The following is a 1,030,669-nucleotide window of genomic DNA, read 5'->3' as shown; positions in this document are numbered from 1 at the left end:
AGCAGGATTTCAGTGTTCATATTTATTTTTTAATTATTTATAAATAAATATCCATATGTTTTATCCAAAGTAGTCACTTTGTAATCCAGTTACTCACTACAAAAGGATTGTTGTTTCAATTCTTGTACTTACCCTGGACTGTGGCCTTCAGGTGGAAATTGATAGTGTAACCCTGGCATATAAAAAGTATTTTGCCCAACAACTTTTTTTAGTTAGTAAACTTGAATCTATTTAATTGGACAGAAACCAAAATTTTGCTGAGGACTTTTTACATGAGAGCCACTAAGTCCCCCTGAGGCAACTCTTTCGATGGAGCAAAGATCTGTCTTCTTTGAATGCTGAGGTTGCTCTCTCTTTACTTTCTTTAATATTTCTTAAAAATATTAATATTTGTGTCTTGGATTTTGTTATTGTGTTATAAGTGAATGAATATTATACGTTTAATAAATAGTTAATCATAAATAAACAAAAAATAAAGAAATCAAGCTGGTTATTTTCTGAATCACATGATATTTTCAAACCAACCAGAACCTCACAACAAAGAATTTGAGTCCACAATGAGCTCAGCACATTGCTCTTGTTGACTTTATAAACATGGATTCCTTTCAAATCAAGTGAAAGGAGGTAGAAGCAAAAAGATTGTATACTGGTGGACAAAGGAATATGATGAAGTGCTGAAATAAAGCTTTTAAAATGTTAAAAAGAAATCAGAATTATCAGAATCCTGTTGAATATAAAAAGTCACAAGCTAATGTAAGAAAAACCATTAAAATGCAACAAGGGACAGTTGGAGGGGCTTTTGTAATTCTGTGGGGAGAGAGACAGAAATTGATAAGGTATGGTCAATGATCAGAAGGATGAATACAATTATAAGAGAATATGGGCATCCAGTATTAAATGATGGGGAAGTTACAGCAGTGAAAAATGAAGAAAAGGCACATATGATGGCAAAAACCTTTGGTAAAATTCATAACTCAATTAATATTAGGGATAGAGTTTGGAGGGAGGGAAGTTACCACAAAGCTCATGTGGCACATAAACCAGAGAAGGATGATACAAGCCAGGAACCTACAGACCAATTGCTTTAACATCAAACATCTGCAAAATAATGTAGTATTAATACTGGGTTAATTATATCAGTATTGGATTATGGGTGTATAGCATATAATTCTGCTGCCGGAGCAAGTCTTCGTGAGTCTGCACAGGTGCATTTAAAACAACCCCAACAGCAGCAGTACAGGTAGACGGGAGAAATGCCACTAGAAATCAGAAGAGAGCGGCTAACACTGAACTACTGGACAAGTCTCTAAGGACATGGTCAACATCATCCAACAAAAACTGTTTTTCAATCCTGCTGGGAAAAAGAGAAATGAAGAGCTTTGGGTCGACACTGAGTCAGAAAGCACCTGAACTTAATCTGGACAAGATCAGCATTAGTGAAACAGCACCATTACCTACAATACCACCATGGATGCTGTAGTAAATTTCACATTATTGGACAAAAAGAACAAGGATAGGGGTTTTATTTTAAATTCACATACAGCACAGGAATACATTGGTGGGTATTACAATTATGTCAAAATGTACACAGATGCATCAAGGAAGACAGCCAACCAAAGTGGGACAGCATTTATTGTTCTTGAGTTTTGTTTCAAAGTAAGGAAAAGGATCAGTGATGGATCATCAGTATACACGGGAGAAATGGTTTCAATACTGTTGGCTGTCCAGTGGATTGAAGACAGAAGACCATTAAGATCGGTGATATGCTCAGATTCAAGTTAGTTTGGCTAGTTTGCAAGACAGTCACTCAGACAGCAGATCCGGCATTCTGATAGAGATTCAGCAAACACAAAGTCAATATGATGGGGCTTATGGTCACATTCTCATGGGTACCAGTGCATCGTGGAGTTAAAGGAAACAAAATGGCAGATAGGACAGCAAAGGAAGCTACAAAGAGAATTTCAGTGGATCTGGTCATCTATGTCAGTCGGACAGAGATTAAGAGTAGAATATGACAGAAAATGGAAGAAAGGTGGCAAAAGCAATGGGAGGAAGAGAGGAAAAGGTGATGGTTTTACAAAATCCAAAAGAAAACAGGAGAAATGAGAAGCACAGGAAGGAACAGGAGAGAGGCAGATTTGGGCACACTGGTTTGAATGGCACGTTATTTTTAAAAGGAAAACACCATACAAGAAAATGTGACTGCAGTAGAGAAGATAACACCATGGAACATGTTTTAGTGCACTGCCAGAAATGTGACGCTGAAAGAAGAAAGCTGATTCAAAAGCTCGGTTATATGAACGTGAAACTGGATTTGTTAGATTTACTTTGCAAGAACTCGAAGAGTGAAAGTTATCAGGTCATATTTTGTTTTTTAAGACAGACTAATTTGTTTGGAAGGATTTTTTTGTTGTTTTTTTTTAATATTTCAGGGCACACTCTACACCAGTTAGTGGCGGTAATTCACCATTTTGCTGTTTGCCAACCGCCAATAAATGATAAAGAAGAAGAAAAAAAAGAAGAAGGACGCGTCACATGATTGCTCGAGCACTTCGTCTGTCTGTTGACACTGACAGCTCATCATTTTTTTGAACCCTTTAAAGAAATCTGCTACATGGCTAGTTGCTTTCCGAGTGTGTCCGAGCTTGTTTCGGAGGCCCGGCGACTGTACGGACAGATGTTCGGTGAGGAGCCTGCTCGAGTGGCGGTGTGCGCGCCTGGAAGAGTGAACCTAATAGGAGAGCACACCGACTACAACCAGGGACTCGTGCTTCCAATGGTATCAGTACCACACTGCCACTCAATAGAAAGCTTCATCTGTTGAACTGAGTCTTGCATTATCACTTTCATGTCGAAAACAGGCAAAGATCTGATTTTAATAAAAGGATTTTGTGTTAGTAATAGTAAGAATAGTGCAACAGTGATTTTTCTCTTCTTTTTTAAATAACTTCTGGAAAGAAATTTCTTCTTGACACAAAGACTAAAGACAAAACTAAGTACTTCCTTGTGCATTTGTTGTCAGGCCCTTCCTTTAGTGACTGTGGTGGTGGGTAGTGAAATATCCGGCCAGGATGTTACCCTGGTAACCGCAGCCTTCGACGCTGACGAGCCTCACCGATTGGACTTCTGCCTGTCTAGTGATGGATCTGCACTGTCTCCAGGGTTACCCCGCTGGGCCAACTATGTAAAGGGTGTTATACACCATTACAGGGGTAAACAAGACTGTAAACACATTATACTGTCACAGTGAATGAGAACAGATGTCAAGCAGAATCCAAAAAAAAAAATCCAAAAAGTCTACTTTTTATGTGTCTTGTGTTTTAGCTTCTCCAGTCCCAGGTTTCAGGGCAGTGATAGCCACCAGTGTCCCCCTGGGTGGAGGACTGTCCAGCTCTGCCTCTCTAGAGGTGGCCTTTTACACCTTCCTGCAGCAACTCAAGCCAGGTTAGAGTCATATTAGAGGACATGGCAGTGACTGAATACTTAATTCAAGTATTTCTGCGTTATACTGCTTTCTTATTCTATTCCACTACATTCAGTCCTTGCAGTTATTATACTTTACCATTTATTTTACTTATTGTTTTGATTTCGTTCAGATTTTATAATAATCTGCCGATATATGATGCTGTATTATTCTTGATAAAGCTACCCAGTAGTATTTAAGTCATTATGCCAAAAGAAGACTTCTCAAGTAGTAAATGCCTTCAGATTCACTTAAGGAATAAGTGATATACAGTCCTGACCTCTCATCACCTCTCTGCTACCTGCGTGTTTCAACACGTGTGTTTGTTTTCAGTCTCACATGGCACATTTTGATGGGGCCATTGCTGTTCACTCTTTGTTAGAGTGATGGTGGCCTGGCAATAACAGCTTTCATGCTAAAACAAAATGTATTCCAAGATATGGTTAGAGTGTTTGAGCGCTCTTAACGTCTAACCATACTCGTACTGACAGCCGATGCTATTGATTTCACTAACAGGCCGATGGTGTTGGAGCCGTTTGATCTACTCTTTACTTTTCTTTTTCTCATAGATGATGGAAACCAGGTGTCCAAAGCATTAGCCTGTCAGCAGGCTGAACACACTCATGCTGATGTACCCTGTGGCATTATGGATCAGTTTGTATCTGTTCTTGGCAAGGAGGGCCATGCATTGCTCATTGACTGCAGGTAGTACAAGCATCTAGTGAGTGATGGTCTTTGGTTACACAAGGTAGACATTGTTACTATGTTATATTTTCATTAAAATTAAAAAGAAAAAAAAAAACGTGTTTGACAGATCGCTGGAGGCCACCCCTGTTCCTCTGACAGATCCAGGCCTGGTCATTCTCATCACCAACTCCAATGTAAGGCACTCTCTGAGTTGCAGTGAGTATCCCATAAGACGGAGGCAATGTGAGACGGCTGCCTCCATTCTGGGGAAGGACAGTCTGAGGGATGCTACGATGAAGGACCTAGAGGGTGTGGATGTTTTTTTTTTTCCTTCCTGTTGTAATCCATTTTCTCTTACTGTTTTACAGTTCATTGGCAGGTCTTTGAAAGCCTTAAAAACCACAACTTTCAGTCCCCACAAACAAGGTCTTAAAGTATTTATCTGAGTCCAGGTTATTTTTATTAATTATATACAGTGTGTAGGAATTCAAATTATTGCAAAAGCCAAATAAATTATTTGCCAATAATGTACTGTGAGAGCCGGTAACTGAGAGTTTTAATAATATGAAGTAAAAAAATTTACATGTCTTTATTCAACATGCCTAAGGTATCGCCTTCTGCCTGACTCTGAGATGGTTAGGAGGGAGGCACTGACTGAGTCTTGTTTATTTAATTTATATGACAGCATGGTTTTAATACTGTCACATGCACTAGAGCACTAGTGGAACAGATAATGTCTAATTTACTCCAAAATTGTGGAACAATGGTGGACCTTTGTATACTTCTTAATTTTGCCTGATTGGCCTCAAAAACCAAAGATGGCACTGATTGATACCCATGAAAATGTTGTTTCTGCATTTATTCAGGATGTAATTTGCTTATTTCTAATTTCTGATTTCATCTTGGGGTCAGTTTGTACCTTTTGAAGCATGCAGACATTTTTTGCTATCCACCACGCCCTACAAGTGATAGATTGTGTACTTTTTGGCATTTCACCATATTATTTTGCTAATAGTGCTAGTCGTCTCCACCAAGGAGGTAGTGTTTGCATCCTCTCATTGTGTCTGTAAACATGACAGCTTGAAAAGTTTAAATGATTTCTGATAAAATGTGTGTGTCCAGTGGGGTCTTGTTAACAGTTCATAAAAATTTCGCATCTGCCAAAGTCTTCAAGGTCAAATTTATGATTTATTAGTTAAACATGGACATAAAAGCCTTGTAACTTATTTTTGACGTGTAGAAAGTACCATATAAAGATTTAAATATGTCACATTTGACCTTTGAGTTCTTCTTCAAGATCAGTTGATCTGAGGTTCAAAGTGATGATAATAGCATGCAAACCCATTTAAAACTATGTTTCTTACTGTTGTTTGTACTGACAGGCATGTAAATATCAGGTTGACCTCTGACCTCTTCCTCAAGGACTCAAATTTAATAAAATGACTTTTATCTTTCTAGACTCAAATCTTTTCACCACTACAGTAATTCATAAATGTTTCACTTATTTTATTACTGCTTTGAACTTTTTAAGCATTTCTATTTTGCTGACCTTTGACTTGTCTTTACTTTTTTTTTTTTTTACACATAACTTTAAGTTTCAACCACTTGTTTGCCATTTGAAAGCACTTATTAGCATTTCAGTACTTTTAGATGACTATATATTTTTTTGGTTTTTTAAACTCATCAGTTAAAGCTAACCCTGTTTATTGTTTATCGGTTCAGAGGCCAGGGGAAAGATGGATGATGTTACCTACAGAAGAGCTCGCCATGTAATTGAGGAGATCCAAAGAACTGTCCAAGCTGCTAAGTCTCTAGAAAGAGGAGAATACAAGGAGTTTGGCAAACATATGGTTGAGAGCCACAACAGTCTGAGGTACAGATAGCAAATGAGTTACTGTATAGGTCACTGTTAGGCATGTTGTAACTCGATGTCCCTGTGGCAGAGATCTGTACGAGGTGAGCTGCAGGGAGCTAGATGAGCTGGTGTCTGCAGCCATGGAAGTGGAGGGCGTCTTTGGCAGCCGGATGACAGGAGGAGGATTCGGTGGATGCACTGTGACTTTGCTACTCGCCGAGGCCGTTGACAGGACCATACACCACATACAGGTTAACACACACACATGTATAAAGATGTACTGCATGTAGTCGTGGTTATCAGGATGACCACGACTAGAAGAAGAAAGTAGAATCAAATAACTACATATTCAGTAAAGCTGGTAACCTTAAAATAAACACTTAGGAGACACTGTTATTGGTCAGTGATAAGCTTTTCAGTACAAACCTATCTAATGGCATATATAGATTTAAAAATCCAAGGCTTTTTTGTTTTTATACTCCGTGATATACTACACAATATGTGTGTATATTTGAGTTCTGTGTGGATTTAATCAGTCAGGATCAGGAGTGCTTTAATGATCACTTTGAAGAAATATTTGTTGCAAATTAAAAATAAAAACAAACTTACATGTTAGAAATTAAGATGAAATGCAATTAAATAAAATCTGTAGAAAGTACAATTCCAAATATAACAGTTCAGTAAAAGCTAAACTTGTGATGGAGCTAGGTTAGCTGTTTTAAAAGTGTGCTAAGCTAAACGTGACTTGGAGCAACCTGATGATGATGGTCATACCTGGTCTGAAGTTTTATTATAGGGGCAAAAGTTTTAAGCCATCATTAAATTTTGTTTGAAAACTTAGAATTAACTGTAGCATTTTTTTTAAATATACAAATCCACAGAGAAATATAGTTAGGGCCACATTAAGAAAAACTAAATTCCTAATTTTGAGAATAAAGTCGAAATTTCAAGATTAAAGTCGAACATCTGTTTTGAGAAAAAAGTCAAAATGTGGACATTACAGCTGTTGTTTCAAGACAAACTGCCACAGTTGCTGCACCATCTGAGTTAGTGAAATCATGCTTCAGAATCAATTTTAGTAACAAGGAAGGAAATTTCTCTTTTAGCACATAAACACAGTGTGGTGATAAGTATAAGATGGTGCAGAAAGCTGCATCTGGTCAGACAGAAAAACCACACAAACTTAGAGGAGTGGATTTGTACAAAATGAAATAGCTGGTAATGGATAGATGCAAAGTTATTGATGGTTACAGCCTTGTGCAATATAGAGGATGTATGTTGTGTCACAAGACGGTTTAATTAATTGTTTCACTAAGTCATCTACACAAGACATTTTGTAGAGGATATAGCAGTGGTAGCATGTGTGTTGAAACAACAACTGTTATCTGAGCTGGCACTGGGGAGCTAGCCTTCAAACTTGTGGGGACCAAAATCCTGGTCCCCACAAGTTTGAAGGCATTTTTGAGACTCAAAATGTGGTTTTAGTGTCAGGGTTACAATTAGGTTAGGGTTAGAGAAAGCATTATGTCGATGAGATGTCCCCATAAGGATATGAATAAGTGTGTGTGTTTGTGTGTGTATAAGGGGGGGAAAAAATGTCAAAATACACATTAAAATTTTTTTTACACATTCTCACTTTTTATTATGCAGGCTCTTGCATTTTGCAACATGTTTGCCTTCACAGATATATAAAGAGATAATAAATATTTAAATAGATATCTAAATTTAAACAAATGAGTGGTGGCTCAAGACTTTTGCACAACATATTAAATTATGCCACTCTATGAGGGTTTATGGCTCATCGACATATAGTGTACAGTGGTGTATGAACAGTCCATTACTGGCTACGTTAATGACCACTACAGTATAGGGGTGTGTGTGTGTGTAGTTGTTGGCCCCACAAACACTGCTAATGTATAGGGTGCAGGGTCTGACACAGTCAGCATTTTTGCCATCTCTTCTTCAAATACGCTAAATTTTATTAATACACGTAGTAGCTGTTTTCCAGTCTTATGTGCCAGAACACATAAAGTAATCATGCATTCATGCAGTGCTTTTCCTCTCATATGCTGTCTGTTGCAGCTGTATTATGTATTTAACCTCTTCATATTTCATAGTGTAGTTTTATCGTTGTAAAATTATCCGCTCTGCTGCCATTACACTTATCTATAGTTGTGACTGAGCAGATACTACCAACACCGCCTCTTTCGTGTGAAAACATCCAAGTGAAACCTGGGTTAACAAAGTGAGAGGATAGCTATGTTTGTGTGACCACTTGTCTTCACTGCAGATATCAGGCTAAGTAAACTTAGATTACAGAAAGATGTTGCTCACAGTACAGGACCCTGTACAATTGTTATAAAGGGGGAAACTGTCCATGGAAACCAAAGTAGTTTGTTTGTGCCAGGCTTTAAACATGCTAATCCTTTCTGGGCATTTTGACGTGAGAGTCTACGGAGACTGACTCGCTTTTGGAATCATCCTCAAGGGGCCATTTTTTTGTTTTTGTTTTGTTTGACACCTGATCGTGCGCTCCAAAGAAGTGAATAATTTATTAGCATTTCCTTTCAGCAATTGTATTTTTCATAGGAACAAAATCAGTTTTTTGCTTTGTTTTTCGGTAGGTAACTCTATTTTTTCTGTTTTTATTCTCTTTTCTGGTAAATCTTAGCATTCCTGACAGTGTGTGAGAAGAAAAATGTGTGGGGCATTGTTCATTTGTTAACAGTGGATAAAAACACCTTTCAGTGAGCTATCACTTTAAGAGGACATTACAGACAAATCCCCAGTCCCCTGTGTCTTGCTCAGACATCTCCAGTGTGTGAGAGTCAGAGACAGTGGGTGAGAGCTGAGAATAAAAGCAAGTTTCATTGAGACGGAGCCAAGAGTCCAGTCATTGGCATGCTACTCTGGTTACCCGGTAGGCCTGCTGCTGGTTGACACAGTTCAGGATCTTATAAGAGATGCATCAATAAAAGTTTTCGGCCGCAGATTATCATTGGAAATGCCAGCATCTATAAAGATGTCACTTTGACTTTGAAGCAGCAGTGAGAAGAAAAAGAACAGCAGCCTTTTTCATATTTTGAAACGGCAGTTTTATCTTCAGTTTCTGAATCAGATTTGGCAGATTTTCTTGTATCTCTCCGAACTTCGCTGTATCCAGGACACTACTGTGGCTTGCTGACTGTCAAAGGAATAAAGGCTTTGTGGGGAAACAAAAGAAATACTTGAATCTTCCACAGTCCTCGACATTCCTGAACAGGGCATAATTCTTGTCCTCACAAAAGCAACACTGACTTCACAGGTATAAAAAGCACAGCTTCACCTACAGGATGCTGGATCTCAACTCTTCAGATGACAGCAAGAAGAACTCTCTTAAGGACCCTGTGTGCTTGAACGTCGGTGGAGAAATCTATACAACAACCTTAGACACTTTAACTCGCTGCCGTGACTCGATGCTAGGCACCATGTTCACCGGACAAGTTCCTATGCTTAGGGACAGCTGCGGCAACATTTTCATAGACCGTGACGGTAAAGTGTTTCGCTACATTCTGAATTACCTGCGCTCTGGCTCTTTGGATCTGCCAGATGGCTTCACTGAACTCGCACTGCTCAGGAGAGAGGCAGATTTCTTCCAGATACCCCGTCTGCTGGAGGAGATTCGTCACTATGAGGTATCGGTGCCTCTGGGCCTTAGAGGTGGGCCGTTAGGAGCCATCATGATAGTAAAAGTCGACTCCAAGGTACGTGTGATGAGGTTAGCTAGACTGTTCATCTGCTCATAGTAGGTTTATTTATTTTATTAGGTTAGTCGATCATGTTTACTCTTGACCACTAACCACCAAACAGTTTGTAAGTGCAGAAAAATAGAAACAGGACAAAATGGTTTGCAAATTATTTAAAGTCCATAACCTTTGTTTTTCAAAAGTAGTACAAAGATAATAAATATAAAAAATGAGACATTATAGTATTTGCTCAATTTGACCTCAGCAAACATGTGTGGACAGTGTCTGCACATTTAATAATGGCTCAAACATCAGTAAAATGCCTTCTTGAAGTTTGCACACCGAAAGAAAAAGTCCTACAAGTGCATATGCAGTAAGGCTAGCCAAAAAAAACCTTGTTACTGCACCTCTTTAGTGAATCCTGACTCAGTCAGAAGTATTTCTGCTTTTTAGGAAATGGTAAAGCAGGCACTGTCCCAAATTATTTGTTAAAATGACCATTTATTTCCTATAGCCTCCAAATTTGTAATTTTTTCCATAAATGCTAAATGACACAAAAGGCAGTTTCTGGTTGATTGCACTCTATATACAGTACTGTGCAAGTCTTGGGCAACAATTTCTTTATATTTTGCTCGGAAAATATATTACAGCACCACTGGCTGAAATGCAGCCTCAAACTGTGTTAGAACCTCCTATTTTATTCACTGTTCACTCTTGCCTTCCCTCAAACGTTGTAACAGTTTGAACCAAGAATGTCAGATTTGGCTTGACTTGTTGCCATTGATTTTTTTGAATACAGTTCTTGTGTAATCTGCGCCTTCCTCTCTTGTCCTTTTAGAACCACACCTTGCCAAGCTATGCCAAGTTTCTAGTGAAGAGCTGTGTGGAATTGCCTTATGGGTAAAAAAACAAAAACCAAAAAAACAATTTTATGCCTTTCGAACTCTGTTATTATCACCATTTATCTGATATTCAACGAAAGAAACTGGTCAGATAGTTTCATGTTGTGTGCGTTTGTTTTGTTTTGTTTTCAACAGGCTGCTCCATTTTTCTAAGTGGCTTAAACACAAAATACATTCCTCTTAAAAAAAAAAACAAACAAACAAACTTTGAAAGACCTTCAGAAAGATCTGTTTCTGAAGACTACTTTAAAAAATGAGTCATTGGAAGCAAAATATAAAGAAATGAGGGTTGACCGAAGACTTTTGTACAGTAAAGAAAGAAAGAAGGTGCATTTCCCAAACCCCCGAATACCCTCACATATTTACTGCATATAATGATGGACAGTCATAGCATTGGTGAAGTGCATTAAATTAGTTGCAATAACTATTGTGGTAGCAATTTTTTTTTTTTACAATTTATGAGAAAATGATGTTGCCTAACATCTTAATTGCATTTTGATTGTTAATTTAGCTCATACAGATATGTTGGAGGTGACCCATTTCTTGTAAAGCTCTGGTATCAAATAGTGTTTTAGTGAAGAAGTTAACCTAATAAACAAAACTAGCCAACACTGAAGTTTCAATCATCCAGTTATAGGATAGTGGGTATGATTAGTACTTTCCAAATGTTTATGCCATTAATCAGTGATGATATTGACAGAAGTTTCAATGTGACAATTGTAGTCAAAGTGAAATCTGTAAACGTTTAAAATTAAAAACAATCTCCTCAGAACTGTGCAGCAGGTCATCACCTTCATATGTATGAGCGAGAAAAAAGGAAATACTCTATAAATAATATGAATTAATAAATAGTGTAAGTATGATGACAGGTGTTATTTATGGTTTTGGACAACTGTTATGTTTTAATCGATTTCATAAGTTAGTTAAGAACAGGTGCATAATATCATACCACTTTCAAATAGCATAGTAATTTGGTAAATTATGGCTTAACAAAAAATTAACTAATTATTTAATATGAATGAAATATGAGCAGAGAGTACAGTCATGTTGAGGGATTGGCTGTGTTTGGTTCTGTTCTGCTGTGAGTGCTTCTAGTTAGACTCTATCTGTTCCTCATTCAGGTGTGCAAAGGTTTTTTTAATCAAATAACTTTTCCCAATAAACCATCACAGCTAGTGTTTTGTGTATATACAAGACATACACAGAGGTTGTGTTTGTGCACCTGTTTGCATGTGTAGCCATGGAACAACCGGTTCTTTGTTTGTGTATACTCTGGGGGATATGTAGTCAGTATGTTCTTCCCTCTTATTTCAGGTCCGTGTTCTCCATTTTAACTTGCGCCATGGGCCAGAAAACTATGAACTCCGCACATGCTCTGTACGAGCGTTCACAGTCGACCTCTTTTGTACCTGGAGGGCATTTCTAGGTTTGCTTTGTGAGCGCTTCTCCTACAGGACACCCCAGGGTCTCAACAGCCCTCACCTATGTCGTCCGAGGCAGAACAGACTGAAACTGGAATGGGTGCCAAAGCCTGATGAACTCCCACAGGAACAGTATGATAAGCAGCAATACAGGGGCCTAACTTTGTCTAGCCCTGAGGTCACGTGGTCGGATGACATGATGAACATGCACTACAGTCCCTGTGAAATCACAGACATGCAAGGTTTTTTGGAGGAGCTGTTGAAGATATCACTTGCTGAGGGGTTCAAGGTTGATCTAGTCTCTCCTGACCCTGCAGATATTCTTAACTGCACTTCACTTCGTCTTGTGAAGTCGTGAGCACTGGATGAAAGTGACTAGGAAAACCAGAACATGCCAAGATAATAAACTATAGGATAAGATGAGATAGCCTTTATTAGTCCCAGAGTTAAATTTGAAGCAATGAATTCTCTATGACATGGAGTTAGATTTACTGACACATTATGACTAGGAGGTCATTATCTTTGGTTCTTTTGTTTTGCTATCATAGAGTTTACTAAAAATAATGCAAAATGTGCTTTATTAATAAAATGGTAAATAAAATGTACTTTTTTGTGGAAATTCTGATATTGAGGATACAACTTCAAAATTTAGTTTGGGCTCTGTTTAAAAATGGCAACTGTTTTTAAAAGTAGTGCAGTGTGAGTAGTACTAGAGCACACACCAAGGAATGATAATATTCATAGCCTGTTAGTCACTCGGCTAAATGTGTGACATATATTGTGACTCACTTTACAACAGTGTTGGGAAGGTTACTTTTAAAATGTATTCCACTACAGATTACAGAATACATGCCCCCATATCTAGTTTGTAACGTATTCCGTTAAGTTACTCAATGAGAGTAACGTATTCTGAATGCTTTTAATATATTGTTATGCTTTTTACAACTACATGAATGTACTATTGCTGTGTGATTTATTATTATTACTGAAGGCTACTCGCCACTGAGCTAACATTGTTAGCTGGCATTATCTCAGGTTAGTTCATCGACTGCTTTCAGAACTGCACGATTATTTGCAGCTAGCAGGTTGTTAATGCCATTCATTCAAGTGGCACATAACCCAGATAGCTACCACAATTAAAACAAGGTAGTTGCAGTAGGCTAACGTTCGTTTTTTTTTTTTTTAAAAGAACTTCCTTCCAGATGCTTTTTTAGGTTGGGGGTGGAGTCTTTTGAGTGCAACTTGGTTGCTGCCAAACAGAGTTTGCATTGAATTGTCAGATTTCACCCATCCGTTTCCTCTTTAAATATGAAGTGGTGTCAGAATTTCCAAGTAAGAAATGCATTCCTGTTCATGCACTGCTGGCTCTGTTGTGCTGGCTTCGGATCCATTGTGTAACTGATGCCACCAGCATTAATAGGACTCTAATTTCGTGTTTTGTTTGGATTTCCGGCAATGCGTGGAACTACCAAAATCAGAGAGGGGACAGAGAGGGGACAGCATAACATATGAAACAGGAAAAGACCACCTTGTAATCCATTAATTTCAACAAAGTAATTGTATTATAATAATCACCTTGTTACGCCTCCTCGAGGGCAGGAGGGGGTAACACAACAACTCCAGAAACTCGGTACAAGTATAATAACAAAAGCGAGTTTAATGGCAGCTTTCTCACATAAACAATAACCCAAATTCATACAACAAATGTAGGGTAGAAAGGGACAGTTAGGTTGTGCCCAAAAAGACAAAACCAAAACTTAGCTGAGCTCTTACCCTAGAAAAACAAAAAAGGTCTGTAAAGACTTTTATGGGTTCTACACTTAATCCAAGATAAACCTCAAAATGTTGCAGAGCCAACAGAACGGCAAGAGTTTCTTGTTCGATTGTAGAAGACCTTCTCTGAGGATGAGTGAACTTCTTTCAGAAGTAGCACACAGGGCGATCAAGTCCTACCTACCTACCCCAACCACGCTAGCATCAACCTCCAACTTGAATGGTTGGCTAAAACCTTTTTGGTTAAAGGAATCTGCCAATAACCTTTCAACATATCCAGTTTAGTCATAAATGTGGCAGGTCCAATGTCATCAATGCAATTATCGGCGAGAGGCGAGGAATACATGTCAGGAACTGTCACAGCATTCACTTTGCAGAAGTCCGTACAGAACCGTGGACTCCCATCAGCTTTAATGTCCAACAAACATGGGGAACTCCAGGGGCTACAACTGGGTATTGCAAGTTCATTTCTAACAAGATACTCTACTTCCTTTTTCACAACTTCTCTTTTGATGGGATTGACTCTGTATGCACGCTGTTTAATGGGTGCAGGACTGGTAAGAAAAATGTCATGGGATATCAAACTCGTCTGGGTAGGAACATCCCCAAACATACACCGGAAGGACACAATCAGGTTCTGAATGTCTTCAGCCTGATTAAGTGACAGGTGAGACAAATAGTGGGACAAGTCAGACAGAATCTCACTATTACTTAGTCTCGTCCCCTGTGACACATCTTTGCACAGGACCGCATTTTCCTCACTGCTTTCATTGGCTATATCTGAAGCTACGCATGCTATAGGGGAGCTAGACTTAACCTTGTGCGGAGTGAGGGGATCATCTTCATTCTCTCTAGAAAGATAATGTTTCATCATGTTAATGTGGCATACTCTAGTCTTGCGACGACGATCAGGAGTTTGAACAACATAATTGGTCTCACTGAGTTTCTTTTCCACAACGTACGGTCCAGAAAACCTTGTTTTCAGAGAAGAGCCCAGAATGGGGAGCAGAACTAGAACCTGATCACCAGGTTTAAACTGACGAGCAACTGCTCTCCGATCATAGTGTTTTTTTCATCCTTACCTGCCTAGCAGTTAAGGTGTCCCTGGCAATAGAATTTTTATGGCAATAGAAGCATTCAGGTACCTCACGGGAAAGTAATGGTTGCTTAGCTCTGGCTTCAGGCTGACCAAGATCAGGCTTTGGTGAGCGTGTGATCAAAACTTTATCTGAACAAGGAGATGATGCAAACACATTTTTATGGGTTAAAATGAACTCATCAGCAGATTCTTAAAATCTTCCAATAGGATTAACTGACGAAGAGCTTCAAAGTCTTTCTTCACTTCACTTGCTGTGCACCACTTGTCAAAAAGAACTGCCTTCTCACGTGCAAACTCTACATATGTTTGACCATTAGACTTCTTGTGATTCCTGAACTTTTGTTGGTAGGCCTCAGGTACAAGTTCATAAGCACGAAAGATGGACTCTTCAGTACATTGTATTTCATGCTATTTTTGATAGAGAGAGATGACACAACCTCCAGTGCTTTGCCCACTAGCTTGCATTGCAGTAGCACAGCCCACATTTCTTTTGGCCATTCCAGTGCTGTTGCAATCCTGTCAAAGCATTAAAGTAAGAATCAACTTCTGTCTCTCTAAATGTTGGCACCAAAGCAATATTTTTGCTCACGTCAAACCTACAGGTGTTGCCAGATAAATGTGAAGTAACCAGTGAGCTGGGTGAAGACTGGCTTTGTGTAAGCCTCATAGCTTCCACCTCTAGCTGTTTTAACTTTACCTCCTTCTCAGCTTCAATTTCAAGCTGACGTATCTGAAGTTTGAGGTCGAACTCAGCCTTACATGCTTGCTCCCTTTATGACATAAGTCAAACTTCTAAGAACTCGGCGCACAAATGAAATCTTGTAAGTCAAAATCCATAATTAAATACAAGTCATTGTACCAAACGCCAGAGTTGTCTACAGCTCCGGAAAATAGATCCCGGATGAGCCCCCACTTGTGTTATGCCTCCTCGAGGGCAGGAGGGGGTAACACAACAACTCCAGAAACTTGGTAATAACAAAAACAAACTTTAAACAGTAACTGTAACGGAATACAGTTACTTATATTATGTATTTTAAATACAGAATGCCGGTACAGGTTATCAGTTACTCCCCAACACTGCTTTACAAGTATTCATGGTTTATCTCCACAGCCTAAATGCAGCCACTGGCAGCCATGGAACACATGTTTAAATAATAACTGAACATTTCATAAGAATACTCTTTAATTTTTTGCCAAAAAAGGTTTTGAGATTGATGTTCCTATGGATGTTTCATTAGAAATGTTATTTCTTTGGGGATCAGGACTGTCCAGCATTCAGTTAGCCATCTCTCATCGACTAGCAGCTGGTTCATTTGTATTGACAGACATTCATGGACTGTGCAGTGAGCTTCTTTAGCCAATAGGCGTGAACCATGTCGAGGCCTGGTGCTGTCCAGCTCTTTATACTGGAGACACTTTCTTGGGTGTCTGCCACTGTGATGGTTACTGGACTGTGTTCAGGGAGTTGCTGTGGTGTGCTCTTAGATCCACTAGCCACTGAGCATTGCTGTTATGGGTTGGGTTCTCCCATCTATTCTTCCAGTATTGCTCTGTCTCCAGCCTTTGTGTTGCTGTTCTTATATTGTTCCCCTGCCACTGAGAGTACACCTTGGACGGTTCTGTATAGAACAGCTGGTTTATTCTCCTGCCTTCGAACTCTCTGGTGTACCTCTTCAAGTGGCTGGCCAAGGCTGTGAGTCTACCTTCTATTGTACTTCTTGCACCTTTCTGCAGCTCCGATAGTTGGCTAACCTCCCTTCGTGCTACCTTGATCTTGGCCTTCTCCATGGAGGGTACTGCTCTTTGCTGTTGTTCATCTTGTAGCCAAGCATCTCACTAATCACTGCTGCTTTAGTGTAGATCAGCTGGTAATGGTCACGGTAGGTATTGTCTGTAGTGCTACATTCACATCAGCTGGTAGATCCTCTCTCGTAGTATCTTGGTAACCGGCTGTGGTCAGTACCTCTCGCAGTCAATGATCCTTCTTCCATTGGTACCCAATCTTGGGTGGGGGTTATAATTTTTCCCCTTACCTGTCGTTCTGGCTCCCCCTTGCCATAACATTTGTGTTGTACCTCGTCAATCTTTAGCCGTGAGAGCAGTTCCTTTTTCCAAACAGTTGGAACACTGAGCTTCTAGTTGTTTTGCTGTCAATCTGGATGGTTTGGTTTAGTATGTGGGGGTCTAGCCTAGGAACCCTTACTGGATAAAGACCCCCCAGGTGGGAATCAAACTTGCAACTCCTGTTCCAAAGGCGTGTAGGCCTACAAAGGCATGTAGTCCTACCACTATGCTATCTAGCTGCATATATTATATATGTTTTAGATTTTACCTCTTCCAAACATTTACAGGCCAATATCAAAATTAACATTTGTATCAAAGATCTTAGACCAGGGGTCAGCAACCTTTAAGACCCAAAGAGCCATTTGGACCCGGTTTCCATGCAAAAGAAAACACTGGGAGCCGCAAATACTTTGTGACATCTAAAATGAAGATAACACTGTATATATTGTTTTTTTTTACGTTTATGGTTTACCTCTATGCCTAATATGACAAAAGGAAAGACACCCAGCTGAACTAGAATGATCCATGTAGCAAACAAAAACTGTTGTGAGCCGCCACCCTTATATCGCCTTTGGGCTTTTGGAGCCTTGACCTGACTTTTAAAAAATAATTGGGGAAATAAAAAATAAAAAATAGATATTTGCAAAATTCTGCCTAAATATGTATTTTACCTGGTTAATGTGTGTGGCGGGGCGTGGCCTGCAGCGCTGCTGCAGGGGAGGCGGACACACCTGAGCGGCACCCGCAATCACGCCTCGCTGCCTTAACGTCTGTGCCATCTATGCTGTTGTGTTGTTGGTGGTATGTGTCGGGCTGCGAGCTGAAAAGCTACAGCCGGCTGTATGCGTACAGCAGCCGTGTGTGAAAAGTGGTCAATAAAGAGATGCTGAAAAGCATGTTCATGGAAACATTGTCGGGTCTGCCATGATATGTTTACAATGGGACTTCTGCTCCCGAACCTTTGTGCACAGCGTCTGCAAATCGGGGCTGTACGAAGTCACTTTCATCTTTACGCAGGCAGCTTAACAGCTGTCATCTGTGAGGCGTGAGCGGTGTTTGTTTTCGGCGGGTATACCGGCTTCCACGAGTGTGACACTTATTTTGAGCGATGAAAAAATAATAGAATATAATTTTATTTTTATATTTCAATATCACAATAATCTTCCAATTTAGAACTAAAAGTTAAAAAAGAACTAACATAAATAAAATACACTTCAGCTAAATACTTCTAATTTATTTTCCCAAACCACGTGGAGCCGCAGTATAAGGACTAAAGAGCCGACCCCTGTCTTAGACAAAACAATAGCCGAATAACTTAACTACTTTTTGTAGAAAAATAATGTTCTGGACATTTTCCAGTCTGATTTCAACAAATCGCACTCCACTGAAACCGCTTTACTTAAAGTGTATAGTGATGTTTTGATGGCAGCAGACTCTGGAGAGTACACAGTTCTGTTTATATTGGATCTCACCTCTGCTTTTGATACTGTTGATCACAGTATCATGATAAATAGGCTTAAGGACTTGGGATTACTGGTGTTGTTTTAAAATGGTTCATGTCGTATCTATCTGAGAGATCTTTTAGTGTCTGTATGAATCAAGTTTTGTCTGAATCAAGTTTTGTCTGAAATATCAGCTCTGCCTTATGGGGTACCTCAGCAATCTGTTTTGGGTCTGATTCTCTATTTGCTTAATATACTCCCTCAAGGCCAAATTGTCAGAAGTTATTTCTATTCATCTCTACGCTGGTGACATTCAGTTATACTGTTCTTTCAAAGCTTCTGAGTTTTATAAATTGTCTTGTTTAAATAATTGTCTGTCAGAAATCAAACAATGGCTAAACAACAACTGCCTTCTGTTACAGTGGCTTGCAAAAGTATTCGGCCCCCTTGAACTTTCCCACATTTTGTCACATTACAGCCACAAACATGAATCAGTTTTATAGGAATTCCACGTGAAAGACCAACACAAAGTGATGCACACGTGAGAAGTGGAACGAAAATCATACATGATTCCAAACATTTTTTACAAATAAATAACTGCAAAGTGGGGTGTACGTAATTATTCAGCCCCCTTTGGTCTGAGTGTAGTCAGTTGCCCATAGACATTGCCTGATGAGTGCTAATGACTAAATAGAGTGCACCTGTGTGTAATGTCAGTACAAATACAGCTGCTGTGTGACGGCCTCAGAGGTTGTCTAAGGCTACGTCCACACGTACACGGGTATTTTTGAAAACGGAAATTTTCCGTTTTCGTTTTAAAAAATAATCCCGTCCACATGTAAACGCAGAAATGAAGGAAAACGCTGCTAGGAACATGCCAAAGCAACAGGTGGCGATATATTCCTAACTGTGTAGAAATGTTGGCCAATCAGAAGTCTAAAAGCCTCGGTGGGAAATAGTAAACAAGGATGGGGCATAGAAGCAGAACCAAGTCGTATGTGTGGAGGGACAGTAACTGTGTGTGTATATGTAAGCATTTAAACACTGCAGAGAGTACAATTAACAGTAACAGTATTGTAGAAATTCATTTCACCGAAACAATAACGTGGCGCACAGTGTGACTTCAAAAATGGCGCACACCTTTGACGCTGCATTTTCTGCGTTTTCTCCCTTCTTCTCGTCCACACGTAAATGCAAAAACTGAGTTTTCAAAAATATCCACCCTGGCCGGAGTTTTTAAAAATCTCCGTTTTCAGTGACCGAAAACGCCGTTTACGTGTGGACGAAAGGTGCAAACGCATAGAAAAATCTGCGTTTTCAAAAATACCCGGGTACGTGTGGACGTAGCCCAAGAGAATATTGGGAGCAACAACACCATGAAGTCCAAAGAACACACCAGACAGGTCAGGGATAAAGTTATTGAGAAATTTAAAGCAGGCTTAGGCTACAAAAAGATTTCCCAAGCCTTGAACATCCCACAGAGCACTGTTCAAGCAATTATTCAGAAATGGAAGGAGTATGGCACAACTGTAAACCTACCAAGACAAGGCCGTCCACCTAAAGTCACAGGCCGAACAAGGAGAGCGCTGATCAGAAATGCAGCCAAGAGGCCCATGGTGACTCTGGATGAGCTGCAGAGATCTACAGCTCAGGTGGGGGAATCTGTCCATAGGACAACTATTAGTCGTGCACTGCACAAAGTTGGCCTTTATGAAAGAGTGGCAAGAAGAAAGCCATTGTTAACAGAAAACCATAAGAAGTCCTGTTTGCAGTTTGCCACAAGCCATGTGGGGGACACAGCAAACATGTGGAAGAAGCTGCTCTGGTCAGATGAGACCAACATGGAACTTTTTGGCCAAAATGCAAAACGCTATGTGAGGTGGAAAACTAACACTGCACATCACTCTGAACACACCATCCCCACTGTCAAATATGGTGGTGGCAGCATCATGCTCTGGGGGTGCTTCTCTTTAGCAGGGACAGGGAAGCTGGTCAGAGTTGATGGGAAGATGGATGGAGCCAAATACAGGACAATCTTGGAAGAAAACCTCTTGGAGTCTGCAAAAGACTTGAGACTGGGGCGGAGGTTCCCCTTCCAGCAGGACAACGACCCTAAACATAAAGCCAGGGCAACAATGGCTTTATGTATGCAATCCAGAATCTGTGGCAAGATCTGAAAACTGCTGTTCACAAATGCTGTCCATCTAATCTGACTGAGCTGGAGCTGTTTTGCAAAGAAGAATGGCCAAGGATTTCAGTCTCTAGATGTGCAAAGCTGGTAGAGACAGACCCTAAAAGACTGGCAGCTGTAATTGCAGCAAAAGGTGGTTCTACAAAGTATTGACTCAGGGGGCTGAATAATTACATACACCCCACTTTGCAGTTATTTATTTGTAAAAAATGTTTGGAATCATGTATGATTTTCATTCCACTTCTCACGTGTGCACCACTTTGTGTTGGTCTTTCACGTGGAATTCCAATAAAATTGATTCATGTTTGTGGCTGTAATGTGACAAAATGTGGGAAAGTTCAAGGGGGCCGAATACTTTTGCAAGCCACTGTAAATACAGATAAAACAGGAACTTTGATTATTGCTCCTGACAATATGATTTCAGAAATTAAGCAGCACATCAGTTTTTGTTCAATCATGTCTCAGAAATTTTGGCATTATATTTGACAGTTAAATGTCACTTGAGAATCACTACAAACAACTGGTTCAGAACTGTTTTATAATCTAAGAAACATTTCCAAACTCAGACTACTGGTGTCAAAGGTGGAACTTGACATGATTATTCATGCTTTTATCTCTTCTCGTTTGGATTACTATAACGGACTTTTGACTTGTTTCAACAAATCAGTTTTGGATCGCCTTCAACTGTTCAGAATGCTCAGGCAGGACTTTTAACTGGCACTAGCAAGATATCGCACATTATTGCAGTTTTGGCTTCTCTTCATTGGTTGCTGTTAAATTTTAGGTTTCATTTTAAAATTTTTGTTTTAGATTTCAGGGCTCTACATGATGAAGCCCCCCAGTATATCTCTGACCTGTTGAAACCTCATGCTTCTTCCCGAGCACGTAGGTCTTGGGGTCAGAGGTTGCTGGTGGTCCCACGTACTAGGTTCAAAACACACGGGGCTTTTCGGGCAGTGGCACTGAGGCTGTGGAATTCTCTTCCACTGTCTGTACACTGTGCAGCTTCTATTGACTCTTTTAAAAAGCAGCTGAAGATATTTCTATAGAGATGAGCTTTAAATTAATTTGTTGATTTATCTTTTCAATTCATTGTTTTATTGGTTTTATTGTTAGCACTTTGTGATTTTTATCTATGAAAAGTGCTATATAGATACATTTTACTTACTTAAAATATTAACTAATTAAAACTTTTTATGTAAGTAGTAAAATGGTAGGAGGTACAATAGTTTCATCCAGAGTAGTGATGACAGGTGTGTAGCTGAAACACAAAATCTGGCTGTTTCCACTTGACCACCCCGTGAACTTTCATGGGGTGAACTTTAGTTTTTACTTACTACTGTCAGCGAAAGTGATTTTTAAAAGTGCTTCTCACACACCTCTTATTAATTTTCTCAGATAAGGTTGCAAAAAATATGTATAATTGTTGTTTTATGTAGTTTTACCCACTGTGCATACTGTGTCTCTGTGTGTGTTTCTCCTTTTTCCTCTACAGGAGAAATACAGTGGGACTGCGACTTTCTATATCACAACTCCTGCACAGGGCACGCAAGTTCTCACTTTGACCTGACCTTTGTCAACATCTCTGCATTCCTTTAATTTGATTTTCTTTCTTTAATTTCATTAAGTGGTGTACTGCAATACACACTAATGTTGATTGAAAAGAGTTGGGCAAGTGCCTTTATTGTTGAAACATGTTTATAAAAACAACTTTGCTTAAGATAACTTGTAGCAACTGCTTAATATTTTTGATATGGAAATCCAGCTGGGTTTATTTACGATTTATGATTTTATATTGATCCCACATCTCAATTAATAAACCATGTTTCTAAACTGTGAAGGTTTTCAGAACTTTTTTTGTTTTAACTTGTTTTTTCATTTTAATTCTATATTGAAATGTGTCAGCTAATATTAGCACACAGATGAATTTCACTTAAATGTGAAGGTCAGTTTCAGTAAACTTTTATTTTATGGGGTCAATATATGACCACTGACTGCTGAAGTTAATTTAGACAAACAGGAAAATTATTGTTCAATTTTTTTTATTAATTACTATTTATTTTAAGAAAAAAAAGCTTCATGACATCTAACCAAGTCAAAATATCATCAAATCTTACATCAAGAGATGCCTTTATGAATAGAAATTACATCAAGGTGCAACCCACTAGTTAGAACAATTAACAACAAGAAGGTGAGAGTAGTCTGCACACAAAAAGAAGAAAAGGAATTAGCCCCACTAGAAGTCATTAGTATTACTGATTAAATATTTTTATTTACTTTTTTTTTTTTTTACATGAAAATACATTTTTTGTCCTATACACTAACATTAAGGATTTATGAAAACAACACCTGGGGACATCAAGGAAATATCTTTTCATCGAGGATACTTTATTTAGCTTCATGTTCTGTGCCTAGTCGATGTGTAAATTAAAAAAAAGTGTTTTATTATCACATTAGTTATAATAAAATCATATTTGATTCCCTGCTGAATTTTTGAGTTTAATCACTTATGAAAAAAAAACAAACAACAATCTCTAGATTTTATGGTTTTTTTTCATTATAATGGAGAACACCAATAACCAAAACAAAAACACAAATATTGCATCAAATATCAAATGAATTGATTTGCTTGGCTTTGTCTGAAATAAGTATTTAATCGCTTACAAACAGTCAGAATTAGATTGGTTGTGTGCCCATGTGGCACACAGATTAATTTTAAATTCAATTTCATTCTTATTTATATAGCACCAAATCACAACAACAGCCGCCTCAAGGGACTTTATATATGACCCCCTATGAGCAAGCACTTTGGCGACAGTGGGAAGGAAAAACTCCCTTTTAACAGAAAGAAACTTAAGGCTCAACCAGGCTCAGGGAGGGGCGGCCTCAACCAGTTGGGGTGAAAGAGGGAAGAAAGGACAAGGGACATGCTGTGGAAGAGAGACAGAGATTAATAGCAAGTGTTATTTAATGCAGAGAGGTCTATTAACACATACTGACTGAAGAAGAAATAATCAATGCATCATCCCTCAGCAGCCTACACCTACTGCAGCATAACTAAGGGAAGATTTAGGGTCACCAGATCCAGCCCTAACTATATGCTTTAGCAAAAAGGAAAGTTTGAAGCCTAATCTTGAAAGTAGAGATAGTGTCTGTCTCCTGAATCCAAACTGGAAGCTGGTTCCACAGAAGAGGGGCCTGAAAACTGAAGGCTCTGCCTCCCATTCTACTTTTAAATACTCTAGGAACAACAAGTAAGCTTGCAGCCCAAGAGTGAAGTGCTCTAATGGGGTGATATGGTACTACAAGTTCATTACGATAAGATGGGGCCTGATTATTCAAGATCTTGTATGTGAGGAGCAGGATTTTGAATTCAATTCTGGATTTAACAGGGAGCCAATGAAGGGAAGCCAATATAGGAGAAATCTGCTCTCTCTTTCCAGTCCCTGTCAGCACTCTTGCTGCAGCAGTTTTTCAGCGTCACTCTGAGACAGGATATTTCTAATTTTAGAGGTATTGTGCTAATGGAAGAAAGCAGTCCCACATATTTGTTTAATATGTGCATTGAAGGACATATCCTGGTCACAAATGACTCCAAGGTTCCTCACAGTGTTACTGGAGGCCAAGGTAATGCCATCCAGAGTAAGAATCTGGTTAGATACCATATTTCTAAGATTTTCATGGCCGAGTAAAATAACCTCAGTTTGATCTGAATTGGACTGGAATGGACCATCAGCAAGAAGTTTGGACAGAAGGTGACAACTTTCAAGGCAATTATTCAGAAATGAAAGAAATATAAAATGACCATGAATCACCCTCTGTCTAAAGTCCAAAACAATATATTGTTTCATGTGGTGCAGATGAGCATGAGAAAGGTGGTGGATCAGCCCCAAACTACACAGGAAGTGCTTGTTAATGATCTGAGGGCAAGTGGGATCACAGTCACCCAGAACACTATTAGTAACACACTACACCATAATGAATTGAAATTTTGCAGTGTCTGCAAGGTCTCCTTGCTCAGGATAAGGGCCATGTAAGGGCCCATCTAAGTTTGCCAGTGAACACTGACATAGTTCACAGAGAGCTTGAGAGAAAGCACTCCCAAGTGGTCAGATGAAACCAAAATCAAGCTGTTTGGCCTCAACCTGACCTGCCATGTTTTTAGGACAACAAATGGCCTGTATTTGTATAGCACTTTACTAGTCCCTAAGGGCCCCAAAGCGCTTTACACATCCAGTCATCCACCCATTCACACACAGGTGATGGCAAGCTACATTGTAGCCACAGCCACCCTGGGGCGCACTGACAGAGGCGAGGCTGCCACCAGGCCCTCTGACCACCACCAGTAGGCAACGGGTGAAGTGTCTTGCCCAAGGACACAACGACAGAGACTGTCCGAGCCAGGGCTCAAACTGGCAACTTTCCTATTACAAGGCGAACTCCCAACTCTTGAGCCACGATCGCCACCAAATGCTGAGTATGACCCAAAGAACACCTTCCCTAAAAACACCATCCAAATCTGACCAGTTTCCAGTGTATCAGTTACAAAGAGGTCTCTCTCCTCATTGAGAATTAAGATCTAGAACCTCTTAATTCTGTTCTGAGTCTTCTTCATTGGTATGGTAAATGCAAAAACTGACAGGCTGATATGGCTGATATATCTGAACAGTGTTCATGGTAAAACATTCAGTGCTGTGTAAAAGTCTTTGTGTAATTTTTAACAGTGGTATTTGTCTGATAATATTGCTATCCACAGTTTGTTTCCACTCAGTGGTGTTTTCTAGTTAGGAAACAATCAGACAAACAGGAGTTTTAAAGGATTACAGTTAAATTTGTAATCCTATGCCACATGTCACTACAAGAGTGTGACTAAAGTGGTAGGTGGGCTCATTTACATTTTGAGAGAAGCCAGTTGAGTCTAATAATAGTGTTGATGATATAATTTTCACCATGTACATATGCACAGATCCGATAGAAACTCAAAGTAAAGGTCAGGTGGTAGATGGATAACAAATAACAAACTCTGCTTCCTCGATAGTCACGTTTTGAAGGGTTTAGCCAGTTTCTAGAAATGAATGTTGCTCCTTCCAAAGTGGGATAGATGCTGTCTCTTCTAACATCACCAGATTTTCCCCGGGAGCTTTATCAATTACCAGCCTACATGCGGGTAGATATGCCGCTCTTGGTTCGTCGTTTTCAACCAAATTTCAAAGCAAACCACTGACCGGACGTCAGCACACGTTTACGAGGTGTGCTTGAATGTGTCATGAGGGCGGAGTTAGCACAGCAGTGAGGTTTAGCCTAGCAGGAAATACTGAGGCTAACCACTACAGCGGTGGAAAACAAAAACCAGCCAACCCAGTTTTAGTTCCTTATAGATCTTTAGATGTGATAGTTACTCAACAAGAAGCCTGTCGCCTGGATTCCGGGAATACTTATTCACGGCGTGCCTACGTCTTCCTCGACTCTGGAAGGGGAGAGATACCTCTTTGTAACTAATACACCGGGAACTGGTCGGATTTGGAATTTCTTTCAACGGCTGTAAACGGTGCACCTCTGCTGAGCAACGGCCGTTTGGAATCAGGTGGGTTAGGAAGTCGGACCGCACGCTCTCAGACCTTGTGCCCATAGTTGTTGTGAACCGTCCGGCTAACAGTTTATTCCATGCTGTTTACTCTTCAGTATGTACACACTTCAGCTGAAGCTAGCTCAAGTTGTGTGTAGAGCCAGAATATGTCATTTGCCAGTTTTTCTATGGTTAGCTTTCTAACCATTTGAAGTAAACCAAGCAAAACAGGCATATGAGCATTGCCTCAAAAATCAGTTTTGTGTATATTTTTCTCAAAATTTTCATACCGATTTACAATCGCAAGAATGGAGTCTTGCGATGACAGACGCTTTAACTTTCAGCAAGTCGTCGAGTTTTAAAAAATGTAATACAAGGTGGACTGATTGAAATGACCGTCTCACATCAGTAACTTGCCTTCTTTATTAAATTAAAAAAAAAGACTATAACCACACCAGTCAGCTTTTGTATGTAATTGGTAGTTTTCGCCATCGCTTAGCTTGTTTTCACTCTTAAAGCTACAGTAAACCTAATTGCAGCAGCCTGAAGCCATTCAGTTATTAAGACAAGTCCACACGGAAGAAAATTGGGTAGAAATGGATTAGCAGTTTCCCGCAAGATGTCAGCAGTATTAGAGAAACTGGGGAATTTCTTGCTAACCTGCATGTGCAGCCAGGTGAGTACTAGTTGCAGCTAATGTTGCATAATGACGGCGACATCTAACCTGACTAAGGTGTGTCTCAGCAGTCAGTATGTTAGTAAGCCCTTTGAGTCAACGGTCTGGTTTCAAGAGTGAGTAAGTACTGTGTTTGGGGAGGGGGAGTATGAGGAAGGCGGTTTCACCTGTTTGGCTGGTTTCATGATAATTCGTATTTATAAAACTGCTGACATTGTATCCACTGAGTCAGAGCTGAGCTGAAGTCCTGAACTTTAGTACAATGCGTATGTACTGTGATTGCTTCGTCTAATCAGCTCAAATTCATATGAAGTATTCCTCACTATGAGGAGCAAGCTAGTAATGATGTGTAAGACAACATCAGACTTTGTAAAACAAAATGAATGAAGCAGGGTTTTCCCCATCAGTTTACACACTAAAGATTTATTTAAAATTTCTGACTACTTAATAAGGAACATCAGCCATATTACTATATTGCTCTGGTCTGCCTAAATGTGTGTGTGTGTGAGAGAGAGAGAGTGTGTGTGTGAGTGAGGTGAGGTGTTGCCAAAAGGTATTTTAGTGAAATGATAAATGCCATCTTGACTGACAGACATGAAAAATCAATTTCCATTATTTCCTTTGCTCTTGCCTTATTTCGGCTCAGTGTTTACTGCACTCTGCTGTCATATGGTCTCTTTTCGCCTTTCTCTTGTAGGTGCACTTAATCATACATATATGCATCACATGTGCAGTGTCACAATGTGAAGATATTAAAAATGGTAACAATATATTTTGTTACTTGTAATCAAAATAAAAGTGTTACAGAAACATAACAGCAAAGAAGTTCAACTCACGTGCTCACAGTTTATGATGAAGTCACAAATGTTTGCAATGAAAAGCTGTTGGCATAGATGGTGTGAAATGGGTCCAAACCACTGGCTTTCTCTGTGCTATGTCAGCTTTCCAGTTAGCAACAGGTGCATGCTTGGTGCCTTAATCACTGAACAACATTGAATTTCATTGAGTAACTTGGCTTGTTATCACCAAAATGGAACCACCCATATGCAAAAAAAGTTGTTCTATTAAATGGTGCAAAAAAAAAGAAAAGAAAAAAAAATTGGAATCTGTTTTATTAGAACAGTCATTGTTCAGCATTCACACTGTACAGTCTTGACAGGTTACTGCCAAATGAAGCACAGGCTGTGTATTTCCACCTGCATGAGCCCAGGACTAGTCAAACAAAAGCCTTTGTTCTCAGGCTTGGTGTTATTCCACCTGCATTGCAAAGTCCACCTGAAACTATTATAGAGGCAAAATAAATGGCCCCTCCCAAAAGTGAGGCAAGCTGGAGGGTGTTCACCTCTTCTAAAGGAACAGTCCTGAACATTACCAGGAATTTTAGTTTTAGTTGTTCACACAGTGCAAATATAAAGAAACAATGGACAAAGCTTTGCCATCAAAGGCTTCGAATTTTTAAACTTTTGAATGGGGAGGTTAATTTTTACTAACCTTTTACAGGTAAGGAGATGACAAAGACGAAGACCTTGCTTGGCTCAGACAGTCAGCTTGCTAAATTGATTAGGGCAATGCACTGAACGAAGCTGTTCTTTGGTTTGCTAATGGAAAAGCATAGGATATCCAAATGTAAAACCTCATGTTTCGTGTTTGCCAACTCGATAGACACTATTCGAACATAACTGAAAACTTGACACTGTAAACATTGTTCCAGAGGATAGCCTAACCCTGAGAATGAAAGGCTCTGCACACTTGGCCTCAAGGGAGTTTGTCAGTAGATCCTCATCACGATCATTGTTTGGGTAAACATGAAGTCAGAGCTTATGACATCACTGGTACTTCATGGAAATGATTGTTTATAGTGTTCTAGATTGAAACAAAACATACACAAAGCAACTCTAGATGTGAAGATTTTGATATTAGTTTTCATAAAGCAGTGCGTATGTGTGCTCATCCAATACCTTTCTCTCTTGGATAAAAGAAAAGACCTACAACCAATTTAAATTCTAACAATTTACTTTTTTGAAACTACAAACAATTGTGGTACTGTAACGACACTGTTTGCGGGTCGAACATCCAAAAATGTTTTAGTACGACTTTGGTAAGCTATGAACCGCTTGATGGATTGTCGGAGCATTACGGCTGCCGTAGTCAGGAGCCTTGTGGAGTAATCTGGGTCCAAAACTCCGTCTGCTGCAGGTCCCAAAGTCAAACAAACACTGTGGCATCACTGAGCGTTAAAAGCTGTCTAAATTCTTTCATTTTTAATAAAATGATCAGCGTTGCTGCTTTACCAGGTGCAACAATTAAGTTTAACATCCAGGCATCCATGAAAACAGAATTCATTAAATTCAGCGGAGTTAGAAGTTAGCAGGAAGTTAGCTCGCTAGTTTCCACCTAAACATGATATAGCATGTTCTGACAGAGAGATATCTGAAAAAATTCAAACATACAGCTCTCCTATCACTTCCAATATAAATGAAGACAGAAAGCTAAACAGCAGTGACGTTTGTAGGGTTACTGAAGTAGAACTAGCTGGTATATAATGATGTGCTACGTGATTGCTAGCAAAACAGCTACGTTAGCATAACGTTAGCATAACATTAGCACAGTGAAGCTGAAGGACGAACGCTAACAGTTTTCCACTCAATAAAAGTTAACGAATAGAGCAGCTGCGAGAGTATTCAGCATTAATGAATCAATGGTGCGGAAGTGGAGGAAGCGCAGTTTTTGGCTTTCCCCATATTCCAAAAGTGCTTTGTGTCTTTGCTATTACTGTCGCCCGGCATAATTTGCAAATTATATTTTTTGCAGCTGCTGCAATTCTTTTGACCAAAACAGCTGCCGCTTGATGACACCATCAACATGCACTATCGCGGTATACAGGGAGTGCAGAATTATTAGGCAAGTTGTATTTTTGAGGAATAATTTTGTTATTGAACAACAACCATGTTCTCAATGAACCCACAAAACTCATTAATATCAAAGCTGAATGTTTTTGGAAGTAGTTTTTAGTTTGTTTTTAGTTTTAGCTATTTTAGGGGGATATCTGTGTGTGCAGGTGACTATTACTGTGCATAATTATTAGGCAACTTAACAAAAAACAAATATATACCCATTTCAATGATTTATTTTTACCTATGAAACAAATATAACATCTCCACATTCACAAATATACATTTCTGACATTCAAAAACAAAACAAAAACAAATCAGCGACCAATATAGCCACCTTTCTTTGCAAGGACACTCAAAAGCCTGCCATCCATGGATTCTGTCAGTGTTTTGATCTGTTCACCATCAACATTGCGTGCAGCAGCAACCACAGCCTCCCAGACACTGTTCAGAGAGGTGTACTGTTTTCCCTCCTTGTAAATCTCACATTTGATGATGGACCACAGGTTCTCAATGGGGTTCAGATCAGGTGAACAAGGAGGCCATGTCATTAGTTTTTCTTCTTTTATACCCTTTCTTGCCAGCCACGCTGTGGAGTACTTGGACGCGTGTGATGGAGCATTGTCCTGCATGAAAATCATGTTTTTCTTGAAGGATGCAGACTTCTTCCTGTACCACTGCTTGAAGAAGGTGTCTTCCAGAAACTGGCAGTAGGACTGGGAGTTGAGCTTGACTCCATCCTCAACCCGAAAAGGCCCCACAAGCTCATCTTTGATGATACCAGCCCAAACCAGTACTCCACCTCCACCTTGCTGGCGTCTGAGTCGGACTGGAGCTCTCTGCCCTTTACCAATCCAGCCACGGGCCCATCCATCTGGCCCATCAAGACTCACTCTCATTTCATCAGTCCATAAAACCTTAGAAAAACCAGTCTTGAGATATTTCTTGGCCCAGTCTTGACGTTTCAGCTTGTGTGTCTTGTTCAGTGGTGGTCGTCTTTCAGCCTTTCTCACCTTGGCCATGTCTCTGAGTATTGCACACCTTGTGCTTTTGGGCACTCCAGTGATGTTGCAGCTCTGAAATATGGCCAAACTGGTGGCAAGTGGCATCTTGGCAGCTGCACGCTTGACTTTTCTCAGTTCATGGGCAGTTATTTTGCGCCTTGGTTTTTCCACACGCTTCTTGCGACCCTGTTGACTATTTTGAATGAAACGCTTGATTGTTCGATGATCACGCTTCAGAAGCTTTGCAATTTTGAGACTGCTGCATCCCTCTGCAAGATATCTCACTATTTTTGACTTTTCTGAGCCTGTCAAGTCCTTCTTTTGACCCATTTTGCCAAAGGAAAGGAAGTTGCCTAATAATTATGCACACCTGATATAGGGTGTTGATGTCATTAGACCACACCCCTTCTCATTACAGAGATGCACATCACCTAATATGCTTAATTGGTAGTAGGCTTTCGAGCCTATACAGCTTGGAGTAAGACAACATGCATGCAGAGGATATCGATATAAACGATATTGTCACATATCGATATTTTTAAAAAACTCGATATATCGCCCAGCCCTAGCACATTCTATAAAAATAATCTTTTACTGAAGTAAAACTGTTTTGCATTGAAATGTACTTGAAACAAAACACAATTGTTGAGTCATTAAAGCGTACACAACAGCTGGAGACAATTCACTGTAGCTAAATTGCAACATAATGTGATTTTTATTTGATATCTGCCTTATTCTTCTAGATAGAAATAGAGCTTTGAACAGAGTACAGAATGAAACACTCACCTTTGTAGCATGCAGTGTTGTGTTGAATAATTATTTTCATGATAGTTTTCATCAACAACCTTTTTCTCTGATGAGATAATGAAATAAAAACTAATGCACGAGGACAAAAACTGATGAAATGTATAGACACCTTCTTTAGCAAATACAGACGCTGAAACATTTTCTCTTCACAAGCCATCAGCATATTGAATATGTACAACATACACACAGTAATACACATGCACTCATAAACCTATACATCACTACCACATGAGACAAATGCAATTCTTGAGAGCAACCTTGCATATCTGTATAAGTTGTATCTGCCAGAATCACTTTGAGGCAGTCCAAAAGTCTTTTTCCATGGTTTCACCGAACTCCTTGTACCGTGCACTCCCACAGCCTAACCAAGCTTGATAATAGAGCAGGGAGATATGACCAAAAATATTTATCATGATATCAATTTGAAAATTTGCGATAACGATATAACCGACGATATAATTGACAATAGACAAAACACTTTACAACTCCACAACTTTATTTGTGCAAAAAAAAAAACAACCCATCAATGTATTTTCACTTAAACAAGCAGTTGTTTTTTATGTGCATTAAAGTTATATAAAAATTTAACAGTGCAAATGCAAATTCCTCGCTGACAGTTTAACCAAAAGGCATTTCCAGTGGAAATTGGCCAACATATCCTCAGCATAACCATGTATAATTTCCACAAAACTTAAAAAGAGGTTATACACACACAATACGGTAATATTATGTTGAAGCACAGTACATATCACTCCACGAGGCTCCTTGCTACGATAGCCGTAATGCTCCGACAATCCATTAAGCAGTGCGGGTTCGTAGATTAGCAAAGTAAACACAACCAGAATTCATACATAAGGCACACGGGATTATAAGGGGCACTGACGATTTTCAGAAAAATCAAAGGATTGATTTTAAGTGTGCCGTATTTTCCAAAAAACACGGTAATAACGACGGCCCGCTAGCATGCTCTACCAAAAATAGTGCTTTGTTGTGTATCTGACGGACAAAAGCTAAACCAGTTCCACACCACTGAAGTTGCAGCATTTTTACAAACCAATTCTGGTTCATCTGTTTCATTCAACGATCCGCTTTCACCCTTCTCATTCTCCGTTGCCGCCATGCTTTTGCCGCCATGTGCATATGAAAACAAAGGCACTGCGCATGCACGTTTTACCCATGTTCTATCGCGATATTTCATTTTCTTATCGTTGCCCAACATTATACCAGTATTACTGTGAACGGTATGATATGGCCCAGCCCTACTTGATAACACTCTACTTTCAGCCTGATAGGACTCCTTCAGCTTTGGTGTCCACCAGCTGGTTCCACCACAACAAGCACCAACCACCTTGCAGCAACCTCAGCAATAGAGGTGCTGAACATTGTCCCCAGTCTCCCTCGGAAGGCTGTCGAACCTCTGTCAGAGGTGAGAGTTGAAAAGCTCGTGGACCAGGGCCTCTGCTAGGCATTCCCAGCTCATCCTCACTATATATTTGGATGTGGCATGTCTGTCCAGCTTCGTCCCTCACTACCTGACCCAACTCAGGTGATGATCAGTTGATTGCTTCTCTCCTCTCTTAATCTGAGTGTCCAGAACATATGGCTGCTTATCTGAATCAATTTATTTAAACAGCACTGCTGTGTTGGCACAAGGCATAAAAGAAGATAGCAGTGGATGAATGTTAAAGGATACACATAAACTTAGTTACAGCACTTTCAGAAAGACACCTACTGTGATGATACTATTATCTACTGCTGTGTAATTCATTATTGTAAATTTAAGTGTCATTAGGAAATGATCAGACAACAGGGTATTCATGGAATACTGTTAAATGCTCCGTTTCTATGCCATATGTTAAAACAAGAACTAGAGTGTAATTAAAGTGGTTGTTTTACATTTTAAAATTTGCCAATTGAGTCTAATAACAGATTAAATGCTGTGTTGAGGATGTCATTTTTAGCTACTACATGGATGTTATAATCACCCCCAATCATTATTTTATCTGAGCTGAGCACAAAATCAGATAAAGTCTGAGTAATCAGAAACTCTGCGCAAGGCCCAGGTGGATGATAGATGATCACAAATAGGACTGGTTTTTAAGTTTTGCAGCTGGGGTGGACAAGGCTGAGAATCAGGCTTTCGACTGGATTAAAGCTCTGTCTGGGTCTTTGGTTGATTAATAAGCTGGCATGGAAGATTGCTGCCACCGCACCCCCTCTTCCTTTGCTTCAAGGTTTCTGATAGTTAGAATGACTCGGGGGTGTTGATTCATTTAAGCTGACATAATCATCCTGCTGTAACCAGGTTTCTGTAAGGCAGAGTAAATTGATTTCTTTTTTTTTTTTGTGTCCCGTTTGGATCTTTAGCCATCAGAATTGGTAAATTGATTTCTTGATCAAGTATTAATTCATTTACTAACAGAGACTTGGAAGAGAGAGACCTAATGTTTAATAATCCACATTTCACTGTTTTACTCTTGGTGCAGATATGGATGCTGTATTGTTCTCTCTTTGATGTTTTTTATGTTTAAGTCATTTTTGCTGGTTTTTAGTTTGTTTGTTTTTTCGGGGGGGTTGTCGGTTTGGGAGCTGACACAGTCTCAAAGGGGATGGGGTTTTGGTGGTATACTGGGGGCTTTTGTTTAAGACCGTCACCCAGCCATCCTGTTTTCGCAGCTCCTCAGGACAATCTGCCAGGGAAGCGCTATTGGGGCCTACGCTACCTTCACCTGCTCTGGCTACAGGGCAGAGCAGTCAGTGAATTGAAGCAGAGTCTCTAATTCAGGCCTCCAGAGCTACAAATAGGCTGCAGTTATTACAAGTATCATTACTGCTAAAGGAGGCCAAAGAGTAACTAAACATCTGACACAAAGAGCAGGAAAGTGCAGGAGGGACAGGTGAAGAGGCCATGCTGCTAGCGAATCCCTTAAGACACAATAAGTGAATACTGTGAATATAATTAGTGAGTGAATACACACAGTGTGCTTCAGATGAAGCATGTGAAGATTACACTATGAAATAAGAAGTTATCTGTAAGTTTTTAATTAAATTGGCTATGCAGAAAAGCTACATAAAACACCACTGTGTGTTGGAACAGGGAGAAAAAAGTAACGTAACATATAACCCACATATGTAACCCATACGATTTAAATAGATTATTTTCTTGTGACACTGCTTAGTTTAGTTCTGTACTTTCTCCTTGTCTTGTGTGTATTTATTTCAGTTGTATGTTTCACACACACTTTTGTTTTGTTGTTGCTGTTTTTTGTTTTTGCTTAATTCATTGGTTATTTTATAACCAGTTCTTCTGCTTGTAAATGGTAAATGGCCTGTATTTGTATAGCACTTTTCTAGTCCCTAAGGACCCCAAAGCGCAGTACTGTGTGTACTGTTTGTTTATATGGACTGAATTAAGACTGCGAGGAAGAGACGAGAAGAGATATGGACACATTTCACATGCGGTGTCAGGGAAAATGGGAGCCTTTGTGAACCTTATGAAGCAACTCACCAGTAAAAGCACGACAAACTTTTACACTTAATATTTTAGTCAAATGAATTAACTTAAGATTATTGTCGACTAAATCTAATCAGAGTTAAGCGATTCGAATTCAGATGTGTAAATTACTAATAAAGTCACAAATGTTTGCAATGATGTAAATGTAAATGATGACTTTTTGAAGTGAATTTTGCTTCATTGTAGCTGTTTAACTATTTCTATTGTGCACCGGTGGATGTACTAATTTATCACTGGCATCACTTTCATACTCAAATCTTAACCGAAGAATTCCAAGGCATATTTTGAAGCACTCTCATCCAGTCCATCCAGCCATGGTATGTGGATTCATGTGTTTTCTGCAGACTGAACAACTTTTTGCTTATAGGTTTACCCGTCTCTGTTTTGGCCAAAGTTAATTTCTAGATTATGAGTCTGGACTAATTGGGCAGGAGTGCAGTGGCTTCAGAACCTGCCTTAGAATCCTCCACTAGAAACACGTTTTGTTTTTTGTTTTGTTTTGTTTTTTCACTCAACCTGAGCTCACCTTGACACTGGCTTTGTCAGTGTGTGTAGGCAGACTCTAGCTCCACGTGAAACTATGATGGCATCATCTTCACTGCTGCTGTTGTGTCATCAGTGTTTTTCTTTAAAACTGGGGGCTGCTTGGGCTTAATGTTATCATATCATTCATATGCTGCTCCTAAATACACTTCTGTGGGAGGATGTTTTTAGTCGCAAATGTGGGTGAAGCACTCGCATGATAATGGCATGCTACAGAGCCATGCATTTACTGAAGCATCGAAGCAAAGAATTTGTGTTAAGGATTATTTATAATCAAATTATTCAAATTACTTAACAAATCACAGCATCCCTAATTTCCTTACTGTAGAGTTCATTTCTAACTAAAAGTTAGAAATGAACTTTGCCCAAAGTGCTAGTTATGCTTTAAAAAAAAGAAAAAAAAGAAATGAGAGATCTTGCTGTGAAAGATTGAACCATTCACTGCCTCCATTTTAAAACTGACTAAAACTAAATAAGAAACACATTTTAATAAATTATTGTAAAGGTGGAATAGTTTATTTTCTTGTCCACATCTGCCTGCAGCTCTTAACATCCTCAGATCTGAGTCCTGTCTGATTCGGCTGCTCTTTGATTAATAATCCACACTTGGTAATGCAACAACTTGAGAAGGAAATCACCTAGGATTTTGAAGTTGATACCATAGGTATAGTGGTTGTGTGGGAAATTGTTTACCCTCTTCCGGGCACTGTATATGTCACACTTAAATGTTTCAGATCAAACAAATATCAAATAAATATTTGACAAAGATCACACAAGTAAACACAAAATGCAGTTTCTAAATGAAGGTGTTTATTATTAAGAGGGGAAAGAGATCCAAACCTACATGGCCCTAACCCTAATAACCCTTTTTATGGCAAAGTCATGAGCACTGACCTTAATCGAGTGCAGTTCTTTGGATGTTGTTCTGGGGTCTTTTGTGACCCCTTGGATGAGTTGTCTGCGTGCTCTTGGTGGCCAGCCGCTTCTGGGAAGGTTTACCATTGTTCCATGTTTTCGCTATTTGTGCATAATGGCTTTCAATGTGGTTTGCTGAGTCCCACAGTTTCAAAATGGATTCATAACCTTTTCCAGACTGAAAATTACTTTGTTTCTGATTTGGTCCTGAATTTCCTGATCATGGCAGCAGAATGTCTGGCTTTTGAGTCTGTTGAAAAGCCATATCACCAGGTATATTCTTGTTTCAACGTCCACCTTTTCTGTAGCTTTCATGTTGCATTTAAATGTCGCAGGATGCACGGATGCATTGCTATGACGACAACCACGCATGTTAGGTAGAACCAGATTGTAGTGGAAAACCAGTCGATCTGAGTCGAGTCATGGCAGTCTGTGGCAAGTTGATCTGAGTAGGTACTAATGGAAAAGGGACTTATGTGGCTACTGGGTAACTCCTAATAGTTAAAAGGCTAATGTTAATGTGAGCGCTGACCAGTTGTTTAGTACTTCACCGTTGTTTAAATGGGAAATTTACTGGCCTCTGAAGTGTTAGTCAGGGGGAGGAGCTGTGTGTCTCTCCACAGTGGTACAGTGTGCAGGTGAGTATAGGCTGGAGGAGGCAAAGATGACACCGTTATTATTCACAGTTACTATAGAATTTTCTTTTACTTATTAACTCAACAGACACCTGCTTTTTCAGGTAGATGAGAGATGAGGGTCACCTAGAAGGATGTTAGGCACAAACGTATGGGTGTTATTGACAGTAAAACAAAAGGCCTAGGTGGCAGCTAGAGACCTAAGTGGGAGCAAAATATTAACTATCTGACACCTTGGGTGTGTGCTGCCAGAAATGGGGGTAGTTACAGGTTCACCTGTTGAAGCTTTTCATAACTATGCAGATCGTGTGAACTGTAGGCTCTTTTTTTTACATAATTTTGATGCAAAATGTGTGAATGTGTGTGTGAATGGGTGGATGACTGAATGTAGTGTAAAGCGCTTTGGGGTCCTTAGGGACTAAGTAAAGCGCTATACAAATACAGGCCATTTACCATTTTACCATTCAAAATGGACTAAACTCTGAAGTAAAAATGCAACACCCTAAGGGTAAGATGTGTCCTTGATGATTTATAACAAGACAAAACATGAGCATCATGGCAACAAAAGAAAACTGTTTTATTTCAAGTAGCTCGTTTTCCTTTAATTAGGATTTTGTCTTTTTTTTTTTTTTTAAGTTAAAATCTAATTATTCACCCACCTGTAGAGTTTTCTTTTTCTTTGTAAACTGAACCTTTTTCGTGATCAACTGACTATTTAAGATGTTTTTTTTTTTTTAATCATTCTTGATTGGCATGCTATATTTTTTTCACAGTAGCATGCAAGTGTATCTCTACAGGCTTTGTTTTCTGCAGACAGGAGTAAAAGTGGTGATGTATCGTACCACAATGTCTCTAAATCAAATAAAACACTAGGCAAATTATCAGCTAATTCTGATCTGTAGTATCATTTGTCTTTAGCCGTTGCCCTCATTTATCTTTGAGAACTATACCACATTTTAATCCCCTTGGAATTGGTTTTATATATATACCCATTTGGACCTTAAACACCTTTGTATGAAGTCCCTGTCCTGAGGAGTGTGTCATTTAATGGCTCAGGTCTGAAACTACTATCACTTAGAATCAGAGTTTAGTTAATGTAAACTTTGTGCACTCGACCACCCTCCCCTTAATCTTTGGTTTTTCATTATAGGAAGGAATGAGTGAGGTGGTGGGAGACGTGATATCCTGGCAGCCAGAGCTAACAATCTGTCTGTCTAGCAATCTAATGTTTGCTAAACTAAAGAGGGTAAAGAGAGGTACCTCTGCTATGTTTGCTGTAGTGCTGTACTCCTCTTGCCTCTGTGTCTTTCTGCTGTTTAAATACCAAAAAATTATGTTTTGCTTTATGTATATTCACCAGCAAAAGTTCTTTTTTTTCTCCAGGTTTCAGTAAAACATCTGTGGTTTCTATTTCATGCACCCTTTATACCTCCCTTTCCCCTTCAGAGCAAAGACATAACACCCCACAGCCCCCTAACTAGCAGTGGACCTTTTAGTAATCACTCATCCCAGTCACCGTAACTGAGAATAGTTCAGTGATTGCCAGCTGAAGATCACTGCGAGGTGAGGTCCTGTATGTTCAGTTGATTTGGTGTCTTATGACGTGTTTCTTTGTGTGAGATAGGTGTGTTCACATGTGAAAGCAGTTCCTAGCAGCAGCTCTCATACAGCTCCTGCTTCCCCTGTGTTGACAGGATGAGTATTACTGTTTGTACCTGTAGTTTGTGACTTGATCAGATATCATTCAAGAAGACTTGTTCCTGTCTTGAGCGAGTGCTGGCATAGCTGCCATTGCAAAAGATCTCGAGTGGAATGTTTTGGATGACATGGATTTGCAGCTACTCATCTTGTACTAAGCAGTATGTTAGCTTTGTGTTTAAGAACCACGAGCTATGGAGCAGCTCTGCTTGGTTAAGCAGTGTGAGGTTCCTGTTGTGGGATATAGTCGTGTTTTTGCATGGCTGCACTCCCTAACTTAGATGGCTTGATGGATATACTGGGAATTTGATGATATCGCTGAGCTGTGTTATGAAAAGCAAACAGTGTCTTGCTGCTTGAGAGCAAAGGCATCCAGGATGGTATATTGAATAGCATAAGAAGACAAGCCTGTTAAATTTGCAGTCAAAGGTAAATAAAGTCTAAATCATTATCTTCATGGGAGATAGGCTCGTGGTGACCATAGTGATACAAGATGGAGTGTTCGCGGTCATTTGCTTCTCCAGGGGTGGCACGAACCAGCATTTGTGACATCACAATCCATTCTGCAGTCACCTGTGTCAGCCAATACACACACACACACACACACACACACACACACACACACACACACACACACACACACACACACACACACACACAAATCAAACATTTCTCCCATAAAAGAAATGTTTTATTCATGACCTGGACAGAGCTATGATATTTTTAAGCAATTCTTATAGTGAAGTTTGATGTTGAAATCTTGCTGTTTTGAATCAAAGTCAAAAATATGAGAAGATTGTGATCGGAGAATACAATGGTTGAAACAGAGCTGGTGCCAAGGTACACTTCAGAGTCCTGCAATGCTAGTAGAAAAGCTAATGCTTCTTTTTAGATCAGACCTTCCCAAAGTGTGGGGCCGCAGAGCCATTGCAGGGGGGGCGTGGTATGAAAAGGGGGGGAACGCTTGGACACTGCTAGCACAGGGCGCCCACAGAAACGCAAAGCAGGAGATGAAGCATCGCTGAATATGTTTCCAAACCAACTTCATTCTAAGCCAAAGACTTGAAAATATGGTGAAGCATATCTTCCCTTTGGTTTCACCTGCACAAGTGCCGAGGTAGGTCTCCCTGCAGGATTGGTTTTCCCTGTGTCGGGAGCAGCGCTGGGCTGTTTAAATCACAGACAAACAGCTCCCACAGTTGTTTATGTTTTTAAACCCATTTTGCATAGAGAGGCGTTTTTTGAAAAAAGCATTGATAGCAATGTTGATTATTACACATGAAAAAAAACAACTACAGTAAAATAATCACACCGTGACGCCTCTGTCTTTGTAAATGGAGGGACAGTAACTGTGTGTGTATATGTAAGCGTGTAAAACCTGAAGATAGTAAGATTAACAGTATTTTGTCTCTATCTGCCATTCTGCAATTCATCTCGTGTAAACGTGGCGCACAGCGTGACGTGAAAAAAGGCACATACCTTTGACGTTGCGTGATGAACTCTGTATTCCTCGTCCACACGTAAATGGAAAAAAATGAGTTTTAGAAAATCTCAGTTTTCGATGATTCGAAACGCCGTTTACGTGTGGACGAAACAGCTGCGTTTTCAAAAATACGTAGGACGTAGCCTAAAAGAGTTAGTAGGTTATTTTCTTACTACCTGCAGATTACTTGTATTTGCTTAATTGTTTACTAAATGTTTGAGGTGTGAAAGAAACCGCAATGGAGCAAAATATGGGTGTGTGTGGTTGGAGGATGTGTTCGTGCATGTGCGCGAGAAGGGGGGGGTGCAAACATTTTTCTTGTAAAACAAAGGTGGGCCTAGCAAAAAAAGTTTGGGAACCACTGTTTTAGATCATGTTATAGTGCATTAGATTTATTTATTTATTTATTTTTATTATTTTTTTTTGTTTGACAAAAAGATGGTGAATGCGTTTGACGAGCTGGGAGATATGTTGTTGCATTGTTGCAGGATCTGGAAAGGTTTTGATGTGGTCGGTCCATGTGGATCAGTAGGACACTATAACATGCAAGTAAACTTCACAATTACTGGCCCTGCACAAAAGGGTGTTCAGCCACTGGAACATGGCTGGTGTGTTTCTTAATCCAGATGGCATTAAGGTTTATTGTAAAACATTGTCAGGTGTCTTACAGACAGGAGTTTGGTTAATGGGACCTACCAGTATCCTTAAAGGAGATCTGTCTTTGTTATTAACTTAAAATGATATACTCAGTAAAGTCATTCATGCATGGAAGTGGGAATGAATCTAGCTTGTAACGGCACTAACCTTGCAGAAGTCATTACAAAATCAAAATTGATCAGGTTTTAGGACAAGCAGTGATGGTGAGCTCCAAAGACTATATTAGTGGGCACAGCAAAGGTCAAGGACTTACTTACTTTACATTACTTACATTTTGCATTAACACACGTAATAACAAAGTAATCAAATGTATTTTTAACATTGCTCAATAGGACCCTCAGAAATAAAATAAAATTAAAATTTTAGGTAATAGAAATTGAAGTGCTAGTGGTATTTTGAACAAAACATAATGTACAAATAGGAAACTATTTGTGTGAAATGGATTCTGTGTAAAAGGAAAAAAAAAAGTTCAAATACAGCTTCAAATTAAATTGAAAAGGTATTTTCTTTCAGTCCAAAGAAACACATTTCTAAAGCTTACAGATGATTCAGTTGATTACATGAATTCACGATTACAGTGGACATGCTCTGGAGTGAGGCTTGCTCTTATCTTTGAGATAATGTCCCCAGCTGCAGCTGATTTTCATGCTGTCATGACTTTAGTCTTTGACAGGTGCATGAGCCTCTTTTTCAGGACAAACTCATCTACACTAGTTAAACAGAACAAAACAGAAAAGAAAAGACCGTTACTAATCACAATTAATTATATTAAACATAGACATTAACTACCTAACGTTAGGTTTGTTATTCAGAATAAACACTAATATTAATGTAAGAAAAAAATAAAACAAACTAGGAGACCGTGTAGCTGCTCCTACTCCTCATTAGTTATCAAAACTGAACTGGTGTTCGCTTCGTTTGAGAAGTTTCCGACAGGTAAGCTAACATCAACATTACTGTACAAACATCAATATTACTGTACAAATATTAACATAAACAGTGCGTAGTGTTTGAATGACTAACTTAACTCCCTAAAATGGACCAATTCAGAATTGAAATCACACTCTCCAGGGTGCTGGTGTTTTAAATGCTTGTGCACTGCAATTTTACTGTGTTGGAAGGAAAACACTGCTTTTCACAGTCTGTGTTTAACTTTGTTTTCTGTGAAATGCTTTCACTTTAAAAACAAAAAAATAAAAAAAAATACAAAAATCTGTTTCCATTCTCTTCTGTGCTCCTGTTTTGCCGTTCGCGTTACGTTCTTATGCTTAGTATTGGGTGCAGTATTGGCAGATGATACAAGCGACACTACCCCCATAGCTTCCTGTAGTGTATTGCAGTTACAAAAACATATTTTGCAACATAAATTTTGCCTCAGAAAGTCAGAAATATTATAATTCAGATCATGCATCAGTACATTTCCATATTTTTATATCTATAAAAAGAAAGCTGACACTTGCGAGACTTTATCAAAGGTGTTTGCATCACAGCAGATGCCTTTGTGTCAAAGTAGCTGAAGATAAAACACAGAAAAACATGAAGATGATTTTCCTGGCCTGGGATTTTATAAAAATATTCTGCAGTAGATCAAAAATGAAAGAAAACCATTAATCAACATATGAACAGTACCTGATGCTGCTGAAGTGAAGCAGAGCAAAGTTACAGAGGTTTTATTAGAGACACGGCTAAGTGTTTTGCAATTTTGCATAATTTTAAAAAGTTAAAATTTGTTCAGTAGCCTATTGAACAACAGAAATGAGGCTTTCTTTTCGGAAGTTAGTAAAAGGAAAAAAACAGCGGCCGACAGCGCTGTAAACAACAGTAGACTTGTGCGTAACAAGCAAGCGAATGATGCAGAAAAAAGATTTTTAGACGGGAAACTGTTCTTGAAGTACAGAGAGAGAGAGAGAGAGAGCTGTGCATGAAGTGTGATTTTTATCGTGGTGGAAGCAAAACAGCAAAAGTAAGAGGGAATTCATGACGATGTTTATCAAAGCGTAGTTTGCTGCTTCTTTTGCTGCTGGTTCAGTGAATTTTGGTTGGAGAGAGATAAAAGCTGCAGCTCAGAATCTAGCGCAAAAAATACATAAACACAAAGCTCGGACCCACCGAAACGCTTTGTGTTTACGTCTTTGTGCAGAATCCGTGTACCTGCTCTCATTTACTGTTTTAGCTGTTTGGTGGTTGTTGAAATTTTGTGAGGTTTAACCTGAGATTCTGGCTTTTTGGGCAAAATAAATTTATATTAAAAAATCGATTCAGGATTTTAATGAATCGATATCACATTAAAATCGATTCTAGCTTGGATAATCGATAAATTGATAATCAAAACCCACCTCTAGGGATGAGAGAAAAAAAGCATACACCCTACATTCCGGTGGGAGGAGCTATGAACAACAGTTACATGTCAATTCAACAACTGTGCACCAGTTGAAAATACTTTTTATTTGATCTCTGGAAATATTCTAATAATTCGAGAGACTGGAATTACGATTTTTCCTGAGCTGTAAGCTATGATGATTGACATTAAAAATAATTTATGTGTAATCATGGAATATACAAAAGTTTACTTTAACCTATATTTGTTTTTTTATTTTTTTCCACACAAGACTGCTGTGTTAGTGCTTGTCTTGGCGTGCTTGACCTTTCTAAACATTGAATATACTGGTCTGACAGAAATCTGGTCTGGTCTGAAACACTTAAAGGGATGATGCAACATTGAGTAGGTCTATGTAGTCCTCAGAACAAGTGACTGGTGAGTCCACCCAGTCTGTTTGGGACAGTCTGAGGAAGTATGAGGAAGCTTGAGTTGGAAATGTGAGTCATGGGAACACTGAGGGCAATAACAGAACTATGTCTGGCTTTGGACTGATGCAAATGACCTGGCTCAGACATGTGAGTCATGGCACAGACTTGTGTTATGAAAATGGACGGTCATGGACTGCAGATCACACATTTGACCACTGGTATGAGCTTTGCTTTGCCATTGTCTGAATCTGGAACTCCAAGTAGCTTTTCTATTCCATAGCTGCAAAACAGAGCGTGGTGCTCTGTGGTTGACATATATATCCAGGACACACTGATGAGAAGTGGGCTACTGGAACAAGAGGGCACAAGCTGGCAAGAGATGATAATAAGGCGCTGTTGGAATGCTACTACGCGAGTCAACCCCAGTGGAAGGGGAATCTTTGATACCCAGCATCCAGATCGACAGCAAAACAACTAGTAGCTCAGTGTTCCAAAATTTGCAAGAAGAAACTGCTCTCACGTAGAGCTGGGCGATAGAACGATAACGATATGTATTGCGAAATAACTTTTTCTCGATAGAAAAATTTAACTATTGCGATAGGCCTCACCGCTCTTGTCCTCTTTAAAAAAAAAAAAAAAGAAAAAAAAAAAGAAGAACAGCCAATCCAAATTAAGTAGCGCAGAGCCAAACCAATCACAGCCGCAGCGTCACGTCACGTGACTTGTTACGTACAGCACAAGTGCCAAGCCGCACATGTGTATTTGTTTGGGAAGCAGCCAGCCGCCGTGCCGCCCGGGTAATGGAGGAAATGAGTGTGCCGACTAGAGAAAAATCAACCGAGAGCGTTACCGAAGAGAAAACAGATGATGGTTCCAATGCCGGAGAGATTGTCGAACAGAAGAGCCATAGAAGTTCCGTAGTGTGAAGGTATTTCGGCTATTTCAAGTCTGACAAAAAACAGCAGCGCGCACTGTAAATTGTGCCAGAAGCAAGTCTGGAAATACAATAAACCGGTGCATGCTCAATCTCTGACTGGAAGCGCTAATTCGGCTTTTGTCAGACTAAAGTAACTGTTAAAACTGTTTGAAAAGCTAAGTTATACAACAAGGAGAGATTGAGAATTTCCCTTTAGTTCTCAGTTTATTTGATATTGACAAAAGTTAGTCAATTTTTTCTGTTCTTCTGTAAAACAAATTAATATTTTGTTTTTAAGTGGAATTGACAATTTAGTAGTCTGTTTTGTTTGTTCTATTTTGAAACTTAAACGCTTTAGCGGCGCCTTTTGTGTAGTTTGCAATATTTGCCTTTATTTATCTGAAAAAGTCTCATGTTCCTTAAGTACATCTACCCTGTTGAACTTATTATGGGAAATAAATATTTAAATCAAAACAAGCTGCTGATTATTTCACATTTTACTTGTGAGCAACGGCACATTTAAATCTTACAGATATAGTTATTTGGCTTATATCGTGATATATATCGTTATCGCCTGAAATGAAAAAAACATATCGTGATATGAAAAAATCTTATATCGCCCAGCTCTACTCTCACGGCTAGAGATTGACGAGGTACAACACAAATACTACGGCAAGAGGGAGCCAGGACGACAGGTCGGGAGAGGGGGGGATATTATCACCCCCACCCTGGATTGGGCATCAAACCCCAAGTGCGATGGAAGAAGGATCGTTGAGTGCGATAGGAACTAACCTGAAAGATTGGATCATAGCTAGTTATCAAGATTATGTACCCTCTGAGGCTCTACTAGATGATGTCAATGCAGTACTATGGACAGTAGTACTTTGTGGCATTTTTTTTTTTTTTAAAAAAGAAGCCACAGAGTCGATGTTGCGTAGAGGGGGAGGGAAGCTGTTCCACAGTACTGGTTTGGAAAGCGCAATCCCATGGAATAGTCAGAAGACCACAATCAGTGTATCTAAGAATCCAGTTTTGAGAGCAAGGGTGAAGAAGCTTGATAATATAAGTGGGGGCCTCTCCTCGTAAAGATATAAAAGTAAGAGTGAGGATTTTAAACTGATATCTGTACCCAACTGGAAACCAGTGGAAGGACTTCAACAAGGGAGTGATGTAAGTGAATTTATGAGTGTGGGTTAACAGCCTTGCTGTGGTATTTTGGATCACTTAAAGGTGATGTAAAGAAATCTTTGACAGACAGGAAAAGAGTGCATTACAATAATCTAATCAGGAGACAATGAAGGCATGAACAAGTATTTCCTGTTCATCTTTGGAGACAATAGTCCTACGTTTGGCAATATTTCTTAAATGAAAAAAGCAGGTGCAGGTCACAGACTTGATAAGATAAGATAAGATAAGATAAGATAAAACTTTATTAATTCCTCGGGTGGGTTCCTCTGGGAAATTCGGTTTCCAAAAAAGCACAGCACCGATACACACACACACACACACACACACACACACACACACACACACACACACATATAAATACAAAGACATATATAGATAAAATATACAAAGGGGATAAATAGAATAAATAGGAATAAAATAAAAATACAAGTGAATTGCACATTTCAAGTATGGCGTCTATTGCACCGTTGACTATTAACAAAAAGTATTGCACAAAAGGTATTGCACAGTGAAGTGAAGAGGCACTACAGCTTAGTTGTTCCCCCCTCCTTTGTCCTCCTGTCTCCCCTCCCTCTCCCCTCCAGAGAGGAGTTAAACAGTCTGATGGCGTGTGGGACAAAGGAGTTTTTAAGTCTGTTGGTTCTTGTCTTTGGGAGAAGCAACCTGTCACTGAACAGACTCTTCTGGTTGTTTATGGCCGTGTGCAGAGGATGCCCAGCATTGTCCATAATGTCCAGCAGTTTCTTTAGTGTCCTTTTCTCTGCCACTGTCACCAGAGTGTCCAGCTTCATGCCGACCACAGAGCCAGCCTTCCTGATCAGTTTTTCCAGCCTGGATGAGTCCTTCTTTGCTGTGCTGCTCCCCCAGCACACCACAGCATAGAAAAGTACTCCAGCAACCACTGACTGGTAAAACATCCTCAGGAGCTTCCTGCAGATGTTAAAAGACCTCAGCCTCCTGAGGAAGTACAGTCGGCTTTGGGCTTTTTTATACAGGTGCTCTGTGTTGCATGACCAGTCCAGTTTGTTGTCCACCCGCAGCCCGAGGTACTTGTACTTGTTGACCACCTCCTCCCCCTCTATCTGAACTGGCAGTGGACCTGCTCTGGACCTCCCAAAGTCCACAACCAGTTCCTTAGTCTTTGAGGTGTTGAGTTGCAGGTGGTTTGTGTGACTCCATGCAACAAAGTTCCTCACCACACTTCTGTACTCCTCTTCCTGATTATCCCAGATACACCCCATGATGGCTGTGTCGTCTGCAAACTTCTGATATGAGCATCAAAAGACAGAGATTGATCAAAAATTAAATGGCCTGTATTTGTATAGCGCCTTACTAGTCCCTAAGGACTCCAAAGCGCTTTACACATCCAGTCATCCACCCATTCACACACACATTCACACACTGGTGATGGCAAGCTACATTGTAGCCACAGCCACCCTGGGGCGCACTGACAGAGGCGAGGCTGCCGGACACTGGCGCCACCACCACCAGTAGGCAACGGGTGAAGTGTCTTGCCCAAGGACACAACGACCGAGACTGTTGAGCCATTAATTTCCTTAAGACAGTCCATTAGAGTGGATAATTTGTCTAGTTCACAAGGTTTAAAGGAGGTGTATAATTGGGTATTGTCTGCTTACTGATGGTAGGAAATAATTTTGAAACTACTAATGATAAGTCCTAAAGGCAGATTATTTAATGACAACTAGAAAAAGTTGCATTTCCTGCGAAAATGCAGTGTGAATGCCGTGTAGTGGAATCTGAAAAAGCAGAAAAAGGAGAACTATCTGCTGAAAACACTGTGTAGAAGCTGAACTCTGCTGAAAAGTGCTTTATTTGAAAGATTACACTGAAGAGCGTCAAGAAAGCAGGGAGAGTGCCAGGAGGGAAGATGTGCGGCAAGAGCCACAGGTCAGATTTGAACCTGCGCCACCTGGTCTCAAGGTGGCTGCTCATCTCACTGAGCCAAACTGGTTCTCAGGTGACTGAAAAGAGATGAAACTGAAAATTGTCCTGAAAATGTTGAAAATTCTGTTGAAAAGAGGTAAACTTTTTGAACTTTCTGCTGAAAAGAGATGAAGAAACAGAAAATTGTGCAGAAAAGAGGTAAAGAAACTGAAAATTCTGCTGAAAACAGACCAAGAAGCAAAGGATTCTGCTGAAAAGATGTAAAGAAGCTGAAGTTTGTGCTGAAAACAGCTGAAGAATCTAGAATTTGTGCTGAAAAGAGGTGAAAATTTTGAACTGTCTGCTGAACAGAAAATTTGCCCTGAGCAGGGTACGAACCCGGGACTTCTGGTCTCAAGGCGGCTACTCATGTCATTGAGCTAAACTGGTTTTCCGGAAATTGAATCGAGAAGGAGAAACTGACAATTCTGCTAAAATGATTAGAAGAGCGTGAGATTTGTGCTGATAAGAAGTGAAAAAGCTGAAAATTCTGCTGAAAAGAAGTGAACTTTTTGAACTTTCTGCTGAAAAGAGATGAGGAAACAGAAAATTGTGCTGAAAAGAGGTGAAGAAAGTGAAATTTGTGCTTAAAACTGGTGAAAACCCTAAACTTTCTGCTGAAAAGAGCTGAACTTGTTGAATTTTCTGCTAAAAAGTGGTGAAGACACTGAAGATTCCGCTGAAAACAGACCAAAAAGCTGAAAATTCTGCTGAAAAGAGGTGAATCAGCAGAACTTCTGCCGAAAAGAGGTTTCTGCTCAAAACAGCTAAAAAGGTGCTGAAAGGGGGTGAAGGGGTGAAATTTATGTTGAAAAGAGTTTAAAAAGTTTAACTGTGAACTAAAACTAAAAAACTGTTGCCATAAGCGGGATTTGAACCCGGGCCTCCCGGTCTGAGAACGGCTGCTCATCTTACTGAGCTAAAACACGGCTCAGCCCGGCAAGCAAAACTGGTGATCACACTGATAATGTGGTCCCATTCAGCAAAATGGGCCAAAAATGGCATAAAAAGCTTAATGTCAGAGGGGCCGATGGCGCAATATGGCAGACTCGCTTCTGTCAGTCTATCCCAGGGCAGCTGTGGCTACAACTGTAGCTGCCTCCACCAGTGTGTGAATGTGAGAGTGAATGAATAGTGGAATTGTAAAGCGCTTTCAGGGCCCCGAAAAGCGCTGTATAAATGCAATCCATTATTATTAGTATTATTATATCTCAAAAAGTATAAAAGTTATGAGCACCAAAAGATATAGCTGGCATTAGCAGAAGGTTTTGTGCAACGTTTGTGTGAAGAACCACTTGTAACACACAGCATCTACATTAAATAGCGGTTGTATTATGATTTCACACAAAATCTCAGATGGAGAAGAATGTTTGGTCGCTGAAATGGGACAAATGATGAATACATTTACATTTGAATCCTAATTTCCCAGTGACTTCAAGCAGGGTAGTCGCAGACAACCAAACATGTAGCCAGGGGCCTTATGACACCCAGGTCTCATATATTTTGTTTAATAGGTTTCTATAGACATTAGTGAAGCAAAAGTTTTGGTACTTCTATTAACCCCTTTTTCCTTGAAACTGCTGGTTGTGTATTGATGCAAGAAAAAACATGAGCCACTCTGTACTTTTTGGAAGGCAGCTGGACTGATTAATATAGCTGTGTATCTGATGGTGTTATTCATCTCTGAATTGTGGCTGGAGAACACGCTTATGGAAGAAGACATGTTTTGATTGTGTTAAATAAATAGAATATCAATATTTGCTTTTCACTAAGGAATAACAAAGGTGTGAACTAGAGGATTTGTCTAATAACATGCCCTCTTTTCTCCTCTCTGAAACTTTTACTTTCAAGCTGGATCATCTACCTCTATCTCCTGTGTCTCCTCCAGCCAGCAAGTGTCAGCGGGCCTTCTGGCTGCACACCGGTATTGACAGGATGAAAAGGTTCAGGCGGCACGGTCAAGAGTCCCAGAGGGATCGGCTAAAACAGGAACTCTTCGCGTTTAATAAGGCAAGTAAATTAGACCATACCACACAGTTTGCCATCTGTAGTGATGTGGTTCAATGTGAGTGATGAGAAGAAGACAAAAATCATTCAGGAGACTCTGAACTATCTGCAGTCATGATATACATTCAAGTGACCAGGTTACTAAGCAGAAACAGAAAATAAAAGTAACCAGAACAAGATCAAGTAAGCTGTTCACTTTAAATTTATATATTAGTTTCTTTTTCTCGTGATTTTTGTCTGTACACCACCATGGTCCATTTAAATCAAACAACAGAGGCGAAGTTGTTTGATTTAAGTGCAAGCACTCAGCTTTAATTCAAGGGCTTTAACAAAAATATTGACTTAACTGTTATGGAATACAACCACTTTTATACATGGTTTCCATTTTTAGTACTCTGGTGTTCAGAATGTAATTCCAAAAATTATCATTTTTCAAATACTTAAGAACCTGACTTATCTCAGCTAAGAATATATACATTTCAGACAGAATGTCACTAGGCAAATAATTTATATAAGTGCGGTGCCTTTTAGAATCCATACAAATGTCAAACTTTGAACTCTAACCAGCGTAGGTATCCAGCTTAAGTAACCATAGCGATGTAATTAGGTTGATCCTAACATCCTAACAGTGACAATGAAGAAGCTTAGTGGAGAAAACAGTGCCACCTGATTATTTCAGTGCATCTAAACCAGGGGTGTCAAACTTACTGTCTACGATACAGTGTCTAGTTATTAATGTGGAAGCCAAATCTTCAGCCCTGTTGAGAATCCATGCAGGCAGTGGTGGAACTTTATTTTTGATGGGTACACCATGTGGCCAATCACATGCAAAGACAGACTGGGATCATACCATTATGTGAAAGAAGGAAGGGGGCAGACGTTCCAAAGACAGCACGTGTAGTAGTGTAGGCCAGTTACATGGAGAGACAGGAGAGTCTGATTTAAATGCTAGCAGGTCATTGTGGAGGACAAAAGGTTTCAAACTTGTCCAGGCTTTAAATCGTGTGTGTTCTCTGTAGTGGTAGTAAATGCATAAAAATAGGGCTTTTATTAAAACAGTGAAAAAAAAACAAACTCTGAAATTTACAGTTCAGTATTGAATATTACATTAAAAAACTATATACAAAATGTCTTTGAATGGCAGAGATGCAGAAATGTCTGTAGTCATAGGTTTTACAGCTTTTACAGTTATATTTCTACTATAGAAATGTCTTTTTTTTAATGACTATAGTTTTAAAAAATGGTCATATAAAAAAAAATGTTAAATATGTAACTTCTTTACACTGTGGGAAAGGAGAGTTACACTGGTCTGGGCCACTTAAGCTCAAAGTGGGCTGTATGTGGCGCATAAACACTGCACTCATTTTATTTTACAGATAATTGTAATCATAATGATGACACACTTTCTGCATAAAAGATGCTTGTGCCCTGCAGATATAACACCTATATATGTGTAGACACAGGTGTTCATTTCAGTGTTTTGCTTGTTGACTAGTAATTATCATGATACTTTTGGTCTTTTTCTGATGAAAAAAGACAATAACTATATGTAAAACCTAATTCGAAAGAAAAAATGTATTGACAATTTTATTGACGAATAAAAACAAGATGAAGAGAGAGGAGGTCCAATCAGAATGAATTATGTTGTGTACAAAGAAGGGATGATGATCCAGTTAGAAGTTATCTTATGCAAAGTTAGACGTGCACAATTTGATCTGCCGCTGACAGACAAGGTTGGGCGAGCTCCCCGTCTCATGAAAAAACAACAAAATGTCAGAAGCGTAATCATATGGACACATTTCATGTCAAGGAAAGTCAGACACTTTGCAAACCGCGGCGCACAGAGCAACTTTCACCGGTTAAAAACACAACAAACTTTTATACTTTCTATTTTTGTCAAATGAATTAGTCTACAACAATCTTATGATATTTAATCAAATAAAACTAAATTATCACTTAAACAAAATCAAAATTTGCGTCAAAATTAACACTGGAACATTTATGTATACCTTTACATGTCCAATCTGAGTTGTTGTTCTCACACACTCATTCCTCCTGGTCTCTCCAAAAAACCCCAAAACAAACCCCCTAGCTTCGCTTCCTATCAATGCCACCATCTAACCAAACTATTCTGACAGAGGCTTTTTCCTGACTGATTTATCCTCAGCAATCAGGCGTGTTTTCAAAACTAAGAATTCTAATACGACTCGCCAGCTTGGCATAAAGACATCTAGCTGCTGTGATAGTGGCTGTTTGTTGGGTGTCATTGTGACAGATTCCCATTATAGCTTGTTCTGTGGCTAAAGATTGCTTCCAGTAAACAACGACACTTAAGGCACTTTGATTTGTGTGCTCTTTCCATTGTTATAATCTTATTTTAACTTTATCATTTCCTTCCAACATTACTGTGCTGTGTGGATGACCCTAGTAGTTATGAGTAAATGCTTTTTTTTTTTTTTTTTTTTTTTTTTTTTTTTTTTTTTTTTACACCCCTCAGCCGTAGAAAGCTTGTTAGGTGTTGTCGTTACCCTGCCCGGCAAGTTGGCAGGCGGTGTGGACTGTTGTGAATGCGATAATGCAAGAAAAATTGCAACCATCGGTGTATCTACTAAAGTTAGACCAGTTTGAATCTCAGTGACTCAATGTCAAGTTTTGTAAATGTGATAACTCAAAGTACTAAATGTAGCATATGTGACTCAAGTCACGTAGGATATATTTTTACCAAGTTCTTATTTTTTGCTCCTGCATATACAGACTGATAGCGGCTGCAGCCTGGCAGAGTACGCCAAATGTACAAACATAGTAGTTGGTCATGTCCGTGGGTTCTAGACTTAATTTTCCAGACCAGTAAAACATCCAGTAAAAGCGTGATATATTGGACTGGGGAGCCTGTGAAATAAATATAAATATTAGACACTGCTGCTGACTGTTAAACGCTGATTAAAATCATTAGCTGTGAATTCTGACATTTATTGAGATGTATGAGGGCATTTCTTAAAGCTGGTATTGTTCTGTACACTCTTGTCTCTGTCCTTGGCTCTTTTGTCAAAGTTCTTTCTCACCCTCATCTTTTCACTCTCCTCCTCAGACAGTGGAGCATGGATTCCCCCACCAGCCCAGTGCTCTGGGCTACAGTCCCTCCTTGAAGCTGCTGGCCATTGGCACTCGCTCCGGGGCTATCAAACTGTATCCATCACTCTGTTAAATGTTCAGTTTCTATGCCATATGTTAAAACAAGATCTAGAGTGTGATTAAAGTGGTGGTTGGGTTCGTTTACATTTTGAGAGAGGTCAATTGAGTCTAATAACAGATTAAATGTCATGCTGAGGCTGTCATTTTTAGCGTCTACATGGATGTTAAAATCACCCACAATAATTATTCTATCTAAGCTGAGCACTAAATCAGATAAAAAGTCTGAGAAATCAGACAGAAACTCTGTGTAAGGCCCAGGTGGACAATAGATGATAACTAATAATAATAATAATAATAATAATAATAATAATAATAATAATGTATACTTTATTGATCCCCGTGGGGAAAATCCTCTCTGCATCTAACCCACTCACTCAGTGAAGCAGTGGGCAGCCACTGGGTGCCCAGGGAGTAGTGTGTCGGGACGGTACCTTGCTCAGGGGTACCTCAGGGTATAGAGGATTCGAACCCACGACCTTCTGATTATGGGGGCCACCACTCTACCTACTGAGTTATCCCTGCCCTAATAAGACTGTTATTTGAGTTTTTCAGCCCGGGTGGACAAGGCTGAGCATCAGGCTTTCAAATGAATTAAAACTCTGTCTTGGTCTTTGGTTGATTAATAAGCTGGTGTTGAAAATTGCTGCCACACCTCCTCCTCGGCCTGCTTCAAGGTTTCAGATAGTTAGAAAGACTCGGGGGGTGTTGATTCATTTAAGCTAACATAATCATCCTGCTGTAACCAGGTTTCTGTAAGGCAGAGTAAATCGATTTGTTGATCAATTATTAAGTCATGTACTAACAGAGACTTGGGAGAGAGAGGCCTAATGTTTAATAATCCACATTTCACTGTTTTACTCGTGGTGCAGATGTGGATGCTGTATGTGGAGTCTCTAATTCAGTGATCTTGGCCTCCAGAGCTGCAAATAGGCTACATTTAGTACAAGTAGGATTACTGCTAAAGGAGGCTGAGGAGTAACTAAACATCTGACACAACAAGCAGGAAAATGTAGGAGGGACAGGTGAAGAGGCCATGCTGCTAGCGAGTCCTTAAAGACACTGTGTATTCACTTGCTAATTTATAGTCACAGTATTCACTCACTGAGTGTGTGCTTTGGATGAAGCATGTGAAGATTACACTATGAAATAAATAAGTTATCTATTAGTTTTTAATTAAATTGCTACACAAAAACACCACTGTGTGTTGGACCAGGAAGTGATCCTCTACCGCAGAGAGAGGCAACACCAAGTGACAGCGCCACCCAAAGGAGAGAGGAGGTCTAAGTTGTGACTTCTAAAGCAAGAAGATTTCTGGCTCTAATTCCCTGTACATAGTATCTTGGCGTCCCCTCAAACACTGAGATGCCTCCCTGAAATTAGGACTTAAAGTTTTGGATTTCTCTGTGTAAAATAGACCATCTTCCTAAATGTGCATTAGCTTAGCTCTTCCCAGTGTGCTAGTATGTTAGTATGATTGCAGCTATGATAAATGGAGTCTGTGCTTAACCATTGTTTAGATATGGAGCTCCAGGTGTGGAGTTCATGGGGCTACATGATGAGAATGCTGCTGTCACACAGGTGCACTTCATGCCCCACCAGGTAATGTTTGATATAAATCACACAACATAGAATGCCAGCAGCATTTTGTTTTATTGAGCTTGTACTATAGTGCTGTTCTCAATAGTGTGTATCAGGGAATACATTTTGTTATATCTCTGATTATTTGTGACTCTTATTCAGGTTGAGCTGGTTACTTTGCTGGATGACAACAGTTTGCACATGTGGACTCTAAGAGGACACAATGGACTTTCGGAACTTCTTGAAATAGGACGCTTCACGCTGACTGGACCACCTGGGTAAACCACATATTTCCACCTATCATTTTCCTTTCTCCACAGTAACCTTTTTGAGAAATGGCCTATTGGCCAGAGGGGCCGATGGTGCGATATGGCAGCCTCGCTTCTGTCAGTCTGCCCCAGGGCAGCTGTGGCTACAACTGTAGCTTGCCTCCACCAGTGTGTAAATGAATAGTGGAATTGTAAAGCGCTTTGGGTGCCTAGAAAAGCGCTATATAAATGCAATCCATTATTATTATTATTATTATTATTATTATTATTAGACTTGCTAAGCTAAGTAAAGCCAGGTAAAGAAGAGATATGAATATGTAGAATTTGCTTAGTTGAACAGGTCACAGGACATGTACCCATGCCTTTGATCAAAAAGTTGCCAAGTGATGCCACTTTTCTCCTTCCTCCTCCTCTCAGTGCCCCTCCAAGCGTGACCAGAGTGACAGCAGTACTGGCCCACTCCTCAGGTGAGCTGCTGCTGTTGGGGACAGAAGGTGGACATGTATTTGTAGTTGAAGTTCCAGGATTCAGAGAGCTGGAAGAGAGGAACATCAGCCTTGACCAAATTGCCAGCAGGTAGGCAAATTAAAACACATGTTACAGACAGTTGCATACTATCTGCTGCTAAGGACTATGACAGTTGTTAGTTTCTGCAGCGTAGACATAAAAAAAAAAGTGAAACTGCTACAGTTACTAGAGGGAGTTTTTTCTGTTTGAAAGCACCTATTGTTGCGTTAATTTTGTTGTTTTAAATTTTTGTTTTCTGCTAGGAACAAGAAATATCCTTCTCGTCACATAACATATTGTATTTAGCTGCTGTTTGCACTTGTGGCTGAATGCTGGATAGAGCAGATTGTAGCTCAACTAGGGATGGGTATTGATAAGATTTTCACGATTCCGATTCCATTTTCGATTCTGTTTAATGATTCGATTCTTTATCAATTCTTTTTAAAAAAGGAGAACACTAAGGTCGATTAGCTTAGAACTTTGTTTTATATCTTCTCTTTGAACAAGATAGAAATTTCTACTACTAAAACATGGCGGCGCGTGTAGACGCAGCGACCTCACGCTCTCCTGAAAATGCGGTGTTTTTCTACGCATGGGACAGTGTGAAACGTAATTTCAATTCCTTTGTATGGCAAGTACATTTGAAGAAATTGACAAATAAAGTTTTCTATTTCTATCTATTCTATTTCTATAAATTTAGGAGTAACATGGCCTTACAAACCCAACAGTGAGATCTTAAGAGATCCTTAAGAGATCCAGCCTACGGCTCTTCAATGGGGTGTCACAGGGTCCCTGGGGGAAAAAAATTGTAAATGTAAAATAATAAAATAAATATTCGTCTGTAGCAATAACAAAGTATAACATAAATTATTCTGTAGCAATTACACAAGAATATCCAGTAATGTCCCTGCCTACAATTAAACACGTTCACTTACCGAAAATCGGGGGCATCTGCTGTGGCAAATGGGTGCAACCTTTTACCACAAACTTAGTCACTGCTCGGTGACATTCGTCTATCCTGGCCTGAAAGGAGACGCTAACGGTAAACTGCAGCGACAACTGCCAGCATCTGAGCCAGACTCTGTCTCTCTCATCATGGTCACCTAAATGCACAGTAATGGCAGGTTTTGTAATAAGGCAGATCGCGCTAACATAATATGCACTGTTAGTTGATTATTTACCTGCCACATTAACGGGAGAGGACGTGCAAACGTTACCGCTGCTGCTGGGTTGAGATTCACGAGTCCTGAGCGGAATTAAAAACACGACATTCATTTAGGGTCATCGCGTGTTTTGTGAGCAAATGCTTTTGCATATTCGTAGTGTTTCCTCCCTTAAATGAAATATCTACTTTGCAAGTATTGCAAGTTGCCCTGTTGTGATCCATTCTCGTAAAGTATAACCAAACTTTTGAGCGTTTGAGCCGCCATGTTTCCTGCCAGGTAAATGACGCTCCGCAACGTGGTGACATCATTCGGGGTGACTGGAATCGATAAGGGAATCGTTTGCAAAAATGGCAAACGATTCCAAGGAATTGAAACAGTGGGAACCGGTTCTCAACAAGAACCGGTTTTCAATACCCATCCCTAAGCTCAATGCTACAGTTTGTCTGGAAATTTACATTATTCTTTAGTAGGGCTGTGCGATATGACCAAAATCTCATATCCCGATATAAAACCTCTATCGTCCCGTTTTACCGTCGTTGTTGCTAACGACAACCCATAAAAACAGGCGCTTGTCCGTCCATAGTGTGGTTATATTAAATATAAGAGAAAGAGAGAACTTTAAGAAATTAATATAGCCACTACAGTGACCATCAAAACCATGAAAAAATATTGCCGTAAACACTTTATTTTGCGACACCACGAAACAAACGATAGCGTAAAATGAAACGATAGACGTTTTTATATCGTCATCAGATATATATCGTTATATCGAACAGCCCTATTCTTTAGTCACTTTCAGAGCATTTATTACAGTGGAAATGAGCACTCTGTACATTATAAATATCAGTCTGCTCACTGCAAGTGTTTAAAAAAGTGTTACTGCTAAACTGCTGTCACACAGTATCAGTGTTGGGGAGTAACGTTTTAAAAGTAACCTTCCCAACACTGCACAGTATAATAGAATATATTGCCTGTCATCCCCTGTGCATCAATAATAAGACTGATATTCTCTTGAATTATTTCCTCTGCTTGTTGTGTACAGTGTACCTGATGACTACATCGGTCGCAGAAATCTAGAACACGTTGAGGCCTTACAAGAGAACCCGGTCGATCCAGATCAGGTCATCATTGGCTATGGACGTGGCCTCATGGTCATCTGGGATTTGGAGAAAAAACTTGCCATCCAGCACATTCCTGCCACACAGGTACCTGTCATGTAACGTACGCCTGAACAGAATACCAGCTGCCAATATATAAACTGACTGAATACTGTGTAATCTAACCATAGCAACTGGAGAGTGTGTGTTGGACTGAGGACGGAAAGTACATTCTGAGTTCACACAGCGATGGAAGCTATTGTCGATGGATGGTGGAGGGGCAGGACACGAACGAGGAAGAGAAATCAGACATTCCTTATGGTAAAGAGGAAGCTCTCCACTGTTTTATTAATCACAAAGTAAAAAGGTTTAGGCCTCATGCTTACTTGTGTTTTATAATTGCAGGACATTTTCCCTGCAAGGCCATTTCTAAAATAGTTCAGCTCCCTACAGAAGAAGGGTAAGATGACGTCATCCACCGGTGAAATAAATCTTTTTGTCAGCTTCCTTCAGTGAAAGTGATGTCGTCACCTTTCTAATATTTAACTTCTCAGATATGTTATGTGAGCCGCTGTTACACATTAATCACTGAACAAATGGAACTGAACTTGAACCTTGTGTGTACGTATGTTTGCGTGTTTGTCTAGGCCTCCATTCCTGCTGTTCAGTGGTGGTATGCCCAGGGCCAGTTATGGGGACAGACACTGTATTACAGTGATCCATGGTAAAAAACACGTGGCCTTGGACTTTACCTCCAGGATCATCGACTTCTTCGTCATTAGAGATGGACCGCAGCACACAGGCAGGCCACACACACCAACAAACAGGCAACAAAATTACAGCACATTTAAATATGGGACTCTTAAAGTATTTGACAGCATTGAAGATCTATGTTCCCCAGTCTCTGATGTTGTTAGGTCCTACAAAGAGTGCACAAACATACTAAATACACAGGGGAACACTGCTTCAGTGTTTAACTTACTTAGACTTCGTTACTTTGTTGCTATGTAGAAGGACGCAGTTATAATAAGTGAACAAACATTAATGAACACAGTTAAAATGCCAAAACTATATTAATCATGATATTGATGTTATTTGGGGGGAATACTCATAAACCAAATGTAGAAAAGACAAATGATGTCAAATCCCCCATTAGAAAAAAATAACACTCAATAACAGTCAAGAGTTTTTGGGCCTATCAGAAAGTGAATGACATCAGTTAATTGCTTTGAACCATGTAGTGCTATTTGTTATGTCACAATTGGCTAAAAAGTGATAACAAGTAACGGTAGGTGATGTAGTTAGTCAGGTAAAAGAATAAAAGGCTTTCTTTGAAATTAACTGAGCTGAACATGAGATGTGTCAGTCAGTAGGGTTGGCATTTTGCATATGAGCTAGCTTGGTGAGTTAAATATTTGGATAAAAACAACAAAACAGTTTTACAGCACATGATGCTCAGGAGCAGAGGAATCGCTCTTTGTGAGGGAACAAGTAGAGCGTACTCTTATACCAACCAATACTGTACCCAGGTGTTCCCAATCTCTGATGACCTGACCACACCACACACAAAGGCTACGTTCACACTGCAGGCGAAAGCGCATCAAATCCGACTTTTTTGACCCTAAGCGACCCATATCCAATCATGGTATGACAGTGTGAACGGCACAAATCCAATATTTTCAAATCCGATCTGGGTCACTTTCGTATGTGGTACTGAATCCGATACATATCTGATGTTTCAGAAAGCGACTGCTGTTTGAACGGTCAGGTCGCATTAAATCCGTCTTTTACGTCACTGACACAAGACAGACGCCAATTATCAGCTCCGGAGAAGCGCCCGATAAGACATCGCGAACGCTTCCTGGCCATCCTGTGTAGATGTTAGTGAAACTGTTGGGAAGACAACGTTGGAGGAACGTGAACATTTTATTTGTACTGTATAAACTGCAGATTCTGACAGAAATTTCCAACTATCTTTTGAAGCACCGCTCCTCTCTAAAACAGCAATAAGGATAATTATTAGGCCATTTGTAAATAACAAAATAACTTTATAACTTAAAGCGAAATTGGGAAATGTAAAGTCCGAAACAAGTCTTTATATTAAGGCCTTCGGTCAAACAATACTGTTTGGTCTGGGTCTAAACAGAGCGCATTGTGTGTGACGTCTTCTTTTGCGCATGAGGCCGCTATGAGCGTTCACACTAGAGCGCGTTTGCTGTCACATTTTATTTGTAGTGTGAACAAGCAGACAAAAAATCGGATTTGATCAAAAAATCGGAATTGAGCATTAAGACCTGCAGTGTGAACGCAGCCAAAGACAACTTGGCAGATAAGGCAAGGTTACCACAGTTTGAATTGACAAGGGTTTGTGTAAATTTGAACATAACTCTCTTGTGTAATTGTAATTTATTCATCACGGCAGCCCAGAAAAATGAGAGCAGTTTTGACAAGAGACACAAGCATATCCCAGATCTCAGTTTATTAGCTGCTGTGTATCTTCCTGCAGGAGATCCCAGTGCCCTGGTTGTCCTGGTGGAGGAGGAGCTGGTAGTTATTGACTTGCAGACTGAGGGCTGGCCCATCATACAGACTCCTTACTTGGTCCCCCTTCATAGTTCAGCCATAACATGCTCACATCATGTCTCCACCATTCCCCTCAAACTGTGGGAGAGGATCTTCGCTGCTGGAAAGAATCAGAATGCACACTACTCAAAAAAGGTAAATATCTTTGTAAATTGAAAATAATGTCCCGTCATATTTATTTTTCTCTGACTGCATTACAGGTTTTCACTTTTTCTGTGAATCTGTAAAAACACAGACTATACAGTCACCCCATTAAGTCCCAATATTATTACTGATGGGAAATGTTACCACTGTATGAGACTCTAAAGAATCCCCTAAAAGGCTGTTCATCATAACTTGAATGGTGCATCTTGAATATAAGATGATGGTTGAGGACATCAAGTTTTCTTACTGTTTTCTTACTAATTTTCTTTCTTCGTGTAAGCCGTGGCCAGTAACAGGAGGTCAGAACCTGGCCCCAGATCCTCCACAGAGAGATCTGCTCCTCACGGGGTTAGTACGGTTGCCTTCATTCACATTTATTGAAAGGTCTTTTTGAAGTTGTAAAAATTATTCTAACACTGTTGTGTATATAGGCATGAGGATGGCACAGTTCGTTTCTGGGATGCATCAGGAGTCTGTCTCTATCCCATGTACAAGCTGAGCACAGCTGGAGTATTCCACACAGATGCTGACCCCAATGACAACATGAACCAAGGGACTGAAGGAGAATGGCCTCCATTTAGAAAGGTATGTTTTTCTAATCTAATCTATAGAAAAGAACATTTTCATTTATATTTTAAGGTGAATATAAAGAAATGTCACGACACTGGGACTTATTTTAAGTATTATTCAGGTATTCTATCACGAATTCCATCAATTAGTTGAGTAATCGAATAAGAAATACTTTTGTCTGAGCAATGATAAATATTCAAATAGAAAAAACACAGGTCTTTCCAAATGAGCTGCTCGTTGGTTAGCATTTTATAAATGGCCAGGTTTCCAAGTTTGACCGCGTATAACATTTCTCAACAAAACTAGAACTAGAATATTAGACTGTGTGTGTGTGTGTGTGTGTGTGTGTGTGTGTGTGTGTGTGTGTGTGTGTGTGTGTGTGTGTGTGTGTATGTATAATTTTTTTTGTTGTTTTTTAAGAAAAAGTGTTCTTAAATGCAAAAAAATTATCAATGGGCAATTTTGAATCACTAAAATCGGAATCAGAATACTTTAATAATTCCTGAGTAAACTATGTATACCTAACCCCACTAAGTGCATGTCTTTGGGCTGTGGGACGAGGGCACTCCACACAGTAAGCTTCTGGCCAGATGGTTATTTAGAACCCAGGACGTGCTTGCTCTGAGGCAACCATGCTAATGAATTTATATTTAATCTTAATTAGCATTTAAATTAACATATTATTTTACATTATTTTACTTTAAATTAACAGCAGTTATTTATTTTAAGATTTATGTCAAAGAGGAATGTTAATCAAGGTCTTGCATAGCAGCATATTAGGCAAAGTTGGAAGTAGAGGTGTTACTCTAAATTTCACCCTTGTCATGTTTCTGTTTAGGTTGGCTGTTTTGACCCCTACAGTGATGACCCAAGGCTCGGCATCCAGAAGATCCATCTCTGCAAATATAGTGGTTATCTGACTGTAGCTGGCACTGCGGGACAGGTGACTATTGAGAATTTTACAACAGACCTATGCCATGTTGGGCTAAGTCATATCTCTGATGTAGAGTAAGTTAAGCACTTAACTTACATCAGTAAGGTAAACTCTTACTTGTCAAGTAAGAGTTAAGTTTTAAGAATTATACTTTGCTAGTAAGTCAGTATAAATGATAAAGCCTGCTCTTGACCTTTGACCTTGTGTAGAAGTTTGAGAGAAATTTAGATTTTTCTGTTGATTCTTACGCCCTCTTGCATATGTAGGCGTAGTAGAGCTTAAGAAGTCAGTTTTTTCACGCTCAGTGTTGAATTTATTTATATTCATAAACACTCTTTTCCCTCAACCAAAGCATCATGCTGCCACCACCATGCTTCAGTGCAGGGATTGTAATGGCTAGTTTCCTCCAGGCATAGTGCTTTGGCTTACGGGCTAAAAAGTTCAATCTTTCTCTTATAAGACCAGAGAATTTTGACTCCTTTAGGTGCTTTTTGGCAAACTCCAGGTAGGCTGTCATGCTGTGTCATGTGTATCCAGTAAGACTCCCCCATGCTACACAAGCCTACCTTGGAATATATGCAAGAGAAGTGTAACTAAAGCTATACTGGCAGTGTTGAGGTACCAGAAGACAAGAAGGCATAAGTGCACAAGGTATGAGAATATGGGGTTGTTGGAATGCTACTACCAAGGAATCCCAGTGGAAGGGGTTACATGAAGTGGATGTGGGATCTATGGAATCACACCCAACATCTAGACTAACAGCAAAACAACTAGTAGCTCAGTGTTCAAATAGCTGGAAGAAACTACTCACAACTAGAGATCAACGAGGTGCAACACAAATGCTATGCCAAGGGTTGGCCAAAACGTCATTTCAAGGGGGGTGATGTCATCATTCCCACCCTCCGAGATTGGGTCACCAGGTCCAAGTACAGCTGGTGCATTGTGTGTGATAGGATCATGGCTGAACTGGAAAACTGGACCCTCTTTGGCTGATTAACTAAGAGTGCATAAAGTACCTCTTGTAGTTCTACAAGAAGATGTGAATGCAATATTACAGACGATCCTTATTGTCTAAGCTTGAAGGATAAAGACTGTCTGCAGACTGAGTGGGGTGTGTGTGTGTGTGCGCATGTAGGCCTACGTTGATATCACATTATTGTGATTATTCCCACTGTTATTTTGACTTTGCAGATCCTAATGTTGGAGTTGAATGACGAGGCAGCAGAGCAAACCGTGGAGGCTAAAGTTGTGGATTTGCTGCAAGGCCAAGAAGGATTTCGATGGAAGGTAAAGAACAGAACTGATTACTCGCTATGTTTGTTTATCTTTTTACAGTGACATGCAGCAGCTGTAGACATTATGAAGGACGGATCTGGCCACTGTAACGTGACCCGTATGTTTTAGGCCCTGCATTGTGAAACTTTTTTCAAGATGAGCTCTGTAAATTTTTGTAGGTTCCTTTTGTTCATGTGTTTCTTTAATCTGTTTATTTATTAATTTCTGTAAGTGTTACTGCATTACACTATATGTGACAGTGTCTAAACTGGCAGGCCTCAACTACATCCATATACTGTATGGGTTCTGTACACATACACATATGCACTTATCAAGGGTAAGGTAACAGATTAATGAAATACTAGTATTTCAGTCAGAGATGCTGTATAGAAGTTTTACTAAGTGCTACTTTGTCTCCAACAGAGTTTTCATTCTCTACAGATGCCTCCCCCAAAAAGTGTTTTTGCAGTCTGGCACAAAAATGATTGAATGAAAACTTTAATTAATGCAACTTTGCAACCAAGCTAAGTAGCATTAATAACTAAGAAATCCACCCTCTTGTCTAAATAAGGTCAGTTGTACTTCCAGAAATAAGCAGCAGCCAAAACTCAAAAGTTGAGACTTTGCAGAATCCAGAAACATATACAGCATACAGAAATAGGTGATCTAAAAAGGCTTTAAATGCTGCATTTACAATAATAACTAGCTTACTATGTGTGCTCTGAAGGCTATCATAAAACCTTTCTATTGTTACACCGTCAACTACATATTCCAGCATTTGATAGTCGTCTTCCTTCACAGGGCCACACTCAACTGGATATCCAGGAAGACCCAGTGATGTTTCCTGCAGGCTTCCAGCCCTTTGCTGTTGTCCAGTGCCAGCCCCCAGCTGTGGTCACTGCTCTCACACTGCACTCAGAGTGGAAGCTGATAGCCTTTGGCACCAGTCATGGGTTTGGGTTATATGACTACCAACAGAAGAACAGTGTCCTGATCAAGTAAGGAGAAGCATTAAGAAAGATGTGAAACGTGTGTCTGTACTGTGTTTACAACTTCCAGGAAATCTGTTTCATGTTAGTGGATGTGTTTTTAGCCATCATTTTCTTTCGTAGTACAAAGAAGCAAGTTGGATGTAGCCAAGCTTTCAAACTTGCAAAATTTAAAACTGATACAACCATTCGTTAACTACTGGGTAGAAAATTAAATTCAGTTCAGTTCAATTTTATTTATATAGCGTCAAATCACAACAGTCGCCTCAAGGCTGTATATTGTAAGGTACAATAATACATACAGAGAAAAAAAAATAATTTATTCTCTTCTGGAAACGCCACACAGAAAGGCCTCACCCAGATGGTGGATTCAAACTTTCTTGCTGCGAGGCAACAGTGCCAACCACTACCTGATAAAACCTGATCCAAAACAAATCTAAACCATAATGGCTATCATAATAACAGTTACGCAAACAAACTCAAGACAGTCTATGACAGCGACACACACCTGCCCTCTGTGGCTCTCAGCAGGTCACTCTGACCTGCAGACTCATGCAGCTGGCCTTAGTACTATCTACCACCCACTCCTGAGACTGCATCAGCCCAGATACCACCCAGTGATCCATCAGTTATCACTCATGCATCAGGCCCAGGTCCCAGCTGTCATCCATCATGTTCAAAGGAAATCTTCAGTTATAACACAGTACAAGTGATATAGGGATATAATATTTACCTAGGTGGATATTCCAACCTAATATATCAGTCACTCATGCTCAAGTCACTGTACATGTTATGAGAAAACTGTAGCCTTGTTGTGTCTTTGTTCGTTACATTTTAGGAGTAAGCAATGTATTTGTGCAGCTGTCTGCATATCATATGTGCTAATATTGTGTTTTCAAACTTTTAGGTGCACACTAAACCCCAGCGATCAGCTGGCCATGGAGGGTCCTCTGTCCAGAGTGAAGAGCATAAAGAAATCCCTGCGACAATCCTTTAGACGAATCAGACGTAGCAGAGTCTCTCTAAGAAAACAACACGTTAACACTGCTACTAAGGTAGAATCATAAAAAGGACTCCGCTATCTGTTCCGTGTTTCTCCGTTGTCGCATGTGTTATATATATTGATATCTGCCTAAGCAGCTCCAAGAGGCAAATGCTCGTCTGGAGGCTGAATTGGCAGAGATGGAGCTGGCTCCCGTCCAGAGGAAAATTGAAGCTCGCTCTTCAGACGACTCTTTCACTGGCCTAGTACGGACGCTCTACTTTGCTGACACCTTCCTCTCTGACAGTGAGTTTGCGTGTTAAACGTGTACTATAGTACGTAAACAGCACTTGCTACAGAAATGAATAGTGGGCAGAACTTTGGGTTGTTTCCATTTCCTTACGTGTCTCCTCATTTTCTTGTAGGTTCACATAACACACCCTCCCTATGGGCAGGGACCAATGGTGGCTGTGTGTTTGCCTACATGCTTCGCCTTCCTTCTGTCGAGCATAGAGCAGATGAGCCTGTCACAGCTCAACTATGTAGGTTTAACATTGTGGTGGCCTGATCTCTCAGCTCTGCCCTCCTCTTGTAAAGTTGTCTCTTATTTGCGTCCTTTATTTTCAGCCAAGGAGATTCAGCTGATGCACCGCGCTCCTGTTGTTGGTATTGTGGTGTTAGATGGACATGGGGCTCCTCTCCCTGAGCCCCTGGAGGTGGCTCACGACCTGGCTCGCGCACCTGATATGCAGGGCTCACACCACCTCCTGGTCGTGTCTGAGGAACAGTTTAAGGTTAGACTTGGAGCACTAGGGTTGCAGTGAGTCATTAAGATGTCTTAAAAAGTTAATATCAAAGAAAAGGTGGTCTTAAAATGTCTTGTTTCTTGTAAATTTTTCTAAAAGTATTATGTTTTCAGGTAGTATTTTTAAAGACCTGTAGATTACAGCCCTCAAAAATAACAATTAAATCAGTTACTATTGGTTCATGTCACTTGTTGAGCATTGTTGTGTCTTAGCTTGTTCTATGCTCTAAAGAGAATGCCATTTATGTGGTCTAGGCTCACAATTTTTAATATCGGTACAATTACTGTTATTTATTGAGGTGTAGGATAGAAATATTAAATCCTCTTAAAATGTTGTAAACTCTATTCCAATGCATTTGTTTTGTGTGTGTTCAGGTTTTCACGCTGCCAAAAGTTAGTGCTAAGATGAAATTAAAGCTGACTGCTGTTGATGGCTCTCGAGTGCGAAGGGTAGGCATGGCCTGGTTTGGCAGCAGTCGGACAGAGGACTATGGTGAAAGCGGCTTGTTGGTCCTGACTAATCAGGGCGATGTTCACGTGGTGTCACTGCCACACGTCAAGATGCAGGTACAGTACCCCTGCATCCGCCGAGAGGACGTCAGTGGAATCGCTTCTTGTGTTTTCACCAAGCACGGCCAAGGTATAGAGACACCTGCGCACACGTTTCTTCCTCTGTTTTACTGGGGCTCTAAATACATTCTCTTTAGAATACAACATCAACAATACAGATGTATCTCTAGCTCGACCTTCTAGAAGCAGTTTTCAGAAGTCATGTATGTCTTTGTTCTAGCCTAAAGTCTTTAGCCTTAAAAGCCATTTGAAGAGATGGAGATCAGTAACAAGTTGCCGACTTTCCACAAAGAGCTAAAGAAACATGTGACAGTCAAAGAATTCAGAGTGAAAATATGTGTTAGTGTTTTGCAACAGCAATTTCTAAAGCAGCTTTTAAAAAAATTTAGACACACGCTTCAAAATAACTGCCCAAATAAGGAATGTGAGGTGTTTCAAGATGCCTGTACAACAAGACCTGATTTTAGAACGACTTTGATTTCGCTCACAGAAAAAGTACTGGCTTCATGGTGGTAAACTGGGGTTACAGTTTGTATATTTTGTGATTTGTGTTAGTACATGCCGACAGACTTGTATTGTGGGATATGTTAATCAGATTAAAAGATCCATTTACTGTCAGATTATTATGAAAACTGGATTGTTTCGTTTGTATGTTTGTTGGTTTTAAATGGAAAGAACCCTTATGCCGCTTACATCCATGCTGTTCAGTAACTGCTGCCATGAGTTTTTAGAAGTGAGATTTTCTTCCTAAAATGTGATTTTTGTCATGTTTTTTTTTTGTTGCTGTTGTTGTTCAATGGACAGTCATTTTGCCAGTGCACTTATCTACATTCATAGGTCCCCCCCACCCCCACCCCGCTTGCCACTTTCACTAAGCTCCTGTGTGCTGTTGTTCTCCCTCAGGCTTCTACCTGATCTCACCGTCTGAGTTTGAAAGATTCTCTTTGTCGACCCGCTGTGTTGTGGAGCCTCGTTGTCTGGTGGAGGCTCCACTTCATTCTGGCTGCTCCAACCAACACCAGTCACAGCCAGATGGAGCTTCATCTACTCATAGGTACTCATAGGTTTCCTTGTTTTCATCATGTTGGTGTTTGCTGAATACAAAAGTTTGCTGTAGGGCAATTTAAGCCAGGTTGTTAGATGATGCTGGTAGTTACAACTTCCATGTTAAATGGGAGTAAATACATTGTAATAATGCCAAAAAGTATATAAAAGACAGTGAAAGATTGTAAAGACTGACCCTGGTGAAGAAATAATAAACATTAGATAGAAATCTCACTGATGTGTGCAGAGTGTGCAGATAGAAAGAAAAGTAAAAATGAAGTTAGTTAAAAACAGTAGAAGCAAGACTGATATTGTGTAACACAGAAGTGCAAATTGCATTTATAAAAAAAGAGGAAAAGACACAGCGGTCTGGTCTGGTGGATTTGATGGCCGTCAAAGTGGCTGTCTGACGTTCTGATCCCTGGTTGGTGAAACTCACTCTTGGGACATAGAATGTCCAAAATAATGCGTGAGGCTGAGAGATGCCGACAGTCCTGACTCAGGCGTGCCTCAACACCTGGAAAAGTAAAACCACTCAACTAAAGCGCATAGTTGAGTGGTTGCCTCCACCAGTATGTGAATGTGAGAGTGAATGAATAGTGGAATTGTAAAGCGCTTTGGGTGCCTTGAAAAGCGCTATATAAATGCAATCTATTATTATTATTATTATTATTATTATTATAACATCTCTTGCCTCCTCCTCCCAATGTATAAATCACTAGTTCCAATATAGTCAGTTATGCTGTTTTTGTGTCTTTTATTTTCTATTAATGTTTCTAAGTGACATCAACCTTCCAGTGACTGTAGATCGAAATCAGCCAGTATGGCTATATCAGCAAAATGTACTCATTTTACTTCCAGTTCATTGTCCCCTTTTAACGAATATTTTAACAGGATATTAATATTACATGTTTTACATATTACAATAATTGATATGTTTTGACATCCCTAAGAATGAGCTTTCATTACTTTTTGTCTTCTCTGTCCTTTTAGAGCCAAACATGATGGTGAGGATGCAGGTAAAACAATTAAAAACAAATAATATCATTGTAACTAAATGTGCATGTGCCACATGAGTGTGTGTTCTGTGTTCTGTGGTGTTTTATAATTCTGTGCTATGCTAAATGTGCTGTCTGTTTTTACACGTACCTTGTCTATGGCTGACTGTGTTGACATGCCATCTATTACAGAAAATGCAGCTAAACATGTTATGGAGCATGCTTTGCTGAATGATGAGAGTGAGTACTCAAGATACAAAGGCAGGAGAATATCCTGAAATATAGACCTGGAAGGTCAAATAGTATGTCCCTCAGACATTGTAGTTGTTCAAAGGAAATCTGGCTTCAGTTGTAATTGAATTATACGCTACCTTTTTGAGCTGGTCCTGCAGCCTCTTACTCACATTGTCATTTGAAACATCCAAATTACATGTCTCAGAACCATATATAAGCACATGACTGATACAACTTCATTTTTCCCCAGTGAGCTGGCTTGTTGTGACTGAGCTAACGCTCCAAGTCATGACAAAGTGTGGTGTTGTTAAAAGCAATAGTTAGTTACAGTTGTTTTTTTGTGTTTTGTTTTTTTCTTTTCAGAAGTACTTCAGGAGATCCAGAAGTCACTAGAAGGAGATCAAATGCAAGTATCACAAACACATTCTTTGTAGTTGTACAAAAATTAAATAAGTAAAAAAAAGATGTTGTGCCATTCTCAGGCTGGAAAAATGACTGCAGTGTGCAGCTAGATCTGCTTGTAAGAACTGTTTGCAGCGTGCACCTCCGGGGGGAAAAATGTACTGAGCAACTTCAGTCTGTGTTGTTACTGTGATTGGAAAGCAGCGTTGCTGGTGTTAATCCCAGAACTCTGAATCTATTAATATTTTTCCCAATTAACCTTTAAAAGTAAACTGACGTAATTCTTTGGCTTTAAAAGCTACCAACATTTTTTTCTTGCAGATTTTCACTTGATATGTTACGAGAAAATTGAACTCATTCAACCCAGAAATTCTTCTAACATTTCTCCAATATTAACGACAAACATCACACTGTGCATTTTGACCATACATCTTTACTTCAATCTCAATCATCCAAATCATTTTTCAAAAGTCTTGTGGTTTATTTAAATATAACCTTGCAAATCTAAGGCACGGTTCTATGTTCCTTATAGTGAGAAGAGGCTTTTGCCTAGTAAGCCTTGCAAACAAGCTGTACTTGCTCAGTCTTTTTCTAATTGTATCATAAACTTTTAAAACGCTGAGATTATAGCTCTTGGGTTTTTAAAGGTGAACATGAAGTTGGACAATTGTAACCAATCGTGTTAATGGATTCTGTTTTCTGTTTGTCAAAGGTCATTCCTGGAGAATAATGTGAAAAGTGCTGTAGCGTGAGGAGCCTATCTCAACAGCTGAGGTGAGACTTTGTAGCACTTTTCCTACAAATGCAAAACATTTTTGAATCCACATCTGTTGGTTCATGATGTTTTTGTGCTATATCTTTACAGAGAACCGACATGTTGATATGTCTAAAGTGGACCTAAGCAACAGATCTTGCCTCCATTTTAGCTGACACTACTGACACCTGACCCCTCTCCTCAAAGACTTACTCATCCCGCCATTTACTGATGCTGCGCTCACACTGGCCCCTTCATAGAGACACCAATAGGCTCTTGTCAGAAGTGCTTTCTGAACATCTAGGGCTTTGGCTCAGTAATGGTGCAAAGAATGTGAAGGAAGAGACACCACATGTGCCTAAGGACCATACACTGCTGCCATAGCATGGCCACACCCATTTAAACCCAAAGCTGGATGAGGCACATTACTGGCGTGTGACCGGATCCCTTCAAATCAGCCTTCTACATCTGACATGGAAGCTACTGAGCTGTTTTGTTTGGTATAAAACTGTTTGTTTAAATTCACTTGATGTTCTAATGGCCTTTATCACTACCAGCATCACTATCTAGTCACTGTACTCTGCTGTATATCTTACTGGCCTTCATCTCCTCATAGAGACATGAAGAAGAAATTTGGGGGATGATTTTAAATAACATTGATAAATATTTTGTGTAGTTTAGATTTGTGATTTGTTGTAGGAAAGCCCATTTCTACCTGCAAAAACATGTTGTGTCCAAAATTATAAAGTGTTAAATTAACAACAAGTTGCTGTAAAAAAAACTTGACAAATTCTTGAGACACTGAAACGCAGAGGAAACGCGCGTTTCAGTCTGCATTAGGTGATACTATTTTAATTTGTTTGGGGTTCTTTGTTGGTTTTGTTTGTTTATACAACATTGATGTAACACAAATCATGCGTTTTCACTTCATGCGTAGTCTTTATATTTTTTCATGTCTTAACTTTTTAAATTTATATCGACAAAGTTGGCATGATTAACTTTTAATGTTTTTTTTCTTCTTATGTTAATGAGCTTCCATGCTATTCAGAAAATCAGTGGAACATGTTCAGTAATGCCTGAGATGATTGATGTGTGTGTGTGCGTGTGTTATTTTGACTTATCATTTAATTAGCATTATACATTCTTTACACCACGCATAGGTACTGATGCACTACTGCAATTTTTGTGCATGTTCTGATTTTTTCTTTTGCAGGTAATAAATACTGTAATTTAGGAATGTAATTATAAACTATTGTGCTGAAATATTTTTAATATATAAATGACTCTTTACCTGTGGATCTGTTGTAACTGGGGTTGGCTGCTATTTAGATCACACAAGGAAATATTTTGGTACTATCTCTCACAATGCTGGGTGTTTTAGCATCAGTCTAGAATCTATTTTTGTAGTGAAAGAACCCTAATTTTTTTTAATAACTTTACACTACAGTTTTCTAGGATAAAATTGTTTTTTCAAAGAATGACTGTCTGGCTCTTTTTTTCTGCACAGTATCTCCATTTTTTTTTTAACATAGCACAAAATGGATATGGAAAAATGACTATGCTGCAATGCAATACTTGATTGTGTGAGTGTCCCCAAGTCTTCAAGTCTATGTGTGATTGGTTCAGAGACCACATGTCAACTCAGAACCCATTATTTGACCCTCATGAACTGCCAAAGCTCAGTACTCCTTTTTGGTATCTTTTCCTCTAAAAAGCCTAGCTACAGTGTTATGTACTTGCAGAGCATAACGATCTCTGGTGAAATCTATACAATAAAGGAGGAGTCGGCTTTCCTGCGTGATCCAAGTGTTGATAATAATAAAAACTTTGTTTGAAAGTGCTTTATAGATAAAGTGCTGAACAGGTATTTGAAGATAAAATTGTTAAGAAATATACTCTAAAACACTTCTTCAGTAAAGACTCAGAGAAGAGAAACACACAGATCTTCTTGCTAGCAAGGGCAGCCTCCAGCACTGAGGCTCGCACTGAGAAACTGCCCCGGTCTTTATTTATACTTCAGTGGGTGCTTGTGTGTATATACACGTTACAAAGACACAAATTAAAAGTAAGAATATTTCAACTCCGATGAATAGTCCTTTTAGCACCTGTAACCAGGAGCCAGTGTAAAGCCAGGAAAACCAGTCACTTGTATCACTTACATAGTCCTGATTTTGGGCCTGCTGGATCTGTCTCAAAGCATTCAGGGCGTCAGTCATGTTTAATGAGTGTACATCGTCTGGTATGTAAGTGCAGCATGTGTTGTTGAAGAGGACGCAAAGTCCCCCTCTCTCTGCTAATATCATGGAGTAGTTCTTCCCTGGGAGTTGGTCCAGGAACACATATAGTGTGGGGTGTGTTGACGTACTGGCATATGGGAACAGACATAATAGTCTGTATTTGCCGATTCTGTCTTTGTCCTGTCGTGGATATACTTATGGCTCTTCTGCTGTCCATGCTCTGCAGAAAAACCCCTCTGTGGAAAGGGTGCTGGGTCCAGTTATCTTACTGCTGTTATGATCCCAGCAGTCTTCAGTGTGCCATCGTATGCACAGTATAGTGACACAGCATTAGGTGATGTTCATAGGAAACTGCTGTCATCACCACCATAGCTTCTGGTTCCTGTGCTTTTCACAGAATCATGATGCCATCCTTAGACTCCCTCTGCGCTGTCGATGGAGCTTGGCACGCTCCCCTCATCCTTCAGGTGCCCGTCTGTTGTCCACAATCTCCTCTGTTGGCCTCTGGAAAGCCCCCTTGGCACAGCTCTCATTCCAACGCAGTTTCATGGTCCTTGCTGTGGCTCCAAAGTCTGATCTCATGATTGGCCCCAACCAGCTCGACCTTTGACCTCAACCACTGCCTGGGCTTTCAGCTATGCCTGGAATGGTTCTCGCTTCTCACTGGGCCTCTGAAGATTTCTCAGGAGATTACTGCTGCACCTGTATTTCCTTGCTAGGAGGAAAAACTTCTATTTGGAGAGCATGTCAACAATCATCAAACCACATTCTTTTGTTCAGTGAACTTCACTTATAGGCCATCAAAGCCTCATCTGAACATGGATGCACCACTTGCATAGGTTTAATACCCGTTGAATGAACTGTTAATCACACAAATCGCTGCAAAAATCATATAAAACAAAATTTAATGTTAATTCATTGTTTCATGTTAATCCTGGATCCCTCCTCCTGACACATGGACACTCCCATGAGTCAACTCATCAAAATCAGATTCCTGTCTTAAAGAAAAAGGTTAGCTAGATCATGTCCCAGGCAACATCAGGGCGTCTCCTCCTCTGGAGCAGCACCACCCTGGACCTATAATCCTGCAATAAAAGATGTTAGTGTGTTTTGCATATTAAATTTGCTTAAAAACTGGCTCCGCCAGGAGCCTGCATACACACCATCATGGCCTGTAGAACAAGATCTGGAAGTGAAATCAAACTTCACACTTATAAACAATTATATCATAAGAGTAATAAGTATTCAGCACTAGCAAGACAAGTGTCATGTGCAGGCTTTCTCAAATCAATAAACTACAATTATTTCCATAAGTCGCCTCAGACATGGATCATCCCATGTACTCAGTCAACATTAATGTAATCGGTGACTTCTCTTAAGCAAAGTCACTCAACTCATCAATCACTTTGAGCTCAAAAGTGGCCAGCTAATGGGCACCATATTAAACTATTCCATAAACACTGCATCTCTTATTTGTTTTTCTCATGTCACTTGTCCGCTTCTGCTGAATCTTCTACATGCATTCTTAGAGAAACAAACATTAGCAATACACATTGACCGTGGTCAGACGGTGGTCAGACGGTGGTCAGACGGTGGTCAGACGGTGGTCAGACGGTGGTCAGACGCAGGTCGACAGGTTCCAGAGGTGCCATAAAAAGACCATAAAGTTAGCCATCCATAGCTGTGGAAAGAATGTCATTCACATCATCAAAGTAACCTTCACATTTTCCCAACAACACAGTGTAACAGCATCACCAACTCATAACCTGTAAACACAGTTTTCTTCACACATAAACCCAGAAATCCTGTAGTAGAGAAACATGAACTAGTCCTCTTATAAATCACATGATCAAACACATGAAGAACTGCAATGCTGTAGAAAAGAAAATGCAAATGTTAGCGCTGTGCAGGCGTATGCACACTTTGTCACAGTTACCTCTGTAAGCAACACAAGGTAGTGAATAACACCCCTGGTAGATGCACAGACACAGAAAGTGGCATTTAAAAGGTTAAATCGTCATGCAACCTCGGATGTTGCTGTGATCTTTCTGCTCCTGTAAAAAGAAGCACATAAATTCGTCTGCACCTTTGTCAGGTGGGGGTTAACCTTGAGTCGTGGTCAAGTCTTATCAGCTTTTACCAGTCAGTCAGTTTGTTTTTTATTTCCATTCATTCATTCATTCTTTCTTTCTTTGCTGATAGTGGAACCTATCGTCGCATTTAGTTTTCACTTTCAGCAAAATGACGTCATTTCAAAAAGAAAAAGAACTTTAGATCGGATTACCTCGCTGAATACTTTTTAGGCAGGGACTCTCATTTTCTAATTGTCCCAAATAAGTGGCTTTCTCCTGAGCCCATTTTAATGTGGAGAAACTCACTTGCAACAATTTTCTCGACGACGTGTAGCGCTTTTAATTCCCGACGTGCAGATCTGCTTAAAGAAAAGAAATTCACAAACAGAATAGTGAAAGTAAAATAAAAGTAAAATGAAAAAATAACAGGGATTATCAAACAAAACTTTCAGTGTACTGTGAAAGTATCAAAATAAAAAGGCCTTGTTAAGTCATGACACAAGCTCCTCATCTCAGGAGGGTAAATCACACCATTAGCATGGTTTATCATACCATCATACTAATTGGCAGGCTCAACTTCACAACAAAAGAAAAATCATCAGCTAGAGTCACTCCAAACCAACCATCAGCTGCACAACACACAACATAATCCTAATATGTCTTATTAGCTATGAGTTTAATCCCCAGGTCTGTGCTTTTCACTCATTTAGGCCACAGACCCATTTTATTCAGTTTTCCTTTTTTCCCTTCATCATAAAACATGTGACATGTTGTCATGCACTTCACAAAAGACGTTTGTTCTGACGTATTCAGAGTTGTGTATCTAGGTACAGGATTCACTCGCACATCAAAACAGGAAACTCAGTGTTTTAGAGTCTCCACTCTAACAAACTCCAACACATCCCATTCACTCGTGCTAGAATTCAGTCACCTTTCCTTAATCTAAGAACGATCAACTAATTTGCATATCAGCTATTAACCCACTAAGATGACAGGACAACAGAAATGCATGTTCAAAATGTTATCACAAAAATAGAATTTCCCTCATACAGTAAATTACTTGTGCTGCATCAATCAAGCAGAAAGCATCTCCCAATTTACTATATCAACAACTAAATTTATTGTCTGATCACTGGTTGGTCAAACCAGAATCTTTTTTTTCACAAAAGTTAAACTGTTGTCCTGCAACCTAGAGAGTTAATTGTCAGCATTGGACAAATTCAGAATTTGATAACAAGTGTCTGCTAAATTTACCCTATTTTAACACTGATGAGAGATAACAAGCTAATTTTCATTGCATGTGTGTTTGTGTTATTAGGCAGGTTTAATGCATGTCTGTGGAGCTGCATGTCCAGCAGAATATGTTCTTAAAGCTGCCTTTCCTACACATTTCTCTGCTATTATTTGATCATTTCTTAACTAATGTGCTATGAGTCCACTGATCTTTGCATCACACTAAGTGACTTGGACAAGATGATAAACAGACTCACATGCTTAAGATGTTGTCTAATCTTCATAAGCTCTCTTGTGTTTGTGTTAGTAGGGTTAATGCATGTTCTGCTTGTGTGTGTGATTTTGTATATGTTTCTTTTTTGCAGTGTTTTCAGACTCCTTCTCAATTTTCCAACTTAAGCAGTCAGTTTTCTTTCTCCCAGGTTTGCTAACCCAAATTTTGATTTCCCACATTTAACACCAGCACTCCTCTGTGTTCTACTTACTCTCACTGTTGTCCTCTCCCACTTCAACAGTCCAATAGCCGGCAGTTCTCCTTCAGCTTTGTCCTGTGTTCCACTGTCTCTTCTTGCCATTTTCTCCAAAGGTGGCAAATGTCAAACTCCAACAGTCTCCTCAGTTCTCCTCAAATGTTTTCTTCACATGCACAGTGAAGTTGCAGCTTGTTGGAAACACAGTGCCATTCATCCAATCAGGCAGGATGATGGGTTTGCTCTTCTTCTCTGATGCTGTTTGTCCACACTGCTGCTGCTTGCTGGGTCTCTTTGCTCAGGACTTTGCTGCTGTCTCTTTATCTGCCATGTTATTGCTCTTTGGAACTGCATTCCTTGTCTTCAGGGAGGAGTGAGAGCTCGCTTGTGAGTTTGAGGGACACATGGTGCTGTAAATAAGTCAGCCAGAAACTTGGCCTGAATGTTTCCAATGATGTTAAACTATAACTTTCTTCCGACCGCTGCATGTGGAAAATTGATTCAGGTCTGCTTTTCACCTGAAAGTAACAAACTAAGACATTTTCATTATTATCATCACTGCTTAATCAACACACATCTCTCTCTCTCTGTTTTTGTGAACAGTCCTTTCTTAAAAGCAGAAAATAAGATTGTGGTTGTTCTTGGCTGATCAACACAAAACCTTTTTCCTATTATTATTTTTTATCTACAATATAAATTTTGTCTCTTTTTCACTCTTTTTTTTTTCTCTTTACAATAGCTGGTGACCTGCAGAATCACCGCTCTCACAATCAGAGGCAATTACTTTTACACAGCGCACAAAAACACTCTGACGTCAGACACATTCACACTCACTTTTTCATCTGCGTAAATAAATCACATGGCTGATGATATGTGCCATGGTGATCCATATGTATGATCACAAGTTTATTTAATTATTTTTCAACCCAACAAAACAAATAAACAGAAACATGATGCTGATGCTATGAACACTCCACACACATGAGTCAAGATGCAGGAAAACTGCTCACGGAAACGCTGCACACTCTAGTTATCATAGTTATCATAGTTCTGTTTCCCTCTCTTTGAAGAGTTCTCAGGCAGCTCTCGATCTAATAATGTGTAGCTTGCTCATCAGCCCAGAAGAGACCGCAACGCAACCTCACAGTGGTCGCGTGCTTTGCCCCACAGTGGCAAAGACTTACACTTTCATATTCAATTCAGCGTCTCCATCATGTACCTTCAGATGTTTCATACAGGGTTCAACATATTAGTTGTTTTCACAGGTGTGCTCTATATCTCAACCATGGCTCATAATAAAACGACAGTCTTTCAAACAGGTCAAATGCCTCTATGCACATCATTAGTTTAAATATTTACCTATTTTACTTCATCTCATATGTCATTATACTGAATTTGAGCAACCCTAAGCTTAATGCAGATTACTATTAACAACTGGTTAATTAATGGTCTGGAGCACCGGCTGTTATTGATCAGGGCAATCTAAAGAATCTGCGTTTTTTGGGGTTTTTTTTTTTGCTTTTTGTGGATTTCTCCACCTATTTGCACTTATTTTACCTGCTCCGGTTTGTTGTTTTTCTAACCATTCCTCATCAGGTGTTAATTTTACTTGTTTATTCCCCATTTTCAAAGATTTTGCTGGGCCGTCGCTGGCACGCTTGACTTCAGAGTGGTTTACTGATACGGCCTTCGACTTCACCCTAACGGTGAAGCGGTATCAGTTTTATGAGATGAAACTCAACCGTTCTCCTTTGTCACCAGTACGTGAGCCTCAGCAAAGAAAACAAAAATGGAAGTAGTTCAGCAGCGTATTGTGCTGTAAAATCAACTTACTTCCAGACACATACACACACAGACATTTGCGCGCTAATTTGTCACGAAGTAATTTCAGCTACCTCTAAAACTAGTCAAAACACAGTTACTTTTGGCGAACTTAAACCTATTTTATTACGTTACTTTAAACCTTTGCGGCCGTTTTATACTTGTTTTTATTTGCTTAAACGTATTTTTTTTTGTCACGAAGTAATTTCAGCTACCTCTAAAACTAGTCAAAACACAGTTCCTTTTGGCGAACTTAAACCTATTTTATCACATTTCTTTAAACCTTTGCGGCCGTTTTATATACCAAAATAGTGTTTCTCACCCCCGACGTCTCACTGACGGTTCGGATCATCAGACTGAATCCCAGCGCCGTGGACCAGGCACCGGCCCAGACCCGAATTAACGTCCTGGGGCTCTCTCCTCGTCCAAGAGGGCTGTGCACAGGCTTCGGTGCTGGCTCCCCACGGCGTCAGGAATCAGTGCTGGATCCTGGAACAGAGTCACAGATAACAGTTCTGATATTTTCTGCTCCTGCTCGGAGGACCAAATAATGTTAAGAAATATACTCTAAAACACTTCTTCAGTAAAGACTCAGAGAAGAGAAACAGATCTTCTTGCTAGCAAGGGCAGCCTCCAGCACTGAGGCTCGCACTGAGAAACTGCCCCGGTCTTTATTTATACTTAAGTGGGTGCTTGTGTGTGTGTGTGTGTGTGTGTGTGTGTGATCCTGCTGATCAAAGGGTCATATAACATAACAGCACAAAAGGAACATCCTTGGTCAGGAAGAGGGTAGTCTCCCCCTCACCCTAGAAGGTTCACCCTAGATAACACAGTGAGGAAGTCCAGCAGTTCATCTAAACAAAAGGCACTTAAACTAAAACAGACATAGCTACGTTAATCCTACCGTAAAACAATAAAACAAGGTACGACCTCTCCCATGCTCCTAGGATGAGACATTCTTTCAATATGCCACCAACTATATACTTCTACACACAAATGATTACATGCAGCATTCTACCATATGCAAACTTATATCATTAAAAGATTATACTGACTACTAAGTACAATTTTCCATTGACAAAAAAAAAAATATATATATATATATATAAATAATAAAAGCAATACAGTTTAAAAACTGATAAAGCAAAAGGGAAAAGCAATAAGAACCAGGAAAAATTTGAGGCATAGAATTAATACATGTAGGACAGGGGGAACAAGCGCGTCTTTAACACTTGGGTTTGAAAACCTCCACAAAGCATGCCTGCCTAATATCTTGAGCGAGGTTGTTCCACAAAAAAAAAAAAAAAAACAGGCTCCCTAGTAGTTTTTCTTCTGGTTTTAGGAACTTTTAGAAGGCCAGTATCCTGAGATCGGAGAGCACAGGATGGAACATAGAAGTACAAAAGGTCAGAGAGATATGAAGGCGCCAAACCATTTAATACCTTGTAGGTGAGCAATCTCACCTAATCTGCCTTGCCAATTAAATCTGGCAAGGCAACCAGTGAAGAGATTTCAGTACTGGATAATGTGCTCAAAATTCCCAGTTTTGGTTAAAATGTGAGCATCTGCATTTTGTACCATCTGTAAACCTCTAAAACTTCTTCCGTAACCCAGTAGGGAGAGCATTACAGTAATCAAGCACAAAGGCACAAATTCATGGACAACAATCTCTGCACTGTCAAGTGATAAAACTTGTCTGATTTTAGCTATTCCTTAGGTGATAAAAGGCAGTCTTTGTTGTCTCTTTTACATGAGACTTGAAGGAGAGCTCTACCAAGCCACACGCCCAAGTTTTTTACCTTTACCTTTAAATTTTAAACTGCTGGCTAAGGGTAAACATAAATTCAGTAAAATTATCATTCACATCGGCAGTAAATTATTACTGAATTGGTGCTTAACTTTGCCAAAACAATGTCGTACTCTGTAGTTTGTTTAGCCGCATGTCCTCCTTAAATTGCTGGCTGTCTAAGTGGTGTCCAAAAAACGATGTGGGCTTTATAGATACTTGAGAAACTTTCTGGAGGAAAGCTGGTTTTGTTAGGAGAGACGGCATGCATCCCACTTTGGATGGAGTAGCTCTCATTTCTAGAAATCTGGCCAAATTTATTAAAGCCCCCAAAACATGACTATCCAGAGTTGGGACCAGGAAGCAGAGTTTCAGTCTTACACGCCTCTCTGCAGCTTCACACCTCCTGTTATCCCCTCAAAACCCCATCCCCTTAGAGACTGTGTCAGCTCCCAAACAGACTTACTTAACTTAAATGTGAAACCAGCAAAATACGACTTAAACATAAAAAAATCACAAACCTGGTTACAGCAGGATGATTATGTTAGCTTAAATGAATCAACATCCCCGAGTCATACTAACTATCAGAATCGTTGAAGCACAGGCTGAGGGGGTGGTTTGGCAGTGGTTTGAACTCACCTCTCTGACATCGCTCACAGAGTAGTCTCTCAGATTCAATTGTACATTTCTGAAGCCCCTGGAACCCCCCGCTTGTTGTAGGTCAAGCAAGCTGGTTATGGGTCCACATTTACTGGACCCATAATAGGATCTTAGGTTGGAACAATTTCTGTCACCAGCACTGTTTAAAATCGTGTTTGTCTCCTTCAGCCATCTGACACCTCGGATCTGTCTTCAGGTATTGCTGTTTATAATTACTTAGTATTCAGAAAAGGCTCTCTCTCCCACCTCATTGTCCCTACGATTGTGCAGTAGATTTGCTTTCAGGTGCTTCGCTTACTCAGTGATCACTGATCAGGATTCTCCAGTGTGACAACCAAGACCAAGGTATCGGCCCACCTAACCATCTTTTTGTACCTTCCAAGTAATACACGGTGCCCAGACCACCAGGTATACCTGCCACCCTGGTAAGAACTGCACCATCTCTTTTCTCCAGTGCCTGTTCTGGTCCCATCTTTAAGGATGTCAAAGACTACCTGTCTCCATGTCCTGCCTGCATGTCCTGAACACCACTTGAAGTGTGTGTAAGACGGGTAGAGGGAGGAAGTACTGGTCAGCCCAAGTTTCTCTCTGATCCAGGTCCAGGGCCTGGTCCAGCAAGAAGGAGAACAACTAGTCTGAGGTGATGGAGACTCCTGGTGTTTGGCTCCTGCATATATACATTATTCATTTCTTGGGTGCTGCTACAGTAGCTTGTCACTATTGTTTGGCTGATCAACTGAAATGCAGACTGCAGCATTGCCAGCCCCCCTCTGTTTTAAGTAAGAGTCATCGTGTCCCATCAGCTGTTCAATTTAATATTAAATATAAATTATGCGATTATATACATTACAATACAAACCTTACACTATTAATAAAAGGCCAACATTTTGCATTTAAGTAATCATTTTACCTTAAAATGACACGAAAACACAATTTCTAACTGATTATTACATATAACAAACAGGTTAATAATGTATAACAACAGTGAATAATCATGAATTATGACTTTGTAAAATCTTTGAGATAAAATATCTGTTTTCTCTATAACTTACTGGGACATGCAACAGCTGAAATTCTGTAATTTCGTAATGGAATGTCGGATTAATTCCATCCTGGGTAGGTTCCTCTACACGTATAGCACGTAGAGAAACCTGTTTCTCACCGTGCTCTTTCTCATCCTGTCCATCAGCTCATATTGTTAATGTAACCCAAATGGAAAAAACACAATTAGATGACACAAAAGATAAAAGAAGAGACAGTATTTATTTTCTTTATTTTACTTGTTTACATCAAGTGTTACAGTTCCTGTCACAATCGAATGCACTGCTCAGCTCACCCCACATGGTGTTGCCTAGCTCTCAACAGCCAATCAAAGCCTACATTCAGCCTGTCAACTGGGAGGTGAGGTGAAGGCACGTGATTCTCCTGGGTTTCTTTCTGATCTCAGCCATGGTAGTGAAGGCAACTACTGAAAAGAAGACCTAGAAACACAGAGAACAAAAAGAGGAAAACCCAGAGTTAAACTGTGGGACAAGAAAAAAACAGAAAGCCAGCCTACTTACCTACTGGAAGCCTGGAGCTGAGTGAGTGAATGAAGGAGAGAACTAATGTCAAAAACTTGAAGATTCTTACCGTCCGTGTCCATGCTAATGCTAGCACAGGCTTACCACTTACTTTCCAGCTGGAGAGCTGCTGCTGTTCTGATACTGGTGTGTTCGGCTTTGAAACACAAAACAACTGTGAGAAACATTTTCCTGTAGCTGCTCTGAAGCTATTTTTCCTGTCAGTTCACTGTGTGCTAAAGAGAGTAGTGGTAATATTAAAGTTATGAGAGTGAACTAAAGTGGATAATTGTTACGGTCCTGGGCCGTTTGATTACTCCCAGCTGTGTTTCCCTACTGTTTCTTCCCTAATTATCCCTCTATGTATTTAAGCCTTTTGTCCTTCTCTGTGTGTTGCTGGTTTGTCTGCTTATCATCCATGTCATTTCTCCAAGTAAAAGATAAATAAAAGGATCCGTAGCTCAAAATTTCAAGTTTTCCCTAAATTTTGAAGTAATAACTCAAAATTTCAAGAAAATAAGTTTTAACTTATGGATCCAGCTTTTAGTCTGAGACCTGTTTTTTTTTCCCTGAGACCTGACATTGTTTTGTCTGAGATCTGACAACTTTCTTCCTGAGACCTAAGGGTGTCCTAAAAATGGCAACCGTGGCTCAAGAGTTGGGAGTTTGCCTTATAATCGGAGGGTTGCCGGTTCGAGCCCTGGCTCGGACAGTCTCGGTCGTTGTGTCCTTGGGCAAGACACCTTACCTACGCCTACTGGTGTTGGCCAGAAGGGCCGATGGCGCGATATGGCAGCCTCGCTTCTGTCAGTCTGCCCCAGGGCAGCTGTGGCTACAACTGTAGCTGCCTCCACCAGTGTGTGAATGGGTGGATGACTGGGTGTGTAAAGCGCTTTGGGGTCCCTAGGGGGGACTAGTAAAAGCGCTATACAAATATAGACCATTTATGTTCCACGTCTCCACTCAGGTTTTTGGCTCCTTTGTATTACTTTTGTATGGTGATGGTCAAACAAAGCTTTCTGAAGCATTAAAGCTTGTGTTGAAGCTTCATTACTTGAAGCTTTTCAACACAGTCATCTCTGGGGACATCTGGTGGCCAAAAATATAAACAACAGCTTGAAGCTACAAATTAAAGTGTACTGCTTCATTATGACTGCCCACTCCACAGAGTGGAGTTCACAATCCGGTCTGATATTGGGCCATCTTTGTGTTGCTTTGAAAATGTATTTTTTGGGGGTGAAAAATTATGTTTAATTGCTTAACAAAAAAAATTGATCCATAAACATTCCTTGTTTAAACATGGGCCATGATTTGGTCTTTCTTTGCTTGTGACTCCTTGATGTTGGTAAATACAATAGATGAAAAATACATATAATATACATATAATAACATACAACACATTATGGAGTGTGCTTCTGTTGTGAGGTCCTGCCTCAAGGTAGTTATGCAATTAACCGCTGGAAAGTGTTTTTATAAATAATATTATATTAAGCCAATTTTCTTATACACATTTTTAAACCTGGGCGTAGAACTGATTGTGAACTGGAAAGGGGAAATGCTTATGAACTTGAAAAGTAAAAACATTTACTTTACTTGCATGCATTTAAGGTTATGCATGCGAGTAATTTGTTCCGCTATGCGATGGCTTGAGTCTGTTTGTTTTCTTGGAGATAATTTCTCCTGCCTAAGAGAAAATCCTCTCACATGGAACAGAAGAGGCTGGAGTGCACAGAAACTGAGATGCAAGTTGGTAGAGATGCAGGTATACGGTCTTCCTGGGTCCTACATACTATCACCTAAAAAGAACAAATAAATTAAATTGCTGCACATTTTGTAGGATAACATTTTAAGATTATTTTAAAAATGAAAAGCAAATGTTTTGTTAAGACATTTTAAGTTTTTTAATTTTTCAGATAAAATAAACACACGCAAAATGAAGGCAAAAGACAAGAGCAGAAAGCTGGCAAACCCACTCGGTTGACCAAAATCAACTCAAAATACTCCCACACGACAGAACTTCCCCTCTTCCTCACTGGCAAATAAATGCTCATTCTCAGTTAAGTTGGTTATCTGTGTCTGCACTTGGGTCCTATTTCTCTCCACAATAATTGTGCAGTATTTCCGAACAGTGTCTTTTATTTTATGCTGATTTAAATATAAAAGAGGGAGTCTGTTTTATTTTCCTGTTGCCAGTTTAAAGATGGCTAATTAAAAAAAAATCAGATGAAGAGAGTAAAATAATGTTCTATTTTGTAATATGCAAATCATTGAAAGAATTTATTTCATTTCTACTGCGAGTCTAACGTAACTGGGGGTAATTTTTGGTGCAGACCTATAGTGTTAGAGAAATTACGCTCGATACTTTGATACCTCTAAACCGAACTCAGCATGTGTATTTTGTTGTTTTATTTGCACATGGTTTTGATATGGCTGTGATGTATGAAATTTTGAATGTTAATGGTTACTCACCATCAGTATTACTGAAAAGAGAAATATGTGAGTACTTGAATGTTTAGTTCTCATATTTCATGCATTTGACTATTGCGTGTTGTACAGCTAAAAGAAAAACTGAAACTTTGAGATTTGGGAAGATATCTTACATGAGGTTGATGCAATATTTTGATATTTAATTTAAACTTTAAATAGTTCATAATATGATAATAGACCTGGGTTATAGGTTAGGTGTTTAGAGAGAACAGGAAAGTCCGAGGACCAGGACAAGCTTCTGGTCATAACAGATGTTGAGTCAACCACTTTGAGGAAAATCACACATATGTTCACACTGCACTTACAAAGGCCTTTGAAGTCAGGTGTTACCGAAACAACTCTTAATTCTTTAAAGGCCCCAACGGAGACTTTTATTTCATTTAAGTGTGCACACTATTCATGTTTTTTCTGATAATTAGGGTCAATTTGATTATTTTGTACTCTTTCTGTACATATTAGACAATCTTTTTTATGCATTGTAACAATATAAGAGTTGCTACTCAACAGTTATTCTTGTGTCTGAGTCATTATTGCTGCTCAACACTTTGGCTCCTTACGAACTTATTACTAGCCCAAGTAGTTACTGTGCTGTAGTTCACTTTTATATCTCTAAAACTGCATTGAGCACTTGAAACAGCACTTCTCACCTTTCCTCCCAGCCATTTAGCAGATGTCCATATGAATGGCAGCACAGTGCTCTGATCAGCCAGGTAGAACTAAATAATTCAGAAGGCCCTCTGTGTTTGTGTGGCTGCACTTTACTGCAAGCAGTTCAACTTTGTCATTGTTGTGTCACAGGCATACAATGTTGTTGGGTGTATATTACATATGTGGCTCTCTGCCCTTGGTTTAATTTTAGTGGGTGGGATATTTGTGTGTCAGCTCTCCTCCTGAGCACAGCACATATTTGGATCAGTAACACTAGTTCTTGAGGAAAAGCGAGAGGACTTTGCGGCCCCCCCCCCAGCTATGCCTTGGTTTCATCTGAGAAGCCTGGTAAGCTATATTACACTGAAATGAGCTCTGTGCTTTTACCCCCAGGGACACTGGGTATAGAGCCACATCTACGCTGAAGGCGCAGACAAAATCTGCTGTTTACTGTTACTGTTATCAAACTTGGAAAAGATTTATAGCCTCTTTGAATGGACTTTCCTTCCTTGTGTGTTATCCTTACCCTGCAGATTAATTCTAGCCCACAAAGTTAGCTTAGGAATGTCAAGTAAGTCAAAAGGATCAGGGACTTAAATCCTGAAATATGGTCTCAATGGTGAAAGATGAAGTCAAGGACCTGGTTTCACTCAATTTGACAGATATGTTACTCTATAATCTAGTCATCTATATTTATTTAATTTTTTAAATTTTGATTTAATGTATAAGGCTTTACCTCTTACCTTTCTTTTTGCAGTCTCAATTTTCCAAATGAAAACTTTAATGACAAAAAAAACATTTTGTTTTTATACTTTGTAGGTTAGTTCAACTCTGAAGAACTGATTGCATACTACAACTTGAATCCCAAGCTAGAACAGATTCCATGAAACAGAAGGCAAAGACAAAAACAAACAAAATTCTATGAATAAATGTGAGACAGAATAGTTCTAAAACATGTCAGTCTCCTTCTCAAGAAAGAAAATGGATTTTTATTAACACTAAAAGATGGAAAGTCCAATGAAACTAAAAGCAATGTAAGAATGAAAGCAGTTCAAAGCAGAAGAAGAGGCTCCAATGAAATGGAGCATCATACAGAGGAAGAAAATAAAAAAACAGGACATGGAAAATTGCATGCACAACACAAGAACGATAATGACTTTACAGGTGGGAAAAAAAAGATGACCAAACATTCACCAAAAGTATTCCCGGCCATTCAAAATAGGATTAATAATGGGTTCCACGCTAAGCCTGAGAAAGAGAGGGTAATAGAAAGTGAGGAATCAGAGAGTGATGCAGGGAGCTCAGTGGAGGCATCGGTAAAGGAAATTAGTAATAATGAGGAGGCGGAGGAACAGAGTAGCGATGACGAGCCAGTTAAGATGCAGGCTAGTGAGGAAAGTAGTGAGCGATCTGAGGTGTTGAATACTCAAAGAGATACAGAACAGTCAGCAAAACAACAATTAGACAAGGACGAAGGTGAATCCACCAGAAGTGAGTCTAAGGACCAAGAAGAAAAAGAGGGGAGAAAAGAAGAGGAACAAATGAGAGTAGAAGAAAAAGAAGAAGAGGAACAAAAACAAGAAGAAGGCGAGCAGGGAGGTTATCTATGTGAAACTATCAACCATGACAGATTTGCAGACAAGAAGATAACCTGGGGGGAAAGGTCTAAAAAACCAACTGCTGACAAAGCTGTCAGACAACACAGAAACACTCCCGCAAAGCCTGCTCAAGGATTGAAATACAAGATGTTTAAAAAGACAAAGGATCAGCAGGCTGCAAAGACAGAAAAACAACGGGCCAAAGCAGAGAAGCTAAGATTGGAAAAGGAAGCCATACAAAAAGCCAAGGAAGAAAAGGAGAAGAAAAAGAAGCCACAAAAAGAGTACAAATCTCGTTCTACAACAGAAGGGGTTCAGCCTCCAATGGGTATTTCTCTTATCAGGACTGACCCAGCAAAAAGTGAGACCCAGTTAACAAATAAAGTAAAAAATATCAGAGGGAGAGATTCTTCTGTAGAAGTTGATCTAATCATGCTTCCCAAAGCCAGAATTGAAGAACTCAAAACCATTCTGGATCCAGAAGAGCAGCAGGGCCAGAGTGTCATTAACAGGAAGTCACAGATGTTGCTCTTGGGGAAAGTCAAGACATTATCTCTCCAACGCAAAGCAACCACGATTTTGGCAAAGCCTGATAAAGAAGAAACAGTTACACGCACAACTGATGGGGGGTTCGATAATTTTAATGACCATTTGATCGCACGGGAAAAAGGTATGAAGAGTTTGTGCAGGCTGTCTGGCTGGATTCAAAAGAAAATGCCACAGGGGTTAAACTGGAGAAAAAATCTTTCTGCTTGGACTAAAGCAATTGGGATTTCTCGCTGGCTCTCAATTCAAGCCATAAACCAAAAACACGGCCTAAGAAAATCTAAGGGGAATATTTTCAAACAAAAGATGGCTGTAGGAGTTGCCAGTAAAGCCAACCTGGCTAACAGGAAAAACAAGAGCTCCACTGAGGACAAAATTGTTGAAGAGAGAGCAACCTTCCAGGGTACGGACAAGGAAGGAACAGAAGAAACAGTCCTAGGTGGGGAGAAAGTTGTAGAAGCCAGATATGCTGTTGTACTCCCGACGATGAATAAACTAAGCAAGGAAAATATAACAGAAGCACCTAAGGCAGATCTTCAAACTTCTACTCCAGCAATTCTACCAGCAGAAGCCACAACCCCAGAGCTCAGACCTCCAAAGCCAGGTGTCAAGTCTGTGCTCCCTGTCAAACCAGATCTAAATGTCGTAAAGTGCATCAAGAAACCCTTGTCTGGAGGATTAACATCAGTTCAACATGAGCCTAAAAGCAGTTCTGGACTCAATGAGTCCACCACTGAAGACAGAAACAGCAAAGGCAATCAAGATAGAGTCAATATGTTCGAAGTTGCAAGAGGGAAGGTGAACACCTCTCAAATCAACATAACCAAGATGTCCTTGTCACTGGGTGGTCCAACACAGGCCTCAGGACAAGAAGAACAAAGAGGTAGTTTAGCTTCAATGCCCACTTCTGCCACTCGACCATTTCCAAATGGAGAGTCCAGTGCAGAGAGATCAGGCGTTCGGTCTATGTGTGAAGAAGAAGCAGACAAGGAAGTAGCTCATCTGATGGGTGAGGGGAGAATATGTTCTATCTCCAAACCAAAGGTACATTGGACTGGGAACCCACGGATGAGTGGAAAGCCTCAGGTATGGGTTACATTTTTGTTAGTGGACTTTTAAACAAGCATCGTTTAATATGTGGCTAGAAAATGTGAAATACATTTATTTAGGTATTAAAGGCTTTTTGTAAGGCCAAGATTTCCATTTGGATAAAACAAATAAGGGAAAAATTTTCATACATAAATAGATGTGTAGCTAACTGTAACTGTAGCCTGTAATCACGTTGATGCTAAGATGGTTAACATGTGTAAAATCTTGGTAAACTAACAATTAAGGGAGTGCTATCATTGCATGCAGCAACAATAGCACTCAATATGTGTACTTCTCTCAAGCTATGCTCAAGACAATACATCTTTCAAGCTTAGTTGTCAATCTTTTTCTGTGTGGGCTCAGGACTGGTTGTGCGCTGAGAACATGTTGCCCCATCAGACAGTGGAGAAGCTAACCAAATGGACAGTCTATGAGGATGAAGGCCAAGCCCGGCCCATCCCATCCCACAATGGCTGGGAATCAGAAGATCCCAACCAGGAGATGCTAGAGAGTCGACTAGTGAACATACAGGTATTGATACTCTGTTTTAGTATAAAACTATAAATCACTTCATGACAGCAATATTTAAATGCTACTATTAGTTTGAAAGGGGGAGAAGGCATTGGGATTAATAAGAATTTAGCATTTCCAATTCGATTATCGATATCCCTTAATATACTACACAGAGCAGTTTTCTTTAAAGTAATGCAGTAAGTTACTCAATTTCTTGCTGGAGAAATTAATTTGTTATACTACTCATTAAATAACTTTCATGTTACTGTGTAAAATGACCTGAAATGCATGCATGTCTTATAATTACCATTTAACAATATAAACCTAAGGCTACAGTCCCACACATCACCACAAATCTCTATGCTAAACTTTCTCTTAGTATTTATATATGAACAAAAAAACAGACAACACAAAGCAAAAATGAAAACCAGAGCAAATAGACTTTAAAATGATCAGTGATTCTACTTTAGAAACATGATCAGGTATAAACAGAGGCTGCATCTTGACTGGTCATCTGTTTAAGTTCAGGGTCTGGCTGCAGAGCTGAGGTCAGCATTCACTCAACTTTAACTGAAGTCTGGGTTCTTGGATAGCTTAGCATTAACATGCTCTCTGTGCTGATGCTTGCAAGGAAGTGAAGTTGTGTTAGCAACATAATGCAGTTGTTTCTGTCCTGAATATGGTTTTTACTTTACCATTGAACCAGGGCTCTAGACTAACTTTTTGCCATGGGCGTACCGGTACGCCTAACTTTAAAAAGTTAGGCGTACCGGCACAAAAGTTAGGCGCACACAAATTTTATAATAATTTATATAATGTAATGTGTTTTTCTGGATACACTGTGCTTTTTCAGCATTCAAAGATTGATGACACCGTGTCAGAGCACTGGCTATGAATTTCAGAAGGATCAGGCCTTAACTTAACAGAAAAGTTAGCAATAGTTCTTTTCCTATTACAGCTACATCCACTTCTGTCGTGCCTAGGCTGCTCACTAGGGCTGGGTATCATCACTGATTTCTATAATCCATTCGATTCCGGTTTTCAAAGTCCCGATTCGATTCAACTTAGCCTCAGACAGTCAGAAATATTATAATTCTGATCATTTATCAGTACTGACTTCATCAGAATTGTGAACATCACAGCAGATGCCTTTGTGTGAAAGTAACTGAGAATAAAACACAGAAAAACATGAAGGAGATTTTCCTGGTCTGGCTTTTTATAGCAGATAACCTTAAAAATATTCTACAATGTTCTGCATATAAAGTTTAAATTTCTTCAGTATTGAACAACAGAAAAATAGGCTTTCTTGTCCGAGGTCATTTAAGTGAAAAAAAGAAAAAGAAAAGAAAAAGACAGCAGCCGACAGCGCTGTAAACAACGGTACAACGGTCGCATTTGCGACCAAATTGGTCGCACTCTAGAGCCCTGCATTGAACCCTTGTCTTTAGGGCAATAAAAAGTCATTTCCACATCCACACTGCAGACTGCACCACTGTTTTCCTCGTCCAACCCAACTAAAATCATCTGTTTGTAATGCGAGTGCAAGTAGAACTGATAAGCAGGATCGATAGGCATGCTAACTAACAATTCCAAGGAACTGGACTGCTGGGAATCAGTTCTCTGTTTGATCAGTTTCATGATCATTGATATACAAATTGACAGGACTATTAAACAATGATCAAGAATATCCTTCACAGAGAACTAGAGAATGGATGTAGTTAGGGCACTAGCTCTAATCATTAGGCAGCTATGCTATTTATAAGCCTGGGGAAATCTGCAGTAAGCTGAGACTGAAGAAATCACTTGTATGAGTGATGAAATACTTCTACCACTAAAACCGCTGTCCAAATGAACAGAGTCTTTAGTCAGAGACTACTTCCAGAATTTGAGGATTGAAGAGGATGGAATGGCCTGTCTGCAGTCCGAGAAAACCCCACTGAAGACTTTTTCGATCAGCTTGGGCGTGCTGTTCATGCCAGAGTGACCACATTGGCCGTCTTGCGACAAATGCTGGTTGAAGAATGGGATGCCATCCTACAGCAGTGTGTGACCAAGATAGCGTCCATCATGAGGAGGAGGTTCCAGGCTGTTGTGGCTGTGGGGTTTTCCACATGCTACTGAGGCCCCTGTTTGTTAAATAAATAGACTGTTTAATTGCCAGTTGTTTCTTCAGACTTCAATCATTCAACCCAATAAACTACACCAAATAAAAGTCATTAACAGATTAAGCTGTTTGCTATTGACAGAGAAGATTTGCCAGGTTTTTCATGAATGCAACTCACATGCTCAACTCTGCTTCTCAACCCACAAATGCATTTTCCTTACAAATGTAGCTTCATTTAGACTTTCCATAGCATAAGATTTATTGCCAAGAAGCATTGTTACAACAAAGATATAGTTGACCAAATTCGAAATAACTTTAACGGTCATTAGCGGTGGAAGTAATCATCCTCCAAAAAGTAGCCAGCCATTCCCATAGAGATTGGGTGAGGAGTTCAGTCATTCGAGAGGGGCTCAGTGTAGAGCCACTTAACCTCCTCCCTGAATGAAGATAATCTGAGCTTCTCTGCTGAAGTCTGGAATATGTTTTGTTATGGACAGCAGGAAACCTGACGCTGGAGCAGTAATTCCTATTTTACTTTGGTGAAGTCCGCTGCTCTATCTGGATGCATGCATGTGTGGTGCATTCTAGGCCATGTCCACACTAATACGTTTTTGTTTGAAAACGCATATTTTTCTCTCTGTTTTGGCCTTCCGTCCACACCAACACAGCATTTTTACTCAAGGAAAATTGAGCTTTTCAAAACGCTCTCCAAAGGGAATAAATTTGAAAACTGAGGTTTTCGAAAATGATGATGCATTTTAGTCGTATGATGCAGTCACATGACCAATTCAACTAAGACGGCATTGTTTAGCAGTTGTTTTGTTTGCAATCAGTTTGTATCAATTTATGCTCCAGATAGCTTTTCTTCAAAGAAGATGGAATGTTTACTCAGAGCTGTTGTTCAGTGGTGGAACTAGATGACAATTGTGTTTCATTTTGTTGCGACGTTTCAAAGAGCCGGAAAGTAAATAAACGACTGGCGGTCTTACGTTTCACGCATAGGAATGTAAACGTTTTCAGTGTGAATGAACAACTCTTTGGAAACAACTGAAAATGATGGAGCCACTTTTCATATCCTCCCTGGTGAATTTGATGTGTTGGTCCACCGAGTTAATGTGATGTGGTGAATTGATTTTCACCCAGGTGCCATCCACACACCTGAACTAATGACTTTGGTAGGATAGCAAAGCCCTCTTTTCATCTTCTTCCATGTACAAATTGGCCACAATGGGTGAAACTAGGGAACCCATGGCACACCCAAGTTTCTGCCTGTAGTATGATTGTAGTAAGAGTAGGGGAAACCTGCAGTCAGCTGAGACTGAAGAAGTCACTTGGATGAGTGTTGAAACGTTTCTCCCACTGAAAACGCTACGGCCAGATGGACAGAATCAACTTTTGGGGATTTACTTACCTGGGTGATTGAGCATGCATCAAGATGCATAGAAACCTATTATACAAATGCATATCCTAACACTTGAATGAGTACTGATCATTTAGGCACAATTTATATTGGGCAATTTTCTCATTTAAAAAGCTTCCTGTGAATACAAATAATTTATTTTTTAATAAAGTGGGAGTTTCGTCCTCTAAATAAACAGAATAACTCATCACCCCTCTACGAGAAAACATAGATTTACCCATTACAGACAAGACACAATAGCACCACCATGATGGTTTAAATAAGCTGAGAAATAAAAGACTTGCTGCTGGTGGATTTATTGCCTGCTCTTTGTATATACAATAGACCTTATAACACACTGCATCACACTGTCATGAGGTTGCAGCCTCATAACACTCTTCCATTGCAGCAAACTGAATTTTTTGCCTGCTGTGGAAAGCTTTCCAAAATAGTTGACCAAAACAAATCACACTTTAAACCAGACCTTCCCAAAGTGTGGGGCCTGCCCCCTAGGGGGGGCGCAGAGCCATTGCAGGGGGGGCGCAGGATGAAAAGGGGGGAGAAACAAAAAAACAATGCTTGGACACTGCTAGCATGGGGCGCCCACACAAACGCAAAGCAGGAGATGAAGCATTGCTGAATATGTTTCCAAACCAACTTCATTCTAAGCCAAAGACTAGAAAATATGGTGAAGCATATCTGCCCTTTGGTTTCACCTGCACAAGTGCCGTGGTAGGTCTCCCCTGCAGAATTGGTTTTCCCTGCGTAGGGAGCAGCGCTGGGCTGTTTAAATCACGGACAAACAGCATCCTATATTCTTGATTTTTAGTCCACAAACACTTGTTGTAATGACTAACTACTCCTGACATTTTGGAGATGTTAGCTCTGTATACAGCGGGATATAAATAATATCAGGTTGATCCTGCCACGATTTGTTCCCCCGGTTCAAATCACGGACAAACAGTATCCCACAGTTGTTTATGTTTTTAAACCTATTTTGCACAGAGAGGCATTTTTTGAAAAATGTATTGATAGCAATGTTGAACATTATTACACAGGAAAAAAAAACAACTACATGTAAAATAATTACACCGTGACACCTCTGCCTTTGTAAATAGAGGGACAGTAACTGCATGTGTAAATGTAAGCGTGTAAAACCTGAAGATAGTCAGATTAACAGTATTTTGTCTCTATCTGCTATTCTGCAATTCATCTCATGTAAACAATAACGTGGCGCACAGCGTGACGTGAAAAAAGGCACATAACTTTGACGTGGCATGATGAACTCTGTATTCCTTGTCCACACGTAAACGCAAACGAACGCGCGAACATTTTTCTTGTAAAACAAAGGGGGGCCCAGCAAAAAAAGTTTGGGAACCACTGCTTTAAACCATCAAGGCCTCTAGAGCACATCCTTGCCCTTTCTGACAAGCTTCATTCAATGTTAGCCAGACTGCAAGATGCCTGTGGAGATGAGGTGGGGGGTTGAGTTGTCTGCTTTTACAGGTGATGATCCCCGGCAGCCAGAGTGCTATAGAGGTGGATGAGGTGGACGATCTGTCCCAACTGGAGTGAGTACAGACACAGACACATACACTCACGCACGCACACACTCTTCATATTTTAAATTGTGCATAGTTTCAACCTTTCTGTCTAACGGTTATAGAGAGGTGTGTGAGAGTTCTGTGCTTCTGAATTTGAAGAAGAGGTTTCATCGTGACTGGATTTATGTAAGTTTAAATTATTTTGAGTCTTTCTTACTCAGTTCATATGAAAAAAAGGTTGTAATTTATTATATATAATCAGCATTTTAAACTGCACATCAGAACAAGCTTTCAATAAAAAAAATTATCTCATTACTTTGTGGAATAAAAATATATATCACCTATTTTGTATTATGTATTATAGTTTTAAAAATGATAACGATAACAACAAATTGTAAATTGTGTTTTTCCTAATGATTACCAAATGTTGGTGTGGTTATGGTTAAAACCCTTCATTCCAAAACAACAATTACTGTAAATATTGGTTTCTGTTTCACAATAGCGATCAAAAATAATGTTCATAAATTTAATAGTAATTTTTTACCATTTACAATTTCTAATGTACATCACTAACAACTTTACAAATACCATCCACATTATGACTTTTAGTTTTGAGTTCTCAGGGGTGACTCAGGGTCCGTAAACCACCTGCGGCAGTGAAGCATCCAGCTGCCCTATGAGCAGGAGATTTGGGGTAATGGGGTCAGGATCAGCACTATCTGAAGATGCTTAACCAAGAGGTTTCGCATTAAGGATCCCTTATACTTCAATGAGAGCCGTGCGGAGGACTTCTTCTGTCACACTCTGATCCTTCAGGATGACCTGGAATGCAGCCTTAACTGACCTTATCTCCCTTTCCCAGGCTCTTCCAAAATGGGGTGCATGCGGTGGATTATAATGAAAGGTTATCCTCTGCTTTGCCAGCTGTGCCTGAAGAATGGGCGTCATTATAGAGAAAACTTCCTCTAACTCTCGAGCCCCACCTCGGAAATTAGTGTCATGATCCGACCATATCTCGAATGGTGTACCCCGATGGGAGACAAATCTTCGCACGGCCATGTGGAAAGCGTCTGAGTCCAGGCTTGGCAGCAAAACCAGGTGTACACATTGGGTGGTTAGGCACTTGAAGATGATGCCCCAGTGCTTCTCCTGCCTCCGGATATCTTGATTGTGTAGGGACCAAAGCAATCGACTCCAGTTGACCAAAAAGCAGGTTTGTGGATCCGGAGTCTCACTGCGGGCAAATCAGCCATTTTGGTGGGAACAGGCCTCCCCCGCCATTTCTGGCACTCTACACATTGTCTTTGATGTCTCCGGATTACTTGTCAACCTCTGATGATCCAATAAGTGCGCCGTATCTCTGCAAAGACATGCTCTGGACCAGGGTGAAACAGAATTGTGTCGAAGTATTGGACAAGGAGCTTAGTTACCGGGTGTTCTGGAGGTAGCCCAATAGGGTGTATGGTGTCCAGACCTTCAGCACGTCTCAGGTGCCCTCCAACCCTTATCAGGCCAGTAACCAGATCATACTCAGGGCAGATCGCACAAAGTTGACTATTTGGGGCCAGAGTTCTTCCCTTCATCAGGGCCATCACATCCTCAGGAAAACTGTCATATTGAGCTGACTTTAAGATGGCTATCTCTGCTTCCACATGATCAGTGGCGGTCATTGGAGGAGAAGCCGCCCCATGACGACCATGGTAAGTGGCTTTCACAAGCTCCTCCCAAGATGTGAAGTTGCCAGGGTCTGGAGTAGTAGACTTTGCCACTGTGACAAGCCCACATAGCATCCTCTTGTGTAGCTCATCTGTAGTCTCAGCCCTACCAGTAGGTTGGGAGGGCCAGTGCGCTGAACTTTGTTGCAAGAACTGGGGGCCCTGACCTTAACGACTGCCTGATGAAAGACTACAGAGTTTCTTCCCCCTTGTGATGTCATCAGCCGGGTTTTCCGCTGAAGTGACATACCTCCACTGGTGAGAACTGGTGAGCTCCTGGATTTCAGCAATTCGAGTCCCAACAAAGACCTTGTACCAGCAGGAATCAGACTGCAACCAACTCAGCACAGTAGTAGAGTCAGTCCACAAGATGGTATTTTGCAGTGGTAGGGTAAGTTTGGTTTGAAGAGTCTTAGCAAGCTGTGCTCCAGTGAGAGCAGCACTGAGTTTGAGACGAGGCATGGACAATCTCTTCCGAGGAGCGACTCAGGATCTGGCCATCAGGAATGAAGTGCTGACATGTCTGTGGCAATCTGTGGTCCATAGATAAGCTACAGATCCATACGCTTTCTCTGAGGTATCACAGAACACGTGCAGCTCAAAGGTGCAACTTGGAGACACTGTAGCAAGTGGCACATAATACCTTGGTAAGGTAAGGTAATGCGGCACGAAGGACACCGGTGACAGGTTCATCCCAGCCCATCTCCTTTTGCCACACAGAGTGTTCAAGAATCTTCCCTCTAGTGGTATAGGGAATGATAAACCCTAGAGGGTCATATTGGCTGGCAAGCCCTTGTACACATTGCAAAGAAAGCGAAGCAGAGGCTGATCTTCAGGAAGCAGGCATACCTGATGAAACATGACCTTTATATCACAGCGAAATCAGATTAACACGACAAGGAGTGAAGGGCTACGCGTGGGCCCTGGCAGAAAGAGGTCATTAAGGGCAGTTTGCTGGTACAGGAAGAAGCAGTTGAAGCCTAGGCGGGCTTTGTTGTTGTGATGCACAAGATGGTGTGGAATGTACCAGGATTCAGTGGAACCATTCACCTCCTCCGGAGTCAACTTTACCACATAACCAGCCTTCTCCAGTTTCTTGATCTCCTGTGATCCGTGCGTAGTCGACGCTCACTGGCTCTCAGAAGAGCCATGACAGCCTCTAGAGGTGCCTTCACCTGAGGAAACTCTTTGCGGGGAAGCAAGGGAGTAGCATATCGTTCGACCCCCTCTACCTGTACCCGGACTGTCCTTGATTCAAGGATATCTATTGCCTGCTGGTCCTCCATTGACCTGATGACTTCCTTTTCATTTCTAAACGGCAGGATGTCAGTCTGCCACAGCCTCTCAACATCTTTGTAGAGCTCTGGTGTCTGTGGGATGAACAACGATTGCCAGCATGCCTGTCCAGCCGCTGGATGTGGAAGACTTTTGGCAGGTCCCTGCAGTGCCCATCCCAGCTCAGTACAGACAGCTACTGGCCCTCCAGAAGGGCCACGGATCACAGCGCATACAGGAGTGATAAGATGCAGGTGATCTGATCCAATCAGGATCATAGCTTTCACCCGACTGAAACCTTTGAGGGGAAGTCTTTGTAGTTGACTCTACTTCTTTTTGAGTGTTTCCACTGGGCAGGATTGCTCCAGAGCCAGTTATTCTGCTGTGAATGCATTCGGTATTTGATGCCTCACCTTTGGCTTAGTTTTAGTGGATACCTCCAACGATATGCTTCACCCATGCAGCTGCAGGACATCCTGTCTGATGGTTCGCAGGGCCAGAGCCTCGTCTGTCTGGGCAAGGCCGAGGAACTTCAAAGCAGCAGGCAATATTATGGTTCTCTCTGAACCGTCATCCAGCACAGCAAAGGTGTCCATGATGGAGTTGGACTCTTACCACCTTCAACATCACTCTACCAGAGTGACTGGGATGGTCAAGATAGATGACACTGGATGCAGTGCACATGGTAAATGGACTGATTCTTACATAGCGCTTTTCTACTCTCCCAAAGCACTGGGAGAGTCCCAACTTGCCTCATTCACCCATTCACACCCACTCATACAAGCACTTCTAAACTCAAGTGCAAACTAACCAACATTCACACACATTCACACTCCGATGAACGCATCGGAGGGCAACGTGGGGTTAGTTTCTTGCCCAAGGATATTTGGCATGCAGACTGGGGAAGCCAAGGATCGAACCACCAACCTTCCAGTCAGTAGCTGATCTGCTGTACCACCTGAGCCACAGCCACCATACACATAGTCAGGATACTGGGGTTCTGTTCTTTAGCCTTGGCGAGGCCATTTAATAGAAGGAGGTGTTGCTCACCACAACTGCTGCAGGGTTTCTTGAGCGTGCAGTTGTCAGCAGAATGGTTCTGGCCACACCTCCAACATTTATTCTTATCTTTGATCCGGTCCACAACAACAGCCACATCTAGCCTGGAGAGCTCATTACATCCCCTCAAGTAATGCTCTGTCCCTTCACAGAAAGGGCAGTAAGGCTTGAAATGTTCTCTTTTCTTCTGCATTGCAACAGCCTTTGAACCTGGATGGGCCACAGCAGGTGGTTTTGTGGCTGTGGGTTGAGGTCCATAATAAACAGAGGCCAACTTGGGTTTGTGTTTGGTTTCCAAGTGCCTACTGACAGTTGTATAAGGATTTAATGACCAGTAGCAATGGGCCAAACACCTTATACTCCCAAAGCACCTCCCACAGGACACTGTGGGATACGGTCGAATGCTTTCTCCAAATCCACAAAACAGACTTGGACAAACTCTTGTGCTCCCTCAGGTATCCTCGAGAAGGTAAAGGGCTGGTCCAGTGTTCCACAACCGCATTGTTCCACCTGTATCCCAGGTTCAACTAACGGACAGACCGTCCTTTCCAGCACCCTGGCATAGACTTTCCCAGGGAGGCTGAGGAGTGTGATCCCCCCCATAGTTTTAGCACACCATCCTGTCCCCTTTCTTGAAGATGGGAACCACCACACCGGTCTGCCACTCGAGAGGTACTTGCCCAATTTGACTGAAAGAACAAGGTCATACAAGAGGTGGACATTAGCTTTCTCCGAAGGGTGGATGGCCGAACTCCTCAGCCCAGCTAATTTCTGCTGCTTGTATGTGTGAGCTTGTTCTTTTGGTCAATGGAGCGGCTTCTGGCTACACCCAAGCTCACACAGTTTGCATTTGCAATTAATTAACTATACTGTCCTGATGCATACTGAATCATCCAGGTAAGGAAATCCCAAAAAGTTGATTGTATTCATCTGGACTTAGCGTTTTCAGTGGGAGAAATGTTTCGTTGGTCATTGATTAGTGGTCATGACAGTTTGCATATTAATGATCAAGGAACTAACCTCACAGCCCATTGTTCACCAGCGGTTCTAGTTTCAGTCATCTTGCAAATGTACTGTTTATAAGGGTGGGGAAACCTGAGACTGAAGAAGTCACTTGGATGAGTGATGCAACGTTTCTCCCACTAACAGAATCAACTTTTTGGAATCAACTGCACTCAGCTGAACCATCCAAGGTGTACACTCAGTGGCAGGGGATAAGTATGAGGATAGCCAAACCAAGGCTGGAGATGGAACAATACTGGAAGAGCACATGGAAAAAGTACGTAATCCATAACAACTGTGGCTAGTCGATAGAGTTGGATGTCTCGAGACCGGTCTTGGTCTCACTTTTACGTGGTCTTGGTCTTGTCTTGGTCTCGACAGACTTTTGTCTTGGTCTTGGATCCCTCGGTCTTGTCTTGGTCTTGCTGTCTCGGTCTTGCTGTCTCAGATCAACATAGTGGTCAGGAGATTTGGAGTCAACAGTATCCATGACACACAACGTAACGTTCGATAATGTGTCATGCGCAAAAGCATCAGCTCTAAGAGCCGTGCTTAGAGAGTGCTTTGTAGTGAATAGGAAGAGTCGACTCCCATTGAGCGAGAGCAGTTTCCTCACTTAATTTCCTTTCGCTGCTCAGCTCTCACACAGTGGCTCGGCTATGCTCCAATCCCTCCATATTGTGGCCAATCACATGCGAGGATATAGGATAATATCATTATGTGAAAAACAGAGAGGGTGAGAGACGTGACAGTCAAGTGGAGCGTGCGTCTGTCCTCTCAGTAAGTGAGTGAGACAGTAAACAGCGGTGAGGAGGGCTGTGCGAGTGCATCGCAAAAACACATAAATATGCCTGACACTCGTAAACGAAGCAGCATCTGGCTGCAGTTTAAAGACTTTTTTGTCTCGGTCTCGTCTCGACTTTGTCTTGGTCTTGACTCGGTCTGTCTGTCTTGGTCTTGGTCTTGTCTTGGTCTCGATACCCTCTGGTCTTGGTATTGTCTTGGTCTTGGTTTGGGCGGTCTTGACTACAAGTCTAATAGTCGATTAAAGAGCAGACCACAGCAACCTCCCTGAACAGGCTCCAGTAAACACAGTGGCAGACAACCAAGAAAGGGTCTCCACTATGAAGAGTTGTCAGGTTTTGACATGAGTCACTGCTGACTACTTTCCATGAGCATCTGGCAGCACAAATGAACCAGCTGCTAGTAGATGAGACACACCTGAGCTTCATTAGAAGCTTGAAAATTACCAAGGGCGGTCAGAAAAGCTCGAGAAGATGTGGAGGGTGACAGTAACAGTGGTCCCAGTGGTAATCGGATCACATAGTGCATAGATACAGACGGACAAAATGGTGGTGGCTAACCAACTGGACATAGTGGTGGTAGACAAACAGAAGAAGACGGCCGTAGTGATCGATGTAGCAGTTCCGAATGACAGCAACATCAAGAAGAAGGAACACGAGAAGCTCGAGAAATACCAAGGGCTCAGAGAAGAGCTTGAAAAGATGTGGAGGGTGAAGGTGATGGTGGTCCCAGTGGTAATTGGAGCACTAGGTGCAGTGACTCCCAAGCTAAGCGAGTGGCTCCAGCAGATCCCGGGAACAACATCAGAGATCTCTATCCAGAAGAGTGCAGTCCTAGGAACAGCTAAGATACTGCGCAGGACCCTCAAGCTCCCAGGCCTCTGGTAGAGGACCCGAGCTTGAAGGATTGACTGCCCACAGAGGAGAGCAGGGAATTATTATATATAAGTATTCAAAATGAGGAACTCAAAATTGAGCTCAGGGGCTTCCTGTTTCTGCTGATAATCTGACAGATGTTTCTATAACTTGATTGGAGTCCACCTGTTGTAACTTCAGTTGACTGGACGTGATCTGGAAAGGCAAACACCTATCTTTACAAGGTCCCATAGGTGACAGTGTATGTCACAAACCGAGCCATCAACTCCAAGTACATTCTGAGCTTTCCAAGACAGCATTGTATCGAGGCATAGATTTGGGGAACGGTCAGGAGAAATTTCTTGACGCATTGAAGGTCCCAGGGAGCACATTCATGATCTATCATCCATGCATAGAAGAAGAGCCTTAGTCAGGGAGGTGAACAAGAACCCAATCGTCACTCTGACAGAGCTCCAGCTTTGCTTCCAGAAACTTCCAGAAAGACAAACATTTCTTTAGGACTCCACCAATCAGGCCTGTATGGTAGAGTGGCCAGATGGAAGCTTCTCCTTATTAAAAGGCACATGACAGCCCACCTGGAGTTTGTTAGTAAGCAGTCATTAGCTTATCTTGGAATCTTTCAGTGCTTTAATTCTTAATTTTTCTAAACATTTAGTAATACCTGCAAGCCTAATTATATGAAATTGTTTTTTCTCTAAAAAAAATAATTGTAAATGTCTGTAATTTAGTTTTTGTCCTTCTTTTTTTTTGCAGACTTACATTGGAAACATGTTATTGTCTGTGAACCCCTTCAAGCCGCTTAACATTTACACAGAGGAGCTGAGACAGAAATACCAGGGCAAAGAGCAGCAGAGAAATCCACCGTAAGCAATATATTTGTGTAGGTTCTCAGTCATCCAGGGCATCTAAGGAGCTTGGAAAAAAGCGACATTGAAAAAACCAAATAGCCATTCAGTAAATGGATTGCATAACATAGAAGAGACACCTCGACCGTACAAGACTCAGCTGTACATCTTTACCTAGAGGATAAAGGTTACTCTTTTGAAGATGCCAGTGTTCACATTTGGACTGAGAATACAGATAGTTTGAGATGTCCACTGTGAACAACCATCACTAAATAGACAGGGTAGCTTGCAGCACCAACTGTTAGCCACCTACAATGCAGTGTTGAGTTCCCTTCCCAGGAACTTGAAACCCCACTCAGATCTTGCATCAGGTCTCACAGTGGTTTCTAACAAAAGCTTTGGTGGTAATGACCAATGGCTCTTTTCACACCTTGGCTCTCGTGATGAGTAATATGAATAATTATGATGGGTCAACAACCTTTTTAAGTGACAACCCCTACTAGGGTTAAATATCTGGAACTCTCTACTATTTGAGTTTAGAACGGAAGAAGCCTCTTGGAGAGAGAGACGAGAAATATTTTTGCAAAACTTAAAGAATTCTAGTTGCTTTCTTTCCAAGCTCCATAGCCCACACCAAGCAAATACTCCTCATACTGCAGTAAACTTCTGTCCTCCTAAAAAATGTTTTGGATGTTTTATTGTTCTCTGCTTCAGGCATGTTTATGCCATAGCTGACGCAGCCTTCAGCTTTTCTCAGACCTCCACACAGGAACAGTGCATCATGATAAGGTATTGACAAAAATACCAGTCTCACTTGGGTCATTCACACACATAACACACTGTGTGTATATGTATGTATGTATATGTATATATAGCAAAGATACTGTGCAGGGACCTCAAGCTCCCAGTCCTCTGGTAGAGGACCCAAGCTTGAAGGATAAAGATCGCCTGCAGGGGAGAGAGGGGAATTTTCAAAAAATATATATACTATAATATATAATATATCTGTATAAGTAATCCCAGGGGTTACATGAAGAAGATGTGGGACCTATGGGCTGCTTGATATTCAACATCTACACCAACGGTGAAACAACTAGTAGCACTGAAGGTCTGACAGGCTTCATCCCCAAGGATCGCCAGAAGGGACCAACATCGTAAATAAGACTGGCTACAGATAGCAACTATGGAATGGAGCAATCGTTAGCCACCTCCTTGACATGGATAACATAAACCTGTATGCCAGGAGTGAACTAGACATAAACTCACTGAACCACACCACTATGGTCTACAGAAATGACTTTGGAAAGTCATTCTGACTTCAGAAGTGTAGTCAGATGGTAACAAAGAGAGGGGAGGTAGTAAGAATGGAGCGGATTCCACTACCAGAGGGTAACATTGCAGACACTGAGGACAGCTACAAGTACTTGGGAATCCCAGGTACTTGGAGCTGGAACCCCACGGGCAAATGGGAACCATGAAGAATCCGCTATCAGATACCACGCTGGGATAATAAGCTGACCAAAGGAGGAAAATGTATGCTATGTGTTCTAACCCTGTGGAACTCCATAATTAACCGTAGTGTGTGAAGAGGACTCTCCATTTACATGAACAAATTAGAGTCTATTTGATAGATATGACTCAAACCACTGCAGGGCAGTACCTTTAATATCTACAGCATGTTCTAATCGCTGTAATAAAATATTATGATCAACAGTACTGAACACTGGACTGAGGTCTAGCAAAACAAGCAACAACCAAAGAGATGAGTCTGCTGTTATAGAGCATAAGAAGATCATTTGTAAATTTCACTAAAGCTGTTTCACTGTGATGCAGGACTGTTGTGCAAAATTTGGTACAAATCATATCATTACTTAATGATATGATTTGTAACATACTTAATGATATGCATACGACATATCATTAAGTATGCATACGACACAACAGTGGTGGGTCTCATCAAGGACGACAATGAGACCTACTATAAGGAAGCAGTGGAGCTTTTCATGGAGTGGTGTACCAACAACAACTTGCTCCTGAATGTGGATAACGCCAAGGTGATCAACTTAAGGAAGAAGTGACCCACGTTCAATTCAATTCAATTCAATTTTATTTATATAGCGCCAAATCACAACAAAAGTCGCCTCAAGGCGCTTCATAGATACAGAGAAAAACCCAACAATCATATGACCCCCTATGAGCAAGCACTTTGGCGACAGTGGGAAGGAAAAACTCCCTTTTAACAGGAAGAAACCTCCGGCAGAACCAGGCTCAGGGAGGGGCGGGGCCATCTGCTGCGACCGGTTGGGGTGAGAGAAGGAAGACAGCACTCTACATCAACAGCACTGCAGTAGAGAGCCTGCAGCACTGGAAATTCCTGGGAATCCCAGCACACTTCCTCCCTGGTCAAGAAAGCCAACCAACAGCTTTTTGAGGAGGCTGAAGAGGCCGCATCTGAGTGGAGTACTGTGCCAGGCCACCTGGCACAGTACTCCATCATGCTCCTTCTTAGTCAGACCACCCTTACACAGCCTGGTGGTGTGTTTGGGGTCATTAAAAACAGAAATGATTGTTCAACTAAACGCAAACCTGGTGGGATGGCATGTCACTGCGGGATGCTATGGTCGCCATGCTGGTTCAGTGTGCCTTCAATTTTGAATAAATGCCCAACTGTGTCACTAGCAAAGCACCCCCATACCATCACACATTCTTGTCCATGCTTCACAGTGGATGCATGGAGAGAGAGCATTCACCTTTTCTCCGTCTTACAAAGACATGGCAAGTGGATCCAAAGAGATCTCGATGATGAGAGCAAACCACAGATTTCCACTGATATAATTTTGTTATATGTCAGAACAAAATCTAGAGTGTGATTAAAGTGGTGGATGGTTGTTTTTTCAATAGGAAGAGGGCCACGTGACACATCAAACGTATTGTTAATGTCACAAGAAAAACAATGGTGTGCTTGGTTTCAACGTAACTTTATTCTTTCACGAGTTATTTACAAGTTTCTCTTTGTTTGCAGCCATTGACATGTCGAAGAGGTTAACACGTGAGGAGCGGATCGAAATTGTGTTGATATCTGGTGAACGCAGTAACCGGGTCATTGCGGCAGATTTCAATGCAAGACACCCTACGAGACCACCCATCTCCCATGCTACAGTTAGCAAACTGCTTGCTAAGTTTTGTGAAACTGGTTCAGTGTTGGATTTGCCAAAATGTGGAAGCAAGAAAACCTTCAGTAATGAAGAAACAACAGTGGCTGTCCTAGCTTCATTCAGCAAGGGCCCACAGCGTAGCACTCACCGCATGTCACTGGCGAATGGCATTAGTCGAACATCCCTTCGGCGGATATTAGCTACTCACAAATGGCACCCTTACAAACTCCAGCTACTGCAGCATCTCAACGAGGATGACCCAGATCAGTGCACAGAATTTGCAGAATGGGCAAAAAAAAAATTGGAACAGGACCCTCAGTTCACGCAGAAGATTTTGTTCAGTGATGAGGCAAAACCACCGCTATTGGTCTGACACTAACCCACATTGGATGGATCCCTCCAAGACTGTTGGAACAACAAAAGTGATGGTTTGGTGTGGTACATGGGGTACAACGATAGTGGGTCCATTCTTCATCAGTGGAAACCTCAAGGCCACTGGATATTTGAAATTGCTACATGATGATGTGTTTCCCTCTTTATGCACTGAAGCTGGCACGTTCCCTGAGTTTTTCCAGCAAGATGGTGCACCACCACATTATGGGTGCCAGGTCCGAGCATTCCTAGATGAACAGTTTCCTGGAAAGTGGATTGGTCGTCGTGGGCCAGTTGAATGGCCCCCAAGGTCACCCGATCTGACCCACTTAGACTTTTATCTTTGGGGTCATCTGAAGGCAATTGTCTATGGTGTGAAGATACGAGATGTGCAGCACCTGAAACTACGGATACTGGATGCCTGTGCTGGCATTTCTCCTGCGGTGTTGCTATCAGTGTGTGAAGAGTGGGAGAAGAGGGTTGCATTGACAATCCAACACAATCGACAGCACATTGAACACATTTTATAAGTGGTCAGAAACTTGTAAATAACTCATGAAAGAATAAAGTTACACTGAAACCAAGCACACCATTGTTTTTCTTGTGACATTAACAATACGTTTGATGTGTCACGTGGCCCTCTTCCTATTGAAAAAACAAAAGTTGTATCCAAGATGGCCGACTTCTAAATGGCCACCATGGTCACCACCCATCTTGAGGAGTTTGCCCCGTCACATATACTAATGTGCCACAAACAGGACTTTAATATCACCAACCATTCCCATGTTATTACGGTGTATCCATATAAATGGCCCACCCTGTAGGACCTTTATTTTAAGATTTTTTTCTTGTGGATGTACTGGATAGCAACTTGGGATTAGTATCTTGCCCAAGGATATTTGGCATGCAGACTAGAGAATCCAGGAATCGAATCACCGATTAGTAGGTGACCTGCTCTGCCACCTGAGCTACACCTGCCTCTGTAGTGGTGTGAGTCATGGTTAGTAGGTCATCCACTTCCATTCCAGCTACAATTCTGCATCTCGACTGATATTGAATGGTTTCAGGTTTTATACTGACATTTATAGTTCCAACAGCTGATAGTCTACAAATTTTCCTTTAGCATCAAAAGTAGGATTTTGTCATATTATGTAATTGTCTGTAAATTTGTCCTAACCTTTCTGTGTAGTGGCCAAAGTGGTTCAGGGAAGACTGAAGCTACCAAACTTATAGTCCACTACCTCAGCTCGATGTATAAGGGCAGAAATTACAACCTCCGACAGGTAGGTCAAAGTATGTTCATCTTTCAGCTATTTTTGTCTGTTTCTTACCATTTTCTTTCTCTTCCCTAAATAGCCCATGGAGGTCTTTCCAATCCTAGAGAGTTTTGGGAATGCCAAAACAATCCTCAACAGCAACTCCAGCCGCTTTGGCAAGTACCTCCACATCCACATTCTTCAGTGAGTTTGCCCAACTTAACTCTTTGTGTATTTGCATTTTTCCATTTTTCTGGTGTTACTAGCCCTGGGGATGACTGGTTGTAGCTGTTTTATTTGTCTCTCCTCTTGGTTGGCAGAGGAATTGTTGTAGGGACCTCACTCTCCAAATATCTCCTTGAGAAGTCCAGAGTTGTTTTTCAGGTGAGAGTATTAATTAAGGTGTGTTGTTACTTTTCAAAGAGATACAATTTTGATCAGATTCAAACTGTCACAGTAGCCATGGGTCAGTGTGTCAACCACTCTGGTCCCGACTTAAATATCTTAATAATTGTTATGACTGCCCAGAGAAAGAATTCTAATGACACAAGGGATACATTTTCTCCAGTGCCAGAAGTAAATTTCCCAAGATTCCCAGAGAAGGAATCCTAAAGATGTATGTCCCTCTCTCTTTCTGGCCAAATTGAATCTGAGCACTTTATTTGCAGATATTTTGAAGCATTATATAAATTAATTTTCATGTTAAAGGGTAATGGGACAAAAACAAATTATCTCCTTAAAGAATCCTTAATCAAACCACTTGTTCAACATGCTTAAATGTGAATTAAAGCAACCTTTGTTCTCACCCACTGCTGTTTATTCTACACTATGAAAATCTACAGTAAAGCTACAGAAGTTTAAAAGAAATGGGTCTATTTAGACACAGATACCTGAGTCTATATAGGGGCATGAGATGTACTTGACAGTATTTATTTCGAGTCTTTAGAAACTTTACATTACCACAGGGATCACCTTTCACATCTTTTCTTTTCTTGGTATTTCTCCAGCTGTGTTCCTTTTTCCTGATTTTCCTGTCACTTGGTAGAGCTACATCTATTACTATGGCTGTCTTCCTCTGCTTGTCTATTACTGTCTGGTTGGTTGGCCATCACTGGTTCCTGTGGGACTTCAAGACACAGACAGATAAACCAGTTGGTCAGTCCCCACCCTAGGAGGCGTGTTCCTTTTTTTCTGTTTTTTCTTTCTTTCTTTTTTTTGCCTGTCCTATCCGGCAGTGTAGAAATCAGAATTACTGTCTGAAGGCCAAGAAAAATGCCCAACAGACTTACTTTCCCAAGTGACCGTTACCACTTTTGCTATACTGGTCCAACTTAGTCATAGTTTTCATAGTTTACTAGACTTTTGTTAGGATTATTTTAAGTTATTACTATCAGAACAGAGAGGACTGGGGATGGGAAAGAGAAAGAAAAGTGAAAGAGAAATTGGGAAGAAAGTTAACAGAAGGAGAGGGAGAGAAAAATAGAGGAGAAGACGGTTTGAGAGAGTGAGAAAATGGACTAAAAATCTGCTGCACCATGTGCTGAAAAAGATAAGCAAAAAACAACACAGTAACAACCACCATATGCAAAACAGTAAATAATAAATATTAAATGTATATATATGTATATGTATATATATGTTTAGAGCCAGCACCTGACCAAGATACAGTGACGTCTGTGTGTATCTGCTTGTATACCTGTGTGCACACTCGTGTGTGTGAGTGCGCTTGTGTTCATAAGGTTTCTCCATGTAAATGTCTAATAGTGGGTGTGGGAAGATATAGCCCTGACCCACAGGACATGCCCCCCCAGAGCCCAAGGAGGATGACAGCAGGGGCAATCGCGCCATCCACCTGTTTGTCTGTCATCCTTTGATCTTGCCTTGGCTCTCAGTATTTAACTAACTCAGTATTTAAAATTATAATTTATCTTTCATCAGTGTTTCCTGCTTACATGGAGCGAACATGTGAAAATGCGTTTTACTCTGGGGGTTTTTTGTTGTTGTTTTTTTTGTAAGCACATAGAAGTCATGACTTTAATTCTTAGTTGTTTTCTCATTTTCCATGTAGGCAAATGAGGAGAGGAATTACCATGTGTTCTATGAACTGCTGGCAGGTATGAATGGCTGGAACAAACAAGAGCTCTACCTGCAGGAAGCTGAGACGTATTACTACCTAAACCAAGTATTTCACACAGAATACTTTGTTTTTCATGAGTTTTCCATATCTTTTCAAACATTATGTGCTAGCCTTTTTTCCTCTGTCCTCCTAAAGGGTGGTACCTGTGAGCTGAAGGAGAAGCAGGACAAACAGGACTTTCAGCTTTTGATTCAATGCTTTGACATCATAGGACTCCATGCTGAGCAGGTCTCCACTGTCTGGGCCATCCTCTCCTCTATCCTACAGCTTGGCAACATTTGCTTCAGCTCATATGAGGTATGCATTCACGGAGGAGAGAGAATGAGAGACAGATTAGAGATTAATGTCATACATCCAATCCTGTCATTTCAGAGTGATTCATTTGAGGTGGCTCAACTCTTCAGTGAGGCCGAGGCCAGGAGGGTGGGCTCACTGTTGCAGATTTCCTCTGAGGCTCTTCAGACTGTGATCACTCACAGAGTTACCGTTAGTAGCCAAACACCAACATAAGATTTATTCTGTCTCCCATCTTCTGAATTTAACTTGTAACATCATCATTGGTTCTTATTGGTGTTTATTGGTTCTTTCTGACACCTAATATGTAGGCACAGTAGAACAAGAAAGTATTATTTTTGGAAAGATGAAGCACAATCTATTGTCAGTACCTTTGCTAGTACTAGATACCAATAGCCTATCTTTAAAGGAAGCGAGATCAAATTATTTAGCACTTGACTGGCTATTAGAAAACTGAAGAAAGGTAATGACTCACTTAAGATAAAGTGGACAACCTTATTGCAGCCAGCCACATTGCAATAATGTCAAGATACTAGCATACCCAAGTGCAAGTGCCTGTGTGCATGTGCGTTACTTAACCTTGGAGCACCTGCTACCAGGATCTACTATGGGAAGAAGGTAAGCAGACTGAAGCAGTGTAATGCTTTGGGCAATGAGAAACCTTAGGTCCTGTCATCCAAGTGGATGTTACTTTAACGTATACCACCTACCCAAACAGGCCATCTAATGCTCATGGAAAGAGCATTCCACAGCACACCTTCAGAAGTTTCAGGGTTGAAGTCCATGCCTCAGCATTTCAGGGCTGACCAGGAGACAGATAGCCTCTCTACTTTAGATTAAGCTTAAAGCTTTCCTTTTAGACAAAGCTTATAGTAAGGGCTGGATCAAGTGAACCTGAACCCTTCCTTAGTTATGCTGCAAGTGGCCTAGGATTCTGCAAGCTTCCTATGATGCATTGAGCATTTCTTCATTCACATCCTTTCACTCTGTGATCATATAGCACCTTGTATTCAATCATTAATTATTAGTAATATCTAGCTCTCTTACACAGTGTGACTTTTGTTCTCTCCTGATGGGTCAGGACTGGACAGGACTGGTCAGCCAGTGTCTCAGGAAACATGACATCAGTAGATGGAACACAAGCAGCATCAAAATTCCTGGACTGACCAGCATTGTCCATGTCCACCTGGCTGGAAGGCAAGATGGGCCCACATATGCCAGTCCTGTACTCCACAGCTATAGCTACATTAAGGACTTTTTCGTTAAGTCCCATTGGGCTGGACAACAAAGATGCACTGATCTCCCACTGGGAGGCAGTTTTAAGCAAGGGAAGAAGAATCACTAGCATGAACAGGTTCTGATGCACCACTTTCTTCTGGCCAGTACTTTCTTTTCTCCCAACCCCCGAAGAGGTTTACCTGTTTCATTTACACAGTCAGAATATAATAACTAAATATAATAACATTATAACATATAACATTCTAAAATTGAAATATTAGTACAACAGAACCACGGTGGATCCGTCCACATTTGCATGCTTTTCAGCATCTTTATTCACAGCTGTTGCAATTTAGACATCAAAGTTTGCAGGCAGCTTAGGATCCTCGCACACCTCGTCCCCCACCTCCGGCTGGTGAGGTCCCTCGCATACCTCGTCCCCCACCTCCGGCTGGTGAGGTCCCTCGCATACCTCGTCCCCACCTCCGGCTGGTGAGGTCCCTCGCATACCTCGTCCCCCACCTCCGGCTGGTGAGGTCCCTCGCATACCTCGTCCCCCACCTCCGGCTGGTGAGGTCCCTCGCATACCTCGTCCCCCACCTCCGGCTGGTGAAGTCCCTCATGCACCCCAACCTCCGGCGCCAGCTGAGCAGCTCCCTCGCATGCCCCGACCTCCAGCTCAGCTGCCTTCCTCCAGGTAGTGGGAATGGGTGCATCCACCTGCCAGGCACCAGCCGGTCTCACCCATTGAGTGGGTATAGGTGCAGAGGTAGGCTGTGCCCTAGCTGGGCTCACCCTGCAGACCGGCACAGGCGCCAGAGCAATCCGGGCCTCAGCCACTCCCCCACAGTCGAGTGACACCAGTTGCCGTGGCAGTGGTGTCGGCGAGGACCAGATCCAAGTTGCCAGACTCTCAATCACCTGCATCCAGCGCTCAATCCGGTGCTGGAGTTCTTCCCGCTGCCTGCTCCCTCTGCATAGCCGCTAGCTCACCACCCTCAGTGGGGTGGCTAAAGCTCAGGCGGTAGACCTACTAACCAGAAGGTTGGTGGTTCGATCCTAGTCTGCTCCAGTCTGCATGCCAAATATCCTTGGGCAAGATACTAACCCCGGGTTGCTCTCCAATGCATCCATTGGAGTGTGAATGTGTGAATGAATGTTAGTTAGACAGTGCTAAAAACATAGAAAAGTGCTTGTGTGAATGGGTGTGATTGGGTGAATGAATGAGTTGTGTAAAGCGCTTTGAGTGAGTAGATAGAGTAGAAAAGTGCTACATAAGAACCAGTCCATTTAGGCCAGCTCCTTCCCTAGCTGGCCCAATCCTGGGTCTGCCGTGCCCCAATCATGGGTTTCAGCACCACTGAAAAGAACCCACGGCAGACCCATCCATACATTCATTTTATTCACGACTTCTTACACACCGGCTGAAGCTTTTCAGCTCGCAGTTCACCCTTTTGACAAAAACAACCACAACAGTTAGAGTTCATAGACTTTAAGACGGCGAGGTGTGATTGTGGATGCCATGTAGGTGCATCTGCCTCCCCTGCAGTGTCACTGCAGACCATGCCCCGAATGAGGCCAGTGAGCCATCCGGTCAAGCTGAATCAGCAATCACGGCCATGAGTCAGAGCTTACAGGCAGCTCGACGGGGGTCTGGCACAGCAGGCGCGGACATGAGCTGAGGCTCACTCTGAGCTCCAGCGGATTGAGGTAGGTCCAGACGAAGCAGAAATGGATATGATGCCTAATTATACCAATATACATACAAAAGTCCTTTACAACATGAAATGACAGCTCCCCCACAAAGAGTTTCCAGGAAAAAAGGGAATCAAGTGACTCAGTTTATTGTCTGCTGTCTGTTGCCAGGGATAATAATATCCAGGTTTTACTTAAGCAATAGCATCTCAATTAATGAAGGCCATATTCAAAATGTGGTAGCTAGGCAGTGACACAATTAATAGCAGAAATACAGCTACCTGGGTAACCTCTGTTCTTGGAAAACACCCTGAGAAATTAAACCACAAGTCACAGGTTGTATATGTAGCACTAGCTTGTTTTTATTGATTAGTTTTTTGTCCACAGGAGACCACGTATGACAGGATCTACTGCCCCCTGTCTGTGGAAAGTGCCATAGAATCAAGGTACGAAAACTAAGCTATTTCTTCATGATTGATCACATTCTTCAGTAATAAAGAATAAAATCATCCATCCATTTTCTTCCTCCAAGACTTCCCTTTCTCCTCCAGCCCACCTGGGGAACATCAAAGTAAAAAAAAAACACAGTCCAAGGCCAAAGTCAGTTGACCTCCAGACGTCGATCACTTTAGCAGGGGTAGCAGTTGTCCTCTAAGACCCACCAACCTGTAAGAGGACAGCCAGTAATCACTCCAGCCTCCGTAACTTAACTACCTTTAGGCTGCAGCATATAATAGGCCCTGGCCTGCACAGAGAGACAAAGTAACACCAGTTTCACTATACAATTCGCAGTGCAACAAACCATCCATCCCAAACATATCAGGTCATCCTAGATTTCATCACATCACATACCTGCACAGAGAGACAAAGTAACACGACAGTGTTTTGTAGTGTGGGCCATAAGTGGGCCAAGCTTCTAGTTTGGATTCGGGAGACAGACACTATCTCTACTTTCAAGATTAGGCTTAAAACTTTCCTTTTTGCTAAAGCATATAGTTAGGGCTGGACCAGGTGACCCTGAATCCTCCCTTAGTTATGCTGCAATAGATGTAGGCTGCCGGGGATTCCCATGATGCATTCAGTTTTTCCTTTCCAGTCACCTTTCTCACTCACTATGTGTTAATAGACCTCTCTGCATTGAATCATATCTGTTATTAACCTCTGTCTCTCTTCCACAGCATGTCTTTTATCCTGTCTTCCTTCTCTCACCCCAACCGGTCGCAGCAGATGGCCGCCCCTCCCTGAGCCTGGTTCTGCTGGAGGTTTCTTCCTGTTAAAAGGGAGTTTTTCCTTCCCACTGTCGCCAAAGTGCTTGCTCATAGGGGGTCATATGATTGTTGGGTTTTTCTCTGTATCTATGAAGTGCCTTGAGGCGACTTTTGTTGTGATTTGGCGCTATATAAATAAAATTGAATTGAATTGAATTGAAGTAGACTAGCATATCAGTGCAATCAGTTACACCTGCCTCCTATTAGTCCAACTCCATTACAGCCATTGGCTCACCGCAATTGTGACACACACAACCACTCCCAAACCAGTGCAACGTCACACAATAACATGGAGATGAATTAATACAGGGAACACTAGTCCACCATGTTACACCTTTCTGTCACTTGTATCAGCAATCTGATTTTTTTCTTCTTTAACTAGCAATAATACTTAGAGAACTAAGAATATTAGTGTTAACAAAAAGATCAAGCTGAGATCACCAAATTAATGCATTTCTCAACAACGATGCTGCATCTGATGGCCGATGACTGCATAACATTGGGACACAACAATTTACTAGCATTGGGTATCAATTAAAATGTAAAACAATTGGATTAAATGACTAGTACGTCTGGTAACGACTAGGGACAATGGTCATGATAGGTGAACATCCCATGACCTACATGGCTCTGTGTAAAAAAGTGATTGCTTCCTAAACATAATAACTGGTTGGGCATCCTTTAGCAGCAACAACTGCAATCAAGTTTTTACGATAACTGTTAATGAGTCTTGAACAGCACCGTGGAGGAATTTTGGCAGACTCGTCATTGTTGTAATTCAGCAACATTGGAGGGTTTTCAAACATTACCACCTATTTAAGGTCATGCCACAGAATCTTAATTGGATTCAGGTCAGGACTTTGACTAGCCTTCTTTTTTTTTTCAAAAGCCATTCAAAGGTGGACTTGCTGATGTGTTTTAGATTCTTGTCCAGCTGCAGAACCCAAGTACACTTCAACTTGAGGTCATGAACAGATGTCCGGACATGCTCCTTCGGAATGCTTTGGTAGACAGCAGAACTCATCGTTCCATTTACCACAGCAAGTCTTCCATTTTCTGAGCAGCAAAACAGCCCCAGACCATCACACTACCACCACCATATTTTACTGTTGGTGTGATGTTCCTTTTATGAAATGCTGTTACGTTTATGTGTCCCTGCCAGTGTAATGGCACAAAAATTAAACTTTTGTCTCATCAGTCCACAGAGTATTTTCCCAAAAGTCTTAGGCCATTTTTTTACCCAGTCTCTTTCTTATGGTGGAGTCATGAACACTGACTTTAAGTGAGGCAACTGAGGCCTGCAGCTCTTTGGAGTTTGTTCTGGGGTCTTTTGTGACCTCTTGGATGAGTGATCACTGCGGTTTTGGGATAATTTTGGTTGGCCAGCCACTCCTGGGAAGACTCACCCACTGTTCAATGTTTTTGCCATTTATGGATAGTGTCTCTCACTGATTCACTGGAGTCCCACAGCTTTAGAAATGGCTTTATAACCTTTTCTAAATGGAGAGATCTCAATTACTTTGTTTCTCGTTTGTTCCTGAATTTCCTTGGATCGCGGCATAATGTCTAGGCTTTTAAGGATCTTTTGGACTACTCCAGGAGTCTGGCCTGGGTGTAGCTGGAGAAATTGAACTCAGCTTTCCAAAGAGTTAATTGATGTTATAACAGGGGGGGAAATCACTTTTTGTATTTTTAAATTTTATTTATTTATTTTCCTAAGCATTCCATCTTCGTTTCAATCACCTAGGTAAAGCAAAGTGACGCATTGAGTCTATTTAGTATTTATACAAGGGTGTTTATACACCACTAATTTAAGTTTCTGTTTATAGGATAATTTGGTCTTTCAATGTGGGCACAGATCTGGACAAAATGTTTGCAACTGAGAACAGAGATATATTTAAACTCTATCAAGATGTGGGTCTAGCTTCAAAAATTACAATATCTTTCCTATAATTTCACTCAAAAGTAGTTTTTCTTTTAATATACCATCCATGGTTGAAACCCACTTCTTTCAATTCTATAGCCTTGAATTTTTTTGTCAGTCTATCTGAGAGCAGTAAAGTGACTTTTATCTCTGTTTTCCTTTCTTTTCTCCTCTCTAGAGATGCCATTGCTAAAGCCTTGTATTCTGTTCTTTTTGACTGGTTGGTGGAGCAGATTAATGAATGGCTGAGTCCCATAGAAATGGACAGCACCGTGGGCATAGTTGACATTTATGGATTTGAGGTAAGTGTCCAGTTTGGACTTTGGTCTGGAAACGTCCAAGTAATTAAGCATATTCGTGTGCAGATAAATTCACAATGGTCCTGTGATCTTATGCAGAACCTGGGAGTGAACAGCTTTGAGCAGCTGTGTATCAACTTTGCCAATGAGCATCTGCAGCATTTTGTCAACAAGGCAGTAATCACTCAGGAACAGGTCAGTGTGTTGTATACTGCCCATGAATTATCAACCATCAGAATCACCCATTACAAGCGGGTTCTACGTATTCTGAATAAATTATTTAGAAATATCATAATAATATGCTATAACTTGATTAAATTATTGAATTACTACAAAAGAAAAAAGGAAAAAGAAAATCCCCAATCCCTGTAGATATTTCACAAGACTTGCTGAATGCTTCAACTTAATGTAACATTTAAATTCAGTTGACCTTTTGGGAGAAAAAAAAGATTTGCCTTTAAGATTTAAGAGCTTTACCTACAACATCATAGATGGGTTGTACGATTTGCTCTTTGTCTAGCCTCTCACCTGGGACCAATTTGCCAGGGTGAGGAGTGTCCTGTAGGGTTTGCTGGAAGAGTATGGGATGTCTGGCCCATTGTTACAGGCTATTTGGACCCTGTACATCTGCAGAAAGAGAATAGTCTGTAATGCTGGCATTAAATAGGATTTTTTTGGTGAGTGTTGGGCTCTGCCAGGACTGCCCTTTGTCACTGATTACATTCATAATTTTTATTGACAAAATATTTAGGCATAGCCAAGTGGTGGAGGCTCTTCATGTTGTTGGCCCAAAGAATTTCAGAAGATAATGTGGTACTGTTGTCTTCTTCAGGTGGTGACCCCCAGCTTTCACTGACAAGGTTTGCAGCCAAAGTGTAGAGGAGGGGGAATGAGCACTTTCAAGTTCAAGAACATGGTTCTTAGCTAGAAAAGGGTTGAATGCGAACTTCAACTCTTGGAAGAGGTTGTTGCCTCAAGTGCATGGGTTTATCTCGGGGTCTTATTCACCAGTGAGAGTGGAGCAAGGGATTGGCAGCCATCCATGTAGCAGAAATTAGTTCCTGATATTTTTTAAAAATAAAATCAGGATTTGTAACTTTTTATGTGTGAGCATGGTGAGCATCTTTTATAAATGTTTTCATGCCATTTAATTGACGTCAGTTTGTTTCACTGTGTCTGTGTCCTGCAGGAGGAGTACAGTGCAGAACACATCCATTGGCATCATGTACCACTTAAGCACTTCCACTCCTGTCTGGAGCTAATCTCCTCCAAGCCACATGGCATCCTCCGCATACTGGACGACCAGACCTGCCTCCCGCAGGTACGCGCACACACACACACACACACACACACACACACACACACACACACACACACACACAGATATAGACAAGTTGTATACAAGTTATATAAGCTGTAAGGTGCAATATAAAGAATCAGGTCCAAGGAGCAAGTGATCAGTTTAATATAAGGTGCAATATAATCAGTGGTAGTGCACACTGAGTAAGAGGTAAAGACTAGAGGTTGCATTATACTATAATAAGTACGATTTATAAATAGAGGTGGGAATGTTATTTATAAATACAGTGAAAATATCCAAAAAGGTTAACAGCTCAGTTAACCTTCAATCAGGGTGGAGGTTAGGCATGTTTGACAGCCTGTGGGTAAAAACGTTTATTGCGTCTGTTTGTTGACCTGATCGACCTGTAGCAATTTACCAGAGGGAAGGAGGGAAAAAAGTGAGTGTCCAGGGTGCAAGGGGTCCTTGATGATGATACCGGCTTTCCGCTGAAGTCTGCCAGTATAAAAGTCTCTGAGGAAGGTTAGTGCAGTGCCTATTGCCCACTCTGCTGCCCTCAGCAACCGCTGCAGTCCTCCATGGTAGAGCAGTTAAACCAGAGTGTACAGCAGTAGGTCAGAAGGCTATTGATGGTGGAGTGGTGGAAGTTAATTAGCTGTTTTTGAGGTAAATGGGCCTGATGCAACTTCCTGAGAAAGTACAGCCTTTGTTGTGCTTTTTCTACCTGGTGAGAAATGTTTGTGGACCAGGTAAGGTTGGCCGAGATATGGACCGCGAGGAACTTGAAGCTTTCTACCTGTCAAGAGATGCATTCTAAAACACTTCTTCAGCTGAGAATCAGATGAAAGAAACACACAGTTTTACTTGTTGCTTAGCAAGGGCAGCTCTGAGCTCTCGCACGAGACTGAGGGCTCAGGGACTCGCAACTCTGAGACTGCCCTGGTCTTTATTTATACTTCAGTGGGTGTTTGTTCCTTACATTGGAATGTGGAGGTGTATATGTATGTGTGTGTGTGTGTGTGTGTGTGTGTGTGTGTGTGCGTGCGTGTGTGTGTCAGAGTGTGACCCCATAACCGACTTCCCTTAACCTGCTGGTCTGGAAAATCCAACAGTTCATCTATATGTAAAAAAGGCAGTTAGACTAAAACTGACATAGCTACGTTTATCCTACCGTAAAACAATAAAAGAAGGTACAACCTTTCCCATGCTCCTAGGATGTGGGGGTGAATGCCAGAACACCCTGGAATGTACACAAAGTTGTTACAGACCTCCTAGGATGAGACATTCTTTCAATATGCCACCAACTATATACTTCCAAACACAAATGATTACATGCAGCATTCTACCATATGCAAACTTATATCATTAAAAGATTATACTGACAACTAAGTACAATTTTCCATTGACACTACCCTTTCTACCTCTTCCTCATCGATGTAGAGGGTAGAGTGCTCCAATCGCTTTGTTCTCCTCAAGTCAATTATCATCTCCTTGGTTTTGGCTGTGTTCAGATACAGGTTATTGTTGTTGCTCAGATGCTGAACCGCCTCTCTGCAGACTGAATCACTGTTGTTCTCGACTATCCTATGATAGTAGTGTCATCAGCAAATGTTATAATGGTGCTACTGGTGTGAATTGGAGAACAGTCATGGGTAAAAAATGAGTATAGGAGGGGACTGAAGACACACCCCTGTGGGATGCCTACGTTCAGATTGAGGGTGGAGGAGGTGTGCTCTCCCAAGTCCAGTGTCCAGTTTGCAGGGTTGAACTGTGTTGAAGGAGGATCTGAAGTCCACAAACAGCATCCTCATATAACTGTTACTACTGTCCAGATGTGTGAGGGTTGTGTGAAGAACTGTTATGTCAACCTCTGTTGACCTGTTTGCCCTGTATGCAAACTGGTATGAATTGAGGTCTGCAGGAATGACAGCCCTAATGTGTGACATGATAAGTTTGTCAAAACATTTGGCGATTATTGGTGTTAAAGCAATTGGACGGTAGTCATTCAAGCAGCTCACCGTGTTCTTCTTGGGCACTGGAACGATGATGGCTGACTTAAAGCAGGATGGTACTACAGACTGTAGCAGTGAGAGGTTGAAGATGGTGGTGAAAACCTCTGCTAGTTGGTCTGCACATGCTTTAAGCACTCTTCCTGCTACACTGTCTGGACAAGCTGCTTTCCTCGCATTGACTCTGCGCAGTGCACCTGATGCTGCTCCAGCTGGATGGGGATATTGTCCCTCCTGCTACTGGTATCACTGTTTAGTTTGCTCAAAGCGAGCAAAGAACTGGTTTAGGGTGTCGGGTAAGGTGATATCCGGAGAGTTTGTTTGTGTGCGATTATCTGTGTAGCCAGTAAGTGTCTTGATCCCCTGCCACTAGTTTCTGGAGTTGTTTTGTTGAAATTATGCTGTCCTCACTAAAGTTTGTTGCAGGCAACGTAATTTCAGCTATACAGCTAGCTTAACATTCTTTATTCCCAGCACTTCATCCTCCAAGAAACAGGCCGCTTGTTGTGTTTGGCAGGATTTAATGATGAAAAATAAACTCTCTCTCTTTTTTATAAAACTGTACAAAAAAAAAGGAATACAAAATACACAATGAAGACATGTTCCATTACACTGGAGAATAACATTGCTCTAGTGAAAGATACATGACCATAAATGAAGCATCTGCTGAAAAAATACCTGCCTCCACATGATTTAACCCAAAATAGTTACTAATACACATTATATGTATAGGATAAAGCCAATATTGTGGACTTTAACACCAGGATTGCAGAGATTGCCATCAGATTACAATTTTTTTCACTGCAGCAGCAGAAGAGCACACTACTTCCTGTAGACCACTTCCTCTACAAAAAAGACATCCTGCTTAGTTACCACTAGGTGGTAGTAACACTTCTAAACAACTATAATATGTCCGTTCCATGACAGAAATGTTCCTCGATATGCTGTTTGCATTTGCGCTTGGCTTTTTTCAGCCCTTTAGCAGAGATTGGCGTGCCTCTTTGTAGGCTTGTTGATCTCCTGATTTGAAGGCATTGTCACATGCTCTTAATAGAGATCACACCTCGCTGTTGAGACATGGCTTCTGTTTTGGGAACACTTTAACAGTCTTTGTTGTTGTTACACTCTCAGTACAAAAGTTGTATGAGAGTATGGCAGATGTGTGGCCCTCCAAGTCTGATCCTTCTGCACATATACCCAAAACCGTGTTGTCAAAACAGTCCTGTAGGGCTGTGGTGGCTTCCACGGTCCACACTTGTACTGTTTTTACAAATGGTCTGTGTCTGAATTAGAGGTTTACAGTGAGGAACATAAGTATTTGAACACCCTGCGATTTTGCAAGTTCTCCCACTTAGAAATCATGGAGGGGTGTGAAATTCACATTGTAGGTGCATTCCCATTGTGAGAGACAGCATTTAAAAAAAATTCAAGAATTCATTGTTTGATTTTTAAAGAATTTATTTGTATTGCACTGCTGCACATAAGTACTTTACAACCTGGCAATCAGCAAGAATTCTGGCTCTCAAAGACCTGTTAATATGTCTTTCAAAAGTCCACTCCTACTCCACTTATTAATCTAAATTAGTAGCCACTGTCTGAGCTCTTTAAAGACACCTGTCCACCGAACAGTCAGTCAGACTCCAACTACTACGATGGGCAAGACCAAAGAGCTGTCAAAAGACATCAGAGACAAAATTGTGGACCTCCACAAGGCTGCAAAGGGCTACGTGGCAATTGCCAAGCAGCTTGGTGAAAATATATCAACTGTTGGTGCAATTGTTAGAAAATGGAAGAGGCTAAAGACGACTGTCAGTCTCCCTCGGACTGGGGCTCCATGGAAGATCTCACCTTTTGGGGTATCACTGATGATAAGAAAGGTGAGGAATCAGCCCAGAACTGCACTGGAGGAGCTGGTCAATGACATGAAGAGAGCTGGGACCACGGTGTCAAAGGTCAGTGTCGGTAGAACACTACGCTGTCATGGGGGTGTCCAAATTCGTGGGCTGCATCGTCCTGAGGCCGCATTTGTAGGCCGATTACGTCACAGCGACGCGACGAAGGCTGTCCAAATTCGTAGGCTCCTCCGAATGCAGCCGACAAATGTCTCCTCCTTTTCCCCGAATTTGAAGGATGGGTCGGGTGTGTCCTTGGTGGTCCACCATATCCCAGAATTCAGCCAATTCCAGTTTTCAACAATGGCGGCTGCTACTAAGTTTTTAATATTACTCTTATTACTCTTTCTGGCTCACAAAATAAAGTTTTAACATATTTTCAGGTGAGAATGTAGCTGTGTAAACTTCAAATATCTGCTCGGTTCACCAACATATCACACATTTGCAAAAGTGTTCCGACATTTTCGGAGACGTCTGCTACCCACCAGCTCGATAGCTAGCCAGGAGCTTGAGGGTCACTGGAGCCGCCGAGAACGGCAAACTCCCGGCACATCATTTTCAGCTCTTTGCGGTCTTTCGCTACTCAGGTTAAACATAATATATAAGTCACTTAGATAACCTAAAAATGTTATTGTTTGGCTTTTTTTAGTGTTTTTTTTGTTCGTGAGTAAATCGATTTGGCTGACATTAAAGTTATTAGATTAGATTAGATGAAATAAAATTGTATTAATCCGGGTGGTTTTCACACAGCTGAATAAACGTCAAACAGAAAACTGATTAAACAGAAGTGTGAGATGGTCGAGAATTTGCACCAGTGCCCTGTTATATTTTAGATAGCAAGGAGCAGACGGCCGAGTTTATTAAACTCCACCGAGACAGCGGTGACGCAAATCTGAAGGCTAGACTGTCCAATCTCACAGCCGTTTACTTCCGGCCTACCCGACCTTCTGAGGACCCGGCCCACATAGACCGCGAAGGCCGGGTCCTCAGGAGGATGCAGCCCATGAATTTGGACACAACTACGGTCTCAAGTCTTGCTTTGCATGGAAGGTTCCCCTCTCAAGTCATCACATGTCCAGGGCCCTTCTGGGAGAAAGTCATGTGGTCAGATGAGACCAAAATAGAACTTTTTGGTCTCAACTTCACTTGCTGTGTTTGGAGGAAAAAGAAGGATGACATCATCCTTTGGGGGTGCTTTTCTGTGAAGGGGACAGGGTGACTGCACTGTATTAAGGAGAGGATGAATGGGGCCATGTATTGTGAGATTTTGAGCAACAACCTCCTTCTGTCGGTCAGAGCATTGAAGATGGGTCGTGGCTGGGTCTTCCAACTGACAATGACCCAAAGCACACAGCCAGGATAACCAAGGAGTGGTTATCCTGTAAGAAGGATATCGAGGTTCTGGAGTGGCCTAGCCAGTCTCCAGGCCTAAATCCAATGAAAAATCTTTGGAGGGAGCTGAAACTCTGTGTCGCTCAGCAGAGGCGGAGCCAGAGATTTTATACACCCGGGGCCTAGCCCTAAAGGATAGTATGCATGTGGGATGGGGGGAGGGTTGAAAGGACTGAAAGATTTATTAGGCTGTGTTTTGAGTTTTGTTCAAAAAAGAATAACTTAATATAGGAAAAAATATATATTACATATGCAGGACACCTTAAACTAGTTTTTTAATTAAGCAGCAAGGCAGAACAAACCCCAATTCAGCCAGAACTGATCCGGTATTAAACAGGACTACAACAGTTCAAAATCACGACTACTTAGGACTTAACCAAAACAGAACCAGAATCAAAACACTAAAAAATCATCATAGACCTGCACTACACTTATTTTTTAATTCTACCAAAGTACACTATTTAGATTCAGAAAGGTTTACATAACTATTTAGCCTTGTTGTGCAAACAAGCCTGCATAACTTAATAAATATAGAATTTGAAAAATAACAAACCTAAAAAGATACACTAGGTACTAGATGCATGTTCTGATGAGTTTTGGCAAACAACCATTTGACTAACATGTCTGTCTCACCTGGCTCTTGTTCCATCTCTGTTCTGTCCTCATTCTCCTCTCCATCTCCCTCTCTGCTCCTCTCTCTCCATCTTTGTGCTGACAATCAAGCCAAACACCAACATCATCAAATATACAGTTGAAACCAGATATTTATAAACTCTTCAGATAAAAACACAAACACTTTTTTAATTGTAAAACATCAAATCAGACTGTTTTTTTTTTATTGATAAAATATAAATATAAAAACCAGATTTGTTAAATTTAAGAGTAAAGAGAGAAATTGTCTGTATTTCTTAATTGCAAATGGACCCAAATTGTATTCAAAATTCAGCCACACTTATGGAGGGCCACAATTCTTTTCCTGGTGTTTTGGTTGATATCACTTGATTTTCCCATGTCAAAGAAACAGGCTCTGTGTTTTGGGGGTGCCTTATATGCATCCACAGGTGTGCCACCAATTTACTCAAATGGACTCTACTAACCTATCAGAAGCTTCTTAAGCTCAGAATGGAATCGTCTGGAGTTTTCTTATTTAGTTAAAGACACAATAAACTTAGTGTATATATACTGGGGTGATAAAAAAGAGACAGCTCTCTCTCTTTATTCTGACATTTAACTAATTTAAAAGGTATTTCAATATTTATTTATCTAAAACAAAACAAGTTTTGCATAGAAATATATTGAACAACATACAAAGCATAATATATAAAATAACATTTACCTGAGGTTTTTCTTTGAAAGAAGCCCCTTCTCTCCATTGTTGTGTTCATCAGCACATAACTGAAACCGATTTAGAGTGCTTTGTTTGGCCGTGGAAGGTAACAACTGAAATAAACACACATGTCAGCTAAGACTCTTTAAAAAAACAGCTTTGTTGTTCGGCTTTTCATTTCGCCATTTGTTGATTCACTCGAAGTTCAAGTAACGTAATATGGGTCAAGTGATCAGTTTGATATTAATCTTTTGTGATACACCGTCATATTTACATTATTTGTACAGTACGAATGATTTGCTTTGGTACCTGCTCAAACTTAAGCTCTCCTCTGTTTGCCTGTCTGCACTTCTCCTACAGCAAACTCGCAGGCAGCAGCTTCTCCCCCCTCGCTCACATTTGCTGTGCTCAGTCGCCAAATGCCTGAGCTCGGATCATACCAAAATTAGGGGGAATTTACGACTGTGCGCTATGTGCTTCGAATATTGTGTGTAGTTTTTGTTTTATACAGTTGTCATCTAACTGTCATCTAGTTAGGCATCTAACTATGAAACAAATTACATTCCAAAAGACCCAAAAGATTCTGAAAAAACAACCCGGGCTTAAGCCCAGTAAGCCACCCCCCGGTCCGCTGATGTCGTTCAGCGAGAGCCCCGAAACCTGACAGATCTAGAGAAGATCTGTGTGGAGGAGTGGGCCAAAATCCCTGTTGCAGTTTGTGCAAACCTGGTCAGCAATGACAGGAAACGTTTGACCTCTGTAATTGCAAACAAAGGCTTCTGTACCAAATATTAACACTGATTTTCTCAGGTGTTCAAATACTTATGTGCAACAGTGCAATACAAAAAAAATCTTTAAAAATCATACAATGTGATTTCCTGAATTGTTTTTTAAATGCTGTCTGTCACAGTAAGAACGCACCTACAATGTGAATTTCAGACACACACCCCCCCCCCCCCCCCCCCTCCCCCCATAATTTCTAAGTGGGAGAACTTGCAAAATCGCAGTGTTCAAATACTTATGATTATTGTGGTGGGGAGGTTTCCCCCCTACTTTACAAAGGGAAAAAGGTGTTCATCTTCACAGATTTCACTCTGGCAGTGTCTAAGCGGAGGGCTGCCTTCACCAAAGTGAAAAAGAAGTTACACTCCTGTTTTAACATCAATTTGGCCTCAGATATCCATCCGCTTTACACATCACCTTGTCAAGCAGTCAGAGGCATAGATTTGAGGATCCAAATGAGGCTTTGGAGTTTGTAAACAAGATGATTAAGAAGAACACGGAACCAGAGGGGACCTGAATATTTGGGAGAAACCTGCCTTGGCAGGCTGGCTGACGGCCTGACCTCCCATGTGGGGCAACAGTTGTCTTAATATCTGGTCCAGTACTAACTTTATTTAGATTCTATTTATGACTTTTTATGTACTGGTCCCTTTTGTTACTCTGTTCAGGAGCAACTTTTTTTTCTTTCTTTCTTTTCTTTTTTTTTTTATAAAGGGGGGGTGAGCAGTGTTTGGACTCAATTGTTTTGTGAACCGGGGAGAACTTAGTTACCTAGTTTCCAGTATCTGAGGCAGCATTTATCTGTGAACGCTATTGTTTTTTGACCTTGCTCTGGTTCACTCCCACATTTCTGCACACAACCTTCAATGAAGTCTACACAAACAACTCTCAAATCATGTGAATCTATAACTTTTCGACTTATTGTATTGTGAATGCTCAGTAGTACAATTAACTACTGAAGTGATCTAAAATTAAATACAGTCCCCATACCATTTGCCAGCACAGGTTTTGTAAACCAAATGTTTCTAGTCCTCACAGAACCAGCTGCAAAAGAAGACCACAAATATGTTTCATGCTTGATAAAAATATGTAATATATGAAATGAGACTTATGTGTGCTGTTTTTTTCTGCGGTGGATGGAGCAGCTCCAAAGTTTGCTTTTCTTCATGCTGGAGTTTGTTCATCAGATGCTTTGATCAACAAAGCATTTCTGTCAGAATCTGCAGTTTATACAGTACAAATAAAATGTTCACGTTTCTCCAACGTTGTCTTCCCAACAGTTTCACTAACATCTACACTGGATGGCCAGGAAGCGTTTGCGATGTCTTATCGGGCGCTTCTCTGGCGCTGATAATTGGCGTCTGTCTTGTGTCAGTGACATAAAAGATGGATTTAATGCGACATGACCATTCAAACAGCAGTCGCTTTCTAAAACATCAGATATGTATTGGATTCAGTACCATGTACGAAAGTGACCCAGATCGGATTTGAAAATATCGGATTTGTGCCGTTCACACTGTCATACCATGATCGGATATGGGTCACATAGGGTCAAAAAAGTCGGATTTGATGCGCTTTTGTGGTACATATGCTTTCTTCAGCAAGGGGACTTCAGGATTTCAGTCCATCACGGCATAGTGTGGTGTTCTTGGTGACTATGGTCCCAGCTGCTTTGAGATCATTAACAAGTTCTTCCCGATTAGTTCTGGGTTGGTTCCACACAGTTCTCATTACCATTGAAACTCCACAAGGTAAGATCTTGCATAGAGTTCCAAACTGAGGGTGGTTGGTATTTATTTTATGACTCTTCCATTTACGAATAATCGCACCAGTTGTTGTCACTGTCTCACCCAGCTGCTTGGCAGTGGTTTTGTACCATATAGGACTTCTATACATAGACTACACAAACTACCATCACCACTGTGCAAGATTTAATTTATGTCCCATAACCCACACTGTAAATATAAAACACAATTTTTTTCTGATATTTATATATTTGATATTTTTTTAATACTGAGTTACTGTTCATATGTATATAGTCCAGAACTGTGCACCCCCCCCCCCACATGTCTGCCTTTCATCTCCCTGACACACATGATACTGAGACCATGTTACAATCCGGTAAAGAGTCCCACTGTAAACACTGCCAGGTAGAAACCAAAATTACCTCCTGCGCATCCCATAATAAATACCTAAAGGTAAATAATAATGAATTAGTTAAATATATAATATCAAGTATGCAAAATCATGAAATAATAGTGCAAAACCTTCCTTTGCTTAAAGTAGAAATTTCCTCATTTTAACTTGCAAACAAAATAGTGCACATGAAACCTCAAGATAGGCCAGTATAACGTAGAACAAATGATTCAGAAAATGTTCAAAAATCATTTTTAGTGAAACAGCAGTAATGTATATGTGAACAGTTAACAAAAGGTGTCATGAACCAAATGTTTTAAAAGAGAAAGACATAAGGGGCTGGCCATATGCAACAAAAGTCCATTATGTGACAAAGACTCTGTATTTAAGTGGTTCCCTCTCACATCTAGTGCGGTATGTAAGTCTGGTGGACACATTGCAATTCATGGTGAAAGAGGAGGAAGGAGCATGTTACTCTTTAAAAAATCCCACTGTAAATAAAGCGAGGTATGAAATAAAATTACTTCTCACAGCATGGCATGGTAAACAACTTAAATATAACACATAAAATTCTGAGAAAAATAATAATGAAGCATTTAATTATATAATAAACTCAATTATGCAAAAATTATATAATAATATTGCAAACTGTAATGTGGAACATAAATTAATATTCTAATCTATTCAAATTAAATGTGACAACAACAACAAAAACGAGTTACAAGTGCAATAGGCTACAAGGCTACAAGATACATGACATATAGCACATACAGTAACTGTTTTGTCCGGTGCTAGCTTGCACAGTGTGTGCAAGCAAGAGGTGCTAATACAATCAACACTGCTGTAAAGGGGCCTCTGCAGAGATTCCACAGACCTCCTTTAACAGAATTGCCTGGAATAACCAGTGAATTGTGGGATAGCTTTTTGCAACCAGAGCCCTGGTGACTGTTAAAAAGAATCCAGGTAAAAAGGCATTCACATTAGCTTCATGTTTCAAGGTGCTCCTATCTTTTGTACACAATCTCTAGTGCTTTTTCCTTTATCTCTACATCTCTGTTTTGTTTTGTTTTTTAACTTTGAAGTAAAGCTTAATTGTTCTTCTGGGATGGTTGTGGGGGTATGTCCCTGACAGGCCACTGACCACACATTCCTCCAGAAGTGCCACTACCATCATGGAAACAGCCCTTACTATGCCAAGCCCAGGAACCCTTTGCCAGTCTTCACTATTTACCACTATGCTGGACCTGTCACTTATCAGGTATTGACCACCCTGTTGTATATAGTGTGCGTATTAATGTTTAATTTAAAAAAAATAATGTAACCATCTTTTTCCAGGTTCATCATTTCCTGAATAAGAACCACGACCAGTTTAGGACAGAAGTGGTGGAGCTATTTGCCAGGAGTCGCAGTAAGGTAAACCACGTGACATTGGAGTCAAACAGGGTGTATATACTACCCATTCATAAAAGTATGGCTACTCTCTACTTGTAGGGAAATCACACAGCAGCTAAGAGTAAGTTGAATATAAATGAAAAAAAAAAGTTTTAACAAAAAGAAGAAAATTCTGGCTCATAGTTAATTTTTGCATAATGATCGACATAGGCTGCTTATAATCATGCTCATTCCTTTTTAAGGTACCCTGGAGACACTGTCGTTTGTGTACTGTTCCATGTTTCCTGATTTTTCCATTGTGTGTGTGTCTGTCTGCCTTCACACGCATGTGAACTTAAGTAAAATCCCATTATTCTGAATTATAGTTATTATACTGTTTTTTGGGAAATTACCTATTTCTCACAAATAACTCTAATCTGCTACAACACTTGTACTGACTTATTGGAGTTGTTGTGTTACCCCCTCCTGTCAATGAGGAGGCGTAACACAAGTGGGGGCTCATCCAGGATCTCATCCAGCTGTGGACAACTCGTTTGTTTGATACAATGTTGTACAGTGTCTTGTATTTAAGCATTGGTTTTTGATTTACAAGATTTCATTCATGCTCTGAGTTATGAGAAAGTGGAGTTGTGTCGTAAGGATGACTTGTTGAGCTGATTCAAATGGCTAAATTACCTCCTCAACATGCCTTGTAGTTCACCAGAAGCCTGGTAATGAACTAATCATTTGATTCAGGTGTGTTGACCCAGGGTGATATCTAAAACTTGCAGGACACCGGCCCTCGAGGCCTGGAGTTGCCCACCCCTGCCCTACAATAATACATACAGAGAAAAACCCAACAATCAAATGACCCCCTATGAGCAAGCACTTTGGCGACAGTGGGAAGGAAAAACTCCCTTTTAACAGGAAGAAACCTCTGGCAGAACCAGGCTCAGGGAGGGGCGGCCATCTGCTGCGACCGGTTGAGGTGAGAGAAGGAAGACAGGATAGAAGACATGCTGTGGAAGAGAGACAGAGATTAATAACAAGTACGATTTAATGCAGAGAGGTCTTTTAACACACAGTGAGTGAAAAAGGTGACTGAAAAGGAAAAACGCAATGCATCATGGGAGTACCCCAGCAGCCTACACCTACTGCAGCATAACTAAGGGAGGATTCAGGGTCACTTGATCCAGCCCTAACTATATGCTTTTGCAAAAAGGAATGTTTTAAGCCTAATCTTAAAAGTAGAGATAGTGTCTGTCTCCTGAATCCAAATTAGAAGCGGTTTCGACAGAAGAGGGGCCTGCAAACTAAAGGCTCTCCCTCCCATTCTACTTTTAAATACTCTAGGAACAACAAGTAAGCCTGCATTGCGAGAGCGAAGTGCTCTAATGGGGTGATATGGTACTACAAGGTTATTAAGATAAGATGGGGCCTGATCAGTGGTGGTCCTAGCCTGTTTGGCACCCTGGGCGAACACTCTCTCTGGTGCCCCCCCCCCCCCCCCCACACACACACACACAAAACATATTAAGGATTGTACATTAACATAAAACTGTTGTACACACACACACACACACACACATATGAAGAGAGAGAGAGAGTATGCTTAGTATGCAAACGGCTACCAAACAGCCATCATAATTCGTCATACAATGAGAACAGGACAAATCAACAATTGACAATGACTAATTAATATTAAAATCTGTAACATAATGTATTGTTTGGAGTTTAGTCTGTTACTGTTGCTATTTTTACCATTTCTCTTTTTTCTAAACTGAGCACCTGATGGCTTTGAACTTTTCTTGTCCATCTTCCATTGGTTTTAATTTTGCACTCCAGTATGAACACCCATCCCTCAACCCGAGGATCTCCACAACATAATCTAACAGACCTACACCTTAGTTCACAGATTCACTTTGTCTAGGGTGCATTTCTGAGATTTCACACAACCCAGGATTCAAATCATGAATACATAATGGGCTTGGATTTACATCATTATGAATGAAATGTGCTCTATTTGGAAGCAGCAGGCCCCCCTCCCCTTTCGACGGGTTGTGTGTGAGACTTGAAATCATCAAACTGTCAATTTTAAATTGTTATTGATCCCTTTACCCCGAGTCCTAAAGTGTACATTTATTTTCTTACTCTTCTTATATATATTGTTTGTTTACTTGCACTGCTGTAACTGAAGCCTTGTCGTCTCTTCTCTCTGTATACTGGAATGTATGTAGCGGAGATGACAATAAAGTTTACTTTGACTTCAGCAGCAAGCAGGTGCACCGAGGGCTCTCGCGCTCACTTTTCGTGTATAGAATTTCGAAAAAACACCGGTGCAAATTACAAGTCTGTATCATAATGCCTGGTGTTTTCGCGTTTGTTGGTTTGTTTTTATTTTGTTTTACTTTGCGAGTTGGTTATTAGATGCTGCTCCTGCCGGTCAGAAAATCCCCCGCCGCCCCGCCCTCTCCTCTCTGCGCCGCAAGCAGCAGGCGCACCTCGCAAACGAAGGGTGCCCTTACTCCCAGCAAATGGGAGATAGAAAACCAATCGGTGCTTATGCCATTCCCAATATGCGCTGGCTGACGTCGGGGCAGCACGAGTACGAGCATTTTTTTTTTTTTGCCAATGCCCGTGATGCCACCCCCCACCACGATGCCACCCCGGGCAACCGCCCGTGTCGCCCGTATCTAAAACCGCTACTGGGCCTGATTATTTAAGACCTTGTATGTGAGGAGCAGGATTTTGAATTCAATTCTGGATTTAACAGGAAGCCAATGAAGGGAAGCCAATACAGTAGAAATACTCTCTCTCTTTCTAGTCCCTGTCAGGACTCTTGCTGCAGCATTTTGGATTAACTGAAGGCTTTTCAGTGAGTTTTTAGGACATCCTGATAATAATGAATTACAGTAGTCCAGCCTGGAAGTAATAAATGCATGAACTAGTTTTTCAGCGTCTGAGACAGGATATTTCTAATTTTACAGATGTTGCACAAGTGGAAGAAAGCAGTCTTACATATTTGTTTAATATGTGCATTGAAGGACATATCCTGGTCAAAAATGACTCCAAGGTTCCTCACAGTGTTACTGGAGGCCAAGGTAATGCCATCCAGAGTAAGAATCTGGTTAGATACCATATTTCTAAGATTTTCAGGGCCGAGTACAATAACCTCAATTTGATCTGAATAAGGAGCAGAAAGTTAGCGGCCATCCAGGTCTTTATGTCTTTAAGACATTCCTGCAGTTTAACTAATTGGTGTGTATTATCTGGCTTCATGGACAGATAGAGTTGGGTGTCATCAGCATAGCAGTGAAAATGTATACTGTCTTCTACTGATACTGCCTAAGGGAAGCATGTATAATGTAAACAGAATTGGTCCTAGCAGTGAACCCTGTGGGACTCCATAATTAACCTCAGCATTCTGAAGAAGACTCTCCATTTACATAAACAAATTGGAGTCTATTAGATAGATATGATACAAACCACTGCAGCGCAGTACCTGTAATACCCACAGCATGTTCTAATCGCTCTAATTGAATATTATGGTCAACAGTATCGAACGGGAAGATCATTTGTAACCTTCACTAAAGCTGTTTCTGTGATGAGCTCTGAAAGCTGACTAAAACTCTTCAAATAAGCCATCCCTCTGCAGATGATCTGTTAGCTGTTTGACAACTACCCTTTCAAGAATTTTTGATATGAAAGGAAGGTCTTAGCCTATAATTAGCTAAGACAGCTGTCTAGAGATGGCTTTTTAGGTAAAGGTTTAACTACTGCCAGCTTTAAGGCCTGTGGTACACAGCCGATTAATAGAGATAGGTTGATCATATTTAAAATTGAAGCATTAATTAATGGCAGGACTTCTTTGAGTAGTTTTGTGGCAATGGGGTCTAAAAGACACGTTGATGGTTTGGAGGAAGTAATTACTGAAGTTAACTCAGAAAGATCAATTGGAGAAAAAGAGTAAATGTACAGGGTGGGCCATTTATATGGATACACTGTAATAACATGGGAATGGTTGGTGATATTAAAGTCCTGTTTGTGGCACATTAGTATATGTGAGGGGGCAAACTCATCAAGATGGGTGGTGACCATGGTGGCCATTTAGAAGTCGGCCATCCTGGATACAACTTTTGTTTTTTCAATAGGAAGAGGGCCACCCATCTTGATGAGTTGCACCTCTCCTTGCTGGTCCCAACTCTGGATAGTCATATTTTGGGGGGTTTAATAAATTTGTCCATATTTCTAGAAATGAGAGCTGCTCCATCCAAAGTGGGATGGATGCCGTCTCTCCTAACAAAACCAGGTTTCCTCCAGAAAGTTTCCCAATGACCTATGAAGCCCACATCGTTTTTTGGACACCACTCAGACTGCCAGCATTTTAAGGAGAACATGTGGCTAAACATGTCACTGCTGGTCTGATTGGGGAGGGACCAGAAAAAACTACAGAGTCCGACATTGTTTTGGCAAAGTTACACACCGATTCAATATTGATTTTAGTGACCTCCAATTAACATAACCGGGTGTCATTACTGCCGACGTGAACTATAATTTTACTGAACTTACGTTTACACTTAGCCAGTAGTTTTAAATTTCCCCTTAATGTCGCCTGCTCTGGCCCCTGGAAGACAATTGACTATGGTTGTCGGTGTCTCTAGCTTCACATGTCTCAGAACAGAATTGCCAATTACCAGAGTTTGACCCCCGGCGGGTGTGTCACCGAGTGGGGAAAAACGGTTAGACATATGAACAGGTTGGTGGTGTACCTGGGGCTTCTGTTTAAGACTATACTTCCTCCTCGCCGTCACCCAGCCGCCCTCTTTCCCCAGCTGCTTGGGGTCTGCCGGGGAACAGCTAGCGGGGCCTACGCTATCTTCGGCTGCACCAGCTACAGGGGCCTGGCTAGCTATGGGTGACTCAACGGTGCGAAGCCGAGTCTCCAATTCACTAATCCTGGCCTCCAGAGCTGCAAATATGCTACATTTGTTACAAGTATCATTACTGCTAAAGGAGGGCGAGAAGTAACTAAACATCTGACACAATGAGCAGGAAAGTGCAGGAGGGACAGGTGAAGTAGCCATGCTGCTAGCGAGTTGTCTACGAGCTAAGCTAAGCTAGCGAAACAGCAAAGACACAGTGAGTGAATGCTTTGGCTATAAATTAGGGAGTGAGTACACAGAGAGGCACATTAAGATTATACTATGAAAACAGAAGTTATCTAAAAGTTTTTAATTAAATTGCAATGCAGATAAGCTACTCAAAAACACCACAGGAACCGGAAGTGATACTCTACCGCAGAGAGAGCGAACACCAAGTGACAGCGCCACCCGAAAACAACACAAGACCTTTCTCAGCATTTGCCTAAAATTATCTTGATAATCACCAAGAGCTGTGCTGACTCACTGCACTAAACTGAATCTTCTATAGTGAGAGAAACATTTCAGAAACACACCAGCATTAAAGTCAAACATGATGCTGTTACTGTGATGGTCCAGAGTTCCTTGACTACTTCAGAACCTGCATCTAGCCATCAGGTCCTGAGCTTAATTTTAATCACACTTAGGATTCACAGCAGGAAACTGATCAGACTGAGATGATCAGACCAGAAGTCAGCAAAGCCAAAACCAGGGTTCTATTTCACTCCGTCAGCAGCAATCGGGAGAAATTGGACCATGGCAACTCCCCCAAACGTCTTGGTGGAACCTCAAGAGCCTCCTACTTTACCTCATTTTGATCCTGTGTAACCAGATTTCAGTTGATCTACTGGTGATGCTGTAAGGTTTATATTGTGGATTTTCATTTATGCTTAGAAATATATAATCATATATTCTTAGAGGTATATAATCAATTGCATGTTGATAGAAGGTCTGATCCTTAGTAGTCTGCAAAGACTCTGTGTGCATTCCAGAGTGCTCTGGCATATACACACACATCCTAAGGTCATGAGAGAGGTTGTACCTTCTCATACTGTTTAATGGTATGGTAAACACATCTATGTCTGTTTAAGTATAAGTGCCTTTTGTTTAGGTGAACTGCTGGACTATCAGGCCAGCAGATTTAGGGGAGTCGTTCACAGGGTCACATCTTGACCCACACATACACACACGCATACCTACACGTACACACAGATGGCACTCTTTGTTCACATGTATGCCTGTGTAAGATGTCATATGTTAATGAACCTATGCACTAGGCACTGTTCTTTGTTGTAACCACAATAAAGAAGGGGGGAGCTGACTGAGAGTGACTGGGGTTCAAGCGGCAGGAACAGCGCTCGATCTTGTCTTCTCTCTCGTGCACGAGATCACACAAAGAGTTCTGCCTGGCGTCCAATGCTTTTACCATTGTAGTAGAATTGTCTCTGATTGTTCCAGTAATAGGTTTGTTCTAGACAACCCTATCAGATGCCAGACTTAAGGTTCGTCTAGCTCGCCTTTGGCTGGAAGCACAGGAAAGGGAGCTAGTGCGTAAAACAGGGTTTGATCTCAAACTCCAGATTTGCCAGCTGGAGATTGAAGCTGAGAAGGAGGTAAAGTTAAAACGGCTTGAAGTGGAAGCAATGAGGCTTTCACCAGACTTTACCCAGCTCACCTGTTAATTCAGATCCTTTGTGTTTATCTGGCAACACCTGCAGATTTTATGTCAGCAAAAATATTGCTTTGGTGTCAACATTTAGAGCGATAGAAGTTGGTTCCCACTTCAATGCTTTTGAAAGGATTGCAACAGCACTGGAATAGCCAAAAGAAATGTGGGCTGTGCTATTGCAATGTAAGTTAATGGGAAAAGCTCAGGAGGTTGCATCATCTCTTTCTATTGAGGATAGCATGATATGGTGTACTTAAATAATCTATTTTTCATGCTTATGAGCTTGTACCAGAGGCCCACAGGCAGAAGTTAAGAAATCAGAAGACGTCTAATGGTCAAACATATGTTAAGTTTAACTTAACATATGTTAAGTTTACATCTGAGAAGGGAGATCTTATAGACAAGTGGTCTACTTCAAGGGAAGTGAAGAGAGACTCTCTTCACTTCAAGAATCTCTTCGCCAGTTAATCTTGTTGGAAGATTTTAAGAATCTATCACCAGAGAAACTTGTAGTTTAAAAAAAAAAAAAAAGAAAGAAAATTAACCAAAAAAAGAAAAGAGACCACCGAGTCCACAGATTTCAGGCTCAAAGGGAGAGAGTTCCAGAGTCTGTTACAAAAGCTCTGTCAACTTTCGTTTTCAGCCTTGTATGTTTGAAAACCAGAAAGCCCTGATCACATGACCTCAGTGACCTGCTGGGGATGTATGGATGTAAAAGATCTCTGATGTATGTTAGTGCTTGTCCATGCAGAGCTCTAAATTTCAAAGTCATTAATTAACGTGGACTCTGAATTTAATGGGGAGCCAGTGCAGCTGGATCAGCAGGGGTGGGACATGAGAGTACTAGGAAGACTTGGTCAGAAGGTTTGCAGCAGCATTCTGAACAACCTGCAGACGTTCCAAGGAGGTTACATAAACAAGTGAACAAAGAATTACAATACTCCAAACAAGATGAAACAAATGCATGTATGACAATTTCCAGTTCTGAGCGTGACACAATGGGACTCAGCAGTATTTCTCAAGTGATAAAAACAGGAGCAAACCAGAGATTTAGCACGCACGTCCAAAATCAGAGCTGAGTCAAAAGTCACAACGAGGTTCCTCCGAGGTTCACACAAATAAGATGCAAACCAGTCCAAAGCAGACCCTGATAATACCACCCAGTGTCTCAGCCCATCTAGCAGAATGTGATGGTCAACAGCAGAGGTCAGGTCCAACATCAGCAAAACAGAGCATTCTCCTGCAACACGTCTAATCAAGATGTCGCTTGAGACTCTAAGAAGTGCAGTTTCAGTAGAATAAGCTCTACGAAAGCCAGATGGGAATTTATCCAGAATGCTTCATCCAGAACAGCTATAAGCTGCTTAGCCACAACCTTTTCTAACATCTTAGCGATGAATGGTATTTCTGAAATTGGTCCAAAACTGCTAAGCAGAGAAGCGTCAACCTTGGGGTTTTTTTTTAACAGTGGGTGAATGACAGCAGGGACCTGACCAGAAACCAATCAGGTAACAACTGTAAGCACACAGGGACGGATAGACTGAAAGACATTTTTAAACAAAGATCCAGGTAAAATATCAAGAGAGCAGGAGGATGCTTTCATCAAATCAACTAATTTGACTAACTCAGGTAAGGACACAGGTAAAAATCTTTCTAAAATAACAGGTCTAGCTTGAGTTGGAGCAGAGAACAGAGACACAGAAAGAGAACTATTGCTCCTCACATTACTGATTTTTTTCAACAAAGAAAGAAAATTTCACAATCTTCATTTGAAAGAAATTGGGACAGCAGGTGGAGCAGGAGCAACAATATCACTAATGGTATCAAATAACACCTTGGGGTTACCTCTGCTCTTTGAAACTAGGTCTGAGAAATAGGCAGCCCTCACATCTCGAACTGAAGTGTAAAAAGAAACTAAAAGGTCCTTTAAATGATCGCTCAACTATATGACAACAACGCTTTAGACAGAGAATGCTGTCATTTATCCAGGGGGACGAGTTTGAAACAGGAGCTAGTCTGGTTTTGACAGGACATATGGAAATGGAAAGACAAGAGTTATTTTAAAAAATAAGACTTTAAAGTGTATGACTCTTAAGTTCCCCTCCGTGAATCGCTACCTTATCGTGGTGGATGGGTTTGTGTGTCCCAGGGATCCCAGGGACACACAAGGGCTGAGGACTTTTGGTAGGGTCTCCCATGCCAAATTGGTCCTGGGTGATTCAGAAGACCCCTATGAGAAGAACATAGAGGGAACAGTTTACCCTGCCCGGGATAGGGTTACCGGGGCCCTGCCCTGGAGCCAAGCCCGGGGAGGGTGCTCAAGGGCGAGCATCTGGTTTGTCCAGGAGGCACTGTAGGGGTCGGGTGCATTGTGAGCCAGGAAGGGGTGGAGCCGAACCCGAATACGGTATTTGGAAAACCACAAATAACGTGTTTTTTACGAATAGTTATTTCAAACAAATACTTTAAAAAATATTTCTATTCGGGAACAAGAAAAACTTTATATCAAAAAGCTGAGTTTCCTTATGAGACCGCAGTGCATGCCCGGATGAGTGAGTGACGTGTGAAAGAGGTGACTGACACGGGTTGTTCCACACAGCAACAGAGAGGCTCGGCTGAGCGAATAAAGGCTGAACTGCATCACTATTTTTGTTGAATAGATTGTTTTGTACCTTAACTGGGTTCCGGAGGCAGTTTATAACTTTCGCAAAGATCGGGAGATTTTTACATTGCCCTGCATCACTGACGACTGCAGTCGGGTGCTCGCATGTTCGTTCTGTTACGTAGCTCTGTTAGCTCAGTAATTTACAAATAGGCTGTTGACAGAGTAACGTTTACATTCGGTTTAAAAGGTTAAAACGATGTTTGTGTAGTTGTGTCGAATTTTATGCACTTGTGGGAGTTATATGGTACGTTTAAGTTCGTTTAAGTTCGTTTTGCAGACAGCAAGATGTAGGCTATAGACTAATTAGCATAGCTTCCCGTCACTCATTAACTTAGCTGAAACTCCCCACATGGATTTGGGCAATCAAATAGAAAAGAGTGTTGCTAATTGGAAGCATTTTACAGTCAGTACTGCAGATGAAACCAAAGTGAATATATATATCAAACATATATATATCAAACATCTGTCAACATCTGCTATGCATAACCATATGCACTTAAAGCATCCTCTCCTGGTACTGGGCTCACCTCAACGCATGGCTTGGGCTCTGGGGCCAGTCTCCAGAAGAGGGGCTGGACTCTGTCTCAGAACTTAAAAAAAAAAAGTTATAAAACAGGATATAAAATAGATTTAAACAGTTTTACATCCATTATACATTCAGACTATTCTCCAGCCTGGTGACATGAAGAGTTCGATTTATAAATGATAAAAGTGTAATTTGTCTTTTTCATTTAACAACAGGATGCAGATATTATTATATCACATTACAGCAACATCCATCCTGAGGAAAGACAAGTAAGGGAGAAGTAAGATGTTTGCAGAAACTTCCTCCTTTCATCACATTTGTCCTGTGCCAGATGTTCTGTTGACCAAGTGAGACAGACATCATGTCAGAAAAATTTGGAGGACTGAAGTTCAATCTTCTTCAGACCTCCAACATAGACCCGCTCCAGAAAAGCCCACAACTTTATAAAGATAATAAACCTTGTTTTGTGTAATATTAGAAGTACTGCAGATTATCCCTGGACAGGCACGGATGCTCTTGACTTTTACATAATGATGCTATTTCAGTCCTTTAGAAAATTATATATTTAAAATATATACAGTCAGGGAAAAATGATTTGAACCCCTGCTGATTTTGTAAGTTTGCCCACTAACAAAGAAATGATCAGTCTATAATTTTAATGGTAGGTTTGTTGAACAGTGAGAGACAGAACAATATCAAATAAATCTAGCAAAATGCATTTCAGAAAAGTTATAAATGAATTCTCATTTTCATGAAGGAAATATGTGTTTGATCTGCTATCAATGAGCAAGATTACTAGCTCCCATGAGTGTTTTTTACAGGTAACGAGCTGATACTGGGAGCCTTCTCAACTCGTTACCTCTTTTTTTCTTTCCCTCTGGTCCACTTGGAAAAATAAATCTGTTGGGCATTTTTTTGGCCTTCAGACAATAACACTGTTTGCTACAGTGCTGGACAAGACAGGCAAAATAAATACATAAATGATAAATTGATCATTTCTTTGTTAGTGGGCAAACTTACTGCCTGTAGTGGCTGTCTTCATCACTATCCATGGGTCATTGTAGGGATCATAAAGGAGTACAAGTACTTGGGGACCATCTGCAACAGCCACCTGAGGTTCTCCCCAACTCTGAGGTCAACCTGAGAAAGTTCCACCAATCAATGTATCTCCTTAGAAAATTGAACTCTTTCTCTGTCAGTAATAACATCCTACTGACCTTCTACTACACCATTTAAAGTGCCATGTCATTTTCTGTGGTCTGCTGGTTCCATACCATAACCCTGCAGCACAACATTGTCAAGTTGTGCTCTAAGAGTATTTGACTTGCAGCTCCCTGACATCTTCTCCCAGGCGGGAGTTCAACGCAGAAACTCCACCCCAAGTCACTACTCCACAGACTCCCCCAAAATGGGACATTTTGCCATCATTTTTATGCCATGGGAGGAAGTAGAACTATGTTGTCCATCTTTTATGCAGTCATTGTTCTAATAATGTGATGGAGCCAAGTAATGATTTCTTATTTTGTTTTCCCCAAGGTGGATGTAGCTTTTGATAGTAATGGAGATTCTAAGTGATGCTATTAAATAAAATGAACAAAGCTTGGTTCACTTTTGTGTTACCAGGCTATGAGTTTGTAATGGATGGATGTATTGTTAAAATCTTCCGTTTGTTTTATATCATCCTCAGTTTCATGTCAAAAATTCAAAAGAAAAAAATCAATTTGCTAATAATTCTGATATTTACAATAACTGGGGTGCTGTTGGCATAGCTTTGTCTAAAATAAGGATAGTGACTTACTATTCATAAAAACTGACTATGGTAGTAACGCAGCTGTGAAGAATTGTTCACGGTCACATCCTGTGGGTGTGTGGGTGGGAGTTTGACACTGAGTGTATCCCCAGTCACTACTGTCCATACAAAAAGGGTCCTCCATCTTTTATACAGTAATTGGCTGCAACACGTTCATCCATAAAATTAGCAGTTTTCTGATATTTTCAATCTAATTTTAACAGATTAAAGTCTGCTGCACTGAGAGATAAATGTAAACAATCTTATTGCTAGTTTGATATTTACCTTATTGTTCCTTAAGAGACAATGCGCCCTTAAAAGTGGTCAACATCCAAATATTCTGATGCTCATCACTGTCTATCCTCACTCACTGCCCACCTTTCTTTTCATCAGATGCTAGATATTATTCCAGTATCCTTTTAGTTTATAACCAAATATCAACAAAGTCTTAAAGTCTTTTTTAAAGGGCATAACTGATAGAGCTGACCAAATTTAGTCCAATAAAGGACATCTTTGATGTTTGGTGGGTGGTGTAGGCTCTAACTAAAAGTTATGAGACAGGTGGATTTCCAACTGAGGGAACACTTTGTGTTTAGATATAAAGCCTATTCTTATAACAGTTCTCACCAGAATGGGTGAGAATTACAATGTTCCAAGATTTAAACTGTTTTTCATATGTAGAATCAAGCACCTACAGATAAATTGCATATTTTATAGGGATATTTATACATTATAACTTTTATATGGCCACAGATGGTGTCAGAGCTGTTCCAGAAGGTTCAAGACAGTTATGTTCAGCAGACAGAGTTGGGCTGGAAGAGAAGGGGCCAGCGCCAACAGTCCACTACTGCTGCTTCGCATTTCCTCCAGTCCTTGACTGAACTTACCACCCGCTTGGAGAGGTACCAACAGAGGAAATTGGCTGATACAGAGCATCATTATCAAATCTGTGGATTTGTTTGGAAGCCAGCTCAGTATCATCAGAAGGGATACTTTTTCGCTGCTTGTGTATAAAATACAGTTTTAGCAAATGGGTTCCATTCATAGTGCTGTCTTCATTTACTGTTGACCCTATGTCTCAATGCCAGTAAAAGCCACTGTTAATCTTTCAGGCAAAAATCATTTTTGAAGCATATATTAAATAGTTTTGACAGATTCATTTGATACAAGTTTAGTTATGATTATCAGCAACTTTTTTTGACAAGTAAACAAATGGTAGACACTGATGTCAACACAAAATATAGGATTTATTATTAAAAACATTTGCAGTTCAGGCTTTCTTGATTTTAACTCTGCCTTTAGGAATAACCTGTGTCTGTATTTTTCTTTGATATTCTAGATGCAAAACTTCCTTCATTCATTGTCTGAAGCCAAACTATGTCAAGGTAACAAGACCAATTTTACAGTAATACACATATTTCTTTTCCATTAACTTCTGACATATGTGTAATGTAGAACAATTTCTACACTGCCCTAAGTCATGAGGTCTAAATCATCACTGAGGACCCTAACCCTAATTCTAACCCTATTTAGAATAATGAACAAAAAAATTGAATTCGGTTTACTTTTTTCCCTCAAAAAAGTACTATTTGCTTGTCTAGTAATGGTTTATTTTAGGGTTAGAGACTTGGGTTGGTATCATTATTACTGACAACTCAGGGCTCAGAAGTTTAAAGAAGGTCAACAATTTGAAGATGAAACCTGTGGATTGGGTTGCCATGAAATTACACTAGTTGTTCCTAGGTGTGTAATGCTTAGATTGAAATGTTGAGAACTGGGACCATGAAACCAAGATGCCAGTTTTTGTCAGCTACTCTGCTGTTTACCAATATGTAGCAGTAATGCTTGTATGACCATAATAAATAGGTTTTTTTGAAGGACGTAGTTTACATTTACAGTGAAATTTAAATAGACCTTTTCCGTTTTTCATTCACAAGACATGCCATCACATCACAGATGTCATCACAGTTCATTTTCCAGATTCTATTAATATTTGGTTCCCAGTGGGAGCCAGATAAATTGGGTTCTGAACCTTTTTTGTTTTTCTAGAAGGATTCAGATTTAGGATCACAAATCGGAACAAAACATTGGTACAATGGATAAAAATCTCTTAAAGTAGTATTATGACATCCCTTACTATTCATGAAATTGGAGATTTTTTTAATTACAAGACAATGTAAAACCATGTGTTACTTCTCACATGTGTCTTATCAGCTTCCTGGTATCTTTGATGTGGACTATGTGTCAGCACAGCTGAGGCATGCGGGGTTGCTGGAGACCATCCACATCCGGAAAGAAGGTTTTCCAATAAGGATTCAGTACTCCTACTTTGTCTCAAGGTGCTGCAAACATACATACAGTGCTGAGCTCATTGCTAAAAGATAGATTGCTTCTCACTTTAATCCAAGCAGATGATCATTCATGAACGTTAATGTAGCTCAAACTACATCCAACTATTCACTCTTTTCAGTTTAAATTTATAAACAAAAATTCAGAGTGTTTCAATTTCAATAAAACAGTGGTGTGAAAAACCAGAGTAAAAAACACAAGTGAATCTAAGATAAATGACTGTATTTTTTAAACTAAAAATAAACAAACAAAAGAAAATGTGAAGGGAGAAGTGGGTCCTGAATGTTATTCGGCTTCCAAAATGGGGAATAACAAAAAATTTGAGAAACACTGCCATAAACATATGCAGAAAGCTTATTGTTGACAGATTTAATCCATTTGTCAAAGACTAAAACTAAAGACATTGAATTTTTTGTTTAGTGTCTGTTAATCATAAGAACTTTGGCATGCACTTAAGTAGGATTTTTATTATAGGACTGTTACTTCTATCCATCCATTCTCTTCCTCATATCATTACTTGTATTTTATTTTAATTAATGTTGTACTTGTAAATAATCTAAAAATGTCTTCCGCCACTCCCAATTTTGGGATCACTTTTTAAAAAGCTGTGTCCCTATTTTAAACCTTTTTATTAATCAGTTCTGATCTTTTTGTTTTCATACCACATATTTAGTGATGACATGTGTCAGCTATTCTCTTGTTATGATCTAATATAATATTATAAACTACTAAATTCCATGTGTTAAGTGAATGTAAATTCCATGACTGTAGTTTCCTTAAACACTAATTTCCCTCCAGGTTGCCTCGAACCAAAGGTTCTCCATAAATCTTAGCAAATTTGAAAGTTCCTGCTGTCTCCACTGAGAAATAAAATGTAAACATTTTTTAGGTACTGGCATCAAATGATCGATAAGGATTGGTGGCAAATTAAATCTGATATGTTTAAATCACGTTCTGTTCTGGAGGGCTGTGGCTCAGGTGGTAGAGGGGGTTGTCTCCCAATCTGAAGATTGGTGGTTCACTCTCTGGCTCTTTAATCTGCAAGTACCCTTGGGCAAGATACTGACTGCAAGTTGCCCCCTACACTGCAAAAACTCAAAATCTTAGCAAGTATATTTGTCTTATTTCTAGTCAAAATATCTCATCACACTTAAAATAAGACAAAACCAGCTAAAGAGTAACATCTCAGTAAGATATATTAACTTGTTTTTAGACTGTGGAGCTTGAACTAGAAAATTTTCACTGTTCCATCGGCAGATTTTTCCTCTTAGATGTTACTCTTTACCTGATTTTGTCTTATATTAAGTGTGATTAGATTTTTTTGACTAGAAATAAGACAAATATACTTGTTAAGATTTTGAGTTTTTGCAGTGTAGGCATCCACTGCATTATGAGTGTGTGCACAAATGTTGGACAAGGTGCTTAAAGGTCTTAAAGGTGTTATGTCTTCCTGATCCAGGTATGGGGTTCTGAAGGCCCAGCAGTTAAATGAAATATCAGACAGAGATCAGACAGTGGCTCTGCTGGAAATATTGGGTGCTGAGGAGGGACAGTACCAGTTGGGACTCACCAAGGTGACAAATTGTTCAATCATCTCACCATTTAGTTTGTTTTTAAGTAGAAAGGTAAAGCAGATTTTCATTTACTGTATATGCAACTACATTTAGGTGTTCCTTAAGGAGCAACTGTACCAGCAGCTGGAAGAAAAATGGAGCAGCACTCAAACATGGGCTGCCATCACCATCCAGAGAAACATAAGGGGTTTCCTCTGCAGGAAGAACTTTAGATTCTTCAAACAGAAAGCCATTGTCATCCAGAGCCACATTCGAGGACACCAGGCCAGGTCTACTGAGGGAGAGGGGAAATCTATGCAATCTATGACATTCAATGGTGTTTGAGAAAGTGGTGTTTGGCCCCTTCCTGATGTCATATGTTTTTGTATGTTTGTCACACTTAAATGTTTCATCATCATCAAACAAATTTTAATATTAGACAAAGGTAACACAATTAAGTAAAAATCAGTTTCCAAATTAAGGTGTCTAATATTAAGGGGGGGGGGAATCCAAACTTACATGGCCATGTGTGAAAATGTGACCCCCACCCCACTTATAACGCTTGTGGCAATTGTGGTAAAAGACCTTAGAACTGCCGGCATCACTTGCCTCAATTAAGGTCAGTGCTCCTGACTCCACCATAAGAAAGGGACTGGGTAAAAACAGCCTACATGGCAGAGTTCCAAGAACCAAAAACAATGCTAAGCAAACGGAACATAAAGGCTTGTCTCAGTTTTGCCAGAAAGCGTCTTGATGATCTCCAAGACTTTTGGGAAAATACACTATGAATTGACAAGACAAAAGTTAAACTTTTTGGAGGGTGTGTGTCCCATTACGTTTGGTGTAGAAGTAACAGCATTTCAGAAAAGGAACATCATACCAACAGTAAAATATGGTGGTGGTAGTGTGATTGTCTGGGGCTGTTTGGCTACCATTGATCCAAAACATACCAGCAAGTCCATGGCTCAAGAAAAAACAAAATTTCTCTACAGCACTCTAAAAGACTCATTGCCAGTTATTGCAAGTGCCTGATTGCAATTGTTGCTGCTAAGCAATGGTCCAAGCAGTTATTAGGTTTAGGGGGCTTTCACTTTTTAACACAGGGCCATGTAGGTTTTAATTTTTTTCCCCCATTAATCATAATAATATCTTTGTCTAATATTTGCATTTGTGTGTAAATAAATCAAGTGTGAAAAACAAAAAAAGGAAATCAGGAAGGGGGCAAACAGTTTTTCACACCACTCTGCGTGTGTGCGTGTGTGTGTGTGTGTGTTTATATACTAGTGATCATATATGTGTATATATATGTATGTATACATATATATATGTATGTATGTATGTATATACACACGCATATATATACACATATATGTACTAGTGCTTTCAGCGTTAATCTCGTTAAAATGACGTTAATGCCATAACCGCATTAACGCGCCAAATCCCTGTTAGTGACTTAATGTCGATTGCCTTGTGCGCGTTAGTGATGTGTCGGTCGCGAACGAAACGGCTCTTTGATGTGAACAACGCGAGCCTGCTTCCTTATTGGGTTTTTTTTTTCTTTCACTCACCCTCTCTCTCGCACATTTTTTCCCGCTTCACTCTGCACGCGAGCCTTGTGCTTTACGCTGGGAAGAGGGGGGAGCGACGGTAGTTACACTCGCAGTAGCACAGGAACAGAGCTGAGGGAAAGAGAGCCAGGGATAACAATGTCACATTAGAAAGGTATAGGAATCATCCACAACTATTTTCAGTTGCAGATGATAAAAGATTCAGAAAGTTTATTCATGCAGGCCCATATGACAGACAATGTGCATCTTCTTTTTGTTTTCATATTTCAATTTATATTTAATTGTGTTGTGGTTTGCACTGTTTTGTGTTGTTTCACTTTAAATTTGTTTAAAAGGAAAAAGCTGAAAATATAAATAGTTAAAAGCTGAAATGTAAAAAGTTGGTTTTTATATTATATGATATATTTATTACATTTTATGTGGAGTGAATAAATAGAAGTATATTTACGGTGGCCCTAGAGACAAAGCACGTAAAAACTCCAAAACACGTAAAAACTCCAAAACACATACAAACTCCAAAACACGTAAAAACTCCAAAACACGTACAAACTCCAAAACACGTGCAAAACACAAGAGAGGTGCTCCAGGATGCTAGGGCGCAGTGTTGAGCTTTTGTTACCTAGTTACCTACACTAGCACTCACAGTGAAGTGGACTGCTACATAGCCACCGTGTTACAGGGCATTCCAGCATCCCCAAGCCGAATGGAAAGCATTAAAGCAGCTACTGCAACTGATGTTGAACTACAGACTGTCATCATGTACATACGCAGGGGTTGGCCTGCATATGGAGCTAGTGTGCCACTGAACATCAAAGCGTACATGAAAGTGAAGAACGAGCTATCAGAGGCTGACAGCCTGGTCATACGAGGCTGCAGGATTGTCATTCCAAAGTCACAGAGAACAGCCATACTACAAAAACTACATGAAGGGCACCAAGGCCTCACCAAGTGCAGGGATAGGGCTAATTCATCTGTGTGGTGGCCGGGGCTCTCCACTGAGCTAAAGAATGCAGTGCTGCAGTGCCACACCTGTCTGGCGCAGAGGCCAACACAGACAAGGGAGCCGCTCATCTCCACACCTTTGCCGGATCGTCCATGGCAAAGGATAGCCCTGGATCTCTGTGAACACAACCGGAATAATTACCTTGTTGTGTCAGACTACTACTCACGTTTTCTGGAAATACTGCATCTACCATCCACAACCAGTGGCCAGGTTGTTCAGAAACTGAAGTCGACCTTTGCTAGGTTTGGGATCCCTGACGAGGTGGTGAGTGACAATGGCCCTCAGTTCTCCAGCTCTGAGTTCCAGGCCTTCGCGAGGGAGATGGATTTCGCCCACATAACATCTAGTCCCCACCACCCACAGGGAAATGGTCACGCGGAGAGGGCAGTACAGACCGCAAAGAAAATCCTCCGGCATGATGACCCACTAATAGCACTAATGTGCTGTAGGTCTACTCCCTGTGCCACTACAGGCTTCAGCCCAGCGGAACTTGGGAGGAAGATCAGGACAACCCTGCCCACCTTGGAGAAGAATCTTCAACCTAAATGGCCCACCAAAAGAGAGGTTAAACGAAGGGACGCTAGTCAGAAGGCCGAGCAGGCGTTCTACTACAACCACCGCCATGGTACTAAGCCCCTACCTCCACTCCATCCACAACTCCAAAACACATACAAACCCCGAAGCACGTACAAACTCCAAAACACGTAAAAACTCCAAAACACGTAAAACTCCGAAGCACGTACAAACCCCAAAGCACGTAAAAACTCCAAAGCACGTACAAACCCCAAAGCACGTAAAAACTCCAAAACACGTACAAACTCCGAAGCACGTACAAACTCCAAAACACGTACAAAACACAAGAGAAGTGCTCCAGGATGCTAGGCGCAGTGTTGAGCTTTTGTTACCTAGTGGCTACACAAGCCAGGAAGTACCAACAACCGGATTTGGTGTGTAGTAGTAACAGGTAAATGAACTTTTTTTTTTTAATTATTTGAATATATATGAGTGCTTGTGTATAAATACACAAACAATATCAATCAATCAATCAATCAAAGCTTTATTCGCCACATGCAGGTTGCCCTGCAGTGAAATGGGACCCCCCCCCCCCCCGACCTTACACACACAACACAGACATTACAGGGGATACAAGTCGGAGATCGGTAGCGTTACAGAAAAACACTGAAATGTACACTACAATGGGAAAGTACAAGAGGAAAAAAAGAGACCTCTACTCATGCTGTGCTTCCATGGTAGGACAGCATGAGAACAGGAAACAAAAAAACTCCTCTGCACAAAAAGCACATAAATGTCCACAGCACAACATTGTGAAAGACATGACAAGCCACAGGATTGGGTGGGGGGTGAAGAGTAATCCGAAGCGAACACAGCAGCCGCCCTGCACAGCGCTACCATTCCAGCGCGGCACATAGACCCGCCGTGTTCCCCCGCAGGAAACAAGCATCGAAGGCGTTTGGAAAGGGAGGGGGATGAGTGTGTGCTTATCAGTGTAAGTGTATGTGTGTGCGTGTCCATAGTTCAGCTGAGACAGTGTCCTTCGCCCTGCCAGGCTAAGTAAACAGTCTACTAGCCAACCCAGGTGGCCTTGCATGGAATGGGAAGGAACAGACTAAACACAATTGTTATCAGGGAGTTTTTGTTCAGCTCCAGCCTTGTCGCTGGCGCCAAAGGGGCTATCTGCATGAAGTGATGGTGCTTTTTACTTTAGTGCGAACAGCTCATATGAATTTCAAAGCAGTTCTACAGTCCTCTCCAATATCTTATCCGTGCTGACTCAATGAGCCCATTTTGAGAAACTCACGCCTCTTCCCATCGTTTCAATCCCAGCGGGCAGCCTTGTGGGGGTTTGAACAGCCGGTTCCGCTTTCTTAATTCTTCGATAAGTCAGGGCCACGCCAGCTCCGATCAGCCAGAACCCTGTTACCATGGTTCCGAATAGGTAGATATCTTCAGCACTCAGGCTCACCCGAGCCCAAACTTCTCGTTGAGAAAGGGGTGTCAGTTGCATTTAGGGACCAGTTGATCAAATCCATAATTCCTCTTTTAGGTTTTAGAGAACAGACTGTGAGAGAGTGTTCCAGGGAAGAAAAAAGCACGAGACAAGACAAGGACATAAGAAGCTAAGCAGGGAAGATAAGGGAGAGAAGAGGAGAAAAGTGCGACCGCCTTCGCTGAGAGCCAAACGAAAGAGAGCCAGGGATAACAATACACATATGCTTTCAATTGTGTAATTTAAGTGATCTAGGTAGCTCTGTTTTGGAAGTTCAGTTAACGCTAGAAATGTGTTTTGGAGTTTGTACATGCTTTGTCTCCAGGGGCCACCGTATATATTTATATATAAACATATATAAATAAAACCACGTGTTTTTTTTTTTTTACATTAGTAATTCCTTTGGTGCATAATTTTATGTTGTTGTTAATAATAAATTAAAGCAACAAAACAACCTGAAGAGCCGGTTGGGAGCTGAAAGAGCCGGCTCTTTTTAGTGAGCCGAGCCGAAAGAGCCGGTTCTCTAAAAAGAGCCGGAAATTCCATCACTAGTGCGCGTTAGCGCATTGACACCGTGCGTGAGCTAGAAATAAAGAACCTGTTGTTAAGGCAGAAGAGGAAAAGATTTGGAAACCTGTCCACTAAAATTTAACTAACTCACACAGGAAGCAGTGTAAAAATGAAAACTAGTCTAGGTCAACATGCGATCCACTGTTTAAATTTTAAGTTGTTAGTGGGTTGATTTTGAAGCTATATCAATGTGGATGTTTAAATACAGGTCTGGTTAAAGAAACCGAACAGAATCTTTCAAATGCATTTAACTGTAGGAGCTTTGTGTCTCTGAATACATTGACATTCTCACAGGAAGACTGAGTGAAGAGTAGTTCTGAAACTGCACTAACCCACTGTACAGAAAACCAGTAAAGATGCATTTCATAGAGGTAGTGAAAGGGTATAGTCCTTAAAGGGGTTTATGACATTGCTTTCAGTTATGTACAAATGTAATCCCTTGTGTGCTGCTGCTCTTCTCCTGCTTTTAGGAAGTACTACAAACGTTTGAAGCAGTCCTTCACTCAGTTCTGGGCTTTGATGCTAATAACCAGGAACACCATAAAGAGACATCACTGGAGAAAGGTATACATGAGAGAAAGAAAGTGTGAAAGAGAGAAAGAGAGAGGTCCTCACTGCGAAGGCCATGCCTGAGTTTGTTGGCAGTCTCATGATTTCTAAATTTCTTATTCTTGGCAGTCTCATGATTTCGGACTTTCTTATGGAATAATCTGTTGTAATTCTCAGGCAAAACCAGCCTCAAAAGAGTTAGGCTCATAAGTATTTGAAAAAAATATTTTTAGCTTATCTTGCTGTAGCATCAGTCCGTCTAAAATTCACAAGAATCAGTACTCCTCTACAGTATTGGTCAGGCTTTAAACAAACCATATACATTAATCACCTAATGGGTCCTCACCCTAATCTGGCCTTTAAATCTGACGTCATTAGTCGTTTCCAGTTCCAAACTCCACTTCAGGTCCCAAAGTCAAACGAACACTGTGGCACTGTGTAGAGTTACAAACTGTCAAAACTCTTTAATATTTAATAAAATGATCAGTGTTGCTGCTCTACCAGGTGTACCAATTAAGTTTAAAATTCAGGTTACCATGAAAACAGAATTTATGAAATTTAGTGAGTTAGAAGTTAGCAGGGAGTTGACTCGCTAGTTTCGACCTAAACGCAATATACCTTGTACTGATTGAGGAATTAAAAAAAAAAAATATTAAAACATACAGCTCTGCTATTACTTCTGACATAAATGAAGACAGAAAACTGAACGGCAGTGAAGTTTGTAGGGTTACTGAAGTTGGACTCCTGAAGAAGGCATATCTTCGCGACTGCAGTTTGGAGTCCTTCTTCATACAAATGCTGAATCTCCAGGGTGAAATGAAGGACCTTTCTGATGGAACAAATCAACCGCTTCCATGCTCCGCCATGATGCGATCCAGTTGGAGGATTAAAGATCCATTTCACTTCCCTTCAAAGAAAGCACATCAGAGATCTTTTCTTGATTCCACTATTCCATAGCTCGTCTCAGCTCGCGCTCTCCACCCACAAAGTTGGTTTCCATTGTTCTTGAACCTGACCTCATCTTGCAATGAAACATCGTAAAGTGTTAATGAAAGAGTTGGTGTCAAGAGATGACATGACCTTAATATGTACTGCTCTAACCGCCAAACAGGTAAAGATAACTCCTTACCGCTTCACAAGACTTCTCCCATGCTTCATTTAAAATGGTCCAAAATAGTCCACTCCAATAAAGCTAAATAGGGGTTTCTCAGGGGTCACTCTGCTTTCAGGCAAGTCATGAAACCTTCTGCGAATCACACACTTCGACATAAGGTTTCTAATTCAAGGACCAGCACCAGGAATTCAGTATTTCTGATGCAGCTTCGAAAGCATGTGGTTCCTTCCACCATGACCCACCTATTTATGAATATGCTGTAGAATGAGATTAGAAATATGAAGATCTTTAACGATTATGACAGGATGCTTGTAATCTTCTGACATGATAGCCCTACTGAGACGTCCGCCAACTCACAGCACATCATCCTCCAGAACAGGATTCATCTTATATATGTAGCTGCTTCGTTTCACACTCTCTCCCCTTTTGAGGCAGGAAATTTCTTCAGCACAACAACGGGTGCGGCAGCTAGGAGTAGAACTGCACATAGACAGCCCTGCCGCAAAGCATGTCAGGGTGGCGTAATGCCCGCCCCCTCAACAAGGCAACCCAGTATATGACATCTCCCCCCCTTTTTCATGTTATTTCCAATAACAAACCCCAAATAAAACAACAACGACATAATGATAACATGTGACACTATAATAGCCTCTGGGCGGTTCTCTTAAGGACCCGGGCACAATTGGCTTACTGTCGGCCAATGTTCCCTCTAAGCTGCGCAAGTGCGCAATTGCGCACTGCTGGCACGGTCTCTGCGCACAGAAATGCTGCGTTGCGCACAAAAATAAAATCTAACCTGAATTGAAATTAAAATTAAAACTTCAACAATTCTGTTTTGCAGTGTTAGTCAGTAAGTGACTGGCTGCTCCTGTATGGGATTAGAACGATGCCCCCTTATCCCACAGTCCAGCCAATAATGCGATTCACATTCGTATATACGCAGCTAATCAACGTGGTTGACAGGCTATGACAGCGTCCTTATGTGTCGACACCGGTGTTTTAGCTAGCAAAGCAGCGTGGCTGATGAGGAGTGAAGCCACGTTAATGACAACGTGTACAACCATTGGAGATGTGAGCAGGACAGACGGAACAATTGACGGAAAAAGTGACTTTATTCCAGTTTTTAAATTGTGTTGATCGGCCACGTAAAACCAGAGTTATGATAAAAATATCTGCAATGTTTGGTTTTCTTCCTGAATACTATCGTTGTTTATATTTACTGTGGGTAAAAACGTCATTTTATAAGGAAAACGCTCGAAAGCACTCTCCGCCTGTGAGCACAACCAAAACCAAAAAACCCCCACCCTTTCCTATTGGTCGAAAAAAGTACCATGTCGACCAATCAAAAAATGATATGGCAACGTGGCATCTAGTTGTTAAGAAGTTTTAGGAGTGACGGTGGTGTTTTGAGATGTGAGAGATTTGAGACGTTTAGTGCAAATCTTGTGTAGTGAGTGTGTAGTGTAGTCAATAGTTTTGTTGTGTGTGTCAGAACAATGAGGCGACTGCTGAATGTTACAGGTGTTACAGCAGTGTTGTCAGGCCTGCAGGTATCAGGCCCTTGTTCTCCTTTATCTCATAGTGGACAGAAATAATTTTTTGGAGTGGCACAAAAATTTGTGTGGCATCAAATTTGATGCAGAACAGCTGATTGTTCTGTAAATAGTTTGAAATGTTTGTTTAAAAAAGCATTGTCTGCATTTTTAAAAAAATAAATAGCTGCTATAAACTTTGTTGTTTGCCAAACTGAGTTACTTTCTTGAAGAAGTAACTATATAATTAATTGCTCAACATTTGTCATTATATACTGTATTTTGCAGACAGAGAGTTACAGGACTCTCTCCCAGACAAGTTGTGTTTTCAAAATTGGAGTTCAAGTTATTTTTTACTTCCAATAGTGTTAACATACTGCACAGGTCAATGACTAGATTTTTTTACATTTTCATTGTAAGTGGGCCAAAGAAGTTAATTAAAAGTAGTCTAACATAAATGTAAATGCTGTAATTTGATTATTTTAATAGACCATGTAACTTGGATGGATTAGATGCTGGCGTGACCACAATGCACACGTCTGATGTCGGTCACAGTGGTCCAAGGGATCGCTCAGGGAGTTTGTGTGTTCGCTCAGACACATTAAAAATTAGAGGGAACATTGCTGTCGGCCTTATTAAACATGTTAAACCTTTAGGGTAATTAACTCAACCAGGTAACAGTAGCATTGGTTGCAGCTCAAAACATAGTGCAAAACAGCAACAATACAGCATTCCCACTCCCCAGTCCTTCCTTCCCTCCCATTACCCCAGTGTCTACAGATCCAGCCTCTTGACTGGCCTGCGTACCCGGCCGCACCTTGTGCGTACCTGATCCGGGACGTCTGCGTGAGTGGGTGCAAGCATTGGGGCCGGACTAGGGGCCAAGGGTGGGGTCTCTGGAGTGGAGACACCAGCGCACTGGGATGGCAGCCCCTCAGTGTCCACAGTGGGTGGTGGAAGGGGTTGTGGCATAGCCCGTGGAGATGGTTCGAGGAGGAGATGGCGGTGGTTCCGTTGCAGCACCGCACCTTGGGGTGTGGCAACGAGATAGGACCTCAGAGTGATGTTCTCCTTGGAGACAATGGCAGGTGTTGCCCAAGCCTTCTCCTTGTCCAGCTTAGTAAGGACAGCATCCCCTGGATGGTAGTGATGGGATTTCCGGCTCTTTTTAGAGAACCGGCTCTTTCGGCTCGGCTCACTCGGCTCGGCTCACTCGGCTCTTTCGGCTCCCAACCGGCTCTTCAGGTTGTTTTGTTGCTTTAATTTATTATTAACAACAATATAAAATTATGCACAAAAGGAATTACTAATGTAAAAAAACCCCGTGGTTTTATTTATATATGTTTATATATAAATATATACGGTGGCCCCTAGAGACAAAAAGCATGTACAAACTCCAAAACACATTTCTAGCGTTAACTGAACTTCCAAAACAGAGCTACCTAGATCACTTAAATTACACAATTGAAAGCATATGTGTATTGTTTGTGTATTTATACACAAGCACTCATATATATTCAAATAATTAAAAAAAAAAAGTTCATTTACCTGTTACTACCACACACCAAATCTGGTTGTTGGTACTTCCTGGCTTGTGTAGCCATTAGGTAACAAAAGCTCAACACTGCGCCTAGCATCCTGGAGCACTTCTCTTGTGTTTTGGACGTGTTTTGGAGTTTGTACGTGCTTCGGAGTTTGTACGTGTTTTGGAGTTTTTACGTGCTTTGGGGTTTGTACGTGCTTCGGAGTTTTACGTGTTTTGGAGTTTTTACGTGTTTTGGAGTTTGTACGTGCTTCGGGGTTTGTATGTGTTTTGGAGTTGTGGATGGAGTGGAGGTAGGGGCTTAGTACCATGGCGGTGGTTGTAGTAGAACGCCTGCTCGGCCTTCTGACTAGCGTCCCTTCGTTTAACCTCTCTTTTGGTGGGCCATTTAGGTTGAAGATTCTTCTCCAAGGTGGGCAGGGTTGTCCTGATCTTCCTCCCAAGTTCCGCTGGGCTGAAGCCTGTAGTGGCACAGGGAGTAGACCTACAGCACATTAGTGCTATTAGTGGGTCATCATGCCGGAGGATTTTCTTTGCGGTCTGTACTGCCCTCTCCGCGTGACCATTTCCCTGTGGGTGGTGGGGACTAGATGTTATGTGGGCGAAATCCATCTCCCTCGCGAAGGCCTGGAACTCAGAGCTGGAGAACTGAGGGCCATTGTCACTCACCACCTCGTCAGGGATCCCAAACCTAGCAAAGGTCGACTTCAGTTTCTGAACAACCTGGCCACTGGTTGTGGATGGTAGTATTTCCAGAAAACGTGAGTAGTAGTCTGACACAACAAGGTAATTATTCCGGTTGTGTTCACAGAGATCCAGGGCTATCCTTTGCCATGGACGATCCGGCAAAGGTGTGGAGATGAGCGGCTCCCTTGTCTGTGTTGGCCTCTGCGCCAGACAGGTGTGGCACTGCAGGACTGCATTCTTTAGCTCAGTGGAGAGCCCCGGCCACCACACAGATGAATTAGCCCTATCCCTGCACTTGGTGAGGCCTTGGTGCCCTTCATGTAGTTTTTGTAGTATGGCTGTTCTCTGTGACTTTGGAATGACAATCCTGCAGCCTCGTATGACCAGGCTGTCAGCCTCTGATAGCTCGTTCTTCACTTTCATGTACGCTTTGATGTTCAGTGGCACACTAGCTCCATATGCAGGCCAACCCCTGCGTATGTACATAATGACAGTCTGTAGTTCAACATCAGTTGCAGTAGCTGCTTTAATGCTTTCCATTCGGCTTGGGGATGCTGGAATGCCCTGTAACACGGTGGCTATGTAGCAGTCCACTTCACTGTGAGTGCTAGTGTCATCCTCAGCCCGAGTCTGTGGAGTCCGTGACAACGTATCGGCGATGACAAGCGTTTTGCCAGGAACATAGACGGCCTCTGGCTTGTACCTCATGAGCCGCATCAGGAGGCGTTGACACCTCAATGGAACATTGTCAAGGTCCTGGCTGTTGACCAGGGGCACCAAAGGTCTATGGTCGGTCTCAAGCCTGAAGCGATCTAAGCCACATAAATACTTATCAAACTTCTCGCAGGCCCACACACTCGCCAAACACTCCTTTTCGATTTGTGCGTAGCGTTTTTCAGCCTCCGTGAGGCATCTAGAGCAGTAGGCAACAGGTTTCCACTCTGCGCCATGAAGCTGAAGCAGCACAGCCCCAAGCTCGTGGCTACTGGCATCGGCAGATACGGCTGTGAGTCTGTTGACGTCATAGAAGGCAAGAACAGGTGCTGATGTCTCTCAATGTTCTTGAAGGCTGCCTGCTGTGGGTGGCCCCAGGTCCAACTGTTTTTGCTTTTAAGCAACTCGTACAATGGCTGGCATACTGTGGCAAGAGCAGGAATATATCTGCCCAGGTAATTAACCATTTCTAGGATCCGTTTAAGCTTTTGCACATTTTCTGGTGATGGCAGCTGAAGAATGGCGTTCACTTTCTCAGGGTCTGGCCTGACCCCAGAATAGTCGATCAGGTGCCCTAGGAAGCGAAGCTGGCTCTGTCTCAACTTCTCTCGGTTGAGTTTCAGTCCGGCTAACTCAGTGCGCTGCAGCACCTTCTCAAGTCGGGTGTCGTGTTGTTCCATGGTGGCCCCATAGACCAGGATGTCAACCATAAAGACCTCCACACCCTCGAGCCCCTCCACACCCTCGAGCCCCTCTAAGGTCAACAACATCTTTCGCTGAAAGATCTCTGGTGCACTTGTTATCCCAAAGGGCAGCCTCTTAAAGCAATACCTGCCAAATGGCGCGATGAATGTCGTTAGTTTGCAACTCTCATGGTGCAACGGGATCTGCCAAAATCCACTGGCTGCATCCAGCGAGGAGAAGACCGTTGCCCCACTCAACCTGGACATTGTTTCCTCAGGGGTAGGCAAGATATAGCGCTCTCTTTTGACAGACTTATTCAGCTTTGACAGATCGACGCAGATCCTGGCCCTGGCTGTGTTCTTCTTCAAGACAGGCACCATTGGGGCACACCATTCGGTAGGTTGGGTCACCCTCTCAATGACACCATGGTTCTCCATTCTTTGTAGTTCCTCCTTCACTTTCTGCAGCATGGGGAAAGGCACATGGCATGCTGTATGGACCACGTATGGCACAGCATCGTCCCTTAACTGAATTTTGACTGGCTCAGTTTTTAGTGTTCCGTGTTCACCATAAAGTGGTTGGTTCCTGGTAGCAATGAGCATTGCTTCATCAATTCTTCCCACCAGGTTCATCTGCACTGACAAGGAGCGGCTGAGAAGGTTGTTAACTCTGCGTCCACGAACCACATACACCTTGGATAGGTAGTCTTTGCCTTTATAGCTTATTGTGGCCTTGAAGTAGCCGAGACATAACAGCTCTCCTCTGGGGCTAGCTAGAGGGAGATTAGAAGGCTCTAGTGTTCTCTTATGAGCAAGTGTGTGGAACGTGTCTTCGTTTATGATAGTGACATCTGCTCCTGTGTCAATCTTAAATTCTATTGGGGCAGAGTCTAGCCGTAACTGCACAGTCCATGCTTCACTATTTCCTTTTGCATTACACACTGAGCCTAGAAAGTATGAGGCCTGCTTGCTTTTCTCTGTCTCAGTAACCTCATTCACTGATCTGGTGTTACGACACACCCTGGCCCAGTGTCCCATTTTTCGGCAGCCATGGCAAACAGATTTTGCTGCCGGGCACCTTTTGTCCCTGGCATGCTGTGTCTTCCCACATTTACCGCATTTCTTGTCACGCCCCGACCATTTTTTTTCCGCGGGTAGCCTGCCTCGCTGTTGTTGTTGTGATTTCCAGTCCATGCTTTTCCATTTATCCCGTACCTCCTGTACTGAGCCTCCCGCATCTCCCTGCAAGCTGACCTGCGCTGCGACCTCCTCTGACTATCTGACGATCTGGGTCTTTTGTGCCAACGTGAGGTCCTTCATCAGCTGTAGCCTGCGGGAGAGGTCCTTGTCTAGTATCCCGACCACAATACGGTCGCGGATATTTTCCTCTTTACATGCACCAAACTCACAGTGCCCTGAGAGGTCATACAGGGCTTGGATAAAACTCTCCGCCGTTTCGCCTGGCCGCTGGACACGCTGGTGAAAACATGCTCTCTCATGTATAATGTTCCTCTGCGAGAAAAAATACTCGTCGAACTTCCTCATTACAACGGCGAAGTCGTCACGACTTTCATCAGCGGCGAAGGTGAGTGACTTGTAAATGTTCTCTGCTTCATTGCCCATCGCGTAGATTAGGCAGCTCACCTGTACTTGTCCTTCGTCTTTGTGGAGTTTCGTTGCGATCCTGTAGCGCTCGAAACACTGTTTCCAGTCGGGCCATTCCATCGGCTTATCGAAAGGGAAGCTTGTCGGGGGATTAAACTTAGCCATTCCTCCTTTATGGCGTTATTCCGGCGATGGTCCGGGTGACTTCTGACACCATTGTAGAATGACCACTCAAGGTTCAAGGTTCTTTATTTGTCACATGCATAGTTATACAAGTATAACACACAGTGAAATGCAGCCTGACATGCTCCTCGACATGTGCAAAAATGGGGGGGGGGGGTACAGGAAGAACATTATATATATATATATAATATATACATTGGGTGAATGTGCAGTAGCTCGGTAGCTTTCTTATGATGCTGCTTTATTGAACGTATATCCAGCATGGGTTATTACAGCACAACAACGGGTGCGGCAGCTAGGAGTAGAACTGCACATAGACAGCCCTGCCGCAAAGCATGTCAGGGTGGCATAAAGCCGCAATGCCCACCTCCTCAACACAGGCAACCCAGTATATGACAGCCATCAGTGTAAATCTCAATAGGTCAGCATCTTCCTCTGGCACATACACCTGGTGAAACAACTTTGATGTCAGACATCAAAACAACAGGCTCTTTTCTGAACCTTGTCAGCACGCTAGCAATGCCATTTGATAAGTCCAAGAACTTTGAGTCTTCCTTGGATAGCCCAATCTGCTCATCAAGACTGCTCTGAGGGAAGTCTATCTTGAACTGCTGTTTCCATAGCTTGTCCAGTGTAACAGCAAAAACTCTGTTGGCTGTAACTGTTGACAGACATCCTAGCCAATTCACAGCATTCTTGACTAAGTGGCCCATTCACTGTCCAAACGAGCATGGTCTTAATGGCGAAAGGTCCATCACCTACACTCTGGATGATCTTTAAAGGTTCTATGGCTCTGGGCATATTCATGCCGATCAAAAGCTCTACTTGGGCCTTAATTTCTGGCAAATGGCCAATCATTCAGATCCTGTCACTTTGGAGTGTTACCCATGTCTACAGGCATTCTGTGCTGAGTGAAGAGGTCAGGTATGTCACAGTAGATGCCACTGTCTTCAAGTTCAGGCACAATGAAACTGTCCACCACTTTCTCTTGTCCCTTGGTGTGCAGGAGAATCTTTGTCTTCCTCCCAGCAAGATTCAGCTTGTCAACAAGACCCACTGTACAAAAGGACGCTGAACTCCCTTGGTCCAGAAAGGTATACGTTTCTACAAGCTTACAGTCTTGTTCACCGGAACCAGTAAGACCATTAGTCTGGATTGTAACAGGATCTACCTCATTGTGAAGTTTGACCTCTTTCTTCTCCTTTTGGTGGATATGGAGCATACTTGCATGTCTAAAAATCACCGATTTTACACAAAAGGCATTTTCTGCATTCTTGGGTGGTGTGCCCAATACACAAACTCCAAATAGATGCTATTCTTTTTAAGAAACGAAATCTTCTCCTTATGAGGTTTCTTATCAGGGAGAGTGTGCGTCCACCTTTGCAGAACAGACAAGCCTTCACAGCACTGTGACAATTTTTGATTCTTTCTCTTAACATCAGAAAAAGTTGTGCCAAAGCTACTTCCTTTAGCCCTTGGATGTGGAGAACGTCTCCCTCCATCACTGCCCTTGGCTGTTATGGAGCATCACATAGATTTCCAAAGACAGGATCTGTAGCAATTTTAACATGACGCTCAAGGAAGGAAACCATGTCAGTGAAAGCAGCTCTGTGATGTTGCCTCTCCTGGATGTCACATGCTACTGTTCACCATTTGTCTTTTAACTTACATGGCAGTTTTCTAATCACAGCAAGCATATTGGCAAGCGTATTTAGAAAGGTCATTAACCCTCCTTCCATTGCATTGCAGCATCTATGTATAAGCAAACAATACATCTGAAAAGCCTTTCTGTCTTCTGATCTAATCAGTGGCCATGAGTGAACTTTATTCAGATAAGCATCTCTGGAACAAAAGTCTCTGTGTCTGCATTGATTTCAAGCCTGTTACTCTTTTTTTTTTAAAATATGATTCTATTCCACTGGATTTCCATGAACCAGTGCTCTCCACAGTGGATCCAGTTTTCAGCACATTCACTTTTGCAACAATTGCAGCTATTATCTGCTTCAAGCTGCTTGGAAACCTTGTTCCATCTTTCTCCTCAATTGTTCCTCCTGTTCTTCAGGAAAATGTTTTTCTTTGAGCATATGCTGGCTGCAACAAGGCAGCCATTTTAGCTTCTGCTCTGAGACATGCAGATGAAGTAGATGATACTTTTGAGCTCAACCTACTGCCTTGGTTTGACACACTATCAGATGGCAATACATCATCATAGACATCATGCTGGAGATTAAGAGACAGTTGAGGTTCTTTTCCAAAGTGCTCTTGAACCCTCACTTCTCCTAGGGGTGTTTCCTGTGACTGTATCATGTCAGGTGACGGCCTGCCTGAACGTTTGTCAGTTTCAGACAGCCATATTTTAACACCCTCCATAAACCCTTTATTGTATTTAGCAATGCTTAAGAACCATGTATTTTAATTATCTTTCTAAATCAAATGAGATTAATGAAAGAAGAGATTTATGCAATGCCCACCATCCTTAAACAGGTCTCTTAACTCATAGTTAAATTAAACGATTCAACTTGTGAATAATTTATAAATTTATTTCATTAGCTCTTTAAAAGACATAATGACCCTTTTGATTTTGTTTACATGCTTTTTCCGATCTGTTTGGATGGTTTCAATTTTGTTTGCAAGAACTTTCTCGGTGAGAACAATTAATCTTTTATAATTTTGAGGTTTTCCAACAACAGATGCAGCTTGTGATTAGAGCAGGGCGATATAACCAAAAATATTTATCACGATATACATTTGAAAATTTGCGATAACGATATAACTGACGATATAATTGACACCAGACAAAATACTTTACAACTCCACACCTTTATTTGTGCAAAACAAAACCAAAAAAACCCATCAATGTATTTTCACTTCAACAAGCAGCTGTTTTTTTATGTGCATTAAAGTTATATAAAAATTTAACAGTGCAAATGCAAATTCCTTGCTGACAGTTTAACCAAACCTGATTCCAAATAGAGCACATTTCATTCATAATGTTGTCAGTCCAAGCCCATTATGTATTCACGATTTGGGTTGTGCGAAATCCCAGAAATAAACCCTAGACAAAGTGAATCTGAGAACTAAGGTGTAGGTCTATTAGGTTATGTTGTGGTGATCCTCGGGTTGGGGGATGGGTGTTCATGCTGGAGTGCAAAATTAAAACCTGCCTGTATGGAAGATGGATTAGAAAAGTTCAAAGCCATCAGGTGCTCAGTTTAGAAAAAAGAGAAAAGAAGAGGAGGAGAAATGAGCAAAAGATACAGGTAAGCAGATGTGTCATTGGATAATGGCAGGTCATATGCAACTGAAACAATCAGAATCAGCCCAGTGCACCAAACAGGCTAGGACCGCCACTGTGCGGGAGGCTCCGTTGCTGACGTTTTTGCTGACAAATACTGGCGACTGTCAAACCTTTGAGTCACTGAGCAGCTGAATAGGGGACTAATTTTGACGCACCCGCTGTTCAAACATAAATCCAAGTTTCAGTTTAAGTCTCTTTTATTTGTTATCAAAATCTTTAAAAATCCACCCGAACATCAGTGATCACAACATTCAAGACTTGAGCGGTCAGCAAAAGTCGACTTCCTCCATCACCCACCCACTCAAAAAAACTCCCTCCATAAGCTTACAGGTGATATAATAATCACTACCAACACCACATGACCCAAAGCTATGCCTATCCACCACAGGCTGGACTAACCTATAAGAACAATGTGGCCGGGTGTGGTCAGCGGTGCCGTAGCAGAGAAGGCGGATGCATCTAGACGGCATCGCAATCACGCCTTGCCAGCTTAAAAGCGGTGTAGGGTGTTGTGTTGTTGTTGTTGTGGCTGTGGAAGTGTGTGACCAGCAACCGGTTAATGAAGTAAAATGTTCCAGTATGCAGAATTGTGGTCGCCTCATGTAGGGCTGGGCTATATACCGTTCACGGTAATACCAGTATAATGTTGGGCAATGATAAGAAAATGAAATATCGCGATAGAATATGGGTTAAACGCGCATGCACAGTGCCTTTGTTTTCATACACACATGGCGGAAAAAGCATGGCAGCGACGGAGAATGAGAAGGGCGAAAGCGGATTGTTGAATGAAACTGATGAACCAGAATTGATTTGTAAAAATGCTGCAACTTCACTGGTGTGGAACTGGTTTAGCTTTCGTCCATCAGATACACAACAAAGCACTATTTTTGGTAGAGCATGCTAGCGGGCCGTCGTTATTACCGTGTTTTTTAGAAAATACAGCACACTTAAAATCAATCCTTTGATTTTTCTGAAAATCGACAGAGCCCCTTATGTGCCCCGTGTGCCTTATGTATGAATTCTGGTTGTGTTTACTGACCTCGAAACGATTTTATGTACACGACGCTCGAAAATCTGTCAAATGTTTTAGTACGACTTTGCTAAGCTACGAAACCGCCCCGCTTGATGGATTGTCGGAGCATTACGGCTATCGTAGGCAGGAGCCTCGCGGAGTGATACGTACTGTGCTTCAACATAATATTACCGTATTGTGTGTGTATAACCTCTTTTTAAGTTTTTTAAGTTTTGTGGATTCAATGTATTTTGTGAAAATACATTGATGGGTTTTTTGGGTTTTTTGCACAAATAACGTTGTGGAGTTGTAAAGTGTTTTGTCTGGTGTCAATTATATCGTCAGTTATATCGTTATCGCAAATTTTCAAATGTATATCGTGATAAATATTTTTGGTCATATCTCCCTGCTCTAGCCTCATGCTGCCTCCTGGGTTTCAGCACCACTGTGGCAGGAATGAGGCATGACGCAACCACGATTCTGCATACTGGAACAGCTTACTGGCAATGTCATTTTTCAATCATTTATGGACTATATTATATCCCATGTATGGTCAATGTGTATGTTTGTTTTCCTATATTATGCCATACAGAATTGGAATTGTAAATAATTACATGGTATTTTTGGCTTTTTAATTTTAGATACATTATTATAGGGGATTTCTGAAAAAAGGAAGGTTCATAGTTAAATCTATGGCTTACAATACCTGCCTTTACAAGGTTGTATTGGATTTTCTCATTGGCTTATGTTACGGATTCAAATATTGGGGATGGATACAAGAGGAAAAACCACAATAACAACACTGGTCCGGCCGGGTTGAGTCAAACGATGATTTTAATGATCACACGCGTGGGAGATGGACACCGTACGCAGACAGCATCAGATCTCAAAATGGTGGAGCATTGATCAAACTCTTATAGCCTCTAGTGGCCCCCACCTAATCATAAAAGCCTAAACATTCACATTCTTTCTCTCACACAGCACCTAAGCTACGACCTTGGCTCCCTGTTTATCTGCTCCTGCTGAGATGGGGCAGAAAACCTCTCCAGTATGTTCTGTTCTCTTCTAATCAGACAAATAAGGCGATGACTTTCTGCGAACAGTATTTCTTATAACTCAGCAGTATAATGCATCATAAAACAATATCATTCATTCACAATAAATCAGCAGTCTAATGTAATGCAAATCAGTTTAACAAATGCAATAGTTATCACCTTCTTCTAATTCAGGAGAATAATGCAAACCAAAACTACATAATAATTCACCATCTTTAATTAAGGGTCTAACATGGCATAAAATAATATTATAATCTCACAGTCCCCCTGTTGAGCTCTTTAGAATAAAGAGCTCACCTACACCCTGTAATCCAGTGTGGCCGGGTTCATTTCTTCTTACGCCTGAGGCCCTTTGTCCCCCTGTTGGGCGAACCATATGTGAGATGACCTCTGTGTTTGCGCAGTTCAGATGCAAGAAAAACTATTATTACAACAGTAGCAGGTACAGATGACACTCCCCAGTTCTCCCACAGCTTTATTTTGGTGCTACCTTATACCCTTCAGACGTACTCAGACTAGAACCTCTGTCCAAGGAGCTTTTAGCCTTTATTTTATTGCTGCAGCTACCAGTGTCTTCCAGTCGGGTGATCCTCTGCTCTTCTTTCTTCAACCTCAGGGGTTAGACAACCCTTCAGTCGTTGCACAGATCAGGGGATTATTCTGCCCCGATTTCAAACAACGATCCGTGTATCCTCGGGTCCTGTGTATCCTGTGTATCCTCCAGAAAAAGGAACAGGAACGTGTCCCCCTTTTGACCAAGAGCCTCTCGAACCTCGTTGGTCTGGTGTTCCTGGATTTCCGCCAACCCCTTCATGGTTATTGCTGTGTTTATGGGATCCATCCTTTTGAGGTGACTAATCGGAGCCCAAACGCCATGACACTTGAACCCAGTTGGTGTCTTGGCAGTCACTGTGTCTGTCTCTGCTGCGAAGGATCCTCGTATATCTGTGACCTCGTCTGGTGTCTGTTCCTTTCTCTGTAAGGGACAGAAAACCAAAACACCTCTCTGCCTAGCCCTAATAATCTAATGTTGTTATCTACTGATCTTCTGGTGATTCAGAATTGGTTTAGAATATTCAGAATGTCCCAGGGACTTATTCTAATCATATCCTATGTGTGTGTAAGCGTGTTTGCATTTAGCCCTCTGCACTCAAAGTCAATACCTGCAATATATCAGTCCGGACCATCACACCAAACGAAGCTTATGACCTTCAAAAGATCAAGTGCCAACTCATTATAAGCACATTTGCAAGGTGTGTATGAAAATGATTAAAACCACTCACTCTAATAAAAGACATCAAAAACAAATTAGCCATTTTTAATTCTAACATTTGCCCCCCATTTTCACAAAAATCATGTGTTGCCTTCCGCCTACCGTCCCACGGTTTCCTCTCCAGTGTGGTACTCAGCTTCTCATGAACACAGGCTTTTATCTTCTAAACGCTATTCAGTTCATTTCAATGATTAACGCTTAAACATGGACATAATGATTTATGCTTCTCACTGGTTCTCTAAAAAGTCTGGAAACCTTTTGGGTCACTATTAGCCTAAGTTTTACCGTACCTAAGTTATTAAAAACACAAATGAAGTCGTAAAAATGTTCATATAACCCTTGTTTGATGTTAAAACTCAACTTCCCCCCTTTTTTGACACATAGAAAATTAAAGGAAAAGGTTAGTGACCTCATATCTTAGAAAGTATGAGACTTTCTCCTATCCAGTGTCGTTGCTCCAGTCCTGTCATCCTGTGCCAGGGAATGAAATCAATTTAAATGTCACGTTAGATCTGTTCAACTCCTGGCTCCGCCCAGAGCCTGCGTCCGCAGAATTGCCAAGAAACAAAACCTGTATTAATATGAACTTCACTTCAATATGAACTTGTTGACTACTTTTGACACAGCAAAGCAAGATTCTCTCTTTCCCGAGGACCGGCACTGACTCCCACTTATCTCCTTGAGCCAACTGTCCCTCATGGAGACACAACATTGCAGCTACAAGGATTTCCAGATTGTTAAGGTGATCGGTGTGTAATGCTCCGAATCAAGTATGTAATATTAAACGAATGTTGTTTAATCAACTGCCACTACCTAAAACTTAGCAAACGATATAACTGAATAAAAGATCACAAAGAATAACATGATATCAGTGTAATGTAAGCGCGTGCGGCCTTCCATGCCCAAAGTCACTCCAGTCCATAGATCAGCCAGACATCGCGTTGACTGTAGCTTTTAACCCTTATTAACTTGAGCTCAACTCTATAATGAGCAACAAACTGCAATATGTATAAAAATGATCCTGGTTACACCTGCAATGAAAGATCATATGACTATCCTGACACCTGTAAATAGAAGATTAACCTGAGGTTATAACCATCACTGGAACACAAATGTTAATGTAATATCAATAGCTTCAATAAATGATTAACGCAATGCTTGTTATATGATTCTGATGCAATAATAATGCTGATGCTGAAATAACAGTAAAACACCCCCTTTTATCCCGTTTATAAACTTCACACCTAAATGTTTTTAAATTTTATTTCCCCCCGTTTTTCCCTCACTGACCACAGCAGGGGAATCTTAGTCTTGATTCAGCCATGAATCCAGCTCGCCTGATTCATCACTGAGCCCCACCGTCACTGGCGTCTGACAGGGTGGTGCTGCATATTCTTCCTTTAATGTCACTATTTTCAATCTGTTAATTAGAGTGCTCAAACATGAAGTAGACTACGTCCACAACAAGTCAATACAGCTGTAAATGTGGCCAATTATCAATCTATTACCAATCAAAAACAAAAAATAGCTTTTATTTTATGCATGATTTTAGTCAACCACTCACCCAGAGGATCTCCAATCCCAGAAAATTCCTTCTCCTCATTTAATGAGTCTGTCCTCCTTCCATGCCCTGGTAACTGGTCCATCCAGAGCTGTATCATCTTGAAATATACATACAACAAGCCAAACCACACCTTGGTCACACCAACCCTTTTCTGCCCTGAAGATGTCCAACGCCATCTTAGTCTGGACCAGGGTTTTAATAGTTTTGCAATTTTCATTAGTTTTTTTTTTTTATTTAGTTTCGACTTCAGATTTTCAATTTTATGTCAGTTTTAATTAGTTTTTACCAATTGTTTGCTAGTTTAGTTTAGTTTTGATTAGTTTCAGTTATAGTTTTAGTTGTGTTTGCAATAATTAAGTGTAACAAAATCCCAGTTTCATCCTATCAGTCATGCTCTTGTGCTTATCCTTGGGTATTGAGACTATTAACTCTTGCAGCACCGGGTGTTTCGTAATTTTGGTTCAAGTGAATTGATAAACCTTTTGAAGGCCATTGACTCACACAGTTATGTAGATATCCCAGTCCTGTTGTCTCGGGATGCATAACGTTGCCTTGCCTGGGGTTAGCTTCTGTTTTCTGGGGATGAGGGTTGAGTGTGCTCCCTTACCTTCTCAAGGTAAGCTAGGTTAGCCTTCTTGTGTGAGCTTTTCAAGTGCACTTTAAGGTTTGTGGGATTTTTCCCCTTAGAAGTGTCCCTCATAATTTGTCTCTCTCCACTACAAGACACTTGCTTTATCCAAAACACAGTCATATTCAAAGTAATCCCAAATTGGACTCTGGTGCTTTCTCCCGACTTTTCCTGACATGATCCTGCGCGTGGACGGAGCAGCAACACAGACGACTCGACTAACGTGCTGCCACCTGCTGGCATAATGAGACGGCAAGAAAAAATCTGGAAACTAAACTTCACTTTCACCCTTGACTATTGTAGGACACGCACACATCAATGAAAACTAAACACATTTTTGCTATAAATTCAGTTAATTTTAGTTAGTTTCGTGAACACTCATTACAGTTTTAGTTAGTTTTCCTTTTTTGTTTTTTTATTTTATTTCCATTAACGAAAATGTTTTTTTCACTTCTAGTTTTCGTTATTTCGTTAGTTTTCGTTAACGATAATAACCTTGGTCTGGACTGTCAAAGGTGACTTTAACGCTGACTGTTCCGACAATCCATTTTATAACATTTCCTGGTCAGCTTAGCCAATCTCTGCACACTGGAATAAACATAATCAACATGGTCAATGTTTTTCCTGCGTGTTATTTCACCATCTTATCGATTCCAATGTTCCATCCTTATTTGGTTTGCGACATTATGTTTATCTAGAACTCCACTCTGTCTCTAAATGTTTGAAGAATTTTTCATGGTTGGGGTCAAATTTTGAGAATTTGACCATAAGTGAAAGTTATGGTGTTATCACCCCCTTCGGGGCTTACCTTTCCCAGTTTTGATGATATTCCTCCCTATTCTTTGCAAGTACCCCCTTTTGGTGGCGAGAAACTGTTGGTGTGGTCAAGTGGGTGCTGTAAAAACAAAGCTCAGGACAGAACAGTTATCAGTCATGTACTTCATACAAAATTAGCATATATCTGATTTCATATTGATCCTCTGAGTGTAATGGTACATTTTAATTTGAATTTATCAAAGCTAAACACAATAATTTGTCTTCATTTTGCTCTTGTTCTTGTGCAGCACCACCTCCTATCACATGCCCCTGTCAGTTCTATCCTACTTTTAAATTGCTGACTATTTCAAGAAAGCACCTAAAAGACGGGGACCAGTGTTTATTGTTACATATCTCCATTTTGAATGTGACAAGTCTACCATTTCCCTGTTATCCATAGATATTAATAGAGTTTTTTTGGCTTTTTTTTTTTTTTTTTCTTTCCCTCTATAACAGTTAATTGACTTTTTACAGTGGGCTGCTATGGTTAATAATAACATGTTCAGTCATGAGTGAAATCAAACCTTTTCTTCACTTTAGCATTTAACATTCCCAACAATATAATGTGATACACTAATCGAAACACAGCCACTAAACACAATTTTCTTAATGCAAACATCAGTAACTCAAAATTAGCAACCAAAGGGTTAAGTCTGCAGCTCACGCTCATGTGAAGATACAGCCTCCCCCTTAGTCTCTGTCATCCTTCTGTTCCTGTAAAAACAAAACAAAGCAAGACAAAACATCCACCCTTCTTTTACAGGCTGGGTGAATTGTTTGTGGACATTTACTAATCCTAAAGTCGGCACCGTTTTTGTCTCAGTATCAAGTCAGTTAAAACTTTTAGTCGTCAGTCCATCACAGTCCAGTCACATGCATACATCCACACACATTCATACCAGATATTGCTGATAATGGAGTCTCACGCGCAACCTATTCGAGCCTCCATCACCAGCAAGATGACGTCATCATTTTAAAGGAAAATAGTTCCTTGTTTTTTGGACTGGATTGACTCGCTGCAATCCTTTTAGGCTCAGGACTTCTCATGTGATCAATGTCCCATATAAGTGAATTTCTCCCAAGCCCATTATAATCATGGAGAAAAATACTTTGCGACTGTTTCCAGTAAGAATATTTTATAGCGCTTTAAAGTTCAATCTCTCAGGCCTGGATTAAAGAGCTGATTTGTTAAATCAGGAACTCACAAAATACCAAAATATCACCACCGGTGGATCACACCTCTCAGATGTTCTTATTTCAGTGCACTGTAACAAAAGCAAAAACAAACGTAACCAATAAAATACTAATAAAGTAACAAATACTGGGGCCCATTGCAAACATGGCCAAGCATAAAACCATCTTTCTCTCTCTTAGAGAAAGAAAACCATCCAAACCTCACTGATAAAATCAACCTAGTGTTAAGCAAAACCCAAAAATCAACCAAAACTTCACCAGGAAGTTTTTCTCCCTCCCGGGACAATATTGTGTAGGAATACAGGTACCGTAACTCCTTTTTGCCCTGAAAAAACATGTTGGATTTACTTGATTCAATAGTGGACACTGGTTGCACACAAATGTTTTTCTTTGGCAGAAACTTAAACAACTGAGTTAAATCAACACAACCTTTTCATATTCAGTAAACCTGCATTTTGTGTTCATAAAACACGATTGAAACATGTTCAGATGGAGTAAGTTGAGCTCCTGGAATATTTTAATCCTTCACAATTCTGTCATTTTATTTCAACACTATTCAATAACTTTTATCCAAATACTACTTGGTCACTTAAATACTACATGTTGTCTTCATATTGCATACGGTTCAACAAAGTCTAGATCCTGGTTACCATAAAAATTGAATGGGTCTACAACAACTACCATCCTCCTATCTTTATCCTGGTTGCAACAGGGCTGGGAAATAACCCTGAAGTGATAGGTTACGAGGCAGGGTACACCCTGGACAGCTGACCAGTCTATCAGATAGAAACAAACAGCCATTCACACTCACATTCATGGATAATTTAGAATCATCAATTAACCTAGCTCTAATAGCTGCATGACTTTTCACTGTGGCAGGAAACCAGAACACCCAGAGAGAAACCACTGCAAACTAGCCAGACTGTGGATTTGCACCCAGGACCTTCTTACTGTGGAGCAACAGCACTAACCAGCATGCCAACAATGTAGGAAATACAGGAAAGCTATGATTTCCTGTATTTGATGCAGAATTCTTTTGTTCTTGTCCTTGACAGGTTAATTCACAATAACTAGCAATAGCATGCATGTGGTGTGTGTGTCGCTGTCTGCCTCTTATAACTCCAGTGATTTTCCTGTAGTTTGAAATCTTATGCGGTGTTGTGAATTCCGTGAGTTCAGCAACTCACCACTCTTACTAGATTGTATCGTGTCATCTCAATGAGAACAAATTGAGTTGTTGAATTTTGTACAGATCTTTTAAAGCCTGAGGCAATTGTGTTAAACGCACGCGAGATGCTTACGTAAATCCAAGGGCTGGCCCCCCTTTTTTCTTTTTTTCTTTTTTTTCAGTGTGTTCCTCCTTCAATTAAATCTCACTCACAACAATGTGGCGCTCCGAAATAAGACTCACACCGTTAATTCATCATTTTCACTCTGTACCACTGCTCCTTACCAGGCTGTGTGAAGCACAGTAAACAATTCAGTCGAGGCCTTGAGCCCTAAACAGACATCACTCACAGACATTGTTTTCATAACCAAACTGCTTTAGACCCTGTCCCCTAAATCTACACAAACGCCCTCTGGGTGACATGAAATGCATTTAACCAATAAACAATCAATGGCTTCTTGTTGGTGTAACAGATTCTGTATTTGGATGTTTGTGTGCAGCATTTTGCGTGTCGGCATAAGCATTTGTTAGTAAAGCATTCTTCATTGCATCAGCATGTGTGTGTGTGTGGATCACTTCTCAGTGAATTGAATCAGCATTTCGATTTGTGTGTGTGTGTGTGTGTCATTTCTCACTCAATCAACGAGTGCATATGTGTTCATATGTGTGTTTCTCTTCATTCTGAGTCAGTGTACGTAGATGTGTGTGTTTGTGTGTGTTCGTGTTCATCACTTTCCTGTTCTGGTGTTCTGGGTAAACCACGGCCTGAGGCGTGCCCTGGGGTCCTGCCCTCCTCCTTTTCAGTCTGTTTGCATCCATTGGTGCTGCTGCTCAAAGTTCTGTCCATACTGGTTCTGGCCCCAATTGAGGCAGTCCTTTTCTCCAGTGTCCTGCATCTTCTCCTTGTCCAGCTCCTCCTTAACTTGACCCTTTTGCTTCTGTAGCTCCTTCAGGGTTGCTGCTGTTGGAGCTTCTCGTCAGGTTTGGCGACCTCCTGCTCCAGCAAGCTCCGGCCTGATTTCAAGTCCTGTATCTGGGACTCCAAGCCTGACTGATGGGTTCGATTAGCAGCCAGCTCCTCCTGAGCCATGCTCAGTTTCTGCTCTGATGCCTTGAGCTCTTACTGAGGGCAGAAACCTCAGAGTCTTTTCCGTACACGTCAGATTGAAGTTTATTGATGTTTTCCTTGCTTTGCTCCACGGCCTTCTGCAGCTCTGCTGTCCGGCTCTTCTCAGAGGTCAGCTCCTGGCCGAGCCCCGACACCTGTGCCTTCAGCTTATTTTCTTCTGGTGCTTTTGTCCATTCTGAGGTGCCTCCTGACCTCAGTTACTCCTCCTGTCTCTGGCACGCCCTTTTTGCTGCCCGATCATCCGTGTTGGTCCGTCACTGTCCTGCACAGTTTTAATGCAGAGTTGTTAAGGTCAGCATTCTTTTGCTCGCCCTCACTTTTCATCCGGGCTTAATGGGCGTCTCGTCACCGCTCTGTCAGCTGAAGCTGTCTGGAAATCTCCCCCGTGCAGTGAAACGGGCCTTGGATTTAACTCTCCGTCTCCGCTGCATGAGATCGTTTTCCTGCAGCACTGTTGACATTTTCAGGTTGTTGTTGTGGGTCCAGCTGCTGTAGCATTTGGTCAGGGTCACATCAAAGGTGGTAGAGGGGAGAGCAAAGATGGTAGAGGGGAGAGCAGGAGTCCAGGTCAGCCTCGGCAAAGCAGCCTGTAATCAAGCATAAAGAGAAAAAACAAAACAAAAACAGACGAACAGGAAAATGATGTTGTGTTGGCTGTGTTATTCAGAGAGGGGAGAAACACTGGGCCAGGCCCTGTGTCAGCCTTCTCTCCCCCTTTTTTGTTTTTTCTCACCATAACCCACCAAGCTGACAGGACAACACAGGTAACAGGTACATGTTAAAATTCTTAAGATCATGTTTAAAAGCCCAAAAAAGGAATTTTCCTTCATTCAGTAATCATTTGTATTAATCAATCAGCAGAAAACATGTCACAATTTGAATCTTTTAACCACTAAATTTGTCGTGTCGTCACTGGTTGGTCAGACCAGTGTCTTTTTTTTGAAGTTAAGTTGTTGTCCTGCAACCCAGAGAGTTTATTTGTTAGTAGTGGATAAACTTTATCATTTAATAACAGGTGTATGTTAAGTTTCGCTGCTTTAACCTTGCTGGAAAATCTTCACGTGTTCATGAATGTAAGCTGTTTTTTCATTGCGTGTGTGTGCGTTTGTAGGTGGGTTATTTTAACTTTTTTCTCAAACGAGGCATTTCTCTAACACGTGCCTTTCTCATACATTTCTCTGGTTGTGTGTGTTTTTATTTTGTTTCCCAAATTTTGATTTCCCACCTTAAATAACAGCATTTCATGTCTTCAGCCAGGAGTTAGAGCTTGCTTGTGAGATTCAGGGACACATGGTGCCAATAACAATTCAGCCAAAAACTTGCCTGAAAATTTCCAGTGATGGTAACCGATAACCGGAGGAGAAGATGTCCTTTAAGCTTCTTTTCAGGGTTGGGACAAAGCTGGGGTCAAGCTGTAAACTTTTGAGCCAAAGCTTGGCCTGTCTGTCGTCCCAATTCTGTTAATTTATCCTGTACTCAGGTTTCCAGGTTGAGAGAAATCCACCTGTATTAACACACTAAAACATCCACTTAGTATTTCTTTTCTGAAAACATCCATTTGCTTCATCTGCCTAGATTTTACTCTCTCTCTCTCTGGGTGCATAAACATTCACCGTAGTCATTCAAAACCTTATTTGTAATATTATAATCAGCAAAATCAGCGTCTTATTTACAGGTCTTTAACAGTATTTGCAAATCATAATTATAAAACTCAAAAACACGCTAAACAGGAAGCAAAAGTCCTCTGTGCGCTTCACAGCAGCCACCTCATTTGCATGTTCACACACCGTCTAAAAATAGCTCACAGCGCTGCAGCGCGCTGTCGTCACACACAGCCTCGTCTCACACACAGCTCTATTATTTTATATTACAAAGACGTCTTATATTTACAATCACTCTCAGGCCTGACAGCTTTAGCGCCTACACAATTTTGACAAATTTAAGTTAACGGTCCAACCGAAAAAGTTCAACTTTTTTGTGATCAATTAACCAGTATCTGTCCAACAGTTTCTGGCCTCATCTCTAAAGTCCCTAACTCAATTTAAAAGTGTCCAACACCCAAGGTCCAACCTTTGCTGCCCAAAAAAGCGCAGATACCGTTCCAAACGGCAAAGTGGTCCAACCACTAGTTATTCTGGAGTGCCCCAAGCTCCACAGTGACCAACTGACTATCCCTCAAAGAAGACAAGGCCTAGGCGTCCCCGGCCTTGGCAAGCGTTACCTCTGAGCACTGCGCTTCTCAGCGGTCCAACCGCCATTCTATAATAATTTATAATACTTTGAAACAACAGTCAACACCCCAAAACAAGTGTATGACTGACGCAGGTCCAACCTGTCTGACCAATGGGGACTCTAACCCACAAAATGACCAGTTCCCTATCAAACTAAATTCACTCAGCAGTCCAACTGCTTTAACTTCAATCAGCAGTCCAACTGCTCTAAATGCACTTTCAACGTTTCATTATCATTACTTCAGCTTCAGTTCTCATGAGATTTTTCATCAAAATCAAAACAGGCCTTCACCAGTAATTTCAGTGAGTAGACTTTAATTTTATCATGTCCAATTTGGTACACTTTGGAAATAGATTCAACAGGTAGTGCCTTACCTTTGTATAAGCCGGCTTATGCCCACTCACGTCAGACCACTGGCTTGTGCCTGTCCGTTCGACAACCTCGGACCGTCCAAACCTCCAACTTCCACCCCAATACCACAGGAGAATACATTCAGGAGAATAATGCAAACCAAAACTACATAATAATTCACAATCTTTAATTAAGGGTCTAACATGGCATAAAATAATATTATAATCTCACACTTATATATTTCAGCTTATCAATATTTTCCTCATAAAAAGCAGTCTCTTTCCTTTCCTTTAACTAGCTTTCTTATCTTGTGATAGCCTTGTCACGTGTACACAACCACACCTACACTTACAGCCCCTCTCCGCTCTTGGACTTCAAACCCTCTCAGTGAAATTCGAAGCAGCACTGCATCTCTCCTTCCGCCTTTTGAAGCGTGTCTCTTAGACTTCATGCTTCGTATCTCTAACAGGTAGGCTGTTTTTCTCTTTAACCATGTAAGTTAGATCAGATGCCAAATGTAACTGGCATTTTTGTTTCCTCAAGGCATAGTTTACACCAGGAAAATTTGGAAATCTGATACAGGCAGTTTACTTGTTATCGTAACAGCTGAGACGCCTCTCTCAGCTGTTGCTTTCTGTGGATCATCTTTTGTTTCTTGCCTGGAATAGCAGTAAGCTGATATTTTTCCTCTTTTTGGTCTTTGTTTCTGTCATATTGCTCTCGTGCTGCTTTGTGTTTTATGAGCTTTGGACTATGAACAGTGGAGCTGTCAGGATTAGGCGATGAGCTCCCAGTAATTCAAGCTTGGTTATTGTCATGATATATATATATATATGTACATATAGATACACTAATCTGAAAACGTTTTTTCACTGTAAGTTATTATTCTTTGTCTTTATTCTTTTACTCTTCTCACTTTTAATATGCTGAGCCATATTGTTAAACGTACACTTCTTTAACTTATATTAAAATATCTCCGTGATTAAATAATGAGTTAAATGTCTTTACACTAACAGAATGGGAAGTTTCACTGGTCCAGCCCAGTTAAGATCAAAGTGGGCGGTATTTGAGTTTGACATCCCTGATGGTAAATGGATTGATTCTTATTTAGCGCTTTTCAACTCAACGCTCAAAGTGCTTTATATGACATGCGTCATTCACCCAATCACATCCAATCATGCATGTACTTTTTTTTATGCTTAAGATCCCTAAGGCCCCTGGTACCATTAAACTGTAGTTTAACATTCTGTGATATCAATCTTTTTATCGTATTTTTCATTCATCAAAGGCTCTCAGTTACCTCGTCAAATAGCTGGATTGTGCTCACTTGTTAAGTCACTGTTCCGATGCTAAATAATGCTAATGCTGTTTTCTGTCAGGTAAAGACAAAAGATCAACATTTTCATTAAAGTAATGCATCAGAAAGATGTGAATTTATATTTATCAGTAGGGTATGAAAAATATACTGTATGTCTAGTCTGAAATTATCTGAGTGTTAAATCTGAATGAGATTAGAAAGGCACTATATGAGTACTGGTCGTACTGGGTATGACAAGATGCACACTGATACAGCAGTTAAACAACCATCAGTGATCCAGCCCAGATTATAAGATTTAATAAATGTAATAAACAATATAATAAATTGTTTTATTAGCCTGATTGCAAGTATTTATTTAATATGTATCATCTTCTTCAACAACAGTTTAAGGTTCGTTAACGGTCGAATGGCACAGTAAACTGTTATACATCATATATATATATATATACATACATATACACAAAAAGCATGTTTGCAGCTTGATATATATCCACACCCATGGGCTATTACCGCACCTAATTTTATTAGTAGGCATTCCGTTGTCTCAAGCTAGATGAAGAGCAGGATAAACAGTTGGGATGTGAAATAAAAATGTACAACATATCTATAAACACTGGAAAAGTCAGCGATATGGGTTGGCTTATGTCATAAACTAACCCTCTCGGACCAATACTGTTGCGGTGACTACTAAGCTGTAAACTTCCTGATAAAAGTTGAACTTACTGGACTCTGTGTGGCCTTTGGTACAAGGAGGAGCAACAGCCCTCAGGGTGTGGAGTGAGTATATAACCAGACATGTATCCAAGAATAGGTCTGACAGAACGTGTGCCTGTGGGTGCGATGAAGTGCTATTAAGTTTTGCTTGGATAACTCAGAAACAAGCTTAAGGTGAAGAAAGCTATTGTTTAGTATGACTCTGGGTGTATGTTCTGAAATTATTTTTGTTCATGGTCACATTAACAACTAACTGACATTGTCTCTGTGTGCTGATTTCAGGAATTACATGACAGAAGCCAAGTGAAAGCCGTGACAAGGGCAAAGTCTGTCTCTCAAGAGATGGTGAGAAAATAAAATGACGACCCACGTACTTTGTAAATTCCATTCTATAATAACTGTTTCTCTGACATTTTGCTTTCCTTGTAGGATGTGAGGATGTTAGAGATCCCTGCTGAGCTGTCCGCCAGACTCCACAGCACAGCAGGTTATAGTCATAAAAAAAATCCAACTACAGAATCTATATGAAGAAGTCACAATATGAACATAAACAGTACTAACAATTTTTGGTGGATCCATTCATCCAATGAAGCTTGTGAATGCACTTGTGCCTCTTTCTCACAGGGCAGAAGCAGGGATCAGGAGTCACAGAGGTCTCACCTCCACAGGTGAAAGCAGAACATAAGCTCAACCTGCCTCTTGATGTTGACAGATACCCATTCTCACGCTATGCCAAGTCTGTATTAAAGGTGAGTAAAATATGAGCTCCCTAACATCACATCCGAAAGCATTACATTGACTTACAATAATTTAATCACCTCACCTCAGTCTTAAATCCTCTCATCTGACTTGGGCTCTGGAGGCAACAAGCAATCTATCAGGACCAAGGTATCTAGATATTTAGTTAAAGACATCCTTTCTGTGGCAGTCATTGTTTACAAAAGCAGTTAATTCTTTTAATTAAAACATAGAACACCTTGTGGATATTTAGACAATGGGACCTTTTCCTTTTTTAAAAATAGGAATACTCATGTTAAAAGTATTTAAATAATAAAATAAATCAGGACACCTCCAGTTTCATGATGTAATCGCCAAATATTAGAAAAATATTTTTTGACACACTTCTATAAAAATTTACCATTCAAAGAAGTCCACTCGTGCATGCATGTACTGAAAAAACATTTATTGTTCGTACTCGTGTCTCCCTCAGGATACATGGTGCCAGCCTCAGGGATATCCCCTTCAGAAACCCCTTACAGCTCTAGAACCTGAAGATGCCAGAACTGCTTTGGAGATTTACAAACTGGTATTTTGAATTCATTAAAGTCTATGTGGCATTAAATACATTAAATATGATCTTTTGTCGTTAACTTAATTTTTTGTTTCATATCGTGTCTTTACAGATTTTGCATTTCACAGGAGATGTAGATATTAGCAGCTGGCAGGAGCAAATTTTAGGCAACTACATAGTGGAGAAAGGCCAAAGCCTGCCAGCCTTGAGGGATGAGATCCTGATCCAGCTGGTTTACCACACTTGGAGCCTGAAGGAGGAGCAGCAAAGCCTGAGGGGCTGGTTGCTGATGGCCTGCTGCCTAAGTGCTTTCACACCATCACCATCACTGGACAAACATCTACTCAAGTAGGCGATGCAAAAATGAAAAATAACCGTAACTCAAATATGTTTTGAAAAATTTGGGGGAGTTGACATGCTGATGTCCCTGTCACCCTATCAAATGAAGGGACAGATCTGTTGGTTCGAAGTCACCTCAAGGCGACTGTTGTTGTGATTTGGAGTTAGTACTCACATCATCTTTAGATAATACACATAGGCTCTTGACTTTATGCATAATGATGTAACATTCAGTCCTGTGGAAAGTTGTGTATTTAAAATATACACATTACCCTTAGCCATTACTGGCTACTCTGGCATGAATGACTCTAAATAACTTTATGGTAAATAACACAATATAGGCAAAAAAAATAATGTGAAAGATTCCACATTAAAAATTTTTAGTTCAACATAAAAATGAGGATATTTAACTGTTCGTCAGATTTTATTTAATGATGTCGTATGAAATTATAATGTTCTCTTCATGAAGCTGAAGCTGTGCAGGTCTGAGATCAGCAGCTTTCCTAAACACCAAACTGAGTTACCGTTTATGCTCTATATAGTGACAAAGTTATATAATGATGATTAATCCCTTTGACGTTATTTCTTTACCTTTATTTTTTTTTAAAAACAGCTGTAGCTTTCACTGGCACTACATCATGTGATACTTCGGCCTTTGTACTTTTCTCATCAGTTAACTTTGGAGTTACTATAATGAGTGAACATGCAGGATAATTTGTCTGTTGTCACTGGGTGGTGCTGAGGTCTGAATCTTGGGGTAGCTGCTATAATCACATACAGAAAGGTGTTTAGGTGTAACTTTGCCAAAACAATGTCGGACTTTGTAGTTTTCTCCAGTCCCCTCCCCAATCAGACCAGGAGTGGCATGTTTAACCGCATCCTTAAATTGCTGGCTGTCTGAGTGGTGTCCAAAAAATCATGTGGGCTTTATAGTTAAGTGGGAAGCTTTGCGGAGGAAACCTGGTCTTGTTAGGAGATACAACATGCATCCCACTTTGGATGGAGCAGCTCTCATTTCTAGAAATCTGGCCAGATTTATTAAACCCCCCAAAACATGACTATCCAGAGTTGGAACCAGGAAGCAGAGTTGCAGTCTTACATGCCTCTCTTCAGCTTCTCCTGTTATCCACCTAAAACCCCATCCCCTTAGAGACTGTGTCAGCTTCCAAACAGACAAAAAACAAACTAAAAACCAGCAAAAAAGAGACTTAAACATAAAAAAAATTACAAAGAAAGAACAATACAGTATCCTCAACAGCGCCAAAGAGTAAAACAGTGAAATGTGGATTATTAAACATTAGGCCTCTCTCTTCCAAGTCTCTGTTAGTACATGAGTTAATAATTGATCAATAAGTTAATTTACTCTGCCTTACAGAAACCTGGTTACAGCAGGATGATTATGTTAGCTTAAATGAATCAACACCCCCGAGTCATTCTAACTAATCAACCAAAGACCAAGACAGATTTTCAACCCTTTCACACATACTGGTCACTACAGTGGACAGCTATTCAAAGGCTGTTTTCTTGTATTTGTGTCAGTGTTGATGGTATACTTGAACATGAACCACTGCATTGGACACTGATGTGACACTTTATACCTGCCACCCAGTCAAAACGTATGTTGTCCACCTAAGTGGACATGTAAAAAATTGTTTGAAAAGTACATATTTTAAAAAAATGAAGTTCAAAAATCTTTTTTCATGCCTAAAGATAAATAAAACTACTACTTAACTACTTAAGAAAAATATCCCTGAATTAGCTTGTCATAATTCATGCATGAAAGGGTTAATTCATTTGAAAGCCTGATGCTTGCTTAGCTTTTTCCACCCTAGTTGGAAAACTCAAAAAAACAGTCGGGATTTGTAGCTGTAGAAGTAAAATTGAATTGACTCTGTTATTGTCAGTCTGCTCCAGGATAACGATGTCCCACTTCTGCTGATTTTGTCAAATGCTTTTATGAGCCTTGCCTTCAAATGAATATATCTAAGACTAAAGAGTGATTTTAGGAGATGCACTCATATACACAAAGTTATTTTTTATTAAAATTCACATTGCAGAATATGTTCAAAGTTATAAATCTCTTGGAACAGTTACCAATTCAAAGCTTGATGTTAAAGCAAATTGTGAAGCTTTGTGTAAGAAGGGACACCAGTGATGCTTGTGTTTGAGAAGGCTTTCTGGTTTCCACATTGATAAAACTGTGATGATTTTATTTGATCGTTCTTTCCTTTATGATACTTATCTGTAAAGAACAGAAACAATCAAATTGTTAACAGCCTGATTGTCAAACCACAGCTGAACCAAGCATCTCTGTATACCACACAGTTACAGTGGTTGGCTGGTTCAATTTTCCTTGACAGTTCACACCCATTGCACAGTAAGTTTCAGTTTCTTCTTTCTGGGTAAAGATTTCATCTGACTTTGAGGCTTCATTCTAATATTGTACAGTCTTTACCTTACAATAAAAAACACCTAGAGAGAAGCTATATAAATAAAATTAACTAAATTTAAGTCAATCGTTGGTGACTTTGTTAGTGTTATAAAATATGTACATTTTCACCAGACCTGATGCCTCTGCCAAATTTTTGTAGTTCTTGAGCATGTTGTAGCCCTCTAATAAGGGATTCATTTTTGTAAAAAAAAAAGAAAAAAAAAAAGGCAATATTAAGAATAATAAGCAATAATAGGGCCCTTGGCAGATCTTAAGGTATACTGCAGTATGGGCTTGGTAGAGTTGAGGCATTTCCTGTAGTCACTGGGATGTCTTGCAACCTGTCTTCTAATGTGGCTGTAGCAAAAACAAGTTACTTCCCACTTCCTGTGTCCACTAGGTAGTGTACAACAACAGGTCAGCCACTAATCAGAAGGTCGGTGGTTCGATCCCAGGCTGCCTCCTGGCTGCATACCAAATATCCTTGGGCAAGATACTAACCCCATGTTTGCCTACTGGTGGTGGTCAGAGGGCCCGGTGGCGCCAGTGTCCGGCAGCCTCGCCTCTGTCAGTGCGCCCCAGGGCGGCTGTGGCTACAACGTAGCTTGCCATTGCCAGTGTGTGAATGTGTGTGTGAATGGGTGAATGACTGAATGTAGTGTAAAGCGCTTTGGGGTCCTTAGGGACTGATTAAAGCGCTATACAAATGCAGGCCATTTACCATTTATAATACAGGGCTCTAGACTAACTTTTTGCCATGGGCGTACCGGTACGCCTAACTTTAAAAAGTTAGGCGTACCGGCACAAAAGTTAGGTGCACACAAATTTTATAATAATTTATATAATGTAATGTGTTTTTCTGGATACACTGTGCTTTTTCAGCATTCAAAGATTGATGACACCGTGTCAGAGCACTGGCTATGAATTTCAGAAGGATCAGGCCTTAACTTAACAGAAAAGTTAGCAATAGTTATTTTCCTATTACAGCTACATCCACTTCTGTCGTGCCTAGGCTGCTCACTAGGGCTGGGTATCATCACTGATTTCTATAATCCATTCGATTCCGGTTTTCAAAGTCCCGATTCGATTCAACTTAGCCTCAGACAGTCAGAAATATTATAATTCTGATCATTTATCAGTACTGACTTCATCAGAATTGTGAACATCACAGCAGATGCCTTTGTGTGAAAGTAACTGAGAATAAAACACAGAAAAACATGAAGGAGATTTTCCTGGTCTGGCTTTTTATAGCAGATAACCTTAAAAATATTCTACAATGTTCTGCATATAAAGTTTAAATTTCTTCAGTATTGAACAACAGAAAAAATAGGCTTTCTTGTCCGAGGTCATTTAAGTGAAAAAAAGAAAAAGAAAAGAAAAAGACAGCAGCCGACAGCGCTGTAAACAACGGTAGACTGGTGGGTAATAAGCGAATGAATAATACAGAAAACAGAGATTGGAGACGGGAAACTGTTCTTGAAGTACAGAGAGAGATAGAGAGAGAGCTAGCTGTGCATGGAGTGTGATTTTAATAGTCGTGGAAGCAAAACAGCAAAATTCATGATGACATTGATCAAATGTGAAGCGCAGTTTGCTGCTTCTTTTGCTGCTGGCTCGGTGAATTCTGGTTGGAGAGAGACAAAACCTGCAGCTCAGAATCAGCGCAAAAAGACGTAATCACAGCGCGGACCGGACGCATCAGAATCGCTAAGCTCCGACAGCGTGTCCGTCTACGGGCCGTCGGGTGAGAAAGCCGAGAAAGACAAAGTTGATTCTGATGCGTCGGTTCCGCTCCGTGTTTACGTCTTTGTGTGGAATCCGTGTACCTGCTCTCATCTGCTGTTTGGTTGTTGTTGAAATGGTTTTGTGAGCTTTAATCTGAGAATCTGCCGTTTCTGGCAAAACACAGTTATATTTAAAAGTCGATTCAGGATTTAATGAATTGATATCGCTTTATTCAAGCTACTCACCTCACTCAATGTGTGTCTGTTGTTGACCACAGGGAAAGTTGCAGATTTTTTTTTTTTTTTTCGCTACCCGAACAGTTGGTCGCACAGGTGCAACCAAATATTTTTTTTTAGTCGCACCACTGAAAAATTTGGTCGCATTTGCGACCAAATTGGTCGCACTCTAGAGCCCTGTAATATTATAACTCATGCTGTTGCATATCTAAGAAAACATCAATATAGCTTTGTTAGAACAAAACTTGAATAAATTAACATGTCCATGGTGTACCTTGCCTCTTGCTCCAGATGGCTCCAGCCCCTTATATATATATTTAAGCATGCCATAAGAAACTCATTCCATAACTTCATGGAATGGATTTCTATGCTGGAATCTAAGCCTTACATCACAGAGCACAATTCCCAGCATTAGATGCAGTGCTTCAAAGCACACTGCCACTGGACTCTACAGCAGTGGATACATGTTCTCTGAAATGATGAATGACACTGTGTCTGACAATGTGATGAATGAGATGCCAGAAAAACAGTATTTGTCTAAACGCATTGTGCATGGGAACACTTTGGGGATAGACCCTTCCTTTTCCAACATGTCTGTGCACCAGTGTACCATGCAAGGTCCATATAGACAAGGGTGAGTTTGGTGTGGAAGAACAGCACTGGCCTGCACAGAGTCCTGATCTCAACCCTATAGAACACCAAAAGGATGAATTAGAGCAGAGAGTGCAAGCCAGGCCTTCTCATCCAACATCAACGTCTGACCTCACAAATGCACTTTTGGAAGAATGGTCAGAAAATTCCCATTAACACATTTATAAACCTTGTGGAAAGCCTTCCCAGAGCAGTTAAAGCTGCAAAAGATGTGCCGAGATCATATTAAACTCAATGGATTAAGAATGGGATGTCACTCAATTTCATGTGTGTGTCAATGAATTTGTGAAAAACTTATCCAGGATGCATTTGCAATTTCAGTTGAGCGTGCTGAGTATGGTGCACACACAGCAAGAAGCTGTGTTAGCACCATAATCACAGAGTAAAACTCGCTTCACTTTGGACAGTGATTCTGATCATCAAGTACTTTCTTGTTCATGACAGGTTTGAGCTTTGGTTGTTCCTGAACATCCTAACCATTTTTTGTTCATCTGAGGGTGACAGTTTGGAGTGGTGGCACATCTTATTTACAACTGATGATGCTCGGATAAATTATTTGAGCCTGATTGTATAATTTTGACTCTGTGTTGATTTAAGAAAATACCAAATAAAACTGGAACACATTTTTGCACCTGATTTTTATTTTTTTTAAATCAAACAACAGTTCAAAGAAATCATTAAAAGCCTAAAATTATGATGTCATTCACGTCCATGATGAAGGTATTTAAACTTCAGACCATAATCATAACTTCCTCTGTCGCATCAGCTTAAACGACTATGAGACTGCAGCACATGACAAATAAACTTGCTTCCCAGTACTTTTTATTAAACTGTCAGATTTTGTTACTCAGTCACTGAATGCTGTTCTAGATTGTTACAACCCACTTTAACCCCTGCAGGTATGTATCTGACTATGGTCCAGGGGAGTACCGTTCACTGTGCCAACATAAACTGCTGACATCTATGAAGCTTCCATCTCCAACCTGCCGGATGTACCCACCCACCGAGCTGGAATGGACGTCCAACCAGAGAAAAGGAACCATGTTGGTAGACGTTCACACCTACAATGGTGAGACTAACTGAACATTTCCATTTTTGTACCATGAAACTGGATCAGTGGGCCTAAAAGCAGTGCAAAAATATCAGCTTTAATAAACTCACAACACCATTTGGCGTTTTATTTCAGATGAGAAGTTTGTAACTGAAGTGGAGTCTTGGACCACAGGAGAGCAGCTAGCGTCGTGGATTCTTCATTTCAGGTATAAGTTGTAAACATATGTGATTTCCCCCACTTTGCTATTATTTGCATTTACATGCATCTTCCTTAAAATTTTGTGTAATGTGTTGTTTTGTGCCATAGAGGTGTTTCGGAAGTGGTACAGGGCTGGTCAGTGTCTCTTTTTTCAATCGATGACGGCTGGTCTGATTTAGCTGGCTCAGATTTTGTCATGGATCTGCTGGCTGGAGCTGAAGCTGAAGTGCTCCCACCAGAAGGGACTCCCACCTCTACTTACTCTGATTACCTGTTTGGCAACCAGGGAGATAGGTAAAATAGTGAACAATTGTTTGGGGGTTTGTTTGTTTCATTTTCTTGGAGGGTCGGGGGCATCTTTTAAAGAATCCAGTGCCACTTATGACAACTGTTTTTCTATAGGATGTTAACAACCAATCTAGATGACTTTATACCGCCAGCACCACCCATACAAGCTCCTGGTCTACCTCCTTTTGAAGGAAACCAGTGGAGAAGAGATTATCCACAGGAAGGTAAGTATTATATGGTGAAATTTTAGTACACTAGTTATCTAATTAACACCATCAGGAAGACCAAACAGAGCCATCTACTAATATAAATGTTTAGCTATAGTTTGTCTCTTAGGAATTAACCACTTTCAGTTTAATGTTATTTATTTATATAGTACCAAATCACAACAGCTGAATCAAGGTGCTTTATATTGTAAGGTTAATACCCTACAATAAAACAGAGAAAACGGAGGCAATTCCAACAACAGATGACTCCCTATGAGCAAACACTTTGGCAACAGTGTGAAGGAAAAACTCCCTTTTAACCAGAAGAAACCTCTGTCAGAACCAGGCTAAGACAGGACAAAGATCTCAGTTAGAGAAACATTCTACAAAAAAAGACCTATAATTTTAATTTATGTTCTGTTGTGTTTCCCACTATGACTTCACATGTGATTGGCTGCTTCCAGTAATGGCAGCAACATGATAATATCAGATCATGCAAGGAACGGCTATCTGCAAGTGCACACAGGCACAGTTCATTACTTGTCTCACCAGAAAGATTTTTTATTTTCTAGACCATGCAGTCCATCTAGCTCTAAATGTGTCCAGATAGCATTTCAGAAAATGTTTCACTAAACATGATAATGATATATAAAAGAACTGACAACAACAAAAGACTGCCACAAAAAATACAAGTGAGATAGTAAGCTTTATTTTGCAACCATCACTTTAAACCAGCAGATAGGTTGTCCTCCCTCTGTCTCTATCTATATCTATTATGGCTGGGGGATAACAAGTATGTCCACACTAATTATTTAATATTGAATAGACACCACACTGCAAAAAGATCTATACTAGTGCTGGGGCTGCACGGTGCTAACGCGTTAATTAGCTAAACACGCTAACACGTTGACGCCGTGCAGCCCCACGCACGGGGCGATCCGCATTAACTCACTAACAGAGATTTGCCACATGCGGTTATGGCATTAACAAGATTAACGCTGACAGCACTAATCTATACACTACAAACCAAAATACATTCAGAAAAGTTAGGTGTGTGAAACAATGGCTCCCAGTGAAGGGCCGTTTTTATCTGTACAAATGCCGCCTTGCACTGCTTTATCCCCTGGCCCAGATCTGGGGCACCCTTTCACGTGAGGTCAGTCAAGGGTCTGGTCCATTCCCCAAATCCAGGCACGAACCAGCGGTAGTAACCAGTCAGCCCCAAGATGCAATGGATACTGTTTTCTCCACCTGTAGGCACACCTGCCCGCCTCCCAAATGGTACGCTAATACTGTGCCTCCCTTGATCCAAACGCAGACTTCTTTGGGTTGGCTATGAGCCCCGCCTACATCAGGGACTCCAGGACCACAGCTGCCCAGTACACATGCCGGTTGTTACTATGGATGATAACATCATGGAGAAGGCTGTTTTTTCCTTGGATACTGCAGACAAGGGAATCTGCCAGTAGCCCTCGGTTAAATCCAGTGTTGTGAAAAATTGAGCCGGATCTTACCAGTTAAGGAGTCCAGCAGCCCCAACCCGGGCCATGAGATAGGCATCAGACCATGACACCTCATTCACCAGCCATACCACCTCATAGTCAACATCGCCAACTCACCGTGTGACCACAAAGAGTCCTTGCCACTTGGCGAGTGTCTTTAAGCTTGAAGAAGGGCATAATACAAGCACTTTGTCTCCCATTGAAAATTGCCTGAGTCTAACCCCTCTGTTGTACAGGTGCTGTTGACATTCCTGGGCCTGGAATAAATTCTCCCTTGACAACCTTGACAATGATTGCAGCTTTGCTTTCAGGTCCAGGACATACTAAATCTCATTTTTAACTGGGCTTGGGGGGAAAGGGGGAAAACACAATGAAGGCCTGGGGAGCCTCCCACACTGCAAACAACAAAGGGTCTATCCAGCGAGCCCAATTCCTTTCATCCTCATGAATGAACTTGAATAACAAAATAAAAACAAAATAAAAATACTATTATGATTATGATTGTGTCAAAAAGTAGTATAAAAAATATTATGTTGATATTTAGTTTTTGGTTGAAAAATAAAGGAGTAGTCGTACAGGCAACCAGCAAAGACAACACAAAGGTCCTTTTTTTTAAATTCTAACTAATGAGAAATTCTTTCCATCTTCAGGGCGCAGTCGACAGATGGAGGCCTATGTAGATGACATATTTGAACCCGTACTGGACAATGGACCTCCAGTGAGTTGTGTTGTGTTTCTTTGCAGTTTGGCTTATAATTTTGTCTTCTAGCTAAGGGCACAGTGACTACTAGGCTAGTATTTCCCAGAGAAAAAAATGTTCATGCATGATAACTTTACTTTCTCTGATATGAAAAACAATGTAAGAAAGGAAAGATATAAAGAGAAAAAGAGAGATGCTTTAAGGTAAAGACTGCTCATTTGATAAATTAGAAATTTAAAGCTTGTATATAACGATGTAATTTATACTAGACAGTATGTGCAGGCTAAACTGTGTAGTATGCATTTTTAGTGTTTAGTTCAGAGATATGCTTATATATTGTAGAACGTTATTATGTTGTTACTGAGTTTGTTAAGGCTTATTTCCAGCAACTCCATGTGTAGTTGTGGCTGCCGTGTCACTTATAATGTGATACACAGCTCATTTTTGTGTGTTTGTGTGTGTAGGACATGGAAAGAGTAGCTATTCTGAATCGCAGGATGAGAGGGGGAGGGGGGATTGGACCGATGCACTCTGGCATGTATGGAGCAGGTAGGAAATTCACACGGCACATGTATTTACTTCATAGTTGAACTACAAAACATTCTTAAACGTGTAGATTGCTCATAATGTTCACACTAAAAGGTAAAATCGATCTGCTTAGGGGTAGGGGCAGCAGCCTAAGCAGACAAAGCCAAACCTCCCTCTGCCAAGTCACCTCCAGCTTATCCAGGGTAACCCCAGGCATTCTCAAGCCAGCTAAGAGATGTAATCTTGCCAGTGTATCCTGGGTCTGGCCCAGTGGCTCCTCCAGGTGGGACATATCCAGAGCACCTCACACAGGAGGTGACCAGAAGGCATCTAGTCAGATATCTGAACCATCTCGCTGGCTCCTTTGAATGTAGAGGAGCAATGGCAGCTGTGGCAGAGTCCAACAACCACTGGAAATGAGTCAAACCTATTGCCAGAAATGTGGACCTAGCTCACATTTCTCCTTTGGCTCACAACAACAGGCTAGAACACCCCTTACTCCTGAGTATGCAAAAAAAAAAAAAAAAAAAAACAGGACAAAGAGCTGGTTGAGTGTTCTGCATCCAGGACAAAAAAACGGCATTGACCAGGGTTCAACAAATGGAAGAGCTTTCCTTTCTGCTCCGCCCCCCTGGGGGACATGAATTAGCCATCTTGCCAGGTGGGTAGCAGTGTGATGGGTAGGGATGGGTATCGTTTAGGTTTTATCCGATACAGGTGCCAAACCGGTACTTTTGAAACGGTGCCGGTGCTTAAACGGTGCTCGAACCGGTGCTTAAAGAATGGAGAACACCAACTTTGTCCAAAAACCTCTCATGTTCAGCTGTTTTTTTGTAAAAAGATAACAATGTTAGCCTTTTCTGCAGCTATAGGGCATATATGGTATCACTCTTGGCTGGAAGCAGTGCTTAAACAATGGAAAAAACACAAACTTTGTCCAAAAACCTCTCATGTTTAGCTGTTTTCCACTTTTTCTTTGGTCATTTTAGCCTTTTTGGCCAGGGTGAAGGGAGTATCTGCCATCAAACAAGAAGACAGCCGCATGTAGCTATGATGATGTTTGCTAGTTCACCTTACATGCATTAATGTAATAACGTGGTTAGCCTACTCAACGTAAATTATACACGAACAACATTAAGCTACTCACGCAGAGAAGAACGGCTGCTGCTGCATCATCATCCTCATCATTTCTGCTACACTGGCAGGGCTAGGGGCCAGGACTCTACTCTTCGTGTTTTTGGGGGATGTCGCTAACTCCGGGTCCGATAACAGGCACCACACCCGCAGTAGATGTGCACGGTGTGAGGTCTCGCAGCAAGCTATCAAATACAGCGCATTTTTCGGCTTTTAAAAAAAACGCTATGCGTCGCCAGGTGTTTCATCGGATTTGAGGTGTTACCTCCTTTGACAGTATCACAGTATCACCTTAAAGCACTTGTTGCAGGCTGCTGAGTTTGCATCTTTTGCTGTGAAGTACAGCCAGACTTTTTACTGCTTCGCCTTGGGCATTTTTAATCTGTAGCTCTGCTCTAAAAGAACGTACGTACCTGGACCCGCCTACTATCCTCGGAAACGTAAAATGATTGGCTAGAATTCAAAGTGTATCACAGCTCAGGAAAAAAAAAGCACCGAAATGTGCGCTGCTTTTCGGTCTGGTTACTACCGTTTATGTCAGAACCGGTGCCATCATGGCACCGGACACCGGTACCCATCCCTAGTGATGGGCGACTGTGCTTCCTCTACAGAAGGCATGTCAGTGTGGTTTAAGAGGTCCTCAACGTATTCCTTTTACCACTTGACCATATCCTCAGTTGAGTTCAGCAGCACCCCACCCCACCACACACCCTGTGAGTAGAGCAATGCTTTCCCTTAATGAGATCCCGAATGGTGCCAAAATTGATTCAAGACTAACAGAAAGTCATGTTGAATCTGTTGGGCATTTTTCTTGGCCTTCAGACAATAATTCTGATTGCTACACTGCCAGATGGGAAAGGCAAAAAAAGAGAAGAAAAAAACAAAAGGCCAATTCCTCAAGGGCAACTCCAGACTGGAATAGAGTCCAAACCCTCTCCAGGAGATTGGTTATGGAGCCCAAGTAAGTGAGTTGAGATGAGCTCTACTATATGTAACCAGTTGAAGGAGCTTGGAAAGAAAGTAACTTGCCTTTTTTAAGTTTCATGAAGACATTTCATCTCTCATCCAAGATGCCTGGTCCCTTGTTTTAGTTCTTTTCATAAGGGTTGATTGAATTACTCTTTGTCTGACCCCTCACCCAGGAACAATTTGGTTTGGGAGAATAGGGGACAACAGACGCCCCTGGCACCTGGGATTACTAGGACACACAAACTGAAATTGTATTGCTGCTCGTCATATATCTTATACACATTTTTGAAAGACAGGATTTTAGCTTGTTATGTGCCATTTCAACTGCACACTAAAACACCATTTTTACAGGTATGCCTATGACAATGCCAAGCTATCCTTTGGGTAAGTAATTAATTACATTTCTGATATAAAGAATCAAGCCTTCACTTCTTCTGGCATCATTGAGAAAATATTCACTTTTTGTCATGCCATTGATTATGAATGTGTCTTTAGGCCAGCCAGGTTTGTTTTAAGATCTCCATTTGATATGCAGTTAGGGGGCCCTGTAGAAGGCACACTTATACACACAGTATAGTTAACTAATGTAACCGAACACAGTACTGCAAGCCTCATTAGTTTACTGCCTATCCTTCAACATTGAAAAGCGGTGAACCATTATCCCTTCTTGACATACAACATGATGGGCTATACAGACAACTTATATATGTAGTGTTGAATTTGTAGTTTTTTCACATTCTGTTTATAATTTTAGTAATTCTTGATAATTCTTGATCTTTTTAACCTCTTAAAAGGGGGATATCATTAGCTTGCTTTGTAGACATACACTGAACAAGCATAGTTTCACAAACTAGAGAATATCTTTTATAGGTCTAGTGCTGTCTGATTTCAATTTGGAGATATCTAATAGGTGACGATTTTTATCAGGGGTCAGGTTGGGCCTAAACGTACCTGCTGTATATATTAAGCAGTTAAAATAAACGTTGTTCTTTTTGTTGTTGTTTTTAAAGCCATTTTAAAGCTGATTTGGTTAATGCTGTTTCTTGGTTTATTCCATGTGGAGTTTCATATCTCATATCTGTGTATGTATAATATATATGTATATCGCTTATACTGGTTATCTTTTAGAATACTCATATGCAGTTTAATTTTTATGTTTTGGATTTTTTTAAGTTATGGATTCAAATAAATTACAGAAAATGTTTCAATTCCTTAAATCTCCATATGTTACTTTCTGTATGTATAGGAGCACCAGTCAACCCCGCAATGCCCAGTTATGGTGCAAATCCCATGATGCCAGCCATGCCAGCGATGTCAGCCATGCCAACCATGCCAGGTAATTCTCCAACATTTCTTATTCAGTTTTTTCAGACCTGGGCTCATATGATGACACAGATTATTGGTAGGTCAACTACCACCTCCTAAGGGACAGCCAACCAGCCTCCTCTGACACTGCCTCCTGGACCCACTGCATCCCCACCCCACCCCCCTTCTAGCACATGACACTCCGCCACGTAACCCCATGTCCTGACTTAGTCTAGGGAGTCTTAGCCTACTCACCCCTTAAAGTCTCATTCAGGCAGTCCACCAACTCATTAGTCTGAGGGTGGTAAACGCTGGTCCAAAAGGTTTAATGCCCAGTAGTTCTTCTTTTGTGCAAGACATGAACAAAGTGCCCTGGTCAGTCGGTATCTCTACCCTGGGATCCCGACTCAGGATATGACTTGAAACAGTGCCTGCACTGCACTCTTTGCTGAAATGCAGCACAACAGCACTGCTTTGGGATATTGTGTTGCATTAACCTGCATCAGAACGAATACAAAGTGATATCCCCGTGCACTCCAGTGAAATGGCCCAATGAGGTCCATGCCATTCTCTTAAATGAGACCTCTATTAACTAAACAGGCACAATGGCGCTCTTGGAACAGCCAACCGGTTCAGCAGCTTACCCCCCCCCCCCAAACAACTGGTACCAACAACTGTGTGCATTCTTCCTGCATGGGATTGTCATGACTCGCTCTGCATAATCTTTCCATAATCATCACAAAAATAATTAAATGCCAACGCTACGTCAGGTCGCACTTTGACCATCAACATTTGTGGTCAAAGTGCAGCATTTGTCATCACAAGACTGCTCTGGTGGAGCAAATCACTGGAAGTGCAAAGAAACTAAATTATATATGCATGGAACAGTTTATAAGCACTGTGTTTGCGGAGTTTTATATATATTTTTTATATTATATATAGTTTTAAATATGTGTAACAATTTGTCATAATTGATCATACACAGCCATGATGATGCCTCAGGCTCCCATGCCTGCTCCTGCTGCTGACCCCATGCAGATGGCAGCAGCAACACAACAGGCTCTAATCAACCAGCAAGCCCTTCTCATGGTCAGCACTATGATGATCATTTTGTTCACATCCTTTATCACCCCTTCATCCCTCGTAAGGCCAAAGTTTAAATTTCTCCCCTGTCCTCTCAGGCCCAGCAGATGACCATGCAGGCAATGACTCTGTCCCAGCAGCAGGCACAGGAGCAGCAGAAGAAGGAGCAGGAGAGACTGAAGAGGGAGGAACAAAGGCAGAGGGAACAGGAAAGAAGGCAGGAGGATGAGAGGGAACGGAGGCGTAGGTCAGAACGGCGTTCTAAGGACCGTTCAAGTTCACCTCCTCCTCAGTCTCGCTCACCCCCACCTGTCCAGTCCAAAGCATCTGCACCTAAAATCACCCAAAACTACAGTCAGCCTGAGGCAGAGGTATTTATATATATATATATACATATATATATAGTATAGTATAGTATAGTTTATAGCATATTGTGTGAGCAACTACTTTTCAAAACACTGTCAGTGTGGTACTTGTATTCAGTTGGTTACTTGCTGTGACATTTTTTTTAAAAAAATCCTTGCCCCCTTGAATTTCTGAGCATTACTGCCCACTCCCACTTTCCCTCTCTGTCACATCCACCCGCTCCCGCAATATTTGTATCCAGTCCTGCCCACACCCACAGACTCATAGTTTTCACATGGCGTCAGAGCTAGTGGGATGCATCCACCTAGAGGGAAAAACAGTACTGCAGTCCTTTGCACTCCTTTGCCATCAATTGCAGTTTAACAAAACGCCAGATAGTTGCTGTGCTGTCGAATGCACAAATCTACATTTATTTACAGCTGCCAGAAGAGCGTAAAGTATTGCGCCAACACACCTCTCCTAACCCCACCTTAGGGAATGACCTAATCACACCAATCCCTGCTTCTCCACAGTAGCCCCGGCTGCATTTTAAACTGTAGGAATGATTCACTGACATTGTGAAAACTTTACTGTTATGACACAACATTAAAGTGAAAAATTAATACTTTTCTGGCCATACACTGTAAATGTCAAAATGAACAAAACATAATTTTTTTCCATGTGGTAGTTTATTTAAGCTAGTTATGTACTGCTTTCCTTTGCTTTAACTATGAACTGTTTCTTGTTCTTTACCTCCTACATGGCAGCATTGTTTACCCGTCCAGACTGAAATTACAGGCAGCTGTCCGTACTTTGAAACTGTTGATCCTGGCAGAAGTGTAATGTGAGGGATTCTCTACAACATACGCATAGATGTGACTGAACTGGAGCTCGCAGATTATAAAGCAGATTATTAATCAAAAATCCCCCCAAAATTTTTAGTATTTCAGTGTACAATCTTTTATAAATGACTTGCAAATACATATGTATTATTCAATTGAAATGATAACTGACTTGTTTCTGAAAACAGCTGGTCAATACACTTACAACGTAGGATACAGACAGTGTTTGTTTTAGTCTTTCAATTTGGATTTTTTACCTCAAACTCTGTGAATGTGAAACAATATTGTCATGTCATTATGCGCTTCTTTCTCCTTATCATTTAAATGTTACTTTTACAGCCAGAAACAGAAGTAAACTTAGATCCAGATGACCTATACTCTGTCAAAGATAAGAGGGACTTCTTCCAGAAGATTGGTGAGTTCAACAGCAAAATGTTCTTTCTTGCTCAAATGACTTAATATCATTCACAAGATATATGTTTGACAGATTATTTGCCAACAAGTCATGTATAACATTTATAAATTTCTGCAATAACCTTTTCCCTTTCACCACGCTTTTATCTCCAATGTATTGGTCAGATTCATGCCCAAGAATTTTTTCTTGATTCCATATTTTCTTGAATGCTTGATTCATGACTTTGTAAAGCCAGGGGTTTAGCCTATTGCTTATTTTTGTTAAGAAGGTCCTCAAGTCAAAATATACACATTAAATGATTTTAGGCTGCAATCTTTATGGAGTTGCTTTTGACTAGTTGGTCCATGTTGTGATGTTTTTATGTTTTACAGGAGGTTTAAATATTGTTTTTCTATTTATAGAATTAAATTTGCATTTTCAGTGATTGCTCCTGTAGTGTTTTTTTAAAGTCATGGTTTTTCTTAATCCCATTTTCTTGTGCTGTCCTACAGCCACTCAGCCCAACCCTAAAGACCCTAAAACCCTAAAGACACGTCAAGCCCCAAGCACAACCAGACAGCAACAGCACTCACCTCCATTAACTCCTCCTTTGCTCCCACCTGTAGCACCTAAGCCAGAAGGTAAGAGGATTTTACAAGTTCAAGGGTTCTCTGAACTGATCCTTCCTCTAAAAAGCTAATTGTAATTCAGATCATTTAGGGTAATCTCCAAACTAACTACCAAATAAATGGTAAAATGATAGTAAATAATAATATTTTGTACCAAGAACATTATGGATTCAAGTCTTTTTACACGTGAAAGTCTGAGCCAAGGTTTATGTTGTTTGCATGTTACATTGTTTGTTTTTAATTTTGCTTAAGCATTTTTATCATGCAGCTAAGAACGTGACATAACATACCATTATTCTTACATTATTTACTATTTGGCTACCTCTCCTTATATGCAACAGTGTTACAATACTGCTGTTTCTTTTTTAATCAGGATTCTTTGCTCTCCTGTACACTTTCATTTGAACTTTTTACAGTATTGTTGCAGCATATTTTAATTACAAACTCTAACTCCTCCTTCACTGATGTGTTACTGTAATTCATTGTTCCTGTCAATAGCTTCAGTGATGACCTTTCATACTTAATGAAAATTGGCCAAAATACTGAACCATCAAAGAAAGTGGGTTCGGTTCAGATAATAGTCCAAGCCAAAAACTTACATGTGAAAAGATCCGTAATAGAATCTGCTGCTAATGACTTGGTAACTGATGGCACAGGGCATCTTTACTGCAGAATTCTGACCTCAGCAGGCTGTTTTGGTGCCACTATGGGGATCAGCAGCATATTAGGAAGGCTTGCTAGTGTTTATATCTTACATTTCCTGCGTTTTGTCTCCCATAGTGAAACATCCACAAAGCCCACCTGCAAGGGAAGTTGACCCCCCAAAAGAAAAACCAACCCCAACTCCCCTCACTAAGCCTCAACCTGAACCCACTTCCAACATTCGGGAAATCATCAAACAGTTCAACAGCCGACCACAACCAGAACCCGAACCCTTTCAGCCCGTCAGGTCTGCGCACTTCATCCTCTGTGTACACATTTCCATTAAAGTCTGAAATTGAAGTTTCCTTTAATCATCTGGATACTGCTTGAGCATTCTTTATATCTTACATGTGATGAAAAACTACCAAAGATGAGTCAGTATAAATGCTGGGGGAAAAAATGGAAAGGCATTTTAGATTGTCAGAGGTTTGAGTATCACTTTAAACATAATTGGAGCTTTCACCAAATTTTGGTGAATGTGTCCACTTTGCAGCCAGTCACATGGCTATCCTGACCAATTCAGTCTGTTGATGTCGCCAGCTCTGATGTTGCTCCTCTAACAGACCATAGGAGGTACATTGCACTCTCTAAAACAGACTGAGAGAAAATCCCTAACATTTTGCTGTTCACTTGCATCTCTGCGTCCTAAGGACATAGAGCCAGTTTATTCCCTTTTTGTGTACAGACTCAGGTTGTAAAAGGGTCACCATCCCAGGTCCTTAGAACTTTGGGGATGATGTCATCGGGGACTGCAGCCTTGCTCTCGTGTAGTTTCTCCTGCTGTCACTTAACCTAGCCAAAAATTACAATAGGGAAGGGGTTCATTTTATGGGGAAGTTGAGGAAAAGGGAAAAGCGCTGAAAGTAGTAGAAGTTTATGGAATCCAGGATGTGTGATGGAGGAGGCACCACAATGGTATAAACTAACCTAACCCTGTTAAAGATATTATTTAGCTCTTTTGTTCTCTGCAGATTGCCCACTGGTTGTCCGTCTCCCATCTTACACACAGTGGTTTTCTTCTTCCCACTCTGTAGCATTGGTGGTGATGTTAGGCCTCCTGCTCTCTTTGTTTGTACGCCAGTATTAATTATGACTCAGAGATTTAGGTATCTTTTCCCTGGAATTTTTTTTTTAAAAATGTAAAACTAATGTTTAAATGTTTTTTTTGTTTCCATTTATCAGATTTTACACCTTAAGCTAGCTCGTTTTACTCATATTCTATCAGTTCATAACAAAACTTGTTGAGAGCGTGCATGTAAATGAAACCTTAATAGAATTGTCTTGTTTTCTACATATCTTTTTTCTCCTCTTTGCAGACATCCTGCAAAATCATTTGTAAAGAAGAGTAACCCCAAAGAGGAAGCTCTGGCTAAGCTTAAAAACAAAGCACCAGTGGCACAACAGAAGGTCAGAATACAAACAAATAACTAGAAATCTTTTTTGTTTGTTTATGCAATTACACTCTTAATTAGGTAATTCTTTAACAGTTTGACATCCTTCCTGTATGTAGAAACAGTGGGTGCCTCCTCCACCCCCTTCTCCAAAGACCCGTTCACCACAGAAATCTCCACCATCAACAAGGGGTCGCAGAGTCATCTCCAACAGCATGAGACAGAAACAGCGCTCCCTGGAGAACCTGTTCAGCTCCCAGCAGCCCCAGCATCCTCCTCCTTCTCCCCCTGACTCCCCACCACCTTCCCCAGGCTTTCAGGACATCCCTGAGCCACCATCAATGGCTGCTCCATCAATAAGTGGGTGTCCCCTGACTTCATGTTTCCCCATACATCAGCATTATTCTGTGACATATTTGGCTGATAAATAGCATCGGCCGACGACAGCTCTATATGCCCTCATATAGAGCTGAGGGTATGTATCTTTGTCAGTAACTTTAGTTTACTGTGTATTAACTATAGATGATGATATGCCAGAGGACGAAGGCATTCAGTCCAAACTCCACCGCTTCTCTGCTGGGGTTTACTTCTCATACTACAACATGCCAGGAAAACTGTTCCTGCGAAAAGAAGTAAGATTTTCATGCACACAAAAACAATTAGGAGGTTCACTTATATGGGTACTGTTTTGGGTCCTTCTTACTATTGTGAAGGACCCATCAAATAGGGATGCAGTGGGTTTTGTGGAAACAAGATTATTATAAGAGGAGAAACTCCTTTCTTGAAAGACCAAGGTCTTTCATAAAATTCAATTTTGTTTCTGCCAAATCACAAGCGCCTTCAGGCAGTTGCCTCAAGGTGTTTAAGGTAAAACGCAGTAATACAGAAAAAAACACAACTAAATTGCCCCCTTTAACCAAACACTTCACGACAGTGGAAGGGAAAAACTTCCTTTAAACAGGAAGAAATCTTCAGCAGAACCGAAATTAAGGTGGGGGTGATGAACGGAAGACAGGACAAAATAATCAATGTGCAAGAGAGTCAGATATTTATAATAACTACTGAAAATATAGAGTGGTGTGTAAGCACAAAAAACACTTAGTGCAGTAGGGTAGCCCCCAGCAGACTAGGCCTATTGCAGTGTAACTATGGGAGGATTTAGGGTCCCCTGATCCAGACCTGCTTTATCAAAAAGGAAAGTTTTAAGCCTAATGTTGAAAGCAGAAGAGTCTTTCTGGCTCCTGAATAGTAGCTGGTTAATATTTAAGCGGACAATGTGTTACGGCCGAGAGGGCCAGGCTGTGGGTGTGGACTCAAATGCAGACACAGAGGGAGGCAAAACGGGCGTGAACACAGTGCTTTATTTACAGTGCCTAGTTAACTTACAAAGCAGGAAACTATGAATGCTATGAACGGAGAATGCTATGAACTGTGGAAGCTATGAACTGAGAACTATAAGGTCAAACTATGAACATGAAACTCAGTGCTATGACTAGGTGCTAGATTTCATGGATGGATCCTGGGAATGGAAAAAGGGGCAGCGGCTTGGATGGAGGTACGCAGTCACTATAATGAGAGGAGACAAGTAGTCAGTGGCAGTCTAGTGAATCACAGCTGAAGGATTAGACTATGGTGGTTAGGGCTTACGTGTTGCAGGTTAAAGTGTCATGCGAGGAGGGGGTGTCCAAGGGGTTCCGGGTGAGGAGTGTCCAGAGAAGGTCCAGAATATACTTGGAGTGAGGGACTTGGCAGGGAGGCAGGCAGGTGTAGTCCAATGATGGAAAGGAAGCAACCAGATGACAGAACCAGCGTCCAGGCGGAGTTGTGATTAGTTTAGCTTGGGAAGTGCGACTGCCAGGTGGGCCGTGAGTTAGCAGAGGATCTGGCAGAGGTCTGTTGTGAATGCTGGTCTTATATGCTGGTGACTTGATTGGAACCAGGTGTGGAAGCTGATTGGAGTCTCTGCCTGAAGGTGGAGCCCAGCGGAGTGGAAAAACCCCGTACTCACCCGGACCATGACACAATGCAATTAAAAACGGCATTTCACTACACTTGGAATTTGAAGTACTGCTGTTATAAGTGTGTTAGCCCTGCGACAGACTGGTGACCTGTCCAGGGTGTATCCCGCCTCTTGCCCTACGACAGCTGGGATAGGATCCAGCGCCCCCCGCGACCCTGAAAAACATAAGCGGAAGCGAATGGATGGATGGATGGATGTTGTTGTAAGTCCATGTTAGTAACTGCAAGTTTTATGTGCAGGTTTTTTACCCCAGAGAGATGTTTAACCAGCCCTATATTCTTAATCTGTTGTGTGAACAGGTCTGTATATTTCTTTTGTTCATCTATATATCTGATAGACATGGTAGACACACAGTCTGGAATTCTGTAATACTCTAGTTTTTTTTTTTTTTTAGATAATCAAGGACACTTACTCTGACAGCTGCGAGAAGATCAGCAAAGAGGAGAGAAGGAAGATGAAAGATCTGCTGGGTAAGATTTTGACAGTTTATCATAAACCTTAATGCGACAGTGCTGCTTTTCCAATCATTATCCACCAGTGGCTTGAAAGAATATGACTCAGTTACACCATTTTTGCCACCCACAATAGCAAATTTCAACGTAGGAACAACTATAAACACCATCCAGGACAACAACATGAAAAAGAGGATTGTCATTGCAGCTCGAGACAACTGGGAAAACTACTTTACTCGTCTGTTCCCTGTGAAGGTGAGCAGACCAAAAAATCAAAGTAAAAAACATCCAAACTGTACTGTCCGTTCTGTGATCAGTCGAGTTCGGTTGCTGCTTCTCTGAGCTTTACTGCTCTTTGTGTGTTTAGCCAGCTGTATTCTACAATATACACTCTTCCACACCTTTATTTAGTATAACTATTCAAAAACAGGTATAGATTCAGGTTATTCTATCTAAGCAACCAATCAAATAGCAGCAACTCAATGCATTCAGGCATGTAGAGGTCCAAGAGGACCAAGAGGTCCTGCAGATATTTCAACATATATTTATATATGTTTTAATATTTCAGTAGCTGCAAATCTACCAGGATTTTCCCACACAGCCTTTGTCAATCACACACAGTTATGTATGTGATTAAGATAAGATCTTATTCTAGCAGTCAGCCTCATTGATCATATGAATAGGGCATCTAACTAGCCAGAAATTTAAGGTCATCCAGGTCGTCATGTGTTCAAGAAATTCCTGCAGTTTAACTACTTTGGTGTGTGTTATCTGGCTTCATGGATAGATAAAGCTGGGTATCGTCTGCAAAGCAATGAAAACTTATGCTGTGCCTTCCAATTATACTCCATGTAATTAGCTACATTAAAAACGTAATTAGTCCTAGCACTAAACCCGTGGATTTCCATAATTAACATTTATGTGTGAAGAGGACTTCCCTGTTACATGAACAAATTGGACTCTGTTTGATAGATATGATTCAAACGGATGCAGCACAGACAGATTATGTGTCAAACTGCACAGAAAAGTTGTCTGTTTGGTGATATTGGTTGTTGTTTTGACACATTATATTTGAAACGATCTCCCTCTTCAAATTGTTTATTTTTGCGCCCCTTCCTTAGTATTTAGTAGATCCTGAAGTACTGCAACCACAACGTTACTGGCATCTGTATGCATAACACATGGATGGGATTGTGTTGGGTGTGCGCTTCCACAGGCCCCACTGGTTTAGAGACTTATTCCTATTAACAAAGCAAAGAAGCAAGATGAACAGCTTTAATCGGCTTTTCACATGCTAGCACGGGAAGGATCTCAGAGCAGCCCTTCTGCCCTTGGTCTCAGACCACTTTGAAGAAAGAGCTTCCCCTGCAGCCTTTTATTCTGTGACACAGTTTACACAAACACCCATAGTAATTGAACTAAGATTTACAAATTTAAGTAACACAATGACAACATTTAACAGTTTCAACCTAACAGATTGGATGGGGAAAAATGTGTGTAGAGTATGCAGGGTTCACCATGAGGTAATATTACTCTGATTGGTTGAGTATCTCCATGGTATCAGCTGGAAGATTGCACCATATGAAAAATAAGATTGTCAATTGATAAATTCAGATTCAACATTAATCTGGATTGTTTCTGCCCATTTTGATGTTTTTATTATAATAACATATACAGTACGTTCAGGGGTATATGATTGAGATATTGGGTCTTGATTGAGACACTAAAGTCATGAGCTGTGTAGTTTAAAGTGCAATACAGTAGAATCTATTGCACTTTACACTTCTTACAGATATTTATTTGCAAGCATCTCCTGTTTGTACGCAGCCAGTCAGTGGGGATGCCCAGGTGTTGGGTGTGTCTCATCGCGGGATTCGTCTCCTTAAGATGGTGAGGGCATTGGGGATAAACCCCAAACATCTCCGGCTACTCAGAGGTTACAGGTGAGCATTTGCATGCACAAATTCACAGAGTATTTATTTTGAAATACTTTCTCACTGTGTATGTACATTCTACATACTATCCATTTTTAATATTAAAATAAAAAATCTCATCTGGATCCATAATATACATGCTAAATAAATGATATAAAACGTAATTATCTCTACGTAAAGTTCATTATTTATTATCCTAAAACAGTCATTCTCAAACTGCAGGCTCCCTCTAGTGGTACACAGGAAGTCTCTGAAAAATATTTAAGATTAAATAATTATACCATGTTCCATGCAGCTCGGCCACATACGCTTTTTTTCCCCACACGATAAAAATAAAAAGGGTTCCCGATGGTTAGGGACAAATGCAATCACATGGCAGGGTGCTGTAAACAGACTAGAGCTGGGCGATAGAACGATAACGATATGTATTGCGAAATAACTTTTTCTCGATAGAAAAATGAAACTATTGCGATAGGCCTCATCTCTCTCTTTCTTCCTCGCTTATAAAAAAAATGACTAGCCAATACAAATTAAGCAGCACAGAGCCGAACCAATCACAGCCGCAGCGTCACGTCACGTAACTTGTTACGTACAGCTCAAGTGCCAAGCCGCACATGTGTATTTGTTTGGGAAGCAGCCAGCCGAAGTCCGGTCGAGTAATGGAGGAAATGAGTGTGCCGACTAGAGAAAAATCAACCGAGAGCTTGGGTGACCAGGTTACCGAAGAGAACACAGATGACGGTTCCAATGCCGGAGAGATTGTCGAAAGGAAAGGCCAGAGAAGTTCCGTAGTGTGGAGATATTTCGGCTATTTGAAGTCTGACAAAAAACAGAGTAACGCGCACTGTAAATTGTGCCAAAAGCATGTTCCCACAAAGTCTGGAAATACAACAAACCTTTTTTATCACCTGAAGCAGTGCCACCCACTAGAGCACGCTCAATCTCTGACTGAAAGCGCTAATTCGTCGTCGAAAACAACCAGGGGAATCCCTGCGAAGCAGCAACAGTCAATTGAGTCGGCTTTCTCCAGCGTCTTACCATATGACAAAAAAGCTAAGAGACATAGCAACATAACGAATGCCATAGCTTACTGTCTTGCTAAAGACATGCTACCAATAAACACGATCGACAATGAAGGATTCAAGCAGCTAATTAAGGTAATGGATCCTCGTTACCAACTCCTTGGACATAAACATTTCTCTCAGACAGCGCTTCCAAAGCAATATTAAATAAGTTAGTCAATTTTGTCTCTTCTTCTGTAAAATAAACTAAGATTTATTTTTAGAATTAATATTTTGTTTTTAAGTGGAACTGACAATTTAGTCTGTTTTGTTTGTTCTATTTTGAAACTTAAATGCTTTAGCGGCTGCCTTTTGTGTAGTTTGTAATATTTGCCTTTATTTTGCCTAAACTGAAGCCTCATTTTAAGTACATCTGCCCTGTTGAACTTATTATGGGAAATAAATATTTAAGCTGCTGATTATTTCACATTTTGCTTGTGAGCAACGGCACATTTAAATCTTACAAATATAGTTATTTGGCTTATATCGTGATATATATCATTATCGCCTGAAATGAAAAAAGCATATCGTGATATGAAAAAATCTTATATCGCCCAGCTCTAAAACAGACCAAACTTCAGTCAGGAGAACAACTGAGATAATCCATCCACAATATGAGGTTAGTCATTAATATACTGCTGCATGGGCTGGGCTGTAGTTAGATCGTAAGGGTTTAAAAACTGGGCTTTAAAATGAATAGTGGTAATAAAATCTGAGAGAGGCCGACAGTGATCACTGCCTTTTTTTAGGGGCTTGTTCAGATTAAATAGAACAAGATACAAAGCATTAAAACATGTTAAAAACACAACATCCTTAATAAACACAGTAGTTTGGACCCGGAAGCAGGGTTATACGTCATCACTTAAAGACCAGACATCCCACCTACAGTTGTTATTATTATCACTTGTCACATCCTGTTTATGACAATTAAAATGAATAACATTCATATAAGAAATAAAATTGTCTCATGTAAACTGTATATGGTTTAAATAGGCCTATACTACTGTACTTTAATGTCGGTCATAAGTTCATAAGTTTCATAACTTTAAAAGCGATATATTTTATGAGGTGGTACTTGTTGTGAAAAGTTTGAGAATCACTGTCCTAAAATATTATTTATTTATTTATCATCCTCATTAGCAAAATATGCCAGCCTGACCTGGAACTGCCCCCTAAATTGGCCAACACCACCTCTCCCCCTGCAGCTCAGCGAAAAACACACCTCATGGCCACGAAAACAAACATTGTTAACTTTGCCTGTCAGTCGTTTTCATAATGTGGCTTTCAAGTACAGTCCAAAGTTCACGCTCCCAAGATATCAGCAGCTATATTGTTCCACTGTTTTCATCAGCTAGATTAAGTTGCTATGGTAATAACTATCACAGGTCTCGTGTGCTATTCCTTATGGAAGTTTTTGGTACATCTTTGATATTTTAATTCATTGTTGCTGTTGGTTATTGCACTAAATGTTAACGTGGGTCTTCATGAATAAAGTTTTGCAGAGGTGCTGTCAGCTGAACTTCAGGGTGAAGACACAGTGGCACTGAAGCTGAAGAGTGAAAAACTGGTGTTGCAGTCACGCAGGGCTCCTCAGATCATTGCTATGATTCAGTCATTCATCCAGGAACTTATCAAGGTACTCTTTTTATAATCATAGTTCATTCCATGGTCTATAATTTTAAAGGTTTTCAGCTTATATTCACAGTCTCCTTGTCTTTAGAGCCTCTTCAATTTTAGTTCATCTCTCACTCCTCCCTTTAGGACTCAAACCATGTAGTTGCCCTGAAGAGTTTTGTAACAGATGACAAGAGTCTACTCAGCTTCAATAAGGGTGATATAATCAAACTGCTGCCAATGGAAGGGCTAGAGCCAGGTAAAGTCATGACTTGAATTGTAGTCATATGTTTATGTTAGTTACTAAGACAAATATTATTTTCATTGTTTCCAGTCTAATTAGATTTGTCTGTTTCACCAGGCTGGTGTTTTGGCAACAAGGGAGGACGTTCTGGTCTTTTTCCAGAAGACCTCACCCAGCCATCTGCAGCCCCAGACTACCACTGTCTCAATCTAAACCACAGAGATGAGAAGAGGAAAAGCATGAGGAAGACTAGATCTGTCAGCCCACCCAAAGTTCCATCTCCAGCTCTCATCAACAAACACATGGGCAGCATTAATTCAAAGCAGCCTGGAAGAGAGGCTTCACCCCACGGTTTGGTGCATGGATCTCTCCAGAGATCACAACAGAGCTCAGTGCAGGGCTCAGTCCTCAACTTAGAGGTGAACTCACCGATGGCTGACTTTGCCATGAAGTACTTCAGGTAGGATAAAAGTATGCTAAGTATTATTGTGAACTATGCTGAAGTGGTTTGGGGTCATATAACATGGAAAGTATAACTTTGTTCCACCCTTCTTTGTTTATCGAAGACTGGGGACAACAGGTCTGCCAGCCAACGGAAGGAATTTTTCACAAGTGATTGAATACACAGAGGTAAGTTGTTGCAGTCCCTCTGTCATATGACCACATGTTTTAGTGTGAAATTAGATCTAATGCTATAACCAATAGTCAATGCACACCTATAATACATGCCTTCCTGCAGTAAAATATGCCTTGTAATCTCTGAAAATAGAACAGAATAACTTTATTATCCACATCAATGGAAAATTGTCTTTCATTCACCAAGCCATGAACAAATTAGTCAAATCACTTTATATCATCACACATTCATACATACACATACAAATACAACAGAACAAACACACATCACAGCATGCCATTGTTCAGTATACTGATTGGTCTTGGGACAAGGGCTGGACTGGGACAAAAAAATTGGCCCGGGCATTTTGACTAGAGACCAGCCCACCAGGTATTATAGGAAAAACCATAAAGCCTTTGAATGAAAACAAACGCTATTGTCACAGTGATGTACACTGTCTTGTTGGTATATATGTATCAATCTAATAAACTTAAACCTACACCATACTCCCTATTCTGGTATTCGAAACAGTACCCGAAAGTAGACTGCTTGGTCGAGTTAACCTCCTGAACTATCTAGAACACATGGTGAAAACCTGAAATTAAGACAGAGAAGACTAGAGGTGAGACATGATCATTACTGATTACTGATGACAGATTTAGATATATATTTCATAAACCATTCATTTGCCACATCAATAAACAGCATGGCAGGGCAAAATATTTTTTCTAACATGGCAACCTTTAAAAAGTGAAAGGAGACAGAAAGACAGGTGAGAAAGAATAAAACTTAATTGACTTTTTGATGGCATTTTACACACAGCACTGGTACAGTATCTAGAAAATGTGGGAAAATACTGGCGTCATATACAGTACTTAGCTACTTCTGAAGAAATTATGATGGGACCCTAAAAAAAATTACTATGTACAATAATGGATTTCTATACATTTTACATCAGATGAAAACGTTTGTTGTAAGCTTCAGATAATTATTTGTTAAAAGCGAGACATTTTAAATGAGAATAAGAAAGAAAAGTATATCTTTGTGCCCCCCTCTCCCTGTTAATGCCCTACCTGGCCCCCTGGCAAAACTTTGCTAGACCCGCCCCTGCACAGTTACCAGCTGTCAGCTACACAGAAAAGGATCCTGGTGTTATTTGTCTCTCAGAAACAGTTCATAACTTCCCTTCAACTCATTCATGTCACCTCAAAGGTAAACCTGTTTCTCCATCACCTGTTCAGCTCTGCTGATTCAGTAAGGACATCTCCTGGTTTCATCTTCATGTTTCCCTCTCACCAGATAACCAAACCGATATCAAGACTAGCAGCTTTAACAGCTGTGGCTCCAGCAAACATCAGCTGATACTAGAAATTAATATTAAATAAATTCTAACAACAGCTGATCAAGCTTAAACGTGCTGCTGTTGTTTAGCGCGACATCCACTGGTTTCCTCTTTCTGGCGCAAAGTGGGCGATAAACAAACACGAGAGAAAAGCCGATCAGCTGATCATTGAAGTCAGCTGAAGTTCATCAGCTGAAGTCCGGGACAAACCGTATTCCTTTTCAGCTCAATACCAAACGTGCAATATTTTCTCTGAATACGAGACGATTACGTTTTTTACAGGACGGTTGGAAACTCTAATAACTAACCTTATAAATAAAATAAGATAAAACAAGTTCAACATCAATAATATCATAGCACCCGCCCAGCAGTATATAAAATCCGTCATGCTAGCTAGTACGCAGTACGAGTTATTGTAGCTGACTGTAAAAAGTCAGCACAACGAAAATAAACTAAACTTCGTTTATATCTGACCCAGATAGACTGCAGGTCATAACTTCTTACCCGAAGTTCAGTTCACCGCCTCGGGTCTCTGCTCCTTCTGCCTTTCCGACATCCACCTGCCAACGTGTTGCACCTGCTGGCCTCCACCACTTGCTAATGTTACTGAATCTGTAGAAGCTCCGCAATAGCCACCACCAAACAACTGAGTTATTTTTTCACATCTCCCTTCATCTGGCCAATCCACCACCTTTCAGTGGTGGATTGGCTGGAAAAAAACAGGGAAAAAAAACCCATCGGCCCATAAAAACGAAAAATCACCTTGCCCGGTATGCCCGATGGCCAGTCCAGCTATGATTGGGACAAATGATTCCTTATACATCTTTTTGCTAGCTAAAGGTGTCCTATAATGTCCAGATAAAGAGCGTGTTCACTAGGGCTGGGCCATATCATACCGTTCACGGTAATACCGGTATAATGTTGGGTAATGATAAGAAAATGAAATATCGCGATAGAATATGGGTAAAACGCACATGCGCAGTGCCTTTGTTTTCATACGCACATGGCGGAAAAAGCATGGCGGCAACGGAGAATGAGAAGGGCGAAAGCAGATCGTTGAATGAAACAGATGAACCAGAATTGGTTTGTAAAAATGCTGCAACTTTAGTGGTGTGGAACTGGTTTAGCTTTCGTCCGTCAGATACACAACAAAGCACTATTTTTGGTAGAGCATGCTAGCGGGCCGTCGTTATTACCGTGTTTTTTGGAAAATACGGCACACTTAAAATCAATCCTTAGATTTTTCTGAAAATCAACAGTGCCCCTTATAATCCCGTGTGCCTTATGTATGAATTCTGGTTGTGTTTACTGACCTCGAAACGATTTTATGCGCTCAAAAATCTGTCAAATGTTTTAGTACGACTTTGCTAAGCTACGAACCCGCACCGCTTGATGGATTGTCGGAGCATTACAGCTATCGTAGGCAGGAGCCTCGTGGAGTGTTACGTACTCTGCTCTGTGTGTGTATAACCTCTTTTTAAGTTTTGTGGATATTCTACATGGTTATGCTGAGGATATGTTGACCAATTTCCACTGGAAATGCTTTTTGGTTAAACTGTCAGCAAGGAATTTACATTTGCACTGTTAAATTTTTATATAACTTTAATGCACATAAAAAACAGCTGCTTGTTGAAGTGAAAATACATTGATGGTTTTTTGTTTTGTTTTTTTGCACAAATAAAGTTGTGGAGTTGTAAAGTGTTTTGTCTAGTGTCAATTATATCGTCAGTTATATCGCTATCGCAAATTTTCAGATGTATATCGTGATAAATATTTTTGGTCATATCGCCCTGCTCTAGTGTTCACAGTCAGCAATGATAGACTTTCCTCAAAACGGCCCAATGATAAAGCTATACAACAGTTCTGATAATCGGTTTGTTTTTGATGGCCACAGTCAGGTTGCTATACCAGACTGAAACTGAACATAAGGATCAAGTTTATCAGTCAAGGTTACATAGCCACAACGTTTTGGAAAGACTTTATCTCCAAAGCCTCTTAACATCCTAATAACAATCTCTGATTAACTTTCTCGCAAATAGAGTCAATATTAACCATGAAATTAAATGATGTATGTTCTCAAATATTTAAAGCTATTAATGATTTTTCACAGACTGACCAGAAAGTAAAAGGCCTTTTACGGGGCCTTTTGAATTTAAGACAAACTCTTTTGGTTTGTTGTCATTAACCAACAAATGATGAGATTTACACCATTCTTCCAACCTACGTACCTGAGAGAAATATTTAGTGTTAGATTTCCTACTACATACTGTAGTGTATACCCTACTTATTGGTTTTGTTGATTCAGTCTGCATCTCCAAATTAATTTGTGTGTTTTCCCTGCAGCTCTGCACTGCTCAGGTGGCAAAAAATGCGAGTGCTCTTTTCAAGCTCGTAACCAGCACAGTCTGCCGTCAAGGGCGAGCATTGGTTAATGGTCATGTGACTGATGCAAGCCAGATCCTGTTATTTGGCAAAATTGTGATTAATAGTTAAATGTATTCCAATAAAATTTGAAACCGTTTGATCAAGACCCCCTTCAACTGTGCTAAACACACACTTAAAATGTGTCCATGGAGAGAGTCCGGCCCTTTTCCTTAGACAGATGATTTGCTCTGGGCTACATCAGCCAATATAGTACTAGTCCTTTTAAAAAAATCTTCAGTGTCAAACGTGCATAAAAATTATTCAAATTATTCACAAAGAACAGACAGATGACTGACAGCGGTACACTTGGCCCTTAGGAGCCCTTCCCGTCATCCTGTTAAGACCCTCCCATGCCTGATCAGGGTTCCCTGTAGGGAACTGATTTTAAAATCAATCTTTGCCCTGTTAATCTTAGACCTAATTTCTGTCTTTTTACCATGAAAGATTACAGTATTACCATTTAGAAATGCAATCTTTCTCTTACTGAGACAAACGTTGAGCTCTTTTGTCAGCCACAGCTTATTATTTGTGAACATAGTAAATTTTCTAGTTTGAATCACAGATTTCTCATGAAATTGTATATATGATGTAATGCATCAGTTAATTCATGTGGATCGTTAATTGTGTCAAAGAAGTTTGTTACTTCAAAACAGTGTCTTAATCTTCTGAAGGGAGGAGAAGTAATTGACACATAATTTTAACAAATAAAATAGATATGATCTAGAATCATCACACCTAGTTCTATCCAGAATCAACAAATTCTTTGGCGTTGTCCACTCCAAAGCGATCGATGGCTCTAACACTGAGGGATATTATAGAGACTTTGTGTGGATCAAATGAGTAACTCCCATGCTTTGGCAAAAATAACTGTTGATCACGATGAATTCAGACTATATGGCATTTCCAAGATGTTTATTATACATATTTGAATCTAGTCAGTGTTAATGAAGCTTTGTGAAATAATAAAGCTAAAAGCTAACTGTGATGTGTGTCTTTTTCACACAGACTCCCATCCAGGAATCTCTCATTCTCTATAATGACCCTGAAATCAAGGAGTTATCTATTCAGTGTTTCACAAGTGAGTGTACCCACAATAACACATGGTATTATACATTGAAACTTTTTTTTCTGTTCTTTCTTCATCCACGCATTTGTCTGTCCTTTCAGACATGATGGAGTACATGGGAGACATGCCAATGAGGAAGAACAGCAGCCAGCCAGAGTGTCTGAGGCAGATTCTTCTGGTGAGTGCATATTCAAACAGTTTCTGTAAGTTGGGTGGACTTTTGTTTTAATAGTAATGACTCTCTCACTTCTGTTCAGCTAGGGAAGGAAAAGGAACTGCTGAGGGATGAAATATTCTGCCAGGTTATCAAGCAAACTACCAACAACCCAAAAAAGTAAGCCTATCAAAAGTAAAGAGTCTATTTAAAAGCCGTAAACTGCGATTGAACAGATTTGGGTTCTTAAAGAGATTTTTAATTTTTCAAATTTAACTTTTGTTTACAAATTGCACATTGACTGAGCTTGCATGAAGTTATGTGCTGTACTGTACTGTGCACATTCATACCTGTTCAGGCAGATTGTCCAGCACTACCCTTTCTGCCACTTTCTGTTTTACTTAAGTAACATTGAATGGTAGGTGATTAAAGACTTACCATGATTTTCAGTAATCATGTCTTATGCTTTACCTACACTTATAACTGATGAGCTTTGATAATAGCTTAAATAACTGTGTTACATTATGATACATTTATTAATAAGTTTATTCAATGCATGCAATTTACTGATGTTACTTGAAGTTACTTTAACTTCTAATGTTTCTTTTCAACTACCATAACACTAGCCAGTTATCATGTGCTGTATAACCCAGAAATCATCTTTTTAAGGTATTATTCTCAGGTATAAATAATATTATACATACTGAGTGTCACGGCGGTGGAACGGACTCAGGCGCAGACTGAGAAAGCACGGTTCAACAACTCTTTATTAATCACACTGGTCCGCTATATACACATGAAGGGGGGGTGGGGGGAAACATCAGGGTCCCGGGGATCAACAGGCTGGGGAAACACACTTCTTCGCACTCGCTCTGCTCCTCGTCCAAACAGTCTCCACACAAGCAGCTCACTCTCACTCACGGGGTCCAGGGGTCACAAAAGGGCTGATCCAGGTAAACCTATTTACACAGACGAGGGTAAGTCGAAGGCAAGCACGGGAACAGCAGAATCGCAAAGAAGCCAGGCAATACTAACGAGAGTTACTCAATATTCCAGCGACGAGTAGCTCAGAGCCCCTGCCTTAAGAAGAGCCAGAGATCAACTGCAGGTGCGTGGGCCGAGGGCAAGAGCCCAATCTGAGCTCCGCCCAGGCAGACAGGTAGGGGAGAGAGAGAGAGAGAGAGAGAGAGAGAGAGAGAGAGCGCACAAGGCGAGGAGAGCAGAGAGAGAGCGAAACAACAAACACTTGTAGCCACACTGGGCTGGCCGGGGAGGCACAGGGACCATGACACTGAGCTTACATTATATTGCATCCACCTCTTCTACTATTTCCTAAAACCATGTTTTAAGATGGTAAATAATATATTTTTAAACTATTGATTGTGAATTATAGGATTGCAGTGCTAACTGTAGAATGGAATCAGATTTTGACAAAGATTAACCAGAAGTGTAGAACTTTAACAAGTTATCCAAAGCTTCAACTTCAACATTAGCACATTATTAGCAAAATAAAAGTCAACTTGAAGAACAACTGGATGCTTTCATTATGAGTCAGTTAGAAATCCAAAATATGAATTATTAGTCTCTTATTAGTCTTCCTCCAAGACAGCAACAAGATAGCACTTTGGGACTTGTTATTGGAGCCGTCTAGAAAGACGGCTCTGATAAATACCACCGAAACACCAAGTTCATCAAAAATATTTAGACAAAAACATACGGAAAAATACTAAACAACGACACATCTTAAACAAGCTGTCTTGCTGTTAAGCAATATCACAGAAAATTATCCCCATTAAATAAAGATCAAAATGCACCTGCTGTTTCTTTTCCTGGAACAAATAACAAATATGGAAAGGCAAAAAAAATATTAGTAAGATAAGGGATTCTTTGTGAAATGTTGGATCTGAGAAAAGCTTAAACACTATAATTGTTGAAAACCATGCAGTGTTTAACTTTTTCATATAAATGTAAGTTCTGTTTATCTGCAATTGAATATTTAAAAGGAATATTGTTTCAGTCGAGAGGTGGTGTTTATTGTTTATTTGCTTTTCATTCTCAACTTATTAATTTGATGACAGCTTTGTATTTTCTTACATTAATGTCATGCTTAGATGTATTTTTATGCTTTGTAGGACAATTGGTCATTTTTCTTTCATAAGTAATATAAATAATAAAAGCAATTCAAATGGTAAAGCAGGAATACAAACAAAGTAAGAGACTTAGGTAATATTGCTGTTTTGAGGATTATATTATGATAAAATTCCTTATTAATTAATGATTTTTGCAGGCATAAAAGGGAAAATAACTTGTTTTTAGCAATCCACATTCATAGAAAGATAAAGGAGGTTTTGTTTTATCTTTTAGATGACAATAAAGAAAGGTAAAGGCTTTAGGCAGTCTCTTGTACTTGTACTTTGGGCATGTACAGTTTCACACTACAGTTACATCTAAAGTGGGGAAAAAAAGTGCAGTGTCTCAGGCTCATCCCAACACAGCACTGACCTCACAAAGGTGAATGCCATGGCAGTTCACCTTATAGATACAGTAAGCCGAGGGAAATAATAAGTGCACATGCCTCCATCTTTTACATCTTCTACTTTTACATGTTTTGCAAGATTGTAATATATAAGAGCTAAAAAGAGAATAGTGCCTTTTTATTATTTTTTATTTTTATTCATTTTTTATTTATTATTTCTTTTAATTGGCTCTTTAGCATCATCTTTAGTGTTTAAAAATCCCTTACAGATTCAGGATCATTCATGCTTCTCACTTCCACTAACCGCTACTTAGTCTGCAATAATTACAGTGCACTATTTACAAAAAAATTCAACTTTGATTTTTCTTTCTTTGATGTATTCTTTGCAATTATTATCTGATCTTGAATCTGCAGATCCAGCTGTTCCTTAGGTTGGCAACTACTCAGTGTGGTGGCTGGCTTTTTCCCTTGCTCTGCTACGCTGCAGCCTTATATCACACGCTACCTCGATGACATCTCTCAGGATTATGTGCACCCATACCATGGTAGAGGAAGTTGTTTTGATGAGGAAAAAACTTATATGTCAATTTAATGTTTCAATAGCTTCTTCACTAATATGATGTCCTCCTCAGAACTGGCATCTTTGAGTCATGATAACCTCCAGGGCTCTCTTCGCTTTGGTGGTCGCCGCAATATCCCCTCATATCCCGAGATAGAAGCAATACTGGCAAGTTGACTTACTCACTCAAACAATACAAAGTTCTGATTGATCTGGCCTCATCATATAATAATGAATATTTCATATTACCACCCTTACAGTAGACTTTGCTCTCAGACTATAGACTTATTTGTGATTCTGACACTTTGTAAAAGTAGAATAAGATGCAGAGCTTTCAGCTATCAGGGCCAGCTCGGGATTTTGGGAGGCAGATGCCTTCTTTTCTTTTCTTTTAAGATTAAGCTTTCATTTGATGAAAACTGTTATTTAGACTTTGATTAGGTGAATCATGCATTATTTAGGCTACTATTCATTTAGAGTGCTGGAGGAGTGCTTTTTTTGGACACTCCCTTTTTTCACTCCCCATGTGTTTATGCTCCACTATTGCATGTCATTAACTTTTGCTTAGTCTCTCTATGTGTTTATATGTTTTGTTCCATTTGTCGTTCTTGTTCTCTCTATGTTCTTTTTTTTGTTTTTTGTTTTTTGTTTTCTTCTCTTTCCTTTGACACCCAGTCCAGCCACAGTAGATGACTGTGCCTCCTTGATACTGGCTCTGCCAGAGGTCTCTCCCTGTTCTTGGTTGTAGGGTCCTGACCCAGCTAAAAAAAAAAAAAAAGCCTTAAATGAACTGAATGTAATTAATTCAGCAGATCTCATTTTGAGTGTGTTTTCATTTTCTTTAGGCTGGCAAAACTTCTATCTATATTCCTATCCACCTGCCAGGAGGAGTGGAATTTCCCATACAAATAAAAAACTTCAGTGTAAGATTTATTTATACATATTTATTTATCCATCAGTAAAACCATCTTTATATTATTTATTATTAATATTCTATGGTGTAATTTTTATTGCTTCACATAGGTCACTGAAGATGTGGTAATGGAGTTGTGTAAAGAAATGGGCATCACCCAACTCAAAGAAATCAAAGAGTTCTCCATCCTTGTCATTAGACAGCAAGGTAAACCAGAATAATGACATCTCTGTCTGACAGAAAAAAAAGTTCAACTCAAATTAAGTACTGTACTGTACAACTTCAAACTCCTGTCTTTAAAGCATTCTTTAAAGCTATTATGTGCAAATATATCAAAACATCTGCAATCCTATTTCTAAAAGGTAATTTGTAAATCTTTGAAAAACTATGCATAGCATATCACCTTCATGTATAAATATTTGTGCATGTATGTATAATATTAATAATATTAAAGTGTTTTTCTCATTTGAAATACATTTTTCATTCCAAATTTAATGCCAGCAGAAAACTTTTAAAAGAAGGGTAGAACAGCCTCACATTTACTACTGTTGCTTACTTTTTTTTTTTTTTTATTATTAAAATAATGTTTCATAATGCTTGTTTGTTTTCACTATATTAGTACCCACATGGTGCTTTTACTGTAAAGTCATGGTTGCCTGAAATGAGAAATATTTTTCCTAAAAAAGGCATTGTCTTAACACCAAGGTATATTAAAAAAAAACAAAACAAAAAAAACCAATACAGTGCAGAACAACTGAACCCAACCATTTCCCAACAAAACAGCACAAGCACGGGATTCCTCACTACAGGGTTCAAGCATTCAAGTTTTTCTTTTATGTTGTCCCTTCAGTGTAGATGTTTGTGGATACTTAAGAAAAAGATGAACAGATTTTTGCCCCCTTCCTTACTCCTCTGCTCCCCACTTCTTAGATGGGATGGTGCGTCCCCTTCATTTTGAGGAGTACCTGTTTGACTTTCTGGTGGAGGACAACTCAAGCTCCTTGTTGCTGAGAAGAGTGATGTGGAGAATGCCTCTTTCTTTTATCAATGACCTTTATGTGGATTTCCACTACCAACAGGTAACATAATGACTTGAATGTAGCTTGAATAATCTTATTCTAATCTAACCATTACTGCTTGTGTGTGTTTGTGTGTAGCTTCTTTCAGACTATCTGAGTGGGCAACTGATGCTTCCTCCTGTCACAAGAGGGTCATCAACAATCCAGCAGATAGCTATGCTGTCAGCCCTGCAGCATCTGGCTCTGGGCCTGCAGGACCAGCCCTCACTGTGAGTTACACAGTCACAATAATCAGTTTAAGAGTGGACTGTTTATAAAAGACTACCTTTAATCACCTGTTGTTGCCTCAAAGAGCTCCATCTTGTGTGTGTTTCTGCTTTCTTTAAAAATCTGACTAATTAACATATTTTTGTTTGGTTAAATTCAAAATATAAAAATACAAATAAAAAGTTGTTTTTCCTTTACAGAGGTGTGATACTTGATGATACTTAATTTATTTATTATTATTTTTTATTTTTTAGAACAGCCATCTGATAACACATAATTGGGTAAAAAAAATGTTTTATATTTTACATTCTTCAGTGCAGTGGGTGATTTGAACTATTGCGAATATCTCAAGAAATATCATGCAGTCATCACTTAAAATGGTCAAGAAAGAAGGTGGGGTGCTACGTTAGCAATTGAGGCTAGCAAGTTATATTCATAACTTTATTGTGGCAAATTACAGACACAGAAGTAATATATTAGAATTTCACAAACCAAAAGTAGATACTTAGAGGAGGTGAGGCGTAGGAAACAACAATCATCTATAACTCCCTGTGTCAACAGCCCTGTCAATCCAAGCAGCCCCTTCCTTCCTATCTGAATAAATGAGTTATTAAAAAAACAACCTGCAGCTGTTATGAACAGGAAAACTGTCCAGCGAGACCAAAACAGTTTTTGTAACAGCCAAAAAACATTTTGACCCCAAGAATTATAAGATTGGCATTTCAGTATGAGAGTCTGGGGGCAATGACACATATTTAGAGCCTCAAGTAGACAGTAGAGGAACTGCACTGTTTTAGTTTCCAAGTTCAACGCTGGCCACTTGATTTTGCCAGGGTTGTGCTGGTATCCATCAAAGGGTTTTATCCAGTTTTGATGACTAAATGAGTAGGTGTGTCCTGATTTGCATTGTAAGCACTGAATACAGTGTTCTCGGACAATAAAGAGAAACACTTTTGAAAAACTTTCTGGCAAATTTTATTCTTTGAAACATGTCACTAACATCGTGTATGTAATGTTAGTAAATGTATGTATATACTGATTTGTGCATTTCTTTTTAAGGTCAGAAATAAAGGGGTACCTGCCTTCACAGACTGGGCTCCGTAATAAAGTGGAGGAGATCCTCACTTTCTGTCAGGGTCGGATTGCTGCCATGCAGTCCCTTAGCCCTCAACATGCCAAAGTACAATTCATTGGTAGGTAGTATCTCTTCTCTAGCTCATCTTTTCTCTTCCTCCTCTGTTGATAATATTTGTCTAAATTCTGTATTTTTCAGAGATTCTGAGTTCTCTGCCCCTGTTTGGATCCAACACTTTCCTGGCTGAGAAGGTGAGCCAGCATGGTTGTCCTTCTCCGTGTGTGGTCTGCATCAACCAGGAAGGAGTGCTGTTCCTACACTCCAAAACACAGGTGCTGGTCTTTTAAAGAGTGTCTCTTGCCTTCTGTTCTTCTTTTCTGAACCTGATGATTTTTTCATAGAGTTTAGTGTTTTTTCATTAAATAAGTCTAAGATCCAGTCTGAAGCATAATTTGTCCTGTGTCAAGCCACAAATCTCTCTGCTAATGCTAAGCAAAAGGTGTATGATACATCATATCAGCTGTTTTGTTGTTGTCTCTGTTTGATGCAGGAGCAAGTGTTTCGGATTCCTCTGACTGATGTTCAGTTCATGCGCACCATTCACCCCAATAAAAAAGGCAAGGTGCCAGCCGTGGACATTGACTATGGCAATCCAGCTGCTCCCAAAAAAATCACCATTCGTCTCAAACAGGTAATAACTTTTTGATCCGTTTTTATTTCACTGTGTGTGTTCTGTATTTTTCTGGAACAAAAAAGCATTTTCCTCGTTTGGCATCTTGGTGTGTTCCACAGTCGTATTAGAGGATAAAAATGTCCTGATACTTCTGCGGGTTTTTCATACTATTTGTTTTCCATAATTTGGCATTTCCAATTAATATTTTATTCAATCGGTTGTTTTAACATTTGACCAAAGCATCCCTTAATACATTAAAAAAAAACATCCATTTACTTTCTCCAGTGTTATAAATCCTCTCATTTAAAGACTTTTTCAATAAATGATTACTCACATGTCAAAATGCTTGTCAATGATTTTGTGCAGTGGGTTAACTTCTAATTTGGTGTCAGTGACACACATCACCAAAGAAGTTGTCAAAAGAGTTTTGCATTCAAGTCTAATTTAATTTTTAAAAATCTGTTTCAGGCTAAACAGTTGTGCCACACCCTTGCTCTATTAATGGAAGAGCTGATTCGACCGGCAATCTCCAGTTCCATTTCAAAGTAGATTCAGTAGATACAGAGAGAAAAGACAGGTTTTGTTCTTTTTATTGTTATTGTTGTTTTATTATTGCTATTGTTGAAACAAACTGAGTAGAAACATGCAGAAATGATCCTGATATGTGTCCTGTGTTATATGAATGGAAACCTGCAACACGTAACACTCATTAAGGAGCATACTAAGTTAGAGACAATAAAGTATCAGAATAAACGTAAGCCTTAAATTTGATCATTATCTGAACTATAAACTGTTGTTGGAATGCAAAGTTGATTAATTATTGGAATGAATGCTGATGTCATTTAAGTAAATTAGCATCATTAAAGATTTACATTACCTGCTTAATAAAGCGTATGTGCATTTTTTTTCCTATCTTCTTTCACTAGTAGGCTTCCATAAATGAAGTATAATGATCACAGATGCAATCTGAAAGCTGTAATTCTGATCAAATTTACAACTCTGCAGTTAATCAAAGCAATAAATATTTTACTTTATGAGAATTCACAAATGAGTACTCCATGACTGCACACCTACTGAGCTTTACTTAAGTATACATCAAGACAAGCTTTCTCAGTTATTCGTATTTCAATGTGATACGTATTTAGGAAGACATAATGTGGCTGGGCTCTCGCTTAGAGATGGGGTGAGGAGCTTGGTCATTCGGGAGGGACTCTGAGCAGAGGCGCTGCTCCTCCACATCAAAAGGAGCTAGATGAGGTGATCCAGGCATCTCCAAGTCAGACCAAGACCAACCCCAATTCCAGAAAAAAAGTAAAATATAAATAAAAACCGAATATTTTATTTGCAAATCTCATAAACTCATAATTCACAATAGAAAATAGAAAACATATCAAATGTTTAACATTTTACTACTGCATAAAAAATATTCATTGAATTTAGATTTTTTTTAAAATTTTGATAATTTCAGTAAAATTCACAAATAATACATCTAACACTCTTAAGAGCTTGAAAAAAGAGGGCTGCTGGACTTCAAGTTTCTGAAGACATTTTACTTCTTATCCAAGAGCCTTCTTCAATCTATAACTATCAAGGACCAAGCAGCCAAGAACATACAGGTACAGGTTTAATCTTCAAGAAATGGGTTTTATTATACTGCAAAACAAAGTTACTACAAAAATAATTCAAAATGACAGAAATCGTCGAATAGCTCATCTCTCTTGGGAACATCTTGCGGCTAACGAAAGCCACTCGGTGTCATTCATCCAGTGGTCCCTGTAGAAAAACAGCCCCCGGACCCTTATCCGAAGCATCAGTTTGAAGATTAAAACAAAATTTGGGCTATACAAGTCTGTACTCTTATTCAGTGACTGGAGCATTGCCTCTGTCTCCTCCGTCCACCAAATCTAGTTAGGACACCTAGAGCCTATTACATTGGTGAGGGGGAGACGCCCTGGCAGAGAGGGATAAATAGGGATACCTCGGTGGTAGAACCCTGCCATGCCAAGAAAAGATGTAAGTTTTCTTGTCTGTGGCAAAGGGCAGGACTCAATAGCACCAATTTTGCTTACTTGCGGTTTTATCACCCTATTTCCTATGACAAATCCCAGATATTCAGTTTCATCTCCGACAAAGACACATTTTGATGGATTAACAGTTAGCACAGTTGCTTGGAGATGCCCTCGTACCTTTGCTAGATGTTTGAGGGGTTCGTCTCAGGTATAGCTATAAGTCATAATATCATCAAGATACGCTGCAATGAACTCTGACAAAACACACAGTACCTCATCCATCAGCCTCTGAAATGTTGCAGGGGCTCTACGTAATCCAAAAGGCAGGACTGTGAATTGGAATAGCCTTCATGGTGTCCAGCAGGTGGTCAGCTCCCCTGAGTGTTGAGTGAGTGGTACCTATGTTAGGTATAATAATGAACAATAGCTTATGACTTTAGACATGCAGACAGTGTCCCTTCACCTTTAAACCTCTACACTTTCTGTCTAAATACAGATGATAAGGTGGGTCATTGGGACTACTTGAGACAAAACAATATCTGGAGTCTCAGTCAGGGTTGCTTTTACGGTCACTAGGACAGCGTGTTATTGGGTGAAAGATGAGAGAATAGGGAAAAGCATTTAGTACTCATGTAGCAGACTTCCCTTTTTAGGTGCTGTTACGCCGCTAGTCTAGGCGTGTAGAGACGCACATAAGATTCTGAGGAGAGAGAAGCAAGTACCCCCCCCTGGTTCCCAAGCCAAACAACGAACCCAGTTATGAGTAAAAAAACAATGGTGATTTTATTAAGTGACAAGAAGCACAACTCCAAGGTGAGCCCGGGCCAAAATAATAAACAAAACCAACTAAGTCCCACCAGAGAAAACTAACTAAACCCTAAGAAAGAAACAAAACAAACAAATGACAATAACTATCCCTCGCTTCCTGGCCCAGAAACAGAAGAAAACAGTTCAAAATAAAAAGGCGACACACCCCTTCGGCTTCAGCCTATGCACGCATAAGCACTGGACTCATATACTCACATTTGGCGGCTCTCAAGGAGCTCACTTACACATATACAAAATTACACAAAGGGCCAGGTCTGAGTCTGCTGTCAAATCGGTTCACTCTCGCTCGCTTCTCTCTCTCTCTTCCGGCAGCTGTCAGAACAGCTTTTTTTAACCCAGTCCAATGATCCATGGTCCAATCAGCAGCCTACTGCTCTTTATTAGAGGAAGGACCTGCAGAGATTCTTAAAACACAGTAAAGAAACACAACACAGCAGCTAACACAGGTTTCCTATGGCCACGGGCCGTAACAGGTGCTGCTCCCCTGAATTGGACAAGGCTGAGTGCTGAGAGGCTGGGACCAGCTTGGGGCACCAACGAAGGAAGAATTAAGTGTAAATTATGATTTCTCCCCATCAGTTTTAACCAATCAGATAGACGCACATTCTCATATAAAACTTTGTATACTGTTGAGGTACTCTTTTGGGAAGATGGACCGCAGCAAACTGTTCTACAGCCTGTGGTTATTGAACAAAGATCCATGTGCATGATAAATTTTTTTTTATCATTTAATGCTTTACTAAATAATAATTGAAGGAAGAAGTGTTGTACTGGTGATTTCTCAAGGTAGATAAATGAACACATTATCACCTGCCAATAGCCCTTGCAGAGAACTAGAGTTGTGAGGTATCAGGCTTTCCAAGGCGCTCAATCATATCATTAATTCTAGGTGTCGGGTATGAATGTTGCCATCTTATACCTGCTAGCTCCAAGTTTCTACTGGATCTGAAAAGGTCCTTGCCATTTAGCTAGCAGTTTGCTATCGTTACTTGGAAGCAGTACAAGAACCTTTTGTCCAAGATTAAATTACCTCTCCCGGGCTGACCAATCATATCACACTTTCTGATGTTGGTGGGCATCTGCCATACAAGCTTGGAGCTAGCTCAGTCATCTTCTCCAAGTCACTCTTTCATCATAAGAGATAAAATTAGTAGCCCCTGCCGCTCTCTGGTCACCCTCCCGTGTCTCTTTTAGTAAAGAGAGAGAGCCCCTTAATTCATGACCACATATCAGTTTTCATTTAACAATTTGCGTAACATTTGCTTCAGAGTCTGTTTGAAGGGCTTAGTCAGGCAATCTGTTTGAGGGTGGTAAGGAGTGGTTTTTAGGCTTTTGATACCAACAAGCTGGTAGACCTGCTCTAATAAAGTTGGCATAAAATTAGTTCCACAGTTTATCAGGATCTCATGAGGGAATCCCAAAAACTGCACCGGACAAAAAGCCACAGATTTTGCTTTTATACACTTCAGAGGAAAGACTTCAAGATACTTGAAATTTAATCTGCAAGCAAAGCAGGCAACCATTATATGACCAGCAAATAACGGTTGCCTGATTTGCTTTTCTCAACAGGTCTGACAATGTCCGTTCCCAGCCATTCAAATGGGGTGCTAATAATTGGTAAAGGCTCTGGAGGGGATTACTGATGTTAGGCCACATCTGCACACAAGCCTGGCCAGTGCAAATGCATCCTAATGTGTGTGCAATCAAATCAAATCAAATCAAAATTTATTTATATAGCACATATTAAAACAACAGTGTTGACCATAGTGCTTCACAGTCAATAAAAACATGAGACAGTTAAAACAAACAATAAAAGAGGACAACAAACAATAGGTAACAACGCAACAAGCTAAAACAGCCAACTAGACAGAATCAAAAGCCAAAGTAAAAAAATAAGTGCCAGTTGACCTGCAATGGTTTTATGCTTCCCCAAATGACCTGCCCATGGCACAGAGTGCCCCAAATTTATACCACATCCCTGACTCTTCTAGGAAACTTGCCGGCGATAAAGAATGCTGTCTTTCAGGAAGAAACCCACATTGCTGTTGACATCTGGTTTAATTTCTTGTTCCTGCTTCTTGGCTTACCAGGGTTTTTAAAATCCAAAGGCATCTCAGGCTAAATGACAAAAGGTGGTTTCAAAAATTTCTTTCACCTTTTCTGTCTGTGGGACTTCTGCAACTTCCTGGGTGCTGTTTCTAATTTTGCTTTATAGAAAAGTAGTATATATGTATATAGTAAAAGGTCCAGGAGATGAGGGAAAGTAACAAAAGGTGTCCGGGTAAAAAAAAAAGGAGACAAGGAGGCAAAATCTCAACCATGATAATACATTTGTACTAACACACATGGAGAATAAGGCATCTAATGACTTCAGCGGACAATTCCTGCTTCAAATCCTCATTGAGGCTGTTGAGAAAAGCCCTTCAGAGGGCATTCTCCTCCCCACTCTGGATCGTTCTGTCAGGAATGCAAAGGCAGGACTTCCTATCTACCTATGTACCTTCCTATGCTCCTATGACTAACACAACACTTTCACAATGTTAACTAGGCACTGACAGAGTTTCTCACAATGATCCAGCCTCGACTGAAGCTCAGCTCCTCTGTTAAGTCGCTGCCCTTACGAGGCTGATCAGCTGCAGGTGACCCCATGGCGGGAATAACTCGCCAGGCCTGGTGTCACAGGAAAACCCGGACACACACGCCAACAAGTAAAGGTAGAAATGAGTGACCGGGAGAGAACAACAACAAAATACAACATAGACATGGCAGGTCAACTGGCACGGACTGCGGACCATGACAGTCACATCATCTGCGTTCAGTCCAATAGACAATGGTTGTGTTGCAAAAGTGCGTCCTAGCGTCTGTTCATAATCTTTTAGCCTTGACCTCACTGAAGTTTTCATTGAGTCCAAGGAAAGGTAGGTAGTGAAGTGAGGTACATTTTTTAAAAATGTTACACTATTAAGCATTCGTAAGGTATTAGTAAGTGCTTAATTCATCATTTATAAAGCATTACTCCTTCTTGGTATTTTTTTTTTAAATACAGATGTTTATTCTTGATTGATAAACTCTTGGTATAATTTAGAAAGTCTAAATGGGTGATTAGTAAAGTATTCAGATGCACATTTATAGATGTAATGAGTAAAATATAAGATCCTTGTGATTGTATTAATAGAGATTTTAGAAATACTTATTTCATAGTGTAATTCACAGTTAATTCAGGCAGTTGTAAGTTAAATATTTGGTGTGATCATCTAAAATGAGGACTGTTTGTGCCTTGTAAAGGATTTATAAATGAAAATGAAAGTACTCAAAATTCAAACAAGTATGGGCTATCTTTACAATAGAAAACTGACATAGACAAAGCACAAAGAGATGCAGAACATACAAATAATTATTGCCAGATGCAAACATAACCCACCTGAAGTTTGCAGAATACTGACATTAAGGTAGTTAAAATATGAATAAGGTAATCACAATTCAATAAATCATTACATATCTGGTAATCCAGGAAATTGTCTCTGGTATGTTTAAGAGTTTGTAATTTTCTTTAATTCATTCCTGAGGTTCAATTCTTCCCTTGTTTGTAAGTCAGTTGGCTAGCTTTACTCAGACAAGTGAGCGTCCAGTCAGGTACAGTTAATTTAGGTCCAAACTGTAGAATGAAATAGTAATCTGGGTATCTGGTGCTGTGCTTTCAGAGATGATTTCAGCTGAAATAAAAGAAGTACTGGATGGTCTCCTTCTTCTCATTCAGTGAAAACTCAGAGGAGCTCCTCAGTTTAAGGAGGTGATCAGAAAGAGATGGTTCTACATCATCATCAAGTATAATCAAAAATTAATCGGCATTTCTATTAAAACCCCCAGCCTGTAAAAGCCTGCATTAAATCAATAAATCTCAATATTATTGACCATAATAAAAATAAAATCTAAATGTTCAAAATATATTTTTGGTACAGGAATTCTTGCACAGTATTCTACCCTTTTAAATCCACACCGACTTCTTTTTTCTGTTTCTTTTTTATATATTATATTTTAAATGCAGAGTGAAGGTGTTGACCAAAATGAGGCCAAGACTACAATAATGTTTAAAATATGCCAACAGATTTGAATAACAAGGCAAAAGGCTTTTAGTATAAATCCATTATATACAACACCAAGCATGTATTACTTATACAACTTCATAGTTAGTGATGACCAGAGATGGGCAGTAACGCGTAATCTGATTACTTTTTTCAGGTAACGAGTAAAGTAAGGGATTACTGTTACTTTCCCGTAGGAACGCTGCGTTACTGCGTTACTAAAACCGTGATTTTTTTTGCGAGAATGTCTCATGACAGTGACATAAGCGAGTCCGACGTTCGTGACAACAGCTGTGTGCAGATCAACAATGGATCATATATCGAGTGCAGAGAGAGTATGAGCGTGCAGCGTTTAAAGCGTGGAAGTACTGACCTTACTTTGAGTTTGATTCCATAAAAAGTGACAAAAACATTAGTGTCCGTTGTGCGTGGGAAGAAAACTTCTTTTTACAGCGAAAAAAAACCCCTAAACTTCCAAGCAAGCACCGAGTGCGCTACGATGTAATGGGAAACTCACAGAGAAACTCGCGGATTCTTCCACTGACCGCTGCGGCTCACCTGTACCAGGGTAAACCTCCGCCTACCCTACTCCTGCTTTACAGGTGAAAATAGAGCAAAAGGACCACTAGTCTTTGATGTTATTTATTTTCTGCTGCGTTTTACTTGCATCTATTTGAAAGACTGAGTGTAAACACACACACACAAAAAAATAAAATTTATGTGCTGGAATGTGCAGAAAATAAGTTTAAATGTTAAACAAATTTCTTCCAGTCAGAGAATGTTGCATATAATTAAATTTTTTGCTTGATGCATAAAGTTAAATGGTTAAAACTAATAAAACAAGTTTAAAAAAGAGACTTTTCCATTTGATTACATTTTGTATGATGGATTATGCAGAAAAAGTAGAATTGGGCTGAAAGATCTATCGCTTTATCACCTATTCAGGTTGTAAATTGTGTTTTTAAAAAGTAACTAAGTAACTAAGTAATTAATTACTTTTGAAAATAAGTAATCAGTAAAGTAACGGGATTACTTTTTGGGGAAGTAATCGGTAATTAGTTACTGATTACTTTTTTCAAGTAACTTGACCAACACTGGTGATGACACGTAACAAACTTTAACTTTCCAAAACTTAATTTGGGTAATAAAACCGAAGCCTTATGTTCTCATTCATTTACCCTGTTGAAACCTACACAAGCTTTTTGTCGTTCTCTCTCTCTCTCTCTCTCTCTCTCATACACACACACACACACACACACACACACACACACACACTTTCTCTCTCTGTCAGCATCATGGCAAAACAACAGAGGATTAAATGGAGCCAGGGATTTTCAAGAATTATCCTCTTCTTATAATAGTCTGGTCTTTGCAAGAAGTGTAAAAGTTTAAAAGTAGCTGAATTTGATTCATTTAAATAAATTGTTGCTGTAATTTATTAGTTAGTTATTACCAATGGCAATGACTGCAGAAAACATGGACTACCTAATAGCTCCCCGAAAATGAAGCCAAAACATCTCTATCGCCCCCTGGTGTCTGGCTTCAGTATAGGTCATAAACCTCGCCTTCTCTAGGTTAGCGGAGGTCAGACTAAAATAAAAATAAACGAAAAAAGTTCTCCTCTGATTTTCCCAAAGATTTTGTTTTGCATTATCAGTAGTTTTCATCACGCTGATTTGTGTTCAAGGGGTGTCCGTTCTCATAAGTTTGATTCTAATTACTACCATAATGCTGTTAAATTGGGGTCCAACGTCAACATAACAGCTTTGACTGACAGCTGCAGTCACGGAGAAACCTGCCTATCTAATGGCAGATAGAGCGGGGATGCTGAGAGGTCAAGTGTTTACTTTCCAAAACCACGACCGACTGTTTCAGAATTATAGCTGAGGTGTTTTTCGGTAAACTGGACAAACCTACCGAAGCATCCCGCCGTACTTTTTCGGTAAATTAGTCTAATCCGTAACTAATTCACCCTGATTACAGGAATCAAGAGAAAGTCACCGGGATGCTCAGTCACTAACTAACGTTACTGTATAAGGATTACAGTAATACATGAGTATTATACTGTAAGACCTGGACTCTCCTAATGTGCAGAGCTGATTATTAAGGAAATAAAAGTGACGTAGCAGTATAGCCCAAGAGATGGCAATAGTGCAACATTGTTGGATGCAAGCTGCCTTTAAAAACAAAAGAAGAAGAACACGCACGCACGCACACAAATATTTCCTTCCTCCTAGCTGAACGCTTTCCAACATGGCTGCTGCTGTACAGTGAAGCATCAGAAGTGTGTTTATATGGAGAGAAAAAGGTGTTTTTTTTCAGGATGTGCAGAGAGACTCGAAAATGAGGAAAGGTGAGTGCTTATATATTAATAATGTACACCGACTCAATGTGATATAATGAATATTGCAGCGGTGAAGTGTAGTTTAAACAACGCTTGTGTTGCGGTAGCATCTGCCTTTGAGATGGAGGTAAGGAGATATGTGGCCTGACAGCAGCTTTGCTTTTAAAGAAGATAGATCGATTAAAAGCTCAAATCGAGACTAGTCTTGTGATAGCTGTTGTTTACAGCAGAACATTTCATTTATAACTAATGTGACTTACGACATGTCACTTTGTATTCGAGTCGCGTTTGTTGACCTTTGAGAGGTGCTTGTGAAAACACCCACTATTGTCGTTCTCCACGATAAGATTTTCATTGGTGCGAAGTATTGTGATTTGACAAATTGACATGCTTTTACAGCTTTCATGCTGGAACTGTAGGCTGGGTTAGTGTTAGGGGTTATGCTTTAAGTACAGCTCTCAAGGTGTACATGAGCTTATTCATACCCATTCTATAAAGTTGCTAGATCTCGTAAAGCCATACGACAAATAAGAGTTTTCACTTGTTTTGCGACGATTTTACTTTAAGTCAAATTCAGAATTCTGACTTTTTTGTATTTTTCCGTCTTTCTCTTTTGGTCATATTTGTGTCAACGCGATCGTTATGTGTGGATAAAATCTACCAAAAGTCTTTGAAACCGCCAGGTACGGTTTACGATTTACTTCACAAATAGTGGAAAATGTTGGCAGAATTCTGTTTAGCAATGCCTCATTGCCACGGCTTGTGGAGTAAAGTCAACTGGAGCCTATCCCAGTTGACTTTGGGTATGTAGCAAGGTACACCCAGGACAAGTAGCCAGTCTATCACCCAGGCAGAACTGAAGACGTTAACATTTTCAGTGCAAGTATTGACAGCATTAGAAATGAGTATATTAGAGGGACGACTCAGATTGAGCAGTTTTGGGACAAAGTTAAGAGAGGCAAGGTTGAGATGGTTTGAAGATGTACAGATGAGGGATTATTAATATACTGGACAAGGGATGTTGAATGTGGATTTGCTAGGTAAGAGAGTTCATGGATGTAGTGGAGGAAGACACGAAAAGGGCTCTGGTGACAGTAGAGAATACAAAGAGGCAGATAATTACTGTGCTGACCCCTTAAATGGTCGCTGCTGAAAGTGGTTGTTTAGGTAAAGGCCGAGGGGGCGACCATTTCAGCAGTAGTATGCAGGGATTATGCATTGCTGTGGATGTGGACATACACAGCTACAGATGAACAGTCTTTCCATTGTTTATCCATAACGTCTATGGAGACAAGTTTGCACAATCATAGATATTTGGCATGCATGCAGAGATGAGTGTTCACTTTTGTCATTTGTTTACATGTTAAGTTTCACATCAAGCCTAAGAATAAAAATAAACTATACCAAAAAGTATGATGATGTCAGTATCAAGGAGATACAGTATAAGTAGCAGGAGTTATTTCACAGCTACTTGGCAAGGTGAATCTAAATGTTTAAAAGAGGTTCTCTGATAAACACGTAGATGCCTTCACTAGCATGTAGGGGTGGGCGATATATCAAATTTTTTCCACGTACAATGGTTAAGTTGGCTTTATCGTAACCGTCGAGTATAAATTGCCATGGCAATATTAAGCTGTCTTCATGTAATTCACTGTGAAATTTTTTTCTCTCTCACACGCTGGGAATGCATCATTAATTCTCCCGTCCCAATTGGAAAGTTTTCTACCTGGCACACTGTGCTGAGCATGTGTGTTTATATACTACCAGATTGGGAAAAATTTGGCGACAGCGGGAGTGTCAGACGAGCGAGGGACTGACACTTGCTGTCATTTGGATTTCACAGGGATGATGCAGAACAAAATGCAATAATTTGCAAAACATGCCGTAAAACTATTGCCACAAAAGAGAGCAATATCACGAAATTATTCTACCAGCTGAAAAGTCATCCACTGCAAAATGAAGAATGTTTTAAACTCTGCATGTCACCATCTCCCGTAAACCAAAGAAAACGTTAAACAAACCAGCTGTGACACCCTGGACTATTCTTGGGCAGTCGTTTTAATAGTTACTATAGTTACTGTAAATTGAGGTCATCGCATGTTTTATTTTACAATTTTTATATGTTACAAGCACAAAAGAGCATCCTTTTATTTTCAGTTGTTTTATTCAATTATTGCTTGATGTCCTTTTTTGTTGCTATGATCTTTAGTTTGTTAAAGGTCTGGTGTTGACCACAGAAAGAGACTTACTGTGACAGTATTGTCATTTGTGGAAAAACTTGTGTGTGCTACTGATGGTTAAAAATGGTTAGGATAAAACATTTAAATAGATTCAAATGTTTTGTATTCAAAGTAGAAGAAAACCTTGAATGGTCGATTTGAATGAGTATACCAGTGTAATTTTAGGCACTATGTTGTTGAAAATAATATTTATTTTTGAAGTTTATTTAAACATATTGCTATATGTGTTGTGATGTAGCCAAAAAATATCGTGATATCAGATTTTTCTCATATCACCCAGCCCTACTAGCATGTTTCTTCTCTTCCCATTAGTTTCCAGAGATATAATGTTCTCACATTTATACACTGCTTTTCTACTCATACTGACCACTCAAAGAGGTTTAGACTACAAGTCACATTTTAATCATACATACAGGGCTTTATTATGTACACTTAAAGCACTTTATTTACCTTACAACCAATCAACCAACACCAACAGACTCAACAAACTAATCCACGAGGCCAGTAATGTTGTGGCTGTGGAGCTAGACTCTCTGATGGCAGTGTCAGAAAGACTGTTGCTGTCCAAGTCCAGGGAATATATTGGGCATTCCTTCACACCCACTTTGATGTGCTCCCTTCACCGTTCAGTCTGTCTGCCTGTTCGATTGGCTCACCACTCTCAACTCTTTGCCAACGAGATTGCTGACTCTGGGGTTTTGTGTCAGTTGAAACTGCTTGTGTTCAAGGTGAGTAGATTCTATGGTACAGTCTGCTTGTCAGTACTGCTGTTATGCTAACACTGGGTGATGTTTCCTGGACTTTATACACCAAATGACACCAAGGTGTTATTCATGTCATCTATGTTGATGACATTCCAGTTAGATATACATTTTTGTTCATGTGCTTTGCATTTTATTCACAGGGCTCTGCATCAACGTTATGACGCGATTCCTGTGCAGCACCTGAGGAAGTAAACAAAACCAGATATCCCAGAGAGAGTTCTCCACTTTTCTTCTGTCACACTGGCAAAGGACGCAGTGCAGGAGGTCTTAACAGGCAGAGAACTGCTTTCTCTCCTAGCATTCTCTGTGCGCATCTTAGCCACTTGATCTACAGCTGCTGGAATCAAAGATGTGTAGCATCTAGAGCTGGACTTTGTGTGGCAGAACTGACAGAATTTGCCAGATCTTTGCCTAACAAGGAGCAGAGCATGTAGAGTGGTTGTGGTTGCCATGGAGCCAAGGGATAAGAAACAGGTGAGTCTGGTTGCTTAGATCAGCAAATGCCTTTGGAACGTAAATGTTTCCTGTGTGGATGCTGTTTTAATAGACAGCTACCTTGGTGTTTAGAGTGACCTCAGGAGATTAACTGGCTTGCTGTAACATCATCTACCATGGGTTCTTGTTTTTCCAAGGTTTTTTGCTTCTTCAGAGAGAGCAATTTTTCTGCAGACCTATAAACATCAACCACTGTGATACCAGAAGTGTGTTGGATACAACACAGAGATGTATATGTGTAACAGGCTAATAAAATATTAGAATTTTGCTAACTCGGAGTAAGTGATAACATTTTTGCATTAAAGTAAAAACAAAACACTAATTGTATAAAGGCTAATTTGCACAATATAGCCCTGCTTTCAGAAACAGACATAGCTTTAACACTGTCTGTAGCTGGATATAAGAAATAAGTGCTTGAAGTCAACTTTTTAAAAACATGTTTAGTGCCATCTTCTGTTAGTATGGAACGTCATGTCACGGGATTGGGTGGTTGTTGATGTCAAGACTCACATTAGTTTATTTTAGCTAGCTAGTAACAGAACCAATAACTCAGGGGAAATTAAAGACAAAAAAAAAATCAGTCTAAAGGGATCACTTTTGTGCTGCCCCTGGCTTCAAAAATGAGTGCAAAATCTATCTGTTCAGCACTATTTTATTATGCAGTAAAATAGTCTCTCTACCTGTGTATCACACCACAAGAATGTTTCTTGCAGAAACACGTTCGAACATGCTGTCTGCAGGAAAAAAACAAAACAAAATCTCCACATCGATCCTTCTATCCTTCACTTCCATTTCGCTTTTCCTCATTTCTAAAATGAAGCAATCCAGTCAGTGAGATGACACGAGAGGAAAAAAACTCTAATTTTCCCAGCACACGTGCTTATGGGATTCCTGATCGTGCTTTGGTAAGAAAGATAGTCATGTTTATGGTGTGATGTGCATGTATTAAAGCTGTTTTGTTGTCAACTAGATTGATGTGCGTAGGAAAAGAGAGACTATTTTATTGCATAAAATAGAGCTGATTGTACCAATCAGCTGATGCAATCGACTAGATGAGGAAAAATGATTTTCTTAATCAGGGTTGTCGGTCCGGTGAACCACCTGTCACCTGACTCAAACAGGCTCTTCTCCACACAGTCCTCATTTATAAGGTGCATTACAAGCCCGAACATTATGGTTAACAGGTGGATTTCCCTGTTTCAGTGCAGAGTATATCCTTGGTTTTAACATAAAACTGATTGTTGCAGCAAGAGACAACACAAAAGTGTCTATTGACTGCAACCAACCCACCTGGTGTCATAACGTTCCGTACTGACAGAAAATGGGGCTAAACATGTTTTTGAAAGTTTGAAACTTTCAAATAAAGAAGAGCTAATTTTCAATCAATAGTGGAATAATTGTGTTTATTCTGTCCTGTCTGGCAGAATTGTTGTCTGAAGACCAAAAAATGGCCAACAGATTTACTTTCCCTAGTGGACCATTATGACATTTACTTTAATGGTCCACTTGATGGTGATATTTTGTTAGGATTTTTTTTATTTAGTGTTATTGTAATCACAATCTGCTTCAACAACTGCTGGAAAAAAATAACACAGCAGAGAAACAACAGCAAGAACCGACATATGCATAAATAACAATAAATAATAAATGTTACCGAACAGCACACAGTACTAATAATACAAAATATATTTAGAGGCAGCAGCCAAATAATATGGTGTGTCTGTGAATACCTGTTTGTACACCTCATAGGCCCTCACCCCCAGGACGCCTGAGATATTCTAAGATATGTTCTAAGAGAGGTGGAGTGTAAGACCTGACACAGACAAACAGGCACACAAGAATGCATTCACTCCCTCATGCACACATATACAAATACTCACACACTCATCCAACATGTAGAGACACAGAAATGAACACCGTACACACACTCACACTCCCCAGACACCCTCTATACTCCCATGTCCAGGCACCAACACCCACAATAGTGGTTATAATTGTGCTAATAATTGTGGTTTTTGAAATTCTCAATTTTTTTTATTCTATAAGCTCTGGCATTTTGCAGCATATTTACCGTCATATTTTCTGCTGTCGGCCGTCAGCCTGGAAGCTGTATAATTTAAACACGGTGTCAGACTTGGTTAACAGTTCATCTGCATATTTTAATACAACTGGTTTACTGCTGTGTAAAACAAACAGCAGTGTATGAAGCAGCAAAAAATTTAGTTTTTTTCCCAAGTCGGACTTTGTTGATCAGGTGATTTGATGAAGGACTCCCGCTAGCTGTTTTAAAGTTGACTACAGGAACAGCGCTGCTGTTTTGGACACTAAAAACATGCTTTCTTCCATCTACCTGAGCTCACCATCTCAGTAATGGTGCTGCCTCTTTGCGCCTCGTGGTGTGTAAACAGACTCCAGCTCCATATTTAACTATGCCAACGTTATTATCACTGCCGCTGTTGTTTTATCATTCTTTTTACTGAACAATTGCGGGCTGCATAGGTTTAATGTTGTAAACTTTTTATTCACACACTGCTCCTAACCCTTCCCTCTGCCCACTCCCCGACTCCCCCAAGGCTAATCAAGCCTACCTGTGGGACTTCTAGAATTTTTGATACCCAGCATCAAGACTAATGGTGAAACAAAGGATTTTTTTTTTTTTTTTCATTTTTAAAATCGACCAGTAAAATGACTGGATTGTTTTATTTTGTTGTTGTTCTTCCAGGAGGAGGATGCTGTGACTCTGGGCCTTTCAACTGGCCAGGCTCTTGAGAAGCTCCGGGACCAGTTAAGCAGCTTGCTGGAACAGCATCAGAGAGTTGCATGCAGACGAACATCTGTGCTGGTACGCACACACTTGTGTCTACACTTTTAAACCAGTGGTCCTTACTTTAGAACCTTATTTCCCCGTTTTGGATTTTCCATATATGTGGCTATATCTGTAAATGTGGTAAATTATGCTACATATGTATGCACTATTCCTTGGATGGCGGTACCTGGTGAGGTTAACAACTTCACTGCTGTTTTCTGTTCGTGCCAAAAAGGAGCTTTTCCCCTGATATACGATTTTTATATATATATATATATATATATATATAAATAAATAATCTCTCACTTTGTAATGTAACATGTTGTATATTGTTGTGCTTACTTGCTTTTGTTTTGGGGACATTTCCATAGGAACAGTGGCAAAATAGCTTCCTTTACCATGGTAATCGTCACTCTTGTGTCCATTGGCCGGGTGCTGCTCTCACTCTGCTGGTGGTGGTAGGACTCGTCTGTTGCCATGGTAGCCAGCCGAAGGGGAGGTATGTAACCTCTTTTTGGGAATCCTCAATCAATCAGTCAACCTGTTATGAGCAATTAATTGGTTATAGTGGGAAGAAAAACAAAAAAAACCCAAAAAAGAATTTTTTTAACACGAAGAAAAAGGGAGGTGAGGGAGATGGTGGTTCATGGTCACCTGATTGTGCTGTAACTATAAGGTTTATCATAATGGAAAGGAAAGCGTCTGGACTTCTTTAGTCTAAAGAAGTCTTTTCTTTCCAAGCTCCTTAGAATGTACATTTATGTCTTCAAGACAAAGACTTTTAAGACTTTGTTTGAAAAAAAGAAAGGTGGCCTATAATTGACCTGATGTTAAATAAATAGAGATTTAATCATAGCAATTAGCTGGTAAAACTTATTTGAACACTTTTGTAGGAATGAGGTTTAAAAAACGCATTGATGCTTTAGAGCAGGGTTACTCAATTCGATATGGCTGAAGACCACATTTGAGGAACAAATGGTAACTGGCCTGTATTTATATAGCGCTTTACTAGTCCCTACGGATCCCAAAGCGCTTTACACATCCAGTCATCCACCCATTCACACACACATTCACACACTGGTGATGGCAGCTACATTGTAGCCACAGCCACCCTGGGGCGCACTGACAGAGGCGAGGCTGCCGGACACTGGCGCCACCGGGCCCTCTGACCACCACCAGTAGGCAACGGGTGAAGTGTCTTGCCCAAGGACACAACGACCGAGACTGTCCAAGCCGGGGCTCAAACCGGCAACCTTCCGATTACAAGGCGAACTCCCAACTCTTGAGCCACGATCGCCCACAAATGAGGAAATTTTGAAAAAGGCTGAAAGCTTGTGTTGACATTTTGATAGCTCCATTTCAGTTTCCCATTATATATTTTTAAACATCTTCAGCAGCATAGTTAGAAACTTTCCTATCATCCAGACAAATGGACGACATATCGTTTTATTGTAAACAGTTTCTAGGAATAGACTGACCATATTTTTCAGTTCAACTAAATTCTATTCAATTTATATAATAAATAATGTTTAGTGCCAAATCACACTGTCTCAGTAGTTCTGCTCTGTTAGTGTGAACACTTTATAAAATGCATTGATTCTATTAGCTATTAGCATAGCTACAAGGCGCAAACCCTCAAATGTTGGAGTAGTTCAGAATTTAAAAAAAACAAATACAAACTGATGCTGTAAGGGACTACTATATTTTAGTCATTTTAATGTTTAAAATAAGCAACACAGGTGTGGGATCAGATGCTCAAATGTTAAACAATTCATGCATCACACACTGTCAGTTATTCACTACATGGCAAGGCAATATCACTTTGCTATAGTTGGTCTGAATATTGAGTCCAGATTCACTTGTGTGAATGATTTTAATTTTGAGAAAGTGTAAGAATGGCTGCAGGTTAGTCAGCACAGTCCAGAGTTGGTCCACGATTATTTCTTGGCTAAACTATTGTGGTTATTATCATTCTGCTCCTTAAAAAGCCTTCAGTGATTCAAAACACCACAATGAGAAAACTAACAGGCACTGGATCACATGACCCTACACCATCCTGTAGGTATGCTGCCTTAGGTAGAGGGACTTGATGCTATGGATATTCCTGGTGACTAACTTCTAAGTCGACTAAACGAGAAAAAAAATTAGACTTAACGACTAGTCTAAATCTAAGGAACACTCTTAGTTAGCTATCAAGTTAAATCTAAAAACTGTTTAATGGAAAATGTCAAACTATACCAGGCTTGGCCAACTGCAGGCCTCGAGGGCCGGTGTCCTGCAGGTTTTAGAGCTCACCCTGGGTCAGCACACCTGAATCAAAGGATTAGTTCATTACCAGGTCTCTGGAGAACTTCAAGACATGTTGAGGAGGTAATTTAACCATTTAAATCAGCTGTGATGGATCCAAGGACACATCTAAAACCTGCAGGACACCGGCCCTCGAGGCCTGGGTTTGGACACCACTGCTCTAAACAAAGGTGTTTGTTTGCATTAATCACACTCTCCAATAATGAATAATGCCGCTTAACTCTCCGGGCACCTCTCATCGTGCATTTTGAACATTACACATTATACTCCAAATAGAGGAAGAAGAAAAGCACATATCATAAACCAATGTTAAATATGCATCATTCATAATGGCACAATGCGCCTCTCTTTTCAGTTCCAGTTCATTAGTTTTTTCAGATGTTAATTTGTCATATTTTAATAATAAGTGAACATCTGTTGTAGTAACATGTTTTCATACCATATTTAACACCAGTTTATTTCAAGGCATTGTCTGTTTGACGTATAGCGTGCAGGGAAAAGTGGGGTGATTTGTGCCAGAGGGGAAGTTGTGCCACCCTCTGTTTCTAAGGAACCATAAGAAGAAATTGGTCATGTCACCACACAATTTTGAAGATTCATCAATTTTACTCTTCCTACAAAGAAGAGAGTCTAAAACATACACAAAGGAATAGAAGTTGTCTCACCTCTGAGAGGTGCTATGGGAGAAGTTATGGGATAAGGATTTTTGCTTTGGCTCAGTCTAAGCAAAAAAAAAAAAAAAGTTTATGGCACTTTAGAAATCTACATGCAAATAATTTAAATGTCTTTTTATGTGTCGCATAGTGAGATAAGCTGGTCAATACAATAATACCATAGTTTTCAGGTGATGTCAAAACTACTGGGACACGACAAAAACAATACTGCCGTTTTTACTTTCAATACTTTTTGCCCTCCAGCCATCCTTTAAGTGTTTTCAATTCTAACGTCACACTTCATGCCAGAAAGTTGCTGTGCTATCGAATGCACTTCTCAATGTTTATTTACACTTGCCAGAAGGCTGTGGAGCATGGTGCCAATATGTGAGCACACCTCTCCTAACCCTGCCTTACAGGCAAATTGCACCAATCCCTGCTTTTCTAGGGCACCGAGGCTGTCAGTTGTGGCTCTTTTAAACTGTAGAAAATGACATTGGCACAATGACCTGACATTAGAAAAGTACTTTGTTAGTTTTACTGTTATGACCCGACATTAATGTTAACTAATACTACCAGAACTTTTGTTCTGTGTGGTAATTTCTTATTCTTCACCTCCACACGGTGGTAAGTCCACATAGCTGTCAGTGCTTTGAGAGCTTTCTTCTCGGCAGCAGTGTAACATGAGGGATTCTCTACAAGATAGCATCCTTTCCAAAAAAAAAGCACTGGTTGAAATTCTAGTTAGTTTGCATTAAAAATGTTTAGCACAGCCAGGTGATTGAGAAATGTATCTCCCTCGTCCACCATGATGAGAGATATTTCATCACTGTATTCTTTGATCTTTCATTCATAGCTGTGGTCTTCTGTCTTCACCTCCACAGTTCTGGTATAGAGCTCCTGAATGCCGCTGCTCTCCTTCTCCTCTTGGTGCTGAACCTGTGTCTGGGTGGACGCCAGGAGAGACTGAAGCGAAATGAGATGATATGGCGCCTAAAGGCCATCATCACACAGCTCAGTGGTGAGTAAGGCTCATGACTGCATTACTGCAAACACAGAAGAATTGAGGAACTTGTATTCTCTGTAAAAGTCGCATTTGTTTGTTTAGTTTTGTTTGTTGTTGTTGTAATTGTTTTTTGTTTTACCTTCTTCAAATCCTATTTCATTAACAAGAGTTAGTCTGTCATGTTAGTTCTTCTCACCCTATTTTGTTCTCTAAATGAGTCCTCAATTTTGTAATTCATTATCCTAGATTACTTGTCAGCCTGTGTTGGTGAAGTGAAATGGCCTTCATCTCTCTACCCTGACCTTTTCACACCCTCATCCCCATCGTGGTCCCTTCACTGGACCTATCGTGACTCTCAGCTGGTTAACCTGCCTGTCAGTCTACTGGTGGAAGGCGATATCATTGCTTTGAGACCTGGTCAAGAGGCCTTTGCATCGCTTAGAGGCATTAAGGTTAGTCTGTATTTAGCTGCATTATCGTAAACTGTAGTATACTTTTGTAAGATAGTATCTATTTTTTTTTTTGAGTAAATAACAATTTTCAAAAGCTTTAAAAAGCAACACGTATCACAATTTGTATCGGCAGCTTAAGCCTGTATTTAGGTATTAGACACAATCTCACCCGGTATTTCCTCTGCTGGTAGGAATAACAAGTACATCAACTGGAAGTTTATCAGCCACATTTAGACAAAACTAATGCATTGTTGTATGATATGTGGTAAAAAGGATGGACAGGATATTTTTGTTATTAGTTTGTGTAAAAAATTATATTTAATACATTGTTTTTTACACTGTTTATGAAAATGAAGGCAAAAAAATAAATGGTTTTACAGGTGGAGACCTCTGACCTTTTTTCCCCTCATCATCATTTTCTGACTGGATGCTCTGCTGAGTTTTCATCTTTTCTACTGGAAGCACGAGACGATACCTGCACCATACACATGTTTCACAGGAGGTCCAACTCCTCTAGGATGGCACATCAGTACTTGCTTTTGCTAAAAGGTTTGCTGTGTCGCGCAGCATAGTCTTGAGACTATGATTGACAGTGCAGCAGACAGGCAGTTAAATCTAGGAGAGCTGACAGGGCCATAGAAGGTCCTTAACCTGTCAGTAAGACCGGTATCTGGTATCTCAGAAATTATAATTGTTCTTTTTTTTTTCTTTTCATTTTTCCTCCTCAGGATGATGAGCACATTGTGCTTGAACCAGGAGATTTATTCCCACCATTCTCCCCTCCTCCTTCACCACGGGCCAATGAGAAAAGAGGACCCCAGAGCCCCCAGCAACACCGCCTCTTCAGAGTGGTCCGTACTCCAGTCCTGGACACGATAAGGTAGGGAACATAGCCATGGTTTTTTTTGTTTTGTTGTTTTTTAAACCAAATATTGCAATTACTTCTAATATCCTCAAATATTAAAAACAAATGTTAAAAGTATTATACAGTCTTTCATGTACATATGCATTTTTTTGGTGGGATGGAAGCGAAACATACATACATGACATTCACCTTAGGTTAACATTAGGTTATGCACATTAATGCACCAGTGTGCTGTTTAAAAGGGTCAAAGGGCGAATCTTCATCTGCCCACCATAACAGAAAAATAAACAGCAAAGTTACTGTTCTCCAAAAGGAGCACTGCTTCCCATTTGCAGTTTGCTAGATAACCCAGAAGACTGATGATAAATTTGTTTGTGCCCGAATGAGACCACAATACAGCTGTTTAGTATAAATGAACATTATTTAATCTGTGAAATTATAGTGGAGGTAAGTATAACTTTGATCCTGTTATCCTGGATCTGCATCAAACTTGAGTTAATTTTCTTCTGACCTTTTTATTATCAAAAAGTTGCCTCAGGAAACAGTACTGCAACTCAGTCTGTGGCTTTTGGAAAGTAAATATTAAGAAATCACACTTTTTCTCAATTGTGACATTTTATTTGAACATTAGCTTGTGCTCGTACCCATATTGACAAAAGTTAATTGGCTATACTGCTGTCATTAGGGATGGGTATCGTTTAGGTTTTATCCGATACCGGTGCCAAACCGGTACTTTTGAAACGGTGCCGGTGCTTAAACGGTACTCAAACCGGTGCTTAAAGAATGGAGAACACAAAATTGGTCCAAAAACCTCTCATGTTCAGCTGTTTTTTTTTGTAAAAAGATAACAATGTTAGCCTTTTCTGCAGCTATGGGGCATATATGGTATCACTCTTGGCTGGAAGCAGTGCTTAAACAATGGAAAAAACACAAACTTTGTCCAAAAACCTCTCATGTTTAGCTGTTTTTTTTGTAAAAAGATAACAATGTTAGCCTTTTCTGCAGCTATGGGGCATATATGGTATCACTCTTGGCTGGAAGCAGTGCTTAAACAATGGAAAAAACACAAACTTTGTCCAAAAACTTCTCATGTTTAACTGTTTTCCACTTTTTCTTTGGTCATTTTAGCCTTTTTGGCCAGGGTGAAGGGAGCATCTGCCATCAAACAAGAAGACAGCTGCATTTAGCTATGATGATGTTTGCTAGTTCACCTTACATGCATTAATGTAATAACGTGGTTAGCCTACTCAACGTAAATTATACACGAACAACATTAAGCTACTCACGCAGAGAAGAACGGCTGCTGCTGCATCATCATCCATCATCATTTCTGCTACACTGGCAGGGCTAGGGGCCAGGACTCTCCTCTACGGGTTCTTGGGGGATGTTGCTAACTCCGGGTCCGATAACAGGCACCACACCCGCAGTAGATGCGCTCGGTGTGAGGTCTCGCAGCAAGCTATCAAATACGGCGCATTTTTCGGCTTTTAAAAAAAAATGCTATGCATCGCCAGGTGTTTCATCAGATTTGAGGTGTTACCTCCTTTGACAGTATCACAGTATCAGCTTAAAGCACTTGTTGCAGGCTGCTTAGTTTGCATATTTTGCTGTGAAGTACAGCCAGACTTTTCACCGCTTCGCTTTGGGCATTTTTAATCTGTAGCTCTGCTCTAAAAGAACGTACGTACCTGGACCCGCCTACTATCCTCGGAAACGTAAAATGATTGGCTAGAATTCAAAGTGTCTCACATCTCAGGAAAAAAAAGCACCGAAATAAAGCACCGAAATAAAGCACCGAAATAAAGCACCGAAATGTGCGCTGCTTTTCGGTCTGGTTACTACCGTTTATGTCAGAACCGGTGCCATCATGGCACCGGATACCGGTACCCATCCCTAGCTGTCATGTGACTATGATGTAATGAAAAGAAACCATAACATCTCACAGATGAAGAATGATGATGAACATAAGAAGATATAGCAGAGTATCAATGGGAATGAATGGTAATGGAAAAAAGTTGTTAAACTTTGGTAAAATCATTTGTATTTCTGTCTGTCTTTTATCCAACAGGAACAATTTGGAGTTGGCCCTGTCTCGCCCAGTCACTGTGCTCGATAATGAGAGATTTACAGTACAGTCGGTTATCACCAAGCTAGTCTGTCCTGTTGTACTGGTGAGTAGTTGGTGTGTTCTTCCTAATGTATTCTGCATTGTATTTGAACATGAACATGTGAATATGTGCAGTCTTATGTGTGTTTTGCTCCCCTCTTCTAGGTGGCATTCCTGCTTGTTAACACTATTCGCTTTCTTCTTACTGCCCCCAGCCTCACTCCTAGATGCTACAATTTTGTTCAGCTTCAGGTAAAATAAGTCAAAGCAGTAAATGTGCAGACAGCAAAGACTGTAATGTATTAGTGATGTAGGGACACAGCCAACCAGTGTGTATGTAAAGGTGTTTTTTGTGATTACTATTGATAATAAACTTTCAGAACAGTTTGTTCTGTGTTGGCACCAAACATAATGATTGTACTAAGAAGATTCTTGAAAACGAAAAAGACTGGACAGAAATGTGTGTATGACTTGTTTTTTCAGCTAATGGGTGTTCTGCCCATTTTGCCCCTGCTCTTTCCTATTATGTGGGTGCTGGTGAATGCTTACGGAGAGGCCAGGGTCCTCGCTGAGTTCAGCCGTGTGTCACCAGCTGGCCTGGTAAGGGACATGCACACAGGGACACGGTCAAACACACACATAAATGTAACATGCAATGACAGGAGAAAAGGCTTCAGTTATTATCAGTGATTTTTTTTTGTTTTATTATTATTATTATTATTTATTTTTTTTTTTTTTTACTTTTAGTAACAGGTCTAAAAGAACACATCAAATCAAAATGTATTTATATAGCACATATTAAAAACAACAAAGCTGACCATAGTGCTTCACAGTCAGTAAAAGCATGAGACAATTAAAACAAAACAATAAGAAAACAGGGCAGGAAACAATAGGTGACAACACAACAAGCCAGATAACAACCAACTAGTTAGAATCAAAAGCCAAAGTAAAAAGATGGTACGAATATGAACAGGGAGGTTATTCCAGAGTCTAGGTGCTATGGTTGCAAAGGCCCGGTCACCTCTCAACTTCAGTCAAGACCTAGGTTGTGCTAGGAGCATCTGATTGGACAATCTTAGTGCTCTATTGGGATTGTACAAGTGGAGGAGTTCGGAAAGATAGCTGGGTGCTAAATTATTTAGAATTTTAAAAGTGAACAAAAGAATTTTAAAATCTATACGATATTTAACAGAGAGCCAATGTAAGCTAGCTAAAATTGGAGTGATGTGTTCATAGATTCTCGTACCTGTTAAGAGGCGCGCAGCTGCATTCTGAACTAACTGAAGCCGGTAAAGAGAAGAATGTTGGAGGCCCAAGTAGAGGGAGTTATAGTAGTCCAGTCTGGATGTGATAAATGCGTGGAAAAGCTTTTCAAGGTCCTTTAGAGGTAGGAACAGCTTTGCTTTGGATATCTGACGCAACTGGTAAAAGCTGTTTTTTACCACAGTGGAGACCTGTTTCTCAAGTTTAAAAGCGCTATCCAGGAACACTCCAAGGTTTCTTACAGTGAGCGAGAAATGGCTAGCAAGCGGACCTAGGGCATCAGCTAACTGGTCTGGCAGAATGTGACTATCAAAAACTATGATTTCGGTCTTATTCTCATTCAGTGTAAGAAAATTATGTGATAACCAAATTTTAACTTCATGCAGACAGTTGAACAGAGGTTGCAAAGAAGCAGACACATCGGATTTCAAAGGTGAATAAATCTATAACTATTATTTATAGAACTCTTCAAACCCCGATAATAACACCAATGCTTTTTTCTCAACAAGTCCTTCAGGGACACAGACACATTTAGTTGTACACACTGAGTAGAACTACAGTGTAAAACTGTTGGAGTAATGCTTTTAGATAGCGATAAATGACTAAATGAAATTCAGTCATGTGTATCAAGAATAACTTTAATGCACCTTTGGATTCCTTCTCCAAATTCTACTGAAGGAATGGACTTCATTCTTCCAAAATCAATTTCATCAATAGCTTTTGTGATGGAGAACGCTGTCTTTAGCGGTTTCAGTAATGGCTGACAACAGTAGTTTGCTCGATAACCCCACTGTTGATACATGTTTGTGCACGGACGAGACCCCAATACAGCTGTTTAGTATAAATGAACATTATTTCATCTGTGAAGTTATAGTGGACGTAGTATAACTTTGATCCTGTTGTGTTGCATCTGCATTAAACTTGAGCATGAGTTAATTTTCTGTTAATGGATGATTTTCTCACCTTTGAACCTTCACAGACACCTTTTTATTGTTAAAATGTTGCTTCTACTAGCAGCACTGCAACTCAGTCGGTGGTTTTGAGGGTAAATACTAAGAAATAGGAATATATAAACAGTCTTGTGGTGACATAATGGCTGACAAATTCTATCACAGTAAATAGTCAGAGATCACACTTTTTCTTACACTCTTACCTGTATTGACAAAAGTTTATCTGTCACAGTAAGGGTAATATCTAATGGCTGACAACAACTCTGGGTGGCCAGTCATAGCCTTTAAAAAACATACCCTTTAAGTGTAAATTTGTTTGAAAAGGTGAAAAATCATCTTTTGAGGCTTTGAAGCTAATTTCAACCATTCACCAAATTTTCTTCTGACAAAGGTTCTAAAATAGATCTAAATGGTACACAGATTAAATCTTTCTAAAGTCAATATTTGGTAGATGTCTAGGTCATATATAGTTTATTTTTTCCTTTCAAAATGCGATATCAGGCTTTTTTGTGGTGAAATGTTTGTGATTAAACAGCAATAACAATACCAGGCTTTGGTCATAAAGATGGAAGTAATGTGCCTTTGAAGGTTTCAGTAGTTGAACCTGTCAAAGGAATGTTGGCTGAGTGTTGGTGCATTCCATTTGCAATCAGATGTCAGAATTTGGACTTCAAGTTGGACTTCTAACTCACATAGTAAGAGCAGCCCCACCAGCCCCATATTCTGAATCTAATTAGGAGCAATGCATGTAAGTGTTGGTAAAAATGTAAAAATTCGAATTTAGTCTGCTGCAAATTGCACGATAAAGGTGAAAGCATCACTTTAGGGCCCAGACCAGTGTTCATGGCGTCTCATCAAATATAGGTTATCCAGTGTTTTTGTGTCTGCTGTTTGCTAAATTCTGATCGTCTGCACTGCACACTGTTTCAGATGTTTTTCTTCTTCAGTTCAGTAATAACAGTGCACATGCACACACAGACATGCACATGCACACACAAACACACACACCATATCCCACACAGAGGAGGCACAGTGAGAGCCTCCTTCTGTGTTTTAACTAGACTCTTCTCTTGCCCTAGCTTGCTAAGTTCTCTGAGGACACTCTAAGCAGCTACACCGAGATGGTTTCCTCCCAGGTATAACCTCATGCTGTTTGACACCCCATTCTCTCCCCCTGCCTAAACTTGCTTGGCTCCCAAATCCACCTGAACGAACCCACTCACTGTCTTTACCCGTTTGTTTGCAACCCTTCCGTGGAACCATTGTACATAGCTCTTGCTACTTTTCCACCTTCCCCTCTCACCCTCAGTCCCACTTACATCTGAATGTCTTACATAGACATTAGATTCTGTGTCCTTTTTGTTTGCTTTTTGCTTTCATCCAAATACTTGACTTTGCTTTCTGTTTGTAAATGCTGTACATGTGATTTCCAACTCTTTGAATGGTTTTGTTTGGACATTATTAGTCAACACAATTTGACCAAGCAACTCTTCATGTGATTTTACACTCAGATGCCTCCCGTTATAAGATAAGATAAGATAACCTTTATTAGTCCCACACGTGGGAAATTTGTTTTGTCATCGAATAGTAGTTTTATCATCGAATAGTTACCTTCAATAATCTATCCCGTGTGTTTAAGATTATGTGTTCATGTCCATGGTTACTACTTCTGTTCCCACCACCTTACACAGCTTCTAACCAAACTCAGTCATTGTCTTCTGTTATAACTGGACAGTAACAGCTGCCACCAGTCTGTCTTTTTCCAAACATTTAGTATTTGGCGTTTGAATCAGAGAAAATGATAGAAAGTGTTGAGGATAAGAGAGGCACTGACTCTTTGTTCGACCTTTCACCTCTGCTTTTTTGCTTATACTGCATGACTGGAAATTAGGTTTCCTCTCCTTGTGTCCTCTCCTTATCAACAGTGAACCATGAAAATATTTTCCACCTAATTTCATGAAATAAAGTTTGACTTTGTGTTTGGAAGACATGCTAGCCAGTGAGCTGCAGTCTCTATTTATGCATAGAGAAAAGGCAGGTCTGTTATGTATTTTTTACTGGATACAGGCACCCTAGTCAGGAGTCGAACACCCGACCTGAGGTCCAAAGGCGATTGGTGTTCCTACATGTATATTGCCCCTCCTCATAAGACTCATACATTTTAGTCATAAAGCATTTAGGTTTTTGATATCTAGTATTAAGTAGTTCTCTTGATAACTGTGTGTCTGTGTGTGTGTTTTCACTTAAGCAGGAGATGCTCCGATGTGTATGGAGACACCTGGTTGCTGTCCTGAAGGGAAAATCTCAGACACTCTGCTGTACTTCCAGCCTTTTACATACACTGGGATCTGTCACAGTGAGTATTATAGGCCATTAGACAAATACATCTAGGTAAAAAAAATGCTACCCAAAATGCATTTCATGTTGCGTCTAGATTAAATTAAAAATAGAATAAAATTATATGCAGCTCTGTTCTGTAAGCTTTTGATATATGATCATAGAACAGAACACCTAATCTGTGCTGGCTAACCTCATATCAAATTTCTATGTAAACTTAGGGTATTTTCATACCTGCAGTATTAAGTCCATTTAAATCAAACTCGGGTTAGTTTTCCTGCTTGATGCAGTTCATTTGTGCAGATCTGAACACAGTAACTGCTCTCGGGTGTGGACAAAAACAACCGCACAGAGGCTACCTCTTCCAAAGGCTTCCAAATGAACCCCAAAGCGGTTCCTTTATGGTGTGAACGTGATATGACCTCGATCCGAACCAATTGCCACATGAAGTTTGAGCTAAAAAAACTTCCCATGCGCACGTATGTTTTGTATTCTGGGATACGGCAGCGTACTAGAGATGTGCAAGGGTCTGGTCAAATGAGACCAAAATTAAACTCTTTGATAATGTGCACCATGTTTGGAGGTCAAAAGTCGCTGCATATCACCCCAAAAACCCCATACCAGCAGAGAAGTTTACAGATGGGAAAAGACTCAGTTGGTTTCAGAGAAACAAAATAAACTGCTAGAATGGCCCATCAGTTACCTGACCCGAATCCAAGTAAACATGTATGAAGTAAAGCTCAGAGTTGATAGAAGAGAGCCTTCAGGATTTGAAGAACGTTTGTATGGAAGAATGGGTCAAAACACAGCCGAGCAACCTTTATCCATACAGGGGGTGTCATCGCCAACAAAGGCTTTTGTATAAAATGTTAAATGCATTTCAGTAAGTCTGTTCAATACTTTTCCCTGTGTCATTTCTCATTCTTACACATAATTTAAGGAAACCTATGTTTTGATTTCTGTCCATGTTTGGATTGGATGGGTTGTTACTGACATCTGGTGAGAATTTCATGTCAATAGCACCTTTAGAAATATATTAGAACATATACTTTGCAAATTGGTGACGGCATCAGATTGATACCAAAATTTGAAGCACCACTCCGAGCTGCCATAAAGGTGGAAATAAAGTACATTGACATAATAGACATGCACAATAATTATAGATTCACCCTGAACATCCACCTTTCTTGATTGGGAAGAAATTGTCTTTCAAACTTTTTCTTCTTTTTCAGTCCTTGTACCTGACCATTTTCAGAGGAATATTTTTGTTTGTTTGTTTTTTGCCAATTAACACTGACCTATGAATCATTCCAGCATAAAAAACCACCTAATGCAAGGGATGAACCAGTGTTGTCTCTCTACATAATGAACAGTGCAGCAAAGAACAGATTCTAAATGATATCTTTTGGATACAATAATTACAGTTATTGCTTCCAAGGATGGCACAACCAGTTATTATTAAGTTAAGACCAATTACTAGGTAGGTTTGGATAGCTTTTTTCCCTTAATAACTTAGGTTATCTTTGCCGAATACATTTAAACTTGGTTGATGATCTGAAACATGTAAGTGTGATAAAATTGCAAAAACCAATACAAAATCATGAATGGGCAAAATACTTTCTCACAGCACTGTTAAAATATTTTTGAGGAGGTGGACCTTATGCAGTTTCAAATTGTACGTATTTAGGCACATGGGTACGACTCCTATACTACAGTGTGTGTGTGTAACTCTTCTGTGTGGATATTTGGAACTGTTTTGGAATTCCTAAAGTAGTGACCAAACAATGCTTCCCTGAGCCAGTGCTTTATAGAGATTAAAAAGCCTAGAACTCTTCTTATCACTGATAGCTATTTTCTCAGGAAGCTTTTTGTTCTGTAAGTGTGTGTTTATATAATCTGTACTTTTCTTTTGCGTGTAGGTTCTATGTTGTGTGGACAAGCAGGGTATTCTTTCGTGGCCAAATCCCAGTCCTGAGACCGTGCTGTTCTTCAGTGGACGAGTGGAACCATCACACAACAGTCAAGATGACCTCAGAGACAACATGTCTGTTAACTCATACTGCCAAATGGAGATGGATGATGACAGGGAAGAGGTTTGTTTGTTCTCTTAGGCAAAGCTTTTAGCCCCCCAAAATTAATTTTAGAGTTTAATTAAAAAAACAACAACAATAAAAAACAAGAAAACTTTTTATTGTCTGGTAGGGCCAGGAGGCAGAGGCTCTGCTTTGTCTGCAGAAAGAGCCCCCCCCTCAGCTGGGAGTGGGGCCAGATCCCAGCGAGATGTCGCACGAAACAGCACTCTCATCTGACACTCTCCAGATTCAGCAGCACTGCCAGCCTGTACCCACTTGCACTAAACACCACTCTGGATCGAATGTGAGCTTCAGCCATGACACTGAGGGAGGCGAGGATGCCCAGACACCGGTACAAACTGCAACTGAAGTTTCTAATATAGAGCTCTTTAAAAAAAAAATACATAACATTTTAAAAACAGATGGTGAAAACGTTAGAGTTAGTCCCATTAATACTGAAATTTTGGGCTATCTGAGATGTAAATGTTGTATTAAAATTTGTTTTTGTCAGTTTGAATTTTCACTGCTGCTGCTATGGCCTACATATTTAAGCTAACCAATAAGAAATAACTTAAAATGACAGGGAACTAACCAGCACAGTACAAATAAAGTGTAGGAACTCAGGAAGTTGGTATGTGGCTTCAGGTTTTTTCTCTTATCTCAAGGATTTTTCACTGGGCTGTCCTGAAGTGGAGGCTGATGACTTTGTGTGTGACTACCACCTGGAGATGCTGAGCCTGTCACAAGACCAGCAGAACCCTGCCAGCATCCAGTTTGATGACCAATCCTGGCAGTGCCACCTGCCCTCCCTAAAGCCACTGGGCCTGAATATCATGCTAAACCTCTGCAATGCCAGTGTCACCAAGCAGCTCTGTCGCTTCTCTGACCATCTATCAAACCTGGCTCTGCAGGAGAGCCATGGCACGGTGCTGCCGGTATATGTTCCATGGGGGCTCTGTGAGCTTTCCAGACTTATAGGTGAGCATGTCAGAACTGATTCTTATATAAACTAAACAAGTAATGACTTCCCTGAATCTTTTGGTTATATCCAACAGCCTGTGGGTCGCTATTTAACACAATGTATAAGTTACAGGTTACATGCTGATATAAACCTATTTAACAATGGTTATCCTGTGGCACAGAGGATTTTACAGATCCTCTACGCCCAGCCTATTCAAGCAACGGCCTACGGGCCACATGTGGCCAGAAGCAACCTCTGAGTGGCCCTGTCAATGATCCTGCCAGAAATGCAGAGTAAGACGGGGGGAAAAAAAATTCAAACAGAAATTTCTACAGCATAATGTAGATGGTTAAACGCAACACTCCTAGTAGCCTAGTAATATTCAGACCACAATGCAGGGCATTGTTGTAAACATATTTCTACAAATGAAAAAAGTAGTCTATGATTCAACAGCAACATGCCTTTATCAACCCAACAGGAAAAATGAAAACCACTCATTTAACCCTGCTGTGTCTGACAAGTACAGCCAGGGTTTATTTTTTATTTTACCACTAAATCTAAATGTCGAATCTGTGTGTTTAATTTGTAACGAGTGTGTGGTATGATTTTATGTAGGTAAAGTGCAAAGTGGTCCCAGCAGTAATAGAAGCATTAAGAGCTGTAATGCTGAAACCGGATGAGTGACTCAGGCAGATTCAAGGCACAACATCAGAGCTGAAATCGTGTGCAGAACCCTCAAACTCCCCCACCTCTGGTAGAGGACCCAAGCTTGAGGAACACACATATTACACGGCAGGGGTTAAAAGAGAGATTTTATACAAATAATATATTCTATTATTATATATTCTATGTTCATTACTCGTAATGAACATAGAATATATGTTTTACTTTACTTTACCAAATTAAATTACAAAAAATTAGCTTTCTCAAGACGTTATGTTGTCATACACTGGTGTATAATTTTAAATAAATCACTGCATCCGAATCGATTGAGTGCGATATTAAAATCTATCAGAGAACAATTCAGAACCATTGTTTTCTTCTTTTTGTCTGTGTTTGTCAGGGTTCACCCCTGGTGCGAGAGAGTTGTTTAAACAGGAGAACCACTTGACCCTCTACCAGCTGCCATCTGGAGAGAAGACCAAGGAGTTCACATCCCACCGCCTTCATTACTTCACCAAACGCCAGCCTCCCATCTCTCATCTCATCTCTCTGTTCGTACGAGACTCTTCATCCAGTGAGTCAGCACACTATTATTGTTTTGGGTTTTATGATGCAGTTTTAATAAAATGTTCAGCACCATGTCTTTATTACCTGCACATAATACATGTTCCTGTATATGTTTCTGTCCAATCCTCCCTTTGGCCAAACAGTACCATAAAGAAAGTGTGTTTTGTTGTTTTCTTTCTTGATAATGCTTTTTTGCACTGTTAGATAATGTCCAGATGCTGTCACATGGTTCAGCTGACCTTATCCTGGAGGCCTGCACTGACTTCTGGGATGGAACTGATATCTACCCCCTCTCAGGCTCAGACAGGTCTGTCTTTGGCTTTTTGTTTGTGCTTGAAGTTAACATAGTTACACTTTCCAAATGCACACAGTGAATTTGGAAAGTTTTCATTTCATCCTTTGGTTCCTGTGTCACAGAAAGAAGGTCCTGGACTTCTACCAACGTGCCTGTCTATCAGGTTACTGCTCAGCTTTTGCGTATAAACCCATGCAAGTATCTCTGTCTAGCCAGCTGAATGGGAAATGTATGGAACTGGCTCCTGGTCCCTGTCTGTTTTCTGGACTAGAGTTGCCCTCCACGACTCCCATCAAACACAACTCCTGCAGGAACAGCTGGAGCTCAGATGGTATGGACTGTGACACTGATGAAATGGGTGGTTTTGCATTTGAACAAGACAAAACTGTACAAGAATTAAAGGAAATATGTTGTCACTGCAAAGCTCAATTGCTGTTATCCAAGGTTCAGTAGTTTGACTTGTTTATCAAAGACCATGACTTGGACAGATGCATTTTACTTCCTTGGCAATCACTGCATACAAGTGAGTTAGTAAGTGTTGATTCTACATGTCTTGGAAGTGACTGTAAATTGCAAAATTGTATGGATAAAGACATTTCTCTGACTTTAGACAGATGTTACATTGTTTAGTTACCCTCTCTTTCTTCTTTCCCGTCATGCTCACAGAAGGTATAGGTGAGGGTGTGGAGCGTGACGACTGTGTTCAGGCCCTAAGCGGGCAGATCTTTATGGGAATGGTGTCATCCCAGTTCCAGGCAAGGCTAGACACGGTCCGTCTCATTGATGCCCTCGTCACTGCTTGCATCCGCTTTGTTTACTTTTCCATGGAGGATGAGCTCCGCAGCAAAGTGAGTACAGTCAAGCTCTTAATCATTGCAATTAAAAGCTTACTTATTTAGTTTTAACTTATTTATTTAGTATTTCTATTATCTATAAGTATCTATAAGTTTTTGCTCATTTACATACGTACACACAAATAGGACAAAGGTGGTAACTTATTTAATTACTGCTAATTACTATTCTCCGTCATCTAAAAAGATTTGATGAGGGTCTAACAGCAAATGACATTGTGTGTTTCACTTTAGACAGGTGTGCTCTCACACAAGGTCACAGTTTATGACCTAAAGAAAATTGTCGGATTTGTTTGGAAAAACCTACTAAAATACTGGATACTACTATATAGTAGTGTGTGTATATATAGTCTAGTATACTGCTATAATCTACTATAAATTTGAGACGGCTCCTTTGGATTTGTGCAGGTGTTTGCAGAGAAGATGGGTTTAGAGACAGGCTGGAACTGTCATATCTCTCTGACACCAAACGGAGACGGTCCCTGTGATGGAGCTCCATCAAGCCCCAGTCATGGCTCCCTGCATGAGGATTTGAACCAAGGTACCTGTGTTTCTGACAAGTTTAGTTAATATTCGTGTTATTAGTAATGGGAACAATTTTAAAGGCTGATTATATATTTAGTCATTAATAGTGTAGCAGCTATCAATTATTTTAGTAATCAAGTAAACTGTTGATTAATCGAATAGGAAGTACTTCTGTCTTATTTACAATAAATATTCAAAAGGGAAAAAAACATGGCTCTTTCAAAAGTTGGAATAATTAGAAATCTCCAAATATCCACCAAATATTTTAATTTAATTAACTCATTTAAAATCTGTTCTGGAAAATGATTGGGAGTGGGTTGGCTGTCAAGAATGGGCTCAAGATAACAGTTGACGCTACCTCCAATTGCAATGTTGGAATTAGATGGAGGAATAATATCAAAACTCAAAAAAAAAAAGAGTATCAACATTAGGAGCATAAATAATTAGAAAAGCATTTGGTAGAGTAACCAAAAGTATCTATGATATGGATCAGCCTTTGTGGCTTCCACTCTAAAGAGAATATTTGTACAAATGAGGATTGTCACACCTCTAGATTTATAAGTAAATGGAGCCTGAAAAACCCGAGAAACCTAATTTGCTCTCAACCTGTGCTACTCAGCTGCACTAGCATGCGTTTCTTTGAGGAAGATAATTTCTTCTTCCAAAAATTTAAGGTGTGAAAGGACATGACCCCTCTTAACCACGTGTCCAAGACCTTTTACGTTCCAATTAACCAATGTGAGGTCTCTCATGTCGCTAGAAACAGAATTATTAGGTACTGACGTAACAGGATACAACAACATAATATCCACCCAGAACGAGGTAATGCAAAAAAGCAACTAATATCTAAATGTACAACCACATCTGAAAGAACACAATTACCCAAACTGTCAAACATTTCATGAAGGTAGATCAAGAGCTGTGCACTTCCGCTCTGCTCTCTCTTCACCGTGATGCACCAGTACAGTGTCTGCATCACTGCAGCTAAAGCACTAGTCTGTCTGTTAATCTCCTGCTCCCCTCTTTCCTCACTCGTGAACAAGACCCTGAGATAATTAAACTTCTCTACCTAGGTCAGCAACTCGTCCCTGACCCAGAGTGGGTCCTCCACCCTTTTCTGGCTGAGAACCATGAGGTGCTACTTTTAATTCTCAGTGCTTCACACTCTGCCGCATACACACTAAATGTCCACTCCCCAACTCAGTGGGAGGAAAAACAGCTGGCAATGCGTGTTTTCCTATGAGGTAAAGCAATTTATGGCAGCCCAGCCGTATCTCTGTTATATCTTTAAAACCACTTACAGTTGCAGTCTCCTCTCTCGAAGTATTGGGTTCCTTCTCAGCAAAAAATCAGTTTAGTACTGTATACCAGCGGTCCCCAACCCCCGGGTCTCGAACCGGTACCGGTCCGTGAGTCGTTTGGTACCGGGCCGCGAGAGTTGAGGCTCAGGTGTGAAATGTCTGGTTTTCAGGGTTTTTATCGGTTTCCAGCGTTATTTTGTTATCGTTTTTATCGTTAACTCGGTCTTCCTGGGTCTTTTCACGTGTGTTATGAATAAATCTTCTTTTTTTCGGTACCGGTACTAGTTTTATTTTGTTGTATTTATCCGCGACACCTTAAAGGCCGGTCCGTGAAAATATTGTCGGGCATAAACTGGTCCGTGGCGCAAAAAAGGTTGGAGACCGCTGCTGTATACAACATACTGTATGCAATATACTGTGTATCTTAAGAGTGTATGAGTAAATGTACAAATCTGGTACTTTTGGTGTTTTTCGTTGTTTTTGGTTTTTTTTCAGTAATGCTTCTTAATAAGTGTAGAGGAAGCCATACTATATTTTTTTTATGTAACACAGATTCTCGGGATGAAGCAGAAGGTCCCCTGCTACCAGAAGAGGAAGCCCACTCTGACCTGGCCAGTTTCCAGCCCACAGATAGCGATGTCCCCAGCTTCCTGGAGGACTGTAACAGGGTAATTTGCTCTTAATCAAAACCAGTGAAACTACTGTTCTAGCCCACAGAGGCAAAAGCAAAGTCTGCTCAGTCTTGTGTTTTATGTATTGCTTCCATATATTTTGTAAAGGCCAAGTTACCTCGTGGGATCCACCAGGTTCGTCCTCATTTGAAGAACATTGATAATGTGCCTCTTTTGGTGCCACTCTTCACAGACTGTACGCCTGAAAGTAAGTCTTATCTTTGGGTACCATATTGTGTACAAGATGTCCAGTACATTACTACTTAGTATTCTGAGTAAAGTTTAACAAAAGTGAACCAACGATCCACATGCCTGTATCACGTTCTTTCAGCCATGTGTGAGATGATCACGATCATGCAGGAAAACAGGGAGGTTACGTGCTGTCTGGGGAGCGCTGGCAATTTCCGCAATAGCCGCCTGTTCCTTCAGAGTGACTTAAGGTACGCTAATAATAAAATATATGAATATGCACAATCATAACATAGAATCAACTGCCTCTGCAGTAGGTTGTCACAACTCTGTCACTGACTGCAGTTGGCTACAGTAATTCTTTTTCTAATATGGGGCTAACTGAGGCTGCAAAGCAGAACAAGGACTACCAAAGAGATAATAAATCATTTGGAATATTTGCAGATTAATTCAAAAACACTTTCATGCCACAGTGTATCCTGTATACTGCACCTGGCCAAACTAGAATAAAACAGGTCTCCTTTAAGCAAGTGACTTATAGTTTTAGAAATCCAATGCAAAGTTGGGAGAATGAATGGACAAGTCTCTTAATCAGACTCCAACTGCAGTGTGCTGGAGATGATGGTTTACTCATCAGCAAAAAAATGAGCTTGTAATTGCTTCAGTACTCTGTTTCTTTGAATTGTCCAGTCAAAGCTGAGACTTAATTTTGTTTATTTATGCAATATTAAACATTTCTAAAACATATATTGTTACAGTGTGATTATGCTTTACTGATTGTTGATGTTAAAATAATGTACATTAACACTAAAGGGTGTTGAATGCATCCAACTACTGTTCACCCTATCCTGCACAAATTGCCATACAATCACGCCACCTGACCTCTCTGTTTTACAGCATTGCTTTGGACCCTTTGTATCCATCTCAGTGTTTGTGGGAGACGTTTGGCTATGCCACTGGGGGAGGATTTAATGGAGAGGTTGAAGGACTGTCTCCATTGAGGCTGTCTGGACAGCTCAACAGCATGGGCTGTTCTGTTACCTTCCACCAAGGAGAGAGTGTGAGCATGGTCAAACTCATAGAACAGGTTAGATGCACACAGGCCCTTGTGTACCCGATAAGTCTAAGAGTAATGTTACATTTATAAATGTATCTACCTTTGGCTGAATGTGTTGCAGGCACGACACACAACCTATGGCATTCGCAAGTGCTTCCTCTTTCTGCTGCAGTGTCAACTCAGTCTGGTTATCATCCAGGTGAGAAGGGAAGATTCATAAATTCTGAAGATGTGCCTGTTTACACTGCATTAAACATCTTCCTATTTCTGTGTAATTTACTACATGATGTGCTTCTGGTGTTACAGTTCTTAGCCTGTTTAGCTCAACTTCCTCCTCCCATGAACACCACTGACATCCTCTGGGTGTCATGCTTCAGCTGCCCTCTGCTAAGGTACATACATACTGTAAATATCTAGAAACTAATAATTCATAGTTATTTTGTTGTTTCGTGAAGAAACTGTTTCTAATTTGTTCTCTGTTGGCAGTGTGTCACTTTTGGGAAAGCCACCTGATAGTACAGTTATGACAGTTGCCACAGGGAAGAACCTGGACGCAATCCCAAAGAAGGTAGTATCAAGTATGAGAAATAGAGTATACTCATGTAATATTATTCAGGTTTTTATTGTTCACACAGTGTATATATTTCCTGTATCCACTCAAATGAATGCTTAATAAAATCTACTTAAAGAAACTCTGCTCAACCTCAGAGAAAGAATTAATTATAGACACGACCATAACAGTTACAACTGGCAAATTACAAGACATACACAAAAATGTCCTGCACTGTAATGGTGGACTATTTCGTCTACCGTTTACCTCAGCATCAGTCATATGACAACAAAGTTGCAGCTACTATTGCAAAATACATGTTGCATAGCTTGGTTTTTATTTTTTATTTTATTAGTCCTTTATTTATCCAGGTAAAAAAATCTCATTGAGATTAAAAATCTCATTTCCAAGAGAAACCTGGCATCATGGCAACAAAAGTCAAAATACATGTACCACGCAAGTACATAACATTTAAAACAAATACAATATCCCATACGAACATGTTAAAAATATACAATAACAGATCAATTAAGAGTGACATTAAAAAAACAATCACACTGAGTAAAAGAGTTACAACAGCTAGTAATAACTAGCCATTCTATATTTTGCGGTATTACTGAAGAAAGTGGTTATAAATCTTTGTTTTGTTCAGTCATTTGACTTTAGAATTTATGGGTAAGTTCATATGAAGGATCACATTAACTATTGAAGTAATTTGGCAGGCTAGGCTAGTATTTGCTGTCTTACTAGCAATAACTTTGGCAAGCAAGATACAATTAGCCATACGTGAATCTGATGGCTGTTTTGTAACATTAGCTGATAAAGTGATTTGAAAAGGAACAGCTACATTACCAGATCAGCTACTGAAATCTTGGATGAATTTGTGTATGTCTGTTTGCCAACCTCTTTAACCAGACTCAGAACTACTTCCTTGGCTGTTTCCTGTTGAAGTTTGGCCTGACTATGTGTGCCTACCTGTTGGCCTTTGGGTTTAGCCTACAAGCGGTCTGCCTGAGCAGTTTGTCACACTGCAACCTGAACTCCTCAGACAACACCACTGCCTCCTGTAATATATTTGCAAAGAGGTAGGAGTAACAATAACCTGCAACAGTCCATATCTGTTCCACTCATAGACTTAATGCTAAAATTAATTACAATGCAGTTAGATTAGCAATAATGAAGAACAAGTAAGCAACATGTTAAAAACAAATATATTTCCATATATCTGCAGCGTTTCACCTAGTGCACCTCAGTGGTTCTTTGAACTGTCTAACGGTCTGCTGATGACGCAGAAGATCATGGCAGGTTTTCTTGTCTTGCACACAGGTAAGAGCGCCTTCATAGATATGTACAAGTGTCCTTTAGATTTTTATGATGTCTTAAAGCAGTTTGTGAGCTCTATGACAACGGCAGTCAGGATCTTAGAGTATTCCACTGGAGCGCGTCTTTAGTAAATGAAAACCCCTTTCCTCCCTCTGTTCAATTTGCGGGACCATAAAACAATTTTTATTCTGTTCTCGGAGCTTAGGTTTGCCCAAATCATCTGAAACTGCTTTTTTTTTTCTCTTTTTTTTTACCCACACTGTGCTCTGCAGGGATAGGGCTTCCCTCCGTCTTCTTGCCTTCAACATTTCAAATGTTAATAACTAAAGACAGGTTGGTGTAGACTCACAGCTTAGGAATGAACAAAATGGATACAGCATACATAAATGAAAAAAATTTTGGCAGCGGCTGTGTTTTATGCAGTGTTGGGGAGTAACGGAATACATGTACCACCGTTACGCATTTAAAATACAAAATATGAGTAACTGTATTCCGTTACATTTACTGTTTAAAAGGGTGGTACTCAGAATACAAGCATTAAGAGGCTCTAATGCCTGTGTCTCAATCTCACGGCCCATGTCACCTCTACTCATGTCACCTCTACTCATGTCACCTCTACTTGCGGACGTCTACTAATGACGTGAAGAATTTTTTTTTTTTTTTTTATTATTATTATTCATGTAGTTCTAAAGCATGATAATATATTAAGTAATCCAAAGTATTCAGAATACGTTACTCTCATTGAGTAACGTAACGGAATATGTTACAAAATACACTTTGGGGCATGTATTCTGTAATCTGTAGTGGAATACATTTTAAAATGTAACCTTCCCAACACTGGTTGAATGTATAAGCCACGTGCGAAGTTCACTCTGACGCCTCTGTCTTTCTAAACGGAGGGACAGTAAGTATGTGTGTATATGTAAGTGTGTAAAAACTGCAGATAGATTAACACCAATAGTATTTTGTCTATATCCGCAATTGTAGAAATTAATCTCATGTAAACAATAACGTGACGTCACGTCAAAAGAGGCTCACACCTCTGACGTTGCATGACTAAATCTCAGTTTTCCTCGTCCACACAAACGCAAAAACTGAGTGTTTGAAAACCTCCACCCTGGCAGGAGTTTTTAGAAATCTTAGTTTTCAGTGATCAAAAACGCCGTACACATGTGGACGAAAGGTGCAAACGCATAGAAAATCCTGCGTCTTCAAAAATACCCATGTACATGTGGATGTGGCCTTATACATAGGGCCCCATTTTCAGAGAGGTAGCTTGAAAAAAAAAAAATGAACATTTTGAACACAGATTGTTTTGATAATCACGAGATGATCAGTAAAACTCCCATGTTAAAGATGAGTGATTGTGTTTTCTTTTTTAAAATCGAACTTCTCTTATTGTTGTTCTGTCATTTACCAGTGGTAATCTCCCTGAGCTATGTCCATCGCTCGCAGCCTTTATGGAAAAAGAGCCCATTCAGCAATACCTGGTGGTGTGTCACTGTACCTGTGGTGTAAGTAATTATGTTCTTTAGATAATGTTAAAGCCCAGTGTTTAGCAACATCTTTGCAAACATCAAGGACTAAGATTAACGCTGGTTTTATAATTGATTTCAGCAGTCCTGTTTTGAGTGATCAGTAAGACTAGAAAATTGCAGTGTATAAACACCAGTACATTTAGCTTTAGATACTGTACTTACAACAGGGTTAAAATGAACAGATTGGTGCTGGAGTTCATGTGTTTGTCTATTAAAGATGTTATGCAATGAGATTTCAAGACAACTTTCAAAGTGAATGCAATGTTGTGTTGACATACTGCACTCACAGAGCTAGAATCAAACTTTGAACATTGTGGTTATGTTGCTGCAACGTTACCACCTGAGAGAAAACTCAGTACCGTGCAAAAGTCTTGATCCATGCTTCATTTAGATTTTTTGCTATGAAAGTATATGTGCAGCAAAAAGTTTAGACATTTTCTATCTTGGTACGTGTAAAAACCTTGTTACTTTTACAGCATTGGTGTCATATTTGTGACCATTGTCATGCTAAAAAATGAAGCCGTTGCCAATCAGTTGCTTTCCAGGTGGTAGTGGATGGTGGATAAAAATCTAATTGTACATTTCCATGTTCATAACTCCACTGAAGAGCCATGCAGACCTAAACCATTACAGAGTCTTCACCGTGTTTTATAGATGGCTTTTGTTCTTATTCTCCATACAGATAAGAACAAAATTATTACTCCCACTATGAAATTTCAAGTTGATGTCAAAATTTCCCAAGTACTTTTTTTTTTTTTAACAGAAGAAGAGATTTTCAAACGAGCATTTCTAAATACATTAGGTTTCTTTAGAAAGCACAAAATATTTTTATTTGCACATATTGAAAGAATAATTTCAGAAAAAAACCCAAAAATGACTGGGGTCAGTATTATTAGCCCTCTGAAAAATTGACCTTTTCCATTGAGCCGTAGCCCAAACCACTGCTGTGCAATGATGTGCTTTGACTTTAAAATGACCAAAGCTTCGAGTTAAAACTGGGATTTATCTTATTTATACAGTAGAAAAAAGTATCTGAGCTGTCACTTGAGAAAGCATCAGGCCAGAAAGAAATAAAATCAATTTAGATTTTAGAAAAAGACTTATTGATGCCCACAAAGCAGTTGAATATAAAAAGTTGTAACATTTCCAAGTTTGAGGAACATGAGGAAGTGAGCCACCCAGTACAGAGCAAACCTGGCTATGAGAACATACATGCACTTCAAGAAATAGGTTTTACTATACCCTCCAAAAAAGACAAAATTATTACAAAAATTAAATGACAGAAACAAGCCATATTAATAATTAAGTGGGCCCATAAAAGAGGTTAACTAAACAAAATTCTACTCAAAAAAGTACAAAATATCATAATTCAACAAACCGACCTCCCCAAATGAGAGACAGCTCCACTTATATAGTGACTGAATGAACTATTGTATAAATAAAAGGTGAAAACCACAAAGCAATAGCTAAACATAATACAAGAAGAAACCCCATTCTCCCCTGAATCGTCACAACAGATGGTTAAGTCCATTTTGTTGCCTCTGCACTTAAACCAGCTCCAGGTAACAGAGTATTTCAGTTGTGTGGCTGCATGCAGCCATCATACTGGCAGAGGTAGGAAATGTGTCCTTTGGTCAAATGAGACAAAATTCTAGCTCTTTGGCCAAAGACATTGGTTATGTTTGTAGAAAGAAGGGAGATGTGTGCAACCCAAAGCATACTGTCCTCACACCAAACTATGGGGATGCTGCAGCAAGTATGGAAGTGGGAATCTCGTCATGGTCGATGAAATCATGAAGAAAGAGGGAAATGTGAAGATTTTAACAGAAAAACTCATGCAGTCCATAGTAAAAGTGGTTCTGGGTTGTTGCTTTGTCTTCCAACCTGACAAGGAGCCAAATCATATATAACTCGTGGTGAAGAACTACCTCCAGAAGACCAAAGTGATGGTACTGGGGGGAAAAATTCAAGTATTTTCCAAGTACTGTTAAAACATGTGCTTAAAAATTATATTTACATAGTGGGCTAACAATTCTGTCCAGCTGTATATAAGTCCTGATACCCCTGATTTTCAGTCCCGTTCTTGTGCAATTTGGCATACCTCAAGCTCTTCTTGTTTCCCTTTCTTAAGAATGGCTTCTTGATAGCCACACTCCATGGAAGTCATTACTGAGTCGTGGTCAAACAGTAAATGACTGAAGGATCAGATGCATTTCAAAGGAGGACTTTTAGGTCTTCGCTGGATTTTTCCTTCTTATTTCTAAAATTGTGTTTTTTCAGTTTTTATAACATTGTTATCATTGTTATCATTATCCTTCATTGGTTGAGTTGGGTGCCTTTTTATGCCTGCATGAGTCATAGGCCAGTGTTAAAACATTCTTCTGAAAATGATTAGGTACAAGGACTGGACCGAAAATTGAAAAAAAAAAAAGCACCCAATGTCCAAAGAAAAACTTTGAAAGAGCTTAATAATGTCTGTAAAACTATTGCCTATAGATCATTTAAAAATAAAAATTCTGAATTCTTGGAAACAAAATATAAAACAGGTGGGTGGCTCAAGACTTCTGCACAGAACTGTAGTTCTGCTGTTTACCTCAGAGTTGGCAGAATGTAAAATGTAGTCATGACCATAATAAGATCTTGTCTTATGATACTTTATACGTTACAGTAAAATCAGTTGGGATTGCCTTTTGTTTTTGAGTCTTTGTTAGCAATTCTTTATTAGTACCTACTTGGATCGGCTCGTTACAATCAATATACCACGAATGTGCGTGAGGTCTTAATAGCAACGCAGCAGAGTGTCCGGTTACATCATTTGCATGCGACACATGACACCCCAAGGAGTTGATTGTGTTCATCTGTGGACGTTGTGTTTAAACACTAGTTTGCTAGTTTGAGCGGGGAGTCAAGGAGGCCATTTATGTGAAAAGGGAAAGAGCTCCTCTGAATCGAGGAGGGGACATCACCATCATACAATGCTGTGATTGCAACCATTCCCCAACTCTATGAATAGTACTCATGGGCATTGATCAGTGGTCTTTGATCTGTGGTTGTTGATCAGTGGTCTGACCTCACAGCCCATTGGGCTTGTCATTGTGCAAAGGTACTGTTTATAAGGTTGCAGAGACCTGCAGTCATCTGAGACTGAAGAAAATCACTTGAAAACTAAAAACGTCCAGATGAACAGAATTAACTCTTTGGGATTTACTTACCAGGATGATTGAGCATGCATCAAGACAGTAGAGGAGGATATCAGACCGATGCTATTCCCATTCCTCAGTCGGTGCCGTTTTGTCAGACTTGAAGACCACAGTATTATTTGTTGTGTACCCATTTACCTCGTTGTCGTGTTTCAAAAATGGCGGTTTTGATTTTCGATAAGGAGACGCTCTCGTGAATCATCAAGTGACGCCACTGATTAGCCAATCGGTGGCATGCGGTTTGATGTCACATTTTAGTACCTGGTTGGTCCGCTTGAGACTGTGGCCAAGCAGGTACTAAAAAGGTACCTGCTACCAGTCACTACTATCGTCCCATGCACCCTAAAAACCCTTGTTAAGCCATACCAAGCCGACATGAGTAGGTACTAATGGAAAAGGGTATGTATATGTATGCAATCCTCTTGTCTGTACTTTTCACCAGACTGGTCAGCCAAATTGTTCAAGCCACAGTGGATTACCAGTTGTGGTGTGACAAGACTACTGTCCTGTGCTTTAAACTGGCTGACATACCGCTGGAGGCCTGGCTGCTAGTGTCTGTCTCCCTGCTGCTGGTGGTTGTAGTCAATGAAGTGGTGAAGCTACATGAGATACGGTACGAAATAGAAGAAGCTGTTAGAAATACATCAGTAGTGTTGGGGGGGGGGAAGGGATAGTATAAAATAGTTGGAAAACAATTAGAAACAATATGATTCTGATTCACGGTGCACGGGTGGCACGGTGGTTAGCACTTTTGCTGCACAGTAAGAAGGTCCTGAGTTCAATTCCACCATCAGGCCAGGGTCTTTCTGTGTGGAGTTTGCATGTTCTCCCCAGGTACTCTGGCTTTCTCCCACAGTCCAAAGACATGCAGTTAGTGGGGATAGGTTAATTGATCAATCTAAATTGCCCATAGGTGTGAATGTGAGTGCGACTGGTTGTCTGTGTCTCTATGTGTTAGCCTTGCGACAGACTGGCGACCTGTCCAGGGTGTACCTCGCCTCTCGCCCTACGACAGCTGGGAAAGGCGGAAGCGAATGGATGGATGGATGGATGGACAATATGTTCTGTACAAATGTTAGAAACAGAAAGAGGGTAGCATGAACATGTGGTGGTGGAATAATAATAATAATAATAATAATAATAATAATAATAATAATAATAATAGCCATTAATTAATTAAATAATAATAATAATATGATGATGATGATGATGATGATGATGATGATGATGATGATTATTATTATTATTATTATTATTATTATTATTATTATTATTAATTTTTTAGATTTCAGGTCAGTCTTTGTTTTTCTCTTATACTCCTCAGAGCACTGAATTGCTGCTAAATTGTTTTTTTTGTGCGTTTGTTGATTATAAGCTCTGGTTTGTCCTCTGTGTCCTTTCAAAGGGTGCGAGTTCGGTACCAGAAGAGACAGAAGTTGCAGTTTGAAACAAAGCTTGGAATGAACTCTCCGTTCTGAAGTCGGTTGGTGTGGCAATACCAGGAACCAGCTTGGTGCACATGCTGTAGCAGACAATTTAAGCCTAACTGCACTGCGGCCAGGTGGAGCAAAAGTCGAACAGCCATGATGGCAGTTTGACACATTTGTTCGAGCTTCTGGGACCGTTTTTTAACAGTTGATTCGTGACAAAAAAGGCAGGGAAAAGAAAGACTCCAAAGAATCCAATTTAATTACAAACATTTAAATGATGTCAGAAGAGTTTGTTGTCTGAACTCTTGAAAGACATGAAGAATAATTTCTGAAGAAGCTCCTGCTTCATCTTCTTCACATCTGTTCTACATCTGAGAAACGTTTTACATGGGGTCCACTCCAGAAACGTTCTGCTAAATGCTACTTCACTTTCAGAGGATCTTAATGTGACATCCACTGAGACATATTGAATTGTTGCATATCATCTGACTAGCTTTGATGATTTTTTTTTTTTTTTAACAAGTCAAATGGGAACACACCGGGCTGAAAAAAAGGTACCCATGGAGCCCCAAAGTTTGTAATAATTATAAATATAGGCATGAGTACTTTTGAAGAACTTAGTTCTATTTCACTAAATACATAAACAAACAGTCGAATAAACTTTGTTTGTGAAAACATTTGAGGAGGTAAGATGCACACTTGAATGTGTTTTTATTAAAAATGGCTAATTTATTTTGTAAAGGAGGTTTTCCCATTTAGAGTTAAAAAGGAAACTAAAGCATGAAGTGCCACTCAGGTTCTCTCTCATATTTGCTGATGTGCTTGGGTTTATTTACTGCACTAAGTAGTTTGTTAGTTGACAGGAACAGGAACTATTTAGGTTGTTGAGCTTGTAACAGAGAATAAGTCTAGAGTCATGAAGAGCGACATTATGCAATACAACCTGACAATGAGTCATTTTTTTACCCCTGAGACATAAAAGGTTGATGGGGTATTGTCGTCAAGGGGATCAATGTGGACACCCAAGTTTGGGAATGTAATAACTAGAGAATGTAGCAACACAGGATTTATTATTTTTTTTAAATTGATACGTGGGTGTATCTACTAAAAATATCGAATGAGTTTGAATCTCAGTGGCCTTAACCTTAAGGTCACAGGTCAAGTTCCCTGAAAATCTTCAGAATACAATTAGTTGAGAACACGTTCCTCAACAGCCTGCAAGATTTGAATTGTATTTCGCTACACACACACACACACACACACACACACACACACACACACACACACACACACACACACACAGACAGGTGTGTGTGTGTAGCTGTAATGTAATTTTGCATTTGTTTAACAATAATAATAATAATAACTCTGAAAATAAATTTTGCCAGGGGCATGTTAACCCTGTAAGTGATCGAGAGTTAAAATTGTTTTTCAGAAAATGTAAAAATCCCCCCAAAACCTTTGTTTTGAGTTGGAATTGTGTATATATAATATTGTTTTGTTTTTGTTTTTTTTATATGTGTGGGAATAAAGTTGAATTCACATATGGCATGTGCAGGTTGCAAAGTTTGCAATATTCATTGGCTGTCACAGTAGTTGTGATTAAAAACCTCACTTTATTCCATGTGTGTCCTAGGTTTTTGGAATTTTGTAAATATTTGTCATTGTAATAAGTAATATTGACAGATTGTTTCATCCATTTTTTTTCCCTTAAATGTCCATTTTGTCAGAGTAACGCAAAATGTAAGGATTATATTCTCTTGCAGACAATCACATAAATAAAGAAGACATGCAGTTACACTATTGTCCAGTGAAGGGCACAGATCACACACACACCGCCCTGTGGGCGGTATTTATCCTTCAACCTGTGATCATCTCCCCGTCTGCCCATTGTTCTCCTGTTACCACAGGTATCACTGTTGCCTTCACCCTCCTAATCTTATCAATATGTTACTACAGCCTTCTTCCTCTACTTGTCTACCACTACAATTTGTGGTTGGTTAGCTATCACTAGTTTGTTCATCTGTATGTGGAAATCCCACAGGATTTTAGCTCAATCGCAGCATTACTTAAATGAAGAGAGAGAATGATTAGGGAATTCGTTTCAGCTGACCAGCCAGCCTCCTTAGCATTGCTCCCTGAACCTGCTGCCCCACCCATCCTCTCTAAATACCCCACTGCCCGACTTAGGCAAGCGGAGCCATCTGGCCAGTTCTACCTCCCACCCCCCACCCATTTTCCCACAAGCTGGAGAAAGCAGCCACGATTATCTGTGCCCCTGGCTTATGGGCCACCTTTAACTTAAAAGGCTGGAGAGTTAATCCCAGGTGATCCAGGCAATGGCGTCCTTCATACACTGGAGCCAGTGGGACGTGATCCAAACAAAGTGAATGGGCATCTCAGGAAGCCACTGTATTGCCAAGAACTCTTTTTCAACAGTATTGTGCCACCTTTCCCATTCTAACAGGAAAAAGTTAGGGGTGTGCAGCACAGGTTCCCCACAGAGAGCCTTTTTAACCTGCACAAATGCCACCTGGCACTCCTCGATCCACTGTAGCAGATCTTGGACACCTTTTCAGAGAGGTCCGTTAGGGGCTGGTCAGCTCTACAAAGTTCAGAATGAACCAGTGGTAATAACCAGTCAGCCCCAAAACCACCTCATCTCTTTTTTTTTTTCTTTTCTTTTTTATTTATTTTTTGGTCTTGGGACATGTGCAGGCTGTGATGGTTGTCATTTTCTCCATCTGTGGGTGCACCTGCCCGCCTTCCACTGCAATAACACTGTGCGTACACAGTCTGTGTTGCAGGGAACTGATTATTTTACAGTATGATTACACCAACAAACCTGTGCTCTGCTCCAGACAGCTTTACAGCCATCGGGTCTCCTGCTCATCTATCCTTTCCCTCCAGGTCCTGTTGTTACTGAAGTAGGAAGAGCATGATTAAGGAATTATCCCAGCTCCCCTGCCAGCCTTCCCTGGCTTTTATTCCATTCTAAAAGAGGCTGGGGTCATTGAGTCCAAGTGAGAATGTTCCACAACTTCCTTGCCTAAGCTACTGCAAGGAATTGCAGCTGGAAGGTTGTTGGTGCCTGTAGTGGCGGTAATCCCAGAACAGGTGGTGGACACCCAACCTAAAGAGAGCTGTCAGACTGAAGGAGTCTTATCAGGCTTAGCTAGCATGTAGGATAACAAAGGCAGCTGAAAGGTACTGGCATACCAAGCAGAGTGCAGTTCAAGCAGTGGTTGATGCAAAAACTGTGTTATGGGAGGATTTCAGTGAGACCATGGAACAATACTTTCAGACAGCCTCAAAACGATTCTGGCAAACCGTCAGATGACTCAGGAAGTGGTGCTGTACTAATTATATACAGCGGTATATGGTAAATTGACTGGTTTTGATATAGCACTTTTTTTCTACTCTCTGAGCAATCAAAGCTCTTTATACAACATGCCTCATTCACTAATTCATACAAGCCCTTTTTCACTGTAAGTGTTTTCTATCTAATATTTACACACATCCATACTCTTGGGGTTAGTATCTTGCCCAAGGATATTTAGCATGGAGACTGGAGAAGCCAGGGATTGAACCATCTTCTGATTAGGAGATGAGACGGATTTTAAAATTTTTATTCTGAATTTAACAGGGAACTAATGAAGAGAGGCCAGTATGAGCAAAATATGCTCTCTCTTTCTAGTCCCTGTCAGTACTCTTGCTGCAGCATTTTGGATTAACTGAAGGTTTTTCAGGGAGTTTTTAGGACATCCTGATAATAAAGAATTACAGTAGTCCAGACTAGAGATAATAAATGCCTAAAGTAAATTTTCCAGCATCACTCTGAAACAGGATATTTGTCATTTTAAAGATAAAAATGCAAATTTTTAAAAAGGTAGTCCTATATATTTGTGTATTATATGCACTGAGGGACATGTCTTGGTCAAAAAACTAAGATTTCTCATTGATACTGAAGGCCAAGGTAATGCCATCCAGAGTAAGCATCGGTCTAAATACCATATTTCGAAGCTTTTTAGGGCAGAGTACAACATCAGTTTGATCTGAATTTTTTAAAGCAGCTAATTAGAGGTCATCCAGGTCTTTATGTCTTTTAAGATGTTCTTGTATCTGGCTTCAGAATGAACTGCTCGTTGGTTTCCATTTTAGATATTGCAATGTTTTAAAGCTTAAATGCATATCACATGTGTCAATGACACCCCCCCCCCCCCCCCCCCCCAAAAAAAAAAAAATAAAATCTTTGTATGTACGTGCAATTTTGTTTTCCCATTTCCTCTCTCTCTTATTTTATAAAGTATGTCCATGTCAAAATTGTGTTTTCATCTGGCAAGTTAACAGATGTTTAATAAACTTTTGATAAATTTTGTTGTTATTTTTGTTAACTGCCGTGGTTGATTTACTGATTGAATCCAGATTCGGGAGAGACTGAAAAGTGCCCTCCTGCAAGGTGACAGGTGATTATCATCAAATGTTGTTTTCCACATTTGATGACAGGGCAGGACAAATTCAGCAGCGTGAGGATAAGGTGGACCAAGAGGAACCAGCCAAGCACCAGCTGAGAGGTTGAGAGAATGGGGAGAATGGAATCAGAATATCTTTATTGTTGTTGTAACAAGTACAACTAAATTAAGTCCCTGCGGTGTTGCATCCTCTAGTCAAGTTTCTGGTGGAAACATTTAAAACAATTGTTTAATAATTGTTTCCTGTATTTGCAGAGGTATTTTCAACACAAATATAACTGCTGCGTATAGAGAAATAACAAATATGTGGTTAATCACTGAAGTTTATCCTGAAAGAAAGGGTGGTTTCTGTTAGGGAAAAAGGAAAAATAAAGAGAACTGTGGACAGCTTTGATTTATCCATAATGTGTTTAGTGAAATATTTTTTCATCCGAATGGGATTGTGCTAGTTCCAGTGAAAAAAGTATCAAGAGCTGCAAAACGTTGTACATTCATAACCTCAGTGTGTGAGTATTAACACCAAAATGTACTTGAAAACAAATGTCAAACAAATAGTTGTGTCAATATATTTTTTTATGTGAAACACATTGTGGTGTGCTTTTTTTTCTTTTACGAATAACACTGCTACATAATGTGTTTGTTGCATATTACTGCTATAGTTTTTTATATGTGTTATATATTTTGGTGAGTGAGTTCACCTACAGCATTACATAATTTATAAGGATGTTCATATTCCTGTATCATCTCTCTCCTGTTATGCCTACTTACCTGAAAAACATCAGTCTGTTTAAAGCTCTCTTTTCCATCCTAAGAGAAGAATGATATTGCACCAATTTTACACCCAATTAAAAAATATGTATTAGTACAGTTTTACATTTTATCTGAAAAAAAAAAATCACATCTTTTTTGTTTTTTGTAGCTATCACTATAGGCTAATGCCTTTAAATATGACTGACGTTTCCAGGCAATATTCCCTGGAGGTCCTCTGAGGTTCTCCCATAACATCAACAGATTAAACAAGTTCTCTTAAGGTTCTACATAACTTACCTTCAGGAAATAATCCTAGATCGCTCTCCAAATTGTATACGTGGTATTCAGGTAAGGTTCTAGAAAACTAAAGTTTTGCCTGTACCTTTTTCAGTAAAACACCTGGTTTCACTGACAGTACAAAATATGGTCAGCAGTTGTACTTTTTAAATTTTGTTTGAATATTGGAATTGCGACAAATTTTCTCAAATATTAAAACAAATGAATGTATTCAGCACAAGAGTTGACACACAGGTTGTCTGTGATGTCTGTCTGTTGCCACCGGGTGGTGCTGAGGTCTGATTCTGAGGGGAACGCCTCTTCTTCACAGTCACTGGGCTGAGAGAGCTTGCACGCAGCTTGCACAGCGAGAAGTGGGCTTCCGGTTGACGACTTAAAATAAAATGTTTCACTTAAATGATCACGTTTATGGTTAATAGATTTTTCATAGTAAATTATTTATAAAGTGTTTTTTTTTTTTAGTGTTAATAGCTAATTTGCTGCTGCACATTAGAAAATTCAATATTCGAAAATTAAGTACTAAATATTGTTTCCGGTTTATTGAGAACTTCCTCCTAGGAGGTTAACAAATCGACAGGTAAGGTCGAGTGGGAAGGGAATGGAAACTCTTTCCAAAATGCCGTTGATTCTAAATCGTATTAGCGTCGAAAACATATAAAGGCTGTGATATCATGTATCTGAGCATGCTAGTGGCGTTTAGTTACCTTGTGTCAGTGCTGAACTTGTATGTAAAGCAGCAGCTAGCTTATCTTGTATGAGCAGGTCCGAGGAGACTGCATGCAGTATTCGAATCTAAATGTAATATTTGTTCTATATTATTGTTCTAAAGTGGTAAGCTGCTGCTAAACAGAACTATCAAATGCCCAAAATATATACACTCCTGAGCAAATGCATGCAGGGTGCAATTATCACGTTGTGTTATATTTAGGAAGACATGCCGCATTCAATGGGTTTTTAAGTACGATTCTCATTAGAAGGCAGCTGGGTTGAAGCCTACACTCAATAGTGTGAGTCATGAAAGTGATTAGTCGTTCTTAAAATTTTTGTTTAACGAGATCAGACGGGGTCATTATTTGATTTTCCATGAATGCGCTGATCATAACTACATGCCTATGTAAAAAGAGAGTGGAAGAAAACTGGGATAAAAACAGAAAGACAAAGAAAGGCTGGGCTTGAAATTCTAACCTACAACCATTTCTACAAACTGCCCTCTCAAAGATCTCCTAAAGTTTTCAGTATCATAGTCAATTCTTGCCAACATTTTCTGTATGATCCAATTTCTTACATAGCTTCTGTCCAGTTTTTGAAATTTGGGGAGGATGTGTCTTTCCATACTCTTCGGGTTATTCTTGTGGCTGTAAAAGAACTTGCTTTCGTCACCACAAAGCAGTATTTGGATGCAGTGGGTAAGACCGACTGGTCTCAGAAAAAACATAACCTTGGTGATTTGGGTATTATCAAACTTAACCAGTCCACTACACGATCTAGATTTTTTTTTTTTCCAAAAGGGATACACTTGTTTAAATTCACAAATAACATGAATAAATGTTCCTTTTCTGATTTACATTTCCAACAGAAATTGTTGCACATTACATCCAAACTATAAGTGGGTAAAATAAAACCCATGTATTACTTTAGAAATGGCATGAATTTTCCATGGGCCTTTTTTAAAGGTATTTATTAGTATTGGAGAGTACTCCAGACCAGTTCTTCTTGCTCATTGCACAGCCAAGGTCCTTTTGCCAAATCCTCAGAGTATTGAAGGTGTCCTTTTTCTATTTGTTTAACAGTTTATAAAGCACAGCTGCCTTATGTGCGACTTCATAAAGATCCAAAAAGTCACTCACTTGGTTCTTGTTCATGATAAATTGGCCTTTAAAAATATTTTCTCTCATTTGTAAGTATTGCCAGAAAGTCTCTCTTTTCAAAATGCTTTTCTGAATAATTTCATATGACAAACCACTCCATCCAAATAAACATTGCTCATTGTACATATTCCTTTTTCAAGCCATTGTTTCCGATACACACATCACATAAAGATGTATAGATCGTCTCAGATGGGAAAAATCACATTTTATGTTTATATATTTCTTCCTCTGTCTCAGTGTCCATGTTTTCTTTCTACTGATCCTCGGTTTATTTTTATCTTACAGAAAGTCTTACATTTTTTGGTCAAATTGGTCAAGTACCTGTGAGGTTATTCCAACAGGCAACATCATTGAGACAGTTGATTTTTGGGAGCCACACCAATGTAATCATTTTTATCTTTTGAATGAGATGGTCCATATTTGAAAGTACAGTTTTGTCTAAATCTGAATTTAATAGAAACCCTCAGTACTGCATTGTGTATGTATATACATAGTGGTGTAAAAAGAAAAAAAAAGTGTTTGACCCATTCCTGATTTCCTTCCTTCCTTCCTTCCTTCTTGTCACGCTTGACTGTTTCAGATCATCAAACAAATGTAAATATTAGACAAAGATAACGCAAGTAAACACAAAATGAAGTTGTTTTTCTGAAGGGAAATGTCTGGCCATCTGTTCATGACCTCAAGCTGAAGTGCACTTGGGTTCTGGAGCTGCACAATGATCCAAAACACCAGAAAGTCCACCTCTTAAAAAAACATAAAGAATATTTGTAGTGGCCTGACCTGAATCTTTTGTTTAACTAATTCAAAGGTCCTGGGCTTTTGAATTTGAATTTGAGCAACAGCTGATACAGTATATATTTTTTTCTGTTTAAATTTTCTTTTTGATGTTTTATTTATTGTTAATTGAAACAAAGATATCTTTATAAAAATAACTGATATTTAAATTCTCTTTGCTCTTAATGAATGTTTACCTAGCTCAAAGTAGATGTGGCACAATGTGTGCTGATGACTCTTCTTGAGAGCCACAGCTTCTGTGTTGCAATAAGGGGTCATTCTCAGGAAGAAGCAATAAGTTGTCCAAATAAAAATATTCTATAAACTGTAGCTGGCAACATGGATGGAAGAAGGAGGAGTAGATCATTTTTAAGGCTGTTAGTACCAATGGATGGAGACTTGTGCCGTGTGTGTGTGTTTAGGTAAAGCATCCTGCAGGGTGCACAAGGTGTCATGGATGCAGTGAAGGAAGGTCATAAGACCAGCTTGAGCTCTGGGAAAATAGTGGCTCTGGCTGCAGGGCTTTCCGTCGGGGCCACTCTGGGCTACATCATCTATCGCCACATAAACGGCACCAAGAGCAGTAAGTATCTCTCATTGAACAGGTATCATTCCAAACCTAATTTGTGTATGATAATTAATATATTTTATTATGAGCTTATCTGTATATGATTGATATTAACAGATCAGGGTCCCAACACTGAGGTGTCCAAGATGACGCTTCCTATAGAGGTGTATAGGAACATGTACCGATGCCAAGCCACATTTTTAGACATGGTGAGTTGTTCAGACCTTTTCACTGTCTGCTTCTTTGTTGCTTGTTCCGTTTGGTTGAACGTTTATTGTAAATGAGTGGAAATAACTGGAATGCATTTATTTTGTGGCAACATGGTGGTTAGCACTGTTATCTCACAGCACGAAGGTCCTGAGTTCAAATCCACCAACTGGCTGGGGACTTTGTGTTTGTGTGGGTTCTCTCTTGGTACTCTGCAATAAGTCTGACTTTTTCTGTTTAACTGAAACCTGGCAACAACCTGATGACGTTTCTCGGCTAAATGAATCTTCTACTCCGGGGTTTGTTTACTTTTCTAAACCTCGCTGCTCAGGTCGTGGGGGTGGTCTCGCGATCATTTTTCGCCAGCACTTGAAGGTCCTGCCAGTTAATGTTGATACCTTTAGCTCCCTAGAGTGCCTTGCATGTGAGCTGACTGGACCCATTCCCACCATCATAGCTACTGTACACCCCCCCCCCCCTTCCTCAGGAATGGGCATAAGAAGAATGGGCAAGGATTTCAGTCTCTAGATGTGCAAAGCTGGTAGAGACATACCCTAAAAGACTGGCAGCTGTAATTGCAGTAAAAGGTGGTTCTACAAAGTATTGACTCAGGGGGATGAATAATTACGCACACCCCACTTTGCAGTTATTTATTTGTAAAAAATGTTTGGAATCATGTATGATTTTCGTTCCACTTCTCACGTGTGCACCACTTTGTGTTGGTCTTTCACGTGGAATTCCAATAAAATTGATTCATGTTTGTGGCTGTAATGTGACAAAATGTGGGAAAGTTCAAGGGGGCCGAATACTTTTGCAAGCCACTGTATAAGAAATCTGGTTTAACTGTTAATGCAGAAATCTACAAATGCCTGAACAGCAGTATAAAGACTCCATCAACAAGGCCAAACAAAGTTTCTACTCGGGTATTATCATTTCTTATGAGGGTAATGCAAGGATTTTGTTTTTGGTTCTCAACAAACTAATTCAAGCCCCCAACGCTTTACCACCGAACTTCTATTCTTCTCAAACCCGTAACTCCTTGATGCTGTTCTGGACTACAAATTTCAATAACATCTACCAGCAACCCAGTTCAAATGTTGTGTCTACTCCCTCTCCAGAACCTTTTCTCTATTTTGAACCGTTTTCCACTTTTCATCTTCCTGATTTATCTGATATTTCTGAGTTTATATGTAAATCAAAGCCTGCCACATGTCATCTTGACCCTATGCCTACAGGGCTTGTGAAATCCTGCCTCTCTTCCTTACTCCCACTCATCTCTGCAATCATTCACTCTTCACTCACCACCGGTATCGCTCCATCCTTATTCAAGATTGCTTCAGTCACTCCTATACTGAAAAAACGTTCTTTAGATCCTAACAACTTTAACAACTTCCGTCCGATTTCTAATCTACCCTTCATCCCTAAAATACTCGGAAAAGTAGTTGCAACTTCATTCACAACTGGTTAATAATAACATCTACGAGAGATTTCAATCTGGTTTTCGTTCATGTCACAGTACAGAAACTGCTTTACCTAAAGTCACTAATGATCTTCTAATTGGGGCTGACTCTGGTCTTCTCGACATTCTCGTCCTTTTGGATCTGAACTCAGCCTTCGACACCATCTCTCACTCCGTCCTTCTAAGCAGATTTTCCTCTCTCGGCATCTCTGACACACCCCTAGCCTGGTTTCAATCATATCTCCTTGACCGCTCCCAGTTTATTCAACTGAAATCACTCCGCTCTCGTCTATTCCCGGTCACTTCTGGTGTACCCCCAAGGTTCAGTCTTAGGCCCTCATCTCTTCATAATATACATCCTCCCTCTAGAATTTGACCTTCACTTTCACTGTTTTGCTGATGACACCCAGTTATATCTTTCCTGCAGACCTGATTCCTCCCTCCCACCTTCTTCCCTTACAGAATGTCTATCCGAATTAAAATCCTGGTTTATCTCAGATTCAGATTCAAGATTCAATATTCTTTATTTGTCACGTGCATGGTTATACAGGTGTAACACGCTGTGAAATGTGACCTGATACGTTCCTCGACTGTGCAAAGAAAAAAAGAGCGAGACAGACAGAACTTTATATACAGTGAATGAGTATATACAAAGAGGACATTATGTGCAGCAAGTGGGTGAGTTATGTACATTATATAAATAGAAATAAAATAAAATAAAACAATCTGGAAATTTACAGCTTGTGTACATTGCGTGGGAAGGGTGTTAAAGTCTCCTGTGCTATAGTGAGGCCAGAAAGATCAGGATGATATGAGAATGTGGTAATGAGTCCTGTCTCAGTCACTTAAGGGTGATTGGGGGGGGGGGGCTGATTCAACACACGAATGGCCTGAGGATAAAAACTCCTCTTGAGCCTCTCTGTTTTTGTTCAGATGGTGGAGAACCTTCTCCCTGATTTCAGAAGCGGGAACAGTTTGTTGCTGGGATGGGACGGGTCCTTCAAAATCTGAGTTGCTCTAGTTCAGCATCTCCTGACGTAAATTTCCTGTAGGGAAGGGAGAGCAGTCCTGCAGCAGCGTTCTGCCATACGGATTACTTTCTGGAGAGTTTTTTTTATCCTTGACACAGCTGTTTTCATACCAGCATGTGATGTTCTGTGTGAGGATTCTCTCCACAGCGCCTGTATAGAAAGTCCTGAGAATCACTGGAGAGACTCTGAACTTCCTCAGTTGTCGTAGGTGGTACAGGCACTGCCTAGCCTTTTTGGTCTGGACCTGAATGTGGGCAGACCATGTCAGGTCTGAGGAGATGTGGACACTGAGATACTTGAAGGACTGCACCCTCTCTACTGGAGCTCCATTAATGATAATGGGCTTGTAGTCTCTGTGCTGACTCCTTCTTAAGTCCACCACCAGCTCCTTGGCCTTGCCGTCATTGAGCTGGAGGTGGTTGTCCCGGCACCACGATACCAGATTCTTCACTTCATCCATGTAGGCCGCCTCATCGTTGTTGGAGATGGCGCCCAACACCATTGTGTCGTCAGCGAACTTCACAATGGTGTTGGAACCGTGGGTGGCCACACAGTCTGAAGTGTATAGGGAGTAGAGCAGTGGCGAGAGGACACACCCCTGTGGCGCTCCCGTGCTGATGGTGATGCTGTCGGAGATGCACCTACCCACCCTCACCACCTGAGTTCTGCCAGTGAGGAAGTCCAACACCCATGCACACAGATGGCTGTTGAGTCCCAGATCCCTCAGCTTTGTGAACAGTCTACCGGGCACTATTGTGTTGACGCTGAGCTGTAATCAACAAACAGCATTCTCACATAGTTACCCTGTTTCTTGTTCACGTGGCTAAGGGTTGTATGCAGGACGTGGGCGATGGCGTCCTCTGTGGATCTGTTGGGTCGGTAGGCGAACTGGAGCGGATCTGTGGTGTCTGGGATGGAAGAGGAGATGGTTTTCTTCAGGTCAGTGCAACTGGCCAGTAGTCATTCAGGCATGAGGGCTTGTTGTTCTTGGGGACAGGGATGATGGTAGATCTCTTGAAGCATGTGGGGACCACAGACTTAGCCAGGGACTCGTTGAAAATCGAAGTGAACACACCTGCTAGCTGGTCAGCACAGCACCGCAGCAGATGGCCGGTCATGCCATCTGGCCCCGCCGCTTTCCTTGTGCTCACTCTCCTCAGCGCTGCTTGGACGTCGTGCTCTGCAATGCTGAGCACCGGTCTCTCTCTGATGACATCACCGTCCTCTAATTTTCTAAAGCTCAATGAGGATAAAACTGAAATCCTCCTTATTGGCACCAAATCCAACCTTTTGAAGGTGAACCATTTCTCACTCACTATCGATAACTCCACAGTTTTCCCTTCTCCTCAGGTGAAGAGCCTTTGTGTCATCCTAGACAGTTCACTTTCCTATAATCTCACATCAGTAATCTCACCTGTTCTGGCTACTTCCATCTAAGCAATATTAACAGATTATGTCCTTCTCTTTCCACCCAGTCTACGTCCATTCTTGTCCACAGTCTTGTTACCTCCCGTATTGACTACTGCAACTCTCTCTTGCATGGTCTCCCCCAAAAATCCCTCCATAAGCTTCAACTTTTTCAGAACGCTGCTGCTTGCAGTATCACCAGAACCCCCTCCTACATCACCCCTGTTCTTCAGGAACTTCACTGGCTCCCAGTGAAATTCCAGATAATATACAAACTTATTCTGCTCACCTTCAAGGCCATTCATAACCTCGCACCTCCTTACCTTTCTGACCTGTTAAGCACTACTTTTTCTGCCTGCTCACTTTGATCTTCTTCTATCCAGCTTTCTGTGTCTTCCTTCTGCCTCACCACCATGTGAAGCAGAGCTTTTAGCTGCTCTGCTCCCAGGCTGTAGAACTCTCTACTCCCTGATGTAAGAAACATTGGTTCTCTCCCCCAGTTTAAATCTCAATTCAAAACCCATCTGTTCAAGTCTGCATATTCACTGTGAACCCACTGTATCTTGTGCTTTTGTTTTATTGTTCTTCATTGTGTCATTGTTCTATTATGTGTTTTATCCTATTGTACAGTGTCCTTTGGTGTCTTGAAAGGCGCTTTATAAATAAAATTTGTTATTATTATTATTAATATTATTATTATTATTAGTGGGGGTGGTTAATTGATGATTCTAAATTGCTAATAGGTGTGAATGTTTTTCTGTGAGAGACTGGCAACCTGTTCAGGGTGAACCCTGCCTCTCATCCTAAGGCAGCTGGGATAGGTTCCAGCCCCCCAGTGACCATGAATTGGACATTTACTTTGTTAATGTAATTTTTATTTTCCTAAAATACTATTCAGTAAATATGTATTCTTAGATTCATTTCTTAGTTACGTAATGTGTTAGAAAACGTATTGAAGTGAGATGGATTGTTATTTTTTTCACTCAGTTGTATTTTAGCTGTATTCAGTTGCCTCCCAGCTCAAGTTTAGAGTTCAGTCTGATTGTAAGAACCATGAAGATATGATAACATCTAAGTGTCCCTGTGTGTATGCAGCTCAATATATTTACACTGAGGAAATTCTCTCTTGAATTAATGCCTCACCCCTGCATACCTATATAAGATTTTTTCTATTTTTCAGTATGCCATTGTTACTTCTCAATTGCAATCTTGGAGTTCCAAGTTTTACAAGCAGGTCTTAAATTAGTTTCACAGATTGAGCTAGTCTTTCTTTCTCTTTGTATGCTAACTTTTCAGGTGACTGAGAAGTCTGGAGCTCAAGTGAGGGTCATGTCAGATTCAGGAGATCATGAATGTAAGACGACCGTATGTTTCCTGCTTCAGGGCTCTAAGGAGCAGGTCTTACTGGCCCGCTGTGTCCTGGAGAACCTGCTCACAGAATGTGAACTTGTCTCAGAGATTTTGGAGGTTCCACAGTCCTCTTTTGGACGTATAATAGGTAGCCTGAATCTTTGATCATGTCAATTGTTTTTTTGTTTTTTTTTTCATTACCAGGCATCATTTTCAAAACTAAAAGCTCCAGTAAGTGACAAGCAGATCAGCTGGCCAGGAGGAAGGCCAGAGTATCTCTTTTATTATAGTTCATAAATAATGTTAGAAAGCTGTAGGTTCTGGCTGTGAAAATGAAGCCAAAGCAGAAGTTACTTTAACCTGCATTCTTTCTGTTGATTAGCATGGGGCAACTTCTTGGATTGCAAAAAAAAACAAACAACAAAAAAAAAAACCTGTTTGTGTAGAGTTTATGGGGAAAATGGTCCCTTGAGCTTTGTAAACATAACCAGAAAGTCTTATACTAAATTTGTGTGAAAAGTGAATTTCTCTGCATGTATTATTGTTGGGTCTACCTTACAATATAAAGTGCCTTGAGGTTACTGTTGTTGTGATTTGGCGCTATATAAATAAAATTGAATTTACCATTAATCATATTTCTGTTTATCTGAGTTATCTTTATGTATGAGGTTTTAATGGCTAACATTCGAACCCCGTGATAAGTATTCACTTAGCCTTATGTCAGTTTAAGAAAAAAGTCCCCATTTTATCTCACCCCTATTTGCAATAATTGTTAGGAGAACATGATTATCTGTGTATTGCAGGCCGTGGTGGAGAGAGTTTGAAACAGATCACCCGAACTACAGGAGCCAAAGTGGCGTGTTCCAAAGAGCCGGCACAAGGTGTACGAGCAAAGGGCATGGTGACGATTACAGGGACCAGGCAGGAGGTGAAAAAGGCACAGGTAACGAACAGTGCCTTGATTTTGATCTCCTGTGTGTACCACATCCTTTAATTTTAGTTGAGGGGACATCTAACTCCTGCTTTTGAAACCTGTTCAAAGGATATGATTCTAGAAAAAGTCACAGAGGACATGATGGTGAGGACAACAATCTCACAGTCATCAGCCCGGCGCCAGAAACGTGGCCATATTGTCGTGAGTCAGAAGTCAAACGGCACAGAGACTGAACCTCTATTGTACTTGAACAACAACAGTCCCTTCTCCCACATAGAGGAGAATGCGCTTGTCTTTGCCAACGGGACCACAGGAGAACCAGAAACATTTTTTGACCAGGTGGGAGAGTCAAAAATCAAAACAGCCAGCAAGAAGGAGGGCAGTACAACTACTAAGACCTTCTCTGAAGTGTCCAAGTTTGAAAGTGAGTTCAGATTTCAGTCACCCCAGAGCAGCCATGTAATGTCTTTAAGTGTAGTAATTTCATATTTTCTCTGTGTTCCAGTTGCAAGCCCAGACTTGAGCTTCCAGCCTGACGAACACCTTGAGGTGTATGTTTCTGCATCAGAGAACCCAAACCACTTCTGGATTCAGATCCTGGGGGTTCGATCCATTCAGCTGGACAAACTAACAGAGGAGATGAACCACTTCTACAACAATGGAAACTCTACAGTAAGGACATATCTTGCTCTCCTTGTGTCTCTCTTGTTCCACAAGAGTCCCTATGACAAAGCCAGAATGAGAGTTGAGAGTTCCGATATACTTCCATACACTTGAAACTCCAAAGATCCAAGTATTTTCCCTTTTTTAAATTGATACTATAGGTGAATCTACAAAAGTCTTGGATGGGTTAGAATCTGTTACCATCACTGATTTCTCAGCGATAACTCGGGAATGCAGTGATATAGGATTTTGAAATTGATGCCGTCGGTGTGCCTACCAGGAGGCTGACAGGTAATACTGACGGTTGCCAGTATTTTTTTTCTTTACCCTGGTAGAACTGACTTTTTTTAAGAGTCTTGATTATGTGCTGCAGATCTTACAACAGTTCAGAAAGCTGGGTAACTTGTAGTAATGGCATTTAAAATGTGATTTAGAGAACGCTAAAAGCCAGGCTCTGATGATAAGAAGCAGGCCTGCAACTATTCATCGAGTAGATATGGAAACATATCTGAGATCCTGCGTGTGAATAAACAATAAGCTAACACAGCCCATAGGGGCACCTCTATCCCTGCAGCACCTTCTGCAACCCAGTGTCTGATTTGTGTTTGAACTCATCTGCTGTTCTGATCTGTAGGATCAGCGAGTGGAAACCATTGTTGTAGGGGACATTGTGGCTGCTCCATACAGAGACCATGGCACATGGAACAGGGCAAGGGTGCTGGGAGTCCTAGGCTCTGGACTGGTGGACCTTTATTACGTTGACTTTGGGGACAATGGGGAACTCCCAAGGAGCAGCCTCCGCAGGATGAGGTAGGTGAATTCAGGATAAAAGAGGAAGACGTGACTGTACTAATATACAGTAGTATTTGGTTGCTGAGGAGAGGGAAAAGCTGTGGGAGTGAGTGATGGTGGTGAAGACAGCTAGCGATATCCATACCAAGTTTTTAGATTTTAAAAATACATAACCTTTAGCGTGTTTGGACTCCAAACACATTACTGTGTGGTGTAATGTGTTTGGACTCCAAACACATTACTGTGTGGTGTAATGTGTTTGGAGTATAGTCTGGTTTCTTTGGTTTCTTTCTTTTACTGAGTCGTCTTCTTTCCTTAAGTAAACGTGAAAAAGTAACCTTTGGTTCCTTCAAATGCGAGATTCCTTTGATAAACAATGGAAAATTATAAATTTAACGTAGAATGAAACTAACTTTCTCAAAATCCTGAAACTTGCCCATAGTTCAACTATAAATACATCTATTTCAAGGTTATACAATGCACTACTCTATGCAAAAAAGACAGTGCTCTATATATAAAGGAAAAGTGGGAGAGTGAAGCTGGAATTAGCATTTCGGAAAAAGATTGGGAAGAAATATGTTGCTCACAGTGGTCCTCCACTAATTCATTAGAATGGAGAGAACATTGCTGGAAAAATATCATAAGATACTTTAAGATTCCAGTCCAGGGTAAATTTAGCAATACGAATTCAGAGTGTTGTAGGCAGTGTGGTTCAGTGGAGGCAAACCATTATCACGTGTTTTGGGACTGTCCCAGGCTGTACCTGTACTGGAGTGGGATTCATAAAACACTGAGGTACAGATACCGTTTGACTTTGTAAATTTATACGTGGGTCATGTTATAATTCTAGAACGGAGGACGGATATAAAGCTGCTGCAGGCTCTTCTAGCTGCTAGCAAAAAATCTATTACAAGAAGGTGGATGAACCGAGTCCCACCAACATTAGATGATTGGTATGAAACTATTCTTGAAATTTGTAGAATGGAAAAATTGATGTACTCTCTTAGAATCCAGAAAGACAAGTTTTACCAAATTTGGGATAAATGGATCAAATTTATATCCCCCAACCAAGCAGGCTTTGTGTGACTCCTCCAGAGTATTTTTATTTATTTTTTTATTTTTCTGCACACGTACTGTTTCTCTATGTTACTTTATTTTTTCTAAACCCTTTAAAACTGGTCAAAGCGGGCACGCTCCGTTTTGCGTAACTATTTTTAAATCCCTGTAGAACTGCAACCACGTAAGCTAGCGCAATAATTTTTTTTGCATATGAAACTGGAGGAGTTGTACTTACATCTTATGCCATCAGCTTGCCCTAGGTCACCGTTTCCTTCCACATATAGCTTTGCAAAAACTGCATAAAAAGCACTTGCAGCAACAAAAACATAATATTCCAGAAACACGCTTTGACGATCTGATCAGCTGTTCATAACACTTCCTACCTTGGAACAGACGTCAGCGCGAACTATCGCATGTCCGCCATTACCTGGCCGAAACCGGAAGTGACGTCATTGTGTCATTGGTGTTTTTAAAAGTCATGTTTGACTTTATGCTTTTCTGTATAGTTTCTGGGATGCTTAGAACTTAAATTGCACTGCTGAAAATAGTTTATTTTGATTCACATGCTGTTTTTTTGCAAATTTGCATTCTAATATTTATTTTCGTTTTTCCTGCAGTATATAAAAATTGGTGTGTCTCAAAAATAAAACTATGAAGACACTCAAAATAAATTTCCTGTTGTTGGAAACTATTTTGTGCAACTTTTTTGTATTTACAGTTTTGAGGGATAAACCTCTTAAATTTCTCTAACTAGAAATATATGTAAAAAACAAAACAAAAACGATTTTCAATTTTTCAATTTTCAACTTTTTTTGCACTTTTTTTTTTCCAAATCTCTTTATTTGGTTTTCCAGTTTTCATTTTCCATAAAGATGACAAAGATTCAAATATAACTGATTACATATATACGGTAAAAGTTGAACAGAATAAAATACAACAAACAACAAAAGAAAGTTGGACAGAGGATGTTATTTATCGGACTACCAATGAGGCTCAGTGATCGTTTATATCTGTGCTGTATTGATCTATAAAAGGCTGCCAAGTTGAATAGAATTCTTCCAACTTCCCCCTTAGTAGGAGTTTAATTATTTCCAGCTGCAAATGTTTCATTATATCTTGTATTAACGCTGATTTGGTAGGAGGCACTTTTTGCTTCCAGTTTAGTAAAATTAAACTGTGTGCTAGCAGTGTCACAAAACGTATTACATTATTTTGGGTTTCAACTTTGATAAATGGAGTCTATGTAGCACTTTAAACTGTAAGAGTCCATGATGAATACAAACAGAGGAAGAGTTTACATTTTCTTGGGATTTTGTCCATTGACTATCTGTGATTCTCATACCAAGGTCATTCTGCCAGGCCTCTTTCAGATGATCAAGCGTGGTAGTTCCATCCAGTTGTGACCATGCATTGTGAATTTTTGTTATTAGTCCTTTTTTTGAGTGGATCGAACTGGAATAAGTTATCTAAGATAGAGTCTGGTGGTTGATCTGGAAAGGATGGAAAATTACTCCTTACAGAGCTTCTGATCTGTAAGTATTTGAAGAAGTCATTACTGTGCAAGTTAAATTTTTCTTGCAATTGCTGGAATGTGGGAAAACCCTTACTGATGAATAAATCCTTTATTGAGTGCAGCCCCTTAAGGTTACATTGGAGAAATGAGATGTTTGAAAGTGATGGTGTGAATGTTGCGTTATTCATGAGTGGAGATAGTATGGAGGCTTCATTCCACCCGTAATGTTTCCTTATCTGAGTCCAGATTTTAATTGTATGAGAGATTACAGGATTCTTAAGGTCGTGTCTAGGGATAGGGAGAGCTGAATAGATCATAGCTTCTAATGAGGAGGGATAACAACTTTCACTTTCCATCGTTGTCCAGTCGGCCCCCCGAGTGCTCAACCAAAACGACATGGAACGAACATTACCTTACCAATAATAAAGACGGAAGCATGGCAACCCCATCCCTCCCTGACATGTCGGTCTCTGCTCTTCTTGATTCTTGGGTTCTTTCTGTTCCATATGAAATAGGATATTAAGGAGACTAATTTATTAAAAAAGGCTTTATTAATCACAATAGGGATACACTGAAATAAAAATAAGAATTTGGGAAGACTATTCATTCTAACAATGTTTATTCTTCCTGCTAGTGAAATCGGTAGATTTATCCATTTATCTATGTTATTTTTGGTTTCATCGTATAATTTAGAAAGATTATGTTTAAATAAGCCACAATAATCCTGAGTGATATTTATTCCAAGATATTGGAACTGATTAGAAACTCTAAAAGGTAAGGTGTTGAAGCTACTTGGGTTTCCTATTGCTTTAGAGTTGACTGGAAACCATTCAATTTGTACCCTGACACTTCTCCAAAGTTTTGCAAAGTCTCCATGATGACTGGGACTGATTTTGCAGGGTTATATACAGATATACAGTAGTAAATCATCTGCATATAGCGAAACTTTATGTTCTGCTTTTCCCCTTCTAATCCCTGTATATTCATCTGTTGAACGCAGTAGAAGAGCTAAGGGTTCAATAGCTAATGCAAAAAGCAGAGGTGATCGAAATAGTCAGAGTGGACATTGTTTGTTTGTACGACACTTTTGGTTGGACGTATAGTAGTTTAACCAGAGAAATAAATTTAGGGCCTAATCTGAACCTCGGCAGGGTCAAGAAGAGATAATCCCACTCGACCCTGTCAAAGGCCTTCTCCGCATCTAAGGAAAGTAAAATTTCAGGGTTTGGATTATGCTTGTCTTACGTATAGATAATGTTTAGTAGTCTTCTAATATTAAAAAACAACTGCCTGTCTTTAATAAATCCTGTTTGGTCTTGAGACGTAATTGTTGGCAGAACTGTTTCCAGGCGTGTTGCTAAAATCTTTGCAAGTATCTTATTATCTACATTAATTAAACTGATTGGTCTATATGAAGCCGGGTCTAAAGGGTCTTTTTCTTTTTTATAGATCAAAGAGATGCTTGCCTGATAGAGAGTTGGCAGTAAGGCTTTTTTGTCCAGCGCCTCATTATATACTTCTAGCAACAGGGGTGAAATATGGTCTTTAAAGGCCTTGTAAAATTCTGAAGTATAGCCGTCTGGTCCAGGAGCCTTAGAGTTTTGCAAATTATTTATTGCTTGCTGTATCTCTTGTATAGTTATGGGTTTTTTGAGTTGTTCTACTTTTTCTGAGTTGATTGTAGGTACATTAAACTTGTTAAAGAAGATCTCAAAAAGTGTGGGGTTCTTTTTTGATTCTGAGGTGTATAAGTCTGCGTAGAAACTTTTGAATGTGCTATTTATCTCCTTTGGGTCCCTCGTTATTTGTCCCGTACTGGTACGAATTTCTGTAATCATTCTTGTTGCTACTTGTTTCTTGATTTGTTGTGCTAGAACTTTACCCATTCTTTCCCCCTGTTCATAATATTTTTATATTTTGTCTTGGTTAGAAGCTTGACTGTTCTTGCAGTATACATCAATTCTAAATCTGCTTGCAGGGACAGTTTCTTCTTCTGCAAGACTGTTGAGGGCAGCACCGTGTGTTGTCTGTCTACTTCCTGTATTTTGTCTTTTATACGACTTTCTTCTTCTATTTGTTGTTTATTTATCAGACTCTTCCATGAAATCAACTGCCCCCGAATATATATACTTTTAGCGCTTCCCACAAGGTGGACCTTGTGATATCTGGAGTGTTATTAATTGATTCTTAATTTCGTCTTTCTCCTGTTTATTTGATAATAGACTATTATCAAATCTCCATATCTTTGTTGTATGATTGTACCCGAGGGCTAATTGCAAGAGAAGGGGGCTGTGATCCGATAACATTATTGTGCCGTATTCACAGTGTTTTACTGATGGTAGAAATTTAGAATCGATTAAAAAGAAGTCTATCCTGGTATATGTCTGGTGGACTGGAGAATAAAACGAATATTGTCGCACATTAGGATTTTGAGCTCTCCATGGGTCAATTATTCCATAATTTCCCATAAATTCCTGGATGGCTTTTGCCGATTTAGATATTTTGGCTGGTCTACTTGATGATCTATCAAGGTCTGTATTCAACACCAAGTTAAAATCACCTCCTATGATTATTTGGTGACTATCGATATCCGGTAGCTTTGATATTATCGACCGTATAAATTGCTCGTTGTCCACATTTGGAGCGTAAATGTTTACTAATGTAACTAAATGACCATAAAGTTTGCCAGTGACAATAATATATCTACCTTGAGCGTCTGGTAATATTTTTGCTGCAGTAAATGGTACTGTTTTTTGGATTAGTATAGCTGTGACTCTGCTTCCTGCATTAAACGAGTGAAATATTTGTTCTATCCATTTGCAACGTAATCTGTTGTGGTCTTGTACTTTTAGATGCGTTTCTTGCAAAAATATTATATCCGCATTTACTTTTTTTTAACCTCCTGAGACCTGAACTCTTCCATGGCATGCATTTTTAATTTGTCTTTGATATTTGGGCATATTGGCACCTCATGAATGTAAAAACAAAGAATTGCCAGATTTTTTTTTTTTTTTACCTGATTTGTGTTTCACATATATATTCCACATATAAGGATATTAATTTTAAATTTTTGATAGAACAGTGGCAGTAGAATGTCCTCGTAAGTGGATATCAAGCCCTTGTAGAGAAAAATTAGTGTTTTTAGGTCTAGACAACCCAAAATGTGATGTCCACATATGTGGACGCCAGGTCCTAGGAGGTTAAGTGAGCTAAAATGTTTTCTCGTTTCACTGGTCCTCTGAGTCCCCTACAGTTCCATGTTACAAATTTGACAAGATTTTGTGGCATTCCTTCAGTAGAGGTGCCAATAGTTACTAACTGTTAGTGATTGGTTAATGGATCTTACGCTGACCTTTCTAGATGTGATCCTCTGAAATTCACAACTTTCTTGAACTAAACTAAAGAACATCCCCTTGAACTCAAACCTGAGCCCCTTCTTTATTTGCAGCGAAACTGGGCTGCAAATGGAAAAGAAAAGAAAAGAAAAACAATTTTTGTCCAGCTTTTTATGGGCTGTAGACATCAGACTTACCACTAAACTCCTTAAGATTGTCTATTATTATATACTATTCCCTCCTGGGTCATGTTGTTTGTAGAGATGGCACCAACTATCCCTCCTTGTCGATAGATGTGGCTGGGCTCTGGATGTGGATACTGACGAACTTCTCTGCTTCACATGGATCTGTGAATGAGTGCTTGGTGTTGTTCACTGTTATAATCAGCTTCGCGGGATAGTAGTACTGTACAGGATGCCAGCATTCCGCAGTTTTCCTTTCACGGGGTTAAATGTCGCACGAAGTTTGCTGACCTCGGGGTTCATGTCAGGGAAGATGTGTACAGGTGATCCTTTGTAGAAGAGGCAGCCTTTTTCCCTGGACAGTTGCAGAATCTATCCCTTGCCCTTATCATGGCTCTTGGGCGCTCTCCTGTCCGTGGTTTCGGGGCGAGGGTCCTGTGGGCTCGGTCTGTTATAGTAAATGAATCACCGTTTTCTTTCGCGAGCACTTCTGAGAAAAACTCTGCCATGAAACGGCTGGGGTTTCCCCCCCTCTGCGTCCTCATTAACGCCCACCACACGCAGATTTTTTCTGCGGCTTCTGTTTTCTAAATCCAGGCGTTTGTCATGTAGTTTGTTGTAATCTTTCTTTAGGGTCTCATGATCTTTTTCTAAGGCTGTTAATCTGTCTGTAGCGTCGCAGAGGGCCTGCTCCATTTCATTCTGTATAGTTGCTGTTTCTTCTTGATGCATTTTCAATCATCCAGGAAAGTAAATCTCCAAAAAGTTGATTCTGTTCATCTGGACGTAGCGTTTTGTGGGAGAAACGTTTCGTCACTCATCCAAGTGACTGCAGGTTTCCCCAATCTTATAAACAGTACATTTGCATAATGACTGAAACCAGCCCACTGAAGGAATAATGGGCTGGGAAGTCAGTTCCTTAATCTTAATTATGCAAATTCTCATGACCATTGATCTACAACCACTGACTAAAACCCACTGATCAAAGACCACTGATCAATGGCCAGGACAACCGCTGCCCAAGCGAAAACCTGTAGTGATCCCGTACGTGTCAGGAGTATCGGAGCAGTTGAGACGCATTTTTTCTAAACACCGGGTCTCTGTGGCCTTTAAACCCCAAAACACGCTGCGCCAAAAACTGGTCCACCCCAAGGATCGGGTCCCCCGACACAGACAGAGTAACATAGTGTACGCTGTTAAGTGCCAGGAGGATTGCCAGGATTTATACATCGGGGAAACCAAACAACCTCTGGCGAAGCGGATGGCACAACACAGAAGAGCTACCTCGTCAGGCCAGGACTCTGCAGTCTATTCACACCTACAGGCCAGTGGACACTCTTTCAAGGATGAGGATGTACACATCTTGGACAGGGAGGAACGCTGGTTTGAGCGCGGAGTCAAGGAGGCCATTTACGTGAAAAGGGAAAGACCATCTCTGAATCGAGGTGGGGGCCTAAGGGTACATCTTTCGCCATCTTACAATGCTGTGATTGCAGCCATGGTTTTCAGCTGAATTTTGGGAGATGTTGTAACGTTGTTCTCTACAGGAGAGGGAGATGGAGGAGGCTGCACATCGATGGCAAATCCAATAAGTAAATCCAATAAGATCCAAATCTCAGAGACAATGACACTGGATGTCTTGGTGTATATATTTTACATGTAGGGCAAAAGGTTTGGGCATTAAAGAAAGAAAAAGACATTTTGTTGGGTCTGTGTTTCCACAAGCCCCGCTAGCTTAGAGACTTATTCCTCATGAAGAACAGAAAAAACAAGACAGAACATCTTCAACCGGCTTTTCACTCGCTAACGAGGGAAGCTTTGGTCAGAACCAGCTCTTGGAGCTCACGCTCCTCACCTGTCTCTAGCCCAAATCCTTCAAAGAGTAGCTGTCCTTGTAGCCTTTTTATTGACATGACAGTTACAATACACATCACAGCAAAAGAACCTCCCACCGTAAAACCCCCCTTGGTTACAAAGACGAGGCACTGTCATGGGGTGCGTTTTGTGACCTCCTGCTGACCAAAAGGGTCATAAAAGCAGGAAGCTTACAACACAAGAAACAGATCTGTCAGATAGGATGTATCTACAATAAAACCTCCCCAGCACAGAGTGGCTGGAGAGGTGGTCAGGATCAAAGGAATGGCTTTGATCCTACTGCTTGAAGTAAGACTTTACAAATTTAAGAAACACAATGACAACATTCAACAATTAGACTTAACACATTTCTTTCACATTATTCACCAGCCTCTTTTTTTTTTTTTAGAGCAGGTCATGTGATCATATAGCGGTGGGAAAAGTCCCTGAAAAATCTAATTCTTGAAATTATGCAATAGTCTACTACATCTATTCCACATAAACCAACAATAAGGTGTCTTGTCATTGTACAAATTACCGTTCTGCAAAGATGAGTGGGCCAAAACTCCTCCAAAGCGCTGTAAAACACTCATTGCCAGTTATCGCAAACACTTTATTGCAGTTGTTGCTGCTAAGGGTGGCGATCCTTGGTAATCAGGTGGTAATCGGGCCTGGGTGAAGCTACAGAAGCTTTCAGAAGATATGACATACCACAGCTAATTTATTTTATAACTGGGCAAGTGATCACTTTGTCCACACAGGGCCATGTAGGCTTGGATCCCCCTCCCCCTTTTTCACCTTAATAATAAATACCTTCATTTAGAAACTGTATTTTGTGTTTACTTGTGTTATCTTTGACTAATATTAAAATTTGTTTGATTATCTGAAACATTAAAATGTGACAAACATACAAATAGATAGGAAATCAGGAAGAGGCAAACACTTTTTCACACCATTGTAGTTGTTAAGACTTTTGGAGTCTAGAGCAGGTTTTTTTAAGAATGGGGATGTTAGAGACTGTCTTGAGGGATACGGGGACAGCAGCAGTGTAAAATGATGTATGGCAGTTATAACTGGAGACGGGGTAGGAATGGAGTCTTTGACCAAGGCAGTTGGAAGAGGGTCCAGTGAACACGCAGAAGTTTTGGACATCATGATGAGTTTGGTGATGTTTTCCACTTAAGATAGCTGAAAGAATGATAACCTATACATGGAGATTTTGATGTTTCCCTAAACGGAGCAGTCTTGAAGAATTCAGTTGTAGGATATGTTTGTTTTGTTGGAGAAGTCCAGGAATGCTGTGCACTGTGTCGTGGAAGTATGATGAGAAGTGGTTTCTGCAGGCTTGATTTTGTTAAGAGTGTTAAGAGTGGAGCAGCCACAGGATAAATTATCATTGTAGTGATGTAGCAGGTCAGCAGTGAGAAAGGAGCTGAGGATAATATGAATGGATAATAAACCAATGAGGGGATTAACACTTGAGATTCCAAAAGGACATGACAGCTGTAGGTGAGATTTTGATAACGTCAAACAATACAAGCTTGTGATCTGAGATGGGAAACACCACAGCATTAAAATTAGAAGGTGTAACTCCAGAACAGCAGACTAAATGCAGGATGGGAGTCTTAAATTATTATGATTATTATGAATTTTACAATTATCAAACTATTTTGTTTTCACTTGCAAGTAAAAACAAAATAAATTGATTAGTAGTTTTAGCGTGATCAAGGGATTTAGTACAAGAATGCAAAAATAATACTGCTTTACAGACAAATGTGATGATTATAATGATAAGAGTAACACGTTACTTTGAAATTGGTTACAATCAGCAATGCTTTTATTGAAGTATTACAAAGAAACAAGATAACCTTGCACAAGAGCAGTTTTGTTGTTTGTGACCATCATATCAGCATGAGACAAATGTTTCTGGCTGTCTTCAGAGGAGGCTGGTGAGTTACTGATTTTGAAGAGCACACAATTTTAAATCCTGCATTTCTATGTTAGCTCATGCAGTGAGTGTTGCTTTGTACACTTCTTCATCGAACTTTCGAAGAACTTGATGTGACATACTGCTACTGCACACTGTATAATGTTGGATGTAATATGGATATAAAAAGGACACGACTTATTAACAGCTTTTGCATATGCTGCAATTTTCAGGAGCGACTTCCTCAGTTTACCATTTCAAGCTATTGAGTGCAGCTTAGCAGGAGTGAAGCCAAAAGGTAAAGCTCTCATCTTAACAATGACTGTCTTTCTCTCTCTCTCTCACTTGCTCATTTACTCACTGTCTCTTACCCTTTCACTCCCTGTTCCTCTCTCTTACACACTCTTGCTCCTCCCTCTTAATCTGGGCAGACACTGTGTGATTTTTTTTAGTTGCATCATTCAGCTTCTGCTCAAACTGCACGATTGACTCGCAGGGGTTAGAAGTTTGTTGGTCACGATGCAGGGTCACACTATATGACCCGATGCTCTGATGCGACCTGAGTGCTCAGACTGTGCCTCCATAACATGAAGGTTATAATAGAAAATCTGTCGCTCGCTCTCACTCTCTCTCACTCTCTGTCTTTCAGTCACACAGACTCACACCACCATCAACTTTGCTAAATTGCTAATGAAAAACGTTGATCAGGCAGCTGTGATTGAGCAGCAATGTCCATCCAATTATTTTCACGGATGTTGTGGTCGTGATAATTTTGTTAGGCCACATCGAAAAGGCTCAGATGAGCCAAAGTTCTACAAGTTGTGCCTCCATCGCTTGTGTCCAGATCACACGCTGCACTGCCGTGCTGCTCCGTCTTTTCACTTTCATTTCTGTGTTTGCGCATGCGCAGTGTGAGAGGCTGCGGTGACACCCTCACGACGGCCGACAGGATTTCAAACAGGTTTGATTTTCTTACGACCAAGCGATTGATGATCGGGAGCTGCTCCTGAGGTGTTAATCGCTTCTCGTTACCCCATGTATACTACACGACACACGATGAAGGCGAAACTCGGGCCAATCACCAAAACGGTCGCACGACTGAAAAATCGTCTCAAAATGAGCCAAAAATCGCACAGTGTATGCCCAGCATTACATACACACTCTTTCCCAAACGCACACACACACATATACTTATACACACTTTGTCACACACTTGCTGGTACATGAGGACATAAGGGCACTTTTATGGCCACTGCTTACCTCCTGTCACGCTGTGTCGTGCAATAAAATTCATATCACATCCACTGGCATTACCATTTTGGCCGTTTCTTTCGTCTGGTCGTGTATTGTATATAGCCAAAAAATATGTTTTATTTTAACCATTTTTTAACCATCAGTTGCACACAGAGGTTTTTCACAAATGACAATATTCTCACAGTCTTTCTGTGGTCAACACTAACCCTTTAACAAAAAAAAGTAAGCAAGAGTCAAATTTAAAACAATTGAAATTAAAAAGGTGTTCTCTGTGCTTATAACATATAAAAACTGTAAAATGTGATGACCTACAGAAACAAAAGTGTAGTTAGTGTCTATAAAAACCATTGACCAAAAACTGTCACAGGTACCAGAGCATCTCAGAACTATTGTCTCTATATGTGCTAAGAAGTTTAAACAACAAAAAGTGGTAAAATGGAAAACGGTTCCAAGTTCAGACAGTGCCTGCAAAAGAAACGGAACAAGAACAGTCATATCACAGGTATTGGAGCATCTCAAAACCATCTAAATAATGATCGCGCTACCTGTTCTAGAATTTAAACAACAAAACACACCACGCAAAGCGGTAAAAAAATTCACAGAAGCTAACGTATAATCAAGAATTGTGACTTTATTACTCCTGAACAAGAACACTGTCATCTGTGTTTAAGGTGTGTAAGTTCTGTGCCAAAAACACAAGCCTGTCAACAGCTCCAGGTTTGAGTGAAGCCCAGTGACATGTGACCACATTTCCACTAGTACTAAATACCACGTTCCGCATTTAGGTTCAACATCCTCTTTGGGAAATCCAAACCACTGCCAGATTATTGATCCAGTGCTGTTTCTCTTTGGAACTATCTTGTCTGGCTCCTGTTCAGTTACAGTCTCATTTCCTTGCTTGTCTGAGACTCTCACTGTCACCATATTTTTCCCTATTTGGTAGTACAGGGAGTGCAGAATTATTAGGCAAGTTGTATTTTTGAGGAATAATGTTATTATTGAACAACAACCATGTTCTCAATGAACCCAAAAAACTCATTAATATCAAAGCTGAATGTTTTTGGAAGTAGTTTTTAGTTTGTTTTTAGTTTTAGCTATTTTAGGGGGATATCTGTGTGTGCAGGTGACTATTACTGTGCATAATTATTAGGCAACTTAACAAAAAACAAATATATACCCATTCCAATTATTTATTTTTACCAGTGAAACCAATATAACATCTCCACATTCACAAATATACATTTCTGACATTCAAAAACAAAACAAAAACAAATCAGCGACCAATATAGCCACCTTTCTTTACAAGGACACTCAAAAGCCTGCCATCCATGGATTCTGTCAGTGTTTTGATCTGTTCACCATCAACATTGCGTGCAGCAGCAACCACAGCCTCCCAGACACTGTTCAGAGAGGTGTACTGTTTTCCCTCCTTGTAAATCTCACATTTGATGATGGACCACAGGTTCTCAATGGGGTTCAGATCAGGTGAACAAGGAGGCCATGTCATTAGTTTTTCTTCTTTTATACCCTTTCTTGCCAGCCACGCTGTGGAGTACTTGGACGTGTGTGACGGAGCATTGTCCTGCATGAAAATCATGTTTTTCTTGAAGGATGCAGACTTCTTCCTGTACCACTGCTTGAAGAAGGTGTCTTCCAGAAACTGGCAGTAGGACTGGGAGTTGAGCTTGACTCCATCCTCAACCCGAAAAGGCCCCACAAGCTCATCTTTGACGATACCAGCCCAAACCAGTACTCCACCTCCACCTTGCTGGCGTCTGAGTCGGACTGGAGCTCTCTGCCCTTTACCAATCCAGCCACGGGCCCATCCATCTGGCCCATCAAGACTCACTCTCATTTCATCAGTCCATAAAACCTTAGAAAAACCAGTCTTGAGATATTTCTTGGCCCAGTCTTGACGTTTCAGCTTGTGTGTCTTGTTCAGTGGTGGTCGTCTTTCAGCCTTTCTTACCTTGGCCATGTCTCTGAGTATTGCACACCTTGTGCTTTTGGGCACTCCAGTGATGTTGCAGCTCTGAAATATGGCCAAACTGGTGGCAAGTGGCATCTTGGCAGCTGCACGCTTGACTTTTCTCAGTTCATGGGCAGTTATTTTGCGCCTTGGTTTTTCCACACGCTTCTTGCGACCCTGTTGACTATTTTGAATGAAACGCTTGATTGTTCGATGATCACGCTTCAGAAGCTTTGCAATTTTGAGACTGCTGCATCCCTCTGCAAGATATCTCACTATTTTTGACTTTTCTGAGCCTGTCAAGTCCTTCTTTTGACCCATTTTGCCAAAGGAAAGGACGTTGCCTAATAATTATGCACACCTGATATAGGGTGTTGATGTCATTAGACCACACCCCTTCTCATTACAGAGATGCACATCACCTAATATGCTTAATTGGTAGTAGGCTTTCGAGCCTATACAGCTTGGAGTAAGACAACATGCATGAAGAGGATGATGTGGACAAAATACTCATTTGCCTAATAATTCTGCACTCCCTGTATATAAACACGCATGCTCAGCGCAGTGTGCCAGGTAGAAAAATTTCTGGTTGGGAGGTGGGATTAGTGATGCATTTATAGCATGTGGGAGAAAAAAAACTGCAGACAGCTTATTATTACCATGGCAGTTTATACTCGATGGTTACAATAGAGCCATTTTAACCATCATAAGTGAAAAAACTACATTTGCTATATCACTCAGACTTATCTTACTGGGGAACATAAATAAAACTGACTGTGCGATGATGTTACGGTGGCACAATCAATGCAGAGGATATACTGACGCCCTTAGGTCTTTTAGTATTCTGCAGTGCATTATTCTTTAATTCTTGATTATTTCAGTCTCTTTCCTCCATCAACTTGTCATGCAGGAGGGGTTTGGACTGAGGAAGCCCTGGATCAGTTTGAGAGGCTGACATATTGTGCCTCTTGGAGACCCCTGCAGGCCAAACTGTGCAGCTACTCTCACTCGGAAATCTCCTCATGGCCCAGTGTCAAGCTCTATGACAACAGTGACGGCAAGGTTAGATAGGACTTTATTTCTTAATAATAAGACTTTAATAAGGCTGTGTTTGGTTTGTCCTTTACCCTGTCTCCTCTTTCCATGTGCATATCATGTAAAAAAGGCTGTGGATGTTGGAGAGGAGCTTATACGATTGGGCTATGCCGTTATCTTCCATGAAGATTTGAATGGAAAAAAAGAGGGCTGCAATCTTGGCTGTCTGCAGATGATGCTGGTAAGTTACTCATTCTGCTTTTCGTGTCTTCCAGCGTCTCTTACTTCTTCCTGGACAAAAATAGGGTATCAATATACTTAATCTTGAACAGGACGTCTGTAAGCCAGGGGGGGAAAAATCCTGGAAAAATCAACACTGAACAGAGAGATAGATCAAAACTGCTGGATGATTGTGGAATTCTCATTTTTGGGAATCCAGACTCCCTCAGTTAACCTCCACTGACTGACAACAACCCTGACTTGCAGCCATGATTTGCAGGTGAGTCATGGCTGCAAGACTGATGCCATTTAGTCTTCTAGCTGGCTGGGCCCATTCCACCTGTACCATTTGGACTATTACTACTGGGTAATTCCGGACTAGGCTCCTCATGCATCTCATCAGGATCAAATCCAGATCCTTAGTGCTGCACTGTAGGTTCCTGCAACAGGGACTTTATCTTGGTCTGATGTACCTTTATACTGCACTGTTCCAGTGGTACTGTTGCACGAATTGGATTGAATGTTGAAAATGAGGGTTAACTTCAAATTCTTTGTCTCAAATCAGCAACTAAATGCCAGAATTATGCCAGACGCTTATTGATGGCTATTAAACGAGGTACAACTTGCTAAGAGACAGTTAACCAAATATTAGTGTGAGTGTATGTTTATATTTGACACTATATGTATAATTCTTACCTTTTGCAGATTAGAGAATATCCAAAATGATTTCCAAATGATGGACCCAATTTTTGTTTTTTAATGTCATAAAATATATATGCTGTATGATTATTCCACCCTTGTAAAAAGAACAGCTAAAAGAAATCATCAGTCAAGTCCAGAATTACAATGGCATTCATGCACATGATGAGTTTATATGAACTTCTGTATGTGAAGGAAGACATTAATAAAAGAATAATAAAGAATCTTGCTTCTTATTATTGGTATGCAATTCTAGCATTCTAGTTTTCTTGGGTGTGCTCGTCAGGTATATTAATCTCTGTCCAACTGTATTCGACAAGGTACTCTGTCATTTTTTATTATTATTATTTTAATTTATCTTTATGCCTGAGAGATTAGGTAATCCCCTTACTTCTGTTCTGAAAGTTTGGAGGACTGTTTAACAGCGGCTAATCACTTTTATTCTTCCAACAGGATGATGTAATAGGAGCATCATCAGAGCTCAGTCTTTCCTGTATTAGTTTATCAGGTGAGTTCTGTCATGGAACTGTAGATTTGCCAGTGACTATGTTTAAGCGATCATAAAGTAACCCTCATACCCTTATGTTACTGGGATTGTATGTTGAAGTAAAAATGTTATCTAGGTTTCTAAATACAACAGAATATCCAAGTGATGTCCACATTGGATCAGATACTTGACTTGGGACACTTCTTAAACCTACAGAGAGGTAGTGTATGCCCCCATGTGGTGGAAAATTAACAGGAATGCAGTTCTGTTAAATCAACTTTCTAAAGTGTCTCAAGAAGAAATGAACACAACAATATACATTTTGATTAGGATCAATTAACTTGACCCTAATACTCCAAATACTTGTATTCAGTGCAATTTGTAGTTTATCTCTAACAAATCAGGAAATATAACATAGTGAAACAAAGGAACGGTGTCACTATGACTCTCAGTCAAGCTTTTGTACCATGGTGGATAAACAAAAAGAGTTGAAGCTGCTGTTACAGTCATTGTTAACTTGAGTGTTTCCTTCTTGCACCTCAGAAGCTGCCTCTATATCAGGAAGTGTTGATGATGTTGTGGAGGACGAGTTGCTGTGAGACCAAAGATATTTAAAAAAAAAACAAGGTATCTTCTCCCAGTTTGATGTCTGATTCTGAACATTTGCTAGTGAACGCTCTTGTGTGAACCATTATGTCTAAAAATGATTAACTTTTCTTTAGCAGCCCTCAACGTCTACTCCTCAGCATCAGCCCTAATGATGATATAGAGCTTTGCCTAACCTAAACTTGATTACATAAACCCTCTTCCTGAAGCCTTACCTACTTGATGAGTGTGCCACAGTTCTTCCAGCCATTATCCATTTGTTGTTGTTACTTCAGCAAATAATTCTTTGTTTTTTGTTTAATGTTTTGTTCTGCTTTGCTAAATTTTGTGTTCAAGGAACAGGGAAAGGAATAAATCTAGAATGCCAGTATTATTACTGAAAAGCACTGTGATTGGAATTACTGGAGCAAAGTTCAGTTGGTTTGTGGTTAATATTGTTTAGTTTCTTGCTATACTTGTATGTATATCAAAAAAACTATGCCCATTATCAGGCTTAAGTGAATATATTTTGGAAGTTAAAAGCTAAAGTGTTGTTGAATGTGGTTCTCAGATTTTGTTCAGTGTGAACATATTACATCTACTGTAGAAATCTTTCACAAGAAAGATTGTCTTCGAAAATGTAATAATGTCACTATATCCTAATAAAATATTTATTTTACTTCACATGTAATACTTGTGTATTTTATTTTGAAGTTCTTTTTATATGGAAAAATTCCAAATGGAAGTCAGGAGCTAGTTATAAACAAAACAAAACCATTGAAATTACTGTAACGTTACTGTATTTACACCGACTAATAATCTGTAGTTGTTCTGAAGGCCCCTTTCATTCAGTTACTCTGCGAAGTCTACTATTTTGTGTCTGCATCGGTCGATGACCTCCATTGCAGCTCCACCAATCACACGAAAGTAGGTTACGGTCGCTCATGCGCAGAGGCTGCAGAGTAATTTGTTGATATCCTGCTTGGTAGTATTTAGACTAAAATTCCAAGCTAGGTTATACCCCAGGTGAGGGGATTTGTTTGAATTAGGAAGTGCAGGAAACTGGAAGAGCATCTATATGAAGGGCTGATGGAAAACGCAAGGGATTTGGTGAGTTGCTTTGAAACATTTTTGGGCCGCGAGCCTCCGTTTCCAGTGGATTGTTCAGGCTAGTACGCCTCCTTTGTTGTTATCTGTTTACGATAGCCAGCTAGTGGCTCACCCATCTACACATAATACTAAAGCTCTTTCTTTCGTCTCTTTCTCTCTCTGAAAAAAAAAAACAAGTAGAGTTTTCTTACAAGTCTAACTATTGCAACTATATAATAGACGAACGTAAAAAGGCTTTGCTCTGAAAAAAAAACCAAAAAACCCTGGAGAAACAGGTTCTGCTAGCTAGCTATGCTAGTGCTGTTTAGCTTTAGGTGTTTGTAATAAGGCCGTCCCTTATTTTAGTTTCGGTATTAGTTTACTTTTCTAATATATATGTATGCAAAATGTAGCTTACGAAGGATGTCTTTGGAAATGGGTGTCTTGATATATATATATATATTTATATATATATATTTTTTAAGTTAAACTGTTGTGCGTAGTGTAATGTTTGAGCTGAGATGCTGTGAAGAGGAAGTAAACTAGCTTTGACAACATGTACGCATTGTTCCGGATCCTGTGATCAGACTTCCATATTTTCACGTAGAATTTATTTATTTAGATGTTTGGGCGTTTCGAAAAAAATCATGCTGACTCAGATATGGTTCGCTGATATTTTCCTACCTGAATCTAAATGATGCATTAATGATGAAAGGCGAACTGTAAAACTGCATCTTTCAACTAAAATAAGTTCAGCTTCACTTCAATACTAAAATTTAGCTTAGGGACTTGATTTTTGTTGACATTTGTCTAAAACATCTTACAAATGCTCAAAAAAGGAAATAATATTGATTACAAAAATAATAAAAATGTGAACTAAGAAGATTTGAATCTTTATTTTCTTCTGGTCCATTATTATATTTTGCATCAACCTTGCAATCAAACTATTTCTTTTGCAACTATTGCAGACTGTGTCTGCTCCCCCATTCTTCCCCTTTCTACCTCCCAAGAATGCCTTAGAGCAATATTCCCTTTCTAGCCTCCTCACAGAAGTTGTTGTTTTAAGTATCTTCGTTTTTTTGTATTGATTCGCACAGAGATTGAGATTAACAGTAATAAGAATTATTTTACGGCACTATTATTGCTGTGCTTTTACCATTAATTATATGTTTAAAGAAAAGGTTAATTTTATTAATATTAAAAACCATGGTATATTTAATTTGAATAAGAGCACCGCTGTTAAAAAATAAATAAATAAATAAACTGGGCATCTCTTCTGCACTAAAGACAAATGTTTGGCTAGTTTGTGTGGCTAAACTCCAGGACCACAGAACAAGGACATTTGTAAGGAGCCGTTAAAATAAAGTGCAATAGCTCAAAAGAATTATTTTTCTTTTATTGAGTTTTAGTAAAGTAAAATAACTCAAAAGGAATGGAGTAAAATAAAATGATTTGAGTGAAATATGTTTTTCTGAACAGTTACCTTCTCTTAGACCAATTTCACTGCTTTCTCCATGAACAACGCCAAAGTAAACGTGTTACATTATACGGAGAAATGGAGAGGAGAACCTCCTGAGCTACAGACACCCCTAAAAGCATCCATATGAATTCATTCAGTGTTTCTCTGTTGTGTCCTCATCTGTAAAGGCTGAGCGTACCCCACGTTCAGATCGTAAGCGACGAGACTCATTCGGGATGTTTGATGGCTATGACAGCTGCAGCGAGGAGTCCACCAGCAGCTCTAGCTCAGACGACAGTGAGGATGAGGTGGTACCCTCTATCCCTGCTAGTCTGCCCATCATCAAGAACAATGGACAAGTCTACACCTACCCTGATGGAAAGGCTGGAATGGGTCAGTACATGAGGCTTATTTTTTGTGTGTATTGCTTAAATAATAATCTGTGAGTAAACAATAATAGTGTTTACGTTTAGCTGCTGTGGCTCAGGAAGTAGAACGATTATTAGTTTGATCCTCAGCTCCTCAACATTCATATGTGCAAATATCCTTGGCCAAGATATTGAATTACCTAAACAGTTAATGCATTACTTTTGGTATACCCTTTGAATTAAAGCTGAAAATTTTCATTTGTATCACATTTGGTTAATTTAAAATCCACTGTAGTGATGGGGTGGCTCGGTCCCCTTCTGCTCCATTCTACATGCCAAATATCCTTGGCCAAGATAATAACCCCAAGTTGTTCTCCGATGCATCCACCGGACAATGAATGTGTATGACTGTTGGGTAGAAAGTGCCTATAAAAAAGTGCTTGTGCGATTGGATGTGAATGAGGAAAGATGTATAAAGAGCTTTTAGTATTCAGAGTAGAAAGACGCTATATAAAAACCAGTCTATTTACCACGTACAGAGCAAAAATTGCAATTGTGTCAATTTCCAAATACTTATGGAGATAACTATAAATGCCATTTACCATTTGTAGACTGCTGATCTATTTCGGTTTGTTTTCACAGCCACCTGTGAGATGTGTGGGATGGTCGGTGTACGAGATGCTTTTTACTCCAAAACCAAGCGTTTCTGCAGTGTGTCCTGTTCTAGGAGTTATTCCTCAAATTCTAAAAAAGCTAGCATCTTGGCAAGACTCCAGGTAAATGCACTATCTTTGATAAACAAGTATAGTAGTTTCATAATTTTGTATTATGTAAATATTAACATCTGCTTTGGTTTTTACAAGGGCAAACCACCAACAAAAAAGGCCAAAGTCTTACAGAAACAGCCTCTCATGGCAAAGTTGGCAGCTTATGCCCAGTACCAAGCAAGTCAACAGAACCAGGCCAAACTGAAAGCGGGTAGGCTATGAAAAAGCAATCATGATGGGGCTCATATTTCTGCTCTTTTTGATGTACACAAGCAACAAACTAATTGTTGTTTCTGTCAGTGGTCGCTGGAGAGAGTTTTGACTGGGGGCAGTATATCTGTAGCAGTAACACGGTGGGGGCTCCTGTCAGCTGTTTCAAGCATGTAAGTAGCTGGAGCTGAGAATATGGTCACCACTGATATGATACTATGATTATCATAGCTGATAACTTCTGTGCCTCAGGCCCCCATGGGAACATGTTGGGGAGATATTGAAGTAGGTGTGAGGATTGAAGTGCCCAACTCTGATACCAACTTCTCCACCAAGGTGTACTGGATAGCAGAAATCATAAAGCTAGCAGGTAAACACTACAAGTAATTAAGGTAAAATCTCTCACACAACCCTTGGGGTGTTTTTAATTGTGTTTGTGTCTTTTCATTTTTGTGAACTCTGTTAGGAGTAAGTGTTAATGCTGAATAAGTATATCACAACATGGCAAATGTATGCAAAGTCCAATGTAAAAGTCACACTGAACATTTGAACAGTTAGTTTCGCTGTTTCCACAACCACAACAAGTAGTTGTCAGTTGATGAGACAGTGAACCACAAGAGAGGCATTTGGCTTTACATAAAAGAGAACTTGCAGCTGCTAGTTGACTCAGAATCGGTGTAGTAAGGTTGGGTGATTGGACGAATTTATCAACGATAGGCTGAGCCTTTCGCCAATCGTTTTTACAAGAGCAATTTATTTATTTGCCCGTTAGTAAGTTTGCTAATAATGTTGGTTGAAGCTAAGAGAAAAAGTCAACAAAAACAATAATAGCGCTGTTTTAACGGCACCCTCCTCAGCGTGCCCCCAAATGCAGCGATCAATTTACACAAACTCATAACAGAAAGAAAGAAAGACGGTATCCTATGTTCAGAAAAAAACAAAAACATTTTATTTAAATAAAAAAATACAATGTTGGGCAGGGAAACAAAGAAAAACTGGTTTCTTTTTTCCACTTTAACCGTGTTTACAGGCTCTTCCAATGTTTATCTGTCTTACACACTCGACCAAACAACAAGATACAAAAAGTATGTTAAAAAATGTTTCTTCCAGCGAACATAAAAAATCTTTGACGTAAAGTTAAGTCTTTTGTGCGATTTGGTGCCTCTCAAATAAACAAATGACTAATCAAGAACGTACCTATATTAATACTGAAACAAACAAGAAAAGAAAGTGAAATATTCCCTCCAAAAAACATATAAATTCTAAACACGCAAATCAGTCTGTGCATGATTACATTGCTCCGCCCATCAAAAAGTCACCTGTGCAAATGTATCACCTATCGTCATTTATTGGACTGACGAATGCCGGTTGGAAAAATCTGACATATCGCCCAACCTTGTAAAGTTGTAGCCTTAAGTTTTTCTAGGTCTTAATACTACACACTGACATGCTGCAAGAATAGTTGGATTTTTTTTTTTTTTAATTACAGTACTAAAATAGTTTAAAAATTCATTCTCAATTGAGCCAATATCATCCTCATTAGTCAGACCCATATCTGTCAAGGTTTATTGCTTTGTCCTGGCAGCAATTGTGTTGATGACAATACTGGCAACAAACCTACACATAGATGAAAGTACCAGATGTATCCCTCTACCTGAGCTAATAAAAGTCTGTATTTGATTTTTAAGTTTTACCATAAACAAAGAAATAAGCAACAAACCCCTTCTCCCATTCCACATGTGACAGTCCACATCCCAACAAATAAAATGTGCAAGTTGACATCAGAGGGGGAAAAAAACCTTAAAAATAAGATGTTTACATTCATTGGTATGTTTAGCTGACACATGTATTTATCATCTATGTGTAAAGTACAGGACAATCTGATTTCCATTCCTTCACTAAGGCTTCACTTCGGACATCTTTTTTATGAGCTGTTAAATAAATTCAGCACTGAAACAGAAGTGATTTTCTGAGATTGTTTAGAAAGAAACCTTTGGAAGGGGATTGATACAGTATAAATCGTTTTCTCACCAACAGTGAGGAGAAATAACACATTATTTATACCACATGTGAATACGGTCTTTGTATCAAATTTTTTTTTCTCCAACTAGTCAAGAAGCTGAATATAGAATAAGCAAACTGACCGCGGATGGTGGTCAATTTTTCAATCTACTGTTTCTGATGTCAAGAATTAGTGCGCACATTAACAATGTTTCCTCTTGTTCTTCAGGGTTCAAGGCTCTCCTGCGTTATGAGGGCTTTGACAGTGACACAAGTAAAGACTTCTGGTGTAACCTCTGCATACCTGAAGTTCACCCTGTGGGATGGTGTGCTTCAAGTGGCAAACCCCTCGTACCTCCAAAAAGTGAGTGTTTTGACAAACAAATCACTTAAGTTTTCTTTAGCACTATGGTTAATTATTGCTGCTCTCTACAGGCATACAACATAAGTACTCTAACTGGAAAACGTTTCTTGTGAAGCGCCTCACTGGAGCTAAAACACTGCCACCTAACTTTAATGATATGGTAAGGCATCAGCCCAGTATTGTAAAGCTGCATTTTATATATTTATTTTATTTTTAAGTGTTCTTGCTGAACCTAAAATTACAATAAAACATTGTTGTTGTTTCTGTTCATCCTTGGCTGTTAAATTTCATCTTGGTTTGGTAAACCTGTCACTCATTTTTCACTGAAGGTACAGCAAAACATGCAATTTCCCTTTAAGAAGCTAATGCGAGTTGAGGTGGTCGATAAGAACTATCTCAGCCGGACACGGGTGGCGCTGGTAGAGCAAGTGATTGGAGGTCGCCTGAGGTTGGTCTATGAGGAGAGCCAGGGTGGAGCTGATGACTTCTGGTGCCACATGTATAGCCCTCTTATCCATAATATAGGCTGGTCAAGAAGCATTGGACACCGCTTCAAACGATCTGGTAGGCACACTCACTTTGTAAGGAGTCTGAGGAATCAAAACTTGTGAATTTTGAAAATTGTTATAGTTGATCAAGTAACAGTCCCGTGTGAATGTGGGTCACATGTGTCAATATTTACTTGAAATCTTCATTGACACACGTGACTACAACAATTTACAACAATGCCCACTTTATGTGTAACAAGTCATTTTCATGTATTCATATTCTAGATATAACAAGGAAATTAGATGGTCAAGTCGATGCTCCTCCACAGCTCTTCCAGAAGGTAAGACTTGGCAAAAGAACAGAATATATTTCATCCTTATTATCCCACATCTGAACCACCACTAAAAGTCCCTGTTCCCTTGCAAGCTTCCCCCTTTGAAAAGCAGATTTCACACTTCAGCTAGGAAGATTTTCAACACACAGACGTGATGTACTATATGTGTGTGTACATGCATGATGAGTATTCAGCCAGACATAACAGTGCTACGACTGGTTTGGATTTATATTTAAAAAATTAAAGCATTCCTTTCATCAAAATGAATAAATACAGGATTAATGAATCTTTAAACTCCACTTAAATTCAAATCCAAGTGGGGAAAAAAGACCTGAAAACATCTTTTTCTTTACTTTAATGTCCCCTTTAATGAACTGGATTTTTTTAGCATCAAAAAAGCAAGTTTAAAACATTATTTGTTAACCAATATTTTGAAAGAAAGCTTGCAATCAAATAATACTGTGTTGCTTTTAACTGAAATGGCACAAATAAGGCTTTAAACGTTACTAAATACTTATTTATTGTCTGAGTCTTTAAACATGTCCCCATAGTGTCTACTTTTCTACTCCTTGATCCTGGAGGCACAAACCTTTACAGGTGCATTCCCAAGTCAATCCTATTATAAAATGTTGCAGTTTCAATGTGAGTTGTCAATTCCAAACATAACAAACATTGAAAGTTATAACCCTTTATGGTATATAGTTTTGTTTTTTATTTTTAGAAAAAAAAACTTTAACCTAATTTCTTAAGTGCTTGGGGGTCCCTGTTAATATAATAAGAAATATGTCTCTTCCACTCTCGAGCAAAATTTGTTTTGTTGCCTCGTGGTAGCCCTGTGTTATAAGGGTACCAAAATTTAAGTTTCATACTTATGTAGTAGATTCGGTGGGAAAGAGCTATTTATTCAAAATGTTATTGTGTAGTTTAACAAATATGAAGTTAATTCTCATAAAAGCATTTAATCCAACAGCGGTGTTCTGTGCTCTTGCTCATACATGCATGGGAATCAGGGTGGAGGTAGGGCATGTTTGACAGCCTGTTGCCTTTGATGCCTTAGTCCCATTAACTACTCCAAACTGTTGATTCTGGGGCCCTGTTGGGTAAATGGTAAATGGACTGATTCTTACATAGCGCTTTTCTACTCTCCCGGAGTACTCAAAGCGCTCTATACAACATGCCACATTCACCCAATCACACCCATTCTCACAAGCACTGTCTCTATACGTAGTACTTTCTAACTACATTCACACACATTCATACTCCGATGGATGCATCGGCGAGCAACTTGGGGTTAGTATCTTGCCCAAGGATACTTGACATGCAGACTGGAGGAGCCATGGATTGAATCACCAACCTTCCGATCAGTAGGTGACCTGCTCTACCTCTACCTCCTGAGCTACAGCCACCCCCGTAGCTCAGGAGGTAGTTCAGAGACTCATAACCCATGAAGAAAGCAAGACGAACAGCTTTAACCGGTGTGCTCGGTTGTGTGTGTGCACGTGAACGTGAGTGACTGTGTGTGGATGTGGATGTGTTTGTCTGACTTCCTGCTGATCACAAAGGGTCATCTCCCCTCCCCCTGTATATGGCTCAACCCCGTTTTAACAGTCTCACCATACACAAGCACAGGTAAATAAAGAGCAGGAAGTAAAACATCCTCACTAAATAAGAAAGCAGAACTCTCACATAGGATGTCCCTACAATTAAACACTATAGCTATTGCATCCCCCACATAGATGTAGGCCGGGGAGGAGGACAGAAACTTACAAATTTAAGTAAAACAATGACAACATTTAACAATTTCAACCTAACAGGCCCGCTTACTGTACCGTCACTCTAATCAAGTTCACTAAGGGGATGACCCTAACTGTCTGCATTCTTTTCATAAATTTTTCTTTCTTATTTTCTTTTCACTTGTCTGCCTTTTATTTTACAGACGAAGGAAGTGGACCAGAGTGGGGACTGGTTCAAAGATGGGATGAAGTTAGAAGCCATTGACCCCCTCAATCTCTCAGCTATATGTGTAGCTACTGTAAGAAAGGTAAGCCAGTTTTGATTTTGCAAAAGTCAGGATGGTGTAAAATGTAAATAAAACAGAATGCAATGATTTACAAATCTCCTAAACCCTTATTTTATTCACAATAAAACATAGAAAACAGATGTCTGAACTTAAATATTTTACTATTTGATGAAATATATTAGCTCACTTTGAATTTCATGGCAGCAACATGGCAAATTTGGGACAGGGGCAACAAAAGGCTGGTAAAGGAAGTGGTACTAAAAAGAAACGGATTTAGGAAGATTTTGCCACTAACCCTAACCTGATCTTAACAGGTTAAGATGATTACCAGTGTAACCAGTATTTCCAGTAGGGATGGGTATTGATAAGATTTTCACGATTCCGATTCCAGTTTCGATTCTGTTTAACGATTCGATTCTTTATCAATTCTTTTTAAAAAAGGAGAACACTAAGGTCGATTAGCTTAGAACTTTGTTTTATATCTTCTCTTTGAACAAGATAGAAATTTAGGAGTAACATGGCCTTACAAACCCAACAGGTGAGATCTTAAGAGAGCCAGCCTACGGCTCTTCCATGGGGTGTCACAGGGTCCCCAGGAAAAAAAAATAGTAAATGTAAAATAATAAAATAAATATTCTTCTGTAGCAATAACAAAGTATAACATAAATTATTCTGTAGCAATTACACAAGAATATCCAGTAATGTCCCTGCCTACAATTAAACACATTCACTTACCGAAAATCATCTGCTGTGGCAAATAGGTGCAAGCCTTTGACCACAAACTTAGTCACTGCTCGGTGACATTCGTCTATCCTGGCCTGAAAGGAGACGCTACCGGTAAACTGCAGCGAGAACTGCCAGCATCTGAGCCAGACTCTGTCTCTCTCATCATGGTCACCTAAATGCACAGTAATGGCAGGTTTTGTAATAAGGCAGATCGCGCTAACATAATATGCACTGTTAGTTGATTATTTACCTGCCGCATTAACGGGAGAGGACGTGCAAACGTTACCGCTGCTGCTGGGTTGAGATTCACGAGTCCGGAGCAGAATTAAAATTACGACATTCATTTCAGGTCATCGCGTGTTTTGTGAGCAAATGCTTTTGCATATTCGTAGTGTTTCCTCCCTTAAATGAAATATCTACTTTGCGAGTATTGCAAGTTTCCCTGTTGTCATCCGTTCTCGTAAAGTATAACCAAACTTTTGAGCGTTTGAGCCGCCATGTTTCCTGCCAGGTAAATGACGCTCCGCAACGTGGTGACGTCATTCGGGGCGACTGGAATCGATAAGGGAATTGTTTGCAAAAATGGCAAACAATCCCAAGGAATTGAAACAGTGGGAACCGGTTCTCAACAAGAACCGGTTTTCGATACCCATCCCTAATTTCCAGTATAACCAGTGTTTCTCAGAATTCTCAAGAGGTTCACTAATGCATACACAAATGCAGGTAGGCTATTAAATAACATTGTGTTGGCTATTAAGAAACGGCAAAGCCAAATGTCAACAAGATATAGAAATACTACCATCTTCACTGGGTCAAAAGTAATTTGAAATAGACTTACACAAGGTGGAAAACTGTTTTGTGGTCAAACAAATTGAAATTTGAATATATGTTGATCAATGGTCATGACAATTTGCATATTAATGATAGAAGAAGTCACTTGGTGGATGAGTGATGAAATGTTTCTTCCACTGAAAATACTACGTCCAGATGAACAGAATCAATGTTTCAACACAGTGAATATCTTTGTGATTGCTGTAAAATTAAGGCTATAATTGCACCACTGTTATCTTCAATGTGATGTGCCAATACAGTGGAGAGCAGCTACCTGAACTTTATTTCCACAGAAGTACATTCTCTTGTTATTAAATGTACTTCCTTTCTGTATATGATTCTAGATATTGTAGCACCTCTGAAAAATACAGCCTGAAATCAAAAGTAGTTGACTAGAACTCTCAAATGTGCACCTTAAAACAGGTAACTTATAAGCTGCAGAGGAAATGGCATCTAACTAATTTGGGAGATCATCATTTAGCCTGCAAAAGTAGATTATTGCTCTATAACAAAGCCCTCCGTAAAGGTAGAACATCTTACTACTCATCACTGACTAAAGGTAATAAGAATGATAGGTTTCTCTTCAGCACTGTAGCCAGGCTGACCAAAAGTCAGCTCTGTTAAGCCAAGGATTCCTTTATTTATAAAGAAATTCAAGAAGTCATCGCTACTTAAGGTTAAAATATCATTAGAGAAAAAATTACTCATAACCACCTTGCAGACGTAACTTTGTGTACGCCTACTTTCAATACCACTGATAATTTATTTATTTCTCATCCACTATATTAAGTGGTGGTTACGTACCACCAGTATGCTTGGTAGGGGTTCCAAGCAATCCAAGCAGGTTAAAAAATATAAAGTTATCAAACTGCATGCCACCGAATACCTGGCCAGTAGCATCACTTGATGAGTCATGAGAGCACTCTTGTTAACTAAATTAAAACCTTCATTTTTTTTTTTTTTAAACCTGTAAACGAGAGAAATGGATACAGAAACAACACCGTGTTCCCAGAGTCTAACGCAGTGCCACAGACCGAGCATTAGCATTCTAGCTTCGAAGTCCACCTTTGTTGTAGTGTTCTTGTCCATTATTAATTACGTGGCAGGACGCGTGGACGTGTTGCTATTGACGACAGTCACGTACATTAGTACTAGTGTTTTGTAATGGAAAACCATCCAAGTTGGGTCGTGGCAATCCGTGGCCAGTTGATCTAGGTAGGTGCTAATGGAAAAGGGGCTTTACTGCCATCAAATTGTAGCTCCATAGTGTAGTGGTTTATCCTGGTATGATCTCTTGGAGATTGTCAGGAGGCAGCCAGCATATAAAGTCTGCCAAATCAAATATGTGAAGAGTCACCCCTTATGAACAATGGAGCAGCCAAATGTTTTTGGGGTGTAATTGTTAGGGGTGAGGGGTGAGGAGTGGGGGTTCCTGCCGTAAAATGAAAAAAATGTTTTAAATGGTTTATTTTCTCAGTTTAAACCTTCAATCTGTTTTTTTTTTTTGTTTTGTTTTGTTTTTTTTGTCCTCAGGTGTCAATAGATTATAGATTTATGAGATTTGATTGTGTTCTGTTTCTAGTTGCATCTACATTTTTTTTTTTTTTCTAAATATTTTTATTGAGTATTTGTGGATATAGTTTACAAAGAAAAAAAGAGAGAAAACACAAACTTTACAATGAATACAAAACAGAACTTCTCATGTTGGAACAGTTTTCCTTTCTTATTATTTAGCAAACAAGCAACGAGGAAAAAAAACAAAAACAGAAAGAAAACAAAAAGAGGGAAAAAAAAAAAGAAAGCTACCGAACATGGGAGGGCGGGGCAGCAACCTTCCGCCAATCAAAATGGCATGCCTAGCCAAGAGGGAACCAAAGGACAGCACCCTGCGCTTTGCTCTGGGAATATGCTTATCATCCTCTCCCGCTGTACCAAAGAGAGCAAGTAGGGGGTTGAGAGCTAGTTTGAGGCCGGTAGCCTTGTTCAAAGTGCAGAAAACCTCCTCCCGAAAAGCATCTACATTTTATACATTTTTGGAATTTAGGTTGTACATTAAAGTTGACATGACATAACTCTCTGCTATATAGGTGTTGGCAGATGGATATCTCATGATTGGGGTAGATGGCTCAGAGGCAGTCGATGGATCAGACTGGTTCTGCTACCATGGCACCTCCCCTTCCATCTTCCCTGTTGGCTTCTGTGAAATCAATAACATTGAACTCACACCCCCTAGAGGTACTCTACAGTTATATTTTTTTTCTTCACTTTGGAACCTTAAAATTTGGGGTTGTTTATGTTCTGGTCTTGACACATACTGTGTTTCTCAGGGTACACTAAACTCCCATTCAAATGGTTTGACTACCTCAGAGAAACAGGTTCAGTAGCTGCTCCAGTCAGGCTCTTTAACAAGGTAAGGTTTATTGATGTATATCCTGTGTGTTTTTAAACCGTTATCATTCTGTAAGTTTCAAAATCTTCTGCTAATCAAAATCCCATAGCTTGCAATAAAAACACCATCTGCAATCATCTACACCACAGGTGTCGAACTCCAGGCCTCGAGGGCCGGTATCCTGCAGGTTTTAGATGTGTCCTTGATCCAACACAGCTGATTTAAATGGCTAAATGACCTCCTCAACATGTCTTGAAGTTCTCCAGAAGCCTGGTAATGAACTAATCATTTCATTCAGGTGTGTTGACCCACGGTGATATCTAAAACCTGCAGGACACCGGCCCTTGAGGCCTGGAGTTCGACACCCCTGATCTACACTATATACACCAGAGGTGGGGAACTCCAGGCCTCAAGGGCCGGTGTCCTGCAGGATATCACCCTGGGTCAACACACCTGAATATGATGATTAGTTCATTACCAGGCTTCTGGAGAACTTCAAGACATGTTGAGGAGGTCATTTAGCCATTTAAATCAGCTGTGTTGGATCAAGGACACATCTAAAATTGCTTAACTCCTAGATATTCCATGATCAACTGTAAGCAGTATTATTGCAGAGGAAAAGCATTTGGGAACCACAGCAACTCAGCCATGAAGTGACAGACCACGTAAATTTGCAGTGCAGGGTTGCTGAGTCCTGAGCCATGTAGTCGGTTGTCAGTTATATGCTGTAGAGTTACAAACGTTCTCTAGCATTAACATCAGCACTATGCTGGGAGCTTCATGATATGGGTTTGTCAGTCTAGCTGACCCAGTACTTTTGTCTATGTATAACTACAATCAAAACGTGTGATAACTAAGTTTAAGGAAGTGATTCCTTCACTGTTAACATGATGGAGACTGAAAATGACTTTCCACTCTCCATCTTTGTTTGTCCTCGAAAAATTGTTGTTACAAGTGTTACACAAGTATGATTAATCTGTCCTCATTAAGATGGCTGTAATTAAATTATTACTTGAAAAGTTCTTACTAGCTACTTTTATTTCAAAACATTTGGAGATGTTAACTGTCAATCAGTTAAATAATCATTGCAAAAGAACAGATAATTTGCAAAGATTCAGTCCAGATTTAGAGTGCGCCATAGCACAGACACAGCACTGGTAAGGTAACAAATGATCAATGATCAATTGATGATCAATGATCAATTCAATTACCACTGACAACAGTATTTTACTAAGGAGATTAGAACACAACGTTAGTATCAGTCAGTGTGGTCTGAATTTGATATGTCTGCTAGATTTAAATTTCTCTTATTCATGCTCAAAAGTTGGTCACAGAGTTCCACGGGGATCCAAGAATGAGTGGCCATTTATTATTTTAAAATTGATACCATAGGTGCATCTACTAAAAATTGTGGACAAGTTTGAATATCAGTGACCTTGACCTCAAGGTCCAGGTCAGAGTCCATTTAAAAAAACTTGGTGTTTTCCTCAACATTTTGCCGCGACGTTTCAAAGAGCCGGAAAGTAAATAAACGGCAGACAGAAATGAGGCAGGTCGAATCGTCTTGGGTTTTACGCATGTGCAGTACTGGAACGTAAGAGTTTTCGGCCATTTAAATGTGGATGAACAACTCTATGAAAATGATAGTGTGCACGCGGAGCGTTTTCAGACGTATACACTGTTTTCATATTTATCCGGGCTAGTGTAGACATAGCCTTAGAATCACCAATTAACCTAACCCCACCCCACTAACTGCATGTCTTTGGACGGTGAGAGGAAGCTGGAGTACCTGGAGAGAACCCACACAAACACGCAAACTCCACACAGAAAGGCCCCGGCCAGGTGGTGGGGATTGAACTCAGGACCGTCTTGCTGTGAGGCAACAGTGCTAATCACCATGTCACCGTGCCCCATCCATTTAAACAGTAGCAGTAAAAACTCATGTCATTATTGGTCATATTCATGTTATGACTGACAGGATTGGTAAAGTTTCTCTCAAGCTTTTACTGAAGGATAAATACAGGCTGCAGTACTTTTAAGATCTGGGTTTTGTTTGTTAAATTTCTCTTTTTCCACTGTCCTTGATCCCTTTCATGTCCTAGGAGGTTCCCAATCATGGGTTTCGGCTAGGCATGAAGCTGGAAGCTGTTGATCTGATGGAACCAAGGCTGGTGTGCGTCGCCACGGTGACAAGGATTGTGCACCGCCTACTGAGGATCCACTTTGATGGTTGGGAAGACGAGTATGATCAGTGGGTGGACTGCGAGTCGCCTGACCTCTATCCAGTGGGCTGGTGTCAGCTAACAGGCTACCAGCTCCAACCGCCTGCCTCACAGAGTAATGCCATAATGCTGATCATACTTCTTCCTCTAGTGTCTTAGTGCAAAACGTTTAGAGAATTATTAATATCAAGGATCAGACAAGATAGTAGGGCAGAGAATGGGATCACTACATGAGACAGTTATAATGAACTACAGTAGGTCACGAATAGCTGTCACTTGACCGAAAACTTTTGGGATCTGCCTCAGAGAAAATGGTTGAGCTTATCAAGTTTAAGAAAGGACATTACATCACGCAGCCATTGAATGTGCAAGGGGGTATTGCTGCATTTCCAGAGGAAGAATAGGTGTTTTCTTGCCAATATATAACTGAGAAATAGAGAATCGTTTGTTATCCCACAGACCACCTGTGCGTTTGAGTGTGCGCACATCTAGACCTGTAAACATTGTGAGATAGAGATGTGCATATGTGTTTGTTTGTCTCATAGGGGTGTTTATAAACTACTGAATGCCTGCTTAGAATTTATAGATTTACAGTGACCTTATTTCAGGTCTTTTTCTCGTACTGCATTTATTTCAGCAGTTCAATTGATCATTACGTTTTGTTTTTCTGACTCTACAGTCCTGACCACTGAGAGTTAGTAAGATACACAAGAAAAGACAGTAGAAAGAAAGCAATATAGAAAAAAGAGAGGGAAAAATACAGAAGACTATGCCTGAGAAAGCTGAAAAAGCAAAGGGGTGACACGGAGAAAGGAGAGAAAAGATGAGGAACAAACTGGCGCTGTGAAAATTGAGCAGTGGCTAAATGCTGGGCCTCTCCAGATGCAATTTGTTGATCTCTAAGATGATGTGGACCCAAAAGAGCAGTTTGTAAGAACTGGCCCCTTTCACTTTTCTACTGAAAGAAATTTCTCAGATATAAGGAAATTAGCCCCGTGTATCTTGACCATGTCTGGCTCCACACACAAAAGGCAATTTTCTCTGCAGTCAACATAATGAAAACTAAATATCCTTCGCAGCCTTAATGTAAATCTTCAAATTAACCATTCCTCTTCATATGTAGGTCTTTTAAAACATTCTCTTTTTGTTTTGAATGTTCAGTTACTGCAAACCACCTGGAACTAGAAGATAGTAATATGAGCATGTTGCTGTGGTGGCTGTCTCAAGTCTGCCACCTTGCAGTAGGATGACATCCTGAACTATCTTACCTAGGGCTCTTGAACTCCTCTCCAACCATAACCTATATCATTTGGAGAATGTTTGCGCATGTGCCTCTGCCTCACAACTGCCAAAAAGATAATTATGTGTCCTGCCAAAGCTGGAAAAGGCTCCGGCCCCCCTCCTCGTCCCGCGACACTGAATTGGATAAGAGGAAGACAGTCGTATGGATGTGCTTTCCTTTCATTGTATGCTTGAATGTCCTTTCTTGTTTCTTTTTTAGGTAACAGAGAAATGTCCCAGTCTGTTCCCAAGCAGAAGAAAAAGGCCCAGCAGTATAAAGGCCAAAAGAAAAGTGAGTATTCCCTTCTTTAGCATCAGTCTCTCTGCTTTATCTACTTGTTCTCCTTTTGTTATCAGCTATCTTAGTGAGGGCCCCTTACCCTAACCATTAAAAATGAATGCCTAACCCTTACCCTAAACCTAACCATAACCCAATTGTAACCCTGACACTAAAACCACATTTTGAGCCTCAAAAAGGCTTCAAACTTGTGAGGACCGGTGTGTGTGTGTGTGTGTCCTCACAAGTGACTGTTGGTTCTCACAAGTATAGTAGAATGGAGATAGCTAGACAGGAACACACGCACACACACACACACACGCGCACACACACACACACACACTGATTTAATGCAAAAAGGTCTATTAACACATAGTGAGAAAGGTGACTGAAGATGAAATACTTAACACAGCAGCCTATTGCAGCATAAATAAACGAGGATTCAGGGTCACCTGTTCCAGCCCTAACTATATGCTTTAATCCTCTGGGGTCGACGGACGCGCCGGTGCGTCAAAATCACATGACCAATTTAAGATGACACAGCAACAAGATGCAGCGACCCACAGTCTCCAATTCAACTTGGTTTGGAAGTGCGGACTGCAAAGTACATACCAGTTTTTAAATTGTGTTGTTTGGCCACGTAAAACCAGCATTATGATTAAAAAATACACGCATTGTTTTTTTCTGAACAAAACAGCGGTGTTTACAGCGAGAAGAAATGGTAAAAACTGCATTTTCTAAGGACAGCGCTAGCAAACACTCTTCACTTGCGAGTGAAAAAAGAAAAAGAAAAAACACCCCTTCCCTATTGGTGTTAAAGTTTACCGTGTCAGCCAATCAAAAAAATGATATGGCAACATGTGGCACTTGGTTTTTAGGAAGAGGGGGAAGTTTTAGGAGTGACACCTGCGAGAGAAAGCGGGCGAGCGAAAGAGAGGGAGAGCGAGTTTTCATATGTGAGACATTAGTGACGTTTAGCGTGTTTGGAGGCTGTAGTTAGTGTGTAGTGTAGTAAATGTACAATTTCTATTTGCATTTTATGTTATGAAAATGATTCGTTAAACATGTTTGTGGCTTTTACAGTAAAAAATGTAATTTTAAATTTTTTTTTCTCTGAATTTTTAAGCCTAATCTTAAAGGTAGAGATGGTGTCTGTCTCCCAAATTAAATTTGGAAGCTGTTTCCACAGAAAAGGGGCCTGAAAACTGAAGGCTCTGCCTCCCATTCTATTTTTAACCTCCTAGGACCTGGCGTCCACATATGTGGACATCACATTTTGGGTTGTCTAGACAAAATACAAAATTTTGCTCTACAGGGGCCTGATATCCACTTACGAGAACATTATACTGCCTCTGTTTTATCAAAATTTAAAACAAATGTCTTCACATGTGGCTCTAATTTTTCTTAGAAACAAATATCAGGTAAAAAAAAATTTAAAAAATCTGGTGATTCTTTCTTTTTACATTCATCGGGTCCCAATATGCCCAAATATCAAAGAGAAATTAAAATGCTTGCCATGGAAGAGTTCGGGTCTTAGGTGGTTAAATATCACAAGTAAGCCTGCAGACGTGCTCTAATGGGGTGATATAGTACTTTAAAGTCATTATGATAAGATGGGGGATGATTATTCAAGACCTTGTATGTGAGGAGCAGGAGTTTGAATTCAGTTTGGATTTAACAGGGAGCCAATATAGGAGATATACGCTTTCTCTTTCTAGTCTAGGATGTCCTGATTATAACAAATTACAGTAGTCCAGCCTAGAGGTAATAAATGCATGACCTAGTTTTTCAGCGACACTCTGAGACAGGATATTTCTAATTTTAGAAATATTGCACAAATGGAAGAAAGCAGTCCTACATATTTTAGTATCCTTTTAAATACCATATTTCTAAGATTTTCAGGGCCGAGTACAATAAACTCAGTTTGATCTGAATTTAATTGAATTCAGTTTTATTTATATAGCGCCAAATCACAACAACAGTCGCCTCAAGGTGCTTTATATTGCACAGTAGATCGTACAATAATAGATACAGAGAAAAACCCAACAATCATATGACCCCCTATGAGCAAGCACTTTGGTGACAGTGGGAAGGAAAAACTCCCCTTTAACAGAAACCTCCGGAAGAACCAGGCTCAGGGAGGGGCGGGGCCATCTGCTGCAACTGGTTGGGGTGAGAGAAGGAAAACAGGATAAAGACATGCTGTGGAAGAGAGACAGAGATTAATAGCAGGTACGAATTTAGAAGCAGAAAGTTAGAGGTCATCTAGGTCTTCGTGTCTTTAAGACATTCGTGCAGTTTAACTAATTGGTGTGTGTTATCTGGCTTCATGTATAGATAGAGTTGGGTGTCATTTGTATAGCAGTGAAAATATATGCTATGCCTTTAGCACTCACAGATCCGACAGTGAGTGGTTCCCGTTTTTTGTTTATTTTTATATATATATATATATATATTAGGGGTGCAACGATACTTGTATCGATATTGAACCGTTCGATACAGTGCTTTCGGTTCAGTACGCATATGTATCGAACAATATAAAATTTTTAATTTATTTTCTTCTGACGATGCTGTCTGTGTTGAGCGCTCAGTGGATCTGTGCTTGACAGTGCAGCCTAGGCGGAGTAGTCCAACGCAGATTCACTGAGCGCAGGGCAAGCTAGCAAGACAGAAGTTAAGCTCTCGTTGCAACATGGCAAGTTGAACCTCCTCCACCCTAATTCAGATGTGGCGTTTGGAACTATTTTGGTTTTCATGTCACGTATGACCCTGAAGGTAAGCGCGTCATGGACAAAAGTAAAACAGTATGTCGGATGTGCCACGCAATGCTCAATTACATTGGTGGGAACTAGTGCGTTAGCGCAGTTAGCTCGTTAACGTGTTGGCCGTCCAGCCCCACGCACGGGGCGATCCGCGGTAGCTCGTTAACGGAGATTTGCCGTGTTGTGGCGTTAACGTCATTTCAACGAGATTAACGCTGACAGCACTAGTGGGAACACAATGAATATGACTGCACATTTACACCGACATCATCCTAGTGCAAAGACAAGTGGAAGCAGACAAAAACAACAAGCAGGCATGCTACAAACTTAACCGAGTCATTTAGACAGCCGTTAGCACATGATTCTCCTTATGGGGACCTGCTGCTGAGAATATAGCCCAGAAGAAGCGTATAGTATAGCTTTTATTTTGGAAAGAGCCATTTCTCTGTAATAAACTCTCTTTTCCAAAGATGAGTGATTCCGCGATCAGATAGATTTATTTTTTTATTACTTTGTTGTTTCAGCAACATTAAATTTAAAAACTGTACTTTTGAGTTAAAATATATATTTATAATTTTAATAAATGACAAATTAAAAAGGCATGAACATTTTTTTTTTTTTGTATCGAAAAAATATTGAACCGTGAATTTTGTGTATCGGTGCAACGATACACAAAATTCACGGTGTCTTTGGTGTCACGGTTCTATCTATCTGATCGAGAAATCACTCATCTTTGGAAAAGAGAGTTTATTACAGAGAAATGTCTCTTTCCAAAATAAAAGCTATACTATACGCTTCTTCTGGGCTATATTCTCAGCAGCATATTAAACATATCAGGTCCCCATAAGGAGAATCATGTGCTAACGGCTGTCTAAATGACTCGGGTAAAGTTTGTAGCATGCCTGCTTGTTGTTGTTGTCTGCTTCCACTTGTCTTTTGCACTAGGATGATGTCGGTGTAAATGTGCAGTCATATTCGTTGTGTTCCCACTAGTGCTGTCAGCGTTAATCTCGTTGAAATGACGTTAACGCCACAACACGGCAAATCTCCGTTAACGAGCTACCGCGGATCGCCCCGTGCCTGGGGCTGGATGGCCAACACGTTAACGAGCTAACTGCGCTAACACACTAGTTCCCACCCCATGTAATTGAGCATTGCGTGGCACATCCAACATACTGTTTTACTTTTGTCTAGGCTGCACTGTCGAGCGCAGATCCACTGAGCGCTCAACACAGACAGCACCGTCAGAAGGAAAGTTGATAAAATAAATTAAAAATTTTGTATTGTTCGATACATATGCGCACCGAACCGAAAGCACTGTACCGAACGGTTCAATATCGATACGAATATCGTTGCACCCCTAATATATGTCTATACCATGTGTTTTGGGGGGGCGGGGGGTTTGTGTGTGTGTGTTGTCTCTGTTTTGTTTTTATGGACATGAAGTCTGCCAATAAAGATTGAATTTGATGATGCTGCCTAAGGGAAGCATGTATAATGTAAACAGAATTGGTCCTAGCACTGAACCCTGTGGGACTCCATGATTAACCTCTGTGCATGTAAATGGAGAGTCCTCTTCACACACTAATTGGAGTCTATTACATAGATATGATTCAAATCTAAAGCATGCTGTAATCACTCTAATAGGATATTATGGTCGACAGTATCAAACATGCTTCACTGAGGTCAAGCAGTGTTTGACAACTACTCTACTCAACTTGAATTTTTGAGATGAAAGGAAGGTTGGAGATTGGCCTATAATTAGCTAAGACAGGTGGGTCAAGAGATGGCTTTTTAAGTAACAGTTTAATTACAGCCAGTTTGAAGGCCTGTGGTACATAGTAGAGATGGCACGATACCACTTTTTTATGTCCGATACCGATATCATAAATTTGGATATCTGCCGATACCGATATGAATCCGATATAGTGTTTTTTAATCAACAAAACTGTTTTTTAAAATATCTTGCTGCATTTTGTATAAGTTCATACTCAAGTTTAAAACAACAACTACACTAAAGCTATTCTGTTATACCTGTATGCAAAAAAAAATATTTCATAGTTCAGCAATACTGATCAATCTAATAAACTTAAACCTACACCATCCTCCCTATTCTGGTATTTTAAAGAGTACTTAGCGTAAATATTAAGCAACCTAACTAATAGGGTTCCAACTCCCAGCAACAACAAAAATAAATAAATAAAAAATAGGGAACCACCCCTCACGCTCCACCTCATGATGCTTAATCGACGTAATCAACCTTAATTTGATGCAGTGTGGAAAAAAAAAATGCACAGAAATCAATTATTTTTCAAGAAATATTAAATAGATTCAACATCTTTCTTCAACAAAATTGCAGACTGCACAGATGGTACCTTCCCAAAGGAAAAAGTACTATAGCTTACTAGGGTGTATATATATTAGACTTAATAGTTACTATATACAGTAATGGACTTCTATTCATTTTACATCAAATTAAAACTTTGGGTGTCAGATAATTATTTATTAAAAGCTAGACATTTTAAATGAGAATAAGAAAGAAAAGTATGTCTTTGTGCTCCCCTTTTCCCTGTTAATGCCCTATCGGCCCCCCTGGCTAAACTTTGCTAGATCCGCCCCTGCACAGTTACCAGCGTCAGCTACATAGAAAAAGATCCTGGTGTAGAAAGTAATATTAAATAAATTAACAACAGCTTATCAAGCTTAAACGTGCTGCTGTTGTTTATCCACTGGTTTCCTCTTTCTGGTGCAAAGTGGGCCAAAAACAAACAAGAGAGACGGACTCACGACAGAAAAGCCGATAAGCTGATCATTGATCAGTTTCATGATTGAAGTAGCAGCAAGAAGAGGCTGTCGCTCCATATATCGTTTGTTAAGCTTAACGCAGGAATGCTTTACAAACATTCAGAGATGGACTTACACACTTGCTTTACTTCTCTCGGGGATAACTTTGTCGGAGATGAAATGCCGGGTTGCTAGCGAAGCTCCAAATGCTATCCAGACCACCGACAGGTCCCGCATGCCACAGCCGCTCTATCACGTGACGCATACTGCTCCGACGTGCTAACGTTCTGAGGCGAGTTACGGCGTGTTGCAAGTTTTGTGAGGTGCTTTCGTGATATTTAATGGATTGGATTAGATTTTTTATTTTTCTCCGATATCCGATCCAGTAATTTAGGTCAGTATCGGACCGATACCGATACGTAATATCGGATCGGTCCATCTCTAGTACATAGCAAGGAATGGGTTCTAAAAGTCACATGGATGGTTTGGAAGTAATTACTGAAGTTAACTTAGAAAAGTCAATGGGAGAAAAAGACTCTAAATAAATATCAATGGTACTAAAAGCAGCTGTAGAAAATGTTATGCCTGTGAGACAGTAATGAGTAATTTTTTCTCCAATGGTTAAAATTTTATTTGTGAAGAAATTCATGAAATCGTTACTTAACGTTAAAGGAATGGTTTGCTCAACAGAGCTCTGACTTTTTGTTACCCTGGCTACAGTGCTGAAGAGAAACCTAGGGTTGTTCTTATTTTCTTCAATCAGTGATAAATAGTTAATAGGCTAAATGATGATCTTCTAGATTTGTGACACGCTATTTCCTCTCCAGCTTACGAGTTATCTGCTTTAGGCTACGTGTTTGAGAATTATACCATGGAGTCAGGTACTTTGGATTTGAGACTCTTTTTCACAAGAGCTACAGTATCCACAGTCATAATTATTAAATTATTAAAAAGATAATCGACCTGTGTTAAGTAGTGTTTAGGTAGCTGCTCTGCTCTGTGTTGGTACAGGGCATTGAAAACGATAACAGCGGATGAATTATATTCTTAAACTTAGTTACAGTACTTTCAGAAAGGCATCTACTGTGATTAAATCTACTCCCTACTGCTGTGTAATCAATTATTGCAAGTTTGATCGTTTCCTGATAACATTTAAACAAGAGAGGGATTTCAGGAAACACTGTTAAATGTTCAGTTTCTATGCCATATTTTAAAACAAGATCTAGAGTGTGATTAAAGTGGTGGGTGGGTTCTTTTACATTTTTAGAGAAGCCAATTGAGTCTAATAACAGATTAAATGCCATGTTGAGGCTGTCATTTTTAGCATCTACATGGATGTTAAAAATCATCCACAATAATTATTTTATCTGAGCTGAGCACTAAATCAGATAAAAAGTCTGAGAAATCAGACATAAACTCAGTGTAAGGCCCAGGTGGACGATAGATGATAACGATAGATGATAACAAATAAGACTGTTTTTTGAGTTTTACAGCTGGGGTGGACGAGGCTGAGCATCAGTCTTTCAAATGAGTTAAAACTCTGTCTTGAAGATTGCTGCCACACCGCCCCCTCGGCCTGTGCCTCGAGGTTTCTGATAGTTACTATGACTCGGGGGGTGTTGATTCATTCAAACTAACATAATCATCCTGCTGTAACCAGGTTTCTGTAAGTCAAAGTAAATTGATTTATTGATAAATTACTAACTCATGTACTAACTGAGACTTGGAAGAGAGAGACCTAATATTTAATAATCCACACTTCACTGTTTTACTCTCCAGTGCTGTTTAGAATACTGTATTGTTCTTTCTTTGTTTTTTATGTTTAAAAAATGTTGTTTAAATGTTGTTTTGGCTGATTTGTTGTTTGGTTTTTTTGTTTTTGTTTTTTGCCTGTTTGGGAGCTGACATAGCCTCTAAGGGGATGGGGTTTTGGGGGGATAACAGGAGGAGAGAAGCTGCAGAGAGGTGTGTAAGACTGTAACTCTGCTTCCTGGTCCCAGCTCCAGATAGTCACGTTTTGGTGGGTTAAATAAATTTGGATGGAGCAGCTCTTATTTCTACAAATTTGGCAGGGAGGATGCCATCTCTCCTAACAAGACCAGGTTTCCACCTGAAAGTTTCCCAATTATCTGTAAATCTTGATGTCATGATATCTTTTTGGACAGCACTGGACATTATTTTGTCAAAGTTACACACCGATTCAATAGTTTAGGGGAATCCCTAAAGACACAGTGAGTTTGCTTCGGATGAAGCATGTGACGATTACACTATGAAATAAGACGTTATCTATAAGTTTTTAATTAAATCGCTACACAAAAACACCACTATGTGTTGGACCAGGAAGCGATACTCTACTGCAGGAAGTGCGAACACCAAGTGACCCAAAGGAATTGAGATATTGTTCATAACTTTAAGCTTTAATACAGTCTCACCAGGTAAGTTCTCTAACTCCCCTCCCACACCCCAAAAATTGTCATGAATTAGTTAGAGCAACACCTGCTTTTTTTTGCTTTTTTTTTTTTTAAATACAAGGCTGTGAACATGTTTATTTCTGCTGTAGATTTTACATTTTTATAGAAGTCTATGGGGATTGACTTCCTTTTGGAGTTTGCTTCAAGTAGTTGTTTGAGAAACTGCAGATTTTGGCAAATCAGCAATATCAGCACTGGATACTCTTCAAGTATGGCTTTGCCATACTTCATGGATGCTCAGATGGAACAGGAAAAGTTATTATTTTAAATACTGACAGTTCCTGTAGCATTCATCTTGGTAGCTTACCGTGGATTCATAATTATGTCATATGTCACAACCATGATAAATCATAATCACAAGCAAATTATAATTATTGTTTCACTCCCACATAGTCTTTTCAAGCCCTTGCATGTAGGGCACAGGGATGTTATCCTATGGGAAATTTGTCTGAGAGCAGAGTCACCTTGTACAACTTGTACAGTGCAGCGGGGTGCACTGCTACACCCACCAAGCAAGGTTGAATTCTGCTCCCAAAAATACTGTTAGAACTGGAAAAGTTGGATTGGTCCATCCTTAATTATTGTTAATTCATAAACTTTAATTTCAGCTCCTGCTCCATGCAGTGTTAAATTTGTGCACCAGGACTTATGTTGTGCAACTATGAAATACTATAATTTGCTTGTGATTATGTATTATATGGCTTGCCACATATGGCATAAATATGATATCATGCTAATTGTGCATCTGCTTACTTGTGTCTAGCACTCAGAGTACAACTTACCAGGGGCTTATTCAGATGGGCATATCAGTGTTAGGAGAAAGGAATGATCAGACAGCAGGTTTTATTTAACTTCATAGTGCTAAGTCATCTAAACGTAAAGTCATCCCATATTTGTAATGAGCCCCTGGTAGCTTACCCGTATCTGGCTTGGTGTTTAGAGAGGAAGATTCCTGTTGGTCGACGGCCCTTCAGTCAGGCAGGGAGGAGGACGAGCAGCTTCTCAGGGGACGAAGAGCAGAGTCCACCCCCTTACCCTGCCCAGGGGCCAGCTCGGCCCAGACCCCGCACCCATTTCCACCTAACCCACAAATCAGGTAATGGCACTGTTTTAAAAACAAAACCAGCACTGCAAGTATCCTGGGTTGTTGGTTTTCGTGTGTGTGTGTGTGTGTGTGTGTGTGTGTGTGGTATGAAGGACTGTCTATGAAGACCAGGCTACACTTGTGGGGCTGGAAGCTGCTGATTCAATCAACCTTTCTCTGTTCATTATCAACATGAATACTTCATGTCAGTAAAGAGTAGAGTGGTGCTTTACAGTAGGGACTGGGTCTTTTATTTTGATGCCTGTCAGGTGGTTTTAAAATTAACTTCCGAAGCAAAGGCTCCTCTTGCATTTTTGTTCAAAGCGCATGAACACAAGGGGCTCATCTTTGCTACTCTTCTCTTCTGCATTCTGTTCCTGCCTCTAGAGTCTCTCCTGCGAATGAAAGAGGAGACCACTGAAGTGGATGAGTTCACCTTCTCGCAGGGCACCTCAGACCAAGAGAGCAATGGCTCGGGCAGTTACTACATTAGACAGGAACCCTGATGTGACAAAATCGAGGAGGAGGAAACCACAAAAGGACATCTCTGGAAACACCGAACCAACAATCAGGAATGGGGAGAGTCAAACTCACCTGAGAGGATACTTGAAGAGTGATGCCACAGGCCACCTGTAATGTCAGCACATGAGGAATACCATTCCTCAACATCACTTAAAACAATTTTCTAACCTTGTAGGGGTGTGTCCACATAATCACTCAGAAAGTCCTGTCTAATCATGGAAAGCACCCAGAGTCAGGCCTGGGTCATAGATGTTTGGGCATTCTCTTTCTACGACCTGCAGCTTTTTCTCCCTTTCTTTGGCTATCTGAACCAGATGAGCTATTTGGATAATTTTATGTCTTGCAAGCCTCTATCAGCCCATCCAGCCTCAGCCATAATGTGGGCCACATACAGAGACCTGGAGAAACTGTGACAACAATTTATTGAGCCAGGTCTTTAGATTTTCTTGCGTTTGTTGTATGGGAAGGGGGGGAGGGTGTTGTTGGTGGTGTTTTTCTTGTTTGTTTGTTTGTTTTGTTTTTTTGTATAAAAATGTCAGAGTCAGCCGTTTAGCAGCTGCGTGAGCAAAGTAAGGCTGTCAGAAAGATGAGCAGAGTTGTGTATATTTTTGCAGTATTGCCGGGTGGACTTTAATTTTAATAATAGTACTTGAATTTTTCCTTATTTCATTTTGTTTTGATTTTCAGGTTGATTTTTTTTATGTCCTTTTTTTTCATGTTTTGGTGGCTGTTTGAGTAACGTGTTTTATAAAGTGACTATTCACTAGTAAGTGTAGGCCTATTCAAATAGAGCTACACAAAGAGTTCTTGCCATGCTGCTCAGCATTAATGATGGTCTTTCCCTCCTTTTGTTCTTTTTCCTTATAGTATTGAACAGAAGATTTCCACAGCTACATTTATTCCTCATTTAGTTATTACAGAACCAAAATCTGTTGCTTTTTTCTTTCTTTCTTTTTTTCCAGACTCAACAAAATGATGACCAGTTTGAAAAAGAATCTATTATAAAACTACTTTTGTAATGGACTCTGTCAATGTCCTACTAATATTATTATTATTATTATTATTATCATCATTATTAACCTTTCACTAACTTTGCAATGTTTTAAACTAAGAAGTCTTTTTGAGCCCATTTGAGAAGCCAAGTTCTTCATTGACCTTTTAGGGTAGCTTATCACTTATTTTTTGTTAGTAGATTTTCTTTTTTGTATCCACATTTACAGGGTTTTCCCACTTTCTGGTGCAGCTTTATACAAAAACACATCTTATGCAGCTGTTGCTTTTTTTATATTAACAAACAAAAACACTTTTTTCACATTCCACTGAGCTTGTATAGACAATATATAAAATATGGACATGGCTACCACGAACCATTGGTTTTCAATTTTTAACTGTCAACATTTAAGTTTTGACCCTTTTTGTTTTGTTTCTTGGAGCCAGAAGTGAACATAATTGAACAACAGGTGGCTAAGTTACCAGCTAATGCTAGCTAGGTGGTTAGCAGCCACATACCGCCTAATTACTGCTAATAAAACACTCAGGTTTTCACTCACCAAGGGTGAAGCACAAACATCTTGAATGTTATTTTCCACCAGCAGGGCTGATAATTTGTCAGATAAATAGATGCCAAAAGGCATCAACAACACAAGTATAGTCCAGAAGTCTAGTTCAGTGACGCCAGTTAATGGAGGTGTGGCCTGTTGCCAGCCACACCACAGCTGCCTGTGGTAGTGTGTCTCACACCACAACTTGGCCATATACTGGGATATAAGCACATTTTTCTTTTAATGCTGTAAAGCTGAACATTGTATGTAGGGGTTATGACTTGCTTTTGGAGCTAAGCTTGAGGTTTTGGTCCTGCAGTACCTCTGTGAATGAGCAGTTGTTGAACAACAGGTGGCTAAGTTACCAGCTAATGCTAGCTAGGTGGTTAGCAGCCACATACCGCCTAATTACTGCTAATAAAACACTCAGGTTTTCACTTGAGTTTTTGGTCCTGCAGTACCTCTGTGAATGAGCAGTTGTTGAAGCAGTTATCACTGGGGTAGCTTCAGATTCTGTGTGCTGTACTGATAAAAAAAGGATTACTGAAGCTGTGGAAATGAAAATGGCTTTTTTTTTGTTTGTTTGTTTGTTTTTTAAAAAAAGAAAAAAAAAGCTCCACATTTTGATGATATGAGAATATTTCAGAAGAAACAGGAAGTGTAAGTAAGCAGCAGGTCGCAAAGTTTAAATGAAAAATCGCACTATTATGATAGGATATGATGACATGTCCCCACTGCCCGGCCATACAATATGCTTTGAGCTTTACTCTCTGATTGTAGCTGCTGTAAAAGATGAACTTCAGTCTTATCAGAGACTTGTCTTATCACTTGGTCCCTGGACATAATCATAATAATCTTGGTATTCTGTTAAAGGTTTATCAATATACATGTCATGTCCTTTTTCTTTTAATTTCAGTTATAATTTTACCAAAATCTGCGTCTGCAGTGTGCCACAATTATATTCAATCTATTATTTAATTTTTTTTTAAAATAATATGCAATACAGAAAATCTTGAAAGAAAAAAAAAATATTTCCTTATTCTGAAGTAATGTAACGTATGACATAATGAAATGGGAATTATAGAATTCATTGAGTAGTAGTAGTAGTAGTAGTAGTATTAAATACATATGAATCACTTAAAAATATTAAATGCAAACAAAAGTTTATTAGAAAATTACATTTTAAACGCCCCACCAACCCTAATCTACTGGATAAAAAGTTAAGGAGGTAGATGGCAGAAATGTAAATTCACTTCATGGCTGTTGTTGGTTTATTCTTTAGTTAATGGAATATGATTAAATACTGTATGTGGCATACTTGAGACTACATACTCCATTTAGTTTCTGTCACTCAATATAGGTGGCTGGACTGCCATGTTAAGACAAAGTAGGAGAATCTACCTTGGTTACGGCAAACTTATAACCAAACAGGTCTTCAAGTAATATGCAAAATGTTTGTAGGGTTTGTGTGTGTGGGTGTGCGTACGAGTGATAAAGCCATGTATGCAAGCTAGTTTATGATTCATCTGAGCCACAGAATGACAAGTTGTTCTTGATAATTAAACAATGCACTGCTTTTCCTATCGTCTCTGAAGGCAGCATTCACATAGCATAGTGGCATAAAAACATATATTGTATGTAAATACAAATATTTATACTCCACCACTGTGATGGAATCAAACAAAAAAATCATCTTTAGCCAGAAAATGGAAAAGACAACAGACCACCTTTGATTATTCTTAGAGCTCGATTTTTGCAACCGTTTATCTACTACCTCCTGATGCTAGCTATGTTTAGCTAAAGCAAGAGCATGAAATAGACTATTGCAGTGTGTTGGCTTATGCAAATGGAAAAATCAACAACCTGAAAATAATCCACTTGAAGGCTAGACTTCAAACGTGGAATAATATTATTGCAACACATGAGGAAGTCTTCTATTTTAAATGTAATGCAATATTAATAGATCCAATCTTATTTTGCTATACTAAGTAAAATTTATAGCGCCTGCAAATGTCACGATCACTACACTGTTATCATTAGCATGTAAGAAAAATTAACAATAGGGTGTTGTATAACTGTGACTTTTATGGTCAAAGGGTTTAAAAAGAATGCTCACTTTATGGCCAAAGGATGCTTTTAAATGCAGAGAATCTGTAAACTTCTCAGTAAAGGTAAACTAACAAGTTTCAGATTCAAAGATTCAATTGAATGGTTCAATTCTCAGGAAGTTTTGATCCTTTGTAAAGGTTGTGTGAATCAGCAGGGTTTGAAAACCCCAAAGGCATTTTGATCTTGTAGATTTATTGTATGGAAGCAAACAAGGTTTTTAAAACGACAGATTTTGAAGCAGGTCGTGATATTTGAACGCTGAAACCTCCCCAGAATTGTGATTCTGATTTGTGATGGCATATTTAGTTCATTTTTTAAATTTATTTCAGAATTTTCAAGAAACAGAACTGTCAAAACTTACTTCCCAGAAATTAAAAATTGATGTAAAAATTTATGTTAATTGACATAACAGAAATTTGCATTTCCAGCATCATAAAAGTATGTAAATGTTTCTTTGCTTGATGCCCCCCCCCCCGTCAGTCATAGATCCCATTGCTTAATTACAGAATGTCTTTTGAGAGCAATAGTCAAAATTTTCAGACTTACATATACATATATAAAAATAACACACACAAAATTTTATATATATATATAACTGTTGCTAAAAGATCATCATCACTATCCTTTAAAATGGATAGTTAAATATCAACATTTGGTATTAAGCTGTGTTTAAAAACAAAATTCATTTAAGAATTTTTGTTAAAAGTTATAATTCCTTAATTAGAACTCTTTTGCTTCCGAACACTCAAGATGAATAATCATTCTGCATTCATGTTTAAGTTCATCTCCTGAGATTTGAAAACAATTATGTTTTCCTTTTTAAGAGAAACTTGTACAAGAAATGCAAAGCTTTTTGATTGTGAAACAATAAATGATTGTCTTACAATAAGTGCAAGACTCATTGACATGAGCCCTTTGAGAAGGTGCTCATGTTCCTGTAATGTATGAAGGCAAAAGGAAACATTAAAATACCTGATCAGCAAAATGCATTTGTACAAAAACAAAACGACTGTTCTCTGTTTCTGGCCTCCTTTAGATTAAACCCCAAGTAATCAAATACTCAGTCAATGTTATTTCAGATCTCCAGTTTCTAATATTTTCTTGTAGAAAATGTACTTTTTGATTTACCTTCTTTCCTAATGCTCCATCCACTGTTGCTTATATATTTAAAGATTTTGGATCTCAGTAGCTTGAGATGAAAGCAGGTTGATGATTTTGATTTTGGTGGCACGTAACAGTAATAATAAAAATGTTACTCTACCAAAACAGTAATAGTGAGAACAATGTCATAATATCAGGAATAACGTTACCAATGTACTGTTTGAGTTTTTATTTCATTCTATACATTTTTTCCAAGTAAGACAAACATGACATTTCATTTTGAATTAAATTTCTCTGTTTTAAAATAAGTTGGGTATGCCAAGTCAGAATTTTGGTGTTAAGCCAAAATTGAAACAAAATAAAATCAGACTTGCAGCCTTTTTGCGTTTGCTGAATATTTGTGTAATCCAGTTTTGTTTTTTCCTTTTCCTGGCACTGATAGCCTTCCATAGAACCGTTTGGTTATGGAGGTCTTGCAGCTGATCTGGTTCTTCTAGATGAGAATAATTAGGTAAATGCTGAAGTTTTGTTTTCATCCTCTTTCCTGGCTTCTAACACGGGTCTTTTGTATGCGATCACTTCCCCTCCTGATTATATTGTGGTGCTATGTGTATGTATATATATATATGATATATAGATATATATGGAGAGAGGGATTATTATTGTCTGGTAAATTGAGTTATAGTGAAAAATTTATTTTCGATACAAATTGAGGCGGGGGGAGGGAGTATCTGTCAGTTATAAATCTATTGATATTAACAATAACCCTAGAGGTACATTTTCAAAATTGCAGTTTCAAGTTTGTACATCTTTTTGATAGTGTATACAAGTTTCTGTTTATATGATTGATTTGTGCTGTGACTAAGCTTTGACTATGTAAATAAAGCCAGAAGTTTGGATTACAATTTGGTTGTCTTTGTTTACAAGCGTTGCCAACTGTTTCTGCATGGCTGTGAAAGTTTCTGGTGACTTTTATAAAAAGATGACTTTTACACTGAATAAAAGTTTAATAATTCAAAACACTTTGCCAATCCTCTCTGCTTCACCATTGGACAATACATCTTTAAACATGCACAGACAGAATCAAAACAGACCATAGCATGTGAGTGTGCCTCATAATGAAACATACTATTTTGCATCAGACTTAACCGTGAAGAACTACACTTTCCAGAAACTGAATTTACCAGCACCATCACAAACTAGTTCTGGCACTGATCTGCAGCTAAGTGCACAGCACAGACTGATCATTAGAGATGAACTGCACTGCCTCATTCTCAAGATTTTCAGAAAAGTTTACCTCTGTTATCTACTAAAAATCTGTCTTTGTACCTCTAGATTCTGTCAATTTGAAAATCTGAATCATCGAATCAATGCTGATGGCCGACCCGGCGGGATGATAATAGCCATAAAACACTAAGGAGATGAACATCAGCTTCACTTTCAGACCTGGAAGGTGAACCCAATTCAAGTTTTTTAATGATCACTGCCAATTGCAGAAACCCAATCCCCTTTCCTCAGCAAACTGACATGGTTCATTTAATAGTTGGAAGTCTTAAAAGACTTTTCTTATTAGTCATCAATGTCCGGAAGGATGATAAAGTTGCTTTAAACTATTGACAGTATGAAAGTAGCTTCCTAATCTAGTCAGATTAGGAAGTTGCTAATACAGACTGTCAGGCTTAATTAACACTAATCCTGCCTAAAGTCACCACATTTTAACCCCCCCCCCCCCACACACACACAGGAACATAAGTACCAATGACACAAAATAGTTGGCATCCTGTCTATTTTATTGTAAAGCAAATTACCGTTAACAAAACAGACAGTCAAAGACAGGTTTGGAATCATTAAACAATGTACATTGAAGGACTAGATGGAATTTTGCTCAGGAATGAATTCGGACTACATGTGGCCCCACAGAGACCAAATCAGAGCACAGTGGTAATGTAAAGGACAAGAGGGGTGAATTGTGCAAGACAAAGGATTTACACAAGTTCTTCTCCCTCCAGGCTACAGCTTACCACAGGAAATCTGAGGCAAGAGTTTCACTTTGTGCCCAAGCAGTGGTGAGGTGGGAGCTCCAGACCCAGAGCAGCTCAGTAGAGCCAGCTGAAGGCACAACTAGTGTAGTTGACAAGCTCATCATCTTTAAACCACAAGGAAATTTCCTTGTTGGCACTCTCCACCGAGTCACTGCCATGGATGATGTTCCTTAAGAAGAGGACAGAGTCAGAAAGTGACTATACACTTCATACACGCTATTGTTTCACATCTGCCATCATGCGAAGATAACTCACTTGCTGACATCAATACAGAAGTCTCCTCTGATGGTTCCAGGCTTAGAATCAGCAGGGTTAGTCTCTCCCAGCATCACCCTGCCTGTCTTCACCACGCCCTTGCCTTCCCACACCTGAAGCAACCATGACAGATAATGAGGTTAAGATCTGACCTTGAACTGTTGACATGCATACATACATAGAGTCTTACCATGGCAACCACTGGACCAGAGCTCATATAGTTGATGAGAGTAGGAAAGAATGGTCTGTCCTTTAGGTCAACATAATGCTTCATCAGGAGGTCCTCAGAGGCCTGCAGCAAAGAAAACAAGGCAGTTTCGTAAATGTTCACTTTCACATCCTAATTTGTGAGTCATCATTTGTACTTCATTTCACTCGCTGCTTTGCTGTAACACTTGTAATTTCAGATGAAGCACTCTAATTGTAGTGTAGGGGTCTCGAACTCCAGTCCTCAAGGGCCGGTGTCCTGAAACTTTTCCATGTGTCCCTGCTGCAACACACAATTAGTAGCACACAATGCAGCCATTTGATTCATGTTACAGCAGCTCATGAGTGAATGAACATGGTGCAATCAAAGTACTGTTAGAAGTACATTTTTCCAAACACTTACATTTACTTAAATTTACTCGAGTAGGGTTAGGGGTTGCCATTTCAGCATGTAGTCAAGTTCTATAGAGTCTTGCTAATGACCTAATTCAGGTGTTGCAACAGGGACACATGGAAATGTTTCAAGACACCAGCCCTCGAGGGCTGGAGTTCGAGACCTCTGTTGTAGTATCACAGTAACTGTGTTGTCACCATATGTGTACTGTTGCAGCTCTAGAAACTGCATTAGTACCCATTCGCTACTGTATATAATTGGCAACTTTATCAACATGTTTACCCCCAGCTTTTTAGCCGCAAGCAACAGACGAAGTCTGGGTGTAGAAACAATCACACAAATTTCTCAGAAATTGCACGGAAATTTAGGCCAGTACCATATCATCAGAACATGTTTCTCACACCAACGCTAACAGGACAGATGTTTAAACAGAAATATTTAAATATTGCAGGTTTATAACTTAAGCAAACTTGATGTTCACATAAAGCAGCACCTTACCCCATATCAGGTTAAATGTTACAGGATCAGTAGAACTTAACAGCTAATTGGCTGTGCTTCACTCAGGAACAGATGAGTAGGCTAATCAGGCTTACCCATTACTTGGCACACTTACAAGATCTGTCCATATGTTGCAGATGGTTAAAATGTTTTAAGGGCAAAAATGTTGACCACTATGATACATTTTCACCTGTAAGGGTTGGATTCTTTCAGTCTGTACTTACATGGAGCATCTTCATGCCCACCAACTTGAAGCCCTTCATCTCAAACCTTTTGATGACCTCACCAATGATGGCCCTCTGCACGCCATCAGGCTTAATGGCAATAAATGTGCGTTCCTTTAGTTCGGCCATGACTCTGAAAGAAAATAGACAAGAATGATAAAGACAAACAGGCAGCCTATGTGCTGCAGAAAGAACATGTCTGGTAAGTTACTCACAGCACTTTACTGCATTTGACACAGTCAGCAGCAGGGCTGACTATGAGAGGGCAAGATGCTGAGGGCGTGGACCCCATTGTAAAGAAAATGCTAGTACAGCTTGCAACCTGGCTTAGTATGCATCTTGCTGTGATCATTTAAAGAGGACAGCAACGTGAACTAGCAGCCCCGCCCACACAATGAACACATTGATCTCCATCATGCTGTCAAGACTCTGAGTCGCTGTCACATTTTTATTCTGGCACATTCACTGCTTAGGGATTTTTTTTTTTTTTTTTTAAATAATTGGAGATAAATTACAGGGAAAAAATTATTTTGGATATAACACCAAATTAAGATAATATTAGTTTTGACTGTTAACTGCTACAACAATGTGTGACAGGTCAAAGACACACATTCAAGCTTTAAGCCTCAACTCTAAATCGAGGGCTAATCTCTGTCTCCCAGTGCCACCTCTTCATGTGAGCAGTATTACCCAATGAGATCCATTCATTTCTTCTACAATGCAGGGTCAAGTTCAAGCCTATTTGCAGCAGGCTCATTATTTCTGCAGGTAAAACTGACAATGTCCCCTGAATGTTAGCTTAATATTTAAGGTTGTCTGTTCCACACAACTAAACATACATCGTTCCTGCACACTTTCTAAATACTGAAATTACTTTAAAAATACTTTAAAAAGAATGTAACCTAAAAAAAGTTGTATTTAATGTCATTTCTGTGTTTTGCCATTCAAGATCATCTCTGGGCCATGTCTTGATCTTATAAATGTTAAATACTTAAGAATATCCCGTTGACTACAGTCTATTTACTAATCTAAGTAAAAATATTAGACATAAGAATGACACCTTTCACCCGGATATATAAAAATGACTTCGCTAAAAGCTCATTGCATCAGCTACTTTGTGATAGGACGGCTCTTTATGGCTCCAAATTACGTGACATTCTAAGTGAGAGATACGATTAACCTATTTTTTGACAGATTGTAGGTCAGCAAGAGATTTCTAACAGCTTAAATTCCCGCAATCACTTTTCGGCAAATACCGGAAATCTATTTTGGCACAATACAGTTAGGCTACTGACAAATCAAAATTTCTTCAGAAATTTTCTAGCTTCACTTATTTCACTCCTTTATTTGACGAATCGAGGTGTCTGCCATAATTTAGACAATGGTAAAACGACACGCGGAAGGCGCTTTATTGGCATGTCGACGCGGTTTCACCAGCAAGTTTAAGAGGAGCGAACTGCACCCTGTTAACTACTAGTTGCCTTCATGCCTGAGCATCCAGTTTATGTCAAAACAGCGAGCTGAACACCTAACCCGCGCACCTTTTCACGAGTAGGCCCAAGCCTTCACATACACATGGTTTCTTTTGTTCGCAGTACCGCGATGAATCAATTTACTCGAAACATTTCAGTTGAGTGAGCCTGAAAAAGCCATGTTACTTTCCAGGATCGTACCGAAACTGCGTGCTATACTAATTTGTTAAGTATAGCAATTTACAAATTTCACCTGGACCTTTGACTGTACTGAGCGTACGCCACACATGCTTAAAAAACCCATAAATTTAACATCACTTTAATAAAAGCTCACTTCAGACATTTTACCATCGGTATTGAGACAACAACCGACTGATGTTAACACTGATTTGTCATACCAGTGCATGTACCCATACGCTAACAATACCTTAACACTTAGAATCCGGGTAGGTGACAAACAGCAGTTACCACGGTTGACGTCTGCAAAGACCTACAGAGGGTGCGCAGCGGATTCTTATCACGAAGGCGGAGACTTCGTACGACGGCGAGACACTAGGACAAATATGTCAAGTGTATGTACAATACTCCCCCTTGTGGTTGCTAGAAGTACCGCTTCAAAAACCCATATGAATAAAAATATCACAAGTCAAGACAAAATGGTGAAAATCCGAGCTAAAGCGTGCGCGTTTTTTTGCTAATATATTTTGCTAGTATATTTCAAAGCTTCATAATGATTATATCAAAACTTCTAAAGCAGGGGCTGTGCAAGTATAACATGAAGTCTCACACAAATTCCAACGTAACTTATGTTCCATGCAACTTGCTGTAGAAAGTTCTCTAGACCCCCAGTCAAAGTTGTATAGATTCTTCATCCTCTCTTGCAGCGCACCCTGCAACATGATTATACTTTCATTCATAGTAACAGCAAAAAAGAAAGCAAAACCATACCACACCCCACATTCATGTTTTACATTTTTTTATACTGTGGCGAGCTCAGACAAGGAGGAGACAGAATTCCGTTCGGTCTTGCTCCACCGCCCTCTTAGCCAGGGAGCACAGCCATTTATTTACATCTGCCAGAAGAAAACTGCCGCTAGCTAACTGCTCAGCGCGGCAACAGCACAGCAACAACAACAACACACAGGGCGCCCTCTGACCCCGGAAGGACACACCGTCGCAGCGAGAGGGCGTCACCCGTCACTATAGTAACATAAACAAAACATAACTGTAAAAACAGAACCCCGAACAGCCCTGACCCGCTACAATACATTCTTCCCAATATATGTTTAGGGGATAACATAAACTTATTATTTTATTCAGGATACAAGTGATGGTTGACAGCAGTACAAAGCAACATTTTACGCCAGACATTCGGTCCTTTGATGAGCTCATCAGGAATTTCTTAGGCCCTGCGGCGCTGCCATCAGCGACCGCCCAGGCAGGGCGTATTTTCATCTCCATGCTGATGTAATTCAGCCAGTTGTGATGCAACATTTTGCTGTGTCACTCTCTTGAGGATAATTATTTTATGGTAAATGGTAAATGGCCTGCATTTGTATAGCGCTTTACTTACTCCCTAAGGACCCCAAAGCGCTTTACACTACATTCAGTCATCCACCCATTCACACACACATTCACACACTGGCGATGGCAAGCTACATTGTAGCCACAGCTGCCCTGGGGTGCACTGACTCCTATTTTATAGGGGTGGGACTCGATTAAAAAAATTAATCTAATTAATTTTGATATGTGATTAATCAATTGCAATTTATTGCATTTCGAAAATTTGCCCCAGAGCACAAATGTTTGTTTGTTTATTTAAAAGGGTTTTAGTGGGCAACAGAATCTTTTTAGTCCTTTGGTACTCGAACTGAAACTGCTATCTACAAGACACCTTTCTCGCCCCAGCTTGTGTCCAGGTAGCGGTACCCTACATGCCACGGCTCTCTTTTCTGATCCACAGCCACCTCAACACCGCTTCTGCTGCCTTGGCGACCAACTTGATGGCCCCTCGCTGGCAAGCCCCTGCGATTCACAGCATTTTATATGCCCTGCAGAGGGATTGGCTGGCGAATCTTTATTATCCCACTTCGATGGGTTGGCATCTTGCCTGGCACTCCTCCACTATCACAGAATACTTGGTGCCCTCTTTCCCTCATTGGCCTCCTCCATACGGTCTTCCCAGGGCACAGTAAGCTCCAAGATGATTACCTGCTTGGAAACAACTGAGGTAAGAATGATGTCTGGCCCTAGCTTTGTACTGGCTACCACTTCAGGGAACTTTAACTGCGTTCCCAGATCAACTCACTTCCCCATCATGTGCCGTTGCCAACATGCCAGCTGTTTGACCTCTAAGGCTTTCAAGTTATTCACAAAAGGAAAAACTATACTCTGCTTTGGGCGAGAACGCCATTCAAATGCATGTAACAGTAAGAATCGCATCGTCTGGGCGAAATAAGGTGTTTTGGTACAACTTCATAAAGATAACTGTAATTTTTAAAAGAAGACACAGACAAACATATTTATGCATGAATACTATAGAATTCAGTATCCCTGTTGTTTGCAATCAGGATTTGCAGCTGTTTGATCTAAGATTTTCAAGTTATTCACAAAATGAAGAAGCGTTTTTCTTTAGGCGAGAAAGATAACGTATGACCCACTGAGAGTGCATGTAATGGTGAGAAACGCATTGTCTCTGTGATATAAGGTGTTTGGGTACAACTTCATAAAGATAGCTGTACATCAGTGAGGACCTCACCTGGACACACAGCTGGTCAAGAAGGCTCAGCAGCGGCTGTATTTTCTGAGGAGGCTGAGGAAATTTGGTATGTCGGCCAAGATCCTCAGCAGCTTCTACAGCTGCACTGTGGAGAGCACATTGACCAGCTGCATCACTGCATGGTGCGGCAGCATGGTGCTATGGATTGCAAACAGTTGCAGAGAGTGATAATAACTGTGGAGAGAAGATCATCAGGGGTTAGGGTTGCCCTCTGCCCTCTCTGCAGAGCATCTGCCAATGCAGAGTCCAGAGGAGAGCTGCCTCCATCCTCAAAGACCCCACACACCCCCAAAATGGACTGTTCACACTTAAGCCCTTGAGATGAAGGTTTAGAAGTGTGAAATCCAGAACATCCCAACTCAAAACTCCTTCTTCCCCACTGCTATCAGACTCCTGAACAGATGACATACCTGAACTGCAATTTGCACATCAGGACACTTTGCACACTAAGTTCATTTTGCACATTGAGCTCCTTTATACATCGACATCTGCATACCTCACTTATCTTAACTTATTTATTTTTGTACTTATTTATTTATCTTCCACTATTTTTATGCTTATTTTATATCTTTATTTATCCTGTTCTTTTAACCCTTACCCATGGCATTTGTGGATGGACAGCAAAGGAAGAATGTCATTGAACAGAGAAATTATATTTCATATAATTATGATATATGACAAAAAAAGCTTTGAATGACAATAGACGCTTTGATTTGATTCTTATTAAAAGAAGACTCAAAAGAAGACTATTTATGGCTTTATCTGATAGAATTCAATATCCCCGTGTTGGGCAAGCAGGTTATGCAGCTGTTTGAGCTAAGATTTTCAAGTTATTCACAAAATGAAAACCTATACTTTGTTTTGGGTGAGAACTCCATTCAAATGCATGTAATCGAGAGAACGCATGTATCAGTAAGAATCGGCTTGTCTGGGCGAAATATGTTGATACAAATTAATCAACCAACCTCCACAATATTAGTTGCTGTTCACCGTTATTAAACTCGATTCTTTCATCCCCAGTATTGAACAGAGAAAACCCGACACAGTGTGGTCAAAGCTCAAAAAATCATCTTTATTCTACACTTCCGGAAAAGGATCACCAACAGGTCTAAAACATCACAAGTCAAATGCGTATATATAGTTCTCTTATACGTCACACACAGTCACACATAGTTTCGATATAAACAACTCTGCAGTGCACTCTGCCTAGTTTCACTTTTCTGTCTGCACGGCTTCCTGTTCTCTGCACAAAGCGTGCAGAGAACATAATTGTTATAAACTTAGAAGTAGGTTTGCAGGAGACTCTCCACCTTAAATGTAAATGTAACACAACAAGAGGCCAATGGCCCAGTGGATGCAGAGTGGGGGTCTCTTGTAATATGTTAACTCTGTTTTCTATTTTGTGTAGAGGAATTTGGTGTAGCTTGGGTGAGGAGATTACTTTTATGACCAGCAGGAAGTCACGTACACAGAGACACACACTCACACACCCACATGCACACTCACTCACGTGCACTCACGGGTACGCGCATACAATCAAACACATGCACTCACATAGACATACGGGTACGCGCACACACAGGCACTCACGTGCTTGTGCATACACACACAGACACAGAGTTTGCAGCACACCTTGGGGGTTTTATGATAGGGTCGCTTCTACAAAACGGTGTTCACAGACAAAGGAGTGAAGATCTGCAGAGGGACACCGGCCTTGCACGTCTTCCCTTCTAGAAGATGCATGCTTAACTGAAGATGAATGAAAATGAATAAAGGTTTTGTGAAATGACTACTGAGTCCGGTGCCGTCTCTGGATGCCCGAGGAATAAAAAAGAACTGGGGTGAAACTGATTTCGCAACAGTACCCTCTGTGATTCTCCTCACTTTTAATATAAAAAGAATGCACCCTCAGCCACGCACACAAACTGGACAACATCATGCAGTTATATAGTCAGCACTTTACACTTGCAGCAATACACAATAAACAGACAACCCAGGTACATACAGACACAAACACCGTGATCCCTAGGGGGTTTTTCTGGCATTCAACGCCCGGGTCCAACCCTTATGCCCCCTTCTGCTGGTACCAGACTTTTTCTACACAATTTCGACAACTTTGCAAGCGTCCAACGCCAAGGTCTAACCTTTTTCTGACCAATTAACCAGTATCAGTTCCAAAATGTGACTGGCCCGATTTCTACACAACTCTGAATACTTGTACTTCTTAGAAGTCCAACTTCCGTCCTAAATTAATTTAAATAAATTTAAAAACACCACTGGGGACTAAACAACAGTTTACTGATGTCCAGGCCTAGCCTTCTGACCAAAAGGGACTTAAATCCTTGAAACAAATGACCAATTATCTACTCTAATCTCTTTTCTCTTCGCTGACACAACACAATTAACATTACACACAACACATTGACTTTAAAATTCACCCCAAAATTAACAGCAATCAATTTTCATCAGATATTTCCCCAGACTTTACTTTTATTGTCACAAATTTCCCAAAATCACCATGGACATTTACCAGAAATCTACTGAACTGATTTTATAATTTAGATTAATTTCACCACTACTGAGTCAATTTAACGGTGAAGATCATCAACTCGGCGAACAGATAATTTAGAATTCCTCCAATATGCACACTTTGCTTTTTGAACAGGTGGTGCTTACCTTTAAATTTTTTTAGACCGGTCCTCTGTTCGCCTCATTTCAGATCCCACCTTGGGCCACATTTGTTCTCTCCGTTGCAAAAGGGAACCGGGCGGAAACACCAAATATTAAACCCGATTCTTTCATCCCCAGTATTGAACAGAGAAAACCCGACACAGTGTGGTCAAAGCTCAAAAAATCATCTTTATTCTACATTTCCAGAAAAGGATCACCAACAGGTCTAAAACATTACAAGCCAAATGCGTATATATAGTTCTCTTATACGTCACACACAGTCACACATAGTTTCAATTTAAACAACTCTGCAGTGCACTCTGCCTAGTTTCACTTTTCTGTCTGCACGGCTTCCTGTTCTCTGCACAAAGCGTGCAGAGTTTCCTGTCTTAGACGGTACTCTGTGACCTTTCACACACCTTATAACTTAAAGTGGCATTTTACTATACTGGCCTCTATAAAACAATATAAACAGAAAATAAGCACTAAGAATATATATTTATTCCATAATACCATCCACCTAAACCCAACTCTGACTTTTCAACTGATTTTTCTAAGTTTCTCGCTGAAATCCTACTCTTATCTCCAAATATACTACTGCTGGGTGATTTTAACATCCACATGGACAAAACATCAAATTCTGCCACAAGCGACTGAACATAATTAAACTAATAACACACAGGAAGCGAACACAAAAACAGTAAATGTGAACAGGTGAATAAACTGAACATGAAGCAACTGAAAGTACTGGGTGAACACCCAGGAACCCTGACAGCCTTTTTCAGACCATAAATTAGTTTTATTCAGCGTTAGTCTTCCACTATACAAAAATGAACAAAACCGCTCAATTACTTTTAGAAATATTAGGGGCATTGATCTATCAGCTCTTTCCCATGGCATTAATAATTTACCTACAATTGAAGCCAACCTCTTAGATACCTTGGCTCCACAAAAAAAAATTAACAGTTTATTGTCTCGCTTCGCCCCATGGTATTCATCTGAACTTTGCCAACTTAAAGCTACTGGAAACCACCTGGAACGTCTCTCCAGGAAAACAGGACTTACTACTCATAAGGACATGTATCTCAGTCATATACAACATTATAAAGAAGCTATTCATCATGCTAAATCTGCCTACTACACCTCTGTTATTGAATCCGCTGAAGGAAACACTTGCACTTTGTTCTCTACATTACATAATATTGTTAAACCCCCAGATACCTTTGCCAAACATACACACGCTGCTGCAATTTGAAACACATTTATGGACTTTTTTTATACCAAGATTGAGAATCTTTATCAACAATTGCCCTCATCCTGTGATATGGTCAATTGTTCTATCTGCATTTTTTTCCCTTCTCAACTGTCATCCTCTCTATCCAATTTTGAACTTCCCACAATAATTCAGCTATCTTCCATAATTACTAAGCTAAAGTCATCATCTTGTAAACTTGATCCACTGCCAACTAATCTTGCTAAACTCTTATTCCCCTCTCTTGGCTCACTGATTGCTAATATCATACACTCCTCTCTTATATCTGGTTCCGTTCCTTCTTCTCTTAAAAATGCAATAATAACCCCAATACTGAAAAATAATGGTTCAGATCCTTCTAATCTAAATAATTTCAAGCCAATTTCAAATCTGCCTTTCTTAGCCAAAATTCTGGAAAAGATTCTGGCTGCACAGGTTCATCATCATCTCACTGGAAATAACTTGTACGAACAGTTTCAGTCCGGCTTCCATTCATGTCACAGTACAGAAACAGCTCTAGTAAAAATCACCAGTGATCTTCTGCTTGCAGCTGACTCTGGACTTATCTCCATCCTCATTCTCCTTGACCTTACAGCAGCTTTAACACTATCTCCCATCGCATCCTTCTTCACAGATTAACATTTATTGGCATCAATGGTATAGTGATGGGATTTCCGGCTCTTTTTAGAGATCCGGCTCTTTCAGCTCGGCTCACTAAAAAGAGCCGGCTCTTTCGGCTCCGAACCAGCTCTTCAGGTTGTTTTGTTGCTTTAATTAATTTATCATTAACAATAATATAAAAATATGCAGAAAAGGAATTACTAATGTAAAAAAAAGTGGTTTCATTTATATATGTTTATATATGGCCCCTAGAGACAAAACACGTACAAACTCTAAAGCATATACAAACTCCAAAAAGCACGTACAAACTCCAAAACACATTTCTAGCGTTAACTGAACTTTCAAAACAGAGCTACCCAGATCACTTAAATTACACAATTGAAAGCATGTGTGTATTGTTTGTGTATTTATAGACAAGCACTCATATTTATTCAAATAATTTTAAAAAAAAGTTCATTTACCTGTTACTACCACACACCAAATCCGGTTGTTGATACTTTCTGGCTTGTGTAGCCACTAGGTAACAAAAGCTCAACACTGCGCCCTAGCATCCTGGAGCACTTCTGTTGTCTTTTGTACGTGATTCTGAGTTTGTACGTGTTTTGGAGTTTGTACGTGCTTCTGAGTTTTTACGTGTTTTGGAGTTTGTACATGCTGCGGGGTTTGTAAGTGCGTCTGAGTTTTTACGCGTTTTGGAGTTTGTACATGCTTAGGAGTTTGTACGTGTTTTGGAGTTTGTACGTGCTTTGTCTCTAAGGGCCACCATAAATATACTTTATTTATTCACTCCACATAAAATGTAATAAATAAATCATATAATACAAAAAACAACTATTTACATTTTAAACTTTTAACTATTTAAATTTTCAGCTTTTTCCTTTTTAAACAAATTTAACGTGAAACAACACAAAACACTGCAAACCACAACACAATTAAATATAAATTAAAATATGAAAACAAAAAGAAGATGCACATTCTCTGTCATATGGGCCTGCATGATTTCTGAATCCTTTATCATCTGCAACTGAAAATAGTGGATGATTACTATACCTTTCTAATGTGACGTTGTTGTCCCTCGCTCTTTTTCTCTCTGGCTCTGTTCCTGTGCTACTGCAAGTGTAACTAATGCCCCTCCCCCCTCTGCCCAGCGCAAAGTACAGTTTAGCGGAAAAAAGGGCGAGAGAGAGGGTGAGAGAAAGAGAAAAAAAAAACAAAAAAACCTCATGGCTCGCTTCGTTCACTTCAAAGAGTCGGCTCTAAGAGCCATTTCGTTCGCGAACGACCCATCACTACAATGGTACAGTACTCACCTGGTTTACCTCTTATCTCTCTGGCCGCTCACAGTTTGTTCAATTACTCACTTGCAGATCAGTATCTACTCCAGTTAATTCCGGTGTACCCCAAGGCTCTGTCCTGGGTCCTTTACTTTTTATCATCTATCTGCTACCCCTAGGTAATATTTTCAGGAAGCACAACATCCCGTTTAACTGCTACGCAGATGACACCCAGCTCTACTTATCCTCCAAAACCACAGCTACTCTCCCACCCATATCCATTTCTGACTGTTTAAGTGAAATCAAGGTCTGGTTTACACTCACAACGTTCTTAAACTTAATGGCAATAAAACAGAATTCATTTTAATAGGCACCAGATCAAAACTGACTAAAGTCCCAACCAGAAGTCTTTCATTATCTATTGATAACTCTGTTGTCACAACCTCCCCTCAGGTTAAGAGTCTTGGTGTCATTCTTGATAGCACTCTGTCCTTCACAGCACATATCACTCGGTCTTCCTACTTTCATCGCCGTAATATTAACCGCCTTCGTCCCTCACTCACTCCTAAAAGTACCGCCATACCTGTCAATAGTCTTGTCACATCTTGTTTAAATTGCTGTAATTCTCTTCCCTATGGTCTACCTTATAAATCCCTCCAAAAATTGCAGTTAGTTCAAAATACAGCTCCTCATATTATTTATTATTTGCACAACTTCATAGAGATTGCTGTAACTTTTGATAGAAGACTGAGGCACACATATTTATGGCTTTATCTTATAGAATGCAATATCCCCGTGTTGGGCAAACAGGTTTTGCAGCTGTTTGAGCTAAGATTTTCAAGTTATTCACAAAATGAAAACCTATACTTTGTTTCGGGCGAGAACTCCATTCATGTATTCATGCATGTAATAGTCAGAAAGGCACTGTCTTGGCGAAATAAAGCGTTTTTGTACAACTTCATGAAGTTAGCTGTAACTTTTGATAGAAGACTCAGATATACGTATCTATGGCTTTATCTTATAGAATTCAATATCCCCGTGTTGAGCTAACAGGTTTTAAAGCTGTTTGAGCTAAGATTTTCAAGTTATTCACAAAATGAAAACCTATACTTTGTTTCTGGCGAGAACTCCATTCAAATGCATGTAATAGTCAGAAACGCACTGTCTTGGTGAAATAAAGCGTTTTTGTACAACTTCATGAAGTTAGCTGTAACTTTTGATAGAAGACTCAGACACACATATTTATGGCTTTATCTTATAGAATTCAATATCCCTGTGTTGAGGAAACAGGTGCAGCTATACTTTGTTTTGGGCGAAACAGTATATATATGTGGATGGGATCAGCCAGCAACAAAGGCCCTAGTGAAATGTGGATGGTAACTTCCAAACCCACAGGCCCTGGTGAAATGTACTTGGCCTAAACCAGAAACACAGGGCCGGGTGTAATGTGGATGGTATTGGCCAGCACCACAGGCCCTGGTGTAATGTGAATGTCCTCAGCCAGTAGCACAGGCCCTTGTGTATTGTGGATCGCATAAGCCAGCAACGCAGGGCCTGGTGAAATGAGGATGGTATCAGCCAGCAGCACAGGCCCTGGTGTGGTGAATATGGCCTCACAGGGAGCAGTGGCCCTGGTGCAATGTGGATGGCCTCAGCCAGCAACACAGGCCCTGGTGAAATGAGTATGGTATCAGCCAGCAGCACAGGCCCTGGTGTAATGTGAATGTCCTCAGCCAGTAGCCCAGGCCCTTGTGTATTGTGGAACGCATCAGCCAGCAACACAAGCCCTGGTGAAATGTGGATGGTATCAACGAGTAGCACAGGCCCTGGTGTAACGTGGATGGCCTCATCCAGCACCACAGACCCTGTGGTGATGATGGCCTCACAGGACGAACTGTCCCTGGTGTAATGTGGATGGCCTCATCCAACAGCACAGGCCCTGGTGTGGTGAAGATGGCCTCACAGGAAGCACTGTCCCTGGTGTAATGTGTATGGCCTCAGCCAACAAGAGTGGCCCTGGTGAAATGTGGATGGTATTGGCCAGCACCACAGGCCCTGGTGTAATGTGAATGTTCTCAACCAGTAGCACAGGCCCTTGTGTATTGTGGATGTCATCAGCCAGCAACGCAGGCTCTGGTGAAATATAGATGGCCTTAGACAGCAGCTCAGGCCCTGGTGTGGTGAAGATGGCCTCACAGGGAGCACAGGCCCTGGTGCAATGTGAATGGCCTCAGCCAGCAACACAGGCCCTGGTTTAATGTGAATGTCCTCATCCAACACCACTGGCCCCAGTGCAATGTGGATGGCATCAGCCAGCAACACAGGCCCTGGTTTAATGTGAATGTCCTCATCCAACACCACTGGCCCCAGTGCAATGTGGATGGCATCAGCCAGTAGCAGAGGCCCTTGTTTATTGTGGATGGCAACAGCCAGCAACACAGGCCCTGCTGTCGTGAAGTTGGCCTCACAGGGAGCACTAGCCCTGGTATAATGTGGATGGCCTCAGCCAGTAGCACAGGCCCTGTTGTAATGTGGATGGCCTCATCTACCAACACTGGCCCTGGTGAAATGTGGATGGTAATGGCCAGCACCACAGACCCTGGTGTAATGTGGATGGCCTTAGCCAACACCACTGGCCCTGGTGAAATGTGGATGATATCGGCAAGGACCAAAGGCCCTGCTGTAATGTGGATGGTTTCAGCCAACAGCACAGGCCCTGGTCTGGTGAAGATGGACTCACAGGAATCACTGGCCCTGGTGCAATTTGGATGGCATCAGCCAACACCACTGGCCCTGGTGTAATGTGGATGGCCTTAGCTAACACCACTGGCCCTGGTGTAATGTGCATGATATCGGCCAGCACCACAGGCCCTAATGTGGATGGCATCAACGACCAGCAGAGGCCCTGGTGGGGTGAAGATGCCCTCACAGGAAGCACTGTCCCTGGTGTAATGTGGATGGTAGAAGCCGGCATCACAGTCTCTGATGTAATGTGGATGGCCATAGACAGCAACGCAGGCTCTGGTGAAATGTAGATGGCGTCAGAAAGCAGGACAGGCCCTGGTGAAATGTAGATGGCCTTAGCTAACACCACTGGCCCTGGTGAAATGTGTATGATATCGGCCAGCACCACAGGCCCTAATGTGGATGGCATCAACGAGCAGCAGAGGCCCTGGTGGGGTGAAGATGGCCTCACAGAAAGCACTGTCCCTGGTGTAATGTGGATGGTAGAAGCCGGCATCACAGTCTCTGGTGTAATGTGGATGGCCTCAGACAGCAGCACAGGCCCTGGTGAAATGTGGATGGTATTGGCCAGCACCACAGGCCCTGGTGTAATGTGGATGGCTTCAGACAGCAGCACAAGCCCTGGTGTGGTGAAGATGGCCTCACAGGAAGCACAGGCCATGGTGTAATGTGGATGGTAGAAGCCGGCATCACAGTCTCTGGTGTAATGTGGATGGCCTCAGACAGCAGCACAGGCCCTCGTGAAATGTGGATGGTATTGGCCAGCACCACAGGCCCTGGTGTAATGTGGATGGCCTAGGCCCGCAGCACAGGCCCTGGTGTGGTGAAGATGGCCTCACAGGAAGCACAGGCCATGGTGTAATGTGGATGGCCTCAGACAGCAGCCAGGCCCTGGTAAAATGTAAATGGCCTCAGCCGGCAACATTTGCCCTGGTGAAATGTAGTTGGCCTAAGCCAGTAGCACAGGCCCTGTTGTAATGTGGATGGCCTCATCTAACAGCACTGGCCCTGGTGAAAGATGGATGGTATTGGTAAGCACCACACACCCTATTGTAATATGGATGGCCTTAGCTAACACCACTGGCCCTGGTGAAATGTGTATGATATCGGCCAGCACCACAGCCCCTAATGAGGATGTCATCAACGAACAGCAGAGGCCCTGGTGGGGGGAAGATGATCTCACAGGAAGCACTGTCCCTGGTGTAATGTGGATGGTAGAAGCCGGCATCACAGTCTCTGATGTAATGTGGATGGCCATAGACAGCAACGCAGGCTCTGGTGAAATGTAGATGGCGTCAGAAAGCAGCACAGGCCCTGGTGAAACGTAGATGGAGTCAGCCAGTAGCACAGGCCCTGGTGTAATGTGGATGGCCTTAGCTAACACCACTGGCCCTGGTGAAATGTGTATGATATCGGCCAGCACCACAGGCCCTAATGTGGATGGCCATAGACAGCAACGCAGGCTCTGGTGAAATGTAGATGGCTTCAGAAAGCAGCACAGGCCCTGGTGAAATGTAGATGGCCTCAGCCGGCAACATACGCCCTGGTTAATTGTAGTTAGCCTCAGCCAGTAGCACAGGCCCTGTTGTAATGTGGATGGCCTCATCTACCAACACTGGCCCTGGTGAAATGTGGATGATATCGGCAAGGACCAAAGGCCCTGCTGTAATGTGGATGGTTTCAGCCAACACCACTGGCCCTGGTGTAATGGGGATGGCATCAGCCAGTAGCACACGCCCTTGTGTATTGTGGATCGCATCAGCTAGCAAACCAAGCCCTGGTGAAATGTGAATGGTTTCGGCCAGCACCACAGGCCCTGGTTTAATGTGGATGTCATCAATGAGTAGCACAGGCCGTGATGTAATGTGGATCGCATCAGCCAGCAACACAGGCTCTGGTGAAATGTAGATGACCTCAGACAGCAGCGCAGGCCCTGCTGTTGTGAAGTTGGCCTCACAGGGAGCACTAGCCCTGGTGCAATGTGGATGGCCTAAGCCAGCAACACAGTTCCTGGTGTGGTGAAGATGGCCTCACAGGGAGCACTGACCCTTGTGTATTGGGGATGGCATCAGCCAGCACCACAGGTCCTGTTGTAATGTGCATGGCTTCATCTAACAACACAGACCTCGTTATAATGTGGATGGCCTGATCTAACAACACTAGCTCTGGTGAAATATGAATGGCATTGGTAAGCACCACACACCCTGGTGTAATGTGGATGGCCCTAGCTAACACCACTGGCCCTGGTGAAATGTGCATGATATCGGCGCATGTAACAGTGAGAACTCAGACACAAATATTTATGGCTTTATCGGGCGAGTTCCCCATTCAAATGCATGTAATCGTAAGAAACGCACTGTCTTGAAGAAATAAAGCGTTTTTGTACCGCTTCATATAAATACCTGTAACTTTTAATAGAAGACTCAGACACACATATTTATGGCTTTATCTTATAGAATCCAATATCCCCGTGCTGGGCAAACAGGTTTTGCAGCTGTTTGAGCTGAGATTTTCAAGTTTTTCACATAATGAAAAGCTATACTTTGTTTCGGGCGAGTTCCCCATTCAAATGCATGTAATCGTAAGAAACGCACTGTCTTGACGAAATAAAGCGTTTTTGTACAACTTCATATAAATAGCTGTAACTTTTGATAGAAGACTCAGACACACATATTTATGGCTTTATCTTATAGAATCCAATATCCCCGTGCTGGGCAAACAGGTTTTGTAGCTGTGTGAGCTAAGACTTTAAAGTTACTCACATAATGAAAACCTATACTTTGTTTCGGGCGAGTTCCCCATTCAAATGCATGTAATCGTGAGAAACGCACTGTCTTGGCGAAAGAAAGCGTTTTTGTACAACTTCATATAAATAGGTGTAACTTTTGATAGAAGACTCAGACACACATATTTATGGCTTTATCTTATAGAAATCAATATCCCCGTGCTGGGCAAACAGATTTTGCAGCTGTTTGAGCTAAGATTTTAAAGTTATTCACATAATGAAAACCTATACTTTGTTTCGGGCGAGTTCCCCATTCAAATGCATGTAACAGTGAGAAACGCACTGTCTTGGCGAAAGAAAGCGTTTTTGTACAACTTCATATAAATAGGTGTAACTTTTGATAGAAGACTCAGACACACATATTTATGGCTTTATCTCATAGAATTCAGCTGTTTGAGCTAAGATTTTCAAATAGTTCACAAGATTAAAACTTATACTCTTTTTTTTCGTTCGAGAAAAGCACTGGCCATGGTGTAATGTTGATGAAATCAGACAGCAGCACAGGCCCTAGTCTGGTGAAGATGGCCTCACAGGAATGACTGGCTCTGGTGTATTGTGGATGGCATCAGCCAGAAACACAGGCCCTTGTGTATTGTGGATGCCTCAGCCAGCAACGCAGGCTCTGGTGAAATTTAGATGGCCTCAGCCAGCAGCACAGGACCTGGTGTAATGTGGATGGCATGATCTAACAACACTGGCCCTGGTGAAATATGGATGGTATTGGTAAGCACCACACACCCTGGTGTAATGTGGATGGCCTTAGCTAACACCACTGGCCCTGGTGTAATGTGCATGATATCGGCCAGCACCACAGGCCCTAATGTGGATGACATCAACGAGCAGCAGAGGCCCTGGTTGGGTAAAGATGGCCTCACAGGAAGCACTGTCCCTGGTGCAATGTGGATGGTACTGGCCAGCACCACAGCCCTGGTGTAATGTGAATGTCCTCAGCCAACACCATTGGCCCTGGTGTAATGTGAATGGCATCAGCCAGTAGCACAGTCCCTTGTGTATTGTGGAAGGCATCAGCAGTAACACAAGGCCTGGTGAAATGTGGATGGTTTCGGCCAGCAACACAGGCCTGTGGGTAATGTGGATGGGTAGCAGCACAGGCCCTTTGGTGATGTGGATGGTATCAGCCAGCAGCACAGGCCCTGGTCAAGTGAAGATGGCCTCACAGGAATCACTGGCCCTGGTGTAATTTGGATGGCATCAGCCAGCAGCACAGACCCTGGTCTGGTGAAGATGGCCTCAGCCAACAGCACAGGCCCTGGTGAAATGTGGATGGTATTGGCCAGCAACACAGGCCCTGGTGTAATGTAGATGGCATCAGCCAGTAGCACAGGCCCTTGAGTATTGAGAATGGCATCAGCCAGTAGCACAGGCCCTTGAGTATTGAGAATGGCATCAGCCAGCAACACCACAGGCCCTGGTGAAATGTGGATGGTTTCGGCCAGCAACACAGGCCCGTGGGTAATGTGGATGGCTAGCAGCACAGGCCCTTATGTAATGTGGATGGTATCAGCCAGCAGCACAGGCCCTGGTCTGGTTAAGATGGCCTCACAGGAATCACTGGCCCTGGTGTAAATTGGATGGCATCAGCCAGGAGCACAGGCCCTGGTGTGGTGAAGATGGCCTCAAAGGGAGAATTGGCCGTGGTGAAACGTGGATGGCATCAGCAACTAGCAGAGTCCCTTGTGTATGGTAGTTGGCATCAGCCAGTAACACAGGCCCTGGTGAAATGTAAATAGCCTCAGCCAGCAACACAATCCCTGGTGTAATGTGGATGGCATCAGCCAGCAACGCAGGCTCTGGTCAAATGTAGATGGCCTCAGACAGCAGCACAGGCCCTGCTGTCGTGAAGATGGCCTCACAGGGAGCACTAGCCCTGGTGCAATGTGGATGGCCTCAGCCAGCAATACAGGCCCTGGTGTGGTGAAGATGGCCTAAGGCAGAAGCAAAGTTTGGTGTGGTGAAGATGGCCTCACACGGAGCACTGACCCTGGTGTAATGTGGATGGAATCAGCCAGTAGCACAGGCCTTTGTGTATTGTGGATGGCATCAGCCACCAACACAGGACCTGGTGAAATGTAGTTGGCCTCAGCCATGAACACAGGCCCTGGTGAAATGTAGATGGCCTCAGTCGGCAACATACGCCCTGGTGAAATGTGGATGGCCTTAGCCAACAACAATGGCCCTGGTGAAATGTGGATGGTATCGGCAAGCACCACAGGCCCTGGTGTAATCTGGATGGCCTCAGCCAACAGCACAGGCCCTGGTGTAATGTGGATGGTATCGGCAAGCACCACAGGCCCTGGTGTAATCTGGATGGTCTCAGCCAACAACACAGGCCCTGGTGTAATGTGGATAGCCTTAGCCAACACCAGTGTCCCTGGTGAAATGTGGATGGTATCGGCAAGCACCACAGGCCCTGGTGAAATGTGGATGGCCTCAGCCAACACTACTGGCCCTGGTGTAATGGGGATGGCATCAGCCAGTAGCACAGGTCTTTGTGTATCGGGGATGGCATCAGCCACCAACACAGGACCTGGTGAAATGTAGTTGGCCTCAGCCATGAACACAGGCCCTGGTGAAATGTAGATGGCCTCAGCCGGCAATATACTCCCTGGTGAAATGTAGTTAGCCTCAGCCAGTAGCACAGGCCCTGTTGTAATGTGGATGGCCTCATCTAAAAACACTGGCCCTGGTGAAATGTGGATGGTAATGGCCAGTACCACAGACCCTGGTGTAATGTGGATGGCCTTAGCCAACACCACTGGCCCTGGTGAAATGTGGATGATATCGGCAAGGACCAAAGGCCCTGCTGTAATGTGGATGGTTTCAGCCAACACCACTGGCCCTGGTGTAATGTGGATGGTATCGGCAAGCACCACAGGCCCTCCTGTAATGTGAATGGCCTCAGCCAACAGCAAAGTCCCTGGTGTGGTGAAGATGGCCTCACAGGAAGCACTGTCCCTGGTGTAATGTGGATGGTAGATGCCGGCATCACAGTCCCTGGTGTAATGTGGATGGCCTCAGCCAACAGCACAGGCCCTGGTGTGTTGAAGATGGCCTCACAGGAAGCACAGGCCCTGGTGTAATGTGGATGGCATCAGCCAGCACCACAGGCCCTGGTGTATTGTGAATGTCCTCAGCCAACACTACTGGCCCTGGTGTAATGGGGATGGCATCAGCCAGTAGCACAGGCCTTTGTGTATTGTGGATGGCATCAGCCACCAACACAGGACCTGGTGAAATGTAGTTGGCCTCAGCCATGAACACAAGCCCTGGTGAAATGTAGATGGCCTCAGCCAGTAGCACAGGCCCTGTTGTAATGTGGATGGCCTCATCTAACAACACTGGCCCTGGTGAAATGTGGATGGTAATGGCCAGTACCACAGACCCAGGTGTAATGTGGATGGCCTTGGCCAACACCACTGGCCCTGGTGAAATGTGGATGGTATCGGCAAGCACCACAGGCCCTCCTGTAATGTGGATGGTATCGGCAAGCACCGCAGGCCCTCCTGTAATGTGGATGGCCTCAGCCAACAGCAAAGGCCCTGGTGTGGTGAAGATGGCCTCACAGGAAGCACTTTCCCTGGTGTAATGTGGATGGCCTCAGCCAACAACACTGGCCCTGGTGAAATATAGATGGCCTCAGACAGCACACAGGCCCTGGTGTGGTGAAGATGGCCTCACAGTGAGCATTGGCCGTGGTGAAATGTAGATGGCATCAGCAACTAGCACAGGCCCTTGTGTATTGTGGATGGCATCAGCCAGCAGCACACACCCTGGTGTAATGTGGATGGCCTTAGCTAACACCACTGGCCCTGGTGTAATGTGCATGATATCGGCCAGCACCACAGGCCCTAATGTGGATGGCATCAACGACCAGCAGAGGCCCTGGTGGGGTGAAGATGACCTCACAGGAAGCACTGTCCCTGGTGTAATGTGGATGGTAGAAGCCGGCATCACAGTCTCTGGTGTAATGTGGATGGCCTCAGACAGCAGCACAGGCCCTGGTGACATCTGCCTCAATTTTATCCCACAACTTAGACATTCACATTACTCACACTCTCATTACACATACATATAGGATCTTGGGGGTGGGCACGCTACACGGAATCTAAATTACCATCAGGGTGTACACCTCAGCCCTGGCGTCCTTGCCCACCTCTCAATTTTAAATACACGTAGACATTGAGGGCTAGCAGGAGGGGCTATGCGCTTACCTGCTGCTCTCTGGCAGGTAGCTCCATGCCCTCCTGGATTTTAAATGCACCTTAGAACACACATGCATCAACACTACAATGAGCGGGTGGAGGGAGGTTTGGAGTCTTCTCTCACCCCCGTTCTCTGCGGCCTGCTGGAGCGGGGGGCTAGGAGGAGGAGTTGGCCGTCCGACTGGGGTGTGGAATGTGGGGCCTCCCTGCTGCTGCAGAGTCGGGGCGGTCTGCTTCTCCCCACCGCAGGGAAAAGGGTAACACCACCTGGGTTTGGGTGCAGTTCCCCCCTCCAGGGGCAAGGGTACCTAGACCCGGTTCGTAGAGTACGCTTGGGGAGTGTGATTGTGTGTACAGCGTCTCTTTATGTCAGTCTCCACGTTGGTTGAGTGTGGAGTAAGTGCATATGAGAGCACGAGGGTGGGAATGGATGTTTGTATCTGTGTGTGCCTGTATGTCTGTGTCTATATGTCAGGTTGGGTATCAGACGCCACCTCTCTGGGGACATCTCAGGCCCTCCAAGGTTTGGAGGCCTATCTCCCCCCACCACCACTTCCCCTGCCGGTGGCGGACTCCCTCAGACATCGGTGCGTTGGTGGTTCTTTGTGTCCGGGGATGGGCGTCCGGGTACACACCGGCTCACTCCTTGGCGGCCGCTTATCGGAGCCTGGAGCCTGGGGCTCACTCGGGCCACTTCGGAGGTGGGGTGCCCCCGGCCTCTCGGCCTGGGGCTCGGTCACTCAGGCACAGCTGGCTGCCGGCAGAGCTCACGGGCGCGTCACTGCAACCCCCCCTGGCTTCTGCTCCGCGGCTGCTGAGTGACCCCTCATCTGGGACTCTCCTCAGCTCTTTCTGGGACAGTGGCGCGGCTGCCCCTCTGTTGGTCTTCCTTGGTCTCTTGTGTTCTGGGGGCCTCTGGATGTCTGGAGTTTTGATCTCCTCCATACCTGCTCCATGCCCTGGAGGACGGGGCAGTGGCTCCCCACACCCTCTAGCAGATCATTACATGAAGGAACCTTTTAAAAAAACAAGCGCATCCATGCTCACAGGTGTACACACGGGTGATCACACACACAAACTACACCCTTTTTGGCTCCTACCTCAAAGCACACTGTGTGCTGTCGATCTTACGTGCTGCACAAGAATGTTTAATATTTAGTATTTACTGTCATATTCCCATATATCATTGTGATGTTGTTTATTCTATTACTCTTGTTTTCTTCTGCTTGTTTTCTTTTTTCTTTCTCAACAGGTGATCCAGGTGATTGATATATGCATTTTTTTTCTCTGCTTATTCTGTTGGTTTTTGTTTTTTGCCCTTCTCCCCCGTCCCTCTTCTCAGCTGTTTTTTCTTTCCCTCTTTCTTTCTCCCCTTCTTTCCCCCAGTCAAGTCTGTCCCGTATTCAGCAAGTGAAAATAAAATAAACAATAAAAGGTGAATCAAATGGACCATTACGGCAAGGCTGGGATGGTCAATTTGGTAAAGTAAATCCGTTGGGCATCTTTCTTCGCCTTTAGACAATAATTCTGATGGCAAAAGAGCCAAACGGGACAGGCAAAAAAAAAAATAAAAAAAATTAAAATAAATAAATAAATAAATAAATAAATAAATGTGGATGGCATCATCTAACAACACTGGCCCTGGTGAAATATGGATGGTATTGGTAAGCACCAAACACCCTGGTGTAATGTGGATGGCCTTAGCTAACAGCACAGGCCCTGGTGAAATGTGCATGATATCGGCAAGCACCCTGGTGTAATGTGGATGGTAGAAGCCGGCATCACAGTCTCTGGTGTAATGTGGATGGCCTCAGACAGCAGCACAGGCCCTGGTGAAATGTGGATGGTATTGGCCAGCACCACAGGCCCTGGTGTAATGTGGATGGCTTCAGACAGCAGCACAAGCCTTGGTGTGGTGAAGATGGCCTCACAGGAAGCAAAGGCCCTGGTGTAATGTGGATGGCCTCAGACAGCAGCACAGGCCCTGGTGAAATGTAGATGGCCTCAGCTGGCAACATGCGCTCTGGTGAAATATAGTGTGCCTCAGCCAGTAGCACTGGCCCTGTTGTGGTGAAGATGGCCTCACAGGAAGCACTGTCCCTGGTTTAATGTGTATGTCCTCAGCCAACAACACTGGCCCTCTTTAAATGTGGATGGTATTGGCCAACACCACAGGCCCTGGTGTAATGTGAATGTCCTCAGCCAACACCACTGGCCCTGGTGTAATGGGGATGGCATCAGCCAGTAGCACAGGCCCTTGTGTAATGTGGGTCGCATCAGCCAGCAACACAGGCTCTGGTGAAATGTGGATGACCTCAGACAGAAATGAAATGTGGATGGTATTGGCCAGCACCACAGGCCCTGGTGTAATGTGAATGGCATCAGCCAGCAACACAGGCCCTGGTCTGGTGAAGATGGACTCACAGGAATCACTGGCCCTGGTGTAAATTGGATGGCATCAGCCAGCAGCACCACTGGCCCTTGTGAAATGTGGATGGTTTCGGCCAGCAACACAGGCCCTTGGGTAATGTGGATGGCTAGCAGCACAGGCCCTTATGTAATGTGGATGGTATCAGCCAGCAGCACAGGCCCTGGTCCGGTGAAGATGGACTCACAGGAATCACTGGCCCTGGTGTAATTTGGATGGCATCAGCCAGGAGCACAGACCCTGGTCTGGTGAAGATGGCCTCAGCCAAAAGCACAGACCCTGGTGTGGTGAAGATGGCCTCACAGGGAGCACTGGCTGTGGTGAAATGTGGATGGCATCAGCAACTAGCAGAGGCCCTGGTGTATTGTGGATGGCATCAGCCAGCAACAAAGGCCCTTGTGTATTGTGGATGCATCAGCCAACAACACAGGCCCTGTTTAAATGTAGTTGGCCTCAGCTAGCAACACAGGCCCTGGTGAAATGTAGATGGCCTCAGCCATGAACATACGCCTTGGTGAAATGTAGGTGGCCTCAGCCAGTAGCACAGGCCCTGCTGTAATGTGGATGGCATCAGCCAGCGACGCAGGCTCTGGTGAATTATAGATGGCCTCAGACAGCACACAGGCCCTGGTGTGGTGAAGATGGCCTCACAGTGAGCACTGGCCATGGTGAAATGTGGATGGCATCAGCAACTAGCACAGGCCCTTGTGTATTGTGGATGGCATCAGCCAGCACCACAGGTCCTGGTGAAATGTAGATGGCCTTAGCCAGAAGAATACACCCTGGTGAAATGTAGTTGGCCTCAGCCAGTAAGACAAGCCCTCGTGAAATGTGGTCGGTTTCGGCCAGTACCACAGGCCCTGGTGAAATGGAGATGGTATCAGCAAGCAGCAAAGGCCCTGGTGTGGTGAAGATGGCCTCACAGGGAGAACTGGCCTTTGTGTATTGTGGACGGCATCAGCCACTGACACAGGACCTGGTGAAATGTAGTTGGCCTCGGCCATGAAAACAGGCCCTGGTGAAATGTAGATCGCCTCAGCCAGCAACATACGCCCTTGTGAAATGTAGTTGGACTCAGCCAGTAGCACAGGTCCTGTTGTAATGTGCATGGCTTCATCTAACAACACTAGCTCTGGTGAAATATGAATGGTACTGGTAAGCACCACACACCCTGGTGTAATGTGGATGGCCCTAGCTAACACCACTGGCCCTGGTGAAATGTGCATGATATCGGCGCATGTAACAGTGAGAACTCAGACACACATATTTATGGCTTTATCGGGCGAGTTCCCCATTCAAATGCATGTAACAGTGAGAAACGCACTGTCTTGGCGAAAGAAAGCGTTTTTGTACAACTTCATATGAATAGGTGTAACTTTTGATAGAAGACTCAGACACACATATTTATGGCTTTATCTTATAGAATTCAATATCCCGTGCCTGGCAAACAGATTTCGCTGCCGTTTGAGCTAAGATTTTAAAGTTATTCACATAATGAAAACCTATACTTTGTTTCGGGCGAGTTCCCCATTCAAATGCATGTAATGTAAGTTTCTTACATTACTGTCTTGGCGAAAGAAAGCGTTTTTGTACAACTTCATATAAATAACTGTAACTTTTGATAGAAGACTCAGACACACATATTTATGGCTTTATCTTATAAAATTCAATATCCCCGTGCTGAGGAAAAAGGTTTTAAACCTGTGTGAGCTAAGATTTTAAAGTTATTCACATAATGAAAACCTATACTTTGTTTCGGGTGAGTTCCCCATTCAAATGCATGGAAATCGCAAGAAACGCACGGTCTGGACGAAATATAGCGTTTTTGTACAACTTCATAAACATAGCTATAACTTTTGATAGAAGAGTCAGACACACATATTTATGGCTTTATCTTATAGAATTCAATATCCCCGTGCTGGGCAAACAGGTTTTGTAGCCGTGTGAGCTAATATTTTCAAGTTATTCACATAATGAAAACCTATACTTTGTTTCGGGCGAGTTCCCCATTCAAATGCACGTAACAGTGAGAAACGCACTGTCTTGGCGAAAGGAAGCGTTTTTGTACAACTTCACATAAATAGGTGTAACTTTTGATAGAAGACTCAGACACACATATTTATGGCTTTATCTTATAGAATTCAATATCCCGTGCTGGGAAAACAGGTTTTGTAGCTGTGTGAGCTAATATTTTCAAGTTATTCACATAATGAAAACCTATACTTTGTTTCGGGCGAGTTCCCCATTCAAATGCATGTAATCGTGAGAAACGCACTGTCTTGGCGAAAGAAAGCGTTTTTGTACAACTTAATATAAATAACTGTAACTTTTGATAGAAGACTCAGACACACATATTTATGGCTTTATCTTATAGAATTCAATATCCCGTGCTGGGAAAACAGGTTTTGTAGCTGTGTGAGCTAATATTTTCAAGTTATTCACATAATGAAAACCTATAATTTGTTTCGGGCGAGTTCCCCATTCAAATGCATGTAATCGTGAGAAACGCACTGTCTTGGCGAAAGAAAGCGTTTTTGTACAACTTCATATAAATAGCTGTAACTTTTGATAGAAGACTCAGACACACATATTCATGGATTTATCTTATATAATTCAATATCCCCGTGCTGGGCAAACAGGTTTTGTAGCTGTGTGAGCTAAGATTTTAAAGTTATTCACATAATGAAAACCTATACTTTGTTTCGGGCGAGTTCCCCATTCAAATGCATGTAATCGTGAGAAACGCACTGTCTTGGCGAAAGAAAGCGTTTTTGTACAACTTCATATAAATAGGTGTAACTTTTGATAGAAGACTCACACACACATATTTATGGATTTATCTTATATAATTCAATATCCCCGTGCTGGGCAAACAGGTTTTGTAGCTGTGTGAGCTAAGATTTTAAAGTTATTCACATAATGAAAACCTATACTTTGTTTCGGGCGAGTTCCCCATTCAAATGCATGTAACAGTGAGAAACGCACTGTCTTGGCGAAAGAAAGCGTTTTTGTACAACTTCATATAAATAGCTGTAACTTTTGATAGAAGACTCAGACACACATATTTATGGATTTATCTTATATAATTCAATATCCCCGTGCTGGGCAAATAGGTTTTGTAGCTGTGTGAGCTAATATTTTCAAGTTATTCACATAATGAAAACCTATAATTTGTTTCGGGCGAGTTCCCCATTCAAATGCATGTAACAGTGAGAAACGCACTGTCTTGGCGAAAGAAAGCGTTTTTGTACAACTTCATATAAATAGCTGTAACTTTTGATAGAAGACTCAGACACACATATTTATGGCTTTATCTTATATAATTCAATATCCCCATTCTGAGCAAACAGGTTTTAAAGCTGTTTAAGCTAAGATTTTCAAGTTATTCACATAATGAAAACCTATACTTTGTTTCGGGCGAGTTCCCCATTCAAATGCATGTAACCGTGAGAAACGCACTGTCTTGGCGAAAGAAAGCGTTTTTGTACAACTTCATATAAATAGCTGTAACTTTTGATAGAAGACTCAGACACACATATTTATGGATTTATCTTATATAATTCAATATCCCCGTGCTGGGCAAACAGGTTTTGTAGCTGTGTGAGCTAAGATTTTAAAGTTATTCACATAATGAAAACCTATACTTTGTTTCGGGCGAGTTCCCCATTCAAATGCATGTAACAGTGAGAAACGCACTGTCTTGGCGAAATAAAGCGTTTTTGTGCAACTTCATATAAATAGGTGTAACTTTTGATAGAAGACTCAGACACACATGTTATGGTTTTATCTTATAGAATTCAATATCCCCGTGCTGGGCAAACAGGTTTTGTAGCTGTGTGAGCTAAGATTTTCAAGTTATTCACATAATGAAAACCTATACTTTGTTTCGGGCGAGTTCCCCATTCAAATGCATGTAACAGTGAGAAACGCACTGTCTTGGCGAAAGAAAGCGTTTTTGTACAACTTCATATAAATAGCTGTAACTTTTGATAGAAGACTCAGACACACATATTCATGGATTTATCTTATATAATTTAATATCCCCGTGCTGGGCAAACAGGTTTTGTAGCTGTGTGAGCTAAGATTTTAAAGTTATTCACATAATGAAAACCTATACTTTGTTTCGGGCGAGTTCCCCATTCAAATGCACGTAACCGTGAGAAACGCACTGTCTTGGCGAAAGAAAGCGTTTTTGTACAACTTCATATAAATAGGTGTAACTTTTGATAGAAGACTCAGACACACATATTTATGGATTTATCTTATATAATTCAATATCCCCGTGCTGGGCAAACAGGTTTTGTAGCTGTGTGAGCTAATATTTTCAAGTTATTCACATAATGAAAACCTATACTTTGTTTCGGGCGAGTTCCCCATTCAAATGCATGTAACAGTGAGAAACGCACTGTCTTGGCGAAAGAAAGCGTTTTTGTGCAATTTCATATAAATAGGTGTAACTTTTGATAGAAGACTCAGACACACATATTTATAGTTTTATCTCATATAATTCAATATCCCCGTGTTGAGCAGACAGGTTTTAAAGCTGTTTGAGCTAAGATTTTCAAGTTATTCACATAATGAAAACCTATACTTTGTTTCGTGCGAGAACTCCATTCAAATGCATGTAATAGACAGAAACGCACTGTCTTGGCGAAAGAAAGCGTTTTTGTACAACTTCATATAAATAGGTGTAACTTTTGATAGAAGACTCAGACACACATATTTATAGTTTTATCTCATATAATTCAATATCCCCGTGTTGAGCAGACAGGTTTTAAAGCTGTGTGAGCTAAGATTTTAAAGTTATTCACATAATGAAAACCTATACTTTGTTTCGGGCGAGTTCCCCATTCAAATGCATGTAACAGTGAGAAACGCACTGTCTTGGCGAAAGAAAGCGTTTTTGTACAACTTCATATAAATAGGTGTAACTTTTGATAGAAGACTCAGACACACATATTTATAGTTTTATCTCATATAATTCAATATCCCCGTGTTGAGCAGACAGGTTTTAAAGCTGTGTGAGCTAAGATTTTAAAGTTATTCACATAATGAAAACCTATACTTTGTTTCGGGCGAGTTCCCCATTCAAATGCATGTAACAGTGAGAAACGCACTGTCTTGGCGAAAGAAAGCGTTTTTGTACAACTTCATATAAATAACTGTAACTTTTGATAGAAGACTCAGACACACATATTTATGGATTTATCTTATATAATTCAATATCCCCGTGCTGGGCAAATAGGTTTTGTAGCTGTGTGAGCTAATATTTTAAAGTTATTCACATAATGAAAACCTATACTTTGTTTCGGGCGAGTTCCCCATTCAAATGCATGTAACAGTGAGAAACGCACTGTCTTGGCGAAAGAAAGCGTTTTTGTACAACTTCATATAAATAACTGTAACTTTTGATAGAAGACTCAGACACACATATTTATGGATTTATCTTATATAATTCAATATCCCCGTGCTGGGCAAACAGGTTTTGTAGCTGTGTGAGCTAAGATTTTAAAGTTATTCACATAATGAAAACCTATACTTTGTTTCGGGCGAGTTCCCCATTCAAATGCATGTAACCGTGAGAAACGCACTGTCTTGGCGAAAGAAAGCGTTTTTGTACAACTTCATATAAATAGGTGTAACTTTTGATAGAAGACTCAGACACACATATTTATGGATTTATCTTATATAATTCAATATCCCCGTGCTGGGCAAACAGGTTTTGTAGCTGTGTGAGCTAATATTTTCAAGTTATTCACATAATGAAAACCTATACTTTGTTTCGGGCGAGTTCCCCATTCAAATGCATGTAACCGTGAGAAACGCACTGTCTTGGCGAAAAAAGCGTTTTTGTACAACTTCATATAAATAGGTGTAACTTTTGATAGAAGACTCAGACACACATATTTATGGATTTATCTTATATAATTCAATATCCCCGTGCTGGGCAAATAGGTTTTGTAGCTGTGTGAGCTAAGATTTTAAAGTTATTCACATAATGAAAACCTATAATTTGTTTCGGGCGAGTTCCCCATTCAAATGCATGTAACAGTGAGAAACGCACTGTCTTGGCGAAAGAAAGCGTTTTTGTACAACTTCATATAAATAGGTGTAACTTTTGATAGAAGACTCAGACACACATATTTATGGATTTATCTCATAGAATTCAATATCCCCGTGCTGGGCAAATAGGTTTTGTAGCTGTGTGAGCTAAGATTTTAAAGTTATTCACATAATGAAAACCTATACTTTGTTTCGGGCGAGTTCCCCATTCAAATGCATGTAACAGTGAGAAACGCACTGTCTTGGCGAAAGAAAGCGTTTTTGTACAACTTCATATAAATAGGTGTAACTTTTGATAGAAGACTCAGACACACATATTTATGGATTTATCTTATATAATTCAATATCCCCGTGCTGGGCAAATAGGTTTTGTAGCTGTGTGAGCTAAGATTTTAAAGTTATTCACATAATGAAAACCTATAATTTGTTTCGGGCGAGTTCCCCATTCAAATGCATGTAACAGTGAGAAACGCACTGTCTTGGCGAAAAAAGCGTTTTTGTACAACTTCATATAAATAGCTGTAACTTTTGATAGAAGACTCAGACACACATATTTATGGATTTATCTTATATAATTCAATATCCCCGTGCTGGGCAAATAGGTTTTGTAGCTGTGTGAGCTAAGATTTTAAAGTTATTCACATAATGAAAACCTATACTTTGTTTCGGGCGAGTTCCCCATTCAAATGCATGTAACAGTGAGAAACGCACTGTCTTGGCGAAAGAAAGCGTTTTTGTGCAATTTCATATAAATAGGTGTAACTTTTGATAGAAGACTCAGACACACATATTTATAGTTTTATCTCATATAATTCAATATCCCCGTGTTGAGCAGACAGGTTTTAAAGCTGTTTGAGCTAAGATTTTCAAGTTATTCACATAATGAAAACCTATACTTTGTTTCGTGCGAGAACTCCATTCAAATGCATGTAACAGTCAGAAACGCACTGTCTTGGCGAAATAAAGCGTTTTTCATCATCTTCATAGAGACAGCTGTAACTTTTGATAGAAGACTCAGACACACATATTTATGGATTTATCTTATAAAATTCAATATCCCCGTTCTGAGCAAACAGGTTTTAAAGCTGTGTGAGCTAAGATTTTAAAGTTATTCACATAATGAAAACCTATACTTTGTTTCGGGCGAGTTCCCCATTCAAATGCATGTAATAGTCAGAAACGCACTGTCTTGGCGAAAAAAGCGTTTTTGTACAACTTCATATAAATAGGTGTAACTTTTGATAGAAGACTCAGACACACATATTTATGGATTTATCTTATATAATTCAATATCCCCGTGCTGAGCAAATAGGTTTTGTAGCTGTGTGAGCTAACATTTTAAAGTTATTCACATAATGAAAACCTATACTTTGTTTCGGGCGAGTTCCCCATTCAAATGCATGTAACAGTGAGAAACGCACTGTCTTGGCGAAAAAAGCGTTTTTGTACAACTTCATATAAATAGGTGTAACTTTTGATAGAAGACTCAGACACACATATTTATGGATTTATCTTATATAATTTAATATCCCCGTGCTGGGCAAACAGGTTTTGTAGCTGTGTGAGCTAAGATTTTAAAGTTATTCACATAATGAAAACCTATAATTGGTTTCGGGTGAGTTCCCCATTCAAATGCATGTAACAGTGAGAAACGCACTGTCTTGGCGAAAGAAAGCGTTTTTGTACAACTTCATATAAATAGGTGTAACTTTTGATAGAAGACTCAGACACACATATTTATGGATTTATCTCATAGAATTCAATATCCCCGTGCTGGGCAAATAGGTTTTGTAGCTGTGTGAGCTAACATTTTAAAGTTATTCACATAATGAAAACCTATACTTTGTTTCGGGCGAGTTCCCCATTCAAATGCATGTAACAGTGAGAAACGCACTGTCTTGGCGAAAAAAGCGTTTTTGTACAACTTCATATAAATAGGTGTAACTTTTGATAGAAGACTCAGACACACATATTTATGGATTTATCTTATATAATTTAATATCCCCGTGCTGGGCAAACAGGTTTTGTAGCTGTGTGAGCTAAGATTTTAAAGTTATTCACATAATGAAAACCTATAATTGGTTTCGGGTGAGTTCCCCATTCAAATGCATGTAACAGTGAGAAACGCACTGTCTTGGCGAAAGAAAGCGTTTTTGTACAACTTCATATAAATAGGTGTAACTTTTGATAGAAGACTCAGACACACATATTCATGGATTTATCTTATATAATTCAATATCCCCGTGCTGGGCAAACAGGTTTTGTAGCTGTGTGAGCTAAGATTTTAAAGTTATTCACATAATGAAAACCTATACTTTGTTTCGGGCGAGTTCCCCATTCAAATGCATGTAATCGTGAGAAACGCACTGTCTTGGCGAAAGAAAGCGTTTTTGTACAACTTCATATAAATAGGTGTAACTTTTGATAGAAGACTCAGACACACATATTCATGGATTTATCTTATATAATTTAATATCCCCGTGCTGGGCAAACAGGTTTTGTAGCTGTGTGAGCTAAGATTTTAAAGTTATTCACATAATGAAAACCTATAATTGGTTTCGGGTGAGTTCCCCATTCAAATGCATGTAACAGTGAGAAACGCACTGTCTTGGCGAAAGAAAGCGTTTTTGTGCAACTTCATATAAATAGGTGTAACTTTTGATAGAAGACTCAGACACACATATTTATGGATTTATCTCATAGAATTCAATATCCCCGTGCTGGGCAAATAGGTTTTGTAGCTGTGTGAGCTAAGATTTTAAAGTTATTCACATAATGAAAACCTATAATTTGTTTCGGGCGAGTTCCCCATTCAAATGCATGTAACAGTGAGAAACGCACTGTCTTGGCGAAAGAAAGCGTTTTTGTACAACTTCATATAAATAGGTGTAACTTTTGATAGAAGACTCAGACACACGTATTTATGGATTTATCTTATATAATTCAATATCCCCGTGCTGGGCAAACAGGTTTTGTAGCTGTGTGAGCTAAGATTTTAAAGTTATTCACATAATGAAAACCTATACTTTGTTTCGGGCGAGTTCCCCATTCAAATGCATGTAATCGTGAGAAACGCACTGTCTTGGCGAAAGAAAGCGTTTTTGTACAACTTCATATAAATAGGTGTAACTTTTGATAGAAGACTCAGACACACATATTTATGGATTTATCTTATATAATTCAATATCCCCGTGTTGAGCAGACAGGTTTTAAAGCTGTTTGAGCTAAGATTTTCAAGTTATTCACATAATGAAAACCTATACTTTGTTTCGTGCGAGAACTCCATTCAAATGCATGTAACAGTCAGAAACGCACTGTCTTGGCGAAATAAAGCGTTTTTCATCATCTTCATAGAGACAGCTGTAACTTTTGATAGAAGACTCAGACACACATATTTATGGATTTATCTTATAAAATTCAATATCCCCGTGTTGAGCAAACAGGTTTTAAAGCTGTGTGAGCTAAGATTTTAAAGTTATTCACATAATGAAAACCTATACTTTGTTTCGTGCGAGAACTCCATTCAAATGCATGTAACAGTCAGAAACGCACTGTCTTGGCGAAATAAAGCGTTTTTCATCATCTTCATAGAGACAGCTGTAACTTTTGATAGAAGACTCAGACACACATATTTATGGATTTATCTTATAAAATTCAATATCCCCGTGTTGAGCAAACAGGTTTTAAAGCTGTGTGAGCTAAGATTTTAAAGTTATTCACATAATGAAAACCTATACTTTGTTTCGGGCGAGTTCCCCATTCAAATGCATGTAACAGTGAGAAACGCACTGTCTTGGCGAAAGAAAGCGTTTTTGTACAACTTCATATAAATAGGTGTAACTTTTGATAGAAGACTCAGACACACATATTTATGGATTTATCTTATATAATTCAATATCCCCGTGCTGGGCAAACAGGTTTTGTAGCTGTGTGAGCTAAGATTTTAAAGTTATTCACATAATGAAAACCTATACTTTGTTTCGGGCGAGTTCCCCATTCAAATGCATGTAATAGTGAGAAACGCACTGTCTTGGCGAAAGAAAGCGTTTTTGTACAACTTCATATAAATAGGTGTAACTTTTGATAGAAGACTCAGACACACATATTTATGGATTTATCTTATATAATTCAATATCCCCGTGCTGGGCAAATAGGTTTTGTAGCTGTGTGAGCTAATATTTTAAAGTTATTCACATAATGAAAACCTATACTTTGTTTCGGGCGAGTTCCCCATTCAAATGCATGTAACAGTGAGAAACGCACTGTCTTGACGAAATAAAGCGTTTTTGTACAACTTCATATAAATAGGTGTAACTTTTGATAGAAGACTCAGACACACATATTTATGGATTTATCTTATATAATTCAATATCCCCGTGCTGGGCAAATAGGTTTTATAGCTGTGTGAGCTAAGATTTTAAAGTTATTCACATAATGAAAACCTATAATTTGTTTCGGGCGAGTTCCCCATTCAAATGCATGTAACAGTGAGAAACGCACTGTCTTGGCGAAAGAAAGCGTTTTTGTACAACTTCATATAAATAGGTGTAACTTTTGATAGAAGGCTCAGACACACATATTTATGGATTTATCTTATATAATTCAATATCCCCGTGCTGGGCAAATAGGTTTTGTAGCTGTGTGAGCTAAGATTTTAAAGTTATTCACATAATGAAAACCTATACTTTGTTTCGGGCGAGTTCCCCATTCAAATGCATGTAATCGTGAGAAACGCACTGTCTTGGCGAAAGAAAGCGTTTTTGTACAACTTCATATAAATAGGTGTAACTTTTGATAGAAGACTCAGACACACATATTTATGGATTTATCTTATATAATTCAATATCCCCGTGTTGAGCAGACAGGTTTTAAAGCTGTTTGAGCTAAGATTTTCAAGTTTTTCACAAGATGAAAACATATACTTTTTTTCGGGCGAGAACTCCATTCAAATGCATGTAATAGTCAGAAACGCACTTTCTTGGCGAAATAAAGTGTTTTTGTACAACTTCATGAAGTTACATGTAACTTTTGATAGAAGGCTCAGATATACTTATTTATGGCTTTATCTTATAGAATTCTATATCCCCGTGTTGAGCAAACAGGTTTTAAAGGTGTTTGAGTTAAGACTTTCAAGTTTTTCACAAGATGAAAACATATACTTTTTTTCGTGCGAGAACTCCATTCAAATGCATGTAATAGTCAGAAACGCACTTTCTTGGCGAAATAAAGTGTTTTTGTACAACTTCATGAAGTTACATGTAACTTTTGATAGAAGGCTCAGATATACTTATTTATGGCTTTATCTCATAGAATTCAATATCCCCGTGTTGAGCAAACAGGTTTTAAAGCTGTTTGAGCTAAGATTTTCGAGTTATTCACATAATGAAAACCTATACTTTGTTTCGTGCGAGAACTCCATTCAAATGCATGTAATAGTCAGAAACGCACTGTCTTGGCGAAATAAAGCCTTTTTGTACAACTTCATGAAGTTACATGTAACTTTTGATAGAAGGCTCAGATATACTTATTTATGGCTTTATCTTATAGAATTCTATATCCCCGTGTTGAGCAGACACGTTTTAAAGCTGTTTGAGGTAAGATTTTCAAGTTTTTGACAAGATGAAAACATATACTTTGATTCGGGCGAGTTCCCCATTCAAATGCATGTAACAGTGAGAAACGCACTGTCTTGGCGAAATAAAGCGTTTTTGTACAACTTCATGAAGTTACATGTAACTTTTGATAGAAGGCTCAGATATACTTATTTATGGCTTTATCTTATAGAATTCTATATCCCCGTGTTGAGCAAACAGGTTTTAAAGCTGTTTGAGTTAAGACTTTCAAGTTTTTCACAAAATGAAAACCTATACTTTGTTTCGTGCGAGAACTCCATTCAAATGCATGTAACAGTCAGAAACACACTGTCTTGGCGAAATAAAGTGTTTTTGTACAACTTCATGAGGTTACATGTAACTTTTGATAGAAGGCTCAGACACACATATTCATGGCTTTGCCTTATAGAATTCAGCATCTGCGTGCTGGGCAAACAGGTTTTAAAGCTGTTTGAGCTAAGATTTCCATGTTATTCACATAATGAAAACCTATACTTTGTTTCGTGCGAGAACTCCATTCAAATGCATGTAATAGTCAGAAACGCACTGTCTTGGCGAAATAAAGCCTTTTTGTACAACTTCATGAAGTTACATGTAACTTTTGATAGAAGGCTCAGACACACATATTTATGGTTTTATCTCATAGAATTCAATATCCCCGTGTTGAGCAGACAGGTTTTAAAGCTGTTTGAGCTAAGATTTTCAAGTTATTCACATAATGAAAACCTATACTTTGTTTCGTGCGAGAACTCCATTCAAATGCATGTAATAGTCAGAAACGCACTGTCTTGGCGAAATAAAGCCTTTTTGTACAACTTCATGAAGTTACATGTAACTTTTGATAGAAGGCTCAGATATACTTATTTATGGCTTTATCTTATATAATTCAATATCCCCGTGTTGAGCAAAAAGGTTTTAAAGCTGTTTGAGCTAAGATTTTCAAGTTATTCACATAATGAAAACCTATACTTTGTTTCGTGCGAGAACTCCATTCAAATGCATGTAACCGTCAGAAACGCACTGTCTTGGCGAAATAAAGCCTTTTTGTACAACTTCATGAAGTTACATGTAACTTTTGATAGAAGGCTCAGACACACATATTTATGGTTTTATCTCATATAATTCAATATCCCCGTGTTGAGCAAAAAGGTTTTAAAGCTGTTTGAGCTAAGATTTTCGAGTTATTCACAAGATGAAAACCTATACTTTGTTTCGTGCGAGAACTCCATTCAAATGCATGTAACAGTCAGAAACGCACTGTCTTGGCGAAATAAAGCGTTTTTGTACAACTTCATGAAGTTACATGTAAGTTTTCATAGAAGGCTCAGACACACATATTTATGGTTTTATCTCATATAATTCAATATCTCCGTGTTGAGCAGACAGGTTTTAAAGCTGTTTGAGCTAAGATTTTCAAGTTATTCACATAATGAAAACCTATACTTTGTTTCGTGCGAGAACTCCATTCAAATGCATGTAATAGTCAGAAACGCACTGTCTTGGCGAAATAAAGTGTTTTTGTACAACTTCATGACGTTACATGTAACTTTTGATAGAAGGCTCAGATATACTTACTTATGGCTTTATCTTATAGAATTCTATATCCCCGTGTTGAGCAAACAGGTTTTAAAGTTGTTTGAGCTAAGATTTTCGAGTTATTCACAAGATGAAAACCTATACTTTGTTTCGTGCGAGAACTCCATTCAAATGCATGTAACAGTCAGAAACGCACTGTCTTGGCGAAATAAAGCCTTTTTGTACAACTTCATGAAGTTACATGTAACTTTTCATAGAAGGCTCAGACATACATATTTATGGTTTTATCTCATATAATTCAATATCCCCGTGTTGAGCAGACAGGTTTTAAAGCTGTTTGAGCTAAGATTTTCAAGTTATTCACATAATGAAAACCTATACTTTGTTTCGTGCGAGAACTCCATTCAAATGCATGTAATAGTCAGAAACGCACTGTCTTGGCGAAATAAAGCGTTTTTCATCAACTTCATAGAGACAGCTGTAACTTTTGATAGAAGACTCAGACACACATATTCATGGCTTTGCCTTATAAAATTCAGCATCTGCGTGCTGTGGAAACAGGTTTTAAAGCTTTTTTGAGCTAAGATTTCCAAGTTATTCACATAATGAAAACCTATACTTTGCGTCGGGCGAGAACTCCATTCAAATGCATGTAACAGTCAGAAACGCACTGTCTTGGCGAAATAAAGCCTTTTTGTACAACTTCATGAAGTTACATGTAACTTTTCATAGAAGGCTCAGATATACTTATTTATGTTTCTATCTCATATAATTCAATATCTCCGTGTTGAGCAGACAGGTTTTAAAGCTGTTTGAGCTAAGATTTTCAAGTTATTCACATAATGAAAACCTATACTTTGTTTCGTGCGAGAACTCCATTCAAATGCATGTAACAGTCAGAAACGCACTGTCTTGGCGAAATAAAGCCTTTTTGTACAACTTCATGAAGTTACATGTAACTTTTCATAGAAGGCTCAGACACACATATTTATGGTTTTATCTCATATAATTCAATATCCCCGTGTTGAGCAGACAGGTTTTAAAGCTGTTTGAGCTAAGATTTTCAAGTTATTCACATAATGAAAACCTATACTTTGTTTCGTGCGAGAACTCCATTCAAATGCATGTAATAGTCAGAAACGCACTGTCTCGGCGACATAAAGCCTTTTTGTACAACTTCATGAAGTTACATGTAACTTTTGATAGAAAGCTCAGACACACATATTTATGTTTCTATCTCATATAATTCAATATCTCCGTGTTGAGCAGACAGGTTTTAAAGCTGTTTGAGCTAAGATTTTCAAGTTATTCACATAATGAAAACCTATACTTTGTTTCGTGCGAGAACTCCATTCAAATGCATGTAATAGTCAGAAACGCACTGTCTTGGCGAAATAAAGGTTTTTGTACAACTTCATGAAGTTACATGTAACTTTTGATAGAAGGCTCAGATATACTTATTTATGGCTTTATCCTATAGAATTCTATATCCCCGTGTTGAGCAAACAGGTTTTAAAGCTGTTTGAGCTAAGATTTTCGAGTTATTCACAAGATGAAAACCTATACTTTGTTTCGTGCGAGAACTCCATTCAAATGCATGTAATAGTCAGAAACACACTGTCTTGGCGAAATAAAGCCTTTTTGTACAACTTCATGAAGTTACATGTAACTTTTGATAGAAGGCTCAGACACACATATTTATGTTTCTATCTCATATAATTCAATATCCCCGTGTTGAGCAGACAGGTTTTAAAGCTGTTTGAGCTAAGATTTTCAAGTTATTCACATAATGAAAACCTATACTTTGTTTCGTGCGAAAACTCCATTCAAATGCATGTAATAGACAGAAACGCACTGTCTTGGCGAAATAAAGCGTTTTTCATCAACTTCATAGAGACAGCTGTAACTTTTGATAGAAAGCTCAGACACAGATATTCATGGCTTTATCTTATAGAATTCAATATCCCCGTGTTGCGCAAAAAGGTTTTAAAGCTGTTTGAGCTAAGATTTTCGAGTTATTCACAAGATGAAAACCTATACTTTGTTTCGTGCGAGAACTCCATTCAAATGCATGTAACAGTCAGAAACGCACTGTCTTGGCGAAATAAAGCCTTTTTTTACAACTTCATGAAGTTACATGTAACTTTTGATAGAAGGCTCAGACACACATATTTATGGCTTTATCTTATAAAATTCTATATCCCCGTGTTGAGCAAACAGGTTTTAAAGCTGTTTGAGCTAAGATTTTCGAGTTATTCACAAGATGAAAACCTATACTTTGTTTCGTGCGAGAACTCCATTCAAATGCATGTAATAGTCAGAAACGCACTGTCTTGGCGAAATAAAGCCTTTTTGTACAACTTCATGAAGTTACATGTAACTTTTGATAGAAGGCTCAGACACACATATTTATCTTTCTATCTCATATAATTCAATATCCCCGTGTTTGGCAGACAGGTTTTAAAGCTGTTTGAGCTAAGATTTTCAAGTTATTCACATAATGAAAACCTATACTTTGTTTCGTGCGAGAACTCCATTCAAATGCATGTAATAGTCAGAAACGCACTGTCTTGGCGAAATAAAGCGTTTTTCATCAACTTCATAGAGACAGCTGTAACTTTTGATAGAAGACTCAGACACACATATTCATGGCTTTGCCTTATAAAATTCAGCATCTGCGTGCTGGGGTAACAGGTTTTAAAGCTGTTTGAGCTAAGATTTCCAAGTTATTCACATAATGAAAACCTATACTTTGCGTCGGGCGAGAACTCCATTCAAATGCATGTAACAGTCAGAAACGCACTGTCTTGGCGAAATAAAGCCTTTTTGTACAACTTCATGAAGTTACATGTAACTTTTCATAGAAGGCTCAGACACACATATTTATGGTTTTATCTCATATAATTCAATATCCCCGTGTTGAGCAGACAGGTTTTAAAGCTGTTTGAGCTAAGATTTTCAAGTTATTCACATAATGAAAACCTATACTTTGTTTCGTGCGAGAACTCCATTCAAATGCATGTAATAGTCAGAAACGCACTGTCTCGGCGACATAAAGCCTTTTTGTACAACTTCATGAAGTTACATGTAACTTTTGATAGAAAGCTCAGACACACATATTTATGTTTCTATCTCATATAATTCAATATCTCCGTGTTGAGCAGACAGGTTTTAAAGCTGTTTGAGCTAAGATTTTCAAGTTATTCACATAATGAAAACCTATACTTTGTTTCGTGCGAGAACTCCATTCAAATGCATGTAATAGTCAGAAACGCACTGTCTTGGCGAAATAAAGCCTTTTTGTACAACTTCATGAAGTTACATGTAACTTTTGATAGAAAGCTCAGACACACATATTTATGTTTCTATCTCATATAATTCAATATCTCCGTGTTGAGCAGACAGGTTTTAAAGCTGTTTGAGCTAAGATTTTCAAGTTATTCACATAATGAAAACCTATACTTTGTTTCGTGCGAGAACTCCATTCAAATGCATGTAACAGTCAGAAACGCACTGTCTTGGCGAAATAAAGCGTTTTTCATCAACTTCATAGAGACAGCTGTAACTTTTGATAGAAGACTCAGACACAGATATTTATGGCTTTATCTTATAGAATTCAATATCCCCGTGTTGAGCAAACAGGTTTTGCAGCTGTTTGAGCTAAGATTGGCAAGTTATTCACAAAATGAAAACCTATACTTTGTGTCGGGCGAGAACTCCATTCAAATGCATGTAATAGAAAGAAACGCACTGTCTTGGCGAAATAAAGCGTTTTTCATCAACTTCATAGAGACAGCTGTAACTTTTGATAGAAGACTCAGACACATATTCATGGCTTTGCCTTATAGAATTCAGCATCTGCGTGCTGGGGAAACAGGTTTTAAAGCTGTTTGAGCTAAGATTTTCGAGTCATTCACATAATGAAAACCTATACTTTGTTTCGTGCGAGAACTCCATTCAAATGCATGTAATAGTCAGAAACGCACTGTCTTAGCGAAATAAAGCCTTTTTTTACAACTTCATGAAGTTACATGTAACTTTTGATAGAAGGCTCAGACACACATATTTATGGCTTTATCTTATAAAATTCTATATCCCCGTGTTGAGCAAAAAGGTTTTAAAGCTGTTTGAGCTAAGATTTTCGAGTCATTCACATAATGAAAACCTATACTTTGTTTCGTGCGAGAACTCCATTCAAATGCATGTAACAGTCAGAAACGCACTGTCTTGGCGAAATAAACCCTTTTTGTACAACTTCATGAAGTTACATGTAACTTTTGATAGAAAGCTCAGACACACATATTTATGTTTCTATCTCATATAATTCAATATCTCCGTGTTGAGCAGACAGGTTTTAAAGCTGTTTGAGCTAAGATTTTCAAGTTATTCACATAATGAAAACCTATACTTTGTTTCGTGCGAGAACTCCATTCAAATGCATGTAATAGTCAGAAACGCACTGTCTTGGCGAAATAAAGCCTTTTTGTACAACTTCATGAAGTTAAAGGTAACTTTTGATAGAAGGCTCAGACAGAAATATTCATGGTTTTATCTCATATAATTCAATATCCCCGTGTTGAGCAGACAGGTTTTAAAGCTGTTTGAGCTAAGATTTTCAAGTTATTCACATAATGAAAACCTATACTTTGTTTCGTGCGAGAACTCCATTCAAATGCATGTAATAGTCAGAAACGCACTGTCTCGGCGACATAAAGCCTTTTTGTACAACTTCATGAAGTTACATGTAACTTTTGATAGAAAGCTCAGACACACATATTTATCTTTCTATCTCATATAATTCAATATCCCCGTGTTGAGCAGACAGGTTTTAAAGCTGTTTGAGCTAAGATTTTCAAGTTATTCACATAATGAAAACCTATACTTTGTTTCGTGCGAGAACTCCATTCAAATGCATGTAATAGACAGAAACGCACTGTCTTGGCGAAATAAAGCGTTTTTCATCAACTTCATAGAGACAGCTGTAACTTTTGATAGAAGACTCAGACACATATTCATGGCTTTGCCTTATAGAATTCAGCATCTCCGTGCTGGGGAAACAGGTTTTAAAGCTGTTTGAGCTAAGATTTTCGAGTTATTCACAAGATGAAAACCTATTCTTTGTTTCGTGCGAGAACTCCATTCAAATGCATGTAATAGTCAGAAACGCACTGTCTTGGCGAAATAAAGCCTTTTTGTACAACTTCATGAAGTTAAAGGTAACTTTTGATAGAAGGCTCAGATATACTTACTTATGGCTTTATCTTATAGAATTCAATATCCCCGTGTTGAGCAGACAGGTTTTAAAGCTGTTTGAGCTAAGACTTTCGAGTTATTCACAAGATGAAAACCTATACTTTGTTTCGTGCGAGAACTCCATTCAAATGCATGTAATAGTCAGAAATAAATAAATAAATAAAGCCTTTTTGTACAATTTCATGAAGTTACCTGTAACTTTTGATAGAAGGCTCAGATATACGTATTAATGGCTTTATCTTATAGAATTCTATATCCCCGTGTTGAGCAAACAGGTTTAAAGCTGTTTGAGCTAAGATCTTCCAGTTATTCACAACATGAAAACCTATACTTTGCGTCGGGCGAGAACTCCATTCAAATGCATGTAATAGCGAGAAACGCACTAACGTGGTGAAATAAAGCGTTTTTTCATAAACTTTATAGATTCTTCCTGCCCGTGGGCGTCAAACTATTACCCCCCCCCCCTCCTTTCTGTAACTATCAAAACTATCATAGTCTAAAACTAGCATCTCATATCAAAACTATCATAATCACATTATCTGACTTTATCAGTTATAACAATGAGAAACTGTAAACAATTTGGCAAATAAATGACTTATAATTGTGCTTACCTGGTCCAGATGATCCACAGCCCCTTTGCATTTGTTATAATCCAGGATGATGTGGGGCTTTCTCTTCCCAGAGTCCTGGACTTGTAGCTCACGGTGCCTGGTGCTCAATAAGACAACATTTTTTTCTTTGCTTGGGGATGTAGGAAACCACAGCCTTGTCCCCCTGTAGCGACCTGGACGGGAGAGACGATCATCGAATCTTACTGCCCGATTAATTTGCTCAAATCTTTTTTTTTGACATGGTAGCAGGAAACAGAAGAGCCCTGTCTCCCCATCCCACAGGCTTGTTGTCGTTTCATGTTGAGACCTGTACAGGCCAGCCAGCATCACAAGCCCCATGTAAGCCTGCAACTCCTCCTCATCTATGTCCTTCCAGTCTTTTACTGACCTGTTGCCCTGCAGGTTGGTGAAATGCAGGATTAGCTGCATAATGTCCTCTGCAAAAAAAAGATGGAAAGTGCTCACAGGGCTGCTGATCCTACGAATTGCATAATGGGTTGGTCCTGGGGTTAAAATGGGGGGAGGAAAAAATGGCAGGACCTCTTCATGTGTGGGTTGCCACATGATTTCTCCATTTTTAGATCTCCACTGGCCATCCTCCAGTCTTGTCTCTTCCTCCTGCTCTTCTTCCTCCTTCTCCTCCTCCTCCTCCTCACACGAGCTGCAAAGCTCCTCGGTGCCTGGCAAAAATTCTTCTTCGCTGTCAGAAGTATCTCCACTGCTTGTGGTATCGTTTTCACTTTCTGAAGAGTGCAAAACTGCAGCAACAGCCTCCTCTAAACTGAGTGCACGCTTCATTGTGTCTGTGCAGAAATGACCACTCAGACCAGGCTGCAAAGTATTCTCATAGACTTCAAAGGTGCACCTGAATAAACATGCTATACCATACAGCCAATAAGAGAGAGGAGGCTCACTCTTGATCAAGAAAAAACATAAACGCACGCCTTTGATCTCTCTCCCTCTCTCTCTCTCTCACACACACACACACACACACACACACACACACACACACACACACACACACATGCACATACATACACACACAATACCATTTTATGGTGGTTAGCTGTTTTATTGTCATGCATTTTACAAGGTAAGATAACCATGTCCTGCATTCAAAACCACTGAAAATGTCTATGGTGGTGCTGTGCCTAATATTGTGCTGGTGTATGCTGGGTAATGGCACAGCTAGCTACTGGGTGACTTTATTCACCCGCTTCGGCTGTTATCAGTCCATACAATGGGCGTTATTAGCACAAATCAGTCCCATAGATATGGGCCATCTCCTGCTAGATTGTTCAGAAGGTTGTTATCATCCATCCAGATGGAGGATCACTAACAGGAGCGTGGGAAGCCTCCAGAATCCACTCTGGCTGGAATCCGGTGGGTACAGCAGTGTTTACAGGTAAGACCATTTAAACGGACAGCATTTATAGAATGACTATTAAAAGTCAGCGAGTGTCAATAATGTTAATGTGGTTATGTTAGTAATACACCGAGTGCTACTATAACAGCTTTAAGATGCATTTGTAGATATTATTACGTGTTTTACCATCTTTATGGTGCTAGCTTAAAGTTACGGTGTAAACGTTAGCTTACATTGTAGTAAAGCTGTTACTGTTTAAACGATGTTAGCGCAGAAATATTAGCTTCTGTCATGACTGATGAAGTTACTAGTTAATAAAGTTTCCAGTAAAGTGTTTAATCGCAGCCACAGATTGACAGCAAATATCTCGATTAGCTTCAGTGCATCTGTAATAAATATGTGCAAGTTTCAGTGCTTTGTTTAAACTGTATGATACTTATACTGACCCAGGGTCAGTGTAAAATACAATCCTAGCTGTGTGAACAAAGCCTGGCTCCTTTAATCCTGCATGACAAACCTCAGGATGCAGGTTATTATTACTCTTTCCTGCTGGCACACCTGTCACACCTGAGAGTCAGCTAGAAACGTACAGTGACGTGGACATCATGCAAAGACTGCCAGACTCTGTAATACTGCAAATGATCAGTGACTCAAGTTAACACTAAACTTTAAACGGTACCTCTGTGTCTCTGTGTGCTGAACATTTAGGATTGAGTCAGGCTGCATCTGTGTTAGTCCTCTGACAGACTGGTGACCTGTCCAGGTGTGCTCTACCTATGACTACTGGGACAGGCTCTAGCTCCTGTAATAGAAATTTTCTGTTATTCTCATTTAAAGTATTTAAATGCTTATGCATATGCTTAGTTGTGACACTGTTATAGACTGTTCAGTGAAAGTTTCTAAAACTAGATGAACTTACTTCAGCAGTTTGAGAAAACAACTCCCTTTACAGGTGCTGATAACGCCAAGGGCACAAAACAGCATAACCATTGATCCGTTAGGTTTCATAGCGAGACACGTGAAGTGGCAGAGCTGACATGACTGAACTGTGATGTTTGATGTGTGTTTGCTCTCCTGTGCGCAGTAATAAATAGCTTGATCAAAATTCTTTCTGTGTTGCAGACTTTATTTAAAAAATTCCACGACACCCTCCACCCTCCCACTGTGAACATGAATTGAATATTCAGATGACATTTGTTTAAATAGTTCTAGAAATCTGAGCTGTTGGTGTGTCCTTGGATTGTGTGGTAATAATATTTGAGCTGGCAATCTTTCTTACTGAATCTCTACTATGAGTCATCTTACCTGAGATTAATTCTATGTTTACCTGTCAGCCTGGACGAATGTGCTGTGTGAAGGAAATTAAATTAAATCAGATCTGAACTGCGTGCATTTAAGGAACCTGTTCATATTTAATTGAAATATGAACCAGTGATTTTTTTGATTGCTGATTCCAAGAGAGTCTTTGTGGAAATCCTGTTTGGCTTTTTGTTATTTTAATTCTCTTTTCTGTTTTCCAGAACAGTTCTCCACAGTCGCTGTCCACATGGGTCAGTGGGACCAAGAAGCACTCTGCTAATGTGGGACTCTGACCAGCAACATCCAGCAAGACCCAGACAGCGTTTTCTATCTCCCAGCTGGAGGTTTTTGTTTGTCTGTGACTGGAGAGTCAGATTTTTGTTGAGCTTCACACTAAGTCAGTTTGCAGAGATCCCTCCCACCCGGGCTTTTATGTGCTAGATTTCTTATCTGAAACAGTAATATTTCAGTGACTGCTGCTTATACCACAGGTTAATACACTCTACTGATCCCTGATGGGAGAATCATCAATTTTGCCAACAAAGAAGCCTGGTGGATGTTTGTTTGCAGTCTGATGATGGGACATCATGCTCTGCATCTTAAAAGTTTGCCTCCTCATTATTATTCATACCCAGTAATGTGAAGTATGCTTATATCTACTATAACTGAACCAACCTGGTGCTCTTCATTTATGGAGGCTGTTGAGTCTGAATGTTGGATGTTGTGTATCTCGTGTTCTCTGGGCTTTGTTGTCCTCAGTCTTTTTACAGGATCAGAAAACAAAACCAGGAGGCGCGTAAATGTTTCTTCTCCATGATGTTTCTTCAAATGTTTCTTCTGGATGATGATAAGACTGTGAAACGGGATGCCACCTTTGGTCTTGTGATGAAGCAAAGCTCAGGAAGAAGTGTGATTAAATGGTACCCACATGTTGAGAAGGATGTACAGGAGCACCTGCAGCCAAATCCAAGCCTCAGGTTAGTTGTAGTTGCAGAACGCTATAGGACTGAGACAGCTGAGGCATCAAATGTTTGATTAAACGGATGAAAAAGAGAAGTTTCTTCCCTATAATTATCACTTCTTAAAATCTGTAGCAACTTCAAGTCTGTCAGCGTGCTGAGCATGCTCAGAATGTGACAATATATTTTTGTTCAATATTTAATTTCTGTCAGTTGCAATTGTTAAATGAAAAAAAAAAATATTCTTATAATTTAGCAAACTAATTTATCAAAAAAATATATACATATATCTGTATTAGTTTTAATAAATTAATTTGACACCTGTATTGAAAATACCATATTGTATTCATACAGAATCCGTATGGTATCATTGTTTTTCTGCTCACTGATTGTTGAAACTAAGAGCTAGTTTGATCTGTTTAGATCTAAAGTATACAAAGTTGAGCTCTAATGTTTCTTCACCCCTTTGTGTGTGATATGTGATTTCCTACATGCTGGCAGAGCAGAGCGGCAGTTTGTGCTCATAGATGGTGACGGTGTGGAAAGACGGTGGTGTTTCCTCAAAAGAGAGTCACAAAGGGCACCAGTCCATCTCACCACCTTGACTTGCTGACTGATGCTTGTCTGCACTGCACAGAGGAAATCAACAGACCGAGGTTTGTCCAGTGACGTGTTATGAAATGTATATTTGTTTTATGCTTACAGATATGTTTTTCTTGACAGAGGCTCTGCAGAGGTTAGACAAAGCAGATAAAATATGTGCTTTACATTATACTGTGATTTATTGAGATATTTGTTGCCTGATGTTCAGCAGGAATGGAGAAATAGAATCAAAGGAAGATGTTTTTCCTGTTTTTGTAATGATGTAAGTAAATCTTCAATATTATTTATTTGCTTGGTTATATTAGGAGTGTTTCTGAGTGGGGGAGAGAGGAGTCATCATCCAGGTAAAGTGACGTGGATCAGTGGATACACTTGTCTCCCCTTTAAAGGAGATGATCCAAGTCATTCTTAAATGTTAGTACTTTCAAATACACAAACATTTTAAAGGACAGAAATGAACATCCAACTTTGACTGTAATACAAAATAAATCTTTGCATGTGTGTTTTCAAACTCTCAGATGGGCAGGATATCAGTCTTGGACTGTCTAACCTGCCGGAGCAGCACTGAATGACCACCACACATGAGCATGTTCCTGCAACATTCAGCATCTGATCCTTCATCTGTGTGCTGCTGCTTTTGGTAAGTACAGTTATCCAACTACAGTACCTCTAAACACATGCCATCCATTTCTTTTCTTTTTTTTTCTTTTTTTTGCCTGTCCCGTTTGGTTCTTTTGCCATCAGAATTATTGTCTAAAGGCGAAGAAAGATGCCCAACGGATTTACTTTACCAAATTGACCATCCCAGCCTTGCCGTAATGGTCTATTTGATATACCTTTTATTGTTTATTTTATTTATTTTTTATTTTCACTTGCTAGATACGGGACAGACTTGAATGAGGAAAAGAAAAGGGAGAAAGGAAGAGGGAGAAAGGAAGAGGGGGAAAACCAGCGGAGAAGAGGGACGGGGATAAAGAGCAAACAAACAAAACCCAACTAAATAAGCAGACAAAAAAAAAAATACATGTATCAATCACCTGGATCACCTGTTGAGAAAGAAAAAAGAAAACAAGCAGAAGAAAACGAGAGCAATACAATAAACAACATCACGATGATATATGGGACTATAACAGTAAATAATAAATATTAAACATTATTGTGCAGCACATAATATCGACAGCGCACAGTGTGCTTTGAGGTAGGAGCCAAAAAGGGTGTAGTTTGTGTGTGTGAGCACCCGTGTGTACACCTGTGAGCATGAACGCGCTTGTTTTTAAAAGGTTCCTTCATGTAATGATCTGCTAGAGCAGGGGTGTCAAACTCAAATACACAGTGGGCCAAAATTCAAAACTGGAACAAAGTCGCGGGCTAACATTAATATAAAAAAAAAAATCTTCCTCCAGATATGAGAATGAATCTTTTCTTATAGACTCAAACAAGTTTTGCTGAAAAACTGAATATGGAACAAGCAAAGCTTAATACTAAACTATATATATTAGCTGTATAATACTAGTAGGTCAGCTCTAATAGTAATTTGGTATGGCTTCGCGGGCCAAATGTAATTAGGCTGCGGGCCAGAGTTTGACACCTATGTGCTAGAGGGTGTGGGGAGCCACAGCCCCGTCCACCAGGGTGAAGCAGGTATGGAGGAGATCAAAACTCCAGACATCCAGAGGCCCTCAGAACACAAGAGACCAAGGAAGACCAACAGAGGGGCAGCTGCGCCACTTCTGCCATCCATTTCTAACGGCCTGGTTACTTCCTGTCAGTTACTTTAGAAACCATATGGTCACCTGACCTAACACTGTTTCTTCTTCTTCCCCTTAATGTTGAAGTGTCAAATGTCAAACAGCTGGAGAGGAAACTACACCAGTGTACTGGGATGTTTCAGCAACACGTGCCAGATGCTGTTCCTTCATGGTGACAGCACCAGAGACAGCCCCGCCTACCTCAGGACCTCGCCATTGATCATGATGATTATAATGATGACAGCGAGCGGAACTAAGACTGTAAAAATCCATGACCAGAATGTGTAGATGCTTTCTAATGTAATGTAATGTAATGAATACTGAGTTTTTGTCTCTCTTTTTTTTTCTCATTTGTTACTAACAAAGTTCACCAAACTCACACAGTTTACATTCTGTATGTTTCCATTAAGGTTTATTTTCGTAGAAATCATTGTTTTTCTCCTTTTCTCTTTTTCTCTTTTGTAATTGATGATAATTCAGTCAATATACTGCGCTGCTGCCTTTTATTGCGTCTCACATTGCTTTAAGTTTTTCAGTGTCCAGTTATTTTTTTACTGCTGTTTGAATTCTCTGTATGTTTGATCCTGTAGACTGTTTGATGGACTGCTTGTCTTCCTGTTTGTAACCGCCGCCTGTTTTTGACTAAAGATTTGGATTTCTGACTTCAACACAGCCTCTGCGTGTCCTCCCTTTCTGTTCTCTTCCTCTGTGAATGTGTTGCATGTGTCACAGATTCATTTTATTAACAGCTTTCCCACAGTGAGTTGCATCAGCATTCATTCACAGCACATTTCAGAAGGATTCAGATTAATACAGTGATCTTATAGTCAGAATTATCCTGACAGAGTGCCACTGTAAATTATCTTTCATCAGGTAAATTTTAAAGTTCAGTATTTCAAAGCAGGAGTTATGAAGAATCATATTGGAATTAGGACTGTAACAATATGTACTTACAAAGTCAAAGTTTTTTAATTGATCAACATTAGTTGATCTTTTTTTCAATATTCCTTCTCTTTTACAACATAAACTGTGATCAAAGCTACTTATGTTCACAGCATGTAATAATACTGAAAGTCCAGGGCATTGTGGTCTGTTGAGCTAGGGTTAGGGTTAGCAATTCAGACATATGTAATCAATATTAAACGTCTCTGACGTGGGCCACTGTCCGCAGTGTTGGGAAATCCATAGCAGGCTGGAACGAGTCAAGGTAGGTGAGCATCCACGAGAAGACAGCAGATGCATCCTACTAATACTGACAGGACCAGGAGACTCCAGAAACCGAGCATCTTCTCTTCAGTGCCATCCTCTCCTGTCACCCTCTCTGCCCGCAGCTCTTTGAGTATGGGGTGGAGAAGGGCGCAGAGAAACCCTTATTACTAATTCGTATTATAATTCAATTTTCATGAAATATTCATATTCAGTATCGGTCCTTTTATATTATAACCACGTATCCACCCAGGCTCATGGTGGGGCAGGGCTCTGTCCTGGGATGCTTGAGTGAAAGGTAATGTACACCCTGACCAGGTATCCAGTCTGTCAGAATTGTTTTCAATATTTGGTTCAAAAACATGAGTGAAAACCAAAATCCAACTAGGATTCTTGCATATGATGAATGAAGTCTGTCTTTGACTGTATTGTCCAGCTGATCCATCAAACCCCCAGCAGGTGAACCTTATTCATGACATAACACCGCAACAATGTAAAAAATTAAACAGCAACAGTCTAAATATAAAGTGCATTTTAAACTCCTCTTCAATAAATTATATGCAAAGAGTCATTCAGGTCACTACAGAACCCAGAGTCTTCATCATTAAATCTCTGGTTGCTTCATTTTTCTATACTATATCAGATACTTTAAAGGTTAGGTTAGGTAAAGTTGCATTCTCATGGTGAGGCAAAGTGCTTTATGTGTGTGTGTGTGTGTGTGTGTGTGTGCGTGTCATGAACGGCTATAAAAGGCCTATAATTAAAGAACAAAGCAGGGTTTGAGTTCGAGTTGCGGCAGACTGTCACTACTTGTAAATGGAACGCAGCCTTCCTACGGCGGACAGCTAATAACAGGAATCGGACGCGGTCCACCCAAGTCCACAGCAACCACCATAGCAACCGCCTAGCATGACCTTAAAAACAAATTCTGTCTTCATAACTATCAAAAATGTGAAATGATTTGCAAAGTGTGAAAGTGTTACAGCTGCAGAGAGCTATGGCGGTATCTATGGAAGCTGTTTACATAGCTAATAATATACGATGTAACCATGGAGACAGTCAGTCACGTGAGCTAGCGGTGCATGTTTACTACAGTAAATAAGGTTCTTGTGTGCACAGCGTCCACACGCTGCAGGGGATAAAGACATTACTTCAATATTGTTTTATATTGATATATATTTGCCTTCTGTTGACCATCACCTCAGGTTCACCATTACAGTTTCAGCCTACAAATGCACACCGTCTAAATATGAACACATTCAAAAACTCATGTCTCAGAAATAAGCACAGCTGTTCATGTTTGTCATTATAGTTTTATTTGTAAGAAAATTATGAACTTCATATTGTGCATCAAATAAAAGAACATTTCACAACTCTGAGTCAACAGAAACAGGTAACAGAAATGTCTCTAATGTGTACAGTGTAGTGTAAGCATTAAAAGATCATAAAGGAAAAACTAACATTTATGTGAAACTAATTGTAATAAAAAAATGAACAGGTGCTTTATAGATTTAAAAGAAAGAATCTGAAAACAACACTTTTTTGGTCTAAGTGATCAAAGTAGAAAACAGAACTGATGTTCAAGAACAAACCGTAGCTGCACTAATATTACACATCTCGACTGTTGTGGTGAACAGACATGTTGCTTTTAAAACCACATGCAGTGTGTGGCCATGACTGTTCACTGAGACCATGAACGCCACTTCGCTGAAGCATTCTTCTTCTTCTTCTTCTTCTTGCCATTAAAATGGAAGCAGAAAGAGCTGCTTTGATCTACTGAAAGGAAAAAGCAGAACATCTGAGCTGAAACCAGTCAGCTGAAATCATTAAGACAGGAACAATCATTCAATGCAGTGTCTCAGGTGGCTTAGCCTGTTACAACTGTTGATACAAGCTAAATACGGTTAACACACAGTATCAGGGAGCTCCAGTGTGGGAACTAGTGGCTTTAGGTTTGTAGTCATTTAACTTTCATCCATTCATTCATTTAATTCAGGAGGAAGAAATGTCAGGTGGGTGCAGGCTGGCTACATGCATTTGGTCCCATGCTATCTTTAACTAAATAACTTGGTTCATTTTATGGCTGGGCTGTATGTGGGGTTATATCATGTTATTTGGGCAGGAGTACCTGTCCCCTGTTAGACTTAGAAAGTTTCTCCATAAGTAGAGTTTCCAACTCTTATAGCACATCTGTGGCTTTTTGGTGGCTCTTTTTACCCCACACTGGTTGTGAGTGTGTAAATAGCCCCACTAGTTCTTTTGGGTTGCAGTTAACTTGGGAGGAAGGGGTGAGTCTGCCATGACTAGTTGAATAACAATTATCTGGGATACATAAATTTCATAATGCATACATATATCTCTATAAACCTGCCTGAGGGCTGCCATTTTTTTACATTCAGTTATTTCTCTGTTGGAACTAAATAATGAATGTGTTACAGTTAAAGTTAAACACTGGCCAGTGTAAATGGCTCATAGGGACACAGAAACCTTTAAATTAAACCCTATCACCTGATATCGAGTGTCAAACAATATCAAAGCTGTAAAATCTGTTTACAGTCAGAATTTTTAAAAACTATGATTGTAAATAAATTCAAACATAATGCTGAATATCAACACTGTGATTTCTTAGATTGTAAGCTTTACTTTAATGCAACCAGTTGTAGAAGCCGTCACTCCAAACGTCTTTTGATAACAAGAAAAAAATACCTTTTCAGTACACGGCCTGAAGTTCTTCTCCGACATCTTCTGCCATCAGCTTTGTCTGCTGGTTTGAAGACAATAAACCACAAAAAAGATGATTTAGTCACTTTGTCTGCGTCATGCAGCTCGAATGTGTCGTGTAACGATGTTGAATAGCCGTCGTTATCCCTCTGCTGTCAGTAGGATTGTACTGTAAAGCATCTCATTGATATGTGAGGAATGCTAATGTAACACGATAACAGACTTACATCATTAAAATATAAAGGGCAGGAGATATTTAGATATTTTTATATTTATATTACATTTTATAGCTGACAGGTAAATAGATAGAATTTACTAAATAGCTGGATGAACATGAAAAATATGTCCATAATCACAAATGACCATGAGAGCCAGTAGAATTAATTCAACTGGACACTCAAAAGACGTCCTTAAATGCTCTTTAAGTGGCAAAACAAATGAACAAACAGTTAATCGCTTACTTGAGATGAAATCTGCTCAGCTACTTTGAAAACAGCTTCTAACTGGTTCCTCCTTTAACAGGATGACTGCTCAGGGGTAAGGCCATCATGCAATCCAGCAACCTTTATGGTTCTGCTTTGATTCACCAGGAACTATTAGGGAAACCTTCCAGCGCCTCCTGTGAAAGACACAGGGATAAACACAAACATTTATTAACATGTTCCACAGTCTTCCAGTTTGATTTTCTCATCCTGTTGACAACAACGTACATGGATGCAGGTTTATTGTTAACTTTTGTAAGGTTTATTTACTGAACATATCCAGCTGCAGCTCCACTGTGATCCTGAACTGGATAAGCACTTAAGAAATGTGTCAATAAATGGACGTACATCAACTTACTATATTTATCCAAACAGACTGGACCAATAATGCTTCACTGAGTTAGAGACTTTAACAGTCTCTTCTATGTAAGAATGTCTCGTGCTGATATACCTGCAAACTTGACAACAAAGGCTTTTCAGACTGCATGTAGCTGTCCTCTATGTCAGCTAACACATTTATATTCATGTCACACTTATTTCTGCTTTCCCATTTTATAATTATTACTTACATTTTGATTAGATTCAGGTGACTCAGCAGTCCCACACTGACAGATGAAACTTCTGTGGAAGAAGAATCTGAATTTTTTGGATTTCCAATCTAGTTAAACTATTAAGAATCTTTACCATAAATATGTGTATGTGAGTCTTCTATCAAAAGTTATAGCTATCTCTATGAAGTTGATGAAAACGTTTTATTTCGCTAAGACAGTGCGTTTCTTACGATCCCATGCATTTGAATGGAGTTCTCGCCCGACACAAAGTATAGGTTTTCATCTTGTGAATAACTTGAAAATCTTACCTCAAACAGCTGCAAAACCTGTTTGCTCAACACGGGGATATTGAATTCTATAAGATAAAGCCATAAATATGTGTGTCTGAGTCTTCTATCAAAAGTTACAGCTAACTTCATGAAGTTGTACAAAAAGGCTTTATTTCGCCGAGACAGTGCGTTTCTGACTATTACATGCATTTGAATGGGGAACTCGCCCGAAACAAAGTATAGGTTTTCATTATGTGAATAACTTGAAAATCTTAGCTCAAACAGCTGCAAAACCTATTTCCCCAGCACGGAGATGCTGAATTCTATAAGGCAAAGCTATAAATTTGTGTGTCTGAGTCTTCTATCAACAGTTACAGCTATCTCCATGAAGTTGATGGAAAAACGCTTTATTTCACCACGTTAGTGCGTTTCTCGCTATTACATGCATTTGAATGGAGTTCTCGCCTGACACAAAGTATAGGTTTTCATTTTGTGAATAACTTGAAAATCTTAGCTCAAACAGCTGCAAAACCTGTTTGCCCAGCACGGGGATATGAAATTCTACAAGATAAAGCCGTACGTATGTGTGTCTGAGTCTTCTATCAAAAGTTACAGCTATTTATATGAAGTTGTACAAAAACGATTTATTTCGTCAACACAGTGCGTTTCTTACGATTACATGCATTTGAATGGGGAACTCGCCCGACACAAAGTCTAGGTTTTCATTATGTGAATAACTTGAAAATCTTAGCTCAAACAGCTGCAAAACCTATTTCCCCAGCACGGAGATGCTGAATTCTATAAGGCAAAGCTATAAATTTGTGTGTCTGAGTCTTCTATCAACAGTTACAGCTATCTCCATGAAGTTGATGGAAAAACGCTTTATTTCACCACGTTAGTGCGTTTCTCGCTATTACATGCATTTGAATGGAGTTCTCGCCCGACACAAAGTATAGGTTTTCATTTTGTGAATAACTTGAAAATCTTAGCTCAAACAGCTGCAAAACCCATTTCCCCAGCACGGAGATGCTGAATTCTATAAGGCAAAGCCGTATTTATGTGTGTCTGAGTCTTCTATCAAAAGTTATAGCTATGTTTATGAAGTTGTACAAAAACGCTTTATTTCGCCAAGACAGTGCGTTTCTCGCTATTTCATGCATTTGAATGGAGTTCTCGCCCGACACAAAGTATAGGTTTTCATTTTGTGAATAACTTGAAAATCTTAGCTCAAACAGCTGCAAAACCTATTTCCCCAGCACGGAGATGCTGAATTCTATAAGGCAAAGCTGTAAATACGTATATCTGAGTCTTCTATCAAAAGTTATAGCTATGTTTATGAAGTTGTACAAAAAGGCTTTATTTCGCCAAGACAGTAGGTTTCTCGCTATTTCATGCATTTTGAATGGAGTTCTCGCCCGACACAAAGTATAGGTTTTCATTTTATGAATAACTTGACAATCTTAGCTCAAACAGCTGCAAAACCTATTTCCCCAGCACGGAGATGCTGAATTCTATAAGGCAAAGCTATAAATTTGTGTGTCTGAGTCTTCTATCAAAAGTTAAAGCTATGTTTATTAAGTTGTATAAAAACGCTTTATTTCGCTAAGACAGTGCGTTTCTCGCTATTTCATGCATTTGAATGGAGTTCTCGCCCGACACAAAGTATAGGTTTTCATTTTGTGAATAACTTGAAAATCTTAGCTCAAACAGCTGCAAAACCTATTTCCCCAGCACGGAGATGCTGAATTCTATAAGGCAAAGCTGTAAATACGTATATCTGAGTCTTCTATCAAAAGTTATAGCTATGTTTATGAAGTTGTACAAAAAGGCTTTATTTCGCCAAGACAGTAGGTTTCTCGCTATTTCATGCATTTTGAATGGAGTTCTCGCCCGACACAAAGTATAGGTTTTCATTTTATGAATAACTTGACAATCTTAGCTCAAACAGCTGCAAAACCCATTTCCCCAGCACGGAGATGCTGAATTCTATAAGGCAAAGCCGTATTTATGTGTGTCTGAGTCTTCTATCAAAAGTTAAAGCTATGTTTATTAAGTTGTATAAAAACGATTTATTTCGCTAAGACAGTGCGTTTCTCGCTATTTCATGCATTTGAATGGAGTTCTCGCCCGACACAAAGTATAGGTTTTCATTTTGTGAATAACTTGAAAATCTTAGCTCAAACAGCTGCAAAACCTATTTCCCCAGCACGGAGATGCTGAATTCTATAAGGCAAAGCTGTAAATACGTATATCTGAGTCTTCTATCAAAAGTTATAGCTATGTTTATGAAGTTGTACAAAAACGCTTTATTTCACCACGTTAGTGCGTTTCTCGCTATTACATGCATTTGAATGGAGTTCTCGCCCGACACAAAGTATAGGTTTTCATTTTGTGAATAACTTGCCAATCTTAGCTCAAACAGCTGCAAAACCTATTTCCCCAGCACGGAGATGCTGAATTCTATAAGGCAAAGCTGTAAATACGTATATCTGAGTCTTCTATCAAAAGTTATAGCTATGTTTATGAAGTTGTACAAAAACGCTTTATTTCGCCAAGACAGTGCGTTTCTCGCTATTTCATGCATTTGAATGGAGTTCTCGCCCGACACAAAGTATAGGTTTTCATTTTATGAATAACTTGACAATCTTAGCTCAAACAGCTGCAAAACCTATTTCCCCAGCACGGAGATGCTGAATTCTATAAGGCAAAGCCGTATTTATGTGTGTCTGAGTCTTCTATCAAAAGTTATAGCTATGTTTATGAAGTTGTACAAAAACACTTTATTTCGCCAAGACAGTGCGTTTCTCGCTATTTCATGCATTTGAATGGAGTTCTCGCCCGACACAAAGTATAGGTTTTCATTTTGTGAATAACTTGAAAATCTTAGCTCAAACAGCTGCAAAACCTATTTCCCCAGCACGGAGATGCTGAATTCTACAAGGCAAAGCCGTATTTATGTGTGTCTGAGTCTTCTATCAAAAGTTATAGCTATGTTTATGAAGTTGTACAAAAACGCTTTATTTCACCACGTTAGTGCGTTTCTCACTGTTACATGCATTTGAATGGAGTTCTCGCCCGACACAAAGTATAGGTTTTCATTTTGTGAATAACTTGCCAATCTTAGCTCAAACAGCTGCAAAACCTATTTCCCCAGCACGGAGATGCTGAATTCTATAAGGCAAAGCTGTAAATACGTATATCTGAGTCTTCTATCAAAAGTTATAGCTATGTTTATTAAGTTGTACAAAAACGATTTATTTCGCTAAGACAGTGCGTTTCTCGCTATTACATGCATTTGAATGGAGTTCTCGCCCGACACAAAGTATAGGTTTTCATTTTGTGAATAACTTGAAAATCTTAGCTCAAACAGCTGCAAAACCTATTTCCCCAGCACGGAGATGCTGAATTCTATAAGGCAAAGCCGTATTCATGTGTGTCTGAGTCTTCTATCAAAAGTTATAGCTATGTTCATGAAGTTGTAAGAAAACGCTTTATTTCGCTAAGACAGTGCGTTTCTCGCTTTTACATGCATTTGAATGGAGTTCTCGCCCGACACAAAGTATAGGTTTTCATTTTGTGAATAACTTGAAAATCTTAGCTCAAACAGCTGCAAAACCTATTTCCCCAGCACGGAGATGTTGAATTCTATAAGGCAAAGCTATAAATTTGTGTGTCTGAGTCTTCTATCAGAAGTTATAGCTATGTCCATGAAGTTGTACAAAAACGCTTTATTTCGCTAAGACAGTGCGTTTCTCGCTATTACATGCATTTGAATGGAGTTCTCGCCCGACACAAAGTATAGGTTTTCATTATGTGAATAACTTGAAAATCTTAGCTCAAACGGCTGCGAAACCTGTTTGCCAGGCAGGAGGATATTGACTTCTATGAGATAAAGCCATAAATATGTGTGTCTGAGTCTTCTATCAAAAGTTACAGCTATTTATATGAAGTTGTACAAAAACGCTTTCTTTCGCCAAGACAGTGCGTTTCTCACTGTTACATGCATTTGAATGGGGAACTCGCCCGAAACAAAGTATAGGTTTTCATTATGTGAATAACTTTAAAATCTTAGCTCAAACGGCTACGAAACCTGTTTGCCAGGCAGGAGGATATTGACTTCTATGAGATAAAGCCATAAATATGTGTGTCTGAGTCTTCTATCAAAAGTTATAGCTATGTTTAAGAAGTTGTACAAAAACGCTTTATTTCGCTAAGACAGTACGTTTCTCGCTATTACATGCATTTGAATGGAGTTCTCGCACGAAACAAAGTATAGGTTTTCATTATGTGAATAACTTGAAAATCTTAGCTCAAACAGCTTTAAAACCTGTCTGCTCAACACGGGGATATTGACATATATGAGATAAAACCATAAATATGTGTGTCTGAGCCTTCTATCAAAAGTTACATGTAACTTCATGAAGTTGTACAAAAAGGCTTTATTTCGCCAAGACAGTGCGTTTCTCGCTATTACATGCATTTGAATGGAGTTCTCGCCCAAAACAAAGTATAGGTTTTCATCTTGTGAATAACTTGAAAATCTTAACTCAAACAGCTTTAAAACCTGTTTGCTCAACACGGGGATATTCAATTGTATAAGATAAAGCCATAAATACGTATATCTGAGTCTTCTATCAAAAGTTACAGCTGTCTCTATGAAGTTGATGAAATACCTTTATTTCGCCAAGACAGTGCGTTTCTGACTGTTACATGCATTTGAATGGAGTTCTCGCACGAAACAAAGTATACGTTTTCATTATGTGAATAACTTGAAAATCTTAGCTCAAACAGCTTTAAAACCTGTCTGCTCAACACGGGGATATTGAATTCTATGAGGTAAAACCATAAATATGTGTGTCTGAGCCTTCTATCAAAAGTTACATGTAACTTCATGAAGTTGTACAAAAAGGCTTTATTTCGCCAAGACAGTGTGTTTCTGACTGTTACATGCATTTGAATGGAGTTCTCGCACGAAACAAAGTATAGGTTTTCATCTTGTGAATAACTCGAAAATCTTAGCTCAAACAGCTTTAAAACATGTCTGCTCAACACGGGGATATTGAATTCTATGAGATAAAACCATAAATATGTGTGTCTGAGCCTTCTATCAAAAGTTACATGTAACTTCATGAAGTTGTACAAAAACACTTTATTTCGCCAAGACAGTGCGTTTCTGACTATTACATGCATTTGAATGGAGTTCTCGCACGAAACAAAGTATAGGTTTTCATTATGTGAATAACTTTAAAATCTTAGCTCAAACAGCTTTAAAACCTGTCTGCTCAACACGGGGATATTGAATTCTATGAGATAAAACCATAAATATGTGTGTCTGAGCCTTCTATCAAAAGTTACATGTAACTTCATGAAGTTGCACAAAAACGCTTTATTTCGCCGAGACAGTGCGTTTCTGACTGTTACATGCATTTGAATGGAGTTCTCGCACGAAACAAAGTATAGGTTTTCATTATGTGAATAACTTGAAAATCTTAGCTCAAACAGCTTTAAAACCTGTCTGCTCAACACGGGGATATTGAATTCTTTGAGGTAAAACCATAAATATGTGTGTCTGAGCCTTCTATCAAAAGTTACATGTAACTTCATGAAGTTGCACAAAAACGCTTTATTTCGCCGAGACAGTGCGTTTCTGACTGTTACATGCATTTGAATGGAGTTCTCGCACGAAACAAAGTATAGGTTTTCATTATGTGAATAACTTGAAAATCTTAGCTCAAACAGCTTTAAAACCTGTCTGCTCAACACGGGGATATTGAATTCTATGAGATAAAACCATAAATATGTGTGTCTGAGCCTTCTATCAAAAGTTACATGTAACTTCATGAAGTTGCACAAAAACGCTTTATTTCGCCGAGACAGTGCGTTTCTGACTGTTACATGCATTTGAATGGAGTTCTCGCACGAAACAAAGTATACGTTTTCATTATGTGAATAACTTGAAAATCTTAGCTCAAACAGCTTTAAAACCTGTCTGCTCAACACGGGGATATTGAATTCTTTGAGGTAAAACCATAAATATGTGTGTCTGAGCCTTCTATCAAAAGTTACATGTAACTTCATGAAGTTGTACAAAAACACTTTATTTCGCCAAGACAGTGCGTTTCTGACTGTTACATGCATTTGAATGGAGTTCTCGCCCGACACAAAGTATAGGTTTTCATTTTGTGAATAACTTGCCAATCTTAGCTCAAACAGCTGCAAAACCTATTTCCCCAGCACGGAGATGCTGAATTCTATAAGGCAAAGCTGTAAATACGTATATCTGAGTCTTCTATCAAAAGTTATAGCTATGTTTATGAAGTTGTACAAAAACGCTTTATTTCGCCAAGACAGTGCGTTTCTCGCTATTTCATGCATTTGAATGGAGTTCTCGCCCGACACAAAGTATAGGTTTTCATTTTATGAATAACTTGACAATCTTAGCTCAAACAGCTGCAAAACCTATTTCCCCAGCACGGAGATGCTGAATTCTATAAGGCAAAGCCATATTTATGTGTGTCTGAGTCTTCTATCAAAAGTTATAGCTATGTTTATGAAGTTGTACAAAAACACTTTATTTCGCCAAGACAGTGCGTTTCTCGCTATTTCATGCATTTGAATGGCGTTCTCGCCCGACACAAAGTATAGGTTTTCATTTTGTGAATAACTTGCCAATCTTAGCTCAAACAGCTGCAAAACCTATTTCCCCAGCACGGAGATGCTGAATTCTACAAGGCAAAGCCGTATTTATGTGTGTCTGAGTCTTCTATCAAAAGTTATAGCTATGTTTATGAAGTTGTACAAAAACGATTTATTTCGCTAAGACAGAGCGTTTCTCGCTATTACATGCATTTGAATGGCGTTCTCGCCCGACACAAAGTCTAGGTTTTCATTATGTGAATAACTTGAAAATCTTAGCTCAAACAGCTGCAAAACCTATTTCCCCAGCACGGAGATGCTGAATTCTACAAGGCAAAGCCGTATTTATGTGTGTCTGAGTCTTCTATCAAAAGTTATAGCTATGTTTATGAAGTTGTACAAAAACGATTTATTTCGCTAAGACAGAGCGTTTCTCGCTATTACATGCATTTGAATGGCGTTCTCGCCCGACACAAAGTCTAGGTTTTCATTATGTGAATAACTTGAAAATCTTAGCTCAAACAGCTGCAAAACCTATTTCCCCAGCACGGAGATGCTGAATTCTATAAGGCAAAGCTATAAATTTGTGTGTCTGAGTCTTCTATCAAAAGTTACAGCTATCTCCATGAAGTTGATGGAAAAACGCTTTATTTCACCACGTTAGTGCGTTTCTCGCTATTACATGCATTTGAATGGAGTTCTCGCCCGACACAAAGTATAGGTTTTCATTTTGTGAATAACTTGAAAATCGTAGCTCAAACAGCTGCAAAACCCATTTCCCCAGCACGGAGATGCTGAATTCTACAAGGCAAAGCCGTATTTATGTGTGTCTGAGTCTTCTATCAAAAGTTATAGCTATGTTTATGAAGTTGTACAAAAACGCTTTATTTCACCACGTTAGTGCGTTTCTCGCTATTACATGCATTTGAATGGAGTTCTCGCCCGACACAAAGTATAGGTTTTCATTTTGTGAATAACTTGAAAATCTTAGCTCAGACAGCTGCAAAACCCATTTCCCCAGCACGGAGATGCTGAATTCTACAAGGCAAAGCCGTATTTATGTGTGTCTGAGTCTTCTATCAAAAGTTATAGCTATGTTTATGAAGTTGTACAAAAACGCTTTATTTCACCACGTTAGTGCGTTTCTCGCTATTACATGCATTTGAATGGAGTTCTCGCCCGACACAAAGTATAGGTTTTCATTTTATGAATAACTTGAAAATCTTAGCTCAAACAGCTGCAAAACCTATTTCCCCAGCACGGAGATGCTGAATTCTATAAGGCAAAGCTGTAAATACGTATATCTGAGTCTTCTATCAAAAGTTATAGCTATGTTTAATGAAGTTGTACAAAAACGCTTTATTTCGCCAAGACAGTGCGTTTCTCGCTATTTCATGCATTTGAATGGAGTTCTCGCCCGACACAAAGTATAGGTTTTCATTTTATGAATAACTTGACAATCTTAGCTCAAACAGCTGCAAAACCTATTTCCCCAGCACGGAGATGCTGAATTCTATAAGGCAAAGCCGTATTTATGTGTGTCTGAGTCTTCTATCAAAAGTTATAGCTATGTTTATGAAGTTGTACAAAAACGCTTTATTTCACCACGTTAGTGCGTTTCTCGCTATTACATGCATTTGAATGGAGTTCTCGCCCGACACAAAGTATAGGTTTTCATTTTATGAATAACTTGACAATCTTAGCTCAAACAGCTGCAAAACCCATTTCCCCAGCACGGAGATGCTGAATTCTACAAGGCAAAGCCGTATTTATGTGTGTCTGAGTCTTCTATCAAAAGTTATAGCTATGTTTATGAAGTTGTACAAAAACGCTTTATTTCGCCAAGACAGTGCGTTTCTCGCTATTACATGCATTTTGAATGGAGTTCTCGCCCGACACAAAGTATAGGTTTTCATTTTATGAATAACTTGAAAATCTTAGCTCAAACAGCTGCAAAACCTATTTCCCCAGCACGGAGATGCTGAATTCTATAAGGCAAAGCTGTAAATACGTATATCTGAGTCTTCTATCAAAAGTTATAGCTATGTTTAATGAAGTTGTACAAAAACGCTTTATTTCGCCAAGACAGTGCGTTTCTCGCTATTTCATGCATTTGAATGGCGTTCTCGCCCGACACAAAGTATAGGTTTTCATTTTGTGAATAACTTGAAAAACTTAGCTCAAACAGCTGCAAAACCTATTTCCCCAACACGGAGATGCTGAATTCTATAAGGCAAAGCCATATTTATGTGTGTCTGAGTCTTCTATCAAAAGTTACAGCTATGTTTATGAAGTTGTACAAAAACGCTTTATTTCACCACGTTAGTGCGTTTCTCGCTATTACATGCATTTGAATGGAGTTCTCGCCCGACACAAAGTATAGGTTTTCATTTTGTGAATAACTTGCCAATCTTAGCTCAAACAGCTGCAAAACCTATTTCCCCAGCACGGAGATGCTGAATTCTATAAGGCAAAGCTGTAAATACGTATATCTGAGTCTTCTATCAAAAGTTATAGCTATGTTTATGAAGTTGTACAAAAACGCTTTATTTCGCCAAGACAGTGCGTTTCTGGCTATTTCATGCATTTGAATGGAGTTCTCGCCCGACACAAAGTATAGGTTTTCATTATGTGAATAACTTGAAAATCTTAGCTCAAACGGCTGCGAAACCTGTTTGCCAGGCAGGAGGATATTGACTTCTATGAGATAAAGCCATAAATATGTGTGTCTGAGTCTTCTATCAAAAGTTACAGCTATTTATATGAAGTTGTACAAAAACGCTTTCTTTCGCCAAGACAGTGCGTTTCTCACTGTTACATGCATTTGAATGGGGAACTCGCCCGAAACAAAGTATAGGTTTTCATTATGTGAATAACTTTAAAATCTTAGCTCAAACGGCTACGAAACCTGTTTGCCAGGCAGGAGGATATTGACTTCTATGAGATAAAGCCATAAATATGTGTGTCTGAGTCTTCTATCAAAAGTTATAGCTATGTTTAAGAAGTTGTACAAAAACGCTTTATTTCGCTAAGACAGTACGTTTCTCGCTATTACATGCATTTGAATGGAGTTCTCGCACGAAACAAAGTATAGGTTTTCATCTTGTGAATAACTCGAAAATCTTAGCTCAAACAGCTTTAAAACATGTCTGCTCAACACGGGGATATTGAATTCTATGAGATAAAACCATAAATATGTGTGTCTGAGCCTTCTATCAAAAGTTACATGTAACTTCATGAAGTTGTACAAAAACACTTTATTTCGCCAAGACAGTGCGTTTCTGACTATTACATGCATTTGAATGGAGTTCTCGCACGAAACAAAGTATAGGTTTTCATTATGTGAATAACTTTAAAATCTTAGCTCAAACAGCTTTAAAACCTGTCTGCTCAACACGGGGATATTGAATTCTATGAGATAAAACCATAAATATGTGTGTCTGAGCCTTCTATCAAAAGTTACATGTAACTTCATGAAGTTGCACAAAAACGCTTTATTTCGCCGAGACAGTGCGTTTCTGACTGTTACATGCATTTGAATGGAGTTCTCGCCCGACACAAAGTATAGGTTTTCATTTTGTGAATAACTTGCCAATCTTAGCTCAAACAGCTGCAAAACCTATTTCCCCAGCACGGAGATGCTGAATTCTATAAGGCAAAGCTGTAAATACGTATATCTGAGTCTTCTATCAAAAGTTATAGCTATGTTTATGAAGTTGTACAAAAACGCTTTATTTCGCCAAGACAGTGCGTTTCTCGCTATTACATGCATTTGAATGGAGTTCTCGCCCGACACAAAGTATAGGTTTTCATTTTGTGAATAACTTGCCAATCTTAGCTCAAACAGCTGCAAAACCTATTTCCCCAGCACGGAGATGCTGAATTCTATAAGGCAAAGCTATAAATTTGTGTGTCTGAGTCTTCTATCAACAGTTACAGCTATCTCCATGAAGTTGATGGAAAAACGCTTTATTTCACCACGTTAGTGCGTTTCTCGCTATTACATGCATTTGAATGGAGTTCTCGCCCGACACAAAGTATAGGTTTTCATTTTGTGAATAACTTGAAAATCGTAGCTCAAACAGCTGCAAAACCCATTTCCCCAGCACGGAGATGCTGAATTCTACAAGGCAAAGCCGTATTTATGTGTGTCTGAGTCTTCTATCAAAAGTTATAGCTATGTTTATGAAGTTGTACAAAAACGCTTTATTTCACCACGTTAGTGCGTTTCTCGCTATTACATGCATTTGAATGGAGTTCTCGCCCGACACAAAGTATAGGTTTTCATTATGTGAATAACTTGAAAATCTTAGCTCAAACGGCTGCGAAACCTGTTTGCCAGGCAGGAGGATATTGACTTCTATGAGATAAAGCCATAAATATGTGTGTCTGAGTCTTCTATCAAAAGTTACAGCTATTTATATGAAGTTGTACAAAAACGCTTTCTTTCGCCAAGACAGTGCGTTTCTCACTGTTACATGCATTTGAATGGGGAACTCGCCCGAAACAAAGTATAGGTTTTCATTATGTGAATAACTTTAAAATCTTAGCTCAAACGGCTACGAAACCTGTTTGCCAGGCAGGAGGATATTGACTTCTATGAGATAAAGCCATAAATATGTGTGTCTGAGTCTTCTATCAAAAGTTATAGCTATGTTTAAGAAGTTGTACAAAAACGCTTTATTTCGCTAAGACAGTACGTTTCTCGCTATTACATGCATTTGAATGGAGTTCTCGCACGAAACAAAGTATAGGTTTTCATTATGTGAATAACTTGAAAATCTTAGCTCAAACAGCTTTAAAACCTGTCTGCTCAACACGGGGATATTGACATATATGAGATAAAACCATAAATATGTGTGTCTGAGCCTTCTATCAAAAGTTACATGTAACTTCATGAAGTTGTACAAAAAGGCTTTATTTCGCCAAGACAGTGCGTTTCTCGCTATTACATGCATTTGAATGGAGTTCTCGCCCAAAACAAAGTATAGGTTTTCATCTTGTGAATAACTTGAAAATCTTAACTCAAACAGCTTTAAAACCTGTTTGCTCAACACGGGGATATTCAATTGTATAAGATAAAGCCATAAATACGTATATCTGAGTCTTCTATCAAAAGTTACAGCTGTCTCTATGAAGTTGATGAAATACCTTTATTTCGCCAAGACAGTGCGTTTCTGACTGTTACATGCATTTGAATGGAGTTCTCGCACGAAACAAAGTATACGTTTTCATTATGTGAATAACTGGAAAATCTTAGCTCAAACAGCTTTAAAACCTGTCTGCTCAACACGGGGATATTGAATTCTATGAGGTAAAACCATAAATATGTGTGTCTGAGCCTTCTATCAAAAGTTACATGTAACTTCATGAAGTTGTACAAAAAGGCTTTATTTCGCCAAGACAGTGTGTTTCTGACTGTTACATGCATTTGAATGGAGTTCTCGCACGAAACAAAGTATAGGTTTTCATCTTGTGAATAACTCGAAAATCTTAGCTCAAACAGCTTTAAAACATGTCTGCTCAACACGGGGATATTGAATTCTATGAGATAAAACCATAAATATGTGTGTCTGAGCCTTCTATCAAAAGTTACATGTAACTTCATGAAGTTGTACAAAAACACTTTATTTCGCCAAGACAGTGCGTTTCTGACTATTACATGCATTTGAATGGAGTTCTCGCACGAAACAAAGTATAGGTTTTCATTATGTGAATAACTTTAAAATCTTAGCTCAAACAGCTTTAAAACCTGTCTGCTCAACACGGGGATATTGAATTCTATGAGATAAAACCATAAATATGTGTGTCTGAGCCTTCTATCAAAAGTTACATGTAACTTCATGAAGTTGCACAAAAACGCTTTATTTCGCCGAGACAGTGCGTTTCTGACTGTTACATGCATTTGAATGGAGTTCTCGCACGAAACAAAGTATACGTTTTCATTATGTGAATAACTTGAAAATCTTAGCTCAAACAGCTTTAAAACCTGTCTGCTCAACACGGGGATATTGAATTCTTTGAGGTAAAACCATAAATATGTGTGTCTGAGCCTTCTATCAAAAGTTACATGTAACTTCATGAAGTTGTACAAAAACACTTTATTTCGCCAAGACAGTGCGTTTCTGACTGTTACATGCATTTGAATGGAGTTCTCGCCCGACACAAAGTATAGGTTTTCATTTTGTGAATAACTTGCCAATCTTAGCTCAAACAGCTGCAAAACCTATTTCCCCAGCACGGAGATGCTGAATTCTATAAGGCAAAGCTGTAAATACGTATATCTGAGTCTTCTATCAAAAGTTATAGCTATGTTTATGAAGTTGTACAAAAACGCTTTATTTCGCCAAGACAGTGCGTTTCTCGCTATTACATGCATTTTGAATGGAGTTCTCGCCCGACACAAAGTATAGGTTTTCATTTTATGAATAACTTGAAAATCTTAGCTCAAACAGCTGCAAAACCTATTTCCCCAGCACGGAGATGCTGAATTCTATAAGGCAAAGCTGTAAATACGTATATCTGAGTCTTCTATCAAAAGTTATAGCTATGTTTAATGAAGTTGTACAAAAACGCTTTATTTCGCCAAGACAGTGCGTTTCTCGCTATTTCATGCATTTGAATGGAGTTCTCGCCCGACACAAAGTATAGGTTTTCATTTTATGAATAACTTGACAATCTTAGCTCAAACAGCTGCAAAACCTATTTCCCCAGCACGGAGATGCTGAATTCTATAAGGCAAAGCCGTATTTATGTGTGTCTGAGTCTTCTATCAAAAGTTATAGCTATGTTTATGAAGTTGTACAAAAACGCTTTATTTCACCACGTTAGTGCGTTTCTCGCTATTACATGCATTTGAATGGAGTTCTCGCCCGACACAAAGTATAGGTTTTCATTTTGTGAATAACTTGAAAATCTTAGCTCAAACAGCTGCAAAACCCATTTCCCCAGCACGGAGATGCTGAATTCTACAAGGCAAAGCCGTATTTATGTGTGTCTGAGTCTTCTATCAAAAGTTATAGCTATGTTTATGAAGTTGTACAAAAACGCTTTATTTCGCCAAGACAGTGCGTTTCTCGCTATTACATGCATTTTGAATGGAGTTCTCGCCCGACACAAAGTATAGGTTTTCATTTTATGAATAACTTGAAAATCTTAGCTCAAACAGCTGCAAAACCTATTTCCCCAGCACGGAGATGCTGAATTCTATAAGGCAAAGCTGTAAATACGTATATCTGAGTCTTCTATCAAAAGTTATAGCTATGTTTAATGAAGTTGTACAAAAACGCTTTATTTCGCCAAGACAGTGCGTTTCTCGCTATTTCATGCATTTGAATGGCGTTCTCGCCCGACACAAAGTATAGGTTTTCATTTTGTGAATAACTTGAAAAACTTAGCTCAAACAGCTGCAAAACCTATTTCCCCAACACGGAGATGCTGAATTCTATAAGGCAAAGCCATATTTATGTGTGTCTGAGTCTTCTATCAAAAGTTACAGCTATGTTTATGAAGTTGTACAAAAACGCTTTATTTCACCACGTTAGTGCGTTTCTCGCTATTACATGCATTTGAATGGAGTTCTCGCCCGACACAAAGTATAGGTTTTCATTTTGTGAATAACTTGCCAATCTTAGCTCAAACAGCTGCAAAACCTATTTCCCCAGCACGGAGATGCTGAATTCTATAAGGCAAAGCTGTAAATACGTATATCTGAGTCTTCTATCAAAAGTTATAGCTATGTTTATGAAGTTGTACAAAAACGCTTTATTTCGCCAAGACAGTGCGTTTCTGGCTATTTCATGCATTTGAATGGAGTTCTCGCCCGACACAAAGTATAGGTTTTCATTATGTGAATAACTTGAAAATCTTAGCTCAAACGGCTGCGAAACCTGTTTGCCAGGCAGGAGGATATTGACTTCTATGAGATAAAGCCATAAATATGTGTGTCTGAGTCTTCTATCAAAAGTTACAGCTATTTATATGAAGTTGTACAAAAACGCTTTCTTTCGCCAAGACAGTGCGTTTCTCACTGTTACATGCATTTGAATGGGGAACTCGCCCGAAACAAAGTATAGGTTTTCATTATGTGAATAACTTTAAAATCTTAGCTCAAACGGCTACGAAACCTGTTTGCCAGGCAGGAGGATATTGACTTCTATGAGATAAAGCCATAAATATGTGTGTCTGAGTCTTCTATCAAAAGTTATAGCTATGTTTAAGAAGTTGTACAAAAACGCTTTATTTCGCTAAGACAGTACGTTTCTCGCTATTACATGCATTTGAATGGAGTTCTCGCACGAAACAAAGTATAGGTTTTCATCTTGTGAATAACTCGAAAATCTTAGCTCAAACAGCTTTAAAACATGTCTGCTCAACACGGGGATATTGAATTCTATGAGATAAAACCATAAATATGTGTGTCTGAGCCTTCTATCAAAAGTTACATGTAACTTCATGAAGTTGTACAAAAACACTTTATTTCGCCAAGACAGTGCGTTTCTGACTATTACATGCATTTGAATGGAGTTCTCGCACGAAACAAAGTATAGGTTTTCATTATGTGAATAACTTTAAAATCTTAGCTCAAACAGCTTTAAAACCTGTCTGCTCAACACGGGGATATTGAATTCTATGAGATAAAACCATAAATATGTGTGTCTGAGCCTTCTATCAAAAGTTACATGTAACTTCATGAAGTTGCACAAAAACGCTTTATTTCGCCGAGACAGTGCGTTTCTGACTGTTACATGCATTTGAATGGAGTTCTCGCCCGACACAAAGTATAGGTTTTCATTTTGTGAATAACTTGCCAATCTTAGCTCAAACAGCTGCAAAACCTATTTCCCCAGCACGGAGATGCTGAATTCTATAAGGCAAAGCTGTAAATACGTATATCTGAGTCTTCTATCAAAAGTTATAGCTATGTTTATGAAGTTGTACAAAAACGCTTTATTTCGCCAAGACAGTGCGTTTCTCGCTATTACATGCATTTGAATGGAGTTCTCGCCCGACACAAAGTATAGGTTTTCATTTTGTGAATAACTTGCCAATCTTAGCTCAAACAGCTGCAAAACCTATTTCCCCAGCACGGAGATGCTGAATTCTATAAGGCAAAGCTGTAAATACGTATATCTGAGTCTTCTATCAAAAGTTATAGCTATGTTTATGAAGTTGTACAAAAACGCTTTATTTCGCCAAGACAGTGCGTTTCTCGCTATTTCATGCATTTGAATGGAGTTCTCGCCCGACACAAAGTATAGGTTTTCATTTTGTGAATAACTTGACAATCTTAGCTCAAACAGCTGCAAAACCTATTTCCCCAGCACGGAGATGCTGAATTCTATAAGGCAAAGCCATATTTATGTGTGTCTGAGTCTTCTATCAAAAGTTATAGCTATGTTTATGAAGTTGTACAAAAACACTTTATTTCGCCAAGACAGTGCGTTTCTCGCTATTTCATGCATTTGAATGGCGTTCTCGCCCGACACAAAGTATAGGTTTTCATTTTGTGAATAACTTGCCAATCTTAGCTCAAACAGCTGCAAAACCTATTTCCCCAGCACGGAGATGCTGAATTCTATAAGGCAAAGCTATAAATTTGTGTGTCTGAGTCTTCTATCAACAGTTACAGCTATCTCCATGAAGTTGATGGAAAAACGCTTTATTTCACCACGTTAGTGCGTTTCTCGCTATTACATGCATTTGAATGGAGTTCTCGCCCGACACAAAGTATAGGTTTTCATTTTGTGAATAACTTGAAAATCGTAGCTCAAACAGCTGCAAAACCCATTTCCCCAGCACGGAGATGCTGAATTCTACAAGGCAAAGCCGTATTTATGTGTGTCTGAGTCTTCTATCAAAAGTTATAGCTATGTTTATGAAGTTGTACAAAAACGCTTTATTTCACCACGTTAGTGCGTTTCTCGCTATTACATGCATTTGAATGGAGTTCTCGCCCGACACAAAGTATAGGTTTTCATTTTGTGAATAACTTGAAAATCTTAGCTCAAACAGCTGCAAAACCCACTTCCCCAGCACGGAGATGCTGAATTCTACAAGGCAAAGCCGTATTTATGTGTGTCTGAGTCTTCTATCAAAAGTTATAGCTATGTTTATGAAGTTGTACAAAAACGCTTTATTTCACCACGTTAGTGCGTTTCTCGCTATTACATGCATTTGAATGGAGTTCTCGCCCGACACAAAGTATAGGTTTTCATTTTGTGAATAACTTGAAAATCTTAGCTCAAACAGCTGCAAAACCCATTTCCCCAGCACGGAGATGCTGAATTCTACAAGGCAAAGCCGTATTTATGTGTGTCTGAGTCTTCTATCAAAAGTTATAGCTATGTTTATGAAGTTGTACAAAAACGCTTTATTTCACCACGTTAGTGCGTTTCTCGCTATTACATGCATTTGAATGGAGTTCTCGCCCGACACAAAGTATAGGTTTTCATTTTGTGAATAACTTGCCAATCTTAGCTCAAACAGCTGCAAAACCTATTTCCCCAGCACGGAGATGCTGAATTCTATAAGGCAAAGCTGTAAATACGTATATCTGAGTCTTCTATCAAAAGTTATAGCTATGTTTATGAAGTTGTACAAAAACGCTTTATTTCACCACGTTAGTGCGTTTCTCGCTATTACATGCATTTGAATGGAGTTCTCGCCCGACACAAAGTATAGGTTTTCATTTTGTGAATAACTTGCCAATCTTAGCTCAAACAGCTGCAAAACCCATTTCCCCAGCACGGAGATGCTGAATTCTACAAGGCAAAGCCGTATTTATGTGTGTCTGAGTCTTCTATCAAAAGTTATAGCTATGTTTATGAAGTTGTACAAAAACGCTTTATTTCACCACGTTAGTGCGTTTCTCGCTATTACATGCATTTGAATGGAGTTCTCGCCCGACACAAAGTATAGGTTTTCATTTTGTGAATAACTTGAAAATCTTAGCTCAAACAGCTGCAAAACCCATTTCCCCAGCACGGAGATGCTGAATTCTACAAGGCAAAGCCGTATTTATGTGTGTCTGAGTCTTCTATCAAAAGTTATAGCTATGTTTATGAAGTTGTACAAAAACGCTTTATTTCGCCAAGACAGTGCGTTTCTCGCTATTACATGCATTTTGAATGGAGTTCTCGCCCGACACAAAGTATAGGTTTTCATTTTATGAATAACTTGAAAATCTTAGCTCAAACAGCTGCAAAACCTATTTCCCCAGCACGGAGATGCTGAATTCTATAAGGCAAAGCTGTAAATACGTATATCTGAGTCTTCTATCAAAAGTTATAGCTATGTTTAATGAAGTTGTACAAAAACGCTTTATTTCGCCAAGACAGTGCGTTTCTCGCTATTTCATGCATTTGAATGGCGTTCTCGCCCGACACAAAGTATAGGTTTTCATTTTGTGAATAACTTGAAAAACTTAGCTCAAACAGCTGCAAAACCTATTTCCCCAACACGGAGATGCTGAATTCTATAAGGCAAAGCCATATTTATGTGTGTCTGAGTCTTCTATCAAAAGTTACAGCTATGTTTATGAAGTTGTACAAAAACGCTTTATTTCACCACGTTAGTGCGTTTCTCGCTATTACATGCATTTGAATGGAGTTCTCGCCCGACACAAAGTATAGGTTTTCATTTTGTGAATAACTTGCCAATCTTAGCTCAAACAGCTGCAAAACCTATTTCCCCAGCACGGAGATGCTGAATTCTATAAGGCAAAGCTGTAAATACGTATATCTGAGTCTTCTATCAAAAGTTATAGCTATGTTTATGAAGTTGTACAAAAACGCTTTATTTCGCCAAGACAGTGCGTTTCTCGCTATTTCATGCATTTGAATGGAGTTCTCGCCCGACACAAAGTATAGGTTTTCATTTTATGAATAACTTGCCAATCTTAGCTCAAACAGCTGCAAAACCTATTTCCCCAGCACGGAGATGCTGAATTCTATAAGGCAAAGCTGTAAATACGTATATCTGAGTCTTCTATCAAAAGTTATAGCTATGTTTATGAAGTTGTACAAAAACGCTTTATTTCGCCAAGACAGTGCGTTTCTCGCTATTTCATGCATTTGAATGGAGTTCTCGCCCGACACAAAGTATAGGTTTTCATTTTATGAATAACTTGACAATCTTAGCTCAAACAGCTGCAAAACCCATTTCCCCAGCACGGAGATGCTGAATTCTACAAGGCAAAGCCGTATTTATGTGTGTCTGAGTCTTCTATCAAAAGTTATAGCTATGTTTATGAAGTTGTACAAAAACGCTTTATTTCGCCAAGACAGTGCGTTTCTCGCTATTACATGCATTTTGAATGGAGTTCTCGCCCGACACAAAGTATAGGTTTTCATTTTATGAATAACTTGAAAATCTTAGCTCAAACAGCTGCAAAACCTATTTCCCCAGCACGGAGATGCTGAATTCTATAAGGCAAAGCTGTAAATACGTATATCTGAGTCTTCTATCAAAAGTTATAGCTATGTTTAATGAAGTTGTACAAAAACGCTTTATTTCGCCAAGACAGTGCGTTTCTCGCTATTTCATGCATTTGAATGGCGTTCTCGCCCGACACAAAGTATAGGTTTTCATTTTGTGAATAACTTGAAAAACTTAGCTCAAACAGCTGCAAAACCTATTTCCCCAACACGGAGATGCTGAATTCTATAAGGCAAAGCCATATTTATGTGTGTCTGAGTCTTCTATCAAAAGTTACAGCTATGTTTATGAAGTTGTACAAAAACGCTTTATTTCACCACGTTAGTGCGTTTCTCGCTATTACATGCATTTGAATGGAGTTCTCGCCCGACACAAAGTATAGGTTTTCATTTTGTGAATAACTTGCCAATCTTAGCTCAAACAGCTGCAAAACCTATTTCCCCAGCACGGAGATGCTGAATTCTATAAGGCAAAGCTGTAAATACGTATATCTGAGTCTTCTATCAAAAGTTATAGCTATGTTTATGAAGTTGTACAAAAACGCTTTATTTCGCCAAGACAGTGCGTTTCTGGCTATTTCATGCATTTGAATGGAGTTCTCGCCCGACACAAAGTATAGGTTTTCATTTTATGAATAACTTGACAATCTTAGCTCAAACAGCTGCAAAACCTATTTCCCCAGCACGGAGATGCTGAATTCTATAAGGCAAAGCCGTATTTATGTGTGTCTGAGTCTTCTATCAAAAGTTATAGCTATGTTTATGAAGTTGTACAAAAACGATTTATTTCGCTAAGACAGTGCGTTTCACGCTATTACATGCATTTGAATGGAGTTCTCGCCCGACACAAAGTCTAGGTTTTCATTATGTGAATAACTTGAAAATCTTAGCTCAAACAGCTGCAAAACCTATTTCCCCAGCACGGAGATGCTGAATTCTATAAGGCAAAGCCGTATTTATGTGTGTCTGAGTCTTCTATCAAAAGTTATAGCTATGTTTATGAAGTTGTACAAAAACGCTTTATTTCGCCAAGACAGTGCGTTTCTCGCTATTTCATGCATTTGAATGGCGTTCTCGCCCGACACAAAGTATAGGTTTTCATTTTGTGAATAACTTGAAAATCTTAGCTCAAACAGCTGCAAAACCTATTTCCCCAGCACGGAGATGCTGAATTCTATAAGGCAAAGCCGTATTTATGTGTGTCTGAGTCTTCTATCAAAAGTTATAGCTATGTTTATGAAGTTGTACAAAAACGATTTATTTCGCTAAGACAGTGCGTTTCTCGCTATTACATGCATTTGAATGGAGTTCTCGCCCGACACAAAGTATAGGTTTTCATTTTGTGAATAACTTGAAAATCTTAGCTCAAACAGCTGCAAAACCTATTTCCCCAGCACGGAGATGCTGAATTCTATAAGGCAAAGCCGTATTTATGTGTGTCTGAGTCTTCTATCAAAAGTTACAGCTATGTTTATGAAGTTGTACAAAAACGCTTTATTTCACCACGTTAGTGCGTTTCTCGCTATTACATGCATTTGAATGGAGTTCTCGCCCGACACAAAGTATAGGTTTTCATTTTGTGAATAACTTGCCAATCTTAGCTCAAACAGCTGCAAAACCTATTTCCCCAGCACGGAGATGCTGAATTCTATAAGGCAAAGCTGTAAATACGTATATCTGAGTCTTCTATCAAAAGTTATAGCTATGTTTATGAAGTTGTACAAAAACGCTTTATTTCGCCAAGACAGTGCGTTTCTCGCTATTTCATGCATTTTGAATGGAGTTCTCGCCCGACACAAAGTATAGGTTTTCATTTTATGAATAACTTGACAATCTTAGCTCAAACAGCTGCAAAACCTATTTCCCCAGCACGGAGATGCTGAATTCTATAAGGCAAAGCTGTAAATACGTATATCTGAGTCTTCTATCAAAAGTTATAGCTATGTTTATGAAGTTGTACAAAAACGCTTTATTTCGCCAAGACAGTGCGTTTCTCGCTATTTCATGCATTTGAATGGAGTTCTCGCCCGACACAAAGTATAGGTTTTCATTTTGTGAATAACTTGAAAATCTTAGCTCAAACAGCTGCAAAACCCATTTCCCCAGCACGGAGATGCTGAATTCTACAAGGCAAAGCCGTATTTATGTGTGTCTGAGTCTTCTATCAAAAGTTATAGCTATGTTTATGAAGTTGTACAAAAACGCTTTATTTCACCACGTTAGTGCGTTTCTCGCTATTACATGCATTTGAATGGAGTTCTCGCCCGACACAAAGTATAGGTTTTCATTTTGTGAATAACTTGAAAATCTTAGCTCAAACAGCTGCAAAACCTATTTCCCCAGCACGGAGATGCTGAATTCTATAAGGCCAAGCTATAAATTTGTGTGTCTGAGTCTTCTATCAAAAGTTATAGATATGTTTATGAAGTTGTACAAAAACGATTTATTTCGCTAAGACAGTGCGTTTCTCGCTATTACATGCATTTGAATGGAGTTCTCGCCTGACACAAAGTCTAGGTTTTCATTATGTGAATAACTTGAAAATCTTAGCTCAAACAGCTGCAAAACCTATTTCCCCAGCACGGAGATGCTGAATTCTATAAGGCAAAGCCATATTTATGTTTGTCTGAGTCTTCTATCAAAAGTTATAGCTATGTTTATGAAGTTGTACAAAAACGATTTATTTCGCTAAGACAGTGCGTTTCTCGCTATTACATGCATTTGAATGGAGTTCTCGCCCGACACAAAGTATAGGTTTTCATTTTGTGAATAACTTGAAAATCTTAGCTCAAACAGCTGCAAAACCTATTTCCCCAGCACGGAGATGCTGAATTCTATAAGGCAAAGCTATAAATTTGTGTGTCTGAGTCTTCTATCAAAAGTTATAGCTATGTTTATGAAGTTGTATAAAAACGATTTATTTCGCTAAGACAGAGCGTTTCTCGCTATTACATACATTTGAATGGAGTTCTCGCACGAAACAAAGTATAGGTTTTCATTTTGTGAATAACTTGAAAATCTTAGCTCAAACAGCTGCAAAACCTATTTCCCCAGCACGGAGATGCTGAATTCTATAAGGCAAAGCTATAAATTTGTGTGTCTGAGTCTTCTATCAAAAGTTATAGCTATGTTTATGAAGTTGTATAAAAACGATTTATTTCGCTAAGACAGAGCGTTTCTCGCTATTACATACATTTGAATGGAGTTCTCGCACGAAACAAAGTATAGGTTTTCATTTTGTGAATAACTTGAAAATCTTAGCTCAAACAGCTGCAAAACCTGTTTGCCCAGCACGGGGATATGAAATTCTACAAGATAAAGCCGTACGTATGTGTGTCTGAGTCTTCTATCAAAAGTTACAGCTATGTATATGAAGTTGTACAAAAACGATTTATTTCGTCAAGACAGTGCGTTTCTTACGATTACATGCATTTGAATGGGGAACTCGCCCGACACAAAGTCTAGGTTTTCATTATGTGAATAACTTGAAAATCTTAGCTCAAACAGCTGCAAAACCTATTTCCCCAGCACGGAGATGCTGAATTCTATAAGGCAAAGCTATAAATTTGTGTGTCTGAGTCTTCTATCAAAAGTTATAGCTATGTTTATGAAGTTGTACAAAAACGCTTTCTTTCGCCAAGACAGTGCGTTTCTCGCTATTACATGCATTTGAATGGAGTTCTCGCCCGACACAAAGTATAGGTTTTCATTTTGTGAATAACTTGAAAATCTTAGCTCAAACAGCTGCAAAACCTATTTCCCCAGCACGGAGATGCTGAATTCTATAAGGCAAAGCCGTATTTATGTGTGTCTGAGTCTTCTATCAAAAGTTATAGCTATGTTTATGAAGTTGTACAAAAACGATTTATTTCGCTAAGACAGTGCGTTTCTCGCTATTACATGCATTTGAATGGAGTTCTCGCCCGACACAAAGTATAGGTTTTCATTTTGTGAATAACTTGAAAATCTTAGCTCAAACAGCTGCAAAACCTATTTCCCCAGCACGGAGATGTTGAATTCTATAAGGCAAAGCCGTATTTATGTGTGTCTGAGTCTTCTATCAAAAGTTATAGCTATGTTTATGAAGTTGTACAAAAACGCTTTATTTCACCACGTTAGTGCGTTTCTCGCTATTACATGCATTTGAATGGAGTTCTCGCCCGACACAAAGTATAGGTTTTCATTTTGTGAATAACTTGAAAATCTTAGCTGAAACAGCTGCAAAACCCATTTCCCCAGCACGGAGATGCTGAATTCTATAAGGCAAAGCCGTATTTATGTGTGTCTGAGTCTTCTATCAAAAGTTATAGCTATGTTTATGAAGTTGTACAAAAACGATTTATTTCGCTAAGACAGTGCGTTTCTCGCTATTACATGCATTTGAATGGAGTTCTCGCCCGACACAATAGTATAGGTTTTCATCTTGTGAATAACTTGAAAATCTTAGCTGAAACAGCTGCAAAACCCATTTCCCCAGCACGGAGATGCTGAATTCTATAAGGCAAAGCCGTATTTATGTGTGTCTGAGTCTTCTATCAAAAGTTATAGCTATGTTTATTAAGTTGTACAAAAACGATTTATTTCGCCAAGACAGTGCGTTTCTCGCTATTACATGCATTTGAATGGAGTTCTCGCCCGACACAAAGTATAGGTTTTCATTTTGTGAATAACTTGAAAATCTTAGCTCAAACAGCTGCAAAACCCATTTCCCCAGCACGGAGATGCTGAATTCTATAAGGCAAAGCCGTATTTATGTGTGTCTGAGTCTTCTATCAAAAGTTATATCTATGTTTATGAAGTTGTACAAAAACGCTTTATTTCACGACGTTAGTGCGTTTCTCGCTATTACATGCATTTGAATGGAGTTCTCGCCCGACACAAAGTATAGGTTTTCATTTTGTGAATAACTTGAAAATCTTAGCTGAAACAGCTGCAAAACCCATTTCCCCAGCACGGAGATGCTGAATTCTATAAGGCAAAGCCGTATTTATGTGTGTCTGAGTCTTCTATCAAAAGTTATAGCTATGTTTATGAAGTTGTACAAAAACGATTTATTTCGCTAAGACAGTGCGTTTCTCGCTATTACATGCATTTGAATGGAGTTCTCGCCCGACACAAAGTATAGGTTTTCATTTTGTGAATAACTTGAAAATCTTAGCTCAAACAGCTGCAAAACCCATTTCCCCAGCACGGAGATGCTGAATTCTATAAGGCAAAGCCGTATTTATGTGTGTCTGAGTCTTCTATCAAAAGTTATATCTATGTTTATGAAGTTGTACAAAAACGCTTTATTTCACGACGTTAGTGCGTTTCTCGCTATTACATGCATTTGAATGGAGTTCTCGCCCGACACAAAGTATAGGTTTTCATTTTGTGAATAACTTGAAAATCTTAGCTCAAACAGCTGCAAAACCTATTTCCCCAGCACGGAGATGCTGAATTCTATAAGGCAAAGCCGTATTTATGTGTGTCTGAGTCTTCTATCAAAAGTTATAGCTATGTTTATGAAGTTATACAAAAACGATTTATTTCGCTAAGACAGTGCGTTTCTCGCTATTTCATGAATTTGAATGGAGTTCTCGCCCGACACAAAGTATAGGTTTTCATTTTGTGAATAACTTGAAAATCTTAGCTCAAACAGCTGCAAAACCCATTTCCCCAGCACGGAGATGCTGAATTCTATAAGGCAAAGCCGTATTTATGTGTGTCTGAGTCTTCTATCAAAAGTTATAGCTATGTTTATGAAGTTGTACAAAAACGCTTTATTTCGCCAAGACAGTGCGTTTCTCGCTATTACATGCATTTGAATGGAGTTCTCGCCCGACACAAAGTATAGGTTTTCATTTTGTGAATAACTTGAAAATCTTAGCTCAAACAGCTGCAAAACCTATTTCCCCAGCACGGAGATGCTGAATTCTATAAGGCAAAGCCGTATTTATGTGTGTCTGAGTCTTCTATCAAAAGTTATAGCTATGTTTATGAAGTTGTACAAAAACGCTTTATTTCACCACGTTAGTGCGTTTCTCGCTATTACATGCATTTGAATGGAGTTCTCGCCCGACACAAAGTATAGGTTTTCATTTTGTGAATAAGTTGAAAATCTTAGCTCAAACAGCTGCAAAACCTATTTCCCCAGCACGGAGATGCTGAATTCTATAAGGCAAAGCCGTATTTATGTGTGTCTGAGTCTTCTATCAAAAGTTATAGCTATGTTTATGAAGTTGTACAAAAACGCTTTATTTCACCACGTTAGTGCGTTTCTCGCTATTACATGCATTTGAATGGAGTTCTCGCCCGACACAAAGTATAGGTTTTCATTTTGTGAATAACTTGAAAATCTTAGCTCAAACAGCTGCAAAACCCATTTCCCCAGCACGGAGATGCTGAATTCTATAAGGCAAAGCCGTATTTATGTGTGTCTGAGTCTTCTATCAAAAGTTATAGCTATGTTTATGAAGTTGTACAAAAACGATTTATTTCGCTAAGACAGTGCGTTTCTCGCTATTACATGCATTTGAATGGAGTTCTCGCCCGACACAAAGTATAGGTTTTCATCTTGTGAATAACTTGAAAATCTTAGCTCAAACAGCTGCAAAACCTATTTCCCCAGCACGGAGATGCTGAATTCTATAAGGCAAAGCCGTATTTATGTGTGTCTGAGTCTTCTATCAAAAGTTATAGCTATGTTTATTAAGTTGTACAAAAACGATTTATTTCGCTAAGACAGTGCGTTTCACGCTATTACATGCATTTGAATGGAGTTCTCGCCAGAAAACAAAGTATAGGTTTTCAGTATGTGAATAACTTGAAAATCTTAGCTCAAACAGCTTTAAAAACTGTTTGCTCAACACGGCGATATAGAATTGTATAAGATAAAGCCATAAATATGTGTGTCTGAGCCTTCTATCAAAAGTTACACGTAACTTCATGAAGTTTTACAAAAACAGTTTATTTCGCTAAGACAGTGCGTTTCTGACTATTACATGCATTTGAATGGAGTTCTCGCCAGAAAACAAAGTATAGGTTTTCATCTTGTGAATAACTTGAAAATCTTAGCTCAAACAGCTGCAAAACCTATTTCCCCAGCACGGAGATGCTGAATTCTATAAGGCCAAGCCATATTTATGTGTGTCTGAGTCTTCTATCAAAAGTTATAGCTATGTTCATGAAGTTGTAAGAAAACGCTTTATTTCGCTAAGACAGTGCGTTTCTCGCTATTACATGCATTTGAATGGAGTTCTCGCCCGACACAAAGTATAGGTTTTCATTTTGTGAATAAGTTGAAAATCTTAGCTCAAACAGCTGCAAAACCTATTTCCCCAGCACGGAGATGCTGAATTCTATAAGGCCAAGCCATATTTATGTGTGTCTGAGTCTTCTATCAAAAGTTATAGCTATGTTTATGAAGTTGTACAAAAACGCTTTATTTCGCCAAGACAGTGCGTTTCTCGCTATTACATGCATTTGAATGGAGTTCTCGCCCGACACAAAGTATAGGTTTTCATCTTGTGATTAACTTGAAAATCTTAGCTCAAACAGCTGCAAAACCTATTTCCCCAGCACGGAGATGCTGAATTCTATAAGGCCAAGCCATATTTATGTGTGTCTGAGTCTTCTATCAAAAGTTATAGCTATGTTCATGAAGTTGTATAAAAACGATTTATTTCGCTAAGACAGTGCGTTTCTCGCTATTACATGCATTTGAATGGAGTTCTCGCCCGAAACAAAGTATAGGTTTTCATTTTGTGAATGACTTGAAAATCTTAGCTCAAACAGCTGCAAAACCTATTTCCCCAGCACGGAGATGCTTAATTCTATAAGGCAAAGCTATAAATACGTATATCTGAGTCTTCTATCAAAACTTATAGCTATGTTTATGAAGTTGTACAAAAAGGTTTTGTTTCGCCAAGACAGTGCGTTTCTCGCTATTACATGCATTTGAATGGAGTTCTCGCCCAAAACAAAGTATAGGTTTTCATTTTGTGAATGACTTGAAAATCTTAGCTCAAACAGCTGCAAAACCTATTTCCCCAGCACGGAGATGCTTAATTCTATAAGGCAAAGCCATAAATACGTATATCTGAGTCTTCTATCAAAAGTTACAGCTAACTTCATGAAGTTGTACAAAAAGGCTTTATTTCGCCAAGACAGTGCGTTTCTGACTATTACATGCATTTGAATGGAGTTCTCGCACGAAAAAAAGTATAGGTTTCCATCTTGTGAAAAACTTGAAAGTCTTAACTCAAACAGCTTTAAAACCTGTTTGCTCAACACGGGGATATTCAAGTCTATAAGACAAAGCCATAAATACGTATATCTGAGTCTTCTATCAAAAGTTATAGCTATGTTTAAGAAGTTGTACAAAAACGCTTTATTTCACCACGTTAGTGCTTTTCTCGCTATGACATGCATTTGAATGGAGTTCTCGCCCGACACAAAGTATAGGTTTTCATTTTGTGAATAAGTTGAAAATCTTAGCTCAAACAGCTGCAAAACCTATTTCCCCAGCACAGAGATGCTGAATTCTATAAGGCAAATCCATAAATATGTGTCTCTGAGTCGTCTATCAACATTTACAGCTGTCTATATGAAGACGATGAGAAACGCTTTATTTCACCACGTTAGTGCGTTTCTGACTGTTACATGCATTTGAATGGAGTTCTCGCCCGACACAAAGTATAGGTTTTCATTTTGTGAATAACTTGAAAGTCTTAACTCAAACAGCTTTAAACCTGTTTGCTCAACACGGGGATATTGAATTCTATAAGATAAAGCCATAAATAAGTATATCTGAGTCTTCTATCAAAAGTTACAGCTGTCTTTTTGAAGTTGACAAGAACTGCTTTATTTCGCAAAGACAGTGCGTTTCTCAGTTACATGCATTTGAATTTAGTTCTTGCCCGACACAAAGTATAGGTTTCAATTTTTGAATAACTTGAAAATCTTAGCTCAAACAGCTGCAAAACCTATTTCCCCAGCACAGATATGCTGAATTCTATAAGGCAAAGCCATATTTATGTGTGTCAGAGTCTTCTATCAAAATTTACAGCTGTCTTTATGAAATGGCGTTATTAGCACAAATCAGTCCCATAGATATGGGCCATCTCCTGCTAGATTGTTCAGAAGGTTGTTATCATCCATCCAGATGGAGGATCACTAACAGGAGCGTGGGAAGACTCCAGAATCCACTCTGGCTGGAATCCGGTGGGTACAGCGGTGTTTACAGGTAAGACCATTTAAACGGACAGCATTTATAGAATGACTATTAAAAGTCAGCAAGTGTCAATAATGTTAATGTGGTTATGTTAGTAATACACCGAGTGCTACTATAACAGCTTTAAGATGCATTTGTAGATATTATTACGTGTTTTACCATCTTTATGGTGCTAGCTTAAAGTTACGGTGTAAACGTTAGCTTACATTGTAGTAAAGCTGTTACTGTTTAAACGATGTTAGCACAGAAATATTAGCTTCTGTCATGACTGATGAAGTTACTAGTTAATAAAGTTTCCAGTAAAGTGTTTAATCGCAGCCACAGATTGACAGCAAATATCTCGATTAGCTTCAGTGCATCTGTAATAAATATGTGCAAGTTTCAGTGCTTTGTTTAAACTGTATGATACTTATACTGACCCAGGGTCAGTGTAAAATACAATCCTAGCTGTGTGAACAAAGCCTGGCTCCTTTAATCCTGCATGACAAACCTCAGGATGCAGGTTATTATTACTCTTTCCTGCTGGCACACCTGTCACACCTGAGAGTCAGCTAGAAACGTACAGTGACGTGGACATCATGCAAAGACTGCCAGACTCGTTAATACTGTAAATGATCAGTGACTCAAGTTAACACTAAACTTTAAACGGTACCTCTGTGTCTCTGTGTGTCTCTGAACATTTAGGATTGAGTCAGGCTGCATTGACTTTATTTATTGGGACTTTAATGTGTTAAAAGCAGGTTGAAGACGGCTCAGAAACATTTGAAGATTAAAATTTTGAATTATGGCTGCTGGTGGTTTGTAAAGCCTATACTCAGCTGTATTTTTGTTACTAATTTATGTTTGTTGTTGTTTAACACCGATTTCAGAAGAGCAAATATGCTTAATAGTTTAACTAGATTTCATTTGTCAGTGTGGGACTGCTGAGTCACCTGAAGAACTCATTTCATTCATTCTCCACATGATGTACATTTACAGAAATGTTTCACAGGAAGTGATTCCTCCCAAAAGGGTGAACTAGTGTGTTTCCATAGATTATCTCTGTATGAATGTACTTCTTAAATGAAGGCAAGTGTTTGTCCTTTTTTGTTCCTCAGTTACAGTACGTGATATCAAGGGCAGGCGGTCAACACTGGGGGAAGACAAGAAGCAGACGTACTTCCAAGAGGGAGCTGCAGTGAGGACACAGCCAGGTCACTGAGGTCAGAGGTCAGAATCTGAAACAGCTCAGGTTTGTATTTTAGGGGTTATAAAAAATCAAAATGTATTTATGAAGAAACCTTTAAATAATAGTCATAATTATGATTATTATAACAAATATCAAACATTTAAGTGGATTTTCTGTTACACATATTGTGTTAGCCCTGCAATAAACTGGCAGCCTGTCCTGTCTCTGTCCTGTATCAGCTGGGATAGGCTTCATCCTCCCGCAACCCTGAATTGGATACATTGTATTCCAATTATGTAATCTGATCATTTACAAACTCAAGGTATCTAATCAAAATGTAAGTAATAATTATAAAATGGGAAAGCAGAAATAAGTGTGACATAAATGTAAATGTGCTAGCTGACATAGAGGACAGCTACATGCAGTCTGAAAAACCTTTTTTGTCAAGTTTGCAGGTAACAGGTATTTGCAGGAAACAACTTGTCCGGAACTGTTTTTATCATCTAAGAAACATTTCAAAACTCAGACTACTGGTGTCAAAGGCAGAACTTGAGATGATTATTCATGCTTTTATCTCTTCTCGTTTGGATTATTGTAACGGTCTTTTTACGTGTCTCAACAAATCAGCTCTGGATCGCCTTCAGTCTGTACAGAATGCAGCGGCAAGACTTTTAACTGGTACAAACAAGAGGTCACACATTACTCCAGTTTTGGCTTCTCTTCATTGGTTGCCTGTAAATTTTAGGGTTCATTTTAAAATTTTAGTTGTAACTTTTAGAGCTCTGCACGGTGAAGCTCCCCAGTATATCTCTGACCTGCTGAAACCTCATGCTTCATCCCGAGCACTTAGGTCTTCAAGTCAGAGGCTACTGGTGGTCCCACGTACTATGTTTAAAACACGTGGGGATCGGGCTTTTCAGGCACTGGCACCTAGGCTGTGGAACTCTCTGCCGTTGTCTTTACGCTGTCTAGACTCTACTGACTCCTTTAAAAAGCAGCTGAAGACATTTTTATACAAACGGGCTTTTAATTAATTTTAACTTGTATGTCTGATCTTATTGTAAATCACTTTGTGATTTTTATCTGTGAAATGTGCTATATAAATAAATTTTACTTTACTTACTATATCAGCACAAGACATTCTTACACTGTAACTCAGTGAAGCATTATTGGTCCCGTCTGTTTGGATAAATATAGTAAGTTGATGTATGTCCATTTATTGACACATTTTCTTAAGTGCTTATCCAGTTCAGGATCACAGTGGAGCTGCAGCTGAATATGTTCACTAAATAAACCTTACAAAAGTTAACAATAAACCTGGATCCCTGTATGTTGTTGTCCACAGGATGAGGAAATCAAACTGGAAGACTGTGGAACATGTTAATAAATTTTTGTGTTTATCCCTGTGTCTTTCACAGGAGGCGCTGGAAGGTTTCCCTAATAGTTCCTGGTGAATCAAAGCAGAACCATAAAGGTTGCTGGATTGCATGATGGCCTTACCCCTGAGCAGTCATCCCGTTAAAGGAGGAACCAGTTAGAAGCTGATTTCAAAGTAGCTGAGCAGATTTCATCTCAAGTAAGCGATTAACTGTTTGTTAATCTGTTCTGCCACTTAAAGAGCATTTAAGGACATCTTTTGAGTGTCCAGTTGAATTAATTCTACTGGCTCTCATGGTCATTTGTTATTATAGACATATTTTTCATGTTCATCCAGCTATTTAGTAAATTCTATCTATTTAGTAATATCTGTCAGCTATAAAATGTAATATAAATATAAACAATATCTAAATATCTCCTGCCCTTTATATTTTAATGATGTAAGTCTGTTATCGTGTTACATTAGCATTCCTCACATATCAATGAGATGCTGTACAGTACAATCCTACTGACGCAGCAGAGGGATAACGACGGCTATTCAACATCGTTACACGACACATTCGAGCTGCATGACGCAGACAAAGTGACTAAATCATCTTTTTTGTGGTTTATTGTCTTCAAACCAGCAGACAAAGCCGATGGCAGAAGATGTCGGAGAAGAACTTCAGGCCGTGTACTGAAAAGGTATTTTTTTCTTGTTATCAAACGACATTTGGAGTGACGGCTTCTACAACTGGTTGTGCTAAAGTAAAGCTTACAGTCTAAGAAATCACAGTGTTGCTATTCAGCAGAAAGAGAAAAGCTCACTTGTTTGAATTTATTTACAATCATAGTTTTATAAATTCTGACTGTAAACATCTTTTACAGCTTTGATATTGTTTGACACTAGATATCAGGTTTAATTTAAAGGTTTCTGTGTCCCAATGAGCCATTTACACTGACCAGTGTTTCACTTTAACTGTAACACATTCATTATTTAGTTCCAATATTTCTAAGAGAAATAACTGAATGTAAAAAATGGCAGCCCTCAGGCCAGGTTTAATTGATAGAGATATATGCATGCATTATGAAATTTATGTATCCCAGATAATTGTTATTCATCTAGTCATGGCAGACCCACCCCTTCCTCCCAAGTTAACTGCAACCCAAAAGAACTAGTGGGGCTATTTACACACTCACAACCAGTGTGGGGTAAAAAGAGCCACCAAAAAGCTGTCAGCCACAGATGTGCTAGAAGAGTTAGAAACTCTACTTATGGAGAAACTTTCTAAGTCTAACAGGGGACAGGTACTCCTGCCCAAATAACATGATATAACCCCACATACAGCCCAGCCATAAAATGAACCAAGTCATTTAGTTAAAGACAGCATGGGACCAAATGCATGTAGCCAGCCTGCACCAACCTGACATTTCTTCCTCCTGAATTAAATGAATGAATGGATGAAAGTTAAATGACTACAAACGTAAAGCCACTAGTTCCCACACTGGAGCTCCCTGATACTGTGTGTTAACCGTATTTAGCTTGTATCAACAGTTGTAACAGGCTAAGCCACCTGAGACACTGCATTGAATGATTGTTCCTGTCTTAATGATTTCAGCTGACTGGTTTCAGCTCAGATGTTCTGCTTTTTCCTTTCAGTAGATCAAATCAGCTCGTGCTCCTTCTGCTTCCAATTTAATGGCAAGAAGAAGAAGAAGAAGAAGAATGCTTCAGCGAAGTGGCGTTCATGGTCTCAGTGAACAGTCATGGTCACACACTGCATGTGGTTTTAAAAGCAACATGTCTGTTCACTACAACGATTGAGATGTGTAATATTAGTGCAGCTACGGTTTGTTCTTGAACATCAGTTCTGTTTTCTACTTTGATCACTTAGACCAAAAAAGTGTTGTTTTCAGATTCTTTCTTTTAAATCTATAAAGCACCTGCTCATTTTTTATTACAATTAGTTTCACATAAATGTTAGTGTTTCCTTTATAATCTTTTAATGCTTACACTACACTGTACATGTCTACATTAGAGACATTTCTGTTACTTGTTTCTGTTGACTCAGAGTTGTGAAATGTTCTTTTATTTGATGCACAATATGAAGTTCATAATTTTCTTACAAATAAAACTCTAATGACAAACATGAACAGCTGTGCTTATTTCTGAGACATGAGTTTTTGAATGTGTTCATATTTAGACAGTGTGCATCTGTAGGCTGAAACTGTAATGGTGAACCTGAGGTGATGGTCAACAGAAGGCAAATATATATCAATATAAAACAATATTGAAGTAATGTCTTTATCCCCTGCAGCGTGTGGACGCTGTGCACACAATCACCTTATTCACTGTAGTAAACATGCACCGCTAGCTCACGTGACTGACTGTCTCCATGGTTACATCGTATATTATTAGCTATGTAAACAGCTTCCAAAGATACCGCCATAGCTCTCTGCAGCTGTAACACTTTCACACTTTGCAAATCATTTCACGTTTTTGATAGTTATGAAGACAGAATATGTTTTTAAGGTCATGCTAGGCGGTTGCTATGGTGGTTGCTGTGGACTTGGGTGGACCGCGTCCGATTCCTGTTATTAGCTGTCCGCCGTAGGAAGGCTGCGTTCCATTTACAAGTAGTGACAGTCTGCCGTAACTCGAACTCAAACCCTGCTTTGTTCTTTAATTATAGGCCTTTTATAGCCGTTCATGACACGCACACACACACATAAAGCACTTTGCCTCACCATGAGAATGCAACTTTACCTAACCTAACCTTTAAAGTATCTGATATAGGATAGAAAAATGAAGCAACCAGAGATTTAATGATGAAGACTCTGGGTTCTGTAGTGACCTGAATGACTCTTTGCATACAATTTATTGAAGAGGACTTTAGAATGCACTTTACATTTAGACTGTTGCTGTTTAATTTTTTACATTGTTGCGGTGTTATGTCATGAATAAGGTTCACCTGCTGGGGGTTTGATGGATCAGCTGGACAATACAGTCAAAGACAGACTTCATTCATCATATGCAAGAATCCTAGTTGGATTTTTGTTGTCACTCATGTTTTTGAACCAAATATTGAAAACAATTCTGACAGACTGGATACCTGGCCAGGTGTACATTACCTTGTACTCAAGCATCCCAGGACAGAGCCCTGCCCCACCATGTGTCTGGGTGGATACGTGGTTATAATATAAAAGGACCGATACTGAATATGAATATTTCATGAAAATTGAATTATAATACAAATTAGTAATAAGGGTTTCTCTGCGCCCTTATCTACCCCATACTCAAAGAGCTGCGGGCAGAGAGGGTGACAGGAGAGGATGGCACTGAAGAGAAGATGCTCGGTTTCTGGAGTCTCCTGGTCCTGTCAGTATTAGTAGGATGCATCTGCTGTCTTCTCGTGGATGCTCACCTTGACTCGTTCCAGCCTGGTATGGATTTCCCAACACTGCGGACAGTGGCCCATGTCAGAGACGTTTGATATTGATTACATATGTCTGAATTGCTAACCCTAACCCTAGCTCAACAGACCACAATGCTCTGGACTGTCAGTATTATTACATGCTGTGAACATAAGTAGCTTTGATCACAGTTTATGTTGTAAAGAGAAGGAATATTGAAAAAAAGATCAACATTGTGATATTATTTCTTCCAAACTGACCAGAAACATGCTTGTCAGACTCTCACAGCAAAGGATCAGACTCACTGTGCATGACGGCTCAGGCCAATGATGTCTGTTAGATTGTCAGTTGTTTAGTGCTTCTGTACAGTTAGGGTCACCATCTCTATTTCAGAATAATTAATATGCGGAAAACACTAAAAGTTGATTGTCTTCCAATATTCTAACATAATTAAAAAACTTTAAGTTTGTAAGTACATATTGTTACAGTCCTAATGCCAATATGATTCTTCATAACTCCTGCTTTGAAATACTGAACTTTAAAATTTACCTGATGAAAGATAATTTACAGTGGCACTCTGTCAGGATAATTCTGACTATAAGATCACTGTATTAATCTGAATCCTTCTGAAATGTGCTGTGAATGAATGCTGATGCAACTCACTGTGGGAAAGCTGTTAATAAAATGAATCTGTGACACATGCAACACATTCACAGAGGAAGAGAACAGAAAGGGAGGACACGCAGAGGCTGTGTTGAAGTCAGAAATCCAAATCTTTAGTCAAAAACAGGCGGCGGTTACAAACAGGAAGACAAGCAGTCCATCAAACAGTCTACAGGGTCAAACATTCAGAGAATTCAAACAGCAGTAAAAAATAACTGGACACTGAAAAACTTAAAGCAATGTGTGACGCAATAAAAGGAAGCAGCGCAGTATATTCACTGAATTATCATCAATTACAAAAGAGAAAAAGAGAAAAGGAGAAAAACTATGATTTCTAAGAAAATAAACCTTGATGGAAACATACAGAATGTAAACTATGTGAGTTTGGTGAACTTTGTTAGTAACAAATGAGGTAAAAACCCAAAACAGACAAAACACAGAAAGAGGCTCTCAGTATTCATTAATAATTAGAAAGCATCTAAACATTCTGGTCGTGGATTTTTACAGTCTTAGTTCCGCTCACTGTCATCATTATAATCATCATAATCAATGGGTCTTGAGGTGGGCGGGACTGTCTCTGGTGATGTCACCATGAAGGAACAGCATCTGGCACGTGTTACTGAAACGTCCCAGTACACTGGTGTAGTTTCCTCTCCAGCTGTTTGACATGTGACACTTGAACATTAAGGGGAAGAAGAAGAAACAGTGTTAGGTCAGGTGACCACATGGTTTCTAAAGTAACTGACAGGAAGTAACCAGGCCGTTAGAAATGGATGGCATGTGTTTAGAGTTACTGGAGTTGGGTAACTCTACTTACCAAAAGCAGAAGCACACAGATGACAGATCAGATGCTGAATGTTGCAGGAACATGCTCATGTGTGGTGATCATTCAATGCTGCTCCGGCAGGTTAGACAGTCCAAGACTGATATACTGCCCATCTGAGAGTTTGAAAACACACATGCAAAGATTTATTTTGTATTACAGTCAAAGTTGGATATTCATTTTTGTCCTTTAAAAATGTTTGTGTATTTGAAAGCACTAACATTTAAGGATGACTTGGATTGTCTCCTTTAAAGGGGAGACAAGTGAATCACTGATCCACGTCACTTTACCTGGATGATGACTCCTCTCCCCCTCACTCAGAAACACTCCTAATATAACCAAGCAAATAAATAATATTGAAGATTTACTTACATCATTACAAAACCAGGAAAAACATCTTCCTTTGATTCTATTTCTCCATTCCTGCTGAACATCAGGCAACAAATATCTCAATAAATCACAGTAAAATGTAAAGCACATATTTTCTCTGCTTTGTCTAACCTCTGCAGAGCCTCTGTCAAGAAAAACATATCTGTAAGCATAAAACAAATATACATTTCATAACACGTCACTGGACAAACCTCGGTCAGTTGATTTCCTCTGTGCAGTGCAAACGAACATCAGTCAGCAAGTCAAGGTGGTGAGATGGACTGGTGTCCTTTGTGACTCTGCTGGTTCTTCTGAGGAAACAGCACCGTCTCTCCACACCGTCACCATCTATGAGCACAAACTGCCGCTCTGCCAGCATGTAGGAAATCACATATCACACACACAAGGGTAAAGAAACATTAGAGCTCAACTTTGGATACTTTAGATCTAAACAGATCAAACTAGCTCTTAGTTTCAACAATCAGTGAACAGACAAACAATGATACCATACGGATTCTGTATGAATACAATATGGTATTTTCAATACAGGTGTCAAATTAATTCATTAAAACTAATACAGATATATGTATATATATTTTTTTGATAAATTAGTTTGCTAAATTATAAGAATATATTTTTTTTTCATTTAACAATTGCAACTGAAAGAAATTAAATATTGAACAAAAATATATTGTCACATTCTGAGCATGCTCAGCATGCTGACAGACTTGAAGTTGCTACAGATTTTAAGAAGTGATAATTATAGAGAAGAAACTTCTCTTTTTCATCCGTTTAATCAAACATTTGATGCCTCAGCTGTCTCAGTCCTATAGCGTTCTGCAACTACAACTAACCTGAAGCTTGGATTTGGCTGCAGGTGCTCCTGTACATCCTTCTCAACATGTGGGTACCATTTAATCACACTTCTTCCTGAGCTTTGCTTCATCACAAGACCAAAGGTGGCATCCCGTTTCACAGTCTTATCATCATCCAGAAGAAACATTTGAAGAAACATCATGGAGAAGAAACATTTACGTGCCTCCTGGTTTTGTTTTCTGATCCTGCAAAAAGACTGAGGACAACAAAGCCCAGAGAACACGAGATACACAACATCCAACATTCAGACTCAACAGCCTCCATAAATGAAGAGCACCAGGTTGGTTCAGTTATAGTAGATATAAGCATACTTCACATTACTGGGTATGAATAATAATCAAGAGACAAACTTTAAAGATGCAGAGCATGATGTCCCATCATCAGACTGTAAACAAACATCCACCAGGCTTCTTTGTTGGCAAAATTGATGATTCTCCCATCAGGGATCAGTAGAGTGTATTAACCTGTGGTATAAGCAGCAGTCACTGAAATATTACTGTTTCAGATAAGAAATCTAGGACATAAAAGCCCGGGTGGGAGGGATCTCTGCAAACTGACTTAGTGTGAAGCTCAACAAAAATCTGACTCTCCAGTCACAGACAAACAAAAACCTCCAGCTGGGAGATAGAAAACGCTGTCTGGGTCTTGCTGGATGTTGCTGGTCAGAGTCCCACATTAGCAGAGTGCTTCTTGGTCCCACTGACCCATGTGGACAGTGACTGTGGAGAACTGTTCTGGAAAACAGAAAAGAGAATTAAAATAACAAAAAGCCAAACAGGATTTCCACAAAGACTCTCTTGGAATCAGCAATCAAAAAAAAACACTGGTTCATATTTCAATTAAATATGAACAGGTTCCTTAAATGTACGCAGTTAAGATCTGATTTAATTTAATTTCCTTCACACAGCACATTTGTCCAGGCTGACAGGTAAACATAGAATTAATCTCAGGTAACATGACTCATAGTAGAGATTCAGTAAGAAAGATTGCCAGCTCTAATATTATTACCACACAATCCAAGGACACACCAACAGCTCAGATTTCTAGAACTATTTAAACAAATGTCTTCTGAATATTCAATTCAGGTTCACAGTGGGGGGGTGGGGGGGGGGGGTGTCGTGGATTTTTTTAAATAAAGTCTGCAACACAGAAAGAGCTGTGATCAAGCTATTTATTACTGCGCCAACACACATCAAACATCACAGTTCAGTCATGTCAGCGCTGCCACAGAAGTGGTGCTCCTACTCCTTTATGCATTCCAAGGAAGAGGGAGGAAGTTACAAACTGATCCTACCACACTTCACGTGTCTCGCTATGAAACCTAACGGATCAATGGTTATGCTGTTTTGTGCCCTTGGCCTTATCAGCACCTGTAAAGGGAGTTGTTTTCTCAAACTGCTGACGCTGAAGTAAGTTCATCTAGTTTTAGAAACTTTCACTGAACTGTCTAGTCTATAACAGTGTCACAACTAAGCATATGCATAAGCACTTAAATACTTTAAATGAAAATATCAGAAAAATTCTATTACAGAGGCTAGAGCCTGTCCCAGTAGTCATAGGTAGAGCACACCTGGACAGGTCACCAGTCTGTCAGAGGACTAACACAGAGACAGACATCAGAGTAACAAATCTATTTAAAATTAATGTAAGTTTGCTGCAGCTGTATGTATGAACATGTGTTTCTGTGCTCACAGTCCACCTCTCAGGAACCTGCAGTTCATTTTAAGTCTACTTTAAACAGACCTCACAAAAGGCTGATGTGGCTGGATCAGTAGTCTGATTTAAGTACAATACCTTTGGCCAGGGATTAATCTGGTACATCGCTTCACTGCAGTCTTACGTATTTTCCCCACACCTGAATTAAAAAAAATACTGATATATACAAATAACAGCTTCAGCTGATGCAGCTCGACTCAATCCTAGATGTTCAGCACACAGAGACACAGAGGTACCGTTTAAAGTTTAGTGTTAACTTGAGTCACTGATCATTTGCAGTATTACAGAGTCTGGCAGTCTTTGCATGATGTCCACCTCACTGTACGTTTCTAGCTGACTCTCAGGTGTGATAGGTGTGCCAGCAGGAAAGAGTAATAATAACCTGCATCCTGAGGTTTGTCATGCAGGATTAAAGGAGCCAGGCTTTGTTCACACAGCTAGGATTGTATTTTACACTGACCCTGGGTCAGTATAAGTATCATACAGTTTAAACGAAGCACTGAAACTTGCACATATTTATTACAGATGCACTGAAGCTAATCGAGATATTTGCTGTCAATCTGTGGCTGCGATTAAACACTTTACTGGAAACTTTATTAACCAGTAACTTCATCAGTCATGACAGAAGCTAATATTTCTGTGCTAACATCGTTTAAACAGTAACAGCTTTACTACAATATAAGCTAACGTTTACACCGTAACTTTAAGCTAGCACCATAAAGATGGTAAAACACGTAATAATATCTACAAATGCATCTTAAAGCTGTTATAGTAGCACTCGGTGTATTACTAACATAACCACATTAACATTATTGACACTCGCTGACTTTTAATAGTCATTCTATAAATGCTGTCCGTTTAAATGGTCTTACCTGTAAACACTGCTGTACCCACCGGATTCCAGCCAGAGTGGATTCTGGAGGCTTCCCACGCTCCTGTTAGTGATCCTCCATCTGGATGGATGATAACAACCTTCTGAACAATCTAGCAGGAGATGGTCCATATCTATGGGACTGATTTGTGCTAATAACGCCCATTGTATGGACTGATAACAGCCGAAGCGGGTGAATAAAGTCACCCAGTAGCTAGCTGTGCCATTACCCAGCATACACCAGCACAATATTAGGCACAGCACCACCATAGACATTTTCAGTGGTTTTGAATGCAGGACATGGTTATCTTACCTTGTAAAACGCATGACAATAAAACAGCTAACCACCATAAAATGGTATTGTGTGTGTATGTATGTGCATGTGTGTGTGTGTGTGTGTGTGTGTGTGTGTGTGTGTGTGTGTGTGTGTGAGAGAGAGAGAGAGGGAGAGAGATCAAAGGCGTGCGTTTATGTTTTTTCTTGATCAAGAGTGAGCCTCCTCTCTCTTATTGGCTGTATGGTATAGCATGTTTATTCAGGTGCACCTTTGAAGTCTATGAGAATACTTTGCAGCCTCGTCTGAGTGGTCATTTCTGCACAGACACAATGAAGCGTGCACTCAGTTTAGAGGAGGCTGTTGCTGCAGTTTTGCACTCTTCAGAAAGTGAAAACGATACCACAAGCAGTGGAGATACTTCTGACAGTGAAGAATTTTTGCCAGGCACCGAGGAGCTTTGCAGCTCGTGTGAGGAGGAGGAGGAGGAGAAGGAGGAAGAAGAGCAGGAGGAAGAGACAAGACTGGAGGATGGCCAGTGGAGATCTAAAAATGGAGAAATCATGTGGCAACCCACACATGAAGAGGTCCTGCCATTTTTTCCTCCCCCCATTTTAACCCCAGGACCAACCCATTATGCAATTCGTAGGATCAGCAGCCCTGTGAGCACTTTCCATCTTTTTTTTGCAGAGGACATTATGCAGCTAATCCTGCATTTCACCAACCTGCAGGGCAACAGGTCAGTAAAAGACTGGAAGGACATAGATGAGGAGGAGTTGCAGGCTTACATGGGGCTTGTGATGCTGGCTGGCCTGTACAGGTCTCAACATGAAACGACAACAAGCCTGTGGGATGGGGAGACAGGGCTCTTCTGTTTCCTGCTACCATGTCAAAAAAAAAGATTTGAGCAAATTAATCGGGCAGTAAGATTCGATGATCGTCTCTCCCGTCCAGGTCGCTACAGGGGGGACAAGGCTGTGGTTTCCTACATCCCCAAGTAAAGAAAAAATGTTGTCTTATTGAGCACCAGGCACCGTGAGCTACAAGTCCAGGACTCTGGGAAGAGAAAGCCCCACATCATCCTGGATTATAACAAATGCAAAGGGGCTGTGGATCATCTGGACCAGGTAAGCACAATTATAAGTCATTTATTTGCCAAATTGTTTATCGTTTCTCATTGTTATAACTGATAAAGTCAGATAATGTGATTATGATAGTTTTGATATGAGATGATAGTTTTAGACTATGATAGTTTTGATAGTTACAGTAAGGGGGGGGGGGGGGGGGGGTATAGTTTGACGCCCACAGGCAGGAAGAATCTCTTGCTTATGGCTGTATAAATCTATTCATGTCACCTGATCATTTCTTTTTGTTTTGCAGGTTTGTGGCAACTACTCCTGCCGTAGGAGGACACGTAGGTGGCCCATGTGTCTGTTCTACCACATGATCGAGGTAAGCTGCTATAATGCTTTCATTCAAGACAGCTGTAACTTTTGATAGAAGACGCACATACACATATTTATGGCTTTATCTTATAAAATTCGATATCCCCGTGTTGAGCAAACAGGTTTTGCAGCTGTTTGATCTAAGATTTTCAAGTTATTCACAAAATGAAAACCTATACTTTGTGTCGGGCGAGAACTCCATTCAAATGCAGGAAATAGCGAGAAACGCACTGTCTTGGCGAAATAAAGCGTTTTTGTACAACTTCATAAACATAGCTATAACTTTTGCTAGAAGACTCAGACACACATAAATACGGCTTTGCCTTATAGAATTCAGCATCTCTGTGCTGGGGAAATAGGTTTTGCAGCTATTTGAGCTAAGATTTTCAAGTTATTCACAAAATGAAAACCTATACTTTGTTTCGTGCGAGAACTCCATTCAAATGCATGTAATAGCGAGAAACGCACTGTCTTGGCGAAAGAAAGCCTTTTTTTACAACTTCATGAAGTTAGCTGTAAATCTTTTGATAGAAGGCTCAGATATACGTATTTATAGCTTTGCCTTATAGAATTCAGCATCTCCGTGCTGGGGAAATAGGTTTTGCAGCTGTTTAAGCTAAGATTTTCAAGTTATTCACAAAATGAAAACCTATACTTTGTGTCGGGCGAGAACTCCATTCAAATGCATGTAATAGCGAGAAACGCACTGTCTTAGCGAAATAAAGCGTTTTTGTACAACTTCATAAACATAGCTATAACTTTTGCTAGAAGACTCAGACACACGAAAATATGGCTTGGCCTTATAGAATTCAGCATCTCCGTGCTGGGGAAAGAGGTTTTGCAGCTGTTTGAGCTAAGATTTTCAAGTTATTCACAAAATGAAAACCTATACTTTGTGTCGGGCGAGAACTCCATTCAAATGCATGTAATAGCGAGAAACGCACTAACGTGGTGAAATAAAGCGTTTTTCCATCAACTTCATGGAGATAGCTGTAACTTTTGATAGAAGACTCAGACACACATAAATATGGCTTGGCCTTATAGAATTCAGCATCTCCGTGCTGGGGAAAGAGGTTTTGCAGCTGTTTGAGCTAAGATTTTCAAGTTATTCACAAAATGAAAACCTATACTTTGTGTCGGGCGAGAACTCCATTCAAATGCATGTAATAGCGAGAAACGCACTAACGTGGTGAAATAAAGCGTTTTTCCATCAACTTCATGGAGATAGCTGTAACTTTTGATAGAAGACTCAGACACACATAAATATGGCTTGGCCTTATAGAATTCAGCATCTCCGTGCTGGGGAAAGAGGTTTTGCAGCTGTTTGAGCTAAGATTTTCAAGTTATTCACAAAATGAAAACCTATACTTTGTGTCGGGCGAGAACTCCATTCAAATGCATGTAATAGTGAGAAACGCACTGTCTTAGCGAAATAAAGCGTTTTTGTACAACTTCATAAACATAGCTATAACTTTTGATAGAAGACTCAGACACACAAATTTACAGCTTTGCCTTATAGAATTCAGCATCTCCGTGCTGAGGAAATAGGTTTTGCAGCTGTTTGAGCTAAGATTTTCAACTTATTCACAAAATGAAAACCTGTACTTTGTGTCGAGCGAGAACTCCATTCAAAATGCATGTAATAGCGAGAAACGCACTGTCTTAGCGAAATAAAGCGTTTTCTTACAACTTCATAAACATAGCTGTAACTTTTGATAGAAGACTCAGACACACATAAATATGGCTTGGCCTTATAGAATTCAGCATCTCCGTGCTGGGGAAAGAGGTTTTGCAGCTGTTTGAGCTAAGATTGTCAAGTTATTCACAAAATGAAAACCTATACTTTGTGTCGGGCGAGAACTCCATTCAAATGCATGTAATAGCGAGAAACGCACTGTCTTAGCGAAATAAAGCGTTTTTGTACAACTTCATAAACATAGCTATAACTTTTGATAGAAGACTCAGACACACATAAATACGGCTTTGCCTTATAGAATTCAGCATCTCCGTGCTGGGGAAATAGGTTTTGCAGCTGTTTGAGCTAAGATTTTCAAGTTATTCACAAAATGAAAACCTATACTTTGTTTCGTGCGAGAACTCCATTCAAATGCATGTAACAGTCAGAAACACACTGTCTCGGCGAAATAAAGCGTTTTTGTGCAACTTCATGAAGTTACATGTAACTTTTGATAGAAGGCTCAGACACACATATTTATGGTTTTATCTCATAGAATTCAATATCCCCGTGTTGAGCAGACAGGTTTTAAAGCTGTTTGAGCTAAGATTTTAAAGTTATTCACATAATGAAAACCTATACTTTGTTTCGTGCGAGAACTCCATTCAAATGCATGTAATAGTCAGAAACGCACTGTCTTGGCGAAATAAAGTGTTTTTGTACAACTTCATGAAGTTACATGTAACTTTTGATAGAAGGCTCAGACACACATATTTATGGTTTTATCTCATAGAATTCAATATCCCCGTGTTGAGCAGACATGTTTTAAAGCTGTTTGAGCTAAGATTTTCGAGTTATTCACAAGATGAAAACCTATACTTTGTTTCGTGCGAGAACTCCATTCAAATGCATGTAACAGTCAGAAACACACTGTCTTGGCGAAATAAAGCCTTTTTGTACAACTTCATGAAGTTACATGTAACTTTTGATAGAAGGCTCAGACACACATATTTATGGTTTTACCTCATAGAATTCAATATCCCCGTGTTGAGCAGACAGGTTTTAAAGCTGTTTGAGCTAAGATTTTAAAGTTATTCACATAATGAAAACCTATACTTTGTTTCGTGCGAGAACTCCATTCAAATGCATGTAATAGTCAGAAACGCACTGTCTTGGCGAAATAAAGTGTTTTTGTACAACTTCATGAAGTTACATGTAACTTTTGATAGAAGGCTCAGACACACATATTTATGGTTTTACCTCATAGAATTCAATATCCCCGTGTTGAGCAGACAGGTTTTAAAGCTGTTTGAGCTAAGATTTTCCAGTTATTCACATAATGAAAACGTATACTTTGTTTCGTGCGAGAACTCCATTCAAATGCATGTAACAGTCAGAAACGCACTGTCTTGGCGAAATAAAGGTATTTCATCAACTTCATAGAGACAGCTGTAACTTTTGATAGAAGACTCAGATATACGTATTTATGGCTTTATCTTATACAATTGAATATCCCCGTGTTGAGCAAACAGGTTTTAAAGCTGTTTGAGTTAAGATTTTCAAGTTATTCACAAGATGAAAACCTATACTTTGTTTTGGGCGAGAACTCCATTCAAATGCATGTAATAGCGAGAAACGCACTGTCTTGGCGAAAGAAAGCGTTTTTGTACAACTTCATGGACATAGCTATAACTTCTGATAGAAGACTCAGACACACAAATTTATAGCTTTGCCTTATAGAATTCAACATCTCCGTGCTGGGGAAATAGGTTTTGCAGCTGTTTGAGCTAAGATTTTCAAGTTATTCACAAAATGAAAACCTATACTTTGTGTCGGGCGAGAACTCCATTCAAATGCATGTAATAGCGAGAAACGCACTGTCTTGGCGAAATAAAACGTTTTTGTACAACTTCATAAACATAGCTATAACTTTTGATAGAAGACTCAGACACACATAAATACGGCTTTGCCTTATAGAATTCAGCATCTCCGTGCTGGGGAAATGGGTTTTGCAGCAGTTTCAGCTAAGATTTTCAAGTTATTCACAAAATGAAAACCTATACTTTGTGTCGGGCGAGAACTCCATTCAAATCCATGTAATAGCGTGAAACGCACTGTCTTAGCGAAATAAATCGTTTTTGTATAACTTCATAAACATAGCTATAACTTTTGATAGAAGACTCAGACACACATAAATACGGCTTTGCCTTATAGAATTCAGCATCTCCGTGCTGGGGAAATGGGTTTTGCAGCTGTTTGAGCTAAGATTTTCAAGTTATTCACAAAATGAAAACCTATACTTTGTGTCGGGCGAGAACTCCATTCAAATGCATGTAATAGCGAGAAACGCACTGTCTTGGCGAAATAAAACGTTTTTGTACAACTTCATAAACATAGCTATAACTTTTGATAGAAGACTCAGACACACATAAATACGGCTTTGCCTTATAGAATTCAGCATCTCCGTGCTGGGGAAATGGGTTTTGCAGCTGTTTCAGCTAAGATTTTCAAGTTATTCACAAAATGAAAACCTATACTTTGTGTCGGGCGAGAACTCCATTCAAATGCATGTAATAGCGAGAAACGCACTAACGTGGTGAAATAAAGCGTTTTTGTACAACTTCATAAACATAGCTATAACTTTTGATAGAAGACTCAGACACACATAAATACGGCTTTGCCCTATAGAATTCAGCATCTCCGTGCTGGGGAAATAGGTTTTGCAGCTGTTTGAGCTAAGATTTTCAAGTTATTCACAAAATGAAAACCTATACTTTGTGTCGGGCGAGAACTCCATTCAAATGCATGTAATAGCGAGAAACGCACTAACGTGGTGAAATAAAGCGTTTTTGTACAACTTCATAAACATAGCTATAACTTTTGATAGAAGACTCAGACACACATAAATACGGCTTTGCCTTATAGAATTCAGCATCTCCGTGCTGGGGAAATGGGTTTTGCAGCTGTTTGAGCTAAGATTTTCAAGTTATTCACAAAATGAAAACCTATACTTTGTTTTGGGCGAGAACTCCATTCAAATGCATGTAATAGCGAGAAACGCACTGTCTTGGCGAAATAAAACGTTTTTGTACAACTTCATAAACATAGCTATAACTTTTGATAGAAGACTCAGACACACATAAATACGGCTTTGCCTTATAGAATTCAGCATCTCCGTGCTGGGGAAATGGGTTTTGCAGCTGTTTGAGCTAAGATTTTCAAGTTATTCATAAAATGAAAACCTATACTTTGTGTCGGGCGAGAACTCCATTCAAATCCATGTAATAGCGTGAAACGCACTGTCTTAGCGAAATAAATCGTTTTTGTATAACTTCATAAACATAGCTATAACTTTTGATAGAAGACTCAGACACAAATAAATACGGCTTTGCCTTATAGAATTCAGCATCTCCGTGCTGGGGAAATAGGTTTTGCAGCTGTTTGAGCTAAGATTTTCAAGTTATTCACAAAATGAAAACCTATACTTTTTTTGGGGCGAGAACTCCATTCAAATGCATGTAATAGCGAGAAACGCACTGTCTTGGCGAAATAAAACGTTTTTGTACAACTTCATAAACATAGCTATAACTTTTGATAGAAGACTCAGACACACATAAATACGGCTTTGCCTTATAGAATTCAGCATCTCCGTGCTGGGAAAATGGGTTTTGCAGCTGTTTGAGCTAAGATTTTCAAGTTATTCACAAAATGAAAACCTATACTTTGTGTCGGGCGAGAACTCCATTCAAATGCATGTAATAGCGAGAAACGCACTAACGTGGTAAAATAAAGCGTTTTTGTACAACTTCATAAACATAGCTATAACTTTTGATAGAAGACTCAGACACACATAAATACGGCTTTGCCTTATAGAATTCAGCATCTCCGTGCTGGGGAAATAGGTTTTGCAGCTGTTTGAGCTAAGATTTTCAAGTTATTCACAAAATGAAAACCTATACTTTGTGTCGGGCGAGAACTCCATTCAAATGCATGTAATAGCGAGAAACGCACTAACGTGGTGAAATAAAGCGTTTTTGTACAACTTCATAAACATAGCTGTAACTTTTGATAGAAGACTCAGACACACAAATTTATAGCTTTGCCTTATAGAATTCAGCATCTCCGTGCTGGGGAAATAGGTTTTGCAGCTGTTTGAGCTAAGATTTTCAAGTTATTCACAAAATGAAAACCTATACTTTGTGTCGGGCGAGAACTCCATTCAAATGCATGTAATAGCGAGAAACGCACTAACGTGGTGAAATAAAGCGTTTTTGTACAACTTCATAAACATAGCTATAACTTTTGATAGAAGACTCAAACACACATAAATACGGCTTTGCCTTATAGAATTCAGCATCTCCGTGCTGGGGAAATAGGTTTTGCAGCTGTTTGATCTAAGATTTTCAAGTTATTCACAAAATGAAAACCTATACTTTGTTTTGGGCGAGAACTCCATTCAAATGCATGTAATAGCGAGAAACGCACTGTCTTGGCGAAATAAAACGTTTTTGTACAACTTCATAAACATAGCTATAACTTTTGATAGAAGACTCAGACACACATAAATACGGCTTTGCCTTATAGAATTCAGCATCTCCGTGCTGGGGAAATAGGTTTTGCAGCTGTTTGAGCCAAGATTTTCAAGTTATTCACAAAATGAAAACCTATACTTTGTTTTGGGCGAGAACTCCATTCAAATGCATGTAATAGCGAGAAACGCACTGTCTTGGCGAAATAAAACGTTTTTGTACAACTTCATAAACATAGCTATAACTTTTGATAGAAGACTCAGACACACATAAATACGGCTTTGCCTTATAGAATTCAGCATCTCCGTGCTGGGGAAATAGGTTTTGCAGCAGTTTCAGCTAAGATTTTCAAGTTATTCACAAAATGAAAACCTATACTTTGTGTCGGGCGAGAACTCCATTCAAATGCATGTAATAGCGAGAAACGCACTGTCTTGGCGAAATAAAACGTTTTTGTACAACTTCATAAACATAGCTATAACTTTTGATAGAAGACTCAGACACACATAAATACGGCTTTGCCTTATAGAATTCAGCATCTCCGTGCTGGGGATTTAGGTTTTGCAGCTGTTTGAGCTAAGATTTTCAAGTTATTCACAAAATGAAAACCTATACTTTGTGTCGGGCGAGAACTCCATTCAAATGCATGTAATAGCGAGAAACGCACTGTCTTGGCGAAATAAATCGTTTTTGTACAACTTCATAAACATAGCTATAACTTTTGATAGAAGACTCAGACACACATAAATACGGCTTTGCCTTATAGAATTCAGCATCTCCGTGCTGGGGAAATGGGTTTTGCAGCAGTTTCAGCTAAGATTTTCAAGTTATTCACAAAATGAAAACCTATACTTTGTGTCGGGCGAGAACTCCATTCAAATCCATGTAATAGCGTGAAACGCACTGTCTTAGCGAAATAAATCGTTTTTGTATAACTTCATAAACATAGCTATAACTTTTGATAGAAGACTCAGACACACATAAATACGGCTTTGCCTTATAGAATTCAGCATCTCCGTGCTGGGGAAATAGGTTTTGCAGCTGTTTGAGCCAAGATTTTCAAGTTATTCACAAAATGAAAACCTATACTTTGTGTCGGGCGAGAACTCCATTCAAATGCATGTAATAGCGAGAAACGCACTGTCTTGGCGAAATAAAACGTTTTTGTACAACTTCATAAACATAGCTATAACTTTTGATAGAAGACTCAGACACACATAAATACGGCTTTGCCTTATAGAATTCAGCATCTCCGTGCTGGGGAAATAGGTTTTGCAGCAGTTTCAGCTAAGATTTTCAAGTTATTCACAAAATGAAAACCTATACTTTGTGTCGGGCGAGAACTCCATTCAAATGCATGTAATAGCGAGAAACGCACTGTCTTGGCGAAATAAAACGTTTTTGTACAACTTCATAAACATAGCTATAACTTTTGATAGAAGACTCAGACACACATAAATACGGCTTTGCCTTATAGAATTCAGCATCTCCGTGCTGGGGATTTAGGTTTTGCAGCTGTTTGAGCTAAGATTTTCAAGTTATTCACAAAATGAAAACCTATACTTTGTGTCGGGCGAGAACTCCATTCAAATGCATGTAATAGCGAGAAACGCACTGTCTTGGCGAAATAAAACGTTTTTGTACAACTTCATAAACATAGCTATAACTTTTGATAGAAGACTCAGACACACATAAATACGGCTTTGCCTTATAGAATTCAGCATCTCCGTGCTGAGGAAATGGGTTTTGCAGCAGTTTCAGCTAAGATTTTCAAGTTATTCACAAAATGAAAACCTATACTTTGTGTCGGGCGAGAACTCCATTCAAATCCATGTAATAGCGAGAAACGCACTGTCTTAGCGAAATAAATCGTTTTTGTATAACTTCATAAACATAGCTATAACTTTTGATAGAAGACTCAGACACACATAAATACGGCTTTGCCTTATAGAATTCAGCATCTCCGTGCTGAGGAAATGGGTTTTGCAGCAGTTTCAGCTAAGATTTTCAAGTTATTCACAAAATGAAAACCTATACTTTGTGTCGGGCGAGAACTCCATTCAAATCCATGTAATAGCGTGAAACGCACTGTCTTAGCGAAATAAATCGTTTTTGTATAACTTCATAAACATAGCTATAACTTTTGATAGAAGACTCAGACACACATAAATACGGCTTTGCCTTATAGAATTCAGCATCTCCGTGCTGGGGAAATGGGTTTTGCAGCTGTTTCAGCTAAGATTTTCAAGTTATTCACAAAATGAAAACCTATACTTTGTTTTGGGCGAGAACTCCATTCAAATGCATGTAATAGCGAGAAACGCACTGTCTTGGCGAAATAAAACGTTTTTGTACAACTTCATAAACATAGCTATAACTTTTGATAGAAGACTCAGACACACATAAATACGGCTTTGCCTTATAGAATTCAGCATCTCCGTGCTGGGGAAATGGGTTTTGCAGCTGTTTCAGCTAAGATTTTCAAGTTATTCACAAAATGAAAACCTATACTTTGTGTCGGGCGAGAACTCCATTCAAATGCATGTAATAGCGAGAAACGCACTAACGTGGTGAAATAAAGCGTTTTTGTACAACTTCATAAACATAGCTATAACTTTTGATAGAAGACTCAGACACACATAAATACGGCTTTGCCTTATAGAATTCAGCATCTCCGTGCTGGGGAAATGGGTTTTGCAGCTGTTTCAGCTAAGATTTTCAAGTTATTCACAAAATGAAAACCTATACTTTGTTTTGGGCGAGAACTCCATTCAAATGCATGTAATAGCGAGAAACGCACTGTCTTGGCGAAATAAAACGTTTTTGTACAACTTCATAAACATAGCTATAACTTTTGATAGAAGACTCAGACACACATAAATACGGCTTTGCCTTATAGAATTCAGCATCTCCGTGCTGGGGAAATAGGTTTTGCAGCAGTTTCAGCTAAGATTTTCAAGTTATTCACAAAATGAAAACCTATACTTTGTGTCGGGCGAGAACTCCATTCAAATGCATGTAATAGCGAGAAACGCACTAACGTGGTGAAATAAAGCGTTTTTGTACAACTTCATAAACATAGCTATAACTTTTGATAGAAGACTCAGACACACATAAATACGGCTTTGCCTTATAGAATTCAGCATCTCCGTGCTGGGGAAATGGGTTTTGCAGCAGTTTCAGCTAAGATTTTCAAGTTATTCACAAAATGAAAACCTATACTTTGTGTCGGGCGAGAACTCCATTCAAATCCATGTAATAGCGTGAAACGCACTGTCTTAGCGAAATAAATCGTTTTTGTATAACTTCATAAACATAGCTATAACTTTTGATAGAAGACTCAGACACACATAAATACGGCTTTGCCTTATAGAATTCAGCATCTCCGTGCTGGGGAAATGGGTTTTGCAGCTGTTTCAGCTAAGATTTTCAAGTTATTCACAAAATGAAAACCTATACTTTGTGTCGGGCGAGAACTCCATTCAAATGCATGTAATAGCGAGAAACGCACTGTCTTGGCGAAGTAAAACGTTTTTGTACAACTTCATAAACATAGCTATAACTTTTGATAGAAGACTCAGACACACATAAATACGGCTTTGCCTTATAGAATTCAGCATCTCCGTGCTGGGGAAATAGGTTTTGCAGCTGTTTGAGCTAAGATTTTCAAGTTATTCACAAAATGAAAACCTATACTTTTTTTTGGGCGAGAACTCCATTCAAATGCATGTAATAGCGAGAAACGCACTGTCTTGGCGAAATAAAGCGTTTTTGTACAACTTCATAAACATAGCTATAACTTTTGATAGAAGACTCAGACACACATAAATACGGCTTTGCCTTATAGAATTCAGCATCTCCGTGCTGGGGAAATGGGTTTTGCAGCTGTTTCAGCTAAGATTTTCAAGTTATTCACAAAATGAAAACCTATACTTTGTGTCGGGCGAGAACTCCATTCAAATGCATGTAATAGCGAGAAACGCACTGTCTTAGCGAAATAAATCGTTTTTGTACAACTTCATAAACATAGCTGTAACTTTTGATAGAAGACTCAGACACACATAAATACGGCTTTGCCTTATAGAATTCAGCATCTCCGTGCTGGGGAAATGGGTTTTGCAGCTGTTTCAGCTAAGATTTTCAAGTTATTCACAAAATGAAAACCTATACTTTGTGTCGGACGAGAACTCCATTCAAATGCATGTAATAGCGAGAAACGCACTAACGTGGTGAAATAAAGCGTTTTTGTACAACTTCATAAACATAGCTATAACTTTTGATAGAAGACTCAGACACACATAAATACGGCTTTGCCTTATAGAATTCAGCATCTCCGTGCTGGGGAAATAGGTTTTGCAGCTGTTTGAGCCAAGATTTTCAAGTTATTCACAAAATGAAAACCTATACTTTGTGTCGGGCGAGAACTCCATTCAAATGCATGTAATAGCGAGAAACGCACTAACGTGGTGAAATAAAGCGTTTTTGTACAACTTCATAAACATAGCTATAACTTTTGATAGAAGACTCAGACACACATAAATACGGCTTTGCCTTATAGAATTCAGCATCTCCGTGCTGGGGAAATAGGTTTTGCAGCTGTTTGAGCTAAGATTTTCAAGTTATTCACAAAATGAAAACCTATACTTTGTGTCGGGCGAGAACTCCATTCAAATGCATGTAATAGCGAGAAACGCACTGTCTTGGCGAAATAAAGCGTTTTTGTACAACTTCATAAACATAGCTATAACTTTTGATAGAAGACTCAGACACACATAAATACGGCTTTGCCTTATAGAATTCAGCATCTCCGTGCTGGGGAAATGGGTTTTGCAGCTGTTTGAGCTAAGATTTTCAAGTTATTCACAAAATGAAAACCTATACTTTGTGTCGGGCGAGAACTCCATTCAAATGCATGTAATAGCGAGAAACGCACTGTCTTAGCGAAATAAATCGTTTTTGTACAACTTCATAAACATAGCTGTAACTTTTGATAGAAGACTCAGACACACATAAATACGGCTTTGCCTTATAGAATTCAGCATCTCCGTGCTGGGGAAATGGGTTTTGCAGCTGTTTGAGCTAAGATTTTCAAGTTATTCACAAAATGAAAACCTATACTTTGTGTCGGACGAGAACTCCATTCAAATGCATGTAATAGCGAGAAACGCACTAACGTGGTGAAATAAAGCGTTTTTGTACAACTTCATAAACATAGCTATAACTTTTGATAGAAGACTCAGACACACATAAATACGGCTTTGCCTTATAGAATTCAGCATCTCCGTGCTGGAGAAATGGGTTTTGCAGCTGTTTCAGCTAAGATTTTCAAGTTATTCACAAAATGAAAACCTATACTTTGTGTCGGGCGAGAACTCCATTCAAATGCATGTAATAGCGAGAAACGCACTGTCTTGGCGAAATAAAACGTTTTTGTACAACTTCATAAACATAGCTATAACTTTTGATAGAAGACTCAGACACACATAAATACGGCTTTGCCTTATAGAATTCAGCATCTCCGTGCTGGGGAAATAGGTTTTGCAGCTGTTTGAGCTAAGATTTTCAAGTTATTCACAAAATGAAAACCTATACTTTGTGTCGGGCGAGAACTCCATTCAAATGCATGTAATAGCGAGAAACGCACTGTCTTAGCGAAATAAATCGTTTTTGTACAACTTCATAAACATAGCTATAACTTTTGATAGAAGACTCAGACACACATAAATACGGCTTTGCCTTATAGAATTCAGCATCTCCGTGCTGGGGAAATGGGTTTTGCAGCTGTTTGAGCTAAGATTTTCAAGTTATTCACAAAATGAAAACCTATACTTTGTGTCGGGCGAGAACTCCATTCAAATGCATGTAATAGCGAGAAACGCACTAACGTCGTGAAATAAAGCGTTTTTGTACAACTTCATAAACATAGCTATAACTTTTGATAGAAGACTCAGACACACATAAATACGGCTTTGCCTTATAGAATTCAGCATCTCCGTGCTGGGAAAATAGGTTTTGCAGCTGTTTGAGCTAAGATTTTCAAGTTATTCACAAAATGAAAACCTATACTTTGTGTCGGGCGAGAACTCCATTCAAATGCATGTAATAGCGAGAAACGCACTAACGTCGTGAAATAAAGCGTTTTTGTACAACTTCATAAACATAGCTATAACTTTTGATAGAAGACTCAGACACACATAAATACGGCTTTGCCTTATAGAATTCAGCATCTCCGTGCTGGGGAAATAGGTTTTGCAGCTGTTTGAGCTAAGATTTTCAAGTTATTCACAAAATGAAAACCTATACTTTGTGTCGGGCGAGAACTCCATTCAAATGCATGTAATAGCGAGAAACGCACTGTCTTAGCGAAATAAATCGTTTTTGTACAACTTCATAAACATAGCTATAACTTTTGATAGAAGACTCAGACACACATAAATACGGCTTTGCCTTATAGAATTCAGCATCTCCGTGCTGGGGAAATGGGTTTTGCAGCTGTTTCAGCTAAGATTTTCAAGTTATTCACAAAATGAAAACCTATACTTTGTGTCGGGCGAGAACTCCATTCAAATGCATGTAATAGCGAGAAACGCACTAACGTCGTGAAATAAAGCGTTTTTGTACAACTTCATAAACATAGCTATAACTTTTGATAGAAGACTCAGACACACATAAATACGGCTTTGCCTTATAGAATTCAGCATCTCCGTGCTGGGGAAATAGGTTTTGCAGCTGTTTGAGCTACGATTTTCAAGTTATTCACAAAATGAAAACCTATACTTTTTTTTGGGCGAGAACTCCATTCAAATGCATGTAATAGCGTGAAACGCACTGTCTTAGCGAAATAAATCGTTTTTGTATAACTTCATAAACATAGCTATAACTTTTGATAGAAGACTCAGACACACATAAATACGGCTTTGCCTTATAGAATTCAGCATCTCCGTGCTGGGGAAATGGGTTTTGCAGCTGTTTCAGCTAAGATTTTCAAGTTATTCACAAAATGAAAACCTATACTTTGTGTCGGGCTAGAACTCCATTCAAATGCATGTAATAGCGAGAAACGCACTGTCTTAGCGAAATAAATCGTTTTTGTACAACTTCATAAACATAGCTATAACTTTTGATAGAAGACTCAGACACACATAAATACGGCTTTGCCTTATAGAATTCAGCATCTCCGTGCTGGGGAAATAGGTTTTGCAGCTGTTTGAGCTACGATTTTCAAGTTATTCACAAAATGAAAACCTATACTTTTTTTCGGGCGAGAACTCCATTCAAATGCATGTAATAGCGTGAAACGCACTGTCTTAGCGAAATAAATCGTTTTTGTATAACTTCATAAACATAGCTATAACTTTTGATAGAAGACTCAGACACACATAAATACGGCTTTGCCTTATAGAATTCAGCATCTCCGTGCTGGGGAAATGGGTTTTGCAGCTGTTTCAGCTAAGATTTTCAAGTTATTCACAAAATGAAAACCTATACTTTGTGTCGGGCGAGAACTCCATTCAAATGCATGTAATAGCGAGAAACGCACTAACGTCGAGAAATAAAGCGTTTTTGTACAACTTCATAAACATAGCTATAACTTTTGATAGAAGACTCAGACACACATAAATACGGCTTTGCCTTATAGAATTCAGCATCTCCGTGCTGGGGAAATAGGTTTTGCAGCTGTTTGAGCCAAGATTTTCAAGTTATTCACAAAATGAAAACCTATACTTTGTGTCGGGCGAGAACTCCATTCAAATGCATGTAATAGCGAGAAACGCACTGTCTTAGCGAAATAAATCGTTTTTGTACAACTTCATAAACATAGCTATAACTTTTGATAGAAGACTCAGACACACATAAATACGGCTTTGCCTTATAGAATTCAGCATCTCCGTGCTGGGGAAATAGGTTTTGCAGCTGTTTGAGCTACGATTTTCAAGTTATTCACAAAATGAAAACCTATACTTTTTTTCGGGCGAGAACTCCATTCAAATGCATGTAATAGCGAGAAACGCACTGTCTTAGCGAAATAAATCGTTTTTGTACAACTTCATAAACATAGCTATAACTTTTGATAGAAGACTCAGACACACATAAATACGGCTTTGCCTTATAGAATTCAGCATCTCCGTGCTGGGGAAATAGGTTTTGCAGCTGTTTGAGCTACGATTTTCAAGTTATTCACAAAATGAAAACCTATACTTTTTTTCGGGCGAGAACTCCATTCAAATGCATGTAATAGCGAGAAACGCACTGTCTTAGCGAAATAAATCGTTTTTGTATAACTTCATAAACATAGCTATAACTTTTGATAGAAGACTCAGACACACATAAATACGGCTTTGCCTTATAGAATTCAGCATCTCCGTGCTGGGGAAATGGGTTTTGCAGCTGTTTGAGCTAAGATTTTCAAGTTATTCACAAAATGAAAACCTATACTTTGTGTCGGGCGAGAACTCCATTCAAATGCATGTAATAGCGAGAAACGCACTAACGTGGTGAAATAAAGCGTTTTTGTACAACTTCATAAACATAGCTATAACTTTTGATAGAAGACTCAGACACACATAAATACGGCTTTGCCTTGTAGAATTCAGCATCTCCGTGCTGGGGAAATGGGTTTTGCAGCTGTTTGAGCTAAGATTTTCAAGTTATTCACAAAATGAAAACCTATACTTTGTGTCGGGCGAGAACTCCATTCAAATGCATGTAATAGCGAGAAACGCACTAACGTGGTGAAATAAAGCGTTTTTGTACAACTTCATAAACATAGCTATAACTTTTGATAGAAGACTCAGACACACATAAATACGGCTTTGCCTTATAGAATTCAGCATCTCCGTGCTGGGGAAATGGGTTTTGCAGCTGTTTGAGCTAAGATTTTCAAGTTATTCACAAAATGAAAACCTATACTTTGTGTCGGGCGAGAACTCCATTCAAATGCATGTAATAGCGAGAAACGCACTAACGTGGTGAAATAAAGCGTTTTTGTACAACTTCATAAACATAGCTATAACTTTTGATAGAAGACTCAGACACACATAAATACGGCTTTGCCTTATAGAATTCAGCATCTCCGTGCTGGGGAAATAGGTTTTGCAGCTGTTTGAGCTACGATTTTCAAGTTATTCACAAAATGAAAACCTATACTTTTTTTTGGGCGAGAACTCCATTCAAATGCATGTAATAGCGTGAAACGCACTGTCTTAGCGAAATAAATCGTTTTTGTATAACTTCATAAACATAGCTATAACTTTTGATAGAAGACTCAGACACACATAAATACGGCTTTGCCTTATAGAATTCAGCATCTCCGTGCTGGGGAAATGGGTTTTGCAGCTGTTTCAGCTAAGATTTTCAAGTTATTCACAAAATGAAAACCTATACTTTGTGTCGGGCGAGAACTCCATTCAAATGCATGTAATAGCGAGAAACGCACTAACGTCGTGAAATAAAGCGTTTTTGTACAACTTCATAAACATAGCTATAACTTTTGATAGAAGACTCAGACACACATAAATACGGCTTTGCCTTATAGAATTCAGCATCTCCGTGCTGGGGAAATAGGTTTTGCAGCTGTTTGAGCTAAGATTTTCAAGTTATTCACAAAATGAAAACCTATACTTTGTGTCGGGCGAGAACTCCATTCAAATGCATGTAATAGCGAGAAACGCACTGTCTTAGCGAAATAAATCGTTTTTGTACAACTTCATAAACATAGCTATAACTTTTGATAGAAGACTCAGACACACATAAATACGGCTTTGCCTTATAGAATTCAGCATCTCCGTGCTGGGGAAATAGGTTTTGCAGCTGTTTGAGCCAAGATTTTCAAGTTATTCACAAAATGAAAACCTATACTTTGTGTCGGGCGAGAACTCCATTCAAATGCATGAAATAGCGAGAAACGCACTGTCTTAGCGAAATAAATCGTTTTTGTACACATTCATAAACATAGCTATAACTTTTGATAGAAGACTCAGACACACATAAATACGGCTTTGCCTTATAGAATTCAGCATCTCCGTGCTGGGGAAATGGGTTTTGCAGCTGTTTGAGCTAAGATTTTCAAGTTATTCACAAAATGAAAACCTATACTTTGTGTCGGGCGAGAACTCCATTCAAATGCATGTAATAGCGAGAAACGCACTGTCTTGGCGAAATAAAACGTTTTTGTACAACTTCATAAACATAGCTATAACTTTTGATAGAAGACTCAGACACACATAAATACGGCTTTGCCTTATAGAATTCAGCATCTCCGTGCTGGGGAAATAGGTTTTGCAGCTGTTTGAGCCAAGATTTTCAAGTTATTCACAAAATGAAAACCTATACTTTGTGTCGGGCGAGAACTCCATTCAAATGCATGTAATAGCGAGAAACGCACTGTCTTGGCGAAATAAAACGTTTTTGTACAACTTCATAAACATAGCTATAACTTTTGATAGAAGACTCAGACACACATAAATACGGCTTTGCCTTATAGAATTCAGCATCTCCGTGCTGGGGAAATAGGTTTTGCAGCAGTTTCAGCTAAGATTTTCAAGTTATTCACAAAATGAAAACCTATACTTTGTGTCGGGCGAGAACTCCATTCAAATGCATGTAATAGCGAGAAACGCACTGTCTTGGCGAAATAAAACGTTTTTGTACAACTTCATAAACATAGCTATAACTTTTGATAGAAGACTCAGACACACATAAATACGGCTTTGCCTTATAGAATTCAGCATCTCCGTGCTGGGGATTTAGGTTTTGCAGCTGTTTGAGCTAAGATTTTCAAGTTATTCACAAAATGAAAACCTATACTTTGTGTCGGGCGAGAACTCCATTCAAATGCATGTAATAGCGAGAAACGCACTGTCTTGGCGAAATAAAACGTTTTTGTACAACTTCATAAACATAGCTATAACTTTTGATAGAAGACTCAGACACACATAAATACGGCTTTGCCTTATAGAATTCAGCATCTCCGTGCTGAGGAAATGGGTTTTGCAGCAGTTTCAGCTAAGATTTTCAAGTTATTCACAAAATGAAAACCTATACTTTGTGTCGGGCGAGAACTCCATTCAAATCCATGTAATAGCGAGAAACGCACTGTCTTAGCGAAATAAATCGTTTTTGTATAACTTCATAAACATAGCTATAACTTTTGATAGAAGACTCAGACACACATAAATACGGCTTTGCCTTATAGAATTCAGCATCTCCGTGCTGAGGAAATGGGTTTTGCAGCAGTTTCAGCTAAGATTTTCAAGTTATTCACAAAATGAAAACCTATACTTTGTGTCGGGCGAGAACTCCATTCAAATGCATGTAATAGCGAGAAACGCACTGTCTTGGCGAAATAAAACGTTTTTGTACAACTTCATAAACATAGCTATAACTTTTGATAGAAGACTCAGACACACATAAATACGGCTTTGCCTTATAGAATTCAGCATCTCCGTGCTGAGGAAATGGGTTTTGCAGCAGTTTCAGCTAAGATTTTCAAGTTATTCACAAAATGAAAACCTATACTTTGTGTCGGGCGAGAACTCCATTCAAATCCATGTAATAGCGTGAAACGCACTGTCTTAGCGAAATAAATCGTTTTTGTATAACTTCATAAACATAGCTATAACTTTTGATAGAAGACTCAGACACACATAAATACGGCTTTGCCTTATAGAATTCAGCATCTCCGTGCTGGGGAAATGGGTTTTGCAGCTGTTTCAGCTAAGATTTTCAAGTTATTCACAAAATGAAAACCTATACTTTGTGTCGGGCGAGAACTCCATTCAAATGCATGTAATAGCGAGAAACGCACTAACGTGGTGAAATAAAGCGTTTTTGTACAACTTCATAAACATAGCTATAACTTTTGATAGAAGACTCAGACACACATAAATACGGCTTTGCCTTATAGAATTCAGCATCTCCGTGCTGGGGAAATAGGTTTTGCAGCTGTTTGAGCTAAGATTTTCAAGTTATTCACAAAATGAAAACCTATACTTTGTGTCGGGCGAGAACTCCATTCAAATCCATGTAATAGCGTGAAACGCACTGTCTTAGCGAAATAAATCGTTTTTGTATAACTTCATAAACATAGCTATAACTTTTGATAGAAGACTCAGACACACATAAATACGGCTTTGCCTTATAGAATTCAGCATCTCCGTGCTGGGGAAATGGGTTTTGCAGCTGTTTCAGCTAAGATTTTCAAGTTATTCACAAAATGAAAACCTATACTTTGTGTCGGGCGAGAACTCCATTCAAATGCATGTAATAGCGAGAAACGCACTGTCTTGGCGAAGTAAAACGTTTTTGTACAACTTCATAAACATAGCTATAACTTTTGATAGAAGACTCAGACACACATAAATACGGCTTTGCCTTATAGAATTCAGCATCTCCGTGCTGGGGAAATAGGTTTTGCAGCTGTTTGAGCTAAGATTTTCAAGTTATTCACAAAATGAAAACCTATACTTTGTGTCGGGCGAGAACTCCATTCAAATGCATGTAATAGCGAGAAACGCACTGTCTTAGCGAAATAAAGCGTTTTTGTACAACTTCATAAACATAGCTATAACTTTTGATAGAAGACTCAGACACACATAAATACGGCTTTGCCTTATAGAATTCAGCATCTCCGTGCTGGGGAAATAGGTTTTGCAGCTGTTTGAGCTACGATTTTCAAGTTATTCACAAAATGAAAACCTATACTTTTTTTTGGGCGAGAACTCCATTCAAATGCATGTAATAGCGAGAAACGCACTGTCTTGGCGAAATAAAGCGTTTTTGTACAACTTCATAAACATAGCTATAACTTTTGATAGAAGACTCAGACACACATAAATACGGCTTTGCCTTATAGAATTCAGCATCTCCGTGCTGGGGAAATGGGTTTTGCAGCTGTTTCAGCTAAGATTTTCAAGTTATTCACAAAATGAAAACCTATACTTTGTGTCGGGCGAGAACTCCATTCAAATGCATGTAATAGCGAGAAACGCACTGTCTTAGCGAAATAAATCGTTTTTGTACAACTTCATAAACATAGCTGTAACTTTTGATAGAAGACTCAGACACACATAAATACGGCTTTGCCTTATAGAATTCAGCATCTGCGTGCTGGGGAAATGGGTTTTGCAGCTGTTTGAGCTAAGATTTTCAAGTTATTCACAAAATGAAAACCTATACTTTGTGTCGGACGAGAACTCCATTCAAATGCATGTAATAGCGAGAAACGCACTAACGTGGTGAAATAAAGCGTTTTTGTACAACTTCATAAACATAGCTATAACTTTTGATAGAAGACTCAGACACACATAAATACGGCTTTGCCTTATAGAATTCAGCATCTCCGTGCTGGGGAAATGGGTTTTGCAGCTGTTTGAGCCAAGATTTTCAAGTTATTCACAAAATGAAAACCTATACTTTGTGTCGGGCGAGAACTCCATTCAAATGCATGTAATAGCGAGAAACGCACTGTCTTGGCGAAATAAAGCGTTTTTGTACAACTTCATAAACATAGCTGTAACTTTTGATAGAAGACTCAGACACACATAAATACGGCTTTGCCTTATAGAATTCAGCATCTCCGTGCTGGGGAAATGGGTTTTGCAGCTGTTTGAGCTAAGATTTTCAAGTTATTCACAAAATGAAAACCTATACTTTGTGTCGGACGAGAACTCCATTCAAATGCATGTAATAGCGAGAAACGCACTAACGTGGTGAAATAAAGCGTTTTTGTACAACTTCATAAACATAGCTATAACTTTTGATAGAAGACTCAGACACACATAAATACGGCTTTGCCTTATAGAATTCAGCATCTCCGTGCTGGGGAAATAGGTTTTGCAGCTGTTTGAGCCAAGATTTTCAAGTTATTCACAAAATGAAAACCTATACTTTGTGTCGGGCGAGAACTCCATTCAAATGCATGTAATAGCGAGAAACGCACTAACGTCGTGAAATAAAGCGTTTTTGTACAACTTCATAAACATAGCTATAACTTTTGATAGAAGACTCAGACACACATAAATACGGCTTTGCCTTATAGAATTCAGCATCTCCGTGCTGGAGAAATGGGTTTTGCAGCTGTTTCAGCTAAGATTTTCAAGTTATTCACAAAATGAAAACCTATACTTTGTTTTGGGCGAGAACTCCATTCAAATGCATGTAATAGCGAGAAACGCACTGTCTTGGCGAAATAAAACGTTTTTGTACAACTTCATAAACATAGCTATAACTTTTGATAGAAGACTCAGACACACATAAATACGGCTTTGCCTTATAGAATTCAGCATCTCCGTGCTGGGGAAATAGGTTTTGCAGCTGTTTGAGCTAAGATTTTCAAGTTATTCACAAAATGAAAACCTATACTTTGTGTCGGGCGAGAACTCCATTCAAATGCATGTAATAGCGAGAAACGCACTGTCTTAGCGAAATAAATCGTTTTTGTACAACTTCATAAACATAGCTATAACTTTTGATAGAAGACTCAGACACACATAAATACGGCTTTGCCTTGTAGAATTCAGCATCTCCGTGCTGGGGAAATGGGTTTTGCAGCTGTTTGAGCTAAGATTTTCAAGTTATTCACAAAATGAAAACCTATACTTTGTGTCGGGCGAGAACTCCATTCAAATGCATGTAATAGCGAGAAACGCACTAACGTCGTGAAATAAAGCGTTTTTGTACAACTTCATAAACATAGCTATAACTTTTGATAGAAGACTCAGACACACATAAATACGGCTTTGCCTTATAGAATTCAGCATCTCCGTGCTGGGAAAATAGGTTTTGCAGCTGTTTGAGCTAAGATTTTCAAGTTATTCACAAAATGAAAACCTATACTTTGTGTCGGGCGAGAACTCCATTCAAATGCATGTAATAGCGAGAAACGCACTAACGTCGTGAAATAAAGCGTTTTTGTACAACTTCATAAACATAGCTATAACTTTTGATAGAAGACTCAGACACACATAAATACGGCTTTGCCTTATAGAATTCAGCATCTCCGTGCTGGGGAAATAGGTTTTGCAGCTGTTTGAGCTAAGATTTTCAAGTTATTCACAAAATGAAAACCTATACTTTGTGTCGGGCGAGAACTCCATTCAAATGCATGTAATAGCGAGAAACGCACTGTCTTAGCGAAATAAATCGTTTTTGTACAACTTCATAAACATAGCTATAACTTTTGATAGAAGACTCAGACACACATAAATATGGCTTTGCCTTATAGAATTCAGCATCTCCGTGCTGGGGAAATGGGTTTTGCAGCTGTTTCAGCTAAGATTTTCAAGTTATTCACAAAATGAAAACCTATACTTTGTGTCGGGCGAGAACTCCATTCAAATGCATGTAATAGCGAGAAACGCACTAACGTCGTGAAATAAAGCGTTTTTGTACAACTTCATAAACATAGCTATAACTTTTGATAGAAGACTCAGACACACATAAATACGGCTTTGCCTTATAGAATTCAGCATCTCCGTGCTGGGGAAATAGGTTTTGCAGCTGTTTGAGCTACGATTTTCAAGTTATTCACAAAATGAAAACCTATACTTTTTTTTGGGCGAGAACTCCATTCAAATGCATGTAATAGCGTGAAACGCACTGTCTTAGCGAAATAAATCGTTTTTGTATAACTTCATAAACATAGCTATAACTTTTGATAGAAGACTCAGACACACATAAATACGGCTTTGCCTTATAGAATTCAGCATCTCCGTGCTGGGGAAATGGGTTTTGCAGCTGTTTCAGCTAAGATTTTCAAGTTATTCACAAAATGAAAACCTATACTTTGTGTCGGGCTAGAACTCCATTCAAATGCATGTAATAGCGAGAAACGCACTGTCTTAGCGAAATAAATCGTTTTTGTACAACTTCATAAACATAGCTATAACTTTTGATAGAAGACTCAGACACACATAAATACGGCTTTGCCTTATAGAATTCAGCATCTCCGTGCTGGGGAAATAGGTTTTGCAGCTGTTTGAGCTACGATTTTCAAGTTATTCACAAAATGAAAACCTATACTTTTTTTCGGGCGAGAACTCCATTCAAATGCATGTAATAGCGTGAAACGCACTGTCTTAGCGAAATAAATCGTTTTTGTATAACTTCATAAACATAGCTATAACTTTTGATAGAAGACTCAGACACACATAAATACGGCTTTGCCTTATAGAATTCAGCATCTCCGTGCTGGGGAAATGGGTTTTGCAGCTGTTTCAGCTAAGATTTTCAAGTTATTCACAAAATGAAAACCTATACTTTGTGTCGGGCGAGAACTCCATTCAAATGCATGTAATAGCGAGAAACGCACTAACGTCGAGAAATAAAGCGTTTTTGTACAACTTCATAAACATAGCTATAACTTTTGATAGAAGACTCAGACACACATAAATACGGCTTTGCCTTATAGAATTCAGCATCTCCGTGCTGGGGAAATGGGTTTTGCAGCTGTTTGAGCCAAGATTTTCAAGTTATTCACAAAATGAAAACCTATACTTTGTGTCGGGCGAGAACTCCATTCAAATGCATGTAATAGCGAGAAACGCACTAACGTCGAGAAATAAAGCGTTTTTGTACAACTTCATAAACATAGCTATAACTTTTGATAGAAGACTCAGACACACATAAATACGGCTTTGCCTTATAGAATTCAGCATCTCCGTGCTGGGGAAATAGGTTTTGCAGCTGTTTGAGCCAAGATTTTCAAGTTATTCACAAAATGAAAACCTATACTTTGTGTCGGGCGAGAACTCCATTCAAATGCATGTAATAGCGAGAAACGCACTGTCTTAGCGAAATAAATCGTTTTTGTACAACTTCATAAACATAGCTATAACTTTTGATAGAAGACTCAGACACACATAAATACGGCTTTGCCTTATAGAATTCAGCATCTCCGTGCTGGGGAAATAGGTTTTGCAGCTGTTTGAGCTACGATTTTCAAGTTATTCACAAAATGAAAACCTATACTTTTTTTCGGGCGAGAACTCCATTCAAATGCATGTAATAGCGAGAAACGCACTGTCTTAGCGAAATAAATCGTTTTTGTACAACTTCATAAACATAGCTATAACTTTTGATAGAAGACTCAGACACACATAAATACGGCTTTGCCTTATAGAATTCAGCATCTCCGTGCTGGGGAAATAGGTTTTGCAGCTGTTTGAGCTACGATTTTCAAGTTATTCACAAAATGAAAACCTATACTTTTTTTCGGGCGAGAACTCCATTCAAATGCATGTAATAGCGAGAAACGCACTGTCTTAGCGAAATAAATCGTTTTTGTATAACTTCATAAACATAGCTATAACTTTTGATAGAAGACTCAGACACACATAAATACGGCTTTGCCTTATAGAATTCAGCATCTCCGTGCTGGGGAAATGGGTTTTGCAGCTGTTTGAGCTAAGATTTTCAAGTTATTCACAAAATGAAAACCTATACTTTGTGTCGGGCGAGAACTCCATTCAAATGCATGTAATAGCGAGAAACGCACTAACGTGGTGAAATAAAGCGTTTTTGTACAACTTCATAAACATAGCTATAACTTTTGATAGAAGACTCAGACACACATAAATACGGCTTTGCCTTGTAGAATTCAGCATCTCCGTGCTGGGGAAATGGGTTTTGCAGCTGTTTGAGCTAAGATTTTCAAGTTATTCACAAAATGAAAACCTATACTTTGTGTCGGGCGAGAACTCCATTCAAATGCATGTAATAGCGAGAAACGCACTAACGTGGTGAAATAAAGCGTTTTTGTACAACTTCATAAACATAGCTATAACTTTTGATAGAAGACTCAGACACACATAAATACGGCTTTGCCTTATAGAATTCAGCATCTCCGTGCTGGGGAAATGGGTTTTGCAGCTGTTTGAGCTAAGATTTTCAAGTTATTCACAAAATGAAAACCTATACTTTGTGTCGGGCGAGAACTCCATTCAAATGCATGTAATAGCGAGAAACGCACTAACGTGGCGAAATAAATCGTTTTTGTACAACTTCATAAACATAGCTATAACTTTTGATAGAAGACTCAGACACACATAAATACGGCTTTGCCTTATAGAATTCAGCATCTCCGTGCTGGGGAAATAGGTTTTGCAGCTGTTTGAGCTACGATTTTCAAGTTATTCACAAAATGAAAACCTATACTTTTTTTTGGGCGAGAACTCCATTCAAATGCATGTAATAGCGTGAAACGCACTGTCTTAGCGAAATAAATCGTTTTTGTATAACTTCATAAACATAGCTATAACTTTTGATAGAAGACTCAGACACACATAAATACGGCTTTGCCTTATAGAATTCAGCATCTCCGTGCTGGGGAAATGGGTTTTGCAGCTGTTTCAGCTAAGATTTTCAAGTTATTCACAAAATGAAAACCTATACTTTGTGTCGGGCGAGAACTCCATTCAAATGCATGTAATAGCGAGAAACGCACTAACGTCGTGAAATAAAGCGTTTTTGTACAACTTCATAAACATAGCTATAACTTTTGATAGAAGACTCAGACACACATAAATACGGCTTTGCCTTATAGAATTCAGCATCTCCGTGCTGGGGAAATAGGTTTTGCAGCTGTTTGAGCTAAGATTTTCAAGTTATTCACAAAATGAAAACCTATACTTTGTGTCGGGCGAGAACTCCATTCAAATGCATGTAATAGCGAGAAACGCACTGTCTTAGCGAAATAAATCGTTTTTGTACAACTTCATAAACATAGCTATAACTTTTGATAGAAGACTCAGACACACATAAATACGGCTTTGCCTTATAGAATTCAGCATCTCCGTGCTGGGGAAATAGGTTTTGCAGCTGTTTGAGCCAAGATTTTCAAGTTATTCACAAAATGAAAACCTATACTTTGTGTCGGACGAGAACTCCATTCAAATGCATGTAATAGCGAGAAACGCACTAACGTCGTGAAATAAAGCGTTTTTGTACAACTTCATAAACATAGCTATAACTTTTGATAGAAGACTCAGACACACATAAATACGGCTTTGCCTTATAGAATTCAGCATCTCCGTGCTGGGGAAATAGGTTTTGCAGCTGTTTGAGCTAAGATTTTCAAGTTATTCACAAAATGAAAACCTATACTTTGTGTCGGGCGAGAACTCCATTCAAATGCATGTAATAGCGAGAAACGCACTGTCTTAGCGAAATAAATCGTTTTTGTATAACTTCATAAACATAGCTATAACTTTTGATAGAAGACTCAGACACACATAAATACGGCTTTGCCTTATAGAATTCAGCATCTCCGTGCTGGGGAAATGGGTTTTGCAGCTGTTTGAGCTAAGATTTTCAAGTTATTCACAAAATGAAAACCTATACTTTGTGTCGGGCGAGAACTCCATTCAAATGCATGTAATAGCGAGAAACGCACTAACGTCGTGAAATAAAGCGTTTTTGTACAACTTCATAAACATAGCTATAACTTTTGATAGAAGACTGAGACACACATAAATACGGCTTTGCCTTATAGAATTCAGCATCTCCGTGCTGGGGAAATAGGTTTTGCAGCTGTTTGAGCCAAGATTTTCAAGTTATTCACAAAATGAAAACCTATACTTTGTGTCGGGCGAGAACTCCATTCAAATGCATGAAATAGCGAGAAACGCACTGTCTTAGCGAAATAAATCGTTTTTGTACACATTCATAAACATAGCTATAACTTTTGATAGAAGACTCAGACACACATAAATACGGCTTTGCCTTATAGAATTCAGCATCTCCGTGCTGGGGAAATGGGTTTTGCAGCTGTTTGAGCTAAGATTTTCAAGTTATTCACAAAATGAAAACCTATACTTTGTGTCGGGCGAGAACTCCATTCAAATGCATGTAATAGCGAGAAACGCACTGTCTTGGCGAAATAAAACGTTTTTGTACAACTTCATAAACATAGCTATAACTTTTGATAGAAGACTCAGACACACATAAATACGGCTTTGCCTTATAGAATTCAGCATCTCCGTGCTGGGGAAATGGGTTTTGCAGCTGTTTGAGCTAAGATTTTCAAGTTATTCACAAAATGAAAACCTATACTTTGTGTCGGGCGAGAACTCCATTCAAATGCATGTAATAGCGAGAAACGCACTGTCTTGGCGAAATAAAACGTTTTTGTACAACTTCATAAACATAGCTATAACTTTTGATAGAAGACTCAGACACACATAAATACGGCTTTGCCTTATAGAATTCAGCATCTCTGTGCTGGGGAAATAGGTTTTGCAGCTGTTTGAGCTACGATTTTCAAGTTATTCACAAAATGAAAACCTATACTTTTTTTTGGGCGAGAACTCCATTCAAATGCATGTAATAGCGTGAAACGCACTGTCTTAGCGAAATAAATCGTTTTTGTATAACTTCATAAACATAGCTATAACTTTTGATAGAAGACTCAGACACACATAAATACGGCTTTGCCTTATAGAATTCAGCATCTCCGTGCTGGGGAAATAGGTTTTGCAGCTGTTTGAGCTAAGATTTTCAAGTTATTCACAAAATGAAAACCTATACTTTGTGTCGGGCGAGAACGCCATTCAAATGCATGTAATAGCGAGAAACGCACTAACGTCGTGAAATAAAGCGTTTTTGTACAACTTCATAAACATAGCTATAACTTTTGATAGAAGACTCAGACACACATAAATACGGCTTTGCCTTATAGAATTCAGCATCTCCGTGCTGGGGAAATGGGTTTTGCAGCTGTTTGAGCTAAGATTTTCAAGTTATTCACAAAATGAAAACCTATACTTTGTGTCGGGCGAGAACTCCATTCAAATGCATGTAATAGCGAGAAACGCACTAACGTCGTGAAATAAAGCGTTTTTGTACAACTTCATAAACATAGCTATAACTTTTGATAGAAGACTCAGACACACATAAATACGGCTTTGCCTTATAGAATTCAGCATCTCCGTGCTGGGGAAATAGGTTTTGCAGCTGTTTGAGCTACGATTTTCAAGTTATTCACAAAATGAAAACCTATACTTTTTTTCGGGCGAGAACTCCATTCAAATGCATGTAATAGCGTGAAACGCACTGTCTTAGCGAAATAAATCGTTTTTGTATAACTTCATAAACATAGCTATAACTTTTGATAGAAGACTCAGACACACATAAATACGGCTTTGCCTTATAGAATTCAGCATCTCCGTGCTGGGGAAATGGGTTTTGCAGCTGTTTGAGCTAAGATTTTCAAGTTATTCACAAAATGAAAACCTATACTTTGTGTCGGGCGAGAACTCCATTCAAATGCATGTAATAGCGAGAAACGCACTGTCTTGGCGAAATAAAACGTTTTTGTACAACTTCATAAACATAGCTATAACTTTTGATAGAAGACTCAGACACACATAAATACGGCTTTGCCTTATAGAATTCAGCATCTCCGTGCTGGGGAAATAGGTTTTGCAGCTGTTTGAGCTAAGATTTTCAAGTTATTCACAAAATGAAAACCTATACTTTGTGTCGGGCGAGAACTCCATTCAAATGCATGTAATAGCGAGAAACGCACTGTCTTAGCGAAATAAATCGTTTTTGTACAACTTCATAAACATAGCTATAACTTTTGATAGAAGACTCAGACACACATAAATACGGCTTTGCCTTATAGAATTCAGCATCTCCGTGCTGGGGAAATAGGTTTTGCAGCTGTTTGAGCTAAGATTTTCAAGTTATTCACAAAATGAAAACCTATACTTTTTTTTGGGCGAGAACTCCATTCAAATGCATGTAATAGCGTGAAACGCACTGTCTTAGCGAAATAAATCGTTTTTGTATAACTTCATAAACATAGCTATAACTTTTGATAGAAGACTCAGACACACATAAATACGGCTTTGCCTTATAGAATTCAGCATCTCCGTGCTGGGGAAATGGGTTTTGCAGCTGTTTGAGCTACGATTTTCAAGTTATTCACAAAATGAAAACCTATACTTTTTTTTGGGCGAGAACTCCATTCAAATGCATGTAATAGCGTGAAACGCACTGTCTTAGCGAAATAAATCGTTTTTGTATAACTTCATAAACATAGCTATAACTTTTGATAGAAGACTCAGACACACATAAATACGGCTTTGCCTTATAGAATTCAGCATCTCCGTGCTGGGGAAATGGGTTTTGCAGCTGTTTCAGCTAAGATTTTCAAGTTATTCACAAAATGAAAACCTATACTTTGTGTCGGGCGAGAACTCCATTCAAATGCATGTAATAGCGAGAAACGCACTAACGTCGTGAAATAAAGCGTTTTTGTACAACTTCATAAACATAGCTATAACTTTTGATAGAAGACTCAGACACACATAAATACGGCTTTGCCTTATAGAATTCAGCATCTCCGTGCTGGGGAAATAGGTTTTGCAGCTGTTTGAGCCAAGATTTTCAAGTTATTCACAAAATGAAAACCTATACTTTGTGTCGGACGAGAACTCCATTCAAATGCATGTAATAGCGAGAAACGCACTAACGTCGTGAAATAAAGCGTTTTTGTACAACTTCATAAACATAGCTATAACTTTTGATAGAAGACTCAGACACACATAAATACGGCTTTGCCTTATAGAATTCAGCATCTCCGTGCTGGGGAAATAGGTTTTGCAGCTGTTTGAGCTAAGATTTTCAAGTTATTCACAAAATGAAAACCTATACTTTTTTTCGGGCGAGAACTCCATTCAAATGCATGTAATAGCGTGAAACGCACTGTCTTAGCGAAATAAATCGTTTTTGTATAACTTCATAAACATAGCTATAACTTTTGATAGAAGACTCAGACACACATAAATACGGCTTTGCCTTATAGAATTCAGCATCTCCGTGCTGGGGAAATGGGTTTTGCAGCTGTTTGAGCTAAGATTTTCAAGTTATTCACAAAATGAAAACCTATACTTTGTGTCGGGCGAGAACTCCATTCAAATGCATGTAATAGCGAGAAACGCACTAACGTCGTGAAATAAAGCGTTTTTGTACAACTTCATAAACATAGCTATAACTTTTGATAGAAGACTGAGACACACATAAATACGGCTTTGCCTTATAGAATTCAGCATCTCCGTGCTGGGGAAATAGGTTTTGCAGCTGTTTGAGCCAAGATTTTCAAGTTATTCACAAAATGAAAACCTATACTTTGTGTCGGGCGAGAACTCCATTCAAATGCATGAAATAGCGAGAAACGCACTGTCTTAGCGAAATAAATCGTTTTTGTACACATTCATAAACATAGCTATAACTTTTGATAGAAGACTCAGACACACATAAATACGGCTTTGCCTTATAGAATTCAGCATCTCCGTGCTGGGGAAATAGGTTTTGCAGCTGTTTGAGCTACGATTTTCAAGTTATTCACTAAATGAAAACCTATACTTTTTTTCGGGCGAGAACTCCATTCAAATGCATGTAATAGCGTGAAACGCACTGTCTTAGCGAAATAAATCGTTTTTGTATAACTTCATAAACATAGCTATAACTTTTGATAGAAGACTCAGACACACATAAATACGGCTTTGCCTTATAGAATTCAGCATCTCCGTGCTGGGGAAATGGGTTTTGCAGCTGTTTGAGCTAAGATTTTCAAGTTATTCACAAAATGAAAACCTATACTTTGTGTCGGGCGAGAACTCCATTCAAATGCATGTAATAGCGAGAAACGCACTGTCTTGGCGAAATAAAACGTTTTTGTACAACTTCATAAACATAGCTATAACTTTTGATAGAAGACTCAGACACACATAAATACGGCTTTGCCTTATAGAATTCAGCATCTCCGTGCTGGGGAAATAGGTTTTGCAGCTGTTTGAGCTAAGATTTTCAAGTTATTCACAAAATGAAAACCTATACTTTGTGTCGGGCGAGAACTCCATTCAAATGCATGTAATAGCGAGAAACGCACTGTCTTGGCGAAATAAAACGTTTTTGTACAACTTCATAAACATAGCTATAACTTTTGATAGAAGACTCAGACACACATAAATACGGCTTTGCCTTATAGAATTCAGCATCTCTGTGCTGGGGAAATAGGTTTTGCAGCTGTTTGAGCTACGATTTTCAAGTTATTCACAAAATGAAAACCTATACTTTTTTTTGGGCGAGAACTCCATTCAAATGCATGTAATAGCGTGAAACGCACTGTCTTAGCGAAATAAATCGTTTTTGTATAACTTCATAAACATAGCTATAACTTTTGATAGAAGACTCAGACACACATAAATACGGCTTTGCCTTATAGAATTCAGCATCTCCGTGCTGGGGAAATGGGTTTTGCAGCTGTTTGAGCTAAGATTTTCAAGTTATTCACAAAATGAAAACCTATACTTTGTGTCGGGCGAGAACTCCATTCAAATGCATGTAATAGCGAGAAACGCACTAACGTCGTGAAATAAAGCGTTTTTGTACAACTTCATAAACATAGCTATAACTTTTGATAGAAGACTCAGACACACATAAATACGGCTTTGCCTTATAGAATTCAGCATCTCCGTGCTGGGGAAATAGGTTTTGCAGCGGTTTGAGCTACGATTTTCAAGTTATTCACAAAATGAAAACCTATACTTTTTTTCGGGCGAGAACTCCATTCAAATGCATGTAATAGCGTGAAACGCACTGTCTTAGCGAAATAAATCGTTTTTGTATAACTTCATAAACATAGCTATAACTTTTGATAGAAGACTCAGACACACATAAATACGGCTTTGCCTTATAGAATTCAGCATCTCCGTGCTGGGGAAATGGGTTTTGCAGCTGTTTGAGCTAAGATTTTCAAGTTATTCACAAAATGAAAACCTATACTTTGTGTCGGGCGAGAACTCCATTCAAATGCATGTAATAGCGAGAAACGCACTGTCTTGGCGAAATAAAACGTTTTTGTACAACTTCATAAACATAGCTATAACTTTTGATAGAAGACTCAGACACACATAAATACGGCTTTGCCTTATAGAATTCAGCATCTCCGTGCTGGGGAAATAGGTTTTGCAGCTGTTTGAGCTAAGATTTTCAAGTTATTCACAAAATGAAAACCTATACTTTGTGTCGGGCGAGAACTCCATTCAAATGCATGTAATAGCGAGAAACGCACTGTCTTAGCGAAATAAATCGTTTTTGTACAACTTCATAAACATAGCTATAACTTTTGATAGAAGACTCAGACACACATAAATACGGCTTTGCCTTATAGAATTCAGCATCTCTGTGCTGGGGAAATAGGTTTTGCAGCTGTTTGAGCTACGATTTTCAAGTTATTCACAAAATGAAAACCTATACTTTTTTTTGGGCGAGAACTCCATTCAAATGCATGTAATAGCGTGAAACGCACTCTTAGCGAAATAAATCGTTTTTGTATAACTTCATAAACATAGCTATAACTTTTGATAGAAGACTCAGACACACATAAATACGGCTTTGCCTTATAGAATTCAGCATCTCCGTGCTGGGGAAATGGGTTTTGCAGCTGTTTGAGCTAAGATTTTCAAGTTATTCACAAAATGAAAACCTATACTTTGTGTCGGGCGAGAACTCCATTCAAATGCATGTAATAGCGAGAAACGCACTAACGTCGTGAAATAAAGCGTTTTTGTACAACTTCATAAACATAGCTATAACTTTTGATAGAAGACTCAGACACACATAAATACGGCTTTGCCTTATAGAATTCAGCATCTCCGTGCTGGGGAAATAGGTTTTGCAGCTGTTTGAGCTACGATTTTCAAGTTATTCACAAAATGAAAACCTATACTTTTTTTCGGGCGAGAACTCCATTCAAATGCATGTAATAGCGTGAAACGCACTGTCTTAGCGAAATAAATCGTTTTTGTATAACTTCATAAACATAGCTATAACTTTTGATAGAAGACTCAGACACACATAAATACGGCTTTGCCTTATAGAATTCAGCATCTCCGTGCTGGGGAAATGGGTTTTGCAGCTGTTTGAGCTAAGATTTTCAAGTTATTCACAAAATGAAAACCTATACTTTGTGTCGGGCGAGAACTCCATTCAAATGCATGTAATAGCGAGAAACGCACTGTCTTAGCGAAATAAATCGTTTTTGTACAACTTCATAAACATAGCTATAACTTTTGATAGAAGACTCAGACACACATAAATACGGCTTTGCCTTATAGAATTCAGCATCTCTGTGCTGGGGAAATAGGTTTTGCAGCTGTTTGAGCTACGATTTTCAAGTTATTCACAAAATGAAAACCTATACTTTTTTTTGGGCGAGAACTCCATTCAAATGCATGTAATAGCGTGAAACGCACTGTCTTAGCGAAATAAATCGTTTTTGTATAACTTCATAAACATAGCTATAACTTTTGATAGAAGACTCAGACACACATAAATACGGCTTTGCCTTATAGAATTCAGCATCTCCGTGCTGGGGAAATGGGTTTTGCAGCTGTTTCAGCTAAGATTTTCAAGTTATTCACAAAATGAAAACCTATACTTTGTGTCGGGCGAGAACTCCATTCAAATGCATGTAATAGCGAGAAACGCACTAACGTCGTGAAATAAAGCGTTTTTGTACAACTTCATAAACATAGCTATAACTTTTGATAGAAGACTCAGACACACATAAATACGGCTTTGCCTTATAGAATTCAGCATCTCCGTGCTGGGGAAATAGGTTTTGCAGCTGTTTGAGCTAAGATTTTCAAGTTATTCACAAAATGAAAACCTATACTTTGTGTCGGGCGAGAACTCCATTCAAATGCATGTAATAGCGAGAAACGCACTAACGTCGTGAAATAAAGCGTTTTTGTACAACTTCATAAACATAGCTATAACTTTTGATAGAAGACTCAGACACACATAAATACGGCTTTGCCTTATAGAATTCAGCATCTCCGTGCTGGGGAAATGGGTTTTGCAGCTGTTTGAGCTAAGATTTTCAAGTTATTCACAAAATGAAAACCTATACTTTGTGTCGGGCGAGAACTCCATTCAAATGCATGTAATAGCGAGAAACGCACTGTCTTAGCGAAATAAATCGTTTTTGTACAACTTCATAAACATAGCTATAACTTTTGATAGAAGACTCAGACACACATAAATACGGCTTTGCCTTATAGAATTCAGCATCTCCGTGCTGGGGAAATAGGTTTTGCAGCTGTTTGAGCTAAGATTTTCAAGTTATTCACAAAATGAAAACCTATACTTTGTGTCGGGCGAGAACTCCATTCAAATGCATGTAATAGCGAGAAACGCACTGTCTTAGCGAAATAAATCGTTTTTGTACAACTTCATAAACATAGCTATAACTTTTGATAGAAGACTCAGACACACATAAATACGGCTTTGCCTTATAGAATTCAGCATCTCCGTGCTGGGGAAATAGGTTTTGCAGCTGTTTGAGCTACGATTTTCAAGTTATTCACAAAATGAAAACCTATACTTTTTTTTGGGCGAGAACTCCATTCAAATGCATGTAATAGCGTGAAACGCACTGTCTTAGCGAAATAAATCGTTTTTGTATAACTTCATAAACATAGCTATAACTTTTGATAGAAGACTCAGACACACATAAATACGGCTTTGCCTTATAGAATTCAGCATCTCCGTGCTGGGGAAATGGGTTTTGCAGCTGTTTGAGCTAAGATTTTCAAGTTATTCACAAAATGAAAACCTATACTTTGTGTCGGGCGAGAACTCCATTCAAATGCATGTAATAGCGAGAAACGCACTAACGTCGTGAAATAAAGCGTTTTTGTACAACTTCATAAACATAGCTATAACTTTTGATAGAAGACTGAGACACACATAAATACGGCTTTGCCTTATAGAATTCAGCATCTCCGTGCTGGGGAAATAGGTTTTGCAGCTGTTTGAGCTAAGATTTTCAAGTTATTCACAAAATGAAAACCTATACTTTGTGTCGGGCGAGAACTCCATTCAAATGCATGTAATAGCGAGAAACGCACTGTCTTAGCGAAATAAATCGTTTTTGTACAACTTCATAAACATAGCTATAACTTTTGATAGAAGACTCAGACACACATAAATACGGCTTTGCCTTATAGAATTCAGCATCTCCGTGCTGGGGAAATAGGTTTTGCAGCTGTTTGAGCTACGATTTTCAAGTTATTCACAAAATGAAAACCTATACTTTGTGTCGGGCGAGAACTCCATTCAAATGCATGTAATAGCGAGAAACGCACTAACGTCGTGAAATAAAGCGTTTTTGTACAACTTCATAAACATAGCTATAACTTTTGATAGAAGACTCAGACACACATAAATACGGCTTTGCCTTATAGAATTCAGCATCTCCGTGCTGGGGAAATAGGTTTTGCAGCTGTTTGAGCTAAGATTTTCAAGTTATTCACAAAATGAAAACCTATACTTTGTGTCGGGCGAGAACTCCATTCAAATGCATGTAATAGCGAGAAACGCACTGTCTTAGCGAAATAAATCGTTTTTGTACAACTTCATAAACATAGCTATAACTTTTGATAGAAGACTCAGACACACATAAATACGGCTTTGCCTTATAGAATTCAGCATCTCCGTGCTGGGGAAATAGGTTTTGCAGCTGTTTGAGCTACGATTTTCAAGTTATTCACAAAATGAAAACCTATACTTTGTGTCGGGCGAGAACTCCATTCAAATGCATGTAATAGCGAGAAACGCACTGTCTTAGCGAAATAAATCGTTTTTGTACAACTTCATAAACATAGCTATAACTTTTGATAGAAGACTCAGACACACATAAATACGGCTTTGCCTTATAGAATTCAGCATCTCCGTGCTGGGGAAATGGGTTTTGCAGCTGTTTGAGCTAAGATTTTCAAGTTATTCACAAAATGAAAACCTATACTTTGTGTCGGGCGAGAACTCCATTCAAATGCATGTAATAGCGAGAAACGCACTAACGTCGTGAAATAAAGCGTTTTTGTACAACTTCATAAACATAGCTATAACTTTTGATAGAAGACTCAGACACACATAAATACGGCTTTGCCTTATAGAATTCAGCATCTCTGTGCTGGGGAAATAGGTTTTGCAGCTGTTTGAGCTACGATTTTCAAGTTATTCACAAAATGAAAACCTATACTTTTTTTCGGGCGAGAACTCCATTCAAATGCATGTAATAGCGTGAAACGCACTGTCTTAGCGAAATAAATCGTTTTTGTATAACTTCATAAACATAGCTATAACTTTTGATAGAAGACTCAGACACACATAAATACGGCTTTGCCTTATAGAATTCAGCATCTCCGTGCTGGGGAAATGGGTTTTGCAGCTGTTTGAGCTAAGATTTTCAAGTTATTCACAAAATGAAAACCTATACTTTGTGTCGGGCGAGAACTCCATTCAAATGCATGTAATAGCGAGAAACGCACTGTCTTAGCGAAATAAATCGTTTTTGTACAACTTCATAAACATAGCTATAACTTTTGATAGAAGACTCAGACACACATAAATACGGCTTTGCCTTATAGAATTCAGCATCTCTGTGCTGGGGAAATAGGTTTTGCAGCTGTTTGAGCTACGATTTTCAAGTTATTCACAAAATGAAAACCTATACTTTTTTTTGGGCGAGAACTCCATTCAAATGCATGTAATAGCGTGAAACGCACTAACGTGGTGAAATAAAGCGTTTTTGTATAACTTCATAAACATAGCTATAACTTTTGATAGAAGACTCAGACACACATAAATACGGCTTTGCCTTATAGAATTCAGCATCTCCGTGCTGGGGAAATGGGTTTTGCAGCTGTTTGAGCTAAGATTTTCAAGTTATTCACAAAATGAAAACCTATACTTTGTGTCGGGCGAGAACTCCATTCAAATGCATGTAATAGCGAGAAACGCACTGTCTTAGCGAAATAAATCGTTTTTGTACAACTTCATAAACATAGCTATAACTTTTGATAGAAGACTCAGACACACATAAATACGGCTTTGCCTTATAGAATTCAGCATCTCTGTGCTGGGGAAATAGGTTTTGCAGCTGTTTGAGCTACGATTTTCAAGTTATTCACAAAATGAAAACCTATACTTTTTTTTGGGCGAGAACTCCATTCAAATGCATGTAATAGCGTGAAACGCACTGTCTTAGCGAAATAAATCGTTTTTGTATAACTTCATAAACATAGCTATAACTTTTGATAGAAGACTCAGACACACATAAATACGGCTTTGCCTTATAGAATTCAGCATCTCCGTGCTGGGGAAATGGGTTTTGCAGCTGTTTCAGCTAAGATTTTCAAGTTATTCACAAAATGAAAACCTATACTTTGTGTCGGGCGAGAACTCCATTCAAATGCATGTAATAGCGAGAAACGCACTAACGTCGTGAAATAAAGCGTTTTTGTACAACTTCATAAACATAGCTATAACTTTTGATAGAAGACTCAGACACACATAAATACGGCTTTGCCTTATAGAATTCAGCATCTCCGTGCTGGGGAAATAGGTTTTGCAGCTGTTTGAGCTAAGATTTTCAAGTTATTCACAAAATGAAAACCTATACTTTGTGTCGGGCGAGAACTCCATTCAAATGCATGTAATAGCGAGAAACGCACTAACGTCGTGAAATAAAGCGTTTTTGTACAACTTCATAAACATAGCTATAACTTTTGATAGAAGACTCAGACACACATAAATACGGCTTTGCCTTATAGAATTCAGCATCTCCGTGCTGGGGAAATGGGTTTTGCAGCTGTTTGAGCTAAGATTTTCAAGTTATTCACAAAATGAAAACCTATACTTTGTGTCGGGCGAGAACTCCATTCAAATGCATGTAATAGCGAGAAACGCACTGTCTTAGCGAAATAAATCGTTTTTGTACAACTTCATAAACATAGCTATAACTTTTGATAGAAGACTCAGACACACATAAATACGGCTTTGCCTTATAGAATTCAGCATCTCCGTACTGGGGAAATAGGTTTTGCAGCTGTTTGAGCTACGATTTTCAAGTTATTCACAAAATGAAAACCTATACTTTTTTTTGGGCGAGAACTCCATTCAAATGCATGTAATAGCGTGAAACGCACTGTCTTAGCGAAATAAATCGTTTTTGTATAACTTCATAAACATAGCTATAACTTTTGATAGAAGACTCAGACACACATAAATACGGCTTTGCCTTATAGAATTCAGCATCTCCGTGCTGGGGAAATGGGTTTTGCAGCTGTTTGAGCTAAGATTTTCAAGTTATTCACAAAATGAAAACCTATACTTTGTGTCGGGCGAGAACTCCATTCAAATGCATGTAATAGCGAGAAACGCACTAACGTCGTGAAATAAAGCGTTTTTGTACAACTTCATAAACATAGCTATAACTTTTGATAGAAGACTCAGACACACATAAATACGGCTTTGCCTTATAGAATTCAGCATCTCCGTGCTGGGGAAATAGGTTTTGCAGCTGTTTGAGCTACGATTTTCAAGTTATTCACAAAATGAAAACCTATACTTTGTGTCGGGCGAGAACTCCATTCAAATGCATGTAATAGCGAGAAACGCACTAACGTCGTGAAATAAAGCGTTTTTGTACAACTTCATAAACATAGCTATAACTTTTGATAGAAGACTCAGACACACATAAATACGGCTTTGCCTTATAGAATTCAGCATCTCCGTGCTGGGGAAATAGGTTTTGCAGCTGTTTGAGCTAAGATTTTCAAGTTATTCACAAAATGAAAACCTATACTTTGTGTCGGGCGAGAACTCCATTCAAATGCATGTAATAGCGAGAAACGCACTGTCTTAGCGAAATAAATCGTTTTTGTACAACTTCATAAACATAGCTATAACTTTTGATAGAAGACTCAGACACACATAAATACGGCTTTGCCTTATAGAATTCAGCATCTCCGTGCTGGGGAAATAGGTTTTGCAGCTGTTTGAGCTACGATTTTCAAGTTATTCACAAAATGAAAACCTATACTTTTTTTTGGGCGAGAACTCCATTCAAATGCATGTAATAGCGTGAAACGCACTGTCTTAGCGAAATAAATCGTTTTTGTATAACTTCATAAACATAGCTATAACTTTTGATAGAAGACTCAGACACACATGAATACGGCTTTGCCTTATAGAATTCAGCATCTCCGTGCTGGGGAAATAGGTTTTGCAGCTGTTTGAGCTAAGATTTTCAAGTTATTCACAAAATGAAAACCTATACTTTTTTTTGGGCGAGAACTCCATTCAAATGCATGTAATAGCGTGAAACGCACTGTCTTAGCGAAATAAATCGTTTTTGTATAACTTCATAAACATAGCTATAACTTTTGATAGAAGACTCAGACACACATAAATACGGCTTTGCCTTATAGAATTCAGCATCTCCGTGCTGGGGAAATAGGTTTTGCAGCTGTTTGAGCTACGATTTTCAAGTTATTCACAAAATGAAAACCTATACTTTGTGTCGGACGAGAACTCCATTCAAATGCATGTAATAGCGAGAAACGCACTAACGTGGTGAAATAAAGCGTTTTTGTACAACTTCATAAACATAGCTATAACTTTTGATAGAAGACTCAGACACACATAAATACGGCTTTGCCTTATAGAATTCAGCATCTCCGTGCTGGGGAAATAGGTTTTGCAGCTGTTTGAGCTACGATTTTCAAGTTATTCACAAAATGAAAACCTATACTTTTTTTCGGGCGAGAACTCCATTCAAATGCATGTAATAGCGTGAAACGCACTGTCTTAGCGAAATAAATCGTTTTTGTATAACTTCATAAACATAGCTATAACTTTTGATAGAAGACTCAGACACACATAAATACGGCTTTGCCTTATAGAATTCAGCATCTCCGTGCTGGGGAAATGGGTTTTGCAGCTGTTTGAGCTAAGATTTTCAAGTTATTCACAAAATGAAAACCTATACTTTGTGTCGGGCGAGAACTCCATTCAAATGCATGTAATAGCGAGAAACGCACTAACCTCGTGAAATAAAGCGTTTTTGTACAACTTCATAAACATAGCTATAACTTTTGATAGAAGACTGAGACACACATAAATACAGCTTTGCCTTATAGAATTCAGCATCTCCGTGCTGGGGAAATAGGTTTTGCAGCTGTTTGAGCTAAGATTTTCAAGTTATTCACAAAATGAAAACCTATACTTTTTTTTGGGCGAGAACTCCATTCAAATGCATGTAATAGCGTGAAACGCACTGTCTTAGCGAAATAAATCGTTTTTGTATAACTTCATAAACATAGCTATAACTTTTGATAGAAGACTCAGACACACATAAATACGGCTTTTCCTTATAGAATTCAGCATCTCCGTGCTGGGGAAATGGGTTTTGCAGCTGTTTGAGCTAAGATTTTCAAGTTATTCACAAAATGAAAACCTATACTTTGTGTCGGGCGAGAACTCCATTCAAATGCATGTAATAGCGAGAAACGCACTAACGTCGTGAAATAAAGCGTTTTTGTACAACTTCATAAACATAGCTATAACTTTTGATAGAAGACTCAGACACACATAAATACGGCTTTGCCTTATAGAATTCAGCATCTCCGTGCTGGGGAAATAGGTTTTGCAGCTGTTTGAGCTAAGATTTTCAAGTTATTCACAAAATGAAAACCTATACTTTGTGTCGGGCGAGAACTCCATTCAAATGCATGTAATAGCGAGAAACGCACTGTCTTAGCGAAATAAATCGTTTTTGTACAACTTCATAAACATAGCTATAACTTTTGATAGAAGACTCAGACACACATAAATACGGCTTTGCCTTATAGAATTCAGCATCTCCGTGCTGGGGAAATGGGTTTTGCAGCTGTTTGAGCTAAGATTTTCAAGTTATTCACAAAATGAAAACCTATACTTTGTGTCGGGCGAGAACTCCATTCAAATGCATGTAATAGCGAGAAACGCACTAACGTCGTGAAATAAAGCGTTTTTGTACAACTTCATAAACATAGCTATAACTTTTGATAGAAGACTGAGACACACATAAATACGGCTTTGCCTTATAGAATTCAGCATCTCCGTGCTGGGGAAATAGGTTTTGCAGCTGTTTGAGCTAAGATTTTCAAGTTATTCACAAAATGAAAACCTATACTTTGTGTCGGGCGAGAACTCCATTCAAATGCATGTAATAGCGAGAAACGCACTGTCTTAGCGAAATAAATCGTTTTTGTACAACTTCATAAACATAGCTATAACTTTTGATAGAAGACTCAGACACACATAAATACGGCTTTGCCTTATAGAATTCAGCATCTCCGTGCTGGGGAAATAGGTTTTGCAGCTGTTTGAGCTACGATTTTCAAGTTATTCACAAAATGAAAACCTATACTTTGTGTCGGGCGAGAACTCCATTCAAATGCATGTAATAGCGAGAAACGCACTGTCTTAGCGAAATAAATCGTTTTTGTACAACTTCATAAACATAGCTATAACTTTTGATAGAAGACTCAGACACACATAAATACGGCTTTGCCTTATAGAATTCAGCATCTCCGTGCTGGGGAAATGGGTTTTGCAGCTGTTTGAGCTAAGATTTTCAAGTTATTCACAAAATGAAAACCTATACTTTGTGTCGGGCGAGAACTCCATTCAAATGCATGTAATAGCGAGAAACGCACTAACGTCGTGAAATAAAGCGTTTTTGTACAACTTCATAAACATAGCTATAACTTTTGATAGAAGACTCAGACACACATAAATACGGCTTTGCCTTATAGAATTCAGCATCTCCGTGCTGGGGAAATAGGTTTTGCAGCTGTTTGAGCTACGATTTTCAAGTTATTCACAAAATGAAAACCTATACTTTTTTTTGGGCGAGAACTCCATTCAAATGCATGTAATAGCGTGAAACGCACTGTCTTAGCGAAATAAATCGTTTTTGTATAACTTCATAAACATAGCTATAACTTTTGATAGAAGACTCAGACACACATAAATACGGCTTTGCCTTATAGAATTCAGCATCTCCGTGCTGGGGAAATGGGTTTTGCAGCTGTTTCAGCTAAGATTTTCAAGTTATTCACAAAATGAAAACCTATACTTTGTGTCGGGCGAGAACTCCATTCAAATGCATGTAATAGCGAGAAACGCACTAACGTCGTGAAATAAAGCGTTTTTGTACAACTTCATAAACATAGCTATAACTTTTGATAGAAGACTCAGACACACATAAATACGGCTTTGCCTTATAGAATTCAGCATCTCCGTGCTGGGGAAATAGGTTTTGCAGCTGTTTGAGCTAAGATTTTCAAGTTATTCACAAAATGAAAACCTATACTTTGTGTCGGGCGAGAACTCCATTCAAATGCATGTAATAGCGAGAAACGCACTAACGTCGTGAAATAAAGCGTTTTTGTACAACTTCATAAACATAGCTATAACTTTTGATAGAAGACTCAGACACACATAAATACGGCTTTGCCTTATAGAATTCAGCATCTCCGTGCTGGGGAAATGGGTTTTGCAGCTGTTTGAGCTAAGATTTTCAAGTTATTCACAAAATGAAAACCTATACTTTGTGTCGGGCGAGAACTCCATTCAAATGCATGTAATAGCGAGAAACGCACTGTCTTAGCGAAATAAATCGTTTTTGTACAACTTCATAAACATAGCTATAACTTTTGATAGAAGACTCAGACACACATAAATACGGCTTTGCCTTATAGAATTCAGCATCTCCGTGCTGGGGAAATAGGTTTTGCAGCTGTTTGAGCTAAGATTTTCAAGTTATTCACAAAATGAAAACCTATACTTTGTGTCGGGCGAGAACTCCATTCAAATGCATGTAATAGCGAGAAACGCACTGTCTTAGCGAAATAAATCGTTTTTGTACAACTTCATAAACATAGCTATAACTTTTGATAGAAGACTCAGACACACATAAATACGGCTTTGCCTTATAGAATTCAGCATCTCCGTACTGGGGAAATAGGTTTTGCAGCTGTTTGAGCTACGATTTTCAAGTTATTCACAAAATGAAAACCTATACTTTTTTTTGGGCGAGAACTCCATTCAAATGCATGTAATAGCGTGAAACGCACTGTCTTAGCGAAATAAATCGTTTTTGTATAACTTCATAAACATAGCTATAACTTTTGATAGAAGACTCAGACACACATAAATACGGCTTTGCCTTATAGAATTCAGCATCTCCGTGCTGGGGAAATGGGTTTTGCAGCTGTTTGAGCTAAGATTTTCAAGTTATTCACAAAATGAAAACCTATACTTTGTGTCGGGCGAGAACTCCATTCAAATGCATGTAATAGCGAGAAACGCACTAACGTCGTGAAATAAAGCGTTTTTGTACAACTTCATAAACATAGCTATAACTTTTGATAGAAGACTGAGACACACATAAATACGGCTTTGCCTTATAGAATTCAGCATCTCCGTGCTGGGGAAATAGGTTTTGCAGCTGTTTGAGCTAAGATTTTCAAGTTATTCACAAAATGAAAACCTATACTTTGTGTCGGGCGAGAACTCCATTCAAATGCATGTAATAGCGAGAAACGCACTGTCTTAGCGAAATAAATCGTTTTTGTACAACTTCATAAACATAGCTATAACTTTTGATAGAAGACTCAGACACACATAAATACGGCTTTGCCTTATAGAATTCAGCATCTCCGTGCTGGGGAAATAGGTTTTGCAGCTGTTTGAGCTACGATTTTCAAGTTATTCACAAAATGAAAACCTATACTTTGTGTCGGGCGAGAACTCCATTCAAATGCATGTAATAGCGAGAAACGCACTAACGTCGTGAAATAAAGCGTTTTTGTACAACTTCATAAACATAGCTATAACTTTTGATAGAAGACTCAGACACACATAAATACGGCTTTGCCTTATAGAATTCAGCATCTCCGTGCTGGGGAAATAGGTTTTGCAGCTGTTTGAGCTAAGATTTTCAAGTTATTCACAAAATGAAAACCTATACTTTTTTTTGGGCGAGAACTCCATTCAAATGCATGTAATAGCGTGAAACGCACTGTCTTAGCGAAATAAATCGTTTTTGTATAACTTCATAAACATAGCTATAACTTTTGATAGAAGACTCAGACACACATGAATACGGCTTTGCCTTATAGAATTCAGCATCTCCGTGCTGGGGAAATAGGTTTTGCAGCTGTTTGAGCTAAGATTTTCAAGTTATTCACAAAATGAAAACCTATACTTTTTTTTGGGCGAGAACTCCATTCAAATGCATGTAATAGCGTGAAACGCACTGTCTTAGCGAAATAAATCGTTTTTGTATAACTTCATAAACATAGCTATAACTTTTGATAGAAGACTCAGACACACATAAATACGGCTTTGCCTTATAGAATTCAGCATCTCCGTGCTGGGGAAATAGGTTTTGCAGCTGTTTGAGCTACGATTTTCAAGTTATTCACAAAATGAAAACCTATACTTTGTGTCGGACGAGAACTCCATTCAAATGCATGTAATAGCGAGAAACGCACTAACGTGGTGAAATAAAGCGTTTTTGTACAACTTCATAAACATAGCTATAACTTTTGATAGAAGACTCAGACACACATAAATACGGCTTTGCCTTATAGAATTCAGCATCTCCGTGCTGGGGAAATAGGTTTTGCAGCTGTTTGAGCTACGATTTTCAAGTTATTCACAAAATGAAAACCTATACTTTTTTTCGGGCGAGAACTCCATTCAAATGCATGTAATAGCGTGAAACGCACTGTCTTAGCGAAATAAATCGTTTTTGTATAACTTCATAAACATAGCTATAACTTTTGATAGAAGACTCAGACACACATAAATACGGCTTTGCCTTATAGAATTCAGCATCTCCGTGCTGGGGAAATGGGTTTTGCAGCTGTTTGAGCTAAGATTTTCAAGTTATTCACAAAATGAAAACCTATACTTTGTGTCGGGCGAGAACTCCATTCAAATGCATGTAATAGCGAGAAACGCACTAACCTCGTGAAATAAAGCGTTTTTGTACAACTTCATAAACATAGCTATAACTTTTGATAGAAGACTGAGACACACATAAATACAGCTTTGCCTTATAGAATTCAGCATCTCCGTGCTGGGGAAATAGGTTTTGCAGCTGTTTGAGCTAAGATTTTCAAGTTATTCACAAAATGAAAACCTATACTTTGTGTCGGGCGAGAACTCCATTCAAATGCATGTAATAGCGAGAAACGCACTGTCTTAGCGAAATAAATCGTTTTTGTACAACTTCATAAACATAGCTATAACTTTTGATAGAAGACTCAGACACACATAAATACGGCTTTGCCTTATAGAATTCAGCATCTCCGTGCTGGGGAAATAGGTTTTGCAGCTGTTTGAGCTAAGATTTTCAAGTTATTCACAAAATGAAAACCTATACTTTGTGTCGGGCGAGAACTCCATTCAAATGCATGTAATAGCGTGAAACGCACTGTCTTAGCGAAATAAATCGTTTTTGTATAACTTCATAAACATAGCTATAACTTTTGATAGAAGACTCAGACACACATAAATACGGCTTTTCCTTATAGAATTCAGCATCTCCGTGCTGGGGAAATGGGTTTTGCAGCTGTTTGAGCTAAGATTTTCAAGTTATTCACAAAATGAAAACCTATACTTTGTGTCGGGCGAGAACTCCATTCAAATGCATGTAATAGCGAGAAACGCACTAACGTCGTGAAATAAAGCGTTTTTGTACAACTTCATAAACATAGCTATAACTTTTGATAGAAGACTCAGACACACATAAATACGGCTTTGCCTTATAGAATTCAGCATCTCCGTGCTGGGGAAATAGGTTTTGCAGCTGTTTGAGCTAAGATTTTCAAGTTATTCACAAAATGAAAACCTATACTTTGTGTCGGGCGAGAACTCCATTCAAATGCATGTAATAGCGAGAAACGCACTGTCTTAGCGAAATAAATCGTTTTTGTACAACTTCATAAACATAGCTATAACTTTTGATAGAAGACTCAGACACACATAAATACGGCTTTGCCTTATAGAATTCAGCATCTCCGTGCTGGGGAAATGGGTTTTGCAGCTGTTTGAGCTAAGATTTTCAAGTTATTCACAAAATGAAAACCTATACTTTGTGTCGGGCGAGAACTCCATTCAAATGCATGTAATAGCGAGAAACGCACTAACGTCGTGAAATAAAGCGTTTTTGTACAACTTCATAAACATAGCTATAACTTTTGATAGAAGACTCAGACACACATAAATACGGCTTTGCCTTATAGAATTCAGCATCTCCGTGCTGGGGAAATAGGTTTTGCAGCTGTTTGAGCTAAGATTTTCAAGTTATTCACAAAATGAAAACCTATACTTTGTGTCGGGCGAGAACTCCATTCAAATGCATGTAATAGCGAGAAACGCACTGTCTTAGCGAAATAAATCGTTTTTGTACAACTTCATAAACATAGCTATAACTTTTGATAGAAGACTCAGACACACATAAATACGGCTTTGCCTTATAGAATTCAGCATCTCCGTGCTGGGGAAATGGGTTTTGCAGCTGTTTGAGCTAAGATTTTCAAGTTATTCACAAAATGAAAACCTATACTTTGTGTCGGGCGAGAACTCCATTCAAATGCATGTAATAGCGAGAAACGCACTAACGTCGTGAAATAAAGCGTTTTTGTACAACTTCATAAACATAGCTATAACTTTTGATAGAAGACTCAGACACACATAAATACGGCTTTGCCTTATAGAATTCAGCATCTCCGTGCTGGGGAAATGGGTTTTGCAGCTGTTTGAGCTAAGATTTTCAAGTTATTCACAAAATGAAAACCTATACTTTGTGTCGGGCGAGAACTCCATTCAAATGCATGTAATAGCGAGAAACGCACTGTCTTAGCGAAATAAATCGTTTTTGTACAACTTCATAAACATAGCTATAACTTTTGATAGAAGACTCAGACACACATAAATACGGCTTTGCCTTATAGAATTCAGCATCTCCGTGCTGGGGAAATAGGTTTTGCAGCTGTTTGAGCTACGATTTTCAAGTTATTCACAAAATGAAAACCTATACTTTGTGTCGGGCGAGAACTCCATTCAAATGCATGTAATAGCGAGAAACGCACTGTCTTAGCGAAATAAATCGTTTTTGTACAACTTCATAAACATAGCTATAACTTTTGATAGAAGACTCAGACACACATAAATACGGCTTTGCCTTATACAATTCAGCATCTCCGTGCTGGGGAAATGGGTTTTGCAGCTGTTTGAGCTAAGATTTTCAAGTTATTCACAAAATGAAAACCTATACTTTGTGTCGGGCGAGAACTCCATTCAAATGCATGTAATAGCGAGAAACGCACTGTCTTAGCGAAATAAATCGTTTTTGTACAACTTCATAAACATAGCTATAACTTTTGATAGAAGACTCAGACACACATAAATACGGCTTTGCCTTATAGAATTCAGCATCTCCGTGCTGGGGAAATAGGTTTTGCAGCTGTTTGAGCTAAGATTTTCAAGTTATTCACAAAATGAAAACCTATACTTTTTTTTGGGCGAGAACTCCATTCAAATGCATGTAATAGCGTGAAACGCACTGTCTTAGCGAAATAAATCGTTTTTGTATAACTTCATAAACATAGCTATAACTTTTGATAGAAGACTCAGACACACATAAATACGGCTTTGCCTTATAGAATTCAGCATCTCCGTGCTGGGGAAATAGGTTTTGCAGCTGTTTCAGCTAAGATTTTCAAGTTATTCACAAAATGAAAACCTATACTTTGTGTCGGGCGAGAACTCCATTCAAATGCATGTAATAGCGAGAAACGCACTGTCTTAGCGAAATAAATCGTTTTTGTACAACTTCATAAACATAGCTATAACTTTTGATAGAAGACTCAGACACACATAAATACGGCTTTGCCTTATAGAATTCAGCATCTCCGTGCTGGGGAAATAGGTTTTGCAGCTGTTTGAGCTACGATTTTCAAGTTATTCACAAAATGAAAACCTATACTTTGTGTCGGACGAGAACTCCATTCAAATGCATGTAATAGCGAGAAACGCACTAACGTGGTGAAATAAAGCGTTTTTGTACAACTTCATAAACATAGCTATAACTTTTGATAGAAGACTCAGACACACATAAATACGGCTTTGCCTTATAGAATTCAGCATCTCCGTGCTGGGGAAATAGGTTTTGCAGCTGTTTGAGCTACGATTTTCAAGTTATTCACAAAATGAAAACCTATACTTTTTTTCGGGCGAGAACTCCATTCAAATGCATGTAATAGCGTGAAACGCACTGTCTTAGCGAAATAAATCGTTTTTGTATAACTTCATAAACATAGCTATAACTTTTGATAGAAGACTCAGACACACATAAATACGGCTTTGCCTTATAGAATTCAGCATCTCCGTGCTGGGGAAATAGGTTTTGCAGCTGTTTGAGCTAAGATTTTCAAGTTATTCACAAAATGAAAACCTATACTTTTTTTTGGGCGAGAACTCCATTCAAATGCATGTAATAGCGTGAAACGCACTGTCTTAGCGAAATAAATCGTTTTTGTATAACTTCATAAACATAGCTATAACTTTTGATAGAAGACTCAGACACACATAAATACGGCTTTTCCTTATAGAATTCAGCATCTCCGTGCTGGGGAAATGGGTTTTGCAGCTGTTTGAGCTAAGATTTTCAAGTTATTCACAAAATGAAAACCTATACTTTGTGTCGGGCGAGAACTCCATTCAAATGCATGTAATAGCGAGAAACGCACTAACGTCGTGAAATAAAGCGTTTTTGTACAACTTCATAAACATAGCTATAACTTTTGATAGAAGACTCAGACACACATAAATACGGCTTTGCCTTATAGAATTCAGCATCTCCGTGCTGGGGAAATAGGTTTTGCAGCTGTTTGAGCTAAGATTTTCAAGTTATTCACAAAATGAAAACCTATACTTTGTGTCGGGCGAGAACTCCATTCAAATGCATGTAATAGCGAGAAACGCACTGTCTTAGCGAAATAAATCGTTTTTGTACAACTTCATAAACATAGCTATAACTTTTGATAGAAGACTCAGACACACATAAATACGGCTTTGCCTTATAGAATTCAGCATCTCCGTGCTGGGGAAATGGGTTTTGCAGCTGTTTGAGCTAAGATTTTCAAGTTATTCACAAAATGAAAACCTATACTTTGTGTCGGGCGAGAACTCCATTCAAATGCATGTAATAGCGAGAAACGCACTAACGTCGTGAAATAAAGCGTTTTTGTACAACTTCATAAACATAGCTATAACTTTTGATAGAAGACTGAGACACACATAAATACGGCTTTGCCTTATAGAATTCAGCATCTCCGTGCTGGGGAAATAGGTTTTGCAGCTGTTTGAGCTACGATTTTCAAGTTATTCACAAAATGAAAACCTATACTTTGTGTCGGGCGAGAACTCCATTCAAATGCATGTAATAGCGAGAAACGCACTGTCTTAGCGAAATAAATCGTTTTTGTACAACTTCATAAACATAGCTATAACTTTTGATAGAAGACTCAGACACACATAAATACGGCTTTGCCTTATAGAATTCAGCATCTCCGTGCTGGGGAAATGGGTTTTGCAGCTGTTTGAGCTACGATTTTCAAGTTATTCACAAAATGAAAACCTATACTTTGTGTCGGGCGAGAACTCCATTCAAATGCATGTAATAGCGAGAAACGCACTGTCTTAGCGAAATAAATCGTTTTTGTACAACTTCATAAACATAGCTATAACTTTTGATAGAAGACTCAGACACACATAAATACGGCTTTGCCTTATAGAATTCAGCATCTCCGTGCTGGGGAAATGGGTTTTGCAGCTGTTTGAGCTAAGATTTTCAAGTTATTCACAAAATGAAAACCTATACTTTGTGTCGGGCGAGAACTCCATTCAAATGCATGTAATAGCGAGAAACGCACTAACGTCGTGAAATAAAGCGTTTTTGTACAACTTCATAAACATAGCTATAACTTTTGATAGAAGACTCAGACACACATAAATACGGCTTTGCCTTATAGAATTCAGCATCTCCGTGCTGGGGAAATAGGTTTTGCAGCTGTTTGAGCTAAGATTTTCAAGTTATTCACAAAATGAAAACCTATACTTTGTGTCGGGCGAGAACTCCATTCAAATGCATGTAATAGCGAGAAACGCACTGTCTTAGCGAAATAAATCGTTTTTGTACAACTTCATAAACATAGCTATAACTTTTGATAGAAGACTCAGACACACATAAATACGGCTTTGCCTTATAGAATTCAGCATCTCCGTGCTGGGGAAATAGGTTTTGCAGCTGTTTGAGCTACGATTTTCAAGTTATTCACAAAATGAAAACCTATACTTTTTTTTGGGCGAGAACTCCATTCAAATGCATGTAATAGCGTGAAACGCACTGTCTTAGCGAAATAAATCGTTTTTGTATAACTTCATAAACATAGCTATAACTTTTGATAGAAGACTCAGACACACATGAATACGGCTTTGCCTTATAGAATTCAGCATCTCCGTGCTGGGGAAATAGGTTTTGCAGCTGTTTGAGCTAAGATTTTCAAGTTATTCACAAAATGAAAACCTATACTTTGTGTCGGGCGAGAACTCCATTCAAATGCATGTAATAGCGAGAAACGCACTAACGTGGTGAAATAAAGCGTTTTTGTACAACTTCATAAACATAGCTATAACTTTTGATAGAAGACTCAGACACACATAAATACGGCTTTGCCTTATAGAATTCAGCATCTCCGTGCTGGGGAAATAGGTTTTGCAGCTGTTTGAGCTAAGATTTTCAAGTTATTCACAAAATGAAAACCTATACTTTTTTTTGGGCGAGAACTCCATTCAAATGCATGTAATAGCGTGAAACGCACTGTCTTAGCGAAATAAATCGTTTTTGTATAACTTCATAAACATAGCTATAACTTTTGATAGAAGACTCAGACACACATAAATACGGCTTTGCCTTATAGAATTCAGCATCTCCGTGCTGGGGAAATAGGTTTTGCAGCTGTTTCAGCTAAGATTTTCAAGTTATTCACAAAATGAAAACCTATACTTTGTGTCGGGCGAGAACTCCATTCAAATGCATGTAATAGCGAGAAACGCACTGTCTTAGCGAAATAAATCGTTTTTGTACAACTTCATAAACATAGCTATAACTTTTGATAGAAGACTCAGACACACATAAATACGGCTTTGCCTTATAGAATTCAGCATCTCCGTGCTGGGGAAATAGGTTTTGCAGCTGTTTGAGCTACGATTTTCAAGTTATTCACAAAATGAAAACCTATACTTTGTGTCGGACGAGAACTCCATTCAAATGCATGTAATAGCGAGAAACGCACTAACGTGGTGAAATAAAGCGTTTTTGTACAACTTCATAAACATAGCTATAACTTTTGATAGAAGACTCAGACACACATAAATACGGCTTTGCCTTATAGAATTCAGCATCTCCGTGCTGGGGAAATAGGTTTTGCAGCTGTTTGAGCTACGATTTTCAAGTTATTCACAAAATGAAAACCTATACTTTTTTTCGGGCGAGAACTCCATTCAAATGCATGTAATAGCGTGAAACGCACTGTCTTAGCGAAATAAATCGTTTTTGTATAACTTCATAAACATAGCTATAACTTTTGATAGAAGACTCAGACACACATAAATACGGCTTTGCCTTATAGAATTCAGCATCTCCGTGCTGGGGAAATGGGTTTTGCAGCTGTTTGAGCTAAGATTTTCAAGTTATTCACAAAATGAAAACCTATACTTTGTGTCGGGCGAGAACTCCATTCAAATGCATGTAATAGCGAGAAACGCACTAACCTCGTGAAATAAAGCGTTTTTGTACAACTTCATAAACATAGCTATAACTTTTGATAGAAGACTGAGACACACATAAATACAGCTTTGCCTTATAGAATTCAGCATCTCCGTGCTGGGGAAATAGGTTTTGCAGCTGTTTGAGCTAAGATTTTCAAGTTATTCACAAAATGAAAACCTATACTTTGTGTCGGGCGAGAACTCCATTCAAATGCATGTAATAGCGAGAAACGCACTGTCTTAGCGAAATAAATCGTTTTTGTACAACTTCATAAACATAGCTATAACTTTTGATAGAAGACTCAGACACACATAAATACGGCTTTGCCTTATAGAATTCAGCATCTCCGTGCTGGAGAAATAGGTTTTGCAGCTGTTTGAGCTAAGATTTTCAAGTTATTCACAAAATGAAAACCTATACTTTTTTTTGGGCGAGAACTCCATTCAAATGCATGTAATAGCGTGAAACGCACTGTCTTAGCGAAATAAATCGTTTTTGTATAACTTCATAAACATAGCTATAACTTTTGATAGAAGACTCAGACACACATAAATACGGCTTTGCCTTATAGAATTCAGCATCTCCGTGCTGGGGAAATAGGTTTTGCAGCTGTTTGAGCTAAGATTTTCAAGTTATTCACAAAATGAAAACCTATACTTTGTGTCGGGCGAGAACTCCATTCAAATGCATGTAATAGCGAGAAATGCACTAACGTCGTGAAATAAAGCGTTTTTGTACAACTTCATAAACATAGCTATAACTTTTGATAGAAGACTCAGACACACATAAATACGGCTTTGCCTTATAGAATTCAGCATCTCCGTGCTGGGGAAATAGGTTTTGCAGCTGTTTGAGCTAAGATTTTCAAGTTATTCACAAAATGAAAACCTATACTTTGTGTCGGGCGAGAACTCCATTCAAATGCATGTAATAGCGAGAAACGCACTAACGTCGTGAAATAAAGCGTTTTTGTACAACTTCATAAACATAGCTATAACTTTTGATAGAAGACTCAGACACACATAAATACGGCTTTGCCTTATAGAATTCAGCATCTCCGTGCTGGGGAAATAGGTTTTGCAGCTGTTTGAGCTAAGATTTTCAAGTTATTCACAAAATGAAAACCTATACTTTGTGTCGGGCGAGAACTCCATTCAAATGCATGTAATAGCGAGAAACGCACTGTCTTAGCGAAATAAATCGTTTTTGTACAACTTCATAAACATAGCTATAACTTTTGATAGAAGACTCAGACACACATAAATACGGCTTTGCCTTATAGAATTCAGCATCTCCGTGCTGGGGAAATAGGTTTTGCAGCTGTTTGAGCTAAGATTTTCAAGTTATTCACAAAATGAAAACCTATACTTTTTTTTGGGCGAGAACTCCATTCAAATGCATGTAATAGCGAGAAACGCACTGTCTTAGCGAAATAAATCGTTTTTGTATAACTTCATAAACATAGCTATAACTTTTGATAGAAGACTCAGACACACATGAATACGGCTTTGCCTTATAGAATTCAGCATCTCCGTGCTGGGGAAATAGGTTTTGCAGCTGTTTGAGCTAAGATTTTCAAGTTATTCACAAAATGAAAACCTATACTTTGTGTCGGGCGAGAACTCCATTCAAATGCATGTAATAGCGAGAAACGCACTGTCTTAGCGAAATAAATCGTTTTTGTACAACTTCATAAACATAGCTATAACTTTTGATAGAAGACTCAGACACACATAAATATGGCTTGGCCTTATAGAATTCTGCATCTCCGTGCTGGGGAAATAGGTTTTGCAGCTGTTTGAGCTACGATTTTCAAGTTATTCACAAAATGAAAACCTATACTTTTTTTTGGGCGAGAACTCCATTCAAATGCATGTAATAGCGTGAAACGCACTGTCTTAGCGAAATAAATCGTTTTTGTATAACTTCATAAACATAGCTATAACTTTTGATAGAAGACTCAGACACACATAAATACGGCTTTGCCTTATAGAATTCAGCATCTCCGTGCTGGGGAAATAGGTTTTGCAGCTGTTTGAGCTAAGATTTTCAAGTTATTCACAAAATGAAAACCTATACTTTGTGTCGGGCGAGAACTCCATTCAAATGCATGTAATAGCGAGAAACGCACTAACGTCGTGAAATAAAGCGTTTTTGTACAACTTCATAAACATAGCTATAACTTTTGATAGAAGACTCAGACACACATAAATACGGCTTTGCCTTATAGAATTCAGCATCTCCGTGCTGGGGAAATGGGTTTTGCAGCTGTTTCAGCTAAGATTTTAAAGTTATTCACATAATGAAAACCTATACTTTGTGTCGGGCGAGAACTCCATTCAAATGCATGTAATAGCGAGAAACGCACTGTCTTGGCGAAATAAAACGTTTTTGTACAACTTCATAGCTATAACTTTTGATAGAAGACTCAGACACACATAAATACGGCTTTGCCTTATAGAATTCAGCATCTCCGTGCTGGGGAAATAGGTTTTGCAGCTGTTTGAGCTAAGATTTTCAAGTTATTCACAAAATGAAAACCTATACTTTGTGTCGGGCGAGAACTCCATTCAAATGCATGTAATAGCGAGAAACGCACTGTCTTAGCGAAATAAATCGTTTTTGTACAACTTCATAAACATAGCTATAACTTTTGATAGAAGACTCAGACACACATAAATACGGCTTTGCCTTATAGAATTCAGCATCTCCGTGCTGGGGAAATAGGTTTTGCAGCTGTTTGAGCTACGATTTTCAAGTTATTCACAAAATGAAAACCTATACTTTTTTTTGGGCGAGAACTCCATTCAAATGCATGTAATAGCGTGAAACGCACTGTCTTAGCGAAATAAATCGTTTTTGTATAACTTCATAAACATAGCTATAACTTTTGATAGAAGACTCAGACACACATAAATACGGCTTTGCCTTATAGAATTCAGCATCTCCGTGCTGGGGAAATGGGTTTTGCAGCTGTTTCAGCTAAGATTTTCAAGTTATTCACAAAATGAAAACCTATACTTTTTTTTGGGCGAGAACTCCATTCAAATGCATGTAATAGCGTGAAACGCACTGTCTTAGCGAAATAAATCGTTTTTGTATAACTTCATAAACATAGCTATAACTTTTGATAGAAGACTCAGACACACATAAATACGGCTTTGCCTTATAGAATTCAGCATCTCCGTGCTGGGGAAATGGGTTTTGCAGCTGTTTGAGTTAAGATTTTCAAGTTATTCACAAAATGAAAACCTATACTTTGTGTCGGGCGAGAACTCCATTCAAATGCATGTAATAGCGAGAAACGCACTAACGTGGTGAAATAAAGCGTTTTTGTACAACTTCATAAACATAGCTATAACTTTTGATAGAAGACTCAGACACACATAAATACGGCTTTGCCTTATAGAATTCAGCATCTCCGTGCTGGGGAAATAGGTTTTGCAGCTGTTCGAGCTACGATTTTCAAGTTATTCACAAAATGAAAACCTATACTTTGTGTCGGGCGAGAACTCCATTCAAATGCATGTAATAGCGAGAAACGCACTAACGTGGTGAAATAAAGCGTTTTTCCATCAACTTCATGGAGATAGCTGTAACTGTTGATAGAAGACTCAGACACACAAATTTATAGCTTTGCCTTATAGAATTCAGCATCTCCGTGCTGGGGAAATAGGTTTTGCAGCTGTTTGAGCTAAGATTTTCAAGTTATTCACAAAATGAAAACCTATACTTTGTTTTGGGCGAGAACTCCATTCAAATGCATGTAATAGCGAGAAACGCACTAACGTGGTGAAATAAAGCGTTTTTTCATCAACTTCATGGAGATAGCTGTAACTGTTGATAGAAGACTCAGACATACAAATTTCTAGCTTTGCCTTATAGAATTCAGCATCTCCGTGCTGGGGAAATAGGTTTTGCAGCTGTTTGAGCTAAGATTTTCAAGTTATTCACAAAATGAAAACCTATACTTTGTGTCGGGCGAGAACTCCATTCAAATGCATGTAATAGCGAGAAACGCACTAACGTGGTGAAATAAAGCGTTTTTGTACAACTTCATAAACATAGATATAACTTTTGATAGAAGACTCAGACACACATAAATACGGCTTTGCCTTATAGAATTCAGCATCTCCGTGCTGGGGAAATGGGTTTTGCAGCTGTTTGAGCTAAGATTTTCAAGTTATTCACAAAATGAAAACCTATACTTTGTGTCGGGCGAGAACTCCATTCAAATGCATGTAATAGCGAGAAACGCACTAACGTGGTGAAATAAAGCGTTTTTGTACAACTTCATAAACATAGATATAACTTTTGATAGAAGACTCAGACACACATAAATACGGCTTTGCCTTATAGAATTCAGCATCTCCGTGCTGGGGAAATAGGTTTTGCAGCTGTTTGAGCTAAGATTTTCAAGTTATTCACAAAATGAAAACCTATACTTTGTGTCGGGCGAGAACTCCATTCAAATGCATGTAATAGCGAGAAACGCACTAACGTGGTGAAATAAAGCGTTTTTCCATCAACTTCATGGAGATAGCTGTAACTTTTGATAGAAGACTCAGACACACAAATTTATAGCTTTGCCTTATAGAATTCAGCATCTCCGTGCTGGGGAAATAGGTTTTGCAGCTGTTTGAGCTAAGATTTTCAAGTTATTCACAAAATGAAAACCTATACTTTGTGTCGGGCGAGAACTCCATTCAAATGCATGTAATAGCGAGAAACGCACTAACGTGGTGAAATAAAGCGTTTTTCCATCAACTTCATGGAGATAGCTGTAACTTTTGATAGAAGACTCAGATATACGTATTTACAGCTTTGCCTTATAGAATTCAGCATCTCCGTGCTGAGGAAATAGGTTTTGCAGCTGTTTGAGCTAAGATTTTCAACTTATTCACAAAATGAAAACCTGTACTTTTTTGTCGAGCGAGAACTCCATTCAAAATGCATGTAATAGCGAGAAACGCACTGTCTTAGCGAAATAAAGCGTTTTCTTACAACTTCATAAACATAGCTATAACTTTTGCCAGAAGACTCAGACACACATAAATATGGCTTGGCCTTATAGAATTCAGCATCTCCGTGCTGGGGAAATAGGTTTTGCAGCTGTTTGAGCTAAGATTTTCAAGTTATTCACAAAATGAAAACCTATACTTTGTGTCGGGCGAGAACTCCATTCAAATGCATGTAATAGCGAGAAACGCACTAACGTGGTGAAATAAAGCGTTTTTCCATCAACTTCATGGAGATAGCTGTAACTTTTGATAGAAGACTCAGACACACAAATTTATAGCTTTGCCTTATAGAATTCAGCATCTTCGTGCTGGGGAAATAGGTTTTGCAGCTGTTTGAGCTACGATTTTCAAGTTATTCACAAAATGAAAACCTATACTTTTTTTCGGGCGAGAACTCCATTCAAATGCATGTAATAGCGTGAAACGCACTGTCTTAGCGAAATAAATCGTTTTTGTATAACTTCATAAACATAGCTATAACTTTTGATAGAAGACTCAGACACACATAAATACGGCTTTGCCTTATAGAATTCAGCATCTCCGTGCTGGGGAAATGGGTTTTGCAGCTGTTTGAGCTAAGATTTTCAAGTTATTCACAAAATGAAAACCTATACTTTGTGTCGGGCGAGAACTCCATTCAAATGCATGTAATAGCGAGAAACGCACTGTCTTGGCGAAATAAAACGTTTTTGTACAACTTCATAAACATAGCTATAACTTTTGATAGAAGACTCAGACACACATAAATACGGCTTTGCCTTATAGAATTCAGCATCTCCGTGCTGGGGAAATGGGTTTTGCAGCTGTTTGAGCTAAGATTTTCAAGTTATTCACAAAATGAAAACCTATACTTTGTGTCGGGCGAGAACTCCATTCAAATGCATGTAATAGCGAGAAACGCACTAACGTCGTGAAATAAAGCGTTTTTGTACAACTTCATAAACATAGCTATAACTTTTGATAGAAGACTCAGACACACATAAATACGGCTTTGCCTTATAGAATTCAGCATCTCCGTGCTGGGGAAATGGGTTTTGCAGCTGTTTGAGCTAAGATTTTCAAGTTATTCACAAAATGAAAACCTATACTTTGTGTCGGGCGAGAACTCCATTCAAATGCATGTAATAGCGAGAAACGCACTAACGTCGTGAAATAAAGCGTTTTTGTACAACTTCATAAACATAGCTATAACTTTTGATAGAAGACTCAGACACACATAAATACGGCTTTGCCTTATAGAATTCAGCATCTCCGTGCTGGGGAAATAGGTTTTGCAGCTGTTTGAGCTACGATTTTCAAGTTATTCACAAAATGAAAACCTATACTTTTTTTCGGGCGAGAACTCCATTCAAATGCATGTAATAGCGTGAAACGCACTGTCTTAGCGAAATAAAGCGTTTTTGTATAACTTCATAAACATAGCTATAACTTTTGATAGAAGACTCAGACACACATAAATACGGCTTTGCCTTATAGAATTCAGCATCTCCGTGCTGGGGAAATAGGTTTTGCAGCTGTTTGAGCTAAGATTTTAAAGTTATTCACAAAATGAAAACCTATACTTTGTGTCGGGCGAGAACTCCATTCAAATGCATGTAATAGCGAGAAACGCACTGTCTTGGCGAAATAAAACGTTTTTGTACAACTTCATAAACATAGCTATAACTTTTGATAGAAGACTCAGACACACATAAATACGGCTTTGCCTTATAGAATTCAGCATCTCCGTGCTGGGGAAATAGGTTTTGCAGCTGTTTGAGCTAAGATTTTCAAGTTATTCACAAAATGAAAACCTATACTTTGTGTCGGGCGAGAACTCCATTCAAATGCATGTAATAGCGAGAAACGCACTAACGTCGTGAAATAAAGCGTTTTTGTACAACTTCATAAACATAGCTATAACTTTTGATAGAAGACTCAGACACACATAAATACGGCTTTGCCTTATAGAATTCAGCATCTCCGTGCTGGGGAAATGGGTTTTGCAGCTGTTTCAGCTAAGATTTTCAAGTTATTCACAAAATGAAAACCTATACTTTGTGTCGGGCGAGAACTCCATTCAAATGCATGTAATAGCGAGAAACGCACTGTCTTGGCGAAATAAAACGTTTTTGTACAACTTCATAAACATAGCTATAACTTTTGATAGAAGACTCAGACACACATAAATACGGCTTTGCCTTATAGAATTCAGCATCTCCGTGCTGGGGAAATAGGTTTTGCAGCTGTTTGAGCTAAGATTTTCAAGTTATTCACAAAATGAAAACCTATACTTTGTGTCGGGCGAGAACTCCATTCAAATGCATGTAATAGCGAGAAACGCACTGTCTTAGCGAAATAAATCGTTTTTGTACAACTTCATAAACATAGCTATAACTTTTGATAGAAGACTCAGACACACATAAATACGGCTTTGCCTTATAGAATTCAGCATCTCCGTACTGGGGAAATAGGTTTTGCAGCTGTTTGAGCTACGATTTTCAAGTTATTCACAAAATGAAAACCTATACTTTTTTTTGGGCGAGAACTCCATTCAAATGCATGTAATAGCGTGAAACGCACTGTCTTAGCGAAATAAATCGTTTTTGTATAACTTCATAAACATAGCTATAACTTTTGATAGAAGACTCAGACACACATAAATACGGCTTTGCCTTATAGAATTCAGCATCTCCGTGCTGGGGAAATAGGTTTTGCAGCTGTTTCAGCTAAGATTTTCAAGTTATTCACAAAATGAAAACCTATACTTTGTGTCGGGCGAGAACTCCATTCAAATGCATGTAATAGCGAGAAACGCACTGTCTTAGCGAAATAAATCGTTTTTGTACAACTTCATAAACATAGCTATAACTTTTGATAGAAGACTCAGACACACATAAATACGGCTTTGCCTTATAGAATTCAGCATCTCCGTGCTGGGGAAATGGGTTTTGCAGCTGTTTGAGCTAAGATTTTCAAGTTATTCACAAAATGAAAACCTATACTTTGTGTCGGGCGAGAACTCCATTCAAATGCATGTAATAGCGAGAAACGCACTAACGTCGTGAAATAAAGCGTTTTTGTACAACTTCATAAACATAGCTATAACTTTTGATAGAAGACTCAGACACACATAAATACGGCTTTGCCTTATAGAATTCAGCATCTCCGTGCTGGGGAAATAGGTTTTGCAGCTGTTTGAGCTAAGATTTTCAAGTTATTCACAAAATGAAAACCTATACTTTGTGTCGGGCGAGAACTCCATTCAAATGCATGTAATAGCGAGAAACGCACTGTCTTAGCGAAATAAATCGTTTTTGTACAACTTCATAAACATAGCTATAACTTTTGATAGAAGACTCAGACACACATAAATACGGCTTTGCCTTATAGAATTCAGCATCTCCGTGCTGGGGAAATAGGTTTTGCAGCTGTTTGAGCTACGATTTTCAAGTTATTCACAAAATGAAAACCTATACTTTTTTTTGGGCGAGAACTCCATTCAAATGCATGTAATAGCGTGAAACGCACTGTCTTAGCGAAATAAATCGTTTTTGTATAACTTCATAAACATAGCTATAACTTTTGATAGAAGACTCAGACACACATGAATACGGCTTTGCCTTATAGAATTCAGCATCTCCGTGCTGGGGAAATAGGTTTTGCAGCTGTTTGAGCTAAGATTTTCAAGTTATTCACAAAATGAAAACCTATACTTTGTGTCGGGCGAGAACTCCATTCAAATGCATGTAATAGCGAGAAACGCACTAACGTGGTGAAATAAAGCGTTTTTGTACAACTTCATAAACATAGCTATAACTTTTGATAGAAGACTCAGACACACATAAATACGGCTTTGCCTTATAGAATTCAGCATCTCCGTGCTGGGGAAATAGGTTTTGCAGCTGTTTGAGCTAAGATTTTCAAGTTATTCACAAAATGAAAACCTATACTTTGTGTCGGGCGAGAACTCCATTCAAATGCATGTAATAGCGAGAAACGCACTGTCTTAGCGAAATAAATCGTTTTTGTACAACTTCATAAACATAGCTATAACTTTTGATAGAAGACTCAGACACACATAAATATGGCTTGGCCTTATAGAATTCTGCATCTCCGTGCTGGGGAAATAGGTTTTGCAGCTGTTTGAGCTAAGATTTTCAAGTTATTCACAAAATGAAAACCTATACTTTTTTTTGGGCGAGAACTCCATTCAAATGCATGTAATAGCGTGAAACGCACTGTCTTAGCGAAATAAATCGTTTTTGTACAACTTCATAAACATAGATATAACTTTTGATAGAAGACTCAGACACACATAAATACGGCTTTGCCTTATAGAATTCAGCATCTCCGTGCTGGGGAAATAGGTTTTGCAGCTGTTTCAGCTAAGATTTTCAAGTTATTCACAAAATGAAAACCTATACTTTGTGTCGGGCGAGAACTCCATTCAAATGCATGTAATAGCGAGAAACGCACTGTCTTAGCGAAATAAATCGTTTTTGTACAACTTCATAAACATAGCTATAACTTTTGATAGAAGACTCAGACACACATAAATACGGCTTTGCCTTATAGAATTCAGCATCTCCGTGCTGGGGAAATGGGTTTTGTAGCTGTTTGAGCTAAGATTTTCAAGTTATTCACAAAATGAAAACCTATACTTTGTGTCGGGCGAGAACTCCATTCAAATGCATGTAATAGCGAGAAACGCACTAACGTCGTGAAATAAAGCGTTTTTGTACAACTTCATAAACATAGCTATAACTTTTGATAGAAGACTGAGACACACATAAATACGGCTTTGCCTTATAGAATTCAGCATCTCCGTGCTGGGGAAATAGGTTTTGCAGCTGTTTGAGCTAAGATTTTCAAGTTATTCACAAAATGAAAACCTATACTTTGTGTCGGGCGAGAACTCCATTCAAATGCATGTAATAGCGAGAAACGCACTGTCTTAGCGAAATAAATCGTTTTTGTACAACTTCATAAACATAGCTATAACTTTTGATAGAAGACTCAGACACACATAAATACGGCTTTGCCTTATAGAATTCAGCATCTCCGTGCTGGGGAAATAGGTTTTGCAGCTGTTTGAGCTACGATTTTCAAGTTATTCACAAAATGAAAACCTATACTTTGTGTCGGGCGAGAACTCCATTCAAATGCATGTAATAGCGTGAAACGCACTGTCTTAGCGAAATAAATCGTTTTTGTATAACTTCATAAACATAGCTATAACTTTTGATAGAAGACTCAGACACACATAAATACGGCTTTGCCTTATAGAATTCAGCATCTCCGTGCTGGGGAAATGGGTTTTGCAGCTGTTTGAGCTAAGATTTTCAAGTTATTCACAAAATGAAAACCTATACTTTGTGTCGGGCGAGAACTCCATTCAAATGCATGTAATAGCGAGAAACGCACTAACGTCGTGAAATAAAGCGTTTTTGTACAACTTCATAAACATAGCTATAACTTTTGATAGAAGACTCAGACACACATAAATACGGCTTTGCCTTATAGAATTCAGCATCTCCGTGCTGGGGAAATAGGTTTTGCAGCTGTTTGAGCTAAGATTTTCAAGTTATTCACAAAATGAAAACCTATACTTTGTGTCGGGCGAGAACTCCATTCAAATGCATGTAATAGCGAGAAACGCACTGTCTTAGCGAAATAAATCGTTTTTGTACAACTTCATAAACATAGCTATAACTTTTGATAGAAGACTCAGACACACATAAATACGGCTTTGCCTTATAGAATTCAGCATCTCCGTGCTGGGGAAATAGGTTTTGCAGCTGTTTGAGCTACGATTTTCAAGTTATTCACAAAATGAAAACCTATACTTTTTTTTGGGCGAGAACTCCATTCAAATGCATGTAATAGCGTGAAACGCACTGTCTTAGCGAAATAAATCGTTTTTGTATAACTTCATAAACATAGCTATAACTTTTGATAGAAGACTCAGACACACATGAATACGGCTTTGCCTTATAGAATTCAGCATCTCCGTGCTGGGGAAATAGGTTTTGCAGCTGTTTGAGCTAAGATTTTCAAGTTATTCACAAAATGAAAACCTATACTTTGTGTCGGGCGAGAACTCCATTCAAATGCATGTAATAGCGAGAAACGCACTAACGTGGTGAAATAAAGCGTTTTTGTACAACTTCATAAACATAGCTATAACTTTTGATAGAAGACTCAGACACACATAAATACGGCTTTGCCTTATAGAATTCAGCATCTCCGTGCTGGGGAAATAGGTTTTGCAGCTGTTTGAGCTAAGATTTTCAAGTTATTCACAAAATGAAAACCTATACTTTGTGTCGGGCGAGAACTCCATTCAAATGCATGTAATAGCGAGAAACGCACTGTCTTAGCGAAATAAATCGTTTTTGTACAACTTCATAAACATAGCTATAACTTTTGATAGAAGACTCAGACACACATAAATACGGCTTTGCCTTATAGAATTCTGCATCTCCGTGCTGGGGAAATAGGTTTTGCAGCTGTTTGAGCTAAGATTTTCAAGTTATTCACAAAATGAAAACCTATACTTTTTTTTGGGCGAGAACTCCATTCAAATGCATGTAATAGCGTGAAACGCACTGTCTTAGCGAAATAAATCGTTTTTGTATAACTTCATAAACATAGATATAACTTTTGATAGAAGACTCAGACACACATAAATACGGCTTTGCCTTATAGAATTCAGTATCTCCGTGCCGGGGAAATGGGTTTTGCAGCTGTTTGAGCTAAGATTTTCAAGTTATTCACAAAATGAAAACCTATACTTTGTGTCGGGCGAGAACTCCATTCAAATGCATGTAATAGCGAGAAACGCACTAACCTCGTGAAATAAAGCGTTTTTGTACAACTTCATAAACATAGCTATAACTTTTGATAGAAGACTGAGACACACATAAATACAGCTTTGCCTTATAGAATTCAGCATCTCCGTGCTGGGGAAATAGGTTTTGCAGCTGTTTGAGCTAAGATTTTCAAGTTATTCACAAAATGAAAACCTATACTTTGTGTCGGGCGAGAACTCCATTCAAATGCATGTAATAGCGAGAAACGCACTGTCTTAGCGAAATAAATCGTTTTTGTACAACTTCATAAACATAGCTATAACTTTTGATAGAAGACTCAGACACACATAAATACGGCTTTGCCTTATAGAATTCAGCATCTCCGTGCTGGGGAAATAGGTTTTGCAGCTGTTTGAGCTACGATTTTCAAGTTATTCACAAAATGAAAACCTATACTTTTTTTTGGGCGAGAACTCCATTCAAATGCATGTAATAGCGTGAAACGCACTGTCTTAGCGAAATAAATCGTTTTTGTATAACTTCATAAACATAGCTATAACTTTTGATAGAAGACTCAGACACACATGAATACGGCTTTGCCTTATAGAATTCAGCATCTCCGTGCTGGGGAAATAGGTTTTGCAGCTGTTTGAGCTAAGATTTTCAAGTTATTCACAAAATGAAAACCTATACTTTGTGTCGGGCGAGAACTCCATTCAAATGCATGTAATAGCGAGAAACGCACTGTCTTAGCGAAATAAATCGTTTTTGTACAACTTCATAAACATAGCTATAACTTTTGATAGAAGACTCAGACACACATAAATATGGCTTGGCCTTATAGAATTCTGCATCTCCGTGCTGGGGAAATAGGTTTTGCAGCTGTTTGAGCTACGATTTTCAAGTTATTCACAAAATGAAAACCTATACTTTGTGTTGGGCGAGAACTCCATTCAAATGCATGTAATAGCGTGAAACGCACTGTCTTAGCGAAATAAATCGTTTTTGTATAACTTCATAAACATAGCTATAACTTTTGATAGAAGACTCAGACACACATAAATACGGCTTTGCCTTATAGAATTCAGCATCTCCGTGCTGGGGAAATAGGTTTTGCAGCTGTTTGAGCTAAGATTTTCAAGTTATTCACAAAATGAAAACCTATACTTTGTGTCGGGCGAGAACTCCATTCAAATGCATGTAATAGCGAGAAACGCACTAACGTGGTGAAATAAAGCGTTTTTGTACAACTTCATAAACATAGCTATAACTTTTGATAGAAGACTCAGACACACATAAATACGGCTTTGCCTTATAGAATTCAGCATCTCCGTGCTGGGGAAATAGGTTTTGCAGCTGTTTGAGCTAAGATTTTCAAGTTATTCACAAAATGAAAACCTATACTTTGTGTCGGGCGAGAACTCCATTCAAATGCATGTAATAGCGAGAAACGCACTGTCTTAGCGAAATAAATCGTTTTTGTACAACTTCATAAACATAGCTATAACTTTTGATAGAAGACTCAGACACACATAAATATGGCTTGGCCTTATAGAATTCTGCATCTCCGTGCTGGGGAAATAGGTTTTGCAGCTGTTTGAGCTAAGATTTTCAAGTTATTCACAAAATGAAAACCTATACTTTTTTTTGGGCGAGAACTCCATTCAAATGCATGTAATAGCGTGAAACGCACTGTCTTAGCGAAATAAATCGTTTTTGTATAACTTCATAAACATAGATATAACTTTTGATAGAAGACTCAGACACACATAAATACGGCTTTGCCTTATAGAATTCAGCATCTCCGTGCTGGGGAAATAGGTTTTGCAGCTGTTTCAGCTAAGATTTTCAAGTTATTCACAAAATGAAAACCTATACTTTGTGTCGGGCGAGAACTCCATTCAAATGCATGTAATAGCGAGAAACGCACTGTCTTAGCGAAATAAATCGTTTTTGTACAACTTCATAAACATAGCTATAACTTTTGATAGAAGACTCAGACACACATAAATACGGCTTTGCCTTATAGAATTCAGCATCTCCGTGCTGGGGAAATAGGTTTTGCAGCTGTTTGAGCTACGATTTTCAAGTTATTCACAAAATGAAAACCTATACTTTTTTTTGGGCGAGAACTCCATTCAAATGCATGTAATAGCGTGAAACGCACTGTCTTAGCGAAATAAATCGTTTTTGTATAACTTCATAAACATAGCTATAACTTTTGATAGAAGACTCAGACACACATAAATACGGCTTTGCCTTATAGAATTCAGTATCTCCGTGCCGGGGAAATGGGTTTTGCAGCTGTTTGAGCTAAGATTTTCAAGTTATTCACAAAATGAAAACCTATACTTTGTGTCGGGCGAGAACTCCATTCAAATGCATGTAATAGCGAGAAACGCACTAACCTCGTGAAATAAAGCGTTTTTGTACAACTTCATAAACATAGCTATAACTTTTGATAGAAGACTGAGACACACATAAATACAGCTTTGCCTTATAGAATTCAGCATCTCCGTGCTGGGGAAATAGGTTTTGCAGCTGTTTGAGCTAAGATTTTCAAGTTATTCACAAAATGAAAACCTATACTTTGTGTCGGGCGAGAACTCCATTCAAATGCATGTAATAGCGAGAAACGCACTGTCTTAGCGAAATAAATCGTTTTTGTACAACTTCATAAACATAGCTATAACTTTTGATAGAAGACTCAGACACACATAAATACGGCTTTGCCTTATAGAATTCAGCATCTCCGTGCTGGGGAAATAGGTTTTGCAGCTGTTTGAGCTACGATTTTCAAGTTATTCACAAAATGAAAACCTATACTTTTTTTTGGGCGAGAACTCCATTCAAATGCATGTAATAGCGTGAAACGCACTGTCTTAGCGAAATAAATCGTTTTTGTACAACTTCATAAACATAGCTATAACTTTTGATAGAAGACTCAGACACACATAAATATGGCTTGGCCTTATAGAATTCTGCATCTCCGTGCTGGGGAAATAGGTTTTGCAGCTGTTTGAGCTACGATTTTCAAGTTATTCACAAAATGAAAACCTATACTTTGTGTTGGGCGAGAACTCCATTCAAATGCATGTAATAGCGTGAAACGCACTGTCTTAGCGAAATAAATCGTTTTTGTATAACTTCATAAACATAGCTATAACTTTTGATAGAAGACTCAGACACACATAAATACGGCTTTGCCTTATAGAATTCAGCATCTCCGTGCTGGGGAAATAGGTTTTGCAGCTGTTTGAGCTAAGATTTTCAAGTTATTCACAAAATGAAAACCTATACTTTGTGTCGGGCGAGAACTCCATTCAAATGCATGTAATAGCGAGAAACGCACTAACGTCGTGAAATAAAGCGTTTTTGTACAACTTCATAAACATAGCTATAACTTTTGATAGAAGACTCAGACACACATAAATACGGCTTTGCCTTATAGAATTCAGCATCTCCGTGCTGGGGAAATGGGTTTTGCAGCTGTTTGAGCTACGATTTTAAAGTTATTCACATAATGAAAACCTATACTTTGTGTCGGGCGAGAACTCCATTCAAATGCATGTAATAGCGAGAAACGCACTGTCTTGGCGAAATAAAACGTTTTTGTACAACTTCATAGCTATAACTTTTGATAGAAGACTCAGACACACATAAATACGGCTTTGCCTTATAGAATTCAGCATCTCCGTGCTGGGGAAATAGGTTTTGCAGCTGTTTGAGCTAAGATTTTCAAGTTATTCACAAAATGAAAACCTATACTTTGTGTCGGGCGAGAACTCCATTCAAATGCATGTAATAGCGAGAAACGCACTGTCTTAGCGAAATAAATCGTTTTTGTACAACTTCATAAACATAGCTATAACTTTTGATAGAAGACTCAGACACACATAAATACGGCTTTGCCTTATAGAATTCAGCATCTCCGTGCTGGGGAAATAGGTTTTGCAGCTGTTTGAGCTACGATTTTCAAGTTATTCACAAAATGAAAACCTATACTTTTTTTTGGGCGAGAACTCCATTCAAATGCATGTAATAGCGTGAAACGCACTGTCTTAGCGAAATAAATCGTTTTTGTATAACTTCATAAACATAGCTATAACTTTTGCTAGAAGACTCAGACACACATAAATACGGCTTTGCCTTATAGAATTCAGCATCTCCGTGCTGGGGAAATGGGTTTTGCAGCTGTTTGAGCTAAGATTTTCAAGTTATTCACAAAATGAAAACCTATACTTTGTGTCGGGCGAGAACTCCATTCAAATGCATGTAATAGCGAGAAACGCACTGACGTCGTGAAATAAAGCGTTTTTGTACAACTTCATAAACATAGCTATAACTTTTGATAGAAGACTCAGACACACATAAATACGGCTTTGCCTTATAGAATTCAGCATCTCCGTGCTGGGGAAATAGGTTTTGCAGCTGTTTGAGCTAAGATTTTCAAGTTATTCACAAAATGAAAACCTATACTTTGTGTCGGGCGAGAACTCCATTCAAATGCATGTAATAGCGAGAAACGCACTGTCTTAGCGAAATAAATCGTTTTTGTACAACTTCATAAACATAGCTATAACTTTTGATAGAAGACTCAGACACACATAAATACGGCTTTGCCTTATAGAATTCAGCATCTCCGTGCTGGGGAAATAGGTTTTGCAGCTGTTTGAGCTACGATTTTCAAGTTATTCACAAAATGAAAACCTATACTTTTTTTTGGGCGAGAACTCCATTCAAATGCATGTAATAGCGTGAAACGCACTGTCTTAGCGAAATAAATCGTTTTTGTATAACTTCATAAACATAGCTATAACTTTTGATAGAAGACTCAGACACACATAAATACGGCTTTGCCTTATAGAATTCAGCATCTCCGTGCTGGGGAAATAGGTTTTGCAGCTGTTTCAGCTAAGATTTTCAAGTTATTCACAAAATGAAAACCTATACTTTGTGTCGGACGAGAACTCCATTCAAATGCATGTAATAGCGAGAAACGCACTGTCTTAGCGAAATAAATCGTTTTTGTATAACTTCATAAACATAGCTATAACTTTTGATAGAAGACTCAGACACACATAAATACGGCTTTGCCTTATAGAATTCAGCATCTCCGTGCTGGGGAAATGGGTTTTGCAGCTGTTTCAGCTAAGATTTTCAAGTTATTCACAAAATGAAAACCTATACTTTGTGTCGGGCTAGAACTCCATTCAAATGCATGTAATAGCGAGAAACGCACTGTCTTAGCGAAATAAATCGTTTTTGTACAACTTCATAAACATAGCTATAACTTTTGATAGAAGACTCAGACACACATAAATACGGCTTTGCCTTATAGAATTCAGCATCTCCGTGCTGGGGAAATAGGTTTTGCAGCTGTTTGAGCTAAGATTTTCAAGTTATTCACAAAATGAAAACCTATACTTTGTGTCGGGCGAGAACTCCATTCAAATGCATGTAATAGCGAGAAACGCACTAACGTCGTGAAATAAAGCGTTTTTGTACAACTTCATAAACATAGCTATAACTTTTGATAGAAGACTCAGACACACTTAAATACGGCTTTGCCTTATAGAATTCAGCATCTCCGTGCTGGGGAAATGGGTTTTGCAGCTGTTTCAGCTAAGATTTTAAAGTTATTCACATAATGAAAACCTATACTTTGTGTCGGGCGAGAACTCCATTCAAATGCATGTAATAGCGAGAAACGCACTGTCTTGGCGAAATAAAACGTTTTTGTACAACTTCATAGCTATAACTTTTGATAGAAGACTCAGACACACATAAATACGGCTTTGCCTTATAGAATTCAGCATCTCCGTGCTGGGGAAATAGGTTTTGCAGCTGTTTGAGCTACGATTTTCAAGTTATTCACAAAATGAAAACCTATACTTTTTTTTGGGCGAGAACTCCATTCAAATGCATGTAATAGCGAGAAACGCACTGTCTTAGCGAAATAAATCGTTTTTGTACAACTTCATAAACATAGCTATAACTTTTGATAGAAGACTCAGACACACATAAATACGGCTTTGCCTTATAGAATTCAGCATCTCCGTGCTGGGGAAATAGGTTTTGCAGCTGTTTGAGCTACGATTTTCAAGTTATTCACAAAATGAAAACCTATACTTTTTTTTGGGCGAGAACTCCATTCAAATGCATGTAATAGCGAGAAACGCACTGTCTTAGCGAAATAAATCGTTTTTGTATAACTTCATAAACATAGCTATAACTTTTGATAGAAGACTCAGACACACATAAATACGGCTTTGCCTTATAGAATTCAGCATCTCCGTGCTGGGGAAATGGGTTTTGCAGCTGTTTCAGCTAAGATTTTCAAGTTATTCACAAAATGAAAACCTATACTTTGTGTCGGGCGAGAACTCCATTCAAATGCATGTAATAGCGTGAAACGCACGGTCTTAGCGAAATAAATCGTTTTTGTATAACTTCATAAACATAGCTATAACTTTTGATAGAAGACTCAGACACACATAAATACGGCTTTGCCTTATAGAATTCAGCATCTCCGTGCTGGGGAAATAGGTTTTGCAGCTGTTTCAGCTAAGATTTTCAAGTTATTCACAAAATGAAAACCTATACTTTGTGTCGGGCGAGAACTCCATTCAAATGCATGTAATAGCGTGAAACGCACTGTCTTAGCGAAATAAATCGTTTTTGTATAACTTCATAAACATAGCTATAACTTTTGATAGAAGACTCAGACACACATAAATACGGCTTTGCCTTATAGAATTCAGCATCTCCGTGCTGGGGAAATGGGTTTTGCAGCTGTTTGAGCTAAGATTTTCAAGTTATTCACAAAATGAAAACCTATACTTTGTGTCGGGCGAGAACTCCATTCAAATGCATGTAATAGCGAGAAACGCACTAACGTGGTGAAATAAAGCGTTTTTCCATCAACTTCATGGAGATAGCTGTAACTTTTGATAGAAGACTCAGATATACGTATTTACAGCTTTGCCTTATAGAATTCAGCATCTCCGTGCTGAGGAAATAGGTTTTGCAGCTGTTTGAGCTAAGATTTTCAAGTTATTCACAAAATGAAAACCTATACTTTGTGTCGGGCGAGAACTCCATTCAAATGCATGTAATAGCGAGAAACGCACTAACGTGGTGAAATAAAGCGTTTTTGTACAACTTCATAAACATAGCTATAACTTTTGATAGAAGACTCAGACACACATAAATACGGCTTTGCCTTATAGAATTCAGCATCTCCGTGCTGGGGAAATAGGTTTTGCAGCTGTTTGAGCTACGATTTTCAAGTTATTCACAAAATGAAAACCTATACTTTGTGTCGGGCGAGAACTCCATTCAAATGCATGTAATAGCGAGAAACGTACTAACGTGGTGAAATAAAGCGTTTTTCCATCAACTTCATGGAGATAGCTGTAACTGTTGATAGAAGACTCAGACACACAAATTTATAGCTTTGCCTTATAGAATTCAGCATCTCCGTGCTGGGGAAATAGGTTTTGCAGCTGTTTGAGCTAAGATTTTCAAGTTATTCACAAAATGAAAACCTATACTTTGTTTTGGGCGAGAACTCCATTCAAATGCATGTAATAGCGAGAAACGCACTAACGTGGTGAAATAAAGCGTTTTTGTACAACTTCATAAACATAGCTATAACTTTTGATAGAAGACTCAGACACACAAATTTCTAGCTTTGCCTTATAGAATTCAGCATCTCCGTGCTGGGGAAATAGGTTTTGCAGCTGTTTGAGCTAAGATTTTCAAGTTATTCACAAAATGAAAACCTATACTTTGTGTCGGGCGAGAACTCCATTCAAATGCATGTAATAGCGAGAAACGCACTAACGTGGTGAAATAAAGCGTTTTTCCATCAACTTCATGGAGATAGCTGTAACTTTTGATAAAAGACTCAGACACACAAATTTATAGCTTTGCCTTATAGAATTCAGCATCTCCGTGCTGGGGAAATAGGTTTTGCAGCTGTTTGAGCTAAGATTTTCAAGTTATTCACAAAATGAAAACCTATACTTTGTGTCGGGCGAGAACTCCATTCAAATGCATGTAATAGCGAGAAACGCACTAACCTCGTGAAATAAAGCGTTTTTGTACAACTTCATAAACATAGCTATAACTTTTGATAGAAGACTGAGACACACATAAATACAGCTTTGCCTTATAGAATTCAGCATCTCCGTGCTGGGGAAATAGGTTTTGCAGCTGTTTGAGCTAAGATTTTCAAGTTATTCACAAAATGAAAACCTATACTTTGTGTCGGGCGAGAACTCCATTCAAATGCATGTAATAGCGAGAAACGCACTGTCTTAGCGAAATAAATCGTTTTTGTACAACTTCATAAACATAGCTATAACTTTTGATAGAAGACTCAGACACACATAAATACGGCTTTGCCTTATAGAATTCAGCATCTCCGTGCTGGGGAAATAGGTTTTGCAGCTGTTTGAGCTACGATTTTCAAGTTATTCACAAAATGAAAACCTATACTTTTTTTTGGGCGAGAACTCCATTCAAATGCATGTAATAGCGTGAAACGCACTGTCTTAGCGAAATAAATCGTTTTTGTACAACTTCATAAACATAGCTATAACTTTTGATAGAAGACTCAGACACACATAAATATGGCTTGGCCTTATAGAATTCTGCATCTCCGTGCTGGGGAAATAGGTTTTGCAGCTGTTTGAGCTACGATTTTCAAGTTATTCACAAAATGAAAACCTATACTTTGTGTTGGGCGAGAACTCCATTCAAATGCATGTAATAGCGTGAAACGCACTGTCTTAGCGAAATAAATCGTTTTTGTATAACTTCATAAACATAGCTATAACTTTTGATAGAAGACTCAGACACACATAAATACGGCTTTGCCTTATAGAATTCAGCATCTCCGTGCTGGGGAAATAGGTTTTGCAGCTGTTTGAGCTAAGATTTTCAAGTTATTCACAAAATGAAAACCTATACTTTGTGTCGGGCGAGAACTCCATTCAAATGCATGTAATAGCGAGAAACGCACTAACGTCGTGAAATAAAGCGTTTTTGTACAACTTCATAAACATAGCTATAACTTTTGATAGAAGACTCAGACACACATAAATACGGCTTTGCCTTATAGAATTCAGCATCTCCGTGCTGGGGAAATGGGTTTTGCAGCTGTTTGAGCTACGATTTTAAAGTTATTCACATAATGAAAACCTATACTTTGTGTCGGGCGAGAACTCCATTCAAATGCATGTAATAGCGAGAAACGCACTGTCTTGGCGAAATAAAACGTTTTTGTACAACTTCATAGCTATAACTTTTGATAGAAGACTCAGACACACATAAATACGGCTTTGCCTTATAGAATTCAGCATCTCCGTGCTGGGGAAATAGGTTTTGCAGCTGTTTGAGCTAAGATTTTCAAGTTATTCACAAAATGAAAACCTATACTTTGTGTCGGGCGAGAACTCCATTCAAATGCATGTAATAGCGAGAAACGCACTGTCTTAGCGAAATAAATCGTTTTTGTACAACTTCATAAACATAGCTATAACTTTTGATAGAAGACTCAGACACACATAAATACGGCTTTGCCTTATAGAATTCAGCATCTCCGTGCTGGGGAAATAGGTTTTGCAGCTGTTTGAGCTACGATTTTCAAGTTATTCACAAAATGAAAACCTATACTTTTTTTTGGGCGAGAACTCCATTCAAATGCATGTAATAGCGTGAAACGCACTGTCTTAGCGAAATAAATCGTTTTTGTATAACTTCATAAACATAGCTATAACTTTTGCTAGAAGACTCAGACACACATAAATACGGCTTTGCCTTATAGAATTCAGCATCTCCGTGCTGGGGAAATGGGTTTTGCAGCTGTTTGAGCTAAGATTTTCAAGTTATTCACAAAATGAAAACCTATACTTTGTGTCGGGCGAGAACTCCATTCAAATGCATGTAATAGCGAGAAACGCACTGACGTCGTGAAATAAAGCGTTTTTGTACAACTTCATAAACATAGCTATAACTTTTGATAGAAGACTCAGACACACATAAATACGGCTTTGCCTTATAGAATTCAGCATCTCCGTGCTGGGGAAATAGGTTTTAAAGCTGTTTGAGCTAAGATTTTCAAGTTATTCACAAAATGAAAACCTATACTTTGTGTCGGGCGAGAACTCCATTCAAATGCATGTAATAGCGAGAAACGCACTGTCTTAGCGAAATAAATCGTTTTTGTACAACTTCATAAACATAGCTATAACTTTTGATAGAAGACTCAGACACACATAAATACGGCTTTGCCTTATAGAATTCAGCATCTCCGTGCTGGGGAAATAGGTTTTGCAGCTGTTTGAGCTACGATTTTCAAGTTATTCACAAAATGAAAACCTATACTTTTTTTTGGGCGAGAACTCCATTCAAATGCATGTAATAGCGTGAAACGCACTGTCTTAGCGAAATAAATCGTTTTTGTATAACTTCATAAACATAGCTATAACTTTTGATAGAAGACTCAGACACACATGAATACGGCTTTGCCTTATAGAATTCAGCATCTCCGTGCTGGGGAAATAGGTTTTGCAGCTGTTTGAGCTAAGATTTTCAAGTTATTCACAAAATGAAAACCTATACTTTGTGTCGGGCGAGAACTCCATTCAAATGCATGTAATAGCGAGAAACGCACTGTCTTAGCGAAATAAATCGTTTTTGTACAACTTCATAAACATAGCTATAACTTTTGATAGAAGACTCAGACACACATAAATATGGCTTTGCCTTATAGAATTCAGCATCTCCGTGCTGGGGAAATGGGTTTTGCAGCTGTTTCAGCTAAGATTTTCAAGTTATTCACAAAATGAAAACCTATACTTTGTGTCGGGCGAGAACTCCATTCAAATGCATGTAATAGCGAGAAACGCACTAACGTCGTGAAATAAAGCGTTTTTGTACAACTTCATAAACATAGCTATAACTTTTGATAGAAGACTCAGACACACATAAATACGGCTTTGCCTTATAGAATTCAGCATCTCCGTGCTGGGGAAATAGGTTTTGCAGCTGTTTGAGCTACGATTTTCAAGTTATTCACATAATGAAAACCTATACTTTTTTTTGGGCGAGAACTCCATTCAAATGCATGTAATAGCGTGAAACGCACTGTCTTAGCGAAATAAATCGTTTTTGTATAACTTCATAAACATAGCTATAACTTTTGATAGAAGACTCAGACACACATAAATACGGCTTTGCCTTATAGAATTCAGCATCTCCGTGCTGGGGAAATAGGTTTTGCAGCTGTTTCAGCTAAGATTTTCAAGTTATTCACAAAATGAAAACCTATACTTTGTGTCGGACGAGAACTCCATTCAAATGCATGTAATAGCGAGAAACGCACTGTCTTAGCGAAATAAATCGTTTTTGTATAACTTCATAAACATAGCTATAACTTTTGATAGAAGACTCAGACACACATAAATACGGCTTTGCCTTATAGAATTCAGCATCTCCGTGCTGGGGAAATGGGTTTTGCAGCTGTTTCAGCTAAGATTTTCAAGTTATTCACAAAATGAAAACCTATACTTTGTGTCGGGCTAGAACTCCATTCAAATGCATGTAATAGCGAGAAACGCACTGTCTTAGCGAAATAAATCGTTTTTGTACAACTTCATAAACATAGCTATAACTTTTGATAGAAGACTCAGACACACATAAATACGGCTTTGCCTTATAGAATTCAGCATCTCCGTGCTGGGGAAATAGGTTTTGCAGCTGTTTGAGCTAAGATTTTCAAGTTATTCACAAAATGAAAACCTATACTTTGTGTCGGGCGAGAACTCCATTCAAATGCATGTAATAGCGAGAAACGCACTAACGTCGTGAAATAAAGCGTTTTTGTACAACTTCATAAACATAGCTATAACTTTTGATAGAAGACTCAGACACACTTAAATACGGCTTTGCCTTATAGAATTCAGCATCTCCGTGCTGGGGAAATGGGTTTTGCAGCTGTTTCAGCTAAGATTTTAAAGTTATTCACATAATGAAAACCTATACTTTGTGTCGGGCGAGAACTCCATTCAAATGCATGTAATAGCGAGAAACGCACTGTCTTGGCGAAATAAAACGTTTTTGTACAACTTCATAGCTATAACTTTTGATAGAAGACTCAGACACACATAAATACGGCTTTGCCTTATAGAATTCAGCATCTCCGTGCTGGGGAAATAGGTTTTGCAGCTGTTTGAGCTACGATTTTCAAGTTATTCACAAAATGAAAACCTATACTTTTTTTTGGGCGAGAACTCCATTCAAATGCATGTAATAGCGAGAAACGCACTGTCTTAGCGAAATAAATCGTTTTTGTACAACTTCATAAACATAGCTATAACTTTTGATAGAAGACTCAGACACACATAAATACGGCTTTGCCTTATAGAATTCAGCATCTCCGTGCTGGGGAAATAGGTTTTGCAGCTGTTTGAGCTACGATTTTCAAGTTATTCACAAAATGAAAACCTATACTTTTTTTTGGGCGAGAACTCCATTCAAATGCATGTAATAGCGAGAAACGCACTGTCTTAGCGAAATAAATCGTTTTTGTATAACTTCATAAACATAGCTATAACTTTTGATAGAAGACTCAGACACACATAAATACGGCTTTGCCTTATAGAATTCAGCATCTCCGTGCTGGGGAAATGGGTTTTGCAGCTGTTTCAGCTAAGATTTTCAAGTTATTCACAAAATGAAAACCTATACTTTGTGTCGGGCGAGAACTCCATTCAAATGCATGTAATAGCGTGAAACGCACGGTCTTAGCGAAATAAATCGTTTTTGTATAACTTCATAAACATAGCTATAACTTTTGATAGAAGACTCAGACACACATAAATACGGCTTTGCCTTATAGAATTCAGCATCTCCGTGCTGGGGAAATAGGTTTTGCAGCTGTTTCAGCTAAGATTTTCAAGTTATTCACAAAATGAAAACCTATACTTTGTGTCGGGCGAGAACTCCATTCAAATGCATGTAATAGCGTGAAACGCACTGTCTTAGCGAAATAAATCGTTTTTGTATAACTTCATAAACATAGCTATAACTTTTGATAGAAGACTCAGACACACATAAATACGGCTTTGCCTTATAGAATTCAGCATCTCCGTGCTGGGGAAATGGGTTTTGCAGCTGTTTGAGCTAAGATTTTCAAGTTATTCACAAAATGAAAACCTATACTTTGTGTCGGGCGAGAACTCCATTCAAATGCATGTAATAGCGAGAAACGCACTAACGTGGTGAAATAAAGCGTTTTTCCATCAACTTCATGGAGATAGCTGTAACTTTTGATAGAAGACTCAGATATACGTATTTACAGCTTTGCCTTATAGAATTCAGCATCTCCGTGCTGAGGAAATAGGTTTTGCAGCTGTTTGAGCTAAGATTTTCAAGTTATTCACAAAATGAAAACCTATACTTTGTGTCGGGCGAGAACTCCATTCAAATGCATGTAATAGCGAGAAACGCACTAACGTGGTGAAATAAAGCGTTTTTGTACAACTTCATAAACATAGCTATAACTTTTGATAGAAGACTCAGACACACATAAATACGGCTTTGCCTTATAGAATTCAGCATCTCCGTGCTGGGGAAATAGGTTTTGCAGCTGTTTGAGCTACGATTTTCAAGTTATTCACAAAATGAAAACCTATACTTTGTGTCGGGCGAGAACTCCATTCAAATGCATGTAATAGCGAGAAACGTACTAACGTGGTGAAATAAAGCGTTTTTCCATCAACTTCATGGAGATAGCTGTAACTGTTGATAGAAGACTCAGACACACAAATTTATAGCTTTGCCTTATAGAATTCAGCATCTCCGTGCTGGGGAAATAGGTTTTGCAGCTGTTTGAGCTAAGATTTTCAAGTTATTCACAAAATGAAAACCTATACTTTGTTTTGGGCGAGAACTCCATTCAAATGCATGTAATAGCGAGAAACGCACTAACGTGGTGAAATAAAGCGTTTTTGTACAACTTCATAAACATAGCTATAACTTTTGATAGAAGACTCAGACACACAAATTTCTAGCTTTGCCTTATAGAATTCAGCATCTCCGTGCTGGGGAAATAGGTTTTGCAGCTGTTTGAGCTAAGATTTTCAAGTTATTCACAAAATGAAAACCTATACTTTGTGTCGGGCGAGAACTCCATTCAAATGCATGTAATAGCGAGAAACGCACTAACGTGGTGAAATAAAGCGTTTTTCCATCAACTTCATGGAGATAGCTGTAACTTTTGATAAAAGACTCAGACACACAAATTTATAGCTTTGCCTTATAGAATTCAGCATCTCCGTGCTGGGGAAATAGGTTTTGCAGCTGTTTGAGCTAAGATTTTCAAGTTATTCACAAAATGAAAACCTATACTTTGTGTCGGGCGAGAACTCCATTCAAATGCATGTAATAGCGAGAAACGCACTAACGTGGTGAAATAAAGCGTTTTTCCATCAACTTCATTGAGATAGCTGTAACTTTTGATAGAAGACTCAGATATACGTATTTACAGCTTTGCCTTATAGAATTCAGCATCTCCGTGCTGAGGAAATAGGTTTTGCAGCTGTTTGAGCTAAGATTTTCAACTTATTCACAAAATGAAAACCTGTACTTTTTTGTCGAGCGAGAACTCCATTCAAAATGCATGTAATAGCGAGAAACGCACTGTCTTAGCGAAATAAAGCGTTTTCTTACAACTTCATAAACATAGCTATAACTTTTGCCAGAAGACTCAGACACACATAAATATGGCTTGGCCTTATAGAATTCAGCATCTCCGTGCTGGGGAAATAGGTTTTGCAGCTGTTTGAGCTAAGATTTTCAAGTTATTCACAAAATGAAAACCTATACTTTGTGTCGGGCGAGAACTCCATTCAAATGCATGTAATAGCGAGAAACGCACTAACGTGGTGAAATAAAGCGTTTTTCCATCAACTTCATGGAGATAGCTGTAACTTTTGATAGAAGACTCAGACACACAAATTTATAGCTTTGCCTTATAGAATTCAGCATCTCCGTGCTGGGGAAATAGGTTTTGCAGCTGTTTGAGCTAAGATTTTCAACTTATTCACAAAATGAAAACCTATACTTTGTGTCGGGCGAGAACTCCATTCAAATGCATGTAATAGCGAGAAACGCACTGTCTTAGCGAAATAAAGCGTTTTTGTACAACTTCATAAACATAGCTATAAATTTTGCTAGAAGACTCAGACACACGAAAATATGGCTTGGCCTTATAGAATTCAGCATCTCCGTGCTGGGGAAAGAGGTTTTGCAGCTGTTTGAGCTAAGATTTTCAAGTTATTCACAAAATGAAAACCTATACTTTGTGTCGGACGAGAACTCCATTCAAATGCATGAAATAGCGAGAAACGCACTAACGTGGTGAAATAAAGCGTTTTTCCATCAACTTCATGGAGATAGCTGTAACTTTTGATAGAAGACTCAGATATACGTATTTACAGCTTTGCCTTATAGAATTCAGCATCTCCGTGCTGAGGAAATAGGTTTTGCAGCTGTTTGAGCTAAGATTTTCAACTTATTCACAAAATGAAAACCTGTACTTTTTTGTCGAGCGAGAACTCCATTCAAAATGCATGTAATAGCGAGAAACGCACTGTCTTAGCGAAATAAAGCGTTTTCTTACAACTTCATAAACATAGCTATAACGTTTGCTAGAAGACTCAGACACACATAAATATTGCTTGGCCTTATAGAATTCAGCATCTCCGTGCTGGGGAAATAGGTTTTGCAGCTGTTTGAGCTAAGATTTTCAAGTTATTCACAAAATGAAAACCTATACTTTGTGTCGGGCGAGAACTCCATTCAAATGCATGTAATAGCGAGAAACGCACTAACGTGGTGAAATAAAGCGTTTTTCCATCAACTTCATGGAGATAGCTGTAACTTTTGATAGAAGACTCAGACACACAAATTTATAGCTTTGCCTTATAGAATTCAGCATCTCCGTGCTGGGGAAATAGGTTTTGCAGCTGTTTGAGCTAAGATTTTCAAGTTATTCACAAAATGAAAACCTATACTTTGTGTCGGGCGAGAACTCCATTCAAATGCATGTAATAGCGAGAAACGCACTAACGTGGTGAAATAAAGCGTTTTTCCATCAACTTCATGGAGATAGCTGTAACTTTTGATAGAAGACTCAGATATACGTATTTACGGCTTTGCCTTATAGAATTCAGCATCTCCGTGCTGAGGAAGTGAGTTTTGCAGCTGTTTGAGCTAAGATTTTCAAGTTATTCACAAAATTAAAACCTATACTTTGTGTCGGGCGAGAACTCCATTCAAATGCATGTAATAGCGAGAAACGCACTGTCTTAGCGAAATAAAGCGTTTTTGTACAACTTCATAAACATAGCTATAACTTTTGATAGAAGACTCAGACACACAAATTTATAGCTTTGCCTTATAGAATTCAGCATCTCCGTGCTGGGGAAATAGGTTTTGCAGCTGTTTGAGCTAAGATTTTCAAGTTATTCACAAAATGAAAACCTATACTTTGTGTCGGGCGAGAACTCCATTCAAATGCATGAAATAGCGAGAAACGTACTGTCTCGGCGAAATAAAGCGTTTTTGTACAACTTCATAAACATAGATATAACTTTTGCTAGAAGACTCAGACACACATAAATACGGCTTTGCCTTATAGAATTCAGCATCTCCGTGCTGGGGAAATAGGATTTTCCGCTGTTTGAGCTAAGATTTTCAAGTTATTCACAAAATGAAAACCTATACTTTGTGTCGGGCGAGAACTCCATTCAAATGCATGAAATAGCGAGAAACGCACTGTCTTAGCGAAATAAAGCGTTTTTGTACAACTTCATCAAGTTACATGTAACTTTTGATAGAAGACTCAGACACACAAATTTATAGCTTTGCCTTATAGAATTCAGCATCTCCGTGCTGAGGAAATAGGTTTTGCAGCTGTTTGAGCTAAGATTTTCAAGTTATTCACAAAATGAAAACCTATACTTTGTGTCGGGCGAGAACTCCATTCAAATGCATGAAATAGCGAGAAACGCACTGTCTCGGCGAAATAAAGCGTTTTTCCATCAACTTCATAAACATAGATATAACTTTTGCTAGAAGACTCAGACACACACAAATACGGCTTTGCCTTATAGAATTCAGCATCTCCGTGCTGGGGAAATAGGTTTTGCAGCTGTTTGAGCTAAGATTTTCAAGTTATTCACAAAATGAAAACCTATAATTTGTGTCGGGGGAGAACTCCATTCAAAAGCATGAAATAGCGAGAAACGCACTGTCTTAGCGAAAAAAAGCGTTTTTGTACAACTTCATAAACATAGCTATAACTTTTGCTAGAAGACTCAGACACACATAAATACGGCTTTGCCTTATAGAATTCAGCATCTCCGTGCTGGGGAAATGGGTTTTGCAGCTGTTTGAGCTAAGATTTTCAAGTTATTCACAAAATGAAAACCTATACTTTGTGTCGGGCGAGAACTCCATTCAAATGCATGTAATAGCGAGAAACGCACTAACGTGGTGAAATAAAGCGTTTTTCCATCAACTTCATGGAGATAGGTGTAACTTTTGATAGAAGACTCAGATATACGTATTTACAGCTTTGCCTTATAGAATTCAGCATCTCCGTGCTGAGGAAGTGGGTTTTGCAGCTGTTTGAGCTAAGATTTTCAAGTTATTCACAAAATGAAAACCTATACTTTGTGTCGGGCGAGAACTCCATTCAAATGCATGTAATAGCGAGAAACGCACTGTCTTAGCGAAATAAAGCGTTTTTGTACAACTTCATAAACATAGCTATAACTTTTGATAGAAGACTCAGACACACAAATTTATAGCTTTGCCTTATAGAATTCAGCATCTCCGTGCTGGGGAAATAGGTTTTGCAGCTGTTTGAGCTAAGATTTTCGAGTTATTCACAAAATGAAAACCTATACTTTGTGTCGGGCGAGAACTCCATTCAAATGCATGTAATAGCGAGAAATGCACTAACGTGGTGAAATAAAGGGTTTTTCCATCAACTTCATGGAGATAGCTGTAACTTTTGATAGAAGACTCAGACACACAAATTTATAGCTTTGCCTTATAGAATTCAGCATCTCCGTGCTGGGGAAATAGGTTTTTCAGCTGTTTGAGCTAAGATTTTCAAGTTATTCACAAAATGAAAACCTATACTTTGTGTCGGGCGAGAACTCCATTCAAATGCATGAAATAGCGAGAAACGCACTGTCTTAGCGAAATAAAGCGTTTTTGTACAACTTCATCAAGTTACATGTAACTTTTGATAGAAGGCTCAGACACACATAAATATGGCTTGGCCTTATAGAATTCAGCATCTCTGTGCTGGGGAAATAGGTTTTGCAGCTGTTTGAGCTAAGATTTTCAAGTTATTCACAAAATGAAAACCTATACTTTGTGTCGGGCGAGAACTCCATTCAAATGCATGTAATAGCGAGAAATGCACTAACGTGGTGAAATAAAGGGTTTTTCCATCAACTTCATGGAGATAGCTGTAACTTTTGATAGAAGACTCAGACACACAAATTTATAGCTTTGCCTTATAGAATTCAGCATCTCCGTGCTGGGGAAATAGGTTTTTCAGCTGTTTGAGCTAAGATTTTCAAGTTATTCACAAAATGAAAACCTATACTTTGTGTCGGGCGAGAACTCCATTCAAATGCATGAAATAGCGAGAAACGCACTGTCTCGGCGAAATAAAGCGTTTTTCCATCAACTTCATAAACATAGATATAACTTTTGCTAGAAGACTCAGACACACACAAATACGGCTTTGCCTTATAGAATTCAACATCTCCGTGCTGGGGAAATAGGTTTTGCAGCTGTTTGAGCTAAGATTTTCAAGTTATTCACAAAATGAAAACCTATACTTTGTTTCGGGAGAACTCCATTCAAATGCATGAAATAGCGTGAAACGCACTGTCTTAGCGAAATAAAGCGTTTTTGTACAACTTCATAAACATAGCTATAACTTTTGATAGAAGGCTCAGACACACACAAATACGGCTTTGCCTTATAGAATTCAGCATCTCCGTGCTGGGGAAATAGGTTTTGCAGCTGTTTGAGCTACGATTTTCAAGTTATTCACAAAATGAAAACCTATACTTTGTGTCGGGCGAGAACTCCATTCAAATGCATGTAATAGCGAGAAACGCACTAACGTGGTGAAATAAAGCGTTTTTCCATCAACTTCATGGAGATAGCTGTAACTTTTGATAGAAGACTCAGATATACGTATTTACAGCTTTGCCTTATAGAATTCAGCATCTCCGTGCTGAGGAAGTGGGTTTTGCAGCTGTTTGAGCTAAGATTTTCAAGTTATTCACAAAATGAAAACCTATACTTTGTGTCGGGCGAGAACTCCATTCAAATGCATGTAATAGCGAGAAACGCACTGTCTTAGCGAAATAAAGCGTTTTTGTACAACTTCATAAACATAGCTATAACTTTTGATAGAAGACTCAGACACACAAATTTATAGCTTTGCCTTATAGAATTCAGCATCTCCGTGCTGGGGAAATAGGTTTTGCAGCTGTTTGAGCTAAGATTTTCAAGTTATTCACAAAATGAAAACCTATACTTTGTGTCGGGCGAGAACTCCATTCAAATGCATGTAATAGCGAGAAACGCACTAACGTGGTGAAATAAAGCGTTTTTCCATCAACTTCATGGAGATAGCTGTAACTTTTGATAGAAGACTCAGACACACAAATTTATAGCTTTGCCTTATAGAATTCAGCATCTCCGTGCTGGGGAAATAGGTTTTGCAGCTGTTTGAGCTAAGATTTTCAAGTTATTCACAAAATGAAAACCTATACTTTGTGTCGGGCGAGAACTCCATTCAAATGCATGTAATAGCGAGAAACGCACTAACGTGGTGAAATAAAGCGTTTTTCCATCAACTTCATGGAGATAGCTGTAACTTTTGATAGAAGACTCAGACACACAAATTTATAGCTTTGCCTTATAGAATTCAGCATCTCCGTGCTGGGGAAATAGGTTTTGCAGCTGTTTGAGCTAAGATTTTCAAGTTATTCACAAAATGAAAACCTATACTTTGTGTCGGGCGAGAACTCCATTCAAATGCATGAAATAGCGAGAAACGCACTGTCTCGGCGAAATAAAGCGTTTTTGTACAACTTCATAAACATAGATATAACTTTTGCTAGAAGACTCAGACACACACAAATACGGCTTTGCCTTATAGAATTCAGCATCTCCGTGCTGGGGAAATAGGTTTTGCAGCTGTTTGAGCTAAGATTTTCAAGTTATTCACAAAATGAAAACCTATACTTTGTGTCGGGCGAGAACTCCATTCAAATGCATGTAATAGCGAGAAACGCACTAACGTGGTGAAATAAAGGGTTTTTCCATCAACTTCATGGAGATAGCTGTAACTTTTGATAGAAGACTCAGACACACAAATTTATAGCTTGGCCTTATAGAATTCAGCATCTCCGTGCTGAGGAAGTGGGTTTTGCAGCTGTTTGAGCTAAGATTTTCAAGTTATTCACAAAATGAAAACCTATACTTTGTGTCGGGCGAGAACTCCATTCAAATGCATGTAATAGCGAGAAACGCACTAACGTGGTGAAATAAAGCGTTTTTCCATCAACTTCATGGAGATAGCTGTAACTTTTGATAGAAGACTCAGACACACATAAATACGGCTTTGCCTTATAGAATTCAGCATCTCCGTGCTGGGGAAATAGGTTTTTCAGCTGTTTGAGCTAAGATTTTCAAGTTATTCACAAAATGAAAACCTATAATTTGTGTCCGGCGAGAACTCCATTCAAATGCATGAAATAGCGAGAAACGCACTGTCTTAGCGAAATAAAGCGTTTTTGTACAACTTCATAAACATAGCTATAACTTTTGCTAGAAGACTCAGACACACACAAATACGGCTTTGCCTTATAGAATTCAGCATCTCCGTGCTGGGGAAATAGGTTTTGCAGCTGTTTGAGCTAAGATTTTAAAGTTATTCACATAATGAAAACCTATACTTTGTTTCGTGCGAGAACTCCATTCAAATGCATGAAATAGCGAGAAACGCACTGTCTTAGCGAAATAAAGCGTTTTTGTACAACTTCATAAACATAGATATAACTTTTGCTAGAAGACTCAGACACACATAAATACGGCTTTGCCTTATAGAATTCAGCATCTCCGTGCTGGGGAAATAGGTTTTGCAGCTGTTTGAGCTAAGATTTTCAAGTTATTCACAAAATGAAAACCTATACTTTGTGTCGGGCGAGAACTCCATTCAAATGCATGTAATAGCGAGAAATGCACTAACGTGGTGAAATAAAGGGTTTTTCCATCAACTTCATGGAGATAGCTGTAACTTTTGATAGAAGACTCAGACACACAAATTTATAGCTTTGCCTTATAGAATTCAGCATCTCCGTGCTGGGGAAAAAGGTTTTGCAGCTGTTTGAGCTAAGATTTTCAAGTTATTCACAAAATGAAAACCTATACTTTGTGTCGGGCGAGAACTCCATTCAAATGCATGAAATAGCGAGAAACGCACTGTCTCGGCGAAATAAAGCGTTTTTGTACAACTTCATAAACATAGATATAACTTTTGCTAGAAGACTCAGACACACACAAATACGGCTTTGCCTTATAGAATTCAGCATCTCCGTGCTGGGGAAACAGGTTTTGCAGCTGTTTGAGCTAAGATTTTCAAGTTATTCACAAAATGAAAACCTATACTTTGTGTCGGGGGAGAACTCCATTCAAATGCATGAAATAGCGAGAAACGCACTGTCTTAGCGAAATAAAGCGTTTTTGTACAACTTCATAAACATAGCTATAATTTTTGATAGAAGACTCAGATATACGTATTTACAGCTTTGCCTTATAGAATTCAGCATCTCCGTGCTGAGGAAGTGGGTTTTGCAGCTGTTTGAGCTAAGATTTTCAAGTTATTCACAAAATGAAAACCTATACTTTGTGTCGGGCGAGAACTCCATTCAAATGCATGTAATAGCGAGAAACGCACTAACGTGGTGAAATAAAGGGTTTTTCCATCAACTTCATGGAGATAGCTGTAACTTTTGATAGAAGACTCAGACACACAAATTTATAGCTTTGCCTTATAGAATTCAGCATCTCCGTGCTGGGGAAATAGGTTTTTCAGCTGTTTGAGCTAAGATTTTCAAGTTATTCACAAAATGAAAACCTATACTTTGTGTCCGGCGAGAACTCCATTCAAATGCATGAAATAGCGAGAAACGCACTGTCTTAGCGAAATAAAGCGTTTTTGTACAACTTCATAAACATAGCTATTACTTTTGCTAGAAGACTCAGACACACACAAATACGGCTTTGCCTTATAGAATTCAGCATCTCCGTGCTGGGGAAATAGGTTTTGCAGCTGTTTGAGCTAAGATTTTCAAGTTATTCACAAAATGAAAACCTATAATTTGTGTCGGGGGAGAACTCCATTCAAATGCATGAAATAGCGAGAAACGCACTGTCTTAGCGAAAAAAAGCGTTTTTGTACAACTTCATAAACATAGCTATAACTTTTGCTAGAAGACTCAGACACACATAAATACGGCTTTGCCTTATAGAATTCAGCATCTCCGTGCTGGGGAAATGGGTTTTGCAGCTGTTTGAGCTAAGATTTTCAAGTTATTCACAAAATGAAAACCTATACTTTGTGTCGGGCGAGAACTCCATTCAAATGCATGTAATAGCGAGAAACGCACTGTCTTAGCGAAATAAAGCGTTTTTGTACAACTTCATAAACATAGCTATAACTTTTGATAGAAGACTCAGACACACAAATTTATAGCTTTGCCTTATAGAATTCAGCATCTCCGTGCTGGGGAAATAGGTTTTGCAGCTGTTTGAGCTAAGATTTTCAAGTTATTCACAAAATGAAAACCTATACTTTGTGTCGGGCGAGAACTCCATTCAAATGCATGAAATAGCGAGAAACGCACTGTCTTAGCGAAATAAAGCGTTTTTGTACAACTTCATAAACATAGCTATTACTTTTGCTAGAAGACTCAGACACACATAAATACGGCTTTGCCTTATAGAATTCAGCATCTCCGTGCTGGGGAAATAGGTTTTGCAGCTGTTTGAGCTAAGATTTTCAAGTTATTCACAAAATGAAAACCTATACTTTGTGTCGGGCGAGAACTCCATTCAAATGCATGAAATAGCGAGAAACGCACTGTCTCGGCGAAATAAAGCGTTTTTGTACAACTTCATAAACATAGATATAACTTTTGCTAGAAGACTCAGACACACACAAATACGGCTTTGCCTTATAGAATTCAGCATCTCCGTGCTGGGGAAATAGGTTTTGCAGCTGTTTGAGCCAAGATTTTCAAGTTATTCACAAAATGAAAACCTATACTTTGTTTTGGGCGAGAACTCCATTCAAATGCATGAAATAGCGAGAAACGCACTGTCTTAGCGAAATAAAGCGTTTTTGTACAACTTCATAAACATAGCTATAACTTTTGATAGAAGACTCAGATATACGTATTTACAGCTTTGCCTTATAGAATTCAGCATCTCCGTGCTGAGGAAGTGGGTTTTGCAGCTGTTTGAGCTAAGATTTTCAAGTTATTCACAAAATGAAAACCTATACTTTGTGTCGGGCGAGAACTCCATTCAAATGCATGTAATAGCGAGAAACGCACTAACGTGGTGAAATAAAGGGTTTTTCCATCAACTTCATGGAGATAGCTGTAACTTTTGATAGAAGACTCAGACACACAAATTTATAGCTTTGCCTTATAGAATTCAGCATCTCCGTGCTGGGGAAATAGGTTTTTCAGCTGTTTGAGCTAAGATTTTCAAGTTATTCACAAAATGAAAACCTATACTTTGTGTCCGGCGAGAACTCCATTCAAATGCAGGAAATAGCGAGAAACGCACTGTCTTAGCGAAATAAAGCGTTTTTGTACAACTTCATAAACATAGCTATTACTTTTGCTAGAAGACTCAGACACACATAAATACGGCTTTGCCTTATAGAATTCAGCATCTCCGTGCTGGGGAAATAGGTTTTGCAGCTGTTTGAGCTAAGATTTTCAAGTTATTCACAAAATGAAAACCTATACTTTGTGTCGGGCGAGAACTCCATTCAAATGCATGTAATAGCGAGAAATGCACTAACGTGGTGAAATAAAGGGTTTTTCCATCAACTTCATGGAGATAGCTGTAACTTTTGATAGAAGACTCAGACACACAAATTTATAGCTTTGCCTTATAGAATTCAGCATCTCCGTGCTGAGGAAGTGGGTTTTGCAGCTGTTTGAGCTAAGATTTTCAAGTTATTCACAAAATGAAAACCTATACTTTGTGTCGGGCGAGAACTCCATTCAAATGCATGTAATAGCGAGAAACGCACTAACGTGGTGAAATAAAGCGTTTTTCCATCAACTTCATGGAGATAGCTGTAACTTTTGATAGAAGACTCAGATATACGTATTTACAGCTTTGCCTTATAGAATTCAGCATCTCCGTGCTGAGGAAATAGGTTTTGCAGCTGTTTGAGCTAAGATTTTCAAGTTATTCACAAAATGAAAACCTATACTTTGTGTCGGGCGAGAACTCCATTCAAATGCATGAAATAGCGAGAAACGCACTAACGTGGTGAAATAAAGCGTTTTTCCATCAACTTCATGGAGATAGCTGTAACTTTTGATAGAAGACTCAGATATACGTATTTACAGCTTTGCCTTATAGAATTCAGCATCTCCGTGCTGGGGAAATAGGTTTTGCAGCTGTTTGAGCTAAGATTTTCAAGTTATTCACAAAATGAAAACCTATACTTTGTGTCGGGCGAGAACTCCATTCAAATGCATGAAATAGCGAGAAACGCACTGTCTTAGCGAAATAAAGCGTTTTTGTACAACTTCATAAACATAGATATAACTTTTGCTAGAAGACTCAGACACACATAAATACGGCTTTGCCTTATAGAATTCAGCATCTCCGTGCTGGGGAAATAGGATTTTCAGCTGTTTGAGCTAAGATTTTCAAGTTATTCACAAAATGAAAACCTATACTTTGTGTCGGGCGAGAACTCCATTCAAATGCATGAAATAGCGAGAAACGCACTGTCTTAGCGAAATAAAGCGTTTTTGTACAACTTCATCAAGTTACATGTAACTTTTGATAGAAGGCTCAGACACACAAATTTATAGCTTTGCCTTATAGAATTCAGCATCTCCGTGCTGGGGAAATAGGTTTTGCAGCTGTTTGAGCTAAGATTTTCAAGTTATTCACAAAATGAAAACCTATACTTTGTGTCGGGCGAGAACTCCATTCAAATGCATGTAATAGCGAGAAACGCACTAACGTGGTGAAATAAAGCGTTTTTCCATCAACTTCATGGAGATAGCTGTAACTTTTGATAGAAGACTCAGACACACAAATTTATAGCTTTGCCTTATAGAATTCAGCATCTCCGTGCTGGGGAAATAGGTTTTGCAGCTGTTTGAGCTAAGATTTTCAAGTTATTCACAAAATGAAAACCTATACTTTGTGTCGGGCGAGAACTCCATTCAAATGCATGAAATAGCGAGAAACGCACTGTCTCGGCGAAATAAAGCGTTTTTGTACAACTTCATAAACATAGATATAACTTTTGCTAGAAGACTCAGACACACACAAATACGGCTTTGCCTTATAGAATTCAGCATCTCCGTGCTGGGGAAATAGGTTTTGCAGCTGTTTGAGCTAAGATTTTCAAGTTATTCACAAAATGAAAACCTATAATTTGTGTCGGGGGAGAACTCCATTCAAATGCATGAAATAGCGAGAAACGCACTGTCTTAGCGAAAAAAAGCGTTTTTGTACAACTTCATAAACATAGCTATAACTTTTGCTAGAAGACTCAGACACACATAAATACGGCTTTGCCTTATAGAATTCAGCATCTCCGTGCTGGGGAAATGGGTTTTGCAGCTGTTTGAGCTAAGATTTTCAAGTTATTCACAAAATGAAAACCTATACTTTGTGTCGGGCGAGAACTCCATTCAAATGCATGTAATAGCGAGAAACGCACTGTCTTAGCGAAATAAAGCGTTTTTGTACAACTTCATAAACATAGCTATAACTTTTGATAGAAGACTCAGACACACAAATTTATAGCTTTGCCTTATAGAATTCAGCATCTCCGTGCTGGGGAAATAGGTTTTGCAGCTGTTTGAGCTAAGATTTTCAAGTTATTCACAAAATGAAAACCTATACTTTGTGTCGGGCGAGAACTCCATTCAAATGCATGAAATAGCGAGAAACGCACTGTCTTAGCAAAATAAAGCGTTTTTGTACAACTTCATCAAGTTACATGTAACTTTTGATAGAAGGCTCAGACACACATAAATATGGCTTGGCCTTATAGAATTCAGCATCTCTGTGCTGGGGAAATAGGTTTTGCAGCTGTTTGAGCTAAGATTTTCAAGTTATTCACAAAATGAAAACCTATACTTTGTGTCGGGCGAGAACTCCATTCAAATGCATGTAATAGCGAGAAACGCACTAACGTGGTGAAATAAAGCGTTTTTCCATCAACTTCATAAACATAGCTATAACTTTTGATAGAAGACTCAGACACACAAATTTATAGCTTTGCCTTATAGAATTCAGCATCTCCGTGCTGGGGAAATAGGTTTTTCAGCTGTTTGAGCTAAGATTTTCAAGTTATTCACAAAATGAAAACCTATACTTTGTGTCGGGGGAGAACTCCATTCAAATGCATGAAATAGCGAGAAACGCACTGTCTTGGCGAAATAAAGCGTTTTTGTACAACTTCATAAACATAGCTATAACTTTTGATAGAAGGCTCTGACACACACAAATACGGCTTTGCCTTATAGAATTCAGCATCTCCGTGCTGGGGAAATAGGTTTTGCAGCTGTTTGAGCTAAGATTTTCAAGTTATTCACAAAATGAAAACCTATACTTTGTGTCGGGCGAGAACTCCATTCAAATGCATGTAATAGCGAGAAACGCACTAACGTGGTGAAATAAAGGGTTTTTCCATCAACTTCATGGAGATAGCTGTAACTTTTGATAGAAGACTCAGACACACAAATTTATAGCTTTGCCTTATAGAATTCAGCATCTCCGTGCTGCGGAAATAGGTTTTTCAGCTGTTTGAGCTAAGATTTTCAAGTTATTCACAAAATGAAAACCTATACTTTGTGTCGGGCGAGAACTCCATTCAAATGCATGTAATAGCGAGAAACGCACTAACGTGGTGAAATAAAGCGTTTTTCCATCAACTTCATGGAGATAGCTGTAACTTTTGATAGAAGACTCAGATATACGTATTTACAGCTTTGCCTTATAGAATTCAGCATCTCCGTGCTGAGGAAGTGGGTTTTGCAGCTGTTTGAGCTAAGATTTTCAAGTTATTCACAAAATGAAAACCTATACTTTGTGTCGGGCGAGAACTCCATTCAAATGCATGTAATAGCGAGAAACGCACTGTCTTAGCGAAATAAAGCGTTTTTGTACAACTTCATAAACATAGCTATAACTTTTGATAGAAGACTCAGACACACAAATTTATAGCTTTGCCTTATAGAATTCAGCATCTCCGTGCTGGGGAAATAGGTTTTGCAGCTGTTTGAGCTAAGATTTTCAACTTATTCACAAAATGAAAACCTATACTTTGTGTCGGGCGAGAACTCCATTCAAATGCATGAAATAGCGAGAAACGCACTGTCTTAGCGAAATAAAGCGTTTTTGTACAACTTCATAAACATAGCTATAACTTTTGATAGAAGACTCAGATATACGTATTTACAGCTTTGCCTTATAGAATTCAGCATCTCCGTGCTGAGGAAGTGGGTTTTGCAGCTGTTTGAGCTAAGATTTTCAAGTTATTCACAAAATGAAAACCTATACTTTGTGTCGGGCGAGAACTCCATTCAAATGCATGTAATAGCGAGAAACGCACTAACGTGGTGAAATAAAGGGTTTTTCCATCAACTTCATGGAGATAGCTGTAACTTTTGATAGAAGACTCAGACACACAAATTTATAGCTTTGCCTTATAGAATTCAGCATCTCCGTGCTGGGGAAATAGGTTTTTCAGCTGTTTGAGCTAAGATTTTCAAGTTATTCACAAAATGAAAACCTATACTTTGTGTCGGGCGAGAACTCCATTCAAATGCATGTAATAGCGAGAAATGCACTAACGTGGTGAAATAAAGGGTTTTTCCATCAACTTCATGGAGCTAGCTGTAACTTTTGATAGAAGACTCAGACACACAAATTTATAGCTTTGCCTTATAGAATTCAGCATCTCCGTGCTGGGGAAATAGGTTTTGCAGCTGTTTGAGCTAAGATTTTCAAGTTATTCACAAAATGAAAACCTATACTTTGTGTCGGGCGAGAACTCCATTCAAATGCATGTAATAGCGAGAAATGCACTAACGTGGTGAAATAAAGGGTTTTTCCATCAACTTCATGGAGATAGCTGTAACTTTTGATAGAAGACTCAGACACACAAATTTATAGCTTTGCCTTATAGAATTCAGCATCTCGGTGCTGGGAAAAAAGGTTTTGCAGCTGTTTGAGCTAAGATTTTCAAGTTATTCACAAAATGAAAACCTATACTTTGTGTCGGGCGAGAACTCCATTCAAATGCATGAAATAGCGAGAAACGCACTGTCTCGGCGAAATAAAGCGTTTTTGTACAACTTCATAAACATAGATATAACTTTTGCTAGAAGACTCAGACACACACAAATACGGCTTTGCCTTATAGAATTCAGCATCTCCGTGCTGGGGAAATAGGTTTTGCAGCTGTTTGAGCCAAGATTTTCAAGTTATTCACAAAATGAAAACCTATACTTTGTGTCGGGGGAGAACTCCATTCAAATGCATGAAATAGCGAGAAACGCACTGTCTTAGCGAAATAAAGCGTTTTTGTACAACTTCATAAACATAGCTATAACTTTTGATAGAAGACTCAGATATACGTATTTACAGCTTTGCCTTATAGAATTCAGCATCTCCGTGCTGAGGAAGTGGGTTTTGCAGCTGTTTGAGCTAAGATTTTCAAGTTATTCACAAAATGAAAACCTATACTTTGTGTCGGGCGAGAACTCCATTCAAATGCATGTAATAGCGAGAAACGCACTGTCTTAGCGAAATAAATCGTTTTTGTACAACTTCATAAACATAGCTATAACTTTTGATAGAAGACTCAGACACACATAAATACGGCTTTGCCTTATAGAATTCAGCATCTCTGTGCTGGGGAAATAGGTTTTGCAGCTGTTTGAGCTAAGATTTTCAAGTTATTCACAAAATGAAAACCTATACTTTGTGTCGGGCGAGAACTCCATTCAAATGCATGTAATAGCGAGAAACGCACTAACGTGGTGAAATAAAGCGTTTTTCCATCAACTTCATAAACATAGCTATAACTTTTGATAGAAGACTCAGACACACAAATTTATAGCTTTGCCTTATAGAATTCAGCATCTCCGTGCTGGGGAAATAGGTTTTGCAGCTGTTTGAGCTAAGATTTTCAAGTTATTCACAAAATGAAAACCTATACTTTGTGTCGGGCGAGAACTCCATTCAAATGCATGTAATAGCGAGAAACGCACTAACGTGGTGAAATAAAGCGTATTCCATCAACTTCATGGAGATAGCTGTAACTTTTGATAGAAGACTCAGATATACGTATTTACAGCTTTGCCTTATAGAATTCAGCATCTCCGTGCTGAGGAAGTGGGTTTTGCAGCTGTTTGAGCTAAGATTTTCAAGTTATTCACAAAATGAAAACCTATACTTTGTGTCGGGCGAGAACTCCATTCAAATGCATGTAATAGCGAGAAACGCACTGTCTTAGCGAAATAAAGCGTTTTTGTACAACTTCATAAACATAGCTATAACTTTTGATAGAAGACTCAGACACACAAATTTATAGCTTTGCCTTATAGAATTCAGCATCTCCGTGCTGGGGAAATAGGTTTTGCAGCTGTTTGAGCTAAGATTTTCAACTTATTCACAAAATGAAAACCTATACTTTGTGTCGGGGGAGAACTCCATTCAAATGCATGAAATAGCGAGAAACGCACTGTCTTAGCGAAATAAAGCGTTTTTGTACAACTTCATAAACATAGCTATAACTTTTGATAGAAGACTCAGATATACGTATTTACAGCTTTGCCTTATAGAATTCAGCATCTCCGTGCTGAGGAAGTGGGTTTTGCAGCTGTTTGAGCTAAGATTTTCAAGTTATTCACAAAATGAAAACCTATACTTTGTGTCGGGCGAGAACTCCATTCAAATGCATGAAATAGCGAGAAACGCACTGTCTTAGCGAAATAAAGCGTTTTTGTACAACTTCATCAAGTTACATGTAACTTTTGATAGAAGGCTCAGACACACATAAATATGGCTTGGCCTTATAGAATTCAGCATCTCTGTGCTGGGGAAATAGGTTTTGCAGCTGTTTCAGCTAAGATTTTCAAGTTATTCACAAAATGAAAACCTATACTTTGTGTCGGGCGAGAACTCCATTCAAATGCATGTAATAGCGAGAAACGCACTAACGTGGTGAAATAAAGCGTTTTTCCATCAACTTCATAAACATAGCTATAACTTTTGATAGAAGACTCAGACACACAAATTTATAGCTTTGCCTTATAGAATTCAGCATCTCCGTGCTGGGGAAATAGGTTTTGCAGCTGTTTGAGCTAAGATTTTCAAGTTATTCACAAAATGAAAACCTATACTTTGTGTCGGGCGAGAACTCCATTCAAATGCATGTAATAGCGAGAAACGCACTAACGTGGTGAAATAAAGCGTTTTTCCATCAACTTCATGGAGATAGCTGTAACTTTTGATAGAAGACTCAGATATACGTATTTACAGCTTTGCCTTATAGAATTCAGCATCTCCGTGCTGAGGAAGTGGGTTTTGCAGCTGTTTGAGCTAAGATTTTCAAGTTATTCACAAAATGAAAACCTATACTTTGTGTCGGGCGAGAACTCCATTCAAATGCATGTAATAGCGAGAAACGCACTGTCTTAGCGAAATAAAGCGTTTTTGTACAACTTCATAAACATAGCTATAACTTTTGATAGAAGACTCAGACACACAAATTTATAGCTTTGCCTTATAGAATTCAGCATCTCCGTGCTGGGGAAATAGGTTTTGCAGCTGTTTGAGCTAAGATTTTCAAGTTATTCACAAAATGAAAACCTATACTTTGTGTCGGGCGAGAACTCCATTCAAATGCATGTAATAGCGAGAAACGCACTAACGTGGTGAAATAAAGGGTTTTTCCATCAACTTCATGGAGCTAGCTGTAACTTTTGATAGAAGACTCAGACACACAAATTTATAGCTTTGCCTTATAGAATTCAGCATCTCCGTGCTGGGGAAATAGGTTTTGCAGCTGTTTGAGCTAAGATTTTCAAGTTATTCACAAAATGAAAACCTATACTTTGTGTCGGGCGAGAACTCCATTCAAATGCATGTAATAGCGAGAAATGCACTAACGTGGTGAAATAAAGGGTTTTTCCATCAACTTCATGGAGATAGCTGTAACTTTTGATAGAAGACTCAGACACACAAATTTATAGCTTTGCCTTATAGAATTCAGCATCTCCGTGCTGGGAAAAAAGGTTTTGCAGCTGTTTGAGCTAAGATTTTCAAGTTATTCACAAAATGAAAACCTATACTTTGTGTCGGGCGAGAACTCCATTCAAATGCATGAAATAGCGAGAAACGCACTGTCTCGGCGAAATAAAGCGTTTTTGTACAACTTCATAAACATAGATATAACTTTTGCTAGAAGACTCAGACACACACAAATACGGCTTTGCCTTATAGAATTCAGCATCTCCGTGCTGGGGAAATAGGTTTTGCAGCTGTTTGAGCCAAGATTTTCAAGTTATTCACAAGATGAAAACCTATACTTTGTGTCGGGGGAGAACTCCATTCAAATGCATGAAATAGCGAGAAACGCACTGTCTTAGCGAAATAAAGCGTTTTTGTACAACTTCATAAACATAGCTATAACTTTTGATAGAAGACTCAGATATACGTATTTACAGCTTTGCCTTATAGAATTCAGCATCTCCGTGCTGAGGAAGTGGGTTTTGCAGCTGTTTGAGCTAAGATTTTCAAGTTATTCACAAAATGAAAACCTATACTTTGTGTCGGGCGAGAACTCCATTCAAATGCATGAAATAGCGAGAAACGCACTGTCTTAGCGAAATAAAGCGTTTTTGTACAACTTCATCAAGTTACATGTAACTTTTGATAGAAGGCTCAGACACACATAAATATGGCTTGGCCTTATAGAATTCAGCATCTCTGTGCTGGGGAAATAGGTTTTGCAGCTGTTTGAGCTAAGATTTTCAAGTTATTCACAAAATGAAAACCTATACTTTGTGTCGGGCGAGAACTCCATTCAAATGCATGTAATAGCGAGAAACGCACTAACGTGGTGAAATAAAGCGTTTTTCCATCAACTTCATAAACATAGCTATAACTTTTGATAGAAGACTCAGACACACAAATTTATAGCTTTGCCTTATAGAATTCAGCATCTCCGTGCTGGGGAAATAGGTTTTGCAGCTGTTTGAGCTAAGATTTTCAAGTTATTCACAAAATGAAAACCTATACTTTGTGTCGGGGGAGAACTCCATTCAAATGCATGAAATAGCGAGAAACGCACTGTCTTAGCGAAATAAAGCGTTTTTGTACAACTTCATAAACATAGCTATAACTTTTGATAGAAGGCTCAGACACACACAAATACGGCTTTGCCTTATAGAATTCAGCATCTCCGTGCTGGGGAAATAGGTTTTGCAGCTGTTTGAGCTAAGATTTTCAAGTTATTCACAAAATGAAAACCTATACTTTGTGTCGGGCGAGAACTCCATTCAAATGCATGTAATAGCGAGAAACGCACTAACGTGGTGAAATAAAGGGTTTTTCCATCAACTTCATGGAGATAGCTGTAACTTTTGATAGAAGACTCAGACACACAAATTTATAGCTTTGCCTTATAGAATTCAGCATCTCCGTGCTGGGGAAATAGGTTTTTCAGCTGTTTGAGCTAAGATTTTCAAGTTATTCACAAAATGAAAACCTATACTTTGTGTCGGGCGAGAACTCCATTCAAATGCATGTAATAGCGAGAAACGCACTGTCTTAGCGAAATAAAGCGTTTTTGTACAACTTCATAAACATAGCTATAACTTTTGATAGAAGACTCAGACACACAAATTTATAGCTTTGCCTTATAGAATTCAGCATCTCCGTGCTGGGGAAATAGGTTTTGCAGCTGTTTGAGCTAAGATTTTCAACTTATTCACAAGATGAAAACCTATACTTTGTGTCGGGCGAGAACTCCATTCAAATGCATGTAATAGCGAGAAACGCACTAACGTGGTGAAATAAAGCGTTTTTCCATCAACTTCATGGAGATAGCTGTAACTTTTGATAGAAGACTCAGACACACAAATTTATAGCTTTGCCTTATAGAATTCAGCATCTCCGTGCTGGGGAAATAGGTTTTGCAGCTGTTTGAGCTAAGATTTTCAAGTTATTCACAAAATGAAAACCTATACTTTGTGTCGGGCGAGAACTCCATTCAAATGCATGAAATAGCGAGAAACGCACTGTCTCGGCGAAATAAAGCGTTTTTCCATCAACTTCATAAACATAGATATAACTTTTGCTAGAAGACTCAGACACACACAAATACGGCTTTGCCTTATAGAATTCAGCATCTCCGTGCTGGGGAAATAGGTTTTGCAGCTGTTTGAGCTAAGATTTTCAAGTTATTCACAAAATGAAAACCTATACTTTGTGTCGGGCGAGAACTCCATTCAAATGCATGTAATAGCGAGAAATGCACTAACGTGGTGAAATAAAGGGTTTTTCCATCAACTTCATGGAGATAGCTGTAACTTTTGATAGAAGACTCAGACACACAAATTTATAGCTTTGCCTTATAGAATTCAGCATCTCCGTGCTGGGAAAAAAGGTTTTGCAGCTGTTTGAGCTAAGATTTTCAAGTTATTCACAAAATGAAAACCTATACTTTGTGTCGGGCGAGAACTCCATTCAAATGCATGAAATAGCGAGAAACGCACTGTCTCGGCGAAATAAAGCGTTTTTCCATCAACTTCATAAACATAGATATAACTTTTGCTAGAAGACTCAGACACACACAAATACGGCTTTGCCTTATAGAATTCAGCATCTCCGTGCTGGGGAAATAGGTTTTGCAGCTGTTTGAGCTAAGATTTTCAAGTTATTCACAAAATGAAAACCTATACTTTGTGTCGGGCGAGAACTCCATTCAAATGCATGTAATAGCGAGAAATGCACTAACGTGGTGAAATAAAGGGTTTTTCCATCAACTTCATGGAGCTAGCTGTAACTTTTGATAGAAGACTCAGACACACAAATTTATAGCTTTGCCTTATAGAATTCAGCATCTCCGTGCTGGGGAAATAGGTTTTGCAGCTGTTTGAGCTAAGATTTTCAAGTTATTCACAAAATGAAAACTTATACTTTGTGTCGGGCGAGAACTCCATTCAAATGCATGTAATAGCGAGAAATGCACTAACGTGGTGAAATAAAGGGTTTTTCCATCAACTTCATGGAGATAGCTGTAACTTTTGATAGAAGACTCAGACACACAAATTTATAGCTTTGCCTTATAGAATTCAGCATCTCCGTGCTGGGAAAAAAGGTTTTGCAGCTGTTTGAGCTAAGATTTTCAAGTTATTCACAAAATGAAAACCTATACTTTGTGTCGGGCGAGAACTCCATTCAAATGCATGAAATAGCGAGAAACGCACTGTCTCGGCGAAATAAAGCGTTTTTGTACAACTTCATAAACATAGATATAACTTTTGCTAGAAGACTCAGACACACACAAATACGGCTTTGCCTTATAGAATTCAGCATCTCCGTGCTGGGGAAATAGGTTTTGCAGCTGTTTGAGCCAAGATTTTCAAGTTATTCACAAAATGAAAACCTATACTTTGTGTCGGGGGAGAACTCCATTCAAATGCATGAAATAGCGAGAAACGCACTGTCTTAGCGAAATAAAGCGTTTTTGTACAACTTCATAAACATAGCTATAACTTTTGATAGAAGACTCAGATATACGTATTTACAGCTTTGCCTTATAGAATTCAGCATCTCCGTGCTGAGGAAGTGGGTTTTGCAGCTGTTTGAGCTAAGATTTTCAAGTTATTCACAAAATGAAAACCTATACTTTGTGTCGGGCGAGAACTCCATTCAAATGCATGAAATAGCGAGAAACGCACTGTCTTAGCGAAATAAAGCGTTTTTGTACAACTTCATCAAGTTACATGTAACTTTTGATAGAAGGCTCAGACACACATAAATATGGCTTGGCCTTATAGAATTCAGCATCTCTGTGCTGGGGAAATAGGTTTTGCAGCTGTTTGAGCTAAGATTTTCAAGTTATTCACAAAATGAAAACCTATACTTTGTGTCGGGCGAGAACTCCATTCAAATGCATGTAATAGCGAGAAACGCACTAACGTGGTGAAATAAAGCGTTTTTCCATCAACTTCATAAACATAGCTATAACTTTTGATAGAAGACTCAGACACACAAATTTATAGCTTTGCCTTATAGAATTCAGCATCTCCGTGCTGGGGAAATAGGTTTTGCAGCTGTTTGAGCTAAGATTTTCAACTTATTCACAAAATGAAAACCTATACTTTGTGTCGGGCGAGAACTCCATTCAAATGCATGTAATAGCGAGAAACGCACTAACGTGGTGAAATAAAGCGTTTTTCCATCAACTTCATGGAGATAGCTGTAACTTTTGATAGAAGACTCAGATATACGTATTTACAGCTTTGCCTTATAGAATTCAGCATCTCCGTGCTGAGGAAGTGGGTTTTGCAGCTGTTTGAGCTAAGATTTTCAAGTTATTCACAAAATGAAAACCTATACTTTGTGTCGGGCGAGAACTCCATTCAAATGCATGTAATAGCGAGAAACGCACTGTCTTAGCGAAATAAAGCGTTTTTGTACAACTTCATAAACATAGCTATAACTTTTGATAGAAGACTCAGACACACAAATTTATAGCTTTGCCTTATAGAATTCAGCATCTCCGTGCTGGGGAAATAGGTTTTGCAGCTGTTTGAGCTAAGATTTTCAACTTATTCACAAAATGAAAACCTATACTTTGTGTCGGGCGAGAACTCCATTCAAATGCATGAAATAGCGAGAAACGCACTGTCTTAGCGAAATAAAGCGTTTTTGTACAACTTCATAAACATAGCTATAACTTTTGATAGAAGACTCAGATATACGTATTTACAGCTTTGCCTTATAGAATTCAGCATCTCCGTGCTGAGGAAGTGGGTTTTGCAGCTGTTTGAGCTAAGATTTTCAAGTTATTCACAAAATGAAAACCTATACTTTGTGTCGGGGGAGAACTCCATTCAAATGCATGAAATAGCGAGAAACGCACTGTCTTAGCGAAATAAAGCGTTTTTGTACAACTTCATAAACATAGCTATAACTTTTGATAGAAGACTCAGATATACGTATTTACAGCTTTGCCTTATAGAATTCAGCATCTCCGTGCTGAGGAAGTGGGTTTTGCAGCTGTTTGAGCTAAGATTTTCAAGTTATTCACAAAATGAAAACCTATACTTTGTGTCGGGCGAGAACTCCATTCAAATGCATGAAATAGCGAGAAACGCACTGTCTTAGCGAAATAAAGCGTTTTTGTACAACTTCATCAAGTTACATGTAACTTTTGATAGAAGGCTCAGACACACATAAATATGGCTTGGCCTTATAGAATTCAGCATCTCTGTGCTGGGGAAATAGGTTTTGCAGCTGTTTGAGCTAAGATTTTCAAGTTATTCACAAAATGAAAACCTATACTTTGTGTCGGGCGAGAACTCCATTCAAATGCATGTAATAGCGAGAAACGCACTAACGTGGTGAAATAAAGCGTTTTTCCATCAACTTCATAAACATAGCTATAACTTTTGATAGAAGACTCAGACACACAAATTTATAGCTTTGCCTTATAGAATTCAGCATCTCCGTGCTGGGGAAATAGGTTTTGCAGCTGTTTGAGCTAAGATTTTCAACTTATTCACAAAATGAAAACCTATACTTTGTGTCGGGCGAGAACTCCATTCAAATGCATGTAATAGCGAGAAACGCACTAACGTGGTGAAATAAAGCGTTTTTCCATCAACTTCATGGAGATAGCTATAACTTTTGATAGAAGACTCAGACACACAAATTTATAGCTTTGCCTTATAGAATTCAGCATCTCCGTGCTGAGGAAGTGGGTTTTGCAGCTGTTTGAGCTAAGATTTTCAAGTTATTCACAAAATGAAAACCTATACTTTGTGTCGGGGGAGAACTCCATTCAAATGCATGAAATAGCGAGAAACGCACTGTCTTAGCGAAATAAAGCGTTTTTGTACAACTTCATAAACATAGCTATAACTTTTGATAGAAGACTCAGATATACGTATTTACAGCTTTGCCTTATAGAATTCAGCATCTCCGTGCTGAGGAAGTGGGTTTTGCAGCTGTTTGAGCTAAGATTTTCAAGTTATTCACAAAATGAAAACCTATACTTTGTGTCGGGCGAGAACTCCATTCAAATGCATGTAATAGCGAGAAACGCACTAACGTGGTGAAATAAAGGGTTTTTCCATCAACTTCATGGAGATAGCTGTAACTTTTGATAGAAGACTCAGACACACAAATTTATAGCTTTGCCTTATAGAATTCAGCATCTCCGTGCTGGGGAAATAGGTTTTGCAGCTGTTTGAGCTAAGATTTTCAACTTATTCACAAAATGAAAACCTATACTTTGTGTCGGGCGAGAACTCCATTCAAATGCATGTAATAGCGAGAAACGCACTAACGTGGTGAAATAAAGCGTTTTTCCATCAACTTCATGGAGATAGCTATAACTTTTGATAGAAGACTCAGACACACAAATTTATAGCTTTGCCTTATAGAATTCAGCATCTCCGTGCTGAGGAAGTGGGTTTTGCAGCTGTTTGAGCTAAGATTTTCAAGTTATTCACAAAATGAAAACCTATACTTTGTGTCGGGGGAGAACTCCATTCAAATGCATGAAATAGCGAGAAACGCACTGTCTTAGCGAAATAAAGCGTTTTTGTACAACTTCATAAACATAGCTATAACTTTTGATAGAAGACTCAGATATACGTATTTACAGCTTTGCCTTATAGAATTCAGCATCTCCGTGCTGAGGAAGTGGGTTTTGCAGCTGTTTGAGCTAAGATTTTCAAGTTATTCACAAAATGAAAACCTATACTTTGTGTCGGGCGAGAACTCCATTCAAATGCATGTAATAGCGAGAAACGCACTAACGTGGTGAAATAAAGGGTTTTTCCATCAACTTCATGGAGATAGCTGTAACTTTTGATAGAAGACTCAGACACACAAATTTATAGCTTTGCCTTATAGAATTCAGCATCTCCGTGCTGGGGAAATAGGTTTTGCAGCTGTTTGAGCTAAGATTTTCAACTTATTCACAAAATGAAAACCTATACTTTGTGTCGGGCGAGAACTCCATTCAAATGCATGTAATAGCGAGAAACGCACTAACGTGGTGAAATAAAGCGTTTTTCCATCAACTTCATGGAGATAGCTATAACTTTTGATAGAAGACTCAGACACACAAATTTATAGCTTTGCCTTATAGAATTCAGCATCTCCGTGCTGAGGAAGTGGGTTTTGCAGCTGTTTGAGCTAAGATTTTCAAGTTATTCACAAAATGAAAACCTATACTTTGTGTCGGGCGAGAACTCCATTCAAATGCATGTAATAGCGAGAAACGCACTGTCTTAGCGAAATAAAGCGTTTTTGTACAACTTCATAAACATAGCTATAACTTTTGATAGAAGACTCAGATATACGTATTTACAGCTTTGCCTTATAGAATTCAGCATCTCCGTGCTGAGGAAGTGGGTTTTGCAGCTGTTTGAGCTAAGATTTTCAAGTTATTCACAAAATGAAAACCTATACTTTGTGTCGGGGGAGAACTCCATTCAAATGCATGAAATAGCGAGAAACGCACTGTCTTAGCGAAATAAAGCGTTTTTGTACAACTTCATAAACATAGCTATAACTTTTGATAGAAGACTCAGATATACGTATTTACAGCTTTGCCTTATAGAATTCAGCATCTCCGTGCTGAGGAAGTGGGTTTTGCAGCTGTTTGAGCTAAGATTTTCAAGTTATTCACAAAATGAAAACCTATACTTTGTGTCGGGCGAGAACTCCATTCAAATGCATGAAATAGCGAGAAACGCACTGTCTTAGCGAAATAAAGCGTTTTTGTACAACTTCATCAAGTTACATGTAACTTTTGATAGAAGGCTCAGACACACATAAATATGGCTTGGCCTTATAGAATTCAGCATCTCTGTGCTGGGGAAATAGGTTTTGCAGCTGTTTCAGCTAAGATTTTCAAGTTATTCACAAAATGAAAACCTATACTTTGTGTCGGGCGAGAACTCCATTCAAATGCATGTAATAGCGAGAAACGCACTAACGTGGTGAAATAAAGCGTTTTTCCATCAACTTCATAAACATAGCTATAACTTTTGATAGAAGACTCAGACACACAAATTTATAGCTTTGCCTTATAGAATTCAGCATCTCCGTGCTGGGGAAATAGGTTTTGCAGCTGTTTGAGCTAAGATTTTCAACTTATTCACAAAATGAAAACCTATACTTTGTGTCGGGCGAGAACTCCATTCAAATGCATGTAATAGCGAGAAACGCACTAACGTGGTGAAATAAAGCGTTTTTCCATCAACTTCATGGAGATAGCTGTAACTTTTGATAGAAGACTCAGATATACGTATTTACAGCTTTGCCTTATAGAATTCAGCATCTCCGTGCTGAGGAAGTGGGTTTTGCAGCTGTTTGAGCTAAGATTTTCAAGTTATTCACAAAATGAAAACCTATACTTTGTGTCGGGCGAGAACTCCATTCAAATGCATGTAATAGCGAGAAACGCACTGTCTTAGCGAAATAAAGCGTTTTTGTACAACTTCATAAACATAGCTATAACTTTTGATAGAAGACTCAGACACACAAATTTATAGCTTTGCCTTATAGAATTCAGCATCTCCGTGCTGGGGAAATAGGTTTTGCAGCTGTTTGAGCTAAGATTTTCAACTTATTCACAAAATGAAAACCTATACTTTGTGTCGGGCGAGAACTCCATTCAAATGCATGAAATAGCGAGAAACGCACTGTCTTAGCGAAATAAAGCGTTTTTGTACAACTTCATAAACATAGCTATAACTTTTGATAGAAGACTCAGATATACGTATTTACAGCTTTGCCTTATAGAATTCAGCATCTCCGTGCTGAGGAAGTGGGTTTTGCAGCTGTTTGAGCTAAGATTTTCAAGTTATTCACAAAATGAAAACCTATACTTTGTGTCGGGCGAGAACTCCATTCAAATGCATGTAATAGCGAGAAACGCACTAACGTGGTGAAATAAAGGGTTTTTCCATCAACTTCATGGAGATAGCTGTAACTTTTGATAGAAGACTCAGACACACAAATTTATAGCTTTGCCTTATAGAATTCAGCATCTCCGTGCTGGGGAAATAGGTTTTGCAGCTGTTTGAGCTAAGATTTTCAACTTATTCACAAAATGAAAACCTATACTTTGTGTCGGGCGAGAACTCCATTCAAATGCATGTAATAGCGAGAAACGCACTAACGTGGTGAAATAAAGCGTTTTTCCATCAACTTCATGGAGATAGCTATAACTTTTGATAGAAGACTCAGACACACAAATTTATAGCTTTGCCTTATAGAATTCAGCATCTCCGTGCTGAGGAAGTGGGTTTTGCAGCTGTTTGAGCTAAGATTTTCAAGTTATTCACAAAATGAAAACCTATACTTTGTGTCGGGCGAGAACTCCATTCAAATGCATGTAATAGCGAGAAACGCACTGTCTTAGCGAAATAAAGCGTTTTTGTACAACTTCATAAACATAGCTGTAACTTTTGATAGAAGACTCAGACACACAAATTTATAGCTTTGCCTTATAGAATTCAGCATCTCCGTGCTGGGGAAATAGGTTTTGCAGCTGTTTGAGCTAAGATTTTCAAGTTATTCACAAAATGAAAACCTATACTTTGTGTCGGGCGAGAACTCCATTCAAATGCATGTAATAGCGAGAAACGCACTAACGTGGTGAAATAAAGGGTTTTTCCATCAACTTCATGGAGATAGCTGTAACTTTTGATAGAAGACTCAGACACACAAATTTATAGCTTTGCCTTATAGAATTCAGCATCTCCGTGCTGGGAAAAAAGGTTTTGCAGCTGTTTGAGCTAAGATTTTCAAGTTATTCACAAAATGAAAACCTATACTTTGTGTCGGGCGAGAACTCCATTCAAATGCATGAAATAGCGAGAAACGCACTGTCTCGGCGAAATAAAGCGTTTTTGTACAACTTCATAAACATAGATATAACTTTTGCTAGAAGACTCAGACACACACAAATACGGCTTTGCCTTATAGAATTCAGCATCTCCGTGCTGGGGAAATAGGTTTTGCAGCTGTTTGAGCCAAGATTTTCAAGTTATTCACAAAATGAAAACCTATACTTTGTGTCGGGGGAGAACTCCATTCAAATGCATGAAATAGCGAGAAACGCACTGTCTTAGCGAAATAAAGCGTTTTTGTACAACTTCATAAACATAGCTATAACTTTTGATAGAAGACTCAGATATACGTATTTACAGCTTTGCCTTATAGAATTCAGCATCTCCGTGCTGAGGAAGTGGGTTTTGCAGCTGTTTGAGCTAAGATTTTCAAGTTATTCACAAAATGAAAACCTATACTTTGTGTCGGGCGAGAACTCCATTCAAATGCATGAAATAGCGAGAAACGCACTGTCTTAGCGAAATAAAGCGTTTTTGTACAACTTCATCAAGTTACATGTAACTTTTGATAGAAGGCTCAGACACACATAAATATGGCTTGGCCTTATAGAATTCAGCATCTCTGTGCTGGGGAAATAGGTTTTGCAGCTGTTTGAGCTAAGATTTTCAAGTTATTCACAAAATGAAAACCTATACTTTGTGTCGGGCGAGAACTCCATTCAAATGCATGTAATAGCGAGAAACGCACTAACGTGGTGAAATAAAGCGTTTTTCCATCAACTTCATAAACATAGCTATAACTTTTGATAGAAGACTCAGACACACAAATTTATAGCTTTGCCTTATAGAATTCAGCATCTCCGTGCTGGGGAAATAGGTTTTGCAGCTGTTTGAGCTAAGATTTTCAAGTTATTCACAAAATGAAAACCTATACTTTGTGTCGGGCGAGAACTCCATTCAAATGCATGAAATAGCGAGAAACGCACTGTCTCGGCGAAATAAAGCGTTTTTCCATCAACTTCATAAACATAGATATAACTTTTGCTAGAAGGTTCAGACACACACAAATACGGCTTTGCCTTATAGAATTCAGCATCTCCGTGCTGGGGAAATAGGTTTTGCAGCTGTTTGAGCTAAGATTTTCAAGTTATTCACAAAATGAAAACCTATACTTTGTGTCGGGGGAGAACTCCATTCAAATGCATGAAATAGCGAGAAACGCACTGTCTTAGCGAAATAAAGCGTTTTTGTACAACTTCATAAACATAGCTATAACTTTTGATAGAAGGCTCAGACACACACAAATACGGCTTTGCCTTATAGAATTCAGCATCTCCGTGCTGGGGAAATAGGTTTTGCAGCTGTTTGAGCTAAGATTTTCAAGTTATTCACAAAATGAAAACCTATACTTTGTGTCGGGCGAGAACTCCATTCAAATGCATGTAATAGCGAGAAACGCACTAACGTGGTGAAATAAAGGGTTTTTCCATCAACTTCATGGAGATAGCTGTAACTTTTGATAGAAGACTCAGACACACAAATTTATAGCTTTGCCTTATAGAATTCAGCATCTCCGTGCTGGGGAAATAGGTTTTTCAGCTGTTTGAGCTAAGATTTTCAAGTTATTCACAAAATGAAAACCTATACTTTGTGTCGGGCGAGAACTCCATTCAAATGCATGTAATAGCGAGAAACGCACTAACGTGGTGAAATAAAGCGTTTTTCCATCAACTTCATGGAGATAGCTGTAACTTTTGATAGAAGACTCAGATATACGTATTTACAGCTTTGCCTTATAGAATTCAGCATCTCCGTGCTGAGGAAGTGGGTTTTGCAGCTGTTTGAGCTAAGATTTTCAAGTTATTCACAAAATGAAAACCTATACTTTGTGTCGGGCGAGAACTCCATTCAAATGCATGTAATAGCGAGAAACGCACTGTCTTAGCGAAATAAAGCGTTTTTGTACAACTTCATAAACAGAGCTATAACTTTTGATAGAAGACTCAGACACACAAATTTATAGCTTTGCCTTATAGAATTCAGCATCTCCGTGCTGGGGAAATAGGTTTTGCAGCTGTTTGAGCTAAGATTTTCAAGTTATTCACAAAATGAAAACCTATACTTTGTGTCGGGCGAGAACTCCATTCAAATGCATGTAATAGCGAGAAACGCACTAACGTGGTGAAATAAAGCGTTTTTCCATCAACTTCATGGAGATAGCTATAACTTTTGATAGAAGACTCAGACACACAAATTTATAGCTTTGCCTTATAGAATTCAGCATCTCCGTGCTGGGGAAATAGGTTTTGCAGCTGTTTGAGCTAAGATTTTCAAGTTATTCACAAAATGAAAACCTATACTTTGTGTCGGGCGAGAACTCCATTCAAATGCATGAAATAGCGAGAAACGCACTGTCTTAGCGAAATAAAGCCTTTTTGTACAACTTCATAAACATAGCTGTAACTTTTGATAGAAGACTCAGACACACAAATTTATAGCTTTGCCTTATAGAATTCAGCATCTCCGTGCTGGGGAAATAGGTTTTGCAGCTGTTTGAGCTAAGATTTTCAAGTTATTCACAAAATGAAAACCTATACTTTGTGTCGGGCGAGAACTCCATTCAAATGCATGAAATAGCGAGAAACGCACTGTCTCGGCGAAATAAAGCGTTTTTCCATCAACTTCATAAACATAGATATAACTTTTGCTAGAAGACTCAGACACACACAAATACGGCTTTGCCTTATAGAATTCAGCATCTCCGTGCTGGGGAAATAGGTTTTGCAGCTGTTTGAGCTAAGATTTTCAAGTTATTCACAAAATGAAAACCTATACTTTGTGTCGGGCGAGAACTCCATTCAAATGCATGTAATAGCGAGAAACGCACTAACGTGGTGAAATAAAGGGTTTTTCCATCAACTTCATGGAGATAGCTGTAACTTTTGATAGAAGACTCAGACACACAAATTTATAGCTTTGCCTTATAGAATTCAGCATCTCCGTGCTGGGGAAATAGGTTTTTCAGCTGTTTGAGCTAAGATTTTCAAGTTATTCACAAAATGAAAACCTATACTTTGTGTCCGGCGAGAACTCCATTCAAATGCATGAAATAGCGAGAAACGCACTGTCTTAGCGAAATAAAGCGTTTTTGTACAACTTCATAAACATAGCTATAACTTTTGCTAGAAGACTCAGACACACATAAATACGGCTTTGCCTTATAGAATTCAGCATCTCCGTGCTGGGGAAATAGGTTTTGCAGCTGTTTGAGCTAAGATTTTCAAGTTATTCACAAAATGAAAACCTATACTTTGTGTCGGGCGAGAACTCCATTCAAATGCATGTAATAGCGAGAAATGCACTAACGTGGTGAAATAAAGGGTTTTTCCATCAACTTCATGGAGATAGCTGTAACTTTTGATAGAAGACTCAGACACACGAAAATATGGCTTGGCCTTATAGAATTCAGCATCTCCGTGCTGGGGAAATAGGTTTTTCAGCTGTTTGAGCTAAGATTTTCAAGTTATTCACAAAATGAAAACCTATACTTTGTGTCGGGCGAGAACTCCATTCAAATGCATGTAATAGCGAGAAACGCACTAACGTGGTGAAATAAAGGGTTTTTCCATCAACTTCATGGAGATAGCTGTAACTTTTGATAGAAGACTCAGACACACGAAAATATGGCTTGGCCTTATAGAATTCAGCATCTCCGTGCTGAGGAAGTGGGTTTTGCAGCTGTTTGAGCTAAGATTTTCAAGTTATTCACAAAATGAAAACCTATACTTTGTGTCGGGCGAGAACTCCATTCAAATGCATGTAATAGCGAGAAACGCACTGTCTTAGCGAAATAAAGCGTTTTTGTACAACTTCATAAACATAGCTATAACTTTTGATAGAAGACTCAGACACACAAATTTATAGCTTTGCCTTATAGAATTCAGCATCTCCGTGCTGGGGAAATAGGTTTTGCAGCTGTTTGAGCTAAGATTTTCAAGTTATTCACAAAATGAAAACCTATACTTTGTGTCGGGCGAGAACTCCATTCAAATGCATGTAATAGCGAGAAACGCACTAACGTGGTGAAATAAAGCGTTTTTCCATCAACTTCATGGAGATAGCTATAACTTTTGATAGAAGACTCAGACACACAAATTTATAGCTTTGCCTTATAGAATTCAGCATCTCCGTGCTGGGGAAATAGGTTTTGCAGCTGTTTGAGCTAAGATTTTCAAGTTATTCACAAAATGAAAACCTATACTTTGTGTCGGGCGAGAACTCCATTCAAATGCATGAAATAGCGAGAAACGCACTGTCTCGGCGAAATAAAGCGTTTTTCCATCAACTTCATAAACATAGATATAACTTTTGCTAGAAGACTCAGACACACACAAATACGGCTTTGCCTTATAGAATTCAGCATCTCCGTGCTGGGGAAATAGGTTTTGCAGCTGTTTGAGCTAAGATTTTCAAGTTATTCACAAAATGAAAACCTATACTTTGTGTCGGGCGAGAACTCAATTCAAATGCATGTAATAGCGAGAAACGCACTAACGTGGTGAAATAAAGGGTTTTTCCATCAACTTCATGGAGATAGCTGTAACTTTTGATAGAAGACTCAGACACACAAATTTATAGCTTTGCCTTATAGAATTCAGCATCTCCGTGCTGGGGAAATAGGTTTTGCAGCTGTTTGAGCTAAGATTTTCAAGTTATTCACAAAATGAAAACCTATACTTTGTGTCGGGCGAGAACTCCATTCAAATGCATGAAATAGCGAGAAACGCACTGTCTTAGCGAAATAAAGCGTTTTTGTACAACTTCATAAACATAGCTGTAACTTTTGATAGAAGACTCAGACACACAAATTTATAGCTTTGCCTTATAGAATTCAGCATCTCCGTGCTGGGGAAATAGGTTTTTCAGCTGTTTGAGCTAAGATTTTCAAGTTATTCACAAAATGAAAACCTATACTTTGTGTCCGGCGAGAACTCCATTCAAATGCATGAAATAGCGAGAAACGCACTGTCTCGGCGAAATAAAGCGTTTTTCCATCAACTTCATAAACATAGATATAACTTTTGCTAGAAGACTCAGACACACACAAATACGGCTTTGCCTTATAGAATTCAGCATCTCCGTGCTGGGGAAATAGGTTTTGCAGCTGTTTGAGCTAAGATTTTCAAGTTATTCACAAAATGAAAACCTATACTTTGTGTCGGGGGAGAACTCCATTCGAATGCATGAAATAGCGAGAAACGAACTGTCTTAGCGAAATAAAGCGTTTTTGTACAACTTCATAAACATAGCTATAACTTTTGATAGAAGGCTCAGACACACACAAATACGGCTTTGCCTTATAGAATTCAGCATCTCCGTGCTGGGGAAATAGGTTTTGCAGCTGTTTGAGCTAAGATTTTCAAGTTATTCACAAAATGAAAACCTATACTTTGTGTCGGGCGAGAACTCCATTCAAATGCATGTAATAGCGAGAAACGGACTAACGTGGTGAAATAAAGGGTTTTTCCATCAACTTCATGGAGATAGCTGTAACTTTTGATAGAAGACTCAGACACACAAATTTATAGCTTTGCCTTATAGAATTCAGCATCTCCGTGCTGGGGAAATAGGTTTTTCAGCTGTTTGAGCTAAGATTTTCAAGTTATTCACAAAATGAAAACCTATACTTTGTGTCGGGCGAGAACTCCATTCAAATGCATGTAATAGCGAGAAATGCACTAACGTGGTGAAATAAAGGGTTTTTCCATCAACTTCATGGAGATAGCTGTAACTTTTGATAGAAGACTCAGACACACTAATTTATAGCTTTGCCTTATAGAATTCAGCATCTCCGTGCTGGGGAAATAGGTTTTTCAGCTGTTTGAGCTAAGATTTTCAAGTTATTCACAAAATGAAAACCTATACTTTGTGTCGGGCGAGAACTCCATTCAAATGCATGTAATAGCGAGAAACGCACTAACGTGGTGAAATAAAGCGTTTTTCCATCAACTTCATGGAGATAGCTGTAACTTTTGATAGAAGACTCAGATATACGTATTTACAGCTTTGCCTTATAGAATTCAGCATCTCCGTGCTGAGAAAGTGGGTTTTGCAGCTGTTTGAGCTAAGATTTTCAAGTTATTCACAAAATGAAAACCTATACTTTGTGTCGGGCGAGAACTCCATTCAAATGCATGTAATAGCGAGAAACGCACTGTCTTAGCGAAATAAAGCGTTTTTGTACAACTTCATAAACATAGCTATAACTTTTGATAGAAGACTCGGACACACAAATTTATAGCTTTGCCTTATAGAATTCTGCATCTCCGTGCTGGGGAAATAGGTTTTGCAGCTGTTTGAGCTAAGATTTTCAAGTTATTCACAAAATGAAAACCTATACTTTGTGTCGGGCGAGAACTCCATTCAAATGCATGTAATAGCGAGAAACGCACTAACGTGGTGAAATAAAGCGTTTTTCCATCAACTTCATGGAGATAGCTATAACTTTTGATAGAAGACTCAGACACACAAATTTATAGCTTTGCCTTATAGAATTCAGCATCTCCGTGCTGGGGAAATAGGTTTTGCAGCTGTTTGAGCTAAGATTTTCAAGTTATTCACAAAATGAAAACCTATACTTTGTGTCGGGGGAGAACTCCATTCAAATGCATGTAATAGCGAGAAACGCACTAACGTGGTGAAATAAAGCGTTTTTCCATCAACTTCATGGAGATAGCTATAACTTTTGATAGAAGACTCAGACACACAAATTTATAGCTTTGCCTTATAGAATTCAGCATCTCCATGCTGGGGAAATAGGTTTTGCAGCTGTTTGAGCTAAGATTTTCAAGTTATTCACAAAATGAAAACCTATACTTTGTGTCCGGCGAGAACTCCATTCAAATGCATGAAATAGCGAGAAACGCACTGTCTCGGCGAAATAAAGCGTTTTTCCATCAACTTCATAAACATAGATATAACTTTTGCTAGAAGACTCAGACACACACAAATACGGCTTTGCCTTATAGAATTCAGCATCTCCGTGCTGGGGAAATAGGTTTTGCAGCTGTTTGAGCTAAGATTTTCAAGTTATTCACAAAATGAAAACCTATACTTTGTGTCGGGCGAGAACTCCATTCAAATGCATGAAATAGCGAGAAACGCACTGTCTTAGCGAAATAAAGCGTTTTTGTACAACTTCATAAACATAGCTATAACTTTTGATAGAAGGCTCAGACACACACAAATACGGCTTTGCCTTATAGAATTCAGCATCTCCGTGCTGGGGAAATAGGTTTTTCAGCTGTTTGAGCTAAGATTTTCAAGTTATTCACAAAATGAAAACCTATACTTTGTGTCCGGCGAGAACTCCATTCAAATGCATGTAATAGCGAGAAACGCACTAACGTGGTGAAATAAAGCGTTTTTCCATCAACTTCATGGAGATAGCTGTAACTTTTGATAGTAGACTCAGATATACGTATTTACAGCTTTGCCTTATAGAATTCAGCATCTCCGTGCTGAGGAAGTGGGTTTTGCAGCTGTTTGAGCTAAGATTTTCAAGTTATTCACAAAATGAAAACCTATACTTTGTGTCGGGCGAGAACTCCATTCAAATGCATGTAATAGCGAGAAACGCACTGTCTTAGCGAAATAAAGCGTTTTTGTACAACTTCATAAACATAGCTATAACTTTTGATAGAAGACTCAGACACACAAATTTATAGCTTTGCCTTATAGAATTCAGCATCTCCGTGCTGGGGAAATAGGTTTTGCAGCTGTTTGAGCTAAGATTTTCAAGTTATTCACAAAATGAAAACCTATACTTTGTGTCGGGCGAGAACTCCATTCAAATGCATGTAATAGCGAGAAACGCACTGTCTTAGCGAAATAAAGCGTTTTTCTAAAACTTCATCAAGTTACATGTATCTTTTGATAGAAGGCTCAGACACACATAAATATGGCTTGGCCTTATAGAATTCAGAATCTCCGTGCTGGGGAAATAGGTTTTGCAGCTGTTTGAGCTAAGATTTTCAAGTTATTCACAAAATGAAAACCTATACTTTGTGTCGTGCGAGAACTCCATTCAAATGCATGTAATAGCGAGAAACGCACTGTCTTAGCGAAATAAAGCGTTTTTGTACAACTTCATAAACATAGCTATAACTTTTGATAGAAGGCTCAGACACACATAAATAAGGCTTGGCCTCATAGAATTCAGCATCTCCGTGCTGGGGAAATAGGTTTTGCAGCTGTTTGAGCTAAGATTTTCAAGTTATTCACAAAATGAAAACCTATACTTTGTGTCGGGCGAGAACTCCATTCAAATGCATGTCATAGCGAGAAACGCACTAACGTGGTGAAATAAAGCGTTTTTGTACAACTTCTTAAACATAGCTATAACTTTTGATAGAAGACTCAGATATACGTATTTATGGCTTTGTCTTATAGACTTGAATATCCCCGTGTTGAGCAAACAGGTTTTAAAGCTGTTTGAGTTAAGATTTTCAAGTTATTCACAAAATGAAAACCTATACTTTGTGTCGGGCGAGAACTCCATTCAAATGCATGAAATAGCGAGAAACGCACTAACGTGGTGAAATAAAGCGTTTTTCCATCAACTTCATGGAGATAGCTATAACTTTTGATAGAAGACTCAGATATACGTATTTACAGCTTTGCCTTATAGAATTCAGCATCTCCGTGCTGAGGAAATAGGTTTTGCAGCTGTTTGAGCTAAGATTTTCAACTTATTCACAAAATGAAAACCTATACTTTGTGTCGGGCGAGAACTCCATTCAAATGCATGTAATAGCGAGAAACGCACTGTCTTAGCGAAATAAAGCGTTTTTGTACAACTTCATAAACATAGCTATAACTTTTGATAGAAGACTCAGACACACATAAATACGGCTTTGCCTTATAGAATTCTGCATCTCCGTGCTGGGGAAATAGGTTTTGCAGCTGTTTGAGCTAAGATTTTCAAGTTATTCACAAAATGAAAACCTATACTTTGTGTCGGGCGAGAACTCCATTCAAATGCATGTAATAGCGAGAAACGCACTAACGTGGTGAAATAAAGGGTTTTTCCATCAACTTCATGGAGATAGCTGTAACTTTTGATAGAAGACTGAGACACACAAATTTATAGCTTTGCCTTATAGAATTTAGCATCTCCGTGCTGGGGAAATAGGTTTTGCAGCTGTTTGAGCTAAGATTTTCAAGTTATTCACAAAATGAAAACCTATACTTTGTGTCGGGCGAGAACTCCATTCAAATGCATGAAATAGCGAGAAACGCACTGTCTCGGCGAAATAAAGCGTTTTTGTACAACTTCATAAACATAGATATAACTTTTGCTAGAAGACTCATACACACACAAATACGGCTTTGCCTTATAGAATTCAGCATCTCCGTGCTGGGGAAATAGGTTTTGCAGCTGTTTGAGCTAAGATTTTCAAGTTATTCACAAAATGAAAACCTATACTTTGTGTCGGGGGAGAACTCCATTCAAATGCATGAAATAGCGAGAAACGCACTGTCTTAGCGAAATAAAGCGTTTTTGTACAACTTCATAAACATAGCTATAACTTTTGATAGAAAGCTCAGACACACATAAAAATGGCTTGGCCTTATAGAATTCAGCATCTCTGTGCTGGGGAAATAGGTTTTGCAGCTGTTTGAGCTAAGATTTTCAAGTTATTCACAAAATGAAAACCTATACTTTGTGTCGGGCGAGAACTCCATTCAAATGCATGAAATAGCGAGAAACGCACTGTCTCGGCGAAATAAAGCGTTTTTGTACAACTTCATAAACATAGATATAACTTTTGCTAGAAGACTCAGACACACACAAATACGGCTTTGCCTTATAGAATTCAGCATCTCCGTGCTGGGGAAATAGGTTTTGCAGCTGTTTGAGCTAAGATTTTCAAGTTATTCACAAAATGAAAACCTATACTTTGTGTCGGGCGAGAACTCCATTCAAATGCATGAAATAGCGAGAAACGCACTGTCTCGGCGAAATAAAGCGTTTTTGTACAACTTCATAAACATAGCTATAACTTTTGATAGAAAGCTCAGACACACATAAAAATGGCTTGGCCTTATAGAATTCAGCATCTCTGTGCTGGGGAAATAGGTTTTGCAGCTGTTTGAGCTAAGATTTTCAAGTTATTCACAAAATGAAAACCTATACTTTGTGTCGGGCGAGAACTCCATTCAAATGCATGAAATAGCGAGAAACGCACTGTCTCGGCGAAATAAAGCGTTTTTGTACAACTTCATAAACATAGATATAACTTTTGCTAGAAGACTCAGACACACACAAATACGGCTTTGCCTTATAGAATTCAGCATCTCCGTGCTGGGGAAATAGGTTTTGCAGCTGTTTGAGCTAAGATTTTCAAGTTATTCACAAAATGAAAACCTATACTTTGTGTCGGGGGAGAACTCCATTCAAATGCATGAAATAGCGAGAAACGCACTGTCTTAGCGAAATAAAGCGTTTTTGTACAACTTCATAAACATAGCTATAACTTTTGATAGAAGGCTCAGACACACATAAATAAGGCTTGGCCTTATAGAATTCAGCATCTCCGTGCTGGGGAAATAGGTTTTTCAGCTGTTTGAGCTAAGATTTTCAAGTTATTCACAAAATGAAAACCTATACTTTGTGTCGGGCGAGAACTCCATTCAAATGCATGAAATAGCGAGAAACGCACTAACGTGGTGAAATAAAGCGTTTTTCCATCAACTTCATGGAGATAGCTATAACTTTTGATAGAAGACTCAGATATACGTATTTACAGCTTTGCCTTATAGAATTCAGCATCTCCGTGCTGAGGAAATAGGTTTTGCAGCTGTTTGAGCTAAGATTTTCAAGTTATTCACAAAATGAAAACCTATACTTTGTGTCGGGGGAGAACTCCATTCAAATGCATGAAATAGCGAGAAACGCACTGTCTTAGCGAAATAAAGCGTTTTTGTACAACTTCATAAACATAGCTATAACTTTTGATAGAAGACTCAGACACACATAAATACGGCTTTGCCTTATAGAATTCTGCATCTCCGTGCTGGGGAAATAGGTTTTGCAGCTGTTTGAGCTAAGATTTTCAAGTTATTCACAAAATGAAAACCTATACTTTGTGTCGGGCGAGAACTCCATTCAAATGCATGTAATAGCGAGAAACGCACTAACGTGGTGAAATAAAGGGTTTTTCCATCAACTTCATGGAGATAGCTGTAACTTTTGATAGAAGACTGAGACACACAAATTTATAGCTTTGCCTTATAGAATTTAGCATCTCCGTGCTGGGGAAATAGGTTTTGCAGCTGTTTGAGCTAAGATTTTCAAGTTATTCACAAAATGAAAACCTATACTTTGTGTCGGGCGAGAACTCCATTCAAATGCATGAAATAGCGAGAAACGCACTGTCTTAGCGAAATAAATCGTTTTTGTACAACTTCATAAACATAGCTATAACTTTTGATAGAAGACTCAGATATACGTATTTACAGCTTTGCCTTATAGAATTCAGAATCTCCGTGCTGAGGAAGTGGGTTTTGCAGCTGTTTGAGCTAAGATTTTCAAGTTATTCACAAAATGAAAACCTATACTTTGTGTCGGGCGAGAACTCCATTCAAATGCATGTAATAGCGAGAAACGCACTGTCTTAGCGAAATAAAGCGTTTTTGTACAACTTCATAAACATAGCTATAACTTTTGCTAGAAGACTCAGACACACAAATTTTTAGCTTTGCCTTATAGAATTCAGCATCTCCGTGCTGGGGAAATAGGTTTTGCAGCTGTTTGAGCTAAGATTTTCAAGTTATTCACAAAATGAAAACCTATACTTTGTGTCGGGCGAGAACTCCATTCAAATGCATGAAATAGCGAGAAACGCACTAACGTGGTGAAATAAAGCGTTTTTCCATCAACTTCATGAAGTTAGCTGTAACTTTTGATAGAAGACTCAGATATACGTATTTACAGCTTTGCCTTATAGAATTCTGCATCTCCGTGCTGAGGAAATAGGTTTTGCAGCTGTTTGAGCTAAGATTTTCAAGTTATTCACAAAATGAAAACCTATACTTTGTGTCGGGCGAGAACTCCATTCAAATGCATGTAATAGCGAGAAACGCACTGTCTTAGCGAAATAAAGCGTTTTTGTACAACTTCATGAACATAGCTATAACTTTTGATAGAAGACTCAGACACACATGAATACGGCTTTGCCTTATAGAATTCAGCATCTCCGTGCTGGGGACATAGGTTTTGCAGCTGTTTGAGCTAAGATTTTCAAGTTATTCACAAAATGAAAACCTATACTTTGTGTCGGGCGAGAACTCCATTCAAATGCATGTAATAGCGAGAAACGCACTGTCTTAGCGAAATAAAGCGTTTTTGTACAACTTCATAAACATAGCTATAACTTTTGCTAGAAGACTCAGACACACATAAATACGGCTTTGCCTTATAGAATTCAGCATCTCCGTGCTGGGGAAATAGGTTTTGCAGCTGTTTGAGCTAAGATTTTCAAGTTATTCACAAAATGAAAACCTATACTTTGTGTCGGGCGAGAACTCCATTCAAATGCATGTAATAGCGAGAAACGCACTAACGTGGTGAAATAAAGCGTTTTTCCATCAAATTCATGGAGATAGCTGTAACTTTTGATAGAAGACTCAGACACACATAAATATGGCTTGGCCTTATAGAATTCAGCATCTCCGTGCTGGGGAAATAGGTTTTGCAGCTGTTTGGGCTAAGATTTTCAAGTTATTCACAAAATGAAAACCTATACTTTGTGTCGTGCGAGAACTCCATTCAAATGCATGTAATAGTGAGAAACGCACTGTCTTAGCGAAATAAATCGTTTTTGTACAACTTCATAAACATAGCTATAACTTTTGCTAGAAGACTCAGACACACAAATTTATAGCTTTGCCTTATAGAATTCAGCATCTCCGTGCTGGGGAAATAGGTTTTGCAGCTGTTTGAGCTAAGATTTTCAAGTTATTCACAAAATGAAAACCTATACTTTGTGTCGGGCGAGAACTCCATTCAAATGCATGTAATAGCGAGAAACGCACTAACGTGGTGAAATAAAGCGTTTTTCCATCAACTTCATGGAGATAGCTGTAACTTTTGATAGAAGACTCAGATATACGTATTTACAGCTTTGCCTTATAGAATTCAGCATCTCCGTGCTGAGGAAGTGGGTTTTGCAGCTGTTTGAGCTAAGATTTTCAAGTTATTCACAAAATGAAAACCTATACTTTGTGTCGGGCGAGAACTCCATTCAAATGCATGTAATAGCGAGAAACGCACTGTCTTAGCGAAATAAAGCGTTTTTGTACAACTTCATAAACATAGCTATAACTTTTGATAGAAGACTCAGACACACAAATTTATAGCTTTGCCTTATAGAATTCAGCATCTCCGTGCTGGGGAAATAGGTTTTGCAGCTGTTTGAGCTAAGATTTTCAAGTTATTCACAAAATGAAAACCTGTACTTTGTGTCGGGCGAGAACTCCATTCAAATGCATGTAATAGTGAGAAACGCACTGTCTTAGCGAAATAAAGCGTTTTTGTACAACTTCATAAACATAGCTATAACTTTTGATAGAAGACTCAGACACACATAAATATGGCTTGGCCTTATAGAATTCAGCATCTCCGTGCTGGGGAAATAGGTTTTGCAGCTGTTTGAGCTAAGATTTTCAAGTTATTCACAAAATGAAAACCTATACTTTGTGTCGGGCGAGAACTCCATTCAAATGCATGTAATAGCGAGAAACGCACTAACGTGGTGAAATAAAGCGTTTTTCCATCAACTTCATGGAGATAGCTGTAACTGTTGATAGAAGACTCAGACACACAAATTTATAGCTTTGCCTTATAGAATTCAGCATCTCCGTGCTGGGGAAATAGGTTTTGCAGCTGTTTGAGCTAAGATTTTCAAGTTATTCACAAAATGAAAACCTATACTTTGTGTCGGGCGAGAACTCCATTCAAATGCATGTAATAGCGAGAAACGCACTAACGTGGTGAAATAAAGCGTTTTTCCATCAACTTCATGGAGATAGCTGTAACTTTTGATAGAAGACTCAGACACACAAATTTATAGCTTTGCCTTATAGAATTCAGCATCTCCGTGCTGGGGAAATAGGTTTTGCAGCTGTTTGAGCTAAGATTTTCAAGTTATTCACAAAATGAAAACCTATACTTTGTGTCGGGCGAGAACTCCATTCAAATGCATGAAATAGCGAGAAACGCACTAACGTGGTGAAATAAAGCGTTTTTCCATCAACTTCATGAAGTTAGCTGTAACTTTTGATAGAAGACTCAGATATACGTATTTACAGCTTTGCCTTATAGAATTCAGCATCTCCGTGCTGAGGAAATAGGTTTTGCAGCTGTTTGAGCTAAGATTTTCAAGTAATTCACAAAATGAAAACCTATACTTTGTGTCGGGCGAGAACTCCATTCAAATGCATGTAATAGTGAGAAACGCACTGTCTTAGCGAAATAAAGCGTTTTTGTACAACTTCATAAACATAGCTATAACTTTTGATAGAAGACTCAGACACACATAAATATGGCTTGGCCTTATAGAATTCAGCATCTCCGTGCTGGGGAAATAGGTTTTGCAGCTGTTTGAGCTAAGATTTTCAAGTTATTCACAAAATGAAAACCTATACTTTGTGTCGGGCGAGAACTCCATTCAAATGCATGTAATAGCGAGAAACGCACTAACGTGGTGAAATAAAGCGTTTTTCCATCAACTTCATGGAGATAGCTGTAACTGTTGATAGAAGACTCAGACACACAAATTTATAGCTTTGCCTTATAGAATTCAGCATCTCCGTGCTGGGGAAATAGGTTTTAAAGCTGTTTGAGCTAAGATTTTCAAGTTATTCACAAAATGAAAACCTATACTTTGTGTCGGGCGAGAACTCCATTCAAATGCATGAAATAGCGAGAAACGCACTAACGTGGTGAAATAAAGCGTTTTTCCATCAACTTCATGGAGATAGCTGTAACTTTTGATAGAGGACTCAGATATACGTATTTACGGCTTTGCCTTATAGAATTCAGCATCTCCGTGCTGAGGAAATAGGTTTTGCAGCTGTTTGAGCTAAGATTTTCAAGTTATTCACAAAATGAAAACCTATACTTTGTGTCGGGCGAGAACTCCATTCAAATGCATGAAATAGCGAGAAACGCACTAACGTGGTGAAATAAAGCGTTTTTCCATCAACTTCATGGAGATAGCTGTAACTGTTGATAGAAGACTCAGACACACAAATTTATAGCTTTGCCTTATAGAATTCAGCATCTCCGTGCTGGGGAAATAGGTTTTGCAGCTGTTTGAGCTAAGATTTTCAAGTTATTCACAAAATGAAAACCTATACTTTGTGTCGGGCGAGAACTCAATTCAAATGCATGAAATAGCGAGAAACGCACTGTGTCGGCGAAATAAAGCGTTTTTGTGCAACTTCATGAAGTTACATGTAACTTTTGATAGAAGGCTCAGACACACATATTTATGGTTTTATCTCATAGAATTCAATATCCCCGTGTTGAGCAAACAGGTTTTAAAGCTGTTTGAGCTAAGATTTTCAGGTTATTCACAAGATGAAAACCTATACTTTGTTTCGTGCGAGAACTCCATTCAAATGCATGTAATAGTCAGAAACGCACTGTTTTGGCGAAATAAGGTGTTTTTTTACAACTTCATGAAGTTACATGTAACTTTTGATAGAAGGCTCAGACACACATATTCATGGCTTTGCCTTATAGAATTCAGCATCCCCGTGTTGAGCAAACAGGTTTTAAAGCTGTTTGAGCTAAGATTTTAAAGTTATTCACATAATGAAAACCTATACTTTGTTTCGTGCGAGAACTCCATTCAAATGCATGTAACAGTCAGAAACACACTGTCTTGGCGAAATAAAGCGTTTTTCATCAACTTCATAGAGACAGCTGTAACTTTTGATAGAAGGCTCAGACACACATATTTATGGTTTTATCTCATATAATTCAATATCCCCGTGTTGAGCAGACATGTTTTAAAGCTGTTTGAGCTAAGATTTTCAAGTTATTCACAAGATGAAAACCTATACTTTGTTTCGTGCGAGAACTCCATTCAAATGCATGTAATAGTCAGAAACGCACTGTTTTGGCGAAATAAGGTGTTTTTTTACAACTTCATGAAGTTACATGTAACTTTTGATAGAAGGCTCAGACACACATATTCATGGCTTTGCCTTATAGAATTCAGCATCCCCGTGTTGAGCAAACAGGTTTTAAAGCTGTTTGAGTTAAGATTTTCAAGTTATTCACATAATGAAAACCTATACTTTGCGTCGGGCGAGAACTCCATTCAAATGCATGTAACAGTCAGAAACGCACTGTCTTGGCGAAATAAAGCGTTTTTCATCAACTTCATAGAGACAGCTGTAACTTTTGATAGAAGGCTCAGACACACATATTTATGGTTTTATCTCATATATGTCAATATCCCCGTGTTGAGCAGACAGGTTTTAAAGCTGTTTGAGCTAAGATTTTCCAGTTATTCACATAATGAAAACCTATACTTTGCGTCGGGCGAGAACTCCATTCAAATGCATGTAATAGTCAGAAACGCACTGTCTTGGCAAAATAAAGCCTTTTTCTACAACTTCATGAAGTTACACGTAACTTTTGATAGAAGGCTCAGATATACTTATTTATGGCTTTATCATATAGAATTCAATGTCCCCGTGTTGAGCAGACAGGTTTTAAAGCTGTTTGAGCTAAGATTTTCAAGTTATTCACAAGATGAAAACCTATACTTTGTTTCGTGCGAGAACTCCATTCAAATGCATGTAATAGTCAGAAACGCACTGTCTTGGCGAAATAAAGCCTTTTTCTACAACTTCATGAAGTTACACGTAACTTTTGATAGAAGGCTCAGATATACTTATTTATGGCTTTATCATATAGAATTCAATGTCCCCGTGTTGAGCAGACAGGTTTTAAAGCTGTTTGAGCTAAGATTTTCAAGTTATTCACAAGATGAAAACCTATACTTTGTTTCGTGCGAGAACTCCATTCAAATGCATGTAACAGTCAGAAACGCACTGTCTTGGCGAATAAAAGTGTTTTTGTACAACTTCATGAAGTTACATGTAACTTTTGATAGAAGGCTCAGACACACATATTTATGGTTTTATCTCATATATGTCAATATCCCCGTGTTGAGCAGACAGGTTTTAAAGCTGTTTGAGCTAAGATTTTCCAGTTATTCACATAATGAAAACCTATACTTTGCGTCGGGCGAGAACTCCATTCAAATGCATGTAATAGTCAGAAACGCACTGTCTTGGCGAAATAAAGCCTTTTTGTACAACTTCATGAAGTTACACGTAACTTTTGATAGAAGGCTCAGATATACTTATTTATGGCTTTATCATATAGAATTCAATGTCCCCGTGTTGAGCAGACAGGTTTTAAAGCTGTTTGAGCTAAGATTTTCAAGTTATTCACAAGATGAAAACCTATACTTTGTTTCGTGCGAGAACTCCATTCAAATGCATGTAATAGTCAGAAACGCACTGTCTTGGCGAAATAAAGCCTTTTTGTACAACTTCATGAAGTTACACGTAACTTTTGATAGAAGGCTCAGATATACTTATTTATGGCTTTATCATATAGAATTCAATGTCCCCGTGTTGAGCAGACAGGTTTTAAAGCTGTTTGAGCTAAGATTTTCGAGTTATTCACAAGATGAAAACCTATACTTTGTTTCGTGCGAGAACTCCATTCAAATGCATGTAATAGTCAGAAACGCACTGTTTTGGTAAAATAAAGCGTTTTTCATCAACTTCATAGAGACAGCTGTAACTTTTGATAGAAGACTCAGATATACGTATTTATGGCTTTATCATATAGAATTCAATATCCCCGTGTTGAGCAATCAGGTTTTAAAGCTGTTTGAGTTAAGATTTTCAAGTTATTCACAAGATGAAAACCTATACTTTGTTTCGTGCGAGAACTCCATTCAAATGCATGTAATAGTCAGAAACGCACTGTCTCGGGGAAATAAAGCCTTTTTGTACAACTTCATGAAGTTACATGTAACTTTTGATAGAAGGCTCAGATATACTTTTTTATGGCTTTATCTTATAGAATTCTATATCCCCGTGTTGAGCAGACAGGTTTTAAAGCTGTTTGAGCTAAGATTTTCGAGTTATTCACAAGATGAAAACCTATACTTTGTTTCGTGCGAGAACTCCATTCAAATGCATGTAACAGTCAGAAACGCACTGTCTTGGCGAAATAAAGTGTTTTTGTACAACTTCATGAAGTTACATGTAACTTTTGATAGAAGGCTCAGATATACTTTTTTATGGCTTTATCTTATAGAATTCAGCATCCCCGTGTTGACCAAATAGGTTTTAAAGCTGTTCGAGTTAAGATTTTCAAGTTATTCACAAGATGAAAACCTATACTTTGTTTTGGGCGAGAACTCCATTCAAATGCATGTAATAGTCAGAAACGCACTGTCTTGGCGAAATAAAGTGTTTTTGTACAACTTCATGAAGTTACATGTAACTTTTGATAGAAGGCTCAGACACACATATTCATGGTTTTATCTCATATATGTCAATATCCCCGTGTTGAGCAGACAGGTTTTAAAGCTGTTTGAGCTAAGATTTTCCAGTTATTCACATAATGAAAACCTATACTTTGCGTCGGGCGAGAACTCCATTCAAATGCATGTAATAGTCAGAAACGCACTGTTTTGGCGAAATAAGGTGTTTTTTTACAACTTCATGAAGTTACATGTAACTTTTGATAGAAGGCTCAGACACACATATTCATGGCTTTGCCTTATAGAATTCAGCATCCCCGTGTTGAGCAAATAGGTTTTAAAGCTGTTCGAGCTAAGATTTTAAAGTTATTCACATAATGAAAACCTATACTTTGTTTCGTGCGAGAACTCCATTCAAATGCATGTAACAGTCAGAAACGCACTGTCTCGGCGAAATAAAGTGTTTTGTACAACTTCATGAAGTTACATGTAACTTTTGATAGAAGGCTCAGACACACATATTTATGGTTTTATCTCATAGAATTCAATATCCCCGTGTTGAGCAAACAGGTTTTAAAGCTGTTTGAGCTAAGATTTTCAAGTTATTCACATAATGAAAACCTATACTTTGCGTCGGGCGAGAACTCCATTCAAATGCATGTAATAGTCAGAAACGCACTGTCTTGGCGAAATAAAGCCTTTTTGTACAACTTCATGAAGTTACATGTAACTTTTGATAGAAGGCTCAGATATACTTCTTTATGGTTTTATCTCATAGAATTCAATATCCCCGTGTTGAGCAGACAGGTTTTAAAGCTGTTTGAGCTGATTTTCAAGTTATTCACATAATGAAAACCTATACTTTGCGTCGGGCGAGAACTCCATTCAAATGCATGTAATAGTCAGAAAAGCACTGTCTTGGCGAAATAAAGTGTTTTTGTACAACTTCATGAAGTTACATGTAACTTTTGATAGAAGGCTCAGACACACATATTTATGGTTTTATCTCATATAATTCAATATCTCCGTGTTGAGCAAACAGGTTTTAAAGCTGTTTGAGCTAAGATTTTCAAGTTATTCACATAATGAAAACCTATACTTTGTATTGGGCGAGAACTCCATTCAAATGCATGTAATAGCCAGAAACGCACTGTCTTGGCGAAATAAAGCCTTTTTGTACAACTTCATGAAGTTACATGTAACTTTTGATAGAAGGCTCAGATATACTTCTTTATGGTTTTATCTCATAGAATTCAATATCCCCGTGTTGAGCAGACAGGTTTTAAAGCTGTTTGAGCTGATTTTCAAGTTATTCACATAATGAAAACCTATACTTTGTTTCGTGCGAGAACTCCATTCAAATGCATGTAATAGTCAGAAACGCACTGTCTTGGCGAAATAAAGCCTTTTTGTACAACTTCATGAAGTTACATGTAACTTTTGATAGAAGGCTCAGACACACATATTTATGGTTTTATCTCATATAATTCAATATCCCCGTGTTGAGCAGACAGGTTTTAAAGCTGTTTGAGCTAAGATTTTCAAGTTATTCACATAATGAAAACCTATACTTTGCGTCGGGCGAGAACTCCATTCAAATGCATGTAATAGTCAGAAACGCACTGTCTTGGCGAAAATAAAGCCTTTTTGTACAACTTCATGAAGTTACATGTAACTTTTGATAGAAGGCTCAGACACACATATTTATGGTTTTATCTCATATAATTCAATATCCCCGTGTTGAGCAGACAGGTTTTAAAGCTGTTTGAGCTAAGATTTTCAAGTTATTCACATAATGAAAACCTATACTTTGTTTTGGGCGAGAACTCCATTCAAATGCATGTAACAGTCAGAAACGCACTGTCTCGGCGAAATAAAGTGTTTTTGTACAACTTCATGAAGTTACATGTAACTTTTGATAGAAGGCTCAGACACACATATTTATGGTTTTATCTCATAGAATTCAATATCCCCGTGTTGAGCAGACAGGTTTTAAAGCTGTTTGAGCTAAGATTTTCAAGTTATTCACATAATGAAAACCTATACTTTGTTTTGGGCGAGAACTCCATTCAAATGCATGTAATAGACAGAAACGCACTGTCTCGGCGAAATAAAGGTTTTTCATCATCTTCATAGAGACAGCTGTAACTTTTGATAGAAGGCTCAGACACACATATTTATGGTTTTATCTCATAGAATTCAATATCCCCGTGTTGAGCAAACAGGTTTTAAAGCTGTTTGAGCTAAGATTTTCAAGTTATTCACATAATGAAAACCTATACTTTGCGTCGGGCGAGAACTCCATTCAAATGCATGTAATAGTCAGAAACGCACTGTCTTGGCGAAATAAAGCCTTTTTGTACAACTTCATGAAGTTACATGTAACTTTTGATAGAAGGTTCAGACACACATATTTATGGTTTTATCTCATATAATTCAATATCCCCGTGTTGAGCAGACAGGTTTTAAAGCTGTTTGAGCTAAGATTTTCAAGTTATTCACATAATGAAAACCTATACTTTGTTTCGTGCGAGAACTCCATTCAAATGCATGTAATAGTCAGTAACGCACTGTCTTGGCGAAATAAAGCCTTTTTGTACAACTTCATGAAGTTACATGTAACTTTTGATAGAAGGCTCAGACACACATATTTATGGTTTTATCTCATATAATTCAATATCCCCGTGTTGAGCAGACAGGTTTTAAAGCTGTTTGAGCTAAGATTTTCAAGTTATTCACATAATGAAAACCTATACTTTGCGTCGGGCGAGAACTCCATTCAAATGCATGTAATAGTCAGAAACGCACTGTCTTGGCGAAAATAAAGCCTTTTTGTACAACTTCATGAAGTTACATGTAACTTTTGATAGAAGGCTCAGACACACATATTTATGGTTTTATCTCATATAATTCAATATCCCCGTGTTGAGCAGACAGGTTTTAAAGCTGTTTGAGCTAAGATTTTCAAGTTATTCACATAATGAAAACCTATACTTTGTTTTGGGCGAGAACTCCATTCAAATGCATGTAACAGTCAGAAACGCACTGTCTCGGCGAAATAAAGCGTTTTTGTACAACTTCATGAAGTTACATGTAACTTTTGATAGAAGGCTCAGACACACATATTTATGGTTTTATCTCATAGAATTCAATATCCCCGTGTTGAGCAGACAGGTTTTAAAGCTGTTTGAGCTAAGATTTCCAAGTTATTCACAAGATGAAAACCTATACTTTGTTTTGGGCGAGAACTCCATTCAAATGCATGTAATAGCCAGAAACGCACTGTCTTGGCGAAATAAAGCCTTTTTGTACAACTTCATGAAGTTACATGTAACTTTTGATAGAAGGCTCAGACACACATATTCATGGTTTTATCTCAAATATGTCAATATCCCCGTGTTGAGCAGACAGGTTTTAAAGCTGTTTGAGCTAAGATTTTCCAGTTATTCACATAATGAAAACCTATACTTTGCGTCGGGCGAGAACTCCATTCAAATGCATGTAATAGTCAGAAACGCACTGTCTTGGCGAAATAAAGCCTTTTTGTACAACTTCATGAAGTTACATGTAACTTTTGATAGAAGGCTCAGACACACATATTCATGGCTTTGCCTTATAGAATTCAGCATCCCCGTGTTGAGCAAATAGGTTTTAAAGCTGTTCGAGTTAAGATTTTCAAGTTATTCACAAGATGAAAACCTATACTTTGTTTTGGGCGAGAACTCCATTCAAATGCATGTAATAGCCAGAAACGCACTGTCTTGGCGAAATAAAGCCTTTTTGTACAACTTCATGAAGTTACATGTAACTTTTGATAGAAGGCTCAGACACACATATTCATGGTTTTATCTCATATATGTCAATATCCCCGTGTTGAGCAGACAGGTTTTAAAGCTGTTTGAGCTAAGATTTTCCAGTTATTCACATAATGAAAACCTATACTTTGCGTCGGGCGAGAACTCCATTCAAATGCATGTAATAGTCAGAAACGCACTGTTTTGGCGAAATAAGGTGTTTTTTTACAACTTCATGAAGTTACATGTAACTTTTGATAGAAGGCTCAGACACACATATTCATGGCTTTGCCTTATAGAATTCAGCATCCCCGTGTTGAGCAAATAGGTTTTAAAGCTGTTCGAGCTAAGATTTTAAAGTTATTCACATAATGAAAACCTATACTTTGTTTCGTGCGAGAACTCCATTCAAATGCATGTAACAGTCAGAAACGCACTGTCTCGGCGAAATAAAGTGTTTTGTACAACTTCATGAAGTTACATGTAACTTTTGATAGAAGGCTCAGACACACATATTTATGGTTTTATCTTATAGAATTCTATATCCCCGTGTTGGGCAGACAGGTTTTAAAGCTGTTTGAGCTAAGATTTTCAAGTTATTCACAAGATGAAAACCTATACTTTGTATTGGGCGAGAACTCCATTCAAATGCATGTAATAGCCAGAAACGCACTGTCTTTGCGAAATAAAGCCTTTTTGTACAACTTCATGAAGTTACATGTAACTTTTGATAGAAGGCTCAGACACACATATTTATGGTTTTATCTCATAGAATTCAATATCCCCGTGTTGAGCAAACAGGTTTTAAAGCTGTTTGAGCTAAGATTTTCAAGTTATTCACATAATGAAAACCTATACTTTGCGTCGGGCGAGAACTCCATTCAAATGCATGTAATAGTCAGAAACGCACTGTCTTGGCGAAATAAAGCCTTTTTGTACAACTTCATGAAGTTACATGTAACTTTTGATAGAAGGCTCAGATATACTTCTTTATGGTTTTATCTCATAGAATTCAATATCCCCGTGTTGAGCAGACAGGTTTTAAAGCTGTTTGAGCTAAGATTTTCAAGTTATTCACATAATGAAAACCTATACTTTGCGTCGGGCGAGAACTCCATTCAAATGCATGTAACAGTCAGAAACGCACTGTCTCGGCGAAATAAAGTGTTTTTGTACAACTTCATGAAGTTACATGTAACTTTTGATAGAAGGCTCAGACACACATATTTATGGTTTTATCTCATAGAATTCAATATCCCCGTGTTGAGCAGACAGGTTTTAAAGCTGTTTGAGCTAAGATTTTCAAGTTATTCACATAATGAAAACCTATACTTTGTTTTGGGCGAGAACTCCATTCAAATGCATGTAATAGACAGAAACGCACTGTCTCGGCGAAATAAAGGTTTTTCATCATCTTCATAGAGACAGCTGTAACTTTTGATAGAAGGCTCAGACACACATATTTATGGTTTTATCTCATAGAATTCAATATCCCCGTGTTGAGCAAACAGGTTTTAAAGCTGTTTGAGCTAAGATTTTCAAGTTATTCACATAATGAAAACCTATACTTTGCGTCGGGCGAGAACTCCATTCAAATGCATGTAATAGTCAGAAAAGCACTGTCTTGGCGAAATAAAGCCTTTTTGTACAACTTCATGAAGTTACATGTAACTTTTGATAGAAGGCTCAGACACACATATTTATGGTTTTATCTCATAGAATTCAATATCCCCGTGTTGAGCAGACAGGTTTTAAAGCTGTTTGAGCTAAGATTTTCCAGTTATTCACAAGATGAAAACCTATACTTTGCGTCGGGCGAGAACTCCATTCAAATGCATGTAATAGTCAGAAACGCACTGTCTTGGCGAAATAAAGTGTTTTTGTACAACTTCATGAAGTTACATGTAACTTTTGATAGAAGGCTCAGACACACATATTTATGGTTTTATCTCATAGAATTCAATATCCCCGTGTTGAGCAGACAGGTTTTAAAGCTGTTTGAGCTAAGATTTTCCAGTTATTCACAAGATGAAAACCTATACTTTGCGTCGGGCGAGAACTCCATTCAAATGCATGTAATAGTCAGAAACGCACTGTCTCGGAAAAATAAAGTGTTTTTGTACAACTTCATGAAGTTTGCTGTAACTTTTGATAGAAGGCTCAGACACACATATTTATGGTTTTATCTCATAGAATTCAATATCCCCGTGTTGAGCAAAAAGGTTTTAAAGCTGTTTGAGCTAAGATTTTCAAGTTATTCACATAATGAAAACCTATACTTTGCGTCGGGCGAGAACTCCATTCAAATGCATGTAATAGTCAGAAACGCACTGTCTTGGCGAAATAAAGCCTTTTTGTACAACTTCATGAAGTTACATGTAACTTTTGATAGAAGGCTCAGACACACATATTTATGGTTTTATCTCATAGAATTCAATATCCCCGTGTTGAGCAAACAGGTTTTAAAGCTGTTTGAGCTAAGATTTTCAAGTTATTCACAAGATGAAAACCTATACTTTGCGTCGGGCGAGAACTCCATTCAAATGCATGTAATAGTCAGAAACGCACTGTCTTGGCGAAATAAAGCCTTTTTGTACAACTTCATGAAGTTACATGTAACTTTTGATAGAAGGCTCAGACACAAATATTTATGGTTTTATCTCATATAATTCAATATCCCCGTGTTGAGCAGACAGGTTTTAAAGCTGTTTGAGCTAAGATTTTCAAGTTATTCACATAATGAAAACCTATACTTTGCGTCGGGCGAGAACTCCATTCAAATGCATGTAATAGTCAGAAACGCACTGTCTTGGCGAAATAAAGCCTTTTTGTACAACTTCATGAAGTTACATGTAACTTTTGATAGAAGGCTCAGACACACATATTTATGGTTTTATCTCATATAATTCAATATCCCCGTGTTGAGCAGACAGGTTTTAAAGCTGTTTGAGCTAAGATTTTCAAGTTATTCACATAATGAAAACCTATACTTTGCGTCGGGCGAGAACTCCATTCAAATGCATGTAATAGTCAGAAACGCACTGTCTTGGCGAAATAAAGGTATTTCATCATCTTCATAGAGACAGCTGTAACTTTTGATAGAAGACTCAGACACACATATTCATGGCTTTGCCTTATAGAATTCAGCATCTGCGTGCTGGGCAAACAGGTTTTAAAGCTGTTTGAGCTAAGATTTTCGAGTTATTCACATAATGAAAACCTATACTTTGCGTCGGGCGAGAACTCCATTCAAATGCATGTAATAGTCAGAAACGCACTGTCTTGGCGAAATAAAGCCTTTTTGTACAACTTCATGAAGTTACATGTAACTTTTGATAGAAGGTTCAGACACACATATTTATGGTTTTATCTCATATAATTCAATATCCCCGTGTTGAGCAGACAGGTTTTAAAGCTGTTTGAGCTAAGATTTTCAAGTTATTCACATAATGAAAACCTATACTTTGCGTCGGGCGAGAACTCCATTCAAATGCATGTAATAGTCAGAAACGCACTGTCTTGGCGAAAATAAAGCCTTTTTGTACAACTTCATGAAGTTACATGTAACTTTTGATAGAAGGCTCAGACACACATATTTATGGTTTTATCTCATATAATTCAATATCCCCGTGTTGAGCAGACAGGTTTTAAAGCTGTTTGAGCTAAGAATTTCGAGTTATTCACATAATGAAAACCTATACTTTGTTTTGGGCGAGAACTCCATTCAAATGCATGTAACAGTCAGAAACGCACTGTCTCGGCGAAATAAAGTGTTTTTGTACAACTTCATGAAGTTACATGTAACTTTTGATAGAAGGTTCAGACACACATATTTATGGTTTTATCTCATATAATTCAATATCCCCGTGTTGAGCAGACAGGTTTTAAAGCTGTTTGAGCTAAGATTTTCAAGTTATTCACATAATGAAAACCTATACTTTGTTTCGTGCGAGAACTCCATTCAAATGCATGTAATAGTCAGAAACGCACTGTCTTGGCGAAATAAAGTGTTTTTGTACAACTTCATGAAGTTACATGTAACTTTTGATAGAAGGTTCAGACACACATATTTATGGGTTTATCTCATAGAATTCAATATCCCCGTGTTGACCAAAAAGGTTTTAAAGCTGTTTGAGCTAAGATTTTCAAGTTATTCACATAATGAAAACCTATACTTTGCGTCGGGCGAGAACTCCATTCAAATGCATGTAATAGTCAGAAACGCACTGTCTTGGCGAAAATAAAGCCTTTTTGTACAACTTCATGAAGTTACATGTAACTTTTGATAGAAGGCTCAGACACACATATTTATGGTTTTATCTCATATAATTCAATATCCCCGTGTTGAGCAGACAGGTTTTAAAGCTGTTTGAGCTAAGATTTTCAAGTTATTCACATAATGAAAACCTATACTTTGTTTTGGGCGAGAACTCCATTCAAATGCATGTAATAGACAGAAACGCACTGTCTCGGCGAAATAAAGTGTTTTTGTACAACTTCATGAAGTTACATGTAACTTTTGATAGAAGGCTCAGACACACATATTTATGGTTTTATCTCATAGAATTCAATATCCCCGTGTTGAGCAGACAGGTTTTAAAGCTGTTTGAGCTAAGATTTTCAAGTTATTCACATAATGAAAACGTATACTTTGCGTCGGGCGAGAACTCCATTCAAATGCATGTAATAGACAGAAACGCACTGTCTCGGCGAAATAAAGGTTTTTCATCATCTTCATAGAGACAGCTGTAACTTTTGATAGAAGACTCAGACACACATATTCATGGCTTTACCTTATAGAATTTAGCATCTGCGTGCTGGGCAAACAGGTTTTAAAGCTGTTTGAGCTAAGATTTCCAAGTTATTCACATAATGAAAACCTATACTTTGCGTCGGGCGAGAACTCCATTCAAATGCATGTAATAGTCAGAAACGCACTGTCTTGGCGAAATAAAGCCTTTTTGTACAACTTCATGAAGTTACATGTAACTTTTGATAGAAGGCTCAGACACACATATTTATGGTTTTATCTCATATAATTCAATATCCCCGTGTTGAGCAGACAGGTTTTAAAGCTGTTTGAGCTAAGATTTTCAAGTTATTCACATAATGAAAACCTATACTTTGTTTCGTGCGAGAACTCCATTCAAATGCATGTAATAGTCAGAAACGCACTGTCTCGGCGAAATAAAGGTATTTCATCATCTTCATAGAGACAGCTGTAACTTTTGATAGAAGACTCAGACACACATATTCATGGCTTTACCTTATAGAATTTAGCATCTGCGTGCTGGGCAAACAGGTTTTAAAGCTGTTTGAGCTAAGATTTCCAAGTTATTCACATAATGAAAACCTATACTTTGCGTCGGGCGAGAACTCCATTCAAATGCATGTAATAGTCAGAAACGCACTGTCTTGGCGAAATAAAGCCTTTTTGTACAACTTCATGAAGTTACATGTAACTTTTGATAGAAGGCTCAGACACACATATTTATGGTTTTATCTCATAGAATTCAATATCCCCGTGTTGAGCAGACAGGTTTTAAAGCTGTTTGAGCTAAGATTTTCAAGTTATTCACATAATGAAAACCTATACTTTGTTTCGTGCGAGAACTCCATTCAAATGCATGTAATAGTCAGAAACGCACTGTCTTGGCGAAATAAAGCCTTTTTGTACAACTTCATGAAGTTACATGTAACTTTTGATAGAAGGTTCAGACACACATATTTATGGTTTTATCTCATATAATTCAATATCCCCGTGTTGAGCAGACAGGTTTTAAAGCTGTTTGAGCTAAGATTTTCAAGTTATTCACATAATGAAAACCTATACTTTGTTTCGTGCGAGAACTCCATTCAAATGCATGTAATAGTCAGAAACGCACTGTCTTGGCGAAATAAAGTGTTTTTGTACAACTTCATGAAGTTACATGTAACTTTTGATAGAAGGCTCAGACACACATATTTATGGTTTTATCTCATAGAATTCAATATCCCCGTGTTGACCAAAAAGGTTTTAAAGCTGTTTGAGCTAAGATTTTCAAGTTATTCACATAATGAAAACCTATACTTTGCGTCGGGCGAGAACTCCATTCAAAATGCATGTAATAGTCAGAAACGCACTGTCTTGGCGAAATAAAGCCTTTTTGTACAACTTCATGAAGTTACATGTAACTTTTGATAGAAGGCTCAGATATACTTCTTTATGGCTTTATCTTATAAAATTCTATATCGCCGTGTTGAGCAAAAAGGTTTTAAAGCTGTTTGAGCTAAGATTTTCAAGTTATTCACAAGATGAAAACCTATACTTTGTTTCGTGCGAGAACTCCATTCAAATGCATGTAATAGTCAGAAACGCACTGTCTTGGCGAAATAAAGTGTTTTTGTACAACTTCATGAAGTTACATGTAACTTTTGATAGAAGGCTCAGACACACATATTTATGGTTTTATCTCATAGAATTCAATATCCCCGTGTTGAGCAGACAGGTTTTAAAGCTGTTTGAGCTAAGATTTTCGAGTTATTCACATAATGAAAACCTATACTTTGCGTCGGGCGAGAACTCCATTCAAAATGCATGTAATAGTCAGAAACGCACTGTCTTGGCGAAATAAAGCCTTTTTGTACAACTTCATGAAGTTACATGTAACTTTTGATAGAAGGCTCAGATATACTTCTTTATGGCTTTATCTTATAAAATTCTATATCGCCGTGTTGAGCAAAAAGGTTTTAAAGCTGTTTGAGCTAAGATTTTCAAGTTATTCACAAGATGAAAACCTATACTTTGCGTCGGGCGAGAACTCCATTCAAATGCATGTAATAGTCAGAAACGCACTGTCTTGGCGAAATAAAGCCTTTTTGTACAACTTCATGAAGTTACATGTAACTTTTGATAGAAGGTTCAGACACACATATTTATGGTTTTATCTCATATAATTCAATATCCCCGTGTTGAGCAGACAGGTTTTAAAGCTGTTTGAGCTAAGATTTTCGAGTTATTCACAAGATGAAAACCTATACTTTGTTTTGGGCGAGAACTCCATTCAAATGCATGTAATAGTCAGAAACGCACTGTCTCGGAAAAATAAAGTGTTTTTGTACAACTTCATGAAGTTTGCTGTAACTTTTGATAGAAGGCTCAGACACACATATTTATGGTTTTATCTTATAGAATTCAAAATCCCCGTGTTGAGCAGACAGGTTTTAAAGCTGTTTGAGCTAAGATTTTCAAGTTATTCACATAATGAAAACCTATACTTTGCGTCGGGCGAGAACTCCATTCAAATGCATGTAATAGTCAGAAACGCACTGTCTTGGCGAAATAAAGCCTTTTTGTACAACTTCATGAAGTTACATGTAACTTTTGATAGAAGGCTCAGACACACATATTTATGGTTTTATCTCATATAATTCAATATCCCCGTGTTGAGCAGACAGGTTTTAAAGCTGTTTGAGCTAAGATTTTCAAGTTATTCACATAATGAAAACCTATACTTTGTTTCGTGCGAGAACTCCATTCAAATGCATGTAATAGTCAGAAACGCACTGTCTCGGCGAAATAAAGGTATTTCATCATCTTCATAGAGACAGCTGTAACTTTTGATAGAAGACTCAGACACACATATTCATGGCTTTGCCTTATAGAATTTAGCATCTGCGTGTTGAGCAGACAGGTTTTAAAGCTGTTTGAGCTAAGATTTTCAAGTTATTCACATAATGAAAACCTATACTTTGTTTCGTGCGAGAACTCCATTCAAATGCATGTAATAGTCAGAAACGCACTGTCTTGGCGAAATAAAGTGTTTTTGTACAACTTCATGAAGTTACATGTAACTTTTGATAGAAGGTTCAGACACACATATTTATGGGTTTATCTCATAGAATTCAATATCCCCGTGTTGACCAAAAAGGTTTTAAAGCTGTTTGAGCTAAGATTTTCAAGTTATTCACATAATGAAAACCTATACTTTGCGTCGGGCGAGAACTCCATTCAAATGCATGTAATAGTCAGAAACGCACTGTCTTGGCGAAATAAAGCCTTTTTCTACAACTTCATGAAGTTACATGTAACTTTTGATAGAAGGCTCAGACACACATATTTATGGTTTTATCTCATAGAATTCAATATCCCCGTGTTGAGCAGACAGGTTTTAAAGCTGTTTGAGCTGATTTTCAAGTTATTCACATAATGAAAACCTATACTTTGTTTCGTGCGAGAACTCCATTCAAATGCATGTAATAGTCAGAAACGCACTGTCTTGGCGAAAATAAAGCCTTTTTGTACAACTTCATGAAGTTACATGTAACTTTTGATAGAAGGCTCAGACACACATATTTATGGTTTTATCTCATATAATTCAATATCCCCGTGTTGAGCAGACAGGTTTTAAAGCTGTTTGAGCTAAGATTTTCAAGTTATTCACATAATGAAAACCTATACTTTGTTTTGGGCGAGAACTCCATTCAAATGCATGTAATAGACAGAAACGCACTGTCTCGGCGAAATAAAGTGTTTTTGTACAACTTCATGAAGTTACATGTAACTTTTGATAGAAGGCTCAGACACACATATTTATGGTTTTATCTCATAGAATTCAATATCCCCGTGTTGAGCAGACAGGTTTTAAAGCTGTTTGAGCTAAGATTTTCAAGTTATTCACATAATGAAAACCTATACTTTGTTTCGTGCGAGAACTCCATTCAAATGCATGTAATAGACAGAAACGCACTGTCTCGGCGAAATAAAGGTTTTTCATCATCTTCATAGAGACAGCTGTAACTTTTGATAGAAGACTCAGACACACATATTCATGGCTTTACCTTATAGAATTTAGCATCTGCGTGCTGGGCAAACAGGTTTTAAAGCTGTTTGAGCTAAGATTTCCAAGTTATTCACATAATGAAAACCTATACTTTGCGTCGGGCGAGAACTCCATTCAAATGCATGTAATAGTCAGAAACGCACTGTCTTGGCGAAATAAAGCCTTTTTGTACAACTTCATGAAGTTACATGTAACTTTTGATAGAAGGCTCAGACACACATATTTATGGTTTTATCTCATAGAATTCAATATCCCCGTGTTGAGCAGACAGGTTTTAAAGCTGTTTGAGCTAAGATTTTCGAGTTTTTCACAAGATGAAAACCTATACTTTGTTTTGGGCGAGAACTCCATTCAAATGCATGTAATAGTCAGAAACGCACTGTCTCGGAAAAATAAAGTGTTTTTGTACAACTTCATGAAGTTACATGTAACTTTTGATAGAAGGCTCAGACACACATATTTATGGTTTTATCTTATAGAATTCAAAATCCCCGTGTTGAGCAGACAGGTTTTAAAGCTGTTTGAGCTAAGATTTTCAAGTTATTCACATAATGAAAACCTATACTTTGCGTCGGGCGAGAACTCCATTCAAATGCATGTAATAGTCAGAAACGCACTGTCTTGGCGAAATAAAGCCTTTTTGTACAACTTCATGAAGTTACATGTAACTTTTGATAGAAGGCTCAGACACACATATTTATGGTTTTATCTCATATAATTCAATATCCCCGTGTTGAGCAGACAGGTTTTAAAGCTGTTTGAGCTAAGATTTTCAAGTTATTCACATAATGAAAACCTATACTTTGTTTCGTGCGAGAACTCCATTCAAATGCATGTAATAGTCAGAAACGCACTGTCTCGGCGAAATAAAGGTATTTCATCATCTTCATAGAGACAGCTGTAACTTTTGATAGAAGACTCAGACACACATATTCATGGCTTTACCTTATAGAATTTAGCATCTGCGTGCTGGGCAAACAGGTTTTAAAGCTGTTTGAGCTAAGATTTCCAAGTTATTCACATAATGAAAACCTATACTTTGCGTCGGGCGAGAACTCCATTCAAATGCATGTAATAGTCAGAAACGCACTGTCTTGGCGAAATAAAGCCTTTTTGTACAACTTCATGAAGTTACATGTAACTTTTGATAGAAGGCTCAGACACACATATTTATGGTTTTATCTCATAGAATTCAATATCCCCGTGTTGAGCAGACAGGTTTTAAAGCTGTTTGAGCTAAGATTTTCAAGTTATTCACATAATGAAAACCTATACTTTGTTTCGTGCGAGAACTCCATTCAAATGCATGTAATAGTCAGAAACGCACTGTCTTGGCGAAATAAAGCCTTTTTGTACAACTTCATGAAGTTACATGTAACTTTTGATAGAAGGTTCAGACACACATATTTATGGTTTTATCTCATATAATTCAATATCCCCGTGTTGAGCAGACAGGTTTTAAAGCTGTTTGAGCTAAGATTTTCAAGTTATTCACATAATGAAAACCTATACTTTGTTTCGTGCGAGAACTCCATTCAAATGCATGTAATAGTCAGAAACGCACTGTCTTGGCGAAATAAAGTGTTTTTGTACAACTTCATGAAGTTACATGTAACTTTTGATAGAAGGCTCAGACACACATATTTATGGTTTTATCTCATAGAATTCAATATCCCCGTGTTGACCAAAAAGGTTTTAAAGCTGTTTGAGCTAAGATTTTCAAGTTATTCACATAATGAAAACCTATACTTTGCGTCGGGCGAGAACTCCATTCAAAATGCATGTAATAGTCAGAAACGCACTGTCTTGGCGAAATAAAGCCTTTTTGTACAACTTCATGAAGTTACATGTAACTTTTGATAGAAGGCTCAGATATACTTCTTTATGGCTTTATCTTATAAAATTCTATATCGCCGTGTTGAGCAAAAAGGTTTTAAAGCTGTTTGAGCTAAGATTTTCAAGTTATTCACAAGATGAAAACCTATACTTTGTTTCGTGCGAGAACTCCATTCAAATGCATGTAATAGTCAGAAACGCACTGTCTTGGCGAAATAAAGTGTTTTTGTACAACTTCATGAAGTTACATGTAACTTTTGATAGAAGGCTCAGACACACATATTTATGGTTTTATCTCATAGAATTCAATATCCCCGTGTTGACCAAAAAGGTTTTAAAGCTGTTTGAGCTAAGATTTTCAAGTTATTCACATAATGAAAACCTATACTTTGCGTCGGGCGAGAACTCCATTCAAAATGCATGTAATAGTCAGAAACGCACTGTCTTGGCGAAATAAAGCCTTTTTGTACAACTTCATGAAGTTACATGTAACTTTTGATAGAAGGCTCAGATATACTTCTTTATGGCTTTATCTTATAAAATTCTATATCGCCGTGTTGAGCAAAAAGGTTTTAAAGCTGTTTGAGCTAAGATTTTCAAGTTATTCACAAGATGAAAACCTATACTTTGCGTCGGGCGAGAACTCCATTCAAATGCATGTAATAGTCAGAAACGCACTGTCTTGGCGAAATAAAGCCTTTTTGTACAACTTCATGAAGTTACATGTAACTTTTGATAGAAGGTTCAGACACACATATTTATGGTTTTATCTCATATAATTCAATATCCCCGTGTTGAGCAGACAGGTTTTAAAGCTGTTTGAGCTAAGATTTTCGAGTTATTCACAAGATGAAAACCTATACTTTGTTTTGGGCGAGAACTCCATTCAAATGCATGTAATAGTCAGAAACGCACTGTCTTGGCGAAAATAAAGCCTTTTTGTACAACTTCATGAAGTTACATGTAACTTTTGATAGAAGGCTCAGACACACATATTTATGGTTTTATCTTATAGAATTCAAAATCCCCGTGTTGAGCAGACAGGTTTTAAAGCTGTTTGAGCTAAGATTTTCAAGTTATTCACATAATGAAAACCTATACTTTGCGTCGGGCGAGAACTCCATTCAAATGCATGTAATAGTCAGAAACGCACTGTCTTGGCGAAATAAAGCCTTTTTGTACAACTTCATGAAGTTACATGTAACTTTTGATAGAAGGCTCAGACACACATATTTATGGTTTTATCTCATATAATTCAATATCCCCGTGTTGAGCAGACAGGTTTTAAAGCTGTTTGAGCTAAGATTTTCAAGTTATTCACATAATGAAAACCTATACTTTGTTTCGTGCGAGAACTCCATTCAAATGCATGTAATAGTCAGAAACGCACTGTCTCGGCGAAATAAAGGTATTTCATCATCTTCATAGAGACAGCTGTAACTTTTGATAGAAGACTCAGACACACATATTCATGGCTTTGCCTTATAGAATTTAGCATCTGCGTGTTGAGCAGACAGGTTTTAAAGCTGTTTGAGCTAAGATTTTCGAGTTATTCACATAATGAAAACCTATACTTTGTTTCGTGCGAGAACTCCATTCAAATGCATGTAATAGTCAGAAACGCACTGTCTTGGCGAAATAAAGCCTTTTTGTACAACTTCATGAAGTTACATGTAACTTTTGATAGAAGGCTCAGACACACATATTTATGGCTTTATCTCATATAATTCAATATCCCCGTGTTGAGCAGACAGGTTTTAAAGCTGTTTGAGTTAAGATTTTCAAGTTATTCACATAATGAAAACCTATACTTTGTTTCGTGCGAGAACTCCATTCAAATGCATGTAATAGTCAGAAACGCACTGTCTCGGCGACATAAAGCCTTTTTGTACAACTTCATGAAGTTACATGTAACTTTTGATAGAAGGCTCAGACACACATATTTATGTTTCTATCTCATATAATTCAATATCCCCGTGTTGAGCAGACAGGTTTTAAAGCTGTTTGAGCTAAGATTTTCGAGTTATTCACATAATGAAAACCTATACTTTGTTTCGTGCGAGAACTCCATTCAAATGCATGTAATAGTCAGAAACGCACTGTCTTGGCGAAATAAAGCCTTTTTGTACAACTTCATGAAGTTACATGTAACTTTTGATAGAAGGCTCAGACACACATATTTATGGCTTTATCTCATATAATTCAATATCCCCGTGTTGAGCAGACAGGTTTTAAAGCTGTTTGAGTTAAGATTTTCAAGTTATTCACATAATGAAAACCTATACTTTGTTTCGTGCGAGAACTCCATTCAAATGCATGTAATAGTCAGAAACGCACTGTCTCGGCGACATAAAGCCTTTTTGTACAACTTCATGAAGTTACATGTAACTTTTGATAGAAGGCTCAGACACACATATTTATGTTTCTATCTCATATAATTCAATATCCCCGTGTTGAGCAGACAGGTTTTAAAGCTGTTTGAGCTAAGATTTTCGAGTTATTCACATAATGAAAACCTATACTTTGTTTCGTGCGAGAACTCCATTCAAATGCATGTAATAGTCAGAAACGCACTGTCTCGGCGAAATAAAGCGTTTTTCATCAACTTCATAGAGACAGCTGTAACTTTTGATAGAAGACTCAGACACATATTCATGGCTTTGCCTTATAGAATTCAGCATCTGCGTGCTGGGGAAACAGGTTTTAAAGCTGTTTGAGCTAAGATTTTCGAGTTATTCACAAGATGAAAACCTATTCTTTGTTTCGTGCGAGAACTCCATTCAAATGCATGTAATAGTCAGAAACGCACTGTCTTGGCGAAATAAAGCCTTTTTGTACAACTTCATGAAGTTACATGTAACTTTTGATAGAAGGCTCAGATATACTTATTTATGGCTTTATCTTATAAAATTCTATATCCCCGTGTTGAGCAAACAGGTTTTAAAGCTGTTTGAGCTAAGATTTTCGAGTTATTCACAAGATGAAAACCTATACTTTGCGTCGTGCGAGAACTCCATTCAAATGCATGTAATAGTCAGAAACGCACTGTCTCGGAAAAATAAAGTGTTTTTGTACAACTTCATGAAGTTAGCTGTAACTTTTGATAGAAGGCTCAGACACACATATTTATGTTTCTATCTCATAGAATTCAATATCCCCGTGTTGAGCAGACAGGTTTTAAAGCTGTTTGAGCTAAGATTTTCAAGTTATTCACATAATGAAAACCTATACTTTGTTTCGTGCGAGAACTCCATTCAAATGCATGTAATAGTCAGAAACGCACTGTCTTGGCGAAATAAAGCGTTTTTCATCAACTTCATAGAGACAGCTGTAACTTTTGATAGAAGGCTCAGATATACTTATTTATGGCTTTATCTCATATAATTCAATATCTCCGTGTTGAGCAAACAGGTTTTAAAGCTGTTTGAGCTAAGATTTTCAAGTTATTCACATAATGAAAACCTATACTTTGTTTCGTGCGAGAACTCCATTCAAATGCATGTAATAGTCAGAAACACACTGTCTCGGCGACATAAAGCCTTTTTGTACAACTTCATGAAGTTACATGTAACTTTTCATAGAAGGCTCAGACACACATATTTATGGTTTTATCTCATATAATTCAATATCCCCGTGTTAAGCAGACAGGTTTTAAAGCTGTTTGAGCTAAGATTTTCAAGTTATTCACATAATGAAAACCTATACTTTGTTTCGTGCGAGAACTCCATTCAAATGCATGTAATAGTCAGAAACGCACTGTCTCGGCGAAATAAAGCGTTTTTCATCAACTTCATAGAGACAGCTGTAACTTTTGATAGAAGACTCAGACACATATTCATGGCTTTGCCTTATAAAATTCAGCATCTGCGTGCTGGGGAAACAGGTTTTAAAGCTGTTTGAGCTAAGATTTTCGAGTTATTCACAAGATGAAAACCTATACTTTGTTTCGTGAGAGAACTCCATTAAATTGCATGTAATAGTCAGAAACGCACTGTCTCGGCGACATGAAGCCTTTTTGTACAACTTCATGAAGTTACATGTAACTTTTGATAGAAAGCTCAGACACAGATATTCATGGCTTTATCTTATAGAATTCAATATCCCCGATTTGAGCAAACAGGTTTTAAAGCTGTTTGAGCTAAGATTTTCGAGTTATTCACAAGATGAAAACCTAAACTTTGTTTCGTGCGAGAACTCCATTCAAATGCATGTAATAGTCAGAAACGCACTGTCTTGGCGAAATAAAGCGTTTTTCATCAACTTCATAGAGACAGCTGTAACTTTTGATAGAAGACTCAGACACACATATTCATGGCTTTGCCTTATAAAATTCAGCATCTGCGTGCTGTGGAAACAGGTTTTAAAGCTGTTTGAGCTAAGATTTCCAAGTTATTCACATAATGAAAACCTATACTTTGCGTCGTGCGAGAACTCCATTCAAATGCATGTAACAGTCAGAAACGCACTGTCTTGGCGAAATAAAGCCTTTTTGTACAACTTCATGAAGTTACATGTAACTTTTGATAGAAAGCTCAGACACACATATTTATGTTTCTATCTCATATAATTCAATATCCCCGTGTTGAGCAGCCAGGTTTTAAAGCTGTTTGAGCTAAGTTTTTCAAGTTATTCACATAATGAAAACCTATACTTTGTTTCGTGCGAGAACTCCATTCAAATGCATGTAATAGTCAGAAACGCACTGTCTCGGCGACATGAAGCCTTTTTGTACAACTTCATGAAGTTACATGTAACTTTTGATAGAAAGCTCAGACACAGATATTCATGGCTTTATCTTATAGAATTCAATATCCCCGATTTGAGCAAACAGGTTTTAAAGCTGTTTGAGCTAAGATTTTCGAGTTATTCACAAGATGAAAACCTAAACTTTGTTTCGTGCGAGAACTCCATTCAAATGCATGTAATAGTCAGAAACGCACTGTCTTGGCGAAATAAAGCGTTTTTCATCAACTTCATAGAGACAGCTGTAACTTTTGATAGAAGACTCAGACACACATATTCATGGCTTTGCCTTATAAAATTCAGGATCTGCGTGCTGTGGAAACAGGTTTTAAAGCTGTTTGAGTTAAGATTTCCAAGTTATTCACATAATGAAAACCTATACTTTGCGTCGTGCGAGAACTCCATTCAAATGCATGTAATAGTCAGAAACGCACTGTCTCGGAAAAATAAAGTGTTTTTGTACAACTTCATGAAGTTAGCTGTAACTTTTGATAGAAGGCTCAGACACACATATTTATGTTTCTATCTCATAGAATTCAATATCCCCGTGTTGAGCAGACAGGTTTTAAAGCTGTTTGAGCTAAGATTTTCAAGTTATTCACATAATGAAAACCTATACTTTGTTTCGTGCGAGAACTCCATTCAAATGCATGTAATAGTCAGAAACGCACTGTCTTGGCGAAATAAAGCGTTTTTCATCAACTTCATAGAGACAGCTGTAACTTTTGATAGAAGGCTCAGATATACTTATTTATGGCTTTATCTCATATAATTCAATATCTCCGTGTTGAGCAAACAGGTTTTAAAGCTGTTTGAGCTAAGATTTTCAAGTTATTCACATAATGAAAACCTATACTTTGTTTCGTGCGAGAACTCCATTCAAATGCATGTAATAGTCAGAAACACACTGTCTCGGCGACATAAAGCCTTTTTGTACAACTTCATGAAGTTACATGTAACTTTTCATAGAAGGCTCAGACACACATATTTATGGTTTTATCTCATATAATTCAATATCCCCGTGTTAAGCAGACAGGTTTTAAAGCTGTTTGAGCTAAGATTTTCAAGTTATTCACATAATGAAAACCTATACTTTGTTTCGTGCGAGAACTCCATTCAAATGCATGTAATAGTCAGAAACGCACTGTCTCGGCGAAATAAAGCGTTTTTCATCAACTTCATAGAGACAGCTGTAACTTTTGATAGAAGACTCAGACACATATTCATGGCTTTGCCTTATAAAATTCAGCATCTGCGTGCTGGGGAAACAGGTTTTAAAGCTGTTTGAGCTAAGATTTTCGAGTTATTCACAAGATGAAAACCTATACTTTGTTTCGTGAGAGAACTCCATTAAATTGCATGTAATAGTCAGAAACGCACTGTCTCGGCGACATGAAGCCTTTTTGTACAACTTCATGAAGTTACATGTAACTTTTGATAGAAAGCTCAGACACAGATATTCATGGCTTTATCTTATAGAATTCAATATCCCCGATTTGAGCAAACAGGTTTTAAAGCTGTTTGAGCTAAGATTTTCGAGTTATTCACAAGATGAAAACCTAAACTTTGTTTCGTGCGAGAACTCCATTCAAATGCATGTAATAGTCAGAAACGCACTGTCTTGGCGAAATAAAGCGTTTTTCATCAACTTCATAGAGACAGCTGTAACTTTTGATAGAAGACTCAGACACACATATTCATGGCTTTGCCTTATAAAATTCAGCATCTGCGTGCTGTGGAAACAGGTTTTAAAGCTGTTTGAGCTAAGATTTCCAAGTTATTCACATAATGAAAACCTATACTTTGCGTCGTGCGAGAACTCCATTCAAATGCATGTAACAGTCAGAAACGCACTGTCTTGGCGAAATAAAGCCTTTTTGTACAACTTCATGAAGTTACATGTAACTTTTGATAGAAAGCTCAGACACACATATTTATGTTTCTATCTCATATAATTCAATATCCCCGTGTTGAGCAGCCAGGTTTTAAAGCTGTTTGAGCTAAGTTTTTCAAGTTATTCACATAATGAAAACCTATACTTTGTTTCGTGCGAGAACTCCATTCAAATGCATGTAATAGTCAGAAACGCACTGTCTCGGCGACATGAAGCCTTTTTGTACAACTTCATGAAGTTACATGTAACTTTTGATAGAAAGCTCAGACACAGATATTCATGGCTTTATCTTATAGAATTCAATATCCCCGATTTGAGCAAACAGGTTTTAAAGCTGTTTGAGCTAAGATTTTCGAGTTATTCACAAGATGAAAACCTAAACTTTGTTTCGTGCGAGAACTCCATTCAAATGCATGTAATAGTCAGAAACGCACTGTCTTGGCGAAATAAAGCGTTTTTCATCAACTTCATAGAGACAGCTGTAACTTTTGATAGAAGACTCAGACACACATATTCATGGCTTTGCCTTATAAAATTCAGGATCTGCGTGCTGTGGAAACAGGTTTTAAAGCTGTTTGAGTTAAGATTTCCAAGTTATTCACATAATGAAAACCTATACTTTGCGTCGTGCGAGAACTCCATTCAAATGCATGTAACAGTCAGAAACGCACTGTCTTGGCGAAATAAAGCCTTTTTGTACAACTTCATGAAGTTACATGTAACTTTTCATAGAAAGCTCAGACACACATATTTATGTTTCTATCTCATATAATTCAATATCCCCGTGTTGAGCAGACAGGTTTTAAAGCTGTTTGAGCTAAGATTTTCAAGTTATTCACATAATGAAAACCTATACTTTGTTTCGTGCGAGAACTCCATTCAAATGCATGTAATAGTCAGAAACGCACCGTCTCGGCGACATAAAGCCTTTTTGTACAACTTCATGAAGTTACATGTAACTTTTGATAGAAAGCTCAGACACACATATTTATGTTTCTATCTCATATAATTCAATATCCCCGTGTTGAGCAGCCAGGTTTTAAAGCTGTTTGAGCTAAGTTTTTCAAGTTATTCACATAATGAAAACCTATACTTTGTTTCGTGCGAGAACTCCATTCAAATGCATGTAATAGTCAGAAACGCACTGTCTCGGCGACATAAAGGTTTTTGTACAACTTCATGAAGTTACATGTAACTTTTGATAGAAAGCTCAGACACACATATTTATGTTTCTATCTCATATAATTCAATATCCCCGTGTTGAGCAGCCAGGTTTTAAAGCTGTTTGAGCTAAGATTTTCAAGTTATTCACATAATGAAAACCTATACTTTGTTTCGTGCGAGAACTCCATTCAAATGCATGTAATAGTCAGAAACGCACCGTCTCGGCGACATAAAGCCTTTTTGTACAACTTCATGAAGTTACATGTAACTTTTGATAGAAAGCTCAGACACACATATTTATGTTTCTATCTCATATAATTCAATATCTCCGTGTTGAGCAGACAGGTTTTAAAGCTGTTTGAGCTAAGATTTTCGAGTTATTCACAAGATGAAAACCTATACTTTGTTTCGTGCGAGAACTCCATTCAAATGCATGTAATAGTCAGAAACGCACTGTCTTGGCGAAATAAAGCCTTTTTGTACAACTTCATGAAGTTACATGTAACTTTTGATAGAAAGCTCAGACACACATATTTATGTTTCTATCTCATATAATTCAATATCCCCGTGTTGAGCAGCCAGGTTTTAAAGCTGTTTGAGCTAAGATTTTCAAGTTATTCACATAATGAAAACCTATACTTTGTTTCGTGTGAGAACTCCATTCAAATGCATGTAATAGACAGAAACGCACTGTCTTGGCGAAATAAAGCGTTTTTCATCAACTTCATAGAGACAGCTGTAACTTTTGATAGAAGACTCAGACACATATTCATGGCTTTGCCTTATAGAATTCAGCATCTGCGTGCTGGGGAAACAGGTTTTAAAGCTGTTTGAGCTAAGATTTTCGAGTTATTCACAAGATGAAAACCTATTCTTTGTTTCGTGCGAGAACTCCATTCAAATGCATGTAATAGTCAGAAACGCACTGTCTCGGCGACATAAAGCCTTTTTGTACAACTTCATGAAGTTACATGTAACTTTTGATAGAAAGCTCAGACACAAATATTTATGTTTCTATCTCATATAATTCAATATCTCCGTGTTGAGCAGACAGGTTTTAAAGCTGTTTGAGCTAAGATTTTCAAGTTATTCACATAATGAAAACCTATACTTTGTTTCGTGTGAGAACTCCATTCAAATGCATGTAATAGTCAGAAACGCACTGTCTTGGCGAAATAAAGCCTTTTTTTACAACTTCATGAAGTTACATGTAACTTTTGATAGAAGGCTCAGACACAAATATTTATGGTTTTATCTCATATAATTCAATATCCCCGTGTTGAGCAGACAGGTTTTAAAGTTCTTTGAGCTAAGATTTCCAAGTTATTCACATAATGAAAACCTATACTTTGTTTCGTGCGAGAACTCCATTCAAATGCATGTAATAGCGAGAAACGCACCGTCTCGGCGAAATAAAGCCTTTTTGTACAACTTCATGAAGTTACATGTAACTTTTGATAGAAGGCTCAGATATACTTACTTATGGCTTTATCTTATAGAATTCTATATCTCCGTGTTGAGCAAACAGGTTTTAAAGTTCTTTGAGCTAAGATTTCCAAGTTATTCACATAATGAAAACCTATACTTTGTTTCGTGCGAGAACTCCATTCAAATGCATGTAATAGCGAGAAACGCACCGTCTCGGCGAAATAAAGCCTTTTTGTACAACTTCATGAAGTTACATGTAACTTTTGATAGAAAGCTCAGACACACATATTTATGTTTCTATCTCATATAATTCAATATCTCCGTGTTCAGCAGACAGGTTTTAAAGCTGTTTGAGCTAAGATTTTCAAGTTATTCACATAATGAAAACCTATACTTTGTTTTGGGCGAGAACTCCATTCAAATGCATGTAATAGTCAGAAACGCACTGTCTTGGCGAAATAAAGCCTTTTTTTACAACTTCATGAAGTTACATGTAACTTTTGATAGAAGGCTCAGACACAAATATTTATGGTTTTATCTCATATAATTCAATATCCCCGTGTTGAGCAGACAGGTTTTAAAGCTGTTTGAGCTAAGATTTTCAAGTTATTCACATAATGAAAACCTATACTTTGTTTCGTGCGAGAACTCCATTCAAATGCATGTAATAGTCAGAAACGCACTGTCTCGGCGAAAGAAAGCGTTTTTGTACAACTTCATGAAGTTACATGTAACTTTTGATAGAAGGCTCAGATATACTTACTTATGGCTTTATCTTATAGAATTCTATATCTCCGTGTTGAGCAAACAGGTTTTAAAGTTCTTTGAGCTAAGATTTCCAAGTTATTCACATAATGAAAACCTATACTTTGTTTCGTGCGAGAACTCCATTCAAATGCATGTAATAGCGAGAAACGCACCGTCTCGGCGAAATAAAGCCTTTTTGTACTACTTCATGAAGTTACATGTAACTTTTGATAGAAGGCTCAGATATACTTATTTATGGCTTTATCTTATATAATTCTATATCCCCGTGTTGAGCAAACAGGTTTTAAAGCTGTTTGAGCTAAGATTTTCAAGTTATTCACATAATGAAAACCTATACTTTGCGTCGGGCGAGAACTCCATTCAAATGCATGTAATAGCGAGAAACGCACTAACGTGGTGAAATAAAGCGTTTTTTCATAAACTTTATAGATTCTTCCTGCCCGTGGGCGTCAAACTATTACCCCCCCCCCTCCTTTCTGTAACTATCAAAACTATCATAGTCTAAAACTAGCATCTCATATCAAAACTATCATAATCACATTATCTGACTTTATCAGTTATAACAATGAGAAACGATAAACAATTTGGCAAATAAATGACTTATAATTGTGCTTACCTGGTCCAGATGATCCACAGCCCCTTTGCATTTGTTATAATCCAGGATGATGTGGGGCTTTCTCTTCCCAGAGTCCTGGACTTGTAGCTCACGGTGCCTGGTGCTCAATAAGACAACATTTTTTTCTTTGCTTGGGGATGTAGGAAACCACAGCCTTGTCCCCCCTGTAGCGACCTGGACGGGAGAGACGATCATCGAATCTTACTGCCCGATTAATTTGCTCAAATCTTTTTTTTTGACATGGTAGCAGGAAACAGAAGAGCCCTGTCTCCCCATCCCACAGGCTTGTTGTCGTTTCATGTTGAGACCTGTACAGGCCAGCCAGCATCACAAGCCCCATGTAAGCCTGCAACTCCTCCTCATCTATGTCCTTCCAGTCTTTTACTGACCTGTTGCCCTGCAGGTTGGTGAAATGCAGGATTAGCTGCATAATGTCCTCTGCAAAAAAAAGATGGAAAGTGCTCACAGGGCTGCTGATCCTACGAATTGCATAATGGGTTGGTCCTGGGGTTAAAATGGGGGGAGGAAAAAATGGCAGGACCTCTTCATGTGTGGGTTGCCACATGATTTCTCCATTTTTAGATCTCCACTGGCCATCCTCCAGTCTTGTCTCTTCCTCCTGCTCTTCTTCCTCCTTCTCCTCCTCCTCCTCCTCACACGAGCTGCAAAGCTCCTCGGTGCCTGGCAAAAATTCTTCGCTGTCAGAAGTATCTCCACTGCTTGTGGTATCGTTTTCACTTTCTGAAGAGTGCAAAACTGCAGCAACAGCCTCCTCTAAACTGAGTGCACGCTTCATTGTGTCTGTGCAGAAATGACCACTCAGACGAGGCTGCAAAGTATTCTCATAGACTTCAAAGGTGCACCTGAATAAACATGCTATACCATACATCCAATAAGAGAGAGGAGGCTCACTCTTGATCAAGAAAAAACATAAACGCACGCCTTTGATCTCTCTCCCTCTCCCTCTCCCTCTCTCTCTCTCTCTCTCACACACACACACACACACACACACACACACACACACACACACACACACACACATGCACATACATACACACACAATACCATTTTATGGTGGTTAGCTGTTTTATTGTCATGCGTTTTACAAGGTAAGATAACCATGTCCTGCATTCAAAACCACTGAAAATGTCTATGGTGGTGCTGTGCCTAATATTGTGCTGGTGTATGCTGGGTAATGGCACAGCTAGCTACTGGGTGACTTTATTCACCCGCTTCGGCTGTTATCAGTCCATACAATGGGCGTTATTAGCACAAATCAGTCCCATAGATATGGACCATCTCCTGCTAGATTGTTCAGAAGGTTGTTATCATCCATCCAGATGGAGGATCACTAACAGGAGCGTGGGAAGCCTCCAGAATCCACTCTGGCTGGAATCCGGTGGGTACAGCAGTGTTTACAGGTAAGACCATTTAAACGGACAGCATTTATAGAATGACTATTAAAAGTCAGCGAGTGTCAATAATGTTAATGTGGTTATGTTAGTAATACACCGAGTGCTACTATAACAGCTTTAAGATGCATTTGTAGATATTATTACGTGTTTTACCATCTTTATGGTGCTAGCTTAAAGTTACGGTGTAAACGTTAGCTTACATTGTAGTAAAGCTGTTACTGTTTAAACGATGTTAGCACAGAAATATTAGCTTCTGTCATGACTGATGAAGTTACTGGTTAATAAAGTTTCCAGTAAAGTGTTTAATCGCAGCCACAGATTGACAGCAAATATCTCGATTAGCTTCAGTGCATCTGTAATAAATATGTGCAAGTTTCAGTGCTTCGTTTAAACTGTATGATACTTATACTGACCCAGGGTCAGTGTAAAATACAATCCTAGCTGTGTGAACAAAGCCTGGCTCCTTTAATCCTGCATGACAAACCTCAGGATGCAGGTTATTATTACTCTTTCCTGCTGGCACACCTGTCACACCTGAGAGTCAGCTAGAAACGTACAGTGAGGTGGACATCATGCAAAGACTGCCAGACTCTGTAATACTGCAAATGATCAGTGACTCAAGTTAACACTAAACTTTAAACGGTACCTCTGTGTCTCTGTGTGCTGAACATCTAGGATTGAGTCGAGCTGCATCAGCTGAAGCTGTTATTTGTATATATCAGTATTTTTTTTAATTCAGGTGTGGGGAAAATACGTAAGACTGCAGTGAAGCGATGCACCAGATTAATCCCTGGCCAAAGGTATCGTACTTAAATCAGACTACTGATCCAGCCACATCAGCCTTTTGTGAGGTCTGTTTAAAGTAGACTTAAAATGAACTGCAGGTTCCTGAGAGGTGGACTGTGAGCACAGAAACACATGTTCATACATACAGCTGCAGCAAACTTACATTAATTTTAAATAGATTTGTTACTCTGATGTCTGTCTCTGTGTTAGTCCTCTGACAGACTGGTGACCTGTCCAGGTGTGCTCTACCTATGACTACTGGGACAGGCTCTAGCCTCTGTAATAGAATTTTTCTGATATTTTCATTTAAAGTATTTAAGTGCTTATGCATATGCTTAGTTGTGACACTGTTATAGACTGTTCAGTGAAAGTTTCTAAAACTAGATGAACTTACTTCAGCGTCAGCAGTTTGAGAAAACAACTCCCTTTACAGGTGCTGATAAGGCCAAGGGCACAAAACAGCATAACCATTGATCCGTTAGGTTTCATAGCGAGACACGTGAAGTGTGGTAGGATCAGTTTGTAACTTCCTCCCTCTTCCTTGGAATGCATAAAGGAGTAGGAGCACCACTTCTGTGGCAGCGCTGACATGACTGAACTGTGATGTTTGATGTGTGTTGGCGCAGTAATAAATAGCTTGATCACAGCTCTTTCTGTGTTGCAGACTTTATTTAAAAAATTCCACGACACCCCCCACCCTCCCACTGTGAACCTGAATTGAATATTCAGATGACATTTGTTTAAATAGTTCTAGAAATCTGAGCTGTTGGTGTGTCCTTGGATTGTGTGGTAATAATATTAGAGCTAGCAATCTTTCTTACTGAATCTCTACTATGAGTCATGTTACCTGAGATTAATTCTATGTTTACCTGTCAGCCTGGACAAATGTGCTGTGTGAAGGAAATTAAATTAAATCAGATCTTAACTGCGTACATTTAAGGAACCTGTTCATATTTAATTGAAATATGAACCAGTGTTTTTTTTTGATTGCTGATTCCAAGAGAGTCTTTGTGGAAATCCTGTTTGGCTTTTTGTTATTTTAATTCTCTTTTCTGTTTTCCAGAACAGTTCTCCACAGTCACTGTCCACATGGGTCAGTGGGACCAAGAAGCACTCTGCTAATGTGGGACTCTGACCAGCAACATCCAGCAAGACCCAGACAGCGTTTTCTATCTCCCAGCTGGAGGTTTTTGTTTGTCTGTGACTGGAGAGTCAGATTTTTGTTGAGCTTCACACTAAGTCAGTTTGCAGAGATCCCTCCCACCCGGGCTTTTATGTGCTAGATTTCTTATCTGAAACAGTAATATTTCAGTGACTGCTGCTTATACCACAGGTTAATACACTCTACTGATCCCTGATGGGAGAATCATCAATTTTGCCAACAAAGAAGCCTGGTGGATGTTTGTTTACAGTCTGATGATGGGACATCATGCTCTGCATCTTTAAAGTTTGTCTCTTGATTATTATTCATACCCAGTAATGTGAAGTATGCTTATATCTACTATAACTGAACCAACCTGGTGCTCTTCATTTATGGAGGCTGTTGAGTCTGAATGTTGGATGTTGTGTATCTCGTGTTCTCTGGGCTTTGTTGTCCTCAGTCTTTTTGCAGGATCAGAAAACAAAACCAGGAGGCACGTAAATGTTTCTTCTCCATGATGTTTCTTCAAATGTTTCTTCTGGATGATGATATGACCGTGACACGGGATGCCACCTTTGGTCTTGTGATGAAGCAAAGCTCAGGAAGAAGTGTGATTAAATGGTACCCACATGTTGAGAAGGATGTACAGGAGCACCTGCAGCCAAATCCAAGCTTCAGGTTAGTTGTAGTTGCAGAACGCTATAGGACTGAGACAGCTGAGGCATCAAATGTTTGATTAAACGGATGAAAAAGAGAAGTTTCTTCTCTATAATTATCACTTCTTAAAATCTGTAGCAACTTCAAGTCTGTCAGCATGCTGAGCATGCTCAGAATGTGACAATATATTTTTGTTCAATATTTAATTTCTTTCAGTTGCAATTGTTAAATGAAAAAAAAATATATTCTTATCATTTAGCAAACTAATTTATCAAAAAAATATATATACATATATCTGTATTAGTTTTAATGAATTAATTTGACACCTGTATTGAAAATACCATATTGTATTCATACAGAATCCGTATGGTATCATTGTTTGTCTGTTCACTGATTGTTGAAACTAAGAGCTAGTTTGATCTGTTTAGATCTAAAGTATCCAAAGTTGAGCTCTAATGTTTCTTCACCCTTGTGTGTGTGATATGTGATTTCCTACATGCTGGCAGAGCGGCAGTTTGTGCTCATAGATGGTGACGGTGTGGAGAGACGGTGCTGTTTCCTCAGAAGAACCAGCAGAGTCACAAAGGGCACCAGTCCATCTCACCACCTTGACTTGCTGACTGATGCTTGTCTGCACTGCACAGAGGAAATCAACTGACCGAGGTTTGTCCAGTGACGTGTTATGAAATGTATATTTGTTTTATGCTTACAGATATGTTTTTCTTGACAGAGGCTCTGCAGAGGTTAGACAAAGCAGAGAAAATATGTGCTTTACATTTTACTGTGATTTATTGAGATATTTGTTGCCTGATGTTCAGCAGAAAGGAGAAATAGAATCAAAGGAAGATGTTTTTCCTGGTTTTTTAATGATGTAAGTAAATCTTCAATATTATTTATTTGCTTGGTTATATTAGGAGTGTTTCTGAGTGAGGGGGAGAGGAGTCATCATCCAGGTAAAGTGACGTGGATCAGTGATTCACTTGTCTCCCCTTTAAAGGAGACAATCCAAGTCATCCTTAAATGTTAGTGCTTTCAAATACACAAACATTTTTAAAGGACAAAAATGAATATCCAACTTTGACTGTAATACAAAATAAATCTTTGCATGTGTGTTTTCAAACTCTCAGATGGGCAGTATATCAGTCTTGGACTGTCTAACCTGCCGGAGCAGCATTGAATGATCACCACACATGAGCATGTTCCTGCAACATTCAGCATCTGATCTGTCATCTGTGTGCTTCTGCTTTTGGTAAGTAGAGTTACCCAACTCCAGTAACTCTAAACACATGCCATCCATTTCTAACGGCCTGGTTACTTCCTGTCAGTTACTTTAGAAACCATGTGGTCACCTGACCTAACACTGTTTCTTCTTCTTCCCCTTAATGTTGAAGTGTCAAATGTCAAACAGCTGGAGAGGAAACTACACCAGTGTACTGGGACGTTTCAGTAACACGTGCCAGATGCTGTTCCTTCATGGTGACATCACCAGAGACAGTCCCGCCCACCTCAAGACCCATTGATTATGATGATTATAATGATGACAGTGAGCGGAACTAAGACTGTAAAAATCCACGACCAGAATGTTTAGATGCTTTCTAATTATTAATGAATACTGAGAGCCTCTTTCTGTGTTTTGTCTGTTTTGGGTTTTTACCTCATTTGTTACTAACAAAGTTCACCAAACTCACATAGTTTACATTCTGTATGTTTCCATCAAGGTTTATTTTCTTAGAAATCATAGTTTTTCTCCTTTTCTCTTTTTCTCTTTTGTAATTGATGATAATTCAGTGAATATACTGCGCTGCTTCCTTTTATTGCGTCACACATTGCTTTAAGTTTTTCAGTGTCCAGTTATTTTTTACTGCTGTTTGAATTCTCTGAATGTTTGACCCTGTAGACTGTTTGATGGACTGCTTGTCTTCCTGTTTGTAACCGCCGCCTGTTTTTGACTAAAGATTTGGATTTCTGACTTTAACACAGCCTCTGCGTGTCCTCCCTTTCTGTTCTCTTCCTCTGTGAATGTGTTGCATGTGTCACAGATTCATTTTATTAACAGCTTTCCCACAGTGAGTTGCATCAGCATTCATTCACAGCACATTTCAGAAGGATTCAGATTAATACAGTGATCTTATAGTCAGAATTATCCTGACAGAGTGCCACTGTAAATTATCTTTCATCAGGTAAATTTTAAAGTTCAGTATTTCAAAGCAGGAGTTATGAAGAATCATATTGGCATTAGGACTGTAACAATATGTACTTACAAACTTAAAGTTTTTTAATTATGTTAGAATATTGGAAGACAATCAACTTTTAGTGTTTTCCGCATATTAATTATTCTGAAATAGAGATGGTGACCCTAACTGTACAGAAGCACACTAAACAACTGACAATCTAACAGACATCATTGGCCTGAGCCGTCATGCACAGTGAGTCTGATCCTTTGCTGTGAGAGTCTGACAAGCATGTTTCTGGTCAGTTTGGAAGAAATAATATCACAATGTTGATCTTTTTTTCAATATTCCTTCTCTTTACAACATAAACTGTGATCAAAGCTACTTATGTTCACAGCATGTAATAATACTGACAGTCCAGAGCATTGTGGTCTGTTGAGCTAGGGTTAGGGTTAGCAATTCAGACATATGTAATCAATATCAAACGTCTCTGACATGGGCCACTGTCCGCAGTGTTGGGAAATCCATACCAGGCTGGAACGAGTCAAGGTAGGTGAGCATCCACGAGAAGACAGCAGATGCATCCTACTAATACTGACAGGACCAGGAGACTCCAGAAACCGAGCATCTTCTCTTCAGTGCCATCCTCTCCTGTCACCCTCTCTGCCCGCAGCTCTTTGAGTATGGGGTAGATAAGGGCGCAGAGAAACCCTTATTACTAATTTGTATTATAATTCAATTTTCATGAAATATTCATATTCAGTATCGGTCCTTTTATATTATAACCACGTATCCACCCAGACACATGGTGGGGCAGGGCTCTGTCCTGGGATGCTTGAGTACAAGGTAATGTACACCTGGCCAGGTATCCAGTCTGTCAGAATTGTTTTCAATATTTGGTTCAAAAACATGAGTGACAACAAAAATCCAACTAGGATTCTTGCATATGATGAATGAAGTCTGTCTTTGACTGTATTGTCCAGCTGATCCATCAAACCCCCAGCAGGTGAACCTTATTCATGACATAACACCGCAACAATGTAAAAAATTAAACAGCAACAGTCTAAATGTAAAGTGCATTCTAAAGTCCTCTTCAATAAATTGTATGCAAAGAGTCATTCAGGTCACTACAGAACCCAGAGTCTTCATCATTAAATCTCTGGTTGCTTCATTTTTCTATCCTATATCAGATACTTTAAAGGTTAGGTTAGGTAAAGTTGCATTCTCATGGTGAGGCAAAGTGCTTTATGTGTGTGTGTGCGTGTCATGAACGGCTATAAAAGGCCTATAATTAAAGAACAAAGCGGGGTTTGAGTTCGAGTTACGGCAGACTGTCACTACTTGTAAATGGAACGCAGCCTTCCTACGGCGGACAGCTAATAACAGGAATCGGACGCGGTCCACCCAAGTCCACAGCAACCACCATAGCAACCGCCTAGCATGACCTTAAAAACATATTCTGTCTTCATAACTATCAAAAACGTGAAATGATTTGCAAAGTGTGAAAGTGTTACAGCTGCAGAGAGCTATGGCGGTATCTTTGGAAGCTGTTTACATAGCTAATAATATACGATGTAACTATGGAGACAGTCAGTCACGTGAGCTAGCGGTGCATGTTTACTACAGTGAATAAGGTGATTGTGTGCACAGCGTCCACACGCTGCAGAGGGTAAAGACATTACTTCAATATTGTTTTATATTGATATATATTTGCCTTCTGTTGACCATCACCTCAGGTTCACCATTACAGTTTCAGCATACAGATGCACACTGTCTAAATATGAACACATTCAAAAACTCATGTCTCAGAAATAAGCACAGCTGTTCATGTTTGTCATTAGAGTTTTATTTGTAAGAAAATTATGAACTTCATATTGTGCATCAAATAAAAGAACATTTCACAACTCTGAGTCAACAGAAACAGGTAACAGAAATGTCTCTAATGTAGACATGTACAGTGTAGTGTAAGCATTAAAAGATTATAAAGGAAACACTAACATTTATGTGAAACTAATTGTAATAAAAAATGAGCAGGTGCTTTATAGATTTAAAAGAAAGAATCTGAAAACAACACTTTTTTGGTCTAAGTGATCAAAGTAGAAAACAGAACTGATGTTCAAGAACAAACCGTAGCTGCACTAATATTACACATCTCAATCGTTGTAGTGAACAGACATGTTGCTTTTAAAACCACATGCAGTGTGTGACCATGACTGTTCACTGAGACCATGAACGCCACTTCGCTGAAGCAGTCTTCTGCTTCTTCTTCTTCTTGCCATTAAATTGGAAGCAGAAGGAGCACGAGCTGCTTTGATCTACTGAAAGGAAAAAGCAGAACATCTGAGCTGAAACCAGTCAGCTGAAATCATTAAGACAGGAACAATCATTCAATGCAGTGTCTCAGGTGGCTTAGCCTGTTACAACTGTTGATACAAGCTAAATACGGTTAACACACAGTGTCAGGGAATTCCAGTGTGGGAACTAGTGGCTTTACGTTTGTAGTCATTTAACTTTCATCCATTCATTCATTTAATTCAGGAGGAAGAAATGCCAGGTTGGTGCAGGCTGGTTACATGCATTTGGTCCCATGCTGTCTTTAACTAAATGACTTGGTTCATTTTATGGCTGGGCTGTATGTGGGGTTATATCATGTTATTTGGGCAGGAGTACCTGTCCCCTGTTAGACTTAGAAAGTTTCTCCATAAGTAGAGTTTCTAACTCTTCTAGCACATCTGTGGCTGACAGCTTTTTGGTGGCTCTTTTTACCCCACACTGGTTGTGAGTGTGTAAATAGCCCCACTAGTTCTTTTGGGTTGCAGTTAACTTGGGAGGAAGGGGTGGGTCTGCCATGACTAGATGAATAACAATTATCTGGGATACATAAATTTCATAATGCATGCATATATCTCTATCAATTAAACCTGGCCTGAGGGCTGCCATTTTTTACATTCAGTTATTTCTCTTAGAAATGTTGGAACTAAATAATGAATGTGTTACAGTTAAAGTGAAACACTGGTCAGTGTAAATGGCTCATTGGGACACAGAAACCTTTAAATTAAACCTGATATCTAGTGTCAAACAATATCAAAGCTGTAAAAGATGTTTACAGTCAGAATTTATAAAACTATGATTGTAAATAAATTCAAACAAGTGAGCTTTTCTCTTTCTGCTGAATAGCAACACTGTGATTTCTTAGACTGTAAGCTTTACTTTAGCACAACCAGTTGTAGAAGCCGTCACTCCAAATGTTGTTTGATAACAAGAAAAAAATACCTTTTCAGTACACGGCCTGAAGTTCTTCTCCGACATCTTCTGCCATCAGCTTTGTCTGCTGGTTTGAAGACAATAAACCACAAAAAAGATGATTTAGTCACTTTGTCTGCGTCATGCAGCTCGAATGTGTCGTGTAACGATGTTGAATAGCCGTCGTTATCCCTCTGCTGCGTCAGTAGGATTGTACTGTACAGCATCTCATTGATATGTGAGGAATGCTAATGTAACACGATAACAGACTTACATCATTAAAATATAAAGGGCAGGAGATATTTAGATATTGTTTATATTTATATTACATTTTATAGCTGACAGATATTACTAAATAGATAGAATTTACTAAATAGCTGGATGAACATGAAAAATATGTCTATAATAACAAATGACCATGAGAGCCAGTAGAATTAATTCAACTGGACACTCAAAAGATGTCCTTAAATGCTCTTTAAGTGGCAGAACAGATTAACAAACAGTTAATCGCTTACTTGAGATGAAATCTGCTCAGCTACTTTGAAATCAGCTTCTAACTGGTTCCTCCTTTAACAGGATGACTGCTCAGGGGTAAGGCCATCATGCAATCCAGCAACCTTTATGGTTCTGCTTTGATTCACCAGGAACTATTAGGGAAACCTTCCAGCGCCTCCTGTGAAAGACACAGGGATAAACACAAAAATTTATTAACATGTTCCACAGTCTTCCAGTTTGATTTTCTCATCCTGTGGACAACAACATACAGGGATGCAGGTTTATTGTTAACTTTTGTAAGGTTTATTTAGTGAACATATTCAGCTGCAGCTCCACTGTGATCCTGAACTGGATAAGCACTTAAGAAAATGTGTCAATAAATGGACATACATCAACTTACTATATTTATCCAAACAGACGGGACCAATAATGCTTCACTGAGTTACAGTGTAAGAATGTCTTGTGCTGATATAGTAAGTAAAGTAAAATTTATTTATATAGCACATTTCACAGATAAAAATCACAAAGTGATTTACAATAAGATCAGACATACAAGTTAAAATTAATTAAAAGCCCGTTTGTATAAAAATGTCTTTAGCTGCTTTTTAAAGGAGTCAGTAGAGTCTAGACAGCGTAAAGACAACGGCAGAGAGTTCCACAGCCTAGGTGCCAGTGCCTGAAAAGCCCGATCCCCACGTGTTTTAAACATAGTACGTGGGACCACCAGTAGCCTCTGACTTGAAGACCTAAGTGCTCGGGATGAAGCATGAGGTTTCAGCAGGTCAGAGATATACTGGGGAGCTTCACCGTGCAGAGCTCTAAAAGTTACAACTAAAATTTTAAAATGAACCCTAAAATTTACAGGCAACCAATGAAGAGAAGCCAAAACTGGAGTAATGTGTGACCTCTTGTTTGTACCAGTTAAAAGTCTTGCCGCTGCATTCTGTACAGACTGAAGGCGATCCAGAGCTGATTTGTTGAGACACGTAAAAAGACCGTTACAATAATCCAAACGAGAAGAGATAAAAGCATGAATAATCATCTCAAGTTCTGCCTTTGACACCAGTAGTCTGAGTTTTGAAATGTTTCTTAGATGATAAAAACAGTTCCGGACAAGTTGTTTCCTGCAAATACCTGTTACCTGCAAACTTGACAAAAAAGGTTTTTCAGACTGCATGTAGCTGTCCTCTATGTCAGCTAGCACATTTACATTTATGTCACACTTATTTCTGCTTTCCCATTTTATAATTATTACTTACATTTTGATTAGATACCTTGAGTTTGTAAATGATCAGATTACATAATTGGAATACAATGTATCCAATTCAGGGTTGCGGGAGGATGAAGCCTATCCCAGCTGATACAGGACAGAGACAGGACAGGCTGCCAGTTTATTGCAGGGCTAACACAATATGTGTAACAGAAAATCCACTTAAATGTTTGATATTTGTTATAATAATCATAATTATGACTATTATTTAAAGGTTTCTTCATAAATACATTTTGATTTTTTATAACCCCTAAAATACAAACCTGAGCTGTTTCAGATTCTGACCTCTGACCTCAGTGACCTGGCTGTGTCCTCACTGCAGCTCCCTCTTGGAAGTACGTCTGCTTCTTGTCTTCCCCCAGTGTTGACCGCCTGCCCTTGATATCACGTACTGTAACTGAGGAACAAAAAAGGACAAACACTTGCCTTCATTTAAGAAGTACATTCATACAGAGATAATCTATGGAAACACACTAGTTAACCCTTTTGGGAGGAATCACTTCCTGTGAAACATTTCTGTAAATGTACATCATGTGGAGAATGAATGAAATGAGTTCTTCAGGTGACTCAGCAGTCCCACACTGACAAATGAAATCTAGTTAAACTATTAAGCATATTTGCTCTTCTGAAATCGGTGTTAAACAACAACAAACATAAATTAGTAACAAAAATACAGCTGAGTATAGGCTTTACAAACCACCAGCAGCCATAATTCAAAATTTTAATCTTCAAATGTTTCTGAGCCGTCTTCAACCTGCTTTTAACACATTAACGTCCCAATAAATAAAGTCAATGCAGCCTGACTCAATCCTAAATGTTCAGAGACACACAGAGACACAGAGGTACCGTTTAAAGTTTAGTGTTAACTTGAGTCACTGATCATTTGCAGTATTACAGAGTCTGGCAGTCTTTGCATGATGTCCACCTCACTGTACGTTTCTAGCTGACTCTCAGGTGTGACAGGTGTGCCAGCAGGAAAGAGTAATAATAACCTGCATCCTGAGGTTTGTCATGCAGGATTAAAGGAGCCAGGCTTTGTTCACACAGCTAGGATTGTATTTTACACTGACCCTGGGTCAGTATAAGTATCATACAGTTTAAACGAAGCACTGAAACTTGCACATATTTATTACAGATGCACTGAAGCTAATCGAGATATCCATCTGTGGCTGCGATTAAACACTTTACTGGAAACTTTATTAACTAGTAACTTCATCAGTCATGACAGAAGCTAATATTTCTGTGCTAACATCGTTTAAACAGTAACAGCTTTACTACAATGTAAGCTAACGTTTACACCGTAACTTTAAGCTAGCACCATAAAGATGGTAAAACACGTAATAATATCTACAAATGCATCTTAAAGCTGTTATATTAGCACTCGGTGTATTACTAACATAACCACATTAACATTATTGACACTTGCTGATTTTTATAGTCATTCTATAAATGCTGTCCGTTTAAATGGTCTTACCTGTAAACACTGCTGTACCCACCGGATTCCAGCCAGAGTGGATTCTGGAGTCTTCCCACGCTCCTGTTAGTGATCCTCCATCTGGATGGATGATAACAACCTTCTGAACAATCTAGCAGGAGATGGTCCATATCTATGGGACTGATTTGTGCTAATAACGCCATTTCATAAAGACAGCTGTAAATTTTGATAGAAGACTCTGACACACATAAATATGGCTTTGCCTTATAGAATTCAGCATCTCCGTGCTGGGGAAATAGGTTTTGCAGCTGTTTGAGCTAAGATTTTCAAGTTATTCAAAAATTGAAACCTATACTTTGTGTCGGGCAAGAACTAAATTCAAATGCATGTAACTGAGAAACGCACTGTCTTTGCGAAATAAAGCAGTTCTTGTCAACTTCAAAAAGACAGCTGTAACTTTTGATAGAAGACTCAGATATACTTATTTATGGCTTTATCTTATACAATTCAATATACCCGTGTTGAGCAAACAGGTTTAAAGCTGTTTGAGTTAAGACTTTCAAGTTATTCACAAAATGAAAACCTATACTTTGTGTCGGGCGAGAACTCCATTCAAATGCATGTAACAGTCAGAAACGCACTAACGTGGTGAAATAAAGCGTTTCTCATCGTCTTCATATAGACAGCTGTAAATGTTGATAGACGACTAAGAGACACATATTTATGGATTTGCCTTATAGAATTCAGCATCTCCGTGCTGGGGAAATAGGTTTTGCAGCTGTTTGAGCTAAGATTTTCAAGTTATTCACAAAATGAAAACCTATACTTTGTGTCGGGCGAGAACTCCATTCAAATGCATGTCATAGCGAGAAACGCACTAACGTGGTGAAATAAAGCGTTTTTGTACAACTTCTTAAACATAGCTATAACTTTTGATAGAAGACTCAGATATACGTATTTATGGCTTTGTCTTATAGACTTGAATATCCCCGTGTTGAGCAAACAGGTTTTAAAGCTGTTTGAGTTAAGACTTTCAAGTTTTTCACAAGATGAAAAGATATACTTTTTTTCGTGCGAGAACTCCATTCAAATGCATGTAATAGTCAGAAACGCACTGTCTTGGCGAAAGAAAGCCTTTTTTTACAACTTCATGAAGTTAGCTGTAACTTTTGATAGAAGACTCAGATATACGTATTTATGGATTTATCTTATAGAATTCAATATCCCCGTGTTGAGCAAACAGGTTTTAAAGCTGTTTGAGCTAAGATTTCCAAGTTATTCACAAGATGAAAACATATACTTTGTTTCGTGCGAGAACTCCATTCAAATGCATGTAATAGTCAGAAACGCACTGTCTTGGCAAAATAAAGCATTTTTGTACTTCATGAAGTTAGCTGTAACTTTTGATAGAAGACTCAGATATACTTATTTATGGATTTATCTTATAGAATTCAATATCCCCGTGTTGAGCAAACAGGTTTTAAAGCTGTTTGAGCTAAGATTTCCAAGTTATTCACAAGATGAAAACATATACTTTGTTTCGTGCGAGAACTCCATTCAAATGCATGTAATAGTCAGAAACGCACTGTCTTGGCGAAAGAAAGCCTTTTTTTACAACTTCATGAAGTTAGCTGTAACTTTTGATAGAAGACTCAGATATACGTATTTATAGCTTTGCCTTATAGAATTCAGCATCTCCGTGCTGGGGAAATAGGTTTTGCAGCTGTTTGAGCTAAGATTTTCAAGTTATTCACAAAATGAAAACCTATACTTTGTTTTGGGCGAGAACTCCATTCAAATGCATGTCATAGCGAGAAAAGCACTAACGTGGTGAAATAAAGCGTTTTTGTACAACTTCTTAAACACAGCTATAACTTCTGATAGAAGACTCAGATATACGTATTTATGGCTTTGTCTTATAGACTTGAATATCCCCGTGTTGAGCAAACAGGTTTTAAAGCTGTTTGAGTTAAGACTTTCAAGTTTTTCACAAGATGAAAACATATACTTTTTTTCGTGCGAGAACTCCATTCAAATGCATGTAATAGTCAGAAACGCACTGTCTTGGCAAAATAAAGCATTTTTGTACTTCATGAAGTTAGCTGTAACTTTTGATCGAAGACTCAGATATACTTATTTATGGCTTTATCTTATAGAATTCTATATCCCCGTGTTGAGCAAACAGGTTTTAAAGCTGTTTGAGCTAAGATTTCCAAGTTATTCACAAGATGAAAACCTATACTTTGTTTCGTGCGAGAACTCCATTCAAATGCATGTAATAGCGAGAAAAGCACTAACGTGGTGAAATAAAGCGTTTTTGTACAACTTCTTAAACATAGCTATAACTTTTGATAGAAGACTCAGATATACGTATTTATGGCTTTATCTTATAGAATTCAGCATCTCCGTGCTGGGGAAATAGGTTTTGCAGCTGTTTGAGCTAAGATTTTCAAGTCATTCACAAAATGAAAACCTATACTTTGTTTCGTGCGAGAACTCCATTCAAATGCATGTAATAGCGAGAAACGCACTGTCTTGGCGAAACAAAACCTTTTTGTACAACTTCATAAACATAGCTATAAGTTTTGATAGAAGACTCAGATATACGTATTTATAGCTTTGCCTTATAGAATTCAGCATCTCCGTGCTGGGGAAATAGGTTTTGCAGCTGTTTGAGCTAAGATTTTCAAGTTATTCACAAAATGAAAACCTATACTTTGTTTTGGGCGAGAACTCCATTCAAATGCATGTCATAGCGAGAAAAGCACTAACGTGGTGAAATAAAGCGTTTTTGTACAACTTCTTAAACATAGCTATAACTTTTGATAGAAGACTCAGATATACGTATTTATGGCTTTGTCTTATAGACTTGAATATCCCCGTGTTGAGCAAACAGGTTTTAAAGCTGTTTGAGTTAAGACTTTCAAGTTTTTCACAAGATGAAAACCTATACTTTGTTTCGTGCGAGAACTCCATTCAAATGCATGTAATAGTCAGAAACGCACTGTCTTGGCGAAAGAAAGCGTTTTTGTACAACTTCATATAAATAGCTGTAACTTTTGATAGAAGACTCAGACACACATATTTATGGTTTTATCTCATAGAATTCAATATCCTCCTGCCTGGCAAACAGGTTTCGCAGCCGTTTGAGCTAAGATTTTAAAGTTATTCACATAATGAAAACCTATACTTTGTTTCGGGCGAGTTCCCCATTCAAATGCATGTAACAGTGAGAAACGCACTGTCTTGGCGAAAGAAAGCCTTTTTTACAACTTCATGAAGTTAGCTGTAACTTTTGATAGAAGACTCAGACACACATAAATACGGCTTTGCCTTATAGAATTCAGCATCTCCGTGCTGGGAAAATAGGTTTTGCAGCTGTTTGAGCTAAGATTTTCAAGTTATTCACAAAATGAAAACCTATACTTTGTTTTGGGCGAGAACTCCATTCAAATGCATGTAATAGCGAGAAACGCACTGTCTTGGCGAAAGAAAGCGTTTTCGTACAACTTCATATAATAGCTGTAACTTTTGATAGAAGACTCAGACACACATATTTATGGCTTTATCTTATAGAATTCAATATCCTCGTGCCTGGCAAACAGGTTTCGCAGCCGTTTGAGCTAAGATTTTAAAGTTATTCACAAAATGAAAACCTATACTTTGTTTTGGGCGAGAACTCCATTCAAATGCATGTAATAGCGAGAAACGCACTAACGTGGTGAAATAAAGCGTTTTTGTACAACTTCTTAAACATAGCTATAACTTTTGATAGAAGACTCAGATATACGTATTTATGGCTTTGTCTTATAGACTTGAATATCCCCGTGTTGAGCAAACAGGTTTTAAAGCTGTTTGAGTTAAGACTTTCAAGTTTTTCACAAGATGAAAACATATACTTTGTTTCGTGCGAGAACTCCATTCAAATGCATGTAATAGTCAGAAACGCACTGTCTTGGCAAAATAAAGCATTTTTGTACTTCATGAAGTTAGCTGTAACTTTTGATAGAAGACTCAGATATACTTATTTATGGCTTTATCTTATAGAATTCAATATACCCGTGTTGAGCAAACAGGTTTTAAAGCTGTTTGAGTTAAGACTTTCAAGTTTTTCACAAGATGAAAACCTATACTTTGTTTCGTGCGAGAACTCCATTCAAATGCATGTAATAGCGAGAAACGCACTAACGTGGTGAAATAAAGCATTTTTGTACAACTTCTTAAACATAGCTATAACTTTTGAAAGAAGACTCAGATATACGTATTTATGGCTTTATCTCATATAATTCAATATCCCCGTGTTGAGCAAACAGGTTTTAAAGCTGTTTGAGCTAAGATTTCCAAGTTATTCACAAGATGAAAACCTATACTTTGTTTCGTGCGAGAACTCCATTCAAATGCATGTAATAGCGAAAGAAAGCCTTTTTTTAAAACTTCATGAAGTTAGCTGTAACTTTTGATAGAAGACTCAGACACACATAAATAAGGGTTTGCCTTATAGAATTCAGCATCTCCGTGCTGGGAAAATAGGTTTTGCAGCTGTTTGAGCTAAGATTTTCAAGTTATTCACAAAATGAAAACCTATACTTTGTTTTGGGCGAGAACTCCATTCAAATGCATGTAATAGCGAGAAAAGCACTAACGTGGTGAAATAAAGCGTTTTTGTACAACTTCTTAAACATAGCTATAACTTTTGATAGAAGACTCAGATATACGTATTTATGGCTTTATCTTATAGACTTGAATATCCCCGTGTTGAGCAAACAGGTTTTAAAGCTGTTTGAGCTAAGATTTCCAAGTTATTCACAAGATGAAAACCTATACTTTGTTTCGTGCGAGAACTCCATTCAAATGCATGTAATAGCGAGAAACGCACTGTCTTGGCGAAAGAAAGCGTTTTTTTAAAACTTCATGAAGTTAGCTGTAACTTTTGATAGAAGACTCAGATATACGTATTTATAGCTTTGCCTTATAGAATTCAGCATCTCCGTGCTGGGAAAATAGGTTTTGCAGCTGTTTGAGCTAAGATTTTCAAGTTATTCACAAAATGAAAACCTATACTTTGTTTCGTGCGAGAACTCCATTCAAATGCATGTAATAGCGAGAAACGCACTAACGTGGTGAAATAAAGCGTTTTTGTACAACTTCTTAAACATAGCTATAACTTTTGATAGAAGACTCAGATATACGTATTTATGGCTTTGTCTTATAGACTTGAATATCCCCGTGTTGAGCAAACAGGTTTTAAAGCTGTTTGAGTTAAGACTTTCAAGTTTTTCACAAGATGAAAAGATATACTTTTTTTCGTGCGAGAACTCCATTCAAATGCATGTAATAGTCAGAAACGCACTGTCTTGGCAAAATAAAGCATTTTTGTACTTCATGAAGTTAGCTGTAACTTTTGATAGAAGACTCAGATATACGTATTTATGGCTTTATCTTATAGAATTCTATATCCCCGTGTTGAGCAAACAGGTTTTAAAGCTGTTTGAGCTAAGATTTTCAAGTTATTCACAAGATGAAAACCTATACTTTGTTTCGTGCGAGAACTCCATTCAAATGCATGTAATAGCGAGAAACGCACTGTCTTGGCGAAAGAAAGCGTTTTTGTACAACTTCATATAAATAGCTGTAACTTTTGATAGAAAACTCAGATATACGTATTTATAGCTTTGCCTTATAGAATTCAGCATCTCCGTGCTGGGAAAATAGGTTTTGCAGCTGTTTGAGCTAAGATTTTCAAGTTATTCACAAAATGAAAACCTATACTTTGTTTTGGGCGAGAACTCCATTCAAATGCATGTAATAGCGAGAAAAGCACTAACGTGGTGAAATAAAGCGTTTTTGTACAACTTCTTAAACATAGCTATAACTTTTGATAGAAGACTCAGATATACGTATTTATGGCTTTGTCTTATAGACTTGAATATCCCCGTGTTGAGCAAACAGGTTTTAAAGCTGTTTGAGTTAAGACTTTCAAGTTTTTCACAAGATGAAAAGATATACTTTTTTTCGTGCGAGAACTCCATTCAAATGCATGTAATAGTCAGAAACGCACTGTCTTGGCAAAATAAAGCATTTTTGTACTTCATGAAGTTAGCTGTAACTTTTGATAGAAGACTCAGATATACGTATTTATGGCTTTATCTTATAGAATTCTATATCCCCGTGTTGAGCAAACAGGTTTTAAAGCTGTTTGAGCTAAGATTTTCAAGTTATTCACAAGATGAAAACCTATACTTTGTTTCGTGCGAGAACTCCATTCAAATGCATGTAATAGCGAGAAACGCACTGTCTTGGCGAAAGAAAGCGTTTTTGTACAACTTCATATAAATAGCTGTAACTTTTGATAGAAGACTCAGACACACATATTTATGGTTTTATCTTATAGAATTCAATATCCTCGTGCCTGGCAAACAGGTTTCGCAGCCGTTTGAGCTAAGATTTTAAAGTTATTCACATAATGAAAACCTATACTTTGTTTCGGGCGAGTTCCCCATTCAAATGCATGTAACAGTGAGAAACGCACTGTCTTGGCGAAAGAAAGCCTTTTATTACAACTTCATGAAGTTAGCTATAACTTTTGATAGAAGACTCAGATATACGTATTTATGGCTTTGTCTTATAGACTTGAATATCCCCGTGTTGAGCAAACAGGTTTTAAAGCTGTTTGAGTTAAGACTTTCAAGTTTTTCACAAGATGAAAAGATATACTTTTTTTCGTGCGAGAACTCCATTCAAATGCATGTAATAGTCAGAAACGCACTGTCTTGGCGAAATAAAGCATTTTTGTACTTCATGAAGTTAGCTGTAACTTTTGATAGAAGACTCAGATATACGTATTTACAGCTTTGCCTTATAGAATTCAGCATCTCCGTGCTGGGGAAATAGGTTTTGCAGCTGTTTGAGCTAAGATTTTCAAGTTATTCACAAAATGAAAACCTATACTTTGTTTTGGGCGAGAACTCCATTCAAATGCATGTCATAGCGAGAAAAGCACTAACGTGGTGAAATAAAGCGTTTTTGTACAACTTCTTAAACATAGCTATAACTTTTGATAGAAGACTCAGATATACGTATTTATGGCTTTATCTTATAGACTTGAATATCCCCGTGTTGAGCAAACAGGTTTTAAAGCTGTTTGAGTTAAGATTTTCAAGTTATTCACAAGATGAAAACCTATACTTTGTTTCGTGCGAGAACTCCATTCAAATGCATGTAACAGTGAGAAACGCACTGTCTTGGCGAAAGAAAGCCTTCTATTACAACTTCATGAAGTTAGCTGTAACTTTTGATAGAAGACTCAGATATACGTATTTACAGCTTTGCCTTATAGAATTCAGCATCTCCGTGCTGGGGAAATAGGTTTTGCAGCTGTTTGAGCTAAGATTTTCAAGTTATTCACAAAATGAAAACCTATACTTTGTTTTGGGCGAGAACTCCATTCAAATGCATGTAATAGCGAGAAACGCACTAACGTGGTGAAATAAAGCGTTTTTGTACAACTTCTTAAACATAGCTATAACTTTTGATAGAAGACTCAGATATACGTATTTATGGCTTTGTCTTATAGACTTGAATATCCCCGTGTTGAGCAAACAGGTTTTAAAGCTGTTTGAGTTAAGACTTTCAAGTTTTTCACAAGATGAAAACATATACTTTGTTTCGTGCGAGAACTCCATTCAAATGCATGTAATAGTCAGAAACGCACTGTCTTGGCAAAATAAAGCATTTTTGTACTTCATGAAGTTAGCTGTAACTTTTGATAGAAGACTCAGATATACTTATTTATGGCTTTATCTTATAGAATTCAATATACCCGTGTTGAGCAAACAGGTTTTAAAGCTGTTTGAGTTAAGACTTTCAAGTTTTTCACAAGATGAAAACCTATACTTTGTTTCGTGCGAGAACTCCATTCAAATGCATGTAATAGCGAGAAACGCACTAACGTGGTGAAATAAAGCATTTTTGTACAACTTCTTAAACATAGCTATAACTTTTGAAAGAAGACTCAGATATACGTATTTATGGCTTTATCTCATATAATTCAATATCCCCGTGTTGAGCAAACAGGTTTTAAAGCTGTTTGAGCTAAGATTTCCAAGTTATTCACAAGATGAAAACCTATACTTTGTTTCGTGCGAGAACTCCATTCAAATGCATGTAATAGCGAGAAACGCACTGTCTTGGCGAAAGAAAGCCTTTTTTTTAAAACTTCATGAAGTTAGCTGTAACTTTTGATAGAAGACTCAGATATACGTATTTATAGCTTTGCCTTATAGAATTCAGCATCTCCGTGCTGGGAAAATAGGTTTTGCAGCTGTTTGAGCTAAGATTTTCAAGTTATTCACAAAATGAAAACCTATACTTTGTTTTGGGCGAGAACTCCATTCAAATGCATGTCATAGCGAGAAACGCACTGTCTTGGCGAAATAAAGCATTTTTGTACTTCATGAAGTTAGCTGTAACTTTTGATAGAAGACTCAGATATACGTATTTATAGCTTTGCCTTATAGAATTCAGCATCTCCGTGCAGGGAAAATAGGTTTTGCAGCTGTTTGAGCTAAGATTTTCAAGTTATTCACAAAATGAAAACCTATACTTTGTTTTGGGCGAGAACTCCATTCAAATGCATGTAATAGCGAGAAACGCACTAACGTGGTGAAATAAAGCCTTTTTGTACAACTTCTTAAACATAGCTATAACTTTTGATAGAAGACTCAGATATACGTATTTATGGCTTTGTCTTATAGACTTGAATATCCCCGTGTTGAGCAAACAGGTTTTAAAGCTGTTTGAGTTAAGACTTTCAAGTTTTTCACAAAATGGAAACCTATACTTTGTTTCGTGCGAGAACTCCATTCAAATGCATGTAATAGTCAGAAACGCACTGTCTTGGCGAAATAAAGCCTTTTTGTACAACTTCATGAAGTTAGCTGTAACTTTTGATAGAAGACTCAGATATACGTATTTATAGCTTTGCCTTATAGAATTCAGCATCTCCGTGCAGAGAAAATAGGTTTTGCAGCTGTTTGAGCTAAGATTTTCAAGTTATTCACAAAATGAAAACCTATACTTTGTTTTGGGCGAGAACTCCATTCAAATGCATGTAATAGCGAGAAACGCACTAACGTGGTGAAATAAAGCCTTTTTGTACAACTTCTTAAACATAGCTATAACTTTTGATAGAAGACTCAGATATACGTATTTATGGCTTTGTCTTATAGACTTGAATATCCCCGTGTTGAGCAAACAGGTTTTAAAGCTGTTTGAGTTAAGACTTTCAAGTTTTTCACAAAATGGAAACCTATACTTTGTTTCGTGCGAGAACTCCATTCAAATGCATGTAATAGTCAGAAACGCACTGTCTTGGCGAAATAAAGCCTTTTTGTACAACTTCATGAAGTTAGCTGTAACTTTTGATAGAAGACTCAGATATACGTATTTATAGCTTTGCCTTATAGAATTCAGCATCTCCGTGCAGGGAAAATAGGTTTTGCAGCTGTTTGAGCTAAGATTTTAAAGTTATTCACATAATGAAAACCTATACTTTGTTTCGGGCGAGTTCCCCATTCAAATGCATGTAACAGTGAGAAACGCACTGTCTTGGCGAAATAAAGCGTTTTTGTACAACTTCATATAAATAGGTGTAACTTTTGATAGAAGACTCAGACACACATATTCATGGCTTTATCTTATAGAATTCAATATCCTCGTGCCTGGCAAACAGGTTTCGCAGCCGTTTGAGCTAAGATTTTAAAGTTATTCACATAATGAAAACCTATACTTTGTTTCGGGCGAGTTCCCCATTCAAATGCATGTAACAGTGAGAAACGCACTGTCTTGGCGAAATAAAGCGTTTTTGTACAACTTCATATAAATAGGTGTAACTTTTGATAGAAGACTCAGACACACATATTTATTGCTTTATCTCATAGAATTCAATATCCCGTGTTGGGCAAACAGGTTTTGTAGCTGTGTGAGCTAATATTTTCAAGGTATTCACATAATGAAAACCTATACTTTGTTTCGGGCGAGTTCCCCATTTAAATGCATGTAATGTAAGAAACGCACTGTCTTGACGAAATAAAGCGTTTTTCTACAACTTCATATAAATAGGTGTAACTTTTGATAGAAGACTCAGACACACATAAATAAGGGTTTGCCTTATAGAATTCAGCATCTCCGTGCTGGGGAAATAGGTTTTGCAGCTGTTTGAGCTAAGATTTTCAAGTTATTCACAAAATGAAAACCTATACTTTGTTTTGGGCGAGAACTCCATTCAAATGCATGTAATAGCGAGAAACGCACTGTCTTGGCGAAAGAAAGCCTTTTTTTACAACTTCATGAAGTTAGCTGTAACTTTTGATAGAAGACTCAGACACACATATTTATGGCTTTATCTCATAGAATTCAATATCCTCGTGCCTGGCAAACAGGTTTCGCAGCCGTTTGAGCTAAGATTTTAAAGTTATTCACATAATGAAAACCTATACTTTGTTTCGGGCGAGAACTCCATTCAAATGCATGTAATAGCGAGAAACGCACTGTCTTGGCGAAAGAAAGCCTTCTATTACAACTTCATGAAGTTAGCTGTAACTTTTGATAGAAGACTCAGACACACATAAATAAGGGTTTGCCTTATAGAATTCAGCATCTCCGTGCTGGGGAAATAGGTTTTGCAGCTGTTTGAGCTAAGATTTTCAAGTTATTCACAAAATGAAAACCTATACTTTGTTTTGGGCGAGAACTCCATTCAAATGCATGTAATAGCGAGAAACGCACTAACGTGGTGAAATAAAGCGTTTTTGTACAACTTCTTAAACATAGCTATAACTTTTGAAAGAAGACTCAGATATACGTATTTATGGCTTTATCTCATATAATTCAATATCCCCGTGTTGAGCAAACAGGTTTTAAAGCTGTTTGAGCTAAGATTTCCAAGTTATTCACAAGATGAAAACCTATACTTTGTTTCGTGCGAGAACTCCATTCAAATGCATGTAATAGCGAGAAACGCACTGTCTTGGCGAAAGAAAGCCTTTTTTTAAAACTTCATGAAGTTAGCTGTAACTTTTGATAGAAGACTCAGATATACGTATTTACAGCTTTGCCTTATAGAATTCAGCATCTCCGTGCTGGGGAAATAGGTTTTGCAGCTGTTTGAGCTAAGATTTTCAACTTATTCACAAAATGAAAACCTATACTTTGTTTTGGGCGAGAACTCCATTCAAATGCATGTCATAGCGAGAAAAGCACTAACGTGGTGAAATAAAGCGTTTTTGTACAACTTCTTAAACATAGCTATAACTTTTGATAGAAGACTCAGATATACGTATTTATGGCTTTGTCTTATAGACTTGAATATCCCCGTGTTGAGCAAACAGGTTTTAAAGCTGTTTGAGTTAAGATTTTCAAGTTATTCACAAGATGAAAACCTATACTTTGTTTCGTGCGAGAACTCCATTCAAATGCATGTAACAGTGAGAAACGCACTAACGTGGTGAAATAAAGCGTTTTTGTACAACTTCTTAAACATAGCTATAACTTTTGATAGAAGACTCAGATATACGTATTTATGGCTTTGTCTTATAGACTTGAATATCCCCGTGTTGAGCAAACAGGTTTTAAAGCTGTTTGAGTTAAGATTTTCAAGTTATTCACAAAATGAAAACCTATACTTTTTTTCGTGCGAGAACTCCATTCAAATGCATGTAATAGCGAGAAACGCACTAACGTGGTGAAATAAAGCGTTTTTGTACAACTTCTTAAACATAGCTATAACTTTTGATAGAAGACTCAGATATACGTATTTATGGCTTTGTCTTATAGACTTGAATATCCCCGTGTTGAGCAAACAGGTTTTAAAGCTGTTTGAGTTAAGATTTTCAAGTTATTCACAAGATGAAAACCTATACTTTGTTTCGTGCGAGAACTCCATTCAAATGCATGTAACAGTGAGAAACGCACTGTCTTGGCGAAAGAAAGCCTTCTATTACAACTTCATGAAGTTAGCTGTAACTTTTGATAGAAGACTCAGATATACGTATTTACAGCTTTGCCTTATAGAATTCAGCATCTCCGTGCTGGGGAAATAGGTTTTGCAGCTGTTTTAGCTAAGATTTTCAAGTTATTCACAAAATGAAAACCTATACTTTGTTTTGGGCGAGAACTCCATTCAAATGCATGTCATAGCGAGAAAAGCACTAACGTGGTGAAATAAAGCGTTTTTGTACAACTTCTTAAACATAGCTATAACTTTTGATAGAAGACTCAGATATACGTATTTATGGCTTTGTCTTATAGACTTGAATATCCCCGTGTTGAGCAAACAGGTTTTAAAGCTGTTTGAGTTAAGACTTTCAAGTTTTTCACAAGATGAAAACCTATACTTTGTTTCGTGCGAGAACTCCATTCAAATGCATGTAATAGTCAGAAACGCACTGTCTTGGCAAAATAAAGCATTTTTGTACTTCATGAAGTTAGCTGTAACTTTTGATAGAAGACTCAGATATACTTATTTATGGCTTTATCTTATAGAATTCTATATCCCCGTGTTGAGCAATCAGGTTTTAAAGCTGTTTGAGCTAAGATTTCCAAGTTATTCACAAGATGAAAACCTATACTTTGTTTTGGGCGAGAACTCCATTCAAATGCATGTCATAGCGAGAAACGCACTGTCTTGGCGAAATAAAGCATTTTTGTACTTCATGAAGTTTGCTGTAACTTTTGATAGAAGACTCAGATATACTTATTTATGGCTTTATCTTATACAATTGAATATCCCCGTGTTGAGCAAACAGGTTTTAAAGCTGTTTGACTTAAGACTTTCAAGTTTTTCACAAAATGGAAACCTATACTTTGTTTCGTGCGAGAACTCCATTCAAATGCATGTAATAGTCAGAAACGCACTGTCTTGGCGAAATAAAGCCTTTTTGTACAACTTCATGAAGTTAGCTGTAACTTTTGATAGAAGACTCAGATATACGTATTTATAGCTTTGCCTTATAGAATTCAGCATCTCCGTGCTGGGGAAATAGGTTTTGCAGCTGTTTGAGCTAAGATTTTCAAGTTATTCACAAAATGAAAACCTATACTTTGTTTTGGGCGAGAACTCCATTCAAATGCATGTAATAGTGAGAAAAGCACTAACGTGGTGAAATAAAGCGTTTTTGTACAACTTCTTAAACATAGCTATAACTTTTGATAGAAGACTCAGATATACGTATTTATGGCTTTGTCTTATAGACTTGAATATCCCCGTGTTGAGCCAACAGGTTTTAAAGCTGTTTGAGCTAAGATTTTCAAGTTATTCAGAAGATGAAAACCTATACTTTGTTTCGTGCGAGAACTCCACTCAAATGCATGTAATAGCGAGAAACGCACTGTCTTGGCGAAAGAAAGCGTTTTTGTACAACTTCATATAAATAGCTGTAACTTTTGATAGAAGACTCAGACACACATAATTATGGCTTTATCTCATAGAATTCAATATCCTCGTGCCTGGCAAACAGGTTTCGCAGCCGTTTGAGCTAAGATTTTAAAGTTATTCACATAATGAAAACCTATACTTTGTTTCGGGCGAGTTCCCCATTCAAATGCATGTAACAGTGAGAAACGCACTGTCTTGGCGAAAGAAAGCCTTTTATTACAACTTCATGAAGTTAGCTGTAAATGTTGATAGAAGACTCAGACACACATAAATAAGGGTTTGCCTTATAGAATTCAGCATCTCCGTGCTGGGGAAATAGGTTTTGCAGCTGTTTGAGCTAAGATTTTCAAGTTATTCACAAAATGAAAACCTATACTTTGTTTTGGGCGAGAACTCCATTCAAATGCATGTAATAGCGAGAAACGCACTAACGTGGTGAAATAAAGCGTTTTTGTACAACTTCTTAAACATAGCTATAACTTTTGATAGAAGACTCAGATATACGTATTTATGGCTTTGTCTTATAGACTTGAATATCCCCGTGTTGAGCAAACAGGTTTTAAAGCTGTTTGAGTTAAGACTTTCAAGTTTTTCACAAGATGAAAAGATATACTTTTTTTCGTGCGAGAACTCCATTCAAATGCATGTAATAGTCAGAAACGCACTGTCTTGGCAAAATAAAGCATTTTTGTACTTCATGAAGTTAGCTGTAACTTTTGATAGAAGACTCAGATATACTTATTTATGGCTTTATCTTATAGAATTCAATATACCCGTGTTTAGCAAACAGGTTTTGCAGCTGTTTGAGCTAAGATTTCCAAGTTATTCACAAGATGAAAACATATACTTTGTTTCGTGCGAGAACTCCATTCAAATGCATGTAACAGTCAGAAACGCACTGTCTTGGCGAAAGAAAGCCTTTTTTTACAACTTCATGAAGTTAGCTGTAACTTTTGATAGAAGACTCAGATATACGTATTTATAGCTTTGCCTTATAGAATTCAGCATCTCCGTGCTGGGAAAATAGGTTTTGCAGCTGTTTGAGCTAAGATTTTCAAGTTATTCACAAAATGAAAACCTATACTTTGTTTTGGGCGAGAACTCCACTCAAATGCATGTAATAGCGAGAAACGCACTGTCTTGGCGAAAGAAAGCGTTTTTGTACAACTTCATATAAATAGCTGTAACTTTTGATAGAAGACTCAGATATACATATTTATGGTTTTATCTTATAGAATTCAATATCCTCGTGCCTGGCAAACAGGTTTCGCAGCCGTTTGAGCTAAGATTTTAAAGTTATTCACATAATGAAAACCTATACTTTGTTTCGGGCGAGTTCCCCATTCAAATGCATGTAACAGTGAGAAAAGCACTGTCTTGGCGAAAGAAAGCGTTTTTGTACAACTTCATATAAATAGCTGTAACTTTTGATAGAAGACTCAGATATACGTATTTATAGCTTTGCCTTATAGAATTCAGCATCTCCGTGCTGGGGAAATAGGTTTTGCAGCTGTTTGAGCTAAGATTTTCAAGTTATTCACAAAATGAAAACCTATACTTTGTTTTGGGCGAGAACTCCATTCAAATGCATGTCATAGCGAGAAAAGCACTAACGTGGTGAAATAAAGCGTTTTTGTACAACTTCTTAAACATAGCTATAACTTTTGATAGAAGACTCAGATATACGTATTTATGGCTTTGTCTTATAGACTTGAATATCCCCGTGTTGAGCAAACAGGTTTTAAAGCTGTTTGAGTTAAGACTTTCAAGTTTTTCACAAGATGAAAAGATATACTTTTTTTCGTGCGAGAACTCCATTCAAATGCATGTAATAGTCAGAAACGCACTGTCTTGGCAAAATAAAGCATTTTTGTACTTCATGAAGTTAGCTGTAACTTTTGATCGAAGACTCAGATATACTTATTTATGGCTTTATCTTATAGAATTCTATATCCCCGTGTTGAGCAAACAGGTTTTAAAGCTGTTTGAGCTAAGATTTCCAAGTTATTCACAAGATGAAAACCTATACTTTGTTTCGTGCGAGAACTCCATTCAAATGCATGTAATAGCGAGAAACGCACTGTCTTGGCGAAAGAAAGCCTTTTTTTAAAACTTCATGAAGTTAGCTGTAACTTTTGATAGAAGACTCAGATATACGTATTTATGGCTTTGTCTTATAGACTTGAATATCCCCGTGTTGAGCAAACAGGTTTTAAAGCTGTTTGAGCTAAGATTTCCAAGTTATTCACAAGATGAAAACCTATACTTTGTTTCGTGCGAGAACTCCATTCAAATGCATGTAATAGCGAGAAACGCACTGTCTTGGCGAAAGAAAGCCTTTTTTTAAAACTTCATGAAGTTAGCTGTAACTTTTGATAGAAGACTCAGATATACGTATTTACAGCTTTGCCTTATAGAATTCAGCATCTCCGTGCTGGGGAAATAGGTTTTGCAGCTGTTTGAGCTAAGATTTTCAACTTATTCACAAAATGAAAACCTATACTTTGTTTTGGGCGAGAACTCCATTCAAATGCATGTCATAGCGAGAAAAGCACTAACGTGGTGAAATAAAGCGTTTTTGTACAACTTCTTAAACATAGCTATAACTTTTGATAGAAGACTCAGATATACGTATTTATGGCTTTGTCTTATAGACTTGAATATCCCCGTGTTGAGCAAACAGGTTTTAAAGCTGTTTGAGTTAAGATTTTCAAGTTATTCACAAGATGAAAACCTATACTTTGTTTCGTGCGAGAACTCCATTCAAATGCATGTAACAGTGAGAAACGCACTAACGTGGTGAAATAAAGCGTTTTTGTACAACTTCTTAAACATAGCTATAACTTTTGATAGAAGACTCAGATATACGTATTTATGGCTTTGTCTTATAGACTTGAATATCCCCGTGTTGAGCAAACAGGTTTTAAAGCTGTTTGAGTTAAGATTTTCAAGTTATTCACAAAATGAAAACCTATACTTTTTTTCGTGCGAGAACTCCATTCAAATGCATGTAATAGCGAGAAACGCACTAACGTGGTGAAATAAAGCGTTTTTGTACAACTTCTTAAACATAGCTATAACTTTTGATAGAAGACTCAGATATACGTATTTATGGCTTTGTCTTATAGACTTGAATATCCCCGTGTTGAGCAAACAGGTTTTAAAGCTGTTTGAGTTAAGATTTTCAAGTTATTCACAAGATGAAAACCTATACTTTGTTTCGTGCGAGAACTCCATTCAAATGCATGTAACAGTGAGAAACGCACTGTCTTGGCGAAAGAAAGCCTTCTATTACAACTTCATGAAGTTAGCTGTAACTTTTGATAGAAGACTCAGATATACGTATTTACAGCTTTGCCTTATAGAATTCAGCATCTCCGTGCTGGGGAAATAGGTTTTGCAGCTGTTTTAGCTAAGATTTTCAAGTTATTCACAAAATGAAAACCTATACTTTGTTTTGGGCGAGAACTCCATTCAAATGCATGTCATAGCGAGAAAAGCACTAACGTGGTGAAATAAAGCGTTTTTGTACAACTTCTTAAACATAGCTATAACTTTTGATAGAAGACTCAGATATACGTATTTATGGCTTTGTCTTATAGACTTGAATATCCCCGTGTTGAGCAAACAGGTTTTAAAGCTGTTTGAGTTAAGACTTTCAAGTTTTTCACAAGATGAAAACCTATACTTTGTTTCGTGCGAGAACTCCATTCAAATGCATGTAATAGTCAGAAACGCACTGTCTTGGCAAAATAAAGCATTTTTGTACTTCATGAAGTTAGCTGTAACTTTTGATAGAAGACTCAGATATACTTATTTATGGCTTTATCTTATAGAATTCTATATCCCCGTGTTGAGCAATCAGGTTTTAAAGCTGTTTGAGCTAAGATTTCCAAGTTATTCACAAGATGAAAACCTATACTTTGTTTTGGGCGAGAACTCCATTCAAATGCATGTCATAGCGAGAAACGCACTGTCTTGGCGAAATAAAGCATTTTTGTACTTCATGAAGTTTGCTGTAACTTTTGATAGAAGACTCAGATATACTTATTTATGGCTTTATCTTATACAATTGAATATCCCCGTGTTGAGCAAACAGGTTTTAAAGCTGTTTGACTTAAGACTTTCAAGTTTTTCACAAAATGGAAACCTATACTTTGTTTCGTGCGAGAACTCCATTCAAATGCATGTAATAGTCAGAAACGCACTGTCTTGGCGAAATAAAGCCTTTTTGTACAACTTCATGAAGTTAGCTGTAACTTTTGATAGAAGACTCAGATATACGTATTTATAGCTTTGCCTTATAGAATTCAGCATCTCCGTGCTGGGGAAATAGGTTTTGCAGCTGTTTGAGCTAAGATTTTCAAGTTATTCACAAAATGAAAACCTATACTTTGTTTTGGGCGAGAACTCCATTCAAATGCATGTAATAGTGAGAAAAGCACTAACGTGGTGAAATAAAGCGTTTTTGTACAACTTCTTAAACATAGCTATAACTTTTGATAGAAGACTCAGATATACGTATTTATGGCTTTGTCTTATAGACTTGAATATCCCCGTGTTGAGCCAACAGGTTTTAAAGCTGTTTGAGCTAAGATTTTCAAGTTATTCAGAAGATGAAAACCTATACTTTGTTTCGTGCGAGAACTCCACTCAAATGCATGTAATAGCGAGAAACGCACTGTCTTGGCGAAAGAAAGCGTTTTTGTACAACTTCATATAAATAGCTGTAACTTTTGATAGAAGACTCAGACACACATAATTATGGCTTTATCTCATAGAATTCAATATCCTCGTGCCTGGCAAACAGGTTTCGCAGCCGTTTGAGCTAAGATTTTAAAGTTATTCACATAATGAAAACCTATACTTTGTTTCGGGCGAGTTCCCCATTCAAATGCATGTAACAGTGAGAAACGCACTGTCTTGGCGAAAGAAAGCCTTTTATTACAACTTCATGAAGTTAGCTGTAAATGTTGATAGAAGACTCAGACACACATAAATAAGGGTTTGCCTTATAGAATTCAGCATCTCCGTGCTGGGGAAATAGGTTTTGCAGCTGTTTGAGCTAAGATTTTCAAGTTATTCACAAAATGAAAACCTATACTTTGTTTTGGGCGAGAACTCCATTCAAATGCATGTAATAGCGAGAAACGCACTAACGTGGTGAAATAAAGCGTTTTTGTACAACTTCTTAAACATAGCTATAACTTTTGATAGAAGACTCAGATATACGTATTTATGGCTTTGTCTTATAGACTTGAATATCCCCGTGTTGAGCAAACAGGTTTTAAAGCTGTTTGAGTTAAGACTTTCAAGTTTTTCACAAGATGAAAAGATATACTTTTTTTCGTGCGAGAACTCCATTCAAATGCATGTAATAGTCAGAAACGCACTGTCTTGGCAAAATAAAGCATTTTTGTACTTCATGAAGTTAGCTGTAACTTTTGATAGAAGACTCAGATATACTTATTTATGGCTTTATCTTATAGAATTCAATATACCCGTGTTTAGCAAACAGGTTTTGCAGCTGTTTGAGCTAAGATTTCCAAGTTATTCACAAGATGAAAACATATACTTTGTTTCGTGCGAGAACTCCATTCAAATGCATGTAATAGTCAGAAACGCACTGTCTTGGCGAAAGAAAGCCTTTTTTTACAACTTCATGAAGTTAGCTGTAACTTTTGATAGAAGACTCAGATATACGTATTTATAGCTTTGCCTTATAGAATTCAGCATCTCCGTGCTGGGAAAATAGGTTTTGCAGCTGTTTGAGCTAAGATTTTCAAGTTATTCACAAAATGAAAACCTATACTTTGTTTTGGGCGAGAACTCCACTCAAATGCATGTAATAGCGAGAAACGCACTGTCTTGGCGAAAGAAAGCGTTTTTGTACAACTTCATATAAATAGCTGTAACTTTTGATAGAAGACTCAGATATACATATTTATGGTTTTATCTTATAGAATTCAATATCCTCGTGCCTGGCAAACAGGTTTCGCAGCCGTTTGAGCTAAGATTTTAAAGTTATTCACATAATGAAAACCTATACTTTGTTTCGGGCGAGTTCCCCATTCAAATGCATGTAACAGTGAGAAAAGCACTGTCTTGGCGAAAGAAAGCGTTTTTGTACAACTTCATATAAATAGCTGTAACTTTTGATAGAAGACTCAGATATACGTATTTATAGCTTTGCCTTATAGAATTCAGCATCTCCGTGCTGGGGAAATAGGTTTTGCAGCTGTTTGAGCTAAGATTTTCAAGTTATTCACAAAATGAAAACCTATACTTTGTTTTGGGCGAGAACTCCATTCAAATGCATGTCATAGCGAGAAAAGCACTAACGTGGTGAAATAAAGCGTTTTTGTACAACTTCTTAAACATAGCTATAACTTTTGATAGAAGACTCAGATATACGTATTTATGGCTTTGTCTTATAGACTTGAATATCCCCGTGTTGAGCAAACAGGTTTTAAAGCTGTTTGAGTTAAGACTTTCAAGTTTTTCACAAGATGAAAAGATATACTTTTTTTCGTGCGAGAACTCCATTCAAATGCATGTAATAGTCAGAAACGCACTGTCTTGGCAAAATAAAGCATTTTTGTACTTCATGAAGTTAGCTGTAACTTTTGATCGAAGACTCAGATATACTTATTTATGGCTTTATCTTATAGAATTCTATATCCCCGTGTTGAGCAAACAGGTTTTAAAGCTGTTTGAGCTAAGATTTCCAAGTTATTCACAAGATGAAAACCTATACTTTGTTTCGTGCGAGAACTCCATTCAAATGCATGTAATAGCGAGAAACGCACTGTCTTGGCGAAAGAAAGCCTTTTTTTAAAACTTCATGAAGTTAGCTGTAACTTTTGATAGAAGACTCAGATATACGTATTTATGGCTTTGTCTTATAGACTTGAATATCCCCGTGTTGAGCAAACAGGTTTTAAAGCTGTTTGAGCTAAGATTTTAAAGTTATTCACATAATGAAAACCTATACTTTGTTTCGTGCGAGTTCCCCATTCAAATGCATGTAACAGTGAGAAACGCACTGTCTTGGCGAAAGAAAGCCTTTTATTACAACTTCATGAAGTTAGCTGTAAATGTTGATAGAAGACTCAGACACACATAAATAAGGGTTTGCCTTATAGAATTCAGCATCTCCGTGCTGGGGAAATAGGTTTTGCAGCTGTTTGAGCTAAGATTTTCAAGTTATTCACATAATGAAAACCTATACTTTGTTTCGGGCGAGTTCCCCATTCAAATGCATGTAACAGTGAGAAACGCACTGTCTTGGCGAAAGAAAGCCTTCTATTACAACTTCATGAAGTTAGCTGTAACTTTTGATAGAAGACTCAGACACACATAAATAAGGGTTTGCCTTATAGAATTCAGCATCTCCGTGCTGGGGAAATGGGTTTTGCAGCTGTTTGAGCTAAGATTTTCAAGTTATTCACAAAATGAAAACCTATACTTTGTTTTGGGCGAGAACTCCATTCAAATGCATGTAATAGCGAGAAACGCACTAACGTGGTGAAATAAAGCGTTTTTGTACAACTTCTTAAACATAGCTATAACTTTTGATAGAAGACTCAGATATACGTATTTATGGCTTTGTCTTATAGACTTGAATATCCCCGTGTTGAGCAAACAGGTTTTAAAGCTGTTTGAGTTAAGACTTTCAAGTTTTTCACAAGATGAAAACATATACTTTTTTTCGTGCGAGAACTCCATTCAAATGCATGTAATAGTCAGAAACGCACTGTCTTGGCAAAATAAAGCATTTTTGTACTTCATGAAGTTAGCTGTAACTTTTGATCGAAGACTCAGATATACTTATTTATGGCTTTATCTTATAGAATTCTATATCCCCGTGTTGAGCAATCAGGTTTTAAAGCTGTTTGAGCTAAGATTTCCAAGTTATTCACAAGATGAAAACCTATACTTTGTTTTGGGCGAGAACTCCATTCAAATGCATGTCATAGCGAGAAACGCACTGTCTTGGCGAAATAAAGCATTTTTGTACTTCATGAAGTTAGCTGTAACTTTTGATAGAAGACTCAGATATACGTATTTATGGCTTTGTCTTATAGACTTGAATATCCCCGTGTTGAGCAAACAGGTTTTAAAGCTGTTTGACTTAAGACTTTCAAGTTTTTCACAAGATGAAAAGATATACTTTGTTTCGTGCGAGAACTCCATTCAAATGCATGTAATAGTCAGAAACGCACTGTCTTGGCAAAATAAAGCATTTTTGTACTTCATGAAGTTAGCTGTAACTTTTGATAGAAGACTCAGATATACGTATTTATGGCTTTGTCTTATAGACTTGAATATCCCCGTGTTGAGCAAACAGGTTTTAAAGCTGTTTGAGCTAAGATTTTCAAGTTATTCACAAGATGAAAACCTATACTTTGTTTCGTGCGAGAACTCCATTCAAATGCATGTAATAGTCAGAAACGCACTGTCTTGGCGAAATAAAGCCTTTTTGTACAACTTCATGAAGTTAAATGTAACTTTTGATAGAAGACTCAGATATACGTATTTATAGCTTTGCCTTATAGAATTCAGCATCTCCGTGCTGGGAAAATAGGTTTTGCAGCTGTTTGAGCTAAGATTTTCAAGTTATTCACAAAATGAAAACCTATACTTTGTTTTGGGCGAGAACTCCATTCAAATGCATGTCATAGCGAGAAAAGCACTAACGTGGTGAAATAAAGCGTTTTTGTACAACTTCTTAAACATAGCTATAACTTTTGATAGAAGACTCAGATATACGTATTTATGGCTTTGTCTTATAGACTTGAATATCCCCGTGTTGAGCAAACAGGTTTTAAAGCTGTTTGAGCTAAGATTTTCAAGTTATTCAGAAGATGAAAACCTATACTTTGTTTCGTGCGAGAACTCCACTCAAATGCATGTAATAGCGAGAAACGCACTGTCTTGGCGAAATAAAGCGTTTTTGTACAACTTCATATAAATAGCTGTAACTTTTGATAGAAGACTCAGACACACATAATTATGGCTTTATCTCATAGAATTCAATATCCTCGTGCCTGGCAAACAGGTTTCGCAGCCGTTTGAGCTAAGATTTTAAAGTTATTCACATAATGAAAACCTATACTTTGTTTCGGGCGAGTTCCCCATTCAAATGCATGTAACAGTGAGAAACGCACTGTCTTGGCGAAAGAAAGCCTTTTATTACAACTTCATGAAGTTAGCTGTAAATGTTGATAGAAGACTCAGACACACATAAATAAGGGTTTGCCTTATAGAATTCAGCATCTCCGTGCTGGGGAAATGGGTTTTGCAGCTGTTTGAGCTAAGATTTTCAAGTTATTCACAAAATGAAAACCTATACTTTGTTTTGGGCGAGAACTCCATTCAAATGCATGTCATAGCGAGAAAAGCACTAACGTGGTGAAATAAAGCGTTTTTGTACAACTTCTTAAACATAGCTATAACTTTTGATAGAAGACTCAGATATACGTATTTATGGCTTTATCTTATAGAATTCAGCATCTCCGTGCTGGGGAAATAGGTTTTGCAGCTGTTTGAGCTTAGATTTTCAAGTTATTCACAAAATGAAAACCTATACTTTGTTTTGGGCGAGAACTCCATTCAAATGCATGTAATAGCGAGAAACGCACTGTCTTGGCGAAAGAAAGCGTTTTCGTACAACTTCATATAATAGCTGTAACTTTTGATAGAAGACTCAGACACACATATTTATGGCTTTATCTTATAGAATTCAATATCCTCGTGCCTGGCAAACAGGTTTCGCAGCCGTTTGAGCTAAGATTTTAAAGTTATTCACATAATGAAAACCTATACTTTGTTTCGGGCGAGTTCCCCATTCAAATGCATGTAACAGTGAGAAACGCACTGTCTTGGCGAAAGAAAGCCTTCTATTACAACTTCATGAAGTTAGCTGTAACTTTTGATAGAAGACTCAGACACACATAAATAAGGGTTTGCCTTATAGAATTCAGCATCTCCGTGCTGGGAAAATAGGTTTTGCAGCTGTTTGAGCTAAGATTTTCAAGTTATTCACAAAATGAAAACCTATACTTTGTTTTGGGCGAGAACTCCATTCAAATGCATGTAATAGCGAGAAACGCACTGTCTTGGCGAAAGAAAGCGTTTTCGTACAACTTCATATAATAGCTGTAACTTTTGATAGAAGACTCAGACACACATATTTATGGCTTTATCTTATAGAATTCAATATCCTCGTGCCTGGCAAACAGGTTTCGCAGCCGTTTGAGCTAAGATTTTAAAGTTATTCACATAATGAAAACCTATACTTTGTTTCGGGCGAGTTCCCCATTCAAATGCATGTAACAGTGAGAAACGCACTGTCTTGGCGAAAGAAAGCCTTCTATTACAACTTCATGAAGTTAGCTGTAACTTTTGATAGAAGACTCAGACACACATAAATAAGGGTTTGCCTTATAGAATTCAGCATCTCCGTGCTGGGGAAATGGGTTTTGCAGCTGTTTGAGCTAAGATTTTCAAGTTATTCACAAAATGAAAACCTATACTTTGTTTTGGGCGAGAACTCCATTCAAATGCATGTAATAGCGAGAAACGCACTAACGTGGTGAAATAAAGCGTTTTTGTACAACTTCTTAAACATAGCTATAACTTTTGATAGAAGACTCAGATATACGTATTTATGGCTTTATCTTATAGAATTCAATATACCCGTGTTGAGCAAACAGGTTTTAAAGCTGTTTGAGTTAAGACTTTCAAGTTTTTCACAAGATGAAAACCTATACTTTGTTTCGTGCGAGAACTCCATTCAAATGCATGTAATAGCGAGAAACGCACTAACGTGGTGAAATAAAGCATTTTTGTACAACTTCTTAAACATAGCTATAACTTTTGAAAGAAGACTCAGATATACGTATTTATGGCTTTATCTCATATAATTCAATATCTCCGTGTTGAGCAAACAGGTTTTAAAGCTGTTTGAGCTAAGATTTCCAAGTTATTCACAAGATGAAAACCTATACTTTGTTTCGTGCGAGAACTCCATTCAAATGCATGTAATAGCGAAAGAAAGCCTTTTTTTAAAACTTCATGAAGTTAGCTGTAACTTTTGATAGAAGACTCAGATATACGTATTTATAGCTTTGCCTTATAGAATTCAGCATCTCCGTGCTGGGAAAATAGGTTTTGCAGCTGTTTGAGCTAAGATTTTCAAGTTATTCACAAAATGAAAACCTATACTTTGTTTTGGGCGAGAACTCCATTCAAATGCATGTAATAGCGAGAAACGCACTAACGTGGTGAAATAAAGCGTTTTTGTACAACTTCTTAAACATAGCTATAACTTTTGATAGAAGACTCAGATATACGTATTTATGGCTTTATCTTATAGACTTGAATATCCCCGTGTTGAGCAAACAGGTTTTAAAGCTGTTTGAGTTAAGATTTTCAAGTTATTCACAAGATGAAAACCTATACTTTGTTTCGTGCGAGAACTCCATTCAAATGCATGTAATAGCGAGAAACGCACTAACGTGGTGAAATAAAGCGTTTTTGTACAACTTCTTAAACATAGCTATAACTTTTGATAGAAGACTCAGATATACGTATTTATGGCTTTATCTTATAGACTTGAATATCCCCGTGTTGAGCAAACAGGTTTTAAAGCTGTTTGAGTTAAGATTTTCAAGTTATTCACAAGATGAAAACCTATACTTTGTTTCGTGCGAGAACTCCATTCAAATGCATGTAATAGCGAGAAACGCACTAACGTGGTGAAATAAAGCGTTTTTGTACAACTTCTTAAACATAGCTATAACTTTTGATAGAAGACTCAGATATACGTATTTATGGCTTTATCTTATAGACTTGAATATCCCCGTGTTGAGCAAACAGGTTTTAAAGCTGTTTGAGCTAAGATTTTCAAGTTATTCAGAAGATGAAAACCTATACTTTGTTTCGTGCGAGAACTCCACTCAAATGCATGTAATAGCGAGAAACGCACTGTCTTGGCGAAAGAAAGCGTTTTTGTACAACTTCATATAAATAGCTGTAACTTTTGATAGAAGACTCAGACACACATATTTATGGCTTTATCTCATAGAATTCAATATACTCGTGCCTGGCAAACAGGTTTCGCAGCCGTTTGAGCTAAGATTTTAAAGTTATTCACATAATGAAAACCTATACTTTGTTTCGGGCGAGTTCCCCATTCAAATGCATGTAACAGTGAGAAACGCACTGTCTTGGCAAAATAAAGCATTTTTGTACTTCATGAAGTTAGCTGTAACTTTTGATAGAAGACTCAGATATACTTATTTATGGCTTTATCTTATAGCATTCAATATACCCGTGTTGAGCAAACAGGTTTCGCAGCTGTTTGAGCTAAGATTTTCAAGTTATTCACAAGATGAAAACCTATACTTTGTTTCGTGCGAGAACTCCATTCAAATGCATGTAATAGCGAGAAACGCACTGTCTTGGCAAAATAAAGCATTTTTGTACTTCATGAAGTTAGCTGTAACTTTTGATAGAAGACTCAGATATACTTATTTATGGCTTTATCTTATAGCATTCAATATACCCGTGTTGAGCAAACAGGTTTCGCAGCTGTTTGAGCTAAGATTTTCAAGTTATTCACAAGATGAAAACCTATACTTTGTTTTGGGCGAGAACTCCATTCAAATGCATGTAATAGCGAGAAACGCACTAACGTGGTGAAATAAAGCGTTTTTGTACAACTTCTTAAACATAGCTATAACTTTTGAAAGAAGACTCAGATATACGTATTTATGGCTTTATCTTATACAATTGAATATCCCCGTGTTGAGCAAACAGGTTTTAAAGCTGTTTGAGCTAAGATTTTCAAGTTATTCACAAGATGAAAACCTATACTTTGTTTCGTGCGAGAACTCCATTCAAATGCATGTAATAGCGAGAAACGCACTGTCTTGGCGAAAGAAAGCGTTTTTGTACAACTTCATATAAATAGCTGTAACTTTTGATAGAAGACTCAGATATACATATTTATGGTTTTATCTTATAGAATTCAATATCCTCGTGCCTGGCAAACAGGTTTCGCAGCCGTTTGAGCTAAGATTTTAAAGTTATTCACATAATGAAAACCTATACTTTGTTTCGGGCGAGTTCCCCATTCAAATGCATGTAACAGTGAGAAAAGCACTGTCTTGGCGAAAGAAAGCGTTTTTGTACAACTTCATATAAATAGCTGTAACTTTTGATAGAAGACTCAGATATACGTATTTATAGCTTTGCCTTATAGAATTCAGCATCTCCGTGCTGGGGAAATAGGTTTTGCAGCTGTTTGAGCTAAGATTTTCAAGTTATTCACAAAATGAAAACCTATACTTTGTTTTGGGCGAGAACTCCATTCAAATGCATGTCATAGCGAGAAAAGCACTAACGTGGTGAAATAAAGCGTTTTTGTACAACTTCTTAAACATAGCTATAACTTTTGATAGAAGACTCAGATATACGTATTTATGGCTTTGTCTTATAGACTTGAATATCCCCGTGTTGAGCAAACAGGTTTTAAAGCTGTTTGAGTTAAGACTTTCAAGTTTTTCACAAGATGAAAAGATATACTTTTTTTCGTGCGAGAACTCCATTCAAATGCATGTAATAGTCAGAAACGCACTGTCTTGGCAAAATAAAGCATTTTTGTACTTCATGAAGTTAGCTGTAACTTTTGATCGAAGACTCAGATATACTTATTTATGGCTTTATCTTATAGAATTCTATATCCCCGTGTTGAGCAAACAGGTTTTAAAGCTGTTTGAGCTAAGATTTCCAAGTTATTCACAAGATGAAAACCTATACTTTGTTTCGTGCGAGAACTCCATTCAAATGCATGTAATAGCGAGAAACGCACTGTCTTGGCGAAAGAAAGCCTTTTTTTAAAACTTCATGAAGTTAGCTGTAACTTTTGATAGAAGACTCAGATATACGTATTTATAGCTTTGCCTTATAGAATTCAGCATCTCCGTGCTGGGGAAATAGGTTTTGCAGCTGTTTGAGCTAAGATTTTCAAGTTATTCACAAAATGAAAACCTATACTTTGTTTTGGGCGAGAACTCCATTCAAATGCATGTAATAGCGAGAAAAGCACTAACGTGGTGAAATAAAGCGTTTTTGTACAACTTCTTAAACATAGCTATAACTTTTGATAGAAGACTCAGATATACGTATTTATGGCTTTGTCTTATAGACTTGAATATCCCCGTGTTGAGCAAACAGGTTTTAAAGCTGTTTGAGCTAAGATTTTAAAGTTATTCACATAATGAAAACCTATACTTTGTTTCGTGCGAGTTCCCCATTCAAATGCATGTAACAGTGAGAAACGCACTGTCTTGGCGAAAGAAAGCCTTTTATTACAACTTCATGAAGTTAGCTGTAAATGTTGATAGAAGACTCAGACACACATAAATAAGGGTTTGCCTTATAGAATTCAGCATCTCCGTGCTGGGGAAATAGGTTTTGCAGCTGTTTGAGCTAAGATTTTCAAGTTATTCACAAAATGAAAACCTATACTTTGTTTTGGGCGAGAACTCCATTCAAATGCATGTCATAGCGAGAAAAGCACTAACGTGGTGAAATAAAGCGTTTTTGTACAACTTCTTAAACATAGCTATAACTTTTGATAGAAGACTCAGATATACGTATTTATGGCTTTGTCTTATAGACTTGAATATCCCCGTGTTGAGCAAACAGGTTTTAAAGCTGTTTGAGTTAAGACTTTCAAGTTTTTCACAAGATGAAAAGATATACTTTTTTTCGTGCGAGAACTCCATTCAAATGCATGTAATAGTCAGAAACGCACTGTCTTGGCAAAATAAAGCATTTTTGTACTTCATGAAGTTAGCTGTAACTTTTGATAGAAGACTCAGATATACTTATTTATGGCTTTATCTTATAGAATTCTATATCCCCGTGTTGAGCAATCAGGTTTTAAAGCTGTTTGAGCTAAGATTTCCAAGTTATTCACAAGATGAAAACCTATACTTTGTTTTGGGCGAGAACTCCATTCAAATGCATGTCATAGCGAGAAACGCACTGTCTTGGCGAAATAAAGCATTTTTGTACTTCATGAAGTTAGCTGTAACTTTTGATAGAAGACTCAGATATACTTATTTATGGCTTTATCTTATACAATTGAATATCCCCGTGTTGAGCAAACAGGTTTTAAAGCTGTTTGACTTAAGACTTTCAAGTTTTTCACAAGATGAAAAGATATACTTTGTTTCGTGCGAGAACTCCATTCAAATGCATGTAATAGTCAGAAACGCACTGTCTTGGCAAAATAAAGCATTTTTGTACTTCATGAAGTTAGCTGTAACTTTTGATAGAAGACTCAGATATACGTATTTATGGCTTTGTCTTATAGACTTGAATATCCCCGTGTTGAGCAAACAGGTTTTAAAGCTGTTTGACTTAAGACTTTCAAGTTTTTCACAAGATGAAAAGATATACTTTGTTTCGTGCGAGAACTCCATTCAAATGCATGTAATAGTCAGAAACGCACTGTCTTGGCAAAATAAAGCATTTTTGTACTTCATGAAGTTAGCTGTAACTTTTGATAGAAGACTCAGATATACGTATTTATGGCTTTGTCTTATAGACTTGAATATCCCCGTGTTGAGCAAACAGGTTTTAAAGCTGTTTGAGCTAAGATTTTCAAGTTATTCACAAGATGAAAACCTATACTTTGTTTCGTGCGAGAACTCCATTCAAATGCATGTAATAGTCAGAAACGCACTGTCTTGGCGAAATAAAGCCTTTTTGTACAACTTCATGAAGTTAAATGTAACTTTTGATAGAAGACTCAGATATACGTATTTATAGCTTTGCCTTATAGAATTCAGCATCTCCGTGCTGGGAAAATAGGTTTTGCAGCTGTTTGAGCTAAGATTTTCAAGTTATTCACAAAATGAAAACCTATACTTTGTTTTGGGCGAGAACTCCATTCAAATGCATGTCATAGCGAGAAAAGCACTAACGTGGTGAAATAAAGCGTTTTTGTACAACTTCTTAAACATAGCTATAACTTTTGATAGAAGACTCAGATATACGTATTTATGGCTTTGTCTTATAGACTTGAATATCCCCGTGTTGAGCAAACAGGTTTTAAAGCTGTTTGAGCTAAGATTTTCAAGTTATTCAGAAGATGAAAACCTATACTTTGTTTCGTGCGAGAACTCCACTCAAATGCATGTAATAGCGAGAAACGCACTGTCTTGGCGAAAGAAAGCGTTTTTGTACAACTTCATATAAATAGCTGTAACTTTTGATAGAAGACTCAGACACACATAATTATGGCTTTATCTCATAGAATTCAATATCCTCGTGCCTGGCAAACAGGTTTCGCAGCCGTTTGAGCTAAGATTTTAAAGTTATTCACATAATGAAAACCTATACTTTGTTTCGGGCGAGTTCCCCATTCAAATGCATGTAACAGTGAGAAACGCACTGTCTTGGCGAAAGAAAGCCTTTTATTACAACTTCATGAAGTTAGCTGTAAATGTTGATAGAAGACTCAGACACACATAAATAAGGGTTTGCCTTATAGAATTCAGCATCTCCGTGCTGGGGAAATGGGTTTTGCAGCTGTTTGAGCTAAGATTTTCAAGTTATTCACAAAATGAAAACCTATACTTTGTTTTGGGCGAGAACTCCATTCAAATGCATGTCATAGCGAGAAAAGCACTAACGTGGTGAAATAAAGCGTTTTTGTACAACTTCTTAAACATAGCTATAACTTTTGATAGAAGACTCAGATATACGTATTTATGGCTTTATCTTATAGAATTCAGCATCTCCGTGCTGGGGAAATAGGTTTTGCAGCTGTTTGAGCTTAGATTTTCAAGTTATTCACAAAATGAAAACCTATACTTTGTTTTGGGCGAGAACTCCATTCAAATGCATGTAATAGCGAGAAACGCACTGTCTTGGCGAAAGAAAGCGTTTTCGTACAACTTCATATAATAGCTGTAACTTTTGATAGAGGACTCAGACACACATATTTATGGCTTTATCTTATAGAATTCAATATCCTCGTGCCTGGCAAACAGGTTTCGCAGCCGTTTGAGCTAAGATTTTAAAGTTATTCACATAATGAAAACCTATACTTTGTTTCGGGCGAGTTCCCCATTCAAATGCATGTAACAGTGAGAAACGCACTGTCTTGGCGAAAGAAAGCCTTCTATTACAACTTCATGAAGTTAGCTGTAACTTTTGATAGAAGACTCAGACACACATAAATAAGGGTTTGCCTTATAGAATTCAGCATCTCCGTGCTGGGAAAATAGGTTTTGCAGCTGTTTGAGCTAAGATTTTCAAGTTATTCACAAAATGAAAACCTATACTTTGTTTTGGGCGAGAACTCCATTCAAATGCATGTAATAGCGAGAAACGCACTGTCTTGGCGAAAGAAAGCGTTTTCGTACAACTTCATATAATAGCTGTAACTTTTGATAGAAGACTCAGACACACATATTTATGGCTTTATCTTATAGAATTCAATATCCTCGTGCCTGGCAAACAGGTTTCGCAGCCGTTTGAGCTAAGATTTTAAAGTTATTCACATAATGAAAACCTATACTTTGTTTCGGGCGAGTTCCCCATTCAAATGCATGTAACAGTGAGAAACGCACTGTCTTGGCGAAAGAAAGCCTTCTATTACAACTTCATGAAGTTAGCTGTAACTTTTGATAGAAGACTCAGACACACATAAATAAGGGTTTGCCTTATAGAATTTAGCATCTCCGTGCTGGGGAAATAGGTTTTGCAGCTGTTTGAGCTAAGATTTTCAAGTTATTCACAAAATGAAAACCTATACTTTGTTTTGGGCGAGAACTCCATTCAAATGCATGTCATAGCGAGAAAAGCACTAACGTGGTGAAATAAAGCGTTTTTGTACAACTTCTTAAACATAGCTATAACTTTTGATAGAAGACTCAGATATACGTATTTATAGCTTTGCCTTATAGAATTCAGCATCTCCGTGCTGGGAAAATAGGTTTTGCAGCTGTTTGAGCTAAGATTTTCAAGTTATTCACATAATGAAAACCTATACTTTGTTTCGGGCGAGTTCCCCATTCAAATGCATGTAACAGTGAGAAACGCACTGTCTTGGCGAAAGAAAGCCTTCTATTACAACTTCATGAAGTTAGCTGTAACTTTTGATAGAAGACTCAGACACACATAAATAAGGGTTTGCCTTATAGAATTCAGCATCTCCGTGCTGGGGAAATGGGTTTTGCAGCTGTTTGAGCTAAGATTTTCAAGTTATTCACAAAATGAAAACCTATACTTTGTTTTGGGCGAGAACTCCATTCAAATGCATGTAATAGCGAGAAACGCACTAACGTGGTGAAATAAAGCGTTTTTGTACAACTTCTTAAACATAGCTATAACTTTTGATAGAAGACTCAGATATACGTATTTATGGCTTTGTCTTATAGACTTGAATATCCCCGTGTTGAGCAAACAGGTTTTAAAGCTGTTTGAGTTAAGACTTTCAAGTTTTTCACAAGATGAAAACATATACTTTTTTTCGTGCGAGAACTCCATTCAAATGCATGTAATAGTCAGAAACGCACTGTCTTGGCAAAATAAAGCATTTTTGTACTTCATGAAGTTAGCTGTAACTTTTGATAGAAGACTCAGATATACTTATTTATGGCTTTATCTTATAGAATTCAATATACCCGTGTTGAGCAAACAGGTTTTAAAGCTGTTTGAGTTAAGACTTTCAAGTTTTTCACAAGATGAAAACCTATACTTTGTTTCGTGCGAGAACTCCATTCAAATGCATGTAATAGCGAGAAACGCACTAACGTGGTGAAATAAAGCATTTTTGTACAACTTCTTAAACATAGCTATAACTTTTGAAAGAAGACTCAGATATACGTATTTATGGCTTTATCTCATATAATTCAATATCCCCGTGTTGAGCAAACAGGTTTTAAAGCTGTTTGAGCTAAGATTTCCAAGTTATTCACAAGATGAAAACCTATACTTTGTTTCGTGCGAGAACTCCATTCAAATGCATGTAATAGCGAAAGAAAGCCTTTTTTTAAAACTTCATGAAGTTAGCTGTAACTTTTGATAGAAGACTCAGATATACGTATTTATAGCTTTGCCTTATAGAATTCAGCATCTCCGTGCTGGGAAAATAGGTTTTGCAGCTGTTTGAGCTAAGATTTTCAAGTTATTCACAAAATGAAAACCTATACTTTGTTTTGGGCGAGAACTCCATTCAAATGCATGTCATAGCGAGAAAAGCACTAACGTGGTGAAATAAAGCGTTTTTGTACAACTTCTTAAACATAGCTATAACTTTTGATAGAAGACTCAGATATACGTATTTATGGCTTTATCTTATAGACTTGAATATCCCCGTGTTGAGCAAACAGGTTTTAAAGCTGTTTGAGCTAAGATTTTCAAGTTATTCAGAAGATGAAAACCTATACTTTGTTTCGTGCGAGAACTCCACTCAAATGCATGTAATAGCGAGAAACGCACTGTCTTGGCGAAAGAAAGCGTTTTTGTACAACTTCATATAAATAGCTGTAACTTTTGATAGAAGACTCAGACACACATATTTATGGCTTTATCTCATAGAATTCAATATACTCGTGCCTGGCAAACAGGTTTCGCAGCCGTTTGAGCTAAGATTTTAAAGTTATTCACATAATGAAAACCTATACTTTGTTTCGGGCGAGTTCCCCATTCAAATGCATGTAACAGTGAGAAACGCACTGTCTTGGCAAAATAAAGCATTTTTGTACTTCATGAAGTTAGCTGTAACTTTTGATAGAAGACTCAGATATACTTATTTATGGCTTTATCTTATAGCATTCAATATACCCGTGTTGAGCAAACAGGTTTCGCAGCTGTTTGAGCTAAGATTTTCAAGTTATTCACAAGATGAAAACCTATACTTTGTTTCGTGCGAGAACTCCATTCAAATGCATGTAATAGCGAGAAACGCACTGTCTTGGCAAAATAAAGCATTTTTGTACTTCATGAAGTTAGCTGTAACTTTTGATAGAAGACTCAGATATACTTATTTATGGCTTTATCTTATAGCATTCAATATACCCGTGTTGAGCAAACAGGTTTCGCAGCTGTTTGAGCTAAGATTTTCAAGTTATTCACAAGATGAAAACCTATACTTTGTTTCGTGCGAGAACTCCATTCAAATGCATGTAATAGCGAGAAACGCACTGTCTTGGCAAAATAAAGCATTTTTGTACTTCATGAAGTTAGCTGTAACTTTTGATAGAAGACTCAGATATACGTATTTATGGCTTTGTCTTATAGACTTGAATATCCCCGTGTTGAGCAAACAGGTTTTAAAGCTGTTTGAGCTAAGATTTTCAAGTTATTCACAAGATGAAAACCTATACTTTGTTTCGTGCGAGAACTCCATTCAAATGCATGTAATAGTCAGAAACGCACTGTCTTGGCGAAATAAAGCCTTTTTGTACAACTTCATGAAGTTAAATGTAACTTTTGATAGAAGACTCAGATATACGTATTTATAGCTTTGCCTTATAGAATTCAGCATCTCCGTGCTGGGAAAATAGGTTTTGCAGCTGTTTGAGCTAAGATTTTCAAGTTATTCACAAAATGAAAACCTATACTTTGTTTTGGGCGAGAACTCCATTCAAATGCATGTCATAGCGAGAAAAGCACTAACGTGGTGAAATAAAGCGTTTTTGTACAACTTCTTAAACATAGCTATAACTTTTGATAGAAGACTCAGATATACGTATTTATGGCTTTGTCTTATAGACTTGAATATCCCCGTGTTGAGCAAACAGGTTTTAAAGCTGTTTGAGCTAAGATTTTCAAGTTATTCAGAAGATGAAAACCTATACTTTGTTTCGTGCGAGAACTCCACTCAAATGCATGTAATAGCGAGAAACGCACTGTCTTGGCGAAAGAAAGCGTTTTTGTACAACTTCATATAAATAGCTGTAACTTTTGATAGAAGACTCAGACACACATAATTATGGCTTTATCTCATAGAATTCAATATCCTCGTGCCTGGCAAACAGGTTTCGCAGCCGTTTGAGCTAAGATTTTAAAGTTATTCACATAATGAAAACCTATACTTTGTTTCGGGCGAGTTCCCCATTCAAATGCATGTAACAGTGAGAAACGCACTGTCTTGGCGAAAGAAAGCCTTTTATTACAACTTCATGAAGTTAGCTGTAAATGTTGATAGAAGACTCAGACACACATAAATAAGGGTTTGCCTTATAGAATTCAGCATCTCCGTGCTGGGGAAATGGGTTTTGCAGCTGTTTGAGCTAAGATTTTCAAGTTATTCACAAAATGAAAACCTATACTTTGTTTTGGGCGAGAACTCCATTCAAATGCATGTCATAGCGAGAAAAGCACTAACGTGGTGAAATAAAGCGTTTTTGTACAACTTCTTAAACATAGCTATAACTTTTGATAGAAGACTCAGATATACGTATTTATGGCTTTATCTTATAGAATTCAGCATCTCCGTGCTGGGAAAATAGGTTTTGCAGCTGTTTGAGCTAAGATTTTCAAGTTATTCACAAAATGAAAACCTATACTTTGTTTTGGGCGAGAACTCCATTCAAATGCATGTCATAGCGAGAAAAGCACTAACGTGGTGAAATAAAGCGTTTTTGTACAACTTCTTAAACATAGCTATAACTTTTGATAGAAGACTCAGATATACGTATTTATGGCTTTGTCTTATAGACTTGAATATCCCCGTGTTGAGCAAACAGGTTTTAAAGCTGTTTGAGCTAAGATTTTCAAGTTATTCAGAAGATGAAAACCTATACTTTGTTTCGTGCGAGAACTCCACTCAAATGCATGTAATAGCGAGAAACGCACTGTCTTGGCGAAAGAAAGCGTTTTTGTACAACTTCATATAAATAGCTGTAACTTTTGATAGAAGACTCAGACACACATAATTATGGCTTTATCTCATAGAATTCAATATCCTCGTGCCTGGCAAACAGGTTTCGCAGCCGTTTGAGCTAAGATTTTAAAGTTATTCACATAATGAAAACCTATACTTTGTTTCGGGCGAGTTCCCCATTCAAATGCATGTAACAGTGAGAAACGCACTGTCTTGGCGAAAGAAAGCCTTTTATTACAACTTCATGAAGTTAGCTGTAAATGTTGATAGAAGACTCAGACACACATAAATAAGGGTTTGCCTTATAGAATTCAGCATCTCCGTGCTGGGGAAATGGGTTTTGCAGCTGTTTGAGCTAAGATTTTCAAGTTATTCACAAAATGAAAACCTATACTTTGTTTTGGGCGAGAACTCCATTCAAATGCATGTCATAGCGAGAAAAGCACTAACGTGGTGAAATAAAGCGTTTTTGTACAACTTCTTAAACATAGCTATAACTTTTGATAGAAGACTCAGATATACGTATTTATGGCTTTATCTTATAGAATTCAGCATCTCCGTGCTGGGGAAATAGGTTTTGCAGCTGTTTGAGCTAAGATTTTCAAGTTATTCACAAAATGAAAACCTATACTTTGTTTTGGGCGAGAACTCCATTCAAATGCATGTAATAGCGAGAAACGCACTGTCTTGGCGAAAGAAAGCGTTTTCGTACAACTTCATATAATAGCTGTAACTTTTGATAGAGGACTCAGACACACATATTTATGGCTTTATCTTATAGAATTCAATATCCTCGTGCCTGGCAAACAGGTTTCGCAGCCGTTTGAGCTAAGATTTTAAAGTTATTCACATAATGAAAACCTATACTTTGTTTCGGGCGAGTTCCCCATTCAAATGCATGTAACAGTGAGAAACGCACTGTCTTGGCGAAAGAAAGCCTTCTATTACAACTTCATGAAGTTAGCTGTAACTTTTGATAGAAGACTCAGACACACATAAATAAGGGTTTGCCTTATAGAATTCAGCATCTCCGTGCTGGGAAAATAGGTTTTGCAGCTGTTTGAGCTAAGATTTTCAAGTTATTCACAAAATGAAAACCTATACTTTGTTTTGGGCGAGAACTCCATTCAAATGCATGTAATAGCGAGAAACGCACTGTCTTGGCGAAAGAAAGCGTTTTCGTACAACTTCATATAATAGCTGTAACTTTTGATAGAAGACTCAGACACACATATTTATGGCTTTATCTTATAGAATTCAATATCCTCGTGCCTGGCAAACAGGTTTCGCAGCCGTTTGAGCTAAGATTTTAAAGTTATTCACATAATGAAAACCTATACTTTGTTTCGGGCGAGTTCCCCATTCAAATGCATGTAACAGTGAGAAACGCACTGTCTTGGCGAAAGAAAGCCTTCTATTACAACTTCATGAAGTTAGCTGTAACTTTTGATAGAAGACTCAGACACACATAAATAAGGGTTTGCCTTATAGAATTTAGCATCTCCGTGCTGGGGAAATAGGTTTTGCAGCTGTTTGAGCTAAGATTTTCAAGTTATTCACAAAATGAAAACCTATACTTTGTTTTGGGCGAGAACTCCATTCAAATGCATGTAATAGCGAGAAACGCACTAACGTGGTGAAATAAAGCGTTTTCGTACAACTTCTTAAACATAGCTATAACTTCTGATAGAAGACTCAGATATACGTATTTATGGCTTTGTCTTATAGACTTGAATATCCCCGTGTTGAGCAAACAGGTTTTAAAGCTGTTTGAGTTAAGACTTTCAAGTTTTTCACAAGATGAAAAGATATACTTTTTTTCGTGCGAGAACTCCATTCAAATGCATGTAATAGTCAGAAACGCACTGTCTTGGCAAAATAAAGCATTTTTGTACTTCATGAAGTTAGCTGTAACTTTTGATAGAAGACTCAGATATACGTATTTATAGCTTTGCCTTATAGAATTCAGCATCTCCGTGCTGGGAAAATAGGTTTTGCAGCTGTTTGAGCTAAGATTTTCAAGTTATTCACAAAATGAAAACCTATACTTTGTTTTGGGCGAGAACTCCATTCAAATGCATGTCATAGCGAGAAAAGCACTAACGTGGTGAAATAAAGCGTTTTTGTACAACTTCTTAAACATAGCTATAACTTTTGATAGAAGACTCAGATATACGTATTTATAGCTTTGCCTTATAGAATTCAGCATCTCCGTGCTGGGGAAATAGGTTTTGCAGCTGTTTGAGCTAAGATTTTCAAGTTATTCACATAATGAAAACCTATACTTTGTTTCGGGCGAGTTCCCCATTCAAATGCATGTAACAGTGAGAAACGCACTGTCTTGGCGAAAGAAAGCCTTCTATTACAACTTCATGAAGTTAGCTGTAACTTTTGATAGAAGACTCAGACACACATAAATAAGGGTTTGCCTTATAGAATTCAGCATCTCCGTGCTGGGGAAATGGGTTTTGCAGCTGTTTGAGCTAAGATTTTCAAGTTATTCACAAAATGAAAACCTATACTTTGTTTTGGGCGAGAACTCCATTCAAATGCATGTAATAGCGAGAAACGCACTAACGTGGTGAAATAAAGCGTTTTTGTACAACTTCTTAAACATAGCTATAACTTTTGATAGAAGACTCAGATATACGTATTTATGGCTTTGTCTTATAGACTTGAATATCCCCGTGTTGAGCAAACAGGTTTTAAAGCTGTTTGAGTTAAGACTTTCAAGTTTTTCACAAGATGAAAACATATACTTTTTTTCGTGCGAGAACTCCATTCAAATGCATGTAATAGTCAGAAACGCACTGTCTTGGCAAAATAAAGCATTTTTGTACTTCATGAAGTTAGCTGTAACTTTTGATAGAAGACTCAGATATACTTATTTATGGCTTTATCTTATAGAATTCAATATACCCGTGTTGAGCAAACAGGTTTTAAAGCTGTTTGAGTTAAGACTTTCAAGTTTTTCACAAGATGAAAACCTATACTTTGTTTCGTGCGAGAACTCCATTCAAATGCATGTAATAGCGAGAAACGCACTAACGTGGTGAAATAAAGCATTTTTGTACAACTTCTTAAACATAGCTATAACTTTTGAAAGAAGACTCAGATATACGTATTTATGGCTTTATCTCATATAATTCAATATCCCCGTGTTGAGCAAACAGGTTTTAAAGCTGTTTGAGCTAAGATTTCCAAGTTATTCACAAGATGAAAACCTATACTTTGTTTCGTGCGAGAACTCCATTCAAATGCATGTAATAGCGAAAGAAAGCCTTTTTTTAAAACTTCATGAAGTTAGCTGTAACTTTTGATAGAAGACTCAGATATACGTATTTATAGCTTTGCCTTATAGAATTCAGCATCTCCGTGCTGGGGAAATAGGTTTTGCAGCTGTTTGAGCTAAGATTTTCAAGTTATTCACAAGATGAAAACCTATACTTTGTTTCGTGCGAGAACTCCATTCAAATGCATGTAATAGCGAGAAACGCACTAACGTGGTGAAATAAAGCGTTTTTGTACAACTTCTTAAACATAGCTATAACTTTTGATAGAAGACTCAGATATACGTATTTATGGCTTTATCTTATAGACTTGAATATCCCCGTGTTGAGCAAACAGGTTTTAAAGCTGTTTGAGCTAAGATTTTCAAGTTATTCAGAAGATGAAAACCTATACTTTGTTTCGTGCGAGAACTCCACTCAAATGCATGTAATAGCGAGAAACGCACTGTCTTGGCGAAAGAAAGCGTTTTTGTACAACTTCATATAAATAGCTGTAACTTTTGATAGAAGACTCAGACACACATATTTATGGCTTTATCTCATAGAATTCAATATACTCGTGCCTGGCAAACAGGTTTCGCAGCCGTTTGAGCTAAGATTTTAAAGTTATTCACATAATGAAAACCTATACTTTGTTTCGGGCGAGTTCCCCATTCAAATGCATGTAACAGTGAGAAACGCACTGTCTTGGCAAAATAAAGCATTTTTGTACTTCATGAAGTTAGCTGTAACTTTTGATAGAAGACTCAGATATACTTATTTATGGCTTTATCTTATAGCATTCAATATACCCGTGTTGAGCAAACAGGTTTCGCAGCTGTTTGAGCTAAGATTTTCAAGTTATTCACAAGATGAAAACCTATACTTTGTTTCGTGCGAGAACTCCATTCAAATGCATGTAATAGCGAGAAACGCACTGTCTTGGCAAAATAAAGCATTTTTGTACTTCATGAAGTTAGCTGTAACTTTTGATAGAAGACTCAGATATACTTATTTATGGCTTTATCTTATAGCATTCAATATACCCGTGTTGAGCAAACAGGTTTCGCAGCTGTTTGAGCTAAGATTTTCAAGTTATTCACAAGATGAAAACCTATACTTTGTTTTGGGCGAGAACTCCATTCAAATGCATGTAATAGCGAGAAACGCACTAACGTGGTGAAATAAAGCGTTTTTGTACAACTTCTTAAACATAGCTATAACTTTTGAAAGAAGACTCAGATATACGTATTTATGGCTTTATCTTATACAATTGAATATCCCCGTGTTGAGCAAACAGGTTTTAAAGCTGTTTGAGCTAAGATTTTCAAGTTATTCACAAGATGAAAACCTATACTTTGTTTCGTGCGAGAACTCCATTCAAATGCATGTAATAGCGAGAAACGCACTGTCTTGGCGAAAGAAAGCGTTTTTGTACAACTTCATATAAATAGCTGTAACTTTTGATAGAAGACTCAGATATACGTATTTATAGCTTTGCCTTATAGAATTCAGCATCTCCGTGCTGGGAAAATAGGTTTTGCAGCTGTTTGAGCTAAGATTTTCAAGTTATTCACAAAATGAAAACCTATACTTTGTTTTGGGCGAGAACTCCATTCAAATGCATGTAATAGCGAGAAAAGCACTAACGTGGTGAAACAAAGCGTTTTTGTACAACTTCTTAAACATAGCTATAACTTTTGATAGAAGACTCAGATATACGTATTTATGGCTTTGTCTTATAGACTTGAATATCCCCGTGTTGAGCAAACAGGTTTTAAAGCTGTTTGAGTTAAGACTTTCAAGTTTTTCACAAGATGAAAAGATATACTTTGTTTCGTGCGAGAACTCCATTCAAATGCATGTAATAGTCAGAAACGCACTGTCTTGGCGAAATAAAGCATTTTTGTACTTCATGAAGTTAGCTGTAACTTTTGATAGAAGACTCAGATATACGTATTTATGGCTTTGTCTTATAGACTTGAATATCCCCGTGTTGAGCAAACAGGTTTTAAAGCTGTTTGACTTAAGATTTTAAAGTTATTCACATAATGAAAACCTATACTTTGTTTCGGGCGAGTTCCCCATTCAAATGCATGTAACAGTGAGAAACGCACTGTCTTGCCGAAAGAAAGCCTTTTATTACAACTTCATGAAGTTAGCTGTAAATGTTGATAGAAGACTCAGACACACATAAATAAGGGTTTGCCTTATAGAATTCAGCATCTCCGTGCTGGGGAAATGGGTTTTGCAGCTGTTTGAGCTAAGATTTTCAAGTTATTCACAAGATGAAAACCTATACTTTGTTTTGGGCGAGAACTCCATTCAAATGCATGTCATAGCGAGAAAAGCACTAACGTGGTGAAATAAAGCGTTTTTGTACAACTTCTTAAACATAGCTATAACTTTTGATAGAAGACTCAGATATACGTATTTATGGCTTTGTCTTATAGACTTGAATATCCCCGTGTTGAGCAAACAGGTTTTAAAGCTGTTTGAGTTAAGACTTTCAAGTTTTTCACAAGATGAAAACCTATACTTTGTTTCGTGCGAGAACTCCATTCAAATGCATGTAATAGTCAGAAACGGACTGTCTTGTCAAAATAAAGCATTTTTGTACTTCATGAAGTTAGCTGTAACTTTTGATAGAAGACTCAGATATACTTATTTATGGCTTTGTCTTATAGACTTGAATATCCCCGTGTTGAGCAAACAGGTTTTAAAGCTGTTTGAGTTAAGACTTTCAAGTTTTTCACAAGATGAAAACCTATACTTTTTTTCGTGCGAGAACTCCATTCAAATGCATGTAATAGTCAGAAACGCACTGTCTTGGCAAAATAAAGCATTTTTGTACTTCATGAAGTTAGCTGTAACTTTTGATAGAAGACTCAGATATACTTATTTATGGCTTTATCTTATACAATTGAATATCCCCGTGTTGAGCAAACAGGTTTTAAAGCTGTTTGACTTAAGACTTTCAAGTTTTTCACAAGATGAAAAGATATACTTTGTTTCGTGCGAGAACTCCATTCAAATGCATGTAATAGTCAGAAACGCACTGTCTTGGCAAAATAAAGCATTTTTGTACTTCATGAAGTTAGCTGTAACTTTTGATAGAAGACTCAGATATACGTATTTATGGCTTTGTCTTATAGACTTGAATATCCCCGTGTTGAGCAAACAGGTTTTAAAGCTGTTTGAGCTAAGATTTTCAAGTTATTCACAAGATGAAAACCTATACTTTGTTTCGTGCGAGAACTCCATTCAAATGCATGTAATAGTCAGAAACGCACTGTCTTGGCGAAATAAAGCCTTTTTGTACAACTTCATGAAGTTAAATGTAACTTTTGATAGAAGACTCAGATATACGTATTTATAGCTTTGCCTTATAGAATTCAGCATCTCCGTGCTGGGAAAATAGGTTTTGCAGCTGTTTGAGCTAAGATTTTCAAGTTATTCACAAAATGAAAACCTATACTTTGTTTTGGGCGAGAACTCCATTCAAATGCATGTCATAGCGAGAAAAGCACTAACGTGGTGAAATAAAGCGTTTTTGTACAACTTCTTAAACATAGCTATAACTTTTGATAGAAGACTCAGATATACGTATTTATGGCTTTGTCTTATAGACTTGAATATCCCCGTGTTGAGCAAACAGGTTTTAAAGCTGTTTGAGCTAAGATTTTCAAGTTATTCAGAAGATGAAAACCTATACTTTGTTTCGTGCGAGAACTCCACTCAAATGCATGTAATAGCGAGAAACGCACTGTCTTGGCGAAAGAAAGCGTTTTTGTACAACTTCATATAAATAGCTGTAACTTTTGATAGAAGACTCAGACACACATAATTATGGCTTTATCTCATAGAATTCAATATCCTCGTGCCTGGCAAACAGGTTTCGCAGCCGTTTGAGCTAAGATTTTAAAGTTATTCACATAATGAAAACCTATACTTTGTTTCGGGCGAGTTCCCCATTCAAATGCATGTAACAGTGAGAAACGCACTGTCTTGGCGAAAGAAAGCCTTTTATTACAACTTCATGAAGTTAGCTGTAAATGTTGATAGAAGACTCAGACACACATAAATAAGGGTTTGCCTTATAGAATTCAGCATCTCCGTGCTGGGGAAATGGGTTTTGCAGCTGTTTGAGCTAAGATTTTCAAGTTATTCACAAAATGAAAACCTATACTTTGTTTTGGGCGAGAACTCCATTCAAATGCATGTCATAGCGACAAAAGCACTAACGTGGTGAAATAAAGCGTTTTTGTACAACTTCTTAAACATAGCTATAACTTTTGATAGAAGACTCAGATATACGTATTTATGGCTTTGTCTTATAGACTTGAATATCCCCGTGTTGAGCAAACAGGTTTTAAAGCTGTTTGAGTTAAGACTTTCAAGTTTTTCACAAGATGAAAACCTATACTTTGTTTCGTGCGAGAACTCCATTCAAATGCATGTAATAGTCAGAAACGGACTGTCTTGTCAAAATAAAGCATTTTTGTACTTCATGAAGTTAGCTGTAACTTTTGATAGAAGACTCAGATATACTTATTTATGGCTTTGTCTTATAGACTTGAATATCCCCGTGTTGAGCAAACAGGTTTTAAAGCTGTTTGAGTTAAGACTTTCAAGTTTTTCACAAGATGAAAACCTATACTTTTTTTCGTGCGAGAACTCCATTCAAATGCATGTAATAGTCAGAAACGCACTGTCTTGGCGAAAGAAAGCCTTTTTTTACAACTTCATGAAGTTAGCTGTAACTTTTGATAGAAGACTCAGATATACGTATTTATAGCTTTGCCTTATAGAATTCAGCATCTCCGTGCTGGGAAAATAGGTTTTGCAGCTGTTTGAGCTAAGATTTTCAAGTTATTCACAAAATGAAAACCTATACTTTGTTTTGGGCGAGAACTCCATTCAAATGCATGTCATAGCGAGAAAAGCACTGTCTTGGCGAAAGAAAGCGTTTTTGTACAACTTCATATAAATAGCTGTAACTTTTGATAGAAGACTCAGACACACATATTTATGGCTTTATCTCATAGAATTCAATATCCTCGTGCCTGGCAAACAGGTTTCGCAGCCGTTTGAGCTAAGATTTTAAAGTTATTCACATAATGAAAACCTATACTTTGTTTCGGGCGAGTTCCCCATTCAAATGCATGTAATAGTCAGAAACGCACTGTCTTGGCGAAATAAAGCGTTTTTGTACAACTTCATGAAGTTAGCTGTAACTTTTGATAGAAGACTCAGATATACGTATTTATAGCTTTGCCTTATAGAATTCAGCATCTCCGTGCAGGGAAAATAGGTTTTGCAGCTGTTTGAGCTAAGATTTTTCAAGTTATTCACAAAATGAAAACCTATACTTTGTTTTGGGCGAGAACTCCATTCAAATGCATGTAATAGCGAGAAACGCACTAACGTGGTGAAATAAAGCGTTTTTGTACAACTTCTTAAACATAGCTATAACTTTTGATAGAAGACTCAGATATACGTATTTATGGCTTTGTCTTATAGACTTGAATATCCCCGTGTTGAGCAAACAGGTTTTAAAGCTGTTTGAGTTAAGACTTTCAAGTTTTTCACAAGATGAAAACCTATACTTTTTTTCGTGCGAGAACTCCATTCAAATGCATGTAATAGTCAGAAACGCACTATCTTGGCGAAAGAAAGCCTTTTTTTACAACTTCATGAAGTTAGCTGTAACTTTTGATAGAAGACTCAGATATACGTATTTATAGCTTTGCCTTATAGAATTCAGCATCTCCGTGCTGGGAAAATAGGTTTTGCAGCTGTTTGAGCTAAGATTTTCAAGTTATTCACAAAATGAAAACCTATACTTTGTTTTGGGCGAGAACTCCATTCAAATGCATGTAATAGCGAGAAACGCACTGTCTTGGCGAAAGAAAGCGTTTTTGTACAACTTCATATAAATAGCTGTAACTTTTGATAGAAGACTCAGACACACATAATTATGGTTTTATCTTATAGAATTCAATATCCTCGTGCCTGGCAAACAGGTTTCGCAGCCGTTTGAGCTAAGATTTTAAAGTTATTCACATAATGAAAACCTATACTTTGTTTCGGGCGAGTTCCCCATTCAAATGCATGTAACAGTGAGAAACGCACTGTCTTGGCGAAAGAAAGCCTTTTATTACAACTTCATGAAGTTAGCTGTAACTTTTGATAGAAGACTCAGACACACATAAATACGGCTTTGCCTTATAGAATTCAGCATCTCCGTGCTGGGGAAATAGGTTTTGCAGCTGTTTGAGCTAAGATTTTAAAGTTATTCACAAAATGAAAACCTATACTTTGTTTCGTGCGAGAACTCCATTCAAATGCATGTCATAGCGAGAAAAGCACTAACGTGGTGAAATAAAGCGTTTTTGTACAACTTCTTAAACATAGCTATAACTTTTGATAGAAGACTCAGATATACGTATTTATGGCTTTGTCTTATAGACTTGAATATCCCCGTGTTGAGCAAACAGGTTTTAAAGCTGTTTGAGTTAAGACTTTCAAGTTTTTCACAAGATGAAAAGATATACTTTTTTTTGTGCGAGAACTCCATTCAAATGCATGTAATAGCGAGAAACGCACTGTCTTGGCAAAATAAAGCATTTTTGTACTTCATGAAGTTAGCTGTAACTTTTGATAGAAGACTCAGATATACTTATTTATGGCTTTATCTTATAGAATTCAATATACCCGTGTTTAGCAAACAGGTTTTGCAGCTGTTTGAGCTAAGATTTTCAAGTTATTCACAAGATGAAAACCTATACTTTGTTTCGTGCGAGAACTCCATTCAAATGCATGTAATAGCGAGAAACGCACTGTCTTGGCGAAAGAAAGACTTTTTTTACAACTTCATGAAGTTAGCTGTAACTTTTGATAGAAGACTCAGATATACGTATTTATGGCTTTATCTTATAGAATTCAATATCCCCGTGTTGAGCAAACAGGTTTTAAAGCTGTTTGAGTTAAGACTTTCAAGTTTTTCACAAGATGAAAAGATATAATTTGTTTCGGGCGAGTTCCCCATTCAAATGCATGTAACAGTGAGAAACGCACTGTCTTGGCGAAAGAAAGCGTTTTTGTACAACTTCATATAAATAGGTGTAACTTTTGATAGAAGACTCAGACACACATATTTATGGCTTTATCTTATATAATTCAATATCCCGTGCCTGGCAAATAGGTTTCGCAGCCGTTTGAGCTAATATTTTAAAGTTATTCACATAATGAAAACCTATACTTTGTTTCGGGCGAGTTCCCCATTCAAATGCATGTAACAGTGAGAAACGCACTGTCTTGGCGAAATAAAGCGTTTTTGTACAAATTCATATAAATAGCTGTAACTTTTGATAGAAGACTCAGACACACATATTTATGGCTTTATCTCATACAAATCAATATCCCCGTGCTGGGCAAACAGGTTTTAAAGCTGTGTGAGCTAAGATTTTAAAGTTATTCACATAATGAAAACTTATACTTTGTTTCGGGCGAGTTCCCCATTCAAATGCATGTAACCTTGAGAAACGCACTGTCTTGGCGAAATAAACCGTTTTTGTACAAATTCATATAAATAGGTGTAACTTTTGATAGAAGACTCAGACACACATATTTATTGCTTTATCTCATAGAAATCAATATCCCCGTGCTGGGCAAACAGGTTTTGTAGCTGTGTGAGCTAAGATTTTCAAGGTATTCACATAATGAAAACCTATACTTTGTTTCGGGCGAGTTCCCCATTTAAATGCATGTAATGTAAGAAACGCACTGTCTTGACGAAATAAAGCGTTTTTGTACAACTTCATATAAATAGGTGTAACTTTTGATAGAAGACTCAGACACACATATTTATGGTTTTATCTTATATAATTCAATGTAGCTGTGTGAGCTAAGATTTTAAAGTTATTCACATAATGAAAACTTATACTTTGTTTCGGGCGAGTTCCCCATTCAAATGCATGTAACCGTGAGAAACGCACTGTCTTGGCGAAATAAAGTGTTTTTCTTCAACTTCATGAAGTTAGCTGTAACGTTTGATAGAAGGCTCAGATATATGTATTCATGGCTTTATCTTATAGAATTCAATATCCCGTGTTGGGCAAACAGGTTTTGCAGCTGCTTGAGCTAAGATTTTCAAGTTATTCACAAAATGAAAACCTATACTTTGTTTCAGGCGAGAAGTCCATCAGGGGCGGAGCGTGGGGGTGGCTTACTGGGCTTAAGCCCGGGTTTTTTTGGCAGAAGCCCGGGGTCTTTTGGAGTATAATTTTTTCATAGTTAGATGCCTGGCTGACAACTGTATAAAACAAAAAGTACACACAATATTCGAAGCACATACTGCACACTGTGGGAATTTACGACTATGCGTGAATCCCCCCTGATATTGGTATGATCCGAGCTCAGGCACTAAGCGACTGAGCGAGAGGGCGGGGCAGCTGCTGCCTGTGAGTGCGCTGTTGGAGAAACGGAGCCAGCCATACTAAGGAGAGTTTAAGTTTGACCAGGTACCAAAGCAAATCATTCGTACCGTACAAATAATGTAAATATGACGGTGTATCACGAAAGATTGATATCAAACTGATCACTTGACCAATATTACGTTACTTGCTCTTCAAGTGAATCAACAAATGGCGAAATGAAAAGCCAAACAAAAAAAATTCTGTTTCTTTTGAGAGTCTTAGCTTACATGTGTGTTTATTTCATATTTTCAGTTGTTACCCTCCACGGCTAAATAAATCGGTTTCAGTAATGCACTGATATACAAGAATGGACATAAGGGGCTTCTTTCAAAGAAAAAACTCTGGTAGTATTTTATATATTATGCTTTGTATGTTGTTCAGTATATTTCTATGCAAAACAAGAGGAACTTCAATACACAGCAGTATATTCACAGTTTAAACCAGATATTTACATACACTTTATGGAAAACACAAGAACATTTTTTTACTGTACAACATCAATTTAGAGTAAACTTGTTTTGTTCTGGATAAATAAATATTGAAATATCTTTTGAATTAGTTAAATGTCAGAATAAAGAGAGACAGAGCTGTCTATTTTTTATCACTTTCATCAAATTTAGGAGTACATATACACTAAGTTTATTGTTAATTAATAAGAAACTCCAGACGATTCCATTCTGAGCTGAAGAAGCTTCTGATAGGTTAGTAGAGTCCATGTGAGTAAATTGGTGGCACACCTGTGGATGCATATAAGGCAAAACACAGAGCCTGTTTCTTTGAAATGGGAAAATTAAGAGATATCAACCAAAACACCAGGAAAAGAATCGTGGAGCTCCATAAGTGTGGCTCAATTATGAATACAATTTGGTGCCATTTACAATTAAGAAATACAGATAGTTTCTCTCTTTACTCTTAAAGTTAACAAATATGTTATTGATAAATAATATATTTATCAATCTAAAAAAAAATAAACATTTAGTCTGATTTGATGTTACAATTAAAAAAGTGTTTGTGTTTTGATCTGAAGAGTAAATATCTGGTTTCAACTGTATATTTGATGATTGTCAGCACAAAGAGGGAGAGAGAGGAACAGAGAGGGAGATGGAGAATGAGGACAGAACAGAGATGGAACAAGAGCAGGTGAGACACACATGTTAGTCAAATGGTTGTTTACCAAAAGTATCACCGTATCATAGGTCCTCATGTATCTCGTACCTAGTGTTTCTTTTTAGGTTTACTATTTTTCAAATTCTATATTTATTAAGTTATGCAGGCTTGTTTGCACAACAAGGCTAAATAATTATATAAACTTTTCTCAATCTAAATAGTGTACTTTGGCAGAATTAAAAAAACAAGTGTAGTGCAGGTCTATGATGGTTTTTAGTGCTACTATCATCTAGTTCTGATTGTGGTTCTGTCTTGGTTAAGTCCTCAGTAGTCCTGATTTTGAACTGTTGTAGTCCTGTTTTAATTCCGGATCAGTTCTGGGTCTGGTTGAATTGGGGTTTAGTCCTCGTGTCTTGATTAGGGATGGGTATCGAAAACCGGTTCTTGTTGAGAACCGGTTCCCACTGTTTCAATTCCTTGGAATTGTTTGCCATTTTTGCAAACGATTCCCTTATCGATTCCAGTCGCCCCGAATGACGTCACCACGTTGCGGAGCGTCATTTACCTGGCAGGAAACACGACGCCTAAGCGGCTTAAACGCTCAAAAGTTTGGTTATACTTTACGAGAACGGATGACAACAGGGCAACTTGCAATACTTGCAAAGTAGATATTTCATTTAAGGGAGGAAACACTACGAATATGCAAAAGCATTTGCTCACAAAACACGCGATAACCTTAAATGGATGTCGTGATTTTAATTCTGCTCCGGACTCGTGAATCTCAACCCAGCAGCAGCGGTAACGTTTGCACGTCCTCTCCCGTTAATGCGGCAGGTAAATAGTCAACTAACAGTGCATATTATGTTAGCGCGATCTGCCTTATTACAAAACCTGCCATTACTGTGCATTTAGGTGACCATGATGAGAGAGACAGACAGTCTGGCTGGCGCTTGCTGGCAGTTCTCGCTGCAGTCTACCGGTAGCGTCTCCTTTCAGGCCAGGATAGACGAATGTCACCGAGCAGTGACTAAGTTTGTGGTAAAAGGCTTGCACCCATTTGCCACAGCAGATGCCCCCGATTTTTGGTAAGTGAATGTGTTTAATTGTAGGCAGGGACATTGTGTAATTGCTACAGAATAATTTATGTTATACTTTGTTATTGCTACAGAAGAATATTTATTTTATTGTTTTACATTTACAATTTTTTTCCCCGGGGACCCTGTGACACCCCATTGACACCCCCCTCCCAAAAAAAAAAAAAAAAAAATCCCACATGCATACTACCCTTTAGGGCTAAGCCCCGGGTGTTTCAAATGTCTGGCTCCGCCTCTGAAGTCCATTCAAATGCATGTATTAGTGAGAAACGCACTGTCTTGGCGAAAGAAAGCGTTTTTGTACAACTTCATGAAGAAAGCTGTAACTTTTCATGCTCACTAACCTTACAAGACAACATGGTTTTAAGATAATACCCACTTTTCCTTGCTCTGTACAGGAGTGTGGTCTGGCGGTTTGAAATTGTGGGTTATAGCAGCATTAAATCTTCTGCCCGGATGAACAGCGCAGTGGTGATTTTTGTTGACAGTGTGGAGAAGGCAAATAAAGTGATTGAGAAGGGTATTGTCGTGAATGACATTTTTTTTTGGTTTCTCCTCTAAGCACCCCAGCAAAAAAAGTCACGATTGCAAATATTCCTCCATTCATCAGTGATGAATTACTGGTTTGAGCGCACACTAAAGCACATAAATGTATTAATGGTCCAAGAAACACACAGCGACTGTTTAAATGTGACAGACTGTAAGAGGGATTGGGAGGGAGAAGTGATTTTGAGTCATTTAAGTAGAGCCAGTGGTGGAGTGGGGCTCCTTTCTTCGAGAGACTTTCTACCAGAGTCTTATGATTTTCAGGTGGTGGTAAAGGGCAGGCTAATGGTGGTGAAGGTAAAGTATGAATGTTTCACAATTATGTTTGTGAATGTGCATGCTCCAAATGGAACGCCAGAGAGAGTTCTTTTTTACACAAGCTTGAGGATGTCTTCTGCATGTGTGATCTTGTCAATAGAATATTGTATTTCTATAGTCAGTATAAGCTTTTAATGATATAAGTTTACTTGTGATAGAATGCTGCATGGTGATCATTTCCTAGCTTAGAACTGATTGTATTTTTCATTGTTCTGGACTGATTGTTCTTTATAAAACATGTTCTGATATTTGTATCAGAATCTTCCCACAGCGATAGTAAGAAGTCAAACAAGCAGTTCTGACCTCGCACACACATACACACACACAATCACATACACACACGTCACTGAACAAATGTATTCATTTTTCTTGTGTATAAATAAAGACAATTGCAAGAACAGAGCGCGCATTTCACAGGGCCCCCACTCTGATGTGAGCGCTCTGCGAAACGCCCTTGCAAATTAAAACTGCAGCGTCTGTTTGTGTGTTTTCTCCTCTTAGACTCTCAGCTGAAGAAGTGTCTTTGAAATAAATCTCTTGACAGATCTAGAAGAGTTTCTTTTTTTGGCAGAAGATTTTAACTGTACAGAAAACGATCAGTTGGACAGAAATCATTTAGAACCCCATGTGCCCTCACAGACAGTTCTAAAGCGTTTGACAGAAGCACAGTCTGTAGTTGATGTTTGGAGGGAAATGCACAGTGAAAAAAGACAATTTACGTGGGCTAGGTGTAGAGGAAAAAATTTAACTGCAGCTAGATTAGACAGGATATACTGTTTTAGACATCATTTTGTGTAACATACATCCTGTTTCTTTCTCTGATCATGCTCTGGTTTCTTGTAATGTTTTTATTGCAAATCTTAAGCATAAGTCTGTTTACTGGCACTTTAACACTGCTTTGTTACTAGATGCAAATTTCAAGACGGCGTTTAGCTTTTCCTGGAGAGTGTTTAAATCTAGGAAAGATGACTTTCTGTGTTTAAGGCAGTGGTGGGACCGGGGCAAAACTCAAAATCAAAGAATTTTGTCAACAGTACACTTTCAATGTCTCTTTAGACTTGTCCAAATCTATGAGAGAATTGGAGAGTGAAATAGTGGAGTTGCAGGTGTCTGCAAATTCCACAGGAAACCGAGATTGTTTTGAGAACCTCAATTCTAAAAAAGCTTTGTTGGCTGACTTGCTGGGCTCTAGAGCACAGGGGGCACTGGTTCGTTGCAGATTTCAAAACCTTTCTTTGATGGACGCTCCTACGAAGTTTTTCTTTTCACTGGAAAAAAGAAAGGACAGAGCAAGTTCATACATGGTTTGAAATCATGTGCTGGGGATCTTTTTACAAAGTATGGAAGGAGGGAATGCCCCGGTATAGATGGACTTCCAGTCAAATTTTCTAAAGCTTTTTGGTCTGACCTTGGTATTGATGTCATGGAGGTTTTTGAAGAGAGCTTTGCTACAGGATCTTTACCTCAGAGCTGCAGAAGAGCGGTTCTAACACTGTTGCCTAAAAAAGGTGATCTTCAAGATATTAAGAACTAGAGGCCTGTCTCTTTATTATGCACTGATTATAAAATACTGTCGTAAGTGCTGGCAAACAGACTGAAGAAGGTGATGGATCAAGTTGTCCATTAGGGCTGCCACGATTAGTCGACTAGTCACGATTACGTCGACTATCGTTTGAAGCTTTGTAAGATCCCAAAAGACGCAGGAATAAGTAGTAGGATTTAAGAGTGTAATAACGGACTGAAACAGAAGATGGCAGCACTGCATGTACAAGGATGCCAGCTGCCGTTAAACCCCGAAGAAGAAGAAGTAGCTCTGTCCCAGAATTCATAGCGCAGCCCAGCTCAGTTTCCAACAATGGCGGCAGCTCGTTAGTTTTAATGTTACTCTTATTATTCTTTCTGGGTCACAAAATAAACGTTTAACATATTTTCAGGCGAGAATGTAGCTGTGTAAACCTCAAATATCTGCTCAGTTTATCAAGACACCACATATTTTCAAAAGCGCTCCGACGTTTTCGGAGACGTCTGTTACCCACTAGCTCCATAGCTAGCCGGGGGCAAGGCTCACTAGAGTCGTGAGAACACCGGACTCCCGGCTTCAAACCCACCTCCGTCTTTCGCTACTCAGGTTAAACATATATAAGTCACTTAGATAACTTAAATATTTTATTGTTTGGCTTTTTTTAGTATTTTATTTGTTCCTGAGTAAATCGGTTTGGCTGAGATCAAAGTTATAGTTTTTACACAGCTGAATAAACGTCAGGCAGACAGCTGATTATCAGAAGTGTGAGATGCTCCAGAATTTACTCCGGTGTCCCGTTATATGTTAGATATCAAGGAGCAGACGGCTGAGTTTATTAAACTTCACCTAAACAATCTGCAAATTTCATTAAAATTTAATAAACTATCATCTTGTCTTTATTTTTAGTTAGCACCTTAAACACTTAAAGCTGTAAGCTAATGATAGTTATATAAGAGCAGATGCTGCTGGTGCAATAAGCTGTAGTTTTACGTCCAATGGATGATGATCTGATTAGTCGACTAATCGCAAAATTAATCGGTGACTAGTCGACTATCAAAATAATCGTTTGTGGCAGCCCTATTGTCCATCAAACACAAACCTACTGTGTGCCAGGCAGGTCTATTGTCGATAATGTGTCACTAGTCAGAGATATTTTGGAGGTCTCCAGTTCATTCAGTGGTATTGGTCTGATTTCTCTGGACCAAGAAAAGGCTTTTGACAGAGTTGAGCACCGTTACCTCTTCAGTGTGTTGGAAAGGTTTGGTCTCGGCACTGACTTAATTGCCAAGATTATTTTGTTATGTATAAAGACATTGAAAGTGTACTGAAAATAAACGGTTGTTTGTGTAAACCTTTTAAAGTTACCAGAGGTATCAGGCAAGGTTGTTCGCTGTCTGGTATGTTATGTGCTCTGTCTATTGAACCAATGTTAAATAATGTTAGGTGTTCTATTGCTGGGATGAGTTTAGGAGGTTTCAACATGCCTTTTAACCTATCTGCATATGCTGATGATATTATTGTTTTTGTTAGAAGTCAAAAAGATGTCAATAAGTTAGGAATGATTGTCTTGCAGTAGGAGATTGGCGTACTGAACTCCCGCAACTTCCGGGTGGTTTGAAGTGGAAAAGAGGTGGTTTGAAGTATTTGGGTGTGTACTTGGGGGATGATGATACGGTAAACAAGAACTGGGAAGGGGTGTTGGGGACAGTTGAGGGGAAATTAAGGAAGTGGAGATGGTTATTACCCCAGATGTCATATAGAGGGAGGGTGCTGATTATAAACAACTTAGTTGCTTCTGTATTGTGGCATTGATTAGCTTGTCTGGAGCCACCCCCTGGCTTATTGTGTAAACATCAACACTGGATACCCCAGGCTGTGCTCTTTTTGCCCAAAGAGGAAGGTGGACAATGGCTGGTTCACCTGGAGAGCAGAACTGCTGCTTTCAGATTGCAGTTTATTCAGAAGTACTTGATGGGAAGGGAAGAAGATGTTTTCTGGAAACCAGTAACTAGTGTTATTTTAAGGAGAATAGGAGAGTTGGGCTTGGATGCTTCAATGTTTTTATTAAACTGTGATTTGATATGTTCTTATGACATGCCAATGTTTTATAAAGGCCTTTTCAAAGCTTGGACCATTTTCACATGGAAAAGACTGGAACCTACTTCTTCATTGTTTTGGCTTCTAGAGGAACCGTTGCTGTTTGGGGCCCGGCTGGATGCACATGATGGAACAGGACTTGCTTTTGCGAAAAGACTGCTTGAGAAAAAGGTTCTCAAACTAGGACAAATTGTGGAGGTGGCTGATCCAGACCTTCAGACCTTACTACTCATGAAAGTGGCCACTTTCTCATTACTTTCATATATTGTTTTAGTAAGTATCCAAAACATACAAGTTTCATTATATATTTTTTCAAGAGATCTTATATCTGTTTTCACTCTTGTATGCTTTTCATACAAGTTTCACACAAGACAGATACAAACTTTATAAGATTTATACATATCTTTTCCATATGGGAAGCTTTGCCCACCTTTGAAAAGGTTGGTGTTTGAAAGGTGGACAAACCTTCCTGTATCACTTCTCAGTAGGATTAATATTATAAAAATAAATATTCTACCCAAATTTCTCTATCTTTTTCAGTGTATCCCACTGTTTTTGCCTAAATCCTTTTTCAAATAAGTGAAAAAGGATTTAGGATTTCCACCCATCCCTGGTGGACTCCTCCTTCTGTATATAGGCAAGAAAAGGTATTAAATGTTTTTATGATTTTTAAAAACATTTAATACCTTATCTTTAAAGATAACACTTTTCTCAGCTTTAGTGACCTGTCTTCTTTGTACGATTTGCCCTCGTATCATTTGTTCCTCATTTTTCAAATAAGACACTGTGCATCTTCTATCTTGCCAGTTGAACCCTCACAGTACCTATTTATAGGTAACTAAAACTTTTAGTTACCTATTTATAAGACTGGGCTTCTTGACTATTATTTGGAAGTGTATGCAAAAAGTACATGGAGCATGCTATCGTTTCTTTTTCACCAAACTCCCTGCCGGTGGCTGATGCCCTTGTGCCCTGTGTACAGGTATGTACTGGCTCACTCCCGGGGGCTGCCTGGCACCTGTGGCTCGGTCGGGCCCATTCCGGGGAGTGGGGGACCCTCAGGCTTGTAGGCCCAGGGCTCTGTCCGATCTGGCGCAGCTGACTATTTATTTTTTAGCTGTAGATGGTTTATCTGCTGCCTCTGATGAGACGGAACAAATCAGATCAGAATTTGCTTTGTCTAACTTTTTAACAAAGAAAAATGCTTTGTCAAAAGGTATGTGCCTTTGACAATGTCTCCATCTAGTGGTGAAATTTCCAAACTGCATCCACGGTCACACAAACAGAAGAGGCCAAAAATGTGCCTGATATTTCGGCCATTACTAAGCTTTCACTGTTTAAGGAGAACCTTTTGACCTTTGAGACTTGTAGTCATATTCTGAGCCTGCACAGATAATGAGGAGCAAAGAGAGAAATATGTTTGCATTCATCATCAGTTGTTCAGTTGTTTTCAGTTACAGTTTTTCTCAATCAATTTGATGACAAAAAGTAGAAAAAAGAATTAAATGAAATGAAAAGAAAAACGTAAACAGTCATTGTGAGTTGTTGTTGTTGTGCCATTGTTTGTCACACACTGGACTGTGGCTGTGGTCTGTGGCAAATTTTACTCTTCACCATTGCATTTGGTCTCTGGCAGTTAGCTTTGTCACAAACATAAAGGATCTAGGGGTGCCTGCGGGAAAACTCTGTTTTAAAAACATAAGTCATTACATTACACTTTAAACACAGTGGGTTTATTGAAACACAAAGAATTCCAACACAACATGCCACATGGTTGCAGCTATGCTATCTGCCTACAGAAAATAGCCAAATCTTACAGACAATGGTGGATGTCAGCCAGAGGGAATGTATCCACCCAACAGTCCAAAAAACAATTTTACTTTTGATCTGTTCTGGGGTTGCTTCTTGAGGTCATATGTAAAAGCAGAGAGAACACATTAAAATGTCATGTCAATACATACAGTCTCTTTGTGCAGATTATAGAGGGACTTCACAAGCACCATGTCTGACACAAGCACCACAAAACACCAAACAAATTTTCCAAGTCCTACCCCCCAGCCGCCTCTACATCACAGCTGAGAGGCTCAAATGTCTTAAAATCAAAACATATGTGATAGAAAATTATCAATGTGCTAAAACAGAGCTTTTCTCTTTTTCCTACTTACAAAGCATTTTATTCTTAATCTAAGAGAAATCAAAATATAAATCTGATCAATATATAAATAACAAATGCAAAAGTGTTTGAGTAGTAGAAATGGCTGTTCTAATTTCTGAGTTCTGTGTGTTAGTGTTTTCTGTGTGTGCACATGATCCAGCTTCAGGCTGTGTCAACAGCTCATCATACACATAATCCTGAATCAAAAAAATAACATTACAAGTTGTAATTGTTAAACAGAGAAACATAATCTCAATGTGATTTTACTGATTGTTAACAAAGTTGCACAAACATCTAAAAAGTGATCAAAATACCACCCAGTATGTAAATGTGTAAATATGTAAATATATAAATATGTTCCAGCAGCACGGTGGCACGGTGCTGCTTCTTGCCGCACAGCAAGAAGGTCCTGAGTTCAATTCCACCATCAGGCCGGGGTCTTTCTGTGTGGAGTTTGCATGTTCTCCCCGTGTTTGCGTGGGTTCTCTCCGGGTACTCCGGCTTCCTCCCACTGTCCAAAGACATGCAACTTGTGGGGATAGGTTAATTGGATAATCTAAATTGCCACTAGGTGTGAATGTGTGAGTGAATATGAGTGCGAATGGTTGTCTGTCTCTGTGTGTTGGCCCTGCGACAGACTGGCGACCTGTCCAGGGTGTACCCCGCCTCTCGCCCTATGACAGCTGGGATAGGCTCCAGCGCCCCCCGCGACCCTGAAAAGGATAAGCGGAAGCGAATGGATGGATGGATGGATGTTCCAGTTAATAGAACTTATATGTGGTTTTAGCTGACAAACGAAATGTATGATTTCATAAAAGAAGTTGCATAAACCTCTCCGTGAATCGCTACCTTATCGTGGTGGAGGGGTTTGTGTGTCCCAGGGATCCCAGGGGCTATGTTGTCTGGGGGCTTTTGCCCCCTGGTAGTGTCTCCCATGGCAAATTGGTCCTGGGTGAGGGACCAGACAAAGAGCGATTCAGAAGACCCTTAGGAGAAAAACATAGAGGGAACAGTTTACCCTGCCCGGGATAGGGTTACTGGGGCCCCACCCTGGAGCCAGGCCCGAGGATGGTGCCCCAGGGCGAGCGTCTAGGCCTTAGTCCATGGGGCCCGGCCAGGCACAGCCATGTCCCCGACCCCTATGGCGCAGGTGTCGGGTGCATTGTGTGCTGGGCGGCGGCCAGGAGCGGAGGCCCTGGCGGACTGATCCCCGGCTGCCAAGACTGGCAATTGGGACATGGAATGTCACCTCTCTGGTGGGGAAGGAGCCTGAGTTAGTGCGTGAGGTTGAGAGGTACCGGCTAGATATAGTCGGGCTCACCTCTACGCATGGCTTGGGCTCTGGAACCAGTCTTCTGGAGAGGGGCTGGACTCTGTCTCAGTCTGGAGTTGCCCCTTTTGAGAGGCGGCACGCTGGGGTGGGTATTCTAAATCCCCTCGGCTTGCTGCCAGTACGTTGGGGTTCTTCCTGGTGGATGAGAGGGTTTGTTCCATGCGCCTTAGGGTCGGGGAACGGGTCCTGACTGTCATCTGCGCTTGGGGCGTGATTGGGAGGAACGGCCTCCCTGATCTGAACCCGAGCGGGGTTTTGTTATTGGACTAATGTGCAAATCACAGTTTGGCCATAACGAACACCTTGTTCGAACATAAGAGTGTCCATAAGTGCACGTGGCACCAGGACGCTCTAGGCTGCAGGTCGATGATCGATTTTGTAATCGTATCACCAGACCTGCGACCATATGTTCTGGACACTCGGGTAAAGAGAGGGGGGCTGAGCTGTCAACTGATCACCACCTGGTGGTGAGTTGGATCAGGTGGCGGGGGAGGATGCTGGACAGACCCGGTGCACCTAAACGTGTAGTGAGGGTGTGCTGGGAACGTCTAGCAGAGGCCCCAGTTCGCGAGATCTTCAACACACACCTCCGGCAGAGCTTCAACAGAATTCCGAGGGAGACTGGGGACATTGTTGGACCATGTTAAGCATCTCCATTGCCAAAGCTGCTGCATTGAGCTGCGGCTCCAAGGTGGTTGGTGCCTGCCATGGTGGTAATCCCCGAACCAAATGGTGGACACCAGAGGTGAAGGGAGCCACCAGGCTGAAGAAGGAGTCCTATCGGGCTTGGTTAGCCTGTGGGACTCCGGAGGCAGCTGACAGGTATCAACAGGCCAAGCAGAATGCGGCACGGGCAGTGGCTGAAGCAAAAACTCGGGTGTGGGAGGAGTTCGGAGAGGCCATGGAAAAAGACTTCCGGACTGCCTCGAAGAGATTCTGGCAAGCCATCAGGCGTCTCAGGATGCTCTACCTGCACTGTGTATAGTGCTGGCGGAGCGTTGCTGACTTCGACTGAGAAAATTGTCAGGTGGTGGAAGGAATACTTTGAGGACCTCCTTAATCCCACTGACACGTCTTCCGAGGAGGAAGCAGAGTCTGGGGATAAGGGGAATGACCCGCCAATTTCTGGAGGCGAGGTCACTGAGGCAGTTAAACAACTCCTTGGTGGCAGAGCCCCTGGTGTTGATGAGGTTCACCCCGAGTTCCTGAAGGCTCTGGACGTTGTAGGGCGGTCCTAGTTGACACGCCTCTACAATGTTGCGTGGAGATCAGGGGCAGTACCCCTGGACTGGCAGACCGGGGTGGTGGTCCCCATCTTTAAGAAGGGGGACCGGAGGGTGTGTTCCAACTACAGGGGGATCACACTCCTCAGCCTCCCGGGAAAGTCTATGCCAGGGTGCTGGAAAGGAGAGTTCGTCCGCTAGTCGAACCTCGGATACAGGAGGAACAATGCAGTTTTCGTCCTGGTTGCGGAACACTGGACCAGCTCTTTATCCTCTCAAGGATACTTGAGGGTGCAACCAGTCTACATGTGTTTTGTGGACTTGGAGAAGGCATTCAACCGTGTCCCTCGGGGTGTCCTGTGGGAGGTGCTGTGGGAGTATGGGGTGTCTAGCCCATTGCTACGGGCCATTCGATCCCTATACAACCGTTGCAAGAGCTTGGTTCGCATTGCCGGCAATAAGTCGGACTTGTTCCCGGTGGGTGATGGGCTCCGCCAGGGCTGCCCTTTGTCACCGATTCTGTTCATAATTTTTATGGACAGGATTTTAATAATCCTGGGTGAGGTGTTCCGGGCATGTCCCACCGGGAGGAGGCCCCGGGGCAGAGCCAGGACACGCTGGAGAGATTATATCTCTCGGCTGGCTTGGGAACGCCTTGGTGTTCCCCCGGATAAGCTGGTGGAGGTGGCTGGGGAAAGGGAGGTCTGGGCTTCTCTGCTTAGGCTGCTGCCCCGCGACCCGTCCCCGGATAAAGCAGATGAAGATGGATGGATGGATGGATGGAAGTTGCATAAAATAAATAATATAATCCTATATAAATGGTAATTAACAGAGTTAAAAATAAAGGATTTCTCTGCAATTGAAAAGGGATTATGTTGCAATGAATGTTCAGTTAGATTTGTCTTTAGGACATTTTCACATGAAGTAGAATTACATAAACTGAATGAAACATGAAATGAATTAAATTCAGATGTTATTGAATGTGAATTCTCGATGTTAAGAATAACAATGAAAACGTAATAAAATGGTAAATGGCCTGTATTTGTATAGCGCTTTTACTAGTCCCCCTAGGGACCCCAAAGCGCTTTACACATCCAGTCATCCACCCATTCACACACTGGTGGAGGCAAGCTACAGTTGTAGCCACAGCTGCCCTGGGGCAGACTTACAGAAGTGAGGCTGCCATATCGCGTCATCGGCCCTTCTGGCCAACACCAGTAGGCGGTAGGTGAAGTGTCTTGCCCAAGGATACAACGGCCGAGACTGTCCGAGCCGGGGCTCGAACCGGCAACCTTCCGATTACAAGGCGAACTCCCAACTCTTGAGCCACGATCGCCTCTCAAAGCGAATTTAAAGTTTAAAAGTTTATACTTTGTGTTAAATCTGGTCAGATAGATAGAGATAGATAGATACGGTGTGGGTGGACACAAACTGGAAATCAGAAAATCTTAGTCATCAGACTATAAAAAGACATAAAATCAGTTTCAATGTGTGAGTCACTGTGATGTAAAGATCTGTAGGGGCTTTGTCTTAAGCCAAACCTGGAGTCTGTATAATCCCTCTTAAGTAAAATAAACATTCTATTCACAGATTTAATCATTGCAGTGATCCATACCCAGTGCAGCAGCAATCTTCTGGGGAGTCTCGTTGTAAAGATGGACCCAACACACAGTGGTTGTGCTCATGGTTGCAGATTTTATTGATATTTTCTGCGGACAATGTCACTAAGTCTCCACTCAGAGCTGGTCTCGGCACACACAACACACTGGCCTCCTGCCTCACTGTAAGAGAAGAGACTGACACTAATCGGATCCCCACCACCTGTAGCCTCACCTCCCTCACTGGCACCGCCCCCTTGAGCTCTCAGTTCAATCAATATGATAGAAGATAGAATAATCCTTTAATTGTCCCAGAAGGGGAAATTTGGTTGTAACAGCAGCCAGAAAGACACATATACAACAAACAGTACACAGGACACAGAACAGAAACATACACAATTTTTCTTACATATTTACATTAAGGACAATGGTTACTATAAACAGAGTATTGTACAGTTATTAAATTAAATTAAATTAACCACAGATAAGAGGCAAACCAGGTTGTAGTGTGAATCGGTTGATTAAATTATTGCAGTTACAGCGCAGATATAAACATCTATGTTTGTTGGGAGCAGTTCTGATTGTACAGTCTGACAGCTGCAGGGAGGAAGGACCTGCGGAAACGCTCCTTCATGCATCTAGGATGCAGCAGTCTGTCACTGAAGGAGCTCTGCAGTTCAGCAACATTTACATGCATGGGGTGGGAGGCTTTGTCCATCAGAGATGTTATTTTGGCCAGAGTCCTTCTGTCTCCCACCACCTGCACTGGGTCCAGGGTGCATCCCAGAACAGAGCTGGCCTTCCTGATGAGTTTATCCAACCTCTTCCTCCCACACTGTAAAAAATGACGGATGCCACCACAGAGTCATAGAAGGTCTTTAAAAGCGCTCCCTGTACTCCCAATGACCTCAGCCACCTCAGCAGGTAGAGTCTGCTCTGACCCTTCCTGTACAGAGCATCAGTGTTCCAGTCCAGTTTATTATTCAGGTGAACACCCAGGTACCTATAAGAGTCCACTATCTCAATGTCCACTCCCTGGATGTTCACCGGTGTCAGTGTGGTGTGTCTGCGTCTCCGGAAGTCCACCACCAACTCTTTTGGTTTTATGGCAGAGTAGTCAGAGAGCTTCTGTAGGTGGCAGCGTGGGGAGTTGATGGAGAAGTCTGCAGTGTAGAGGGTGAAGAGGAACAGTGCTAGCACAGTTCCCTGTGGGGCCCCCGTACTGCAGACCAGCTTATCAGAGACACAGCCATGTGTCCTCACATACTGTGGGCATTCTGTGAGGTAGTCCAGTATCCACTGGGACATGTGGTGGTCCACTCCCGATAGCTCCAGCTTGTCTCTCAGAAGTCGTGGCTGGATGGTGTTAAAAGCACTGGAGAAATCAAAGAACACGATCCTCACAGTGCTTCCAGGCTTCTCCAGGTGAGTCAGAGCTCGGTGCAGGAGGTAGAAGATGGCGTCCTCTACCCCAATGCCAGGCTGGTAAGCAAACTGCAGCGGATCCAATGAAGACCTCATTAGATGCTGCTCCAGTCAGCCAGTGAATCCCCTGCCGCCCTCTCCTCCCTGTGCCGCAAGCAGCAGACGCACCTCACAAATGGAGGGTGCCCTTACTCCCAGCAAATGGGCTGCAGAAAAACGATTGGTGCCTATGCCATCTTCAAAATGCACTGGCTGATGTCTGGGCAGCATGAGTACGAGCAACTTTTTTTGGGGGGCGGGGGAGATGCCCGTGATGCCGCCCCACCACGATCACTGTTTGTCTGCAGGCTTTATTTAATGGAAAACGTCCACAACAAGATGGCGTCACGAACAGGATGGTCCCTGTGGTCGCTGAACAACAGTTCCGTGGACAGGCTGATCACCCCTGAGGAAAAAGGTGCCTTTGTCCTACCGCCTGTTGAGTGAAAATCCTGGCGGTTTGAGGCCCCAGTCTTGTGTTGGCTACGGTCCATCAGAAGGACAGTGGCTGGAGCACGCTTTTGGGGAGAAGCCGGCCCAGGCCTGTGTTTGATCCAAGTACGCCACAGGGACGGCGGTTGGGGTACACTGTCGGAAACCATTTTTGCATATTACAGTGCGCGGAGTGGCGGTGTTCGTTCCTTGGTCCGTAGAAGGCAAGGAACCTCACGGGGGATGCCTCGTGTAGTAAAGCGAAACTGGATCCAGTAAAGCGGCAGGCCTTCCACCAGGAGGCCAGGGACAAAACTCAATGTGTGACTGTATGGTAAGAACTGTGGGTAAAAGTATATTGTGTAAGATGGCAGAGAATGGTTGTGTGAGAAAGGGTTCCCTGAGCATGAACCAGTTGAAAAGTAAAAGAACAGTTGGGGAGAAAGGAAAAAAAATGTTGAACAAGTGATTCTCCAAAAGTCAGCTGCAGTCAGCTGAGACTGAAGAAGTCACTTGGATGAGTGACGAAACGTTTCTCCCACAAAACGCTACGTCCAGATGAACAGAATCAACTTTTGGAGATTTACTTTCCTGGATGATTGAGAATGCATCAAGACGTTGAACAAGTGAGTTAATAGGTTGATGTGTGGGTGTAAACTGTGAAAAAAGGGGGTTAAAAATGTTGAAAATGGGGAACAAAAACAAGGGGGAAAAAGGAAAAGAAAAAAGAGAGGAGTGTAGAAATGTGTGTAAAAGTAATTGTCTCCAAATAGCGGAAGGTGGTGGTGCTGCAGGCCACCAGCTCCCCTAGGGTGGACACACACACAAATTAACAGAATTTTTGATGAAAATAAGCAATAAAAATAGGAAGAGGGTTTGGTGTTTTTCAACGTAGAGCAACTACAGTCTCACTTTCTGGGTTTTTAAGAAAGGAGTGTTCAGAACCAGAGAGAGGAGATATGTTGTATTTAGCAGTGATAAGAATGATGAAAATGTGTCAGCTGGAGGTGAGGAGCAGACCTGGATCAATTTTCCACGTGCAGCACTCGGAAGAAAATTATAGGTTAACACCATTAGAAACACTCAGGCCAAGTTTTGGCTGAATTGTTTTACAGCTCAACTTCCATGTGTTTGTCACCCTGAGAAAACAAGCTCCAAGAATTTCTCCCTGAAGACAAGAAATGCAGTTCCAGAACAACGAGATGGATATCAAGAGCTCACGGCAGGTCAAGAGACAGCAGTATCCTGAGCAGTGAGAAGTCCACCAGCAGCAGCAGTTGTGCAAAACAACATCAGCATGGATGGATGGATGGATGGAGATATGCGTTTACAAAGAGCTGCAGTTTCACTGTGTGTGAATGGACGTTGAGAAGACTGTCTGAGTTGAACATTTGCCACTTTTGGAGCAAAATGGCAAGATGATACAGTGGAAAACACAGGACAAAGCTGAAAGAGAACTGACTGCCACTGGGCTGCTGCAAGGTGGGAGATGAGACCACGGTGAAAGGAGCAGGGGAGAACATAGAGCAAGACTGTTTTAGTGTGGGAAATGAAATTTGGGTTTAGGAAAGAAAAAACGACTGCCTTGCGTGGAGAATTGAAAAAGTCTCTGGAGCTCCGCAAAGAGGAGAGGTACACAAAATTGCACACATGAGTAAAAATGCATTAATCCTACTAACACATACACACATGCAATGAAGCTCATGAAGATCAAATAGTATTTTAAGCATGCGTTTCTGTTACCATCATCTTGTCTGGTTCACTTAGTAGGTTGAGAAGTGATACATAGACTAGTGAACTAGAATTATTTTTGGGAAAGATGATTGAATCATTGCAGAATGCTGCAGGGGGATCAGATGAGTGGAGACTAATAGATTATTGAGTTTCTTGTTTCTTATGTGTGGGGGAGGTCTTATCATGTTTTGGGGATTTACTTGGCTGATGCATTTTCTTTTGGTACCACTTTGAACCTGCCAATTAGTTTTGTTTTGAGCTATCATTCTAAAAGAGTATGCTTAGACATGTCCTAAAACTAGGCCTTCATATTTTTTATTTTTAACAGTGCACTGAGATTTTTGTTTGGCAATTTTCTATTCTTCAAGCAGGCCTACAGGATTGGAATCAAAAGCTCTACACAACATTTGAACAATCGGAAGTGAGTTTCTCCAAAATTAAAATGGGCTCGGGAGAAAGCCAGTTATTTGGGACAATCAGAAAGTGAGTCCCTGTCTAAAAGGATTCAGCGAGGTAATCCAGTCTAAATTCTTTTTTTCTTTTTTTGAAATGGCGTCCTGTTGCTGTGTAACGTCGGGTTGTGTTCAGTGGTTGAGAGGAGGCAGTAGAAACCTTAGCAGGATTGTAGGAAGAATACACGATCACACTGGTACTGGGAATTCCACAGCGTATCCTTTAATGCACATTCTCTTCATCAACCATACAAGGCTCGGTTGAACGGCTGCTGCTTATCAAACATGACAGACAGTGTTCATACAACCCGTAAAGTCCGTCTCTCTCCATGTATTCGCGTGCAAGTACATTGCTCCGATAAATCACAGAAAGGGCAGTGGCGCATACTAGTGACATCATAAACCCTCAGCTTATGTTACATTAAAGAGACACCACACCATTGTGACTGTTACAGCTGGCAGTAGAAACTTAATGCGACACAAGAGATTCCACTATCAGCAATAAAAAATAGGGATTGAATGGACTGACAAAAGCTTGACTGACTTGACACCAGTATGCAGGATTGCACCTCCACCCAGAGTGACAAAAGGGTGGATGTATCTATGTATGTTTCTTTTTACAGAACCAGAAAGGTGACAGCAACATCCTGGGTTGCATGAGCCTTTGGGTCGTGCTGACTTAACCTTTTAAATGCCATTTTCTGTGTCTGTGAATTTACCAGCGGTGTGTTATTCAAGACCTTGTATTGTTTGCAATGCAAATGTCACTGTGAGAAAGTGTGCATACAGATGTGCTGCACTAACATCTACATCACTTTTTCCACAGCAGAGGGTTAATCATGTGATCTAATCACATGATTTACAGCAGGACACACCACTGGCTAATGTTTTTTTTCCCTTGACACAGGGTTACAGGCCTGGAGTGGAGCTACTCCAGGGGAGAAGCCCTGGAATTTTTAAGAGACAATGCACAACTTTATTGTGCATGTCTAATTGTGTTAAGTTAACAAATGGGAAAAGAGAGTTTTCTGGGGGAGCTTTCTTTTTTTAAATTGCAGGGACCGTGACATGAGGGATATGGAAGAAGAGACTGAGGTGCAGAAGACTGGGAGAGAAGGCTTCAAGAGGACCAGTGAGAAGCAGGGACCATTCCAACTGACAACCCAGAGAGGAGTTAAGACAGTGGACTGCACCACTGGGCTTCCAAGAGATTGTCATGAGGAGATTTTGAACAGCAAAAACCTTAAATAAAGTGAAAGAGTTTCTATGTTGACGCTGAGGAAGACTACAGGAGTATACGACTTGCTCTGCTCCTAAATCCACAGCCGCATTGGAACAGAAATTGAGGGATGAAGAGAGCGTGCCAAGCTCCAAAAGTGACAGCGCAGAGGGAGATCAGCGGTGGAATTCTTACTCTGTAAATGGCACAGACACCAGTAGCCATGACCGCAACTGGGAATGACCACCTAATGCTGTTTCACTTTGCCATCCATACTTTGACACTCTAGAGAGGGCCTTTCCTCTGTATCATTGTTGTTTCCATTTGCATGTGAGAGCTTAGATTGTGAGGATGATTAAAGATGAACAAAGGGTGGTGGGAGAACAGTGAAGTGAGGATACACGGTGTGAAACTCCTTTAAGTGTGCAATAATGTTGATGTGATATACAGAATGTCAGGAAATAAATTCTGGTATTAATATGATTCTTAAGGTTTGATTTAAGCATCAAAGGGTGGGATTGTATAGGAATTTCTTTTGTTTATGTATTAATATCATTATTTTATTGTATGATGCCTTGGTGCCACTGGATTTTAACATGTCTCACACTTATACATGTTAGCCAGATGGTGGGGGTCTGGTAAGGAAGTTGGGGGGAAGCAGAAAACTCCACAGGAAGAGTCTTTTGTCTCTTCAACTACTCTGGGAGGTAGCAAGGCAGTGTGAACCTTAAGGTGTGAAACAGCTGTGTACTGCCTTTTGTTCCTGAAGAAGGTGTTTAACTGAGAGCCATGCTAGGCTCAGTGAGACTCTGCTGACCATCTGCCCCGCGATCATGCAGGCTCTCCACCAAGCTTGGTTTTCTGTTCTTTGTTTTGATTAAAGAATGTTAGCTACCGCTCACCGCTTGTCTGCAGGCTTTATTTAATGGAAAACTTCCACAACACCACATTCTTCCATTGCCCAGTGGTCCAGGTCTGATGCTTACATGCCCATGGCTGGTGATGTAGTAGTGGACAGGAATGAGCATGAATACTCATAGTGGTCTGTCGCTATGTTGCCCCATATGTAACAAAATGCAATGGATGTATTCCAACACCTTTCTACCAGAACCAGTATTATGGTTTTCAGCAATTTGAGCTACAGTAGCTCATCTGTAGGCTCTGTGGTGGCAGATTACTTTTCTCATGTATTAATCACATATTTAATCATATCACATTAGTTACAGTAATATCACTTTCTCACTTTACTATAGTAAGAGCACTCCTGTCACTAGTTTACATGCATGTGAGTGAGGCCATTGTAATGGGAGATGTTAAACAGATAGTGGGACTCCCTCTGCTTATCAGGGATGTAAATCCTTAGGTGACGGCCAACCAGAAAACAAGGTCATAATTCTCTCTGTGAGGGAGAAGGTATAGAGATCTGAAAACTGCTGTTCACAAACGCTGTCCATCTAATCTGACGGAGCTGGAGCTGTTTTGCAAGAATTTCCGTCTCTAGATGTGCAAAGCTGGTAGAGACATACCCTAAAAGACTGGCAGCTGTAATTGCAGCAAAACGGTGGTTCTACAAAGTATCGACTCAGGGGGCTGAATGATTACACACTACCCACTTTTCAGTTATTTCTTTGTAAAAAAATGTTTGAAATCATGTATGATTTTCATTCCACTTCTCACGTGTACACCACTTTGTATTGGTCTTTCACGTGGAATTCCATGTTTGTGGCTATAATGTGACAAAATGTGGAAAAGTTCAAGGGGGCCGAATACTTTTGCACTTTTGCAATGTTGGTTAACACACTTACACCCCCGCTTCTCCCTCTTCAAGTGCAGTGTAACTTTTGTCTCAGATGGGCACATTTTGGATGTGCTCAATATGAGAGCAGCCAGGTCAAGTACTTGTGTGAAAAATGTGCATAATTTGTTATGAATAGTGTTTCTTTTTCAGTTTTTTCTCCCTGTGTTCTGTTGGATCTGTAAATGTCAAATATATGTATCTGTAAATATATTCAGTAAATATATACTGTAACTCTAATGGAGTGAGTTCATTGTCAAAGTTTATATAGTCAGGTGTTCCAATCACTTCAGTGGTGACAGGTGTATAACTTAAGCTCCTTGGCATGCAGACTGCTTCTACAAACAAGTGCCAAACCATGCTACCTTTGTTATTATAAGCTAGAAGCATAATTTGACAGGAAGAATTACGTGCCAAAACATGCTACCTTTGTTAATAAGAGCTAGAAGCATCCTCTGACAGGAAGAATTATGTGCCAAACTATGCTACCTTTGTGAATGTGACCTACAAGCACACTTTAATGGGTAAAAAGAAGTGGCAAACCATCCTGGCTTTATGAATATGAGCTACAAGTAGGGCTGCACGATTTTGCATAAAATGAGAATCACGATTTTTTTGCTTAGAATTGAGATCACGATTCTCTCATGATTTTCTTTTCCAGTATAAATATTTATTGCGCTTATTAACTGCACATCAACTTCGTAACAGTTGAGACTGAACATAAAAACAATAAATAAACATAAAAACAACAAATGTCTCACATTTTGTCGTTGCCGCAAAATGTTGTACTGCTTGAAATTCCGTCTCCACTGTTGCTCAACACTGCGTGTATAGAGCAGGTAGTGCAACAATAGAAAAATAGTTGCGGGACGGCACTGCGTAGCGTTTGTCTAGGGCAGGGGTGTCAAACTCAAATACACAGTGGGCCAAAATTCAAAACTGGAACAAGGTCGCGGGCTAACATTAATATTTATTGAAAAAAAAATCTTCCTCCAGATTTAAGAATGAATCTCTTCTTATGGACTCAAACAAGTTTTGCTGAAAAACTGAATATGGAACAAGCAAAGCTTAATACTAAACAATATATATATTAGCTGTATAATACCAGTAGGCCAGCTCTAACAATAATTTGGTATGGCTTCGCGGGCCAGAGTTTGACACCTATGGTCTAGGGTTTCCTGAGTTTTGCACAGTGTTGATGGGAGCCATATCTTTGGTCAGGTGATAAGTAATAGCCTCCGTACTTTCTTTATGCCTGCGGGAGTTCGACGGGTATAGGGAAGCGCTGTATAAGGTTCCCGTTATTGATGTTTGGGTGGTTGACTTACATTTGTGCTGGAATTACTCTGTGACATCAGAAATGTGTATAAACTACTTAGGGAGGAAATTTTGACAAAGTAGGATGTTTTGTTAGAACACCGTCCTACCCATTTAAATTTATACTGAAATTATTGTGTGGCAAAGAAATGTGCATAAAATACGTACAGTAGGACGTTTTGCCAAAGTAGGACAGTTTGTCAGGGGACACCATAAAATTATCCTACTGGTAGGATGTTTTGCTAAAGTAGGACCGTTTGTCATAAGCCAGCATAAAATTATCCTACTGGTAGGACGGTTTGCCAAAGTAGGACGGTTTGTCAGGGGACAACATAAAATTATGCTACGGGTAGGACGTTTTGCCAAAGTAGGATAGTTTGTCAGAACACCGGCCAAGATGGCAGCACGCTAGGTCGCAGCGGCCACAGCGGGTCCAAAACCATGGTGCAATTTTGTTTTTAACTAAAGTTCTATTCGAGTTCTGGTCTATTAAACAGCTGTAATGTGCGTCGGAACAACAGTCTACAATCGTCAACAACTTCTGGATTTAGAAAAATGCCACCAAAGTCAGCCAGATGGAGACACACTGGAGAAACTGCGCCGCTGCGACATTCTGCAAGCTCCGAACAGACGGGCTATGGAGCCACAACATCTCTGCATCCGCCCGGAAGTACATCGAAAACGGTGTGCGAGGAAGCAGAAGCGCAGTAAGCGAGCCGGTATCCATGTTAGGCTAAAAGCCAACAGTAGCTGACCGGCACTCCCATCACTTCTGCTCTCCAACGTGCGCTCCATAGAAAACAAACTGGACTATTTGAGACTGCTGCTAAACACCCGGAAAGAAATAAGACACTGCTGTGTTCTTATTTTTACTGAAACATGGCTACACGGAGGCATCGCAGACCACGCTATCCAGCTAGACGGGCTAGCCAGCTACTGCGCAGGCAGAGACCCCCTATCATCGGGTAAGACACACGGCGGTGGACTGTGGGTTTACATCAATAACAGCTGGTGTAAGAATGCAGCGACTGTATCTGTGCACTGTTCAGAACTTGTGGAGATCTTGGCAGTCAGATGCAGGCCGTTTCACATCCCAAGAGAGTTTGCTGTAATGATCAGAGTTGCTGTTTACATCCCACCTAGTGCTAGCACTAATGCTAAAGGTAGTGGAGCACTCAGTGAACTCTACAGGATTATCAGTGATCTACAAACAGCCCACCCTGATGGCTTCTTCATTGTCACTGGGGATTTTAACAATGCCACACTTAAATCAGTTCTATCCAAATTTCACCAGAACATTAACTTTGTAACAAGAGGGGACAATATGTTGGACCTTGTTTGCACAAACATCCAGCATGCATACAAGGCTTCACCCCTCCCCCACATCAGACAATCAGACCACATCTCCATACTTCTCACCCCGGTCTACAGACCCATCAACAAACGGATCAGCCCAACCTTCAGAGAGGTGAGAACATGGCCAGAGGGGGCCATACCTGTTTTGCAAGACTGCTTTGAATGCACAGACTGGGATATGTTTAGAGAAGCTGCTACATACTCAGACACCATGGACCTGGAGGAGTACACAACCTCAGTGACCAGCTACATCAGCAAATGCATTGAGGATGTCACTGTCTCCAAAACCGTGGTCACCTATGCAAACCATAAAGCCTGTTTCTCTGCAAAGCTACGCAACCTGATGAAAATCAGAGACTCTGCCTTTAAGTCCAAAAATAGAGAAGCTTACACTACAGCCAGAGCAGACCTATTACGGGCCATCAAAGAGGCAAAGCGGTAGTATGCAGATAAGATCAACACACATTTCACAAGTACAAAGGACACTCGGCACATGTGGCAGGGCATCCAAACAATCACGGGCTACAAGCCAACACCTCCAGCATGCAGCAGTGATCCCTCTCTGCCAGACCAACTAAATGACTTCTTTGCACGTTTTGAGGCAGAGAACAAAGAGCCAGCAAGGAAGATGCTCCCCTCCCCCAATGACCAAGTACTCTGTCTGTCCACAGCAGATGTCAGGATGACACTTCGCAGAGTAAACCTGCGAAAGGCTGCAGGACCTGACAACATACCTGGCCGGGTGCTTCGGGAGTGTGCTGACCAGCTCGCAGGCATCCTCACGGACATCCTAAACACATCACTGAGCTCAGCTGTGGTACCTGCATGCCTCAAAACCACAAAAATCATCCCAGTGCCAAAGAAGTCCACTGTGTCCTGCCTCAATGACTACTGGCCAGTGGCACTTACGCCCATCATCACTAAGTGCTTTGAGAGGCTGGTATTCAGGCACATGAAAATTCAGCTTCCACTGAATCTGGACCCGCTACATTTTGCTTATTGTCAAAACCGCTCCACAGATTATGCCATCTCATCTGCTCTTCACCTTTCTCTCTCCCATCTCGACAAAAAAAACACTTATGTCAGAATGCTGTTTATTGACTTCAGCTCAGCATTCAACACAGTCATTCCCCAGGAGCTGGTAAAGAAGTTGGACTCACTAGGAATAAACACCTCCCTCTGCAATTGGATCTTGGACTTCCTAACTGACAGGCCCCAGTCTGTCTTCATAGGAAATAAAACCTCCAAAGTCGTCAGACTGAGCACAGGATCGCCGCAGGGCTGTGTGCTTAGCACACTGCTGTTCACCCTGCTAACACATGACTGTACTGCACAGTACAGCTCAAACCACATCATCAAGTTTGCATGACCATCAAGATGGTCAACAGTGTGAAGTTCCTGGTGTATGTAGAGGTTTGTAGAGGTGTATAAACATACACCTCTACAAACACCTTACAATAATCATCAAAAGACACAAAAACTACCACAAATCCACTACAAACTGGACCTGGGAACAATATGCTTATTTGCACACTTAGGTGTGTGTTCAGAACTATGTGACTAAATTATATTATATTTGCACATTTTGCACATGTCTTTGTCATGTCTTGTCAATAATATCCTGACAATAACTTGAAACTGGTATTCAATACCTACTGCACATTCCACTTTGTAGTGTCTCTGTCCTGTCTTTGTTTATCGTACCGTTAATATTGTATAATTACCATTATAGTATTTTACAGAATTGTATAGTTAGTAAGTAGTACCTTTTTATCCCTTAATTTTTACCGAAACTTAGCAGATTATTTATTTGTAATTCCTAGTTTTATATCTCTTGGAGATATATCCTTTATATATTAATAAATGCACCGTGGGGGGCTTAGGGTGCAACAGCATGTCGGTACACTGTATACTGTGTATACTACTGTATTGACAATAAAGCTCTTGAATCTGAATCTGAAGCTAAAGTCAAACTTTATGCTTTCTCCATCTTTAAAGTGATTACATCCTTGCATTACATACTTTAGGTTCATTTTCTGCAGGCAGGTTTCTGAAACAGGCAGATTTAGAATATAACATGCAGCGTTCTATAGATGGATACATAAAAAAATGAAAAATTACATGTATGTGCTAACTTTCTAAACACTTTGTTACATTTATGATAAATGGATTAGAAAGTAGATAAAACACATTTATGTCAGCCTTGGCCCATTAAAGTCCCTGCCTTTAAATTAACTTTGGCTTTGTGTGTTTCAGGTACTACACTCTCAAAGACTGAATGAACCAGCATTGCAATCATGGGTCATTGTGAGCATCACAGGGAAGGTTGAAGCCGTCCACTGCACCTGTATGGCCAGAGTCGTGGAGACCTGCACCCATGTCGCTGCTCTTCTGTTTAAAGTAGAAGCAACAGTGCAAATCTGTGGCACAAGGCCTGTTACAGATGAACCAGCATACTGGGTTTTGCCTGGTAATATGACCAAGATACAGCCAGAGGTTGGCCATAAGATGGACTTCTCCTCTTCAGCTGCCCAAAAAAAGGCTCTTGATCAAAACATAAACAGACCATCCATATTGAAAGGTAAAAAGAGCCGTCCTCTAAAAAGAAAAATCCCACCTGCTGCTGTGGAGGAGTTGTCACCGCTATTGGATACTTTGCTGGAACACAGTAAAGCTGTGGGTTGTGGGAATGACCCATAATGTTTTATCTAGGGCAGGGGTCGGCAACCTGCGCCTCCGGAGCCGCATGCGGCTCTTTTGTCCTTATAGTGTGGCTCCGCGTGGTTTGGGAAAATAAATTAGTAATAAACAAGTATTTAGTTGAAGTGTATTTTATTTATGTTAGTTCTGTATTAACTTGTACAGGGTGGGCCATTTATATGGATACACTGTAATAAAATGGGAATGGTTGGTGAGTCCTGTTTGTGACATAGGTATATGTGAGGGGGCAAAGTCCTCAAGATGGGTGGTGACCATGGTGGCCATTTAGAAGTCGGCCATCTTGGATACAACTTTTGTTTTTTCAATAGGAAGAGGGCCATGTGACACATCAAACTTATTGGTAATGTCACAAGAAAAACAATGGTGTGCTTGGTTTCAACGTAACTTTATTCTTTCATGAGTTATTTACAAGTTTCTGACCACTTATAAAATGTGTTCAATATGCTGCCCATTGTGTTGGATTGTCAATGCAACCCTCTTCTCCCACTCTTCACACACTGATAGCAACACCGCAGGAGAAATGCCAGCACAGGCATCCAGTATCCGTAGTTTCAGGTGCTGCACATCTCGTATCTTCACACCATAGACAATTGCCTTCAGATGACGCCAAAGATAAAAGTCTAAGGGGGTCAGATCGGGAGACCTTGGGGGCCATTCAACTGGCCCACGACGACCAATCCACTTTCCAGGAAACTGTTCATCTAGGAATGCTCGGACCTGACACCCATAATGTGGTGGTGCACCATCTTGCTGGAAAAACTCAGGGAACGTGCCAGCTTCAGTGCATAAAGAGGGAAACACGTCATCATGTAGCAATTTCAAATATCCAGTGGCCTTGAGGTTTCCATAGATGAAGAATGGACCCACTATCGTTGTACCCCACATACCACACCAAACCATCACTTTTGTTGTTCCAACAGTCTTGGAGGGATCCATCCAATGTGGGTTAGTGTCAGACCAATAGCGGTGGTTTTGTTTGTTAACTTCACCATTCACATAAAAGTTTGCCTCATCACTGAACAAAATCTTCTGCGTGAACTGAGGGTCCTGTTCCAATTTTTGATTTGCCCATTCTGCAAATTCTGTGCGCCGATCTGGGTCATCCTCATTGAGATGCTGCAGTAGCTGGAGTTTATAAGGGTGCCATTTGTGAGTAGCTAATATCCGCCGAAGGGATGTTCCACTAATGCCACTCTCCAGTGACATGCGGCGAGTGCTACGCGGCGAGCTAGGACAGCCACTGATGTTTCTTCATTAGTGACAGTTTTCTTGCGTCCACATTTTGGCAAATCCAACACTGAACCAGTTTCACGAAATTTAGCAAGCAGTTTGCTAACTGTAGATGGGTGGTCTTGTAGGGCGACTTGCATTGAAATCTGCTGCAATGACTGCGTTCACCAGATATCAACACAATTGTGATCCACTCCTCACGTGTTAACCTCTTCGACATGTCAATGGCTGTGAACAAAGAGAAACTTGTAAATAACTCATGAAAGAATAAAGTTACGTTGAAACCAAGCACACCATTGTTTTTCTTGTGACATTACCAATAAGTTTGATGTGTCACATGGCCCTCTTCCTATTGAAAAAACAAAAGGTGTATCCAAGATGGCCGACTTCTAAATGGCCACCATGGTCACCACCCATCTTGAGGAGTTTGCCCCCTCACATATACTAATGTGCCACAAACAGGACTTTAATATCACCAACCATTCCCATGTTACTACGGTGTATCCATATAAATGGCCCACCCTGTAGTTCTAAATTGGAAGATTATTGTGATATTGAAATGTAAAAATAAAATTATATTTTATTATTTTTTTTATTGCTCAAAATAAGCGTCACACTCGCGGAAGCCGATGTACCCGCCGAAACGCCGTGCATTTATCGAAACTTTCAACCCCAGCTAGGCCAATTATGGATCTTCGGATCCACATTATGTCAGCAGCTGTTCTCCACCGTGAACTATGTTAAAAACAAACACCGCTCACGCCTCACAGATGACAGCTTACAGTCCTGCTGTTCAGGGGGTTCAGAGGAGCAGAAGTCCCATTGTACCACGGCAGACCTGACGATGTTTGCATGAACATGCTTTTCAGCATCTCTTTATTGACCACTTTTCACACACGGTTGCTGTATGCATAGAGCCGGCTGTAGCTTTTCAGCTCACAGCCCGACACACACCAACACAACAGCATAGATAGCACAGACGTTAAGGCGGCGAGGCGTGATTGCGGTTGCCGCTCAGGTGCGTCCGCCTCCCCTGCAGCAGCGCTGCAGACCATGCCCCACCACACACATTAACCAGGTAAAATACATATTTAGGCAGAATTTTGCAAATATATATTTTTCATTTTTTAGCAGCATAGTGCTTTTTTTCCAATTATTTTTTAAAAGTCAGGTCAAGGCTCCAAAAGCCCAAAGGTGATATAAGGGTGGCGGCTCACAACAGTTTTTGTTTGCTACATGGATCATTTTAGTTCAGCTGGGTGTCTTTCCTTTTGTTATATTGCTTTAAGAGTTCAAAATGTGTTAATTACATAAATAAAATGTAATTTTCTCATTAGCACTTCATGGATTTCATAAGCAACACACCTTAGTTGTTCACACAAAGCATAAAGGTAAAAAAATATATATATATACAGTGTTCATTTTAGATGTCAAAAAGTATTTGCGGCTCCCAGTGTTTTCTTTTGCGTGGAAACTGGGTCCAAATGGCTCTTTGGGTCTTAAAGGTTGCTGACCCCTGATCTAGGGGGTCTAGATGTATGCCTGAAGTGCACTGCCATGTAAATAATTTGCATTTACTGAATATGTACTGATTACCACTGTTCAAAAGTTGAATAAAGAAACAAACTAATTTTTGCCTTTTTTTATTTTTTTATTAAAACCACTTTATAGAACATCACATCAGTTATAATGTAGAATCCATGTCTTTTATAGTTTACAAATGACAAAATGTTTACACAAAATCATGACAGCGTTTACATGATATCACCCACTACTAACACTACTTAATTTACTGTATCTTTTGAAAAAATTACCGCTATATATACAGTACAAGACTTAAGAATATTTAACAAGAGCAAGTTTCATTTTTCCCTGGTTTTACTACCAAACTGTTCACCAAAACGCAGCAAACCTTCACCATCTTATCCAGAAGGGTCACCTCTTCACCCTCACATTAAAGAAGTAATCTGATTGGCATGGTGGTATGTTCGAAGCAGGGATTTCGGAGTGCCTCTTGTGTAGAGCGGAAACCCAGTCACGATGTGTTTCATCCATTTCATAGGCTGGTTTGCTGCAATAATGCCAAATAATTAGCAACTCTATAAATAGAACGTAGTTCTGCAAAATCACTCATTAGGATGTTTGTTCTAATTTGCTATGACCTCAGAGTGCATCGAAAATGAAACTAATAGGCTATAAAGAGTGATATGAACTCCCACACAGAGTCTTTTATTTCACTGGTATGCCCATAAATTTCTGTGTCTTTGGAAAGCAGAGTTGAACATATTCACGTATAACGTTATTGGAAATTATCGGATTATGAGTGAATCAAAAATAACTACAAGAGCAACGCACAGAGGAAAAAAGCTTATGGTAGGAATTAAATCTAGGTCAGCTGTTAACAAATTACTTATTACTTACAAATTACTTAATTATCATGTATATGTTATAAATTTGCACTAATTATGCTGGAATGCTGTCATCGTAAACTTACGGGTGCCTGTTTTATAGAAATGTATTTTTTCCTCACATCTTCAGATTTCCAACATCTTGATTAAGTTCTGTGTGCATGCATGAAAATGCACAAGCGCCGATAAGCGAGTACTTTTATTTTGTGAACTGTTACCGGAAGTCTTGATGTTATTGGGTTAAACTTGGCACTGGTCCCTTGCGGTGACGGGGAGAAGTCTAGATCGGAAGCTCAGCACCTGGCGATGCGAGTTCACAGAGTTGTGAGGCGTCTCCAGGTGTTACACGGATCCCACCGCTGTCCCACCAGTCATTAACCCAGGCTTTCCCCCTGTATTTTACGCCCGATACACAGAATTTCCTGAAGCGATCATATGCGATTTTACGTGGTAATAAGGGGATGTCCGCTGTGTGAAACAGCACCGGATGGATGGAAGGATGTGGCCGTTCCATGGCGCACTGGAGTAATAATACAGTGAACTGACGAAGGATCGCTACAGTTTGGCTTTTCTCTTTCTTTTTACCTATCTTTGGAATCTGGTGGGAACGTGCAGTGTTTATTCCTAAGGCTTTAATCGCCTGTTATGTGCGTGGCGAGGAAAATACCCAGTGGAAGAGGTACAGCAGGATCCGACGTAAAGGCACAGAGCATCTGAAAAAGCTTCGTTTTCTGATTTGTTTGTTTTTTATGCTGGTGCGTAATGTACGTGGAATGAAGACAGAGAATGGATATAATTTGGGAGATACTGATCATTCTTCAAGCTAATTTTATTGTTTGTATATCAGGTGAGTTGTGGGTATATTTAAAAAAAACAACAATTCATCAATGAATTATCTGGAACTTTTTTTCTGAAATTCTGTCTGATATGGGTGAGATTTGGTTTATCAAACTAGTGTGCAGGAAATGGCCAGGTGGAGGGGGACGCATCAGAATGCACTCTAGTTTGTGCGCCTGGCGAGAATCATTCTCGTTGTTTCTCTCTTTGCTCACCTATACATACCTCTTCGCGTGTATGTGACCTTTTATGTGGGACTCAAAAACAGAGAAGGTACCGCCTCCAGCAACTGATGCGCAGTCTTTTGACACACGCATAACGCAAGATTGACTTTTTTTTCTTTTTGGTCACTCGATGGATGCATTGCACAAGAACTCCCACAGTCTCTCCTCACCGGTCCTTTCCAGTTTTTGTGAAGTCTCTAGGCTCCAGAAACAGTTCACTTAGAGTTATTGTCACATAAAGCTGTTATGCGCACCACTGAGTGCGCTGCAGTCTACGATATGAGGAGCAGATTTGGGGCTGTAGGTCATGCAGCAGATGTACCTAAGCTTTCGGCGCTTGCCGATGGAGCGAAGCTTTTACTCTCGCTCATGTTTCAAGCAAATACAGGAGTTCAACGCCCATTTCTATACTCCGTACCTAATAGAGCACGTTTCTTCTTTTATCGATATGTTAAAAGCACTTTGATAATTAAAAAGAAAGAATTGTGGCCCCTTTTGTCTTTAAAATTCTAAATTTGTCCGAATTTACCCGTAAGATTTTAGAACAAGACAGATATTTGCAGACCAAAAAACCGATGCGCATCAAACAAGCGAAGCTTCATTTTAAACACGTATCCGCGCCTCCATGATAAACAGCAGGGACACGATTTGGTTATCTTTACTGCTCTGCCTTTATTTATTTTTTTATCTGTCTTTCGAAATGACGCAAACCTGAGAATTCACAACGAAGACGCGCGTAAATCCTCCGTATTCACGCATTATGCACGCTAAGCTCTTATCTCATTTTTGTACCTACACGATGTCAGGGAGGGAAAATGATTTATATTCCAGTCAACCCACTATATAGTGTCCTAGCTTCCCTCCCTCACTCCTTCCCTACCTTCCGGTAGTGACTGTTTTAAAATGGTTGTAATTAAAAGCTTAGTACGGACAACGCTGTTCTTTTTCAACACTATTAAACAAACTTGAATAAGAAGGTAGAGGATTAACTTGCTGTCAGCCCCAGTAAGAAAAATGTGCTTTTCAGAAACACAATCAGCTAAGAGGTGTGGAATTTAAACTACAGCTGAGATTTACTGCAGCTGTCAAACACCATCATTCATCACATACATTAGTGTTTAGTGTTTAATCTCAGTTGTTCTAACCCTAGCATCTGGTATAATAGTCATCTATCCACCCCCAAGCATCAGTCACCCATGGGCAGTGTTTTCTGTGCTAAATCTAGTTAGTCAATTATGGCCTTTTAAAATATGTCCCTTTATGAAGTTTATGAACCAAAACTTGGTTGAAAATGAATAGATTAAATGCTGGTTCTTCAGATGAACGACATCTGAAAAGATTATGTTTCTGTCTCAATCTATGTTATAGTGAGCTTATTTGTACAAGTCTCTGCACAGTCAGTGCTTATTGTTCCCACATACTTGTGAAACACAGTGATACAGAAGAAGACCCTAGGTTTAAATCTGCTAGTGTTCTGATGAGGTCATAATGGATAAATGTTTTGCTTACCCCCCTCTTTACCAATTTAATCTTCTAGGACCTGGCGTCCACATATGTGGACATCACATTTTGGGTTATTTCGACCAAAATATTCAATTTTGCTCTACATGGGCCTGATATCCACTTACAAGGACATTATACTGCTATTGTTCTATCAAAATGTTAAACAAATATTCTCATATGTGGCTCTTATTTTTCTTAAAAACAAAAATAAGGTAAAAAAAAAAAAAAGGTAATTCTTTGCTTTTACATTCATCGGGCCCCAATATGCCCAAATGTCAAAGAGAAATTAAAAATGCATGTCGTGGAAGAGTTCGGGTCTTAGGAGGTTAAATACGTCCAATTTGCAGCCAATCACAGAGTCAGCCATCCTGATCCTTTTTTTTTTTTCTGTCTATTGTTGTCACCAGGTCTGGTGCTGCTCTCCCAGCAGACCACAACAAAGCAAATGGACTGGTTTTTATACAGCACTTTTCTACTTTACTTGAGCACTCAAAGGGATTTATGCAACATACCTCATTCACACATTCATGCAAGCACTTTATTCTATTCTTAAGGGCTTTCTATCTAACATTCTCTCTCCAATGGATGCATTGGAGAGCAACTTGGGATTAGTAACTTGCCCAAGGATATTTGACAAGCAGACAAGCAGCACGGTGGCAAGGTGGTTAGCACTGTTGCCGCACAGCAAGAAGGTCCTGAGTTCAATTCCACCATCAGGCTGGGGTCTTTCTGTGTGGAGTTTGCATGTTCTCCCCGTATTTGCGTGGGTTCTCTCCGGGTACTCCGGCTTCCTCCCACCGTCCAAAGACATGCAGCTTGTGGGGATAGGTTAATTGGATAATCCAAATTGCCACTAGGTGTGAATGTGCGAGTGAATGTGAGTGCGAATGGTTGTCTGTCTCTGTGTGTTAGCCCTGCGACAGAGTGGCGACCTGTCCAGGGTGTACCCCGCCTCTCGCCCCATGACAGCTGGGATAGCGCACCCCGCGACCCTGAAAAGGATAAGCGGAAGCGAATGGATGGATGGAAGACTGGAGCAGGCAGGGATCAAACCACAAACCTTCCAATTGGTTGATGACCTGTTCTGCCTCCTTGGCAAAAACACAAAGATACAATATTATAACACAAGTGGAACAAACCCTGTGAACTAATTGAGGCAGGTAACTCCAGTTAGAGAGTGTCATACAGACTTACATGTATGCCTCTCTTCATATCATATACTAAACACACCCTCACTATTTAGCAGTTTAGCAAATATCCCATCTCTCCCTCTGATGTGTCAGTGCTTCTGCTGCCTTGCCATCATTGCCTGCTGTTTCAACATTTCCATCACCGCAGCATACACCTGCAGTCTCTGGGGGACGTTTAGTCGTCACTCCCCTACTTCTGTGGTTACCATATTTATTGGAAGTGACGATCACCAAGACTGGATGCCAGGTTGTGTTTTCCAGTGCTGATACGAAGCAATAACTTCAAGGAAGAGCTATCAGATAGTAATTTCTGTTCCAAATTTGTTCCAGTTATTCTAAAACCAAGTGAGATGTCTTATGTCAATTCAACGACATTTTTCAACACAGTTAATTGACACATAGTTATACATGACATTCCTAAACACAGCATGAATAGCAATAACATTACTAGCTGCAAACCTGTCCATTTTGGAAATTTGAGTAAAATACAGTATTCACCTTTATATATCACTCAAGGTTTTAATTTCTTTGATTTATTTCAACTCCAACATAAATGTGTTGTGTAAATTGGCTCTAAAAGAGCTATTTTGACATCGTTTTTACACATATGTCATTTGTGAACCATTCATTTTGCTTGTGCATGCAATTTACAACATCCTCAGCACCACAGAGAGCATTCCTGGTGATGTGACCTAAATATCTCAGGCTATTCACAACATGTAGTTGTACTTTTGCCAAATAAGATGAGGGAAAATTAATCCACTCTAAACATGTTTAGATGTTCAGATTTTCAGTTTTGATCATCTTTTAGTATTTCTTATCCAGTTCAGTTTTTAAAAGTCAGTAGCTGCAAAGGAAATGAGTAAGTGGAACCTAGGCAGAGATTGACTTGGGTCTCTGTAACAGTGAATCCAAGGACATGTTGATATTCTCTTTACTCCTGAGGCTTGGTGTGGGCATGTACACATTCAGCTGCTCAGTTAAACACTGGCATGCGTGCTAACCTTTAGACCTCTGTGTCATCATGTGTACTTGTTGTCTGAGTCACATTTGACAGTGAAAATCTTTGCTTGATGGTGCTTGGGATTCTATAGTGTGTCAGCAGTTTCCTTTCAGTGACATTTATTCTTTAACAAATTCCTGATGGAATGGAATACATTTATTAGCCAAATGTAGATACACACACATGAATGTGGAATGTGATAAGCAAAACTTCAAAGGCAGCCTATCATGCACAGTTGAGCCTGGATTGTGGACACAAAAGTCTCGTTGACAAGGCTTTAATCTATGCTGTAATCAAGATGCAAAGTTTGGTGTCGCTAAGATGGCAGTGAACATGAGGCTGACTCACTTGGTGCTGTGACAGAACCCCTAGGTTATTATGAAGTGGAGGATCATTCGAAATCAAGGATACTCATAGTAGGGCTGTTTCAATCCACCAGTACACTATAAAGAATTTGCAACACATCAATCACAATCTGATTTAAGTTGCACCACATTTACAAGCTATTTTCAGCTTTTCTCTTATTCACTGGGGGTCACCACAGCAGGTAGCTCAAGCATCACTGGCTACAATTATAATTCTGATAAGATAAGATAAGATAAAACTTTATTAATCCCTCGGGTGGGTTCCTCTGGGAAATTCTGTTTCCAAAAGCACAGCACCGACAGAAGTTACAGTTACAGAATATTATATATATATATACACACACACACACATATATAAATACAGAGACATATATAAATAAAATATACGAAGGGGATAAATAGAATAAATAGGAATAAAAATAAAAATACAAGTGAATTGCACATTTCAAGTATTGAGGTCTATTGCACCGTTGACTATTAACAAAAGTATTGCACAAAAGGTATTGCACAGTGAGGTGAAGAGGCACTACAGCTTAGTTGTTCCCCCCTCCTTTGTCCTCCTGTTTCCCCTCCCTCTCCCCTCCAGAGAGGAGTTAAACAGGATAAATAAGAATATTGTTTCAAAAATTTAGTAAACAACTTTGTTAGTACATTTTCAGCCCCATTTTTCTTTTGAGAATAGATGTTAGTAGGTGGTGACCTTTACAAACTAGCTATTAGTTACTCTTTTGGACATTATACCCACGAATTTACTTTTTTGTGATTTCTAAATATCTTTATGGATATGCACTGTGTTGGAACAAGGCATCGAAGAAGACAACAGTGGTTGAATCTGCTGTGATGAAATCTATTCCCACTGCTGTGTAATACATTATTGTAAATTTAAATGTTATTAGGAAATGATCAGACAAAGTGGGTTTTCAGGAAACACTGTTAAATGGTGTGAGTGTGATTAAAATGGTGGATGGGTTCTTTTGTATTTTGAGAGAAGCCAACTGAGTCTAGTAATAGATTCAATGTTGTACTGATGCTGTTATTTTTATTATCTACATGGATGTTAAAATCACCCACAGCAATTATTTTATCTTAGGCAGAGCACTAAATCAGATAAAAAGTCAGAGTAAGGCCCAGGTGGACAATAGAGATCAACAAATAAAACTTTTTCTGAGTTTTCCAGCTAGGGTGGACAGGGCTAAGCTTCAGGTTTTCAAGTGAACTACAATTCTGCCTAGGTCTTTGGTTGATTAACAAGCTGGAGTGGGAGATTTCTGCCACACATCCCCTCTGGCCTGTGTTTCAAGGATTCTGTCAATTTGTAATACTCAGAGGTGTTGATTCATTTAAACTAACATAATCATTATGGTGTAACAAGGTTTTTCTTTCAGGCAGAGTAAATCAATTTGTTGATCAGTTATTCATTTATGTACTAACAGGGACTTATAAGACAGAGACCTAATGCTTAACAGTCCACCTTTCACTGTTGTACTCTTTGGTGCAGCTGTGGATACTATATTGTTCTTTCTTTGTGATTTTTTTGTATTTAAATAATTTTTGGCAGGTTTTTGTGAGGGAGAAGACATAGACTTTTTTGTATTTAAATAATTTTTGGCAGGTTTTTGTGAGGGAGCAGACACAGTCTTCAGAGGACTGGGTTTTGGGGGGATAACAGGAAGAGAGAAGTTGCAAAGAGGAATGTAAGACTGCTTCCTTGTCCCAACTCTGGAAAGTCATATTTTGCAGGGTTAATAAATTTGGGCAGATTTCTAGAAATGAGAGCTGCTCCATCAAAAATGGGGTAGACGTCTCTCCTGACAAAATCAGGTTTCCTCTAGAAGGTTACCCAAATTTCTATAAAGCCCATATTGTTTTTTGGACACCACTCAGATAGCCAGCAATTTAAGGAGAACATGAGGCTACACATGTCAGTCTTAAATTGATTAGGACGGGGAACAGAAAAAACTTTGGAGTCTGACATTGTTTTGGCAAAGCTACACACCAACTCAATATTAATTTTAATGACCTTCAATTAAATTACTGCCAGCCTGAATTATAATTTTACCAAATTAATCTTTACCTTTAACCAGCAGTTTTGAATTTCCCTCAATGTCACATGCTCTTTCCCCTGGAAGACAATTCTCTATAGTTGCCGGTATCCCTAGCTTCACGTCTCAAAACAGAATCGCCAGAGTTACCAGAGTTTGTTGTTTGGTGGGTGTGTCTCTAGTGCGTAAAAATGATTAGTCGTGGTGTACCGGGAGCTTCTGTTTAGACCTAACAGGGCCTACGATATCTTTGGCTCCCCTGGCTAAAGGTATGGCGTTATTTTTGTGCCACTATTCTGAGCGCACGTAAAAGGATGTAACGCAAAAACTCAGCTTTATTGCTAGACTGTCAAAGAAATTAAAAATAACCTAAAATGTGAATCTTGAAACCTAAACTAATTTATCCCAAAGGGTGATTCTGTTCATCTGGAAGTAGCGTTTTCAGTGGGAGAAACATTTCGTCATTCATCCAAGTGACCTGTGAAATATTAAAATCAGGTAACTTGATTCCCACACTTTGGTAGAATTTTGAAATACAATAAGTCTCATTGTCCATGAGAGAATGATAGTTAGGAAACATTTAACACTGTTATCCTTGTCTAATCAAAACTGAATTAGAGAGTAAATAAGACATTTAGCATAATGTTAGTAAGTAAGTAAGTAAAAAGTAAGTAAAAGTTTATTTATATAGCACTTTTCACAGACAGATGTCACAAAGTGCTTCACAAGAGAGGTAACAAAAACAGAATACAGCCATAAATACATCATAAAAACCCTGGTCTAATTAAAAGCGTTTTGAAATAAAAATGTCTCTAGCTGGTTTTTGAAGGTCTCCACTGAGTCCAGACACCGTAGAAATAGAGGGAGTGCATTCCACAGTCTGGGTGCAACAGCTTGGAAAGAGGAGTCCCCTTGAGTCCTGAAACGAGTGTGGGGAACCACTAAAAGGTTTTGATTCGATGACCTGAGGTTACGAGAAGAGGTGTGTATACAAATCAAATCAGCAATATAGGGAGGGACCTGTCCCTGTAGTGCTCTAAAGGTTAAAACTAGAATTTTAAAATTGAATCTAAATCTGATTGGTAGCCAGTGTAGTGACTGTTGGGTCTGCGCTTCCACAGGCCCCACTGGTTTAGAAACGTATTCCCGTTAACGACGAAGAAGCAAGACAATCAGCGATCGATCGATTTTACTTGCTAGCAAGGGAGGCCCACTCGGTGTCTCAGGAAAGCACTCTGAATCCAACCACAGACGACCTCGACTCTGGCCTCCGCTTGCCGCCTTTTATTGAAAACAGTTACAATACACACAAGCACCTCCCATTGTAAACCCCCCTATGGTTCTAAAAGATAAGGTACTATGTGTGTATGTGTGTGCACGTGTAAGCATGTGTGTGTGTATGTGTGTGTGTGTATGCATGTTTGAGAATGTGTGTGTGTGTGTGTGTGTGTGTGTGTGTGTGTGCGTGTATGCATGTGCGAGAATGTGTGTGTGTGTATGCATGTGAGTGTGTGTTTTTGTGTTTGGGGGTGCGTTTGTGTGACCTCCTGCCCACAGAAGGGTAATAAAAGCAGGAAGCTTACTAACCAAGAAAACAGAACCCTCAGATAGGATGTCCCTATAATAAAACACTACAGCCTCCCCCACCAACAGACTTGTTGGAAAGGTGGTCAGAGACAAAGGAATATCTTTGATCCTACAGTTTCAACTAAGACTTACAAATTTAAGTAACACAATGACAACATTTAACAATTTGACTCCAACAGGGACTTTATAACAGGAGTTATATGAGCTCCTTTGTTTAACCCTATAAAGCCGGTTGGAGCGGCATGCTCTGTTTTGCGTAATTAATTTTAAATCCCTGTAGAACCGGAACCACGTAAGCTTGCGCAATAAGTTTTTTTGCACATGAAACCAGAGGAGTTGTACTTACATCTTATGCCATCAGCTTGTCCTAGGTCCCGGTTTCCTTCCACATATAGCTTTGCAAAAATTGCATAAAAAGCGCTTGCAGGAACAAAAACATAATATTCCAGAAACAGGCTTTGTCGATCCGATCAGCTGTTCGTAACACTTCCCACATTGAAACAGACGTCAGCATTAACGATCGCATGTCTGCCATTTCCTGCCCGAAACCGGAAGTGACGTCATTTTTCGCGGAAAATGTAACTTGTAGGCCTTAAAAGCCTATCCGGTCGTTAAGTGATGACGTGACGAATCCTACTTCCGGGCCTAAAGTAGTCTGCATTTAATATGGCTTTTGTGTTGTTAACATTTTTAATGTATTTACTTCTATTTAATCTCAAAAAGCTCCTAAAACAGTCAGTGATCACTGTTGACCTCCCTCGGCTTTTATTACCGCTAATCATTTATTTAAGCTCAGTTTTTAAAACCTTAGGATGTAACTACAGCCCAGCCCATGCAGCAGTATATGAATGACTAACCTCGTATTGTGGATGGATTATCTCAGTTGTTCTCCTGACTGATGTTTGGTCCTTTTACAGCATCCTGTCATGCGATTACATTTGTTCCTGACCACCGAGAACACTCACGTTAACTTTTATCGAGTGGAAAAAAAGTTAGCTTGTTTATATTATGCTAACATAGCTGTGTCGCTAGCGGTCACGTAGCACATCATTATATACCAGCTAGCCAAACTTCAGTAACCCTACAAACGTCACTGCTGTTTAGTTTTCTGTCTTCATTTATGTTGGAAGTGATAACAGAGCTGTACGTTTTAATTTGTTTCCAAAACCCCGCAGTCAGGACATGCTATATTGTATTTAGATAGAAGCTAGCGAGCTAACTTCCTGCTAACTTCTAACTCCGTTAAATGTCATAAATTCCGTTTTCATGGATGCCTGGATGTTAAACTCAATTGTTACACCTGGTAGAGCAGAACGCTGATCATTTTATTAAAGATGAAATACTTTAGACAGTTTTTCAACTCTCAGTAATGCCATAGTGATCGTTTGATATATGGACCTGCAGCAGAGTTTAGGCCCAGACACGGCTAGTCAGACTTAACGACCGGATAGGGCTTTGGAGTTGACGTCACGCCGCAATGCATTGTGGGAGCGCGGCACCATTTTCGGGGTCTACGACTCAAAACAAACACACTGTGTTGGAATGACGATTACAAGATGCTAAAAAGCAGCTCAAAAGAGAATGGACTATATAGAGACCGATTTCGTTCAGAGGCGAAGCAGCGGTACTTGCAGAAAATAGCGTGCATTGGAAATGTGGACCCGTATGAAACACGCTACTGTCGTAGCCTGACATATTTTCGTACCTTATCTGTGGAATCAGCGCGTACAAGTCGTCATTCAAACAAAGGTAAGTCAGCTCAAGTACTGCGAGTGAAATGCGTTTGATTTCCCTGCAAACATTCACATTAGTGCAGCATAAATTCATTCATGAGGGGAAATTACAGTGAGAACATGTGGAGGCTGTTAGGTGGATAACATAGTGAGTTCAGTGCATTGATGAGACACTGTCCTGAAGGATTTAGTTATTCTTTATGGTTAAAGAAATTGCAATGATTTATTCATATTTATTATAAACAATTCTAATTATACATCTTGCGTCAATATTTGTATCTTGTGTCACTAAAAATACATTTTATTTTAATTTTATACATTGATTAATGACCTGCAGAATCTCCTTAAGACAATTAAGTGATTCATAATTGTCACTTTATGCTTTCTCCATCTCTAAAGTGATGACATCCTTGCATTACATACTTTAGGTTCATTTTCTGCAGGCAGGTTTCTGACAGAGAACAGGCAGATTTACACTATAACATGCAGCGTTCTATAGATAGACACATAAAGAAATGAAAAATTCCATGTATGTGCTAACTTTCTAAACACTTTGTTACATTTATGATAAAGTAGATAAAACACATTTATGTCGGCCTTGGCTCATAGTTCTTGTCTTTAAATTAACTTTGTCTGTGTGTGTTTCAGGTACTGCACTCTCAAAGACTGAATGAACCAGCATTGCAGCCATGGGTCACTGTGAGCATCACAGGGAAGGTTGAAGCCGCCCACTGCACCTGTAAGGCCGGAGTCGTGGAGACCTGCACCCATGTCCTTGCTCTTCTGTTTAATGTAGAAGCAACAGTGTTGATCCGTGGCACAAGGACTGTTACAGATGAACCTGCATACTGGGTTTTGCTGGGTAATATGACCAAGATACAGTCAGTGGTTGGCCATAACATAGACTTCTCCTCTTCAGCTGCCCAAAAAAAGGCTCTTGATCAAAACATAAACAGACCATCCGTATTGAAAGGTCAAAGGAGCCGTCCTCAAAAAAGAAAAATCCCACCTGCTGCTGTGGAGGAGTTGTCACTGCTATAATGCCATAATGTTTTATCTAGGGGTCTAGATTTATGCCTGTAGTGCACTGCCGTGTAAATAATTTGCATTTACTGAATATATACTGACTGAGTATCACTGTTCAAAAATTGAATAAAGAAACAAACTAATTTTTGCCTCTTTTTTTTTTTTATTAAAACCACTTTATAGAACATCACATCAGTTACAATGTAGAATCCATGTCTTTTATAGTTTACAAGTGACAAAATGTTTACATAAAATCATGACAGTGTTTACATGATATCACCCACTACTAACATTACTTTATTTACTGTATCTTTTGAAAAAAAAATACCGCTATTTATACAGCAAAAGAATTTCATTTTTCCCTGGTTTTACTACCACACTGTTCACCAAACGCAGCAAACCTTCACCATCTTATCCAGAAGGGTCACCTCTTCACCCTGACATGGAAGAAGTAATCTGATTGGCATGGTGGTATGTTTGAAGCAGGTCCCTTGTGTAGCGCTGGAACCCAGTCACGATCTTTCATCCATTTCATAGGCTGGTTTGCTGCAATAATGCCAAATAATTAGCAACTCTATAAATAGAAGGTAGTTCTGCAAAATCACTCAGTAGGATGTTTGTTCTAATTTGCTATGAGCTCAGAGCGCATCGAAAATAAAACTAATAGGCTATAAAGAGTGATATGAACTTATTTAGAACTTACCGGAATGAAAATGTCTGGAGCACCAACAGATATTTGGAGATGGAAGAGAACTGGATATCAGCTGTCTCACAGCTGCTATCCAGGCTAGATGCCTTTGTTTGCTAACATCGATACACGAGCTGCCTCATGTTGCTTCCAGGTTGGGAAAGAATGAAAAGACAAACCCTTTTCATGCTTATTCTCTTGCTGGTCGTGCGATCGAACATTGCAGCCGACCACACAGCAAATATGAACCATGGCTGTTGTGTGTGCCTTCGCTCCCTTTTCGCTTGCGCTTTGTTTAGACCCCCAAAATGGCGGATCGGGCCAAAATCCTTTCCACGCCCACCCCCGTGACATCACGCTCCAAAGCCCTATACTGGTGTTTTTATAAGTCATGTTTGACTTTATGCTTTTCTGAATAGTTTCTGGGATGCTTAGAACTCGAATTGCACTGCTGAAAATAGTTTATTTTGATGCACATGCTGTTTTCTTTGCAAATTTGCATCATAGGATTGTTTTTCATTTTTCCTGCAGTATATAAAAATTGGTGTATCTCAAAAATAAAACTATGAAGACACTCAAAATAAATTTCCTGTTGTTGTAAACTAGTTTTGAGGGATAAGCCTCTTAAATTTCTCCAAGTAGAAATATATGTAAAAACAAAACAAAAACAATTTTCAATTTTTTTGTAGTTTATTGCACTTTTTTGCAATTAATGTCGTTACTATGGACTTAATGCATACATATTATTAAAATATGGGCTATAACAGTTGTATTGATGTATAGCAACTTGAAATGCTCCCAAAAATGGCACTACAGCATGTAAAAATATAAAGTAAGCTCTGGCGGACTTGGTTGGTCTTAAAGGGTTAAGCGGGTCAGTAGTCTGAGTTTTGAACAACCTGTAGACGAGCTAGCCCTTTCTTGTTTAGACAGGTAAACAGACTATTACAATAGTTGAGTCTTGTAGAGACAAAAGCATGAATTATCATCTTAAGTTCACTTATTGACACCATACATCTAAGTTTTTAGATGTTTCCCAAATGCAAAAAGCAGGTTCTTACTATTTGATTTAAGTTTTGCTCTAAAGAAAAAACTTCATCAAAAATAACACCTAAATTTCTGAGGTTATGCTTCTGTGAGGAACCTAAATCACCCAGTCACTGTTGAAAGCCAGACATTACACTGTCCGGTGACACAATCAAAGGTTCAGTTTTGTCTGGGTTTAGCTGTAAGTAATTGTTGTTCAACCATTGCTTAATGTCTGTTAAACAGTCATTTAAGTCTTCTGAAGATCATAAGCTCTCTTCTCTGATTGGGTAGTATAGCTGAATGTCATCAGGAAAAAGATGATAAGATGCATCAGGAAACAAACAGGGGAAGTTTTAGGAGTGACGGCCAGAGAGAGACAGCAGAAAAAGAGAGAGAGCGAGTTTTGAGATGTGAGAGATTTGTGACGTTTAGCGTGTTTGGGGTGTGTAGTGAATGTGTTGTCTTGTGTAGTTAGTGTGTAGTGTTGTGGATAGTTTTGCGTTGTGTGTCAGAACAATGAGGCGACTGCTGTCTCCAGGTAGAAAAAGGAGTGATACACCTGCTGCTGTCAGACCTGCAGGTATCAGGCTATGATGTTCTCCTTTATAGTGGACAGAAATTATTTTTTTGGAGTGACAAAAATAATTTGTGTGTATATGGGGTGGGAATGCACGTTTGTGTCCGCGTGCGCCTGTTCGTCTGTGTCTATATGTCAGGTTGGGTCTTAGACTCAACCTCTCTGGGTACATCTCAGGCCCTCCAAAGTACGGAGGCCTATCTCCCCTCACCACACTCCCTGCCGGTGGCTGGTGCCCTCAGACGTTGGTGTGTTGGTGGTTCTTGTCGACTGGGGCTGGGCGCTCATGTATGTACCGGCTCACTCCTGGTGGCCGATTGGCGGGGCCTGGCGCCTGTGGCCCGGCTGGGCCCCTTACGGGGGGTGGGGTGCCCTCAGGCCTCTGGCCTCGGGGCCTGAAGCTCGGTCCTCTCTGGCACAGCTGGCTGCCGGCAGAGCCCACAGGCACGCCACTGCAACCCCCTGTGGCCTCTGCTCCGTAGCTGCTGGGTGACCTCTCGTTTGGGGCTCTACTCAGCTCTTCCCAGGAGGGTGGCACGGTTCCCCCCCTTTTTGGTGGTCCTCCTCGGGTCCTCGTACTCTGGGGCCTCTGGATGTCTGGGGCCTGGATCTCCTCCATACCTGCTTCATGCCCTGGGGGACGGGGCTATGGCTCCCCACACTCCCTAGCAGATCGTTACATGGAGAAACCTTTGGAATACAAGCGTGCTGATCCACACAGGTATGCACACAGGTGTACACACGGGTGTTCACAGACGCGGACTACACCTTTTTTGGCTGCTGTTGGGTCTGTGTTTCCACAAACCCCGCTAATTCTAGAGACTTATTCATCATGAAGAAAACAAGACAGTCGATCGATCGATTATTTGCGCAAGGGAGGCCTCGTCTGTGTCCACCACGAGAATGACCCCCAGATCTGACCTCCTCCTGCTACCTTTTATTGAGAGACAGTTCACACAAAACACGTCAGAACAAAGCCACGCCCCCTTGGTTCTAAGACAAAGCATTGTATGTATATGTGTGAACTTCTGTAAGTGTGTGTGTGTGTGTGTGTGTGTCAGACCTCCTGCTGACCAAAGGGTCGTAAACGCAGGAAGCTTACATCAAAAGCACAAGGATGTGTCTGTGATAAAAGACTACAGCCCCCCACCTAGAACCTCGAGAATCTGGGGGGAAGGACAGTGAAATTTCTTTCATCATAGTTAAAACAATGTACAAATGGTAAACATAAAAATGACAAACATTTAACAATTCACTCTAACAGCTTCTGCCTCAAAGCACATTGTGCGCTGTCTATCTTGCGTGCTGCACAATAGCGTTTAATATTTAGTATCTACTGTTATCTACTGCTAGCTAGTTTATTGTGATGGTGCTGTTTTTATTATGTTGCTCTTTTTTTGTTTGCTTTCTCTTCTGTTTTTTTTTCTCCATACAGGTGATCCAGGTGTTTTGTTTGTTTTTCTTTCTTCCTTCCCCCCTTTCTCACCGTCTCTTCTCCCCTCTGTTTTTCTTTCTCTCCCTCTCTTTCTTTCATTCTTTCTCCCTGTCCTATCCCCCAGTCATGTCTGTCCCGTTTGTAGCAACCGAAAATAAAATAAATACATAATTATAATAAAGGTCAATCAAATGGACCAATATGGCAAGGCCATGATGATCCACTTCGTAAAATAAATCCGCTTGGCATCTTTCTTGGCCTTAAGACAACAATTCTGATGGCTAAAGATCCAAACGGGACAAAAAAAAAAAAAAAATAATAATAATAATAATTTGTGTGGCATCTTGTTGAATGCAGAACAGCTGATTGTTCTGTAAATAGTTTGAAATGGTTATTTAAAAAATCAAGGTAAAAGGTAAATGGATGCAAACTTTGTTGTTTGCAAAACATGTGCACAGGATTTTAAAATTGACAATTTATATTTGCGTTTAAAGTTATGAAATATGATTCATTAAACATGTTTGTGGTTGTTACAGTAAAAAAATATAACTTTTTCTACTCTGATTTTATGTTTTTTGTCTGATTTTAGATCAATTGTGTTAATACAGTATGTCAAAATGAAAACATAACTGTAAATTCAGACACGTGAGGTTGTGCTGAAAAGAATGATACCAAACAAGGCAAGTAAATAGTTTTTAAAGGTAAAATATGGAGGGAAAATCAAAAGTAGTTAAAAATGGCCAATTATACCCTGGACCCCAGAAGGGTTTTTCTTAAAGTAACGCAATAGTTACTTTTCAAGTAATTAATTACTTTTAGAATATTGTAACTCAGTTACTAACTCAGTTACTTTTTTGAAGAAGTAACTAGTAAATATAATTAATTACTTTTTCAACGTAACTTGCCCAACACTGGTTACTATAGTGTCATTGTATCTGTGCCATCGTGGCAGATGAGGCAAGGGATGAAAAGGCAGAGCAGTTAGCTGTTTGTGTTAGGTATGTGTCAGAGGGGGCAGTGAAGGAGTGTTTCCTTGCACTTGCAGAGATAAAATCATTTGATGCCCAGTCCATTGCAAATGAGCTTCAGTAGCAGATCCAAAACAATGGTCTTGCAGAGTTTAAGCGTGTAGCACAAACATATGATGTTATGAGTGGCTCCACTGGAGGTGTACAAGCACATTTCAGAACGCTCCATCCTGAGGCTATGTGCATTGTTATGGTCATCAACTCAACCTGGTTTTGTGCAATACTTGCAAGGCTGTCCCAGAGGCTGTGGAGCTTTTCAGCTTGTTGGAGTGTGTGTATTCTTTCTTCAGCATCTCCCTAGTCAATCATCATAAGTTCATGGAAGCTCAGTCAAAGCTTGGATTGACAAAAACTGAGCTTGTGCAACTTTCAAACACTCGCTGGGCATGTCAGTTGCGATCAGTTAGTGCAGTTCTTGAGACATTGTCTGCCATTTTGGAGTGCCTGCTATCTGCCATTGGATCCCCCATAGCTGTTGGTCTCAGAGCAAAGCTCTACAAGTTCTCAGCAGTCTGTGCACTACTGATGTTTCACATTTCTGTCTGTAACCGAATGACTCCACAAGTTCCTGCAGAAAGAGACTTTAGACCTGGCAGAAGCTTTTATCTGCAAACAAGTTGTGTGTGACACACTTAAGGGCAAACACTCAGATGCATTTGCCACAGAGCTGTATGAGAAAACCAAGGCCCTGTGCAACACCTACAGTATCCCTGAACCAGGTGCCAAGCCAAGGCACAAACAGAAGAAAATGGAGGACCTTGTGCTGGAGGCAACTGTGAATTCACGCACTGAAAATTTATTTGTGGCCTAAGATGTTTAATCTGTCCAAAACTTTGAAAAGCAATTCCTCAGTCTTTGTTTTCTGTTTGTGAAATTTTGTGCTCATGCACTATGTTCGTTCATATCGTGTGCTTCTCTTGGGGGCTAAGCACACCCCTGTCGTTAAAACCTAGTGACGCCCCTGTTTAGAGGTACCATATCTGGGAACACAATGGCACTGATTTTGTCAAAAAGCTCTTGGGATTTCTCTTGTTTTTTTATATGAGTCTAGAAAAATATTCTGATCTTACATTTTTCACTGTATCATTTAAGGAGATGTGAATGATGAAGCCTGTGTACTTTAAGTTTAGTTTTCTTCTATTGTCATTCTGTTTTGTGGCATGTGTTCTCCTTAGGTTTAATGTAGACTTGTTTATCCAAGGGTATGTCTTCTCTTGTGAGATAGAGCTTCTTTTAATAGGTGCCACTTGATCCAAAATGGATGAGCATTCTCTATTAAAGGACTGGATAAGAGTATTTACATCATTTCCAATAGAATGTAGAGAACTGTCAAACATGACAGAGAACCTCTCAGCAATGGTCTCAGTTGAATGTTAAAATCCCCAAGAAGCAAAGCTTTCTCCAGGTTGATAATAGAAGATAAGAAGTAAAATCAAGAACAGAGTAGCAGTGCCAGGAGGGCGATAAATTAAAACACAATCGTGTGTCCTTGGGCAAGACACTTCACCCGTTGCCTACTGGTGGTGGTCAGAGGGCCCGGTGGCGCCAGTGTCCGGCAGCCTCGCCTCTGTCAGTGCGCCCCAGGGTGGCTGTGGCTACAATGTAGCTTGCCATCACCAGTGTGTGAATGGGAGGGTGACTGGATGTGTAAAGCGCTTTGGGGTCCTTAGGGACTAGTAAAGCGCTATACAAATACAGGCCATTTACCAATAAACCATTTTCGTATAGCCAACCTTAATTGTTTGTGACTCAAAAGATCAATAGTTTTCAGTTTGCATACCTTTGCATGCGTAACTATCTTTAAACACAACAGCAAGTCCTTCACCACGGTGACCTAAACTGGGGGCACCCAGATAGGAGCACCTAAAAAGTTTGTTTAGGGTGAATGAACTCACCATCTGTCATGTTGCCATGAGAAACAGAAAATGCAGGTTTTTTCTTGTGAAAAGCTCATTCAGGGAGAAGGATTTGTTTGAGATGGAGCAGGTGTTCAAAAGGGCAATCCGAATAAATGCTGGCAGCACAGGTTTCTCATCAGCTTGTCGAAGTGGAACTGACAACAAATACCTTGTCCAATCACATGGTCTACAGCTGCGCCACCGAACCAGTGGGACCAGCCACTGGTTTTGCAATGCAAACTGCGAGGACACAGTAATCGACACAAATCAGAGCATCAGATGAGAAAGACCCAGCCTGCAGTGGTTGTGAGTATGCATTTACAACCAAATCTGGAAGGGTAACCAGCAGCAAAAACCGGGGATGCCTCCAGATCGTCTAATGTGCACTTGGATGTCGGCCCTACAGCCTCTTTTCCTCAATTTCTTCTTAGGATTGCCTGAGGCACATTTCGTAAGGAGCAAGAAGTAATCCGGTGAGGAAAAGGAGCACACAAATGGTGGGGGGAAAGTTTTCTTATAACTGTCCCAATCATCATAAAGGTGTTCCACAGACTCTTTGATGTGGAGTACGGAAGAACAGTCATAAATCAGAGCAGCATAGGTACATAAATTAAAGAATAGGGCTGATAAAATATCATAAAACACAATAGTAGATTGCATACAGGCAGAAGTCAAGCCAAGCACAGGCCCCATCTTGTTTAGGTGTCATCAGCGTTCAGGTGTGAGCTAGCTGTTTTTTATAGCAGCTCCACAAAAATTGATGTAACAAAAGTGAAATCATAGTCATGGGTAGGAGGGCTATGGGTTGCTTTTGTTCAGATACAACTTGAATGTAACAGCAATCCCAAGGGGGTAAACATGTTGACACATCTGCTGTTTGGTCCTTCTTTAAGTAACACAGATAAGATGAAGTGGTGTTGGAAGTCCTTTGGCATGTTGAAATTGCTCTGATTATCCAGTTGTCTTGAAAATTGGAGACAATGCTCCTGTAAGTTTTTTATGGGTCCACTTTTATCAGATCCGAGGTTTTAGACCAGTATAAACCTTTAGGTCTGGAGTCCTGAGGGCAGTCTTTTTTGCCTGGTGGGTCATTCAGGTTTTATGTAACAGAAGTGCATTGTATAGGAAAAATACTTCTGGAGGGAGTATAATAACCCACATTAGTTATAGAGTGATCTAGTTCTAGTTTCAGCTGTTTTGATAAGATATAACTCAGAAGATGTAACTCTTATTCCAACAAATATTAACTAAACTGTCCATCATTATGAAAATAACCACACTGCTTTTACGCCATGTTTTTTTTTCTTTAATCACCAAATCATGCACACTAAACACATATAGAAATTAATTAAGCTTTTTGAGATATTACAAAAAGAGTAGTATTGATTTGTGTGTTGCTACATTGTGTTGCAGGATCTAACAAGATTTGTTGTGTGTGCTTTTACACAGTTCACTTTTTATAGCAAACAGCAGATATGCAGAAGAGTTCTTGTAATATGTTTCATTTTGCAGCATTGATCTTTTTGCTCCAAAAAAAGATATATGTGAGGAGGACTCATACTTGTGTCTGCTGTTCTTTATCTATTAAGAGTAAGAAATTACTTTTCCACTGTAATATGACAATGGCCCAGCACAATAAAGAAAAATTAACATAAATTGGCAACTGGTAGGCCTTGCTCTGTTTTGCATCTTTTTGCATTTTGCATATATGTAGCCTTAAATTTGAAGAAGCCTGTGTCTCTCTTCCACAAAGAACATTGAAACACCTTGAAAGCAAAAAAAGTATACGCATGTTACCAAGGCAGTTTGCTGTTGGTGGCAGAAACTTGCCTGACTTAACCCCTCTAACTGTTTCCACATCAGATAACTTTGTACCATCAAAAATTTGGATTAGAGATTTAGATTAAAGCTTAGTGTCCAATATTGGGACAAGGAGTTAAACGGTTGTATGGTACTAGTATAATTGTGACCTTTTTTTTAAACCCCTTAACATCCAACCAAACGTTGGTATCTCTAGTGTTGGGGGTAGGGTTTAGCTTTGGTTAACATCTTATCCTGTCTTATAGAATTTCTGTCTGTTTGGAACACCTAAAAGTAAAAGCTTGTAAAAGAAAAGTTGCAGTACGTGCAGTATGTGTGGAACATTAAAAAAATATATATATATATAACATCTTGTGATTTCTAAAAGAATTGCCTGGTTAGCATGTGGCAAAAAATAAACCCAGGTGATGTCACTTGCAACTGTACATTAAATTTTTAGATTTTTGAATTTAAAAGGTAACATATTCTAGTTTCATGTGGCTAAAATGCAGCCTAACCCTATCCAAAATGGTTTGGTGGTGCTGGTGGATTTTAGGAAGTCAAGGTAAATTAAATGCAGAGGTTCACTTGCAGATATTTGAGCAGTAAAACTTATCAAACTCATCACCGTTCTCCTTCTTCTTTTGTTTACCCTGTGCATTTTGTTTCTACTCTCTGGGGGTGATTCTAAAGTGGGATTTCAGCTTGCTGAACATGTATGAATGGAATCTTGAAAGTTTAAAAAATTCAATAATGAATTCTTTAGCAGAGGCAGTACCAAAATTGCAGAAGCAATAATGAAATTCCCAGGTCACCAATTACTAGAAAATTTCAAAACAACATGTGGCAACCTAATACTGGCTCCAAGCCAAAGTAATATTAACACCTGAATTCTGCCAGGGACGACAACGGAACATCATCAGTGATTCTGCTTCCCCAAGCTAAACCTTTTGTTATAAATTGCGACCAGTGCAGTTAATCACACATTACCTTCAGAGAAAATGCAGCCTTCAGGAAGCTTAGAAATTTACAGAAGGCAATGAAATCACAGGGTAGGGGCCTTTGGTGTATTCCTGACAATAACACATGTTTCTACTGGCTGGGCATATGCCATCTGACAAAAAGCCATGTCACAAAGGATGCCTGCAATCACTCCCTCCTCCTCTGAGTTGATGTAGCTGTTGAAACCATGTGGCACCTGCAGTGTGTTTTTGCTTGAATCTCTACCCAACATTTTCGCATCTAGTTTTCAAATTTTTTTGGATAAATAAATTAAAGTCACATAATGTAACAATTTGGTCTATATTGGTTCCAGTTGACTAAAACAATCTGTTTGTTTGATAGAAAAACCTATAATTACTGCAGAGTTATGGTTTGCCATTTTCACAGACAGTACACAGATTTCTAAAAAATATTTGATTCTTTCTTTACAATATATGACCAAATTATATCCACCTTACGTTTATGTGTCCTCTACATGACAACCGTGCTAAAAAAAATGTGATGACGTGTGATTAATTTTCATCACTACACGAGGATTTAAAACAGGCCCTGTGGATTATTTTTAGATGCATAACTTTGTATCGATTTTGTGTTAGAACAATTTATACTTCTACTACTTGTGAGCATGGGATCCCATTAGTCTATAGTCATAATTATACCAGGGGCCTAATCTAATTTTAAGTTAGTTTGGAGATTACTGTTGAAAGTGTTAGAACACAACATCTAAACCTTACTCAAACTACAGCTCTCGCACTGGGAAAACTACAGTGTGGGCCATTTATATGGATACACCGTAATAAAATGGGAATGGTTGGTGATATTAAAGTCCTGTTTGTGGCACATTAGTATATGTGAGGTGGCAAACTCCTCAAGATGGGTGGTGACCATGGTGGCCATTTAGAAGTTGGCCATCTTGGATACAACTTTTGTTTTTTCAATAGGAAGAGGGCCATGTGACACATCAAACTTATTGGTAATGTCACAAGAAAAACAATGGTGTGCTTGGTTTCAACGTAACTTTATTCTTTCATGAGTTATTTACAAGTTTCTGACCACTTATAACATGTGTTCAATGTGCTGCCCATTGTGTTGGATTGTCAATGCAACCCTCTTCTCCCACTCTTCACACACTGATAGCAACACCGCAGGAGAAATGCCAGCACAGGCATCCAGTATCCGTAGTTTCAGGTGCTGCACATCTCGTATCTTCACACCATTGACAATTGCCTTCAGATGACCCCAAAGATAAAAGTCTAAGGGGGTCAGATCGGGAGACCTTGGGGGCCATTCAACTGGCGCACGACGATCAAATCCACTTTCCAGGAAACTGTTCATCTAGGAATGCTCGACCTGGCACCCATAATGTGGTGGTGCACCATCTTGCCGGAAAAACTCAGGGAACGTGCCAGCTTCAGTGCATAAAGAGGGAAACACATCATCATGTAGCAATTTCAAATATCCAGTGGCCTTGAGGTTTCCATTGATGAAGAATGGACCCACTATTGTTGTACCCCATATACCACACCAAACCATCACTTTTGTTGGTCCAACAGTCTTGGAGGGATCCATCCAATGTGGGTTAGTGTCAGACCAATAGCGGTGGTTTTGTTTGTTAACTTCACCATTCACATAAAAGTTTGCCTCATCACTGAACAAAATCTTCTGCATGAACTGAGGGTCCTGTTCCAATTTTTGTTTTGCCCATTCTGCAAATTCAGTGCGCCGATCTGGGTCATCCTCGTTGAGATGCTGCAGTAGCTGGAGTTTGTAAGGGTGCCATTTGTGAGTAGCTAATATCCGCCGAAGGGATGTTCCACTAATGCCACTCTCCAGTGACATGCGGCGAGTGCTACGCTGTGGGCTCTTGCTGAATGAAGCTAGGACAGCCACTGATGTTTCTTCATTAGTGACAGTTTTCTTGTGTCCACATTTTGGCAAATCCAACACTGAACCAGTTTCACGAAACTTAGCAAGCAGTTTGCTAACTGTAGCATGGGAGATGGGTGGTCTCGTAGGGTGTCTTGCATTGAAATCTGCTGCAATGACCCGGTTACTGCGTTCACCAGATATCAACACAATTTCGATCCGCTCCTCACGTGTTAACCTCTTCGACATGTCAATGGCTGTGAACAAAGAGAAACTTGTAAATAACTCATGAAAGAATAAAGTTACGTTGAAACCAAGCACACCATTGTTTTTCTTGTGACATTACCAATAAGTTTGATGTGTCACATGGCTCTCTTCCTATTGAAAAAACAAAAGTTGTATCCAAGATGGCCGACTTCTAAATGGCCCCCATGGTCACCACCCATCTTGAGGAGTTTGCCCCCTCACATATACTAATGTGCCACAAACAGGACTTTAATATCACCAACCATTCCCATGTTACTACGGTGTATCCATATAAATGGCCCACCCTGTACATCTGTTCAACCAGCTGTATCAATTTGCCTTTTGTACTTTTTAGCTTATCTGGATGAATTACACAAGCTTATTCCAAGTTACGGCATCTCTCATCTATGTGGACATCCACATTTTGCAAGAATCACTACTCATATCACAAACAAATACATTTTCAAAATTGGCTGGAATGCAAAACAATTAGCAAAGAAAGTTTGTTAAACAGAAGGTTGGTTGAAGATTTAGATGGTTGAATTTGGCCCTTGAAGCAAATCCTCAAATTAGATTTTATGATGAATAATGGGAACATCTTGCAACCTGCTGGTGATGAGTAAAAGAAAATACAAGGAGGTATCAAATCTGATAACAGATTACTACCACAATTAGAATAAAGCTTCTTTGGTGAAGAGATTGGTTCAAAGTAAGGGCAAGGATTTGTCCTTTCACAATAAATACAAATATTTAGCTGTCTGGATAACCAGCGGAAGATTACTTTAACATTTAGTTTGTATACTAAATCTAAATCTACTATAATATGCTGATATCCAACCCACTCTTCTGTTCTTTTCCTTTTGGTCACTCCTGCACAAAAAACAGTCTCCTAAAGGACTATTGTAAGTGACTCTAGTGGCCCTCTGTATAAATCCATCCTATTTGAGAAACAATAGCAAAAGTGTTTATTTGGAAGGAGGACTTAATAATTTTAGTTCTCTAAACTTGAAAAAGATATTCTTAAATAAATTTTAAGACTAAATTGCTTGCTGCAGTTACAAAGTCACTTACAGTCTGCAGCTAATCTTAGATTTCATTAGACTTTGCCCCAGTTCCACCTGAAAATGTATTAACCTTACAAAAGTTGAAATGTTTCTGATACTTCTTTATTTAGTTACATGCAAATAGCGAGAAAAATTGGAAAGAAGTAAGGGAAGGGGAAGAAGGAGGAAAAAGGAGGAGGAAAGGGAGGCCTTTCCACTCAATCTATGTAAGTAGTTTTATATTTTTAAAAAATGTTTTAAATGCTGTTAGAAAAAGAAGTCCTCACAATTGACAAATAACACACATCTGTGTATATGTGAGAGTAACAATAACATGTCAGAGTGGCTACCAACCCTTTCCCTATGCAGCCACAGCTTATCACATCTGCTGCTCTGGAATCTGAATTCTATCAACCAGCTAGAGTGAGAAGACCTACATGCCAGTTGTAATTTACCACTGTGAGATGGGATTGTGGAGTGTGTATGTACATGTGTATCTGTGTGGGAATGCTGCAGCCAGAGAGAGTGCAATGAGGAAGCTGGCAGTGACTGGTGAAGAAAGGGGTCTGGAAAGAAGCCTGGATGAAAGAAAGTGACTGTGGTGGCAATGATGTGGCAGCACTACACTGCAGGTGGGGAGGGAATTTTTTACAAGCACAGAAAGCAGTACTGTTTGGTCTGTACAGTGGCACCAGCCAAGCACCCTCAATTTACTCTCGATCCCACACACAGGCCTTATCAGGGAAGCCAAATCTCCAGCTGCTAATCTGATAATCCTGCGCAGATGTGTGTCTGCAGCGGGAGTAGGGAAACTGTGTTTGATAGAGAGTAAGTGAGTGTGTTCTACAATAAGTGGGAGAGTGATACAGAGACACAGAAAGCTGGTGTTTAACCAGGCAGACAGACTCTCTTCTTTTTCTGTGACAGTTGCTGTTTGCTTTGCTGTGTCACTACTTCTGGAATAATCTACACTGGTGTTTGCTCTGTCAAGGTTTAAATGCAACAGAGATGCTATTTGGTCAATCTAAAAATCAAGAAAAATCACATTTCAGTAAACAATTAGATGCACAGTATATGGACAAGAATGGAGTTTTGTAATTTCTTGGGGCACTTTTTCACTTACTTTCTGTCCAGTCTTTGGACCTGACCAGGTGCAAGAGGAATGTTTTTTTCTCTTTTCCTTTTTAATGAAACTAAAACAGACATATAACAGAAAACCAGCAGCAAAGAATCCATCAAACTGTATCTTTATCAACTTTGTTTCTATTAGCCTGTAACAACAAGTTGGTGGTTTTGCCACAGTAGAGAATTACGTCCCAGCACGCATCATTGTTTGCAGTGTTTTCATTTACAGCTGTAGAGTACTGCTGCCTGCATGCCTGTGCTCAGTGCCGCTGAGTCATATGACCATGACAACTAAACACAGCAGAGCAGGAAGGCGGGGGATGGATCAAAGTGTACCAGCATGAGAGAGGAGTTTTCACAGACATGTCTCCTTTCTGATGAACAGGAGCAATTTACTGAACTTAAAGAAGAGGAAAAAGCTAATGTATGGATCTGATAATTGACTCAATTCCAATACTCCACCCACCCCAATCCAAAGCCAAAATCTTTTTTTTCTTTTAACCAAAATATTTGAAATCTCATCCACATGATCTCTAATTTGACACTTCCCTTTCTTGAGTCTGTGACACCTAGGGATGGGTATCGAAAACCGGTTCTTGTTGAGAACCGGTTCCCACTGTTTCAATGCCTTGGAATTATTTGCCATTTTTGCAAACGATTCCCTTATCGATTCCAGTCACCCCGAATGACGTCACCACGTTGCTGAGCGTCATTTACCTGGCAGGAAACATGGCGGCTCAAATGCTCAAAAGTTTGATTATACTTTACGAGAACGGATGACAACTTGCAATACTTGCAAAGTAGATATTTCATTTAAGGGAGGAAACACTACGAATATGCAAAAGCATTTGCTCACAAAACACGCAATGTTTTTAATTCCGCTCCGGACTCGTGAATTTCAACCCAGCAGCAGCGGTAACGTTTGCACGTCCTCTCCCGTTAATGTGGCAGGTAAATAATCAACTAACAGTGCATATTATGTTAGCGTGATCTGCCTTATTACAAAACCTGCCATTACTGTGCACTGCATTTAGGTGACCATGATGAGAGAGATAGACAGAGTCTGGCTGGCTCAGATGCTGGCAGTTCTCGCTGCAGTCTACCGTTAGCGTCTCCTTTCAGGCCGGGATAGACGAATGTCACCCAGCAGTGACTAAGTTTGTGGTCAAAGGCTTGCACCCATTTGCCACAGCAGATGGCCCCAATTTTCGGTAAGTGAATGTGTTTAATTGTAGGCAGGGACATTACTGGATATTCTTGTGTAATTGCTACAGAATAATTTATGTTATACTTTGTTATTGCTACAGAAGAATATTTATTTTATTATTTTGCATTTACATTTTTTTTTCCTGGGGACCCTGTGACACCCCATTGAAGAGCTATAGGCTGGATCTCTTAAGATCTCACTGTTGGGTTTGTAAGGCCATGTTACTCCTAAATTTCTATCTTGTTCAAAGAGAAGATATAAAACAAAGTTCTAAGCTAATCGACCTTAGTGTTCTCCTTTTTTAAAAAGAATCGATAAGAGAATCGATAAAGAATCGAATCGTTAAACAGAATCGAAAATGGAATCGGAATCGTGAAAATCTTATCAATACCCATCCCTAGTGACAACACACCCACCAAGTTTGAAACCAACTGAATGAACCTTTGTCCACACAGCCAAAGAACGAAGAAACAAGATAAAAACTTATTGTTACTAATTCATAGTAACATAACTAATTGACTAAGATGATAATGCATTATATAAAATGTCTGTGGTTGGTAGCTGTTAGGAGAAACTTCCTTAACTAACATTTACTAGGCTACAGGTACAACATGTTCTCATCCCAACGCGTAACATACTGACAAATGTGACAAATCATCGGTATATTATGCGATCAGAGGCATGGGAGCTGGTTGGAATTAATCTATATGTGTAAACGTGTTTTACGTTCTGATGCTGAATCTCTTTGGAAAACACTATGTGATAGGGTTAAGATTATGGTTAAGGTTAAGGTTAGGGCTGGAATGAACAGCTGGAGCCTCTGCTCGAAGCGTGTTTTACCTCTGTGAGTGGCATTCTGTTGGATTCAATTGAGAACCCAGAGCATTTCATAAGGATGCAGAACAGTACCTTTCACGTTACTATGAGACACCTAGGGCTATGACAAATTGTCTGTATTTTACACGTTGGGAATGATAATGCTCTGACAGGTAATGAATCCATGGGTAGGGGATAGGGCTAGGATTGGGTTTCATTTTAACTATACACTAAATAGGCAAATTTTCAGATGTTAACTTACAAATAAATTCTCAAACATTCATTCTGGCATTATATTTTTCTCCCCCAAAAGGAGCGAGAATGTAATCAGTTCAGATTGTTTGTCTTGTTTGTCTGGCTGTCTGTTTTGTTAGCAGTCTGTCCACCACAATGACACCAAGTTTAGCAAATCACAAACTGCATGAATATATCTCAAAATCTAAACATTTATACAACTTATAGAAGCCAAAGATTTCAGCCAGTTCTGCTCTAATCACTTTAGTATGTTATATATATATACTATATATATTATTTTTTAAATACAGCACTGTATGTCTTCACAATAACACAAACAGATTAACATACTAAACTAAATTTCTATATTAACAATGCAGATATTGATTAACAATGCAGATGTCATTACTAGGGATTTCCATGTTACCAATGCTGACATCAGCAAAAATTATCTACAAAAACTGCTGATGTCACCAGTCTGACATCATGTTGTAATAAAAACACCATAAAATATTGAAGTTAGGGTTAGGGTTAAGGTTTTTCCTTTACAACTCGTTGGAGGAAGTTGCAACCTGTCAGCGTACTTGCTTAAATTAAAGTTTTAACATTTTAATCATAACATTTTAAATAGTCCGGAATTCTTAAAACAGGGCTGAATATTAACGTGAACCTTATGCATAACAATTAGAGTTACTTTGTGAGGAAATATCCATTCAAAACATCTATGGCAAGAACACTCAAAGGTTGTCCTAGAAATAATTTTGAAGAGATGAAACCAACATGTACCAGAATAATTTTAAGAGACAAGCTTGGGGAAGGAAATTGAGGAAATTCATGATTAAAAGCATCTGCAAAACAAAGTGAAGGCAGGGTGATGCCTTCGGTTTTTATGACAGCCAATAGTACTGAGTCAGTAGTATTTAAAGGCGATGCTTTATTGGTCATTGTTTTCTGGAGTTAATCTGGCTGGCCAGTCATGCCCTTTCAAAAGACAACACTATTGCATCTCATTTCAATTGAAAAGTAAGTGATGTCTTTTACTTAGGTGCTTTTACGTAGGTGTTATAACGACTACAATTTTAACTCATTTTAACCATCCACTAACTATCAAGCATAAGCATACCTGTTCACACAATGAGTTTCTTCCATTACAAATCCTCCACTACCATGGGCAAGACCAAAGAGCCGTGAAAGGTTGTCAGGGACAAGACTGCAGACCTGCACAAGGCTGGAATGGGCTACAAAACTAGAACAGAATTCAAAAGTAAGCACTCTTCAGTCCATAATCTGAAAGTGGAAAGAACATAAACCGGCCACAACCAGATGCTCCCTTCAAAATTTCAGACAAAGGAACGGAAAAAAAGTATTTGTTCCTATTCATGAACAAATACATACGTTTTCAACTCATCTCAAAACAATGAACAAGAAAACGTCAATAATAAATACTACTGTACTTTGTGTTGTACTGTGAAGATCAAGTGCTCCTTTGATTTCAGTTTGTATTTTTTTTGATAGGGTTGTGTGTCATGCTTTCTGTGGTGACTTTTTTTTGCATTTGAATCTGCTGGTTGTTAGACGTGTTTATTGGCGTGTGGAGGAATTGTGTTCTTTTACTCTTCACCATTTTTCAGATGTCTATTCAATTCAATTCAATTCAATTCAATTCAATTTTATTTATAAAGCGCCAAATCACAACAAAAGTTGCCTCAAGGCGCTTCATAGATACAGAGAAAAACCCAACAATCATATGACCCCCTATGAGCAAGTACTTTGGCGACAGTGGGAAGGAAAAACTCCCTTTTAACAGGAAGAAACCTCCAGCAGAACCAGGCTCAGGGAGGGGCGGCCATCTGCTGCGACCGGTTGGGGTGAGAGAAGGAAGACAGGATAAAAGACATGCTGTGGAAGAGAGACAGAGGTTAATAACAGATATGATTCAATGCAGAGAGGTCTATTAATACATAGTGAGTGAGAAAGGTGACTGGAAAGGAAAAACTCAATGCATCATGGGAATCCCCCGGCAGCCTACGTCTATTGCAGCATAACTAAGGGAGGATTCAGGGTCACCTGGTCCAGTCCTAACTATATGCTTTAGCAAAAAGGAAAGTTTTAAGCCTAATCTTAAAAGTAGAGATAGTGTCTGTCTCCCGAATCCAAACTGGAAGCTGGTTCCACAGAAGAGGGGCCTGAAAACTGAAGGCTCTGCCTCCCATTCTACTTTTAAATACTCTAGGAACAACAAGTAGGCCTGCAGAGCGAGAGCGAAGTGCTCTAATAGGGTGATATGGTACTACAAGGTCATTAAGATAAGATGGGGCCTGATTATTTAAGACCTTGTATGTGAGGAGCAGGATTTTGAATTCAATTCTGGACTTAACAGGAAGCCAATGAAGGGAAGCCAAAACAGGAGAAATATGCTCTCTCTTTCTAGTCCCTGTCAGGACTCTTGCTGCAGCATTTTGGATTAGCTGAAGGCTTTTCAGTGAGTTTTTTGGACATCCTGATAATAATGAATTACAGTAGTCCAGCCTGGAAGTAATAAAACTAGAAAACTCATCCTTCAATGTATTTTTCAGGGGACAGAAATTTAGTTAGGCTTAGTAAAAATATGAAAAACTTACAAAGCAGCACAAGATGTAGGACAATTTGCTACGTTATCACAAAAACAACTTATAATATTTTATTTAACATAATATTCATTTCTGTGAGGCACAAAGCAGAAAAGGCCACTGATTAGAAAGCTAAGACTATATTTAGTTCAATAGGATCAGAGGCCACAGATGACAGATGTACTCACCTTCTTTAAACTCTAGTTTTCTGCTTTCTTCAAGTACACAAAAAAATATTTTTTTTTCTTGTTTTGTGGTACTTGGTAGAGGAGAAATAGTGTGACATAGAGATGAGCAGTGTTGGTCAAGTTACTTGAAAAAAGTAATCAGTAACTAATTACTGATTACTTCCCCAAAAAAGTAATCCCATTACTTTACTGATTACTTATTTTCAAAAGTAATTAATTACTTAGTTACTTTTTAAAAACACGATTTACAACCTGAATAGGTAAAGCGATAGATCTTTCAGCCCAATTCTACTTTTTCTGCATAATCCATCATACAAAATGTAATCAAATGGAAAAGTCTCTTTTTTTTAACTTGTTTTATCAGTTTTAATCTTTTAACTTTATGCATCAAGTAAAAATTAAATTATATGCAACATTCTCTGACTTGAAGAAATTTGTTTAATATTTAAACGTATTTTCTGCACATTCCAGCACATAAAATAAAATATTTTTTGTGTTTAGACTCAGTCTTTCAAATAGATGCAAGTAAAACACAGCAGAAAATAAATAAAGTCAAAGACTAGCGGTTCTGTTGCTCTATTTTCACCTGTAAAGCAGGAGTGGGGTAGGCGGAGGTGTGCCCTGGTGCAGGTGTGCCGCAGCGGTCAGTGGAAGAATCCGCGAGTTTCTCTGTGAATTTCCCATTACGTCGTTGCGCACTCGGTGCTTGTTTAGGGTTTTTTTTTTTTTCGCTGTAAAAATAAGTTTTCTTCCCACGCACAACGGACACTAATGTTTTTGTCACTTTTTATGGAATCAAACTCAAAGAAAGGTCAGTACTTCCACGCTTTAAACGCTGCACGCTCATACTCTCTCCCGCACTCCATATATTATCCATTGTTGATCTGCACACAGCTGTTGTCACGAACGTCGCACTCGCTTACGCCATTGTCATGAGACATTCTCGCAAAAAAAATCACGGCTTTAGTAACGCAGTAACGCAGCGTTCCTACAGGAAAGTAACGGTAATCTAATTACCGTTTTTGCGATAGTAATCCCTTACTTTACTCGTTACTTTAAAAAAGTAATCAGATTACAGTAACAGATTACAGTAACACGTTACAAGTAACGCGTTACTGCCCATCTCTGGAGATGAGACACTGCACAGTGCAGTAAAAGTGAGCAAATGAAGAGTGTGTTCTTGTTAGGTGCACATTTATGTGATCAGTGAGCCGTAAACACGCAGCCACTTCTCTGTGGCTCCTCTCAATGCATGTCTGATAATGTCACAGTTAGGATGTGTAAAAGAATACCACTCTGTTGACCCAACTTTGCCTGTTGGGGGTAAGAGAGCTTCAAGTACACGGTAAGACTGTTTGGCTAATCAGTGCACTAAAATTGAAAGAATTTTTCCTTTACAACTCCGTCTAGTGAGGTTTGGAACGGTGTAGCTGTTGTTGAACAGGTCACCTGCTAATTGAAAGGTTGGTGGTTCGATCCCTGTCTGTCCCAGTCTGCATGCCAATCCTTGGGGCAGATACAAACCTAGTATAAACAGTCTATGTTCAAGTTAATTTACTGTGCAAGGGACTTTTTTGTCTGTAAACGCTATGGTTGTATTGGATTTCCCTTTAGAATCTCAGTCAAAAACAAGAGAAAAAAAAAAAACACTTTCAGTAATCCAGGTTGAGTTGACAAAATTAACTGCATTTATCTGTTTCTCTGACTTGACATTTTCTTACTCCTCTGCACCAAAACAGTTGCTAAGACTTCCGGTATGATGGCGCCTGTGTTTGGCCTTGCCGCTGCTGGCTGCAGTTTCCCTCGCTCTGTTATGCTGCTGTTTCTGACTGTCCTGCTCTCCTTCTTTGTCTCTGATGTATTGCCTGCCCTAGTCTATGATCGTCTGACACTACTGTCTATTCGCTCCTCTATGGTGGGCCTGTATATTGCTCCTTCATACAATGGCTTCTTCCCTCCTCCGCCGCCGGTGCCTGGATTTTTGACAGATGTCGCCAACAGCACCCTTTTGGGTCCACGCAAATCTCGGAGGAGGAGAGGTAAAAGAGCAGGTGTCCAGGTGAAATTTAGACTCCTCTTCAGACGAGGATTAGCGGGTAAGCGACGTCGAGCATTTCTGGTTACCTGTGCTCAGACTGCCCGTTTGGAGGAGAATTTGTTTCCCCCGTCCCTGCTGGATTTTGCAAAGCCTGGACTTATGAGATCGTGTTTCCTTAGGAGTGTTCATCCAGACTCTCCTATTATTTGGCCCGCTGCCCCTGCAGCGAGCGGTATCTATGATCGTTATGGATCGAACCCCCAGTTTCTACGCCCCCTAAAACGGGTCAGTGTCGATAATGGTTTGACTTATTCCTCGTTGAACATGGTGCTTCTCAATGCCCGATCTATGACAAATAAAACGTTCTTATTGAACGATCTTATTCTTTCCAAAAAACTGGACTTATTATTTTTAACTGAAACCTGGCAGCGTGATGGTGACTATTCTTCCCTTATCGAACTTTGCCCGAGCGGATACTCCTTCATCAGTCGGCCGCGGACTTCTGGTCGTGGCGGAGGACTGGCTGTTGCGTATCGAAATTGATTTCACTGTCGCTCATTGATGGTTGAAAAAATGTCAAAGTTTGAACTACAGCTGGTTAAAATTGGAATTAAAGATCCGTGTTACTGTGCTGTAGTTTATCGTCCACCTGGACCTAACGGTCAATTTTTAAAGGAATTCAGTGACTTTTTATCTTCCATCTTGAAGTTGTCCAGATTGCTAATAATTGGCGATTTTAATATGCACATTGATGATGACTCTGACCTCTTTGCCAGAGGTTTTCTTAGCATCATGGACTCTTTTCATTTCACACAGCATGTATCTGGCCCCACCCACACCAAAGGGCACACTCTGGACCTTGTATTTACTATTGGCTTAACCATTGACTGTATTAGTTCTGAGGATATTTTCATTTCGGACCATCATTGTATTATATTTAATTTGTCTTTTTATTTGCCTCCTCCTCCTGAGCGTCGTGCTTTTAGCTCACGCGTCTTAGATTCTTCTACTGCTGCTAAATTTTCTGACGTTTTTAATTTGGATCTGCCTGTTTCTAATGATGTTGATTTATTAACAAATCTTTTTAATAATTACTGTCTTTCTATTATCGATAATATTTGCCCTATTAAAACTAGACTAGCCCCTGTTACAAAACCCTCGCCCTGGATAAACGACAGCATTCGCTGTTTAAAGCGTGTCTGTCGTAAAGCTGAGCGTTTGTGGAGAAAGACTCGTTTACAAGTTCATCTCTTTTATTTAAAAGACCTTTTAGTTTCTTTTAACGCTTCAATTCGTGATGCAAGGGCTGCTTATTTTTCAAACCTAGTCTCTAGGAGCAGAGGTAACCCCAAGGTTCTATTTGACACAATTAGGGATATTGTTGCTCCGGCTTCTGCTGCTGTCCCTATTTCTTCGAATGAAGACTGTGAAAATTTTCTTTCCTTCTTTGTTGAAAAGGTTAGCAATGTAAGGAGCAAAATCTTTCCCTCCATGTACCATTTGCCTGTTCCAATTTTAGTTAAGCCTGTCAGATTTGAAAGATTTTCACCAGTGTCTTTACCTGAGTTGTTGAAGCTGGTCACTTCAATGAGATCATCCTCTTGCCCCCTTGATATTTTATCTGGGTCTTTACTTAAAAATGTTTTTGAGTCTATTGGTCCTAGTGTTCTTAAAATTATTAATGCATCTCTACTCTCTGGTCAGGTCTCTGTTTACTGTAAAAGTGCTGTCATTCACCCACTTTTAAAAAAGCCTAAACTTGATCCTTCTTTGCTTTCCAGTTACAGACCCATCTCAAAATTGCCTTTTATTGCCAAGATTTTAGAAAAGGTTGTGGCCAAGCAACTCGCGGATTTTCTAGATGAACACAACGTTCTTGATAAATTTCAATCTGGCTTTTGTAAGGCTCACTCTACCGAAACTGCACTTCTTAGAGTGTCTAATGATATTTTGATGAATTATGATGCTGGAGAGTGCACTGTTTTGATGTTGCTGGATCTGACCTCTGCTTTTGACACTGTTGATCATCTTATTTTGTTAGATAGATTAAACCACTGGGTGGGCGTATCGGGTACCGCATTGGAATGGTTTAAATCCTATTTGTCAAATCGATCTTTCTTTGTGGCTACCTCTAAGTTCAGATCCTCCGTCAGCTCTCTTCCCTATGGGGTGCCTCAGGGCTCTGTCTTGGGACCATTATTGTTTTTGTTGTATTTACTCTCTCTTCTGCAACTTCTTAGCTCTTTCTCTGATATTTCATATCATTGTTATGCAGATGATATTCAGCTATATATCTCTTTTAGGCCACCTGATGTTTCTAAGCTCCAAATCCTGCAGTCCTGCTTAGATTCCATTAGAGATTGGCTGGCTGGTAATTACCTTCAACTAAATGCTGATAAAACGGAAGTCATTGTCTTTGCTCCTGAGAAATTTGTTCCCCTCGTGGTTAAAAATCTAGGCCCTCTTGCTTCCTATATTAAATCATCCATTAGGAACCTTGGTGTTACATTTGATCCAGCTCTGACGCTGGACACACACGTTAAATCTTTGGTTCGCTCTTGTTTTTACCATTTAAGAAATATCGCTAAGCTGAGTCCCATTGTGTCACGTTCCGAATTGGAAATGATTATTCATGCTTTTGTTTCATCTCGCTTAGATTATTGTAATTCCTTGTTTACTTGCTTAAGTAATGCCTCCCTGGAACGACTGCAGGGTGTTCAGAATGCTGCTGCTAGGCTTCTGACAAAGCATCACAAATACTCCCATGCCACTCCCCTGCTGATTCAACTGCATTGGCTCCCTGTCGAGTTCAGGGTCCAATTTAAGATCATAATCATGACTTATAGGGCCCTGCACGGTGTAGCTCCAACTTACTTAAGTGATCTTCTTCTTTCCTATCACCCCAGCAGGTCCCTGAGGTCTTGTGACCAGGGTTGCTGGCTGTCCCGCATACAAGGTTAAAAACAAAAGGTGACAGAGCGTTTGTATCAGTGGCTCCCAGGCTCTGGAACTCACTCCCTTTGAGTTTGAGATCTGTGGACTCAGTCATGTCTTTTAAAAAGCAGTTAAAAACCTGTTTAAACTTGCTTTTGGTTGATTTTGTTTTGTTTTAGATTTTAATGTCTGTTTTCTGCCTCTGTAAAGCACTTTGTGATTTTATCTTGAAAGGTGCTATATAAATAAAATTTTATTTATTATTTATAAGACACACAAGCTTATTTAAATTTTCTGATGATAAAGAAACTCTCTTTATCTGTACAATATGACCTGCAACAGAGAAAAACATTTCACAAGGTATGGATGTTGCAGGCATTGCCAAGTACTTATATGCAATAGTGATGGGATTTCCGGCTCTTTTTAGAGAACCGGCTCTTTCAGTTCGGCTCACTAAAAAGAGCCGGCTCTTTCGGCTCCGAACCGGCTCTTCAGGTTGCTTTGTTGCTTTAATTAATTTATTATTAACAATAATATAAAATTATGCACAAAAGGAATTACTAATGTAAAAAAAAGAGTGGTTTTATTTATATATGTTTATATATAAATATATGCGGTGGCCCTAGAGACAAAACACGTACAAACTCCAAAACACATTTCTAGCATGAACTGAACTTCCAAAACAGAGCTACCTAGATCACTTAAATGACACAATTGAAAGCATGAAAGCATATGTGTATTGTTTGTGTATTTATACACAAGCATTCATATATAGTCAAATAATAATAATTTTAAAAAAAAAAGTTCATTTACCTGTTATTACCACACACCAAATCCGGTCGTTGGTACTTGCTGGCTTGTGTAGCCACTTGGTAACAAAAGTTCAACACTGCCCCTAGCATCCTGGAGCACTTCTGTTGTCTTTTGTATGTGTTTTGAGTTTTTATGTGCTTCTGAGTTTTTACGTGTTTTGGAGTTTGTACGTGCTTCGGAGTTTGTACGTGTTTTTACGTGTTTTGGAGTTTGTACGTGCTTCGGAGTTTGTACGTGTTTTGAAGTTTGTATGTGCTTTGTCTGTAGGGCCCACCGTAAATATACTTTTATTTATTCACTCCACATAAAATGTAATAAATAAATAATTTAATACAAAAATCAACTAGTCACAGTTCAACTTTAAATATTTAAATTTTCAGCTTTTTCCTTTTACAAATTTAAAGTGTAACAACACAAAACACTGCAAACCACAACACAGTAGTAGTGTTAAATATAAATTATAATATGAAAACAAAAAGAACATGCACATTCTCTGTCATATGGGTCTGCATTAATAAACTTTCTGAATCCTTTATCATCCGCAACTGAAAATAGTTGTGGATGATTACTATACCTTTCTAATGTGACTTTGTTGTCCCTGGATCTCTCTCTCTCTTCCTCCTGCTCTGTTCCTGTGCTACTGAGTGTAACTACCGCCCCTCCCCCCTCTTCCCAGCGTAAAGTACAAGGCTCGCGTGCGGAGTGAAGCGGAAAAAAGTGCGAGAGACAGGGTGAGAGAAAGAAAAAAAAAAACGGCTCGCGTCATTCACGTCAAAGATCCGGCTCTAAGAGCCATTTCGTTCGCGACAGACCCATCACTAATATGCAATGGAGGCCAGCCTGCTAGTGATGGGATTTCTGGCTTTTTTTTAGAGAACCGGCTCTTTCGGCTCGGCTCCCAACCGGCTCTTTAGGTTGTTTTGTTGCTTTAATTAATTAATTATCAACAACAATATAAAATTATGCACAAAAGGAATTAGTAATGTAAAAAGACGTGGTTTTCTTTATGTATGTTTGTATATAAATAGTTATGGGGGCCCCTAGAGACAAAGCACGTACAAACTCCAAAACACATTTCTAGCGTTAACTGAACTTCCAAAACAGAGCTACCTAGATCACTTAAATTACACAATCGAATGCATATGTCTATTGTTTTTGTATTAATACACAAACACTCATATATCTATACACACACACATATGTATATATGTATATATATATATTCAAATAATTAAAAAACAAAACAAAAACTTAATTTACCTATTACTACCACACACCCAATCCGATTGTTGGTACTTCTGGCTTGTGTAGCCACTAGGTAACAAAAGCTCAACATAGCCCCTAGCATCCTAGAGCACTTCCGTTGTGTTTTGGAGTTTGTACGTGCTCCAGAGTTTGTACGTTTTGGAGTAATAAATAAATTATAAAATACAAAAACCAACTATTTACATTTCATACATTTCAACTTTTAACTACTTAAATTTTAAGCTTTTTCCTTTTAAAAAATTTTAAAGTGAAACAACACAAAACACTGCAAACCACAACACAATTAAATATAAACTAAAATATGGGGGAAAAGGGGGAAAAAAAGAACGCCCAGATCTTTAATTAAGGGAAAGGTTGGCATTTAGAAATATTAATATCACACTCAACTGACTGTGTTTTATCTTCCCATTGCACTGATGGGTGGACAGTTCTTAGGTGCCTGTGCATGTTGTTTGTGGAGCCGGCTCTATATTATATCCTTTTCTTGTAGACTCTACACTCTGCCTTTGTTTTGTCAATAAGATTGAAATGGCTCCAGACTTTGCTTCTTTTCTTGGTGTCACTCATTTTCTTTACTGTACCTTTCCAATGTGACGGTGTTGTCTCTTGTTGTTGCTTCCGGCTCTCTTTCTTTCCCTCTCCCTCCTGCTCTTGTTGTGTGCTACTGCTGTTGCAACTACCGTACCCGCCCCCTCAGCTCAGCGCTGAGCAGAGGGGGGAGGGGCGTAAACGCAAGGCTGTGTTTGGCGTCTCTGCTCAGCGCAAACACAAGGGACTTGCAGCGTAAAGTGAAAAAAAGTGAAAGAGAGGGCAAGAGAAAGAAAAAAAACCCCCACGGCTCCCAATAAGGAGCCGGCTCGCATCGTTCGCTTCAAAGATCCGGCTCTAAGAACCATATCGTTCGCGACCGACCCATCACTACAGCCTGCTGCTGTATGCTTGGACCACCACTCTAATGGACAGGCCTCTGTACTGATGGTGGGCTCTCCAGTATCGATGTATCGAAGCACACTCGAAGCTGAGTATTCCTCCTGTTCTGAATCAAACTGACATAGGAGCCAATACAGCTAACCTTTTCTTTGGTGGTGACATGTTGTTGCTTCCACAAGTTTCTCTCCAGCAACCCTCTGTTCCTTGAGCATGTTGGCGACTGAGACCAAAACTTCACCTCTGTCAGCTCTGTGCATATACTTGAAGTCCTTGAATCGGGGTCCAGTGCAGTAGCAATTTTCAGTTATGCAATGTTGGTATTTTCTTTGTGTGTCTCCAGGTCTGTTCTGACTGAAGATCATGTAGGCAGGATCATCATTTGAGCTCTCCATGACCCAAGAGAGTTCACAAAAAGCAGGCAGAACCACAGAGCATGAAACATACTTTTTTCCTCCCAGAAGTTCAGTCTCATACCTGCAAAAGAAAAAATACAAAAGAAAAACATTTAAAATGAAAATGTAGTGCATTCATTTACTTCTATACGCACAAAAATGTCCTCTAAATATTCATGCTATATTTACACACACATACAGACGCTGTCACGGCGGGGTGCGCTGGTGTGAAGAATGAGGTAGACCCAGATGCAGACACGGTAGAGACAAAACGTAGTTTCAAAAATAAAGTGAGCCTTTATTGTGGCTGATTGCAGAAGAAAAACATGAAACTAGGGAAACTAAGGAGACTATGAACACTGTGCTAACAGAAGGCCGTGACACTCAGTGAAAGAACTATGACAAAACTATGAACACTGAGTAAACTAGGAAATACAGTGACACAGTGAGGTAAACCTATGAAAACTGTGGTGAGGTTAACAGACGATCTGACACTGACTGAGCGGAAACACACAGACTAAATACACATAAGGAATGATCAAGGGAAGTAGAATCACATGGGGAAAACAGCTGACAACAATTAACATAATGACAGGACACGTGAAACTAAATACAATAAACACAAAACACAAAGCTCTTTCAAAATAAAACAGGAAACCTAAGGAGACAGACATGACTTGAACTTGACAAACAAAGAAAACTTGGACATGAAACATGGCAGAATGTAACTAGATAAACTGAAATGAAACTAGACTAAAAAGAATAACAAAAACACCAAGAAACTCAGAATACTGGGTCACATGACCCAGGACCATGACAGACGCTATTTCTCTCTCACACACACAGTAAGAAATAAATGATGTAAAACCTTCCTGCAGGGTTTCAGTAGTGTTTCTAACATCTGCAGTTTGTCCATTTCAGCTGTAGTTGGCAATCTTGCAATCTTGGTGTTCTGTGTGGACATCCTTGAGTGTCTGCTGGTGTCTGCGGATAGTTTTCATCATGTCCAGAATTTAATTCCATCTAGTGGAAATGTTTTGTATAAGTGACTCTTTCTTTTGTTTGTGTAAGTTTGTTGCTGTTCAAATTCTGCAACTCTTGCTGGGCTGTGTTTAAAGTTGTTTAGTTGCTTTGCAATGTTCTGCACATGTTTCAGCAAAATGTCTCTCTTCTTCTGTTCTTCTGTTTTCAATACAGAAAAGAGACATTTTGTGAACACAGCTTCCGTTGTTCATCAGTACTCCACTTTAAACCTTAGGTAATTACAACTCGAGTATTCTTCTTGTGATGATGTGTCTTGAAGGAGGCTCATACATGTCTACATTTGTTGGGATCCTAAGAACATTCCTTTAGACCAATATCTTCGACAACACTAATTGGCCTACATTTTTTTAGCTATCCACTTTGGTATGGCGTTTGTTAGCTTGTCTTACTTTTGTTTATCTATACTTACATGCTTAGATGTCCTTACATACTGCATCCAACGTAGTCTGCTGAAGCCTCCTGCCACAGTATGTTTGGGTGTGTGATTTGCTAATATCAATACTGTGTAGTGCATTGAGTGATCCTTTAGACTTGAAGTACTCTGGTGACAGGAAAACTCTGCAAATAACTTTAGTGCTATCAACGCTGCAGTCAGGAACAGTTTTAAAATGAAAATGTCACAGACTTTCAAAATAATAATGATTTTGAAAAACTGCTTTAATGTGCGGTAAAATAATTGTTAATTAATTGGGATGTGCAATTAGTTGACTAGGCAACTAATTACTTACTAGTGATTTAATCTAACTGTTAAAATTGTTGTTAATGTTAAAATTTTAATTGATGCCTAAAACTGGTAAATTATTATGTCCTAAATGTTATGCAGCCCTCTGCCACCATATGGCGCATGGTTGTTGAGAAACCAAATCTAGGCCTTATCTTTGTAGTGTTAACCTTGTTAACACTATTAGAATGAGATTGCAGATACAAGTGGAAGTGAATGGGCTCTCCCTTAGCAGTTGAGTGAAGAGTTCCCTCATCCCTCATTCTCAGGTAAAGCTGCTACTTCTCCTCAAAAGGAGATGGCTGTCATTCCTGGGCATGGTGTAAGGGCATGTCATACTGAGAGGAGGTCCCACGGTGGACCTAGGACACGCTGGAGAGATTACATTTATCGGCTGGGCCTGGGAAAGGAGGACGTGGCGAGGGGGAAGTCTTCAGATAAGTGGGGGAAAATGGCTGGATGATTTATTGTTTTGATATTTTTAAATGTTATTAAAGTGGTTGTAATGAATTTTCTAACATTTTTCATAACGCATGGCACGATATGCCACACTTCTCAGTCACAGTTTATTTATTTTTCAAATGTTGCTGTTTTGTCATATTTTAGTTATTTTATTATTTTAGTAATACGTGAGCTGTAGTAACATGTTTTAATATCGTATATAACATTGGTTTATTTTAAGTGTTTTTCTTCTTTGTTGTCTGTTTGGAGTATAGCGTGAAATGTTGATGATGCGCAATGCGGGGTGCTGCACAGTTAAATTGCACGTCTTAATTAAATTGCACATCCTAATTTAACGTTTTAGAGTAGTTGGTTAGTCACCTTTTTTTCTTTAGTTGAGTAGTAAATAGTGTGTTAATGTGCCTAGCCCATATATATGTATATATATAGAGAGAGAGACATACATGTATAAAAGTATAGATTTAATTTTGTTTGATAATTGATATTGAAACAGATTTTTAATCAGGTTGCCACAGTTATTGTTGCGTTAGTTCTTAGTTGCATTGCACTGCATCTTGTGACATTAAAAGTTACACTTAAAGCTATTAGGAGTGGCTCATGGTCAAAGAAGACATTAATTTGACCTTAATTATCTCCATCCATTTATTCTCTTACCACATTAATTTCACCTTCTTCTGTCCCTCCCTCACTCCTCCTGCACTGCTCCATGGCTGGTGCTACCAAAGGCACCCTCCTGTGACTGCTAGGGCTTATTGCTAGTTGTTGCAATACTACTGTTGACAGCAGAGTAGCAGCAGCAGCCCTAACGGCTAACATGTTGCTTAATTTGACATATTTTACTGCATGGATTTTATTTTGTCTTAGCTTTTCACGAACCTCCCACTCACACAAGTGAACTTCTTGTGTGGACTCCCTCTTTGTTACCTACTTTGAGCCAGTTAATGACAACACACACGCACACACAGACACAAACACACACAGAATGAGAGAGATAATGGTCTCATAAGTCAGTAAGCACAGCTGCTGGCAAGGTCAAGTTTAATTTATGGATGCACTTTGGCACTTCTAGTTTAGCCTCTGCATCTCTTCCATTCTGACGTTCTCTTCTTTTCTTTCCCTTTTCCTCCCTTTCTGAGTCCATCCTGTACCTGCCCTGCTGTCCTGTCACGCTCCTCCATCCCTCTCTCTTGCATGGTTGGGCTTATGAATTGCTCAAGCCCTTCAATGAATATCAATGCAAGAGCTTGGATATTTTATGAAAATAAACTGTTTACTGAGACTGTCTCCTTTGGCTTTATGGGAGGTTGGCAACGGCTGAATTGAGTGCTGCCTCATTCCCAAGCATGGATGAAATAAGCTGGTTCAATGCTAAATAGGATTCAGGTCAGTAAGAGTCTGTGGCCAGCCAGATCTGTCATACAGGTTTAGAGCAACATTCTCATTTCAGAAACCACACAACAAAGTGTGGAATATTTTTTTTTACCAAGGGCGTTCTCACATCTGCAGCTTTACATATTTACACTTGGCTGGGACTTGAATGGGGTCTTAAAGAGGGTAATCTCTTTAATCAAGAAGGAGTCCACTAATTGCCAAGGTCAATAAATGACTGGTTTCCAGCACAACACAGATTGTAATACAAACTCTAGATAAGGGCAACACAACTAGCACTCACAGGGGTTCAGACAGTATTTTACTAACCATAACAATAATTACCAAGCAATAGAAGGTAATTTATTTTTGTTAGCAAATAATATAATATAATATCTAATATTAGGTAACAGTCAGTTTTATCTTTCAAAGTCTAGATTCTAGACAAAAGGGATGAATTGATAGATGGATATTGGTATTATACTGATAATCAGGTATGAGGATAAATAGACTAGCGAGCTGTTGTATGTATAACAGTGCAGATATCAACACAGTTGTGTACAAGTAGCTAGATGCCCTTTGAAGGAGCGAAGAGCTTTACTTTACACAGCCTCCATTTAAAGGTTTGGTGAAATGGGTGACACTGGGAGCCCATGAACATCTGATATTTAATGAGAATAAAAAGGACTGAAAAAATGAGACCACGTCAAAGAACACAAACTGATGACAGTCTTGTACATGTGTCTTCTAGAGCAGGGGGACCTTCCTGGTACTGCAACAAATTCAATCCATTTGGCATACCTCAGCTTTTTGTTTCCCCTCCTTAAAATGCTTTTTGACAGCTGCTCTTCCACAAAGAACATTTGTGATGAGGCTTCAGACAGGTAGTAGATAGATCAACTGAAGGCTCAGATGAATTTCTTAGGTCATGTCTTTGTTAAATTTTTCCCATTTCTTAAGGACATGATTTCCAGATATTGTTCATCTGTTGTCGATTTGTTTGTAGGTCTACCAAATCTTCTTTTTCCCTCCACTAAAATGAAACTAATAACTCTTTGAGAATCACTGTGTTGGTGGAAAAATACTATTATGTGCTTGTCAAACTCTTTGCTGTCTTTATGTGTACACACAACACTGGTTTATCCTTATATAAACCTTTATGTGCCTTTTGTCTTGAATGATACACAAGTGCTTGTTTTATATCTGGAATTATACATAAGTAAAATGTTAAATAACTTGACAAACAACAATAGCAAAAACAAACTTTCCTATTAAAATGGTAAATTAGATGAGTCTGAAGCTGCATCCAATGTAAATGGTAAATGGACTGCTTCTTATATAGCGCTTTTCTACTCTCACTGAGCACTCAAAGCGCTTTATACAACTCGTGCATTCACCCAAACATACCCATTCACACAAGCACTTTATCTAAGGTGACCTGCTACAGCCACCCCAATGTCCAAAGCCAACCTTTCTAAGATCATCAAAAATCCTAGAGAACTGCTTTTAAAGACCACTTTAAACAATTCCAAAAGGTCTGACTCCCTGGAAGCAAAATATAAAGAAATGATGGGTGGCTCAAAAATTTTGCACAGTACTGTATAGATATCTGTAGCACTTCACAAGTCAAACTCCCACCTCTACTACTTGTAGTCAGGCATTCTAGCTATTCTACATTTCTTGTTTTCATGTTGCTCCTTGTGTTATTCATTTTCTTTTCCTTCTATTTGTATGAGCTTGTGGTATGTTTGGGGATTTTGTCTTTTGCTTAACCTTGCCTGGTTTGTATGCTTTGCTGCCTGCCTTGATGTGTATGACCCATGTCCGTTTTTGGAATAAAAAGTTAGATATTTTAAATAACACACCCAGCAACCCAGCAAGAAAAGTGTTTCCTGTGTTTGTCACAAACAGTTATATAGATAACTCCCGCAATAAACAAGGGACCACTGTATATATAGGGACCACTGCAAAGAGGGGCTAAGGCATTTGTGAATTTTGACTGCCTGATGAACTGAGGAGCTACATCCTGGTCACACTGAACTACAATTCCTTTAGCCCTCCACCCAAACTAACTCAGAGGGCAACCTCCATAAGGCCCACATCTATTCCTGCATCTGGGTTGACTGACAACAATACCTCTTGGATTACTGTTCTTCCAAAAGCATTTCCCAAGGCCCCAGAGACTCATTCACTGCTTACCTCCCCAGAGAGCACATTGCAAGAGGTAACCTTTGGTCCCCACTTCTTGTTTTTGAGTCTGTGCTAACCTCTAAAACTGCTGTTGTGACTCACAGCCTTTCCCCTTCACTCCACAGTAAAATCGTCGCCAGTGTCACGTTCCCCAGTATAGCTGGTTTCACATTAATTAGAAAAAGCAGGTCACTGCCACTAACTGCTTTAAATGAAACTAACGTCATTTTCACATAATTTTTTCAAATAATTAAACTAAGTCATTAATTTAGTACTACCTTGGTACTACCTACCTTGTCAAAGTGTAAAGTGGCAATAGCTGACTGTGGCTTGCTTTGTAGGCTACTGTGTTGTTCAATGATGCAGTTCTGGAAACTAGAATTACTTGCTTTGATTACAATAATATGATAAAACAGATATTTTAATGGAGAAAATTTGCATGCACTGCATTACTTTAACAAGGAAATTAATTATGTTATGGTTCACCAAGTTCTGGAGCCAGTGGTAAAACTATTTTCTTCAAATCAAATCAGCACTGTTGAGGTGTGTGTGTGTAGTTTCTGATCAAAAGTTAATCAGCTTTGTAGAAGTTTTGATATTTTTTATGATGTCCATCTGACTAACTTCCCAACTTCTAACTTCCCAACATCTATCTATACATACATTTTCTTCCACTTATACAATTCAGGGTTGCAAGGTGGCCCAAGTGAGGTACACCCCGAACAGATCACTATGCGAGCACACAGAGGCAAACAATGATTCGTGGTCATTAGGTTTACTGGCCATTTATAATTTGCCAGTAAACCTAATGTCTTGAGAGAGCCCATGGAGGCACATGGGGAGCTTGCAAACTAGACACAGAATGGCCACAGCTGGTTGTAAGTGCCGTCGTTACCACTGTAACCTTATAGTAAAAGGTCCAGGGAATACAACTCTCCAGTACATGGTAGTATAGTGGTATGCAAAATTTGGGGCATCCCTGATAATTTTCATGATTTTTCTTCATAAATCATTGGTTGTTTGGATCAGCAATTTAAGCAATATATCATATAGCAGATGAACAAAATTATATTTGAGAAGTGAAATAAAGTTTATAGGATTTACAAAAAGTGTGCAATAGTTACTTAAACAAAATAGACAGTTGTATAAATTTGGGCACCCTTGCCATTTAATGATTTTAATACCTTTAGCACTAATTATTGGAACACAAAATTTGTTTGGTAAGCTCACTGATCCTTGATCTACACACACAGGTGAATCCAATCATGAGAAAGGGTATTTAAGTTGGCCAGTTACACTGTGCATCATTCAACTATTCAGCCCACTTTGCACAAGGAGATGCTGTATGGGAGAGTAATGCAGAATAAGCCTTTTCTGCACACATGCCACAAACAGAGTGGCTTGAGGTATGCTAAAGCACATTTGGACAAGCCAGCTTCATTTTGGAATAAGGTGCTGTGGACTGATGAAACTAAAATTGAGTTATTTGGACATAACAAGAGGAAACAGAACACAGCATTCCAAGAGAAAGACTTGCTACCCACAGTAAAATTTGAGGTTGAGGGTCCCATGGATTCCAGTCAATATCAGCAGATTCTTTTAATTCAACTCAATTCAATTTTATTTATATAGCCAAATGACAACAACAGTCGCCTCAAGGCACTTTATATTGTAAGGTATATATCTACAATAATACAGAGAGCAATGTTCAAGAATCAGTGACAAAGTTGAAGTTCTGCCGGAGCTGGATATTTCAACCAGACAATGGCCCTAAACACTGCTCAAAATTTACTAATGCAATCATGCAGAGGAACAAGTACAATGTTCTGGAATGGCCATCTCCAGACCTGAATATTGAAAAAATTGAAAATCTATGGTGGATTTATCTGTTGGGGTGCCCAAATTTATGCACCTGCCTAATTTTGTTTAGGTAACTATTGCACACTTTCTATAAATCCTATAAACTTAATTTCACTTAAATATCATTGTGTTCATTTGCTATATGATATAATTAGATGACACTGCTGATTTATGAAGGAAAATCATGAAAATTATCAGGGATGCCCAAACTTTTGCATATCGCTGTAAATGGGTCACCAGTAACCTCACTGATGTTAGTTGCATTATTTTTTAACACGAATAAAGAGATCAGTGTGTATTCCGTCTTCGTCAGTCTCATGGTAGTAGCATTAGCCAAAAGTTGAAGAAATAAAACAGACTACATAAAAAGAAACCTGTTGCAATTTAGGTCTTTTTGGGTTCTTTTTTTGGGGGGGGGGGGGTTGCCAGTCTACAAGAGCTGGGCAGAGGGTGCAGTCTTCCAATAGTCTGGAAAGACTGACATAGTCCTATTTGGTTGGTCGATGCAATGCTTTAGGCCAACTCCAATGAAATTGAACCTGCTCTCCAGTGTTACTGCAACAAGGATTTTGGAAGTGATAACAGAAGGAAGAGGGTTGTTCAACCACCTCAACATCCATTAAAGAGAAACAATCAGGACAACATCTGGACATTAAATTAGGCCTTAATTTTGGTGTTTAATTAGTAAATGAAGAGTTGGGGTTGTGGGGGAATTAAGATCCAAAAAAGTATGATTCCAAAAAAAGTAATTCTCACTCACAACTTTCTCTTTGTGCCCAGACTTCTAGGCCTTTGCCTTCCAGACCTTTGTCTACAGTTGACACAACATAAAATAATAAAATTTATACTAATGTCTATGAAGTCATTGGATCACACAACAGCTTGCTAAGTGTATACACATGTGTGCGTTTAGGTTGAAACTATTTCCTAAGCCCTGTTGTTTATAAGAGGTTAACAGAGTATATTACAGTTAGGCTGGGGAAAAAAAATCATCGTTGCTTCATTGTTTACATTTCAGATACAAGTGACTGATGTCCCTGTTGCTGTGTCTCTTCTCTCCCCCTTTAGCACAGCCAAATCCACCAAAAATTCATGAAGGATGGTGGGCATACAAGGAGGTGGTGCAGGGGAGCTTTGTTCCAGGTATGCTTCAAAACTGTGTGCAGCACTTTGATGCATATAGTTTTCACAATACAGATTTTCCTGCATGTACTTTAAATATAATATATATAGTGCACATGTATAGTGTGTGTTTGATCCAGAAGTCAGTGATTACTACACATTTAAGATTACATCGGGCAACGTTGCCCTTCTCTCACAGCTAACACGTCTTTTTGATTGATAGCAGCTCACTGATCCTCCCAACTTTTCCATCTTGTTTTGTATCTGCATGCCAATTATTTCCCAGAGATTGTATTTTCTGCTTAGCTTAGGTGCTTTTGAGTTGTGTACATTAGTGTGTGTGTAGATGATGCAATCTCTGTCTTTATGAGGACTAAATGTCTGCATGCAAAAAGAGCAATTAGGAAAATTTAAATAGAGGACATTTAATTTCTACTCTTGTACTAGCATCAAAGCGAACTTTACCTGAAGGTTAAATGTGAGCAGTGAATCTTTACACGATGAAAGTGGAAGTATTAAGGAGCAATTAGAGGTAACTCGCCCTAAGGCTGTTTTGTCAACTCCCTGTTACTCATGAGGTATCCGCTGGTGTCAATACCCTGACAAACTTGCCACTGCAATATCAGCTGGCAAGAGATAATGGTCCCTTTTTACAGAAAATTTAAAGACTGAGTTTGAAGGGCAGGCAGTGCTTTTGCAAAGGTTTAAAATCCCAGAGACTGGATTGGTGCACTTTCTGGTCCTGGAATCTTTGTGCTTTTTTTTTTGCCTTCCCTTGTTCATTATATTTTCTGGCCAGTGTAATAGGCTGGTGCATCGGGTACCTGATACCAAAGAAAACCTGCTGTATATCTGGGCCACAGCGTGGTATCTAAAAATTCTCTCTTGTTGTGCATACAATAACATAACAGTTACCAGTGTACAGTTACTGTGTAACCTACATACACATTCACAGGTCATAGTTTCAAGACAGCTAAAATGCTGCTTACACTTGTTTCACAAGCTGTGAAGTTATTACAAATCCTAGACTGCTGCTGGATTGGATGGGTTTCTGCTCATCATTTCAAAATCTATTTTTGTTGAAAGGCATATATTATCATAGGAAAATTAGTAATAGATATTGATTTGGATATTGTATAGCAAGGATAGACAGATATGATAAAACTTTATTAAGTGTTCAGTGAGGGTATAATAAGAAAAACAAAATTGGTTGTGATTTGAGGTTTTGCAGAATTCTCCAATATTTCTCTCCGTGTATGAAGATGAAAATGTCATGATTTCAAATCACTCAAACGGATTCAGTAGCGTAATAAGGTAGCAGGACACTGCAGTATGTATCCTGTGAAGAAAGTTCTGATGGCCACTGTTCACATTTCAGCTATATATAGTTATATTGCGATTATCAAAGAGAAAACTTAGGAGGAAATGTTATTTTGGATTGCATAATCATCTGACAGGAGTTCTTAACAAAAGTAGCAGTTTGTATGTTTGATTGACAGTCGAATTATTGTTGTTGAAAAAGAAATGGAAATACTACTTCGACCTCACAGGGAAAAACAGTAATATCAATGCAAAGCTCATCTCAGGTTTGAAATAGTGCTATCAGCGTTCTGAACCCTCTTCCCTTCTTTTCACCTGTTAATAACCCATTTCACTTTGCTGAAACACTTCTCTGTGGAGGTCAAAAACTGTGGCCCAGCATATTGGAACATTTGCACCCCAAGGTTAGCAAAGCAGATGTAATCACGTTTTCAGGCCTGGTTGACCTTTAGAATATTGCACAACTTTTCAGTGTACTCTCAATTAGCTTTAAATTTGATAAAGGTCAGATAAAACTCCAGGTATTGCATCAGTTTCCGCTTTGCGTTTACCTTTTGTTTCTTTGCCATGTCCTTACATTTGACTCCTTCAGTTAAAAGTTGTGTAATGTGTCATCAGCATCACTCACTGCACTTCCAGAAAAAAGGTTACAATAAAAGTCCATTTCTATGATCTACATGAATCTACCTACTAGAGCAAATTATTGTTTTTCTTTTTTTAGAAAACCAAAAAGGCAAATATATGTTCCCAAGTAGTAAAAAGTTGCATCCAAATGTTAAAGTGCAATTAGCAGACAGTGTTCAGAAAGAAATTATGATATAAATTTTGATGCAAAAGTTACCACTTTTTGAAAGTCCTTTGAAAATGCAAATCGATTTTCAAATATCCTGTATCTTATTTTGCCCCTTATTTTTTGCGTTAGGGCAACTGTTATGATTTGACAAATACATAAATAAAATACAATTGAACAGAAAATTAAATTAAAAGTTCATTTTTGTATCATTGTATAGCGTTCAAAACTGGTGTCCATAAGATACAAAGCATAGGGGTACTTATTTGGGAACTTGAGAATTACATTGCCCCAGTTATAAGCCATTGTACCTCTAAAGACACTATAAGGTAATTTATTTTGTGTTCTTCTTTCTGTAGCAAAGACTTGAGGGCTCAAACAATTCTTCCATTATTACATCTTTGGATTATGCTTCTTAGTTTATTCATTTTGGTATAATTAATGAATAAGCGTGCTTCATTTAATTTGTGTGCCATTTAGTTTTTGTCTGTGATCATATTATTCAGCTGAATTTGAATTAACATAGCAACAAGGTTTTTTTTGTGCTGTAAAAACAATAACCACCATTAAAGTTATTAGAATTCTAAATGACCAAAATAAAAATTGCTCAGAAAAGCAGAGCCTCAGTTCTAGTCTATGTTTATCTTAGAGCACAGGCATGAGCAGAATTTTTGGTATGCTAAAAATATCATACAAATTAGATCCTGCTCACCCAGTTGCAAATCCTTTGTTTTTGAGTGTATGAGTTTTCATATCCATCTAATTTTTATGTATTAATGCAAGACTATTAGACAGTGGCTCTAGTGGCAATACATACCAAGGATGACTTGGGTATTTGAATCTTTCGGGGTTTCTTGATCTTAACAATGTTAAGAAGGAGTGTTAGTGTGTGATTTGTTTTATAAAGTGGTTCTTTTAAGTAAATCTTTTTCATTGGACTTAAATCCAAATCTATGTGAAGGTTTCAAAAATACCTGGATTGATGTAACATTGCTATCATAGACATAGCTGCACCAATAAACTATGACTGCAAACCTGATATTTAAAAACTAATATCTATAACTTTTTACTAGAGGTGGGGAGATTGATCTAAATATTGATAATACTTTACTGGTATCAGATATTGGCTAAATACTAGTGCATCGATACTTTGTTTCTATCCTCTAAGTTTAATATGTAGCACACTGAATTATATTAAATAATTGTTTTGAGAAATATGCAGTAAGAATTTATTGTTTTTAAGAAAAGTAAGAGCCACATATGAGGATATTCGTTTAACATTTTGATAGAACAGTAGCAGTATAATGTCCTCGTAAGTGGCTATCAGGCCCTTGTAGAGCAAAATTGAGTATTTTGGTCTAAATAACCCAAAATGTGATGTCCACATATGTAGACGCCAGGCCCTAGGAGGTTAATGTGCTTCAGGGACTAGGAGAAGCCCAATACAAAACACATAGAATGCTTATCACAGGCAGCCAACCTAATACAGTGAGCTGTTGGCTGGCAGTGTTTCAGAGTTTTGGTCACATTTCTATTTAGATATCAGTCTATCGTGAAAACATTTACATTTTCTGTAATATCACATGTCACACACAAAAAAAAAAAACCTGTCTTCTTTTAGCTACTCGCTTTAGTAGTTGCCACAGTGTATCATCTGCCTCCATCTAACTCTGTCACTAGCATCCTGTGTCACACCAATCCTCTGCATGTCCTCTGTCACTACATCCATGAACATTCTCTGTGGTCTTTAACATTGTCTGTAACTTTCTCCAGTATATCCACCCCACATCTCTAAACATCTCCAAGCTGGCATCACGTCCTCCTTGCTAATATGCTGCACCCTCTGATTCACTAACTGTCCTCCTGTCTCTCATTTTCTTCATTCACGAACTCCCTAGAGTACCGCTTTCACTTTCTCTACACAATGTCTTCACTTATTAAAGTATTTCCATCTCTAACCATAATAGCTCTAATGTGCTGAACATCCTTTCCAGCTATATTTAAAGTCCCTGCTTATACCTGCATACTCCTGCCTGTCTTTCAGTGCAGTAATTGTGTTACTAATTGACAGTAACACAATTTCCACAAGCAACCCTTTGGCAAACAGCACAACAGCCCCGACTGATCTAGTATGGAAATCTCATTGAGAATTTGCATATTTGATTTTGCAAAGGTTTTATGCAGGGGCTCTTGGTGATGTCACCCTCGACATTTATCAGCACAAGGATTACACTGGCTTGTGGCCTCAACGTGCCTGGCAGCAGACGCACTCCAATCCCAACTTGTCAAACTACAGGGCCCACATACAGGAAGCCTGTTTCAGCTCTCAGTTAAAAAGTCAAATTCTCTGATCCTATGAGTCTTACCCAGCAGGTAATGCAGAGTTCAGATGGAGCTGATGTGGGTGAAGGGACTCGCCAAATCATAACTACCTCGAAATCATCCAGGTGTCTTCCCTACTAACACTGATAAGATAAGCAAACCTGAGTAGCCTTGCAGGTCAAATCTAATCAGTCCCACCTGTTTATGGATTTATTTTAGAGGCCTGGACAGTAAGCCTCAAGATCTTATAATATAAAGTAACCTGTAACCTGCTATTTGCACTTTAAAAGAAATAATACTGAGATTTTTACCTTTACTATTTCACAAAAGTTTAAAAATTGAATGTCCACAATTTAGATTTTAATTGCAGGAAATTTTATTATAGCGATTTAGCAGGAGCAGAGCAAAAGCAAAATCAAAAGTCATAATTACAAAATCAATAATCAAATCACCTGAACTATACTATATCTAATTAAACTTCTCTGAGCTAATGCTGATTTTGTTTGCCTAAAGGTGCACTTATCACAACCAAGAGAAAAACGGCATCCCCTGGGCATTTAGTAGAAGTACGATGTAAACTGAAATCCTTCGGAATTAACCATCTAACATGGCAAAAATGAACAGAGAGGATGTATTTGTATCTGTTGTATCTATCTGTTGTATTTTCCAACTTCTTCACTTAATTTGTATCCATGTCTGCCCTTTCTCTCCCCCTATCTTACTGGATGTCACATCTTCTGAAATGACATCTAACCTCCCTCCTGAGGACATCCAGCTGTGTTATTACATCTGATCACCCAATTACATGATTTAACACAAAGTTTAAACTTTAAAATTGCTTCATTACATGTTCTTCGTCATTTCTGACAGAAATGATAAAAGTATATTTAGATTTTTTTTTCTTTGATTAAGAATAAAATGCTTTATTATTAGGAAATAGGGAAAAGTTCTGTTTTAGCACTTTGATCATTTTTAATCACATAAAGACCTTTTACCCTCTCTCAGCTATGAGGACAAGAGGCAGGGGGGACTTCAGTCACTCTCAACCTCACCTGGCAAACTAAATAATCTATTACATGGATTATATCTATATTCAAAATATACAAGATAATAGTTGGCATATACTCAGTTAATAGGATTAGCCACAGGGGGTGTACAACCTTAGTGTTTTCCCATCTATTGCTGTGCATTCATTGATTTTTCCAGCATGTACCATGAGCTCATTTAAACCAGCGGTCTCCAACCTTTTTCGCGCCACGGACCGGTTTGTGCCCGACAATATTTTCACAGACCGGCGTTTAAGGTGTCGCGGATAAATACAACAAAATAAAACTAGCACCGGTACCGAAAAAAATAAGATTTATTCATAACATACGAAAAAAAGACCCAGGAAAACCGAGTTAACGATAAAAACAATAACAAAATAACGCTGAAAACCGATTAAAAACCCTGAAAACCATACATTTCACACCTGAGCCTCAACTCTCGCGGCCCGGTACCAAACGACTCACGGACCGGTACCGGTCCGAGGCCCGGGGGTTGGGGACCGCTGATTTAAACCATATATTAACCTCTAGTGCACAGCATCTGTAATTGGTCATTGTGTGTTTCCTAGTCAATGGGTAATAAACCATTCTGTTTATTTAGAAAACAAAAAGATGTACATTTTATTTGAAATACGTAGTCCCAGATTTACACTAGCACCTGAATGCAGCTTAAATTTGGGTATCTCTGCAATTTGTGAAGTTGAAAGTAGAGACTACATGAGTTCATGTAGTCTATACTTTGCATGGAGTGGAGCACATAAGTTGTTGGGACCTGGAAATTTAAACATTAATGAGTAAAACTGAAAGGCATTGATGAGCAGTACGAATTTACTTCATCTTATAGTAACTGACCTTTATTCACAGACTGCTGAAGAGAACTAGCCTTTTAAAAAAAATTATTCCTATTGTTCCTCAAACTCTCTCTCTCCCCTTCTGCTCAAATAATCTATGTACACTGTTTACACAAGCTCAACATTTAATGGGTCTTTTTTATATTAAAGGCCCTGTCTCACTGCAAACTCACTGTCATTCAGTTCAGTTCAATTTCATTTATACAGCACCAAATAACAACAACTGTCAATCAATCATATGACCCTCTATGAGAAAGCACTTTAGCGACAGTGGGAAGGAAAACCTCCCTTTTAACAGGAAGAAACCTTAGGCAGAACCAGGTTGAGGGAGGGCGGCCATCGTCCGGCAGATGTTACAGTCAAATGGCCGGTGTATTGTGGAGTCGACCTAAAAGCAGACACACAAGGGGCAGAACTGAAGTTTAATAAAAAGTGAGCCGTTTATTCAGGCTGGTGGAAAAAAAACAAAAATGAACCAAGGCGAACACTAAACAATAACCTAAACTGAGTGAACTAAAACTAGACATGAGAAACCATAAACATGAAAAAGAACATGTAAATGTACTGAAGAAAAAAAAAGATTCTTGAGAGGCATGGATTTCAGCGACATGAGATGAGGAAAAACAATGAACAAAGGGAGACAGAGGATATAAATATACAGAAGGGTAACAAGGGAAGTGGAAACACATGGGGAACACCACTGACACAAATGAGCGTGACGCCACGTCATGGGGAAGCAAATCTAAACACACTGAACACTACGAGACTGTCAAAATAAAACAGGAAAGACATAAACTAAGACACACCGACTTGACAAGGTGACAGGGAAGTAGAAACGGGAGATGAGACATGGACCCAAACTAAGGGACAAATACGTAGGACATGATGGACACACAAAAGTGCACATGACGGACAGAGGAGACATAGCATGAAACACAGGGAAGGAAACATGTAACAGGAAGGGAAGATGAGACACCTCAACAACACAACATGGAAATGGAAATATAACTAAGCACAGCAGCACATAGTATTGATTAATCCAATACTCAAGAATTAGCAACCAAAATATTACAACGCAAAGAAATCACAAAAACACCATGAACTCATAAGCTAGGTCAACTGACTCAGAACCATGACAGGTTGGGTGAGAGAAGGAAGACAAGACAAAAGAACATGCTGTGAAAGAGAGCCAGAGATTAATAACAAATATGAATTACAGTGGTATCTCGCTACAACACCGTTCACCTTTCGCGGCTTCGCTGTTTTGCGGATTTTTTTGTGCAATTTTGCTTTCAGCTTGTCAAATTTACATAAATCTTCGATCGCTAGCAGTTTGACTTAGAAGTTGTGTACTGTATGTTTGTAAGTTTTCTCCCCAACAAACACAACAATGTGGATGAAACGTTTTGCACCCTCAAAGTGCCTTTGAGGCAGCTGCGGTTGCCTTTGACGTAATATAATATAATATAATATAATATAATATAATGGACTTATTTTTCTACGAAGGTTTAAACAAGAGAGTAAAGTGTGAAAATGTTCATGCCTATCTCAAAAAAGTGTATAAAGTGTGTAGTGAGGGGTTTTACAGCCTTAAAACATCTATAATAATTGTAAAAAATAAAGTTGGCTACGTCGCGGATTTCACCTATTGCGGGTTGTTTTTTAGCACGTAACCCCCGCGATAAACGAGGGACCACTGTAAGTAAAATTCTACTTTTAAATACTCTAGGAACAACAAGTATCCCTTGTGTGCGACGGTTACAGTACTCTAATGGGGGGGATACGATACTGTAAGGTCATTAGGATAAGATGGGGCCTGATTATTTAAGACCTTGTATGTGAGAAGCAGGATTTTTTAATTCAATTCTGTATGTAACAGGGAGCCATCGAAGCCAGTATAGGAGAAATATGCTCTCTCTTTCTAGTCCCTGTCAGTACTCTTGCTGAAGCATTTTGGATTAACTCTTAGGACATCCTGATAATAGTGAATTACAGTAGTCCAGCCTAAAAGTAATAAATGCATGAACTAGTTTTTCAGCGTCACTCTGAGACAGGATATTTTTAATTTTAGAGATATTATTCAAATGGAAGAAGGCAGTCTGACATATTTGTTTAATATGTTCATTGAAGGACATGTCCTTGTCAAAAATGACTCCAAGGTTCCTCACAGTGTTACTGGAGGCCAAGGTAATGCCATCCAGAGTAAGAATCTAAGATTTTCAGGGCCAAGTACAATAACTTCAGTTTTATCTGAATTTAAAAGCAAAAAATTAGAAGCCATCCAGGTCTTTATGTCTACAAGACATTCCTGCAGTTTAACTAATATGTGTGTGTTATCTGGCTTCATGGTTAGATAAAGTTGGGTGTCATCTGCATAGCAGTGAAAATATATGCTATGCCTTCTGACAATACTGCCTAAGGGAAGCATGTATAATGTAAACAGAATTGATCCTAGCACTTAATCCTGTGGAACTCCATAATTAACCTCAGTGTGTGAAGAGGACTCTCCATTTACATGAAAAAAAATGGAGTCTATTAGATAGATATGATACAAACCACTGCAGCGCAGTACCTGTAATACCTACAGCGTGCTCTAATCGCTTTAATAGGATGTTATGGTCAACAGTATCGAACCCTGCACTGAAGTCTCGCAGGACAAGCACGGAGAGGAGTCTACTGTCAGAGGTCATAAGAAGATCATTTGTAACCTTCACTAAAGCTGTTTCTGTGCTGTGATGAGCTCTGAAACCTGACTGAAACTCTTCAAATAAGCCATTCGTCTGCAGATGATCTGTTAGCTGTTTGACAACTACTCTTTCAAAAATTTGTGAAAGGAAGGTTATAGATGATCTAAGACCGCTGGGTCAAGAGATGGCTTTAACTACTGCCAGCTAGAAGGCCTGTGGTACATAGCCAATTATTAGAGATAAGTTCATATCATATTTAAGATCAAATAAGATCATATTTAAGATTAAAGCATTAATTAATGGCAGGACTTCTATGAGCAGTCTTGTAGATTTGGAGTCTAAAAGACACGTTGGTGGTTTGGAGGAAGTAATTACTGAAGTTAACTAGACTCTAAATAATAATACTGAAAGTAGCTCTAGATAACATTGCAATTTTTTCTTGAGCAATTTTTTCTCTAATGGTTACAATTTTAATTGTGAAGAAGTTCATGAAGTCATTACTAGTTAACGTTAAAGGGATGGTTGGCTCAACAGCATTCTGACTTTTTGTCAGCCTGGCTACAGTGCTGAAGAGAAACCTAGGGTTGTTTTTATTTTCTTCAATCAGTGATGAATAGTAAGATGTTCTAGCTTTACAGAGGGCTTTCTTATAAAGCAATTATAAACTATTTTTCCAGGCTAAATGATGATCTTCTAAATTTCTGATACGCCATTTCCTCTCCAGCTTATGAGTTATCTGCTTTAAGGTGCATGTTTGAGACTTATACCATGGAGTAAAGTCCTTCTGATTTAAGGCTTCCTTTTTCACAGGGGCTAATATATATATATATATATATTTATTTATTTATTTTAGGGGTGCAATGATACACAAAATTCACGATTCGGTTTGGTTCGATACTTTGGTGTCACGGTTCGATATTTTTTCGATACAAAAAAATGTTCATGTTAATTTGTCATTTATTAAAATTATAAATATATATCTTAAGTCAAAAGTACAGTTTTTAAATTTAATGTTGCTGAAACAACAAAGTAATAAAAAAAATAAATCTCTGATCGAGAAATCGCTCATCTTTGGAAAAGAGAGTTTATTACAGAGAAATGGCTCTTTCCAAAATAAAAGCTATACGCTTCTTCTGGAGTATATTCTCAGCAGCATATTGAACATATCAGGTCCCCATAAGGAGAATCATGTGCTAACGGCTGTCTAAATGACTCGGGTAGAGTTTGTTGCATGCCTGCTTGTTGTTTTTGTCTGCTTCCACTTGTCTTTGCACTAGGATGATGTCGGAGTAAATGTGCAGTCATATTCGTTGTGTTCCCACTAGTGCTGTCAGCGTTAATGTCGTTGAAATTACGTTAATGCCACAACACGGCAAATCTCCGTTAACGAGCTACCGCGGATCGCCCCGTGCGTGGGGCTGGACGGCCAACACGTTAACGAGCAAACTGCGCTAACGCACTAGTTCCCACCAATGTAATTGAGCATTGCGTGGCACATCCGACATACTGTTTTACTTTTGTCCATGACGCGCTTACCTTCAGGGTCATACGTCACATGAAAACCAAAATAGTTCCAAACGCCACATCTGAATGAGGGTGGGGGAGGTTCAATTTGCCATGTTGCAACGAGAGCTTAACTTCTGTCTTGCTAGCTTGCCCTGCGCTCAGTGAATCTGCGTTCGACTACTCCGCCCAAGCTGCACTGTCGAGCGCAGATCCACTGAGCGCTCAACACAGACGGCATCGTCAGAAGGAAAGTTGATAAAATAAATTAAAAGTTTTGTATTGTTCGATACATATGCATACCGAACCGAAAGTACTGTATCGAACGGTTCAATATCGATACGAGTATTGTTGCACCCCTAATATATATACACACATAATAACCAATCTAAATCTTATGTAAAGAAAATACAAGATTACAGAAATTTATACCACAGAGTTTACATAAAGAGCAGCTGCAGTCTAGCAGTGTGAATCTGTGAGTATGTGTTTTTTTCTATAGAACAGAATATGTGAGTGAAAGAGGGGAGGAAAAATAAAGAAATCTACACACAAAGAGGAAAACTGAAGAAAGTGAAACAAGAAACAAAGGAAAAGGAAATGGAATCCAAAAAAAATAGGCATTCTTTTTCACCTCCACATCCTGTCTGTAGAAATCCAAGCCAATATACAAGGGTCGTCCTTTTATTGTATTTGTCGACCTTCTACCTGTGTTGGATAGTCCTTTTTGCTTGATGGACACTTCTGTTGTCTCAAACAAAAGTCTTGTCCTGTGCAGCAGCTGCTGTCCTTATGTCTCCTTGTGTTGCTGCTTCCTCTCTAACTAAATGTGAATCTGACAGAGTTCACATTCACAGCCTGTGTGGTGTTACTGCTCACTGTCAGAAAGTGTGCACGAGATACACTCTCTAATCTGTTTACACACACACACACACACACACACACACACAAGTGGAAGCAAAATAATTCAGTTTGAGCAGAGTGGATGGAATCATGCTGCGCTGATGTTAGATTACTGTTTACATTTTTGGTAACCTTCTGTGAGTTACTAATGTTATAAATGTTGTAAAAATGATGCGCACACACACACACACACACACACACACACACACACACACACACACACACACACACACACACACACACACACACACACAGTCAAGCTGACTGAACATACCCACATGTTCTGAGACACATACTGGTGTACACTGTGACAGCTGTGGGCATTAAGTGGCTGTATGATGGATGGGGTTCAGACAGCATGGCCATCATAACCTCTCCATTATTTACCCTCCACTGACTGAAAGCAGGGGAGGAGAAAAGGAAACAAAATAAGGCAGGAGAAAAGGAAAGGAAATGTGAAAGAGGAAAGAAGGGAAGGAAACAGATATATGAAAAAGTGGGAGAAACAGAAAATAAGGAAAAATGTAAAAGTGGAGTGTAGCAAAGAAAACAGTGGAAGTAGAAGGAGGAAAATAAATAGGTGAGAAGCAGTAAGAAGAAAAAAAACATAGGAAGAAGGATGAAGGAAAGGGATATGAGTGGGGGAAATCAAATAGCAAATGTACAAAATAGAAAGTCAAAGAACATAAAAAAGTAACACAGAAAATGCAAGTCAACACATCAGAAAAGGTGAAAAAGAAATGAAACAGATAATGAAAAGTTGAAAAAAGTGCTAAAACAAATCAGAATATGATGCAGGAAAGGAAATATGACGATGAAAGGGTAAGAAGAAAAGAAACTTGAGGTAATGGAAATGTGCAGGAAACATTATTGATGAAGATGAAGTGGGGAAAGGAAACTAATGAGGACACTGCAAAGATGTTAGAAATTTAAGAAAAAGAGTCAAAGAAAAATAATTGAACAATGAGAAGGGAGAAGAAACTGATAAAAAGAGGGGAACTTACAGAAAAGGGAGAAGGAAAGGTAGAAAAGATATGGTAAAAGATATTATTAATAAAATGGCGCCAAGGAAGAGTAAAACTGTGGAAAGGCAACAGGAAAAAGCAGAAAGGAAAGGAAGTAAAGGAAAATTAACTAAGGGAATCTTAGCAAAAGTAATTATCAGATAAAATAAAACAGATCAGAGGACATCAGATAGAAAGAAAGGAAATCTGGGAAAAATGAGATGACCAAAACACATATGAATGGAATGATAAACATAAACAAAGATGTTAGAATTCAAAAGTGGGAAAGGTAAGTGGATGGTAAAATGAGAGCAAAAAATGAGACAGAAGATAAAGAGAAGAGGGTTGGAGGGGAGAGAAGATGAAAGAAAACAGATGAGAAGACACAAGAAACAGTAGAGTAGCTGAAGAGTGGGGGTATGCAGGGAAAGAGTCAAGTCTGAGTTAGACCAAGCGAGGAGATGAAAGCAAAGGCTAGTAAGAGAAATAAAGTTGATGGTTGAGGGATGATAGCACAGGCAAAAGAAATATAAATAAATAAATAGAAAAATCCTCCTCCCTCCTCCCATCCTTTTCACAAACAGCCTCCAAGGCCATTTCTATACAGGTCTTTCGTGAGGGGCCTGCTATTAGAATCATTATATTTTTTTTATTTGTTATAGTGGTTTAAATTATATCTGATTATATTCTGATAAGTAGTAAGCAATCAAGAAAGATTAACTATCAGCAAAATCACATAAATTATCATTCTGCGTTTAACAATTGCAACATATTAAATACAATTTCTTTCACTCACAGTCGTTTATAACGATGGACTGGAGACATATGTCTTATCTTTTCACATTCTTCCAAACAGTTTCAACCTTGGTCGATTGTGGGTGTGTCTGTGAGACTAAATTATGTCTACACACATCAATCAAGCCTTTATTTGTCACATGCAATGTTATACATACATGTTACCTGGATAAACTCTGTTATAGCATTATGCATCACTAATAGAGAAAGCTGAATGTTAAGTGCTTTTTCTCAGGTATAATGAGAGGTAAGCTCGGGGGGCGGGGAACTTCATTCATTTCAATCCCTCCTTCTGTTATGACCAGACGGTCAAAAGCAGGGAAGTGGACTCAAATGCAGACACCACACGGAGGCTCGGAAGGTACAGTGAAAACAAACGATTTATTTGGGCACTACAAGTAGCACATGGTGAAGGTGGAAAACGAAAATAAAACACTACACATAAACAAAGGGCGAGAGGGAAACACTTGGCCTCTGAATTAAATCTACTAACGCAAGAACTTAGGATTTAAGCACTAAGAACTTGTAACTGAATTCACACTGTGACAGGTAAGAACTATGAGACCAAACTACTACTAGTAATGCAGAAAACAAAGCTATAAAGCACTCGGCTTGACTAGGGCAATCTCCACAAAAACCGAGGTCCGGGTGATGCTAAAGCAGTTCGCTTTCAGTCACAGTGAGGTGCTGGGCAGGGAGGCAGGCAGGTGTGTTACGCTGAGAACAGGAAAGCACACCAGCGACGGGAGTCGGGTGGTAAATGACAGCGAGTTCCAAACCTCAGTGAAGCTGTAGTGGGGGAGAAGCCAGGGTTAGCTCAGAAAAAGACCTAAAACAGAATTCACAAGACTATGAGTCTCACTGATGTTCCAGCAAGGAATGTTTGACAACGCTGGTCTTAAGAACCTGCCAGCTGATTACACACAGGTGCCACAAACGAGGGGGTATGGTGACTCTGCCCAGTGATGGACTCACTGGCACACAGGAAAAACCAGCACTCACCCAGACCATGACACCTTCAGTAAATTCCAGTCAGATTTAAATTATGAGGATCTGCAAAGGAATGTCAGTGGAATGCAAAAGCTGAGAATTATATCAGGGGCATGTATTGTAGTGCCGTGCTTGGAGAGATGTAAAGATTAAGCTGCAATCCTGAGCTCAACATGCTCTCCATTTTGCTTATGGAGGCAGAAGAGCCAGATGCATAAAGAGTGTGAGGCAGCTAGCAGAGAGGTGGGAGGGAGACATTATGCAGAGTGCACAGGCAGACACTGATGGCTTCTAACACAGACAAATCAATGATGGTCAAATGCACAACACGCTCTGTCTCTGCAAAACCTCTGATCTATTTAAGACAGTCTCATATCTATCCCTAAAGTTGCATTAATCTTGGTGAGAAAATAACAATACGACACAAGAATAAATTGTGTTAGAATTGTTTTAACAGTATTTCCCCTAAGCACCAGGCATCTGTGTATAGTACTTTCTGGTTGGCCTTTGTAGATGTTCTTTTTATGTCAACATTTGGTTAAAAAATGTTTTTCAGTCTATTAAAAAGATATTAAAAAGATTTTCTATTAATTAAAAGTCTAACACATGCCACAGCTGCCAAGCCAGTAATCAGATTAGATATGGTTCCAAAATGAAAGTTTTGCAGATGTCTACATTCTGCCAAACCACTGCTTCAAAAACTGAAAACATAATTTATGTCCCAAAAGGTTGATTCTTTTCATCTGGACGTAGCGTTTCTTTCTCTTTTTTTGTCATCCACGTACCTGAACCAATGACTTGTTGTTGTCTCTGGTGTTCCAAGGTAGGATAACAAAGCCCTCTTTCCCACTTCTTCCATGTACAAGTTGGCCACAATGGGTGAAACTGGGGAACCCATGAAATGTGAAATAGGTGGAATGAAGGCACAGTTCCAAAAGCAAACACACTTGGTCAGTGCTGAGAGTGGTCCCGAGTTGATCATACTGACGATTGCTCTTAAGGGTACACCCTGTTTATGTATGTTTGGTAAACACTACATCCAGATGAACAGAATCAACCTTTTGGAATTTACTTACCTGGATGATTGAGCATGCATCAAAACACATTTTATTTAGTTGTAACAAATAAAATATGGAATGGTTGTAACAGCCAGACAACATCTACACCAGGTACAGTGGTTCCTCGTTTATCGCTGGAGTTACATTCTAAAAATAACCCATGATAGGTGAAATCCGCGAAGTAGCCGACTTTATTTTTTACAATTATTATAGATCTTTTAAGACTGTAAAACCCATCACAACACACTGTATACACTTTTCTCAGACAGGCACGAACATTTTCACACTTTTCTCTCTTGTTTAAACACTCTCAAAGTTCAAACCTTTGTAGAAAAATAAGTCCAGTATTATAGAATGAAACCAAAGATCAAACCCTGTTTTCAAGTCCAGAACACGAGAATAGAACAGGTGCGAGAGAATTCAACATTAATGAATCAGTGGTACTGAAGTAGAGGAAGCTAGAAGAATGAGTTGAGTAAACTTTGACTTATCTGACAGCTTTGTTTCACTTAATTCTCCTTATAATCCAGTGTGCCTCATGGCCCGAAAAATACGGTAACTTCTACCTTACTTCTACCATGTCCAGAAGTCCAACTTTTTGTGCGATTATTACCATCTTCCTCCACTTTTTGGGTGCTACAGCAGGTACCTTTGACGGTGCAAAACGTTTCGTCAACATTGTCGTGTTTGTTGGGAGAAAACTTACAAACATACAGTATAGCACTTCAGAGTCACACTGCTAGCTCTAAGATTTATGTAAATTTGACAAGCTGAATGCATTCTGTACTGTACAGGAGACACAACACGAAATTGATTGACAATGGTCTACAGCCAATCAGGACGCAGAAAACAATGCGCTGTAAAAAAAAAAAAAAAAAAAAAAAAAAAAAGCAAAATTGCACACAAAAAAATCTGCGAAATATCGAGGCTGCACAAGGTGAACCGCGTTATAGCGAGGGACCACTGTATACAGATAAGTATTACAAGCTTTTAAAAAATAAATAAAAACATCTTTATCAATACATCAGATGTAGCTGCAGATGAGGTGTGGCTGTAGCTCAGCTGGTAGAGCAAGTCATCTACTAAATGGAAGGTGGTTCAATCCCTGGATGCTGAAAGAACCCCTTGGCACTCATACATAATTGCTCCCACACACTGGTGTGGGATGATGATACAGTAGTTAGTAGTGCTGTCTCACAGGAAGAAGGCTCAATCTGTTTAATTTGTACCGATTTTCAAACCTCTCCCTGAAGTTCTTACCCTTAGGTCTAAGCCACTTTATTGTGACTGTATGTTATATACCATCCAAACATCCAAAAGTCTTTGCAATGATGCAATTCAAAGACTCTTTTCCCCTGGTAAAAATGAAGGAAGCACCGCACTTGTTTATTAATCTCTTTTACTTGGAAACAAATAAGCATACTATACTTTATTTACTTTATTTAAGCAATCGAGAAAAACTGTAAATGTTGAGTGTTGAGCTATTCAATAGCTTTATTGATGAGAAAGTGCCTCTGGGGCAGATGACTCCCCCTGCAGCTGCTAACCAAATTTACATTATAGATCTGCACAACGACACAAAAATGAATTATCCAGATAGGATTTACAGCAAGGACTAAGAGAAATAGGTGGACAATGTCACAAGTATTCATTTGCCATAATCTTTGACTTTGCTTTCATCACTTGTACCCAGCAGTGTTTTGGTTGAAATATACATACATATACAAACACACCCATCTCGCCCCTGCGGGCGGTTTATCCTTCAAGCTCGGGTCCTCTACCAGAGGCCTGGGAGCTTGAGGGTCCTGCGCAGTATCTTAGCTGTTCCTAGGACTGCGCTCTTCTGGACAGAGATCTCCGATGTTGTTCCCGGGATCTGCTGGAGCCACTCGCCTAGCTTGGGAGTCACCGCACCTAGTGCTCCGATTACCACGGGGACCACCGTCACCTTCACCCTCCACATCCTCTCGAGCTCTTCTCTGAGCCCTTGGTATTTCTCCAGCTTCTCGTGTTCCTTCTTCCTGATGTTGCTGTCATTCGGAACCGCTACATCGATCACTACGGCCGTCTTCTTCTGTTTGTCTACCACCACTATGTCCGGTTGGTTAGCCACCACCATTTTGTCCGTCTGTATCTGGAAGTCCCACAGGATCTTAGCTCGGTCATTCTCCACCACCCTTGGGGGCATCTCCCATTTTGACCTCGGGACTTCCAGGTTATACTCGGCACAGACGTTCCTGTACACTATGCCGGCCACTTGGTTATGGCATTCCATGTATGCCTTGCCTGCTAGCATCTTGCACCCTGCTGTTATGTGCTGGATTGTCTCTGGAGCATCTTTACACAGCCTGCACCTGGGGTCTTGCCTGGTGTGATAGACCCCAGCCTCTATGGATCTTGTACTCAGAGCTTGTTCTTGTGCTGCCATGATTAGTGCCTCTGTGCTGTCTTTCAGTCCAGCTTTGTCCAGCCACTGGTAGGATTTCTGGATGTCAGCCACCTCCTCTATCTGCCGGTGGTACATACCGTGCAGGGCCCTGTCCTTCCATGATGGTTCCTCGTCTCCCTCCTCTTTCTTGGGTTTCTGCTGCCTGAGGTATTCACTGAGCACTCGGTCAGTTGGGGCCATCTTCCCAATGTATTCTTGGATGTTCGTTGTCTCATCCTGGACTGTGGTGCTGACACTCACCAGTCCCCGGCCCCCTTCCTTCCGCTTAGCGTACAGCCTCAGGGTGCTGGACTTGGGGTGAAACCCATCAGGCCGGGGTCTTTCTGTGTGGAGTTTGCATGTTCTCCCCGTGTCTGCGTGGGTTCCCTCCGGGTACTCCGGCTTCCTCCCACCGTCCAAAGACATGCAGTTTGTGGGGATAGGTTAATTGGATAATCCAAATTGCCACTAGGTGTGAATGTGCGAGTGAATGTGAGTGTGAATGGTTGTCTGTCCTTGTGTGTTAGCCCTGCGACAGACTGGCGACCTGTCCAGGGTGTACCCCGCCTCTCGCCCTATGACAGCTGGGATTGGCTCCAGCACCCCCCGCGACCCTGAAAAGGATAAGCGGTAGCGAATGGATGGATGGATGGATGGATATATATATATATATATATATATATATATATATATATATATATACGTGTGTGTCTGTGTCTGTGTGCTACTGTATGTTGAATGGCACTGTGTTCAGTCTCCTTGAGTCTGCAAAAAGAAGGTGATGAAAGAGAGGTGTAAAGTGTGTGTTACAGCATGAGAGAAACGATGAGGTCTGTATACTTGACTGTTGATGCAATATGGCAGCCTTTTACTCAATCTGCTCTTAGGAATAAGATTTCCCTTGCTCTGTCTATTTGACAAATTTCTTAAATACACAGAATAGACAGATAGACAGAAATTTGACACGAAAATCAATTCAACTCAGGAAATCATTTTTCAGTTTAGATATGTTTATTGGGGCTGATCCACAGTTCTTAAGTCATCAGTTCACTCTTGTAAATTCTTTGTAACAGATATTTCATTAAGTTGAGGTCTCTAAGGTCATTAAAATAATACAAATCCTCAAATTGCAACCAGTATTGGGGTCATTACTCGACCCCAATATATTGGTATAGATTGTGACTGGTCCATTGTCCTCCCTCAAAATTAGTTACTGATGTTGTTGCAACAATTTTTTTGGATCCACGGTGCTTATGAGAAAGTAAACACTTGTCTTGTAAGGTCCATTTGCTGTCCTTGACCTGGTACAAACTATAAATGGTCCATTTTCCTTTCTCTTGTTTTTGGCTCTCAATGCACTGATTTGAAGAATAACTTGTTGACATTGCAGCACAATGTCACCTGTTTCTGTTCAAAATAAAAAATCGGAGTTGTTGCATAAAGCTTCGTAATTTAACCCTTTCAGTTTTCACTCATATTTTTATAAGTGAAAAGTGTTATTTGAAGCAGTAAACAGTGTCTTATTTAGACACTGAAATAAATAGTTTACTGCTAAATAAGAGACAAATAAAATACAAAATTTTAAATCACCAAAAGTCAAACACAAACTTCTTGAATGGGCTGTAACACACAGTTGGCAATTTGTCAGATAATTACACCCTTAACCAAAGCAGCTAGATTTAAACATTACCAGTTTCCAAATGGGTGATAAATAACAAAAACCACCATAACGTTTTGGTTAATAGACTGGTACTTTTTTCTCCACCTGAGAATTCAAAGCACTTTATTCAACATATAGGTGGCTATAGCCATGGCTGTAGCTCAGGTAGTAGAGTGGGTCACCTACTAACCGGAAGGTTGTTGGTTTGATTCCAGTCTGCATGCCAAATGTCCTTGGGCAAGATACTAACCCCAGGTTCCTCTCCGATGCATCCATCGGACTATGAATGTTAGTTAGGTAGCATTGTAAACCTAGAAAAGTGGTGGTGTGAATGAGCAAGTTGTTTAAAGTGTTTTAAGTGCGCAGATAGATTAGAAAAGCGCTATATAAGAACCAGTCTCATTCACACACACACTTTTTCTATGCTTACGTCCTTTTCATACATTCACACTCTGATAGATGCATTGGAGAAGAACTTGGGGTTAGTATTTTGCTGAAGAGTCACCCCCTGCCAAGCATTTTAAAAAATGGACATATAAAAAGCTTCTGCAATAACGTTGCATTTCAGACCTGGAAGCTATGTTCAGCTTTTAAATACCCTCAGTGGATATAAAGCAGTACTGAAAGAGTGTGGCTGACCATAGCTCCACTGTTGTCATTAAACTGAAGGTAACAGTAACAGTAATTTGCTCTTAGCTACAGTAGTTGAAATGAGATCAAAATGCCACAGGGGAACCAGATAACCAAATGAGTTCCAATCAATGACATTGTAAATATGCACTCAAACACAGTGCATGGCATATGTACTGTCAAATGTGGCAGAAAAGCACAAGCATTATTCCAGAATAATCCTAAATGAAGCATGCTGAAAAGAGAAGTGATATTTGAATTCAGTCTAGGACAAAAGCACGTATGGAGAAACAGAGAGAGAGAGGCTGAATTATTACCAGAGATGAGGTTCCTCCAACCTCTTCTGCCCCTGCGATTTTCCTTGAAATGATCTGATCAGTGCTTCTGCTTTTAGCAAATTACCCCAAATTTGAGATAAGTCAGCCCATTAACCAACAGGCTGTGTAAAGATCTGAGGAGGTCGTGGACCTGCTCTTTTTGTTTCTTTTTATTGAATGCCCCAAAGGATTTAATATGCAGACCGCTGGTGCTTTTTTCTACTGTGATTGCTGGAGACTTGTAATCAAATCAGCCTGCACAAGCATTAAGAGAAGATTTGTTGTATATGTTGTTTCATTTTACAGCCAAAAAACAGCGCTGGGTAGCTAGCTGTCTTCTGTAGTGACTTTTAATTGCGTCCATTTTTTCTAATCCACTTAGTCAAATAGATAAAGTGCCTGTAATATGACTCAGAAAACCACAAAAAAGAGAAACCAAAGCAGGAAAGACCATGTCCATCAGCTTTTTTTTTAATCTGTGTAAATGCCAATGTGTAGTACCTACCTAGTAAAGCCACAACATTTGTTATGGGTATTGTGTGACTTCCTTTGCCATGTTTCACTGTTTTAAAAAGTCAACTCAAAGAGGCTGCAGAGATGGTGCTCCTCTCCCCCAGATGGAAAGATAGATACACAAAAGAACAGCAGCACCTGGCCTCTGTTGTCTGTGTGTGTCGAGGATTTTTCCCTGCTCAAAAAATTTCTCTGCTGCCCTTTCTCCTTGTCAAGAGGCAATTTCTAATCAGAAATATAGCAAAAAGCACTTCTCGGCATATTAAAAAAACATTTCTACACATGAACAAAAAACGTATATTTTTAAAAGTCTGGTAAATACTAAAGCTTTGAATCAATTCATCTTATCAGCCCAACAGTGAAAAACAACAGGCTATGAACAGGATATAAATAGAAATATGAAATATAAAACTATACAGAAATATGAAATATGAACTATGCAAGTTGTAAACAGTTGTAGAATTATAATTATCGTATTGTACAGAATGATTGTCTATACAGCATTTACAGTAGTGCAGTTTAAATCAGTGAGATATGTGGCTAATATAGGGAAGAAGCTGTTCCGGTACCTGCTGGTCTTAGTCCGGAGGCTCCTGTAGCGCCTCCCAGAGGGCAGAAGGGTGAAGAGTCCATGTGCTGGTTGACTGGGGTCTTTGATGATTTTCCCAGCCCTTTTCAGACACCGCTTTCTGTAGATGTCATTTATGGCAGGAAGTGGTGCTCCGACGATGTGCTGGGCAGTTTTCACGACCCTCTGCACCGCCTTCTGGTCCGAGCAGTTCCCATTCAAGACTGTTGTACAGTTGGTCCAGATGCTCTCGATGGTGCAGCAGTAGAATTTCACCAGGATGTCTGATGACAGGTGGTTCTTCCTCAGAGTCCTCAGGAAGAAGAGGCACTGGTGAGCTTTCCTGACCATCTTGGAGCAGTTGGTCATCCAGATGAGATCCTCGGAAATGTGGACTCCCAGGAACTTGAAGCTGCTCACACGCTCCACATCCATCCCTTTAATATAGATATATTATCCCTTTAATATAGATATATTAAAGGGATGGATCTGTCCTTGGGCAAGACACTTTACCCTACCGCCTACTGGTGTTGGCCAGAGGGGCCGATGGCGCGATATGGCAGCCTCGCCTCTGTCAGTCTGCCCCAGGGCAGCTGTGGCTACAACCGTAGCTTGCCTCCACCAGTGTGTGAATGCGAGAGTGAATGAATAGTGGCATTGTAAAGCGCTTTGGGTGCCTTGAAAAGCGCTATATAAATCCAATCCATTATTATTATTATTATTATTAATGTTTATGTTAGACCAAAGCTGCAGTTGTCTGACAGCACAGCGTGCTCCAGGCAGGCGCTGGTTCTTAAACTTGAACCCTGGAGCCCCTCTTCCATACCTGCAGCAGCCAGATAAATGAAAACATTCTTACAGTTATAGGAGGGACCCAGATCCCATCACCTCTCAGTCGTTCAGGGCAACTTGTACATTCCCATACCCCTACATAGAGGGGCTAATAGCCCCTACACATGTAGCAAAAAATAATTTCCCCCTTAAAATTTAAAACAATCTTAAATACATAAATAAAAAGGTCTGAATACTTTCTGTAGCCAATGTATATATTTTTCTATTATAAATAATCCAGACATGGATTATCCTCAATGAGTTCCTCCAATATTTCTCCAATACTTAACAATGTAAAAAACTTTAAGTTACTGAATAATAACTAATAATGAACAGGGATCCAGGTCACTTTCAGTCACCATCCAGTGAACATGTTTTGTCACTGTATGTATTCTCATGTTTACAACAGATTAGCACCCTGTCCAGGATGTACCTTTCATCTCACCCTATAACAGCTGGGATCCAGCCTCTGTTTGACCCTGCAGTAGATAAGTGGAAGAAGATGGATGGCTGGATAAATGGATGCATCGATAGCTGGCTGGCTGGATTTTCATGCTTTTGCACTATATCTTTAAGATTTAATCCATCTCCTCTTTTGTCAGTGGCAAAAAATCCATGTAGATTCTGCACATAGACTTAACTACAGCAGCAGAGGATATTTTTATAGCTCTGCTACATCTGGCACATCAGAATATCTGATGTAATTCAGTCTCGTAATCCAGTAATTGGCAAGAAAGAACAAGGTAAGCAAAGAATTATGATATGATGAATTTACATTTCATATACTGGCTGAGTTAAAGCTAAAAACAAAAGCTTAGAAACTGGTGAGTGGCAGACCCCATATTAAATCAACCAATTCTTGGAATATTTTCTACTGGTCCATCTCCAATTTGCATAAATCATATATGGTCCAAAGTTTGAACATGTATAATGAGTCCTGTGAAATTTTAACTTCCCATGAATACTTTCCAAAATATACATATATATTTTAAAATAGTCCATCAACCCACTTTCTGTCCTTTTCCCCCGGCACATCTGCTGCAATGTTTGAACCCAAATATCTCATAAACTATAAAAGATAGAATACAAAAAAAGGCCTGAAAGTGTGTTGATCTTTCAAAAAATATGTCTCAAAAAGGATTCTACATAAGAAGCTAATATTTCAATTATTCACTCATACCAGTCATAAATGTTCAAATTTTCTACCATAAAACCTTTCTGCACATTGGAGATGGTTGAGCAGAAGGTTCATGTTGATTTGAGTCAGAAGTGTTTCAATGTTCTGTTTGCAGAGAAACAGTTTATTCAGCTTATTTACCCACTATGGCAACCCCTTGTCACAACAGAGCAGCCAAAAGAAGCTACATTTTTACACTTTTAAGTAATTTAGTTGTAGTTGCCTTGATCAGCTTGTTTTTCTTTTAGCTGAATTCGAACTGTCATTAGGAGTGTGTTTGTTCACATAGTTTTCCCTAAATTTTTTTTACACTGCACTTCCCATGGATCAATTTGCAACAGTAAATTTCCAGACTTACAGCAACTCTCACAAAAAACAAACAAACATCAAAACAAACATGGCAGTCTACCCAGACTGCTGAAGTACAACTCATGCTACAGTGTGATTTAAACCATAGTCTAAATCACCATGGAGACAACTTTATACAAACTACCTCAACATGTATTCTGATAATGGCTTATAAACAGTGGCTCTAATGATTATAAATATAATGAGTATAATGAAAATGTTGCCGACAGTGATAATCCCACAAAGAACCTGATTCTGCTATCCTTCTGCTAATAATTAATCATCTTTGATTTCATTGGCACCAAAAGGAAAAATCCTTACTTTCCAAGAAAGTGGTGGCATGACAGCACATTAGAGTTGAAGTTTAAAAAACATCAGCACAAACATGCATGTGGCATTCACTGCTTGCTAGCATTAGTAAGAATAGATTGATCAAAGTAAAATAATTTGGTTTAGAGCAACAAATCCAGTTTTGGTAGCGTCTGTTTCTAAAGACTGTGCTGTGGGATAATGTAGTTTTTTGAAAAATGGTGTGATTTTTTTTTTTAAATTTATTAGCAGCTTTTTGCTGTTTTTATAATAGTGGAAGCTATTTGGTTGAACCTGTTGTCACTCATTGAAAATTTTCGATGAAATAACAATGTTTTCTCAAAGCCACTGGTAACAGGGCAGTAGAGGCAACTGCATTGCAACAGGGAGCAATCTCACTTTCAACTCCTTATTTAGGCATGCTTTGCATCGCATTTTAACATGCTGTACACTCACATGTCATTTTTAGTGTGGGTGCTTAAATAAGCAACACAAATCTCTGGTTTTATTGTCCTTCCTTTACTTAAATTCCTTTTCATCTTGCAAAGGCAGTTGCTGTGTTCATTGTAGCATTCCCTGCTAGCATGCTTGCCTTCCTCTAACTGATTAATGACATTGTTTTTCTTTGGATTTGCTTCTTGCCTGTTCAAGCCAAGTAGCTCTCGCTGCTCACCCAGTTTCTCTTCACTCTTCAATTAAGTACAAACAGTCTTTATTTTTCTTCTTTATATTTGAGGAAAACCCAACAGTGAGAGCTTAAAAGAGCAAAGAGAAAAGCCTAACATTTCTATTTAATACAGTCTTTAGTTTTCTAATCTTTCTTAATTTTAGATTTAGTGGTCCACTTTCTTTGATATTTTGTAGTCCTACATGATACAAAGCCTAAAATGGATTCATCATTATTAATTCAATGCAGTTTTCAAACTATATTGAACACTAAACAGTAGTGACTGGCGATACTTACGTTGTAGTTCATCACAGGAGCTGAAGGAAAAAAACATTAGTGTTTCCCCTAAACTTTTCTTGGTGGGGTTGGCCTTGTCCTTGTTTTAACACAGTGTGAGTCTAGAGCATTTGCAAAGCACTAACTAATTAGTGTCATAATTAAATTGGCTGAATAAACAGTTTTAGAGACTGATTAAAAATGAGTAGAAGCTAACTGATGCCATGTTCACCCTTTAGTCTACGTTATACTTACGGTGCATTAAATTTGGATCTCATCTATATGCCTTTGCTTAATACTAGTAAACCAGAACAAAACAGAATTAGAAATGACTATTACTGATCACAAATTTGGTTTTATATTATAGTTTCTCTGATAGAGTAATGTTAAATCCCAATTAAACTGCTTAACTGAGCACCACTTTCGAAGCACCAGGTTCGAGTCTGATCTGCGGCCCTTTGCTGCATGTATCAAAACAAGCTAAAAACCAGCAAAAATGACTTAAACATAAAAAATCACCAAGAAAGAACAATGCAGTATCATCAACAGCACCAAAAAGAAACAGTGAAATGTGCATTATTAAACATTTGGTCTTTGTTACTACATGAGTTAATAACTGATCAACAAATCGATTTAATCTGCCTTACAGGAACCTGTTTACAACAGGATGATTATGTTATCTTAAATTAATCAACACCCCCAAATTATACTAAGAATCCACGAAGTAGAGGCTGAGGGGGCGGTGTGGCAGCAGTTTTCCACACCAGCCTATTGATCAACCAAATACCAAGACAGACTTTTAATCCATGTAAAAGCAACTTTTAAATTTACAATAATTAAAATACACACCAGTGGGTAGTAGTTTTCATCACAGCAGATGTCTTTCTGAAAGTGCTGTAAGTAAGTTTAAGAATATAATTCACCCACTGTTATCATCTTCAATGCCCTGTACCAACACAGAGGAGAGCAGCTACCTGAATGCTACTCCAACAGAGGTTGATTATCTTGTTAATAATTTTACCTTCTCACTACGTATGACTCTGGACACTGAGAGCCTCAAATCAGAAAGACTTGACTCTTGGAGTAGCCTGGCTAACAGTGTAGCCAGGCTAACAAAAAGTCAGAGCACCATTGAGCCAACCATTCCTTTAACATTAACTAGTAATGATTTCATGAATGTCTTCACAAATAAAATTTTAACCATTAGAGAAAAAATTACTCATAATCATTTCACAGATTATACAGATTATTTACAGCTACTTTCAGTACCATTAATATTTATTTACAGTCTTCTTCTCCAATCGTTCTGAGTTAACTTCAGTAATTACTTCCTCCATCTTTTAGACCCCATTCCTACAAGACAGCTCACAGAAATCCTACCATTAATTAAAGCTTCAATCTTAAGTGTGATCAACTTATCTCTAATAACTGGCTATGTACTCTAGGCCTTCTAGCTGCCAGTAGTTAAACCTTTACTTAAAAAGCAATCTCTTGATCCAGCGTTCTTTTTGATCAGGATATGTCCTTCGATGCACATATTAAGCAAATATGTAAGACTGCTTTCTTCCATTTGCGCAATATCTCTAAAATTAAAAATATCCTGTCTCAGAGTGACGCTAAAAAGTAGCTCATGCATTTATTACCTCTAAGCTGGACTACTATTCACTATTATCAGGACGTCCTAAAAACTCCTGAAAAGCCTTCAGTTAATCCAAAATGCTGCAGCAAGAGTACTGACAGGGACTAGACAGAGCAAGCATATTTCTCCTATATTGGCTTCCCTTCGTTGGCTCCCCGTTAAATCCAGAATTTAATTCAAAATCCTGCTCCTCACATACAAGATCTTGAATAATCAGACCCAATCTTATCTTAATGACCTTATAGTACCATAGCATCCCATTAGAGCACTTCGCTCTCGCACTGCAGGCCTACTTGTTGTTCCTAGAGTATATAAAAGTAGAATGGGATGGAGAGTTGTTTTTTTTAGCAAGTAACATCCTAATAAGTTCATGACAGGTAAGCTAACATAAACATTATGCAAATCATTGTACAATTGTACAAACATTAACATAAACAAGGTATCAAGTCCTTAAAACTGACCCATTCAGAGTTGAAATAACAGCTTGTGTTTTAAATGCTGCTCTGCACAGTCTGCATTTACCTTCATTTGTTTGAAATGCTTTCACATTTTCACACGGGGGGCAGACCCGTGCTGGAATAAGCCAATTGGATCGCCTCAACAATCCAGTGGGAAATGCGTTGTTTGCTAACGGGCTTGCCAAGATGTGGTTTAGCCCAAGAAACAAATAGCTGGTCCGACTTCCTGAAAGCCTTCGTTCTCTCTATATAGATACATAAAGCCCTAACTGGACAGAGAGCATGTAGGCGCTCCTGTTCAGGGGAGGAGAAAGGAGGAGGGCAAAAAGCTTCCAGCTCCAATGGGGTGCATTGGAGATAAGGATTTTGGGGCACAAAGGCCGGATTTGGCCTGAGTGTGACTCTAGAGTTATCCCGCGTGATTCGGGTGCACTCTTTGCCTCAGTGCTAGAAACGCTGCTAGCAATTCTAGCCAGTTTGTGAGCACCCCTATTTTGTGAGTCCCAGCTGCCGCTCACTGCTCTGCCCCGCTGTTGCCACCATGGGCAACAGCGGTCCCGAAAAGGCCAGCGGGGTCGATGCTTTCATCCAGAATGTCACGTTTTTCTCTGACAAGTTCAGCCATCTTGCCCTCTCCTGTAGGACAATGATACTGAGAGCTCTGCCCGCCGCTTGTACTGCTGCTCTAGTGAGGTGGAGACACTGGTCCGTAACAACGCCCAGCTCTTCCCACAGCTCGCTAGCATCCAGGTTCGCAGCAGTCTGGTCTTGGAGCTCCGCCGAGTAGGCTAGCAGGAGCGATGAGGCGTTCAATGCCCTCACGGTGGTGGCAACTGATTTATACGCCTTGTCAGCCAGGGAGGACTGCAGGCGTTCAGCCTTGGAGGGCAGGGATGGACCAGATGACATGAAAAGTTTCTGGCCACCAGATTCTCCACTGTGGGAATTTGGTAGATGCCCTTCTCCTTCATTCCAGCGCATTCAAACGCCGCCACTCCCTGCATGGGGTTGGGTGACAAAAATTGCTTTGCCCAGCAGCATGTGACCTTGTCCACGCATTCGGGGAAAAGCGGCAGTACCTGCTTAGTAGTGCGCTTTGCTTTGGGGAGCCTTTTACCCTCGTATCGTGAGGTGGAGGTCTCCGTTGTCACCGCGGGCCATGGGATTGCCAGCTTTTCAGCTGCCCGTTTTGCAACATCAAATAGCTCCAATCCGCGGGACTGTGTGCCGGGGTTATCACAATCGGCCCCTTGTGTCGCAGAATTCCGACCAGAGGGGGCAAAGAAAACGTCGTCATCCTCGTCCGAGACGAGATGTTCCGACGCTCCCTCAGAGGATTCGCTGAGTAGCTCATCACTAGCCTCGAGGGAATCAGACAACATAGCTTCGCAGCTGACCTCGGCATCATCCACCAGCAGGAGGACGATGTCCATCTCGTCGCCCTAGCTGGTGCCTGGTGTGGCTGACTCAGTGTGCTCCATCGGCGGGCCGATTGGAGACAGCATTGGGTCCTTCTTCAGCGAAGGCTTTTTAGGGTGAAGTGAGCGCAGTGTTCGTATGAACCCGGTGTGGAAATAGCCGCTTGGGCGTGTTGCAGCCCGAAGCACATCACACACGCGTCATGTGTATCTGAACCTGAGATTTTGCAACCGCAGGGGCAAATTCTGGGCAGCGGTTTGCAGTCTGCCATATTAAGGAAGCTTGGTGTAGCTAGCTTGAAATGGCTGGACAGCTACCGCTGATCTTTTTTCTTCTTTCGGTCGGGTAGCTATGGTGAGCTAGTATGACCTAGCTAGTGTGGTGGCTAGCGCTTGTGCTACTTGGCTTGGTGACCGTGTGTAGCAAAGACAGTTAGCTTGGTCAGCTAGCTGTTGTGCTAGGTGCGTGGTGACAGCTAACACACTCTCCGACCTGGCTCTGTGGTGAAGAGCAGGCGACTCGAAACGTGCTAGCGCCCGGTGACCAAGGTGTTAGCTTGCTCGTGTGGACAGTTAGGCTAGCACTCACGTTCACAGTCAGGAGAGATGAGGTTTCTAAGAAGCGAGAAGAGGAAATTGAATGACGGGTGACGCTGCGTCACACCCTTTTATAGGGAGGAGGGTGGCCCCTCCCTGATGCAAGCCTCACGACTGCCAGCCAATGCTGGCTGGAGTAATGATATAGAGCAGCGGTCCCCAACCCCCGGGCCTCGGACCGGTACCGGTCCGTGAGTCGTTTGGTACCGGGCCGCGAGAGTTGAGGCTCAGGTGTGAAATGTATAGTTTTCAGGGTTTGTATAGGTTTTCAGCGTTATTTTGTTATCGTTTTTATCGTTTACTCGGTTTTCCTGGGTCTTTTCACGTGTGTTATGAATAAACCTTCTTTTTTTGGTACCGGTACTAGTTTTATTTTGTTGTATTTCATGGACCTTAAAGGCCGGTCCATGAAAATATTGTCGGGCATAAACCTGTCCGTGGCGCAAAAAAGGTTGGGGACCGCTGATATAGAGGCTTCTGAGGACAACACTGAGAGAGCGTTCCCCATAGTGAGACACCGAAACGAATGTTTGAAAGAGAACACATTTACGTGGTATTAGTTGATGCATTGACAATACAATTTTGGTTAACAAATTTTTATAGTTGATGTCATTGATTATGTCAATGAATTGTTGCAGATCATTATTAGCAGTTGCCTTTCGATTATTATTTTCAGTTTTTCAAAGCACTGTAATTCACAAAATGCTCAAAATTAAGATAAAAATGCTGAGAACTCCAGATATCCTTCCCCTCAGCAACTTCTTTTCCCCTCATAATCTTTATTAATAGTTGTTCAGGGGCATAAATATTTTTATTGTCATCACTACATCTGCTCTCACATTAAAACACATAGAACAAAGCCATTGGGAGAGTATTAAATAAAAACATTAAAGAGACAGCACAGGTGAAAGGTCTTAATAGCTTTCTTGATACTTTAATCAGAAATAGTTTTAATGTCTTTTTAAATAATATAAACAAGGGTTTAGAATGCCTGGCGCCTGTTGCCCGGCTGGGCCCCTTCTGGGGGGTGGGGTGCCCTCAGGCCTCTGGCCTCTGGGCCTGAGGCCCGCTCCTCTCTGGCACAGCTGGCTGCCAGCAGAGCTCGCGGGCACGTCACTGCAACCCCCTCTGGCCTCTGTTCCGTGGCTGCTGGGTGACTTCTCGTTTGGGGCTCTCCTCAGCTCTTCCCAGGAGGGTGGCACGGTTGCCCCCCTGGTGGTCCTCCTTGGGTCCTCGTATTCTGGGGCCTCTGGATGTCTGGATGTCTCCTCCATACCTGCTTCATGCCCTGGGGGACGGGGCTATGGTTCGCCACACTCCCTAGCAGATCGTTACATGGAGAAACCTTTTGAATACAAGCGTGCTGATGCACACAAGTGTACACACGGGTGTTCACAGACACAAACTACACCTTTCTTGGCTGCTACCTCAAGGCACATTGTGCGCTGTCGATCTTGCATACTGCACAATAACATGTAATATTTAGTATCTACTGTTAGCTAGTTTATTGTGATGGTGTTGTATTTATTATGTTGCTCTTTTTTCTTTGTTTTCTCTTCTGTTTTTCTTATCTCCATACAGGTGATCCAGGTGTTTTGTTGGTTTTTCTTTTTTTTTCTTCTCCCCTTTCTCACCATCTCTTCTCCCCTCTATTTTTCTTTCTGTCCCTCTCTTTCTTTCATTCTTTCTCCCTGTCCTATCCCCCAGTCATGTTTGTCCCGTCTGTAACAACCGAAAATCAAATAAAATAAATACATAATTATAATAAAGGTCAATCAAATGGACCAATATGGCAAGGCCATGATGATCCAATTGGTAAAGTAAATCCGCTTGGCATCTTTCTTGGCCTTCAGACAACAATTGTGATGGCTAAAGATCCAAACGGGACAGGCAAAAAAAAAAAGAAAAGAAAAAAGAAAGAAAGAAAAAGAAATAGTTTTAATGTTGTGCTCGCTTTCCTTTTTAAATAATATAAACAAAGGTTTAGAATGACAAAATTTTACTTTGTGGGTAGGGTTAAGGTTAGCTATGATAATAACCTAGAATAATTAATATGTTAATTAGGTGTAATCCTATCCGGTTACTATTGAATATTGAACTGAATAATACATTACTCCACCACAACGAAAAATTTAGAGTGAATATTATCAATAATGAATCGTCCCCAGCAACCATCTCCAGCTTATCTGGACTGTATAAAAGATGGACAACAACTTCCTGCCATTATACAAAAATGAAGACAAAATTTCTTGTTTGTGGGGGCTGCTTTGTTGTACTTTTCGAGCCAGAGTCTGCACAGTCTGCGTCCAACACCCACCCACACACCTCCTGGACGTGACTGCGAAGATGTCCCCATACACTTTTTAAGTAGCCTCGCTGCACCAATTTTGAGGGTATTTGCTAATGGATTTACCAAGATTTACATGATGGCTCGTTTTAAAGTTTAAGGTAAATACAGCCAAGTCTCTATAATAAAAAGGACAGACATTTTAACATTTTATAGTTCCATACAACATCTAATATAATTTTGTAGCTGGCATAGTTAATTCGTTAGCAAGATTAGCAGTTAGCATGTTAGAGGCTTGTTGCTAGCTAGGTACCTATACTAGTTAGCTATAATACAAATCTATCACATCTATGTAGTCTGTTCTTTTCAATTAAGAACTGCAATCCAGAGTTCATATTATTATCAAGAGATACATTTATCTTGGAGGAAAAAGAGTGAAGGAGGTCCTCAGGACAAGCTGGGTTTCCGGTTGTTTCTTTTTTTGGCAGACCCACCCTAGAAGATGGACAGCACAGAGTTAAGGCACAGAGATGAAGCACAGAGGCTCTGGACTTTTATATAATGATGTTGTATTAAGTCCTGTAGAAAGTTATATATTTAACAAATATGTTATCCTTTCTGGTTACTGGTATGAATGACTCTGAATTACTTTATGGTAAATAGCAACATTAGCAATACACAGTGAATAAATCCAGATTCCAGTTTTTAGTTCAACATAAAAGTAAAGAGCTTTGACCTTCCATCAGGTTTTATTTAATGCTGTGGAGGGAAAATATCATGTCCTTTTCATGCAGCTGACTACATTCAGTGTTTTAAACAGACACTGTACAGGTTTGAGATCAGCAGCTTTCTTAAACCCCAAACTGAGTTACTGTTTCTGCTGATATATAGTGACACCAGTTACACGGACGATTAATCCCTTTGCCTTTTTGTCTTTAACTTCAGCAATAAAACAGCTGCAGCTTTCACTGACATGCTATAGCACTTTATTTAATCAGTTAATTTTGGAGTGAACATACAAAGAAAAGACTACAAAAAGCAAACATATAGGATGATTTTTCTGTTGTCACTTGGTGCTGCTGAGGTCTGAATTTGAAGGCAGCTCCTGTAATCACAAAGGCAAAATAATTATTACAAGCTGTGAACTCTGAAATGTATCCCTCAAATCTGAAATAAAGCTGATCCTTCCCTGTCATTGTACACTTCAGGGTCTTAAGTTCTGCTCTAACAATTTTAGTTCTGCAGTTCTACGGATAGCTGACATTTAAACTGTTAAGGACAAAGCCTTATATACTAACAGATTATTCAGTATCACATTTTGGCTGTTGTTGGTGCTTTTTAAATGAAGATCTGAAAAGATGAGATGATAGAGCAGATTGACAGTCCCTACTGCATTGAGGTCACCTGCAGGAAAACAGAGACATACATATGGCAGTGACAGATGTCACCAGTGTTTGAGCTGCTATCTGAGCATTGGACAATATATATTAATGCTTCATATTCACTGAGCCTGGTTCTGCCGGAGGTTTCTTCCTGTTAAAAGGGAGTTTTTCCTTCCCACTGTCGCCAAAGTGCTTGCTCATTGGGGGTCATATGATTGTTGGGTTTTTCTCTGTATCTCTGAAGCGCCTTGAGGCGACTTTTGTTGTGATTTGGCGCTGTATAAATAAAATTGAATTGAATTGAATTGAATTGAATATTATTTCTTTCAAAGGATGTAAGATGTACAGACTACTGCATGTGTACATTTGTAAACAATACCTCATAAAGAATAATTCAGGTTGATTTTTTAAAACTGAATATTAGAAATGAACTCAGTAAAATATCAAAAAATAAATATACAAGGTAGGTCTAAACTTGGAAAGAAAGTGATTTTCATGTTAAACAATTTTGTGTTGCCAGTCAAAAGAGACAGTTCCAGTAAGACTCATTAAAAATTTTCAATAATAGATATATTTCAGTCCTTATGCTACATTTATTTTTATTCAACTGAAGGTCTTGTGAACATTACAACTTTTGAACTTCTGTTTGTTATTTATAGCCTGCATGTCTCAATACTCTGAGCTTATAAACCTTGAATTTAAGTTCTAAAAAATATAATTTCTGGATTATTTTGACTACTTGGCAGTCATCTCCAGAACCACAAATTTCACTTTCTGCAGGTTTCCCAGTATAAACAAGGGACATTGGAGAAAAAAAAATGAAGATGAACTTTTGAGAGATCTCACAAACGTTTTGCGAGATCTCGCAAAAGTAACTTGGGATCTCGCAAAAATTGATCCTTATTTTTTTCTCCAATGTCCTTTGCGTGGCTCCGTAGTTTCTCATGTGGGGCTGACAGGGTAGGTTACATGGTTTTTGTCCTCCACTTGTTTTCTACATTTTCTTGTAGTCTGTGAGTCTTTTGGATATCACCTTTGAATCTATTTGATTCATCTTTTATTGTTTATTTTATTTATTTATTTTATTTTCACTTGCTAGTTACGGGAGAGACTTCAATGAGGAAAAGAAAAGGGAGAAAGGAAGAGGGGGGAAAAACAGCGGAGAAGAGGGACGGGGATAAAGGGCAAAAAAACCAAAATACAACTAAATAAGCAGACAAAAAAAAATACATATATCAATCACCTGTTGAGAAAGAAAAAAGAAAACAAGCAGAAGAAAACGAGAGCAATACAATAAACAACATCACGATGATATATGGGAATATAACAGTAAATACTAAATATTAAACATTATTGTGCAGCACGTAAGATCGACAGCGCACAGTGTGCTTTGAGGTAGGAGCCAAAAAGGGTGTCGTTTGTGTGTGTGATCACCCGTGTGTACACCTGTGAGCGTGAATGCGCTTGTTTTTAAAAGGTTCCTTCATGTAATGATCTGCTAGAGGGTGTGGGGGGGCCACAGCCCCGTCCTCCAGAGCATGAAGCAGGTATGGAGGAGATCAAGACTCCAGACATCCAGAGGCCCTCAAAACACAAGAGACCAAGGAAGGCCAACAGAGGGGCAGCTGCGCCAATATCCCAGAAGGAGCTGAGGAGAGTCCCAGATGAGGGGTCACTCAGCAGCCGCAGAGCAGAAGCCAGGGGGGGTTGCAGTGACGTGCCCGTGAGCTCCGCCGGCAGCCAGCTGCGCCAGAGTGACCGAGCCCCAGGCCGAGAGGCCGAGGGCACCCTCCCCCCCGAAGTGGCCCGAGCGAGCCCCAGGCTCCAGGCCCTGATAAGCAGCCACCAAGGAGTGAGCCGGTGTGTACCTGGGCGCCCATCCCCGGACACAAAGAACCACCAACGCACCGATGTCTGAGGGCGTCTGCCACTGGCAGGGGAAGTGGTGGGGGGAGATAGGCCTCCATACCTTAGAGGGCCTGAGATGTCCCCAGGGAGGTGGCGTCTGATACCCGACCTGACATATAGACACAGACATACAGGCACACACAGATACAAACATCCATTCCCACCCTCATGCTCTCATATGCAATTACTCTACACTCAACCAACGTGGAGACAGACATAGAGAGACACTGTACACACAATCACACTCCCCAAGCGTACTCTAAGAACCGGGTCTAGGTACCTTTGCCCCTGGAGGGGGAAACTGCACCCAGACCCAGGTGGTGTTACCCTTTTTCCCTGCGGTGGGGAGAAGCAGACCGCCCCGAATCCGCAGCAGCAGGGAGGCCCCACACTCCAGACCCCAGTCGGACGGCCAACTCCTCCTCCCGGCCCCCGCTCCAGCAGGCCGCAGAGAACGGGGGTGTGAGCGCATAGCCCCTCCTGATAGCCCTCAGTGTCTACGTGTATTTAAAATTGAGAGGTGGGCAACGACGCCAGGGGTGAGGTGTACACCCTGATGGTCTTTTGGAGTCTGTGTAGCGTGCCCACCCCCAAGATCCTATATGTATGTGTTATGAGAGTGTGAGTAATGTGAATGTCTAAGTTGTGGGATAAAATTGAGGCACAGGCAGCCAGAAGGGGACAGAGGGGGATGCCCCCCTGCACCCTGGTGACACACCTTTACCCCAAGGCCCTGCATGTGTGGGTGATTGTGGTGGAGCGGGAAGAGGGAGGCAGCTGGAGATGGGGAGGGAAGAAAGGGAGGGGCAAGTGACCCCTCCCTGGGGCCAGCTCCTCCGCTGACCCCAGTAGGCACCCCCATACTCCGCAACCTGCCAGGGAAAGGGGGCCCAGGCCCATCCGGACCGGGGCCCAGAACAGCAGCGCCGCCCGGCCCCACAGAGCCCGGGACAGCCCACCTGACCCCACCACAGAGAAAACTGCACCCACCCCGTCATCCACTCATCTTCCAGACTACACAAGAAAGAGAAATCGTCTCTAAGAGCTGACTGACCTGAAGCTGAGAAAAATAGGATTATTGTCTCATAGTATATTCAGTACTGTTCAAATGTGTTTATTTGGACCCAACAGAGAGCTAACAGCATGAAGGAAAGCTGAAAACCAGCACAAAGAGACTTCATTGCAATTGCCACAGTGATTCTGCTGTAGAAACATGAGCATGCAGAAATAAAGGCTGCAGCCTGCCTTATCACCCATTGTTATCTGATAAAATTCAGTGGTAGCTGATTTTACCTCAGCTCACAAATGACTGCTCACTTGACTGCGGGTCCTGGACTGGGATCAGCATTCACTCAGCTTTAGTGTCACTTTGGGTTTTTGGCTAGCTTTATGTTAGCATGCTGTCTGTACATGTACTTGCAAAGACCAAATTTGTGTTAGCAGCGTAATACAGTTGTTTTTGTCATGGACACAGCTCGCTCTCTGCAAGAACCAATTCTTAATTCCCGTCATTATCCACAAATTCATCCAGTGAAATTATGTGGTCGGTGAACAACTGCCTTAAGAATAGGTGGGTCTGGCAGGGAGGTTGTTCCATCCTTGCAGGAGTCCACTCTGCAGGTGGGGGAGAGACATAGGAGAGGTGGAGAATAAACTTAACCTGGGTGTCTGTTGTCTTGTGTAGTCTGGGAGATGATTGAATGTTGGGGTGGGTACAGTTTCCTCTGCGGTGGGGTAGGGTGGGCTGCCCCGGGTCCTGTGGGGCTTGGCAGTGCTGCTGCCGTAGGCCCCGGTCTGGATGGGCCTCGGCTCCCTTGCCTTGGTGGGTACCAGAGGATGGGGGTGCCTACTGGGGTCAGCGGGGGAGCTGGCCCTAGGGAGGGGCATCCTCCCCTCCCTTCTTTTCCTCCCCATCCCCGGCTACTTCCCTTTTCCCGCTCCACCACACCCACCCACACAGGTAGGGCCTTGGGGTGCGGGTGTGTCACCAGGGTGCAGGGGAGACATTTCTCCCCCCCCCTCTGTCCCCTTCTGGCCACCTGTGCCTCAATTTTATCTCACAACTTAGACATCCACATTACTTACACTCTCATAACACACACACATATATATATATATAGGGCCTTGAGGGTGGGCACGTTAACGGCGTTCAGTGGACGGTCTGTGTACTCAAACCTACCTCTGGCGCCGGTGCCCACCTCTCAATTTTAAATCCATGTAGACATTGAGGGTTCTCGGGAGGGGCCGTGCTAACACCTGCTGCTCTCTGGCAGCAGCACCATGCTCCCTCTAGCTTCTGCTCGGTGGCTACTGGGTGACCCCTCGTCTGGGGATCCTCAGCCCTTCCCATGAGGGTGGCACGGATGCCCCTCTGGTGGTCCTCCTTGGGCTCTCGCACTCTGGGGCCTCTGGATGTCTGGGGCCTGGATCTCCTCCATGCCTGCTTCATGCCCTGGGGGACAGGGCTATGGCTCTCTACATCCTCTTGCAGACCATTACACGTGGAAACCATTTGAATACAAGCGCGCTGATCCACACAGGTGTGCACATGGGTGTTCACTGTTCGTAGACTTAAATTACACCTTTCTTGGCTGCTACTTCAAAGCACATTGTGCGCTGTCTGTCCTGCGTGCTGCACAACAACATTGAATATTTAGTATTTACTGCTGTTTACACTTAGCTAGATTAATGCGATGGTGTTGTGTTTAGTATGTTGCCTGGTTTTTTTTTTTGCTTGTTTTCTATTCTTTCTCTCTCAACAGGTGATCCAGGAGATTTTTTTTCCCTTTCTCACTGTCCCTCTCCCCTTCTGTTTTTCTTTTCCTTCCTCTTTCTTTCTCCCTTTCCTATCCCTCACTCATGTCTGTCCCGTCTGTAACAACTGAAAATAAAATAAAATAAATAATAAAAACAAAGGTCGATCAAATGGACCAATACGGCAATGCCATGATGATCCATTTGGCAAAATAAATCCATTGGGTATCCTTGTTGGTCTTCAGACAACAATTCTGACGGCTAAAGAACCAAATGGGACAGGCAAAAAAAAAAGAAAAAAAAAAAAGAATAGGTGGGTCTGCATGGATGTTACTGTTCGGGTGTGCAAATGCCCTCAGAGGTGCAGGATTCTCGTAATCCTTTCATCTGCTTCACGTTGAGGCATATGTGTTTCCTTGTATAGAAAAATCAGGGCAGGACAGTATGCAGATAGTTTGAAAATCATATGGAGATTCCACACCACTGCTGGTTCCTAAGAATTCTGAATTACTAACATACACATGGTGGTAAGAGCAAAATAGACTGGCATGCATGTGTCATAACCAGTGAGCCAAGCTGGACTCAAACCCCCCACTCCTTAACGGGAGCAAGATGGTTGTGATAGAAGTCTTTAACCATGGCTTTATCTAGATGGCCAAACAAGGCACCCAGGAATATTCCTCTAGGCCGTAACCCTTCGAAGCCCACTATATGCTGTATGCCTATGCCATGGCATCTAATGTCCATAATTGACCTGACCGAATATGCTGGATGCCTATCGATGAGCCAGGTGGGTAGCAGGCGGTCAGATGGTGACCACAGAGGATAACCTTAAACTGCAAACTGTGGGAAACATTGCAGATGTACATGTTGTGCGGAAGATTTAGTTGGACAGATGGGATTGATTATGTCATCAATTTTGAATGGACTGATAGAATATGGCGAGAGTTTCAGTGAGTAAAGGGACATGTTTTGTGGATGGGTTGGAAGTCACCACACCGGAGTGCCATCTCCAGCTCTTGGTAAGTGATTTTTGCTTGGCCATTGCTCTGAGGATGGAAACCAGTTGAGAGACTAGCCTGAGCTCCAAGGGAGGTAGGCTAATGACAAAATCCAGAGGTATATGGCACCATGGACGTTCAGGGGTTGAACGAGGTTGGGGAAACCTGCCTGTCTTGCTTTGGGCACAAACTCAATAGACAGACACTCATGGGGATCTTTTACAAATATTGGCTCCCAGAACAAATGTTGAAGAAATGAGATGTGGTTTTTACCTAGGCGACAGGTGAACTTGCCAGTATGTCCACAGGTCATATGGATGACCTCGATAACTGGATGACTGGATGACTTCTGAATGGACTCTGGATGCCAACAGCTTCCGGTCCCCAACGATATAATTTTCTGCTGGAGAGAGCAAAGAAAGAAGAAGGCACAGTGATGCATTTTACCTTCCTTGGACAAGATGGCTCCAACTCCAGAATCAGATGCATTGACCTGAACAATGATTTGCCAATTGACATGTCTGGCTGGACGAGAACTGGAGCAGAAGCAAATAAGGTCCTTGCGGGTGGAAAAGGCATTTTGTGCTGCATCATCCTACCTGAAGGCAGCTTTAGAAAATGTGAGGTCAGGGAGTGAGAGAGCAATCTTACTAAAGTTGCAAACTGGTGGTAAAAGTTAGTGAACCAAGAAAGACTTGGAGGTATTTCTGAGTGGATGTTACCACTTGAATCTTTGCTGGGTCTGTGCTGATCTATCCATGTCCCATAACCTAGGAACGAAAGAGTCAATGTATTCACTGTAGTCACTTCTCCCCTTTGAAAAACAGTTTGTTTTCCAGGAGGTGCTGCAGCACCTGACAAACGTGAGGTTCATGTTCAGAAAGAGTCTTTCAGAAAGTCAGAAATTCATCTATATAGACAAACACAAACCAATTAAGATAATCTGAGAGGACATAATTTACCATTTTCCTTCATAGAAACCAGGTGATAGTCATTGCAAAGATCCAGTTTTTGTGAAAATTGTGGCTCCCTGTAATAACTCAAATGCAGATGAGAAAAGAGGCTAAGAGGATATTATATTATATATTACAAGACCACGAAAGTGAATACAAAGCCGTAAGGTTCTTTTTCTTCTCAAAAAAGAAGAAAGCGGCTTCTGAAGGAGAGGAAGATACACGGATAATACCGGCAGCTGATTATTCAGTTATGTATTTCTCCAGGACTTCACATTCCGGTTTCATTAAGCTATAAAATCTGCTGTTGGGAAGAGGAGTCCCTGGGATTAGGTCTATCGAGGAGTTGTATGTGGAGGGAGAGAAAAAAAAAACACAGATTGGGAGGTTTTGGTTGCTTTCCCTAAGAGAGAGCAGTTCCTGAAAAACTAACTCTATCAAGAATTAGTTTCTCTTCCATTCAATCTGGGTGTTATGCTTACTTATCCAAGGGTGCCCAAGAACCAATGAAATGCTGGAAACTTCAAAATCATACAAGTGAATGTATTCAACATGATTGTCAGAGAGTATCAGAGACACGGGAAGGGTTTGATGTGTTATATCAGGTAGCCGGGAGCCATCTAATGCAGTACTTAGCTGCACCCCTCCAAAGGCAAACACAGGTCATTAGTTAGACTCTTGTACAAAAAACTCTTGTACAAAAATTGCTTGGCGCATTGACCTCAGGGAGTTGTAGTTTCTCTTGCTTCTGAACTCCTGCATATGATCATCCACTCTAATACACATTAAAATGAAAGAGTCGAGTGAGTCAGGCAAATCAGTGGCTCCCAATGTATTCCTAATATCATCAGACAAGCTCTTGGGAGCTCCATAACCCCCTCCTCAGCCAATATCCAGAAATCTATGAAATCATATGGTAAGGTCCTTTGGAAAGGAAACTTTCCAAATTTTTGGCATTAATGAGCTCTTCACATGAACAGGAACAGAATGTCCTCCACCATTGTCTCTTACACAGATTTCTCCGACCAGGGAAACAATGGGGTTTGTGCACAGAAGAGAGAAACAGGTGACTAATCAGACAAGACAAGCGAGAGACTTAATGACTAGAGATGATCTTACTAACGTGGTTAGTTCAACTCTCAGGTAAAGGCTGAAGGGTCTATCCCAGTATAAGTAGTGGCAGGTTGATCAGCAGATGACAAATGGGTTAGCTTGATCACTTTAGGTGTGCCAGAGTGGAGTGCGGGAATCCCGAAACAATCCTACCCCTGCAAGGAAAGGTGTGGTGGAAGCACACACACAAATACACCCATACATTCATGCTGATAGAAAAGGAGACAGAAAATGAGAGAAAAGAGAGGATGGCAGAGACACACAGGAGGACTGGAGGACCACGACAGCACGTTTAATAGATTTGACAGTAATTTTGCACAGGGTAAAAACATTTTCATGCAAATATTAGTACATGAGGATCAGTAACTTTGCCTTGCTGAACAAATCTTGTTTTCCTTTGCCTTTATGATTTTACTACTGGAATGTGCTCAACTTGGGAGTGACATCAAAACCAGCTCTGAGGAAACTCTTAGAGCTCATCAATAGCAGCAACTGAGCAAAAACCATTTGTCAAGAATTCTTTTTCAAAAGATGTCTTATCTATCAGCAGCTACTGAAGACCGTGAGCAAAGATCAAATATGATGCTATATAGATCACTTCAATTTAGTTTTGTTTCTCTAACGCCAAGTTACAACAGCAGTTTCCCCAAGGTGCTTTATATTGTAATGTAGAGAACCTACAATGATACAGAGAAAAGCCCAACAATCAAACAGCCCCCTTTTGAGCAATCCTTTGGCAACAATGGGACAGAAAAACTTCCTTTTAAGACAAAGAACCCAATAGCAGAATCATTTGCCACAGCCAGTTGGAGACGGTGAAATTTCCCTGCACGAGACCATGAAACACTATGAGGTTAAATTCCAGAAGCAGTCAGCAAGTGAAGCAGAAGCAGGTCCTCAAAATGAGGGGACACAAGATGAGCTCACGTATTGGTAACTTGAGGTTACGATATATGAACAGTTCATTACTGACTACCCAAAAGACCACTACAGATGGTTGTAAAGTACACCATCTATTATTTAAACAATATCAGACGATATTGTGTGTTTGTGAGAGAGAAAGAGAGAGAGAGGGATGGCTCAAGAAAGGAAAGGGTCACAGAGACTGCTAATGTTTAGGACCCAGTGTTCTGTGCTATGTTCCAGCATCTCCTCTGTTTCTGTAAAGCGCAATACTTTTCATTTAGTTTGAGTTTTGAAACCAAAGTTAAGTGGCTTAAAAGACTTGAAAGTGAATTTTAAAAATATCCAGAAATTGAAATGTAAAGGGACACTGAGGGAGCAACAAACAAGGTCTCATTGAAGAAAAGCATCTCCTTAATGAAAAGTTAAGACTGTGTTTGGATGTTGGATCAGCTTCTTAATTACAGAGCTACAGTGCTTTATAGTAAACAAAACAGACAATCAATATAGGAGATAACATCTGAACATCTGATCTTTTTGAGTGCCATGATTCGATCTACATGCTACTTGCAAGTGTCACTGTATACAGCTACATTGTCTAAATACATTGAACAGCCTTGTATCCAGAAACATCTATATTAATGAATCCCTGAAATATGTATATTGTGCATTTAGACGACTAAATAGCATGACAGTTGCAGGAAGAAGGTATGTATCTGGCAAATTAATTGCATTAATTTTATGGAAGTCAACACAGGGCTTAAATGTAGACTCTGGAGTCTTCTCCAGCGAACATGGAGATGCCAGAGAAGGAAGACTCAGCAATAAATATGGCATATATACTAAATGGTTTTTTTTTAGTTTCTTCAACCTATAGTTTTTTACCCTTATTCATTATGTTAAAACATCACTGTGCATACTGAGAAGCAGTTTGCAAGCTCTTCTGTGCTAATGTGTCATGTCTTTCATTCTGCTTTCTCATTTTTTTTTAACCACTTCTAGCTCCAGTCCGTTCTCAAGTCTTTTGGTTTTTTTATTTGCTTCAAGCTCATGCTGTGCTCAGTCTTACTGGTGTGATTGTGAAGCCCATCTAAAAGGCATGGCTCAGTCTGAAGTGGACAGATTCAGTCCTGTTTCTCTTTAACACATCTGACATACCAAAGAACATGTGGAGGATAAAAGAAAATGGATCTATGGTTAGTTTTGCAGAATGTGTTAAGTGGACTTGGGCTGTAAGTCTAGAATAAACTTTCAATAAACCAATGTGTACCATAACAGTAAATTAAGAAAACTGAAAATGTGAGTAAAATTAATAAGGTTTGTGGCACTTATTGTCACTCACTGCAAAATCTCAGAGTTTGGTATTTTTGGCAGTATTGCTGCAGATGGTAGATATGTATATGCATAGAGATGGCAGTTATTAAGAATTTAACAATTCTGATTCCATTATCGATATCACATATCAATTCAGCTCCTTACTGATTCTCACTGGTTCCACTTTGAAAGGTTTTTTGTGCATGTTGGAGGTATTTCCCCTCTTTGTTTTCATCAGTGTTGAGGTCATTACTCAAAAAAAACTAAAGTAAAAAAGTTATTACACCTATTACACAAACATTTTTCTTACATTACATTACATTCAGTACATTACTTAATTACGCCCAGGAGAAAGACTTTTATTATAGTACTCATCATGTTACTTTCATGTTGCTCTGTAAAATGATCTGTCTCATATTAACCAATTAAAAATATAAACCTACAGGCTACAGTCCCACACACCACACAAATGCCTATCCTAATGAGGACACGTGATCTTTCTCTTAGTATTTAGGTATGAAAAATAACAAAACAAAATAAACAAAATAAAGCAAAGATGAAAACCAGCTCAAAGAGCCTTTAAAGCAGTTGCCATTTGTGATTCTACTAGAAACATGAACAGGTAGAAACGGAGGCTGCAGCCTGACTGCTCATCAGTTTGTTAGGTGTTGAAGTTCAGTTGGCTGGCTTCACCACAAATGACAGCTCACGGTGCTGGGCTGGGGTCAGTATTTACTCAGCTTTAACATCACTCCGGGTTCTTGGCTAGCTTAGCGTTAGCATGCTGTGAAATGATCAGGACCCACACGGTGTTCGAGTGTCATAGCACCTTTATTTTGAAACACAGTGTTTCCCACTGCTTCAGCACAGTCCGCTTTCCAGCTTCTTCCCACACCCACTGCTCCTTCCCAACTCCAGACACTAAAAAGAGGGGAGAGTTCATTAGTTCCAGTCCCTCTCACCTGCCCCCTCCAACCTCCCGGCACCACCCCGTGAGCATACTGTGCCACCCCTCTACTGCAGCAGAGCCAGAGACCATACCCCTGCCACACATGCTGGCTGAAGTTGTGTTGTGGGAACAGTATAATGCAGTATAATCCTGGAGCAGGACAGAAACAACATAAATAGCCTGGCCATAAGAGGTGGCTCTTTTGTGTTGTGCCATCCAGTGCCATCTCCAGCCAGAGGTTGATCAGTTTTCTTGATGTGTATATATTGGCACTTAACAGTATGCACTATATTACTCTGTTTGTGTGATCCTTTGGGTGGACCAATTTTTAGCAAAGTGTGTTTTGGGGTTTGAAAACCACAGAGATGTGTTGTTTAGAGAAAATACGTCTCAGCTGTTCCGATACTCCTGACATATAAGGGCTCACTAAAGGTTTTTGCTTAGGCAGCAATTGTCCTTCTCTCCTGTCAACATAATAGAAAGCATCTGTTTACACATTGTAACATTAGCTTTTGTTAGGCACTAGGTTCTTGCTATCCTGAGGTGAGTATTTGTATCTATTTTGGGTGTGGATGGAGGAGTATGTGTACATGCACATGCACTGAAAAATGAGGTACACCTACTATCAAAAATCAATCACTGAATAATTTGTCTTTTTCTGTACAAACAATTTATTTGCCACATGTCAAACTGAGCACTATGATCAGTCGCTCAACTATAAATCTTTCATCCTATGGTTTAAATCCAAGTCCACCATCTTAAATGGATTCTTATGCTGGTCCTTGTTCTAGAGTGAGCAGAAAGGGAATGACTGTCCAAAAGTTGTCCATTGAGACAGGTGCAACATACTCAAAATGAGATGAAATTGGAAAGTAAAACTAGCTATGGAGAGTAAGCTTCATTTTATTTAAATGAGATTTACAAGAATTGCCTGTGGACAAGTGGTCAGGGGTTCAGTAAGGTGGTAAAGTTTATGCACTGAAACTACTTGGCTAATTTCAGTGTATGTTAATACATGTGCTCCAATGAAAACTACAATAAAAAAAATACTTAAAAATAGTTTTTAGAGTGAAACAGCAAATGAATTAGATCTAGCAGGGAATAAATGTGAAGATAACTAGCATCCTCTAGTAAGCAGCCCTCCCTCCATCTCCCCTTCCCCCTCTTCCTCTTCTCTTTTCTTCAGTCTTGGATTTACAGCATAGCCACTGCTTTAAGTTAAATGTGTTGTTACTGATGGAAGAAAACATGGGGCTAAACATAGCACAGGCCCTTTGTACTCATAGCTTTTCAGGTCACGCAGGCTCAAGAGATTACAAAAGCAATTGTACACCAATAGCTCTAAATCAAGTGATACTACCATGTGTTCTCCTTCAGGCTATTAGCCCCCAGTGTGATGGTAGCTTTGCACTCTCACTGTAGTAATCACCAAACACACTTCATGTCCACATACAAACACACATATAAACCTTGACCTCAGCAGCTCAGCAACACATTTTAAAACTCAAGAAATTAAATTGTCTAAATTCTGCAGTGTGAGCGTAGATGAGGTGAGGGATAACAGACAAACTTAAATATGAGCACTATCATGCTGAAGCAAGTAGTATGCAGGCAGTCATAGACTGCACTGCAATCAATTGGGACAAGAGAATAGGAAGTGAAAGTGTAATTAATTTGTTTTTAATACTAAAGTATCCTCACTGGGTTTGTTTGGAAAAATTACAATACTTATCCATTAATATGCATGCAAAAGTATTAAGCATAGTTGTGTCACACTAAGTAATTCTCCGTTCGTAATATTATACTTGTTCAGGTTGTTTCATTTGCCTTCATGTTAAATAAGCAAGCAGATAGCAGTTTATTTGCAACCAGAAGTCAACGATCAGTTAAGTATTAGCAGGCAGGTAAACTACACGCAGTGTTGGGAAGGTTATTTTTAAAATGTATTCCATTACAGATTACAGAATACATGCCCCAAAGTGTATTCTGTAACGTATTCCGTTATGTTACTCAATGAGAGTAACATATTCTGAATACTTTGGATTACTTAATATATTATCATGCTGTTTACAACTACGTGAATGTACTATTGCTGTGATTTATTACTGTTACTGGAGGTCCGCGGCTCCGAACCGTAGTAAAGGGACCTCTGGCTAATACGGTGGGTTCTGTGTCGGGCTCGTAGCCGAAAAATAGCTTTACTTTGTTGTCTGGGTCAACTTTGCTTGCGAGAGACAGAGAGAGGCGTTGAAAGGCTGCTCCAACGGAACTTATTGTTTCGGAGGAAAACACGAACACAGCGTACAGTCGAGTCTCAATAGCTTACTTACAACTGGGCTCGTCAGGCACTCTTCTTGGCTGCAGTGGTTATTATTATATTTACATGCTTCCAGCTCCCGTTTTTGCTCGATGACAACTCGTACTTTTCCTTTTTCTCCTTCCCTCGACACATAACGGGCATGGCAGTCCATTCTCCCTGCAGCATGGACTACACTGCCTATGATGCTACATTCTTTAGAGCTATACCTGTAGCATTCTGCCTATTAGCTTAGCACAACAACAACAAAAAGGCGCTCTCTCACCCAGGAAACACGCAGAGAGAGAGAGAGCGTCACCCCGTAACCATGGCAACCGTAACGCTGCCGCCTGGAACAACAGAACAATAGCTGTCAAACAAAACCCAAACAGGCCTGACCCGCCACAATATGAAACAGGAAAGTACCGCCGTGTAATCCATTTATTTCAACAAAGTAACTGTATTCTAAATACCACCTTTTTAAACGGTAACTGTAACGGAATACAGTTACTCATATTTTGTATTTTAAATCCGTAACGGCGGTACATGTATTCCGTTACTCCCCAACACTGACTACACGTACGTCAGACTTTTACATGCTTATGAAACTGTAGGCTAGTTAGCTAGCTAGCTAGTTATTCAGATGAGTTGTTTTCCAAAATGGCTTGAAGGCTGTGAGCTGGAAGAAGGTTTTCAGAGGGTTTTGAACCAGATTTCACACATGACGAAAAGCCAAAGACTTATAATAATGTTGTGTTTTTACATGTATTTGTAGGGTTTTAATCTTACAATTCCCTAGCTGGGTCCACATCCTCATTTAGATTTGACAATGGTGAATGAAGGATCGTGAACTGATGCTGAGGTTTGGGGAAGAGGGGACTGGCAGCAGCTCCCGGGCCATGCAGATCCCCAAAGAAGACATCCTCTAGAAGTAGTGACGATAGAGCATTGCGAAGGGCTTGGAGATTATTGCGAATGTATTACTGGAAGGCTTGTTATGATTAGTGGCCCATGAGCCTGATCAGGAGGTCAGGGATTCCTTTGTGAGAAGTGGATGTTGCTGCCCAAATGTTGAAGGAATGGCCAGAGAAAAGATTAGGATAAATTATAGAAAATGAGAGAACGTGACAAAAGTGTAGAAGAAAACAGGATTTGGTAGCTATGTGGCCAGATGTGTGATAAAAAGAGGTTCTGAAGGCACTGGAATTTTCTAAGGTTGAGGTAACAGGTCAGCAGCTTGGAGGGGCTTAGAGGTGAGTTTATTTTGAAATAGACTATTGAAATCAGGCTGCCTAATTGATTGGTTTTACTGCATTAGAGGGAGAAGACGAGGCAGTCATCGGAGACTGGATTAAGTTCACTTATGCAGGGTTGGAGATGATTGCCTCTCTCTTTTAAAACTTGTTATAGACGGGTTATGGTCCAGTCTGAAATTGTTGAAGGGAAATGGGTTGGATTTTTGGGAAACTGGGCTTGCCTGGGGAACACTTTCGGAGACTAGATTGTCGAGCAGCAAGAATGACTGCTAGAAGGTTTCCCAGGGAGCCCGGCGGCCTTTGGTCTCACTGCAGCGGCCTGAACGTGTCATTTAGAGATGTGAGTTTTGGTTTCTTGGACTGCCTGAAAGAGACCTGACGAGGATGGGCCGAGGGACAAAACGTCCATGGTGGATTCTTTAGCTCTTATAAGTAAAACTGTTAGTCGTTCAACGTCTCAAAAAATAAAATCAAAAATTTATTTATAAGCACATTTAAAAACAACACGGGTTGAGCCAAAGTGCTGTACGTAGTAGAGATAAAATAGTAAACATCAGTGTTGGGTAAGTTACTTTAAATTAGTAACTTAGTTACATTACTAGTTACTTCTATCAAAAGTAACTCAGTTACTTCAAGTTACTCGTTACTTTCAGAGTAACTAGTTACTAGGGAAAGTAACTTTGGTTTTACTCAGAATTCTCTTGTTAATGTGTTGCTTCCGTAACTGGATACCCAGCAAGAGTGCCAGTCTTCTAGCTTGCTTACTTGCCACAAGTGCACTGTGCCACCTACCAAAGGAAAGGGAAAAATAATGTGCACATTTCCATGAGAGAAATCCCACACCTGATTCTATCCTAGCCTGCTCTTTACATCCAACACAAAAACTGCAGTCGTGGTGCTTTCGATTGTACTCAGAACTCGGAAATTCTGCCTTCTGAATAGGAAGATGCAGGTAACACCAGACTGCAGATGAGCTACATACAGAGCTGGACTGGGACAAAAAAATTGTCCCGGGCATTTTGACTAGAGACCGGCCCACCATTATAGGAAAAATCATAAAGCCTTTGAATGAAAACAAACGCTGTTGTGACAGTGATGTACACTGTTCTGATGGTATATATGTATCAATCTATCAATTGTTTGTTGCAAGACTCAGATAATAATTTTTTTAAAAGCTAGACATTTTAAATGAGAATAAGAAAGTATTTCCTTGTGCCCCCCTTTCCCTTTTAATGCCCTACATGGACCCCTGGCAACACTTTGCTAGACCCGCCCCTGCACAGTTACCAGCTGTCAGCTACTTAGAAAAGGATCCTGGTGTTATTTGTCTCTCAGAAACAGTTCATAACTTCCCTTCAACTCATTCATGTCACCTAAAAGGTAAACCTGTTTCTCCATCACCTGTTCAGCTCTGATGATTCAGTAAGGACATCTCCTGGTTTCATCTTCATGTTTCCCTCTCATCACATAACCAAACTGATATCATGACCAGCAGCTTTACAGCTGTGGCTCCAGCAAACATCAGCTGATACTAGAAATTAATATTAAATAAATTCTAACAACAGCTGATCAAGCTTAAAAGTGCTGCTGTTGTTTACCGCGACATCCGCTGGTTTCCTCTTTCTGGCGCAAAGTGGGCGATAAATAAACAAGAGAGAAAAGCCGATCAGCTGATCATTGATCAGTTTCATGATTGAAGTAGAAACAGGAGAGGGAGGGTGAGAGGATGAGAGAAGAAGAGGCAGCTGTGCAGCGTAAACACAGAATAACTCCAGCTTTGTGTCTTTTTCATTGTAGGGACAAACTGTGTTCCTTTTCACCTCAATACGAAACGCATGATATTTTCTCTGAATACGAGACGATTCCGTTTTTTACAGGACGGTTGGCAACTCTAATAATTAACCTTATGAACAAAATAAAGTTCAACATCAGTAACATAGCACCCACCCAGCTGTATAGAAACTCCGTCATGCTAGCTAGCACGCAGTACGAAAAAGTCAGCATAACGAAAATAAACTCCACCTAAACTTGGTTCATATCTGACCCAGATGGACTGCAGGTTATAACTTCTTACCTGAAGTTCAGTTCACCTGACACTCTCGGACCAGCGGCTGCTTCGGGTCTCCTCTTGCCTCCCTTTTCCTTCATCCACCTGCTGGCTTCCACCACTTGCTAATGTTATTGAATCTGTGGAAGCTCCGCGATAGCCACCACACGAAGTAACGAATAACGAGCCTATCTAAATCCCAGTAACGAGTAACGCGTTCCCGGTTTTGGCATAATAACTAGTTACCGTGCTCGTTACCACAATAATAACGTAGTTACTGTAACGCGTTACCTAATAACGCGTTAGTCCCAACACTGGTAAACATACATAATAATTACTATAAAAGACTAGTCATAATTGAAAGCTAGAGAGTACAAATGTGTTTTCAACTTTAAAAATGTCGAGTGTTGGCGAAGACCTAATGTGAAGGTGTAGACTGTTCCAGAGTTTGGGTGCAGCGATCGCAAAAGCTCGGTCACCTCTGTTTTTCCGTCTAGTTCTGGGGATAGTCAGAAGCAACTTATCTGCAGACCTGAAGGCTCTACTTGGATTATTTTTTGTTAAAAGGTCTGAGAGATAAGATGGAGCTAATCCATTCAGAGATTTAAAGACAAACAACAAAATCTTGAAGTCGTGGTTAGGGATGGGTACCGGTATCCGGTGCCATCATGGCACCGGTTCTGACATAAACGGTAGTAACCAGACCAAAAAGCAGAGCACATTTCGGTGCTTTATTTCTGTGCTTTTTTTGTCCTGAGCTGTGATACACTTTAGATTCTAGCCAATCATTTTACGTTTCCGAGGATAGTAGGCGGGGCCAGGTACGTTCTTTTAGAGCAGAGCTACAGATTAAAAATGCCCAAGGCAAAGCGGTCAAAGTCTGGCTGTACTTCACAGCAAAAGATGCAAACTCAGCAGCCTGCAACAAGTGCTTTAAGCTGATACTGTGATACTGTCAAAGGAGGTAACACCTCAAATCCGATGAAACACCTGGTGACGCATAGCGTTTTTTTTTAAGCCGAGAAATTGTTCGTGTGTAATTTACGTTGAGTAGGCTAACCACGTTATTAAATTAATGCATGTAAGGTGAACTAGCAAATATCATCATAGCTACATGCTGCTGTCTTCTTGTTTGATGGCAGATACTCCCTTCACCCTGGCCAAAAAGGCTAAAATGACCAAAGAAAAAGTGGAAAACAGCTAAACATGAGAGGTTTTTGGACAAAGTTTGTGTTTTTTCCATTGTTTAAGCACTGCTTCCAGCCAAGAGTGATACCATATATGCCCCATAGCTGCAGAAAAGGCTAACATTGTTATCTTTTTACAAAAAAACAGCTGAACATGAGAGGTTTTTGGACCAATTTTGTGTTCTCCATTCTTTAAGCACCGGTTTGAGCACCGTTTAAGCACCGGCACCGTTTCAAAAGTACCGGTTTGGCACCGGTATCGGATAAAACCTAAACGATACCCATCCCTAGTCGTGGTACTGGTAGCCTGGTAGCCTGTGTAAACGTGCGAAGACTGAGGCGATATGATAAAATTTGCGAGTCCCTGTAAGGAGTCAGGCCACCGCATTTTGAACTAAGTGCAGATGTGAGAGTAAGGTCTGGTTAATACCAAAATAAAGACTATTGCAATAGTCAAGCCTAGAAGAGATAAATGCATGTATCACTCTCTCAAAATCGGTGGATGACAACATGGTCTTGATTTTTGCAATGGCCCTTAGCTGGAAAAAGCTGGTTTTAATAAAAGAATTTATTTGTTTCCCAAATGAGAAAGAGCTATTGAGAAACACTCCTAAATCGTTTGCAAACAGAATTCTGAACTTTTTCAGGGGGCCAAGGTCAACATTCAGGGAAGAACAGGGGTCAGAGGGGCCGAATATTATGATCTTCGTTTTTTGATCACTTATATGCAAAATATTTAACATGAACCATGATTTAATGTTTAATATCAAGACGGTCAAGTAAAACTTTAAAGGAGTCTGCAGAGTTCTTTTTAAGGGGAAAATAGATTTGAGAATCGTCAGCATAACAGTGGAACAAGATTCCATGTTTTCTAAAAATAGAACCTAGCAGGAGCATATACAGGGAAAAAAGTATTGGGCCGAGGACAGACCGTTGTGGTTCAGGGGGGTGGATGTGGAAGAAGAGCCCTTGAACCTGACAGAAAAACTCCTATCAGTTAGGTAGGATCTGAACCATTTAAGTGCTGTACCCTTAATGCCCACACAATTTTCCAATCTTGATAGCAGAATTCCATGATCAACTGTATCAAATGCTGCATTCAAATCTAAAAGCACTAAAATAACAGGATTACCAGAATCAGTAATCAGTAAAAGATCATTAACAACTTTTAAAAGCACAATTTCAGTGCTATGTAGTGCTTTAAAACCAGACTGAAATGATTCTAAGATGGCATTAGTCTCCAGAAAGGCTTGGAGCTGGAGATGGGCAACTTTTTCTAAAGCTTCAGACAAAAAAGAGAGTTTAGAGATTAGTCTAAAATTTGAAAGAACGGTTGCGTCAAGTTTTTTTTTTTTTTTAAGTGGGTGGACAATAGCATGTTTAAGATGAAGTGGAACAGTTCCAGTTAAGAGGGAGGTGTTAATGATAGTTAAAACGTGGTGTAAGACGAGAGGGGATAATGTCAAGATGACACATAGAAGGCCTAAGACGTTAGACAACTTCCAGCCAGAGAGTTCAGGGAAATCGACTCAAAATGATCAAACACAACTGAAGAGAACTGGGGAACAGAGGGATCATAGGTGGAGGAGTGATATGAGACCTAATAATATCCACCTTATCAACAAAAAATCGTAAAAAGTTTTCACAAGTAACAGGAGACCCTAGTAAGTGAGTGGTGGATGGAGGGTTGACAACAGAATGAATAGTATTGAATAAGACACGAGAGCTATATCTGTGTTTAGTGATAATATCCGATAAGTACTTAGTTTTGGCTTTACGCACAGCATCTTGATATAGAAACAGAGGATCTCTTAACATAGCGAAGGAAATCTGAAGTTTGTCTTTTTTCCTTTTTCTTTCGGCTTTTCTACAGGATCTTCTAAGGGCCCGAGTGTCATTGTTTAGCCAGGGATCCGATTTAGGTCTAGGACGTTTAGTTTGTTTAAAAGGAGCAACCGTATCTAGAATGTTTGTACAGGTGACATTAAAAATGGTAAGCAAATAATCGACAACTTTGTTAAGGGAACAATTGTCCATGAAAGGGGGACCGGAGTTCTGGTAAGCAGCAGAGAAATGTCCTGCAGTGGCAGGTGTAACGATGTGGTACTGATGGACAGGTAGAAGAGGTTTAACTGAGGAACATGGGGCAGAAATTTGAAATAAGACAGGCATATGATCCGAAAGGTTAAGTTTGCAAATATGAATATCATGTAGCTACAGACCACAGGATAGAACTAGGTCCAAGGTTTGTCCACGCTCATGGGTAGGAGTCTTAACTGATTGGATAAGATTAAAAGAATCAATAAGATTAAAAAAAGTCTTTCACAAGTGGTTTTTGGTGACAACAGACATGAATATTAAAATCACCAAGGATTAAAACGGTATCAAATTTTGTTAAGATCCCTGATAAAAAGGCAGAAAAGTCTTGAATAAAATCCTTGTTGAACTTCGGAGGATGACAAACCAGTGCACACAGCACAGGCGAATGCAGGTCCCGGAGAAATAGTTGTAGTTCAAAACTGTCATAAAAATCAGCTGTGAGCTGTCGACATTTAAAACAATTAAAAAAAAATGGTTGCAAGACCTCCGCCGCAGCCAGTTTTCCGCGGGGAGTTAAAAAAACAGACAGTTAGTAGGTATAAGTTCGGAGAAAGAGCTTAGCTCACCGGGATTAAGCCAAGTTTCAGTCAAACATAAAAACGTCTATGAAGGAGACATATGTAGAGAGAACCGGAAGGTGATTGTATAAAATGTTATCCCTCTCCTGAAATTCATGATCAGAAGGTCTAGGGTTCAAATCCACTGAACAGCTTCTCTGAGGTACCGTCTCTACACACTCCTCCCCCGGCGCTGGATTGGTAGCTGCCCACTGCTTCACTGAGTGAATGGGTTAAATGCAGATGACTACAAAATTTCCCCCATGTGGGACTGTAAGGGGCTTAAAATAAAATAAATAAATAAATAAGGCCCAGTGAATCTTCTATTCTTTGTGGGCTGGAGTGGGTCAGACAGGCAGTCCTGCAAAATCAGTTTTTACAGAGACATAGAATTTGTTTAAATGTTAAGTTAGATAAATAATAATAATAATGTGTTTTTTAATTGCTTCTATATATAACTTGGGAAAAAAAACAATAAAAGCGTTTAAACTCAAACAAAACAAAAAAAAATTTGGATTGTAGTGGATACTGCTTATTTAGTGTCAGCACTTTTCATTAAAGTTTTTCATTATAGAGTCTGGTGAGACACACATTAGCACAGTGGAAATGGAGGAGCTTCTCACATCTGACAATATTAAAGCAGAATGTGGATAACCCCAGTTTTTTCAGTTTTCTTTTCATTTTTCACAGGTTGATGCCTTGTTCGGATTAGGGGTTGGTCTTAGATTAGGAACATCAGGCTGTCTGTGCTTTTTCTCCTCATTAGGGTAATTATTCTTGCTGTCACAAGAGTCCTTGTCAAGAAAAATGCAACAACTTGACTAATGTCTAATGCTGTTGTTTTTGTCCTACACTCCATTTAGTCATTTTACGAGAGGAACCCCTGGAAACAAAAGCCTTCTTCTTTAATGTCAAATGAAAATAAACAGCTAAGCTCCTGCTAGTCACTTGTGACTTATAAGTGGCAGTGATTCAGGGTCCCCACTTCTGGTGCTGTTTCTGTACTTTCTGTCATCACATTTCTCTCTGTCTCTCCCCCACAATACCTCTCATTTCCCACTCATGCAAGGAGTGGTGGCTGGTCTCAGCAGGGCATCCATTTTATAAGTGCTGTAAGAGTTTGTGGAGTGGCAGTCATGCTAGCAGAGCTACAGAGGAAGAAGCAAAGAAAGAAAAGAGCTTGAAGATGAAAAGAGAGGGGGATCCAGAGCTAGGGCAAAAAGGGAAGAATCTAGTGTGGAAAGGGAACACAGAAAATGAACAGAAGAAAGAGAAAAGGAATAAAACATTAGTAGTAAGAGACCTTTTGGCTACAACAGTGGCTGATCAGAGGCCTTAATGTCCCCTTCTAAATATCAGCTCATGCTCTATGCCATATTGTAAGGATCTAGTGTCAGTTTTCTTTTATTTAAATTTAGGAAATATAAATACCACCATGTTTGATCTAATCTTCATCTTAAAGTTTAAGGAACTGCAAAAATCAGAAATGTACATCTCCTATTTGTTATTCATGCATAAGCTCCAGTTTCTCTTGCCTCATTCATATCATACATCAAATGATTTGGCAATCAGGCCTCAGTGGTCTAGTGTAGTGCAGGAGAAATATTGCTCTGCGTTTCAGCTGTTCAGTAATTATTTTTAAGGCAGTAGTAGTGAAGATGCCCCGAGGCTGATGAAAGACCAGCAGACCTTTGAAGGTCCTCTGAGAGCCTCGATGCTCCATGTGAAGAAGCTCCATTAAGTGGAGCACCAGGGGAAATTATTGTGCTTGGAACAGGACACACACAACAAAAAATATCTATCTATCTATCTATCTATCTATCTATCTATCTATCTATCTATCTATCTATCTATCTATCTGTCACCCATATATATTCTATATATAAAAATATATATAGAATACCACCAACCTCATATATACCTGTGATGTAATTGTTTTTAGCATAGACTACTACCATTTGGGCAGTAAGGTGCATTCCACACTGATTGTAAAAATTCAAACGTTTTACTGGGCTTGAAAAATAATGCAGGTTCATTCCACTGGCTTCACTTTTAAAACCAAGAAGATACCACTATCTTTTATATACAGTCTACTGATGTCCCTCTTGGTTTCCTCCTAGTTGGATATTATTGAATACCTCTCCAGTGTCCAGGTCACATACGGTTAAGATTACCCAACAACTTCGGCTGACTCCTTTAAAGTCTCTTCAAGTGTAAAAACGCATTTACTGTTTGGTTTCCTTCTGAATGAAATTCATCTTAGCAGGCTATATCATATTTGATGTCCTACTTTTGGTCACATTGAAGTGCTCATGACCAAAGAGTTGGATAGAAAAGTAGATTGACTGGTAAACTGACTTTGCTTTTAGTGTTAGATCTCGCTTCTCCAAGATATACCAGTTCAACTGCAGGCCCATTCAATCTGTTGATATCAGACAGGCTGTTTATCCTCAAGGTCTTTTATTTTGTGCACAGTTCTTTTGGGGAAAGTTATCATAATAGGGAATGTAAGATTTTAGTGTCAACCAGGTACTCCACTTTCCAGCCCCTGGACCCACATTTGGATAAATGATTAAGAAAGTGAATAGCTCTCATGTGCCTTAAATGTAAAGTTGGAAATTTGCTAAAAATGTACGTGGACAAAAGTGAGCCATCTTTCAATGAACGTTGTAGGTGTGTTTGCAAAGCCCTCTTGTTACCCAAAATAGTTCATGAGCACAGACAGACTTCAGATTGCAGAAAGCACAAAAATAATTCCAAAACAAATATGACCTCATTTAACCTTTTTCAGAAACAACATGTGACAGAAAATATGACTTTGGACTTCACCTGAGGCTTCACCTGAGGCCTTTGCTTAGGAGAGAAAAAGGAGTTTGTTCTGTCTCTGCTCAGTATTCCCCATGTAATCTCGCTCAAAGCCTCAAGGCTCGCCCGCTGCCTTAGAAACACAAAAGAAAAAGACTATATCTTTTACTGAATGAATCTTAAACTGTAACTCACATAAGTATTTTTATAGTGCACATGTCACACAAAATCACTTGTAAGTTGTCTAATTTATGTTCTAAAGATTCTGGATCTGTCAAGTGTAAAACTTGTTAAGAAAAAAGAGAGAATACAATGAAGGAGCAAAGCCTTATGATGCAACTGTACTCTGGATAAAGAAAATCAGGCTATGGATTTATTGACGTGTCTTCCAGCCCTGGGAACACAAGAAACTTTGGATAATCTGCTAATACAGCTCACAATATTGAAATGATCAGACCCACATCATTACCTTGCCCTTTATTTTCCTAGAGCATACAACATCAAGATGTGTCAGATATGAACATATAGGTACACACACTCACACACAGTCAGTGGGAATAATTTTGCTCTTTATTTTAAATAAGACCAACTCAAAGTGGTCAAACAGAAACTTGGGGAGACAAAACAATTCTAAACTCTGTCAAGGACCATATTTTTTCTAAATTGTTTTAACTCCCTGCATAGCAAATAGAACACTGAAAAACAGTCTGTTGGATTAGCATGAAAAAAATGTACATTGGTTGCAGGCAATAGATTTATTGGCATTGTCAAAGTTCATTTCCTGTGTTATAACTGCAGTTTTTATATGTTAATTGGAATATTTACGTTTAAATTTATTTATTTTTTATGTTGAGTAGTTTTAGTTGCCTTATGTTAAAATAACCTAATTATTTAATTTTCATAAATAAGTATACTGGTATATCTGCTAAACTGCTATTTAACATGTTTGCAATAACAGGTTTAACACAGTAAGCTCTTTATTTTGATTAAGATACACACTCATTTGACCACACTTGTTTGAACTGTAATGTAACACAGCACTGAATCTCTAATATTATATCAAAGCAAGATAAGGTGCAAAAGTAAAATCACAACAGTAAAATTATTAAAATGCCTATCCGGTCGTTCAGTCTGACGTCACTAGCCGTGTCTGGACCTAAACTCCGCTGCAGGTCCATATATCAAACGATCACTATGGCATTACTGAGAGTTGAAAAACTGTCTAAAGTCTTTCATCTTTAATAAAATGATCAGCGTTCTGCTCTACCAGGTGTAACAATTGAGTTTAACATCCAGGCATCCATGAAAACGGAATTTATGACATTTAACGGAGTTAGAAGTTAGCAGGAAGTTAGCTCGCTAGCTTCTATCTAAATACAATATAGCATGTCCTGACTGCGGGGTTTTGGAAACAAATTAAAACGCACAGCTCTGTTATCACTTCCAACATAAATGAAGACAGAAAGCTAAACAGCAGTGACGTTTGTAGGGTTACTGAAGTTTGGCTAGCTGGTATATAATGATGTGCTACGTGACCGCTAGCGACACAGCTATGTTAGCATAATATAAACAAGCTAACTTTTTTCCCACTCGATAAAAGTTAACGTGAGTGTTCTCGGTGGTCAGGAACAAATGTAATCGCATGGCAGGATGCTGTAAAAGGACCAAACTTCAGCCAGGAGAACAACTGAGATAATCCATCCACAATACGAGGTTAGTCATTCATATACTGCTGCATGGGCTGGGCTGTAGTTACATCCTAAGGTTTTAAAAACTGAGCTTAAATAAATGATTAGCGGTAATAAAAGCCGAGGGAGGTCAACAGTGATCACTGACTGTTTTAGGAGCTTTTTGAGATTAAATAGAAGAAAATACAAAACATTAAACATGTTAACAACACAAAAGCCATATTAAACGCAGACTACTTTAGGCCCGGAAGTAGGATTCGTCACGTCATCACTTTACGACCGGATAGAAAACTAGTAAAGCTGTTAGGATCCCCGGATTTGGAACCAGTGTTTCGAGTTTTGTTTACATTCAGTATGTCCTGGGCTTTCTGTATATTGATATTCTAAATTTATGTTTATCATCAAATTCAGTCCCAAGTTTTAGTTTTTGAATTTTAGTTTTCTCCCTCATTGTAGTCATCTCGTTTCCATTGTGTGTCCCCATGCTTTGTCTAGTTTTCGTCTGTTTGTAATTCCATGTTTTGTTATTTCCTGTTGTACTTTAGTAATCTTTTGTCTCCTGTGCTTCCATGTCTAGTTTAGGTCCTGTTGTCGTATTGTTCCTGATTTGTTCTCTTCTGTATTCCTTTGTGTTCCAGCCTCTGTAGTTAGTCTCATCTCCTTAGTCAGTCATGTGTCTTTATATGTTTAACTTTGTCTATGTCAAGTTCATATGTCTTAGTTGTTGTCCCAGTGTTCTTTCATGTTTTACTTTGTTAAATCTCTTGTCTCCTGTACATCATGTTCAGTTTTACTTTCTCCGTCTCATCATCCCAGATATGTTCCTGCTGTGTTTCCCAAATGTTCTCACGTAGCCTCAACACCAACTGTGTATTTATTGTGTCCATCTCCCGTTGTTCCCTGTCACATCTTAATGCCATTAATGTGTGTTTTTTATCTGTGTTATGGGCTTCCTAGTTTCTAATGTTTTGTATATACCTAGGTTCAGTGTTTCCTTCATTTTTGCTTTTGTATTTCTGAAATGTCACCTGCAATAAAACAGCTTTTGAGTGTATTTTTTCCTCCTGTACCCTGCATACTGGATCTAAATCTTGCTTTATGCTTCATGATAAAAGCAGGACTTGACCCAAGCAATGTCTGCCTTTTAGCTCCAAGATTAGCTAGGTGGTCTGAAGACAAAGTAAAGCTGTGTCCCAAAACGTCGGCTGCATCCTTCAGAGGCCGCATTTGAAGGCCGATTACGTCACAGCCAGGCGACGAAGACTGTCCCAATTCGTTGACTCCTTCAAATGCGGCCGACAAATGCGTCCTTCATTTCCCCGAATTTGAAGGATGGGTCGGGTGTGTCCTTCGTGGCTCACCATATCCCAGAATTCATAGCGCGACCCAGCCAAATTTCTGAGTTTTAAAATTAGTCTTATTAATCTTTCTGGGTCACAAAATAAACTTTTAACGTGCTAAAGTTATTAGATTAAATAAAACTTTAAATAAAACTTTATTAATCCATCGGGTGGGTTCCTCCGGAATTTTCACACAGCTGAGTCAAACAGAAAACTGATTAAACAGAAGTGTGAGACGGTCGAGAATTTACGCCAGTGTCCTGTTATATTTTAGATAGCAAGGAGCAGACGGACGAGTTTATTAAACTCCACCGTCACAGCGGTGACGCACATCTGAAGGCTAGACCGTCCCATTTCACAGCCGCGCACTTCCAGCCTTCTCGGTCTTCGAAGGACCCGGCCCACGTAGACCGCGAAGGCCAGATCCGTTTTGGCCGACGTTTTGGGACACAGCTTAAGTCTTCAGTCCAAAAAACATGGCAGACGGCAAACAGCAGAGTTTACTGTTTGCCCTCTGACTTGTCTAGGGCATCTCTGTGTTTTGAGTGTTCAACATTTTCACTGTGGTCTCCTCAGTGGGTCCTTGGTTGTGAAACGAGTCCAAAGTAACCTGTGTTTCACAAGGTTCTGCTCTGCATTAAATCAGTACAGAGGAACATGTAAGATGGATAAATTGAATGTCTCAAAGCCTAGGAAAGTCAGTATTCCAGTAGTAACACACCCAATGGAGTCATAGGAGTCATCAGAAAAGTAAAGGCATACAGCAGTAGCAGAAGTGGACGTGACCTCAACACACTCTAGGGTTGAAGTATTTTCAGTCCTGTGGAAGTGCAGGACTGAGGTAAGAGAAGTTCAATATTTTTCCAAAATGACTATTCATAAACCGAAGGTTGATTGTGGCCTTGTATACATCACAGCATGTCTTGATCCTCTGAAAAAATTGGATAAAGGTTTGTCTTAAATATATTGCTTCATGTATTTCATATTATTTTAGGGTCACAGTTATTTTTTCCTGTATTTTCACCCACATATTGATAAAGGTGTGAGGAAAAAAATACATTTGCAACATCATCATCATAAAGAGCATTTTTGAAAACACAGAAAAATGTGATTTAAACAAGTAAATTAACTTTGAATATTCACCAATAATACAGGGCGTTAGCAATGAGAGAGTTAAGACTGTTAACTGCATTTTACAGGGAGAATATCAGAGAGAGAGGAACAGCATTTACAACATTTATTCCCTAACTCTGAAAATAAATGGACAATCATGGTTTACATGTTTGCTTGAGTCAGCTAATACACATGCTACTGCAGACATGTGAAAGGTTAGGGATAAATGAATTTAAACATCAAATTCTTACAGAAAATTCAGTTATTTCTTTAAACAGGAGTAGCTTTTTTTTAAAAGTTTTTTTTAAGGCAAGCTCAGCAAAATGCCAAGAAGGCATTTGACTTTGTCAGTTTGTCTCCGTGTAACTGTGCAGTGATTCACAAGCATACATAGCAGGTATCTGTATGAAAATGTCCACTCAGTGGACAGGATGCTTCATGTGACATAAGCTTTTATTCAATTTTTCCAAGCATTCCGTATAAAGCAATGCCACGGGAACTGACAAAATGAATGAGAAAAAGAGCTGGTGCTGGTGGTTTGCCCTGTAAATGTCACCTTGACAGGGTGCCTGTCTCCTACGTTTTGGGAAGTAAGAGAGCATAATTCAAAAAAATCTTGTGCTTGTTTCAGCACTGCAAGCCAAAGACAGTGGCCAAATTAATGAGCAACCAACTTTCAGTTCCACCCACTCCCATGTTGTTGTGAGAAGAGACTTCACATTGTGGATGATATAACACACTCTTGCACCTCAAATTATATCTCTCTGTTCAGGTGCTTTGAATAATGGCAATGCACATTAGTATATTCAGAGCTCTACAGGTCTGTCCGAAAACATTACTAGTAAAATGTTTCATCCAGAGATAAAACACAAATGCATACTGAGGACTTGGTGAGCATGTTCCATTAGTATGGAATACAGTGTATTAATTAGTTATAAATCTATTGTAGCTGGCTGGAGCAGTGTACAGTATATAGTGTCCAGTTGGGGTGGCTGTAGCTCAGGTGGTAGAGCTAGTGCTAGTCAGCTACTGACTGGAAGGTTGGTGGTTCGATCCTTGGCTTCCCCAGTCTGTATCCTTGGGCAAGATACTAACCCCAAGTTGCTCTCCGATGCGTCCATCGGAGTGTGAATGTGTATGAATGCTTAGATTGCACTTAAGTATAGAAGGAAGTGAATGGGTGAATGAGGCATGTTGTATACAGCGCTTTGAGTACTTCGGGAGAGTAGAAAAGCGCTATATAAGAATCAGTCCATTATAGAGGGATTTTGAAACTGTTCATTGTGACATGACCAGAGTGAAGAATTTTAATCAGCTCCAAGGCCAACTTTTCATTTTCACTGGCACATTCCAACACCTTGATTGTTTTCTTTTATAGCCATTATGTTGTAGGTCTTCTGGTGTGCTTGAAATCATATATAGCTCTTTCAAACTACATATGGGTATAGATATTAGGATTTATATGTTTATTTGTGTGTTTTGTTTTTTTCATTATCTGTTTCTGCTGCTGTTCTGCATCTGCCACAACCACTACTCTCACGTTCCTCATCTGCACTTTATCCGCTTCCTTTTCCTCCTCCCCTGAAGCCTGGGTTCTGAATTTTGAAGCAAATTTGACATACCAAGGGTATCTTTCTATTATCTTGATTCATTTCTACATTCACAGTCTAGAGCTGCTTATCAACTTGCTAAGTTAACCCAGAATTTTCCCCATGTAATCACCAGTGTTGGGGAGTAACGGAATACATGTACCGCCGTTACGTATTTAAAATACAAAATATGAGTAACTGTCAGAGGTGGAAAGAGTACTAAAATATTTTACTCAAGTAAAAGTACTATTACTTTGCTGAAATTTTACTTAAGTACAAGTAAAATTACCTGTCTAAAAATTTACTCAAGTAAAAGTAAAAAGTAGCTCATTTAAAATGTACTCAGAGTAAAAGTTACATAATTACTTTTTTGTCAGCAGGAGGACAGCCTCTTCTGAGTAGCGCAAAAAAGACAGTGGGATAAATCTCAAAGTAGTTGTTTTTTAATTAAAAGAAAAAATTTACAAATTAAAGTGCAGTGGCAGTTCCCATATGGAAAAGATATATATAAATATTATAAAGTTTGTATCTGTCTTGTGTGAAAATTGTATGAAAAGCATACAAGAGTGAAAACAGATATAAGATCCCTTGAAAAATTATATAATGAAACTTGTATGTTTTGGATACTTACTAAAACAATATATGAAAGTAATGAGAAAGTGGCCACTTTCATGAGTAAATCATATAAGTTTTTACTATTTCTTTTCCATATGGCTTAAACTGCAAGTCTATACATCAAAATGGATAATGGTCACCAAACCAACCAACCAAACTGTCAAAACCATATAATTCTTTTACATGAGAATGTGTTCTAAATTGTCAAATAAGAGAACAAATACTGAATTGAGCTGTACGGCAGCTGCTATAAAAATGTGTTTTAATTTTTTAAACTTGGCCCTGCTCTGTTAATTTTGAGGAGCAATTCAATTCAATTCAATAAAACTTTATTGATCCTGAAGGTTGACCCCGAAGGAAATTGGATTAAGGCTGCCGACCTTTGCCAGCGCCATCTTACCCTTCTGACCATACATACATTACACAAACATCACATGGGGAAGACAGGTCAGAGAGGTATAACAATGGAAAATGCACAACATGAGGAAAGATAAGGAGAATTAGTCAGATTAGTCAGAGGTCCCTTTACTAAGGTTCAGAGCCGCGGACCTTCAGTAATAGTAATAAATCACACAGCAATAGTACATTCACGTAGTTGTAAAAAGCATGATAATATATTAAGTAATCCAAAGTATTCAGAATTAGGGATGGGTACCGGTATCCGGTGCCATGATGGCACCGGTTCTGACATAAACGGTAGCAGAGGCGGAGCCAGACATTTGAAACACCCGGGGCTTAGCCCTAAAGGGTAGTATGCATGTGGGATTTTTTTTTTTTTTTTTTTTTTTTGGGAGGGGGGTGTCAATGGGGTGTCACAGGGTCCCCGGGGAAAAAAATTGTAAATGTAAAACAATAAAATAAATATTCTTCTGTAGCAATAACAAAGTATAACATAAATTATTCTGTAGCAATTACACAAGAATATCCAGTAATGTCCCTGCCTACAATTAAACACATTCACTTACCGAAAATCGGGGGCATCTGCTGTAGCAAATGGGTGCAAGCCTTTTACCACAAACTTAGTCACTGCTCGGTGACATTCGTCTATCCTGGCCTGAAAGGAGACGCTACCGGTAGACTGCAGCGACAACTGCCAGCAAGCGCCAGCCAGACTGTCTGTCTCTCTCATCATGGTCACCTAAATGCAGCGCACAGTAATGGCAGGTTTTGTAATAAGGCAGATCGCGCTAACATAATATGCACTGTTAGTTGACTATTTACCTGCCGCATTAACGGGAGAGGACGTGCAAACGTTACCGCTGCTGCTGGGTTGAGATTCACGAGTCCGGAGCAGAATTAAAATCACGACATCCATTTAAGGTTATCGCGTGTTTTGTGAGCAAATGCTTTTGCATATTCGTAGTGTTTCCTCCCTTAAATGAAATATCTACTTTGCAAGTATTGCAAGTTGCCCTGTTGTCATCCGTTCTCGTAAAGTATAACCAAACTTTTGAGCGTTTAAGCCGCTTAGGCATCGTGTTTCCTGCCAGGTAAATGACGCTCCGCAACGTGGTGACGTCATTCGGGGCGACTGGAATCGATAAGGGAATCGTTTGCAAAAATGGCAAACGATTCCAAGGAATTGAAACAGTGGGAACCGGTTCTCAACAAGAACCGGTTTTCGATACCCATCCCTAATCAAGACACGAGGACTAAACCCCAATTCAACCAGACCCAGAACTGATCCGGAATTAAAACAGGACTACAACAGTTCAAAATCAGGACTACTGAGGACTTAACCAAGAAAGAACCACAATCAGAACTAGATGATAGTAGCACTAAAAATCATCATAGACCTGCACTACACTTGTTTTTTTTAATTCTGCCAAAGTACACTATTTAGATTGAGAAAAGTTTATATAATTATTTAGCCTTGTTGTGCAAACAAGCCTGCATAACTTAATAAATGTAGAATTTGAAAAATAGTAAACCTAAAAAGAAACACTAGGTACGAGATACATGAGGACCTATGATACGGTGATACTTTTGGTAAACAACCATTTGACTAACATGTGTGTCTCACCTGCTCTTGTTCCATCTCTGTTCTGTCCTCATTCTCCATCTCCCTCTCTGTTCCTCTCTCTCCCTCTTTGTGCTGACAATCATCAAATATACAGTTGAAACCAGATATTTACTCTTCAGATCAAAACACAAACACTTTTTTAATTGTAACATCAAATCAGACTAAATGTTTATTTTTTTTTAGATTGATAAATATATTATTTATCAATAACATATTTGTTAACTTTAAGAGTAAAGAGAGAAACTATCTGTATTTCTTAATTGTAAATGGCACCAAATTGTATTCATAATTGAGCCACACTTATGGAGCTCCACAGTTCTTTTCCTGGTGTTTTGGTTGATATCTCTTAATTTTCCCATTTCAAAGAAACAGGCTTTGTGTTTTGCCTTATATGCATCCACAGGTGTGCCACCAATTTACTCACATGGACTCTACTAACCTATCAGAAGCTTCTTCAGCTCAGAATGGAATCGTCTGGAGTTTCTTATTAATTAACAATAAACTTAGTGTATATGTACTCCTAAATTTGATGAAAGTGATAAAAAATAGACAGCTCTGTCTCTCTTTATTCTGACATTTAACTAATTCAAAAGATATTTCAATATTTATTTATCCAGAACAAAACAAGTTTACTCTAAATTGATGTTGTACAGTAAAAGAATGTTCTTGTGTTTTCCATAAAGTGTATGTAAATATCTGGTTTAAACTGTGAATATACTGCTGTGTATTGAAGTTCCTCTTGTTTTGCATAGAAATATACTGAACAACATACAAAGCATAATATATAAAATACTACCAGAGTTTTTTCTTTGAAAGAAGCCCCTTATGTCCATTCTTGTATATCAGTGCATTACTGAAACCGATTTATTTAGCCGTGGAGGGTAACAACTGAAAATATGAAATAAACACACATGTAAGCTAAGACTCTCTAAAGAAACAGAATTTTTTTTGTTTGGCTTTTCATTTCGCCATTTGTTGATTCACTTGAAGAGCAAGTAACGTAATATTGGTCAAGTGATCAGTTTGATATCAATCTTTCGTGATACACCGTCATATTTACATTATTTGTACGGTACGAATGATTTGCTTTGGTACCTGGTCAAACTTAAACTCTCCTTAGTATGGCTGGCTCCGTTTCTCCAACAGCGCACTCACAGGCAGCAGCTGCCCCGCCCTCTCGCTCAGTCGCTTAGTGCCTGAGCTCGGATCATACCAATATCAGGGGGGATTCACGCACAGTCGTAAATTCCCACAGTGTGCACTATGTGCTTCGAATATTGTGTGTACTTTTTGTTTTATACAGTTGTCAGCCAGGCATCTAACTATGAAAAAAATATACTCCAAAAGACCCCGGGCTTCTGACAAAACAACCCGGGCTTAAGCCCAGTAAGCCACCCCCACGCTCCGCCCCTGAACGGTAGTAACCAGACCGAAAAGCAGAGCACATTTCGGTGCTTTATTTCTGTGCTTTTTTTTCCTGAGCTGTGAGAGACTTTAGATTCTAGCCAATCATTTTACGTTTCCGAGGATAGTAGGCGGGGCCAGGTACGTACGTTCTTTTAGAGCAGAGCTACAGATTAAAAATGCCCAAGGCAAAGCGGTCAAAAGTCTGGCTGTACTTCACAGCAAAATATGCAAACTCAGCAGCCTGCAACAAGTGCTTTAAGCTGATACTGTGATACTGTCAAAGGAGGTAACACCTCAAATCCGATGAAACACCTGGTGACGCATAGCGTTTTTTTTTAAGCCGAGAAATGCGCCTATTTGATAGCTTGCTGTGAGACCTCACACCGTGCACATCTACTGCGGGTGTGGTGCCTGTTATCGGACCCGGAGTTAGCAACATCCCCCAAAAACACGAAGAGTAGAGTCCTGGCCCCTAGCCCTGCCAGTGTAGCAGAAATGATGACGGATGATGATGGCAGCAGCAGCAGCCGTTTTTCTCTGCGTGAGTAGCTTAATGTTGTTCGTGTGTAATTTACGTTGAGTAGGCTAACCACGTTATTACATTAATGCATGTAAGGTGAACTAGCAAATATCATCACAGCTACATGCTGCTGTCTTCTTGTTTGATGGCAGATACTCCCTTCACCCTGGCCAAAAAGGCTAAAATGACCAAAGAAAAAGTGGAAAACAGCTAAACATGAGAGGTTTTTGGATAAAGTTTGTGTTTTTTCCATTGTTTAAGCACTGCTTCCAGCCAAGAGTGATACCATATGTGCCCCATAGCTGCAGAAAAGGCTAACATTGTTATCTTTTTACAAAAAAACAGCTGAACATGAGAGGTTTTTGGACCAATTTTGTGTTCTCCATTCTTTAAGCACCGGTTTGAGCACCGTTTAAGCACCGGCACCGTTTCAAAAGTACCGGTTTGGCACCGATATCGGATAAAACCTAAACGATACCCATCCCTATTCAGAGTAACGGAATACGTTACAGAATACATTTTGGGGCATGTATTCTGTAATCTGTAATGGAATACATTTTAAAAGTAACCTTCTCAACACTGGTAATCACATAAAAGGGGTGGCACTGGTAGCATACGGCCAATCACTATTATGAATAAGATTAGTGGCAGCAGATTGAATGATTTTACCAAGATAAAAATCGAATGTCAGAAAAAATCTTCAGAGGTTAAACACATAATGCAGAATGAAACCAACACAGATGCTGCAGAAAAATAAGCAGTATGATAGGAAAAGCACTGTGTAGTGGTTTAGTATTAAACTTGCTGAATGACTGTATAAGCAATTTAAGTGCTTTGGTCAATAAGTCTGGATAACAGGTAGTAGTTTAAAAAAAGCTTAGTCTATTTGAAAACAGGAAATGAAGCTGGTAAAAATGCCAACTGTGTCAATTACCAGAATTATGACTGCTACACCCAAATCTTTATCTTTACAGTGTGGTAGATTATAATGTTTAAAAGTTGTTTTTATGGTTTTTTTTTTCATCTGCAGCATCTGTTTTTAAAGCCCAAGCAAAGTATAAATATAAAACATAATTCAAATATAGGCTTAAACTATCTGCAATTTTGACCGTTTATTTGACAGTGTTGGGTCAACTTCAAAGAAAGTTTAAGTAACACCACCAACAGTGGCAAAAACAGCAGTACCTACCAATAAAAGAATTCAGCATATCGTCAACAACTCACCTTAGTATCACTGTCATAATTCAGACATGAGCTTTATTGTCTCATACCCATATTTAATTATAATCTTAACTGATGCTCTTTTAAAAAGTACCAGTCAGATTAGAATTCATTTGGAGCTGCAGTTTTTTTTTTTTTGTCAGATTACAAGTGCAACTTCGCAACAATCAAATATCACAAAAAATGGAGTTATGCACAACATATTATCTTGCACATTCACCCCACATAGACTAAACAAGAAAAAAATGTTTACAGATTTGTGTGTCTGTCAAAAGATTTTTTAGTTTGTTTTTAAAGCTGGTGACACAGATTGCAGCTTTCAATGATATCAGGCAGGGCATTCTGTTGAGTTCAGGCTTTCACAGACAATGCTGACTGTCCAAAAGCAGACTAAAACACAAATTGGAAAATAATTAAACATTTTCAAAACTCTTTAGATGATACTCCTCCAGAATCTAACAGTGGTGAGACTTATGTGAAACATAAAAACTTTGTCTCTGATCCAGAGAGATGGAGGTCCACGGTGCCATGTAAATCAAATTTGAAATTCTAATCATTTGATAATAAATTGTGAAAACTTATAATTTAAAATAAATAAAAAATAATTCAAGCATATTTTTCTTCTCTCATAAAAAACCCAACACAATCAAATGTCATTGTATTAAAGGCACCAACAAATCCATTCGCTTTCACTTATACTAATGGCCAGTGATGCAGTTTTTTTTCTATCCTTTGTTTCTCAGGAAATTCTTACAAAAATAGCTCTTAAACAGTAAAATCGAGCCAGTAATGTTTAGAATTACTTGTCTATTTGTCTGGAGTTAATAGTGTAATTTGAAGTTTTGTAAATTTGTACAACAGGAAACTCATTAAATGGAAAAAATTATTGAAAAGACAGACATTGATATATTTACATTGTTAAACGTCATTCAGACTGACCACAGGGTGCGTTTGGAATACAAAATCCTTCAATAAGTCAGTGCTGAAACCCTGAATAAACTAAAAAGTAATTTAGTACGTAAGCACATCCTAAACCCCTGATTGCTGCAAATGTCTAGTGCTGAAACGTGATTTAGCAAGAGTCCAAATCAGTTATATTTCTTGGAGCTGCCACTGACTTTTGACCTTCTTTCAGACATTTTTTTTTACAAGGATCTTGAACAAATCACATTATTATTACCTGTAGGTTGCTCACCCACAATCCTCCTGTAAGTGAGTGTGTGACTGTTTACCAGAGGGAGAGAAAAGCTTTTTAATACTGCCAACAACAGCAAGCAGCCAAGGCTTTCAGCTCTAATACTCGCTTCATTAGCACGAACAGTGTGTATGTGTATATGAGTGGGTGTGGGAAGGAGAATGAGGGAAGAGCAGCGTTGATACTGTCACTCGGGTACCATTATGCTTAAAACAACCCACATAGTGGCAGACAGAGTCTAAGAAGCAATTATTAATATTTCTCATCTGAAATAAGCCTTTGTAGAAGATGTATACAGTATGGACTTTAATTGTTTGGTGGGACTGAAGTCCCCTTTATGGGCACATGAAAGACACAATTTCTATTACGGGACCTTTTCAGGAGCTTGGCCAAGTGATTAGCACTGGAAATTTTCTGTCTTTTACTTTCAGCTAAAAGGTTGTTTTAGAAATTCATAGCTGATGAATGAAAAAGGGTTAAAAGGGAGCATTAGCATCAAACAGGTCTTTAAGTCAAGTGCCACATTTTGAAAATGTATTGATTGAATGCAATTGAATTTTTATCTAGCTTGATGAGAATCTATGTGTTTTGACAGACAAAGCAAACACTGTCGAAAACTCTGGTTTTGCACCCTGCTTCTCTCATTTGCTTCAAGAGATGCAACATTTTGACCCCTAAGGATTAGATACAGGGCCACGGCTAGTTTTAATCATCTTCTTCATTCATCTGGATAGACTCATGGTTGAAGTGTTTCCTAGACTGAGAATCAGATGACCCGAGAGAGTGAGGTAGAGATTGCCTCTGCACATTTTCCCAAGGATTTAAAACCACATATAATCCCACATACATACTTGCTTGGACATGTTCTCTGTGTAGTCTGGTGAACAGTAACAAAAATGCAATAATATAAAGTGTTGAGGTGGCCCAGGCACTCTGTTGATTAAAATGGAAATACAAAGGTGTGGGGAAACTGGAAGAAACGCTCAAGCTCAGATTCATTCTGCCACATACAAAGAGGTTGCTTCACTCAGTTCTGTTGTGTAAGATACAGCCTTATTGCTGGGTTGTCATCATTACACCTTGAAGTCATTATATTTACATTTTCTTTAAGACATCCACTCTTTTTTAATACAGTCACCTCCCCAGCATAGCTATCTGCTATGACAAAAACAAATTATCCCTAGAACTGTATTCTCTGAGCTGTAGATATTTTTACCTTTAGGAAGTTATTACTGCATTTGTTACTCTACTTGTTTCTGATTTTTTACTCACCACTGTGGCTAGATTAGTGAGTATAAACCATCCTCTGAGGATAAAGGCATGATTTCCTTGAGTTGCAAGGTGTTTATCAGTGTGGCAGGTGGCAAGATTTGCCCTCAAATGCCAAAACTAAATATTGAAACTAATTGAGTCTCTCTGTGGATCAGAAGGGATAACGCTAAAACTCAGATAAAGATAAGTTGTTAATATAGTGCGTTCACTACATTTACAATTTTTAATGTTGTTGTCTTTTTGTTTTACTGAATTAAGTTGTGTGTCTTTGAAAAATTATATATTTTCTGAAAAATTTGCAAAATAAAATCTAATACTCAAATACCAGACCCATGGGCTAAAGACATTTTTAGTAGCAACCGGTGGTGCTCTTTTAAACTAGAAATACTCATTTAAGACCAAAATGACAAATAACAGGTGATAAAGGTAGGCATGTTGGATTACCCATTATGGTTATGTGATCGATCAACAGATAAGCAATCAAGTCTGGCTATCTATAGTTTTGTCATGTAGCTGACTCACTACCTTGTGAAACATCAAAAGATCTTATGTTTTGTTGACTTGTTGACTCTAGAGCATGTGAGTGTGAGTGGGCAGGATTGAGGGCTCACTGAAAGCCAAGTAACAGCTGCTACAAGGTCTGCAAAACCATTCATGATTGTTGACAGCTTAAAACATTGTTTGTATCACAATAAGTAGTCAAATTTTCTTTAGATTTCTCTTTTTCAAGTGATTTTAGTGAAATGTCAGCAAGGCAGTTCTCACTCAGTGGCACAGTTACCTAACAGCTAATAAGTTAACAGGTCACTAAATTATCTGATTGGGTTCACTGCGGTAGCTGAGACAGACTGGTAAGTTTTTTGATACAACGATTTAAGTTTGCTCCTTTTTGTATGGCTAGCTAAATGCTGAAATACTGCAACTGCAACTTCCCTGGAGATCTTCCTGGACATCTGCGCTCATTCCAGTGTTGTGCCGAATTTATGTAACAGTAAAACGTTGTCAGAAAAAATGTTCTCAAGTACAGATACTTGAAAATTCTACAATTATTAAGTATGTGTACTTTCCACATCTGCACTCCTGTCTGCATATAAAGCATGCAGCTAGTCCCTGTGCTTACAGTGGAAGGGGTTAATACACTGGAAAGACATTTACACCTACTGGAAATTTCCAGTTTTCACTTATTAATGTATCACATATTGTTAGAATGTTAATTTATTTGAAAAGACGAAAGGCTTGATTTCACAGAAATTTTTTAACCACTGTGACAATCTGGCATCTCTGTCTGTACTTAGAGGAATCATCCCCATTGACTTACTCATAAATCTGTTTAGACAGCCTTTTTTTCTGAACTTTTAGGTGACACTTCCTAACCAGTACTCTCTAATGTCTCTTCTTTACTTTGAGTAGTCCACTGAGTAGTCCACTGAGTAGTCCACATCCTCTTCCACTGTTTCATCCATCGTCTAGCTTCAGTTTACCCTTATATTTTATGTTATTCCACCCCTGAGAGTGAAAGCCTCTCCTGGCCGCCAGCTTGTATATCCCAAACCATTAACAATATGACAGGAGGCATTATCTTGACTGGCATGTTTATTGTTCTGTTGACTGGGCAGTGCTAATGAGGCACTCGCACACTGCTGGGCCAGCAGGATTATCCCAGCATCACAGGACAAGCACAAACACGACCCGCTGTCACTGACCATTTCCCTCGACAGCCAGACACACATGAACACCCACTGTAATCACAATGCCTTCAGGTGTTCACACAACAAGCTCTAAATCTTGTGTTTAAAAGCTGTAAATTCTGTTTCTAAATGCATTTAAGCAGAATGTATTTTAAATTTTAAATTATTTTATTTTAATTAAAAAATTAAAGGCTGGAGAGCCAGATATTAACAAGCAATTTCGGCATTTGGCATACTTCATGTGATGGAGCCACTACAGTGGGGTATGATCGGAATGGGGGGGTGAATGGGTATCCCAGAAGGTAATAATGAAGAGAAATGACCACCCACCGTATAGCCAGGTACTCCTCTGCTAGATTATACCTGGCCTCTTGCTCCAACAGTTTTCGGGTGATGTATACTAACAAGGTGGTCGACCTGAGCAATACAGTGTCACCCAGTGAAAATTGTCTTAGCCTAGCCCTTCTGTTGTACAGGCACTGCTGACGTTCCTGGGCCTGGAACAAATTCTCCCATGACAACCTCCCCACTGTATGTAGCTTTGCTCTCAGGTCCAGAACGTATTGAATTTCATTCTTAGCTAGACTTGGATCTTCCACTCAGTTTTTTCTTTAATTAGGTCCAACAACCACTTTGGCTTCCTGCCAAACAGTAATTCAAAGGGGGGAAATCCTGTGGAGGCCTGGGACACCTCCTACACTGCAAAACAACAGACGGTCTAGTGAGCAATCCTAATTGCATTCAACTTCAGCATTCATTTTCACCTAGGCTTGGACCTTCCAACCATTTTTTTTACTTTAAAAATCCCAACACCATTTTGTTAAAAGGTTAATATGGAAATCAAAAAATAAAATTTCACATTCACTCAGACTGGATCACAATTTGTTTAACCTTTTTTTGTTTTGTTTTGTTTTTCAGAAGTATTACAAAGCATTCATTTTTGGCTAACTAAGTTTTACATAGTATAGCAAGGCGCACACATACTTATAAAAATCCATACTAAATATCTGTGCACATCTGCCATATTATTGTGGCGAGGCATAGATTCAGAGATATGGTATAAATCTATTTCTAAAGTGTAACCATCGGTACAGCATCGGTAAAACTCTGACACTGCTAAAACGTATTAATAATTCTGATTCATGATGAGATTCGATAAGTATACCTTGAGCAAAATTCTATGTATAGATGCTTTTTTGCACTTGTAAAATTGTAATTGTAAAAGTAAATTCATTTTAAAAAAAATAATTTTTAGTACAAAGACTTCCCTTCCCCCTACAAAATTTTGAACATGGTAACAAATCTAGTCGATTTGTAGTTAACCAGTTAAAAATAAAGGAAGAAAAAACAAATATATGTGCCATTAATTACTTATTTTGAACACACAGTATATGAACCTGAAAGAATAAACAACACTTTTATGGACTTTTATAAAACTTTATATTCACCACAGATAAACCCATCAAACAAACAAAATTGATAAATTTCTTGACAACATAACCATTCCGAAATTACCAGACAGTCAAGCAATGGCACTGGATTCAACACTGATGTAACCCGTCTGTAAGTTACGCCTGTCAGTGCGTTGTGTTCTGGCGTGTAAGCAAGAGGCAGGAGACAGCACTGGGTTTTTGGGTTCTTTACTGCACATCTGCAACACAGGAATACAGGTCTTGTGCGCCTGCCAGGACACCTCTCCTCCGGCCATGTTGAAAGGAACTGTGCCTGCAGCTTTATTAACGCTACAATAATATAATAAATCAAATACAACAATTTGTTTTAAAATATTAACTTAAACTCTCAAACGAAATAATTCAAAAACAAATAAACAATCAGACAAATACAATTTAATAACCAGGACCCAATATTTTGGTGCTTATAGTTCAAATCTTATACTTAAGTACAATCATATTAATAAACACCATCCAACAGGCAATATAACACTGTACCAGAAAAACAATGAATGAAGGACCGCATCCCCAAAACATAGAAAACATCTCCTTACCTGCAACACAGGAATACAGGTCTGATCTGTGTGTGTCACGTACCTGCCAGGACACCTCTCCTGACGAAGGAAAACAGTGCATGCTGTTAAAAAAAATACTGCAGCGATTCCTTTCACCTGCCGCTAGCGATCAGGGTAACTCAGCATGCTAACATTACTGCTGCGTCCTCGGCTAAAGCTCATTAAAAACTTAAATTAGCAAACTCTGCCCTCCACAAAACTTACACCGAACGAGTCTCTCAGTAACAGACAAAAACTCGGCAGTTCAGCTATATTCGCATTGCAGCTTGTGGTCTTAACAAACTTTAATTAGCTGAGAGCAGCATGGCGGTGACTTACCTCCGGCCATATTGAAAGGAGCTGTGACAGGGGCACACATGCACTCGCCTACGTCATACGCAGTGCACACACACACAAACACACACAGACTCAGATTACACAGGCAGGAGATTAAAATGCAAAATGAAATATTTAATTTAAATATGGGTAAAATTCACAAGTTTTTAACAAATATGTTACATTCACCCCCCCTCAATTCCACCAAAATCAATAATATCTTGTGTTGATGGCGTGCTGTTCTAAAGTGTATTTAAACACAGGAGGGGCATGGTGCCAGCTGGTATCAGCACGGGCCCTTGATTTCTGCTGTATTTGAAATACAGAGGTTTACCATTTACCATTTACCAGAGGTGGGGCTGAATAAACAGACCGTCTGGAAGTCTTTTAGTGTGCCCACCCCCGAGGCCCTATATGTATGTGTCAAGAGAGTTCAAGTAATGCAAGTGTCTAAGTTGTGGAATAAAATTGAGGCACAGGTGGCCAGGAGGGGACAGAGGAGGAATGCTTCCCCTCTACCTCAGTGACGTACCTGTAACTTAAGGTCCCTCATGTGTGGTGGTGTGATGGAGCAGGAGAGGCAATTAGGGATGGGGAGGAAAGGTTTGCCAATAGGCACCCCCATTCCCCGTAATTCACCAAAGGCAGAAGCCGCGGGCCCCTCCAGACTACCAGCTCAGACCTTCCTCCAGCCCCGCCACACGCAGCTGCCAGAAAAACACCTCCCAAGGGCCACCAAGGCCCCATTCAGGTGTTGATATTCTAAAAACCTCTTCTTGTTAATCCCATACTGTATAACTGATCTGTCACACGGAATAAAGTCTGTTCCTTCGAATATATGTTCATAGTATTCAATTACTTTACAACTCCAGTCTGGGAAGTTAATCATATTGTTCTGTAGTAGGTCTTGTCTGTTCTAATTGTAACAACTTAAAAGTGAAAAAAATAAATAAAAATAAAATAAAGATCAAATAAACAATGACAAGCAAGTTGACCTGTATAGCAAAAGCCGTAATGGTCCACTGGGGCATTTTGGGGCATGTTGGGCATTTTGGTAAGGTAAGACAGCTTTTTCTAAATAGGAACTAAGTTGTTCTGCTCATTAAAATGACCACATGCCACTGAAAAAGAAAACTATAATTTTACCCTGCAGAGCACACAACCAGTAAGTTTGTTTGTCTCACTTTGGTATATGCCTATTCTGAATCAAACTAAAAGTTGTTATATATTCTAGTCATACACCCTGTGTTCTTTCATCTTTTTTTGCTTGCTTGGTTCCTAAAACTAAAATGTAGCAGCTCTGGTAACATATCAAAAAAGGTATGTGGCAGCAAGTACAGCAACGGACATATGTTAAATTTAGCAAACTAACACCTTTACGTTTTCCGATCGCTTGAATAGCTGAAAACACTGGAAATTACTTTGTGATGTCTCCACAGGAATAGGACAATTGAGTTGATGACTAATATAATTCATGTAATTGTTGGCTTTGATAGTATAATTGGATTTTTTAACTGTGAGATTGTAATGTATTATGTAAATTTGTCAGACAAATGATCGTGCTGAGAATTCAGATGCATGTAAAAATAAATTATGACTTAGAGAGAAGGTCGGAAGGCACAGAGTGTCCCATTCCTGTTCGATTTAAAACTTGGAATAAATATTCTGGGGACATGTGACATTAACATTAATATGTCTTAAAGTGGTACAATATGGGACCATTAATGTTTACCTAATGCGAAGGGATTTGCTGGTGCTCTAAAAGTCTTTAAACTCCCCTTAAACTCCCCTTTCTCCATATTCAACAGAAAGGCTTGAGATTCTTCTTTCTAATTTTAATTGCAGTGTTGAACAATACAACAATGCTAATGAGATTTAAAATTTCTACAACATGAACAAAAAAAATAAAGTAGTCTGGAATATCATTAACCCAGAATGATCACTCAAGTGATTTTAAGCAATCTGAAACATATTACTCATATTCAGCACAATTTATTTTTGCCCAATCTTTGCTTGAACTTAGGTATTAAATGTAGTCTTATAAATAGGATGTTATTTAACCTATTTGAAGATAAGGTCCCAAGGCTGGCTCAGCAGACACTGGTATAGTAAGTATAGTGTTTGTTAGCAAAGGTCCTTGAATTTTTGAGAAGCAGAGCTCCCAATCAATTATACTTCTTTCTTACTTACATTCACAGTAGAGGCTCCTCATCCATCCACCCACACCTTCACTATATGTTGAGATTATGGCTCTGTAAGAATGTCCCCTTTATTCTTATCCTGTTATGATCGTAAGTGTTGTTGTAAAAGGGACTGTCATGTAAATATAACCAGTGGGCTCGTTCTGTTTGTCTTATTGTGGAAAAATGTATAAAACCGGCTGTAATTCCTAAACAGTCAATGTTTCTGTTGCTGAAAATCTGCCCTTCAATTACACCATGCTCAATTCAATAAACAGATAGATTACATTAATTGAACACATAATGTTATCAGGTTCTAGTTAAGTTTCATTCAAAACATATGTACTCATGCAATTGAATTATATATTATTTTATATTTTTTGGAAATTAAATGTTCATTGATCAGTATGGCCACAGCTATGCTTAAGATCACTTTGAAACAACATCCAGGCTCAGTTCCTGACTGGCTATATGATAACAGTGTGGTGCTGACTGGGCTACAGGCAGAAGTCACAGCATACTCTAAGCACTCTGGAAAAATATGAATGAAACTAAACCACACCAGAATAAACTAGTGGATATAAATCCTGTGTAGATACACTATGCCACTAAACTTGACCCCAAGTATAGTGTTGCGCATTACTCTAACCTTTACTTTGTCCTTACTCACTAGGTGGTAGCACTTTGCATCCTTTATTTATGTTGCAGAGATTGGTGGTTGAGTGTGATTTTCAATAGGCTCCATTTGTATATCAACTAGGACTAGAATTCCTATCACAGCAGTCCGTGGTTTATGCACCCTTGAGGATGCATAAACCAGAGACCTTTTTGAAGCCATTTACAGACCTCCTTGTATTTGGCTGCTTCAGTTTGGATTCAATCACCCTGTTCCTGATGATGGGAATGAATCTGACAGCGTAATCCTGTCATTACTACAGCTATTTGACCCATTATTAATTTAAAAATGGTTTTTAGTCTAGCTTTGTATGTTCTTAATCCCATTTTTTCATCTCAGTCATCTCAGTTACTTGTGCTTGCCTGATGTGGGAAGTAATGAAGTAAATACTTTGCTACTGTACTTAAGTAGAATTTTCAAGTACCTTTACTTCACTTGAGTAGTTTTTTTCTGACTACTTTTTACTAGTGCTGTCAGCGTTAATCTCGTTAAAATGACATTAACGCCATATTGAGTTAGTGCAGATCGCCCCGTGCATGGGGCTGCATGGTGTCAACGCGTTAGCGCAGTTTGCTCGTTAACCCGTTATCGCCATGCAGTTGTGTGCAATGCTCTCTATATAATATGTCCATCTTTTATGTGTCGATATATATTAAAGTATATGAGAAAGTGTGTTAATAAAAATTGTAAATCTTTGCAAAGCTTGTCATTTTAGAATTTGAATTTAAACTTTAGAATTTACAAGCAATCAGCATTTAGGCTTTTCTATCAGATATCAAAAGCACACAGCAGTTAAAGCTTACTAATTAAATTTCTCTTACTGTGAGTTTGGCAGTTCTGTGTTATAAAAAATGCTCAAACTCATTGGCCAGTACTAGGAATGGGAGTTGATACGAACATAGTTATTCCGATTCCATTATTGGTATCACTTACCAATTCAGTTCCTTATTGAGTCTCATTAGGTTCTCTGGTTCCGCTTTGAAAGTTACCAAGCAGCATAAAGACATTACATTCATGCAAGTTAATTACATGCTGTGTGGTCAAATGTTTGCGCTTGTTGGAGGTTGGTGTAATCAGTGTTGGGGGCCAGTACTCAAAAAAACGAATGTATTACACATATTATTCTGTTCTTAAGTAATGCAGTTCTTTACTTAATTGCTGGGGAAAATGTTTTTTTTATACTACTTTTGTGTTTCTCCATAAAATAATGTCAAGCACATTGTCTGATAACTGATTGTAAGAGTGCAAACAGAGGCTGCAGGCTGACTGCTTATGTGTTTGTTACCTTTTGAAGTTCAGGGTCTGGCTGCTTTAACATCACTCTGGGTTCTTCTCTAGCTTATTGTTAGCATGCTATCTGTACAGACACTTGCAAAGAGCCTAAGTTGTGTTAGTAGCATAATGCAGTTATTTCTGTGCTGAAACAACTGCAGTTTGCACTTTACCATCACACTCTCATCCTTTTGTAGAATAAAAATAAGAGCAAATGTCCATATCCATGCTACTATTAAAGTGCAAATGTAACACATAAGTGGAGTGAACAGGCAAGCAGACTAACAGCTCCAAATAAGTGAACTACTGGGATCCAGTTCTCAACAAGAATCAATTCTAAATTCCCATCCCTAGCCATTACTGTGTGACCTCTGTGCAAAGGTCTCGCTATCTCATCAGTGCAGATGATCACCTGCTCTTGTATTTTGTGTTGCAGTGCCATCATTCTGGGGGCTGGTAAATTCAGCCTGGAACCTATGCTCAGTAGGGAAGAGGCAGTCGCCAGTGAACATCGAGACCAGCCACATGATCTTCGACCCCTTCCTTACACCCATAAAGCTGAACACTGGCAGACGCAAGGTAAAGAAGCATATGTTAATGTTTTTCTATGTTGTCTGCTTGATGGATGCTGGTGCTTTGTCGATTCTTTCCTTTGTATGCTCATTGCACCTCTATGATGTCGCACTACATTCATCTAATGCTATTGTGTTGGTTTCTGTTGTCCAACTTGACAAGGTGTGTGTCCCTGATCAGTGCTACCAACTGTTGTTTATGTTGGCAGACAATGCAAGCTCCTTAAGATAAAGTGCAGCTCACTTCATCCATTCAGCAATACACAACCCTTATGTTCTGGCTCAAGAAAAGCTGTGACTTTATCTTAAAATCTTCACAGTTGTTATCCTGCAGCCTAACAGTGCTTTAGTCAGTGGTTTCTCTTGTGATCTTCCCTGTACAGTGGTGTACAAGGACAGGACTCTTTTTGATCATGTGCCATATGACAGCAGCTAATTAAGAAGAATTCACAGATGGTGTGTTTTCAAAAATGCACACTTGCATTCTGAAATGAATGCTATGATTAGTTGTTATGTTTATATTCTAGCAGAGTACAGTGTTAGCCTTGGGCAGTGATAGTGCAAATGGGATGCATTGCAGATTATCACCTATGGTATACTGCTACAGTAGATGTCTTCATCTAATAGATCTCGAAATAAAGTGTTTTCCTTGATTTTTAATCATTTTAATTATTTAGAATCCATTGTAGGATTGTAGAAACAAGGTAGGATTGGTTGTGAACCCTGTGATTACAATAGGCAGTTGCATTGTACATGTCTTGCAAAACTTATATGCGAAAGGAAATTGGTTGTGGTTATATGTTGTGGTTAATCAGTAAGGGGCAGGCAACCCTGAGACTTTCCTAAGCAAATGAACTTAAATACATAACATCCAGGTGTGCAATCTAGTTTTAATATAATATAAAAACTAATTGCTAACATAATGTGATGCTTATGAGTAGGGATGGGTATCGAAACCTGGTTCTTGTTGAGAACCGGTTCCCACTGTTTCAATTCCTTGGAATTGTTTGCCATTTTTGCAAACGATTCCCTTATCGATTCCAGTCGCCCCGAATGACGTCACCACGTTGCGGAGCGTCATTTACCTGGCAGGAAACACGGTGCCTAAGCGGCTCAAACGCTCAAAAGTTTGGTTATACTTTACGAGAACGGATGACAACAGGGCAACTTGCAATACTTGCAAAGTAGATATTTCATTTAAGGGAGAAAACACTACGAATATGCAAAAGCATTTGCTCACAAAACACGCGATGACCTTAAATGAATGTCGTGTTTTTAATTCCACTCTGGACTCGTGAATCTCAACCCAGCAGAAGCGGTAACGTTTGCACGTCCTCTCCCGTTAATGCGGCAGGTAAATAATCAACTAACAGTGCATATTATGTTAGCGCGATCTGCCTTATTACAAAACCTGCCATTACTGTGCATTTAGGTGACCATGATGAGACAGACAGAGTCTGGTTGGCTCAGATGCTGGCAGTTGTCGCTGCAGTCTACCGGTAGCGTCTCCTTTCAGGCCAGGATAGACCAATATCACCGAGCAGTGACTAAGTTTGTGGTAAAAGGCTTGCACCCATTTGCCACTAGTAATGTGTCGGTCGCGAACGAAATGGCTCTTAGAGCCCGATCTTTGACGTGAACGATGCGAGCCGGCTCCTTATCGCGAGCCGTGGGTTTTTTTTTCTTTCTCTCACCCTCTCTCTCTCGCACTTTTTTTCCGCTTCACTCCGCATGCGAGCCTTGTGCTTGCCGCTGGGAAGAGGGGGGAAGGGCGGTAGTTACAATCGCAGTAGCACAGGAATAGAGCCGGAGGGAGAGACAGAGAAAGAGCCAGAGACAACAGCATCTCATTAGAAAGGTATAGTAATCATCCACAACTATTTTCAGTTGCGGATGATAAAGGATTCAAAGGAATATCTGCATTTTAATGTCTCTGAAGACTGTAGCAAACAATAATAATAATAAAACATAACAATAATTAACATTAGACATACTTGCATACAAAACCAACTTTGTTAAGCTTAAGGCACCATCACTGTTGGGGTGCCGTATTTTGTTTGACCCTTTGGATGTTTTGGGGGTAAAATAAGAGTTTTTATGACTTTGAAAATTTGTTTTTAATGATGCCACATTCTATTACTGATTGATTAGTGTTTAAGAATCTTTTCAGGTCCTAGCCAAAACCAGTCAACAGCACCCAATAGAACTACTTCTTTAGTTAAAATTTGCCACAGGTCATAGAGATCACTGCATTCATCATTTGGATGAAGACTGATAGTTATCAGGAAATGTTGCCAGATCCAGTTGAGACAGCTGGGGTATGCTCTGGTCATGCCACATATGTACCTGGTGCTGCAAGCCTCAGTCTGCCTGGCAATGACCCTCCTTGAACTGAGAAAAACCTCACCTGCATCTGTAACTGTCCCAAGCTTGGCTGGAAAATCTACTCAAAAAAGTTGCGTTTGCTCACCAAAAATGCAGACGTGAAGGTAGAAAATGATTGTTCATCCTGTTACATAGAATAGAATAGAAATAGAATAGAAAACTTTATTTGTCAATTTCTTCAAATGTACTTGCCATACAAAGGAATTGAAATTACGTTTCACACTGTCCCATGCGTAGACATTGACAACAATAAAGTGCAGATGCACTGGATTTCCTAACAACACAGCCCTAACAATAAGGTAATATTGAATAGGGACCTAAAAATAAATAAAATAAAGTGTACATGCCAGCACATGTACATGCCAGCACACCCTAAGCATAGCATTAGGCAAACTGCTTGCTTTAACTGCCTGTTGTCTGTTTTTTTTTTAGCTGTTTCCAGTCTTCTTCTGGGAGGTGTTGGGCTCTGCTAGGGCTTTGTCAGTGTTTCTGTTTAGAATTTTTCACAATTTCTAGACACAGCAAAGGAGCAGAGGGTGTCGGGTGTGGTGGAGTCAAAATATGTGGTTCGGTTGGCTTCACTGAGCAATTACTCAATTGTACTAGGGTGGTTTGCTGCTTAATGTGAAGCAGCTGACATGAGAATTAGCACTCCCAACTGCAACGAGTTGCTACCCAAAGTGGCAGAGGTTAACTATCTGTTAGAAATGAAATGATTCTCTTATGAAGTGAGACACACAGAGTAGTGAGTTCCAATGCGTGTATTTACTTGCAAGGAAGCAAATGTCTATACGAGTGCTTGCTGGGGCAATCCGGTGACTTTCATTTATACACTTCATCCAGTGTTATCCTGGGAACAGATATGTGTGTGATGCGCTTATAGAGAAACAGTTAGCTACATGATAACAGATAGCAGAGGGAGGGGGGCACAACAAGGTCTGAGAAATGGACATATTAGAGGAACAGAGCGATAGAGATTCATTCCTTTAGCTGTAAAGAGCTTTAATTTTAATCATTTTTCTATCATTCCCTCCTGTTTATGCTACACTCCTACATCATAGTTTACAATATGCAATGCATTGTTTTTCTGCCAATACATCAGGCTTATCTCCTGTCATTATTGCTTTACACTTCCGTACTGTCTGCAGTGTCATTATAAGCCCTATTTACATCCTGCATATCCCCCGCCCCGCCTTCTCTGCCAGTAACACATCTAAAACTATACTACTCTGTCTTCAGAAAAGTTGCACAGGTTTCTTTCCTTTCAGAGGGGAGTCTAGCTGTCAGTTTATGATCCACCACACATTAGCCCTTCTGGTGGTATGGTTTACAAACCAATCCTGTTGTAAGGGGAAGTGGCTCGTGTCATGTCATAGGTAACATTGCACCAGCTTAGGTCATGCAGGTACTGGCCTCGCCCATTCCTATAAAAACAGGTGAAATTTCCATGATAACCTTTAGCATTAAGAGGGGGTTGGGGTTTTACAGGTGGGCACAAATAATCAAGAGATTTACTGATCTCCCTGAGGGGCAGTGAAGTGCTTCTAAACAACTGCTGGACCATTACCTGATCTCAGTCGAAAAGGTGATGTAACCAAGGTTGGCCTAGCAGGTAAAACACAGCACACCTAGAAACATTAGTTTTGGAGGCAGTCCAAAACACAATTTATTTTGTCAGTGTAACCTGTCTCTATTTCTAATACCTCTTCAGCATTTGTTATGTTTAGGGTCATTTCTCATGTGAGGTATGTGCTATGTACTGGAGTGTTAGTTTGGGGTGGGAAATGTTAGCCACCATTACATTTATTTTATAATACGAGCCTTATGAAATGGGAGAGTTCTGTTTCTACTTCCTACTTGGAGAATGGCTCTAGTTCAGGTATACATCAGGTATACCAAAGAAATATCTTATAGAGGTAAGCACCTCTATAAGATATTTCTTTGGGGCTTAACATTTTTTTCGTAATTTGTAAAGGTTTCATTTATTATAGATACCTCCTCCTACTGAGGCATGACTAGGCCAATGGCTACGTATCTAAATAAGCTTTGGTTCTATGTATTTCCCTTCAAAAAACATCAAAGATCTGGGGTCATCAAAACACCTTTCCTTTCCCAAAATGTGAAAAACTGCAAGGAAAACAAAGTCTAACATGGTTTTTCCATTTAAACCATCTATCCATATACCTTTAGGGTCAAATATAATGTCTTTTGTTTTATCAATACAAGGTAAAAGTGGGAAGAGAACTCAGCTCTTTGACCCAGCCCTGTTCTGCAGTATTTAGCTGTCGCAAGCCTAACTTTTTGAGACTTTCTTGTCCAAAAAAACCCCTTATTAAAACCATTTGATAATTAAGGAATTTATTTCTAAATTTAAGAGCTTTCTGGCCACCAGGTATGGATGAACAGTATCAAATGCAACTGAAATCAACAAATAGAATCACATGATAAGCTTTTGCTTGGAAAGAGTAATGCTGGCAGATTTCTTTCATTTATCACAGCCATATTTTGTTATAATGTAGAAATACATAATGTTTAAAGTAACTTTCTGTATACTGGCATAAATTGGAGGTTCACTGGTCTGTGTGTGCCCCGTGATTTAAAATAAGTTTAACATCCCTGGTGTCGACAGTTAACTTTTTCTTTTTTGCCCATTCAAGAACTCCTGTTAATGCAGTTAAATCAGAGAATTGCACAGAGAGATGATATGGCCATGTGTGGGCAGTAATTGTATCTGTTGACATAACCACTGCAAACCCACTAGCATTAGTGCTGTCTGTTTTTTTTTTTTTTTCTTAAGCCATCAACAAATGAGCGTAAACTCATTTGTCAACGGTGTGTCAGCACAAGTGAGTGTTCTTTTTTTAAAATATATTTTTTTAGATTAATGAATCAATTACACAAAACCTAACGCTATGCCAGCTTCTAGCTTTACTCGACAGTGTGTGGAGTAAACCCGATGACACAAGCTCCTAAAAACCTAAATTAACAAAACAATTTTAAACTTTTACAACTTTGAGCAAAAGCAAAGTCGACTGAGCCCAAAAGCTGTTAGAAACCTGTGTGATTATTACAATAAATATAGCAATTTTTTCTCAGTATGTTAGAATTTTGCAGAAATGCTTCCAATGTTCCCATGTTTCACAAAGCCTTGCTTTGCCCATTATGGATTGGGCACAAAGAGAAAAGATATTTCCCACATAGCAGACAGGTCTGGCTGGTGTCAAGCCGGCATTGCTGGCTGACTTCTGGCATGGTAAGTGGTATGTCATCCAAATACGGGCCAGGTCTGGTGTAGATGGCACTGTTTATGTGATAGCATGCCATATCTGGCCTGATTATGGTTTGGTTTATGTGGCCCAGGCTTATAGAAAACAGGTCTGGCCCAGATCCACCATCAAGCTGGCACTTCTGACTGACTGGTGTCATGGCAGGGTGTATGTCAACCAGATGTGGGCCAGGTCTGGCAAGATGGCGCGATTTATGTTCCTAATTTGCTATTTTAGTTAGAAGACCCAAATGCCATGTTGCAATACTATACTGCTATGGTAGCCAACGTTTCAAATGCAGGTTTGACAAGTTTGTGAGTGTACACTTTATCCAAAACCTAGTGAGGGTTTACTCATGTTTATGTGGCTGTAGCTCAGTAGGTAGAGCAGGGCATCTACTGATCGGAAGGCTAGTGCTTCGATCCACTAACTGGCTCCTCACATCTGCATGTTAAGAGTGTGATAGAGCACAGTGTTCTATAGAGCACTTTGAGTAATCCAGGAGAGCAGAAAAGTGCTATATAAGAATCAGTCCATTCACTGTCTGAACAGAGTTTCGTCATGCTACTTTTGCACTATTATGTTCCAGCACATGTTGTTATTACATGGCTTGATTAAGGTACACATTAGGCTGACATTTGGGGCCAGAGCTGAAACTGTTCTGGGCCAGCACATGGTCAGCAGTGTGTCTGCAACTGGCCCATGGCTGCACACAACTTATACATGGCCCACATACCACAAAGAATGGCGGCCCTTTGTTGGCCCAGATCAGGTTTGCCAAAGGTAATCCACACATGGGCACACTGTGTGGGTCAGACCCGGGCCATACCAATTTGGGTTACAGAAAAATACTTTCGGTGACAAATAATTTATAATGGTGTGTGGGTCTGACAAACATGAAGCTCAGGGAAACACCCCTCATTTACTGAGGATTTATGGGATTTCAGCAAAGTGGGTTTCCCTCTGTCGTGATAAGCATAACATCAAAAGGTTGCCAGTTTTGGCTTATCTCCTTTAAGTGCACTGCTTTTGTTGCTGAGTTTGTACAGTTTAACAAAGATACATATGCCACCAGTGATGGCAAAAATTGTTTGCCAGGGCAGCGTGGGAACAGCTCCCAGTCTGTGGCATTGTCACACATAACTGCAATCGCCCGAGGTCGCCCCATTTTCCTGTGTGTGGTTTAGACACATGTGGGACATCCAGTCACTTGTAACATAGTTTACCAGTGTCTCTGAGTTTGCAGGTCTGTGCGACCTGTGTCATCCCAATAACAAAGTTTCAACAGCAGTGTTGTGGATTTTTCTTTAACAAATTGCTTTTCATACTTTGTGTCAGGCCCCAGTGAATGTTTATAATACATGGTGCAGTGTATGTGAGCAGGGTCAAGTTTGTCTGCATTTTGTGCTTATGCAAGGATTCCACAACACTGGCTAGTCCTGAGGTGCCTAACTCTACCAATAATTTGGTGTTGTTTCTGATGTGTACCACATGCACTGAGCCTTGTCTGTTCTTTGTGCACGCATTCCTCTCTGCGTAGGTGCAGGACCAATTTTGCCATTAAGTCCCACCCTAGGAGGTTTATGGGACACAACTCCGAACACACCACCTGGTTGTTTTAGACAGAGGCATATGACCACCATTTTCCTTTGTGATTACAGTATAAGTAGTGCCACTGTCACAAAGAAAAGTTATTGGCTTACCTACAACCAGCAAAGTTAGGTTAGGTAGGTTCCTTCCTCTGACTTTTTCCATCTAGTCTTCCTTCCCACTTATCTTGATGATCATCATCTCTCCTGCCTTTTTTCCTTTCAGTGCAGTCCCATGCCCAATTTCCACCCCTATCCTTGCTTTGTCCTGGCCTCTGCCTCTCCTCTGATTTCCCTGTTTAACATCAAAAAATTGATGGGGGAGATGAAGTTGTTGGCGTGGCAAAGGTTGTTTGCATTGCTACATAGTACACATGGAAAGGCGGTGGCTGTGTCATCTGCGGGCAGCTTTGTGCTAGCATTAGAGATTGTTGTGGGAGAAATAGATGCAATACGGAAAAAGCTTTTTGGTCTGGCTTTGGCTTACTACAGTTACTACCTATCTTACAAGTTTTTTGTTTTACGTTATTTTGTTGTTGTTTTTTTTTTTAATTGTGTATTTTATTTATTATGCTAGTTTCATATGAACAACCCAGTGGATCGCAGTTTTTTTCAATGGCTTCTGACCATTGCTCCCGTGGGTCACGGATCTGTCATTCAAGGTTTTAACCTACCTGTACAGCACAGGGTTTTGTAGTGGTCCCTGACCATTTCTTACTCTCCAGTGTCCTGATGAACAAACTATGGATTTGGTCACTCCCCCAGTACTTTCCTGCTGTCGGCCTGACCACACTTTATGATTGACAGCTCAGGGTATTACAGGAGTCCCAGACCTCCCCCGCCCCATGCACGGTATTGGTCAGCGTTGGCAGAAATTAACAGGAGAGTTGTTTAAATCTGCCTCGAAGGACCAAGGTGTTAGAAAAATTCCCTTATGAAGTGAGACACACAGAGTAGTGAGTTCCAAGTTTATTTACTTGCAAGGAAGCAATAATATACACAGTGAACATCAGTGCGACTACTCACCGGGGCAATCCCGTGAGTTTCAGTTATACACATCTTCCAACATTATCATGGGAACAGATTTGTGTGTGATGCTCTTACAGAGAATCAGAATCATGTACTAGTACATCACATAGCTAACTGTGCTTTGGATAACAGATAGCAGAGGAGCCACAACAAGGCCTGAGAAAAGGACAGATAAGAGGGAGAGAGAGACAAAGAGTGAGAGACACGAGCCCAGAGTACAGCTGCTACTCTTTGCCTCTGCTTCCTGGGTATTCTAGGTCAAGTGTGTCAGGCAGACCCAGGACATGCTGGAGACATCTCTCAGCTGGATAGCTGTGCTTTTATTTAAATTATTTAATAGTGGCATCAAAATGAGCCTGAATGGTTTCATTAAGTACAAATAATATCTTTGTTAGGTTTAAAAGAAAGCAGTTTTTGGGTTTGACGTGACATCAAAATATATATTGACAAGGTCTTGATATATGCTCAATCATCCAGGTAAGAAAATCCCCCAAAACTGATTCTGTTAATCTGGGTGTGGCGTTTTCAGTGGTAGAAACGTTTCGTCACTCATCCAAGCAACTTCTTCAGTCTCAGTTGTCTAGGGCCTTGATATGATGTTCTTCTGCTTCCCTGTGGTCTGTATCTGTGGGAATGGTGTTCGCTTTGGGTTGTAGCACCCTGATAACACCCAGTTTGTGCTCCAGTGGATCTAAGGCCATGTCCACACTAATACGTTTTCGTTTGAAAATGCATCTTTTTCTCTCTATTTTGGCATTCCATCCACACTGAGACACCGTTTTCAGTCAAGGAAAAGGCAGCATTTCAAAAACACTCTCGGATACATTTGAAAACGCCGGGCCATACCAATTTGGTATGGTAGTCATGTGATGCAGTCCTGTGACCAATTAAACTAAGATAGCAGAGGCATTGTACAGCAGTTGTTTTGTTTGCTCTCAATTTATTAACGATTAATATCAGTTTGTACATGCTCCAGATTGCTTTTCTTAAAATTCGTTAATTCTCACTCGCTTTTGCAACTTTGTACTTTTGTGTTACTTGCAGCAACAACTCCACCTCATTGTTAGTCCATTTAAAAAAACTCAGTGCTTTTCCTCAACATTTTGCTGCGACATTTCAATGGGTAAAACTGGGAATCCATGGCAGACCCATGTTTCTGCCTGTAGTACTGACCATTTTATGTGAAATATGTGGAATGAAGTGTTGGGGATTTTCTGCAAAGCCATTGGAGAAAATCCCCAACACTCTGTTCACAGCCCATTGTTGGTCAGTGGTGCTAGGTTCAGTCATTATGAAAATGTAATTTTTATGAGGTTGGGAAAACCTGCATTCAGCTGAGACTGAAGAAGTCACGTGGATGAGTGACAAAACATTTCTCTCACTGAAAATGGCATGTCCACATGAACAGAATCAACTTTTTGGGATATACTGACAATAAACTCAGTCAAACAATCAGTACTTTACAGATTAATGCAACCAAAGTTAAGTTTCACTTAAGAAAAGACTGACTTTCATAAGTTGCTTAATTATAAAACGTAACTACAAGCCATCATAAGCTACCTGCTAAGTGGTGGTTCTAAAACCACACAACTCACACACAAGCCTTGATTGTCCAACATTCTCATTTATTTCTGAGAAAAGTTTCTACAGTCCAAAAGCGCTTTTGGACTGTCTGCTTTTTTACTCTTTCTATTTTTCCTTTATCTCCCCTTCTCTGTTTCTGCAGTGGCCTAAATGTAATCTGTTGTGTCTCCATCTCTCTGAGCACCTGAGCTGTCAACCGGTGAACACAAAGCTAGCTTCACCTTGTCAGTGCTGATTCATCCCTGCTCTGTCTCTGGTTGTTTGGCAGCCAGTCAACCTTGGCCAAACATGCTACAGAGACTGGTAAAGAGCTTCTGCCTGGGCTTGCTGCGGCTCAGCTTGCCACCTCAACATGGCGACAGCTTAAGCCTACTTTCTATCCAAGTGGTAGCCAAAGAAAAAGATTAACCTACCCTAACCCCTTCTCCCCATCTTACAATGCACAATAAATGTATGAACTGGAGCCTATTTCAGCTGCCATAGGGCGAGAAGTGGGGTACATCCTGGACAGGTCGTCAGTCTATCACAGGGCTGAAAGATGAACTTGCCTTTTAATAAATTTTAATGTTGCCATGTATTATGAGTAATACACAGTTAAAGGGAATTTAATTGACCTCCAAAGAGAAATTTTAATTAATGACAGAGTGAGGCTATGTGCGATGGACTGAAGGAATCACAGTTATTAAAAAGGCACTATTAATTGAATATTTACTCTGCCATAGATGAGCTGCAATTATGTGAAGAGATTTAATGAATTTAATCACTTTGTTGCCCCAGAGGTGGAGAAAAAGCGATTATGGAGTGCTGTCTCTGTCTCAGTGTTTCCTGCACATTTATGAATAGTTCTTATGCAACAGGATTAAATGTATTTTGTTCCTCTTTATCCTTGGCTATTTTTCAGGTTAAATGTCTGATGGAATATATTAACATGATGGAATCTGTGACTCTCCTCACATTTTGTAATGCTGGGCTTTCTCTTGCTTTTTTTCTGACACTTGATGTCAGGTATATTCATGTGCAGAAAAGAACTTTGAATTGTGTCATCAGTGTCAGATTTGATAAGAAGACTGATATTTTGTACACTTTATAAGTTTTGTGAAGTGCAAGTCTCAATTATGGAATTAAAGCTTTTAATGCTTTAATGTGTTGGTAAATGTGCTGCATGTTTTTTGTAACAATCTATGACCCTTCTAAACGTATTGGGATCATTTTTGCCCCATAACTTATAAATAAAAGATGTTAACATAAAAATATTACCAAAGCCCAAGATGTTGGAAACAAGTTTTTCCACACGTCTGAACAACACTGAGATTTGTTTCGAAACTAAAAGTCGAAAAGATCATAGAAAAGTGTGTTTTAAAAGAAAACAATCAGTGGGTAAACTTGAACCTGCAATTAGTTGAAATTTGATTAAGTTCAAAATTTCTTAGTAGCCTGAGAAAACAAAAGCCTTTCAATTTTTAAGTAAAATTTAGAAATAAGTAAAAGCTATAACTGGAACAAAAAGAAAAGCCCAGAAAACAACATCCATGGAAGCTGGTGCTTCATGGGAGGTCGTAATAACAGCTTTCAGAAACAACATATGGAACTTCTTTCGGGAACAGTTTCTGAAATTGTAATGTAAATTTTAGTTTTAATGTTAGTGCTGCTGCAATACCATGTAGTGGACTCATTGACTGATGGTACTTCCAATGCCCAAATGTATTTAATCACTGTTATTCAAACACTGAATAGCTTGCACATTTAAGTAATGATTCTTTGACTCCCCTTTTTATTTAGTCTGGTAGAAGACAGATGGCTGTTTTCATGCAATTGGCTTCTCAGTGCACTGAAACAGATATATAAAAAAGAGATTCGCTGAGATTGATTATACTCAGCTTTGCTATTGAGCAGCTTCTATTACGTTCCATCACTTGAAAAAACTTGCCTTAAACTTAAAGTGTTCTATTATTTTTTTTATGTAATTAGAGATTATGGAACAATACCAATATTTCAAAAAAATATTAATTTAACAAATATTATTCTCAGCAAAATGTAATTACACTTGAAAAGAAAAATATTGATATTCAATATTGAAAGATAGATTAGTAACACTGTATAATATTGACCGTGACTAAGGGTATAATTAACCTTAATTAAATATATATATATATTTTTATTTGTATTTTATTTGAAACTCCAATGTAATTTAAGTTACCTACAAAAACCCAAAGGTAGGCATGCTAGGATAGAGGGTAACAAATTAGGTTACACAAGAAAAGAAATAAAAATACTGTAAGTGAATCTGAATAGTCTTCAAGTAATTTTAAAAAATGTGTAAGTTATTTTAGTTAATGCATTTTTAAGTGTTACATAACAGGTATTTTACAGGAAAAAGGTGCAAATTATGCAAGGTGCAAGTTTAAGTACTGTGTAAGTAATTGTATGTACTCCATATAATCATGTATTTTACAGACAAGAATAAATAATTATATTAAAAGTAAATGCACATGTGATTTTAGGTACTGTGTAATTAATCTTGCTGTTATATTCTACAGGAAAAGAAACAGTCCTTTCCTAAAATATATAATATAATTATAAGATGACATAGGCTTGCAAATTTTGATACTAATGATGTATTTGGGTTTTGGGGGGATGGTGATGGAGAAAAGTCCTTATAAAATTTACATTTGTAAAATAACACTGAATAATAGACAACTGAATAATAGAGCACCTATGCACATCAGCATAATGAATACTAAATAAATATATAAAAATATAAAGGTGCAAAAAGGCAAGATTAATCCACTTCATAACATGGCCTGTGCCCTGAAAAGTACAGTGTATTTTCAATGTACAATGGGAAATATTGCTGTTTTGGTTTTTTTGCAAAATTCCCTTGAAATGACACACTACTTAAAGTTACTTACGCAATACTTAAGCATACTTTGGGGAACTCCCGATTTAATATTGAGTTGCGCAAATCTCAAACTAATTAAAACATTAAAACTTCTGCCCTTTAGATATGATGAGAGCCAATCACAAACCTGTGCTCTTAACCCAACAGAATTCCTTGAATTAGAATGCTACGGTTAGAACTGAATCCTGATTTATTTTGTTTGCATAACTTCCTCTAATTCTGAAAAAATTAAGACTTCTAGCAGCAACTATCAAAACCACATCAGGTAGAAAACAAGCTTGCTTTCCAGCATTAAATTCAGCCCAGTTTGCAGTAATTGTGTGATGCACACCTTAGCACATCACGTTTTCATGATTCCTTTAGATGCTATCCTCTCAGAATTTTGCATCTTAAAAGGTAAATACCTAGAAATACATTAGCGCTGTTCGATAGGACGATATATATCGGATGATGATATGAAAACATCTATCGTTTCATATTACACTATCGTTTGTTTTGTCGTGTCGTAAAATAAGCTGTTTACTAGAATATTTTTTCATTGTTTTGATGGTCACTATAATAGCAATATTATTTTCTTAAAGTTCTCTCTTGCTAGTATATATTTAAAATAACCACATATAAAATATATTTAAAATAACCACAGAAATAAACAAGCCGTCCGCTTGTTTGTCTTCCACATAACCCTTTCAGAATAAAGCTCAAGATTCTGTTGAGACTTTTCAAAATAAATTAAAATCATGTACATTATTCTCAAACATCAAATTTCACAATATGCATCAAGCAAATTACCTCAAATAAAATCATAAGGTAACCAGGTAGTTCCAAACAGAAGGACCAGTCAAAACAAATCGAGGATCTTATTCCTAAATGAGGGGCTACCTCTGTAGCATGGACGTGGTTTGGCTATGAAAAGTCTGACACAGACCAGAAGACTGTACTATGCAAATTATGCTGGCAAGCGGTCCCCACCTCAGACTCAAACACGGTAAACCTCTTCAACCACCTACACAAGAATCATGTGAAAGAGTAAGGAGAGAGTTTACGGATGAGAAGCGAAAAAGAGCCGTCAGGTGCTCAAAATGAACGTTCGACTCAAAAGTTAGTACAGGCTTCCCCGCAGAATGCCGTGTAATAAATACAAAGAAAATGACGTCCGTTACAAATTACCTCTAAAAATGTATAGTTTCATGCATCGGTCAAAACACTCGGCTCCAGGTACACGACGCCCAACTGAAAACACTTCACACAAGTCGATTTGCCTGAGATTCCCTGAATTTACAGAAAATGCACTATTTTACGATATATTATTATATATATTATTGGGATAAGAAATGTCATATTGGGATATGAGATTTTGGTCATATCGCACAGCCCTAAAAGCCATTTAGAAAAATAACTGTCATTGCCTTTGAAACTATGTTTCTTTATTTAGTTTTGTAATGCCAAAAGACGGGTTTTGTGCTGGCATATACAATAAATCTGACTCTGAGTTGTCAGAGAGCTTTCTCACATGGCCATATGCACAATATTTTCTCTTTACGCTGCAAGTGGAAGTCTTTGACTTCTACTTTTCTCTTGACATAGAAAAACACTTGTATTTAGCACTATAACGGGGAGACACGGCTATGTGACTTAGGTGCAGTATCAAATTGGACTAAATTAATGGGCGTAAGTCATGTATAGTCTATGCCACTTCTGGCATTTAGCTCTTTGATCTATGTTAGTAGCCCAGCACTGAAGTTCAAGGCACACTGGACTTGGATTATAGTTCAAAGTATAATTAAATTTAATATGCAGTTTTTCCTATCCAGGTTTGCCTTCAGCCTCAATAGACTGCTGCAATGTCTCTGTGTTTCCTCCTTGTGACTAAAGCTATCAGGTTAAAGAAGTGTGTGTTTGCTAGTTGTCTTTTTGAGGTGTTTGGGTGGTAAAGCAAGCTGGTGAGTGCAAAGGGTGTGTACAGCAGCATATGGTGGTATGATTCATAGAGAACTGGGTCAGAGTTGGCAATTCCTTAGTGGTCTAGCAGACCCATAGCACAGACATACAGGGTGAGAGAGAACTGTGAATGAGAGAAATAGCACTGCCTCCATTTTTGCTTTACAAATAGCTATGAAAGCAGGAGTAAGAAAAGCCTTTACAAGGTTGAAAATTTTGGACAAACAATTTTAGTCGCATTATTTGGGTTAGATCCTGTCCTGCCTGCAGCCCTCATTCATTTCTATGTCCTAAAAAATCTCTCTCGTGCCAGGGCTCATAGTCATGTCTCAAGAGAGGAAACTGTGTAAAGTTATGTTCTTTGTTCGATTTAGGGGCTCAATTAATACATGGGGATTTGGATGATGGCACAGCCCTTAAACTAAATTATCATTTTTTTTGCAACATTGAATGAAAGCAAAACAGACTAGAACATCCATCATGTGGAAAAATGCTTTAAATTGTGTTGAAAATAGAAGAAAATTAGTGTTGTATGAAATAGTGCATGCTTTACAAGGTTCTTATGATCGATAATTTTATTTGAAAGCTAAATACATTTTGTAGAAGGCGTAATCTTCCCCTTTGCTTAAACTGAGGTCTATTATGTCAACCACAACATAAAATGGAGGAAATGTCAGTTGTAACAGTATAAAGTTAGCTTTTTTAAAACAGCTTGAATTTATTGCTGCCTTCTGTGAAGTGGGTGATATATATTTATTAACTGTTTAGTACTTAAAAACATTTCTGGGCAAAGGAATGTCAGAAACAACGCCTGGCGTATCTCATGTTGACCCAGATTCAGTTAAATGGAAGAAAATTGATACAAATCCTAAAATACACACAAGGTTTCAATAAAAGGTTTCAATAAGTATGAAATCGCACCTTCTTAATTATATTTAAAATATCTTGGCCATATCTTGAAATCAAAGATATGGATTTTCGTAAACTCTAAAGTAATAATAACAATACTGTTTATCTGATTAGTTGACAGAAAGCTTATTTAATGTAACCTCATTTTCACTGCACTAGGAAAGCATTATTTTAAGAGACTTATTTATACTATAACTGGGTTATTGGCTTCATGATAATTCTTAAAAATGCTACCCGTGTAAGATGCATGGGTCTATTCAAACCAAATCAGGCTGCTATAATTGATGAGGTTAAGCTAGTGCCTGTTGGGACTCTCTGTGAATTGTTATTGCTGGTGAAGACAAATTACTTAACCTAACAAAAATTTAGTTATGCAAGTCCACACTTAAAGTACTGGCGGGCCTATCACACCAACATCCCTTCCAAATACAGCATGGGTACCTATTCAGGGTGTACAAATGTTATTTTGGAGTAGACTTGCACCTGGAATAGATGGACTTTTACACGACTGAAGGAACAGACACATATGTCTAACAACTTTTAATTAAGTGATGTAAGAGTTAATTCAAGAGCAGAAATCTTCCTTTAAAATTTGCATAAGCAGAATTTGAGGTTATATACTTTAACTCTGGGAAAGCAACCTTTGTAAAGTGCAAAAGTGGTTTATCAAGAGCTTATTAGGATTTTAAACTGATCATTTGATTATACCAAAAAGTTATATCTAACCATCATTGGCTTAAGTTTGAAATATTTTTCCCAAATTTACTGCTGTGATATGGAAAACCAATAACTAGAATATCCCTTAAAATAAGAAAAATAACTTCAGCTTTTCTTGCTAATTCTAATTACTTCCCCTTAAATGACAGGACTAGGGAAAAGATTTTGGTATCGTATGTGAGTTAATTATTTAACATGTTGTCAAAGGAGCTTGCAAAGAAAAGCGTCTGGACTTCTTTAAGTTACTTGAAGACGTTTCACCTCTCATCCGAGAAGCTTCTTCAGTTCTAAGGTCAAATGGTGGAGAGTCCCAGATATAAACCTAGTGGGAGTATCCCCCCACAGAGGGACAAAAGGACCCCCTGATGATCCTCTAATCGCCTGAGCCAAGGTGTGAAACTGGGTGTGGGTCCCAATCAGCCAGAGTTTCGGGTGTGTTCATTGTGAAACCTGGCCCCACCTTATCATGCGAATCCCTGAGGTCAGATGGCCCAGGATGTGAGTGGGCGTTAAGGCGTCTGGGAAGGGATCTCAAAACTGGATTATAGATGGCAGAGAGTTGGTGTCGTAAACCCCCGCCTCTGTTCAAAGATGGTCGCTCACAGTGGACATAGATGGCTTCTTTCACTCCTCTTTCAAACCATCTGTCCTCTCTGTCCAAAATGTGAACATTGGCATCCTCGAAAGAGTGTCCTTTATCCTTAAGATGCAGATGGACTGCTGAGTCTTGTCCTGTGGAGGTGGCTCTTCTGTGTTGTGCCATGCGCTTGTGAAGTGGCTGTTTGGTCTCTCCAATGTAGAGGTCTGGGCATTCCTCGCTGCACTGTACAGCATACACCACATTGTTAAGTCTGTGTTTTGGCGTTTTGTCTTTCGGGTGAACCAGTTTTTGTCTGAGCGTGTTGCTGGGTCTGAAATGCACCGGGATGTCATGCTTGGAGAAAACTCTCCTAAGTTTTTCTGATGCACCGGCTACATAGGGGATGACAATGTTGTTGCGTCTGTCCTTCTTATCCTCCCTCGCTGGTGTCTGGTCTTCTTTTCTGTGCCTCTTTGCTGACTTTAAGAACGCCCATTTAGGATAGCCGCACGTTTTGAGTGCTTCCTTTACATGTGTGTGTTCCTTCTTTTTTCCTTCAGGCTTAGAGGGAACATGTTCTGCCCGGTGGTGTAGGGTCCTAATTACTCCAAGTTTGTGTTCCAGAATGAAAAGAATGAAAGAAAGAAAAGTAAATTTTTCCGTTCTGCAGATGTGCGCAAGTATTAAGTTATATTAATAATTTTTTAATATTATATTATTAATAACAGTAAATAAATTAATTTGCTGTTTGCCAGAAAGATTCTGACTTAAGACTGTCATTGTACATATGTGGGGGAAAAAATCATGAGGAACAAGCAAAAAAAAAAAAAACAGTTCTGTCATCAAAATAAACACTGTAAGAAATGTATAGCTCCGGCTATACAATAGCAATGGAAAGTCATTTTTGATGTGTTTTGATGTTAATAATTTAGTCATGTATTTGTGGTTTAAATTAAGATGTGGACAAATTCAGATGATTTTTTTTTGTTGTGTAATCTGGCCTAGCAATGACCTCTCAACGACCTTTGCTGTTGACCTTGATCACGTGACTTGCCGCAGTTGCCCTTGCAATCACGTTCATATAACGCCAGTAAACTGATGCTACTGAAGCCAAATGGTTAAGAGTTGTAAGTTAAGAGTTCTTGTTAATAGAGTAACATTTAGCTGCCAGATTACTTGATTAGGTTTAGAAAAAATATTATGCCCAGTTTTTTGGTTTAAACATGCACTCTTCCACAATGTTAACTATGCGTTTGAATCATATGTTTGATACACTTCAGGAAAAGTTTCAGGTTTGTATATATGTAAATATTTTTTTTAGATTTGGCTTGAAATACTGGTAACATAATGATGCATTTGGTAATGCTATTGGAGCTGGTAGAGATACACTTAAGGAATTGACACAGTGCCACTACTGTAGCACTACTGTAATGCTTTGCTTCCCATTCCCCACAATAACATGTTAACACACGATATTTTTATTATTTATCCTGGAGTCACTTGAGTTTTGAGACATTTAATAAAACATTTTGTCAGTTCGGTAGTTTACTATTTTATAAGGTATAAAGGTGACACAAATTGAAATATATTGCAGTTGCTCTCCAAATTCAGCTGAATGTGTTCATCTTTATAAGCTGCTACGGAGATTCATGATACCTTATTGCTTTATCTCTGGCAGTGCTTTACCATAACTGAAAATGTATGTGTTACGGTTCCCTAAGAGCACATCCAGTTAGGTGTTATCTACCCTTATTGCTCCGCCTGTTCTCTTTCTGGCTTGGTCAGGAACACAAAAAGTGAAAAGAATGCTACCATAATTACTGTATTGTGAATGTAAATTTTAATAAAGAAATACTATAAAAACAAAGCAAAAAACAGTGGATAGACAGAATAAAGTGGTGGCTTTGTCAGTGTCACCTTTTCACGGCAAGACAGTAGCAGTCAGCTTAATTAAGATGTGGATAACTGTTGCACTAATCAACATGCTTTTTGCCCTCCCTCCATCTCACCTCCTCCTGTTCTCTCATTTTATCTGTGTTTGTTCTAATGATCTTAGCTCAGGCCATTATGGCAGACAGTAAGTTAATGAACAGTAAATGGGAGAGGAAAATGGTATTAATCATCTCTGTGCCCACCTTGTGCTCTATTATCATTTGGCTCCTTTCATCTAGGACTTCCCCCACCTTTTCTACTCTCTCAGTGCCTAATGCTTAATGGTTCCCAGTGGTCACTGGACGGTTCTTGGACTTTCATCCTACCGACTGAGGTCCTTGACAAAATGAGCAGTAGACTTTTTGTCATATCTCAAACATCCCTTTTCCACTCAATACCCTTTCTTATTGGTTTTAAAGTGTACCATGTCGACCAATCAAAAAAATATATGGCAACATGTGGCATTTGGTTGTTTAGGAAGAGTGGGAAGTTTTAGGAGTAACGGTGGCGAGAAGGAGCGAGCGAAAGAGCGCGAATTTTGAGATGTGAGAGATTTGTGACGTTTAGCGTGTTTGGAGTCTATAGTTATTGTGTGTTGTCTTTTGTAGTTGGAGTGTAGTGTTATCGTTTTTTTGTTTTGTGTGCCAGTTATAAAGCCACCAAAGGCAGTTTGCAATGTAAATGCCATCTCTAGTCAAAAAACAAGCCTGCAGGGTTTAAGTCTGTGGTGTTCTCCTCTGTCTTATAGTGGACAGAAATTATTTTTTGAAGTGGCACAAATAATTTGTGTGACTTCTTATTTGATGCAGAACACCTGATTGTTCTGTAAATAGTTTTAAATGGTTATATAAAAATGCCTGAGGCCCTGGCTGCATTTTCAGGTAAATAGTTCCATATAACTTTGTTGTTTGCAAAAATTGTGCATAGAATAGAATTCAACTTTATTGTCATTGCACATGTCACAGGTACAGGGCAACGAAATGCAGTTTGCATCCATCCAGAAGTGCTTTAGCCATGATATAGATATATTACAATATATATTAGCAATAATATAGATATGTAAGTATATTACAGAAATGGGTCTGTTGCGGTATGTAATATGTACACGGTATGAAGTATGTTATGAATATGCTATAAGTATGTACAGGCTGTAGTGAGTACAAGCTATATACACTAGTGCAGTTAAGAGGCTATATAAAGTGCTAGTGGTTGTGAGTGGTGGTTCAGTCCATGTTATTATTGAGTGTTTGAGGGTACAGTTGTCCATTGTGTGTGTGTGTGTAGGTGGTTGTGGGTGTGTGTATGTCCAGTCCATGTGTTAACGTGGGTCAGATGTCAGGAGGCAGAGTTCAGGAGTCTGACAGCTGTGGGGAAGAAGCTGTTCCGGTACCTGGTGGTCTTAGTCCGGAGGCTCCTGTAGCGCCTCCCAGAGGGCAGGAGGGGGAAGAGTCCATGTGATGGGTGACTGGGGTCTTTGATGATTTTCCCAGCCCTTTTCAGACACCGCTTCCTGTAGATGTCCTTTATGGCAGGAAGTGCCAGCTTGGAGCAGTTGGTCATCCAGATAAGATCCTCGGAGATGTGGACTCCCAGGAACTTGAAGCTGCTCACACGCTCCACAGCCGTCCTCTTAATGTAGATGGGTGGATGTGGGTCAGCATTCCTCCTGTAGTCCACGATGAGCTCCTTGGTCTTCTCGGTGTTAAGCAGCACGTTGTTTGTGTCGCACCACTAAGCCAGACAATCTACCTCCTCCCTGTAGGCGGCCTCATCGTTGTCACTGATGAGGCCAATCACCGTGGTGTCATCTGCAAACTTATTGATGGTGTTGGAACCATCGGCAGGTCTGCAGTCGTGGGTGAAGAGGGAGTAGAGGAAAAGGCTGATCACACAGCCTTGTGGTACACCGGTGTTCATTGTGATTGTCGATGAGCAGTGGTTATCCAGCCGGACATGTTGGGGGCGGTTGGTCAGGAAGTCCAGTAACCATTTGCACATGAGGGAACTGATGCCCAGGTCTGTCAGTTTCCTGATGAGTTGTGAGGGGTGGATTGTATTGAACGCTGAACTGAAGTCTATAAACAGCATTCTGGCGTAGGTGTTGTTGTTGTCCAGGTGTGAGAGGACAGAGTGCAGTGCGATGGAGACTGCATCCTCTGTGTTCCTGTTCTGGCGGTATGCGAATTGGTGGGGGGGAGACAGGATTTGAAGTGTGCTAGGACCAGCTGCTCTAAGCACTCAGTGATGATGGGGGTGAGTGCTACTGGGCGGTAGTCATTGAGGCTAGATGGGTTGGAGTTTTTCGGTATCGGGACGATGGAGGTGGATTTGAAGCAGGCCGGTACCGCAGCGTGGGCCAAGGACAGGTTGAATATGTCTGTGAGCACTCCTGCAAGCTCCCCAGAACACGCTCTGAGAACACGCCCGGGGATGCCATCAGGGCCTGCAGCCTTGTGGACATTTTTGTGGACATAGGTTTTTAAAATGTACAATTTTGATTTGCATTTCAAGTTATGACAATGATTCGTTAAACATGTTTGTGGTTTTTACAGTAAAAAAACATAACTTTTTTCTACTCTGACTTTGTTTTTCTTGTCTGAATTTAGATCAATTGTGCCAATACAGTATGTATGCAGCTTTAGATATGGTGTCAACTATGCTAGATGAGACAAGTGCTGTAAAATTGAAGGCCATACCTCTCTCCAATGACACAGTTCCAAGGCACATATGTGATATTTCAAGTGACATTGAAGAACAACTCATTGATGGGCTGAAGGACAAACATTTCGCCTTACAAGTGAACGAGGGCTACAAACAGCAATAAAGACTGTCTGTTAATTGCTTATGTTCACTTTGTCCCTGTGTGAGGTTTTTTTTGTTTAGCAAGTATGTACCAAGAACAGCAACAGCTGATGAGCTCTTTAAGCTTCTTGACTGTTATCCTACAGAACATGACACTGAATAGTAGAACTGTAATTATTTGCATGGATGGTGCACAAACTATGGCAGGGAAGAAGAAGGGGTTGGAGGCACTTATCAAGAGTCTCACCAAATGGGCAATGGGTAGCAATAAAAACAGCTTATGGAATAATAGCACAGAAACTACCAGTGGCATTTCTAAATTGCGGTGACATCAGTGACCATCTTCTAGTTTTTTCAGTATATAATGGTGAGCTCAGCTTCAAAGTTATGCGACTTTTCACTCGAAGTTTACAACATATGGAGGACACAAGAACAAGCGCGTTCCTCATCACGGCAGAAAACTGAAGAAAATAATCCTGAACTGCACTATACGGCTGCCACACCCCATGCATCCCAAAATGGCAGTGGCATGTTCAGTGACCATTACACTATTGTAAATCGCACACACTAGCTAACCCTGGGCTACGACAGGAATTACAAGATTAATAATTTGCACCATATAAAAAATACAGACAAGTAAGAACAGAGGAAACAATAAATGCTTTTAAAAACAATTTAATGACAATAACAACTGGGTTGAAATATATCAGAAATAAGATGCCAGTGGTGCATATGATGAATTCCTTAGAATATTTACATTATAATACAAACTGTCCAGTGATGTAATATAGTTGAAAGCATAAATATATGAACTGTCCATGGATAACAAACGGTCTGCAAAATGTAATTCAATGTTCCTCACAGCTGCTGATTAAAATGGTTTAAAAAAATTGTAAAATAAGAAATCCTTGACTTGTAATTGATATGATTGATATGATGGTGGTTCAAAGAGTCACTGAGGCCATTTTAATTCCATTTACATACTTCTGTAATTTATTATTTCAAATTAGTGTCTTTCCAGACAGAATGAAAATATCAAAAGTTAGATGTCTATATAAATCTGACAAACACACTTTCACAAACTACAGAACTGTTTCTTTATTACAACAATTCTCAGTACAGGTTCAGATCAAGCAGATCAACATCTTTGGCACTAATAGATTGAATAAAATATATCACAAAATTCCATAGACAGAAAGCAATGTGTGGCTGGGTTATTCATAGACTTAAGAAACAGGGAGCAGTTTGTGAAATTAAATAGTTGTTGCTCCTCATGTATGGGCATTGCTTGTGGTGTACAGCAGGGGTCACTTTTGGGCCCAAAATACACACCAATGGCATTTGTAAAGTGTCCAAATTGTTAGAAATGATACTGTTTGCTGATTACACTTTGAAACATTTTCTGCTCTGGTGATGACCTGCAACATTTATTAGATGAGATGACTAATGAAATACTTAAATTGAAGCTTTGGCTTTATAAAAAGAAATTATCATTAAATTTAAATAAAATAAAAATTATGTTGTTTGGAAATAATTAAATAAAAATGTAAAGATTTAGATAAATAGTGTTGATATTGAAAGGGTCAATGGAAATAGATTTCATGGAGTGATAATAGATGAAAGACTGGAGAGAAGACATAAGTAATATTCATTCCAAAGTATCAATAAGCATTGGAATGCTAAACAAAGCAAAGCAGGTATTAGACTGTACATCACTTCATATTCTCTGCTGTCCACTGGTTTCACATTAATTAAGGTATTGTGCAGAGGTCTGGGGCAATAACTATAAAAGCACATTGCATTCACTTTTCATTCTTAAAAAAAGCACTTTGCATCATCCACAATGCAGGTTATAAGGATCATAGAAACTCACTATTCTTGCAGCCTGCTATATTGAAATCTGAATTCCAAACAGGACAAATTCTGTTCAGAGCAAAAAATAATGAACTCCCAGGTAATATTCAGAGCAGGGTTTTTTTTTTTTTTTTTTTTTTTTTTGTTTTTTTTTTACTGAAGGAAGGTGTAATTTAAGGGCTTTTTGTAACCTGAAAAAGGGATTTGTTGCACATTTGCACATTTCTGTGCATGGAGTGAAACTGTAGTTTGAGTGTAAGGTTGGAGCAATGTCCAAACATAAACTCAGAAAGAGATAAAGATATGATCTTCACGAGTTATAAAGAGAAAACGATAAAAGTCGGGGAATGTCTTTGTTTAGGAAGTTTTATTCAAGCTTATTTGGATTATACAATTACCTTTTCAACACTGGAGGTATTGGTTTTGTTGTGTAGAGGAAAGTTAAAGACTCACATAAACATAATGCTATGATAATAATTTATACTTTTTGTGGTGTATATATTATATTAGAAATAGGTTCATTATTATTACTGCAGGTTATATAAGTAAGGAAGCTGAATAAATATTAACTCATAACTTATTTCGAAGGGGTGGCACTAAATAAGTGTGCACTTCTTCCCACTTCTTTTTGATATGTAACTAAGTCAGAAAAGGTGAAGCGAAATTGAAATGTATTTTATATAGCATTTCTTTCTTTTCTTTGCTGAATTAACTTGTATGTATATGCTGAGCTTATTTGTTTCACACTTGCAGATGAGTAAAACAGAATTAGAATACAAAGCCAAGGATCTCGCTTGTCTAGAAAGACAGCTCCCTCCGTCCACCTCCCATCACCATAGTTGGTCAGAACTGAATTTAATGTTTTTTCGTCAGTGTTTGTCTGTATGCATGTGAACATATATGAATGAGAAACCCACACACCTTAATGTTTATGAAATGTGGCCTGCCAGTCCTTCATCCCCTGGCCCGGAAGGTAAAGGACAGGGTTGAGAGAAGAGAGTTCACACTACTAATGATAGAAAAGGAGACATATCAGTCTGAGATCTATAGTTTAATTTCTATGCCATAATACCATTGCAGTTTGTCTCATTATTCTGTTTTTTTAACATGTACATCTCGTTTACACTGCTTTCCCTGAACAAACATACATACATACATACATACAAACATTGTGATATTTTTTTCTGGTGCAACCATCACTGTGATTTACAGATAGTGGTCTGAAAAAGAAAATATAGTGACAGGCAGTTCTCTGGGTGAAAATACCTTGGTGATGTCAGCATTCAGAGAAGAATGGCCATCCTGCTTCAAGTTGACAGGAAGGCAATATTAACTCAAATAACCATTTTTTTTTAAGAACCAAGGTATGTAGAATAAAATCTCTGCATGCACAACATGTTGAACTCTAAGGCAGATGGGATAGTGCAGAAAACCAGGAAACAGGAAAAGGCTACAATTTACACAGACTCACCAAACTTGGAAAATAGAAGATAGAAAAAAACGTTGCTTGGTCTGATGAGGGCAGGGATAGCTCAGTAGGTAGAGTGGCGGCCCCATGATCAGAAGGCCGGGGGTTCGACTCCACTGAACGGCTACCCTGAGGTACCCCTGAGCAAGGTACCGTCCCTACACACTGCTCCCCGGGCGCTGCATTGGTGGCTGCCCACTGCTTCACTGGGTGAATGGGTTAAATGCAGAGGAACTATTTCCCTATGGGGACTAACACGCACACTTTACACACTTTTACTTTACTTTTTTTGAGTCTCAATTTCTGCTGTGACATTTGGCATAAACAGAAAAGCATGGATCCATCCGGCCTGGCTCAGGCTTTTTCTTGACACACTTTGATCCCCTTACTAACAGCTTTTTAAAATGCTAAAAGTTACCAGATTATTGTTACTGACCATGTTCATCTCTCTATGACCACAGTGACCATGTTTTTATTAGTTTTTAAACATTTAAAGAAATAAACATATCAACACAAAACAAATCTCAGTGAGGCTTAAAAAACTGTTGTGCAAGACGCTGGATGAAACTGTCATGATGCTCTAGACATATAAAAACCAAAAACTGTCCCATTGTTCTGTTTTACCGCTTGGTCTTCCCAGCATTTTCTCAGTCATACTCTCCCTACACATTTTCAGGGTTGGAGCCTGAGGTTCTTTCCATAGTATTAAAATAAGATGGACACAGGTCACACGTCCATTGTTTACCTAACTGTGGCACCTCGTCCCTGACGCCGAGTAGGCACAGTCTTGGGGGTTTATGTAATTTACATTTCACAGAGCCATCCATGTATTTTAAAACACTTTCCTATATTGGAGAGACCAATAGAGTACCTTTTGCTTCTTGGCAGTTCCAACACAAGCCATCTTTACTAAGGCAAATTTACCTCTGGTCTCCCTGATATAAATCCCATTTTCAGAAATAATTGAATCCCATGTTCCCTTGTCAAAGGAACAATCCAGATCTCTTTCCCAAATACTTTTAAGACTTTTACATGTATTGTTTGTAACTTAGTGACATAAATTATACCATTTTGAAGTAGTAGTAGTAGTAGGAGGAAATTCTCCATGAGGTTTTTGCTCCTGAGAAAACTCTCTCTCTCAAACAATCTCTAATAGGTAAATATCGCCAGAGATGGCCAGGTCCTTCCAAATTAAACTTTTCTATAAGCTCATTAAAAGACATGAACGTGTTCTCTTCATATAAATCACGTATTGTCCTTGTGCCTTTTTTGTGCAATTGTGGCCAATGAATTGTCTGTTTACCCATTTTAATTTTCGGGTTGTGCCACAGGGATGCATATTTTTGGAAGTATGGGGAAAGATTATAGCTCTTGTGAACCTCTTGCCATTGTCAGGTTTCCTGGGTCATTTTTCTTGTAAAACAAAGGGGGGCCCAGTAAAAAAAAAAGTTTGGGAACCACTGAGTTAGACTAAATTCAGCCGTGTACTCACCTGTTTCCAATTGTCGTCATCATTCAGCCTGTGTATTTAAGTTCCTCCGTTTCACCAGTTCACTGTCGTGTCATTGATGTTGTCACTGCTGTCTCTTCCACGTGTTTGCCTTTCGGTTCAGATCAGTCAGTCATTCAGTTCAGTCAGTCAGACAGCCAGCCTGCCTTCTTCCCTGTTCTGTTCATCCGTTCATCCTGCCACTCCAATAAACACCCTTAATTCTCACCACGAGTACAGCGTTTGAGTCCCTCTTCTCCACATCAACACAGCAACTCCTGACAGCCATACTATTTTTGAAAACTTCAAAATAGGGTTATCTATCCTATTTCCTTGATTGCCTGTTTTTTGAGCTAACACCTCAACCTGGGTGAATGGAGAGGCTAGTTGACGTTCACTTAGAACCCAGTCTGCATTTGTTGCTGCCCAGTGTTTACACAGCTTAGACATTTCAAATGAGATGTCAATATTAATCTGAGGTCTACCACCACGCCAATAGAGGCGTTTTATCATATTATCATCTTAAAAGAATTTCTGGCAGAATACAAATTGGTATCATTCCAGTGAAATAATTGATCAGAGGAGCTACTACCATCTTTATTGTATTTACTTTGCCCCATAATGTCAAACATAGCTTGCCCCAATTATCCAGATTAGTTTATATCCTAGTGGGTATTTTTTCTACATTATAGGTCATAATTTCATCACCATTTGGATTAAGTATTATTCCTAAATATTTCATTCATTTTTGTAACCATTTAAAATTAAAGACTGATAGTGATTTAGCAGTGCTAGTTTGAGATACTGGCATTGCCTCCGACCTATGCCAGTTAATTTTGTAACCTGATAATTTAGAGAATCCATCAATAACATTTAACAATTTTGTTATGGAGTTGACAGGACCCTCACACATCACGAAAATGTCATCTGCATACAGAAATAATTTGTGAGGGACCTATGGAATCTTCGATACCCAACATCCACAATGACGACGAAACAACTAGTAGCTCAGTGTTCCAACATTCGAAAGAAGGGACTGCTCTTACGGCTAGAGATTGACGAGGTACAACATAAATGCTACGGCAAGGGGGAGCCAGGACGCCAGGTCGGAGGGTGATATCATCACCCCCCACCCAAGATTGGGTACCAAGCCCCAAGTGCGATAGAAGAAGGATCGTTGAGTGCGAGAGGATCATGGCCAAGCTTGAAACCTGGATCCACCGTAGCCAGTTACCAAGACTACGTTAAGTACCCTCAAAAGGTCTTCTAGATGATATTAATGCAGCACTACGGACGATACCTACAGCAACCATTACCGAGACTAACAAGCTGATCTACACCACGGCAGCAGTGATCAGTGAGATGCTTGGCTACAAGTTGAACAGCCACAAGTGGCAGTACCCTCCATAGAGAAGGAGGCTAGAGGCTAAGATCAAGGTAGCACGGAGGGAGGTTAACCAACTATCGGAGCTGCAGAAAGGTGCGATGAAAAAGGTGCCTAAGAAGTACCACAAGCTGTCCAGACCTGAGGCCTTGGAAACTGCCAAGCAACGACTCATAGCCTTCACCAGCTGCTTGAAGAGGTACACTAAAGAGATCGAGAGCAGGAGAATAAACCAGCTGTTCTCCACAGAACCAGCCAGTGGCAGGGGAACAATATGAGAACAGCACCACCAAGGCTGTAGACGGAACAATACTGGAAGAGCATATGGGAGAAGGACGCAACCCATAATGGCAATGCTCAGTGGCTAGTGGATCTGAAGGCAGATCACAGCAACCTCCCCGAACAGGGTCCAGTAACCATCACAGTGGCAGACATCCAAGAAAGGGTCTCCAGTATGAAGAGTTTGACAGCACCAGGCCCCAACATGTTTCACATCTACTGGCTGAAGAAGCTGACTGCACTCGTCTGGCAGCACAAATGAACCAGCTGCTAGTTGACGAGAGACACCCAGAATGGCTATCTGAAGGTTGGACAGTCCTGATCCTAAAGGACCCCCAGAAGGGACCAGTCCCCTCCAAATACCAACCAATAACCTGCCTCAGCACCACGTGGAAGCTCCTGTCAGGCATCATAGTGGCTAAGATGAATAGGCACATGGGTCAATACATGAGTGGGGCACAGAAAGGGATGGGCAAGAATACCCGAGGTGCAAAACACCAGCTACTGGTAGGCCGAGCAGTCAGCCGAGACTGCAAGACTAGACTGACCAACCTGTGCACTGCCTGGATTGATTACAAGTAGGCCTATGACTCAATACCCCACACCTGGATCCTGGAATGCCTAGAACTATACAAGATCAACAGGACCCTAAGAGCCTTCAGGATTTCAGACGTCAATCCTTCAAGCTCGGGTCCTCTACCACAGGCCTGGGAGCTTGAGGGTCCTGCCCAGTATCTTAGCTGTTCCTAGGACTGCGCTCTTCTGGACAGAGATCTCCGAGGTTGATCCCGGGATCTGCTGGAGCCACTCGCCTATCTTGGGAGTCACTGCACCTAGTGCTCCGATTACCACTGGGACCACCGTTACTTTCACCCTCCACATCTTCTCGAGCTCTTCTCTGAGCCCTTGGTATTTCTCGAGCTTCTTGTGTTCCTTCTTCCTGATGTTGCTGTCATTCGGGACTGCTACATCGATCACTACGGCCGTCTTCTTCTGTTTGTCTACCACCACTATGTCCGGTTGGTTAGCCACTACCATTTTGTCCACCTGTATCTGGAAGTCCCACAGGATCTTGGCTCAGTCATTCTCCACCACCCTAGGGGGCGTGTTCCATTTTAACCTTGGGACTTCCAGGCCGTATTTGGCACAGATGTTTCTGTATACTATGCTGGCCACTTGGTTTTGGCGTTCCATGTGTCCCTTGCCTGCTAGCATCTTGCACCCTGCTGTTATGTGCGGGATTGTCTCAGGGCCATCTTTAGCCTGCACCTGGGGTCTTACCTGGTGTGATAGACCCCAGCCTCTATGGATCTTGTACTCAGAGCTTGTTCCTGTGCTGCCATGACTGGTGTTCGGTGCTGTCTTTCAGTCCGGCTTTGTCCAGCCACTGGTAGGATTTCTGTATGTCAGCCACCTCCGCTATCTGCCCGTGGGACATACCGTGCAGGGGCCTGTCCTTCCATGATTGTTGCTCGCCTTCCTCCTCTTTCTTGGGTTTCTGCTGCCTGAGGTATTCACTGAGCACGCTGTGAGTTGGGACCATCTTCCTGATGTATTTGTGGATGTTCGTTGTCTCATCCTGGACCATGGTGCTGACACTCACCAGTCCCCGGCCTCCTTCCTTCAGCTTAGCGTACAGCCTCAGGGTGCTGGACTTGTGGTGAAACCCTCCATGCATGGTCAGGAGCTTTCTTGTCTTGATGTCAGTGACTTCTATCTCCTCCTTTGGCCAGATTATTATCCCAGCAGAGTACCTGATCACAGGCAGGGCGTAGGTATTGATAGCCCGGATCTTGTTCTTACTGTTCAGCTGACTCCTCAGGTCTTGCCTGACCCTCTGCAGGTACTTGGTGGTTGCAGCTTTCCTAGCACCCTCTTCATGGTTTCCATTTGCCTGTGGGATCCCTAGGTACTTGTAGCTGTCCTCTATGTCTGCAATGTTGCCTTCTGGTAGTTTGATCCACTCAATTCTGACTACCTTCCCTCTCTTTGTTATCATCCAACTACACTTCCCCAGTCCGAAGGACATTCTGATGTCATTGCTGTATATCTTGGGGATGTGGATCAGTAAATCGATGTCTCGTTCACTCTTGGCATACAGCTTGATGTCATCCATGTACAACTGCTCCATGCCGTAGTCGGTATCCGTAGTCAGTCTTGTCAATGAGGGTTAAGGTCTATGCAGAACAGCAGTGGGGACAGAGCATCTCCTTGGTAGATCTCGTACTTGATGGTGACTTGTGCTATGGGCTTGAAGTTGGCCTCTAGTGTTGTCTGCCACATCCCCATTGAGTTCCTGATGAAGGCTCTTAGGGTCCTGTTGATCTTGTATAGTTCTAGGCATTCCAAGATCCAGGTGTGGGGTATTGAGTCATAGGCCTACTTGTAATCAATCCAGGCAGTGCACAGGTTAGTCAATGGGGTCTTGCACTCTCGGCTGATTGTTTGGCCTACCAGTAGCTGGTGTTTTGCGCTTTGGGTATTCTTGCCCATCCCTTTCTGTGCCCCACTCATATATTGACGCATGTGCCTATTCATCTTAGCCACTATGATGCCTGACAGGAGCTTCCACGTGGTACTGAGGCAGGTTATTGGTCAGTAGTTGGAGGGGTCCCTTCTGGGGGTCCTTTAGGATCAGGACTGTCCGGCCTTCGGTTAGCCATTCTGGGTGTCTCTCGTCAACTAGCAGCTGGTTCATTTGTGCTGCCAGACGCTCGTGGAGTGCAGTCAGCTTCTTCAGCCAGTAGATGTGAAACATGTTGGGTCCTGGTGTTGTCCAACTCTTCATACTGGAGACCCTTTCTTCGATGTCTGCTACTGTCATGATTACTGGACCCTGTTCAGAGAGGTTGCTGTGGTCTGCCCTCAGATCTTCTAGCCACTGAGCATCGCCGTTATGGGTTGTGTCCTTCTCCCATATGCTCTTCCAGTATTGTTCTGTCTACAGCCTTGGTGGTGCTGTTCTCATATTGTTCCCCTGCCACTGAGAGTACACCTTGGCTGGTTCTGTGGAGAACAGCTGGTTTATTCTCCTGCTCTCAATCTCTCTAGTGTACCTCTTCAAGCAGCTGGCCAAGGCTTTGAGTCGTTGCTTGGCAGTTTCCAAGGCCTCAGGTCTGGACAGCTTGTGGTACTGTTTAGGCACCTTCTTCATCGCATATATGCATATATATATATCTATATATCTATATATCTATATCTATCTATCTATCTATCTATATATAGATATATATATATAGATATATATATAGATATATAGATATATATATATAGATAGATATATCCATCATACCTTTTTTATTTTATTAAACTGAGGTTGTTTTCCTTTTAGTTTCCATTGATAAAAACAGCAACACTAAATCAAACAGCCTTTTTTCTATATCATGATATCAACTTTTTTAAATGCTGTGATTTTTGCTGCTCTCTGTGTAATATAGAGTGCATATATACAAACCCATTCCCTTAGAGTCTTTGTCTCCTTCAAGACAACCAAAAAATTAAACCAAAATTAACCAAAGCACTACAAAAAGTCACAATGAAAGAACAACACAACATCCATAACTGCACCAGAAGCAAACAAAGTTAAACAGGTCTCTTTCACTACACTGTAGTGTTTTAATCTGTGTGATATATTCATTCATACGAAGCTCATGCAGAAATCCAATAAGGAATATCTGAAATCACTCATCTGCGTGCTTTCCTGGGTGTATGACTGCTGAGCTATTCTTCGCTTCCTTTTCCCAACTCTGTCTAACTCAATGGCATCATTGCTCTAGTCTTATCATCGTTCTGCCCAGCTTGTCTGAGCCAATCAGCCTCTGTTCTGCATACTTTAAATCTCACTGCTCATCTGTCATTCTCCCTTTCAAACGTATTTGTGCAGTGATGTATATCTTTTTTGGTTTCTTGTGGTAATGCTTATGTGTTCAATCATTTCTGACTCTGCATGTAAAATATTTGAATCTAGCTACTTGCAGCAGAAGAGCTAGAGAGATGAACAAATTCAGCATCAATAAAATGTGGACATTGGACTACAAATAGAAGTCCAATACAACTTAAGAGAGAATGACATGGCAAACAAGAATGACAAACATTTAGCAGTTCAGCCAGATTATGAGCAACGAGAGGCTGATAAGAAGTGCTACCTGTCCTGTATGATAGATGCCACAGCACAAGCAATTCTAAGGTCAGAATTTATATTTTAGATAAGGCACAGTTTATCAAAATCATATATAATGGTTTCCATTTATTTTGTTTTTAGTCAACTAGTTACCAAAAATAGTGAAAAGGAGAAAAATAACATCTAAATATCTCAAAATTGGTATGTCAGTCTTGCTCCAGCTTCAGATGCCGCAGCATTTTGGCCTTTTCAGATGTTGCTGCAGATTATCGAAAAGTATCGACATAACAAGCTGTAGCCATCTTCAGAATTCATAGAGTTTTGCTAATGTAGCATGTAAACGACATGTGCTGCTCTGTCAGGCTGTGGCAAGGACTAAAGATCCTCTGCCAGCTTGTTTGCTTAGAGGCTCAGTGTATTTTTTGCCTTCCCCTTCCCCTGCTCTGTGCTGTGCAGTACTAATGAGAGAAACTAGGGGGTGAAGACACAGCGGGGAGGCAGGCAAATCCAACCTTTAATGGCATCCCACTTTCTCACTCACTGTCTATGTTTGTCTCTGTCTCTACATATCTTCATAAGTTTCACCTTGCGGGGTATGTTTTTAGGAGTGCTGCACTACACTGGTTGGAGGTTAAAGAAGAGGGCAGAAAAAGGTGTGGAAAAATGGTACACAAAAGGTCACAGACACCTCCATAGCCAGCTGCAGGGAGCTGTAGAGTGTTATGCAACATGCCATAAGATCCACATTAAGTGCATTTTATAAAGTGAAATAGAAAATGTAGTTTACATTTAGTTCAAATGAGAAAATGCTCAAGAAAAGGTAAAAATCCCTATATGTATTCATGTAAGTATCCGATTGGTGCTCCGACTCCCTCGTTATTCTCTTGTTAACCCTTAGCTGCTGACCTGGTGTGCACTCATCAGCGGGGGCAGATGCAGTCTTAGCCACAGGCAATTTCAAGCCAACTCTCTGCACTTCTGTTTTAATTTTACTGTAGTGGAACTAGGTAGAAGAACATTCTACTTTCAAGCAATTCTACTGTCAAGTTTTTTTTTAATCTGAGTTAAAATTGTTGTATTTTCAGCATTTACAGATTTAATGGAGTGCTTTAATACTAAAATAATCACCTGGCCTTCATGGTTTTACATTTCTTCCAAATGTTTGTGTCAGGCAGGAAAAGCTTCTTGAGATTCCCTTAGAGCATCCATCACTGAAACTCTCTCCTGAATTCTGAATACCTGAGAAGCTATTAGGCCAATCAAACAAACGGAGACAAGTTTTATTGTAGGTTTCACAGAAAGTTACAAACACAAACCCTACTATGTTTTTCTTTAATAGGTTGATTTTGGCTTATGTTGCATCTATGTGTATTGGATTTGTTGGTGCTCACTGATATTGACTTTTCTGCCAAGTCAAGACAGGAATTAGCCATAGAAAGAGTGGGCCCAAAAGACATTTATACTGAATGGTATATAATAATGGCTGAAAGTGGTGGTAGCAGACGGTAGTAAGTTGTTGTTTATTTATCATTTCTTTTTAAATTGTTTTTAATCATTCCATGACCTATACTAGCCTGTTATTACTTCAACCATGGTGACACAGTCTATTTAATTTTACCTTTGGTTTGCCTTTGACAGTAGGGCTGGGCCATATTATACCGTTCACGGTAATACCGGTATAATGTTAGGCAACGATAGGAAAATGAAATATCGCGATAGAATATGAGTAAAACGCGCATGCGCAGTGCCTTTGTTTTCATACGCACATGGCCGATTGTTGAGTGAAACAGATGAACCAGAATTGGTTTGTAAAAATGGTACAACTTCAGTGATGTGGAACTGGTTTGGTGTTTGTCCGTCAGATACACGACAAAGCACATTTTTTTGCAGAACATGCAAGCGGCCGTCGTTATTGTCGTATTTGTCGGACTAAGATGCTCTTAAATCTGGGAGTAATCTGGGTCCTAAACTCCGTATGCTTCAGGTCAAACGAACACTGCAGCATCACTGAGAGTTAAAAACTGTCTCAATTCTTTCATCTTTAATAAAACGATCAGCATTGCTGCTTTACCAGGTGTAACTATGAAGTTTAACTTCCAGGCATCCATGAAAACAAAATTTATTACATTTAACGGAGTTAGAAGTTAGCAGGAAGCTAGCGGAAGTTAGCTCGCTAGTTTTGCTAGTTACCTAAGCATGATATTGCATGTTCTGACTGAGATTTCTGAAAAAATTCAAACGTACAGCTCTGCTATCACGTCCAACATAAATGAAGACAGGAAACTAAACAGCAGTGACGTTTGTAGGGTTACTGAAGTTGGGCTAGCTGGTATATAATGATGTGCTACCTGATCGCTAGCGACACAGCTATGTTAGCATAACATAAACAGTGAAGCTGGAGGCAGTGTTGCCAACTCCTCAGTAAGGAAAATCGCTATTGGCTGTCCTAAAAGTCGCTAGAAGTCACTAAATGACGTCATCGCCTAATTTGCATAATTGGTCATGCTAATGTAATTGTAACCTACGTTGTTGGAGAGAGAAATAACATCATGGAAGAGACATAAAGTGAGTAAAGAACGTTCTAAATGCATTTAGAATTTATTTATAACTACAAATTAAATTTATTTTAGCAATTATTGTTTTTTTTAATGTCACAATTCCAACCCTGCTCCTTTATCCGGGCTTGGACCGGCAAAAGTGACCCGAAATAGGCACTCTGGTGGAGTTACTGTGTGTGTGTGTGTGTGTGTGTGTGTGTGTGTGTGTGTATAGGTAGTTTTAAACCTCGTGATCCACAAAACAGCATAACAGTAAAAGAAGAATTGACTGCGTTACAGTCAGTGCGAGAGCAGCGGCTTCGCTCATGCGCGATTCATTTGCAGTTCGGACGCATAGGTGTGAACATCTTCTGCCCTGATAGCAGCTGGGGAGGACTATTCTCCGCCCGTGAGCGCTTTGGAACGGGCGAGGTACCCACGGCAGCACCCGCTGCTTGTTGAGAGTAAAAGCGATACCCGCTTTCACGTCAAAAAGTCGTCATAAATAAGTCTCCAATAACACCAGAAAAAGTCGCCAGATTTGTCACTAGTCGCTTTTTAGAAAAAAAAGTCGCTAAGGGGGTCTGAAAACTCGCTAAATATAGCGACAAAGTCGCTAAGTTGGCAACACTGGCTGGAGGACGAACACTAACACTTTTCCACTTATAAAAGTTAACGTTAAGGTTCCTGATAGTTAGAGACAAATGCAATCGCATGGCAGGATGCTGTAAACAGACCAAACGTCAGTCAGGAGAACAACTGAGATAATCCATCCACAATACAAGGTTAGTCATTAATATACTGCAACAACATGGGAATAGAGCAGCTGCCAGAGAATTCAACATTAATGAATCAATGGTACAGAAGTGGAGGAAGCAAGAAGAATGAGTTTAATAAAGTTTGATTTATCTGACTGCTTTGTTTCGCTTAATGTGCCTTATAATCCCGTGCGCCTTATGGTCCGAAAAATACGTACTGCACACCAGAGATGGGCAGTAACGCGTTACTTGTAGCGCGTTACTGTAATCCGATTACTTTTTTTCAAGTAACGAGTAAAGTAAGGGATTACTATCGCAAAAACGGTAATTAGATTACCGTTACTTTCCCGTAGGAACGCTGCGTTACTGCGTTACTAAAACCGTGATTTTTTTTTTTTTGCGAGGATGTCTCATGACAGTGACGTAAGCCAGTGCGACGTTCGTGACAACAGCTGTGCGCAGATCAACAATGGATAATATATGGAGTGCGGGAGAGAGTATGAGCATGCAGCGTTTAAAGCGTGGAAGTACTGACCTTACTTTGAGTTTGATTCCATAAAAAGTGACAAAAACATTACAGCGAAAAAAAAACCCCTAAACTTCCAAGCAAGCACCGAGTGCGCTACCACGTAATGGGAAATTCACAGAGAAACTCGCGGATTCTTCCACTGACCGCTGTGGCACACCTGCACCAGGGCACACCTCCGCCTACCCCACTCCTGCTTTACAGGTGAAAATAGAGCAAAAGGACCGCTAGTCTTTGACTTTATTTATTTTCTGCTGTGTTTTACTTGCATCTATTTGAAAGAGTGAGTGTAAACACACAAAAAAAATTATTTTATGTGCTGGAATGTGCAGAAAATAGGTTTAAATATTAAACAAATTTCTTCCAGTCAGAGAAACAAGTTTTAAAAAGGGACTTTTCCATTTGATTACATTTTGTATGATGGATTATGTAGAAAAAGTAGAATTGGGCTGAAAGATCTATTGCTTTATCACCTATTCAGGTTGTAAATCGTGTTTTTAAAAAGTAACTAAGTAACTAAGTAATTAATTACTTTTGAAAATAAGTAATCAGTAAAGTAACGGGATTACTTTTTGGGGGAGGTAATCAGTAATTAGTTACTGATTACTTTTTTCAAGTAACTTGACCAACACTGCTGCACACTGCAGTTTAATGTTGCAAAGCACCTCTTTTTAACTTCAGTGGATATTATACATGGTTATGCTCAGGATATGTCAGCCCATTTCTACTGGAAATGCCTTTTGGTTAAACTTTAAGCAAGGAATTTGCATTTGCACTGTTACATTTTTATAAAGCTTTAATGTACATAAAAACCAGCTTCTTGTTTAAGTGAAAATAAATGGAAGGTTGTCTTTTTGCGCTAGTAATGTTGTGGAGTTGTATTTTGTCTCGCATCAATTATATCGTCAGTTACATCGTTATCGCAAATTTTCAAATATATATCGTGATAAATATTTTTGGCCATATCGCCCTGCTCTATTTGACAGGGAAGTTGTATACCACTTTTTACTCTTCAATATAGCCTAAACTCTCATAGGCACGTTTTCTTATAATGTCCTTAAGTGGTTTTCAGGAGCAGTTCTCTTGACTTATTGTAGGACATTCCAAAGCCTTTCTTTAGAAGTTCTCTCCTTTTTAATCTCTGTCAAGATCTCTTCAGTAACGTCAAGCTCAGGGCTCTAATTTGGCATACCTCAGTCTTTTTTAATACTGGCTTCTTGACAGCCACCATCCCACTGAGACCATTTCTGATGAGGTGTCAGTGCACAATAGATGGATTAACTGAAAGGTTAGATGCATCTCTCAGATGGATTTTTCTTAACACTAAAAAAACATTTTTAAAACCATGCACTGTAAAAATAAAACCTCCTTATTTTATATTTCAAGCCCATAGAAATTAATGTAAACCTGCTATTATGGGATTGTTTGCACACTTTTTGACCTGAAATTAGTTAGATGTGGTTGATAAATAAATATATTTATCAACCACATATAGGTCAGGTTAAAGATGTTTTTGAACCAAGGATAGCGTGGGTCAGAGCAGTCAAGTTTGGGAGAGTGGGTTGCTGGAAGTCCAGAGCATAGAGGTAACCCTACTTGAACTGAGCACAGAGTCCAGAGAGTGGAGGACTGAACCAAGCAAATAAAGAGTGAAATTCATAGAAGATCAGCCAAGTCAATTCAGGCCCAGGGTGCAGAGATGAGGAAGTTTAGGCCTGCAGACTAAGACGGAGCAATGTGGACTCTGGACGAGATTGTGGTAATAGGAGAGAGTAGTGGACAAGATGATAAACTGACTGTTCTACTTTTACTATATTTTATGTTTTTAAAATGTAGCAAGCTGTGAGGTAAATTTAAAAACGTGTTAGCTCTCCGGTTATTTGTCCAGTTTCCTCAAATTTTTTAAGGACATCTGCTGAGAAATGGCAAGTTTTCAGCTAATGGCTCATTGGGAATCATCTTGTTGGTGCAGAAATAGTATTTTATTCTTGTCAAATTGTGTTTGACGGCTTTTGGAGATTCATGTCAACATGTAAATAAGTCATTTATTTTTGCAACAGACTGTTAATAACAAAGTACTGAAAGCAACTTTTTTTCCAACTGGGCTGCAAGTTTTTGGGTTTCTGTTGTATGGCTGGGTATATTAGCATGTCAAGTATACTGTCTGCGGTGTAAAACAGCACATTTTGTCTGTTCTCACTATGGCGTTGCCAGTGTTGGGGAGTAATGGATTACACGTACCGGCATTATGTATTTAAAATACAAAATATGAGTAACTGTATTCTGTTACAGTTAACGTTTAAATAGGTGACAATTAGAATACAGTTACTTGGTTGAAATAAATGGATTACACGACGGTCTTGTCCTGTTTCATATGTTATGCTATCCCCTCTCTAATTTTGGTAAGTCCACACATTGCCGGAAACCCAAACAAGAGGCTCTAATGTAGGCGTCCTGTGGACTCCAACCTAAAGAAACATCTGAAAGTAAGTTCTTTTTAAAAAACTAACGTTAGCTACCTGGGTTATGTGCCACTTCAGTATCTTCGATGTACTGTTGCTGTGTGATTTATTACTATTACTGAAGGCTGCTACAACCTGCTAGCTGCAAATAATCAGTTGCAGTTCTGAAAGCAGACAAAAAGAAAAAACGTATTACTGATACAAAATAGTTTTTGATACGGGATCACTGCAAAAAAGTGCAGCTAATATCAATCCTACTGTCACTCATTTTATATTAAGATTTTAAAATCTAGTTGGTATTGGTATGGCGAGTAGCCTCCAGTAATAGTAATAAATCACACAGCAATAGTATATTCATGTAGTTGTAAAATGCATAACAATATATTAAGTAATCCAAAGTATTCAGAATACGTTACTCACATTGAGTAACTTAACGAAATATGTTGCAAAATACATTTTGGGGCATGTAATCTGTAATCTGTAGTGGAATACATTTTAAAAGTAGCCTTCCCAACACTGGGCTTTGCAATTATTAAATGGATTGAAGGTAAAATACAGACAAACATAACCTTTCTGCACTATAGTAGAACCATCTTGAGGTCTGGGTGGTAATCTGGTGACCAATTTAGAGCTGACGGCTTAAGTCTAAGATAGTTGACCAGAAGCTACAGTAAGTAGTCTTGACTCTTTTGAGAGTGTGAGTAAACAAGGTCACTTTTCCTTAAACGGGAGAAAATTGCACTAATCCTCTTTCCCATCGCTTTAAACACTTTCCGTAATTTCAGTCTCATCAAATACTCTGTGTGCATCCAACCTTAAATCATTGTCGAAAGAATTACCTCCGCCACCAACAACACCAGCAAAAAAAGTCAGATCTAAACTTCTTTTTCATGTTGATGAAACAGCAAGCAAGTCTTTGTCACCACTCTTCCTGTCCTCCTCTGTCTCTTTCTTCCTTCTCCTTCCACTGTCACTGTTAATTGCTTTCCCTCAACCTGCCTGCTCTTGATTTCCACCTGTCTTATTGTGTGATGTGATTAAAATGTAAAATGCTGTGGTGGATGGGGCTGCTCGCCTCCTACATCATTTCTTATTGCGCTGGGAGTGTGCGGGGGAAGATTGACTAGGTCTGTGACTTAACGTGCTATTTCCTCTAATGCACGGCAGGCATGAAGGCTGTTGGGGGAGATTAATACTGGTTTGGGCTGTTTGTAACACTGGCATTTATACTCTCCAAAGTCCCAGCCACCTGAGGGCACTTCTTCATTTCAGCCCATGCCAGGCCCGTTTACCTAGCAACTATCTGCTTCTTGCCTCAACACCTGCTTCAATTCTCTTTTCCTTCTGCCATCCTTGCTGCTTCTTCCACTTATCCATGTATCTATCCTTTAATCTGATCCCCTCTCTCTTGCACCTTCCACTCCCTACATTATTTGCCAACAGGGTGCAATGCCCCCTGATATTGAAGACAATACATGAAATACCAAGAATACATTTAGAAAAGCCACTACCAATTAAGCAACGCAGACAGGTCCTCCACTGCAGATTCAAATGGTGGCATATAAACACCATTAAAGTGAAAACATCTTCATGATTTAGAATTATGGGGTACGTGAGCACCAGTGTTGGGTAAGTTACTTTAAATTAGTAACTTAGTTACATTACTAGTTACTTCTATCAAAAGTAACTCAGTTACTTCAAGTTACTCGTTACTTTCAGAGTAACTAGTTACTAGGGAAAGTAACTTTGGTTTTACTCAGAATTCTTTTGTTAATGTGTTGCTTCCGTAACTGGATACCCAGCCAGACTGCCAGTCTTCTAGCTTGCTTACTTGCCACAAGTGCACTGTGCCACCTACCAAAGGAAAGGAAAAAAATAATGTGCACACTTCCATGAGAGAAATCCCACGCCTGGACCGTTGTTGACCGCCGCATGATTCTAGCCTGCTTTTTACATCCAACACAAAAACTGCAGTCGTGGTGCTTTCGATTGTACTCAGAACTCGGAAATTCTGCCTTCTGAATAGGAAGATGCAGGTAACACCAGACTGCAGATGAGCTGCTTACAGGGCTGGACTGGGACAAAAAAAAAAATCGTCCCGGGGAATTTGACTAGAGACTGGCCCACCATTATAGCAAAAATCATAAAGCCTTTGAATGAAAACAAACGCTGTTGTGACAGTGATGTACACTGTTCTGATGGTATATATGCATTAATCTATCAATCGTTTGTTGTAAGACTCAGATAATTATTTTTTTAAAAGCGAGACATTTTAAATGAGAATAAGAAAGAAAAGTATTTCCTTGTGCCCCCCTCTCCCTGTTAATGCCCTACCTGCCCCCCTGGCAACACTTTGCTAGACCCGCCCCTGCACAGTTACCAGCTGTCAGCTACTTAGAAAAGGATCCTGGTGTTATTTGTCTCTCAGAAACAGTTCATAACTTCCCTTCAATTCATTCATGTCACCTAAAAGGTAAACCTGTTTCTCCATCACAGCTCTGATGATCCAGTAAGGACATCTCCTGGTTTCATCTTCATGTTTCCATCTCACCACATATCCAAACCGACATCATGACCAGCAGCTTTACAGCTGTGGCTCCAGCAAACATCAGCTGATACTAGAAAGTAATATTAAATAAATTCTAACAACAGCTGATCAAACGTGCTGCTGTTGTTTACCGCGACATCCGCTGGTTTCCTCTTTCTGGCGCAAAGTGGGCGATAAACAAACAAGAGAGAAAAGCCGATCGGCTGATCATTGATCAGTTTCATGATTGAAGTAGAAACAGGAGAGGGGGTGAGAGAATGAGAGAAGAAGAGGCAGCTGTGCAGCGTAAACACTGAATAAATCCAGCTTTGTGTCTTTTTCATTGTAGCTGAAGTCCGGGACAAAATGTTGCTTTTCACCTCAATACGAAACCCGTAATATTTTCTCTGAATACGAGACGATTCTGTTTTTTACGGGACAGTTGGCAACTCTAATAATTAACCGTATGAACAAAATAAAGTTCAACATCAGTAACATAGCACCCACACAGCTGTATAGAAACTCCGTCATGCTAGCTAGCACGCAGTACGAAAAAGTCAGCATAACGAAAATAAACTCCACCTAAACTTGATTTATATGTGACTCAGATACACTGCAGGTCATAACTTCTTACCTGAAGTTCAGTTCACCTGATACTCGGACCGGCGGCTGCTTCGGGTCTCCTCTTGCCTCCCTTTTCCTTCATCCACCTGCTGGCTTCCACCACTTGCTAATGTTATTGAATCTGTGGAAGCTCCGCGATAGCCACCACACGAAGTAACGAATAACGAGCCGATCTAAATCCCAGTAACGAGTAACGCGTTCCCGGTTTTGGCATAATAACTAGTTACCGTGCTCGTTACCACAATAATAACGTAGTTACTGTAACGCGTTACTTAATAACGCGTTAGTCCCAACACTGGTGAGCACTGAGCAGTGTTTGATGGGATGGAAATGCACCCCATCAAACACACCGTGGCCTGCCACATTGAACTGAACATAAGCCATGTAAGAATGACAGTAGCCTGCAAATAGGTAAACAGCACAGAGATCCCCAGCTGAGTTATAATGTAGACTCCTGAGCTAAAAAACAATTTGGCTGTGTTACTGTGAACAACATGACACAACATACTACACTAACAGGTCATCTTTTTATATTTGTAAACTTTTAACTTCAAGTAAATCAAGCTGTTAGCTTCTTTCTCATCAGGTCGCACTTTTGTTAGCTTGATGTAATGCTTTAAATTTAATTACAGAATAATAATGTGTTATTCGTGTGATTTATTTTTTTCATGGTCTCTTGTAGGGCTGCCATGATTAGTCGACTAGTCACGATTACGTCGACTATCAAAATCGTCGACGACTAATGTAATAGTCGACGCATCGTTTGAAGCTTTGTAAGATCCCAAAAGACGCAGGAATAAGTAGTAGGATTTAAGAGTGTAATAACGGACTGAAACAGAAGATGGCAGCACTGCATGTACAAGGATGCCAGCTGCCGTTAAACCCCGAAGAAGAAGAAACTGTCCCAGAATTCATAGCGCGGCCCATCCTGGCCCTGCTCAGTTTCCAACAATGGCGGCATCTAGTTAGTTTTAATGTTACTCGTATTATTCTTTCTGGGTCACAAAATAAACGTTTAACATATTTTCAGGCGGAAATGTTGCTGTGTAAACTTCATATATCTGCTCAGTTTATCAAGACACCACATATTTTCACAAGCGCTCCGACGTTTTCGGAGATGTCTGTTACCCACTAGCTCGATAGCTAGCCGGGTTCAAGGCTCACTAGAGCCGGTGAGAACACCGGACTCCCGGGAAATCGTTTTCAAACCCACCGCCGTCTTTCGCTACTCAGGTTAAACACGATATATAAGTCACTTAGATAACTTAAAAATGTTATTGTTTGGCTTTTTTTTTAGTATTTTATTTGTTCCTGAGTAAATCGGTTTGGCTGATATTTTTACACAGCTGAATAAACGTCAAGCAGACAACTGATTATCAGAAGTGTGAGATGCTCCAGAATATACTCCGGTGTCCTGTTATATTTTAGATAGCAAGGAGCAGACGGCTGCGTTTATTAACCTTCTCCGAAACAATCTGCAAATTTCATTTAAATTCAATAAACTATCATCTTGTCTTTATGTTTAGTTAGCACATACCTTAAACACTTAGAGCTGTAAGCTAATGATAGTTATATAAGAGCAGATGCATGCTGGTGCAATAAGCTGTACGTTTTACGTCCAATGGATAATAATAATCAGTGACTAGTCGACTATCAAAATAATTGTTTGTGGCAGCCCTAGTCTCTTGTCTGCTTCACTCTACAGACTTCACATGTGTGAGGAGGTCCATTCACAATGATTGCAGCAAAAGGAAAAAACAGCAGCATTGTAAATTATATTAGTATACACCAGCCTAATTATTTTTATACTGAGCTGAAATGACACTTGTTGATAATGAGTATTACAATAACAATTAGTATTTCAGTAAATTTATATTCTTGCATAGATTTGTTTGTTAGAGTTTACGTTTTATATTAGGAAATTGTTGTTTAAGAATGATTTCCAGTCTTTTTCTTGCAATGAGGAATGCAGCCTTTTAATAAAACCCTAATATTGTATGAGTACCCTGTATTGTCAGGTAACTGACACATAGATATAAATTTTTTGGAAGCTGAAAAAGCTGGATCTCTAGTTAAATGCCCAGATTCCCAGATCCCACCCTCATTTTGATGTCTGTTGCCCTGTTCCACAAATCATAAGTCAGCTCTAAAGGACCTTTGATTTTGTGTCCATCCCCTAATATTCAGAGCTGTTTTCGAGAGTTGTTTTTCTACTCAATATTAGGACCATGTCAAACAACTCTGTTTATTTTGTGAAATGAAGGCTGGATAGCTACGTGGCTTTGGAAAGCTGTCAGGTGTTAAGGTGACGTAATCATTTTTAAAAATTTCAGTCAGAGACAACTCACATTTGAAATTACTGATTTAGTAGAATCAAGTTAGAGTTTGAAGTCTAGGGTTGGAGCTCATCACGCTTGATAAATATGTTATGCAGAAAAATGGGGAATGTGGAGTAGACATCCTCCAGAGGATGCTGGGGCTGTGGAGGACAGTGTCATGTCATGGGGGGAAAGGAGCAAGAAAGACACTCTCCACCACATGAAGCTTAACCATAGCAGAAAACATCCTTTCTGTCTTCCTCTTACATATTCCTCCCACTTCACCAATTGATTCTGGGTGTTGAGGCTTACACGAGGAGAAATGCTACAAGGATTCTTTTTCCTATCTTTTCCTATAGAGAAGACGGTCTGAATCTTTTTCTCTGGTTTAGCTCTGTAACTGATAAAGCTCCATATCCAGTGTCCAAGTCTCTTTTTGTTATTTTTATCACTGGGGACGAGGCTACACTACATTTGTCTGAGCATCCGTTATTTGTTCTTGCTATATTCTTTTGTAGTGTTTTTCTTGAATATCTCCGGTGTCACAGAGGCCAAGGCTTGAATATTAATAATTAATACACATGGTAAAAAAAAAAAAAGTGCATGCACACAAATACTGTCATTGTGTTTTATTCTTCCTTTTTTCCAGAGACTTTTTATTTTCTACAGGCAAAATTTTATATACAGTTTCAACCTTTATCAAGTCACTTTTAAGAGGAAATTTTTACCCTCGTCGCACATTTCAGTCATATTTTGTGATGTTGCTTTCATCAAAGTGCTTTTAATATAAATGTGCCTTCAGCGATCACTTTTGTTATTTCCATTGTGAACAAAACTAACAAGCAGTCAAGAGGAGAAAGGATGAAAATCTCAAAGATATGAATGAACGCTGTTAGTATTACAACAAATAGGGCCCCCTGTTTAATAGCCTAAAGCTGGACCTACATTGTTTATGTGAAAACATGTTTATGGAATCAGATGTGTAAATGAAACGTGTCACGCTGGCAATTATTCCTAACACTTCACCATTGGTGTTCCTGAATGTTTTTACATGTTTCAGGTCATTGTTTGGGTTTTATGGCTCAACTACTGCCATTGGTTGGTTGTGTGGCAGGCAGAGAGAGGACCCAAAATGTAGGACTAGGCAGGCTACCTTAACTGAAAACAGCTGACAAAGGCTGATAGACAAAATAAAGAGCTGCGCAAAGCTGGAGCAAACTAACATAAACACTGCTGGCTGGCTGGCTGAACAAAACCTGGAGAAAATGATGATGACGTGACAAGGAACAGAGAGAAACTGAGGATTTAAATACACATAAGGTAATTAGGGAGATGCAACACAGCTAGGGAAAACAAGGCACAGGTGAACTAAGCCAAGCTAAGGACAAGGGGAACAAAACTCGGGTAGTCAAGTCAATCATTTCCCATAAGGAGAAACCATTAGTTGTCTCAGAGGCGGACTTGTGGATGGAAAACATGTCTATGCTGACAAGTGAAATTAAGACATGAATTCTGTGGTCTGCTTGAAAGCACAAGGTGAACAAAGCACAGACCTGGCTGAAAGTAACAAAAATGTGGAGAAAGAAAAAAGGTAGAAAGATGAGGAGGAGGGACTTCTGAGAGACTTTGTCCTTCACGTCCTTGATAGTCTCCACTGCTAGAGGCCATCATTTCACTCGCCTTTGATCTTCTCTCTCTTTAAACTTGCTACATAGTAAGAGTGTTATTCAGTAAGAGTGATGTGCAGTGAAAATGTTTTTTTTCCATACCTTTAGTCTTTCACCTGTTCAAACTGCAGCCCAAAGTGCACTACACACTCATGTGAAGACAGTAATCCACAGTAAACAAGACCATCTCTTCCTGCTGAAGTAGCAAAGCTGACATGTGTAGCCTGTTTGAGACCACTTGTCCTCCCAGGGTCATTATTAGTTTTACTGAACTCTAGGAATTATTTAAAGACCAATGATTCCTCTTTGGTCTGTCTATCTACCTCACAAGTTGAATTTGTCTTTCATCACGTATAACTGATGACAGTATGTGGTGCATACATGTTCCCTCTCCAACTAGATGTGTTCAGGTGGGACAGGCCCAAGGTACTGTAGCATTTAATGCCACAATGAAAAAGAAAATGCCACGATCCATCATGAAACAGCATTCAGCTTCTTATTCAGTCTCTGCAGAGGAGCTAAACAGATCCTTCCTAACAGATTCATGTGTGAGTTGTGTAGTAGCTGTAATCAAGAAATCCTAGTAGTTATGATATGGAGATAGAACTTATAATTTGTTCACCTTTTAAGATCCTATCTAAATGTCAACTTTTATAACTCGTGTTGATCATCAGCTCATTTTATTTACAAAGAAGTGAGCTTAACCAGTTTTTTAATATAAGCTGCCAGCATACAAACAGAGAAAAGTTGTGTTTCCTGCTGCAAATGAACTCTTAAGCACCATAGCTCCAGTAATAGAAAAATCACAAATGCACATTTAAATTCCTGAATTCCAGATTGCGTCAGTCAAATGTGGCACACTGAATGATGAGGAGTATTACCTTTGAGTAGTAAAATAATTTTGTTCTGATCATCTGCAAAGAAATGCTTCATTTGAACAGTTTCACTCACGTTTCAGAGCTCATCACATTACAGAAACAGCTTTAGTTGGGGTGGCTGTAGCTCAGGTCACCTACTGATCGGAAGGTTGGTGGTTAATCCCTGACTCCTCCATTCTGCATGTCAAGTATCCTTGGGCAAGATACTAACCCCAAGTTGCTCTCCGATGCATCCATCGGAGTGTGAATGTAGTTAGACAGCACTGGGTATAGAGAAAGTGCTTGTGAGAATGGGCGTGACTGGGGTGAATGTGGCATGTTGTATAGAGCGCTTTGAGTACTCCGGGAGAGTAGAAAAGCGCTATGTAAGAATCAGTCCATTTACCATTTACTTTAGTGAAGGTTACAAATGATCTTCTTATGGCATCTGACAGTGGACTCATCTCTGTGCGTAACATACTTTTTCACGGCTATGCAGATGATTTCCAACTATATTTATCTATAAACCCAGATAACGCGCATCAATTAGTTAAACTACAAGAATTTCTTAAAGACATAAAGCACAGAATGACCACTAATTTCCTGCTTCTAAATTCAGATAAAACTGAGGTTATTGTACTTGGCCCTAAAAATCTCAGGGTCAAGTACAATAGAGATATAGTATCTGACCAGATGCTTACTTTGGATGGTGCACATATTAAACAATATATAGAGCACTTTATTTCATTGCTAAATATCTCTAAAATTAGATACATCCACCAGCGCACAGTAGAAATTTATTTATTTAAACTGGCAAACTTTGCAAAAAGTCAATAAGTCCTTAAAACAGTAAATTACTGAGTAGCACAGATCGTCTTTCATATATCTTTCATCTTTCGTATTTAAAAAGCTGACTTAGATTAATATAAAATATAAATCAACCAAAACATTATGGTGTGATTTAACTACAGTGGATTTACTGTCAAAAAAGTCGGATTTGATGCACTTTCGCCTGCAGTGTGAACGTAGCCATAAATAAAACTAATGTCCATATCCATGCTGCAGACTGCACCACTATTTTACTCACACAAACTGAAATCAGTTGACTGTAGTGAAGGTGACGGGGGGAACACACAAAAATTGGAGCACTAGAGTCCAAAACAACACAGTCCAGGAGGCTGGCTGAGTGACCAGTGGCCGAAACGAAACAGTTCAGGGGATCAACCGGGAGGTCGACAGCACAGGAAAAGCAGTTCAGGGGCCGACTGCAGCATAGGTGGTCACACTGTAGCGATGGAGTAGGTGTGGAGGCCGACCACAGGGCCAGCACTGTGGCGTGACTGGTGAACTACTGCCTGGCCAATGGTACCTCACAGGGGCTCTCCTGAGCCCCAGCAGGCAAAAAAGATGGCTGGACAGGCTCTCCTGCGCCAGAATACGTTCCACCTAGGGCTGTGCGATATGACCAAAATCTCATATCCCGATATAAGACATCTATCGTCCGATAACGATATAAATCACAAAAATTTTACATTTTCTGAAAATTCTGTGAATCTCGGGCAGCTTGACTTGCTTGAAGTGTTTTCAGCTGGGCGTCCTGTACCTGGAGTCGAATGTTTTAACCGATGCATGAAACTATACATTTTTAGACATAAGTTGTAATGACCGCTGTTTTCTTTGTGAGTATTTATTACACGGCGTGCTGCGGGGAAAAGCCTGTTCTAACGTTTGAGTCTAAGGTTTATCTTTTTAGCACCTGACGGCTCTTTTTTGCTTCTCATCCGTAAATACTCTGCATACTCTTTCACGTGATTCAGTTTATTTTGAAAAGTCTCAACAGGACCTTGATCTTTATTCTGAAAGGTTTATGTGGAAAATAAACAAGCGGACACGCGATGGTTTTACCGTCGTTGTTGCTAACGACAACGCATAAAAACAGGCTCATATCCGTCTGTAGTGTGGTTATTTTAAATATAAGAGAAGGAGAGAACTTTAAGAAATTAATATAGCCACTACAGTGACCATCAAAACGGTGAAAAAATATTGACGTAAACAGTTTATTTTGCGACACCACGAAACAAACGATAACGTAAAATGAAACAATAGACGTTTTTATATCGTCATCCGATATATATCGTTATATCGAACAGCCCTAGTTCCACCCACAAGCAGAATGCCAACTATCATTAAATACTCTAGTATTTAATGGTGTAAAAGTATAGTATTTAATTTGCAAGTAAAACAACTATTCCACAAGTTTGTGCCAACTAAAGAGGACTTAATGTTGGTGAAGACCGTTCAGTCATATAGCACTGTAGGCAGCATGTGTGTTGTTCACATCAACCACTTCTATGACCTTGTTGCTGTAAGATAAAAATACACCACACGATCATTCCACTGTCCATGAAATCACACACCATAAAACAGCATATGCCACCACCCAAAAATTAGTAACTGATCAACTGTAACAGATATTTCATGGACCCACTACAAGCTATCTACTCTGCTAGACCTTCACACAAGCTGAAATGTGAGAACAGGCTGCTGTTGGCCCTCAGTGTTCTCTCCCTCTCGGTTTATCTATTGTGTTTGCTATTTATTGTGCCTTGTAAAGTGGTTTTCTCCAGCATGTCGGTAACACAAGCTAAAGCATTTTTCCTGTCCAGGACGCCACCATTAGCAAATGATAGACTGCAGTAATACGAACTGGCAAATGTCTTCTTGTTGCTACTTTTAAACCTTTTATCTCAGATGTGGCATGAGTGTGCACTCAAGTGGACCATGACAGCATATTTTTCACTAGACGTGTGACTGATACCTCATCCGTACTGAGTAACAGGCAAATAAATTTCTGCTACACCCGAGAATGCGTATAAATCATAGCATACAATCACATGGATTTTGGTTTCATATTGTTCATTTCATATTGGATTGCTACCAGCAAAGGTTGTTTGAAAATTATAAAATGAACTGGCACTTATGCACTACTTTTCTACCTGAGCCTTCTGTGCCAATTCTATGAATGACATTCTGAGCTCTAATTGCCTGGCAGGGCACCTGACACTTGGATGGGGTGCAGACCCACAGGGAATGGGACAAAGATGGAGTGCTGCTCGCCATGTCAGACACACACACACACACACAAACACACACACACACACACAGACACACACACACACATGCCTTAGATACTACCATCTATATTGAAAAAAGTTTGTGTGTAGCCAGTGACCTCGGCGTTGCATCCATCACCAATCTCAAGTGTGACCAAGGGGAGATGCATCTAGCGAGCATGTCTAGGCTCTTTTATCCCTGCATCCTTATCACCTGCCTAACCTCGTGAACCTACAATCCTGCCGTACCTAGAGGGAATTGCCACTCTTCGCCACACAAATCTAAGTAATACAATATACTGCAGCACAGGGGTCAAAACTGCACTGAATTCATCAACAGAAGAAACTCAATAGCCAGAAAAAATGTAATGATCGACAGGAATTGGCAACCTTTTAAGAAAGAGGACATTAAATTTGTGCTAATACTTTCACTTTAAAAATAAACTATGAAAATGACACAAACAAAAACACTTGAGTAAACAATTTCTGCAAGGCCCCTGTGGCAGCTTCTGAGCTGCAAATCCAACACCAGGCAAGGCTAAAGGCTGATTTGGATTTGATGACTTTCATTGACTTTCCATCACTTTGTTTCCCTCCATCATTGCTAGTAAATTGGTCTGTGTCTGATGAAACACTAATGGAGAGCCTGCAAAATTTGCACTTGGCTATTAAACAGTATGTCAGTCAAAACACAATGAAAGCTGTGAAATGGAATTTGTAGAGGACCTCGGTGAACTGCATACAAAACATTTAGCCTGCATTTTCTGAGCTAGCTGACCTTAAACCTCTATGAAGATATGTCTTTATTCATGACTCTTTTTTGAGTGGTTAAGCTATGATATATATATATTTTTGATTTTCAACCCTTTGTGTTAAAAATGTACCTCTAATATTCATAGGCAAAGTTCAGGAAATTTATAGGCTTTATTATGATACTTTAAATTTATACTTAAAATGTAATCGGTATAGCTGTAGTTAAGAGAGGTCTATGTTTAAGAAACAAGGTTTACTCAGTACCCACCTATTTCATCTGGCTATTATTTTGCCGCAATACAAGTTACTGAGTTTCATTGACATTACTCAGTCCCTGGCTGCCATGTCATTGCCTATTTCTTCCTATGTGAATACAACAAGTATACGCTGTATCTGGGCTGGTAACTCTTCGTATGTCAAATTCTTTACATGATGATTTACACTGATTTAAATCATTCAAACAATAAATAATTTACATCAGAGCAGCTGCTTGACTGCTGTCACTAAGGTGTGGTCATTTTGGAGTGAAAATAGTTGAGTTGAGAATAAAATTGCACCTCTACTTTCCATCTGGTTGTATGATGATACTTTGGTCTTTACTCAGGGATTTGATACTTTTCTTTTACTGAATGGTGAGGTTAAAAGGAGCTATTTTTGCACTGGAGCGGGCCACGTATACCTTTATCTTGATTTGTTCAGCTTCAGGCTGTGTCAGTTTAATTGTAATCGCTGTGTCTGAGGCTGTGATGAGGTCCACTATGGGCAGCTGTTGTGGTGATAATGCAATTATTGAGCCCCGTGGCTAAGATGTCCCTTTTGGGTTTGGTAAGGGCCGTATCTGAGAAGTTCTTCACCCACATTTCCTTTCTGTCTGTAGATGTAGTGTCTTCCTGTACTGGTACAGATGGTCTGGGTATGAAGTCAAAATACGTTTAAAAGTCCTTGCTTGCAGTGTTTGGAATTTTTTTTAGGTTGTCTTTCTTTGTCTATATATAACTTTACCAAGCACACTTATTTGGCTGCTTTTTATGCCTAAACCTCAGGCACACTAGTGTACTAGTACATACAGTAATGTTTAAGATTGACAGAGTATGTATTTTCAGTGTCAGTACAATTTTGTCTAATTCTGTACTTCTGAAAGGAGACTCATGGCATGGGCTTTAAATGGGAATGTAATTAGCAGCGCATATGGCAAGAGAATGACAAGGTCTTTGTGCTACTGCCTGCCCGGCAATATATGTTTTTGTTTATGTGTGTGCTCACAGTACAAGGCCACCCACAAAAGAAGCGCCTGATTGACAGCTAAAGAATTATGTGAGACGCAAATGCACAGGCAAAAAAATTGCACTCCTGTTCAATCACTACTACATGTATCAACAATGCTCTGCCAGCAGCTGTGCTCTTAGTTGATAGTAGCCAAGAGGGAATCTCTTCTATCATCCAACAATCAAACTGAAGAACTAAGAGAAATATCAGTGTTTCTCTGTTGTTTTACTTCATTCCATGTTCCTCATTTCCCTCCCAGATGATCTAATAAATCTCAGTCTTTGGAGAGTTTACTTTATTGCCTACAAATCCAGAGCAACTAAACCCATTTATGTTTCATCAGATGCTGCCTTTGGTTCTGAAGCCAAGTACATGCAACAAATTCTAAGGAAGGATTGGAAGAGTGAAAAAGTGATGATCGTTAATACAAATATTAGTAAGGGGTGAATATTGCCAAGGACAATAAACCGTGTACAGTTGTGGTCAGAATGTACTTAAACTCATTACAGCATGTATAACTTGGTAAGAAGCTTGGTAGCTTTTTTTAACTCTTCAATGATGGAACGATTGTTCAGCATATGTAATGTAATGTAAAAAACAAAAAGCAAAAAACAAGCATATATATAAAAATATATTCAAACACCCACACTAATATGTCACTGGCATCTTTTTTTTTTTTTTTTTTTGTGGGTGGGAAGTGGTATAGCTATAATTATGACTTCATGTAAAACACAGGGAAATTCATAAACATATTACTTCTGACTTTCTTTATTTTTTTCTCCCTCATGGATTTTTACACTTTCCCTTAATTCTTCCCAGCCTTTCCACCTAGCCGATGTCTAAAAATGAGGTTACTTATCACCACTACATAGATGGACTCTTTTTAATGCACATGTTTTCACCTTCTTGGAAAAGACATGTTTTCCAGCAAAATTGCTTTTTTGACTCCTGATAGTGTTAATCCCCCAGAACAGTCATTTTAAGGCACTGGCTGTTTCTTCATCCCCTTTTGTAGAGTGCAAAAAGCCATTAAAAGTTGTGAGTGTCCTTGTAATGGCATTATGAGTAAATTGTGTGGCCTATGTATGCCTGAGCTTCCCTCAGGCCCTCGCCCACTCTCATGTTTTCTGTGGCATATGCACTTTCTCACTCTATTTGCACCCACACATTCACCTAAGTTCACTCTGATCACGTACAACATTAGACTCAGTGTTTAAAAACAATTAGTCAATTTGGAAAAAAAAAATACATCTAATTTCATTACTTTGGAAGGCCATTTGCTTAACGAGTCATTAAATTTCAGTAATTGTCCTCTGACTCCAAAATGAAAACTTTTTCCTTTTGAAATTACCAGCGTTCATGACCAGTGCTCTTTTTATTTTCTTATTCAATTAAAATTTTGCTTCTCTAGGGTACTGAATAAAAAGTAAAAACAGAATTTCTGAATACTGTTCCAAGTAAGAAAACCTCATTCATAATTCAAATGATTCATTCAAATGACGTTGGAAATAATTTTACTAATATTAAACTGAAATATCTTTGTACTCAACAGGCAGAAACCTAGAACCTTCTTGCCGTTAACTTGCAATGCTAACCCTACACCACCGTAATGAGGAAAAAACTAAGACTTGAGAAATCCCACAGTGCAACATACAATGAGACAAAACCTCATTAGACACATAATTCACATTATGTTTTTACATTTTAGACTTCTAATCAACGTGGTTTGTCCTACAGTGAAAAAGCTCTTTGATCCATTTTGCGGGAATGTTGTGGGATGTAATGACAGTCACTAATGTTATTTGGTAATAAGCTTATATGTGATATATAATGGTACAATAAGTTTCCTTTTACATCACATTTTTACAAATACCTAAACAGCAAAGACAAAGTTTATGTGTGACAGAGCCTAGGTTTAAATGAAACAACCTGTTAGAAAAGGAAAAAAAATAATGGATAACTAATAAAAATATGTGGGGCACGCACATGCTCAGAAATAGGGCTACAGTGAAAGTTTAGGTATGGTCTATACAAATGCATAGCCTAGGGCTAATTATGGACTTTAAGGTAACTTAGGGCCTAAAAGGTACATGTATATTCCTAATCAATAAACAGTACATATGTGCACTATTTATTCTTCTTCTATATTTTAATGTTAAACCTCAGGAAACAGTCAAACACCAAACAAATGACATAAAATGTTCATTATACTCTTACACTTTAGAGGTTTGTGCTTTCTTTTGTCAAATGTAATTAATATATTCTGACAAAGTACATTCAGTTTCTCGTGCATCTTGGCACTACCGTTGTGCAATAGTTAAAACTATTGCATTACTGCAAGAAGGTACTGCATTGAAGCCTGCTTTTGTTCTTCATCTTTCTGTATGTGTAGATGTCCAATAGAAAAGATGTGAGTGCTCAGTGTGTCTAGAAAAGTACAGTAAAAATGCCAGTCCATTTTCAATTGTATAGTACATGGTGTATAAAAAGAAAGTTGGATTTCAAAGTGCTGTAATTCCACAGCCGTTTACTGTTAACAATCAAAATACATACTTTTAGAAACAGGACATTCATGACTTTCATGTGGTGGCCCGTATGTAGCATAACAACATCAGGGGCTGCAGGTAGCATATGGGACAAGTTCAATTGTCGAATTGTGTCTGGAGGAAGACACATCAAGCAAGTTTTGTATATAAAGCTGTATATTGAGCCATCTATTTTAAAATTTACCCCAAGCTTCTAGGTTCATTACTTTAAAAAAATATAGCTTTTTCAAACTGGATGGTTCTTTTTCATAAACATAATACACACATATAAAATGCACATTAAAATAGAAGTGTATTTAAATAGAATAGCAGTTTACAGCTAGTTACACAGAGATATGGTTTAAACCTTGTGACTTGTTGTAACACCATTTGTACCACAATAAAGTATCTATAATAGGGTCATTTTGCTAAGTCAGATCAATTGCACATGGGCTGGGAGCACTTTGTAATGAACAGAAATGAATAATGAACATCCAACATTATATAAATGCATTTCATCACAAAGCCACATGGACAGACTAGTTGCTGATGTATCCTTCAGGTGCTCAGGTGCTGATTTCAGTAAATTCCAGCCAGTGCAGTTTTGCCTCACGTGATCCAAGAAGCATACTTCGTTACTTTGTTATTTTGCAAATGAGTCTCTGTTCTGAGAAAAATTACATTTTAGCCACTTGAGAGAGAGTGAAAGAAATTCATAAGGAGCCAAAGTGATTTGATTAATATGTGATGAAAAATTAAAATCTAATGGAAAATAACCCTCAGTTCTCTTTTGCAGTAAGCCCTTTCTTAATGACTTTAGTTGCTTAACAACTGGTTTTGACTATCTACAATTTTAAAACAAAGGTATTATCACAGGTGGTAACCCCTGTTACATTTTGGAAACAGCCAAAATATTTTTTAATAACTTTATGACATGGATTTGCCAATTTAGCCAATAAGTGTGCAGTGCTCCTCAGTTTCTAACTCTGGCTTCAAAACACAAGATGGAAAAACATTTAGTTTTAGGCTAAATAGTGTCACAGTCAGCAGATGCAGACTGTGTGAAGTGGAGAATAATGGACTCAAACGCAAACACAACTGAACGTGGAACATAACTTGAGTTAACATAAGGCGAGCCATTTAATAAGGCTGATAAAAAGGTACAGACAAAGGGCAGTCAAACTGATGCACTAAACATGAACTTAAACTGGGTACACTAAAATAGATCATGAAAGACCCTGACATGGACAAGAAGATGAACAAACCTGGACATGAATACATGAAACCTTGAAACAGTGTGAAACAACAGTCGACCTGACAAGGAATACATGGGAACACAAATGCACACAGGACGGGAAGTGGAAACACAGGGAAACAGCTGACTAGAATGAACATAATGACGCCACAGGGGAAATGAAACTAAACACAATGAACATGGGACACCAGACCTCTCCAAAATAAAACAGGAAACATGAGACGCAGACACGACACAAGATTGACAACATAGGACACGCAGACATGAAACACATGAAGGATGAGGGAGACTTAAACACAGGGTGAAGACACAAGGGGAGTCTAATAAACAATGAACTATAACAGAGCCCCCTAGAAATGAACTAACCTAATGAACTAAAACATAAACCATAAACATCAAAATATATTAAAACTCAAAATGCTGGGTCAAATGACCAGGGTGGTGGCAAAATAGACTTAAGTAAACAGTGGGGAATGGGTCCATATACAATCTATGGTCTGTGTTACATAACTAAGTAAAATTGAGAATTTGTAATCTTGAGTTTACTACATATCAACACATTCTTATTCCCACAAACACTTTGGTGAAGATCTCTCATTACATACTTTTAGCTTTAGTTTCTAATTCAGGTGTGGGGGGACATCTATTAAAGGTTATCAAATGTTAAAGGAGTATCCAGTTCAAATCCCCAGAAACCCTGATCAAGCAACCGTATTTAATGAGGTGGACAGTCCTCTTGAACAAGAATTTTCTTGTATGGTAAATTTTTTTTAAGTTAAACTAACAATAATTAGCCAGTATAATAATTTACAACCTGCCAATGATTGTTCAAAGACCTTTTCCCCTGATACCACACATAAGTGGGCACAATCTATGTTTCTTTTGGCAGTTACAACTTAGCTATGGTGGAGGTATTGAGCTGGTCCCCAAAATTGGCTTCGAAACTGATCATGGTGTTGTGGCAGCTACGTGTTAGGCACATCTAACAGCTGGTCCATGTAAGGACCAGCTGAAGAATCTATAAAGAACCTATGGCTGAGCTGAGACAGCCACACTCAATCAAGGCCAAATGTGGCCCATAGATCACTGCAGATGTAGGCCACATTTGGACTAAACATTCACAGCAGACTGGGTTTATTCCCTAATATCACTTCCATTTTGGAGAAAATAAAAAGTGGTACCATTTCATGGAATTAAATGTTGGCCTGAAACATAAGCTATTGAGTAGTTTCCTTTTAGAAGTCCCATTAGATTTTTAGTGTACTTTTGCATTTGCGCGCACACACACACACACACACACACACACACACACACACACACAGCTAATATGCTTTGCAACTCTATACACACACAAGTGCTCTCCAAAAGAACGGAGATCAACAAAGACGGCCAAGACACAAAGAGTTTCACAACTCACTTACCGTCGAGCTGAGTGATGGCCAGCAGGGAGAAAATCAATAGCAAGAGGGTAGACACCATCAAAGCTGTCTACGGACTAACATCCTGTTACTGTCGACAGGTTTTAATCCATAAAACTGGTGTCTCCCCCAGAACAAAGAGAGAGACAGCAGAGTCTTCTCTTGTCTCTATCATGGCTTTGAATTACAAAGGCCTATCACTGTGGATTTAGAGGGAAACCATGTGGAATTACACTTAGGATCAGTCTCTTGTGGGAAAAAAAGAGGTTTCATTGTTGTCTAGTTGTTGCCGAATACACGAGTTCTTTTTATAAAGTTAATAGAACATGAGGATAAATAAAAATATCCATTTAGCAGATGATTACATCTAAAGTTCATGACAGCTTTTCTGTTTATGTTCTCTGCATCTGTGTGGTGAAATCATATTTCTCTCACGTTCTCTGTAAATACAAGTGTACTAAAACAAACAAACAAACAAACAAACAAAAATACTATGCTAGATACTCCAACATTACTACAGGCCTTAAGTTATAGCGAAGCAGTTCCCTGTCCTGCCTATGTTCCCTGTCCTGATTAGCTGTGATAGACAGCTAATCAGTGAGCCTGTAACTGACATGCTTTGTCTGATTGACAGCTGTGCATTTTCTAAATAATGTGATAGACTGTGAAAGACTAAGGTTTTCAATCAGATCACAGGATGAGACAACAGGTTGCAGAAAATATTGTCTTATGACCTGAGGAAAATGTATATGAAAACTGCATCTATGTTTCTCTATATTGTGCCACTCACTTGGTTATGACGTTCCATGTATGCCCTGTCTGCTAGCATCTTACACCCTGCTGTTATGTGCTGGATTGTTTCAGGGGCATCTTTACACAGCCTGCACCTGGGGTCTTGCCTGGTGTGATAGACCCCAGCCTCTATGGATCTTGTGCTCAGAGCTTGTTTCTGTGCTGCCATGATTAGTGCCTCTGTGCTGTCTTTCAGTCCAGCTTTGTCCAGCCACTGGTAGGATTTCTGTATGTCAGCCACCTCCTTTATCTGTTGGTGGTACATACCGTGCAGGGGCCTTTCCTTCCATGATGGTTTCTCCTCTTTCTTGGGTTTCTGCTGCCTGAGGTACTCACTGAACATGTGGTTGGTTAGGGCCATCTTCCTGATGTATTTGTGGATGTTTGCTGTCTCATCCTGGACTGTGGTACTGACACTCACCGGTTCGCGGCCACCTTCCTTCCATTTAGCATACAGCCTCAGGGTGCTGCACTTGTGGGAAACCCTCCATGCATGGTTAGGAGCTTCCTTTCTCAACACCTACTCCCTGCCTATGATCAGGTACCCTGCTGGGATAATAAGTTGACCAAAGGAGGAGATGGAAGCCACTGAAATCAAGATCAGGAAACTCCTGACCATGCATGGAGGGTTTAACCCTAAGTCCGGCACCCTGAGACTGTACTCTAAGCAGAAGGAAGGAGGCCGGGGACTAGTGAGTGTCAGCATGACAGGTCAGGATGAGACAACGAACACAATTACATCAGGAAGATGGCCCCAACTGACTGCATGCTCAGTGAATACCTCAAGCAGCAGAAACCCAAGAAAGAGGAGGAAGAAGAGGCAGCATCATGGAAGGACAGGCCCCTGTATGTACCACGGGCAGATAGAGGAGGTGGCTGACATCCAGAAATTCTACCAGTGGCTGGACAAAGCCAGGCTGAAAGACAGCACAGAGCACCAGTCATGGCAGCACAGGAACAAGCTCTGAGCACAAGATCCATAGAGGCTGGGGTCTATCACACCAGGCAAGACCCCAGGTGCAGGCTGTGTAAAGATGCCCCTGAGACAATCCAGCACATAACAGCAGGGTGTAAAATGCTAGCTGGCAGGGTATGGAACGCCATAACCAAGTGGCCGGCATAGTATACAGAGACAACTGTGCTGAATATGGCTGAAAGTCCTGAGGTCAAAATGGGAGACGCCCCCAAGGGTGGTGGAAAATAACCGAGGGGACTTCCAGATACAGACGGACAAAATGGTGGTGGCTAACCAACCAGACATAGTAATGGTAGACAAACAGAAGAAGACAGCCGTAGTGATAGATGTAGCGGTTCAGAATGACAGCAACATCAGAAAGAATGAACAGAATTTTATTGGATTTTGGAAATTGGAAAAAGATTAAATTATTTGTCACGTTTAGCAGTTCCTCCCCCAATATTTGAGTGACACTGAGAGATACATATGTGTGTATCTATTATTAATGATTTTTTTGTTTAATCAGTGAAGAGGAAAGTGCATCAATCGAGTAAATGTCTATCCTAACAATTGGAAACCTTTTCTCACCTGAAAACTCTTTTGATCTACTGGCCTCATTGTCTTCATCCAACCTCCTCAGTATATCTCTGAATGTATGCATGGGTTTGCATGTTCTTCCTCATCTACTTCACTGTGTGTGTGTGTGTGTGTGTGTGTGTGTGTGTGTGTGCGTGTGCGTGCGTACAGAGACAGGCTCATGTAATATTCAGCAGACCCCAGAGCCCCTGGGTGTCAGTAGCGTGCCCTATGCTGGAATAGATGTGTCTGCCCTCATCTTACCTAGTGACTGCCAAAGGAAAGAATAAGTATAACCACTTACCTCAGCCCCACCCAACACACACAAACACACTCCTCTCTTCTCTTTCTTCTTTCTTGTTCTACTCTTCTAAATTTGTATATTGCTGCCAGGTTGCTGCAATCCAATATCCCTTGACTTTTTCTTCTTTCTTTTACTTAGTGTTGCTCATATGACTTCTATTTCTTCCTCTTTCAGCTTTCAGCTCAGCATGCCACCAATCCCATATCTAGTCTGCCCCCTCTTCTTCCTCCTCCTCACTGTGCAACCTTTTGTCGGCCTCACACCTGCCTGTTTTGCTCTCACCATGGCAGAATTAGCCTGCCTTCATCAATTCCTTCCCTTGATCCTGCAGGAAATGAGAATATTGTAGTCTGATACTAACTTTCACAGATTCAAATTCAACTGGCTCAGCCAAAGAGACAGAGGAATGGATGTCACATTGCTCACTTTCCCATCAGTCTCCCTACTGCCAAAGGGGATTTGTCAAACTATGGTCTGTCTGTATGAAAAAGTGTGGGTATGTTCACAAAGTGATTGTTCTGAGTTCCTCCTGGTGGCAGGGAGTAAATGGGCCAAATACAATGATCTGTAGCAGCTACAGCAGAAAATGCTCGTGTTCTCAGCATCTGTTCAGGGACAAATTAAAACTACTTCTTCAAAGTGAATATTATTTTTATAGATGATGATGAAATTAATGCGTTGGTGGTGCAACAAACTGTGCTTGAATAGTATGCTTTACATTACAAAAAACCCTAAATTTCTGCCTTATTGTAAGTTAAGTTTTAAAGTGTCAAATAAACACTTTCATAAGATGAGAAACCTAGAAACATGAATTTGTTAAACTGTTAACCATCTACAGTACACACATATTTAAGCACAGATTGCAAAATCAAGGAAAAATGTGAACTCTTGTTCTACCCTTCACCTGTTTTGCTTGTCGCTGTGTGCAGTAGGAGCTGCCTGAACTGTGACCACACAGAAAGTCTGACACAGAGAGCAAAAGACAGGGCAGAAGCTGTGCCACCAGAAACAACAAGCCTCATCTGAAATCATAATTTCATAATGCATTGTTCCAGTTTGGGTTTAGCAGGGGATGTGAATTTTTCTCATGGCTGAAAAAAAACAATGTAAATATTTGTATTGAGGAAATACAGCCTAAAAGTAGGCCAAAATTTCAAATGTGAAAATCCATAATGAATTTATTTATATACTTTTCAAGTTTTTGCCAGGATTACCTAGCAAGGAAGCACTAACCAGGTATTGTTTGAAAGGTATGATTGTACTGAATTCACCAATATATGTGTGACTGTGTCAGGTACAATAAATTTTCTACACTACACTTCATGATACAGTCATGCAGAACCTCATGCTGAGACCACATGGAGAATTTCCATAGCATCTTGAATTTTTTTTTGCTTTATCTTTGATATAAAACATTTTTTGTGGCATACCATGAAGCTTTTTTTTAACAATCAGAGCAGGCAAAGTTTTGAAATGTATAAATGTACACTATATTGGCAATATAGTGTACCCTATAATGCCCAAAGTATTGGCTCACCTCCCTTTACACATATGAACTTAATTGACATCCTGTTCTTAATCCATAGGGTTTAATATGATGTCAGCCCACCCTTTGGAGCTATAACAGCTTCATATATTCTGGGAAGGCTTTCCACAAGATTTAGCAGTGTGTTTATAGTAGTTTTCTTCCAGAAGTGGATTTGTAAAATCAGAGACTGATGTTGGCTGGGAAGGCCTGGCACTCTGATTCATCCCAAAGGTGTTCTATTGGGTTTTCAATTATCTAGATTAAAGAATTCATCAAATTTGATATTTAGTGGTATGTGAATCAAGCTGATTGAAGAATTATAAATGAGACACCTGCATCATATCTGGTTGGGAGAAGTAAAACTGACAGTAATGGACAAGAACCAGTGATTCCAAATTTAAACATAAATCACTTGAAGAAGAAATACAACAAAAATTGTAAACTTAAAAAAACAGAACAACTAGAAATTCAAAATATTCTGCTAATTAAAAGTGTTAATTTGGGATCCTCCCAAAATGTTTTGATATTCAGATCCTTTTTATTTTCACGGAATGGTACTAGAGAAATTGAAGGGTTTAAACAACTGATATATATAGTATGGTCCTAAGAATTTTTGTATCAGAAAGTCACATACTGGCAGTATTCTATTACAAAATGCTTTACTGAACTGTAGATTTGTGTGTGCGCGCGTGTGTGAATATGCACATGCAGATTATGGAATGTACAGGACCACATGATACTGCCATTTTAATAATGCCACCATTCTAGTGCAGGAGCCCACTGCCCACTGTACAGCAACTTACACACAGAGCTGGCACTTTGTGTGCTGGCACTTGGCTCTACTGTACAATCTTTGTTTTACAAGGACCAACAAATGCAAAGGACCCTCAGGATAAGAACAACACTTTTGTTTTTTATTTTTTTTGTTGTTTTTTTTGACACAGCAGTACAAGAAAAGCAAGAAAACAGGAAATTATGTGTGATAGCTGAACAGCTGCAGTTGCCAGTGTAATATGGGAGCAGATAGGAATGGGTGGGACGTGTCAAGTGCAATGGGAGTTTCAAGTCAAGCGGGTAATCTTTTTACCAGCCATCAATGTATTTCTGTGTGTAGAGTTGTTGAGGCTCAGCTGGTTGTGTGTATGCCAGTTTTGAACATCTGGGCATCTTTTTGAAGTACCCAGGTGGATAGTACCACGACAGCTGCAATGCTTCCCTCGATGCGTCTCAGAAAGATGAAGGGAGCTTGACAAGCAGAAAATCCCCCTTGATCTACGATGCCTCCCCCTCCGCTCTTCACCTCCAAAAGCCTCTCTTTTCTTCTTTTTCATGTTTGCACTATGAGACCACCAACTCTACCAACTTTAAGTCCTGGCAGTTGTGGGGAAATGAGCCCTCCGTATAGGTAGATAAATGGCAACACATTTCCCTAAGAAGCTCTTCCCATCACCAACAGCCAAGTAGAATAAGCCGAAACAAGCTGTTGCTGTACCAGCTGGTCCAATGTCAATGTAAGGGAGTATGTATTATCCAAAGTTTAGGGACTGATAAACAGAAAAAGGCAAAGACGGCACATGTCATAGCTGCTACCAAAATCTAAAATCTATGAAAAAATTACTTGTAAGATGTTGTTCAGTTCAACATTTTGGATTTTGTATCACACATCTGCTTTCAAATGCTTCTGTGAAAAATATATTTTTGATTCACAATTTTTTTTCTCCTTGATCTTTATGCTCAGTTGTGATGATAACGGTCCTTTCTGCAATGTGATGAAACTTGTGGTAGTGTTTGGTCCAGATAAAGAGACTGCTGAAACGTTCTCTCAAAGTTCTCTTAAAACTCTGAAGTGATTGCTTATTCATTTAACTTACTTTTTATATAAGTCCTTTCTTTGAACTTTCCCAGCAGATTACAGCAACATAACTTTTTTTTCTGTAGATCCTGAGGCTGGACTCTTTTACTCCAAGATGTCTGTTCTCTTTCATTTGAATTTCTGTTTTTATAATATCTTTCTAAGGTATCGCAGTGTAATGCGCTAACTGATTTGAGATTAATTGAAAGAGCAATAGTAGTTTCCTTTTACAATTATGTTTATAAAACTGTAATTGAAATGAAGATCACATCTGCACAATGAAATGTGGCAACTGCTCGCCTTTTACTGTCGTCATTTAACCTTTTTTATCTGGGGATCCCTGGATTTTACCAGTCCATATTAATTATGAAAATAGAAACTGTCACCATTTTTCCTCCATCAACCGGTTGTAGCAAATAGTTGCCCCTCCCTGAGTCTGATTTTATATAAGATTTCTTTCTGTTTAAAATGAGTTTTTCCTTTCTATTGTCACCAAATATTATAGTCAGCTATTTGAGAAAAGAGTTTTTCACTTTTAGACATCTGGCAAAATAATTTTCAACATCTTTTTGATGTGGATTAATTGCAAGTCTATGTAGCTTGAACAAAGAAAGAAGAAAGTTTATATATTCACTTTTAAAATTATTTCATTTTTAAAGCCTTACAACCAAAAGTACTGAGCCTAATAACTGAGTGCTTTTTATTTTTTTAAAATAACATAAAACATAAAAGTTACACAGACTTAAATTTTAAAATTCTCCCAAGTAAAGTATCTCAAAGTTTGTGTGTATAAAGAGTACAGCACTGTATGAATGTATGGTTAAAAACTGACTTGAGTTTAAAGTGCTTTGAGTGGTCAGAAAGACATTACATCAGTTTTTCAGATGGTATTACTGTCCACGTTTTGCTATGTTTCTTCAGGTGAAAGTTAAAAAAAAAAATCCTGAAAGGGCATCTGTCAAAAGACTGTGTATGTGTGTGAAGTATGAATCCATGTGTACCTGTATGTCTCTCCAAAAAATAGTGTGGGAAACACCATTGAAAGCTGTCCCAGACATCTTCCTTCCATCTCAAGGAAAGTGTTCACCTTCTATACTCTAATCTAATTTACCACCAGGCAGTGTAATTACACAGTAAGCTCTGCTCCAGTGGGCAAAATGGCTTCTGTCTTCTGCTCGGGTGGCACAAATAAAACCACTGTCCTGTCACGCCCGATGAAGAAAAAGAAGAAGGACCACCTGACACTAAGCAACTGAGTTACAAATGAAAGTCTTTTGGATTAATCAGCAAAACTGCCGAGGCGAGCCGTGTGGTGTTGGAGGGAGAAAGGACCCAAAATGCAAGCAGTGGATGAGAATGCTAGTGAAGTTTATTTACAAAGAGGGAGGACAATAAACTAAAGAAACCTAAACTGGGAAAACTAAATGACAAACCTGGGATGATACCAAAAGAATGAGCGGCAGAGAGACGCAGACGAGGAACAGGACACCGTGGAACACAGACGAACCGGCAACAGGCAGGAGAACACACAGGGCTTAAATACACACACCAGTAATCAGGGGATGAGAGACAGGAGGGCAACACACCTGGGAGAAATCAGAGCTGACGGGACAGGGGAAACGTAACCTGAACACACTCACATGAGACGGGGACCTTCAGAATAAAACAGGAAACTCAGACACAGAGAACCAGACAAGACACTGAACTAAACAGACAGATTCACAAGCGACAGTGTGACGCCATAGACAGACAGAGGGAACACGGAAGTGGGACCAGGGCAGGCACAGAACAGAAACCTAACAAATGGCAAATCACAACGTAATACATAATCAGAATAAACAAAAGCATAAAGAAACACAAAACACTAAGTCGGCAGACTCAGGACCATGACAAAAACCTCAGTTGTGTACCTCTGGTAATTAATGGAGAGATTAATGATGATGGTCTTGTTGTAGCTTATGAAATTCCATAAATGGCAATGAAAAATCTGATTTAGGTTTCAAGAATATACAATGTGGATCCATCAGCTAATCCTACATATGGGTTATGTTTAGCTCTCTGTGCATCAATATATTTTACTTTCCTCATTAGAAAAATGTTTCTTCTTTTGAAACTTCTTTTTTTCCTCTCCTGTCTTAATTTTCAAACAACACTGAACATCTAATTCTAATGAGCCTTGCAGTGGACTAGCTTGAACTGGAAAGCAGCGGAGTTAGATGTGCCTCAACACTTTTCCGGGTTTTTTTTAAGGGCAGTTCTTCTTCTCGTCTTTAAAAAGTGATGCTTGGGAAGAAATCCCCATTCGTGTCACCTTTTAATATGATGGGGTTGCTGGAGCTTATCCTTAACTGTCGAATTGAAATGAATTGTCAGGGTACACAGTGGGCACAGTCAATCACTGGGCTAACACAGAGACAAGCACTCGCACTCACATCAATTTTAGAAACACCAATTAACCTAACAGGAAAATTACAGAGACAATTCAGTTCAATTTTATTTATATATAGCACCAAATCACAACAGCAGTTGTCTCAAGGTGCTTGAGACAGGACACAAGACAAGCTTGTGGAAGAGAGTCAGAAATGAATAATAATTAATGATTCACTAGCCGGGCCCACGTCCTCATTTTATGTTTGACAGCGTTTTTGTGGGCAAAGTTGAATGGCTTGGACATGAATTGAACTGTGTTTGGGGAAGGCTTCCAGGACTGGAGGAACCTATAAAGATGAGAACCAGAAGGAGCATTTATGGAGGCATGGTCCCGCTCCTGAAATTCCGATACTTAATCTCCAATTAAATGCAGAGTGTCACATAAACATGGCCTGGGAGCTTGATGGTCCTCCACAGTATCTTTGGTGTTCCTACGACTGCGCTGTTCTAGCAGACCCAGTAAGGGGGTCACAGATCCAGTTACCACGGGGACCTCTGCTGCCTTCACTCACCAAATCTTCTCGAGGTCCTCTTTCAGCCTTTATTTCTCTAGCTTCTTATGTTCATTCCAACTGATATCACTATCACATATAGCTATGTCTCTCACTAGTGCCTTCTTCCTTAGCTAGTCCACCACTACTATGTACAACTGGTTAGCCATCACCAGTTTTTCCATCTGTATTTGGAAGTCCCACAGGATCTTAGCTCCACACCCACTAGAATGGTTGAGACCAAACATTTTGACCTCAGGACTTACAGAAACAGAACAGAAACAGCATTAGTGAAGGTCGCAAATGATCTTCTTATAGCCTCTGACAGTGAATTCATCTCTGTGCCTGTTGTGTACTAGACCTCAGCGCAGTGTTCGATACTGTTGACCTTATTTTATTACAAAGACTAGAGCATACTGTAGATACTAAAGGCTTGGGTCACATCTATCATGTTACTGGGGAGTCTTCGTCATACACAAAGGTTAATTAGTAGTTCCGGAGTCCCGCATGATTCTGTGCTAGGATCAGTTCTGTTTATATTATGCATGCTTCCCCTAGGCAGTATTATTAGAAGGCATAGCATACATTTTCACTGCTATGTAGATGATGTCCTATTATATATTAAAACATGATATACATCCTCCCTCTGAAATCCAGACGACAGTGAGTCTTATTTCCTTGCTCATCTGAAACTCCCACTGTCTCCCACTATTTTTCCTTATCTGGTAGTATATAAACATGCATACTCAGCACAGTGTGCCAGGTAAAAAATTCTCCGGTTGGAAAGGGGGCATTAATGATGCATTCGCAATCTGTGGGAGAAAAAAAAGTCACAGTAAATTACATGCAGACAACGTAATAGTACCATGGCAATTTATACTTAATGGTTACGATAAAGCTATTTTAACCATTGTACATGAAAAAACCTGTGATACAAGTTGATATATCGCCCACCCCTAAGATGATGCACAGCTTAAAATTTCTATGAACCCAAATGACACCAATTAATTAAACTCCCAGAGTGTCCTAAAGACATAAAGACCTGGATGACCTCTAATTACCGTTTCAGATAATACTGAGGTTATTGTACTGCCCTAAAAATCACTTACTCTCGATGGAATTACCTCAGTCTCCAGTAACACTGTCTTGGAGTCATTTCTGACCACAATATGTCCTTCAATGCACATATTAGACTAATATGTAGGAGGGCTTTCTTACATTTGTTTAATAACTCTAAAATTACATACATACATTCACAAAATGATGCTGAAAAAAACTTGTTCATGCATTTATTACTTCTAGACTGAATATTTGAAATTCATTATTATCAAGTTGTCCTAAAAACTCCTAAAAAAGCCTTTAGTTGATCCAAAATGCTACAGCGAAAGTACTGACAGGGTCTTGAATAATCAAGCCTTATTGTAAAGATCATAGTACCATATCACCCCAATAGAGCACTTCGCTCTCAGACTGCTGGGTTATTTGTGATTTCCTTTAAAAGCAGTATGGGGGGCAGAATCTTCAGCTTTCAGGCCCCCGTTCTGTGGAACCAGCTTCCAGCCAGTCATGGCAGATGGCTGCCCCTTTCTGAGCCGTGTTCTGCCTGAGGTTTCTTCCTTTTAAAAGGGAGTTTTTCCACTCCACCTTTAGCTAAAGTACATACTCATCAGGGGTTTTCTGATTATTGTAGGGTCTTACAATACCTTACCTTACAATATTAAGCAGCTTGAGGCGAATGTTTTTGTGATTTGGCACTATACAAATAAAACTGACTTAGACTGAATAGAGTTCCAGTCCACACTTGGCACATATGTTACTGTATACTGTACTAGCCACTTGGTTATGGTGTTCCATGAATGTCCAGACTGCTAGCATCTTGGACCTTGTTGCTAAGTGCTGGAATGTCTCGGGGGCATCTTTGCACAGCCTGCACCTGGGGTCTTGTCTGGTGCGGTATATGTCAGGCTATCTTGTCTTTAGAACCTGTTCCTGTGATGCCATGATTGCTGCCTCTCTGCTGTATTTCTAGGATTTCTCGATTATCGGCCACTTCTTCTGTCTGCCAGTGCTACATGCTGTGCAAGGGCCTGTCCTTCCATGATAGTTCCTCTTTTTGCTTCTTCCTTCTGGCTGAGGGCTGTTTGTGAGTCTGGAGGTGTGGGACCTGATTGACTGGTATTCATCAATATATTTGACGATAACATTGGTGGCTTTAAGTACAGTCATTGGTGTACAGCTGGGGGCTGAGAATGCAGCCCTGTGGTGATTCGGTGCTGAGTGACGGGGACCTGCTTGGGTTGAGGGGGGTAGGCAGTCTCTGATGTGCAGAGAAACTATCAACTCGAAACACTTCATGACATGGCTTCTAACTAAAATGAGCAGTGACTGTCTATAATTCTGCTGTTATGCACCAGTCGTGGAGTACATAAACACAGAGCCCTTTCATGATTAGATGATGCACGCCGGCTGCAAAAACCAGCCTCCCCTAACAACACACTCTGAACTTGCTGCTCCACTCCTCCCGTGCAGCCAAGCCACCAACCACACCCCACCACATATATTATGAGGAAATTGCATTCATAACCTGCAAGGTTGGAAAACTCAAACACACGCTATGTAATTAACCGACTAATAAAACAATAAAATTCGCCTCACTGAAATGCGGCACCATAGCATGTCATATTATTCGTCAGATAGTTCCACTAAAATGCTCCAAAAGGCACTAGCAGTGCAAACACACTAAAGATGTCCAACCTAGTCATTCAAATTAGTAGCAGTAAAGCCTGACAGACATCTCAGTCAGGTACATTGGCAACTACGGCCAATCAAACCAGTCACATTGACTAGTGGTGTGTGGATGTGCTGACATATTGATTCTTTCAATACCAGATATTTTCATTCTAGAATTGATTAAAATATTGATTTTTTAGTAATTAGGGGTACATTTAATTTATGTAATGTAGTTTATGATTAATAGGAATACAGTGGAAAATAAATATATTATTGGGATTGTGTGAATGATTGGTAGGAACTAATTCTTCTTCTGCCTGTCATAGTAATATGTCAAATACAGTTGTGTAAATGCATCACAGCTCTCATTTGCTCACTCCCTCAGTTCGTGACCGTAGGCGGAGTCATGTGTGGAGCTATTTCAGCTCCACAAACAGCAAAGACACATGTGACACATGTGTCAAGGCCACGAACCTTTTCAAATGCAAACAAAAGTAAATTATAAAACATAATAAGATGAGTTTATGATGAGGTGAACTGAAGAGACGAAGAGGGACAGGTGCTGCTGGGTGAGAGAAACTGCTTGAGGAGACTTTTGGTGCTGCAGGCAGGCTCTATCCTGGTGCAGAGGGAGAAAATGCTGCTGGCAATGTTGGAAACTGACTTACATCTAGGCTTAGGTTTTTGTGTCTATCTTTAAATGAGAGGAATTCACCACATCCTTAAAAAAATTCCATTTGTTCAAATTGTAAAGCACTGAAAGTAGATTATATACACTAGAGATGGATCGATCTGATATTACGTAACGGTATCGGTCCGATACTGACCTAAATTACTGGATCAGATATCAGAGAGAAATAAAAAATGTAATCCGATCCATTAAGTATCACAAAAGCACCTCACAAAACTTGCAACATAGCGTAACCCAGCTCATAACCATAGTACGTCAGAGGAGTATGCATCACGTGATAGAGCGGCTGTGGCGTGCGAGTCCTGTCGGCGGTCTGGTTGAGCATTTGGAGCCTCGCTACCGAACCAGCATTTCATCTCAGAGAAAGGTATCCCAGAGAAGTAAAGCAAGTGTGTAAGTTCATCTCTGAATGTTTGTAAAAGCATTCCCACGTTAAGCTTAACAACCAATATATGGAGCGACTGCCTCTTTTCTCTCCCTCCCCAATGTTCCCTCTAATTTTTCATGTGTCTGAGTGAACACACAAACTCCCTGAGCGGTCCCTTGGACCACTGTGAGCAACATTAGACGTAGTCGAATCCATCCAAGTTACATGGTTTATTAAAATAATCAAATTCCAGCATTTATGTTAGACTACTTTTAATTAACTGCTTTAGCCCACTTACAATGAAAATTTAAAAAAATCTTGTTCATGACCTGTGTAGTATGTTAACACTATTGGAAGTAAAAATAACTTGAACTCCAATTTTGAAAACACAAATTTCTTTTTTTCTTTTTTTTTTTTTTTAAATAAAGCTCTGACTTGTATTATGAGTCTGAGTCTGTGGTCTGGGAGAGAGTCCTGTAACTCTCTGTCTGCAAAATACAGTATATAATGACCAATGTTGGGCAATTAATTATATAGTTACTTCTTCAAAAAAGTAACTGAGGTTTGCAAACAACAAAGTTTTTTGCAGCTGTTTATCTAAAAATGCAGCCAAGGCATTTTTTTAAAATAAACATTTCAAACTATTTACAGAACAATCAGCTGTTCTGCATCAAATTTGATGCCACACAAATTATTTATGCCACTCCAAAAAATAATTTCTGTCCACTATGAGATAAAGGAGAACAGCAGCCTGATACCTGCAGGCCTGACAACAGGAGATGTATCACTCCTGTAACACCTGTAACATTCAGCAGTCGCCTCATTGTTCTGACACACACACAACAAAACTATTGACTAGACTACACACTATAACTACACAAGATTTGCGTTAAACGTCGCAAATCTCTCACATCTCAAAACACTGCCGTCATTCCTAAAACTTCCCCCTTTCCTAAACAACTAAATGCCATGTTGCCATATCATTTTTTGATTGGTCACATGGTACTTTTTTCAAAGAATAAGAAAGGGTGGGGTTTTTTGGTTTTGATTTTGCTCACAGGCGGAGAGCGCTTTCGAGCATTTTCCTTATAAAACGCCGTTTTCCGCAGTAAATATAAACAACGTTAGTATTCAGGAAGAAAACGAAACATTGCATATATTTTTATCAGAACTCTGGTTTTACGTGGTCTATCAACACATTTTAAAAACTGGTATAAAGTCCACACTTTTTCCATCAATTGTTCCGTCTGTCCTGCTCACATCTCCAATCGTTGTACACGTTGTCATTAACGTGGCTTCACTCCACATCAGCCACGCCGCTTTTCTAGCTAAAACACCGGTGTCTGCACATAAGGACGCTGTCATAGCCTGTCAACGACATTGGTTAACTGCATATATACGAATGTGAATCGCATTATTGGCTGGACTATGGGATAAGGTGGCATCGTTCTAATCCCATACGGGAGCAGCCAGTCACTTACTGACTAACACTGCAAAACAGAATTGTTAAAGTTCTAATTTTAATTTCAATTCAGGTTAGATTTTTTTGTGCGCAACGCAGATTTTCTGTGCGCAGACACCGTGCCTGCAGTGTGCAATTGCGCACACTCGCAGCTTAGAGAGAACATTGTCCCTCCCTCTGCTGCTGCTACTTCAATCATGAAACTGATCAATGATCGGCTTTTCTGTCGCGAGTCCCGTCTCTCTTGTTTGTTTATCGCCCACTTTGCGCCAGAAAGAGGAAACCAGCGGCTGAACAACAGCAGCACGTTTAAGCTTGAAAAGCTGTTGTTAGAATTTATTTAATATTACTTTCTACACCAGGAACCTGTTCTATCCTGACGGCTGGTAACTGTGCAGGGTCGGGTCTAGCAAAGTTTTGCCAGGGAGGCAGGTAGGGCATTAACAGGGAAAGGGGGCCACAAAGAAATACTTTTCTTTCTTATTCTCATGTCTGGCTTTTAATAAATGCATATCTGAATCTTACAACCAAAGTTTTCATATGATGTAAAATGTATAGAAATATATTATTGTATATAGTAACTATTAAGTCAAATTTATAACCTAGTAAGCTATAGTAATTTTTTCTTTGGGAAGATACCATCTGTGCAGTCTAAAATTATTTTGAAGAAAGATGTTGAATCTATTTAATGATTGTAGAAAAAGTATAGATTTTTGTGCATTTTTTTTTCACGTGCATTAAATTAAAGTCGATTATGTTAATTAAGCATTATTAGGTGGAGGGTGGTGGGTGGTTCCCCCTTTTTTTTGGGCTGGGTGTTGGCAACCCTATTAGTTAGGTTGCTTAATATTTCCACTAAGTACTCTTCAAAATACCAGAATAGGAAGGATGGTGTAGGTTTAAGTTTATAAGATTGATCAGTGTTGCTGAACTATGAAATATTTTAGGTGCAGTGTATTTTTTGCATACAGGTATAAAAGAATAGCTTTAGTTTTTCTTGTTTTTTTTAAAAAAACTTGAGTATCTGTCATGGTCCTGGGTCATTTTGACCCAGCGTTTTGTGTTTCCTTGAAGTTTATTTTTGTGCCTTGTGTTTATTCTGATTTTGTATTAGTTTAGGGTTGAACCTGAAGTTTAGTGTTTTATCAGCCCTACCTGTGTCTGTCCTCGGTGCTCTGTTCATGTCCCCGTGTTGTGTTGTAAATCAGTCTTTGTGTTTCCTGCTTTACTTTGAAGGCTCGTGTTCTGGATTTCCTGTTCTATTCTGAAGGTCTGTGTCTGTTGTCATTGTGTTCAGCTTGTGTCCTCCAGTCATCGTGTGTATTAGGATCAGCTGTTCTCCCCTCCTGTGTGTGATTACCCGATTACCTTGTGTGTGTATATTTAGTGGGTGTCGGTCTGTGTTCGTTGTCGGCTCGTCTGCGTTCATCTGTGTATCTCTGTGTTTCTTGGTATCCTGTTCCTTAGTCTGCGTCTCTCTGCTCCTCTCTCCATTTCGTTATGATTTCAGGTTTGCTCTTTAGTTTTTCCCAGTTTAGGTTTCCGTAGTAATTTCTCATGCTTCGTTGTCTGTTTCTGCCACTGCCACTTTGTAAATAAACGGCACTCTCATCACCAGTCGCTTGCCTGCATTTTGGGTCCTCATACATTCCACAACACGACTGCTGCCCCAGCCGTGACAGTATCAACTCATACAAAATAAAGCAAGATATAAAGAAAAACGTTTGATTCATTATAAAATACGCTATATCGGATTTATATCGGTATCGGCAGATATCCAAATTTATGATCAGACATAAAAAAGTGGTATTGTGCCATCTGTAATATAGAGTAGGTATTCTATATATATATATATATATATATATATATATATATATATATATATATACAGCATATTTGCAGTAAAGCAGCCATTGTGGGCTTAAAAAAAATAAAACTATAATTCAAAATATTTCATACATACAATAGATAGATAACATGTATGTACATAATAAAGCTAAGAAACATTTTATATTATTTTGAAACAGTCATATTTGTTTTTGACTGTTAACTGAATATTTTAAAATGTAGCTATTGACTTTTCAGGGTTTTTTTTTCTTGTATCATAATTATTCATATTTAAACACTAAGAACAAGAAAACTGATGTCTTGCATTCATTATGAATGTATAGTTTGAAACACAATACTTTCTATTTGATTTTCCAAACACATAAAACACATAAAGGTATCAGTGTCGCATCAGTATTACCAATACCAGCCTGGATTTTTAGAAAGGAAATCAGTGGTATTGCACATCACTTTCGGTATTTTAAAGCCTTATCAATATTCAAAGGGATTAGTTCTTAAAAAAAAAAAGTCACTCGCCATCTAATTTTTATAAATGGGAAACTATTTATAGCTCAATCCTTTTAATTGCACACGGCTGCAAATATGCTTTTTGATACTGTTGAGCATTTTTATTAAAAAAACAAAAAACATGAAGCTTTTAGACGTGACACTTTTGTTGAGAGGTTGCTTTTAATACTAATAATGTCAGTTTGAAGGTTTCCTGATGGCCTTGTCAAAATTGGGGCCTTGGTAGTTGTTCCACTACCTCCTTTTTCATTGCTGCCAGAAATATAAAATGTGGCTCAGATAGTATCCACTTTGGCTTACCCTGATACATGAAAAAGCAATGCGGAACTGTAATTGTTTAAGGTTTATAGCATTTACCAGATCATTGATGACCCACCTAGGATTAAGAGCAGGATTTGTGTTCACTTGACATTTACTTCTTTTTGAATTGCCACGCTCGACTACACTTTTGACCAAAGGTTTTAATAAAAAAATTATAATAAAAATTTATTTATATAGGATATTACCTTAATTTGAAAGCTAATATTTTGGTTTTCTGAAAAAAAGTATCTTATGGTTACAAGAAAACCCTACCTTGCCTCTAACCTTGATAGACAGTGAGTGTTAAAAGAGAGAGAGATAAGAGATTAGAGAGTAATTTCTCTTGACGCCACTATGGTTCTCATCTATCCCACTATATGGAATTCTCACCTGGCATACCCAACTGGAAATCTAACTGAATAATGCTAAGGTTAAAATATAGGTAAAACATTAGATCTGAATGGTAACATCTTCTAGTTTCTGAAACTATGGTTGTGACTAAAATGCAACCCTAACCCTAATAGTAATTAACCTAGTTAAAAAATTAAACGTTCTACCATATTTACTCTGTGGGCCATGTCATCACTTGATGCAATTTTATGACACCCCTTAATCTAATCTTGGCCATAAAAAATGTCACATGACTAGATTGTTGTTGCAAAACCATATATTCCATTAGAGATTAGATCATTTCCCGTAGAATTGTCACAAAGAAAGACAGGGAATGGACAGTGTGACACAAGACAAGCCGTCCTGGCCTAGTTTTGGTTTGGCAATGAAATGCAGTTTTCATTTGGAGCTGAAATTCACATATGGAATTACATGGGGCCGTGAAATGAGGGAGATAGCTGTACATCATTGTCTTTCTTCACTGGTAAAGCTTTCAGGGTACCATAATGACATGGTTTGTAGGTTTTCGGAATTTCTCTGTTGATCAACTGATCTGCAAAGTTCCTAATGAGTTGTGGGTGACCCACCAGCAGCACAGAAGCCCAAATCATGTCCTAAAACACATGATCATGGCTCACATGTTTCTTCTCTCTTTTTGTCACTACTCCTGGCAAACAGGCAACAGTACATACATGTGTCACTTAAGTAGAAATACAGATATCTGTGGCTCTATTTGGTGTTGCCTACTTTATATGTGGATTACTTTGCCTCCACACCTAAACAGCAGTGTGAGTATAGACAGGAATATGAGTAAAGCTGCCAGTACAGTGATATCATTGGGTTTGTTGCTTGGTTGCGGTCAATAGACAGTTTATGTTAGCTAACTAGTAACAGAACCAATAACTCAGAGGAAAACGAGGGAACTTATACTAAATATCAGTCTAAGGGAATCACTTTTTACTGCCCCTGGCTATAACAATGACTTTTATGTTACGAAATGGAGAATATGCTGTCCACTTTCTCTATCAATTAGGCAGTAAATGGTTCTTGGTTGTTTGACTAGCAACACTGAAGCAAAAAATCCACCTGTTAGCCGTAATGTTCATGTAAAGCACTTTATGAATGAGAGCGGTGTGGCGCATAGTCTGTTTGAGTCAGGTGACAGGTGGTTCATCAGACAGACAAGCTGGAGTCAGAAACAAATTTCTCCTTGTGTGGCTGGATATACTGAGTGGCGAAAATAGCTGATGTGATTTCATGCAATAAAATAGTCTCTCTTTTCCCAAGCCACAGGTTACTGCATGCACATTACATGATCAACAATCCCCTCAGCACATCTGCAGCAAAAATAGGTCAATGTGTGCAATGAAAAAACAAAACACAACAAAAAAAGCCCCAAAACTGGATGCTCCAAGGAAGAGATGCCACATTTTTTGGAGACCTCTTTTCCTCACATCATTGCAATGACTGGATTACTTTATATTAGAATTAAGGAAAAGGAAAGCCCAAATGTAAATGAAGTGAGTTTAACATGGAGGGTTTGTTTCTCTTGTGGACATGCTTAAAGATGTCAAGATTCCAAGTCGTTTTTCGGCAAGAAACATAGTTATTTGTGTGGTGTGATCCCTATATAGTAACCTTTTATGTTGTTAACTATTTGGTTGTGCTTGGGGAAACGGAGACAATATTATTTCCAAAAGCAGCGCTAATCCGATCTTGCCAACAGATTCTGCAGCTCAGTGCACTCTGTTCACTTACTGCTTAAGTGAACAGTTTAACCTTGTTTTTTTAACATAAAACTCATTGTTACAGCCAGGGACAGCCCAAAAGTGATCCCCTTTAAACTAGTCTATTGACTGTAACCAACCAACAAACCCAGTGATGTCACGTCCTGTACTGGCACAAGTTGGCGCTAAACATGTTTTAAAAAATTTAATTTTAAGCACGTATTTCTTAAATCCAGCTCCACAGACAGTGTTACATCTGTGTTAGTTTCTTAGAGCAGAAGTCCATGGTGTAAATGACCTTTTATAGATCAAGTGTTTCATGTCTACTGCAAAAATAATTCAGCAAAGGATATTTGTCACTTTTGAAAGAGATACTTCGCTCTTAAAAAAAGAGCATCTATCTATCTTAATCTGTTTTTTAATGTCCAACCCAAAATAGTTAAAGTTTGTATCACACACATTCATTAAGTTGTGGTGTAAAAAGCTTTTTTAACTGTTTTATTTTTAAATTAAATTGACATTAATTATATTTAAATTAATCTAAAGTATATGACCCTCCCACAGTCCAAAGACATCCAGGTACTGGGGGTGGATTAATTGGTGAGTAATGTGAGTGCGAATGGTTGTCTGTCTCTCTATGTTATCCCTGTGATGGACTGGCAATCTGTCTAGCCTGTATCCTGCCTCTCGCCCTGTGGTAGATGTAATAGGCTCCAGCCCCCCGCCACCCGGATTGGAATAAGCGGAAGACAATGGATGGATGGATGGTATATCTCAGTGACCACTGAAAATAAAGCTATGGGTTTTTCCTCTTTCATTTGGAAAAAAGATTCAAGCTCACTACCCGCATAACTGCCCAGAGGCATTATCAACATGGTTGCCAGTTTATGGTCTTTCTTCAAGAAGGCCATGTATATAACAAAGGTGGTCATTATGTATAAATCTCTTAACATCCACTATATCAAAAGCAGCTTGAGGGTTAGGGTTAGTTTTATTTTTATCACACACTAAACAGGCAAATTTACTGACACTGTAAAATGTTTCCTTTTAAATGAAGGCCTGTTCTGTGGATTTTAAAAGATTAACACATCACTATATGGTGCACGGGTGTTGTCATTACACTCATTACACTCACAGTTTAAGCCAGAGATTTAAGTTAATATCTTCTGACCATATAACATAGGCGCAAACTTTGTTCAAACTTGACAAGATCTTACAGGTTCCCTGATAGAGTTTTTAAAAATCAGTATTGATAATCACAGACTTACTGCAAATACTAATACAAAGTTCTCCAAAGGATTCAGAATCAGAATACTTTATTAATCCCGAAGGAAGTTATGGGTTACAGCAGGCAGCACGCTAATGGCGCATGCGCACTTACAAAGGAACCTTCTGACCAAACCTTACACAAACAACACATTGGGAAGACATATCAGAGAGGTAGGCTGATAGGAAAAGATAACGAAAATACATAACATGAGGTGAGAGGAGGAGAAAAAAACTCCACTCAGACTGAGCTCCTAATGGGAGAATCCGCCGATCAACGGACCCTGACCCTAACCCTTTAATAAACGCTAAGCAGAATTGATATTGTCCTTGCAACATTGGAATTTCATAAATGCACGAATGGCTTGGCGCGCCAAAGAATAACGTCACAACAATGTGATTGGTCACTTGCAATGTTGATCCTGGAACAACATGTACTATGTTGTTCCAGGAACAACACCAACACGACGATATCAGATCATCCGGGGGATGAGTGTGTATCAGTGTATGTGTATGTGTGTGTGTGTCCAGAGTTCAGCTGAGACAGTGTCCTTCGCCCTGCCAGGCTAAGTAAACAGTCTTCCAGCCAACCCAGGTGGCCTTGCATAGTATAGGAAAAAAGCAGTCTATGCACAGTCTGTTATCAGGGTGTTTTTGTTCAGCTCCAGCCTTGAGACCACAGCTGGCGCCGAAGTGGTAGTCATGGTGGTTTTTACTTTAGTGCGAACAACTCATGTGAATTTCAAAGCTGTTCTAGCAGTCCAACACTGGTCTCTCAATCTCCTGTTGGAGAGCTGTGAGCTTCTCCATGATCTTATCCATCTTGCGCTCCATGATGTTATCAATCTTGCGCTCAAAGAGCAGATTCTGAGAACTCACGACCCCCGTGTTCTTCACCAAGATGTAATCCAGTTTTCGCTCAGCAGTCTTATTCTGAGTGTTCACGGCAGCCTCAAGCTTCTCCAAGATCTTATCCATACTGTGTTCAATGAGCCCATTTTGAGAACTCACGACTCGTCCCATCGTTTCAATCACGGTGGGCAGCCTTGTGGGGTTTTGAACAGCCGATTCCGCTTTCTTTAATCTTTGATAAGCCAGGGCCAAGCCAGCTCCGATCAGCAAGAACCCTGTTATCATGGTTCCAAAAAGGTAGATGTCTTCAATGTCCTCAATCGACAGTCCCGCCAGGCACACGACCCTCCAGTTATGCCACCCGTCCATCGTGTATCCGGCAGGGAAAGTACCTCCAGGACACTCAGGCTCACCCGAGCCCAGGCTTCTCGTTGAGAAGAGAGTGTCAATTGCATTCAGGGACCAGTTGATCAAATCCATAATTCCTCTTTTAGGTTTTAACAGACTGTGAGAGAGTGTTCCAGGGAAAGAGTGAAAAAATAGACGAGACTAGACAAGGACACAAGAAGCTAAGCAGGGAAGATAAGGGAAGGGAGAGGAGAAAAGTGCGACCGCCTTCACCAAGAGCCAGAAGAGAAGATTGTTTGTGAAAGTTTTGTTCCTCCAACGAAGGAAGTTGACTCATAATTCCTAGTTGTACAAAATGTCTGAACTTAACTAATGTCCCTGACTTTGGACAATGGACCAATATGTATATTTGAATGCTGATATAGGCTACGTCCACACTAGCCCGGATAGATTTGAAAACGGCATTTTCGTCTGAAAACGGTCCACGTCCCCCCTATTGTTTTCAATCGTTTTCACAGAGTTGTGCGTCCACATTAAAACGTCCGAAAGCACTTAAGTTCCAGTACTGCGCATGCGTGAAATGCAAGACGATTCGACCTACCTCAGTTCTGTCTGCCGTTTATTTACTTTCCGGCTCTTTGAAATGTTGTGGCAAAATGTCGAGGAAAAGCACCAAGTTTTTTAAATGGACTAACAATGAGGTGGAGTTGTTGCTGCGAGTAACACAAAAGTACAAAGTTGCAAAAGTGAGTGAGAATTAAAGAATTTGAAGAAAAGCTATCTGAAGCATGTACAAACTGATATTAATCTTTAATAGGGCTGTCAAAATTGAGCGCAAACAAAACAACTGCTGTATAATGCCCTCCGCTATCTTAGTTTAACTGGTCACTTGACTGCATCACATGACTAAAATGTGTCATCGTTTTCAAAAAGTCTCTGTTTTCGCTGTCCACACTGCAACACGAAAGCACAGTTTTCAAATGTATGCATTTTCGGGAGCGTTTACAAAACGCTGCGTTTTCCTTGAGCCAAAACTCTGCATTTTCCTTGGGCCAAAACGCCATCTCAGTGTGGACAGGAGGCCAAAACGGAGAGAAAATGATGTGTTTTCAAACGAAAACGCATTAGTGTGGACGTAGCCATATTTTCAAAGTATCAATTCTTTTGTGCTGTCAGTCTATTTGACTACTGACTGCAAACCTGTTGGTCTCTCAGCATTTATGCCACCTCTTTCAGGGATAAGATAAGCATCCTCTTCACACCAGGAGAGTGTGAAGAGGATGAGAGCTGCCCCTTCAGTTCCTCCCATAATCTGCTTGCTCATTTGTTATTTCAAATTATGTATCAAATTCAGAAACAACAGGCAGGCCACATCCAGGACCACCAAACATTAAAAACTGTTGATTTTCACAAAATGTTTTCAAACATTTTATCCTGTTGAGTGTAGCCTCTCCGTAAAGTTGCTTAGCAGCTGTTTGGTCGGTTCATTCAACCAAGTTTATTGAAACCCATTTGCTTCTCTTGAGTGATTTTAAACCCTTGCATTCGTGAAGGTTGAGTTTAAAGGTGATTACACTCCCGTTTGTGAAGGGGGGAACATCGGGGAAATATGGGCTCTTTTCACTGCCATATGTTTTCATGGTTATAATATATGGTGCAGGAACACATTGCGGCTTGTATAGGTTGTTCATACAAAATAGCTTTATGTAACTGTTTGGAGAAAACCTGATTCACACCTAGATTAATAACATTATTAGTAACCTTTTTTTTTTTTTTTTTATCCCAATAGTGCAATGGTCTTATTCCTTTAATGCCAAATGTATCATGTTTGATACTTGAGTTCTTGTGAGTTACTGAGATATGATACAAAATAAAAAAATATGCAAATTAATATTTAAAATAACAGTAATATTTAAAATTTGTCAGAAGGTAATTATTTAATGGTTCAGACTTTACAGTTTTAAGATACTGGACATAGAAAGCAGAGGTCAGAGAGGTCACTTAAATTGGAACAAGGTTTGAGTCCTGTTCTAAAATATGTGCTTGATGTTGGAGAAGTAGAAGTATTGCAAACTCAAAACATCTTTGTATGTTTCAAGTTTTGGGACTTGAAGACTAGAATCATTCTGTAAGCTTGGACAAGACAAGATTTGACAAGGCAAATCTCTACTCAGGGTACATTTACTTGCTTGTAGCATTCGCTGCTGGTTCAGTTTGTTTCACTTTCACTGAAGTTGTTGAAACTTCATTGCACTCAACTTTTGAAACGTTTGTCAGTTTTGATATAGAAGTTGTTGCCCTCAGAAAGTACAGCTGATAAAATGAGTTCAACCTGAAGTCAATTTATTTCCAATTATTTTTGTCGATTTTGTGGATTTCTTGTACTTTATCACTCCTCTCTCAGCAGCAGAATCAAGACAGCGGTAAAAGTGCTTTAAGACATGTTCCAATGGAAACATGAAAGCGCTGTGTCAGTGATCTGGGCTAGAAGACAGAGTGGCCGCTCTGTTGAAGCTAAAGCTATTTCTCATTGTTTGGCCTTCGTAACCATGGAAACCAATGCAAAGCAAATGGCATGGCATTGGAGTTCTCATATGCCTCATCAATAAAGAGAAATTTCCAGTTTAAAAAATCACTTTGATCTCACATCCATTAAACATAATTCATTAGCTAGGTAACCTTACTAAATGTATCATTTAATGTTTTGGCGACTGAGAGAATATAGTAGGTAGATTGCAGCAGTGTTGGGACTAACGCGTTATTAAGTAACGCGTTACAGTAACTACGTTATTATTGTGGTAACGAGCACGGTAACTAGTTATTATGCCAAAATCAGGAACGCGTTACTCGTTACTGGGATTTAGATCGGCTCGTTATTCGTTACTTCGTGTGGTGGCTATCGCGGAGCTTCCATAGATTCAGTAACATTAGCAAGTGGTGGAGGCCAGCAGGTGGATGAGGGAAAGGGGAGGCAGGAGGAGCAGAGACCTGAAGCGGCCGCCCGTCCGAGTGTCAGGTGAACTGAACTTCAGGTAAGACGTTATGACCTGCAGTCTATCTGGTCAGATATAAACCAAGTTTAGTTGGAGTTTATTTCTGTTGTGCTGACTTTTTGTACTGCGTGCTAGCTAGCATGACGGGGTTTCTATACAGCTGGGTGGTGCTATGTTACTGATGTTGAACTTTGTTTTGTTCATACGGTTAATTATTAGAGTTGCCAACCGTTCCCTAAAAGACGGAATCGTCTCGTATTCAGAGAAATTATTACGCGTTTTGTCTTGAGGTGAAAAGGAACAGTTTGTCCCGGACTTCAGCTACAATGAAAAAGACACAAAGCTGGAGTTATTCTGTGTCTTTGCTGCACAGCTGCCTCTTCTTCTCTCATTCTCTCCCCTCCCTCTCCTGTTGCTACTTTAATCATGAAACTGATCAATGATCAGCTGATCGGCTTTTCTCTCTTGTTTATTTATCGTCCGCTTTGCGCCAGAAAGAGGAAACCACCGGATGTCGCGTTAAGCAACAGCAGCACGTTTGATCAGCTGTTGTTAGAATTTATTTAATATTAATTTCTAGTATCAGCTGATGTTTGCTGGAGCCACAGCTGTAAAAGCTGCTGGTCATGATATCGGTTTGTATATCTGGTGAGTGGGAAACATGAAGATGAAACCAGGAGATGTCCTTACTGAATCATCAGAGCTGAACAGGTGATGGAGAAACAGGTTTACCTTTTAGGTGACATGAATGAGTTGAAGGGAAGTTATGAACTGTTTCTGAGAGACAAATAACACCAGGATCCTTTTCTAAGTAGCTGACAGCTGGTAACTGTGCAGGGGCGGATCTAGCAAAGTGTTGCCAGGGGGCCAGGTAGGGCATTAACAGGGAGAGGGGGGCACAAAGAAATACTTTCTTATTCTCATTTCAAATGTCTAGCTTTGAATAAATAATTATCTGAGTCTTACAACAAACGATTGATAGATTGATACATATATACCATCAAGACAGTGTACATCACTGTCACAACAGCGTTTGTTTTCATTCAAAGGCTTTATGATATTTGCTATAATGGCGGCCGGTCTCTAGTCAAAATGCCCGGGCTGATTTTTTTGTCCCAGTCCAGCCCTGTATGCAGCTCATCTGCAGTCTGGTGTTACCTACATCTTCCTATTCAGAAGGCAGAATTTCCGAGTTCTGAGTACAATCAAAGCACCACGACTGCAGTTTTTGTGTTGGATGTAAAAAGCGCACATGACGCTGTGACGTAGGCTAGAATCATGGCGGCGGTCAACGACGGTCCAGGCGTGGGATTTCTCTCGTGGAAATATGCACATTATTTTTTCCTTTGGTAGGTGGCACAGTGCACTGTGGCAAGTAAGCAAGCTAGAAGACTGGCACTCTTGCTGGGTATCCAGTTAGCAACACATTAACAAGAGAAGTCTGAGTAAAACCAAAGTTACTTTCCCTAGTAACTAGTTACTTTGAAAGTAACGAGTAACTTGAAGTAACCGAGTTACTTTTGATGGAAGTAACTAGTAATGTAACTAAGTTACTAATTTAAAGTAACTTACCCAACACTGGATTGCAGTAATCTATTTTAAATGTATCAGAAGTAGACAGCGGTACTACAATTTGATGTGTTAGTAGATTAGCTGTCTCCAAGCTCTTCAGATTATTTTATGATCTAGTATGGAAAATAAAATGTACCTAATGATATACATATGTGAGTGAAGTTGTCGTGTTTCCAAGTTCATGTGTGAACTTCAATGATGTTGTTTAAATCTTACCAAATCTTCACTGATAAAACTTGGCCTCTTGAAAAAAACTTTTTAAATTATAGCCTACAGTTCTGAAAGGCACTGATGAGTAATGTTTTCATATGAACAGGACCAACAGACAAGAAAAAAAGTCAGTATAAAACAATCTGTCTTTTATCATTTAGAATAGGAGACTTGTTATGGTTGTGTTTACCAAAACCTCTTTGCTAGTAAATAAACCCATATGGAAAGGATATATATAAATCTTATAAAGTTTGTATCTGTCTTGTGTGAAACTTGTATGAAAAGCATACAAGAGTGAAAACAGATATAAGATCCCTTGAAAAATTATATAAATGAAAGTTGTATGTTTTGGATACTTACTAAAACAATATATGAAAGTAATGATAAAGTGGCCACTTTCATGAGTAAATCATATAAGCCTTATATGATTCACTATATGAAGTAGGCCACATCTTATGCAAGTCTTTTATAAGTTTTTGCTATTTCTTTTGCATATGGGAAGTACCAGCAAAATTAAAACTTTCCACTTCATTGTTTACAATAATGACAAACCCTATAGCAGCCTGCAGAAATGGAGGGTTCTCATCTCTCAAGTAGGCTTTGGGTGTGCCCCAAATCTGATTTATGCCGCATCCTAGTAATATGCCTGACCTTTGTTTGAGCACCTCCGAGCAGGGCTCAGTCTGAAAAAATGCATCGTGGATTGACGTTATGTCTGTGAAGGTTCTCAGTCATCCAGGTCATCGTAGTCAAAGGAGCTTGCAAAGAAAAGCGTCTGGACTTCTTTAAGTTACTTGAAGACGTTTCACCTCTCATCCGAGAAGCTTCTTCAGTTCTAAGGTCAAATGGTGGAGAGTCCCAGATATAAACCTAGTGGGAGTATCCCCCCACAGAGGGACAAAAGGACCCCCTGATGATCCTCTAATCGCCTGAGCCAAGGTGTGAAACTGGGTGTGGGTCCCAATCAGCCAGAGTTTCGGGTGTGTTCATTGTGAAACCTGGCCCCACCTTATCATGCGAATTCCTGAGGTCAGATGGCCCAGGATGTGAGTGGGCGTTAAGGCGTCTGGGAAGGGATCTCAAAACTGGATTATAGATGGCAGAGAGTTGGTGTCGTAAACCCCCGCCTCTGTTCAAAGATGGTTGCTCACAGTGGACATAGATGGCTTCTTTCACTCCTCTTTCAAACCATCTGTCCTCTCTGTCCAAAATGTGAACATTGGCATCCTCGAAAGAGTGTCCTTTATCCTTAAGATGCAGATGGACTGCTGAGTCTTGTCCTGTGGAGGTGGCTCTTCTGTGTTGTGCCATGCGCTTGTGAAGTGGCTGTTTGGTCTCTCCAATGTAGAGGTCTGGGCATTCCTCGCTGCACTGTACAGCATACACCACATTGTTAAGTCTGTGTTTTGGCGTTTTGTCTTTCGGGTGAACCAGTTTTTGTCTGAGCGTGTTGCTGGGTCTGAAATGCACCGGGATGTCATGCTTGGAGAAAACTCTAAGTTTTTCTGATACACCGGCTACATAGGGGATGACAATGTTGTTGCGTCTGGATTGTGGATTGACCAGCAGTCAAATCAGAAACTCTTTGATACCTGATTACTAGGGGTGCAACAATACTCGTATCGATATTGAACCGTTCGATACAGTGCTTTCGGTTCGGTACGCATATGTATCGAACAATACAAAATTTTTTGTATTTATTTCATCAACTTTTCTTCTGATGATGCTGTCTGTGTTGAGCGCTCAGTGGATCTGCGTTTGACTACTCCGCCCGCCTAGGCTGCACTGTCGAGTGCAGATCCACTGAGCGCAGCGCAAGCTAGCAAGACAGAAGCTAAGCTCGTTGCAACATGGCAACTGCCTCAACGCTACCCGAAATTGAACCTCCCCCACCCTCATTTAGATCTGGCGTTTGGAACTATCTTGTTTTTCATGTGAAGCATGACCCTGATGGTAAGCGCATCATGGACAAAAGTAAAACAGTATGTGGGATGTGCCACGCAATGCTCAATTGGTGGGAACTAGTGCGTTAGCGCAGTTAGCTTGTTGACGTTGTACAGTGCCCACGCACGGGGCGATCCGCGGTAACTCGTTAACGGAGATTTGCCGCGTTATGGCGTTAATGTCATTTTATTATTTTGTTGTTTCAGCAACATTAAATTTAAAAACTACTTTTGAGTTAAAATATATATTTATAATTTTAATAAATGACAAATTAAAAAGGCATGAACATTTTTTTTGTATCGAAAAAATATCGAACCGTGACACCAAAGTATCGAACCGAACCGAACCGAACCGTGAATTTTGTGTATCGTTGCACCCCTACTGATTACTTAAGCTTGAGTGCTTTGATTACTATATATACTATATTATTATATATTTAACTTAAAGCTCTGAGCTAAGTTTAGGCAAGGAACAATCCTCTACAGTCCTCCAAATGCAATAAATAATGACTATTTTCTTATGCTGATAAAAAAAAAAAAAAATCTCACTGGCACTTAGTTTGACACAAATCTTTGGAAATTACTAGTGCTGTCAGCGTTAATCTCGTTGAAATGATGTTAACCCATAACCGCATTAACACGGCAAATCTCCATTAGCGAGTTAATGCGGATCGTCCCGTGTTTGGGGCTGGACGTCGCTAATGCGTTAACAAGCTAACTGCGCAGACGCGTTGACGCCGTGCAGCCCCACGCATGCGTTAATGTCATTTTAATTGATGACGATGACAGCACTAGAAATTACACATGTGTAGGAACAGATTTTTTGAAACAGTCTTAGCAAGTGTGTGTGGTTATTGCCACTGTGGAATCACACTAAATCCTCATCTCCAGTCAGCTCTGTCCACTGCTACAAGGTCTCTAAATGTCATGAGCACTCACTGTGAAATTGTAATTAAGAAGGTAATAAATAAGTGATCGAGAAACACTCTCACAGGCCTGAACAGACCAAGAGACATCCAGCTAATTAAGATTTTATGATCAATTAGAAACTTTCATGGTGAGGGAGATTTCAGCGCAGTGCAACACAGGGATGTAATGAAGTTAAGCGCTCCTTCATTTGTTTCCTCAATTTCTTTATATACTGTATGTACATTGTGGGACTTTGACTGAGTGGGCAGTTTTCCTAAATACTCCAACTCATCTATACACACACCCCTCTAGTGTGCACCTCTATCCAGGTTGGCATGGGAAAGGGCTGTAAAGATGACCAGGCAGATTTAAAGTGGCTAAAAAGGTATGTGCAGTGCCTTTCCCAAGCGTCTCACAAGCAGTGGGCAAAGCCAAGTTGGAATTATTGTCTTTGGGCACAAGAAGTGGTTTTCTAAGAGCAGAAAAACAAAAACATGAAGGAAGAAAAGGATGTAGTCCTGCAGACTATAATGAATTTCAGGTTGAAACTAGATCGTGGACAATTAGGGAAGAAGTGGTTGACTTCCTAAACAGTGGTTCTTCAAGGACTCATTTCAGATGGAGACTGATTCTGCTCTCCATGTCTGAGAGGAAGTGTTGTCTCATGCTGTCATTAGTCACAGCAGATTGAATCACTCCAAAGCTTTTTGGTCACTTGAATTATCAAAAAGAACAAATTAGATTCATCCCTTCTTTTTCTTTGTCACATACTCCAAAAATATGTGCAAAATGCCCTCTTGTGTTTACAAGCCTTTGAAAGTTGAAGTGACATATACGTCAGAAAACCAAGGCAGATACAGAAAGATTGAGATGAATAAGGAGATAAAAGAAAAATAGGGACAGGGAGAGATCACTGTAATGAGCATGACAGATTGGCTTCTAAACCAACTAATTGTAATAAGGCATATCCCCTTTTAAAAATAGATGAGGAGTAATGAGGCAAGGACAGAGAGGACAATACAGAGTGTAATGGCATGTGTGAGGCCTCAATGATTGTCTCTGGAAGGCACACAGCTATATGTGAACATGTCTTTTGGTACAAAATAATTTGTGGCCTTGGGCTGCACATTGGGGAAACAGGTGGATGAAATCACACATTGTGATTTCACATAAATCATTTGTGTTATGTTGTTTGTGTATCCAAGCTTTTACTTGACAGGGAGATGATATTTTTGCTGTTTTAAGTACCATTTACACCGATAGTAATTTCATTTTCCTTAGTTATTCACTGCTTCAGTATTTGCATTTGTTTTAGTCATACTAAAGAAATGCATGAGACATGGATGGACATTGCATAGATGTGCTCAACAAGTAGGTGCAAAATACAAAGGTAGACTGTAAGGTGAAGATGGACAAAGTAGCTATGATGTCACCAACTGGTTAGCAGCATCCACATGCACAACCCTCTTTTTGTTTTCAATATGACCATGATGAGCAAGTGGTGCATCTGACTGGACAACTGAAAAATACTGGAAGCTCAATAGGTTAACAACCAGTCATACAAAGAAGTATAACTTGTTTTAACCGTCTGGAGTCAATGGACGCACTGGCATGTCGAAATCATCAACAGTAAGAGGCAGCCTCACTACGTCTCCATTTCAACCTTTTTTTCCTGAATGCTTTTGTCATGTTTAGTGCAGTGAGACATGGTAAAAGATTGGGATTTTAGAAGGAGAAAGTGCTTGAGAGCAAAAAGAAAAATCATGATATTCCTTATGTCTGTGAAGGTTCTCAGTCATCCTGGTCATCGTAATCTAAGGTGCTTGCAAAGAAAAGCGTCTGGACTTCTTTAAGTTGCTTGAAGACGTTTCACCTCTAATCCGAGAAGCTTCTTCAGTTCTAAGGTCAAATGGTGGAGAGTCCCAGATTTAAACCCAGAGGGAGTATCCCCCCAAAAGAGGGACAAAAGGACCCCCTGATGATCCTCTACCTAATCACATGAGCCAATTTGTGAAAACGGTAGTGATGTGCGATACCACTGATTTCCTTTCCGATCCGATACCAAGTAATATTCAGGGTGGTATCGACGATACTGATCCGATACCGATACTTTGTACAAAAACTTATTTTATTTATTGTATCTCAAATGATAGCGTCATAATGATTACAGGACATCAGATTACTTCTTATCACTTAATAATGCAGAGTTTATCAAATAGAAATAAAAAAACGACGTCGTCCCTGTCCTCCTCTTTAGTTAGTCTCAACATACGCTTGTCATATTCTGTGATATGATTTACTCTGAGGTGTTTGACAAGGTTAGTGATGTTGCCACAACCCTACATGCCAACCCTCCCAATTTTTCCGGGAGAATCACGAATTTCAGTGCCCCTCCCGAAAATCTCCCGGAGCCACCATTCTCTCGAATTTCTCCCGATTTTCCACCTGGACAACAAAATTGAAAAACCATATCGCAGAATTCATAGCGCCCCCCAGCCAATTCCAGTTTCCAACAATTGAGGCAGCTACTTCGTTTTAATATTGCTCTTATTTCTCTTTCTGGGTCGCAAAAAAACTTTTAACATATTTTCAGGTGAGAATGTAGCTGTGTAAACTTCAAATATCTGAACCGACCGACACATCATCTTCAAACCACCGCGGTCTTTCACTACTCGGGTTAAACATGATATATAAGTCACTTTGATAACTTAAAAATGTTATTGTTTGGCTTTTTCAGTGTTTTATTTGTTCGTGAGTAAATCGGGTTGGCTGAGATTAAAGTTATTAGATTAGAATAAATTAAATGTAACTTTATTAATCCCTCGGGAGGGTTCCTCCGGGGTTTTCACACAGCTGAATAAACGTCAAACAGAAAACTAATTAAACAAAGTGTGAGACGGTCGAGAGTTTATGCCAGCGCCCTGTTATATTTTAGATAGCAAGGAGCAGACGGCAGAGTTTCACTCCACCGAGTGAAGAGGTGCAAGGATGGTAGCAAGGTGTTTTGAAATGTTGTAAGTGGCTGAGTTTATGCTACTGACTATGGGTCTGAGTAGGACAGCTTCTTTGTGGATCTTAGGAAGTCCGTAAATGCAGGGTATGGCATCCCCTGGGTAAAGGCGGTGAAGGTGTGACTTACTACCCGGCTTTCTTTAGACTGCGAAGGCCGGGTCCTCAGGTGGAAGCAGCCTCTGAATTTGGACACCCCCGCTGTTTCCGGGCCGGCCAATAATAACGGTGACATTTAACGTATTTTATCTGATAAATAAACACTGTAAAATGTATTTATCCGCCCCCCAACAGCCCTTTTGAATGTCTCCCTAATTCTAAGGTCTCAAGGTTGGCAAGTATGGCCATAACACCTCACTTTTTTGCCACATGTATCGCAAACCACGTCTCAGCTCTTTGTGGAGGTAAAATACGTCTGCACAATTACGCTCAGCCATTGTTGTGAGGGCGCACGCCAAGGGGCTGCGAGACATTTATACAGCCGTATTTCGCACATGTCTATGAAAGGCGGAAGAGGAAGTAATTCCTTTGAATGTAGGCAATCCGAATGTTATAGTTTCTTTGCACTGTGTTCCTGTTAATGATAAACTAAAAATTTACCCTAAATTACTAAAATATCGATATTTAATGAGAGAATCGATTCTAGAACATAAATGATTGGTATCGGAGGAATCAATATTTCAGGATTGAGCTGCACATCACTAGAAAACAGGTGTGGGTCACAATCAGCCAGGGTTTCGGGTGAGCTCATTGTGAAACCTGGCCCCACCCTATCATGCGATTTACTGGGGTCAGATGGCCCAGGACATGAGTGGGCGTTAAGGCGTCTGGGAAGGGAACTCAAAACTGGATTATAGATGGCAGACAGTTGGTGTCGTAAGCCACCGCCTCTGTTCAAAGATGGTCGCTCACAGTGGACATAGATGGCTTCTTTCACTCCTCTTTCAAACCATCTGTCCTCTCTATCCAAAATGTGAACATTGACATCCTCGAAAGAGTGTCCTTTGTCATTTAGATGTAGATGGACTGCTGAGTGGAGGTGGCTCTTCTATGTTGTGCCATGCGCTTGTGAAGTGGCTGTTTGGTCTCTCCAATGTAGAGGTCTGGGCATTCCTCGCTACACTGTACAGCATACACCACATTGTTAAGTTTGTGTTTTGGAGTTTTGTCTTTCGGGCGAACCAGTTTTTGTCTGAGCGTGTTGCTGGGTCTGAAATGCACCGGGATGTCATGCTTGGAGAAAACTCTCCTGAGTTTCTCTGATACACCGGCTATATAGGGGATGACAAAGGTTGTTGCGTCTGTCTTTCTTATCCTCCCTAGCTGGTGTCTCGTCTTCTTTTCTTTTCCTTCTTTTTCCCTTCAGGCTTAGAGGGAACATGTTCTGCCCGGTGGTGTAGGGTCCTAATTACTCCAAGTTTGTGTTCCAGAGGGTGATGGGAGTCAAAGAGGGGGTACTGGTCCGTGTATGTGGGCTTCCGGTAAACTTTGATGTTGAGGTTGCCATTCTCCTCAATGTGCACAGCGCAGTCCAGGAAAGGCAAACAGTTGTCCTTTGTGTCTTCCCTGGTGAACTTGATGTTTTTATCCACGGCGTTAATGTGCGCACTTCTTGTGTCTTGATTTTGACCCAGGTGTCGTCTTCATATCTGTACCAGTGGCTGGTTACTCTTCCTTTGAAAGAGCCCAGAGCCTTCCTTTCCACTTCTTCCTTGTAAAGGTTGGCTACAATAGGTGACACGGGGGAGCCCATGGCACAGCCATGTTTTTGTCTGTAGAAGCCCTCGTTGTATTTGAAATATGTAGTGGTGAGGCAGAGGTCTAACAGTGTGCAAATCTGATTGGGTGTGAAGTTGGTCCTGTCTTCCAAGGAGCTGTCTTCTTGTAGTTATTTTCTGACAGTCTCCACTGCCTCCGTGGTGGGTATGCAGGTGAAGAGAGAGACTACATCAAAGGACACCATGGTTTCATCTGGATCCCGCGTAAGTTTCTGGACCTTGTCGGTGAAGTCGGTGGAGTTCTTGATGTGGTGTGGGGTGTTCCCCACAAGAGGTGCAAGGATGGTAGCAAGGTGTTTTGAAATGTTGTAAGTGGCTGAGTTTATGCTACTGACTATGGGTCTGAGTGGGACAGCTTCTTTGTGGATCTTAGGAAGTCCGTAAATGCAGGGTATGGCATCCCCTGGGTAAAGGCGGTGATATGTGAGGCGGTCAATGATTTTGTCCTTTTCAAGGTCTTGAAGGCAAGCTATAACTTTCTTTTTGTAGCTGCTTGTGGGGTCTCACAAGCAGCAGGTTGACCATATTGTACAGTAGATCGTACAATAATAGATACAGAGAAAAACCCAACAATCATATGACCCCCTATGAGCAAGCACTTTGGCAACAGTGGGAAGGAAAAACTCCCTTTTAACAGGAAGAAACCTCCGGCAGAACAAGGCTCAGGGAGGGGCGGGGCCATCTGCTGCGACCGGTTGGGGTAAGAGAAGGAAGACAGGATAAAAGACATGCTGGGGAAGAGAGACTGAGATTAATAACAGATATGATTCAATGCAGAGAGGTCTATTAACACATAGTGAGTGAGAAAGGTGACTGGAAAGGAAAAACTCAACGCATCATGGGAATACTATACATTTGAAAATTTGCGGTAACGATATAATTGACACTAGACAAAATACTTTACAACTCCACAACTTTATTAGTGCAAAAAAAAAAAAACATCAATGTATTTTCACTTAAACAAGCAGCCGTTTTTATGTGTATTAAAGCCACATAAAAATGTAACAGTGCAAATGCAAATTCCTTGCTGACAGTTTAACCAAAAGGCATTTCCAGTGGAAACTGGCCGACATATCCTCAGCATAACCATGTATAATATCAACAAAACTTAAAAAGAGGTTATACACACACAATACGGTAATATTATGTTGACGCACAGTACGTATCACTCCGCGAGGCTCCTGCCTACGATAGCCGTAATGGAGGGAACATTGCTGGGGTACGATGTCGATACATGATGAGCAACAAGTATTTAATTTCACAAACTGCTTCCTCTCTCTTAAGGAACTCCCAACCCAATTTAAAAACTACCTCCAGCACCATAACTTTCGACTTTTCTTATTAATATATCTTGATCGATTGGTTTTGTAACCTTGTAAACCAAAATATCTGAAATTTTTATATTTGTGCACCTATAGATGAGAATTTGTGTGTGTAAAAGGGTTTGTAAAAAAATATTTACACAAGTTTTTTGGTAAGGTCAGGTTACACATACAAAGCAAAAAACTATGTGTAAAATATGGCGTTATTTTTGTGCCACTATCCTGAGTGCACGTAAAAAAAAAAATTGAGTGCACGTAAAAAAAATTTGCAGTTGCAAGTTGCATTTTGACGAGAAATTTATTTTGAGCGAAGAAAAGCTAAATTTGAGTGAACAAAACTCATTGCTGCGTGCAAAAAATGCATTTCAGTGTTTGCTATTATCCACACACACACATTAGCAGCCCCTCTCGCTCAGTTTTTGCATTTGCGCTTGCTCGCAATGTGTTGCTTGCGCTCTCAACATTTCTGCCCGTGTGCGTCCAACTCTTTCTATACACCGTTATATTTGTGCCACAAAACCAGCCAATCACAGACTTGGATGCAAAAAAAATCTGATTGGCTGCTTTGTTCTCCAATCAGGTCACTCGGGTTAAACATAATATATAAGGCTCAACTGCGTGTGTGCGTGCAGTTCCTGTGTGTGTGTGTGTGTGTGTGTGTGTGCAGTTCCTTTGTGTGTGAGAGAGAGAAAGAGTGTGTATAGCTAGGCATGGGCCTCGCTAAGCCTTGGCTTAGCCTTGAGGGGGGTCTCCTACCCTGCGGCTCCCCACTGATTGTTGCTGCTAAACCATTATTTTAAAAGCCATCACTTGACCCAGCTGGCTTGGCTAATTATAGGCCAATATCCAACCATCCTATTAGTTGAAAAAATGCTTGAAAGAGTAGTTGTCAAACAGCTAACTGATCATCGGCAGACAAATGGTTTATTTGAAGAGTTTATTTTGAATGTTTCAGAGCCCATCACAGCACAGAAACAACTTTAGTGATGGTTACAAATGATCTTCTTATGGCCTCTGACAGTGGACTCATCTCTGTGCTTATCCTGCTAGACCTCAGTGCAGGGTTTGATACTGTTGACCATAATATTTCATTGCATGCTGTAGGTATTAAAAGTAGTGCACTGCAGTGGTTTGAATCATATCTATGCAGTAGACACCAGTTTGTTGTGTCTTTACACACTAAGGTTAAATATGTTTATGAGTTCCACAGGGTTCAGTGTTAGGAGCAATTCTGTTTACATTATACATGCTTCCCTTCAGTAGTATCATTAGAAGGTATAGCATACATTTTCACTGTTATGCAGATGACACCCATCTTTAACTATCCACCAAGCTAACACATACCCACTACCTACAGGAATGTCTTAAAGACATAAAGACTTGGATGACCTTTAATTTCTTGCTTCTAAATTCAAATAAAACTGAGCTTATTGTACTTGGCCCTAAAAATATTTTTCCTAAAAACTTTAAACATGGTGTCTAACAAGATACTTACTCTACTCTCTGCAGTCATGCCACCAAACATAGTTATGCCTGTAGACCTAACTATAAATGGGTAATGATAAAAATCTCCATATTAAAACAGAATCTGTAATGTTCTTGAATCCAAGAGGAATGAAATGGCTGACAGTAAGTGAAAAAGGAAACTTGTCTGTGGATGTTAATGTAGCTACACACACACACACACACACACACACACACACACACAGAGAGAGAGAGGGAGAGAGAGACTGAGTGTACTGGCAGATGGAGAAAGGGAACCAGACAGAGATGCCAATTTTAGAGACTCTGATCATTTATTTATGTGTGGGTCACCTTTTTAATCTCAAATCGTATTTTTCTGTAATTTAGATGTGAGACTTGTGTGAAGACTGAGACCTACAAAGCGTCACGTGTACAAAAAAAAAGAGAAAAATCTGGAAAACAATTATTACTATTCCGTGTGAGTCCGTCTGCATGAAGGGAGAGAAAGACTGAGCAAGAGGCCATCTCTCCCCCTGCTAAAATCAATTTAAGGAGGACTGTGAGTGCAGCATACTGATGAGCCTTCATTCACATGTATCCTTGCTTTGTTGCTCTTTTGGCCTTCTGCATACCAAATCTGAAATTAGTATTGGATTTATAGAAACCTTTGAAATCAGGCAAATCATCTAAATGATGACTACAGTGGATGCCAGTGCAAACAATGTCTCTTTATATAATATAGATTTTATAGATATAAGCTATAGCTATAGATATCCTAGCTTCGTAGGGCAAGAGGCAGAGTATGGGCTGGACAGGCCACCACTCTGTCGCAGGGCTAACACAAAGACAGATGACCATCTGTAATCAAATTCACATCTATGGACAACTTAGAATCACCAGTTTACCTAACCACACTAACTGCATGTCTTTGGATTGTTGGAGGAAGTCGCAATACCTGGAGAGAACCCACACTGGGAGAAGATGGAAACTCCATACAGAAAGACACCAGCCAGATGGTGGATTTGAATATTTTTACATGTATACTTTCGAGAACTTGATAAATCTCTTTCTGCTGTCTCTGTTAGTTTTGTCATTTGCCTCCCTGACAAAGATCTTTATTTAAATTATTCAGGTTTATTCTAAAAATCAGCTGCAATGGAATACAATGAAATGTTATATAGATTTACAAAGATGTTGAGTATGAAACTGACTTTCTGCAGCTTTCTTGCAGGAGTGGTTTTTATAAGTGAACATTTAAGAGCCTGTTATTACCACAAAAGGACACCAAGAGTGGTGTTAGCAAACAATATCCTGTGTATTGGGTACTTGTAAACAGATCCATCTTAATCAAAACCTCTGGAGCTCAAAAATAAGGCCAATGAAGTGCCAAAAACTCCAGCCTCTTAAGGCTGATTCCAAAAGTGTGTCAATCTCAATAACCTCGTATGTTAAAATTCCCCTTCAAAACAACTCTATTTCAATGTGATAACCCAGTTCCTGTCTCTTTGGGTCATCTTCTGTTGTTTAAATGTGCTATAGGCTATTAAAAAAAGATAAATGTGACAGTAAGAAAAAAAAGGTTCAGAGATCTTTCATATTTTATTATTAACGTAAAATTTTTTCATCCAAAAACATTTAACACCATTCAATGTGTTTCATACTGAACTTAGGGGATAGAAATAAAGTGTCATTCCTATCGCGCTAGTATTGAACTGATACCAATACCAGAATTGGTATCAATACTGCTGACTGCTGGATTGATCCCCTCAGCTCTAGTTTTTTGCCCTGATTTACTTTGTTAAAGCCACTGGCAGTCAACAAAACATTGGCATATCTCCTGTATGCATGTGCTTTCTTCCTTGTACAGTCTTTCTGGCTTTGCCTTTTTCACCATTTGTTGCCCAAAGGCAGAATATCAGAGAAGTCTTTAATCATCTTTACTGGCCACTCTATAATCTCTGCTAAGAGTCTGATCCATGACATTCCACGATGAAGACCAACCCCACTGAATCAAGAATAGAAAAGGCCAACAAAAATGTTGGCCTGAGATGTACAGTGGTGTGGAAAAGTGTTCGACCTCTTCCTGATTTTTTTTGTATGTTTGTCACAGTAATTAAACAAATTTAAATATTAAGCATAACACAAGTAAATACAAAAGGCAGTTTCTAAATGAAGGTGTTTCTGATTAAGGGGGAAAAAAAACAAACCCTGCATGGCCTTATGTGAAAAAGTGACTCAGGCAGAGGAAGACAGAGCCCTAAATACACAGAGCGTAACAGGGGGATGAGAAACAGGAGGGAAACACAGCTGGAACAGATCTAACCTAGTGAGGAAGGTCTGTGAGGAACCAAAACCGAATACAGTGAACACAGGACAAGGGACTAGCAAAATAAAACAGGAAGCAGGAAATGCACACTAAGACACGGACTGACTGAACAGAGGGGATGAGACACCTGACTGGAATGCAGATGAATAAATAAGGAGAGAGAACGAAACATACATGATAGATATGACAGGCTACGCAGGGAGACACAAAGGGGAACTAACTAAACGAATAAAAAAACTCAGAACTAGAAATACAGCTGATTAAACTAGGAACAACAAGGAAACTAAACAATACCAAATGAGAACATAAACATAGAAACACTGGGTCAAAGACCCAGTACCATTACAGAATCTGAATTTCTGCACACAAGTCCTATCTGCTGCCTCTGAAATCCCACAAGCTAACCAGGCCTGATAGAACGCCTTCTTCAGCCTGGTGGCTCTCTTCAGCTCTGGTGTCCACCATTTGGTTCGGGGGTTACCACCACGACAGGGACCAACCACCTTGCGGCCGCAGCCATTGCAGCGGCTTTGGCAATGGAGGTGCATTCGACTCAATGTCCCCAGTCTCCCTCAGAATGCTGTTGAAGCTCTGCCGGAGGTGTGCGTTAAAGATCTCACGGACCGGGGCCTCTGCCAGGCATTCCTAGCGCAGCCTCACGTCTGTCCAACATCCTCCACTGCCAACTGATCCAGCACACCACCAGGTGGTGATCAGTTGACAGCTGATCCGCTCTCTTTACCCAAGTGGACACTCTTATGTTATAATAGGTGTTTGTTATGGACAAACTGGTTTGCACACAAGTCCAACAACAAAACACCATCAGGTTCAGATCCGGGAGGCTGTCCCTCCCAATCATGCCCCTCCAGATCTCACTGTCATTGCCCACATTAATATTGAAGTCTCTCAGTAGGACAACAGAGTCCCCAGGTGGAGCACCCTCAAGCACCCCGCCAAGGCTCTCCTAGAAGGCTGGGTACTCTGAACCGCTACTCGGCGCATAAGCGCAGACGACAGTCAGAACCCGTTCCCTGACCCAAAGGCGCAAGGAACAAACCCTCTCGTACTCTGGGAGAAACCCCAACATACAGGCAGCAAGCCGAGGGAATACTAGGATACTCACCCCAGCCCGCCGCCTCTCACCAAGGGCAACTCCAGACTGAGACAGAATCCAGCCCCTCTCCAGAAGAATGGTTCCAGAGCCCAAGCCATGCATTGAGGTGAGCCTGACTATATCTAGTCCGCACCTCTCAGCCTCATGCACTAACTCAGGCCCCTTCCCCACCAGAGAGGTGATGTTCCATGTCCCAATTGCTAGCTTTGGTAGCCGGGGATCAGTCTGCCAGGGCTTCCGCTCTTGGTTGCCACCTGGCACACCTTGCACCCGACCCCTATGGCGCCTTTTGCAGGTGGTGGGCCTGCAGGAGGATGGGCCCATGTCCCGTTTCCGGGCTGGGCCCGGCTGGGCTACATGGATGCTAGCCCTCAGGCACCCTCCCCAGGCCTGACTCCAGGGCGGGGCCCCAGTAACCCTATCCCAGGCAGGGTGAACTGCTCCCTTGATCTTTCACTCATAGGGGTCTTATGAATTGCTCTTTGTCTGGTCCCCCACCCAGGACCAATTTGCCATGGGAGACCCTACTGGGGGAAAAAGCACCCAGACAACATAAACCCTGGGATACACAAACCCCTACACCACAATAAGGTAGCGATTCACGGAGGGGGTTGTTAAAGAAAAAATAGGTTGATATGTTTTAAGAGAGACGATAACCATCAGAATGCCAGTGCACTAATGAATCCGATAGGATGAAGAGATATATAATTTAGTACTCTTTAAAGCATGTTTTTATTCCACTTTGAATGAATATTGAATATTAAGTTTAAAGCAGATATGTTTTTGAAAGTCTTGGAATTGGCAGCAGCATGCAGCAGGAGCTGCATGTTGATGTCACCAGTATCTAAGTAAGTTAGTCACAGCATGATGAAGAATATGCTGTCAGATGGGTCTAAATTATCTTATTTGTTTGGACAACCGGTTTTATACCTTTAACTGCAGAAGGATAGGGCTGTTCTGTATCTTAGCTACACACTTCTGGTAGCATATACTGGCAGTCAATGTTCAGATATGCCTAATGACAGCCATAATTTTCAAATTACATGAATCTTGAAGGCAATACCTAGATTCAGCTGCCACCCAATTACTGCCATTCAGTGGCATTAATTCTACTAGTGGAGTTGGTTCAATTACCACAACTGATTAGAACTGCCTCTCAAATAACTTTGGGATCCCACTGGGTATTGATCCAGCATTAGCATAAATATTGACCCTGACTACTTCAGTGTGACAGATGGATTAGTGGTCATTTTCCTCAGGCTGCTGGAAACTCTATATGACTGGCAAGTTGATATCTTAGTCACCTAGCTATGGTATCCATACAGTGTCCAGCAGTATTCATAAGTGGAAATACATATCATTCAGTATAATACATTGTCATTAACGGTGGTTAAGACCCTCTTTCTTATGTTTTAATACTGTTAAATACAATACCTCATAGTCCTATATACCATGCCTCATACTAATGCATACAGTTATGTAACAATCAGTTAACTCCCAAGCAGCTTGTGTTTAAGGTCATATTAGTTGACTTCTTTGGTCTCTCATGGGCAGCACAGCACTGACATCTAATCATCACGTTGTGACTAAAACATTTGGGGTTGTGTTTCTAGTTCCCTGTTTAAGCCAAACAATGCCTTCTGTTTAACATCAGTTTTGTTCTCTTCCATTACCAGCAAAAATATTTATCCATCATACAGGATATGTTTCACAAACAAGGATTAGGACCAGTTCCAGACTAAAATGCCCAGTCTGGTGTTTGTAATCTCCGTTAAGTCACATTGATTTGCAGTCATGCTGATCAAATTAGTTATAGATTTAGCTTGATTTGGATTAAAGCGGAGTTTTAAAATAACTTCAGCAAGGATTGCTTTATGTTAGACTTGATAATATTTCTAATGAAGAATATTAGTTTGGTACAAATTTAAAATAGCTTGCCGTAAGGCTGCAAGCTATTTATCAAGTCATTTGAATAATTCGATAATTTAAAAAATTCTTGACACAAATTTTTTGGTTGAATGTTTTGTTTAATGCACGTGAATACTCTGACAACATTGAGCCCACGCACCGCTCAATTTTTCAACACAAAACACTGATAACACAGCAGCAGCGTTGATGATGACACTGGCACAGTTTAAAGTAGAGCTGGAGTCTGTTTGCACTAACATTACGAAGAGCAAAGAGGCAGAGCCGTTACTGAGATGGTAATGTGGTTTCTAGCATCCAATACAGCTAGGCTCTTCCTGTAATCACCATTAAAACCTTTACTGGGAAAAAGCTAGTGGAAATCCTTCATCAAAGTGTCTGATCAACAAACTCTGACGTGAAGGAAAGCGAACTTTGTAGCTGCTTCATCCACCGCTGTTTGTTTTACACAGCGAAAAATCTGAAGAAAGCCTCCAGAAGTTGTATTAAAATATGCAGATGAGCTGTTAACTTATTCTGATACCATGTTTAAATTACACAGCTTGCTGAAGGGTGACGGCAGCCATCCTATTTTACATGGAACCTGCAGCAAACATGGTTAGACTAAAGGAGGGCAAGGGGTGTACTAGAAGATGTTTATTTCAAGCCTTTTTCAACATTTTTCAGATTAAAGCCAGTAAAACTCCACTGACTTGAGGGTTGTTAGGTTTGAAAGACTTTACTCGCACACTTAAACATGCAGAGACACAAGCACAAAAATTCATAAACTTGAATACACACTGCATCTACCTCATCCAGGAGATAAAACACTGTCAGAACTGTTTTTGCCTCCTATTGATGTCAGAAAGCCTTCCAAGAAGACTGGTAAAGGTACATTTTTATGCCTTTGTTTAGATTGCACTGTATATCTAATTGTATTTTACTTTTACCTTTGACTGGACTTAGCATATTTATATATTTTTCCATTTAAGAAAATGTTTTATTAAAAAATCATTTTAATATGGCACATAAATAAAGTCAAAGGGTTGTTGTTGTTGTTTGTTTTGTTCTTTTGACAGATGTTTGCAGTTAAAGTTTAAAACATTGGAATTTCTCCAATGGAAAACAATGAGCAGTTGATTTTGAAAGACCTGTGTTCTTTCTTGTGTTCTCGTGTTCTTTTTAAAATGTTCATTATTGCTTATTAATAAGACCAAAGTATTTCTTATTCCATTAATCAATTAATTGGTGTAATAATCAATTATTTTCAGTAGTTATAACCTGGCCTGCTTCTGTTGTAGCTGCAAGGTGTGAACGCTATCCATGAATCACACACAAATCATGCTGTATGCTATCCACAGTCTGTATTGTAGCCTGTTCCCACAAGTATCTGTTGTCCAGAGGCTTTACACCACTTAGTTCATGGGGTATCTCTGTGATTCTGAGATTTGGAACATACTCCAGCCACTTGGGAACCAATTCGGTATCTCTTTGCAATTTGCACTCCCAGAAAACAGCAGAGTAATAATGACATGAATGATGTGGGGTTTCGGTGTTTTAGAGTTACTGTTGCCTTAGCCGCATAAAGAAAGCCGGAGGGCCAGGCATAGGGTTTTCCCTTTATATAATTCCCAGTGGATTGTTCTGTACCACAAACAAAATAAATAAATCAGAGCCAAGTACCCAGAAGCAAAGTGTCTGTGTGGGCGACCTCCCCTATTTTAAGATGCATTATGAGGACAAGATTTTTTTTCTATTTCTCTTTGATTCACTTTCCATTTCCACCCTCTCTATTTTTCACCCTCATTTTCCACTTTAGCTCCCTTTCTTGTCAAAGAATTATTTTATATAATCAATAAACTTGTAAAGTTCTGCTATCGTGTACCATGTTCAATCCCTGAAAGCATCACAATTCAGTATGCCCATACTCTGTTTAGGTTCAGTATCCCCCATCTTGAAATGCAATTGTTAGGTTGCTAAAACAATCCCCTCCAGTTTCAGTTTCAATTATATTCATACAGCGCCAAATCACAACAACAGCCACCTCAAGGCGCTTTATATTGTAAAGTAGACCCTACAATAATAGTTGACATTAGTTAATCTGAGTATAGGCTTTGTTCTGCCCTTTAAACCAGTCTGTATACTGTAGACTGCCAGAAAGAACACAAACATGGAGCTTTTACCTTGAAAAATGGCAGTGGCATTTTCCGGCATTAGTCTGCTGTTGGAACAGCTGGAAATGTGGTATGAACTGAGACCTTCACACAGAGATAAGATACAGTATTTCATGCAGCCTGATGCGTGCATATGGCTCTGCTTTTTAATCACCCCACAATGATAAGTAGGCCGACAGTAGCTTTGCAATCCTGCACTCTGTCTGAATGCTAATGAGAGTACCATTACACAACCAGAGCAGCTCCAGCAGAGAGCTCTGAGCATTATAGTGCAAATTTAATGAAATCCTGACTTCCTTCTCTCCCTCTATATATATATTAAAGGATGCTGTATACTTGAATGTCATGAATGTCATGCAGGATTTTCAAGTATCCAGGTGTTTGTGGTGCATATGTGTATATGAACTGAATCCAAAACTTGTTTCATCAGTGAAATACAGAGGCACAACTTGTACTTGGCATAATGAAAGGACCTTTGGCTGAAAGCATCATCCAGATGACTTACTCCTGTGAATCACAAAATTGAGGATGTACCTTTATGCCCCGTGTACCGATAATAGCTTCCAAGTTTAGCTTCACAAACCTTTAATCATCACAAACTAGTTTCTTGAACTTTTATAATGAATTGACTGTACTCAGATTACCTCCACAGTCACCCAATTCCAATCCAATTAAGTATTTCTGGTGTTGGGGGTTCACATAATAGATAGCATCTGACAAATCTGCAGCAACTCCATGATGCTATCATGTCAGTATGGAGCAAAATCTCTGAGTAATGTTTCAAGTGCCTTTGTGAATCTATGCCACAAACAATTAACGTAGTACTGAAGACAAAAGGGGTGCAACCTAGTAATATCAAGACGTAACTAATTAAGTGACCAGTGAGTGTGTTACCACGTTATTCAGATGAAATGTTTAATATTTCAGCAGACAGTCACTGATTTATACATTTAGCAGACATAACCACTATTAGTATTCATTTGGAGTAGGGATTTTAACCAATGCATGAACATAACATTCCAAAAAAGTACATTTGCTAGAAAAAACATTGCTTATTTGCACACTGTGCAGTCACAGAGCAACATTAGTATTCATTCACAGTTGTTTATGATTAGTTATCGAACATACATTATGTATTCATTCACAGTATTTGGATTCTCAGCAGGCAGTTCTTAAAACATCTCCCACTATCCAGTTTTCAAAAAACGAAAGTTTCATTCAGCTTTATTTGTGTTTTAAGAGAGTCAAAAACATTAAAGTCAAATATTAAAGGGTGAATTTTGAGCTAGATCTTGTAATTGCAGATTGGTATCCCAAATTACACCAGAATGTCACAGTACTTTCTTCTGTTTTAGTCAAAAAAAAACCAAAAAATAACTTTGGGTTTATTTTCCAGGTTAGTCACAGTGTAGATCAGGGGTGTCCAACTCCAGGCCTCAAGGGGCGGTGTCCTGAAGGTTTTAAATTTCACCCTGGGTCAACACACCTAAATCAAATGATTAGTTCATTATCAGGCCTCTGGAGAGCTCTAAGACATGTTGAGGAGGTAATTTAGCCATTTGAATCAGCTGTATTGGGTCAAGGACACATCTAAATCCTGCAGGATACTGGCCTTTGAAGCCAGTTGGACACCCCTGGTATAGATGATGAACCACAATTTCAATTCTACACTGGTGGCTTCTTGACAATCACCACCAAGTGTCAGTCAGGACACAAGAATCCATCCTTTTAAGCTCAGACTTGACTTGAGAAACTCAAGATTTAAGTTTTTCTGCAAAACAGTCTAAGGAGCTTGGAAAGAAAAAACATCTGGAGTTCTTTAAGAAACTTAAAGAAGTCCAGAGTTTTTCTTTTCAAGCTCCTTAGACTATGGTGGCCTGGATGACTTCACAGACATCCTGCAAAACAGTATAGTAAATCAAATAAAAAAAAATATTAATATCACTTAAGACTGATAAGGTCATACACAAAGAATTAACTCACTTTACCTGAAACATTCATCTTAGGTCAAACCTATCAATGGCAGTTACGAGGGTAACACTTGGTGGGATTAACTGACTATGACATCCACACACTAAATTTTCAATAATTAACATTATTTGACGCAAGTAACCAACTGCACATGAGGTAGAAAATGATGCACACAGGAATACAACACTGACTGGACTGGTTTGCACAGAAGCCGCACTCCGACTGAAGACAGCCCTATATGAGGTGTCGTAAGGGACATTATTACTGAACCGCTCTCACACACACTACTGAAATTTTATCTCACACACACTACTGAAATTTTATCTCTCAAACACACAAATTTTATCTCTCACACACACTACTGAAACACTCTCACACACACTACTGAAACGCTCTCACACACACTACTGAAATGCTCTCACACGCACTACTGAAATTTTATCTCTCAAACACACAAATTTTATCTCTCACACACACTACTGAAACACTCTCACACACACTACTGAAACGCTCTCACACACACTACTGAAATGCTCTCACACACACTACTGAAATTTTATCTCACACACACTACTGAAATTTTATCTCTCAAACACACAAATTTTATCTCTCACACACACTACTGAAACACTCTCACACACACTACTGAAACACTCTCACACACACTACTGAAATTTTATCTCTCACACACACTACTGAAACACTCTCACACACACTACTGAAACGCTCTCACACACACTACTGAAATTTTATCTCTCACACACACTCTACTGAAATTTTATCTCTCAAACACACAAATTTTATCTCTCACACACACTACTGAAACACTCTCACACACACTGCTGAAAACCAAGAAGATTTCAATTGAACAGGAAGGTATTTTAGCTGCACAGGAAGGTGAGGAAAAACAAACAACACATTAATGCACAGCTAACACCGCGGTGACGTCTACAACAGTCTGTTAGAGGTATAATTGAAAAATCTTTTGCCTTCACCAGTGACTATCCAAACATTGGGTAGGGTAGCAGCCTATTGCAACAATTCGCGGCATCCTGGCTATGCTAGCTGCCCATATAATCTGGAAAGACAGTCTGACAGTACCTCATCTACAATGAAATTACATCGGATCCTTGTCATTTTTTACATACATTCTTTGTTGTTTGAGGTGAGAACCAATGAAGAAGATGTTGACAGATTTTTTTTACTTGTGCTCTGCAATGTATTGGGGTGCTCCAAAATGAAAATTCGGACAATATCAGACAAGAGCGGCTTTATAGAGAGCTAGATGATCATACACAAACTCTATCAGAATTTCTTGCTGCTGTATCTCGATATGATCCTAATAATAGGGTTGCCACCAACCAACTAGGATCCTTGTATAGATGTTTTTGCAGCTTGCTACATGAATATGATGCTAGACACAGATCTGCTTATGTGACCCACAGATTGTTACCCCCAACCACCTTGAGTGGTCATCCAGGTTGGCCACGATACACTATATCTGCTGAACAGATTTCTCACTTTGTTTCCATTGGTATGACATGGCAGAGAATTGCATCATGGTTTGGAATAAGTCGAAGAACCCTATACAGACACAGACAAACTTTGGGAGTTGAGCCATTAAGCTATGTGGATATGTCAAATCAAGAACTGAATGGCCTTCAGTTCTTGATTATATACTGTATTGTATTGTATTCTATATAATTTTAGTATCTGCCTTGGTAGGGTGATAATGAGTGGCAGTCTGTTATTAATTAAATAAATTAAATTAAAATATTGGAAACTTTGCCATTATAGGAATATGTTACACTAAGGTATTGCAGTACATAGGAGCCAGACTTACAAACGCTTTGCGACAGCGTGTTTGTTGGTATTTGGTATTTTAAAAGACAACGCAGTGACAATATTGCGTGCAAGACACGGTAACTTTTGCGGGAAATTTTTGCAACTGACCCTGTGATGTATGCATTTCTGGGAGTTCACTTCTTAATGTACAAAATATGGAATGGGTAGATGGGGTAAAGCAAGTCTGCAAACCGATTTACTAAGGCTTGATACAAAATGAACTCAGTGGTTTAGAAAATAGCGCAACCGTAAAGCTAACTACACCTACAGGGAGTGCAGAATTATTAGGCAAATGAGTATTTTGTCCACATCATCCTCTTCATGCATGTTGTCTTACTCCAAGCTGTATAGGCTCGAAAGCCTACTACCAATTAAGCATATTAGGTGATGTGCATCTCTGTAATGAGAAGGGGTGTGGTCTAATGACATCAACACCCTATATCAGGTGTGCATAATTATTAGGCAACGTCCTTTCCTTTGGCAAAATGGGTCAAAAGAAGGACTTGACAGGCTCAGAAAAGTCAAAAATAGTGTGATATCTTGCAGAGGGATGCAGCAGTCTCAAAATTGCAAAGCTTCTGAAGCGTGATCATCGAACAATCAAGCGTTTCATTCAAAATAGTCAACAGGGTCGCAAGAAGCGTGTGGAAAAACCAAGGCGCAAAATAACTGCCCATGAACTGAGAAAAGTCAAGCGTGCAGCTGCCAAGATGCCACTTGCCACCAGTTTGGCCATATTTCAGAGCTGCAACATCACTGGAGTGCCCAAAAGCACAAGGTGTGCAATACTCAGAGACATGGCCAAGGTAAGAAAGGCTGAAAGACGACCACCACTGAACAAGACACACAAGCTGAAACGTCAAGACTGGGCCAAGAAATATCTCAAGACTGATTTCTCTAAGGTTTTATGGACTGATGAAATTAGAGTGAGTCTTGATGGGCCAGATGGATGGGCCCGTGGCTGGATTGGTAAAGGGCAGAGAGCTCCAGTCCGACTCAGACGCCAGCAAGGTGGAGGTGGAGTACTGGTTTGGGCTGGTATCATCAAAGATGAGCTTGTGGGGCCTTTTCGGGTTGAGGATGGAGTCAAGCTCAACTCCCAGTCCTACTGCCAGTTTCTGGAAGACACCTTCTTCAAGCAGTGGTACAGGAAGAAGTCTGCATCCTTCAAGAAAAACATGATTTTCATGCAGGACAATGCTCCATCACACGCGTCCAAGTACTCCACAGCGTGGCTGGCAAGAAAGGGTATAAAAGAAGAAAAACTAATGACATGGCCTCCTTGTTCACCTGATCTGAACCCCATTGAGAACCTGTGGTCCATCATCAAATGTGAGATTTACAAGGAGGGAAAACAGTACACCTCTCTGAACAGTGTCTGGGAGGCTGTGGTTGCTGCTGCACGCAATGTTGATGGTGAACAGATCAAAACGCTGACAGAATCCATGGATGGCAGGCTTTTGAGTGTCCTTGCAAAGAAAGGTGGCTATATTGGTCGCTGATTTGTTTTTGTTTTGTTTTTGAATGTCAGAAATGTATATTTGTGAATGTGGAGATGTTATATTGGTTTCACTGGTAAAAATAAATAATTGAAATGGGTATATATTTGTTTTTTGTTAAGTTGCCTAATAATTATGCACAGTAATAGTCACCTGCACACACAGATATCCCCCTAAAATAGCTAAAACTAAAAACAAACTAAAAACTACTTCCAAAAACATTCAGCTTTGATATTAATGAGTTTTTTGGGTTCATTGAGAACATGGTTGTTGTTCAATAATAAAATTATTCCTCAAAAATACAACTTGCCTAATAATTCTGCACTCCCTGTATGAGCTGTGCTATTTTTCCCCATTTAGTAAATCTGGCCCTCAGTATAGTCTTAAATATCAGACTATTACATATCGCCCCATTTCAGACAAGTGAATACAAACTCATTAAACTTTGTAACTACCTTTTTCTTCTGGTGCCTGATGTCCAGCTGCCAAAGCATTGCCGAGTTTGATAGGTGCACATTCTCTCTTGACTGTAGATGTCGCTGGCATGGGCAAGCTGCTGCACTGACGTGAGGGAAAGAGGGATGTTAAGTGACTATCCAGTCCATCCACACTGGTACTTGCAACAGGTTGCTGCCCCACGACTGTCGCATTTGACAGAGTTCTGATGGTCTCTGCTGAGGCTAATATACTGTTGAGTAATGCGGCTGCTTCACTTAGGCTACTAGCAGGTTGCTGAGTAGACATCTGTGTAGTGGTTTGAAATGTACCACTTTTTCCTTCACTTTCCTGGTCTGGACACAACTTCCTATTCATCTGAAATGCCTTCCTGTTCTACTGAAATGCCTTCCTGTTTTACTGAAATGCCTTCCTGTTCAGTAGTGTGTGTGAGAGATAAAATATTAGTAGTGTGTGTGTGTGAGAGCGGTTCAGTAGTGTGTGTGAGAGCATTTCAGTAGTGTGTGTGAGAGATAAAATTTCAGTAGTGTGTGTGAGAGCGTTTCAGTAATAATGTCCCTTACGGCACCTCATAGCCCTATGCCTGCTGTGAGTGAGGTGTATTAATTTGCTTCTAAATCCAGTAGGAAGTGCACCACTACCACAACAAATAAGGTGGAGGTGAAACTCAGAAAAATCATGTAAGGAATATTATGAAATCACAAAAAACATAACAAAAGACTAAATATGCCCAAGCCATTTCAACACACAGGGTAAAGTGTCAGCCAAAAAAATAATCTGAAAGACAATACATTGCATACTAGAGCGGAGAATAATCCGCTGTGGGTTTGTTACTATGTAACATATGGTGTCGCATCACTTGATTATAGTGGAAATGTAAAATTTTCTTTTAACAGGAAGAAACTACTGGCTGTACCAGGCTTGGGGAGGGGCAGCAGAAAGAGAGGAGAAGAGAGGCAGACTGTACAAAAGGCACACCATGGGAGAAAGAGCTGGAGTTTAGTAATTACTAACCATTAAATGTAATAGTGGTGAATAAACATGGGAGGTTGTTCCATAGGAGAAGGGCCTGATAGCTGAAGGCTTTGGCTCCTTCCCAGATAGCTGGCCAACTGACCAATCATCTTCCATGATCATGCACAAGGAGAAAACTTTTTTGAGAATTAAAAAATTGCATACATTACTGTATACATTAGAAGCTACTGAAAATTGTCCTCAGTTAATGGTCATGATGGGAATCCCAGGTATTAAGAAAGTGCTGACATGCTTGTTTTTGTATGTTCAGAAGCATGCGTCTAGTATTGTGTTCCATGTTGTGTGCCCCTAGTTGCGTCCCTACCTTGTCTACCCTCTGTCTACTCTCTGTGATTTGTCTCATGAGATACCAGATGGCACTGTGGGATGGATTCCAGACTGCTTCCTTCTACCAGTTCTATGCTGTGCTGTCATCTTGCTGGCATGGCATCAGTCTTAATCAGGGGCTAGAGGGATGCTACTTTACACCTGCACTCTGTCACTAATGCAGAAAACACTAATGTTGATTCATCTGAAAAGGAGGCAATGCCCCAACCCTTTCCTCTCCTTTCTTTCTGCATTGCATTAGATGTCTCTTTCCATGTTACACATGAGGGACATTATATGCTGTATGCAAGTTCAGGTGTGATGAAATGCTTTGAGTGTGGACATGTGTGGAGAGAAAAGATCACTTGATCACTACACAGAGCAGAAGGCAGAAGTGGCTACAGCTGCAGCGCCATCGTTGTTACTGTATGTGGAGGCAGGTAGTGCTGCCTGGCACTACTACACTGCGTCAGATTATTTATCTTTTGTGGAAAGTGTTTTCCAAAATAGAAATCAGTACTGTGTAGAAGAAATTAACTCTTTTTTTGGCCTATAGTAATGGGAGATCTGCTGTTGTAACAGACTCTTTTCCTGATGTTGAGAAGCTTATTCAGTCTGTGAAGAAAATACAGAAAGTTGTTGGTCTGGATCTCCTGGATGAGAAAAAGCAATACAGTGTAAGGACAAATATTACTAATGTAAGACAGGAGAAAAGAACGGTCAAAACTAATTTGAGGAAAAAGTGAAATCTTTAGAATAATTCCAAGTTAAGTAGACATCAGTGGGTGTTTCTAATTTTCCTTTTTTCTTGTCTCCTTTTCTTCCTTCTCTCAATATGGAAAATTTAAAGGTGGCCTTCTTTAAATGTAAATGTGGGAGGGATGCACAGAAGAGAGCTTTGATTAAAGAAACACAGAAGAAGCTAGATGTAACTTTTTTACAAGAAAGCCACAGTGATAATGCTGTGGAAATAGAATGAGGTTAAGGCTGCCCCATCCAGCCTTGCATAAATCAATGCATATTTAGCCATGGAACAAATTGCTGTGCAGGGGTCAGTATCTTATTTTCGCCAACTTTATATATCCAGATTTTGGCAAGTACAGAATATATTAATGTCAGAAATTCAAGGAGTTATCATTCATTTTATTAATGTGTATTTATCAAATTATGGTCCAGAATGTAAAGTTAATTTAAAATATTGGAAGGTAAACTAAGTGTTATAGATTCCAGTGAATGTTTTATTTTGGGTGGAGACTGGAACTGTTGTGTTGATTACACAGAGAACAGGACTGGCGAAGGAACACATTTCGAGTCCTCCTACAACAATGATGGACTTAATTGATGTGTTGGGAAGGAATAATTCCTTGAGTAGACAGTACACCTGGGCCAGAATAGTTGAAAGTAGATGCCATGCAGGTAGGTTAGACAGAATCTATCTTTCTGGCTCTTATAGCACTCGTGTTGTGAATTTGTGACAATTTATTTATTTTTTTTTTAAATCAAAGAAAAATGAGTTTCAATCTCTAATTAGATGGTGGGAGGTAGGGAAAGCTCAAATCAGAAATTTCTGCCAGCAGTACACTTATAGATCTACTAGTAACATTAGGAGGGTAAATTCAGAAACTGGAACAGGAAATAACACCTGTAGAGTGTTTCCATTTGTCAGAATAATCAGAAGGATTTATTGTCTCATAAAAGAATGTAATTAAATTATCTTCTTCAGGAAAGAGTTAAAGGGGCTCTAATTCGAGCTCGTTTTACAAAGCCTAAGGATATGGATCCACCAACAACATTCTTTTTTAACTTGGAGAGGTCAGTTGCATGAAAAAAGGCAGATGGTCTGCCTTGGCCTACCAAATGACCAAGTTACAACGAATCCAGCAGAGATGAGAAAACTTGCAACAGAGTTTTATGCAAATATCTTTTTGAAGTTTTTTCTGCTCATGCTGATGTTATTATTTTTTTATTAGAAATCAGCGTGATGTGTGTGAACTGAGGAAGAGCTTAGCTTTGTATGAAAAGGCTTCATCCAAAGTTAACTGGAACAAAAGTGAGGCCTTATTGGTAGGTAAATGGTGTGCAGACAACATTATTTATATTCAGTACTTTCAGTTTCCCCAGCTTTTGATAGTTGGCATGAGGAGAGTGGACTGCTTCTTTCCCTGAGAACACCTGTGTTGGGTGTTCACAGTTTATGTAGGAAGAAGCACCTATATCAAAGTTGTGTTAAGGTGCTGAACTTGTGCTCTCTAGCTGGGGTCAGAGAGTCGAGGTGGGCACAGGATTTTGGTTTTAGACCTTACCCCTAAAGGGAGATGGAGGGTCTTGTATGAGCCACCTGTTGAAAAATGCCTTGTGACCAGAGGTGGGTCGAGTATCCAAAAATTGTACTCAAGTAAGAGTAGCATTACTTTAAAATATTATTACTCAAGTAAAAGTGAAAAGTAGTCATCAAAAAAGTTACTCAAGTAAGAGTAAAAAAGTACTTGGCGAAAAGACTACTCAAGTAGCGAGTAACTGTTTGAAATGTCCGATTTATTTTTTAAATAAATGTTATCAGACAAACAAAAATAAATAAATATACAAATTTTACCATTTTTAAAAGGAATATATGTAAAAACATCAACAAAATAAGGCACAACAATTCTAATTTCCAGATTTCAGTTTTTCACAACATAAAGCTTTTTTCACCAATACCTACAGTAAATAATATAAATATATAAACAATTTCCAGTGACAAGATATGCTGTAAAGTTTATATTCATTTTTGCTCCAAATGGCACAGCAGCCTCAGAGAAAATATTAGAACGAGGCAACTTCAACATATGTTCATACAAGGCAGCTCAGTTTACCATAAGTTGTATGGGTGTGCATCTATTTCTGCATATTTAAATGTGCCCTTTCTTCACTCAGTGAGGTGATGGTTAAGCTTCAGCAGCAGTTTGCTCTCAAGGTTCTTTCTGTGAAGCTCTAACTGTTTAGCAGTGAACAGGAGTCCTGCATGACTAAGAAGTCCTTCACAAGCTCCAGATGCAGGAAGAGCTGTATTGACTTTGATCGACAGCTTCTTGGTGTGAGGAAAGCCATGCAATAGATCCACACCTCCAGTGAATGAACATGAAAGGTACCTCTCCAGCTCCCCTGCTTCTGGCTTTCCTGACCCCATGGATCCATCATCTTCGTCGAATAGGCCGCTGTTTGTGCTGGCCTCATCCAGCTCTGAGTCTAGGTGATGTCTGATGAAGTGGAGACCTGTGGAAAGATGTAAGGTTTTCAAAAGAATTAGGTCTGGTCATTATAGTGCTGTATACACTGCCAAGCTGCAGATGTTTGTTTGGAGCTAGCCTCCAAAAGCTGCCCATACACTGTGCGATTTTTTGGCCCATTTTGAGCCGATTTTTCAGTCGCGCAACCGTTTTGGGGATCGGCCCGTGTTTTGCCTTAATCGTGTGTGCATCATGTAGTATACATGGGGTAACGAAAAGCAGTTAACACCTCACGACCAGCTCCCAATCATCAATCGTATGGTCGCATGATAATCAAACCAGTTTGAAATCCTGTCACCCCTCAACGCAGCCTCTCACACTGCGCACACACAAACACAGAAATGAAAGAGAAAAGGTGGAGCAGCACGGCAGTGCAGCGTGTGATCTGGACACAAGAGATGGAGGCACAACTTGTAGGATGAGGCAAGCTCATCCGAGTACGTAAGCCTTAGAGCTGCCACCCAGGCAAAAGAAAAATAGAGCTATATCACGTTATAACGTGAAAAGTTTATTGTTCTAACAACATACTTTTCATGTTCGTGCAATATACCTTTCACGTTTGAACAATATAATACCACGTTCGTACAAAATAATATTTATATTATACGAACGTGATAATTATGTATATTGTAATAACGTGATATTATATTGTTCAAACGTGAAAGGTATATTGTTAGAACAATATACTTTTCATGTTATAACGTGATATAGCTCTATTTTTCTTTTGTCTGGGTGGCAGCTCTACGCTTCCGTATCCGAGGCTTTTCAATGTGGCCTCACAAAATTATCACGACTACAACAACCACGAAAAGAGTTGGATGGACATTGCTGCTCAATCACAGCTGCCTGGTCAATGTTTTTCATTAGTAATTTAGCAAAGTTGATGGTGTGTGTGTGTGTGTCTGTGTGAGTAAAAGACAGAGAGGGAGAGCGAGGGACAGATTTTGTATGATAAGCTTCATGTTATGGACGCACAGTTTGAGCACTCAGGTCGCATCAGAGCATCAGGCCGTATAGTGTGAGACCTGCATCGTGACTTATGAACTTCTAACCCCTGAGATTTAATTGTACAGTTTGAGCAGGAGCTGAATAACTCGACTGAAAAAAATCGCACAGTGTTTGCCCAGCTTAATGCAGACTGTTTAAACTAAACAAGCTGCTGTTTCACATAATAAACCCTGTCACCCGCAGTATTGCCTTCTGTTTTAACAGTTAAAGCAGTAGAGACGAGCTGTTTGCATGTGCGTGGAACTCTAGCGTCATTAACCAGGCTAGCTGTCAGCTTATAGCTCACGCTAGCTAACCAGCGAGCAGTTAAAAAGACAGCTGAAGCTGCACAAAACACCCACAAACTTATCTCACTACAACGTAGCGCCGAAAATATGACTCGCAGCTCGAGCTCGACACAGCTGCTGTAACATAAGACTGACATCCAGCTAACCACAGCTAAAAAGATATTTAGAGATTACATTAGTCTTGATACAGCCTCTGCCACCACATCAGATCAATTGCTCTGGGCTCCTTTGATCAGCTCCATCACCTAGTGGGGGTGGGGGGTCATAGTTTGGTCCCACCTTCGCTGTTGTGATTGGTGTGGGGGTAGGGACAGGCTTAGGGCGTGGGGGGATTCCCCAGGAGCATTTTCCTTGGAGGGCTCAACCCGGGGTAGCGGTCATGGCCTATTAACCCTTTAAAGCTGGTCGGAGCAGGTACGCTCCGTTTTGTGTAACTATTTTTATATCCCTGTAGAACCGGAACCACGTAAGCTAGCGCAATAATTTTTTTGCATATGAAACCGGAGGAGTTGTACTTACATCTCATGTCATCAGCTTGTGCTAGGTCACAGTTTCCTTCCACATATAGCTTTGCAAAAATTGCATAAAAAGCGCTTGCAGGAACAAAAACATAATATTCCAGAAACACACTTTGCCGATCCGATCAGCTGTTTGTAACACTTCCTACATTGAAATAGACGTCAGAGCGAACGATCGCATGTCCGCCATTACCTGACCCGAAACCGGAAGTGACGTCATTTTCGCGGAAAATGTAGTTTTTTACTTGTAGGCCTTAAAAGCCTATACTGGTGTTTTTAAAAGTCATGTTTGACTTTATGCTTTTCTGAATAGTTTCTGGGATGCTTAGAGCTCAAATTGCACTGCTTTAAATAGTTTATTTTGATGCACATGCTGTTTTCTTTGCAAATTTGCATTATAGGATTGTTTTTCGTTTTTTCTGCAGTATATAAAAATTGGTGTATCTCAAAAATAAAACTATGAAGACACTCAAAATACATTTCCTGTTGTAAACTATTTTTGCAACTATTTTGTATTTAAAGTTTTGAGGGATAAACCTCTTAAATTTCTCTAATTAGAAATATATGTAAAAAACAAAACAAAAACAATTTTCAATTTTTCTGTAGTTTATTGCACTTTTTTGCAATTTATGTGGTTACTATGGATTTAATGCATAAATATTATTAAAATCTGGGCTATAACAGTTGTATTGATGTATAGCAACTTGAAATGCTCCCAAAAATGGCACTACAGCATGTAAAAATATAAAGTAAGCTCTGGCGGACTTGGTTCTATGGTAGGTTTTAAAGGGTTAAGGGCTCTGTTGGCTCTTAGGTGACGGTTTCCTCGTGGCTGTGTGCAGCGGGGCTAGGGGAGGGTCTGTGCTGACGGACGTGGGTTACTGACCTGGTAGCCTGGCTGCCCCAGGGTGGGTCCGGGACGGTGTGTTGCTGGGGTTGTGGGCGGGTGGGTGTATGGGGGCCCAGCCCTGGCGCAGGGTGTCGCCAGTGCATCGAGCCACCTGGGGGGCTCTTCGACTGGTGGGGGAGGTTGTTACATCTTGCAGGAGCTCGCCTCTCTTCAGGAACTCACTCTGCAGGAGGGGGAGATACAGGAGAGGTGGGCGTCTATTGTCTCGTGTAGTTTGGAAGATGAGTGGATGACGGGGTGGGTGCAGTTTTCTCTGTGGTGGGGTCGGGTGGGCTGTTCCGGGCTCTGTGGAGCCAGGCGGTGCTGCTATACTGGGCCCCGGTCCGGATGGGCCTGGGCCCCCTTTCCCTGGTGGGTTGCAGAATATGGGGGTGCCTACTGGGGTCAGCGGGGGAGCTGGCCCCAGGGAGGGGTCACTTGCCCCTCCCTTCCTTCCCTCCCCATCTCCAGCTGCCTCCCTCTTCCCGCTCCACCACAATCACCCACACACGCAGGGCCTTGGAGTAGGGGTGTGTCACCAGGGTGCAGGGGGGCATCCCCCCCCTCTGTCCCCTTCTGGCTGCCTGTGCCTCAATTTTATCTCACAACTTAGACATTGGTAAATGAAATGGTAAATGCATTTGTATAGCGCTTTTCTAGTCCCTAAGGACCCCAAAGCGCTTCACACTACATTCAGTCATTCACCCATTCACACACACATTCACACACTGGTGATGGCAGCTACATTGTAGCCACAGCTTCCCTGGGGCGCACTGACAGAGGCGAGGCTGCCGGACACTGGCGCCACCGGGCCCTCTGACCACCACCAGTAGGCAAACATGGGGTTAGTATCGTGCCCAAGGATATTTGGCATGCAGCCAGGGGGCAGCCTGGGATCGAACCACAGACCTTCTGATTAGTGGCTGACCTGCTCTGCCACCTGAGCTACAGCCACCCCATTCACATTACTCACACTCTCATAACATATACATATAGGATCTTGAGGGTGGGCACGCTACACGGACTCCAAATTACCATCAGGGTGTACACCTCACCCCTGGCGTCACTGCCCACCTCTCAATTTTAAATACACGTAGACATTGAGGGCTAGCAGGAGGGGCTACGCGCTTACCTGCTGCTCTCTGGCAGGTAGCTCCATGCCCTCCTGGGTTTTAAATGCACCTTAGAACACACATGCATCAACACTACATATGAGGTGGCGGAGGGAGGTTTGGAGTCTTCTCAAACCCCCGTTCTCTGCGGCCTGCTGGAGCGGGGGGTCTGGGAGGAGGAGTTGGCCGTCCGACTGGGGTCTGGAATGTGGGGACTCCCTGGTGCTGCGGAGTCGGGGCGGTCTGCATCTCCCCACCGCAGGGAAAAGGGTAATACCAGTTTGGTGGTGCATTTTCCCCCTCCAGGGGCAAGGGTACCTAGGCCCGGGGCTTAGTGTACACTTGGGGAGTGTGATTGTGTGTACAGTGTCTCTTTCTGTCTGTCTCCACATTGGTTGAGTGTTGAGTAATTGCATATAAGAGCATGAGGGTGGGAATGGATGTTTGTATCTGTGTGTGTCTGTACGTCTGTGTCCATATGTCAGGTCGGGTATCAGACCCCACCTCTCTGGGGACATCTCAGGCCCTCTAAGGTATGGAGGCATATCTCCCCCCACCACTTCCCCTGCCAGTGGCAGACGCCCTGAGACATCGGTGTGTTGGTGGGTCTTTGTGTCCGGGGATGGATGTCCAGGTACACAGGCTCACTCCTTGGTGGCTGCTTATCGGGGCCTGGAGCTTGGGGCTCGCTCGGGCCATTTCGGGGGTGGGGTGCCCTTGGCCTCTCGGCCTGGGGCTCGGTCACTCTGGCACAGCTGGCTGCCGGCGGAGCTCCCGGGCACGTCACTGCAACCCCCCCTGGCTTCTGCTCCGCGGCTGCTGAGTGACCCCTCATCTGGAACTCTCCTCAGCTCTTTCTGGGATAGTGGCGCGGCTGCCCCTCTGTTGGTCTTCCTTGGTCTCTTGTGTTCTGGGGGCCTGTTCTGAGTTTTGATCTCCTCCATACCTGCTTCATGCCCTGGTGGACCTTTTAAAAACAAGCGCGTTCATGCTCACAGGTGTACACAAAGTGACAAAAAGTGCTTCTTTTCCACCCTTCCACACTCAGCTTTATCACCAGTGTGAATTTACACTGATTAGCCAAGGTGCACTTCAGATGTCTCTGCATGTGGCTGTGAATGCACCAGAAATAAGATTAAGTAAAAAATTTGAGACAGATTTGGACAGAATATTAAAATCTGAAGCTAATTATTCATTTAAAAAAATAAAATAATAAAAAGATATTTAGAGAAAACTTACCGTTTCCTCAGGTTACACAAGTTGAGTTGTTTCACGCTGAAAAGTTGGTTTGTTTTGGCTCTCACTGAAGACACCGACACTGAAGACATAGCTGTTCTTTTGTGCTGCTTTTAAGCGAAACATTCTTTGTATGTGAGGAAAATGCTGTTCATCCTCTTCAGCTCTAGCGTAGACTCTGCCATGTTTTCATGTTTCTTCTTTCCGTGTGTCCGCTACTTTGAAGCGCTTGGGCCGCTCTGCCCGCCACAGTTTCAAACTGGTCATGTGACTGCATGGCCACATCTCATTGGTAAAAAAGTACCGGAAACTCCACTGGCGGCATGTTACCTAATGTGTTAAACTATTTTTTTTTTTTTTTTTAAAAGTAACGAGTCGAATTTTGCAAATGTAGCGGAGTAAAAGTACTGTTTCTTCTTCATAAATGTACTCAAGTAAAAGTAGAAAGTATCGTGCAAAAAAGGTACTTTAAAAGTACATTTTTTTCAAAAACTTTCTCAAGTAAATGTAACGGAGTAAATGTAATTCGTTACTACCCACTTCTGCTTGTGACTGATTGATAGCTACAAACAGTCACAAAGCTCATTTTGACCCATTGTTAGGGGAGGATGTACATTTTGTGAACACCAGTAGTCACTGGAAGTTTGTGTCCTTTTTAAAGTTAAAAATCCTGTTTAGGTTTTTGCAGGACTGGGTGGAAGCCCTGGGTGAGCAGTTTTCTACAGCTGTTTTTGTTTTTGGTCTTAGGTACAGAGCTATAAAAATAAAGGCTCGTGCCCTAATCAGTTTTCTTCTTGGCCTGGCAAAGTTAGTAATTTGGATAACAAAAAAATACATATATTTGGACAGGGTTGGACTGATGTGGTACTTAGTTTTAAGGGGTTGGTTGCATCAAGAATGAAAGTGGAGCATAGTTTTTATAGTGTTACTTGCATTACTATTACTATTCGTTCTATGTTTTGGCAAGTTCACATGGATTTAAGTGTGTGTGTGTGAATTGTTATATGAATAAAAGTGGATGTTAAAGGTCTTTCTTTCTTTCTTTTTCCACTCTCTGAGAAATAAAAAATAACATCCAAAAGGCAGTGGGAACAGAGTCTAAGTAGAAGAATGACAGCCAGACTCTTTAAAGGGTGATAGTGCTATATTTCTTACCACATTTGTTATACATGAAGGTTAAATGACAACATTTGACTTTTGTTTTATGTGGTTTCCATTTATTTTTAAAACATTGCACATGTTTTATGGGAAGCACTTCCATTTATGCAAATCAGCAGCTAAATTTTCTTTCTTAAAAAGGCTTGGCACCATCTGTTGAAGTGTCTCAGAAGCCTTTTACTGATGTTTAGAACTTTTTAAATTGAAAGGACTTCTTTCACTAGTGAGTTCAGCAGGTCCTAAAGTATTTCTGAAATTTTTTTTAACTCAGTATCAGACCTATCACCTTTTCCAAACATTACTAAAAACACAAATGCAGATTCAGTCTGCTGGCAAGAAACTACCTGTTATTATGTTAGGCTGTACTGGTTCCATAACTCTTCTTCTGAGCACAAAAGCCCATCAATAGCATAAAATATTTATTGCTGTAGCGGTCTCCCATCAAAGCTATTGGCTGCTTTTTTCCGTTCTTGCCCCGAGGTAAGTGCTAGAATGTCAGAAAAGTGGAAGAGAAGGAAAACTCTATTATTTTTATTCGCCCTCTCAATATTTGTACACTTCATATGCGTATATGACCTTGGCAGAGAACTTTCAGATTCAGGAACAAGCTGAACTTTCTTGTACCTTTATTGAATTCTAAAACAGAGTCCTTGTCCAGTGTTTTCATTGCAATCAACTGCTAAAGCAGTGAAGCTATGACATTATGCCCAGCTTTTTTCATCTTCCCCCTTTTCTGCCTTATCAGCTGTTATCTGATTTCCAGCATTGGTTGCAGGCAAGCTAATCTGGCCAGCCAGCTCCATGCTGAAAGCTAGAGACGTGGCTTGAATAACCAAGAGAGTAATAAGCATGGGGAGGAAAGTTAGACCCAGAAAAGGACTTAAGTAACAGAGGATTGAATCTGTGGTCACTCGTCATTTAGCAATTAGAATCATAAATGTGGACACCTACGGACCATGCATTATGTCTGGCTTTTGAGGATCTTTTGGTCTACTCCACTTTATCAGTCAGGTCCTATTTAAGTGATTTCTTCATTGAGAACAGTTGTAACAGTAATCAGGCCACTGTGTGGCTAGATTAAATTTGAACTCCGCTTTCCAAAGATGTAACACACCACAGTTGATTTATGTTATAAACATAAATTACACCTTCATATAGAAACTGCATTTTGTGTTTACTTATGTTATCTTTGTCTAATATTTGAATTTGATTGATGATCTGCAACAAACATACAAAAAAGAAAATAGGAAGGGGCCAAACACTTTTTCACACCAGTGTATGCTATGGTTAGACCTTGGTGTAGATCATTTGGTTAAATGATCACCAAGCAATATTTGTTTATAGCTGTGTGGGCTAGTCCAACCGGTATGGGGGGGAGTTATGTTCTTCCGGTGTTCAGCCATTATGTTTATTGTGTGCTGGAGTACGCATTAAAAAGTTTCCAGCAGAATAACATCTGGACTGATCATTGGCTCGTCGCACCACACGAGAATGCTACATGGTGTCAGAAGATGGCACGGACTATATTTATATCCCTCTCCGGATACCGCATTGCTTATTCTGCGCTGTGTTGGACTAGCCACTAAAGAAATAAAATTTAAAAAAAAGAAGTCGCCCCATCATGGCGGACAGGTTTCGCAAACCTGACCCTCTGGTTTTTGATGAGAACATTGCTGAGAATTGGCGTGTTTTTGAATGGGAATATGATATTTTCATTGCCACTGCCCACTCTGACAAGCCGGCGAAGACGAGGGCTTACATTCTCCTGAATATTCTGGACCAGATGCCATTGAACGAGAATGCTCAGTTGTTTATGTTCCTGCCGTTCGCATAGCTGGTGCAGACGAAGAGATACTCACTGCTGCTGAGTCGAGAGAGGATCTAGAATGTTTGAAGGCAAAGTTTTGTGAAATCTGCAATCCACAGCACAACAGGACGATGGAAAGAAACAAGTTCCACACCAGAAATCAGAAGCCAGGTGAGACACTTGAATCATTCATCAGTGATTTGAAGATCAAGGCTAAATATTGTCATTTTGGGGACCTCACTGATGAACTGCTCAGTGATCGTATTGTCTGTGGTGTCATTAGCGACATGTTAAGAAAGGCTCTGTTAAGAGACAGCGAGCTGACACTTGCTAAAGCGATCTCTGTGTGTCGAATACACTATGACTGAAAAAAATAACAAGACACTAGCGACACAAGCTACCAGTGTCAACACAGTAAAGCCCATTCTGAACAGCAAGCACAAGCCTAAGCCTCTTTCATTCCCACAGACTGTCACAAATTAACAGCAAGTGAGCTGCCACTTCAAGATGAAACATTTTACGTGGATGGCATAGAAATTGACAGCCAGATTGATTGCATCCACGCTAAAGCCAATAAGAAAGACGAGGGATTTGTCACAATACACATAAATGGCGAGCCCACTGAGATGAAAGTAGATACAGGGGCGAAATACAATGTCATGTCACTTTCAAAAAAGTGAATGGCAGAAGACACACTGTCAACAAGAGAATCCTGTGAGCCTTGTTGCCTATTGAGGCACGAGAATTCAGACCACTGGCACTGTTACACTACCTTGTTGCTTAAAGGAGCAGTGTCACACATTGCCTTTCTTTTTGGTGGACAGAGAAGTACAATCACTGCTAGGATTTCAAGCATCCATGGATATGGGCATTGTAAAAATGAGCCCTGAGGTCCACCAGGGCAGCACAGAAAGCAGCATAGATTTCAGCTCCCACATACTCACACAGTACCAAGACCTGTTCGGTGATGAACTGGGGGAACTTCCAGTCACATACTCAATGATGCTAGACCCTGATGTACAGCCTGTGGTCCCTCCAGCTCACTGCATCCCTGTCGCGATGCAAGAAAGAGTCAAAGCAGAACTTGAACGCATGCAACGCATCGGCGTTGTAACACCAGTCACTGAGCCTACTGACTGGGTGTCCTCAATGGTGGCAGCACACAAGAAAGACAAGTGTGAGATCAGACTGTGCATAAATACAAAAGACCTCAACACAGCACTGAAAAGACCTCACCACTCAAAGCACAGCGTTGAGGAAGTGGCAGCACAGATGTCAGGAGCAACAGTGTTCTCTGTGCTAGATGCAAAAAACTTGTTCTGGCAAATACGCCTCGACGAGAAGTCCTCATTGCTGATGACATTCGGCACTCCATTTGGGCAACACAGGTTTCTACGGATACCCTTTGGCATCAGCTCTGCAAGTCAGCTCTGTTTGCCGGTTACCCATGCTCTGTCATCGTGGATGACATCATCATTGGAGGAAACGGGGTGGTCGAACATGACGCCAACCTGAATAAAGTGCTGACATGTACATGGGAGATCAAGCTCAGGCTAAACCCTGACAAGTGCAAATTTCGCCTACACCAAGTGTCATATGTGGGCCACATCTTCACAAAGGACGGCCTAAAAGCAGACCCCTCCAAAACCATGGCAATAGGAGCAATGCCAGTGCCCACAGATGTCACGTCACTACAGCGCTTCCGCGTTATGGTCAGTTACCTTGGGAAATACATACCGAACCTTAGTGAAATCACCGCACCTCTAAGGAAACTGACCCACAAAGAGCCACCTCAGATCATGCCTCTCCAGCCCACCAGTATTGGCATATTATAACGTCAAGGAGCCAGTTACACTGACATGTGATGCATCATGCTATGGACTAGGCGGTGCATGTTTGCAAAATGGCAGACTGGTGGCCTTCGCATCGCGTGCTCTCATGGACACAGAGACGCAATATGCCCAGATAGAGAAGGAGCTCTTCGCCGTGGTGTTCGCCTGCACGAAGTTCAAAGATTATGTTTATGGCAAAGCAACAGTCGTCGAAACTGACCGCCAACCCCTGGTGACCATAATGAAAAAGCCCATCCATGTAGCCCCTGCCTGGCTCCAGAGGATGTTACTTGCCTGGAGGAGCTAAGACAGCACACAGCCCGAGATGATGTGCTACAAGCCCTCAGCACAATCATCCAGCGAGGATGGCCCATCAGAGAGAGCCAAGTACAGCCCGCTCTAGCCCTGTTTTCTCCATACAGAGATACAATACAACTTTATTTGTATAGCGCATTTAAAACCAGAGGTAGCCAAAGTGCTTCACATAATCCAATAAAACAGTAGTAAAATACAAATGCAGATAAGCTAGCAGATGGCAGGCATTGATTAACCAAACATACAAGTACGCAGATAAGCAAGCAAGACTTAACAATAAAAACAATAAAACAATATAAGCAAAAGGGAGGAAAGTGGAGGGCAAGAAGAACACTTAAAAGGCCTGCTGTAGGACCCAGCGTTCTACTGGGAGTATGCACACTAAGGAGATCAATAAGGTAGCTGGGTGCAATGTTATTTATGATTTTATAAGCAGTAGGATTTTAAAATCAATGCAGTGTTTAATTAGGAGCCAGTGAAGGCCAGTGAGCATTGGGGTGATAGACTCAAACCCTACGAGTACCAGTTAGAAGGCGAGCCGCGGTGTTTTGGACGAGTTGCAATCTACGAAGAAGGGCAGAATGAAGCCCAGTGTATAGGGAGTTGCAATAGTCTAACCTGGATGTGACAAAGGCATGGATAAGCTTTTCTAGATCCTCACAAGTATGGCGTAGCCTTAGAAATTAATCCAAGTTGATGGAAACAAGATTTAATAACAGAGGACACATGCTTGTCAAGCTTAAGAGCCGTCCAGGTAAACACCCAAATTACTTGCGGAATCAGAAAAATAATCAGCAAAGGTCCCGAGGACACCAGTTAGATGGGCTCTAGGGGTATGACTATCAAATATTACAATTTCCGGGGTTTTTTTTGTCATTAAGGATAAGAGAATTGCTCAGCAGCCAGTCTTTAACTTCACTTATACAATCGAAGAAGCGAAGCATCGATGAAGTTTCATCCTTGGTCAATTCAAAATAAATTTGAATGTCATCCGCGTAGCAATGATAAGAGAGTTTGTAATTTTCAATAGTACGACCAATGGGTAACATATGTAGAGAAAACAGCATAGGACCCAGCACAGACCCCTGAGGGACACCACAGGTAACGGGGGCAATGGAAGAGGAGTAGGTACCCATCGTGACAGAGAAGGACCTCTCCGATAAGTAGGATTTAAACCAACTAAGAGCCATACCCATAATGCCAACCAGATGTTCAAGCTTCATTAAGAGGATATTATGGTCCACGAGATCAAAAGCAGAAGACAGGTCCAACAAAACTAAGACAGCGGGGCGCCCAGAGTCGGTAATTAAAAGAAGATCATTGAAGACCCTCAAGAGAGCCGTTTCCATGCTATGGCGCAGTCTAAACCCAGATTGAAATTTATCCCAGATGTTATTCTGATTCAGATAGGTCTGAAGTTGTGATAGGACAATCTTCTCGATTTTTTTTTTGACAGGAACGGAAGTTGCGAGATAGGTCTGTAATTAGCGAGATTTGAGTGATCTAGGGAACGCTTTTTAAGAAGAGGTTTCACTACGGCATGTTTAAAGGCAGCCGGAACACAACCCACTGACAAAGAAAGATTGATCAGTGATAATATACAAGGCCCAATTACATTAAATGTAGAATTTGATTTTTTTTAGACGATCAATGATTCCCTTAAGGACAGGAAGTGACACTGGTTCGAACTGAGTAAGTGTCATAGAGCAGCGTAAAGCGGGGGCTTGGGACACCCCGAGGCTTTTAAGGCTCTTAAGGTGGAGATTTTATCAGTGAAGTAATTTAAGAACTGCTCACAAAGAGCTGAAGAAGCCAGCCATGATGCTTCAGGATAAGGGTTAACCAAGGAGTTAAAAATATTGAATAAAACGCGTGCATTATGACTATTATTCGTGACGATGGATGACAGAACAGCCGCTTTAGCCATCTTAGCAGATTTCTGGAATTCCAAGCGCGTCCTGCGTAAAATGTCAAGGGACACCTGGAGCCTATCCTTTTTCCACCGCCTCTCAGCTTGACAGCAGGTACGGCGTAGAGCACGTGTAGAGTAATTTAACCAAGGTCGGGAACAGCTTCTAGGACATTTCACTTTTATAGGGGCCACAGTCCAGTATGGAGGTGCATATAGCAAGTAGGGAGTTGGCAAAGTCATCAAATAAAGACTGTGTGATGCCAGCCATATCAGGGAGCACAGATTCAGAGAAAAACGCAGAAAATTCAGCCACAGTCCCAGAATCAATGAAACGGCCAAGGCGTCGAGGGCCCCCAAGGTTCAGATCATTTTCCAATAGATCAGCATCAAAAAGGACTGGAAATTGGTCAGAAATCCCAGTGTTGCTAGTGTCCCTGACACAAAGGTCCAATTCATGAGAGAAAACCAAATCAAGCGTGTGACCTTTAGAGTGGGTTGGAGTATTTACCCACTGAGTGATGTTACGAAATCAGTTTCACCCGGTTCTTTTTATTCCTCGAAGCATCCAGAGACGGCACCGGAACTCAGTAGTCATTTCACAAAACCTTAATTCATCTTTATTCATCTTCATTTAAGCATGCATCTTCTAGAAGGGGAGATGTGCAAGGCCGGTGTCCCTCTGCAGAATCTTCCACCTCTTTGTTAGTTACAGCCAGCTTTATAGAAGTGACCCCATCATAAAACCCCCCATGGTGTGCTGCAAACTCTGTGTGTCTGTGTGTGTATGCACGAGCACGTGAGTGCCTGTGTGTGCGCGTACCCGTGTGTCTATGTGAGTGCACGTGAGTGACTGTGCATGTGGGTGTGTCGTAACAGTTAAAGCGCTGTGTGTGTCTCTGTATACGTGACTTCCTGGGGGTCATAAAAGTAATCTCCTCACCTAAGCTAAACCAAATTCCTCTACACAACATAGAAAACAGAGTTAACATATTACAAACACTGAGACCCACACCCAGGTCTCGCCTGGGGAATTTCCACTCAACATTAACTTCTCTTTGTCTTACTTTCACAGTTCAAAGTGGGGGAGGACTGCCTAGAAATCTACTCCTAAATTCATGACACACTCAGGCCTTTATTGCATCCAGGGCAGTGTCAGTGTCTCTACAATAATTCTACATCCTACCTATCTTCAGTGAGGATAAAAGAATCAGCTAAAACAAGAAAGTCTTTAGCAAGCCTATCGTCTTTACAACAGATATGAATGTTAAAATCACCAGCAATAAGAAGACAGTCATAATTTAAGCAAATAGATCCTAAGAAGTCAGCAAAATCATTGATAAAAGTCTTGTTGTATTTCGGAGGACGGTAGACCACAACGCAAAGAGCCAGGGGGGACCAGCAAGTTCCAATAATTGTGCTTCAAAGCTAACAAACATAGGTGGGGCCAACTGCCGTATCCAGAATTTATTCCTTAAGACCACCGCAAGTCCTCCACCCTGACCCGAAAGCCTCGGTGAGCTGAAAAAAGTACAGTCCGGGGGAAGGAGCTCAGAAAAGGGAAAGGACTCACCAGGACAAATCCAGGTTTCCGTCAGAAGCAGTAAATCCAGACCTGTAGTGGTAAAAAAGTCATTCATGATAAAAGTCTTGTTCATCAACGACCTAACATTTAATAATGCCATCCAGGCCGAAGACGCCAGGTCGAGGTTAGAGGCACATCTCAGGGGCGCAGGTTGCCGTAACGCACGCCACCTCCGGTACCCTTAAGCCAACTCCGAGCTGGCAAGCAGGTCACCGGAAGGGCTGGGTATGTTTGACTTTCAGCAGGGCAAATCCATTGATGATTGAGCAGTCTAAAAGTGAACTGCTCCTGGGAAGCGGAGGAAGGACGAAAGGTTCCGACGGTGAAGTCGAAGCCAGGTTCAACCCGTGCTTTAAGATGAGCCTTTATCCATACACGGACACCGCTGTGTTTGCCCCGCTTCGTACGGCGTCTACGCTGAAAATGAGGCAGAGGTAGGCAGCATGAACCAGAGAAAGAATCCGTCTGTGTTGAGATGGCATCACTGACCCTCCAACGCGGTTCCGGCCCGTAGGGGTCCGGCCCATAAGTATGAAGTGGGCGAAGACTTAAAAGAGTAAGCCGGTCATAGGTAATCAAAGCAAAGCCACCAGAATAGCATATGAGCAAAAGGATGAAAAACAACAGAAGACGAGGACGTAGACAGAGACGGAGACGGCAAGCCGAGCACACTGGCGCCAGTGGTCCGATCTGGACCAAAGAGCCCACATATGATAAGGCTCCACCCCTGAACATATTTCAACTGCCATTTTTGACATCAGGGAGAGCGCCACCTAGTGGGAACAGGAAATGTCATGTTTTACACTTTGGGGTACAGTATGATAGAAGACGATCAGCAACTCCTTATTCAGGTCCATTTTTCGGAGGATTCTAAGAAAATGGAGACGCTGTTGGGCCTTCTTTGCAACCTCCAAGGTACTTGAGCTCCATTGGAGGTCTGTGTCTATGTGCAGACCCAGGAACTTGAAGCTGGCCACCTTTTCCACGGACTCCCCGTTGATGCTGAAGTGCTGCAGGTCGAGCTTCCTCCTTCTGAAGTTGACTACTAGCCCTTTCGTTTTCGTGGCATTGAGTTCCAAGTTGTCCACAGACCAATCCAACAGCCTCTGAACCTCAGCTCTGTATGTCTTCTCATCAACTTCTGAGATGAGCCCCACCACAGTCGTATCATCTGCAAACTGAATTTGCCTTGTTAAATCTAAAAATAGACATAAATTAAAATGTACCAAAGTAAAGCAATCTATCTCCTTTCATCTCAGACAAAGCTGAAATGAAGCTCCTCGCCTGTATAAATCCATCCTTTACATTATTGCCATTTTGTGGCCACAGTTAGCTATTGTTTCCAAAAACTCTGCTTGTTACATGCTCATAGTATTATGTATTATATCACGTATAATTGTAAGGTCTTTACCTTACCGTATAAAGTGCATTGAGGTGACTTTTGTCGAATATAAACAAAACTGAATTGAACTGAAACCTACATAGGAAACTGTAGCCTCTGTCAATGACATGAGCTAACCAAGCTGAGAGGCCAACAGTAAGGCAAACTGCTGCGGGCTTTACTTTTACTGCATTGAGGTGAATTATGTGCTTTATATGGAAACACAGTTAGCATTGGGATGTAAACATGCTTCAGTGGTTTATCATTAGATAAATAACAGATGAGTTTTCTCTTGCTTACCACTTTGGCCAAAAATGTGTGATGTAGAGAAGATTGAGTGTGAAAATGTTAATAACACCTTTAGTACATTAGCAAGGAAAGCTCTGATGATGATGAAGATGGCAGCTCTTACCATGTACAGTTTAATCAAATAAAATAAAATAACCTCCATCAGAAATCATTGAATATAATACATTTAACCAGCTTTTTTGCCAACACTCAAGTTAAATTTTTATTAATATGTTTAATTGCAATAGATATTGACAGTTAGCCATGTCACATATTCCTCAAGCCTTTTAATCCTGCTGATTTTTTAAGTTAATATATTTTAAAATAAGTATAGATATTGTACCAAGTATATTGTATAAGAGACTAATGTAACAGGAGAGCACATGCTTCAGAGTTTGCCTAAGAATCCACCGGTTTTAAACATTTCTTCACCATTAAAGAGGTTAGAGGTTAACAGCTTTCAGTATTTCCACTGCTACATAGCAAACAATAATGGATGAAGTTAATTTGGCAAACTTTTCATTTTCCAAATTAAATACAATTTAAAACAGTGCTTATGTTGATGCCTCAATGTAACCATCAAAGGATGGTACATGGATGACACCTGGCTCAAAATCAAAACCCAAGAAGTAGAATCCTTCACTGCTCACATCAACTCAGTGGATAGAAACATAAAGTTTACCATGGAAGACACAAAGGATAACAGTTTGCCATTTCTGGACTGTGCTGTGGGCACTGAGGTGAATGAAAACCTCAACATTGAAGCCCACACACACAGACCAGTACCTACTCTTTGACTCTCACCACCCTCTGGTAGTGATGGGATTTCCGGCTCTTTTCAGAGAACCGGCTCTTTCGGCTCCGAACCGGCTCTTCAGGTTGTTTTGCTGCTTTAATTAATTTATTATTAACAATAATATAAAATTATGCACAAAGGAATTACTAATGTAAAAAAAAAAAAAAGTGGTTTTATTTATATATGTTTATATATAAATATATGCGGTGGCCCCTAGAGACAAAACACGTATAAACTCCAAAAAGCACATACAAACTCAACACATTTCTAGCATGAACTGAACTTCCAAAACAGAGCTACCTAGATCACTTAAATGACACAATTGAAAGCATGAAAGCATATGTGTATTGTTTGTGTATTTATACACAAGCATTCATATATAGTCAAATAATTAAAAAAAAAAATGTTCATTTACCTTGTACTTTTTTTTTTTTTTTTTGTGTCCCGTTTGGATCTTTAGCCATCAGAATTGTTGTCTTAAGGCCAAGAAAGATGCCAAGCGGATTTATTTTACCAAGTGGATCATCATGGCCTTGCCATATTGGTCCATTTGATTGACCTTTATTATAATTATGAATTTATTTTATTTTCGGTTGCTACAAACGGGACAGACATGACTGGGGGACAGGACAGGGAGAAAGAATGAAAGAAAGAGAGGGAAAGAAAGAAAGCCAAAGGGGAGAAGAGACGGTGAGAAGGGGGGGAAGAAAGAAAAACAAACAAACAAACAAAACACCTGGATCACCTGTATGGAGAAAAAAAACAGAAGAGAAAGCAAACAACAAAGAGCAACATAATAAAAAAAACAGCACCATCACAATAAACTAGCTAGCAGTAGATAACAGTAGATACTAAATAATAAACGATATTGTGCAGCACGCAAGATAGACAGCGCACAATGTGCTTTGAGGCAGCAGCCAAGAAAGGTGTAGTCCGCGTCTGTGAACACCCGTGTGTACACCTGTGTGCACACCTGTGTGGATCAGCATGCTTGTATTCCAAAGGTTTCTCCATGTAACGATCTGCTAGGGAGTGTGGGGAGCCATAGCCCCGTCCACCAGGGTATGAAGCAGGTATGGAGGAGATCCAGGCCCCAGATATCCAGAGGCCCCAGAGTACAAGGACCCGAGGAGGACCACCAAAGGGGGGGGAACCGTGCCACCCTTCTGGGAAGAGCTGAGTAGAGCCCCAAACGAGAGGTCACCCCGCAGCTACGGAGTAGAGGCCAGAGGGGGTTGCAGTGGCGTGCCCGCAGGCTCTGCCGGCAGCCAGCTGTGCCAGAGAGGACCGAGCTTCAGGCCCAGAGGCCTGAGGGCATCCCACCCCCCGGAAGGAGCCCAGCCGGGCCGCAGGCGCCCGGCCCCGCCAATCGGCCACCAGGAGTGAGCCGGTACATACATGAGCGCCCAGCCCCAGACGACAAGGACCACCAACACACCAACGTCTGAGGGCATCAGCCACCGGCAGGGAGTGTGGTGAGGGGAGATAGGCCTCCGTACTTTAGAGGGCCTGAGATGTACCCAGAGAGGTTGAGTCTAAGACCCAACCTGACATACAGACACAGACGAACAGGCACACGCGGACACAAACGTGCATTCCCACCCCATATGCACAACCAAATACTCGGCACTCACCCAACGTGTAGACAGACACAAATAGACACTGCACAGACAGTCGCACTCCCCAAACATACTCTATATCCCAGGTCCAGGTACCCCCGCCCTCAGAGGGGCAAGCCGCACCTAGACCCAGGAGATGTAACTCTTCTCTCTGGGGTGGAGGCAAGCGGACCACCTCCTTATCTGCAGTAGCAGGGAGGCCCCGCATCCCAGACCCCAGTCTGATGGCTAGCACCTCCTCCCAGCCCCCCAGCCCTGACGGCTAACAGAACCGGGGTGAGTGAAGACCTCAAACCTCCCTACGCCCGCTCATATGTAGTGTTGCTGTGTGCTGTTCTAAAGTGCATTTAAAACTCAGGAGAGCATGGTACTAGCTTCCTCTCAGAGAGCAGCACGGCTCCTCCCGAAAACCCTTAGTGTCTAAATGCATTTAAAATTGAGGGTAGGGCACCAGCGCCAGAGGTGGGTTGGAGTACACCGACCATCCTCTGGATGCTGTAAAACGTGCCCACCCCCAAGGCCCTATATGTATGTGTTATGTGAGAGTGTGAGTAATGTGGATGTCTAGGTTGCAGAATAAAATTGAGGCACAGGCGGCCAGAAGGGGACAGAGGGGGAGTGCCTCCTCTGCACCCTGGTGACATACCTGCACCCCAAGCCCTGCGTGTGTGGGTGGGTGTGGTAGAGCGGGAATAGGGAGGCAGCTGAGGATGGGGAGGGAAGAAAGGGAGGGGCCGCTTGCCCCTCCCTGGGGCCAGCTCCCCCGCTGACCCCAGTAGGCACACCCACACTCTGGAACCCACCAGGGCAAGGGGGCCCAGGCCCATCCGGACCGGGGCCTGCAGCAGCAGCACCGCCCAGCCCCACAGAGTCCGGGGCAGCCCACCCGACTCCACCCCAGAGAAAACTGCACCCACCCCATCATCCAATCATCTCCCAAACTACACAAGACAATAGACACCCAGGTTGAGTTCATTCTCCACCTCTCCTATATCTCTCCCCCCACCTGCAGAGTGAGCTCCTGTAGTGAGGAGACCACCTGCAAAGGTATAACAACCTCCCCACCAGTTAGAGTGCCCCCTAGTTGGGCTGATGCACCAGAGGTCCCCCGCACTGGGGCTGAGCCCCCCTGCACCCACCCGCCCACTGCTCCAGCGACACAACAGCCAGGACCCAAGCACCCAAGGCCCGGCCAGCACCCCAGACCAGGGGGCGGAGCACCCCCAGACCCCCAAGCCTCCACGCCCGTCCCGGACCCTCCCAGGGGCAGCCAGGCTACCAGGCCAGTAACCAACGTCCGCCAGCACAGACCCTCCCCCATCTCCGCTGTACGCAGCCACAAGGAAAACACCATCTAAGAGCTAGGTAACAAAAGCTCAACACTGCCCCTAGCATCCTGGAGCACTTCTGTTGTCTTTTGTACGTGTTTTGGAGTTTGTACGTGCTTCGGAGTTTGTATGTGTTTTTACGTGTTTTGGAGTTTTTACGTGTTTTTACGTGTTTTGGAGTTTGTACGTGTTTTGGAGTTTGTACGTGCTTCAGGGTTTGTATGTGCTTCAGAGTTCGTACGTGATTTGAAGTTTGTACGTGCTTTGTCTGTAGGGGCCACCGTAAATGTACTTTTATTTATTCACTCCACATAAAATGTAATAAATAAATCATATCATACAAAAATCAACTATTCACATTTCAACTTTTAACTATTTAAATTTTCAGCTTTTTCCTTTTACAAATTTAAAGTGAAACAACACAAAACACTGCAAACCACAACACAATTAAATATAAATTAAAATATGAAAACAAAAAGAACATGTCACGGTTCTGGGTCTGTTGGACCCAGTATTTTGAGTTTATTATGTTTTGGTTTATTTTTGCATTATGGATTGTTTTCTGATGTTCTGGTGCTTTGTTTATTATTATCATTATAGATCTGTTTCTGTTATTCTTTGTGAGGGATCAGTTCTTAGGTTTTGGGTTCTCATGTGTGTTGCAGTTTCTGTTCAGTGTCTAGTCTGTCTCTCAGTGTCATGTCTGCATCTGGTTTAGTAATTCTTGTTTCCTGTCTTATTGTGAAAGTCTTTGTCTTATGTTAGTGTGTGCAGCTTAGCTCCCCCGTCTCGTTAGCCCTGATCTCCCCCAGCTGTGTCTCCCTTCTGTTGCCCATTCCCTCATTACTACCCTGTGTATTTAAGCCCTGTGTTTTCCCATGCTCGGTGTCGCGTCGTACCATCAGATTTTGCCTGTGTGTTTCTGTTCTCCGTATTCAATGTTCACGTCATGTTTTGTTTTCGTACCAGCAATAAAGCTGAGGTTTTTGAGTTTCAAGTTAGTGTCTGAGTCCTGCGTTTGGATCCTCCTCTCCGCCTGCCCGCACACAGAGCCCTGACAGAACGACGCGACCAGTAATGGATCCAGCGGACTCACTGAGGAAGCGCAGCTCCCGTTTTGACGGGACCCGGCTAGCGCTTGGAGGGCCTCTGTGCTGCCGTTCTTCGCTAGCAGCCTACCCTTCAGCCCACGTACCTGCTTATTCCCCCCGGACGCCCCGGTCTCACAGAAAACGCTCCAGCCGGTCCGGGGAGGATTACTATGAGACCGCAAGCAATCAGCTTACACCTGCACAAGCTTTTTACAAGATGTTAGGGATTATTATCGTGCCACCTGACTCACCCAGCATTTCCACATCACAGCAGGAGCAGCCACAGCAGAGTCCTCCCTCGTCACATTCTGCCAGCGCCACTCCCTCTTCAACAGGGAGGCAGCGAACACGCCGCCAGCACTCACAGCTCCAGCAGGAGCCTGGGATTCTTTTCAAGCAACCGCCTAGGGTGAGTGACAGAGTCTCCCTTCATTCACCTTTTGTGCCTAGGGATAAACAGACTGTTTCCCCCAAGGCTGCGAATGCCAGCTTCATGAACACTAGAGCTCGTGTTTCTCCTGTTTGGGAAAATAACAGTATTAGTTCTGAGAACGATTATTTTCCCCCTGGTTCAAGAGACTGTGCTCCTGATGTTCCTTCGGACCCAGGAGTTAGGACTGTTTCGTCTGGAACTCTTTATTATGGGGCTATGTTTATTCAGTTAGCTGACCAGCAGCCACCTTCAATTCAGTTAGCTGCCCAGCAAACACCTTCAGTTCAGCTAGCTGCTCATCAGCCGCCTGTAGCTCAGTGTCCAGTGTTTCCTGCTCAGCAGCCACCTGTAGCTCAGTGTCCAGTGTTTCCTGCTCAGCAGCCGCCTGTAGCTCAGTGTCCAGTGTTTCCTGCTCAGCAGCCACCTGTAGCTCAGTGTCCAGTGTTTCCTGCTCATCAGCCGCCTGTAGCTCAGTGTCCAGTGTTTCCTGCTCAGCAGCCGCCTGTAGCTCAGTGTCCAGTGTTTCCTGCTCAGCAGCCGCCTGTAGCTCAGTGTCCAGTGTTTCCTGCTCAGCAGCCGTCTGTAGCTCAGTGTCCAGTGTTTCCTGCTCAGCAGCTGCCTGTAGCCCAGTTAGCCACCCAGCCTGTAGCCCAGTCACCAACTCCACCACCACCACTTTCATCTCAAGTTCAGTCACCCATAGCTCAGTCTTCACCCCCGCTATCCATAACTCAGTCGCTACCACAATCGGATTTTCTGCAAGCTTTGTTACAGTCCATAACCCAGTCAATAGCTCGGTTAGTGGAGGAATCATTAGCTTTGTCATCTGCTAAGTCAGCCACTCATCGTCACCCTCAGCCAGGGGTCCCAATTGCCTCTGGTCCTAAATCTGCTCCAGCTGGAGGGCCCGAGGAGCCCGTCCAGCCTAAAGTTTCATCAGCTGGGGGTTCAGGAGAACCCAGCCAGCCTCAAGTGTCGTCAGCTGGAGGGCCGAGTCGCCCGTCCAGCCTCAGGTTTCGTCAGCTGGGGGTTCGGGAGAACCCAGCCAGCCTCAGGTTTCGTCTGCTGGGGGTTCGGGAGAACCCAGCCAGCCTCAGGTTTCGTCTGCTGGGGGTTCGGGAGAACCCAGCCAGCCTCAAGTTTTGTCAGCTGGGGGGTCCGAGGAGCCCACCCAGCACCACGCCTCGTTAGCTGAGGGTCCTGGAGGACCCAGCCAGCACATCCTCACGTCTGCTGACGGTCCGGGGAAGTCTGTTCAGCCGTCACCTGCTGACTCATCCCCTGCGACTTCTACATCATCACCTGCAGCATTCACATCACCGCCTGCAGCATCACCGGCTGCAGCATCACCGCCTGCTGCATTCACATCACCGCCTGCAGCATCACCGGCTGCAGTATCACCGCCTGCAGCCGTCCCGCTGCTGTCAGGTTCCGCAGCCGTCCTGCTGCCGTCAGGTTCCGCAGCCGTGTCTTCATCCACGCCTGGTCCAGCCTCCGTGTCTTCATCCACGCCTGGTCCAGCCTCCGTGTCTTCATCCACGCCTGGCCCAGCCTCCGTGTCTTCATCCACGCCTGGCCCAGCCTCCGTGTCTTCATCCACGCCTGGCCCAGCCTCCGTGTCTTCATCCACGCCTGGCCCAGCCTCCGTGTCTTCAGCTCCGCCTTCGTCTTCGTCTGGTCCAGCCTCAGCTCCGCCTTCGTCTTCGTCTGGTCCTGCCTCGTCTGGTCCTCTGGTTGCCACACCGCTGTCAGAGCCAGCTCGACCTGTTCCGCCTCGCCTCTGCACTCTGGTGCTCCTTGTTTTTTGTTTGCTCTCTGTCCCTCCATCCTGGGCCCCCTCCGCCCGCCCTGGCCTGGTGCTTTGTGCTTTTTTGTTTAGGGCCAGCCCTTAGAGGGGGGGGTACTGTCACGGTCCAGTATTTTGAGTTTTTTATGTTTTGGTTTATTTTTGCATTATGGATTGTTTTCTGATGTTCTGGTGCTTTGTTTATTATTATCATTATAGATCTGTTTCTGTTATTCTTGGTGAGGGATCAGTTCTTAGGTTTTGGGTTCTCATGTGTGTTGCAGTTTCTGTTCAGTGTCTAGTCTGCATCTCAGTGTCATGTCTGCATCTGGTTTAGTAATTCTTGTTTCCTGTCTTATTGTGAAAGTCTTTGTCTTATGTTAGTGTGTGCAGCTTAGCTCCCCCGTCTCGTTAGCCCTGATCTCCCCCAGCTGTGTCTCCCTTCTGTTGCCCATTCCCTCATTACTACCCTGTGTATTTAAGCCCTGTGTTTTCCCATGCTCAGTGTCGCGTCGTACCATCAGATTATGCCTGTGTGTTTCTGTTCTCCGTATTCAATGTTCACGTCATGTTTTGTTTTCGTACCAGCAATAAAGCTGAGGTTTTTGAGTTTCAAGTTAGTGTCTGAGTCCTGCGTTTGGATCCTCCTCTCCGCCTGCCCGCACACAGAGCCCTGACAGAACATGCATATTCTCTGTCATATGGACCTGTATGAATAAACTTTCTGAATCCTTTATCACCTGCAACTGAAAATAGTTGTGGATGATTACTATACCTTTCTAATGTGACATTGTTGTCCCTGGCTCTTTCTCTGTCTCTCCCTCCTGCACTGTTCGTTTGCTACTGAGTGTAACTACCGCCCCTCCCCCCTCTTCCCAGCGTAAAGCACAAGGCTTGCATGCTGAGTGAAGCGCAAAAAAAGTGCGAGAGAGAGGGTGAGAGAAAGAAGAAAAAAAAAACACGGCTCGCGATAATGAGCCGGCTCGCGTCGTTCACGTCAAAGACCCGGCTCTAAGAGCCATTTCGTTCACGACCGACCCATCACTACCCTCTGGAACACAAAGTTGGAGTAATCAGGACCCTGCAACAACAGGTAGAAAACATTCCTTCTAAGCCAAAACAAAAAGAAAAGGAACAAACACATGAAAAGAAAACTCTTAAAACATGTGGTTATCCGAATTGGGAATTCATCAAATCAGCAAAGATGCACAGAAAAGAAGGTCAGACATCAACTAGGACGAAACAACAGAACAACACTGTCTTCCCTTATGTAGCAGGTTTATCAGTCTTCTTAGGGACACCCCCAAAATCTGGGTTTCTCCACCAATTTGCTCTTAGAACTGAAGAAGCTTCTTGGATGAGAGGTGGAATGTCTTCAAGAAACTTTAAGCAGTCCAGCTGCTCTTCTCTCCATGCTCCTTAGATCAATGGGGCTGTTAAGATAAGATAAGCTAAACACTTATTAGTCCCACACGTGGGAATTTTTTGTTAGCTTCTCACATTACTGGAGCACCAATCATCTCTGGCAGGATTCAGAAGACGTTTTGAGAAATAGAGAATTTACAGGATTACTGACAGACTACCTTGTATTATCTGGAATTTGTACATTTGTACATTTAGTGCTTTTACAGTAGTTAGCTTTTTGCAGGATCCAGTAGGACCATGCTATAAAACTAGCTGTGCTTGATGAATGACCTCCTTATAATTTCACAAAGACATGAGGGGTATTTCTTCTAAGTCTTACCTGCATCAAGCCACCTGCTCCGTCTCCATAGTTACCACATTGCTTGAGAAGCAACTGTTAATTAATTAAATAAGTAACTAACTAATAACTTATAAGTGATATGAGCGTTTACACTTTTCATTACATTACGTCAGAATTGTATGAATTAGTTATGTTATAGTTGGGCTCAGTGACAGATGACAAGGTCCATCCATCCTCAGAAATCTTGTACTCATGTGGACTTTCCAAGTAGGAATGAGCAAGGATGCAGGCACAAACCGGTAAGAACTGTACACTACTATACTGAAATAAATATGCTATTACTGAAGGCAGATTCTAGGCTAGACTAGTAAATTTCCTGTCTACATTTAAACAAACACTTGTAAATAATTGAAAACAAACACATGATGACAGATGGCAGCACCATCTATAGTGAAGGAACTTACGGACTCCATAGATTGACTTTTTTTTTTTTTTTTACCAGTCCTTCATAAGTAATTCCACAAATGACCAGATAACCTGAGCAAGCGGAGCAACTAAAAGAGGAAGACTGACTAATAAACTGACCCAGAGGACCTCCTCACAAAAGCCTGACCTCTGACCTTAAGGTCAAGGTTAGTGGGTTTTAGGACATGTATCTATGGTATCAATTTGAAACTCCTACGTTGCCTTGGTCTTGACTTATCGCATTCACAAAGTTGAGTGTCCACGCTGCTGGCCCACCTGCCTACCCGGTAGGGTGATCATAATACCAATCAGCTTTTTATGGCTGAGGGGTATTCTGTGTGGTACTTCATGCAATCCGCTCTGAAGATACTGACAGAAACTTTCAACGCCATCGCATTTGATCTTTTACACCATCTTGGAGCCCAAGGAGGAAAAAAACACATCCTATCCTTGCTGAATTTGAACATTTCCAGCAGAAAGAGCTTGTTAAAAGCAAGGGGAGTGAATTAAATGCAACATCGTATGGGATTAATGACCACTTTCCTAATGAAATCAATAACAGATATTAAATACTATATTCCATACTAAAGCAACACAGCTAGAAGGGGAAAATGGCTCTGCTGTGGGCGATAATAAGCTTAGAAGTATATCAAAGGACAGCTTAGGTTGAGAGTTTCAGAAAAATAATTTGAAGACATTACACATGCAGAGAAGGCATATTGGATACACTGGACAAAGGATTCTGAATATGGGGCTGCCAGGCTGGAGGAAACGAAGAAGACCACAGAGAATGTTCATGGATGTAGTGAAACAGGATGAGCAGAGGGATGGTGGATGCTAGGGGTTGGTTGAAAGCGAGGCAGATGATCTACTGTAGCAAGTCCTAAAGGGAACGCCCGAAGGAAGAAGAAGAATGGTTTAATTGGTGGTTTATTTGATGAATGGTGAATTCTGTTTTGTTTTATTTTTTGAATAATTCATATGATAGTTCAAAGTGGCTTAACAAAAAAAAAGATCAGGTACAATGACTGGACTGAAAATTAGTGATGTCCAAAGAAAAACCTTCAGGAAGATAATTTGAAAAGAAAATCTAACAAAGTCTGTCTTCTTGAAAGCATAATATAAAGAAAAGACAGATGGCTCAAGACAGAAATGTCGTGTTTTTCAAGTCTTACTATCTACTGACCACAGTCATGCTCTGTCTACAACTTAGCAAAGAAACATCTCACCATATAATATGCCAAGATATGTCTTAGAAATTTGAGGAAACTGAGTAAGAAGAGAACAATAGAAGATGTGGAAGCCCTAGTCAGCAGATGAATAGTAACTCAGTGTGTATAAATCAGAATCAGAATACTTTATTAATCCCTAGGGAAATTATGTGGGTTACAGTTGCTCCAGTACAGTAACAGAAAAAAAAAAAACAGAAAAACTGAACTGAATCTTTAATTGATGCACCTACTGTTTGCGAAAGCTTCATCAGAAATGTAAATTATTTTGATCAAGCAAGTTTTTAGTTCATCATTGCCCTTGCAAAATTGGACAAAATGAGAGCAGTCATGTCATCAGAACTTATTTACAAAAACATACTGTTTTCCCCATCCAAATCAAATTCAATCCAACTAAACCTTTCTGTAGAAAATATAAAGATGTTGATACAGTTAATAATGATGTGATTTAGGTAAAATATTTCCCACTTACATCAAAATAATTATTTTAATTGACAAACCTGTGGGTTTGAATAATCTAAAACAACTTTGGGGTAATGGGATAGTACAAGTTGTTTTCAACAGTGTAGCTTGTACTGCTTCATACAAAAACTTTTGAATCTATTCAGTCAGAGTGCCTTTATAACTGAAGTAAGGAAAATCTAAAAGTACAGGGTGGGCCATTTATGTGGATACACCGTAATAAAATGGGAATGGTTGGTGATATTAAAGTCCTGTTTGTGGTACATTAGTATATGTTCAGAGCCATTGACATGTCGAAGAGGTTAACACGTGAGGAGCGGATCGAAATTGTGTTGATATCTGGTGAACGCAGTAACCGGGTCATTGCAGCAGATTTCAATGCAAGACACCCTACAAGACCACCCATCTCCCATGCTACAGTCGTTTGGTACTGGGCCGCGAGAGTTGAGGCTCAGGTGTGAAATGTATAGCTTTCAGGGTTTTTATCGGTTTTCAGCGTTATTTTGTTATCGTTTTTATCGTTAACTCGGTTTTCCTGGGTCTTTTCACGTGTGTTATGAATAAATCTTTTTTTCGGTACCGGTACTAGTTTTGTTTTGTTGTATTTATCCGCGACACCTTAAAGGCCGGTCCATGAAAATATTGTCGGGCATAAACCGGTCCGTGGCGCAAAAAAGGTTGGAGACCGCTGCCCTACGAGACCACCCATCTCCCATGCTACAGTTAGCAAACTGCTTGCTAAGTTTCGTGAAACTGGTTCAGTGTTGGATTTGCCAAAATGTGGACACAAGAAAACTGTCACTAATGAAGAAACATCCGTGGCTGTCCTAGCTTCATTCAGCAAGAGCCCACAGCGTAGCACTCGCCGCATGTCACTGGAGAGTGGCATTAGTCGAACATCCCTTCGGCGGATATTAGCTACTCACAAATGGCACCCTTACAAACTCCAGCTACTGCAGCATCTCAACGAGGATGACCCAGATCGGCGCACTGAATTTGCAGAATGGGCAAAACAAAAATTGGAAGAGGACGCTCAGTTCACACAAAAGATTTTGTTCAGTGATGAGGCAAACTTTTACGTGAATGGTGAAGTTAACAAACAAAACCACCGCTATTGGTCTGACATTAACCCACATTGGATGGATCCCTCCAAGACTGTTGGAACAACAAAAGTGATGGTTTGGTGTGGTACATGGGGTACAACGATAGTGGGTCCATTCTTCATCAATGGAAACCTCAAGGCCACTGGATATTTGAAATTGCTACATGATGATGTGTTTCCCTCTTTATGCACTGAAGCTGGCACGTTCCCTGAGTTTTTCCAGCAAGATGGTGCACCACCACATTATGGGTGTCAGGTCCGAGCATTCCTAGATGAACAGTTTCCTGGAAAGTGGATTGGTCGTTGTGGGCCAGTTGAATGGCCCCAAGGTCTCCCGATCTGACCCCCTTAGACTTTTATCTTTGGGGTCATCTGAAGGCAATTGTCTATGGTGTGAAGATACGAGATGTGCAGCACCTGAAACTACGGATACTGGATGCCTGTGCTGGCATTTCTCCTGCGGTGTTGCTATCAGTGTGTGAAGAGTGGGAGAAGAGGGTTGCATTGACAATCCAACACAATGGGCAGCACACTGAACACATTTTATAAGTGGTCAGAAACTTGTAAATAACTGATGAAAGAATAAAGTTACGTTGAAACCAAGCACACCATTGTTTTTCTTGTGACATTACCAATAAGTTTGATGTGTCACATGGCCCTCTTCCTATTGAAAAAACAAAAGTTGTATCCAAGATGGCAGACTTCTAAATGGCCACCATGGTCACCACCCATCTTGAGGAGTTTGCCCCCTCACATATACTAATGTGCCACAAACAGGACTTTAATATCAACAACCATTTCCATTTTATTACGGTGTATCCATATAAATGGCCCACCCTTTAGTTACTGTTATCGCCTCTATACGTCCTTGCCTTTGAGTGCGACCTTTTAAAACAGACAAAATTTTGTACAAGGCTTTGCAAAGTATGGTAAAAACATAAACAGTGTCTGTATACCATGGTTGCCTTGACACATACAAAAAAACAACTTGTGGCATTGAACATTAAAAACACTGTCAGTGAACATAATTGGTTTTGCAGAATCACCCAATATCTGCCTTTTAGTCTGGCAACAGGATTGATTTGAGCAAACCACCGATGCTGTTTTTCTTTAGTGAGCACAACACATTCTCTGAAAATCGTTTTCCTAATGCCTCAGATCTGTGTTGAGTCTTTCTCATCATGTAGCATTACTGGAACTGCTTTGCTGAAATTGGAGTCCATAACTCCACTGAGCTGCAGCCCACACAGTCCCACTAGTATTTAATTCATCATAGCTGGTCTTCTTTTCTCTATTATTTCTTTTTTTCTATTTTAAAAATCTCCATTGCCTCAAATCCGATCACTGGTGAACTAAATGACATGTTTTATGGTTAATAAATGTTAACTACTCTTACATATTTCATGGAATGCACAGCATTTGGGACAGGAAACTTTTTCCTTTCAACCAAATATTTTGTCTTATATTTGATAATAATGGCTTTGGTGTTGGAAATGTTCCGGGTAAATGCAGCAGTTTGTAAAGCTAAACATCTGCAGTAGCCAGTGAAGATGATTTCTTGCAAGAGGTAATTTACTCTATTGATTTGTGTGCTCAGATAATTATGATGTTCCGTGTGTTTCTCACTACCAGCACGCTACTGCTGTCTTCTATTACAGTGGCTGTCTGCCATGCCAGCCCCAGACAGTCAACTTAATCCTTTATGACTTGTTTATGTTCACCAAGCTATTACCGCTAATGTGATGGCACGTTATGATCATCACTATCTATTAAGGAAGGACAAGTGCACAGTGGAGTTGTCCTTTTTGGCTTCATCACTTCTGGACTTTTTGCAACAAATTAAAAACGCAATTAGGTGGCTTGATAAAATAAGGTGTGAGAGAAGACATATAAGGCATATAACAGCGAGGCTTTACAATAATGAACCCAGAAAGCCTAAATACTCCTAAACTACACTGCAGACAGTCTGCTTTTAAATCTATAAAAAAGCAATAGGAACTGTTTTGTCAGTCAGAAAGTAATTTTGCAGTTATGCTTCTCTCTTATCCTTGTCATTTCAAAACAACTAAAATACATATTTACAAAGAATTATAAAGCAGATGATTCTAGAGGGAGTGTGGCCAGACTAAAAATTATATCTAAAGGAAGTGGAAGAATAATACAAAAATTAAGAAAACTCTTGAAAATAGAAAATAGTAGTTTGCAGTTTATGTTATGTTACTACCAGTCTTTCTGTATTCCAGTTTTTATGAGTAAGTTTTTTGCTTAATACTAAGCAGCAGGTCTGTGTGATACAGCTATATAACTGCACTACACTAAAAAGATTGATGTATTTGGGAGCCTCTAGTTAACTTGCAACTTAGCAAGCTGCTCTCTTATCCAAATATGGTCACTTCTGGTTTCAAAAGCTAAAGTAAAAGCTGATAAATAGCTGCTAAAATATTAAGGTAAGTTTTAAAACTAGAGGAACACATAAGGTCAAAGTGGGCATATGCAATTTTTATTATGTGCTAAACTGAGGTTGTTATCAAAGTCAGCAACAACTGTATTCATGTTTTCATGGCTTCTTTAATGTAATTACATAATCTTAAATACATGGATTTGAGCATTGATAGAAATTAGATCAGCTTGCTTGCTCAGTAACAAAAGTATCTAAAAAGTCCATTTAGATGTACAAAATCATTACAATAGGACTTTGGCGTTCATAACCTCATGGTGTTGGCTGTTGAAAATAATGGCAACATTTATCTACCAGATGAGATCTTATTACAGTGTTCACCATTTTAATTTAATGAACAGCCTTGAAAAACTGCAGTTTTAACAGGTTGATCAGATAAAATTAAAGCAATATTTTTACTTTGTAATGTACTGCCATAGTTCCTTACTTTTGTTCAGAAGATTGCTGTGATATCACGTAGACAATAAAGCAGAGAATAAAACTGACAATAAAACAGAATTCCATTTGATTATTATGTGCTCATAATATATAAAAATGATGTAGAGAATAAAGTTCTTGAAATAAAAAAAAAATACTTCCATAAAAAAGTTCAGTATCAAACAACTGTGGCAATTCTATTTTTAAACAATAAGTCACTCAAATAACAATGATTACTTCTCACTGCATCTATTTATTTGGGGCTGTGTTGTAACAATGTGTGTGAAGTGTTGTATCAGCTGTTGGGCTCAGCATTGGTGTTGTTTGCTTTGTTTCTGTGTAAATCAAGTTAAGTTGGCTGCTTCCCCTGTCTCATGGGTTTTTGATAAATTTGTATTGATGAGTCCAAGTAAAAGCCATTTCGATTGATCCACTGTTTTTAAAATGTGTTTGTATGTTTAGAACATCACCTAACACAATAATAGTGTATGCTTGATTCTGGGGGTTCTGGTTTAGAGGTGCAAGGTTACAGGTAAGTTTAAAGAGACTGTGTTTTCAGGTACTAATGCAACGAATATGATCTATTTAGCCAACATTCTGTGTTGCAGAGTAATCCCTCATTGCAGTATTGGCAAGTATTTTTTAATCTAGGGTGTACCCTATACTTGGCACTTGCAGGTAAAAAATTGAAGTGGTGGTCCAACTCTCTTTTGAGGTGTGTGTAACACACATAGTGTGTAACACTATGTAACACTTTTATCTCTACTGCATTGTAGTCTGATTTATCTTTGAAGATTTAAAAACTTAAGTATGCACGGGTGCTACAAATGAGCTTCTCCCCAACAATATAGATAAGTTACATTTTGTTGTATGTACAGCAGTGATAGGTCAGCAGTGCAGCTGAAAATGTCTTGCTACTTAACATAACACACGTCGAAGAAGCTGAAAATTGTATTTATTTAATTATTTATGTAACAGCTTGTCTCTACTTTTTAAAAAAGAGGGTTAACAAAGAAAAAAACATTTGATGCATTGCTCTGGTGTTTTCTGGGTATGCTAGTGTATACTATGTTTAAAAACTGGACTGGAAGTCTAGCCTGTCATCAGCTATCTTTAGTATGTGACTCGCAAACTTTAAATCTGGTTTTAGACTCAGATGCTGTTTTGAGAATGTCACTGTCACAGCTGCAGACATGTGGGGTGATGAGAGAAGGACCCCAGTGGAGGCACTGACCTTATGAAGTTAGCTTTATTAACAGTGGCCAAACGAAAGCTGAGCATGGCAGCAACTAAACTAACACAAACACCTAAACTGGAAGCAGCTACAAAAAAATAATATAAAGGAACTAAAGCCTGAGACTAGAAACCTAAACCCGTAACGGGGAAACACAGAACATGCAGACCAACAGCGAGAGACACGAGACTGAAAACATGAAGAACTCAACAGGTGATACACAGGATAAAGTGCAGTAGAACACGTAGATGAACCAGCAACAAACAGAAGACACAGGGCTAAAATACACAGAGGGACAACGTTGGAACGAGAAACAGGAGGGAAACACAGCTAGGGCTAATCAGGCATCATGAGACAGGGAGGAGGCAAAGCTGAATACACAGACATAAGACAAGGTCTATCAAAGTAAAACAGGAAGCACGAGATAATCACAAAGACGCAGAGTAGACACTGAGACAGAGACACAACGGACTGGGGAGACAAGAGTGACTAGACAAGAAACACGGGGAAGGAAAAGTAACAGAAACCTAAATCCTAGGAATTGAAAATAAACACGAGCAGAAAACCGTGAATGACAATAATCCAAGAATATAAATTAACCAATAAACACAAAACACTGGGTCACAGACCCAGTACCGTGACAGTCACATTCCTTTCTGTAACTTTTCTTTAACTTTGTTAAACTTTATTTCTTTAACTTTACTTTCTTTAACTTACTTAGCAACACACAGGATCTATACTGTCTCCAAGAAATTAGAGAATTTTTCGCAGGTCTGGTTGGTTTGTATATAATTAAACACTGCATTGTATTTGTATTTGCTTGGGTTATCTTTGTCTAATTTTAAAAAACATGATCATGTGACAAATATGTAGAGAATTAAGAACTCAAAAAGGGAAAATACCTTTTTGCAGCACTGTGTATTCAGTCCATATAATTAATTCTATTAATTGATTTCTGAATTTAATGAACATAGCCAATAAAGTATTCATTTAAAAAATGAAGTGATCTTAGTTTATGGTGACAGCTAAACTTCCTGGAACTGCTTAGAAGATGGACAGGTCTCAGTTTGGGGCTTGTGACTGTTGAATTTTAACAATACAATTTACATGGCAATATTCACAACAAATAACAGGGCATGTGTGTGGCAGAGCATTTCCTTGGGTTTTTCAGAAGCCATTAGCATAAAGCCAGAGACTATATAATCAGTATAATACTATAATGCTGAGACATGTGATGAGTTCAGCTCCTGTTTTTTTTTTTTCTGACTGTCATATAGTGGTGTTCATCTGGGCTCAGTATAGCAATACACGGTCATCTGTTTCTCTGACTGTGTTTTTATGAATTAAGTACAAAAGCCAGTGATTTTGATAAATACATTCAGTGCACAGAAAATATGAACTCCACAATCTGTGTGTAATAATTACTTCACCACTTGCAAACGTGTCGGCATTCAAAAGAATAATGAGAAAGCAGATTGGAATATAATGTCTCTGTTTCGTTTGCAACCTTTCCACTACATTGCCTTTGTCTAGTAATTGTTGCAGCAGGAACATGACAAGATGAAGTAAGCAAGTTTTACTCAACTGTATATTGATTTATTCTTCAAGCATGGTTCCCATCAGCTGGGTAAATGTAGCTAAATGTGATCTCTGTCTATCCTGTTGCATAAGACTTTTTTATGCCTTTATTATCTTTCCAGAATATATTTTGGTGCTCCAACAATTTTTTATTGTGGTTTTATTTTGGGGGTATTTTATTTTATTTTTTTTTTAAATTTAAATCACCTCTAATGAAATTATTGGCATAATTAGGTCACAGACCTCACCTATAACCAGTGTTGGTCAAGTTACTTGAAAATAGTAATTATTTACTAATTACTAATTGCTTTTCCAAGAAAGTAATCCTTTACTGATTACTTATTTTCAAAAGTAATTAGTTATGTTATTACTTTTTAAAAACCTGGTACACAACCTGAATACATAATAAAGCAATAGACCTTTCAGCCCAATTCTATTTTTTCTGCATAATCCATCATATAAAATTGAATCAAATTAAATAGTCTCTTTTTATTAATTGTTTTATTAGATTTAATCTTTAATTTTATGCACATTACATCAAGCAAAAATTTAATTAGGTTTAACATTTAAACCTGTCTTCTGCATATTCCAGCACATAAAATAAAATATTTTTTTATGTTTACAAAAATTAAAAAATTGCTGTAATTCATCCAGCTGAACAGCAGGGGGGCCCCAGTAAGGCAATCCTCAATAAACAGGAGTGAATAGAGCTAAACAGTTAAAATAATGATTTATGCCCTGCTTCTAGGGAATAAAATACAGAAACAGATGATGTTTTTTGTTTGAAGTAAAAAAAAAACCTGTTTAGCAGGAGTGGGGCGGGTGGAGGTTTGCCCGGAGCTGTAGCTGCCATGTCAGTGGGAGGATCGGGGGGTTTCTCTATGAATTTCACATTCCCATAGCAGCATGCTAGGTGCTTGCTCAGATTTGAAGTTTAAGTTTTTTGCTGTAGAAAGAAGTCGTACGCTGCATGGTCGTACGCTGCATGTTTCTCTTTTACTGTAAAATACAAATATAATTCCACTCCTCACCTCTCATTCCAACCACACGTCACTACCTGTATCTCACAGCCAGGCTCCAGTCATTAACACTTACCCAAGGCCCCCAACACATACAGACACAGAGTTAGCATTTTGCAGTGACTAAAGCAATAATGTCACCATTGTCAAATATGCAGACCACTGCATTTTGCCAGTTTGTCCAGCTACCATGCTAGACCTGCTTGCATGTCATGTGGGGTGAAAGTCAGGTAATTTTGGACTTGTACATCTATTTTTCCCAAGTTCCAAGCACCCAGAAAAATAACTTCACGTTAAAAGAATTAATGCTGAATTCATTCAACAGATTATAAATTAGTATAAATTAGCATCTAGGTGAACCAAACCGAAGTTGGAGTCACTTTTTTCTCCGTAAGATTAGTCTCAGGATCTAAATAAATTGGTTTTATTTGGTTCCAGTTAGCGTTTTTTTAATGATATAATGAGTTATTAAAATATTACATTTTTTCTTGGTTTCTTTTTTCTAAACAGAATATTATTCAAGCTTCAATGTATTTGGAGATTGATTGTAAAATATGTAAAGAATTAAAGATATAAATGTCTTGCCCCCATTACGTACCAAACTACCATACTTCAGTACAGACCATTTCCTAAGACAGCTGGCCACTGACTCAAAGGAAGGACCTTCTTAGTCTCTGATTTTAGACCTTGAGGGAGATAAGATTTTTCTGTCCTTTTCAGGGTTCTCACCTCACCTCCACTGCCTTGCCAGGGAGCCAACAAAGCCTCACTTTACCTCGTTACTCTTCCTCTTTTGGCACTAAATTCAACACACCTCTCTCCTAACAGTACTTATCTCCTCTTTGCATCACTCTCTTTTCCTATCTGTTTCTCCTTTCAAATTATTGACTTTTCAGGACATCTATAAAATATTTACAATGTGAAGGCAGACTCCTTTTTGCTGGGATTTTTATAATAGTGTGTGTGGGGGTGGGGGTTTGAGGGGGATCATTTTGAAAGCGCTAGCACTAAAAGGAATGAAAGAGCAGAAGAGAAGCAGATAGCAGCAGAAAGAGTAGATGGAAGTCCGTGCAGAGTCACGGCATGAATACCAATGCTTTACATTGAAACACTGATGATTATGAATAATATTATAAATAAGCAAAGCTACTAATATATACCATATTTCCCATGTATTATGAATTGTGATTCTACCCTGATTATTTCAACCTTCCTTTCTTTTTACTGGGTCAGAGTTCTGCCAAATTAAAATAAAGCCCTCGGGACTGTTTCTGCATTAGTTCTGTTGACCGCATGTCATTAGTAAATACTTACATTTCAAAAATGCAAGACACCCACATCTCCATATTAATAAAAGCCAAGCTCATATAGCTTAAAAAATTGCAAAAAAGCCAACATTTCCTTCACAATTCTCCAACCCCATTCAGTAAAAAGTGTTTTAAACCTACAGATTAAAAAAAAACAACAACACAAAAGATACTGAATTTTTTAAAGAATCTGGTGTAAGATTTGGTCAAACTTTTTTGTATTGCTTTAGCACTTCCTGCCAGTTCGCTTTTTTATATAACCTGCACGCAGATAATCTTTGGGTATATGAATATATTGTATTACACACTTTCCACCCAATCATATTGTGTTAGTCCTTTTTTGTAACAGTGTTCCCTCAAAATTGTTTCTGTACAACAAGCATTTAACCTATCTTATGGTTCCGGCACTTGGAGCTCCAGGTTTAAGTTTTCTCCAAAAACTGCCTGGGTTTATAGGGGCAGTATGGTAAAAATGATCTATTTATAACTGGTGAAACTGATAATTAACTTTGTCGTAATGTTTGTCCCGCTCACAACTGCACCTCATATTAATATGTAATCACCTGTGCGCCATCTGTTTTTTTTTGTTTTTTTTCAGGTGGGAGGAACAATGTACAACACAGGCCGTCACGTCTCTCTTCGACTGGACAAGGAGCACCTGGTTAACATCTCTGGAGGGCCGATGACGTATAGCCACCGTCTGGAGGAGATCCGGCTACACTTTGGCAGTGAGGATGTCCTGGGCTCAGAGCACCTACTTAACGGACAGGCCTTCTCTGGAGAGGTGTGTGCAGATGTGAAACTATTATGTGAAATAGCTAGCCATAAAAATAGGTGTTTTTGCAAAGCAAATTTTAACTAAATAAATTACCAAATGAAAATGAAAATCTATTTCACTGACTAGCATTATATCAAAATTAGTAGTTGGTTGTCAAAGATAAAAAGTTGGTCTTGCAAATTCTCCAGCCAGTGCTAGTCACACTACTGCTGAAGGAGAAGATATTCAAACATTGATTCATTAATTCATCATTCCTGAAATAATACACATTTCTTACAGCAGTCTGATGAATAAAAGAATGACACCATCTTGATACATTCTTTATCGCAACAACATCTACTGCTTTAAATCCTGCAAATCGGTGAAGTCCCTGAAATCAGTGGTAGGCACTGCAGCTCAATTTTAAAATACTGATCAGCTCCAAGTGCACTAAATGATCAGGCATGTGTTTCATGTTGACATGAAAGTCACTCAGTAGTATCAGGGGGAAAATGTCAGCTTGTGCTTTATGTCACAGAAACATGCAGGTATGTGTCGAGCCAGAAGGTAGGTTTTTGTTTTTTAATTTTGCTTTATTCAAAATATATTTAATGAGCATAATTTGCATTGCTATCTGAAGATAACATTGACACGCACATGCATTTTCATGAAATTAAGAAAACAACCCTTTTTTCTCCACGGTCTTTAATCTTGTCACATCCTGTTATGGCAGGCAGGGAGGGCTTGCAAATCGAAATCCGGTTCTTGTTGAGAACCGGTTCCCACTGTTTCAATTCCTTGGAATTGTTTGCCATGTTTGCAAACGATTCCCTTATCGATTCCAGTCGCCCCGAATGACGTCACCACGTTGCGGAGCGTCATTTACCTGGCAGGAAACATGGCGGCTCAAACGCTCAAATGTTTGGTCATATTTTACGAGAATGGATGACAACAGGGCAACTTGCAATACTTGCAAAGTAGATATTTCGTTTAAGGGAGGAAACACTACGAATATGCAAAAGCATTTGCTCACAAAACACGCGATGAGCTTAAAGGAATGTCGTGTTTTTAATTCCGCTCCAGACTTGTGAATCTCAACCCAGCAGCAGCGGTAACATTTGCACGTCCTCTCCCGTTAATGCGGCAGGTAAATAATCAACTAGCAGTGTATATTATGTTAGCGCGATCTGCCTTATTACAAAACCTGCCATTACTGTGCGTTGCATTTAGGTCCTGGGGACCCTGTGACACCCCATTGAAGAGCCGTAGGCTGTGGATCTCTTAAGATCTCACTGTTGGGTTTGTATGGCCATGTTACTCCTAAATTTCTATCTTATTCAAAGAGAAGATATAAAACAAAGTTCTAAGCTAATCGACCTTAGTGTTCTCCTTTTTTAAAAAGAATCAATAAAGAATCGATAAAGAATTGAATCGTTAAACAGAATCAAAAATGGAATTGGAATCGTGAAAATCTTATCAATACCCATCCCTACTTGCAATAAATTATGTTTTTTCAGGTGCAACATATGGAACAGGGAAAGTGAATTATGTCAACAAATCTAACCAGCTAACTAAAATCTACAGGGAGTGCAGAATTATTAGGCAAGTTGTATTTTTGAGGAATAATTTTATTATTGAACAACAACCATGTTCTCAATGAACCCAAAAAACTCATTAATATCAAAGCTGAATGTTTTTGGAAGTAGTTTTTAGTTTGTTTTTAGTTTTAGCTATTTTAGGGGGATATCTGTGTGTGCAGGTGACTATTACTGTGCATAATTATTAGGCAACTCAACAAAAAACAAATATATACCCATTTCAATTATTTATTTTTACCAGTGAAACCAATATAACATCTCCACATTCACAAATATACATTTCTGACATTCAAAAACAAATCAGCGACCAATATAGCCACCTTTCTTTGCAAGGACACTCAAAAGCCTGCCATCCATGGATTCTGTCAGTGTTTTGATCTGTTCACCATCAACATTGCGTGCAGCAGCAACCACAGCCTCCCAGACACTGTTCAGAGAGGTGTACTGTTTTCCCTCCTTGTAAATCTCACATTTGATGATGGACCACAGGTTCTCAATGGGGTTCAGATCAGGTGAACAAGGAGGCCATGTCATTAGTTTTTCTTCTTTTATACCCTTTCTTGCCAGCCACGCTGTGGAGTACTTGGACGCGTGTGATGGAGCATTGTCCTGCATGAAAATCATGTTTTTCCTGAAGGATGCAGACTTCTTCCTGTACCACTGCTTGAAGAAGGTGTCTTCCAGAAACTGGCAGTAGGACTGGGAGTTGAGCTTGACTCCATCCTCAACCCGAAAAGGCCCCACAAGCTCATCTTTGATGATACCAGCCCAAACCAGTACTCCACCTCCACCTTGCTGGCGTCTGAGTCGGACTGGAGCTCTCTGCCCTTTACCAATCCAGCCACGGGCCCATCCATCTGGCCCATCAAAACTCACTCTCATTTCATCAGTCCATAAAACCTTAGAAAAATCAGTCTTGAGATATTTCTTGGCCCAGTCTTGACGTTTCAGCTTGTGTGTCTTGTTCAGTGGTGGTCGTCTTTCAGCCTTTCTTACCTTGGCCATGTCTCTGAGTATTGCACACCTTGTGCTTTTGGGCACTCCAGTGATGTTGCAGCTCTGAAATATGGCCAAACTGGTGGCAAGTGGCATCTTGGCAGCTGCATGCTTGACTTTTCTCAGTTCATGGGCAGTTATTTTGCGCCTTGGTTTTTCCACACGCTTCTTGCGACCCTGTTGACTATTTTGAATGAAACGCTTGATTGTTCGATGATCACGCTTCAGAAGCTTTGCAATTTTGAGACTGCTGCATCCCTCTGCAAGATATCTCACTATTTTTGACTTTTCTGAGCCTGTCAAGTCCTTCTTTTGACCCATTTTGCCAAAGGAAAGGACGTTGCCTAATAATTATGCACACCTGATATAGGGTGTTGATGTCATTAGACCACACCCCTTCTCATTACAGAGATGCACATCACCTAATATGCTTAATTGGTAGTAGGCTTTCGAGCCTATACAGCTTGGAGTAAGACAACATGCATGAAGAGGATGATGTGGACAAAATACTCATTTGCCTAATAATTCTGCACTCCCTGTAGTATTCCTGGTTCATTAATGGAACTGTCCTTGATTTTTATGTAATATTGTTAAAATGGGATTTTTAGCACACTTGTTGTTTAGCGGGTAGCCAGCGGTCCTGAGACAGAAGGATCCCATGGCCAATCTCCTAAGTAACGGCGACAATATTAGAAATAATGACACATGTTTATGCATATTTTTGTGCATTAGAGCCGTGACTTTAGTTCAGGGTATAAAGCTTCAGGTGAGGGTGAAGAGGATGATATTTCATTAAGGTTCTGGTGGCGTTCGCTTTCCTTTGCATTTTAATAATAATACATTTCATTTATTTATTTCTTTTTTACTTATTTAGGGAAGGGGACCCCTTCTCTGACGATAAAACAAACTGACCACTATATTCAAATATGTTGGGGGAACATGGTGATTTCCACAAACCAGTGCCCGATCCTGTGTATTTTTAATGTATTCATTATAAGTTTATGAGACTGCATCCATTTTTTGAAATGTAATTACAATCTAATTATGTATATTTATGAGTACAATATCTTTTTTTAAAAATTAAATAACCTCAAAAAAATACTAATCGTACGTTTAAGTTTGCGTGTTTGTACAGGTCGGTAGTACAGAACAGACTCATATGGCAATAGTAATTGGAACAAGCAGAAAGGAAAGATTAAGGCATTTATTTCTGGCCAGCATTAAGGCATACTGGTCATTAGAGAAGAAAGACATGCTGTACTCCCTTGCTTTCAGCAGCAGAAAAAGCTGAGCCATAATGAGTTTGTCAAAAAAGATTTTCCAAACATACTGAGGTGACACTGGAAGTGCTTTTGCTGTCATTTGTAATTACACACAAATCTCTCTGATTAGAGACATATTAGACAGTTTTGATCAATGTCCTGTGAGGTGACAAGTAATTAACGTTACATGATGCTTTATCATAGCTGATAAATCATCATGTGTAGTTACTCTGCCTCAGTTTGATTTGCAGCATGTTTCACAATATGAAAAACACAATGTTACATGTTTATCTGATTACCTAATATCTGATTAAAAACATGAGGCCTTATATGTAAGCTTTAAATTTCCGGTTTATCACATACCATTGAGCAGTCCTTACCTTTAAATCTAAGCTCTCTTCTTCCTCTCCTGTCCTGTCTTTCTTGTCTTTCTCCATCTGTAAGTGAAGTTAGCTCTCTTTCTTTTCTCTCCCTGTGAAATGCAGTAGCTGGACCTTTAGATAGCAACACACTGAGACAAACCACACACAAACAGTTTGTGTGTTTGCTGATGTTTTTTGAGCTGATAGAAACACTGTATTTGAAATCACCTGACACTTAAAAAAGTCACTCACTTTATGTTCATTCCTCTTCACTAGTGCTAGCTAAATGCTTAAGAACCGCAACTTATGGAGACCTGCAGTCATTCTGGCGCTGTGGCAAAAACAAAACAAACAAACAAAAAAAACACCGTCCCACTTTGGCACTTGACTTTGGCACACATCGTCTCTTTTTATGTGGCGATAATACACAAACAGGATTGCCTTTCATGTGTTTCTGTTTAGGCTCAAATTGGTTTGATGTTTGAAGGCTCAGAATGACAAAATAATAACTCAACCCAATTGCATTAAAGCAAAATTAGTGAGCATGTTTTGAAAATGGAAGAATTAGAAAGTATTGATATTTGTTTAAAAATATAGGTAGTAAAAGTAAAAAGTAGTCAGAATATAAACTACTGAAGTAAAGTACAGATACATGGAAATTGTACTTAAATACAGTAACAAAGTATTTGTACTTCATTACTTCCCACCCCTGGAAACAACCAACTTCCATCAGTGCTTCCCCAAAAACACAACCATAGTTACGATGGTAGCAATGGCACAGGTGTGTGTACAGTGATATAAAAAAAGTGTTTTTACTCTTTCTAAGGTTTGTTGGTGGTCCAGATCTGGCCCACACATGGACCAGCAGCAGACACACCGTGCTGGCCCAGAACAGTTTCAGCTCTGGCCCCAGATGTCAGCGTAATGTGTACCTTAATCAGGACATGTAATAACAACATGTGCTGGAACATAATAGTGCAAAAGTAACATGAAGAAACTCTGTTTGGACAGTGAATGGACTGATTCTCATAGCGCTTTTCCCTATCCCAGATTACTCAAAGTGCTCTATCATGTCACATTCACACACTTTCTCTAAACTGAGTGTTTCCTAACTACATTCATACACATTCACACTCTTGACATGCAGACTGGAGGAGCCAGGGATCGAACCACTAACCTTCTGAACAGTAGGTGACCTGCTCTACCTCCTGAGCTACAGCCACACAGTGATAAACATGAGTAAACCCTCACTAGGTTTTGGATACAGTGTACAGTCACAAACCTGTCAAACCTGCATTTGAAACATTGGCTACCATAGCAGTATAGTATTGCAACATGGCATTTGGGTGTTCTAACTAAAATAGGAAAATAGGAACATAACTGGTGTATGTCAACATCTGGTTGACATACACCCTGACGTGACGCCAGTCAGTCAGAAGGGCCAGCTTGATGCCAGATCCGGGCCAAACCTGTTTTCTATGAGCCTTGGCCACATAAACCAAACCACAATTGGGCCAGATATGGCATGCCATCGCATAAACAGTGCCATCTATGCCAGGCCTGGCCCATATCCTGATGACATACGTCTTACCATGCCAGAAGTTAGCCAGCAGTGCCGGCTTGATACCAGATCCGGGCCAGACCTGCTTGCTACATGGGTAATAAATGCCACCAGAAATACATTGTGGCAGTACATAATAGAACAATAATAAGTTCGAGGGGGGACCTCTAAAAAGCTTTAGAATTGTTTCCTACTTTGTGAAACAATGTTAAGAAACACAGCTTTTAATATTAAAAAATTATCCGTTATGCTTGTGAACTACTTTTATATCTTATGATTGTCAAGGTTTTTATAATTGATACGTGCCAGGTCCTTTCTCTTTTCCCTCCCATCTCCCTTTTCCTATTTTATTTTTGTCAAGCACCTTGGTATACCCTTGGTTTTTTAGTGTGCTTTATAAATAAAGTTTATTATTATTATTATTATTATTAAAAAATTAACTTAAAAACATTAAGAAGTAGCATGACATTCAGTAGGTTTTTCTACTTGTTTCTACTGAATCAGGATTGATGAGATACTGTATGATAGGCTCAACCAATGTTTTGAAAGAGCTGTGCTTGATGTTATTCACCTGTGGCCATGAAAGTGACTGGAACAATTTAGTGATTTGGAATGGTGAGTGAATACTTTGATTTGAGAGTTCTTTCCTGCCAACACTGGAAAAAGTAAGTGAAGTAAAATGGATTCACTTTAAAATTGTACTTGAGGAATTTCAATACAATCAAAATGCAGCATTATAAGGAATTTATAGATGGAGCACGTGAAATCTAATGATCCCATGGAAACATATATTGTTTGAAAGAAAAATTGAACATCTACAAAAGTCTCCATTTGTTTAGTTTACACAGTGGATTTCAAAAAACCTCCCTTCGAAATCTCCAAATGTGAAATTACCTCTTGCATGACTGTAGTGATTCGCATCAGTCCTTCCAAGAGGCACAGCCCTGTCATAGGCATGGCGATGAAGCATTTAATTTGACTTCTGCATGCTTTTTTTCATGCATGAAAAAGTGTGCTTTTGGTGCTATTCCGTTTAAAATTTTTGATGAGTGAAAGAATTAGTTTCACTGGCTTTGTTCATGAGCCACTCACATTGTTCAATTCAATTCAATTCAATTTTATTTATATAGCGCCAAATCACAACAAAAGTCGCCTCAAGGCGCTTCATAGATACAGAGAAAATTAGAATTAATTAATGGCAGGACTTCTTTGAGCAGTTTTGTAGGAATGGGGTCTAAAAGACACGTTGATGGTTTGGAGGAAGTAATTATTGAAGTTAACTCAGAAAGATCAATTGGAGAAAAAGAGTCTAACTTAACATCAATGGTACTAAGAGTAGCTGTAGATAATATTACATCTGTGGGATGATTACTGGTAATTTTTTCTCTAATGATAAAAATTTTATTTGTGAAGAAGTTCATGAAGTCATTACTGGTTAACGTTAAAGGGATGGTTGGCTCAACAGAGCTCTGACTGTTTGTCAGCCTGGCTACAGTGCTGAAGAGAAACCTGGGGTTGTTCTTATTTTCTTCAATCAGTGATGAATAGTAAGATGTTCTGGCTTTGCGGAGGGCTTTCTTATAAAGCAGCAAACTATTTCTCCAGGCTAAATGATGATCCTCTAAATTTGTGACACGCCATTTCCTCTCCAGATTACGAGTCATCTGCTTTAGGGTACGTGTTTGAGAATTATACCACGGAGTCAGGTACTTCTGATTAGAGACCTTAGTTTTCACTGGAGCTACAGTATCCGTTGTTCTCACATTGTTGCATTCTGTCATGGCCATTATATAAATAACCAATTTGTGCAGCAGCAAAAGTAACTGCAGTCCTGACAGGGAGATTTATTATAATTAATGAAATAATTTTTCCTCCTTCAGAGAATGGAAGGTGATATACAAATCTTGGCTTTTTACATCCCCTCACAAGCTGACAGATCAGCTCTGAACAAACTGTACAACATTATTATTGGTTTACAGGACTCTAACCTAGAAGTAATATTTATTGTGCTAGGATACTTTAACAAAGTCAGTATGAAGAGAGTTCTACCCAAATACTATAAAAACATTTATTTTCCTTGAAGGTAATCCCTACACACATTCTTAAATCTTAGTTTATGTTTGCGGATCATACTGACAAATCTCAGTGACCTTAACCTCAAGGTCAAGGTCAGAGATCAAGATTTCTTAATATCTTGTGAACACTATAAGAAGGAAGTCACCTATGATTTTCAAATTCATACCATAAGTACATGTACTATGACTCTGAGGGGTAGTACTGGTGGCTGCAGGTATTTTTGCTCTTTTTCCCCCCTATTTAGTATTTGCAGTACCAAAATATTGTGGACATTGTGTGGCCACGCTAACTCTAATACAGACATTGGAGAAAATTGACAGTTACACATAATAGGTTGCAAATTCAAAATAATTTGAATGAGTTCTTTTTAGCTTTCTATAAAGATGATTCTTTTTACATTTTTAAATTTTATTTGACTGAAAGTCAGCACATGCTGGATGGAAACACCTAGCAACTAACATAATGCTTCAATTGACTAATATCAGTTTACTTTCGGCTACTACCACTACTACTGCTTTCCTACAGCCTCATAACAAACTTTTTAAATGCTTCATGTAAAAATACTGTTTCCTGATATGTGTTGTTTATTGTAACTCGTGCATTAAACAGTACATATATCTTACAATGAAACGGGTATTAAATATGACCAAGAGGAGGTATATAGATGATGAATAAAAGAGGGTCCACGACAGATTCCTGAAGGGCTCTAGTAGTAACTGGAAATGAACGGAACTTTAAATTTCATAATTGAATAAATTGAGTGCTGCCATAGAGATACGATTCAAACCAATCTAAGGCTGTATCTGTGATTTCAATAGAAGCAAGAGTCTCAAGAAGAATGCTATAGGATATAGTGTCAAAGGCAGTAGACAGATCAAGGACGATTAGAATGGTTAATAAGCCGGAGGCAGCTGCCATGAAAAGGGCATTTGGCAAAAACCAGACTGGAATTGTTCATAAAGGTTACAACCAGACAAGTGAGTGGGACCTGAGATGCAGGTACTTTCTCAAGGATTTAAGATATAAAGGCTTGGTTGGATGTACAACGACGATTGATGAAATTTTGGCGAGCTGCGCCAGGTTTTATAGTATAGGTGTTATCTGCTGATTTGGGAAATCAGGGAACAATACCAGAGTTGAGGGAAGAAGGAATAATAGCAGGTATTATGGTGTTCAGAGAGGGTCAGTAGGCTCCAACCAAGAGGGTAGAAAGTCCAATAGAAGGTCCAATCAACAAGTGGATGGCTTGGATTTCAGATTAAGTCAGAAACTTCAGAAACAGAGGAAAGTGTCAGACTTGAAAGTGCACCAAAGAAATAGTTGAAGCTGAAAGCCTTTATTGTCATTATACACAGTATAACGAGATTAAAAAGCAGCTCCGTAAAAGTGCACATATGCTAGCACATTATATGAAACTATATAATAAAATAACCATACAAATAATGTAGACATACAATACAGACAGACAGTTTGAGCACCGACAATTTAACACGCACGCAAGAGTTAATGCTAGAGATATTTCAGTGCGAATTACTTTTGTGCAAGGTTGAGTCATAGGCTGAGGGAAGTGAAAAAGTGGTTAGTTGCTTGTAAATCTTGTAAACTTTAGTGTTCAAAAATGACATTTAAGCATTACAATAAGTGGCAGAATACAAATTGATGGCTATGGAGAAAAGGGTCCTTGTGTTCCCTTGACCTAAACTGACTAAACCTGCATATTAAGAAGATATTGCTGAAGGTATAGCGTCCTTTTTAAAGATGACTATGGTTATTGTACATTTTCTTGTGGATGTCCAGATCTTTCATAGAGATGTTCCAGACGAAGGGCTTTAGCTTTCAGCTGACATAATTCAAACGCAAACCATTGTCCAGAGTGGGTGAAAAAAGTGAGTGTTTTATAAAGTAGCCAGGGCATCTAAAATTCCACGGAGGCCATCATTATAATGAGCAACTAGTTCTTCAGGGGTGGATGGAGGATTTATGCTGGGGAGACTGTCAATACCACTCAAAACAGCATTTAAATTAATGCCTTTGATCTTGTGAAATGAAATGACACGTTGGATATTTGCTTTGGATAGAGTGAAATTAACATCAAAAGATATTAACATGCGGCCAAAGATGGGGGAGATCAATTGCTATACAGTTAAGACGAGTGACGCCAGGACAACTGATTAGGTCCAGGATATTTACTTTGCAGTGTGTAGGGAAATCATCATGCTGCAGCGGTCCAAACATATCCAAGCAAGAAGTAATGTCCCTAGTGAGAGATGATTATTGATATTGTCCATATGTAATATTAAAGTCTCCCAGTAATATGGGGAAAATGAACAAAATGAGTGAGAAAAGCAGCATATTCATTGATAAAATCAGCACTGGAGTTAGTTGGGCTATACACAGCGGTGACTATAGGGATACGTCCATTAAGTTATAGGGCAATGGATTCAAATTAGTTCTTGACTGGCACATAAATAGGTGAAACCTGCCGTGGTAGATCACAAGACCTCCCACTCTACCAGATGCTTGAGGCTACCAGATTTAAATAAATCTGTGAGGAGCGGAGTCGCACACTGTGAAGTGTCATTTAGTTTTTGCTACGTTTCAATCAAACACAAAAAATTAAACACCAAAAGAAAAATTTCTTTAGGTTTTGCTAGGACAATGCAAAATGTGTGCAGCCATTAATTAACACAATGTGCAAAATAAATGGGAAGCTAGCATATAAAGCAAAAACAGAGTTTTTTATTATGAGCACCTTAACTTCAAGATAGCCCGAGCTCTCTCTGGGAGTTTTTCCTTGAGTAGCCTTCGGAAATAGTTCTTCAGGGTTCTTGAAGGACATTCCGAATCTCTTCTTTAGAAGTTGGCTGCCTTTACTGTGGGGTCATCTAGACAGAGAACAGAACAGAGCTTTCCCTGTTAAGTTGATCCCATAGTGCTTCAATAATGTTGAGGTCGAGACTTGGGGGGGATGCAAAGCAGTCTTTCAGTTTCTGAACTGGACCTATGAATTGCATGAATACAGTTAACTTTTTTTTTTTTATTTTTTTCAGCTTAATACCTGGCCTCACCTCTTGCATATATTGTCAGTTGTACTGCATGCAAGCTGGCAAATAACAGGGAAACCAAGGCCAGGAGATAGCCAACAGATGTTCCCGTTTTTCATCCTATTCCATTTTGTCATATTCTACTCACTCAAACAATTGTTTCTGGTTAAAATGGCAACTAGAAAACATCTTACTCATCCTTCACCACCCCCTGCCATAGCCCTTCTCAGAGCTAGAGTTGTGATTTCAAGGTCCAATAAGATTCTTCATAATTGAAAATGAAGAAAAATTCTCGCTTGCCAGCTCCCTTGCCTGATGTGCAGATTTTGCTGACGCTGAGCACATCCTTGAAATGTGAGCAAAGAGTGGAATATTCAAACTTTTTAAAGCAGAACCTCTTTCTGAAATTGCTTCCTGTGGCAGGAATGGCACATGTTTGTGTGTATGTGGGTGCATTAAAACTCAAGCTTTCATCTTTAAATCACCCCTTTTTATTGTCAAACTCAGCATGGCTTTTTCTTTGGTCTTTCTCTTCCACTTTGCTGAAAAATTGTATGTAACTGTGTGACTTGCCTAAGTTTTTATTTATGTCTGTGTGTGTGAGGGTGTTTGTGTGTGTTTAGCTCACATTTACTTTACTGCATACCAAAAAAATGCATGAATGAAATGTATTAAATAAATATAAAAGAGTGGCAGAACATAATGAATTTAATAAAGAACAGAAAGTCTTTCTTATTATTACATAAAACTTCATAGTCAGTGTTAGGTGGCAGCTCATTACTCAGTCTAATTACACTAATTCTCCCTCTAGAAAAAAAAGAAACTGATAATAAGTTAATGCTGTTTTAAAAAAAACAACAAAAAACCCAACCCAAAACAAAAAAAGCAGATGATTTTTAAAATTATATCCGGCAGTGTAGAACTAAACTGTACTTCCATGTCTTTCATGGCTATTTATAGATAAAGATAGAGATACATAAACATGTAAATACACATAAACGTAGAAAATAATGATAGTATGGCTGAGCATTCTCTGTGTAAAAACAGAAGCTAGCCTGGTGGACACATAATCTGGAGGCCAGGATTACTGAATTGGAGACTCGGCTTCGCACCCTTCATTCACCTGTAGCTAGCCAGGCCCCTGTAGCTGGTGCAGCCGAAGATAGCGTAGGCCCCGCTAGCTGTTCCCCGGCAGACCCCAAGCAGCTGGGGAAAGAGGGCGGCTGGGTCACGGTGAGGAGGAAGCATAGTCCTAAACAGAAGCCCCAGGTACACCACCAACCCGTTCATGTGTCTAACCGTTTTTCCCCACTCGGTGACACACCCGCCGGGGGTCAAACTCTGGTAATTGGTGATTCTGTTCTCAGACATGTGAAGCTAGAGACACCGGCAACCATAGTCAATTGTCTTCCAGGGGCCAGAGCAGGCGACATTGAAGGAAATTTAAAACTGCTGGCTAAGGGTAAACGTAAATTCAGTAAAATCATAATTCACGTCGGCAGTAATGACACCCGGTTACGCCAATCGGAGGTCACTAAAATCAATATTGAATCGATGTGCAACTTTGCTAAAACAATGTCGGACTCTGTAGTTTTCTCTGGTCCCCTCCCCAATCAGACCAGGAGTGACATGTTTAGCCGCATGTTCTCCTTAAATTGCTGGCTGTCTGAGTGGTGTCCCAGAAACGATGTGGGCTTCATAGATAATTGGCAAACCTTCTGGAGGAAACCTGGTCTTGTTAGGAGAGACGGCATCCATCCCACTTTGGATGGAGCAGCTCTCATTTCTAGAAATATGGACAAATTTATTAAACCCCCCAAAATATGACTATCCAGAGTTGGGACCAGGAAGCAGAGTTGCAGTCTTACACGCCTCTCTGCAGCTTCTCTCCTCCTGCTACCCCCCCAAAAACCCATCTCCATAGAGACTGTGTCAGCTTCCAAAAAGACAAAAAACAAACTAAAAACCAGCAACAAACAACTTAAACATAAACAATTACAAAGAAAGAACAGTACAGTATCCACATCTGAACCAAAGAGTAAAACAGTGAAATGTGGATTATTAAATATTAGGTCTCTCTCCTCCAAGTCTCTGTTAGTACATGACTTAATAATTGATCAACAAATTGATTTACTCTGCCTTACAGAAACCTGGTTGCAGCAGGATGATTATGTTAGTTTAAATGAATCAACACCCCCAAGTCATTCTAACTACCAGAAACCTCGAAGCACAGGCCGAGGGGGCGGTGTGGCAGCAATTTTTCACACCAGCCTATTAATTAATGAAAGACCAAGACAGACTTTTAATTCATTTGAAAGCCTGATGCTTAACATTGTCCACCCCAGCTGTGAAACTCAGAAACCAGTCTTACTTGTTATCATCTATCGTCCACCTGGGCCTCACACAGAGTTTCTGTCTGATTTCTCAGACTTTATATCTAATTTAGTTCTGAGCTCCACTAAAATAATTATTGTGGGTGATTTTAACATCCATGTAGATGCTAAAAATGACAGCCTCAACATGGCATTTAGTCTGTTATTAGACTCAATTGGCTTCTCTCAAAATGTAAAAGAACCCACCCACCACTTTAATCACACTCTAGATCTTGTTTTAACATATGGCATAGAAACTGAACATTTAACAGTGTTTCCTGAAAACCCTCTCCTGTCTGATCATTTCCTGATAACATTTACAATAATTGATTACACAGCGGTGGAGAGTAGATTTTATCAAAGTAGATGTCTTTCTGAAAGCGCTGTAACTAAGTTTAAGAATATAATCCACCCACTGTTATCATCTTCAATGCCCTGTACCAACACAGAGCAGAGCAGCTATCTGAACGCTACCCCAACAGAGGTTGATTATCTTGTTAATAATTTCACCTCCTCACTACGTACGACTCTGGATACTGTAGCTCCAGTGAAAACTAAGGTCTCTAATCAGAAGTACCTGACTCCGTGGTATAATTCTCAAACACATACCCTAAAGCAGATGACTTGTAATCTGGAGAGGAAATGGCGTGTCACAAATTTAGAGGATCATCATTTAGCCTGGAGAAATAGTTTGCTGCTTTATAAGAAAGCCCTCCGCAAAGCCAGAACATCTTACTATTCATCACTGATTGAAGAAAATAAGAACAACCCCAGGTTTCTCTTCAGCACTGTAGCCAGGCTGACAAACAGTCAGAGCTCTGTTGAGCCAACCATCCCTTTAACGTTAACTAGTAATGACTTCATGAACTTCTTCACAAATAAAATTTTTATCTTAGAGAAAAAATTACCAGTAATCATCCCACAGATGTAATATTATCTACAGCTACTCTTAGTACCATTGATGTTAAGTTAGACTCTTTTTCTCCAATTGATCTTTCTGAGTTAACTTCAATAATTACTTCCTCCAAACCATCAACGTGTCTTTTAGACCCCATTCCTACAAAACTGCTCAAAGAAGTCCTGCCATTAATTAATTCTTCGATCTTAAATATGATCAACCTATCTCTAATAATCGGCTATGTACCACAGGCCTTCAAGCTGCCTGTAGTTAAACCTTTACTCAAAAAGCATCTCTAGACCCAGCAGTCTTAGCTAATTATAGGCCAATCTCCAACCTTCCTTTCATATCAAAAATCCTTGAAAGAGTAGTTGTCAAACAGCTAACAGATCATCTGCAGAGGAATGGTTTATTTGAAGAGTTTCAGTCAGGTTTCAGAGCTCATCACAGCACAGAAACAGCTTTAGTGAAGGTTACAAATGATCTTCTTATGGCCTCTGACAGTGGACTCATCTCTGTGCTTGTCCTGCTAGACCTCAGTGCAGCGTTCGATACTGTTGACCATAATATCCTATTAGAGCGATTAGAACATGCTGTAGGTATTACAGATACTGCACTGCAGTGGTTTGTATCATATCTATCTAATAGACTCCAATTTGTGCATGTAAATGGAGAGTCCTCTTCACACACTGAGGTTAATTATGGAGTTCCACAGGGTTCAGTGCTAGGACCAATTCTGTTTACATTATACATGCTTCCCTTAGGCAGCATCATTAGAAGACATAGCATACATTTTCACTGCTATGCAGATGACACCCAGCTCTATCTGTCCATGAAGCCAGATAACACACACCAATTAGTTAAACTGCAGGAATGCCTTAAAGACATAAAGACCTGGATGGCCGCTAACTTTCTGCTTCTTAATTCAGATAAAACTGAGGTTATTGTACTCGGCCCTGAAAATCTTAGAAATATGGTATCTAACCAGATTCATACTCTGGATGGCATTACCTTGGCCTCCAGTAACGCTGTGAGGAACCTTGGAGTCATTTTTGACCAGGACATGTCCTTCAACGCACATATTAAACAAATATGTAAGACTGCTTTCTTCCATTTGCGCAACATCTCTAAAATTAGAAATATCCTGTCTCAGAGTGACGCTGAAAAACTAGTTCATGCATTTATTACTTCCAGGCTGGACGACTGTAATTCATTATTATCAGGATGTCCAAAAACCTCACTGAAAAGCCTTCAGCTAATCCAAAATGCTGCAGCAAGAGTACTGACAGGGACTAGAAGGAGAGAGCATATTTCTCCTGTTTTGGCTTCCCTTCATTGGCTTCCTGTTAAGTCCAGAATTGAATTCAAAATCCTGCTCCTCACATACAAGGTCTTAAATAATCAGGCCCCATCTTATCTTAATGACCTTGTAGTACCATATCACCCTATTAGAGCACTTCGCTCTCGCTCTGCAGGCCTACTTGTTGTTCCTAGAGTATTTAAAAGTAGAATGGGAGGCAGAGCCTTCAGTTTTCAGGCCCCTCTTCTGTGGAACCAGCTTCCAGTTTGGATTCGGAAGACAGAAACTATCTCTACTTTTAAGATTAGGCTTAAAACTTTCCTTTTTGCTAAAGCATATAGTTAGGGCTGGACCAGGTGACCCTGAATCCTCCCTTAGTTATGCTGCAATAGACGTAGGCTGCCGGGGGATTCCCATGATGCATTGAGTTTTTCCTTTCCAGTCACCTTTCTCACTCACTATGTATTAATAGACCTCTCTGTATTGAATCATATCTGTTATTGACCTCTGTCTCTCTTCCACAGCATGTCTTTTATCCTGTCTTCCTTCTCTCACCCCAACCGGTCGCAGCAGATGGCCGCCCCTCCCTGAGCCTGGTTCTGCCGGAGGTTTCTTCCTGTTAAAAGGGAGTTTTTCCTTCCCACTGTCGCCAAAGTGCTTGCTCATTGGGGGTCATATGATTGTTGGGTTTTTCTCTGTATCTATGAAGCGCCTTGAGGCGACTTTTGTTGTGATTTGGCGCTATATAAATAAAATTGAATTGAATTGAATTGAATAATATTTTAGCACCTGTTAAAAAACCAAGGTGTTTCATTTTCAGATTAAATTGAGTGGCTGCTTCAGGAGAGCAGAGCTGCATGCATAAATTAACCCCTAGGTACTGGAATACCAGCCAGCCAATGCACAACACATATCACCCAAATACTCTCTCTCTCTCTCTCTCTCTCTCTCACACACACACACACACACACACACACACATACAATTAATAATTCCCGGTATGCTGATTCTTTCTCCTCTTGTGTACATCTCATTTATATACAGGAGCTCCTCAGTACATTGCATTATAAAAGCATACTGAATGCTAAATGGGTACTAGACAATTAAAAGCCATTTTAGTGAGCACCATGTAAACAGTGATAGTCTATTGAAGGTTACTGAAGTAACCAAACAATGAAAGACATCGAAGGCTGAATGAGGAATAGAAGATGGACCTCACTAATATAACTGAGTACTGTAATTACAGTACTTGATCTGAAGGCCAACTTTATTCATATTTTCTTGAACTTTTAATTTACAACTTCAATTCAATTCAAAATTCAAGCCTTTCTGAGAAAATCAAAAAAAACCCCACTGTGAGTCTCTTAACAATGACGCAAGCAAAAATTTTACTCTACTATATTTTAAATGGCATCAATCTATTCTGAATCATACTATGCATTGTTTAAGAGAAAAAAACACTCACCTTTTGTGTAAATGTTGTAAACCATTTTAAAATACCAACAGCACAGTAATAATAGTTACTTGCTCGGTAATAAGATTGGCTATGCAGCTGAACTTCAGTGTTTCACTTTTCTTTTGTCTACACATAAATGTGCTGCATGTCATTTCAGTCAAACCAGACAAAAAGCATTCAGTTTTGAGATGTAACAGGTAACACTGAGGAGCCTTAGTTAATGTTAAGCCAGTAACATTATTTATATAACCTACGAAAGACCAGATAATTGTTATCATCCCCTGATATATAAAACATTAGAACTGAAAGAGGAAGTACATTTTTGTGTGTGTGTGTTTTAAAGTAATCCAAATTGGTTGGATCATCATCAACCAGTGAGAGCTGGCTGTCCGACTATGAACAAGCACTTTTGAGTCTTTCTTTGTTTTTGCATTTTTATGCCAGTTGTCAATATTTAGTTTCTTTAAACTTTACCAGAACACTGGATCATGATCATCCTACATGTTATACATAGAGTGAAATTCCGTCAGAGTGTGAATCATTGTGGTGACTGTTTTAGCCCATTAGGTACAACAACATCATTTTCACCAACCCTTTTCTAAAGTGTGCTGTAAGTTTTAGATTGATTTTCCTCCTTCCAGGCAGCCGCTGCTTTGAGTGCTTTCAGTTCACTGTGGAGACATAATATGCAGGTGATCCATCACAAAGAAAAATTCCTCTTCTCTGTTTGGCCCGTGTAATACTGAAGCAAGGTCACATGGGCACTATGTTAAAAAAATATTTACCAACGTTATATTCACAGGCTCTCTAATATTTAACTGAAATTCAGAATTAGCATCTTATAGGCCCGATGTTCTTTTGCCTGTGCTTGGTTTATGATCTTGTTGATCACAATGATGCGGTCCATTTAAATAACCTGTCTTAAGATAACAGTTCAAAAGTGGTGTTAGTGAATCCACCAGAGAGTGTCTTAGGCAGAAAATAATTACTCAGAAATGTAGATGAAATTATTAACAGATTCGAATCAGTTGATTTAAATCTGTTAATCAGTTAACATATTTTTAAGTCTGTTTTTTCTTGTCTCAGCTGAAAATGCTAACATGCGATATTTAATTGGAATTTTGAATAGAAATCTATGGTTTACTCTCTAATGCTAAGGATGCCTTATGGCACCACCACTTCCAGGACCGAGCCAAAACAAAGCCAAGCTGGGTACATGAACCAATCAAACTGTTGCAGTTGTTGCATATACATAGTTGAGGTTGACGAGAGTTTCAACTGTGAAATGGCAGGCATATATACAGGTTCTTGTCCAGTTATCCTTGTAAAAAAGTAGGTGAATAAACTATGTTTTAGACATCTGAAAATTTTCTCCCACCCACCCAAAGTTTGAAGTCCATTTCTGAGCTTAGGATGAATTGTGTCTTATAGCCTGCATGGCTGTGTTCAGCCAAACCATCATATACTTACATTGCTTATCCAGTAACAGAGCCTCATGTGTATTATCATTATTTTTGGAAGGAATACAAAACTTTGGTTTGGCTTAAGGGTCAGGTATGATCATAGAATGGAAAATATACAGGATGGTCATTTTATGTTACAGAGAAGAGGAGTAGGCAGGTGTTTCAGTAATAACCAAAGAATTGAAAGACTGTGGGCAGAACTCCACAGAATTGTATCAAGACACCTTAGAAATATTTTTAATTTTATGGAAGAACGGGATATGTTGGATTCACTGAATGAGCTGCATCTTTTTTGTCTGTATTATGTTTATTCGCCAAGGATTGAAAAAGCAAGAGTAAAGAGCAGAATCAGTGTCAATCAGTGGAACAACCATGGTCTCTCTACACAAGGAGGACAGGCGCCTCTTCAGCTGTGGCATACAGGTGTCACAAACAATGTGGGAATCCAGTCGTTTATAAATGACATTTTTCATGTCAATAACTATTGTGGCATTGATGAAGGGCCATTACCCCGGCCATTACTTCAAACAAACAATAATGTCATAATTCCAGATAATGATGTCAACATTAATGAGACCGCAATGAACATTATTCAACAAGTGAATCTATTAGAAAATGATGGAAATCAGGGAATATATGTTTTTTCTTCACTTTTACACATTTTTTGTTGAATCAAATATTTTGTTTTTTTTTTTAAAAAAAAAGAATTAAGAAATATAAGAAAACATATCTGATCAAAACTAACAACATACTGAAAACATTTTCTGTAAAATGACAGCAGAAACTGAGACAGCAGAAGAATAAACAGACACAAAGACAACCATGTCAACGACACATGAACAGAGTAATGTGAGACAAAGACTATATGTTCACACTCAATAGTCTAAATAAACTTCTAAAGTGCTGTTAAATGGTTGGTATCTACCTGTATGAATCCTGAAGAACAATCACCGTAACGAGTCTTAAAACATCAATCTGACTGAGGCAGATGAATTTGGGAATATTAAAACCTTGACAAGTTAACACAGTCCTGCTCAAATGGAATACAAACTACTTCTAATGCAATATAAGATTTATAAAATAAATATACTGACCTTTTTGACTTTTTTTGAAGAGTTCCAGGTCAGCTATGTGTTCCAGAGTTGGATTTGATGAATTGCCAACCAGAAGAGAAAATGCTGTTGGTGACAGAAGGTTAGGTGGTTAGGACCACCATGTACCAAGCTTACTGCAACAGAATTAAAGGAAAAACAAAACTGTCAATAATGTTGCCTGTAAAGATCCATATCAGTTAGACAGTTCACACAATTAATCTTAGAAAAATAGGTAATTACCAGTACTCTCAAGAGCCAAGTTCTTGCAGTTTTATTTCCCCTCAAACATGGGTGACCCTGCAATGGTGTCCATCAGTAGTCTCAAGAATTCCCTCCTTGGCCCACCTAAATCAACCCCTTCCTCATTTCACACACATCATCAAATTGGGCTCATGAGATATCCTTTGAAAACCATGTAAGGCTCCCTCCCACACAGCAGAACGATTTATATTACATTTGCACTGCTGTTTTGTGCTAATTTTGCTTGACAGTTCCAGCAGTATCTCTTAAAGCGGGACTTTTTCTGCACTAAAAAAAGAAAATAAAACACAAAATTAAATATATCAGCTACATGGTCATTTTACAGAATTTGAAAATATGTGTCATACTGATCATAGAGATTTAAAGTTTTATATTCATTTGACAATTCTGGAAAGCTGTAATTCAAATTCTGTACATCTGACTCTCCAAGCTTGCAATTATAGCTTGATTTAATTCTTCATGATCTGAAGGATTGCCAGAAAGCGATGCCGCGAGAGTTAAATATGAGAGTAATCATCAGCATTAACACTCATGGCAGGGATGTCTTCACTTCTTGCCATGAAACCTCTGCTGTGACTGCTTGTGCCAGGTTTGTCATCACTTCTTGCCATGTAGCCTTCATCACAAATGCTGCTCTCATCACTTACTTGCTTTGCTTTTTACCAACACTCCTGGCAATACAGTTGGTGCCAGTACCATCTTCTTCATCACTGCTAGTGCCAGGGTTATCACGCTTAACATGACTTCTAAACCTTTTAGTGACTTGGCTGCTCATGTCTTGTTGAATTTGTTGAGTATCAACTTCAAAACAATCATCATCACTGTCCTTATCAGTTGCACACCTGCTTAATGCTGATTTGGAGCTGATGTGGGAAAGATCTTTGTCCTTATCTGATTCACTCTTCAACAGGAAAAGGCCAAAAATATACATCAAAAGCAAGAAATTATAGTTTATCTTAAACAAATTAAAATAAGAAATAGCCATCTTGGTTGCTCCCAAACATTTGTTTTAAATAAATATATGTTATTTTGCTTGAAGACAAATTGTTGACATTTTTTCCCAAATGATGATACTTTTTCGTTTCTTTTAGGAACTTATTAAAAGTGTCCTTACATAGAGGGCTTTGGCTTTAAATACCTTTGGGATTAGCATATCAGTTAGCTCGTGACCATCTTGGAGCTTTGGACACACCAGCTTATTGTCACAAGCCATTAGAAACTCGAGGCTACAAAAAATAAATAGGAACAACGGAAATGGCAAATTAGTTGAAATTGGTGTAGTTAGGCAAACAGAAGAGTTAATTTTATATACTGTATTGAATTATATTATATATCATTATATAGTATCTGCCTTGGTGGGGTGATAGTGAGTGGCAGTTTTTTTTTTTTTAAAATAAGATTGGAAACTTTGCCATTATAGAAATACAGGGTGGGCCATTTATATGGATACACCGTAATAACATGGGAATGGTTGGTGATATTAAAGTCCTGTTTGTGGCACATTAGTATATGTGAGGGGGAAAACTCCTCAAGATGGGTGGTGACCATGGTGGCCATTTAGAAGTCGGCCATCTTGGATACAACTTTTGTTTTTTCAATAGGAAGAGGGCCATGTGACACATCAAACTTATTGGTAATGTCACAAGAAAAACAATGGTGTGCTTGGTTTCAACGTAACTTTATTCTTTCATGAGTTATTTACAAGTTTATCTTTGTTCACAGCCATTGACATGTTGAAGAGGTTAACACGTGAGGAGCGGATTGAAATTGTGTTGATATCTGGTGAACGCAATAACCGGGTCATTGCAGCAGATTTCAATGCAAGACACCCTACGACAGCGGTCCCCAACCCCCGGGCCTCGGACCGGTACCGGTCCGTGAGTCGTTTGGTACTGGGCCGCGAGAGTTGAGGCTCAGGTGTGAAATGTATAGTTTTCAGGGTTTTTATCGGTTTTCAGCGTTATTTTGTTATCGTTTTTATCGTTAACTCGGTTTTCCTGGGTCTTTTCACGTGTGTTATGAATAAATCTTTTTTTCGGTACCGGTACTAGTTTTGTTTTGTTGTATTTATCCGCGACACCTTAAAGGCCGGTCCATGAAAATATTGTCGGGCATAAACCGGTCCGTGGCGCAAAAAAGGTTGGAGACCGCTGCCCTACGAGACCACCCATCTCCCATGCTACAGTTAGCAAACTGCTTGCTAAGTTTCGTGAAACTGGTTCAGTGTTGGATTTGCCAAAATGTGGACACAAGAAAACTGTCACTAATGAAGAAACATCAGTGGCTGTCCTAGCTTCATTCAGCAAGAGCCCACAGCGTAGCACTCGCCGCATGTCACTGGAGAGTGGCATTAGTCGAACATCCCTTCGGCGGATATTAGCTACTCACAAATGGCACCCTTACAAACTCCAGCTACTGCGGCATCTCAACGAGGATGACCCAGGTCGGCGCACAGAATTTGCAGAATGGGCAAAACAAAAATTGGAACAGGACCCTCAGTTCACGCAGAAGATTTTGTTCAGTGATGAGGCAAACTTTTATGTGAATGGTGAAGTTAACAAACAAAACCACCGCTATTGGTCTGACATTAACCCACATTGGATGGATCCCTCCAAGACTGTTGGAACAACAAAAGTGATGGTTTGGTGTGGTATATGGGGTACAACAATAGTGGGTCCATTCTTCATCAATGGAAACCTCAAGGCCACTGGATATTTGAAATTGCTACATGATGATGTTTCCCTCTTTATGCACTGAAGCTGGCACGTTCCCTGAGTTTTTCCAGCAAGATGGTGCACCACCACATTATGGGTGCCAGATCCAAGCATTCCTAGATGAACAGCTTCCTGGAAAGTGGACTGGTCATCGTGGGCCAGTTGAATGGCCCCCAAGGTCTCCCGATCTGAGGGTTGCATTGACAATCCAACAATGGACAGCACATTGAACACATTTTACAAGTGGTCAGAAACTTGTAAATAACTCATGAAAGAATAAAGTTACGTTGAAACCAAGCACACCATTGTTTTTCTTGTGACATTACCAATAAGTTTGATGTGTCACATGGCCCTCTTCCTATTGAAAAAACGAAAGTTGTATCCAAGATGGCCAACTAAATGGCCACCATGGTCACCACCCATCTTGAGGAGTTTGCCCCCTCACATATACTAACCATTCCCATTTTATTACGGTGTATCCATATAAATTGCCCACCCTGTAGTTTAAACAGCTTATGGCTGGGGTGGCTGGAGTCCTTATAACCAATAACCAATCCTAAGTGTGCAGAGACTTTTATCTCATAAACTGAAAAGCAATGTCAGACTTTTGGTGTCATTTGAAACCTTATTATCAGTAGGAATAGACCAGTTTCCTTCATCTTTTTTTTTTTTTACTGATTTATATTATCTTATAAAATAACATGATCGTGGACAAATAACTTAAGAAAGTACCATTCAATATTAGTTTTAATGGATTACATTAGGTTTACACCTAATACATTTGACAGTGTCGGCCCCACAGACAGAAAGAGACAGCACTTATTTCTGAAGAGGGGATCCAGATACATTTAATTCAAATCTTGTCAGGTGTTTGAAAAGGATTTGCCACAGGCAGTTGCTTCAAACATTTTAAATCCCCATCAGCCACAGAAACATACCTTGGATATCCTATTTCAAATATAGTCACACACAGAAAATCACATTGAGCTAATATTGCTGCGGCAGATTATTGGTCACAGAGCTGCAGATGAGGAGACTCTTCCTATTTTATTTTCTCTTGCTCTAATTATCATTAATCACTATTAAATGGAACATTACACCCACATTTGCACCACAGTAGCTTTGTTGTGAAGGATCTTGGATTAAAATTGCATCAGAACACCAGTCATGGCTTGTTTTGAAGAAAAATATCAGTGAAGAAAAAAAAACGAAATTTGGGTTTATGCTCAATTACCATTGCAGTTTATTTTGTATTAGCACAGCTGATTTTATCGGAGATGCTTCTAATTCTGTCACATTAGAAAAAAAACATGGTGAAAAACGACAGCAAAAAGCCAATGCAGATACAAATCCAGAGTGTGATCAGCATATTTGTACATGGCAGCAAGACTTCTCCATTTGTAGGTTTCTTGATACTATACATTATCCTGTTATTCTGAAGAAGGGTCCAAGGATTAACTGAAGCTGAGATGGGGAGCATCATTTCCAGCCCAGCGCTTAGAAAGCTGTTAGTGCTAAGCACCCTTCTTTCCCGTATCGACTTGCTGTCTCCATATTTCCCTATCCCTGAGGGCACCGAGCCATCATGCCATAAAGAGACTGTCATGACCCCTTGTTGTGAGTAATAGTGACCATTCATACCCTATTCATTCAGTGCAGCTTTCCACCCAGGTTTAACTGACCTAAAAATGGCCAAAGAAGCTGCTAACTCACCAAGTACTTAGAAGAGCTGCATTCAGTGGAAAGTTTTAGTGTGGTTGTTTTTTAGAAGGTTTCCCATGGAATCATGTGCAAAATTATTCTTTAATCTTTTGATATATTTCCAGTATTTATCAAACAAGCTGTGGTTTGATGTTTGACTTAATGCTGGCCTTGTTTCACTGTTACTGTTGATGTATTAGGTGAATCCCATATTTTTCAGCTTTAAATCGAAACATTATTTTTTGTTATATGTTTTTGGAAATTTTTGATGGTAATGCTTCTGCAAATGTAAGTCGTAATAATGAAATGTCTTTCTGCCATTCCTGAAATTGATTATTAAGAACTTAGCTCTGAAAAGCTAGCTCTGACAATATGCATTAAATGCTTTGTGTGTTTTTCAGTGTGTGGAAGATATTAAATAGCAGTCCCTTGATGACTAAAATATAATTGTTTGCTACAGATTTCTGTGTTGTTGATAATGGAAAAGAATGGAGGAGAGGCTTGTTGTAGATGTTTGTTGTTGCCTTCAAACATGTAGTTACAGTTGTGAAAGGATGTAAACCTAAAAGTTATTGATGGCTAAACCTAATCAAACAAGGGAAAACAGTTAGTTAAAAAATGTGAAATGTGTTTTCAGTCATCCAGGTCATTGTAGTCTGAGGATCTTGGAAAGAAAAGCGACTGGATTTCTTTAAGTTTCCTTGAAGACGTTTCACCTCTCATCCGAGAAGCTACTTCAGTTCGAAGAGCAACTGGTGGAGCACTCTAGGCCATTTGACCTCAGTAAATCACATGATAGGGTGGGGCTAGATTTCACAATGGGTTCACCCAAAACCCTGGCTGATTGTGACGCACATCCATTTTCACACCTTGGCTCGTGTGATTAGGTAGAAGATCAATAGGGTCCATGAGGGTCCATTACCCTCTTGGAGACACTCCCATAGGGCTTAAAAATCTGGGGCTCCCCACCAATTGCTTTTAGGACTGAAGAAGCTTCTCGAATGAGAGCTGAAACATCTTAAAGACGTCCAGACGCTTTTCTTTCCAAGCACCTTAGAAAGATGGGTTGTGAACTTACCTTACTTGACTTATAGTACTTAGAATGTTCCAATGAAGTTCTTGTGCATTGTAGGCCTTTTCCCACTCAGAACTCTAGTGTTACGGAACTACATAATATTCAGCAGAATGAAACACAGTGTTACCGCTGAATCTAAGTAACATGTTCCTGTTACATTGATAGAGGTGTTGAACTTAATAGTTAGTGTGAATTGTTTGAACAGCCCGAAACTGCAATACATGATGAGGTACAGTAGGCTCACCAGTCTGGCCAACACATAAAATTACCTTCTTCTGCTCTTTCTGTAACTATTTCTGTGTCTAATTACGACCTCTATTTTCTCCCTCTTTTTTCCTTCTCTATTTGGCAGACATTCTCACTTTATTATGGCCCACACTGGCCTTTTATTGCCCACCAGCAGCACACTTTGGGCAATTTGTCATTGGGAGAGTGGGGATGAGTTCTTTTGGCTGCCTCTGCCACTCTCACCTAAAAATCTAATCAGATCAGCAAAGGACTCTAATCACTTCCTCTCTTGCCTTGATTGCATTTATAGAAGTTCTGCTGTGCTGCACTCTCCCAATCAAGTATTCCATAATTACTCTCCTCTTATAATTGTTTATTTATATACCCCTGTACAGTATGCTCTTTGCCAGTGAGTGAGGAGGAGAAGTTTATGGAGGTGAGGAGGGAAAGCCTTCGAGAAAAATCTGAAAATTATTGCCAGCCGTTTGTGCTTGAAATAAGTCATTTACCACCTTTGTATTCATGGGAGTCATTGTGTATTACCACATATTGAAAAACTATAACGTAAAGGTAATACATTTTTAGGCATTCTGCCAATCTAAGAAGTAAGTGACAGATTTTTTAATACCCAAAAAAGGAGACTTTTTCTCCTGTGCTAGTATTTGTCTGCTTGGATAAAATACTATGGGTATAGTTTTGTTATTATTTATGACCCAAATGCTAAGCTAATCAACCATCCACAATGCTATGGGTTAGGGGTAACTGTAACAGAACTGTAACCCCTAAAGCAAAGAAGATATTTTGTGAAAAAATAGTAAATAGTTTTTGATGCATGTAGGATGATTACATTTTTTGCAATGAATGTGTATAGCTGCCAGAAGTGCAGACTTCTTGCAGTTCCTGAAATGTGCTTCTTACTTCCATCCATCCATCCATTCGCTTCCGCTTATCCTTTTCAGGGTCGCGGGGGGCGCTGGAGCCTATCCCAGCTGTCATAGGGCGAGAGGCAGGGTACACCCTGGACAGGTTGCCAGTCTGTCGCAGGGCCAACACACAGGGACAGACAACCATTCGCACTCACATTCATTCGCACATTCACACCTAGTGACAATTTGGATTATCCAATTAACCTATCCCCACAAGCTGCATGTCCCCACAATAAGTTAGCAATTCACGGAGGGGACAAAGGATATTGTATTTTATATTGTATCGTATTTGCATAACTGGCAACCTTCCAGTTATGTTGAGCTCCCCAACCCCCTGAACCACGGTCGCCCCACCATGATGCTATTCTCAGGTTTCAATGACCTGCCTTAGCCTGCAGACCACGTCAAACTACAAAGATCAGATAAGAAAAGTAGGAAACAAGACACAGGAATGGCACACAAAAGGATCGGAAGGCGTGATTTTTTAGATCGAAAAAAAAAATGTATTTGTTTGTTGCATGGGTTACTTTCCTGTCAACTACAGAAATGTATTTAATTTCCCTGTCCTCTTTTGCTTTCAGTTCATTGTTAAAATCTGATACTTTTAAACCTTTTCTCTAAGAAGTGCCTATTCATGATATATTGTATATCTTTCAAATACACATAGGTTAGACATTTTAAATGTAAGAGTTGGAAGTTGAGCGGTTGGGTCTGCCCATGCCAAAACATCATTAACAGGCTTAAACTACCGAACAGCTGTTGTGGATGAAGCATCTGTCAGTCAAACATTAACCTCATGCTGGAAGATTGTTTAGCTTTCTCAGCAGGCTGGCCTTGGAGCAAATAATGACAGAACATCCCCGTCTTTTAATGTCCTTCATATTACTTCTGGCCTTATACACATTAAGTATACAAATTATCTGCATGTCAGCTGCTTCCATTTTAATTTACCAGAGATTGGTATTGATTTTCCCTTTTTAATCATCTGATACGCTAGCCATAAGGAAAGATTTAAGTGAATGATTGAGTATCGATACAAGGCAACTATACATTCTTGACAAAGGTGCTCAAAGGTTTCTATTTTATAGTAACTGTTTCAAGCACCTTCATGATGTTTAAACTAAAACTATCAGACTGATGTTTTTCTTTCTGTAATTCCCTACTTCTCTTCTCTTTATGTTCCAGGTTCAGCTGATCCACTACAATCATGAGCTGTACACAAATTATACAGAAGCTGCAAAAAGCCCCAATGGACTGGTCATAGTGTCTATATTCATGAAGGTAAACCTCATACATATGTTTAATCACTGTGCGAATACAAATGTGTACTTGTATTCACTCACAGAAATGGAATTTTATCTTGACACAGAACAACTTACAGTTACTATGGCATTCTGACTTATAGCAATAAAATCCAGTAGAATGCAAATTGCTACATTCTGAGTTTTATACATTCATACTGAATCTGGGCATAAAAGCCATGTTAACTTTGACCTGGTTTAATCAGTTTTTAAGTATTACAAGCCAGTAACAATATACTTATTCAAGAATAACTTAAAGCAGTTTTCCTACTTTGACAATCCACTGTCATGAGTATACAGTGCTCCCGGAAAATTCCAAAATAAAAAAAATGTAATTAATTTTTTTCACCTCAAAGTTCTACACACAATACCATATAATCACAAAGCTAAAAACATTTGTTTGACATTGTTTCAAATGCACAAAAAATAAAAAATGTACGTAAGTTCATGTGGGTGGCTGCAGGTCAGGAGGTATAGCAAGTCATCTACTGATTGGAAGGTTGGTGATTAGATTCCTGGCTCCTCCAGTGTGCATGTCAAATATCCTTGGGCAAGATACTAACCCCCAGTTGCTGTCTGATGCATGCATCGGAGTATGAATCTGAATGTGTGTGAATGTTAGGTAGAAAGCATAGGTGTGAATGGGTGAAGGTGGCATGTTGTATAAAGCTTGTTGAGTGCTCCAGGAGAGTAGAAAAGTGCTATGTAAGAATCAGTCCATTTACCATTTTCTTAAAACCTTTACAATTACACTCATATTTGAGCTCGGGTGCATTCTGTTTGATTGGAGCCCATCTATGGTAAAGTTAGTTGACTGGACATGATTTGGCAAGAACTGTCTATATGAGGTCCCACATTTGATAGTATATGTGAGAGAAACAATGCCATGTTTCTCTCACATACACAGCTGGGACGAATAGAAATAATGACACAGAGAAGCAAAACTAAACACACTGAACACAAGAGACTGCCGGAACAAAACAGGAAACACTAAGACACAAATTCAACATATGGCAAGACACATGGCTGGGAGGGAGGAACGCACATGAGGACAGAATTGACTGGAAAGACAGAGGAGGGGACCAAAAGAGGGAAACACTGACATAATTCAAGGGGCATTGGGCAAAACGGGCAGTGGCAAACATACATGAATACACAAGAGAGGCAGGGTGAACGTGGAGTGAAACACAAGGAGGAACATGTAACATGTAAATAGAAAATGGAAACAAGACAAAGGTAAACACACACATGGGAAGTGAGGGACAAAACACAAGGGGAACCTCATAAACCTGATAATTAAGGAATTCAATAAATAGGGAATTATAGGAATAATAAACTGAGATCACAAGAAAAATCCGAAACAATAACAAGAATAAATTCAGTGTGTTTTCATTTTAGTTATGGAGGTCAGAGTAAAGGATGGACTTGAAGCCATTAGCTGAACAAAAATCTGATCTTCATGAGTTCATGTCAGGCAAGGTTAGACAAAAAAATAAATCTTTGATTTTTACCATACCTAGTATTCTAGGAATTATCACAGTACTAGACAACTGGAGGACAGGCTTTTGAACAGGCATGTAGCCAGAAACTGAGACTTACCTTAGGCTTAGGCTGTTACTATACCAGTAACAGCCTTTTTCCCCAGCCACAATGAAAGTGAATGTTTGTTTGTTTTGTCTTTAGCAATTTGTGTTTCCAGAGCAATTAATCCAGGTAAGTTTATATGGTACTGTCCTAGCATATTCCTTCATTATTCTTGTTTTGACAATTAGCTGTACACCTACTGTGGATGTGTGCTCCGTAATAGCATAAGTGCCTAAATGACTGCAAAGCTGCTGTAAGAAATGTCATCTTACGGCTTAGCTGTTTCTCCAAGCACGCACTGATGAGGACACTTTAAAATGTTTCAAAACTGTTTACCTACAGAAAATAGTGAGTTGCTTGTCAGTTGAATATCAGTTCCACTTTCATCAGCATGCAAATTCAGCAGTGTGTGAGACTGGGCCACAAGATGAAACTCAATATCACAACATGAGTAAGAATATGTGGATGTATGTATACAATAATCAAATAACAAAGGAAGCAAAATCATAGTAAAAATGTGTGGAAAATGCAAACTAAAAACAAACAAACATCGGGGGTTTCAGTAGCCTATCCTCATTTTCATATACTTCTTAAGCAAAAAGAAAATCACAAGGTTATGTCTTTGTTTTAAATAAGAGCTATACATGGAATCCATTACCTAACCCAGTAGTAAAACTCACAGGGGTCAAACAGGCCCAGCAGTGTTTCCACCTATTGTGGATCCACAGAATTAACAACTTGGCTCAGAAACTGATTGTCTCCTTCTTCCACTCTTCTACTGAGTGTGCGTCGACCTAAAGCATGTCTGCATGGTTTGCCATCTGCTTCTCAGCAGAGTGAAGTGCACTCATAAGGGCCATTTCCACTGCCCAGAAAATTATCCATTACCCACTTGCCTCCCATGAAGACATTTACAACTCTGCTACCTCAACAGAGGCAGACTTCAGTTCAAGTTCTGCTGTCATTAGAGCACAGTGTTTGAGGCTTTTTTAATAGTCTCCTAAAAAGGTGATAGATTAAAAAATACACTCTCATTATACTTAGAAGTACTGTCCCAAATAGATTAAATTTCGTTTAATCATACAAGAGCAGAGCTCTCAACTCATTATGTGACCATTTAACCTCACTCTTTTTTCCTTTTCTCTTTTTTCTAGATTGCTGAGACCGCGAACTCATTCCTGAATCGAATGCTGAACAGAGACACCATCACAAGAATAACATATAAAAGTAGGTGGTTGTGTGTAATAAGTTGTTAAAGCACCAATCATAAATTGGCCAAGCAGCATGCTCTGCATAGTGCTCCAAGTGGATCACAGTTCATGGGGTTTGCATGGTTGGGTTGGATAGAACCTGTCCAGTGTCATCATCCTCAGCACAGAGGGGAGCCCTCAGGACTGTGTTCTGAACCCTCTACTTTTCACCCTGTTGATACGCAACTGCATCCCCAGGGTTGCTACCCATCACATCGTGAAGTTTGTGGATGACACAGTACATGGTGGGCTGGTCAGAATCAACAACCTGAATATCGATAAAGCTCGGGAGGTCATTGTCAACATCAGAACCAACCCAGCCACGTCCCACTTCTCATCAACAACACAGCTGTGGAGGTGGTCAGTAGCACCTAGTTTCTGGGGCTGTACATCACGGATAACCTCATGTGGTCTGTGAACACCATGTCACTGGGGGTGGGTGTGTTGTTGGGTGGCAGAGGTGGATCTTTTGGGTCCACTAGGAGGAGCAGCAAAAAAGCATGCATTTTAACAGCTGTCAAAACTCTGTCAGATATGCTGTTTCGCACACAATGACTCACAGAAACACACATACAGATGCTGTCACACACCACCCACTCATACCCATGAGTCCTTAGGCATATCCCTCTCACAGCCAATAATGCTACCAGCCCAGCGTTTTTCTGTTTTTCTTCCCAAAAGCGCAGATTTACACTCAGGTGTATATGAAGTTACATACGCATTAAAAATCCACACAATCAAATATCAGTGTAGGTGGAATGGCCTAAAGTGCTTTTTATTTTTTCACAGCTCCTATTCCTTTGATGCATCAGTTAGTATTTAGTAGTGATGCAGCTGATTCAGCATTAAAGCTGCAGCAGCCCACCACTGTGACCTCAGCACAATCAGTAGCCCATTTGTCATGAGAGGACTAGTAGACAGCAAGTTATAGCGAATGGAGGGGGAGAAAGAGAGGAAGAGGAAGTTGTAGTCTGTCCAATTAGCATCCTGACAGTGGAGACAGTTTGAATAAAAGAGGTTTTGTGTTGCCACACCAACAAGCTGTCATTCACAGAACAGCAAATGAAAGAAGTGAGAAAAATTTCTTATGAAAGAGTTGTAATGATAACCAGACTCCGTATGAGAAGTGACTCAAATTACAGCTTATTTGTTACACCAGTGTATTTCACTGTTTACTACTCAATTGGAGTACACAGATTTATGCCATCCACTGTATTTGTTCTACAATTGCAGTTGAGTTAGAGTACCCTAGTAAGTTTCTGTATGAATGAAAATATCAGCTCAGCAATTTATGTTAAATACTGAATTTTATAACCAGTTTCATTAAAATCATACACTGACTCATTTTTAGAGCTATGGCCAAAACAAAACAACCTGCAAGTTTTAATAAAAACTGAAGCAAATGCAGATATGCCATAAACCTACATAATGACCAACATATGGCTAATCCTCTAGTTGCAAAAAGTCTTCAGGCTGTATAGAAGCTTATGGGAAACTCAGTAGAAACTTTAGTTTGAATCACTAATGTTAGGTCATACTAAATACAACATTTTGTGAATTATAGTCCCTGTTAGAGTAAGGAAATGCTCACTGACTAACAATCTGTCAATCACAAGTTTTTTGCCAACTTGGAGGACTGGATTTAGATTCCAAACATCAAGATGAAAGATGTGGAGCTCAAAGATTTCATTAAGCCATAACCAATTAGCGATGTCACAGTGACTATGTGCATCCTTTATATATAGTCACATTTACGTTGCATGGTACTATAACAATTGTGCTGTAGTAATGAATCAGTCTCCATAAAGATATACACCAGAGAGTTGTGCATGTCTCTAAATAATGGAGTGCTGCTTCTCCTTGGTCAGGTTGGTCGAATTTGGTGCCAGTGTCCAACTCCCAGATCTGAATATTTTCTGAATATCTAAAAACATTTGGACAATGATATAGCTTTCACATATCTTTCCCTTATAATACTACCACTTATTTAAAGTCAAACAAAAAACACGTGACTGAAAACTTTCAGCACTGATTACAGAATTACAGCCATTTTTTGACATAGTTCCCCATTTTTAAAGACTCAAAAATAATTGGACAAACTAGCATAACTCCAAATAAAAGGATTGCTTTACTGCTTGGAAGAAAATCCTTCGCATGAAATTATTGCAGCCACCTTAAGTTGCTGCTTGTTTGTGGGCCATTATTTTTTGTCTCCAGTAACTGAAACAGGTAGTGTAACTGTCTCCTTACTTCCAAGTTTGTGAAAAAAATCACAGTATATGATAATCTTTTAGTAATTTGTTTACAAATCCATTAATTTTTACATGTGAAATACAATTTTTGTACAACTACATTTCCAGTGTCTTCCGATGAAACATTAGAGGTCTCATTTTGTTTCGGTTTTCTGCCTTTTTACACTGCAGATGATGCATATCTACTGAATGGCCTGAACATAGAGGAGATTTATCCAGAAACAAGTAGTTTTATCACATATGATGGATCGATGACCATCCCTCCATGTTTTGAGACCGCCACGTGGATCTTGATGAACAAGCCAGTGTATCTCACACGGATGCAGGTGAGCCTCACCCACCAGCACAGACCTGAAACAAAGCTCCCAGAATACACTGGGGCTTACCTGTGTCAGATCAGGATTCTCTCTCAAAAAATTACTCTGTGAAATATGTCTACTCACATTGAGGCTTTTCCTCCAAAATCTCTCCTCCTGTGTGTAATCTTCTACTCAGACCTTGCTGGAAATTAATGCAGTGAATAAAAAAGGCTGGCTCACATTTCCATGATACTTTAGCCAATTTTGCTTCTCTTCCCTCCCCCTCTTTCTAACTCTCTCTCTCTCTCTGTCTTGATGTTAGATGCACTCCTTGCGGCTGCTGAGCCAGAACCAGCCCTCTCAGATCTTTCTAAGCATGAGTGACAACGTTCGTCCTGTGCAGCCTCTAAACAACCGCTGCATCCGCACCAATATTAACTTCAGCATGCAGGGCAAAGACTGCCCAAACAACAGGGCCCAGAAGCTCCAGTACCGAGGTAAAAACTACTTCTACAAATGGCTGGTTTGGGTAACTTTCTCAGTGTCTGACATTTAAACAATATTTAATTACAGATATTATGATATCTGTCCTTTCATAAGATCGCACAATTTGGTTATAACATTTGTTTTTGTGCACACAACAGAGCAATTATATATAAAATAGGCAAGTCATATTTCTGTAAAAAAAAACAAATCTTTTGAACCCGAAAAAAATACAAAGATGCTGCCGTTATTTTTCTTAGTGGTCATACTAGACTGCTCCTTTACTGAATGTGCTACACTAGGCAACCATTAACAAAAAATGCTAGGAAAGCTTTAAGAAATGTACATTATATGAACAAAAGTACTGAATCTTTTACACTTTACACCTATAGAAGCTAAAAACAACAACAAGCACATCAAAAACATAGTTTTGTTGTACATGTACAATCACAAGAAATGACTATTCTATTCTATTCTATTCTAATGTTGTATTAAATTGTTTTCAAAATGGCAACAGAGTTTCAAAGTATTTCTCAATTCTGGGCTTACACATTACCAGCCTGGAACTAGGTCCAGATTACAGCAATTATCTCAGTGAATAAACCATTCATTTTGATAAAATGATCCCCACAAATAAGAAATGAGATCATCTTCTTCTTTCAGCTGATTGCACAGGTCATCACAGTGGACTCACAACACAAGCATTCTCTTCTGTCACACTGACTCTCCTTCACTACGTCTATAAATCATATCTGTCATCATCCTCTTTTCCTCCTTCCTGCCAGCAGCATATTAAACATCTTTTGCCCAGCACATCCACAATCCATCCACTGCACATATAGACTATCTCAGCCTTTCCTCCTTAACTTTGTCTCCAAAACGCTGAACGTTGCCCCTCCGACATGCCTGATTCTAATCAGTACTTTCTGGTCAGTCACAATGAAAATCTTAACTCTACCACCTCCAGCTTGATTCCTGCCTTTTTGTTACTGCCACAGCTGCCAAACTAGAACATGATAGCAGGTCTCACTACCATCTTGTAAAGCTTCCCTATCATTTTTGTTGCTATCTTCCTGTCACAAATCACCCGTGACACTCATCTCCGCCCACCCGCTCTCTTTTTCACCTCTCTTGTGTATTGTCTGTTGCTTTGTATAACTGACCTCCTTGCACTTTTGCAACTGTCTCCCTCTCATTTACACACATGTATTCCTTCTTGCTTCTCCAGGCTTTAATTCTTTTTCTCTCCAGGCTCTCTCCCACCTGCTGCCTACTCTCACTACAGATCACAATGTTTTCTGCAAACATTATAGTCCATGGAGACTCCTGCTTGCCTGCTTCACCTCATCTGTCAATCTGTCCATCACCACTGCAAATAGGAAGGGCTCAGAGCTGATCTCTCATGTAATCCCACCCCACCTTGAATCCATCTGTCACTCCTACCCCACACTTCACTGCTTTCTCACTGTCCTCATAGATGCCCTGCACCACCCTCACGTACTTTTACGCTTTTTATCAACTTGTTCTGACTTTGTCTGTAGTTTTCCATCAACACTCTCAAAGCAAAAATTACACCTGTAGTGCTCTTTCTCAGCATGAAGCCATGCTACTGCTCACTAATTGTCACTTCTCTCTTTAACATTCAACAACTATTTCCCATATCTCTATAGTATGGCTTATCATCTTTATCCTCCTGTAGTCAAAGGAGCTTGCAAAGAAAAGCGTCTGGACTTCTTTAAGTTACTTGAAGACGTTTCACCTCTCATCCGAGAAGCTTCTTCAGTTCTAAGGTCAAATGGTGGAGAGTCCCAGATATAAACCTAGTGGGAGTATCCCCCCACAGAGGGACAAAAGGACCCCCTGATGATCCTCTAATCACCTGAGCCAAGGTGTGAAACTGGGTGTGGGTCCCAATCAGCCAGAGTTTCGGGTGAGCTCATTGTGAAACCTGGCCCCACCTTATCATGCGAATTCCTGAGATCAGATGGCCCAGGATGTGAGTGGGCGTTAAGGCGTCTGGGAAGGGATCTCAAAACTGGATTATAGATGGCAGAGAGTTGGTGTCGTAAACCCCCGCCTCTGTTCAAAGATGGTTGCTCACAGTGGACATAGATGGCTTCTTTCACTCCTCTTTCAAACCATCTGTCCTCTCTGTCCAAAATGTGAACATTGGCATCCTCGAAAGAGTGTCCTTTATCCTTAAGATGCAGATGGACTGCTGAGTCTTGTCCTGTGGAGGTGGCTCTTCTATGTTGTGCCATGCGCTTGTGAAGTGGCTGTTTGGTCTCTCCAATGTAGAGGTCTGGGCATTCCTCGCTGCACTGTACAGCATACACCACATTGTTAAGTCTGTGTTTTGGCGTTTTGTCTTTCGGGTGAACCAGTTTTTGTCTGAGCGTGTTGCTGGGTCTGAAATGCACTGGGATGTCATGCTTGGAGAAAACCCTCATGAGTTATTCTGATACACCGGCTACATAGGGGATGACAATGTTGTTGCGTCTGTCCTTCTTATCCTCCCGCGCTGGTGTCTGATCTTCTTTTCTGTGCCTCTTTGCTGACTTTAAGAACGCCCATTTAGGATAGCCGCACGTTTTGAGTGCTTCCTTTACATGTGTGTGTTCCTTCTTTTTTCCTTCAGGCTTAGAGGGAACATGTTCTGCCCGGTGGTGTAGGGTCCTAATTACTCCAAGTTTGTGTTCTACAATAGGTGACACGGGGGAGCCCATGGCACAGCCATGTTTTTGTCTGTAAAAGCCTTCGTTGTATTTGAAATATGTAGTGGTGAGGCAGAGGTCTAACAGTGTGTAAATCTGATCGGGTGTGAAGTTGGTCCTGTCCTCACAACATCACTGTTTTACCACCTGATAAGGGAAGATGCACCGTGGTCCTAAACACTACAGATTACCATACAAAGATCACTACTCTCCTCAGTGACAACAATACCTACGAAGCCTTAAAGCGAGACCCCAAAAGCAGCTACAAAAAGAAAGTTATAGCTTGCCTTCAAGACTTTGAAAAGGACAAAATCATTGACCGCCTTACATATCACCGCCTTTACCCAGGGGATGCCATACCCTGCATTTACGGACTTCCTAAAATCCACAAGGAAGCTGTCCCACTCAGACCCATAGTCAGTAGCATAAACTCAGCCACTTATAACATTGCAAAACACCTTGCTACCATCCTTGCTCCTCTCGTGGGGAACACCCCACACCACATCAAGAACTCCACCGACTTCACTGTCAAGGTCCAGAAACTTACCCTGGATCCAGATGAAACCATGGTGTCCTTTGATGTAGTCTCTCTCTTCACTTGCATACCCACCACGGAGGCCGTGGAGACTGTCAGAAAATGACTACAAGAAGACAGCTCCTTGGAAGACAGGACCAACTTCACACCCGATCAGATTTGCACACTGTTAGACCTCTGCCTCACCACTACATATTTCAAATACAATGAAGGCTTTTACAGACAAAAACATGGCTGTGCCATGGGCTCCCCCGTGTCACCTATTGTAGAACACAAACTTGGAGTAATTAGGACCCTACACCACCGGGCAGAACATGTTCCCTCTAAGCCTGAAGGAAAAAAGAAGGAAAAAAGAAGGAACACACACATGTAAAGAAAGCACTCAAAACGTGCGGCTATCCTAAATGGGCGTTCTTAAAGTCAGCAAAGAGGCACAGAAAAGAAGATCAGACACCAGCGCGGGAGGATAAGAAGGACAGACGCAACAACATTGTTATCCCCTATGTAGCCGGTGTATCAGAATAACTCATGAGGGTTTTCTCCAAGCATGACATCCCGGTGCATTTCAGACCCAGCAACACGCTCAGACAAAAACTGGTTCACCCGAAAGACAAAACGCCAAAACACAGACTTAACAATGTGGTGTATGCTGTACAGTGCAGCGAGGAATGCCCAGACCTCTACATTGGAGAGACCAAATAGCCACTTCACAAGCGCATGGCACAACATAGAAGAGCCACCTCCACAGGACAAGACTCAGCTGTCCATCTGCATCTTAAGGATAAAGGACACTCTTTCGAGGATGCCAATGTTCACATTTTGGACAGAGAGGACAGATGGTTTGAAAGAGGAGTGAAAGAAGCCATCTATGTCCACTGTGAGCGACCATCTTTGAACAGAGGCGGTGGTTTACGACACCAACTCTCTGCCATCTATAATCCAGTTTTGAGATCCCTTCCCAGACGCCTTAACGCCCACTCACATCCTGGGCCATCTGATCTCAGGAATTCGCATGATAAGGTGGGGCCAGGTTTCACAATGAGCTCACCCGAAACTCTGGCTGATTGGGACCCACACCCAGTTTCACACCTTGGCTCAGGCGATTAGAGGATCATCATGGGGTCTTTTTGTCCCTCTGTGGGGGGATACTCCGACTAGGTTTATATCTGGGACTCTCCACCATTTGACCTTAGAACTGAAGAAGCTTCTCGGATGAGAGGTGAAACGTCTTCAAGCAACTTAAAGAAGTCCAGACGCTTTTCTTTGCAAGCTCGTTTGACTACGATGACCTGGATGACTGAGAACCTTCACAGACACATTTATCCTCCTGTAGTTATAACAGATCTCCATGTAACCTCTGTTCTTGAAAATCTGTACCAGTAGACTTCGTCTCCACTCCTCAGGTCAGAGGAATGGTTCAGATGACATCTCCTTACCACCTTGGTAAGGTGGTCTTTTCATTTGTTAGTACATTTCCAATTGTATTCTAAGCACTCTAACCTGCAGCACATCCTTTTCAGCTTAATCTCTTACTAATTGAAACAGACCATTTTCTCCTACCTAGTGTCCAGCTTCTAGACATCTCCATATGAGAACTTTTCTTTGCCAGCCACCTGGCCATACACCGGACAAAAAATCTTGGCATTTCACTTCATCTGTACTTTTCCAGCATTCTGGTAATTCTTCCCTACTACCCAGAGGCTGTCTTGACTCCTCTCTGAATTCTGTGCAACATTCTTCCTTTTTCAACTTCCAACATTTAAGCATTGCCTCCGCCTTCACTCACTCCTTCTTGATTTCCAGAGTCATCCTAGAGACTTCTGTCCATTGCTGCCTTGCTACATTTCCCTCATCAACGCCATGCAGTCTTCTATCTCTTTGAGATTGAACCTTCTGTATAGGATGTACCTGATCTGTGTACACCTTCCTCTGCTGTTATATGTCACCTTATGGTCCTCCCTCTTCTTGAAGTATGTGTTCATAGGTCTTTCCATAATTGTCATCATCTCTGTTCCTTTCACTTATGTATCCATAAGTGGAGCATACGGAGGGTTTGTCATCTGTATCTAGTCTCTCATTGGTTTTCTGTTCTGCTATTTGACATTCCCTTGCCTTCCTCTTAAAAGATGAAATTATTATTCTAGGGAGCAGTTGTGGGGAGAGATTTCAGAAATTCACCCACCTTAGAGTCTCCTGAGCATCAAACAAAAAGCACTCTCTGCACACCTTGAGGGGGGCAGTTGCGAAAACACCAACGTAGACCTGCTTCTTTTAATTGTTCTGAGAATTGAGGACCTTCAGGATGAAGTAGGGTGGGGATGTCTCATTAAAAGGGGAAATGTATCTGCTTTCTTACAGAAACATGACCCCACATTCTTGTCACATAATGTCAAACACTGTCTTTCTGTTTAATGGTGCCAACATGCACACAAGGTGTCCTTTCCTGTCAGTAGTGCATTGCACTACTTCTTAAAGATTCTCTTTTAAGGAGCGAAAGCTTTAAGGAAGTTGGAAGGATGCTGGTGGAGTCTGGAGTTCATGAGTCTGTGGTTTGTGTCCAGGTTTGGATTTGAGTTTTGTGATGATTTACAATGTTTACACTTTCTTACTTTTGCTTGCTGCCTTTTATCGGGAAAACAGTTGACACAATACACATCACAGCAAAAGCACCGCCCACGTAAAACCCCCAAATGGTTACAAAGACAAGGCACTGTATGTATGAGTGTGTGTGTGTGTGTGTGTAGGAATGTGTGTCTTCCTGATCACAACTGTTTCTACAACATCCTGGTCATAAAGAGGGTAGTCTCCCCCACACCCAATGTATGGTTCACCATAGATAACACAGTGAAGCCATACAAAGGGCAGGAAGCTTACCAAACATCAAACAGAATCTTCACAAGGGATGTGTAATAATCCTCCCCCAGCACAGAGTGGCTGGAGAGGTGGTCAGGGACAAAGGAATGTCTTGATCCTATAGATTGAACATAGACCTTACAAATTTAAGAAGCATAATGACAAACATTCAACAATTAGACCTAACAATAACTACTTTGTCAGTCTTAGATACTAAAACCTACTTGAACTGCTCAGCTTAGGCTTAAGAAAACAATTAGGCTTTGGTCTCAAATACACCTTCTTGCAACATTCTTGAAACCATGTGGTCCTTCAAAAATGTTTATGAAAAACCTATAAAACTTTCCATAAACATAAACAGACAAACGTAAATTATCTATCAAGATGCATTAATACAAAGATTCATAACCTATCTATTAATTGAGCTAAACTGATCAAAGCTGATCATGATAACAGACTGTAGCAAATTCCTCCTGCCTACATCTACACACATTTATGGCATTCACTTAAGGCCATTTTAAACTGTAATCCTGGCTAAAAATGAAAAATGGTGCAGGGTGGATGATGTCAGAGAACAGCTGAACCGTGAAGAGCACTGCATATATATATAACTGTGTTCATATATAATTATATATAATTGTATGTCCACTCCTGTCCCACTTCTCTCTTCCAGTGAACGAGTGGTTGCTGAAGTAGCCTTCCTGAACGTGAAGACGAGACAGAGATGGAGTTCAGGATGAGGGGAGAGAAATAGAAAAAGAAGTGAGGCAGGGAAGAATGAAGAAGAAAACTGGTCTCGAGGCTGTATCTCATCTAAGACTTTTTCATGGCATTGTATAAAGACAAATAACACCAGACATTATTTAAATGAAGGAACTTTGCATTGCAAGGAAAGAGACTCTTCTTTTCATACAGTGAGAACTGTTTGAACCTTTGATCAAACACATGCTAACAGGTCCTTTCCCCCACTGAACAATTATATCTATATGAACATTTTGATATCAATACTTTTTGGGAGAAAACAAAAAATAGACAACCTAAAAAAACACGAAGCATTTATTTGGTAGCCAGTCAACCACTATGACAACCTTAGGGACCTTTGTAGATAAAAGATGTTGCTATCAGTAAGAAATTCCTAGAACTAAGTCATTGCCTTTCCCCTGCTCAACAATATGGAGCCATCAGGAAGACTCACGTGGACGTTTCATTTCAGTCACCAACAGGGCATGCAATCAGCAAAACCAACAGAGAGGGAACACAGCCTTACCTTGTCATTTTCCAAAACTAGAGTAATGCCATGGGACAACTTCCAAAGCTTTCATATGGTCTCAAAGCAACTGGTGTCTTGGCCTCATATGTACATATTATAATTATCAATACAAAAGAAAAATGAATGTGTAAAGAAAAAAATAATGAAATAACATTCAAAAAATATATTAAGAAGATATTAAAAAGACAAAAAGTTAAGAATTTTAAAAAGCTTGGCGCACTTTGAATTCTGCAGCAGTTCTCAGTCTGAGCTGATGCCTTTTATTTCTGTTTTATTTGTTTACAATGGTCATACACTGTGTTTGATGTTATCAGCCCAATAAATGTGTCTGGAAAGTTAACTTTGGAACATGTTTCACTATCTGAGGATTTTACTTGTTATATCTCCACCTGTTTGTACTGTTTCACATTAAATATGTTCATGTTACAGTATTCCCCTTTAGAGGCTTGCTCAATAACTCTGGCCACACCGAAATGGATGCACCGAAATGCTTGCAGGTAGGCTTCAGAATCTCAGAATGGGCAGCTTGGAATTGCTGGTTAGGATACAGATCAAACTCAGGTAGCACTGTCAGGGTTACTGTGATCTGTAGTACTCTTTTAGATCACATCAGTTGACATCAGAGGACATGAAAAGAGGAACCTCACATGTTAGGAAATACAGATCTAGCAGATTGATGCCTGCTTTACAGTAATGGTGTCTCCATGGGTTGCTGAAGAAAAATTTTGTGAAGAACTCAATGGTGGAAAATGTCTGGCTCCGGGAGAAACAGACTATCAGCATGGTTGTGACAAGCATATTAAAGCCCAAAAGCAGGAAATGTATTTTAGAATTTATGGAAAGAAGAATGACCAATGTGACCAAAGAGAAACAACAAAACGAAAGAAACCAAATTTCCTTAAGCAAAAGGTAATACTGCTGACCAAAGGAGTGTTTATCAATATCAAAGGCAGCAACTGATTTACAAACAGTGGGAAACTTGTTGTGAGCTGCTTCAAGCTGTAATCATATTCTGTTGGATGCAGAAATCCAACTGAAGGGCGCATGCTTAGTTAGTGTATTGAAATGCAGTGTCACAAAAAACTGCAGGTAGTTCGCAGGGATCCATTCAAACTCTGAGTGAACTCGTGAACTTGGGGGTTTAGAAAGCATCTTAGAACTACTGGATATTATTCTGGTATACTCAGTTAAGGTATTTTGGAGTTTGAATCTGAAACACATATAAATATGTTCCATCATCTTATCATTAGCCTCTGGATGCTGGTGGCTACACTGCAAATCTTAGTCACTATGCTGGGAATGCAAGAGATCTCTAACAGTGGCACTTTAGTCACTAGGTTAGGGATTCTATCTACTATTAATATGAATATTTGTTTATTAATTACTGTACTCCCGTTCTCCAAGCTAAGCTAATGGCCACTTGTATCACTAGCTACACAATCTGCAGGGTTAAAGATAGACATAGAGTCTCCGTAAAAAGAACCTCTATTAGTTCTAAGGTTTTATGTATTGGAACATAACAAAAAATAAAAACACAAGAATTTAGCAGCTCACAGGTTTCTTTCCCTTGTTTAGTTCAACTGTATTTGATCTAAAGATAAGTTAGATGAAGATTTGAAGATGAAGTGCATTTCACAATCTACATTTTATCTAGATTGCATGCTCAATTTTTGTGATGTTTAAGCTGTTGAACCGTTGAACCTCACATTTTACTCTAAAATACTTTAATATACGTAGGAGTTCAAGGTTGACTCCAGGGTTCCCAGGTTCTGTGGCTGCAAAACAAACTAAATTCATCATCCTTCCACCATTGTACTTGATATTGTTTGTGCTGATATGCAGTGTTGGATTTTTAACCAAGCGTGTCTCCATGCATTATAGGCAAGCATTGCAACTTCGGACTCCTTGCTCCAAAAGTCTTGTGGTCTGGTCTGGTACAATTTTGCAAAGCTTAGCCATCCTGCCACAATCTTTGAGAGAGAAGAGACATTCTTCCAAACAAGTTATACTTTTTAATATTTTACTCACAGTGAGCGCAAGGGTCTACATGAATGTCTGCATCTTGTGATATTATAATCGATCTAGTACATATGCAACCCAGAGAGTGGACTTCAAGGAAATATGAGGAATGACTACCTGTCTGACAGATCTCCAGCTACCCATGTTAAATGGTAAATGCACTCAAAGTGCTTTACACAATTTTCCTCATTCACACCAGCAATTTTTTCCATGCTCTACATAAGTGCTTTCTATCTAACATTGACACGCCAATGGATGTATTAGAGAGCAACTTAGGGTTAATATCTTGCCCGAGGATATTGGGCAAGATATCAAAAGCAGAAGGGGATTGAACCACCAACCTTCCAAATACTAGGTGACCTGCGCTACTACCTGAGCTACAGACACCCCAGGATACATCGACAGCAGAATATAATCTAGGCTTATTTTTTTTACACATGGCTTCTTATTTTTTTTCTTAATTTTTGCTAAGGATGTGTTGCTAAGGATGTGGTATATTTGTTATGTCCTGTAGCCTTTGAATTTTAAAGAGGGTGTACTTTTTCTGACTGTAGGATCTAATCAGTTCTTCACTTTGGCTCACTAACACTTGTGCGATAAAGCTTTACACATTAGTTATTATGTCAGTTATCAGTATTAATAAGAACATTTGTGTTCAACAACATACTGTATGTTTCCTTTTATCAAAACTTGTTATTAAATGGATATGAAACAGAAAGCAGTGTTTCAGATTCACCGCATATACAATGAAAAAATATTGCAGGTGTTAAAGTGGATTGGTGTTCCTGCACCTTCAGCTTAACAGTAATTATATCTGAAAAGCAGTCCCTGTGCTATTGAATTCTTTAAATATTTCTCCTAATCCTTAGAAGAAATGAGATGTAAAAAAAAAAGTTTCCGTACTTTTTCTTTTTTTTTAAAAAAAAAAAAAAAAAGAACTTGGGTGGGTTTTTTTAAGCTTTTCTCTACCTTAGCAGTAATATTCTGTAACTCTACAACTATGTTTGGGAGGGAAGCAAAATAAACAGTTTTTTAGTTGTTTGTTTTAAACTGTTGTTCTCCTACTAGCAAGAACCACAGCTACCCCAAATTATAAAAAGGTAAACTAGAAGCATGCTTTCATAAAGAGGTTGATGCAGAAATATGGTACAAATATGGAACTGCTCTGTAATATCTTTTTTAAGTCCATGGTATTGAATTCACAAAAGTAAGCAGATGTAGACCAATGGTCTGGACATTCTGTCAAGGTCCAAACAGTCAGTGGCCTGAAATCTCACCCCTGACTGGTGAGTCAATGAGTTAGTGAGTCAGACTGGCTAACAACCTTTCGACTGAATACTAATAAGAGTAAGAATAGATTTTTATGTTAAAATATTCAAACATTACATACCCTTTGAGACATTCTGCTGATGCTTATGGGTTCTGTTCTTAACATTTTAAGTATTAAACAATTTGAAGAACAGCAAGCAGGTGCAGCAGAGGCAAACAGACTCTTTAGGTGTTTTCACAACTGTGGTGTTTCGTCAGTTTAAATTGAACTCTGTTTCGTTTTCGAACTTGGTGCAGGTGTGAACACTGTAATTGCATTCGAGAGCAGACCATAAATGACAAGTCCAAACAACTTCCAGAGTGGGTCATTTATGGTGTGAATATGATCCAACCGTGATCCAATCCAAAAACCAGGTATATGTTACAACTTTTACCTAATAAACGGTCCTGTAGTCATGTATGCTTTGCTTCTTAATGTGGGAAGGTAATATACATGTGCAAAGGTCTGTACGGGCTAGCGCTGAGCTGTGAAATGAACATAAATTCTGAGTCTTCACTGATAGGCCAGAACACAACACCACCTTCTTGTATTTAGTTTTTTATGCTCATGCCTCAGACGCATTTAGCCAATGAGGTGACTGAACATTCTCAGCTGGTTTGTAGTGGTGCATTTTGGTTCACTTGATTTCACTTGGATTTTTCTCTGTGTGAGAATAAACCAAACCAATAGAAAAAACTACAAGTTTACAAACTCATCTGCTGATCTGGACCAGCGTAAATGAACTATGAGTGTGAAAACCCCCTTTCTTTCTCCCTACTATGTAGAAAAGATTGCACAAATATAATTTTTTTATGTGTTCAGTCTGTCTCAGAGTCTATTCTGCAAGTATCAAGGTATTCAGTCATGAAGAAAAACATTACAACCTTATATACCCTTGGTCCTTTGCTTTTGCAAAAACAACTCTGACCCACCAAGGTCTCTAATCTGCCAGACCTCAGAAGGTGCCTTCAGGTATCTGACAAAATAATAGTAATATGAATAATTATTAAACAGCTGTAAGTTGATAAATCTGCAAAGCTTTAGCGTTTCAAGGTGGTGCACAGTAAACACCTTTTCAGAGATTCAGTTAGAGGAAATCCTCTTTGGACATTCTGGATTCAGTAGTTGTTTAAGTTGGCATTGTAGTCTAAATATATAAATACTCACATTGATTGGGATTTATAAACTGTAATAAATTCAGAAACTGGGACAGATCATGATACGCTTGTAGTCAGCTGGCCTTGTATTTAAGGAAGTAAGTCGGCCATATGTTGTTTGTTTCCTACAAATAAATCCACACTGCAGTGATCCCTCTCTCATACCCCTCCTTCATTAATACCCAATCAATTGAGGATGCCTCTTCTTGTAGCTCTAATGTGTAGAGAAATACTGCCTCAAACCAACTGGGAGTATCTGTGCAATGGTGCACTCACACGTTCATTTTCTGTTTTCAATTTGATCTGTGTCTTCTTATAGATCTGTAATGAAAAGATAGCAGAGAGGGGAGGGAGAAAGAAGAGTCCTCAGTAACTGTGAAAGTCCAAGGTTATGGAGGCCATTATTTTACCTGATCTAGGAGATGCAAGATTGAGCCAGAGCTGGAGGATGGATAATAAATATGCCCAGTGATTCATTGCCCCAACCACCACAACTCCACCACATCCCAACAAATAAACAGTTCCAACCTCGTGACTCTGCAGTAGATCTCGCTGGACTTGGCCACTATCTGGCCCTGCCAAAAGGAATGGATGTTATGAGGCATGTATATTTTGTTGGGCTCAGATGTTTGAGGACATCTGAAACCTTTAATAATATTACATTAACACAAGTGTAATAATGCAATGGCTACCAGGGAGTTCCAGTGCAGTGGAACAGCTGCTGGGCCAAATAAAAATGTGCAACTCTTTGTATGTTTGTAGACTCAGGAGACATACCTGTCCAGATGTGTTTGCAGCAGTGGGGCTTTCAATCAACCTTGCTACAGTTGAGTTAAACTTTCTCATTACTCTGGGTAATATTAAATACTTTGTGTTACACTTTCAGTTTTCTGTACCACTGACACCATAATTGCAGAGTAGCAGTATAATATAATTTTATATTTGTGCAGTGACAATAAAGGCATTCTGGGATTTTTTTTCTGTGATGTATATATGGAAATTCCCCATTCATTCCACTATGACAACTTGCTAGTGAAGGTTGAGTGTCTTGACCAAAGGCAGCTTGGTTAATTGAATTCTATTTTACTTATATAGTGGCAATATCAATTGCCTTAAGGTACTTAATATTGTAAGCTAAAGACCCTACAATACAAAGAAAACAGAGAACCCCCCAACAATCATGTAAACCCCTTTTAACAAGTATTTTGGCAACAATGGGGAAGAAAAACTAACTTTTAACAGGAGAAAACTTCTATCAGAACCAGGCTTAGGGAGGGGCGGCCATATGGCACGACTGGATGAGATGAAAGGAGGAAGACAAGACAAATGGAAAAGAGACAGAGATTAAGATTAATTAAGGATAAAATGCAGAGTGGGGTATAAACACATAGTGAGTAAAAAAGATGTGAAAAAGGAGCACTTTCATCATGGAAAGCCCCCAGCAGCCTACACCTATTGCAGTCTGAGAGTGAAGTACTCTAATTTGGTGATATGGTACTACAAGGCCATTAAGATAGGATGGGGCCTGATTATTCAAGACCTTGTATGAGATGAGAAGGCTTTTAAATTCAATTCCGGATTTAACAGGGAGCCAGTGAAGAGAAGCCAATATAGAAGTCTGTAACATTTTGGATCAACTGAAGGCTTTTCAGAGAGTTTTTAGGATATCCTGATAATAACAAATTACAGTACAGTACAATTATGCCAGCTTGATGGTGTACCTGTGGTATGTAGCTGATTTATAGAGATAGACTGATCATATTTAACAATGAAGCATAAAATAATGGTTGCATTCTTTTAGGAATAGGGTTAAAACACTGATGATTTGGAGGAAATAATTATTTAGTTATCTCAGACAGATCACTTGGAGAAAATGAGTCTAAATAAATATGAATTGCATTGAAAGTACATAATGTTACATCTGTGAGATTGTTATGTATATTTTTTCTCTAATTGTCAAATTTTTATTTGTGAAGAAATGCATGAAATCATAACTAGTTAAGGTTAAAAGAATGCTTGGCTCAACAGAACTCTGTTCTGTGAAGAGAAATCGTGTTGTACTTATTTTCTTGAATGAGCGATGAATAGTAAGATGTTTTAGTTTTGCAGATGGTTTTCTTGTACAGTGGCAAACTATTTTTCCAGGCTAAATGATGATCTTCTAAATTAGTTGGATACAATTTCCTCTCCAGTTTAGGAGTTATCTGCTTTAAGGTGTGAGTGAGAGTTATACCACTCAGCCAAGTACTTCTGATTTGAGACTTTCTTTTTCAGAGGAGCAGTATCCTACGGAGCCCTTCTGATGACATGGTCCAAAAAATAAATAAATTGTGGCCATAAAATACTACGTCGTGCCCACGAAATACTATTTCGAGGGCATGAAATAGGTATAACGTGCGCACGAAATGCTAATTTGTAGGCACGAATTGGGTATAACGTGGCAACGTTATACAACGAATTACGTATTTGTGGCAACGAAATAGATGACGTGCGCACATCATATTGATACAATTCCTGGACAGTTGCGTAGAACCATAGGCATAGAGTAGGCTAAACCTATACACCATGTACAGAGACAGTATGATTGAGTTTTATTTTACGGTTGGGAATGAGCTACAAATGCATTTAGAAAAGCCTGGCAATGCAAGGAACCATTATTACGGAGAGACATTTAAACAGGATATTGAGAGCCTTTACAGACGCAAGTACGACCTGGACGCCGGGATAGATTTTATTGTCAACCAACTGCAAGGGCCTGGGAAGGATCACGGTTATCGGTCAAGTGTTTCGTGCCCACAAATTAGCATTTCGTGCCCTCGAAATAGTATTTCGTGGCCACAAATAAGTATTTCTTGGGCGCGTTATACCCATTTCGTGCCCACGAAGTAGTATTTTGTGGCCACAATTTATTTATTTTTTGGACCATGACATCAGAGGGACTCCGTAGTATCCAGAGTCATGCACAGTAAGGAAGTAAAATTATTAACAAGATAATCGACCTCTGTGGGTGTAGACTTCAGGTAGCCGCTTTGCATTGTGGTAGCACGTGGCATTCAAGAAGATAACAAGTGTATGAACTATACCCTTAAACTTCCTTACAGCACTTTCAGAAAGACATTTACTGTGACAAAATGTATTCCCCATTGTTGTGTAATCCAGTATTGTAAATGTAAATGTTATTAGGAAATCATCTGAGAAAGACGTTTTTTACGGAATACTGTTAAATGTTCAGTTTCTATGTCATATTTAACAGTGTGATTAAAGTGGTGGGTGGGTTCTAGAAATAGATTAAATATGCTGTGTTAAAGGCAATAAGAGTTTTCCAGCTAGAATGGACCAGCCTGTGTTAGCGTACCTGGGTCGTTGACTGAGTGTTTTGAGTTTTACATTATTATTGAACTTTGCTTTTGCCATTGTTTATCATTTCTAGTCTTTTGGTTTCTTTGTTAGAGTGCTCTGTCTGCTGGTTTCTGCCTCTGTGTTCCATGGTTGCTCTGTCTCCCCTGTCAGCTGTATCCCCTTTTTCAAGTCTGCGTCTCTGTGTTATGTTTCCTGTTTTATTTTGACAGTCTGTATCCTATGTTAATGTGTCTGGTTTTGCTTCCCTTGTCTAGTTAGCCCTGATTTGTCCCAGCTGTGTTTCCCTCCTGTCTCCCATTCCCTGATTGCTCCTCTGTGTATTTAAACCCTGTGTTTTCATTTGTCTCTGTTGTGTTTTCCCTCATGCTATGGTGTGTGTTTTGCCTGCCTAGCTGCCTGCCTGCTTGCCTGCTTGTGTAAGTTTAATTTTGTATTTTCAGTTTGGTTTCTTTTGAGTTCACGTTTTGCCACCCAGTGTCTGCACTTTGGCTCCTCCATACTGCCTGCCTGCACACAGCCATGACATGCTGAGGCTAGCCCTCCTGATTCTGACAATTAGTATGTCTCATGGTTCTTGATTCATTTAAACTAACATAATCATCCTGTTGTAAAAAGGTTTCTATAAGGCAGAGTAAATCAATTTGTTGATCAAGTATTCATTCATGTACCAACAAAGACTTGGAAGGGAGTAACCTAAAGTTTCCCAATTTTCTACAAAGCCCACATAATCCTTTTTTTTTTTTTTTTTTTTTTTTTTTTTTTTTTTTTTTTTTTTTTGGGACACCGCTCCAAGAGTCAACAATTTGAGGACACACACACACACACACACACCTCTAAAGGTGTCACTCCTGGTCTGATTAGGGAGGGGACCAGAGAAAATGAAAGATTTCAACATTGTTTTCACAAAGTTACACACCACTTTGATATCAATTTTAGTGACCTCTGACAACTGTGACACTGTCACATTTTGCTGATGTGAGTTAGAATTTTACAGAATGTGTTTATTCTGAGCCAGCATTTTAGGGATTCTAGTAATGTCGCCTACTCTGGCCCCTGGAAGCCAATTCACCATGGTTGCTGGTGTCTCAAAACGGAGGTCGCCAATAACCAGAGTTTGTTCCTCGGTAGGTGTGTCACTGAGTGGAGACAAATGGGTTGATGGTGAACCTGGAGCTTATGTTTAGCACTACACTTCCTCCTCCTCCCTGTCACTCAGCCATCCTGTTTTCCTAGCTGCTCATGACAATTTACTAGGATACAGCTAATAGTAGCTATGCTATCTTCAGCTGCACCAGCTACAAGCGCCAGGCTAGCTACAAGGTTTTTCAGTGGTGTGGAGCTGGGTCTCAAATTCATTCCTGTGACTGAGCACATTAGATTCTACTGTCAGTTCAGTCCTATTCAACACTTAACAGGTTAATTCATCTAGGTTATTTCACCAACAACTACAGCCTAATTCAGACTGTTGTGAATTCCTAGGTTTGTTTTCTTTTTCTTATCTGGCTATATGATATCCTGGAGTATTATGTGGTCCCCTGTGCAATAAAATATAACGGGAAGGGGGCTTGTCCAAGCATGAGCACATGATGAGTTGAGAGTGACAAAATGTTGCTATATCAGCTGCAAAATTGCTTTTGCAAAGTCTTAGAGTGAGATGGGTACAGCCATTTAAAAACAGACAAAACACACGACAGCCTTGAGATCAGATCAGTGTCATAGTACTTTTGTCAATGTATCGCATGACATTATTTTTGGCAATTTACTGTAACATGCCAGACATGTTTAACCAAAACACATTCATAAATGGATGAAAACTGAATGTTTATCTTAATCAAATTCAGAATGTTTTGGTGCTTATGCATAAATCACGAGTGTAATTAACAAAAACACTGAGCAAAATACATTTTCTGTGAGATGTTTCCTTACAGCACACACTTCCATGTTTATTTGTATAATTACATACTCGGATGAACTGGTGAGATGAACAGCTAATATGAAAATTACATCTGTGTTCTGACTGAGATTTTCACCAGCATGTTATCTATACAGAACAATGTCTGAGGATGAGCAGAATATTCTACTTTTACCATAATCACCAGCTTGAGCTTTTTAAGCCACCAAGGACTGACACTACTGTATCTCTGAGGATGCTAATTAATTTTATCATTCATCCTTCCTTAACAGATGCGTGCTATTCAGACTTCTTTTTATGCTCCAAGAGAACATTATCGCATGCTTTGCTTAATTTATTTGCGATGTTCCCATAGTGCAGTTTGCTTGGTAGCAGTGAGATATCACATGCAATCAGGTAGGACCATGAAAGCAGAGGGTCTTTTATCTTCATTATGAATTCCAGTTTTTATTTATTTATTTTTTTAGGCAGAAAGTCTACTTGTCTATTATCATTTAAAAGACTCATTAGGGCTAATAATATGCAGAAGAAAAGAACTGAAGTACCTTGTCATTAAAAAGTTTTATTTTAAGGCCGTACAGTACTTCATGGCCTTGGATTATTACTAAAGGCAACTACATACATGATTACAAGTTTGCCTAAGGTAACCGATATGAAGTACCTGGATGTTCTGATATTCATGGCCCTTAAGCTGAAAGCAGTTTCCAGTGACACAATGAACAGAGATGATACAAAGTGAATGACATTCAGTGACTTCAAGCTACATGGGGTAAATGGCCAATGCTAATACAAAGTAGGGACCCAAGAAAAACTTTCAACTTCCAGTCAAGAAACTGAAGTGATTCTAAAAGAAAGCTCAAGATAATGTTGATTGACATACAACCTAATAGTCCATTAGAGGGTTACATAGGTAGCCACAGCCTGGTGTGTGTCAGAGATGGGAAGTAATGAAATACAAATACTTTGTAGAATTTGTAGGTATCTGTACTTAGACTATATATTTTTTTTTCTAACTGCTTTTTACTTTTACTGCCTACATTTTCAAACAAATATCTGTACCTTCTACTCCTTACTTTTCAAAACAAGCTTGTTATTTATTGGGGTTGATATTTTACGCTAAACCAATTAAAGTGTAATCAGTAACTCATGAAAGGCAAGCCTTTTTATTAATCAACAGAGGATGTCGCATAAAGAGATGACGTGTGCCAAAGTCATGGCTTAAAAGTGGGATGTTTTTTCTTTGCTGGCACAACACCTGAACAACTGCAGGTGTTCAGGTGTTGTGGTACTTTGGCATTTAGCTAGCACTACTGAAGCATAAGGGGAGTGACTTCTTTTTGTTTTTTGTGTGTGTGTGTGTGTGTGTGTGTGTGTGTGTGTGTGTGTTTTTTTTACTTTCTTCCTCAAAGTACATTTCAGAGCCTGTCCTTTACTTTCATTGAGTGAGACAAGTCAGTTAAGCACATAAACAGTCCATAACCTACTGGCCAAGCTGGGTGAATTCCATTGAATGGTTCTTATATTACACTTTTCTACTCAAGCACTCAACGTGCTTTATACAACATGTCTCATTCACATACACATTCATACAGTCTGTTTGTTTGTTCTCCTTTATTGAAGCACTTTTTATCTGACATTCCGACACCTTCACGGTCGGGTGTAACTCAGGGTTTCAACCTACATGGGAACCGCCAAACAAACAGGAGGGAGATTGTGTATTTAAGGGCTTCGATACACACATGAGGTAATTGGGGAGATGGAACACACCAGAGACCACAGGTGAACTTGATCAGAAAACAATGTACATAGCACAAGACACTATCAAAAAAGACACGAAATAAAGAGACAGAGACCCAGACATACAAACTTGATGCAAAGAAGGAGTATGGAGTTTTTGTTGGTGGAGGAGAGGGGTTGTTTTTTGTTTTTTTTTTCCCTTACACCTTTGGGTCAGGGAACAAGTCCTGACTTTTTACTTTTCATTGTGGATATTCGGCATATTAGAATGACTCATACTGAATAAAAGAAAGTATTTGTGGGGTTTTTTCCTGAAGCTCCACCCTCTGGAAAGTTGTTTTGAACAGAAAGTGACTCAACGTTGAGAGTCATGCTTGTCTGAGGTCATTTTTTTGGGATGTTTCCCTTTATATTTAGTCTATATATTTCTATTAAAGATTTTGTTTCAGCTCTTTACCGGTGGTATTGCTGCTCTGTTGAAAGTTTGAGCAGTTACACTGTAACTGTGCATACTGACAATGACTTAGCTGCTGTTGTCAGTAGTGCAGGGAATCTACACAGTGTAACAGTAATCCAGTCCTCTGTTAGAATAACCAATAAGTAACTCACAAAGGCGGATGTTAATGCTCACACCACACACTCACACTTAAAATGAATCCAAAAAAGAGAATGTCCACTTTGCAGACAAGATACAGCAAGGGCAGGATGAAAAAGGATTGATTACATTTCTGATCTGATTACAGCAGGAATAACTGACAGCAAAAGCACATAAAGCTCTGCCATTCTGTACTACAGTAAAACCACATCAGCTGGATTTTAGGCCTTTTACTTAATTTGTGGTTGGAGCAAAGCCAAAGGATCTCAGTGACACCACTTTGATCTGTAACAGATGTCAGGGCTTGAGGAGTATACCACAAAATGTTCATCATAGTTCATCATCATACATGCCTCATCATATGTTTCTTTCTTTTCATTATACTTTTATTTTTCTTTGAAAGGACTTCAAATGAAGGAAAAGGATAGAAATAGTATATAAAAAATCTTGTTAATCTAACACATTAAATTTGTGCAATTAGATCATGGAAAATGAATCCTAATTAAACATTACTGTGTGCACAAGAGATTATTATTTTAAATGCAAATACATTAACTGAAACTAAGCCTTTACTACAATAGTGAAATTTGTATACTCTATGAGCTGACAGATCAGCATTTCACTGAATCTGTGGTAGGAGCCTCTGTTATCGCTTTCTGATTCTCAAAACATTTATAAATCAACAAGGAAGGAATGAAAAGGGTTCTACACAAAATAGTTTAGTATAAAAATATTGACTGCTGCTACTACTAACTGGGAGTGTGCTTCTAGTACCTTATAAGTACCAAACAGAAAAACTATAACACTGATACATACTGATAAGGACTTGGAATGTCTTAGTGTGTTTTATTAAAACACCTTACTAAAGTAAAATGGTATATTATGGTTGTGTTATGTGACAGTTGCTCCTGGATGTTTTCAGTGTCACATTGTTCATCAGTGGCCACAAGTGCCATATCAAAAATAACCATCATCCTGTAATGAAAAGACTAAACAGAGCTTACACTGCAAACTAATGACAAATATTTGCTTTGTTCTCTAAAGCTTTGTAAAACACACGTAATGGGTTACTGAATTTGTACTACTGACCACACATTGATAACCCCTGTTTTTCACACCCACATGCACACAGATATAAAAGCCTTGTAGATGTCTGAAATAAGCCTATACTATTGCTGCATACCATAAATCACCTCCAGTGAGCGTTACCATTTTAACAACTCAGCAAGTGTCACTGGCCTGCTAGTAGCCAAGGGTATAAAGGCTTCAGTGTGGCAGTGAAACATGAAGGACTGTTATCTATATTATGACCTTTCTTGTTCACTCCACCACTGCTGCTTTCGCCTGGTTTTATTAGTCAACAGATGGGCTTCTCTCTTTCTGCTGTTTAATTTGTTGTGGCGTGCAGCTACACAGAAAATGTATGTAACACATCTCGTGTGTTTTCATGTTTTAACACCTCCGCTAAGAGCAGGCTGGCTCATGGAGCCTGCAGGGTTTGGTCTAGCACTGAGCCTCGGTACATGGTGTTTTCCTTCATACATTTCTTGGGCATTTCTTAGAAAGTAGTCTTCTCTTTTGCATTTTAAAAGTGTCATGATGGGCAGAATATAATAATATAGGTACACATTCTACCTCTCAGAGAGAAACGCAAAAGTATATCAATATATTCCAGCTTTCAATCCAATTATTTACATTTAATTACATACATTATTCAATTTTTTTTCTGACTTCATTCCATTTATTACTGATGTTTGTTTCAATCCATATATAAGCTTAGCACAAACGTAACAAAATTTGTATTTGGTTGAATTTTTTTTTTTTTTTTTTTTTTTTTAAACAAAGATGCAAATTCTACCTCTGCTATTTACTCTTGTTTGGCATTGTTTATTGGATAGAATGCTTGAAGTCTCAAGAAACAGGACACACTGTCAATTTAAAAATGTACTGATTTAATAAACAGGGTCCTCAATAGCATGTGGAAGAAGTACAGCAACAACAGCTTAGTACCGCCTCCTCATGCTGGTTACCAGCTTGGTCGAACACTTCTGTTTGCGGGCATTCCATTTTTCAACAAGCTGATCAGCCGATGTAGTAGTGTTGGTCACTGACACAAACTGCAAAGCCAAGCTGATTCGTTGGGGTTGAGGTCTTCTATTGTCATATTTGTGGGAAGTCCACTTCATTGCCGGTCTCTGACATCACTGTTATATGGAACTTGGCCTAAAGAATCTGCAGTTTCAAGTTGGCCTATGACAAATACTTGGGTGTTCACCTCAATAACAAACTGGATTGGTACACAAACACACATGCACTCTACAAAAAGGGTCTAAGTCGTCTCCACCTGCTACGCCGGCTGAGATCCTTCGGGGTGAACAGGACACTCCTAAGGACTGCTATCTTTTATGCTGTCGTCTGCTGGAATGGCAGAGAGGGACAGGAACTCAACAAACTACTGGTCAAGAGGGCCAACTCTGTCCTGGACTGTCCGCTGAAGTCCATCGAGCAGCTTGGGGAGGGGAGGATGTTGTCTGAGCTAACATCAGTTAACATCATGGACAACACCTCCCTGCTTGAGAGCACTGAGCAGCTCGTTCAGCAGTAGACTTTTGCACCCACAGTGTAGGAAGGAGCGCTACCGCAGGTCTTTCTTACCAGCAGCTGTCAGACACTATAACACAGTTTAACATCCTTTTGGGGTATCTTACTCATCAGCGTGTTTGTTCACTGTACATTTTATACATATCTCCATACAATTTTTCTATGCATATTTCTGTACATTGTCAACTTTATATACGAACTTTAGTTGCTTATGTATAAAAGACTACTTTGTGTCTTCCTTTTATATTTTATATTCCTCTTGCTATCATCCGTGGGATAATAAAGGTTCATTGTATTATATTCAATTCAATTCAATTTTATTTATATAGCGCCAAATCACAACAAAAGTTGCCTCAAGGCGCTTCATAGATACAGAGAAAAACCCAACAATCATATGACCCCCTATGAGCAAGCACTTTGGCGACAGTGGGAAGGAAAAACTCCCTTTTAACAGGAAGAAACCGCCGGCAGAACCAGGCTCAGGGAGGGGCGGCCATCTGCTGCGACCGGTTGGGGTGAGAGAAGGAAGACAGGATAAAAGACATGCTGTGGAAGAGAGACAGAGGTTAATAACAGATATGATTCAATGCAGAGAGGTCTATTAATACATAGTGAGTGAGAAAGGTGACTGGAAAGGAAAAACTCAATGCATCATGGGAATCCCCCGGCAGCCTACGTCTATTGCAGCATAACTAAGGGAGGATTCAGGGTCACCTGGTCCAGCCCTAACTATATGCTTTAGCAAAAAGGAAAGTTTTAAGCCTAATCTTAAAAGTAGAGATAGTTTCTGTCTCCCGAATCCAAACTGGAAGCTGGTTCCACAGAAGAGGGGCCTGAAAACTGAAGGCTCTGCCTCCCATTCTACTTTTAAATACTCTAGGAACAACAAGTAGGCCTGCAGAGCGAGAGCGAAGTGCTCTAATAGGGTGATATGGTACTACAAGGTCATTAAGATAAGATGGGGCCTGATTATTTAAGACCTTGTATGTGAGGAGCAGGATTTTGAATTCAATTCTGGACTTAACAGGAAGCCAATGAAGGGAAGCCAAAACAGGAGAAATATGCTCTCTCCTTCTAGTCCCTGTCAGTACTCTTGCTGCAGCATTTTGGATTAGCTGAAGGCTTTTCAGTGAGTTTTTTGGACATCCTGATAATAATGAATTACAGTAGTCCAGCCTGGAAGTAATAAATGCATGAACTAGTTTTTCAGCGTCACTCTGAGACAGGATATTTCTAATTTTAGAGATGTTGCGCAAATGGAAGAAAGCAGTCTTACATATTTGTTTAATATGTGCGTTGAAGGACATGTCCTGGTCAAAAATGACTCCAAGGTTCCTCACAGCGTTACTGGAGGCCAAGGTAATGCCATCCAGAGTATGAATCTGGTTAGATACCATATTTCTAAGATTTTCAGGGCCGAGTACAATAACCTCAGTTTTATCTGAATTAAGAAGCAGAAAGTTAGCGGCCATCCAGGTCTTTATGTCTTTAAGACATTCCTGCAGTTTAACTAATTGGTGTGTGTTATCTGGCTTCATGGACAGATAGAGCTGGGTGTCATCTGCATAGCAGTGAAAATGTATGCTATGTCTTCTAATGATGCTGCCTAAGGGAAGCATGTATAATGTAAACAGAATTGGTCCTAGCACTGAACCCTGTGGAACTCCATAATTAACCTCAGTGTGTGAAGAGGACTCTCCATTTACATGCACAAATTGGAGTCTATTAGATAGATATGATACAAACCACTGCAGTGCAGTACCTGTAATACCTACAGCATGTTCTAATCGCTCTAATAGGATATTATGGTCGACAGTATCGAACGCTGCACTGAGGTCTAGCAGGACAAGCACAGAGATGAGTCCACTGTCAGAGGCCATAAGAAGATCATTTGTAACCTTCACTAAAGCTGTTTCTGTGCTGTGATGAGCTCTGAAACCTGACTGAAACTCTTCAAATAAACCATTCCTCTGCAGATGATCTGTTAGCTGTTTGACAACTACTCTTTCAAGGATTTTTGATATGAAAGGAAGGTTGGAGATTGGCCTATAATTAGCTAAGACTGCTGGGTCTAGAGATGGCTTTTTGAGTAAAGGTTTACCTACAGCCAGCTTGAAGGCCTGTGGTACATAGCCGATTATTAGAGATAGGTTGATCATATTTAAGATCGAAGAATTAATTAATGGCAGGACTTCTTTGAGCAGTTTTGTAGGAATGGGGTCTAAAAGACACGTTGATGGTTTGGAGGAAGTAATTATTGAAGTTAACTCAGAAAGATCAATTGGAGAAAAAGAGTCTAACTTAACATCAATGGTACTAAGAGTAGCTGTAGATAATATTACATCTGTGGGATGATTACTGGTAATTTTTTCTCTAATGATAAAAATTTTATTTGTGAAGAAGTTCATGAAGTCATTACTAGTTAACGTTAAAGGGATGGTTGGCTCAACAGAGCTCTGACTGTTTGTCAGCCTGGCTACAGTGCTGAAGAGAAACCTGGGGTTGTTCTTATTTTCTTCAATCAGTGAGGAATAGTAAGATGTTCTGGCTTTGCGGAGGGCTTTCTTATAAAGCAGCAAACTATTTCTCCAGGCTAAATGATGATCCTCTAAATTTGTGACACGCCATTTCCTCTCCAGATTACGAGTCATCTGCTTTAGGGTACGTGTTTGAGAATTATACCACGGAGTCAGGTACTTCTGATTAGAGACCTTAGTTTTCACTGGAGCTACAGTATCCAGAGTCGTACGTAGTGAGGAGGTGAAATTATTAACAAGATAATCGACCTCTGTTGGGGTAGCGTTCAGATAGCTGCTCTGGTCTGTGTTGGTACAGGGCATTGAAGATGATAACAGTGGGTGGATTATATTCTTAAACTTAGTTACAGCGCTTTCAGAAAGACATCTACTTTGATAAAATCTACTCTCCACCGCTGTGTAATCAATTATTGTAAATGTAAATGTTATCAGGAAATGATCAGACAGGAGAGGGTTTTCAGGAAACACTGTTAAATGTTCAGTTTCTATGCTATTCTATACAGACCCTATCCAGGTCAGTCAAATGTGACTTGCTTGGAGCAGATACCAACTGACTCCTGTAGCAGAGTCCATGCTCCATTCAGGCAGCCAGTGAAGAGTCAGTTGCTGTTTGGCATTGACAGAGAAAATTTTTCATGGGCGCAATCTACATACTCAGCTCTGTTGCATTTTCATTACAAATGCTGCACAACTCAAAGCAAAATAAACAGGCTTTCTTTCTAGTGGTATAAAATTTATTGCCAAAAAAATCTGACCAAACACAAATTTCCTCATTTATCAACCAAAGCTTCAATGACTTTACATTCTCATATATTCACATTTTAATCCATATAGTACGGATGTTTGTTCCCTGTATTCTTACTTTTAGTTCTTGTTTTTAAGCTTCATTTCATATACTTAATCTAGGCCGTATCATTAGAAGGCATAACATACATTTTCACTGCTATGCAGATGACACCCAACTTTATCTATCCATGAAACCAGATAACCTACCAATTATTAGAACTGCAGGATGGTGTGAAAGATCTATAGACCTAGACAACTTCTAACTTTCTGCTTTTAAATACAGGTAAAACTGAGGTTATCATACTCATCCCTAAAATTCTTAGAAATATGGTATCTTACCAGATTCTTACTCTGGATGCCATAACCTTGGCTTCCAGTAACACTGTGAGGAACCTTGGAGTCACTTTTGACCCCTCTTCTGTGAAACCAGCTCCCAATTTGGATTCTGGAGACAGACACTCTCTTCTTTTAAGATTAGCTGGGGAATCCCACGATGCATTGAGTAATTCTTTTTTTAAATCACCTTTCTCACTCACTATGTGTTAATGGACCTCTCTGTATTGAATAATTACTTATTCTCTGGCTCTCTTCCACAGCATGTCTTTGTCCTGCCTTCTTCCCCTCACCCCAACCAGTAGCGGCAAATGGCCGTCCCTCCCTGAATCTAGTTCTGCTTGAGGGTCCTTCTTGTTAAAAGGAGTTTTTCCTTCCCACTGTCACCAATGCGCTTACTCATAGGCAGTGCTAATTGTCTTGCAGATTGTTTGTTTTCTCTCTCCCCTTTGTTTTCTGTTCTCACTAGATACACAGAATGCAGGCTGGTGCCAATTTTGAATCTCCTGCTAATTGGCCATAGAAAAATTTGAAGGCACCAACCATGATTGAGGAGTGCCCTATAAAGGAACCTTGCCCTTGCTGCTGATGACTGTTTGGCAGACCTGTGTTGCTGCTCTGGAGAATTTCCTTTGTTAAAGGTTTGTGGTGAGAGTTAGAAGACTAGGTGAGTCTGGGGTGCCCTGTACATTTTCACATGTAGGTTGTTTTCAGTTAAAAACACTAAATAGGATTGTGCCACCCATGTAATGGTTTTGAGCCTTTTTGTTAGATAAGGATATTAAGCGTTCTGAAGCAATGAAGCTTGTATTGAAAAATGGTTCATTAATCAAAGCTTTTTAACACAGTCCTCTTTAGGGACAACAGACATATGAAGAGAATCTACAAAATATAATGAACTGCTTCATTATGATTGCCCACTCTAAAAAGCTGAATTGACAGTTTCTTTTTGATATCATGTGACAGTTCTGTCTGATATCGGGCAGATGTGGTGCTTTGAATATGTGTTTTTTGGGGTGAAAAAATTATGTTAAGTCTGTTTTAATAATAAATCATTTAGATGAATAAACCTTGTTTAAACGTGTGCCATGGTGTGTTCTCCTTTTGCTTGTGATTTCTTGATGTTTTTTATTATTAAATAAATAAAATTTAATAAAAAATGCGCTATATATATAACAATGTACAACACAATCTTGTAATAGGTTGGGAGTATGCTTGTGCTGTAAAGTACCTGCCTCCAGCTGATTATGTAATTAACAAGTGGACAGGTACATTTATATATAATATACTATAACTTCTATAGTTATAGCTGTGTGTATTGTGTATTTCTTATGCACATTTTAGACCTGGGAGCAGAATTGCTGATGAACTGGTTTTTGACTAGGAATAGGCAGAGCGTCTTCTTTTCCTGACTCCTTGTCTCTAATTATGTTGCACACTTGTTTGTGATCTTTTGCACAAAATCACCCAAACACAGCACAAATCCTGCTAATGATTCAGTTCCTTATAAAAGTGAAGTGTCGAATGAAGCTTTGAATGTCATTGATCACATGACTCTGTTCAAGTGAACAAAGCCTCGGCAGAGAGTTTCTGAAGAAGAAGTTTTTGGACACATTCGCTGGAGTTTCAGCTCTGGGTACTTTTTGAGAGACAAAAGAATACTTTTAAAAAAATGTTTATAAGCAATCTGTCAAATTATTATGGTTGTCGTGTTGTGTTCTTCCACCTAGGTGTCGTAACAGGCAGTCATATGATTGTTGGGTTTTTCTCTGTATGCATTATTGTAGGGTCTACCTTACAATATAAAGCACCTTGAGGTGACTGTTGTTGTGATTCGGTATGGATAAATGTAATTGAATTGAGTAGTTTCAAATTTTTAACATTTAAAAATTCCTTTGCTTCCTATTCCTATTGCTATTCAAAATATGGTAAAGCCAGCTGTCAGTCAAATATGGATGTACAGAGCCAGCAGAGTTGAGGAAAAAAAGGATTTAATAACTATACAGGTGGAAAGCCTTTTCCTCCTAATTGAAAACTGTGCTCTAGTTTTTTGTTTTTTTTAAATGCATGTGGGAACTTAAAGGTGTTAAAACAGTTATCTAAAGTTAATTAGTTAGATTAGGAGTCCAGTGTAATTTCATAGTTTGAAATCAGCCACTGGACCCCAAGTCTTTAATAAAGTTAGTAGTTTGCAATTACTACTGACTGGACTGTAATAGCACTGACAATGGCACGAGAAAGACCTCTCGGTTTTTGTTTTTGTTTTTCCCCCCCAATTAACAGAAGGAGGGAGTTCTGTGGAACTGCAGCCCATCAATTATTCATTGTGGATTTTTAGAGAAGATTCTTGGGAGTTCCTGTGAATATTAAAGCAGACAACCGAGCAGATGTGTTACATTGCTCTCATCTAACAGATCTCTCTGGGATTCAGCCTGTTCCTCTTCCCCTTTGCTTTCATTCTCATCTCTGCAGGCAGCTTCATAGCCAAATACTTCACCTGGGTCAGTGGGCAATATTTGTTTGAACTTCTTGAATTAAACTGTTTTTCATAATCTTCTGCTTTAGTTTTTAATTTTTTATTTTTTGTACGAAATGAGTCTCAACCACTTTGCTTATCAGCATGTTCCTTTTTTCAGTGAAGTGGTACCTTCAAAGTGGCCTGCTCTGCAATGAATTCCAAATGGACACATCATTCCATTAATGTTTATTATGCTGACAATGAAGACCAGTGTATGCCAATTAGTCAATTAGTTATGTTTGCCTAGCTAAGTGCTTTCTGGGAGTAGAAGATACTGGATGGATGGGGTTTTCAGCTGTCCTGATCCAACCATGTCAGCAGTGTGCCTTAAAATCGCAGGAACAGTGTTGTTCATTTTAAAACCACAAACGTATTTTTGTGATGCACAAAGAAATTGATATCTATGTATTGGTTAAAAGGAATTTCATTTGGATCCGTCTGTAGATTTTCGCAATATCTTGTCACAAAGCTGCTTAATTAACTCCTGTCATAAGGCTGAGTGAGGCAGGCAGGAATGAGGACCCAAAATGCATACTCGTAGGCAGAACAATATTCAGCTTTATTCCTGGACTGCAAGAATACCAAACTAGGAGGTACTAGAAACTAAACAAACAGGCAGAACACACAGCTGGCAAATGAGGGAGATCGCAACAAGGAACTAAGGAAAACAGAGGGCTTAAATACACACAAAATCAAGAACCAGGACACAGCTGGGAAACATGATATAACATGCAAGCTCCTTTGACCATGATATAACAAACACAAACTAGGCATGGGCAAACAGAGGCCCATAAACACTTGAGAATAACAATGAAAACCTAATCAAAGCTAAGGTAACATTTAAACTGAAAACTACAAGGTCAAATGGGAAACATCATGCTTCTCCTGTCGTCGGTGTTTTCTTTTGCATCGGTTGCTCTTTTTCCTTTGCCATATATTTTGTTTTTACAGAGAGCTATAGCCAACTTGGTCTGACCTGAGTCATTCTTGGCCATGTTTGTGTTGTTGGTGCTTTTTGAAATAATTATGAAATAATTATTTTTAACCAATACTGTAAATAATATGCCCTGTTGTGATCTAGTATTTTATTAATCTGTTACTTATTACTAATTAGCAAACATGTGACTGGGAATTGTATCTATGCACTTTATGTAAGGGCTCTGTGTGCGGGCAGGTGGAGAGGAGGATCCAAACGCAGGACTCAGACACTAACTTGAAACTCAAAAACCTCAGCTTTATTGCTGGTACGAAAACAAAACATGAAGTGAACACTGAATACGGAGAACAGAAACACACAGGCATAATCTGATGGTACGACGCGACACCGAGCATGGGAAAACACAGGGCTTAAATACATAGGGTAGTAATGAGGGAATGGGCAACAGAAGGGAGACACAGCTGGGAGAGATCAGGGCTAACGAGACGGGGGGAACCAAGCTGCACACACTAACATAAGACAAAGACTTTCACAATAAAACAGGAAACATGAATTACTAAACAAGAACGCAGACTCGACACTGAGAGACAAAATAACATGGAACTCAAACAATACATGAAACCACAAATCCTTAAACACGGATAAACAGAAACAAGAAACTAATAATAATCATCGTCATCACTACAAGAGAATAAGAAAACAATCCATGAAGCAGAATAAAACCAAAATATAATAAACTCAAAATACTGGGTCCAACGGACCCAGAACCGTGACACTTTATGGCTGCAGCTTGCTAATGATGCACTAACATTAGCTGATTGTTTCACCAACGTGAAAATGGAAAGACCATTTCTAAATCGAGGAGGGGTCCTCATCTTTTGCCATCTTACAATGCTGTGATTGCAACCATTCCCCAACTCTCTGTGAATGGTACTCATGACAGTTTGCATATTCATGCTCAAGGAATTGACCTCACAGCCCATTGTTAATTCAGTGGGCCGGTTTCAGTTATTGTGCAAATGCACTATAAGGCTGGGGAAACCTGCAGTCAGCTGAGACTGAAGAAGTCACTTGGAAGATGGACGAAACATTTCTCCCACTGAAAACGCTATGTCCAGATAAACAGAATCAACCTTTTGGGATCTATGTACCTCGATGAATGAGCACGCATCAAGACATATGTATACAGAATTCAGAATTACAGAGTTGGTCTCTGAAACTAATGTCATGGTGGCCACGTCCATTTTTTTAAGTGTATGAAATTATTAGGAATTAGTGATATCCAGCATGGGAAAATGGAAAAGTGAATAATGGCTACAGAGCTATTATAATATGTAGAAAAATAATTATTATGCAGATGATAACCAGCTTTATCTACCCATGAAATCAGAAATACATTTCAAAATAATAATGATAATCCTAGAACCTCTTAACCTCTTCATTCTGGTGAATGGAATTCATACTATCTCTAGTGGAATTCCTATTATCCATTTGGATAATGGAGTAAAGGGTGTGGCCACTTTAAGTATCTATACACAGACAAGTGGAAATAGGCCTAATAAATACCACTCTACTGTCTTTTTGGTGTTGGTACCTTTTCTGGCATTTCAATAGAAATATTTTAGAAATAATATGGATTCATGTGTGGTACAGACCATGCAAGAAGGCCCTGCTGTTGTAGTAACTGAAATTCTAGTATTTTATTACTCTGATATTTAGTAGTGACTCACAGTTAGAAAGCAGTGTTCTGGCCAGGAGTCAATATCCAGAACTACTCTTTTTCATAAAACCCATTGTAGAACATTTATATAACAGTCTTTTACAGTTGCAACCAACTTAATTGTGTATTCTGACTGAAAAGATCTTTGTTTTCTAAACTCAACACAATGTTAGTCATCTACTCTTGCCAAGTATGATGACCTCCAGTTTCAAAGATTAGGAAAAAAAACAAATCAGACCTGGACTCAGATATAAACCTCATCAAAAGACATCAACTGTCTCTGAATTATTTTGATCCAAAGGACAGTCCATTTTCCATTTATTCCTAACTAATTATTTATGTATGAGCTGTTGTGTTTGTATACCTGCAATTTTGGCAACAGTACAAATGCTACTTTTTATTCATAAGTGTATATCTGCAAATTTGCAATTTATACTGTGGTAAACAAGTAACATGGAAAAAAAAACAAAGGTGCTTAATGAGGAATGAAGTTGCTTTGAGTGACTGTTTCCACATAAAGGTAAAGTCATGTCATATGAGAAACATATCAATTGCTTCAGCTCCAAGACTTCACTGTGTACTTGATTGTCTCTTCTGCTGTCCCTGACAGACTTTGTGTTTGTTTGTCTTGTTTTTTCAAGGGTGAAGAAAGAGTTTGCTTTCATATGAAAAAATAATTAGATTTTATCTAGATGGGAGATATTTGTTCACAGAACATCCTTTCTGTGCAGCATAATTTTTGCATTCTGCACCATGTTTCCAATCTTTCCAGTAAACAATGACAAAAAAATACCTATCCACTATGTCTATAATTGTTTCAAACAAGCACTGCATTTGATGCATATAATCATCTTCATGATGTCTGTAGAAAACAAGAAATGTTACAAACTAGCTAAATACAGATAAGGGATTCAAAAACAATGTAGTTTGTTTCATACAGAGATTCAAGATTCTTTATTTCTCACATGCATAGTTATACAAGTACAACACGCAGTGAAATGTATCCTGACATGCTCCTCGACTGTGCAAAAGGGGGAGAGAAGAACATTATATACAATAAGTGAATATATACATGGGGAGCACTATGTGCAGTAGTAGCATTGTATGCAGAACAAACTACTGCCAGCTAGTCAAATAAATCCCCCTTGTATAACCATAAAATCTGTAGTTGCACTCAGAGTACCAGTGTGTTCTCTTTCTCTTTATTTATTATCCTGTTAAAAGGGAGTTTTTCCTTCCCACTGTTACTAAAATGCTTGTTCGTATGGTGTCATCACGCCGGTGTGAAGCGGTGGCAGGAGGACAGGCAGGTGCAATAATTGAAATCCTTCCCAGGAGACGGAGCAAGAAACTGCAGTGAGTATGGCCGGGTGTCCAAGTGGCAAGCTTAGATAAAGAGCATTTGAGTGGCCTGAGAGCTGTAGCTCAAGAAAAAAGAAGTAAAGTGCATAGACATAGACTAAGAGCATGAAGCGTGAGATCCTGTTACCAATGTGGGCAAGTTGACAAAATGCTGGTGGTCTTAAATTTCCTTAGTAAATTGCAGACGCAGGAGAACATGGATTCTGTAGAAATTTACCAGCAGCTCACCTGGACTGTGACATCACCAGGTGTGGAGAGGCATCCAAGCCCTCCCCAGTTTGAAAGGCCAGAGTGCCCCAAGCACTGACAGCAGCCACGAACTAGCAGGGGAGTTCAACAACTTCTTTGCTCGAGACCACTCCTCCCCCACACTCCCTTGCCCCCCACCTGCCCTTCACCTGGCACACTCCCCCTCTCCCTCCAGGAGCATGAGGTCATATGCATGAGGAGGAGACTAAGAGAAGTGAACCCCAGAAGAGCTGCCGGCCCCGACGACATCCCAGGGGCTGTGGTCAAAGCCTGTGCAGACCAAATGGAAGGGATCCTCACCAGGCTGTTCAACCTCTCCCTGATTCATGCCACTGTTCCCGCCTGTTCCCGCCTCCACCATCATTCCCATCCCCAAAAAGACTGGAATAGACAGCTTCAGAGACTACAGATATATTGCCCTCATGTCTATAGTCATAAAGTTTTCTGAGTGGATAGTGTCTCAGCACATCAGAGACTGCCTACCCCCCTCTCTTGACCCCCTACCAGTTAGTTTACAGTGGAAATAGGTTGAAGAAGTCACCATCACCCTTTACAGCTGAGCCATCTGGAGAACATGAAGAACTATGTGAGGATGCTCTTTGTAGACTACACCTCAACATTCAATACCATAATCCCAGACATCATCACCAACAAACTGGACCACCTTGAGACCCTTATAAATGGTGAACTGGTGGAATCTGTCTCCACCTTCAGGTTTCTGGGCACCCACATCTCCGTCAATTTCACTTGGACCCACAACACCAACGCCCCACGAGCAGCTGCCCTTACTCCATGTCCTAAAGAAGAATGAGCTGGACCAGAAGCAACTGCTGGCCTTCTGCCGCTCCTCAGTGGAGAGTGTGCTCTGCTACTGCCTGGGTGTCTGGTATGCAAGGGCCACTACTTAGAACAGGAAGGCTGCGCAGAGGGTAATCAACACTGCCCAAGAAATCATTGCTCTGCCACCCCTGGAGGCTATTGCCAGCTCCTATTACCTAAGACCAGTGCAATAAAAGGTGCCCCCTTGCATTCTGCCCACCACCTGTTTGTCCCGCAGCCATCCGGTCAGGGCCAATTAGGTCCCACACCTCCAGATTCACAAACAGCTTCTTCCCCTGGGCCCTTCGGACTGTTAACAAACACTAATTACACCCCACCCCTGCCCACCCACCAACCAATCTGAGCCATGGTCTCACTAACCCTCATCATTCAAGCCACTCACACACAGATTCTATTCAGACCAAGTCCTTTGCACCACTTCCAAGCCCTTTACAACCTGGTCTCTAATGTGGGCCTTTCACTTGTTTTGTAAATATTTCTCCTGTTTGTTATTTATTCCTCTTGTCCTACTATTAATATTTTATTTCTACAGAGCTGGTGTAGAGCACCAACAAATTCATTGTACATGTACAATGACAGTAAAGGTATATTCTATTCTATTGCATTGAATTCTATTCTATTCTATGTGTGTATGCTGCATGTTGTCTTTGTAAGGCAGAGGTTATGAGGAAAACTACTATCCTCATTCCTTATCCTGCCAGCAGAGTTCAAGCTGTGTCCAACAGCAGATTTATTTAAATAACTAAAAAAATAAGAGATGTGTGGGGATTCAGAGGCCTGGCAGCGGGCTGTTAACGTTGTGCCTGCCAATATATTTAACACAATGTGTTTACCGGTCATGTATTTGCTGTCATCTTACTTAGCACTTTCCCTGCCACTGATGAAATGTTCCAGTAATCAGTGTTTTCATGTTATGTGCACTTTCATTTGATAATAATATGTATATATCTTAATATATACATAATATAACTAGAAAAAAACAGAAAAAAAACTAACTAGAAACTAGTGGAAAAAAGAGATCTTCAATGGGGAATGCCAATCTATGTACAACCTTTAATCACTGCTAGCTACCACCAAGTTCAAAAGTACACCATCATCATTAAAGCTTACTTTTTTCTGAGACTATTTTGATCTACAAATCTTCTGTAGATCTGTAGAGATGTTTAGTTGCATGAACCCTGTTTTCTTTTTCTTTTTTTTTTGCGCTGTTCGAGAGTTTCTTAAGCACCTTAAGCCTGCCACTTATGACTAAAAGCATAAAAGAAAACTTTATTTGCAGGTGCTTCCAGAAGCCAAGGCAGGCCATCCTAACAATTATTATATGTAAATGTACTCTTCATAATTTGCCTAAAAATACATTTGATGCAGTTATTTCAAGATAACAAAGTTTAAAATGTTTTTAATGTTGTAATAACATTAATCACAAATATGAGCTTTTGTTTTTCTCAAGGTCATGGTACAAATATAGAAAACTACCTGGTTGCCTTTTGTGGTTACTAAAAGAGTTAATCCATCCAGCTAGATCACTGAACTGTGCTGTTCTGTGAAGCTGCAGTGGGGTCTATTGCCAGTATAATCTCATCTGTAACAGAAAGGTGCCTTATGATATCTGTTCCTATCACTGAAAAAAAAGTGCAACTGGGGGCTACTGAATTTGCTAATTTACTTCATGAATAATTTAGTAAATGGTCAGTTGTCACCTGGTCAGTTGTAATCTCCATCACAACTGACCAGGTGTGGAGTCAGCTGAAGAAGATGAAAAGCAGGAAGCCCACGGGTCCAGATGGAATCAGCTCCAGACTATTGAGGGACTGTGCAGATCAACTCTGTGAGGTTATCACATACCTAAGTCTGGAGAGGATCCCCATTCTGTGGAAGACCTCCTGCAGGGTGCCGGTCCCAATAGACCTATTCCTCTGACTTCACACCTGATGAAGACCATGTAGAGGATCATACTTCACCACCTTCACTCACTAGTCGGGAGAGATGTAGACCCGCTGCAGTTTGCCTACCAGCCGAACATCGGGGTGGATGACGCTTACATCTAACTGCTGCATTGGGCCGTCTCTCATCTGGAGAGCGACAGGTGCACTGTGAGAGTTTTTTTTATTCCTCCAGTGCCTTCTGGACTGTCCGCTGAAGTCCATCAAGCAGGTTGGGGAGAGAGGAGGTTGTCTAAGCTAACATCCATCATGGACAACACCTCCCACCCCCTGCAGGAGACTATACGAGCACTGAGCAACTCATTCAGCAGTAGACTTTTACACCCACAGTGTAGGAAGGAGCGCTACCACAGGTCATTCTTACCAGCAGCTGTCAGACTCTATAACACAGTTTAACATGGTTATCCTCCTCATCACCTGTTTAATTGACATATCATGCGTTCCTTAATTGCAGCTTGTTTGTACACGGTATTGGGATCATTAGGATCATAACCTATCATTAACTATACTTTGAAATATTAGTGAGAAAGAGTGCATATATGTATATATGTGAATTTTCACTGATTTAGTGGATTTGTCGTTATTGTTATATAGGCTGGTTTTTAAGCTGCAAAGACAAATACAAGACTATAGTTAGATAGTCTTAATTGTTATCACATCATACAACAATCAAATCAGCAACAATGAAAAATAATGTGTGATAAGATTTGTGGAATGTTTTATTTTTCGGTATAGGTTAACTGACTGTAACAAACTTGTATCAGTGTCTTGTAGTAAGCTGAGCTACAGCAGTGTACAACACCAACATACTAATGTAAGGTACCTTAGCGAAAGATGCATGCTGCTACAACATAAAACAATGTCTCACTCATCTAATTTCCTTAGTGATTATTGAAGTATTCTAATTGTAATATCAGTTCATATTTTTGATTTGTTTGGCTTTTTAATTCATATTTAATTTATATTTATATATTTAATTCACATTTTCTTACTGTGGTATTAACTGCTTTATTTCAATAGAATGTATTAAGACTGAATCATCTTCAGTTATAATCGTGCATCAATAGCAAATTGTATTGCTCCATTTGCAAAGTTTTTTAGTTTGCTGAAGAGACAAATTAACATAATCCACATTCTGCAGCTGCAGCATAGAAACTATATGTCACAATTAACCTATCATATAATAGGGAATAGTTGTGTGACAGACCCTACCGTTCACCAGAGGGTGAAAATGTACTTTGTCTTCTTTCCAGTGTCAACCTGACAGCAATGCAATCCATGTTTCTTTAAGTGTGACTGTTCTGTTTGTTCAGCATCACTGACATACAGCACATAGAAATCGATGCAAAAGCCGACGTGCTCAGGCTTTCTAACTAGTTGCTGTATCTGCAAAGTCTGCAGTGTCAGATTACAAACTTCTGCACTTTTTAAGCAATTTTTAATACCTGCCCTCAATCTTTTTTATGCATTACTCTAAAAGACACATGGCACCCTAACCATAAAATAGCTGCCTAGCATCCCAGAAGATCAATCAAGGTAATAGAATGAGTAAATGTAAATGTGTGGCTCCATTTCCCATAACTGTAGCTGCTGCAGCTATCAGAGGCCAGTGCAATCTGTTCTTGTCATACCGAGGCTGAGGAAGAAGCCTGAATAATATATTCAGACTGGGAAATTGAATAAGGGTGGTGCTTGTCAGCACTGTGGGGTGGTGTGTGAACATTATATGATTGTGTGTGTGTGTGTGACTGGAATCCACTGATCTTCAAGCCAGTATTTTATCCCTGGGCAAAACAACATAGTTATCACAAGAGTATATGATTAGCTGTTGTTGGGTTGTACGGAAGCAACAGTGGTAAGACCAAGGCAGCTCAGACGCTGTGTGTGTGTGTGTGTGTGTGTGTGTGTGTGTGTGTGTGTGTGTGTGTGTGTGTGTGTGTGTGTGTGTGTGTGTGTGTGTGTGTGCGCGCATCACACAGGAGTCATAAATTCAAGCTAAATTAAAGTAAGCAACATCAAACATAGTCTAAATGCCATGCCTATGAAATTTTCTTTGTGGTATGTGGCTATCATCCTGCACAGACACATATACACCAAGATTGTACTTCATTTGCAAGCCTTTAAACATGTATATGAAAGGATAGGAGGCACACAGCAGACCGCAGTTACTAAGAATCTATCCATGACAGAGCTCAAATTCAAAAAACATTCATTAGATAAAAATGCTCAAAGTACATGAGTGAAATGAAAGCCAGGTCAGTTTTGAGTAAATTCTTCATAATTTGCATACAGTGCAGTGCACCAGTGTAAGTGAATAAAATACTTGAACCCACAATGGCCTGTGTGCCATATGACTACTGTGTCAAATATACAGGTCTATAGAATTTCCTAAATATGGAGATATATCTACAAGAAGTGTGGTTGCATTCACATTCTGCAATGCTCCCCTTCAAATGACATCTTTCTCATATAGTTCCTCAGCCTTGCTTAAAACTGCACATTTGCAATTGCATATATCCCGATACATGCAGAGATTTTCTGTACTGTAGCTTAACCCTTGCTGTTTACACTCAGATTGCTTATGTTTGCTAACAAAAATCCATGCTTAGATTTTCCTGTTTAAAAACAAGACAACTTGATAGCAGTGTGGTTCAAGTGCCCAGGGTGAAAGGGTCCTGCTGAAATTCCAAAGACCTGTCCTTTACTGAACAGAGCTCTAGACTAACTTTTTGCCACGGTTGCACTGGTGTGCCTAACTTTTTTCTTAGGCGCACCAGCACAAAAGTCCTCCTCTGACGACCTGTTTGCTGCTACCTGCTGCTGAAAGGCCGTGGGGAGAGGGGACACTTGGGCAACGCATTTACCACGACATATAATGTGTTTTCTGGATACACTGTGCTTTTTCAGCGTTCAAAGATTGATGGCTCTGTGTCAGAGCACTGGCTATGAATTTCAGACATATCAGGCCTTAACTTAACAAAACAGTTATCAATAGACAGACAGTCAGAAATATTATAATTCTGATCATTCAGTACTGATACATGTGAGACCTAATCAGAATTGTGAACATCACATCAGATACCTTTGTGTCAAAGTAACTGAGGATAAAACACAGAACATGAAGGAGATTTTCCTGGCCTGGCTTTTTGTAGCAGATAACCTTAAAAATATTCTGCAGTTTTGCATAATTTTAAAAAGTTTACATTTCTTCAGTATTGAACAGCAGAAATTAGGCTTTCTTGTCCGAGGACATTTAAGTAAAAAAAAAAAAAAAAAAAGACAGCGGCTGATAACGCTGTAAACAACAGTAGACTGATGGGTAATAAGCGAATGAATAATGCCGAAAACAGAAATTTGAAATGGGAAACTGTTCTTGAAGTACACACACACAGGGAGAGAGAGAGAGAGAGAGCTGTGCATGAAGTGTGATTTTATCGTGGTGGAAGCAAAACAGCAAAAGTAAGAGCGAATTCATGACGATGTTTATCAAATGTGAAGCGTAATTTGGATCTTCTTTTGCTGCTGGTTCAGTGAATTTTGGTTGGAGAGATACAAAACCTGCAGCTCAGAATCTAGCGCAAAAAAGACATAAATAGCGCGGACCCGACGCATCAGAATCAGTGAGCTGTCGGCTTTCAGCCCCTATGGCGTGTCCGTGTCCATGCTGTCGGGTGAGAAAGCCGAGAAAGAGAAAGATGCGTCGGGTCCGAGCTCTGTGTTTACGTCTTTGTGTGGAATCCGTGTACCTGCTCTCATTTACTGTTTGGTGGTTGTTGAAATAGTTTTGTGAGCTTTAACCTGAGATTCTGGGGTTTCTGGCAAAATACATTTACATTTAAAAGTCGATTCAGGATTTAATGAATCATCGCTTTATTCAAGCTACTCACCTCTCTCTATCCACCTGCACTTTCAACTGGACCACGGCCAATCAGAGAGGTCCCGCTCCTGACTATTTCTGATTGGTTTAGACCACGATAGGGGCACAATGTGTGTCTGTTGTTGACCACACTTTGGCTGTGTCCCAATCCAGCGACCGCACGCTCCTGAGTATGCATTTTGAGACCTATTACGTCACAGCCACACAACCACAGCTGTCCCAATCCGAAGTGTACTCCAAATGCGTACTCCAAATGCGTCGTCGATTTCCCAAAATTTGAAGTGTGGTCCGGTGTACTAGTGATGTGTCGGTCGCGAACGAAACGGCTCTTAGAGCTGACTCTTTGAAGTGAACGACGCGAGCCGGCTACTTATTGGGAGCCGTGGGTTTTTTTTTCTTTCTCTCACCCTCTCTCTCGCACTTTTTCCACTTTTTTCCGCTTGTGCTGGGAGGAGGGGGGAGGGGCGGTAGTTACACTCGCAGTAGCACAGGAACAGAGCAGGAGGGAAAGAGAGAGAAAGAGAGCCAGGGACAACAACCTGACATTAGGAAGGTATAGTAAGCATCCACAACTATTTTCAGTTGCCATCCGCAACTGAAAATAAAGGATTCAGAAAGTTTATTCATGCAGGCCCATATGACAGAGAATGTGCATCTTCTTTTTGTTTTCATATTGTGGCGAGCTCAGACAAGGAGGAGACGGAGGTATCGTTTGGTCTTGCTTCCCGTGAGCTAGCCAGGGAGCACAGCCGTTTATTAACACAGGCAGACCAGCACACCACTACAACAACAAAAAAAGGCGCTCTCTCACCCGGAAACACACAGCCGCAGAGAGAGCGTCACCTGTAACCATGGCAACAGAACAACAAAACATAACTGTCAAAACAAAACCCCGAACAGCCCTGACCCGCTACATAGCCCCCACCTAAGGGGTCAGTCGTCCCCGACAACCCCATTACCCAACACAAAGTCCTGCAAATGTCCAGGTGTCTTCTTCTGGCGCACCGGCCGATCTCGACCGGCGGGGGAAAAGTCACTCGGATCAGAGCATGGGGTGCCACCAGCATCCCCTGCCCCGGCGTCTGCTGGAGCGAGCGGTCGGTACGGTGAGAGTCTGTCCTGGTGCAACACCACCATGCGCCCCGGGCCTGGCATGCGGATACGGTACACCACTTCTGTTAACCGCTCCACGACCTCCGCCGGCCCTTGCCAGTGACTGCAGAGTTTGGGGGACACTGCTCTCTTGCGAACCGGGCAGTACACCCAAACCTTGTCGCCAGGCATGAAAACCCCCCCTCAGCACTTGGTGTCGTAGGCTCTTTTCTGTCGTACTCCAGCGCTGGCCTGGGCCTGGCGGGTGTAGTCATGAACCACCTGCTGCCGCTCCCTCAGCCTCCTGTAGTAGTCCATCTCTGGCCCACCATCAATCTCTGGCTCGGGGGGGGACCCGAACACCAGATCCACAGGCGTCCGGAGCTCCCGTCCAAACATCAGAGCGGCAGGTGTGCACTGGCTGGACTCCTGAACCGCAGTCCGATACGACCAAAGGACCAGGGGCAGATGTCGGTCCCAATCCCACTGGTGGCGGCTGGTGAGAATGGCGAGCTGGGTGGCCAGCGTGCGGTTGAAGCGCTCAACCAAGCCATCGCTTTGCGGGTGGAGCGGTGTGGTTCTCGTCTTCTCCACCCCCAGCCGCCGGCAGATCTCCCCGAAGACCTTCGATTCGAAGGTACGCCCCTGGTCACTGGGGAGCTCAGCCGGGACCCCAAAACGGGTGAACATCTCCTCCACCAGCTTCTCAGCTGTCGTCGTTGCGCTCTGGTCCGGCACTGCGTAGGCCTCTGGCCACTTCGTGAAATAGTCCATAGCCACCAACACATACCGGTTCCCTGACTCTGTGACGGGGAAAGGCCCTAGGACGTCCACTCCCACTCTTTCCATTGGGGCCCCCACCAGGTACTGCTGAAGGGGGGCAGTGGAGCGTTGAGTTGGGCCCTTCTGTGCCGTGCAGGTGTCACAGCAGTGCACATGAAGTTCCACATCCCGTCGACAGCCAGGCCAGTAGAACCGTCCCCTGAGACGGCGGAGAGTTTTGGCATTCCCATAGTGGCCGGCCCCCACCGAGCCGTGGACAAGCTCGAGCACCTGCGACCGCAGCGACCGAGGCACCAACAGCTGCAGGAGATCTCTGCCCTGACCGGGGGCCCGCCATCTCCGGTACAGGAGGCCGTCGTGGGTCTCCAGGTTGTTGTACTGGGAGTAATAGGCCTTCACTTCGGGCTCCTGTCCCGACACCCCCGTCCAGTCTGGGCGTTGTGCCGCCTCCAGCCAGGCCCCCACCTGAACCAACGTCGTGTTGGCCTCCTTCTCCCGCTTCAGCTGCTGCGTGGTCAATGGGAGCCATCCCCCTCCGCTGACCGCGGCCTGAGCAGTAGCCACCCCCAGCGCCTCCTGGGCCCGCTTCTCCTGTCGCAGACAGTAGCGGCACTCGATGGCCATGCAAGGCCGTCTGGAGAGGGCATCAGCGTTGCCATGCTGTCGACCTGCCCGATGCTGGATCTCAAAGTCGTAGCCCTGAAGGACCTCCAACCAGCGGGCCACCTGACCTTCTGGGTGTTTGAAGTTCAGGAGCCAAGTCAGAGATGCATGGTCAGTGCGCAGGAGAAACCGGCAGCCGTGCAGGTATGGCCGGAAGTGCCGCACCGCCAGCACTACGGCCAGCAGCTCCCGCCGAGTCACGCAGTAGTTCCTCTCGGCTCGCCCCAGAGCACGACTGAAGTACGCCACCACCCGTTCTCCAGCCTCGTCCTGCTGGGAAAGGACCGCCCCGACTCCTACATTGCTAGCATCAGTGTCCACAATGAAAGGTTGCCGGGCGTCGGGGTAGGCCAGGACTGGGGCTCTGGTGAGGGCCTCCTTCAGCTGTGCAAAAGCCGCAGCACAGGCATCCCCCCAGCCAAACAGCTGTCCCTTGTCAGTCAGGCGGTGGAGGGGACTGGCCATCGTCGCGAACCCCTTGATGAACCGACGGTAGTAGGAGGCTAGGCCCAGGAAGCTCCGCAGTTCTTTGACGTTCGAGGGAGTCGGCCAGTCCCGGACCGCAGCCACCTTTGCGGGGTCGGTGGCGATACCTTGAGCGCTGATCACATGGCCCAAGAACGTGGTCTCTCTCGCCAACAGCCGGCACTTCGCAGGGTTGAGCCGCAGCCCAGCTCGTCGGATGGCACTGAAGACCTCGCTCAGGTGAGACAGTGCACTGTCGAAGTCACCACCGTGCACCAACAGGTCATCCAGGTACACAACACAGCGGCTACGAGGGATGTTCACGAGCACCCTCTCCATCAGCCTCTCAAACGTCGCTGGCGCATTGCAGAGCCCAAATGGCATGACCCTGAACTGCCACAGCCCCTGTCCAATGGTGAATGCAGTCTTAGGCCTTGCTTCGGGGGCTAGCTCCACCTGCCAGTAACCGCTGCGTAGGTCGAGGGAGCTGAACCAGCTGGAGCCGGTAACGTAATCTAGGGCCTCGTCGATCCGCGGAAGCGGGTACGAGTCCTTCTTGGTGACTGCATTGAGACGGCAAAAGTCCACGCAGAACCTCGGGCTGCCATCCTTCTTCCCCACCAGAACCGCCCATGGGCTATTGGATGGCTCGATCACCCCAGCCGCAGCCATCTCACGGATCTTCTCTTCCGCTACCTGCCGTTTTGAGAGGGGCAGCTGGTGTGGGCGCAGACGGATGGGCTGAGCAGAGCCGGTGTCGATGGTGTGCTGGACCAGACTCGTCTGCCTACAGTCTTTGTCACCGGCGGCAAAGATGTCCACATTCTCGTCCAGGAGGCACCTCAACCGCTGGCGCTGGTCGACGTTGAGGCCTACGCTGCTGCGCTGCCAAAGGTCATCAACAGCCTCGATGGTCTCGGTCGAGGGAGGTTTGTCGGGCTGAGAGGCTGAGAGGCTGAGGCTGAGGCGAGTGGAGATGACCCGGAGCCACCGGCATCCGAAATCTGCTGAGCGGCAGCTGCCCAACGCCTGTCTCGTCTGGTCCCCTCCGCTCCTTGCTTTTGGCCGTGCTGGAGGGCAAAAGTCTCTGCGCCAAGAGTGATAGCCAGCTTTGCGGTGTCAACACAGGCCCCCTAGCGGGTCAGCAGATCAAGGCCGATGATGCACTGGTACTGAATGTCAGCAAGCCAGAAGTCGTGCACCAGCTCCAGATCCTTCACTCGGATCCGCAACGGTTTCTTCCCCCGCATGTCAGTTCTCTCCCCCGTCACTGTCATCAGCTGGGTGTCGGTGGGTGACCAACCCTTCACAAGCGGCCCGGACGTTCCAGGGAGCACGCCAGGTCGTATTAGGGAAATGGTAGACCCACCAGGGCCCGGCATGGCTGGTCCTCAACACAGCAGCTCAGGTAGAGTCCCTTGAGGTGCCCGACTCGGCCCACCACCGTGCATCGTCCTTGGAGGGGGGCAGAAAGCTCGAGCGGTGGTCCCCTCGCTACACCGCTCCCTCCCCGTTTCCCTGAGGCTGCGTAGTTCTGGTCTTCAGGGCAGGTGCTGGGCAGTCACGCGCCACGTGGCCAGGCTCATCGCACCGGTAGCAGCGGTTGGTCGGTCGACGAGGACGCCTCCGGGGCACCGAGGGTTGCAGCTGGCATATCTCCGCGACCTCCCCCTCCCCGTCGCAGTCTGCGGCTCTGATTTGGGGGTAGTTTGGGGGGGGGGGCACCTGCTGGTTAGGTCGCGAGGTGAGCACCAGCTCGGTCCTTTCAGCCTCAAGGAGCGCCTCACGGAGAGTTTGAGGCATGGCCAGGCGGACGTGTTGGCGTAGTCGCTCTGGAAAAAGTCCTTGCAGAAAAGCATGCAAGCTAAGCTCCTCACGGGCTGCTGCTGGGAACTCCGGGTAGCCACGACGAGCATACAGCAACACATCCGCTGCAAAGGCGCCAAGGCTCTCCCCCAGCCAACAACTCCGGTTGGTCAGCTGCTCCCTGCTTTGATCAGTGGAGTGCCGCTGCCCGAATCGCCTCTCGAGTGCCATGGTGAGGGCCTGGAGCTCATGCTGCTCTGCCGGGGCTAGGTCAAGGAGTACCTGCAGTGCATCTCCTTCCAATGCTAGTGCTAGGTGTGTGGCAGCCTCTTCGTCGCTCCAGCCACTATGCCTCGCGGCTAGCCGGACTTGTGAGAGGTAGGGCTCTAGCGGGGTTAGCCCGTTGAATTTCGGTACCTTAGCTGGCGTGGTAGGCATAACTGCTCGCGGTTGGGGGCTCGGCGTGTGGGTCGACAGAGGTAGCCCATGAAGCATTGCCCTAGCGTCTGTCGCGACGGGCCGCCGCCGCGGTGCGCTTGCGCCGTCGGGACCCGTCGGGGGACTTACATGGCCGCTCGCTTCCTCTCTCTTCAATCGCCAGCTTCCCAAGCAGCGAATGCTCTCCTCGACGGCTTGCTATCGTTTGGTCTTGCTTCCCGTGAGCTAGCCAGGGAGCACAGCCGTTCATTAACACAGGCAGACCAGCACACCACAACAACAAAAAAAAAAGGCGCTCTCTCACCCGGAAACACACAGCCACAGAGAGAGCGTCACCTGTAACCATGGCAACAGAACAACAAAACATAACTGTCAAAACAAAACCCCGAACAGCCCTGACCCGCTACAATATTTTAATTTATATTTAATTGTGTTGTGGTTTGCAGTGTTTTGTGTTGTTTCACTTTAAATTTGTTTAAAAGAAAAAAGCTGAAAATTGAAATAGTTAAAAGTTGAAATGTAAATAGATGGTTTTTGTATTATATGATTTATTTATTACATTTTATGTGGAGTGAATAAATAAAAGTATATTTACGGTGGCCCCTACCTACAAAGCACGTACAAACTCCAAAACACAACAGAAGTGCTCCAGGATGCTAGGGGCAGTGCTGAGCTTTTGTTACCTAGTGGCTACACAAGCCAGGAAGTACCAATGACCGGATTTGGTGTGTGGTAGTAACAGGTAAATGAACTTTTTTTTTTTTTAATTATTTGAATATATATGAGTGCTTGCATATAAATACACAAACAATACACATATGCTTTCAATAGACTATGTGCACGTTAGCATATGCTACTTCCGGTGCGGAAACTTCTGTGGGGAGCTTTGTTTCCGGTTTCCTATTCGCGCCCTGTTTACGGTCCAAAAGAAGTTAAGCAAATGAATGAATCAAGTGGCGATTTACATTTCTATAGATGTCTTGGGCATTTACCCAATATATCTGTAAATTATGTTCATCGACTTGTCGATATTTTTTCCCCTGCGCCTCAGAGCAAAAGAGAAAAGGGATTCAAATGTTATATTTCTCAGTATCTGTAAACAGCGGTCCCTCGTTTATCGCGGGTGTTATGTTCTAAAAATAAACAGCGATAGGTGAAATCAAGTAGCCAATTTTATTTTTTGACGGTGCAAAACGTTTCGTGGACATCGTGGACATACAGTACTGCACTTCAGAGTCACACTTCTAGCGATCGATGCAGCGATTCTGTACTGTACAGGAGAGACGTCACGGAGGAGATCGTCTGCAGCGATCAGGACGCAGGACACAATGTGATGTAAAAACAATAAGCATGCAAACTTGCACTAAAAAATCCGCGAAACAGCGAGGTGAAAGGTGAACCGCGTTTGGCACATTTATGATTTGAATGCAACAATGCATTCAGATCATAATTCTAATTGCTGCCAGACAGGACAGAACAGGAAACAAAAGAAAAGAAAAATAAAAGTAATTAAGTTAGCTTTAATAGGTTAGTAATGTGTTATTAAATAGAAGAAGGAAGTTTTGCATTTTGTAGCTCTGTTTCCTGCTTATTACACAGAAACTACCACAGATGTTTGTCAGATCATATTGCTACCAAGGTATTACGCTACTGTTACTAATTGGTTTTGGTCTTTATTTCCACATTATTACCCCCAGTTTTTGGCCTTTATTATCCAGTTACATGAATTTAAGTGTAATATTACTCAACTATAACCACTGTTGCTGCCATGATATTACTTGATAGCTGTAATAGAAAGTGCTACCATTATTTCTTCCCAGCACACTAGGTATACTATGAAAATTGCTGTCTTACCTGTTCAATGTGCAATCACTCATCAAACATGGACACTAATTAATATTGCCAGTGGTGGTGGTAAAGTGATGGGTTTAGCTGGTGGTGGGAGCCCCAAATCAAATTATGCTTAAAGCCCTGTAATACATTGGGCTGACTCTGAGAACCATTCACTTTAAGAATAGTTTCACGTTTTCTATTTCATTTTTTAATTAGCACAGAATCATGGCCTAATCATTTTCCTCATGGTAGAAATGTTTTTACTCAGAGCAAAAAAAGCCCAGCCAAGTTATGTAAATCTCTCTAGAATGTCCAAGGGTAAACTAAGGAAACACTGGAGAGATTTTATCTCTACTGACCTAGGAAAATGGGGAACACTGAGGAAAGGGCAGTCTGGGTTTCCCTGTTCAGGCTACTGCCCTGCAAACTGGCCCTGGATAAGCAGAAGAGCTTCTGTTTGTCTATATGAGAAAACACATTTACCACCAGGTGAAACAGTGGACCTACAGAAGGCTGCACCTTTAAGGTGAGGATGCAATAGAAAGTTTAACCAAAAAAAAAACAAAACTGAAACAATTGCCTCCAAAGAAGAAACCAGAAAAGGCATTTCTGGTGTTTCAACTGGAATGACCGCTGTTTTTTTAATAAACAAAACAGTGCTAAGAACTGAGACTGTAAGAGTTAACATCCAGCCATGATACAAGTAAATTTTTAATAATCTTGAGGATTTTATGGGCTTATGGTGTTCTAGAAATTTCTAAATAAAGGGCAGTTATCAAGAATTGCAAATTTTCGACAAGGAGGGTTGAAAATGCTTTAGATGGATTGTTATTCATCCATCTTTACATGCATTGAAAATAAGTATATATATTTGCATATATATGAGTATATATATTTGTGACGGCAGCTCATAACACAACCCTTTGTATGCAACACAAACACAACACAACAATGGAGGACATTGCCTGTTCATCATTGGACTAAGGTGTTGATTTGTGTGTTGCCATCACCCTCACTGTGGGGTTCAAAAAATGTAAAAGAAAACATTTCTGAAATCAACATTTGAAAAAACAGCTTTCCTTCTTTTTGCCTCTAATCAGCCTGTGGTAGTGTCTTCACTCTCTACTTGATTTGCTAAAAGCAAATACATGTTGCTCTGTACCCACGCAGCAGATGAGTAAACAGAAGTTTAAAATGTGTTGTGAAGTATTAAAAATGAGGCAAAGACGTGGAGGAGAGCTACGGGGAACAGCATGAGGGTGAAGAACTGCAGAGAGGGTTATCACAAAGAGTGAAAGGGCAAAAACACAAATATTTCCATCTCGGCACATGTTAGATCCACTGTGTACATCTATAAAGTGTAATTATTCAAAAATCAACTTTCAAACGCTCCATTTTTATTTAACTCCTGTTTCTGAAGAGCCTGGAAGCGATTTGATCCTCCCAGTGCATGTCGGGTTGATTTACATGTACCATGTAGTGAGAGGTGTCATCTCATTATTGCTGTCTGGTGCCAGCAACCCTCAGGTGCTCACTTGGCATTATTTCACTACCTACTCAGAGGGACACGTAGCACAAAAACAAGAAACTCTCTGCATAAAAACAGGCAATCATACATTTTGTAATTGTTCCACAGAGGGTGTGATTTTCTTGACCCTTTTACCCTACTGCTCCACCCAATTTCCTTTTCTCTGATGTTTTCTCACTGTATATGTGAGCTGATGTTTACATGTCTCTGGGAAGCCAATTAAAAGCTAGCCTGTGGCTAGGCTGCACGGGATAAAAGCGCCTAACGTGACACATCCTGAATATATTCATCCTCCTAATTCACCTGTGGAAGTCATGATGTGCTGATCAAACAGTGTTGGGCTTTGCATGCATTTGCATGTAACTGATCTGGTTGAATGGCATAAAAAAGGCTCAAGAAAGGAAACAAATTGTTAATCACATGGCCAGAAGATTATTTAGAAATATTCCAAGTGCCACCTAGTTATTCCATTCTTTAGCCTAATACACAGATTTTCTTCATTTAAAAAAAATATTGTAGGCTTTACCTGACAATATAAAGCGCCTTGAGTCGACTGTTTGTTATGCCACTGTACAAATACAATTGAATTGAATTGAATAGTCATATGAATGTGTTTATTAGTTAAATCAGTTTATGGAATACAATTTTCATTTTTCTTTTTTTTTGCTTGATAATATACTTTGTATTTCAAAAAAGTTTTTAACACACAGTTCTTTATTTTAGTAATAATGGATTTTTTTTACAAAATAAAATACTAGCAGGACACTTTAGTGTATAAAAGAGAACAGCAAAGGAAATAATGGAATCAATGGCTTGACTTTTATACATAGGCATTCCATCCAGTGCTGTTGACAGTCAATATTAAAACATACCACTTAAAAATAACTGATATTTTTAGCTTACCTAACATAAATTAAAAAGTTCTATAGGATCAGAAGTATTTTTTCAACCGCACAGACCCAGAAGATGCCTCTATCCTTTATACTGTCTATGGTGGTAAAAATCAGTGCTGTCAAAATAAATGTATATGACAAGTAAGAATGTACACTACTGTGCAAAAATCTTGACCCACTCTTCGTGTCTTTACATTTTGCTTCCAATGATCTAGACTTTTTGAATTTTTAAAAGTAATCTTGAGCAAGATTTCAAGATTTCACTGTCCTCTGCTTCCCTGTCTGCTATATCTGTGGGGATAGTGTCCAGACTGGGGCATGCTAATTTTGTAGCTTCAGGAAACGCTTTTCAATGTTTGCTTTCCAGGCTTCTCTCACTGACTGTCCCTATTTTCTCAAACACTGTCATGAATCACCGGGTGAGTACTATAGCCCTCGGTGTTCGCACGTGCACTCCACCATGACCCCGCCAAACTGTCTGTCGTTCAGGAAAAGTTCGCGACTATGAAGAGCCTGGGCATTGTACAGCGTTCAAATAGTCCCGGGGCTGCCCAAATCTGACGGTCAGATTTTCACCGTCTAAATAATGTCACCCACTGCCAGGATTTTTCCACCTCGATTTTTTCTAAGATTGATTTAGTACGGGGGTCTCACCAGGGTCCTGTGCGCACTGAGGATGTCCTCAAAACTGCCGTCATTAATCCGTTCAGCCTTCTCGAGTTTTTGCGTATGGCCTTTGACCGTGAAAGGTGCCACCCAAGCTTTCTAGCATTTGATGGACTCTGCCTTCATGTCCTGGGGGGCAGGGTTATGGCTACCAACACAACAATTAGACACACACCATCTTCTTTGGCTGCTGCCTCTAAACATATCACGCATTATTAGTACTGAATTGGCAGATAGAGGAAGTAGCTGACATCCAGTCCTGCCAATGGCTGGACAAAGTTGGACTGGAAGACAGCACAGAGTCTGTCACTGAATGTCCTTCAGTGACAGACTGCTGCATCCTGGATGCATGAAGGAGCGTTTCCGCAGGTCCTTCCTTCCTGCAGCTGTCAGACTGTACAATCAAAACTGCTCCCAACAAACACAGAGGTTTACATCAGCGCTGTAACTTGCACTATGTTATCAACCGATTCACACTACAACCTGGGTTTGCCTCTTATCTTTATCTAATTTTATTTAATTTTAATAACTGTACAGTACTCTGTTTTTCGTAACTATTGTCCTTGATGTAAATATGTAAAAAAAAAATGTGTATGTTTATGTTCTGTGTCCTGTGTCCTGTTTGTTTGTATGTGTTTTTCTTGCTGCTGTTACAACCAAATTTCCCCTTGTAGGACAATTAAAGGATTATTCTATTTTATTCTATTCTATACAATCCAGCACATAACAGCAGCGTGCAAGGCAGGGCATGCGGTAGGGCATTCATGGAACGCCATAACCAAGTGACCTGCATTGTACACAGGAACATCTGTGACGAGTATGGCCTAGAAGTCCCGAGGCCAAAATAGGAGACGCCTCTAGAGTCGTGGAGAATGATCGAGCTAAGATCCTGTGGGACTTCCAGATACAGACAGACAAAATGGTGATGACTAACCAACCAGACATAGTAGTGGTGGACAAGCACATGAAGACAGCCGTAGTGATAGACTTAGCGATACCGAATGACAGCAAAATCAGGAAGAAGGAACACGAGAAGCTGGAGAAGTACCAAGGGCTCAGAGAAGAGCTCGAGAAGATGTGGAGGGTGAAGGTAAGAGTGGTCCCAGTGTGGTAAGTGGCACTAGATCCAGTGACTCCCAAGCTAGGCGAGTGGCTCCAGCAGATCCCAGGAACAACATCCGAGATCTCCGTCCAGAAGAGCGCAGTCCTAGGAACAGCAAAGATACTGTGTAGGACCCTCAAGCATCCAGGCCTCTCTTTAAGCTTGGGCCCTCTACCAGAGACCTGGGAGCTTGATGGCTCTGTGCAGTATCTTTGCTGTACCTGGTTTTGTTTGCCAGTCTTGTGATACAAGCTGCAAATGACAGTGACCTCAGACACACACACACATGCAAATATGTCTATGTTCCTTGATGCAAGAATCTCACTTTAATAATGGAGAACTCCCAGCTGTGTTTGGCCATCATTTATTTATGCTCTCCTCTTTCTTTGCCTTGAAATGCTTTCTAATACTTATGAAAGTGACACTGAAGGAAATTTTCAGCTCCTTTGTGAAGTAGTTTGAGTTTTCAATTTAATATGTTCTGTTCGACACAACAGAAGTCTACAAATGGTAATATCAGACTCAAACGCATATCTTAACACATCGCTTTTTTTGCAAGCTGATACTAATTAACATAAGCCGACTTTGCCATAAAGTTAGGTGATGTGAAATGTTTTTTCAATTCCATCTGAGTGAAGTTAAAATTAGGCAAAGAGAGGGGTGACATGCAATTGCTTCACTGTGGGGATCATTTTCTGCAACATTTCCTGCTATTGCATCTCTGCACTGCCATGCTTTTATTCAAAATTCTACATGTATGCAACTCTGTCATTACAACGACAACTGTGATGATTTATGCTAAGAAGCGATAATATCTTCTAAGCTAAGTATAATATAAAAGTGTAATAACAATTACACTGAGCAAATATGCAAAATGGGAGCTTAACAACTTAGTGCTTTTAGACAGTTAAGCTTAGCGAATGAAGTAAGCTGGACCTGTCAACCCATGAAGCATTTCAAATGGGGATGAAGACAAGGGCCAGAAAGTGTGAGGTTTATTTTTATATTTTCTGCTAAATAAAAGGTAGCAGCAGTGTGAAGTGTAATACAGGATAGAAGTAGAGCTCAATGGGCTTTCACTTTAGCTTTCCTTTATAATGCTTTATAATGCTTCTTGGTTAAGTCTGTTGTCTCTCAGCTACTTAGTGAGACATGCAGTTTGTACACAACTATCTGACATGCAGATCTATATATTTCCTAGAAACATGATCTCCCCATTTTGTTAGCTAACATTGCATTTTCTAAGACTAACAGTATCTTAGCAAATGGATCCTTGCTTTAACTGAATCTCTACAGCCATAGCTTTCTTTTATATTTAAATATTTGTATATGTACCATTTAAAATTTCCCCACCTCTTTCAGTTCCTCTGGGTGGAAACCAGGGCATTTCCAAACTAACAACATAGCTGCTGACATAGTATTTCCACCCATTCCTAGGTTTGCACTCAGATCTTCCCATTTTATCATGCCTGAAACACTTCACCTGAGAGTTGTCCAGAAGGTATTCCAGTCACATGCCCATACTGGCTCCTTTTGGTGTGCAACCCCTACTCTGAGCCCCTCCTAAATAACCTTGCTTCTTATCTTATCTATAAGGGACAGCCCACACTGAAAAAAGTAATTCTCACCCCGTAGTAAAACCTTTTTTTATTTTGTTTTAGTTCATTCGATTGATTTTAACACGTTTTTTTTCCTTAAACATATGCATTTTCATTCATTTTAAAATGTAGCGCTTCTTCTTAAAACTACTTTATTAAGTTAATTAAATGTAACTTGAAATAAATACTTACGTCCAATCAGCTGTACAGTAAACTGATCTGCACATGTGCGTAGATAACACCACACAGCCTAAAAACATGTTCATCCTTCTTCTGACTTTTGAAGATGGCGAGAGCAGGTCGACAGTAGTTTGGCTTTGGTGAGTAAAGGTTTCAAACATTTGAGTTTAATTTTTCACTTAGAGGTACACCTCTGATGTTGTGATCTGTACTGTTTGCACCACTTCCATGACTTGTTGTTCTTTGTCCTAAAGGTAGTCTTAGGCTGTATGTTTGTCATGTCAAGATTTGAAATTGTATTAATTTCTCAGCATTGGGGACACTTAAACACCGTCTAAATCCTGCCTCAATTTGCAAAAACATTTTTCCCAATATGAGAAATAATAAGAAATAATCTTCTAGAGATCACTTCGCAGCTTTTCTAGTTGGATCACTGGTTGTGAACTAGTTGCCTAAAACAATGTAAAAATCAAACCTGATACACAATGTTATATACATGTTTCATTTTCTTCAGTGTTCACTCTATAATATGATTTAATTTATGTTTTATGTTTCCTTTTTACAGTTTTGGTATCACTATAAGTATGAAATCTAGGATGCTGGTCACTTTTTCTATAAATACATTTATTGCTACCTAAGTTACTACTTACATGCGTTTGAATACTTTTTTTTCATACAGCTGAAATGCCAACTGTACTGCTGTGAGGAGAGTCCCTGCCATACGTTTAAGTTCAAACTGACCTAAAGTATTTTATTTGTGACATATTTACTTGGTGCTTTAGGTACATTTCAATTCAAGATGGCTTGCATTGCATTTCAGATTTGACAATAAATGTTGCAAAGTGCATTATGTCGTTTTCTTTATTTGTAAAACTAATTCAATTCAATTCAATTCAATTCAATTTTATTTATATAGCGCCAAATCACAACAAAAGTCGCCTCAAGGCGCTTCATAGATACAGAGAAAAACCCAACAATCATATGACCCCCTATGAGCAAGCACTTTGGCGACAGTGGGAAGGAAAAACTCCCTTTTAACAGGAAGAAACCTCTGGCAGAACCAGGCTCAGGGAGGGGCGGCCATCTGCTGCGACCGGTTGGGGTGAGAGAAGGAAGACAGGATAAAAGACATGCTGTGGAAGAGAGACAGAGGTTAATAACAGATATGATTCAATGCAGAGAGGTCTATTAATACATAGTGAGTGAGAAAGGTGACTGGAAAGGAAAAACTCAATGCATCATGGGAATCCCCCGGCAGCCTACGTCTATTGCAGCATAACTAAGGGAGGATTCAGGGTCACCTGGTCCAGCCCTAACTATATGCTTTAGCAAAAAGGAAAGTTTTAAGCCTAATCTTAAAAGTAGAGATAGTTTCTGTCTCCCGAATCCAAACTGGAAGCTGGTTCCACAGAAGAGGGGCCTGAAAACTGAAGGCTCTGCCTCCCATTCTACTTTTAAATACTCTAGGAACAACAAGTAGGCCTGCAGAGCGAGAGCGAAGTGCTCTAATAGGGTGATATGGTACTATAAGGTCATTAAGATAAGATGGGGCCTGATTATTTAAGACCTTGTATGTGAGGAGCAGGATTTTGAATTCAATTCTGGACTTAACAGGAAGCCAATGAAGGGAAGCCAAAACAGGAGAAATATGCTCTCTCCTTCTAGTCCCTGTCAGTACTCTTGCTGCAGCATTTTGGATTAGCTGAAGGCTTTTCAGTGAGTTTTTTTGGACATCCTGATAATAATGAATTACAGTAGTCCAGCCTGGAAGTAATAAATGCATGAACTAGTTTTTCAGCGTCAGTCTGAGACAGGATATTTCTAATTTTAGAGATGTTGCGCAAATGGAAGAAAGCAGTCTTACATATTTGTTTAATATGTGCGTTGAAGGACTTGTCCTGGTCAAAAATGACTCCAAGGTTCCTCACAGCGTTACTGGAGGCCAAGGTAATGCCATCCAGAGTATGAATCTGGTTAGATACCATATTTCTAAGATTTTCAGGGCCGAGTACAATAACCTCAGTTTTATCTGAATTAAGAAGCAGAAAGTTAGCGGCCATCCAGGTCTTTATGTCTTTAAGACATTCCTGCAGTTTAACTAATTGGTGTGTGTTATCTGGCTTCATGGACAGATAGAGCTGGGTGTCATCTGCATAGCAGTGAAAATGTATGCTATGTCTTCTAATGATGCTGCCTAAGGGAAGCATGTATAATGTAAACAGAATTGGTCCTAGCACTGAACCCTGTGGAACTCCATAATTAGCCTCAGTGTGTGAAGAGGACTCTCCATTTACATGCACAAATTGGAGTCTATTAGATAGATATGATACAAACCACTGCAGTGCAGTACCTGTAATACCTACAGCATGTTCTAATCGCTCTAATAGGATATTATGGTCAACAGTATCGAACGCTGCACTGAGGTCTAGCAGGACAAGCACAGAGATGAGTCCACTGTCAGAGGCCATAAGAAGATCATTTGTAACCTTCACTAAAGCTGTTTCTGTGCTGTGATGAGCTCTGAAACCTGACTGAAACTCTTCAAATAAACCATTCCTCTGCAGATGATCTGTTAGCTGTTTGACAACTACTCTTTCAAGGATTTTTGATATGAAAGGAAGGTTGGAGATTGGCCTATAATTAGCTAAGACTGCTGGGTCTAGAGATGCTTTTTGAGTAAAGGTTTAACTACAGCCAGCTTGAAGGCCTGTGGTACATAGCCGATTATTAGAGATAGGTTGATCATATTTAAGATCGAAGAATTAATTAATGGCAGGACTTCTTTGAGCAGTTTTGTAGGAATGGGGTCTAAAAGACACGTTGATGGTTTGGAGGAAGTAATTATTGAAGTTAACTCAGAAAGATCAATTGGAGAAAAAGAGTCTAACTTAACATCAATGGTACTAAGAGTAGCTGTAGATAATATTACATCTGTGGGATGATTACTGGTAATTTTTTCTCTAATGATAAAAATTTTATTTGTGAAGAAGTTCATGAAGTCATTACTAGTTAACGTTAAAGGGATGGTTGGCTCAACAGAGCTCTGACTCTTTGTCAGCCTGGCTACAGTGCTGAAGAGAAACCTGGGGTTGTTCTTATTTTCTTCAATCAGTGATGAATATTAAGATGTTCTGGCTTTGCGGAGGGCTTTCTTATAAAGCAGCAAACTATTTCTCCAGGCTAAATGATGATCCTCTAAATTTGTGACACGCCATTTCCTCTCCAGATTACGAGTCATCTGCTTTAGGGTACGTGTTTGAGAATTATACCACGGAGTCAGGTACTTCTGATTAGAGACCTTAGTTTTCACTGGAGCTACAGTATCCAGAGTCGTACGTAGTGAGGAGGTGAAATTATTAACAAGATAATCGACCTCTGTTGGGGTAGCGTTCAGATAGCTGCTCTGCTCTGTGTTGGTACAGGGCATTGAAGATGATAACAGTGGGTGGATTATATTCTTAAACTTAGTTACAGCGCTTTCAGAAAGACATCTACTGTGATAAAATCTACTCTCCACCGCTGTGTAATCAATTATTGTAAATGTTATCAGGAAATGATCAGACAGGAGAGGGTTTTCAGGAAACACTGTTAAATGTTCAGTTTCTATGCCATATGTTAAAACAAGATCTAGAGTGTGATTAAAGTGGTGGGTGGGTTCTTTTACATTTTGAGAGAAGCCAATTGAGTCTAATAACAGACTAAATGCCATGTTGAGGCTGTCATTTTTAGCATCTACATGGATGTTAAAATCACCCACAATAATTATTTTATTTGAGCTCAGAACTAAATTAGATATAAAGTCTGAGAAATCAGACAGAAACTCTGTGTAAGGCCCAGGTGGACGATAGATGATAACAAGTAAGACTGGTTTCTGAGTTTCACAGCTGGGGTGGACAATGTTAAGCATCAGGCTTTCAAATGAATTAAAAGTGTGTCTTGGTCTTTCATTAATTAATAGGCTGGTGTGAAAAATTGCGGCCACACCGCCCCCTCGGCCTGTGCTTCGAGGTTTCTGGTAGTTAGAATGACTCGGGGGTGTTGATTCATTTAAACTAACATAATCATCCTGCTGCAACCAGGTTTCTGTAAGGCAGAGTAAATCAATTTGTTGATCAATTATTAAGTCATGTACTAACAGAGACTTGGAGGAGAGAGACCTAATATTTAATAATCCACATTTCACTGTTTTACTCTTTGGTTCAGATGTGGATACTGTACTGTTCTTTCTTTTTGATTGTTTATGTTTAAGTTGTTTGTTGCTGGTTTTTAGTTTGTTTTTTGTCTTTTTGGAAGCTGACACAGTCTCTATGGAGATGGGTTTTTGGGGGGGTAGCAGGAGGAGAGAAGCTGCAGAGAGGCGTGTAAGACTGCAACTCTGCTTCCTGGTCCCAACTCTGGATAGTCATATTTTGGGGGGTTTAATAAATTTGTCCATATTTCTAGAAATGAGAGCTGCTCCATCCAAAGTGGGATGGATGCCGTCTCTCCTAACAAGACCAGGTTTCCTCCAGAAGGTTTGCCAATTATCTATGAAGCCCACATCGTTTCTGGGACACCACTCAGACAGCCAGCAATTTAAGGAGAACATGCGGCTAAACATGTCACTCCTGGTCTGATTGGGGAACTAAGAATGAGGTTTTAAAAGATTACTACAGTAGAGCGAACTATTTGCAAATAAGCAGTTTAATACATCTCTGTGTACTTTTAAAGAAAAGGAAAATAATAATCTTCTTGTACAACTAACGTGAATTTAATTGGAATTATAAAGAATATTCAAGTTAAAATAACTTTAAAATATTTGAGCTGAAAGTGCACAGAGCATTTACATTGAATCTACTCAAATTTCATTATTTTGGTCTGCTTAAAAATGTATTTAGATTTACTTACATTTATTTAGAGCAACAGCTTAGCATAATAAAATTAAGTGCCACTGACAAAACATTTTTTTCAGTGCAGCAACTTTCTAGAGGAAGCGTATTTATTTCTTTTATCAGTGATCTCATTGTTTCACTACCCAAATCCTCAGTTGTTTGGTCTAACTATTATTAGACAGTCCTTGCATTATTACAAAAGTTTAGACATGTTCATATTATATTATAATACACTATTATATAATCTACTTTTTTCCCTTTTTAGTTCATTTCAATTTCATGTTTAAATGCGTAACCAGGGTCCACATTACCAGCTTACACACATCTGCTAGCCGTTGTATAGCTGTATCCACAATCAGTGTCATGACTGCTGGTTTTCTTTCAGTGCACTGACCAACACTGAAACGTGAAGACAGTGCAGAAGGGACTTAAACCTCCAGTCTTTCAAAATCTGGATTTCACTCCCTGTCCAAGGGCAATTTGAAGCCTTTGTTGAGACCAAATTCAGTGTAGTAAAACCAAGTGCTGCAGTAACAGCATGTATTACATCTTTCAATCAGCAAACATTATCCTGCTCCTTTCATTGAGAGAAAAACTGTAATAAAAAACTGTAATACCACCAATTCCTTCATAAACACTTTAGGTAATGGTGGCCTTTGTAGGTCATTATATCTATTAAACATTGGATTTTTATACCAATAAAAACTTCTTATATATATATATATATATATATATATATATATATATATATATATATATATATATACACATATGTGTGTGTGTGTGTGTGTGTGTGTGTGTTTGTTTTCAACAATGTGCTTTAGCAGGAGAGAACATTAACAGCATATTAAAGCCCAGAAAACTCAAAAATGTTTGAGTTTCTTTTTAAAGTTCCTCAGAATTGCTAAAGGGAACCTCACAATGGGTCTGATTCTCTTTGCCACTAATATTCATGCATAGACTTTTTACCCTTTTTACCCTGTTTATGCTTGAATCTCGATTAGACTTGTTTTTTAAGCTTTTCCTTAATTTGTTTTAAAAATTCAGTTTAATATAACTGCATTCATTCTCAAAGACTACGTTCACACTGCAGGCGAAAGCGCATCAAATCCGATTTTTGAACCTATTATCAAAAAATCAAAATTGAGCATGAAGACCTGCAGTGTTGAACGTAGCCAAAGATGCAGTTTTTTAATGCAAGACGAAGATTTGAAGCACTGAAAAGGACTTTCCTCAAATATCCTCAAGTAATTGCAAACACAACATAACCTTCCTTCACACATAATGTACTACAAGCACCACTCTCATGAAGGAGGTGCAGTGATGCAATGTCAATTTTTTCACTAAGTGTGTAAAAGCTCCGGGGAACAGGTTTCATAGTGAGGTTTCTTTAGCCTTTCTGCGAGTGAAATGCCCTGTGCTCCACAAAGCGAATAATTCAAGCCAGTCTTAAAGCATTCCTCCCAAGTCAAACAGAGAGGGGGAAATTCGTGTATGTGTATGTGTGTATCAGATAATACATATGAGCATGATATGCAAATGTGTTAGTGTGCATGTATAAACACAGACTTGCACATGTGGATACAATGGTTGCTCCTCTGGTCACAGCGTTTGGAATTAGTAGGACAGCCAAGGCCAGACAGCTAAAATAAATTCAATAAAATATGTAGGCAGGAAGTGTAAGAGGCAGAGAGCACCTTTACCTGCTTTCCTTTTCTTTCTGGTGTCTGTTGGGACCAGAGGTTGAGATGAAAACAGGAAATAGAGGGGATAAAAGAGGGAGGAGGGTAAGAAGTTCATTCCCTGACTGGAGAGCAAAAGAGATGGCTGAGAATAGACAAGAGATGGCTCAGGTCTCTCAGGGGCCACCCAAGGCCTTTAAAGCAGCACAGAATGGCTTTATGCTTCTCTTATTGTTTTTGTATCTCTATATTTTCACTTTCTGCACTGGTAAGATACATGTTTAAATATGTTAAAAATGATGTGAACCTTGTATGTGTTATTGTAGGGTTTACCTTACAATATGAAGTGCTAGGAGGCGCCTACTGTTGTGATTTGGTCCTGTATAAATAAAATTGAATTGAATATGCTTCTTTTTTTTCTCTTATGTTATTAAAAATATCAAATGCTTATCTTAAGGAGGACTTCTCAGCTCAGCTATTTAAAAAGGAAATTAAAAAAACAAGTGTTATTTCCCATATTACACATGCAACAATTTTAGATCATACAACCAATTGTGTTGCATGTGGGGATAATGTTGTCTAAGGAAAAAATTCTTCAGTCCCTGTTTACAATATGCAGTTAATCTGTTTATTAGGTTAGCAACCTAACAAAATGAAAAACAAAACATCTCTATCGCCCCCTGATGTCTAGCTGCAGTATAGGTCATAAACCCCGCGTCCTCCATGTTAGTTGAAGGACTGGGGTCAAATTAAAGCAAAGAAGCTCTCCTCGGGAATCTATGTTCGCGAATGGCAAAATGCCACACAAGTAAGATGAATTACTGAGGGTTAAAAATGTTCTTTATTCACTGACTTCCTGTAATATCAGTTCCAGTTTCTAGCTGATATTTCAGTTTGTTACAAACATAGCCACACATGACAACAAAATTAAAAAAAAAAACGGTAATAAAATAGCAAAGCATAATATTTATGTACTGAAATCAACTACAGACATTTGGCATCTCAAGTCAAAATGTATGTTCAATTTTTCCCATTTTTTTTTTAGCACTGACTGTTTTTTAACTGAGTTTGTTTCAAGTATTCAGGTTAAAGAATCAGTCTGAATTATTCTTGATGAGGTACTTTCATAAAGTTATATGTGCAGTACTGCGTACAGCTTACATTCTATGAGAGAAATACTGTGAAGGATTAATAAATGTTATCTAAAACTCGGGCAGCAGCTCAAACACTGATTTCTAGAATCCATTCGGTTCAGATTCAATTTGAATCTGGGAAATTTTGCCACAGACAGTCAGAAATATTATAATTCAGATCATGCATCAGTACATTTCCATATTTTTATATTTATAAAAAGAAAGCTGACACTTGCGAGACTTTATCAAAGCTGTAAGCATCACAGATGCCTTTGTGTCAAAGTAGCTGAGGATAAAACACAGAAAAACATGAAGGTGATTTTTCTGGGATTTTATAAAAATATTCTGCAGTAGATCAAAAACGAAAGAAAACCATTAATCAACATATGAACATTACCTGATGCTGCTGAAGTGAAGTAGAGCAAAGTTACAGAGGTTTTACTAGAGACACAGCAAAGCGTTTTGCAATTTTGCATAATTTTAAAAAGTTTAAATTTGTTCAGTATTGAAGAGCAGAAATGAGGCTCTCTTTTCGGAAGTAAGTAAAAGGAAGAAAGCGCTGTAGACAACGTTAGACTTGTGCGCAAGCGAATAACGAAGAAAACAGATTTTTAGATGGGAAACTGTTCTTGAAGTATACTGGGAGAGAGAGAGAGAGAGAGAGAGAGAGCTGTGCATGAAGTGTGATTTTATCATGGTGAAAGCAAAACAGTAAAAGTAAGAGGGAATTCCTGACGATGTTTATGTGAAGCGTAGTTTGCTGCTTCTTTTGCTGCTGGTTCAGTGAATTTTGGTTGGAGAGAGATAAAACCTGCAGCTCAGAATCTAGCGCAAAAACTGCGTAAACACAAAGCGCGGACCTGCTGAAACATCAGAATCAGTGAGCTGTCGGCTTTCAGCCCCAATGTGTCCGTGCCGTCGGGTGAGAAAGGCGACATCTCACTGATTCTGATCCATCAGCGGGTCCGCGCTTTGTGTTTACGTCTTTGTGCAGAATCCGCGTACCTGCTCTCATTTACTGTTTTAGCTGTTTGGTGGTTGTTGAAATTTTGTGAGGTTTAACCTGAGATTCTGGCATTTCGGGCAAAATAAAATTATATTAAAAAATCGATTATGGATTTTAATGAATCGATATCACGTTATCCAAGCTAGAATCGATTTTAATCGATAAATCGATAATCAAAACCCACCCCTATGTAGCAGGCTCAAGAGGCAGTGCCAGGCAGGCTTAGAGCGCAGGTGAAGATGGTCACGTTGATGAGGTCTCGGGCCCTTTTTAGTGATGCCGCGGAACGGAGACAGGAGTGGAGTATGGAGTCGAGAAATAAAGAAAAAAAATGTAATTTTCACCTGAACTCTGTGTAGGCCCTGATCATTCATATAAGGTTTTGTCTTTTTTTTTTTTTTTTTTTGGTTCTTTTAACAAACAGCTGTCAGCAGAACTGTAGAACTGTAGAACTAAAAAAAATGTAAGAGCAGAACTTCAGATCAGTGTGTGAGGACAGGGAACAGTTGGCTTTATTTCAGATTTAAGGGATGATCTTTACATTTCACAGTTTGTGATGATTTTCTCTTTGTAATTAAAGGAGCTTCCCTCATATTCAGACCTCAGCACCAACAAATGACAACAGAAAAAGCTTCCTATATGTTCACCCTTTATATTAACTCCAAAATTAAATGATAAAAAAGTACAGAGGCTTAAGTACCGTATCATGTACTGTTAGTGAAAGCTGCAGCTGTTTTATTGATAAAGTTAAAGACAAAAAGTCAAAAGGATTAATCACCCGTGTAACTGGTGTCACTATATATCAGCAGTAACTCACTTTGGTGTTTAAAAAAACTGCTGATCTGAAACCTTCACAGCCTCTATTTAAAACACTGAATACAGTCGGGCTGCTTGAAGAGGACATTGTATTTTCTCTGACAGCATTAAATAAAACCCGATGGAAGGTCAAATCTCTTCACTTGTATGCGGTACTAAAAACTTTAATCTGGAATTCTTTCACACTTTGTTTTGCCAATTGTGTGTTATTTATCATAAAGTAAGTAAGAGGAATTTTTTGGACGATTCAAAGTCAAAGCCTCTCATAGTCCAAGATGATGTTTTTTGTAAATTTTTGGTTTATCAAAATTAGCTTGTTGAATTTGAGTAGAATTAGTAGCAAAGGCAAATTACATTTTATGTATGTTTCTTTACTAGTGAGCATGAAGGTCAATGTGGCATGGACAAAACAATGGATGTGGTTGCTTTCAGATGCTACTTGACTGGAATAGAAAGTGACATTCAAAAATCGGTAAGCTTCATATAAATGTGTGTGTTATCTTACTCTATTGTAATTTGATATCATAACACTTGAATGCTTCTTCATATTCTTTCTTAATTTCTTTCAAGATCATGGAGTGTCCCGAATGCCAAACAAGTAGGAATGCTCTGAAAATGAACAGGGTCTACATCCCAATTGAGACGACTCCATGGATTCATGTTTTTTTTTCCTCCCCAGCAACAGGAACAGGAACCTCCCTCTATCTGTTCAACTCTTCCCTACAACCACACTTTGCTTTAGTGATGTAAGTAACCTGCCATCATGCAGAACATTATATCTGTCATGCATTTGAAAAAATAAAGAATATATTAACTGGCACTGGCCTCTGAGTACTTTCTCAGAAAAACAACAGCATGTTCTACAAACCATACAAACCATAAATAATATGGTAGTTCATCTTTACCATTAAATGATGTAAAATTCATTCAATACAAAAAGGTGAAAGCTTCCAATATGTGTTAATCTAGATACGTATAGTATAAGTACCTATATGCAGGAAAGAATACTGACTTGGGTCTTCCTTTGTGAGTCTTTCAGAGCTTACATGCTCTCCCTGTGTCTCCAAAGGTTTCCTCAGCATTCTTTGGATTTCTTCTTCTTCAAATAGAATAGTGTGTGTGTGTGTTTGTGTGTGTGTGTGTGTGTGTGTGTGTGTGTGTGTGTGTGTGTGTGTGTGTGTGTGTACATATATGCCTTGTATAGGCATGTACATAGGTGTATGCATGTATATATATTGATTTCTTGTAATCTTTCTATTTCAATATTTTCATTCTTTCTTTTATTTTAACTACATTGTCTAAACTGCCTATAGATGAGAGGCAGGTAAAATGTCTAAAGTGTAAATAACAGAGAAATGTATGAATGTCGGCTGACTTATGGTCACTAAGACCAGAAAAGTCCTATATAATGCCCCAGTCCATTAAACCTAATTGTATTTTGACTTGTATTTTTTTGGGCTTCCAACAACTTGCACAATGGAACTATTGCACAATAAGATTGTACAACAGAGAAGAGAATGAAAGCCCATCTTCATATCATTCAGCTTTTTCCGCTGTCAACTGAGTAATAATGTTTTCTTTCAGGGATTCCTTTATTATGCGCATAAGAACAGGTAAATGAAAGCAACAATGAAAATATGACATTTCAGAGAGAAACCTCATTTGTATAGCCAGCCATACATTTCACTGAGCTGCTGCTAAATGCACCTGTGCTTTGAGCCATAGACTGTTGTGAATCACTTTGCTGTTCCGACACACAACGCTGCACTTCAGACACAAAATTCATTTTCAAATAGTTGACTTGTGAGATGATCGGCTCAGCGTATCCCAGACATCTACTTTGCAGCAGCACTGCTATATTGGAGTTGTTGTTGTAGAACTGACACGTAGATAGAACAGACTGAGACTTGAATTTGAGTCCTCTTCTTGTCAAGCATTCCTAATGTTTTTTGTGTGTTTGTTTTTCCTACATTTCTCTATTACAATAATTGGCCAAACCCTTAAAACCATCACCCTTAAAATCATAACACTGTGTGTAGCTCCAATTCATCCTATGTCCATGGCCAAGACCAGATGCAGATAAGATATTGATATCATATTCATATTTTTGCCAAGTTGTTTGTATTAAAGGACCCAGTTGACAATCCTACCAAGATGCCTCCTACACGCCTTCTAGGTGAGATATTCTGGTCATATTCTACTGGAAAGAGGCCCCGGGTGGAGAGATAATAGACCTCTCTGCATTGAATCATACCTGTTATTAACCTCTGTCTCTCTTCCACAGCATGTCTTTATCCTGTCTTCCTTCTCTCACCCCAACCGGTCGCAGCAGATGGCCCCGCCCCTCCCTGAGCCTGGTTCTGCCGGAGGTTTCTTCCTGTTAAAAGGGAGTTTTTCCTTCCCACTGTCGCCAAAGTGCTTGCTCATAGAGGGTCATATGATTGTTGGGTTTTTCTCTGTATCTATTATTGTACGATCTACTGTGCAATATAAAGTGCCTTGAGGCGACTGTTGTTGTGATTTGGTGCTATATAAATATAATCGAATTGAATTGAATTGAGATTCTCTCAGCTGTAGGGATGGGAATCGAGAACCTGTTCTTGAAGAGAACCGGTTCCCAGTAGTTCAGTTCCTTGGGAATGTTAGTCTGCTTGCGTATCACTTCCACTCATCAGTTCAAGTTGCACATGTGCTCAATCAGCTGATTTCACTTTGTGTGCTGGAGGAGAAAAATAGTGATGCAGTCTACAGCGTGGATATTATATTTATATTATATAGTACAGAGGATTATATAATTAATATATAATTATATTATAAGACAGAAACAACTACTCCTATGCTCCTAATACAATGGCTCTTTCCAAGCTTCTGCACAGACAGCACGCTAACATTGAGCTATCCCGGAAGTGATGATAAAGATGAGTGAATGCTGATAGATAGACTATGTAGATAGACTATGTGTGGAAGGGACAAGGTGGAAGGAAAGCAAGCCCAGGAGCACTTCAGATTAATTCAAGCTGTTCTACCATGTTGTAGATAGGCAGCGAAATGGAGCAGGAGTATTCTTGAAGGAAAAGTATGTGAATGGTGTTGTGTCAGAAATGAGTTTGAAGATGATGCTGAATGTTGTCTGTGTATGCCTCACAAAATAGATGTCAGCTGAATTTTAATTTGAAGAAATATGAATTTTGTAGTAAATAACATGAAGTTGTAGGGAGAATTCCCAGAGGGAATTGTGTCCAGCATTAAAGCTTATTTTGACTTTACTGTCTGTGAGTCTGCAATTCGGGCCAATCCTGCCTGCCACACACAGTTTCATGACAAATACAGGATGACGTATAAGAGTACCAACATATGAGGGTGTCCACAGATGCAGATGGCGCAATCTAAAAGAGATAGGAAACTGAAAAGTGGTGTCAGGAGAGAAAATAACTTAGCAGCATTGGATGGTAGTCTTGGACGATGAAGAAGAGGAAGTGAGTGAAGGCACAGCCAAAAATGGTGGAAGTTCTTGGTTCTGGGTTGCAGCAAAAAGTTACCTTGTGACTAGGAAAGTACAGAAAAAGTGGTGAGAGAAACTGTCAAGAAGGTATTTGGTTTATTCAGTGAACAGAGGAAAGAAGACAAAGAGACTTGTTGGTGAAATGAGGAAGTGCAGGGAAAAATTCAAGGACAGAGGTTGGCAAAGAAATGGGGGTATTAGCCAGGGAGATGAAGAAAGTAGACAGGAGTTCTTTGAGTAGGCAAACAGCAAAGAAGTAATGAGCTATATGAGAGAGCTGGACACTAAGGAAGGAGTGAAGGACTTAGATTAAAATGGAAAGAATGTGTCAAGTGTAGCAGTGAGATACTTGTTAGGTGTGCAGTATTAGTCACAGATTATTTCAAATTATGGGTGGGATTACATCAGGGATCAGTTCTGAGCCCCATCTTGTTTTTGGTGGTAATGCACAGGGTAAAGGGTAAGGTCCTCAGACATCCTGGTGAACTTCTATCGTTGCACCATCGAGAGCATCCTGACCAACTGTATAACAGTCTGGCACGGGAACTGCTCTGCCTCGGACCGGAAGGCATTGCAGAGGGTCGTGAAAACTGCCCAGCGCATCGCCGGAGCACCACTTCCTGCCATAAAAGACATCTACAGGAAGCGGTGTCTGAAAAGGGCTGGGAAAATCATCAGAGACCCCAGTCACCCATCACATGGACTCTTCACCCTCCTGCCCTCTGGGAGGCGCTACAGGAGCCTCCGGACTAAGACCACCAGGTACCGGAACAGCTTCTTCCCCACAGCTGTCAGACTCCTGAACTCTGCCTCCTGACATCTGACCCACGTTAACACATGGACTGAACATACACACACCCACAATGGACAACTGTACCCTCAAACACACAATAATAACATGGACTGAACCACCACTCACAACCACTAGCACTTTATATCGATACTGTAGAAATTATCCACATATCTAATTTATCTTAACTGCACTACTGTATAGCTCTGTAAATAATCATTCTGTACATATGATAATTTTTAACCCTACAACTGTTTACAACTTGCATAGTTCCCATTTCTGTATAACTGTATATCTCAGATTTCTGTAAAGTTATTTATTTCATATTCTGTATAGTTTTTCATATTTATATCCTGTTCATAGCCTGTACATAGCTTGTACTCACTACAGCCTGTACATACCTATAGTTATAGAATATTCACAACATACTTCATACCGTGTACATTATAACATACCATAATAGACCCATTTCTGTAATATACTTACATATCTATATTATTGCTAATATAAAGGTTATCGCGGGTGATCATTTTGTCTTTCCTTCTTATTAGTGTGCTCCCTCTGTCTCACTCACACACACACACACACACACACACACACACACACACACACACACACACACACACACACACACACACACACACACACACATATATCATTTTAGATTTAGCCAGTGTCTTCAACTTCTACATGTCTTTCCCTCCCTGTCTCTCTCTTACTCACCACTCATTAGTGGCTTCTTAATACTGCCCCTACTGCAATCTGCATTGCACAGGATCTATACCGTAGGATGCATTATTTTTTCAAAAGGTGAAGATCATTATTATGCAAAAAGAAGAATGGCCATCATGCATTATTCTAACTTTTCAATATTTACTCCCTTTTTCTTAAAGTTATCTT

General features: G+C 39.6%; 11 protein-coding genes, 3 long non-coding RNA genes and 3 pseudogenes across 28 annotated transcripts; 14 read left to right on the top strand and 3 right to left on the bottom strand.

Annotated features, from left to right (window-relative positions):
• Nucleotides 1–2,508: 2,508 nt before the first annotated feature.
• galk1 (galactokinase 1) lies at nt 2,509–49,806 on the top strand. 2 transcript variants are annotated; one of them, XM_084938463.1, is made up of 8 exons: nt 2,509–2,779; nt 3,023–3,212; nt 3,325–3,444; nt 4,033–4,168; nt 4,278–4,459; nt 5,873–6,023; nt 6,094–6,256; nt 49,696–49,806. In XM_084938463.1, the coding sequence occupies exons 1-8, from the start codon at nt 2,615–2,617 to the stop codon at nt 49,744–49,746; spliced, it is 1,158 nt and encodes a 385-aa protein (XP_084794589.1). In that variant the 5' UTR covers nt 2,509–2,614; the 3' UTR covers nt 49,747–49,806. The 2 variants fall into 2 exon arrangements, with proteins under 2 accessions (XP_084794589.1, XP_084794588.1); XM_084938462.1 differs by lacking the exon at nt 49,696–49,806 and adding an exon at nt 22,118–22,462.
• Nucleotides 6,263–22,462, top strand: LOC146382136 (BTB/POZ domain-containing protein KCTD21-like). The gene is made up of 2 exons (XM_084938464.1): nt 6,263–9,748; nt 11,947–22,462. The coding sequence occupies exons 1-2, from the start codon at nt 9,338–9,340 to the stop codon at nt 12,409–12,411; spliced, it is 876 nt and encodes a 291-aa protein (XP_084794590.1). The 5' UTR covers nt 6,263–9,337; the 3' UTR covers nt 12,412–22,462.
• On the bottom strand, nt 33,249–38,166 carry LOC146382135 (uncharacterized; annotated as a pseudogene).
• On the top strand, nt 49,708–71,385 carry llgl2 (LLGL scribble cell polarity complex component 2). Of its 2 annotated transcripts, XM_084938460.1 has the most exons (26): nt 49,708–49,817; nt 52,903–53,000; nt 54,524–54,605; nt 54,747–54,862; nt 55,271–55,429; nt 57,569–57,731; nt 57,815–57,944; nt 58,029–58,083; nt 58,271–58,425; nt 60,130–60,341; nt 60,631–60,698; nt 60,782–60,935; nt 61,759–61,863; nt 63,046–63,141; nt 63,931–64,127; nt 65,026–65,173; nt 65,259–65,406; nt 65,526–65,642; nt 65,728–65,894; nt 66,281–66,545; nt 67,379–67,529; nt 68,513–68,538; nt 68,710–68,757; nt 69,115–69,157; nt 69,866–69,927; nt 70,019–71,385. In XM_084938460.1, the coding sequence occupies exons 1-25, from the start codon at nt 49,743–49,745 to the stop codon at nt 69,903–69,905; spliced, it is 3,018 nt and encodes a 1,005-aa protein (XP_084794586.1). In that variant the 5' UTR covers nt 49,708–49,742; the 3' UTR covers nt 69,906–69,927; nt 70,019–71,385. The 2 variants fall into 2 exon arrangements, with proteins under 2 accessions (XP_084794586.1, XP_084794587.1); XM_084938461.1 differs by lacking the exon at nt 68,710–68,757.
• Nucleotides 71,386–102,615: 31,230 nt separating this feature from the next.
• Nucleotides 102,616–108,681, top strand: LOC146382132 (unconventional myosin-XVB-like). Its single transcript, XM_084936856.1, has 8 exons — nt 102,616–102,688; nt 103,196–103,325; nt 105,968–106,061; nt 106,135–106,238; nt 106,355–106,418; nt 108,103–108,216; nt 108,307–108,468; nt 108,544–108,681. The coding sequence occupies exons 1-8, from the start codon at nt 102,616–102,618 to the stop codon at nt 108,679–108,681; spliced, it is 879 nt and encodes a 292-aa protein (XP_084792982.1).
• Nucleotides 108,682–114,815: 6,134 nt separating this feature from the next.
• myo15b (myosin XVB) lies at nt 114,816–214,777 on the top strand. Its single transcript, XM_084938459.1, has 53 exons — nt 114,816–114,872; nt 114,969–115,064; nt 116,059–116,190; nt 126,841–126,966; nt 127,044–127,121; nt 139,401–139,549; nt 139,987–140,032; nt 140,862–140,986; nt 142,456–142,570; nt 142,664–142,839; nt 148,169–148,262; nt 174,343–174,405; nt 174,490–174,547; nt 174,685–174,809; nt 175,271–175,366; nt 175,464–175,699; nt 181,633–181,802; nt 181,920–181,992; nt 182,094–182,279; nt 182,388–182,497; nt 184,632–184,699; nt 185,146–185,230; nt 187,664–187,696; nt 188,559–188,648; nt 189,603–189,706; nt 189,799–190,071; nt 191,227–191,302; nt 191,794–191,922; nt 192,691–192,859; nt 193,929–194,019; nt 194,123–194,363; nt 194,541–194,635; nt 196,263–196,322; nt 196,418–196,493; nt 196,612–196,730; nt 198,303–198,418; nt 200,965–201,106; nt 201,232–201,343; nt 201,446–201,788; nt 201,895–201,958; nt 206,716–206,788; nt 206,878–206,954; nt 207,034–207,110; nt 209,821–209,951; nt 210,039–210,133; nt 210,811–210,888; nt 210,989–211,085; nt 211,809–211,957; nt 212,036–212,166; nt 213,224–213,357; nt 213,438–213,571; nt 213,790–213,930; nt 214,381–214,777. Exons 1-53 carry the CDS (start codon nt 114,831–114,833, stop codon nt 214,459–214,461), a joined length of 6,180 nt encoding a protein of 2,059 aa, XP_084794585.1. The 5' UTR covers nt 114,816–114,830; the 3' UTR covers nt 214,462–214,777.
• An 8,267-nt stretch (nt 214,778–223,044) lies between these two features.
• Nucleotides 223,045–262,831, top strand: tmem94 (transmembrane protein 94). Of its 5 annotated transcripts, XM_084938455.1 has the most exons (33): nt 223,045–223,184; nt 226,046–226,143; nt 226,320–226,653; nt 229,397–229,516; nt 229,852–229,979; nt 233,325–233,461; nt 233,693–233,898; nt 234,627–234,778; nt 236,832–236,934; nt 237,036–237,122; nt 237,354–237,470; nt 240,163–240,219; nt 241,332–241,439; nt 243,340–243,513; nt 243,623–243,844; nt 244,158–244,470; nt 245,517–245,690; nt 245,888–245,990; nt 246,101–246,309; nt 246,645–246,826; nt 247,238–247,370; nt 249,208–249,323; nt 249,435–249,534; nt 249,658–249,766; nt 250,413–250,602; nt 250,694–250,771; nt 250,879–250,964; nt 251,059–251,140; nt 252,038–252,207; nt 252,354–252,448; nt 253,866–253,959; nt 257,626–257,796; nt 258,589–262,831. In XM_084938455.1, exons 3-33 carry the CDS (start codon nt 226,630–226,632, stop codon nt 258,659–258,661), a joined length of 4,113 nt encoding a protein of 1,370 aa, XP_084794581.1. In that variant the 5' UTR covers nt 223,045–223,184; nt 226,046–226,143; nt 226,320–226,629; the 3' UTR covers nt 258,662–262,831. The 5 variants fall into 5 exon arrangements, with proteins under 5 accessions (XP_084794581.1, XP_084794582.1, XP_084794580.1 ...); XM_084938456.1 differs by lacking the exon at nt 226,046–226,143 and having other exon boundaries at nt 241,335–241,439; XM_084938454.1 differs by lacking the exon at nt 226,046–226,143.
• Nucleotides 262,832–264,607: 1,776 nt separating this feature from the next.
• On the top strand, nt 264,608–291,987 carry tdrkh (tudor and KH domain containing). 4 transcript variants are annotated; one of them, XM_084938451.1, is made up of 14 exons: nt 264,608–264,709; nt 267,197–267,357; nt 267,460–267,551; nt 272,743–272,944; nt 273,600–273,739; nt 273,839–274,154; nt 274,236–274,402; nt 275,028–275,203; nt 285,289–285,353; nt 289,189–289,340; nt 289,444–289,554; nt 290,685–290,739; nt 291,262–291,345; nt 291,444–291,987. In XM_084938451.1, exons 2-13 carry the CDS (start codon nt 267,228–267,230, stop codon nt 291,315–291,317), a joined length of 1,662 nt encoding a protein of 553 aa, XP_084794577.1. In that variant the 5' UTR covers nt 264,608–264,709; nt 267,197–267,227; the 3' UTR covers nt 291,318–291,345; nt 291,444–291,987. The 4 variants fall into 4 exon arrangements, with proteins under 4 accessions (XP_084794577.1, XP_084794576.1, XP_084794575.1 ...); XM_084938450.1 differs by having other exon boundaries at nt 291,441–291,987; XM_084938449.1 differs by having other exon boundaries at nt 291,262–291,987.
• Nucleotides 291,988–292,089: 102 nt separating this feature from the next.
• Nucleotides 292,090–323,409, top strand: mbtd1 (mbt domain containing 1). The gene is made up of 17 exons (XM_084938448.1): nt 292,090–292,413; nt 294,040–294,244; nt 294,862–294,995; nt 295,083–295,197; nt 295,287–295,369; nt 295,449–295,566; nt 297,427–297,561; nt 297,633–297,721; nt 297,891–298,125; nt 298,335–298,390; nt 300,321–300,425; nt 304,049–304,196; nt 304,289–304,371; nt 306,453–306,687; nt 308,074–308,145; nt 317,088–317,243; nt 317,619–323,409. The coding sequence occupies exons 1-17, from the start codon at nt 292,393–292,395 to the stop codon at nt 317,735–317,737; spliced, it is 2,109 nt and encodes a 702-aa protein (XP_084794574.1). The 5' UTR covers nt 292,090–292,392; the 3' UTR covers nt 317,738–323,409.
• An 864-nt stretch (nt 323,410–324,273) lies between these two features.
• nme2a (NME/NM23 nucleoside diphosphate kinase 2a) lies at nt 324,274–328,148 on the bottom strand. The gene is made up of 5 exons (XM_084938453.1): nt 328,024–328,148; nt 326,125–326,257; nt 324,992–325,093; nt 324,802–324,914; nt 324,274–324,715 (listed from the first exon to the last, which is right to left on the bottom strand). Exons 2-5 carry the CDS (start codon nt 326,251–326,253, stop codon nt 324,601–324,603), a joined length of 459 nt encoding a protein of 152 aa, XP_084794579.1. The 5' UTR covers nt 326,254–326,257; nt 328,024–328,148; the 3' UTR covers nt 324,274–324,600.
• A 39,493-nt stretch (nt 328,149–367,641) lies between these two features.
• On the top strand, nt 367,642–374,095 carry LOC146382126 (uncharacterized). 2 transcript variants are annotated; one of them, XR_014801202.1, is made up of 6 exons: nt 367,642–368,853; nt 370,335–371,090; nt 371,574–371,728; nt 371,981–372,019; nt 372,194–372,315; nt 373,511–374,095. It is a non-coding gene; the product is annotated as an uncharacterized LOC146382126 (long non-coding RNA). The 2 variants fall into 2 exon arrangements; XR_014801201.1 differs by having other exon boundaries at nt 371,981–372,089.
• Nucleotides 374,096–413,627: 39,532 nt separating this feature from the next.
• On the bottom strand, nt 413,628–419,449 carry LOC146382125 (uncharacterized). 3 transcript variants are annotated; one of them, XR_014801200.1, is made up of 7 exons: nt 418,509–419,449; nt 418,197–418,277; nt 415,587–416,342; nt 414,945–415,101; nt 414,585–414,692; nt 414,358–414,479; nt 413,628–414,215 (listed from the first exon to the last, which is right to left on the bottom strand). It is a non-coding gene; the product is annotated as an uncharacterized LOC146382125 (long non-coding RNA). The 3 variants fall into 3 exon arrangements; XR_014801198.1 differs by having other exon boundaries at nt 418,197–419,449; XR_014801199.1 differs by having other exon boundaries at nt 415,587–416,337; nt 418,197–419,449.
• Nucleotides 419,450–419,476: 27 nt separating this feature from the next.
• On the top strand, nt 419,477–655,900 carry LOC146382123 (uncharacterized). The gene is made up of 3 exons (XM_084938447.1): nt 419,477–419,596; nt 419,850–419,921; nt 652,576–655,900. The coding sequence occupies exons 2-3, from the start codon at nt 419,895–419,897 to the stop codon at nt 653,017–653,019; spliced, it is 471 nt and encodes a 156-aa protein (XP_084794573.1). The 5' UTR covers nt 419,477–419,596; nt 419,850–419,894; the 3' UTR covers nt 653,020–655,900.
• Nucleotides 568,007–573,818, top strand: LOC146382124 (uncharacterized). Of its 3 annotated transcripts, none has more exons than XR_014801197.1 (6): nt 568,007–568,953; nt 569,185–571,864; nt 572,350–572,506; nt 572,758–572,865; nt 572,971–573,092; nt 573,235–573,818. It is a non-coding gene; the product is annotated as an uncharacterized LOC146382124 (long non-coding RNA). The 3 variants fall into 3 exon arrangements; XR_014801196.1 differs by having other exon boundaries at nt 568,007–569,265; nt 569,999–571,864; XR_014801195.1 differs by having other exon boundaries at nt 568,846–569,265; nt 571,109–571,864.
• A 1,014-nt stretch (nt 655,901–656,914) lies between the features above and the next one.
• On the top strand, nt 656,915–971,470 carry ca10a (carbonic anhydrase 10 (inactive)a). The gene is made up of 9 exons (XM_084938446.1): nt 656,915–657,525; nt 704,066–704,140; nt 782,613–782,755; nt 930,044–930,229; nt 957,775–957,870; nt 960,629–960,701; nt 963,148–963,302; nt 963,598–963,772; nt 970,534–971,470. The coding sequence occupies exons 1-9, from the start codon at nt 657,465–657,467 to the stop codon at nt 970,554–970,556; spliced, it is 987 nt and encodes a 328-aa protein (XP_084794572.1). The 5' UTR covers nt 656,915–657,464; the 3' UTR covers nt 970,557–971,470.
• On the top strand, nt 661,757–692,144 carry LOC146382122 (zinc finger MYM-type protein 1-like; annotated as a pseudogene).
• A 38,899-nt stretch (nt 971,471–1,010,369) lies between the features above and the next one.
• Nucleotides 1,010,370–1,014,437, top strand: LOC146382120 (uncharacterized; annotated as a pseudogene).
• Nucleotides 1,014,438–1,030,669: the final 16,232 nt, after the last annotated feature.

This window comes from Perissodus microlepis, chromosome 8 (assembly GCF_051167445.1).
Source record: "Perissodus microlepis isolate ML-2025 ecotype Zambia chromosome 8, ASM5116744v1, whole genome shotgun sequence".
NCBI lineage: Eukaryota > Metazoa > Chordata > Actinopteri > Cichliformes > Cichlidae > Perissodus > Perissodus microlepis.
This window is presented reverse-complemented; position numbering and strand designations above follow the sequence as displayed.

Coding starts and splice junctions, on each gene's coding strand:
- galk1 (XM_084938462.1), top strand. CDS start 2,615: ATGGCTAGTTGCTTTCCGAGTGTGTCCGAGCTTGTTTCGGAGGCCCGG. Junction 3,213..3,324: donor TGTTATACACCATTACAGGG/GTAAACAAGACT, acceptor CTTGTGTTTTAG/CTTCTCCAGTCCCAGGTTTC. Junction 6,257..22,117: donor GGACCATACACCACATACAG/GTTAACACACAC, acceptor TTTCCTCTACAG/GAGAAATACAGTGGGACTGC.
- LOC146382136 (XM_084938464.1), top strand. CDS start 9,338: ATGCTGGATCTCAACTCTTCAGATGACAGCAAGAAGAACTCTCTTAAG. Junction 9,749..11,946: donor TAGTAAAAGTCGACTCCAAG/GTACGTGTGATG, acceptor CTCTTATTTCAG/GTCCGTGTTCTCCATTTTAA.
- llgl2 (XM_084938460.1), top strand. CDS start 49,743: ATGAAAAGGTTCAGGCGGCACGGTCAAGAGTCCCAGAGGGATCGGCTA. Junction 53,001..54,523: donor CGCTCCGGGGCTATCAAACT/GTATCCATCACT, acceptor ACCATTGTTTAG/ATATGGAGCTCCAGGTGTGG. Junction 65,643..65,727: donor GCCTGTCACAGCTCAACTAT/GTAGGTTTAACA, acceptor CTTTATTTTCAG/CCAAGGAGATTCAGCTGATG.
- LOC146382132 (XM_084936856.1), top strand. CDS start 102,616: ATGGAGCGGATTCCACTACCAGAGGGTAACATTGCAGACACTGAGGAC. Junction 106,419..108,102: donor AGTCCAGAGTTGTTTTTCAG/GTGAGAGTATTA, acceptor TTTTCCATGTAG/GCAAATGAGGAGAGGAATTA. Junction 108,469..108,543: donor TTTGCTTCAGCTCATATGAG/GTATGCATTCAC, acceptor CTGTCATTTCAG/AGTGATTCATTTGAGGTGGC.
- myo15b (XM_084938459.1), top strand. CDS start 114,831: ATGGACAGCACCGTGGGCATAGTTGACATTTATGGATTTGAG. Junction 142,571..142,663: donor ACCAGTTGGGACTCACCAAG/GTGACAAATTGT, acceptor AACTACATTTAG/GTGTTCCTTAAGGAGCAACT. Junction 194,636..196,262: donor AACTGTTCCTGCGAAAAGAA/GTAAGATTTTCA, acceptor TTTTATGTGCAG/GTTTTTTACCCCAGAGAGAT.
- tmem94 (XM_084938454.1), top strand. CDS start 226,630: ATGGAGCCAAGGGATAAGAAACAG. Junction 229,980..233,324: donor GGTAGCCAGCCGAAGGGGAG/GTATGTAACCTC, acceptor TCACCTCCACAG/TTCTGGTATAGAGCTCCTGA. Junction 233,462..233,692: donor CATCATCACACAGCTCAGTG/GTGAGTAAGGCT, acceptor TCATTATCCTAG/ATTACTTGTCAGCCTGTGTT.
- tdrkh (XM_084938451.1), top strand. CDS start 267,228: ATGGATGCAGTGAAGGAAGGTCATAAGACCAGCTTGAGCTCTGGGAAA. Junction 267,552..272,742: donor AAGCCACATTTTTAGACATG/GTGAGTTGTTCA, acceptor CTAACTTTTCAG/GTGACTGAGAAGTCTGGAGC. Junction 275,204..285,288: donor AGCAGCCTCCGCAGGATGAG/GTAGGTGAATTC, acceptor TGCAATTTTCAG/GAGCGACTTCCTCAGTTTAC.
- mbtd1 (XM_084938448.1), top strand. CDS start 292,393: ATGGAAAACGCAAGGGATTTG. Junction 295,198..295,286: donor CCAGGCCAAACTGAAAGCGG/GTAGGCTATGAA, acceptor TGTTTCTGTCAG/TGGTCGCTGGAGAGAGTTTT. Junction 298,126..298,334: donor ACACCGCTTCAAACGATCTG/GTAGGCACACTC, acceptor TTCATATTCTAG/ATATAACAAGGAAATTAGAT.
- nme2a (XM_084938453.1), bottom strand. CDS start 326,253: ATGGCCGAACTAAAGGAACGCACATTTATTGCCATTAAGCCTGATGGC. Junction 325,094..326,124: donor TGGGCATGAAGATGCTCCAT/GTAAGTACAGAC, acceptor TCTTTGCTGCAG/GCCTCTGAGGACCTCCTGAT. Junction 324,716..324,801: donor TTCTGTATTGATGTCAGCAA/GTGAGTTATCTT, acceptor CCTCTTCTTAAG/GAACATCATCCATGGCAGTG.
- LOC146382123 (XM_084938447.1), top strand. CDS start 419,895: ATGTGTCTGTTCTACCACATGATCGAG. Junction 419,922..652,575: donor TGTTCTACCACATGATCGAG/GTAAGCTGCTAT, acceptor TGTGTGTTTCAG/GTACTACACTCTCAAAGACT.
- ca10a (XM_084938446.1), top strand. CDS start 657,465: ATGGATATAATTTGGGAGATACTGATCATTCTTCAAGCTAATTTTATT. Junction 782,756..930,043: donor TGAACACTGGCAGACGCAAG/GTAAAGAAGCAT, acceptor GTTTTTTTTCAG/GTGGGAGGAACAATGTACAA. Junction 960,702..963,147: donor CACAAGAATAACATATAAAA/GTAGGTGGTTGT, acceptor TTTACACTGCAG/ATGATGCATATCTACTGAAT.